This window comes from Prionailurus viverrinus, chromosome A1, assembly GCF_022837055.1.
Source record: "Prionailurus viverrinus isolate Anna chromosome A1, UM_Priviv_1.0, whole genome shotgun sequence".
NCBI lineage: Eukaryota > Metazoa > Chordata > Mammalia > Carnivora > Felidae > Prionailurus > Prionailurus viverrinus.
The window spans coordinates 113957885-115081848 of NC_062561.1; the positions used below are offsets into that span (position 1 = coordinate 113957885).

The 1123964-nt window shown below is 42.6% G+C and overlaps 7 protein-coding genes, 2 non-coding genes and 2 pseudogenes across 33 annotated transcripts; 5 read left to right on the forward strand and 6 right to left on the reverse strand.

The window, feature by feature from the left end:
• Positions 1-22288: 22288 nt before the first annotated feature.
• Positions 22289-550195, reverse strand: SPOCK1 (SPARC (osteonectin), cwcv and kazal like domains proteoglycan 1). The gene is made up of 11 exons (XM_047869748.1): positions 550049-550195; positions 549206-549391; positions 301937-301982; positions 181706-181820; positions 157057-157183; positions 109030-109144; positions 40940-41056; positions 37198-37419; positions 31590-31652; positions 26199-26336; positions 22289-25730 (listed from the first exon to the last, which is right to left on the reverse strand). Exons 2-11 carry the CDS (start codon positions 549389-549391, stop codon positions 25540-25542), a joined length of 1320 nt encoding a protein of 439 aa, XP_047725704.1. The 5' UTR covers positions 550049-550195; the 3' UTR covers positions 22289-25539.
• LOC125170733 (transcription factor BTF3-like) lies at positions 134921-135664 on the reverse strand (annotated as a pseudogene).
• Positions 550196-598979: 48784 nt separating the features above from the next.
• LOC125174655 (ATP synthase subunit f, mitochondrial-like) lies at positions 598980-599246 on the forward strand. Its single transcript, XM_047874244.1, has one exon. The coding sequence runs from the start codon at positions 598980-598982 to the stop codon at positions 599244-599246; it is 267 nt and encodes an 88-aa protein (XP_047730200.1).
• Positions 599247-619251: 20005 nt separating this feature from the next.
• Positions 619252-619816, forward strand: LOC125172416 (60S ribosomal protein L9-like; annotated as a pseudogene).
• A 45438-nt stretch (positions 619817-665254) lies between these two features.
• KLHL3 (kelch like family member 3) lies at positions 665255-949060 on the reverse strand. Of its 15 annotated transcripts, none has more exons than XM_047851119.1 (18): positions 948869-949060; positions 943670-943962; positions 942631-942784; positions 921587-921743; positions 763343-763462; positions 749032-749138; positions 738219-738340; positions 728916-729078; positions 715993-716102; positions 701343-701459; positions 696976-697125; positions 681941-682058; positions 681358-681555; positions 679768-679869; positions 676253-676381; positions 673051-673191; positions 670679-670822; positions 665256-666721 (listed from the first exon to the last, which is right to left on the reverse strand). In XM_047851119.1, the coding sequence occupies exons 3-18, from the start codon at positions 942638-942640 to the stop codon at positions 666693-666695; spliced, it is 1917 nt and encodes a 638-aa protein (XP_047707075.1). In that variant the 5' UTR covers positions 942641-942784; positions 943670-943962; positions 948869-949060; the 3' UTR covers positions 665256-666692. The 15 variants fall into 15 exon arrangements, with proteins under 15 accessions (XP_047707085.1, XP_047707075.1, XP_047707076.1 ...); XM_047851120.1 differs by having other exon boundaries at positions 943096-943962; XM_047851123.1 differs by lacking the exons at positions 942631-942784; positions 943670-943962; positions 948869-949060 and adding exons at positions 779903-780012; positions 809592-809705; positions 813861-813985 and having other exon boundaries at positions 921587-921685.
• On the reverse strand, positions 801780-803541 carry HNRNPA0 (heterogeneous nuclear ribonucleoprotein A0). Its single transcript, XM_047851157.1, has one exon. It carries the CDS (start codon positions 803224-803226, stop codon positions 802306-802308), a length of 921 nt encoding a protein of 306 aa, XP_047707113.1. The 5' UTR covers positions 803227-803541; the 3' UTR covers positions 801780-802305.
• MYOT (myotilin) lies at positions 932264-947169 on the forward strand. Its single transcript, XM_047851166.1, has 9 exons — positions 932264-932634; positions 937511-937688; positions 938579-938683; positions 941777-941823; positions 942566-942698; positions 943725-943932; positions 946041-946206; positions 946639-946772; positions 946997-947169. The coding sequence occupies exons 1-9, from the start codon at positions 932279-932281 to the stop codon at positions 947167-947169; spliced, it is 1500 nt and encodes a 499-aa protein (XP_047707122.1). The 5' UTR covers positions 932264-932278.
• A 157-nt stretch (positions 949061-949217) lies between the features above and the next one.
• PKD2L2 (polycystin 2 like 2, transient receptor potential cation channel) lies at positions 949218-991359 on the forward strand. 4 transcript variants are annotated; one of them, XM_047850644.1, is made up of 14 exons: positions 949218-949266; positions 950003-950104; positions 951920-952053; positions 953680-953936; positions 956832-957053; positions 961057-961285; positions 962925-963095; positions 963383-963564; positions 971043-971163; positions 972689-972790; positions 974886-974950; positions 975565-975616; positions 990117-990229; positions 990919-991359. In XM_047850644.1, the coding sequence occupies exons 1-14, from the start codon at positions 949236-949238 to the stop codon at positions 991013-991015; spliced, it is 1878 nt and encodes a 625-aa protein (XP_047706600.1). In that variant the 5' UTR covers positions 949218-949235; the 3' UTR covers positions 991016-991359. The 4 variants fall into 4 exon arrangements, with proteins under 4 accessions (XP_047706600.1, XP_047706612.1, XP_047706592.1 ...); XM_047850656.1 differs by lacking the exon at positions 962925-963095; XM_047850636.1 differs by lacking the exon at positions 949218-949266 and having other exon boundaries at positions 949936-950104.
• A 926-nt stretch (positions 991360-992285) lies between these two features.
• FAM13B (family with sequence similarity 13 member B) lies at positions 992286-1083859 on the reverse strand. Of its 8 annotated transcripts, none has more exons than XM_047850575.1 (25): positions 1083843-1083859; positions 1063099-1063265; positions 1061586-1061777; positions 1060886-1061098; positions 1055193-1055370; positions 1054746-1054887; positions 1049117-1049212; positions 1045839-1045999; positions 1031717-1031758; positions 1030607-1030762; positions 1028695-1028827; positions 1018482-1018546; positions 1016237-1016285; positions 1015683-1015833; positions 1012840-1012905; positions 1011231-1011441; positions 1009985-1010114; positions 1009058-1009139; positions 1006778-1007007; positions 1004429-1004512; positions 1004104-1004199; positions 997674-997757; positions 997423-997586; positions 996164-996265; positions 992286-994664 (listed from the first exon to the last, which is right to left on the reverse strand). In XM_047850575.1, exons 3-25 carry the CDS (start codon positions 1061740-1061742, stop codon positions 994541-994543), a joined length of 2916 nt encoding a protein of 971 aa, XP_047706531.1. In that variant the 5' UTR covers positions 1061743-1061777; positions 1063099-1063265; positions 1083843-1083859; the 3' UTR covers positions 992286-994540. The 8 variants fall into 8 exon arrangements, with proteins under 8 accessions (XP_047706531.1, XP_047706555.1, XP_047706546.1 ...); XM_047850599.1 differs by lacking the exon at positions 1083843-1083859 and adding an exon at positions 1082556-1082691 and having other exon boundaries at positions 1006778-1006917; XM_047850590.1 differs by lacking the exon at positions 1083843-1083859 and adding an exon at positions 1082556-1082691 and having other exon boundaries at positions 997423-997520.
• TRNAR-UCG (transfer RNA arginine (anticodon UCG)) lies at positions 1019581-1019662 on the reverse strand. The gene has a single exon. It is a non-coding gene; the product is annotated as a tRNA-Arg (tRNA).
• On the forward strand, positions 1068435-1068544 carry LOC125146967 (U6 spliceosomal RNA). Its single transcript, XR_007144945.1, has one exon. It is a non-coding gene; the product is annotated as a U6 spliceosomal RNA (small nuclear RNA).
• Positions 1083860-1123964: the final 40105 nt, after the last annotated feature.

Sequence of the window (1123964 nt, forward strand, 5' to 3'; positions counted from 1 at the left end):
GTATATGATGCTATAGTGAACATGAGAGTGCCTATGTTCGAAATCGGGGACAGTGGTACTTCCAACTTTGTTCTTTTTTCTCAAGATTTCATTGGCTCTTTGGGGTCTTTTGTGGTCTCATACAAATTTTAGGATTCTTTGTTTAAGTTCTGTGAAAAATTCCATTGGTATTTTGATAGAGATTACACTTAATCTTTTGATAGCTTTGTGTAATGTAGATATTTTTGCCATATTCTTCAATCCATGAGCATGGTATATGTTTGCATTTATTTGTGTCAACTTTAATTTTCTTCATTGGTGTCTTAGAGTTTTCAGAGTATTGGTCTTTTACCTCTTGGTTCAATTTATTCATACATATTTTATTCTCTTAATGCAATTGTAAATGTGACTGCTTCATTTCTCTTTCTGATAGCTCCCTTTTGTGTAAGAAATGCAATTGATTTTTATATGTTTTTAACTTATTTTTTGATTCTAATAGTTTCTGGTGGAGTTTTTAGGGTTCTCTCTCTATAATATGTCCTCTGCAAATAGTGACAATTTAGCTTCTTCCTTTCCAATTTGGATGCCTTTTATTCCTTTTTCTTGCCTGATTGACATGTCCAGGATTTCCAATACTATATTGAAGTGGTGAGAGTGGGCATCTTTGTCTTAGTCCTTATCTTTGAGAAAAAACTTAACAGCTTTTCACCATGATGTTAGCTGTGGACTTTTCATATATGGCCTGTATAATGTTGGGGTACATTTTTTATACCCACTTTGTTGAGAGTTTTTTTTTTAATCATAAATGGATGTTGAATTTTGTTGAATGCATTTTCTGCATCTATTGAGATGATGATCATATGATTTTTGGGGGGGGGTAATGTGGTATATCGTGTTGTTCAATCTGCAGATGTTGAATCATTCTTGCATTCGTGGAACAAGTCTTAGTTTGCTAATAGTTTGTTGATTATTTTCACATCTATGTTGATAAGGGGTACCTTGTAATATTCCTTTTTTTTTTGTGGTGGTGGTCTTGCCTGATTTTAGTGTCAGGTTAGTGCTGGCCCCATAAAGTAATTTCATTACTTGCAGTCCCTTTATTAAGATGTTTCATTTCCTTAGGATTCAGTGAAATGTTGTGTTTATAGGAATTTACCCACTTCTTCTCAGTTTTCCAATTTTTTGGTGTATAATTGTTTGTAGTAGTCTCTTTTGACGTTTTGTATTTGTGTGATGTCACTTACAAATTTTCCTCTTCTGTTTTTGTTATTTAAAGTTCTCTCCCTTTTTTTGATGAGGCTGGATAGAAGTTCATCAGTTTTGTTGATGTTTTCAAAGAATCAACTTTTAGTTTCATTGATTTTTTTTTTTTGTCTCTAGTTCTTTCCTTTCTGCTCTGATCTCTGTTATTTCCTTCCTTCTTCAAACTTTTGGCTTTGTTTGTTTTTATTTTTCTAGTTCTTGTAGAGATAAAGTTAGATTATTTATTTGGTATTTTTGTTTGTTTCTTGAGGTAAGCCTGTATCACTATGAAGTTCCCTCTTAGAACTGCTTTTGTTGCGTCTCATAGATTTTGGAAAGTTGTTTTTCCATTTTCATTTGTTTCAAGGTATTTTTTTATTTCCATTGGTTGTTTAGTAGCGTATTTGCTTTCGACATGTGTGGGGTTTTTTTTTCAGTTTTTTTCTTAAAATTGATTTATAATTTCATACATTGTGGTCAGAAGAGATGCTTGATGTGATTTTACTCTTCTTGAATTTATTGAGGCTTGTTTTAAGGCCTAACATGATCTATTTTGGAGAATGTTCTATGTGAACTTGAAAAGAAGTATATTCTGCATCTTTGGATAAAACGTTCTATATCTGTCTATTAAGTTCATCTGGTCTAATGAGTCATTTAAGACAAGTGTTTCCTTACTGATTTCTATCTGCATGATCTACCCATTGATGTAAGTGGACTATTAAAGTCCCCACTATTATTGTGTTACTGTCATTTTTTCCCTTTATTTCTGTTGTTATTTCCTTTATTTGTTTAAGTGTTTCTATGTTGGATGCATAAATATTCATGAATGGTATATCCCCTTCTTAGTTTGACTCTTTTATTGTTATGCCCTTCCTTGTCTCTTGGTACAATCTTTGTTGTAATTTTTTTTAATGTTTATTTATTTTTGAGAGCGGGGGAGAGAGAGAGAGCGTGAGTTGGGGAGGGACAGAGAGTGAGGGAGACCCAGAATCCAAAGCAGGCTTCAGGCTCTGAACTGTCCACACAGAACCTGAAGTGGGGCTCAAATCCACAAACTGCGAGATCATGACCTGAGCCAAAGTCGGATGCTTAACCTACTGAGCCACCCAGGCATCCCACAGTCTTTGTTTTAAAGTAGTTTTTTTTTTTCTGATATAAGTATTGCTACCACAGCTTTCTTTTTGTTTGCGTTTGCATGAAATATCATTTTTCATCACTTTACTTTCAATCTGTGTGTGTCTTTACATTTAAAATGAGTCTCTTATAGGCTACTTACAGGCTCCTTGGGGTTTTTTCTTTAATCCATTCAGCCACTTTATATCTTTTGTTTGGAGAATTCAGTGCATTTATATTTAAAGTAATTATTGATAAGTTTGTGCTTATATTTTTGTTATTTGTTTTCTGGTTGTTTTTGAGGTTTTCTGTTTCTTCTCTGTCTTGTGGTTTGATGGTTTTCTTTAGTGTTAGGTTTGGGTTCCTTGGTCTTTATTTTTTATGTTATGTTTTTGGCATATTTTACACTTTTTAAATTTTGTGTATCCCTTAACTACTTATTGTACTTATAGTTACTCTTACTGTTTTAGTCTCTAACCTTCCTACTAACTTTTTAAGTAGCTGATTCACTGCCTTCATCATATAGTTGCCTTTACTGGTGAGATTTTTGTTCTTTCATATGTTTTCTTATTTCTATGTATGGGGTTTTCTATTTAAAGAATACCCTTTAACATTTCTTGTTGGGCTGGTGTGGTAATGATGAATTGCTTTGGTTTTCACTTGTCTGGGAACCTATTTACCTCTCTTTCAATTCTGAATGATAATTTTGTTGGGTAGAGTATTCTTGCTTATAAGTTTATCCCTTTCAGCACTTAAAATACATCCTGCCAGTCTCCTCTAGCCTGAAAAGTTTGTGCCTAAAAATCATCTGACAGTCTAAAGTGGTTTTTCTTCTATGTGACTATTGTTTTTCTCTTGCTGCCTTTAAGATTCTTTGTCTTTAATTTTGCCATTTTTATTATAATATGTATTGGTGTGAATCTCTTTGGGGTTATTTCGTTTGGGGCTCTCTATGACTCCTGGGCTTGGATGTGTGTTTCCTTTCCCAGGTTAGGGAAGTTTTCAGCCATAATTATTTCAAACACGCTTTCTGTCTTTTTTTTCCTGCAACCCCTCTAATGTGAATATTATTACACTTGTGGTTGTTCCAAAGGTCCCTTAAACTCTTCTCATTTTTTAAGTTGCATTTTGTTTTTGCTATTAAGATTAGACCCATTCTTCCGTATCATCGAGTCTGCTGTTGATTGCCTCTAGTGTTTTTCATTTCAATTCTTGTATTTGTCAGTTCTCATCAGTTGTGTCTAATATTCTCTCTTTGTTGAAGTTCCCTTTTTCTGTTGAGTTTGTTGAGCATCTTTGTGACCATTTCTTTGAGGTCTTTACCAGGTAAATCACTTATCTCCATTTGATTAGAGTCCCTCCCTCCCACCTCCACCCCCCCCCCCCACTGGGGTTTTATTTTGTTCTTTTGTTTGGAACATGTTTATCTGTCTCTTCATTTTGATTTTCTGGGTTTGTTTTTGTTTTAGTTTTCTGTGAATTACACAGAACAGCTCTTTCTTCTGGTCTTGAGTAGCCTCATATACATAGACTGCATGTGCTTGGTGGCTTTTGCAGGTTGGCTGGAGCCGGAGCAGGTGTGGGCTGGGGGCTCCTGAGGGTGCTGTACCAGGGCTGCTGTGGTGGGACAGCTGGGGTTGGAGGCCTGGGTGTGCTGCGCCGTGTGGTGCAAGGGCCACCCTGGTGCCGCCCTTCCAGAGTGGCTGGAGATGGAATGGGTGCAGGACACAGGCGTCCCGGGGGATGATGAGCCAGGGCCTCATTTGGGGAGTAGCTGAAGCTTCACTGGACATAGGTTGGGGGTTAGGTCTCTGTGATATGCTACACTGGGACTGTCTGAGCAAGATGGCTGGGGCTGGAGTAGGCATGGACCACAGGGATTCTTGGTGTGATATGCCGGATCTGCATTGGCAAGACTGTTGGGTTGGGTGCAGGCCAGAAGGTTCACAGATCATGGTATGCCAGGGGCTCCTAGGTGAGATGGCTACGTTGGGTACAGGCAGGTGAGTGGGTGTGTAAGTTCCTGGAACACACTACACCTAGACTTTCTTGGTGGGGCAGCTGGAGCTGCTATAGACCAGGGGCCTGGGGCCTGCAGGGATGGACCTAGCAGGCTGGCTAGAGTCCCTGGTCGTTGTTCCTTCCTGCATTGTTAAGATGTGTGGAGAACTAAGAAATGATGCTCTCAGGCATCTTTGACTTTGGAGAGCATTCTAGCAGTCCCTCGCCCGTTTGGTGGACACTCTAGAGTTACTAAATGGGTTTCTTTCACTTAAAGTCTAGTTGCCTTTTAAGCTGCTGTTTTTTTTCTGTGCCCCGGGACAGGTGAATCTGCCTGCAGGTCCCTCATTAAGATCCCTCCTTAAGTGCAGGTGGCTGCATTAGGAGGTGTGGTCCATTTGTTGTTGGGCAGAAGCTGTTCAATTAGCCCTGTTTTTCTTCAGGAGGAATTGCTGTATATGGAGGTGGAGAATCATTGTGTCCATGGGAGGAAATGAGTTTAGGGTCTTCCTACCCTGCCATCTTGGATCCTAGCCTTACTCTTCATTTTATCCCCCTGTTTGATTTATCAGAGAGGTCTGCTTTTAAACATCTCCTATTATTATGGTGGATTTATCAATTTTATCCTGTAGTTCAATTCAATATTTTGCTCTTTAGGGTTTGGAGTATGTGATTAGATATAAATAAACTTAACATTTTATGTATTTATTTAAAAGTTTATTTATTTTGAGAGAAAGAGCACACAAGCAGGCCAGGGGGAGAGGGAGAGGGAGAATGAGAGAGGGAGGGAGAGGGAGAGAGAGAGAATCCCAGCATGGAGATTGACATGGGGCTGGAACCCACAAACCATGAGATCATGGCCTTTGCCAAAACCAAGAGTCAGACACTTAACTGACTGAGCCTCCCAGGTGCCCCAAACTTAAATTTTTAAATTCACTTCTTGTAATTTTTTTGTATTTTGTTCACTCCTGTATCCATAGTGTCTAAAATATTGGTTAGCACATAGTAGACTATAAAAAAAGTTTGTATGAATAAATAGAACTTTTGATCAATACACATGGTGATTCTATGAATCCCAGTGATTTCTTTTGTAAAGTGTATTTGGTCTGAGACTAACATAGCTATAACAAAACCTTGATTTGCATTTGTTTGATACAAATTTTTCTGTCATTTTTCCTTTCATTTTTTTCTCAACTCTTCTGTTTTTAGATATATCTTCTATATATCAGGTGCCTCAATCTTAATTTTTAGTATCTAATAGTCTCTATTTTAAATAGAGAGTGTAGCCCATGTATACTGACTATGACTACTGATATATTTGGATTATTTTCTTGCTACCTTATTTTTTTTCTTTTTATAAATTTCTTAGTATTACACATTTTTCCTTTAAATATCCTTCCATACTTTGCCTTCAACTAATTTGGCTGTTATATATTCTGGTACAGTTCTTATAGTGAATGTGCAGGAAATTTTAAAATTTTATGTCTAAATTTAATAAATATGTATTCTTCACCTCACATGAAACAAGGGGCTTAGAATGTTTTAAATCTGATCGTTCCAATCTTGACCTATATGCTTTTGCATTCAAGAATATTAGTTCTCAATTGGCTTTAATAGTCCTACAGGTAAGAGAGTAAAGCTTTTGTTTTGCACAATTAATGTTAGTTTAAATTGGCTCATGTTTACCATTTTCTGTGCTTGCGCATTCCCTTTTCTATCTCAGACCTTCCTGATAGGATAATTTTCTTTCTTGCTGAAGCACATATTTTAGAAGTTATTTCAGTGGAAGTCTGCAGACTCTCCATTTTTGTCCAACAATATCTGTATTTTGCACTTGTTCTTGAAAGATAGTTTTCCTGGGTTTCAATTCCAGGTTGACTATTATTTTTCTCTGGGTGCTTTATAGATATCATTCAATTTTCTTTTCTCTTAAACTGTCGCTCTTTATAATACAACTATCAATTGAATTCAGTGGTTTTCAAAGGGTTGCCTCTAGACCAACAGCATTTATAATGCTTTGGAGATTATTAGAAATATATTTCTTCAGCTTTATTCCAGACCTACTGAATCTACACTCTGCAGCTGAATCTCAGGAATACGTGTTTTAAAAAGTCCTACATGTGATTCTGATGCATAGTAAATTTTGAGACCCACTGATATAATTGTTACTCTTTTGAAGGGGAAAGTGAATTCATCATTTATTTATCATTATTTTTAAGGTTTGTTTCTTTGTCTTTGGTGTTCTCTAGATTATGATGAGTCTAGGAATTTATTTATTTTGATGAAGATTTCCTGGGCTTCCTGAATTAAGGGATTCATGGTTCCATTGGTCTTGGAAAATTATAACCTGTTATCTCTTTAAATATTCCTTATACCCTTTTTTCTCTACTTACTATGTTCGTCTGGAACTTCAATTAGACTTCTTTTGGACCTTCCACCTTACACTATATGTTTTTAACTCATTTCCCCTATCTTAGGTATCTTTGTGACCTTTACTGTATTTGGGGTAATTTCTTGAGGTATGCACCAAAGATGTGTATTTGTTTCTGATAGAGGCACTTTAAGTGTGATTTACATCTTGGGTTTTCGAACGACATAGGTAACATGGATTGTGCCCTCAAACCCATATGAATTGAGATTGTGTTAGAAATTCTCATGGGAGTTTTTTTTCCTCCATCTCCTCCTCCTCCTCATTCTGCTTCATAGTGAGCCAGGGTCAACACTTGTATTCGTATCCTACACCCCAAATTTCTTGCATTGGTTTTCTTAACAAACCCATCCACTGAGGTCATTGCCTTTTGAGGGTCTTGGCTTTCCTGGAGATTGGGAGCTTAACTCATCTTGATGAGGCCTAGTCTTTCTCTTTTATCTCCTGTACCCATAGACGGTAAAAACACTGCCAAAGACCATCAAAAGATGAGCAAAAGCTAGCTTCTGGTATGAGTTTAACCTTTGGATTTTGGCTTTTTTTTTCCTTTTCTGCCAATTAAGGAATTAATGTGTTGATCAATTTATGATCAATGATGGCTTGATAGCTCAACTGTCAGGAGAGTAAATTAATTTTATTCAGTATTTTGTGAAATACTGTATATACTAAGAGTGTTTTCTCTGGGTGTCTTCTCAGCCTTCTTACCACACATTGACATCACTTCAATTGCTTATTCTAACTCGTCTTCTCAGTATCCATATTCTTCACTGAGTATCCTGGACCTACTGGCCCTGTGGGTCTGGGCACTCAGCCGATACTTTGGAGAATTCATTTGCGCATAGGCTTAGGAACTCAGATGGTAATCGTGTTCAAATGGCCTACGTGGCCTGTAGGAGTTTTGTCCAAAAGATACAAAGCCTGGCTTCCCCAGAGTGTCCTGGCTGGAGATAAACTGGTAGCCAACTTGTAGGACATGGCCTTTTGGGGGCCATGCCCCCCTCATTCTCCCTTCTATCTCAGCTCAGAAGGGGCAAGCCCACATGTGTCACTGAACCACAAACAATACAGGCTACAGGTCAGTAATGGTGGATTGGGGGCAGCAACACATTGGGTCTTAATCTAGTAATTATAGTACCCACAGATGGGGCCCCACGGTTTAGAAATTCTCTCTGCTCTGTATGTCACAGACTCTAGAGTGGGGAAAAAAAAGAACACAACTAATACAGTACAGAATAGGGGCACAGAAAATATTTTTTCAAATGCATGAGTTGACAGTGATATCCTAGAGCTTTGGGACCTTAACTGGAGGTTCCAGTCCAGGATTGGCCCCCGCTTTTTATTCTTTTTCATAGTTCTTTCAAGATGGGTTTTGCAAATTGCAGAAAGATAGACTTGGTACTTGCTCTTAGGAGCTTATGGTGTATTTGGTTCATTCCCCAAGTATGCATCAGCCAAAAGGCCTAGGGCTGTGTTTTGGGGGTCGATGGAGAAATGACCCCTTCTGATGGTTTAAAGGAACCATACGAGATGGGTAGTATATCACCTGAAAGATGTCAGGAGTAGACAAGTATAGAGATGGGAAGAGGTGTAAGTATTCCAGAAACAGAGAAAACTACTCTAGGCTATAAGTACAGCAGGTTGAGGGAGAAAGGATCAATATGGAAAAGGGGGTCAGGGCTCACAGTGCTGGTACATTGAAGGGAAGTTGTGCAGTTTAAGTATTATGTATTTAGCAAATGGGAAACATGGACTTTTGACCAAAAATGATGCAGAATTATTCATGTTAAATCCGTAGACGGGCCCAATATTTATGTTGGGGTAGGAGGGTTTCAGGTCAACCCTAGAATTCTCCTGGGAGTCGATTGGTACAGTTGGTTTCAGATGAGGAGGGACTGTCTTGTGTCAGGAGTGGATGGCTGTCCCCCTTGGCCAGCTGGCTGTGACATTATGTACTGTTATTACATGAAATGTGATTCTGGAGAGTAGCTTCATTGCTGTTGGTTAACATTAGTCAGATCCTAAATCCTGGCTTGGTGCTCATCCAAAGTGCTAAGATCCTTTGTTGGGGAACTATTTGTTAAAGTATAAAACGACTCAGGAATTATTCTGCACAAAATGTCAAGTGGCAGAATAAATAACCATTCCCCTCATTAATCCCTATGGGCAGCGTCTGTTTGAGAGCTTGGCTTTTCCATAATGAAAATATGTCAGCCCTGAATATATATTTGCGCTATTGAGACTGAACAGTGAAATGAAATGAATTCTCCACTCAGCCGCAAGTGAAATATGGCAGTTTGTGGTGAACGAGGCGCCGCGTGCTGTAAAGTTGAGATCTGGACTCGAAGAAACCACAGGGAGCTCAGATCAAGTGGGAGAGGGGAAGGCAGCGTGTGATTCAAGTGTGAAGCAATCCCAAGCAAAATTCATCTTAATCCACTGCATTTAAAAGAGAACGCTCTGCCACACAGTACAGAAATATGTGTAAGAAATATGTGAGGCTTTGTTGTCCTTGAAGCCACAGGAATCAGAAAGACCAGGGGTGAGGGCCAGATATGCAGGAATGGTGAGACACATGAAGGTGCCAGTGAGTACAGAGTCCTGAGGCCTCAGAGACCGGCCTGCCCAGCCCATTTGTTGTGCAGGTGCGAAAGCTGAGGCCCAGAAAGAAAGAGGCCTACCTAAGCAATCACCGTGAGCCAGTGAAATTCTTCATTCACAATAGCCTGCACTGGGACTAGCCTGTTCCTCTGTTCTCTGCTCTAGCGTACAAATCATGAATTTGAGGCCAAGGACTGATCGCATCATCAGACAGCACTTCGTACCTGGTCGTTGTTCATTGTTGCAAACTGACGCATTGCCAGACCTTCTTCTGAGGTCCAGGGTGTCTATTTTGTGTGTGGGTGTGTGGTTTTTCCTTTTATTTTACCTAACTATCCGTATTTCGTTTTTAAACTGAGAGTACGCCGTCCAGCATCGTAACAGTTGCGGACTTGGGCTTCCGAGAGAGCCCATCGTGAGTGCAAATCCTCACTCTGCCATCTGCTGGCTGTGTGACTTTAGGGAAGCTGCTTGACCTCTCTGTAAAGTAGAAGGAGTCATTATATCGACCGGCAGAACTGTTGTAAGGCTTGTCTGAGATAAAAAGGGATATAGGTTAGCGGCTCATACCAGTCACCTCATGATAAGCCGTAATGTGTTGAACTACCTGTGTTTGAGACGCACAGCTCTGTGTTTGAACGTTACTGCTCTTCTTAGCTTGTAAAGATGGTTCCAATCAGCTTTCTTCTAGTGGGAGAAGAATGTGAGCTGGTGAGGAGACTTCAGTTGCTATCCTCATTGAGTTTTGAAAATGAGCACAGATGACTAAAAGCTGAGGAGAAACTGCTGAGAGTCCTAGATTCAAAAGCCACAGCAACAGTATTGCTCAGGTCTCTATTTTAAGAACCAACCAAAATTTCCATAAGCTCTTGTCTCAGATTTTAATTAGGTTCATTGTTTCTTTTGCCAGAATGTGATTAGTACTACAGGTTTTAGAAATTAAGCTTAGGTTTACATGAATAGAGTTCATGAATAGGTTCACATGAATCGTGAAAAATAAGCAGGAAGAAAACACTCTTTTATATAATCAAATGATCCCTAAGGCTTTTTTTTTTTTTTTTTTTTTTAAGAGAGAAAGGAAAATGGTGAATGGAATAGTAAAAACAGGAATATCAGGAAAAGAGGATAGTCTTCCGGTTTGGGAGAACATGCCTTAACAGCTATTTAGAGTCTCAAGACCTGTGGTTGATAAGATATGCAAATCATTATTTGGTATCCGATTTACCATCCGAATTTGTAATCCTCAAACCTGTGAGCAGTGGAACTCACTGACATGATAGATTTGTGATCAGTAGTCCTATACAAGCCCACATGTTACAGGATTCCATTTATATGAAATATTCAGAAACGGTAAATAAATTTCTAGACACAGAAAATACTTTGGTGATTTGCTCAGGCTCAGGGAGGGAGAGAAGAAGGAACGATAGCTGGGCATGAGGTTTCATGTCAGTGTCCTGAAATTAGACACGATACGGTTGACAACTCGATACATTTAATGAAAGTCACGCTTAAAACAGATAAATTTTATGCTAAGTAAATTATACCTCAATGAAGCTGCTGAAAAAAAATCAGCCTGTATGAATTGATGGAAAAAGTCATCCTTTGTGAAGGTATTGATCAAATGTCATCCTTTCTGTGAGGTCTCTTCTGTTTTGTTTTGTTTTGTTTTTAAAAAAAAAAAAAAAATCTTTCCAGGCAGAATTAACTCATCAGTATGTTTTTGTTCCCATTACCATGGGAATAAGAGAAAGATAAGACATCTCTTAGGTTTTTTTTTAATGTTTATTCATTTTTGAGAGAGAGAGAGAGAGGGGGAGACCGACCACAAGCGGGGGAGGGGCAGAGAGAAGGGGACAGAGGATCCTAAGCAAAGCCGGCTGTGCACTGATGGCACTGAGCCCAATGTGGTCCTTGAACTCACAAACTCGGGAGATGAGCTGAGCCCAAGTTGACCACTCAACCGACTGAGCCACCCAGGCACCCCTCCTGCTTTTTTTGATGTCAAATATATAACATTTAAACATAATTTTACATATAAAATTTAAACACAAAATTTAGCGTTTTAACCATTTTTAAGAGTACCATTTAGTGGAACTAAGTATATTCACACTGTTTTGCAACCATCACCACTACCTTTCATCTCTAGAACTTTTTCATCATCCCATACTGAAACTCTTTTTCCATTAAGCCCTCAATTCCTATTTCCCCTGCCCCTAGTCCCTGGTAACCTGTAGTCTACTTTCTCTACGAATTTGACTATTCTAGGTACCTCCTATAAGTGGACTCATATAATATTTATATTTTCATGTTTGGCTTATTTCGTGTAGCGTAACGTTTTCAAGATCCATCTAAGTTGTAGCATGTATCAGAATTTCCACGTGTTCTTAATCCACTCATCTACTGATGGATATTTGGATTATAATCATCTTTTGCCTATTGTGAAGAATGCTGTTATGAATATTGCTGTACAATCCAATCAGCTGTTCAAATCTCTTGTTGCAATTTTGGGGGCATATACCTAGGAGTGAAATTTCTGGATCATATGGTAATGCTGTGTTGAATTTTTTGAGGAACCGCTATACTGTCTTCCGCAGTGGCTGCCACATTTTATATTCCCGCCTTCCACTTTCTTTACCTTCTGGCCAAAACATGTATTACTGTTTTTATTATGGCTCTCCTTAATGGTATGAAATGGTATGTGTCACTGTGGTTTTGACTTGGATTTCCCTAATGATTAGAGATGTTGAGCAGCTTTTTATGTGTATATGGGTCATTAGGATGTATTCTTTGGAAATGAATACTGCACATGTTCTTTGGGAATATGGCTATTTGTTTTGCCCATTGTATAATTGGGTCCTTTTTTGTTGTTGTTGAAATGTAGGTGCTCTTCATATATTTTGGACGTTAATCCCTTAGATATGATGGCAAATATTTTTCCCATTGCATGGGTTGCCTTTTCACTTTGTTGATAGTGTCACTCAGTAACACAAATGGTTTCTGCCTTTTGGTGTCATATTCAAAAAGTCATTGCCAAATCCATTGTCACGAAGCTTACCTGTTCTGTTTTCTGTCAAGAATTACCTGGTTCTTGCTCTTAAATTTAGGTATTTGATCTGTTTTGAGACAAGACTTTATGTCTCAGAAAAAGAACCCAACTTTATTCTTTCATAACTAGATGTCCACTTTTCCCAGCACCGTTTTGTTGAAAAGACAGTTTTTCCCCATTGAATAATATTGGCATCCTCACTGAAAATCATTTAATCATGTATGCAAGGGTTTATTTCCAGGCTTTGTATTCTATTCCATTTTTCTCTATATCTGTCTTTATAATGGTATCACATTATTTTGATTACCATGGCTTTTTGCTGCATTTTTATATCAGAAAGTATAAGTCCCGCTTGTTTCTTTTTCAAGATTGTTGTGGCTAATCAGAGTCTCTTGAGATTCCATACAAATTTTGGGATAGATGTATCTGTTTCTGGAAAAAAAAAAACTTACCATCTTTGGGAGCTTGGTATGCATTGTTTTGAATCTGTAGGTCACTTTGGGTAACAGTGACATTTTAACTGTATTAAGTCCTCTAATCCATGAACCCTGGATGTTTATCCATTTATTTATGTCTTCTTTAATTTAGGAGTGTTTTGCACTTGTAGTGTGCATGTCTTTCCTCTTTGGATAAGTTCAGTCCTACGTATTTTATTCTTTTTGATGCTATTATAGGTGAAATTGGTGTCTTAATTTCCTTTCCAAATTGTTCACTGTGTATAGAAACACAGCGGAGTTTTGTGGGTTGATTTTTGTTGTGTTTTTCTTAACTTTATTTATTTATTTAGAGACAGTGAGTGAGCATGAATGGGGGAGGGAAAGAGACAGAAGGAGAGAGAGAGAATCCCAAGCAAGTACCATACTGTTAGCGCAGAGCCTGATATCGGGCTCGAACTCAGAACCATGAGATCACAACCTGAGACTGAGCCACCCAGGCTCCCCTGTGAGTTGATTTTGTATTCTACAATTTTGTTGAATTATTTTATTATAAACTTTTCCTGTGGAAACTCTAGAGTTTTCTGCACTTAAGATCATGTTATCTGCAAACAGAATTTTACTTCTTTCTTTCCAGTTTAATTGTCTTAGTTTTTTTTTTCTTGCCTAATTGTTCTGGCTAGTACTTCCAAAAGTATGTTGACTAGGACTGGTGAAAGTTGACATCCTTGTTTTGTTTACAACCATAGGGGACAAGCTTTTTCATTCATCATTGAGTATGATGTCAGCTATGGGATTTTCATACGTGGACTTTATTACATTGAGGTAGTTTCCTTCTGTTCTTAGTTTATGGACTGTGTTTATTTTAAAAAGTTAAATTTCATCGAATGTTTTATCTGCATGAGTTGAGATGATTGTGTGATTTTTTTTTTCTTTATTCTGTTGATGTGGTACATTATGTTGATTGATTTTATGTGGTGAAACATCTTGCATTTAAGGGATAAATGGTTTGATCATGGCTTATAAATCTTTAATATATTCCTGAATTTGGTTTTCTAATATTCTTTTGAGGATTTTTGCCTGAGAGACTGTAAGGAATATTGGTCTGTAGCTTTCTTGTAGTGTCTTTTTCTGATTTTGGTATCAGGATAATGCTAATCTCATAGATGAGCTAGGAAGTATTCCCTCCTCTTCACTTTTTTGGGAAGAATTTGAAAAGGACAGGTGTTAATTTTTCCTTAAATATTTGTTAGAATTTACCAGTGCACCAGTCTGGTCCAGAGATTTTATTTGTTGGGAGATTTTTGATGCCTTTACTTCTTATAGGTTGATTCAGATTTTCTGTTTCTTCATGATTCGGTCTCGGGAGGTTGTGTGTTTCTAGGTATTTGTCCATTTCATCTAAGTTATTCAATTGTAGGCATACAATTGTTCATGACACTCTCTCATAGTACTTATTATTTTTATGAAATCAGTAGTAATGTCCCCCACTTCTATTTGTAATTTTAGTAATTTGAGTCTTCTCTCTTTTTTTCTTAGTCAAATTAACTAAATTTTGTTAGTCACTTTTGTTAATCTTTTTGAAATGCTTTTGTTTTTGTTGATATTTTGTATTTCGTATTCTTTATTTATATCCGTTCTAATCTTTTATTTCCTTCCATTTGCTACCTTTAGGCTTACTTTGTTGTTCTTTTTATAGTTTCTTAACTTGTAAAGTTAGGTTGTCTATTTGAGATCTTTAAAAAAAATAATCAGCATTTGGAGCTATAAATTTGCACTCCTAGCATGGCTCTCATTGCACACTGTACATTTTGGTATACTTTCATTTTCATTTGCCTTTCCTTTGCAATTTTTTATTGGACTCATTGGTTGTTTAGGAGTGTGGTGTTTGAGTTCCACATTTTTTTTTAATTTTCTGGTTTTCTTTTTGCTACTGATTGCTATTTTCATTCTGTGTGATCAGGAAAGATATTTAGTATGATTTCATTCTTTTAAAATATGTACAATTTGAAGTGTTAAAACAGTAAACCTAGTTTTACAGCCTCATATATGGTCTGTCCTGGACCATGTTTATGTGCACTTAAGGAAAATGTGTATGTGTCTGTTAGGTCCAGTTAAAGTGTTGTACAAGTCCTCTCCTACTGATACGCTGTCTGTTTTTATCCGTTATTGGAAGTGAGCTCCTGAAGTCTCTAGTTATTATAGAGCTGTATATTTCAACTTTCAGGGGTGCCAGTGTTTTTCATTTATTTTGGTGCTATGATTTTTGGCAAATATAGGTCTGTACTTGTTGGATGTTTTGGTGAATTAACCCTTAATAAAGGAGACCCAATCCCACTTTCTCTCCCAAGGAAATAAACTGGGGTCTGACTCATGGACACTGTCTCCAGCCCTCCAGATGGTTACAAACAGAGCAGGGGCAATTACTATTACCTAGCTCATAGAGCTAAAAGATCATTAAAGCACTGTGTCAGGCCTTTCATTTAGGGAGGGATAAAACTTACCAAATGGCCCGAAGGATGTTTACTGGGAAAAATTTGTCATGGACAGTTCAGCAAGTAGTATCAGCCTGTGAAGTATGTCCTTAGAAACAATCCTCTCCGCCACAAACTTGCTCTCCCAGGCAATCAAGGAACTGAAGGCTATCCAGGGAAGACAGACGGTTAGGTTTCACTCGTATGCCAAGGTCAAAGGAATTCCAACATCTGTTAGTAAAAGTATCAACCCATACCAATTGGGTAGAAGCCTTACCCTAAAAAAATAAGGTTCTCCCCTTATGAAATCCTTTATGGGCACCTTCCCCCCATTATCAAGGGCATAGGAGCGATCTAAATGAGATAGGCAGTCTCACCCTAAGGTAACAGATGCAGACCCTTGGCTCTACCCTAACCACTTTACACCACTGGGTTAGGGAGTATTTATCTGTGATTCTGACCACAGACGCTCACCCCTTTAAACCAGGAGATACTGTATGGGTAAAGGAATGGAATGTCCAACCCCTAAAACTCCTCTGGAGGGGCCTATTCTCTGTTACTTTGTCCAACCCTAGTGCAGTAAAGGTAGCCAAAGTGGGTCCCTAGAATCACCACAACCAAGTGAAGTCAGCATCTCAAAACTGGGAGTGCATTCCTGATCCATCCATGCTGTGCAAAGTGACCGTTACGGAAGAAGCGGTCTACAACTTTAGAGGCTCTGGGAGACTGCAGCCCAGCTTTAGTCACTCTGGAGGCCGACTAATACACACGACAGAAGCTTGACGAATCGATGGTGTGATGGATCAAATAGACTGTCCTTATTTTTTATACCCATTTCCTAACTGGGATGCACTGTCACCCCTTGTTTCTCACTGTTGTTGTGGTTCTTGCTCTACTTTTTGCCACGGGATTGGCAGAGGCCGCCCCGGCTGGCTGGGAGTGTGGCAAGAGGTTTCTGTTACACTTGCCTTCCTTTGGTGGATAGGATGCTTCATTGGTATTGGTTGCTTCTAATCTGGACCCCTTCTGTAGACCTAGGTTCCTCATCATGTGACCCATGTATTCGCATAACCAGGTCAGGCCAGGGAGTCGCTTGGTCCTTACTATACCATACCCACTTCTCATGCCAGGGAAAGGTCCTGCAGACCTCAGTACACTAGAAGACCACCTGTTCTATCTGCCAATGGGAGAGTCAACAGACTTGTTTTGACCCGCACTACTTCCCAACAGAAGAATGGGTAGAGGTCTGGAGTCACCCCAAGTCAGGCACCACCAGTATGGGCTGACCAATGAACAAAATTCAAACTACCAGTCCAAGCCAGCCATTGTCTATATTCTTTGATGTATGTACAGCCACAGGTGACACATTGCCATATGGTTTGCCATGTGGAGGTCTGGCATGGGAAGGAGGGTACCAACTCTATGCTGAATACATGTGTGAGGGGTCTGGTATGTGTGCTTCCTGGCCCTAGGCACTGAATTCCTCTTCCTTATTGGAGCCATGTCACATGGGCCACCTGGCAGACTAAAGACAAAGCAGCCCTCCTCCGAAAGGGCATGGCTGTGTCAAACTGCCAATAGGGAACCTGTAACGCTGTAAATTTTACCATCCTTGACTCAGGAGTTTCAAAATGGAAAACCAACCACCAGATTAGTACACTTATCTATGGGTTGGGCACAGACCCAGGAACCTTGTTATATTTTAAAGAGAGTTACAGTCACACATAAGGCCATAACCCACCAAGTCTTTCACTCCTTTTATGAAGAAATGGAAATCCTCCCTCTTCCTGTCTCGGTCATGATGAAACATCTGTTTCTAGTCATAGCAGAGACTATAGTTCAGACTCTAAAGTTCTCTTCTTGTTATGTATGCGGGGGAACTGACATGGGGGATCAATGGCCACGGGAGGCTACCGGATTAGATCCCCATGAACCTTATAGTGGAACAGAATGTGCCAGTCCTACTACTAGGGTTTGGCTCTCAAAACCTCAATTATTGGGAAAAAAAACCGCCTTACCCAGTGGGGAAGGAATCTTACCATCTCTGTTGGAAGCTTAAAATGCCTAGCCCAAAGATTTTATAACTCAACCACCTGAGAAACCCAATGGTGGGGGTCCCCAGAGCACCTCAGCCAGATCCCCACCCCTTGTCTAACTTCTCTCATCTCTGTGAGGCCTAGGACAATGCCGATGCAGCCATTGGACAGTGGGCCCCAGGTGGACTATAGTGGATATTTGGAAGGACAGCCTATACAGTACTTCCCTCAGGCTGGTCCGGGTCATGTGTGCTGGGAACTATTCGTTCATCGTTCTTCCTGCTACCACTTGCTAGAGGTTAACATTTAGGAGTCCAGGTATATGGAGGCAGGGAGACTCAAAGGAAATGATGTGTCCTACAAATTGGCAATTGGAAGAATGATGAATAGCCTCCTGAACATAGAATCCAATATGATGGCCCTGCCACCTGGGCAGAGGATGGGTCCTGGGGCTACCACACTCCCACTTATATGCTAAACTGCATAATCAGACTCAAATGATAACCAGTGAGACCTCCAGAGCTCTTAACTTACTAGCCAGGCAGCAAACCACAATGTGCAATGCCATCTGTCAAAATCGCTTGGCCTTAGATTACTTGCTTCTGAGAGAAGAGTTCGTGGAAAGTTTAACCTGAGAAACTGCTGCCTACAGATAGATGAGGAAGAAAAGGTCATAGAAGAGGTCACAGGTCAAATAAGAAAGGTTGTTCTTGTCCCAGTCCAGACCTGGGATGGTTGGAACCCCAGCGAGTTATTTGGAGGATGGTTCCCAACTCTCGGGAGTGTCAAAACCTCCTAAGTATTATTCTCTTGATTTTGGGAGCTTGCTTAATCCTACCTCACCAATCTCCCCTGGTTATATGGTTCGTCTCCAGTCTCACTGAGCCAATGGTTGAAAGGAAAATGGCCGTGCCTATGGAAATTTAAACCTCTAAACCAAGATGATGGTCTTTGACCCAAATTAGGGCGTCTGAGCATCAAAGGGGGTAAAGTGGTAGAGCCCCTCCCTAAGGAAGGCAACATGGCCCAACCAATTCCCATACATGTATGTAGAACTCTGACCCGACTCTGTGACTTGGGACTGTGTCCAGTCAGACTCTATGTGTCACCATATATGGGAGCCAAAGAGGTAGAAATTGCATCCAATGCTACACTCCACTGCACTTGGACCTCAGACTTTTGGGGTTTTGGCCCGTTGAGCCCCCGCTGGCATGAATACCACTGTTTTCTGGAAAGAAGAGCTTTGGTGTCCCGCCTGTGTGAGAATCCTGCTACCCTCTCTGAAATTTGAGTTAGGTAACCCAGAGACCAATCCTTTAAGCAGCCTCCAGACAGGTTATAATATTGCAAAAAAAAAAAAATGTTCTCTTGTGGTTTATGGAATTGGGAATTGGGCTGCCACCCGCTCTAGATAGAAGGCCAGGCTGCACTGGGAAGAGAGTGGTCTAGGGCAAGTCAAGACATCATGAAATGTCCTGCCATTTTGAATGTGGCTTTTTGTTGATTGGGTATTAAGTTGGATCCTACAGGCTTTTACTTTTTTTACAGAGATCTTATTTATTTATCTTAGTTTTCAGTGTTTTTAAACACTGGGTGAATGAAGCCTTTGGAGCTTCTTATTATGTCATTTTGCTTCATCTGTTACTTTTGAGGCTTTCATACTTGATGAGGGAATCAGACATGACACAAAGCATCGTGTTGGAAATACACACAGGGTGCTAGAGAAGAGCAATTGAGAAAGGTTCCCAGGGAAGTAATAATCGAGCTGAGTCCCCTGGGAGTTCCAGGTAAAGACACTATCAAGAACACAGGCAGAAGCTTGAGAAGGGTGGAGTGCTTAGAAACAAGTGAGAATTTGGGGAGTGAGGAGTGCAAGTGAACAAAGAAATACAGAGAAATCGATTACAAAGGAGCTTGTTTGCCAAGCCACGTAGTTTATATATGGTCTTGAAAGGGAAGAGAAACCTTGAAAATTAGGGTAGTGACACGATCAAATTTTCCTTTAGAGTAAATTACTCTGGCAGCAGCAGCATGCTGGATGGATCTGAGCTGGATAAGGATACAGCACGGTCACTAGTGAAAATATTCCTAGGAACATTGAGAAAGATGATGGTGGTCAGAATCATGACAGTGGTGGTAAGAAAGCGAGGAAAATATATCTAGAAAGATGAACAAACAGAGGCTAGTGACTTACTCGAGCTTGGGAAAGAAAACCAGAGATGCTGGTGCCATTCCTGAAGTCAAGGAATGTAGGGAGAGAAACCGCGAAGAGAAAGCTGATGGATTAATTTTAAATCATGTCAGACATTGTGGTAAATTGCTTTTGTTGTTAGAAGAAAGTGAAACATGGGGATGAGGCTGACGCCCCTGTTGGCTATCAGACACAATCCCAGTCCTCCTCTTAGAAGTCACCACTGCTAGGGTCCCTCGGTGGCTCAGTCAGGTGAGCATCCAGCTCTGAATTTCAGCTCAGGTCATGACCTTACAGCTGGTGAGATGGAGACCATGGAGGGCTCTGTGCTGACAGTGCGAAGCCTGCTTGGGATTCTCTCTCTCCCTCCCTCTCTCCCCCTCCCCCATTCATGCTATGTGTCTCTGTCACAGTAACACTACCACCAGCTTAGTGTGTGTTCTTTCAGGCCTTGCACTGTGTATTTCCACACTCCCCATAATTCCTTTTAGATACCTAATATAGTCTATATTTTATACACCCCAGTTTTTTTCTTCACACAACTGATAATGTAGACGTTTTTCTCACTCAGTGCATATGAAGTTAAGTCATTCTTTTTGACTGTTGTGTCGTATTCCAGACGAGTCACCCATCAGGCCCATTGATGGATGTTTAGCTTTGTCCCAGTTTTGCTGTGCTAACAGTGATGTTGCAGTGGATATACATTTCTATGGTTTTTTTTTTTTTGCAAATTATTTGATTTTTCGCCCTCTACTAGTTACTCAGAAGTGGAATTGCTGGGTCCTACGGGGTATGTTCTTATTTTGATAGTTGTTGCCAAACTGCCCTCCCTGTGGGTGCTGTGACTGCACAGTGTGCAAGGTGTTTATACCACATTCTCATCAACATGTAACATGGCTTTTTTTTTTTAATTTTTATTTTTTTGAGACAGAGAGAGACAGAGCATGAACGGGGGAGGGGCAGAGAGAGAGGGAGACACAGAATCGGAAACAGGCTCCAGGCTCTGAGCCATCAATCAGCCCAGAGCCCGACGCGGGGCTCGAACTCATGGACCACGAGATCGTGACCTGAGCTGAAGTCGGACGCTTAACCGACTGAGCCACCCAGGTGCCCCAATGTAACATGGCTTTTTAAAGTGAAAAATGATCATCCGTGAGGTTAGGCATGGTTCCCTTGCCATTTGTCTGTCTTCTGTGAATTGCTTGTTTTCATCGTTTCTCCATTAGTCTGTTGGACCTTTGGCTTAGGGATTTAGGAGTCAAAAAATATTTGTATCCTAATCCTTCATCTGTTTTATGTCACCGGTATCTTCCTTAGTCTCTTGTTTATCTTGCCAGTTTGTTTATGATGTTGTTAATTTGGATGGAAAAAATGTATCAATCTCGTCCTTTATGGCTCAGGTTTGTTAGAACAGCCTTGCTGACTCTTGCTGTCATGGGCATAACCGCTCTGTTTCATCTCACCTTTTTCATTTTTTAAGTTATCAGTGGGAAATTCTAGAATTATGTAAATGGAAAGTGATGTCTAAGAATGGAGTGGTGGTCAAAACACACGCTCAAGATACGGATTGGGGGTTCCTCAGAGTTTTATTCACACTTGTATTCCTAGAACTGAATGTGGTGCCAGCCTCCATTGGCATTCATCAATACAACATCTATTCATCTAAAAATCTATAAATAAATCTGTAAAGGCCCGTTGAGTGAATACATCTTAAAATCTTCCTCTTTCCTTGAATCAATTTGTCAAAGCAAATCTTACAAGTGGGTAAGCATTGCAAGAAGGTGCTGTGACCTTTTGGCTTACCTGTATCACCAAAGCTGGACACTGGCTTCTAGTTCTCATTCCTTTGGTCCTGCCCTTTAAATGAACCAAGGTGACATCTGTGAAGTCACAGCTGGAGGAGCAAGGTGATATTTGACCTGCACAACTGTGCTGATTTGAGATGAATTTGGAGTGTGTCCATGAATGCCAACATCTCTTTGCTGTATCCTGTAACACCCCTAGAGTATTCATATTGGTCATTGTTCTCCTGACATTAGTTATTTTGTGGATTTATGAAGCGCCTTTCCCTGAACTGTCAATCTACAAATTGTCTGTAAAATCTACTCTGTGGGGTAAAGGAATGGAATTATTCATAAGATAGTTTCTACCTCAGCTCAGGGTGAAATTACTCACTCAGGGTATAATTAAGTCATAGACACACTGGCCTGAATGTGGATAAAGGTGGAAAGGAGATAATTCCTGTTCCAATTTGGGTGCTTTCTGATGTTTGACAAGCCTCTGGTGGGTTAATCCATGAACTGTGGAGAACTCAGAATTCCCTGTAAAGGAGACTGGGTTGTTTTTTTTTTGTTGTTGTTGTTTTGTGTTTTAGTTTCAGGAGAATTGGAGAAGAACTGACAGGGGAGGGAAGGAATAGGCAGAACTGGAAAAGCTTAAGATTGTAAACAGGAAGACAACACTGAAATCCAATAGGTCAAAACTATGTAACAAAGGTAAAGCGTAGAAAAGGTGGAAGCAGCAAAAATAAGGGTTAGGTGTTCTAGACTGAGTGGACACAGATTGTGCTGAGAGGGGCCAGGACAGGCTCGACCACAGCAGGTATTCTTCCCTGCCATGTACAGAAGCACAGGAGAGGTCAGCATTGGCAGTCCCCTTTGCCCCTACTGTTTGTTCTCCGGAGAGTGGGTGTGGACATAGCCAGGTGAGTTCACATGCAAGATAAGAAAATACAAATACATTCAGATGTTGCAGACAAATTAAAATTTATTGAGACAGACAGAAATGCACCTACTTAGGACTACAGTTAAAGCATTTACTATTAACCAAAGAGTCGTGTTCACATTCCAGATAAGTCTACGTGGAAAAGCATTCAGAATTTACTAGATTTTTCTACATCACTATTTCATCTACAATAGGGACAACAAAATGACACTCAGGATTTGGTGGGCTCTCATTACAATGCTACACATTGAACAGGGACAAACATCAGTGACTTTGAGAAAAAGGTATAAAAAGACCAAAACCACCCACTGTAGAAAGGGCTCTTAGATGTTACTGTACAATGTGGTCAAAGTAAAAAATGAAAACAAAACAAATGTGAATTGCATTCTGGGAAAAGTAGAGGGGCAGACCTGGACAGACACGTAGTCATTCACTGCTGGGCGTGGGGAAATGGGCATAAAGAAGGGGAAACTGATAACCAAACCTCAGATTGAATATTAAGGTATTCCCATGCCTAGAATATCTGCAGAAACAAAAAGACATTAATATGGCAGACAACTAACTATGGTGGAAGAAAATTCTGGGGTTTAAGTTGGATGCCAAGGAAATGGTATTAAATAAGAGAACGATTTATGGAATAAGAATAAAACTATTTACTAGAGTTTCCAAAAATGAGTCGGTGAGGATTCAGTTCATGAACTGTCTCAAAAAAAGGTAATCAATTATCATGGTATTATTTTTTTTAATCAACATTCTTATGTATTCTTAGTTGCTAGCAAAAATGCTCCTTCCCAAAAGGAAGAAATCAAAAATTTCACTTCTAAAGGTAAAGTTTCTAAAAATTGTACTAAAGCCCTTTAAAAATCCAGTGATGTCATGCCAAAGTTGAGGCACGAAAAGTGGTGTTAATGTTGGTTGGTCCATTGATTTTGTGTTTCCGGTCTTAGGAGGGCTTTTTATTTAATATCTTAATGAATCAAAATATCTTCTTGGAGTATCTTTGAAAATGAGCATCTCGTTAGCTTACTGGGAACTGACTACAGAGCACATTCTTCTCCATCATTAAGTGAATGCTAAGAATCTTTAAGTGTCATCTTATTTTGACACTTGTCATAAGATAATTAGGCAAATTAAAATCAGTGGTTCTCTGTTCCTCGAAGTTTCTCTAAGTGAAATCAGTTAGTCGATTTTAATTTGTTCTCTTGTGCATTTTTCCAAGCTCAGAGAGACAGTAACAATGGTTTTCTCTGATGGTGTAAACTGAGATTTTTTTTAATGTCTTGATTCTTTTATATACTCTATTATAATTTAGCTGCAATTAAACACCTGTTTTCTAAATTATGATCTTGGTGTTTCGTTCAGGTGAGAAAAAAAAATTGAAACAGGGATGATGCAGTTGAAATCCCAATACAGAGCTTGCCTCTGGCCTCTCTATACCTACAGTCCTGGTTGTACCCATGTATATTAGGCCAAAGAAGTTTATTGTATCAAGTATGTTCATTTCTCATCTGAGACTAACTCTAGAGATGATGCCACTTTGGCCAATGCTAGGATTGGAAAATGCTGGTTTGAGGCGGGTTGACAGAGTACAAAGTGTTTTTTTGCCTGAGTTTTATGTGGTTGTCTTGTGGATGGGCTGGAATTCATGATGAACGAAAACAAACAACAGAAAAAAATGTGGGCCAGAAAGCCTTGCTGGGTGGCTGATGAGGGTATCCAGGAAGCTGGAAACCAGGTGGAGCAGGAGCTTAAGGGCTGGTACTGAACTAAATGGGACCACTTGAGGACTATTCTTTGGTACTTTGTATCTGAGTCAGCTTTGATAGGGTCAGAAATTCTAAAAACGATAGAGATAATGACCCTACCAAATTTGGAGACAGACTCTAATCGTGAACTTACTTCGGGAAAAGAAACACTGATGAAGGGCTTTCTTCATTGGTTTCTTAACATTGGTGCAGGTGAGGTGATAGGGACAGGACTAGCGGGTAAAAATCCAACCCTAGCTTCTCTGTGCTACGATGAAGTTCTTTTTGGCCTCCGTGTGGGATTGTTTACAAAGGATGAGTGGCGGTATAAAATCTGTACAGTTCGTGGACCCTCATTATGATCTGTGGATAGAAATGGGGCAAAAGCAAAACCTTAGATTAAGAATCCGGAATTTTCTTCTGCTAAGGAACACTGTGGTATTGTCTTCTCGGAGAGCAGGGGATATGATATGGAGACATGCCTTGGAAAAAGCCCTTGCGTAGGTAGGGAAGGTGAGAACCTGTGGCGGACGGGATTGTTGCAGCCCGGGGTGGGCTTGGAGCTGAAATGAAAGAGATGGCTTGTGAAGTTGCCCATGTGGGAGTCTCATGGCTTCTGCAAGAAAAGTGGTTTAGGCGGACAGAGGCTTATCCAAATCAAAGGGCTTCCAGGAACTCTGCTAATGCATAGGGGAAGGAGCATCCTCAGCCTGCACGCTGCAAGTGCTGTTAGTGCAAAAAAAGGACTTTGATACAAATTTCTTATCCCAGAAATTGTGATCCAGGTCTGGACAGGCTGATAAATCTAGAATTGTTTTTCAGATGAGTTTTTAGAGTATCTTGAAACACTTTTTTCTGAGAGGTGTGTGTGTGCACCTTGTACATGTACAGTCTGTTCTGTACATACTCAAGCATGTACAGAGAGAAGCGTCCAGACACCGTTTTTTATTAAGGAAATCAATTCCCCAGAGGAACTCTTGACTGAATTAAGGCTCTTGTTTGTAGGAAGCCAGATAGAGTGATATGAAAACTAATTTTTAGTTATTAACACCTGGGGTGGTGGGGCTAGGGGGGAAAAAAAGTACAGTGTGGTGTGTTTTCCACGACATCTACAGGACACAAGAAAAGCACTTAGACACCGTAAGGCTGGGAACCATGCTGGAATAACCACTGGTGTGGGTAATCAAAAAGCATCTTTGACGTTTACAAGGTGGGGGCTCCCTGCACTGTCAGAATCCCACATAAATCACATGCTTGTTGCAAAAATCTCATGGGAGGGAAGGGGGCTCGAATTCAGCCAGCCATTCCCCGTCTAAAAAACAAAACACAACACCCTTCTTCCCACACAAGCGTATGCAAAACCAGAATGCTCTGGGGACAAGAAGTGGTCTCCCAAACCTCGGGTCGGGTACAGAGAGCAACAATGGAGAAGAGGCCTTGGTGCTGCGGAGTCTTATGAGATACAAACGCAGGAGTAGGAAGTGACTTGCAATTCTGTGTGCACCTCGTGTCCTCTTCCCGATGGGGACTACCATATGTACCCGACCTCGTCCTCTTTGTCGTCATCCTCGTCCTCATCATCCTCTGTCACTGCCCGGGTGTGCACCCTCAGCTTGCCCAATCTGTCCTTTGGTCCCAGCTCCCGTTCATCCTCCAGGTCGTCTAGCAGGACCACAGAGCCACCACTGCCAAAATCCCCTGACGTTTCCTGCTCCTCTTCTGAAATATTAAGAAGGAAGACAAGATGGAGGATTAGTTTCTCTTTATACCTTAGGACCATAAGAATGGTTCCTTCGCATGTGACTCAACTGTAGGGAAAAACCATGCAATTCACTCTCTGAATACTGGGGCCTCCCAGCCTGGAGGGACCACAGGCTTTGGGGGCCCCCAGAATTCTTGAGATGCTTCTACCTTCTGGGGTAGAACTGTGGGAGGTTTATCGAAGTCCCTCTCTGCCTGTGACAGTTCCTGACTGTTACAAAATGTTACCCAATCTCCTGCTCATGGTGAGTCCCTGCCACTCCGGAAGCTAGCTACGCATAATCACGTGTGCTTTATTCACAACACCATTGTAAACTTGTTCGCTGTAGACCACGGATAGGTCTTGAAATTTCCCTGCCCTGGGCTTTATTCAGTCAGGACATGCAAGCCGTCATTGTGGGGCTGATGCAGGAAGACCTTACTCACCACAGCTCACAGTGCCCTGTTTCCTGGAGCCAGCCAGCTCGTTTCCGTATTTATCCACACACCAGCACTGCCCTGTGCTCCCGTGGCACTGTGTGGCTTTGTAATAGCCCTCCTCATTACACCGAGGTATGAATGCTCCTGAGGGAATAAAAGGTCCAATTTGAATCAGAGGTGCCCTGATACTCGGGGGGCGATGCCCTCCAAGACGGAGAAGAGGGCTAACCTATCAGACCGGGTACTTCTTGCACAGCTAGCAGGGGAGAATGGGGCCGTTGGTTATTACTTACTCAAGATGACAAGTCCCTGGGTTTTCTTTCTCAAGGTTAGACAGGATCGCTTCTTTGATGGGTTCTTATGTTTCCCCTCTAAATGGTGAATGGGTCCTACTCTTACAACTGGTTAATATTTTTTCAGTTTTACTGAGCTAGAATTGATGGGCAGCCTTGTGGAATGTCAACTGTAGGGCCAAATTTGACTCACATATACTGGGTCATGATTACCACTGTAAGTTTACTTAACATCCATCATCTCAATGATTTAAAAAAAAAAAGATGTGTTTCCCTTGTGATGAGAACTCTTAGGATTTACTATTAACAACTTTCCTATGTACCACACAGCAAAGTTGACTAGAGTCCTCATGCTGTACATTAAATTCCTAGTACTTACATGCCTTTCAACTGGAAGTTTGTACCTTTTGATCACCTTTCTCCAGTTCCCCACCCCCTACTCCCTACCGCTGGGGACTACCAGCCTGATGTCTTTTTCTATGAGTTTTTGTTGTAAACTTTTTTGGTTTATTTTTAGAGAGAGAGAGAACGTGTGTACACGTGAACAGGGGGAGGACAGAGACAGTGTGGAGCCCACTTCAGCCTCTGACAACAGAGAACCCAGTGTGGGGCTGGAACTCACGGAATCACAACATCATGACCTGAGCCAAAGACGCTTAACCGACTGAGCCACCCCGGTGCCCCTGAGATTTTTAGATTCCACATATAGGTGAGATCATACAGTATTTGTCTGACTTACTTCACTTAGCATAATTTCTTCAGGGTCCATCTGTGTTGTCACAATGGGCAAGACTTCCTTCTCTTATGGTATACAATATTCTATCGTGTATACACACGCACCAATATGTCTTTATTCAGTAATCCGTTGATGGACACCTCTGTTGTTTCTGTACCTTGGCTACTATAAATAATGCTGAAGTAAACATAAGGGTACATATATCTCTTCGACAGAATGTCATTTCCTTGGGATATATTCTGAGAAGTTGAATTGCTGGATTGTATGGCAGTACTATTTTAAAATTTTTCATGAACCTCCATACTGCTTTCCCTAGCGGCTGGACCAATTTACATTCCCACCATCAGCGCACAATGCTTCCCTTTCTCCATGTCCTTACTAGCACTTGTTGTGTCTGGTCATTTTGATGACAGCCATTCTAACAGGTGTGAGGTGATATCTCACTGTGGTTTCGATAAGCATTTCCCTGATGATTAATAATGTTGAGCATCTTTTCATGTACCCGTTGGCCATCTGTATGTTTTCTTTAGAATGATGTCTATTTAGATCTTCTACCTATCTTTAAATCAGGTTTTTGGTTTTGGTTTGTTTTGCTACTGAGTTGAGTTCTTTATACATTTTGGGTATTAATCCCTTATCAGATATATGCTTTGCAAATGTTATTCCTCATTCTGTAGGTTTTCTGATAATTTCGCTGTGCAGAAGCTTTTAAGTTTGACATAGTCCCACTTTTTTTTTTTAATTTAGTGGCTCGTGCTTCAGGTGTCCTATAAAAAATATCATTGCTGGGGCTCATGTCAAGAAGCTTTTTCCCCTATGTTTTCTTCTAGGAGTTTTATGGTTTCCAGTCTTGCATTTAAGTCTTTAATCCATTTTGAGTTAATTTTTGTGAGGGGTATAAAATAGACATCTAGTTTCAGTCTTTTACATGTGAATATTCAATCTTCCAAGCACCATTTATTAAAGAGACTAATAGTAGACCTACATACTTGTGTTTATTTTTGGTTCCCTTGATCTTTGTGTCTGTTATTATGCCATCATGCTGCTTTGATGATTACAGCTTCATAATGTAGCTTGGAATCAGCAAGTGTAATGTCTCCTACTTTGTTCTTAGGATTGCTTTGGCTATCTGGGGTCTTTTGTGATTCCATATGAATTTTAGGATTGTTATTTCTATTTCTGCAGAACATACCAGTGGACTTTTGATAGGGATAGCAATTAAATTGTAGATGGTTTTGGGTGATATGGACATTTTAACAATATTAATTCTTCCACTCCATGAACATGGGATTCCTTTCCATTTATTTGTGTTGTCTTTGATTTCTTTCATCAGCGTCATAGAGTTTTCAGTATATACATCTTTCACCTCCTTGGCTGAAACATATCTGCAAACAAGGAAAATTGTACTTCTTTCCAACTTGGATGCCTTTTCTTTTTCTTGACTGACTGTGCTGCATAGGACTTCCAGTAGTATGTTGAATAGGAGTGGTAAGAGTGCCCACTTTGTCTCGTTTCTGATATTAGAGGAAAAGATTTCAACCTTTCACTGTTGAATATGATGTTGGTTGTCTTATGTGGCATTTATTATGTTGAGGTTTGTTCCATTTATACCTAATTTGTGGAGAGTTTTTAAAAACCATGAATGGATACTGGATTTTGTCAAGTGAATTTTCTGCATCTATTTAGATATCACCTTGTATTAATATATCATATTGGTTGATTTGTGTATTTTGAACCATCCTTGCATCGCAGCATTAAATCCCATTTGATCCTTTTAATGCACTGTTGAATTTGGTTTACTAGTATTTTATTGGGAAATTTTGTATGTGTATTTAAGATACTGGCCTGTTTTTTTCTTGTAGGGTCCTTTCTGATTTTGCCATTGGGATAATGCTGGCCTCAAAAATGAGCTTGGGTGTGTTTCCTCTTCTTTGATCTTTTTTGGAAGAGTTGAAGAAGGTGTGGTGGTGTTAATTCTTTAAATGTTCACTAAAATTCACCAGTGAAGCCATTTGGTCCTGGGCTTTTGTTTTTTGGGGATATTTTTGATTAGTAATTCAACCTCCTTACTAGTAATTGGGATATTGTTTTCCTGGAGTAAATACTACTTGGCCATGATACATTGTTATTGGAATACTACTGACTGAATTTACTGATCCTTTTGCATCTGTGTTACTAGGTGATTCACTAAGTGATAAAACTATATGCCTCTATTTCTTCTACTTTTTTTATCATGGCACCCAATTCATGAAATGATTCAGGTGTTTTTCTTTGTCTCCTCTAGACATTTTGAATACACTTTCTTCTGTGAAAGACTCATAAAAATATTTTGGGCCTCTTTTGGGGGGCAGTGAGGTTAGCATTTTGATTTTGATTTTCAGGAATTTCATGGTTTTTCATACGGGTGGGTCTTCTGTTTCTCTTCCGTAACTCACAGTACTTGTTTCAACAAGGTTTTCAAGATTCTGTAAGTTGGCTTATAGCAGTGGTTGTCAAAGTGTGGTCCCAGGACCAGCACCTGCATCATTACCTGGAAACATCTTAGAAAAGCATGTACTTGGGCCCTATCCCACCCAGATCTACTGAATCAGAAACTGTGCTTTTAGTAAACACTCCAAGTGATTCCAATACATGCTGAAGTTTTCTAATTTAGTCTTGGTCATTTTTTGACTTGAAAAAGTTAGTGTTTGTTTTTTCATAAATGCATTTGAAGCTATGACTATTCCTCTAAGTTTTTAGTTGCTTCCCTCTGATTTCGACCCACAAACCTCATTTTCATTCAATCCTGAAAGTAGTTTTAATTTCACTTTTGATTATTTATACTCCACGATGTATGGTCTATTTTGTTTTTAATTTGAATGCCCGTGAAAACACATTAGGAGATATCCCCATGTAGGAAATGATGTGTAAGAAGGTCAATGGTATTTTTATGAGTCAGCCAGAGTAATCTCTCTATGTGGGGAGATGTGATAAAGCAAGCTTGAAAACTAGGTGAGATTCAAGGTAGGCGTTTCATTGGTGTGAGCTAGGGAAAATGGAAGATGAGACGTTTTATCTCAGACTACATGCCTTATAAATGTCTCATTCATTATTAATGAAGCGGTAAGAAGATATGCATAGCCAATGAAAATAAAATTTAAAAACTAGATTTATACTAATTCTTTAACTACCTGTGGACCTTAGGCATATCACTCAAACGCCTGAATAACCTCCTACATGGAGAAATCAGATTAGTGAGCACAAGCCCTTGCACTGGACAGACCTATGGAAGTTGCCTTCAGATCAGAATGATACCTTTGTCTTTTTAGAACCTAGATCCACATAGGTCAAAGTCACAACTTTGGGGTTCTTCCTGAGTCGAACGGGGCATTATCAGAAGTGGGAGGTCTGAGGCAACCCAAAAATCAGTAGAGGAGAAACTACCTGAGTTCACGGACTACTTAGACAATCTGTAAAATCAAAACAAAACAAAACTTGCCCATTTCTTCAAGTACACAGGTGCATGTTTGAAATGGCAAGCCGCTTAAGGGATGCACCTGCTTCTTAATGCTTAACAAGAAAAATTGTGAATTATTGTGTATTACATTGCCGCTGTCAGCTCTCTTTTTAAAAAGCAAGTAAACCAACCCAGACTCCTTTTTTGACAAATATATGAGGTTTACCAATCTCTGCAATGGCCTGGTCTGAATGCCATGACCACTTCTTAGTGCTGGAGAAAGAGGATATGCACCTAAAAGGGAACACTTCAACAAGCCAGCATTTGTTACCTTTACCTCCAGCCACACACGGGCATGTCAGGGAAAAGCACAGTTAACATTCAGACAGAGAGGAGAAATGTGCACTATTTAAACAGATTTATGCTTTCCTCCAGGGATTATTATGCACATGAATCCAAAAAACACATTTAAGCACACCCAAGCCTTTGAACCTGATCTGATAAATACAGAAGAGGCTACAGCTCATCTTCTTCCCTGAATGGACAATTTTGTCTGGGGAATAATTCATAGACGTTACCGCTTGAACTAGGAAGGAACACTTTCATGCTCCATTCAAGAGAGATTCTTGACAGAAGAGAAAGCCGAGGTTTACTGGAGCCCCAAGTAAGGGAGGAGCGGGCAGTAGAGACGGTGTTGGATTCCCACCCTTGCAGCCCTGCCCACTAGTCCTGGGCTAATGGACTAGGCAGCATTTCTCAAACAGCTCGCCTATCCTCAGACTACGTCCAGCCAGCTGTCTGGGGATGAAGCGAGGCATTTCTTTCAGGAAACACTGTTACCTAATGGAATAACCATTGCTGTGGCTCAACATTACACGAGACATAGTTGGTTTAATTAGTTGTTCAAACGAGTGACAAGAAATTGTACTTACCCAACAGGCTCTTCCCCTTGCTCAGCTTCTGGATCCTGTTCATTTCATTCTGGCAAGGGAGACCTGAAAAATAATTTATGAAAGTCAGTTTCCAGATGGTGCAGGACATAATCTCTAATGATTGGCTTCACTCGTGAAGTGAAATGTACACAATGACACACCTGGGACTGGAATGACTCCATATGCTGTTATTAAACAGCACAACAAATTCAGGCCATTAGTGTTACTAATCAAAAAAAAAAAAAAAAAACCCTTACATCATAAGGTACTTAAATAGTATTTGGGGGCTACTTGTGTTGTATAGTAATTGTTCTTCCTGCCACCAACTCAGGCAAATGCCAAGTGCTTCTAGGTGATCTGGTAATAGACATTTTAATCAGCTGAGAACGAGGATCACAGCATCCTCGTGGTTAAGTGTTCCGAATCCACAGATGGGAGCAACTCACCAATACTTAATCTAACCCAGGTCTTGCTACAGGAGAGAAAGAGGATGAGAATAGCTACTTCAGACTTACATAGGCCTCAAGGAACAACTGTAAAATTGTACAAACTTTGAAGCTATGTAAGAGATAGAGAGTAGCAGTGAGAATAGAAAAGTGAAACATTAACTCTCAGCCTCCAAGTCCTCAATTATAAAACACCTGTTGCCATGAATGAGCACAAAACTCAGTTCTCAAGGGAAGGACTGATAGAGTGGGAGCTGCATGGCCAATGAGGGCCTATGACAGTGTGCAGTTCTGTCTCCCAAGAGAAGAACTTATTCCATTCCAAGCCTAAAGAAAGATGGTTTCACCAGTTCTTGAGTCACCGTGACTTGCCTTGGCAGACCGAGTGGCTCTGGAAGGCTCTGATACGTGCTCATGGGCCCCGAGCCAAGGGCAGAAGTATTCTGAGTCTCAGAACATTTACTACAGGCCCCAGACTTGCTTGGACAGAAGTAGCGTAAGTACCTGACCACCTTCTTAACATCTTTTACCCTGTGGAGTGCACGATGCCACCCGGTCTCGTTGCTGGTTCCTTAAGAAAAACTAATATGCTTTATTCGCCCCTGGGTTTAAGGTGCTTTCAGAGTGCAGGAGAAAGATACCAACTGAAAACAACAAAGAAAAAGGGAAACAGATTCCATGTTTGATGAAGTAAAGCATTTACTATGACAAATAAGGGGCACTTAATGAATTCTTAGAATGTACCAGACAAGGTTCTAGAATTTTGTCTTCATCTTTACAACAATCCCATAAAGTAGGGACCAATATTCTTCCTATTTTACCACCGGAAAGCTCATCTTTGTGCAAAAACCATAGGCATTTAGAAGACTGTTCCTGAAGAATGCAAAAGTCGCCCACATTCATAGAAACACTGTGTCAGGGAGTTCCTCAAAAGGTCCGATGGTAATTGTAAAAATTTTACTTCTCTTCCAGCAAGGAAACATGAATCAGGCTGAGACCTACTAAAAAGTACTGCAAGAAAACCCAACTCCACATGAAGAATTCTAACAGAAAACGCGGGCTTCTGAGCAAATGAAAATAGTTACCCAAGACTTAAGTAATCAAGGGTTCTAATGAAAAAGACACTTGGGGCGCCTCAGTCGGTTAAGAGTCTAACTCTCGATCTCAGCTCATGTCTGTTGCGGCCCCTCACTGGGCTTCATGCTGGGTGTAGAGTCCACTTGAAAAAAAAAATCACCACACAAAAAGGACACTCCAGTTCAATGCAGATACAAAGGCTCAAAGACATAAGCGACACAGAAGAAAATTAAACAAATAAAGGAAGGCTGTATCTGAAGCAACAAAACTGATGTGCAACATGTATATAACTGATGCTCCTGAGCAGAGACTAATCAAATGGAACCAAATGTTTAATTCCAGAGCTCAAAAATGCATGACATAGGGGTGCCTGGGTGGCTCAGTCGGTAAGCGTCCGACTTCAGTTCAGGTCATGATCTCACGGTTCATGAGTTCAAGCCCCGCATCAGGCTCCGTGCTGACAGCTCAGAGCCTGGAGCCTGCTTCGAATTCTGTGTCTCCCTCTCTCTCTGCCCCATCCCCATTCATGCTCTGTCTCTGTCTTAAAAAAATAAATAAAATATTTTTAAAAAATTAAAAAAATGCATGACATATCTCAGGAAAGTGTTACGAACTGAGCAAAACTAAGACATGTCCTAGGAAATTCATGTCCTTAATGGGGAACAAAAATTAGTATGGGTTCATATTATTCTATAGCTAAACCCAGTACTAGGAGAGTAAGTTTAATCTTGGCATCTTTGTTTCTGTATAAAGAAAATACCAATATTTACAGATACTCAAGTGGTAACTCAAGAAATATAATTCCAGTGAGAATTTTTGAAGAAACTTCAAAAACTCAAACGTAATACTAAAGAAAAATATAGAAACCAGTCAATAAATAATCCTACCACATGGAAAATTTTAAAGTGCTCTCTCAAAATTTTCTTGGACGGAAGAGGCATTTAGAGCCTTTATTGTAGGACATCTACACATTAATCATAGTAAAAAAAAAAATCCTCACATACCTAATACCTATGGTCTATAGCTAAAAGGGTGCTTTGGAGACAACTTTTAGCCTTGAGTACATGCATTAATCAAAAGGAAATGAGGAAATGTGGAGGTCAAACGGAACTCCCAGGGCTGGTTCTGGGTCATGGAGGACGGTGGTAGAAATCCAACAAAAATAAAGAACCTAACTTAAGAAAAGGAGAGAGGCACACCTGGGTGGATCAGTTAAGCATCTGACTCTTGATTTTGGCTCAGGTCATGATCTCAGTGTTGTGAGATCAAGCCCCATATAGGGCTCTGTGCTGGGTGTGGAACCTGCTTGGAATTCTCTCTCTCCCTGTCCCTTCCCCACCTGCCACTCTGTTTCTAGCTCTCCCACAAAAAATAAAGAAATAATGAGAGAAATACACAAAATGAGTAATAAAAAAAAAAAATAACTATAACAAAATGACTTCTGTTGTAGTTTGATCAACTTCTCCTGGATACCATAATGTGCCACGTAATGGGGTTCTGGCCTCCTTCAGCAGTTGCTGAAAGGGCAGCACATCCAGAGGCCTCCACACAGCGTGGTGACCAGCTCTGTCCCTTGATAAAGGCAGTAACCTCACACTCAGGGTCCTGGCATTACACCTCCAAGAAGCACTAACACGGAGGCTTTGCTTGCTTAGGCTAAGCCTGAACCCTGGCTGAAGGTTACATGATTTTATATGGACTCAAGCCCAAAGCTATCATTAAACTTAGAACTCAATCACTCCAAGTATTTCTATTAAAGTAAGAACATGGCTATTATTTAACACGAATTTGAAGTATTAGTTGATGTGATTAGAAAAGAGAGAGAAGGTATAAAAAGAAAAAAGAAAAAATTATCACTATTTGCAGAGGTTATGATTGCACACCTCAAAAATCAAAGGAAACCAACCAGAATAATTATTATAAACATAATGAGAATTTAGTAAGGTGGGTGTGAACAAGATTAATACTGAAACCACCAGCAGTGAGGAACTATAATGGGAAAAAAAATCAATTTCCTTTACAAGGGCAATAGACAGGAAGTACAGTATCTATGAGAACAAAACTTAAAAATGTAAATCTAGGAGCACCTGGATGGCTCAATTAGGCGTCCAGCTCTTGATTCTGGCTCAGGTCATGATCTCAGTTTTTGGGTTCGAGCCCGACTATGGGTTCTGTGCTGACATTGCAGAGCCCTCTTGGAATTCTCTCTGCCCCTCCCCCACATGGGTGTGCACGCTCTCTCTCGCTCTAAATAAATAAAAACCATTAAAAAAATATAACCCCATTGGTTGATAGATGCTGTTCTACAATAAAAGGATTCTAGATGGAAGAAGAGACGTATAAATATAAAGAAGTATTATATACAATAGAGGAAGCATTCAGATGAGAGGAGGGGGATAGGTTAGTCAATACGTGACAAAAAGGTAACTGAACAACCATTTCCAGGAGTGGGGATAGGGGCTGGGACCATCTCTGACCATACACCAAAAAAACCAAAAGTGATACAAGATTTCAATGAACAACCAACCAACCAAAATGTGCTGAAGAAAACACAAACACAAGAGAATCATGCACCTTCAAACACTGAAGGTATTTGGTACCTTTACCTAAGGTACCCAAAGGTACACTTTACCTTTCTAGACTTAATGTAAGCCTTATGGTTGCTACAAAACCATACAAGATGGAGAAATTTTACACTCTTAAATTGAAAAATGTCTTCCTAAAAAAATGGACCAAGTCAAAGTTGGGGAAAAATATATTTGCAATACATGTGACTTCAACAGTGCTAATGTCCTTCATTGAGAAAAAAAAATTCCTAGAAACATACCAAAAATGTACAAAAAATAGGAATTTCTCAAACACGAAGGTGTTCAATCTAAGTTATAATAAGAGAAATGAAATGAGACCCATGAGGAAATGTAACAGCTTGTCCCTTAACTTGGCAGTGACCACAAGGTTTGGCTCCACCGTGGGGAACTAGGTATTCTTGGAGAGCGTAAACATGGGTACAACGTTTTTGGAAGGCAAATTGGAAATACAGCTTAAATTTAAAAATGCACCTGCCCTGTGACCAGTAACTCTTTTAGGAATGTCTCTTGTAATCCTGTAAACATGTACATGAACGCGACACCACGTGCCCTTTTTTAACGCCCACATTTTCTGCTCTGGGGGTGCACAGATTCTGAATACACGCAGGCATACACACATGTATAATTTAAATACTATAATACTCATAACCATCTCCCTTTCCTGGGCAGAGGTTCTGACAGCCATGCCTGCAGAGTGCCCATGATACCCGATTCAGGCGGAGGCATATTTTCCTGAGACTTGGGAATGGAATTCAAATACAAGCCAGCGTCTGCTAGCTGTCGTGCGCCACACTTGGGCACAACCCCAGGAAGCTAAGGCAGAAGAAGCAAAGCTAGACTATGTGGCTTCTCCAGCAGACTCAGGGCTCCTGCCCCTAGATTCCTGAGAGTCTGTAGGGGGACTCCCTTGTCTGACCTTCCAACAAATTAGAGATACTCCTGTATTCTTTCCACATATTCCTCAAATAGTGCGTCTTTCTGGAGTTAGTGGGAGTAGTTTATAACCGAAATCTCCTTGTCTACAAAATTCAGTATAAATCTGTATTTATCCCAGAGAAAAGGACAAGGGGCTTTCTCTAAGGGGAACATGGAGAACTCATGTGACAACGGGAATTATGATACTCTCACATTTGTACAGTATTTCTCACATTAAGGTTCTCACAGTGACCTTGGGAATTCTATAGCAAAGGTTCCGGCACCCATTTGACAGATGAAAAAATCGAGGCACAATATGGTCAGGAGATCGTCCCAGAGGGTGACTGAAGTAATGGACTCTACCATTATGCTCTTGAATTTTCTGATATACCATGAGAAGAGTGGAAATAAAATAGAAGAAAAGAGCCTTTGGGTCTGCCATTATCAGATGAATGCTCTACTTTCTACTTGTGTTCTTCTGCCTGATCTCCACCCAGGGCTCTCCCCAGTATGTGATATGTGGGCCTTCCTTGCCCAGTGTGGCTGCCCTGAACTTGGGACCCCGCCTCTCTCCCGCCTTACCTCCAGGCTTCTGGAAACAGTAGCACCACTCATTGTTGGAGAGCTTGCCATCCTTGAATGAGTCACAGGAGTTGAAGAGAGGTTTGATACAGGGCTCATACTTATCCAGGTAGATGGCATTGATCTCTGAGTGGTCAAGAAGGAGGTCATAGTTCATATCTAACTTGTTAAACATCCAGCCCAGAGAGTCCTTGCAGATGGGCAGGATGCTGGTGTCAAATCCTGCAGAGAGAAGGGCACATCTCAGTGGCCACCCAGCCTAGATCTTCCCATCCCAAGAAGAGGCCCAGGGCCCACCCCACCTACAACCTCCCCTGAGACTATTTCCCTCCGTGGGTGGGTCTCAGGGGCACACTACTAGAAGATACTGTTGTTTGGGGGTTTTAAATAAGATAATTAAAAATGCTCTTAAACAGAAGTCAGCATCTGAGGAAAATATGTTTCAAAGGGAACAAGTCCCCTGTACCAATTTATGTGTGATGTAAATAAGAATTTACATACTAGACTTGCTTAAAACAGGGTATGCCCAAAAGGAAGAGTACAAACATGGTACGGAAAAGAAAAAACTTATAATTCTGCAAAGTATACTTTTATATTTAGGGGGGAAATATGTGAAGAACCAAAACAAAAGAAACTATTGCAAAAAAAAGATGATGGCAGTGAAATGAAACTATATAGCACAATCCAGAAGCACTGATTATGTCCCAAAGGACTGTTAAATCCAAGCCATTTGAACATTAATGGGAAAACAAGCCAGGTACCTGCTTCTGTTCCCTATTCTTCTTTTCTGCAGTCCCCTCAAGAGATACATGATATGGAATCCAAATTGAGTCAGACAATAATTTCTTTCTTATTTCCCTCGGGGAGGGGGGGTAGTTTTCTTAAAGAATTACTTGTTTCCACAATGGAAACTGTACGCCCTAGAATAATAACACTTTGCTTAACACTCAGGATATTGAATCTACTGTAGACAACCCCCAGAGAAGGCATGCCCCAAATCTAAAATTGGTCTTTCTGTCAGAATCAAAAGCACTATGCAATTTCAAGTCATTCCATAAGCTGGATTTCTAGAAGTGGTTTCAGATTCCCAGGAAAAATTATGAAAAAAGTTCATTTTTGTATAATTTAAGGTATTCCTCTAAGCACCTTATTCTTAATCATCTCATTCAACCCTTCTAATAGGCCTATAAAATGGTATATCCTCTCACTTTACAGATGGAAGAAAAAAAGCTCAAGGCTTAAGCTACTTACTCAAGGTCATATAATTGTGGAGCCGGGCTTCAAACACAGGTGGCCCAGCCCTGAGTCTACATTCTCTGTCCCTCTTCTCCCAGGGCTGCCTCTACTTCATGTGATGCTCCTACCCTGAGGACCTCTAGTTAGCTTGGGTGCCACATGCTTGAGGACGGGCAGGGCAAGGGAGTGATATGGTGACTACAACTGAGATCCTGATGGCGTCGGCCACCCATTCCCTGCGCATCAGGTTTCTATGTGCATTACCAACCCCTGCCTGCAGAATATGAAACGTAGCAAAATGCACCCACCTTTGTGAAAGCCTTATTTTTTACAAAGAGGTCTTCCCTGTCTAGGAACCAGTAAAGTAAGTACAGCACCTCTACCTCTGAGCTCTCACAAACCCTCTGCTTCCCCTTACTGTCAGTGAATATCCATTAGATGCTAAGCTCCTTGAGGGCAAAGACTGCTTTGTTCCCTTCAGTAGCCTCCACCAGTGCAGGCACATAGTAAGTTCTCAGTAAAAGTATTTATTGAGAGAAGTTCTCTAGCTACTGCAGAGTTTACTCCTTTAGACACAGAAGTCAATTTTTAAATTTAGTCCTATTGATATCTTAGAACATGTCTTAGAAAACATCCCCCTTTTTAAGAGACATTAGGGGACATAATGTGGCCTCTTCTTTGAAGGTCATGATTGAACAGTCTCTATGATGAGGATGTCCTTAGGGGCTACTGAGTAAAGCAAGATCATTAACTCTGACACTAAATGGCTCCACAGTTATATATAGAATATTGTATGTAATATGCATCAACATTATAGGATATTAGTATTTTAATACATGGGAAAGAGGGGCTCACTGCTGAGTGACCACCAAAGAGAAGCGCCAAACTGGTTGGACAGTGGGTCAAGCCCACTCCATACCCATTGGGAAGATACTAGAGAAAAGATACCCACACCTAGTATTGAGGAATGAAGAGGGAAAGACAGCAGCCCTTCTAGTTGACCCCAAGCATATGGGACTTATAAGGTTCCATGGTTTCCTCTTCAGAAGTCCTGAACTGATAAAAAACATCTCTCCCTCTTGCAGCCTTGTGGTTCCTGAAGACTCGCTTCACTGCCACTGCTTCAGGACATCAAGCCTAAGAGCCTCTTCGGGGACTCAATTTGCTTCTGGCCAAGGGCAGGTCTTTTGCCAGCTCCCTAGCTGTCTATAGAAGGAGTCTCCTGGGACTGGAGGCTGCAAGGAACAGTTCTCCTCACATCAATCTGCTCTTCATTGAAAGGTTATTCAGAAAGCCCAAGGGCCCAGCTGCTCCTCGTGGATCCCAGGGAAAGGTTCTTTTAGACCATCTGTGCATTAATTGTCCACTAACTCTCAAGGAAGCCTCCGGCAGGAATGGAAAAAAAAAACACTCTTCCTTCCTCTTTCCCACAGACTCAGCCACCTGAAATCACCCTTTGGACACTTCAGTGTTTACTTCTCAGAAATGACCATTCCCTTAAAATAAAAGATCCAAACTAGTTAAACAAGTGTCCTCTATGTCAGTATTCTCTACCAGTATCTACAGCTACGAACGGCAAAGAATAACCAAAAATGAAGGTGATCATTCTGATTTTGGCCAAAGACCAGATGCTGATTAAGCTTTGGATCCCAACAGTTGCAAAACTCCATGTATGGGAACACGTGTGTTATTGAGGAAGACATTCTGAGCCAACTGAAGAAGCCTACCCCTAATGCCCTTTGAGTTCAAGGCAGCGAGAGAGTCCATCAAGGTACAAAGATGCGGACCCATTCTGAGTTTTCTCTGTAGCTTATGATGACGCTCTGAATACAGGCTCTGCAAATTCACTGGTGGGGAGGGGGAACCCTTGCCTGGGAGTTTCTATGGAAAACAAAATGCCGTCTAACGTTCACAAAGATAAGTTATCAAAGATGTGTGATACATATGCGTTGCTTATAATAGCTGAACATTAGGAGCAACTTTAACACTCCAAAATAGAGGTCTAATTACATAAATTGTATCTATAACTTGGGAATCTATGTAGCTATTAGAAAGTGTAATAGTACTCAACAACATAGGAGGTCATAGTATGCTGCTAAGTGATAAAAGGTCATAAAACAACCTGTGAAGTGTGTGTGTATATACATATACAGACACCTAGATTTTCTTCTCTATGGCAAGGAAAATAATTAGAAGTCTATGCCACAACATGCTAACAGTTGTTAAAATGGTGGATTTTTGTATTTTTATACACAGTGAATATATTTTCTAAAATCTCTATACTTAAAGTATTATAATTTTGTGGCCAGACTTTAAAACATATAAGATGTTATAGAGAGGAGGGGGAAATGCTTTGGAATTAAAGCAAATACCTGAAGTTGCTTTGTACATTTCACATAATGTTTCTGTGATTACTCTAAAAAACTGTTAAATCAATACTATCTCGTAACTAAGGAAATGTGATATTTAAAATGAAATAAATTAGCGAGAGCAAAGTTGGCCTTACTGCCTTGGGCTGCATCAGAGCTGGTGGGCTTGATGACCCGGTTGGCATCCTCATGAAGGGCTCCGAACCAGTCTTTCAGCCGGGAAGCAAGGTTCCTCAACTCCTTGTCTGTGCAGGCTGCAGAAAAGCAAATGGAACAAACAGTGAATCCATGGACTTTCTCCTCTAGTTAGCTCTCTGTCCTCAGCATGCAATGCCATCCACGAAGCCACGCTCAAAACAAACCTCCCTCTCCAACCACGACACAACTCCTTACCCCCACTTGGAAGACAGGCCAAAGATACAGCAATGACAGGTAAGGAACGTGCCAGAGAGCCTAGACTCCCCGGGTAAGCAGCATTGTTCAGAACTGAACCTGGGCTGGCTCAGAGCTGTTAAAGCAAATGCTAATGGTCTCACAGTTGTTCACCAGTCTCCAAAGACCCCAAAAGATCCTTCTTGCTAACCCAATAAAACTTGCTATTGCAATTTGCCAGAGACCACATTTTCCACTAAATTCATGCCAAGAGAGATTAAAACTCGGCAATAGCCAATGTCCTTAGTGACAGGCTGCCTGGAACACTAAAAGATCCCAGTAATGGCAGACTATCAATGTTGTTTTAGCCCAAGGTTGGGATTGGTGCATGTGGCCTATTTTGCTGGCCTTTTGGCAGACTGAGCTGACTTTCCCCTAAAGAGAGATGGATGCCTTCTCCATGCAAGTGTCCTTTCTCTTGCAGCCCGTCTCTAACTACCAGGCTCATCTTTTAGGGTGCCGCATACGAACTGGGGCCAAGGAATACTCCTTCTGAGAACAAGAAGAAAACCAGGATGGATGGATGGACGGACAGACGGTGGGGTACAGGTTCTATGAAGGTCTGATGGAGTGCTGAAGTAAGGGTTGAGGGAAGAAATCGATGAAGGAGGAACAATGGTGTGGGAAAGGGAGCTGATTTCCCCTACCTCCCAGATTTTGCCCTAATTCTGGGTATAGAGACTCCCTACAAAGGGTCCAGGCAATGGCGCACTTCCAAGAGGCAGAAAAACCAGCCATTCACATCTGGAGCACCAGAAATTCAAGACCTGAGGGGCCAAACCCTCAGTAAGAAGGGACAAAGACACGAACCCCACAACTGTCACTTTTCTCAGATTCTAAAGCTACAGGGACAGACAGTGCAGAAGCTAAGCTAAACACCATTATAGGGCAAAGCCAAGTTCTGAGTATCTTGTGGAGCTGACAGGATGCAGGTTAAAGCTGGACTCTACCAGTGAAGAGAGATCCCAGAAAATACCCCAGGCTCACCCCCAGAAGGCAATGGGGCAGTCATGAATGAGTAGACTGTCTTGCCAAAACTCCAGTCCTGCCTTCAGTCAGTGCAAGCTCTCACTAAAGAGAGCCTCCACCTGCCTCCAAAAGAAGAGAAGAGTATCATTCAGACCCTCTCCTCATTTTTCGAATCCATGTCTGCTCTCGGGAAAGCCCATTTTTCCTTAGCCTGGGATTTGGGGCTTGATGGGGAATCGAGCCAAACTTCCCAGACCCCAGGTGGGAAAGGCCTCCCTGACTCTCCGTTTGAGGGGGCTTTCATAGCTGTAGGTGAGGTGAGTAGAGTCTTACTGCTCTCATAGCTGTACTCCTCATTCTAGGCCAGGATCTAGATCAACACTCTACAAAGCATGGAGGGGATGCCCTCTTTATACTCACATAAGTAAGGACCTCAAGACACTCAGCCTTCCTTTCAACAACCAGGACGTGACCGTATCTTAAACCACTGGCCAGGAAATGGCACTAAGCATTGTCTTTTCTGGCAGCAGAGTATAGCAGCTCTGGGCTCACAGTGCCTGGAATGAATCCCAGCTTTACCACTTACTGGCTGGGTGGCTCAAACAAGTCACAACCTCTCCGCACCTCGGCTTCCTCATCTGTAAACCCAGGATATCATTAAGTCAGTATAAATTAGACCAAGTATGTAAAGTGCTTAGCAAAGTACATGGTACATAACAATTGTGGAGGATGTGCTATGATTTTAATTGCCACTACTATTATTTTTAAATTGAAGGTTTATAGGTAAGCTTAAAGCAAACATCGCAGCATGCAGGAAACCAGCGCGACAACTGTGCCTCAACAAAACTGGCTTTGGCCACATAAGAAATTGGGAGACATGGATACTTGCAATGGATACAGTTGTCATTAGTCAGATGTGGCTATTTATATTAACACTAATTTATATAAATAAAAGATGCCCAGGGTGGCTCAGTCGGTTAAGTATCTGACTTCAGCTCAGGTCATCATCTTGCGATTCGTGGGTTCGAGCCCCACGTTGGGCTCTGTGCTGACAGCTCGGAGCCTGGAGCCTGCTTCGGATTCTGTGTCTCCCTCTCTCTCTCTGCCCCTCCCCCGCTCATGCTCTGTCTCTCTGTCTGTCTCAAAAATAAACATTAAAACATTTTTTAAATAAATCAAAGACAGTTCTTCGGTTGCACTCACTCCATTCCAAGTGCTCACATGGCTGGGGACGCCGTACGCGATCATACACAGAGTGTTTCCATCATAGCACAATTCTGTGCTGGATAACAATGGATGAAGTTAGCTATCCCTTGGGATTTCCAACTTTTTGGAGGTTCATCATGATATGTCCTACCTCTACTCCTTCCCTTTGGTCTTTAAAGATGGGCTGAGGAAGAAGATCCCATGCCTGCTCAAGCCAGGAGCCTGCATCTCACACTAAGCCACACACACAGCAAGGAGAGGGCAGGTTCACACTGACACGTGGACGGGTCCCAACTTGGAACGTTGGGATAGGGTGCTCACCTTTCTGACTTCTCAGATGCCAAGCAGCGCATAAGGGAGAGGATGTGGTCTGTTTTCCCGATAGGAGTGAGATGTGGGCTCTAGAGTCAATCTCACATTTGAAAATGGAAAATTAATAGCATCTATTTCTTCTCAATTGCCATGCACACCATCTATTCTAAACGTTCTCCGAGCAGAGAAAATTGCCAAGTCAACTTGCAAAGGAAATGAATCCCCATCTCACACTGCAGGATAAATTAGTCAGTCATGTTTAACTAAACCCTGACAGATGTGCAGGTAATCTATATCTTTAGAAGGCTGTTGAATTTCCCACAGGCTTTCCAAAGTACACAGGCTCTGGATGGCGGATGGAATCAGGCGCTGGAATCTTAAAAGAGAGAATCTGTCACTCAGGGGGAAGTGCACAAGCAAGATGCCACTGGCTTGGGTACAGAGAGATCAGAAAGCCAGAATGGAGACAGGAGGCACTCAATTACTGGGCCCTGTTCACTCGCTGTGTCTTCCACTGAATGGTCCGAATGGGGAAAAAGTCAGGCACAGTTGGCCTGGAGCTAGATACATCCCAAAGAAAAAAATAAAGATGACAGCCTGCAGAGAGCTGTTTGTTCAAATTGGGTATTCTAGCCAAAAAAGACATGCCAGCAATGGGGGGTAGGGGATGCTCGCCTTTTAAGGGGCCCATCGTAGCCCCTGATAAAGGTATGAACTGAGGATTGATGCTTTCAGAAGTGGAGGCTTAAAGGGCACCTCCCACACGCTCCATTCCTTTCTGGGGAAAATTAGTTTTGGGGGAGAGAAAACCTTGATAAAACCACATCCACCTGCCATTCTCACATGGTGCCCTGAGGTGGACCACTCCTTGTGCTTTCTCAAGAGGGGGTCTGAGCTCTCCTCTCCTCCTGGTCAGAGAAGCCTGATACCCAGGCCAGGAGCATCAGAATCCCCAGAGGACTCGGTTCACTCATGCAGGCTAAGACCTGATCCCCCTTGCCCCTGGGTTACCTTCCTGAGTGAGTGAGGCCAGCCACTCCTCTTCACGTCCCCTCCCTTCCCTTCCCTTCCCTCCTGCCCTGCACTGGGGCTTCAGCTCACTTTGAACTACCCTCATTCTCCCAAGTGTCCCTTCTTGTTTCCACAGGTTACTCCCCATGTTTTTGACAGGCCCTCAATCTGCTCCAGCGTGGCTGGGGCACAGGCAGCGTCCTCGCCTCCTCCCGTGGTCAGAGAATGGCACCACCAGGCACTCGCATCCTCAGGGCACACACCTGGGACTTATCCTGGGATCCCTGAAAAAAAAAGTTTCTTGCTTCTTGCTGGCTCCACTGCCTTCATTCCAGTCCTTATCACCACTGCTACGCGCACCAAAGAGGCTGGATCAGGATCCTAATTGGTTTCCTGTCTTTCCCCCCCACCTCCCTTCTCCATCCAGCAGTCAAAGCACTCTCGTTCTAAAGTGACGTCACTTTCCTGCTTAGTTAGCTTCTTCAGAGCCTCTTAATCACTCTGCAGGCAAGTCCAAATCCATAACGTGACCTGTGCTTCGATCGCAGTGCCCTGCCCTGCCTCTGGTCTCCCTCTTCTCCTCGGGGCTCCCTGCTCCGCCCTGTCCTTTGCAGAAGCAGCTCCACCTGGGGCACCCCTCCTCGGTGTCTTGCTAATATGCAAATTTCTCAGATCTCTGCTTTTAATGTGTTTCCTCTTCGAGGGCTTCCCTAAGCCTCACAAGAGGGGGTTTCCCTTCTGTGTGCTTCCAGCACCGTCACCTCTCGTTCACTGTCCACCTTCCCCTCTAGATGGGAGCAGCGCCTGGGGCATGGCTCACCTCAGGGGGGCCAGCATCTTAGGCAGCCCGTTCCTGGCATAAAGAATGCTGTTGATAACATACTAACTCACCGAGCGTACTAACCCTCTTGTTGCCTTTTGCAAACTTCCATTTATCCATCTGCAAAATGGCATAATAAAGCTCAGCTCATAGCATTACTGCAGGGAATGAGAGAGTATCAGTAAAACATAGCTCACAGCTACTGGAGTAGAGCAGGGACTTAACAAATGTAGATTCCTCTTCCCGTATCCCAACTGGCTGCATAATGTGTTATAATTTTATCCTTATGTTTTTGTTGAAGCCTGAGGAGATGCTTGTGATAGAAAAAATAATACCTCTCCTTCACTTATTTTGTAGGTGGCTTGGTACAAATTAAGAAGGTTCGACGTGCAATATATGTCTGCCTTCTCCTGCATAGAAAAGCTCCATAACTGAGGGTTTGGTTTGACTTCTCTGTGTCTGTATTCTCAGCCCTTACCAAGGATGGATACATAGTTTTTCAAAATATATGTTTTTAGAAAAACAAAACAAAACAGGAAAACATGAATACACTGGTTACAAGCTCCTTAAGTCTCACAGCTATCAAGTGACAGAGACAGGATTTAGATCCAGGCTGTTTTCTTGCTGGGCTGCCCTGGGTGCTGGACTGGCTCCTTGCATTAACTGGGCTTGAGGGGAGCCAGCAGTAACTGGGGCAATTAACAGACTTGGTCCATTTTCTGAGTTGGAAAAAAAATCCAAACATCAGGCCTTCACAGGTACAGGAAGTTCTGCCAATGATGCAGGTGACGCAGCTGGCTGAGTATTAGAGGGATGAAATCAGGCTCTGCTTTCATTAGCTCTGGCGTGAGAACAGCGGTCCTACGGAAGGAACACACAGCCTGCTGCCTTCCTGTTAGGCTCCCAGGAGCGGGGATCACATGTGCGGCCGCTGGGGCTTCATTAGAGAAAAGTAGAGTGCCATTGCACATTACTCCAGTGTGTACAAAAAGACAGCTTTGTCCCCCAGGAAAGCCCAGCGCTCAGGCAGAGAAGGGCCCAGGTAATTTGGTGGTCTCCCAGTGGACTTGTCCTGTCTCCTTGGAAAATATGAACAAAATGCAATAAGCAAGTGTAAATAAGGCACATGCAGCCGCCGTGGAAGGTACATAGCCCAGGGAAGAAAATGTGATCACTTTTCCCACCTGGGCGCCCTCTCCTCTCTCCACCCAAGGCCTGGAGCTTTAAGGGGCCTCGAGCTAGACTGGATTTGACTGCAACAGCGTGCACGTAAAGCGGGAGGACATCATGAGTGACCCGGCTGACAGGGGCGGGAAGGAGGTACCGGTACCTAAACACTATAGGGCAGAGATGGTGTTAACAGTATTACTGCAGCGCTAGTGACGTTTTGAAGGAGGAAGGGAGGGGTGCTTTCATTTATTAGTATTTGGTCGTGGGGCAGGGAGCCCGGGAAACAGCTACTGAAGGAGAGAAAGGGGCGCTTCTTAAGTGAGAATCAGCCAATGGGTCCTGCCTGCCCCCAGACCACCATCACACCACAGTCCTTGTCTCCTTCAGACAAAGCCAAGGCCTAGAAAATAGGGGTGGGGAAGTTTCAAACAGGTGCTGGTTTTGGAAGTGGGGAGACAGAAGCCAGGCAATCCAAGCTTCTTGGGAAAGGGTTCCCAAAGGTGGTAACTGGTGTTCCGAGCTGGTCTCAGCTTACTGATGACTTTGGTGGCTGAAGGACACTCTAGAAAGGCCTCTCAGAGGATTACACAGAAAACCAGAAGGCAAGGAAATAATCAGAGGGATAAAAAAAAAATATTTGGAGTGATATAAAAAGTGGAGATGGGGGCAGAAATTCTGCATTCAGAGCTGTAGTGTTAATATCTAATAGAGTGAGCAGGAGTGTGTGTGTGTGTGTGTGTGTGTGTGTGTGTTTGGATGTTAAAATCCTAACTGAAGCCACATTTGAACACTCAGATGTGGATGTTTGAAAATGGCAAATCTGACACACAAGCATTGTAGGTGATCTGTAAACCTCTGCTAGGGCACCAATTACTGGTAAACTCGTGTAACTCCTGAAATCCTTCAGCTAAAGAGCCGAGGAAGAAAACACCCCACCTGTCACATGAAGCCACTGCGTTCTGCCCCTCTAGCCTTACCAGTGCTTAGCTCAGGGTTCCGGAAGAAGTTAATATGAAAACAGTTAGAATTTAATTTAAACTTTAGTGCCTCTGAAGGTAATTAAAGAGTTGGGCCAGACCGGAGCTCTCTCTGGAGCAGGCCGGGAGGCCTCTCAGAAACCGAGACTTGTGAAAGCAATCTTCTTCAGCCCTCCTAGGTGCTGTTGTGCTTAATTACTTAATCAGAGCAACACTGGATCAATGCACTCAGAGTGCGTGCAATTAGCATCTCCTGCAAAAAGTCCAGCTGAGCCGTTTTTAGGGCAGAGATGAGGGGATGAGCAGAGCCCAGGCTGGAACAAACACCAGGATGCCTTCCCAAGCTGCTCAAGAACACGTAGGCTCGATGCCACCCTCAAGTACGCGCAGGCTCCTTTTCCCGGTAGGGACCTGGGCCCCCGTGCTGTTGGCGCACACAGCACACGGCAAGTGCCCCAGGGTAGGGCTGTTATTGGAACCAGTGTGGAATGCTGGCGGAAAAACCAAACAGCACTCGGAGATCTTGGTGGATCGGAGATTTATTTACCACCGGCGGGCTCAGAGGAGACCGTTTCTCCAAAGATCTGAGCGCCGAATGCAAGTGAGGAGGGTAACTTACAGTTGTCAGCCTCCGTATCTGTGGTGGTTTTCGCGCACGCGGCAAACGAAGGAAGAAGCACCCGGAGGAAGGGTCTCCAAGCTAGAGACCAGAGCGTGTTTTAGTCCCGTGGGCCATCTTTGGAGCAGTACTTTATTCACTTCTCCAACAGGGCAAGTGTGTGGGAATGGAGCGGATGGGGGCTGTACTTCACGGGAGCTTGAGAGAGTGTGAGACCCAAGGCTATAGTCCCCTGGGACCATGGACCCTAGTAAACTGGAACTCAAAGAGGTGAGGGTTGATTCCGCTTAGCAGGGTTTCGGAAGCAGTAACCACATCCTGGTTGAGGGGATCCTCGGGCAGCAAGAGTGGATAACTAGGCTCCGCAGAAAGATGGACCTGAGCTCGGAGGCCTGCACTGACATCCTGGCTGAGGCTGGACAGGTGACCTTCCCACTCTTCAGCTTCCTCATGTGCATATGGAGAAGGAGCTCATAGGATTATGGGAGGACTGCATGGGAATGCACTCGAGTGCCCGGCATCTCGGCAGCGGGTGGCTCGGATACCGTTTGCGTTTGTGGACACGGTGTGACACAGTGATCCACCAGAGGGAAGGTAGGGAAATCAAGATGACACATGCCGCATTTGCACCTGAAATGACCAAGTGAAGCTAGCCAGTTAAGTGGCTAAAGAGAGATTCAAATCCACATCTCTTGGGGCATCTGGGTGGCTCAGTCGGTTGAGCGTCTGACTTCGGCTCAGGTCACGATCTCGCAGTTCGTGAGTTTGAACCCTGCGTCTGACCCTGTGTTGTCAGCTCAGAGCCTCTGAAGTTCGCTTGATCTGCTCTCCTACCATAGCCCCAGGTGCGTGCACCTATCCTTCCACCCAGTCCTCCCCGCAGGCGCAGGGCCCCTTCCACAAGATTAGGATCAAGCAGCTGAGTACACGGCAGGACCACACTCCCTCCCAGGCACATGAACAGGGAACAGGCGGCTGGTGCTGTGGCTGAGAGCCCAGGCTTGTGGGCCTGACAGCCTTGGGTCTGAATGCCAGCTTCGAGTGTGTGAGCTGCTCTTCTCCACCTAAGTCCATGCTCTTCTTGAAACTTCTTTTTTTCTTCCATACATAAAACAGGGATACTGAGAGTATCAGCCTCACCGGGTTGTGGTGAGGATTTGCTGTGAAGCTGAAGTTTTCCAAACCCAAGAGGCAGTCACCACCATCTTGCCCTCTGAGAAACTTCTGGAGCTGGTAGTGTTCACCACTGGGAGGTAACAGAGAATAAGCTCCCAGCCGTAAGCAGCTTTTGTGACTGGAAACACGACTGAAGTTTCCTGAGGGGAATTTTCCAAGCTTATACAAGGTGAATCTCCATTTCTCACTGGAGATCATCACAGAGAGATTTGAGCGTGCTCAGATTAAATTGTGTTGTTATATGTAAATCCAGGTTTTACTCTTCAGGGCCTAAAACATCAGTACAGATGCATGTTCTCTTATGCTGGGAGAATGCACCATTTTCTGTAAACAACAGGCCTGAGCAAAGGCATTAGGGCCCCATTATTCAGGAGCTCGCTAATAAAGTCCTTAAAAAGCAATCTTTGAAAGAGCTTAAAATACTGACATTAAACTTGAAGGAAAATGAGTTAAACTAATTAATGGTAGAGCCTACAAGCATAGATGGATAAATATCCCTATTAACCCCATTATGGCTATTCTTAGTAACCTGATTTGAGGAGACTTTAATGTTCCCTTTGATTCGAATGATAATCCTTCATGTGGAAAAAGAAATACATTTAGAATTTACACAACATTTGTAAATGTGCATTAGCAGAGTAACACTTACTTTTTCCCGCTGAATAATCTAGAGCAGGGAGGTTAGCTAGATGAAATAAGCTTTTAAAGCTTCCGATAAAATCCACAGCCTTTTCCACCACTCCACGGTAAAAAAAAAAAAAAAAAAAAAAAAAAGTGGATGTGCAAAATCTTGGTTGGAAATGCCCACTGTGGCTTCAGTTGTGTTTCCTAGACACTGGGTAGGCATTTCCCTACATAGGAAATCTGAAAAAGATTAGTGGTGCTGTAGAAAAAACAGCATCATAACTGGCAATTTGACTGAAGGGCTTCATGGTCCTCGACTAATAAAGACTAAATGCCAGAAATGACAACTGCTCTTCTCACCTAAAATCAGCAATGGCAGATGCTTCAGGACGAGGTGTGGGATACAGGCTCAACCCCGACTCCTGGGAGGAGCCGGGGTGGACAGAGCCCTGGGAAAGGGGCTGGGTGAAGTCCCTGTGTGGGCCGTCCCATTGCCAAGAGGCAGACAGACAGTCACTCTGCATTTTCTTAATCTATAAGCTCAGGTGGCCGATGACAGTCTGGGAAGGCTTCCAAAAGGAGGCAGCTGAGATGATGTGCAGGGAGCACTTAGAAAAGGGGAAGACAGTCCAGGCAGGTCTTTGAAATAATGAGGAAGCCAATGTGAATGATGTGACTTTTTCTTAAACTAACTTATACTTAAGATTAGCTCTGCTCGGATTAAACACACCAACTTTAGCATGATTAGATCTAATTCTCATTCATAAACATATAAAAAATCAAACATGTATAAACGCTTACATAAATGCATATATATGTAAAATGCTCCATGTATCTGTCTAACGATATTCCAATATATTAGAAATTATATAAATGCGTATATACCTTTCAAGGACCATCTTCTGACCAGGTAGCACTGACAATGCCAGGAGTGATACATAAGCCTGTATCTGGAGGTTTTAGTGACAGAAGACATATCTTTTGAGTACATATAAGATGAATCTCCATTTTGGGGCGCATGGATGGCTCACTTGGTTAAGCGTCTGACTTTGGCTCAGGTCATGATCTCACAGTCTGTGAGTTCGAGCCCCACATCGGGGTCTGTGCTGACAGCTTGGAGCCTGTAGCCTACTTCAGGTTCTGTGTCTCCCTCTCTCTCTGCCCCTTCCCCACTCACACTCTTTCTCTCTCTCTCTCTCAGAAATAAATAAACATTAAAAAAATATGAATCGCCATTCATAGTTGGTAATTTGTATCCAGTTCAACCCACTCAATTTCAACATCCAAATCTGGGCAGTATTAAATAGAATTTAAGTTTCTGTGTTTTTCAACACTTAAAGCACCAATACGTACATGTATGTTTTTACCCTTAAAGGTGAGATCAACTTATATTGTTATTTAATGGGTCAGGAAGCCACAAAAGATGGGTGCAGGACCATGAATGCCAAGCTTGGGACCAGAGATCTATCTGATCCTGATGGTCTAGGACGTGCACAGAACCTGAGATTGCCTTTTTAGCTTGGGGGTGACAGGAGGTAATGGGCACACTTTCATTCATGATTAGGTAGGGGACCAGGAGTAGATAGGAGCCAAAGGCAGAGAAACGCGATATCCAATTAGTTACTTTCGCCTCAACACTGCTCCCTCTCCTGGACCAGAGTGGATGGTGACATGGGTATATGGACTAATGGGATGGAAGGAAGCGCCACACCCTTCTTGTGACAAAGGTTCAACAGTGCCTCCGGGGCTACTGTCATCTTGAGTAAGAGGGTAGAGTTTGGAGCTGGGATCGAAAACTCCCAATTGGGACTGAGGCCAGAATGGGATGGTCCTGAGTATGCCTGGAGCATGCATGGCCTGGCATCTTCACTTCCATGCTTCTAGTGGACAAACTGACAGAAGATCGGGATAGTGAAGCAGGGTCTAAGGAAGAAGTGCCTGCTGAAACCATAAAGGGTATCTTCAGCAATTCCAAACCCTGCCAGGTACAGTGTTTCACTCACTATTCTTTTCACCCTTTCGCTCGTGTAACTCACTCTAAGTTTATTTCCACTCTGGAAGCCCAGGGGCATGAATGGGTATAGTGACCCAGCAAGAAAAGAAAATGGTATCCAAGCCTCATGGGAACTCCGTGGGCTCGGAGAGGACCTTGTGCCCGGCATAAAGATGAAATAGTAGCTACTATTTTACTGCTAGAAACACTACTATCTTTGGTCCAAACTGTCTGTTCAGAAACCTAGTATCTACCAAGGCAGTGTGACATAGCTGGAAATTTCCCTCTTCCCCTCCTAAATATCATATAATCAACAACATAAGCAGAATAAAATCGTAAAGTCCATTTTTAGTTAAACTGCAAAACAGATATATAATCCCTAGCTTTGAACAATATAGCAGAAGCCACCCGCAGGGAAGTAAAATGTCCAAAGCCAATTTAAAAAATCAAAAACATGTTTATGATAGGCAAAGGGCTCCTCCTGAAGTCAGAGACCAGTATTTCCTGTCAAGCAAGGACTAAGGGACTGAAAGGAAAGGACAGGGCACAGATCAAGCAGAAGTTGCACAGGAAGAAAAAACAAGAAAGCAGAAAAAGAGGAAAATGGCTCAGAGCAGCAGGCCTCAGAAAATTCCGGCAAAATTGTTCTTTCTGTAGGCAAGAGGCTCACTCCAAAGTGCAGCTTCAGTTATAACAAGAGAACTGGAGAACTGAAACAGAGCTGTTCGGTAGAAACAGGAGAGACAGAATACACAGAGCAGCCATTTTAGCAGGAAACCCTCTTTCATGGGTGACTTAGGAAGCAAATTTGGATTGTGAGTCTACAAAGACCGACGGATTCCTCTCCTTCCATCTACTGGACTCTATGTGAAATAGGCAGGCCAGTCAAGTCTAACTTATAACAATTTTTTTAATAACTTTTTTTTTAAAGATGCTGGCAAGTTTATACATACCCATACAAACACACATACGCTGTAGAAAAGAGCAGTAAAACTTGGCACAGAACACTCAGCAGAAAAAAAAAAAATGGAAAAGGTGAAAATGTGGAACAAGTATAACACCATGAATTAGAGTGAAACAATCACCTTTGTGAAGAAAGAAAATAAAACAGTATACAAGCAATCAGAGAAGAGATGAAGAGACCCTGGAGGAAATGGCATGTGAGCATTTAGATCCCCAGCAAAAAGAAAAAAGAAAAAGAAAATCATAAAAATGAAGGCACACTGAAAAATGCACAAAGGAATGCAGACACTGGAAAACTCAGTGAGAGAGAAGGATGTCAGAAATGACAGGAGAGAACAACATGAAAAGGAAAGAAATAAGGAATTATAAAGGATTAGAGAGTAAGGGCACCTGGGTGGCTCAATCAGTTGAGCATCTGACTCTTGATTTTTAGCTCAGGTCATGATCTCATGGTTCGTGGGATCCAGCCTCACATCCAGCTCTGTGCTGATGGCATAGGGTCTTCTTGGGATCCTGTCTCTCCCTCACTCTCTCTGCCCCTCCATCTCCCTCCCTCTCTCTTTCTCTCTTAAAATAAATAAACACACTTATATATAAAAAACAAAAACAAAAACAAAAATCCACGGAGGATTAGAGAGCAAATGACAGTTACAGAGAAGAGGCAAAGGGATGCCTACATGTGCATGATGGAAGCCTTTGAAGAAACAAGAGAAAACAATGCAACAGGGCATATATTTAAAATAGAATTTGTTAAACCATTTCTGAAATAAAACAAGAGACGAACCTACATATTGAAAAGGCACAGCATTAGCCAGAAAAAAAAAAACAACAACCTGGAATGGCCAGTACTAGGATTTTTTCTAATGAAGTTACTGGATTTTAAAAATAAATATTGATCCAATAGCAGAGAAGATATCCATGGAACACATGAGAGAGAAAAAAAAAATAAGTCTGCCCTCAGATCTCAAATAGCAATATTGCAAGTCAGAATCTAGTGGAGCAACATCTAGAAGAAAGTCAGGAAAAAGTTGAACCAAAACTTTTGTATCCCCATGAGCTAAGAATAAATGCTACAGAAAACTGGTTTTGAGCATACAGTGACTTGGGGAGAATAGTTTCCATGAGTCGTCCATAGGAGCTACTGGAGGACTCACTGTGGTCAACTATGGAGAGGACTTGGGAAATGCAATTATTTATGAATGAACAAAGGTGGAGGAGATTAGGGTGAGAGATGAGAATGCAAAAAAGAAAAAAAAAGAGGAAGGGAAAAAGATGCACTGTATGGCTACTGTGCTGATTGCCTCATATACAGTAGTTCGGGGATCAGATAAAAGCATCAAAAAATGGGGGCGCCTGCGTGGCTCAGTCGGTTAAGTGTCTGACTTCGGCTTAGGTCATGATCTCACGGTCCGTGGGTTCGAGCCCCGCGTCGGGCCCTGTGCTGACAGCTCAGAGCCTGGAGCCTGCTTCAGATTCTGTTCTCTCTCTGTCTCTGCCCCTCTCCTGCTTGCACCCTGTCTCTCTCTTTCTCTCTCAAAAATAAACATTAAAAATTTTTTTAAACATCAAAAAATGACAAATTAAGTAACAAAAGAGTCACTATATTTTATAGAACAAAGGGAAACTTTTAAAGGAAAATTATATTAACTATTATCAAGTGATAGAAGAAAGGGAGGTGAAGTGAAAATGGGAAAGAAAGAGGAAGAATCCTATTAATTTTATTGCCATTTAAAGTGGTAACATCCCTGAGTATCAGAAGAATTATACACATGCCCTCCGTCCACACACAGAAAATTGTACACACAGTGAGGAAAAAAAAAAATAAAGGAAAACAGAATCAGAAATAACAGAAGTGGTAGAACCAAACATAATTTTTTATATCAATAAATCTAAATGGCTTAAATTCAGCTCTTCAAAGCATAAGATTTTATTTTTACAGAGTCACAGAGGAAAACCCAACTCCATACAGATTGCAAGAGGCCTGTAGCAATGACAAAGTGATTCAGAAAGATTGCTACCTGTGTTTTGACCCCAAAATTCCACTTTGAGACTATAATCTACAAGTATGCACATATGCGTGTTTGAAGTAACATGTATACAGCTATCCATTACAGCATTATTTCCAATGGCAAAAGGCTAGAAGTAATTGAGATGTCCATGCTTATATCAATGATAGTACATCTACCTGATGGAAAACTCTTAACAGCTATCTGTATAATATGCAAGGATCTCCAAGATACATTAAGTTAAAAAAGCAAAGTGTATCAAAACTCCACTATCTGTGTTAAAAAGGGACCATAAGAATCTGAACCAGTGTTCACTTTGAGATGCAAGGAACTCTTTAAGGATGTACAATAAACTAAATAAGAATGGCCTCTGCTTTATGGGGAGTAGGAGGTGGACAGACGGCAGCCAGGAACGGGAGGGAGAATTCCTGCACTCCTTGTAATACTCTTTGGTTGTGATGTGAATATACACCTCCTTGAAAAATTTAAGTCTGTTTCCTTGTGTGTCTCCCCCACTAAGCTGTGTGCTCCCTGCATCTCCTTGGCACTGAGCTCAAGGCCAAAATCACGCAAGTGTCCAATTGAGGTTTGTTGACTGGAAGAACAAATGAATGAACAAATGCAGTGGGGGTGAGGGCTCTGAGGTGGCAAAAAGGTCCAGTGGTATGAGCCCCGGAGACCCATGAACTGCGTAACTCGGGACAGTGTGCACTGATTCATCAGTTCTAATTCCACATGATAATAACATTTTTCTTTTTAACCCCAAGGGGGAAAATAATCCCCAATACTTTTTTTTTTTAATCAATACAATCTGTGTGCTGTTCTCCATCCTGCCCTGTGACCTTGGATAGGCCGAAATTCAATTCCAGCACTCCCTGAGTCAGACACTCTGGGGGATGCAGAGATGATTAAGACACAGCCCTTGCCCGGTGCTCAGTGTCCCCTCTCCTTGTTTGTAAAAGGAGAACGTTTTCCCTGTACTGAGTTGGTAGAATTTTAACGATGAAGACTTGAGCCACTTTCTCTCTCAAAATGCTCCTTCCTGGAGAACCAAGGTTCAGTTCAAGTATTTGTTCGTCTGTCGAGTCTTCTCTCCACCTTCCAGGAGGATTCGACTGCCCCCTCCTGGGGTGTCCCCAGGGCCTCAAACTTCCAGTTCCGTTTTTCTGTGCTATGCCACAACCTGTCATCCCTTCTGGACTCTGAGAGCCGATGTGGCAAGGATCCTGCCACAGTTGCACATGTAACTATCCTGGCAGAGTGTCTGGTTACAAGCAGACACTGATATGTGTTTGGAGAAGGCACAGAGAAGATAATGTGAATCCTTGGAGCTAAGTGAAAACACTGCCCCCATCACCCACCTAAAAATACCAAGAATAAACATGGTGAACAGGTCAAATAAAAATGTGTGCCACTGAGGATGGATGCAGGGGTGAGTCATAACTATCACAGAGACAAATAGCTTCCAGCCAACAGAAGATCGTGTTTCATTGGGGACAAGAGGGAGAGAGAAACACATATGTGCCTGACTTAATTAAGGCGACTGTACCCAGAAACACACACTGTTTCACTGTAGCCCCAGGATGCCTGGGAAGGCGATCCTACTCTCCACTTCACATTTGAGAACACCATGGCCTACATAGGTTAGAGGCTGCCCATTCTTATCTCCACACCCCCCAACATACACATAAAGGCCAAGGCTGGCATTTCAACCCAGGACCAAATGCTTATGGGAAGGATGGCCTGATTCTTCCACCACAGATACCATGGGGAATCCCTTGCCCAAACAAAGGAATTATGAGGAAGCCCGGAAGCTAGGAGTTCAAGGGTTCACAGGCTGAAATGGGGCCCATGGGCTTATATATAGGCACTAACCCAACTGCTAACACCTCAGCCTACAGCAGCAGGGCATCCCTGGCATCTCATTTTCATGTTACTTTGTAGATTGTGATAGAGGGATGCTGGAAGGATCACAAGCACCTGGCTGGTTTCACCACTGGCTCCTCACTCTTGTCTGGATAGTTACCACTAAGTAATTTCATTTATCTGTGTCTCCGTGAGCTTATTTGGAAACCATGGAATGCTGCTTACAGAAAATTAAGCTTCATTTTCTTTCAGCACCCAGCCACTAGTGCAGGCAGGAGATGGTGATTTGGAGGTAACTGGCTTATGCATATGTAAACATGATGCATTTAGCAAATTATGTAGACTTCACACTTCACAGCATTGAAGAAAACAAAAGTCCCTTCCAAAGAAACTGTAGTGTAATAGAGTCATTCTGAAAAGAATATAGAGCTATTGGTCTGTAAGAACAGTTGAACTCAGCTAAGAACAGAAAATAATGGTTTACAGTGTGCAGCATGGGGTGGCCACAAGCCCAATGTGAACACATCTAATTTTAAGTGGTGTTAAGGCGTCTCTAAGGACTTCAGAGAATTCTAGGCCACAATGTGCCTGGAGATTGAGCTCATGGTGTGACGAGGCTGAACATTTCAAACTCAATTCCACCGTGACTCTTATGCTTCACACAATTTCCCAGCATATGTTTTTCTTCTTGGGCCTAGAGAGAAAATTCTAGGTCGACCTTGAGCTCAAAAGCACCGCCACAGTTGAAACACCCCTGCTGTCTGTCACACACCTTCCCTGTTCTCTGCTGGGGCTGCTGCTTCAGTCTCTGCCAATAGGACACCAGCAAGACATTGCCTGCAGATGTGATTACAAGTCTCCCTCTACTAAGGGTAAACTTACAGGCCAGCACAGTGAGTGGACTTTAGGACAAACCCAAACAAAGAAACAAACAAACAAACCAAAACCAAAACTGGATGGGGAAGGGTATTGAGCTTGGGGGTTTCCAATCGCAGACCAGAAGGAACAGTGGTTCTTCTGTCTGTAGGCACCCCGTCCACGCACGGCTAACCTGAGGAGCTCCAATGGCCAGCTGTCGCCTACGAGGGAAGGTGGCACCCATGCAGCTTGGCTTGTGTCCCACTTATCCACAATAACAGCAGGAATAATAATTTGTCCCAAGAGCTGCCATATATTAAATACCTACTATTGCTAACAAGTACTTTGCCTTCATTGTTTCCATTTAATTCTGGTGATCACTTGTCAGAGTCATTATTATTTCTCTTACTGATATGGAAACTGAAGCATAAAGAGGTTCAGTGGCTTTTTTCTAGCTGCCACTGAGTGCTTATTACACGACAGGTGCTACGCATAGAAGGAAGATCTCACCGTATCATCACACCTACGAGGTAGAGAGTAGAGACTTTCATCAATATCCACTGTGAACTGGAAAAAGTTGTATCACACGTCCAAGGTCAAGCTAATAAATGGGAGAGCTGGGAGTCACATTTGGGTCATAGCCACAGTCTGTCCTGCTGTGTCCTGTGTTCTCACCATGTGAAAAGAGGTTCCCATTGCCAGAAAATGAGGAAGAGCTAGAGAAGCAGCTGCTTGGGCATGTAGAAGCCATCCTGTTTTCTGGGACCCAATGCTTCTCTCCTTTCTCTCCCTAACTTCCTCCCAGACACACATGCATGCACGCACGAACAGACCCACAGGGTTTCAGGTGATAGACTCATAAAGCCTAACAACTCTTTGAGGCAGGCACTATCATTATTCCCGTTTTACAGCTATGGAGACTGAGCTTGGAGATGTTACTCCAACTAATCAAATTCAGCAAAATATAAAGTAGGAGGCTCGAGGTATGCACCAAGGATGTCTGACTCCGGGCCCCATACTCTTAGCCAGGAGGCCCTACGGTAGTTCATCTAATAATGAGAGACAGGGTATTGATGGTCCGGGAGCTGTTTCTAATTAAGATGCTGTCTCATGATGAGAAACACACACTGAAAATTATGGCCCTCTAGTCGATTTTATATAAGACGTAAGTCAAGTGAGTACAGACGGCTTCAAGATTTAGTTGTACCATTATGAACAACACAAGACTTCTAACACTCAAAAAAGACAGCGCCAAAACAAAACAAACAAAAAACAAACCTGGAGGCCAATGTCCAATCATAGGGATTAGATTATGGGTCACAAATAGGTTAGAAAGCTGAGAGGCCATTACAAAGAAAGACAAAGAAGGATAGGACAAACAAACTCCTTGCAACTTATTAGATGGCAAGAGCAGAATACAAAAGCATCTACGGTTTGATCTCACGTTACTTTGGTAACATGACATGGGGAGTGAGGACATGTGGAGAGAGAAACCGAGTCGGAGACAAAGCAGAGAGGTGAAGCTATATACAATGAAAAGTAAACAGTGGGTCTAGTACATCTGGGGTGATCTTTGTTGCTGCTTTCCTTTTACTGTTTAGTTTAGTTAGGATGTTTACTGTAAGTAAACATCCGTTATTTTATGATTTTTACCAAGTTGTTTTTTAAGCCTAAGAATGTGTACGTAGGCGAGGGTCCGACAAAAAGAGAGCCCAACGAGGCTCAGAAAAGATTGCGGGAGACCAGACCAGCATTTTCCAGACTTTAGAGCGCATGGGTATTTCCAGAAAGGAGTTACATTTGGCAAATGAAATCCATTTGGCAAATACTCTCTCTCTCTTTAGTGACTTGAACTGTCGAGTCTCACGTTAACGAGAGTTCCTTCACACGGGCTTAAGCGGGAAGATTTTATAGGACCACAGAATTTATAGGACCACAGAACACTTGTGTGTGTGCGTAGGACATGATATCTTACAGCTCCAAGGGGCCCACCTTGGGCAGTGTTTGCTTACAGCTCATTATTTATTCATCTCTACAATCTGTGCCTAGTCAACATGCCAACCTCTCCCTCCCAGGAATTCCCTTCTCTAACACCTATGACACTAACGAAGTTTTTCTCTCAGCACCTCCTATAAACATTTCCAGAACTGAAGGAAAAGCAGAATAAATATTCTTCCTCCTTTTAGGCAGGGGACACCCGGATCCGTGGCTGTCATCTCAAGTCAGAATCTCTGGTGATGCACGAAACACCAAGCTTCCTCAGTGATGCTGCGGCCCCAAAAGCATTACGCTGAGTGGTATACTTTATACAAGAACTTGTTTGGCACCCTACTGGCCAGCCTGGATACTTCTCAGAGGAGGTCAGCAGGTGGCTGAGGCAGTGGCGGCTGATACGCTGGAACAGCACGCAGTGGGGCAGTACTGAGGCCTCTGACTATGTGGGTTCCTTGTTGAACCCGCTTTTACTTGGCCATGTGGTCCCTAGTGGCACTGTGGCCTAAAGACACTTAGGTTTACACATATGTCCCTGCTAGTCCAAGGGTGGTGACCTCAGGGCATCAAGATTTGGGGTGTTTCTGGAAATGTGGCCTCAGACAGAATCCACCATTTCAACAGTTAAGCCTGCTGTGTCCAGATTACAAATGTTCAAGACAGAAGGTGAGGAGAGAGACCCTCTTAGTTCCCAGAGCTCTGTTTGGAAAAGGGACTTTCTGTGTCAATATATCTGAGATTATCACCCAGAATGGAATGTGTACACAGTTAAAACTCGTTAATCCAATGTTCTACATCAAGGGATAGAAAAATCCTGACAGGAACAAACTCCCAAGAGGGTCACAATACATCCTCTTGTATTTTCTTTTTAAATCTTGTATCGCGACGTGAAAACCCCCACTGACTGCAAGAGAAGCCACCCATTTCTCTGACGGGCATTAATTTTTTTGTATGTAGTGACAGTCTGGCCAGGAAAGCCTGTCAGGGTGAATGGACAAAGGCCAAATTCATGTGGAGGTGACTTCTCTGGGATGCACGGTTCTGATCCTATGAAAGTAGGCTGGGATTGATTCCAACAGTCTCTGTGGGCCCACTGTTGTGGGCAACAGTGAATTCTAAAAGACTCATTTTTCCAATTTTACCAAGAGGGGGCTTAAGTAGTTGTGGAGAAGAGTTTGTAGCGTGGTTATCTTGGGAAAGAGAAATCGGCCCGCCTTTTCAAGAGCAGAGCGAGGATCCAAACACTGCTAACTAACATCAACGACGCTCACATTCTTATCCAGGGTTCGTTCACCTCTAGAGGTTCTTCTCCTAAACAGAAGGCTGAAGGAGCCAGAAGCCCTAAGAGGTCCTGCTTCCGACACTGTGGCCCCCTTGTTGGGTCTCCACGGGGAAGGCCAATAGGCCTGTCTGGCTGTGTGCACACATGTGGAGGGCCAGGGTCTCCTGCTGCCCTCCTCACTCCCACGTCACATGGGACAGATGTGTTCTGGGCCGTGTCTGGGGTCTCCACCCCTGGGGGCATGAGGGAAAGGGGAGGCCCCTAACAGCACTGGGTTTTTCTGGTTTTTTTTTTTTTGTTTATTTTTTATATCACCAGGTCCGGACACCATTTCCAACAGCCCTGACCCCTGCAGGACATGACGCTGAACTTGATGACACATGGCTTTGAAAGAAATCTGGTCAGATCTGAGGGGTATGGAGGGAAAGAGAAGACAAAGCATCCACGTCCTGGACCCAAGACTTGGAATCTGAAGGACATTCTTACTGAAATGGCTCAAGTCAGGCAGGCCAATGTTGCTGCTATATAAGGGAGAAAACCTAAGGCAGATGGGGTTATGGAATCATGACAGCGATGCCTCTATGGAAGAAGGCCACTCTGTGCTGCAAAACCAGACCACTGACCAACGCTTGTGGGTTCACCTTGGGACCTTTAGAGACAGGAGTATCACTGACAATCTGTTGGGGTCTCTTTGTGAGCTCTAAGAGGGCCCTCGTGTAGAGACTGGCACAATGGTATTCCCACCTCACACTCCACCATGAAGATTAAATGATGGTCCTGCAATGCCTCGAGCATGAGCATGGTACCTGGTGGGTGATGAACAGGTGGGGTTCTTCTAGAACACTCACTCTCTGGCTTGCTTGCTTAGGACGCTTCACAAGGGAGGAGTTGAATCATCAATGCACGTGTATGTTCAAACTCAAATGCTATTTCCAAAATAAGCGCCCTTTAAAAATCTGTGGAAAATAGATTCACACCAAAAAGCAGAACCTGGACTGTAAGCACGTGGAGATATCTGACAGTTCAGCTTGCCACCAACCAGCGTCTGGCAGTGTAAGAGGATGCGGTTTCTTAAAGCAATTTCCTAGCTCTCCCACGGTTTTGACCACAGTGGTCTGGTATGCTTTTTCTACACTTCTGGATGGAAGCCAACTAATGAATCTGCAGGTTAAAAGTTCGATGGAGAAAAGACTGTTCAGGCTCCAAATGAGGCTGTCCAGGACTCAAGTCAGAAGAGAACCAAAGAATCAGAACTACCAGCCCGATATGGACCCATAGAGAGAGCAACGTGACAGTGTCCCGAGGGAGGCCCAAGAGGGGAACTGGGAATGACGAGGGCTTAGTGTGGGGTACAGGTGTTGAACCAGTCCCATGAACTCAAGCACATCTGGGATTCTGGAGAGCTTTTCCTGCCATCTCCAGCAGGTCCACAGGCCCCAGGTCATGTGGCACAGTTTTCCTCTCTCACTCTTGTGCTTAGCATCAGTGAATAGAAGAACAGAGAGCTGAGGACAGGAGGAGCCCCCCACCCCAGTGCTTTATGGGAGTTGGCCTATGACAGGCACTCTCAGAGCTTCCAGGGACTTAGGTGAATGAAGGTAGGGTGCTCAGCTTCCCCAGAATGGGGAGTGAAACAGAGTCACCATGGACCACAGGGAGAAGCACATGTGATTTTCGGTTTTCAGTCCATCTCGCTACCAGACTATAAGACCTGTACGTACCATTATATTTCTGTCTCTCTGATGGTGGTACTTTAAAATGATAGGAGCTTAGTATACAGTTGCTACTGGTGACCAGTGAAGAGGGACTGAGTCTTTGCTACTTTGCTACAAGGAAGTTGCTACATCCTTGCTACTTTTCTGAGGCAGATTCCAAGGGAAATGTTTGAATAACTGAAAAAGTCACCAAAGACGACTAGGGTCAAGATTCTATTATTCCCCAAACCAAGCTATGTGGGTGTGTATAAACAAATAACATATGAAGAGCTTCTTCACTCTAATAATGTTTAAAAATACATGATAACATTGAAAGAATATTTACATGGAAACAACAAACGATATAAAACCTTGTAAAATAACCTAATGAATGTCTTAAGGAACATTACAATGCAAGTATTCAACCAATGGCATCATTGCATTTGTTATTTTCAAAGAAAAGAGAGCAAAGAGTTTAAACCTCACCTGACAACACACATCAAAGGAAGTCTCACATGGATTAAAGGCTTAAGGTAAAAACTACTAACAGTACCAACTATTAGAAGATGAATAAAGGAGGAGTCTGTACATATCAAAGCAACGGAAGAAAGTATTAATGAAACAGAACAAACATTAAAGGTGTGTGTGTTCATTAAAAGACTTGCCACAGCCCTACACGGTGGAAGAGAGCACCGAGGACAACCAGCCACAATCCCATCCAATTGCCATGCAAACAGGTGGAGCCTGGGAGCTCTGCAAATTGCAAGTCAACTGCAAGGCCCCCAAAGCCCAGAAGGGAATCCCCAGCTTTCCCTGCCCAACATTAGCTTTCACCTGGAACAGGGGATCACCAATGTTGCACCCCCCAGGCGACATGTGGTACAGTCTGGAGATATGGAGGCCGTCACAACCGCAATGGTACTCCCAGCAGGAATGCTGCAAACATCCTACACCAACCAAGAGAGACCCTGGAGCAAAGAATGACCTGACCCAAAACGTCAGTAGAGCCAAGGTGAAGAGCCGTGCCCTGGAAAAGAAAAGGCAGTTACCCTGTGGTGACTCATGCCTCACAGTGATGACTGCCCAGGTGAAGAGAGGAAGAAAGAGACACAGGTCCAAACCTTGAGACTACCAGTGGAAGGTGGAAAAACCAGTAGGTTAATCCCTGCCATAAGCTGCATAAAGCTTCATCTTGAATACAGTCGTAGCTTGCTGCGGCCTTCGCCTTGTCCACGACCTCCAGCACACCTTACAGTGCTCACAAGTAACGACATTCTTGGAAAGGTGTGAAGACAGCCTATTAAATATGCAGATAGAGAGCACCTGGGTGGCTCAGTCGGTTAAGCGTCTGACTTTGGCTCAGGTCATGATCTCACAGCTCCTGAGTTCGAGCCCCACGTCGGGCTCTGTGCTGACAGCTCAGAGCCTGGAGCCTGCTTCGGATTCTGTGTCTCCCCCTCTCGCTGCCCCTCCCCACCTCTCAAAAAATAAACAACACTAAAAAATTTGTTTTTAAATATACAGACAGATTGTATGGATCTGTACACCCGGAGAAGGGCGACAGAGGAGACAAATCACCCCAACAGGCCCACCAGTTAAAAACTCTATAGGAATACTTGGTCTCCTCTCCTTCTTTTGTTTTCCTGCAACTTCATTACGAGGTATATTTTATTTGTTTTATCTCGCCTTACTATCCCAACGTTTATTATAATATTTTTTGAATGTATGTTTTACCTTCATTTGCCTTTATTCCTCTCCCCTTTTTTCCAAAATGTGTCCCTGAATTACTTTTAAAAAGAAATATTAAAAACAGCCTAAGTTACTATAAATGATAATTTAAAACACAAGTTGGAAAACACTTTGAAGAAAGGCAGGCTCAATATTCTTAATATATAAAGAGTTCTTTCAAATCAATAGGGAAACTGTTAGGAATGTAACTGAAAAATTGACAAAGGGTATGAACAAATGCTTTGGTGAAAGAAGAAATACAAATGGCCAAAAAACACTTCTGAAAAAAAACATTTGACTTTAATACTAATAAAAAAATGGAAATGGAAGTAACAAATACTAGGGTATACTTATAAAATTGGCAAACATTATAAATATAATTGCTGTTCATATACGCTGGGGTGGCAAGTGAATGCAAATTATCCAATCTTCTTGAAAATCATTTTGATTATGAGTAATTTTAAAAAGAAATAACTGGCTTCTAATTATAAATGCTACACTTGCTTTTGCAGAAAGTTTATAAAATACTGAAAAGCATAAAAATGAGAATCAGAATAGGCTAGCACTTCAGCAACTGAGAAACAAATAATTTTAACTTTCTTCTATATTTTTCTCAGTCTTTTTAAGGGCATCTTTGTGTGTGCACTGTGTTGTATGTACAGTTTGCTACGGTGTTTTTTTCATTTCATACCATGTGTGAGCATGATCCTGTGTCATCGCGTCATCTTTAAAAATGTAACTTATGATTGTATAGGGGCACCTGGGTGGCTCAGTCAGTTAAGCGTCTGACTTCGGCTCAGGTCATGATTTCCCAGTTCATGAGCTTGAGCCCCATGTCAGGCTCTGTGCTGACAGCTCAGAGCCTGGGGCCTGCTTCTGATTCTGTGTCTCCCTCTCTCTCTCTCTGCGCCTCCCCCACTCATGCTCTGTCTCTGTCTCTCAAAAATAAACGTTAAAAATTTTAAATAAAAATGTAATTCACGATTATATAATAAGTCACATGGATACATCTATATAATAAGCCACTGGCCTTCTATGGGACATGTCGTTTTTTTACTCTTTTGTTTCTGTGTGTCATCAACAAGGCTGTGAAAAGATCGTTGTGACTCAGTATTTTCTGTACCTTTAATAATTGCTATTTGCCGAAGTTATTCTTCGAATAACAGGAAAACACATCTATTGTGAAAGAGACAAAACCTGAGAAGCTTTGCCACCCACATACTCTCATTACAGCTATTTCCCAAGGATACACTTCAGACAAAGTGGCCCCAGACAGAACTTAAGAAGTGCAAAAGGGACGGTGGACAGAGATGAAGGCAAGCATGTGGGTAAAAGTAAACATTAACGGTATAAAACGAGGGTAACAGCTTGGAAGTTTCAAGAATGTGGAACCCAAACACATACCAACAAGAGCAGGTGAGTTAGAGCAAAAGCGTTCTGAGTTTTGTCCCTGTATTGTTTGGGATGGAGATATGGGTACTGGGCAAGTGTACATGCTCATAAGCAAAGGATGTATGTCAAAATTTCTGGATTCAGTGCTCATAAAATACAAATAGAGTTAACTAGTTTCAAAACTGATGGACCAAAAAAAAAAAAAATTAGGAAAAATAACCCAAAGGGGGAAAAAAAAAGGGAGAGAAGAAACATGGAAAGCCAAGAAAAAATAAAAAGTAGAAACTACTAGTAAGAGGATGAAATTACCACAAATATGTAGGCTGAATGCTTCAGTTCAAGATTAAAACACAGAATGAAAAACAAAACCATGCTATTTGCTGTTAACAACTGCAAACTGTTAACAGACAAATGAACCAAACAGGTTGAAAGCAAAAGGATAAAAAGAGGTACACCAGGCTCATACCAACTAACAGAGCAGAGGTGGCTGTATTACCCAAAATATGGCAATTTTAACATCAGGATCCTCAGTTATCATGATTTAAACCATAAGGACTACTAAAAACAAAGAATCAAACACAATGACAAGAGGTTCACATCACTAGGAGAGCAATCTTCCTAAACACGTATGCACTTAATAAGACAAAAGTCAATCCAGGTATAATGGAGACTTAAACATCAAAGAGGACAGCGGAAAGTATTCAGAAGCAACTATAACAGAAGATATTCATGACCTCGAGGTAGGGAAGGATTCTTTCACCTACCTGAAAGTGTAGGTGATACAAAAAGTTTGAAAAACTGGAGAGCATTGAGTGAACAATTTCTATGTATCAAAAGATACCACAAATAGAGCAAGAAGCATGAGACCCCAAACTGGAAAGACTATTTGGAGCACATAACTGAAAAAAAAGTGAGTATCCAGAACAGAAGGATAATACTCCTATAAATAAGAAAAAGACACCTCAAATACAAAAACTGACAAAAGATATGAACACGAACTTAACAAATCAGAAAGTCACAATGGCCAATAAATATAAGAAAAGGTGTTCATAAATGCCAAAGAAACCACAATAAGACACCATTTCATATGCACTGTGTTGGCATACGTTTTTTTTTTTTTTTTTTTTGGTTTTTGTTAGGCGCAGAAGTGTTTTGTTTTTTTGTTTGTTTGTTTCGCTTTGTTTTAAGCACAGAAAAGAAGTACAGGCAGGGATGTGAAACAACCAGAACGTCTGTATAGTGATGATACAAAGAGAAACAGAACAATCACTGTGAAACACGACGGGGCATTTCTAATAAAGTTGAAAGCAAGCATTTGTTATATGTCAGCAATTTCATTCCTGGGTCTATGCCCTGGGAAAACGTTTGCACATGTACTCATGGAGACATACAGAAGAATGTTAATATCGGCATTGTTTATGATGGAACAAATTGAAAAAATAAATGGGCAAACAGTAGAATATGTTACTGTTTACAATGCTGAATACAATATAATAGAGAATGTGATTGAAATCCAGCTACATGCAGCAGCATAGATAAATCTCAAGAATATAGCATTGAGTGAGCAAATGTAGTATGAGGCCAGTGACAAAGACATTCCAAAGCAAGCAAAACTACACAAAATATCATCAAGGGATGCAAATTTACGCCAAGCTATAAAGAAAATTAATGTAGCAGTAAACACAGAAGTCAGGATAATGGTTACCTCAAAGTGAGGAGGAAAGGGGAAGACACAAGGGGGGCTTCAAATTTAAGGCAATGATCTATTTCCTACTGTTGCTGATAGATACCCTAGTGGTCTTCGTACTGTTACAATACTTGCTACTATATTTGTATTGTTGATCCCTTTCAAGGTGACTATCTATTTTGTATTCAGTAAAAATAATTCTAAAAATTAAAAACAAGAGGTGTGCTCTTAAAAACATTTATTCATTAGTGTAGGTCTGGTCCTAGCCCTACTCACAACAATACGGTTAATCATGAGGAAACATCCCTCCACGAACTACAAAATACCAAAACGGAATGTGGTTATGCCACAAATTATTCTGGTTGTATTTACCATCCCTGAAATTAGTCTAAGTTATTTATGCCTTGTGTGGGCTGAAGAAGAAAATATTCTGAGTTGATTCACACTGTGTGAGATGTATACTGATTTTCTTGGATACCCAAAATGTTTCACTGAGTCAGGAGCTGATACCAGTGACGAGTTTAAAGAGATGTATCTATGCTGCTAGAAATCTGCCTGATGAGAAAGTTTTAGCTTTAGAATAAGAAAAAAAAAATGAGAAAAAGCTATGTGGCAGACCATCTTTTCCAAACGTGGCTGCAACACGGTCTTCCTCATAATGTAACCTAGACACGACTCAGAGAGGGAGGTGGAGTCTCTCTTCCCTCTTCTTGAACTTAGAGCTTCGTGTCAACCAACAGAGTATGGAAGGAGCGATGCTGTGTGACTTCTCAGTGTAGCTCCTGAAATGTGATTGAGAGCTTCTCTCTTGCTGGACTCTTGAAATCCAGCTGCTAAGTTCTGAGGATGCCCAAGAGGGCCCCTATGGGTGCTACAAGCCACCAGCCCCGGCTGAGGCACTAGCTGATATCCAGCATCAAATGCCAACACATAAGAACGTGTTCAACTTGACTCCAGCCCCAGTCACCATCTGACTACAACCACAGGAGAGGCTCCAAGTGCAAAGTAGCCAGCTGAGCCCCATGAACCCCAGGAACCATGACAGGTAATAACAGTAAGTGATGGATGTTATTTTATGTCACCAAAACTGGGGTGGTTTGTCACTGAGCGATAGGCAATTGGAACAAACTATGATGTTAAGCTCCCCTAAAGTGAAGGAAAGATGATCTAGAATTTTAAATGGATGCCAGACACCCAGAGTATAAAATGTAGCTTTGCCACTAACTAGCTGTGTGCCTGATTAACTTCTGGGAGCCTCAAGTTTCCTAGGTGAAAAACTAGGGACTCCTATCAACTTATACTTTTCAAAGTTTTTCAAACAAGGAATCTGATATCACCATACTGTACATTGTGCACACGAAGCACTAACGGCCAGCTAATGATTTTACTGTGGTTGGGGCTGGCATTTAGCTGGCTTTCATTCTCTCCCAGACCTCCTCCATCCTTACGAGCCATGGAGAGAATTCTCCACTGCCGACTGGCTGGGAACACATCAACTTTGTCTCCAACTCTCATAGGAGGGACCATTTGGTCCAAATTTCATCTCAGAGTTCTCTCTTTTCTCCCACTCCTTAAAAGGGGTCAAGCTTCCTGAACAGCTAAGCCTAGCAAGTAGGAGAGACAGCATAGTCTGGTGCTAAGGGCATAGACTCGGGAGCCTGGCTGCCTGAGTTCACATCCTAGCGCTGCCTCTTACTAGATTTGTGATCTCGTATATTCTCTGTGCCTCATTTTCTTCATCTGAAGAATGGAACTGATAATATGAACACGTGCGTTGGGGAACTATGAGGATTAAATTAACTGAGTAAACAAATATCGTGCTTAGAACCTTGACTGGCACCTAGCAAGATCTTCATAAGCAATGACAGCACTTGGTCATTAACTTGGAGGGAAGTAATTTACTTTGGTAATGCAAAGAGTAGAACTCAGTAAAAATGGAAGGGCTGGCTTCCCTCCCAACTGGCCGCCACCAGAGAGCAGGAGCGGGGCTCTGGCCAGGGGACTGCGTGCTCTGCTGTGTCATCTCGAAGAGAAGCCCGAGTAGCCAGGGCTCGACAGCCACGGGGGACAAAGCTGAGGGCAACATGTGATTCACAAACAGTCGGCTGTACCTTCAAAGTCTGCAACAGAAAAACTCGTGCCCTGAAATAATTGACATGAAAAGTGTGACTCACGTACCCGACAGTGTCTAGAAGAACAGTCTAGAAAATGAGAATCAAACTGTTCTACCGACGATGGGAAGGCACAGTGAGGAAGGGCTCCTTCATCTGCAAGGCAGGGCTCAGTCATGTTCAATACCCTAATTCTAGGGCACGAGGAAAAATGCCGATCCTTTTCATCCTAAGTGATGTTCACACCCTGTGCCTTCCCTCTTTCTGCTCCCAAGGAAATGAAGGAGAGCAGGGCTGGTTTGGCTTTTCTCTAAAGGATGGCTCCCCCACCAAAGACACCGAGTATTGAGTATCGTTAGCAGGAAATGCTTCTGTAGCACAATGCAAATAAAGGTAGTAAAACTCACATAACCATAGCAGGCTACATGGTGAAATTGGATCTAATTAGCGAGTGTCAATATAGTATTCCTTGCTAACTTTAACACTTGCATCCTTTGCTATTTCAAGGAGTCTGCAGAAGACTTCGTTAGACACGCAACCTAACTGCTTGTACTTCCTGTTAAGTCGCTTCATATTAATAAGGTAGCTTCTCTCTGAAATTCAAGTGTCACATAGAAAGCAAAATTTGGCCTTTGAGCAACAGAATCCAGGAGCATAGGTACCACTATCCTAATAAGGTTGGCACTGAATGAGGAAGTGCAGCCGAGGGTGACAGGTGTAATTAAAATTATGTTCAGCTGCTGATCTGCCAGACAGATAAATTCCATAAGCACTAAACTGCATCGATTTACTGAGAAAAAAAAAAAAAGGTCCAATTGACTGCTCGTTTCTTGTTCAATACAACGCTGATTTAAAGCTGGGACCCTGGAACTTCCCTGCGATTAATGAAATCTCACCAGGTCTTTGGAATAAAAGGTGCATCCATCTTTGACCCATAGAAATGTTTAAGGTATTAATGCAGATCATGAAAGAAAATGTCTTGCTTACTGCTGTCTACCCCACCGGTGCTCTACAGTTTGGACACTGTCATGCACACTCATGTCCTGAGAGAACACTGAGCAAAGCACAGGAAGCCACCTGGCATATAAGAAACGAAGGGGAACCAGAAAGCGAGGCAGCGAGGAGAAAAAGATCGAATAGCCACTGATGCCGCGATTTTTTTTTTTAAGCGTATTCATTTTTGAGAGATAGACCATGAGTGGGGGAGGGACAGAGAGGGAGACACGGAATCGGAAGCAGGCTCCAGGCTCTGAGCTGTCAGCACAGAGCCCGACGCGGGGCTCGAACCCACAAACCATGAAATCATGACCCGAGCAGAAGTTGGATGCTTAACCGACTGAGCCACCCAGGCACCCCTAATGCCATGATGTATTAATCACCTCTACTATGCAGGTGTAGTAAGACTGGAGGTAGCACAGGTGAGATATGGCTTGGAAAGAAGACCTTACTAGCAAGATAGACAGTAGTGGGAAAGAAATCTACACTTAGAGTATTTGCTACGTACCAGTGCTCCTGCCTCTATCACCCTCTTTTGATTCATTCATTCGACATTTACTCCACAGATATTTCATGAGCATACATTATATGCTAAGGACTTTGTTCTACCTACAGGCTGGTAAATAAAATGCAGTGACTGTCCTCAAAGGCAACAAAGAAAACAGATCAAGAGGAAATACAAAACTGATAAAAAGTGATGCAGAGGTTACCATGAACCAACTATGAACCCATTTTACAGATGATGAAATTCAGGTTCAGAGGTTAGAGCTGACTAGCGGAGGAACAAAGGCTGTAATCCAAATCTGTTTGACTTCAAACCTGTAATGTTTCCACTCTGCATTTCCTTCTCTCTGCAGGAGGAACAACACTACTGAAGGCAGATGGGGAGATGACCCCCCTGCTCAGGATGCGGTGGCCAAGGAAAAGGCCACCTATAAACTTAGAGGCGTAACCTATAAAAAATAGATGAGGACGGTGGCTCTATGAATGTTTACCGCTAAGCAGAAGGGAGAAATGGAGACAAACTCATCTGCAGGAGGTACGCTTCTATATGCCTGAGTTGTGTGGGCTCCTTACGGCACACAAGAGGGAGCGGGACTGACTGGGGAAAGACCCACATCGTTGAGAACATCCATGCTCAGGGTGGTGGGGACCCGGACAGAAACAGCATCCCAGTTCCACCACACGGAGGTAAGACAAGACTAGTGTAATGGTTAATTTTATGCGTCAACGAGACTCGGCCATGGCACCTAGATGTTTGGCCAAACATTATTCTAGACATTTCTGTGAAGGTTTTGTTTTGTTTTGTTTTTTTAGATAAATTAACATTTAAATCAGCAGACTCTTAGTAAAGCCGATTATGCTCCATAGTGCGAATGAGCCTCATTCTACCAGTTGAAGACCTGAAAAAAAGACAAGACTGACCTCCCCCCAAAAAGAAAAGGAAGTCTGCCTGTAAGCTGTTGTTGGATTCAAAATGCAGTATCAATCTTCCTTTCACTTCAGCCTGCTGGCCTGCCCTGCACATTTTGAACTTGTCAGCTTCCAAAATTGCATGAGCCGATTCTTTAAAATCAATCACTCTCTATATACAATATATACGTGTGCATATACACATATGCATACATATTACACACACTTACCCTGTTGGTTCTGTTTATCTGGAGACTTAACTAATACAATTAAACATTAAAACATGGAACTAGGAAACCAGCTTCCATGGCCCTGAGGATCCTACTATACCTATAATGGGATGAATCCTGGCCCCCAGGTGGTCTTCTGAGTCAAGATTCAGACAGGGAACAAAGACAAACAACAGACTGATAGGCTTAGTCAACTTTTTTTAGAATGAGTAATTTATTCAATCATTTGATAGATATTTATTGAATGCCTATTATGTGCCATGCCTTGGGTTAGGTGCTAGAGAATCTGGCTGAGCTCTGCCTAGTATCCGGTGAATGAATAAAATCCTCCACCTAAAAAAATTAAACTCACTTATTTTTTTTTTTTTTGAGCATTACATGTTCTAAAGAATTCCAACTCAAGTGACTAAATCTGGAACTCAGATTACCTGGAGGGCAAGGATCACGCGCAGGCTAGGGTATCAGTGGCAAGAATTCCTAATGAGAGATGTAGGGTTCTGGGACCCTGACTTGCAAGCTGGAGATTTTCTCCTTAAGCTCTATCTTTTGAACTTGATTCTTTTATTAGTGGAAATGCATGTGTCCACAGAGATAGAGCCTTCAGAGACACATAGACCCCAACTTACCCAAATAATTTAGTCATCAAAAGCTCTAAGGCCACTTGCATATAAAATCAATGCTTATAAAAATGTTACAGTGTTAAAGGAACCCTAAGGTGAATTCTTTTGTAGAGCCAATGAAACCCCCCTAAAAAAGTACTAACAGAACTTTTTGTAGCAATAGAAATGTCCTGCGTCATAGACCCAAGATGGTAGACACTAGCCAAGTGTGGCTATTAGTCACTTGAAATGTGGCTAGTGTGATCAAGGAATTGAGTTTTCACTTTTATTTAATTTTAATTCATTTTAACAAGCAGATGTGGCTAGTAGCTATCGTATTGGAGACCCCAGCTCCAGGCTAACTGAAAGGTGTGGTAAAAGGGTGTTGTAACAGACCAGGTGTGCCCAGGCATGGGGACACTTCTTCCATCAACCCTATTACTGCCAGATTACCCCATTAGCAGTCCGGCTGGCTGTGGTCTTCCCTCCTGGCTTAGTACCTACTGCCCCTCTGTGTCCCTCACTCTCTTTTGCACACAAGCAGGCAGGGAGCTCAACATCAAGGAGACATTCGACCACCCTGAAAAGCCCAATGGCCAAGGAACGGATGAGGATGATGGGATGGACCATGGGGTGGATGACAAAGAAAGGAGGTATCTATGAAGTACTAGGGTTGGAAGAAATTTATTACCCTCCAAGTCCTGTCTTCTTCAGATTATAGGAAGCCAACTTTCCCATTTCCCCACAAAATGCTAGGGCAGAGGGGGTAGGGATTTTTTTCCTTGGGGTACCCACACCTCTTGTGCTCTGCTCTTTAAGTCAGAGTGCATTTGACACATTAGAAGGTCCAGTCATCACAAGAGACTTGTCCCCATGTTATATTTGTGAATCTCCTCTATGGGAGGCAAGTTATATTCCCAGGAAGAGAGGTGAGGGGCTGTACAAATGACCGTTACAGCAGAAAATGAATGCTCTCCAGCCATGTGAAACAGACTAGAAAATAATTAGCCAGACTCTCACTGGGAAAAATGCTAGGTCCCGGAGGAAATGTAATTCATGCCACCATCACTTGCTGACTCTACATGACAGGATACAGGAGCTAGCAGATAATGTTCACAAATCCAGCATGGCAGTATGGTGCTGGCGGCTTTTAGTATGTTCACAATCATGTCCACGGGCACCTTTGACCAGCAGAAGGGCCCTGGAGGTTTCCTCCTGCTCCCTGGGGCCACCAAGAGATAATGTATGTGATGGTGGAGATGTCATTCCTGGGGGCATGTTTCATATCCCACACCACCGCTTATGGTAGGAAGCTTGCAGATGTTCATGGGGTACAGAGAGCAGGGAGGTATTTACCTCTCACCTACCCACCCACTCAAGGGCTCTCTGGAAATAAAATGACCTCAGAGAGGTGAATGACAGAATTAATCCACAGGTGAACATATGGAAAGTCTCCTACAGAGACCCACCTCTAGAATAAAAGACTTAGTGGTAATTAACAACTGGTTTAAAGACAATGACACAGCCAGACACACAATGCACCATTCAGAAAAGGAAGTGGTTAGTGTAGAACCAAGAAAAAATGAGAGTTTCGGAGGCAAGTATGGACAGTGTCTGTCCACTGAAACTCTCCGTGAGGGATATGGTTCCGCAGCCCATGGAAGGTCATGTAAGACTAGGAAGAACAGGTCACCTAGCTATCTTAGCTAGGGTGTGGGAAAGACAGCTCATTTCTAACCATCAATTAAGTGCCCTTGTTCCAATTCCCTGCTCGCCTAACAAGCACCGATTCTTATGTGGCTTTCCCAAAGCTCTCTCAGGGTGAGGGAAGAACCGCCCTATGATGTGAGTATTCCAGTCCCCATGTTTGACAACCATCCAGAGTTGATAAATAAACTATCTTGATTTTGGTTTACAGAGTGGTCTCTTGAGAAATTGCTTAAGGTGACCTTATACCTGAGGAACTGAGCCACTCTCAATGGGAAAATAAAATCAAGGTTCAGATCTGTAAAGCTGAGATTGAAACAGATCCAAATTGTTGTAAATACGTTGAATTAAAAGTTGCTTTCCATGATATTTGTCATAACCAACCATTCCCTAATGGTAAAACTATGTGACTTCACTATGAATCAGGATAATAGCTATTATTAGTCTACTAATTTTAGTAGTGTAATATTAGTTTACTCTGCACCAGATACTTTAAGTTATCATATTGACTGATCTTTAAAACAATGCTGGTGACATAAGGTTTATCTCCCAATTTTCAATACCAGGGAACTGAGACCAGAGAAGATGAGTAATGGGTAATGGGTCCAAGAGCTGGGATTAGGCCCCAGGTCTACCTGCTCCAAAATCCTTGCACATCTGACTCCAGCAATGATTTTCAAACTTTGTTTGGCAGGGAGCTCAGACATCACGCTAAGGGGCAAGCTGGAGGCCAAGAAAAAACCAAATTTATTAGCTTCTATAAAGAAAGTACTTGAAGAGGTTTTGTCTAGTTTTCTACCAACTGAATTTTACCTGTTTGGCATTGAAATTAGCCTCATAGAGGAAGTATGTTAAAAAAAAAAAAAGGTGCACACGTCCACCAAAATAATGTGAGCTAAAACGCTTCTGCTAGTTCATGAAATCATGTGTACTTTCTAGGAGTCAAAATCCATCCTCTTAAAAATGGACTTGTGTTCCTCTAAGGAATTACTGAATTCATTCACAGTGAATAAACCACACTGTATTGGAAATTCTCCTTTAGACATAAGTTCTTGAGAACAGGAACAAAAGCCTAATACACAGCATGACACGCTTAAAAACTATATTGGGCAGAGTGATGGATGAATGAATGAATGAATGAATGAATGGAGGAAGTAATATCCTGCCACTCTTGGGGACAATGACCATTACCTCCTGACCCACAGCCATCCAACTACCACATCATGATTCATTTAGCATTTATTCAGCAAACATTTATTGCTGGACAAGTGACCAGTTTAAAGTCCTGATCCACTCATGGAACTGGAGAGTGTGATACTAAGTGAAATAAGCCACACAGAGAAAGACAGATACCATATGGTTTCACTCTTATGAGGATCCTGAGAAACTTAACAGAAACCCATGGGGGAGGGGAAGGAAAAAAAAAAAAAAGAGGTGAGAGTGGGAGAGAGCCAAAGCATAAAAGACTCTTAAAAACTGAGAACAAACTGAGGTTTGATGGGGGGTGGGAGGGAGGGGAGGGTGGGTGATGGGTAGTGAGGAGGGCACCTTTTGGGATGAGCACTGGGTGTTGTATGGAAACCAATTTGACAATAAATTTCATATATTGAAAAAATAAATAAAATCAATAAGTGCTAAAAAAAAAAAAATTCCTGATCCACTCAATGCAGCTTTAATGCAAAATTAACAACTACGCCTCAGCAATTCAACCCATGAGGGAAGATGGTAAATGCGGCCACGAAAAACAAAGGACACAAACAACAATTCGCACAAGAAGAACTGTAAATGGTCAAATAAAAAAAGGTTTTGTGCCTCCCTAGTAATCAAAATAATACAAACAAAAATAAAAACTGGTGGGGGGTGAGGGAAATCTAGCAAACAGGCAACATTAAAATAAAAGGTCTTGGCCTTTTAAAACAATACCCTGTACTGGAAAGGCTGTTGGTAAATGGCTGGTGTGACAGAAGAGAAGTTGGGACAGCATATCTTGGCAGGTAAGTTGGTGGTATGGATAAAAGACCTAAAATTATCTATAGTTTGACTGATTAATTTCATTCTAACCATTTATCCTACCAAAGATGTGTTTAAACACTTAAGTGTAAGTTGTCCTTGAAGGAAGTATTTATAATAGCCAAAACACAAAACCAAAACCAAAGTAACAACTTAAACCAAGGAACTGGTTAAATATATCCTATAACCCAATACTACGTGTCTGTCAAATATAAATTTGTCAAAAAAAATTATTTGGGGGAAAGTCTGTAATATATTACAAAGTAAAACAAAAGCAAAAGCAAAAACAAAACAGAAAAAAGAAAGTTTCAAAGCACTACCCAGAAAATCAAACTTGTTCACCTGAGTTCACATATTCTACATTTTTATGTACATTTTCTTTTCTCTGTGTTCAATAATCAACACGCATTATTCTATCATCCTGTTGTGAAACAGTGTAAATCTCACAAACATAACCGACCATAACCTCTGACACCCACGTGGGATCTCCTGCCATAGCCTTGGTCTCTTTTTAGCTCTCTTTTTATTCTTCACAGCAGCCCTGACTGGGGAAGAGGTGAACTAAAGAGTGGGCAGCCTCCTCCTCGCTCAACACCAGAGTCAGGCCTCAGGCTCACCTCCCTCACGTCATGAGAATTCTTTCCACTACACCGAGGCTGGATCTGCCGATTGGATTAACCAGGGCCAGTTTCCGAAACGAGTCAGATCTCATGGTGAACTTGTCGGAGTTCATACAGCCCAACTGCCTTGGAAAGTGGCAAATACAATTATGCCATTTGTGTCGATGTAAATAGTCTCTAGGGGGAGAACTTAGCAGCTAACACATTTTCAATTCTAATTCTTCCCCAAGAATTTTTGAAAAAATTATAGTATGTATAGTAATGAAGAGTTTTGTTTTGTAAGCATTTTCCCCCAGAATCATAAAAGCACTTTCTTCCTGGTAAATTATACATGGCATAATTACAAGAAGATGGGCTGTGCTTTGGGTCTCATTTCATGGTGATTCCGTTTTAAAGCATTCTCTTTAATAAACTCAAAAAACAGCCTCCACTGTGGAGCTAAGAGGAAGTTTTGTTAACAAAATCCACATCTACATTAGTGGATTCTAGGTTTTTTTTTTTAAATTTTTAAATGTTTTTATTCATTTTTGAGACAGAGAGAGACAGAGCATGTGTAGGGGAAGGGCAGAGAGAAAGAGGGAGACACAGAATCTGAAGCGGGATCCAGGCTCTGAGCTGTCAGCACAGAGCCCGATGCAGGGCTCGAACTCACGGAGCGTGAGATCATGACCTGAGCTGAAGTCGGACGCTCAACCGACTGAGCCACCCAGGCACCCCTAGTAGATTCTAGTTTTAAAGGGTAGGTACTATCTGGGGGATTAATATCAAGTTCTCAAGGCCTCGCCTCATTCCAGAACAACTCCTTATCACCATCATAAGATCAGGAATTAATGGGGCTGTGAAAATGACAATGGTAAGAATGATGAACAATTATACCAAGTACGGGTATAGCTTGTGTGGTGAACTGTCAAAGAGGAGCTCAGAATGTATCGATATGTATCAGCATTGCAATGATGGCAGGGACAAACATGGCAGGGACAAAATCATTTCTCTAGCTTTCTCTATGACCATCTGTCTCCTCAAACACACTACAAACTTCTGGAGGGCCTGATGTGCAGTAAGAGCTTGATAAATGTTTGTTGGGGAGCTGTGAACACCAATGAGAAGGGAGTTTTATCCTAGAGGAAAAATCCCTGGAGATAAGGAGGCATTGTGTGTTGACACAGGGAAGAGAGTATTCCAGGCTTGGGACGAACATAAGCCAGAGTCAAACCACATCAGAATGAATTGAGGGGAAAGTGAGTTTATGAGGCTGAGTGTACCAAAAGAGACACACTGCTGTTCCCCAGATAGTAGTTTTAAAAGACTAATCTGCAAGTGGGGTTCAGGGGGTAGAAAAGAGAAAAGAAGCAGCAGGAGACCCTATGAGTAGGTGCTATGGTGCAGGAGGTAGAGGTGACAAGGACCAGGGTGATGTCAGTGGAAGAAGCGGGAAGAGAGGTCATAAATGAATAAGCAGTGGACTGGTCCCATAGGGAAAGTGACGGTCTGGGTGAGAAAACCAAAGAAGGGGCAGTCAGCACAGTTAGGTGGCAAAGCCCAGCATCGCCCCGAGGGAAAGCAAGAAGCGTTTTCAAAAGAAAGGAAGTAGCTGGTCAACACCCCCAAATTTCACAGAGAAGTCAGGAAGGAAGAATATTCAGAAGTAGCCCAGGATTTGGGGCTCAGGATTGCTGCAGTGAGTCTGAAGACCAAAGGTGAAGGTTCATAGGGTGAGGTGAAAGAAAGGGATGCAGTTAGCATAGTCCACACAACGAACCAAGAAGCTTCAAGGTTACAAGGCACCAAGACAAGGGTGACCCCCCTGGGTACAAAGGATAGAGGAAGAAGCAGAGAGGGAGGGGCAACAGGAAAGAGGAAGAGGGAGGGTCAGCAGGAAGAAGGAATTCTTCTCCTTGTTCCTGAGGAGGGATAGATGGGCACCCAAAGGCAGCGAGTCCCAGAGCTCAGCCCTATGACCTCAGTGTGGTCACAGCAAGAGGAAGGGCAGCTGCCACAGGAGGGGGGAAGGCAGGGGACAGGGTGGTGCCCTTCCCTCACTGCTCTTTCTATCCTACACGCTGAATCCATTCTCCCTTCTCTCTGGGGGACTCGCCTTGCAAGCTTAGACCCCCCCAAATGCATTAAGGTGGCTCCCCAGGGGACACTTTCCCACTGGCCTCATTAACACCTACTAATCCTTCCAACATCAGATCAGGGGTCACTTCCTAATCCAAGTCCTCCTTCCCTGGCCACACCCAACAAGGTCAGATGCTACCACCTTTCTCGGTCATGGCACCTAGCTCTTACTCCTCACTGCTTCTCCTCCGTGCTCACCTCACTCCTAGCCATGTGATGTGCTTCAAAGCTGTGTCATGACTGTCCTCTCACACTGGACTGTAAGCTCCAGGAGGACAGAGCCCTGTTCTTTTTTACTATTATGCCCTGGCTCCCAGTACAGGGCCCGGCCGCCCATGGCAACATGGCAGTCTCTGTTGGACAAGACTCTCTTCTCAGGCATTTGTGGTCCCTCAGGTCCTGTAGCACACAGTAGGTCCTGCCTGAGTGCCTGCTTGCTGATGGGCTGCCTGCCTGGCTGGACATGGCAGTTAGCCCTCTCTAGGACCTCAATCTCCAGTGTACTAACAGAATAGGTAGAGACCTTGAGCTCTGAGACTCTCATGGCTAGAAGGACCTGTGAGAATAGAGTTCTTTGCAGGCTCAGTGCCCATTCCTGAGTGCCAGGCCCCATCGTGGGGACAGGGAAACAGTGGAGGATGAGACAGCTCCTGCCTCAAGGGGCTCTCAGCCTTGCAAGGAAGACAGAAAGAAACAAGGCTTTCAGTACAGCGTGAACAATATGGTGAGAGTCTGTCCGGCACCGAGGGGAACCTCCCCCACTTATGGAGTACTTACAGGTGCCAAACTCAATGTCAGCACTTCACCAGGATGGCCTCACATTATTCCTTGCAATACTCCTAAATGAGCCAAGAGGTTGAATTCTCCGGGGGAGGGGGGAGTTGTAAATCCCTACAGGCAGCTGTCGTTAACAATGGCAATGGCAGACGGCATGCTATGCGCATTTATTAGGTTCCAGGCCCTACACGAGCTATTTTACAGACATCATCTCTACAAACATCATCTCGTGGTTCTGTCATACTCCCATGGACTATGTATTATATTCCAGCTGAGAGAGCTGAGGTTGGCTCAGGGAGGTGAAAAGGCTTTGCCCAGGCACAAAGCTTGGATGTAGCAGAACGAAGAAGGAGAACCCAGGTTGGAAGGGCTCCAGAGCTGACTCAGGCTGTAGCCAACATGCAGTCTCTAGAGGAACACATGGTGATGACAGATCAATGGTTGAGAAAGGGCCCCATAGACCTGGCATCCAGGACAAGCCTGGCATGGACAATGGGCATGCATGGTGGGCAGCTGTCTTCTCCAGCTGACAAGGCTTGAGGAAAACCAGACAGCACAGAAGGGTATGCACAGGTGGTCGAGAGGGTCCAGGTGCAGGCCGGCACAGTCTCGGCAGGGGTGGGAAAGGGCAGATTCAGCTGCTGGGGACTTGCCACTGTCCAAGTCCTTCCCTAGCCAGTCTTCTTTCCCTACGAGTAAGACCACAAACAGCTCCCGGACCCTGGGTCTGGCACGCAGAGGAGTGCACAAGTTACTGCCTAAATTTAAATCAGGCCAAATTAGCACCGCTTCTGCAGGTGTCTGTGCTGTGGCTCCTTTTTCCTCTCCCCCCACCGCCCTGAGCTGAAGAGGGAGGAAGGGAGCATCCCCGCAGCATTGGCTGCATCAGGTCCAGGATCGGCCGCCTGCCGGCCCACCCGCCCGCCTGCCAGTGTGGTCAGTCTTAATCAGAGAGGCCGTGGGGAAGACTCAGATCATTCTCACCACCCAGGAAAGTGCCTCCAAGCAGACTCTCGTTTACAGGGCACCGGTGCAGACACCTCCATTCTCCAGAAGGAATGGGCAGATGGGGAGGAAGACGGCAAGCCTGGAATAGGGTGAATGTAAGTGGGTGGTGCACCCCGACCAGGGAGAATGTTCACCTGGGCCTCTGCTCCTGTGAGCCCCCTGCTGCCACCCTGCACGGCTGGCCTGGCTTGTGGACCATGCATTCAGTGGGGGGCGGGGGCATCTGGCACCTGTCACCGGATGGCAGGAAAGCCTGAGGTTGCCATTGCCCAAGCCCTCCCTTGTCTGATGAATGAATCTTAATCAGGCCTCGTGGGGACCGTGAGTAGCCCAAGCTGGGGCTTGAGGCCGGGGGGCATGAGTGTTCTGGCAACTTTTCAGCCACGGCGCCCAGGTGATGACCCAGCTCGCCTTCTCTCCTGGCTAAGCCACACAGAGGAGGTCAGGAACACTGGGGGCAGGAAGACAGATCACCAGCATGGGAGCAGGGGTGCGTTTTCTCTCTATTTGGATGCCCTGTGTGTCACAGTAATGCTCCAAGCTGAGTTTGACCAGGGATGTGGCTTCGTCCATGAAGTTCCCGGTAAGGAAGAAGAGTGTGGAGCAGGGCAAAGAGGGGGCTACTGTGAGGATGCATGGGGGTAAGTGGGGTGGGGTGGGGTGGGGAGAGAGAGCTGAGCTAATATAAGAAATCACGTGTCCCTGGCAGGAGGAAGGGGCTGAGCAATGCTGAGGAGTTGCAGACCTGATTTCCAGAAGGGAAAGGACCTAATATCCCCTGGACACTAGCAATGGCCTACATCACCTTTCATTTTGCAGCAACTCTTATTTGCTAAGTAACCCTGAGTCGGGGCTGATCAGATGGTTCCAGGCTTTTCTTCCCTGCCTTGCCCTGACTGAGGGGTTTTGCCACAAGCAGAGCTCTAGAAAAACAGAATAAGGAGGAGTCAAGGGCAAGAAATTCGAAGACTCTCTTCCCTCCCATCCAGGAAGCCCTCTCTCACTCCTTCCTCTCCTCGCTTCCCCTGCCTGCAGGCTCCTTCTGTGCGTTCCCTCAGCACCGTCTGTCGCCCACCATCATGTGGCCTGCCACACGCTGTCATGTCCTATTTGTCCATCTCCTGCCCAACAGGGTTTCTCTGGGGACAGGGCTGGTGTCCAGCCCCCAGCACAGTACCCAGGAAACTATTCTGGAATGACAGTGCCCTTCCCTGTTGCCCTGCAAGCATGCCAATTCATGTCACTGGCTCAAAGATGCCAGCCCCCAACACCGAGGACGGGCAAGCATGGGGTGGGAGCAGGCCCTTTGGTCTCAGCCAGGCTTTTCCCACTCCAGGCAGTTCGCCTGCCCTGAGTGCTGCCCCGGGCTAAGCCCTGGGGAATCTGCTTCATAAACACCTACTTAGCAAGACGTTTAAAATACTATTGATTTCTCTCCTCCAAAGTAGAGGTGAGACAGTGATAGACACTGTGAGCAGTTAGCAACAATGAGCTCCCTCCGCCCGCAACCAGAAGTCATTTCCCTTTCAGATTACCAGCCCGGCAGTCCTGGGAGAGAGGCAACACGCTAATGGAGGCAGAACCAGCAGGTGCTCTGGCTCCAAGAACAGCAATTAGAGGCTTAAGCTCCTTTTGTCTATGAGACAATGAGAAATAAAGCTGCTTTCAGACAGTGCACTTGCTTGCAAGGCATCTTTCCCTCCTGTTTCAGAAGAAAGACACGCGACCACACCTCTGCAAGAGCCAGGAGCCTCTGGTCAATGTCACGCCATCACAGACAACATTTTCACACAGTTGCTGGAAGCCGGACGTGGGACTACGTGCAGATAGGTAGCAGGGACATAAAGATGCAGAAAAACATAGCCCTTGTCCTCTTGCAGTCAACCTGTGATGGGCAGAGCCTCCGTGTACTGGACACGGGCTAGGTAAGTGCTGCCGTGGAACATCAGCTCCAGGGGAGTAAAGCCCTCCACTTATTCTTTGATGTCAGCGTCTTTTGCGGACCGAATGTGTGTGCCCACCCCACCCCCATTCATATGCTGAAGTCCTAACCCCCCAGAGTGATGGTATAAAGAAAAGGGGCTTCTGGAATGTCAGTACGTTGAGAGGAGGTCCTGAAGGTGGAGCTTCCATAATGGGCTTAGTGCCCTCCTAAGAAGAGGAAGAGACCAGACCCCAATCTTTCTGCACCATGACGTGAGGATACAGTAAGACGGCATGGTCTGCAGGCCAGCAAGAAGGCCCTGGCCAAGAACAGAGCCTGCTGGCACCTGGATCTTGGACTTCCCAGGCTCCAGAACAGTGAGAAGTAAATGTCAGTTGCTCAAGCACCCCGGTCTGTGGTATGTTGTTACAGTCGCCTGAGCTAAGACAGGGTCCTGGCACTTAGCACAAGGCCTGTCTCATAACAGGTGCTCAACCAACATTCTTTGAATTAATTTCTGTACTTGTCAGAGAAATGATGTCTACCGTAACAAATAATCCCTAGCATCTAAAAAAGTATGTAACCTTTCACTGTCCTCTCCCACTAAGACAAAGGGGTTGCAAGATCATCATGCGTGTATCTCAGCCTCATTTACGGATTTCTTTGAGGTGTGGTTTGCTCCTTAAACTCAGAGTTCCCAACCCCCCAAAATAAAAAAGTCTCCTGATGTATAAATATGCATTGGAAAACATAAACATACAAATGAAGTTTCAGAAACTCTAGTCCCCTATACCTGATATTTGAGGGCCAAGGTACAGTCAATCAGGCAGAGGTCACCCAGAGGTGCTAGCCTCCGTCGCAAGAGGGGGTGGGGGTGCTGCCAGTGGCTCCATTTACATATTTTAATGATCACATGAGTGGGGTTTGTGGCAGAGACCAACTCAGGTTTGTCACCGAACAGAAAAATGCCTTCAGGAAACCAGCCGTTAGGAACCAGTAGACATCTCTGCCTGCCTGCAAGTTGGGTTGAAAAGTGTGCTCTTGCCTGGGGGCGGAGCCATCTCTCCTGTGGGTATTTTTCTTACAGCAAACACTGAGCAGGAGCCCTGAGGTCTGGGTTGAAGAACGAAAAGCCACTGAATTCATGCTCTCTCTCTGTCCCTTTCCGAATAAGAAGGTGAGACGAGGCAGGCAGCTACTCTCAATCCGCACTTCTGATCAACAAACTCCAGGACTCAGGGAGGACCACACTGATGTCCAACTACTCCATGTCAGGGGAAATCCGCACCTCTGAGGTCCTATGGAAAGTCGCTGGATACAGAATGCAGGCATCCAGCAGAGAAGAATCAGGTAGAGGGCTTGCAGAAGCAGGATGGGGAAGAGGAAGATCAAAATGGACACAATCTACCCCTTTCCTTTTCCCCCTGAGAAATCTGCTGAGTGTCAGGGTTTCAACTGACTGGGTGGTGTGAGAGTGAAGGAGGGAGGGATGGAAAAGGGGAGATTCAAGAGGTAGAAAAGGAAGATGGCAGGAGAGGGGCAAGGAGTATCTACTTCATGCTAAAACCAAAAAAATGGCGAGGAGCTTTGCTGAGGCTCTCGTGTGCTTCTCCCTCCTCTCGGGCTCGCCCCGCTTTTCATGGAAATCGTACACAGATAGACAGCAGTATGAACCAAGAAAAGACCTTGTGGGTCAGGACTGTTTGTACACAGATAACTACAACCACATTTTGGTTTTCCCAGCAATCAATAGCCACATATGGCATTGCTTACTTTTACAATTATTGTTGAGATTTCATAAATGTATGAATTTTTCACCCCTAGAAGGTATGAGTTTTATGAGAGCAGAAACTGTACGTGTCCAAGTCTATATTCCTGCAGACAGGAGGAATCGAGGAGGGTTTTATGATTTTGATTTCATGCAAAGCTCTTATGATAGAGAATGGGAAGGATGTTGTTCAATACACTTTCCTACTGCCGATAATCCTGAAGATGATGATGACGACAAAGGCAGCGATGACAGTGGTGGTAACAACGTCATTTGTTATGAGGCTATTGTGGGGCACCTGGGCAGCTCACTCGGTGAAGCATGTGACTCTTGATCTTGGGGGTCATGAGTTCGAGTCCTACGATGGGGGTAGAATTTATTTCCATTTTTTATGAGATTATGGTTATATACCAGGCCCCATTCCAAGTGCTTTACAGTAATGATTACACTTAAGCCTCAAAACAATTCCAGAAGGAGGTGTCATTATTGGTGTCCCATTCTCCAATAAAGATATGAATTCAAAGCAGTTCGAGCATTTGTTACAAGTCAACAACCAGTGAGCAGATTTATGAACTGAACACGGGTCTGTCTGAATGTAGAACCGGAACAGTTCACCATTCTGCTCGTCTCACTGCCATTCCATGGTTTCTGCAACAGGGACACTATGCTCACACCGGGAGTCCTGGGAAGACAAGGGTAAGCCTGAGGCATGTGCCCACAAATTATGCATCTGGATCCTTGAGGACCTCAGTGCCTGTCCGTGCTGATGACCAGTGCGGTGCTTGAACATCAGTCACTGCTTCTCCTTGGTATCATTCCACCCTGCACGCTGCCTTTGCAGAAGACTCGAGTTGGAGGATGCAAATTCAGATCACAAACCCTCATCCGCCATCCTTCTGGCTCCCTTACAAAACCAGAGTATCCTTGCACCAGGTGCCCTCAGCCCCCTGAACAGGGCCCACACCATCAGCAGATAGGGCTTTGTTAGCCATGGCCCCGAAGGAGGCACAGTCCTGGCATCGGGGCGCTGGGGATGATTTAGGATGTATACCCTCGGCTGCAGGTAGCTCCTGCTGAGCCACCCCACTGGGAAGGCCCTGCACAAGAAGAAAAGAGCAACCCACTCGAAGGGAATACGGGCTCCTGCCTCCCATGCACTCAGGACAACGCTGCACATTCGTAAGGGTACAGGTGGTAGGTTCATCACCTAAGCAACAGCTTCCCTACCATGCCGGCCTTCCCTGGGTTAGGGTAAGACCAAACGCCCCCACACGTAACTCACACAATGCTTACATGCCTTGAAAAGTAATAGACCCTGCTGCTAGCTTGGGTCTGCCAGGGCTGGCTTTTCCAGAGCTTCCCTGACGGTTCATCTGGAGCTGTCATGCACAGCCAGATTTTTACCTGAGTTTCTGTCGCTCCTCCTGCATTTGTCTCCCTGCTCAGTCTCTGTTAGGCAGCGGCCCAGGGCCTGCCGGGCAGTGGTGCCAGCAGAGACTGGGCTCTGAGCCTGGAGCAAAAGGGCCGTCAGTACTGACTGGCTTCCAGCTGAAGTGGGCCCGCCCAGCCATCCAAAGAGGCGGGAAGGACCGTGTGAACAGCAGGCTGGCACTTCATGAGGGCTTGGACAACTGTTCTAATGTATCCTGATGAGCTCCGTCTGCTGCCAATCCACACTGGGCATATGTCTCCTCGCCCCAGCTCTGCATTTGGGCTAGAAAATTCATCGCTAAGCATGTATATGCCTTGCAGAAAGGAGACAAATACTGGAACCAACCTACAAGCGTATCTGGGACCCAAGGAAGGCAGGTGAGAAAGATCATGCTGCAAAGATCATGCTGGACCCACAAAATGCCTGAGGGATGGATACGTCTTGGCCAAGACAGCAACCAACTCCTGAATTACCGAACAATCCCAGAGCATGAAAGCGACCCGTCAAAGTGTTCACCCTGGCTGAAGCCTTAGCGAAAACTAATTCATGACCCGCTTTTCTTGTTTCCCTGTGGTGTGCCAGGGCTCTCATTCTCACTCGTTTCTGAGATCCAGTTTACCTCCAATCTCGACTTTTTTACCAGCAGCTGAGGGTATACATCCTAAATCATCCCCAGCGCCCCGATGCCAGGACTGTGCCTCCTTCGGGGCCGTGGCTAACAAAGCCCTATCTGCTGATGGTGTGGGGGACCTGTTCAGGGGGCTGAGGGCACCTGGTGCAAGGATGCTCTGGTTTTTGTAAGGGAGCCAGAAGGATGGCGGATGAGGGTTTGTAATCTGAATTTGCATCCTCCAACTCGAGTCTTCTGCAAAGGCAGCGTGCAGGGTGGAATGATACCAAGGAGAAGCAGTAACTGAAATTGGTTAAGAACCATCAGTTTTGCAAACAACTTCCCATCTCTTGACATTCATGATCTTTGCTAAGAGTGAGTTTTCTTCTGGGAACTGCAAGTAAGAAATGCTGAGAGACAAGAGCCCTCTGAGGTGAACACGCCTGACCATCTGCTGGCCTCAATCTCTGGCGGAGGGAATTTCCCCTGCACTGGCCTTCTGGGAAATCAGCGAGTGACAAATGACGGCCCACCATGGGCTTGGCCAGGACTGGATGACCCAGACGAAGCACATTTCCAAGCAAAAAGGCTGGGGACCAAACATATTCCCTTTTTAAAAAATATTTTACATGACAAAAATTTTAGAGAGTATTAGAGTACTGAAGAAGAAACACAAAGTAGGAGTGCTCAAAGCACATTTCAAGATTTACTCTAAGGCAGCAATCATTAAGACAGTGTGGTAGTGGTGAGAAAGTAAACGACTGATGGAACGGAACAGGGGACTGAGATGTAGACCCACACGACTGTAGTCAGGTGAATTTGCAAAAGGAGCAAAGGTAGCAGATTCAGTTCAAGGGAGAAAGGACAGTCTTTCCAGTAAATGGTGCTGGAACTATCAGATGCCAAAATGCAAAAAGAATGAACCTACTCGGGGACCTTATACTTTAACACATAATTAAAATGGGTGATATGCCAATAGGTAAATTGCAAAACTACAAAACTTCTAGAAGAGAGGAGAAAATCTATGTGACCTTGGGTTTGGCAATAAACTTTTTGAAATAATGCCAAAAGCACAATCCATGAAAACAAAAATGAGTGGGACTTGATTAAAATTAAAACCTCCGGCTGTGTGAATGACAGTTATGGGAACCAAAACATAAGCTATCGCCTGGGAGAAAATATTTGCAAACACATATCTGACAAAGAATGTGTATCCGAAATGAAATACCCTTAAAACTCAACAACACGAAGACCAAAAGCCCAATTAAAAAACATACAAAAGATCTGACCAGATACCTCATTTAATAAGAGGTAAAATAACCATATGAAGAGATTCTCAACATCAGCTGTCACTAGGAAAATGCAAATGGAAACAATGGCACAGCACCACATACCTATTAGGATGTCTACAATTAAAACAAAACAAAACAAAACAATCTGACAATACCAATTGCTGGCAAGGATGCAAAGCAACAGACACTCTCATTACTGGTAGTGTGAATACAAAATGGTATTGTGACTTAGGAAAACAGTTTGGCAAAGTCTTTTAAATCTAAGTATCTTACCATGTGATCCAGCAATAGCACTCCTAGGTATCTGCCCAATTAATGTGAAATATTATACCAACAGTCAGAAAAGCTACATTAAAATGTATCACCTTTATTCGTAATTGCACAAACTGGAAAAAACCAAGACGTCCTTCAGTAGGTGAATGGATAAATTATGAAAACACCTATACAACGGGGTACGATGCATTGATAAAAAGGAACAAATATCAAGCTACAAAAATATGTTTGAATCTTATATGAATATTGCTAAGTGAAAACTGGTCTTAAAAAAAAGGTTACATAATGAATGGTTCCGTTTTTATGACACAAAACCATAGAGATAGTACACTGGTTCTCAGGGATTTGAGGTGGGGAAGTGGGAGTGGTTAAAAAGTGAAGCACAAGGAATTTTCTCAGAGTGGTGAACCTATTATTCATGATACTGTAAGGGGGGATATATGACAATATAAATGTGTCATGATCCACAGAACACTGTAGCAGAAAGGGAACCTTAATGTATGCCAATGTTCGAAAATCATTTACAAAGTCGGGAGACCCTAGGATGAAATGCAAAATGTGAAAACACAATCTACATGGATTACAAAACGTGCTGACCTGAGTAGTTTGGAAATAAGTGGAGACTGTAAGACTAAAGGCAAAATGACATAAGCACTGTGCTCTGACTGATAAAGTCGTTTCCCATAGAGGTAGGGGTGAACAGTCATGAGACCACTCTACAAGCATATTGGAACTGAAGAATTAAGTAAATGGATTGCAGATTCTGGGAGCCCAGTTTCTCACTGATGGAGAAGGAAATTAAAGACAAACAAGGGAGGGGGCTAGAATGATCCATGTGCTCATGGATCCAAGTTGAGGACATCACTATGAATTCGTGTTTAGCTTAATATAGATAAGGATGGATTCCTATAGAATTTACAGGTCTATGCATATGTTTATCAGTATACACACATATATTTCCTTGCTCTTTCGGCTGAAAAGGCAGAGAAACAATATTCTAGTAGTAATGAGCACACCCAGTGCCGAGTTGCCCAAATCTTGGTTTCTAATACAATTCTCCAATTAAAGGAACCAGGGCTACCTGGCAAAATGGCTGGGATAAGGAATAGACGAGATGAGCCTGAGGCAACTTGTAGCACCAGAAAGTAAACAAGTGTCCAAAAATAAGTAAATAAAATAAACAAAATGAGAGTATATCAAAGGGACAAAGGACCCAAGAGAAGGAGCTCCCAAGTCCAAAGCTGCAATAATGTGCACAACAAAATCTTAGAATTGGACTGATTTAATAGTTAGTATTGGATTGTAACCTCAGGTACAAAATAAATGCTTATGAAGCCATAAATAAATGATTGAATGAATGAACAAAGAAACAAATCTCTGGTGAAGAATTTCAAATAATTTATGGAGACACTTCATCCTCAAGGGGGTGGAGGATTAACTGCCCACTCACTGTGCACAGTGACTTCCACCAGAGTGGACAGTATGAAAAGGAAGGAAAAGAGTAGCATTACAGTAGAGAAACCTGAAAAATACCACCTCAGCCAGGTGGTCAAGGTTCACATTGACAGTGTTAAGTCATACTGATAATAGGCACCCTTGATGTGATACAACGATGTCACTGTACCTCAGTGGTCTTCCTCCCCAAAACCCGTAACTCCAGTCTAATCATGAGAAAAACATCAAACAAACCCCAACTCATGGACGTTCTGGGAAAAAAAAAAACTGACTAGTATACCTCACAATTGTCAAGGTCATCAAAAACAAGGAAAATCTGAGAACATGTTATAACCAGAAGCCTCAGGAGACATAATGACTAAATATACCGTAGTATCATGGGTGAGATTCTGGAACAGAAAAAGGAAATGAGGTAAAAACTAAGGTAATCTGAATATGGACTTTAACTGATTTAATATATCCATATTGGTTCATTAAATGTGACAAATGTACCGTACCAATGTAAGATGATGGTAAGGAGAAAGTAGGGGCAGCAGGGTTTATGGGAACTCTACTATCTCTGTAGTATTTCTGTAAATCTAAAACTTTTTCTAAAATAAAAAGCTTATGTAAAAAAAAAAAAAAAAAAAAAAAAAAAAAGAACATTATAGTAATGAGTCCAGGAAATAGAATTTTATTGGATACCAATTTCTGGAAATCAAAGGGTCATAGTGATCTTCCCTACCTTGGCTACGGTAAATAATGCTGCAATAAACAAAGGGATGCACATCTTTTTGAATTGTGTCTTAATTTCTTTGGACAAATACCCCGTAGTGGAATTATTGCATCATAGGGTATTTCTCCTTTTTTTTTTTTTTAATAATTTTTTTTCAACGTTTTATTTATTTTTTGGACAGAGAGAGACAGAGCATGAACGGGGGAGGGGCAGAGAGAGAGGGAGACACAGAATTGGAAACAGGCTCCAGGCTCTGAGCCATCAGCCCAGAGCCCGACGCGGGGCTCGAACTCACGGATCGCAAGATCGTGACCTGGCTGAAGTCGGACGCTTAACCGACTGCGCCACCCAGGCGCCCCTCTCCTTTTAATTTTCTGAGGAACCTCCACGTCGCTGTCCATAGCTGCTGCACCAAATTACATTCCCACCAACATATCCAAGGGTTCTTCACCCTAAGTATCCATTGATAAATGAACGAATAAGGAAAATGTGGTATATATATATATACATACACAAGCATGAACACACACCCACAAAATCTCTCTCTCACACACACACACACATGCACACACACACACAATGGAATATTATGCAGCCACAAAGAGTCAAATCTTGCCATTTACAACAGCACGGATGGACTTAGAGCCTATTATCCTAAGCAAAATAAATGAGACAGAGAAAGACAAATACTATATGGTAATATGATTGCACTCATATGTGGAATCTAAAAAAATCAAACGAATACATAAACAAAAAGCAGAACGAGTCCTATAAATAAAGAGAACTGATGGTTGCCAGAGGTAGGGAGGTAGATGGGAGAGAGTGGGGAAGGTGTGCAGATGGGCAAAACGGATAAAGGGGAGAGGGAGACACAGGCTACCAGTTACGGGATGAGTAAGTCGCGTGAGTAAAAGGCACAATGTAAGGAACACAGGCGGTGATATTGTAACGGTGTCGTATGAAGACAGACGGGTAGCTATGCCGTTGGTGACCAGAGCGGAGCGTATAAACTTGTGGAATCACTCTGTTGTATACCTGAAACTAATGCAACATTGTGTATCAATTTAGTCAAATAAAGTATTTGATCTATTACTTGTTTCAATGTTTATTTATTTATTCTGAGAGAAAGAGAGAGCACAGGGAAGAGAGAGAGGGGGAGATAGAGAATCGAAGCAGGCTCCATACTGTCCGTGCAGAGTCTGATGCGGGGCTCAGTTCCATGAACCATGAGATTATGGCCTGAGCTGAAATCAAGAGTCGGACGCTTAACCAATTGGGCTACGCAGGCACCCCAAGTATTTTTTTTTTAATTTTTTTAACGTTTTATTTATTTTTGAGACAGGGAGAGACAGAGCATGAACGGGGGAGGGTCAGAGAGAGAGGGAGACACAGAATCCGAAACAGGCTCCAGGCTCTGAGCTGTCAGCACAGAGCCTGACGCGGGGCTCGAACTCACAGACCACGAGATCATGACCTGAGCCAAAGTCAGCCGCTTAACCGACTGAGCCACCCAGGCGCCCCCCAAGTATCAAAGTATTTTTTTTAAAAAGGTCCATAATGATCTGAAGACGAAGAATGACAAAAATTAATGAACCCAAGGAAGTGAGAGGCCTCTGTGCTAGTGACACATGAGGCATTCCCCAACCCAATCACAGAGAAACAAACTGTGCAAAGGCCTTCACAAGCCCTCATTCAAATTTGTGCCCCAGAAAAACGTAAAGTCACTATCCTATGGGTTTCTTGGTAAAGCAGTATCATTTACTCCATTCTGGAAGTTTCAGCCAAAGCAATAAGACACAAAAAAAGAGGTTTAGCGTACACGTGATTGATGGAATGAAGTGCTTTATTAAAGCCCAGGCTCTGGAGTTGATTGATCTGGGTTCAGTTGGATTGATCTTGGCTCTGCTATTTATTTGCTAGATATGTGACCCTGAGCCATTTCAATGAGCCAAAGTCCATTCTCTCACCTTTAAAGTGCAAAGAAGAGTACCACCTATCACTGGGCTTCAGAATGGTTAAAGGAAACATACATACAATACACAATGTCTAGCTCCAGTGAGTAATCAATAAATGGCAGCTCTATCTTAAAAGCCACATGGGAAAGAAGATAAAACGGCCATTATCTCCGGAGGAGACTGCCTGCGATAGACGATCCAAAACGATAAAATAAAAAACCATCAGAGTCGAGACTTCCTATTTGAAAGAAATAATAATTTTAACAAAAATAGAAAACAGATTTCATTCACAAAAAGCAGTCCCAAACATCCACTCTCCAGCTATAGATGTAATGAGAAATACAGGAGCCTCTATGAAAGGAAACTGCAGACATTTCCGGAGGAAATTTGGATAGAGAGACGAGTCGTGTTTCCAGATGGAACAACTTAACTGTAAAGTTATCAGCTTGCCTCAAATTACTTTGAAATTCAATCTAAATCTCATCTTCTGAAAGTTTTCAAAATGATTTCTAATATTATCTGGGAGAACAGGCGAGAAGAGCCATAAAAATTGTGGAAAAGAGAGTAACTTGTTACACGGAAAGATGAATTACAAGAGTAAAAACCATTACGAAAACTAGCTATTTAGAAGAGAGAGAAAAAAAAAGAACACGTCACTCTCTCTCTCTCATAGTGCACCCCAGAATCAGCTGGAGATTGATTAAAACAGTATTTTTTTCAACTCGTGGTCACAATCCATGAGTGGGTTATAAACACAGCTTTCTAAAATATGAAGGATAATGACAGAGAGTAGGAAATAGCTTGCATTATGTAGAGTAAGAGTGAGTGCTGCTTGGAGGAAGCTTTCACTACACTGGCTCACAGTATCAACTATTTCTTCCTGTTCAAATGCCACTGGCCTCATGCATCAAACATGAAAAATTCAAACCATGAAAAGAACAAAATGAAAACATAGCTGGACTTTTCATCTGGCCTCAGAGTTGGGGAGAGATTTCTAAGCATACATCAAAGCCAGAAACTCCAAAAGAAAAGAACGATAGACCTGCCTGGGTGAGAACATCAAAACCTGAGTCTATCCGAAAACACCATTAAAGGCGAATGACAAATCGGGGGGAAAAATGTGAAATATATACGATGGATTCATATCCTTAATATGTAAAACAATCCCCTTATAAATTACTGAGACAAAGACTCAGACCCTAAAAGGGAAAGCAGAGGGTATATGAGAGAATTCATACAGAAGAATTATAAATAGCCTGTATTTTTTTTTTCATGTCGATGAAAACATAAAGTTAAATCTGCACCGTAGTCAAAGAAGTAAAAATAAATAAATAAATAAACCTCTGACAGAGTCAGGTAATTGTCTCCCAACATCCATTCTTCTGCTTTTCTTTAATACCAAGAACTTTGCTTTTTAGAGAGCTTGTTGCTTTCTAGTTTAAAAGTCTATATTCCTCACCATCCAGGTAGGGTCGTGCAACGAGACTCAGAAAAAATGCAGACTGAGTTGGCCAGTGAGATGGAAGGAGGATTACATCCAGATTCACAGAGGTCTGCTAGAAGGAAAGTAGTGTGCCCTTATTTGCTCTTCCCTTTTCCCTGTTGAATGGATTACAGATATAATGGCTGGAGCTCTAGCAGGCATGCTGGCCCAAGAGGATTCACCCTAAGGTTGACAGAGTGACAAGATAAAAGCGTCCTTGATGATTCAGATGCTCGCATACCAGCCCTGATTATCCTACTACTTGACTTGTTTTGTAGGAAAATGAAGTAAACCATCTTGTGCTTAAACCACTGCTATTTGAGCACTGGAGTGTGGGTTATGTACAGCACATTCAAATCTTAACTAAAGAAAGTACAAAAATTATTTTAAAAATTATACTCTCAGGGCGCCTGGATGGCTCAGTTGGTTAAGCGTCCGACTCTTGATTTCTGCTCAGAAACTGTGATCTCACAGTTTCACAAATTGGAGCCCCTCGTCTGTGCTGTCAGCACAGAGCCTGCTTGGGATTCTCCCTCTCCCTCTGCCCCTCCCTCGCTCATGCTCTGTCTCTCAAAATAAAGAAATAAACTTAAAACAAATTATAGTAAGTGTCTTTTCAACTGGCATTCTTAGACATTGCTTATGGTATATTTTTTTCCGTGAGAAATTTTTGCTATTCTGTAACAACAAAAGAGTTTTAAGCTGCATATCCTTGTACCCAGCAATTCTGCTTGGAACGTAGCTTACAAAAATAATTAAGATATGTGCAAAATTAATACACAATGATGTTCACAAAAGCGGTGTTTGTAATAATGAAAAATTAGAGAGAAGCTAAATGCTTAATAATAGAGGACTAGTTATAAAAATTACAGTACATTTATAGAATCAGACACCACACAGCCATTAAAAATCAAGTTTTAAAAGAATAATTGATGACATGGAAATATTATTAAGTATTAAGCTAATAATAAATATTTTAAGGTAGTACACGATTATACTGAGTTCGGGAGAGCATAGGCAATTTTCAGCCTTTATTCTTTGTGTTTTTCAGAATTTCCCAAATGCTAAGAAAAATGTATAACCCAGCAGTTTTGGTTTTTTTTTTAAGGTTACTAAAAAATCTATAGGTATCTACTCCCTTTGGCCACAGAGCTGCCTGCTCCAGCTGGGCGGTTCCTTCTGCTCACCTTCACGGACAGTGTGTTCCAGCTCAACACGCCTGGCTAGTTTGCACCTTGGAATATGCTTTCCGCTTTCCTACGAGTAGTCCTTGCAAGGGATGAGGAACAGCTGACACAGGACCATACTTCACTTAAGGTCAGATGTTCCCACTACAAACCAACCTAAGCCCCTGCATCTAGTGCTGGAGCCTACAATGCTTCTGAGACACTCAGAGTATCTCCTTGCAGTCTGAGTGATGCTCCTGATGCCATCTCAGGTCTCCCCTTCCCCAGATACCAAGATGTCATTGTCCTTGACTCCCTGGGAGCTCCTGGCCTCAGGCCAATATTGCCTGTCTTGAAGCAAATGGTCTTTAAAAGGAACGTGTTCTATGTTGATTAGAAAATGTGTTTAGGGGCGCCTTGGTGGCTCAGTTGGTTAAGGGTCTGACTTTGGCTCAGGTCCTGATTTCTCAGTTTGTGGGTTCGAGCCCCATGTCAGGCTCTGTGCTGACAGCTTAGAGCCTGGAGCGTGCTTCGGATTCTGTGTCTCCCTCTCTCTCTGCCCCTCCTCTGTTTTTGGGCTTGCTCTCGCTTGCACTCTCTCTCTCTCTCTCTCTCAAAAATAAACATAAAAAAGAAAAGAAAAGAAAAGAAAAGAAAAGAAAAGAAAAGAAAAGAAAAGAAAAGAAAAGAAAAGAAAAGAAAAGAAAAGAAAAGAAAATGTGTTTAGCTGCAAGTAACAGAAAACTTGATTAACAGTGGCATATGTTCATGGAACTTTACTCTGTGACATAAGAAGTTAGGAGATAGGCAGCAAGGATGTCAGTTCAGCCTGGACCCACATTCTTTCTGTGTTTCTGCTCAGTCATTTTCAGCGGGTAGACTTTATCCACAGGCTTTTCACCTTGTGGTCACAAAATGGTTGCTGAAGCATCACACAAACCTCTCCAGGAAAAAGGGACAGCTGTGCATGAAAGCGAAAACTTTCTCAGTGACCTCCAGAAGGCTTCACTGGGGTCTAATTTGGTAGGACTGACTCAAAGGGTCCTCAGCTGAGGAGAGACTGGGACATTGGGAACAATGCTGGACACACTTGCCCTCAAAGAAAACCAGAACTGAGAATGGGAAAGACAGCTAACAGTGCCTGCTACATGTTGGCAAGACATTCTAGTCTTGGGACCCCAAGTCCCAAGACCCCAAAGTCTCTGGGAAAGGCAGTGTGTTACCAAACTGCACAGAGAGGAGATCAAGTTATTCCCGCGCACAGGGTGGTATGTGTGTGTGTGTGAATTAACCTAATGAAAGAGTGAAAACTGATATTCCTTGAGCACCTGTGAGAACCAGCTGCTTTCATACTTATCTCCTCGAATCGACTTTGCTCTCATAATGACCTCTGCAAATAGCCCTTATTTACTTTGCTTTTGCAGATGAGGAAAGGGGGACTCGGAGAAACTAAGCGGCCCACCCAAAGCCACAGCTAGTAAGTCCTAAGGCTGGACTTCAATCTCATGACTGCCTGCGTCCAGAGCCCATGCTTTCTCTAGCACACGACAAGTATACAACTCGCGAGTTCTATCATTTGTACCTGATAGGCAAATAATGGGGCAGAATAAGTATGAACGACTTGGCACCCAAACTTGTAGATACATAGTTTAGGACTCATGGGAGGTCTGATGGAAAGCAACCATCTATAAGAAAGGGAAGGCAGTAGGTATGCTAGTGACCATGACTGTGACCTCTCCCCTAACTACTGCTCATGGGCAAAGAGACAACACAGCAGGACTCCTGAGGGCAAGGTATTCAGCTGTGGTTATCACAAAAAGGGACTGGGGAAAATGACCCAGAGACTTTAGATGCCAACCTGAATCAGAAGTCTCAGAGTAAACCCAGAAGTAGGTCTGTCTCTACCTTAGGTAGGATAATCAGTAACTCATACCATACACCAGGTAGAAAGGCACCCAATTTAACCTGGATATTTGCTTATTTAAATACTGCTCCAATGAAATGTGTAACACATCTCTTACAAACTTATATTTATACTTAGTTGTGTTCATTCATTCAACAGACCCTAGGCTAGGGATATAATGACAGATAAGTGAGACAAAGTCCCCGCTTTCAAGGTCATGATCTAGTGCTTAGACAATGCCAGTGTATCAACGGTTACAAATGTAACAGTTCAATATTTTTAAGTTAGTTTCCTTGTCTCAACTACGTGAGATGAAGTCTAGCCCTTCTGACCACTGAGACTATAATAGCAGTGGGTCAAAAGTATGACAAAGTACTCAGAAAGCAATAAAAAGCCTTTGGAGTAGCGGACTTATAAACCCAAATCCATAAAAAGATAGGAAACATCCCAGCTCTAGACAACTGTCACCTTGGGACATAAGTGAGTTCCACATGAAGATACACGAACGACGTTATTATAGATATTAAGAGTTGTTATCCCACTTAGGGGAGAGACAGCACAGGACCTGGGCACAGAGTAGCCATTTAATAAGTGGTGGATGGGTGACTGATGGATAGATGGACAGATGAAGGGATAGACAGATGGACACAAAGATAGATGACCAGATGGATGGATGAAGATACATTATCACTACCTCCAAACTCAATCACTGCCCTCAATTTTAGAAAACGAAACAAAACAGATTAGCTGTCAGAACAGCGCCTTAAGCTTTAAATTTTGATTTTAAATAGGGCTTAGAGGACTGTGGAAGCAAGGTACGTGAAGTCACTGATCGGTGTTATTTTCGTTCACTACGTTTTCCTGAACTGGAGCTTCCTACTAGACACAGAGGTAATCAGTATTTACCCCAGCTACTTCACAACATAGAAATATGTAGGATTCTTGTACCGGCAGCTCTCGATCCAAACAAGAGCTTTTGCTAGCTCCAGATACTCCCCCCTCTGCCCAGAAACGTTCTCTGTGTTCTCACGAGAGCCTGAGCAAAGTAGGAACAGAATGTTCTATTCCAAAAGATACTACACTTCGGTCATCCAGGCAAAAATATTTGCTTCCAGAGACACCTTGAGCCCTTTTCCTAAGCGAGGGAGGCAGGACACAGGGAGAGAGGAGACTTGCCTGAGGCTGGGTTGGAAGTTGCCTTCTGTTCCCAGTCCAGAGGGGCCAGCAACACACACAAGTTAAGTTCCAGCCCGAGGCCAAGCCCCAGAATGACTGACTCAAGGAAGGCCACAGACTGGCAGCGTGGAATCACTGAGCCTGCCTCTTTGGCTTGGGGACAAAATTCACTTATGATACCCAATTTTTTCAGGCACGTGAAAGTGCTTTAAAGACTCTAACAGTCTACACATGCCATCAATTCATTCCTTCCACAATGATGGAAGGTGTGGCCCAACCTATGCCTTGCAGTGGCCTATGCACTGTGCCCAGCCCACTGAGCAGTCTGTAGGGAAGGCTGGGGCCTACGTCCCCAGGGGAGAGGACAGACTGACAGGTGCACATCACAGATGGGAGACTGCCAGGTAAGGCACCCCACAGCAGCCAGCCTTTAATACCTGGGGAGGCTGGGAAGGGGAGGGAGGCTCAACGGAAGGGCAGATGCCAGCTCTTGGTGCTTGGGGACAGCCAGCAGTACCCCCACTGTGAAGGAACTTGGCCACAGATTGGGATCAGGCCAATGGAGTAGGGGGACCCGATACTGTCCTCCCAAAACTACAGTCCTGGAGCTCTGAACAATCCCTGTGGATTAGCCCGGTTTAAGACCGAGTCTCCTAAATCCTAAAATCTAGAGAGATGTATGGACAGGGATCCAGACCTCTTCAGCCTCAGTAATGCCTCTCAGGGGAATAGTTCCATAGAATTAATAGCCTCGTAAAATGACAGGCTTTTTTTTTTTTTAATGTGGCTTCAAGTAATTTCTTGTAAGGCATTTTTTGGAGTATTTCTTATCCCTGCGCATTGGTACATGATCAGCATTCCAATCAAATCTCCTGTCTGCACTAATTCTCTGGTCGAACTTCTAAATCTAGTTTCACAGCATCGGTATCCCCTGCCCAGTGATTTGAGAAGGTGGGGCAACTCCCATCCCTTGCTGGGTGGGACCCACCCCACTTGTTGGCCTCGCTCCACCTGCTGCAAAGAGCCTTTGAAGACACTCAAGCATAGACGACCCATAGGCAGGCCAAGAGGCCAAAACAGTCTCGAGGCTGGCATGGGAGGAAAGAGACCCTTGGAACTGCCTTCGTGGGATGCCCAGACACATAAGTAACAGGAGCGCTACACTGGTTCCTCGCGCTGATCCTTCCACACAACAAAAGCTAGTCAGTATGAGGGACCAGCCCCCAACACAACCTGCCACTGCATCACTGGGACATCGGAAAGCAAGAATTCTCACATCCAAGGACCCCCCCGGGTCCTTCTCATCACCTCCGATCCACTCCAGTCCTGCACCTCCCAGAAGTTCACCTAAATGACTCTGAAGTTCTCTCTCCCTGGAGCACAGTGGAGGCCTTGAAATCATGAGACTTGCCCCGGCGGGATAAGCAGGCTGCTCTGCTCTTGCCGCAAAGCTCCTTCTTGTCCAGCAGGAGGGCCCCTCGGGGCTACTGCTGTGCGGTTAGGAGAGGAGCACACGCTTTGACCCTCGTGACGCCACCAGGATTTCTATCTCTCGCCTCCCCCTGTCTCCTCAGACTGAAGAGATCTGGGCAGTTGTTTCGTTTCTTTTCCTGCACTCCCAACCGATGTGAATATCTGGAACCACGTACGCAGCCCACTGCTTATTCTGCGCTGTAGCCGGCATCGTTCAACATTACGCAGGTTAAATCATCAAAGGGACATTTCTGCTTCCGCTCTGTCTAACTGCCACGTTTACTTTTGCAACACAGAATCGCCATCATCACCATTAAGATAATAATGAGGAGGAGGACAGAACAGCTGTAGGTTTTGAACTCCACCTCTGTAGTTAAAATTGAGTTCACTCCATTCTCCCCACACCTGTCAGGGTGCTGGCACACCTTCCCATGCTCCCCACGTGGCCAAGGTTCCCACCATATCTCTCGGATCTAAGAAAGAAAGGGCCCACCCACATTTTCCTAAGAAGCTGGCCTTGTGGGATTGCAGCCACTTGCTTTCTTTCGATTATAATTTCAATTTTTTTTTTTTATTGTAATGCCATCTTTTCTTTTCGATAGATAGCAGGGCGATGGGAAATCAGTCGACGTCGGGACAGACTGCAAATGAATTTTTATCTTTAAGGAGCTGGGTCGGAAACTCACAGCTATCAGAAAAGCATAATACGGTGGTGAGCAATGAGCCCGTGCCAGCGTTTTGATAAACTTCAGACAGCTAAGTGTGCTCGCAGAAAGGAAGAGGAGAAAACGAGCAAGGACGTTAATTCTCTCACCTTGGAAAAGGCCCGTCAGAGAGTGCTGGGCTCTCCGGGAAGGAGTGCACGCTCTGAGCGCAGAAAGCAAGGCGAGGGGTAGTTTCAAAGGTGCGGCTGTACGTGTGCGTGTTTATTTTTCTTTTTCCAAAGGAAGACTCTGCCCTTTCAGTGCACGTTCGGTTTAGGTTAAGAACACAGTCTGATGGGAGCGTAAGAGAACAAGTTCTAGAAAAGCCTTCAAATCCCTGCTCTGTCATTTATTAGCCATGTGGCCTTGGGCAAGGTACTGAATGCCCCAGATCTCCAACGTTCTCGCCAGCAACAGAGATGACATCAGTTGGCCGGAAGAATGAAACGTTCACACACCACGTGCTTAGCCCAGTACACACAGTCAGCACCTTATACAGATTATCTCTTGTCCTCATAAATCATGTTGTTGCTCTTTTAAACACTGTGAGCCATGGTACATCTATACAAAGGGCAACTCCTAAAAAGAATGAGGTAGAGACACTCAACAGTGGACAAATGACTATGGAGAATCCAGACAAAACGCCCTCGTGGAACTTCCATTCTAGCTGGGCAACGCACGACAATACACGAAGGAGGTCAATCTAATATGGTAGAAGGTGATAAAGGGCACAGAGAAAAACAAAGGACGAAAGGGGGTAAGAACTTCCAGGGGGTTCCTGAGAAGGTGACATCTGTGTAGAGGCGATGGACGGAGCGAGCTGTGCAGGTGTCTGAGAAGACGGGTCAGGCAGTGCGAAGCCCCGAGGCAGGGGCACCAGGGAGTCACCTGAGGGCCCCCACGGAGGCCTGCGTGCCTAGAGCCCAGCAGGCAGAGGGTGCAGCGGCAGAAGACGGGTAGTGAGACACAGGAGGGGATGTAATCATATTGGGCCTTGCAAGTCACTGAAAGGATGCTAGCTCTACCTCTGAACAAAGATGGGAAGTCACTGGCGGGTCTTGAACAGGGGATTACACAATTTGACTTATATTGTACAGAACTGGTTTAACTCCTACGTTTGAAAGAGAGGGCAGGGGCCCGGAGATCAATTAGGGAGCAATCAAACTAAAAGACGAGGATGTCGCAGACCACTGGGGTAGTGGCAGTGGAGGAAAAAAGTGGCAGCTATATTCAGAAGGCTGAGAACGCAGAATCAACAGGATGATAGCATGGGAGACAAAGAAGATCTTCTTTTTCAGCAAATCAAAATACGGAGGCACCATTTATTCAGATGATAAACACTGCAGGAGGAAGGAGCAGATGTGGGGCAAAGATCAGGGGTTTGATTATGGCCGTTAAGCTTGATATGCCCGCGGGCATCAAATGGAAACGATGAGCAGTCATGATATATTTAAATCTGGAGTACCAGGCAGCGGGGCAGGCAGGGCGGCTAGAAGGAAGGATGAAGGGGGACAGACAGACGCCCCCACACACACATCCGTGTGTACTTAGATGAAGACATATCTATGATACAAAAAAAGGGACAGGGTACAAAATATTACACAGAACATAATCCTGATTTGGGATGAGTAAAGTTTATAAAGTATGTTAGTATATGTGTATTGAAAATAATTAGAAGCGCAGGCAACAGAAAGCTAATGGAAGGGAAATCTGAGACACTTTTGCCGTATCATTCAGACTTTAAAGAAGAATATGCATTAATTTATAAACTAAACAAGTAATGGCAAGAGAAGAGTACTGCTTGCGTGAATTTTCAAAGCCGTTAATTTGTAGCACAGACCTTCTCCGGATTCCAGTTACGACAGTGGCCCCCCTCTGCCTCAGTTGACCCTTCTCTCTCTTCGTATCTTTGGCTCGATCTCTCTCCAATCAGTTGCTGCCTAGTAGGCTTGCAAATGACCAGGAGAACCTCTGTTTTTGCAGAGCTGAACTCGCAGAAAAGTAAGAACCTGAGTTTGGAGCCAAAGTCAGCAGTTACTCAATACTCCAAGAGCCCCGACTAGAAAGTTTTTCTTCTTTGCAGTTGCCAATTCAATTCTGAAGTTTTTCTTTTTTTTCTTTTAAGGTCACGGCATTTAGAATAACAAGGCCCTAAAAATTAAATGTTGCTTTACATGTTTAATTTCTGGCTACAGTGTAGCGCTAAGAAGTGAATGAAGCTGAATGGGGATGGAGAGGTTAATACAAACTGCTTTTAAATTGCAAGTTTGCAAGCCCTGGGCCTTCACCCTGTCACACAATAGGCATTAAAGAAAAATGTTCTTTCCTGGATACAAAGATAAACCTCCATTTTGCTGGGAGCCTCTGCAGCAGCAGGATTCTTTTAGGATTTTTCCATTGAGACATTACAGCCAGGAAGAACTCTTTATCCCGTCTCTGTGGCACCACCTCCTGTTTGCGTTTTAATACTTTTCCCCGACTCTACTTGTGATAAGTAATGGAATTAGACAACCGTCTGTCAACCCGGGACTTTTTTCCCCGAGAATCTAGCCCTCAGGTTGAAATCACCATTTGAGAAAAGAAAATCACTGTGGACTATTTTTCTACGGTTTCAAATAGCTCAGCTGCAGGGAAGTTGTTATTTCCTCTTTAGCACGCACACCCTGCTGGAAAGACCTGTAGCACCCTTTCCTTCCCGGCCTGAACCAATCGTGCCCCTGCCCCCTGCCCCTTGCCCCGCCTCGCCCCTACCTCCCAGCACCTGTCAGGCCAGGAAGGGATGAGGGTCCCAGCCTTCTGCAAAACGTCCGGTTGCCTGCTGACCCATATATCCCTTCTCTGAAAGCTAACGTGTGCCAACAGAAGCAAAGAAGGAGCTGTGCTGAGAGACAGGGATGTTCTCTCTACTTCCTCCTCCGGGGAAAGAGGAGGAGAGAAGTGGGAGAGATTCTGTAAAGCATCTTCAAGACATTGCTGGTTGTGGGAAGCACAGTGACATTCTCTGCTTGATGGCTGACACTTCGAGATGTGGGCAAGTGAGGTGAGACCCTGGCGAAATTAAATCGAATTCCCACCAAACTCAGCTACAGAGCCTCCACCCTGTTGCGAGTGCAGAGTCCCTAAGGGTGTACATGTGGCGGGACACAAAGGTACTAGCCTGGGAATCAAGAGGCTCAGGCCCTGAGACAGCCCTGTCCCTACCCAATGTCTGACCTCGGGCAACTTTCTTTCTCGCATTAGGCCTCCAGGCTCCTCTCTGGTAAATGGGACCAGCCCAAGGATCACTCACTGGTGGTCAAAGCCTTTCCCTACAGAGGCAAAGCAATGTGTTAAAGCGTAAAAACGGAGTGACTCTGGGAGAGATCTGAGGCCCCATCCCTTAGGCCTTCCCCGGGTCCTCATGGGAAACCCAAGGCACCATCAAGAACTCAAGGGTTCCCTCAACGGAGTATGGAAGAAGATAAGCGTGATCTTTTCCTGATGTTATACCCTACAACTGCAAAATTTTCACCTCACCAAGGACAGAGCCTCAAATCCCTCCTTCAGATGCAGCAAAGCTGACAAGCCCAGGTCAGGGCCATGTGTTTTGTTTCTGTGAGAAAAGGGAGCAGAGGCAGGGTGGGCACAGGCTCAGGCTGGGAACAGGAGAAATGTTGGCTTCTAAATATATCTCAAAGACTTAATGGAAAGAGACCTCTACCATCCCCTTAGATTTTCAACCACAGTAAAGAAATCAAGAAACAAGTACCTCACATTCCTTATACCCTTCACTGAGGGTTGAAGAAAAAGCAGCAGAAATAACCCCAGAACTAGAGTTAACGTCAGATATAAGAACTGACTTCCTAACTGGGTTGGGTGCTGGGTACTAACTAGAAAATACCAAGAGAAATTCATATCTTTCCTGGAAGACTCCTAGAAAAAGCACAGAAATCCACGCCTAACACAGTATTTCAGTTTCGTCTCCTTCTCATGACTACATGACTGTTTTTGTTACCACAGAGAAACAAGGTTCAAAAGGGAGATGACATCAAACATAAAATGTTATCAACAACAGCACTAATCGCCTCTTTCTTTTCTTTCTTTCTTTCTTTCTTTCTTTCTTTCTTTCTTTCTTTTTTCTTTCTTTCTCCTCTTCCTCCTCCTCCTCCTGCTCCTCGACAATCATTTCTCTATAATCTATGGGCTGGACTGGCATAACAGAGAGGACAGATTTTAAAAAGCTATTTATTAAGTAACTTGTCCAAGGTCACAAGGCCACTGAGAGGTGTGAGAGGAAATATTCAGAGATATTCAAGGATGACTTCACCCTCTACAACGTCTTTAGGGACCACATCAAGGAGAGATGCCAGAAAAAAATCAAGAGAACAAATAACCACTTGGCTTTGCCTTCCTAGAAATGCTCTTAAAAGTTAAAGCTGAGACAATACAGTTCTGATTTGCAAGAAGGGGGTATGTTGCAATGCAAAAGACAAAAGGCTGGGAGAAGCAGAGTGCTGTGAGATGTGCTGTAAGATCTGCAAGAAAAGGCATCAGATTCCACCCTCACACACCTTCAACACTCACATCCAGTGTTGATCCAAGCTGGGGCTATAAGAAGCAACATTTTGGGAAGGAGAAGAAGTGGTGGAGGCAGGTGAGCCCTGAGGAAAGGTTCTACTCCCCAATGGTCTCCCTGTCTCCAACCCAACTCTGGGTCCCAGGTAGGGAAGAGGCACTTATGAAACCACAGGCAGGCGACCAGCTCCCAGCAACAAAGAGGATCTGGGCTCTCCTACCAACTGGAAATCCAATTTGGGGCAAGCCTGGTGAAAAGATCCTCTGCATAAAATACAAATGGCCGCCAAGCAGATCCAAGGACAGAGGGCTTGAGACAGCAACCTCATCAATCTCTCTTGACACTAAAAGGTTATGGAAGTACATCCTCAAGTGTTCTGGGGCCCTGAAGGGGGCCAGAGAGGGGGCTGTGTGAGGACTAGTAAATCCAGAAGCAGGACATAGAAGAAAGAGCACTCCGTATGACCTAATGGGCATGGTCAGCACAGGTCATACTGGGATCACAAATGTCTCTCTTTGGATGCAAGGAGCATGCACTTCAGTTAGTTGGCTGGGCAACTAACTGGAGATGTTAACAACTCCATGCAGGTGGATGCCAGAGAAAGACAACACCAGGAGCCACTTCCCAGCAACGTAGCAGGGCTTAGGCCCTCACCCAACCCCTACTTCCTGCAACTGAGATACAACTGGGAATTAACAGAATTTATCTACAAGTGACTACATGACTGTTTTTGTTACCACAGAGAAACAAGGTTCAAAAGGGAGATGGCATCAAACATAAAATGTTATCAACAACAGCCCTAATGGCCACACTTTTGACACACCGCCATTTGTGAGCGTACGAAATGTTATGTCGGCAACAGGTCCAGAAACAAGACTGCTCCTGACACGGTGCAGAGCCCCAGTGCGTCTCAGGAAGCCAGAGGCTGCCACTCTCACTGCCTGCAGCTTCTGCGGGGTCAGTGTCCTTCATTTTACCTCTGATCTCCCCTTTCCGCCCTCTCTGTCCCCTTCACCCCACCTGCTACAACCTCAGCTTCTGAGAGCCTCATGCAAAGAAATGTCAAATCAAAGGAAGAGTCGGTCTTCCCTTGCCTTTGTCCAGGTAAAATGTTATCAATTTAAATGCCTCATTACACAAAATGACCCTGGGGGCTTATTAATGCCTTCCCTGCCCATAATATGTCCTTATCCTCCAGGTGAATACCGATCAAATCTGTATTAAATAGGTAAGCACTATACCCTGATAGGGGATTATACTCTCCTCCATGAGGATGTTGTTGGATATGGAATAAGTTAACTACAGCCATTCAGTCTTATCAGCAGGTAGTTTCTGCTCCCCCCTCAGGCTTACATAAAAACTCCACACTAAGTCCCAGTCTAGAAAATGGGTCTTAAACCAAGGAGGACGGTCTCAAACCCTCACAGAAAGAACTGGACCAAGTTTGATCGATACTTCAAGTAACAGACTCATCACTGCCAGCTTCCCAGGTGATATTTCTTAGACAATTGCCAGGTGAGAGGAGAGCCAGTATTGAGTTCCAGGGCTGTTTCCAGGGCAGAGGCAGATGACTTCATAAAAGCAAACTGCTGACCCAAAAGCCAGAGGAACAAAAAATAATTACACAGGACTAAAAGAACTGATGAAGGAAATATAATTTGGATTATTTGTTTGGGGATAGTGTTGGTATTACTTTTTATTGTCGTCATTTCTGATAGGTGTCTGAAGCCCCTTCTCATTCTTCCTGATTTATCTTTTACTATTAACCTAGTAGTTCACGCTTTTTCCAACATTTTCACTTGAAACATTTTTAAATGGCTTTCTTATTCTCACTGACCTTTCAGGATTCGTGAACAATACTCTTTTCAGAGTCTCTTTACTATTAATGGCAATGCAGTTACTCGCAAAGGTGCAGTAAGACTTTGTTCTGATTTTTACCACTACATCATCAAACAAATGCACGGTACACGCAAGGCTGGACCTCGAGTGTCATACTTGAGAATGAATCTCAATTAATCAGGTGTGACAAGCCCATCATTAAGAAATACGCACTGGGGTGCCTGGCTGGCTCAGTCAAGTGGAGCATACAACTCTGATCTCAGAAACAGGGGGTTCGAGCCCCATGCCGGGCATAGAGCTCACTCAAAAAAAAAAAAAATAGGAAAGAAAACAAAGAGGTGTTGTATGTACTTCATTTGGAGAACCACAAAGCCTCCCCAGAAAACCAGTCTGTTACCTCATCATGGCAAATCAGGAAGCCTGTGAGGATTTGGGAGACCCTGAGGAGAGATGAATCCACCCCCTTGTACAGATACCACAGGCAAAATGGTGGAGGTGACTTTCTCGGGTTGGTTTCCTCCCTTCAGAAGAGAAGTGTAAATACAAGCAGTAAACAACCTAACTGGAACAACAGAGACTATTATAACTTTTTAAGATTATTAAGAACTCCCCAGACAGAAGTGAATTTTCTGGATTTGGCAGCTGCTTTACACCACAGGGTTTTAGGTTCTCTGGCCACATTCCAAGGGGGTGTATGCATATGAATGAGCATTTCTTATTGCAGTTATAAAAATGAGTCAGGCCCAAACACAGTACAATCAGCTTTTGGTAATCAAGAGGAATTTACGGACGTTATTGGTGACCACAGCGCTGGTTTACAAACTCCCTCCACATTCCAAGCCAAACCTTCCAAAGAGCCTCTTTTTTTTTTTTTTTTAAGTTTATTTATTTGAGAGAGAGAGAGAGAGTGCAAGTGCAGGGGAGGGGTGGGGGGAGAGAGAAAGAGAGAGAGAGAGAGAGAGAGAGAGAGAGAGAAGAGAAGAGAAGAGAAGAGAGAGAGGAGAGAGAGAGAGAGGGGAGAGGGAGAGGGGAGAGGGAGAGAGAGAATCCCAACCAGGCTCTGCACTGTGAGTGCAGAGCCCGATGTGGGGCTTGAACTCAAAAACCATGAGATCATAACCCGAGCTAAAATCAAGAGTTGGAGGCTTAACCAGGCACCCCCCGCCCCCACCAAAGAGCATCTTAACACAATATTCCTGTGGTTGCCACCATAAACAATTGCACATTCCAACATCTTCACCTATGTGCCCTGGAAAAGGCAATATGACCCACAAAGAGGGGAACATATAAACACACACACACCCTGATCGTCCTCTACTGTTACCAACAGAAGATGGTTTAGAAGAGGCATCTGTGCATGCGTACTCACTCATTCGCTCACTCACTCACTCGCTCACTCACTCACATACAGAAACGTGCAACATTTTCCATGCAACAAGAGCTACGATGGAGAAAGCCCAGTTCCACAGAAGGCAAACACAAACTTCCATCTCGGGCCTCATTAAGGAAGACTCAAAAACGGGCCATGGCCATTGGGATGGCCTGACTTTCTCCATCACCGAAACACCCAAATAAGCCCAACCTTTCCTTCCCCTCTCGGCCATGGAAGAGAATCAGCTGCCCCTGGAGAGGTATTCTCCTTTCATGTGCCCCTGGCTCTGTGCTGCATTCCCAGCAGATCATATTAATAAAGAAATGCCTTTTGGGGGGAAAAGACTCTCCATTGTTGTGATGTCTCTACGGTTTCTGGTTTGAAACTTGGCCCTGAGAAGTTCAAAGGACTTAGAGATTAAAGTTCAAGGAAGACCAAGATGCACCCCAGGGCGGACCCTGTTCGAAGAGGCCAAAAAACCTGCTCTTCCCACGCCAGAGCCAACTTGATCTCTCAAAGAGCCTAGTGCATACCCTGGTCTAAGAGAATGATTTTCAAAGACTCTCAAGCTCTTCGTTTTCTTTTTAACGGTAGCTGAAGGCAGTTCAGCTCCAAGTCCCTGCACAAGCTGTAGTACTTGCCAAGTCTGTCCGCCGCGCCCCGCGTGGGCTCGAACGGCTGTGTTAAATGCCAGGTTGCTGGCATGAGGGCACAGCTGGGCCATGTAAAACTTCCTTCCACGGAAGCTCCTGCAATTCCCACTCACCGTTCTTTTCTGTCTTGTGTCTAGGTGGCTCAGGCTCCGGGAGACACGGACAGGGTCCATCACAGAGGATGGTGAGGCTCTTGCCAGTGGAACAAGCATGGAACTCCAACTTGCACTGCAAAAGAGAGACAGAACAGGCTTTAAGCATGCAGCCAGGGTGGGGCGCCTGGGTGGCGCAGCCGGTTAAGCGTCCGACTTCAGCCAGGTCACGATCTCGAGGTCCGTGAGTTCGAGCCCCGCATCAGGCTCTGGGCTGATGGCTCAGAGCCTGGAGCCTGTTTCCGATTCTGTGTCTCCCTCTCTCTCTGCCCCTCCCCCGTTCACGCTCTGTCTCTCTCTGTCCCAAAAATAAATAAAACGTTGAAAAAAAAATTAAAAAAAAAAAAAAGAATGCAGCCAGGGGCGCCTGAGTGGCTCAGTCGGTTAAAGCTCCTGACTCTTGATCTAGGCGCAGGTCGCGATCTCACGGTTCGTGGGATCGCGCCGCGAGTCGGGCTCTGCACTGACAGCACAGAGTCTGCTTAGGGTTCTTTCTCTCCCAATCCCAATCTCACTCTGCCCCTCTCCCGCTCTCCCTCTCAAAATAAATAAACATTAAAAAAAAAAAAAAAAAAAAAAAAGAACGCAGAGCACTACTTGGCTTCCCTAGGAAACAGCCAGTACCTCTCCAACTGGTTAGGCTCACAGGGAATAAAGAGAACGAAGGAGTCCATCTCAGGTAAAGGTTCACAGCGTACAATGCTAAATAAGAAATGGCCTTTTATGTCTTTCCAAATGTGTAGGGTAATATCCAAAATCACCACAGAGCACTGGAGGGCTTACTTTACTCATGGTAAATGCAAATTTAACTGCTAACATAATAAAAGTATTCATCTGAAATGACGTCTTGGCGTCCCAAGGGTCCACAAAGACTCTCCCCCTCAGCAGAACGCCACCTCCCCAGGCTTTCTGACTCCTACCTAGGGTGCCTCTGCCCCAGTGCAGCACTCCTAGGCCCTCTCAGCTGCTCACATGCTCTTCCTGGGTAGGAAGGCAGAGTAACCATCTAGTGAGCACATAGGCATGGTGTATGTGAGGCCCAGCCTCTTCCTGTCTGGGGCAAGCGAGGAGTGAATGCTTTCACTTCCACCATCCCAAACCTGAGTTTCACACACTCTTTCCCCCAGAGGATGCCTGTGGTTGCCTCTAGCCTGGGACTGAGTGGAGGCACCCGCTTAATTCTCAGTTTCAGTGTTGAAGCCCAAAGGCCAAATCTCCTCTTGTCAACCCTTGGTCACCAACGGTGGCAGTATTTTGGCCACTTTCGGCCAGTTTCGCTCTTTCTGCCACTCTTATTCTCAAGTCTCAACTGATTCAGAGCACAAGCGAGAAAGGACGTTTGCAGGTGCAAGAGAGCACAACAATTTAATAGCATTTTTAGCAACCTGACATTAAGGAATAGGCAACCGACTCAGAGAGGTTAAATAACACGTAAAGGTTCACGAAAGCCATAAAGGGAGGATTCAAAGCTGTGTCTGACTACAGGGCTAGATATTTGCTGGTCCCACAGCAGTGTTTCTGCCATAGGAATGGGCTTCTGAGAGCAGACATGCTGTACTGTTACTCCATGTCACTACCGGCCTCGGTCTCAGTTGTCTGACCATCATTCCTTTTCCACCCGTAAAATTCTCAGGATCAAGACCTGTGTGTAATCAGCCTTGTGCAAAGGCCTATGGGCCTAGAACCGTGTTTCCATCCAGGGGAGGCTCAAAGGAAGAGGAGACTGGCCAAGTTTACTGAGCACCCAACTTTGTGTACAGTTCTTACCAGGGGCCACGGGGAAGCTTTTAAAAGAATGAAAAGAGGGAAAACACAAATGCAAACTTGTGACCAGGCCACTGGCTTTTGCAAAGCAGCACATGTGAGTTCAGATGAACACTGGCTCGTGGTGAGGGCGGAGCTACTCGGCTGCCATATGGATTACAGACTTAGGGCCAGAGTGCTTCCAACCTGGCCCTGATTGCACTGAAGTCACTCGGTGTAACTCCAACTGTCACCCACACAGCGGCTACCCGTGTGGAGAGAGAGAAACAGACAAGCCGACAGGGAGATGACTTCCGCTCGATGCAACTGCCTTTTGTACAGATTTGTTAGGCGTCCAGGACGTGCCCAGTGTGGTAGCAGCAGGGGTGGGGACGGTATGAAAGGGGGCCATGGCCCAGACCTCCAACTTCAACAGACTTAACGAGAAGGCAAAAAAGAGCACGTCCTTCTAAAGCCATGTGGCCAGATATATATGTTTTCACTCATATGTGGACCTTGAGAAACTTAACAGAAGACCATGGGGGAGAGGAAGGGGGAAAAAAGTTACAAACGGAGAGTGAGGGAGGCAAACCATAAGAGACTCTTAAAAACTGAGAATAAACTGAGGGTTGATGGGGGGTGGGAGGGAGGGGAAAGTGGGTGATGGGCATGGAGGAGGGCACTTGTTGGGATGAGCACTGGGTGTTGTATGGAAGCCAACTTGACAATAAATTATATTAAAATAAAATAAAATAAAATAAAATAAAATAAAATAAAATAAAATAAAATAAAATAAAGCCGTGTGGCCAGGATTGTGAAGGGAGGCAGGAGTCATGTGTACGTAGAGATACGGCACAAGAAAAAGACCCACAGGAGTGGGATGTGCCTGCTGACCGCTTGATGGACAGAAGATAAGCCAAGAGGAAGGCAGGAAGGGGGCAGGTGGGTCACCTGTGTCAGAAAGCTCTTCTCAAATAGTGCAGCCTGTGAACCCGTGCCCGGGGCTAGAGAGAAGACTACTGTGGCCAGTCTGGCCTCCTTCCACTGCCCCAGTGCTCTGGAACAATCCTGTTTAAGACGAGCAGTTCTCCAACTATTTTCTCAACAGAACTCCTAAAGCTCATTTAGGGGAAACGATACATTTGTACGTGAAAATGCATTTTATAAAGGCAAAACTTAATACATTTATTATCAAGCCTTATCCCCCTGTTACTATGATCACCTGTTTGTATCTGTGACAGGTGTCATACTCTTCCCAAACATTCTCCGGTCACCCTGAAAGATGAATCTATGCTTCGTGGGAAATGGGCTTCCCCTCCCTGGTGACATCAGTCCTGGCCGCGTAACTTGTTCTGCCAGTGAACCGTGAGTAGGCGTGACAGGCCAGGTTTGAGCAGAGGTTTCAAGGACCACTTCTTGGTTTCATCACCCCTGTTACTCTTCCCTCTACCATGAAAAGGACATGGGACAGATAAGGGCTGCTCCTCTGGCCTGAGACACAGAGGGCATGGGACCAGAGCTGCAGCTAACCCACGGCTAACATGCAACATGAGCCAGGAATTAATGTTTGCTCTCATAAGCCACTGATGTTTAGAGATCCTTTGTTACTACACATAATTTACTAAAAGGTAACAGCGTTGACTTCCTACTAGGCCATGAGGTACTTATCAGCTGGAAAAGGTCTAAGTCACTGTGTTAGCCCTGGCATGTAGTAGGTGTTCAGTAAATAGCTGCTAAATGGCAAAGACAGAAGGTGGTGTTGCCCACTGTGCTGCTCTAAACCTGTTCTGGGGCCACCAGGAGCGACCAATCTGCTTGCACAAGGAACGCGAGTGCTGCAGCTCCATATTCGGGATCTCCACGGTGAAGCATCCTTGACCCGCACCTGTCGCCTGAGTCTTCTCTGTGAGTTCCACATCCAGCCCCCGGCCTTGCCACCTCCCCACTCACCCCCATCTATTGCTGGAGTCGGAAGCTTGTCCATCTGCTTCCCAGCTGCCCTGAACACTCGTTCCCCTGGGTGGCCTGGTCTTGCCTGAGAGCCCCTGTGGACTGTAATTCTAGTAACTCAGCTTCCTTGGCTGGCCGCAGGACCCCCTCTCGTGTACAGCCGCTGTCACAATCTGTGGAGGCAGCCTGGCCTCGTCCCTGACCCCAGGGAGGTGCCACCAGAGAAAACAAGATTTATCTGCACCAGTGAAAAATCCATGTTTCAAGGGCACAGATCTGCTTTTTTTATCTCCCGGGACAGTATGTGGCATTTAAATGAAGCTCAAAGGACTAGAATTCCATTTTTTATAAAGATCAAAACACGCTATTTAGAGATACCTATAAATGTGTAACTACATATGGGGGGTAGGGTGGCGAATGCCAAGATAGGGGTTACCTCTGGAGCAGGGGCCGGAGAATGGCATCAGACGGGAACCCACAGAAATGCTGCGAAAACGGAGAATGGTTTATTTCACAAGCTTAGTGGTAGATTCTGAGGCTTTTCTTTTGTTTCTGGGCTTGGCAACTGAGATAAATAAGACACGTACATTCATGTGTATCAAATATCTTACGGTAAAATATGAAACAAAGTTTCCATGCTTCTATCAAAGTGACAACCAAGCTCTACCCATGCCTCCCACCACCCAGGGAAAGTTGCTAGGTGGATTAAGTGAGAGTATACCTGAGTACCTGCCGGTGAGGGGACAGGGTACCCAGCTCTGAACCAGAGTCCTGGACTGCCGCTGGGCAGAACATGCTCAAGGCACCTCACACACGTTTCCTTCTCAGAGCACTTCACGAAAGTGAACCCAGGAGGTAACCCGCCCAGTCTCTCGCCCACCCTCTGTCTCCCCCAGGTTCCTGCTGGGGAAGAAGAGTCACAGATGCCAAAAGGTAGTCACTGCACCGGCTTTACTCACAGGGGCCAGAAATGTCCCCAAGTATAGAGCTTCCTGCTAGATGGGGCTGTACAACCTGACTGAGACCTTCACGCCAAGCAGAGGCCTCCAACTCCTTCTCCCAATCTGCAGGAAACACACGCCCGGCAAAGCCCTAGCCATTCACCTGGATACACAAGCGGAGAGAATGCACAGACCTGGCTGGGCTTTGCACACGGGTGCCCTGGGCTGTGCACACACAGATCCTGGAAACACAAGGCAGGTGTGCTAGCCCTTGAGGACAGGGCTGCCAAGAGAACGGGGCCAAGAGAAAAAGAGCCAGCCCATGTTACTTTGCCAATGCAGTGATCCTGTGAATATGCTCCTGACCCAAGAGACACTAGGTTCCCTCCCATCGGGACATAAGCAGCCTTTCTTGGGCAAGAGGAAGCAATGGTCACAGCGTGAGAGTGAAAATCTCCCAGAGCGACATGAGGAGGGAGAAGGAAGTGTCTCCTAACATCACAGAGACATCAGTGGCTCCCTTCCCAAAAGACAAGCTTTCAGGATCGCCACACCTTCTTTCTCTTACGGAGTATTCAAAGCTGGAGTTACAAACTGACAACATGATACATGGTGATTTCTTTGCAGTAAAGACTTTGCAGTAAGCATTTATCCCCTCCCGCCACATCTGCCCTGCAAGTGCTGGGGCTACAGGCAGTCAGCCGGGTTGCTACCCGTGTCAGAACAGGGTCTGCAAAGCGCCAAGTTAAAGAGGATAGACTGGGAGCCTACTTCTTAGAATCTGTGGCTTAGAGGTGGATGAGCAAAATAATAATAACAACAACAACAAACACAATAAAACAACAATAAAAACTACAAGTTGACGTTCTTGGGAACTGATCAAGGGGTAGCCGTAAAAAAAATATTTTTAAGAAAATACCGTGGGGAGAAAAGAAGAGGAAAGAAGTATCAATGAATATTTTGGATTTAGAGAGGAGAGCCCGTCGGTTACTCAAGGCTCCCAAAGAGCCAAGGGTGATGGCATGCCCTGGAGCTCCTCGACCAGAGCAGAGGAAAGACACAGTGAATAAATGTAAAGATTCCTCAGATGGGCACCGCTGCCTGTGGGGGGAGAGCCCTTCCAGCCCTGGCCCATGTGCAACGTGGGTCTAAGCGGAGAGGAATCACCAATGCCCTGGCCCCCCGCTTGCCCTCTAGAAAAGTTTGCACCTTGTGTTATGCCTTATATCCCTCATGAAAGGTATCTGGGAGTTTTAACCCTCAGTATTCTGCAGGGTCCTTACAGAGATAATCAACTTACAACGAGCTCATAGTGTGGGCCCTAATCCAATACGATTGGCATGCTTTTAAGAAGCGGAAATTTGGAGATGGGGGCACACACACACAGAGGGCAGATGGAGGTGTGCTAAGAGAGCCATCTACAAGGAGTGCCGGAGGCTACTAGAAGCTAAGGAATGGCAGGAGATGGACTGCGGCACACAGCCTCAGAAGGAAGGAAACTTACCCACACTTTGGCTTCCAATTCCTACCTCCAGGGCTGTGAGATAGTAAATTTCTATTGTTTGAGACACCCAGTTTGGGATACTCCTAGAGCAGCCCTAGCAATGTTTAAAAAGGGATAGCCTCTAAGGAATGGGAATGCTTTTGTGCCAAGATGACTCAGTTCTCCTGAAAAGAAAGAAAAGAAAAGGGAAAAGAAAAGAAAAGGGAAAAGAAAAGAAAAGAAAAGAAAAGAAAAGAAAAGAAAAGAAAAGAAAAGAAAAAACACAGAACAGCAGCCTCAGGATGTTGGGCAAGTGGACGTACAGAACTTGGCCAAATTATATCACCTGTGACTCATGCGCAAAAAAGAGCAAGTATGAAAAATTCAAGACTTTATATTGATTTTATGATAATGTGGTTAAATAAATAATTAGCTCTAACTCTTTAAAAGGAGGGGGAGCCTAGAAAATGGGAAATTAACAAATTTTAAACATTGTACGGGAACCCACATTCATACAAACACAAATATAATTATAACTTCCGGAAGCTTCTATACGCCTTGACCTGCTGGGAGAAAAATGCCTTCCCCAGTCATCACAGAAACAGAGAAGATGGAGGGAGCCCAAGACTTCACAAATGGGCAGAAATATTCAAAATGTTGACCTACTTAAAAATAAACGTGCTAGCAGATTTCCCAACCAATCTTTCCTTCCGTTTTGCATAACACACCAACACGTCGGAATGAGTGAACGTTACTGCAAATGAATGGCCAGTAAATCTTTCTCTGCTAGGATTTGTAAAGCAAAACTAATAACCTCTCTCTGGTTCACTGCTCGCACAGGTCTCCACTGGGTACATTTCTCCACCACACCACACTCTTTGCTCTGCCTTGCATGTTTTGGGTATTATTTTTAACATTTTATTTAAATTGCTTTCTCCAGTCTATTTCATCAACCAATCATCTATTTTTAAACCAGACTGTTGACAGTTCACAGTTGACAATTTTGTTCACAGTTGATGAATTCTGATTTGTTTTTATTCCCCAAAAATCATGTCAAAGGAGGAGGAGGGAGATAATCTTATGGCTCTGTTGGCTTTGATAACTGGGCAGGAATTGAGTGGCTGCTGACTACACATTGTCCCTCGGCAGACGGAAGAACAGCTGTCCGTTTCTGTCCAGGGCTTCCAGATGTCCCTGTGGTCATCTGGAAGGAGTGGTGACGAGAAACAAAAGAAGGGTCTTTGGTCTCATTCAGAGATTTGCCACACATACATTCATGTACGTGTTTCTTCTTGCATCCAACAAATATTTATCGAGCGCCTACTATGGCCCAGGCCCTGTACTAACAAGACAAAAAAGCTGTTCCCATCAGCATGGCAGGTGCTGATAAGGATGGCAAAGAAACAAAGGGGAGTAAGAGACAGTGAATAATGGGGAGGGAATGGTACATTATATGGGGTGGTGAGGAAACTGGCAAGATGATATCCGGGCAGAGCAAAGAATAAAGTGACCCATGCAGCCCTCCAGGGGAAGGGAGGGGGACTCCAGGCAAAGGCCCTGAAGTGGAAGATGCTGAGTGCGCATGAGAGTCATCAGGGAAGCCAGTGTGGCTGAAGAGGAATGCGCGGGGAGGAAGAAGATGGATGGATGGATGGATGGATGGATGGATGGATGGATGGAGGCCTGTGTGTGACTCAGGGCTCAGTCTTGGGCTCTCTCCCTCCCCAGCCCACCCCCAAAGTCACACACATTTCTCTGAGGTAAGAGTTCCAAAGAAGGCACAACCCTACACCTCAAAAGCAAGTTGCTAAAAATGTGAAAAAGGAAAAGCTCATCTTTACGGAGGAATGCCAGCTAAATAAATTGAGAAGGAATGCTAGAATTAGAAAATCATTTGGCAACTCCCTGTGTAATAACTGAGTCAGGAAAGGATCATTCGATGTTTATTACAAATGGTGGGTAAAAGTAACTAGGGAACAGGACAGTCACATAGTCTCAAAGTGCCAGCCACAGAACAAACACCTCGTTATTAACCAAGGAAAATGTACATTTTCGATAAAAGGACATGGCAGGCACCCCTTAATGCAGGGACCGAGGGGACAATTCAGCAGCAGAGAGACCGGCTAGCATCAGCTACTTATGCACCTTCTGCGAAAGGAACAACTACACAATTGTGCCTATGAGGGATTGGTGCCAAACACGTTTAATCTCAGTCTATTCGTTAGAAAACAAGTCCAAAATCGAAGATGCTTTAGGGGCAGGTGGGTGGCTCAGTTGGTTAACCGTCTGACTTTGGCTCAGGTCATGATCTCGCGGTCCGTGAGTTCGAGCCCCACGTCAGGCTCTGTGCTGACAGCTCAGAGCCTGGAGCCACTTTGGATTTTGGGTCTCCCTCTCTCTCTGCCCCTCTCCCGCTCATGCACTGCCTCATTCTGTCTCTCAAAAATAAATAAACGTTAAAAATTTTTTAAAAAGCCATAAACAACAACAAAAAACCCTGAGGCAAGTGGGTCACTCTTCCAGATTAGAGGAAATTAAATGGATGGAATAAATGCAATGGGTGAGGCTTGAATGGATCTTGAAAAAAATCACAATTATCCAAAGCTATAAAAGACATTCTATGGGTGGGCAGGGGGGCACTTGGGTAGCACAGTCAGTTAAGCACCCAACTTCAGCTCAGGTCATGATCTCACGGTTTGAGTTTGAGCCCTGCATCAGGCTCTGTGCTGACAGCTCAGATCCTGGAACCTGCTTCGGATTCTGTGTGTGTGTCTCTCTCTCTGCCCCTCCCACACTCATGTTCTGTCTCTCTTTCTCAAAAATAAACAAACATTTAAAAAAAATTTTAAAAAGACATTCTGGGGAAAACTTCTGTGGTTTTAACAAGGATTGCATATTACGTGACATTACTGGATTATTGTTCTTGTAGGTGTAGTAATACCTACTAAAGTGGTCATATAGGAGAATGCCTGTCTCCTTAGAGGTGAGGTTTCTTAGCATCTGTAATTTGTTTTTAAATGGTTTGGGGGAAACGCGTGTATGTTACAGAGAGAGCACAAATTTTGTAAAGTGCTAGCAACTGCCCAATCTCGGTGATAGGTATACAGGTGTTCATTGCATTGTTTGTTTTTGTTTTTTTTTAATTCTTCCATACATTTAATAATCACTAAACCAGTATCTGCACATCCTCACTAACACTTGTTATTTCTTGTCTTGTTGACTCTAGCCATTCTGACCAGTGTGAGGTGATAGCTCGTTATGGTTTTGATTTGTATTTCCTTGATTATGAGTGATGTTGAGCACCTTTTCGTGTGTCTGTTGGCCATATATGGACATCTTCTTTGAACAAACGTCTATTCAGGTCCTCTGCCCATTTTGTAACTGGATTGTTTTCTGGTGTTGATTTGTACACGTTCTTTATATATTTTGGATACTCACCCCTAATTGGATATATCATTTGCAAATATCTTCTCCCAACAGCGGATTGCCATGTTGTTTCCCTAATGGTTTCCCTTGCTGTGCAAAAGCTTTGTATTTTAGTGTAGTCCAAATAGTTTCATTTTTATTTCATTTTCCTTGCCTAAGGAGACATATCTAGATGTTGGTGGGGATGCAAAATTCGTATAGCCACTGCGGAAAACAGTGTGGAGTTTCATTAAAAAATTATAGAGTCACCATGGGATGCAGTAAATCCACCTCTGGGTATTTACCCAAGAGAAAACACTAATTTGAAAAGATACATGCATTCCTATGTTTATGTATAATAGCCAAGATATGGAAGCAATCCAAGTGTCCATCAACAGATGGATAAAGAAGATATTATATATGTATAAATATATGAATACTTACACACACATGCACACAAACACAATGGAATAGTACTCAGCCATAAAAAGAACGCGATCTCGCCATTTGCAGCCACGTAGATGGACCTAGAGGGTCTAATACTAAATGAAATAAGTCAGACAGAGAAAGACAAATGCCATGTAATTTCACTCATATGTGGAATTTAAGAAACAAAATGAACAACAATGAAAAAAAAAAGAGGAGAAAAAGATATTCTTAAATACAGAGAACAAACTGGTGGCTACCAGGGGAAAGTCGTGGGGGGATGGGTAAAGTAGGTGAAGGGGATTAAGAGTACACGTGCTGTGGGGCGCCTGGGCGGCTCGGTCTGTTAAGCCTCGGACTCTGGATTTCGGCTCAGATCATGATCTCACCATTCAAGAGATCGAGCCCTGTGTCGGGCTCTGTGCTGACAGAGCAAAGCCTGCTTGGCATTCTCTCTCCCTCTCTCTGCCCCTCCCCTGGTCGTGCTCTCTCTCTTAAAATAAATAAATACATGAAAAAGGAAGAGTACACTTGTCATGACGAGCAATGAGTAATACACAGAGTTACTGAACCATATTGTGTACCTGAAACTAATACAACACTGTATGCTAATTCTACTTCAATTAAAAAAACAAAAAAAATTATTAAACCAACAGCAGGAGAAAAGTAAATAAAAATAAATTAAAAAAAAAAAAAAGCAACTTGCTTTGCCCGGCGGTGGTAGGAAAATTCTTGCGGAAACCAGTCCTATTTGCTGCCCTGAACTGTTGCCCATACGGTGGGCAGGCAGTGTCTATTGCAACGACTTGTCCTCCTGCGCTTCCCCACCAGGGGGCAAGCTCTTTGAGGGCGGTGAGGATCCTGTCTACTACCACTGTCTGTAGGACCTGGGCTGGAATTGGAAAGAGCAGGCCTTCACCAATGATGAAGGTTATTTCTGGAGCACCAATTCTCTTCAGCGACGCAAGCCAGCAACACTGGAACATGAAGGCTACACACAGGTGCACCGGAAGGCAGCATTTCAGATCCGGCAAAGACCCTCTTTCATGCGCACAGGGGAGGCGGAGGCTGGGGGAAGACGCATCTTGCCTTGTGGCCATTCTCTTGAGCAACGTCCTTACTTGCTCTGGCTCTTCTTTGTCTGTCACCAATTTAGCAAACCCTTTTTCAGCAGAGGAGGAGGCAGATTTCAGTCTAGTTCGAGTACAAACTGTCCCAGGTTTGTGTTAAGAGGCAGAGCTGAGTACACTTCCTCTCATTTGTGTAACGAGACCAGCGGAACGTCCTGCACATGTGAAATGCCAGAGGAAAGGGCAAGGCTCCACATGAGGGAGCCCAAGGAAAAGATGCCAGGCCCCTGGGGCAGGGGTGCAAGGGAGGAGAGCCACCCCACAGGCTACCTATCCTGCCCTGCACATTCACCAGGCTCATCGCTGGGGCCGGCTGCTGTCCCGGGTCCATGCTTTATGCATCCCAACATCACACACACCGGGGGCTTCCCTGCCTCACCTCTGCTGCTTCTCACTTCTGGGACTCTGCCCTGCCGTCCGCTCTGCCTGAAATCCTGTGAGCGCCAGCTAATGTTGGCAAACTTCACATTTGTGTAGGATTTCCCCCACTATCTAGGATCTGGGGGAGACAGTGCAGATGTGGAGGGATTTGAAGTTCCCAGGCCCTGCTTCCTATCAGCCTTCTGGGGAGACCACAGACCCCACGGAGAAACCACTGCCAGGCATGCCCCAGGAGAGGGGGTTCCAGGTGCAGCCTAGCCAAGCATGGCCTGGAAGCAGCAGAGACCCTCACATCCAAAGAAGCCCTGGACACAGGGGCAGTTAAGGGTCCCTCCCGGTGTCCCCTCATCTTCAGGACTTTGCTTAGGTGCACCTTCTCATGGAAGGCTTCCTTCTGTTAGCACCCTTGCACAATCATACCCAGCATGTCTGACCTTCTCACACTGTTTTCTTTTTCCATATTATTATATATATTATATAATATTATATATATTATATAACATATAACATATATTATATATATAATATATTGTATGTTATATTTTATATATTATATATGTTATATGTTATATAATATTGTACATATATGTACAATATATTATACATATATTGTACAACATATATTGTATGTTATATTATATATATTATATATGTTATACGTTATATAATATACATATTATATACTTCCATATTATATATATATATATAAATATGTCATTTTCTAACACACTGTATGGATTTCTTGCTTGTTCTATTTGCTACTTCGTCTCTCTCTTCCTTGCTAGAATTTAAGTTCCATGAGGACAGGGGTCTGTGTTCTGTTCACTGCTATGTTGGAAGTGCCAAGCACAGTACCTGGCATGTGCTGGGCGGTAGGTACTCAATGAAACTGCATGGGGTGAAGGAATGACTGAGTGAAAACAACGGCCTTTGTGACTGGCAGACAGTGCCTCCAACCCACCCCCAGTGTCTGAGTATGAATAAGAGTTGAAATGAGGGACAGGGCCCCAGGAAGGAGGCAAAACTCACAAAGTGACAGAGGGCAAGCTTCCTTCCAGCCCTATGGGAAAGGGGCGCCAGGTAGAAAAGAAACTGATTTCCTAAACACTCAAGAGGCACACAGACACCTGAGTGTGAGAGTGGAGATTCAGACCTTCTCCTCTTCCCTTCCTGGCTCCTGTTTCCCCTCCAGACAGGCCTCAAGGGGCACCTCTGTGACCCGGGGCCATTCTCCCTCACCGCGCTCACCATACTGCACGTATTTCTCTGCCTACAAAACTGCCTGGGGAGAAGATATGCATCTCTGTCTAGATGCTAGCATAAGGCAAAAACTTCCTATGTATTTGCTTATTATGGGATACAGTTTATTTGTTAATGTTTTATTTATTTTTGAGAGAGAGAGAGAGTGAGAGAGAGAGAGACACGGTAAAAACACAAGTGGGGGAGGGACAGAGAGAGACGGGGGAGGAGGGTACAGAGGATCCCAAGCTGGCTCTGTGCCTAGAGCAGACAACCCGATGTGGGGCTTGAACTCACAAACCATGAGATCATGACCTGAGCCAAAGCCGGACGCTGAACTGACTGAGCCATGCAGGCGCCCCCATGGGATATACTTTATATAACACTATATGAGAGAGCAGATGTTGGTGGGTTCATTCTGCAGATGAACAAAGTGAAACCTTGAGAAAACAAACAGCTGCCTCAAAGTCACAAGGCCAGTAAATGGCAGACTTCCTTTTTAATCTAGACCCTTCAAGTTCTCCCTAGTCCACTGGTGTGGTGGGAGTGACTCACACACTTCTCAATACTGAGGGGACTGGCAAAGCCTTTCCGGGCATCCTAGGACGGCTGAATGAAGAGGCAGAAGACACTGCGGGACGGAATGACCCTAGGGCTGGGCAAGCAGAGAAAGGAAAGGAAGGGGTCCCCTGCCAGAAGCTGGCTTGACGCTGAGCTATAGTAAGGAAACGAAGGCAGCCGGCCGCTCCCCCTAACTTACGCCAAACGAAGCCCTTGCTCGGCAACTGCAGTGGTGTTAGTGATGTTATTCAAAGTCACTGTCACATTAGCTAAGGTAACTTACAGAACTCATGCAGATAAGCCAACAGAATGAAACAAGATGATGTGGGCACCTTCCCTTTGTGTCTGGGAAGCTCACCTGTCCTGGAGGCAGAAGGGCCTGAGGCTCTTCAGGCTAACCCAGTAACTGTCGAATATCATACCGGAGCTCTCCTGGGCAATGTGTATTCAGGAGCTGGCAGTCCAGGGTGGCCCGGCCAGGGAGGCCTCCAAGATCAGACCTCTGAACCTGACGCCCACCAAGGGGTAAGCTGCTTGAGGGCATTCTCAAGGGTAAGAACTGGACAACTGGATGCTGTTCACGTTCACACACCCTAGGGCCAGACCTGAGCCCCACACCTCAAAGTGGATGGAGCAGGCTTGCTGAAATTAATCAGTCACCTTGCCAGCAAGGGGAGGGAGTTAGGGAGCATCACCCCGTTTTACAGATGAGGAGAGAAAAGGTAAGGAAGGAAGGAACACAAAGAACGAAAGTAGGAGAGAGGAAGAGAGGAAGGCAGTGGAGGAAGCACGGCAGAAGGAGACAAGGGAGGGGACCCTGCAAGCGTAGGAAAAAGCAGCAAGCCTCCAGGAGAGACTCCAGGCAGTGCGAGAGGCGGGGTGGAGGCAGGGGCTCGTTCACAGTCTCTCGCCCAGCCTGGCTGTGTGGGCTCAGGCAGCTCTAGGAGAAAGGAAGAGAATGTTCCTGGCTGGCTCCTGCCTAAAATAAAAACGTCTCTGCTGCTATAAATGCCCTTGGGATGCCTGTCTCTCCGGCTGTCCCGGCTTCCTCGGTGGTCCCCTGCCCACGCTAAGCCACCTCTCTGGGCCACGTGTCCCCCCACCACACACCACCAAGGCAGACTGCCTCGCAGACAGGATTCACAGGAGGTGGCATGCAAGTGAAGGCGGCACCTAATTTCCATCAGGACTCTCACCTCTCCAGCTGTGCTGATGGAAGGGGAGAGGCCTTTTGCCCAGGTTCTGCCTGTCTCTGTCAGCCTGAATGGGAATCTGACACGGGACTCCCTCTACTGCCTTCTAGAGGAGAGAGTCTAAGTGATTTGCATCACCCACCCAGGCCTCCTTTTCCTTGTCACTAGATAAAGCCTCCTGCAGCCGTATGGGAAGGAATGGATAAGTGGGGGTCCCTAGGGCCTGGCAGCAAGCCCTGCCCTGGCACACAGCGGACAACAGATCTGAGTCTGTGCCTCCACTCCTGCCAACCCTGCCCTCATCCCTCCCTTCCCCTGAAAGTTGTCCCATACCTGAAGGATCTCTGCAAAATGCAAATTTGTGTGATTCTCTGTCCCAGTTCGCCCCCGTTCCTTGTCCCCTGGCGTCCTCAGGGAAACATGAAGACGTGACCCCAGAAGAGGGCCCTCGTGATCTACAGCCCACAAACCCCTCTAGCTTGGTCCCTTTGCTTCTCTTCCCAACCCATGCCTGCTCTGTTCTGGCACACGGCCCCCGAAGCGGACCCTTCACACTCTCCCGTGACACGTTCCACCTCCACGCCTTGCTTTGTCTGCAGCCCCCAGGGATCCCGAGGCAGGTCTCCACGAGGGCACCGACCAGCTGTGCCCACCTCCACTGCACGCTGCCCTGCACCGTGATGACTGCTTTCTTGCCTGTCTCCCTTATGATTTCCACAAATATGATGTTGTAATTCACTTGTGTGGCCCAAGTGCCCAGAAAAAGACCTGTGAAAGAACAGGTAGCAAATAAACGCTGACGGACCAACAGATATTCGGGCAGATGAAAGGACATCATGCTGCCTGCCAAGCAATCCCACACGGAGCGGGGTCCAGGAGCTGCCGTCAAGTTGGCCAAAGGAAGGCAGTCGTCTGTCACCAAGATCTCAAGGCTTTGACGTTTCTCGGCCCTGTGGATGGCACCCAGGTTCTCCCAGTCCATCGGACGCAACACCTGCACGGTGCCTCCTACCCAGTTTGATTCTCCCTGCTTATCGGGAATCAGGCCAAAGATGGCCCAGGGCTGACGTTTTCCTCACATGCCCAGACTGAGTTCAAGTCCTTGTTTCTGAGGCCCATCCCCTCTGGTCCTGATCTTACTTCTCCATCAACACTGCTCCAGTCCCTCCACGGCTGGTCCCAGCTCCCCTGCCCAGGCCTTGCTCCACTCTGGTGGCCCCCTCACATGGCAAGCTCTCTCTCCCCCTACCCTAAGCCTCTCCACTTGGGCAATGTTCCCCCAGGACACCCCTGGCCCAGGCACATTTCCAACCCATGCCACTGCCCTTCCACAGGCCCACGCCTGCTCCTCTTGACCTCTAGTATTTCCTTCACAGTTACGACTGAACCGCTAGACTTCAGAGCCTCTGTGTAATATACCTGCGCACCATTCAGAGACGAGCTACGAACACGAAGTGTATCCATATCCCCCACAGTGCTGGTAGAAATGGCTTCAAAGTCTTCATGATACACATCATATCCACAATCAGTCATGGAACCAGGGGCTGTGCTACAAGCTTTTCCTGTGCTCTCCCCGTTAAATTTCACCCTCAGTTTCACCGCAAGAACTCTGCTGACAGCCGACTTACATATGAAGAAACTCCGGCTCAGAAATGTTGTTTGCCCAGGGAAACCCAACTCTGAGCTGCAGAGTCTGGATTCAAACCCAGGCCATCTGACACTAAGGCTTGCGTTCTTAAGGGTTTATATGGTCCCATGTCATGTGTTTAGCAAGCTCACGGGACAGCGATCCTCTTGGTCAGCCCAGGGCGCTTGCAGCAATGACTCTCTTACAAAGAGAGCCAAGCTGTAGGGAATTCTCTGCAGACTGTGCTGAGAAGGCGCGCACGTAGTTACATCATTCTGCACGTAGAAAGGCACATGGGTGGTGTCTTTCCCAAGGGTCCCGACAGGGCTCTTGTTGTGGTCCCACTGGTATGTGGGCTCAATGAGAGCAGGGATCTTGGTGTTTTACTGCGGCATCTCAGGTACCTAAAGGAGGGCCCAGAACAGAGGAGATGCTCCTATTTATTCAGTGAAAGAAAAACATGAATGAGGTAGGCAATAAGCCCCCAAAGCCCTACCAGGCCAAAAACGTCACTAATGAAAAGGAAGCTCAGAGTGAACAGAACTCTGTTATCAGAGTCATAACCTCCCCAAAGCAGCCAACCAAGGCCTCTTCTGTGGATTCACACTAATCTTCTCCTGGTTCCAAACTCCTAAGAACACAGGCTCTTAAGTACTTAATCTTCGGAGTTTCGACAACGCCGAAGCATCTCTCTACTCTGATTCTCCTTTGGAGACCATCCCAAAGCACCCCTGTGGATCCGTCTTCTGAGGGGCAGTTCTGGGCCACCTTCCTCATGCTGTCTGCTGTCTCTGTCATCCTTACCACAGAGGAGAGGCAGGGACTCGGGATTCTTGGATTCTCAAGTGATGACCTCTCTGCATAAAAACCCTCTCTCCTCACCCGTAAGGGAGAAGAAATGCAGACAGCGAAAGGGCAGCAGATTTCTAGGGTGATAAGGAGTCCATCGCGCACCCCCAGTAGCCCCTGACATTCTGCGGAATGAGAAAACAGATACTAGCTAAGCTATCCACCAATTCTTTCCAAAGCTACCACTCCCCAAGGTCAAAAAAAAGCCATTAACATCTCACCTTGGCCCGACATGAGATAAACATCACCAGCCAGGCAGCCGCACTTTCTGTCTGCTCTAGACAATTCCTTCCTCTCTCCGCCTTTACTCACTCTAGAAAAATAAACCCCAAATGCCTTCATGAATAAAGGCTGCATACGCTCAAAAGAGCCAACGAAAATGAAGCTGTGGGTAAAGGTGACCAAAAATGCCAAATCAGACTTTTGACCAAATACAACAAGATGAAGGTGGTATTTTTTTTCAATAAAACAGTAACTTAAACTTTGAATTACTGCCTGATTTTACTGCTTATGGATGAGAGAGCCTACAGTGCTGAACGAAAAAGTCATATCACTCAAACAGGATTTTCTTTGCTTGGCATCACCTTTGTGAAAAATACATTTAAGTAATAAAATGCCCTTGGCAACAGTTCATTGTCTGATGATGGAGCTGAGTTGTGGACATGGTGCGGACTGCACAGTCTGTCTTTTTTCCTCTTTTGATGATAGAGTTTCCACCCCCACACAGATCTCATCTCATTTGTCCTGGAATCTGATGAGCTGTCCCATGAGGTTGACTCTTGTGGCCACTCTGCCCCATGAGCGAAGTGCGAGCTGATTGTTCCTAGTGCTTAATCCATGTCCAGAAATGTCTAGGTCCTGTCATTCATGGGGAACCCCTCTCCTTTCGTACTTTCTACTGAAGCCCAAACGACAGATCCGGTGACTCTGAGATTGCCAACGGCTTGATACTGAGATCACAAGACTGGGTGACATACAGGCATCTGAGGCGGGAATGCAGGTACCTGACTAACTTCTGGGGATGTACAAAAAGATCCAGATCTCAATCCAAGAGGCCAGCCCTGAGGACAAAGGGGGCATGAGACATGCCCGACACTTGCAAAAAGTGGAGTCTTGTGATGAGGTGCCAGGACTCCAACCAGGGGAGTGGGAATAGTTATATAAATGAATTGTCAAGAATCCAAAAAGGAGGGGCAGGAATAGAGACCCGGCTATGAAGAGGTAGGCATTGGGGACAAGACACCACTGGAAGTTCCTGTGGGGATTGTAAGCGTGAGTGTATTATTTTTTAATCTTTTTAATATTTATTTTTTTTTTGAGAGAGAGAGAGAGAGAGAGAGAGAGAACGAACAAACAAGCAGGGGAGGGGCAGAGATAGAGAAAGAGAGAAAGAATCCCAAGCAGGCTATGCACTGACAGCACAGAGCCTGATGCAGGACTTGAACCCACGAACAGGAAGATCACGACCTGAGCCAAAACGAGGAGTTGGATACTCACTGACTGAGCTGCCCAGGCGACCCCCCAAGGGTGAGTTTAAATGAAGATGCAGGACAGTCATCCAGGTACCAAGGAAACAAGACACAGGAGAAGGTGGTGCAGCTTCTGAGGGTCAATCAGCCTTAGATGTGCACCCCAGCCTCGTGTCCTTGGGCATGGAATGGGACCAGGAAGGTGGTAGAGTCTGGACAGCGCCTCAGTCTACAGAAGTCTGAGCAAGGCAACACCACTTCAAAGATCCAGGAGCTCGTTACACATCTTGTCCTTGGCTCCAAGCTTCACACAAGCCTTTGCTTCCTGTGATTTCAAAGTTAGAAAGTTCAAACTAGTCTCCTCCCACTCCGACCAAGTTTCTCCTTGTGTATTCTGATATCAATCCAGAACCTGTGTTAATCAGGCCAAAATTCATTAAGGAAGGCCAACTGTGATCTCCAGGAAGCTAGCGGCTCCGCATGTAACATAATTTTTGTTTCATACAGCTGAGTGATTTTTCAAACAGTCTAACACCAAGCTCTGGATGAGGGTGGGAGGGAACCCCCATAAAAGAAATGGAACAGATACTGTCTCACAGAGCCTGTTGCAACGTGCGTGCTCCCTCCCGTTTGGGGGAATCCTGCACAACAAAGTAATAACGAGCACTCACATTGTGGCACCTTCACCGTGTCCCTGCCACAGATAATTAAGCTCATCAATTAACACCTTCCCTTTGCTGCCTTGGGAGGAAGCCACATGTGAAGTTCAGAGGGAAGGCAGTGTATCAGCCGCCTAAACCCTCGGCAGCTACACTGCTGACCTCCCAGGATCAGAGAGGGGTTAGAGCAGAGGCATGAGAACGAGCTAGAGTGAGTTCAAATCCTCCCTGGCTCCAGACTTCCTAGCTATGGGAAAGTGAGTTAAGCCTCCTGTTCCCGACTTTCCTAATTTATAAAATGGAGGATATAATAATACCTGACTCAATGGGATGATATAATTCATTTATGCAACTAGTATTTTTGTGGAGCACCTACTATGTGCCAGGCAATATTCTAGTTGATAATGATATAGCAGGGAACAAAAGAGGCAACTGTGTTATCCTCTAGGGGCTTACATTCTAGAAAAGGAAGCCAGATGCTAGAAAAAAATCAACAAAGAATGAAATGATGTGTATCAAGTGCTTAGCACAAGACCAGACACAGAGCATGCGCTCGGCGAGAGAAGAAAGGCACACGATATGTTCAGGATACCTGTCGGCCCTACCACGCCTGTCTATGGAAGGAATGGACGATTTTTCAGCCTTCTTCCTGGGGAGCCTGGCCAAGCTTCTGTCCCTCCAGTGTGACAGAAGTAAACAAGGATCTAATAAGAATCCCACAGGAGTCAGGAATTTGGAGACAGACAAACCCAGACTCAACTATCAACTCTCGCTTGCTCACTCATTGTCCTAGAGCAAGTCACTTAACTTTCTTTTTATTTAATTTGTTTTAAGTTTGTTTGTTCGTTTGTTTACTTTGAGAGAGAGCATGCATAATCGAGCGGAGGAGAGGCAGAGAGAGACAGAGAGAAAATTCCAAGCAGGCTCCGCACCATCCATGCAGTGCCTGATGTGGGTCTCGAACCCATGAACCATGAGATCGTGACCTGAGATGAAATCAAGAGTCAGATGCTTAACTGACTGAGCCACCCAGGTGCCCCAAGTCACTTCAGGTGGTGATGTCCAGTTTCCGCATACATAAAATGGGGGTGCTAGTGGAACCTGCCTCCCTGAGCTGTGAGGATTAATTAGGATTATGGTTAGGACTCAGCTGGGTGCCTGGCACAGTACCAGTGCTCATTCCCCCCTGCCAGACCCACCCTCATCCCCACGCAGACTCAGGCAGCCGCAGCTGCTTCGGGGACCGTGCCCAGGGTGCCTGAGTCACTTCACTTGTCACCCATAAAGATGCAGTAAATGCCAGCCCCACAAGGTGGGTTTGCCCCTTCTGCTTGATAACGGCATCGCTGTGCAGCAGCAGGACGTGCCCCAGAAGCTGGAGCCACGGTGGGGTGATTGACGACTCTCTTCTTCCTTGCAGACCGTACAGTCCTGGTGGGCAAAGGCTCACCTTCCTGAGCATTCCTCTCGGGGCCTGGGCTGTTACTGGGACCCAGAAAACACTTGAGGGATGAAAATGAGCTGAAGCAGAATCAGTCCAGGGGGCCACCGAGAAGCCACTATTCGAGAGGAACTCGTCACTTTGATCCCCCTGCCCCCTCAAAAAGCTCCCTGTGAGACGTATTAGTAAAAAATAAATGTCCTGCTAAAGACATTACAGGACCACAGAAGCGGTTATATCAGAAAGAAAATGTCAGTTAGTTTTCTCAATCTCCAGAATCTCTCTTCAGTTGTCTAGTGACCCATTCCCTCCTTCAGGAACAGCCACCATTTCACTGGTTCCGGGTGTTTCCCTGGCTATCCACAAGCTCAGCCTTCCAGGGAAATAATGGGCCCTTGTAGGGATCCACCGTGTTTCGAAGGCAGGGGATTTATACAGAGCACATAATTTGCCACAGACAAATATACTGTATTTATTGGAGTTATAATCAGAACAAAATTATAAAGTTTCCATGGTTCCAGAACACAACCAAATAAGCAATTCTAACAGAAGGGACTCTCAGCAGCCGGAGAAACAAACCACAAAAGGAAGTCACAAGTCTGAGGGTTCCCTAAGTAGCCCCACTGAGATCATCCAGAAGTGCCCCCACCTGATGCCACGACACACAGGCGCACACACGCACAGGGCAGGTGACCAAGGATAGCAACGTGTGACACGGACCTAACGGGAGCTGTCAGAAAGGATCCGTAACTTACTAGAAAGGAAAAACCAAGATTTAAATTTAGGGCCATGACAAACCATAGCTCTGAGGCATTTGAGAGGCAAGAGCAGGAAAGTGACATTTCCCCAAACAGAAGCTCAGCTCCAGTGCAATGATCCCACTCACCATCTGTACCGGGTGTAAAGCTGCTGGCCGGCCTCCCCACCGGCTTTGTGACACCAGAAGGAGGGAGCAGGCAGGCTACTGACAGGGAGGGCTGGAAGGAGATGCTTCAGGGAAAGAGACTTGTGTCCTAGCCACCACTAAGAACACATCCACTCTATGCACTGGGGAAGAAGAACCTTACCCTTCCTAGGGGAATGATGACCAGGAAGGTCAGGTACATGCCCTTGTGAAAGAAAATGGCCAAGTCCATTCCTGTTCCACCAGTACTCAAGTGGATGACAATGACAGAAATGATGAGGCCTATACCTACTTAAGTTTTGCACTCATTAGTTGTTTTTTTTTTAATTTTTTTTTCAACGTTTTTATTTATTTTTGGGACAGAGAGAGACAGAGCATGAACGGGGGAGGAGCAGAGAGAGAGGGAGACACAGAATCGGAAACAGGCTCCAGGCTCTGAGCCATCAGCCCAGAGCCCGACGCGGGGCTCGAACTCACGGACCGCGAGATCGTGACCTGGCTGAAGTCGGACGCTTAACCGACTGCGCCACCCAGGCGCCCCTGCACTCATTAGTTTTGATCCTTACTTGGGAAGCCTGCGAGGTTCTTCAGGTATTTGCTAATCAGATGGGTGGGAGATGGCATCAGACTATAGTTTCACCTGCACAAAACCCCTCCCCGCTTCCTGCTCCCACAAGGCAGCTCCATTCAGGGCTGGGGCCATGGGCTTTGCAGTCTGAAGGACTTCCGCTTGATCCCAGGGTTGCCACATGCTAATTGAGTCTGGTTTGCCCATCTGTAGACTGAAAATAACAACAACACTTACTTCAAGCGCTGTTTTATTTAAGGCAAATGAAATGAAAAATGCTCTGGGAGTGTTTAGCACCGGGACTCCCCATCTGGTCCTCCTTCCTTTTCCTAAGAAGGGCCTTGAATCTTCCCATCCCATTCCCTAGGTTAACTTGGTGCCTCCCAGCTGAGGACACCTGAGCTCCTCGAAATATGCAAAGAACTGTTTCCAGAACTCTGGCTCCTTCCCTCTGCTCCTCTCCCGTCATCTCTCCCCATGACACACTCTGCCCAACCACGTGCTTTCTTGGTCAGGGACAACATAAGCCACCCCAAAGGTTACGATACGTCAAGGGCTCATCGTCCCCCAACCAGCTGCCACCTCGGTGCAGAAACTGGGCAAGGACAGACATGCTGCTTCTGTCATCATTGGCTTCATCTGATGGATGAAGAAGTGGAGTCTCTGAGAAATCACACGATTTGTCCAAGGTTACCGGGATAACACACAGGAAAGCTGAAAGGTGACTAATGTCTTCTGAGTCCTGATCAAATGCTCTTGTTATGTAACAAGCCGTCATTTCCCCAGCGGCTGGAGAAGTCCTTGTAGGTATTTGTGGAAATGAATGAAATCAATAAATAAGAATACATGAGGCCGAGCCTCCTGAACAGACAGATGATGGGGATAGTGCACAACCTGGTTTTCTTTTCCTCCCACCTGAGTAAGCACAGCAGGGCCAGAGGATGAAAGAGTCACTGAGTGACCTCCCTTCTTCCCTAGAGGCAACGGCCACACTCGTCGGCTGTAGGTGAATGAGCTGCTGGCTGGAGGTCTCCACCCCTCCAACCTCTGCTCTTCTCAAGAGGCCCTGATTCAGTCTGGGTCCTGAGAGGGGTGAACGGAGACAAGCCACCTCACCTCTCCGAACTTCCGTGTCTTCCTCTGGAAGACAGGGATAGCACCACTGGCATTTTGGGGCTAGGTACTAAGTGAGAGAAGAGAGGTAAATAAAGCTTTTGGCGTGGTGCAGCATCAGTAAACAGTAGCTATTTTATCTTTATTGTTATGTGACTATTATCATGATCAACACTGTTGTTCATGTCATCAAGTTCATCTAAAAGAGCTATCTCCTCAAGATCTCCCACCCTCAAAACTCCCACAGCCTTTGGTGTCTGCTCAGCCGGGAGGGCTTGAGATCTTGCTTCTCTGGGAAGCAACAGCCGGCAGCATCTCCCCCAGTGAATGGCACGGCATGGCTGCCAGGGCTGGGGACCCAGGGAGCTCTGTGACATGGCACGCAGGCAAGGTTAGAGCCAGAAGCACAGCACCAGCTGATGTTTCAGGGGCCGAGAGATGGCTGGCTTCCTAAGTCTCATGGGAGGGAGGGCAATGGGGACGTCAGAAAGGAAGTCAGGAAGCAGGCAGAAAAAAAAAGAGGGAAAGAAGAACCAAAATAAGCATGTGAGCCAGGGAAAACACAGGGGTAGCTCTATTTAACCGGAACCATCCACCCAGGATTTCTACACATGGGACTTCTGACACTATGTTTTCTCTCAGCTTCCTGGTGCCTATAAGCATCTGTTACCCTCCCGTGAAAAGCTCTTGAGTGGAAGTCAGGAAACTCAGGGTCTAGTCTCTGCTGAGATAATAACCTGACTCCTCTGGTCTCAGTCTTCATGTATGTAAACACTGCTGGGGGGTCAAGGAGTGGGGACCAGGAGAGGCTGGACTAGTTAGGTTCTAGGCCTCCCCCACAACTCAAATACACTGTGCCTGCATTAGCCAAAAGAATATTCCACCTCAAAATGGATGTGGTCTCCTCCCCAGGGAAGGGCCTACATCCCACAAGCCACCCACAGATGTGACTGTAGTCTCGGAGCAACATCATGGAAGTGAAGTCACATGCTCACCTCCTACAAACTCACGAGGCAAATTAAACTTCCTACCACCACTGGTTTTAATCCATGTGAGATGGCTGCCCATTTCTCGTGGGCTCAGCAATCTCTCACAGATTTGAAAGGTGAGCAGTCTCTGTCTCCCAAATGGGCGTGTTTCTCCTTGGGGATACAAATCACCTGACTGGCTTGCTCCAAGGCATTTATAAAGAAAGGTAAAAAGAGCGATGATATCAGGATGTCAAATCTATCAACCTTGTAGAGCAAGTCTGCTAATCCTGCTGCCACTCATCTTACCTACCATCACCCCCGCCCCTCCGATGTCCTTAGCTTTTCATGCCAATCACCTTTGTTCTGGCAGAAACTCTATGTTGAGAGATTCACAAAGTAGTAGCAAGGTCATGGTTCTTGATTTCAAAGAGTTTTCAAGTAGATTAACAAATGGATCAGCTAGCATATTCTACCAGATTGGCCACAGTGACATGGTGGACCAGGGCAAGTGACCCTCAGTGCTGGGGGAACTGAAAGACAGCAAACCCAAGGGGGGAGAAGTCTTCTCGGTAGCCTTACAACTTGGTGCAAGGTTCTGAAGACAAGGAAAGAACAAGGCATGGGGGAGACCAGGAGCAAGGGTAGAGATTAGGAAAGAGGCTTCAGATTCTAACTAGAGCCTATTTTTGTCATGAGGAGCAAGAAGAAGCTACTGCATTTACTCAAGCAGAGGAGAAGCACAGTCTGAGTGCCTGGAGAGGAGGCCAGGAAGAACAACACGACCCTAGCCAGTAGGAGGCATTGGAGAGCCACGTGAGACCTAGATGAGGAGCTACAGAAACGCAGAAACAGAGGATGAGAGGGTCTGCTCCTGACAGAGCCTGCATATCGCCACCCTTGTAGGCTTCCCATCTCCCTCCTGGTCCCTGCTCGTGAGCATCCAAGTCTTTGACACCTCCTCTGAACCAAAATGGAAGAACACAAAACCAAAAATCTTTACAGCCACTCTCCCTTAATAGCTTCTAATTTTCCATTAGCCCTGCTGGGGAAGGCAAGCAGAAATGCCTTCAGGCTCCCAAAGTCAAAACTGTAGCAACAGCCCATATCTCATATTGAACGCACCAACCCTAGTGGCCAACATGCTAATTCCCAGGATGTGGCCACCCTCCTCCTTCTCTCACACCTTCTACAATGTGAGGGCCTTGGTGCCAGTGACCTGAGGGCAGTGGGATACTATCAAGGTCTCCTTCATACCCAGGACCTGCAGAGCTATGCTACTGTCTCTCAGTGTCTCCTGAGTGACCTCACCAGCACACTTGCTTACGATCTCATTCAATAGGAAACCGAGGGAATGACTTCTGGAAGCCATGCAAAGCAGATGAGGCTTTCATAAAGAGATAGTCTCCACTGAACCTGGATGCCCACTCAACTCCGAAGTCCTATCAGATGCATCATCTCATACTGAGACAGAAATATCCAAATCTACACTATTTTTTAGGGAAAAAAGAAGTATAAATACTAAGAGTAAGCTTTTTTTTTTTTTTACTAGGCAAAGAACTTTACTAATCTTGTTTCAAACTTTATTCCCAGGCTTCTTCAGCTTAATTAGCTGCAAAGAATGAATTGTATATAAGCAAAAACTGAAAAGAGCTGCAGTGTCCAAGGGGCTTGGCTTAAAAATATTAGAGATCTAGATTTTATCAGATCCATGAACAAAATTTTTAGAAAGCAGTCATAATATAAAGTAGCAGCTCCCAGTCACTTCTTCAAGCTTTATCGTCTTCACAAGTTGACTCAATTCAGTTGGCTTCATTCTTGGAAGCTTCATCAAAATCCTCCACAAGATCTGGAACTTTATCATCATCATCCTCTCCGGTAGCAAGTGGTGCCTTTCCGTCTACAGATTGTTTGGGCAGAGCCTCAGCCAGCCTTCTTAACCTAGTCAGCACCAAGTTGGTTTAAGATACCGGTGGGGGGGGCGGGGGGGTGGCGCCTGGGTGGCTCAGTCAGATGAGCATCCGACTTCGGCTCAGGTCACGATCTCGCGGTCCGGGGGTTTGAGCCCCGTGTCGGGCTCTGGGCTGATGGCTCAGAGCCTAGAGCCTACTTCCGATTCTGTGTCTCCCTCTCTCTCTGCCCCTCCCCCGTTCATGCTCTGTCTCTCTCTGTCTCAAAAATAAATAAATGTTAAAAAAATTTTTTTAAAAACAAAACAAAACAAAAAGATACCGGGGAGCATTTCTGTCAGCTGCTCTGTCTCAGCATGGCCTGTAATGGTTAAGGGGTTTGCTGCCAGGGATGCCTGGACTTTAGGGTTGTTAAAGTGGATCACTGTTCCTTGGTTTGTGAACATATTCACTTCTTCAATACCAGAGATACTGTTTACCCCTAACTTCTTTAAGGACAACTGAAGTTTTTTATCATCTGCCGTAGCTGTTCTATGAACCACCTTCTTCTTTCGGCGAGCAGTTCCTTTCCCACCAACGTGTACTTGTGCTTGCAGCTTTGGCGACTTTCTCCCGGTTCATGATAGTTTCCTTCATCTTGTTGGAGCGGAAATGGGACCACGCGGGGGGCTAGGGTTGGCGCTCAGGGGGTCTCGGGTGGACCAGCGGAGATTAGGCACATACACGTGGGGACGCAAGATGGCAGCGAGAGAGTAAGCTTTTAAAAACTCATTTTTGAAGATACTTTGAAAGTCCTCACTAGAGAGCTTGTAACCATAAAAGATAGCTCTATGGTTTGAGCTTTAACAAGGAAGAGAAGGGCATCTTCTGAAGTACCTAGCAATGTGACCGAGGCCACCAGCAGGCTGGACATTCTACTCCCCAAATAATCGGCTGGAATATAAGCACTGGATCTAACACTTGGTGCTAGGTATTTTTTGCTCATTTACTTGGTTGGGAGTCCATGGAGAAATGGAACCAACTTGGAAACGGTCCATCATTTAGAACAACAGAAATGGAAGCAATATTTTCTCTAACAAAATGTGCAAATCCCACGTGAGACAAGATGCTAGTTTTAAGATTCTATTTCAATGAACAAGGGTTGAGCTTGCCTCAAGAACAAAACGATTTTTTGCGAAACAGCAATTTGAAGTTCATCCTTTTGTCAACAAAACTGCTGTGTAATTTCCAAACTTCTCACAGAGAAGCAATTAGCCAACAAACACATCCGTGAATCATAACACCCTGGGAGAAGGAGAAGAATCCCAGCTCTGTTCTCCACCCTGGAGCGCCTCTGTCATCCTGGTCTGCAGGAGGGAACCTGAACCCCTAGTCTCTGTCTCTGGTCGTATCCAGGCCTTCCTCCCTGTGTGCATGGCAGGCATCTGGCAGGCAGATGCAGACTGCTGGGGGACATGTGAACTTCCACTGCAGTGGCAGCTAAAAGTGCCGACTCCTAGAGGGCAGGCACCATGCCCAATCCTGCCTCCACACTCCCCAAGGCACAGCCAAGTAGGGGGACCACAACACAGCAAGCATTTTTGCTGCCTAAAGTCAATGAAAGAACAGACTCAGTCAAGTTCAGACGCTATGCAGAGTTTCATCTTGAAAGCATGAAACACCTCTCAAAAGCTCCAGAGTCCCCAAGTTGGAAGAGAAAAAGGGTCATGGCACAAATAGAATAGGCAGATTTTGTAAAAGGAAAATCCCTTTGTTCCCCTGGGCTTTCAAGCAAGGGGCTTTGACAAGAAGCAACTTGATTCTCCTGAGACTCTCAGGCACCTGTCATCATGAAGCACTTTCTCTTTCTCACAGTACTCTCTGGCTCAGTTTCAGATTCCAGGCTACCTCCTCCCTCATCTCCTTACATGCTTATACAGCCATGGATCTGAGCCAAGCCACAAAGAAAAAGCAACACAAGAATAAGGAAACTTGGGCCACAGCTTTCCTTCCCACCTCTCTGTGTTCAATGGGCAAGAGGCGAAGACTAGCAGAGACACAAAGACAGGCATGGTGAAGTGGGCCAGATGGGTGCAAAGGTGTATCTAACGAACCTGACAGTTTATGAGTTTGAGGGCTCTGCCTTCAAACATGGTAGCCTGAAAGTCACTTCCTTTATCTTTCCAGGGACCGTCTCTTCTCTACTCCAACCCTTCCTTTCACCAACATTTACTGAGTGCCTACAAGCTGCAGGCACTGTAGCCAGGGATAGAAAGTAACGGGGACTAGCAGAACAGCGCAAAACCAGCACAAGACGACACTCCCAAGGGTTATGCTAAACTGAAATAATAAAACCCTCACTGTAGATGAAGGTGAGACACAATTCCGTCTTAAAAAGCATGAATACAAGACAGCTAAATGCCCTGGGCCGTACTTGGAAAGAGCCTGGGCACACCTCTCAGTGGAGATGTGCCCATCGGCAGCCTCTACATTTAAGTCTTGGTTTACAATCAAGGGCAAATAAAAATAACAGTTTCTTGGACAGCCACATTTACATGAATTTCTGGGTCCCTCTGGCTCCCAGGCTCTCTAAGCCTTCCTTCTTATCAGCGGTCCAAGTGTGCTCACTGTTGGAGGATCACAGATCAGCCCCCGCCTCCAAACGCAGAGTACCCCGAGGCAAGGGCTTTGAATGGTTCATCTCTGTCATTCCCGGGGCTGGACACAAAGCTGGTGTGAAGGTACACATGCAGAAAATGGTGAATTGAGGTCTTTTGTCCAGGACTGAGAGTTCCAGAAATGGGAGTTCATTTGTCTGTAGAGATTTTTACATTAGATTACATTTGCTCACCAAGCTACTCCTTCCAGTAAGACAAAAAAGGGTTCCCCAAACTACTCCATCATGTCAGTCCTTAAGGACACAATAAACTCTCATTTCCATTATTTTCCTGTCAAGTCCATCAGGAGGCCACATAGAGACCTCCATGGTGCACCCCTGCTCACCTCTTTGGCCTCATCTCTCTCCCTTCCCCATCCACCGATGTTCGATACGCGAGTGTCTACTGACTGAGTCACTTCTCTGTGCCAGGCATTGGGTAAGCTGCTGGGGATGAAGCAGTGAGCCAGAGATAAATGTGGTTCCTATTCTAAGTTACCCATAGTTTACTGGAGGAAAGAGATACTAATTGAGTAATCCTACAAATAGAAAATTAGACTTTAACTATGGTGAATGCCAAGAATAAAAGGTATGCAGCACGGGTGAGATATGCGACAAGGGGCATGACCAGCCCGAGGGCATGAGGGAAGGCGCTTATGATCTGGAGGATAAGCAGGAGTTCCTAGGCTTGTGTGAAGGGAGGGGGAGCATCAGGGCTCACTCCCACCTCTGCCAGCATCCTTCACACTTCTCATATACAGCTCAGCCATCAGCTCCTCAGGAGGCTCTCCGTAACTTGCCAGGAGAGGTAGGAGGCCCTCCTGCGTGCCCATGTGGTGCTCTGCACATGCCCACCTTTATTAGGAAGCCACTTACCAACACAAGACTTTCCATTTCCCCTTCTGAAATGGAAAATCTAGGAGGCCAGGAACTTCACCTAATACATTTTTACATCTGCAATGCCCAGACAGGAACAAGCACCCAGTTCATCCCTGGTGAATGGAAGGAGAGACAGATGAACATACAGACAGATGGACACACTGTTTGTCACTTTCACCCAGCTTTCCTGTTTCTTTCAGACCTGCGTATCGGCACACATCAGTGTCTGGGCAGTCAGTGGCATCTTTGTATTTAGCATCAAGATCCTGTACTTCCCTATCTCCCCGGGGTTCCCAGAAGGCAATCTGAACAAACTGTCATCCTCATCAGTGGGCAGAAGGGCAGAATCATCCCCCAGCCCCAAGAGATTCTGGACTGGAAGAAGCCCAGGGCTACACTCCAAAGCTACTCTGGCACATTTTGAGAACTCTATACATCATTCAATCATCAAATCTTTCATTCACAAATATTGAGTGAGTACTTCCTTTGTGTAGACACTACTCTAGAAACTGAGCAGTCTGCTATACAGTCTGGAGGAACAAGTGAAATGAGATCATTGCAGACACAGGTAATCAGTATGAAGAAAGCAGAGAAACAGATTAGAAAGTAACTGAGGGGAAAGCTGGCTCTGTTGTGTGGTGGGTGGTCAAGGAAGGGTTCTCAGAGGAGGGGACCTTTCAGCTAAGACCTGAATGATGAGAAGGAGGAAGTCATGTGAAGTTTTGGTGGAAAGGCATTCAGGCAGAGGGAATGGCATGCACAAAATCCCTGATGCAGGACCAGTTCGGCACGCTACAGGGAGAAATGCACACCAAGGTGATCAGACAGAGCAACGGACAGCGAGGCACGGTAAAATATGGTTAGAATGAGGCCAGGTCATGGCGGGCCTGGGGAGCACAATAAGGATTTGTGACATCGTTGTACAGGTGACGGCAAGTGCACAGGTATTTGGATCACTTGCTCAGCTGCTCTGTGAGGAACCAACCTCAGAGAACACTGATGGAAACAGAGAGGACAGTGAGGAGGCCAAGTGGGGGCCCACGTGCAAAAAGACGGTGGCACCAGTGTCACGGGACAGCAGTGATGACCCAGAATCAAATCATGCTACCGTGTGGAGGTAACAGAGAACAAGGCTGACTAACGGATCAGCTGAAGAGGATGAGAGCAAATGGGGAGACCAAGAGGGGCCTGAGTCACCGGGTTGAGAGCAGAGTCATAGCAGCCATGAGAGAGACCGTGGGCGATGAGGAGAATCATCTGTTTGGGCCACAGCAAATGGGAGATGCCAATCACGCATCTGAGTGAGCAGATCTTGCAGGCCATCCAAACGCCATTCTGTCAATGCGCCATGCTGCCATGAAACCAGCCAAGGTGAACAGTTCACGTGCTTCGAGTATCGAGAAAAACATACACTGTTTGGGTTCTGCTACATCTAGGTTCAGACCCACCTCTGTCACTTATAACTGTAGGATCTCAGGCAAGGAACCACCTTTTGGGGATGGTCTGCTCTTCCTCTGCGAAAATGAGAACAAAACCGATTTACCCCAGGGTCGTGAGGACCGGACTGGATGCGGAGCGGCCAACACCCGGGGCACAGCGGGAGTGGGGCCAGCGGCGCACCCCGGCTGCTCGGCCCTGCTCCTGACAGCCGGGCCCGCCCACCGGTGGGAAGCCGGGTCAAGTCGGCTGCGGCGCTCCATTCTCATCATTAGCTATTATTCTCCCTAGGTTGATGAAAACTTCATGAAGGGAAAAAAGCCTGAGAAATTCCAACGCGATATAGTAATACTGTTTTGAGTGACTGAAATAGCAGGTCAAGAAAAATGACAGCTACAGGGATAAAAATGTGGATCTACAAAACATGCAATCAAGAAAACCTGTGAGCTGTGAAAACCAAGTAACCTCGGGAACCTTCCTCTCTCCACATAGCTCCAGCTCCAGGCGGTACCGAAGAACACGGGAGGGTGAGGGGTGGGCAGGAGCGAGGGGAGCACCCTCACTGGGAAGGCGGGGTCACCCAGGAGACCATTGGGGAAGCTGTCAGCACCGAGAGCCTGTGACAAAAGCACTGTGTTTATGTGATACAATAATGGGGTGGTGTGGACAGGGCTGCCCCAAGGGGGCCCCGCAACCCGTCCCGTCCTCAGCCTCCCAATGTCTGTAGCAGCCCTTGAACTTGCTCAGTCACAAGCTATGCTTCTGAGGGGAGGCACTCCACTCTTTACACTTGTCTGTAATCAAATAGTAGCCACTAACCAAGACAAAACAAAACTATGTTTCCATGATGACCACTTCTGAGCTGGGGGCGCTGGGGGGCAGTTACTTGGGAGACAGCACCACACAGGGGCAGGGCCAATGGGTCAGCTGTCATCTAGGGACACCACGCTCTCCACTACAAGCCACCAGCACCAAGCCACCAACACCGAGATACCCGGATCAGGGCTCTGAGTTGAGCCTAGGCCATCCAATCACAGTTTAGGGAAGAGAGGGTCTTCTGAAGGGGAGGAAGTAATGCAGATGACCCTGTAAGGGAACATTTCAACTACTCAGGAAAAGAGGCTGCTGGTGACACTTGAAAACAAATCATCAATGCAGCACAGTTCTGTTTAAGAAATCCATGAACTGGCCCAGGCCATTATTTATGCTTTTATTTGCCAATTCAAGATTAATAGATCCTTAGACTACAACCGTAGTATTTCTTCAAAGTCAAGAAAAAGAAACTTCTTTAAAAACATTTATAATTGGGGCGCCTGGGTGGCGCAGTCGGTTAAGCGTCCGACTTCAGCCAGGTCACGATCTCGCGGTCCGTGAGTTCGAGCCCCGCGTAGGGCTCTGGGCTGATGGCTCAGAGCCTGGAGCCTGTTTCCGATTTTGTGTCTCCCTCTCTCTGCCCCTCCCCCGTTCATGCTCTGTCTCTCTCTGTCCCAAAAATAAATAAAAAACGTTGAAAAAAAATTAAAAATATTTATAATTAAGATCCAATTTCCTTGCCATCTATAAGTGCATTCCACCCCTCTACCTGATTGACTTTAGTGGTGTTAGCATTAGGACTGTCTGGACTTTGCCACTCATCAGGGTGACATGATGGTGAAGGCCGGCTTCTCCTCTTAGGAGCTGAGAGACCATAGCAGTGTTAACAGCTGAGGCTCTATGTCTTCATTATTTCAATAAGGGGTTTAATACTAGTTCCCACCTGAGAAGATCGGTGTGAGAATTAAGCGCGATCTTGTCATGTCATGTGCGGAGCATGGCGAGTGGCACAGGGTTGACACCCGATGTGGTATGGGCACTGGTTCTGGTGTGGACTGGCAGTGCAAATGGCGGGCCTGGACTACAAGCCCAGGACAGGGAACACAAACATGGCCCTTGGAGAGGGGTTCTAGAGTAGGCTCTTGTCTCTGGCTGTGTGATTAGAGGGGCTGCTTTTGCTCAATTCCTTACAGTGGGGGGAGGGCTTTCCAGGAAGGAGCAGACCTAGGCCCAGTTAACTGCTCCCCTGCATATCTGGCAGACTTAGCTAGGGTCCTATTTCTGTCCACTCCCTCCAGCCCAGGAACGGTCAGGCCATGGCCAAAGCTGCTATCACTCAGTTCTCCAACAGGACCCTGTCTCAGAAATACATGAGCCTTGGTGAGGGCGGGGAAACTGGGGCACCAAGAGGTTTCAGAGCTTGTTCAAGGTCACACGGCTAACAAGCTAAACCAGGATGTGAGCCTATACCATCCCGTTCCACTGAACAAGCTCTCAACCAAGATACAGATGTGTCAACACTTCCTTCATCCTCCCATGCAGGGCCTCGCCCTGCCCATGCCACTACACCTCTCAGCTTGCTGACCTGTGAAACCCTCTGTCCCCATGTCTGTCTTCCCAGGGACCAAGAAACAACCTGGGAGCAGGAGTAGTGTCTGGCCTGGTCTGGTACACATTAGTGTGTGTGATGACTAGAAAAGCTACCTACCCTGCCTGGAAGAAGGTGCCAAGCTGGCCCCAGCAAACTGCGTGGACTCTCCAACTCTGCGCACTTGGAGGTCTGAGACAGGCATCAGTGAGTGGAGCTCAACGTTTGCAGAGTTAGAACATACAGTAGCCCCTCCTAAGCATGCGGCCCTCAGAGGCACCATCTCCCTTGTTCCCCTGTCACCTACAGGACTAACGGCTTTGTCATATCAGTCACAGCGACCATGTCAAACATGTCAGTCATTCCCCTCACCTGCACTCACCACTGGTTCTTGTCACTTAGGGATTTATATACTTTGCATAGTTTCTTCTTGCCGTGCGGCGAACCTTAACCATCCCTCTGGCCCAAGCAGACTTTCCCTGAAAGGCCACCAGGGCAGCAGGCCCCGCAGACCACCCTAGGAGACCTGCCCTCTGCCATCTCAGCCACCCCCATGGTTGCCCTTCTGGCTACTGCTCAATCTCCCAAGACCTGTGCTTCTCCAAGAAGGGCAGACGGACAATGCCAACAAATGACAACTGGGCTCTGAACCCAAAGGGATGTTACAATCTCGGACACATGTCGAGTACAGAGAATTCTCCAGGAAAGAAGAATCCAGAGTGACTGAGTGTTCACGGTAACTCGCATCTTTTTATCTTTCAATGTTTTACTGGTACCACCTTTGAGAAGTGTCAACTCTATTTTTGGACGTTACTCAGCCTTGATGAGGCTACAAAGTGGTGGAGGATAGCAGCACCAAAAAAGAGGAACGTGGAAATTCACGGTGCAGAAGTAGAAGAACGTGCTAAGTTCAAGACATACTCTACAGCCCTGATCACCTTTTTTAAAAACTTTCTAAACAGCTGCATTGGAGGTACAGTTGGCATACAATACACTATACATATTTAAGGTGTCCAAATTTGATGAGCTGTGATAAATACACATACATACACACTCACGAAACCATCACTGTAATCAGGATAATTAACACATCCATCATCCCTAAAAGGTTCTTCCTGCCCCCGTGGAACCCTGCCCTCCTATTCCTCCCCCCTCCCCCACCACATGAAACCATGGATCTGCTCTCTGTCACTAGAGATGAGCTGTGTTTTCTGAAGTTTTATATTAATGTCATCAAATAGTACATCCTTTCTTTTTTGTCTGGCTGTCACGCAGCCTAATTATTGTAATATTCATTCTTGTTGTTACATGGGCCAGCAGCACATTCCTTTTTATTTCTGGATGGCATTCCATTGTAGAGATGTATCCCATTTGTTCATCTATTTGCTTGATGGATATTTGGGTTATTTGTGATTTCTGGCTGTTACAAATAAAGTTGCCATGAGCACGTGTGAACAGCTATTTCTGCGCACATGTGCTTCCATTTTTCTCGGGTGGAGACCTATAATCAGAACTGCTAGATCATATAGTAATTTAAGAAACTTCCAAACTGTTTTCCAGAATGGCTACACCATTTTACATTCCCACCAGCAACACAGAAGAGTACTGGTTCCTACACACCTTTGCCAGCACTTGTACCGATCGGTCTTTGTTAAAAAAAAAAAAAGCTTATATATTTATTTTGAGGCGGGGAGGGCCAGAGAGAGAGGGAGAGAGAGACTCCCCAGCAGATTCCATGCTGCCAGCTCAGAGCCTGATTCAGGGCTCCATCTCAAGACCATGAGATCATGACTTGAGCCAAAACCAAGAGTCGGACACTTAACCGACTGAGCAACCCAGACATACCTGATCAGTCTTTTTAATATGAGACATTCTGGTGTTATGGTATCTCACTGTGGTTGTAATTTGCATTTCCTCAAGGACAAGAATATGGAGCATCTTTTATTCGCTTATTTACCATCCACATATCTTCTTTGATGAAATGCCTGCTCACATCTTTTGCCCATTTGTATTAGGTTGTCTACGTTTTTTTTTTTTTTTTAATTTAGAGAACTCTTTATATATGCTGGATGCAAGTCCTATATGAGTTACATGATTTTCAAATGTTTTATACTAGGCTGCGGCTGCATTTTTCATTCGCTTAACAGTGTCTTCTGAAGGCGGAAGTGAAAACTATTTATCCATTTTATGTTTTATGGCCACATGCTTCTGGTGCTGTATCTAAGAAATATTTGCCTAATCCAAGGCACAAAGATTCTTCTAACTTTTTCTTAGAAGTTTTATAGTTTTAAATTTTGTATTTAAGTCTATGACATATATATTTTTAAAGTTTTACAGATTTATATCCTTGGCTATCCCTAATCTTGTCCTGCAAACATAACTTCCTTCCTGTTACTGATACTCATTCACTTTATGTGTTCAACACTGACGATAAGGTTAACAGGAGATATTTTATTCCCTCAAAGAACATACTTTTCTTTTTTTGGCCAATTATCATAAAGCAAGCCCTCTATGCTCTTCACAGGATACCTCTTTAAAAATGTGGGTTTTCCTGACTCAACTGCAACGCTACGACCCTATCTAATTCCCACTTCCTTATCAATTTTCCTGAGAGTCTCCAAAGCATCTTTCTTTTTTACATTTCTCCTGGCTTGTTTCCCTTTGGGCACAACGAGTATTCACAAAACATTTGGCAGTTATGTGTCCCACTCTGTCTTTTTCCATGGGGAAAGTGGGTCCCCGAAAACCTCACACTCCAAATTTGACAGTTTGCATCTGTGGGGCCTCCTTTCCCTCCTGCATATTCTGTAAGTGGAACACGGCATCATAGGCTTGACTAGAATTAAGTTCAATAAACATACTTCACAAACCCGTGAGGCACCACAGAACACCAGAAGACAAACAATGCCAGTTGCCCATTTCAGTGACTCTCTGATTCATCTGATGGCTCAGGAGTTAATAGCCTGAGGTTCAAGGGTGCCTGGATGACTCCGTCGGGTAAGCATCCGATTCTTGATTTCAGCTCGTCATGATCTCAGAGTTAAGTGACAGCGCAAAGCCTGCTTGGGATTCTCTCTCTCTCTCTTCTCTCTCTGCCTCTCCCTCTCCCTTCCCACCCCTCTCTCAATAAGTAAATAAACATTTTATTTAAAAATAGCCTAAAGTTCATTATCAGCCTTTTGACTAATGGTTTCATCCATGCTTGATCACTGCCCATATCAGCTGTATCATTAGGGGCTGAAAAATGGTGATTTCCTTGTTCTGTAATTGCTTCTGCATTTATTAGCTATACTTCTTCTGCAAAGAATTTTCCTCTATTGAACAGAGATTTAGAGTTATCCTGAAATATGATTTGTACAGAAATAATATGTGTTTAGCTAGATGTTTTTAATTACGAAATTTAGAATAAGGAGCTGGGGCCATGGTTTCTTTCTCATGGTTTTCATGTGTTCTCGTCATTAAAATGTACTTTTAATGATTATATTTCTCCCTTTCAGAGCCAGTGTTTTTTGATCGCATGTAACTCATTGCTTAAGTTTTACATTGTCATTTTTTAAAATTTAAACATTTTGAACATCTGTACTGATTTTACATGAAAATCCAACTTTCAAGTTCTTGGGGGTCGAATTCTACTGTTTGTGGTCTGTGCTCCCTCTTGTGCATGGTGGCTTACTTCACTCTACGTTTTTAAGAACGATGAGTCATGTGTGATGGGGTTTTGAGGGAATCCTGTGAAGTTTGAGCTGATGGCTCAGCCCTCCAGAGAGGATTCACGTCTATAGGAATGTCGGTGCGTTCCCAAACGGGACTACTTGAAGTCAATTAATCAGCTTGAAAATTTCCACACCATGCCAAGAGTATCAGTTGGAACCACATACTCAGGTCGCCAGTCACACAATACGCCACAGGACAGCTTAACAGCTGCTCTCAGATCTAACTGATTTGTGCCTGTGTCTTATGTTAGTCATTATATGTTTGGTGTACCGCCCGTGCTCTGTAGGAATGAATGCGGGTTCTTCCTTAAGAAGTTTTACCGGTGATCTTTTCTTTTGCAAAGCAGAATCAGGCTGAAGTTGACAAGTGTTATCTTAGAATAAATATCTGACCAACAGGCAGAATTTTTTTTTTTTTCAATAAAGCCCACCTTTTAATTCAGGGTGAACTCACTGAAGGTTTTGGACTTACGTGTGGGGTGTCACCTCGAATTTCCCAACATGTAAAGACATAAAGCATTGTCTCTAGTCTGCAGGTTAGCTGTTACCCCTAAAACCTCTCGGTCAGATGGGCTACCTTCCACTGCCCCTGCCCCAGGGCACCCAAGGCAGTGGTCAGTGGTCGGTATCTGCTCTGGTTTTCCTTCTCCCCGCCTCCCAACCAGGGATTTCCCTTACATCTTGCAAACTCAGCTATTTAAAAGGGTATTCTACTGAGGGGCTCTGTTACAGTTTTCAGACTCTAGCTCATCATGTGGCGAGACACACACTCAACTGTGAACAGTTCCAAGGGGGTATAATAAATGTGCCAGCACAAGTATACTACCTTGTGCTGTTGGAGCTCAGAGGAAAAGAAATGACCTCGCTTAGCAGGAAGGGCTCACAGACACTTCACTGAGATGCTTAGTCTAAGCCTCAAAGGTGAAATGTCAGGAATATAGTTATTCCTTTTTTGGTGGAGGTGGATGTGGATAAGAGAGAGTCAAGCCATTCTACCCTGTCATGTACATTAAAAGGCCAAAAGTAACAAACAAAAAAGGGGATGCATCCTCTCTACTCCACCTCTGTCTTGCTTTGTTTGATAGCAGGGAATTGTATTCTATGTGGACGTGCTCTCAAGAGGGGCCAGAGGGTCTAGAGATCTTCCAGGAGGAAATATGAAGCTAACATGAGAGATGAACCACCTTAGGAGCATCCTATCCATGCTGATACAGGATAACATCTTTTGACCTCCCTCCGAGGAGAGAAGAAAGCAAAGAAAACCTTATAATGTACTCCACCTGATCACTCTGGTCAGCGTCTCCATGTTCCCATAGCACCTGGTCTCTCTCATCTGGACACCACTGCACAGGCAGCCTTCAGGGAGGTGCAGATTTCAAAGCAGTCCTCAGTATCTTTAGATAAGAACTTTGGAAAAGTGCTCTCTTGGACACAGGGTCTTCCCTGATGCTGAGGTCTGCTGTTCTGAGCACGTTCCCGGATGGAACCCAGCATCTCAGGAAAACACCCCTGATGACAGGATGAGGCATTTCGGTCCCATGCAATCATATGTAAACATGCAAAACTGTTCCATTGGTTTCAGAAAGGGGAAAGTCCCAACAACTTGCTTTGGTAAAAGCGAGGGCATCATTAAAGCCATTCCTCTTGACAGGCAGTTATGGCATCAATTCATGGTCAACCCTAACCCACCTCATTCCCTCATGACATAAAGGTCCTAGTCCAAGGCTTAGATAACAAGACTCTACGAGCACTTCCCAAATCTGGGGCTCAAATGTTCTCTTGGAAAAGGTTGTGAAGAAGTCTGACTGTACTCACTAGAGCAGCATGCCAACAAAGAATATTTTGTTTGCTTTTTTTTTTCTTAAAGAAAAAGAAAAGCAATATGATCATGAACTTAATTAAAGTTGTTGTGCAATGATTTAATTAGATTTATAGAACTGTGCAAATTCATCCTGGCCAGGGACCTTTCTGTCTTCTAAAGAAGGGTTGGCAGAGATCTCATGTGCTTTGCAATTTTACCTAATCCTTAATTTCATCTCCTGATGGGGTGAGGATGAACATAATTGTGTTCAGGTAATTGCTTTATCAAACGGTTTAATTGTGCATTCAACAGAAATGACAACAAGAAGGTTATTCTTCCTAATGTGTTTTTAACAAAAGCACTAACTAATTACATGGCATCCTATTCAGGGCATTTGAGAAGAAGAAATGAATACCTATTCTTCCAATCTTGGTTAAATGCATGTTTGCATATAGAACATAGAAATAAGTAGTGAAATAATTAGCTGAATTGCTTCCTTCTGCTGTAACTTCATAACTAATCTGCATGTTGAAGTAGTCTGTGTAAATTCAGTGGATGCATTTTCACCACGGACGGTGTTTGAACATCTGCGCTTCCCGAAAATGTCACAATAACCATTTTGCCTGAAAGTTTATCCTCAGGAGCCAAAAAGCCAGTGTTATCTTGGCATGTTCCAAGAAGAAATAAATGCTTCATATAACTGAGGACAGATGTGCCACATGATCAGAAGGAAGTATTAAAACATTAGGCCAAATGGTTGAAAAGAATTCTGAATTAAAATAATGCTGGATCTACTCTATTTTCGATGAACTCTCTCTTTAACCAGATAACTAACATTCTGGTACAGACTTGGCTTCTGTGCCCATCTATGCCTGTCACTCATAGAAACACAGAATGCTTTAATATATCCTTACAGGCTCAAGCTAGTGTCATTTAGCTGAAGCCTTTAATGAGATTACTGTATCTGACATTTTAAGAGGTGATTATGTAGCACACTGCCCTCCCAGTGTACTAGTAAATAATCTTGTCAGTCCAGTAAATAATCTTGCCCTCCCTCTCCTCCAGTAAAAAATACTACCCTTGATTATAGTGAATTGTAGGGAGGAAGAGGGTCGTGTGGCATGGTATTTGATTAAGGGACAGACACAGGATTCAGAAAGAGCCAGGTGGGATCCTTCCCTGGGGTTGAAGCATAGACGCTGGTAAATTTCTCTTGAGCTTCTAGGCTGGGAGGAAATAAATCTGGGGCTGTCAAAATCCCTACTTTCTGCCAAGGGGAGAAAGCCTCTTTGCAGAATGAAGCCAAGCAGAGATAGACAAAGAGAGACAGAAGGAAATGCAATGTCAACAGCACAGCATTTCCTCTTCTTTCTCTGAGCTCTGCCTACCCCAGGATACTTTCTAGCCTTATATGGCAATAAATCCTCATTTTGGGAGTAAGCAAAGTTTGAGTTATGTTTCTGTCACACGAAATCAAAAGCATCCTGATGACACAGCTGGTATTTTACATTACTTTTCAGACGGCTCTGCACTTATGAAAGTAAAGACTGATGTGAGAGGTGGACCCGTGTTCTAGTATCTGCCCTCCTGCTTACGAGCTGTGTTGCCCTTGGAAACGTTGCAGGGCTTCGATGTACTCGTCATTAATTTGGGACTAATAAAAGTATTACCTCATAGGTCTGTTGTAGGAATTAGATGGAAAGCCAGAGGAAATACAATACGATGGCACTCAGCACAAGGTCAGAGTACCTATTGCTATGTATTAATTACTAAATTAGTAATTAAGTGCTATTGTTTCGATGTTGTTCTTGTCATTACTGTGATTAAAAATATTACTACAATAGAGACTGACAGGTAACCCCAATATCCACTCTATTCCTCTAATTATGTGACTCTCAAATTTTAGCAAGGCATATAGCCGTCCACAATAAAAACTACATTTCCCAGACTCCTCCGCAGCCTCATGGAGCCTTGTGATTAAGCTGTGTCCAAGACGATGTGAGCAGAAGTGACACCGGTGACTTCTGGATTGTGCCTCCTTCCTTTTCTCCTTCCTTCTGGCTGGGCACAGCAGCCACCTTGGACCCAGGCGCGGAAGCTCAACAACTACATTGGCTGAGAAAGACAGGACGGTGAGCTGAAAGGACCCTGGTCAGTGACCCTCCCTGGGCTGCTTGCCTTTGCATGAGAGAGAAATAAAACTACCTCTGTTTAAGCCTCTGTTTCATTTGGATTTTTGTTAGAGCAGCCAGACGTACATCCTAACTAACACCCAATCAGTATTTTACATATTATTTGTACTTGCTCCTTCCAAAACCCCGTGAAGGAGAAAAGGGGAGGATAACAAAACTAGGGCAAGACTTCTATGTAACCCAAGAGTCGAGGGTTTTTGCACCCTGAATTCCAGCTCTCAGCCTAAATGATATTTGGCTACTCCTGATGGAGGAAAGGAGGTTGAAAATGAACAAGACCTGAGTGGAAAAGCAAAGTTGGGCCACCTGTGATGGGATGTGAATCCCCAAATCTCTGAAGCTTTAACATATAAAACTGCTTAAAGTTGGTTAGATCCACGGAGTATACCTGCAAAGTCATAAAGCCTGTTTTGCTGGCTTTTCCTAAGCAACAGAAAATCAAAATAATGAAATCTACCACATGACTCCCTCCCCAGATCAGTGGTGTCCACGTGGTCCACGGGTGCACCGCTGCTTTCTCCCCCTGCTACCTAGAGCACAAAGGGATGGCGTCGGGATTGTTCCTACTTCTTGACCCTCCACAGGGCTGCCAGATGGGCACATCCAATGGCTCCCCTAATTGCTGTTAGTCCTCTTATCCTTGGGCCATCACCACTACCCCTGTGTTCCAATCCCCTGATGCACAAACATGCCAACGCAAGCCCTCCACCTTTTGTCTCCCATCATGTGATGTTCTGGTTAGCCAGAAGCAATGCCCTCACCAAGGAGACACTTGCAAGTGAAGACAACTCCCACCCAGCGGGTTCTATAGCGACAGGGTTATCCAAAAATATCCCCCAAAATATGGACACCCTCCACTCTGTTGAAAAGCAAAGAAGAGGAGCTATACATAAAAATGTCCCATGCCAGTCACGGTCACAGGGCCACAAAAGCCTGGGGGAGACTGGGAAGAGACACTAAGTTTAACGCTATCTTGCAAAGTCTTACAACCTCCGCCCTGGATTGCTCTCACTCTTCAGAACAGTCTGTGCATAGGAAATGCCGGCCAACCGAGACTCTATTTGCCAAAAACTTCAAACGTGACCTTTACTTGGTAGCAATTGTTGGAAACTATTAAGATGACTCTGAAAATAATATAATCCGCAGCGACAATATGTTGAAAGAAATGCCAACCCTGTAAAGCAAGCTCTCTCTTGCCGTCCCTTGCGAGAGCACATTCACAACAGAAGAGAAACATTTTCCTCCACAGCAGCTCTTGACTCTGCATCTCTCTTCTGCGTCTAGACATAAATGAGCCATTTGCTAATTGTTTAACAGTGATTAAGGAAGTAAACGTTCTGGAGAGGGGGGTGGGAGCAGAAGGGTGTCTGACTGCTTGTTTTCCAATTACCAACAGCCAGGCTCATGGGGGAGAACAGAGTTGGCTCTCAGGGCCTCCCAGTTCCATTCGGGGAGCCTTCTCCTCAAGGTCAGGCCAAGGACCAGTGGCTTCTGGTGGGGACATGAGCAGTCCTAGCACTGACATCTGAGCTTTGGTCAGATGGGTCCAGACTGAGGGGACTCCACGAAGTCCTATTAAAAGAGGCCTGTCTACCAGAAACAGGACGTGGAGCAGTGGGGCCCTCCTCCCTTCTGAGCCGCCAGGGACCTCAGAGCCACTACATTTTCCCAAACAGCTCTCCCCTCCAGAGGGAGGAAAGCTGAGCTTGCCCACTTGAAGCCCAGGCTGCCGGACTGTGGTCAGCAGTGGCTGTGCCCCTCTGCACACAGGCAAAATTAAAAGTTGGCAGGCAGGACCCCAATAAGCTCTCATCTTTCCACATGGATGCCAGGAGAGGAAGCAAAGGGGTTCACAGATGACGGGTTCCAAGCTGGCCCAGGCTGACTCCACGAAGCTGTTGGCAAGAGGATTTCCAAGTCTCATCAGGACTAGGATGGTGAAGACGGCCTTTTGCCGAGCTCAGAGCTGAAACGACTCCCTTGTGTCTGAAATTCACATGGTCACCGAGACCAGCTCTGACTCCCTGAATGCCTCTGTCGACTGTTTTCTGCCCATCTCTGCAACCATTATACACTTCCGGGCGTCACTCATACCAGCAGTCTCCTCATGGCTACCCTGCCTCCAGTCCTGCCCCCAACCATGTCTACTTAGTAGCCAGTGCAAGTGAATTCAAAACCAGAAACCCTTAATAGGATCCCCAGTGCTGTTAGGGCAAAGTCCAGCCCCCTCACATGGCCTTCAAAGTCCCTACAGAAATGGCCCCTTATTACTTTTCCAGCCTCATTTCTGCAGCTAGTTAACTCCCTGTCCCCAGATCACATGTGACCAGCCATACCAATGGTCACAAGCTCCTTAAGGGGGACATGCTGTCCTTCATCTAACTCTTCAACCCCCTCTCCCCTCGGATGGAGGTGCTGTGCTCCATGCCACTTTGGCTCTGGTTGATTCCTTCCAGCCTTAAGATCTCCACGGAATCATCACTTCCTCTACCAAAACCATTCACACCTCCCAACTGGTGGTGGTAGCCCTGCTTTGTGTCCTGCAGCACTCAATGCCCTTCATCTGAACATCTGTTCTGATAAAAGGAGATTGCTTTTCAATTTGCCTACCTTTAAGTCCCATGAAAAGTGAGGCTTTGTCTGCTTTGCCCTTTGTCATAGCCACAGCAAGTAGGACAACTCACGATACACGGTAAGGAAGGACATAAAAATTTATGGAGTTTCTGGACTGGTTCAGTTTTTCTGGCCAGGATAACAGGACATCAAGGGTAGTAAGATGACTAGGGCGATCCTCACTGCCTCAAACCCAAGTCAAGGGGCAGGGTCTACATCATACTTTCAAAGCAGTTACAGGGTTGGCCTTCAATTGGCCTATCCCCACAGGTGGTTTTTTATTCCTTCTCTTTTATGGATACAGAATATGAATAAACATTTATTGCCATGCAACACCTTATATCCTTTCAGCTCAAGACTTGGTGCGTTTTTGTCCACTTTACCTTTGGTCACAAAACTCTGAGTGGGTTGCTGATGCCGGGTCACTAGGAGCTCTGCCAAGACAGGGGCTTCTAAGCACTTCCCTCAAGTTCTAGGATCCTCACACTGTTCTGGGTATAGAAGCAGGAGAGTTTGTGTGATACCACCTGAAGACAACTACCCAGCATCCAGAACAGAGCTGATATACAGGCTCCTTCTTCCTCCTGCTCCTGACAGTGTGCCCCACAGCCTTCAGATCCATCCCAAAGAGAGCAAATGCCTCCCCCTGGAGGACTGCGATCATTTCTTATGGGGTAGGGGTTTCCCTGATGATGATGGGGACAAGGGCTACAAGATGTTTTGCCAACACTCATTTTTTGTGAATTTGACTTACGATATCAAATCCCTCCTATTAATCATGTTCAGGGTCTCATCAGTTCTTGTTTCCTGAACCCAGTGACTTCCCCCCCTCCCCCCCGCAAAAGGTGGAAACTCTGAGGGATGGAGTTCATGAATAGTTAACTCATTCACTCTTATTAACTGACCATCTACTTGTGGTCCCCCACAGCTTTGTCTATAGGACTAAAATGTCCTCTTAAACCTCCATGAAAAGGTGGTCATGTATTTGGGGGCAATTATTAAAACACTTCTAGTAGTAAACCACCTGACTGAAATATCCCCTTGGAAGGATGCCTCATTGAATGGGTTTTAAAAGTATCCGTGGGCTCAGAGATCTAGAACAGTCAACACACAGTTACTGACTGACATGTGATCCGTTTCTTTAGGGAAAAGATGTCACCTCTCTAGAAGTTCATATAAGGTAGAAAAGTAAGAGACTAATGTCAAAGACTAATACCTACACCATTTTCCATGCCAATGTTACCCCTCCCTGACTCCCTTCCTTTTTTTAACTTCAAATAGAAGTGGGTGATTGTAGGGGGCAACTAGGAGGCTCGGGTGGTTAAGCACCTGATTCTTGGTTGTGGCTCAGGTCATGATCTCACGGTTTGTGGGTTCGAACCCCACGTCAGGCTCTACACTAACAGTGTGGAGCCTGCTTGGGATTCTCTCTCTTCCTCTCTCTCTGCCCCTCTCCTGATCATACTCTCTCTCGCTCTCAAAATAAATAAATAAACTTAAATTTATAAAAAGAAGTGGGTGATTATAGATATCAAGGCAGGAAACCTTGGGTATCAAACTCTGCCACTGTCCTTGGCTCTGTGGGCCTCAGTATACCACATATGGAGAATGGGGAAAAGGATATTACAGTTTCTAATAAGAATGCTTTAGGTCTCTTTGTTTGCTTTAGGAATAGATAGCTGAGCAGGTCTGGGAAACTGAGGGCTGTGTTTAAGCTGGGGCTGCAATTCCAGGACACTGGACCAAGAGCAGGCTGAGGCCGTGAAAGCTTTGAGGGCCCAGCAGCATCCGGAAGTCACTCTTTTTTTGAAGAATCAGGAGTCATTGCAAAGGACTCTTCCAAATCCCGTCCTGCCTCTTAGACAAGCGATTTATCAGTATCGGTGGGTAGGCAACCTTCTACAACAAAAGGCAACTTTCCTGCCTGGACTGCAGGGGGGCCGAGACCAGCAAGCATTTCCAGAGACATTCCCGGGGCAACTGACAGCACTTCAAGCCACGGCTGACAGGTTACTACTGCTCCTTGTAGCTCGGGGGTCATGGGGAGCTGGCATTTGAAGCTCCTTTTGCGAATGAGAGGCAGAGGTGAGCTGGCAGGTTTTTGCTGGAGTTTGATGTGCAATATGCCACTTGCCCCAACAGCCCCGATCCTCCACTGACATTTCGTGGCCCGTCTCCAATCTCAGGCTTGAGGATCAGACAGTTTATTCCAGAGCTGGAGGGAATCATTTGAACCACACTAACTAGATCTTCACAAAGACAGAATCATTTTCAGGAGCCTCTGACTCTCTGCCAGAGCCCTGGGCTGGGTGTTTAGCTAAGCACTTTGGCCCAGGGTGGGGACAGCTTATTTTTCTTAATCACTAAGCTCTCTGAAATCCCAACCCCTCAAATCCCAGATGGGTTACAAAGACCAGGTTCTTGCTATTCCTTCTTAGCCAGAGTCCTTGGAGGCTCCCCTCCTGCCCATGACACTCAATGAGCACCCGGTATGCACTGCGTTCTGTCCCTGGTGAAGGTGGTGACAGGCACCGCTTCTGAGTCTAGAGCCTGACATTCTTAAGGCAGACACGGAGAAGAAGGTGGTTATAGTAACCAGCGTCCCCCAAGCCCGGCCTTGCTGGACCATCGGCTCACCTTCCAGCTTTGCCTACAGGTCTCCTCTTGGACTGCTCTCTCACCCTCCCGCCCCCTCTCCCCTCACTGTGACAGTCACACAGGCATCTTTTTCTTCTTTAAGAAGAAATCGTTTTAAGAGGGCGAGACACACAACAGGCCTTCATTACAGAATCATCCCTACCTCACTGTCATGCAGAAATGGACTTTGGAGGCAAGGCAAAAGCAGACTGGAGGTAAAAAGATGTAGTAGGAGATGCCTATAAAAACCGAAGTCTTCACTACTTAATGTGGTCCAATGACCACCAGCATGGACGTCTCTTGGGAAGTTGTTAGAAATGCAGATCTCAGGCCCCGCACAAGACTTCCTATATCACAACCAGCTCCAGACAACCCTTCACATACTGAGAAGCTGGGCTTTGGGTGGAAGACAGTCCTGGCCTGATCTGCCTTTGGGGAGTGGGAGATAGGACTGATTCATCAGTGCCCCCCCCCCCCAACACCCCACCAAAATCCACAACTGCAGACATGTGCAGGGTGCCAGAAGCAAGCCCTGTGACTACAAACTATCTCAAACTGATTCCATCAGAGGTCAGGGGCAGTAGGGGAAGGGGCAAGGGTAGGTATGCTGAGCCAAGTGGGGTCTTTAACCAGGATGTACTGACTGTGACCCTGGGCAGAAAAGCTCTAATTCCCAGGGCAGGTCTGAGGTTGAGGATGTAAGGATCCTTGACTCTGGCTGTGAAAATGGGTGAACTTTTTGTATTCCCACAGTAAGTTTCCTGAGCATCTGGCACAGAGTGTGGCACATAAAAAGGGCCCAAATGATACTTGTTGAAAGAACAAACAAGCCGTCAAATAGTAAGGATGATATCGAGGTCCTAAAGCAGATTACATGGACATGCATATAAGCAAGACCTACCTTCTGGCTTCCTGTTTAGCTATGCATATTCCCTCTAGTTAGAAAAATGTGAGAATCTAAAAGAATAAAACTCTTGCTTTCAGTGAACAAAAAATATATGGTCTGCGCAAAGAGAATCCGCAGGAACGCACGGCATTGCCTCGCAATAACCCAAATCAGCCTCTGGGGACAGTAGGCAGTGAGGGCCCTCCCAGGCCTGGGGGGATCTCCACAGGGTAGATGGTGAGGGGATCACAGGAACAGAAGCTGTCAGCTGTGTGTGCAGAGGGCGAGGGACCGAGAGGGATCTAGCAGAAAGGCCCAAGCTCAAGAACTGTAGGCGGTGTGGCCACAAGTGCCCAAGGTGTGGGTGACAGCCACTCTCTTTAGACCCAGAATCCATCCCCAAGTGAGCCTCATACAGACAACAGGAGGAGAGAGAAAAGGGCTGGAGCTCCAGCTGCAGGAGATGGGCAGACACGAGCTACAGCAAACTCCAGAGACACCCATCGGCTGAGCTCTATGACTCACATCTTTGGAACAGCTTGCTACCTCACCTTCTCCAGGAAGCCTGCCTAGACTGACTTCAGGATCACAGGCCATTCTCACAATGATCCTTTCCCCATGGTTCTTTATTACTCCAGTTACATGGGAGGTAGGTAACATTTTTATCTGGTCTCTTTGGCTCGAGAGTTTATTCACGTGGCAGCTTCTTGAGGGAAAGGCCCAAAGCCCAACAAAACTAGGGATTCACAGGCCCTACTTTTGGCACAGAGACTTGTCAGAACAGGCAGGCGTGGGATATTCTGGATGACAGAAAAGACAACAGAGATGACTGACCTTGGAAGTGTAGGTGTGGCCATCGGAGCCGCAGACCATGGCTGACTGTGCGGCGGGGCAGGGCTTGCACTTCACCAGATTCGAAGGTCCAACCCAGTGTTTGTGGGCCACGTTTCCCTTCTTTTGCCTAAGGATGGAAAAAGAGGGGATAAATTCACTGAAGATCCGGCTCCCATGGGTCTCACCCGCAAGGTACCTGGACAAAGGCCAACCAAATAAACGAAAGCGGTGGTCAAACAGCCCGGCGCAACCCGGAGGCCTTTGCTGGTGTTCCCGTTTGAACCAACGTGCTGACAAGGGCAAGAGATTCTGTTCCAAAAGCCCAGGTTCAACCCACCAGACATACCAAGGACAACAATGTGGCCATTAAAAATAATGGAAAACATGACTTGGTTACATGAAAAGACATTCACAACATATTGAAAGAAACAAAGAGGGAGTGGCCCCATTAGCTCACTGAGACCCCAGTACAGCGCGTGGCACATCATGGATGACCCACCCAGAAACAGCACCTCAGAGCTTCACAGTCCTCCGGGGCTGATGGAGAGCCTTCCCAGCTGGCTAACACACAGACAAGTCAGAGAGCAGTTTAGATAGAAACACATCTCCAAACACAAGCAAATGACTTTATCGCAGCAGTGGAAAACGATCTCTGGATACATTTTGAAGCAATTCTGGTCCAGCTTCCAATTTGCCATTCTATAGAGGCTCTGATGTGATGTCACTTTCAACTGCTAAAATAATCAGAATTCTACTCTTCCATTCTGGCTCTGGTTTCCTCCATCCTAACCTGTGTCATAATGATAAATGGTGCTATTAGATGGCTTATGTCCACGGAAGGAACCCCATCCCTGAATCATAAACCATTGAAAGAAAGGCCTGCAGTGATTGCCTCCTTTTCCCCCATGGTCTCTACTGTCCTAGCAAACTGTTGGGAGTAACTCTCATGCCTACGTGGCGAGTTCTAGGGGGAGGATAAGTGACTGTGGATGGACCATCCATCAGGTGATTATGGTGTCCTTCAAGTGCTTTGCCTTTGGAAGTCTTGCCTGGAGGCTAACATTTGGGCCCTGGAGTCAGAAAACATAAGTGCAAATCTCAGCTCTGCCACTAGCTCACTGTGTGATCTTGGCAGGACATTTAACCCTGGAACTGTAAGTCTGTCTCAGTTGCCTCATCTATACAATGGAGGAAAATAGAATCTACTTCAAGCCGGTGCTATGAAGATTAAATGAGGTGATGTACATACTCAGTATAACGCCTAAAAAAACACAAAGCAAGAAAAAGGCAGCTGTCACTATAATTCCTATTTGCCCCAATAACAAATGGGCGTGTATAGGATGAAATTACCAATGCCTTAGAAATGTGACTTCATTCTAAGGCCCTAGGGTTGGAACGTCATTTAATCCCCTGGGAGAACTCATGGGGCCACAGAAGAAAATCTTTTCAATCAGGCATGGAATAAATCTCCAGCTCATTACGAATTTGGGTTTGGGGTGTGAGGTAATCCACATTCTTCCGAACAAAGGAAAGTGACCTAGGAAAAGCACCCACCAACTTGGTTCTTATTCAATCTCAGACCTTCCCTAGCAATTTGGGGGAGGCTGTAAAAGGAGGAAGGTCTGTTTGAGAAATTACCTTTGAGGTTGGCCAGGTACCCGCAGCCAAACCCTTGAGGCCATCAGGGATCCCAGGCTGGATGGGCCACAAGGCTGGGCCTGTCTGACCAATAAACTGACGAAGGAGGTCCTATAGGGATGCTATAAGATCACCTAGTCCAGTTTACTCATGTTACTAATGATGGGAAATGAAGCCCAAGTTGGGTAAGAGCCTTGCCCAAAGTCGGGAAGATAACTGGTGGCCAGGCCTATGATGACGTTCGTACAGCTGCACAGTGGCCAAGGATGAATCTCTTCTTCAGCCCATGCCAGTCATGCCTAGATCACGAACTTGAAATTTCTTTGGGGGCACCTATGTGTTTGTCACTTGTGGTCCTCTCTCCAATGCCTCCCTGCTTCTGTAGCAGGTACCTACCTTGTCCTTGCCTCTCTGTCTGGAAAAAAAAATGCATTTCTAATTCACATGGACATGATTACCTATTACCCTTTGCCAAACATACTTTACTCATTCAAGGTTTGTTCTGGACTTGAGAGAAAGGGATGATGGCTGATGGGACTCCACGCAGCGGACAAGCAGGCTGTCAGCACGGGGTTAACGTGAGAGCCCATGAGTCCTTCAGCAGAACACCACACATTTATCATCATTCACACAGCAGACTGTCTGACACTGATGAAGAATCAACAAATATACGCAGCAGTTTTGGCATCTGGCAGGCCCTCTCCTGGGCTGGTCCCCAGTGTGCATGCCCACTGCTGAAACAATTCTTGTGATGAGTTCCCAGAAAGGGGCTATAAAATCCAAAGAGCGGGCAGCTTTGCTGGAGCAGACATCACCACGTGCGATGATGCCACACAGGAAAGGAGCTGAGCCAAAGGGAGAGGAGGGAGAAGTAAATGCGGAGCTGAGCCAATAGCTTTGAGAAAAAGATGGAATCATGTACTATCAGTTAATGACAGATCATGCCTGGTGGACCTGAACTTCACCATTAAACCAAGTTCACTGTGGGGACACAAAGAGATAGGGCTGGCTTGTGCTTACCAGCAGGCCTGGTGCAGCATGAGTGCTCCATATATGCCTGTGGGGTGAGGGGGTGGGTCTCTATGTGCCGACCAACGCCATGGTTTCTCAGAAGTGAATCACAAAATAGCAGACTGTCAGAACCACAAAACACCTTAAAACTAATCTAGCCTAAGAACTCTAATTTATAAATGAGGAATTAGACACAGACGGGCAATGACTTGGCCAGTGTGACACAGAAATAGAGCAAAGCTACCTCACATACACTTGTTGGAACAAGGCTATCCTGGAAATGACTAAATACGGCTCTGGGACCATTTAAATTCTTATTTTGGCATTTTAGTTTCATCACTAGGCTCAGTTTTATAAATAAAGCTTCTCTGAAACATTGCCCCTGGCTCTACACCTGCAAAGGAGCAAGCTGAACACACCCAACGTCTGGTGGTCATCGAGGTACCATGTTTGACCTCTCCGAGGATGCCTCAGGGACTAGAGCCCAACCCGACCTAAATTTTCACAGTTCCGATGAAACAAGAATACCTGTTATATCAGAGCAAACTCGGATGTTCTTTACCTCCCTGGGACTCCAGTGGAAATGGCACCCAAACCTCTGGTCTGCATCCAGAGACCATATTATATGAAGTTATGGGCAAGTATATGTGAACCCATGGAGGCATAACTTCCCTGGCTGTTGTGTATGTTTTAACCCCCACAATTCAGTAAAGACCCTAAAAATTAACCAACCCAGCCGATGCAGAGGACCAACTCTTCTGACTTTAACATATTTTACTTCTTGAGTCAAAGAATGAAATCCTACGAAGTGTCTTGAAGGCATTGCTATACCCAGTGTCATAGACATTTATTACCTGGGGTGACACAAGCAATTTAATCTGGAAAGCAGGTCCTACCAGCCTTTCAAATGGCCATGAAGCCCTAACTCCATCCTGGTGTAGCTGGTGCTAGGGACAGCCACACTTCCTACCCTACTGACAGCACCACAAAGAAAATCCCAACCTACAAGCACCCTATGAAGGAGAGAAGACAGACAACTGGAAGGTCACAGGCATTTCTTATTTTCTTGGGCTTAACTATTTATTCTTAATCTTTTTTTAAGATTACCAAAATTCCCAACATTTATGTTTCTGAAGCAGAGTAATTCTTAAGTACAAATCTGATGATGTGACCCCTATACTTAGAACCTCTATCTTTGCCCCACCTCCTAAGAGCACAGTCTGATTTCCTAGTTTTTGGTATTAAACTGACTGAGCCTACCTTTACAGGGTCAATATCTGCTTTTCTCCCCTCTCCAATACATACACACCCCCCTACACACACACGTACACATGGACCACTACCACCAAGTATTTTTGTTCCAGCCCCCCTCTACTGTTTCCCAGAGCCCACCAAGGATCTTCGTGTCCCTGGACCAGCATGTGGGCTTCTTCTCAGTCTGACACGTCTTCTTTACAAACCCACACTTCTCCCCTCCATCCTCTCTGCCTCCATAAGGCTTTCTTCAAGGCCCCACCCAATACTCCCCTCCCCCAGGAAGTCTTGTAGGGCTCCTCCACAGGCAGCCAGGCTGCACGCCCATGACACCATGGCCCTATGAACACGTCTGCTCAGGCTCCCGACTAGTCTCTAAGGGAGAACATTGCTTCAACTTAACCAAATTATTATAGTTATTCTGACAGAATATGGGGTATGCTCAGGCTAAAAGCCTTGGAGCCCATCGTGGCCATCTCCCTTTTCTGCCCTCCCCACTTTCCCCCATCATTCAGTCCTACTGATCCAACAGCAGCCAGCCATAAGAGCCTCTTACAGGTTTCTTTCATGTGCCATGCAAATTCAAGTCTATATGCCTGGGCAAATGCTTTTTGCCTGCATGGCACATGTCTGCCCCTCATTCAAGGTTCAAATCAACTACCCTTCATGAAGTATCTCCTGATCCTGTGAGTTCTACCTCAAGCAGAATCGACCATGACATCATTTGTTCCAACATTACACCTTGTTCAGATGCAACTGTGACATTCACTATAGCATAAGTCTCTCTTTTTGAGTCTCTCTTCCTAAATATACTATGCACTCCTCAAGGGTAGTGACTGCGTCTCATCATTTTTATGCTCCTGGGTTGGAAACATGGGCAACCCCCAACACATGACTTTTTTCAGTGAAGTAAGTGAATTTATTAATCTGGACCTTTAGAACTTTCTCCTTTAATATCTGGACATTATTATCACTAATGAGAACACAAACATATGATGTGGTTTTAAACAACAAGAATTCAACAGACTTAGACATCCTAAGTCAGGGGTGCCTGGGTGGCCCAGATGGCTAAGCATCCAATTCTTGATTTCAGCTCAGGTCATGATCTCACAATTCTTTAGTTCAAGCCCCATGATGAGCCAGCTTGGGACTCTCTGTCTCCCTTTCTCTCTCTGTCTCCCACCTGCATGTGCTCTCTCTCTCTCTCTCTCTCTCTGTTGAAAAATAAATAAACTTTAAAAAAAAAGAAACTAGACCACTTTCTTACACCATTCACAAAAATAAACTCAAAATGGATAACGGACCTGAATGTGAGACAGGAAACCATCAAAACCCTAGAGGAGAAAGCAGGAAAAAACCTCTCTGACCTTAGCTGCAGCAATGTCTACTTGACACATCTCCAAAGGCAAGGCAATTAAAAGCAAAAGTGAACTATTGGGACCTCATGAAGATAAAAGGCTTCTGCACTGAAAAGGAAACAATCAACAAAACTAAAAGGCAACCAACGGAATGGGGAAAGATATTTGCAAATGACATATTGGACAAAGGGCTAGTATCCAAAATCTGTAAAGAGCTCACCAAACTCCACACCTGAAAAACAAATAATCCAGTGAAGAAATGGGCAGAAGACATGAATAGACACTTCTCTAAAGAAGACATCCAGATGGCCAACAGGCACATGAAAAGATGTTCAACGTCGCTCCTCATCAGGGAAATACAAATCAAAACGACACTGAGATATCACCTCACGCTGGTCAGAATGGCTAAAATGAACAAATCACAAGACTATAGATGCTGGAGAGGATGTGGAGAAATGGGAACCCTCTCGCACTGTTGGTGGGAATGCAAACTGGTGCGGTCGCTCTGGAAAACAGTGTGGAGGTTCCTCGAAAAATTAAAAATAGATCTACCCTATGACCCAGCAATAGCACTGCTAGGAATTTACCCAAGGGATACAGGAGTGCTGATGCATAGGGGCACTTGTACCCCAATGTTGATAGCACTTTTAACAATAGCCAAATAAGGGAAAGAGCCTAAATGTCCGTCAACTGATGAATGGATAAAGAAATTGTGGGGGCGCCTGGGTGGCTCAGTCGGTTAAGCATCCGACTTCAGCTTAGGTCATGATCTCCCAGCTAGTGAGTTCGAGCCCCGTGTCAGGCTCTGTGCTGACAGCTCAAAGCCTGGAGCCTCTTCAAATTCCGTGTCTTTCTCTCTCTCTCTGTCCCTCCCCCGCTCACACTCTGTGTCTCTTAAATAAACATTAAAAAATTTTTTTAAAAAATAAAAAAAAAAGGGGCGCCTGGGTGGCGCAGTCGGTTAAGCGTCCGACTTCAGCCAGGTCACGATCTCGCGGTCCTGAGTTCGAGCCCCGCGTCGGGCTCTGGGCTGATGGCTCAGAGCCTGGGGCCTGTATCCAATTCTGTGTCTCCCTCTCTCTCTGCCCCTCCCCCGTTCATGCTCTGTCTCTCTCTGTCCCAAAAATAAATAAACGTTGAAAAAAAAAATTAAATTAAAAAAAAAAAAAAGAAATTGTGGTTTATATACACAATGGAATACTACGTGGCAATGAGAAAGAATGAAATCTGGCCTTTTGTAGCAACGTGGATGGGACTGGAGAGTGTTATGCTAAGTGAAATAAGTCAGGCAAACAAAGACAGATACCATATGTTTCCATTCATATGTATATCCTGAGAAACTTAACAGAAGACCGTGGGGGAGGGGAAGGAAAAAAAAAAGGTTAGAGAGGGAGGGAGCCAAACCATGAGAGAGTCTTAAAAACTGAGAACAAACTGAGGTTTGATGGGGGGTGGGAGGGAGGGGAGGGTGGGTGATGGGTAGTGAGGAGGGCACCTTTTGGGATGAGCACTGGGTGTTGTATGGAAACCAATTTGACAATAAATTTCATATAAAAAAAATGAAACCCTAAGTCCAACTTGAAAAGCAAAAATTTCTGACGACAACTACGAAGTGGGTGGAGGGAACTCTCCTATGCATCTCAGGGCTGAAAGACCTTCTGTATTCCAGAGATCAGACCACTTCTCAGGCTGGGTAAGGATCCGTATGTAGTGCTTCCAAATTCCCAAGAGATATTAATTTTTAGGACTTAGGAGTGAATGAGAAATACGAATTCTCAGGAATCCTCAACTATTCCTGGAAGCATAAGTTTTTCTACCTTCTTCACACTCTTTTATTTACATGTTTTTTAAACAAATAGGAAATGTCAAGTTTAGTACTGTTTATCAAACAACGTAGCCTGAAGTGAAAATTCAAACAGTGGAAATCATCAGCAAGCATTATCGGGCAGTACTCAAATGATGGCAAAGCTCATGCTGATAGTCTCAATTTCAAGACTTACTTTGCTCCAAAACTATTCTTTTGAACACCACTCAGAGGACTTCTCTCAAGTGTAGTATGCAAATACATTTATTAGTATTCCTATTATTTACAAGAGCAACTCACACCCTTTCAAGAGGGCAGCAGCTACCAGCAAGACTGACCAGACTGTCACTGCTCTTGCCAACGTGTCCCTGTCCTAGTTCTTAGAAATGTCAACCTTAACCTTCAAGTCCACACACCAAGGATTTCCTGCTCTTGCTTCCCAATGGACCCTGCCATTCCTCGTGCAGATATCCCTACCCTCAGCAATCAAGATAAGTCGCACCTCCTGCCACTTCCCCACTTTGGTTGACACCAAAGAGGGCAATGATGACATCTGTTGTGGCCCAATTTCACTTGGCTATGGCCAGAGTGGAGCCACAGCCAGTGCCTACAGCAAAACAGTGGCTGGAAAGACTCTTCCGGAATAATCTTTTCAGCAATAAGTAGATGTACAGGTATCTATTTCCTGACATCGATCTCACATGATGAAATTCAACAATCTGTGTCAAAAAATTTTACTGATACATTGGGGGTGGGGGCTGCCAAGAGTATATGTAGCACTGCTGACTTTCTTGTTTTGGTTATAGAAGAAAGCCCCTTCATTGTATCTAACACGTTGGTATTCCAACGGGTTTGCCTAACTTTAGATACAATTATTTCACTCTATATGAACAGCTAGTCAAAGAGTAAAGCACTGCCTGATAGTAATGAACAGGAGCAGGACTCCAGGAGTTTTATGTGACTATGACCTGCCAGGCTGAGCGCCTTGAACACATCCCCCCTGACTCCTCACACACCATAACCCTCTGACAGTAGATGCTGTATGACCCCATTTTACAGAAGGGAGAAGCTGAGGCTCACGTAGCCAGTCCCAGTCCCATGACCTTTGCCTCTGTCCTGTCTGTGCTCTCTCATCAGCGCTAAGGCAGACCTGTCAGCTCAGAGGCCTGAGAACCCGCCCAGGGAGGGTCCCGTCCCAGGAAGTCCCATGTTTGTTTGCTGGCAGCCAGCATCACGTGCATTTTATTCTCTTGTTAATATCAAACTGCCCATTCAAAAACAAGATTGAATTTGTTTGCAAAATCAGAACTAATTGCTTCCAAAACAAGGATGGAGGACACTCAGACAGCCGACGTGGTGGCTATTTTGAACCAGAGACAAAATAATGAATGTTAATTGAAATGAAAAACATGTTAACCACTGAAATAATCTGTCATGTAAAATGATGCTATAATTCCTCCGTTGTTAGGGTTATTTGAGTCATTATACAAAGTCATAAAATTACACAGGAAGAGCATAATGGCCTGTGTCATTTACAAAAGCTGCTTTGATGACAGAGACAGGCTCTCATGTGAGACACTCTCTATCCTGGTATCTATGGGCTCCTGAATCCCCATCGTCTTCCAAAGGAAGAAGACTACAGATGCAAGATCCTGTTCAAAGAGAGGCCAATTTTTCGAATAAACAGATGCCCACTAGAGAACAATAGGAAAAGCTCTCGGTATGCATGGAGTAACTATGGTGTGCCTCTGAGTGTCCTAAGTGCTACTGGGCACCCGCATGGTATAAAGATGTGTTTACAGATACTTGAGACTTCAAAGGGCAAATACATAATAAGAGCATCTGTGCATTTATGAGGACCTACTCTTCTGCTGATGCTGTTACTACCACCAATAACAGCTAACATGTTTTGAGCTCTCGCAATGTTCCAGGTACTGTTTTAAGCCCTCCACACAATATGCCAACATCACCAAGAGGGAGAAGAGATGTCATGGGACACGGGGAGCTGTGTTGGGGCGGGGGATGAGTCAGGGAGACTGTGGGAGCAAAGCAGACCTGAGGGGATGGGAAGGACCGCTCATGGTGGGTCCCAGTCATCAGGGGTGGACATCCCACTGATCCACTGATTCAAACTGACACATCAGCCACCAGAAAGCCAGCACCTCTGTGTGCCTTTTCCCCACCTGACTTGATCCAGTTCACAGGCATGCTTGCAACCCCTCATCAAAAAGTTTTCCAAAGTACCTTCAAACCCAGAGGAAAACTACCTATTTTTAAAGTCTTAGAGCAGAATCACAGCCACCAAAAAATCATGGGCCGGGTATGCAAGGAATTCCAAAAGCAGGAACATCTTTCCAGGTGTATGTGAATGTCAATTTGAGTCTCCGTGACCTGCCCGTCACCTGAGCTGTGTAAAGGCCGAGGCAGCTGGGGATGAATCTACTCTTCAGAGATGAGAAGATTCAACAGCCAGATGAGAGTTTCCAACAACACTGTGCGTGCAGGTGTAACTGAACTCAAAGTGATGAATAAGATACACACCAAAGGGAACAAACTGTCAGCAGGGGAGGCCCGAGGGTATGAGAAAGGGAACTTCCGCTTTTTTACTCTCCATGTCTATTATTTGACTCTCTCACAACCATGTGCTGTTGGTCTAATTTGTTCCAAATCTAAAAAGGAAATGCATTTTCAGGGGGTCATGGATGGTTCAGTTGGTTAAGCATCTGACACTTGATTTCGGCTCAGGGCATGATCTCAGTTCGTGTGTTTGAACCCCGCATTGGGCTCTGTGCTGACACCACAGAGCCTGCTTGAGGTCCTCTCTCTTCCTATCTCTCTGCTCCTCTCTCTCTCTCTCTCTCTCTCTCTCTCTCAAAATAAACTTTAAAAAAAATTTTTTAAAGAAACGTATTTTCAGAATTTTTAAAGCAATGCATGTTGCCAAACCCACACCTGACTGCCAGTTCCCCATATCTCCAGTTTTGTTTAAAGAAACTAACAGTTTCTAGTTTCCAGGTGGTTGGAATGGAAGAAAGATCTGCTAGGCGCAGGAAGAAAGGCTGAAAGAAAGGGAGTTAGTTGACCTGGATAAAGGTGACTGGGCCTCAAAGGTTTCATTGAAGACTCAGGGGTCAGATCACTGTAACTGAACTAAATTTCTAAATTATTTTGATGGTTTGTTCAAGGAAAGCTATCAAAAAATTAGGTATAAACATTCTAAACGCAGCTAGGATTATAGACATAGTCTTGACTTTTTCAGTAAACACTTATTAATCACCCACTGTGTGCCAGAAATCGGGCAAAGAATTCAAAGATAATGCTAGCATTGTAACTGATAGACTTCTAATGAATGCATATCGCGTGTAACCATTATTACTAAAGCGTAAAGATCATAATTACTCTGAATGTCTACACTGATTTGAGGTAGATATTTCCTTAAATTAACTCTTTTATTCTTATTCACATCTTGAGACACTGCAGATTCTCACGGACTGCTAACTTTTCCAAGAAAATGTCCACACAGCAAGAAATTTGCTGTCCATTTCAGGAACCCCCCCCCCCCCCCCCCCGCCACACACAAGCCATCGTACCTTTACGAGTGCCAGAGCCATGTGCGTGGCCAAAAGGGCACGAAGAAAAGGAACTTGCAAGACAACAAACACAGATGCCGTCTTTCTCCCATTTTTTTTGACATTACTTGAAATCAAGGTTTCCTTACACTTGAAACCAAATATATATTATGTCCAGGGATCCTACTTCTAGCCTAGACTATGTTCTGGGTGTTTCCTGACCAGATGAGGAAGATTAGCAGGCTGATGTGATTATGTAAATTCCACTAACAGGTTGGAGTCATCTCCCATTAAGAGAGTGACAGAGCATGGCCAGCGGACCCAAGGGGCTCTGGGAGGCAGAGACAGTGGGGGTTTAATTCAGAGTTCAGCCTGGTGAACGAATGTGGCCATGGGGACCTACAAGTAACAAAAATCTGCATATGTGAGCACACACACGCACACAGAGACACATACAGGGCCCGAGTAAGACTGCTTTGTGAAGGAAAATGCCAAGCCAGCAGTGTAATAGCAAGCTATTAGGGAAATGTAAGTGAACGCTTGAGCTTTCTTTATTCCAGTAGGATAATGGATAGCGGTGTACTCACTTAAAAAAAATCTATTTCTTCCTAAAAGGGGGCAGAAAAGAAACTGTGACTATTAGCCAGTGACCTTTGGCAGCCCTGTTTGATTTCTTGTTTTACTGCTCTCCTTTGTTTGCTGCCCCAATAAAGAGAGGTCCCTTTCCAGCCCTGAGATCTTAGTGGAAATCTTTAGCAATGGACATGCTAATTGGAAAAAATCAAATGATAATCAAGCAAGACCGAGGCTGAGAATTTCATTTGGCCTCCCTGCTTGAGCATTTATAATCCTGAGCCTTTGCAGTAGGGGCCGGAACAACTGAGGGTTGTGCTAACACAGCTTCCAGCTAAGTGTGAGCTCAGGTGTGCACACAAGGGTGAGGAGAAGCGTGTGCCCTTTCACCATCGGCTCCGCGGCTATAAGCTGTGAAAACATGTGCTTGCATTCCTGGGACACAATTAATTATTATGGGCATGTGCAAGAGAGAGAGAGAGAGAATATCCACATTTTAGAGTCACCAGCAGCAAAGCACCCTGTTCTGGGATGGCTGTGGAGGATCCACCTTAGGAAGAACAAGCTAGCAAAATGAACCCACTGTGGGTAGACCGCACTGCATCCGGGACACTGCTCTTTCCAAGACAGGCCCAGAGACAGACAGGAAGCTGACAGGCTCATGGTGTTCGAGGAGATGGACACCATCACCCTCACACCATCAAGAGCAGCCGTTCTCCAAAAGCGCTGCAGGAGGCAGAAACAGCCACACCAAGCATCGTGACGAGCCCCCAACCTGAAAGCTCTCTTCCCAGTGTCACAGGACAGAAGCTGGAGCCTTGACAAGGCTCTGTGGCCTTCACTGGAGGGGAACGTTCCGGACAGGTGGCCAGGAACTAAGGCTTAGTCCACAGGCTTGGGTGTTTTCTAACGCTGAGCTTCCCCTGCCACAAATGTCCCACCCTTCTGCAAGCGCCCACTCAAATACCACCTCCCTCTGAGGGTATTTCAGACATGCTACCCCTTCTTCCAAATCCCTTGGATGTGTCCTGCAGCTTTTTATCACCAGTCACTGAGCTCTCCTCAGTCAGGTTCCCAGCTGTTTCCATGCACAGACATGATGCTCCAGAATGGGTTGGCACGGCAAAGAGTGAATCAGCACGTCCCAATGCTATTCCACAGCAGAACCTGGACCAACGTGCAGAAGTCACCAACAGAAAAAAACTTTCAACTCACTGTAAGCAAGATGCCTCATACAGTGAGTGAGAGCAGTACAGAGACACATCGTCTGTCTGAGAAGGCTGGGGAAGGAGGCTCTTAATGGTCAGAGGTCACCTAGAGGCAGGGGGTTCTACAGAAGGCACATGATGATTTGTGTAAGCACTCCTCTATGGCTGGACAGTGAGGAGGTTGTTCCATTTCTGCAATATTGTCATCGAGAGCACTGAATACACTCGGATATAATCTTAATGTGCATCTCTCTTTATATCCATGAGACAGATTTTTCCAAAATGGAACCATGGGGTCAATGAGGCCAAAATGCCCACCAGAAATGTGGCACCGACTTACACGGCCATCGACAGCACCTTGCCGGGACCACTATCCCCTTACCCCAACCTTCCACCCTGCAGGTTTCTACCACGTACTGCTCTGAAGCCAAGTGTTTGGCCACACCACCAAAGGTGCACAAGTAATCGACCGAGTCATGAAGAGCAACAAACCAACGCTGCCCCAGAATACCAGGTGAAAACGTGGCACATGGAGAAACTGGTAAAGTTTAAGAGTGGATAGATCAGGAGGAAATCAAACATCACCCCGATGTGTTCCTGTCGGTGAGCAGGTCACTGTGGGCTCACACTGGAGAGCAGCAGCTCCTCCCAGCAGGTGAGTAGCTCACTGCCCAGCCCCTCTGCACCAGGCTTTGCCCTAGGTCGGAGAAGGACCCAAAAGAAGGCTGCCTGCTGCCTTCCCGGGCTTCCTTCTTGCTGAGCAAGCAACATGGGCCACACACAGCCCTGCTCAGTCTTGTTCTGAAGTCGAAAGGGCCAGTCCCATGGCCCGAGGGGTGGAGGGGTCAGACCTCATAGAGAAGAGATTCTGGAGCCTGCAAGCCTCCTGGACAAACCAGAAGGATGAATTTAAGCCAATCTCAGGGGAGCTGCAGGGGAGGAGTGCCAATCTAGGCAGGCCTTGCTCCCGACAGCTGCCAGAGTGGATGCCCAGTATGTGCTCCTTCTTTCCCTAAGGCAGAATCAAAGGCCGTTCTGAAGCACTCTCAAGAACAAACCTCCAGCTCTGAGAGACTCAGGAGCTCAATGAGACACATGACATCTTAATACCTCCAAGGCCAAGCTGCTGACCTTTAGCTGTGTCCAATCTCTTAGGACAGAGACAGGATGGGCAAAGAGACAGGGCACCACAGGAGCAGGCCACCAGGTCAGGACAGAGTGCAGAATCTGGACTACATTGTTCCTTCCCAAGAACAGGGCCACTTTCACACCAGACTGACACATTGCCTCCTGTTTCCCTGTGGGGGGGTTCACAGGGACATTCTGAGCATTTCCCAGGTGTTCAAGAATGTGGTACAACATAGACAACCCTCGCCTGACTTGGAGCATTGCTTTGTGACTCACTGACCGATCCGAGCTCCTCATTAAAGACACCAGCCTGGCCCTGCATCCCCGGCTTCCTTCTCAACTTAACTGATGTGTTTATCCCTTTAATAGGTCATGAACATGTGCCAAGACCTGAGCTCATGCTCCAGAGGGAGTGCGGGCAGTGCAAGTAACAGAGGTGAGCATCACAAGGAGCAAGTAGGCACCCCGGCAGTAGGGAACCTACTAATCATGACAACTGACTCCATCCAGAACACTAAAAACAGCAGGGCCTTTGCATGCGTGAGCTCATGTAGGCCTGAGCAACTCTGTGAGGCTTGGAGGACTGATCCTCTATCTAGATTCAGTGAGGAAGTGGAGACTCAGAAAGGAGATGGACTTTAATTGAGCCCCGACTATGAGCCAGCACTACGCCTACCGCTTTCCTTATCACTGTGCCCTGGGCTAGTTTGAAAGTCAGCATTTGCTAAGGAAATGGAGATTTAGTGCAGACAAGTGTCTCGAGGGCAGAGGGCAGAAAGATGGGCTTCGGGGCAGCCTTGCCCTGGCCCCCCACCTCTGCCACATAATGGCTGTGCGACACTGAGAAACTCAGTGTGCGTGAGCCACAGTGACCTCACAGGCTCTTAAACCACTAGGAATACTAGTGAATTCTGCTAGTGAATCCTGCCCCTTCTCCATCTCCCACCCATGTCCAGCCCCACTGCGGCTGGAAATGGTCGCCCCCTTCTTGGAACTTTAACTTTACTCCGTCACATTTTTTTTTTTCTGGCTTAGATTATATACATCTTTGCCGCTAATGTTCTCTCATAGGCCACAAGATTCAATGAGATCTTCAGAGTCTTCATGTGAACACATGTAGACAGGCAGGGCCCCCAGCTTTTTTCACAGAGTATACAATGTGGCTTTAAAAAATGAGAATTCAAGAAAACTCAGTCCATCCTAAGGCACACAATTCTGTCACTCTCCAACTTAAAGCCACACAAGATGTCCCTTGTCACCTGGTTTGAGAGCCAAATCTGTCCCGTGGCTTTCAAGGCTTCACAGGCTCTGGTCCCGCTACCCCTTCTAGTCTCAGGTAGCCATGCTCCCCTTGGTCACTGCCTACCTACAGCACAGGCCTCTGTCCTCTTCCTTTCTTTAGGATACCAAGTCCCATTCCCTTCCCTGATTCAGGGTCTCTGCAAAGGCTGTTCCCTCCTCTGAGGACACTTCTCCCTACCCTGTGACCACCTGGAACCTATCACCTTTCACCCACCCAAGATGGCGCAACCAACTAAAGGGATTCTGTTATAACACTCTGCTCTTATCCCACTTGGTGCTTAGGACAATTTATCAGATACTTAATTTCTTTTTAGCTACCTTTTCCTATAGACTTTACTCTCCACAAGGCTAGATTATGTCCATTCATCACATTATTCCAAACGCATAGCAGCATCTGGCATACAGAAGGCACCATAAATATTTGTTGAATCCAGAAATTATCACAGACACCAACTTAGTGGATTCTGAGTTAATGACCTTTAGCCCACCATGACTGGTTTATGTGAGCTGTCTTCTGAGGGCTAATCCTGCCAAAATTATGACAAGTCCTAAAGCCCTTTATCACCATCACTATACTCACAGATGGCCTCTCCTGGCATCTGCCGAGAGGAAGACTCTTAATTCCAGGCTGGACCAGAGCCCTGTCATCTTGCCTTCCACTTGGGAGATACTCATAGCCATGGAAGGTCTGAGCCAGGGCCTTCTCCCTCCCATCAGGTAATGAAAAGCAGGACTTGTGGTTCAGTGGAAAGCAGGATACACCAGCACCTCCAGGTGTGGCAAGATCATGAGCAAGGCTGGCTGGAAGAAGGCCCTTTCCCAACTCAGTAATACAGCCGCATGCATTTCAGTGTGTGCCCGTTAAAAACATCATTTAAGAGAGTACCTTGGAAAGGTACCAAGGTCCCTAAACTAATTAACTTTCATCTCTCCTGTCCCTCTGCGCTTGGAGGGCCCTGCCCTCTGCCCACCCCCTCCATGAGGAACATTAAAGACAGGACATTAGCCTGAGAACATTCTATTTAAAACAAAAGTACTTCTAAAGATAGCCTTGGATGCCCATCTAAATCATCCTGAGTCCATTTTCTGGCTCCAGAACCTGCATGGTCAGTGCCCCAGATGGGCCCTACTGTGGTGCCCAATATCCATAAAGAATGTCTTTCATGGTTCATTGGTTGAATTAATCTGATATAAAATGTCTAAACTGGAAAACCTGTGAATTGGGATCTTGATGAGTTTAGGCAGAACAGCAAGCAGGGCCACAGCAGATTTAATAACAAAGGCAAAGGAAAGATATTTCAGAAAATTAAAGCAGAAGTTTGTGTAAGCGGGAAATTCAATCTGACCCCTTTCATAAAAGATGATGTATTTTGGGAGAGGTCACATAGGCCTTGCTCCCCTGCCTCAGATACCTGGATACTCCTCTCTCTGGATACTATAAAGGGCCCCCAGAATGTGTGGGTAACGTAACACCTTCAGCGAGTTGCAGGGGGGGCTTGAGCTCATCTGTTTCCTAGTATTTAGGGACCTGCTAATGTAATGCTTCACACCTGCTTGGCACACCCTGAGCCCTGTTGGAAATCACACCTAGTGATTACCTCTTCAAAACCAGCACACCCACCTCAATCTCCTCTTTCTAATCCACTTAAATCTGAGGCATTAAATATGCCTCTCTGTACATTTCTTAACAGACGGAGACACCAATAAACAGAGCAACTGAGCCCATCATCCGAGGGAGAACCACACAGCAGGGTAATGCACTTAGGCTTTCTAACAAGAGAAAGAGGGAGGAACTGAGAGGGAGGTTTTATCATCAGTCCCTGACCCTGTGAACAGACATTCCCAGCACCACAGACTCTTGGCTTTCTAGCTTTCCAGCAACTTTGTACGTGATGCACATTCTGGGAATTTAAGAATTTAACCATAAAACGTTTCCAATCTCCCACAGATAGACATGGCTTAAAAAAAAAAAAGACAATGATTCAGCACATTGGGTATTCCAGGAAATACCTGGAAATACGAACTACCCTCTCTGGAAAGGGGGCTTCTCAAGCAGCACAACCTGGGAGGGAAAGGTGACAAGTTGGTGGCAGATGCCAGAGAGGGCTCTGGCAAGGCAGAGGCTCTGGTCCTTAAGAGTCACACCTAGAAACAAGTGTCCAGCCAGCCAGGATGCCATCAGACTCGCTGGGAGAGATCACCCGGTCACTGCCCTTACCCGCCCACCATCTTTAGGTACAAACTGTGTTGGCATTGGCAGCAGAGTTTAAAAAAAAAAAAAAAAAAAAGGCAGGGGTGGGGGGAACAAGGCAGGGAAAAATTTGAGTCCAGTAAATTTTATTGACAATCACGATTTTAATGTATTTATAAAACTCACCTAGTGAATCTGCCTCCCAAAGTAAGATCTGCCTCTCGCTGAGTCCCCTTTGTTCCAAGGACTAAAAATTCTACACAATTACTCCCATCTCCATTATGAATTGCTTTTTACTCTCTGCTGCTCTTGTCGTCAAGCTCGTGTAATCAATACTCTCAATTTCAGAGAGGAAAACAAAGGAACGGAGAAGGTAACCGTGAGAAGTCAGCAAAACTCCTTCTGCAAAGTGTGTCTAACGTGGTGGGTGGTTAAGAAGTGGCATTTCTGGGGGCGCCTGGGTGGCGCAGTCGGTTAAGCATCTGACTTCAGCCAGGTCACAATCTCGCGGTCCGTGAGTTCGAGCCCCGCGTCGGGCTCTGGGATGATGGCTCAGAGCCTGGAGCCTGTTTCCTATTCTGTGTCTCCCTCTCTCTCTGCCCCTCCCCCGTTCATGCTCTGTCTCTCTCTGTCCCAAAAATAAATAAACGTTGAAAAAAAAAATTTTTTTAAAGAAGTGGCATTTCTGGAACCAACCTCTCTCCCCCTTTGTTTTCCTCAGTGACCAGGGGTAAAGAGATCACAGTGATGGTTCCTGTTTATTAAAGGTGGCTGATTCAGAAGTGGGCCCAAACCCAAACCTCAGGTGTGTAAATTCCACCAATTGCCTAGTAACAGCCCCAATCCCTCATCAGGACTTTATTCAGGCCCAGAGCAGGGAAAACGAAGATCCCTCAAGGTTAAAAGAGAACACAAGGCCCCCTAGGAAAAAAGTGTGAGCTATATAAAGATAAAAATCGTAATAAGGAATACGAACATGACCACACTCTGGAAACTGGCCATGCCTTGAGTTGTGAAAGTACCAGAACGCCACTCAGACACCTAGGAATCACCCACTTTCTACATGGCCATGTGTCTTCCAAACCAAGAGAGATATGCGTATGTATAATCAACCCGCTCAAAGCCCCTGTAGCAGGAGGCAGTGCTTTGTTGTAAAACAAAACTGAGATGAAATAACCATCATCCTTTCAAATGTCCTCTGAGAGTTTGGTATTTGAGGCACATTCTGTCATGTACTTCTCTCTGACCTCAAACACTTTGATTCTCTTTTTCCAAGTTCACATAAAAGACAGAAAGCTCTCAGATTGGTCTACAGCACCATGAGTCTTGACTCAATCAGAATTCTTCGCTGGTGCCGAGAATTCGTTGTTATTCCAGATAATTAGGAAGTGGAGATAAAGGGCCATTACGTTAGAGAGACCTAGCCCACTGGGAAGACTGGCCGTCGGCTCCTTGTTTAAAAACAGATTAGTTCCCACTGCTCCCAGAAGGCTTCCAAGGGTATGCTCAGATATGCTAAGCCCCATCCTGACACCCTTTCCTCCTGTTCACAATACGCTTGCAGAATTCGAGAATGTGGCTTGTCTGCAAGGCTTAAAACAAATGCTTCAATTTTCCATTCTCCAAATGAAAATCAATGGCAACAGAGAGGTAAAATCAATGTTCACCGCTCTGTAGGGAGAATCCCACCCCTAGCTCCCGCCCACCCAGAGCAATAAATCAGAACTAGCCATCTTGAATGGCAGTGAATCCCTGAGAGCAGAGGCCTCTGTGGCTTGTATGACTTTCTGTCCATCTCCCCGTTTCCCACGAGGGTGTTTTCTTTAAGAAAGCCTAAGACAGTATTTCTAAAACCTGAGTCAGGAAGAATAACACACGGTTGCATAAAAACTCTTTTTCCCCTAATGAGTCCTTTTGCCGGTAGGATCTTTGGTATCGAAGAACAGAGTGTGACTATTTCCCTAAGGATCCATTCTGCATTATCTAGTCTTAATGATGGCTCAGACACCCATTGACCTGCTCCCCTGGACAACCAGTGATCTGCTTTCTGTCACCAAAGATTAGCTTGCATACTCAAGAAGTATAGGTAAATAGAAATCATACAGGATATACTCCTTTTTTTGGTCTGTGTTCTTCCACTTAGCATAGTTATGATGAAATTTATCCATACTGATGGATGCATCAATAGCCTATTTAACTTTTTTTCATGTTTATTTTTGAGAGACAGATATCGAGTGGGGGAGGGGGAGAGAGGGAGACACAGAATCCACAGCAGGCTCCACGCTCTGAGCTGTCAGTACAGAGCCCAATGGGGAGCTTGAACTCACGAACTGTGAGATCATGACCTGAGCCGGTCAGATGCTTAATTGACTGAGCCACCCAGGCCCCCCGTCTTTTTATTGCTGAGTAGTAATCCATTGTATAGATGTACCACAATTTGTTTATCCATTCACCTGTTGATAGACATTTGGGTTGCTTCCAGCTCTTGGCCATTACAAGTAAAGCTGCTACGAATATTCATGGTTGAGTCTTAGAACGGACATATGCTTTCAGTGCATAATCCAGATACAAACCTTTTGTCAAACCTGTGTTTTGTAAATATTTTCTCTTGGTGTGGCTTGTCCTTTTATTCCTTTTATTATTGTAACAGTGTCTTTTGAAGATCAAGTTTTAAATTTTGATGAAATCCAATTGGCTGATTTTACTATTATTTTCTTGCTTTTATAGTTCATGCTTTTCGTGTCCAAAGAAATCTTTGTCAGACCCAAGGTTACTACTCCTGTTTTCTTCTAAAAGTTTGATATTCTTAGCTCTTACTGAGACAGAAAATCCCAAGCAGGCTCCACGCTCAATGCAGACCGTGATGTAGTGCTCGATCCCACAACCCTGGGATCACGATCCAAGATGAAACCAAGAGTCAGACGCTCAACCAATGGAGCCACCAAGGCACTCCCCAAGTTCATATTTTATATACTATGTTATACAATCTTTAAAATTTGTAACTACAGGGGCACCTGGGTGGCTCAGTTGGTTGAGCATCCAACTTCAGCTCAGATCACGATCTCACAGTTCGTGGGTTCGAGTCCCGCATCAGGCTCCATTCTGACGGCTCAGAGCCTGGAGCCTGCTTTGGATTCTGTGTGTGTGTCTCTCTCTGACCCTCCCCCATTCATGCTCTGTCTCTGTCTCTCAAAAATAAACATCAAAGTTTTTTAAAAATTGTATCTACAAAGATTTGTCATATCATAAAATACTCACTTATAAAAATCAACTGAAGAAAGCCTAATACAAATTTTTCTATATAGGATAAACATGATGTGATGACCAAGTTTTAACAAAAATGAACCAACAGATAAAACCTAGGACTAGAAAAAAGAATGGATGGAAATGTGCTGGGGTGTTTAATTACTGTTTTTAACTGATGTGAACATTGCCTATTTCTTGCTTTTTTTTACTCTTCTGTATTGTTAGTGTCTCCTGTAATAAGCATCGAATATCATATTAAAAATTAATTCAGATATTTAAAAAAATCATTTAAGAGATGGCTTCCCGATCCCAGGAAGCCTTCACAGTGCTCTGTGGCACTTAAATGGCCCCTTCAGAAAACCTGAAAGGTGAACAACACTACCGAGAATTCACCCGCTCCCGAGCCCACTCACGGTGGCTCGACACAAGAAAAGATGAAGCAAAGAACTTCCAAGCAGAATTCTCCAAAGAGAATGTGAGATTACGTGAAGCCTCTAGATGAAACCAGATGCAAACCCAAATGTAAATACTACCCTAATAAAGGAGAATTCCAGCAAAGGGAGACCCCACGTGGCACCCCACCAGAATTCTCACCCGTCTGCCCAGATGTTCAGTGGTCACAAATGTGCGTACGTCAAACAGCTTCTCCACTCACTCCATCTCGATGGGCAAGGAAAGCTAATGAAATTCTCTCACTGATGCGCTCACTGTCCTCTGTCTCAATCGATGTGACAAGACAGCCTAAGTGTGCAGCCTCGTAATCAGCCTGAGGCTGGCCCAGCCGCCTCTCCATGTGTGTGTAGTGCTGACGATCTGGCAGGAGGGATTTGCCTCTTGAGCTGCTGCAGAGGCCAGACTGGCTGATGGGATTGTCTACAGATGTTTCTCAGAGAGAAAGATTACTTCCCTGATTGATGAATAAATAGAGTCGTCAACACTGTCTCCTTGGTCAGAGGGGACCCCTGAAGTATAATGTGGCAGGACAGATGTTTCATCTGGGAAGGTGTCCAAGACCCCAAGAAGAGGTATGTGCTCGACTGATATGGCGGGCAGAGGTATTCAGTCTGTGGGAGGGAGGTGGGGAGGTTGGACCCACAATGGCAGTGAACACCACTGCAGAGCCTTCCTGGCTCAGACCACCTCCCAAATCCGGATAAGGGAGTGGGCGCGCTGCCTCAATCACAGCCTCCTCTTTGGGCTGTTTTTTCAGTGAACAAAAGGTCCCTATCATCAGGAATGCAGCCATCTTCTTAGCCCTTACCTGCTGTGAATCACAAAGAGGGAGGCAGAAATGACACTGTAATGCTCATGCTAAACCTCACGGCTTCCCCCCGAGAAGGAAGGACAAGCAGGCAGAGTCACCAGAGGAAGGAGCCAGGCACCTGGTGGGGGCTACCTTCTTCTTAGAAACATGAAACTGTGGGGTTTCCTGGCTGACCTTCCAAAACGAATGACGTAATAACCATCATCATAATTGTTTTAGCAAGTGGCAGACCAGCCATCATTATGTGACACTAGACTATATGCCTTACACAAGTGTGTGTCACTGAACTCTCACACAAGGACATGCACAAAAGAGCCCCTGCAAGGATTAGCAACAATTGCTACCCATAAGGTCTCTTTAAGAATCACTAGTGGGCGGCACCTGGGTGGCTCAGTCAGTCAAAGGATTAAGGGTCCGAGTATTGATTTCTGCTCAGGTCATGATATCAAGGTTTGGTCCATGAGTTTGAGCCCCGCATTGTGCTCTTGGGCACTGACAGTGCAGGGCCTGCTTGGTGTTCTCTCTCTCTCCCCTTCTCTGCCCTTCCTGCATGCATGCGCACTCTCTATCTCACAAAATAAATAAATGAACATTAATAAAAAAACAATCATGAGAGGATGCACCCCAATAAACAGGAAAGAGGAATGGGTAAGTATTTTCATTGAATCCATTTTACAGACGATGAAGCACAAATTCTGAAAGGTAAAGTACATGCCAAGGTCACAGAGCAAGGCAGTAGCCAGCCTGGGAAAGGAACCCTGGTTGGTCTCATTCCCAAATCCATGCGCTTAGTCATTGTAATCCTGTGGCCACCAGAATATGAGGGAGATGAGGATTATGCTTTCCACACAAGCAAACAAGTGGTGGTGCTCCCAACAAAGAAACAAGGCACATCCAAACACACACAACCTACACCTGGATAGGCCTGAATACCAATATGGTTGCAGCCTCCATCTTGCACAGATTTGAGCTTAATGCTGACCATCTCCTGTCTGGCACTTTCAGAGGGGCTATATTCCAGGAGGAAACAGGCAATGGTCTATCCATGTTGCACATCCATATACACACATATACAACCAGATGGTTAAACTCTAGAGCACTATCTCAAAAAGGGTATTTAGGTATTTGCAGCAAAAGAGGCCCCCTCTTACAACTTTCAGAGAAGGAAGAAATCATGTGCAGCAGGAAACTCTAGGATAGTTTCCTCAGAGTATGTCTGCCTGGAAAACTTCTAGTGACAACAACAATTTTTTTTTTTTTTTTACATCCCACTCCACAGTGAACTTAATTTTCCTTGAGGGTAGGAAAGTATGTAGCTTCAGTGTGTAACACAAGCCTAGCACATTGTAGGTGCTCGGTATCTTTCTGTTAAATGACAGTGAATGAATGGAGAGACAAGGACAGGATGAAGGGAGAGGCCGACACACGGTAGTAAAAGAAAACAGGAGTTTTGGAGCCGGACGGTCCAGGGTTTGAAACATGGCTGCCACTTCCTAGATGTATAAGCCAATTACTAATGCCGCTCTGTCTCACTCCCCTCGTTTTTAGAGTGGAGACAAAAATAAATCCCAACTTGGCAAAAGGGCAGGAAGAATTCAAGGATGTGGTGCTGAGCACAATGCACGGCGTGTGCTAGGGTTTGGGAGTGAGATCTATCTTTACTTCTGGGGAGAATACTCCAGTCTTGAGCAAAGAGTAAAACACATTATATCTTGCATCTCAGTCTTATGGAGACAAAGGGTTACTGTTTTTAGGTGACCACCAGGCTGGATCTGTAGCTGTAGGGACCAGGTTTGCAGAGGCAGGGAGGTTGAGGGCTCTGCTCCAGGGAGTTTCTCTGCTGGACCATGATGGAGCTTCCCAGGCAGTTTAGGAGGAAACCACTTAGGGAATGGAGGGAAATTAAAACACTTTGCAAAAGGAGCAGCCAATGGGACCAGCATTGCTCAGACTTCAAGAACTGCAGGAAGGGAAAGGACCCATCCGGCATGGTCCCATAGTCGAAACGGAGCTAATGAGCAGAAGCCACAGGAGATGCACTTCAGTGGGAATCGAGTCCCAGAAAGGCTGTATCCTTTGCTTGAGGTCATGGCCCAGCACAGGTGGATGGCAGAGCACGTTGCCAAGTCCAAAACAGGTGTGGTGACTCCAGTGCCCATGGACTGAACACCTACCTCTCCACTGCACAGCAGTACAGAAAGAAGGGAGAACAGGCCCTGCAAATGCCTTTTTCCCATCCCCACCAACCCTACCCCACTGTTAAAGAACGCCGTGTGTGTGTGTGTGTGTGTGTGTGTGTGTGTGTGTGTGTGTACACACGTACATACACGTTCATGCATGGGCACATGTTGGTTCTTGCTCTGAGTAATTTTGTAGGACTGAAGGCCTACCAAGAAGACTGAATTCAAAGGCTCTTTCTGTCCTCTATAAAAGCTTTCTCCCACTGTATGGAGAAAGCTGGGAGAGGTTGAGGGTAAAAAGGCAAAGCTTTAAAGATCTTAAAGAAGAGTGGGGAGACCTCCCTCCGTGCTGGGGAAGAAGGTGATCAAGTACTATACCCTGAGAAAACAGCAAGGCATGTTCTCAGGAGAAATGGTGGTGTGGTGGTGCTGAGGAGGAAGAACCCCAAACCAGGGCACCCCGACTGGCGAAGATGCCCACGGCGCATATATCTGGGCATGAAAGCAGACAACCCTCAGACTCAGAGGAACCTCAAAGGATTATAACACTGACAATGTCAGTGACAAGCAACAGACTAATAACTCAGAACCTGTTTTCTTAGCTCTAAGCTTCCGGGATCTCTGGGGTCATTCCTGAAGGAGGAATGGCCCCCATAATGACAAAGAAGGGATTTTCCGTGCATCTGCTTAGATGAGGGCTCAGAGTTAAAGTTGATTTAAAATAAATGTAGGTATTAAGATTTTTTGCAAATCTGTGTTGCAGAATTGAGATGCATACCCCAGGATGACTGGAGGCACCAAATACCATACAAAATGGTGATAGAAACACCTGCTCTCCTTCCCCCCCCCCACTGTCCCCCACTCAGAGATTGGGTACCCCCAGATCTGTCAGTCGGAGCGCGCTTCCCGGCCCCCGGCCTTACCTGGGGAGAAGGTGCTTGCGGCTGACACACAGGGCAGTCTGGTAGTCCTGGGTCACACACACTTTGTGAGGGCTGCACTTCACCTTCAGGCAGGGGTCTTTCGATGGGTCCAGGGCTGAGGCAAAAAGAGCAAGAAGAGGGGGGGGGGGTGAGGACTTCTAAGGAAATTTAGTTTCTCTTTCTACTCAAATAAACAAATGGGAGATAAACAGACCACGTGTTTGCACTCTGGGCGGTTTTTTAGGCTGATGGGGATTGGAATGAATACCCAAACCGAGGGGAATTCTGTGTCTACTGCACATGTTCTGCTTCAGCATCAGGATAGTGATTCCTTTGTGCTTTGGGGAGTTTCAGCATCTCCATGTCGGGCAGGAATTACTTTTAAAATCCTTTAGAATCTTACATACTCCAAGGACCAAGATCTCCTTTTCCCTCTTTGGTTATCTGTCTGCAATTGCTTTTTATGACTTCATCCATGCCTACCTTTACTTATTTCCTACCACGTAGAAAGTCCTTGAGGACAGAGTTTTTTTGGCTCCAGTTCAATCGACACGGACTGTGTGCATCAATAAGCCCATGTTAAATTTTGGGAAGAGCTTCAGGAGGCCCAAAACCATTTTGCGCCATGCAAAGTTCCAACATAATAAGGAAGGGAGAAAGCTTATACATAAATATTTATTGTGCGAGGCAGAATGAGATAAGGGCCATGACAGGCATATAAAATGATAACGGAGCTCCAGAGAAAAACAGAGATCAATTTCTGGGGCAAGGATTAATGAGGCATTAATATGTGAACTGGATCCAGAAGGATGGGCAGAGTTTGGGAAAGCGAAGTTACAAAAGGCAGTCTAGACTGCCATGGGTGGACCATCACAGGGCACTTGATCCGATCAGTAAGTGTGGCCTGTGGGTGGTAATGATGGCGGGGGGGCGGGGGGCGGTGTGCGGAGAGGGGATGTGGAGTCGACCAAGGCACTCCAGAAAGGGTCTCCCAAAACAGCGGTTCCAAAACTGCACCGTTTTCCAGAAAAGGCTGAGTGGTGGGCCCTGGGCTAATCAGCACCCCGCACACCGAGGTGCGCACGCTCATTACGGCAGTGAAGAGGCCGCAGGGAATTCTCCGCAAAGCAAAAGCAATTGTGCCGTCTCCCAGCTCCAGGCCTAGGCCTATTAGGCAGTAAATCCTTCATAAATTTCTCCTCAGCCAGCGGAGGCGAGGCCTCCCCGTGTCCTCCCCACGCAAACATTTGGTTAAACAAATTGGCATCCTGAGCAGGGACAGCAAAACAGCCATGAGAAACGCCATCGTGCCCACAGCTGCCAGGTCCCCTGGCCACCACGAGACCCCTGCCCTTAGAGAAGTCGCGGTTCCTCTCAGCCTGCCCAGGCCCAGAACCTCCACACCATTTTCCTCAGACAGCAGCTGGGAGTTTCTCAAGGGACCTGAACACACAACACCCGGAGGCGTTTCTGCTGCTTGAACAGTTCAGGGCGGCTCCGTCCGCTGCAGCAGCACCAGCCGCTATAAACACAAGGCAGGGTGCATTTTTAGGCCAGTCAGGCCAGCAACAAGACCCAGGTCCTGGTCCCAGGGGAGTCATCTGACAGAGCCTACGCCCCAAGGGATCGCCCGGCTGCCTGAAGCTTAGCAGAGGGAAACGAGGTGCAGGAAGAATAAAAGAGGCTGATTCGAGCCCCAGCGACAGGGCATTCACTTTGAACTCTTCAGCTGAGGGCTGCATCTGGGAAGCAATGGCAGCAAGGCTTGTGTCCGCTTCCGGAGTCCTTCAAGCCAAGGCCTTCCAGAAACTCACAACAGGAGTTTCTGGTCCCAGGTGGAAGGCTCCCAGTCCTGGGGATGTCCACACGAGAAGCCAGGAGGCTGGTATGGCCTCAGACCACTGGCTCTTTCCTCGTGCAGTGTCTCCCACTCCCAACCCCAGGGTGGCTGTCCAGCCAACTGTGACTTGCCTCCCCAGGCTCATGCAAAATGCAGCCAACCTGAAGAACGATTACCAGATGACTGCTAATGACGGACCGCGGCAATCCTCCACTGCTCCTTCTCACACGCCCGGCCACCACAGGATGAGGGAAGACATGGGGGATCTCAAGGAACTTGGGGGCCGGACCACAGGCAGCCCCAGCCAAGGTGCCAGCCTAGGTGCTTCCCTGATAGGTGCTAAGTGCTCCAGAGCCCTTGGGATTTTCATGGGAGTGTATCGCAGAGATGGAAACTAACAGGCTGCCCTAGGAGGGTGGCTTTCCAAATCTGAAGTACTCCATGACCAGCTTCGTGGCCAAATTTGAGGTTCTTTTTGTTTTTGCAGCCAACTGCACAAACACCAATGTCCGTCGACAGGCAGTACAATCTTGAAGGAAGTAAGCCAGCCGAGCATAGTTTGCAAGAGCACACTCCAGACCCGGTGTTTTCGAGGGTGAATACGGCTTACTCATACCTCAGCTGCCTCCTCTATATGGTGAGGGTTATACCACCTGCTCTTGGTTTGGTTATCTTGAGGGTTAAAGGAGCTAATATTTGTGAGTCCTTAAAGCCAACTTAGTGTATGTTAAGTACCTCATAGGTGTTTGCTAATTTTTTGTGCATCTGGTCCCCAGAATGAGTCGTAAGTCTTCATAAGAACAAGACCTAACACCCACTGTTTCAGACATGCAATGACTAAGCCCTATAACTGGATTATCATATTTAATTCTCAAAACCACCCAAGGAGGTGGCTGCTGTTAATGTGCCCGTTTTACAAATGAAGGTCTTAAAGGGGAGTCACCGATGAGAGGTGCGGAGGGTATCTGACACTTGGCCCATCAACTCCAGAACGCAAACTCTTCGCATTCATAGGCCAGCAGCAAAACAATCACCTAGGATCTCCTCTGAAGGGTTGACTGTGGGGTCCACCTCACACCAAGTATGGAGCCCACAGGCACCATGTTCTTGGGAGTTCTTGGGGCATAAAGAAAGCCAAGGGGTAAGAGGAAGGGGGCAGTGAGACAATCTGGTGCTTCCCAGGTCGGGCCATGCAGGACTGCACCCATGGACCTCACACAGCCCCAGGGCTTCCCGAGAAGGGGAGGTGCCCAGCTCCGGGACACCGTGCCCTCTGCGCTCTCCCTCTGAATGCGGCAACCCTCCAGCTAAGTCAAGAGACCAGTGTCCTGGTCAGTCTTCTTTCTGTAGCCTTTCCATGTGTGACACTACCATTAGGCTAACTACTACGGATCGCCCCCCCTCCAATTCTTGAAGCCAGCATTTCTTTACAAAGAAATCCAACGAAAAAATACTAATAAACGAAAATGAGTCACTTAACTCCATATACATACCTAACAATTTGCACACAGAAATCAAGTCTACTAAACATTAATTACCAGGGTCTGAATATTTCAGACATGGATGTGGATTATTTTGAGTAAATGAACTTCATAGAACAACAAAACAGTAATAAATCAAGCTGCCAGCATTCATTTAATCACCAAGGGGTATTTTGTTTCCGAAAAACAGCCACACTGAGATGGAAAGGGGATGAGGGTGGTACAAGGAGTGTGTCATTTCCCTTTAAACGCCGTCTCCCAAGCGAGCTTTTCTAAGCAGCCCCAAGGCTCACAGCAATACTCTGGAAAGAAGCTGACACCCGCATTGGACAGGGCTGTGTGGCTCCACTTTCTAAAGGGAACGATAACAGATCAGAATAATAAGCAGCATTTGAGAGGCCCTTTAATAAGGCGCAGAGAAAGAGTGCAGGTGAGGAGGTAGGGAGAGAGCTGAGTGCTTGTGATAACTGGGAGCAGGCCCAGAAGCTTCCTTGTCAAGGGCTAATGATTTCTGGAGCCTGTGCTCTGAGTCTCTCTCTCTCTCTCTCCACGCACAGGCTGAGTGACAGGATGCAGCGATCCCCACAGGATGGCAGAGCCCTGCGTGCCCTCCACTGCTTCTCTCAGGGCACCCGCAGGACTTCTCCGGGACAGCACACCTGGCACAGAGCCGGTGCCCACGGGAGGTTAATTCCCTCTCTCTGCCCATTTCCCAAGACCAATCAAGTGTCAAGTGGCAGAAGACACATGTCCAAGTAATTCGTTGACCAATTTTTACAAAAACCATTTTCAAAGAAAAAAAGAACAGGAACACATTAATTTAAAGAGAGATTTGTTAAGCTGAAAAACACTGACTTCCAAAGCAAGTTAATTATAGGCTTCGTGTAATTTTTTTTTCATTAATTTTATTTTTTAAGCTCACTGCTTGGTCTCAATTAAGGTAGTGATATTTTAATTATCTTAATTGTTTCTAAACTTGTTTTCCGGTTTGAGTAACTTTTTAATTAGCTACATTGATTTTAAAATCCAGAATCAAGCCTTTTTGCCGTCGGCGGGCATATCCCATAAGCTCACTGGCAAAGGGTTGTAATTCCTGTGAGAGAAGAACGGGCTACCCCCTCAGAGGTGCTGAGATGAGGGAATGTTCCATTTTGTGGGTTGGCCCCAGAGTCCCTGAGAGGCGCCTAGGGGACTGACACACACTTGGGTTTATTCCCTTAACACCTGTGGAGCTTCTGTTCTGTGCAGGCTAGAGGCCGGCATCTCCGGAGTGAACGTGAAGACATTCCTACCCTCCAGGGTCTCACAGCTCCATAAGGATGACAGACAACAGAAGGGCAAGTTCAGTGTGTTAGGGGAGATGTGGGTACCTTGCCCAGCCTTTCAGGGGGTAGGGAGAGCTCCTTGACAGACAGGTATCTATGGAAAATGGGTTTAAGGCAGGTAATAGGGTGAAGAAAACATTCCAGCTCGGAAGCAGCTCTCTTCCCAGAGGAATCAAGGCAAGTTTGGGGGGAACTAAAGCATTTGTTGGGGCCACTTCAGGTTGGAGCAGGGGTGGTATGTGGGAAAAGTGGACAGAGTGGCAGCAGCACCATGAAGGGCCTTTAGGGGATCACGGTCTCCAAATCCTACAGTGTTGGCAAACATGGCAGAACCTGGTGACCTTTGGCACATCCTCCCATGCTGAAGTTAGTGGAGAAGCTATAGGGAGAGAGAACCCTTTATATACCTTTTTCAGGGTAAGTGGCACTTTGATAAGAACAGACAAGCTGCACACTCTCACCCTCCAAAGAAGAGGGATATCAGGGTGGAGGTCTCTGTGGTTGGCTCTTAGAGCTCCCCTTTCCCCCTTTGCAGAACCTCTGGGGACACTGAGCCATGCAGGATTCTGGGAGGCAAGAAGCCTAACCAGTGAGTCTGACAAGCAAAGACATCATCTACAACAGTCATGTGAACTTGTGGTCCACTCTGGTGACTCCAGGGAATGTCCACAGACAAGAGGCTGCTCAACCTACAAAAAGTTGACAAATTAATGAATGTTTTCTGTCTTCTTGTTGTTTTGAAGACTGCTCTCTGCCTGAATCATGCTCAACTGAGGTTCATCTGAAGAGCAGACACTCCCAGTGATTCATTAGCAGTGACTTAATGGATGAATGACAAAGAAATTACTCCAAACTGCTAAAACCTCGTCAAGCTAAGATCCCAAACATTTATTATAGCTTGTCTGTCCCCATGGTAACCTGGGCATGCATCTTGCTCCCCCCCTCTCCCAACCTCTGGAGGGGCTTGTTTACTAGCTGACGACAGAGCCGCACAGAATACAAAACAGAAGATGCTGCCCACAGAATTCTGCTGGAAACAGAGAAGAATGACAGTTTGGAAAACCTCTGTCACCATTTTCAGCTTTCCAATCGAGGTAGTGGATGTGTTCATGGGAGGCTGAACAAAGGGGCCCAATGGCCATGTGTCTGAATAAGACAGGCAGTTGAGTGACACAGACAGCTGAACATGTATGCCCTAGGAAGGGGGGGGGGGGGGACGGGAGTGGATGGGGACACAGACAGATAAGGACAGAGGAACAGACGATAAAAAGGTGCATCTTACCTAAGGAACCCGTCCTGAGAAGAGACATTTTCTTTTCCCTTCAAACAGAGGACCTAAGAACTCTTTTCTTTCTGTGTTATAACTAAAAGCATCCTCTCGGGGCACCTGGGTGGCGCAGTCGGTTAAGCGTCCGACTTCAGCCAGGTCACGATCTTGCAGTCCGTGAGTTCAAGCCCCGCGTCAGGCTCTAGGCTGATGGCTCAGAGCCTGGAGCCTGTTTCCGATTCTGTGTCTCCCTCTCTCTCTGCCCCTCCCCCGTTCATGCTCTGTCTCTCTCTGTCCCAAAAATAAATAAACGTTGAAAAAAATTTAAAAAAAAAAGCATCCTCTCTTACTCTCTCTCTCTCTCTCTCTCTCTCTCTCTCTCTCTCTGTGTGTGTGTGTGTGTGTGTGTGTGTGTGTGTGTGTGTGTATGATGGAGGCTAAGTTGTATAAACTGGTAATGGGCAATTATTCAGCCATGTCCCTAAATGCTAACAACTGTTAAATACAGGTAGATGGGTATAGAGGAGTTTATTTTATAATTCCCTCAACTTTTGGGTATATATGAAAACTTTAATATTAAAAGGAAAGAAAAGAAAAAAGAAACATCCTACAAGCCAGCAAGTTAACATATAAGGCAAAAAATGTACATCTCGATAGGCTACAGGGAGAGGAAATTATCAACAAGTTGAATGTCCATCTACTCTACCCGGCTTGGGCTACCGAAACAAAATACTAGACAGTGGGTGACTTGGACAACAGACTGTTATTTCTCACAGTTCTGGAGGATGGAAATCTGAGATCACATTGCCACCATGGCCAATTTCTTTGGGAGCTCTCTTGCTGGCTTGTAGATGGCCACCTTCTCACTACGTGAGAAGGCTTTTTCTCAGTGTATATACACAGCAAGCCAGTAAGCTCTGTGATGTCTCTTTTTATTCTGCATACCTTTTTAAAAAAAGATTTTATTTACTTTTTTACTTAAATCCACATTAGTTAACATATAGTGTAATAATGATTTCAGGAAAAGAATTTAGTGATTCATCACTTACGTACAACACGCAGTGTTCATCTCAAGTGCCTTCCTTAATGCCCATCACCCATTTGGTCCATCCATCCACCCAACAACCCTCCAGGGGCCCTCACTTTTGTTCTCTGTATTCAAGAGTCTCTTATGGTTTGTCTTCCTGTTTTTTATCGTATTTTTGCTTCCCTTCCCGTATGTTCATCTGTTTTATTTCTTAAATTCCAAATATGAGTAAAATCATATGATGTTTGTCTTTCTCTGACTGACTTATTTCACTTAGCATAATGCACTCTAGTTCCATCCGTGTTGTTGCAAATGGCAAGATTTTCTTTCAAGTTTAAAACATGTATTTAAAATTTTTTTTAATGTTCATTTATTTTTGACAGAGAGAGAGACACAGAGCATGTGCGGGGGAGGGGCAGAGAGAGAGGGAGACACAGAATCTCCCACAGGCTCCAGGCTCTGAGCTGTCAGCACAGAGCCTGACGCAGGGTTGAAACTCACAGACTGCAAGATCATGACCTGAGCCGAAGTCGGACGCTCAACCTACTCAGCCACCCAGGTACCCCTAAAACATGTATTTAAAATACAATTCATAAAATGCTTAACCTGCTGACTCTGGAGCCCTCGGTGCGGGGTGGGGTGGGGTAGGCAGCTGCCCGCTAAATCAGCAGAGCAGGACTGCAGGTGTGTGGCCCTCCCTCCCATGCCCTTCTGCTCAGATACCCAAGAGGCCCATGGGCACCCCTGGGATCACACAGCCAGAAAACAGGTCCCCAGATGTTTCCAGAGTCTCTGCTTACCAGGGAGGCTGGGGCAGCCCTGCCAGCTCATCCCTGAGCAAAGCATCCCCACATGGGGCAGAGCAGGGTATGGCTGGGCTGGACAGGGCAGGGCGGGGCACTGGGCTCTGGAAGAGGCTGATGGTAGCAGATAGGGTGTTGCCTCCTGCCTGCAGGTGGGGAGCACCCTGATTTTTTTTTCACCACCATATCAAACTTATTATTCCAATGGCACTAATACAGCTGGGGGTGTTCACAGTGATGCTGCACAAAGTTTCCTGCGTTTTAGCTTCTTCCCAAAGAGAAAGGTCTACCCGCCGCTTGTTCCTTCCCCCTTTCTGGGGGAAAATCCACCACAGACTATTTACCCAAATAAACCTCTTAATGCCTTTTTTTTTTTTTTTTTGACATTTGAGTTTCTGAAATGGGAAAAAAAAAAAAAACTGTTGAGTGTCCCATCCCGCCTCCCCCACCCCCACCGGCTAAATAAGTCCCTGTTGCCAGGGCATTTCTGTTGCCTCTGATATCTTGAAATAAACATCAAAAGAAATGGCAGCAAGTGTTCACGTTGAGTGATGGCACAGAGTGGGCCCCAGAACCCATCAGGTGGAGCGTCACTGGGGACAGTCTTGAGGTGTCATGGAGAATGCGAGGGCTTCTGTGGTCGATTGTCAGCTGAGGGCAAGGGCTGTGCTGAGTCCCACCCAGGGTAGTGGACTGCAGGGAGGGCAGCCTACTATTTGTCCAGGAAGTTGTCCAGGGCTGGGATTCCTTCCTTCAGGCCCTTGCGCTTGTGTGTTTCGGCCGTCACCTGGCTGGGGTGGCTGGTGTTGTTGAACAGATCCCCAGGCAGGGTCTGCCAGTGGTGAAAGACGCACTGGGAGAAGGCCTGGCCACCAGGGTTGGACCTCAGGTCAGCAGTGAAGCTGAAGGACTCGTTCACAGGCAGGTAGGCCTCCACGACAAACACAGGGGTGCCGGCTGGGACTCCTCAAAGACGTGACCATGCTTCCTGTTCAGGACACCATAGATGCCACTAGCCACTTATTCTGGACACTGAATATCCACAAGGTAGACAGGCTCCATGAGACAGGACTGAGTGGTCAGCACACTGGCACAGAGACAGCGCCAGCCAGTGGGGATGATCTGGCACCACCGCATGCAAGGTCACATTAGGGATATCGAAGCACACACCCCACGTGTTTTCCTTGCACAGCGCTTCCTCTTTGGTGGCCCAGTGGAAGCCAGCTACCATACTGTCCTTGATCTCGTTGAGGCACTGCACACCCTTGGTGATGTCGGTGAGGACATTGGGGCTGGCGTCAGGCCCAAAGCATCAGATCTTGTGGGCTTCTGCCACATCCTACTCATACTTCTCGGCCAGATAGCGGACCTGCTGCTTGAGTTCTTGGTGGACGGACACTTTGCCCTTGTCTATATCCTTGGCCATGCCATCAGGGAAGGGCCGCACCTTCATGTACAGCTGGTTGTGCCTATTTTGGGACTTGGACAAGCAGAGCACACTCGACTCCTCACTGACCGTCTCCCGGTAGGACACCACGGGGTTGGATTTCTTGATGGGAATGCACGCGTGGTCCTCCTCCAGGTCCTTCAGACAGATCTCCAGGTACAGCTCGCCAGCCCCTGTGATGATGTGCTCCCTTGACTCTTCAATGATGCCCTGCACTGTGGGGTCCCACTTGGCCAGGCATTCAGGCCCTCCACTAGCTTGGGAAGGTTGGCTGGATTCTTGGCCTCCATAGCGATCCGGACAAAGGGGCTAACACTGAACTTCATCACCCGCATGTTGTGGGCATGCTCGAAGGTGGTGATCATGCCATTCTTCACCAGGAACTGGTCCATGCCCACCAGGCCCACAATGTTCCCACAAGGCACATCTTCAAGGGGCTCCACATAATGGCCCATCTTTAGGATTGTTCTCTGGATGGGCTTCAGGTACAGGTCCTCCTTCTTCCCAGGTGTGTAGTTGGGCCCCATGATCCTGACCTTGAGACCAGGAGACACCAGCCCCGAGAATACGCGGCCGAAGGCGTAGAACCAACCTTTGTCAGAGGTTGGCACCATCTTGGAAATGTACATCATAAGTGGGCCTTTGGGGTCACAGCTTTTAATGCCCATGGCTGAACCGTCATCCGGAGACCATATATACATACTTTTATACACACACACACACACACACACACACACACGCACACACACACACACCATGAGATGTCTCTTCTTATATACTATCTTACAGGAATAGGGCCCTACCCTGAGGACCTCATTTAACCTTGGTTACCTCTTTAGATGCCCAATCTCCAATACAGGACACTGAGAGTTAAGAGTTCAACATATAAAACATTCAGTCTGTAACACCATCTATAAGGAAACTGTTACCTTAATTACAAGACATCCATTCATGAAATCTTGTCCAGCTGTTATAAAAGAGGAAGTAGATCAGTGTGTACTAACACAGGTAGATATTTATAACAAATTAAGTAAGGAACCAAGTTAAAATATTTGCAATGGCAAAGTAACTTCCAAACACCAGACAACTAATAAACAGCAAAACTAGTACTCAAACTAGGTCTGCTTCTCAAGGAAGGACCTTTCCCTTTGCTATCCTGCTGACCTTGAGAAGTCCTTCTGCCCACAAAGTCCTAGCCTCTACCCACTTACACATCAGAACCTTCCATTTCTCTACTATCCTCTCCCTCCTAGGACTATCCCTGCAAAGACCTGTGAATGAATTCAGACACCCTATGCCGTCAGGCCAACACCATACCTGATGTCTGTATACACTGGTCTAGAAACCTCACCTGCAAAAAGTAACCTTTTCTTGCTTCTTAGAGAATCTTGCCTGCAGTGGGGGAAACAATGAAGTCATGACTATTGTCGAGAGCAAGAGCAAGTGTCCAGCCCTAAGAGAATTGGAATTCGCTTCTGAGTTGTAAGAGAACACCCTGGACCTGACTGGAACTACACAGCAGTGACTGGAAAGAGCTTTGCCTTTCAGCTCATGGGCAAAACAAGACATTATGAGCAGCCACTGCTAAGTCCTACTTGTCTAATTTACAAGTCCTGATCATTAAAAAAGAATGTATTAAGGGAAGTCTACAGCAGCAGTGGAAATATGCTCCATAAAATCACAAGCCACAAAAGTATATTAACCAGGCCAGGCAATCCCGCTTTCTCAAAGCTATCATCCCATACCAACCTCAGTTTCCCAGTTGTTCTGGGATGGTAAACAAAGGGACCCTCACTCCACGTTTCTGCCAAGAAGCTGATTTCCTTGTAAAAGTGGGATAGGGAGAGAGGAGGATAAAAGGGAGGGGGGTAGTATTAACTACGTGGAAAGAAAAGGAAAGAGGGAGCATTTTATTACATAATGCATCATCCAGTTGAGGGACTAACAGTGGCAACAATGACACTTACCAACTATATATAGAATAATGTACTATTTTTCTAATTAACCAGTGAGGAAACTGACACAGAGATGGTAAGTAACTAACTTGTCTGTGGTCACGTAGTTGGTAAATCTGGACTAGAATCTAGAGTACTCTCACACCAAAGCTGATGCTCAGAGCCACCAGGCCACTCATGAGCAGCTTATGATGAGGAGAAAGGTGACAAATACAGTGCCAAGAAGCAGCATGTTGAACATCCCTGTCCACCGCCCCCAAGAATCATGTCGCCCAAAGGATCCACAAGAAGAAATTAATACTGTGAAGAAAATATTGTACTATTCAGAAGTCAAAGCCAGATTGTTGGACATTTGAGTAAGCGTATATTACTTTTATAATGAATATGAAAGTCAAAGTTTCTTTTCAAGGTGATGCTCATGCCCAGTCAACTTAATTTTCTCTCTGACTTAAAAAACAACATGGACCCAGTGAGGCTTGTGGTTCCTTCTCTCAGGGATTCTGTGAAGCCTATCTATGGTCCACATCACTGACCAGGAGGTGCATGAGGTTTGGTGGCAACATGGGATCAGATGGAGCAACATGGGATCAGATGGTGGCAACATGGATCAGTAGGACCTGACAATGGCCTTCGTTCTCAATAGGAGGACAAGAGACCATCCAAAGAGAAGTCTTAACCTTCCCATCCATCAAAATGGCCAGAATTCATTAAAGTGTTATAAAAATAAAGGTACTTGAGTTGTACTTCATGGTAATTGGCAGGAATTATTCCTAAGACACTTAGGAACAAAGACAACAGAATTACTGAAGATACATAAGACCAGTTCTATAACCTAGGAAAATAAGAGCACACAAAAAGCACAATAAAAATCAAACACCTCCATGAAAAAGGCAGAGTTAAAAGAGGGGTATAGCTCAGCAAGTCTATGTTTTATACCTGTACTTCACTTTAATACAATTAAAATTCCTGTAAAACATGTAGCTTTTCATAAAGAATGAACTCCTTTGTGCTGATGAGCACAACTCTGTCACTATTCAGCAGTCCTAGTAGTTGACCATGTAAAAATGGGGAAATACAGAAACTCCATGAATTTCCAATAAATAATTAAACCAGTGTGTCTAGAAGAAGAAAACTCATAGGTTTGGATCAGAGAGGTGAAGGTGTACAAGAGGCACAATTGTGCCACTTCCTGCTTTTGTGGTCCAGATGGGTCACTCACTCTTCAGGATTCAAATGCAGACAAAGAGATCTACTTCACTCGGATATTGTGAGTAATTGAAGACACAACGCATGAAAGTTGCCCAGCACAGAGCCTGGCACATAGGATGTGTTCAGTAATCATCTTCACCACACTTTTAGCTTGCTCTTCAAATACAGAAAGTGGATATATGCAAAAGGCAAGGAACCCTAGACATTTTAGAGATTCAAGATACCAGAACAGTTAAAACATGGGCAGAAGACATGAATAGACATTTCTCCAAAAAAGACATCCAAATGGCCAACAGACATATGAAAAGATGCTCAAAATAACTCATCATCAGGCAAATGAAAATCAAAACCACAATGAGGTATCATCTTACAGCCATGAGAATGGCTAAAATGAAAAGCACAAGAAACAATAAGTGTTGGTGAGGATGTGAGAAAAAAGAGCCCTCTTGCACTATTGCTGGGAAGGCAAACTGGTACAGTCATTGTACCAGTATGAAGTTTCCTTAAAAAATTAAAAATAGAACTACTCTATGACCCAGTGAACATACTACTAGGTATTTACCCCCAAAATACAAAAACACTAATTCAAAGGGATACCTGCTTTCCTAGTTTATAGTAGCATTACTTATGAAATGCAAACTATGGAAGCAGCCCAAGTGTCCTATTAAAATTCTATTAAAATTAAATTCTATTAATTTTATAGGTGAATGGATAAAGATGTGTATATACATACACACAGGAATATTATTCATCCATAAAAAAGAATGAAATCTTGCCATTTGCAACAATGTGGATAAAGCTAAAGAGTATAATGCTAAGTGAAATAACTCAGTCAGAGAAAGACAAATACCATATGATCTCACTCACATATGGAATTTAAGAAACAAAACAAATGAGCAAAATAAAAAAGAGAGAGAGGCAAACGAAGAAACATTCTCTTAGCTCTAGAGAACAAACTGATAGTTAACAGAAGGGAGGGGGAAAGGGCAAGGTAAAATGAGTGATGTGAATTAAAGAGTATACCTACCATGATGCAAAGTAAATCAAATAAAATCAAATTAAAAAAAAGATCTCGGAGCTACAGTGCTATTCATCCCTTTCCATTTCAAATGTTAGACTCATTTGTACAAGAAGCAACTTTAACATTTCTCTTTGAACATAAAGCTCAGGGTCTACTTTATCCAGAAAGCTTTCACTGATTAACCAGATCTACACCACTGCTGAAACCACCATACAACAACTAAGGAGTTCACATATCTCTAGTAGAGCTGTGTTCTGCCTTGTCTCGTCTTGGAGATTATAAAGTCTGTGAATGAAGAATAAAAACCTTTTTTCCCCTCCAAATTATGTGCACTAAGAACAAACAACAAAGTTTTGTCAACAAACTTACACAGTCATAGTCATAGTCTTTATTTTGTTTTGTTTGTTTTGAGAGAAGGTACTGTGGGCTTTGAAAAGTCTCTATTACAGAGTCATAGACTATGAGTCTTAATATCCTAAGGCCTACATTCAGGCACCATTTATAAAATGCTAGGGGAGAAAAATAATGATTAAGGAGTATCTGACAAACACTGTTGATCCAAGCAGACAATGGCTTGTGTCAGGGAGGTTGTCAACATGAGGTGTGCTAGGTATAAATGGGCAGGCAGGGTTCAGCAAGGCAGGCTTCATGTACAAGGTTAGTGCCTTCTGATCCTTAGCCAGAGGCTGTCCATTTGACTGCTTCCACCCTGTCTTATAAAGCTTGGCAGGGAAAGATGTTAACTGAAAACAGAAAAATAAAGTCTGCAGGGAAACCCTGCCCCAAATTGGAGACAATTTGTTCAAATGACCTCTACGAGCCTCAGATGAAGTGGTTACTTCAGTAATGTGGCATCCTCAGAAGCATAACTTAAGTCCAGAGCTCTGGTGATGTATCATGGTGCTCATTCACTGCCACCTCCCTTGACAAGTCCAGAAATCAGTGGAAGAAGGCAAAGTAGTCCCACACCACATGTATCTACCAAATCTCTTTTTCCTGTTTTACAAATCTAACCTAGGTTTTCCATTTCAGACTATAATGGGCCAAGGAGAATGCAAATCTACAGTTAATCTCCCTGCAGCATCTATTTTATGAGGTGGTAAGTAATTTAAAACTGTTAAAATATTAAGGCCATCACTGGTCTACTACAGAACAGAATACAAAATTCATATACATTTGTATAAAGAGACTCCAAAGATGTATGTGCTGGCAGTAGGTTCTGTCCCCTGAACCTCAAGAAAGATGTATGTTGTAGCTTGCCCTTAGAGGCTCTTTGATAGAAAAGTTTCAGAAGTGTTGAAAGTGTTTACCAAGTTTAAAGGGTCTTAAGAGTGAAGTGGAGAGCTCTCCAGGGTACTGATATCCAAGATGGAAAATCAATAGCAGTAAAAGTCCATATAAAGAACTTGCATAAGCAAATCGCTCATTCTTGCAGGACCCGTTGAAGCTAGTTATTCAAAACTGCATCCCACACCCCCTGGAACAGACTTCCCATGCCATCTGTTCCCAGGGAGCTCAGTCCCACTGGTGAGAGGCCCCAGGGCTTTTCAGAGAAGTGACCCTGCAGAATCCAAAGCTTTTTTGAGACCTTTAATGTGCTAACCACTGGGTGAGATTTACAAATGAGTTACAAAGTATTTGTGGCTCCCTAGGTATGACTATCAAAATTAAAGCTTTTATTACTTTCATTCCTCCCACTGTTAATTTTTTAGAAACACTTGGCTCCAGATTTATAAATGGGTAAGTGGAGACTATGTATTTCCAAGTCCTTTCTTTCTGCAATTAGGGCAGACTCATTTCTGAGTCCTTGGGATGGTTCCCAAGGCTATTAAATTCTATTCCTTAACTGATAACATTGAAGCAGTCATGACAAAGTTAGTGCTGATGGGATCAGGGATTTCTTTGGGCACCATCTAAGCTATTAGAAAGCACTTCAAACTGAGAGAAGAGCGGTTGCATCTCCCACTGAAGGATTCAGTAAATCTGTATCATTTAAGTCTTGTTTACTCTTGTTGCTTTGTTTTTTTTTTTGGGGGGGGGGGTCCCACCTTATTCAATCATTGCTAAAATACTTTTCCATGTGCATCCATCAGGTAATCAATTGACAGTCCCAACCTTGCCCACAACGGCTCTCTTTCCTGCGTGTCTCTTCACCAATGTGCCCCTCAATGGCTGATCACCTCCCTTCCATTACTCTAAAATAAAGCTTGTAGTGCTAATATAAAATATAAATCAGGTCTTAACTGCACATGGAAGACAAATGCAACAATAAATAATGAGAAAGCACCCATGAGGTTTCCTAAGACAAACATGGAATAAATACAAGGAGTAAAATCTCTTGTTTTCATTCTTTAGCAATAAATACTGAGTACCCAGCAGGTAAAACAGAGCAGGGAGATAATCATCTTTGGATACTGTAATGGCTGCAATGCTTCTTTCACTAAGAAGTGAAAATGATGTTCTCATTTTTGTTAAATTTATGGATTCTACACTTTATATTTTTTTAAAAAAGAATTTTATGTATTTATTTTATTTATTTATTTTAATGTTTATTTATTTTGAGGAGGGAGGGGCAGAGAGGATCCCAAGCCATGGAGCTCCATCTCATGAACCATGAGATCATGACCTGAGCTCAAATCAAGAGTCAGATGCTTAGCTGACTGAGCCACCCAGGCGCCCCTAAAAAAGATTTTAGCTCTCAGTCAACTCAATTAAAAAAATAGGCAGAGGACCTGCATAGACATTTTTCTGAAGACGACATACAGATGGCCAAGAGGCACATGAAAAGAGGCTCAGAGAAATGCAAATCAAAACCACAATGAGTTATGAGCTTATACCTGTCATAATAGATAGTATCAAAACAAATGAAAAATAAGTGTTGGCCAGGCTGTGGAGAAAAGGAAACCCTCATGTACTGTCAGTGGGAATGTAAACTGGTGCAGCCACTATGAAAAACAGTATGGAGGTTCCTCAAAAAATTCAAAATGGAATTACTACATGATCCAGCATTTCTACTTCTGGGTAATTATCCAAAGAAAATAAAAACAATAATTTTAAAAGATATATGTAACCCTATGTTAACTGCAGTATTTCTAATAGCCAAACTTTGGAAACAATTTGAGTAGTGACATATGGATTAAAGGATAAAGAAGAGACAGTGTGTGTACACACACATGTGCGCATGCGCGTGCGCGTGCGCGCACACACACACACACACACACACACACACAGTGGAATATTACTCAGCCATAAAAAGGAATTAAATCTTGCCATTTCATCAACATGGATAGACCCAGACAGTATTACACTATGTGAAATAATTCAGAGAAGGACAAACACTGTATGATTTTACTTATAGGTGAAATATGGCCTCAAACCTCCCTTCTAGAATTTGGCTCATATTCTCAGACTGTATTCTCCTTATCCTCCAAGGTTTATCATGCCTTCATCTACACTGGACAATTCAAATTTTCCAACTCTTTGCTTGCTTTCAAGCCTCTAGAGTCTAGACTGCAGTGTCCAATACAGAGAACCATTCAATTCTTAGAGGTGTCTCATGACACCAATATTATCTCCACTTGACAAATAAAGGGGAAAAATTAAACTAGCCAAAGATCATGCAACTAGTATGTGACAAACATGAGTGATGACTCTAAGTATGTTGTAATCAAGTAGAAGCTTCAGGAGACCACAGAGAGTGGCTATCCTCACTACTGCATGCCCCCTCACCTAAGCAGCATCTGGAATATCATAGGGCTCAGTAACAGAGTAACTATCTTGCTCCGTGAGGCTAGGAACAAAGTCCAGCTCACCATTTCTTTTTTTTTTTTTAATGTTTATTTATTTGTTTGGTGGGGGAGAGAGAGAGGGAGGGAGGGAGAGGAAGAGGAAGAGGGAGAGAGATAGAGAATGGAGGATGGAAAGAGAAAGTAAAAGAGAGAGAATCGCAAGCACACAGAGCCCAATGTGGGGCTCGATCCTTTGAACTGTGAGGCCATGACCTGAGCAGAAATCAAGAGTTGGACGTTTCAACACTTGAGTCACCCAGCCACCCTAGGCTCATCACTTCTGAACCCCAAGTTCTCTGGCATGTGTCTGCTATAAGGGACATGCTTAGTTAATGCTGAATAAACTGTCTTTGAAAAAAGTATCTGGATGAATCTTGTAAGCTGGTATTTCTAGGTCACAAAGACTCATAGCTCAAAGAGTCCCTGGAGCATCTGCCTTCAGACCAACATGTTCATATTTAACATAGGGAAGACTTTAACCCATCGGTTCAGCAAACTTTCATGAAACTACATTTACATGCAAAGTACTATTATAAGCTCTGGGCATTCAGAGATGGGTAAGACCCAAGTCCTTGCCCTTAAGGAACTGACATTCTAGTACAAGTATAACAAGGGAAGGGAAGGGGAGGGGAGGGGAGGGGAGGGAAGGGAAGGACAAGGGCAATGGATAGGGGAAGAGGAAGGGAAGGAAAGGCAAGAGGAAATGAAAGAAGGGATGTGAGGAACAAACAATAGGTAGTAATAAAAGCTAAGCAAATATTTTAAAAGAGTGAGCAGTAGCAAGCTCCTGAAGGCCACATTGGATTAGGTAGTCAGGGAAGACCTCTCAGAGGAGGTGACATTAAGCCATGGTCTGACAAGAAGGAGCCAGACTTTAGAAGATCAGGTGAGGAATAATGCAGAAAAGGGACTGCAAAGGCTCCAAGGCAGGAGAAGATCCTGGAATGTTAAAGACACGGGTCCCGAGAGATCACATGACTTTTCTAAGAACACACCAGTCGGACAGAACCGGGACTTAACTTTAGAAAGCCAAGCCTCAGCCATGCATCCTCAGAGCAGTGAGCACAGCGATGTCTGAGACAGGTTAAGGTTTAAATGAGTTCCACCGGCAATCACCTGTTGGCCTCACTCTGGACCTGGACTCACCCTTGTGACCACGGCCTTGCCAGAACAGGCCCAGCATTCTGCTTCAACACAGGGGTCTTGATAAGTCATTGCTCCAGCTGCCAAAACTAAAGATGAATAGGCCAGAGAGAACCGACATCTCAGACTTACTGGATACCATCTTTTGCTCACATAGGCAAATCCCCAGTATGCGTATATGAATTATAGGGTAAGGTTAAATGAACATGAATTTTGCACCACAGCCAGTTCCAGTTGCTCATCGGAGCTTAGCTCCTTGGGTGCTGTGTGACCTCAGGCAAGTTATGCAGCCTCTCTGAGCCATAAAGGAGAGTAGTGGCATCCCTCTTACACGATTGTTGGCAAGTGTGAATGAGGCAATATGTCAAATGCTGAACACTGACACTGGCAAGTCCTCAATCAATGTTAGTTTCAACTCTTTCCCCCATGATTTTCCTAAACATTCCTTTCATATCCACCAGTCCAAACTGAACTTTTTTTTTCTTCTCCAGATTTCTGTCCCAGGTCATCCTTATACCAAAAAACAGCCTGGAAACCATCTTGCTTCCCATGTCTACTTCCCAGGAGACTCCAGGGAGCCACATCTATTGCCAGGTCGGCCCTGCCCTCTACTGTAGCCCCTCCAGGGAGTCTGCTGTACGCAGCCTCCGTGGCCACCCCCCAGTATGCTCCACTCCACCCCCACCCCACTCAGGGAGGTTGAGCTGAAACCTGATACCTGGTATCTTATAAATGTACACAACAGGGTGCAAGGAGAAGAAAAAAAATGGAATACAGGAGGTTCCTTTTTCTGCCAATACCCCAACCCTATGCAAATGTGTAACAGAGATTGTTGACCCCACATCACCCCACTGGCTGGGACTAGAGCAGCCATCAAGCCTTTTGTGATTCTGAAACAGCTAATGAGGGGCTGTGTTTCTGTGTAATCCAAACAGTATCCATTTCATGCCCAATCGTTTTTTAAATGGGCAACAAATCTCCCTGATGTGTTCCTTTCTCTGACCAACAGAAACCCTGTCTGGTCTCTTTGTTGGCCTGTCCAATCAACAAGGGCAAGTGGCCCTAGATGCCAATTTAAAGCCACAGGCACAAAGGCAGACCCGTGGGGCGTCTCCCTCCCTCAAGAAAATTCCGCCTCATTGGAAGCCATGACCAGACCCAGGATGGTGAACAAAGACTGATAAAGCGGCCAATTTTTAACCCATTTCTAAGTTGCCAGTTGACAACATTTCCGACGAAGTTCACTCCTGTTTCAGGCAATGGCCTGAACAGACAGAATATGATAAAGCTTTAGAGGTGCCGTAGGAATCCAAACAGGGAGAAAGAAGGGGACCTGAGGGTTATATTCACAGGGCAGGACAAGTGCTCTGCATCCTGAGACATGGGGAGGGGCTACAGCACAACTATCGGCAGGTGTTGCTGCAAAACTGAAGTGACGAGCTGGCCATGGTCTGCCTTGCTCAGAGGGCGCCTGTTACTGCATGCTTCCAGGGTCATAACTACCTCTCGGCCCATCCCTTCCTCACCAAGAGCTGACAGAGTTCTCTCCTAGGGGACAATTCCTTATGGGAACACATCTCCTTAGCAACCAACCTCCTCCCCTTTGGATTTCAAAATGGAAATCAATAGGTCATGGAGATGAAAATAAATAAGTTGCGGAGATGAAAGTACAGCATAGGGAATACAGTCAATAATACTGCAATGACACTGTATGGTGACAGATAGTGACTACACTTGTCATGGTGAGCACTGAGTAATGTATAGAATTGTCAAATCACTGTAATATGCCCTCAAAACTAATATAACACTGTATGCCAATTATACTTCAGTAATAACAGTAATAAAAGAAATCAGTAGAAGGGGCTCCTGGGTGGCTCAGCCAGTTGACTGTCCAATTCCTGATGTCAGCTCAGGTCTTGATCTCAGGGTCATGAGTTCAAATCCTGACTTGCGCTCCACGGAGGGTGTGGAGCCTACTTAAAAAAAAAAGAAAAGAAATTAAACTACCATAGACTAAACTCTCTTCCTCTGAACATCCAGTAATTCCCCTATTTATTGATCAAAGACCCTCACTGAGTCCTACTCTGTGGCACACATCATTTCGGGTGCTAAATAAGATAGGCCAGTCCCCATGCTTGTGTCAGTGACAGGCCCGTGAGAGCCATCAGGTATCTGCCACTCTGATCTCGTGGAATCCATAAGCAATCCCACGAGGCAGGTGTTTCCATCACGCTCATTTAATAGTCAAGATCAGCCAAACACCCACAAATGTTCTTTCACCAGCCCATACAGGGCTGTTACAGTTTTGAGTAAGGCGCTAGCAGTAACAAGTGAGAGCACGTCATATAAAAATCCAGTATACATTTGTGGATTATTTTTAATTGGAAGATGTGGCCACACTTGGGCTTTCATTCCCGCATGGCTGCCTCCTTTACCCCAGCATCGCCTGTGCCCCCTTTACGCTCTATTTTGCTTTCCTCTTTCTCTTTTTTCTTCTTTCCTACATTCAGGGTCTGCCTGGCCCTGAAGGCACTGGTGTTCATTCCATCCACAGCTCATAAGAATTTATCTTTTCTTCACAAAATAAAGAACTACACCGTTCACATTTGATACTTCATTCACTTAGCCAAGACTCCCCAAACAAGTGGGGTAGAATGTTCCAGAAGGGTTCGTTTACTTGAGTTTAAAAGCAGTTACCAGTCCACAGTATTTCAGTGTTTGGCAAACAACATAACTTTTTTTTTTTAAGCTTTAACAGGCTGTCTAATTATTCTTCCTTTGAATTTTCACATCTGCATAATTAATTTAGCAATCCTCTGCCCTGGAGAATTTTCCCCTCTTAACAGGCTTTACTCTGCTTTTTTTTTTTCTTAAGAGTCTTGACTGTACTGAACATCAGTCTTACTGTGGCCAGAGCCCAGAGGTGACTGTGGGATAGGAGCAGGTGGAACAGTAGCAAAGGGACCTCCTCCCCACTGATGTTTTCACCAGCCTAGGCTTTCACCCTCCTGAGTCATGCCCAAGGGCAGGGGAAGACACCTCCTACATACCTTCCAGATGTGTACAGGTTCCTGCTAATCACTTGGTCTGCAACTAACATCCTTTCGACATATCACAGCCCACAGAAACCCCATTCCCTGGGCACTAGTGATGTGAATGAACAAATTCCTTTGGATGAAAACGAATGTTAACCAGGGGTCTGTGGACAACCTTCAGAGGGTCTAAAACCTGCATCCAAATTCTTACGCACATTTTTGTGATCTGAAGGACCCAGAGTGGATGTTCACCTTGAATCCTTCAGTCCCCTTGTAGCAGCACCCCATTTCCCTGTACTCATTCTGTCTCCCCATTGTGCACAGGCTAGGTGGGACTGTGGTCCAGATTGCCAAACTCCCACTAAAAAGACATGGGTGATGGGTGTCAGGTGACTCTTCCCCTTCCTGCCCTTATGTATTCAATCCCACCGCCCTTCCTGCAACTGCATCCTGAAGGAGAGGTCCCAGGGCAGAGAGGACAGGGGGCACTACTAGACTGTGTCTGTTGCTGCCTAGCTCCCCGGTGCTCCCTTAGCCCCACTTCCAACCCGGGTTTACACTCCAGCTCCCGAAGCCTCTGCAAGCTATAGATATCCTTCCCTTGATGCGTGGGTCCGACTCTAGTGCCAGAGAACTCTTAGGCAAATTCATGCCATCAAGAGAATGTCACAGGGGTCTGAGGTTAGAAACCACACTTCGAAGGCAGTGAATGGTCCCTGTCGGTTGAAATGCAGCCACACATCAGTTAAGCCAGTTAATACACTGAGCCATCACTCAGAGTGACTGGGGTCAACAGAACCTCCTCAACATCGCAGCCCAGAGAAAGCTGTCCCTTGGGGTCATGAACAATATTGCCCATACCTCTGGAGTGTGGGTAGTGAGATTTACACAGAACACCCCTGGGAAAGTCAGCGGGCAAGGGATGTTGGCTGTGCCACAAAAGGGCAGGAGTCCTGGGGATGCTGGGAGAAAGGAGGGCCAATGGAGAGAGGACAGGCTGGGCTATGAGAAGACCCCTAAGCAAACCTCATCCTTCACAGGGGGGCCATGTGATAACCTGGTCCAAAGGGTGTTGGTGACCAGTATACCCAGGGTCTCATTCAGGAGAGCAAACCACCACCTTTTGGGGCATCTCCAGGCTTCCCAAGGGGAAAGATGGTGGCACCACCTCTCAGATTAACAGGTGCATGAAAACACTGGCATGCCTCTCAGTCCTAAGACCAAATTCTTAGTCCAGAATCTGATCCAGCTGGAATCAGGTGTCCACCTGGACCCCATTATCTAGGGCCTGAAGTAAGGGTTCTGGTCTCAGAAAGAAAGCATGGCCACCAGGAGCCTACCCATGGGACTTTCTTCCTCTTCTTCTTCTTCTTTTTTTTTTTTTTTTTTGATAGAGATAAATATTCCTAGAGAAGGGGTAGTTTTCAAGTTGGGTAGTTTCAAGATACCTCCAAGGATATCAACCTCAGGAATCACATGAGGCAGGCAGGCATGCATGCATGCATTCGTGCATAAGTAAGTAAGTAAGTAAGAGCTTTGAAAATGAGATCGCCTCTGTTTTGAACAATCTGAGCCGCTAGGGCAAAGACCATAGAGTTGACTCTTGATGTCAAGTGCATATTGTCTCACCAATTTCCAAATGCAGCTAATTTGGATCATAAGCAACCTCCAGACACTTTAGACAGAGTACATCATGGTATCCCATGTTCTTCTGGAGCCCCCAAACTCTCTCCCCAAGTAAGGCTGACCACCCTCCTGTCACCCGAGCTCACACTTCTCTTTCTTTGGGCTCCAATGGCAATCACTGCTTATGCTGTAAATGCATCACCACTCTACAAATTTAGTTATGATTTGCATTTCTACCCATTTTTTTTGTGTCACTTACCAAACTGGTAGCTGTGTCTTAAAAATATGTTTTTACTTCTCTCAGGGCATTCAGTATCATACTTCTGTTGATAAAACGTTATCAACAAGTTTATAATAAACACGTTGTTTATAATATCGTGGTACCACCTAAAATGTTTTTTTTTCCTCCAAACTGCTTTCGTATTCCACCTTCTCTAGGATGTGCCTCCATCTAAAATGTGAGCAACGTGGAAGATTTTTAAAACCCATCTTTTTTCATCAAGTATTCAGAGCCACCACTACCCAATTTCCATGATGTAAGAATAAGATCCAATAGCTGTCACAGTCTGGGTAAGATCTAAGAGGTGCCGTTCCCTATTTGCATCTTTGGTGGTATATTATATGTGGAATTAACTCATTGTGAATCCAGGGCCCCAGCACAATATTTCGGCTAGCTTTGTATTTTCACTTTCAAGCTGGTAAGGTAGTTGTTTTCTGTTTCTTTTCCCCAGCCCTAGGGAAAACGAAGTCGCTGATCAATAGACTATTCCCATTTGCTTGAGTCTCCTGAGAAAGCCTTCTGTCTGCTTGCAATGTCATCTGAAGTAACACTAAGGAACAATTTGTGTTTAGATCAGGGATTATTTGCGCGCACACACACACACACACACGCACACACACACACACATACCCCCCTTCAGGAGACATGTGGCAATGTCTGGAGAAAATCTGTTTGTACATCTGATGTCAGCAGGGATGGGGGAGGGCGGGGCAACAATACTATTGGCATTTAGTAGGTAGAGGTCAGAGACGGTGCTAAACATTTTACAATCCACAGGACCATCCCTCATAACCGAGAACTATCTGGTGCAAAATGTCGACAGTTCCAAGGTAGAGATACCCTAGCTTAGATACACAAGGTGTAGTGGCCAGAACTACTGTTTAAAACATTCTTTGGGGCTGGGTTCATTTCCATATGAGGGATGAGAAGTGAGTGAGGCTAGCTGGAACTGGAGGCCTAAGAAAGATGGAGCAGGGGGGTGCCTGAGTGGCTCAATCGGTTAAGTGTCCAACTTCAGCCCGGGTCATGATCTCACAGTTCATGAGTTCGAACCCCGCGTCAGGCTCTGTGCTGACAGCCTGGAGCCTGGAGACTGCTTCAGATTCTGTGTCTCCCTCTCTCTCTCTCTGCACCGCCCCCCCCCCCGCCCCAGCTCATGCTTGCGCTCTGTCTCTGTCAAAAATAAATAAACTTAAAAAAAAAAAAAAAGAAAGCGGGAGCAGGAACATGGGGTTTGTCCCCAGAGAACCTATCTGTCCCATGTCAGCATTGGAAGGTCCTCCAGAAATTACGTAAGCCAATTTCCTCATGATACTATAGAAGAAACGAAGTCCAGAGGGGAGGAGACCAACTTTCCCAAGGCTTCTGGGCAGGCTCTAGCTGCAGAGCTGAAAAGAGATCCCCGATCTCATGCTTCCAGCCCAGAGTTCCTTCTGCTCCATCACACTGATCCCCAGGAAAGGAGAAAAGGAGACACAGTTCCAAAACCACCACTGGTCTTTAAATTCCTGGGATGGGAAATAAGATGGGAACTAAGAAGAGAACTTTCTGACCCAAGAGGGAACAATAGGCACATTCTGGAGACTAGAAGTCAACAGATACGCATTTAGGATCTACTGTATGCCAGGCACTGGTTTAGGTGCTGGAAATACAACAGTGAATGAGCGATACAAAATGCCTGGTGCCACGTGACTTCACCTCAGGTAATACAGGCCAGGGTGTCAGGCATGGCCACGAGGGAAAGGGAAAGAAGCTGAGGCCAAAGCTAAGCCCAAGCAAATGCCGAGTACCCTAATATCCCCTCCAGGGCTCAAAGAGCTTGAAAAAGGTAAGCTCTCTAAGTACCTTTATTTTTTTTTTCAACGTTTATTTAGTTTGGGGACAGAGAGAGACAGAGCATGAACGGGGGAGGGGCAGAGAGAGAGGGAGACACAGAATCGGAAACAGGCTCCAGGCTCTGAGCCATCAGCCCAGAGCCTGACGGGGGGCTCGAACTCACGGACCGCGAGATTGTGACCTGGCTGAAGTCGGACGCTTAACCGACTGCGCCACCCAGGCGCCCCTCTAAGTACCTTTAAAAAGGATGATGCAACATTTTCCTCCAGGCTCTAAAACTTTCATAGGTCACTAGGTATTACATTACCTAGCAATTACCTAGTAATGCATTCCTAGGTAATATAGTAGTAGTGATGATAATAATAATGGCCAACATTTCCTGGAGACAGATATGTGTGCAGGATGCTGTGCCACACTCTTACATACACCATCTCATTAAATCCTCATAACAGCCCCGGGATGGAGGTATCATTACCCAGATTTACAGACGCAGAAACTTGGGTTCAATGACGCAAAACAACTAGTTCAAGGTCACATAGCTAGAGCAACTCACACAAAGGTCTGTCTGCCACCAAGACCTTAGCTCTTAATGACTAGGCTGGACAGTGTCAAGACTTCCTAAGCTTTCAGAGCTAAGGCAGAGCAGTCAACATGGCCAACACGTGATTCTCAATTTCTTCTTCCTCTGTTATGTATGACCCAAATGGCGGGCCTGCAGTTCATCCATAAGGTCTTACAGCGAACAAACAGCTATCTTCATTAATATATATTGTATTTCTTTCTGTTCAATGTGGCTTCTCAGAAAATTTAAACTGTCAGCAGACCATATATTTCAAACTCCTGTATTTCACACAGACCATAAAAAGCCACCCAGCATGAGGACCACCTTGTTTGAAATGTAAATGTTCGTATGCTGTTAAAAACTGAAAAGCAGGGAGGGTATATAAAGTATGCATTTGCACTTTTGAACACCATCAGGCAAAACAGATTGCTTGCTGCCCCATAAATTTTCAGCACTAGATTAAATTTTGTTAATGGGACTAAGAACATCCAAAATAACCCATTTTTCTATGGGTGAATACTGGATCTAAGTCATTAGTTCTCCACCAGATTAAGGTTGGTGTTTTTTCAATCCTGTCAAGAATCTCATCAAACGTCTCTCTGCCCAGGCGCATGACGACTGGGGCTGGAAGGCCCATATACAGAGCGGCAGAGGCAAGGCACCATGGGATTTGGGACCACAAGCTGACCAAGTCAGCTGGGCCTATGAACATTTCAGGGATAAATGCATGAGAATCTCATTCAGCCAACATTGAGAGAATACCTGCTATATATCTGAAAATACAGGTGCTTTCATATGGGTTGCCTTATTTAAACCTAACCAGAAATGTGGGAAGTAAGAGTTACCTCTCCCACATCACTAATCACAAAAAAAGAGAGGCTCAGATGGGATGCCTGGGTGGCTCAGTCAGTTAAGCATCTAACTCTTGATTTCAGCTCAGGTCATGATCACACAGTATGTGAGATTAAGTCTCGTGTCAGGTTCTGTGCTGACCGCTCGGAGCCTGGAGCCTGCTTCGGATTCTGTGTCTCCCTCTCTCTCTGCCCTTCCCCTGCTCACACTGTGTGTGTCTCTCTCAAAAATAAATAAACATTAAAAAAATTTAATAAAAATAAAAAGAAGAGAACCAGGGAAGGTGCTCACCCCCTTGGTCTCCGTGTGCACGGAGGCGAGGCCATGTGAGGACAGGGTGAGAAGGTGGCATCTGCGAAACGTGCAGATAACCAACCGTGCTGCCACCCTGGTCTCTGACTTCTGGCCTCCAGAACCGTGTTGTTCAAGCCTCTCAGGCCATGGCAGTGTATTAGGGGGGCCCAGGCTGACTGCTACTGGCACTATTACCATTATCATTTTAAAGCTAAGAAAATGGAGGTTCAGAGAGACTATGAAAATCTCCTCAGTGCACGGAGTAATAAGCTTTGATTCAGACTCTACTGTGAGTGGCTACAAAGCCCTTCCCATTCATCACGTGCCCTACCCCCACCACATGTACAGTGAACCAGGCACAAGACTGTCAGCATAGCAGGTATGTAAATGCCTGTGATCGAGGAACCCAGGGGTGAGGTGTCCTATGGGGTGAGCAGGGAGAACCCACAAGGGAATTCAGGTAGGAGCAACACTGCTTTTTCCCTGGACTGGCCCATCTCTGAATGCATTCCTGTCTCTGGACAGCCTCCTCCGTCTCATGTTCAATCCCACAAGCTTGGGAAGCCGTGTGGTCATTTCTTCACTGATGAACCTTACCTGTCTCTGTGCTCCCCCTGACTTCCCCTGCACCTGCTACAGAGCGGGGGCTCCATAAACTGCCGGACTGGCAGGAAATGTTCTTGCAACCGCCACACGAAATGGTGTGACCATCACACCACAGCGCAATGTGATGTGAAGGGTCAGAATCTAGCTCGTAACAGGTACTCTGCGAACGTGTGCCGAATAAAGGAAACTCTACTCCTCCATTTTAAGCAACCGAGAGATCTGTGTTAACATTAAGACAGCTTTAACTTAGCCCCGGATCAAAGCAGCCATCACAAAAAATTACAAATGACAAAAGGAAGGAACTGAAGACAAGAGAGACAAATCCCATGCTGGCACACAGTAGGTATTCAACAGCGTTCCCTGACCTCATGAATTTATCGGCTAACAATCCCTATAAAGAGAAACCTACGCTTGAGTTGCAACTGCCATTCCTATGTGAGGGGGGGCGACACGACAACCGTCATGCCTTTCTGGTAAACATATGTTATCTGTGTGCCTCCAATTATAAAGGTGACTGCGACTTAAAATTCCATTACGAGTACCAGAGCAGCCGCTCCGGTGCCCCGTGCATGTCTCACATATTAAATCACCGTGGACAATCTGCCTCTCTGGCCGGCAAATGGCCTGAGCATCTGGCCTTTGAATCACAGGTTTTCATACTTCTATTTAAAAAAAGAAAGAAGGAAAGGGAAAGGGAAAGGGAAAGGGAAAGGGAAAGGGAAAGGGAAAGGGAAGGTTTCACAAGAAACTCATTGGTGATTGCACTTAAACCCTTGGTACCACAGAAGGCAGCCCTGGCCTTCAACGCCAGCCCACGGTATTTCTAAAATTTTCCAGATGGAGAAGAAAAACACAAGACAATTGGCTCCACTGATTTCCAAAAAGATGGTCAGGCTGGCCCTCTAACGTAACCCGTAGGAAGTGCCCAATCCTGCAAGCTGATTTATGTGAAAACACCGATACTCGGCTGTGCCCTTCCATTCATTGTGACGCCTCGTGATGGCAGGATAATGAGGATTTGGAAAACAAGAGTCCATGAATAGCTAGGGCGTGATACAGTGAGGGGAACAGTAACAAGACTGCCAAGCCATCCTAGTTGCCATGTAGAGAAACCAATTATCCAGAGGCCCCTCTCCCCTGCAGGAGGACGAGCCTCTGTGCATCAATATTTCACGCACTGTCATCTGTGCATTATTTAATAAAGCAATTGAGGGATGAGTTTATTTTATTTTTCAACCTTTCCGCCAGAGACCCAGGCCCCCAGTACTCAAGGCTGGAACTCAGCTGGCAATCAGAGAGATGTATTTGCAGATTTTTTGAGGCCACAGGGCCGTTTCTGGTCTTAACTACACACTCCCAATGTCTAATACACATTCCTTACCCCAGGGACACCCCATCACCGTCTGTTCCTGCTGATGGAGGTGAACTCACTTCACAATCCAATCAACAGTGAGGCAATCAATCACCAGATCACCAGACATTTAGTGAGTGCCACGGTGAGGGATACGACGCTTACAAACCGGGATCCCTGCCCTCATGGACCCTTAAGGGTTTCCTTAGAGACAATATGAAAACACACAGACAGGGAAATGGTAGGGACCACAAACCCGCTAAGCACATGACTATCACACTGGTCATGCGCAGGATCCAGCATGTCAAAGGCAAGGTCCATGTCTGTATCCTTCTTTCCATGCAAACTTTAACTCCCTTCCTTCTGGCACCAGACTCCCATCTGTGTGTTGTATTGGTGGGAATGCAGTTTCCACTCATTCTTGCCTGTTACCCTGTGGTGAAAGGGACCAGATACTTCTTTTTCCTCAGTCCTGGCATAGCTGTGGGCCATGCATGTCGTATGAGCCCAGCCCCAGACCTCCTTCGGAGTCTTTAAGGAGTGACTCAGAAAATCCGAAGATCCGGCTCACCACAGCCCAGGTGCTAGCACTTGGACTTGACCATTTCCAATGTCTGGCCTTCAGCAGAACCCTCAGCTTCTACCCGCACTCCAAGCCCCCGCTCCCAGTAGTTCTTTGAACTCCTGCCATCCTTCTAATAAAAAGCTGTTTCTTCAGCTTTCTTAAGCCAAGAAAATTGGCTTCTGCTTTTTGCAACCAAGAAGCTGCCAGTTCAAGAACTGTTTGTTGAGGGGGTGGGGAGGGGAAGGGAGAGGGAGAGGGAGGAGGAGAGAAAGGGGAGGGGGAGAGGGAGAGGGAGGGAGGAGCTATGACCCAATTGCTAGTCAGTGCTAGTCAGTCTCATCATCAGGGGTAGACTAACCAACCAGCAGACTGAGCCTGTGCTGAGGGTCCAACACATACATGTGTAAGACTGTGGTATTTCACAAACAATAAACACCACCAAGCTGTGGATTAGAATCACAGGAAATGGAACTGTATTGCTCTTTCTTGAATGCATTTTGTAGTTTAGCACTGTTTTTATTTTGAATTGCCTATGAAGGTCAGAGCTTAGGAATCTGAAAATTTTTAGCCTGGCTCTGCTCAGTGAATAGTTCTCTCTGCATTTATCCCATATCCTTAATCACGATACTGACTCCTATGGGGTAAAGGCTGGGCATTTCTGGTCCTCAGTATCTAGCTACCACCTATCTCGCACCATCTAAGTGTTAGGTAGTTACCAAATCCTATGTATGCATGTTAGCATTCAATCCTCCCACAATGTACCACAACGTATACAGTAATAGCATTTTATAGTAAAAGACACAGAGGTCAGAGAAGGTAAGGACCTGGTCCTAATTTACCTGTCTTTGTGAAAGGTTCAAACATACTCTAAGGGATTCAAGAGCTTCTGGGTCTAACCTAGCCAGCAAGTTATGTCACTTAACGATAACTCTCAGGCATCTGTCATAGTCAAATCCAACGACCCAAGTCCTAGGAGCTAAAAGAAACTTGAGCTGTACCTAAGCCAGCCTCCAGTTTCTGCCTAAGCTTTCCCTCTGGAAAGGAGGCCATCTCCTCCAACCTGGTTGTGGGCACTCTGTGGTGGCCTGTGCTGGAAGGTGACAATCCCACACTGAGTGGAAACCCTTCCTCTTGGAGGTTAAACATACTTCTCTCCTCTCCACGGGGAAGGGACAAGCTGACCTAACTCGGTGGCATAATTGGCTTTCATATGCTTCAAGACAATTACTAGGTCTCCCTGCAGGCTTCTTTTCCTGAGGCTATAATTCCTAATTATTTTTCATACATGCCCTAATTTCCAACTCTACAATCAAATCTGTTGCTCTCCTTTGAACCGTGCCCTTGCTGTCCTTTGCAGTTAGTGGTCCTGACACATGGGAATCATGTCCCAGTGCCTGGTCTTGTCCATCCTCTTAGGCCTGACTCAGGTGCCTGGATCACCAGGGCAGAGGTGAAAAGGACCATCGTAAAAGGTGGCTGACAGCCCCCACCCCAAAAGGGAGCAATGACTTGATCACAAATTCCATTACAAAGCTGGATCATTGGCAGGTCCAAGCACCCAGAAGTTGGTAGCACAAAGGGAAGAAATACCATTCTGACTTGGCACCAGGGAAGTCCTGGCCCTTCATGAGCCCCTGATGTTCTCTAAGAAGTGATAGAGACAGCCAGAAAAGAGGGGTCTAGCACATGTCTATAGGAAGGAATGAAGAGGAGTGAAGGGAAAAGGGGTATGATGCACCCTGTGGAGAAGGCATCACCTAAGGGATGGTGCACTGCCAGAGACAAGATGGCCACCACTGTCTTACCATACTGTACGTGTATGTGTACACACACACACACACACACACACACACACACACACACACATAATGCAGATCTAATTCCTACTCCTTCCACAGATGTCTATGACTCATTTAGTCCCTGCCCTCAAAAAGCTTCAAGATTACAAAAAGAAAGGGACCAAGTGTCACAAGGGGAAAATGACGTTACTATGGCAATGAACGTTATGAAGAGAGAGAAATCACTACCTGTACCAGGCATGAAGGGGGCTTACAGACACGGGGGCAACGAACATGGGGACAGTGGCAGGGGGTGCTTAACAGTGCATGCTAGTACAAGACACATGGAAATTGGCGGGGAGGGAAGCCAGGCGACCAGCAGTGACAATAAAAGCCCCAGTGTTTTTGGCAGGTAAAATTGAGTAAAATTTTGAGTAAAACTGTGACATAACTGGAATTGTACATGATTTACAAATAATATTGAACATAACATCTTTACAAGTGCAAATGTTCAACCTCTCTAATTCCCATGGAAGCCGCTCGGGGACAAAGTGCAGTTGTGCCAGGAAAAATATTGCAGAAGATTGCAAAGTGTTACATTTTGGTCTATCCACTCCTGGGAATTGCTGGATTGCTACATCAAGAGTTACTGTCAGTCAATATAGCACAGTGGGGGTGGGGGCACATGGGTGGCTCAGTTGGTTAAGCCTCCTACTCTTGATTTCGGCTCAGGTCATGATCTTGTGGTTTGTGGGTTCCAGCCCCGCAGTGGGCTCTGCGTGGACAATGTGGAGCCTGCTTGGGATTCTTTCCCTCCCCCTCTCTCTCTGCCCCTCCAGTGTGCACGTGCTCTCCCTCCCTCTCCAGTGGTTAAAAGCTAAGGCTCCAGGTTTCTAATCTCAGGCTTACCATTTACTAGCTGTGTGATCTTGGATGGGTTACTTAACTTTTCTTCACCCTCAATTTCTTTATTTTTGAAAAGGGAGAAACAATTATAGCCTTGTCAAAGAGTTGTCGAATGAGAAAGCAGGCAATCCATGTGAAGTACTTTGCAGAGTACCTGGCATAGAGGATGTGTTCCCCAAAGCTCCTCAACCATCCCCTCCAGCCCTATCAGTACCCTCCCCCATGACCATCCACTGAGATGAGCATGATTTAGATCTGCATATGTGGATATACCTCAAAACACACATGTAGGTACACACACACTTGTTTGTAACAAATCCTAAGCAGTGACTCCTTTGGGGGAAATGCATGATTTGTTCAAAGCTCACAATTAAAAAATGCATCTACAATAAAAGTGAAGGCAGGATGTTGGCACTGCCCAGGCCTATTTTTTGTCTCCACTGATGCTAACTTTAATGCTACAGAAAGAGGCTTCTGGACCAGGCTATCAACCCCAGGAGAATGCCAACAGCACTAAATTTTTACCCAATCTTCCTAATGACTGAATTAATCTGAGGCAACAACCATTAAAATCACCAGCCCATCTTGCTTTATAAGCTCCTAAAATGAGAACTGCCCAGCAAATCCCAAAACAATGTTTTACTTGTCTTCTAGGGAGGAAGATCCTGTCCCTTAATCACGTAAATGGCCAACATGCCTTCAATTCTCTTCAGCATTTGCCATCAAGGTCATCTCGAACAGGCTCAGAGGGAGGGCTCACCTGAGGCCCAGACTACTAGAGGAAAGAACCAGTTCCATCCTTGGCAGGGGGTACACCCACAAGGGGGTGGTGATGTGACTTAGCACCTGCCCTAGACGCTGAGAAGATCCTTACATGTCACCACGGACATTCACACTTTGGTAGAATGAACCTCAAATGTTGTCATTCAAAGGCTCAGAATCCTGCTGCTTGCTCTCCAAGGCCATTCATTCATCTCCATTCTCTGAGCGCACTATATATCCAGGCTTATGTTAATGTTAATTAACCAATTCCTCATCTCTGGGGTTTTACTCCTTTCTGTAAGTTGCACTTCCCGGCTTTGGGTGCTACCCAATAAGATGACAAAATATCTCCCTTCATTCTGTGTGTGTGTGTGTGTGTGTGTGTGTGTGTGTGTGTGTGTATGCATGCACATACATATACACATATATGCACATGCACATATACTTTCCTAATTAAACTTGACTATAAGAACCCATCACCTGTTAAGTCCTCAGAAAGACCATTATTCCATCAAAAAAGGCAATAACCCGAAAGGATGTCCTCGCCAATACAAATCAGCCACAGGTTAGCGGGACAGGCTAACAGCTGGTATGGACAGTTCCTGCATGTGGAACTAACAAACAGTATATGGTTTGCCAAATACAACGACAGTTGATGCAGTGCCAACAAAATCCTAAGGACCACGCATCCCTGTCGTATGAGAATCTCCTAACGGGCATTCCCGGTGGTGGGCACAGGTGGAAAGAGGCGCGGTGACCAGGTCTGCCGACCTAATGGCAAAACTACAATTCCCTTCGCTTTACTCCTCTGCAAGTTCATATCATGTTCTCTGCCACAACGTATTCAGTAGCACCCAAAGCCTGGAAGTGCACCTTATAGAAAGGAGTAAGACCCCAGAGACAAGAGGACTTAATTAATTAACATTAACATAAGGCTGGATATAGTGTGCTCAGAGAACGGAGATGAACGAATGGCCTCGGAGAGTAGCGTCTGTCCCTTGATAATTGAACGTTGGGTACGCATTCTTCTTGGTGTCTGCAGAAATTCCTCCCAGAGAAAACCCACCATGTGGAGTTAAAGACAACATTTGTTTTCTTTGAAATCGGGGCAGCTTCAGCCAGTAGGCAGAGCAGGTGTCCTGTGGCCCAGGTGTGCCAAGGGCCATCCACATTATCAAAGGCATCTTCAAAGGAGTCCCAGGGCGGGATAAATAATGCACAGAAGGGAGTCCAGAGGCCGCTTCACTGGGAAACAGCCCCTGGCAGCAGCTGGGTTAAAGAGCTCAGGGCACCCAGCGTGGGGAGAAAATAAAGCTAAGAGAGAACCAGGGAGGAAGGCACAAGGGGAAGAGGTAGGAGTCCAGAGGGAGTGACAAAGAAGAGCGGAGAAAAACAGATAAGGAAAAAGCAGACAAAGGCACTCTGGGAAAAGAGGCTTAAGGAGGTCAGGGAGGGGAGACACGTAGGGGTTTGGGAAGGAGAGGAAGGCAGATGGAGAGTCTGTAAGATAACAAAGTTTAAAACTCCCGTTCACATTAACGCACATAAAAAAATATCTTCCACAAAAATGCTGTCGGACTCAAAGATAAGAGGAAGGGGAGCCCCAAGCATTCACTTTGAAGAGTCTTTTTAAGAAATGTCTTTGGTGTCAGCCAGGAGAAATAAATGAGGAGGGGGAGGGAATGGAGATCTCTGACTTCGTGTGTGAGCGAGGCAACAGGGGAACAGAGTCCATCCAAAGCCTTCAAAATGGGGGTTAAAAGAAGAAAAGCCCAGGGAGCATCCTGGTCTCCCAGCCAAGGTGGAACAGAAGTAAAGGAGCTTGTGGCCACCAGGCCAGGGAACTGGAAAGACCTCAAACACCACAGTTGGAAAGGGCAACGCACCTGCTCAGTGGCTCCCTCTGGAAATCACCTCCACGTGTCGGCAGGTGAGCAGAGAGAAGTCAATAGCTTGGGAGAGGTGAATCTCTGAGGCCACCTGATCCCAGCCCCGAAGCAGCCCACCTCACTGCCCAAGGGGCCTCTGAACATCCAGCTGCTTTGCACAAAACTGCCCGGACATTAGCTCATCTTTGATTATTTAACACTGACTCCCCTCCTAGAAGATGAGTTCCATAGGAGAGGAACTTTTGTGTTTACGTCTCAATCCTCTGTGCTTAGCACATTGGTAAACACACTTTGTGGAACAAGCCAAAGATTGCAAGTCTTCTCTATGCAACACCCTCAAGGAAGACCTCACATGAGCACACAGCTCACGTTTAAGGACACTGAGGTTCAGGGAGGTCAAGGGATGGGACTTTTTGCAAGACAGAAGAGCAGAGCAGGCATCAAATTCAGAAGCCCAAGGTCCTTTCTCTAGGCAGAGTGGAGAATAACAGAGTCTGGTCATTAACAGCCCATCCAGCTCCCTTCCCCTGGGAGACCACAGCTGGAGCCACCCTCTTAGAGTCCTCTGCCCCCCGGGAGACAAGAGAGCAGAAATAAGCAGTGTGATGTTTTCAGACCCAGACCATCAGTGACCCACTTCTGGGCTAGCCTAATGTTGACCAACATCTCTGACCCTGGATTCCCACCCCAAGGGATGCAGGGATCAACTGCGGAATGGCAGCAAGTGTCACAGGAGAAGCTCGTGGGAGGGGTGGCATTTTAGCGCTACCTTGGTCAGAGAAGGGAAAGAAGGTGCCCTGAGCTTCCGAGAGAAGCATGGGCTCCTTGAGGGGAGGCGACACCCCATCTCCACACCTGCAGGCCTCCCTTCACCCGAGTCCCCCACTGTGTGACTGCTCATCTGACATCACTCGTCCAGCAGGGAGCTCTCACTTAATGTTCAAAAGCAACACTTTTCATTCTAGAAAACCTGTTGTTCCTCACGTCTTTTCCATCTCAGTAAACGACATACTAGCCCCTTGGACCTGAAGCCAAGGCCACATGGATCCCTCTCTCTCCCTCACCATCTACCACCAACCAGTCTCACTGGCCTTAAATATATCCTCCATATGGTCCCTTGTCTCCATCCTCATTGTCTCCCTGGACACCGGCAGCAGCCTCCTACCTGGACTCCTTCTTCTCCTCCTGGGCCCTACGATCTGCCCCCTGCGGGCAGCGAAAGCCATAGACTAGAAATGGGAATCTCACCTCAGCCCTGCCTTGCTTGACATCTCTCCAGTGACTTGGAAAACCTCTCCCACGGCCTACAAAATCCTGCACAATTGGGGCCCTGCCCTCCCCTTGCCACTCATCTCTGGCTCCCTTACCCCTCTGGTCCAGCCACCACGGCCTGCCTCCCTTCCAACCCTTCCAAGAAAGCTCGTTATGTGTGGAATGCTCTTCCTCAGAGCTCCGCATGCCTTCTTGTCACCCACATTCTGTCTGCCTCCAAAGGGACCTCCTAGGCCACCGTTTCTCAAGAAGCTGCCTCGATAATGTCATCCTGACTTTTCTTTGTAACATTTAGCACTGTGTGTGTTTTCTTTCTTATCTCTCCCAGGAGAATACATGCCCACAAGAGCAGTGATCTTTTCTGGTGTTGTCAACCACTGTGTCCCCTGGGCCTAGGAAAGTGCCTGGAACAGGCAAGAGCTCAGTATAACCTTCACAAAGAGCCAACCACCCCTCTGCATCCCCAGGGACTAGCACAGCAGCTAGCGAGCCCAGATGAGCAAGTGCACTGAAAAATGCGGATGTGGTGGGCAGTGAACAGTGATTCCATTCCAAGCTGGCCTATGAAGTGCTCGTTTCGGCAGCACATATACCAAGCTGGCTTATGAGGCATTTCTAAGGCTATTCAGGCTCCTTAAACTCTGGTATTATTTTTACTTCAATATTGCAAAGAGGTTTTGATTACAAAAACAGGACAGTGCAGAAAACACAGAATCCATCCCTACTCTGCTAAGATCCCATCCATGGGTTAAGGGGGAAAAAAAAAAATTACAGGGACCCATTTTCTATCCATACCCAGTGAAAAAACAAGCTCTCTGTCCCCCTTTCCCCTTTTGATCTAAAAATAAAGGCCCGGCTCTGAGTTCCTGTGAGAGCATCTGATCTAAGATCTGATTTCGTCTCAAAAAAGGCACAGACATTCGCCTCCCCTTAATAGGGCATAATGCCACCAATTAGTTAACTTACACATTTAAGTTGTCCCACGGGGTAGATTACAGACTCCCAGGGATAGCAGACCTATGGGGGTCACCCTGTTCCCTCTGTGCATTGTTGGGGTACCCTGGAGGCCTGGGAACCATTCCTGTCTTTAGGGGAAGGATACCTTCTAATGACACCTATTTTTCCAACCACTTCCACAGCCAAAAAGTCCTTCTACAGCAGGCTAAGCCCTGCAGAGCAGGAACAGGTGACCTGCCCTGCTCTGTTCTTTCCACAGCAGAGACAGAACGAGGTTCTCTCCCCAGGCTGGGGAGCAGCAGTGTGAGGTAACAGACCTGCTCCAAGCCTCAACTGGGCCACATGCCAGTTGTGAGATGTAGGGCAGGCTCCTGACTTTAGTGAGGAGGAAGGATGTAGAGGACATCTGTGGACTTCTGTGAGGATACAACATAGACAAGGCCATCTCCCCCCTTAGGCCATGCACTTCTTGAGGCTTAAGGCCCTGCCTCCCTCCCACAAGGCCCCTGAGCAACACAGACCGTGCCTTCACTAAATGCCAGGCACCAGACATTGACAGGAGCTGATCTCGTTCATCCTCAGAATAATGCTACTAAGTGTCCATCAGTGTCATGATTTAAGTGAAGAAAACGAGCATCAGAAAGGTTAAATCACTTGCCTACGATCACACGGCCACCGAGGGGCTGAGCTGAGATCCACCAGATCCCGCAGAGGGGAGAGCTCCAGCTTTACCCTGCACCACCCTTGGCCACAGCAAGCCCAGAACATGGGCCACGCAGCACATGTGAGCACTTACCGAGTAGAACATAACATACTCTGTAAAGCAAGCAAGTACCACTCCACTATAAGCTACTACTAGTAACTTATATTACCTTTTGTAATGGTAATGTTTGTAAGCCTGCCCTGAGCCAGTTTTAAATAAGGAGGTGAGGTGGGAGAGAAGAAGAGAGGTCTGACTCTCTGAAGCACCAGGCGCCTTACCTAAATCATCACGTCTTATTCCTTGAAGACTCTGAGCTAGACATTATCATCATTTTATAGGAGAGAACACCAAACTCAAAGAAACCTCTAGCTTTCTAAGCCTGAAGCCTGTGGGTTTTATTTCCCAAAAACCCTGCTGGAAGACTCTCAGGGATTAGTCACTGCTCCGAGGGGTGGTCTCCTTCCCGGGCACCATTCCTTGACCACTGTAGGGACACCTCCAGCTATGGCCAAGACACTCCCCACCCTGCTACTCTTTGGCTGAAAGAAAACCAGGGGAGCCAGAAGTTCCAGAATATTCAGGTCAGAGCTGTGAGGTCTCCTTTCTCCTCCCTAGCTTTCCTCCTTCCCACAGGCTGATGAGCGCGGACTCAAAACAGAAACCCCCAGAGTTCAGGCACTGGGAGAATGGAAAAACACAAAAAGGCCATGAATGAGCCGCTCATTATCCTGGTCCTCAAAACAAAAACCTGAAATACCATGTGATCCAGTAAATGGCTTGGAATAGAATACAAAATACATCCTATATACATGTGAGATCTTGGGCTGGGCACTGGCGGGAGAGATAGGGAATAAAGGTGACCTCCAGATCTTAAGCTTAAGGGCCTTCTGCCTTCAGGTGCCAATGACTCAAACCAAGTCCAAAAGCACTGACTGGGAAACACGGACAGCACTCAACAGAAATGGAAAGGCTCCATGGGGCAACCAGTATTATGTTGGGCAATGAAGACCACTTACAATTTCTAGCAGGTAGAAATGAGGTATTCTGGGTAGGAGCCGTAAGAGCAAACATGGGAAGGAGAAGAAACTGAAGACATGGTACAGAATGCTCTAGTCTGGAGGTCTGTGAGAATAGAAGTTCTGCTTTAAACTTTATTCCACAGTCAGTGAGAACCACCGTCAGTTTCTTGGGAGGGCAGTGACACACAGGGATCTTCTTTATGATCCTTCACTCCATCAGCCATGGAGACTGGAGTGGACTGGAAGCACCAGTCAACCGGGGACCATGGTTCTGCTCACCGAATGGGGCTCTCTGAAACTCCAGCCTTAGAAATGAAATTCCACGCTGGATTCAGAGAAGGAGAGATAACGTCAAAAGGCAAGACTGGGAGGCAACCTCCTGCTGGCTTCCCAATCCGAGAAGCTTCCAGCTTGCCATCAGCTTTGTGCCTCTATTTGCTGCATTTGAATACAACATTAAACAGAACTGGAACTGTGGTCCCCATGGAGGCTGGAAACTTTGGAGCATTAACCGACAAACAGGATTGCCGCTGTGCAAACTCCCAGGGCAAATGCAAAGTGTGAGCTAATCTTGCCGCCATCACCAATTCTCTGAGCTGAGGATAAAGTATGATAATCTAAATCGGTCTGGGCAGACGTCTGCCTGGGAAATCTGATTAGGTTTGCCTGATGATTACTTTTCATCCTCTAGGAGACCGCAGGACATGGACCAGACCTGGTCATGAAGGTGACAAGCCCCCAGTGTTCCAGTCCCCAAGGCATGCATCTGCCAAACTTCCATTGTTGGCTAAAGAGGATACAAGGACAACAGTCTGCAAATAATTTTGCAACAGTGGGTTCATGGGAAGAGACCCACAGAGCTGAAGAGTTCAGAGCCTCTCTCTGTATAAAGACCATATGTAAAGCATAGGCTCAAGTGTGCCACTTGTTTGCTTAACATCTTCTGATAAATACCATCAATTCTGAAACGGAGCTTAAAATGCTCAGGAGGGCACACCTCCCCAGCCCTCATCATCTGTGGCTCCCCACCACCTAAAACTTCAGTCTCTGCAATGAATGACCTGCCTGTGCCTTCTTTCCTATACCATACACACCTCCACGCCTTTGCTCTACAGTTTTCTCCACCCCAAAGGCCCCTCTTCTCCTGGATAAATCTTAGTTGTTCTTCCAAACACAACTCAGATGCCTCCTTCTATGGGAAGCTTTTCCTGAAGAGTGTTGCAGCTCTTGGTTTTTCTACAAATATTTGTCCATGTTTACTATATGCCCAGGACAGTACTATCATGATCCCCACTTTGCAACGAGGGACCCCAGAGAGGTTAATGTGCCAGAAGTCACAGAGACACAGCCCAGATTCACCCCATACTCCAGTCTGGTTTTCAGAGCCCTTGCCTGAAAGACCTCCCCGTTCACACTTAACCTCTGCGCCAACATTTCTTTGGATCTGTCTTTCCCACCAAACTGTGAAGTCCCCGAGGGCAGAGATGGAGCAACCCATGACTCAGGCCAGTGCAGGGATAGTGACCTGCTGCAAGGACTGTCAGGAGCCCCAGAGATGAAGGTTTAGAGCTGAAGGCCAGTGCAGCTGGTCATGGCGCCATCAGGCTGAGCCTCTAAACTCCAGATGTCCCCCTCTCTAGAGCCACATGCCCTGGACTCCTCCAGCCAATCACCTTCCATGTCATCTATGTTCATGGAGACTTGGTCAAGAAACATGAACGTTTTAGTAGGGATGCACTCCCACGAGTGGAGAAACAACTTCTAGTGTATTTGTTAGGTACAAGGTACCGGCACTGGTGTTCTTTGTATAAATGGCATGAGAACCCCAGGGAACTTCCCCAGTCTCTATCTGGAAAGAATAGGTAACGCTCTTTGTAAACACAGGACATTTAATTATGTATAAATACATCCTTTTACCCATCCCTTAATCCCACGAATCTGTACTGAGCACTCACTGTGGGACAGGGACTGTTGATACACATGAGTACCACTACATGGGTGAGCATCTGGAAAGTGGGGAGAGCTGATGTAGAAGTCTATACAAAATGAGACAGCGACCTCATTTTGGGGTCACAAAAGGAAGAACAGCCGATTCTACAAAGACCAAAGGGCCCTGGAAGATGTCCTAGCCTGCAAACCATCATTCCCAGTATAAGTATCTGGGTCCCTGTTCTCAAACCCAACTATACAACAAAATACGGATTCTTAGGTCTCACTTCCTGAAACCAGAATCCTGATGGCAGGGCCCAAGATGCTGCACTTTTAAGTTCTGCAGGTGACTCTTGTGCATTGTTTGACACTGGTCTAGGGACAGGATCTGGGAGCTACTGCTCTAGGACCTCGGGGACCTGGAGAACGTCAAGGAGGGTGAGGGTAGCTCGGGGAAGGCAGGAAAAGGCCCAGATTAAGCCAAAAGACTTTCAGTGAAGTCTGGTCTCTACCTCTTTCTGCCTGTATAGACAGGGGCAAGTCACTGTGCTCCTCACACTCTGTCCTCCCCAGCAGGCCAGGAGGCCCAAAGGGTGAAGGTCAGACCATCCAGATAAAAGTCCTGACTCCACTATTAAGCTGGATGAGTCTGGGCAAGTCACACCTGCCTTCTCTGTGAACTGGATGCTTATCTACCATCACAGTCAACATCATTGCGATGGGAAGGCAGTGCGGCCCTAGGAATGAGTCCAGCAACCACCAACGGAAGGGTTCTCCAGGCCAGGAACCAACTTTCTCCAGTTTTTAAAACAGAGCTGTGCTTTCTTTAATTACTATGTAAACTACATATTCTCCAGTGAGCACATGGAGTTTTGCTTTCTCCCAAGGGTACAGAGCTGTGTACAGGAGACTAGCAAAATAAGCTCATGAGTAAATGTAATCCAGATATCCAGAGTTGAAGGAAGCCCCTGAAGCAGGCACAAGCCTGGTACAGGAACAGACGAGCCACTTTTCCTGAACGACCTGAGCACCCGGCCACAGAAAGCCATTTTCTCTCCCAGCCCCCTTCCCTGCTCCGGGATGCCCCATCATCTCCTGGTACCTGCCACCCAACATGGCTCGGGCTCCTGTCAGTTTGGGAGAAGGTAAGGCACTCCCTCCCTAAGCTTCTGGCTGCAGCTCTACAAGGTTTCAAATAAACTCAACAAGCTGAAGAAATCCAACAAGAGGCCACAGCCCAGTGCAGGGAGTATGAGGACAGCCACATTAAAACCCAGCTCCCAGCCCAGGGGATGAGTGTATGGAGGGCAAACAACATTGAGACAATGGAGTCCCTCCTGAGAAACCTGACTGTGTTGGTGTGGTCTCTCCCTCCAGCCTCCTCCACCGCCCCCTCACCCCCCTCCTCACCTTCACCTTCAGTGCCTCTGAGTTCTGACAGGAACCCCAAATTTGTCCTGCTCAGAGGCCATGGGGCCTGCTGTGTCCTCTTCCAGCCGTGTCCCTCGAGAATGTCCCATGCCTGGCTCTGACTCACTCCCCAGGCCTCTTCTGAAACATCTCCAGCTCAGAGAGGCCACTCGGACCATCCTTCCCTTCTATTTTCTGTCATTGTCACCTGTGAATTCCCTTCACAGAAGTGAACCATGCCGTGATCACTCTGTCTGTTCTTTTGTCTGCCCTGTTGACCACTGTATCTCCAGCACCGGCAGAGCAGACAGCAGAGATGGGGACTGAAAAAGCCAACAAAGGGAAGGGGCAGGGGTGAAATCAAGGCACAAAGAGGAGGAAACATAAAGGTTCAGCTGGAAGAGAGAGAGAAGAAAGAGAGAGGCTGGAACAGAAGAGAACACAAGAGACACTTTGTTGTGTCCTGAGCAGCCACAGGGATATTTTTATTTCTTGTTCTCTGCGAGTTGGAGGCCAGGAAGGCATTACACAGGTTCCACTGCTTCCATTTCAAATGTACTTGCTCCAGGGCTCCGGTCACCTTCTCCCAAGCCCCTCCCACCAGACATCAGCTACCGGCTGGCCCCTGTGCCCGGCTGCCCCGGGGGAAGAACCCCGAGGGGCCTGAGCTGAGGCAGGGCCCTGGAAGTGCTCAAGCAGATGGCGCCGGCTCCAGCACTGGAAGAGTCTCAGCAATTATTTTAATTTGTTGACTTTCTCTTTCTAAGTCAGGAAATAGAAGCAAATTACCTACACCTGTACGACTTCCATTCCTGACAGTTTGGTAGCAATCACGTTTCTGATCCAGGGCCCTCCAAGGCTCCTGAGCCTTAATAAAGTAAAGAAAGACCCGAAATCTTCTGAAAGGAAAGTGGTGAATGCAGTGGGGGCTGGTGTGTAATGAGGTGACGGACTGTGGCACCAGGGTGCTCAAGGGGAGGCCCTGTCACCAAGGGAACGGCAAACAGATGTGAGCTGGGCCCACAGCTCAGGAGGTGCCTGTAGGACCAGAGAGAGAGAGAGAGAGAGAGAGAGAGAGAGAGAGATTGAGAGCGAGGGCAGGGAAGATGTAAGCCGGCCCTCTGCCAGCTAAAGCCTTTCCAAGCCCCGCCCATGATCAAACACACAATGAACATGGCATTGCTACGAGACAGGCCGTCACTAACAGTGCTCCACCCTGACAAGTCATGAGAAACAAAGTTTTCCAGAGACACAAGGGGGGATGGCAGAGTGTGGAAGTTGGGAGGATGGCCAGTTACTGCAACCTCGTGGAGGCTCATCGTACAGGTGAGGCTTAAACAAGGGCACGTCTGACACAAGTGGGGCCCATAATATGCCTAGTCATGATCCAAGCATCAGTGCACTACTTTCAATCTCTTACAGTCCTGAGAGTTGGCAGCTGGGTGGACAAGGCAGTAAACCAGGACCCACATCAGCACTCAGTGTGTTCCTACCATCTCCACTGCCTCAGACTCCGCTCGGGCTGCATTCTCTATCATTGCGCTCCAAAGGGACTGTTCTCACCAAGAGGTGAGACCTCCAGGCCACCCTGAAGGCCACATCCCAGTCCTCACCTAGCTTGGCTCTCAGCTCCTTTGTCTGTTTGCCCCCCCCCCCTCCCCGATCCTGCCTCCTACCCCACGTGTCTCTGCCCATCTCAGTCTACTTCTGGCCTCTCTGGCACCTCTTTGACCTTGAACACTGCTCCTACTTTTTATCCCTTCCATGCCGCTGTTTCTTGGGATTCCTGCTAATTCTCTCTCAATCTGCTCTCCCAGAAAGGGTACAGCCACTCTCCACCCTGCTGTATGGCTTCAAATCCCGTCCTTTCTCCAGGCCCACCTTTCCAGAAGACTGTTACTCCTCATTCCAAGGACGATCCACAGGCAGTATGACAGCAACTGGGGCCCTACCCTTGTCTCACCCTTTTTCTTCCCAAGCCACCTCTTCCTTTTGGGCTCCTGTCTAGGCATTCTGACCAGAAACATGGTCAGCTGTAACCCTTTCCTTGTGCCAGCCTCCCACCCTTCACTCCACCCTCCAGTTACTCCCCTAGTCCCTCCCTACCACACCATCGTAGCTTTCCATGTGATCTACAGCAACAGCCTCCTTAGTGAGATCTCCCTGCCATCCACCCTCCAACCCACCATCATCATCTGCCTAGAACCCGTATGTGCACTGAGCACTAAGGACAAGTAGGTACTTTCATTCTGGTCATGTTCCCAATGACTCTACATTCTAGACAAGACATAAGCAACCTATTAATTCAGTATTTTAAAAACAGGGGTCTCTATGGAGTTCTGTGGGAGTCTGGAAGAGACTGACAAAGTCATTCATGTCACTTCTTATCAAGATCCGCAGGGACTCCCCAGTGGATGCCCTCAACAGAGCCACCAGTGGTGGCATCATGATATACAGGAGGGTGTGATCCATTACGAGGTATCCCAAGTAATTAGTGAGCATACATTAGTGAAAGAAATAATGGCCCAAGAACATGAATTTTAAAGATTATCTTTTTATACATCAGTGAGATACAAGGCCATGTGATAATAACACCCCTTTTACTTACTTGCAGACTGAGGGTGGGAATTACTATCTTACAAGCTGAGTAAGCCCCAGGCTAGGCGAGTCCACAGGACATTCTGAGTCAGGGAGTCACCACAGAACAGAGGATGCCTTTCAGACATTCTCATTATGGTGGCCAAGGCTCTTGTAATATGGCCCCAGCCTACCCCCCCAATCATACCTGTCTCCAACTTGCTACAGTCACAAATGACCACCATTTTCTGACTATAAGACTTTTGGATCTTTCCCATGCTATTATCCCATGCCTGAAATGTTTTTTCCACAATGTCTACCATCCTTCAGGACATATGTTACATCCCAGGAAAGCGTGACCAGCTGCTTCCCTCCTCAGGATTCTCATGTCCTCATTTGCCTGTGGTCTTGCTCCCCAACTCCTCCGAAGAGATCCAGGACAGGGCCGGGCGGGGATGCTGTCTGATCCTGCCCTGTCTACTTTGAGCTTACTTCAGCCCCAGCAATGGACACAGCTCCATGTAGAGTTCCTGAGCAAATCAAGTAGTATTGGGTCTACCTACTCAGAGCCTTAAAAAAATAAGCATTTCCCGGACAGGGGAAGGGAGCTTTGAAAGAGCTTCTTATCCATGTCCCACCCTTTTCATCTGAGGATAGAATGTTCTAGGCTGGGTTTTTTCCTTCTCTTGGCCCACACAGAGGCCATAGAGGGCGGGGAGCTAACAAACTGAGAAAAAAGACTCCAATTCTTCCTGCTTATGTGACCTTGAGCTGGTTATTTAACCTGATGTTTCTGCTTCCTTAAATGAGAAACACAAAACATCCCATACATGGGATTTATGAAAAATAACCTAACATGTGATTTACAAAGCACATAATAAGTCCTCAGTTAATGTTACATTCCTATCCTTCCATCCCCCTTTTGGTAATCCTTGCTAAGCAAACCACAGCATCTCATGCCTGCCTGTGTCCAAAGGAGGCATCTCGATGGTGGGATCCCGGCTACAGTCGACTCCATGGCATAGCGTGTCTTTGGGGGCTAAGCTGTTAAGTTCAACGTACTTGGGTTTTGGACATACAAACCTTTGTTTAAAATGAGCTACGTGTCATCTAGTGGTTCAGAACCTTTGCATCAAACACAATTTTCCTTTCTGGAGACTGCAGAACCTGACCTGTAGTATGAATGTGTCACACATATCCTTCTAGTATCCACGCAGTATCAATGGCCTCTCAGGTACAATTGCTTTGAGCTGCTTCTTTCTTATGAAAAATGGGTTTGCTAGGAGCCATCCACTCCACTGACTGGGTCTCGTGGCCTTTAGACAAGGTCACTGGAGACAGTGAGGAGTGGGTTAATTTGGGGGAAGCAGTCCCTAAAGTCCATGGGTCTTAAAGCTGAGGTGCTTATCTCGAGAATGTTCAAATACCTACACTGTAACAAACTCACCATGTGCCTTTACATGAGAGATCTAGGAAAGGGCTGATCAAAAAGAGAGTAACCTGCAAAACCAGCTCAAAGAGACTCCTTCTGAGGACAGAGGGGGAATGACCCTTGTAGCAGATCCCAGCATACATGATAGCCTGGCAATGGTGCACAAATCCAGCTCTCTAGATGTGAAACCCATAGCAACAGAGCCCAAGGTTACCTGTTAGTATCCCCCGCTAAGAGGAGCCACTCTGGTCAGAATAAAGACAAGCCTAGGAAGCCCACAGTTAGTCTAAGTTAGAAGGATTTCTCCCACTCCCAAGCTGCCTTCCTTCCTGATGCCTGACTGTGTTAGGCTTACAGTCACCAGTGTGGGCACAGCCAAATGAGTCCATATGGCCTGGGGCAGCCTCCTCTCCAGGCACCGTAGGACTGTAAGCAAGGGAGAAACGCTGTCTGATTTACACTTGAAAAAGATGACTCACTACCTATCAACACAAGGATGGACAAATGAATCATGCCCCCAAAGGACTACCAGCAACTAATGCGAATGAGCTGAAACTGCGTGAAATCAACAATCAAGGTATGAAGTTTAGAACATGTAAAACACAGCACACATGTTTACTTACAGATACACATAGAGGGAAAACACAGGGCTGTAGTACCTTTAGAGAAGAAAGAAGAGAATGAGATCTAGGAAGCAAACACTGGGGTCCTCACTAACAAATCTATGTTCTCTTGTTTCTTTAAGTAAATGATCTGTAGCCGATAAGCTGTGTTAAAACTGGTGGGCAGACAGAGTTGTGCTTGTCAGTATGCCACTTAGGAAGAAGAAAGCATCACTGTGTGGCAAGCATGGGAGGGGGCGAGAGGGGAGGCAGGTGGGCCAATTGGGCGGTGACTACAATTGTTTAGACAAGAGATGGAGAAGAGAGGAGTGGCAGGGGGAGGTAATTCTTCATGTGTCTTGAAGATTACCCAGCAGGCCTCAGGTATTGACGGGATGTGAGGGGCAGGTGGGAGCAGGTAGATGGGAAGGAAGCACTTTGATGTCCTGATTCCTGGTCACAGTAACGGGGTGGTGGGAGCACTGACATTGGGTGAAGGCAGCGGAGGAGAGCCAACTGGCCAAACCATGGACATCCAGAACCAGCCATCCTCAACACCATATTCTACCCAACAAAGTGAGAGACAGACACCTCCCCAGACCGATAATGGGCCATCACCACAGAATATCCTGAGAATTCTTTTATACATCATGCTTGGTGCCTGCCTTTGATGAAATAACCCAATTAAGAAAGGGATGGAAAGGACAGAGCTGAAGCCCCGAGTAACAACACAGCCTGCACTTAATTCTGCCCTCAAACCGCTGGGTACAACCAGCAGAGAAAAATGGGAGGTCAAGACGGTGCCTATGAATACTTGATAGCTCAATATAGCTTTGGGGGTGCAAATGACTATGACAGATGAATAGCGCCTGACTGCCCCTGAGAAGTTACATTAGTGGTAATAATGGCGGGCTATAGGTACAGAGTGCTGGTAATTTATTTCCCCTTTAAGGATATGTTAGGAAAGGCAGATTTAATAGTGTGGAAATGAGAATGGGTGAGACAGAACGGCGCTATCTTGTAACTAACCCGTCAGGCTGCCCCAGCCCCACCATAGCCCAGGACCTGTTCTCTTCTCTCAGAGGCAGCTCTGAGGCTTCTTATCCCCCACAGACATGCCGAGAAACACACACCTCTCCCTCTGTTGGGCAGAATGGGCAAGTATATAGGTACTCATCTAATTCCCAGGCTGCTTGGGGTCTTGGTTTTCAGGGCATCTGGTATGCCAATGTGCCCGTTTCAGACAGAATATTCCCAGAAGGCAGGGACAGAGTGTGAGCCTGCCATGCCATCACCAACAGATGGGACAAGAGATGGGTGCAACACAACTTCTTTTCCTTCAAGCTTTAGAATCAATAACCCCCTTTTCATCACCAAGGGGAGAGAAGCCGAACAGAGGCCTTCGTCATTCCCGTTCATCAATGAGGTATTGAGTTTGGACTGTGGCAGGCGCTGTGCCCAGCTCTCCAAGTGCTCGCGGTGAAGAGGACAGACAGTGGAAAGGCAGTAAGAACGGGATGAGAGGCTCTGCAGCACAGAGGGGGGACATGTAATGTCTAGGGGAGACCACTCCACAGCTGGCAATTCTTCCCAGGAGAAGCTAAGACCTGAAGGGCGCGAGAGAGCGTTAGCCAGGTGAGAGTGGAAGAGTGTTTCAGGCAGGGGGAACAGCATAGGCAAAGGTGCGAGAGTAAGAGACCACGTGGCCTGTCAGTGGAACCGCAGCCATTCAGTTTTGTGGAAGCAGGTGGAGTGTGCAGAGACGACGGTGGAAGGGGGAGCAAGGGCACCAGTCTCTCTTTCTCAGGACTCAGTCCTGTGCGGCTCTGTCCTGGGAGATGGAGAGTTGTGGACATCCCTGCCCTCCAGGAGCTCACAGAGCATAGCCAAGTCTTTCCACACCCTCCCCTGAGACCCCCACTCCCCAGAACCAGGCTCTGCTGAATTTGCCTCCAGTGGGCAGCTCCCACCCCTCCACTAAGAGCTCCTGCTGACTACGATCCTCCCGCATCCGTAGGAAAACCAAGGCTCAGTAGGAAAATCCCATCTTGTCCCTCCACAGATCACTCCCCATTCCTGGTCACAGCCTTCTGATGAAGCATACTGACACTGCATATGGCAGCACCAGGGACCCCGTCCTGTCCGCTCAGGGTCGACAAGCTCAACCACAGGGAAAACAAAATGCTAAGAGTAGCCACTCTCTCCCTGATGCAATTCAGTCTCCCTCCACGGTCAGCGTGTGAATTAGGAAGACAGAAGGGCCTGGCAGCAGTCCGTGATTAAATCCACCATGCAGCAAAGGGCTCATCCATCATTGCGTTTCTTTTCTTCTCACCCAAACAATGTCAAATGACCCTCTTAAAATCTCAAGTAAATAAGGTGATTCGGCCTCTCTCTTTAATTCCCTCTCACTGTGAGCATACCCACCACACGTGCAAGGTTTCCAATACCCCTCCCTCAAGGTTTACTAGCTATCTTTCCAACTTTAATGATTCTCTGCCCACATAGGCCGTCTGGATTCCAGTGCTCTGGTTTTGCCTAACTCCGATTTTTTGTTAAGGATCTCTTAACAAAGCAAACACGTGGCCATAAACTTAACTGAGATTCAGCCCTAACATGCATCGCTATCACCCCACTAGACAGGGGGCAGAAGAAGATGTGGGAGCAGGGGCAGTGGGTGAAGGATGGGGCCAAGGATCATGGCTACCCTGTTTGGCCACAGGCTACAGCAGGTCAGCCTTGAGCTTGGACAGCTCCCAGTGGGCATGGCATGATGTGGGGGTGACCCACAGTTCCAGATACATGAGCTTTATGTCAGTCATCACCCAGACTATTGGCTCTAAGGGAGGTGATCAAGCCCAGCCAAGTTCACTGACCCCTATCGTTAGAAATGAGAAGACAGTGGTGACTTCATGCTGGTGGGAAGCACCAGGGTTTACATCTCTCCAGGCACGGCTGGTATAGACTCCTCTAGGAAAGGGAAGCAGATGTTAGCACTCCAGGTGGCAGTAACTATGCATAATGAGGGGCACCTGGGTGGCTCAGTTGGTTAAGTGTCCGACTTCGGCTCAGGCCATGATCTCATGGTTTGTGGGTTCGAACTGAGCATCAGGCTCTGGGCTGACAGCTCAGAGCCTGGGGCCTGCTTTGGATTCTGTGTCTGTCTGTCTGTCTGTGTCTCTCTCTCTCTCTCTCTCTCCCTCCCTCTGCCCCTTTCCCACTTGCACATGCACTCTCTCAAAAAGAAATGAATAAACATTAAAAACATTTTTTAAATATACAAAATCATGGGGACCCCTGAGATACAGTGATATAGAGCAGAAATATAATGGTCTTCGACCCACTTCCTGACACAGAGCTCCTAAAATCCCTGAAATTTCCTAGGTGAGGAGAGTGATAAAGGTGTCTCTCATTATATTAATGAGGGGCCTTTGGGAAAGCACTTAATGATGGCGCTGGTCACCCTGAGAACCAGCCATGTGATTGGACAGCTACAATTTGCAGTTCCGCCCCCACGCCTCCAGCTGGGAGAGTGACTCAAGAATGATCTCAATCTTCCAAGGCCCATGATTGAATCAACCGTGCCTAAGCAATGGAGCCTCCATAAAAATCCTAAAGGACTGGGTTTGGAGAGCTTCTGGGTTAGTGAACACATGAAGATTTGGGAAGGACGGTGCTCTGGGAGAGGACGTAGGAGCTTCGCCATGATCTGACTGTTCCTGAGTTTTGCTGTTTTATAACAAACCAGTAATCTACCAGCACAATGTTCCTCTGAGTTCTGTGAGCCACTGTAGCAAATTCATCAAACCCAAGGGTGGGGGTTGTGGGAACCCCTATCTAGAGCCAGTTAGTCAATTGGCATCTGGAGTGGTGGGGGAGGGGGCTAAGGTAACTAGGAGGCTTCACCCTGGGGAGGCAGGAAAAGTTACTGAGGGATGAGGGTGACTCTTCTAGGCCACCCAAGTGTCCCTGAGCCCATCAAATGAACATTTACTGTGTGCTCAGAGCAATGTTACATGCTGTGGAAGATTCTCAGAAATAGGAGCCTTAGAAACTCTCTTTTCATACTTAGCATTTCCATCAACCATCACCTCAGTCCCTCCTGTTCCCTCCACCATACTGAGTCCATCTATCTCCTCGCATCTCCAGTACCACTCCCTCCCAGTCCAAACCAAAACTTATCCACAGCAACAATCTCCCAACCGTACAACCCAAGCCCCAGCCCTCCCTACGCAGCCCGGCCTCCACATGGTAGCCAGTGAAAGCTTTTCAAAACACAGATCTGTCATTTGGGTGTCCACACCCACCTGAGAGCCCTTCAGTGGGCTCCCACTGCTGCTAAGGTAGTGATACATTCCCTAAGGTGCTCTGCACACCCCTGTGGTCTGGCCCCAGCCAGACCCTCTGAACTCTGACCTTCCTTCAAGCCCTCTTAATGACTATACTACTTTCCATGAGAGGGCATTTCAACATGCTGTTCCCTCTGGCTGCAATTCTCTTCCTTCTCTGCTTGACCCATTCATCTCCCTCCAGTCTCAGCTGGAATGCAACTTCCCCAAGGAAGCCTTCCCAATTCATCTCTATGTCAAGCCGTCCTCTTATAACCATGTGGAACACAGTGTGCCTACTTGACATTTACCATCGTCTACGAGCCATATTTACTTATGTAATCACTTGATTAATAGGTCTCCTCCCTACACTGTAAGCTCGGGGACAGCAAGAGATGACCTTGTTTCTGTTGTTATTCTGTGGCCAATACTCAACATGGTGTCCAGCACCAGGCGCTATGAGCTTAGTGTGTATTTGTTGAGTCAAAGAATCTTGACCCCAGCGGTTTGCAATAGCTGGTCTAGTTATGATGAGGATTCACACCTCATTTCAAAAAAAAAAAGGACATTCAGAAATGAAAATAAAAGAGCCACCCAGAGTAGATGGGGGAAGCCTTGGGTGTTGAGGACTCTACCTGCCCTGTGACTTCAAGAGTACGTTCTGAGCAGGATATCTATTAGAAGACCATCACCTTCATCTTGACAACCCAGGTGGGATCCTGGGTCCTATGGGCCACTGTAGACTCACTGATTCTGCAAAACCTCCAGATCACACTCCAGCATGAATCTCTCCACACTGTACAAGCCCAAGTGACTCTGGACCTTGCAAGTGCAGGAGCTCTGGGAGCCCTGGGCCTCCAAATGAGTGACTGTCCTGAGCAAGCCTCGGATGCCGGCTTGATGTTGCTCTGCCGAAGAAGAGAGGTCACTCAGAAAGCGCTCAAAGAGAGATCACGATACTCCGTGAAATGCGGTACGAGAGGACCTGATTAGAATGAAGCAGGGACACTCCCAATCCTAGCTCTGCTACGCACTAGCTGTGTGACCACAAACAGAAGTCACTGTGCCACTTCAGGTCAGTTTTCTCATGTCGAAAGTCAGGATAAGAATCCTAATATCTACCTTCTGAGGCCGTCGTGAAGATAAATGAAATAATGTGTGTAGCATGCCTGGCAGAGTACGCAAATTCCAGTTTCCGTTACAAGAGAAAAAAATCCCGATTCTACTTCTCTACAAAAATAGATAAGCTTAAAAATCAAATTTGGGAACACATTGTATTCCTTTAAAAAAAATTAAGGTTCTTCTTTCCTGATTATCACAGTAATACATTTTCACTGAGAGGCAATATGGAGTAGGAGATAAGGACCCACTGAATGGATTCAAATTCAGCACCATTTCCTAACAGCTGATTAGCCTGGGGCAAAAGCTACTTAAGTTCACAGAGTCCAATCTCCACATCCATAAAATGAAGAGGGTAATATTTCCCAGTTTATAGCCTAGCTGTGGAAATTAAATGAGATAATTTATGGGAGATTCTTGATACAGCAAGAGACACCTTGTGAGGACTTCCGTAAACATGGTTTCAGTGGCCATCACCATCGTCACTACTGTTGACAACTTTTAAAGGCAGAAACATACAAAAAATAGGAAATGTAATTTATAATGCCACCATCCGTAAACAACATCTGAGTGGGCTTTTTTCCTTAATAATCAGCCAGTAATGTTTACAAAATTGAAGTCACACAATATAAACTTAACTGTATTCTGCTATTTTCATTTTTATGTCGTAATTGCTAAGAACATGATGTAAAAGGTTCCGTACTATTCCATCATATGGTAGCGTTAAACGTAACCCATCCTACTAATTTTTGCCAGATGTTGGTCTTATAAATAATGCTGCAATAAACGTATTTCTGCATATGTCTTTGTCCTCATTTCTACTTATTTCTTTAGGAGAGACTTCTAAACGATGAATTATTGTTTAATAGAGCACAGAGATTTTCTTTTTTTTAATTCTTAATATATGACAGAGTGCTTTCCACAATTTATGTGGTGCCTGCCACATTAGTTAGCATACTGAGGGGCTGGATAAAGAGCTGTCAGAGGGAGAAAACAAAGTAAGCTTTGTCTTTTTAAAGAATACAGGCTTACTTAACAGAAGAAAGATTTTACCTTTTGTTTTACATTTCTTTGAATGCCAATGAAGTTAAATACTTTTCCTTATTATTTGTCGATGTATCTTTTATGAAATTTTGTACTCCTGTCTTTGGTAAAATTTCTTTATCTTTATTCATTTATAAATGCTTTTTATACATGAAAGCTATCACCTCCTTGACTTACTTGTGACAGTATTTTTAATTTGCTTTGTGTTTTATTTTTGACACAAAGTGTAGCTTGATTTTAATGTAGTCAAACCTTCTAATTTTATTTACCAGATGCACTATTCTTGGGGTTAGATGAAAACTCAACTATGTGCTCTGCTAACTTTTGTGTGTGCTTATTTTTTATGCATAACTCTTCCAGATAAATGTGTTTTACTGGTTAGCATGAGATGACTACCTATCTTAAAGTACTCTGCCAAACTTCCCAGCACCATCTGCAGCATAAATCTGTGGTAGGTCAAAGACCTACCAGTGACTACTGGGATTTATTTCTGACTATGGATTCTAGTCCACTGTTATGCCCAGTGAATTTTACATCATTCACCCTGAGCTCTTAAGGGGAAAAATTCCTGTTCCTCAGAGCCTGAGTCAGTGGATCCTGCCATACTGTGACCCAATATGGACATAACGTAAGGACATAAGGACATAACATATTGCTGCCTTCCTTCAGATCACAACCACCTATCACAGAAGCAGCCTGGGTATTAACACGGAGACCTCAGTGTGCAGATGAACATGGTATCAGTCTGTCACGTCTTTAGTATCATTAATACCATTCCAGCTGAGAACCTCACCTCATGAATTCTCTTCCAAGCCACCGTTCATGTTTTCCTCTGTATATATTCTCTGAAGTCCATATTGGTCAGGAAAGAGCCTGCTGGGGTGCCTGAGTCACCACACAGTTAATTTTAAGAACAAAATGTTGACGAGTCAAGGATGGTTCTCAGCTCCCTAGGGCTACCACCTAAACCTCACGGGTTTTCAGTCTCTAGTTGCTACATCAGCCTCATTAACCCCAGTGATCTCTCCATCTTCCTTCCACACTTCCTCTACCTGGGCCTGGGCCAACACACTCTCCTGGTTCTCCTCCTTGTTTCCAGTTTTTTCCCTCTTAGCCTTTTAGTACCTCCGGCTCATCTTCCGAGCTTCTGCACGTTGGAGATGAGTCATTTGTCCTAATCATCAGACCTCTTTGCCCTTCTGCTTATAGTCACTCCCATGATGATCTCATCCAATCTCAGGACTGTAAGCACCAAGTACAGGTTGATGACATTTCCAACGTGGGTCCTTCCCTGGATATTCAGACCAACGTATCCAACTCTCAAGAGCTGGACTACTAACACGTCCCAAAGTGAACTAACCTTCCCCAGCAAACCAGCCCCTGCCGCAGTCTTCCCCCACTCAGAGTCCATCAGCAAATCCACCAAAATAGAGCCCGAATTCAAGTGCATCTTTCTGCCCTCACTACCACTTCCCTGGAGTGAGCCATCACCAAAAGTCTCCCAAATGATCTCCCTGCTTCTGTCCTGTGACCCTCTTCAGCATAAAGTCGAAGTCCTTACCAAATCATCTCTCTCTTCTTATTTCCTAATATTCTGCTCCCTGTTCACATTTCTCCAGATGCCCCTGTGAGTCCTCAGACAAGCTGGGCGCACCCCGTCCTCTGGCACTCATGCCCACTGCCCATCGTCCCGGCAGTCCTTGCCCACAAATCTACCTCCGTCGGGTCCTTCTTAATCACCACCTTCTCCATGAGGCCTACTCTGGCCCCAACAAAAACTCTTCCAAAATGAAAATAAAACAGCAACTCCCTACTTTGTACCCCCTTTTCCTGGCCTAATTCTTTCTCTTTAGCACTCATACTAAACAGACTCAACATATTAATCACTTAGCTTGACTTCTGATTACCCCCGTCACTAGAACCTAAGCTCCATGAAGGCAGGCAGTTCTCTGTTTACTGCAGTACCCATGGAACCAGAACTATGTTTGACACATAGTAGGATCTTAGCTACCCAGTGCATGAGTGGATGCATGCATGTGATGGCTATACAAATCCCTCTCTTTGCAAACAAGGAAGTAGAGTAGTCAGAGAGTCTCCAGGGTCAGAATTTGAATCCATATTGGCTCTACAAGGGGGTTTCTGTCTACAACCCTGAGAAAAGGATGAAAGAAGTTAAGACGGTGACACTATGGACAGAGACCCGATCTATTTAGCAAGCCGTGCTCTGTGTTACACTACAGGCCAGATGTCCACTGTCTACATCTTTAGAATGCAGTTTTTTGGGGGGGGGACTGAGTGGCTCAGTCGGTTAAGTGTCTGACTTCAGCTGAGGTCATGATCTTATGGTTCGTGGGTTCCAGCCCTCTGTCAGGCTCTGTACTGACAGCCCAGAGCCAGGAGCCTGCTTCAGATTCTCTGTCTCCCTCTCTCGCTGCTACTCTCCTAAACAAGCTCTGTCTTTCTCTGTCTCTCAAAAATAAATAAACGTTAAAAAAAATTAAAGAATATAGTTGGGGGAAAATATTAAAAGGGGAACAAAGTAAATCTCAAGGCAACCGTCTTCTTGAGTTGGCCCAGGAAGGGAAAAAGGCATCCGCAACACAGTGCCCAACCCTGACTGAGACAGCAAGTGACAGATCTGACTGACAGACAGACAGAAGAGGTATTAACTCATCAGAAAAAAAGAGACCAGAATGGATGGACCAGCAGAGAAACACGGTACACATGTAGGGGCCCCATGGATGAAATGGTGATTACAAAACAAAACAGTCCTAATAAGATTACAGCCGATAATGAATCTGCTACAAAACTCTGGAACGATGTTAGGATTTTAATAAGCATCCCCCAAAGATCACTCAGTCAATTTCACAAATGCCCATTCTCATCACTTAATTCTAAGGGGGGCGGGAGGCGGCTCCACCTAGCTGTTTCTAAATTAATAATGTGCTTCATTTCTGTTACGCCTCAGAAACAAAGCCACTGTAACATTTCAAGCTGTTTTGGGAGAATTTTAATATTCTCCCTGCTGATATAAACAGAACCTTATTAACTAAGTCCCAGAGATGCCACATTTGGGATGTAATCCAGGCCCCGGTGCCAACTGCAATGTTAACATTTGAAAATACCTCATGTGCACACTTCATTTGAACAAGTACGCCAATATAAGCTTTTCCCCAGAAAAATGGAAAGGAAAAAAAAGGTAACTCTGTATCCCCTTGAGAAAGGCCGCTTAATCCGGATTTGGACAAAGAATACAAGAAAATGGGACACAATGTTCCTCTTTTTTTTTTCCTCATCATTTTTCCTACCATCAGCTCTCCCTCGGCTCTCAAGGACCGGTGTTGTAAATACAGCCGGGTCCGTTCCATGGAGGGGGGAATAAAAAGAGAAAACCCACGTGTCCCACATCCGGGTGGAAAGGACATCACAGGAGGCCACGCCCCCCCCCCCCCAACTGAGGCCCAGATGTGGCTCCCTGGCCCTGGGGTCCCCGCCCGCGGCTTCACCGTCTCCGCCTGAACACCCATCGACCAGGGTCACTCAAGGCTTCCGGGCACAATATGCTGCCAGTCATGTGAGCAGAATGTGGCTGTGTGTCACCGGATGCAAGCATTTCCAAGTAACCCTGATCCCGTTCTTATGACTCAGCCTCTAACGACAGCCCAGACACTTGCAGCAGCGGCAAATCCGCATGACTTCCCATCGCAACACAGGAAAAGCAAGTCACAGAAGGCTGAAGAGGACAAAGAGACAGGAAGAAAGCAGCAGGGAGGGAAGGTACAGTTGTCTACTTGTACATCACCTGCACAAAGTACCTATCATGTGAATACACTGCAAACAGACACTTAACTTTTAATGTTGTTCTTGTACTGGGAATTAAAGGGAAAACCAGACAGTGTCATGCAATGTGACAAACCAGAGACGCCAGACTCAAGCTCAGGACAAGCTTGGATTTGTCTCTACTTGAGACCTGATTTAAAGCATCCTGAAAGGGGTGCAGACAAGAGTATACAGCCACAAATGCACATGACATATCAGTTTCCTGGTGTTTCCAGCATCTACAAATGCCTCCAGGAGAAGCAACGGGTAAAAACTGTGTGGAACAACACTGAGAGGCTTGATGTGAGTTCAAAAATAAATTCCTCCAATTGTAAATAAGTTAGATGCTCACAGGCTGAGATGTCTCCTTCATGTGAGGAGCTCAGACTCCGCGAAGGAAAATAACAACAAAGCATTCTTTTCCTTGAATTAAAAATCAGGTCACAGTAAACTCAAAAATAACTTTGTAAAGGCTAAGGATGGGAACAGAAGAGTTATTCTGTAAATAATCACTAGCATCCATATTCATTGTGAGCCTTTGAAAGTCGCTGGACAAGAGGTTTCAGAAAAGCAACGGCTGATCTTGCTTAAAGAACGTCATCCATATTCACGTCCTGAATGCACCCTAATCAACAAATCCAAGTGCTCAGCTAATTAAATGCTGATTGCTTGTTACACAAGGGTGAAAGTCAACCATCTTAGCCAAGGTTTGAGTTATTCTAAGAAGTGATGATAGTTAAGCTTTTTTGAGCCATTTTATGCCTAATGAGTACCTTACTCTTAATGAAACTTCATTCAGGATAATGGATTACCTTGGTTTAACAAATAACTAACAGATGACTTTCTGGTTTTTTATTCCCCAAATCCTGTAACTGACACTGTAGACATGGCTGATAAACTTTGAGCACTTTCCTGTTCTTGACCAGTGACAGTCCAAAAAGGATCTGGTGACCTCCTGCGTCACTGCTCAGTCTCGTGATGGAGGGCATGTGGGGGCTAATCTGGGGCCAGAAATGACTGCTTCAGTATCACCACCCATCCGGATGACAACATTTCCCAAAATCGAGGTGGTGAGGCGGACTGCACGAGACTTAGTCCCGAGGTAAAAAGGGCAACGAACAGATTGCAGGCCTGAGCATCTTATCGTGTCATCCCTAGGGAGGTCCCGGGAGCCGCTTCTAATTACTGATGCTCAGCGTATGATTTCCTTATCATTACTGCTATTTACCCTTTTTTCCTTAGGATGGCATTACCATGTTTACCTGAAAGGTAATGCATGCTTTAGCTAAATGAGAAAATCATTCTCTCTTCTCTGATCCTTAAGAATTTTGCATACGATGCTGCTTAAGTGAATTTAAAGTATTTCACCAAGTCGTCAACAAAAATTATTCACTCTACCTGGCTCACAACTTTTTGATTTACAGGGTGCTTTCTAACTTGCATGTGTAAACAAGAACCTACTCAGATCAGGAGCGATGTCATCCTTGCCTAACTGTCTCTCCTTCAAAAATTAATCAAGCTGACTGGAGAGACAAAACGGGAAATCCTTCTTAAGTAATGTGGATTAATGATGTGCTGTCACTTCCCACGGGAGGGAGGATGTCGACTTCTTCCAAAATACAGACCTCTGGCAACATGGGAAATAACTCTGCCTACTGGGTAAGAGCTTAGGTTCTGGATGCTGACAAATCTGCATTCCAATCCCATACTATGCGTTTGTTTGGTGGCCTTGGCTGGTCCATTAACCAACCCAAGCCTTGGTTTGCCCCTTTGCAGAACGGAAATCATTACCCTCCACTGTTGGCCTGTGATAACGCACCAATTAATATGCCTACAAAGCCTTCAGCACTGGCTTGATAAATGTCAGGTGCTAACACTGTTAATTTTATCTGTAATATCAGTGATGTCCAACCAGTGGCACGATGGTTTTGAAAACATCAGAGATGTTTGTAAACCTGATGGAACAAGACCTAAAGACCTTCAAGCATCCCCACACTATGTCTGGGAGAAAGCCCTAGCCTGCCAGAATGTCTTCTCAGAGAAGCGAGGCAGCAAACTGACAAAAGGAAATATATCGATTGGTTTCTAAGAGTCAACAATAGCCACCCCACACGTCATAGTCAAGGCAGCAATCTAGGAGCCATCTGTGATTTTTTTTCGCCTCATTTCTTTCATCTTTCAGTCCATCATTCTGTACCAGATTCTACTTTTAAAACCTATCCCAAATTCTCCCCTCTCCTCTGCCTGCACACCCAGCACTCTGCCCTAGGCCCTCATCTGTCTGCTCACCTGTGAGAAGGCAATGAACCCTGTAACTAGTCTCCTACTTCTTACCTTCTGTCACTCCCTGTCCCCCCACCCCCAAGTCCAGTCTCCATCCCACAGCCAGACTCTGCTTAACAGCTTTTAATGGCTCCCTACCACCTTGGGAGTAAAGCCCAAATCCCAAACAGGCCTCTGCCAACCCACATAAGCTCATCTGCCACCAATGTCCCTCCTCACTCAGCACATTCTTAGAGCACTGCCTCCATTCCTCAAACACACTCAGCCTGTTCCCACCCCTGGGCTCAGGCACAGGTTGCTTCCTCTGCATGACAGGTGCCTCCTTTGCCCTCTGCTTGGTGGGCTCCCTCCTTGCTGACAAGACACAGCTGAAACATATCCTCCTAAGAAGTGACTCTCCCACGACTCCTAAGAAGATGACTTATTCCTGTCACAGTACCCCCTTTCTTTTTTGACAACAGTTTTCTCCATTTTAAGGCCGCTTGTACTTTTTTCCCTGGGTCTCTCCACCCTGCTGCTGGCTTCCCAGGAACCACGGGGGACATCTACACTTAGCACAGACCTGGGCACACAGCAGTAACTGGGTCCAACAGGAATTACTCGAGGGTTAGGCATGGGCAAAGTGAGGTTTGGGCTTTATTCTGCATGGCAGCAGGGTGAAGAGAAAACCCACGTGAGATGAAGCTGTGTGGTAGCCGACACATCTCAGGGAAAGGAAGGCACCCTTGTCTCAGAAGAGCCACCTGCCTTGTGGGCAGAGGAGTGAGGTCCCCATCCTGGAGAGTGTTCAAAAGCAGGGTCTAGTCAACAGTCTCAAGGAAACAGCTGACTGGACTGCATGACCTGGCAGGGGGCTTTCACCTCCAGGATTCCATGAAATGTAAGAGTCCAGCCCTTGGCAGTGATGAACCACCCATCCAGGGCAGGGGCGGGTGGGAAAGGAGGCGGCTGGACGCACACATAGTTTCCGGACCCCGGTTTTAGAGAAGATGCGCAATCAAGTCACAGCCACTGCTGAAGGCCAAACGACACTCCTTACGTGCTCGCCAGACACAGAGCACCACCCTGTGCCCAGCCAGCCCCGCTTATCTCTGGAAAGAGACACATGGAAAGAAAAGGGAAAAAAATCACAGCTGAATAATCTCTGCAGAATGCTCAATTCTCACTCATCCAGTCTTTCCCAGAGCCCCACGAGATGGACACCGTCAGCGCCATCAACAGATGGAAGAGAACACCAAGATGCCAAGAGAGGTTAATACACGGTGTCCAAGGTCAAATATGCTACAAGTAAAGCCGGGATGAGGATCCAGGTAGGCAGACACCTAACCCGGCCACATTCCTGCAGCGTGCCACCTGGAGAGACAAAATGCAATATGTACCATCCTTTTCGGTTCCTCTAGAAGAACCATTGGTGGCATTCAAGAACCCACTCAACATCCCTGCTAAGGCCGCCAGATGGAGAAGGATTCCAAGAAGCGAGTAAGACCCCTAAGTCAGAGTACATTGAAGGTTAGGTGCAGGGAAGGGGCTCCCGAGGATGCAAACACAAAGCCACAGAACGCCCTGAGAGACCTGGTCCAGCCCCGAAAGCTTCAGGCACCAGGGCTGCACCAGCCCCCCAGAGGGCCCACAGGGAGTTCACCTGTGCATTCCCACAAGGGATTCCAAACTGCATGCGCCTGCCGGACAGACTAGGAGACCTGTGTGAGTCTCTACTCCATAGAAATGCCAAACAGGGGGAAATGATTTAGGAGGGCACATGGAGGGGTTGGTTAAACCCAAGCAGGGCTCAGTTGAATTCTTAGCCCTACTATTTACCAGCTGGGGCACATGAGCCAAGTGACTTGCCCTTCTGGGTCTGTTTCCTTACCTGTGTTACCCAACTGCTTCTTAAGCTGTTAGCATATCTAAGTTAACAGATATACTGAGGAATTGCTAATATAATCCTACAAGTTAAAATGGCTTGTACTATGTTACAACCAATGTAATGAAAATAAGTGGGAGAAACTTCATATAAATATCATCCTAGTTGACATTTATCAAGGATTAACTACATGCCAAGCAACATCGTACGCAATATCCTTGGGTTGTTGTATTTAATTCTCAAATGCCCCATAAAGATAGGACAATTAGCCCCATTTCACATGTGAGGAAACTGAGAACAAGAAATTTAAGAACTCTGCCGAGGGACACAATACCTCATAAGTATCAGACACCAGATATGAAGCCGGTGAGGGGACTGCAGAGGCCATATGCTGAACCACAACCGTATCAGCCTATCAGGAACATGAGATTATGGCACGTTGTCCCTCAACATACACATTTTCACAAGCATCGTCCTCTGTCCTGAGTGACAAGATCTCCTCAGATTCCATCTGCTGTCGTCCCTTCCGTGCCTGTCACAGGCCAGCACTGCTGTCCTTCCGCCTGGCTGATGGCATCCCACACTCCCCGTGAATGGTCTCTGCAGGCCTGGGACAGGCTTCCTCGCAGAGAGCCTTTCCAGTGGGGGCTTTTCTAAACTGGAATATGAACACCGGCTCCAGCATCCTCTTGATTTACTGTGAAGTATAAGGGATGGTGAATAAGTGATTTTACAGGTGCACATGTATTTCCTTCATGGTTTTTTCAGCCAAACTTCTTTAACTGTCAGGAAGGAGGGACAGACTTCAGCTGGGTTTACACGGGCTTTGCCTGCAGATCACAGCCAGTCACCTGGGTTCCTACTGGCCCAGTGTCAGGTTGTCAGGGGAGGCATCACCAGGGCGCAGGATGGCAACATGCAGCAGGAACAGGGGACGGGAGGTGGCAGGTAACCTGGTTGTGACTCGGGGCAGAGGAAAGGGGTCAGGCATGAATACTTACTGCATATAAGAGCAGCGCTGGGCCCTATGCTAGATGTTTCCTGGGGTTGTCTGGGGACGAAATCAGATGACACACCTGAAGGGCTCAGCCCCAGGCCTGCTCTGCACATGCTTCATAAATGATGTGTGTGGCTGCTGTGATTTACTACTGTAATTATTAATTTGGGCTCTGATTACACTTGATAAATATGAAGTCCTACAATGGTTTAAAATCAGAGCACACACAGCTTATTCATTTAACCTTAAAAAATAATTTCAGGACGCCTGGGTTGCTCAGTTAACCATCCAACTCTTGATTCCAGGTCAGGTCAGGATCTCACGGTTCATGAGAGCGAGCCCCACACTGGGCTCTGCACTGACAGTTACAGAGCTTGCTTGGGATTCTCTCTCTCCCTCTCTCTCTCTCTGCCCCTTCCCTGCTTGCTCTCTCTCTCTCTCTCTCTCTCTCAAAATAAATAAGTAAACATTTTTTAAAAAAGGAATCTCATCCTCAAATGTCTCTGAAAGACATCTGAAAGGATCTAATAAATATACCATCTCTGCACCTCTGATCAAAACCCCATCCTCTCCCAGTGATTCCTCTCTCCAAAGCAGGGCTGGCCTCATTTATGTGCACGCCCCCCAAATCCCTCCTTCACTCCCAATCTCAATGTCTCTATTTCTTTGCCCCTAATTATCCTGAGAGGCTTAGCCTCTCTTTCAACCAGAAAAACACATCCCCCCTATGTACAAAGAAGGTAGGGGAGAGAAAATGGGGTCAACAGTTACAGGTCTCTCTTCGTTCAGTAGCTGGGAGAGCAGGGACCTCTGTGGACATGGCCCTATTAATGATTTTGTCCTGTCCTAGGATCACGAATGTAGACAACCGTGTCATTTGGGGATACTGCCCCCATTTTTAGAAGATGCAGGGATGAAGTTTACGAGGGATGTAGACCACCTGCATGCCACACACTGAAAGGTCGAAGTGACTCCATTCTGCCTAACAGAACAGTGCCATCCACAGTGCCTTTTCTGTATGTGAAATCAGACCACACAGAATTCCACCGCTGGAGTTAGGGAAGGAACAGGGATGCAGAGGTCGCTCTTCCAGAGTGTGAGGCCCAGCCTCACTCCTCCCTGACGGGAATTATGGTCAGTCCACTAGTTTCCTGATGCCTTTCCCCTCTGTTCCCTCCTTCACAAACCTGGGGTGGTGATACTGGTCTCATAGGGTTGTTGTGAGAATCCAAAGAGCACACTCAATAAAGGATATTTCCTCCCTTCAACCTGATGAGCCAGCTTTAAAAAAAGTATCTATACATAATGGTCTCCCGAACGGGGAAACAATTTTCTCTCCCGTTCACTGTCAAATCCCACACCATGGTAAGAATTACTTGAAAAGAGTGTTTACTATTTCCTCTTTCCAAAATATATTTTCCATTAGGTAATTCAAAGCTATTAAGGCTGCCAAAGCCCTAAATAACCAGGCCACATCAGAGCCTGCACTGCATGACCCACACACTACAAATGAATTGCTTCTAAAAGTAAGGAGATACGGAGGTACTTTGATTTTGCTTCGATATGACTCAAACTGATAGAAACGCTGTAAATATCCCTCCCAAAGTTGGAAGCAGACAACATCACCATCGGCAGCAAATGTGAAACCATTTTCATAATAATTTGTTGAGCCCAGAACCACAAGACTGGCTTGTGTGACAGATGAGAAAGCACCGGGCTTGACTGAATCAGACTAACCACATGTTTTTGGACTGTACTCTGATTTTATTGTGGGCCGCCCGAGAGTTCAATCCCAGTGTCAGTCATCAGACACAAAACAAGAACCCAGCCTTTCAGCTTGACAATGTCCAGGAAAGTGAAAAATTGATTCATGTAGTCAACGAGCATACAATTGCTGGGATCGAGTTTAAAAAGATGCATATGATACACTCTGTACACAAATACAAAACCACAAGAAATGCGGGGAAATATGAACTCTTCCAAACACTAAATGCAATAAATCCATACTTTATGTTCTTGGCCATTAAGACTCAAGCACTTTTAGTGATTTCAATGTTCCACTGTAGCCTTTTCAAACCTGTGTATTTGCCAACACAACTAGATTTGATATTGATTTTTTGTCACAAAGCCAGAAAGTGAATGAGCTGGGAACCAAATCTACGATCCAGGGTAGCCGGTTTTGCTCTGTGCATTTCCAATGCCATAGAATTTGAGGGTGACACGTCCACCCTGTTGTACGTAGGGCAATCCAGCAAAGGGATGGGAGATGGCAGGTGTATATTATCTGTTAAGTGGGTTTCAAATTTATTCCATGTTCTATACAACTCCCTTCTTCTTTCACACACACACACACACACACACACACACACACACACACACTGCAAAAACAAAGGAGCCAAGTTTTATATGGCTTTACCTCAAAGAAACACTGACAATGGCCTATCTGAAGAAATCGTCCCCAGTCTTCTTGTTACTTCCAAGGCTAGAGCTGAGGCAACTATCTAACTAGAGGACTCATGCAGCATTATCACATCTTAGTCTTTGGAAAGTTAAGAATAAACCTGTTGCACGTATTTCTGAAATGCTCTCAAATAATCAGCTTTATTTAAGCGTCATGTCATTCTATTCTTGAGAGCCTCCCAGCAGCCCTGCTGATGGTCTGAGGGAGGTACAGGAGAGAACTGGGAATCTGAGACACATCTGCAACACAGGTTGGGCACGAGTGTGGGATGAGGGGAGGTAAAGTAAGCCCTTTTGCCAGCAGGTCATCACTGAGCATCCCAGAGATTTCCTATCCTAGAGGAGTCAACCACGAGCTAAGGCATGCAGGAGCAGGGAGGGTTTGCTCAGGGTTCCATGTTACAGCTTTCATCTCCTAACCGCCTCATCTGTACTCGCCCAGTACCATTTTAGGTCAGTTAAGAGAGAGAGGTAGCTAGATCCAAAACTGCCAATGAGTTCGGCCTGCATAGTGTGACAGGAGCATGGGCTCAGTTCTACATTCTACTTCCCCCAGTACTCTGTCCACAAGCCAACTGATTATAATTCTCACCAGTGAGCCAAAGCCCTGTGTAAGGGCAGTTCTCCTCACACAAGAACGTCAGCCGCAGAGACGTGAGCTCGGCTTAGTCCTGTGCACACCGGATGCCCCCAGGGAAAGCAGACCTAGCATGACCACTCTGGAAGAGACCTCCTGAGACCCAGCTCTGCGCTATTTCTTCAAAGATGAGGAAAGTGAGGTCCACAGAAGTAAGGGACTGTCACCCCACACTGGACCTCCCATTATGCAGGGTCACATTACAGCATAATAGTTAAGAGCAAGGTCTTCAAAGTTAAGCCCATCTCTGAAGTCCACCTCAGCTACCCCCTAGCTGTGTAACCTTGATCACGTCTTTCAGCACCTGAGATTGAGTCCCACAGATGTGAGCGTGGGGACTAACGGTGCTCACCTCACTAGGGGTGTTGCTAAGAATCAGAGATAGTTGACAGGAAGGGCATGCTGCCTGGCATGGAGGAAGTATGCAATACGCTGTAGCAAATATAATGATGATGATGTAATTTTATCCTCTCGAACAATAATCCTTTCACGATTTTCTTCAATGCAACCACTATATACTGAATATACTCCGGGCCATGCACCGCGTGGACTCAGCAATGAGGAGCAGGCAGCAGGCTCTGTCATCAACCTTGGACTCAATGGCTTGCATGATGCCTCATTAACAGTCTCATCCTGGTCACATAAGGGCACCATGCGGTTACCTGTTTGATCTATGACTGACAACAAAGCCCTGGGCCAGGAGCGAGGAGTCTTAGCCCTTTTGGACTGCATTTCCAGCACTTCCTAAACTCTTATCTTGTGTGTTGCCAGATCTGCTTCCCCAGGATCTGAGATTCCTTGCAGTGGACAAAGTCAGAGGCTTCGCCTCTTGCACATGGGTAACAGTTCCGGGTGGTGGTTGGACCAAGGATTCTACACTGTCTATTGAAGGAAGAAAAGGGGAGGGGAGGGAGGCATCCACAGCCCAGGGCTCTGCCTCGGGCCTTCCAGACACTAGATGCTGCCATCTGGGAGGTGAGCGCTGAGATGCGTCAAGGAGAGGTCAGGCAATGAACCCTGGTTTCAGTGCACTGCAGCAGCCTCTGTCCCTCATGGGGGTCCTCTCAGGAAGGCAAGAGCCAGCTAACGCAACAGCTAGACAGCATAAAAGGTGCTAGTCGGAGTCACAAAGTCATGGGTTTCATTCTTGATGAGGGAAGAGGCGCAAAGTCCTAAATCACAAGCATTGTTGTCAGAATGATAACTTGTTAGGGCCTATTTGTTTTATTATTATTTTTTTTTAATTTAAATCCAAGTCAGTTAACATATAATGTAATAATAATTTCAGGGATAGAATTTAGTTGATTCATCACTTCCATATAACACCCAGTGCTCATCCCAACAAATACTCCTTAATGCCCCTCACCCCTCTAGCCCATCTCCCCACCCAACACCCCACCAGCAACCTTGAGTTTGTTCTCTGTATTTAAAAGTCTCTTCTGGTTTGCCTCCCTCTTTGTTTTTTTCTTATTTTTCCTTCCCTTCCCTTATTTCATCTCAAATTCCACATATGAGTGAAATCATATGTCAATGATTTCAATAACCAATGCTATAAACATTGGGGTGCATGTGTCCCTTCAAATCAGCACTCCTGTATCCTTTGGATAAATACCTAGTAGTGTAATTGCTGGGTCGTAGGGTTGTTCTATCTTTAATATTTTGAGGAGACTTCATATTGTTCTCCAGAGTGGCTGCACCAGTTTGCATTCCCACCAGCAGTGCGAAAGGGTTCCTCTTTCTCTGCATCCTCTCCAACATCTCTCATTTCCTGAGTTGTTAATTTTTAGCATTGTGACAGGTGTGAGGGCAGTAACTCATTGTGGTTTTAATTTGTATTTCCCTGATGATGAGTGATGTTGAGCAACTTTTCATGTGTCTGTTTGCCATACGGATGTCTTCTTTGGAAAAGTGTCTATTCATGTCTTTTGCCCATTTCTTCACTAGATAATTTCTTTTTTGGGTATTGAGTTTGATAATTTCTTTACAGATTTTGTATACTAACCCTTTATCTGATTTCTCGTTTGCAAATATCTTCTCCTATTCTGTCAGCTGCCTTTTAGTTTTGCTGACCGTTTCCTTCCCTGTGCAGAAGATTTTTATCTTCTTTAAAAAATTTTTGTAGCATTTATCCCATTTTGAAAGACGAGGAGAGACAAAGCATGAGCAGAGATGGGGCAGAGAGAGAGGGAGACATAGGATCCCAAGCAGGCTCCAGACTCCAAGCTGTCAGCACAGAGCCTGACATGGGGCTCAAACTCACAGACTTAGAGATCATGACCTGATCTGAAGTTGGATGCTTAACCAACTGAGCCACCCAGGTGCCCCAGATTTTTATCTTGATGAGGTCCCAATAGTTCATTTAGCACCTGCTATTTGGACCGCATGTGTTAATTATGACTGTCCCCATTTTACTCAGAGGATGGTGAGGCTTAGCCAGGATGGGTAAACATGAGGACACACAACAAGTTGCAGACACAGGCTTCACACACAGGCGGCCTCAGAGATTCTCCGCACAACTACGGTGACATTGGCTATACCAAGGATTTGTATTCATAGACTATGAGCTACACTCTGCATGAAGCAATTACATTCTCTCATTTCATCTCCACCAAACCTCTATCAAGTAGGTGCTATTTCTAATTTTGCCTAAGAGGAAATTAATGTGCAAGTCATGTCATACAAGTGGCTGGCAAGGCTAGGGTCTGGCTCTGAGTTCCCAGGCACCATGCAATAGAGAGGACCAGATTAGGAAATGAGCAAACTTGGTTCAAGTCCCACCTTCACCTGTCTTGGACCACGTGCTCTCAGCTAAGTCAGTAACAGTGAGGGGTCCCTGGTTCCCCATCTGTGACATGGGGCAACTGTGCCTGCTTCCTGGAGTTCCAGCAAGGCTCCAATAGAAGGGTGCGACACACATCTGAAGGGGGGGGATGTTTACTGCAATGATGGTGACCTCTCTCTCCATCTAGGGTGTTTCTGGATGCAACAGGGTCAGACCAAACCTTGTTTTGGTGCTATCGTTTTAACTTCCCCTATTCTCAAAGCAATAACAGTATCAACAGGATATTGGGGATGAGGGGGAAGCCACATGTTTAATATACATCTACTCACTCATGGCAGCATTCGTTTTATACCAACACTAGGAGACTCAGACCAGGAACACTGTTTGCTACCAAAGCTCTTTTGTAAAAGCAAGGGCCTTTGTCACCATATGCACATATTCCCCAGTACTTAGCAAATCACCTAGCCCAGGGTCAACTGTATATAATAGGAACACAAGTATTTCTAGATGAGAGTAAATAGTTAAAAAATTACTATCATTCAGTGCTATGAACCAGGCATTGTGTTATCCTCATCTCTTACAACTATGAAAGAAAAATCAGTTTTACTCCTATTTTACAATTGAGAAAATGGAAGCTCAGAGAGGAGAAGTTGGCCAAGGTCCCAGAGCTGGTAACTGGTAGAGCCCGAATTCCAACTCAAGTCTGTGCGAATGTAACCCAAGGCCCCTCCACAACACTGCCATCCAAATACGGTCAGAAACACTCAGACTGCAGAAACTTAGGTCACTTCTAGAAGAGTGAACGTGCCCTCACAGGGACATTGGGTTCATGATTCATTCAGAGTGAATGAATTTCCTCAGAGTCTAGCACACTTTATGCACATCTTGCACTCAACAACAACAAAAAGTTCAATGACTGACTGAATAAGTGTTTACTGAGAGCTGTGGTCTACAAGGGCACACCAATTCGGACAAATAATAAGACAAAGGCATAAAAAGGCAAACAAAAACAATGCCTCCACACCAAGTGCTAGATTCAGGATACCAATGATGAGGTCTAATGGGGATGGAAGGAGAGATTACTGGGGCCTCAGGAGGTCAGAAGACTGAACTTGAGCTGAATTTTTTAAGGAAGGTAGTTTCTGATTAAGAGATGATATGAAGCAGAATTTACAGCACATTAAATCATGATCATTTTGTTGTAGAAATATTCCATTCCTAGGCAAATATATACTTTAATTAGCAAGTTCCACTCCCAATTAAAAAAAACTCAATGTTTCCATTCCAAGGGAAAAATAATATTTGCTCCTTAATTAGGTGTGGACCAAAGGAACACCATGTACTAAGGAAGCATCAACAACACTGACCCTTGCAAATGAAAGATACTGGATAAATATGGCCTGGGATGGACAGGTACAAGGTCTACAATTTCAATGGGAGAAAACATCTTTGAACATTCACTAAGTGTCAAGAACCAAGCTTTTCATAGGACACATCTAGGACCCTTGAGGTAGCAGTTTTTACCTCTATAGAGAACAAGTAAATCTCTTCCAACTTAATGTCAAGAATCTGCTTTCCACCTAGATAAAGAAGCAAAATGTCTTCTCTAAGCAGCCTCATCCCCTGGGTGAATTCACCCTCCACCAAGGTCTGGTCTTCTGGCCAGTCAAGGGACCATGCTCTGTAGGCCCCTGAGATCCAACCTCCTCCACTCACCTGGAGAGGACTCACATCAAGCAAGCTCTCAGGGACATGATTAAAAGCCAAAGCACTACCAGAGCTTGTGTAGAGTGGACGCTGAAGCATTCCTCCCTGGAATGTAGATTTAGTGGGTGGTCATTTTACATTATTTTCATACCAAGAGAAACACTGGCATATATTAAGAAAAAGATTTCAAAATGTGTATGAATTTTTTAAAGATGAAACCTGGGACTTCAAAGAGATTTAAGATTTGTGGAAGACTGCTTCAGGCCACACCCCAGCAATATGGCTCATGTTTCTCCACCATGGGGCGTTGATGGGAGAAAGTTCTCTAAGGCTCCAGCTAGTAAAACATTGCAGATACGGAAGCCGCAAACAATCTCTGGGACAACTGCACATTTCCGATCTGGCCCTTGAATGTTCATTTGTAATTGCATCATCTCCAGACACTAGGCGAGTTACAAGTTTTGGAAACACAAAACTACCTAGTCTAGAGATAAAGAAATTGAGATTTAAAGAGCTCAGCATCTTATCCAAGTCAAAAAGTGGCAGAGCAGGGGCCCAGTCAAGGCTCAAATTCAAAATACAACCCCTCTCCTACAGGAGTAGACAATTCAGGGGGCACAGTGAAGTGTACAATGAGAAGATGGCTCAGTGCAAAATGCTCTCCAGTAAATGAGCGAGTGGTGATGGCATGATGATCCAAGGCATGGCAGAGATGGGGCACCCAGGTGGTAGACCCTAAACAAGAGGAAGGACTCAGATGGTTGAGGAGAATGGGAAATGAATCTGGCAGGTGAAGACTACCTCGGACCAAGTCTGGTCACCAGGTGTGACTTTCATTCACTACAGCATAAGGCAGGGAGCATCTGAAATCTCCCACCCCACATGCAAATCCTGACGCCATCACTGACTAGCCAGCCCTTCACACAACTGATTCTCTCTGGCCTCAGGGTTCTCAGCTCTCAAAAGCAGACCCTAACTGACACTACTTCACAAGGATCTCCAGATAATCAGATGAAGATATGTATACATGGCCCAACATGAGCCATTATGGTTCACTCAATCAGACACTCAAATATGGATTAAAACCTTGCTCTAGGACAGCACAACACCAGTGATGGGGAATAACGTATTGCACAATACAGCATTATTTAAAGACTGTGCAATACGTTAGTAAAAAAAAAAAGAGCAAGGAGTACAGGAGACCATATCCCAGGCCAGTTCTGCCTGGAGGGGTCAGGGATCAAGGATGGGGAGGTTCTGAAGCCATCTCTGGGGAAGCCTTCAAAGTGATGACATTTGGATTGTCTTTCCAGATAAAGAGGAAACCATAAGGAAAGGGGAGGCGGGCAGGCACTCCAGGAGGAGAGGAGGCTCGGGCAATGGCCTGGGGAGTGCGCTCAGTAGGGCTGTGCTGGAGTGCTGGACAGTTGCAGGGGGATGAGGAGGCCATAGGGGCCAAGGTTTAATCAAAGGCATGTTTTGAAAATAAGCACCAGACTTTCAACAATAGCCAAATTCTGGAAAGAGCCTAAATGTCCATCAACTGATGAATGGATAAAGAAATTGTGGCTTATATACACAATGGAGTACTACATGGCAATGAGAAAGAATGAAATAGGGCCTTTTGTAGCAATGTGGATGGAACTGGAGAGTGTTATGTTAAGTGAAATAAGTCATACACAGAAAGACAGACACCTTATGTTTTCATCTTATGTGGATCCTGAGAAGCCTAACAGAAGACCACGAGGGAGGGGAAGAAAAAAAAAAAAAGAGGTTAGAGAGGGAGGGAGCCAAAATATAAGAGACTCTTAAAAACTGAGAACAAACTGAGGGTTGATGGGGGTGGGAGGGAGGGGAAAGTGGGTGATGGGCATTGAGGAGGGCACCTGTTGAGATGAGCACTGGGTGTTGTATGGAAACCAATTTGACAAAAATTTCATATTTAAAATAAACAAACAAATAAATAAATCCTATTGAGATTCAAGATAAAGTCTGAAACAACAACAACAACAAAAGAAAAAAGAACAAAGAAAATAAGCATCAGGCAGGAATATGCAGGCTTGAGGGCAGGGAGAGGGAGTCTGGACAGAGGGAGGTGAGATTTTAAAGGCCTCATTCTGCATGGATGAGACATGGAGCAGAGACAAGGCTGGGAAGGGAGAAGTGACAGGAAGCCTGTGGGAAGCCACAGGGAATCAAGATAAACCGACAAAGAAAATAAAACTCAGTTGACTGAAGCATTTCTTTCCGGTACTAGAGGCTCTTCTCAAACATAATGAATAAATAAATATGCTTCCAATGATTACAAAGCAGCACTTGGCTTCTCTTCAAATCACTCCCCAGAGCCAGTCTCTGTAAGAGCCCTGAGTGAGCGTGCATCCCACCAAGCGGCACCTCCTCTCGTGGTATAAGCCCCTCAGCTGGGCAGCTAGAAGCACACGGGAGAGACACAGAGATCCAGGACGTGCTAGAATTTCAGGACAGAACCTAGCTTGCCCTCACCTCACCCAGTGACCTTGGACAACACCCTCTCCCACCCAGGCCTAAGGTTTACAGATGCTCCCACCTGTAAAACATGGCATCTAACTCACAACTTCATGACTGTAACAATGGGATTTCCTTCCAGGTTTGGGCCATCATGAACCTCTGGACCGTTCTGATGTCCTCATTCACAACAGTGATGTGGGCAAATCCTCTGTGGTTCAGAAACAAGGGCTGACCACCAGGTAGAAACCACCTGTTACTGCAGAAAGTACTGTCCATAATTCTTATATTAGTAAGAAGAGCTCAACCACAATTTCATTGATCACCTACTATGCAAAGTAGTGAAGACATGTGACTCAGTCCTCATAACATGCATCTGAAGTAGGGACTATAGCATTCCCCTTAATTGGCTAGTCTAAGGTGTCAGAGCTAATCAGTGGTGGGGCTGCAACAGAAATCAGACGGAACGGTCCAACCCCACTCCTACTGTCGATGTTGCCCCATTGCACATGTCCTGTCCTATGGCTTCCATGTTCCTAGACACGGGGAGAACATCAGCAAAAGGGGCTTTGACAATACCTTCCTGAGGATGTCACCACTGGCCCTTTCCTTACCTATAGCAGACATGGCTAATCAATCACAGAATCCTTCCCCAATGATTTGTGATCGCAGATCCATTTCTAACTAGTCAGAGTTCAAGATGAAACCTGATCCCTTGTCTTCATCTTCAGCTTCGTGTGAAATGGAAGCCTGTCAGGGACATGTGATTTGTTTGAGGTAACACAGCTTGTTAGTGAGAAATGGAACATAAATCTTGGTCTCTCAACCCCCTAGTCGAGCAAGCTGGTGGCGAGATCTCCCTGCACAAAGGACAGGGTTTTTTCTAATGGACCAGAGACCAACAGTAGAACGGTTTTACCTAAATTGACCACACCATCAAGTTCCAGGAGGAGAAGGTCCCATGTCCAGCCCTCACCTGTGGTTCTTGGGCGCTACAAGTCCTCCACCCAAGGGCCCTCTACACAGCAGCATTTCTGCTTTGTTGTGATTGAAATGAGTAATGTGCAAAGCTGAGAAATTAGTGGTGTTTTTCAAGCTAACAAATATTTGAACTGTGAATCCCAGAAAAGTCATGAATTAAACAAAAGAACAATAACACCACTCACTTAATTCCTTCTGGAGGGACTCAAAATTTCTTCAAGACTTGCAGGGAAAACTGACAAGTTATGTGACTCAGCTACATCAGAAAGAAGGGCCGCCCATCTCAGTCCCAGAGAAGCAAGCTCTCAGGATGGAGTCCTAGAGGGGCCAGCCAGACTCTTTCCCGACCCCTGATGCACACAGGACAGATGGCCCCAGACCTGCCCAGGAGGTGCTCCTCATCTGACACCACATCAGAAGAAGGGATGGGGGAGCCCAGACAGCACCACCAAAAGTCAGGAACGGGACACCAGCCATCAGGTGCCTGGGCAGGGGTAAGCATGGGGAGAGGAGAGAGGATGATCAACAAGGGAGAAAGCAGCACCCAGGCCTCCTTCGAGGGGTGGGGGGCAGAAATGGGGCAGTCATAAAATGCAGGGTTGTCTCCAGGGCACCTTCTTTATGCAACCCCTGGGTGGGTGGGGGGTATCTTAAGGAGACACATCAGAAAAAACCTGGTTGATACAAAGCTCTCTTCCCCTCAAACTCACCTGGAGTCTCTCCAAATAGATGACTACTAACAAATTTGCACCCAGGAAATGCTATCATCGCCCCATCAATTTGTCCAGTGGCCTGTTTACATAAATACAGTGTTCTTTGTGTGAACAGGAATAATGATGCTAAGATTATAAAAATCAGTCATCCAAAATTATTTGCAGAGTGGTAAGCAAGCAGGGTTCTGGCAATGGAAGTCTCAAAGGTCCTTTCATTAAATATTAACTCTTACTTGTGAAAGGTAGAGCTGATTGGGGGCAGCAGGGACTGGAAAATGTGAGAGGATCCCCAAACTTGACAGGGCCAGCCCCAGGGAGAGTCATGTAGCTCCAGAGCTGGGCCGGGCCTAATGAGCCAGGAATTGGCATTTCTGCAAATATGTTCCTTTCTAAAAGGAGAACTCATTATTCTAGAAATTGCATTTCTGAATTCATGAAGGTAAAATTACACCAATTAAGAATCATGCCTTTTCTTCTCCAAATGAATAGAAGCTCAAAATACTGCCAAACAAAATCCTGGGTCAAACTCCATGAAAAAATATACCTTATTACCAGAAACACACACAGATGTGAAAAAACAATAACTGGTAACATGCCTTTACTTAACATTCTATGCCTGATCACGATCAAGTATCATTTATCCATTCACTCTTTCATCTATTAGTTCGTTCATTCCATTCATTCATTCATTCATTTAACAAATGTCTGTCAAACAGAGGGCCCTGTGGTAAGGGTTAAGGAAGCCAAGGTCCCAGCCCTGGATGAACTCCCAGTCCAGTTTACTGATACCTTCACATGTTAGTATGTTTTGGGGAGAAAAAGAGGGGTAAAAAGAGCAGCAAAGAACAAGATCAGATGACTTCAAAGTCACAACCTATATATCCCACACCAACAACTCCTCATTCTCCAAAAGCACTATTATGTTACTTTCTGCAGAAAAAGAAAATGCCCTGCCCATCTTTTGTCTGTGGGCACAAAAGTGACTCTTGCACTCGAGCTGCCCTGCCTGGTGGGCGTGTCCCTGGATACATCATAAGTCACTCTCTGTGACATATGTCTGCACATTTATTGAATGGATCATCATTTTCTGGGGACTACCATGTGCCAGGCACTACACTCTGCATGCATGAGCATCCCTTAATCCTCAAGGAACCCTATGAAGCTGGTACGATTTTTGCAGTCAAATGCTCTATCCCACTTAGGGGTATGATTTTTAATCCTATTTCACAGATGAGCAAACTAAGCCACAAAGGATAAACTGGTGTCCAAGGTCACAGAGGGCCGACACCTAAATCCAGGCTCCTCCGCATGGTGATCCCCAGTGCCTCCTGCTGTAATTGCTGGCCTTACATCACAGTCTCCACTCTAAACTGTGAGGACACTGAAGGCGAGGACTGAGCCAGGTTCATCGCCACCTCCCCGGCACCTTGCAGAGGGACCACCACACAGCAGGCACTTGGCGAATGGTCACGAAGTGGATAATAAGGATGCAAGTAACAGAGCAAGCCAGTAGGTGAATGTTGCCCGACTCCATGCTGAATCCTCAGCTGGGTCACACAGTAGAAAATAGCAACATCCAAATGAAATTCAAGCGAAAAAGTCTCCCAAGTTTGCTTATTATGAAGATGTTTGCTTTATTATCCATGCTTTTAAAGCATTTTTGCAACGGTTCTCTTTTTAAAAGATGTTTCTTTTGAGAGAAAGAGTGCATGTGCAAGGGCACATGTGTGCGAGTGGTGGCGGGGGATGGGGGGCGGGGAGGGAGAGAGAATCCCAAGCAGGCTCTGGGCTGTCAGCGCAGATCCCGACCCAAGGCTTGATCTCACAAATCATGAGATCAGGTCTTGAGCCAAAATCAAGAGTCGGATGCTTAACTGACTGAGCCACCCAGGCACCCCACAAGTGTTCTCTTTTAAAATGACTCACTTAAATTAATACCCGGCTGGAATAAAACAACAGCCATAGCAACGTGGCCGGCAAAAACACATCTGCCCAGATGGGTATGCCTCACTTTAAGAAAAACCGGGATAGAAATCCCATACATCTATGTAGAAATATATGCAGGGAAAGGCACTCGAATTATAAAAAGGATTCACCATACATTCCCTCCAAATAGCCTGTTGCCTTGGAAATTTCGGTTTTAAATGTCTAATTTCAACACTTTCCAAAAAAGAAATCTTTTTAACTTCTATCCATCATGAGGAAAAATGACCCGTCGGTTTCAGTTACTAAGAAGCATGCGTGGTTTCATGTTATAAGCGTCTAGGCCAATATGTGAAATTTATAGGTACATCTGGCTGCGACTACATTCCAGAAGATGTAACCCCACTAACCCCACTAACTGAGGACCATTACACACGACACACTTAGGTCTCATTTCAGGGAATCTACCTCAACAGAGCAAACAAAAAATTCAAAGCCTTTCCACTTTCAGTCAATGGCTCAGATAAGAATAGATCCCCATTTTAGGAACTTATCTTTATTATTATAGCCACGAGGGTCAGACCAGCAGAACCATTCATTATGATATTTTCTCAGACTATAATTAAATTCATCTTATTGACATGAATATTCATACTCCTGCATAATTGTTGGTATAAAAGTAAGCATGAATGTCAGTCTTCTCTCCCAAGGAAATTAGCATCTGAAACATTTCTATGGAGGAACAAAGCTACCTAAAATGATGAATGAATGCTTTCCTTTCTGGGAATACAGGAACTAACGGGCAATTATTCCTCCTGAGCCAACTCAAGCAAAGCGGCATTCACCCCTGCCCAAGGCTTCAGGCACGGGGTCTGTCTCTGTCTGCTGGGCCAGCCTTGGACTGCAGGCTGAGAGGGTCTTCCTGGTCTCTGGCATCTGAAAGGCCACACAATTGTCTTGCTTCTGTTACTATTCCAATCAGACAGGACACCATGAAGCCTGAAGTTTGCTTGTTTTATTTAACACAAGAGGGACTGCTGGCCTTTTACCCTGCCACATGTACAGGCTACTGGGAAGATGGGAGGAGAGGCTGCAGACTATCGAGTTATTTGAAAACATGCAAGGAAATCCGGGCATTCTGAGAAGATTTGTTGAAATGCCTGTTTGGTTCCTGCCCCTGCTTTAAGGGTGTATGTGGAAAACCGCTGTAAGGCCACCACCACAGCCGCACAAAATACTGCCAGGAGGCTCTGTGACCAAACAGGTCAGTGTCAGTACCACAGCTTAAGTGGGAACAGAGCTACTGCCAGGAGCTGGTAAGACCACTTAGTATGTGCACTGGCTTTCTGTTTATGCACTGATCGGCAGGGAGAATAGTCCACAGGTTTAAATAAGACCCTCTATTAAAGCAGTGCCTCCACTGGGTGATCATAGACTCTTAAGAATGAAGACTTGATACAACTGGGGGAAGGACTCCCTTCACCCACCTTTCGCCGGCTTAACCAGACATTCCTTTGGCAACGGAGAAAAGAAGGGTGGAATTTTAAAAGGGGATACTCAGAAACTGTTACTAAGTACCTGCTCTGCTCCAGGACTCCTGTTGGCTTAGGGCCAGAGTGTGCATTCTCAGAAGGGGCGACATTTCTCTTCCAAGGGGTAAAGTGATTTTTGAGGGATAAAAAACGTCTTACTCTTGTTAGGTATAAATCTCAACCATACATATAGGACATAGATACATGGTATATTTGTGGTATTGAAATTCCAGGGAGGGAGGAAATTAGCAGACAAGAGTCTAGAAAGTCTCCTCAGGAGAGTGAAAATGGAAAAACTGTGGAGAAACACTGGTATAGACTAAGGAATAGGCAAACATTCTTAGCTTCATGGCGCTAATATTCTACTTGTAGAAGACAGATGACAAATAATATGTATAACATATGCTTTATTAAGTGTAAGTGTTACGGAGAAAAATGAAGCAGGGACGGGAAGTCAAGTCTGGCCAGGAAGGGACAGAGGAGAGAAACCGGAGAAAATGACCATTTCCATTAATTAATTTCTCAATTTTCCTCCCAATCATGGCTGCTAATAAGATCTGTGACTTCAATATGAGAGAAAAAAAAGAAATTTTGATGACAAATTAAAAAAGCAGCCCCCATAACCAAGGGTAGCCCATTACAGAGTACATAATGTGCTATAATACAGAAATTAAAAAAGTAAAAAGTGTGATGATCAAAGAAGAGATTTCTATATTGTACGGGTGAAGGAAGGGGCTGTTCCTAAACATTGAAAAACAGCACGAAATTCTTCATTACATCATTTTTAAACACCACCTTTGATGACATATTTCCAGCAATTCACACGTGTCCTTTCATTTTCTTTTTCCTCCCAACTGAACACCCAGTTGACTGTTTTAATTCCAATGTCCATCCATTTGAGACTAATGATTGGCCATTTAGGGCATGCTTAATGATTCCTGATGTTATCTCCACATTTCTGACACCGAAACTTCAACACCATTATTCTCATTTTATCACAGGTGTTTATGAAATAATGAGCAAGAAAAAATGCACTACAAGTTCAAAGAACGGCTCTAACATTCAAGTTGTACCAGCAAAGGTAATGATCCAAAAACATGAACTCTAAGAGTTCATGGCAGGCCCCCTCCCCACCAGAGCTCAGAACGCCTGTCTACCAGGGAACATCTGAAGAGTGATATAAGACTAGTCAACATAAGTACATCCATGGACATCATTTCATAATGTACTATATCACTTTGTTTATGCAAAAGTTGAATCTCAAGAATTCTGAACTACCTTCGGGTAATACACCCACTGGATAGTAAAGCTTCCAGAGTCACTTCATGAAGTTTACTCCAGAAGGAATTTCCCCCGCTAACTAATAATGCCACAAAGTTTCCAACTTCCTATAACACTCCAACATCTTTCCAGATGCTAAACAAAGTTATTCTCCAAGGGAGCAACTGATGATTTGAAAGGAAGAACAGTACAGCTCAGCAATGTTTGTAGGCTAAGTTCAGCCTCCCAGTAGCTTTGCCACATCTTTTCTATGGGGAAATTAACAAGAAAAGCTCTCGGCTTAATATATTATTGGAACTTGGCTACAAGCTAATTGGGGAAGAGAAATCATAGGGAAATGCAGCCAGCTGCTGGAAGTCTCCAACACAAATCTGGAAAATGGTGAGACACTTAGTGGACAGAGGATTGCTTAACATATAGGCAGGGTATAAGAGTACATGTGATTTACTATGTATTTAGCTACATTTTTCCCTCAGAGTAAGTGACACGCTTTCAAAGCACACAATGCAAAATTGTGGCCCATGAGGAGGAACTAGCCAAATAGAAATCCTTAAAGAATTTTAGCTGGGAAAAGAGGCTGGTGTAAAAATCAAAAGGCCAGTTCATACCTGAGTCCCAAGGCACCCATCTACCTACAGACTTGAGAGCCACCAAGAAACTTGAAAAGACATCACCGATCACCCTAAAAGCAGCAAGCTGAGGTTCAGAAATTATCTCTGCTAAGCCTGAAAAAAGAGTTATCTCACACATATGCCTTCATGTGAGTCTTCTAAATCTCAGCCCAGGTTTCTCCCCCACTCGCCCTTCAATACAATAAAATCATTACTGCTGCCTATTTATAACGAGATGAAAGTCCACAGAGAAACGTACAGGAAGCCCACGAGACCCCTGTCCCCTCCCATAGTGCCGCCACAACCTGGGAAGACAATTAACCAGCTCACCCCTGCAGGTTTTAATGGCCCCCATCATAGGAGACCAGGAGAGCAGACCCAGCCCGATTTAACAGGCACTTTCTCACACGTGGTGCATTTCAAGTGTAAAACAGTTCACTTCATTTTCTTGGTTCCTGTTTGTGCTTCTAAAAGTATTCTTGGAGAGATTAAGGACCATTCTCCACCAAGAGCATGAAAGCTCTTCATGCTCAAACCCTTTGCAGGGCTCTATGCCGCAACGTCTCAACTGAGCCGGCCCAAGGGCTAGAAGCAGCAAACACAGGTGTTGCTGAAAGCGCCCCTCCCCCTCTCACCAGTACCACCAAGGGCTGGTATGCAAACAGAGCGGGAGGATGTGCAGACACATGCTTCTTCAGACAAAGTGTGGACGTGTGCTCAGGTTCCATCTTGACCAAGTTACTTGCTATAAGCCTCACTGTGACTCCCTATGAAATGGGGATAGGAAAAGTACCCGACAGAGGTGATGGTGAGAATGAGATCATGTGCACAAGGCTGGGCAGTGCAATGGCACACAGAACCTGCTCAACAGTCATTAGCTGTCAGCATCCGTATCACAATCAGGTACTAAGAGATACTGAAGAACTCCCAGGCCTTACTCAGCTCCCTATGCTTACGTCCCTGCACAGAACTCTCTCTGAAAGTTTCAGACACATGCACCCAGACCCAAACACAAACCTGATCATCCACTCGCTTGCATGCGAAGGCATGGAGCATACAAGCACACGGCATATCTGTGGGCTGAAGCAGGGGTTCCCAGCTTGACTGTGCACTGGCGTCACCTGGAAGGCTCCTGAAAATGCAGGCTTCTGGGCCCCATCCTCAGCGATGCTGCCTCGGTACGTCTGAGTTGGGACTCAAGAATTTGCATGTCTGATGCACCAATCCAAGGACCACATTTGGAGAACAAGCATGCCAAAGGAATGAGAAATAAGAGACAAGAATGGAAATAGGGGTAAATGAAAACAAAAGCCACCTGTGAAAAGCTCAGACCCAAAGGGAGTCTAGAGCCCTTGATGGAACCAGGGGCCAGCCCCCAAGTGAGTAGCAAGAATGACTGCAGGCAGGGGTCCTCCCACTGTGGAGGCAGCCATGCAGCACTGACCCAAGGCCACAGCCCAAAAGGGCCATCCAGAGGGGTGGGCATCTGACAATGAGACCACTGGTGGGACGTACACCATCCCGCTCAGTCACTGTAAATGCAATGCTGCAGCCGAAAGCCTGCTCACAGGGAGACTGATGGGCACATTTCATGCTAATTCTTCTGGAGTAGGGAAGCTTTTATTCTCCTCGTGTCAAGAAGAAAATGATGGCAGACATTTCCGGTAGAAATGCCACCGCATTCTTTATAATGTCATTCAGCTGCTGCAGAATTAAACTACTGACCAAATGAATCTGTTTACCGAACAAACTGTGGCTTGATCTTCTTGCCCTGAGGGCTGAAATGTCACGCTGCCCAGGCATCCACATTTATTCTAAGGGATGTCAGACCATGAAGCACCGTATACACAGGCGGGGGCTTTAATGCTATGGGAGGAAGCCACGCCAAGGGTTGTCACCTACTCCAGCATGCTCGCCCTTTCTAGGGCTCCCCATTTCCCTCAGGGTTATGTCTGTTCAAAGCCTCTAGCACGGTGCATGACTCCTTATTTCCATAGCTTCACAGGTCCTCGGCTTGCATTCCCTGAGCACAGGCACCTGCACCCAAGGGCTCAGGACTCCTTTATCTCTGGGCCTTTGCTGGAGCCGTTCCCTCTGCCTGGAACACTGTCTTCTCCTGCCTCCTCCATATGCTTAACTCCTATCCATCTTTCTACTATCAGGTTAAAGATCACCACGGTGTGCCCAAACAGTATCTGCTATGGATTGAATTGTGTCCCCATCCCGAAAAAAAAAAAGAAAAAAGAAAAAAAACACCTCCTACGTTGAAGCCCTAACTGCCAATATGGGAGCATGTGGAGGTGGGGCCTTGGGAGGTAAGGAGGATTATTAGATGAGGCCATGAGGGTGGAGCCCCCTAGTGGGATCAGTGCCCTTATAAGAAGGGGAAGAGCCAAGTCTCTGCCATGTGAAGCCAGCAAGAAGGAGGCCACCTGCAGGCCAGGAGGAGACCTCTCACCAGAAATCCAATCTGCAGTCATCCTGGTCTCAGACATCCAGCCTCCAGAACTGTGAAATCGAAGTGTCTGTTGTCTATGGTATTTTGTTACAGCAGCCTGAACTGACTAATGTAGTGCTCCTCTAGCTCCCATTCACAGCATTCATTGTTTTGAGAAGAGTATGTATCCAGATCATAAGGTCTGTGAGGCCAAGAGACATTTACTGACCAGAGTATCTGGAGAACATAGTAAAGCTGTGAAATAGGTGTAGTTAAGTGCTGAGCAAACATTTACAAATGAGTGCATAAATGAACAAACGAATGAATGAATGAATGAATGAATGAACGAACGAATGAACGAACGAACGAACCAAGAAGCAAGTGAACAAATAGTGAGCAACTGCCTGCCTCTTTCAGGTCCTCCCTTGATCCATCTGCAAAATGAGGCATTCTGGCGGAGGACTTTTCACAAAATTTGCAATCGGGGACACAGCAGGGACTCCAGAACAGCTGCAAAGCATGAAGCTCAGAGCGTGTGGGGAATCAGAAGAACCTGCTCCAGGCCACTTCTGGGCTCTGGGAGCTACTCAGCTTTGAAGGCAGTGCTGGACTCTGAAAGCAGAGCCCTCAAAGCAGGGACCCCGCGAACCTGGGCTTCCAAGGAAGAGTTTCAAAATCCCTTGTAGAAACAAGGGCTAGGCTAACCTTAGAAATTCTGCTCTAATCAGTTACATGTACTAGATTCCAGGTGAAATTTCATTTGACAGAAAAATAGATTTTACTGCTTGCCAAAAAGATGAAATGCAATCTGAAACTCATGGTTATTTTCTAAAGCTTCAGTCCCACTCAGTCCCAGTGGCCTTGTCTCTGCAGAAGAACTTTCCAAGGAGAGCAAATTGAATTGTTTGCTGTATTATGATTTACACCAGCTCATTTCGTAGGGTCTTGAAATCCTAGTGACCTGCTGGTTCTGGTATGACCAGAATAAAATAAGAGTCTTTGGACATTAGTCCTCTATGGCCCAACTCGGTGTCTGCTGTGGAGATGTACAGAGGAGCCCAAGGGCCTTCCATTTTGGTTTAAGGAACGAGTCAACCAGTAGGCCAGTGTCTGTACAGTCAGGGAACATAGGCCATGACCCGAACCCAGTGGCTCTCTTTGAAGAAAAGACCCATGTCTGCAGAACAGAGCCTTGGATTTTGCCAAGAGACCCGAGGGCAAGTTACCACAGGGCTCCTATGAGCAAAGCAACAGCCAACACTACCATTGTGTCTAGGTTACAGACCACGAGAGCAGATTTGTGACATCAGAGCATGCGTCTCAGACCCTGCCATCCTCTAGGTCTTTGCTGTCCTCCTCCCTGAGGACTTCTGTGGGGAACAGGGGCTGCTGGGAGGCGGATACACCTATGAACAAAAACCACAAAACTCCGCCATCTGGATATTTCCCCACCCACCCCTGACACAGGACTGGTGCGAATCCCACACCCTGAACAGAACTGATGAACCGAACGGCAATGATGAGCAAAGCCAGTCTGGTTCCATTTTCTCACTCCTCCCCCTTCGGTTCTCAGCAGAGAGAAATGGGACCTGCTTTCAGACCGCTGCCGGTTGACCCGAGAAACCCTGAATGACTCAAACAAGCACAGGGCCTCACAAATGGAACATGGCAGGTCAAAGTGCAGAGAAGGCTCTGGCCAACATCCATGACCCAGTTGGCTGCAGCAGCACACTCTCTGTAAACATGGCTCCCAAGCCCTCCTGTGAGACCTCTGACCTTACATGCCCTGTGAGACCTCTGACCTTACATGCCTCTTGGCACCTCTTGGCAAGACCCCATCCAGTAAGTGAGAGAAACACTAGTCATCTTGAGAATAGCACTTGCATGCTATTTAAGTCGAACTGTGGTACAAAAGTGCAAAGATTTTTAAAAAACATCACCTCCAGGAACATTTTAAATATGTTGTGCCAAGGGGCAGAAAGTTTATACAAATATTATATTTTCAGTTTAATTACTACATAGCAGCTCTTGCCCAGGTTATGGATTTACCTCAGAGCCACGTCAGAATTTAGGAACACTCTGCATATACCTCTGCAATCACTCATAGGTCTCCATATACCAACTCACTGAGACTTAGCCTGGATGATGGCATCAATCTCTCCAACAAGATGGGCTCATACACTGCGAATAAACGCAATGGGAGCCATTCAGGCAGCACTACATCAGACTTTCTTCATTCGGATTGGGGGGAGACTCCTGATGAGGCTGGAGCTGCTCCTGGAGACGCACCTCATCCTCCCTAGACACAAAGGGAATCCTCGACTGACCTAGTCTAGGAAATAGCAGGAAACTGAAAGAACAAAAAAGAATAATGCATGTACTTTGACCTCTCCTCCTAAAGTTAAGAGCAGTAAGCTACAGGAAGAACAAAGAAAGAAAAGAACAGATATCGATCTTTGGGAGACTATGACTCAGGACACCTAAGTGCCTGTGAAAGAAACTTGCCATGAACCAGCCAAGCGAAGGAACGCATCTTACTAGCTCATATCAGCCAACAGCTCAATGGGTGCCCAGTCTTGAGGATGACCAGGAGCAGGGACTGGTCTACCACTAGGTCATGAAAACGCAACCTCTGGTAGCTCCCAGGCTCCCGATGTCGCCAGAGTGAAGGAACAGAGTGCACGGGAAGATGACACTCTCATCTGAATCACAAGGTGACTAGAGGAAACAGGCACATCTCCTAGAAAGGCAGGCGGCTATTGTTTGGGCAGAAAAAATAAGCGATCTAGCACAGAGAGCTCAGATAAAGACACCACAGGCTGAGAGCAACCTTGTCACTGCTACAGGGTGGCAGACAATGAAGACTGCCTCTGGACCCTGAAGGAAAGGCAGTCTGCCACTACTCAGTGTTCTGCTCCTGCAAAAGGACAGAAGTACATGCAATGGTCAGGACTGATCAAAGACAGGACCAGATCCTCTAGACCCTGAGCTCTCCCCTTCTTTCTTTATATGCAATTATCTATTGGCATCCCTCCAGTTACTGTCTAAGAGCAGCTAAGAGCTGCTGAAGGCATGTAGGAAGCAAGTTTGGTGACGTCCCATGAGCAGCAAGCTTCTGAAATATTGTGCAAGAGCCTTGTCTCAAACCAACAGTGTCTCAGAAGAAAGGCCCAGTCAGAGAAAGATCTTCAAGGGGTTCTCCTTGGAAAGAAAAGGGTTTGCCCCACAAAATGCAAAATGGACCATAGGATAAAACACCAAGAGTTTAAAACACACACACACACACACACACACACACACACACACACACACACCCCAAACCTTTGCAGTCTTCATCATCTACTAAAAAGCAAACATATGGGTCATGTTTATTTTATTCTTTGGGCTTATTTAGAAATTCCAATTACAGTGAATCTTCAGTACTCTTGCAAGAAAAAAATAAAAGATGCTTCATTTGTGAAATTATTTTTAGTAGTATCATTACCTGATTAGATCAGAACAAAGCTCATAAATGAATTTCTAGTAATCTATCAACTTTGAGACAGGAATTTTAGCTGGTGTACCCCACAATCCTTTTCTGTGTATTTTTCTGAACATTTCATGGTAGGGCCTGTTTAATCATTTTTAATATCAAAATATATTAAATCTGATTCTACCACATCATGTACCTTTTTATACTGAAATTTTTATTGAGAGCATTGTAGATTCACACGCAGTAGTAAGAAATATTCCAGACAGATCCCTTTATCCAATCTCACCAAATGGTAACATCATCTATGCTAACTGCAATGCGAAAGTACAGTACAATATCACAACCAGATCTTCATATAGACACAATCCATTCATCTTATTTGGCTTTTACCAACTGTACTTGCACTGTATGTGTGAATACGTGTGTGCAGGGGTTTAGTTCTGTATGATTTCATCACGTGTCGGTTCGTGTTCTACCAAATACAAAGCCAAAATACAAAACAGTTCCGTTAGCACAAGGACCCCTGGTATCTCCCATTTATAATCACACCCTCCTCCCTCCTAACCATCCTTAGCCCTCTAACATCACTAACTACTGACAACAACTAATCTTTCACTCAACTTCTAAATTTGTGGCATTTTTAAAATGTTATCTAATTGGAACTGTATACAGCATGTAACCTCTTAGTGCTCGCTTTTTCACTCAGCAAAGCCCTGGAGATTTTATCTCCATCACTTCACGTATCAATAGTGCAGGACTATTTCATTCCATGATACGCACATACCACAGTTTAGCCAAATGCACCCCTGGAATTCTGGCCTGATTCCAATTTTTAACTATTATAGACAGAGGTGCTATGGACATTTGTCTGTACACCTTAAACTTGCACAATGTTAGATACCAATTATATCTCAATAAACCCGGGAGGGAGGGACTTAAGTGGCTCAAACATCTGACCCTTGATTTCAGTTCAGGTCACGATGTCACAGTTTGTGAGTTCAAGCCCTGTATCAGGCTCTGTGCTGACAGTGCAGAGCCTGTTTGGGATTCTCTGTCTCCCTCTCTCTCTTCCCCTCCATGCTTGCTCTCTCTCTCTCTCTCTCTCTCTCTCTCTCAAAAATAAAATAAACATTAAAAATAATTTTTTTAATAAAACTTTTTTTTTAATTAAAAAATTTTTTAAAAAATTAAAAAAAAATTTTAAATAAAAATTTTAAAAAAGGAGAAAAGTAAAGAAAAAAGAATACAAGAAAAGTTTGGCAGCACTCATCTGGCCATTTAGCAACTGGTATGGTTCGGGGCGCCTGGTGGCTCAGTTGGTAAAGCGTCCAACTCCGGCTCAAGTCGTGATCTCGCAGTTCATGAGTTCGAGCCCCACGTCATGCTCTATGCTAGCAGCTCAGAGCCTGGGGCCTGCTTTGGATTCTGTCTCTCTTTCTCTCTCTCTCTCTCTGCCCCTCCCCCCACTCACGCACGTGTGCACTCTCTCTCTAAAATGAATAAAAACATTAAAAAAAATTTTTTAAAGAAACTGGTATTTTTTCCTGTATGTGAGCTGTATGGTATATTTTGTGTTCAAAAAGTCAATGGTTATAAAATTTATTTAACTTTGATTATGTCCTATGCATTTCAGTCTTAGTCATTCACATAAAACAATCTCCTATGTTTAAAAGAAATTTGTGTACAGGCTTTGGTATGAAGGTAAGTTTTCATTTTTCTGGGATAAATGCCCAAGAGTGCCTTTGCTGGGTTGCACGGCACTTGCAGGCCAGAGCAACTCTAGCATTTTACGTTTCCATGAGTTACTATGAGCGACTAGGTTTCCCACATCCTCACCAGCTATTTTTCACTCCAGCCACTCTTACGGCTGTGTGGTAATATCTCATCGCCCCTTTAATTTGCATTTCCGTGATGAGTAACGACACTGAACTCATTTCATGGGAGTATTTTCCATCATATGCAGACTCTTTCCTTGGTGAAATAACCCTCCATGGCTTTTGTCCATTCTATGATTGGTTTGTTTTCTTACTCTTGAATTGTGCGAGATAATTTGGTATTCTAGATACTCGTCCTGTGTTGGAACTGTCACTTGTTAGTATTTCCAGTCTGGAACTTCTTTTTGCACCTTCTTAACAGGGTTCTTCACAGACCGCATGATTTTAGCATTTTGAAGTCCAATTTACCCATTTCTCTTTTAGGGATCATACAGTTGTTGTCAAGTCCCAGAATTCTTTGTCTAACCCTAGATCATGAAGATTTGGGTTTTTTTTTTCCTAAAAGTTTTACAGTTTTACACTGAAGTCTGTGATCCTTTTAAGGGAGCTTTTATATAAGGTACAAGGTTTCAGGTGAGGTCTCTTTGTTTGCCTGTGGACGTCCAACTGCTTCTACATCGTTTTTAGCCAAGGTCAGTTTTCTTCCCTGGAGATGCTTTTGCACCTTTGACAAAAATCACTTGCGCTTACTTCCCTGGTTCTGTTTCCAGGCTCTCTATTCTGTTCCATTGATCCATGTGTCTGTTCCCCTGCCAATATCACACTGTCTTGATTACTATAGCTATATAGTAAGCCTTAATATAAGGTAGACTTCCTCCTGCTATTTTATCTTTGTCAAGATCATTTTAGCTATTTGAGGGCCTGTGCCTTTCCACATAAATTTCAGAATAACCTTATTTGTGCCTATAAAAACCTTGCTGGAACTTTGATAGGAATTTCTTTCAAACGTGTGTGTCAATTTGGGACATCTTTACTATATGTTAAGTCTTCCAATGAATGAACAAGATCTTTCTATTAATTTAAGTCTTATTTCCAAGTAGTATTCCATCGTATATATAAACCACATCTTCTTTATCCATTCATCAGGTGATGGACATTGAGGCAATGAGAAAGAATGCAATCTGGCCATTTGCAGCAACGTGGATGGAACTGGAGGGTATTACGCTAAGTGAAATAAGTCAGGCAGGGGAAGACAGATCCATGTTTTCACTCATATGTGGATCTTGAGAAGCTTAACAAAAGAGCATGAGGAAGGGGAAGGGGGAAAAAGTTACAGAGAGGGAGGGAGGCAAACCATAAGAGACTCCCAAGGACGGAGAAAAAACTGAGGGTTGATGGGGGGTGAGGGAGGGGGGAAGTGGGCGATGGGCATGGAGGAGGGCACTTGTTGTGATAAGCACTGGGTGTTGTATGGAAACTAATTTGACAATAAATTATATTTTAAAAATAAATGAGGGGCACCTGGGTGGCTCAATCGGTTAAGTGGCCAACTTCAGCTCAGGTCATGATCTCACGGTCCGGGAGTTCAAGCCCCGCGTCGGGTTCTGTGCTGACAGCTTGGAGCCTGGAGCCTGCTTCGGATTCTGTGTCTCCCTCTCTCTCTGACCCTCCCCCGTTCATGCTCTGTCTCTCTCTGTCTCAAAAATAAATAAACGTTAAAAAAATTAAAAATAAATGAAAATAAAATAAAATAAAATAAAATAAAATAAAATAAAATAAAATAAAATAAAATTTGATAATCCAAACAAAAAAAATAATTTAGGTCTTATTTGATTTCTTTCATCAAAGTTCTGTAATATTTAAAATATAGATCCTATATATGATTTAAGTTATACCTAAGTATTTCATTTTCTTTGGAGTGATCATGAATGGTGTTTTTAATTTCAGTTTTCACTTATGCATTGCTAGTATACAGAAGTATGATTGATTTGATGTTTCTGTATTCATCTTGTATAACTTTGACCTTGCAGAGTTTCCTTACTTTTCCCAGAAGGCATTTTTTTTCTTTTGTTAAGTTCTAGGGGTTTTCTACATAGGCAACCACGTCATCTACAAGTGAAGTGTGGCATTCCTTACCAATGCCTTTATTTCTTTTTCTCATCTTATTGCAGTAACTAGAACCTCCAGTTCTTTGTTGACTAAGAGGGGTGTGAGCAGATTTCTTTGCCTCATTCCTCTAAACAAGCATTCCCCCCCCCCACCCCAGTCCAGGGCAACTGGTGTCTGTTGGCTGAGGAGAATTGGATCCATGAAGAGATGTCCCCGAAGGTTCAGCAGGCCTCCCCAAGCTGCCCAGGTGTCTCGGGAGGAGAGGGGAAGGAAGAGGAGTCTCGGGCTCACAGAGACAAAGAAGCTTCCCAGACTGGATCACCTGTTGTGTGGGGGCCTCTTTTGCTGGTGTCTCCCTGCCCCAGACACCCTGGTATCTCTCATGGAGAACAGTAATCTCAGACCAACAGGAAATAGAAACGCTTGCCGTGACCACCATTCTCAGTGGAGCCAAGTTGCTGGGTTCACTACTGTTATTTTCAGGACTCCTATTTTATCAAGACAGGGATGAGGCTGGGCTGCTTTCCGATGTTAAGTTCTAAGTCAGGAAACCCCATTCTGTTAGGTCTGTGGTGGGGGGGAGGGGGTGGTGGCAGAGAAGATGCCCTGCTGCTGTGCTATCCTTCCAGTCCTGGCACCCCAAATCCAATCACCTTTCTCTTACCACCTTCCAGAGTTATCCTTTGGTTACCTCTTGCGCTATTTCCAGGGCTTACTGTCATACTTTGCCAGGAGGTGCAGGGAAAAGCAACTTTAGGCCATCTTGTCCACGTGAGAAGTTGCACCAAGTACCTTTCTGTTTAAAAGTGAGAGGGAATGAAATCTTTCCTTCAGCAGAATTTCAAGTAATTTATGTAGATCCTGCTTCCTCCGGGGAGGGGGGAGAGGGGTGGAGTTCAATTCCTGGCTTTCCCTCTTGAAGGCGGGCTAGATGCAGTGACTTGCTTCCAAAAAAAAAAGTAGGGAAAAGGTAAAGTAGTAGCTTTACAGAGGACAGAACCATTGGTAGAAACCAAGCAATGAAAAGTGTGGAATTTTGCTAACAGTCTGCTGCCAATACCAGTGTGAGTTTTGACAAATGTATTATATAGTAACATGAGATGGTATGAATGGGTCAAACTGAGTGATAGATACATGAGAAGCCTCTCTAGGTGCATCTGGGCAACTTTTCTATAAATCTAAAAGTGTTCCCAAGCAAAAGTTCATTTTTAAAAAGTTAAACGAAAAATAATCCTATTCCCAAATACCAAACATATTTCCAACAAAAATCTCTGATCGCACAGTTGAGGTATCTTTTACTTTAGGGCAGACAGGGCAATGACATTAAAGGGCTTTAGGGCCAATACTGCTGACCTGGAAGTGTTCCACTAAGCACCTATCATCCCATCGCAGAGACAGCATGGCTACTGAAGTGAAGAAAGAGTGAGCTATTTGCGTCTGCCTTCAAGGAGGCAGTGATCTGGAGATCAGATATATGGCGCTGAATCACTGACTAAAGGGGGGCTGAGGCCCACGGAAAGATCCAGGGTCACTCAGTCTTCCCTGTATGGGTTTCTCGGTGTCAAGGGAGATATGCTATGGAACGCTATAAGGAATCCTGAAATATCCAGACAAGGGAGCCGTGGCCAAGCAATGTGCCCCGCTGGATGACACGTTATCAACCTGCAGCAGGACTGCGTCACTCACAAAATCACAGCAGATACCTGGGTGTTTGTGTCCAGATTACCGTCATCATAACTGCCATGTGATCAGTTGTCATTACCTGCAAATGAACCACAGGCAGACCTTCAATAAAGTAACTGCACCTGAAACCCGAAAGCCTTATTTAAGCCATGGATTTCAACCTGAGCCCTGATAACAGCAGTGATGGCAACTGCTACGAGGAACGTTCCAGAAGAAGTAAGTGTGGCTACATGTGGCAGGAATATGGGCAGAAAGATGCCTAGGTTGGAAGGCATGTGTACACGCAAGATGTTTGTGGGTGTGCGTGCATGTGTGTGCAAGGCTGCTAGATACGTCTATGGGAAGATACCGGTGTGTGTAAAAATTTATGACAGGTGTACGGGTGCCAAAGAATGGCAGGCAGGTGAAAATTTCTGTGTGCTTCTACCTAAGAGTAGTGTGGATGTGTTGCTCGAGGTGTAGAGGTGTCTGTGTGTGAGTGTGCAAGGGGAGACGTGCAAGCAACACAGGAAGCAACCACAGGTGGCTCTGTGTATGATCATCAGGACTGTAAAGGTCTGTGTGGACTACATACCTGAATACATGAGCCTATGTTTAAGATTTCTCCTTTGACTGAGGCCCTGGATAAATAAAGCTCTAATGACACTCCACAAGGTCAGTACCAGCCTCAGCCCCACAAAGAGGGGGCCCTTGTTCTGGCCTAGATGGGGTGGAGCTTCTGTGGGGCTTAGGAGACACGCCTATCCAGAGCTCAGGCTTCCCTTTTCTACCCCATGCGCTTGGTCCCTAAAACCAGTTTCCTGTTCAAATGGCCCTGAACCAACTTGCAAGCCTGTCGTCTGGGCCTTTCCTCCAGATCTGTCCTTTCAAGGTGGCCGGAGCTGCCAGTGAGGGCCCCCTCTGCTCAAGGAGAGACTCTAGGCCAGTGGTTGGCAGTGAGGAGGGGGTTTGAAGATCAGTCTTCAGACAAGAAGGTGGGCGTCTGCAGGTGGGCATGCAAGGCCCTTGTGGAGCAAGATGAAGGGAAGCGGAAAGACAAGGCATGCTCCCGCCACTCAGCCACATCCCAGGTCACGACGACGGTTCACGTGTCAAGGTAGGGGGATCAAACACATGTTATTGTTAATGGCATGTTCATGTGATTATCCTACAACTTAATTATTTAGGGGATGTGAGCCTCCCCTTACACTCTTGCCGCAGGCCCCAGCTGTGCACACGTGTGTGTGTGTGTGTGTGTGTGTGTGTGTGTGTGTGTGTGTGTATGTGTGCGCGCGCGCGCGCGCGCACGCAGCCTGCTGGAGCATCTGGGAGCCCCGCCCACCTCAGGTTCCAGGCCCTGGGCCACTCATCAGTGGAGATCAGCACTGGAGGTAAGGCCATTTCTGACCTGGCTGGGGGCAGGCATGCTTTCCTCAGACTTAGCTCATAGAGGGGTCTATCTTGCGCTCCCCGGAAAGTGATCTAGTTAGCTTATCAATCCTAACCCAACACACACGCACCCACACTGACCAGGGACGTGTCTACTAACCACAGAAATACGTCAGTCCGGAAACCCCTAGACCTGGGCAAGATACCCGACTATAATGAAGAGCTACTTTGAGCAAACAACACATGGTCACTGGTAAACCCACAGCATCCTCACAGCCCCAAACTGAAGCCACTCAGATCTAATTACTCTGGGGGTGACAACCAATGCAAGGACAAGAGGCACATTATCGAAAACCACTTTAGCGCTGCTCCAGCTCACAGCAACGCTGCCCTCGATAATGACTTTACCCAATTAGCTTGCAAGCAGTCTGCCTTTTGTAAATCAGCGATGCCAGGGAAATGAATTCTGCACCCGGAAGGGAAGGGCAAGCGACTGGCAACTGCATGGAAATCATTAATTGGCTTGAGCCTTTTAGGTTAAGTGAATTATCATTATTTCCTGTGGTTGGTGGCCCTGTGCAGAGATGAGGTCAAGCGGGCAGCCCACCATGATTTTCAGCATCTTCCTGGCATTCTCATTCCAGGAAATGTAACGAAGGCTTTGTGTGCCTGTCTGGGAGGCTGCCCTGAGGCCGCCGGGTCCCTGCCCCGCCCCCCCCAGCATCCACTTTTGGTTAGTCTCCGGAAGGTACATCATGCACAGGGGGCATGTGAAGAAAGCACGCACATCTGTGAACGGCTCACACTCAGAAATGAAGTCTAATGAGTTTGCTTAAGACCTCTTGCCTGGACTGAGAGGGACATTTCACCAGCGTGTTTAATCGTCCCAAGTTCACAGAAAGCTAGGCTCAGCAAATATGCGCTTTTGTGAACAAGACACAGGTGGGAAACAAATGATTTGCCCTTGTTTCTGGAGAGCAAATAGAGAAAGTAAAGAGTACTTCCCAGGATCCATAGGTGACAAGTAGACTATGGAGCTGGCATAGCCACTACATAGACCCTGCAGAAGGGGAGAAAAGTCTGTCGTTCTCAAGGCAGTGCTTCTCACTTGTAGTCCCTGTGTGTCACCATCACCTGCAGGCCTTATTAAAACAGAGTTGGGCCTCATCCCTGGAGTTTCTGCTTCAGGAGATCTGGCAGGGGCTTGAGAATCTGCATTCTAATAAGTTCTAAGGTGATGCAGAGGTGGCTGGTCTGGGGACCATACCTAGAGGCGACTGCTTAAGGAAACCATTCCCTTAACTTCTAACTGCGTGTAACGACTCAAATTTGTTTAAAAAGTAATCAAGCATGTGGTTGAGATTATGGACACCGGGGTCAAGCACATCCAGGTTCAAAGTGTGATTCTATCTCTGACTGGCTGTGTGATCCGGGGCAAGTCAAGTTCACTTCTTCAAGTCAGTTTTCCCTTCTGTAAGTTAAAAGCAACTCCTCCCAGGGCCATATGGAGGACCAACATGAACGAACAAATGTAAATCCAACCTACTTACATATCCAGTTACTTAATCTAGTTAATTGTGATTTTTCTTGTTAGTTCTTATTAGTACTAATAAAATGTTAATAAATTATTTTCCAAACTTTACCTCCCCCAAAGAGACAGACCTTATCTTTTTTTAAATATAATTTATTGTCAAATTGGTTTCCACACAACACCCAGTGCTCATCCCAACAAGTGCCCTCCTCCATGCCCATCACCCACTTTCCCCCTCCCCCACCCCCCCATCAACCCTCAGTTTGTTCTCCATCCTTAAGAGTCTCTTATGGTTTGCCTCTCTCTCTCTGTAAACTTTTCCCCCTTCCCCTCCCCCATGGTGTTCTGTTAAGTTTCTCAAGATCCACACAAGAGTGAAAACATATGATATGTCTTTCTCTGCCTGACTTATTTCACTTAGCATAATACCCTCCAGTTCCATTCACGTTGGTGCAAACGGCCAGATTGCATACTTTCTCATTGCCAAGTAGTATTCCATCCTATATATAAACCACATCTACTTTATCCATTCATCAGGTATCTTAACAGTTTAAATTTTCATTCACATACGTGAACACACTCCTAAACAGTGCTTGAAACTAAATGTTCCTTTAAGACTAGACATGTTTCCTAAAATCATGTTCACAACATGAAATTACTTTAAAAACCCTCCTTCACATACAGTCTTTTAAATAAAGTAAGCACAGGGGCGCCTGGGTGGCGCAGTCGGTTAAGCGTCCGACTTCAGCCAGGTCACGATCTCGCAGTCCGTGAGTTCGAGCCCCGCATCAGGCTCTGGGCTGATGGCTCAGAGCCTGGAGCCTGTTTCCGATTCTGTGTCTCCCTCTCTCTCTGACCCTCCCCCGTTCATGCTCTGTCTCTCTCTGTCCCAAAAATAAATAAATGTTGAAAAAAAAAAATAAAAAAATAAAAATAAATAAATAAATAAATAAATAAATAATACAGTCTTTACAGTAAGCACAGTAAGCACAAAACTCCTAACAATTATGCATAAAAGAAAACTCAAGGCCAATTTCATTCATGAATATAATGCAAACAGTGGCACAAAGAATCAAGAAGCACAATAAAAGAATGTTACATCATGGCCAAGTGGAATTTATACTTGTAATGCACAGACCACTCAATAGTAGTAAATCCATTAAACTAGTTTATCATAATAAAGAGCTCAAGAGTAAAATCATGTAACCACCTAGACAGTGGAAAAGTACTGGATAAAATTCAACAACCATTCTTAATAACAACAACAAAAATCACTCGAACAAAAATAAATGTATACTTCTTTGACATGATAAAATGTATTTATCTCAATCCCAAAGCTAGGATCATACTTAAAGATACAACACTAGAATTCAAGCCGACAAGAACCAGGACTAAGAAGCGTGTTCCCTATCACCGTGGTTATTTTACATCCTATGAGAGGGAGCCAGGGAAGGCCTAAAGAAACATACAAAATGGAAAGAGGTCACATAAAAGTAGGACTATTTAAAGACAAGTTGATCAGGGCACCTGGCTGGCTCAGTCAGAAGAGTGTGCAACTCTTGATCTTGGGGTTATGAGTTTGAGCCCCATGCTGAGTGTAGAGATTACTTAAATAAATAAACTTAATAAAAATAAAGACAAGTTGATCATATTCTAGGAAAGCCAAAACAACAATCAACTGAAAGCCATTGTCAAGCAAAAGACAACTCAGAAAGTTTAGCAAGATACAAAATTAACATGTAGACACTTACAGGTTCCTTATATACAAACCTCCACCAGTTAGGAGATATGCTTAAAAAATTACATTATATGTAATATAAAATACCTTAATAATGGGGCACCTGGGTGGCTCAGTCGGTTAAGCGCCCGACTTCAGCTCAGGTCACGATCTCATGGCCTGTGAGTTTGAGCCCCACGTCAGGCTCTGTGCTGACAGCTCAGAGCCTGGAGGCTCCTTCAGATTCTGTGTCTCCCTCTCTCTCTACCCCTCCCCCCCTCATGCTCTGTCTCTGTCTCAAAAATAAATAAACATTAAAAAATTGTTTTTAAAAAATAAAATACCTTAATAAAATAAAATACCACAATAATTAAAATACCAAGGAATTAATCAATTAATACATTTGCAAACCTTTAAGAAGAAAACTTTAAAACCCTTCTAACAGACATGAAACAAGACCTGCACAGTTAGAAAGAGATACAATGTTCCTAGACAGGAAAACAGATTCACAAAGATGTCTACTTTTTCTTAAGGTCATTTATAAATGCAATGCTCTCTTAATGGAAATATCATTTTTAGTTGGGGAATTATACAAGTTGATAATTAAGTATATTTAGAAAAAGATAAAAGACTATCAAGAAAAGACCAAAACAACTTTAAAAAAGAAAAGGAATGAAAAATAGCAGTCCTGTCAGAGACGTGAACATGTGACAAAGCTTTAATATTGACATCATGTAACAAAAACACAAAAATACCCAAACAAAACAAAATTAAGATCATGTGTTACGGGCACTGGATTTGACTATGAACACAAATGGATCAGAATACAAAGTCCAAAAATCAAAGCAAACTCAGTACACAGTAAAAGTGAGCATCTCTACTGTGTAGGGAAAATATATATTCACCTAGTGATGTAAACTTAACTGAATAGCATCTCAAAAAAAAAAAAAAAGAGAGATCACTTCTCTGTCTTAAAATACACACCAAAATAAATTCCCAGTATGTAAAACCATGGTGGGAGAAAAAAAAAAATAGGACAAAGTATTTATTAACCTGGAAGCAGAGAAGGCCTTTTGAGTCATGCCTAAAAATCGACAGATTTTTTAATCCAAGAAGCCACAAAAACCAACACCAAGAAATACAAACACATAAAAATCAAACTTTAACCTAGCAATATATCATAAACAAAGTCTAAAGTTAAATGCCACCCCCTGGGAATGTCTTATCTGCTTTCAAATTACAGGCAAAGTGCTAATATCTCTAATATATAAACAGCTTCTAGAAATTAACAAGTACAAGACATAGGACTTAACTAAAAAAAACGGGCAAAGGACTGGAATAGACCTATCTTTGGCAAGGCTGTTTGGACAAAGTTGTTCCCAACTACTTACCACTACAGAGGGGCAAGGCATAATCTGACAGGAGTCATCCAAATTATAAACGCATATATCTTCTGATCCATTAAGTCGTCTTCTGGCAAGTTACCATCTGAAGAACGTGCACATGATGTGTGAAATGATACATGTACAAAATACTGGAAAACTCAAATGCCCATCAACAGGAATGGATTGAATCAATTATTTGTACACTGAAATACCACACAGCTTTAGAAGAAGAAGAAGAGAGAACAATGATCTCTACATAGATATGTGAAGACCTCCAAGATATACTGATACCTGCAAAAAGCAGGGTACAGAACATTGCCTATAATAGGCTGTTATGTTTTAACAAAAGAAAACACAGAATACACATACACACGCTAAGTAACAAATGCTTAAAAACATTTCGGAAGGATACACAAGAGACCAATAACAGCGGTTATTGGGTAAGAAAATTGGGCACATGGAGACTTTTTACTGTATTCCTTGCTATTTATTTTCATTTCTGAAAAACATCTGAACGTATCGTCCTACTTAAAAACTAGATTGAAAAAACAAAGTAAATAACAAGAAATGTGACTGTTCTGCAGATATGCCCTGGGAGGTGCCTCACCCCACTTCTAGCTGAGCCCCTCAAGCTCCCCAGGGTCCTTGCCTGAGGACTTCTTTTTTCCGTAACAGCCAGCATCTGGGGAAAGCCTGTGAATACCACATCATCAGGAGCTCTTTTAAATCTCTCAAAGTTATAGTGCAACCCACCCAAAAGTCGAAAGCAGGCTAGGGTTGTATATTTTAAATTCATCACTAGCGCCTCTATTTTCTTGTGTGTTCGGCCTCATTTTTCTAGTACCAGAGACATCATTAAGAAGGTGATTGTACAAAAATCAATAGAAAAAAGGTTAGTATCTAAACACAGACTGCCACATTCGTAGGTAGGGACCGACCAGAACAAACTGGCTTGAAGCCTCTGAGATACTGGAAAACCCTCCATCTCCCTGGGTTAACCAAAGACCCTAAATGAACCTGCCTAAGAAATGGTTCTGACCAAATCCACGATTACATCTCAACAGGAATTCTGCAGGTAAATGCCATAACTTAATGGAGTGACGGTGCTGCTGATTCAATTTTCTGCTTGCATCCGTATCTGCTGAATCCCTTATTATGAATGAACAGGGCTGGCCTCAGGTATAAGACCTCTGGTCCTAATCACTGCAGCCACCAGAACTAATGACTGTAATGACTCGAAACTGATCAGCTAGAGGGCCGGCCTCCCCCGAGGCACCACTCTGTGGGCCTGCATTAACGGCACAGGCAAGGAGAGCCAGCATCCAAGGCAAGGAACAAGGATTAAAGGATTATCTCCTGAGATAAAAGCAATGAGGATGAAACCGTTTCTAATAAGGTGGGAACAGCACTCTTTCCAAACAGTGGCAGCAACCTTTTCAGTAAATATTCCAGAGAAGGGTGTTGCAGCTTATGTTATTATTGATGAAAGATAGAACTCTAATAAAAATTCAGTGAGTATAAAAAATGTCAGAGATGGTTTCATTTCATGTGTAATAAAGTAAGACACATAAAAATAACATGTTGGCTATAAAGAGACTATATAGCATTCGATTCAGGTACGCCAAAGCACAAAGTGAGGCACTTAAAGAGACTGCTGGTGGCACAGAGATTCACAGAAAAAATGAATGGGCCCAAAACTCAATGGGCACAAAATTCAGATTTCGCCTGGGATGCAGAGAGACAGCGCTAGCAAATACGCGTCCATCAGGTGACTGCGACCTGTAGCTTCCACTGTGCAATTTACAACACAAAGGACAATTGATTTCTAACACCTAAAAAATGGGCCAGCCTGTCTTAAGTTTAAAATCACAAGAACTCGGGGCACCTGGGTGGTTCAGTCGCTTAAGGGTCAGACTTCAACTAAGTGCATGATCTCATGGTTCCTGAGTTCAAGGCCCGTGTCAAGCTCTGTGCTGACATCTCAGAACCCGGAGAGGTTCACTTCAGATTCTGTGTCCCTCCACCGTCTCTGCCCCTCCCCCGCTTGTGTACTGTCTGTCTGTCTCAAAAATAAACATTTAAAAAAAATTTTAATAACATAAATTTAAAAAATAAACTAAAATCACAAGAACACAGGGACGCCTGGGTGGCTCAGTTGGTAGAGCATCCAACTTCAGCTCAGGTCGTGATCTCATGGTTCGTGAGTTTGAGCCCCACATTAGGCTCGCTGCTGTCGGCCTGCCAGCACAGAGCTCACTTCGGATTCTCTGTTCCCACCCCCCCCCCAGCCCCTCCCCTGCTTGCACTTTCTCAAAAATGAATTAATCAGTTAATTAAAATACAATAAAAATCGCACAAACAGCAAGTCCCTGGGTCTCAATTGAGGCGCGTCCTGCCGGAAGACAGAGTCCCACATGACGGTGGTCATCAGGGTCTTGTTGGGTCTGGACAGAGAGCTTGCGCACCTGAAGAAAGCAATCAGGACTACTGGGCCTGCATTTATGAGGGCGGATGAGTCCTCTGGCACCTGGGCAGGCCTGGCCTCACCAGATGCTCTGCCACGCCAGCACCTGTCACCTTGGCCCGGGGCCCTCCCGAATAGGAACTCAAGTCAAACCCCAAAGGAGCAAAGGAGTCAGGTTTTTTCCAAAAAGGCATTTGACGAATAATTTTTTAAACACTGATTTTACAACCGCACCCAGGATAAAGTTTATCTGTATCTAATAAGAGAAAACGGCTCCCCAAAATGGACACAAATGAGTAATTCAAAATTATCCCTTAAGAATTTAAAGAAAAAGATAATCACTCTTTCTCCCCCACTCCCGCAAAAGTTCAGGAAGCATTAATGAACGTGACCACCTTTCCCACTCAAACTCGAAAAGAAACACTACGGGCATTAAGCAGCCAGGTGAGAGCTAACATAATTAATTGTAAACACATCATGTTTCATTAGGATTCTCCTTGATGCCAGTATGAAAAAAATCAATGATCTTTTCTACTTAATAGCCAATCTGAAAAGCAATTTTAGAAAAATAATTGGTTTCAGAAATGAAAAAAACACATGGACATAAGTATATCTTGCCATTACTTTCTAGAGCTTTACAAGGCCATTCCCAGGACTCATGTAACATTTATAAGAAACAATTATACTCCAAATGATTATTGTACCAATTGTTGGTTCTAATCAATAGTTAAGGACATAAGCAGAGGAGGAAATTAATTACACATTCAATACCGCTCCTTAAAACTAAAAGCAAAATTGAGGGCAATAGACGCATCAAGCAGTGGCCAAAGTGAACGATAACAAATTGTGGCTGCAGGCACAAGACGGTTACAGAATCAGAATCGCGGGGAAACACGAACCACCTGAGGGGAGTGGGGTCTCATGGCCCAATCACAAATTCTCTGAAGCATGAATTCTCTCACAACTGCCTTGGTTAAAATATGTCTTCTAAGGAGCTTTAACGACCTGAGATAGACTTCAAGTATGGAATCTATGACAAGAAAAAAAAAAAAAAAGACTCTGAGTCAGAGTAATGCAGAAGGGCAGTCTGAAGGATGAAGAAGCATGAATCAGGTCAAAGAAGAAACCATGGATGGAAGGGGGCCCACAGCAGGCAGTGGCTGAGCACGACCGAGGCTAAGAACGAAGCACTGCTACGAGGCTAGGTGGCAGAGTGGAAAGGGTAGGGCAGGGCACTCTGAGGGGAAGCCAGATGTGAGAGTGGGTGCCTGGCCCAAGACCTGGCATGTCACCAGCTCAGTTCTCACACTGAGGACCCCTGGATGCCCCACAGTTCCTGTGTGACCCAGTGGCACACTTCTGGGTCAGACTTGCCCTGGGTTCAGGCACCACCAGCCATGCGGAAATTTGGTTCTGCTCTGGCTAGGACCCGTGTCATCCCATGGTTGGAAAATTGATGCAAAAACCATATGTGCTTTGCAATCTACCATCTGCTTAGTTCTCCGTAACAATTCAGAGCGCAGAAAACCTGATAGATCGATTTCTTCTGGACCCCCAGCTACACAACTCCTCAACATCATGCAAGTTCACAAGGAACTTAAAAAAAAAAAAAAAAAAAAAAAAAAGAAGAAAAAAAAAGGCTGTTTCTTTCCTGGAATAAAAGGCCTTGTATTAACTCTTATCTGTTTTCCTACACATTTCTTGGTGGCTAAGAGTTAGCTGCAAACCTAAGTTTAAATACACTAAAAATAAAATTTATACTTTGGGTTTTATTTCTAGGTAAGAAAATAGAAGTTTTCTGAGCCCTTGTCACCCTTCAGAACCTGTGGAAACTTCATCTGTATTTCCTGCTACTTAGCCCCTAATAATCATAAAATAAAGTCCTAACTCAAGTCATATTCTACATATTTTACCTGTATTTGTCTGATTTATTCACTACATCAGTCAACATTTGCTGAGCCCCTTGTGTGCTAGGGACACAGGTCTAAGTGACATACCATCCTGTCCTTGGAGCTCACAGTCCAGAAGAAAAGCCTATCTCCACAATCATCTGTGAGGCAGAAAGTAGAAGCAACATCTCATTCTGTGGACTCACTGATAGCTACTGATTAACCCATCTCTATCATGAAACACGGGACACTTGCAAAATTTTAAGACAGCTAATATGAGAAAACAGTATGCTTTGGTGATCAAGAATGGGAATTTCAGAGTCAAGGCTTGGTTTGAAGTCTCACTCTACCACTCACTTGCTCTGTGACTCTGGGCCTCTGTGAGTGAGCCTCAGTTTTCTCATCGGAACAGAGAAATGAGAAAAGTTCCAACCTTGCAAGGTGATCGTGCACATTCAAGGGGATAATTCATATAGGAAGGGCTTAGTAAAGAACCTGGAAAAGAGTCAGTACTCAAAATTACTAGGTGTGAAATGATGCCTGTAAGCTACTAGCATTCTTTCCTGAGGCTATGAGAAAATTTCATAGAGATTAACTATAGTTTTTAGCCACCACTGTAGCTTTTCCCTCAGAGAATCCTGGCCAGGCAGGCCCAGGGCACATTTCTTATGTTCCTCAAGAAAAGTTGACTGTTCTTTAAGGAAAAGTCAAAGATTGTGTTGAGATCCACAGCCCAAAAGCTCAATGTCACTGCTCACACCTCATCCTCTACCAACTCTTCAAGATGCAACACAACCTATTTCCTCACCAAACAAAAACATCACACAGCTGCAAACATTACAGGAGTCCATTTTCTCACCAGCGATGCCAGAATTTGGGGATATGGTTGGCTCAGGCATGTAACCTGTTTGTAATTCCATGTAAGAAAAATAGAAGGGCATCAGAAAAGTACATCTGCTTTAATGTAAGAGCCACCTCCAGGAACTTATCCTACAGAAATATTTATGCAAGCATGACAGATTTATTCACAGCGATAATCAATGAGCCATACTTGGTAATAAATGGAAAAAACTGGAAATAACTCAAATCCAAGAATGGGAACATGGTTAAATAAATAGCAGTACTTTAGGAATACATACACAGAATACTATGCATCCTCTAAAAATAATGTTCTGATGGATGAAATGATAAAGGAGTGCTCTCTAGGAGTTTACAGGAAAAAGAAGGTTAGGGGCACCTGGGGAGCTCAGTCCATTAAGTGTCCAACTTTGGTTCAGGTCGTGATCTCTCAGTTCATAAGTTTGAGGCCTGCATCAGACTCTGTGCTGACAGCTCGGAGCCTGGACCCTGCTTCAGAGTCTGTGTCTCCCTCTCTCTCTGCACCTCCCCCACTCATGCTCTCTTTCTCTCTCTCTCTCTCAAAAATAAACACTAGAAAAAAATTTTTATAAAAAAGAAAAGAAAAAGGAGGTAAGCAGATAAAAGACAACATGCACACACACACAGAGTCCTAGACTCAATTTCCAGAAATGCCCGGGAAACTGCTCATGGTGGTTACCTATGGGAAGAACAATTACGTAATAAAAGTGAACAAGGGAGTGAAAGAACTTGACTTGCTTTTATATACTTTTGAAGTAAATTTTTTATACCATGAACATGTTTGCTTCACTCAAAAAGAAACCTTACGTTTTCAAGCTGTCATTCAAAAGCCAAAATGCCTCCCCAAATTATAATTAACATGGAGCTACAAAGAAACAAGTTCAGAGGAAATGAAAACGAGACCTTCCTTGAAAAATGTGACAAACTTCATGATTAAGGCAAATAGTACTTTTAGTATAGGTTTTTAAAAGTTGTTTTCTGAGAACAAACAAGTTGACAGCTACCTCTCCTTATCTACAGCATAGGATAGTGGAGATTAAAACCTGGTCGTAGAAACACATCTACATTGGAACCTGGATTTGAACTAGATTTGATTCTGGATTTGAACTCTAGGACACCCTGAAGCCAGGAATCAAAACATATGGCCCAGGGGCCAAACCCAGGGCCAAGTCTAGCCTGCCACCAGTTTTTGTGTGGCCCACAAGCTTAAGAATAACTTTTCCATGTTTACATGGTTGAAAAAGTACAATTAATAATGTTTCACGACATGAAATTTTTATTAAATTCAATGTTCAGTGTCCATAAATAAAGTTTTATTGGAATGCAGTCATGTCTGCTCATTTGCATATTATCTATGGCTGCTTACATGCAACAGGCAAAAGTGAGCCGCAGCAAAAAAAAAAAAGATCAAAAGATCACATGGAGCCCAAAGCCTAGAGTATTTACTACCTGACCCTTTATGCAAAAAGGTTGCTGTGCTCTGCCTGACATAATGGACTTAACTGAGCCTCAGTTTCTTTACCTATAAAATAACTCCGGTAACAGCCACAATGTCACAGGACAGCTGTGAAGACTGAATGTAATAATGAGTGGATGGTGGTCAGTACTTTTTTAAATACTGCTTTTCACATTTTAATACTGAAGTCAGAATTTTCTTTTTTTTATAACCAGTGGCATGTCAGTTTGATTGTGTGTGTGTGTGTGTGTGTGTGTGTGTGTGTGTGTGTGTGTGTGTTAGCTCAACTAAGGTGTCAGAGATTAGATGAAAGAGGCTGAGCCTGTCACATGTTGGTTAACTATTACTTTTGACTACAAATATGAGTACCATGACTTTTAGGACTAAGCGTCCACACTCCAGTCCTCCACAGGCTGCAGTCACCTGCCCCTTGTAATAATGACCCTCTTCCTCAGAAGCAGTCTTCCCGTGTCTCTTGCATGGTCTATTCACAGACCTTGGGTCAGTTTTACAACTCAGCCTTCCTGACTGTTCCCTGAGCCACATCCTCCCTGTTTTCCCTGGGGCAGCCTGTGCCCATGCACATAGCTTTCCGTGGCGGGCAAAAAGTCCCCAGTTGAAACTACCGCTCTAGTCACATAAACGGTGTCAGGAACAGAACACACGCTCCAGAGCCAGATGGGTTGCGGTTCAAATCTCCACTCAGCCACCACACCACCTAGGTGACCTTGGTGACCTTGGACAAGCCCTTTTCTTCCTTATAGTTTCTATTTACAAAGAGAGATTCACAGTATGTTCTTTAACTGAAAGTAAATAGGGGTGCCTGGGTGGCTCAGGTGGTTAAGCGTCCAACTTTGGATTAGGTCATGAACTCCTGAGTTTGAGCCCTGCATCGGGCTCTGTGCTGACAGCTCAGAGCCTGGAGCCTGGTTCAGATCCTGTGTCTCCCTCTCGCTCTCCCCCCTCCCCAACTCACGCTCACTCTCTCTCACTTTCTCTCTCTCTCTCTCTCAAAAATAAACATTAAAAAATAAATTAAAAATCTTTTTTAATTAAAGTATTTAAAATATTACAAAGTAAGAACTAAAACTCCTCTTGCTCCTCCCCGCCCATTCCTCAGAGATAAAAGGTTACAATTTGGTGTTCAGATATCTGACATGCACCCATGTCAGATACAAGTACCTATCAGATGCAGACATATAGAAACACTTTGTTTTACATAAATGGAATCCTATCAGATACGTTATTTTGCTTTTTTATACCAGATCTTATCCCAGATGACTATGTATTTCCGAAACCTGTTTAAAAGCTGCTCAGGATTTAAACCCAGCCACCACCACCACCACCACCACCACCCCCCCACCGGTTAAAAATGGGAGCAACCATGTTTTCTTTATACAGGTACCAGTGTTAACAAGATGATGTGCAAGTGTGCCCACTTATTTCTAAGAGGAATAGACAGTACTTGCATACAGTAGGTACTCAATAAATGGTAATTATTATTCTTCCCAACTACTAACTCAGCATTTACATTGTGTCCAGTCCTGTACTAGACCCCGGAGATATGGAAGTACACAAGACACACGTAAGCCTGCCCCCAAGGAGATCACCATCTAGCCAGAGAATCAAACAGTAAATAATTCCAGAAAATTATTCAATACCAACCGGCTGGTGATGCAGAATACAGGCTATCAGGAGAGAGAGTCCCAGGTGAGTCTAGGGCCAATGAGAGAAGATGTCCTTGAGGATGTAACATGTAAACTGGGGTCTCAAGAAAGAGCTGGACACACCAGGTGAAGGGCGGGCAGGAATGCGCTAAGCACAGAGAAGGGAAGGTGTGAAGGCCCCCATGCAAGCTATTTGCTAATTATTACAGTATTATAGTAAATTCTTAATGAAACAGTCACATAACTAAGAAGCAAAATAACCACAATGTATTCTCAGTTACAATTCTAATTCCTTCTATACTATCTGAAAATTATACCACCCAAATTTCCATTTTGCAGTGAAAGAATCAAAGAGACCAGAAACCATGGTTCTAAGAACAATGCAAACATACCAAGAAGAAAAATGTGAATAACAGAGTCATGAACACAGCAGCCACTGAGAATATGCTACAGAAAAGCTCCAGCATCATGACAACCCAACAGCTGGCATTATCATTTCTGACTAAGAACCCCACCCCCTTGATCTGAGGGGTCAACCTGAATGGCCCTGGAGACAGAAATAGCTCCCCTCTTTCTCTTCCAGGGCAGACCAGCTCAGTGTTGACCAGATGTAAACACTAGGCACATACTCTCCAAATACAGAATAAGCCCTCTTTATCTGAGAGTTTCAGGATATCTTTTTCAGTGTCTGAGATAGTATGATGTTCTAAACATCTAGGGAGTCATTATTTGATATGTTAACAAAACCACATTTAATCCTGCATGCACTTCAGATTTCTCCAACAGCACAAGCTGTCAGATGACAGGAATTTGTAAAAGCATGTCCTTTGGAGGCTATGGCAGGGGATCCGTCGGCTGTGGCATTCGAAGCCAGACAACAAGATACATGGAGGGACCAGGCTTTCCTTGAGGGTACAGTCTAGCCTAATCTATTCCTCCAGGCCCTCGGAGGCTTCTCTGTAAAGGCGATGGCTTCCCAGTTCCTTCATTTGCTACCCTTACCCTCAAGCATCTGAACGTGGAGCAAAAACATTTCTTCCTCCGTGCAGGACAGCAATCTCTCTGCCTGAGTCTCGCAACAAGCAATGTCACTGCATTTGGAAATGTATGCCTGTATGTGCAGCCCTGGCAAGATAAAACATGGCACCAAGGCCATTTATTCCCCTGCCATTGTTGCCAAAGACAAGAGAATCCATTCAGAGAAACAGGTTAGCTTCAAAAGGATGGAAGTAAAGATCTAAACTGACTGGATATATCACTTTCCTTTACAAGGAACACAGAATAATCCTGCCATTTTTCTTACTCAAGTCCCTTGTATTTGCAAAGAATGAGGCTTCAGTTGTACACGACCAACCCCATTTGCTTATGAGGTATTCTTGCAAAGGTACACAGACATGACTCTGTTAAACTGAATCCACTTCAATGCACCAATTAGGCAAGTAGTTTGAGGAATTCCTACGGGGAATAATTTCTATTATAAAATAAATGATCACCTCTCAACAGACCTGCCTTATCTTAGAACTACATACACTCAAAGTCAGAAGCAATGTCAATGGTAAGTACCCTGTCCCCCAATGTTTGATTCCTGCCCAGCCTTAGGTGTGAACATCCCAGCAGTGGTGACTCATTCCTCAAGGCAGGGGCCCTGCCCCATACAGCTTGAGCTATGAAAAGACCATACTTGGAAGGAGCCAAAACCCATCACCTTGCAACTCCCACTCGCTTTTTCTGGGACTATCCTTTGGTGACAAATGGAATCTTCAACTTCCTCTGTACAAGAACCCAACCAACATCTGAGTACAGCTATTATAAAATGCAATGGAGTTCAAAATTCCACCCCCTATGCTGGCTTATATGGAGGCTTGTCCACATCTGTGAGTGCTTTATCACCTCACCCCTACTTTTAAAACTACGCATAAAGCACTCAAAACCATTTCTGAATGAAGACACCTGCGCCATGCTATGAGTGTCTACCCCTAAGCTGACAGTATGACTGTATCATCACAAACTGGGAATTTCTCCTCCTGCCTAATAACCAGTGGAAAAGACAACTTGGGATCAAATTGTATTTGTGAACCGTGCTCTCCCCTTCATCCCTCTAAAAGTAGCCATCATGATCGTAGTTCTGTTGATGGCTGGGAATGTCCTAACAAAACCTAATATGAATTTGGCAATACCTTTAAATAAAATGTGAATTTTACTAAGCCTGTCAGCATCTGCACATATCTGAGAAGCAGAGATGAAAATGTACCCTTACATGTGCACGGGAAGTGTGTCCCACCCATGTGAAGCTCAAATTACAATGTGAAGCTCCCATGTGATACTGATGTAACCCTCTAGGCTAGCAGTTGGGGTCTAGGAAGAAGAGCTGATGTTCATAATCACCCATTTGCCTGGGGCTTTGCACTGACCCACAATCTTGGCATGGAGGAAGGTGACTATACATTCAGGTATCACAATTCCAGCCTGGATCCTGAATTTCTGACCAAGGACACTGGCTCTACCTGCCACTTGGCTGATGAAAAGAGATTCATTTGCTTCTGCTAATTGGCAGCAGAGATCATATGAACCTCTTGTTCCCGCCAGGAAAAGCCCAGATCTCTCAGTTCCAATGTTAATCACTTACCAGAAACAAAACAATCAGAGTATTCCCTGATGGAGACACAGGGCATCCATTCTTCCTGATGTTGTCAATTTTATCCGTGTATCAAGCCAGACCTTAAGAAGACTGTGTACTCTGTATTATTCTGGCTTATCATTGAATTAACTTATAGAATTGCACTTTGGCAGTCAGCCATCCATGTACCCTGAGAGACCGCGGAGGAAGAAGTGGTAAAAAGTGACTGAGGTATTTACTGTCAGACACGGTCAAGAGCATGGCCCACCCTGACAACTCTCTTTTAGAGACCTCAGGTGGAAGAAGGCAACTCTGGCCTCAGTCCCAGGAACACCTTATATTTCTCCTAAACAGCAGCCTTATTTCATCTCGTGGTTGTGTGTTTCCTTCCTTCCTTTGGTTGTTAGAGAAGCCCCAGGGCCAGCTCTAGAAGTACACAGAAATTTACTGTGCATGTGTTTTGAATAGAGCCCTTGCTGAAGCTTTATTTGCTTATACTTCTCCTTATATCCAAATATTGCCCATCTACACATTTTTTTTACCTGATACTTATGTATTCCTAAAGGTTATATTTAGAGAATGGGCAGAGAAAATAATTTTTTTAAAAATGTCAGGCTATCATGCATTTGGTTACAGATATGAGGACAGCTGAGTCACATTTCAAGTATATTCTTGTAAGTGAGCATTCATGGACCTGAAGTCAACATAGCAGGAAAACAAGGGCCTTTATTTCTCTGACTCAAAGTTAGCAGGAAGAGGGGCTCCTGGGTGGCTCAGTCGGTATAGTGTCTGACTCTTGGTTTCGGCTCAGTTCATGATCTCGTGGTTTGTGAGTCCACGCCCCACACTGGGCTCTGTGCTGACAGCATGGAGCCTGCTTGGGATTCTCTCTCTCTCTCCCTCTGTCACTGCCTCTCCCCCACTCATGTTTTTTTTCTTTTCCCCTCTCTCTCAAAGTAAGTAAACATTTTTAAAAATGAGTTAAAAAAAACAAGTTAGCAAGAAGAGAGGGGGCTAGAGTAGAATTTTGCAAGGGCTCCTGGATGGCAATGACCGTGGGCAAAACAAGGGCCAGAACATCCTGCTGGCTCTCATGGGCTCAGAAGGGCAATCCCTTACCTTGCTGGGGTCTTCTCCCCTTGAGAGTGAGTGTCTCTGATATCGTCCACCTTCTCTATCTCCTTCTATCTCCTATCCACCCATCTCTATCTCCTCTATCTCCTTTTTTGGCCAAAAAAGAGCAGCAGCAGCACAGGGGCAGCTGCTAAAAATGACACCCATCCTCCCCTCCCCCCTACGGCTCCTCAGGGCCAGGCTGCCGGGGCCCAAGGCACCACCTGGACCCTCCCCAGAGCAGGGAAATTCAGCGCCTAATGAAATCAATCCTGATTCACACGGGCTGCACTTTGACTCTTGGGAGGTAGTTTGTGTTTCTAAATCCCAGAGGCACCTACATGGTGTGAATTTTGTGTGATTGTGAGTGTGCTTGGGTGTGGGCAGGGGTGTGTTTCCCTCTTCTCGAGATTAAAACAACATATCTGAAGGTGATGTGGGAGGCCACAGAGAAACCGCAGTAATATCCCAACACTCTGCCTGGGGCTCAGGTCTGCGTTGGGCGCCCCTGCTCATTACATGTGGCTTCAGGCCTCACACTGTCCAAGTGCAACCTGGGCACAGATGACTTCCCGCTCTGCTAGGCACTGCCTCCAGGTCAGGGGGACCCCAAGGACTCATCACCCTCCAGAGCATTCACACTACAGGCAAAAGACAAGTTCTGACAACGAGGCCGCCGGCTTCCCTCTCAGAGAGAAGCCACAGACAAGAAGTCCAAAGACCTACGTTCTCATAGGCTTTTGTTTGTTTGTTTGTTTGTTTGTTTGTTTTTAATAATGATTTGCAAACACTAAAGAACTTCATTTCATACGCATGTAAAAACTTCTCCATCTCCTGCTCCCCTTGAGAAATCAGAAGTTCCAGTCTACGGCCATACCACCCTGAACGCGCCCGATCTCGTCTGATCTCAGAAGCTAAGCAGGGTCGGGCCTGGTTAGTACTTGGATGGGAGAAATCAGAAGTTCTGTCATCAGTGGGTCCCAGATCCTCATGACCACCCTCAGCTAAGGTAGCATCACAGCCGCTCTCTGGCGCATCCCGAAGCCCACCTTCCCCCTGTCCCTACACAGGTTACCCCACTGTTCATGATGTCTGCTCTGGGGGGATTCTGAGGTTCCCACCAGAGCGATCTTCAGAGATAAATGCGTAAACAATGAAACAGCCTGATAAAGTAATGGCTTACATTTTCTTCATCTCTATGAATAAATGTTTCTAGAAGAATCAATCCTATCAAATTTTACTTCTGTAGCAACTGAATGCTCAGTTCTCAGGACAATTTCTACCAATCAGATGCTGGCCACCTCCCCCCAGCTTATCTCCAGATATCTACTCATCCTTGAGAGGCTCCCAGGCTGCTTCCTGGGATCCTTTACCTGACCGTCACGGAGGAAGAACTGACTGGCTCCTCACCTGAGCATCCAGGGTGCAAGGTTCTGTCAGGGCAGCTCAAACACATCCCCTGGGGTATTTTATTGCCCATACGTCCCACTCTTGACTACACAGTCTCTAAGTGCCCTGAGCAAAGCCACCATCACACTCCTCTTCATAGTTACTGTGTGGAAACAACTCGGCACCTACCAGGTAATCAGTTACGCACTTGACTCAACAGTTCACTGAACAATTAGAGCCCACGTGCTGGATCAGGTAAGCGAACATATCAAAACCCCCAAAGACCCTTCCACCTCTGAGAATCCAGAAGAAAACACTGGTCCTGCATCTTTTACCAAAGCGTTACTGCTTTTATCATGCTCCTTATCTTAAGACTGGGTCAGATACTACATCAGGAGTTGGACAGACACCACGCTGGCCAGAGGTGCGATAACTGTCAATTTCTATTGGTAAAGATAAGGGAAAAACAGGCTCAGAAAAGCTCAGCACCTGCCTCAGCACATACATCTACAAAAGTCAAGAAGTGGGAATCAAACCCAATCAATGAGACTGCGAACCGAGGACCTTTCCATACACAACATTGCCTCTCATCCTACATGGCGTTGAGGGCAGAATGGACATCACAGAGGTCTCCAGCAAGGAACTTTTAGGTAATACAACTACAAACCTCAACAAAAGAAAACTCTCCGTCTCAGGCATAGGGCCTGTGGGGACGCAGGTGAGCCGAGCAGCCACCTCCCAGTTGTGACAATGCTCTAATCCACTCGACAGTCTCAGATGAGGAAATTTTAAACAGCATTATTGATTGATTTTAAAATTCAGCTGACATGTTTTTCCCTATTGAGAATTTCCCCAAACCAAAGCTGTTTCATTAGGACTCAACAAACATAATATAATTAATTCAGGGGCTGTTTCTCTAGCAGGTGGAATAGCAGGAAGGATTGTTTTGTTTGTTTGGGTTTTTTTCGTTTTTATAAAACTAGCACTTCATCTTATGAGTTTGAGGAAAGGTAATAAATATGTCTTTAAAATGGATTTGCCCGTGCTGAAGAAACCTGTTAAACACAGTAATAGAAGGCCACAGAGCCCTAGCTTTGCAAGGGGAATTTTCCTACCCTTCACGATTATCATTCCATCCAAAGGGTAGAACACAACCCAACGCAGCTTGGTTTGGGAGGCACAGGGTGCTGGGAGCTCCCAGCAAAGCCAGCAGATGACAGGGACAGAGCCATCGGCACCCCATAAGGAAATGGGGTCTACACAGTCGTGGCTGACAGCACTGAGCTGGCTCACTGAGGTTTGTGAGCACGTGCCGTCTGCCAACCCCTGGCCCTCTGCAACACAATGCCACTTGGTCTCCACTAATGCCCATGGCACAGGCATCATTAGCCCCACTTCACAGAGGAGAAAATGAAGGCCAAATAAGTTATTCCAATATATGCAGCAAGCTAATGGGAGAGCCAAGACTTGAACTTGAGCCCTTTAAACTCCGCTCTTCCCTCCACACCCTGCAGTACCCATAAGACTCTCTGAGAAAACAAAATACCTCCCACTTTGGCCTTTTTTGCTTTTTACTCTGAGCCTCCGCCCCCATCTCTGATGATTTAAAGGCCCATTTAATTCCACTGGTTTTATTGAAGCTTATTCATACCTCATTGGTTAAACTGTAACCTTTGAAACAACAGCATCAGGCTTCCAATTTTTCATTTTGTCTTTCGTTATGAAGAAAACATACACAGACGCTATGCTGCCTAAAAGCATGAGAGCTTAACTATCGTGGATACAAAGGACCTCAGGAACCTCCTTTTTGTTTTTTTGATTTCAAATTTATTTATTTAAATTCAAGTTAGTAAACATACAGTGTAATATTGGTTTCGTGAGTAAAACCCAGTGATTCATCACTTACATATAACACCCAGAGCTCATCCCAACAAGTGCCCTCCTTAATACCCATCACCCATTTAGCCCATCCCCTCATCCACCTCCCCGCTAGCAACCCCCAGTTTGTTCTCTGTATTTAAGAGTCTCTTAAGGTTTGCCTCCCTCTCTTTTTTTTATCTTATTTTTCCTTTCCTTCCCGTATGTTCATTTGTTGTGTTTCTTAAATTCCACATAGGAGTAAAATCATATGATATTTGGCTTTATCTGACTGACTTATTTCGCTTAGTGTAATACACTCTAGTTCCATCCACATTGGTGCAAATGGCAAGATTTCATTCTTTTTAATCACAGAGTAGTATTCCATTGTATAGATATACCACATCTTCTTTAGCCATTCATCCATCAATGGACATTTGGGCTCTTTCCATACTTTGGCTAGTGCTGCTATAAACACTGGGGTGCATGTGCCCCTTCGAGTCAGCATTTTTGTATCCCTTAGGTGAATATCTAGTAGTGCAAGTACTTGGTCATGGGGTAGTTCTCTTTTTAACTTCTTGAGGAACCTGCATACTACTTTCCCAGGTGGCCGCACCAGTTTGCATTCCCACCAGCAGTACAAAAGGGGAACCTCCTTTTGATTTCAGAAATGGGCCAAGTGACGTCAGGAAAGGCCACGTGATTTGCCTGAATTTAACACATTTAAAAAGTGGCAAAGTCATGGCTCATCTCAGCCCCTTCCTGGGTTACCATGCGCTACAGGCCAAGTGGCTTCAGGGAAGAATTAGTCAGTGTGTACGGAAAACGGGTGATGGGCATTGAGGAGGGCACTCGTTGGAATGAGCACTGGATAAGCCAAGTTGACAATAAATTCTATTATTAAAAAAACAAAAATACAATAAAAATTTAAAAATTTAAAAAAATAAAGAAATGCTAAGAAAAAGCAGCACCAACAGCAAAATAGAGTCAACATAAATGTCTGCCAATGGGGGGGGAGGATGGAGAAAAAGATTATTGCATATAACAAAATAATAAAGCCATTAACTAGATCTACAGCTATCAAACCAAAAACCTTCAGAAACAATTTTCAACGAAATACACAGATTAGAGAAGGAAATGTTTCTACGGTGCAACATGTAATGTAACACCTTATTTGTGGACCTGCCCATATGACATAAAAGTGTAAGAGCATGGACAGAAAAGTACATTAATGATGTGGCACTTTAGGAAAAGGGACCAAGAAGGAGCCCTCATTGGATTTCACTTTTATACTTGATGCTTTATTTCTTTAAAATAAGCAAATGGGCATATTATAAAATACATACAAAAATAAAATTTAAAAAAATAAATAAAAGAAGCAAATGGGCAAAGGTAGGCAGGGATGAAAGCTCTAACTTAGAACTTGATGTAACTTCAAAGCAGACTGGCTGAGTCAAAAGCTGGGGCACACCAATGTGGATTAATAGTCTTCTGTTGCTTCCCTGGCAGAAATGACTTGGAACATTTAAAAATCAATACTTCAAAAATTTTAAAAACACTATTTATTTTTAAAAATTTTTTTAATGTTTATTTATTTTTGAGACAGAGACATAGCGCCAGTGGGGGAGGGGCAGAGAGAGAAGGAGACACAGAATCTGAAGCAGGCTCCAGGCTCTGAGCTACCAGCACAGAGCCCGACACGGGGCTCGAACTCATGGACTGCAAGATCATGACCTGAGTCGAAGTCGGATGCTTAATTGACTGAGCCACTCAGGCGCCCCCAAAAACACTATTTCATTGTCATAATCAAGCAGCAGAAGAAGAGACAACGAAAGGACAGAGGCCAACGGGAAGGTCTGGGGTGAGGAATGGGCTAACGCGAGGTAAGAGAAACTGCCGCTCAGGGGAAAGCAGAATGGTGACAACATGTGGAAAGGGAAAGGTAACAAGCAGACCAGACACAAGGGTACTGGGGGAAAATTATTAAGCTGCTTCCCACAGACCAGGCCAACTGCCTGTGAAAACCAGCAGAGTTCAAGCCATCAGACAAGGTGAACAGATCCTTCAATGCTGAGAAACATTCAAGGACATATGAATGCAAATCAGCAGGTCTTTTTGGGGTGAGGTTAACTTCTACATCAGGAGGAACACTGTGGGGACTTCAGATTTTTTTAAGCCTAGCATGTAAAATTCCAGATTAATCTGGAGGGAAAAAAAAAATCCCCTTCTGAAGAACCATTCTATAAATAAGCAATCTTGCCTCCCCTGGAGCACCCTTTAAAACTTGGACAAAACGTGGATGCTGCAATCATCCCCAGGGTTCCGCTTGCAGAAACACAGTTGGAACATGGGAAGGACGCGCTCCTTTTGAGTTTTAGAATTTCTGCTTCAAAACAGTTCAAGGCTTTGGTCGGAATTTGAGCTTGTCGGGATCTTGGTATAATAGATCGGAAGTCAAAGGGCAAGAGTTTTCTTCTTTTCTTCAATTCAAGTGAACAGCATGAGTGAAAAGGGCCCCTGACTTTGTGAGCTTTATTTTTATCTGGAGATCAATTTCTACAAGTTCATATTCTGCTCTGAAGATCGCCAGCATCATCTGAGATTTAGTCACAGCCAGGCTGCTCGGGAAGAATGATTAGTATTCACTCCAGAAGAAAAACATTATCTTTAAAACCAACAGCTATTCACTCCATCTAAAACATTCATTTATTCCACATTAAAGGAACTCGCTGGTTTCAAAAAGTTCCATGATAAATCTCCCTTCAGCCATTTGTCCTAAAAAGGCTTGGCTCATCAAGGAGAACTTCATACCCAAATAAATCAGCGGGTTCTGTCCTGTGTGGGCCATGGCTACAGGAAAGAACCTAAATTAATGAATGCTCCCTCACTTCAGGACCTCTTCAAATCATCAGAATTCTATGCTAAAGTAAGGTATTGCTTATATATATAAATTACTTTCCCAACCCCCCCAGTGCAACAACAAGAACAACAAAAACCCCTTTATTCAGCAAAAACACTGCGATTAAAGCTTCAAATTTCTTTTTCAAAAAAGACCGGTCAAGAAGCTTTGAAACAACTTTTTAGAATTCACTTTGCTTCTTGTTCATCCTCTCTCTGTTCGATAAAAGCAACACCTTTTATTCTTTTAACATGGCACTGTGGTTCAATAAATTATCTCTCTCTTTCTCCTCCAGGCCCTTTGGATAACCTTCCTGAGCCATCTCACTATAAGGCGAAAGAGAATCCTTGAGACAGCACCTTTATTATCACACTGAACGTGACTGTTATTAGCAAAGGTTACAGTGCAGGAATCCTGACCCACACACCATAGGCCCAGACTCGGTGAGGCCATGTTACAGCAGAAAATGTCACCCACATGGTGTCTAGTCACCTAGGGGGCTCAGTTAGCTGTCTGACTCTTGATTTGGGCTCAGGTCATGATCTCAGGGTTGATGGGTTCAAGCTCTGTGCTGGCAGCATGTGGAGCCTGCTTGGGATTCTTTCTTTCTCTCTCTCTCTCTCTCTGCCCCTCACCCACTCACACTCTCTCTCAAAATAAATAAAGAAACTTTAAATTAATTAATTGTGATAGACCTGGGTCACTTACATTAACACTTGCCATCTTATGGATTTCCCAGTTTCCCAGACTAGCACCCCTCACCCAAACCACCGGCACCGACACCTGCTCTTGCTCCCAGCCCCCACTTCCCAGCACTAAAACACTCTCTCTGCTTATTTAAGGCCTTAGATGGATGGCTTATGACTAATAACTGGGAGTGTCCCAGAGACACCTTTCTCACTGTGGTCCCTGTTATCCAACACAGCAGGTATAAACATGGAGTATCTGATAACCGTTTAAGGATGGATGGGAGTCAAGAAGGAAGAAACACATTAACAGCCTGAACCTCTTCGGCCCCAATAACAAGGATCTGGGGTGCACGACTGCAGTGACCCACCCACCTAGTATAAAGCAGGCTGGCTCCAGTTTAAACCTGTGAGCTTCAGAGCCTCCCAACCCTGAAGGCCCCCAGAAGGGAACACAAGGAAGGAAGAAGTAAAACCTGAGTGGAGAAGGAAGGAAGCAACACGGAGAGACAGGTAAATAGGAAGAAGAGGAAATGAAAAAGATCAATTACTTGCTAAGGCAGCACAGATTAAGCACTTACTGTATGCCAGACATTAACTCATTTAATCCTGCCAATGCTTTCCCTGGTGCCCATGCCAGATTGGAAGGCTTAGAGGCAGAGAAGTTAAGCACCTTGCCCAGAATTGCTCGGCGAGGAACTGGCAAAGTCAAATTCCAAACCTGGAGAATCTGACTGCAAACCTCAAGTCCCCACACCTCACTTACCAAAGTGTACCCCACAGAATGCAGCACTTTCTCTGGGCACCAGATAGGTGTGGAGTAAGAAAATGAAAATAAAAGCATGTGGTTAAAGGCAAATTAAGGGGGCACCTGGGTGGCTCAGTCGGTTAAGTGTCTGATTCTGGATGTGGGTTCAGGTCACGATATCACTATTGGGGAGATCAAGTCTGTGCTTCGGGCTCTGCTACAGAACCTGCTTGGGAGGGCAGAGTGGCCACCCAAAACGCTAGAATCACTCCAGCAACCTAAAGCCTCAGCTGACCTCATGGAGACATCTACCCCAGGCCTCCACTCACCCTGCTCATCTGAGACAGGAAACGTCTGCATGTGCCCACTGCCCTCTCCACCTGGACAGCCTGCTCAGCTCTCCCTGCAGGGTGTCTGGCTTTGGGAACTTCACAAAGGCACTGTCTCACCTGGTCCCTTCAGTTCTGAACTCCTGTCTGTCCATTCTGTGAGGACACGTGGCATCAAATCATTATGATACCAAAAAAGAAAACAAAAAAAAAAAACAGGACCTAATACTTTACCCACATCTCACCAAGAATGCTTCTTAGAAAAGCCTGAGGTTGATGGCTATTATACTCCACTGACAGAATCATTAATGATTCGCTTTAAGACAACAAGTTAAAGACATTCTCAGCCTCATGGAAGGAGACCGCCAAGTGAGGCACTTTTCTTCCAACCGCCTTTGAGTCGATTACATGAGAAGGGCTTGCTCTATGAAGCCCTGTTGTTCAAAGTTCGGTAAATATCCTGAGGCAGAGAGCATAATTACAGGCAAGTAACCATTTTCTGAATACCGTGAGTGTCTGAGCTATTCATACCAATACCTAAGAGAAGCAAGAGCTACGTGGGCTTTTCAGAGATCAAGCTACAGAGTTGATGCCAAGTCTGACCGCCTACGACGACGGCCAAATTCCAGAGCTCCCAGGCAATGAAAGGCGCAATGGACGAGTCACCCAAGAGTCCTGGAGGAGGGACATCATTTAGCAGGTATGCCTTGCGTCCCTGATCACAGCTGTTGAGTCACCAAGCTAAAGTCCTCCACAGTACTGCCCTCATCACGTCACTCCACTGCTCAAAACCTTTCTATGGCTCCCGACTGCCAAGAAAACAAAGTTCAAACTTCACAGATTGGTATGAAGCGTCCTTCAAAACCTGCCTCAAACCCCCCCTTTCTGGCTACCCTCCACCGGAATCCGTCATGACCCACCTTCCTTCCCTTCTTTTCCCCTACATTTGAAGCCCACCTCGCCCCCACCTCCATCAGGAAGCCCTATCCACCCCAATGTCACGGCAGAGGTGTCATGTGAAACCCTGCCGTGTTTTCCAACAAGTCCCATTTCTACAAACTCCAAGTTGTCCCCAACCCCAAAACCACGTGAACCATGTCTGATTCCTTTTCAGCTTAGGAGGGGAAAGGACTTCTCTCCGCAGCTGACAACTTTCACTGGAGTTCGGCAATTCTCCTATTATCTGGAAGATGAAATGCTCTACATCGTCCGTGCCTGGGGTTTATATTTCACCAAGTGGTGTCCGCACTGATATAGTAACCTCCCATTTTTATTGAGCAGCTCACAATGTAATTGATGACATCTGCTGGGGCTGGTATTTGAGGTGAAGGCTAGCCTCATTTCTGCCGGCTCTCCCCACGGCTCGGTATGTAAATAGCCCACAGCGGCAACACCTGAGCTACAAAGTGGGGCTTCTCGGCTGAGGTCCTCAATGATACCCCATAAAGTCATCAGGTTTTATATGAGGAGGATTTAGCTCTGCAGATCCAGTTTTCATGCCTACGGAACTAGAAAAAGAGGGAGCAGGGCTGGGAATCTGCTCGATACGCTTGCCTTCATTCCCAGGAGAGAAAAATCCCTCTTTGGGCTTTTTGGTTAAGCAGATTGAAATGCCATGCTCTTTTTGATGCTCAAAGTTTCTGTGTGAACACCCAAATCAAGGGAAACTATCGTGTATATCCCCAAGCGGCAAATGATACCCGCCTTCCAAGTATTATCTTTCCCAATGTCTACTAGTAAAAATGAAAAAGGCTTCTCCTGGTGAAGTTTTAGCATTTGTTTCCAAGTCTTGGGGAAGAGTAAATCTGGCAGTTATTTAGAGAACATCTGATCCTTACAGGACAAGAACCTATTTCTGGTTCTGGGCTGGAAACAATTAGTTCACTGGCACCGGCAGCTGAGATACGTCCCTCAGCAAAATCGTGGTAGGAATGTTTGTAGAAAGGCTCGTTTGTCAGGCACAGACAGAGAACGTGCGGCTCTGTTTCTGAGGGTTCTTCTGAAATGAAGGTATATCCTTTTGAAAGACATGGGTAGAAATTCTGACCCTTTCCAGGGGAGAATTTCTAAATTACAAATGCCTTTGCATGCTTTAACGTGGCTTATTGTGATGTCTCAGTCACTGCTAAAGTTGCAAATGAGTAAGGCTCTTGGAGGCTGCTAAGATATGGATAAGCTCAAACTGATCTTCAAAGGAAAGCCTTTCTTGGCACCTGCTCCCCAGACACATGCAACACAGTAAGTTCCCCACCTACAGATTCAACACTGGCCCTGCACACACATGCTTCACAGCCCCTTAACACATTCCACTGGAACTGGTGACTGACTTCTGCCCATGCTCTACTCTGAGCTCCTCCAGGGCTGTCACTACAGCTTTTTTTTTTATGTTTATTTATTTTGATAGAGAGAGAGACCATAAGAAGAGGAGGGGCAGAGAGAGAGAGAGGGAGAGAAAGAATCCCAAGCACTGACAATGCAGAGCCCCATGTGAGGTTCCATCTCACAAACCACAAGATCATGACCCGAGCTCAAATCAAGAGCTGGGCGCTTAATCGACTGAGCCATCCAGGCACCCCTACGATTTTTCTGTTTTACTCCCAGAACCTGGCTGGTGCCCGTGAAAACAGTGCAAGTTCAATGTTTGAAAACGAATGAATCCATGTACGAATGAATAAAATGTTCTACTTGAAGGCATGAGCTGAAATGCATATGTAGAAATTTTAATACCAATTTTGTTTAAATAAAAAAAACAGGGTCCAGGGTGAGAGCAACCCATTAAAGTCGCAAAGGGGGGAGTAGAAGGGGTTACCTTCTACCATGTTACACGTCAAAGCCTTGGTTGATTTCTTGTTGTCAGGTTGGCCATCGTGATCACATCAAATACTGAAGCCGCAGAAGTGAAGTTCATCGTCAGAAGTGTGAACCTTTGATACGTGGTAGGTAAACTTTTCCCCCCAGGTTTCAGTATCAATTGCATATACATACTTCAGGTACAACCTAGCATCATTTTCAGCAGCAGGGTCTGTGCCAACAGCAGCCACACATGGGACAGTCGAAACAGGGACATGATTCACGGGCAGGTCCTCGCTGTATCTTAAATAACTCAGAGGAGGACAGTGGTGATGATTTACAAGGGCCATCAGGAGACTGGCTTCATGCTTGCTGGTTATCAGTGGAAAGAGCTCTCTGTGGACCATGCTTACACCCAAGTGGTCATTGAGCAGACTCAGAAAGAAGCTTCCATTTAGAAACCACGATGAACTGATTTAACAAATGAACTATCAGTGCCCTTGAAAGCCTCCTGGGATTAACCTGTTTCTACAAAGGAAGTTTCAATGTTCATGACTCATGTCAATTGCACAGCATTTCCAGGCAGTCTCTTCCACGAATGAAATCACTGGATTCAACCCAACAACTCACCAGGTCATTATAATAAGCATTTTACTCTTTTGTTATTGTTGTGTTAAAAAAAAAATCCAATGACTGTAGTTGTCAATTCAATACATTTTTAACAATCTGTCTTAGACAATCTCAGACAAATAACCAAACTGATAAAATACCTTCCATCACCATAGTCATTTTAGGCTCCCAAGTCAGTAAAATAAGACAGTTCACTGGCCTTTTTATGAATACTAGCTCAGCATGCAAGGAAGGAAAAATGAAGCCACATTTCCCACGGAATATACAAGAAACATTGCATCCTTTACCTTGGTCAAAAGGCTTGTTGGGATTCCAGTTTCTGAAATAATCATCCTATATAAGGAAAAAAAAATAGAAAACAAAGGTCAGATTTCAGAAAGCTTCTCACATAACTACACAAAAACCTGCCTTTCTCCCTATCTCCCGAAACACAAAGGAAAGCATGAATGGCTTAGAAATCTTTCCCCAAACAGACATTTATGTGAAATCAAAAATATCAATTTACTTTTCAAATTCTTGTCTTTCAAATTACATGCATTAAACACTGGGAAGAGTAAGAAACATTTCAGCCTCATATGGAAACAATGCTGCTCTTCTCGGTTTGACAGATAAACAGAGACACCTTCCAAAAGCAAGATGGATTTGCTATCAATTATGCTGCAGGTGATGCCCTGCTGCCCTCACTTATGATTAGGCCTCTGTGTTTGTAACAGCTGATAATTTCAACTGTCAACATTCCCTTCATGCGGAGACACATAACTTGCAGTGCAGTTACAGTTTTCCAACACTGGCAAAAGTTAAAAGCAGAGGACCGTTCAAATGTGAGCATTAACCAGAGGCATACATTTAGCTTCGTACCATTTGTTCTGGATGTGTGGCAGCAAAACAATAAAGACTGGCCAATCCACTCAATGCTGCTTATATCAATTTATGCCGAGGAGAGACACTTTGTTCCTTGGAAATTCACTGGGGTCCAGGCCACTCACTTATTTATAGTTACATGAACCTCTTCTCCCCTTTTGAGAACCTCTCCTTCTTAACTGCTGCCTGCTCTCGTTATCCTCCCCTCCCCCACCTGCACTGTCCCCCAGCATACCCACTCTGTCCCAGCAACCGGTTTGCAAGGTGAAGAGGCTTCACTCGTGTTTATCACCCCTACATCATTTTAGGGCTTGCACACCTTTTCAGGTCATTTCCTCCTCGCCCTAATCTACCCAACATTATTTGCTGTCTGTGTTTTTGGCAGGTACTGTGCATGCTGCAGAGTTATAGAGAGCTGCCTACAAAGAGGCCTCAATTTCTCTTCCGGAGAAGCTAATTTACATCAAAGTGCACAATTAGTTTAAATTATTGTCCACACTGTCTCCGGCTGCAGTTTATCTCCGACAAGATCTCCTGTGAATTTTGTCAGCCTCTGTGTCGTTCAATTACCTGGCTTTATTAGATCCTTGTTGAGTTCACCTAAGCCCTTAAATAGATTTTAGGAAACTGGATTTAGAGTAAAATCACAACATATTGCTTCTTGGGCAGTGATTCCATTTTCCAGAACATGAATAAACATGAACAGGTTCCTCTGGATGCTAGGGATTCAGCATTAAATTGTTTTTAACTCCAAAGAATTGGGCCACTTTGCTCTGGCTTTAATGTTAGGGCATGACTGGCCTTCTCACCCATTTGGTTCAGAAGTCCCTAAGGGCCACACCATGAAATATCAATGAGAAAGTTTAAAACAAGCCCTCTACTATGTCTCTCCCCACCTATGATTTTAAATACAATCCTAATCTTTTGAACTATGTGGTTTTAAACTCAGCAGCCCGGGTTAAATGAGTCCAAGTTAAGGACTGGATGGGGGTGGGGGGGGCTTAGCCTCCGATTTCTTAGCTGGATGGTCGTTAATGTGCTCTCAGCTCTATACACAAGCATGTCACCGACACATTCTGCTGGTCACGAGGACAGGAGAAGAATGAATATAGGAAGAACCTATCCTCACTGCTGGAGAAAAAAATAACATCCATCCTTCCAACCGTGGTTCATCAGCGCCCCTTCACATATAGAGCCCAGCTTCCTATCCCTATCCTCGTGCAATATGTTCTACTTGAACATGCTGTTATAAGACATGGAAGTCCTTGGAAGCTTAGGATGTGTGTCCGACAGGGCAGGACTGAAGCCGAAGACAAGTTCCTTTACTTTAATTTCACTTGCCACATTCCCTTTGATGTCAAAGAAAGGTATGAGTAACTCTCAAGAGCTGAATATTCCCTAATGATTTCAACCTCCTTTGTAACCGGGATGGCATGTGAATGAAGCATGCTTCTGGACCTTGTCATTTTTCCAGGTTAACTACAATGGCCACTTTTACATATTTCTCAGGGGGGAAAAAATCACCATTTTAAATACAAAGCCTTTCAGTCATAAAAGCAGGTATGTGCATTCAAATAGTTTCAACTGACTGCAAAGGTAAAAAATACTGCCTAATTGCTGCCAAGATGTGAAAGTGCACCTTGAGTGAACACTCGTTATGCAAAGGCAGTCCTTCAGGCAGCCCCTGGCCCAGCAAGGCCAAGCACGGAAGGAAAGTGATTCCCTGCACCTGACTGCTTTTGCTCTGCTGTAGGAACGTACATTGCCTAGGCAAAAACCAATGAGCCAGGAGCAGATAAACCCATGAGTGTAACTGTTTGGCTACAGCAAAGAGAAACCCCTATCAGAGGCCAAGGTCATGAACACGTGGCAAACAGGGAAGAACCAGAGCCCAGCTGGGGGGTGGTCAGGGAGCACCGGGGTGGGGTATGGAGGCAGCAAAGTGGAGGATGAGATGCTGGGCGGACAGAGCACCCCGCCACACGGAATGTGCCAGGTCTTACTGGCCCGTGCACAAGGCAAGTCCAAGCAGGCAGGGGCGGTATCCATCGATCCGCCCCACGTCTGCGAGGATTTCCAGGGAGGCAGCATCTAAACTCAAGTGGAAAAAGCCACAGATAAAAGACGGCCCCTTCTAGAGCTGCACCTCCTGAGAACGTGCTCATCCCTGAATCCCACTTATCAGAAGGACAACTGTCTGTGGCACTGAACCAACACTATCAGCACGAGGGCTGGTCATTTCTCCCGGGCTCAAGACTGGAGACGGGGGGTGGGGAAGAAAAACCACCCCAGCTTGTCTTTTATTTTCTATCTAAATTAATACAGCTATATCCTCTTTACACTGTCCTAAAATAGACCCATGACTTCCGGTGCCGTGGGCAGTTCTGCCAGTTTTCTCAGAGTTACAATTCCCACCCTGGGAACCATGCGTGTCCCCACAAAACCCCAATGCCGCAGTGAATTAAAGAGTGTTCCCGCTGCACGGACCCCAGAGTCCCTTCCAGATATCAGCCCAGGGCAGGACTTTAAGAGCCCCTGCCTGTCATCTTCCTTCCAGCCCAAGAAGGTTGTGACCTGGTCAAATTCAGACCGTGGGGGAAAGGCACATGGGATGTGTCAGATCAAACTTGCCAGGGGAGGCGAGCGTGTCTGAGTTGGCCTCTTAACTGGTCATTTTATCATCTAATGAGGAGGCTTCTCAAAATGACTTGCAAGGACCCCAGCAACAGTTCATTTTTAAAACATAAACCAAGATAGAAAGATGCATATCTAAATATAGTCACTCACTAAATTCAGCAACGCCTATTAGTGTATTACGCAGGCTAAGGAATGAAGGCCAGCAGTGTTACCACATGTGTATATTTTATGGGCTCTACTACACAGCGTAACGTCAGGCCCCTGCTAGACAGGGCAGAGAAGAGGCTTCCTCTAAATTCTAACCATATGAGGGAAGGCTGATTCCATTTTATTGTAGCACTGCTTAAGTGAAACTTACCCAACTTTTTAGGTTCTGTTAACATCTAGAAGAACCTATCAATTTAAACAGAGTCTCAAACTTGAGCACGTTCACACTTTCATCCAAAATCATGAAATGTCTCAAGGCAGGAGGATAAAGTTACAGGAAGCCAGAATCAAAAGTTAGCGTAACAATCACAGTAACAAAGTGACACATCATGGGGCACCTGGGTGGCTCAGTCGGTTATGCATCGGGCTCTTGATTTCAGCTGGCTTCCTGGTCTCACAGTTTCTGAGTTTGAGCCCCGAGTCAGGCTCTGCACTGATAGTGCTGAGCCTGTTTGGGTTTCTCTCTCCCTCTCTCTGCCCCTCCCCCACTCTCACTCTCACTCTCAAAATGAATAAAGTTTAAAAAAAAAAAAAAGAGGGGCGCCTGGGTGGCTCAGTCGGGTTAAGCGTCCGACTTCAGCTCAGGGCATGATCTCATGGTCCGTGAGTTCAAGCTCTGCGCTGGGCTCCATGCTGACCGCTCAGAGGCTGGAGCCTGCTTCAGATTCTATGTCTCCCTCTCTCTCTCTCTGCCCCTCACCCATTCATGCTCTCTCGCGGGCTCTCTCTCTGTCTCTCTCTCTCTCCAAAAAATGAATAAACATTAAAAAAAATTTTAATGAATAAAAATAAAAAGAAAGGACACATCATTACCTGTGTAGGATGAGAAAGAAGGCAGTGGCGCTCTTGTTAAAGAAAGAATCAAAGACTGGCAAAGATTACAGTCCCACTTATTTTAATCCTCTGCAGCTGATCAATGCAGGGGGCAAAGACAACTATTTCTCCATTTATCTCAGTAAATATCCTCCTAACACAGAAAAGGATCCTGTAAAATTACTGGCACTCGGGTTGGTGCAAAGGAATTTAACTCTGGGTTTTCAACTACTTTAGAGATACTCTGTTTTGATAAACATGCACGGGAAAGGAAGTCTATTTAAAGTGTATACGTATACAACACATATTGTATATTATTATACAATTATTATACAATTATTATACAATTATTCTGCTCTGTAACTCATCTTCCCATAAAATCGTTAAGACTCCCTAGCACGAAATGATGCAAAAAATATTCCTGCTATAATTTGAGTGATTCATGTCTGTTCATCATGGATGATGGTAACAAATTGGAAAAGCTATGGTTCCATCCCATTCTGAATGGGAACCTGAATTTCTCTTTCACTGTCCCAGAGCCCCAAGATGGCGGGTACAATTTAGCTCAAATATTCCCCAAGGATTTCCCTTTCCAGGAGTGCTCATTTCAGCTCCACACAATGTCGACCCAGACTCTGAGGCAGAGATGAGGTGGCAGGACAAAATGGAAACCACTTATTAAACCCAACTTGCCTTAGTTTCACTTACAAACATGGTGATGCCATTTATTATCTACCTTAAAGCTCCAGGTAGTACAGATCCAAGACACTTAACTCACATGGAACACATCACTTCTCCCTCATACATATTTTAGCCCAGTTGTGTGCACTCCGCAGTTTCATCTAAAGATTACCTGAAATAATACAAATCATCAGCCTTGCAAATAAATGGGAGCCTCCCCAGTCTCAACCAGGAGTGAGCAACAGGGATTCAAACAGAAGGAAGGTGAAGGGAGGGCAGACAGCCTCTGTGGCGTCATCTGTGGACCCGCTGCGGGTAAATGCAAAAGGGAGAAGAAGCACTCCCCTGCAAGGTCAGGCAGACTAAACTGGGGTTTGCAGATCCCGGATGGGGTAGATCCCCATTTACTGAACCCAAAAGCTTGACAAAGAGATTAAGGGACTGTAAGCAAACCGCTCACCAAAAGATTCAGTGCACCCTAGTTCTGTTAATTTTCACACCACTTGACTGGGAACGTTAGGAGGAAGGGCTGGTCGGCAGGTGGAAAGAATGTCTCTAAAACGTACCAGAAGTCACTGGAAAGGTGAGACTCCCAGATGACATCATATAGTGCCTTGGCTGTATAATTAGACATTTGACCGCAATTTTAACTGGCACGCAAGGGCAATTTCTACTACCCCATCTACTGGGTGGTACAAAACATTCCATTTATTTACTGGGAAAGGAGCTGGCTTCCCATACCAGCACCTTATCTCTGTCCAGTTCTCTCTCTGGGCAAGCGACAGAGAACTCCAGCAGGCCTGTCCCGCCCCTTCCTGGCAAACAGCCCCACCAGGGAGGAATCCTTCTGAATGAAGTGGCTCAGCTAAGTGGCCCAGCTTGTTTCAGTGACCTGAGGCCCCACCGAGCTTCCCTCCACAGACCCCCACTCAGGAGAACCCTGTTTGCCAGCAAGTGGGAGCTGTGTGCATGAATGCATTTCCATGTGAACGTATCACTGCCACATACCTGAGCCTAGCCTACCTCGGGGCAGGGAAGGAAGATCAGACTCACCTGCATATTCCCCCAAGGCATCACTCAAAAGCACACAATGAATCCTACCTAAATGGTGTAAAATAGAAGGAAGCTGCTCCAGCTTTAACATCTTTGTGTTCTTGTGAAAGTCCCATAACTGTTACTGGGATGCGTGTAAATACAGGTGGGTATATGTTTATACAGACACTCTAAATCACTTTCTTCCTGAATAGAGCGATTCTTTGATAAATTGGTTTGACATTTGGTATAAAGTCCTGCAGGCCCTAGACAAAATGATTTAGAAAATAACAATGTCAGTTGCTCTGCTCTTTCAATAAATAACACACCAGTAAAACACAGATAATAACTGACAATCATACTTGTACTATAACTAATGAGAAAAGATAAAGCAGCAAATGGACTGTTTATATGCATTTGATAAATTGCATCCCCTGGATATACCAATGAAAAATAAATGTGTGCGGTGCTGGTTCACTGAACTAAAACAAATATTTACCACTGAGATTTAGGATTAAGAATGAAATTTACATTTTATTTGGCAACTATGTGGATGCTATGTCTACATACAGTTGAAAAGTCAAAAACCTACCTCAACTTCCTGAGTACGAAAGCATTATAAATGAGAAAAAAAAAAATAAAAGAATCAAACAAGAGGAAGGAATGTAAACATTTTCGATAATTGCATCAAATTTTCATATTATCAAAACATTACAAAGATCACATGCAGATATTTTCTGTTAAGTCACCAACCATCATACCTTTGAAAAAGTGCCATCGTTCATCAAGTTCGTGGGGAAAAACATTAGGTTACCGGGTAGAATAACACAAGTGGGGAAAAATCAGAGTGTGCTCTAGTGATCCATGTAGTTATTGCAGACCAGACAGCAAAATCATGATTAAATCCCAACACTCAGTCATGATTTCTATCTATGAGAATTGCAAGTGAATAATTTCCTATGACACTGGTCCAAAGGGTGAAATTCGGTAAAAATCCTGAGATGACATCAGAGACCAGAAGTAACAGACCTTCTACATTTCTGCAAAGAAATTCTCCTGCCTTACAGCTCCAAAATAGCTTGAAGGGGTCTAAAACCTGAGAAAGACATGAATTTAGGTCTTAGAAACAGGTAATATGAGTAAGACTGTCATGGCGCCTCTAGCCAATTAAAGGATGACTTTCTATGTCTCCCCATCTGTCCATCCAATCTGAGGTTGTGGGAAGTGACCCACTGTCTTGTTCATTTCTCAGTGAGAAAAACCAAGGCTGAGATTGCTTCCCAAAAGTATGGTCTGCAGTGGTTTTTGTTCTGGGATATGAATGGGTCTATGAGGCTATGTGTGTATTCGACCAAGCCAAAGGACGTCCCCCAGACTCAAAGCCATCCCTATCCCTGACTTTATTAGCAATATTATCAAAATACTTGTGCTAACCACGAGCCGCCTTCTGAATACCCAGGAGAGAAACAGCCAGAACTATGGAGGCAAAGGCAGAGGAGACAGGATAAAACAAGACCGGCTCTGATGCAGATATGGGTTTAAATTCTTTCTCTGGCACTCATTGGCTGTGTGGCCCCTGCACAGTCACTCAGCTTCCCAAGAGTCACACTTCCCTTATTTCTCTTATCCGCAGCCACCTTGAAGGTGGCTTTTTATAGGACTGTACTGTATAGGACAAAAAAAATCCATGCACAAGTGGACTCACACAGTTCAAACCCATGTTGTTCAAGAGTTAACTCTAACAGGTATAAAATTTCAGTAATGTGACTTCTTGTGCATCTGAATCTTACCAATTAGGCCCAAGTGAAGGGAGGCCAATTGTACCTGGTAACAATAATTATCAAGTCTCTTAAATGCATGTAATTTTATTAGTGTCACGTACAAAGAGGAGCTTAGAAAAATAAAAAATCAGTGAAATTTGAAAACTTGAGCTCCAGGCATGTCTCTGTTTCAAGGTCAGGCTTATACTAAGATTCAGCGACCCCATCTTTTAAAAAAAAAAAAAAAACAAAGGTAATACACCACAGAGCTGTTTGTGCATCGAGTTTTGAAACACTACTAAACACTACATTTAACTCAATTAAAGTTTCTATTGTAAGTAACTATATCCTGATAAGGAAACTGGGCAAGCTCTGGACAGGTGACATTTCCTTGTCATCACTGTATGGATGGAAAAAACAGACAGTGTTTGGGCACACCAAAATGAGGCCCTTGCCATCTTGTGGCATGTGAGCCTTTACCTCAGAGAAAATACCAGTTATACACAGAAAATACCATGAGGCCTACCTTTGTCCAAGTAGCACAAATTCCAAGTTGAAGAGTTCTGTGAAGGCCACTCCTGCCACATCCGTAGGCTGTCCAACCATGAGCAGCCAGACACTACCTTCTAGACTATAAGGTACAGCTATTAACTATCACCTCGCCCCTTCTCCCACCCCACCCATCCTGCGCGGGAGGCACGACTGGGGACAGTAGACATGGTCATCCTCCTTGCTGACCACTGGACTCACTGGAGGGCTTTCCCAACACAGATGCCTCAGCCAGGAGCAGCCGCTTCACTGATCTGGGCTGTGGCCTCCACAGAGGGGACAGTTTTTGTTTTTTTTTTTTAAGTTCCCCGGATGATTCTAATGGTTAGCCCCCTCAGGGGCTAAAGGAAGCCACACATCAACTCAATCACAGTAAATGAAGGATGACTCAGGAATAGTCTGGCCCACAAAGGTAGCACACCAGACGCAGCCCATCAAAGGCCTAACTCTGTCAACATCCAGAGCTTTCCAGAGTTGACTCTTCCAATCCCACGCTAACCCCTCAAGGCGTTCCCAGCTCCATATACAGCACGCATGTCCACTGGCTGCCCAGGAGAGAACCCAGGTCTCAGGTGGGACTCCTCTTCCTTCTTTTAGCTGTTCAGGCAATAACTTCAAGGGAGGGGGGGAGGCAATAATGGGAACCTGGGACTAGCGAGGTGACACTGGTGGGTCTTGGGTTGATCAAACTGTACAAGAGACCTGCAGGTGGGGCTCTGCCCCACACCCTCACCCCACATATATTCATGCCTGAGTCACCTGCAAGGAACAAGCAGCCTTCGGGACTTGGCTCACCACAGCTGTGTTCAAAGTCAGGCCTCGTAGCAAATTGAAGTTCACATCAAAAAGTTCAAATCCAAAAAAAAAAAAAAAAAAATCAAAGAGTAGTATTACTATTAATTGTACACTAATAATGGCCGTTACTATTTGTGAATGGGCACAAGGTGCCAGACACGGCGCTAATAAACCCTATGTTTTATTTCACCTAACATTTACAATAACCCGCTAACATAGGGGCAATGAGGACCCCTGTGAGGTAGCTGGGGAAATAGGAGCTCAGAGTGAGGAAATTATTACATAAGATCGTGCAGCTAGTAAGGGGCAGAGGAGAATGTGAACTCACTTTTGCTCAAGTCTAAAGATCATGCTCTACCCACCAGATGACGCCACCTCAGTGCCACCGTATGAAGGGAAGAGCACAAGGTATGTATGATGGAGACCCTACAGAGGGGCTGGCAACCCTGGGAAGAGGCCAGCAGGAGAAACCAAGAGGCCCTCTCTACTGCTGCCATGAACTGTGGGTGTCTGAAGCCTCAGGTTTCCCATCTGTGAAATGGCAGGAATAAACACCTGCTTTACAAGGTCTACGTGAGATTGGATCGCAAGTCCGTCCGTCATGCGCATGGATCCAAGAGAGGAGGGAGGACACCCTGACTCCCTGATCCACCCCTACTCAACACGCTGGCCGGGGTTTCAGAACCATGGCCGTGAGCCCTGACAAAGCAGCCTCAGAAGCCCTCCGCCTTTGTGTGCTCTGGACTGAGTGCTCACACCTGTCTGCCACCAGCACTCCCTGGAGCCCGGTTCAAAGTGAAGTATCCAATGCAACATCAAGGCACAGCATGGAGGAGGTGGTGGCTTTGGCACCAGCCATCTCTCTAGGAAGCCACGGCTACAGACTTTGCATGAAATTTTCATTAGCTGCACAGCTAGGCCTGCTACACTTCCTCCCAGCCCTGCCATTCAGCCTCGGCTCTTCAAGGGAACATCTGGGAAGCGTAGCAATGAAGACTCCCTTCGCTGTGTCCCCAAGTGTCCTAGCAGCCACCCTGCCCACCCTCCTGTGCATCCTGAGGCTCTGGCCCTCGGACCACTACATAGCAGATACTCCCCGGCAAGAGAGCCCCAGAAACAGATCTGGTCAACGTCTTTTGTCCATGCTAGTGGTGTCGGTGTCGGGATCTGAGGGTACTCATCTGAGATTTACAACTTCTGAAGTTACATTCCCCCATGGTACAAGGTAATCAGGGCAGGCAAGCCTGCTGAAAAATGGATCCACGCTCCTGAGCCACAATTTACCTCTACAGTCACCGACAAGGCTTCCATGGAGAAGGGCGGGTGCCCCCTCTCTAAGGTTCCAGCCATTTCGAAAACTGGGGCTCACCAGAACAACTCTCTGAAACCGAAGACCCCCACAGGACCCACACTCCCAACAGCTGCTGGGTCCAATGAACACATGGTCACGGAGACAAGCTACCTTTCCTCTCACTCGGCAAGAGCTTATGCAATTCTGTGAAGGATATGACAGAGCCTCTCAACCCCAGCATGCCAAAAAAGATGCTCAGTACACTCAGAAGACTTAGAGAACCAGAAAGCACTGCAGCCAGGCTCCACACTTGGGAACCTGGTCACTAGACCTCTTGGTCCCTGACAAGATGTATCTATGTCAGGTGACAAGATGGAAAGCCCAGAGACACTGCAGGAGAGCATTCCTCATACTAAGAGCAATGTGCATTGAGTCCCAACAGGGGTCCAGCCCTTGTTTTGTGGGATCCATGTGCAAGTCTAGTCCATGAACATATGGCTGTCCCATTCCTCTGCAGGGAAATTCCTACAATCTGGCCATGCTCATTTGGGGTCTGGAGCGCCTGCAGAGACAGAGGAAAGGTGAAGCTGCCAAAGAAACTGGGGCAGAGACGCAAGGACCTTGATGCCTGAGGAGACATGCAGATTTTAAGGCATTGAGGAACCGCTGGAGGGCTTCCTTAGAGGTGGATTCCATCAAATTGGTATTTTCTGAACCATGCTGGGCTTACTCTGTGTGGGACAAATTAGAGGCAGTCCAAGTGAAACCAAGGACACCAGAGCCCTCCAAGGCAAAGTTATCAAGTGACATAATTTACATGGTAACAAAACACACATTCAACAGACATTTATTTCTTGTGGAGGAACACTTTGCTGGCAGAAACCATCGTAATACCTTCATTTTTAAGCTCTTTTTCCATGTATTATTTGGGGAAATAACAGGAACGTTGATAATAATGCTAGTCTCTTCCAGTTCCAAAATTCAGTGATTCTAATTATGTCAAACAATCAACTGTGCCTGAAAGCTCTATATGAATAGAACAGGAGCAATTATCGCAGAGTAGCGAGACTACTATTGAGACTATACTAGACTATAATGTACTAGAGGAATCCAAGATGCAGCAAAGCAGTGAGCTGCCTTTGCTTTGATTTTTATTTTTTGTTCAAATGGAAGGACCTAATATGAACACAAATAGTAATTATGTCCTAGATCTTTAAAAATCCTCTTCCTATGAAATAACTTTTGAGCATTCAAGAAAGAGTCCAGTTGGATTTTTTTTTCCACATGATGCTCAGAGGTACTGACACAGAAGCTCTAGCAAAAAAAAAAAAAAAAGTCCCAGATCAAATTCTTTAGCTCAGCTACCTTTTCATGTGAGGGGGAGACTTCCGGAAGAAATCACGTAAGAAGACAGGAAGAATACAGAAAATCAAGAAGCAGTCCGAAGGGCCCAACAAGCAAGGGTAGCTACTTCATCCACTCCATCACCACACCATCTCGGGGCCCAGAGCCCACCTCCTCAGAGGCCTGGGAAAGAAAAACAGGAGCCATGGCACCAACACACATGTACCAGGACTATGTGGCTACTATGCTGGAGTGGTGTTGGGTCCTGTTGGTTAAAATCGACTTCTCAGTCAGCCAGTTGCATGGTCACATTTTCTAGGTATCTCAACACCCTTAAGTAGTGTCTATGACCCACAGGACGAAGGAAAGAAAAAAATATAGAAAAGTGCGGGGGGAGGGGAGTGCCTGGGTGGCTCAGTCGACTAAGAATCTGACTCTTGATTTCAGCTCAACTTATCATCTTGCAGTTAGTGAGATTGAGCACCACGTCGGGCTGTGGGCTACTAACACGGAACCTGCTTGGGATTCTGTCTCCCCCCTCTCTCTGCCCTTCCCTCACTCATGCTCTCTCTATATATACATATAGAAAAGGACTACAGGAAAATCAAGATGGTTATAATGGTTGGGGGGAATATGAAGCTGCTTAGACTTTATTAGTTATCAATTTAAAAAACATGACATGGGGGTACCTGGGTGGCTCAGTCCATTAAGGATCTGGCTCTTGATTTCAGTTCAGGTCATGATCTCACAGTTTGGGAGTTCGAGCCCCACATCAGGCTCTGGGCTACAGTGCAGGGTCTGCTTGGGATTCTCTTTCCCTCTATCGCTGCCCTTCCCCTGCTTGTACTCTGTCTCTGTCTCTCTCAAAATAAAATAAACTTAAAAAAATCAACATGACATGAATTACTTCTTGTATTTGTATGTTGTCTACTCACTGATCTGTTTACTCATTCATTCATTCAAAGTTCTATGGAAGAGGGAAAATGAGGACAGCATCACTCAACCATTACAGGCAGAGAAACTCTAGTGCACCGAGAGGTAAAATCATTTGGACACGAATTCACACAGCACTAAAACGTGCAGTAGAAGACCCATGTAGACCAACAGCTTGGGCTGAAAAATGTACCCATGTCCCAGACAAAGGAAGTAACAGTGAAACGCTTCTTGGGCCATGACCAAGGCCAATGAGTAGGAACATTCCATTCCGATGGAATGGATCCTGAATGGAACCACAAAGCCTTATCAGTAGCCTGTTTCTGGGCTGGCACATAGGGTCGCCGTTCATTTATTCCTTTGTTCTGGCATTTCAGCTACCCTGTAAGGAATGAAAGACCTAGGATTCACAAGGGGTGACCCTCAGCTCACTCACAGTGCACAGCCCCTGGCAGAAACACGAAGGACAAGGGCCTAGGACTCAGAGCAGAAATTGCACATTTACCCATGAGGCAGTGACAGCTCTGGCTCTGACACCTAAGCCAAATTGTGGCTCGATTTACTAAGGGATCCAAGGCTCAGACACCTCATCTGATTTACCAGCAGGACACACAAATCACAGCTAGACTTGGAGGCACCTCGTCAGCACTGCCTGCTGGAATTATTTGCGAACAAGACCGCGCGGGTTATTTTGGTGTTACCCCATCAAAGCCTCTGAGCTCCTTTCTCACATCTCTCTTTTCACGAAATTCAGCTCTTAACCCAGCTTGGAGCTGAACTCAATGGTTCTGCTTCCCCATCAGAAACGCACAAAAGCATAAAAGCCTATGGCAGTTTCTTCACCAGGAACTTCTCTTGATGTCCCCACTGCCACTGCCTAAGTGATTCTGGGCCAGCGATTCAACCTTCGCGAACTGCAGTCCCCTCACCTGTAAAATGAGGGCAAAGGTGCCCACTCCGCAGGGTGGACCGGAGGGGTCATCTGAGACATACATGCAAAACGCCCAGCACGTAGCTTGCGCCAGAAGATGGTAACTACATTTTCTAATTGACCTCTGTGCGTCCTGTGCTCTGAGCCGAGAATAGGGTTTTCGAAACAGACTGCTGGTGGACTCTGGATCAGGAGACTGGTTATACTGCCATCCTGACTCTGAGGAGATTGTGAAGCAATGAAATCTGGGTGATGGCTGCTTTGGAAAAGCAGCAGCCACGGCTCTATGCGAAAGTGTAAATAAAATGGCACTTAAGTAATCACATTACTCACAGCTTAATGCATGTGATCCAGAGCTTCAAGCAAGCGTGTGCGTGTGATGGATTTCTCATTATCTGTTGGCTGCCACTGCGGTCCATCCAACCGTCTGCAGGCGTCCTGGCTGGGAACGTCTACATGAGCTCCTGATGGGACCCACACTCCTCGCTATCGGTAGGAACAGACTGAGCAGGAAGGAGGCGATGCCTTCATAATAAGGTGATAATGCAAACAGACGTGTGTGCTTGAGGGAGAGCTACCAGGGTCTAAGTCAGCCATTAAAGGTACGTTCCTCAGTTTGCAGGGGCTCCTAAAAGAGTTTGGGCCGGAGGAAATTTCTAGCTTAATCCTCCTGGTCCCATCAGGGGGGGATGGAGCCTCCTCGGATGCCAAACATAGCCTACTCTCGACTTAGCAGTGTCGAGCACCAAACCAAGCACCAAAAGAAGGAGCCAGGAATGCTGCACTAAATCTACCTCCTTCGTGGGGGGAGGGAGGGTCTCTGAAATCCCAGGGGTCTCCCTTTGCCTAGAACTGCCCTGAAAGCGGTCACAAACTAACTGGAGTATGCTAGGTCCTTAGACCATTTATGTTCCGGATAAATGGAGAACCTCCAGAAAAGCTACTTCAGAATCCAATGGCAACATTAAATCTAAGTTCACCGAGGCACCTGCCACCTTTCCCCAGGGAAAGAGCTCCCTAAACATGGGTATATTTGATTGAGGCAAGGCTTGTCCTAAGAGGCTCTGCCCTTCCTGCCTCCACCTCCCAGCAGGGCTTCTGTGCCCTCACGGACTCCCCGCCTCTGCTCGCACATGAAAACTTGCTCCTGGACCCTTCCTTCAGAGCCACGTAAAGAGGACTATGATAGCTCCCAGACCATTCATATTCAACAAAGGATCCGAGCCTGAGGTGCCAAAATCCTGCCGGCTGCCAAAAGAAAGGCGAGGAATATTTGCGGAGAGGGCCCCGGCTGCCCCCTGAATTTACGGCATACCTGTCAGCCTGGTCCCAGTAAGCATAGAAGGAGAAGAGGATGAAGAAAGCAGGGAGAGGGAAAGAGAATGAAAGAGTCTGCAAAGAGTCTTGAAGGGAAAACACCAGGAAAGGCAGCACTGGCAATGTGAGAACACTTTCTCCTATAGATCCAAAATGGACCCAATGGATGGTAGCACGAGAACCCGGGACCTAGGGAGGTGCTGGCATCCTGCCGTGTTCTAAGGGAGGGAGGGGAATTCAAGAAAACAGCAACTCGAGCCTGTGTTCGGCCCACAGTGGGAAGTAGCATACATCTACTGAGCGTCGACTGGCAGCTGAGGACCACACTCTACACTTTACGCTGTTTATTCCTCATGATGATCCCGATGACGTTGCAAGGATGGAGATGTCCGTTACCTTTCACAGCTAAGGCTCAAAGAGGTTACGTAACTTGTTTGAGGTCATACAGCAGGAAGGGTTTCAAATCCAGCTCTGCCCGACCACAGAGCCCTGGGCTCTTTCCCATGCGCCACGATCACCCAGTGCCCCCCCCACCGCCCCCAGAGGGCTGAGTATCTCACCAAGCCCTAGACCATCAGCTCCCAGAGGGTGGACGCCGTTAGACCCAGCTCAGACCTGAGCAACCAACAGAGACTCAGAACAGCTACGGGTTGAATGAGAACTGGTATGTGAAGACATTATGACTTTCTCTGGCAACTAGTAACTTCACTCTTTTGAAGACAAAGGCCCACCCTCAATAAAGCCCAGGGAAGCTGAGCCTCTAGGGCTCAGATCTGGGTGGAGGCAGAGTATGGGAAGAGAGGGGAGAAGAAGTGAAATCTCAAGAGACACCCTGGATGGGTGGCAGGGAGAGGCTATGCTACTGCACCAGACCCCTTCGTGGCTGCTGGGCAAAGCTGTGGTTCTGAGGATGAAGCAGGAGCCTGGCCAACAAGAGGCACAGCATCCAAGCAGGTTCCAGAAAGGGCTCGTTCGCATTCGAAGTGAGACCATCTTGTGAGGTGCACAGGTTTGCAGGCTGATCCGTCAATCACTCCAGACTAATGTGCCTCTTCCCCCAGCTGCAGCATAAGCTCAGACCTGACCCCGCAGCCCAGCAGACCAGGGGTGGCCCCCAAGGAGTCATTATGCAAGCACACATGCCTTCACAAACCCAGGGTCCGCATTAGTAAAAATTAGATGCAAATGTGATAGGGGTCATGGCTCGCCTTCCTGCTGGCCCTTGCCTGCCACACAACAATGATGCCCGAATGACAGAATCGGAGAAAATACTTAATAAATTATGACCACGCACTCAAGCACAGCAGCCCAGACCTTTTGTGCTTATTAACACGGTCTCTCTGCTCTTTAGAGGACCGCAGTATTCTTAAGTCTTTTGCAACTAAAAGGTACCTGGGAACATAAATCTTCCTCGCTGCAATGTGAACAACTCCCGTAACAACAATGGCAGTTCATTACCATGCCATTTTGGGTTCTATTTCTCCAAGAAAATAAATTACCAGTTTAAAAACTATCAGAAACATGTTCCACTAATACTCAGCTTAAACATGATTATTTATTAGAAAGTATTGGAAGCTACTCACACCTGTGGTAACCATAAGCACATGTGGTCCTCAGTGTGTTTTATATTTAAAGGCGGGAAAAATACATAAAACAAAAAGTGGTACAGATTTCCATTTAAAAAAATTTTTTTAGTGTTTATTTGTTTTTGAGAGAGAGAGAGAGAGACAGCGCAAGTGGGGGAAGGGCAGAAAGAGAGGAAGACACAGAACCCAAAGCAGGCTCCAGGCTCTGAGCTGTCAGCACAGAGCCCGACGCGGGGCTCGAACCCAAGAACCGTGAGATTGTGACCTGAGCCGAAGTCAGAAGTTTAACTGACTGAGCCACCCAGGCACCTTTAGATTTCTGTTTTTAAACAGGTCTTTATTTTTTTTAGGCCATCTCTGGCCTCTGTGGCAGATCTTGGTGATGGACCAAATGCTCAGGAAGGGAAGAACCGGGCAGGCAAGCGATGGGAGAGAGGAAAACACACCGGGTACAGTGGCTACCCTATGCCAGGTGGGGCTCACCCCTCCAAACTAGGGCTCTGCAAACCTTTTCTATAAAGGGCCAGAAAGTAAATATCATCTCCCTTTGTGGGCGAGACACATACTCTCGTCGTAAAAGATGATAAGGTTAAAAACTAGGTATTTTAAAGGAAGATGTACATACATTCTATTCAGTTCAACAGAAGCTTATTTGACTCTCTTGGTGATGATTATCTAAGGGCTTATTACAGGAGGCGAGGAGCAGCTGGAGAGTTTCCTTACCATCCTGAAGTTCCATCCTTAACAAAAACAGACTCTGTAATCCGGAGGCAAAATGGAGGAGACTCACTGTAACAACTTATCAGATGCTCCGGTGAACTCCTTGGCCACAGTGCTCCTGGCTGCTGCCTCCAAGGCCATCACCCCTCCCCCACCCACACGTTAGGGCAACCAACAAAGGCCTCACACAGCCATCATGATGTCAACAGTTTCGGTCCAGATTTCCCCGGCAAAAGACAGCTGCGGCCCAGCCATGAGACCACCCATGTGCACTAAGCCACGTACTCTACCTCCTGGGCTCAGACTTTTTGGTCAAAACTTGTCTCTAGCTGAGGTTCTGGGACACAGAGGCCTGCTCCTGTCTGAGCATTTGGTGACACTTCCCTGGAGTGACAGCACTGGCAAAGAGTCCTTAAGGACCCATGAGACTTCTCCCACAACCTACCCAAATGGAAAATGAAAAAAAAAAAAAAACAAAACCACTCATAATTGTCTTCCTGAGACCACTGTGGGTGAAAATTTAGTTAAATTGTTGGAAATTAGCTAACCAGGGAAAGAAACTGCATTTCCTTCTCTTTTTTCATCTCCAGCTCCAAGGACAAGATTCCTCTCAGATGCCCCTAAAAGTTTCTGCAATTGTCTCTAGACAGGCACTAGTGAGGAGAGAAAGTAAATTGCTCTCTGCAATTACTAAGCTTTGAACTCCCTAAACAGCCAATCTTCATGCTGCCACTGTAGTCGTGTCTACGGACGGCTGGTTCAGGCGAGGGCAATCATTCCCAGAGCCCTCCGCTACTGCTAAATGTTCAAAAGGCAATGTGGAAAATTACCCAGAAAACAGCTGTTTATGCTTTAGGCAGCTCCTACATAGGGAGAGAAGCAATGGGCGGGTGGAAGTCAGAAGCCATAAAATTGAGAAAATACTATTTTCAAGTTAAATGTGAAGGGAAGTCCCTTTGCGAGAGGTAATCAATAGTCAAGCGGAAGCCAAGAGGACAAGACTCCCCGGTTAGGGAGAGAAGGCAAGCGGTTAAGAGTCACCCCCAAATAACAAGTCACTGAGCTAGAGCAGGCCCCAGAGACTGAACTCACCGCCTGTTATGGTCACCGGAGCACTCAAGGTGCCTCACCCAGCAAGGGGAGCCGGGTCCAGCCCCCAGATGCTGTATGATTTTCTCCTCCCATGCATACAACTCTACAACACAGAGGTAGCTTCTAAATCATCTGTAGTAAATTGTGCTACTGAAGGCACAGTGCTGACATTCTGAAAGGCCAGGTAATGGCAGCTGTGATTCCCCTCCAACCATAAGCCAAGAATCTAAGAGACTTGGAAACCCTTGGATACACCCAACCCCGACTTTGTTCCAAGTCTTGCCAACAAGCCACCCTCAACATAGAGGCTCATCACGGTATCCTGAGTCCTATTCAGGGCTTCCCATAGGAGGGTCCTACCTCCCTAACCAGGCCAATTCCCACAGGCATAGTTGTGAGGATTCGATCAGTAGGCTGGAAACTAAGAGTCTTCAACTAATGAATAGAAAGACAAGATCTGGAAGCAGCCAGAGATTCTGATCTCTGGACTCTCTGAGGTTTTGGAGACTAGGCAGTCATTAGATGCTAAGCTTGGACACCAGGCTACATTTAAAAGGGAAATCTGGACTCACAATGATTTTTTACTTCCACAATTCTAGACCAGGTTGTTGCTAAGCATCGAAGTCCAGCACATTTTATCCAAAACCTTAAGGTCCTCCTGAGTGCACGAGGGGAACAAGATGCAATGACTTCCAGAATGAGGAGAAATTGGAAAACTTTCAAAGGTACTGAGGAGGCAATCAGCTTCAAAGATCTATTTCTGAGATGGAGAACTGGGGAAGGAGAAGCTTACCTAAATTTTACATCAGGACTGAACTATTCATAGCAGGAGGCTGGAATGTGGTTTTGTTGGCTTGATCCAAATTGCAAAGAGCAAGGATGCATCTTCACTGGCAGGGTGGCAGGGTAGAGAACTGAGCTTTGGAGCCCAGCAGAGCCACTAGGCATCTGGCCTCCAGCGTGTATTCCCTGTGTGACTTTGGAAAGGTACTAAACCTCTCCCTATTCCAATCTATAAACTGAGGTTATTAATGGGGCCAACTCCTTAGACTTTACAGAGTCCAAATGAATAGTAGTCCATGAATATTCATAAACAGTAGCCATTATAAGTAGAATTACTGTTTAACAGGTGATTCTCATTTAGGTGTATTTTAACTCTGGATTCCTCTTCTTTTCAAAGTCTTCCCATCACTACCATTTGAGGGGGGAAAAACACCCTAAAGAGGATGCTTGATTGGCCTGTTGCTTTTCTTTAAAACACAGTATACTCTGGTTTTAAGGTCTCAAAACAGGTGCAAAGAGTCAGTGACTTAGAGTCTTAAAAAAGAAGAAAGCAAAAACCCTCCCTAACATGTAAGCCAGAGGCAAAGGTGAGGAAAGGTGGTTCTGTTTCATCATAAAGAAAAAGCAATAAAAAAAAGGGGGGAAGGAAAAAAAAGAAAAAGTAATTCTTGTGGAGGAAAGACCACAAGTCTCCCAGCTGGAGATGTGCTGGTTGAAGCTAGGACAAAGCTGTAGAGAGCGGTACACTGTTCTCAACAAGAGCGGGAAATCACATTTTTCTAGATGTGGTTTTAAATTATGTAAGGGAAACAGTATGCAAAGAAGAAAACTCATAAATATCTTCCTCAAGAAACATCCGAAGAGTGAAAGAAACAAGCCACAATGAAAGAAGATACTTGCATCATTTGAAACCAACAAATGGCTTAGGGCGCCCGGGGGGGCTCAGTTGGTTAGGTGTCTGACTTCAGCTCAGGTCATCATCTTCTGATTTGCAGGTATGAGCCCCACGATGGGCTCTGTACTGATAGCTCAGAGCCTGGAGCCTGCTTTGGATTCTGTGTCTCCCTCTCTCTCTGCCCCTCCCCCACTCGAACTCCATCTCTCAAAAATAAGTAAACATTAAAAAATTCTAAAAACAAAAACAAATGACTTGCATCCAGAATATAAAGACTGTACACAAATCAGTAATAGAAAAAACGACCCCATTCAAAATATGGGCAGGAGATTTGAATAGGGCACTTCTAAATAGAGGATACCCCTAAGCCAACATTTATCAGAAGGGCTGAAGCCTTAAACTATGACTTTACACAGTATAAGAAAAGATGAAGGACAACTGGCACTGTCACACAGGGCACAAGGTGAGGCACTGATGTGATGTTAGCCACTTCAGAAGACGGCTGGACAGGTGCCCCAGAGACTCCACCCCCCAGGAAGATACCCAACACAAATGGGCACACGTATGCAAAAGGTTTATACAAGAACAGTCATCAGCAGCAACACTCAAAGTAACCTTCAGTGAAACAACTCAAGTATCTACCAAAAGCCAGTGGATCGACTGTGGTCTGTGTGTGCACAAGGGAACAGTAGGCAGCAGTGGCAACAGACCAAACGTCGCTACACATTACAACGTGGATGGCCCCAGGTGCATAAACTGGCACAGAAGAGCACAAACTGTATGATGTCATTTACAGCGAATTCAAAAACGGCAAGACTAAGCTCTGATGCAAAGTTGGAACAGCAGCTCTGGGAAGAAGCGAGGGAGTAAGTTAGCGAGGACAAGTCACACTCACGGGTGCCAGGAACATTCTGTCTCTTGCCCTAGGTGCAGGTTGCACAGGTTTGTTCCCTTAGTAATAAGTCTATTCTATCTGGCACTTGGTACACATGCGTATTAGACTCCACTAAAAAAGTGTAACGAGTGAGTGAAACAAAGAAACAATCTATTCTGTCGTACCTATGTGATCTAGGCAGGTCACTGCTTAGTTGGAAATAAAGAAATATTCTGAGCCAGAAAAAGGCATTTCCTGGAAACACCCACATGGCAGAAAGTGTTTTTGTGACAGCTGGAGAGGCACACCCCAGAGTCGGAGAGATGGGTCTCAGTCTCAACCATAAAAGTCAGGAAGCCAGAAAGCCACAAGGGAAACCCAGGACCTGCACAAATAGCCATCAATGTATTAACTGCTCCTTAAGTGGCAGCATTGTTTTAAACACTTAAATGGATTAATTCATGTAATCCTCATAAATTCCTACTTTTCAAATAAACACAGAGGAGTTAAGTGTGTGACATAAGGTCACACAATTAGCAAGGGACAGAGCATGGACTCATTCAGTCCAGGGACTACTGCTCTGGAATTCACATGCTTTAGGCACGTGCTATGCCAGCACCGAAACCACCTGACCATCTAAGAACGAACAATAAATCCAGCCACTCACCTCAGCAGAAGCAGTCACGGAAGCAATGGGGAGAGGAAAGTCAGGCCAGGAGGAGAAAATCCATTGCTTACAGAACACCTACTACGTGCTAGGCAATGAGCTAGGTACTCTAAGCCAAATTTGATTTAATTTTCAGAAGATCACTATCAGGAACTGTAGCTACTCTTACCATCCCTATTTGAGAGAAGTAGGAAGTGAGGCTTGGAAAACGTTAGCTTTCCACTGCTGGTGAAGGGCACGGGGAGGATCTGAACCGCAAAGTCCCACAACCTGAAAGGTCAGTAAAGTCTACAGGCCAGAATAGGTCCTGGCAGCACCGTGTTTCCATGGCAACTCCAGGGAAGCCACCATCACTGAAGTGGAGTTTACGAGGGGAAGTTCACACCAGCGAGATTGCTTTATAGGACCAGACCAGCGCCTAATCCAACCAGTAAGAATGGAGCCCTCCTGCTCGGCGACAGGGGTGGGCTGACATGTAAGGATCCCTCCACAAACAAAAGCTGGAGTGAGATGTCCTATCTGGAGTGGTGGAGCAGACATCTGTTCTGTCTGTGCCAGACAGTCCCCCCTCTGCTTATAAGAGAATGCTTTACCTATGATTCAGGCCTGGCTCACCACGCCCACCGGTCACACGGACGAGAGCGAGCGAGAGAGGGGATTTCACCCTCCTGGCCATACCATAGCGATTCACCCAGGAATTGGGACATGACCTTGCAGATGAGTCAGAGTCCTCTCTGAGCTTGCATATGGATGCTGGAGAGAGAGGGCTCTAAGTGACTCCTTTAGGAAGAACTGGCTTGGAACTTCTCCAGAATATCTTTCCAGTCACATGGAAAAATCATGTCTAAGGATAAAGCCAGTGTGTCAGAACAGATGTAGTGGGGAGACAAAGAGAAAGTGAGGGCAAGCCCTGGATGCAGCCCTGCCTGAAGTCCAACATTGGACTTTCTAAGTACATGGAACACAACCTGGCTTTGCATTTAAGCTAGTCTGAATTGGGTTTCACTGCCTTGCAACCATGAGAGTCCTAACATAGCACAGGTCTCTGGATAAGGTAGGATATAGGGCTATGTTCTGATACAAGTGATGGCAGATTGAACAGGGAAAGCCAAGCAGTCTGAAAGGCCTCTAAGGAGGGTTCCGTACGGGAACTATGTTGGGCTGAACTCCCAAAACCTACCATCAGCTTCAGGGAAAGGAAGGTAACACAGATTCATGAGAAAACTCCATCGTCTCCACTCACTGGCGTAGTAGGGAGAAAACAAAACAAAACAAAACAAAACAGAACGACTGGGGGGAAGCCAGATCAAAATGTTGGGGCAGCTACCAGGGTGCAGAACCGATATCAAACAGCTGAGTCACCTATCATCTTTCAGAGCAAACAGCTGTCAGAAGGAAGCACTTCCACGGCAGAGCTGAACACAGCCAGGCTTGGCTCTTACCAATGGATCTCTATGGGGTAATGAATCGACCCATCTTTAACAAGATTTTCCTGCGATTTTAATTCCATCCAAGAGTCAACCAGTGAGAAAGAACAAAATATTTTACTACCTGTAGATACACACCTTAACTTTTAAATTCGTATCTTCAGATAGGAAGGGGGTCGAGAATAAGAGGAAATTAAATCCATAAATCCACTGATTTATCACTGCACAAACACAGAACTGGCATGACAGTAAACTCTTTTCGCAGACTGTATTTCCCCCAGAGTCAGTGCTGCAAACACAGTGGAAAATCCTGATTTGGAATGAGAAATAATTCCATTTTAATCTTGTTTATCTTCTTGGTCTAGTAATCCCCTGTGGCCACTGCCCATCTGGCACGTTCCTGTAAGAAAACTGTGGCCACAGTTGTTTCATTCAATTCTGTGGTTGGTTTGTGGAATGTTTTTTTCAATGTATACAATAGAGGCCATTGGGTATTGGGCTTATTTTTCTTAAATAAATCTAATAAACCAACACCAAGCACCATTTATTTCAGGAATATGTTCAAAGTACAAATAACATGTAGGCAGCCTTTATGAGAGCACATGAAATGCTATCTGCAGGGAAGTTAACAGAGCCCAACAAATTAGTCTAATCTCAAGTGGACCAGGAGGAAGCAAACAGAGTCACCAAAGCAAAATGCAATTAGTAACAATATTCTGCAATTCGGCAGCTCACATCATCAGAGCATCTGAGGATGTGCAACATGCCTTAATTAATGCTGGCAGTGCCCTTTAGAGCCCCAAATCGCAAACTTTAGCCTGCATGGAAATGCTGAAGTGACCTCTTTCTTGCTCTCAGAAACCCTGATTCGGGGAATCTGCCACGGGGCTTAGAAACCCTACCCTGCCTGCTCCCCTAAGTGAACGTGATCATGGAGGTCTGGAAACAGCGTGATGAAATGCCCCACAGACAAAGGTATGACCACTCGCCACATACACGGACCACAGCTCAGGAGAAGTAAGGGTTTGCCACTTGCTCTGGGGTTGCGACGTCCAATAGAACTTTCGGTGATGACGGAAAGGTTCGGGAGTCCTCACGGCCCAATACAGTAGCCACATGTGGTTGATGAGCACTTGAAACATAACTAGTATGACCGAAACACCGAACGTTTAATTGTGGTCCGTTTCAATTTAATTAATTAATTTATTGATTTTAGACAAATTTCTGTTGTTTAATGTTTATTTATTTTTGAGACAGAGAGAGACAGAGCATGAACGGGGGAGGGGCAGAGAGAGAGGGAGACACAGAATCCGAAACAGGCTCCAGGCTCTGAGCGGTCAGCACAGAGCCCGACGCGGGGCTCGAACTCACGGACCGCGAGATCGTGACCTGAGCCGAAGTCGGCCGCTTAACCAACTGAGCCACCCAGGCGCCCCCATTTCAATTTAATTTAAACGGTCATGCATCTATGGCTTATTTACTGAACTACGCAGCTCTAGACTCCATAGCAGCATTTAAGGAAAAGATGGAAGTTAACTGGATTAGACCATGTTCGTTTCCACCTTTGACCAATTATCAGCAATTTCTTTTTCTTATCTATATACATTAACAAAATGGCATGGTCTGAGTACCTACTACTGTCAAAAACTCCATCAGGCAAGTTTTATAGATGAGGAAAACTGAGGCTCAAAGAGGCTAAACATGTGCTCGATGTTACAGGACTGGACACGACAGAGTCAAGATTTGAACACAAATCCTACGATCCCAATACCACACCGTTTCCACTAAAACATGGAAAACATGTCGTCTCCATATATGGGGGCTCAACTCAAAACACGAAGAGAAGGTAATGGAACTGTCACCTCCCTTACCCTCAACTCCTGACATTTTTCATTATTTTCCACATATCAACTGCTATTCTTATGCAGGGTTCTATAAATACAGTATAACACAGAGAAAGGAAAAGGTCCCAGGTGCCAACCACAAACTGCAGGATTCGGCCCTCATTGGCCCCACACCACCCCCTGCCATCTGCCCCTCTGCCTTCTGCTCGCTCTGCTCTAGCCACACTGGCCTTCTGCGACAGCAACACAGCAGGCAGTCTCCTGCCTGAGGACCTTTGCACTAGCTGTTTTCTCCCCCTGAAAGGCTCTTCCTTCAGATAGTCACATGACATAGTCTTTCTTGAGATCTCTGCTCAACTGTCCTTTATATGTGAGTTCTTCTGCCACTACTTTTTGAAGTTCTCTTTCTGACTCCAAAGCCACTACTCCTGGTACTGACTCCCTGAATTCTTCTCTGTAGTGTTTATCACCTGTTTATCGTCTGTCTTCCTCTACTCCCACTGGGACATAAGCTGCATGAGGACAGGAATTGTCTTGTTCACTGATCTACCCTAGCACCTGGTCCAGAAAAGGCACTCAGTAAGTACTCTGAATAAGTACACAGATAGACAATAAAAGTTTACCTGCATGGTTCCAAGAGAGGTGTTATTTTTTGTCCTTCGTACTTTTCTAGGTTTCCCCAACAGTCTACAGTAAACATCAATGCCCCTTGCAGTCATTAAATCAATAAACGTCCTTCACATCATCCTAAACTTGGTCATTACTGGGTAGCCTGAAAGTCACCACCTCCATGAAGTCCTAAACCTGCACCTACTCTCCACCCTTCCCACTGTGAGCTCTGCTAACAACGGCATAGAGCTAACGTCCCCTTGAAACAGAGATTGTCAAGTCTGTGGGTCACCAAACCTGCTAGATCCAAGGAACTCAACCACAGGGGCCTGCCAATGAATCATACTCAACTTCTTTGATTTAAATAATGTAACTCCATTTCTGACGACTTTACCATTGGATAGGAGTCTAAAAATGAAAGGTCCCGGTACTTGCTGAAGTAGCTATACATTCCCCTCCACATCAAGGCCAACTGTAAACCCTGTTCACAATGCTGGCTTCATGAAGCTGGAGGTAGGCTCCACCTCACTGGCCAGCCATGCTTAAATAATGCTTCTTAACGGGGGGGGGGGGGGGGGGGAGTACTGTTGGATGTGGGTTCTGATTTATACCAATCAACTATCAGCAGACTTCTGTCACATGTAAAACAATAAATGCACCTGGTAATCAGTTCATTTCACCAAGGTCTGTCTCTCACATATCCCCTTACTGAATCTTCTAAGTAACTCAGTAAGGTGGGTTTTATTATTATTCCTGTTAAGAAGTTGAGGAAACTGCAGCACAGAGAGAGAGACAAGAGGATTTCTGACATGTCATATGTCAGATAGGTCGAGGGAGAGGGGAAGCCGGAATTCAAACTCAGAGCCTGTGCTTAGTTAAAGGACACAATCTCTAATTGTGAAAGTTATGAGTCAAGCTGCAAGGGTGTCCAGACAATACGGAAGTTGTGACGGGCAGCTACAAAATGTGGCATGGCTGACTGAGTATGAACTAAAGGAGCATCCAGGCTGTGAAATTGTGCTCCTGGCTGTTCCTATGAACACTATTGTTTGACAAGTGCTGCCCAGTGAATTGGTAGATGGAAAGGCTTTTCCACTGGCCTGAAACTAATGCAGGCCTCATAAGTAAATAGCACTCATCTGTGACAAGCACAGATAAATCCCAGTTTAGGGCTCCCCTCTGGAAGGGCTGGTGGAGGTGTCCAGATGCTCCATTGGTACAATTTATCATCCCAGAGAGACAGGTTAAAAGGTGCTCTCAACACCACGCACAATCTTGACACAGGCTCACAGAGCAGGGACTGGGGACCTAGGATGTGATGTGGCATGCAGACTGAAGCATGGACCTCCGCAGCAGGCTTCCTGACATGAGGCTCCCTGAGCCGTCCAGCACAAGGGTGAATGGCAATAAACTAACCCCAATGAATCGTAATACGTTTGCTTAAAGAATTTTAGCTAAACTGCAAGAAAAGGCAAAAGAAGAGATAAGAAGATATATAGAATTTGTTTAATTGTACCAGTATGACATATATGTATGTACACATACATTATATACATGCATATGTACATATAATGCACACATATAATGCATATGTATGTACACACATATCAATCTGTGTCAGAGATTCTATCTAGTAAGGTGAGCAGGTGCCTTCAACTGAGGTACAAAAGAAGGATGTCTGTGCATATTTAATTTTAATAAAAAATAGAAAAGGTATATCAATTGGAAAAAGTACAGCTATAAACTGTAAGGGTAGAAAACAGACAAACTTTCATCGCAGAAGACCACAGTTCCACAATCTCATTGAGAAAAGAAATACAACTATACATTATATGATTAAGAGACCATACTTTAATGTGGTCCACAGAAGGGTCTCTGGAGCCAGACAGACCTGGCTGGCCCTAACCTCACATCTCCCACGCACTAGCTACGAAACTTTGGGAAAGTCACGTTAAGTGTCAGCTCTCAAACAGGGATAGCTGTTTAAGAATTACAGGACTTGGTATACGTAAAATAACTTTTAACACAGTGCCGTGTATATAATGAGACTTGATCAAGGTCACTGCCTTCTCTTCTCATTATGGTGGCCTGACCACAGCTCACCCTGAGCGTAGGGTGTCTGTCTGCTTGGGACATCAGAATGGGGCCTCCCCAGAGCTCCTGCGGGAACTGCAGACACAGCACAATTTAATTTACAGTTACTTGGGATTTTGTTGATACTGATTACTAATTCAATTCCCAGTGTGATCCGAGAATAAACTAAGATGTCAGTCCTTTGAAATTTAAGTCTTATTTCATGATACATGACAGTCTTTCTTGGCAAACCTTCCATGTGCACCTGAAAAATAAGCATATGCTTCTGTGGGTGTAGTGCTCTATAAAAAACAGTCAGGCCAAGATGGCTAACAATGTTTTTCAGATCTTCTGTATTGTCACTTTTTGTTTGATTGTTCTGTCAATTACTGAAGGAGCAGTGTTGAGACTTCCCGATACCACGAAGAATCTGTGAATTTCTCCCTTGAGTTGTCTGTTTTTGTTCAACTCTGTTGAAGCTATGCTATTAGGCACATATACATTCATGACTGTTAGATCTCCTAAGTGACCCTTTTATTATTATGAGATGTTTCTCTTATCTCAATTAATACTCCTTCTTTGGAGGACTACTTTGTCTGATATTGCCACTCCAATTTTCTTATGCTTATTTTTTTGGAGGGTACACATTTCTCCATGCTTTTATTTCCAACCTGTCTCTCTATATTCAAAGAAGGTTTATAGTACACACAGCATTTAGTATCTTCCCTTTCTACCTGACAACCTCTGTGTTTTTATAAGCATGTTTCAGCGATTTACATTTAATGTAATCACCAATACAGTTAGACTCAGGTCCGACACATTCCTATTTGTGTTCTATTCTCCCTGTTCTTTAATACTCTCATTCGCTTTTCCTTCCTTCTTTGGAGTTAAGTGAATTTTTTAGTGTACCATTTTAATTCTTTTGGCTATTCTGGCTGTATCTTTCGCTTTGCCATTTTTAGTTATTGGCATAGTGGTTACAATATGTATCCTTAATTTATGACTGATTAGTTCATACTGTACCATTTAATGTAGGAAATAAAATGATTCCATTTACCCCTACCCCATTCTGTTCCTATGTGCCTTCCATTTTCATATCTATGAATGTGTGTGTGTATATATATATATATATATATATATATATATATAGTGTACATTGCATATATATATACTATATCTTATATATACTATAATCTACATACATTATAAACCAAATACAGTAATTTACTTTTTTTTTTTTTTTTTAAAGAACTGTATGTCTGGGGTGCCTGGGTGGCTCAGTCGGTTGAGTGTCCAACTTCGGGTCAGGTCATGATCTCGCAGTCCGTGAGTTCAAGCCCCGCGTCGGGCTCTGTGCTGCTGACAGCTCAGAGCCTAGAGCCTGCTTCAGATTCTGTGTCTTCCTCTCTCTTTGCCCCTTCCCTGCTCATGTTCTGTCCCCCTCTCTCTCTCTGTCAAAAATAAACAAACATTAAAAAAAATTTTTTTAAATAAAAAAATAAAGAACTGTATGTCTTTTAAATAAATCAACAGAAGAAAAACTATATATAAACTGTCCTATAAAATATATCATTTATTCCTATAGATCTGTGTTGTCATCCGCCTTCAGGCTGACGAAGTTCGTTTAGCATATCCTATGGTGCGCTACTACTGATAATTATTTTCTGCTTTTACTCATCTGAAAATATGTATTTCACTCTTACGTTCACAGGATGCTTCTGCTGGATACAGATTTAAGAGGTGACAGATGTTTTTAAAGGCTCATTTTGTTTTGTTTCTTAGTATTTCAGATGCTGTTCCATTGTCATCTGGTCTCCATTATTTGCAGATTTTTAGTTTCATTTTTAGTATCATTATTCTCACCTTATATAATGTCTTTTTTCCCCTCCTCTGGCTGCTTTTAAGAACTCTCTTTGGTTTTTAATACTTTGACTGCATTGTACCTAAAAGCAGCTTTCTTTGTATTTATCCTGCTTTAGGTTTGCTGAGTTTGCTGTATCTATAAGTTGATATTTTCACCAATTTAAGGAAATGTTAGGCCATTATTTCTTCAAATATTTTTTATGCCCCATTCTCTTTCCTTTCTCCTTCTGAGATTCCAATTACATATATATTAGACCACTTTATATTATCCCACTGGTTCCTGACACTCAGTTTTTTTCTTCTTTTTTTTAAATTGAATGACTTTTTTTGATATAACTTTAGATTCAGTGGCCCTTTCTTTTGCCATTTCCAATCTGCTGTTAATCCAATTCAATGAACTTTTCATTCTGGATACATTTCAATGTTAGAATTTGCATTTTTCCAATAGTTTGCATTTCTCTGCTTAGATTCTTCAATCTATTTATTTATTCATTAAGACTGCCTGGTCCTTTAAGTCTTTGAAACACACACACACACACACACACACACACACACACACACACACACACACACAGTTGCTTTAAAATAACTGTCCTAATTCCAACATCTGAGTCATCTCAGGGTCAGTCTTGTTTAACTACTTTGTCTCTTAACCATAGCTTCTACATTCCTATTTCTTCTAGTAATTTTTATTGTATTAGTATTGTATAGGATATATTATAGATTACCTGAATTGATTTTTTTTAAATATTTTTATATTCTAGTGGGCAGTTAATTTGGCTAGTCCGAGACTCCAAATTCAGCTTCCCTTGAAAGGGTAGCAGCTAAAACTTCTCAATTCCTTTAGCCCTTAAGCACTTGCTTTTTGCTGGGAACCTTCAAATCTCCCCCTTTCAAGTGAGCTCAGGAGTCAGGCAATGGTTTGGACAAAGTTAAAAATCATCTTCAGGGGTGCCTTGGTGGCTCAGGTGGTTGAGCGTCTGACTCTTGTTTCAGCTCACATCATGGTCTCAGAGTTGTGGGATCAAGCCCCGTGTCAGCCTCCAGGCTGAGCATGGAACTTCCTTGAGATTCTCTCTCTCTCTCCCTCTGCCCCTTTCCCCAGCACGTGTTCTCTCCCCTTCTAAAATTAAAAACAAATGATCTTCATACTCTCCATTCTGTTTCCTTCCTTTCTTAAAAGTCCTCCCTCACTTTCCAGATGTTCTGGTCTCCAACTTTCCAACCTACTACTAGTAGAGATTTTTGCTTGATTCCTAACCACCCCAAGCTCCAATAACTGGAGAGTACCTTCAGGTAAAAAGCCATATAAATACAAATTTTATCAAGTGCAATTCTCTTCTTTCAAAAATCAACTTCCTTGTAGATTCTTCTGACACACCTAAGCCAATAGGTTTGCTCCTCAGAGAGAAGAGACCTTTTAATAGTCTAAGACTATGAGGTCTTTATAAAGGAAAATGCTCGTCCTTAGCAAAACAGGGAAGAGACCTGCCCTTGAGAATCACCCAGGCCCTTAATTGACCCCTTGTTCTCTTACCCATGCTACCTCTGGACTCTCTAACTTGCGTTGGAACCCCCAACTTGGATGTCCAGAGCCTACACAGGGGAATTAACCTCCATCTCCAACACAGAAGGATGGCTCCTCTCTAATCATGCTCTCAGGATCTGTCCTTAGATGCTCAATGAAAGAGCAGCTCTCTAAACCTATTCATGGCTGTCCATGAACCATTAGTGATGGGTGTCACTCAAAGCAGCTAATCAATTAAGAAGCTTCTGTGAAATTCCTACTATCTATACCTGGGGCAGCCACGGAGGAGGGGGCACCATTTGGAGGAGTGTACATAGTAATGTTCTCTGCCAACAACAGTGGTGAAGTGCTGCAGAAACAGGAATAGCTCTGTGTGAACGTCCATTCCACTTCCACCATCAGTTCCCCCTGGTCTATTCTGGAACAACAGTAAATATTAAAGCAGTAACTCCTCATGTCCTTTTTCTTGTGGATGAACTCTGTTTGAGACCACTAGGAACTCTATCAGCAAACACATTCATTAAACCTTTCATCATTATTGTGGAGTTTGTTCTTATTTTGGGCAAGAACTGCTCAGACCAGGAAGAAGAATGACACAGTTTGGTGAACTTAGGTTGGCAAGATAATTCTGTGCCTTACACAACCTCCTATAAGCAGAGACAGTCTAGACAAAGTTTCCCCAAAACAGTACAGTTTCAGACTCACGGGTGAATAATTTAAATGCTGGGAAGACAGGAAGGGCTGCTAAGTGTGCTGACATCCACGAGCACAATCGGTGGCCCATAATGCTGAGGGTCATAGCATTTCTCAAACAATGTGCTTCCAACCATTATAAAATTGGACAGGCCCTTAAAGAGGCATCCTATAAACAGCCTCAACTTACTACCAAGTAATACTTCAGGACCTATAAACAGACTACCAGGAATTCAGGCTAGCCCTACTTCAAGGAAATGCGACTTTTTAGAATCAGAATATAAAGGCAGAGAAGAAAAATCAAGGTTGATTTCAGTAGTTCTGAACCGGTATATCTGGGAGGGTATACATATACAGAAGACCCCTTTGCTTTACAAAAGGAATTAATCTTGAGGGTCCTTTAAAGCCACTGTAGATCCCACTGAAAGTCTAGTTAAACTGTGTTCTCCCCCAAGAGAAAAAGCACATAACCACATGCATGCATTACAAATAATTTCAGAGGTTTGGTACACCCTCCAATGTGTCTGGGGACTCTCACATCCATTAGAAGTTCCTAAGTCCAGGTTCAGGAACTCAATAGTGCATCTCCTGTGTCCCACCCTGTCACCCCATCCTGGTGCCCAAAAATAGGGAATTTTAAGGCTAGGATTATTCTGGTCACTTTCACCACTCTATTTTCAGAGTCTCACACAGGTACAGGGCTGGTCCAATAGACACAGGCAGATGAAAAGTCTGTTACTGTATCAGGAAACAGGAATTTCAAACAAGGAGAACAAAGAACAAAAGTTAAAACATTAAAAAGCCTATACGTACTGGGGCGCCTGGGTTGAGTGTCCGAGTCCAGTTCAGGTCATGATCTCACAGCTCATGAGTTCCAGCCCTGCATCAGGCTCTGTGCTGACATGACAGCCAGAAGCCTGGAGCCCACTTCCAGTTCTGTGTCTCCCTCTCTCTCTGCCCCTCCCCCGTGCAGGCTCGCTCTTGCTCTCGCTCTCTCTCGCTCTCTCTCTCTCCCTCTCTTTAAAAATAAACATTAAAAAAATTTTTTTAAATAAAAATAAAAAGCCTATACCTACTAAAAACAACAAAGACAGCATTAGTGATACCAAAAAATTACTGAAATATTTTTATCCAGGAGGAACTAGGTTTTTTTTTTTTCAACGTTTATTTATTTTTGGGACAGAGAGAGACAGAGCATGAACGGGGGAGGGGCAGAGAGAGAGGGAGACACAGAATCGGAAACAGCCTCCAGGCTCCGAGCCATCAGCCCAGAGCCTGACGTGGGGCTCGAACTCACGGACCACGAGAGCATGACCTGGCTGAAGTCGGACGCTTAACCGACTGCGCCACCCAGGCGCCCCAGGAACTAGGTTTTGACAACAAAGGCTTGAATCCACACACGACACTGAAGGTAGGAAGGAAATAGTGTCCTGTTTGTCTCAGCACGTCCCCCTGGCCCTGGCACACGGCACATTTGCCAACAGACCCTTGTTAACAGTACAGAAGCCCTGACACAGACTTCCCAGCACTCACCGCAGCTTCCACAGCCTTCCAGAGGCTCGCAAAGGGAACACACACGCTTGGCCAAGTTTAGCAGTTTTAAGCGTACCCGGTGAGATATAAGCCTAGTTGTGCAGGGCTGGGGGACTGGATCCGTAGAATGTGAGGACAGGCAGGAATAGGATTTTTATAGTGGCAGGAAATTATGTGCATCCCCCAGAAAGCACTGTGGTGAGATGTGTGCCTTGAGGAACCAGCAGGGCCGATGATGGAAGCAGCTCCAGTTCTGATGGGTGAGTGGGCAGGATGTCTCAGTCCACCGAGCAGCCAGTCCACACGCTGCTCCGGACAGTGATTCATGTACCGCACGAACACCACCAGGAGAGCCTCCTCCCAAAGAAGGGGGTGATGCGGGCCAGACTCTGCCACGGCTGTCCGTGTGATTTCAACAAGTGCCTTAACCTTTCTGTGCCTCAGCTCCTCATCTGCCAGGGGATCATCAACCTCATACGGTTCCTGAGGACGGATGTTAGTTTCCTGTCAGTCATACAATATCTCAACCCGGGTAGCCACCTGAACCCGGAAACTTGGTGTCTCACAGATTGAGAGGCTAGATGTCCAAAACCATGGAGACAAGAGGGCCATGCTCCCCCTGACACCTGTAGAGGAGAAGAATCCTTCCTTGCCTCTGCTGGTAGTTGCCAGAAACGCATTCTTTGGTTCACTGCCGTAGGTAGCACTTCCCTCTCTACCTCGGTCATCACTCAGCATTCTCCCCAACATGCCCGGGTCTTTGTGTCTCTTTTCTTATAAGGACACGTCCACTCTAATGACCCCGTGTGAGCTGGATTACATGTGCAAAAACACCATTTGTGAATTGGGTCACACTCACCCATATCAAGGGTTAAGGCTTCAACATATGGATCTGAAGGCCATAAATCAACACCTAGCAGGGAGGTTACCGAGATAGAGGCTGGCTCTCCTAGCACAGTACACGGCCACAGGAAGTACTCAATAAATCAGCAGCTCTGTTGACTGTTATCAATAACATGGACAGGCTTTGGGATGGCCATCCCCATCACCAATGGTACTCAAGGGTGCTCTAAGGCAGGCATGCCATGAAGATGGTGAGCCCCAGGGACCCTCCTCACTCATGCTCCTTCCACTGCACTGAGACAGGCCTAGCAGTGTGCTGCAAAAGGAGATCCCAAAATTAAGTAAGCCTTGCTAACAGGTCATTCAAAACAGGGTGAGCAGGATGCTTAACAGGCAAGGCCTATGCACATCTCCTGTTTCAACTGTGAATGCCGTGGACTTCTGATTGTTTTCGGCTGCAATTTCTCACTGCACCTCCACCACCTTCTGGAACGCATGGACTTTAGACTGAAAGGTAACCTAATGTCTATCAGCTAAACAGCCAATTGTATATTAGTCAGTTTAAGTCCCTTGGCACCAATAAGCGTCCCTTCAAAGCAGGTTCTGTGCCCTTGGGCATTTTGCCTATGTAAGTCTGCACTCCCTGCTAGCAATTTGGAGCACACTTTCAAGATTTTGGTAGATTCTGTGTCTCCTGGACTGCAATACCTAAGACCCTACATAAATGCTCTGGAGTGCTCTACAGCCTCTTTTTTCTTCTTGGTCAACATTTTTCGCGTGGATATGCGTTTGCATGAAATGTACAAAAGCAAGCTCTTTTAACCACACCTAGTTAAGGTCCCTGTTCCTTTCCATGCCACATCCCCCTCCGTCACATTCTACCTTATTTCAGCTAGCAGGGGAAGCCAGGTGAGAGGAATCAGGCAGAGATACATAGAGGCAGGATTCAGCAGGAAGGACTCAGAAGTTTGTGGGCACTCCTAAGTACCCACGGTAGAATTACCGCTACCGTGATAGGCAATGGCTTTTGTGAATGTTCCCATTCACCCAGTATCATGGTAACACGGAACAGGGCCAGGAGTGAAGCCAAGAGAGCAACAGGTTTTACGGTGTCCAGCACCAGAAGTATCTGAGTCAAGAAGAACCAAGATCTGAAATCCACAGAGACAGACACTCGGTTGTGGAACCATCCTCCAGCGAGCAGACACGTAAATCACGGCTTTTTCTTGCCTGATTGAAACAGAAGTTCTCCCCCAAAAGAAGGACACTGGATGATGCAGCATACACAATTAAAAAATGCACAAGCTTCCCTCTTTTATTTCTTGGTGGGAGTCACATGACAGAGAATTAATTGGAATCCGTGCGCTCGAGGCGTACAACATTACAAACAGCGAGTACATCTGTGTGAGAAGCAGTGTGCTCCGTGCGTCCAGTCCTCAAAAATAAAAAGCAGATTTCATCAGCCCATGCTAAAGCAAAGACTGACTTATCTTTATCGCTCTGTAGAAAAGATCACAAAATTAATGTTGTATAAAGAGGTAACCAAAAAGCATGCAACAAAAAATATACAAGGGAAAACTTATTACAGAGGTGTGTCAGGCAGTTAATTTCCAATTTAAATCTGTTATTTTCTGGACTGAGGCCTGGTTGTAATAGGTGTCAGCTTTTGAAAATTTGGGGGGCGCCTGGGTGGCTCAGTCGGTTAAGCATCCCACTTCGGCTCAGGTCATGATCTCATGGCTCGTGAGTTCCAGCCCCACGTCGGACTCTGTGCTGTCTGCTCGGAGCCTGGAGCCTGCTTCAGATTCTGTGTCTCCCTCTCTCTCTGCCCCTCCCCACTTATGCTCGCTCGCTCTCTCTCTCTCTCTCTCTCTCTCTCTCTCTCAAAAATGAATAAACATTAAAAATGTTTTTAAAAAGTAAATTTGTAACTTTTTGATGGTTTATTTTCTCAGCCTAAACCACAAATAATTTTACTCCTAAGTTTGCATATGTAATTTTATGATTTTTTTCATAAAGAGAGCCCCTACACTGCACAATCTTCAGGCCCCCAAAACCTGGATGCACCCTCGCTTGTGCTACTATAGATTTCTGAGTTTTTACTCTCCAGAAACCTGAGTCACCTTGGAATATATTGTGCACACATACAGTATGCTCAGCCAAGACCACTCAGAGGTCAAGACAGACCCAATCATTCTCCAACTCTCTCACTTGGGGGTTAACTCTCTGAGCCTCAGTTTTCTTGGCTGTAAAATGGGGAGAGTTTATAATGGCAGTTTAGACATTCAGTCCCAAGTAAACTGCTTTTCCAAGTACAATGCTGGGAACCAGACACGTACTCATGAGCAAAAACAGACATAAGGTCACGGTCCTTATAGTCACAAGGCATTGAGACTGGAGGGGAAGGAAGTGTTTGCTGATGGGAGAGCCCATCCACCTTACCACTGTCTGTGAAATCTTTTTCTAACAACCGAAAACAGACATTCACATAAGCCACAACAGTACAGGTTCAATACACGTGTATTTTTCTCCAGGAGCTACTTCTGCTCCCAGCCGGGGAGCACAAGTGTCCTGCACGGCTGAACCTCCCAGCCAGAGAAGGGTCTCCACACAATCTCAAGTTGATTCAACCCTGCAGCATCTGTTTACTCTGGGGCCTCTTTTTCTACCAAGGAGTTTGTGTTTTGGTCAACAGTGTTTCCTCAAGGTGGTTAATAGCCGTAACGGGTGCCAAAATGTGGGTAGCGAAGGAAGAACCTGGCACATGAAGACAAAATCCGAGTTTTATATATGCAAACTTCCTGGACACAGAGAAAAAAGACGAGCAAACCCTTTGGGATTCATGACCACCTCGGTGACGTAGGAGGAATCGTAAAAACTGCTGCAGCCTGGACAGACTGGGCCACGCCTATCAGAAATGAGCAAAATAAGCACAGATGAAATAAAAGCCCCACATGAACTCAGCAAGTTTGCACGGAAGGGTAGCTTCCGGCGTCTGAAGACCAGACCCACCACCGCAGGGGCGCAGGCACCGCAACCTTGCAGAGTGCTGATTCAGTGAGCACCTTCATCTCCAGGAACACATCCTGCACTAAACGAACTATGCATTTATATAATGACAGAATGAGACAAGTGTTAAGAAGAAATGGACTGCGGTTCTATGAGCCACGAAGATTAAACGGCAATCCACGTAAAGTGCTGACCACAGTTAGTAAATGCTCAACAAACAGCAGCTGTTAGCATTCTTACTATCCCCACAGCTGAATTTGACTGCAAGGTAGGGGTAATGGCCTCTAGCTCTTTGTATTCCCAACTGCCCTTGTATACAACAGTGCTTAAGAGACAGCACTTGATTGATTCTACCAAGTTTTCTCCAACACACACACACACACACACACACACACAAAACCACTTGGGATGAAGGTGCCCCATTGCCATCTAGCCTGTCACTTGCCTGGGTGATCTCAGAACAATTCCTTGCTCTTCCTGGGCAGCACAGCCCTGGCCATGGGCTTGGCTGCTGCCAGAGGACACTGGTTCCTGACCTCTGGCACCGCCCCTCCCCCGATGTACCCCACCAGCTCAGGAGTGAAACCATCTCCTGTTCGTCTCTGCGCTTCCCCCTCCTGTGCAAACAACTCTCTGTATTCACTTTTCTCCCCTGAAAACACTTAAACTGGTTTCTGTTTTCCTAGATGGACCCTGACTGATACACCATGTAAAGAATTTTTAAACCACCATTCAATGGAGCACTCAACAGCCATTAGGAACAATGATACATATCTAAATGTACCCACATATAAAGGTGAGTAAGGACAGGGGTTGTTGAGACACCAAAGAGACTATCCAACAGTATTATACTCAGAACAAGACAGACAATGAGAGGTATGTTCACATATGTGCTTTAAATAAATAACACTAGGGGCGCCTGGGTGGCGCAGTCGGTTAAGCGTCCGACTTCAGCCAGGTCACGATCTCGCGGTCCGTGAGTTCGAGCCCCACGTCGGGCTCTGGGCTGATGGCTCGGAGCCTGGAGCCTGTTTCCTATTCTGTGTCTCCCTCTCCCTCTGCCCCTCCCCCATTCATGCTCTGTCTCTCTCTGTCCCAAAAGTAAATAAACGTTGAAAAAAAAAATTTAAAAATAAACAACACTAGAAATATACATGTAATTGTGACTTTGGTTATCTCAAAGCGGTGAGATTATGGATGTTTTTTAATTCTTTGTGCTCTTCTGAAAAGGAAGATTCTTTCATAATAAGTAGGAATTACTGTTGCATCAGAACACTAAAACTACCAATTCCGTTTGGGGAAACACACAGGAAAAATTAAGGAGATCGGTCTTCACAAAGAAGATGAAGGATCACCTGTTTGCTTGGCATCTGTCTCCCCTGCACAACTCAGAGACTCCTGAGAAGGTCTTCCAACTTTGCTCCAAGCAGGAAGGCAGAGGCAGGAGGGGACTCACAGGAAGGTGGCGTGGGTGGGGAGAAGGAAGGATGGCAGAGACTCCAGAGTCCCTACTCGGGTAAGAGACACCAGCACCCACCCCTGCAGGGCCCTCCCGGTCATTCCAGACTGGTCCTGAGAACTCCATTCTCACCCACAGCTTCTCCGGATCCCCCCAGCTCCCTCCTGGGAACCAAATCAAACACCTCCTCCAGAAGTCTTCCTGCTCTTCTCAGCTGGCTGCCATTTTGCCCAAGGTGACAGCTCCTTTTCTTCTCAGCGCAAGGAGACAGCACAACCCAAGCATTTGCTAAGTACACCATTCTCTGCCATGGTTTCGGCGTGCTGTGCCGTGCTTCCCGCTGACTGTCATTTTTTTGTTTATGACAAGCTCAAACAGGAGTCCAAATCCTGGTGTTGCCATTTACAATCTGTGTGTCCGCGGGCAGATTACTTCTCTTCACTGAGCTGTGAGTTAGGGCTGCAGACACTCATCAACGTAGGATGATGATAAAGGTTTAAGTAGGAGGGTCTCAGACTGTGGCGCCTCCCCCACGACTCACAGGTCGAGCCTTCACTGGAGGGGCTTGCACACCAAATGCCTTCTGTGAAGAGTTGCTGTTCAAGATCGCCTTCTACGCCCCATGTCACTAATTGAGTCATCAGACAACACTCACCCAACAAAAGCCTGCCTCTTTGCACAATAACCCCCAGACGTGCAAAAACTTAGCAACGGCATAGGCTTTGGGGCCAGGGTCCTGTGTTTTGAAATCAGGTGTACCCTCACTAGCTGTGTGCCTCGGGCAAGTTGTGAACCTCTCTGAGCCATTTCTGAACAGTGGGGATGCTACCACCTGCCTTAAAAGGATTTTTCTAAGGATTAAGTGAGAAAATATATATAAAGCACTTAACCCAGCTCTCACCACGGATGACTCTACAAGGATACACCTCCATCACTCTCACTTCAATGAATGCCACCGCACCTTTTCTCAGCTCATGAAAAAAGCAACCCAGGCTGGCTCCAATTAGAAGCAGCCCAGCAGAGCACCCAGGTGGACCACACTGGTGTCACTGCCACTTAAGAATTTTATACTGTCTACTGATTTATTAGCCATAAGAAGCAATTCCCCAGGGGAGATTAGAGTTGAAATAATTGTTTTGAAGAAAATAGGGTGGATCAACACAGCAGACTCATTAATCACCAAAACCATAACATGCATTTGATGAGCTGGCCTCCACAGAGCTTGCCTTCAATGACGAAAGGAGAATGCGCACCAAAAAATCTATAGCTGTGTCATCCAACAACTCATCAGCATTTCCCCCAGCCCTGCCCTGAGCGGTGGGAATCTGTGCCTGAGAGGGACAGTTCCCACAGAGCGTGGGCCTCCCTCATTAATCACAACACAGCAGCCAGAGTTTAATGGGTTTATTAAGGAATTAAAATTTCGGCAAACATTTACTGGCTGTTTTCTACTGAGTTATGCCCATGAGATACTGCAAAAGTAACCCAGGAAATGAGAGGCTGGGAGGCTGGACAGGAGGCAAGGCTGCCTCCCCAGATGCAGGTACGACACAGGCTTTAAAATCAATTTGGCGTGTATTAGAAGGGAACAGGATTGCTCTGTTACCAAACACAGACACTCTTCAAAAGAGGACAGGCCTCAGGGAACCCTCCTCTTATGGAAGAGCAAACCTCCCACAGGCTGGTCTAGAAATCTCTGTCGTTTTCATCTTGAAAAGCACATGCCTCAAAGTGGGTACTAATCTCTTAGGCCACAAGATAGAGCCTCTGGTGTTGGTTTAACAAACATAACTAACCCAAGAGGGACAAATTCAAAGTCACTTCTTTTTCCCATTAGCTTCAAAACGTCCAGGTTTTCTCATAAGCAGAGGTAAAGCAGATGGCAGAAGAAGATGACAATTTTCTAAGCACTTGCTATGGGCTAAGCACTGCCCTACATTCTTTTTGTTCGGGGGGTGGGGGAGCTACGAGGGGAGAAGGGTGATTCCAAACTGAGGTCTATTCCTGAGCCCCCTGCCAACATAAACGCATGGGACTTTTCAACAGATTTTCATCACTCAACAGCAATCCTAACTGTGTAAGAAAAGCACCCACAGAATATTAAAAATACTAATGCCTGGGGCGCCTGGGTGGCTCAGTCGGTTGAGCGGCCGACTTCGGCTCAGGTGATGATCATGCGGTCCGTGAGTTCGAGCCCCGCGTCAGGCTCTGTGCTGACAGCTCGGAGCCTGGAGCCTGTTTCAGATTCTGTGTCTCCCTCTCTCTGACCCTCCCCCATTCATGCTTTCTCTGTGTCTCAAAAATAAATAAATGTTAAAAAAAAAATACTAGTGCCTTAGATTCTTTACAAAGGATATCCTCCTTTGATAATTATAAGCTGATAGAACAGAAAAGGTGATTCCTCCTCTGCAGCATCTTGATTTCTTCATCTGTAAACATAAGTCATTTGTCCAACATACTTTTTTTTTTAATTTTTTTTTCAACGCTTATTTATTTTTGGGACAGAGAGAGACAGAGCATGAACAGGGGAGGGGCAGAGAGAGAGGGAGACACAGAATCGGAAACAGGCTCCAGGCTCCAGGCTCCGAGCCATCAGCCCAGAGCCTGACGCGGGGCTCGAACTCACAGACCGCGAGATCGTGACCTGGCTGAAGTCGGACGCTTAACCGACTGCGCCACCCAGGCGCCCCTGTCCAACATACTTTTAAATAAATTCAGGGCCACCTGGGTGGCTCGGTGAGTTAACTGTCTGACTCTTGATTTCAACGCAGGTCATGATCTCACAGTTCATGAACTGGAGCCCCGCATCCGGCTCCTTGCTGACAATGCTGAGCCTGTTTGGGCTTCTTTCTCCCCCTCTCTCTGTGCCCCTCCCCTGCCTGTGTTTGTGCTCTCTTTATCAAAACTAAATAAATAAACTTAAAAAAAAAAAAAACAATTTAGGGGCACCTGGGTGGCTCAGTCGGTTAAGCATCCAGCTTCAGCTCAGGTCATGATCTCGCGGTCTGTGGGTTCGAGCCCCACCTAGGGCTCTGTGCTAACAACTCTGAGGCTGGAGCCTGCTTCGGATTCTGTGTCTCCCCCTCTCTCTGCCCCTCCCCTGCTCATGTTCAGTCTCTTTCTCTCTCAAAAATAAACATAATTTTTAAAATCTTTAAATAATTTAAAATTATTTAATGTTTATTTATTATTTTTGAGAGAGAGAGACAGAGTTTAAGCGGGTGAGGAGCAAAGAGAGAGGGAGACGCAGAATCCGAAGCAAGCTCTAGGCTCTGAGCTGTCTTCACAGAGCCCCACGCAGGGCTCGAATGCACAGACTGTGAGATCATGACCTGAGTTGTAGTCGGACACTTAACCAACTGAGCCACCCATGCACCCTGAAAAATTTTAAATAATTTAAATAAGTTCAAATCATCTACTCCTTTCCTGTTTTTCTTGAGTCCTATCTACACCTACACACACACACACACACACACACACTTTAAATGCCCTTTCCGCATTATTTGAGAGACATCGCATGAACACTAAAAATAACAAAATATATAAAAAGAAGAAAAACAATAATCCTCTGCAAACCAACCTCCAGGAAGAGACATTTCGATGTCTGCCTTGTCAGTCTTTTTCTTTTCTTTTTTCAAATTACAAGAAAATAGGATAATTCTGTACCCACTCTTTTGTAACCTGCTTTTTACACTTAATAAAGCATGAACTCTTCCCCATGTCATTAAATATTCTACAGCATCATTTTAGTGGCTGCACAGTATTGTAGTGTATGCCTGTGCCCCAATTTACTTAGCTCGTCTGAATTAATTAGGTGTTACTGTCTGACAGAAGTTACTCTTCCATTTCTATACCCAAACGAGAAAAAGCAGGTACTCAGGTATTTGAAAAAGTGGAGACCCTTTCATTTCCTGGCATGTAGCTGGCATTAATATGCCAGGTCTTTAGGGTACTTCTTTTTCAAAGGGATCCTAGACATTTCTCATTTCAAAAAATGCCTGGCAAAGTCCTACCATATGGCTCAATATTCAAACTCCGCTCCCTTAAATCTCCAGAAGCAGCACCATGCCTAAAGAGGTCCCAGCGCCTGGCTCAGGGCAGCCTCCTGTACAAGATGGGAGGTGGGGTCAAAGAGGCCACTGGAGACCCCAGAGACCAGGCTCTGGCCAAGACTCATGACCTCAGAGGATCACGCGTCCACCTGATTTCACCCCGGCAGTGCTCACAAGAGAGCGTTACTCTTTGGCCAATGAATCCCTCCTGCGGGAGGGATTGAGAATAAAGCAGGTAACTGCTGGGCCCCCTCCAGAAGACTCTGCCATCAACGCTCAAGGCCCTCTATCACCATGCCGGTGAGGAAGGAGCAAAATTTTGTGCTAATCCAGATTCAGAAACTATGTGATAAAATAGACTATACCCACAAGTGCCAACGCAGGAGCCTACAGCTGCTGGGAGTCTAGGATGGTTCTGGATTCTGTGCTCTTTCAGAAGCAGCACGCCTCCATGCTTCTGGCAGCCAGGGAACATGCCACAGGGAACAGCCAAGGAGCCCAGTGGGGCTCGAAGTCTTGAGGATCTGAGAAGAAACGGTTTCTTGGCTCCAAAAGCCTACCCCCGTCTTTCTTTCAGCATCCGCATCTGATAAACATTCCACCAAAGGAAGATGCCTCTACAGTGGGAGGCCTTCTTCGAAGAGTAAATACCCCTGGAAGAGAAATGTCCACGTATGGGTGGATTGGAAGGACAGAGCCACTAGACAACAGCGAACCTGAGCCCGGGGTGCTTTTCCACTGTCAGCGAGACATAAAGCCCAATCCAGAGGACATGGGTTACTCTCCTCCCATGGCAGCACCCCAGTTAAAGGCAAGGCTGGACCCAGCAGGAGAACGTAGTTCCACTACACAAGGTGACAGGGGTGGGGGGCCTAACTATCCCGGACCTAAACATGTCCCCACCATCCATTGCCAACAGGGGCGGACATTCCCACAGTTAGTCTCTCATAAGAGCTCAGTGGGAATGTGGGAGTTTTCTTAAGTGCAAGGCATTTTGGATAATTAAAGGGTAACACATAAACCAGCCCCTGCTAAATGGTTCCTTCAATTATCCCACTGTAGGATGCTACAATGGTCTCTTCGGAACCAGAAACGCAGAGAGGGGCTCACCAGCTCCAAGTGGTGGACTCCGGAAATAACCAGAGAGCATGCCAGGAACGTGGGTCACCCATCAGATGGAACAGACCCCAACAACCTCCGAAGGAGAATCACAGGCTGCAGCTTCTCTTCTACCCCCTCAAGATGAACCTGACCCATCCTCCTAAACTTCCGGAACACATTGCATGTTGCACAAGTACTGCTCCTCTGAAAATAAACTGTTCAAGTCCACAACAATCCACTCCTTGGCCAGGAGCCCACCTAGCCCTTTGTCCAGAGTTGCTCAGGTGGTGAGACTCTGCAGGAAAGGAAAAGAAACAGTTTTCCCGGCTATTTCCAGTCATTTACTGCAGGACTCAGGGATGCCACACCCTGGGGGAGAAGGAGGAGCCCCCTCACAAATGCATCCGGAGGAAGACAGCAGCCGCAGAACTGACAGACGCATCCCGCAGGGAGATGTGGGATTCACTTATCAAGGCACTCAGTCCAGTTACTGCTTACGGGCAAAAAAAGGGCAAGGAAGCACTACTCCCTCATAGGACACTGGGATAATCCCAACTGCCCTCTATAGTGCAAAGAACTCCAAATGCCAGCCTCACCAATACCCCCACCTTTGCATGAAGGTAAGTGCACCAGCTTCTCTGGGCTGGATTCAGAATTAACACGGGGGCCCAGAGAAAGAAGACAGGACTTGCCGTGTGAGAAACCTACGTCTGAATTTCAGCTCTGCTCCTCACAACCTTTTCCAGCCCCACTTCCCTTGCCTGTACAACAGAGATAATAATAAAAAAAATGCTTCGGGGATTTTTAAAAAAATAATTAGAAATGCCACATACAAAGCACTCAGTGCAAAGCCTCGGACGTACCCTGTTCTCCTTAAAAGGGAGATAGTATTAACATGTGTCACATGTCTGTGCTTCTCCCCAGCTAGAATCTCTGACTGTTGATTTATAGCCTGACTCTACTTAACAGGACATATGGGATCCTGCCATATTTAATGTTCTTAGAGTGCAGGAGCCATGTCTTCCCCTCTTCACTCCCCTAAGCCCATCTCCTCCTGAGCTCAGCACCAAACAGGTGCTCCATTAAATGAAGTTCACAAGTCACTGTGATGTCTTCTATTGGCTTTGGCAACGCAGCAGCATTTCAAGCTGTCTGTGTATCCACAGGCACTGGCTGGGTCTCAGTACCTGGCAAAAAGAGGCATCTTTAGGAGTATGTGGGAAATCTGTGGTATGCACCAATTCCAGGTACTTGAGAAATTCTGGTGCATCTCTAAAATCAGAGCCTTCGCCTGTGTGCTTACCCCTGCCAATCCCATCAGGCCCCTGCTGTCCCCTCCAGGAGTTTATCAACAACCCACAGACAGCTCTGAGAGGAGCAAACAATCACATCAGCTAGAGCTGGAACCATGCCAAGGAAAAGTTGCATCATCTCCACTACAAATCCATCTCTCTCCCCTGGGAAGCCTTTCAGGATGCACCCTGGACAGAATGTGATACTAATCCTCAGAGCCACTCCCCAGTTCTTATTCCATGGGTATGAATTCCATTTATCACATCTGTCATCCCCACAAGGCTATGAGCTGTGATCGGTCCTCAACCCTACACAAGTAGAGCTTGGGGTAGAGACGTGCAGCAAACTTGTGCTGAGTCAGTCATTTTAGCCCTGCAAAGTAGACACTGCTCTGTGCCCCTCTTTGCGTACATGAGACAACAGAAGCTGAGAGAGGCGGAGCATTCCTACCTGGAATCCCTTCTGCTTGGCCTAGGAGGAAAAGGGGACCTCACCACCAGGACACCTGCGACCAGGGCATGACAGGCAGCCTCTAGCTGCAAGGATGGCTTGAGGCTCTAGAGAACACATCTCTGAGATCAGTTTATGTCATTCTAGGATTATGTGCTGCCCTTCCTTCTAGACACAGAAATCCCTCAAGCCAGACACAGTGTCTGTCTCCTCTCACTGTGTCCACCACTAACAGGGCAGCTAAGGTAGGTTCCCATAAAGATTCAGGGCACGAATGCAGACAGCTCACCTGTACCCCAGTGCCTCCCCAGACTTTATGGTGCCTCCCAGTCCGTGGGGTAACTGGTCAAAAAGCCGACCTTGATTCGGTAGGGCTGCGGGGAAGAGTAAGAGTCAGTGTTTCTAGCAAGATCTCAGGTGATGTCAAGGTCTCTGGAAAGAGGACGGCATTTCGGGGTGAGGCAAGTTGTTGGAGGCTCGGCTAGCTAGAGCCAATAGTCTTCTGCTTAAAAGAAACAACTTTTGTTTTCATTCCTGAGCACGTGGAATCGCCCTTGCTTTCCGCTCTGCTGTGAGAACTCCTTCCTGGTGCTTGGTATCATGATTCCCCAAATTCAGAGCAGAGCTTCAGTCCTGGGGAACTAAGGGCCGGATGCCCCTGCAGGTCTAATCCCCGCTGTGCTGGCTCACAGGCCAACAAACAGGCTCAGGGCTCACGGTTCCTCACTAACGACCTGGCAGTGCCACAGGCGCTTTAGCAGATGCCTCTGCTTTTAAATCCCTGGAATTCAGAAGCGCACACGCCAAATCCTTATTCCAACTATGATTTTTTCCCCTGCAGGTGTCATCTCTAGCTCCTCTGGCCTCTGAATGTTTCATTCATGCCCAGGACAGAGTTTTAAAGGGTAGAAAACCCAAATTCTGCAGATCAACTAGCCTAACTAATAGCATGTCATTTTACTCATTTAACAATTAGAGTAACGTGGTTTCTGTGTTCAGCATGAGCCTGCTGTGTGCACTTAGAGAACAAATCTACCTGCCTTTGGAAGACATCTACGGAAAAGCCAGAGCCCCCCTAGTGCCACGTCATCTAAGAGGGGTGACACTTTGATCTAAGGATGACTCTTTTTTCCAAGTTGATAAGGGCTTCTGAATGGTTCCTGGTCCAGGAAGAACAAACGGCCCACCTTTTCCAGAGGGCTCTGGGTATAACCCACTGTTTGCTCATTGTACTGGCTGGCTGAGTCAGAGGGGCATCTCTATTGGTGGAGCAGAGCGGTGATGTCCCAGAGAGCTCCTGATCACCAATCTACAGCCCTTGTTCTTCCTCCCCAGACTCCACTACAGCTACATAAACACAGAAGGCTTTACGTTTTTAAAAAACAATGTTAAAAGCGCAAAGCAGAAAGGGCCTTTGTTCCTAGTCCCTACAGTGAAATTGCTGGAGCCTCTTACCTCCTGGTCCCTCCCATCTCATGGTCGTGGAATGGGGGCAGAGAAAACCCATCATCTCTGACCTTCAGAGGCTCCAAAGATTGATTCCTTACTCACATTACTGCTGCTTTGGTGTAGTACACAATACTGGGGAGAATGTGGGCTCCAGCCTATCAGCAATGGATGGATTTCAAAAATGGATGGAAGGTGGTCTCATGAAAGTCAGCCGGGGATGTTAAAGAAAATAAAAAGTTTCACAGTGTGGTTGAATCTACCGAGAGTCGAACTGTCTTTGTCAAAAGAGCACCTTCGAAACAACCTGTTTCGGCAAGCAGACACTCAGCTCAGAAGGTACTGTTTCTCACCAGGTCTAGCACACTAAGCCTACAAGCCTACAGGATGGAGAAAAGTCTGACACCCACAGAAATACACATTACTGCAAAGACCACCTCCCCCCACCAGAGTGTGATGCATATATGACAAAGGAGGTCATTCACCAACCATAATCTACAAATGAAACCAAGATACAACGGGCACATTTTCTTTCCACTCCATCAGATGAAACTAGCTTCTGAGATTTACATGGCTATAATTTCCTCTCCCCACATCATGTATATTTTTCTTTATCTTGGAAGACACTGTATTTTTGTGAGTTACACCAAGTTGTGTTTTGATAGCTCACCAGAACCTAGGGTAACAAATACTTTTAATTTGATTATTTTAAAAGTCTCATTAATTTTTCAAGCCACACAACACACAGAGGCACAAACGTATTCACCAGACATTCGCAAACAGCGAAGGTTAATAGTCATTTAATGTAACTGCATATGGTACAAGCAATCTTCCCTGTCCCACTGCATTTTCAAAGACCACATAAATATGTAATCTATTCCTCTCTTTTTCTATCATAACATTCCACTGGGGCGATTCTGATGAGCTGTCCCCCCGGTGCCTCTGCAGTAAAGTGCTGCATCATGCCTGATGGACAGATACTGGGTTTGAGTGAATGGGATTTCTGCAGCCATCCATAAACCTAGCTCATTTAAATTGCTAGCTGTCAACTACCTGAGAAGAAAGAAAAAGTTGTCTTTAAATAATAAAAAAGTACGGGTCTATGGTCCAGCCTGTCAAGCAGCATTCCTATTTCCAGGCAGTGTCATGAGGGACCACTGCTCAGCTCACCAGGAGGGACTTCGTTTTCCCAGCGCCCTCTCCCGGGAACCACTTTTGGTACCTCGAGAAGAGGTAAGAGTGCTCAAGGTGGTTCTCTTTATAATGAGGCTTCAGGCCAGGGGTGAACCAGGTAACTGTGGAGATAGCCAAGTGGATCTTACATGGGAAAAGGAACAGATTGAGGATCTGACAAAAAGAGAATTCAGAGATGAAACCAGCACGGCCTACTGTTGAATTTTTCCTCTGTTACAAGTGAGGTACAGAGGGCGAAAGCTAGGGCTCTAAAAACCACAGCAGGAAAACCACACGGGAAAGCACAGATGAGGCCCACGTGGGACATTTCACCTGGTAGAGAGAAGATTTTTCCAAACCCCAAGACATACTGCTGGGGGCAGAGTGGCTCAACAATGTGGATTTGCTGGCCTATCCGTCTCCTTCTCTGAAGGAAATAAAACTTCATTCATGTATAGACTTGCCCAGTCACAGAGGAGGTTTTGTGGGCACTGTTCTACTCAGGGCATACCATGCACATTTTAGCCCCTAAAATTGGCTAACTAGTGCTGTTCTAAGCTGAAAGGCATAGTAAGTCACTTTCTCCACCTCAGCAGTTCAAGTTTGTCCGATCTTTGCCTCAGAGAAAAGAGGAGGGGTGCACACCAACTCCAAGGCCATGTATCATCAAGATTATGGAGCCTGTTTGAGACATCATGAAAACTACGCAGCTGAATTTTAAGCTGCCTCTCCCCCAGAGAACTGAGGATTCATGGATTCCCAGGCAAAGTGCATTTGGAGGAAAAAACTCTCTGTAAGTAAAAACCCAGAGTGAGTTCAACGATTGACCTTTCCTTTGGCCTTTAATTGATTTGCAAGCAACACTCTATGACTAGCAGTGGATGAAACACCTATTAACTTAAAGCAATTCATTACCCCTTTCTTTCTTCCAGCACATTTTCCCTAATATGTTTATTGCTCATTATAAGTAAAGATTGACATCCCTTGAAGAGAAAATCTTAAGACTTGTAAAGTGGTTTCTTAAAAGGTATCAATTACCAAACTAGCTATGTTACCACAAGCGTAATACTGGATTCCAATTTTAGGAAAGGTGACACGATTATATTTTGTATTCAAGTGAGGTCAGCAAGATGGCAAAACATGAATCCCCAGATTTCATTCCCCGACAGAAACACCAACAACAATCTACACTTCAAAAATCCTTTCTAAGAACTCCATAAATCAGTTTAGAACCTGCAGCACTCCAGGAAAGGTCAAGGCCAAGAATAACTGCATGGAAACACGTAACAGAACTCATTTCATGTCAACCATGCCAGCCCCTCCCTCAACCTGGCACTGCTAACAATAGGAAACAAAGGCCCAACTTGTGGCTTCAACCTTGGGAGGAAAAGAATGAAATATACATCAACAGTCTGGCTTTTCATGGGGCTGCTCAAAGCAGTGGTTTCTATCTCATCAGACTCAGAGTAATGATGAGGAAACAGTAGACCTTGGATGTCCAGGGGGCTGAGGAGAACAACACAGAGCTCGGCAGCTTGTGGCAGCACCAGAGATTTGTAACACTGCAAAAGGAAGCTGAAAAAGCTCACTGCAATTGGGAGAAAGTGCCCAGCTTGTGGCTTCTGCCTTATTAGGAAAGAGAACAGTGAAACATGCATCAAATAATCCAGCTTTTCAGAAGGCTGCCTGCCGGCTTGGCTTGTGTCTCGCAGAACTCAGAGAAGGGATGGAACTGGCATAGAGTAGATACCTAGAGGCCACAGAGAACAAAAGCTCGGTGGTTTGTGGCTGCACCAGAGAATGTGGACTACCATAGACACCAAAGGATTAAGAGATAATAAGCTCCTGGAAAAAAAAATGGCAAATCTCCCTAACTGGGAAATTACATATAGATGTGCAAAGATTACACATCCCCAGAAAGGTCTGAAAGGCTCAAAGAATCTTAGCCTGGCTGATTGGTGAAGTATTCCCCTGTTTGATCCAAGTCTGTGAACACTGAGAGAAACGGCTGTTTTCTCAAATATGTGGATCCGAACACAAAGGTAGAAAGTGTATAGAAGTTACAAAACAAATTTGAAGTAACAAAATAAATCTCCAGAAACCAACTCTCAAAAGACGGGAGGCATATGAATTATCTGACAAAGAATTCAATATAACCATCAAGAAGATATCCAACAAGCTGAGGAAAATGATACATGAGCAAAATGAGAAAAATCAACAAAGAGATGGAATATTTTAAGAAGATCCCAACAAATTCTGGAGCTAAGGAACCCAATAACTGCATTGAAATTATCAGTAGGAGGGTTCAATGGCAGACTTGATCAAACAGAGGAAAGAATCACAGAACTCAAAGACAAGTCACTTGAAATTATCCAGTCAGAAGAGCAACAAGAAAAGAAAGAGTGCAGAAAGCTTAAAGTACTTATGGAAGTCCATCAATAAGCCCAAAATACACACTATCAAATTCCTTGAAGAAGAAGAGAGAGAAAAGGGCACAAAGCTTTTGTGAAAAAGTAATAGGTGAAAACTCCCTAAATCTGGCAGAGTAAAAAGACATCCAGATTCAAGAAGCTAAACAGATACCAACTAAGATGAATCCAAAAATAAAAAAAACACATGAAGACACATTATAATCACATTGACACGAGTAAGGCAAAGAATTTTGAAAGCAGCAAGAGCAAAAGAATTTATCATATACAAGAGAAATCACAGGAAACTCTGCATGATTTACCAGTATAAACCTTGCAGTCCAAAAACCAGTGGGGGGGGGGGGGGGTGTGCCTGGGTGGCTCAGTCGGTTAAGCTGCTGACTTCAGCTCAGGTCATGATCTCTCGGTCCGTGAGTTCGAGCCCCGCGTTGGGCTCTGTGCTGACAGCTCAGAGCCTGGAGCCTGTTTCAGATTCTGTGTCTCCCTCTCTCTGACTCTCCCCTGCTCATGCTCTGTCTCTCCCTGTCTCAAAAATAAATAAAACGTTAAAAAAAATTAAAAAAAAAAAATCAGTGGGATGACGTATTCAAATGCTCAACAGAAAAAACCACCAACTGAGAATACCATATCCAACAAAACTGTCCTTCAAAAATGAAGGTAAATAAAGACTTTCCCAAACAAGCAAAAGCTACAGGAGTTTATAACCACTAGACCTGCCTTACAAGAAATGGCTAAAGGGAATACTGCTAGTTGAAATGACAGGATGCTAGACAGCAACATGAAAGCATTTGAAAACAAAGTTCACTGGCTAAAAAAAAAAAAAAATGCACACATACCAAAAAACCACAATATTGTAATGGCAGTGTGTAAGTAATTTTGAATTGTGGTATAGGGGTCAGAAAACAAAATTATAAAAATAACTACAAAAATAAGTAAATTGACACACAATATAAAAAGATTTTGTAGTATCAGTAACAAGCAACTCAAAGTGTACAGGGAAAAGGGAAAGAACAGAATGTTTGTATGTGACTGAAGCTGTTATATGTAAGTCCCATAGTAATCACAAAAGAAATACGTACAGAAGATACACAAAATTAGAAAGGAATCAAAGCATGTCACCAGAAAAAAAAAAAGCACAACAAAAACAAAACAATCCTATTCACAATATCATGCAAAAGAATAAAACATTTAGGAGTAAACTAAGAGGGTTAAAGCCTTCTATACTAAAAACTACAAACTGTTGTGAGAAATTAAAGATACAAGTAAGAGACATTAGCATCTCCATGTTTATTGCAGCATCATTCCCAGTAAGCCAGAGGCATAACAATGGAAGTGTCCATCTAAGGATGAAGAAGATGAGGTTGGGGGGGGAGGGGCAGGGGGGGGAGGTGTGGGGGGGGTGTGTGTACACAATGGTATATTATTCGGCCTTTAAAAGGAAGGGAATCCTGTCATATGCCATAACATGGATAAACTTTAAGGACATGATGGTAAGTAAAATATGTCAGTCACAGAAGGACAAATCCTGCATGATTCTACTTACACAAGGTATCTAAAGAAGTCAAATCTTGGGGCACCTGGGTAGCTCAGTCTGTTAAGCATCCGACTTTGGCTCAGATCATGATCTCATGGTTCACGAGTTCAAGCCCCACATCAGGCTCTGGGCTGACAGCTCAGAGCCTGGAGCTTGCTTCGGATTCTGTGTCTACCTCTCTGCCTCTCCCCTGCTCGCTTGCTCGCTCTCTCTCTCTCTCAAAAATAGATAAACATCGAAAAAAATTAAAGAAGTCAAATCTTAAAAGCATGAAGGAGAATGGTGGTCTCCAAGCGATGGGACAGGGGGCAGGGGTGGGAAATGGGGAGGTGCAGTTCAATAGATATACAGTGTCCATCAAACAAGGTGAAAAAGCTTTAGAGATCTTCTAAACGATGTGCACATAGTTACAACGATGTGCACATAGTTAATACCGTATTATACACTTAAAAATTTAAGAAAGTAGATTTCATGTTATATATGTTAGCACAATAAAAAAACAAAAACTAAATTTTTGTCCAGGCTGGAAGTTTCAGAAGAATCTGGACGCAAAACCATTTCAAAAAGCAGTCTTCCCCCATCCCAAAATGTAGCTTCTGAAGATAATGAGAGCAAAGCGCCACCCTCACTAACCATCTAAGAAGTTTGATGGCTCAACGCCAAAAACAATCTGAGAGGTCAGTGCTCATCAGGGAAGGTGAATGCTCTTCCACCCACCTGCAGCCCTTGAATTTGATATCCAGGTGTGGGAATGCTCCCAAGTATGTCTCAAATACACATGGCAAAGTGTTAACAGTATTGACATTCTTGGGGGGAGAGGGAGAACATAGAGGCAAGTGAGTGAGAGGTGGTCAAGACACCTTAGCCTGATGAGTAATATTGCAGTGTTTTAAATGAAAATGCTGGGGCGCCTGGGTGGCTCAGTCGGTTAAGCGGCCGACTTCGGCTCAGGTCATGATCTCACGGTCCGTGAGTTCGAGCCCCGTGTCAGGCTCTGTGCTGACAGCTCAGAGCCTGCAGCCTGTTTCAGATTCTGTGTCTCCCTCTCTCTCTGACCCTCCCCCATTCATGCTCTGTCTCTCTCTGTCTCAAAAATAAATAAACGTTAAAAAAAATTTAAATGAAAATGCTAACGATTTAAATTATGAAAATACAATGTCTTAGCTAAAAAAAAAAAACTACAGTTGACCCTTGAGCATCACCAATCTGAACTCCAGAGGTCCACTTACATGTGAACTTTTTATAAATACAGTACACTAAATTTTCTGCCCCTTATAATTTTCCTAACATTTTCTTTTCTCCAGCTTACTTTATTGTAAGATAGTATATAATACATAAAAAATACAAAATATGTTAATCCACTGTTTATGGTATCAGTGACACTTCTCATCAACTGTAGGCTATCAACAGTTAAGTTTGGGGGTGGGGAGGGGGAGACAAAATTATACACAGATTTTCGACTCCACGGGGGTTTGATGTCCCTAACCCCCAGGTTGTTCAAGGGTCAACTGTATCTACCAGTTGTCTATGGTATTCTCTCTCAACATAGGTCAGTGATATATAAAAAGACACTAGCCTGACCATGAATGACACTCTTTCTCAAGTCAGGGATATTTCACCCTTCTGTCACAGACAAACCATTCAGTTTCTGGTCACTGACTTCATTGCCCTTTGTTCTTTGAGAGCTGGACAAATGAGCCCAGACTCTTGCCATCAAGGGAGCCAGATCTCACACACTTTTTTTTAAAAGTATCTATAGCTTGGTTCAAACTAAAAGCACATATGTGGTCCCCAAGAGCTAACAGCCCAACTCTATGAAGTGTTTATCCAGACACAACTTTAAGGCACTAACTTGTAATTAGATTATTCAACAATCACTTATTAAGTACCCACTCTGCCAGACACAGTGCTACTCTCAGCACTAGTCATACAGCATGGAAAAAAGACCCTGCCTTCCTGGAACTCACATTCATTGGGGAGACAGACATAAACTCACACACAGGTAAGTGTCAGAGAGGGTTAAGAGCTACGGAAAAAAACAAAGCAGGGTAAATAATCTAGAGAGTGAAGAGTGGTGTTAGTTCACATGGAATAGTTTAGTACAACCTCTCTGAGAAAGTCACAGCTGAGCCAAGGGCTGAAATGAAGAGTGAACCAGCCATGCAAACTAGTGTGTGTAAAGCATTCCAGAAAGAGGAAATGGGATGTGCAAAGGCCCAGAGGTCTTTTATCTTGATAGATATCGACAAATTGAACTCTCAAGGATCTGTATCAATTCACCCTCACCAGCAGCATCTGGGAATACCTATTGCCCTACATTTTCACCAGCATCTTATTTATACATAGTTACTTTACTCTCTATAAAAAATAAATACCATTGTATTTTCTCCAAGAGTTTTGGATAGAGTCAAAAAAAAAAGGATGATGGGAATAGAGGAAATGGAAGAAGGCAGCATCCATTCTGTACCTATCTGTTCCTATACCATGCACAACGCTCTTTACTTCACAGATGTTTCCATTCACCTCGCATCAACTTTCTGAGAGAGACATTAAGTACCCTCTTCTGTTGGTCAAAAAGCTCCAGTCTACAGACTTTAAGAAATCAGCCCAAGGGCACTCAATCCTTAAGCTGTAACTGGAATTGACCTCAAATGGGCCTCACTCCAGAGCCTGGGCTCTTCCCATGGCAATGGGCTGCCTCCCCCCAGTACAGGGACACAGTAGAGCTCTCTCTCTCTGCAGTTCCCTTGAAGCAACGTGGAGAACTACTCGCTCCAGGTTCCTGCTTCAGTGAAGGTGGTTGTTCTGGGTAATTTCTTGCATATGCATTTAATTTTCCTTTCACTGTATTTTTTCAACAGTAGAAGCCAGTATTTCCCAATGCGCCAGGAATTTATCTACAGCTGAAGTAAGTTACTGTCAGGAAGATGTGGATATGAATAATTAAGCCCCTATTAAACTTGCACACATCTTGTAATAAATCTCAAATTAGAATGTGCCAAGATCTTGTTAAACCTGCCAACACAAATTCTTAAATAAGGTGGGAATATAATTTGGGGCTTATCAGGAGATCCAGCCTTTCCCAAAAGATGCTCTTTGACTGTTCAGAATTTTAATCCAAAGATTACCTAAATTCATCTCATCTATCATTCCATTGTGTTTATGTCCACTGTAAAAAATCAACCAAGTACTTTCTCTCCAGATGTTCTCAAATGGGGTGCATTGTAATACACACTGCATTAAACCTCATTATTTTGGATGAAATACTGTCCAAAAGACCCTCACTCTGAATACATTTCGCTTAAATTCTAAAAAATAATCATTTACATTCATCACCGACTTATATGGAACTTTTCAAAAAGCCCAAAGTAATGCTTTCCGTTGCGGGGAAAGATGGATACGTTTGGTTACAAGCACAAAATCATGAGTCAGAGTGATTTCCTGTCCCAGCTCCAGCACTTTCCAATTGTAAAATGGAAAGCAAAGAAATGTTCACCACACAGGGAGGTTTGAAAAGTTTCCATGAGTTGGGGCACCTGGGTGGCTCAGTCAGTTAAGTGTGTGACTTTTGATTTCGGCTCAGGTCATCATCTTATGGTTCAAGCCCCACATCTGGGTCTGTGCTTTCAGCGTGGGAGTCTCTCTCTCCTCTCTCTCTCTCTCTCTCTCTCTCTCTCTCTCTCTCTCTGCTTCTCTCCAATGAGCATTCTCTCTCTCTCTCTCCCCCTCAAAATAAATAATTTTTAAAAATAAAGATTCCATGAGTTAATCACCCAATATGCTGCCTGCCCCACAGTAAGTGTGTAGTTAAATGTCAGCTGCAATTATTATTGTTTGGTGTATCCCAATAATGCAAACTGATATTAGCTAAAACATATTACTCAAAGGTTTAAAAACCTTTCATTTTTTGATATAAAAATAATACAGATTTCTTTTCATAACCTTATTAACAACCCGCAAGAATAAATCAGAAAATAAACCTTAACTATAACATAATGAAGTCTTAAATACCCCTGTGACGCTGACAAAAGCCAACACAGCGATTTCCATTTGCCAGCAGGAAAATAAGAACACCAGTGGTTGAGAAACTTGTTCTCCACCTCCCAGAAAAGAGGAACAAAAAACAGAGGAACGTGTGCAGCTTTCCACAACCCTCCAAATGGTGCCTGGGTGTCTTTTATCCCAAAAGGCACATCCATTCTTTAAATGTAAGCCTTAATTCTACCTATAAGCTGTGTAACCTTGTGCAAAGCAAATAACTAGTCTGTGCGTCAACTTTCTCAACTGTAAGGTAAGGACTAGTAAAAATACATAGGTCCCAGTGTTGCGGTGAATCAAATGACTAGCGTGTCAGGTAAGTCCTGCCGCATACACATTAGCATTTGTGAACATGAGCTGCTGGGAATGTATATCCTCCTGCCTTATTTCTAGAGCCGTCTTAATAACTCCAGGAATTCTGAGTCCAGATTCTCAAGCTGAACAAACAGAAGGAAAATGTCTTGGCCAGAAAAAAAGAACACGAATATATCATTCTTGCAGGGACCCCTCAGATTCTTAAGACCTTGGAATCAACCATCCATTGTCCATGCCCACCTGCAATACCACTTAAAATATAAACAACAGGAGCTCCTCACAGCCCTTTCAGCTGCCTGACATCCAACGGATAGCTGAGCTCCTCTTCGCTGGTAAATGGGAAACTAACTGTGAAACATGATTGGACTGACCAACGAGTATGTGCCAAAAGCCCAGTTGAAAAACAACCTTGTGATTTTACATAATCTATAAACGGGGCCCAGCTGGATGGCAAAATACACTGAAGACCCTGGGCCAGGGACCTCGATCCCTAGGTCATGTCACCATCAGCGCCTTTGCTGCCAAACCCCTCATCCTCGTCTGCACTCTGGTGACAGGGACACCAGGATCAGGAGAGCCTGGGAAAAGGGGACAATTGGCCAAGCCCATCCCAAGGATGAACTATCTATCTCCTCCCCCAGGGAAATAAGGCTCCTCTCATTTAAATCACAGAAAAGAAATTCCAGAAGAGAAAACATAATCCATGTGGCCTGCACGGGAAAGAACAGAATGAATATTAAGACCCGAGCCTACTTCTGGGGCAGATAGGACACAAAGGAGTATCTGCAGAGAAAGCATCCAACTCTGTACCAGGCACACCAGGTTCACATCACAAAAGAACATAGTCATTACCCTTCTCCTCACTGCGGAACATGGCTGTAACAAAAGCCAGCACGTCACAGTCCAAGGAGCTATGCTAAATACCTTACATGTGTTATTTTATTTACTTCTCATAACGACACTAAGGAGCAGGTGCTATTATCATTTGCACCTTCCAGCTGAGAAAATTGAAAAGTTTAGTCCAGGAGACCTGCCGGGATCACACGATTCATATGCGGCAAAGCTACAATACCAACGGGGGCCTTTTGCATCACTGCCTCCAAACTATATCACCTCCACACACCACATATTCTTTTAAGTCTTTTGGGAATTGGAAATGATATATAAAGTCATAAATGGCCCCTAAATTGGCAGACATCCGCCATGCCAGCTTCTGGATACAGTGATGGTTAATCATACGGGTCAACTGGACTGAGCCATGGAGTGACCAGACATAGGGCCAAACATTATCCCAGGTGTGTCTGTAGGGGTGTTTGTAGAGGAGATAAACATTTGAATGGCAAACTGAGTAAAGCAGATTGCCCCCCCCAACCCCCCCCACCCCCCCCCGCCCACCCCCCCGCAATGTGGGTGGACTCCACCCAATCAACTGAAGACTGAATAGAACAAAAGGCTAAATAAGAAGGAATTCCTTCTGCAGAAGTAATTGGGCTGGGCCAATGGTCTTCTCTCACTTTTGCAGTAAACCAAAAAGTCGGCTCTTCTTGGGTCTGGAGCCTACTGGATTTTGGACCAGAGTTTACCTCATGCCTTCAGAATGAGACTGGAATTAGGCCATCAGCCCTCCGGGGTCTCCAGCTTGCCAACTGCAGATACTGGGACATCTGAGCCTCTCTACTTGCATGAGCCAATGCCTTATTTTATGTACATTTATCTTTGTCCTATTGGTCCTGGTTCTCTGGAAAACCTTGACTAACGGAGATGCCAAGTGTCACAGGAGTCCAACTAAAGCCTTAGTTATTAACAGTGGAGCCTGTTTATGGGTTATGTAGACATTAAGCTTCCATCAGCCCAGTTTGTAAAACTAATCCTTAGATAAATGTCTGACCTGAAGAAATGCGGCTCCGAAAACAAAAGTGGGCAGTGATTTGAAGGAGGGGATCTAGGGGGAAAGGAGGGGAGCATATGGGATCGTGGTGTGCCCCAACTGTGCCTTTCCACCTTAGTGTTGCTTTGTTGGCCCTTCTAACACAACACATCTCACTCAGCACAAACATTGTCCCTGTGCACAAGCTTGAGAAGCCGTCTCCATGGCTCCCTCAGCCTATCACTCACGTGTCTCCCAATCTTATCGATTCTACAGCCGGGCCTGGAAGCCTCCGAACAAATGGCGTAAGGACAAGTCATCTTCAGATGAGAACCATCTTTGTAGCTCATGTAGGTACACAACACAGTCCCCTGGCCATCACACTAGGCCCTGTGGGGATTAATCTGTCACTGAGCTGGAGCCAGACTAGCCTTTTTCACACATTGCATGGAAAGTAGAGCCAGGACCCCACTTCTGCTCGGCCGAGCCTCCCTGCAGGCCGATGCTCCTGAAAATTAGCTCTTTCATCATGATGAGCTGCCCAAAGCGCGCGGGAGCTAAGAGATGACCTATGGGCACAATTCATAATATATATGTTCCAGCCACTTCCCTGCCTTCCGTCTCCACTCGGTACCTTCGGCTGGCTGACTCAGGGATCCCCAGACACCGTAGGGACAGAAATTGTAACTGCATTTCCCAGTGATGGGTGACTTTAAAGATGAGGGCTGTACAACGCTCCCCCATCTCTGAACTCCACCAGCTTCAACCAAAACGCAAACTGACACTGCCTCTGTAGTGAGATTAGGAGACAGCCAGTTGAACTCGTTCCTTAAATACATCAGCACTGATTTTAAAGCCACATATCTCTCAGATCTCAAGACATGAACTGGCTCCAAATCTACCCTCAGACGCACTGTGAAAATTCACATGGAAAGCTAGAAGCTGAAATAAAAAAAATGCATGGAAACGCAGGGCTCATACTTGGTTATGGAGCTTGTTGTGGGTAGTTGTTAGTAAAAACATTCATCCATGTAACGTTTTGACAAATACATGCAGAGGAACTACTGGGTGCGAGGCACTGGCCATGGAGACACAGAGATGAGGCCTAGGACAGCTCACTGCCCACCAAGGGACCCCACCAAACCCCTTTCATTTGTCAAGAAAGGGCTCGATTAATCTTTGCAGAGACCTGCCCAGCCCAATATTCACCCTGACAATCACAGCTTTCATCCGAGGGAGTCAGGTGCAGGCATTACTCAGACATGTGCATTTCCTGAGCACCTATTACTTCGGGCACCAGGATAAGTACTAGGCACATTATACCACTTAATCCACCTGACATCTCCACAAGGTAGGTATCAGCACTACGATGTTACAGGTGGCAACCAGAGAGATTACAGGGCTGGCCCAAAGTTACATGACCAAGAAATGGTCGTTGAGCCAGGATCCAAGTTGCTAACGTGTGTGATGGGGAAGCTCGGGTCTCCCTGAGCATCCACTAGGATTCCTAAGGGGTTCTAAAGAGGCCTGCTCCTTCCTCAGATGTTATCGCAATGGACTGGCTGCGTGAGCAGTGGGACTATAGGTGCGGTGCCCGGGCCAGCTACCTCCCCTCTCCGGAGTCTGCCTCGTCATCTACCAAGTGTGAGAGGTCAATGAAGCGATCTTCCAACCAATCTGCCTTCCAAGGGGTCTTCTGCATCCCCACCATCAAAGGACCTGCAAAAGCGTGGCCAAGAGCATTCTAGCTCATTCCCAGGGCACAGAGTATCTCAGCCAGGCCTTGACAAGCAGCCCCACAGAGATGCGCTGGCCCCAACTCACCTGCCTCTGCCACAGCCCTGTCAGACAAACCCCTATCCGCCACCAAACCCTCAAGGCCCTTCATACTCCTCCCCTAGTTCAGCACCTTTGCCAACACAGCACCTGTGTTTTGTGTATTCAAGTTTTACATAACTCAGATGACATCCCTCTCCTGCCTTAAAGGTAATAGCCCCTTAGTTACTGGTTATGTAAACCCCTGAGCAGGGCCTATGTTCCCTCTCTGGCCTCGCCTAGGTCCACACCTGCTGGCTCCCTCCTCCAGCCTCACCAGGTGCTCAGTCCTTCCCTCCTCAGCCCTGTTCTTCCCTGTCTGCAACCCTCTCCACATCCTCCCTGCCCTTTGGACCCAGCCCTCCACATTTCCTCCTCAGACCTTCACACTGGGTATTCACTATTTCAGCCTGTCTGGTCCCTCCAGGCAGGTAACCCAAATAGATGCTTTTCTCCCTTGGTCCACGGCTCATCTCCCCAGGTAAGGTTCTGCTTCAGCCGCCACCTGCCCCCAGCAGAGTGCCCAGCACGAAGACAGCACTCATGAAGACTCGCTGACCGTCTGCAAGAACAGCGATGCCTGTCTCCAGAAGACAGCATCATGGGGCTGTCTCAGCCTTGGCAGGCTGGCCGGGTAAGCAGGTGATGTGCCACCAAGACCCGTGTAGAAAGTAAGGTCTCTGCTCTGGAGGACCTAAGTGACATGTGCCAAAGTGTTTCCAAACTAGCAACTGCCACGCAAATAGAAGGTGATCTTATATAGGTACATAGAGCTGCTGTGAAAATCCATCTGTGACACGTTTAAATCACAGTCCAAGGCAGAATGTGCTAAGTGCAAACTCAGTGTCATAAAGAACAGGCACTACCAAAACAAGGGCGAATGAGCACGGAAGAGCAAGCGAGGTGCCCCAGGGAAGCCAGCCCGTAAAAGGAGCACAGACTCAGAGATGCCAACAGCAGGAGGAGCTCGGGGGTGGCCCCTCCCCACCTGCGTCAGTGATGAGCCCTGAGATGCTGGAACGAAGGGCAGATCCCTGGGCCTCACCCCGACCTACTCACGGAAGCTCTGGGGGAATGTACATTTCATCACATCCCTGGCCATCACCCAGGGAAATGTAAGCCCACCAGGCAAAAGGGCCTGACGACACCCCCACTGTGGTTGTAGGGTTGTAATGTGGGAGACCTTAAAATAAAGGGAATAAAAAGTCAGAAATGTATGTTAGGGCTGCACAGTGGTGGGGGCGGTGGGGTGGGGTGCGGTGGCACGCTCTGAATCTCAGATTTTAGAGCTGGGTCCAGATTCTGTAGGTATAGGACTTGGAAGCAAAGGAGTGACCTGGTAAATGTAGTATTCCAAAAAGCACAACACACAGCTCAGGAGGGATGAAGACAGCCGAGTGAGAACAGAGGGAGACTCGGGAAGCCGCAGAAGCCTCCAGCCAGACACTGGGCCAGCACCTCCCACCCCCTTTCTCCTGGTGGCCACCAGTGAGACCAAGCACAGACATCAAGGAGAAGACGCTGGCGCCTCCTTCGCAGGCACCCGCTCTGGACATCCCAGCAAGACCAAGCCTGAGGACACGCCGACAAAGGAAACACACAGGATCTCAAGGCGCGTGTGAGAAAATCTCACTTGCGGGCCAAGAGAGTAAGAGATCCTTCAGAATTCAAGTGCTCAAACACTAGTATTGGCAGGGATGTGCAGTACGCCAGCCGCCCAAGTTCCTGGAAACAAATAAATAGTAACTGTAATCCGGTCAAAGCCGAGAACCTGCTTTTTTGGGGGGAAAGCTGGCACATGCATGTTGCATCTATAAATACACAGAGATCTCAGTAAATGCTAGATGTAAGTGTGATATTTTCTAAACAAGTCGCGTCTGTTTGTTGGGAGATGAATCTCAATGCCCTCTATGATTCAAGAAACAAAGAAAGAAACCAGTAGTGGGAAGATATATAAACATCACATCCAAAGCATCATTATTAAACGTGCAGTGGGTAGTTTCTCTCCTGATGAGGCTGACTTAAAGAGGTCCCGTTAGGGCCCAGGAGACCCCACCCTTCAGGGGTCTCTGCCAAGGGAGCCATCCTGCTCCCACTCTCTCCCCATGTCTATGTGACTCTCACATTTTGAGTTACGCAAAATTCAGTCTTCACAAGAGTACACAGATTCTGTGAGACAGACTGGTCTCAGACCAATGTCGATGCACAATTTGGACTCAAAAATTATAAGGTATAGAAGCATCCAAACTTTTTTTTTTTTTAATTTTTTTTTTCAACGTTTATTTATTTTTGGGACAGAGAGAGACAGAGCATGAACGGGGGAGGGGCAGAGAGAGAGGGAGACACAGAATCGGAAACAGGCTCCAGGCTCCGAGCCATCAGCCCAGAGCCCGACACGGGGCTGGAACTCACGGACCGCGAGATCGTGACCTGGCTGAAGTTGGACGCTTAACCGACTGCGCCACCCAGGCGCCCCAACATCCAAACTTTCTTATCTGCTGGGGTAAATAGAATATAAGTGACTTTTAAAAGGCTTCCCTCGCGCCTGGGTGGCGCAGTCGGTTAAGCATCCGACTTCAGCCAGGTCACGATCTCGCGGTCCGTGAGTTCGAGCCCCGCGTCGGGCTCTGGGCTGATGGCTCGGAGCCTGGAGCCTGTTTCCGATTCTGTGTCTCCCTCTCTCTCTGCCCCTCCCCCGTTCATGCTCTGTCTCTCTCTGTCCCAAAAATAAATAAATGTTGAAAAAAAAAATTTTATAAAAGGCTTCCCTCTTTGAAATGCACAAACGAGGCTCCAGCCAAAAGAAATTAGATCCTCTCTCCTTGTCCAGGAGGAGACAGGCTGTAAACATTCCAGAAAGATTTGGGGGGGCATACTTGAAGCTCCCTGTAAGAAAATAGATGGTTTGAGGAAGGTCTCTCCAATTAGCTGAGGACAAAGAGAGAGAGCAAAAATGCTGAAATTCCCAGCTCATGGGAGAATTCTGTCACGGAACCAGGTCCCTGTGCTTCATGTCCTGTTGCCCCACATTCTCTCTCAAGCAGACAATGCTTTTCTGGCCCTTCTGGTTTCAAAGATAACCTTCATGGTGAAAATCAATAGCAGTAACTCAGTCCTTGGTTCAGAATAAAGCAAAACCCTGGCCCTAAGATGAGGTCCTCTGTCAAGGTCAACGGGATGCTGACACAAAAACCTCATTTTCTCCTGACAACCACGTTAACATTTGTAATCGTTGCCCTCTCGGCACTTAGGCAAGAATCCAACCCAGGGCTGGAGAGAGATACCAGGGCAGTCCTGCCTTCCTCGGGAGAGTGAGGTGTCTCCAATACTCAGACCACAGAGCCCATTTAACCCCAGAACTCGTACGAGGCTGGAACTTCACTGCTACTTCCGAGGGGGCTCCCTCAGGGGCGAGGCTCCCATCGTGATGCTCAGGGAAAGAAGTCTGATGCAAAAGACCCCATGCAGTAGGATCCCATTTATGTGCCATGTTCCAAAAGGCACATTGACAGAGAAAGAGGGACCAGGGGTGAAAGGGGACTCGGGGACCATGAGGGAGGACAGAGATGTCCTCAAACTGGACTGAGGTGATGGATGCACAAGTCCAAAATTTTACTACACCTCCTGAACTGCACACTTAAAACGGGCTAACGTTGGGGTGCCTGGGTGGCTCAGTCTGTTGAGCAGCCGACTTCAGCTCAGTCATGATCTCCCAGTTCGTGAGTTGGAGCCCCGCCATCGGGCTCTGTGCCGATAGCTCAGAGCCTGGAGCCTGCTTCAGATTCTGTGTCTCCTTCTCTCCCTGGCCTTTGACTGCTCGTGCTCTCTCTCTCTCTCTCAAAATTAAAAAATGAACATTAAAAAAATGTTTTTAATGGGCTAATGTTATGATATTCAATTATACCTCAGGAAAACCTTAAAAAGCACATTCACTAATTAATGGAATGAGAACATGTTAAAATAAAAAAGACAGAGAGTACCAGATATGAAATCAGAGGCTCCTAATTTAAATATACTTGCTGGCACACACAGCCATGAGAATAATAAGGTAAACATACCACACAGTCTACAGTGACTATTTTCTATATCATTAGATTATGGGAGATACTGTTTCTTCATACTTTCTGTATGTTCCGAATTTGGATCCTCAAGGTGCACTGCTTTGGTGATTAAGAAACACCAACTGCTATTCAGTAACCCCTCCATGAAGTAATTGTATGCGGCTGCAAGAGTTCATAGGAGTGTTTCAGGAGATTCCACTCCTGGCCACAGAGATTGAGCAGATTCTTAATTCCCTGGCTGTTGCTGAAATTCAAGGACCTAAAAGAGTTAAGGCTTCTCTTTTCAAATGAGTACCTCCCTCCTCAGTGGGTCCTCCGTGGGTGTTCCCGGGAGGGGGTGAGCACAGGGAAAGCAAACATTAATTGTCACACATTGCACACGCATTCACCGGCTCCCTGTTAATACACTGGAACAAATTTCAATGTGTTCAATTCAATTAAACATGGACGAGAGAAGCTGGAACGACATTAACAAGCACAAGCCCTGAGGTGCCCATCCCCAACCCCGGACACAGCCTATTTGTACAAATGCCTTTTCTCCCTTATGAGAAGGGTTCTTTATTTTCTTGGAATACACAGCCTTACTGTAACAGAGGATTTACTGGCCCCAACTAATGATTTCCTATCCTTCAGAATTAATATCACACACTGGATATTGAGGTACTTTGCTGATACAGAAGTTTCTAAAACAATAAATACTTTGTACCATGCTAACACAGGAGTTTCTTCACCATAGGTGGTAAGCTTGAGGACAAGGTCAGTTGAGGCCATTCCTACAATTTGCTGCTTTGAAGCATCCTAAACTGAGGCAAATAGTATGTTTCCTTGACATGGCCTAGTACGAAATCTGGATGGTGGGATGGATCCTCAGTCTGCCAGCATTTTTCCAAGAACTTCCCCTCTGCCTGTCAGGGGATGTGCCCTGCAGCCTGGTTTGCACTACAGAAACCCACTATCCCTTCTCAGATCACAGCTGCTGGGGCTACGGGCAGACCTCTGATCCAAGTATCTTCTTTCCTGACACTGCAACTACAAGTAGCTAGACTATTGCTTTCCACTGGTCCTTGGAAATAGGAATCCTATGCTCTCCAGGACTCTGGAGCCGCCATTTCCCAGCAATGCACCTGGTGAAGCAGGTGAAGCAGTTAAAGCAGGTTAGGAGAGAGCAGGGTAATACAGAGAACACAGGTGTAAGAGACTGAGAGTGGCCTTCTGGATCCCTAGTTGTTGAGTAGTCCCTGTGAGGGTTTCTCTCAAGGTGCACAAACCACTCTTTGCACCTCCTGATTATTCCTTCTTTTGGCTTGAACTAAGCCTGAGTTTTTGTGACTCACATCCAAAGGAGACTTCAATAAAGAAGCTACAAAACATATGCTTCTCTGACAACAGAAAATACTTCTCTGGGCTCTCCACCCAGAACATTAGCATATGGATAGCCAGAGGAATACAAGGCTTACCTTCCCAGAACTAGAGGCCAAGAGACATTCAAGTCCAACTTCCTAAGGAGAGGGCTCCCGTGGCAGGTATCCAGGCTAGAAGCTCAGTGGGGCCTCCCGAGGGATCGAGTCACTCAAGGGATCAGAGTGAGAGCTCCCCCAAAGACAGGGACTAGCGACAGTGTCTGCCTTGCCTATCGCTTTTTCCCATACACCTACAAAGAACAGTGTCTGGAGCTTAGTGGCAACTCAGTTAGTAGCCAAGGAATTAACTAATAGATGACTACATTCTTAGCATCAGCTTTTTGCACAAGTCGATTGCACAAACAAGTTTAACAGTTTCCATATACCAAGGTAGAAGTAGGAAAAGACAAGGTGTGTCCAGGGAGCAGGGAAAAGGCCCATGGGTGGAAACACCAAGCCATTTGCAGAGCTACAGGTTACAACTGTAAGACAGAAAGCCCTGAGTTATCAAGCTTAAGAACTATCCTGAGAGTAGTCCTGTCTGAGGGCAAGCCCACACCACAGCTAACACTGCTGTGGACCAACCCACATTCCCTGTGCACTCCCTTCACCTGCTTTGTCACTATACCTTCTAAGTATTCCTATTTACCCCTAAGATTTTATAGCAGCACTCCTTTCTGTATCAGATACCATGGAAATTCTAAACGTGTTAACCCTATGTTCTTGGACTCTCCAGCCTCCTCCTCCTCCTCCTCAGACATTCTGACCGCAAGCACCTAATCACTCAAGTTACAGAAGCAGAGATAATCCATCAGCTTCAACAAACATCCAACTAAAAGCAGAGAACAACTATCGGCTCACACAAAGACCAAGGATTCAAGGCTCTTCATTCTTACTTCAGTATGCTGATACCCACACGTATCTAATGTACTTAGGTGCTCATACACACACACACACACACACACACACACACACACACACACACAGAATCCAGATAATAAGTGCATTGAATTCTAGCCATCCTGAATGAAGACACTTCTGCTTCTTGTGTCCAGCAAGAAACATTGATAAATACCCAATTATCTTTCTAATAAGTATGCCTACAGGAGAGAGTAAAAGATTCAGCGGCAAGAGGAGTGGCCACGAGACGAAAGTAATTTCTCACTGTAACCTTCCCACAAGTACCTAAAGCAACTATGTGACTTTGCAAGGCATTTCATCTCCCAGAGTCTATTTCTCCATCTGTAAACTGGGACTAATAATACTCTTTTAGACTGTAATTCCAAAGATTCAGTCAAAGAAGACATATCAAACTGTGTAGCAGTGCCTACCAAATGGTAAGAACTCAACAAACACCTACCTACTTCTGAAATATGACCAGAAGTGCACACAACCCCTCCTCCAGCAGCACACATAATCCCAGAGCACAGTCAGTGACTGGAGGGCTCAAACAGATCTGGCAGGACAGGAAGTCAACAGTGTTTACATCATGGCCACCAGCATCCATCTCCCTTTGTATGGGTTCCCTTGGGAAAGGAGTTCTCCACATTTAGTTCTTAGCTTTGGGCGACACTCCACCCTGCCCCAGGATGGAGCATGTGACCCAAACCTAAGCTCATCAATGCACTACATTTTCCTGGCCATGGTGACCAGTTCGTGGATGGAAAAATGGTGCAATTGGAGCCCATGATATGCAATGAGGTATTTGCCAGGACGGATGGAAGACATTTTCTACTAAAAGTAAAAGTGTGAGGTTATAAGCCCAGAGCTGCTGCGCCCACCACTACCACCCTCCCCACCCCCGCCATGGAGGATACCGCCTGCCTGAGAACAGACCCAGTGCACAGAGGAGAACACGGCTCAAAGATGGAGAGTAGGAACCCAGGCCCCAATTACCTCTACAAGCGCCTACATCAAGGAAAATCTGAAGCCAGAACTATCGCTTGAATTCTTGATTTAGTCTTCAAGTTCTTTTTTTTTTTTTTTTTTTTTTTCCTTTAATCAATCTGAAATGAGAGCCATGCTTCATGACACTAGCACAGTCCTTACCACTACATTGAGTAAGAGCGTTTGGAGCTGGTTATGGTGGGGAGTGAACAGAGGTTGCCCAGATGATGCTTGGTGAGCTCAGATTCACTTTGGACTATGGGACAGATGCCCTAAAGAAGCAGCCAGACCTGACCAATGGCAAATCCACAAGCCCTGGGATGTGTGCTCCTAACCTAAAAACGACACTCTAATCTGCACACCTAAGGTCTGCCCGCGGGGTCCAGACTGGGTTTGATGTGCAGACTGCCCCTGCCCAGGACAGCTTCTGACCTCCTATGTGTCCCATTCTTCCAGGGGGGAGGTACTATGACATTGACAAGGATCACATTCTCTGCAGCACACAGTGTGGGAGGTCCTCGTAAACTCTACCCACTACTTTAAAGGAAACAAAACAAAACAAAACAAAAAAAACACTGGGTTAAAACACAGGTAGGAGAAGGTGACCAGTTAAGGGACTCGAGATCTCCAGCTGTCTTCACTGAAGGAGATCCTGATCCTGGGTTGTTACAAGACAAAGGAACTTGGGAACACTAGGATGATAATGCTCTCCTCCACCACACATTTGCAATAGGTCATTATTCGGACAAGACGGCTACCTGAACTCTTGATGACCCCTCCTGGCTGCTGCCGACAGCCACCCCCAAAAGGGTCCTTACCAAGAGGCAATGCAGGAGAGTGGTTAGTGCCACACTCTGGAGGCAGACTAGCACCGCATTCCTGACTGCGATTTCCTACCTCTCTGAAGCTCGGGTGTGGCACCTGGAAACTAAGGCTAATAATACTATGCTCTTACAAGGTTTGTTGTGAGGATGGAAGGATGAGGAACTTACTTGCTGGGTGGGTAGGAGCTCTTAACTTAGTTCAATGTGTAAGACTGAGGCCAGAGCAGCTGAGCGACTTCCTAAGGTCCCAGTGCTAATAACCACAGGATTTGGGGCTTGCATCCAGGTCTGCCAACAGAGCCTTTGCCCTGGTCACCCCTCTTCATACACACAAGGCTGGCCCTCTGGCGCCCCATGACTGACTGTCAGTGCGCACGACCGTACTTATGATGCCCCCTGAACTGTCTCTACTCAGGCACCCGCCGGGACATGCAGGCTGCGGTGTCCTTGAGGGGGACGACTTCAAGTGATACGTTCTGCACCAAGTTGGCAGAAACTTTATGCTCCAGGAGGCAAGGTCTGAGAGATAAGAAGCAAGGCCTATCTTCTCCTAATGTGTGTGTTTGCGTGGGGTGCCTTGCAGCCATGTTATAAATGTAGCTGTGTCTTAAGGTCTGCTCAGAATCAACAAACCTGTTCCCGGAGCCTTTACTCTTCATAAGTGTCAAGATGCCCCAGCGATCGAACAGGTGTATCACCATACAAAGGAAATTAGGAGGCTGCCAAGGAAGACGGCTTAGGCCTGAGGGATATGATCATCATATCTCAGGCTGGGGAAAAAGTCATCACAAACAAAGAAAAATGAAACGTAGCACTCTCTGGGTTTTGAGGATGCATCTACTAGCACAGAGGAGATTTCTGTAAACCACAAGAGCTTTACGGGACTATTAAATTTTTAAACTAAGCCTTCTTTTATTCATCTGTTCCACAGGCTTCCATCGAGCCACGAGCTCCTGTCGGCCAAGCACTGTGACAGACCCTCCAATCCCAGCCCGTGAATTGCCAGGCCCAGCCCTCCCGCTGGGAGTGAAGCCAGCTTCTCAGGGGCCCTGCATCCCCTGCCAGGGGCTCAAAACAGGTTTGCCAACACTTCATTTTCACAATGATGTGGTAACACTAATCCTGGGAGAAAATCATTTCACGGAGCAACAATTCTAAAAACTTGTTCCTTCTAATAAGGTGTCTAGGGAAGAAAACAAAAAGCTTTTGTGACCAAATTAGTTGAGGACTGTTTCTAAAAACTGGAGGCCCAGTTTTAAAACAGGCTTTCTCCCATCCTTCATCTTGCAAACATGCTCAGCGAGGCACCCCCGGGAAGCCAGGGCTGCAGTGCATGGGCACACAGGGCTCCACCCATCCTCAGAGGTAAGCACAAGTTTGTAAAAATGTATGTGGTCAACTCTTTTTCCATAGAAGAGTCTGAGGGACCAGTGTTTGACTCAAAGCACTCACTGCAGAAACACTGCCATCGAGGATGGCATCGCAGGAACATCCAGCATTACCCTATCCACCCCCTCACCTGGTATCCCATGTCCCCGATATGCCTGTATTTACTCCTATGTTTCTCTCAGAACAAGAAGTTCTTTCCACAGAAGGAAATAAAATTGAGAATCCAAAAGCCATCGTATTCCTTATGTCACTAAGAATTTTCTTGTCTTGGGCACTTCTTTCAACTTGCCCTATAAAGTTGACCACCATGAATAAATTAAAAGTGTAAGTAAAAAATTCATTGAGTGGCCCAGCCAATCTCTATTGTGTCCACTGAGGGTTGCAATAATTGTAATCTCAAGAGGGATTTTCATGACCTCCTTCCCACCTCATCAGGATCAGATAGAGTGGATTTCAGCAAAGACTGGCTGGCAAAAGGGCAGAACAGAGATGGCAGGCACCTAGAAAGAAATGCGAATCCTCACAGATTATTCACAATGAAGAAACCTGCTAATTTCAGACCAGAAAGAGCAGGATGGAATCACAGCTGCTTGGCTATTCACAGGCAAGGACCTATGGCTAAGGAAGCCATCAGAAAACCTCACCCCTTCGGGGCGCCTGGGTGGCACAGTCGGTTAAGCATCCGACTACAGCCAGGTCACGATCTCGCGGTCCATGAGTTCGAGCCCCGCCTCAGGCTCTGGGCTGATGGCTCAGAGCCTGGAGCCTGTTTCGGATTCTGTGTCTCCCTCTCTCCCTGCCCCTCCCCCGTTCATGCTCTGTCTCTCTCTGTCCCAAAAATAAATAAACGTTGAAAAAAATAAAAAGAAAAAAAAAAAAAGAAAACCTCGCCCCTTGGCAACACTGGACGGTAGAAGTTTCTTTTATCAGCTCTAGCCTCCAAGTTATATGCCCTTTTCATTCCTCCTGGGTTTGTGTTCCACTCTTAGTTCTTACCTGGTCCTTTTGGGAGCACGATATCTATATTCTCCTTTCCCAACAAAATCTCAGCTCTATAAATGAGATGAAATTAATTCACACCTAAATGTAATGACTAGCACTGGATGACCAATCTGAAGCCGGATCAATTATGAAACCAAAAGAACTGCGCCCCTGAAACAGACTTTTAGGCATCTCAGAGGTGGTGGGTAAGTATCTCTGAACAGAAAGGTCTTTGGTTAAGTCCAAGTCCATCATGAAGCTGCTCCACCCCACAAGATCAGAGGAAGCTACTGTAAGAGCACAGCCACCAAGGGGAGGGGTGGGAGGGCAGTCATGCTGGTCAAACTTCAGTGCTCAGGCTGATGCAGAGACCGGCTGTATCCACAGACCTTCAGGAGGAGAGGATGAGTTGAGAAAAGCAAGCAGAAGGAGATCAGAAATTACACGGCATTTCCTCCTCCTGCCCACCCACTGCCGAGGACCTTCTTATCCAGGCCAGCCCACAACAGAAGTTCAAGCTCAACACTCCCTTTCCACCGTGGAAGAAATGAAGTCCAAAGGGCAGGGGCTTCTGTGGGGTCCCTCAGAGGACTGGGGGTAGAGCCTTACAGAAATACTTTGGGGCTCCCAATGCACTCACCTGCATCTACTCAAACCACCCATCACAGACACCTGGGAGGCCCCAGGCTCTCAGCCCTGGTGGGTGACACAGTAAGACTCACACAGACCCTCTTTAAGGTCAATCCCACCCCAACCTTCTGTCTTTGTTTTTTCTTTTTAAGTTTATACTTATTTTGAAAGAGAGAGAGAGAGAGAGGGTGCATGCATGCACATGCAGGGGAGGAACTGAGAGAGAGAGGGAGAAAGGGAATCCCAAGCAGGCTCCAAGTGAAGCCTGACATGGGTTTTGATGCCATGACCACAAGATCATGACCTGAGCCCAAACCAAGAGTCGGACGCTTAACCAACCGAGGCACCCAGGCAGCTCCCCAACCTTGCGTTTGTAGAGAACAGTAAAGTCAATGCCTTTTGCGTTACTCAAGCATTCATCCTGTGACAGGTTTCCCTGGTGTCTGGCAGAACGAGACCCTCTGTCCCAGTAGGAAAAGACCAGAAGGCTCAGCTACCGGTGCCATCAAGAGGAGTGAGGTGCTCTCCCAGTTAACTCATTCTCCCTGGAGGTGTTAAGTCCAAGTGTTCACCTCTAGGCGTCACAGGTGCACACCAGAGATTACCTCAGCTCTACCTCACAGAACAAACCCAGCAACATTCATTTAGCCGAACTGCTCTACATGGACGCCCAATGCATTCTCCTCCCCGTACCCAGTCTTCTTGGTGATGCCAATGGAGTATGTGTTTGCTATACAGAATTAGATTTCACATAATAAACAGCCCCGTTACATGACTGGACAAGATAACAGAATATAATTATTTCAAAGAATTATTTCCCCCATTCCGTCCTCTGAGGCTCCCAGGAACCAGCCGCGTGAAGCGGACACGTGAACCTGAGGACAGTACACGGGTGGCCTCCGTGTGGGTGATCAGATGCCCCAGCCCAAGCGTGGGGAGTCATTAATGCCCATGCATCCCTCACAACAGTCCTCCATGACTTTTTAAAAATCAAAACAAAGGTCAGAAGGCCAGATGTTTATGCTACTACAAGTCGGAAATCATTTCACAACCGTGCATTAGTAACCTCCTGTAATGACAGTTGACACATCTTAGCTTTTAGTGACCCTGTGATACACGCTGTCACTGAAATGGGCTGGGCGTTCACGACACACTTGAGACCAGTGGCGCTTAAGTGGAAGCAATTTTGCCCACCAGGGGACACTGGCAATATCTGGAGACAATTCTCACTGTCACAAATGGGAGGGGGAGGTGCTGATGACGTTTGGTGGGTAGAGGCCAGAGATGCTGCTCAACCCCCCCCTCTGCACAGGAGAGCTCCCACACAAAGTATGTTCCCCACACAGTCCAAAAATTCTATGGCGCCAAGGTTAAGACACCCTGATGTAGAGCAAGTATTTTCGAATGACAGCGGGCATAAGGTTTACGTGAAGGATCTACTGTAAATGCAAGTTTCTGTATCCCAATCCCCAGAGACTCTGTTTCAGCTGGAGTGGGAGTTTGCTTTACGTATGTACGTATGTATGTATGTTTGTATGTATTTCACACAAAGACCTCTAGCCCACCCAGCTGGTTTTGAGATTTTCTGCAAACCGCAGCCATGCAATTCCAGAAGCTGCCACCGGGTAGCACTGCTGTTAGCTTGGGTAACAAACACCTCCTAGGAAGTTCTCAGGCAGAGCTTTGCGCGACCGCATATGCTGCATTTGCCCACAAAAACCTAACCACGGTTAAGTAGCAGTATGGACCCCATACAGAAACTGAATAAATCCACATAATATAGTGTAACATTTTAAAGGAATGTAAATACCATACACTGGGGACATCCTGCTAACAAATACTCACCTCTGCCTAATTTAACTTATAACTCAATCTTTTAGAACCAAGTGACTTCAGAGCTGTAAGGACTAAAGGCAACTAATCCCAGAGCCTCATTTGAACAAACAACGACACAGAGCTAGTTTCTAGAGTCTGTTATTTGCCAGGCCGTGCCCACCCGCAGTCCCAGATGTCAGCACTTCAGGGAAGAGAGCTCTTGCCCTGATGAGCTCTTCCCATTTAAGGGTTGTACATGTCTGCCCCTAAAGCACATCCCCAGCTGCCTGAACCTCTTGCACTAAATTTCCCACAGCGGTGGACACTACCTAGATCCCAGAGCCCAGAGTTATCCAAACTTGCTTTGTCCAGAGAATCACCTGGGGTTTGGTAGAAACACAGACCCTCGCCCTGGAGAATCGTTTGCAGTAAGTCTCAAGCAGAGCTGAGAATCTACTTGAGCAAACACTAGGCTAGGTAGTTCTTCAGCTCCGGTTCCATTCCAAACTTTTCCACAACATGGTCCCTATGAGAACCAAATGGGCACCATTCTAGATCAGTCAGCTCCTCTGAGGGCTGGATATGGGCATGTGTATTTTAACAACGTCCGGGATGATTCTTTCGCACATTAAAGTTGAGAACCCTTGGGGCACCTGGGTGGCTCTGTCCATTAAGCATCTGGACTCTTGATATCACTTCAGAGCGTGATCTCACTGCGTCATCGGATCAAGCCTTGTGCCAGGCTCCACGCAGAGCACAGGGCCTGCTTGGGATTCTCTCCTCTCCCTCCATTATCTCCCTCTCTCTCTCTCTCTCTCTCTCTCTCTCTCTATCTGCCCCTCTACCCATTTATGCATGCTCTCTCTCAAAATAAATAAACAAACTTTTTCAAAACTTAAGAACCCTTGCACTCTATATGAAAACAACTTAGAGCATCATGCCATTCCTTGTCTTAGGGAAGCATCAGCTCTAACAAGGGTGAGGGGGTTCCTGGATAAATAGGAATGTATCAGTATTTGTTGCAAGCACTTCACCAGACACTGGGGGCATCTTGCTTGTTAGCATTTATCTCTGCCTCATCTGGTTCTCACAAACCTGCCATTTTATCACTTTTTTAGAAACAGACTTGGAGGGGGTAAGGAGCTGCCCAAGGCCCTGGGGCTAGAGAGTGGCAGAGCCAGGATGCAAACTCAAGTCTGTCCCATGCAAACTCAAGTCTGTCCCTTTCTTCATTCAGACAGGCAAGGGGCAATTTCAATAAGGCCTGGATTTCCCTTCTTCCATCAAATTCTTTTTGGCTTCCTCTCTCAGGAGGATAGCAAAACAACACCCCCCACCCCTCCAAAGAGCGAGAAGCCCAGGGAGGCTGGGAGCTTGCATTTCCCTGCGGTCCCATCCTGCCCTGGGATCCAGTTACCTGACAGCCTGAGCCACAGAGCCTGCAGAAACCCTTACCCCTCCTCGCTCAGCCTCTCCCTCCACAGTCCTCCTCCTGAATGGCTAATTCAAATGGACAGAATTTATTTGACTCTACTCTGCATTGTTTGACCCCCACCTGCTTCCAGCTTCAACTCCCAAGTCAAAAGGCAGGAAGTCAGAGCAGGGAGGAGAGAAAGACGGAGATAATCAGCCCTTGATTAACACTGAGCTGTGAACGCACCACCTTTTCTAATGCTGCACGGAGGACTGTCGGGAGGAATGCAGATGAGACATTATGAACATGCCGCCCGCACTGTAAAGTGCCATACAGACAGGAGTTATCGTTCGCTAATGCGAAAGAAAAATAAACAGGGAAACACAGCTTTTGCAGCCAGTTCTCTTCCAAGAAACACCTTCTGCGACTGAAGAAGGCCAAGTTCTCGTAAACACTGGGTCTCCCTCCACTCAACAAGAGGTCTCCAGAGAGCACTGAGTGCCGGGCTCTGTGCTGGGCACTGTACTGAAAACAAAACTGTGCAAAGCATGGCCTGGTGGTCAAAATGCCGATGATCTGGGAAAGAGGGAAAAAGAGAAATGCCCCAACCCCGTGCAGCATGTGCCTACTGGGACGGACAGTGTACAGGAGGTGAGAGTCAGAAGAGATACCCAGACCTCCCCCTGGCTGTTCCCTGGACTCTTTCCTCCCCACATTCAGGTCCTTCCAGTTCTGCCTCCCAACCTGTCTCAAACGCATCTACTCAGGCCCACTGTACTGTCTTAACTCAGTCCAAGCACAGCATCTGTTGCCTACATAGTGCTCGGCTCTGCCCTGTACCAATCCATCCCCCACGCTGTAGTGAAAGTGATTTTGCTACAGTCCAACATGTTTTTAAATCCAATCCTACTTAAATGCCTCAGTGGTTCCTTGCAACTCTCTGGGGAAAGGTCAAAGTCCTTACGGGGGGGGGGGGGGGGGGTCCTAGGGCCTTCCTTCAGTTCATGACTGATCTCTCTACCTCCTGCTGAGCTCCAGCCATAAAGACCATCCTTCTTCTGGTGGGCTGTAATCCCTTCCCTCAGGTGGTAATAGGCACACACGGTTACCTGAGACCTGAGAGAGGAGACACACACACACCCCTCGCCGTCTCTGCCCGCTTTGTAATGTGCTTCTTTATCCTTCTGATTTCAGCTGAAACCACCTCTTCCTTCCCCTGAGCCCCTCCCATTCTAGCACGGGCATGACCTGCTCTGTCCTCTCGGAGTGATCTACAGGTGAGCATTTTCACACCCTATTATAACCAAGTTGCACGGGTATTTCTTCACAGGAAGAGGCATCACCTGGTGATCGTGTTAAAACTGCCTCAATGAGTGCGGAGTGGGGCCTATGATGCTGTCTTGCGAACCAGCTCCCAACTGATGCTCATGTCTGCGGGGCTGTGGACCACGATGGGGTCACGATGGGCCAGGGCCGTGCTTCCCCAGCACTAAGCACAAACCTAGCACATGTAGGCATTCGATAAATGTCTACGGGATAAATAAATGAGGACGGTGAGGATGAAGGTTGACACGGAAGGATTTGGGGTTCACGTACTACTTTCATCGAGGCCTCAGGAGATAGGGACACTGACAAGGTCCACAAAATTAACACTGTCCCCTGCAGATGAGACCTTCCTGACGAATATGTAAGTATCCACTTATAAAGCCGGCTATTTGCCTGAATTCAATCCACAGAGCAAGTGCAAGACCAAAATAGAACATCTGAACTTGGGTGATTTTTGTGCCCTTTACCAAAGCTAAACAAATTGCTACTGCTGCAATCTCAGACAGGGGGCCATAGCGCCTGGGCTGAACTGTGAATTATTAATGTGAAAGATTTGCATGTGCTTTTTATGATTATGGCCGACTTTGATGTCTTTGTGCCCTGCTTAGGGCTTCCACACACAACTATAATTTCTTTACCAAGAGGAAAAAAAGAAAGAAAGAAACAATTTGCATAGGCCAAGTATAGGAAATACGTTGAAGTCATTTCAATATAAAATGAAGCGGCAACAATTATATCAGTCCTCTGTTGCCAAGGGTAATCTGGATGCTCTGAAAGGATGGAACGCAGGGGACTTGTTGAAATCACCATCATGAGAAAAGGAGCACAACATCTCTTTGGAAGCCTGACTCTTCATTCTGCAGACCAGTGATTTCAATAACACAGAACGGGCAAAAATGGAGGCAAGCATTTGCAGCAACCTCAATCACCAGCTACAAATCAATACAGCTCTAAAACGGCCCTCCTCGTCCTCAGCCTTCCAAAGAGCTGGGTCCGACTTGCACGATTCCTTACAAAGATCACATTGTGTAACTCGACACACTGATTCGAATTGTACACAATGAAGAAGAAACCAGTGAAAAGAGAACTTTTAGGTAACTCTCCCAAGTCAAAATCGATATTTCTCTGAAGAACAGAAAGGAAGGCATGCTGCTGAGATCTTATTTACATACATGTGGCTCTCAATACAGGCCTGCCCCTTGGCTGAAAGAAGACATCAATAGTTTTTCCCAGGAAACCCGCAGTACAGAGGGATGGGACACAGATAAAAGATGTTCAGGGTTTGTAGCTCTTTTTAATTCCAGTTCTGCACATCCTCGGGGTAATCTCTACCCTCGCCACAAGACCTGCAATATTTGAGGGCATCTATTTAAGTAGTCAATAGTACTGAGGGCTGGTTTCATACCGGCCCAGTCTGGGGGGCCAAGAATTCAGGTTTCTGGCTTGGGCAAGTGGAGAGATGGGGGAGCCATTCACGGAGACCAAGACTCTAGCAGGAGGAACAAGTCGGTAGGGAGCACGGTGTAGGAGAGTACGTTTGTGTGTCCCAGGGATGCTGCAACACACAACCACAGACTGGGCAGCTGCAACAATGGAAACGTCCCGCCTCACACTTACAGAACTACAAGTCCAAGATGAAGGACTGGCGGTGTTCATTCCTTCCCAGAACTGCAAGGGAAAATGTGTTCCAGGCCTCTCTCCTAGACTCCTGTGGTTTGCCAGCAATTCTGGCATTCCTTGACTTGGAGAGGAATCACCCCAATCCCCACCTTCATTTTCACGTGGTGTTCTCTCTGTGTGGCTTCAAACAGTGTTTCCTCTGGGCACGTCTATTTCTCTGGCCAAATTTACTCTTTCATAAGGACACCAGTCACCTCAGATTAGGGCCCCACTCTAATGATCTCATTTTACCTTGATTACCTCTAGGAAGAGCCTCTTTGCAAATCAGGTTCCATTCTTTGGTACGAGGGGCTAGGAATTCAACACATCTTTTGTGAGGGACAGGATGCATGCATCCTCTAACAGCAAAGCACAGGAAGACGTCAAGGCCAGTCGTCGCCATGTTAAGGGTGAACTAGCTGCGCATGCGTGAGTCCTGAGATCTCCAGACAAATTTGCACAAGAGACACAGACTTGAGAGACGCATGTTTATATGTCTGTAACATATTTATCTGCTAAAAGGGGAACAGGTGAAGACCTAGGTGAAAATGGCGGAAGCCACAGATACGAATGAGAGCGCCCCGAGAGAAGTCCTAGTGCTTCGTAGAGAAGGGGTGCTAAAAAGAGAACCTCAGAACATGAGTGCTGCAGAGACTGATGAGCAAAGAGGGGCTCGCAGAGGCCAAAGAAGACCCAGAAGGGCAACACTGCTGAGCCTAGGCCAACAGTCAGAAGGGACGGGTCACTGCTCCCATTAAGGGATCCCAGTTATCTATCACTCCACAACAAACTACCCAAAACTTAGCGGCTTAAAAACACCTGCCATTTGTCATTTCTCACAGCTCTGTGGCTTGGGATTATCGGCGGGGCTTGGCTAAGTGAGGTTTCTGCACCAGGTGGCATCAACCACAATGACTTGGTGATATTCATCTGGGGGAGGGATGGTCTAGAGGGGTCCCAATGCTGCTTCCTTCATGTGTCTGGTGCCTGGGGGCCAGGGAGGGGGAGGTGGCTGGACTCAGCTGCAACTGTCAGGCAGGGTGTCCACTCAGGCCTCTCCAGCATGTGGTATCGGGCTCTCTCTGGTCCAAGGCTGTTAATACTTCCGGTCTCAGCAGAAGCAACCTTCGGCTGCAAGAATGACAATGTGGGACGTCTCGCATGAAAAGCAGGAAAAAATGTCATCAAAAGTAGGAAAGAAAGTGTTCTTACCACAATAAGAAAAAAAAAATTCAACTAAATAATCCAAGTAAAACTCTTCAGCCCAGAGTCTGGCAAGTGCTAATCATCCATTATACGGTAGCAATGACTTAATCAGTTCTACAAGGCTTGTTATGAAAAGCAATATATACATCCATTTCCCTCTCCCCAGAGGCATGTTGGCAGCTATTTTTATAAACCAGCATTATCTTACGTCAAGGATAGGTCGGGCATAAAGAGACTAAGTCTGATCATATTCAAAAATGAAAAAGCTTTAGGGGCGCCTGGGTGGCGCAGTCGGTTAAGCGTCCGACTTCAGCCAGGTCACGATCTCACGGTCCATGAGTTCGAGCCCCGCGTCAGGCTCTGGGCTGATGGCTCAGAGCCTGGAGCCTGTTTCCGATTCTGTGTCTCCCTCTCTCTCTGCCCCTCCCCTGTTCATGCTCTGTCTCTCTCTGTCCCAAAAATAAATAAACGTTGAAAAAAAAAAAAAGAAAAAGCTTTAAAAGTGGTTAAGACCTAGCTAGCTAGCTAGACAGACCCTTAAAGAAAATCTGCAATGCCAAGTTTACAAGAGGATGGTATAGACTCCTGGAAAAGAAACAGATTTTTTTTAATGTTTATTTTTGAAAGGGGTGGGTTGGGAGAGGGGGACAGAGGATCCGAAGCGGGCCCTGTGCTGACAGCAGTGAGCTCAATGTGGGGCTCGAACCCACAAACCACGAGATCATGATCTGAATAGTCAGACCCCCAACCAACTGAGCCACCCAGGTGCACTGAAACAGGTTTTACCAAGAAAGAGAAATGCTACTGAGGGCACTGGAGGTAAGACATTTAAGTCATTTAGGCACAATGGTTATTCATAGCATCCATGTTACTTAAACATATTGGCTTAAAATGTTAAACAACTCAGTTGCATACTGTATGTTTAAATATAGTTGACCCTATTTTACAGTGTTAAATGTCAAATATTTTTAACAATCAGGAATAAAAATATATAAAACTTGTCATCCAAGTGGATGTGAGAGTACCCCTGCACTAAAAGCATTAAGTGTGATCAGTTGTCAGGCCACGTAGCTGGGACATGAACTTCTTTTACCAATATGCAACTCTCTAGGACTTCCATATGAAGAGTTTATTTCATCCTAGGTCAGAATGGACAATTTCATCAGGATCCAGTTAAGTGCAGGTGGTCAAAATTTCCACCCAGGATCCAGCAGCAGGGTCAGCAGGTAGCTACATCTGTCCCAGGAAAACAGGTAGAAACACAACCCTGATCCATCAAAGACCAAAGCACTTGAGATGACCCAAGAGTCAGAAGCACCCAGATGAAAACGAGAGTACTGGAGGCATGGATGCTGGGACATAACAGGATGGCCAGGGCAGGGAGGAAATCTGGGATAGATTCCCACCTCCCAGCAGAGCAGACGGGCCACACAGAAAGAGCTACATCCAATCACTGACACTGTCACTCATGGGTAGAGGGGCAGAAGCAAGGTGCTCAGCCTCTCAGTCTCCTCAATGATCAAACACAAACACGACGCATCCTTCTCACTCTGAGGTTGCTCCAGCAGGCTGCTTTTTGGACAGCATCCTCTACAAGACGTATTCTCATGGTCATGGGCACGGTGTTATTGTGTTTGATTCCAGTGGTCCTCTTTAAAACCACAATGCCCTTGTCCACCTGGGCCAGAATCCAGCTTGAGAACTATCACATCCTCCATCCTTGAGACGAAGAAAATTCTGCACCTTGCCCTCTGCGCCCCCCAGTTCTGCCTCACTGCCACCACCCTCTTGCAAAAAGGCGTGACATGCTGTGGTGTGAACGGAGAGACAGTTTCAAGTGCTGACCACATCGGACAGCAGAAAGTTCACATACACTGCCACGATCTTACAGAAATAAGACATCTCCCCAACATACCAAACGTCAGCCCCCTTCACATACCCATTAAAGGAGCACCTTTGAATACATAATTTCACCATGTGGATCAGAAGAGCCACACAACCCTGATATAAGTAGGGCACCCCCTAAACCAAAATTACGCAACAGCCGTGGAAAAACATCAAACCTAATTCAGCCTCTCAACAGCCTTACTTATGAAGGCACAGCTGAGAACCTGAGTAAGAAGCCTGTTTGAGGCTCTGAGAAGAGCTGAAGACCAATTTGCAGCAAGGCCACCTAGACAGACATGATGGGCTGAGGCTCTAGTATCAGAAGAACTTATTGGCTGTGTGACCTGAAGCAAGTCTCCTGACTTCTCTGAGCCTTCTCTCCTCCTCCTGAGTAAAACCCAGCTTGCCACGTTGTTGACAAGGTTTGAGAAAAGGGAGGAGAAATATCTGGAATAAGAGCTGATGCACCGAAGACCCCCGCCCCCCACTGAATGGCCAACTACTATTATTGCTATTATTATTCCAGTAAATATTTTAATAGACTAGATTTTTTTTCTACAAGGCACAGAACTAAACTCCATCTAAAAAGAGATCTCCGTGACACTCGTTAAATATCTGATGAGCCTCTAATATAGTCAAATATCATGGGGGAGAAAAACAGATGGAGGTGTGGTTTCTCACCTCAAGGTACTTACGGTATTACGACTACAACATACGCTCCAGCCTTGGACACACGAGATGTAAAGAATTTTCTAAATTTTTCATCAAGTTGTAATACATCTTTTTACATCTCTGACTGTGGCTTCCGCTAAGGGAGAGCCCCCGGAAGGACCAGACTCTGTGTGCACAGAGCTAGGAGAGGGACCAGTGCGTCGCACACAAAAGCTCAGCAAGAAGCAAGGGGCAGGAAGGGATGGGATGGGGGGAGACGTTCAAGAGAGATCCCCCAGAAACAGCAGCCTAGTCACAGGCTGAGCCACACCGATAGGCTACAGCCAACACCAACTTCTCAGTTACTGAAAAGGCTAGTGAAACAACTTCTCTAGTTCAAAACAAAGACAGAGGAAAGGAGAGTGGGTGATTTTTCACATGTGGGTTAGAGGGGGTGGGCATTACAGTGACGCGTCTCCATATTCTCTTTCTTCACATCCACACACAACGATTATTTTCTGTATTTGTGAAAAACCTACAAAGCCGTTTTCTAGCTGATTTCAGAGCCAACGTCTCTGCAGTTCTGGATTTCTCACACACCACCGCAGTTCTGCTCAAGTCAGAGAAGACAAGGCTGACAGAGGACAAACAGAAAAAAAGACAGAATGGCTTTCCCAAAAGGGACACAGGATGTGGACTGAACCCACTGGCTTCTCCCTAGTAAACCAGAAGGCAACCTGATCACCAGGCCTTCTGCTGGCTTCACATCTGCCATGAAACACCTCAGCGGTTGGGTTCCCTTTACACATGAGAAACAAATGTCTCTGATCAGATAAGGCGGCCCCTTTAACAGACACCAATTATTCAGTCCATTAGAATTCTGTAACTACTGCCAGGTCCTTCCCGGGAAGTACTTTATGACCCGACCAATAGAGGCAGGAGAAATGTACAAATCAAAGGTGCCCAGAACACAGCACACTCAGCAAGTACAAGTTCATGACCTAAAACTCCTTCCCAGACAGCAAGCCCAGCAGAGACCAGCAGAGGAGTCCCCTCCTCAGATCTCTGTCCCAATGCTCTGTCCCCAGTAGGCCCACCTCCTCCGGGTGGTAAGGCCCCAGCCTCTCTCCACAGATGCCTGCTGGTCTCTCCAGCACCACGTGGCAAGGCTGAACACCACATCCTCCCTGCCTGCCCCTATCACCAGCCTGACTTAGCACCTATTAAAGGTGCCCTTAGGGGCCGTTCTGAGGATCCCCCAAATCACCTGCGCTGTTCAAAAAGCCTCAAGGACGCCACCTCCAAGAAGCTCCTGCATCAACCCTCTTCTTTGCCTTTGTACATCTTCGTCCAAGTTCGGACCTCTAAGACCTCTCAAATCGGATACCCTGACTCCAGCATGTCCTCCTCTCCCCAGGGCGTCCCCACCCTGAGGCCGAGGTGCTGCAGGAAACCCAGAGGCTGGCTCTCCACTCGTCATGACAGACCCCCGTGGTCCTGGCCTCCACCTATCTGGTCCTACACTTCTGTCCCTACACCCTCCACTCCGGCCCAAAGCACCCACAGTCCTAGCCTGGACTCCCGCCCATCCAAGGCCCTGCCCGAACCAGTGCTCCCCACCCTGCTCCCCAAGGGCCACCAGGAGGTGGGCCTCGCTTGTGCCACCTAACTCCGTGCTCTGCTCCCCCCCCCCCCACCCCCAACTCTAAGCTCCCTGGAAGGAGGGCTAACTCTTACCGGCGTCCACGCATGCCTCTCACGGTGCAGAGTTTTATAGACTACAGGTTTTCAATCAGTACTTGCCGAACATACTGTCTGATCAATCAATATAGCATAATATTAGGGCAAAGGCCTCGGTAGCAACTGCAGATATCAGGTACTTCATCTGTTGACAGCTCTATTTTGTGTCTCTACCACCAGAAGTTATCCTTCCTGAGAAAAGAGTCCCGTCTGCCTGGTCCCCACTGTACCCCAGCATGCAGGACAGGATTTGGCCCCTAGGAGGCCCTTAGTGGATATTTTGTTAAGTGAATGATGTTTGTTTTCTTTCTTTTTATTTTAAATGCTTATTTATTTCGAGAGAAAGAGAGCACAAGTGGGGGGAGGGGCAAAGAGAGAGAATCCCAAGCAAGCCCCGTACTCAGCACAGAGCCCAACGCGGGGCTCAATCCCACAGCTGCAAGCTCACAACCTGAGCCAAAATCAAGAGTCAGTCTCCTAAGTGACTGAGCCACCGAGGCATACCAAATGATCCGCTTTCAAATCTCAGCTCTGCCACTTACTAACTGCGTCACTTTGAGTAAACGACTCACTCTCTACACCCTCGTCCTCACCCCCACCTCTGTAAAATGCGACAACGGTCCAGGGTCATCCTAAAAAGCATCACAGGACGTCAATAAAGCAGTTCAGGACAAGGGCTCGGTGTGTGGCTGGACAAAGGGAACGTCCGTGGTGACCATCTGGGAGATGGGCTGGAATCGCCTGTGTTCCCACCACACCTCTTTCACCCTCCAGTTTGCTTTAAAGATCTGGTCTGTTCAGGGTACCTTTTAGTGCTTAGGACTGTGCCCCCAGCACCCTCCACACTCCCTCTCTGGAGGCATCCCCTGTCCCCATGTCCCCTCTCCTTCCCTTGGCTCAGGCCACACCCCACCCTCAGGTGGGGTTCCATACACCTCCCTCATGGAGGGTCTGGAACACAACAGGCCGAAAGGACCACAGGCCGGGCTCCGGGACCTCGTCCACCTAGAACGCATCCTGCCAGCGTGTTTTCCTCCTGGGAGAGCGACAAGCCCAGGGACAGTTCTTCCACTGTGACTCTGTCCCCCCTCCCCTGTGGGAGGGAAGCTGCGCACTGCCCAGACCACGTCTAGGGAGCCTGCGCTGGCGTGGCCTCAGCTCACCCAAGTCAAAGCGCCCCAAGGTCTGGGGCCTCCTCCCACCTGCTCTACCTCATCGGCGCACACGGACGAGGCCACCCACCCCATTCCCATCTCAGTAATACTAACTCAGCCCCAATTTAGCTTTTCACATCTACCACCACACAGTCCACCTATTAACTAAGGTAAACTGCCAGCCGAGGTCAATTTATAATTTAAATCTGCACTGCATAATGCATAAGATATCTTGTTATAAATTATTCACCCACAAATTGCCATCTGGACGTTTGGGGAACTTGGGGGGACATTTAAAAGAGAAGCGGGCATTTGCCCAGCATCATGTCAGAAAGCAAGGAACGCTGGCTTCGTTGTTGTCGCTGCTGTTTTATTCGCCAAGAACCTGAGCAGATGGATTCCATTGCCCTCCTGCTAAAACTGCTGGCGAGCTGAGCTGCGTGGTTTCCAGCCCGGGGGCAGGGACGGGGTGGGGGTGGGGGGGGCACTCAGCCCAGTCCCTCTCCCGCCCCAGGGTCCTGCGCTATGCTGCACTTTCACCACAGCTACAGGGCACATGTATCACAGGAGTCTGTTTTATCCCCCAACAACACAAAGGCAAACATCATCTACGCTGACCTAGTAATTAGCAAACACCGCGCTCTCTTCTCAAATTGATACAAAGAACCGATTTTCGCTCGCCCGCAGCTCAATCTTCCTGATGGGAGTGCCCCCCCCCCCTAAAAAGGGAATAAGAGCTTATACTGCAACCTATTCATCGAGTTTGGCATGTGACAAGTACACACATCTTTCTTTAGGCCACTGGGCTGAATCCATCCTTTCGATTCATCATAATCGAACATCTATTGCTATATCGAGGTACTGCACTATTTGCTGCGGACACAGACATGACGAGAACACACTCTCTGCTATGAGGGAGTTCACAGACCACAGGGGAGGTACTCATGCAAACAAACCTCTACAAAACAAATTAGCCCTGATGCCCACTTTGTTCTAGGCACAGTCTGAGGAGATGAGAATTGTGTGTGACGACTCTGTGTTCAAGGTCAGTGGGGATGGAAAAGTGTCTGTGATAGGTTCTGCTTGTGGAGGAAGAGAGCCAATGAAAGTTGCACAAAGAGATGCCTGAGCTGGGTCTTGCGGGAAGAGTAGGAATTTGCCAGGCACACGGGGAGAAACTGCATTCTCAGAAGAGGGACCCACATATGCAAAGGCTCCGGTCACACAACTGCACGCGCACCTGAGAGAATGGCAAACGGATTAGCATACATAAATGTGTGAAAGGGCAGGAGCAACCCTAAGGGGGTGCTAGCTACGGGCTAGTCCGCCTCATCTGTGACTCACGATTCTCCCAGAATCTTTGTGAAGTTGGAAGGAAATGGGATTTCTTTCATTCTTTCGTAAGAGAATACTGAGAACCCTTGTCATCCCCTGTCCTCGTCCTCTGTTAATAAGTCACCCTCCAGCAGAGTAAACCATGAGGACGCCAAGGTGCCATTCTGTTTACACAGTTCTTCCTGGGAACCAAGAAATCATGGCCAGATTCACCTCATCCTGAGATGCAAATGAGGGAAAACAAGGAAGAGAAACTTGGCCTTCCGTTAAGGCCTCCAGAGCCCCATTTCCTTCCTGACGACTGGACCAGTCACTGCAAATCCTCAAGGGTTTTCTATGCACAAGTCAGAGATCAAGAAGTAACCAAATGAAGCTGTCCAGAGGGAGGGGGCAGGGCGAAGGGGCTTTGTGTCCATGAGAGACATCACAGGGCAATGACTGAGGAAGACCAGTCATGCTCCCGAGGCAAGTATCTCTTTACGTTCCTTCACGCCTACCCGGTGTGCCGGGATGAGGAGATGTGTTCAGGTCAAGTACAGCCAGCATCACTGCACAAGTGACAGAAGGGACCTAGGGCATCGCTCTTCTGCCCTTCATCTATACAACACGTTTATTTAGCACTGTTCACTTTCACCTAACAAAGTAGACAGACAGATACACAGGGAGGTAGACAGGTAGGTGGGTGGGTGGAGAGATGGCCTTCACTGCCAATAGTACCTCCCCAGGCAGTCCTAACTTTCTACCAGCCGCAGTAAGAAATGGAATCTGTCCAGCAGGTCTTCCGTTGTCTCCTCCAAAACTTCAGTGCTCCAGGTGGTTGTGTATTTAAGAGAAATTTTCTGTTGGTTTTTTAATAAACCGTGTATATAAGGGTTTGCTATTCTTTGGCTAAACCCTTTCTGAGACCGTGTTCAAACAGATTAAACGCTCAAAACTGTGAAGGGTTTTTCTGTGCCTCCTGGACAAAATTTCAAGACTTACATGATCAAATCAAGAATCCAGATATCCTGAACTCCAATTTAATAGGCACTTTCAGATGGTACTGGAAGTATGAGCTCATCACAAAGCCTACAGTATGGGAGAACGGAAGGCAGCATCTTTAAAGCATCGTTTCTGGGATGAAGGCTAAAAATGGTCTCTCACAGCCAGTTAGCCTCAAAAGAAGCCCAAATAAAGCAAGCCCACTCAAGGGCCAGGGGTGTAAGACCTATATTAGAAGCGACCTTTTAAGTGTCCCAACCTTAGGAAACACAAATTCTCCCTCTAACTGGGATATAGGACCCTCTAAGAATAAAACCCTGGGTTACTTTCCAGTAATATTACCGTACCTTAGAAAGCAAACTAGGGGGCGAACTGGAAATTTACATTTGGATAATACTCTCAGTGAATTGTAAGATACTTTTCTGACATTTCATCATCAGGACAAAAGCTGCCCCCCAGACAGAGAATAACATACAGGTGGGCGTCTTCACAGATACCTCCATCTCTGATTAAAGACCATGACAGGTGACCCAGAGCATACGAAACCAATTAAGAGTGTTAACATACAGAATTTTGAACTTATATTCAGAGTTAACATACAGAATTTGGGATCAAAATTAGCTATTACATCGACAGAAATTATCGCTTCCATTTATTGAGTACCTACTGTGTACCAGGCAATAGGTCAAGGACATGTTCTCGCTAACGTAATCTGAGAGCAAACCCTACAGGGTAGTGGTAACTCCTACTTTGCACAGATGAAGGTGAGGAAATGCAAATTTTGTTACTTCCTGCAGGCCTTCATTAATGGAAACTCATTTTTTTTTTTAATAAAACACTGCATTCCACACTAAGGAGCAAATATAGTCAGCATTTTTATACGCTTGCCCAACTGAGATAAAAAGCCAAAAAGAAATAGACAGATACAGTTCCTGAATTGTATTTTTTTTACTCTATGATGGACATAATGCAGCACCAAGCTCTCCCGACATCACGCACACATCTACATGGCTGCCCTGTCCCCCAACTGGGAGGCGCCTGTGACCCACAAAGTCACCCTGCAACAAACTGCAAGACCCTCGTGGGGACACGCAAGCTAGTAACTACTCACAAGGCTGTCCCTGAACGTCCAAGGAACAAAGAGGGCCACTTCCATTTGAATGACTCAGAGACGATTTCAGAAAACCAGCAATCAGGGTCACCCTTCCCCTGTTGCACACGCCCCGTCTCGGGCCCAGCTCGGCTGCCAGACATAAATGTGCAAGACTCCAACTGCCATCAGTTTGTCACAACACTCACCTCTCCCACCAACCCTCCAGGAAACATGTAAAATCAAACACAGGCACACGACAAGCGAGACAAAAGGCAGAAGAAGGTGGGCGTTTGTGTGCTCAGAACTCTGGAACAGGCCTGGGTCTGAGTTCTGCCATTGCTGACAATGTGTCACATGACCTCTTACAAGGCAGGCAGCCTTTCCGATAGTGATCCAAGGGCCACTTGGACCCACCTGGGTCTTGATCATCTTTCAAAGTCACCAGCAAGCAGAGTGGAGCCATGACTTCCCAGCAGTGTTGCTGAACCTTCAAAAAGCAAGAGCATCTCCAAACACCACCCATCCTAGTATGTGTCCTTACGTCCAGGGAAGGGATTCCACGTGGAACACTGCAGCCTATTTCAGGAAGAGGTTCGACATTTCCAAATGAGTCCGACAGCTTTCAACTCTGCAGGACCTCCCTTTAATTCCAAAGTGCCCCATGCTAGCAAGAGTCTTGACAATAACACCATACAGCAAGATTTGTAGTTACGCCACACATGGTGACTGCTAATTTCCTTTCCTTACATCCCATCCAAGTGCACATATCTCGGAAGACTGTCTACATAGGTTCACACCTACAGGTTTGAGAAACTTGTAGGTTGGGGTTCCTCAAGCTTCTCCAAAAAGATGACCACAGAGACGGGGATTAGGTTCCTCAGGAAAGCCATTCCACACCATTTCAGGGATGGGACCCTTCTTCATATGTTCCTACCTATCCCTTCCCCCACAGTAAAGCATTATCGTATGATGTTTGTTAGGGATTCAGTGTGTTCCCTCAAACTTCGTACATGGAAGCCCTACCCTTCAACGTGATGGTGTTAGGAGATGGTACCTCTGGGAGGTAAACAGGTTTAGATGCAGCCATGAGGGCAGAAGGTCCAGGATGAGATAAGCGCTAAGAAGAGGAACAGGGGTGCTCGGGTGGCTCGTTGGTTAAGTGTCACACACTTGATCTCAGCTCAGGTCATGATCCCAGGGTTATGGGAGTGAGCCCTGAGTCGAGCTCCATGCTGAATGTGGAGCCTGTTTGAGATTCTCTCTCTGTCTCTCTCTACTTTTGCCCCTCTCCCCTGCTCATATGCTCTCCCTCTAAAAAAAAGAAGAAGAGGAGAAAGAGGAGGAAATATCAGACCTCCTTCACTCCACCATGTGAAGACACAGGGAAAAGGCAACCATATGTAGGCCAGGAAGACAATCCTCACCAGGATCCAACCATGCTGGCACCCTGATCTCAGACTTCCAGCATCCACAATGGTGACAAATAAACATCTGTTGTTTAAACCACCCAGTCTGCTGGAGTTTGTTGCTGCAGTCTAAAGGAAGACAATGTCATAATGATTCATCTCTCTCTCTCCTGTTAGACCACGATCCCTGTAAAGGGCAGGGGAGGGTCGATTTATGCTCACCACTGCATCCCTGGCACCCTAGCACATGGTTTGGGATCTAAGAGGCACTAGGGACATACGTGTGAGATGGGTAGCTGCACACGTGCATGGATGGATGGGTGAGTGGATGCACGCACAGGTGCAGAGGTGAAAATCATGGTTTTGAAGAACGTTCACCGCTGCAGGAAATGGTTCTGACATAGTGAGTAAAAATGCAGAAAATAAAATTATATAAACAATGTGATTTCAATTATGTAAACATTTACACATGATTAGGAATCTGGAAGGAAATATGCTAAAAATGCTAATAACGGTTATCTCTGGGTGGTACGATTAGGGTTGATTGTTGCAGTTTTCATGCCCCATGTTTCCATAAATTGCATGTATTACATTTATGATCCAAAATAAGATTACGTTTTTAAAAAGGAAATTACTAAGAATTTAAAAAAGCACCTCTGTTTTAGGAGATTTTCTCCTCTAAAAGCAGAGCTGGGGGGCACCCAGGTGGCTCAGTTGGTTGAACGTCCTACTTTGGCTCAGGTCATCATCTCACTGTTTGTGAGTTTGAGCCCCACATGGGCTCACTTCTTCAGCACAGGGCGTGCTTCAAATCCTCTGTCCCCTTCTCTCTACCACACCCTGCTCACACACACACACACACACACACACACACACACACACACACACACTCTCTCTTTCTCTCTCTCTCTCAAAAATAAATAAAACATTAAAAAAAAAAAGCAGGGCAGAGACATAGAGTGGCAAAGGCAAGACAGATAGATTCATGTACCCAGAGGTTAGGAGCTCACATCTCTCCAGCTTTCCCAGGAGCACAAAGGATCCCACACGCAATCTCCACTCTCGCTCAGATACTTTCACAGTGGACATTCCCATGCGGTGTTGTTCTGACCTCAACCATATAGAAAGAAGGGCTGTGCACAGGTACAGGTCAAGGAAGTGTCCCCTTTAGCGACAGACCAAAAACTCTGAGGAAGCATCAGACCAGGAGAAAAAGGCTAGGAAAAAAATATGACCCAATCTTAAGAGCTGTGAAGAGCAAAACTAAGGGAATCCCAAAGATGTTCATCAAGGAACTCAAGTTTCAACCAAAGCTGTAAGTACCGAAGAAGGTCATTGCTCTACAGGTACTTCTTTAAGGAGAAGGGCTCACACTATAGGTAATGACACCAAGTGTAACAATGGCAGCTACCAATGGCTAAGGGTCTGACATGGGCTGGGCAAGACTGAACTGTAAACGGTACAGGCCACGTTGTCTCAGTCACCATACTCAACTCGGCAGCTGCAGTGCAAGAGTAGCTACAGACAACGCACAAGAATAAATACTGCTAGGGGCACCTGGGTGGCTCAGTCTGTCAAGCATCCGACTCTTGATTTCGGCTCAGGTCATAATCCCAGAGTCTTGGGATCAAGCCCCGCATCGGAACTGGCACTGAGTGTAGAGCCTGCTTAAGATTCCCTCTCTCCCTCTGCCCCTCTCCCCACCTCACTCTCTTTCTCTCTCAAAAAAAAAATAAATAAACACTGCTGTGTTCAAATAAAACTCTACATACGAAACAGCAGACCACATTTGGCCCGAGCACTATACGTTGCCAAGAATTGACGTAATAAAACAGGCAATGTGAAATCTCTACTTCCTACAAACGTCAGATGGGGAAACTGAGGCTCAGAGAGACTATGTCACTAGCCCAGGCTATGCTATCAAAAAGTGGCATGACTTGACTCACCCCCATGTCCAGCTGACTCTAAAGAGCCCACTCTTTAACACCCTTGTGCCAGCATCCTGCTGAGCATGGGGACCCAGGAATAAGTAAGACACAGGTCCTGCCTTCCAAAGTTTGTAAGTGAAGAGGGGCATCTGCTCCAGAGGTACCCACCCAACACCCCATCCTCAATACAAGTACATCCCATCAGAATTAAAGAGGTGTCAAAAACACTACAATCCACAGCACAGACATACGAGTTAACCTAATTCCTCTACAAAAGGGTTTTACCCTCTACACAAGGACACTGCTAGAAAGTGAGCTAATGTGGGCTTTTAATTACTGGTTTACACGTCTCTGAGTGGTGAGTGTAGAAGCTGACAGACAAGACACAGCCTGAGGAACCCCCACCAGATGTACCGGGTGATAGTTCAGCTTCATGGGTAAGAGTCTATCACCTTTCCCTCCAGATGGACCTGGATGGCAATCCTCGCTCTGTGTGACCTAAGCCTCAGCTGGCTCCCCTGGAAACCTAAGTTCGGAATCTCCTCCATCTTGGGGCTGTTAGGAGACAAGATGGGGGGCAGAGGCTGCAACTATTTTGTCCATCATCATATCCGCAGTACCAGGCACACAAAATCAAGGGCAGAAAGAAAAATTAAAAGGGAGACTTTCTGAAAAAAACTTAAGTCAGCAGGAAACTTATCTTGTGAACAACTTCCCTTTAAATAAAGAAGTCTAGCACCAGAAGCACGGACAGCTCTCTTCAAGAGCGAGAGGCACAAACCCACCCTCCCTGTGAGCCAAGGAGGCCCTTTCCCGCCGCCAGAGGCAGGTGTGAATGGCAGTTAACGTGAACACAGAGGGTAGGGCACCGCTTCTGTTCATTGCTTCTGACCCCAGAATAAACTCTGACCTTATTAACCTCCAGTAAACAGGAGAGGAGAGCCAACCTGCCCCCCACCCTCCACCCGCAGGCCTTTCTGGGGGCTGCCTAAGTGGAAAAGGATAAGGATTATTAAACATGAAGATTTTCAAGAGGTCTTCCCGGAGGCAGAACCACCATTTGCCCACCTGTGGCTCCTTCATCAGCTGTAATGCTAGAGGCCAGGGGGTGGGGGCAGGAATAGTGATATTTTTTGCACCTGCAGTGTCCCAGGGACCACAGGGCTGAAAAGGCAAATGATGTCATTTTATGCTTAGGGCAATCCTGAGAGGTGAATGTTTTCACTCACATTTAAAAGAGGGAGCCACAGGGACACCTGGATGGCTCAGTCGGCTAAGCATCCAACTTTGGCTCACGTCATGGTCTTGGAGTTAGTGACATCAAGCCCCATGTCTGGCTCTGTGCGGACAGCTCGGAGCCTGGAGCTGGCTTTGGATTCGGTCTGCCTCTCTCTCTGCCCCTCTCCCGCTCGTGCTCTGTCTGTCTCTCAAAAACAGATAAACATTAAAAAACAAAAGAGGGAGCCACAGATCAGAGAGGTTGTGTCATCAGTCCAAGCTCACATAGCTGTTAGGGGACAAATCCAGGTCCAAGGGACAGATATGAGTTCAATGACCCTCCACCTCACCTTCACCCAATGCCCAAAGCACTGCCTTGTCCCTTCCCCCCTCACCAAGCTCAGCGCGCCCCACTTCCCCGTTGCCCACTATACACCAGCCACAGTAGCTTCCTGTCTGTTCCAAGAACCTGCTGTTCCCCCTTCCCTGGAATGTTCTCACCCTTTCTCTTTACCTGGCTAACACCTATTCAGCCTGTGGCTCTCAGGTCAGTTGTCATTTGCTCAGGAAGATCCCCTTGGCCACCACCCTCAGCAAGAGCCTAGCTTAACCCTCCACCCTCATCACTGTCTCCTTTAAGGTGACCCTGGATCTTTCCCTCGTAGCAAGTGCAATTCAGTGGTAAGGTGGAAAAGACTGGTTTATGGCTTCTTTCCCAACCAGGAGAGTGGGTTTCAGGAAAGACAGTAACTGTGTCTTTTACACTACTAAACCCAAGTACTTCCCATAGTGCTCGACACATAGATGTTCAACTGTATCTGATGAAGGAAGGAAGGGAGGGAGGAAGGAAGGAAGGGAGGGAGGAAGGGAGGAAGGAAGGGAGGGAGGGAGGAAGGAAGGGAGGGAGGGAGGGAGGAAGGAAGGAAGGGAGGAAGGAAGGAAGGGAGGAAGGAAGGGAGGGAGGAAGGGAGGAAGGAAGGAAGGGAGGAAGGAAGGAAGGAAGGAAGGGAGAGAGGAAGGAAGGGAGGGAGGGAGGAAGGAAGGAAGGGAGGGAGGAAGGGAGGAAGGAAGGGAGGGAGGGAGGAAGGAAGGGAGGGAGGAAGGAAGGAAGGGAGAGAGGAAGGAAGGAGGGAGGGAGGGAGGAAGGAAGGAAGGGAGGAGGAAGGGAGGAGGAAGGGAGGGAGGAAGGAAGGAAGGAAGGGAGGGAGGGAGGAAGAAGGGAGGGAGGAAGGAAGGAAGGGAGGAAGGGAGGGAGGGAGGGAGGAAGGAAGGGAGGGAGAAAGGAAGGAAGGGAGGAAGGAAGGAAGGGAGGGAGGAAGGAAGGAAGGGAGGGAGGAAGGAGGGAGGAGGGAGGGAGGGAGGAAGGAAGGAAGGAAGGAAGGAAGGGAGAGAGGAAGGAAGGAAGGGAGGGAGGGAGGGAGGAGGGAAGGAAGGGAGGGAGGGAGGGAGGAAGGAAGGAAGGAAGGGAGGGAGGGAGGGAGGGAGGGAGGGAGGGAGGAAGGAAGGAAGGAAGGAAGGGAGAGAGGAAGGAAGGGAGGGAGGGAGGAAGGGAGGGAGGGAGGGAGGAAGGAAGGGAGGGAGGGAGGGAGGGAGGGAGGGAGGAAGGGAGGGAGGAGGGAGGAAGGAAGAAAGGGAGAGAGGAAGGAAGGGAGGGAGGGAGGAAGGAAGGAAGGGAGGGAGGAAGGGAGGAAGGGAGGGAGGGAGAGGAAGGGAGGGAGGGAGGAAGGAAGGAAGGGAAGAAGGAAGGAAGGAAGGAAGGAAGGGAGGGAGGAAGGAAGGAAGGGAGGAAGGAAGGAAGGGAGGAAGGAAGGGAGGGAGGGAGGGAGGGAGGGAGGGAGGGAGGAAGGGAGGGAGGGAGGAAGGGAGGGAGGGAGGGAGGAAGGGAGGGAGGGAGGGAGGGAGGAAGGAAGGAAGGAAGGAAGGAAGGAAGGGAGAGAGGAAGGAAGGGAGGGAGGGAGGAAGGAAGGAAGGAAGGGAGGGAGGAAGGAAGAGAGGAAGGAAGGGAGGGAGGGAGGGAGGGAGGAAGGGAGGGAGGGAGGGAGGGGTTAACAAAGGAACAAACCTTCACCCCTACACATTCTCCAGACATTTCAGGAAGCCCAAACTCAACTTCCTTGAGTTTACCACAAGCCACTAATCACACATGCGCACACAATTTACCACCCATGCTAAGTTCTGGAAAACTAAGATTACAAATCATCCACTACTCTTTTCAGGTTATAGCAGAACCCTACCCTGCAATTTCCATAATGAACCTTGTCCATGTCATTTCTAGATGCTGCTGCCACTTTGGCTTTTCTGCCACTGCTACTCAAGCGACCTGATGAAAGAATCCACATAAAGCTGGGAAAAGTGGACTGTTTTCTATAAAGCACTGGGTGAGGGGCAGATAGGCACAGGGCTCCAGTACATAAGGAGCTTTTACAAAAAAGTCTCACAGCCCTGGCGATATGTGACCGACAGACAATGGGGCAAATTCACCCTCTCAGTCAGGGATGATGCATCAGAAGGGCAAAATATGGATCCTCCCTGCCTGGGGCCTGTACCGTTGGGACTATGCCCATCACTTTTATACATATAGGATCAGGCCGGATTTGGCAGCCAAGGCTTGGAGTGGGAGTTATGCAAAGCTGGGTTCAAAGCGTGGCTCCATCGCTTACCACCGTCTGTGTGGCCTTACATCTCCACCTCTGTAAAATGAGACTAATACTAGTTCCCCCTCCAACAGGTTCTGTTGGGATGAGGTGGCTTAAAGGCAGGCAAACTGCCTGTTTGAGCTTGCTGCATGACCACTGTCATGCCACCATCTGCCCCCCCAAAAGAATGTGAGCTACTCAACGGCAGGAATCAGGTGAGGATCCACTTAATGTCTCAGCACCCAGCAGCAGCCCCGGCACACAGTAGGGCCTCAGGTCATGCTTTGGATGAATACACTTATCCAGGCTTATAGGCCACTCTGCCGCTCAGTCGCCCCTCTCCTCTGGCAGTGGTTCTCAGCCCAGGGGTCTCTGCTAAGACTCTCCAGGGAGCAGTGCTGTGGTTGGTAAGCAAGTTTGGGAGAGCCTCAGCCTTTTCCTTCAGGAACACAGAAGTCTCTGGCCAACCAGAAGTCACTGTGGTTTCCTCCCAGCCCTCTGCATAAAGCCTGGGTTCAAAGACTCACCCTCAAGGTGGCACTCTGACCTCCTCAAACCTTACCTACCGAAGCAAGTGTAGGAGGAATTCTAGAATCTATTCAGAAATGCATAACCCCCCTTCCCTGAATGCAAATTTTCCCTCTTCAAGGGACTCTGAGACATCTCCTTAAAAAGGAATATTAGGGGAAACCTTCTTTTTGAGGGTCTTACACAGTAAGCTAAAATCTTCCTTTAAAAACACCAAGTGCTGAGCAATCTGCCTCCTAATCCATTCACAACTCAGCCATTCAAGTCCTAGAATAATTCTCCCATAATTCATGTTAATCATTCAACCCTCATAATATGAATCATCTGTTGAACGGAAACTTTCACCAAGATGGGCAAGAGCCACTGGATCTTGCTTTCAAAATCTCTCCAGAGCTCAGAAGGTTCTCTACTAATGACAGAAAAGTTACTGTATTTTTAGCAAGCACTTTAAATATTACTCATGCAATCAAAGCTGTTTTCCTAACTCAACATATACAGTTTTCAAACATGCAATACGGTTGACCTTATTAAATATTCCGTATTACCACTTACAAGCACGACATACAAAAGTACAGTCCCAAAACTTCTGGCAACACTTGTAAAAAGGGAATCCTCATAAAATGCCCCAGAGGGAAGAGCAAAGGCTCTCAGTGTGGCACAGAATGCCAACCAATGCCATGGGAGGCAAAGACAAGGTCGGGTCCCCAGGAGAGCTCTTTGCATAGAAATCCAGGAGGCAGGCAAACAAAAATCTCTAAAAATACTCTCCAAGAGCTCCAAGGACAAGACAGCATCTTTCTTTCAATCCTACCCAAATACAGGATGTCACATGGGTAATAGGACAATTATGTTTTCAAAATAGAAAACTTGAAACTGTCTCATCAAAATCTATAAGCTAGATAATAATGCCACAAATAGCTCCCATTTACTGAACACTCACGACCAGGTATTGTGCTAAATGCTATAGAGATTTAAGATCTTTAATCCTCATGACAATCCTGTGAGATAAGCACTATCATCTTCATTTTTCAGATAAGAAAAAAGACACAGGTGTTAACAAACTTGCCCGTGGCCAATCCACCGAAAAGGGGCAGAGCCAAGCTGGGAACCAGGACCTTTTGTATTCCAACACCCATACCCTAAATATGTGCACCAAGCTGGCCTAGAAGGTCAAGACTAGAGTCCCCTCCAGCCCCACCTTAGCGTGCAGGGGTTAATGCCGTTTACCCTCTGTCAAGTGTCAGGACATTTCAGCTCTTTGAATGGGCAGGTTGTGGAGTGAAGCAGAGACATCAATGATTAAGTACGAATTAAATTAGAAGCAACTGAAGCAGGGTTGTCCATCACAGCTTCCATGGTCAAAGTCCACAGAAGAGCCAGAGGGGAAAGAGCACAGATCTAAGAAAAGGTGAAAAAAAGGGAGATAGATGTCCAGCTAAATGCGGACCAGCTGCCTCTGCAAAACAAGAAATCGGACCAAATAGGGGGCACCTGGATGGCTCAGGCACTCCGGCGTGTGACTCTTAATCTCAGAGTCATGAGTTCAAGCCCCAAGCTGGGCATGAAACCTACTTAAAAAAAAAAAAAAAAAAGACCAAGTAAATGAGGATCTGAATAAGCAAACGACTGTGGTTGCAAGTTTTAAACACCAGACCTTAGACTGCTAACACTGCTGAGCCAGAGATGACAGAGAGACAGGGAGAAAAAGCGCTCTAACAAGTGAGTCAAATGGCAGTGATTCTTTACTTCCAGTGCTTTCATTTGTTTTGTTTGATCATTTATTCCTATCTTTTATGGCAGATTCAGGGATCCTGGGTGGCTCAGTAGGTTGAGCATCCAACTCTTGATTTCGGCTGAGGTCATGAACTCATGGTTCATGGGTTTGCACCCCGTGGCAGGCTCCATGCTGAGCATGGATCTGCATGGGATTCTCTCTCTCACTCTCTCTCTGCCCCTCCCCTGCTCGGGTGTGCATTCACGCTCTTTCCCAAATAAATAAACATTAAAAAAAAAAAAGGTGGCTTCATGACCTCATGACCCTTTCCTCAAAACACTACTTGAACTGGAGTGAATACCTTTTCCTAGAAGACACACTCAGTAGCTTGAAATAATCCGGCTAAATTCTCCCTCAAACATCTGTACCTAATAGTCACAACATTGGGGTCAGCAAATGATGGGCTTTGAACCAGAAGATGCTATGGAGCTACGGCTGGGACAAGTGCTTTCAAACACAAACATCCTAATCCACGGGCAGACACATTCAGTTTCTTTCAAGTACTACTTAGTGACGCAGAAGAATAAACCAGGCAGGCCAAAGCAGGGGTGAGGGAGGGAGATTACATTACCCTTTAAGCTAAAGTTACAACTGTGGAGAGTGCCACAAAGGAGGGGAGCGTGGGGCCCTGTGACACCTGTGAGCTAGCCTGGGGGTCTGGGAAGGCTTCCCCAGGAAATGAGACCAGAAGGAAGAGTGGACGCTAGCTGGGCAGAGATGAGAGAGCATGGTGCAGATGGGGAGAACAACATATGCAAAGGCCCTGTGCAACCCAAACAAAGCCAGCCAGGCTAGGGAGCGGTATGCAAGTGGATGCCCAGAGCACCCCACATGGCTCCGGGGTGGCCTCACACCACTTATAAACCCAGGCTGGACCCGGGTTTAGGACCCCTGCCGTATGAGACCCTTCCTCCCAGGAAGTTGCTTGGGCTGGCCTCGCTGGGGGCTGATGCCTTAGGTGCCTCCATCTTTCTGCCCCCCCCCAAAACCCTCCGTCCCTGCTTCTGCTTCTCCCCGTGGGCAAACCCCCCCCCAACAATGGCACACAGGACAGCGTGTTCCAGAGAAGCATGTGGTCTGCTCCCTTATTAATCTTGCTGTATCTTATTAAAATGGCCTGGTGCCTGCCTGGTGTTCTGCACAGAACAACGGGGTTTATGCGGCAAGTGGCAGCCGGGCGAGCGGTATTTCATTTCTTTTGTGCTGGAGAAATGACCTAGATGCTGCTCTGTACAACGGACTCGCACTTGCAGGCGTTAACCCCTTCTTTTCCATCCAGCCCGGTGTGCAGGTAAAAGCAGAGGTGTGGGCAGACACAGTGCAGTCAGCTAAGCTGACAAGCTGGCCGAGTGCCTGGGGACTGTTCCAGATGGCCAGGACAGCGCCCTCCAAATGGGAGAGTGTCTCTGGGGAGGCCAGCTGCAGCAGAGACTTCTCTGGGAACCCCTGTTTGTGGGGACTAGGACACAAGTCATAAGTGAAGGGAGAAGGTGAGGAACTTGCATGCCGCCCCCCACCCCAGCTGGCCGCCTCTTTCCTGAGGTGGTTCCCCTCCCACACTGTGACCACTTTCATTGCTCCCCTTTCTTCATTCACAATGCTGGTATCCATTCCGTGGCTCTTCTACACAGGCTCTGTGACAGGCCCGGAAGAGATCCTCCCAGGGAGATCAACAAATACACAACACTCCCAATAGGTGCTATCCCTACAGATGTGGAGAGCAACCAGGGAGATGAGGCCACAGACCCCTACCCCACACTGCCCTGTGGGCGCTGACTGGCTAGGAAGCTGGGATAAGCTCCTTAAACGAGTAACACGGAACAAGGACCACTGCGTTGGTCAGCGTGGGCAGCCACAACAAGATAACACACACTGAGTGGCTTAAGCAACGGGAATGGATTTCTCACAGTCCTAGAGGCTGGAAGTCCAAGAATAAGGTGCCGGCTGATTCACTCTCCCGGGAAGGCCCTGCTTCCTAGTTTGTAGATGACCACCTTCTCACGGTGTCTCCACACAACAGAGTGGGAGAGGCAGCAATCTCTCTGGAGTTTCTTCTCAGAGGACACTAATCCCATCATGAGGGCCTCATCCCGAAGACCTCATCTAAACCTAATTACTTCTCAAAGGTCTGAGAAGCCAATGGGACTGAGAGCCAGTGGGTATCCTGCTTAAAAAACAGCCTAGCTCGTGCAAATGCCCTGTGACAGCGGGTCGCCCCTCACTTGCTTGTTCTTGTGGCAACTGACACAGGGATGGCGCCTTGTGCAAATGGCAGGTAGAATCTGTCATCCAGGCTCTAGTCTGCCTTTTACGGCACTCCAGATTCTGCCCCCCCCCCCCCGCCCTCCAGCCCCCACCTCCTTCTGCCAAGCCAGGGCATGACTTGGAATTGAACTTTTTCCCTCCAGGGGTATGAAAGGAAACTGAAAACACAAGAGATGCGATTAAATGCTGAGCTGGTCATCACGCCAAAGCTGACACTCACACGTGGACCAAGTCCGGTGATTTTCCACCTCTTAATCAAGTCCCTGCCGGATGGAAATGCAATGAACATCAATGAGAACAAATGCTAATAAGGTTCTAACAGGCATTGGATGTCAAGAGGTGAGGAATGAGCCTTGCATATTTTGACTGAGAGGGGGTCAAAGAGGAAATAATCGGGATACTAAATAGAAATCTTTTATTCAAGAGGAATGGCTTCCCTGAAAGGCAGCTGCTCCAATCAGTGACACTCATTCATTAAAGAATGTGCTTCTCAATGTCCTGCGGCAACAGAAAAACCCAGCACGGTGACATGTATCTTTCCTGGCATTTAGCGAACGTGGTAAAGTCGCCAGCAAATTTACATCAGGCCTAAGAAAAAGATAAGGTCCTTTCCTGACACACCCAGTCATTAGAGTTTTAAGCTGTAGAGAAATTTCTCCAAAAAAACGCTGTGGCCTTGGAGACATTCTATCAAATGCCTCCTTGAAGCTACACTGCCAAAGTTAATGCATTTGTCAAGTGTCTGGGACAGCATTTTCTGCTACCTCTCCAGGGCCTTGGCAAAGAAAACCTCGCTGTGAATGGATTTCAGGTCTGCGGGAAAACACTGTGAAATGTTCTTCGCTGAGATAAACGGACAGCCGGGGACCAGAGCTGTACGGCCCTCACCGCTCATCCTACTACCAGGCCACGGCGCGTTGCTGGCCACCCTCCAGAATCGGCTGTGGCCAGAGGATTCTCAACCATTTTCTGGCTTTCTGTGTCTTCAGACACACAGCCTCTCCAACTCCTCAGACACCCTCCATACCCAGTCTGCTGCCACTCTGGGTTTCCTGATCAGGAGAGACTTGCTTTGAGTGCTAATGAGGCAGAATAAACAGCATCGTAACTCCAGAATCAGACCTGGATTCAAGGCCCAGCTCTCTCCTGGGCTGTGAAACTTGGGGTTTGTTCTTATGCTAAATCCTGGCTTCGCTGCAAAGCGGGGAGGTCAACAGTATGAAAAGCGCTTAGCACAGAGCTAGGCATATGGGAAGCACTTCACAGAGGTTAGCTATTATAGAAAAGGTTTCATTAAAAAATGGATTTTTCGCTTCAATACAACAAAGTAGCTGGGTTAAAAAAAAAGAGCGCCTCAGGGGATTCTGCAAAGTGGGCTGCAGTGAGCAGTCATCCCTTTAGGTAAGAGGTTTACCACGACTTGTACAAACAACCTTCCATCAGAAACCCAAATGGGAAGTCAAGAGGAGAGGGACCCTCAGGAACACCGCAGAACCCTACCTGATACATAACTGCTTACGGTGAAGGAGATGAGTTTAACCTGGAACTCTATCAAACCCAGAGGTCTCCAACTCCAAATCCTCTCCCCTTAGCTTAGATTTCCATCCGCAACGAGGAGAGGCTGATGACGGCGACAGTCCCTACAGTTCCGTGAATGCTTACCACATGCCCAGCACCAAACTAACCACCTCCATCTACTTGCCCAGCCTCACAACAACTCATGAAGAAATGACTATTACGATCCTCAGTCTGGATCGGCGCTGTCCCAGAGAAACGTCATGGGAAACCCAAATGTGAGCCATGAATGTCTCTTTCATTTTCCAGCAGATACATGAAAAAGTAAAAAAGAGGTGAAATTCATTTTAATATTTTATTTAATCCAATGTATTGAAAATATCACATCTACCTGTCATCAATATTTTTAAACATTCATGATCTATTTTTTTCCCTCGATCTGATGTGTATCTTACACTCTAAGCATATCTCAGTTCAGACTAGCCTTATTTCAAGTGCTTAGGAGCCACACGTGGCTGGTGGTCACCATACTGGACCACGAAGGTCTGAAGAATGAGCAAAAGACATGATGACACTTGGGCAGGGTCCCACGCGGCAGTTGGCCCACAGCCAAGCTCTCAGCTATTATGCTCTCCTGCCTCTCATCTCCTGAATCCATGAGGCCTCACCTTCTGTAGCCCACCACTTGCCCCAAGAACCAGTGGCTTCAAGTGCACAACTAGAAGCAAATCCCTTCCTGCAAGCTGAGGGAAAATGCAAGAGACATCTGCAAATGCGCAGTTAAAGGTAAGATCCTGACAAGGCACCCTCACTGCAACCTGCTAAAAATGACCCCTGGCTGAGAGTTAAGAAGAAGAAACAAGCACTTTTTTAAAAACAGCACCCAGCTGATATCAGAGGAGAGTTTCAAAGCTGTCAAAAAAAAAAAAAAAAAAAAAAAAAAGTCCAACCCTATGTTAGGAATTCCCCGAAAGGTAAGAAAGAGCTAGTGATACAGAGATTAGCTATAATTTGGTAATGATTCCAAACCAAAATACCAGAAAATGACAATGCTAAGAACAAGAGAAAATACGGTAACAGAGGAGGTACCGTGGTTAAACAGGAAATGGAAAAAATGCATATTTAACTGGAGACAGAGCCGGGAAGGTCAAAGCGGCCGGCAAAGGGACCTGCAGGTGATCAGCCACTCACCGGCCTGCATCTCACCTCAGAGTCGAGTTGCTGCCTCAAAGACATGGAAATTATTTGGGACAGAAGCTCTTTGCAGCTATCATTTGTGGTATAATGGCATAATGGTAATTACTTGCTGCCAATTGTACTGTGACTAAAAGTGCATCCAAGAACCAAGATGGTTTGGAAGGCTTCCATGAGACTGACACAATCGACAGTTTCCAGCCCAGAGACGGCCACTGGGAATACCCAGATCTTCAAAAGAAAGGCGGTGAAAACCCACAGGTGGGATCTGCTTTGTTTTGAACTAAGCACAGGACGGACCCCATAAGACAAGCTTGGGTTTTATCTCCTGTGCCCCCACTCCTTCAGCAGCCCTGCAAAAGGTCCCAGACGGAGATGTATGCCCAACACCTGCAGCACTAGGGTGAAGGGCCAAGGCTGAGGCCCTGCTAGGCCACGCAGGGATAGCCCAGGCCTGGACACACACACAAGTGAGAATCACCAGGGAGGCTGGTTAGGCATGTCCTTCCTGAAGCATGCTGGGTTCACCAGCATGGGTATAAACAAACACTGAACCCAGGTAATACCTCTCCATCCCATCCCACCCCAAACCAGAGCCTCTATCCTTTCGGGAAGGGTCTCCAACTCCTGTACAGGAGGATGGTAACCAGCAGGAACTCAGCATCAAACAAACCCAACTCTGCCTCTTTGGTTTTTAAATTTTTTTTTAATATTTTACTTTTTTTTTTTTTTTGAGAGAGAGAGAGAGAGAGAGAGAGGGAGAGAGAAAGAGAACGTGAATGAGCAGGGGAGGGGCAGAGAGAGGGGGAGACACAGAATCGGAAGCAGGCTCCAGGCTCTGAGCTGTCAGCACAGAGCCCGACGCGGGTCTCGAGCTCCTAGACCACGAGATCACGACCTGAGCCGAAGTCGGACGCTTAACCGACTGAGCCACCCAGGTGCCCCTGACTCTGCCTCTTACCAGCAGCGTGACTGTAGCTGAGTTAATGACTCTGAGCCTCAATTTTTTCTTCTGTAACAGAATCATTCATTCATTTAACAAATACTTCTTAAGCCTGTACTATTCTAGCTTCTAGGGATATAACAGAGAAGAAACCAACCAAACAAACAAAACCAATCTCTCCCCCATCAAACTTAATTCTAGCTGGAGGAGGAGGTACCTAGGGGGCAGATCAACATGTGTAAACAAATATAATACCAGTACCTACCTCACTGGGTTGATGTGAAAATTCAATTACATAGCACATCTAATACAGATTGTATGCACTAAATAAATGTTAGCTATTGTTATTATGAATAGTAATAATAGTTATATCGAATCCTTCCAGCTGCACCTGGACCTGGGGCTGGGCCTTGTTCCAGAAGTCCAATATGGCTGGAAGCCAAGGCAGGATAAAAGCCAGCAACGCCCTCCATTCTTCCCATCCCAACATCTTTCTGGAACTGCGCCACAAGGACATCCTGCCACAAGGATGAAGCCGCACACGGTCTTCATTTAGCAAATCTGACAGTCCTACCAAGTTCAGGTGCACAGTAAAAGGTGGGTCTAGAAAACGGGGCTCTTGGGGCGACAATTCTGCTAACCAGGGGAGAGGCAGCCTTCTACCAGGCTCAATGAGGAGTGACGTGCCTATGTCCAAAATGCTCACAAACCAGCAGGGAAAAGAGCCTCCGAGACATTGCAGCTGTGGACCAACACACCGTGGCTGATCACACGTTCCCAGGGCTGGAGAGCCAGGGAGGGCTGCGATCCCACCATGGCATGAATGCGCCGTTTCGCCACGGTGCCCAGGCAGTACCAGGGCTCTGCGACATGGGACTGACAGCGCCCAGACACACAGCAGCACCCCCCACACCACTTAGGAAGCATGTGCTGGGTAGCCCTGCTGATGTGTGGCACCAGCCTTGCACACCCTTACTGTTGCCAATAACCCTAGGACGTCAGCACTCCTTTCTGTAATCTCCATTTTGTAAAGAAGGAAACTGAGGTTAAGGAACTTGTCCAGAGATGCACAGGCAAAGGGGAAAAAGGCAGACGCCCCAGCACCAGGTCCTGGACTTATAAGGTAAAGTGTCTCACTCCAGGGCCACCCCAGGGGGAAGGGAAGGCAAGAAGGCCAGGGGCTCAAAGCCACCAGTCCCCAGCAAAGGTGCAGCAGTTCGTATGCAATCTATTTCTTATGAACAGAATCCAGACAACATTTCATTTGGAAAAAAAAAAAAAGTGGCATTGCTCATTTTTTTTAAAAAAAATCATGGAATAAATGATGGCCCATATCCAAAGGTGGCTTGTATGTCAAGCTTTTAAAAATGCCAGGACCCAGGGCATCTGTGTGGCTCAGCCGGGTGAGCACATGATTTTGGCTCTCGCAGTTCATGAGTTCGAGCCCTGCATCAGGCTTGCTGCTGTCAGTGCAGAGCCCGCTTCAGATCCTCTGTCCCCCTCTCTCTCTGCTCCTCCCATGCTTGTGCTCTGTCTCAAAAATAAATAAAACATGAGAAAAATACATAAATTAAATTAAAATGCCAGACCCAAATATCCATCCACAGTGGAACAGATAAATTATGGTAACGTATTCATACAACAAAAGAGCATTGAAAAACTGCTTCTAGATACAACATGGTGATCTCACAACATGAGGTTAAGAAGACAGAAAAATATAAAGTGAATGAATTTGTTTAAAACAATTTTTTAATGTTTATTTACTTTTGAGAGAGACAGACAGAGAGAGACAGTGTGAGTTGGGGAGGGGCAGAGAGAGAGGGAGACACAGAACCTGAAGCAGGCTCCAGGCTCTGAGCTGGCAGCACAGAGCCTGACATGGGGCTCGAACCCTCAAACTATGAAATCATGACCTGAGTCAAAGCTGGCCACTTAACCAACTGAGCCGCTCATGGGCCCCTGGTTGAATTCATCTTATATCAAGTTCAAAAACGGGCAAAGCTAAACAATAGTGATAAAAGTTACAGAGATGGTTACCTTTGCTAAGGGAGCAGTGGCTGGGAAGGTACAAGGGAGGGTCTGGGGGTGCTAGAGAGATTCTTATATCTTAATTAGGCAAGATTACAGAGGAATATTTAGAGATAAACATTATCAAGCTGTACCTGTAAGATCTGTGTGCTTTTCCATATTGTACCTCAATAAAAATATAGAATAAAAATTCAAAAATGTCTCCATAAAATATTTAATCCAGGATCCTCACTTTAGGTAAAAATGAACCCAGACTCCTTTAAGAAAGAAGGCAATTGCCTATCTTATAAAACAAAAACTAAAATAAAGACTTTTTTTAAACCCCAAATAAAAATTCAGCCACAACAACAAAACTCGTGAGCTGAGGAGTGGGGGAGCGGGACCCCCATCCTCCAGATCTGCACAGGTTATATGTGACCTCCAGCTACCCCCCAGCCCTGCCTGCTGGGGAGACCCACACTTTGAGTCTCCGAAGACATGTCTGCAGAGAACAAAGCCCCCACCACTGGCCACTTCAAAGGGGCTTAGAGGAATATTCCTTTCCTCTGCGCCCAGGAGCATCAGGCCTTTTCAGAAGGCACGACAAGAAACTCAAAAGCACTCAATACAATAAAGCTGTTGCCAGGCCATCTCAGGATCCAAGCACACCAAGTTAAATGGGCACACATAACAAAAGGAAACCAGCAGCCACCAGGCATTCACACACAGCACACCGCTCCAGGCACACTCGCCTCTAATTATTTCCTGGTCTGGGAACAAGCAGAGCTTAGAACAAAAGCCGGGGACCCACCCAGTGACAGCCTCAGAAGGCTACCTGGGCCCAGGTATCCCCAGTCCCTGGAAGATGGCTGCACAGGCTCTGTGAGCCACCGCCTCCTCTGGCAGCCGCTGCCTCTCCCTCCTGCAGTCCCTTGCTTATTAAAAGCGAAGCTGGCCAGGCAAGAATCACAGGCCCAGAGTGCAGGCTTCGCTGCTGTCTTGGTTTTGATGCAAGAGGCAAAGGGTTGCAATGAGGGTCACCGGGTTTGACCACAATCACACTCAGATTTGAAATGCACTTCAGCAATTACCAAGCCTCAGCCAGCAGAACTCCCCTGGGATATAGAGGGGGGATGGGGGAGTGGGGAGGAAGTGGGATTTTCAAAAGAAAATTAGAGCCACCATACCAACAGGTTTCCCTTCCTGACTCCTATTCAAGGAAATCAGCTTCAGGCACTGGAGAGAAGTGAATAAGCCTTCTGGGAAAAGTAACTCCTAGATTCATTTAATTTCCATGCCCTTATTTTCCTTTCCCACCATTGCTTCTTCTTTAAACACTGCCATACATCAGATCACCGTCCCCGTCCCCGGCCTTTCTAGGGCACCTCTATGTATACATGCAAAGAAGGAAGACTAGAAGGTCAACGACAAAATGTTAGCAGCCCTGAAGCATGGCAAACAGAAGCAGGATCAACTTGCGCCTTCTCTTTGTGCATGTGTACATCAAAATGGAACATTAGTCAGAAGTTGATTGCTACCTTTTTGTTCATTTGCTACAGCATCTCACCAACCGGTGCCTGACTTCTCTGACACATGAAGGAGATGGCCAGCTTACGGTTCTCAAGATCTGGGCTGTCCCTGCTCCACAGAAAAGTAAGTATTATTTCTGTGTTTTCTATCTCTTGGCCCATCTCCAAGGGGAGATGAAAGTATGTGCTTCGAGCACTGAACCCGGAACGGCCTCGCACAGGGTGTTGGCCTGGGCAGGGATGAGCACACAGAGGCCTCCAAGCAGGAAACTTGACTGCCGGTGTGGGGCCAACCATGTGGGGCCAACCATGCGGGTCCACACGAGAGGGGATCACTCAGTGCCAGGCTCCCCACAGCCTCCTGGAGCTCCCAGGTCTTTCCCAAGGGGAGGGGCCTTGAGGAATGCCCCACACCAGGCCCCTTCTCTATCTCGGCAAGTTGTGCCTCAAGTTGATTTAACTTCAGGGAAAAAAATATAATGTGTGATGTCTTGCTCTCCAAGTATCAAGGAACAATTTGTTCCTGTTACTTTCTCTCTTTTTTTTTTTTTTTTTTTTGTAATTTTCTACAAGGAACATGTATTACTTATGGAATAATAAATTGAGTTTTTGGCACAAGGCAAGACACAAGCAATTAAATGAGCTGACAGATAAATCATGAGAGGAGGCTACTTGTTTTGCTTCTGCGTGGCCACCAGCTGCAGCAGCATTCAGGACTCTCTCCGGCGTGTGGACAGGAAACTCCTTGATGTTTTCTACAACGGACAGATTCTAGTCAACAAATTAATCAAACCAGTCCTGAAAATAAGTCCCTGTCCTAAAGAGAAATCAGACGGGTCTGAAAGAAATCAGGTAAGACTAGATGAGGATCAGGAAATGGAACTGGAAGAAACGCAACACAATCACCTCCTCCCCTCCCACGTCTCAGCTGTGCTCTGCATGGGAACTGCTACCTGAGGGACAGTCAGGGCACACGCTTGGGTTCCCTAAGGCTTGGTGGCTGGAGGAAGAAGGGAGAGAATAAGTATGGCAGAGGTGACAAAGATGTGGCTTTGGGAATACAGGTGGGACAGGCACAGACGAGGATAAGCCGGCTGACCAATGAAACCACAAGTGAATGGGGCGCCAGAGTAGTTCAGTGGGCTAAGCATCTGACTTCAGCTCAGGTCATGACCTCACGGTTCGTGAGTTCAAGCCCCGCATCAGACTCTGTGCTGACAGCTCAGAACCTGCAGCCTGCTTTGGATTCTGTGTCTCCCTCTCTCTCGGCCTCTCTCTCTCTCAAAAACAAATAAACATTAAAAAAAAAAAAAAAAACAAGAAGGTTAACCTAAACAGCAACGATTTGTCTCAGGCATGGATGGCTAGTTTCTGAGCTGGAACCATGAGGGAACCCAAAGGCTCCTCATGCAAACGAGGTCAGAGTTCCCACCTGAGAGGAGATAAGGCTCCCACCAGAGACGACACGAAGATGCTACCAAAAGCCATGTGCCAATGGCCCCCCTTTTGAGCAAAGTGGCCAGATGGGCTCAGTGCCCAAGGCAAAGGCTGTCCTCCACAGTCTAGCCGGCACCCCGTGATCTAAGCAACTCAGTTCTCTCTTGGGGAGCTGGGTTGTGAGACCCAAGGCAAGTCAGCAACTGGGAAGAGAGAAGCAGAAAAGGCGTGGAACAGCACCAGGAAGGCAACCTGTTACACTGAGGTATCCAAAGACTCGGACCCAGGAGATGGCAGCTGTATCCTGAGCCACCTCCCAGTTCTCCACAGTCATGACTGGGACTATTTCCTGGGCCTCGTCCCATATCCCATATCCCCCCCCCCCCCCCCCCCCGCCTTCTGGATGTGCAGTGCACCCTGCTTTCCCACAGGAACCAGAGAAAGCCTAACAGGGACCAGAACACTTTCCCATTGCCACCTAACCTGAATGGCAGGCCTCCAAAGCTAGGGTGCTAGGTACACACGGCGGTGGGCAAGGAGCGACAGTGCACCACCCGCCTCCTGGGACTGATGATGTCAGGATCGTGTTCCGAAACCACTAGAATGGAAACTCATTCTGGCTTTCCATCACAACAAAGACAGACAAGCCATCTGAAAAGAGTTTCATCATAATGAATTTATTTTAATTTCCTTCAAACACAAGAGAGATCAAACATATACAGATTTATCTTTACTGCAAAGAAAAAAAAACTCCCGGGTAATAAGCGAATGTGTTTCTGTGCCATCCAATGGCTTTAAATAACAAAAAGGAAGGTTTAAGGCTCAAAAAGACACCGTTCAAATGACAAGGTCTCTTAATACTTTTTCTGCTTCCCAGGCAAGCTACAAACACTTCTGACTGGCATCTCTCGCCACGGGAGGGTATCGGTGCTACTTAAAAAACATACAAGATAACTTTTCACTCATTTCTTTGGCTTAATAGCCATACATCATATATTAAGTCAGCATCTGATTTGAATATGAAATTTTCTTTCAATAAGCCAAGACAAGTCTGGTGGTACCATCACACAAGTCACCAGCCAGAACTTGACGTGAAAAGAGAAGTTGTGAGCTGAGTGGGGCTGAAGACTGCCTTCCCTTTCCAGAGCCCAAATAAACTCATCTCTTGGGTAATTCAGACCTTGGTGGTAGTTCAATTCATGAGCCCCAATGGTGACAGCACTGAAACCAATTCCCCTGCACAGACTGAGTCATCAGACTAAATATTGCCACTTTAACACTTAGTGAGTAAGAATTAGAATGTCAGGGAAGAGCTTCCCAAGCATTCATCATTCTCCTTTGCTTCCTCTAAGATATTCATATAACAACTCCCTAAGACCTACACCAAATAAACTCACCAGACCGACAGCCTGGTAGAGCAAATGTCACATGCGTGAATCACACTCCACCTAGGCTACACTATCTCTACCCTCCACTGTAAGGACTCGCTAAGGGCAGAGAGGTGGGAACAGCGACGATAGGGCCTGGGGGTGGGGGCACATGGGGGAGGTAATGGGGCAAGTTAGACAACACCCAAAGCAAAAACTGGATGTAACAGAAAATTCATTCATGTGTTTGCTTTACTGGTGAAGTCATGACAACAGCCTCTGGGTACACTTTCCTAACCAGGTAATGAAATAGCCCATGTGTATCCACTATGTGAGCGTGAACTTCTTAAAGACGCTGTGGCTTAGGAAGAGGAACCCCGGCTGGGAAAGAATGGGTAGCATTGCCCAGTGGCAGGAAGTAGCCTATACACGCTCACCTTAAAATGAAGATGTTGGGGGGCGGGGGTGCCCGGGTGCCTTGGTCAGTTAAGTGTCTGACTCTCGTTTTGGGCTCAGGTCATGATCTCATAGTCCATGGGTTTGAGCCCTGCATCAGGTTCTGAGCTGACAGCTTGGAGCCTACTTGGGATCTTCTCTCTCTCTCTCTCTCTCTCTCTCTCTCTCTCTGCCCCTTCCTCTGCTCAGGCATGCCCCATTTCTCTCTCAAAATAAATAAATAAACATTAAAAAAAATGAAGGCGTGTGAACAAAAATCACAACAACAAAATGAAGGCATGTGACATGATGGTCAGAAGTTTGATTAGCTTCTGAACCAAGACTAAATCAAACTGTGAAATAAGTAAAAAGGGTCCCTTGTTTTTCTATCCCTCTCCTACAGTATCCACGTAGACCATCCACTGGGCAGCCCCACCTGGCACTGCCCTCTCAGCACCCCCTGTTCCAGAAAGCAGCTGTTAAGAGCAGGCCTTGGAGTCAGAAAGACCCTGGGTTTAAATTCCAGCATGACTGCTTTCTATGAGTCTTTGGCTCAGTCACCTAAGACCTCAAACCTCTTGTCCCAGTTGTAAAATAGGGATATATGAACATCTCAAAGAGCTGCTGTGACTTTTAACAAAACAAAAACAAGCAAAAACAGTAACAAAAGTCTTAGTACACTATCCAGCACGTCATGGGCTCCACTGGTTTGTCTTCCTCTGACTCTCTGGGCCAATGAGACTTCAGTTTCTACAACTGATCCGATGACTTAGTTTTTCTGACAATACCAGCAGCTACCTGGCTGGCTGATCTTTAACTACCTGCCTTCCCCCAAGAAAAGGGGCTGGAAAGGGAGATTTGGGGGGAGCACTGGCAGTGCCTCCCCAGGATGAATGCAGGCCAGCACCCCCCTGGCCTGTGGGAGAGGCCAGCTTCCCAGACTAAGCTATCAGGGTGACTTCACTCCTTCCCCTGCCCACTGGGGAACACAGTCTATGACTGAAGAGGACAGTGCCATGGGCTCTTCTCAGATGGGAGCATCCCGAAGTTGGGTCAGCACAATGACTGGGATGGAAATGACTCGATGTCACTGGTGGAGTCAGAGCCACACGTGAAACTTGGAGCCAGCACGGCCAGGACGCCTGCACTGCCCTTGCCCCACTATGCACCAGCAGGCACCCACATCCTATTTCCAACCAGAGTCACCTTCACAGGTACCACGGGGAAGAACTTAAACCTATCTCTGGGGGAGATACAATTCAACCCTGCAGTGCCCATCACATAGGGTTCTTCAGATTAAAAGATTAATGCCTGGAGCATGCTCTGAACGGTATCAGTCACACGGGAAACAAACGTGACAAGTTACTATTATGAGAGTTGCCATCTTCGTCTTCTCCAGGAAGTCTTCCTGACTTCCTGATAACCTTTTTCCAAGAAGGGTTTGAGACAATTCAGACTTCCCGTCTAGACTACAAACCCCTTATGATCAGGGACCAGGCTTCTTGACATCCACTTGGTAAGTGCCCCCGGAGTGTATGGGGACGGTCTCAGCAGCAAGACCACGGGCTCTGACGTCAGACAGACCCGTGCTTGGGACTTGGCTCTGCCACTTTCTACCGATATGACAATGGGCAGGTGAAGCAATGCCTGAGCCTCACGCTAGCATCTGAGGGGCAAGAACGTGACAGCTGTGCGGGCAAGTTGTGAATACCGCAGACGACACAGACACAGCACAGAGCGGTCAGCGAGTAGTACGCGCTCCGGAGCTGCCATCACCTCACTGATGCTCAACAACTGCGTGGTTCAATAAATACCTGGTAACTAAACGGACAGTCAGATCACACTAAGCCATGACACCCCTGGGAGACCTCTGGCCCTCACTGCTGAGACGGAGCCCTTACCCTCATCTCCTCCACAGCCCCCAGGAGTGAACACCCTGCCTGCAGACGGACAAACCACTGCATTTATCCATTTTTCAGGCCTTGAGTGAACACATGCTCAGCCAGACAACTACCACGTGCCAAGCACCTGCTCGATGCTCCTGAGCAGGAGTCAGCAAACTTTTTTCTATAAAGGGCCAGAGAGTAAACAACTTGGGCTTTCTGGGCCGTACAGACCCTGTCGCAACTAGTTGACTCTGTGTTATGGCACAAACACCGCCGTGGACAACGTGGAAACAAGTGGGCGTGGCCGTGACCCAGCCCCACTTGATTTACAAAAACAGGTGTTGGGCGATACTTTGTGACCCCTGCTTCTGAGGATACACAAGTGAGTAAAACTCAGCATCCACATGATGACGGACAAAACTCCCACAGAGAAGAAGGGACAAGCTGAGAACAGAACCCAGTTCTCTCATTCCCACCTGAGGCTCAACTATGTCCTACCTCGTCCACCCAGGACCAATTAAAATTACACTTAAAATCAAGCAGAAACGGACAGTTAAGATAAAACTCTCCGCCTATGGCACAGAGGAAATATTTATAATATGAAGTCCAGTGAGCAACTAGGAAGAGTCAGTTCAAAAACACATTTGGCAAATACTTACTCAGTTCCTACTGTGTGCCAGGCTTCCGCTAGGCAGTAGGGATATAAGAGGGAAGAAAGCAGACCCATTCCCTCACAGGGCCCAAAACTGATGGATCAGAGTTCCACCCTTTGTTCAAAGTATGGTGCTACATGCTAACTGAAAAGACCGCAAACCACATAAACCAATGGAATACAGAGAAAGCCACGAAACAGTGACATCGCTTTTAGAAGCTGAGCCAGGCTCTGACGGAGTTCCCTGATGTGATCTCTGTGGGTACAGGATGCAGAGGGACTTGTCGATGGATTCACAAGACACCGTGGAGCAAAAGCAAGGGCAGTCACCAAATTACATTCTTAAAAAACTACTATTTTACCCGACAGGTAGCCAAACGTCCAGGGTTTTGAAGGTCTATGATAACTCAGACCATCTTGTGCCCTTGGAGGCCACACGGTGTCATGGCATTTAAGGCTCCCACCTCAAGGGCTTCCCTCCAGGTCTGCTCAGTGGCGTGACAGCCACGCACCCCTTCCAGCTCGCTACGTGGACGTGGACCCAGTTTCCATCTCTGGTGGGGGCACTCACATGCCACACCGAATCTGAAGCTTTTTGGCTCCTCTGCCAGGGCTGCATTTTCTGCTCTGCAAAACCCTCCAACTGCTCAGCAACCTCTTCAAAACAGTCAAAATTAATTTTAGACAAACATTTAAGAGGAAAAGAGAATCTATCTGGAGGACTTGCCAATGTTCACAGCTGTGACAGTGACAAGAAAAGGGCTACAGAAGACAGAATTCGCCACCGACCATTCACCTGTCATCACATACCATCCTCTGCACAAATTGGCATAATTTAGGTAGGCAAGAAAATAGGCCAACTACAGCAAAATACCTAAGGCTCGTTCCAAAGACCAATCAAGATAGGATGTAAGAGAGACAAATAAGGCACATTGCCACACACTTCCTGAGAGATGGGTTTTATCACAGGCTTAAAAACGATAATCCAAGGATATCAGCCCTCCTCAAAATAGTACAGAAGCACCTCCAACTCCTTGCATGCTCTACAGTCACCCGGCACTTAGGAGGGCCAAGAGCTTTCTAGAGCGCCAAGAACACTTTTCCCGGGTCCTGTCTTCCCCTCAGAAGCTTGTAACAAACCTTCCGCTTTGTTAGGCACTGCCTGCCTGTGTGGGCCCCAAACGTTTCCATCCTGACGTCCTAACGCTGTTCTGACTCGTTTTAAGTTCTGACGGCACAGCAAATGACTGAACCACGTTTCATCAGGGTTCGAGGTGTTGTTGCAGAGATGAGACACACACAGGAGGAACCCCTGGCTTTGCGGATTTCGCAGGCAGGGTCCAACACTGGAGCAATCCCAGAGCCGGGGGTGATGCTAAGAGGCACCATTTACGACGAACGCCATGCCAAGTGTGCCTGGAGCTCCACACAGCAGCGTCCCTGCTTCTCAGACCTGGAGCCACAAAGCTGCAAGAAACAAGGCTCACGCTCGAATCCAGGTCTCTTAGATACCAAAAGCGCTGATGAAGAATGGATTGGACACAAGTCCCTCAGGGCTACGGGGGAGAAGAAAAACTATACCATCTTGGTTGACAACATCATCCAAGGTTCTACAGAGCTTAGCTGTATGGTGCTAACTCTCCTTAAGGTTCAGATGGGGACACACAGGTTCCAGGCATGCCTGATGCATTTCATGGGGGAAATCCTAAGCTATCGATGATACCAACAAATTCTGGGATGTGAGAACGTCAAGGGACCACTGCCTCGTCTTCCTCCACTCTGGGATCCTGCCCACCCAAAGCCAGGCACATAGGTCAGGGCCCATCTCCACATCCTCTCAACTCCATGCAGGATTTTACATTCTTCCTTGCTCTTGTATAAAACCCCATGTCTTTGTCCCATGTTCCCTATTACTTAGAGGAGAGCCTTTCTCCTGTCCTCTCTACAAGGGACTCGGCAACCCGGGGGTACTTAGGGATTTTCTATTTAATAAAAAGGGCAAAATACAAAACAATTTGGCAGACAGAAATCCCCTGTGGTCTGAAACAAGGTCACAGAGAAGTCAATGTGAGGAAATGATGCTTGCCTGGAAGCTGTATGTATCTATAAGCAAATAAAGGACATTTGTTCCCGTGACTGCTAACACAATGACCCCAGGGACCCAAATAGCCTCCCAGCCTAACCCATATATATTTTTAATGAAAAATTGCAAATTAGATTAGCTTAATTTGACCACATCTGCCTTTTTTAAACAAAGGAAATTACCATTTTAATGGAAAGCCAGCTATTTGTCGAAAGGAAAAGGTGCTTGTGAGGTCTGCTTTGCCTGTTCTATTTCCATTTTTAAAAAGAAAAGAGAAAAAGGACTGTAGGGCAGAGAGCAGTTGGTCAGGCTTGAAAAACACACAGGAGTTGTGGTGAGCATGACAAAGGGGCTTAGAAGCACCAGGGAAACCCCGACCTGCAGAGATATTCTCGGCCCCCAGAAACAGCACAGACTCCTTGCATGTCAACACCGCCCACCTCAATTTCCTTCGGGAAAGTTGTGCTGAGCCCCTACTGCGCTCCAACCATGGTGTTGGATGCTGGGGATTCAGCAGACATCAAGGCACAGAGAACAGACGTAAGGAAGAAGTCAGAGGGCAACCATCTGAACCGAGGCCTGGAGTTAGAAAGCAGATATGGGTACAGTGCGGGGAGCAGGGCATCAAGCACTCCAGGCAAAAGGAACAGACAGGCTCGAAGTATAGGGGGTGGGGCTGGATGGGGCAGAAGAGTTGGCAGGAACCACAACACAAAGGATAACCAGCATGAAGGCCACCTTAAGGAGAACACGCTTTATGCTGAGGGCAAGAGAGAACCTCAATGGCTTTCTATTCAAAAGATGCTCTGGCTGCTGTGTGTGAAGTGGGTAACTGTAAGAAGGTTGAAGCCAAGTCAAGATAACAGCAATCGCCCTGGCTCTGAGTGGGGCTCACCCTTCCTCTCAGCCCTACCTAACCTCACACACACTCACTGTCTTCTCAGATGGCCTCCACCCATCCCTCCCGCACTGCTCCTCCTGGGCCAGTCCCTGATCCCCACCCCTTGCGTGCCCCTCCTGGTGTGGGCTCCTGTCATTAGCCCTCTCCTCTCTCAGGCATTCCCAGTCATCCCCGACTGTCTCCTCTTGACCCCCCACCCTGTCATGCTCAGATAGCCCCTGTCCCCGCACCCACAGTGGCCCTGGCCTTGGCTGCCAGGCGCCCTAAGCAGAGGCTGAAAAGCTGACTCTCAGTCACTCTGTCCAGACAGCAGTGCGACTTGCCTTCTTTCTCCACAGCTTCCCCCCGAGCCACTCTGCCCGGCAGTGCCCCTGACCTCCACAACGCCAAACCCTTTACCTCTTCTGTTCTCCTCCTCCTGATGGCGTTTCCCACCCCTGACTGCAGACCACCCCTCCACGGTAAAACTCCCCTCCTATAGTCTAGACCCACAACTCAATTCACCCACCTTTCAGTTCACTCCTTTGCTGGCTCTCCTTTCCGTTCTCTTCCTAATTCCCAGATGAAACCAGCCTCAAAACTGTACTAAAAAGAAAAAAACAAAAAAGAAAAGAAAAAAAAAGGAAAGAAAAACACCAAAACCCTACTGCCAGCACTCTCTGCTCTTCCTATTTTCCCTTCCTTGGGCAGATGCCACAGGTTTCACCCTTGACCACTGCTTCCATTTGCTGTCCACAGCAAATTTATAAAGCCCCCTGACTTTATATTAAGTCAGCAACTTTATAGCCCCAACCTCAACCCACAGAACGCATTGTAGTTGGCCTTCCTGCTTGTCGAGGACCACTTCCACAGCTAGAAAGCTCATTCCCATAAACCTACGTCTTTCCCTCTTTTCTTCCGTTAACTGTGAGCAAGTCTCATCAAATGTCTGTCGGCAGGCTCCGCTCCTACTAAGAGTAAACCTGGAAGTAAGACCGGAAGGTATAGCCTCTGGAGACAGACTGCACAGGTTCACATCCCGGTACTGCCACGAAGTAGCCAGGGACCTTGGGTGCACCAGATACTTAGTTATTGCACCCTGATTTCCCTGTCTGCAAAGGGGGACTGATATTCAGTAGCTGGTTCACAGGGAAGTTGTAAGGAGTACAGATAACAACACAGAGGGTTTGGCACAGTACCTGGTGGCACGTGTTAAGAATTTAATTAATGAGGGGCAGCTGGGTGGCTGAGTCAGTTAAACATGATGCTTCAACCCAGGCCATGATCTCCTGGTTCATGAGTTTAAGCCCCACATCGGGCTCTCTACTGTGAGCATGGAGCCTGCTTTAGATCCTCTGTCTCCTTCTCTCTCTGTCCCTCAAAAATAAAATAAGCATTAAAAAAAAAAGAATTCAGGGGCGCCTGGTTGGCTCAGCCGGTTAAGTGTCCGACTTAAGCTCAGGCCACGATATCATGGTTTGTGAGTTCGAGCCCCATGTCAAGCTCTGCGCTGACAGGCTCAACCTGGGGCCTGCTTTAGATTCTGTATCTCCCTCTCTCTCTGCCCCTCCCCTGCTCATGCTGTCTCAAAAATAAATAAAAGCATTCAAAAATGTTTTTAAAAAGAATTCAATTACTGAAAGTCAAAATGGTGAATTCAGTTGTCTCCATCCAGCCCCTCCTTCTACCTCTAAGCCCATACTTGGATTACGCAATACATACTGACTCGTCCTAGCCGAGGCCATCCTAGACCAGCTGGCCGTCCGAAGACCCACAGACATGCCAGCAACACCAGCCACGAACGTGAATACTTACTGTTGCATGCCAATGAAGCTCTCTGGTTGTCTGACAGGGAACAGATAACTGATGCGTGTGTTAACCAACATGGAGAAAAGCTTACAATATATTAAAGGGGGGAAATAACCGAAGGCAAACCAATAACAGAGAGCATGGTACCAGCTAAGAGTGAGTGTGCATACACGCATGCCTGCATGCTTATGTTCGAAGAAAGAGACACAGTTGCAAATCTCTATCATCTTCTTCCAGCCTGAAGGATTATGTCCTTAAGGAACCGCATCTGCTTTGTTTACCATCACAGACTTACGTGCCTAACTCAAAGCCAGGAACATTTGTAGACACTGAATACATACTGTTAAAGGAATAAATGAGTGGCTTTCCGTGGATGTGCATGCATCCAAAGGTCTAGAGGTTTTACACCAAATGATCCAAAGTAATTATCTCCAGCTGCTTAGATGATAAACGGTATGTGTTTTCGGGTTTTTTTTGGTTTTTTTTATAAATAGAATTTTCTATTTTGTCCACAATTAACATGATGACTTATATAATAAAGTAATAAGACTTAAAATAAATCCTCCAAGGTGAAGGCTCCAGGATTCAGGGCACAGGCTTCCCCTGTCCGCAGAACCCTGAGTCATACCTTCCTTCTCTACACTGTCAGTGTGTGCTGTTAACCATTCTTACACTTCTGCTTTTTTTACTGGCAGAGATCTTGTTTCCACGAGTAGATTGCTAAATTCTTAAAAATGAATACAGGAGCACAGCCAGTCCTCACGATACTTCTGAGAGGTAGAAAGTCCTAGGATCGAGAGGTGCAAACCTCCAGGGGTCAGTCAGTCACAGGGAGATAACACACAGCATGGTGACTCCCATTAGTAACACTGTATCGCAAATGTGAAAGGTGCTCAGAAAGGAAATCTAGAGGCGCCTGGCCTGGGTGGCGCAGTCATTAAGTGTCCAACTCTTGGTTTTGGCTCAGGTCGTGATCTCAAGATTCATGAGTTCAAGGCCCACACCAGAGTCCGGTGATGACAGTGTGGTGCCTGCTTCAGATTCTCTCTCTGCGTCTCTCTCTGCCCCTCCCCTGCTCGCTCGCTCGCTCTCTCTCTCTCAAAATAATTAAATAGAACTTAAAAAAATTTTTTTTAAAAAAAGGTAAATCTTGGGGCACCTGGGTGGCGCAGTCGGTTAAGCGTCCGACTTCAGCCAGGTCACGATCTCACGGTCCGTGAGTTCGAGCCCCGCGTCAGGCTCTGGGCTGATGGCTCGGAGCCTGGAGCCTGTTTCCAATTCTGTGTCTCCCTCTCTCTCTGCCCCTCCCCCGTTCATGCTCTGTCTCTCTCTGTCCCCCCCCCCAAAAAAAAAAAAAAGGTAAATCTTAAAAGCTTCCAACCCAAGGAAAATTTTATTCTAACTTTGTATGAAGACAGATGGTAATCAGACTTATTAGGGTGACCATTTCATGGTGCAAATAAATGTCAAACCACCTAAAATTAATGTAATGTTGCAGGTCACTATGTTTCAAAAAAAAAAAAAAAGCCTAGAGCCCTTAACCTTATTAGTTAAGAGAGGAAGAAACTAAGGCACAGTGCACTGTCCAAGATCATGAAAGGCTGATTTAGAACACATCACAAGGTGAGAATCAGACTCAAATCCTGACTCTTCCTCCAGTGCTGGTGCCAGTACCCCTCCCAGCCTTCACCAACAACAACACCCATGCCTGAATGAACAGTCTTTCAGAGACTGAGTATGTATGTGTCTCACTCACCTTCACACCCGTTACCTGGCCCACTGCCTCCCTTTCAAAATGGGCTCAATAAATGTCCACCGAACCAGAAGACAGAGCCCATGGGAAATGACAAGCTCAGCTCTCAAGGCCAGGTTTCCTTGTCTTCTCCTCCTCTAGAGAAGATTGTTAAAAAGTTGAGTAAGCTTTAATATGGTCTCTAGAGCAGAGACAGACAGCTCGGCCCACTGAGTATGGAAGTACTTAAACTGAGGCTCACAGATGAGCTTCAAGAGATCTACCAACTTGGGGCATTATGCGAAAAATACTTTTGGGGTGTGTCCATGGTTTCCAGGGAGAGGGCAAAGCTTTTAACAGATACTCAAGTGGAGTCAATAACCCAACTAAGCTGAGGTCCTCCAGCAAGATGATATGACTTCTTGCCCAATCGCAAATAGTGGTCAGTGGGCAAATCGTGAGCCAGAGCCCAGACCTCCTCATTTCCATCCTGAGTCTTCTCTTCCTTATAAGACTGTCCACCACGGGGCAGGTTGACATCAATGACAAGGTCCCAAAATGCTGCATTTCTGCAGCTCAGAGAGATGGTCAGACAGCTTTATAGCTTTATTGAATTTTGTTTTCCGCAGACCACAATTTTTTGTAATGGTAAAATATTTCTGACGTGACCGGGATTCATTTCTTTAATTCATAAGCAATCCATACAAATGTCAGGCATGCCAAAGTAATTTTCTTTGAAATGATTTATCAGCCAGATGAACACAAGTCATCCCATCTGATCTCTGGAATTAAAACCACATTTCTCTTCACGAGGGAATGAAAGCATAGTCATGACAAACAGGACGCATTTTCACTGGTCTGGGATGAGCAAGTCGCAGTCAGTGAGCCAAGTGGTCAACAGGAGGGCACTCTGGCTGGGCCTCCGCATCTCTGTGTCCCACCAACACCCGCTCAATGTCTGGTGACTCCTTCCCAACTGACAGCATTTAATAACTCCGATAATCACCCATCTACAGCCAAATTGCAAGCAGCTGCCACACTGGTTGCACACAGTTGGAAAAAGGTGACTGCGCGGCTGGGATAAGGTGAGATGGTTGATGGAGTAGAAATAACATCCCTGCAATGCAGCCTGGGAGAGGCCCAAGCTTCACCCCTGCAAGGTCTCTGGGCTGCGTGCGCTCTTAAGAGGTGAGTAGGTAAGCCAAGGAGGCCAACCCAAAGCAAGCCACTAGCCCGGGTGCCATTGTAGCTTGCTTGCACACTGGCCCCTGTAAAGCCTGAGTCAGAATGTCAAGCAACGGCTACTCCCTTTTGCACCGAGAAGAATCTAGGCCCCCAACACCAACATGAAGGCTGTGATTTCATGCTAGCAACAGCCCAGAAGAGTTCTGAAAATCTCTCCAACACACATTACGTTTCTTCGCAGTCCATAATCCTCTGCAGTTTCTGTCGTTTTGTCAAAGACTGCCTTGGATGAAACTTTTGGATCCCACTATCTGGACAGAGATGGAGCTTTCAAACCTCAGGAGCCAAATAAATACCAAACTGGACTTCAATTCAGCCTCCTCTATTCCTCAAACGGCACTCAGATAAAAATGTTCCCTGCAATTCAGCCCGTTCTATTTCTCAAACTTCCTCATATAAAAATGTTCCCTCCAACAACCAGCCTCCAAAATGCCTCCACTATTTCTTGAGAAGGAACAGAGAAAACACTTCCAGCAGGCATGAAGGTATCTCAAACAAATCCAATTAGAACAGTGTTTCTCAAACTGTGGTACATACCCCACTGGGGATTTGGGGGCGTACACAAAATGTTTTATTTAAGTCATTTAAGTTATATGTATTAAACCTGTAGTTTCATATCTATTATTATCTAAGATGAAATTAGAGGGAAAGAGAAATTAAAGAAACAAACGTGTGTGTGGCAGTGGGGGGCGGGGGACAGTGCTTGGGTGACTCAGTCTTTTGAGAGTGGGACTCCTAATTTTGGCTGGGGTCATGATCCCAGAGTCGTGGGATAGAACCCCGTGTGGATCTCCATGCTGAGCACGGAGCCTACCTGAGATTCTGCCTCTCCCTCGGGCCCTCTCCTACACTCTCGCTCTAAAATAAAACTTTAAAAAAAAGGGAAAAAAGTTTTTAATAAATTCAGGTGTTCAGGAATGTGGCCGAAACCAGGACAGTGGTACCCATGAGTCTGTGAGATGTGGGATTTGACACGAGTTTGGAGATCCACTTCCACCACTACCGGTGAGCATGCGCACAACTAGGCTGTCGTGGGGGAGGGGCTGATGGGTCAAGAGATGGACGGGGAAGGGCTGCTAACATTCTCTAGGCACCAATGCTGCTTCCAGAGCCTTTCGTGGCTCATGTCATTTTCATAATGATCCTGCAAGGCAGAGCCCAGTCTCCTTACTGTATAGCCAAGGGAGAGACTGAGAGAAGTAGCCATCCATAATAACACACTTATTAATCCCATGCATGTGAAGTGGCTCATCTGGCCTCAAAATGTGGCTGTGCAGATTCACTTCCACCCAAGAGAAGGCATCTTCGTGGTAAGTTAGCTTCCTTCCACCCAGCAGGATGAGAAAATATAACATTAAGAACGTACTCTGCAAAGAACATTAAACTTTTATACTTTGAAATTTCAAAATACTTTCACAACCATCAACATCTACTTACCCTAAGTATTACTTTCATTTGACAGATGAAGAAGACAGACCTACAGATGTTAAACAAATTGCCCAAGGTCACCCAGTAAGTAAACAATAGAGGCAGTATCAGAACTGATGTTTTCTTCAGACTCTTAATCCAGAAACTCAAAATCCTGCTCCATGCTCCTTCCAGGATGCCAGGTCAAGAACTGAAAGGGCGGGCCTACGCCAGCCAACTCCATCTTGTTCTGTGTCCTCTACCTTGAGTGACTAAACCTTGACCATGCCTCCTCCCCTTGGGTAACCTCCCGCTCACCCGTTCAAACTTCCCGATCAAAACACGCCCAGTGACCTGCGTAACAGGACTCCGACCCTTCCCCAGCCAATCGGCTGAGGCCACAGCCATTACCTCACCAACTGCCCCTAGACCCCAATAAAACCTTTGTGCTTTTGAAACTCGCTCTCTCCCGGTATATTACCGCTGCTTCGGTGCAGGTAGGGGACTGAGCTCGAGCTAGCTCGAATAAAGGCTCTTTTGCTTTTGCATTGGACTCGGCTCCCTGGTGGTCTTTGGGGATCACGAATTCTGGGCATAGCAGAACCAGAACTTTTCCAAAGAACTCCTTCAGGGAGTGGGATGAAAGGAGCTCCATGGAAGTCTGGTGACCTCTAGAATTGCAGGGGCATCTCACTCATCTTGAGAGCTGTTCCACGAGTTGAGAAGAGCAATGCCCATCCCTTTTCCATATTTGAGGATGGTGCCCTCACATGGTGAGTGTGTTGATGCCAGTGGTGACAACCTGATGTCATCTAGAGATCGACAGTTGGCTGCAGACGGAACCATAGTTACTATTTCTATCAACCAGAGCTTTCTCAGCCTTTTCTAACTGGATCATACACTACTTCAGGAAAGAGATCAAGCCTCTCTTTCTCTTCACCCCCAGCTCCCCTCCCTTCAAAGAGCCAGCCCTGAGGGAGGTTAGATTTACTCATTGTCCTCTCAATCATCACAAATGCCTCCTTCTTCTCCTTGTTAACAATGGATCAAACTGTGGGTTTTGCCTGCCTATCTACCACTGAGTTGCAGTGACTGAGCTTGTGGACTTTGGAAAAAGACTTCCTAAGTTCGCATACTAGTTCTTGACCTTGAGAAAATTACTTACCCTTTCTGAGATTCACTTCCTCCTCCATCCAAGGGGAATGACATTAATGCCTACTACTCAGGGTATGAAGGGCCAAACTGAGTTACTCTGTGTGCATCATTTCACTTCGATCTCTTTCACATTCTTTGAGACTCACCTCAGACATCACCTCTACCAGGAAGCCTTCCTGGACGCACCTACCCTCCTACCTACTGTGGCTAGTACTATACCCACCACACAGCAAATGTTCAATAGGTATTAATCAAGTGAATCTTTAAGGAGAATTTCCCAAACAAAAGACAATTTGAGTCCAAAAGAAGGAAGATGAATTACTGGAATGGCAAAGGTAGGGTCAGTCTTCAGTAGCTCAGGGAGCCCGTGCAGGACACCAGCAAGTCCCCTCCACCAGTTCACACTATATTGATAGCAGCCTCTACAACCCACACATGGGGGGGGGGGGCTCTTCTGCAGGCGGACAAGACTTTCAATGAGACCAACAATCCCCAGGTACATGAATACCTCAGGGAGGGCAGCCTTGTTAGCTGATGGGTTGGAACAAGGTGGCAGGATGACAATAACCTGGGCCTTTGAAATAATTGGTGCCCAGAGACTGTATTCAGTTGAAGATAAAGTGTCATGAGGCAGGTCCCCATCACCCTAGGACCCAGGCCAGAGAAACCTGAACTGTAATCTATCCCCAGTCTGCCCAGGAAAAGTAGAATTTAGCATGGCTGTGCCTGGCATTAGGCAATGTATCTGGCCTTGGATCATTAACTTATACGGCTGATGAAAATACAGTAACAAATCTGAAATATTTGCCTAATTTATCTCTCTGCCCCTAGCTGTTCTAGCAGTTTCTGTGCATAGGATATGCACAACACATTCTTCTCTCAGGAAAACAGAAACAAATCTTTGGAGAAATTATGAGAGTAAATAAAGCAGGAGTCACCAGGAAACCACAGCTAAACAAATACTCAACAAATCTAATTGATTTGCTAATTTGGGAAATTGGCACATTAACAGGGTTTTACCACAATTTTATGGATAATATTTCCATAACTTCTCCCTGGTTAAGTGATCGATCAAATCTACTACTAGAGCACCTGTTTATTCCTGAAAATGAACAAGGGGCCAGAAAGAGGGCAGAAAGGATTCCAAGTGTATCCACCTGCCATAATCTGGAATCCATAGACAGGGCAGAGAAACCTAGCCAGTAAGGTATATCATGCACCAAGCCATGTGACTTCCCAACAATCTGACACTGCAGGCAGCTGGGAGAACTGAAGAGGGCCAGAGGAACTGGATGGGGAAGGGCCATCACTCTCGGGTGGGGAAGAGTGATTGTACCACTCACAGGATCCTGAAGGATGCACAATGGAAGGCAAGAACATGTATGTCACCTGAGAGATGTGCACTTACCATTTAAATTTTAGTAAGCTCTGGGGGTGCCTGGGTGGCTCAGTCGGTTAAGCGGCCGACTTCGGCCCTGGTCATGATCTCGCGGTCCGTGAGTTCGAGCCCCGTGTCGGGCTCTGTGCTAACAGCTCAGAGCCTGGAGCCTGTTTCAGATTCTGTGTCTCCCTCTCTCTGACCCTCCCCCGTTCATGCTTTGTCTCTCTCTGTCTCAAAAATAAACGCTTAAAAAAAAAAATTTTTTAAAAATAAGTTTTAGTAAGCTCTGTATTTTTCCTCAAAGTTCTATTTTTCAAAGTCATCGCAGCCCACATAAGGTGCTGACAAAAAAGCCAGAAAATGTTTCAAATATGCCATGACTTGGGGCATCAAGGAAAGACTATCATGTAACCATGATAACAAATACTTATTGACGGCTAGGCAATGTGTGGGGCAAGTTTTTGCAATTAAGAGCTCACTGAATTTTATCAGGGAGAATTCAGAGGTCAGGTTCTTCACTGCCAGGTTATAATGCCTCTTTAGTAAAAGAAACAAACAAACAAAAAATCCATGACTTTGTCTCCATTACTGAAAAATATTTACTCCCTGCAGATGTCCACTACCAGAGAAGCTCACAGCCAAACAGAGTCTCATGTGAAGGCCAGACCATCTGCACGGCATCCTCACCAACGTGTAGGGATGAAAAACAAAATTTTTTGTTCATGAAAAGTAAAGAAACCACAACGCTTGCTGACTCTGGCAGAGTTTCACTTTTCTGGACTATTTCTGAGGTCAATATTCCCTGAAAATAACATAATTACTCTTCAGGCTCTCAAAACTGGCCTGAGTCAAGTCTCATCCACTACACTTGAATCAGTAGACTCATCTGCAGAGGGAGGCCTGGTTTCCACTCATGGACTTGAAGATGACTGTGGTCCTCGTGCCCCCGCTGTGGCCAGCCGTGCATCTCGAAGCTGCGGCCAAGGACCCTGCAACCTCTGGCCAGTGGCATTATCGCCAGGCCACAGGGCAGAAGGCAACAGTGCTCTAACTGCAGCTCCAAAAAGGCCAATTCCTATTTCCTGTCCCCACGGCCAGGGGCCGTACCTAGCCAGCCTACCGCAACCCCCACCAGCCCACGCAGACCCTGCAGGTCCCGGCGACAAGTGTAAATGACTCCAGGAGAGACTCTCATTACTAGTGGAGCCTCCACTGGGAAGAGGCTCAAGCCAGCTTGGGACAGGAAGATTCACAAATGGATAAGGAGACCAGTGAGTCCTGCAAGGAAGCTATGCAGAGTCCTGACCCCCCACCAGGGCCCAAGAGACGACTACTCGGTCTTCATCCACACCGTCTAACCAGAAGAGCAAATCTGCATTTCCTAGAAAAGGGGGCCTTGGAAAGGAAATGTATTACTCCTTGTTTGGGGGATCAAGAGGAAGAGCTTTAACAAAACCGGTCTTTGGGGTCATGCAGAGAGCCTGGCAGGGCAACCACCACGGTGGCCATCCAAGGGCTCCTTACAAGGCCTTCAGCACAGCCCTCAGAACTTCAGAGGGCTTTTGAGAAGACAACAATGCTCCTAGCCAAGGAGATGGGTGCTCTGTGAGCAAATACCCAAACACGTGTGGTCCAAAGAACGGCCGGCAAGGAGGAAAGAAAAGGGTGGATCATAGAGAAGAAAGTCAGTCTGCCTCCATATAAACCAGGGGTGGTTCCTGCTACCCAGAAGGAGGTCCTTCCACGGCCACTCACAGAGTTACCACAAGAGCACCTACTGGAAACCCCTTCCCAGCCTACCCCTGAATGTGCTGCTTTGCTGGAGCCCAAGTCAGCAGACGCGTATGGGGGCAGAGCAAAGAGAAGGCCTGCCTCCTAGCAGAGTGCTGCTGCATCCTTGCACCAAACCCAACATAAACCAGGGCCTGGGAACCAGGGGCAATCCCTGATGGTTCGAGGGTACCAGAACATTAGGGGACTTGGGTACCAAGTCCCACTCATGGAATCAATACAGCTGGAGACAAAGTGGTCATGGTCAGGGGGTTCCTATCTTTATGTTTGCTCTGACAAGTGTAAGGAACAGATGAATACAGGGGGGGGTTGGAGAAACTTGGCAAAATGGTAACAAAGGCGAAGGTTTATTAAGTGCTAGCCATATGCTGGCTTTACCTTCATCATCTGATTTGGTCCTCACAATAATGCTCTGAAGCAGGTACTACTCACATTCTCACCTGAAAGCTGGGAAATGAGGGCTTACAGAGGTTATGTAACTTGCCCAAGGTCACACAGCTCTGAGAAAAGCCTGCCTGCCGGAGCAGCGGTGTATCTAGGTGCAAACAATGCACATGCCCCTCTCCCCACACACTGCACAGAATGGCCCCTGCCACTCCATGAATCCCAGGATCCCAGCACTTTTTTTTTTTTAATTAAAAAAAATTTTGGGGGGGGTGTTTATTTTTCAGAGAGATGGAGAGAGAGACAGAGCGTGAGTGGGGGAGGGGCAGAGAGAGAAGGAGACACAGAATCTGAAACAGGCTCCAGACTCAGCTGTCAGCACAGAGCCCGACGTGGGGCTTGATCTCACAAACCACGAATTCATACCCTGAGCTGAAGTCAGCTGCTTAACCAAGTGAGCCACCCAGGTACCCCCAGCACCTCTTTCTTTTAGAGGAAAGCTCAGGGGATTTTCATTCCAGAAAGGCTTGCATTCCATCTGAGATCTCAAGACTTAAGCCTCGGGTTTCTCCAGGAGGAAGAGCACCCCTTGAAATAGCACCTTTCAAGCATTTCTCTGTCCCTCCCAAGGAGCTGGGAGGAGTCCCACCTGCTCGTGAGGATTGCACCTAGAAGCCAGCATCGAAAAGCCAGGGAAGACAGGTTGCAGGTGTAATGCTGTGGTGTCTGGGAGAAAACAGACCCGTTTATTTCAGATCTCCTGAGTCCGAGCAGGTTTTCATATCTTCAGAAGTTGTTAGGTCTCTCTTGAAAAAGCTTTTAGGGAAACGTACAACCACTGCAGATATTCTAGTCCTCGTGAGATTAATATGCTTATAGACATTACAACAAAACAGACTTGCACATCTCCCTTAAAATGAATTTAAATTATGGGAGAAAGCATTTCACAGGTTTGAATGTAGTCAGCGTTTTTAAATGTCACTTTTTATTGACAACCATCTGGAGTGGGGATGAGGTGTGTTTTATGCCACTTGGCCGAGGTGATGTTTGGCCTCTATTATTTCCTATTTCACTGTAATTAATTTTCTATTAGTGAGTAGGAATGGAAGTGAAAATGTGAAACACTACCTTACACACCATAGAGTGAACACAGGGGCTCTCAAAAGCAGCCCGGGCGGCGAGGGGTCACATCTCGGCCTGTCCCCCCAGCGACAACATCAAAGCTGTGGCTGGGTGAGGCAGCGCTGTGAAATCCCGTTGTATGTCACCAAGGGAAGGGGGAAAATGTCTGAGCCCAAAAAGGGATTTCGAACAGAAACACAGAAAATGAGAAAAGGTGTATTTTTAATAGCACTGATCCAGATTTTGGAAACAATTCTGAATCTTACAGTGCAGGTGACAGGCACCGATAGGTTCACCAGGAAGTTCTCCCAAATGTGCAATGCACACTGTCCCTGCTCTTCCCTTCTTCTCCACTTCCCCTTTGCTCTGTTTGATGCAAAATATGCCACCCCCTTCATCCTCGGTTACAGAGGAGAAGATGAAGGAGCAATATGACCCCACAGGGAATAAGATCCAGAGAAAGTTCTGGAACTCTGGCCCTCGCGCCTCAGGCTGGATGGCGCCCACACTGCCAGTCCCTCTGGGGAGCTTACCTGCTGGGCGGTGTACAGTGAGACCAACAGCTCCCATTTCCATCATTATAAACTTCAATCACCTTGAAGTTTTTAAAACACTCCATGATTTCAACTACATCCAACAATAGACATTTATTAATATCGACGATGTGCCAGGCATTGTTCTAGATGCCTGGGATAAAACGATGAGCAAAAAAGATCCTTGTGATTGTCAAAGTCACATTCAGGCAAAGAGAAGAGGCAAACAATGCATGTGATACAGAAAGCATTTGATGTGTTAAAAGGGATTAAGTACCACAAAAAAATGAAAAGGTAGAGTTAGGTAGGTGGGGATAAAAAACACAGGAATTGGGGTGGAAATACGTTGCGGTAATAAATCAGATGATGTGGGAGGGCCTCAATGATAAGGTGGGACTCAACCCAAGACCTAAAGGAAGTGAGGGAATTAGCCGAGCAGTTACCTAGGAGAGGAGCATCCAGGGACACCGTGCCAAGGCCCTGAGGTCTGTCATGTTCACAAAACAGCAAGGAGGGCAGTGCGGCTAGAAGAAAGTGAGCAAGGGAGACAGGAGGAGACCAACTCAGAGAGGCAGCAGGAAGCCAGATCTTGATGGAGCTGTAGGACAGCATGTGTTAGGTTTTCCTCTGAGAGACACTGAGAACCTTAGCAAGGATTTAAACAGAGGAATAACCGTCTGATGTGTTTCACAAGGACCAGTCTCCCTTCCTTGCCGAGCACTGACTGCAGAGCAGGGAGGTTGCAAAGGTGGAGGCAGGCAGACCAGGCAGAAGGTGTGTGCACTCACCAGAAGAGAGCTGTGAACTGCAGCCAGGATGGAGACCACAGAGGCAAGGAGTCGATCACTGAGCATACTAATGCTTGCTCATCTGCTCCTGGAGCCGCATACTCAAACGCCAGATGGGGCCAAACCGATCAATTAAATCAACAAGGTAGACCAGGTTCACACAGATGCACATTAGACAGCACCCGTGTGCCCCGTGGGGAGGGGCAGCCGTTCCTCAGTGCCAGCCAACTATCTCCATAGAGGTCGGTGAGCCACGTGGCCATATCTGAGAATTTTCCACAAAAAATGGGAAATCCCAATACATGGGGTTTCAGGGAACATCTTGTAATTTTTTAATGTTAGCAACCAATTCAAAAAAATATTTTTTAACATGTTGTCCAGGCCAAACAAAACACCTCTGCAAGCTGGATTTAACCCCTGGGTTTGTCACTGCTCATGCACCTGCGCAGTTATACTACAATAGGACTATCCACCAAGTTTATTTCCAAGGGCTTATGCTTTGTTTTGTTTTTTTTTTAATCTTCAAGAACATACCACCACTCACTCTGAATCTGTCTGGGAATGCAGCAAGCATTTTCAACAGGAGCCAGCAGGCTGAAGTCCTTCCAGGTAATGCTCTTAATAATTAATAATTAGGAAAATAAAGACAACACACACTCATCGAAGATGCAGGGGGCCTCTGTCACTCTCGGTGCAGGAAAACCTCATCAGAAACCCCACCTGGGATGAGCTTGTTACAAAGCAATGAATGCAGAAGTTATCCTGAACTGAGAGAAGCTAATGTCTAAATTCATCACTGTTTAGGTCAAAACGCAAAATCCACCTGAAATGATTGTGCAAGCATCCAAGGGAAGGAACAGGGAAATCTCATCAATTCATATAATTACTGACATCTCACATAATGAGCTTACCTTAGCCCCATAAATCAGCTGAACCACAAGTTATGAAGTGCCTGAAAGGGGAGAGAAGCTGGAAGTGTGCTTCATGGAAGAAGGGGCAGGGCAAAAGGCAGAGGGCAAAAATGGCAGCTGTTTCCCCCCACGCCTGGACCCCATCCTCCAGGCAGAAACCAAGGTCCCCTCTCAGAGCCACAGAGATGCAGGAAGCACCAGACACCTGCCCCGGGGCCACCCTCTCACCATGAAGAAGCTAAGGGACTACCATGAGCCCCACCGGGCCAAACACTGCTCCTGCTTCTCTGAGGCTCCAGACAGCCCCCCAGCTACCCAGCGAGAAGGACCAAGATGAACAATTCTGCTACCAAGACCCAGATTGCAGAGCGCAAAGGAAGGGAAAAATTTGGCTAATTCCTATCTCAGTTAAGCCAAATACATTTCAATTCCACATTTGATAGGGCCTGTCTTTACTCATGACTAGAAAACCAAGAAAGGAACCCACAGCTGTGTTGTGGATCACCCATGCAGCCTCACCACACATCTGGAGATGCAGAGCCACCCCACAGGTTTCCTGCAATGGCCACACCCCAAACTCTGTTCCCCAATCTGGCACAGCCAGCTGAGCAGAGAGAGAAAACAGAAGTCTTTGTGGCCAAGCCGTGACCTGACTCCATCATCCTCAATTGGGCACCCTGGGCAAGCTGCTGTTCTGCGGGCTCCTGTCCTGGTCCCATTGAGAGGATGCCCATCATTCCAGGGAGATAAAATGAGAGGGCATGTTCCACCCACTCAAGGAGCCCAGCACCCACAGAGGAGACTTGACACTGACAAAACCCACAGCCAGGCATCTACAAAGACAGATTCTTACTAGACAGTCACACACAAAAGCAGTGTCAACCCCCGTGCCAAACCCTGTGGGTGCTAAAGACATCTGGAGGAAGGTATTAGTTCTGAGCATGAGGTGCGAGTCAGACAGCGAGGACTCCAACAAGAGCAGGAAGGTCAGGCAGGAATGGATGCCTGCCCGAAATCCTAAAGGCAGCCCACGTGACTGGGGGGAGGTCGTGGCAGAACACCACTCTTCCTTCAGCTCTGCCTGGTCGACACCTACCCGCTCAGCACGCAATCCATCTTGAGCACTGGGTGCGGAGAGACTGTCACCATCAGCAGAAAGCCCATTTGGATTCAAAGCTTCTATCTTTCTACTGAGAAGGCCTCTGAGAGGACAACTCTTCAGAATTACAGGAAGACAGATGGGAAGGGCACGGGCTACGTGCCTGGCACTGTGATAAGGGCGATGCATGCATTTTGCCAATCAAGTCTCTCAGGGAGGATCCACGAGTAGCTTCAGTTAGGTGCTCAGAGCACAGACTCTGGCTTTCTATCCCTGTTGTTCTATTTTCCAACTAGGGGACCGTGAGCCAATGATTAAGCTGTACCTCAATATTTGCATCTGTAAAATGCAAATAAAATAGTAGTTGCCAAGTAGGGCTGTTACAAGGATTGAGTTACTTAAGTCACTGCTTCAAAAGCCTAAGTGTGAACGTTAGGTACCATTCACTTATGCCATTATATCAATTTTCACTGAGAACATCAAAGCTCAGAGAAAAAAGTAATTTGCCAGAGGCCAAAGAGCTGGTCAGTAGCAGAGCTGGGTCTTGAACTGAGGTCTCATCCTTCAACAGCGTGAAACATGAAAAGCATCCTGGGATGCTGCTGAATATGGCTAAAACCAACTCAGAGGGAATGAACAGCTTAATTATATCAGTGAAATATGTACTGAAACCGGACATAATTTCATGGTCTGAAAAAAACAGATATAAGATCTATACTTAAACCCCATAGCTGTCAACATAAACCAACTCCTATCCAAGGAGAATGGGCAATTTTAAAGGAATTGGTCTTTTTTTTCCCTCTAGGTAAAGATGACAGCCCTACACTATACTTTAAGCTACAGTTCACAACTGGGGTAAAATTTGGGAAGAGACAACAGACGGGAAAGGGCAGCAATGAGAAGTGTGAACCCAAGGGCAGGATGTGATCATAAAAATCACATCCACCTGGGACCCAGGTCGCCGGGTTCTTGCTGCCATTAACTGGCTGAGTGCACCTGAAAGGGGGGGGTGGTGATTAAGTTAGCCAAGTATTCAATGATCCCCTTAGATGGTGACCCAAGGGTGCCTAAATCCTGCCTGGACCCATCTTCCTCTCCTCCTCAAGCTCCTTGAGGAAAATAGAGGATAAAAAAGCATGGAGCACTATTTTGTGAGTTCAAATCCCAATATAAAATAACACTGACCCAGGCTAGACCACACAGAAAACTCCTATCACCCAGGCTAACACAAAGAACCTCATTCTCCCAACATAAAACTGGATCACAAGTCTTTCTGCTGAGAAAACAGTCCATTGTACACCCACCAGCACTGGACAAAATGGAGTGAAGCATATAAGAATGTTTGGAGCATACATCAAATCACATCACTCCCTGGCTTAAAGCTCATTAGCAGTTTCCCCCCTGCAGAGAATGACATGCTAAGACCTGCCACAAGGCTCTGTAGGTTCTGCACCTGCTCGTCCCTTCCCCCCACCCCTCCCCCACTCACTCTTCTCCTGGACACACCCCTCCCACAGGCCAAGCTCTTGCCACTTTGGAGCCTTTGCTAATGCTGTTTCTTCTCCCCAAAAGGTTATTTTGCTGTCACTTGATTTATTTCCTTCCTAGCAGTTACTATTATCTGAAAACCTATGATTTGTTTTCTTGCTTATTGCCTATTTGCTCTCCTAGATCCTAAGTCCCATGAGAAAAAAGCCTGTCTTTGATATTCACTGCTGTGTCCCCAGAACTCAGCATACACTGCAGACAAGGCAGAGTGTCCAGGCCTCCCCAAGTCCACCATGATGGAATGCTCTCGCCAACGAGATGGAAGAGACTGGAGATGAGGAAAGGAGACAATCAGAGACACAGACCCAGACTCAGGGGTGCCTGTGTGGTCTTGCTCTCACATGGCTCCGCTAGGATCCTCAGCCCACCAATGTCAAAGATGAAAGAGAAAAGAAAAACCACACTCCTTTGCTGTGACATTATCACATTGTAAGCTCCACCTCTGGAATTCAAAACCTCCTAAGGGTTCCTGACGTTGAAGCCCATCAATCCTTGCCCTCCTCCTCAGGAATAAAGAGCTGGTCTTCGATTCCAATCCATCCTTGAAGAAAGGTATGGGGAAGAAAGAGACACATCTTCAGCTACCAGATGTAGCCAACATGTAAATAAGACACTTAATCCTCTGTAGACTCCCACTTACTTTGTTTTTTAGACTGCATGACTTTTAAGCTTATTTGCAGTACACAGTCTCCAATTTTATGCTATGAATAAAGGACACAAGCCTCCCCCAAGGACTTATTCCCCAGGAAAGTGAAACAATATGTCAAGAACAGAACATGTATTCCAGGAAGAAACAAGACTGGGGGACATCCCAGCTCTACCATTTATTAGCTATGTAGCCTTGACCATGATTCTTAGCCTCTCTGAGGCTCAGCTTCCTCAGCTGTCAAATGGGAGGATAGCTCCCCCTTCCCTCCTAGGTGGGTGGGAAGACAGGCTCCAGCACCATGTCTGATGCACAAGTTATGTTGTGTGAAGGTCAGTCCCATCTTCTTCCCAAGCCCCTTCCCCAAACACACACCTGTGAGCACAGTCCACCGGGCTCCTGAGAGGGAGCTTCCAAGTCTGAGGATACCCCAGGCCACCATACAATCTTCAAAGTGTCATGACAACCCACTCCCAACTCCATGCAGGAAATGCCAGACATGGTTCCCCATTTCTCCCATCCTCCAAGAGGATCTTCCCTTTCTACATTCAAAGCTGGAATGAGACAATACTGCTGATGCACCAAAGGGGTATGTTTAAGCCCTGTTTGTTATGCCCTTCACAAGTGGCATGTGCCTTGGAATCTGAAGGAGAAGGACTGAAAAGAGTCCTTAGGTTCAGGGAAATCCTAAATGCTTGAGCCATGCACAGGTGAACAGGGAGGCTGCACTCCACACAACGGCCTGAGGCTCCCAAACCTCTGTGGGCTGCAGGCCACCGGACAGCTGGGAAAGGCAGTCCGGCCTAGATTCAGTGCATGGCCAAGGTCAAATCTCAAATCTGCCATGTCCTACATGTATGAGCCTCTGCTTCCCTTTCTCTAAAATAGCCTAATAGTACTCTTGCAAGACTGAGATAATGCATGTATACACTTAGCACGCAATAAACATGACATGGGTAAGAGATATACAGCAGACACTCACAGAAGACTAGCTGTTGATTAGCAATCATTGGGTTGGTATGTTCCTCTGTTAGGTTGGAAGGATATACATGCAAATATCCCAATCACTCAGTCCTTCAACATCTATTAAATGCTACATGTCCGGCCCTTGGAGAGTTTGCAGCCCACTGAAAATTCAGTTTAGCTCAGTTCAGCATTTAGCAGGCATCTCCTGCATTGCAGGCCAGGGTTGAGCACATGGGGGTGTAGGAAGGGATGTTAAAGCAAAGCAAATGTGGACAGACCAGCAGGGGATCACCATAGGAGCAGCCTGCTCAGGCCATCACACAACCAGCCTTCCCCAGCCCTGAGAACTTAATTTCTTTCCTCGGCTTCATAACACCTCCCATCACTGAACCAAGACCTTACTACCTTTCAAGTCTTCCCACTTTATACCCTTATTATCATGCTCCTGATACTCCACATTCACTGACACTTAATCAAGGTGTTCAGGTGGTTTATTACAAGACCTTCCAGCTGATATATTTCCCCTTATCTGGCAACGCCACCACAACGCCCGTTGGTGTTTGAAAAGATCTTCCCGAGGTATCATTTCACTTGTTCCTGATAATAATTAATTTTAAGAACTGATCAAGATGTTCTGGAGAACCAGACTTTGAAAATTGATGGCCAGAGAGGTTTATCGTGACAACCGGGCCTTTGTAAGATGTTCCAAGCAGGTTGGCCGCAGGAAGCAGAAGAAAGGCTGCTTTTTGATAACCATCTCAGTGGCTGCACAGATCACTGCTGTCAAAATCTGTTATTAGTTTCATTATTCCCAACAAGTTCCGTTTTCTGCCCATTGGATAACTGGCCAGGAAGACATCACTGCATTTTAATGGAGCCAACAAGTATTAAATAAAGACTAAGTCCCACACAGCCTGGGGCACAACGCAAAGGGAGGGCAAGGAGAATGGGTGCTGACTCTGGCATTCAAAGGCCCGGGGTGAGCTCCAGGTGGGAGGGAGCATGCCACTCCAGCTCTCCAACTGGCACCAGCCAGGGCACGGTCAGAGATACCCCACACACACGGGAGAGTGGCTTTCTCTCCTTAGAGGCTGGGATGGAGAGGGAGGCTGCAATGAGCTGTATGACGGAAAGTGTCGAGAAGGGGTGTACATGCTGGAAAGGCAGAAATGCTACCTTGAGAAAAACAGCAGGCTTCACGGACGAGCACACCAAGTATGAAGACCCTACCTAGGAAAGGACATTTTCTAGCATCCTGCTTTGGGTAAAACCCAGTGTCACATCACAAATTCCTATGTTCCTCGCTACCAGTGGCAGCAAGGGTTCCATCCAGCAGGAAGATCTTTACCCAGCATGTTCCCAGGGACCAGGTGTGGTTCTGGGCTCTACCGAGGATCTGGTGAAGGACAAGACAATGTTTCATGCCCTCCAAGTCCAGTAGGGGACGCACGCCAATAAAACAATGAAAATAGGTGGTGTGTGAGCAGCTGGAAGAACTGTTTAATCCAGTTCTGGATTTAGCTGAGACTTCCCACAGGCGCCTCTGAGCTAGGGCCTGAAGGGTGGGTCATGATGATCAGGTACCAGGCCCCCTGGGTCACACACAGGCATGGTGGCTCGAGTCCATGCAAATGAGGGCACCCCAAACAGATAGTGACAATCCCCCAGAACACCAAACTCTCACTCCATCCCATGGCTTTAATCCTCTCCTGCAAAAGAAATTCTATTTAGATTTTTTTTTGAAGTGTTGAATATGAGTTTCCCCCACTCTCTCCAGGCCTCACCACCATGGTAAAGAAGAGGTGTGTGTGCCTGACACAGCCACCAAGGGTAAAGAGGAAAGTGGACAAGAGGCACTTTAGGCCTCTGTGATGCAGAGCCCTCGGACTCCAGATGACCCCCCAGATAAACAATCCACCCTAATGACAGAGGGTTGAGGGAAATAACTGCAGACCATGAAGATGGAGGGTGTGAGCCCAATGCAACATTGACCTCATAAATTACTTCTCTTACCAGATGATTATTTCCCACTCAGCTCAGATGCAAGTGCGCATTCATCAGAGCACAGGTGTGCACCCAGAAGGCCCACTATGCCTCAGGACCTCACTGACAAGCGGCTGGTGCAGAGATGATGCTATCATCCAATTTCTGCCCGCTGCGTGCCTTGCTCCAAACTGAACATCCAGCATCGACAGAGAAGAAGTTGGGCCAGAGTGAAAAATTAGTTGGATTTCCAGTCCTACAGACAACAATCCTGGAAGAGGTGATGTGTGGGAGATGGGTATGTGTGGGGAGAGGTTGCCAAACCAAAATTTGCCACTTTTGACATCAAGGAATTAGCAAACAACTACAAGGCTGTGTGCTTCATCTTGAGGAGGAACACGGGGAAGCCTAGGTCTCTGCCTGCAAAGGAGAATCTCCAGGCCAAATGGAGGGAAACCTGCTGACTTACTGAAAGCCCCTAAGCACAGAAGGAGAACAGACCAACTGCAGATCCTCAGAGGAAGCCTGGTAATACCAGTGGAGTGTCCACCAGCATCTGGGACCCCAGGCAGGGAGTGCGTGCTGCTCTCAAGTACAGGAGATGGAGATGTCATCCTACAAAAGAGTGTGGCAAATATACTGACATACATGTGCCAGGATGTCCTCCACTGTCCTGTGAGGGGAGGCCTGGGCAAAGGAATTCAGTTTCATTCAACAGAAAATTTGGAGAAGAGACTCCAAGTGCACTCTGATCATGTGTCTCGGTCTTTATGTTCTAACACACGAGCTGCCCAAAATCTAGTGGTAAGTGGTAAGAAGTTACTTTTGAATACAACGTGGATCATGGGATTCTATTTTTACGAAATCTTAAGTACTCGCTTTTGGGAAGTGCTGTACCAACAAATTACAGCCATCATCTCACCTTGGATGGACAGGTCTCTACTATTACCTTATTTTGTAATTGAGGACACTGGCTCAAAGCTCTTCTCAGGCGATCCTGCTGAATATAGACTACACTGATTCCCAGGGACCAGTTTAAGCATTCCTAGCGCATTCTGAGTTTTTCCCCAAGATTCCACTTTATTCTGAATATGAACTGTCAAAAAAAATCAAAACGCACATCTAAACACTAATTCTCTTTTGCTTGTGACAAGTGAAAAACATCACAAGCAAAACCCAAACACATGTATGCCATAATGCATTTTACTAACTTCTCATTTTTCTAAAGCAACTTTGATACCAAACATATTAAGAAGTTGATAATTAATAGCTGAGTGGATAGATGGAGGGGATTTATATACACTACCTAGTAGCTCTGGCTGCCTTCCTGAAGGTTCTTCTTTGCCATACCTACTCATCCCCAGCTCCTGGAATGAGCTCCAACTCACTGGAGCACAAATCACAGCGCCCCCCTGTCCCCACCAAAACCTGAGATAGTCTCCTGGCTTCTCTGAAACTACCACCTTTGGAGAGAGCTGTACCACACCTAGATCGTACAGTCCTACATGGAAATCTGCCTCCAGACAGACTTCATTCCCAAATACCTGAATAAACCTTTACCCCTCACAGTCCTCAAATACCAAACAATTCATACTGAGCCTCCAACTTATTCCCATCAACAACCAGTTTGCCAATCACCAGGGTCCAGGAAGTGTGTGGATGACAAAGGCTATATTTAATCAATGAAATACTTGTATTTTTTTTTTGAAAGATCACCCCTGCTCCACTCCCCCATTCTCTCTAAATCCTGCCTCTAAGTTACCTTAAACCAAAATTAGAGCACTTGCAGGTCAAATAGCCCATCTCCAACTAACGGTTTACGAAAACATCATCTATACACCAATTTTGAGAAACGATTCCAAATGGAAAGATAATAGAGAAAATCCTTTCTCCAACTCATAACGGTTTGAACAAATTTAATATAGAAGAGGAAAAAAATTCATTCTAAGAGGTCATGCAGATTGGACTGCTTTCCTATCCTATTCCATCCTTCCCAACAGTGTCTGCAATCTGAGACCCTCCTGCTCCCAGCAAGCCCACTGGCTGGGTCAGAGAGACAAGCAGGCCAGTGTCCCTAGGTGTTGAAAGACAGTGACCAAACATGCCTGTCCTTTGTCACTAACCACCTTTCTCGTTTCCCCTTCTGCCGAGCCATCTGCAGGAAAATGTCAACATGTGCTGCAGGGAGAAAATGTATTTGCTAATTTATGTGCTGGGTAAATTCACTTATTCAGTAGAATAATAAAAATGTGACTGCTCACCACCCTTTCCTTCGAGAGTAAAGACATCTTTATTAATGATTTTAAAACCTGAAGAAACGGCAGTGCTTGCTCTGTTTACATTTCCCTATATTAAATGCAAGACATTCTCTTGCTGGTGGCAAAACATCGAAACTACCCTTCTGGTCATGATTTATTGCTGGAGGAATTTTATTAAATTGGGATGTGACCATGTGTCTAGCTATCAATTACATCACTGGGAAAAGAAAACAACAGAGATTTACATTTTCAGTAATTCCTGAAATAAGCACTCTATGTTCCTGGAGGTGTTAGAAAATATTTTCCAAGACTTCCTATTTTAACCCCCTAAGGTCCAGAGCTTCAAACGTTCACTATGCTGCTGTTAAAAAGAGTCACAGATAATCCTAGTCTTTCTCCCCCTTGTACTAACTGGAGGATATTACATCTTATCCCCCATGTGCTGTAGCTTTGCTGATCAAAGCCTGTTCTACCACAGACCTCCTTGATTCTGAATTTGGCCTGAATCCACAAATGAACATTCAATTAGGACCAGAAAAGCATTCAGATTTGGGCTAGCACAGTTATAAATAAACTGGAAGAGGAGATACAGGATGACATTTTAAGTCCTAGTTAAAGGATCTGAGGCACTTGGGGGGTTAAATTTCAGTAGATACAGAAAAAAGTATTTCAGAATAAGTATGTAAATAGAGATTTATTAATAATTCCTGGACTAAGTAAGAAGGTGACACAGATAGAGAAGGTCCCCAGTGTTGGAAATTCCAATCATAAAAGGCAGTTCCTTTGTATTACAAGCACACAAATACTTCTGAATTGAATCAGGGCTACTGGCAACTCCCTGGGCTGGCTTTTAAAATGGGATTTGTGAGAGAATAGGGAAAATCCAACCCATGTGTTTACGTAGCTATTGAAGGCTACTAGCAGAAGGAAAAACTGTGAACTCCATAGTCCAGGGTGTAATGACATGCACAAAATTTAGAAGAAAAGATCCCTTAAGTTGCAATCAAGGTGACAGCTAGGTCTTGCCTTCTCCCTCCATTGAAAAGAATAGTGCACACTGTCTAGATCCAATAATGGGGTAAAGAGGTAATTCCTTGTTCCAGACAACACATCCCAGAAGCTCTACCCCAATGAGCACTGAGCCAGAAAGGCACAACTAGATAATCCCTAACTGGCCAATTGTACAAATGAATCAAAATTAAAGTAAAGGCCCTTATTTTCATAACCCAGAGTCTGGTAGTAAGCTCACCTTGCTTCTGGAAAAAAGACCAAACTTTTGCTGAACTACATCCATTTACTTTCCTGTTAATTCAACTGAATGAAAAACTCATTAGCTAACACACTTAAGTGTTACCTTGGCAACCCTGACAAATCACATACTCCCAAATACTATAAAATCTCAGGTCATCTTGCCGACTCTCAAAAACCCAAGCAGATAAAAACCATAAATCCATAGATCCTAGAACTTGAATGAACCACAAGCCCAAGGAACAGGAAGAAAACTGAAGGCATGTCATAATCAACTGCACCAAACCAGTGGTAAACAGAAAATCTTAAAAGTAGCCATGGATAAAAAAGATGTCACAAAGAGAAGAACAAGAAAAAAAGAAAAAAAAATAAATTTCACCATGGAAATAACACAAACAAAAATACAGATGAGCAACATCTTTAAAGTACATAAAGAAAAAAAACTGTCAACCTAGATGGAATTCTATACCTGGCAAAAATGTCTTTCAAAAATAAAGTTGAAATAAAGAATTTTCAGACAGACAAAAGCTGTTAAGAATTCATCACTAACAGAGCTCACGTACAAGAAATGTTAAAGGTAATACTTAGGCAGAAGGAAAACTACCCAAATGCAAATAGAGACTTATAGAAAGATACCAAGAACTCTGGAAATGGTAACTGCATGGGCTATCAAAATCAACAAAGTTATATATATTAATTGCTTTCCTTACAGTAATTATCTTGTTTAAAATGTGTTTTAGGGGCGCCTGGGTGGCGCAGTCGGTTAAGCGTCCGACTTCAGCCAGGTCACGATCTCGCGGTCCGTGAGTTCGAGCCCCGCGTCGGGCTCTGGGCTGATGGCTCAGAGCCTGGAGCCTGTTTCTGATTCTGTGTCTCCCTCTCTCCCTGCCCCTCCCCTGTTCATGCTCTGTCTCTCTCTGTCCCAAAAATAAATAAACGTTGAAAAAAAAAAATTAAAAAAAAAAAAATGTGTTTTAACCTTTTAGCTCTTGGCTGTATAGTTTAGCTCTTGCTTTCTTTCATACTGTCTTGAACTTAGCAGGAGAGCAAAATAATAGCTTTATATAACACTATTCAAAGATAACATAACTCAGGACTCCAGAAAATCTCTTATTCTCCCTAAAGAGCTAGAACACTGGGGGAAATGAAATAAAATATATAGTGGAAAAAGCAACCTATAACTCACTGAAAAAATCCAAAAGCTATCAAAAATAATATGAATGAGAAACCGCCAAACCTTTTTCCAACGTCTTTGTACCATTTCACATGGTTGAATGCAATCCATCAGAGTGTGAGATATTTCACACCTTCATCAACACCAGGTACTGTCAGTCTTTTCAATGTTATCCAGTGTATTGGAAATGAAACAGTACATATTCATTTCCATAATGACTAACAGTTTTTATCTCTTCATGTGTTCAGTGCCCATTTGTAGTTCTCCTTTTATGAAATTTTGTTCCAGTCTTTGGCCCATTTCCTAATTTGGTTGTCTTCTCATTATAAAGTTGTAATATTTCATTACATATTCCACATTCAAGTCTTTTGTCATACACATATACGTGCGTATACACACACAAAACGCACACGCACACACATACATATTCTCCCAGCCTCTGACTTGTTTTTTCATTTTCCTAATGAGTTGTTTCCAAAAGCTTATGGGACGTCCCAAGCTGGAAACAAACCAAATGTCCATCAACGGATGAATGGATGAACAAAATATGTTATATCCACACAATGGAATACTAATCAGCAATAAAAATAATGAATTACTGATATACACAATGGCATGAACAAATCTTAAAAAAGAAAATACTAAGAAGCTAAACATAAAACATTACATACTGTATGATTTCATATATATGGTGAAACTTATGTACAGTGACAGAAAGTATATCAGGTCTCCTGGGGCTGGAGAATTGATTGCAAAGGTTCCAGAGGAAACTTATAGTAATGGAAATGTTTTAAATCTTAATTTTAGTGGAGCACCTAGGTGGCTTAGTTAAACATCCAACTGTTGACTTCGACTCAGGTCATGATTTAACCATTTGGGAGTTTGAGCCCCACGTCGGGTTCCATGCTGACAGTACGGAGCCTGCTTCGAATTCTCTCTCTCCCTCTTTCTGCCCCTCCCCTGCTATCTAAATAAATAAACAAACATACTTAAAAAAAAATAAATCTTGATCCTACACACCTAGAAAACTGGGGATTAACACAACAATCTGCACAACCTGAACCACAGAATTCAGCAGGTACACGGCATGGAGAGCTGAACTTGGGGAGCAAGAAGCCCCACTTTTGTGGGGGAAGAGAGGACGGAGACTGGGGAGGGGGGGGAATAAGGGAAAATCACCCCTCCCCAAAGCAGCTGGAGAGAAAGTGGAAAATTGGAAACAGCTACAGAGACTAAACTAAAAAGGGAGAAAGGAGAGAGTTTAAATTCCATTAATACTGTAAACAAGGGGAATGCAAAGGCTGCAACTCCACAGCTCGATATCTGGCAGTGCTCTGGTGGGAAGGATGAATCCCCAGGAACAGAGTGGAGTCCAGGAGGTTCTCAGGCCACACGGAGCAAAGAGGTTCTACTGCTGGAGGGACATTTGGTGGAGACTGGGGAAGCCACCTGGTCCCAGCAGACCCCAGAGGGCAGCCACGTTCGCTCGTGCTAGGGAATGTCATTAAGGGTGAAGCCTGGTGCCAGATGTGTGCTGTGATTTTCCATAATCCCTGACATGCTACTGCTACACTGTCTCGCAAACATTTTCTGGGATGCGCTGGCACCTGGCCACAGTCTTGGGGAACCGGCAACAGCGGGGTCCAGTGGGCGTACCTGGGTGCAGCCGATATTCGGCCATTGCTCATTCGACCATTGCTCAGTGAGACCCTCCTGCAGAAGGCCGGAACGGGTCAAAGCCACAGACCTTCTTAAGTAGGGGGCCGGGGAAAACAGCCGCATCTGAGACAAGGCTTGGGAGAGAGGTGCTGCCTGGGGTCTGGTCACTGAGAGTGGAGAAGCAGGGAGTGGACGAGAGCTGAAGACAGAGGACGGGTGCGCAACTGCTGATCCGGGAGAACAGACTGGGTAGCTGGGTGGTGCCATTTTGACTGCTCCCGCGCATGCGCGTACGCACCTACGAGCCCTGCAACAATCCACCCAAATAGGTTAGCAGCGCCCCCTAGTGGAAAGTGGAGCTGTTACACTGAGCCCCGCCCAACTGGGCCAACTTCGCTCTTCAAGAACACAAGTCTCACCACCGGCTTAATTTATTGACTATAAAGAGCTACATAGACTGACTTCTAGGCAAAAATGAAGCAATTTCAGTCCTACTTCAATCTGTTAGCAGGTTCATCTATTCAATTTTTTTAAATTTTTTTTTCTTTTTCCTTTTTCTCTTTTACAATTCTTTTCTCTTTCTTGAATACAGAAAGAGGAAAAACTCATTTTTATTTTCCATTTTTATTAAAAATACCTTTAACTTTTATTACTACACTTTTTACTTTTGTGTAAATTTTTTCAAATTCTACTTTACTTCCATCATTTTATTTTAGTCTACTTCAGGGTACTCACCTTTTAAAATTCTCAATTTCCTTTTTTTCTTTTTCTTTTTTCCTCTTTTTAATTTCTTTTCCTTTTCTTGAATGCAGAAAGAGAAAAACTTCATTTTTACTTTCAATTTCTACTAAAATATTTTTATTTAATTTTTACTACCATATTTTTTGCTGTTACGTAAGTTTTCTCAAATTATGTTTTACTTCCATCATGTTATTTTAGTCTACTACAGTGTATTCACTTTTTCAAATTTTCAAATGATTTTTTTCTTTTCTTTATCTTTTTTTCTTTTTCATTTCTTTCCTTTATTCTTAATTACATAAAAGGAAAAAATTCATATTTATTTTTAATTATTATTAAAAATATTTTTAATTTTTTGTACTACATTCTTTACTTTTGTGTATATTTTTTCAAATTCTATTTTACCCCCATCATCTCATTTTAGTCTACTTCAGTGTATTCATTTTTTCAAATTTTCAAATGATTTCCTTCCCCCCCTTTCTTTTTCTTTAATCTGTCAAACCACGTTCAACACCCAGACCAAAACACACCTGGGATCTAGCATCATCTATTCGGGGTGTGTGTGTGTGTGTGTGTGTGTGTGTGTGTGTGTGTGTTCAATTTTTAATTTCAATATTTTTAATTTTAATTTTAATTTTTTTATTTCAATTTTTCTACCTCATTAATTCCTTTTCTCCCTTCAAAATGACAAAACAAAGGAATTCACCCCATAAGAAAGAGCACAAAGAAACGACAGCCAGAGATTTAACCAACACAGATGCAAGCAAGATGTCTGAACCAGAATTTAGAATCACGATAATAAGAATACTAGCTGGAGTCAAAAATAGATTAGAATCCCTTTCTGCGGAAATAAAAGAAGTAAAAAATAGCCAGAATGAAATTAAAAATGCTATAACTGAGCTGCAATCATGGATGGATGTAGCAGCAGCAAGGATGGATGAGGCAGAACAGAGAATCAGCGATACAGAGGACAAACTTACAGAGAATAACGAAGCAGAGAAAAAGAGGGAGATTAAGGCAAAAGAGCACAATTTGAGAATTAGAGAAATCCATGACTCATTAAAAAGGAAAAACTTCAGAATCATAGGGGTCCCAGAAAAGGAAGAGAGAGAAATAGGGGTAGAAGGGTTATGTGAGCAAATCATAGCAGAAAACTTTCCTAACCTGGGGAAAGACACAGACATCAAAATCTAGGAAGCACAGAGGACCCCCATTAGATTAAAAAAAAAACCCGACCATCAACAAGGCATAGCATAGTCAAATTCACAAAATACTCAGGCAAGGAAAGAATCATGAAAGCAGCAAGGGAAAAAAAGTCCCTAACATACAAAAGAAGGCAGATCAGGTTTGCAACAGACCTATCCACAGAAACTTGGCAAGCCAGAAGGGAGTGGCAGGATATATTCACTATGCTGAATCAGAAAAATATGCAGCCAAGAATTCTTTATCCAGCAAAGCTGTCATTCAAAATGGAAGGAGAGATAAAAAGTTTCCCAGACAAACAAAAATTAAAGGAGTTGTGACCACTAAACCAGCCCTGCAAGAAATTTTAAGGGGGACTTTCTGAGGGGAGAAAAGATGGGAAAAAAATATACACACACACACACACACACACACACACACACACACCCCAAAAGCAACAAAAGATTAGAAAGGACCAGAGAACATCACTAGAAACTCCAACTCTACAAGCATCATAATGGCAATAAATTCATATCTTTCAGTACTCACTCTAAATGTCAATGGATTCAATGCTCCAATCAAACCACATAGGGTAACAGAAGGGATAAGAAAACAAGATCCATCTATATGCTGTTTACAAGAGACCCACTTTAGACCTAAAGACACCTTCAGATTGAAAATAAGGGGATGGAGAACCATCTATCATGCTAATGGTCAACAAAAGAAAGCCGGAGTAGCCATACTTATATCAGACAATCTAGACTTTAAAATAAAGACTGTATCAAAGGATGCAGAAGGGCATTACATCATAATCAAGGGGTCTATAGACCAAGAAACACCCCACTCACAGCAATGAACAGATCATCTAATCAAAAAATCAACAAGGAAACAATGGCTTTGAATGACATGCTGGACCAGATGGACTTAACAGATATATTCAGAATATTGAATCCTAAAGCAACAGAATATATATTCTTCTCCAGTGCACATGGAACATTCTCCAGAATAGACCATATACTGGGACACAAATCAGCCCTAAATAAGTACAAAAAGATCGAGATCATACCGTGCATATTTTCAAACCACAATGCTATAAAACTTGAAATCAACCACAAGAAAAAATTTGGAAAAAATTTGGAGACTGAAGAACACCCTACTAAAGAATGAATGGGCTAACCAAGCAGTTAAAGAGGAAATGTAAAAGTATATGGAAGTCAGTGAAAATGATAATACCACAACCAAAACCTCTGGGATGCAGGAAAGGCGGTCATAAGAGGAAAGTATATAGCAATCCAGGCCTTCCTAAACAAGGAAGAAAGATCTCAGATACACAACCTAACCTTACAACTTAAGGGACTGGAAAAAGAATAGCAAATAAAACCCCAAAACAGCAGAAGACAGAAAATAATAAAGATTAGAGCAGAAATTAATGCTATCGAAACCAAAAAAAACCAGTAGAACAGATCAATAAAACCAGAAGCTGGTTCTTTGAAAGAATTAACAAAACTGGTAAACCACTAGCCAGTTTGGTCAAGAAGAAAAAGGAAAGGACTCAAATAAATAAAATCAAGAATGAAAGAGGAGAGACCACAAGCAACATAACAGAAATAAAAACAATAATAAGAGAATATTATGAGCAATTATATGCCAATAAAATGGATAATCTGGAAGAAAAGGGCAAATTCCTAGAAACCTATATACTACCAAAACTGCAACAGGAAGAAATAGAAAATTTGAACAGACCCATAACCAGTAAGGAAATCGAGTTAGTAATAAAAAATCTGCCAAAAAACAAGAGTCCAGGGCCAGATGGCTTTCCCGGGGAATTCTACCAAACATTTAAGGAAGAGTTAACACCTATTCTCTTGAAACTGTTCCAAAAAATAGAAATGGAAGGAAAACTTCCAAACTCTTTCTTTGAAGCCAGCATTACCTTGATTCCAAAACCAGACAGAGACCCACTAAAAAGGAGAACTATAAACCAATTTCCCTGATGAACATGGAGGTAAAAATCCTCAACAAGATATTAGCCAACCAGATCCAACAATACATTAAAAAAATTATTCACCACGGCCAAGTGGGATCTATACCTGGGATGCAGGGCTGGTTCAAAGCCGCAAAACAATTAACGTGATTCATCACATCAATAAAAGAAAGGACAAGAACCATATGATCCTCTCAATAGATGCAGAGAAAGCATTTGACAAAATACAGCATCCTTTCTTGATAAAAACCCTCAAGAAAGCAGGGATAGAAGGAGCATACCTCAAGATCAAAAAAGCCATATATGAATGACCCAATGCTAATATCATCCTCAATGGGGAAAAACTGACAGCTTTCCCCCTAAGGTCAGGAACAAGACAGGGATGTCCACTCTCACCATTGTTATTCAACATAGTATTGGAAGTCTTAGCCTCTGCAATCAGACAACACAAAGAAATAAAAGGTATCCAAATCAACCAGGAGGAGGTCAAACATTCACTCTTTGCAGATGACATGATACTCTATATGGAAAACCCAAAAGATCCCACCAAAAACTTCTAGAACTGCTTCATGAATTCAGCAAAGTTGCAAGATATAAAATCAATGCACAGAAATCAGTTGCATTCCTATACACCAACAATGAAGTGACAGAAAGAGAAATCAAGGAATCGATCCCATTTACAGTTGCCCAAAAAACTATAAAATACCTAGGAATAAATCTAACCAAAGAGGTGAAAAATCTATACACTGAAAACTATAGAAAGCTTATGAAAGACACTGAAGAAGACACAAAAAAAAAATGGAAAAAGATTCCATGCTCCTTGATAGGAAGAACAAGTATTGTTAAAATGTCGATACTACCCAAACAATCTACATATTCAATGTAATCCCTATCAAAGTAACATCAGCATTCTTCACAGAGCTAGAACAAATAATCCTAAAATTTGTATGGAACCAGAAAAGACCCTGTATAGCCAAAGCAATCTTGAAAAAGAAAACCAAAGCAGAAGGCATCACAATCCCAGACTTCAAGCTATACTACAAAGCTGTGATCAAGACAGTATGGTACTGGCACAAGAACAGACACTCAGATCAATGGAACAGAATGGAGAACCCAGAAATGGACCCACAAACGTATGGCCAACTCATCTTTGACAAAACAGCAAAGAAGATCCAATGGAATAAAGACAGTCTCTTCAGCAAGTGGTGCTAGGAAAATTGGACAGCAAAGGCAGAAGAATGAACCTGGACCACTTTCTCAAACCATACACAAAAATAAACTCAAAATGGATGAAAGACCTCAACGTAAGACAGGAAGCCATCAAAATCCTCAAGGAGAAGGCAGGCAAAAACCTCTTTGATCTTGGCCGCAGCAACTTCTTACTCAACATGTCTCTGGAGGCAAGGGAAACAAAAGCAAAAATGAACTACTGGGACCTCATCAAAATAAAAAGCTTCTACACAGTGAAGGAAACAATCAACAAAACTAAAAGGCAACCGACAGAATGGGAAAAGATATTTGCAAATGACATTTCAGATAAAGGGTTAGTATCCAAAATCTATAAAGAACTTCTCAAACTCAACACCCAAAAAACAAATAATCCAATGAAGAAATGGGCAGAAGATATGACTAGACACTTCTCCAAGGAAGACATCGACATGGCCAACAGACACATGAAAAAATGCTCAACATCACTCATCATCAGGAAAATACAAATCAAAATCACACTGAGATACCACCTCACACCTGTCAGAGTGGCTAACAACTCAGGCAACAACAGATGTTGGCAAGGATGCAGAGAAAGAGGATCTCTTTTGCATTGTTGATGGCAATGCAAGCTGGTGCAGCCACTCTGGAAAACAGTATGGAGGTTCCTCAAAAAACTAAAAATAGAACTACCCTACAACCCAGCAATTGCACTACTAGGCATTTATCCAAGGGATACAGGTGTGCTGCTTCGAAGGGACACATGCACCCCCATGTTTATAGCAGCACTATCAACAATAGCCAAAGTATGGAAAGAGCCCAAATGTCCATCGACAGATGAATGGATGAAGAAAATGTGGTGTGTGTGTGTTTGTGTGTGTGTGTGTGTGTGTGTGTGTGTGTGTGTGTGTGTGTGTGTCCACACAGTGGAGTATTACCCGGCAATCAAAAAGAATGAAATCTTGCCATTTGCAACTACGTGAATGGAACTGGAGGGTATTATACTAAGTGAAATTAGTCAGAGAAAGACAAAAATGATATGACTTTACTCATATGAGGACTTTAAGAGACAAAACAGATGAACATAAGGGAAGGGAAACAAAAATAATATAAAAACAGGGAGGGGGACAAAATAGAAGAGACTCATAAATATGGAGAACAAACTGAGGGTTGCTGGAGGGGTTGTGGGAGCGGGCGATGGGCTAAATGGGTAAGGAGCATTAAGGAACCTACTCCTGAAATCATTGTTTCACTATATGCTAATTTGGGTAAATTTTAAAAAATAAAAAATTTAAAAAAATAAAATAAATCTTAATTGTAGGGGTATTTACAAAGTTGTTAAAAGTGAAACTATACATGTAAAATTGGCAAAGTGTATTGCATACAAATTATTCCTCAATAAAATTGATTTTTAAAAGGCAGTTTTCCCTGTTATCAATATGGACTTTCTATTCTAAAAGTTTACCAAAGGGTCTATCTACATTCACAGCTATGAAACATCACACTTAAAGATATAAAGATGCTGGTTGCTCCTTATTTCTATCGACTATTTCTAGAATGCTTTCACAAGGCTAATATTTTAAACGAACACTTAAGATTGGGCTTAGCACAATGGATGGCCTTACCAAGTGAAGACACATTTATTACTAATGTACTTATTGATCTGCCCTGGTTGTTTATTTTCCAGAGTCCCATAAAGCCATTGGTATGGCAAAAGACTATGCTGCTGAAGACATGGCAGAAATATTCAACACAAATATATCCCACTGCATAAAATTTCCACCTCCCATGTCTATCTTCCCCCTCTGTATCACCATGCAAACAACCTTTCTAACCTGCTCTGCCAAAGAGAATGACCTGGAATTCTGCTGCAAAATTCACCTCCAAAAACAGAAATATAGTTTGCATTTTCGGAAGCAAACAGCAATTCTCATAATGTTGATGAATCATGATACAACACAGCCCTGCAGGGTACTGAGGCTTGCCCAGGCATCCATGTTCACACCCCAGATCCTGAAGGCTGATAATGCGTCTATAACTCTAGTTTACCAAACCATGTATTGAAGCTTCTCATGCTGGGAACTGTTGTCCTATATTTTAGTAGGGAGCACAGCAAACCACAGCATATAACATGGTGTGTATTTTCCGGAGCATCAATTTTACACAGCAATTTAGAAAGGGTAAAATGTTTTTTATGGTAAAAAACAGTCAGGCTATATTATGGAATAGAAAGAGATATTCATATGACTGGTTAAGATTTTAAAAAGACACTTCTAAGACATTTCCTACCCACTATAGCTGCTTCAGATTAAACTCCAAAAATTCTCAAACTCCTTTAGGGTTCACATTCCCTTTTCTATACTCTGAAGGGTACACTCCAGAACAATAACAAAAAGCCTGCCAAAGAAACCAGAATATCAACAAAACCATTAAACAGGTGAGAATCAAAAAACCCCAGCTCCTGGCATGTTCCTAGACCCCCACCAACTCATCCCCACCAACTCATTCTAGACCAGTGGCTCTGCAGAAGTCAGGTGTGATACCCAACAGCCACACTTTAACCCTAGCTTAGCCACATCTCTATGATACCACTTCAGAAGAACTGCCATAGTTTTGGCATCCATAAAATAGCAATGACAATATCTAGTTTATCAAGTACACAATAAATGTTAGCTGCCTATCATCGTTGTTGTTTTACTGTTGTCTTTAATCTCTATATACCATAACATAAACTTTACATATCAACTGCAATCTATTCAGTAATGGATTATTGACTATTCACTCTCAGATGCAGAAGGGGGTAATGGGAAATCTAGACACTTAATCTGGATGCACAGGCTTTCAGGAATTTTTACTGAGACATGGTATATTCCCTGGGCATCAACTGACATATGCAAAAGAAATAAGGGCTTTTTCCGGCTGAGCTTCAAAAAGTGACCCAAAGCAAGTTCTAGTCTTCAGTTCTGCAGTACAAATGAGCTTAAGAACCAACTCAATCTTTCTGAACAAACATAAGACCAATTTACAACTCGGAGTGTCCACTTATAAATTCATATACAGCAAGAATATCTATGATCAAGAAGAATCTATCATCCACACAATGAGGGCCCTTCATGCTGAGTGAAAGCTCCCAAGAGACCAGCACCAATCAGAAGTTTGCCTTACAAGTACAGAATGACAGCCAAGACAGTGGCATGTTCTCAAGGGATGTTTCTAACAATGAAAACCCAACGAGTTATTCTCCTACATTCCAAGGATATTTCTACTAAAAGAATTTAGATAATCTCCCCTAACAAAACATTGGAAAATTCCTATTGTATGTAACCTAAGTTTCCTCCAATCTCATCAATGGGTCTTTCTCCAGAGCCTACCCCAACATGACGTGAGATCTCTAGCTTCCAGATTCCTCATCCAGTTATTTCTTGGAATTCCTGGCAGTAAAATACCTACATTCACAAATCATCCTTCCCCTTATTTGGCTCCCCCTTATAGCTGTGATGTACCTTAGCAACACCTTCAGAGGGCTGATACCTCTGCAAAGGGCACAGTCTCCATCCAAGGGCTTAAGGCCATCAGTGCAGCAAGTATACTTCAATATTGTTGTGTGTGACAGAATGAGCTAGCGGTCCATCAAAGATTCATCTCAAAGATAAAAAGTATTGCTAAGCAGCTCCGAGACATGGACTTCATTCTCCAGCCCTCTTTGCATCTAGGTGGGACCACGAGACTAATCCTAACTAATGAAGTAGAAATAATGTACATCCTCTCCAGATCAAAAAGGTAAAAGAAGAAGGTATGCCTTCTACACACCCAAGGCTGTCTCTTTCCCCATTTGCCAGTGGACACATGTTAAAAATAGTAAACTCTCTAATAGCCGGGGTCCCTGAAGGACTGTGGGAAGCAGAGATTTGGGGATTTGACTCTTACAGCAGCCACCATCACCTCAGCTACCACACTGTGTTCACTGCTGGAGTACACAAGACTGCTGAGGCCCCAAAGCAATGTGGATTGTGCTCACAAGTCTTGCCAAGGACCCCATGAAAACATGTTGCTTCTTTAGTTTCCTCTAGAAGAAACAAATAAGCAGTGCCCACGTGAAGAACAAGCCAAGGATACAGGTGAGGGCCAAGCTCTCCTTTGTCTCGTTTTCTCACAAAGGTCTAGATTGAGACAGAGTTTGTTGGTCATGGACTTCCCTATGAACTAAGATAACCACCAGAACAAGGGGTCTCTGAACTGTAGTCTCACTACTACCCTCCAACCACCTCAGAATACAGAAACAACTTAAACCACCATAAAAGGCAACACTTGGGCTACTCAGCAAGTCCTATCACCCTGGGCCAAGTTTAGGTTCCATGTTCTAAATCACTGCTGTGCCAGAAGCAACCTCCCCCTACTTGTGTCCAAACTGTAGAGCCCAGGAGTTTTCCCTTTCTGTGCAGGGGATGGATACGCCAAGTCATGACCTGCCACAATCTGTCCCCTGAGACCAAAACCAGACATTCTGATCTCTTTATTACCTTAGCAAGACACAGCTTATAAAAGGATGAGCAGATGGGAGAGAAAGTGGAGAGGGCAGCGACAGAAGTGAAGCTGAGATGGTAGGCCTCGTGCTTTAAATGGCCAAGAACCTTCAGAGGAGTTAACCAAGAGGATTCTAAGACACAATCACATCTGCATTTCATGAGCATAGTCATGTGGGGAAAATGTATAGGCAGGGAGCTGAGTTAGGAGCCTGGCACAGCCAACCAGGAGAGATGGCCACATGGGATCCAGTCCCGAAACTGTCCTTCCACACAACTGCCTCAACTGCTCCTGCACTTAGTTAGGGTTTGTTGGGATGCATGGGATATAAGATCCCTTTACTTTGGTTGCATCATCCGTCCTCATTCTGCATCTTTCCCTGAAAAATGTGTAGGCTCTGTCCACTCACTGCAAGGGAGTTTGTGTCCTCCCTCAAATGTACTTTAAAGGAGAAGCAGCCCCTCCCTGTAAGGTAAGGTCATCGTCTCAGTATCCGACTACCAGCCTTCTGATTCCCCTTCTGGCTCTCCTCACTGATCCCTACCCCACCACCACCCATCCCCAATTAATGACCAATCTGAATTGTGGGAGCTGTTGATACCTTTCTACCCAGTTCCCCCACCTTGGGCTGAAATATCAAATCCTACTGATTCTACCTTCTGAATCTGTCTCAAGTCCTTCAGCTTCCGTCCTTCTTTCTACATGGCTGTCACATAATCCAAGCCAATAGCAACCCCATCAGAAGGACTAAAGAAATACCCTTCCATCGTGGAGACACCACATCTATTTGTGCTGCCTCCAACCGACTTTCCATAAGGCAACTAAATGATCTTTTAAACACTTAGATGTGATCATGCCCCTCTCTATTTAAAATCTTGAGGGACGACGGGGCGCCTGGGTGGCGCAGTCGGTTAAGCCTCCGACTTCAGCCAGGTCACGATCTTGCGGTCCGTGAGTTCGAGCCCCGCGTCAGGCTCTGGGCTGATGGCTCAGAGCCTGGAGCCTGTTTCCGATTCTGTGTCTCCCTCTCTCTCTGCCCTTCCCCCGTTCATGCTCTGTCTCTCTCTGTCCCAAAAATAAATAAACGTTGAAAAAAAAATTTAAAAAAATAAAAAAATAAATAAAATCTTGAGGGACGCCTAGGTGGCTCAATCGGTTAAGTGTCTGATTTTGGCTCAGGTCATGATCTCACAGTTCATGAGTTCGAACCCCAAGTCTGGCTCTTCAATGACAGTGAGGAGCCCATGTCAGATTCTCGGTCTCCCTCCCTCCCTCCCTCCCTCCTTCTGTCTCCCTCCCTCCCTCTCTCTCTGGACCTCCCCTGTTCACAGTCTTTCTCTGTCACAAAAACAAATAAATAAAAATAAAATAAAAACAAAACCTTGAGAAGTCTGCTTTCATTCTCAAGGGAAACGCAAATCTCCATGGGGTTCACAACCACATAATGCTCTCAGGGTCCCTGCCTACCTGTCCAGTGGTCTTTTTGCTTTTCTCCCCCTCTGTTCCTACAGATTGGCCTCCTTCTTTCAGTTCCTGAAATGTCACAGGATTCTAATTTTCTCGGAGTGCTCAGTCTCTGGGAGTACACCTGTGACCATGTCCACCTTCCTGTCCTTGCTCCCACGTATCCTTCATCTCTGTTAAAGACACAGCTTGCCAGTGAAGCCCTTCAAGCTCACACCTATCCCCACATGCCATCAGTTCCCTCATTACATATAACAGACATTACACTGTGCTCTGAATACAATATAACTAGGTTATATAAAGTCAGTATAAATAACTATAGGTATGTGAAATACATACAATCTTATTATATTGTACTATTTCCTTTCACAACTGTAATTAAAAGCTTGTTTGCTTAATTGTCTAATACCTGTCTCCTCCACTGGAACATAAGCTCCAGAAAGGCAGGAAGGGGCTCAACTCGTTCAGTGCTATAACCTCAGTGCCTGCAACACCCACAGCACACAGCAGGCCCTCAGGAAGTCTGATACGGCACAATAAATTCAGTCTTCCCATGTAAAAGATGGAAAGACTGAGGCCAGGATACAGGAAGGGGCCTTCCCCAAGTCTTACCATCTTTGTCAGAGCCACCGTGTAAACCTTGGACTCTTAATCCACAATTCAGTCCCTGGCCACACTGACTGACTAGCCCCAAGAGATCAATCCACTTATAATCCAAAGGAGAGTATAAAACCCAAACTAGAGGGACCAAAGATCTGTGTTCAAATCCTGGATCTGGCACTTAAAGATGACAAGGTTGTGGTAGAAATAAACAAGGCCATGCGTATGCTATCATCGGAACAGGATCAAGCACACACTATCCCTCTGGGGAGGAAGCTATTCCTCGGATAGCTGGCGAAGTGTGTTCGATGCCCATGCATCAGCCTCCATCAGGCCAGAATGGTCGTGTCCCTAGGAAGGCAGGAAAGTATTTCCTTATGAGCACTTACTGTTCCCCACAAGCAGCAGCAAATAGTGTTGGATGAAGACGATAAACACATGACACAGATCTTACCACACAGACGTGTGTTCAACATCAGACACACCTGCCCGGTGGCTGGTGATCCATCTTCAAAAGACAGCATTGCTGGCTACCTGATTTCTGCCAGCCAAGCAGTTGTGAGGAATTTAAATTTTGATTTAAATGCCCTCATAGCATTATTACTGAATATACCAAAGGCTCTATTCTAACGTGGGCAAAAGAGTCCATCATCAGCCTAACTCATACTCCATCTATGTCCAAACAGCCTCGGCCTCGCGCACGAAAGTCTGTGTCCTGGAAGCATTTCACCACTGGCATATTACAATGATGTTTCGTCCAATTCCATAATCACCTTTTTTTTTTTCCCCGCCCATGTTTCAGGCCCTGTGTGAGGCCCTGGGGATTCAGCAACGATGAAACGCAACCTCTGCTCCAGGAAGCTCACAGTCTAGTGAACTATGCTTGTAAAGCACGTTATAATCTACTAAATGATTTCACTTAAACCTCCTATGCATCTTTCCTGGTATTTTTATTATCATTGTACATGTCTTCCTTGGTCCAAGAAGATCTTAACAAAATGTGTTTCCAGTTAAAATTAGGCAGAGGAGTTTAATTACCTACATTTTGGCTTTAAGATTCTAAGTAGGGAGGAACAAATCCTGAATTTCACTAAAAATGTACAGGGTGCAAGACCGGTGAACAGCTGCCCAAAAGCCATTGCAACCCCCCTTTTCCCTTACTGCCTCTCACCAAGACACTTGCCAGCCTCCCTTTTAGTAAGGGGTCATCATACAACCTAGTCCTGGCCATACACTAGCTCTAGGAATCTGTTCCAGGGCTTCTAGGACCGCTTTTGTTCTGATTTTAAGAAAAGACAGCTCCAGCTGCCTTGGCCCTTATTCCTTCTGTCTTCACATCAGAGAGATGTAATGTCCAGAGCCACAGCAGCCACCTTGCAGACAGGAAGCAGTGAGGAAGCCAGAAGGGAAAGAGCCAGTGTCACTCTTGTTGACACTGTTGGGCCTCTAAGACCATGACAGTAGCTGTATCCCTTCAGACCATTTGTTCGCTAAGAAAAACCAGGGACTGAATGTTTTAACCACTATGGGAGAGGCTTTCTGCTACCTTCAGCCACACAGTCCTGGAATCCATAGTTCGGGGCATGACTGAGCACATGCTCTTGAACTAGACACCCTTGGGCTCACATGCCAGTTCAGTCACTGACTCGCGACACAAGTCCAGATACAAGTTATTTAATCCCGGACAGTTTACTTGTTTCCATCTTTTATGAGATAAAAACACTGTAACTGCTGGCGAGAATGTAAGAGGATGCAGCACTATAGAAAACAAGGTGATGGCTCCTCAAAAAACTACCTTATGATGCAGCAATCTCACTTCTGGGTACCTAACCACAAGAAATGGAAGCAGCGACTCGAAAAGCTGTCTGCACATCCATCCTGAGAGCGGCATTATTCACAAGAGCCAGAAGGTGGAAGCAGTCCCAGTGTCCATCAGCAGGTAACGGGATAAACAGTGATGTATGTAAGTGGAATAGTATTCAGTTTTAAAAAGGAAGGAAATTATTTCACAAGGCTCCAACATGGATGAAACCTGAAGACCTTATACTCAGAGCAATAAGCGGGTCATAAAAGAACAAATACTACGTGATTCTTTCCACGGGAGCTACGTCATCAAATTCACAGAGACAGAAAGTAGAATGGTAACCGTCAGGGGCCAGGGAGAGACAGAAACAGTGCTTCCGTCACCCAAGACGAAAACAGCTCCGGAGATGGATGGGGTGATGGTTTCTCTTAGTGTGAGTACAGTTAATGTCGCTGAACGGCATACTTAAAAATGGTTAAAGTGGTCATTTTAGGTTACCTATATTTTACCACCATTTTTAAAAAATAATTTTTAATAAAAAGATAAATGGCTTTTGAAAATAGTTTTAGGGATTAAATAAAATGAAAAACTTGTAAATGAGTTCATAGCTTGTCAGACTGTACAGCCACACATAGCTTGTCAGGCTGACCACCATTGTTGGGTCAAGTCCCGCAGTACTTGACCCCAAGCGGATTTGTCCCAGACCAACGTATCTACAAAATGCTCCATTCACGGAGCTAACAGGCACAATCACTTGTCTCTATAGGAAACCAAACAGGAGTCAAACAGTTTCCTGCCCTGAGGAAAGCAAAAAGATTTCCACAAAGAGCCACATTACTAATGTATACCTGCCCCAAAGGGTTATGGGAAAAAAATGTAAATTCAGAGGTCGGAGCCACTGCTCATGGCTCGGGAATCTGAGAAATGCTTCAAAGGAAAGATGGCACTGGTGCTGAGGAATGAGCACATTTACTGTAGAAAAAAAAGGGGATTTTCAAGACACTTCCAGCAAGCAATAACAGCAACACGAGCCAAGATGGCAGACCATCCCACCTGGCTGAAGGAAATTGGGCATTAGGACAAACAGGAAAGACAAAAGCCAGACAAAGCCCCAAGCACCAGGCAAGAAAGTTGTACCTTTGTTGCACAGAGGAGGGCAGGAGATAAAGATGCGTGTCTGTATCCACGGCATTTAGGACTATTCCAAGCACACCCCGAGTTCTCAAAAATTGTTGACTCACTCAGTGGCCAGGAGCACCTGCAGAGATCTACCAGATGACTAGCAATGGTTTACTGAGGTCCCCCTCAGCTGCTGAGACCGTCTCCTGTGGACCGCTAATACCTGGACTACTTCCAAAGACAAGAAAAAGCAAAAACAACACAAAAGGACTTTAGTTACTGATGGACACTCTGGGCCAGTCCTAGCCCCCCAAAAATCCCTTATCACACATGCCCCCAGATGGGATCTGCCCACCAGACAGAATAGGACTTCCTTCCTGAAGGAACACGGGCCCACCTACCTCCCAGAACAACCCCAAATCTGGGCACCTGCCTTCTTGAGAGCATCTGCCCATGTCCTTCTCCGTATTCAAGTCAAGCAAACTAGCCCAAATAATTGAGGAATAAAAGCAGAAAAATGGACAAGGAGATCCAAGACAAAAAAAAAAAATTATTCAATTGAGTCCAATTTTAAGAAATTATTTCAAAGTTCTAATAGTTATAAGTGATGAAACAATTCATGACAGAAATTGCAATTACCAAAGAAATGATCTGTTCTGCAACAGCAATTTTAGTGACATTTATAACACACAAGAAATCATGAAGCTTAATTATTTGAATTTACTGGGGCTACAGATGCCGTGTTGAAATCTAATTAAACAGATCCACCGAAACTGGCCAGCTGAAGAAATGGCAAAGTTGCTGAACCGTGCACTGGTTTTTAAAAGCGGTTCGTGAACAGCCTCCAAATAGGCAGTGAGTAATGATCTATCTTTCTCCCTCAACTGTCATTTGAAAAAAAAAGAGACATTTCTATATTGATCTTCAGTCCTTCACAATAGAATTTACTTCAACTCCTAAAACACATCCCCCATTCCAATGATCTCCAATAGATCTCCAGGATAAATGGAAATTCCCTCACTACTCACCTTTCAGGTCTTATATCTAAACTCTACCAGGTCTCAAGGAAATAGGCACAAATCCTCAAGTGGCTGAGAAAAAGATTTCCTTCCTCAATTTTTTAAGAATGTTAATAGTCAAATATTAACAACTTCAAGAAGTTCTGTAACTCCTGAAATATCAATGAACTGCCTGTTTCAATACTAAGTATTCCATACAGATAAGATTCTGATTATAAAAACTAACAAATGCTCCAAGAAGAAAATAGAGAAAACACCCAGAGTTATCAAAAAAAAAAAAAATTTAAAACTGCCAGCCATCCCACATATAACCATTTATAACCATGTATATCCATTTCGTTCTCTGTCTTTCCAAAGTATTTTCTAAGCATACCTATTTTTTTTTAATTTTTTAAAATTGTTTTTATTTATTTTTGAAGGGAGAGAGAGAGACAGGGCATGAGCAGGGGAGGAGCAGAGAGAGCAGGAGACACAGAATCCGAAGCAGGCTCCAGGCTCTGAGTTGTCAGCAGAGAGCCCAACGTGGGACCTGAACTCACGAACCATGAGATCATGACCCGAGCCGAAGTCGGACGCTTAACCGACGAAGCCACCCAGGCACCCCTAGCATACCTATTTTTTTTTTTTACCACAACAAGACCACGTTATATTTATTTAGTCTTCTATCTTATTTTACCATCAAGTGTTCTATCAAGCACATTTAATGTGATTTCTTTAAACAATCCCCTCCTTCTGGATTTACGGCTTCTTCCCACATTTTAAACTTTTATCAATAAACTGACTCATATCCACCTATGTAAACCTGTATCTGCATCTCTAATTCCTTAGGAGTGATTCTCAGAAACTAACTCCTGGGACCCTGTTCATTGACTTCTTAAGGTGCCTACTAAGAGCAGCCAAATTACTTTATGTAAAAGTTCTACCAATCTACATTTCTACCAACTGAGTAATTGAATAGCCCAAATTGCGAACTATTTTTTTCTTCCCAAATGCATTATTCAATTTTCAGCGCAGGCCCTGCCAGCTTCTTTCACATGTTTCCCTTTGTTTTATAATTTCTGATACACTATTTTGTTCCATTTTCCATTAACATTACAATTAACATTAGGGTCTTCAAGTGTCTTCTAAAACATGATTCTTTTATAAGCACGTGAAGACCATCATATAAAAGGTATTGCTTTAAAGGGAGCAAGGTGGAAAGGTTGACAAGCTTTTCACGTTTAGTAGCAATTTGTATTTCCTTTTCTGTTAATTACCTGCTTATATCCTTCATTGATTTTCATACTAGAGCTTTAGTACTGTTCCCCGTGTATTTATATACTAATAGAATCCTTTGTTGCCTATTTTTCCAAGATATTTTATCAGCATTTTATTTTCTTGTGCAAGTCTTTTGATGTCTAGAGAGGTGGATTTTATTTACAGTCGTCTTCCTCCTTTGAAATCTTATTTCTGTTGGCTCCCCCAGTAACAGAGTTACCTACAATTTTTCCTAGCTTTTATAATGAGGGTATTTAACCCTTTAATAGAACTAAAATATGTTTTTGGTATACTGTGTGAGGAAAGGCTGTAATTCTATTGTTTCCAAGTGGTTAATTTAAAACCCTCTTTCATATTAGGCTCCATGTCTAGACTATTCTGTTCCATTCAACAGTATGTTCCTGCACTAATAACCATGGTCTTAATTAGCATAGTTTGGGTACATTTTATATCTGGAAATGCAAATCTCCCCTGATTATACATCATTTTCAAAATTTTATGGCAATTCCAGCCAGCTTATTCTTCAAGAATTTGAGAATAATTTGACACATTCCAAAAAAAGAAGAAAGAAAACCCCAGCTGAGACGGTGATTGGAATGGGGTGAAATGACACATTATTTTGGAAAGAACTGACATCTTTATCACACTGAGAGAAACTGGCAGCACACACCTCCATTTATTCAAGTCGTCTTTTATGTCAGTCAATAAATTTTTGTGATGTTCTTCATATGGATTCTGCAGCATTTCTTGTTATGCTATTCCTGTGTGTCTTATATATTTTGACTCCTAAGTGAACTGCACCAAGCAAGGCAGGTCTGAAATGATATTCCCAAATTTCAACACCACAATGTGGAAGATAAGCTCTCTCTCTGGGGCCTGATGGAGAGGCTCAACATTTAGGAAATAAGTGAAAAGAATGAACAAATGAGTGGATGAGGGAATGAATGGGTGGATAACAAATGGGCTCACGAGCCCTGGTGCCAGAGAAGACCTGGGTTAGTTAGACCGCAGAGCAGACTCATGATGGATCTCTCAAGCTCAAGGCCCACTTTAGACTTTTCAAAGAAAAAGAAATCACCTTAAAATATTGACACAACCACCTCTAGCATTGTGTCCCTTATGGTACCTTCTCCCACAACTCTCGATCTTGTACCCTATCTCCAGGGGTGAGCACAACCACGCCAAGGTCTTTCTTGGGAACTTCAGTTTTGAACAGAATCCCAGTGGCCTTTGGAACTGAGTCAGGATGTTGTCAGCCTGATAGATAATAAAAAGCTGCATTACGAGACAACAATTTTACTGCGATGCCATCCGTACGCCGTGCAATTAACCCATTTAAAGTGTATAATTCTAGGGGCACCTGGATGACTCAGTCAGTTAAGTGCCTGACTCTTGATTTTGGCTCAGGTCATGACCTCACGGTTCATGAGTTCAAGCCCCACATCAGGCTCTGCACTGACAGTATGGAGCCCACTTGGGATTCTCTGTCTCCCTCTCTCTCCGCCCCTCCCCTGCTCATGCTCTCTCTCTGTCTCAAAAATAAATGAAACATTAAAAAATTTTAAAAATAGATAAACAAATACAACTTAAAAACTAATGCGTACAATCCTATGGTTTGTAGTACCAAGGGGTGTGCAACCATCATCCCCCCAAAATAGAAACCCTATCGTCAATTTAAGCTTTTTAAAACTTTTGGTAAGATATACTTAACATAAAATTTATCATCTTGACTCTTTTTAAGTGTGCAGTTCACAGTGTTACGTATACTCACACTGCTCTGCAATCAATCTCTGAAACCTTTCCATCTTGCAAAACTGAAGCCCTGTACCCATTAAACAACAACACCCTTTTCCTCTCCCCTTTTTAGCCCCAGGCAACCACCATTCTACTTTCTGTTTCTATGAATTTGACTGCTCTAGATGCCTCATATAAGTGGAATCACATAGTATTTGAATTTTTGTGACTGGCTTATTTCACTTAGCAAAATATCCTCAAGGTTTATCCATGTTGTAGCAGGTGTCAGGATTTCCTTCCTTTTTAAGGCTGAATGCATTATAAGCTTTTGCAAGGGGAAGAGGAAGAGGGAGAGGTAAAGAGAGAAATAGATTAAGAAGGACAGAGACCAGCAGCTGGGAGTCTATGCCCTGGTCCCAGCAGGAGGCGATGATGGCCTGCCCTACAGCAGTGAGAGGGAGAACTGTAGACAACTTCAAGACATGCCTTGGATTATTACACTTAAATTCATGCAATTAGATTCCTCAAAAGACATGGGATTGGGGGCTAAAGCAAGAAGGATTAACTGAAATTCTGATCAAGAAGAAATCAGGCCCCCAGATGCCATTTGCCACTGCAGAGCTCAGTATCACACCATCTCTGCCATGGCAAAACACGGGAGATGTCTTCACAGGAGAGGGGACAGGAGAGGGTCTCTTCGTTAAAGGACTTCAGACATAGGTCAAAGGCTAGGGTACCTCACATAAGGGAAGTAAACAAACCAAGGAGGGTGCTGAAACCCCACCACCACCCCTTCAGCCCTCTCATCCCCACTGGCGCCTACAAGCACTGGCACCCTGATCTTCCCTTTCCAGGCAGGAATGCTAGGAGTCTTCTCTGGAGAGCATGAGCCGCCCATGATATCTGAAGATACCAACACTAATTCTTTTTTTTTTTTTAAGTTTATTGACTTATTTTGAGAGAGAGAGAGAGAGAGAGAGCACGAGTGGGAGGGGGCAGAGAGAGGCAGAAAGAGAGAGACAGAATCCCAAGCAGGCTCTGCACTGTCAGCGCAGAGCCCGATGTGTGCCTGAATTCAACAAACCCTGAGATCACTACCTGAGCCGGAACCAAGAGTCAGTTGCTTACCTGACTGAGCCACCCAGGTGCCCCTCAACACTAATTCTTAATCAAACATCCAGCCAGATGACCCTATAGAAAGAGTCAGGACCAACAAGCCACACGTATACACTAAAGCCTTCAAAGAGCTTTGCAGTCCCTCTTACAGATGAACCAACAACTGAGTGTTATTAAACAGTGGAGGAGGTGGGGCGCCTGGGTAGCGCAGTCGGTTAAGCGTCCGACTTCAGCCAGGTCACGATCTCGCGGTCCGTGAGTTCGAGCCCCGCGTCAGGCTCTGGGCTGATGGCTCAGAGCCTGGAGCCTGTTTCGGATTCTGTGTCTCCCTCTCTCTCTGCCCCTCCCCCGTTCATGCTCTGTCTCTCTCTGTCCCAAAAATAAATAAACGTTGAAAAAAAATAAACAGTGGAGGAGGGGCGCCTGGGTGGCTCAGTTGGTTGAGCATCTGACTTCAGCTCATGTCACGATCTCGTGGTCCGTGAGTTTGAGCCCCGCATCGGGCTCTGGGCTGATGGCTCAGAACCTGGAGCCTGCTTCCGATTCTGTGTCTCCCTCTCTCTCTGCCCTTCCCCCATTCATGCTGTCTCTGTCTCACAAATAAATAAACGTTAAAAAAAAATTTAAACAGTGGAGGAAAACCTTGAATATTAGAGACAAAGGCCAAAACAGAAGGTAAAAGAAAGTGATGAACTTGGAAGAAAAAAAGTCTCTAAAGGGAGGGGAAAACACTTTAAAAATAATTACCATTAACATCCTCACAAAGATAGTAAACAATACTATAACCCTGAAATAAAAATAGTATGGTACAACAAAAGATTATGGGGGTGGGGGAGGTTATGTGTGTGTGTGTGTGTGTGTATTCACAAAAAGAAAAACCCAAAAGATAGCTGCAAGATGAACTTGGGAAAATCTCCTGGCAAGTAGAGCAAAAAGACAGAAAATAGAAGATAAAAGATGACATCATTAGAAATTACGTCTGAATATTAAGACTTGCATAAAGGGAAAATGGGAACAACCAAAAACAATTTCAGAGAAAAAAAAAAACCTTTTTTTAATCCCAGAGTAGAAGGATATGAATTTCCAAATTCAAAGGGCTCTCCAAGTATCCAGAAAAAAAAAAATAGATAAAATAAGCACAAATTAAAGCACAGCAGCAAGAAATTTTAGAATACTTAGTGGTAAGCTAAGTCCTACAAATATAGAAAGAAGGAAAAGGAAACAAGGAACACAGAACACAGCAGGAATCTGAACGGCTTTAACTTCGCAGGAACAACAGTGGACTCTAGAAGACAGTGGACACTTGGCCTCAAAATTCTGAAAGAAAACTACGTCCAACTTAGAAATATGAATCCAGCCAAGCTACCAATCAAAGGTGAGGGTACATTTGTAGTCATTTCAGATCTCAAACATTTGTCTCTGACACACCCTTTCTCAAACAACAATTGGAAGATGTTCTTCAACAAGAAGAGGTAAATGAAAACCATGCACAGATGTAATGCAGGAACCAAGAAATGGAGAGCAGGAGACAAGTGAAATGAATCCCAAGGTGCTGGTGCCAGAAGTCAAGTCCAGAAGGAGAGCAGTTGAGAGTGGCAATGGTCCAAGGGCTCCAGGAGAGAGCTGCTCAGGAAAATGGAACTGACAGAAATCCAGATGCACTTGAGTATCTTCAGAGATTTGTAACTTGCAAAGGTTCAGAGGTTAAATTAGTGACAAATATGTGTAAAACCAAGCAAATACAAAAGGCAGTACAATCATTAGTATAAGAGAAACTAATAAGTTATGAAGGAAATAAAAGTAAAGAGAGTTTGCTACACGGTTATATTGTGGTGTATTCCTAAGATGGGATACTAGGCACCCTTCAAAAAGGACAATATTCTCCATGTGTTGATATGGAAATCCAAGCTATATTGTGAAGTGGAAAAAAAAAAAAAGCCAGACAGAACAGTATAACAACCTATCTTATTTTTTAAGTGGGGGAGGTACAGAAATATATTAATTTTTGCTTTTCATTCTTCAACTAAGCAACTCTGGAAGGATGGATACACAGAGGTATGCCCAAACTAACAGAAGCGGTTACCTGGGAAGGCAACAGTGGAAATGGACAGATGGGGGATGGGGTGAAAAGAAAACTCTTCCTTTAGACCTTTTTGAACAATGTAAATGCATTATCCATTTTCTAATGGTGCCTAACTACCATATGACGCCTCATGGCATGTGATTTACCTACATCATGGCATACAGAGATTTTTGTGAACCACCTGGTAAAGCTAGCCATGCCCTCAAACAATATTTTCAGGACAAACACATCCAAGGCTGCCTAACCACTTACTTACAAACAAACAAACAAACAAATGAAACTTATACACGTAAGTTCAAGCTGCTGACATGAAATAAGATGAAAGAAGGAAGGAAAGAAAGAAAGAGAAAGGGACCAAGGATTAGTCAACTGCGGCTGCCATACAAAGTACAATAGCCTAGAGGTGCCAAGCTGGATCAGTCAGTAGAGCATGTGACTCTTGATCTCAGGGTTGTGAGTTTGAGCCCCACATTATGGGTAGAGATTACTATTTAAAATTTTATACACACACACACACACACACACACACACACACACACACACACTATCCTGGATGGCTAAAGCAATGGAAATTTATTTTCCCACAATTCTGCAGGCTTGGAAATCTGAGCTCAGAGCGCCAGCATGGCAGGTTTTGGTGGGACCTTTTCCTGGCTTACAGATGGCTGCCTTCTTGCTGTGCACTCACATGACAGAGAGAGAGAGAAATTTCCCTTCCTCTTATTCTAAGACCACCAGTGCTACTGAATTAGTATCCCACCCTTAAGGTCTCATCTAACTTTCATTACCTTCTAAAAGCCCTATCTCCAAACACAGTCCTACTGGGAGGTGAGGCTTCAACATATACATTCTGGGGAGACACAATTCAGTTTGCGCAAAAAGAGGGAGGGTGTTTACATGGTCCAAGAATGTAACTGTAGGGCAGAATATGTACACCTAGCTTTGGAACAATATTCATCAAAAAGCAAAATCAAGATCAATAGGAATGGTCAGGTAGTCGGGACTCTCAAACATGGAAACTTCTGATTATGTCAGAGGTTAACCTCTACCACTTGCTGTTCACAATCTTTCTTAAATGCCTGCTCCAACCTCCCTGAGTACCATCCAGAAGGCCTAACTGCACTTTTCCTTACAAGCAATCATCTTACAGAACTCAGAATTGAATTCTGAATCTAAACCTCATCACGGTCAAGTGTTGATATCAATGGAAATGGTGTACCACCTAGGTCCCCTGGAAGTTACATTGTACTTTTTATACCTACATATGATTCCAGCTTTATTCTTAGAATCTGCCAGTTTTATTTTTTCCCAAAATCCTCTTGCCCCAAAAGAGAATTCCAAAAAAAACCCTAAAATAAGCCTGTCTAATATGGAAAAAGAAAGATAAGTGACTTATGAAAATGACGTCTATTGACCCAGATCCTGCTGAGCGAGCAAGCGAATCCTTGGGTGCAAATGAGGCACTGATTACTGCTATTCAAGCCTCAGGAGGCTTCATTTATTACATGCCTGTCGGGGGGCACTAATAGTTCTTTAATAACCTGAAGAGCAAGGGAGTTTTCTAACATGACAACTGATCTTCGTGCACTGGACTGCAAGTGGTTGAGCACTCATCAAAACTATCCCTGTGATTCTGGAAAAAAGTGAGACAAAACCAAATCAAATGTTCAACATCAGTGTCGGAGAAGGAGCCCACCCATCACCCACTGGAAGACTGGTAAGGTTTCGCCAATCTCTTTATAATCTTCTTTTCCAATTTTCTCAGCCAACAGGACTGGCCTTAGAACCATCTGCCAACAAGATATTTGAAAGGCTAACCCCCAAAACTGGAGGTACAAGGAGGAGGGCTGTCTTGGCATTCAGTCTCTTCAAGACATAGCCAAGGAAATTACCTCATTTCTCCAGCCTTTTTGTTCTCGGTTGCTAGTTAAAGGGATTGGAACAAGGTTCTTTTAAGCCCCCCAAAGTCTGTGATTCCAACTTTTATCAAATCATGCTACTTACTAAGATAAATCCAATCAGGAGTCTTAACCGCCTGCCAGGCTTAAACCACTGTTCACCACAGGCTGGTGAGCAAATGCATATTTGCAGGACTACCCGTATACAGGAAGGAAATGGGAAAATGGCTAATGGTACAGCTTTGTAATCACCTCGGAGGCTCTGACCTTGGGTTCTGGTCACACAGGGCAGGCAGCTGTGTCTTATGCTGCATGAATGGCAATACCGATCCACTGTGCACAGGTCATTGACTCCTGGATAATTCATTAGCAAGAGAGCACAGAACCACCCTGGTGACGAAAGAAAATCCATAAGCAAGAGGCCTCAAACAAAGAAAATGTTTCTAAGTGTTAAGACGTGGGCTTTTAGTAGGTCTTTCTCTCCAGGTCTCTGGGGATGAGCAGTTGCCTATTCACAACTAGGCAGGTGCACTGCTCCCAGCAGAGCCGGAAAGCAGGCTCCCTGAATGAATGAGGGCTCCCCCAGAGCTGCCCCTACAGGCCACAGGGTGTTTAATGGCATTACAATTTCCGGAGTCTCAGAAACAGCTTTGCTCCACCTCTAAAGAAGTAAACAAAACCCTATCAGTGATGGGTCTGGAGCAGTTGCTTATGGATGACGTTCCTGCAGAACATGACCCACTATTCCTGGAGCTTCAGCTACTCCAGCCACACAGAAAGGCCTCTGTACAAATTGCTGTTAACTCTCTGGGCCATTCAAGTCTTCTTCAACAGCGTTGCTAGCCCTTTGGGGTCTTCAAGGAGGATCACACTTTAGGGTCAAAAATAACAGATTAAAGCTACAGAGGCTCTGACTGGATGTGATATCAGATCACAACAAATAGGAAAAGATGTAGAGAGTAACTGGAGAAGGTCAGCATGAGAGGAGGGTTCAAATCTCCAGTCTGCCACTTACTAGCCATGGGATCTTGGGCAACCTATTAAATTCTGTCAGTACAGCTTTTCCACCAGAAAAATAAGGAGAGTAATAATACCTAACTCACAAGGTTGTGCCAAGAGGTAATTAAGATAATACATGTCCAACTCTCAAGTACATTACTTTGCATGCAACAGGTGCTCACTGAATGTTAGACACAGTCGTGTGCCCACACTCATGCAAACTGAGGACTTACACAAACATTTCATGACGCTGTGAGACAACTGTAACCTTAGATGAAAGCTGATCCATCATATGCCCTCAAGGAAGAAAAAAATAAATAAAGAGGCACTCGCCAGCAAGAAAAAAGAAAAAAAAAAACGAGAACTAATTATAGTAGGTTCTCTGTGTCTTGTGCCCAACAAAAATGAGTTTGTTGCTAGGCTCCTTTTCTGGCCACAATTCATAATGCAATTAAATCACTGGCATTGTTTTCCATGTTCCATTTTAAACAGCCTCCTTGTCCAGGTCTCCTTGATGTGGCCTGCTTCATGGGGCTGGGAGAGGAAGGAGACAGCGGCCCTCCTCAGACGTGCACCTGCAAAGGTCAAGTTCCCTGCACTCGACATCTGCCCAAGTTGCTGAGGTCACCTGCAGGAGGAGGATTATCTGGACTCTGGTGTCCCATCCCTGATACAACCACCACCTGAGCAGCAATCACTAGTTCTTTTCTGCCAGTGGGGTGAAAAATAACAATGGCTTAAAAAAAAAAAAAAAGAGTTCTGCCAAGAGGTCTGCTGTTGAAGGTTTAAAGGGTGAGATACACAAAGTTTCCAGCGTGGTACCGCAATCATACTAGACCTTCAATTAATGGCACCCGCTCCTCTGGCCATGCCCTTAGACTTCTTCTTACCTTTCCTGCTGGTCCTCCTGAACACTGCAGACTCAGTTTTTCTTGACTTCCCCTTAAACACAGGCAGCCCCAAGGCATAGTCTTTGGCTTCCTCTTCAACACTCTATCTCCCTGGACAATCACATCCATGTTGATGGTTGCAATGGTCACCCACAGCCTACTGACTCCCAAATGGCTGTATGCAGCCTAATCTTCCCTTCTGTACCCCAGCCCACTATTTCCAACTTTATACGTGACTTCTTTTCTGGCTTCCCCATGGTCTCTAAACCCTAAGTCTAAAAACCCCTCACTAAGCCTATTCGTACTGTTACCCTTAGGAGTCCCCATGACAGACAGCTATAAGTTCACCCAACGCCATGGTCTGTACATTGTAACTTGTTTTGCCATTTGTGCTTCCTTCTCCAATTCCATTACCACTGTTCACTGCAGGCCACTACCATTAATCCTGCCTCGCCAACCTCTCCATCGCCTCCTGAATCACTGACCCAACTTAAAAGCTCACCCTGTCACTCTGATGTTTAAAATCTTGCACCTACAAGTAAGATGGACATATCATTTATTATCAAACCTGGACACTTGTAAGGGTGAAAGGGGAGCACTTGTCAGAAGTGTACCAGGTTAACAGGCATAAACTAGAACCATCCCAGGAAACTGAGAAGGACAGTCACCGTTGACCAGGCTTGTAAGGCTCTTCATGACTTAGCTCCTGCCTGTGATCACAACTTTACCTCCCATTCTCTTTCAAACACCACTGCTCTGCCTTTATGGACTGGCCCCACCTCCTCCCAAAGGTCATTCTCCCCCCCATGTGACATGCCCTGTTACCTCTGTTCTGACTGTCCACTACCCAAGTTCCTTCACTGCCCCTCCTGTGTTATCTCCTCTGTGATGTGCTTCCTGCTCCCTCCAACACACCAGGACCTCCCCACCTCTTCTCTTCTCCAGTGCCTGCCACACATCTCTGTCTGAGCCCTCATCACAGGCAGGTGTTCCACCTGCATGCTCCAGCCAGACTCCAGCTGTTACAGCAGTGTCTTGTGCAGACACAATGCTGATTCACCCAATACACATGTAAGCATCCAACCAGTGACCCTCTACCTTGGTTGTGTCCAGATCAGATGGGGGTGCGGAGTCACAGAGGTGACAAGTTGACCCAGGCATACTAGGACCAAGCCACTAACCTGGCTTCCAAGGAGATCAAACCCAGACCTCCCCAACAAGCTTCTGACATGAAACTAGAACTCTAGTTCTCTTGGAGGCTCCCTCTATTCCTTAACACCTTTTTAGCTGCAAGTAACAGAGCCAGCCTCACTGGAGCCCAGAGGTGAGTGAAGGGGAAAAGGAAAATAGAAGATTCAAGCACATGAATGCTGAAGAAGGTGTGCAGGCAAGGCTGGCTCCCAGGGAATGGAAGGTCATCCAACTTATTCTCATGGCTCTTCTCTCCCTCTGCTAATGATCTTCCTCCCCATTCTCTGACCTCCAGGCAGATACCAGCTGCCCAAGTACCATGACGCAGACACAGCAACGCCAATTCCTTTCCCAGTTCCTAGTCTAAATCCCAGGAGAGTGACTCTGATTGGCCCAGCTGGGTCATTCCCCGGCTCCACCAACTACATATACCAGGTAGTAAGCTTCAAGACAGAGTAGCCACTGAGGGTTTCATTTCAATAAATGGTGGGAAGCAAGGGGGAAGTAACAGAGCTGTGAGCTCCATAAGCATTCCAAAAGGAAACTCCACTGCCTGTTCCATCTGGGACAGTTTGCTTCTCCCTCCTCTTTCTGTATTTCCATCCTCCTAAGTATGCTATTTTTCCTCTGCTATAGTCATCTTCTTCAATTTTCTGCCCATTTTCTAGAACTGAGATCATGGGAATGCAAGCTATTGCAGCCACTCCAGAAAACAGTATGGAAGTTCCTCAAAAAACTAAAAATAGAACTACCCTACGACCCAGCAATCGCACTACTAGGCATTTATCCACGGGACACAGGTGTGCTGTTTCAAAGGGACACATGCACCCCCATGTTTATAGCAGCACTATCAGCAATAGCCAAAGTATGGAAAGAGCCCAAATGTCCATCGATGGATAAATGGATAAAGAAGATGTGGTGTATATATAGAATGGAGTATTACTCGGCAATCAAAAAGAGTGAAATCTTGCCATTTGCAACTATGTGGATGGAACTGGAGGGTATAATGCTAAGTGAAATTAGTCAGAGAAAGACAAAAATGATATGACTTCACTCATATGAGGACTTTAAGAGACAAAACAGATGAACATAAGGGAAGGGAAACAAAAATAATATAAAAACAGGGAGGGGGACAAAACAGAAGAAACTCAAATATGGAGAGAACTGAGGGTTACTGGAGGAGTTGTAGGAGGGGGGATGGGCTAACTGGTTAAGGGGCACTACTCCTGGAATCTACTCCTGAAACCATTGTTGCACTATATGCTAACTAATTTGGATGCCAACTTTAAAAAATTAAAAATAAAATTTAAAAAAAGATAATATAGGAAAGTGCTCAACCTGTTGTCTGACATTAGATAAACATTCAGTAAATAATAGCCTTTGTTGATGTTCTCCTTGTTAATTGTTACCATCCAGAACTCAAAAATGCTAAAATTCCTGAAATCTCTCTCCACCCCTTGTTTCAAATCCCATCTCAACTTGTGGTTTATTTCTCGAGTTATTCTCATAATGTTTACATACATCTACTGTTTATTTAAATAAAATACACTTCTTTTGGTCTCTTAAACAAACAAACGAGCAAAAAAGAACTGAGACCAGATCTCACCTCATCCAGGAAGTCTTGCAGGATTAATCCTATCTAGTTACAAAACACTATTCACATTGCTTAAGGAATGTGAATTCAAATGATGATACGGCTGTGCTGTATCTGTGATCAGACCTTCTCCTCAACCCTGTGAACAGTCTACTTAAATTCAGTACAATCAGATGTGAAGGGTGCCTCCTACGTGCTGGGTGTGAGCTAGAGGCTGCAGCAGAGTCTCAGGAAGCTTATCCCCTCATAGGAAGAAACTCACAAGGTCTCTGAAGAACATTATCTGTGGTGGAGTAAGTAAAGCTAAGAGGGAGTCGAAGGTGAATGCCAACATTATTTCCTGAGAAAGGTTAATTCAAGGGTGAATTTCTTCATGTTATGTAAGTTTTCCATTTTCAAGATGATTTAATGCAGCAATCCTCTAATAGCCAGCCCCTTGGAAGCATCAAGTTCAAATGCTGACTTTCACACATGGCATCAGCAGTACATCTCTTGGGTAAAGGGAGGGCAACCCACACAAGACTTGAAACATGGTAATGACCACTTCTTACCGCTGACAGATGCAGCACACAATCACTTCAAGCTAATATGCTCTGAAATGAATGGCTTTTAGATACCTGGCACTAAATACAGTTTTATAAATGCCAAGAGGGTGCCTCAAGGAAGAGAAGGGGCTGACAATACAAACTGGGACCTAGACCTAGTTCTGGCTCCACCATTATCACTTCCCTAATAAGGACCCCAAATTCCTCCACTATCAAATGAGAAAGTTGAAATAAAAACTCTCAGAGATCCCTGCCAGCACTAAAATTCTACGTTCTACATTAAATTATGTATATGCAGGCTCCACAATATCCCTTTGGACTTAAATATCACACCAAAAGGCAGTGCCAGGCATTTATTAGCAGTAAAAAATTCAAATGATGCAGAAAAAAAAAATGGTCACATTTTATCTATTGGGGACATGTAAGTACCCAAAGACTTTCTTCCTGCTCTACTTTGTATAAATTTATTAACAGAGTGACTGCAATTAAACCAAAACAATGATATGACTCATCAATGTAGCTGCTGAAAACAGCACAGTGTTTGGATCTCCAGAGGGCAGCTGGGCCAGGAATAAACAGATCACAGATGATACCCAGTGATGAAGAGTAGCAACCACCACAGGAGGGACCCACAAGGGAAGGCAGTGTTCCCTTTGGTCTCTGTAGGATGCCACCGGTGGGCGATCCCAGAGTAAGTCTAACCTGGATTCTGAGTGATTCCCACAGTAGGAAGGTATGTGAGGTGCACAGATAAGAGAAAATGTGAGAATGTGCCAACACCAGGGCAAAGATAAAAGACACATACAAATCAACATGGCTTAGAGACTGGAAAAGATGATAATGTTTTTTAAAATCGTGGTATAGGTGATGGGTATTGAGGAGGGCACCTTTTGGGATGAGCACTGGGTGTTGTATGGAAACCAATATGACAATAAATTTCATATATTGAAAAATAAATAAATAAATAAAATTGTGGTATAAAAAACACGTAACATGCAATCTGCCATCTTAACCATTTTTAAGTGTATACTTCCGAAGTATTAAGTCTATTCATGATGTTTGTGCAACAATCTCCAGAACGTTTTCATTACGAAACTGAAGCTTTACACCCATTAAACTAGTCCCCATTTCCCCTGCCCCCAACTCCTGGCAACCACCATTCTACTCCCTGCCTTTATGAATCTGTCTCCTCTTCATACCTCACACAAGCAGGATCATACAGTACTTGCTTTTTGTGACAGGCTTTTTTTGCTTAGCAAAATGTCCTCACAGTCCATCCATGTTACAGCAGGTGTCATAATCTCCTTCCTTTTTAAGACTGAATAATATTCCACTGCATATATATGCCACATTTTTTAAATATAATTTACTGTCAAATTGGTTTCCATATAACACCCAGGGCTCATCCCAACAAGTGCCCACCTCGATGCTCATCACCCACTTTCCCCTCTTCCCCACCCCCCATTAACCCTAAGTTTGTTCTCAGTATCCAAGGGTCTCTTATGGTTTGCCTCCCTCCCTCTCTAACTTTTTTTCTTCCCCTTCCCCTCTGCCATGGTCTTCTGTTAAGTTTCTCAAGATCCACATATGAGTGAAAACATATGGTATCTGTCTTTCTCGGCCTGACTTATTTCACTTAGCATAATACCCTCCAGTTCGATCCACGTTGCTGCAAACGGCCAGATTTCATTCTTTCTCATTTCCAAGTAGTATCCCATTGTATACATAAACCACATCTTCTTTAACCATTCGTCAGTTGATGGACATTTAGGCTCTTTATATAATTTTATGCCACATTTTTTAATCCATTCATCTATCAAGAAACAAGAGGGTGGGGGCGCCTGAGTGCCTCAGTCAACTGAGCATCTGACTCTTGATTTTGGCTCAAGTCATGATCTCACGGTTGTGAGATCAAGCCCCATGTCAGGCTCTGTCCTGCCAGCCAGAGCCTGTTTGGGATTCTCAGTCTCTCTCAAAATAAATAAATATTAAAAAAAAAAAAAACATAAGAAACACCAGGGTCACTTCCACCTCCTGGTTACTATGAATAATACTGCCATGAACATGGGTATTTAAGTGTGGGAATAATTCTTCTAAGCAGAATCTCATAAACTGTTCTGAACCAAAAGTCAGTCTAAAATTTTTGTTTTACTATTTCCTAATATAAACTATCACTCCTTCTCACCTACAGTGGAGAAAACAAGGGCAACAGCAGAGAAAGACCATCAGTAAGGAGAAGACTGTCTCCACTGAGGGGATGTCATGGTGCTACCAGAGACATGCTGTCTGCAGGCATCCCCTGAGCTAGTGGCAGGGGCAATAGCTTTTCCCTAAACCAGGAGTCCCCTACCTGGTGTGTTTGCACAAGAAGACTCCTTTAACCAAGAATAGTAACAACAACAAAAATCTAAAAATAAGTAGAATGACAAAAAAGCTACTAATAATTCAGAGTTGTTTTAAAATAAATTGGTGTTTTATTACATCCATTGCATCCACTAATATATGTAAGTAATACAGGGATGCCTGGGTGGCTCAGTTGATTAAGCAGCCGACTCTTGATTTCAGCTCAGTCATGATCTCGCAGGTCATGGGTTCCAGCCCCATGTTGGGCTCCACACTGACAATGAGGGGCCTGCTTGGGATTCTCTCTCTCCATCTCTCTCTGACCTTCCCCTACTCACATGCTCTCTCGCTCTCTCTCTCTGTCTCTCAAAATAAATAAGTACATTAAGTTAAATTAAACAAAAAATAGAAGCAAAGCTTGGCAAGCATATGGAGTCACAAAATGAAACCTCCCCATAGATGACACATACCACCTTCTCCTTATCCACTACCTCACCCAAGGCTCTAAGGTCCAGGGGTGGGAAATGCCTCCCTACACCAGCCCTACCCCACCCATTCAGCCAACTGTTTGCCTATCACCTGTACCCATGTGAGAAATGACAAGAATTCAATCTATGCCGCCAAGAAAGCTGCTAAATGAACTTAACACACCTCTGTAAGGCCAGCCAGCAACATTAGTAACTCCGAGGTATATGATATAATCTGGCTATATTCAAAAGCCCAGCATCTTGACGCCTGGTTTCTCCCCCACCCCCAACTATTCACATTCAGTCTCTAATATCCAGTATCGAATAGACCTTAAGCACTGGTATTAAAAAAAATAAGCACCAGTTTATGAGTACCTGAAGAGGAACCACCCTGACCTCACATTAGTGCTACAAAGAGGTAGTCACTCTGACAGCAGGCAGTGTCCAACCCATTCTCGCTAACATCATCTGATTAAAAACCTAGCAGTTTTGGCAGATACCCCAGAGTGAGAACAATTGGACAGAAGAATTGCACTGTGAAGTGCTAACCTTGAGATCCCAAACACCTACAAAGGCCAGCTAAGGCACTCTGTGCCTGGGCCAGGGGAGCCAGGACAAGAAAACCTCTTTCTACTAAGCACAGCCACTGAGTGAAGTTTGAATACAGCTAAGTTAATGTGTGAGTGAAAAAAAAAAAAATCAGACTGTTTTGAAATTTGTCAAAGAGCTCCTTGAATGTTCAGGTTTTAAACAGCAATATCCTTAAGGGCGTATTTTTCCTATCAGTCAATTTGAACCTCTAATTTCAAATTAATTCAATGATGGAGTTCAGATTCCAAAATAACCAGGTTCTCTGTTGTTCTGACATTCACAGGCTTAGCCGACACCTTGGAGAAACACAGCCTGCGTTTGGCAGCTGCTCTACTTCCCAGCCCCTCCTCACGTGCTTCCTTCAGATCAAGCAGAGCCCCTATTCAGAAAAGCCACGGCCTGGGAGGGGAAGGTCTGATGTGCAGCTGGAATCTGGCCTAAGACTGTATGTTCACTGACTTGTCATCTGGGTGCCAGGGGAGAGGAGACAGCCCTTTCCACCCAGGGGCTAACTCCCCTTCCACAACCTCCCAGTCATCTCCCTCCCTCAGGCCCTGCTCCAAGGCATTGGGACAGCTAAGGAACCAGGAAGGAGAAGCTTGGCTTTGGCCCCCAGGACATCTGCATCACCAGCTGCCACCCCACCCCACCCCACCCCCCGCCAGTCCACTGGCTATTCACACCATGGAAAATGATTCCTCCTCAACCAACCCAAGAGACCAAAACTTGTGCCCAGTCAGATAAAAAAAAAAAAAAAAAAAAAAAAAGAGCCCATCTCCTCCAGGAGCAGACCGCAGGCCCCCTTGTGCCTGTCTGTCAGAGTTGGGTACCACCTGGGTCAACCCCAGAAAGTTCTCAGGCTCCCCTCCTGGCCCCACATCCAAAAACCAGTCAGTTCCCTCCTAAGATAATTTTCACATGAGTTCCTCTACCGCTTTTAAACAAATTTTGAGTAGCCTGTGTTTCCACAGTCAACAAAAAAGGACAGCACCACAGGGAGAGATGGACTCTGCCAACCACTGGTTGTGAGGTTTTAGAGGATTGCCTCTCTAAATCTCCATTTTCTTTCCTACAAAATGAGGTAATGATGCCCATATCAAAGGATACTCTAAGGTAGCACTCATGAACATGCTCCAGAAGAAGGTCTGACACAGGCATAGTAGACATTCAAATAAACCAAAGGTTAGTATCTTCTTCCCAGAAGGCTGGAATGCCCAGGGAGTCATCAAATTTCAACTGAGGCAAATATCCAAGGACCTCAGACGCCTCATCTGTTCTCAGAAATTAATCACATATGAGAATGAGCTTATCACTAACAACGGGGACAAAAGGGGTTCAGTTCCACCCAGAGATTGCTGTGGTTCTTGTCCCTCAGCCTTGATCCTGACCCTACAACATGCTGCACCACTGCATGCAATCCCACCCTGTTCCTTTACTCAAGCTTTCTCAGGCACTGGGGCAGATACCCAGAGTGGGGGCGGGGGGGGGGGGGGGGGGGGAAGGCATGTGCACTTTAGCACCTCCAATTCAATCAAGATTGACTTCATGGTTAGTGACCAGCACATTCATAAAGGGCCCCATGCTTACAATCACCATACTCTGTTGCCATCTTGAAATCCTTCATAATTTCTGAACAGGCCTTCAATTTTAATTTTTCACTGGGTACCACAAATCACATACATAGTCCTGAACTCCATATTTCACAATGACTTTCAGCTGTTCTCCCAAACCAACTCTACCTGTTCCTGATAATGGCCCCACTATCTTCCCTATTACCTGGGCTTGGAATCAGAGACTCTCTTGGTCATGAGCCATCCACCTGCACGCCCCCCGCCCCAACTCCTGACACAAAAAGCTACCAGGCACTTTCAATTCTATTTAGATTTTTGCATTTATCTCCCTCTCCATCCCCACCATGGCTGCTCTACCTCACTCTCTCAAACCTGTCCTAATAAATACACGACCACACTAGTCTCACCTCCTTCAGGTCCTTCTACCAGTCATCTATCCTCCTTGCCCATGCCAGATTAATCTCACAAAGGCAAGGATAATCCTAGCATCCTTATGCTTAAAGCCCCTCAAATCTCCTCCCTCTCTTCCATGGCACCATCTCTGTTGCTCTGAAGCTGCTGATAAGCCCCACCCTGGCCCAGGCTAGGAACAGACCCACCCTTCCTAGAACTTTTCAATCTTTTAGGAAAGCCACAGGACAGGGGCCAGGTCTGCTTTCCCTCCTGGATCCTTATTCTACAACAGAACACTGCCCACTTCCCGATTTACTACCATCCTTATTATACTGCATGCTCCCGGCAGCCAGAATCCATGCCTGATCCATTCCATCTCCGCTTATCCAAAGCACTCCAGCACAAACAAGAATTGTGTTTAAGTGACGTCTCACAATATGCATTTTCAGTGTTGCCCCAAGCTCATGTTTCAGCCTGAGCAGGGGTGAGCTCATTGCTGTCACGGTACTTTTTACAACGTATTCAATTTTGCAGGACATCTGTCACCTTTTCTCCTTCCTTTTTTTAGTGACAATAAACACAGAGGAATTTCATTAAGCATAAATACTCTCAAAATCTACTTCAGCGTAATATGAAAAATCTTTACTAATCCAGCTAATGTGCTTTTCCTCCAACACCCAGTGAAATCTGGTTCTCATTTGAATATTTAACAAGCATCATCTTGGTAAACCTCTTTCCCTTGATCTATGTAGAAATAAAAAATGGATTTAGTCCATTCAGGCTGTGTTTGGTCTTGCACATACATTTTATGCCTCCATTCGAAGTCTTAATCCTATCGTAGCGCATTAATTCTGGTTTGTATGAAATGGTGCCAGCAGAATCCACTTTTTTGCTTCATCCATTTATATTAGTTTCCTTCAGTGAGTCCTGTAATGTTTTAGCTCAGTAGAGAGGCATGCATGTTTTCTCCTTCTACAGATTAGGGTAATTTCAAAAACAATAATAATTGCCTATTTTATACCATTAACCAGTAAGAACCTGAAAAATTTGTTTTGTAAAACAAACCAAGATCTAATGATCTACATTTGTAGTGCATGTCTTAGCACCGTGTGCTGTGTGTTTTTATACCAATAGCATTGTGATTAGAAGAGCTTTTTGCCAAGGAAATATATTTTTCTATCAATTCTGAAGGCTAACTGTTGCACACAATAAATAAAAATAGAATGCTTTACCAAGTTATTATGAAGCTTTCATTTTAAAAGGTGAGACTCATCGAATCTCAAATGATGTAGTTGTCCTTTCTCCCATTTGAGTTGGCTGTTGAGTACTGTCACCAGTAAAAGTGGATTTGAATCAAGGTTTGTAGCATAATAATTTTGGAGTAACTCCCTCCCTTTTCATTTGGATGTATACAGCAGACATGCTAATAATTGAGACTGTAATGTGCATGGCTAACATGCCCCATTCAGTACTCATGTATTATGGAAAAATAACAACAAATTCCCTGGACATACTCCTGACAGTGGCTTTTGTATGATTATGACTAGCATTTCAGATACAAACACTCTTTTGCTTACATGCCATCCTTAGTACGTGGGCAGTTATTTATCCTATGTGTGTTTTTTCTACCGCACTGTTAGCTTTATGAGGTCCCAGCTATAAATTGTATATACATGATTATGTATATATTATGTTATTTATTATTATATAGATAGGTATATACTCAATTATATATGCCACTTTTGATCCTGGTGCCACTGTCAAAGTACTACAGGTATGTGGATGGAAAAGAATCTTTCCCTTGTTTCCTGAGAATCTTCTAGGTCACTAGTACCCTATGAATCCAAGACACCTTCAAGCCCATGAGTTTGAACTTTAGGAAGAGAGAAGATGAAGGTTATTTGACTTTTTAAAATCCCTTTCCACATTACTATGTTCTTCACCTTCTTACAAACCAAAGACAAATATTAGAAGGCTTCTCCCTTCCTCAAATTTCACAAGTAGTTGTTTTGCTTAGCAAAATAAGGCATGCTTCTGAAATAAAACTCAAAACCAGATCCCATTTGGTCCTGCCAGAAAGTGATTATGGAATTCGCTGTCAATGCAAACAGCTCCACAAACACATCCCAAACCCCCTGATTCCACTAAAAAGCAGTGCAGGGAATTCAGAATGAGAAGCCGCTTCACATACACCTCTCATTAAAAATAATTGTCAATTCCCTGTGTGCTCTCTGTGATCCTCTGGGGTAGCTACAAGAAAGGAAAAATGAAAACAAGAGCTGTATCTACCAAAAACAGCCCACAAATAAAAAACTCTCCCAATATCTAAGACCAAGAGAACTTGGGCCCAAAATATCATTGTACTGAAAGCTAAAACCGGTAAAATATCTGTCTTCAATTCTCTACTTCTTTCGGTATGACAAAACCTAGCCATGGGAATCGAAAGCTTGTAAATTCAAGGAGCAAAAGGTTTCATTCCATGTGAAGCCATGTTCTTGCTCAAGATTAGTTTATAGTAAGCTGATTTATCAGCACCGTGGACAGTTCAGGGCAGCATTACTGAGAAATGTTGCTACTGCACCAAAAACATCTACATCACAGCAATGATGTAATTAGGGAGTAGAGAGGAAATCAAGATGTCATTGTGTTTTATTTTGCCTTGTTTTGTTGGGAGACAACATGGGGTGAGAGGCAGGGAAGCAACAGAATGTCAACAAAAAAATCAAAGTCTTAAAAGTCTATTTTGACTGTGGTGGCATCCACTGACCCCCTGGGTTTCACTTTTTCAAACTAAATTTAGCTGTTTGTGTACAGATTGACACAAACATATACCACGCCCACCCATGGCAAATATTGACATCCTTGGTGCACAAAAATGTCATAGGCAAGAAGAGAAGACAGACATTAACTGGGATCAGGGGGAAAAATGTAAGAAACACAAAATCTCTCAGTCCATCCACTGTACTCAAGGAAAGAGCAGGTGAGAAGAGGGAAGATAAGTCTTGACAGAAAAAAAGTAGGATCATTTTGTTTCTATTACTATGGCCCAGTCTGCACAACTTCAGGCTGGCTTATCTGATAAGCAAAACCTTGGCCTGAATGAGTGTTGATGACAACTTAGCAATGAAGAGAAAGTCTAAGAGAGCAGTTGTTCCTATCCCAACTCTGACACCACCAGGGTGGACTCTGAGTCAACTACAAAAGCCCTCCAAAATACCCAGAAGAATGGAATACACATTTAGAGGATCATTGACCTGTTGCTCAGACGTGATTCAATAACAATCACATGAAGAAGCATTTAAAATTTCCTTTTTTATGTTTATTTACTTATTTTGAAAAAAAAGAGAGAGAATGCATAGGCACACAAGCAGAGGAAGGGCAGAGAGAGAGGGTGAGAGAGAATCCCAAGCAGACTCCACACTGTCAGCACAGAGCCCAATGTGGGGCTCAAACGCATGAAATGTGTGAAGTGAAATCAAGAGTCAGATGCCTAACTGACTGAGCTACCCAAGTGCCCCTAAAATCTCTTTTACATGACCAATAGAGTCCCTATAAATCCACACCAGCACCTCAGCAGCCTGGTGATGTGGGGAGGGGCACAAAGTGATATGGCTTTCTGGGGTCATGAGCTGAGTTCCCTAGAAAAAGTCACAATGATTTCTCCCAGAAATGTTGGAGAGGGATTCACAGTGATTAGTACTCTCAATGAAAAGTGGATATTGATTCCTCATGGAAGCATTAATAAACATGAAAGTTAAGCGATTTGCATGATGAGAATGTTGTTTTCCCTTAATTTTGTTTTGGCAAAGTACAATGAAGGCTCTGGAACAATTAATCACAAATGCTGAATTACAGCAATAAATGACAGATCTTCTCAATCCTGGGCCAAGGATTCTGTCAAATCATATATATGTAAAGAATGCATTTTTTGCCTTTAGATACCAGCTTTTTGAAAAGCTGTCACACATAATTTGGAACACTTAAAGATAAAGCAGAACTCTGTTTCTCTTTTTTAACCCAGAGAAAATAATATATGAGTAAATGGACTCTTTTTTCCAAATTAAGCACCAAATCAGATACACACTGTCTTAAAGGGCTTCTTCAGATGCATGTTCAATTCTCAAATCTTTGGATAATGAGTTCATTCAGCTAGGAATTGAGAGGAAACGAAGCCAAATTTTGAAGTGTTAACAATAGACTTTGTACCCTACATAAGAGAATGTACTCATTTTTCATCATAATAGCACTGCTTCACTATCATATTCCAGGGCAACTTTCCTGGAAAGACCTGGGTCTACTGACAGGTAACACTTTAAGGACAATAAAGAAGTTACTTTCTCCAAATGAGAGTCATATGATACTAGAAGAGGTGAAGGGACTTGTCCAGAGTCCCCCCATAACTTACCAAGAAGGAAGGATCCTTCCTTACAGATGGTTTTGTCTCCAGGGTAGCACTACAGACACCAGGCTGCCTGAATCAAACCAAGCTAGTTGCTCTCAGAATATCCAGCATGTCTCCTAGGAGACGGGGCCATGCTGGCCTAACAGGGTTTATGGGAGGAACAACTGCTTTATGGAGCCTAACTAAGGATAATACTAAAGAAACAGTGGCCAAAGTCATAGTCCTGAGATGTCTTGAATGGTAGAAACCACTTTTCCATGGGTGTGTGCTGATGTGGTCCACAATAGGTTGCTCCTGGTCTCTGGGGCCTGCAAACCCAAAATCTGAGATATTTCAGGATCTGCACTTAGCATGAGCTCACTCCTTCCTGCCAGCCACCAACTTTCCTTATGGCTTAGAATTCAGGTACTGGGGCACCCGGGTGGCTCAGTCGGTTGAGCATCTGACTTCACCCAGGTCATCATCTCACGGTTCCTGAGTTCGAGCCCCGCGTCGGGCTCTGTGCTGACAGCTCAGAGCCTGGAGCATGCTTCAGATTCTGTGTCTCCCTCTCTCTCTGTCACATCCCCACTCATGCTCTGTCTCTTTCTGTCTTAAAAATAAATAAAACATTAAAAAAATTAAAAAAAAAGAATTCTGGTACTAATTTATTTTCCCAGTCCAATTTAATACACCATACCAGTCACATGAGAGGCCACAGGCTAAGCCTGGGAAACCTTGGTAGCTATGCATGGTCTTTGATCATCACTGCTCTCTGGTACTCAGTTGCTTCTCTGAATCTTCAGACACTCTTACCATTTATCAGGAGGTAAGACTGGCATCAGATAAGACTGCCCAATCCAGCATTCAAAGCTCTTCTTTTGATAGGAGGGAAAAATATGATTTTACAGTACTATAAAACTAACATAACCCAGTAATTCATGCATCACAATTTATGTAGCTGCTTGTACAACTTTTAATATTTACTAATAGAATGATTTCTTCTCTCCTTCTGGTAAATTGAGATACAGTGTGCCCCTTAAACCTTCCCTCTGATTCTCCAGCTGTATGAAATACTCAAGAATCTCAGTAGCCCCTGATTCTGATGGTATCTTCATATCCAATCACCCAAATTCTAACCAGCTTAAGACTTCTGATGAATTTATTCAATCACAAATTTTATTGAACAGAATAATGTTGTGGCATAATTATCACTACTGGCAATGGTATCAAAATAGACTCTTTTTGTCCTCAAGGAGATAATAATCAATGTTGGGGGCAAAAAATCCATAACCAGTAAAATGATGATCTCTAGGACCTAAAACAGAAGTCTGGAATGGATACCATGGTAGACCCAAACAATAACTGGCCACTTAAATTCAATGGGAAATTTGTATAAATTTTATCTATGAGACTATCATCATGTTCCCAAATATGTTGTTTCAATATAATAGAGCCTGACAGCTACAGAAGAAATTCATTGTTAACACACACTACCAACTACCGCACATCTGCTAGTGGGTATATTAACCTTTGTTTCAAGAAACCATTCAATAAATATGAAACAAGTCTGCAAGTAGTTTAGTCACAGTGTCTTCCAGTACTCATCCCACTTAATGGTCTAGGGCTTCTCAGTTTAGCTTGATATCCAGGAGAGAGGAAATTGAAATTTGAGAGCAACTCATCGATGGGGAAATCACTAGGTAAGATGAGGCTTCACTATCCAGGAGGAGTTTCACATATGGCTGATTCTGAGCAAAAACCCACACATGAGCAGATACCTGCAGAGGTCCTCATGAATTTTTCAGAAGGAGATCAAAGAGAAAATAGACATGAATGGGTTAGAGCAGAATGATATGAAGTGGAAACAGTGCTGGCATGGATTGGAATTTAGATAAAGTCTATCCATGCAGAATGAGCTTGAGCAGAATACAACATTCCTAGGCTCAAGGAGACAAACAAGTCATGTCAGTGCAGGACACTGGGAGCGTATGAGCAGTTCCTGGCATTCCAACTCAATGTCACTCACAGAGATTGTTAAAACCATACCAAGAATCAAAAAGCTACTCAAATCTCATACCCTGGAATGACTATTCCTTCTGACAAAGTTGCCGCAGTCAGTCACACAGGCAGTACAATGCATATGAAAGGTATCCCTGGAGTTATGCAGGGCTGAAACCCCAACAAGGATGTGTGAGCACTTAATTCAGCAATTTAATTAGCCAACTTTTGAGTGTGAGTACCTAGTCTGTGCTAGTGTGGAAGACACTGGAGATGCAAAGATTTAAAAGCACACACTCAGAATTACCACATCCCTTTTATTTCAACAAAAATGTGTTGCCTTTTCAAACTATCCCAGAGAAACAAAGAGAGGAATTTCTTCCTCAAACAAGATAAATCTCCTTCAGTTCAAAACCAAGGGAGAGCTGCATGTGAGGGATACAACCAAAGGACACAAGATGAGAAAATCCACAGAAATGACTCACTTCTGTTCAGTGGTTACTGAAAATAAAGAAAACAGTGGTAGTGTATGCAATGCCAAGAAATATAGGCAGGTAATTAGAGAAATGCTGACGTATCTTCTAAAGAGAAATGGTTTCTTTGGGGACTCAGCATCATCACTGCAGTGATTCCTCATTCTAGACTGGGCTCAACTCTCACTGATAGGTCAGAGCAGTACATATCAGAGGGAACAGCCTTGGGTGACCTGCACCTGCTGAAGGACCTCAATAAGACACACTTGACTGTAGGTTTGAGACATATGCACTGGACCAGCAAAACATTCATGAGGAAGCCACAAGCCTTGGTCATCATTTCCAAAAATGGCTCCCAGATCACATTCTCTTAATCACCCTAGAAGAGCTGTGGAGGGCGGGGGTGGGGGTGAGGGGTTAGAAACCTGTACTTCCTAAATTCCCTACAACAAATATATATTACTTTGTAATAAGAGAAACCATTTTTTAGAGAACAGAAAACATTAAGTACTGCCTGGGCAGTATCTTTTAGCTGTGGATGCCTTAACTTTGCAAAATAAGCCCTTCTTGAAAGAGTCAGTGAGTCTGGCCTTCGGTCAAGTTTTTATGGCAAGAATTTGTGCTATGAAATTTAGGAAGTGTTTCTGTTCTTCAAATATTTCTTTTTCTTTCATCTAAATTTCTCCTGAGGTAAGAGTTCCCTTTCTTGATTCTTCACTTTTAGCAAAAATCTATCTTTCCCGAGTTCATAATATTGTCCCTTTGAGAAAAAGTATGTAATCTGTACATACAAAGGAAGCACTTGACCACCAAACAAAAATACACAAATTAGCCCACATACTACAAGAACATGTGCCAAAATGAATATGAGAGGAAGCTGATTTAGATGGTTTTACCATCTTCTGAGCCCCTAAGGGTAGACCATCAACTTGGCTGGGCTTATTTGAAATAATGTTTATCAACAGGGAAACAGAAAACACACAAGGTGGAAAGAGTGTGTACCCCTCATGGTTTTCTCAGTAAAGGTGCATACACAATTAAGAGTAGGTGAGCAGCCCTGAGCAGGCAGCCTGGGTTCAGAGCCCTGTGTTGAACGAGCATGCTGGGGACCGCCTGTTGAACAAGCAGGGCCCTCCTCTTACTCAAAGTGAGTGGGTGTGGATGTATAGGTCATGCAGTTTCCTAGGAGCTAAAACAAGACTCATTACTGAATTCAAGGGCAAAGGAAACTCCTTGAGGCCTGAGACAAAAACATTTTTCAAATAAATGCCCGAAGCAACTGTCTTGTTGCCCAACCAAGCCCAACAATCCCTAAAACTGACTTCCCTTCTCAGATAAAACAGGGCACCTCCAACCCCAAAGCTTTGGGAAGGGGGAGGGGGTGGTTCCCACTGGTGAAGAGGTAGTCCCAAGAGCAAGTTACCCTTGCATGCTACACAGGGACAGAAGCCAATTCAAGGCCAAGGGTAAAATAAAACATCATTCCTAACAGATGGAGTTCTGAGGAGACATTTCAGCAAGTGACTCCTTTGGGGAACTATCTATAGAGCTGACAAAGGCTGCCTAGTAGTTTAACTGGTGCTGTATCCTTTTTCTGGACTGTTTCATCTGGAATATAATTCCACCCTGACCTGAAGATGTGTATGGTTTCCAGCTTATTGATTCTTACCACCTCTGAGGTTTTTATCAACATCAACAACAAGGCACCTGCTCCCTTCAGGAGCTGACGGTATACTGGGGGAGACAAAGGAAAAATAATGACAAGGTGAGTTATTACAAGGGAAAACTGTAAGCACTTGTGCCATTCATAGGGATACACTATATTTTTGGGAACTAAAGCAATCCAGAAAGTCTTCCTGGAGGGGCAGGTTTAGAAATTGAAGTTCAAGGTCCACCTGGGGTATTAGGACAATGGAAAGGTATGCTAGGAGGGGGGCTTGGCAAGCATGAAGGCATGAGGCAGAAAGTATAGACAGTTTGTAGAGACTGCGAGTCAACAAGCCCAGTATAGGAGAGAATTTGTGTAGGAGGATGAGAAGGATGGGGCAGTTAGGATTAAATTGTAAAGGGTCTTGAAAGTCAGGCTAAGAAGTTGGCTCTAATTCATCAACAGCAGGCAGTCTTTGAAAGCACCAATGCAGGTACACTTAAAGACAATACAGAAGGTAAATACAGAGCAGCCTGCAAGATGGTCTGGGGTATGGGAAGCCTATATTGGAAAATGGGTGAAAGCTCCAGAAGCCCGGGATGCCTGGCTCCTGCACTGGCAGGGCTGAGAAGGTTAAGGACTATGATTCTTCTGAACCTCCTGCCCTGTCTGATTAATCATGTTCCCAGAAGGGGACTGAGCCCATACAATGCAAGACCCCTAGAGAAAATCTTCCAGGTCAAGGACAAGTCAAGAATCAACCTGTCTACTGTACTTAGGGGACAGAGAGGAGCCAAGAAACAGAGCTCAGGAGCTACTCTCTGCCCCTGCCCCTGTGCCCCAACCCTACAGAAGACAAAGTCAGCTTGTCCATTCGGCCAGCCCACTAAGGGTCCAGGCAGATCCTGTACACACAGAAAGGACAATGACGACTGTGTCCACTACAGAGGCAGGTAACACAGGGTCACAAAGACTCTCTAAGCAAGGTCACCCTGTGGGTTTCTACCTGTTCTACTTGAACTTGACACAAAATTCATCATTAGAAATTCATGCATTTCTAATAAAAATGCAATCCCTTATACTGGCTAAGAGGTCCTGCATGATCTTCAAAGCCCTGCCTGACAATTTCACCACACATCTGCACACTTGATATACTCCAGGCACATTTGTTTTCATCCCTCAAATGTGCCACATTCATTCTCACCTCTGGGCTCCACACTTGCTGTTTCCTCCACCTAGCATGCCCTTCCCCCAGGTCTTAAGTCAGCTGCCTCCACTCGCATTCATCCCTTTTAGGAAGGCCTTATAGACCGAAGTTTTGTGCCCACCGAAGAGGTACACCTCACCTGCACATCTACCACATCACCACTTCATGTCGTCTTTTTTTAAATTGTCATTATGGAAGTACAGTTGCCGTACAATGCTATAGTCCTTTCAGGTGCACAACATAATGATTTTCCATTAATATACATTATGAAAGGTTTGCCACAGGAAGTGCGCTTACCATCTGTCCCCATGCACCATTATTACAATATTATTGATTACATTCCCTAGGTTATACTTCTCATCCCTGTAACTTACTTATCCTATAACTGGAGCAGTTTTATCTCTCAGTCTACTTCACCTATTTCACTGACTCCCCCACCTGACCCAACTGCCCCATCTTCTTATTTGCACTTAGCTCTATCAGAAACTGTAACTTACCTAAGTGTTTGGTGTGTGGTCTGTCCCTATCACAATGCAATGTCTAAAGGAGCAGGGACCTTTTCAAGTCTTGTTCACTTGTGTCTCTCCAGTGTCTGAAAAGTGCCTGGCACATGGTGGTGGTCAACAAATATTTGTCACATAAGTGAAATAATTCATCAACCCATGCCTTGAGGATCCATGAAATTTCACCTCCCTGAGTAGGAAACCTGTTTTAGATTGTAATATAGATCTTAAAGAGACTAGAGCCAGAGAGTTTCTCATTTCCTTTAAACCATCTGCATCTAAAATGTTAGCAGCTGGTCATTGTATGTGTTCACATCAAACAGGGAAAAGCAGCAGGGAACTTGCTAAATACACAGTCAGTGAGGAAAGAAACTTCTAGAAATGCCTTCATTAATGAAGTGGCTTCTAGGGGACAGTCCCTTGAAATGCCACCTTGTTGGTAATAAAACTCCCCTAACTGTGGAGTTCAGGGCAGACAAGTGAGGGGTAACATGTCAGTCATTCTCCACCACTGAAGTAGGAGATCCTGGGATGCCTAGGCTGTAAGTCATGTAAGTCACGGCGTGCTCTCGTGCTCGCGTCTTTGTTCTGCCTGGAGTCCGGGCTCTAATGAGGCTTTAGGAAAAGCAGAGCTGCCTTTTAAGAAAATTTCATCCTAACCTGGAAACAGCAAAACGGAGCCAAGGCTCACTTACTGGGACTAACAAGGCAGAGAGACAATAAATGTAACCCTCAAATAATTCAGAAACCTCTTCCTGCAAACCTCTCTGTGATCTAATAATAAAAACTACTACTGTTTTCTATAGCTTTTGATCATGCACAAAGCACTTTCACATCCCACAGTCTCCCATGATTCTCAAACTCCCCGTGAGGCCATTGCTGGCATCATCAGCATTTTGCAGATGAAGAAATGAAATGGAGGTTCAGAGAGATGGGGGAAGAATGAGAAGCAACACTCTTGGCCTGCTGAGGTGATGAGCCCCCACCGGGGCTGCTCTTCCTTGAGGCAGAGGTGAGGAGATGTGGGAGGTCCTATGGGGCCCTGCACTCAGCCCCCTATGCTAGGGCACCAGGAGCTTCATATCTAGGCTAGCCCTGAGCACTCACAGAAGACTTTGGTTTCTCTTATTTTTCATTGGTGGAATTTGTTGTTTTAAACCTTCCTCCAGTGGTTAATTCCTCCAATGGCTCATTTCTTCTCAACAACCAGGATGCAGAAAGGCTCAGAAGGCAGCAGCCATGTCCACTGTGACCTCCTGTTCCTCCGGCAGCAGTCAGAGCCTACTTCCTCTACCCAGTGAGATTGTTGGAGCCTCTGTGGCTTGATGCACACAAGGCTACAGCTCACGCGCCCTTGGGTGACAAAGGCCTCCTCATGTCAGACCCATTCTTCTGAGCCACAAGCACTGGGAAGCTGAAGGGACAAGGGGCAGATTTGTGGTCAGACTGCCTGCCTCAGAACCCCGGCTCAGCTGCTTCCTAGCTGTATACCAGGGGAAGTTACTTAGGCAGAGCCTGAGTTTCCTCATCTGAAAAATGAGGATCGTAGTGGTGCCGACCTCACAAAGCTACTGTATTAAATGAGAAAATACCTGCAAAGCACTTAGAAGAATGTCTACAATTGAAAAGCAAGTGCTTAATACGTGTTAACTGTTGCTGCTAATTGTTCTCATTTCAGATACAATATTCTTGAAAGTTTAAGAGTCCACAAAGGAGGAGGGATGGAAAGCAACATGTCCACATCTAACTTACAATGCAGTGTGCTTAACAATATTTCAGCGAGATGAACCAAGCAGTTTAAGAGCCAAATACAAAACCCAAAACACCAAAGAGATAGAGAAAACTTCACTAAGAACAGCAAGTTCATTGAAGCGTCAAGGCCTTTGCATTTGCTGATCCTTTGGCTTGACAAGTTCTATGCCCACATCTCCCCATAGCTAGCTAGCTCCATGTTCTTTCCCCAAAAGGCTTCCCTAATCACCAGCTAATGAGACTTCCCTCTACCGCTCTATCACATCACCCTGTCTTCAAAGCAGTCATGACTCTCTGAAATGTTCTGATGTGTCCACTTGCTTACTGCCTACTCCTTCACCAGAATACTAGCTGCACGTAGCCAAGAACTTGGCCTCTTTTGTTCACTATTGCTTCCTTGGGGTCTACAACAGGTCCTAACACATAGCAGATGCACAAAGAACTGGCTGAATTTGTAACTGGACACTGAACCAAGCCATGAAGAATGAATAGGAATTTTCCAGGCTGAGAAAAGATGTGCCAGGTAGAGAACCATGACAGCAAATGTGTGCCCGGCCTGAAGTTCTGCCTATAACAGAAGACCCAGAGGACTCTCTAAGGTTGAGTTAGAAGATTTCCCATGTCATGAGCTCCACAGTGTGGTAAAACTCTACTCAAACCCTGAACCTCCACTCAAGCTTTCTAGAGCCTAGCATCCCAACAGTTCAGCCAGGCAACAAACAACCCCCTTACCCAATACTCCCATCAAAGGGGGGGAAAGGGGCTCCCCGGCACCCTGTGGACATCTGCCATGTGAGATCAAAGACTCTCGTGGGGAAAATTCACTTATAATTGGAATGGTAACATCAAAACGTTGCAAAGTAAAAATGGCTTGAAAATTAAAAATGCGATCAGCAATGTTACTATATGTTGTATAACTATAAATTACATTAATAATTATATATATTAACAGTGATAGCTAACATTTATGAAGCTCCTGCTTGATAGAGCTAACATTTTGTTGATTTTTGCATCAATCGAGAACAGTGAATTTATAACATAAAAATATATGCAAATGAAATCCTTCATTCATTCAGCAAACATTCATTACATGTCTAATTTATGCCAGGCACTGAGACATAGCAATGAACAAGTCACAGATCATTTCCTCAAGGTGCTCACCAGTCTACATGTGACATAAAGAAGGAGAGATCAACTCTGCTTGAATAGGTCAAAAAGAAAAAATTTAAAGAGAGATCACATAATAATGATGACTATGATAATGATATCAGCAGGTAACATTTACTGAGCAATTACTATGCCCCACACACTGTTTTAACATACTCTTCATTCATTTAATCCTCACAACATCTACATGATGGAAAATTATTATAACTTGCATTTTACAGAGGAGGAAATTGAGACACAGACAAGTTATGTCACTTGCCAAAAGTCACAGAGCTAGTCAAAGGCTTAAAAGACTGACTGTGCTTGACCTGGGACAAAAAGAATTTGCCAAGTGGTTGAGTCTTGTTTCTCAACCTCATCCTAGTTGACCTTTGGGGCTACATAATTCCTCATTGTGGGGCTACCCTATGCTTTGTAGGAAGTTGATCAGCATCCCTGGCCTCTACCCACTAGATGCCAGTAGCAACTGCTTTCTGGTGGGATAACCAAAAGTCTTCAGACATTGCCAAATGTCCCCTGGAAGGAAAAAGCTGAAAACCACTAGGTTAAATGAAGACCATATGCTCAAAGCACCCTGGCAAGAAATGAGCTATCAGGTCTGGGAAACTACCAGTTACCTCATGTGGGGTACAATTCAGAGAATGACAAAGAATGAGGTTAAAGGCAGGAGCAGAACCAAATCGCAGAGAAGACTCATGGCCCACCTAAGAATTTGGACTTGATCTTGAGGACAATGAGGAGCCACTGAAACATTTTAAGGAGGGACATGACCAAACCAGATTTAGGTTTCAGAAATACAGAGCTGGAAGCAAGATAGAAGGTGGCTCAAAGATGATGTGGAAAGAAATTGGAGAGTGGGGTTGGGGGGGCTAAAGTAGGAGACTGACAAGAATCCAGGGAAGGAAACATGCTTTGAAGGCGTAGGAGGTAAGATGGGCAGGCTTAGGTATGGGGTGGGGAAGATCCAAGGATAATAGCAGCCCACAGACCTGGGTGACTGGATGAATGGCAATATCACCCACAATAACAAGAAGTGGAGGAACACGAACTCTGGTTTATACAGAGTGAGTTTGAACTGCATCAGAGAGAGACGATCCAAGTGGAAACGTCACTGTGCAACTGGATCATCAGTGTCTTGAGTCTTCCATCTGAGCTGGAGATACATATTCAGAGTGTGCGATATATGTGGTTATGAAGACTTTCCTGCTGAATGAAATTATGCAGGAGAGATTAACAAAGAGACAAAAGGCCTGAGGACAGACCCCTAAGGCATCACCAACAGTGAAAGGTTGGGAGGAAGACAAGGACATAAACAAAAAGAGCCACAGGTAGCAGGGAGACCTTGTCAGAAAACGATGATAGAACAGCGCGTCTATAGAAGTCAGTGGAAAAAGGGAAGATACCAGGTAATACCAAAATCCAGGATTCATGACTGAATGGGAAGGTTTAACTAAAAAGCACCCAGGCCATCAATTTTGATTACATTCATAAACTACTTCCATGAAGAAAATATAAGTTACTAATATAAATAAACATAACTCTCCACACTTAGAGAGTTGAAGAGACTACCCAATTAAACCTGCTTATTTAATTCACTTGTGATCTCAGGGAGACTAGAAAGCAACCCCAACGTCAAATGGCTGCCAAAATCATGACAGCCGAAAACAGATTCAAATCATGACAGCCGAGCACTGTGGGCAAAGCAGAGCCTTGGAATATAAAATGCAAGTTCCATCCAAATTCCTTCTCATAACAACATGAAGACCGATGTACAAGCTTACACTTTTGACAAATTATAAATGATCTTTTCATAAAGAGACAAACTTGATTTGTGTTTATCTGGAAAAGTTCTACTGCATTGTCAGAGGTTTTCACTAAAAGACAGAGAGGTATGTTTCCAGAATATAAGGTCTTATCTGAAGCAACATTTCAAATAGTAACACATCTAATATATGTTTTATACCCAACGCTCATTTGCAACCTGTACATGCCTGGTTATATGTCCATCACTCAAAGTGAATCTGTTTGAATTAGCAAATATGATGCAACTCCAAAGTATTCAAGAAGTTGGCAAAAATCAATTCTGAGGCAGGAGATATACAAACCCACCTGAGGAGGAAAAAAAAAAAAAAAACAGACAGCAACAGACTCTTGGTCTTCAAATTTCTCTGCAAAAACATAAACTCCAGAATCCAGGACTTAGAATCATCTGCACACAAAATTAGTTCCCAACACAAGGCCTTGGAACTTCATAACCTAAATCCAGAGTGATCTTACACAACAAGAGCCTTTTCTCTTAGACACCCTGCATTCTGTTCTGTTGCATTTTTAGATCTACAGATAAATAAAATGGAACATAACTTTAAAAGACTTTATCACTGGTTAAAATATTCACAATGCCACAATCTGCCACAGACAGAGTCATGTGGTTAAATGTGCAAACAATTACTCAATTTAATTTCATCTTGCACAAGTGAAAAAACAAGCTGTAATCACAGTAGATGCTGTTCATTTTATTCCAAAAGCCACCATCTTTTATGTTCCTGATTGGATTTTATTCTTGGACACAAGTGGAGTGGGCTTCCACACTAAGCATGCTAATTCACAGGGCATTAAGAGGGCATGCCTAAATAAAGCGGCAGCTGGATCTCTCCTAAAGGGACTTGATTCCAATTCCTTAAAGAGACGGGCTCCAAGATGAGCCACTGCCCAAATGCTCATACTCAACAGTCTCACACGGCACTGCACTGAGTCCTAGAAACCCATACTGTCAGGATTCCTGTCCTTAGGTGACAAAGGAGCCCAAAGCCATTCCACGTTATATTCTACCTCTAGCACAGGCTCCAGGATCACACTCCCTGTGCTCTGCCAAGACCTTCAGTAAGTTATTCAACCTCTCTTAGCCTTCTTATCTGAAAATTGGGGATAATAAAAGAACATACATCACAGAGTTAATGCAAGGAGCAGATGAAAGTGTACATATTAAGTGTTTAGTACAAGACCTGGCATGTATTAAGTTCCCATTATCATTAATATTGTCTAATAAACAAAGAGAGAAAGATCTGTGCATTAATTATCTATGACTGTATAACAAATTACCCCAAAACTTATTGCCTTAAAAAAACAAGCATTAGGGTGCCTACATGGCTCAGTCAGTTAAGCATCTGACTCTTGATCTCAGCTCCGGTCATGATCTCAGGGTCACAAGTTCAAACCCCGCAATGGGCTCCATGTTGGGCACAAAGCCTACTTTAAAAACAAAAACAAACAAAAAAATAAAAACGAAGCAAACAAACGTGTATTATCTCAAGTTTCTGTGAGTGAGGAATCTAAGCGTAATCTAGAGTGCCTCTGCTTCATGGTTTCTCATAGGCTGTGGTCACGTTATTGGCCAGGGTCTCATCTGAAGGCTCAACTGAAGAAGGATCCCCTTCCAAGTTCACTCCCATGGTGGTTGGCAGGATCCAGGACCTCACAGGCAATTGGACTGAGGGCCTCAGTTCCTCACTGGCCGATGATGAGAAGCCTCCCTCAGTTCCTTACCACATGGCCTGGGACTCCCACTAGGAAGCTTACAGCATAGAAGCTGGCTTCCTTCAGAACAGGCAAAAGAGCAAGAGAGGGCACACAAGGCAGAAACTACATTCTCTTTGTAACCTAATTTTAGAAGTAGCATCCTATATCTTTGTCATAGCCTCATTTGTCAGAAATGAGTCTCCAGGTCCACCTCGCAAAAGAGCATGAGTACCAGGAGGTGGGGATTATTGAAGACCATGTTAGGGCTCTAGTACATTCTGAAAAGCCAAAGTCTTCAAAGTGAGGTTGCAACTCTTTTTTTCCTTCTTTCCATTAACACTTATTTACTCTGTATCAAGTACTGCACAAAGGCCCTGAGAATATATTAAAGAACACAGACATGTCCTTGCTCTCATGAAGCTGATAATCTAGCAGGGGAAACAGACATTAAAGAAATAAACTATGATTGAATTAAAGTTATGACGAGTGCCTTGAGGAAGAAGTACATTGTGCAAAATTGCACAAAGAATGTGATCCACTCGGAATTCACATAGGGCTTCCCTGAGGAAGAGAGCCAGACTGAGACAAAAAGGATGAGAAAGACTTAACAGGGCAAAAACCAGGGGCCAGGCAAGAGAAGACAGGTCCAGACACAAAGGAACGGACTGTAGGAAGGCTGTGAGATCAGACATATTCTGCACACGTTGGACTCAATAAATGGTAGGGTGGAGGCAGAATGGTGTCCAGGCAGCATTAAGCAGTTAAGTTTCTAACTGGCCCCTGTACTTGACTATATTAAATTCACAATGGACAATTCAGATATATTGGCCCTCCATGATTTCAGTTAGATCTACAAACTACCACACAAAGAGTTAATAAAACCTATGTTGATCTAAATCTTCCAGACCAGCAAAACTGCAGTGTCTTGGGGGCTTCGGGTTATTTTAATAATTTGTCCAGGAAGACAGGTTTCCATAATAGGACACAATACCCCTAACCAAAATCAGATCTCATTCTGATGAATTATTGCTAACCAAAAAGCACTCAGAACAACGAAGACTCCTTCTCATTCTATTTCATTAAATCCAATCAATTTTTCCATAAATAATACTGCTAAATGACTCCTGGAGTTAAAGAGAACACAAAAATGCTGATCCATGGCAGAGGTAGAGTGAAACACTCAAAATGAAGATGCTTTCCTGTTGATTCCCAAGGTTGGAGAACAGACCCAGAAACAGATGCAGCCCAGTGGGGGTTTAAATAAAGAACTTCCCTCCAAGGCATTCGAATTCTGCTCAGTGCCCTCTCTTGCTTACTAGCAAGCTGCAAGTTCAAGTGTCAAAGAGCCACAAAAAGACACATTTCAATAGGTCTGAAATCCAATACATTTGTACAGGAAAAGAAATTAGTACATCTTCATTATATTCATGTTACCCTGGGCCGAGATACTTATGATAAATAGCCTACATTGTAATCCTATTGACAAAAGGCCATCTTTCCCATTGATGCTGTGAAAACCCCTAGGTACATTGTGGTAGTCAATCCATACGTACTAATGTAATTAAGGTTTGGGGGTAGGTGACACGTTTATTGTGCTCAAAAATTGAGTGACAACTGTTACCTAGCCCTGGTAACAGCATGCTTCCGGCCCCACTCCTGGCAGACTCAACACCAGCATGGAATTTCCAAAGTACAGCCCACACTCAGAACAAAGCAGAGGTGATCAAAATCGCATGTTTTTCTGGAGCAATGAGGTGTAGTGGGATAAAATGGAGGTAGAAGGGCTGCCCACCAGAATCAAAAATCTCCATCTGGTTGTCTGCTCACTCACATCATCACAGCTTCATCCATGATGTGGAGAAAGGGAGTCAAGAGGATGGACCCAACAACAACAACTAATAATAATAATAATAACAACAACAACAACAACAATAACAACAACAACTTAATCAAAGAGTTGAATAAACTTTGAGGTAGCTTTAGGAAACAGCAGGAGACTGGAGGGCTCAGCATTGGAGTTTGTTGGCTAGCAAAATAAGCCTCTGGCTGAAGTTGAAAGTACTTGATTCCAGCCTCAACTAATTAACTCTTTGGCATTTAGCAAACATCTTCAATCAAGTAATTAGCAAGTAATTATTGAGTAGCTACTATATGGTCAGCATTCAGCAAGCTATGGGGTTGACACAGAGGAGGTTAAGGCTCCAATACTGCCCTCGAGGAACTTAACATTTTAACTAGAGCTTTCCAGAACCTGTCAAGAATGACTCCTTGTTACTAAGTCCTTGGAAAGTTGGAGGCTAAAATTTTAAGCTCAAGAGCTCTTCACAGCTAACTGCTTTTAAGGAAAAAGTCTTTCAGAAACATATGATTTTAGCATTTCTTTTTTTTTTAATTTTTTTTTTTTCAACGTTTATTTATTTTTGGGATAGAGTGAGACAGAGCATGAACGGGGGAGGGGCAGAGAGAGAGGGAGACACAGAATCAGAAACAGGCTCCAGGCTCTGAGCCATCAGCCCAGAGCCTGACGCGGGGCTCGAACTCACAGAGCGCGAGATCGTGACCTGGCTGAAGTCGGACGCTTAACCGACTGCGCCACCCAGGCGCCCCTGATTTTAGCATTTCTAAAGATTAAAAAAACCCCACTGGTTCTGCTGGATATATTAATAAGGATTATGCCCCCAAAGAAAAATGTTACAGGGTCTTACAGTCAATAAGTTTGGGAAACAAGAGGTTGAAAATGAAATAGTCTTCTTTACTATAGGACTTCTCAGAGCCTTAAAAAAACTAATGTGTACTGTGAGCATCTAAAGGGAGGATATGATATACTTCTCCAGGGAATCATTTTTCTCATTGATTAAGGTTCTGTGCCATGTACTTTGGAAAGACTATGGTAGACACTTTCTCCTTCCCTTTCTCCTTCAGTAAATGCTCTCAATGGCTCAGAATCGTCTTAGCACAGGGGCTTTCACAGCAGCACCGCCTTGACACTCTACCTGGAACCCAGAGGCCAGCTATGAGGCCCTAGTGCATGCCACCCCTCTGTCTGCTCCACTGAAAGTTATCCAGCCATCTTGAAAGTCCCACTTCCTTGAAGAAGATTCCAGACTGGCCTTTTCCTGTTTCGCTGAGAATACAAGAGGCCTGCACTGACCTGGACACTGCCTCCTGATGCTTTCCATGGCTCCTTTTACGACTACTGTCCTGTTCAACCATTTCTTTGTGGAACGATCTGTGGGCACATCTTGAACAAAACAACACATTCCACAAGAGCAGAGATATTGTATCTTCCTGTGGCACCAAGGACATAGGCTTTCAAATGTTTGGTGATTGACCAAGGAAAACTTAAAGAAAAATGCAAGGTATTGTTATCAAAAAAGGTCAGCCAAGCTTGGTCAGCCAGCCCCACATGGTCTTGAGATGAGAGCTATGCTGTTTGTCTTATTCATGGGCACAGTGTGGGAGGTGAAGGTGTCCCCCTGCTGTGACAGTGCTATCAGTAAGAAGGCCAAACGTAACAGAGACAGAGGAAGCCAGAGGCACATGTGGAAGAGGCTTCTCAAGTGCAGCTGTTGAGCATGGTGCCCCCCCCAAGGTGCTGACAGGGGATCAGCCATCCCCAAATCCAGTCTAGTAGCTCTTGCTCCCCCAAGAGCCATGTGGTTCGCAGCATCTGGAGGCCGCCATGGTTAACAGGCTCACCAGAGGCAGAAAGGAAACCTATCTTATAAAAGCCACTGGTCTGGTCAATCATCAACATGAACAGCAAAAGATCCTGGCTTCCCTCTCTCCAATACCTGAAGAGAAGATCTGCCTGGAGGACGCTGCCAAGAGGTCTGGTGCAATTTCCCCAGCCTCACGGGAGGTAGTGTTGCATGATAGTTACGAACCTAAGGCTCTGGAGACAGACAACCCAGCTCTGAATCAATGGCTTTGCAGTCATCAGCTATCTATCCTTGGGCAACTCAGTTAATACTCTGAGCCTCAGTCTCCTTACACATTTAAACTGGAATGAAATAGTTCCTTCTCCACTAGAAGGCTGTGAGAATATAGGAGATAAGCATACAGAGGGCTTAGTCCAACACTGGGCAAATAGCAAATGCTCAGTGAACACTAGCCTCTGGTACTAATCACTACCTCCCCAACACAACACTCTGCTTTGTGCAGTGCGTAACTCTGCCCAAATCTCTAGCCCACGCTGAGGTCCCCACGGCCACACAGGGAGATCTTATGCCAGTCTATTCACATAATGTATGCTCAAGAAATTAAAGTTATTTTCTGCATAATCAGAATTGGAGATTTTTCTGTCTTCCCCACCAAATTGGAATATTCCCCAGAGTCAAATTACATGTATACTTTCTTCACCACTTAAGAGCTGTGAAGGCTTGGGCAGCTTCCTCATCTATAAAAAAGCAGATGGTCATAGCACCTATTTTGTTCAGTCACTGAAAAACTAGAGATTAGGTAGATCAAACCCAGGGCAAATGTGGGGAGGGAGAGAGGCACGGTCGGCAGCATTAAGGAAAGGAGCACCTTCTCAGAAGGGGAGGGTCTTGGGCATTCTCTCCACCTCTGAGCAGACAAAGGACAGACTGGGAACGAGGAAATCAGGAAACTCTGCAGCCTGGCAATCAGCACAGAGGTGATCATATGTCCAAGAGCCCTGAGCGCACAGAAATAATGGGGCAGAGCCATTTAACAGACCAGGTAGATTGGGCAGGAGAGGGGGAGGAAGCAGCTCCCTTCATGAGGATGAACAGAGAGCATGATGAAAAGAACCCTCAAGATGCCAGCTGCAGTTTGGGAGTCAGGCTCTCTTTTCACTAAGGAATTTAGCTGGAGAGTGGTTGGCCAAGGACTCAGTGCCATGAATTCACGGGAGGACATACCATCAGGGGGCTGAGCTCAAGTGCTGCCAGCAGACCGTGTGCATGTTTGGAGTGGCCCTTAGGAATGGGGGCACTTCGGGAATGGCTTAGTCTGGGGCTGGAATTTCCCAGAGCCAGAATTCCTGGTCAGACAGGTGGTGGTATCCTGGTCATGCAATCCTCCCATTTAACAACTCCATCATTACCTGTCCAGAAACAAGGGAGACCTGCCAGGAAAAAAAGGGGGCCAAAACCTCCAAAGAATGTAGGAGACCATAATGCAGAAAAAGAAATACAAACATCTCAAGTATACGAGACATGTTCAGTGCAAATTAACACTTCACTGAGATTTCATATTTCACTATTAGGACAAAAATCCGAAAGCCAACAACCGAGTCTGCTCACTAGCTGGGAGGAAAGAGGTACTCACCCGCTGGTGCGGGTGGTAACTGTAGGTGTTAACCCATTAGAAGGGGAACGAAACTTGGCAACACCCATTCACATTACTAACACACACACCCTTTGACCAAGCAAATCTGCTTCCGGAATTGAACACGCAAGACAGAGCTACACATGAGTGAAATGAAGTGTCCATAACATCATTCCTTACAGCACTGTCTTTAACAGCAAACATAAAAAACAACGCCAATTTCCACCAACAGGAAACCAGGTAAATAAACGAATTTCATATAGACTATGAAATACTATGCAACTTAAAAAATAATGAGGACCCAAGATAGAAAAATGGGCAAAATTCATAAACAGTCCACAGAAAGAGACACACAAAATACACAAAAAAATGCTCAACTTCACTTGCTGTAAGAAAAATGCAAGTTAAAACCACAATGTAATGCCACTGCTTACCTATCACAGTTGCAAAAATTCAAAAGCTTCATCACATAGTCTGCCAGCAAGTCTGTAGAAAAACCAGACCTGTCACACGTCACTGGCTGGAGTGCAGAATGTTTCAGCCCCAGGGAGGGGGATTTAGAAATATCCAACACTACCGCATATGCTTTGACTCTGACACAGCAATCCCACTTCTATGAAGGCGCCCCAAAGGTGTAACTCCACCAACATGAAACAAGAGACACACAAACTTATTCACTTGCCTTGTGCATTTGCCAGAAAAACATTCAGACAATTTAAATGCCCATCCACAGGAAGTTGGCTGGGTAAAATCCACACAATGGGAAAAACTCTGCAGCCTTATTAAAGAATAAGAAAGATCTTGATGAAATGCTATGGAATCCTTCCAATACATATTATTAAATGCTAAAAGCAAAGTGCATATGATATATATACACAAATACACACATGAAATTTTGCATATTATTTCCTAGCAATTCAGCAATTCTTTTTCTAAAATTTATCCTAAGGAAATAATTGTAAAGATAAACAAATATTTAATCACCAAAAATGTTCATCACAACATTGTTACACTAGGGAAAAGCTGAAAAACAGCCCAAATGTAAAAATAAACAAACAAATACAGACTTATTTTAATAAATTATGGAATATCCACCCAAAGGAATATAGGGTAGGGTCCAAGTATACACCATGAGAGAGAAAGATGTTTATCAGCATTTTAAAATGAAAGGGCACATGCATTACATGATTTCATTTAAAACTATATACACATAGATATAGAGACATAAACCAACATAGCTATCTATGAAATTAAATACACTTTATTTTTTCTTCGTTCTGTTTATTTTTCTTAACATCCTAAAAAAATGCTATTTCTTTTATAACCATATCTATTTTTCAGTAGTCAATGTATTTTTTGTAAATAGGAGAAAAGCCCAGTGCCGAAAGATTCTGGAGAGGTACAATCCAGACACCTTACCCTCCAACTTCAAGGTTGGGAAAAGACTCACAGGCTACTCAGAGTTCGTGGAGCTCTTGTAACACTGCTCAGTATAACTTGCAGGGGAAGAGAGGGGAACCAGCTCCCTAGCTAGGATTTCAAAGCAAACCTGTCAGCCTGCCAGCAACCCCTAAGACCAGCTCTACACAAGAGTGGGTCAACATCCACTGGACCGTAACGATGATTCCCCACTAACTCCCCTGGGAATGACCAAACTTGAGGTTTTGAAAAACCTAGCCTCATCTCAATAAGGCATCCTTGGCTAAGCTCCACATGTCAGCTCAGGCAGCACCTGAAGCTAAGGACTGCTCCAATAAGCTGACAAAAACAGCCCACACCTATCAGCATAGCCTTGTGACTCTGCAAAGAAGGATGCTGACTTTAAGTAACAATGCTGAAAACCCAGTTTCTGTCAACTTGCTGGCTGCCAAGCCGGCAAACAGAATGAAGTTTATTTCTAAGAGCAGCACAGCATGCTCAAGAATGTAGATTTGGAGTCCAACCCACATTTGAAGCTTCCCTTCTTTCCCTTAGCTCTTCTACTTGGCAAGTCTCTAACCCACACTGAGCTCCAGGCTCCTCGGGGATCTCTATTAGAGCTATAAAGATGAAATAAGCTGTGTGCAGGGAGCTTGGTACAGCAGCTTTAGTATATGTGTGGGTACGCACATACATAGAAGGAGGACTGATAAAACAAAACGGTGACAAGACTATCATAGAACAGCACCTTGCACATACTAAGTCTCAAAAGATACTAGCTATTATTACTGCTAGAGCAAAGATTAGTGAGCCAGAGTCATCCACCAACAAATCAGAGAAACAAAACACAAGGGCTTGAGACCCAACCTCGTGTGGCCATACTCAAAGTCTCAAAGGGTATGAATGGCATCAGTATCCCAAAAAGGGAAGAAGTTACCATATAAAAAAAAAAAAATCACACCCAAGTCTGACATATATCAAGGACATGCAGATTTGAAATAATCACTGGTTTCACTTAAATGGAACATAAACTAAATCACCCAACAAAATATTTCTTTCAAGAAATTAAACTCTCTCTCAAGCCCCTAGTTACTTTGAACAACAATAAAGACCTCTGAATTCAGCAAAGGTCCCAGTGTTAACCAACATAAGTTGCAAGCCTAGAGGATTTTTAAATTAGTGATTATTAAGCCTCCTATTTATCAATGAATTACTATACTGCCAAGCAGAGGGTTAAGCCCCTTACAACAAAAGTGTGTTGGGGCACCATGGTGGCTCAGTCAGCTGACTATCTGACTCTCCATTTCAGCTCAGACCATGATCCCAGGGTCATGGGACCAAGTCTTATGTTGGGCTCTGCACTGAGCATGGAGTCTGCTAAAGCTTCTCTCTCCCCCTCTGCCCCTCTCCCCTGCTTACACTCTCTTAAAAATCAAACAAACAGCGTGTTGTTTCAGTGGGACTTACATTGCTCCCCACCAAATTTGACTAAGACCCATTTTGGAATCAAATTCCTATATATTCTATGAAAAAAAGAGCGGCTGGGGGTGCGAAAGCTTCCAGATGTTCAAACACAACTCCTACCTAGAAATGGCTTTATAAAGTAGGCACAACTGACCCTCATGCAGGCCCTCACCTGCTCCTTGGAGATATGAGAAGATGACCAGAGTGGGAAGAAGGTGGTCATCAACCTTCTGGAAAATGCAGTACTCACCATGTTCCTCCAGTAAGGTACACTTCCCTTCTGAGGTACAAATTTTAGACCATATGATAGGAAAACAGCTTAAAACCCGGGGGGGGGGGGGTGGTACCTACAAGAGGGGAATATTTGTTTCCCCAACTGAAAATCTCAGGCAGTGGGTTTGCTAGTCTGTCCTATGACTAACTGAACAGAAAAAAGAAAACTCAAGAGGGCTGGCCAAACCTAGAGAAGGGGCAGCAGTATGTAAGCATCTATCCCCACCATTTAGTAGAGAACAAAGATGAGAGTTTAGAGAGCAAAAGAACACAGAAGGCAACCCTAGCACCTTGTGTGTATCTCCCCATGGGGACGACCTACAAAATAAGAGGACCTTATCAGCTAAGGCTATGATACAGACGTCTATGAGAACATGTTCTTGGGATGTCATTAATACCATTAGCCAAATATATGACTTCTCCTTCCAAGTATACATGGTAGGATTACCCTTAACTGCTCCCATGGAAGTGGATTCTGACCATGTAATTTCCTTGCTCAAAAAAAAAAAAAAATAAGTGCCTCATCTAAGAAGATGCAGTCCAGTAGTTAATGTAAGCTCTGCAGCACAGTGATTGTGAAAGCACGGAGATGGAGTCTTCATCAGCCTGCTTCCTTGAGGACAACACAGATCAGAGCCCCTACCAACCCATGAGAGATGTGTAGAATGAGGGAAAAACAGGCCTTCACTGTTTTAAGACAAAAGGATGATTTTTGGAGTTATGTGTCACCACAGCATAACCTAACTCATCCTGACTGATAAAAAGGAGAAAGGAAAAGAGGTGAATCTGGAGTCAAACCACCCCATCAGTGAATTATGTACTAGACAGTCCTCCACCTGGCCCTCCAAAGAGCCCACCCTGACATGAACCCTGGCAGGAAGAGGGATAAATCATAAATTATACATTCAGCACAATACTGGCTCCTCAAGCCAGAAGTCTAAACTATGCAGATGAAAAGGAAAAGATTCTCCAAATCTGGTATGGAAGATTTAAGGTCAAATGGACTTAGTTTTAAAGCCAAAAATGATGGAAAACTATGGAATCTCCCCCAAGATGTTGTTAAGGGAAAGCAGGAATTAAAAATAAATAAAATTGTCTCATGTTTATTTCCCAAGTTGAAATTCCTCAATAAACTGGTTGCCCATACGTGTTTAATAAACAAAGACATGTGTTTCTGACTGGTCTCAGAAAACTGCAGCTGTTCACATTTGCTCTCCTTAAAACACGCGCGCGCGCGCGCGCACACACACACACACACACACACAATTACTGAAATAATTCTAACAAGACAATCAATACTGCCCCAAGACAAGCAGTTCTAATCAGCCCTACCAACCAGAGTACACTAATCCTATTATGTGGGTGTCCTGCTTCTTTTAGAGATGAAGTTGTTTTTCTCTGCACAAAGAGGGTATGCCCTACAGGGAGAGAGAGAAGATTAGGATATCTGAAAATAATGTGTCCTAGAGAATAGATTAGAATTCAACTATTACCATGAGAAGGGTGTACAACGAATAGCCAAAACGTGGACCACAGGTGTGACAGTGAGACTATTCGTTAACATGTAAAGGTTCTCCAACTTCCCACTGCATTTTACCCAACTCCTATCCTCTAAAGAACAATTGTATCTTTTTCCAGCCTAGATGTCAGGAGTATGGACAAGCACCTAAGAAGCCAGAGGACAAGGTAGGGCAGAGTTGGGAGGTTACCCAGGAGAGATTAGGTCTAACCATTTAACTAACTGCTGGGAGAAGAGGAAGGAAAAGAAGAGTTTTATGGGACTGTCATATAAAAGACTCCTGAGTAACACAAGGACCAAAATAATGAAGAAGAGAACACACATTTTGAGAAGTGTAGTTGTGGGTTATGAACTGGGTCTTCTTTAACATGTATTGAAATATGGAAGGAAAAACTGGAATTCCTTTTCAAATACTTTGGATGCTGGACTGGACTGTGCAACTGTGAATGGAACTTTAAACAAAGCTTTGATTGTGTGGGACCCTGGGATTTACTTGAGTGACAGATTTTTCTACAGAAATTCCTATTTACCTGTTTATCCAAGTAGAGCACCAGCTCCTTAGGGCCAAGATTTAGACTTGAAGTTCCACATTCCTGAGCCTGGCACCATGCCTAGCACAAAGGTATTCAATAATTAAGATGGTCTAGTCTCTCTCAAACTCAAAATGTTACTTGAGCAAAGTAACAGGACAAAAGTGATTCTTAACCTGCTCCCCTTATCTGTTTAACAACTGAGTTTCTTGCCTATGTATCAACATCTGTTATCTCTATAGAATCTCAGCTACTCGGCAGGTCAGTTTTACATGCTATGAAAACATCTCAAGTAAATACTCACTTGTTTAGGTGAGAGACAAGTGCCTGAAAGTCACTCTAGAAGGTAAGTATGAATGCCCCCGCGTTACACAACTAGGAACAGAGTGAATAAGTCAGCTACAGGTCTATATAAACTCCACAAAGTAAGGGGTCTTCCAGAGTTGTGGAAGGGGTAGCAGAGGTGTGACAACAGAAGTTTTCTTCTCTTTCCCTCCTGCTCCTTAAAGTATGCCCAAGACGGGGCGCCTGGGTGGCGCAGTCGGTTAGGCGTCCGACTTCAGCCAGGTCACGATCTCGCGGTTCGTGAGTTCGAGCCCCGCGTTAGGCTCTGGGCTGATGGCTCAGAGCCTGGAGCCTGTTTTGGATTCTGTGTCTCCCTCTCTCTCTGCCCCTGCCCCGTTCATGCTCTGTCTCTCTCTGTCCCAAAAATAAATAAACGTTGAAAAAAAAAATTTTTTTTTAAATAAAAAAAATAAAGTATGCCCAAGAATTCAGCAGACCTTGTGACATTAACTCAAGGGTAGAAAGGAGAAACATGCAGCTTAACTTAGCATCACACAGGAGTCATGTTGGCAGCAAGTTGATCTTCCAAGTGGAAAAGGTCTTTCAGACCCTACCACACTCCTACCCATGCAAACATTCCCAGGAATGAGACCAAACAGGGCAGACATAGCAACCCATGCTGGACTTTAAGGACAATAATTGGTGGGGTTTGAGGGCAGATGCAAAATAAAGGAAAAAATGAAGGGTGGTCTCTACTCGGGGAAAGGGACACAATAAAAATGCCCAAGGGCATTTCCATGGGACAGGACACATTGTATACTCCTTAATCCTGAGCTAAGTCTTCATATCCATGAACAGAAGCTATGGAAATATCCAAAGAGGCAAGATACATTACTCTCCCCATCTCTACTACCATATGAACTCAGTGTGGACACTACTCATATGACAAGTAAAGGCTTCACAGGAGATCCACTGGGAGGCTGAGTTGGCTCAACAACTTTCTTGTGGGCTGTGTCCCCTTTCCCTTCACAAGGAAGAATGCTACAATTACACAGGGTGAGAGAAGAGGCTCCCAGTATATCCTTAAGTATGTATTACACATCTGGCAGCCTCAGAGAGACCAAAATCCATAAGCCACAGTCCTGGAAGGCAGGAGTTCACAATTCAGGTGTGCCTCCAACAGACAAAACAAGAACTCAACCCGTGTAATGCATAACCTGATAAAGAGTCATGTGGTACTGGCTGTCACTGCTATGGATATCAGAGGAGCAGGTCATTAAAATTTGTTATATGGCATATGAGAAAGAAGTGAGTTGTGAACAGAGATCATCTTGTTGAAAAGAGTGGCTACTACCCACAATGTGTGGTGAAGCAAGATCCAAGGGAGAATAACCAGGCCATCCATCTGGAGACTGTCACTTCTTTTTGGGAACAGAAATATTTTTATGCTGAATGTTCCCACTCCTCAGGGAAACAAAATCAAACAGCCTTTCTGATTCACAGTAGAGCCAATTTACTGTGACTCACAGGTAAATACATGTCTCACACAAAAACTCCCCATGGCTGTTTATCTTGGCATAAATAATAAAAATTATATGATCTTTATTATACCCGACTGGCTGCAATAATACATCAGATTTCATAAGGATATAAAATATAATGTATTTATTTGATTGATCCTCCCTTCTCTTGGCTCTGGAAAAGTCAAGTATCTGGATAAGAGGAGCTCATGCCTTATAATGTACACTCTTCAAGGACACAGATTTTTGTATATTTTGTTTATGGCTGTATCCAAGAGCCTAAGACAGTACCCGATACATTTATTTCTTGAATGAACAAAGTAAAGAATGGCTCATCATTAAGATTGGCTCATCATATGTCCCTCATGCTCAACTTTATCCACTTACACTATGCCTGGCATTAAAAAATAATAATCAGGGAGTGACATCAGCAAGATGGCAAAACAAGTCTTTCCTGACTTTTCTCCCCCTTACAAAAATAGCTAACAACTATTCAAGAACAAGATACCACTGATAGAATCCTCGAGCACGAGGAGGAAGCTAAAGCAATCCCTGTACCACAAAGACCAAGACTGCATTAGAAGGGTAAGAGAAGTGACTACACATTAGTTGAGCACATTGCTCTCTCCCAGACCGGTGTACCACCAAGCAAAGAGGTCTCCTCTCTGAGCCTTCAGTTCCTCCAATAGGAAAAGAGAACTCACAAGGGACACTAAGATCCACTTGTAGCACTGGGGTCACTTTGTGAGAGCCCCTGTTCTGATGTCACACCATATGTATTGCAAGGGGAATCTGCAGGGCCCAGTGAATGGCAATCTGAGCATAATGGACAAGGCGGGGAGGGGCTTGCAACAACCGTACATGGATCTTGCAAGATCAAGTTCATTCCTGCAGTACCGAAGTAGTAATACCAACCAGCAGGTTTGCTCATCTGTAGAACCAAGCTTGGGGTGCACTTCGACCAGGGAACAAGGTGGGGTACAGATATACATGATTCAGAGACTCAAATGAGGAATTCTGCCATCCCTAGAATCCAGTTTTCCCATGCTCAAGAAAGGAGTGGAGTTACAGCCCCACACACTATGGATACCATCTTCTACCTACATCTGAGAAGAAGTATTGGAGATGACTCCAGGAAGCTGTGTGACCCAGCGGCACTTGAGCCAAGAGGTGGGTAGGAAGGCTGATTATCCCCGAGCAAAGCCAGTATCAGTCATAGAGCGTTCCTGGACTATTCACAGATAGTGGGATTAATTTCACAGCCAAGGCTGAGGGTAGTTCCCAGCCTCTCCCAATGAGAGGGCCTATTTGAGAAACTGAGGGCAGCCTGGAGTGGCCTGTCCCCCTTCCTAGACCTAGAAGCTGATATATAACCCAAACACTATGGAGACTGTCTTTTTTTTTTTTTTTTTTAATTTTTTTTTTCAACGTTTATTTATTTTTTTTGGGACAGAGAGAGACAGAGCATGAACGGGGGAGGGGCAGAGAGAGAGGGAGACACAGAATTGGAAACAGGCTCCAGGCTCCGAGCCATCAGCCCAGAGCCCGACGCGGGGCTCGAACTCACGGACCGCGAGATCGTGACCTGGCTGAAGTCGGACGCTTAACCGACTGTGCCACCCAGGCGCCCCTGGAGACTGTCTTTTAGTCACAGGGGACCATAAGGGCTGGTTACAACCCCTGCAAGTTGAGCAGTGGTTGAGCCTAGAAAGGGGAAGGCAGTGGCCAGGTTCAGCTATGGAACTTGGAGTGTGGGTCAGCTCGAGTTAAGACACCAAAGAGTTTTACCAGTTTTAGAGAAGCTCTCCTGATAGACCCAGGCAGGGAATCTAATTCATAGTCCTGCTCACTAATGAATATAGTCTTCAGTCTGCCCCACCAGAGAACCTAACCAGCGCACATGGGAAGCTATGTAGCCCATTTAACAACCCAACATACAGTGGCACTTGAACAGAAACCACAGACAGTGGCTTTCCTTATCTACAAAGCAAAACTAATGGCCATACACTCTGGGCTGATATGGGTCCCCAAACAAGAAGATATACAGGTTCTGGGTCCCATCCTACTGACCTGCCAGGAAAAGGAAGTAAATTTGTGGCTCCATCCACTACTGGACATATTACCTAGACCCAACTATCAAGTAAGCCTGACCAAAGAATCTATGGAACCACAGAGTCATCCTAAAGCCTCACAGTAGGTAGGGAACCAAGCTAGCAGTCCCAACCAATTGTTCTTAGAGGCACACCCTCACGTCTCTGTTTTCAGAACTCAAACAGTTGCCTTGCCCAAAACTAGGTCATAATATCAAATCCTACCTGTCAAAGGACATTAGCAGCAGTAACACTTGTAAATCCAAACTGAGCTGATTGGTGAAGAAGGGTCTATAAAATCTGGAAGAGGAACTCACTCAAATCCACAGATACCAATGTATCTGTATCCACACTCCAGATACACACTCCAGATACATTGGTATCTGTGGATACAGATACCAAGAATCACACACACAAAAAAAACAGGTAAATAGGACACTGCCTAAGGAAACTAATAAAGCTGTAACAAATGACCCTAAAAAAATAGAGATCTATTAACTGTTGGACAAAGAATTCAGACTAATTTTCTTACAGAAATTTAGGCAACTACAGGAAAACATACACAGACAACTAAACAAAATTATGAAAACAAGACGTGAACCAAATGAGAATCTCAACAAGGAAATGGCAACCATCAAAAGAGACCAAATAGAAATCCTAGAGCTGAAAAATAAATAACTGAAGAATTCAACAGAGTTTCAGATATACACTGGAACATGCAGAATAGAGAATTAGTGACAAAGAAAATAGAAATATTAGAAATTAACCATCAAAGGAGCAAAATTTAAATTTTTTTTTAAGTAGGCTTCACGCCCAGCATGGAGTCCCATTCAGGGTCTTAACTCAGGACCATGAGATCAAGACCTGACCCAAACTTAAGAGTCAGATGTCCAACTCACTGAGAAACCCAGGCACCCCTGGAGCAAAATTTTAAAATGAATAACAGAGAGTGAAAAATGACTACAGGAATTATGGGACATAATGAAAAGAAACATATTCATATTATAGGAATTCTATAAAGGTAAGAGAGTAAGGGACAGAAAGTATATTTAAAGCAATAAAGGCTGAAAACTTCCCAAACCTGGAGAGAGAAATGGACATCTACACCCACGAGGCCTAAAGGACCCCAAATATAATTAATCTGATTAAGCCTACACTAAGGCACATTATAATCAAATTGGCAAACGTTAAAAACAAAGAATTTTAAGACAAGGCAAAGAGAGAAGTTACATAAAAAGGAATCTCCAGAAGACTATCAATGGACTTTTCAACAGAAACTTCTCAGACCAAGAGAGAATGAAGAGACATATTCAAAATATTGAAAAAAAATAACTATAAACCAAGAATTCCATACCCATTGAAGCTATCTTTCAGAAACGAAGGAGGGAAAAGACCTCCCAAACAAATAAAAGCTTAGGAAGTTCATTACCATTAGACCTGCCTTACATGAAATATATAAAGAGTTCTTTGAGTGGAAGTCAAAGAACACTACCATAAAACATAAAAACATAAAAAGGTACCATAAACCTCACTGATAATGGCACATATATAGTCTTAGATTTTGCAGTTTTGTAATATTGGTGCATCCTTCACTTACAACTCTCGTTTAAAAAAATTTTTTAAGTAGCAAAAATAACCCTAAGTAGAATAATCTATTATTAGTTATACAACATAAAAAACATGTGAATTATGACAATAACCTAAAAGGTAACATGGAAGAGAAATAAAAGTGTAAAGTTTATCAATTTGATTGAAGGTGAGTTCTTATCAGTTTAAAATAGGGTGTGATACATTTAAGATATTTTAGGGTAAGCCTCTCGGTAACCACAAAGGAAAATCTTGCAGTAAATACACAAAAGAATAAAAGAAGTCAAAGCATAATGATAGCAAACACATCAAACCACAAGACAGTAGGATAAGAAACAAAAGAAAAATAGATGTACATAGGAACCAGAAAAGAAGTAACAAAATGGCAGTAGTAACTCTTTATCTATCAATAACTACTTTAAATGTAAACACATAAAATTCTGCAACTAAAAGACAGAATGGCTGCAAGGATTTCAAAGCAAAGCAAAACAAAAACAAAACCCAACAATACATTGCGGACAAGAAACTCAATTTAGCCTTAAAGATACAAATAGACTGACAGTGAGGGTATGAAAAAAGACATTTCAGGCAAATGATAACCCAAAAGAAGTAGCAATAGCTATACTTTTATTAGACAAACAGATTTTACGCTAAAAATGGAAAAAAGAAATAAAGTCATTTTATGACAAAGGAGCAAATATATCAGGGAGATATAACAATTATAAATATTTATATGCCCATCAGAGCACCTAAATATATCAACCAAAACTAACAGAGCTAAAATGAGAGACAGTAAGGCAGTAATAGTAGGGGATTTTAATACCCTACTCTGAACAATGGATAGACCATAGAGACAGAAAATCAATAAGGAAACAGCAGATTTGAACAACACTATACACCAAATGGACCTAACAGACATATAGAGAAAAATCTTATCCAACAACAGAATACACATTCTTCTCAAATGCCCATGGAACATTTTCTATGATAGACCATATGTTAGGCCACAAAACAAGTCTTAGCAAATTCAGGAAGAATGAAACCATATGAAGTATCTTCTTTGACCATAATGGCATGAAGCTAAAAGTCAACAAGAGGAAAGTGAAAATTCATGAACACATGGAAATTAAACCATACTCTCCTGAACCAATGGCTCAAAAAATAAATTCAAACAGAAATAAACTTTGAAAAAAAAACAAATATGTAAACACAACATACAAGAACTTACACAATGCAGCAAAAACAGTTCTAAGAGGAAAGTTCATACCAAACATGCCTACATTAAGATAAAAGACAACAAATAAAAACCTAACTCGATACTATAGTAGATAAAGAAGAAATTAAGCCCAAAATTAGCAGTAGAGAGGAAATAATAAAAATTAGAGCACAAATGAATAAAAAAAGAGAACTGAAAATCAAAAGAGAAGATTAATGAAATGGAAATCTGGTTCGTGGAAAAGATAAACAAAATTGACAAATCCTTAGCAAGAATAACCAAATTAACAAAATTATAAATGAAAAAAAAAAATGCAGCTGATAACACAGAAATTCAAAGGACCGTAAGAGGGTGCTGTGAAACACTATATGCCAACAAACTAGAAGAAATGGAAAAATTCTTAGAAACACACAATTTACTATGACTCAATCAAGAACACAGAGAAAACATTAAAAGACCGATTACTAGTAAGGAGATTGAATCAGTAATCAAAATCTCTCAACAAAGAAAAGCCCAAGACCAGATGCTTCGCCAGTGAATTTTACTAAGTATGTAAATAGAATTAATGCCAATCCTTCTGAAACTCTTCAAAACATTGAAAATAAGAAAACACACCCAAATGCATTTTACAAAGCCAACATTATCCTAACACCAAAACCAGAAAAGGATGGTACTAGAAAACAAAACTACAGGCCAATATCTCAGATGAATATAGATGCAAAAGTTCTCAGTAAAATACTGCCAAACTAAATGCTGCCGAACTAATTCACCAGCACATCCTTTTGAGCACATCAAAAGGATCATCCACCATGATCAAGTGGGATTTATCCCTGGGTCACAAGGATGATTCAATATATACAAGTCAATCAATATGACATATCACCTTAATAGAATAAAAGAACCATATGATAATTTCAATTGACAAAGAAAAAAGCAATTTAAAAAATTCAACATCCATTCATGATTTTAAAAAGCTTAAATATGGCACAGAAGGAACATATCTCAACATAATAAAGGATATATATATATGTATGTATATGTATATATATATATACACACACATATACATACATATATATATATACACACACACATATATATATCTCACAAGCCCACAGGTAACATAATACTCTATGGTGAGTGGTTGAAAACATTTCCTCTAAGATCAGGAACAAGACACTTCTGGTAGTGTTGGAAGTCTAGCCAATGCAATCAGGCAAGAAAAAAATTAAATGTATCACAATTGTAAAGGATGAAGTAAAATTGTCTCAATTTGCAGATTACATGATTTTATATATACAAAATCCCAAAGACTCAACCAAAAAACTGTTAAGTCTAATCAATGAGCTCAGTATAGTTGCAGAAAATAAAATTAACATACAAAAATAAGTACCAGTTTTATACACTAACAACAAATTTTCTGGGAAAGAAATTTATAAATCAATCCCATTTACAATAGCATCAAAAACAATAAAATACTTAGGAACAAATTTAAGTAGGTGTAAGATCTCTCTTCTGGAAACTGTTAAGAAATTGATAAAAGAAATAGAAGAAAACACAATTAAATGGTAAAATATCCTGTGTTCACAGATTGGAACAATTGGTATTGTTAAAATGTCAATATTACCAAAAGCCATCTGTATATTCAATTCATTTCTATCAAGATTTCTAAGGCATTTTTTACAGAAGTGGGAAAAACACTCCTAAAATTTATGTAGAACCACAAAAGACCCTGAATAGCCAAAGAAATCCTAAGAAAGAAGAAGAAAGCAGGAGGCATCACACTTACTGATGTCAAGGTACACTATAAAGCCATAGGCATTAAACAGTAGAGTACTGGCATAAAGATGGACAAACAGAACAATGGAACACAACTGAGAGCCCATAAATAAACCCAACCATACATGGTCAGCTAATATTTGACAAGGGAGACAAAAATGCTCACTGTATAAAAGAGTCTCTTCAACCTGGGAAAACTGGATATTCGCATGAAAAAGAATGAAACTAGACCTACCCTTGTACCACTCATACACATTAACTTGAAATTGATCAAAGACTTAAATGTACTACCAGAAACCATAAAACTTCTTTAAGAAAACATATAGAAAAAGCTCCTTGACATCAGTCTTGCTAATGACTTTTTTTGATAGGACACCTAAAGGACAAGCAAGAAAATCAAAAACAAGTAGGACTACATCACACTAAAAAGCTTCTGGACAGTAAAAGAAACCATCAACAAAAAGAAAAGACAACCTACGAAATGTGGAAGAAAATACTTACAAACCTGATAATGGGTTGATATCCAAAACATATAAAGAACCCGAAACAATTCAATAGCATAAAAACAACCTGATTTAAAAATGGACAAAGGACTTAACTAGAAAACTCTCCCAAAAAAAGATATATGAAAGGCCAACAGGTATGTGGAAAAGATACTCCACATCACTAGTGATAAGGGAAATCCAAACTAAAACCACAATGATTACCACCTCATGCCTTTTAGAACAGCCATAATAAAAAAGACAAGAGATAAATGCTGCCATGAATGTAGGGAAAAGAGAACATTTCTGAACTATTTATGGGATTGTAAATTGCTACAGCCACTAGGGAAAACACTACGATAAATCCTCAAAAGTTAAAAACAGAACTATGATCCAGGGGTTCCTGGGTAGCTCAGTTGGCTAAGTGTCTGACTCCTGATTTAGGCTCAGGTCATGATCTCATGGTTTGTAAGATCAAACCCTGCATCAGGGATTCTCTTTCTCTACTCCCTCTGTCCATGCCCCGCTCACACACACTCTTTCTCTCTGGCAAAATAAATTTAAAAAACATTAAAAAAAAAAAAAAACTTACCATATGGTCCAGCAATTCCACTTCTGGGAACAAAAAGGACACAAAACCACTAACTTGACAAGATATGTGTACCCCCATGTTCATGGCAGCATTACTTACAATAGCCAAGACATGGAAACAACCCAAGTGTCCAGTGATGGATGAATGGATAAAGAAGTTGTATTATATATCTGTAAAATGTAGTATTATTGAGCCATAAAAAAAAAAAAAAAACAAATTCTACTACTTGAGACAACTTGGATGATTTTGAAGGCATTGTAGTAAGTGAAATAAGTTGAAAAGAAAAAGGTAAATACTGTATGATCTTATTTTGCAATCTAAAACAAAACACAAACAAAACCAACCCAACAGAAAAAAAAAAAAAATCAAACTTGTGGTTACCAGAGGCTGGGGACAGGGAGACGGTATTGGAGGAAGGTGGTCAAAAGGTACAAACTTCCCAGCTACTAAGTACTAGGGATATAATGTAGTGCATGGTGACTAGGGTTGTTAACAGGGCCACAGGTATATAGGGAAGTTGTTAAGGGAATAAATCCTAAAACCTCTTATCCCAAGAATTTTTTTCCTTTTATCCTTTCTTTTCTTCCTTTCATTCTATCTATATGAAAAGATGGATATTAAGTGAACCTACCTACCATGGTAATCGTTTCACAAGATACATAAATCAAACCATCACGCTATAGGTCTTAAACTTATACAGTGGCAAATGGTATGTCAATTATTTCTTGACAAAACTGGGAAAAAAAATAAACAAGAAGCAACCATGCCTCAAGGCCAGCATTTCTCAACCTTGGCACTGCAGACATTGTGAGGGAGAGAGGCTGTCCTATATGTGGTAGGATGTTTAGCAGCATCCGTGGCCACTACTCATGAGACACCCATATCATTTCCGCCCCCCCCCCCAATCCTTGGTTGTGGCAACCAGAAAAGACTCAAGACCTTGCCAAATGTTCCCTGGGGGTAAAATCTTCCCTGCTTGGGAATCACTTGTCTAGGCCTGCAGAGAGCTCCCAAACTGCTGACAGATCCAGAGAACTATAGTGTTTTTGTCTTATTCATGATGCTGAGACAGCAGGCATGGGAAACCCTTCTCCCTGCCTACTTGGAGCTGAGTGCACCAGACAGGCCTGCGGTGAGAGCAGTGGGAGGAAATATTAGGTAATGAAAATCAGGCAGATGTCTTGAACACAAATGAAGACAAGAGATGTGGGCCCGGGCCTTGTCTGTATTCGAAAGGAGAAACCACTTCACCGCTGTGGTGGGGATGGACTTGGTTTTTAATGATCTCCTCTCACCCTCCTCCACTGCAAGGGCATAAAACCATCTATACTTTGTACCAGTAGCAGGGGATCTGTGAGCAGCTATTTGACTCGAAATCTGGCTTGGAGCATCTGCTCCTGCTCCTGATTATGAACGAGGCTAGGATTCATTAATATCTCCACAATGAGTTCGAAGGGCTCTTCAGAGAACAGGCTCTACACAGCATTTACAAGGGCAGGTACAAATGTGAGGAAGAGCAACCGCTTCTGCTCCCCAGTTCCAGGTGAGTTGCTGGACTCTCACATCTGTTTCCCGAACAAAATCAAGAGGGTTCAGAAACACATTCCTCCCAGTCAGGACTCTTGCTTGCATCATCTTACCTGTGTTGATTCATTAACTGCACCTATCTTGGCATGCCATATTTCTTTCACATTCTTGTGCTTTACCCAAAAAATCACTAATAGCCAGTGCTGGCAAGGGTACAATAAAACATACATTCTATAATTCTGGGGGTACAACCAGCATAAGGTAGCAACACCCATGAGTGGCTTTTAAAATGCACATGCCAGTACCGCATATTTCTACTTCTGGGAATGTATCATAAAGAAATAATTCTAACTGTAGAAAGACTCCTATGCCCAAAGTATTCATTATGTATTTATAGAAAATTAGAAAAAATGGAAACCACCAACTGTCTATTGTCAGATATTTTCGTTTGTTATAATGTAGTATTACATATTCCCTGGACTAATACATACCATTAAAACATCATTTCCAAAGAATAGCATCATACTATAATAAAATGTTTATGCTGTGTCATTAAACAAAAACACAGAGAGAGAACACCAAATCATATCAACAGCATGACATCAACCATGAAAACAAACACTTTGGCATTAAAAAGTCTTCTGAAAGCAAACATCCTCCACAAAAAAAAAAAAAAAATGTTAACCGTAACTGCATATGGGAGGGAAGTTATTTATTTCTCTTTCTATATCTTCTAAATTCTCTTTTACAATTCTCTTTTTAAACAATCTATTTCTTTACAATGGGAAAAGAACAATTTATTATCAAAAGAATAATGGTAAACCCACATCTAGAACATAAATACATCCCCGCCATATCATCTTTAGCCCAGGTTTTTTCGCAGTTTGAGGTTTATTGACATGTAACACTGCCTACGTTTAAGGTACATGACATGATAATTTAATAGATGCATATACTGCAAAATGATTACCAAGGTAAGGTTAACACATACTTCATCTGACATAATTACCATGTTAATGTTACATGTATGACATTTAAGATTTACTTTCTCAGCAACATTTGAGTACACAATACAGTATTGTTAACTATAGTCAACATGCTGTTCATTAGATCACCAGATTCCCTTATAACTTGAAGTTTGTCTCAGCAATCAGACAACATAAAGGAATAAAAAGCATCCAAATCAGCCAGGAGAAGTCAAACTTTCACTCTTCGCAGATGACATGATACTCTATATGCAACACCCAAAAGATTCCACTAAAAAACTGCTAGAACTGATCCATGAATTCAGCAAAGTTGCAAGACATAAAATCAACACACAGAAATCAGTTGCATTCCTATACACAAATAATGAAGCAGCAGAAAGAGAAATCAAGGAATCGGTCCCATTTACAATTGCACCAAAAACCATAAAATACCTAGGAATAAATCTAACCAAAGAAGTGAAAATCTATACACTGAAAACTATAGAAAGCTTATGGAAGAAATTGAAGAAGACACACAAAAAAATGGAAAAATATACCAGGCTCCTGGAGTGGAAGAACAAACATTGTTAAAATGTTGATACTACCGAAAACAATCTACATATTCAATGCAATACCTATCAAAATAACACCAGCATTCTTCACAGAGCTATAACAAATAATCCTAAAATTTGTATGGAACTGGAAAAGACCCTGAAGAGTCAAAGCAATCTTGAAAAAGAAAACCGAAGCTGGAGACATCACAATCTGAGACTTCAAACTGTATTACAAAACTGTAATCATCAAGACAGTATGGTATTGGCACAAAAACAGACACTCAGATCAATGGAACAGAATGGAGAACCCAGAAATGGACCCCACAAACGTATGGCCAACTCATCTTTGACAAAGCAGGAAAGAATATCCAACGGAATAAAGGCAGTCTCTTCAGCAAATGGTGCTGGGAAAACTGGACAGCAACATGCAGAAAAATGAACCTGGACCACTTTCTTATACCATACACAAAAATAAACTCAAAATACATCAAAGACTTAAACATTAAGACAAGAAGCCATCAAAATCCTCGAGTAGAAAGCAGGTAACAACCCTTTTGACCTCGGCCGCAGCAACTTCTTACTCAACACGTCCCCAGAGGCAAAGGAAACAAAAGCAAAAATGAACTACTGGGACCTCAACAAAATAAAAAGCTTCTGCACAGCCAAGGAAACAATCAGCAAAACTAAAAGGCAACTGAAAGACTAAGAGAAGATATTTGTAAACAACATATCAGATAAAGGGTTAGTATCACAATCTATAAAGAACTTCTCAAATTCAACACCCAAAAAACAAATAATCCAATGAAGAAATGGTCAAAAGACATGAGTAGACACTTCTCCAAAGAAGACATCCGGATGGCCAACCAACACATGAAAAATGCTCAACATCACTCATCATCAGGGAAATACAAATCAAAACTACAATGAGATCCCACCTCACACCTGTCAGAATGGCTAACATTAACAACTCAGGCAACAACAGATGTTGGCAAGGATGCAGAGAAAGAGGATCTCTTTTGCATTGTTGGTGGGAATGCAAACTGGTGCAGCCACTCTGGAAAACAGTACAGACGTTCCTCAAAAAATTAAAAATAGAACTACCCTAGAACTACCCTAATTGCACTAGATATTTATCCAAGGGATACAGGTGTGCTGTTTCGAAGGGGCACATGCACCCCAACGTTTACAGCAGCGCTATCGGCAATAGCCAAAGTATAGAAAGAGCTCAAATGTCAATCAATGGATGAATGGATAGAGAAGATGTGGTATATATATAAAATGGAGTATTACTCGGCAATCAAAAAGAATGAAATCTTGCCATTTGCAACTACATGGGTGGAACTGGAGGTTATTGTGCTAAGTGAAATTGGTCAGTGAGAGAAAGACAAATATATGAGTTCACTTATATGAGGAATTCAAGGTACAAAACAGACGAACATAAGGGAAAGGAAGCAAAAATAATATAAAAACAGGGAGGGGGGTAAAACATAAGGGACTCTTAAATACAGAGAACAAAGAGAGGTGGGAGGGGGGTGGGCTAAATGAGTAACGAACATCAAGGAATCTACTCCTGAAATTATTGTTGCACCTATGCTAGCTAACTTGGATGTAAATTTAACAATCAATCAATCAATCAATAAAACAACTTGAAGTTTGTACCCTTTGACCAACATCTCCTCATTTCCTCCCACTCCACCTCCCAAGCCTTAGCAAATACCAATATACTCTGTTTCTATAAATTTAGCTTCTTTAGATTCCACATATAAGTGAGACCATACAGTATTTGTCTTTCTCTGACTTATTTCATTTAGTATAATGCCCTCAAGGTCCACCCATGCTATTGCAAATGGCAGGATCTCCTTCTTTTTCGTGGTTGAATAATATTCTATTGTACTTTTTTTTTCTTTGCCCATTCATCTGTCAAAGGACATTTAGGTTGTTTCCATGTCTTGGTTACTGCAAATAATACTGCGATGAACATGGGAGTGCAGACACCTCTTCAAGGTAGTGATAATTTCCTTAGGATATACACCCAGAAGTGTAGATTCTAGATCTATGGTAGATCATGTGGTACTTGGATTTTTCATTTTTTGAGGAACCTCCATAGTGTTTTCTGCAGTGGCTGCAACAATTTACATTCCCACAAATAGTGTACAAGAGCTCCCTTTTCTCCATACCCTTGCCAACACTTGTTATGTCTTGTCTTTTTTACAGTAGCCACTCTGACAGTCATGAGGTGATCTCTGAGGTTTTGATTTGGATTTCTCTGATAATTAGTGATGTTGAGCATCTTTTCATGTATCTGTTGTCCGTTTGTATATGTTCTTTGGAAAAATCTATGTCCAGGTCCTCTGCCCACTTTGAAATCAGATTATTTTGTCTTTTGCTATTGAGCTGTATGAGTGTTTTACATATTCTATAATAAGCCCTTATCAGATACAGGGCTTGCTAATATTTCCTTCCACTTTGTAGACTGCCTTTTCATTTTGTGGATTGTTTCTTCTGCTGTGCAGGGGCTTTTTACAGTGTGATGTAGTCCTACTCATTTATTTTTTGCTCCCATTGCTTGTATTTTTGGTCTACATACAAAAAAGTCATTGCAAAGACCAGTGTCAAGGAGCTCTTTCCTTATGTTTTCTTCTAGAGTTTTATGGTTTCATGTCTTAAATTTATATCTTTAGGGGCTCCTTGCTGGATCAGTCAGTCAGTAGAGCACACAATTCTTGATCTCAGGCTTTTAAGTTCAAGCCCCACATTGGGTATATATAAATTACTTAAAAATAAAATGTTTAAAAAAAATAAACTTTTAATCCATTTCAAGTTAATTTTTGTGAGTAGTGTAAGATATCAGTCCAATTTCATTTTCTTTCATATGAATATCCAGTTTTCCCATCACCATTTATTGAGGAGACTATCCTTTCCCCCATTAAGTGACCTTATTATTTTGTCTGTAGCACTTGCCACCAACTGTTGTGTCTTATTCTCCCCATTATTTTTCTCCCCACCTAGAACACAGATTCCATAAGGGTAGACAAATACCCGGTATGTAATAGATGCTCAATACATTTTGTTGAATTGAACATGCAAGTTAGACTGTAGAGTTTGTTTGCTTGTTTAATTTCTCTGTCAGTAAAGCAAATGCTGTCATAGTGAGACAGTAACTGGAACAACAACTTGGGAAAACTATTTAACTGCATCGATGAAAGCTGAATGTTCACCTATGCTATAACCAATCGATTCTCCGCTTCAGTATGTACCTGTAAAAAATGCATACATAGATTCACCAAAAGACATTCCCAAGAAGGTGCTATTATATAATAGCCAAAGCCTGAAAACTACCCAAAGGTCCTTCAGTAATAGAACAGGTAGAGACTTCTAGGGAAGATGGTGGAATAGGAGGATCCTAAGCTCACCTCATCCCATATAACAACCTTATCAGTGTAAATAACTCAGAAAACAACCTGAAGACTGGCAGAACAAACCCTCTACAGCTAAATGTAAAGAGGCCACAATGAAGAGGGGAGGAAGGACAGAGACACAGTTGGGAGCTAAATGTACATGCAGGACTGCCTGCATGTAGGGGAAAGAAACAAACATCCCAGCCACAGGCAATCTCCCTAATGTTTGGCTTTAAAAACCAGAGGGGCTGAATTCCACAGGCTCTTACAGTAAGGTGTGCCTAACACATGGATCTTTAAAAATCTGTGGGCGTGCTCTGGGAGAATGATCAGAAACTGTGTGCCCACCCTTAAAGAGCTAGCACAATGGGGTGCCTTGCTGGCTTAGACAGTAGAGCATGGGACCCTTAATCTCAGGGCTGTGAGGTCAAGCCCCATATTGGGTAAGAAGCCTTCTTTAAAAAAAAGAGAGATGGCACAAAAACAGACACATAGACCAATGGAATAGAATAGAAACTCCAGAACTAGACCCACAAACGTATGGCCAACTCATCTTTGACAAAGCAGGAAAGAACATCCAATGGAAAAAAGACAGCCTCTTTAACAAATGGTGCTGGGAGAACTGGACAGCAACATGCAGAAGGGTGAAACTAGACCACTTTCTCACACCATTCACAAAAATAAACTCAAAATGGATAAAGGACCTAAATGTGAGACAGGAAACCATCAAAACCTTAGAGGAGAAAGCAGGAAAAGACCTCTCTGACCTCAGCCGTAGCAATCTCTTACTCGACACATCCCCAAAGGCAAGGGAATTAAAAGTAAAAGTGAATTACTGGGACCTTATGAAGATAAAAAGCTTCTGCACAGCAAAGGAAACAACCAACAAAACGAAAAGGCAACCAACGGAATGGGAAAAGATATTCGCAAATGACATATCAGACAAAGGGCTAGTGTCCAAAATCTATAAAGAGCTCACCAAACTCCACACCCGAAAAACAAATAACCCAGTGAAGAAATGGGCAGAAAACATGAATAGACACTTCTCTAAAGAAGACATCTGGATGGCCAACAGGCACATGAAAAGATGTTCAGCGTCGCTCCTTATCAGGGAAATACAAATCAAAACCACACTCAGGTATCACCTCACGCCAGTCAGAGTGGCCAAAATGAACAAATCAGGAGACTATAGATGCTGGAGAGGATGTGGAGAAACGGGAACCCTCTTGCACTGTTGGTGGGAATGCAAAGTGGTGCAGCCGCTCTGGAAAGCAGTGTGGAGGTTCCTCAGAAAATTAAAAATAGACCTACCCTATGACCCAGCAATAGCACTGCTAGGAATTTATCCAAGGGATACAGGAGTACTGATGCATAGGGCCACTTGTACCCCAATGTTCATAGCAGCACTCTCAACAATAGCCAAATTATGGAAAGAGCCTAAATGTCCATCAACTGATGAATGGATAAAGAAATTGTGGTTTATATACACAATGGAATTCTACGTGGCAATGAGAAAAAATGAAATATGGCCTTTGGTAGCAACGTGGGTGGAACTGGAGAGTGTGATGCTAAGTGAAATAAGCCATACAGAGGAAGACAGATACCATATGGTTTCACTCTTATGTGGATCCTGAGAAACTTAACAGGAACCCATGGGGGAGGGGAAGGGGAAAAAAAAAAAAAAAGAGGTTAGAGTGGGAGAGAGCCAAAGCATAAGAGACTGTTAAAAACTGAGAACAAACTGAGGGTTGATGGGGGGTGGGAGGGAGGAGAGGGTGGGTGATGGGTATTGAGGAGGGCACCTTTTGGGATAAGCACTGGGTGTTGTATGGAAACCAATTTGTCAATAAATTTCATATAAAAATAAATAAATAAAATAAAAAAATAAAAAAGAGAGAGAGAGAAAGACAAAAAACACAGCACAAAAAAGCACAAAAACAGCCCCACAGAGATATGGCATAGAAACAGCATTTTTAAAAATGCCTGGGTTATACGGCAGGGAGATTTGTTTACTAATTGTGGAGTATGTGCCACTTCCTTCCCCCAAACCTCCCAGCCTAGACATCTGTAAGAACCAGCATGGTGACAACACTCTCCATCTCACACCACTGGCTTCTGCATATCTACCCCCTCCAATGCACCTGCTTCTGTCCCCTGCCACTGCAGGCCCCCTCCCACAACCAACAGGCAGAGATCTTGTAGCTACAGCACACCATGCTCCTGCATTCTTTTGTGTACGTGACCCCTCCAGCCAGGCGTCAGCTCCAGGTCGCTTACCACAGCAGACCTGTGCAAACTTTGCTAACACTGGGTGCCCCACCCCCACATTCTCCTAAAGACCTGTCCCTTTCAATACGACCATGGCCAGAGCCCATCCAAAGATAACCACACACATCAGTCCAACTGTGGCCCACAGTGGACTGGGAGCAGACATCTAGTCCGAATGCAGGTCCCCACCCACCAACGGAAGTTTCTCAGGGCACTACAGTTTGGTGCTACCACATCTCTGGCAAATACCTGGTCTGACTCAACTCAAAACCAAGGTGGCCCCAGACTGGCCCACTAACAACACAGGAACCAAATCCTGCCCATAACGGGCAAAGAGAGCCATGGAATATGAATGAAAGCCAATGAAACTCAGCTACAACAGTAGGGTATATGCAACACACACAGGAGGCACTCCTCAAGTAACAAGTTCTGGTAAACTGGGGACACTGCACTATAGGACACTACAGGATCTCTTCTTCATAAGGCCATTACTTTCAAGAGCAGGAAACATAGCTGACTTTCCTAACACATAAAAACAGAGAGACAAAATGAGGAGACAAAGGAATAGGTCCCAAATGAAAGAACAGGACAAAATCAAGCAAGAGACCTAAACAAAGCAAATGTAAATAATATGTCTAGTAGGGAATTTAGTGTAGTGGTCATAAAGATATTCACTGGACTTGAGAAAAGGGTGGAAGACCTCAGTGAGACCCTTAACAAAGAGAAAGGAAACATAAAAAGAACTAATCAGATAAAGAACTCAATTAATGAAATTAAAATATACTAGATGGAATAAACAGTAGACTACATGAAGCATAAGAGACCTGGAGCAGTAATGTAGAGTAATGTAAAGTAATCTTTAAGAGAGAGAAAAATAATAATAAATGAAAAGAGATTTCATTTAAAGAGATGGTGAACTGAGCAATACCATCAACTGCAATAACATTTGAATTACAGGGAACCCAGGAGAAAAGAGACAAAAGGAGGCATATTATTTATCTAAAGAAATAATACCTGAAAACCTCCTAAATCTAGGGAAGGAAACAGAAACCCAGATCCAGGAGGCACAGAGAGAGTCCCCAACAAAATCACACCAAGACACACAGTAATTAAAACAGCAAAAAGCAGTGATAAGGAGAGAATTTTAAAAGCAGCAAGAAAAAAGAAAACAACTTAATACAAAGGAAACTCTATAAGGCTATAAGCTGACTTCTCAGCAAAATCTTTGCATACCAGAAGGGAGTGGCAAGATATATTCAAAGTAATGAAAGAAAAAAACCCTGCAGGAAAAAAATAGTCTATCCAGCAAGGCTATCATTCAGAATAGAAGGAGAGATAAAGAGCTTTTCAGACAATCAAAAGTTAAAGGAATTCATGACCACTACACAAGCCCTACAAGAAATATTAAAGAGGATTCTGAGAGTGGAAAAGAAAGACCATAGTAGGACTAAGAAAAGTAGGGAGTACAAAAGCAGTGAAAATAAGCATATCTATAAAAATCAACCAAGGGATTCACAAAATAAAAGGATATAAAGTATGACACCATATATCTAAAATGTAGGTGGGAGAGAGGAGTAAAGAACAGGTTTAAACTTAAGTGACTACCAACAATACAGATTGCCAGGTCCATAAGATGTTATATACAAATTTAATGGTAACCACAAACCAAAAACCATTAATAGATATGCAAAAAAATTAAGAGGAAGGAACAAAGGGGTGGGGGAGAGATAAACCAAAATAGACTTTTAGAGTCTTTTAGAGTATTGCTGGTTACCAGAGAAGAGGTGGGTGGGGGAATGGGTGTAATAGGTGAAGGGGATTAAGAGTACACGTATCCTGATGAGCACAGAATAATATACAGAATTAATGAATCACTATATTGTACACGTGAAAATAATTTAACACTGTATATTAACTATATTGAAATTAAAATTTTTAGAAAAGAGAGAAAGGAGAGCACCTGGGTGACTCAGTTGGTTGAGCATCTGAGTCTTGATTTCAGCTCAGGTCATGATTTCACAGTTTGAGATCGAGGTCCATGTCAAGCTCTGCACTGACAGCAATGGAGCCTGCCTGGGATGCTCTCTCTCCATCTATCTGCCCTTCCACCCCCCAAGATAAATAAACATTAAAAAAAAAATAAAAAATTAAAAAGGGAAAAGAATCAAAGTATATCACTAAAGAATGCCAACAAACCTGAGAGAAGAAAGGAACAGAAAAGAACTACAAAAACACCCATAAACCAAAAGTAAGTACGTACGTATCAATTATTACTCTGAATATTAAAGGACTAAAGACACAGGGTGATGGAATGGATACAAAAACCAAGACCCATCCATATGATGCCTACAAGAGACTTATTTCAGACCTAAAGACAAATACAGATTGAAGGTGAAGGGAAGTGAAAAGAAAGCCAGGGTAGCACTACTGATATTGGGGGGGGGAAAAGAAAGAAAAGAAAAAAACTTTAAAACAAAGACTGTAACAAGAGACAAAGAACCACACTATATAATCATAAAGGAAACAATCCAACAAGATCTAACAATTGTAAATATTTATGTACCCAAAATGGAAGCACTAGATACATAAAGAAACTAGTAACAAGCATAAAGGAAGTAATCGATAGTGATGCAATAACAGCAGACTTCAACACCCCCACTTACATCAATGGATAGATCATCCAAACAGGAAATAAATACGCAAACAGTGGCTTTCAATGACATACTGGACCAGATGGATCTAACAAATTATTCAGAACATTTCATCCTAAAACAGCAGAATATACATTTTTTTCAAGGGCACATGGAACATTCTCAAGAACAGATCACATATTAGGCCACAAAACGACTCTCAACAAATTCTAAAAGCCTTAAGTCATATCAGGTATCTCTCTGACCACAATGCTATGAAATTACAAATCAACCACAAGAAAAAATCAGGAATGAGCACAAATGCATGGAAGTTAAATAACATACTATTAAACAATGAAGGAGTCAACCAAGAAATCAAAGAGGAAATAAAAAATACATGGAGACCAATGAAAATGACAACAGAGTGATCCAAAAATCTTTGAGATGCAACAAAAGCTGTTGTAAGAGGGATGTTTATAGCAATACAGGCCTATCTCAAGAAGAAAAAACTCAAATAAACAACCCAACCTTACACCTAAAGGAGGTAGAAAGAGAAGAACAAACCCCAAAACAGTACAAGGAAGGAAGTAGTGAAAATGAGAGCAGGAGCTAGTCCTTAAAAAAAAGATCAACAAAATTGATAAGCCTTAGTTATATTAAGAAAAAAAAAAGCTGAAGACTCAAAGTGAAAAATGAAAGTGAAATAACAACTGACACAACAGAAATAAGGATTATAAGAGATTATGAAAAATTATATGGCAACAAATTGGACAACCTAGAAGAAATGGATGAATCCCCAGAAACATAAAACATCCCAAAAGTGAAGGAGAAAGAAATAGAAAATTTCAACAGACCAATTACCAACAATAAAATTAAATCATTAATCAAAAAACTCCCAAAGTCCAGAACCACATTTCTTTACAGGTTAATTCTACCAAACATTTAAAGTAAAATTAATACCCATTCTTCTCAAACTATTCCAAAAAAACCTGAAGAGGAGAGAAAGCTTCCAATTTCATTCTATATGGCCAGCATTCCCTGATACCAAAACCAGGTAGAGAAAACTACAAAAGAAGAGAACTATAGACCAATATCTCTGATGAATATAGATACAGAAATCCTCAAAAAAATAACAGCAAACTTAATTCAACAATACATTTTAATAAATCATGCACCATGATTGATTGTGATTTATTCCTGGGAGCAAGAATGGTTCAATATTTGCAAATTAATCAACATGATACATCACATGAAAAAGAAAAAGGATAAAAACCATACGATCATTTCAACAGATGCAGAAAAAGCATTTGACAAAGTACGACACCCACTCATGATAAAAATCCTCAACAAAGTAGTAAACATTTAGAAGGAACATAACTCAAGATAATAAAGGCCATCTATGAAAAACCCACAATCACCATCATACTCAATGATGAAAAACTGATGGCCTTTCCCCTAAGGTCAGGAACAAGACAAGGAAGTCCATTCTCACCACTTTTATTCAACATAGTACCGGAAGTCATAGCCACAACTGTCAGATAAGAAAAATAAATAAAACACATCAAAATTGGTAAGCAAGAACTAAAACTTTCACAATTTACAGAGGACAGGATACTATATACAGAAAATCCTAAAGACTTCACCAAAAAACTACTAGAATTGATAAATGAATTCAGTAAAGTCAGAGGATACAAAATCAATATACGGAAATTTACTGCATTATATACAATTATCATGAAAGAGTAGAAGAAATTTTTTTTTTTTTTTTTTCTGAAATTTATTGACAAATTGGTTTCCATACAACACCCAGTGCTCATCCCAAAAGGTGCCCTCCTCAATACCCATCACCCACCCTCTCCTCCCTCCCACCCCCCATCAACCCTCAGTTTGTTCTCAGTTTTTAACAGTCTCTTATGCTTTGGCTCTCTCCCTTTCTAACCTCTTTTTTTTTTTTTCCTTCCCCTCCCCCATGGGTTCCTGTGAAGTTTCTCAGGATCCACATAAGAGTGAAAACATATGGTATCTGTCTTTCTCTGTATGGCTTATTTCACTTAGCATCACACTCTCCAGTTCCATCCACGTTGCTACAAAAGGCCATATTTCATTTTTTCTCATTGCCATGTAATATTCCATTGTGTATATAAACCACAATTTCTTTATCCATTCATCAGTTGATGGACATTTAGGCTCTTTCCATAATTTGGCTATTGTTGAGAGTGCTGCTATGAACATTGGGGTACAAGTGGCCCTATGCATCAGTGCTCCTGTATCCCTTGGATAAATTCCTAGCAGTGCTATTGCTGGGTCATAGGGTAGGTCTATTTTTAATTTTCTGAGGAACCTCCACACTGCTTTCCAGAGCGGCTGCACCAATTTGCATTCCCACCAACAGTGCAAGAGGGTTCCCGTTTCTCCACATCCTCTCCAGCATCTATAGTCTCCTGATTTGTTCATTTTGGCCACTCTGACTGGCGTGAGGTGATACCTGAGTGTGGTTTTGATTTGTATTTCCCTGATAAGGAGCGACGCTGAACATCTTTTCATGTGTCTGTTGGCCATCCAGATGTCTTCTTTAGAGAAGTGTCTATTCATGTTTTCTGCCCATTTCTTCACTGGGTTATTTGTTTTTCGGGTGTGGAGTTTGGTGAGCTCTTTATAGATTTTGGATACTAGCCCTTTGTCCGATATGTCATTTGCAAATATCTTTTCCCATTCCGTTGGTTGCCTTTTAGTTTTGTTGGTTGTTTCCTTTGCTGTGCAGAAGCTTTTTATCTTCATAAGGTCCCAGTAATTCACTTTTGCTTTTAATTCCCTTGCCTTTGGGGATGTGTCGAGTAAGAGATTGCTACGGCTGAGGTCAGAGAGGTCTTTTCCTGCTTTCTCCTCTAAGGTTTTGATGGTTTCCTGTCTCACATTTAGGTCCTTTATCCATTTTGAGTTTATTTTTGTGAATGGTGTGAGAAAGTGGTCTAGTTTCAACCTTCTGCATGTTGCTGTCCAGTTCTCCCAGCACCATTTGTTAAAGAGGCTGTCTTTTTTCCATTGGATGTTCTTTCCTGCTTTGTCAAAGATGAGTTGGCCATACGTTTGTGGGTCTAGTTCTGGGGTTTCTATTCTATTCCATTGGTCTATGTGTCTGTTTTGGTGCCAATACCATGCTGTCTTGATGATGACAGCTTTGTAGTAGAGGCTAAAGTCTGGGATTGTGATGCCTCCTGCTTTGGTCTTCTTCTTCAAAATTCCTTTGGCTATTCGGGGCCTTTTGTGGTTCCATATGAATTTTAGGATTGCTTGTTCTAGTATCGAGAAGAATGCTGGTGCAATTTTGATTGGGATTGCATTGAATGTGTAGATAGCTTTGGGTAGTATTGACATTTTGACAATATTTATTTTTCCAATCCATGAGCAGGGAATGTCTTTCCATTTCTTTAAATCTTCTTCAATTTCCTTCAGAAGCTTTCTATAGTTTTCAGCATACAGATCCTTTACATCTTTGGTTAGATTTATTCCTAGGTATTTTATGCTTGTTGGTGCAATTGTGAATGGGATCAGTTTCTTTATTTGTCTTTCTGTTGCTTCATTGTTAGTGTATAAGAATGCAACTGATTTCTGTACATTGATTTTGTAGCCTGCAACTTTGCTGAATTCCTGTATCAGTTCTAGCAGACTTTTGGTGGAGTCTATCGGATTTTCCATGTATAATATCATGTCATCTGCAAAAAGCGAAAGCTTGACTTCATCTTTGCCAATTTTGATGCCTTTGATTTCCTTTTGTTGTCTGATTGCTGATGCTAGAACTTCCAGCACTATGTTAAACAGCAGCGGTGAGAGTGGGCATCCTTGTCGTGTTCCTGATCTCAGGGAAAAAGCTTTCAGTTTTTCCCCGTTGAGGATGATGTTAGCTGTGGGCTTTTCATAAATGGCTTTTATGATCTTTAAGTATGTTCCTTCTATCCCGACTTTCTCAAGGGTTTTTATTAAGAAAGGGTGCTGGATTTTGTCGAAGGCCTTTTCTGCATCGATTGACAGGATCATATGGTTCTTCTCTCTTTTTTTGTTAATGTGATGTATCACGTTGATTGATTTGCGAATGTTGAACCAGCCCTGCATCCCAGGAATGAATCCCACTTGATCATGGTGAATAATTCTTTTTATATGCCGTTGAATTCGATTTGCTAGTATCTTATTGAGAATTTTTGCATCCATATTCATCAGGGATATTGGCCTGTAGTTCTCTTTTTTTACTGGGTCTCTGTCTGGTTTAGGAATCAAAGTAATACTGGCTTCATAGAATGAGTCTGGAAGTTTTCCTTCCCTTTCTATTTCTTGGAATAGCTTGAGAAGGATAGGTATTATCTCTGCTTTAAACGTCTGGTAGAACTCCCCTGGGAAGCCATCTGGTCCTGGACTCTTATTTGTTGGGAGATTTTTGATAACCGATTCAATTTCTTCGCTGGTTATGGGTCTGTTCAAGCTTTCTATTTCCTCCTGATTGAGTTTTGGAAGCGTGTGGGTGTTCAGGAATTCGTCCATTTCTTCCAGGTTGTCCAATTTGTTGGCATATAAGTTTTCATAGTATTCCCTGATAATTGTTTGTATCTCTGAGGGATTGGTTGTAATAGTTCCATTTTCATTCATGATTTTATCTATTTGGGTCATCTCCCTTTTCTTTTTGAGAAGCCTGGCTAGAGGTTTGTCAATTTTGTTTATTTTTTCAAAAAACCAACTCTTGGTTTCGTTGATCTGCTCTACAGTTTTTTTAGTTTCTATATTGTTTATTTCTGCTCTGATCTTTATTATTTCTCTTCTTCTGCTGGGCTTAGGCTGCCTTTGCTGTTCTGCTTCTAGTTCCTTTAGGTGTGCTGTTAGATTTTGTATTTGGGATTTTTCTTGTTTCTTGAGATAGGCCTGGATTGCAATGTATTTTCCTCTCAGGACTGCCTTTGCTGCGTCCCAAAGCGTTTGGATTGTTGTATTTTCATTTTCGTTTGTTTCCATATATTTTTTAATTTCTTCTCTAATTGCCTGGTTGACCCACTCATTCGCTAGTAGGGTGTTCTTTAACCTCCATGCTTTTGGAGGTTTTCCAGACTTTTTCCTGTGGTTGATTTCAAGCTTCATGGCATTGTGGTCTGAAAGTAAGCATGGTATAATTTCAATTCTTGTAAACTTATGAAGGGCTGTTTTGTGACCCAGTATATGATCTATCTTGGAGAATGTTCCATGTGCACTCGAGAAGAAAGTATATTCTGTTGCTTTGGGATGCAGAGTTCTAAATATATCTGTCAAGTCCATCTCATCCAATGTCTCATTCAGGGCCCTTGTTTCTTTATTGACCGTGTGTCTAGATGATCTATCCATTTCTGTAAGTGGTGTATTAAAGTCCCCTGCAATTACCACATTCTTATCAATAAGGTTGCTTATGTTTATGAGTAATTGTTTTATATATTTGGGGGCTCCGGTATTCGGTGCATAGACATTGATAATTGTTAGCTCTTCCTGATGGATAGACCCTGTAACTATTATATAATGTCCTTCTTCATCTCTTGTTACAGCCTTTAATTTAAAGTCTAGTTTGTCTGATATAAGTATGGCTACTCCAGCTTTCCTTTGGCTTCCAGTCGCATGATAAATAGTTCTCCATCCCCTCACTCTCAATCTAAAGGTGTCCTCAGGTCTAAAATGAGTCTCTTGTAGACAGCAAATAGATGGGTCTTGTTTTTTTATCCATTCTGATACCCTATGTCTTTTGGTTGGCACATTTAATCCATTTACATTCAGTGTTATTATAGAAAGATACGGGTTTAGAGTCATTGTGATGTCTGTATGTTTTATGCTTATAGTGATGTCTCTGGGACTTTGTCTCACAGGGTCCCCCTTAGGATCTCTTGTAGGGCTGGTTTAGTGGTGACAAATTCCTTCAGTTTTTGTTTGTTTGGGAAGACCTTTATCTCTCCTTCTATTCTAAATGACAGACTTGCTGGATAAAGGATTCTTGGCTGCATATTTTTTCTGTCTAGCACCCTGAAAATCTCTTGCCAATTCTTTCTGGCCTGCCAAGTTTCAAAAGAGAGATCAGTCACGAGTCTTATAGGTCTCCCTTTATATGTGAGGGCACGTTTACCCCTTGCTGCTTTCAGAATTTTCTCTTTATCCTTGTATTTTGCCAGTTTCACTATGATATGTCGTGCAGAAGATCGATTCAAGTTACGTCTGAAGGGAGTTCTCTGTGCCTCTTGGATTTCAATGCCTTTTTCCTTCCCCAGTTCAGGGAAGTTCTCAGCTATGATTTCTTCAAGTACCCCTTCAGCACCTTTCCCTCTCTCTTCCTCCTCTGGGATACCAATTATGCGTATATTATTTCTTTTTAGTGTATCACTTAATTCTCTAATTTTCCCTTCATACTCCTGGATTTTTTTATCTCTCTTTTTCTCAGCTTCCTCTTTTTCCATAACTTTATCTTCTAGTTCACCTATTCTCTCCTCTGCCTCTTCAAGCCGAGCTGTGGTGGTTTCCATTTTGTTATGCATTTCGTTTAAAGCGTTTTTCAGCTCCTCGTGACTGTTCCTTAGTCCCTTGATCTCTGTAGCAAGAGATTCTCTGCTGTCCTGTATACTGTTTTCAAGCCCAGCGATTAATTTTATGACTATTATTCTAAATTCACTTTCTGTTATATTATTTAAATCCTTTTTGATCAGCTCATTAGCTGTTGTTATTTCCTGGAGATTCTTCTGGGGGGAGTTCTTCCGCTTGGTCATTTTGGATAGTCCCTGGCGTGGTGAGGACCTGCAGGGCACTTCCCCTGTGCTGTGGTGTATACCTGGAGTTGGTGGGCGGGGCCGCAGTCAGACCTGATGTCTGCCCCCAGCCCACCGCTGGGGCCACAGTCAGACTGGTGTGTGCCTTCTCTTCCCCTCTCCTAGGGGCGGGATTCACTGTGGGGTGGTGTGGCTCGTCTGGGCTACTTGCACCCTGCCAGGCTTGTGATGCTGGGGATCTGGCGTATTAGCTGGGGTGGGTAGGCAAGGTGCTCGGGGGCAGGAGGGGCAGGCTTAGATCGCTTCTCCTTAGGTGATCCACTTCAGGAGGGGCCCTGTGGCAGCGGGAGGGAGTCAGATCCGCTGCTGGAGGTTTGGCTCCGCAGAAGCGCAGAGTTGGGTGTTTGCGCGGAGCGAGCAAGTTCCCTGGCAGGAACCAGTTCCCTTTGGGATTTCGGCTGGGGGATGGGCGGGGGAAATGGCGCTGGCGAGCGCCTTTGTTCCCCACCAAACTGAGCTCTGTTGTCAGGGGGCTCAGCAGCTCTCCCTCCCTTTGTCCTCCAGCCTTCCCGCTTTCCGAGCAGAGCTGTTAATTTCTGACCTCCCAGACGCTAAGTCACACTTGTTGTGGGAACACAGTCCGTCAGGCCCCTCCGCTTTTGCAAGCCCGACTCGGGGGCTCTGCTTGGCCGGCGAGCCGCCCCTCCGCCCCGGCTCCCTCCCGCCAGTCCGTGGAGCGCGCACCGCCTCGCCGCCCTTCCTACCCTCTTCCGTGGGCCTCTCGTCTGCGTTTGGCTCCGGCGACTCTGTTCTGCTAATCCTCTGGCGGTTTTCTGGGTTATTTAGGCAGGTGTAGATGGAATCTAAGTGATCAGCAGGACGTGCGGTGAGCCCAGCGTCCTCCTAAGCCGCCATCTTGCCGCAACTCGAAAGAGTAGAAGAAATTAACAAAACAATACCATCTACAATTGTACCACAAATAATGAAATACCTAAGAATAAACTTAACCACGGAGGTGAAAGATCTGTACTCTGAAAACTTTAAAATGCTGATGAAAGAAAATGAAGATGAAATCAACAAATGGAAAGATATATCATGCTCATGGTTTGGGAGAAAAAGTACTGTTAAAAAGTCTATACTACCAAAGCAAACTACGTATTTAATGCAACCTCTATCAAAATGACAACATTTTTCAAAGAACTAGAACAAACAATCCTAAAATCTGTATGGAACCACAAAATACCCCAAATAACCAAAGCAATATGAAAAAATAAGAAGCTAGAAGTATTCTAATCCCAGATTTTAAGATATACTACAAAGCTACAGTAATCAAAACAGTATGGTACTGGCACAAAAATAGACACATAGGTCCATAGAACAGAATAGATAGCCCAGAAACGAGCCCATGATTATATGGCCAATTAATCTTCGACAAAGGAGGCAAAAATATGCAATGGGGGAAAAGACAGTCTCTTCAACCAACGGCGTTGGAAAACTGGACAACTAACACAAAAAAATGAAACTAAACCACTTTCTTACACCATACACAAAATAAACTCAAAGTGGATTAAGTACCTAAATGTGAGACCTGAAACCATAAAAATTCTGCAAAAAAAATACAGGCAGTAATTTCTCTGACAATGGCTATAATAACATTTCTAGATATGTTTCCTGAGGCAAGGGAAATAAAAGCAAAAATAAACTATTGGGACTACACCAAAATAAAAGGCTTCTGTACAGCAAAGGAAACAACAAAACAGGCAACCTATTTAATGGAGAAGATATTTACAAATGACATATCGTATAAATGGTTAGTATCCAAAATATGTGAACAATTTATACAACTCAACATAAACACAAATAATCCAATTTTTAAAAATGGGAAGAAGACATAAACAGACATCTCTCTAAAAAAGATATACAGATGGTTAACAGGACACATGAAAAAATGCTCAACATCACTCACCATCAGGGAAATGCAAATCAAAACCATGATGAGTTACCGCCTCACATTTGCCAGAATGGCAAAAATCAGAAACACCAAGTGTTGGTGAGGATGTGGAGAAAGAGGAACCCTCCCTCATGCACAGTTAGTGGGAGTGCAAACTGGTGCAGCCACTGTGGAAGACAGTAGTGAGTTTCCTCAAAAATTTCAAAATCCAATTTCCATATGATCTAGCAATTCTACTACTGAGTTCTTACCCCAAGAGTTCAAAAACACTAATTTGAAAAGATAGAGGCACCCCTGTGTTTATTGCAGCATCGACAATAGCCAAATTATCAAGCCATCCAAGTGTCTGCTGGCAGATGAAGGAATAAAGAAGATGTGGAATGAATTATCACTTAGCCATAAAACAGAAAGGCATTTTGCCAGTTGCAACAAGGATGAATCTATTGGTTATAATGCTGAGTGATGTAAGTCAGAGAAAGACAAACACAATATGATTTCATTCATATGTGGAATTTAAGAAACAAAACAAAGAAAGAAAACTGACAAACTGAAAAACATACTTTTAACTATGGAGAACAAAGTGATGGTTTGAGGGCAGATGGGGGGGGGGGGTGAAGCAGGTTAAGTGGACGGAGAGCACACACATCTTTATAAGCACTAAGTAAAAGGTACAGAAGTGCTAAATACTGTACACCTGAAACATAACACCATATGTTAACTCTACTGGAATTAAATACTTAAAAAACAATAAAACATATAAATTATGGAATATTCACACAGCAATGAGTTAACAAAGCAGAATGGCACACGGTGTATCACAAATGTGATGTCGGGCAAAAGCAGCCAGACAAAAAAACAGAACTCCGTTATAAAAGTATAAAAACAGACAGAACCAGTCTATAGAGTTACAAGTCAGGAGTGTTCTCAGCTAGACAGGGACAGGCCATGACAGCAAGGGACACAAAACAGACTGCTCAGATGCTGATAATGTTCTGTCTGTTGATCTGGTTGATGGTTGTGTAAGTGTGTTCACTTTATGAAAGTACATCAAGCAGTAGTACACGCACGATTGGCACTTTTGCTGGAAGTATGTTATACTCCAATGAAACATACTCCCTACCAAGCCAGACCTTTACCTACAGGACAGATAAGGCGAAACACCACACTTCAGCATTCATACACATCAAGTCCTGTCTCATCTAAATGCTTCACCTCAACTGTACCAACTAGCACCCTTCTGCTGGCACTGCCTGGGTTCCTCAACTTAGGCAAAACAGCAGAGGCAACCCACGTGTGTCAGTCAGATAGGCTGACACAGCCTGACCTCTAGACAGATTCACAGATGAAGGCTTATGCTACTTTTCCACAGAGAGATATGGCTCAGGTAACGATGCCTCCAGATGTCCAGCTTGCCAGGACTGCTCTGGTTCCTTTGTAGGCCAGGCCTTTTCCTTTGCACAACAACCCCCAATAGGTCCCCAGATGACAAGCACCCCTTCCTCTTCACTTTATCTCAGACAAGGAACCTGCAGATTCCAGAGGACAGGAATCAGCTTTTTTTCACTCCCTGCTACATCCTAAATAGCCAGCACAGTGTCAAGTACGTAACACCCTGGGCCAGTAAGTATCTCCAGTAGGAATATATGAATACGTGACCAAACACAACTACTGAATCTGTGTTCCAGGATCTGGTTACTAGAAAGGCAAGGATCTAGGTCCAGGATGACCATGGAGAGAAACAAAGCATTTTTAAAAACATATGTAAAGGTCTTTCTGAGGTAAGAAAAAATTTTATACCATCAATTCTGTCACGTAAAGAAAAATCACACAATTTATCTTTACCAGGTATAACATTTTTATTCTCTCATTCATTGAAAATGGCATTGGTCTTATTCAAGTCAGCTGGTCAAAGGTTGTAGACCAGATCCAGACTCAAAGCAAAAGTAGCTGATTGAGACAGGAAATGACACCTTAGCCTAATTAAAGTTCTGGACACCAACCAGCCAACCAAACCCATCAATGTGACAAAAGAATCAGCATATCCAATGAGCATAAAGAGACATGGAAACTACCCAACGGTCCCTTAACAGTGGGGCTATGGAAAGACCCCAAGTAGCCACATAAATCTATTCATTTATCATCTGTTAACAATTTTCTCCTTCTTGGCAATGGGTTTTTTTAAATATAAAATTTATTTTCAAATTGGCTTCCATACAACACCCAGGGCTCATCCCAACAAGTGCCCTCCTCCATGTCCATCACCCACTTTCCCCTCTCCTCACCCCCCATCAACCCTCAGTGTGTTCTAAGTATTTAAGTCTCTTATGGTTTGCCTCCTTCCCTCTCTGTAACTTTGTTTCCCCTTCCCCTCCCCGATGGTCTTCTGTTAAGTTTCTCAAGATCCACATATGAGTGAAAACATTTACCTGTCTCTCTCTGACTGACTTATTTCACTTAGCATAATACCCTCCAGTTCCATCCACGTTACTGCAAATGGCCAGATTTCATTCTTTCTCATTGCCAGGTAGTATTCCATTGTATATACAAACCACATCTTATTTATCCATTCATCAGTTTTAGGTACATTAATTAGAAGAAATTCAGTAACAGAGGGTAAAGCAAAGTTTGAGAGGTTGTTCAGTGGGCAGTGCAATGGCTTTAGAACAAGGAGTGCTACCATGTCCTGATGATCCTCAAAAATGTTCTCACCTTTAATGAGTCTTTGCTTTTGGAGTCCTCTGATCTTTCCAAAATTATCTGTCCAAATCATCAAAAAAATTAATACACCAAAAAGAGAGCTGCAAGGAGTATCACTGTCCGACCCACATCCCTCAGACCTTCTCTGTGCTTCCACCAACCAGTATCTGCAACCCCATGTGCAAAATCACACCTCTGTGAAAGTAGATATTCTGTGTAATATCCACCATTCCTTATTACTTACTCTTAGCGCCATTTAAGCTTCAATACTCATTTCTCTGTACACTAAAGTCAAGGTCAGAGTCAGTTTCCTTCAGTGTGCACAAAACCTATCAATTCTGCTAGAGAAGATACAAAGTTAGCCCAGCACTGGCTGGGTTCAGGCTCCTTTAGAGACATGAAGATTTATTGAGAGAATCCCTAGGACTTTATCATGTAGAAGGCCCCAGGTCAATTTCACCATGCTCACATGCACAAGTGTCCCTAGAAGCCAATCGAGTCCATTGTTATCCCACTCCCAGAGCACCTCATAACAATGACTGCCACTGAGATCTATGGAGATACACACAACGAAAAGCAAAGCCCTTCTTTCTACTGGAATCAACAGTAGCCCTGTTGGCCTACCGGGGAAAATATGGCACTCACAGTCATTTACTATTGGACAAAATGCTCATTTTGTCTAAAATTTTATTATTCATTGGATCTCTTGGTGTTGGGTATTTAGGATACATAATAACTCTCCAGGATTTTTTCTAGAAATACAGCCTGAAAATTACCTGCATCACAATTATCTGCTCTGCCTATGTAAAATACAGCTTCCTAGGTGTCACCTTCCACCTACTGAAGACTATGCTCTGGACTGGGGGGCTGAAATCTACATTTTAAACAAGACCAGTGGCGATGTTTCAAGATTATGAAGATGGGAGTCTGAAAGGCATTTCCCCCTTTTGCCTTGGCCATGCCTAGTCACCTACAACTTGGCCTGGCCTTTTTTAGAGCAGAGTTACAGCAATTCCATCTAAAGGGTGGGACAGAATTTGCAACTACATGGTTGGAACTAGAGGGTATTATGCTAAGCAAAATAAGTTAGGCAGAGAAAGACAAATCTCATATGACTTCACTCATATGTGGGATTTAAGAAACAACAGATGAACATGGGTGAAGGGAAGGAAAAATAAGATAAAAACAGAGAGGGAGGCAAACCATAAGAGACTCTTAAACACAGAGAACAAACTGAGGGTTGCTGGAGGGGTGTTGGCTCATGGGGAGGGATGGGGTGGCTAAATGGCCAATGGGCATTAAGGAGGGAACCTGTTGGGATGAGCACTAGGTGTTGTATGGATTCTACTGGCCCTACTCCTGAAATCAATACTACACTATATATAAACTGATTTGAATTTAAATGAATGGTGGCAGAGAAAGGAGAGAGCTAAAACAGAAAAGGGGAGGCTTATATTCTCTGGATAGTTGTTTTCTCTATGTTTTATCTGCACAAAGACTGCCTGGAATGCCCGCAGGAAGTTCTGCTTCCCTGCTCCAATCACAGGCATCGACGGACTTTGCATAAATGCCTGTTCACCCACCACATAATTATGCTGGGGAATGTTGACGGTGCCCTCTGTAGTGTGACGTGTTGCAGATCACACAGGAAGAGTTCGCAAATTATTACCAACAGTCGTATAAGACGCCCTTCCTTCCTCCCTTTCCCAGTACGCCAAATGAAAAAAAAAAATTTAAAAGATCAAGAGAGAAAGTCTCTTGAGGGACGTATTTGTACAGGATCCTAAGAAGAGCAGCCCAATCAAGTGGATGTGGACTTTAATATTATCCTTCCAGAAGAATCTCCAGTAACTCATTTTTACCTCCCTAGAAAGAAACCTTTATTGTCATGTCTGTCATAGACCTGGGAGGACCCAGAAGCAGGGGCTATGAAATGCCCCACACCACTCAGCACTCTGACATGGAGCTAAAAGAAGCACATGCGTGGCCGTCTCTCCCCCTAAACTGTGACCCTTGAGGGCGGAAATCTTGGTTTTCATCCTTGGCCTCCAAGCCTGGCACCCACTTTGTTCTCAGCAATGGTAACATGGGAAGGGAACGGGGAGAGGGACAAGGACCAGCCCATATAAACCAGTCTGGTTGTTGAAATAAATACTTCACAAGTCATCACCCCATCCAGAAATTCCAGGGTGCCTTTATTTCTTTTTTTTTTTTTTTTAATTTTTTTTCAACATTTTTAATTTATTTTTGGGACAGAGAGAGACAGAGCATGAACGGGGGAGGGGCAGAGAGAGAGGGAGACACAGAATCGGAAACAGGCTCCAGGCTCTGAGCCATCAGCCCAGAGCCTGACAGGGTGCCTTTATTTCTTAAGACCAGCAGCAGTTACTGGAGTGCCACAGCCCAGAACACTGGACCACCAAGGGAAGGAGAAGCACATGGCCACAGACACTAGAAGAGAAAGAAGTACTTTCTGCAAACGGGGAGGCAAAGTGAGGCATCTGACACAGCAGAGATGGCTATCAAAGACAACAGAGAGGGAGGACAAACGAACGGGCCATCCTTCCAAGGACTTGGCCCATCTGCACACCACACTTGTCACTTGACTCATTCCCCTGCCCCCAAAATATGTGTTAAACTGAAAATGTGCAAAGTGCGATTTTTAAATCAACTAGGGGAGAGCTTACTCCTTAACAGAATCCCAGGGCAAAGGTGTCTAATGGAAACACATCAGTGTCTTCCCACTTCGGGATCTTTGGACTTACTCTCACCACAGGATACCCCGAATACAACCACCTCTTCTCCTCACCTGGCTCACTCCTGTCATCCGCCACCTAGCAGCTCCAATGGCTTTCTCAGGGAGGCATTCCCTGACCAAAAGAGTTGATTAGCCACCCCCCTCCCCTTTACACAGTCTCAAGGCATCTGTACCTCTCTACCTGATAGCACTTTTGGCTACTGTACCTGAATGGTGATTTTGTGATGATTTACCTGTTTGCCACACTAGATGGTAAATCCCAGGAGGGTACAAACCATGTCTGCAGGAGGGTACCACCATGCTCTGCATCGGCTATTTTTTATTGTTTGGGTTTCCCTCAACCAGAGACAACCTGCTTTGCCTCTAGTGAATTACAGGTCCTCTGAGAGCCTGTCATGATCTAGAACTGAAGAGCTACACTGGAGGAGTGAAGTAACAAAGGTCTGGCCAACCCTATGAGTACTTTCCTCTTGGTTCTAAAGCCAAACCAGGAGCTTGGGGACTCCTGAACACCAACCGGAAGCATTTGCTAGACCCTGCAGGAATTCCCTCAAGGACAGTAATGCGGAACCCCATCTTCCCCCAAGCCAGCCTGGATCACTCTGGAGCACAAGATGGTTTATACCTTTTGAGAAGGGCTACAGGCAACTGGATCAGAGTTTACCATTAAAAGGGATACCAATTAGGGCTTAGCCAGCAGAACAGAGCTCCCTGGGGAGCCCTTCACATAACTAGGATTTCAGGCACAGCTGGGCACAAAGCCCCTCTCAGATACATCAGGAGGAGCTGCCAGCTTCAGGAAGTCTGGTGATGATGTGAAACATAATGGGAAGATGTTCTGTGCCAGGAACTGCAACTGGAAGGAAATTAACAGAGAACCACACGGAACCTCACCCAGCCATCCCAAGGGGCAAGGAAGGTAGATAAGGTCAAGGATAATAGAAGAAATGGCCCCAACATTTCTCTAAGACATGAGACAGAAAACAACATCTAAAGCCATGTGCCAACAATTCACTCACACTCACAGGGCACAAGAGAAGTGACCTTCAGAAAGCAAATCAGAAGAGCAGGTATACCAGCCACTCAAAGAGCACGAGCACCTACTTCGCATCATGATCTTACTTATCCTCCCCCAAGCGGCATCAAGAAGTTATGATTGCTCTACTTGTATAGATAAGGAAAGGGCACCTCTGGCCAAAGACCCAAGCTTATACTTGGCAAGACTGCAAGGTGAGCTCAGGTCAAAAGTGGGCTCTTCACCATGACAGGACTCAGGCTCAAAGAGCTTTTCACAGATTCAGAAACTGTGCCCAGACTGTGTGGGGGTTCGGTCTCCCTGTCAGGTTCCCCAGGATTCTCAACAGCACCCCCACCTGTTGGTATCCACAACCATTATCAGTCACTAAAAGAAAGAGAGACACGTGTCCAAAGCTAGCTGACCTACTGGGCCCAGCCTTCTGCTGGGCCTTTCTGCAAAGAACTCCTTGTCCCCATCCTGCAAGTGTGGAGAGTCCTGGTCCAGGATAATTCACTCACTCATTCATTCATTCATTCATTTACTCAAATTCACTCCAACACTCACTGAGCAATCTTCTGTGAGGAGCTTAAAGGCAAAGGTCCAGGGACACCAAGCTCTATACCACCGTGTCCCCTGAAAGGGTTTATAAAGTTGTAAGGTCCCAGCTTAGAGATAGAGATTAGGTCCCTCCAAACACTACTTTTCAATCTGTGCCTGACATATAATTTCTGCCTATCAAAAACTATAAAAGCACATGTCTGTAATTCTCTTATAGGCTTTCTTTCCCCAGGGATGTATCAGGAGTCATGCTTAGGAAAATTCAAGTCAACACAATGCTTACTCACTACCTATTCTGTGCCACGCATAATAAGACTCAGGCTCTTTCTTCAGGAAGCATCCGACGATTTAAACAGCTAAAATATAAACAAATAAAACTATAAATTGAGGAATAATAAAGTGCTGTAGGAGTTGTTAATATTAATAAAAATAATAGCCTCCATCTGCTCAGCATTTATGATGACACCAGACACTGTGCTAAGCACTTCACATGCATTAGCCAGTTAAACTCTTCACGCCAACCCTGGAAGGCTGGTCAACATAGTGGACATCCACTTCCCCTTAAGGAGCTACCTCTCAACCCTCCCTGTCACTATGTGATTCAATGGAGCCCTCACCATCACTTTATCCCCAGGTCCCAGTCCCGGACAATCAGCACATTCTCCCCAATTGTCCAGAGTGACTGACTGGGGATAAGTATATACAATAGGTGAATCTGATGAGTCTCGATTCTGGGAATTTTGCTGAGACATAAAAACCATCCAATGATATAAATTTGTAGTTGCTATGAGCCACCACCACCACTAATTATGGAATTCATTAGCCTGAGAAAAAAACCAAAATAGGGAAAAGAAAGCCCAAAGACTACGGGGTGAGGGGAGAGAAAACTGATTGACACACACATCCAAGTCCTATGATATACCCTGAGTCTCTGGATTCAACCTTATCTAAAGCCATGTTTATCAGTAGACTCTTCAGTTACATAGGTAAGTAAGTTTTCCTTTCCAATTAAGCCAGCTTCAACTAGATTTCAGTCACTTAAAATCTAGAGTCCTCACCAATAAGAGTGTTATTATCCCCACTTAACAAATGCAGTCAGGGATTCAGAAAGGACAAACAATTTGACCACCTTAGATTTAATTAACGAAGATTTGGAGAGGTCATGTGGTTGAATGAATTCAGACAAGAAACTCTACAAGAGTCAGACTGCTGAATTGCCAGAGGCATATTTTTTTTTCCCCTCCATCCACCAGTTCCAAGGGAAAACCTGCAAATCACCTTGCTATGGTCCTTTTTCTGCATGGTGGGTTCATTTCTCATTTACGTTTTACACTGAGCAGGTAGACCTCTGGGCTCTTAGTTTTATCCAAGGGTCTACCCAATTCTTCATTCTGGGCACTGTCTTCTTAGAAGTACACATAAACGCTACATCTTAAAAGTGACGGCCACCTTCTATTAAATGAAATATGGTAAGAAAATACTTGTAACCTTGGGCAAATTATTTACTCTCTTAACAGGAAATATATTTTATATGTAGTTACCTCATCTGGGGAGATGAGATCAACTCTGAACTTGGGTCTGAGGAATTTCCTAAGGAACATTTATAGTCACCTCACCAAAAGAAAAGTAAAATGAGTCACCTTGAAAGTGTTCAAATTTAGGGGCACCTGGGTGGCGCAGTCGGTTAAGCGTCCGACTTCAGCCAGGTCACGATCTCGCGGTCCGTGAGTTCGAGCCCCGCGTCGGGCTCTGGGCTGATGGCTCGGAGCCTGGAGCCTGTTTCCGATTCTGTGTCTCCCTCTCTCTCTGCCCCTCCCCCGTTCATGCTCTCTCTGTGTCCCAAAAATAAATAAACGTTGAAAAAAAAAAAAGTGTTCAAATTTAGATACTGAGATGTGTTTGGTCTGAAACACATTAAGGAAATAATACATGATTTATTACAAAAATATTTAATTGCTAACATTACTTTGTCTCTCCACGCAAGGTAAAATAGTTGACCTAATGATTAGGTCCTACTCCTCTAGGGGAGTAATAAAGGCCTGAAGATCCATTTGGGACCACTTCTTGCTTTTGAAAATAATCTCATCAGCATTTGGAGAGGACTTAACTTCTCCAAAATCCAGTTCAGCTGCAGTCCTGCAGGGCAGGACTGGGAAAGGACTAGGAGAGGCAGGGGAAGTCAACCTAGGAAAGTCAACTGGGTGAAGAAGCTCCACTATCCTTGCCAGGCAAGAACTAGGTTTTCTCTGGCAAGGACAAACTGAAGATAAGGAGAGAAAACACAGCAATGGTCTCAGGCTTAGGGACTTCCAAACCATCCCTTTACCATGATTCCTGTGAAATAATTATTTCTATCAGTGGTCATTTAGTACAGGGGATTTAAGATAGTGGGTTCATTAAAGAGAGTCAGGATCACAAACTCATTTAAGTCTCCTTGAACCTGTTTAATCAAAATGATTTTCTGCTACTCTCTATTACAAGCCAAGTTTCTGTGGTGACAGATTAATGACTGATCCACTAAGCCACACCACCTCTCTTCTCACCAACTCCACTGACTGAGCCAGCCACTATTGTATCAATAAGCCCCGTTTGCCCTTGAGACTCCTTACAGATGAGATGTTAAGATCAAATGAGCAGATCAGATGCTCACTGGCACCCCAGTTCCGCTACGGAGACCATCAAATCCCATAGAGTGTGCACCAAAGGAAAAAGAATTCAGGCCAGTCCTTGTGGTCTCATTAGAATTACAAACTCAGGTCACTTCGGAATAAGATAAATGCCAGCCAAGGCAACATTTCTGATTCTTCAGGCCTGCCCAAGGTAATTATCCTGGAGTTAAATGTCAAGTCTAGTTTCATGTATGCAAAAGAAAGAAAATGTCATGTTTGGTGTAAGCAACAATATTATTTTAATCAAATCAGAAGCTCGTTATTAGCAGAAGATAAGCCCTAATGTGACCCCTACAATAAGTTGTATCTACCTGGCTTCCATTCTTCTTTGTGTCAAACTAAGGTTCTTCACTGACTGTCTTCAGACATAAAATTGGAAAGACTTACCGTGTCATGTCAATGAAGGCTCACACCCTAAGTCCATTCCAGTCTGAATTGACTGCATGCACAGTAAGAAACTGGAATCAGACTACCTGGGTCCAGGCCAGGCTCCTCTACAGCCTAGCTCTGTAACTTGGGACAAGAGCCTTAATCTTTTAGTGAATGGTCGATAATAACAGTACTTCTAGAATTTTTATGAATATTAAATGAGAAAATACACGTAAAGTACGCTGAACAATGTCTGGCACACTAAATGCTTGGTTAATGTTAGGTATCACCTATTTCTGCAATGTTTTAATTTTTTAATTACAACCAGAACATATTACCTTTATAAGAAAAAACTTAAAAAGAGAGAAATGCATGAAAGCATAAGGTAAAGGATTTCCTCCAGTGAACAAGAGGTTACTGAGAGAAGAAACCACCTTATTTATCATGTTCACCCTTACAGCCCACTGCCTCGCACACACTAGACAGTCAAATATGGGTTGGAATGTATGTGCAAATGAACGTAAGAATGAAGAGAGGAAAATTTCCTTGCAGGAATGACTATGGAAAGCCAAATCGCAATGAGGAAAAATCCAGAGAGGTGCTTGGGTGACTCAGTCGGTTGAGCATCCAACTCTTGATTTCGGCTCACGTCATGATCCCAGGGTCGCGGGATTGAGCCCTGCATCCAGCTCTACAATGAGCATGAAGCCTACTTGGGATATTCTCCCTCTCTCTCTCTCCCTCTCCCTCCACCCCTCTCCTCCACTCACACACACTCTATCTCTAAAATAATTTTTTTTTTTAATCCAGGGAATGATTCTAATATCTTGACCCCTCAGTCTCAAACCACAGAGAAGTTAAATGCATGACAATAGGAGGCTGGAAATTATCATACAACTAGATACAAACATCTACCTTCTTCATCTTCTCCTTTTTTTTTTTTTAAACGTTTATTTATTTTTGAGATAGAGACAGAGCATGAATAGGGGAGGGTCAGAGTGAAAGGGAGACACAGAATCCGAAGCAGGCTCCAGGCTCTGAGCTATCAGCCCAGAGCCTGACACGGGGCTCGAACTCACAGACTGTGAGATCATGACCTGAGCCGAAGTCGGACGCTTAACAGACTGAGCCACTCAGGCGCCCCTTCTTCTCCTTAATACTGTATTTATGCAAAAGTCTGAGTTTCCATTGGACCAAAAGATCCCAACTGCTCATCTTTAAAAAATAACGATAATCAAACTAACAGACCATCAATACATTTAGGAACAAATATGTCCTAACATCTAAACAGTGTCCTATTTCTCCTGAATCCATCACTCCAGGAGACAAGCCATGGAGCAGTTGTGAAAGATGTATTTCTGTAAAGAAGGATACAGTTATTATGTGTGTACCTAAAACAATAGGACGACTTCCAAGTGATAAGTAGTGGCTATCAAGCAATCGCTGGCAATGTCACAGCACACTCAATAGGCTAGGGAGCATGGAGCACAGAGCCTGCCATCATTTCCATTTCAAAGTTAGCCCAAGAACAACAACCAATGGGTATCATCAAATCTGAAAGGAGCCCTTAGTTTTCAGTTTCACAAGTTCAAAAATCACTTCTAAATCTCTCTCCCCAAAGTGCAAAAAGGTTATAAGTCCAGGAAAAGGCAAGATATTTTCTTTCACAGTGACTTTCTAAAATTGACAAGCATCGTAACAGTAATCTCAGGACACAATCTCTCAAAGTTATCAGTGGCTTCAACCAACAACAAAAACACTAGCAGAGAAGCTAAGCTTTGTCAATCTTAAGCAAGACGTAGCTCTGTAAAAACAATCAGGCTGGCTGAGCACGTGACCAGTTCCCTGGGGCTTTGTCCACAGAACATCTGGTTTTTAAAGCAAGCAGCCTTTTAGTCCCTGGTCCCAGGGGACACAGGCTTTGTAGTTACTCCAAGCAAATGACGGAATGGAGATACTTGGATTTGGAGTTAAAGAGTAGCTGGTTTGAGTTTCACAACTTTGAAGAGGTTAATAACATTAAATTATATCTGAGCCACACCTGACTGGTATCATCAGACACTGCCCCCCCCCCCCCACACCATGAAGCATATAAAATGGTTGATAATAACACCAGTTTGGAGGGGTTTTTTTTTTAACATTTTTAGATGTTTTTAATGGTATACTGGATTAAAATATCATTTTAAAAGAATATATTCTGGTAAAAATATTAACACCTAAAATTCTCCAGAAACAAAAAAGCATTGCATTTGAACACAGAAGCGTCTCTCTTTTTATTAAACTGTGGACATTTTTACGTTATTTAAGGCACACTCTATAGTATCTCCTAAACATCTTAAGAATTACCTAGAATGTTTAAAATATAGTTTCCCAGCAGTCATCCTGGAAACATGGATCCACACTCTCCAGAAGAGGCATCTGCATGTTGTAATTTAACAAACATCCCAGGCAAGCTTCATGATCACCCAGGTTTGGGACAACACTGACCCAAGGATAAAAAATGTCACCATTTGCAAGAAAGATGAGAAATGAAGAAATGCTCAACTTTTATAAATTTAAAGCTCGATGGGAGATAAGAATCATGTCATGCTTATGATACAATGAGACTAGAAAACCTTGAACAGACACAAAAGCACAGTAAACCTTTCTACACCCCAATGGCCAATGAGCACAGCTGCTTTCAATTCGACCGAGCCGCCAGGGAAAAACAAGGCATCTGCAAAGGTGTCCCTTCCCTGCACCTGGCCCAATTCTTCCATGCCGTGGAGGGGGAAGCATCTGCCTTGTCCCTCAACTCTACCCAAAATGTAATGATAAAATAAATTTTACAAAGCAAAAGTATGTCTACCCTATTGAGTCCATGAATGAATGCTTCTTTGGGGGCACCCTTTGGGCACTCTGGCATCCTTTTCAGCCTCAGGCAAAGAAAGTCACTGCAGGATTCCTCCGAGCTGAGCAGAAAGGGAACGCAAGATGGTTAACAGAGCAGGTCAGGGACACGGGGAGGTGTGCCAGGGATCTCAGGGCTGGGGGAAGCAAAGAGGAAGTCCGCTGCCTAAGTAAGCTCAAAATAACTCCAAGTTCACTGAAAGTGTTTGAAAGCACCTTTCAAAGAAAAGCAGCCCACAGCCAACTAAAGAGAGGAGGAAGACGAAGAGGGAGAGGAGGGGGTAAGCCCTCACTCAAGGCTATGGGTGGGCCTGCTCCTCAGGAACGGGGCCTGGAGAGGCGCTCTTTAGAAAGTATAAGAAATTATCTGGATTCTCTGGATTTCCTCGTACTTTCCCCCCACAAGGGTTTGGGAAGACCAGGACAGGGGCTAAGATAAATCCAGTGAAGGATGGTGACTCCCAAACATCTCCCACCTGAAAGAACCCTGTAAGAAGAACAGAGACTCGGAAATGCGGGCCCCTCTCTCTCACGGGCAGGAATTCCTAATGTCAAGGATCATAAAAGTTCTTCCTCAATGCCCTGCAAGCCTATGGCCCCAACCATCTGGGACAGCCTTTGAAAGAGCTATCTGCAAGCAGCTCCCACAGCACCTGGGGGTTGCCATCTGCTGGAAAGACTGTGCCAGGTGCCTCTTGTCCTGCATCCTCCGGGACATACCTGGGGAGCCACAGCCAGCCTTGGGGAAGAAACAGACAGCAGATGTGCCTGTGGGTGCCCAGGAGGAACTTTCTCCCCTGCCAGGGCTCCCCCACAGGAGCAATCCTCTGCCACCCAAGCTCATCTTCAGGGCAGGAGACCAGCTCCATCAGTGGCCTGCTCCCTTTCCCTAAAGACTCCAAGGGTCAAAACCACCACACCTCCTCCACAGCAGCACCATCCACATTTTCTCAGGCCCGTTGCCACGACCCTCCAATCCTCCTGGAACAAATCAGCTGGGCTCACCCCTAAACCTAACATCTGCAGCAGGGATTCTTCTGGCACAGCCCAGAGATGGTCCAAATCCCTGCTGCCCCAGGAAGGTTCTCTAGGGGACTCGGCAAAGTCAACCATCCACGTTAGGGGAACTGAGGACCTTAAGGGAGCCTCTCTCCAAGCTGCTTGCTGTTCTTACCATGCGTACTGAGTCATCTCCCCCGGTCCTACGATTACACACACCTGGACCACAGGTAACAGGCAAACAGTATCAAGCCTTCTAAGTTCTCTTTAAAGTTCTTCTCTGGCAAGATGCAGCCTGGGAACCCCCGCCAACAAGCTGCGGTGAGAGGTCTGCACCCATCCCCTCCCTTCCCCGCCTCAGAGCCCCCCCTCTCACAGAGGCTCCCCGACCCCGCAGGGCCTGGCAGCAGCGGTACTCACGTCTCGAAAGCGGTTCCAGTACTTGTCCCGGTCGTACTGGGAGACGGTGCTCAGCCACTGGTCATTGTCTAGGAAATTGCCGTTGTTGGGGCCCGCGCCTCCGGCGAGCGCGTCCAGGTGCCGGCTCTCGACCTGGAGGAAGCACCACGCCGCGGCCGCCGCCGCCAGCACCGCGATCGCCGGCATCTGCGGGCAGGGGGCACGCAGGGGCGTGAGCCGGAGGGCAGGGCCAGGCAAGCCCCTCGCGGTGCACCGAGGTCTCGGCGCCTCGGCGACCCGCCCCGGCTGTAGGGACTGGGGAATCTCACGGCGGAAAAAGGGTCATCCCTCGCACACCTGGGGCGTCTGTCGCGAATCGAGAGAGCCGGTTAGCCCTCTCACGAATGGGGGGGGGGGGGGGGGGGGCTTAGTTACAAATCAAGAGGCTGCGTCACAAATTAGGGGCTGCTACCAAACTACAGAGGATATCTGTCGCCTATTCTTCGGGTGCCCCACGGACCGCTACTCTCGAATCGGCTTCTTCAGCACCCCTCCCCAAAAACGCGGATTCCTGGATCGGCAAGCCGCACTCCCACAGACTGTGCCCAGAGCTCCGGGGTAGGGAGGGGGAGAAAAGGGACCCGAGCAGCAGCCCAGGCTCTGGCCAAACGGGGCACGGGGTGGAGGGAGGAGGTACCCGCAGCTGGGGGGGGGGGGGGGGGGGTAATCCCTCGTCCGCCCTGTAGCCTCGGCAAGAAGGTCCCGCGGAGATACCCCCAGGCCCTGCCCCTGCCAGCCTCCCGGTGGTCGCGGGGAGGTCCCAACTACGCCAAGTTGGGGCGCGGGGTTCCGCGGGGCACGTACCGTGGGGGCCGGCCCGGGTCCCCGCGTCCGAGTTGCTGGAGCTCGTGTGGCGCGGTCGCGGAGGAGGCTGATCCGCCGACTCGCTCTCCTACGCTCCTGCCACCCGCCGCCGCGCGTCCGGCCGCTTTGTGAGCCCGCAGCGCTCTGGCTCCGCTCGCTCTCTAGCTCGCTCGGGCGCGGCGACCACGGGCGGAGGAGCCCGAGCGCTCGAGCCGAGGCCTCTGGCGACCCCTGGCGGCCGCGCGCTGCCGTGCCTCCCGCCCGCCAGCCCCGCCGCCCCTGGCCCGGCAGCCAGCCGGGGAAGTGCTTATCCACCGCTCAACGCGGGGCCGAAATAAGCTTTCAGGCTCAAGCCGGTGAAAGCTACTGAGGGCACTGAGGACACATGGCCAAGAAAGCAACGTAGAGGCATTCTCAAAAGGAGGGTCGCCGGGCCATCTAGGTCAGAATCACCTTGATCTGGGGAGGAAAGGGCTTCTTAAAAATGCGGATTCCTGGCCGGTGCTCCAGACTTGCTGAATCAGCGTTCCTTGAGAGGGCCTCTGGGAGGTGAGTGAATTTGGGCACTGCCCGTTCTCATTACTGGTCCTGTGCCCACCGGTGTCTCTGCACGCCCATGCCCCATACCATGCCCACTGCTGTCAAGCCCTTAAAACAGTCCGTCTGCCTCCATTTCTAAAATTTCTACATCCCTGGATCCCCACATTAGACCTAAGCATATCCTTTGGTGTTCTGCAGCCGAAGCCCAGGTCTGCTTCTGTTCCCATTGCTTGAGAGCTGGCCCCCGCACCAACCTGTTGGGTTTTCCCCCAGGGGAGGAAGGAGAGGAGGAAAACTAAACCAGACTTCAGGAACAGGACACAGACCAGGAAGGCTGGCCTTAACCTGCCCCCAGCCCCCCAATCTCGTTTCCAAATCCTCAGCGGCGACTGGTCAAAAGGGCTGGAAAGTTAGTAATGCAGTCCTCTGTCTGCATACAGGTGACACTCACCTGCTGCCTTTCTCTTGTACAACCACACCCCACTCCCCAGACACCTGAGCGCTCTTTGAAAACAAGTCTGATACACTCACCCCTCTTCCTTCAACACACACACTTAAAACCCTTCATGGCGCTCTCCTGATGAAAACCAAACAATGGGTGAAGCCTCCTGACTCTGCACATCTGTCCCCTGACCACCGATCTGGCCGCCTCTGGTGCCACGCCTTCCTCCTCTCCTGAGTTCTTGGACAAGTTGGTCTTGGTACAGACCTCAGTGGGGATAGGATTCCAGCACTGGGTGCTCATTTCTGCCTGGGCCATTGTCCACACCCACCCCCAACTTGGGCCTTATTAATTCACCCCTGCAGCTTATACATCCTGACCTCTTCAGAGTCACTCTTGCTAAGCCTGTGGACCAGGCCAAGACCCTAGAGAGGCTCTCGTTGAGAACACAACAACTCCAGCTTAAGCTTACTGCACTTGGAATCGCTTATTCCAAGTGAGGCAGCTATGTGAGGACGGAGGCCATGTTTGGCTTGTTCATCTCTGCTCCCACTGCCTAGAGCCATGCTCCTGACACATAGTGAGAGCTCAGAAAACATTTGATGAATGAATGAATGAATGAATGAATGAATGGCATCCAGCCAGGGACTTGGAACCACACTCAGCCAACATTTCTCAACCGCTGTCATGCGGTCACCGCAGATAATTTACTTGTGTGTAGTTTGATGTGTAGAAGTTGGATTATGATTGTTCCTAAAAAGTAGCAGATGCTTATCCCAACATTATTCTGGCTGATTTACATTCCTAGAAGCATTCTTGAAAGGGAGAGAAAGGAGTGGAGTCACAGCTATATATTGGGGACTGTGTGTCATCCACAGTTGATTTTATCATGGAAATACTTCCGGTGTTTCAGGATCATGTCCTGGGTGTATCAGAGTGGGAGAGAGGTTTACAAATGATGGAGAGACCATTTCTTACTTTCATACAAACCCAACCAAGCAGCCACTTCCTCATTTCTCTGCCCAATTTGACAGCAAAACTTCTCCAAAGAGTTGTCCCCAAATGTCATTTCTGCCTCCTCAGCTCCAGTTCTTTCTTCCACCCACTCTATGTGCTTTTCATCCTCACTGACTAAGTGAAGTGACTTGTCACCATCAGCAACCTCCTCCAAGTCGTCAAAATGAGTGGGAGACCTCAGTCCTACTGTTCTTGGCCTCTGAGAGGTTCCTTTAGGCTTTCATGGCACCATGCCTGCTGACTTTCCTGCTCCCCACCAGTCATTCCCACCAGTCATTTTCAGGGCTCAGTCCTGGGCCCTCTGCTCTGTCTAGATCCTTTCCCGGGGTGTTCCTATCCAGTCCTGTGCTGATATTCTGCATTTGCATTTCTAGCCCAGAAGTGTCTGATGACTTCCAGCTATACGTCCAACACCCTACTTGACATCTCCTCCACATGCCCCGTCGGTATGACAGACTTTTCCAGGTCAAAACAGGAGTCTAGATTTCCCTCTGTGAACCCATGCTCTGACTGATCCCTACCACAATAAATGTATCCCTGTGCACATGGCTGCCAGGGTCAGAAACCTAGGAGGCATCTTCAGTCCCTCCGTTCCCCTCGCCCCTCACCTCCTGTCTATCAGCAATCTTACCACTTCCACTGCCCGGCACCCTGCCCAGTCCACCTCCACTGGCACCATGGGTCCACACAGCCACTACTTCTCACCTGGAAGGCGGCAGTGGCTTCTTGGGTGGTTGCCTTGATTCTTTCCTTTCCCCTCCAATCCATTATCCATTCAGGATTATCACTTTCAAACAGAAATCACTCCCTTGAAAAGAACCGTTCAATGGCTCACCATGACACTAAAACAAAAATCCAAACTCCTTCCCATGACTGATAAAACCCTGTACCATCTGGCCCCCTCTTCCTCCCTCTCATTCCCTGGATTCTAGCCACACTTGTTGTCATGGTTTTGCACACGTGCCAAGCATGTTCTCACCTCAGGTACTTGGCACTGGCCAGGTCCTTCACTTGGAATGCACGCTTCCCACGTTTCCCAGGTCAGCTCTTTCTTAGCTATAAGATCTCAGCTCCGTGTCACCCCCTCTAAAACAGGGCCTTCCCAGCCCAGCCACGTCAATGCTCTCTATCCTTGTACCTGGTTGTCCCATAAGAGTATGTAGTTCCTTTGTCTCTCTCTTTCCCAGTCCAAATATTAATTCCAGAAGGACATGCATAGCATCCTTTTACTCCTGTATCCCCAGGCTTATCTCAGAGCCTGACACTCAATGGGCACTCCGTAAATATTTATCCAGTGACTGAATGAATGAATGAATGAATGCATGAAGCAAATTCCAAAACCCTTAATGCATTTCTAAGTTTGAAAACTCTGTCTAGAGATGTTTCCTTTGGTAGCCCTTAAATCCCTTGTTCTGCAGATCCAAGCTCTGCTTTTCCAGCAGGGCCTGTCCCCAGTTTAATCGGAGGGCATCTGCTCTTGGCCAGTCTCCAACTTCACAACTGGAACCTTCCCTGTAACCACCCACCAGGGTGGGAAGGGCAGCCAGAGCACCATGGGCAGGTGTGGGGGTGCTGGATCTGGACTGAGCCGAGAAAGGACGTAACCTTGGAACAGGGGCAAGGAGGCTGGAAGCTGAAGGCCTGCCACCAGTGCAGCCAGCACTTGAGGGCAGAAATGTCAGATTTATTCGGCTGCGGGAAGTACCCGGGACCAAAATCAATACTGGGCCTTGGAGCTGTATTTCTGCTTTTCATTGGCTTGCGCACAACTATAATAACTCCTTGTTTTAACATAGTTCTTATTTCCAAAGTGCCCCACATGTTTTATTTTCAGTTTAATGAATCCTCAGACACATGCTACTGGGTAGTCTGAAGCAGACATAACTATCACCATTTTATGCTGAGGATAGGGGAGCAGAGAAAGACTAGATGAATTGCTGAAGGTCGCAGAAAGAGAGGAAGGTGCATCTGGTAGTAGGAAGTTCGAAGTGTAGCCCCCACTCCGTGAGGCTATGCTGGCTATGATGAGAACCACCCATTGGGCTCCATGGGATGAAAGAGGTGCCTGCCATACTCACCCTGTCATCAACCCAGATTTATTTTTAGCTGCAGACTCCTACCTACCTCCTATATGGCATCCCCATTTGGCCGTTTCACTGTCACTTTGAACTCCATGTGTCCAAAACTGAATGCCTGAGCCATGTCTCCTAACTAAACCTGCTCCCAGCCCATGTCCCCACCTCAGGAAAACCACCACCACCCCAAATGCCAGTCTCATTCCGACCTCCTCCACAGCCCCCACTTTCAGTGATATACCAACCCATCAAGTCTACCTCTGCAGAATTTCCAATTAGACCCGCTGTACCCACTACTACACCTCTAGAGTCCAGTCCCCACCCACCCTGCATCCAAACTGCATGGAGCCCCTTCCAAGGGTCTCTTTCTCTCTACTAGAGATGTGTGATTCACTCTCCATACAGGCACCAAAGTCATCCTGTATCTGTACAAACATGACCTCTTCTCTCTCCTTACTGACCTATCTGTGCTCCCAGGATGACAATCAGGCACCCAACCATGACTCCCTATCCACCCAGCTGAGCTTGGATTCTGCCAGCCCTTCAGTCGTACACAACCCTCTCCTCCTCCCCCTCTGATCACCTATCTCCTGCCCCCTCCACTTCAGGGCTAATCTGGGGAGGGCTCCCTACAGCCTAGATGCTCTCCTCCCTCCCTGCCCTTCTCCTGGCCAGCCCCTGCTCACCATTCAGACTGCAGCTTCATGCCAAGTCCTCAGAAAAGGCTCTCCTGACCCCAGCATCCTCCCTGCACCCATCATAGCTGTACAATGTCAATCTCCCACCAGACATTCAAAGCACAGGGGTCTGGGCATGCCTGTCTCATTTGCTATTAAACTCACAGTGCTTAAAAAAGCATCTGGTGGCACCTGGGTGGCTCAGTCGGCCTCCAACTCTTGATTTTGGCTGAGGTCATGATCTCACGCGTTCGTGATTTCAAGCCCTGCATCAGGCTCTGCACCGACAATGTGGAAACTGCTTGGGATTCTCTTTCTCTCCCTCCCCACCTCCTCTAAATAAACTTTAAAAACAAGCATCTGGTACCTAGTAGGTACACAATAAATACTGAGTGAATGAGTGAATGCTTGTGATTCAATGTATTTATTTCCTTCCCTTCTCAAAAGCAAAGTAGCTCCCAGGTTTTTGTCAATACCTTAACCCTAAAACAGTCCATGGATGGAAGGTGGGAACAATGAGGGATGAGATGACCACACGATTCCCAGGCTGTTCTGGTGGTTTGAAGGTGAATCTAACCCGGCCCCAAGAAGAGGAAAAATGAAATAGGTGCATTCTTGGCACCACTGAAAAGAGCTCACCCAGCAGGACCTGTAACTTTTACGAAGATGTCGATTTCACCTATTGATTATATGTATTCAGCAGAGCCAGGCTCACTCCATCTCTCTGCAGCCCCCATGGCCATTTCCACCACATACACATACCTTCTTGCTTTCTCCCCACCACCCCCTGTCATGCAGAGCCATGGGGTATGGGCAATCCAGCTTGGGAGAAATTGATTTTAAGCAAATGAATACCTCACAAATAAATGAAAACAACCATCAGGAAAGCTTAATAGCCAAGCAGCTACCCAAGGACAAAGCAGAGGAGGCCAAAGTCCTGACCACAGAGGAGAAAACCAGGAGAGTGACAATACTAGGAACATTTGCTGATATGCATTGGACATGTCACAGATCCTGCAGTCCTGTGTGCTATATATTATAATGTTCACAACAACCCCCTAAGAAATAGGCACCAAGATAAGCCCCATTGCACATATGGAGACAATGAGTCCCAGGGTCATGTTACCACTCATCCAGGATCCCTCAGTGAGTAAATGGTAGAGCCAGGATCTGAACCAGGTACTATCTGATGTCAAAGGTCCCCCACAACCCACCACAGCACTCAACCCCACGGCTGCCATCTCCCTCCCTGCCCTCTGTGTTTCCCTCACCTCCCACACTAAAGCTCACACTGGTAAAAAGTCATCTTTTGATGTAAATGGACTGTTCCTGATTCATTTATACATAATATCGGTTGTTCTCATGAAGTTTAGCGCCTATTCCCGTGAAATGTATCTAGTCATCAAGATATTAAAATGGGAAATCATGCCAATTATTTAAGATTGTGACTGTCTGTGTTTCAAAACGCACTGATAACTATGACTCCTTGAACACAGGACCAAAGGATTGAACATGAGTCGGGAGCCATGCTGAGGACGTAACCTTGTCAGCTTAGAGTGTAAAATAGTATTTGGGTGCTAGGGACCACATGTTTGGTCCTCATCCAGGAACACTAAGGCCCTCTCTATGTCAAATAGTGATGGCTGCTTATAGGACACCTGGTCAAACAAAGTGATGTGCTGTCTTGACCCACCTCCTTGGTCCTGTGGGGAAAAAAATCTAACAAACTGCCCAAGGACTGTGGGAGAGAGACTTCCAGGGACTGATGTATCTGTGGAAAGTCATTGGGGATGGGAGGGCAATTCATTTCAACATCCACCAATCATTGTGCCACACTAGATGATGCCGGGGACACAACAGGTGAATGGGACAAAAACAGTCCCTATCTTCATGGAGCTTATTCTAATAGGAAAGACCTCTGTCCTGGTTTGCAGCACTGGAGAGAAGCTTGCTTGGTCCAGCTGGAAAGAATTCATCTCTGTTTGATTCCTCCACGTTCGTGCAGGTCTCCAAAAATCTCTGACATCCTTCTGCCTGGAACATTCTCCCAATTCTTCAGTAGCTAACACAGTCCCTGGAGTTTGTGAGACACTGTCAGCTGTCAGATGCAACCCATTTCGGAGAAGTTAAAAAAGCATGCATCTTAAATTCATAAGACAGTGTATAGCACAAGAACAGACACTCAGATCAATGGAATAGAATGGAGAACCCAGAAATGGACCCACAAATGTATGGGCAACTAATCTTTGACAAAGCAGGAAAGAATAGCCAATGGAATAAAGACAGTCTCTTCAGCAAGTGGTGCTGGGAAAACTGGACAGTGACATGCAGAAGAATGAACCTGGACCACTTTCTCAAACCATACACAAAAATAAACTCAAAGTGGATGAAAGACCTCAACGTAAGACAGGAAGCCATCAAAATCCTCAAGGAGAAAGCAGGCAAAAACCTCTTTGATCTTGCCCGCAGCAATTGCTTACTCAACATGTCTCCGGAGGCAAGAGAAACAAAAGCAAAAATGAACTACTGGGACCTCATCAAAATAAAAAGCTTCTGCACAGTGAAGGAAACAATCACCACAACTAAAAGGCAAGTGACAGAATGGGAGAAGATATTTGCAAATGACATTTCAGATAAAGGGTTAGTATCCAAAATCTATAAAGAACTTCTCAAACTCAACACCCAAAAAACAAATATTCCAGTGAAGAAATGGGCAAAAGATATGAATAGACACTTCTCCAAAGAAGACATCCAGATGGCCAACCGACACATGAATAAATGCTCAACATCACTCATCATCAGGGAAATACAAAACCACAATGAGATACCACCTTACACCTGTCAGAATGGCTAACATTAACAATTCAGGCAACAAACAGATGTTGGTGAGGATACGGAGAAAGAGGATGTCTTTTGCATTGTTGGTGGGAATGCAAACTGGTGCAGCCACTCTGGAAAACAGTATGGAGGTTCCTCAAAAAAACTAAAAATAGAACTACCCTGCGACCCAGCAATTGCACTACTAGGCATTTATCCAAGGGATACAGGTGTGCTGTTTCGAAGGGGCACATGCACCCCCATGTTTATAGCAGCACTATCAGCAATAGCCCAAGTATGGAAAGAGCCCAAATGTCCATCAACAGATGAATGGATAAAGAAGATGTGGTATATATATATACAATGGAGTATTACTCAGCAATCAAAAAGAATGAAATCTTGCCATTTGCAACTACATGGATGGAACTGGAGGGTATTGTGCTAAGTGAAATTAGTCAGAGAAAGACAAAAATCATATGACTTCACTCATATGAGGACTTTAAGAGACAAAACAGATGAACATAAGGGAAGGGAAACAAAAATAATATAAAAACAGGGAGGGGGACAAAACAGAAGAGACTCATAAATATGGAGAACAAACTGAGGGTTGCTGCAGGGGTTGTAGGACGGGGGATGGGCTAAATGGGTAAGGGGCATTAAGGAATCTACTCCTGAAATCATTGCTTCACTATATACTAATTTGGATGTAAATTTTAAAAAATAAAAAATAAAGTTAAATTTTAAAAAAAATTCATAAAGACAGTGTAGTGCCTACTTCACGGGGTTATCAAGAGGATTAAACAAGTTTCTATTAGTAATGTACTTAGCACACTGTCTTACACATAATAAATGTTATCTAAGTGCTTGTTTGTCAAAAGTTCCTCACTCAACACTATAAACTGAATACCACAGTCCTCCCACTTCATGGTTCAAGGACACCAAGGTCTGGAGAGGTTAAATGACTTGCTCAGGATTATAAGGGATCTGACCCCAGGCTTTGTGGCTTCTAAATCCATTTCTACACTGTGAGGCATAGCACCTCACTCCATTGCCCATACACTATGCTCTGAGATGGGAAATATGGAGCTACCTCATCTCTGTCAACCAAACAGCAAGCCTTTAGAGTCTTGAAGACAATTTTCTTTTCCCCTCCCAGAAAAGCCATCTAAGCTCCTTTTTGTCTCATTAACTTTGTGTTCATTTAAAGACAAGAAAAGCACCCCTGTGTTGGCATCGGCCTCTACACGCAGACAAAAGATTCACAATAGGCTGGCAGGAGCCCCCTTCCCTCTCTGGGTCATCACCAGAATTCTGCCATTAGAATTGTTTTAGTTTGGGGATCATGCAAGTTCACAGCTTAGGGAGATGGAGGTCAGGGTGTGCCATGTCAAAAGAGAGCTTGGCTGTACCTCCAGCAAGTCACACTGCTGAAAGAGGCCCCAACTCAGCAAGGATCTAGAGACTGAGCACAAAAATGGAGTTCCTCAGGCACCTGGGTGGCTCAGCCGGTTAAGCATCTGACTTCGGCTCAGGTCATGATCTCACGATTTGTGGGTTCGAGCCCCGTGCCCAGCTCTGTGCTGACAGCTCGGAGCCTGGAGCCTGCTTTGGATTCTGTGTCTCATTCTCTCTCTGCCCCTCCCCCACTTGTGCTCTGTCTCTCTCTATCAAAAATAAATAAATGTAAAAAAAAGTTTTAAAAAAAAATGGAGTTCCTCATGGAGGAAGCTCTCCAAGAAGCTTTCAAGCCAACATGGAGATGAGACAGCAAATCTGAAGCTGGAGAAGTCACACAGAGCCAAGTGGACCTTAGAAACACAGTAAAAAAAAACAGACTCGTCTCCTGAGCCCCCAGAGGAGCCTGAACTAACTTGAAAGGATTTCTAAGACCATTGAGCAGCTAGCTTGAACTAAAACCAAACTTCCTATAAATGTTTCCTACACAAATTCCCCAAATGGAATACAGAAGGATCAGCAAAGTCTTACACACTAAACTGAACCAGCATAAGCCCCCGGGAATAGACAATGCTAGGAAAGCATCACCTCAAGGCAACACAGTTCCAGAAGGCATTAATGGATCAGTGAGAAGACAAAAACCTCCATCACTGTGCTAACCACACAGAGCCGTGAGGCTCTGGCAAACCTTGGTTCAAACACCAGCTCAGCCTCCTTCTAACTGTGGACTCTCAGACTAGTTGATTAATCCCTCTGGACCCATTTGTTTGCCTGTAAAATGAAGAAAATAATGGTGTGCCTTCTTTATAGGGCTGTGAGGAGGATTAAGAGGGATGTAAAACTTGCCTAGTGTCTACACATGGGAAACACTATAAATATGATATGGCAGTGTCACTGCTGTTCCTATAAGATGCTTTACAACTTACTGTGTGATTTCTTATTAAAGTCTCACATATGAGGCTTAGACGAGCAGGTGAGTTCACCCCTTTATAGACTGAGGAACACAGACCCCAAGTAGAGATTTTAAATCACTTGCACACTTCTCTCCACTAGATTTTTCTAAAGTTAAAATGTTGGGAAGAATTTGCCTGGCTACACACATATTCACATATAATTTGCAGATGCCTACAACTGTGAAAGACATCCTCAGGTAATTTGCAACTTAAATTTGTATCATTTCACTGAAGGCATGAAGTAAACAGGGAGTTATCAAGCCAAGGAGAACTGTAGGGGGGAAACAGCAGGGGTCCCCAGAAGCTGTCCTAAGATCTTTGGTGAGAGAACACCAAATTTACAAAGTTAGCATGTACCCAACAAAGACATATTATGCAGGTCATTAAAATGATGGCCATAAAACCCATGAAACAATATGGAAAAATATAGGGTAAAAAAAAAATCAAATTGTAGAAATGGATGGCCAGAAGGATTTCAGCAGGAAGGAAGGGGGGGAAAAAAGTAAACTAGCAGTGGCTATGTTAAGGCAGAACTGTGGGCAATGTTCTTTTCCTTCTTCCAAAGATATCTCAGTGTGGAAGTGTAACATAAACAGTATATCCTATATTAGGATCATATACCCTAGAGTTAGAGAGACCTGGGTTTGGATCTCAGCTCTGTCATTTAATGCCTCTGTGATTTCCACAAGTTTTTTATTCTCTATATGCTTCCATTTCGTTATTTGTAGTATGTAGGCAATGATAGGACATACCTATCAGGATTTTAGGAAGATAGCATATGCACATATCATTTGAACCATATATGCTCAATTAATTTTAAATGAGTATTCATAAGAAGAAGGAGAACCTCACTCCCCACTCCTCTTTATCCATAGGGATCCTAGCTGTTCCTAGGACTCTGTTTCTCCTCTCCTAAAATGAGGGAGGAGGACTATAGCACCTCTACCCCAGCATTGGACTCGGAGGAAGCATGAGGTACCCTTGATACTAACAATTAAAGTTTCCATATACTTTGAATCCATTACAAAGAGAATTCAAACAAATCAGTAAAGGAAAGAAGAAATCAATGAGAAATTGGCAAAGGCTTTGAACAGGCAATTCAAAGACATACAAATGGCCAAGTTATATATGAATCAATTGCCTAGTAACCAAAATAAAGCACATCAAAATAATACATCACCTATCAAATTTGCAAAGACTGTTTTATTCATTTTTCTCTATTTGTCAGATATGGGGAAAAGTCTCCTTCCTATTCTCTCTGTGGGCTCATAAAGTAGCACAATGCTCCTGGAGGCCAAGTTCATATTTATATTAAAAGCCACAAAATGTTTGTAACCTTTGACTTCACAATTCCACCCATAAGAATTGAACCTATTCAGATAATTAAGAATATGTGCAAAGAGGAGCACCCGGCTGGCTCTGTTGTTGGAGCATGTGACTCTTGATCTCAGAGTTGTGAGTTCGAGCCTCACACTGGGTGTAGAGATTACTTAAAAATAAAATCTTTAATAAAAAAAAGAATATATGCAAATATTTGTCAACAATGATGTTTGTGGAATTACTTATAATAGTGAAAATGTGGAAACAATCTAAATTTCTAGAAACGGGGAACTAGTTAAATAAACTACATTTATATAGAAGAATATGTGGCCACTAAGTTATGTTATTTGGGAGTATCTCACAGCTGGGAACATATGGCATTAATTGAATAAAAATAATCAATCAGTATTATCTGAGGTTGGTTCCACAGAAGCAGAGCCTGAGGCAAGGATTCCTGAGAAAGTGATTTATTGATAGAGTGCTGTAGGGAGAAGAGTAACAGAATAGGAGCGTGCAGGCAAAGAAAGCCAAGCACGACTGTGGCCCCACTGGAGAATAGCTTCAGCCTGGACCCATGGAGAGCTCTGGGACAGAGTAATACCCCCAGGTTGGTTCCCCATGAGAGACTGGTCTTTCATTTCCCTGTGGCATTGACTGCTGCCTACCAGAAGTGTGAGTTATGAGGGTATACAATCTCTGCCAAGGGTAAGTCTCCTAAGAAGAAGCACCACTGACATCCACTTGCTCCTCATGTTAAAGTCACCCCATCCACCCACAACTTCTCCAGGATTCTGATAGGTTATACTTACTGAGAAATCACACAAGAGGTGGGTAACTTAGTTGATGCTGTACTTGGTCTTGAAGTTATAACTGATGCTTGTCCTTCCCCTCCCCTTGGCTAGTCCGTCTGCTAGCCTGGGTAACTTGCCTGGTGGGGCAACCCAGACCCTTATCCATGAAGAATCTGAGCCCCAGATCACCAGGCCTTTAACAGACTGTAACTGCTATCCTTGCCCATTTATAGCTATAAGTAGTCATGGAAGTGCCAAGGGATCTCAGGGAATCAACGCAGTATATTTCTCTTACCACCACCACATACCAAAGTCCTACCTTCTCATGACAGTGAGGGTCAATTATTCCATTTTGTGCTTGGTCTTCTGTTGTCAAATGGGAAGTCCAAAGTGACAAGGCAGCAGCCATAGTTTAAGTTTAGTGGAACACCTCCTGTGTACCCTAGTGGAAGCAACTCCCATCTAGGATATAGGATCTCTAGCTGCAAACAGGAAGTGTGCAAAGACTCCAGATGGGTCATGAAAATGATGATGAGCATCGATGCTCCTTCTTACCATCCTTGAGTCTCACCAATGTATCCTGTCTTCTGGGGACATAGCACTAAAAATGGCATTTGGTTTAGGGCGCCTGGGTGACTCAAGTTGGTTGGGTGACTGACTTTGGCTCAGGTCATGATCTCACTGCTTGTGAATTCGAGCCCCATGTCAGCCTCTGGGGCTCTGTGCTGACAGCTCGGAGCCTGGAGCCTGCTTCGGATTCTGTCTCTCTCTCTCTCTCTCTCTGCCCCTCCCTTCCTCAGGCTTGCTCTCTCTCTCTCAAATAAAAAAAATTTTTTTAAATAAATAAATTTTTAAAATGGCATTTTAAAATTAATACTTCAGCTATATCTTTAAGAGGTTGTTCCAATCCTTAACCAGACCAGCAGCTTCAGGATGGTGCAGTATAAAAGGGTCAGTGGATCCCACGGTTATGTGCTCACTGCCATACCTCCTTTGCTATAAAATAGTTCCCTGGTCCAAGGCAATGTTATGTGGTATCACATGTCAGTACATCAAACACTAATTTGATCCTTGCATATGCTAGTGGTGCTGGCTGAGACAGAGCATGCTGGAAAGGCAAATCCGAACCCAGAGTATCTGTCAGTCCTGGTCAGAATGAAATGTTTCCCATTCCAAGTTGGAAGAGATCTGAAATACAAAGGTTCAGCAATGGTTTCTGTTTCTAGTAGGTCAACATTCAGCAGTGACTGAGTTGATTTACTAGTAGGTAAATTTCTCTTAGGGAAAGGGAAGCCATGTTGGTGAAACTATCAATAGTCTTCATTTCTGCTGCAAGGTCACTCAATTCATCAACCTGTGCGCAAGAAATATAGATGTATGCACATGCATGCATTAGTACATGCACCCATGTTTCCTAGCCCTAGCTTCTGAGAGATTCTAAAATAACCAAGTAGCAGTGAGCATATCTAGTGCCCAGGTCTTGGTTTCAAAATACTATTTTCTAATAAAAGAAACCAGGGCTCCTTGAGAAGTGGATGATTGCTGGGCTAGAGCAGGGAAACAGAAGATAAGTTTGGCACATTTTGTACTGCCAGAAAGTAGGAAAGTGCTCACAAAGATGTGGCCTTGTCAAAAGAACAGGATCAAACCTGAATGAGGTCCTCATGGCCAAAGCTGGAAAATTTTTGGAAACAAAATAAATAATTACTATATTGGATTTAAACCATAAAATAACATAGATGTCCGTGAGTCTATACTGATATAATGAATGAATGAATGAATGAATGAGTGGGTGGATAAATAAATAAATAGTGAGAATGGGCATTTCTTCCTTATAGTTGAATTCCAATTAATAAATGCAAAATGAAAGAGCAAGTAGAAAATCACTATTAGTCAAACACCACAGTAATCATTGTTATAGACAAGGTCTACTGATGGGTGGTAAAATTAGTCACTGGAAATTTGAAGACAAACAGGACATGATTAGTCTCCAACTACCTCCCTCAAGATATTTATTACAAAAGGAAGATACCAACTTTATAAGGGAGAACTGTAGCAGAAACCACTTTAACCAAGTTGTGGAAGTCAACATCACCAGTGCTGAAACAATCTATTAACATCATGACCTCTTGATATGATGGAAAATAAGGACATAACTCATTCCTTTGGCGTTCTTGCCAAAAAAAAAAAAAAAAAAAAAAAAGCTTAACCTCATTCCAAACATAAGACTGAAGGATATGCTACAAAATAATTGATAAGTATTCTTCAGAAGTCCAAGATGATGAAAAATAAGAAAAACTGAAGAACTGTTCACAATTATGCAAGACTAAAGATAAATTACAACCAAATGTGGGATTCTGGAGTGGAAAAGGGACAATGGGGGGATACTGATGAAATTTAGATAAAGTGTATAGTTGATTCATTGTATTGTGCCAGTGTTAGTTTCCTGGTTTTCTACTATGTTCCTTAATGATGTCATCATTAAGGTAAGCTAAGTAACAGACATAAAGAAAGATTTCTGTACTATTTTTGCAACTGTCCTACAAGCCTAAAATGAGTTCAAAATGAAAAGTTAAAAAATAAACATCCAAAAAATAAAGTGCACTTCACATTGTATAAATCAAGGCAGGGGGAAAGGAAGTATAGACCCAGATAATGCAAACTCTTCCATGTTACCTAAGTCTAAGCAAAACAAGCAACTCAGGTGGAAAAATAAAAAATCATGTCCCCTCCTTAAACCTAACAGAAACAGTATTTAGAGTTTCCACATTCTGTGTTCTTCCGTTAACATGGATAATTGGAAATTGACTGCCTTTAGAAATGATGCCCAGTTCCTCTCTCTGAGTACAACACAAGATAAATTCCCAGGGCAATGGCCTATGTTATTGAGTCCCACAGTAATTAAGTTAATGTATCCTATCTTGTGTGTAGAGGTGTAATTCAGGTGGTACAAATCCTTTATTGAACTCAAATTCAATAGTCATGTACAATTCCACTATTTGTGGTGTTCACAAAGGCTGTAGGAAAACTATAAAAGGTGATACATTATAATCATATTCATATGAAGGTTGGGTGTTTCACCTGACACAAGCCATTCATGGGTTACCCTTTCATTTGTACAGAAGAAATGTTCAAGTGAGTAAACAGCAGCATATAATAAATGGAGCAGAAGCCTGTGGCTTTTGCCTGCCCAGGATTCTTTTCTCTTTCTTCTATAAATACGCCTTCATTTTCCTTGAGAAACCACCTCCTCCCTTCTCTCAGCCCACATGATTCAGAACAGCAGGTGCCACAGCCTAGCTCCTGAGATGGCCACATGACCCCAACCTGCCCAAACAGTATATAATTCCCCTGGCCACACTTCAAGAAGGTTCTGGAAGGGCAAATGACCCCAGCCTGGCCAGTGAGGCTCCATTCTAGGGCTTTTGTTGTAACTATTGAGAAACAGAAGGGCTCATCTTTTCATAGATGACATTAAAGATGATAGGAGGTAAACCCAGAGTCAGGGGTACCCATCTTCCTGTTATCTTGGAAGAAATGCTGAACAAGGCCAACAGGGGTAAGAACAGAGCTAAGAGAGACTGAGCAACCAGGTATATTTGTCAACACCTTCTTCCTTTCTCTCTCTTTCTTTCTTTCTTTCTTTCTTTCTTTCTTTCTTTCTCTTCCTTTCCTTCCTTCCTTCCCTTTCTCTTCTTCCTTCCTTCCTTCTTTTCTTTCTTTCCTCCTTTCTTTCCTTCCTTCCTTTCCTTTCTCTTTTTTCTCTTTTCTTTCTTCCTTTCCTTTCTTCTTTCCTTCCCATTTCTCTTCCTTCCTTCCTTCTTTAATTCCTTCCTTCCTTTTTTCCTAAAGCCACTTTAGTTGGGTTTCTAATAGTTACTAATGTAATAAACATTTTAAAATAGATTTCCAGGCGAAAGAAAAAACACACACATTTGAAATCTCAGCACCCAGATCTATCTTAAATTCACCCACTGCTATACCATTATAAACAATCCTGTCTTTATAATTCTTCTAATTATCCTCTCTCTTTCCTAGCCATCCCTCTCACCTCGCACCTCAACAACATGTACAAATGTCATCTATTCCCAGAGCCATCACGTGTCCCACCTGGCCCTTCCCCACGTGTCACATGTGTGAAACCTTTATACCGGAAACTTTGAATTTTCTCTAAGCTCTAAAATAAATGGAAAGAGGAGTGGGGAGGCTGGGAAAAGCAGGAACGACTTGCATAGTCATTCTGGGGTTAAACTTGGAGGTTTATTCTAACAGGAGAGGCAGCCAGGTAGCCATGACCTGTATTTTCATGCCAGCCACCAACCAGCTCAGCAATCTTGGGAAAGGCACCTAAACGCCCAGGCTCCAGCTCTTAGGCCATGTAAGGAAAGGTTATCCTAAAAGAGAAAGGGACTTTCTCTGCCATAGTGTTTTATCAGATCAAGCTACAGTGTTATTATACAGCCTTAACATTTTACCTAACTTCCTCCATTGGCCAACCTCCCACAGGCCAGAGACCATCTGCCTGCAAACAAGGAGTAATAGCAATTAATGACAGCAAACATTTTCTGTGTACCTACTATGTGCCAGTACTAGACATGCTTCTATCTGCATCTCCAGTCTACACAGCAATGCTTTGAGGTAGGTCATTTTAGTCTCCTTTGTGAAATAAGGAAACAAAGAGGTCAGACTACTTGACTCAGATCCCACAGCTAGGAATGTCAGCACCATTATTCTAGCCCAGATCTGGCTAGCCAAAAAGCCCCTCCCCTTTCCTCTGTGTCACATTCCTCCACAGGAACTCTTGTCCTTTATCACCTTCCAGCTTACCCAGAAGAGCCACAAGCAGAAACACCTGTGTTGAGGTAGTATCACTGGAGATGGGCTGGGAGTGTCCTGTGTGCAACGTGGGAAGGACTGGACAATCATCTCCACACCTTCCAACCAGCAATCCAAATAAAAGACTATATCCCAGGCAGTAATGATAAATAAAAAGTATACATTTCCAACATATGTAAAGGAGGCTCATCATAACACTATTTATAATGAAGGGAAAAATTCCAGAACCATCCACATGGGGAATGGCCGAGCTGAGTGCCACAGACCATAGGAGAGAGACTGTGTAGCCCTAAAAAGTGACACTCACTATTTTGTACATGAAAAAAAGATCAAGCAAAAAAAAAAAAATGTGGGGGGGAGGGAGCAGAAACCAAAAGAATAATAACAGCTACAACAAAATAACCTTGTTTGATCATTTACTATGTGAATACCACATTACACAAATTATCCCATTGAATTCTCAACTATAATTCTATATAGTAGGTATTATTATTCATACCCATTTTTCAGAGGAGGAAAATCAGACTGATGTTAAGTAAAACACTCAAAGTAATTAAAATAGAACCCATTTTAGAAATAGGGAAATTTGACCTCAGAGGCTTATCTTTCAAGTGTTTATCACTACTATGTGAAAATGCAGATACAAACATGCATTTAAGAACAGCTATAGGGGCGCCTGGGTGGCTTGATCGGTTAAGCGTCTGACTTCGGCTCAGGTCATGATCTCACAGTCCGTGAGTTCGAGCCCCGCATCGAGCTCTGTGCTGACAGCCCAGAGCCTGGAGCCTGTTTCAGATTCTGTGTCTCCCTCTCTCTCTGCCCCTCCCCTGTTCATGCTCTGTCTCTCTCTGTCTCAAAAATAAGTAAACGTTAAAAAAAAAATTAAAAAAAAAAAAGAACAACTATATAGGAATGCCTAGTATGCCATGCCCTTTATAGGGTTCTGCGATTCAGAATTAAAAAAACAAGTATGTTTGTGTTTCCCATGGAGCTTACGTTCTGGCGGAAGTAGAAGACAGACAAGTTTGACAGTGGAGATAAAGACTATGAAGAAAACATAGCAAAGTAAAAGAACAGGGAGAGAATGGGAAGGTGCTGGTTTAAATGTTTAAATAGGGTTGCCCAGTAAGTCCTTTTTGAGAAGGTGACATGTGGGCAGAGTAAGAAAAGGTGGAATAAGCCACACAGCTGATGTCAAGGAGGGGGTGGAAGCAGGGTTGCTCCAAGGAAAAGACAGATTAAATGCTAAGGCACTGAGGAAGGATGCACCTGTGTGTTCAAAGAACAGCAGGAATGCCAGTGTGACTACAGGAGGAGGTAGGGGAGAGAGAGGAGGTGAGTTCAGAATGACAGGTATGATCCTCAGGACTTTGCAGGCCATTGCAAGGCATTTGGATTTTATGAAATGGGAAAAACTTTGGAAGGGTTTCAAGTGAGGAGTGACATGATCTGATTAGTTTTAGAAGGACTGATCTGGCTGCTGTGGGGAGAACAGACTGGCAAGGTAGGTGAGTACAATCAGTAAGAAGTAGATTAGGATTCTGGATATATTTTGAAGACACGCTTGATGCCATTTCTTCATGGTTTGGACGTTGGATATGGAAACAAAAGAGAAGTCAGGGATGACACCAAAGGAAGCTCTGACAAGGATAAAAAGGGAAGTTACAAAGAATATTTTATGGTAAAGGAAATTTTTCTATAAAATGCTTGAATAATAATGAATTACATGTCACCAAAATTGAAATGATAAAAATAATTGTACATAAATTCAGTAAAATGGTACAGCCATTATGGAAAACAGTATGGCAGATCTCCCCAAAATTAAAAATATAATTATGATATGACCTAGCAAATCCATTTCTGGATACATAAAAAATTGAAAGCAGACACTGGACCAGATACTTGTACACCCACATTCATAGTGACATTATTCACAAGAATCAAAAGGTAGAAACAACTCAAGTGTCCATTGACGGATGGATAAACAAAATGGTGTATATACATACAGTGGAATACTATTCATCTTAAAAAGGAAGAAAATTCTGATATATGCTACAGCGTGGATGAAACTTGGGGACACTATGTAAAGTGAAATGAGCCAGTCATTAAAAGACAAATACTGTATGATTCCACTTATATGAGGTACCTAGAACAGTCAAAACTATAGTGAAGCTGGCATCAACCTTCTAAGTTTCAATAGAAGAATGAACACTACAGGTCACCCCAAGGCTCAACCAGACTGGCCAAGGAACACATAGGGCAAGGCTCAATGGATATGAACGCTTATCATTCAACTATTTGTAGGACAGGTACATCACCAGATATACCTAATTCAATCTCTAACATCAAGAATAAAGGTATTTTTTGGATCCAAAGTATTTTGAGATAGAACAGACCTCCAGGGACCAGACAAAGAAGCACCAAAAGTTATCAAGTAACATCTGCTAACATGACCTCATGGGCCTCTAATCCATGGTGTACACCTTCTCAAGAGACCTCTGCCTCAAGTTTTGCCCTAAAAACCTTCATCTGTAACCCACCTGGGAGTTAGGGACTTTTGAGCACTAGCTCTTTGTTCTCTGTGGCACCACACCAATAAACCACCCATCTTTCTTCACTGCAAAAGTTCAGTATCATTTTTTGTTGGCTTGCTGCACATCAGGTGAGCAAACTCCCATTTGGTTTGATTACAGTGGAGACAGAAAGTAGAATTATGGTTGTCAGGGGCTGGAGGGAAGGGGAATGGGGAGTTCCTGTATAATGAGTATAGAGTTTCAGTTCCACAAGATGAAAAAAGTTCTGGAGATGGATGGTAATGGTTATTGCACAACAATAGGAATGTGGTTAATACCAATAAACTATACACTTAAAAATGGTTATGTGCTAAATATTATGTTACATGCATTTTATCACAACAGAAAACATTTTAAGTCACCACCAAACAACCCCCCGACACACACACACACACACACACACACACACACACACACACACAAAGAAAGGACCAGAGAAGTTATGAGTCTCCTGAGGCAGAGTCATTGTTCTGTGGCAGAGGGGGGAGTCTTCTCATACTTATTGTAAACAGTCCCAGAAATCTTCAGGGTATTTAAATGGGGAGAGGCTAAAACAGAGCTCCGAAGCCTGGACTATTTAGGCATCTCAAAGAGAAACTGTAACAGAGGGCTAATATATGGTGTGTTATTCAAGCATCTATTAGAAGAACAAATGATGGATTCTGTTCCAATTTAATGGAGCAGAGATCATCAAATACACATTGCAAGCTATAAAACATCCCTTCTCCTTACAAACTCCCCAGGGGAGGTTGCAAAATAGATGGGAGTTAATATCTGAAGATTAAATACACGATAGCAGATTTTTTTATGTTTGACCTACTTTTTGAGAAATGAACAAAGAATTTTTTACACATCCCCTTTAATAAACAGCCTAATAGGTTAAACTCACTACACTGAGGATGGCAGTGAGGGAGACATAAATGTGTGGGTACCCATTTGTTACAAGGACCAGATGGAATACGTGGCCTCCAAAAAGGACAAACACTCCAAATCAGGATAGCAGGACCTCAGCAAGGACCTGAGAACATTCTGCAGTTCTCCCTTCATGCTTACAGGAGAAAAAACGGTGTCCCATTTTATCATCACCCAACTGAAGAAGACAACTCATAAAGTAAGCCAGAGGGCCCCGTTTAGACATCCTGGTTTGGGTGGGCCTAAAAGGGGCACATAAAGACAAATTTAAGACTCAAAATATCTGAAGTCTGTGAGGTCTCTTGAGGGCATCTCATCCGTCTACAGATCGGAAACTGGTCCCAAAGATGACTGACCCAAGGTCAAACAGCCAACAGGTAGGAAAAAGCCAGTCCCTTTAACTATCTGTATGACCATGAGCAAAGGAAAGGGAATCTCAATGTTTGGAATCAAAATGAGTAAGAGACTAGAGGTCTCCTGAGGCACAAGGACACTGAGGGCTTCAGAATCTCAGTGTTCTTATGTGTAAAATGGGAATGACAGTTACTTCACAAAGTTTTTTTAAAGAAAATAAGACATGTACATTTATCTAGGTATGTTAAAGGATTGCTGATTACACTGTATTGTGGTCGCCCAAATGAGAAATCTTTGCTGGTTCCCAGTTGTCTACAGGACAGATCATCATCAAGATCTCAGCTTAAATTATCACTACTTACCTAACCTTCCTTGTCCATTCTCTTCAAGTTGTATCAGCCCCTAGGCAACTCCACACATATTCCTGTTTCATTTTCTTAATGGTACACATCCCTGATGTTCTTATTTATTCACCTGCCCTGCTCACCATTGTACGTTAAGTACCTGAAACTATACCTGTTATATAAATGTTGTCCTCTATGGCTGTTGACTGAATTGGCTTGAAATTAAAGACCTTCTACAAGACCCTCTTGAGAATGAAATGATTCCCAAAGGTCATGGTGGCACCCCCCCCCCCATCAGAATAGCTTGAATGCAGTCCTGCTAATGGATAGAAAGCTGGAGCAAGAGACCTCTTAAGGTTTCTTCTACTTTTTAGAATTGTTTAACCTCTATGTCCATTTGCCACCAGAAAATCTGTCATTTGCAAGAAGAAACAATGAGTTAGCAGCACCTTCCACTTCCCCGTGAAGCCTTAAACCCATGCAAAATTGTACAATCTGGTCACGCAGTTGAAACTCAACTCTTGGAAGGGAAGGAGGGAGAGAGCTTTTTATACTCAAGAGCTAAGACTAAAATATGTAAAGAAAAATAACAACGCTGGCAGTAAGTATTGGCAGCTTCTCTGACAGCAAAATTCAATTTTAAAATAAATCAGGCAATTCTTCAAACTAGAGCTAGACTTCAGGAAATTAGGGTTTGTGTTCAAGTGGGCACATTACAATTTCATAAAAACTGTCTGAGCTATTTCTCTGCTGAGGACTTTGGAAGATGATGATATGCTTAATGTCTCTCATTATGTTGCTGGGCAAATCAAGGACCATGGAATAACTGGAGAAGCAGGGACTGAAAGTGTTTAGAAAGAAATAAATCAGAGGCTATCCTATCAGAATGGTGTCCTAGGGAGTGCCTGGGTGGCTCAGTTGGTTAAGCATCCAACTTCAGCTCAGGTCATGATTTCACAGTTCATGAGTTTGAGACCTGCATTGGGCTCACTGCGCACAGTGTGGAGGCTGCTTGGGATTCTCTCTCTCTCTCCTCCTCTCTCTGCCCATCCCCCCCCCTCTCTCTCTCTCTCTCAAAAATGAATAAACATTTATTAAAAAAAAGAAAGAAACAGAGAGAGAGAAGAGAGAAAGAGAAAGAAAGAAAGAAAGAAAGAAAGAAAGACAGAAAGAAAATAAGGAAAGGGAAAGAAAAGAAAAGAAAAGAGAAAAGAAAGGTGTGGCCAGGCCTTCACACCTTGTGTCTACCTTACTCCTACTTCTCTACTCTCCACTCTTTCAGGCAAATTCAACCAAAAGGGAGAGGAGATCGTAAGTCCATCCATAACAAGAGTGGTTCTGTTTTCAAATAGATGCTGTCAAAGGGAGAAAAGTCCCTGCTGTGTGACAAACATCATAATGGGTGAAAGCAGCAGGGAGCCCTTTCTCTGAAACTGAAGTGTCACTGTGTCTTCCAAGCCAAGATTAGTCTGAGTCAAAAAAAAAAAAAAAAAGTTGGTTAACAGGAGAATTTTGGTTTCATCTCCCAGCAAGGAAACTCCATTAGTTTAAGTTCAGAAACGCTTTGCCTTTTTGCCCAGCGTAAAGAATATCAGATCATGTGACGTGGAAAAGTAACCGGAAGGAAGCCCACAGTGAACCCTCTCCCATTCCACACAAAGGGAAACAGGCTCCAAAACACTAAATGCCGTACTCAAGGGGATTCACCATAGCCAAGACAAGACCCCAGAACTTTAATCCAAGTAGGCGGACCAACCATCTGGATTTTCCCAGAACCATACTCATTTTGATATTATAAGGCCCTCATTGTGAATTGCACCTGCTAATCTGGCCTGCAAGGAGTGGTTGCTCTGTCCAAATAGTAAGTAAAAAACTGAACAAACTGAAAAATCACCAACTCTTCTTAGATCCATCAGAGCAGTGAAGCCACAGAGCAAACCAGTGTCCCCAAAATTGGAGAGAGAGATCGCCGGGCAGATAGAGAAAATCACAGCTTACTAAAGTAGAAGTCTACAAGCAGAGAGCTCTACAGGAACCAGTGCGGGGTGAGGAAACCCTCAACCATATACAATGCATTACTGAAGGTTCACCTCGGACAGATCTGACAATTAAAGACTCCAGGGGGCCCCAGTCATAGGAGGCCTTTACACACTTATGTGTGTGTGTTTTATTTCCCAGAGCCCTACCAAGTTCTCACAGTGAACTTGGGAGAAAAATCCCCCCATGCTTCTAGCAAGAGAGTAAGAAAAAAATTGTTTAACTACACCAGAGCATTCTGTTCTTTTCAGCAAGGCCTGCCAACAAGAGAAAGTAGTTTACTCGTCTAAACTATTGGGGTTTTATCAGAACCCAACTGGACTGGGGGAGGAAAATAACAGCCCACTCCAGACTTGCACACGAAGGAAGGGAAATCTGTAACTCAGTTGCTTTTAGTCAGTCTGTCCCACAGAAAGGGTGGGACATTCTAAGAAATACTGTAAAGTTCACAGTCCAGGGATACAGGCTTCCTAAAAGACTGCAACCTACATAGATGACTACAGGACTCCCCCTACACCGTACCACTAAAACACTAATCAAGTATTTATAACAGTTCCTTTCACCCCGTACATCATGTCCAGCTGTCAGGAAAAAAAATTATAAGGCATTCTAAAATGCAGAAAACACAGTTTGAAGACAATGAACAGGTATGAGAACCAGAGTCAGACAGGCAGGAATGTTGGAATTATCATATCAGGAATTTTTTAAAACTATGATTATACGCTAAGGGCTCTAATGGGAAAAAGACATGCAAGAACAGATGGGTAATGTAAGCAGAGAAATGGAAATTCTAAGAAAGAATCAAAACGAAATGCTAGAGATCAAAAAACACTGTAACAGAAATAAAGAATCCCTTTTAAGGACTTGTTACTAGACTGGATATGGCTAAGGAAAGGATCTCTGGGCTTGGGGATATGTCAATGGAAACTTCCAAAACTAAAAAAGCAAAGACAAAAAAAGACTGAGAAAAAAAATGGAACAGAATATCCAAGAACTGTAGGGCAACCACAGAAAGTATAACATACATGCAGTGGGGATTACCAAAAGGAAAAGAGAAAACAGAACAGATGCAGTATATAAAGCAATAATGACTGAGAATTTGCCTCAAATCAATGTCAGACACCAAACCACAAATCCAGGAAACTCAGAGACCACCAAGCATGATAAATGCCAAAAAACACACTACATCTAGGCATGCCATATTCAAACTGAACAATATCAAAGGTAAAGAAAAATTCTTGAAAGAAGCCAGAGGAAATAAAACACCTTACCTGTAGAGGAACAAAGGTAAGAATTAAATCTGACTTTTCCTCAGAAAAAATTTAAACAAGAAGAGAATGGGTCAGTGCTGAGAGAGAGGGGGAAAAACCCCCTAGACTTCTATTTCCTACAAAAGTATCCTTCAAAAGTAAAGGAAAAATAAAGACAGACAAACAAAAACTGAGAGAATTTACCATCAATAGAACTTCCTTGCAAAAAAAATGTTAAAAGAAGCCCTTCAGAAAGAAGTTAAATGATATAGGCCAGAAACTCAGATCTACTTGAAGGCAGAGACTTAGAGAATAAGTGAAAGTAAAATGAAAAACTTTTATTTTTCTTATTCTTTTTTTTAAGATGATATTTTTAAGTAATCTCTACACCCACCGTGGGGCCCAAACTTACAACCCCAATATCAAGAGCCATATGCTCTACTGACTGAGCCAGCCAAGCCTCCTTTTTTTCTTATTCTTTATTTTTCTAACAGATAACTATTTGTTTAAAATAATAATAGCAACACTATATTCAATGATTATAACTTTATATATAAGTGAAATGCATGACAGCAATGATACAAGAGGTGTAAAGGATATACAAATAATTGTGACTATAAAGTACTAGTATTATTATAAAATGGACTTAGGTCAGTTGTACATGTATATTACAAACTCTAGGATAACCACTAAAATCAGGAAAAAAGAAAAGTGTAATTGATAGGCTAAAAAAGGAAAGAAAACAGAATCATATAAAATTCTCAATTAAGGGGCGCCTGAGTGGCTCAGTCAGTTAAGCATGTGACTTCGGCTCAGGTCATGATCTCACAGCTCGTGGGTTCGAGCCCCGCATCAGGCTCTGTGCTGAAAGCTTGGAGCCTGGAGCCTGCTTTGGATTCTGTCACACCCTTTCTCTCTGCACCCCGCCCCCTGCTCATATTTGGTATCTCTCTCTCTCAAAAATAAATAAACATTAAAAAAAATTTAATAAAATAAAATAATTCTCAATTAAAACCACAAAAGGTGAAAAAAAAGAGTGGTAGGCAAAAATAGGAATAAAGAACAAAAGCAAAAAATAGAAAACAGTAACAAATACGGTAGGTATTAATCCAACTGTATCAATAATCACCTTATACATCAATGGAAAATAGAAAATACTTGCACAAGATACATCTGATAAAGGACTGTCATCCAAAATATTAAAAAGAGCTCCCAAAACTCAATGATAAGAGAATAAACAACCCATTTTAAAAATTCAGGTAAAAGACCTAAATAGACATCTCACCAAAGTAGATATATGGATACAATTAAATATATGAAAAGATGCTCTCCATCATATATCATTAGGGAATTGTAAATTCATGCAATGAAATACCACTACACACCTGTTAGAATGTCCAAAATCTGGGATACTGACAACATCAAATGCTGGCGAGGATGTGGAATAACAGGAACCCTCATTCATCGCTGGTGGGAATGAAAAATGGTACAGTCATTTAGGAAGACAGGATGGCAGTTTCTAACCAGTTAGTTTCTTTCTAACCAAAGATACTCTTAGGCTACAATCCAGCATTTGCACTCTTAGGGATATACTCAGATAAGCTGAAAACTGTGTCCACATAAAGCCTGCACAGGAACGTTTCTGGCAGCTTTATTCATAATTGCCAAAACGTGGAAGCAACCAAGATGTCCTTCAGTAGGTGAGTGGAAAAATAAACCACGGTACATCAGAACACAGAATAGCATTCAGCACTAAAAAGAACTGAGCTATCAAGCCATGAAAAGACATGGAAGAAACTTGACTGCATACTACTAAGTGATAGAAGCCAATTTGAAAAGGCTACATAGTGTGTGATTCCAACCATAAGACATTCTGGAAAACAGGCAAAACTGTGGAGACAGCAAAAATATCAGTGTTGCCAGGGTTGGAGGTAAGGAGGGATGACTAGATAGAGCACAGAGGACTTTCTTAGGGCACAAAAGCTATTCTGTGTGATCCTATCATTTTGGATACGTGTCATTTTATGCTTGTCAAAACCCATAGAATTGTATTGTGTTGTATACACCAAGAGGGAGCCCTAATATAAACTACCATCTTTGGTGGATAATGATTTGTCAATGTAGGTTCTCATCAACTGTAATGAATGCACCCCTCTCGGGAAGGATGTTAATAGTTGGGGAGGCTGTGGATGTGTGGGAGCAGGAAGTCTTTTGGAACACCCTGTACTTTCTGCTCAATTATGCTGTCTGTGAAATTAAAACTGCTCTAAAAAAGTAAAATCTATTTTTTTAAAAAAAGGGCCCTCATCTTGAGAAATCCCTCAGTCATGGGCAAATAAGGACAGCTGGTCACCCTACTCTCATGGTAGGAAGAGTTCTGCTGGAGTCTTACCCAGCAAGGAGGGCAAAGGGTCTCTGAAATGATCACAGAAGTTAATGGGGGAAATACGGCTTGATTTCTACAAGTTATAGTCAAGGAGAAGTCTTCTGAAATGAATCTACTACATAAAGCAAGACATACCTATTTCTAAAATCCCCATAAATCAAATATTTGAAAGTGGATTGCTTAAATCATGGGTAAAAATGAATTATTTCAGTACCTCTGTCCTCAGGCTGTGAGCCAGCCTCACAGAAGAGAGCATTTGAAATAAGTCCATTCACCTACACACACGAGTATTACAAATTATTCTGGCATACACCTCACTAACCTTTGGAGGTGGGGAAAGGGGGGAGTAGGTAAATTTGCTTTCTAAAATATATGTTTTAAGAGTTTTAGAGAAATCACATTTTATCTGTTAAGAAAATTACTTCTGGGGCACCTGGGTGGCTCCATCGTCTGAGCGTTCACCTTTGGCCCAGGTCATGATATCGTGGTTCACGAGTTCGAGCCCCAGCACCAGGCACTGTGCCAACAGCTCAGAGCCTGGAGCCTACTCCAGATTCTGTGTCTCCCTCTCTGTCTGCCCCTTCCCCACTCATATTCTCTCTCTCTCTCTCTCAAAAATAAATAAAACATCAGTGAGACGCCTGGGTGGATGAGTCGGTTAAGCGTCCGACTTCGGCTGGGGTCATAATCTCATGATCTTACAGTCTATGATTTCAAGCTCCACGTCGTCGGGCTCTGTGCTGACAGCTCAGAGCCTGGAGCCTGCTTCAGATTCTGTGTCTCCGTCTCTCTCTGCCCCTCCCCCGCTCACACTCTGTCTCTCTCTCAAAAATAAACATTTTAAAAAATAAAACATCAAAAATATTTTTTAATAAAGAAAGAAAGAAAGAAAGAAAATTACTCCGCTCACCTGAGGGACCCCCAGATCTTTAAGGGCTGAGAAGTGGTCATTGTTGGGGATGTGGAGAAGGGAGACACCAGCCCAAAGAATCCTTGCTAGGAACAGACAGGTACTAAGGAGGTAGGTGAACAAGCAGGATGCTTCTCACCTGCCAGGCCCGTCCCCCACTCACCTGCTTTCCTCTGAAGCTGATGCAACTTGCTGGGCTGTGATAGGGAGGGGCTGGGATTCATTCAAAAGGTAACAATGAAAGTGCTTGAAAGTCCCAAGAACAAAAAGTTGGCCCCTTGCTTTAGAACACTTCCTGATTTTTTTGTCTCACTCCAATAGGTATGCTAATGAGCGTTTCCAGAAAATCTAAATTAAGCCCATGCCAGAAACACCTCAAGTGAGGTCATTTATTACACTGATGAGACAATGCTCCTCAAACTTTGCATGCATTCAAATAGCCCGGAATCTTTTAAGATGCAGATTCTGATTCAGCATGCTCAGGGTGAGGGAGAGGGAGAGAGAATCTGGATCTCACCACCTTAAGATCATGACCTGAGCTGAAATCAAGAGTCAGACGCTTAACCTACTGAGCCTCCTGGGAGCCTCTGAGAGGCTGCAGTCCTAACAAGCCCCCAGCAGCCAATGCTGCTGGTCCAGGGTAATGGGACTGAAGTGTCTCATCCCATGGACTATATAAAATCAGCCTCCACTGACAAATTTGATTCCACGCAATTTTCCACATAGTTGGATCCTTATTCCTTACGGTTAAGAAACTTCATCTCATGGTTTTAGGTACCATCCATACACTGACAATTCCTAAATTCATATCCCCAGTCTGGATGTCTCCCCCTCAGTTCTAGACTTGTAAATGCTTAATATTTACAAGTGCTTAATAACTCCGCGTGAATGTCCAACACACTTCAAACTTACATGTCAAAAACTCACCTCTAGATATGCCCCTCCACCCGCCCCCCTCCCCAAATTAAAAGAGCTAATGGATGAAAAACAAAACAAAAACAAAAGCACCTGTTCTACCACCAGCCTTTCCCAGCCCTGGGAAAGGGATTCCATTCTTTGACATTTGAGAATTTGAAAAACCTGACTGCTCTTTGTCCCACACCGACTTCCCATCTGTCATGTATCTTTCTGGCTTTTTTCACCGTTTCTCCTGATGCCACTCTGGCCCAAACCATTAGTGTCTCCTGCAGGGATGGCTACAGGAGCCTCTCACCAGTCTAGCTGCTTCTGCCTTTGCCCCTTGCAGTGGGTTGGACAAAAGGTATGTCCTAATCCCCAGAACCTGTGAATGTGAATTTACACAGAAAAGGTATCTTTGCAGATGTAAATGAGTTAAGGATCTCCAGATGAGGCCATTGTGGATTTATCTAGGTAGATCCTCAACCCAATGGTAGGTGTCCTTATAAAAGTAGGGCAGAGGGAGATCTGAGAGAGAGAGAAGGCCACCTGAAGACAGAGTTTGGAGATATGCAGCCACAAGCCAAAGAATGCCAGGAGCCACCAGGAACTGGAAGAGGCAAAAGCAGATACTCTCCTGGAACCCAGGAGGAAATGCAACCACTCAAACACCTTGATTTCAGACTTCCAACCTCCAGAACTGTGAGCAAATGCATTCTTGTTTTAAGGCACCCAATGTGTGGCAATATGCTGGGGCAGCCACAGCAAACTAATTCATACCTCTATAGTCCAGTCTCAACTGATATCCAGAGGATCCTTTTAAATCAAAACAGTTCCAGACACTCCTTTGTCCAAGAGGGAAGTTCCTGCAATGGCTTCCCGTGTCCCTCCAAATAAAGCCAAAATCTCTCCAACATTGGCTCCAAGACCTTTACTATTTCTAATCCACCATACATCCCTAGATTTTTGTTATAATACTGCCCTTGAAATGCTTGCCTTTGGACATCCTTGTAGGTGAAACTCTCCAAAGAGAAAGCCTTTTGGAACCTTCCACTATAAATATACTTGGCAAGAGTGTAGGGCAGATCTAACTTAGCCATAACAGGAGCTAGAGAGAAGAGTGAGATGTGGGTCCTATGCACAAAGAAAGTGAGTGGTGTAGGGAAGAGTGGAGGTGAGACATATTTGAAATATGTCATAAAATAAACCCAGAAGTAATTTAGGTAATGTCACAAGGCAGTAAATCAGACACTTCCAAAACTGTAAAGAGGTCAAGAGCCACTTAAGTCCAAACACCCGCTAATGCTTAATCACCTCTAAATCAATCCCACTAAGAAGGTAACTCAATTCTTACCTTCAATTAATACCTTAAATTTAAGTTTTCTTCCTTTCATTGTGTGAAAATAGGCCTTCTCAAAATGTCCACCATCAAAACCTCCAAACTATTCCCATAGAGAGGTCAGCATACTTCTGTTTTTGAAAGGACCAGATAGTAAATAGGCTTTGTGGGCCACAGAGTCTCTTTGGGAATGATTTAACCCTGCCATTAGAGCACAAAAGGATCCATAGACAATATATATAGGAGTCGATATGGCTGTTTCCAATAAAATTTTATTTACAAAAGCAAGCAGCAGACTTCAGTTTGCCAACCCCTGCATTAGACCTCCCAGAACAAGCCAAGTGTCTCTTTCACAGGTCAGGTCCACAAATTCTTTCAGTTAAATGCAATAACCCTGACCCAGGAAATAGATCAAAAAAGTCTGATTTCTTCCCTTCTCATTGGTATGACCTCCAGTTCCTCTGTTGGAGCCTTCCTCTCACACCCTCTGTCTGTCTGTGAAGTTGTCAGTGGGGGTCCTGACCTGAGTAGGATGCCTCAGGGAGACCAGGCTGCAAGAGAGAAAGCCTGTCAGCTCCCTCGCTGCAGTCATCACGCCACTAAGAACACTGCCAAAGATCACTTGCTTCCCTGCATCCCACATCCCACTGTTGACGCAGAATGCATTCACGATGGGCAAAACCCCAGGTTATATACCCACATGGACCAAGGCCTTCCTTCCCCTGCTGTGTCTGTGCCCTTGGTATTTTAGGCCTTACCTTTACTCCCTTACCTTTTTCCTCATTAGATTTCAGGCTTGGCTCCATCCAGTCAAGATCTTTCTGATTTCTAAATCTGTCACTCAACATGTTGGTCATTATTCCCATCTCTGTCATCTACTCGCTGATAAGCAAACCCTCTCTATCTTCATCTAAGTCCTTGAGAATAAATCTCTAGGATGACTTGGCCAGTTGTCCCCAAGCAACCTAGCATGTCTACTCTCCTGTGCAGTCCCCCTCTGTGGTTCAGAATGACAGCCATAATCATGATTCCCCAAATGCTTTCTCTTTGCTTCAGATGCCACATCACAGGGGGTATGAACACCAAACAGGATAGGAGAGAATTGTGTTCAATATGTCCCATGTTACCAACATTCAGAGAAGGGAGTGAGAAGGGGGAGAGGGGCCTCTCCTGTATTCTATAGCAAAGAACACAGCAGTTCAACTCCAGCACATTTGAAATCCAAAGATGTGCTGTGCCCACTTTTTTGGGAAATAATATGACTGCAATAATTTCACATGATTATCTCTGATGTGCTATTAGATGGAGAAAGTCAGCTATTGGTAGCTTTTCTCTCACTACTACTAAGTCATTGAAAACGGAAACTTTTTCCTATTTCTAAGCTAGTGGAGCTTTTGATTGGGAATTTGATGGGTTTTTTTCTTCTTTTTGAAGTATTTTTAAGTGAAAAACAAATTGTTTTTCAATAGGTGCTGAGATGTTTTTACTCACTGTACTTCTGACACCAAATTGGTGGAGGGTTTTTCTCATACCAACCAGTTCTCCAGCTTTCAAGACACCAGCTGGATGTCCTATAATTCAATTCAATTCTGACACTCACTACCTTGAGTTAGCATCAGATCCTACAAGTTAAAGGGCTCAGTCCTACAACACTTCCCTCACTTCAAATACCAGTCACAAGCCCCAGACCACCCATACTTCCAACCAACCAGCTATAAACTGGTGGTTCCCAGAACCCTCTCCTCAGGTTCAATAATTCACTGGAATAACTCACAGAACTCAGAAAAGCTCTATACTCATTATTACCAGTGTATTATGAAGGATACAACTCAGTAACAGCCACATGGAAGCGATGCATAAGGCAAGGTATGGAGGGAAGAGCAAAGAACTTCCATGCCTTTTCTGGGTGTACCACCCTCCCAGCACCCAGATGCATCCACCAACCCAGAAGCTCTCTGAACCCTGTTGTTCAGGAGTTTTTATGGAGGTTTCATTAAGTAGGCAAGATTGATTAAACCATTGGCCATTAGTGATTAAACTGAACCTCCAGTCCCTCTTCTTTACCCAAGGGTCAGGGCATGGGCTCAAAGTTCCAACCTTCTAACCACATGGTTGTTTCCCTTGGCTACCAGCCTTCACCCTGAAGTTTCTAGGGTCCCAGTAGTCACCTCACTAGCACAAACACACATGTGGTTGAAAGGAACTCATTATGGGTAACAAAAGACACTTCTGTCACTCAGGAAATTCTAAAGGTTTTCAGAGCTCTGTGTCAGAACCAGGGACAAAGATCAAATATACATTTTTTTATTTTTTTTTAACGTTTATTCATTTTTGAGAGAGAGAGAGACAGAATGTGAGTAGGGGAGGGGCAGAGAGAGAGGGAGAGACACAGAATCAGAAGCAGACGCCAGGCTCTGAGCCATCAGCACAGAGCCTGACATGGGACTGGAGCTCACGAACTGCGAGATCATGACCTGAGCCAAAGTCAGATACTTAACCAACTGAGCCACCCAGGCACCCCACAAATATATTTTTTATTACATCACAAATACAAATCGTTGACCTTTCTTAAAGTTTCAAACAGCACATCTGCTTAGGTCCCAAAGGAAAACAATTCAGAAGAAAGTTTGGTCTCTCTCTTGTCAGTACCAATCTAGCATCATGTAGAGCTTCATCTAGAGACTTTCTAAATCAGAGAACATAGAAAGAGATAAAAATACAGTTTTTTGTGTTTTTTTTTATTGTAGCCCTAAGTTGTGGCCCAAGTTGAGACAGCAGTGGCTTTCTCTTCTACTTGAACAGACAGAGGCAGGGCTCAGATGCATGAGTGTGTGTGCTTCCAGCCAGTTACCCAAATAGAATTTGGTATTCATGAGTTTTATATTTGTCTGTTTAAGGATGCTCAGACATAAATGGATCTTTAATTACATGGCTCTAAATATAACCCCATCTCCTTGCACACGAATCCCACCTTTCATTTGCAAATACATTCATTTGCTCCTACTAACATTAGCTCCTTCTGAGCTTTCAGAGAAAAGACTAGGTTGAGTCATGAAGGAGCTTCTCATGTGCAAAGGGAAGACCCCTCCCCAACAAGGAAGCCCTCCCTCTTTTCTGTGAGTCTTCCTCTTTCTAAGAAAAGGGAGTGTGAGGAGCCAGCAGCTGCCTCCTATCAGCCTGGCCCGCCCACCTGCAATTTGTGAAGGCTGAGCAGCTTTACCTTAAAGGGAGGTTGTTACTAAGGGCAAAAAGGCTCCATTCTACTGCCAGGCATGGGAGATGTCAACATCTGGGCTGTAGTCGGGTGACTCTGGGTCAAGACAGAACCATCATGGCCCCTGTTGGCAGGAAAGTCTCTTGGCCTCTGGCTTCCCAAAAGCCTGCTTGGTGCACTGAAGTTTGTTTATTTCCTTCAGTATTGATGTCCACCAGCTTCCTATTTGAATGTCAAATTGATTCTGGGCTGGTGGGAAGGCAGTAAATGCTGGCCGGCAGCGGTGGGGAAATGATAGGATGGGAACTGTGTCTTAGGCAGAAGAACCTGGCTGTGTATGCCCATTAGATCTGCTTCCCCTGAGCCGCTTTCTGGAGATGCCCCAAGGCTTTTCTTCTTCCCTCCTCCACTGCCTGAGCACACGTGAGCACACAGCTACATGCCAGCTTCCAACCCACACCTGTACATTCCTAACCCAGGCCTTTGAACCCTGTCTTCACAAACCCTGCTCCATTTGCTTCCTTTTCTTCTTCAGATGAGCTCAGATCACCCAAGGGAGTGAGAGGAGGCAAGATTCCAATTTATTTCCTTGAGCTTCAAACCTGAGACTTGTTCATCCCTGGAATGGAAAGCCCTGATAGCTCGGTGCCATTACAACGGCCCCAAACTGTAGCAGAGGCAATTTGCGTTTCAAAAGTAATAGAGAGTAAATTGCAGAGGAAATATTTTATGCAAATTAACCAAGCTTAACATTTTGATAAAAGGCTTTTTTAAAAATGAACCAAGGAATCCAATACTCCATTGCAAGTTTAACACAAAAGAAAATTTCAAAAGCCTGAATTTTTTCAAGTATGTGACAGCAAGAGACATTAACCACCTATAAGATGGAATACAGAAGCCAAAGAGCATAAAACTATTAGCTCAAAACAATATTCATGTGAGCTTATGGATTAAGGTGTTTCAATAATTTAAATAATTCTCTCCCTTCTTTTGAGCAGACTCATCACTAAGCCAAAACATATTTGCTGTGGGATCAATGCTACATTTGCAAGTGAGCTTGGAACCCACTATCAGAGGAAGAGGAGAAGAACAAAGATTCAATGCACACGAACTGGAGGCCAGGCCCTGTGGTGGGTGCTTCACATACGTTATCTCATTTAAGCAGGCACACTCTGAGTTCCCAGAGAGAAAATGACAGAGAGAGGGGAAAAGCCATGTGCTGATTCTTCTGGGCAAAGACACTTCCATGTGAAAAGAGAATGGCTGAGAGAATACCATTAATGTCTTTTTCACCCACTCCCACTTGAATGAGATATTCCTTCAAAATCAAGAGAGGTGAATTGAAGACAAAATATTTTAAAACCCTAATAATATTTCCACTTATCCCAAATTCAGGCTTCCCAGAAGCCCCAAGCCCATGTCCTTACAATTCCCAGCTAACCAGGGAGGGGCAGGCTTCAACACAGGCAAAAGATGTACTGAGATGAGGGTCCTACTGGGGATTCCCAAATCTGGAAGACCTTGAAATTATTACAGGGATTCACACAGCCACACACACACCCAACTTTGTAGACAGAATACATGCTTCACACGTAAGCGTGCTGTTTCTCTAATGCATGCAAGTGCTATGGCAATTAATACAATGCAATTGATATTCAAAAGGAACTGAATTTGTAGTTTTTAGTCATTATATGTTCTCCATCAACAGACCTGAAAAATGTAATCACTATCATGGGGAGATCCACAGTGATTCTTACCTTAAAGACAATTCTTCAACACAATAAGCATGGAAAGCAATGATCTCAAAGGGCTGGAACAGTTGTCACCAAAGTCACACACACTGCTGTGTAGAAAAATCTCACAAACCCACCCTACAGGCTCATCGACTCTTGTTTAATAAGAAATCTTAAGAAGCTTGATTAAGGGGCACCTGGGTGGCTCTGTTGATTAGACGTCTGACTTTGGTTCAGGTCATGATCTCATGTTTGTGGGTTTGAGCCCCGCGTCGGGCTCTGTGCTGACAGCTCAGAGCCTGGAGCCTGCTTCAGATTCTGTGTGTGTGTGTCTCTGTCCCTTTTCCGCTCAGGCTGTCTCTCTCTCAGAATAAACAAATAAGCATTAAAAAAGGAAAGAAGAAGCTTGATTACCATTTATTTTGGAATTAAAAGTTGCAAGTTGGGAAGGTGGGAAAACATAAAGGAAACCGCCAATTGATTTCACCGTAGAACTTTTAAAACATCCTGTGTGTCAAAATGTCCTATAAAAATTACAGAGCTGTTCAAAATGTCCTATAAAAATTAAAGAGCAGTGTAGGAAGATCCTGAACTCACCTCCTCCCACAGACATGCCAAATCAGTAGCTACATATGGAATAATTCCTTCTGAAAAAGACCTGAAAACTAGCTAAAGAGCTTCACAGCAACAAAGGATGAAAGAGCCCCATCAGGATGGGTAGAGAGGCAGAGATGTGGTCTTGCCAAAAACTCCAGCCCCAGAGAGGCAACCCATAATTAGGAGGTAGCACACAAATATGGGTTTTCTCCTTGAGGAGGAAGGGGGTCATACCCCACATCAAGCACCCCAGCCCTTGGGACTTAAACAATAAGCCCTCAAAACATCTGGCTCTGGAAACCAACAGGACTTAAGCCAGCAGACCGAAAAGACTCTGTAGAACTGAAAGTCCACTCTGTTTTTAAAGTTTTTACTTATTTGAGGTGAGAGGGGCAGAGAGGCAGAGAGTGCTGACAGCTCAGAGCCCGACATGGGGCTCGAACCAACAAACCATGAGGTCGTGACCTGAGCCAAAGTCAGACGCATAACTGACTGAGCTACCCTGGTGCCCCATGAAAGACCACTCCTAAGGGCATATACACAGACTTACTCATCCCAGGACCCTGCACAAAAGCAGCAGTTTGAAAAGTGCTTACACCACATGCAAAAATTATTTATTTGCAAATCTTCAAGCATGTGTCAGAGATGCAGGGGTCTGGTAGGACTTTCTCTGTGGAAGGAGGCACTGTTGGGCGCCATTTTTGCACTCCCTTAGTGCTAGCAGGCTTGCCCCTCCCCCATGCTCTTCCATAGTCCCCCCGAAAAAGGCAGGCTTGCCCTACACACATATGCTCCTGTGGCTCCACTGAGCAGCCAGCAGGCCCACCCCAACCCCAGGCTCCGACACGGCCCTGCTAAAACCAGAGGGCATACACAGTCCACAGAGGGATTCAATGCCTGGCTCTGTGGCCAGGGGGCCTGTGTTGCTGGGCCTCATGGGACTGAAACAACCCGAGAGACAGTTCTTGGAAGGCTACCATCCCCAGGACACAGCACAGATGGCTGACTGAAACACTCCGCTTGTCTTCCTGTGGAAAAGGCCTATTTACTTGTCCTGGAGCTTCAGGCTGAGGGGCAGTCTTCAGATTTGCCACACATCCAGATGCTATGTGAGGGCTCGAGGGAAGGGAGGGCAGGACAGTGCCAGCTTTGCGCTCTGCCTTGGCCTCACTGTGGCTCACCAGACCTCCCAGAGGGAGTTTATACACTTGTCTGGAGCTCCAATTTTGCAACTTTCACCAAGAAGACACCTCCAAATCACCTGGTAGAGAAGCCAGCAGGAGTTGTAACTGTGGTCCCACAAGACTATTTAAATTTACATACTTTAAAAGCTGTTGCCTGAGGGTCTGGCTTCAAATCAGCCTGAAATCAGGTGCTGAGTGAGATCCTTCCCTTTGGAAAAGACAGGGCTTGGTACACCACTAACAGCAACTGGGACTTATGTGGAATACTTCAAGTTGCTTAGATAATCACCAAGTTCCAGGAGACCAGCAAGAACTAGGGCAAGATGGGAAGATAAATTTCATTGCCTATACGAGGCCACTCCTTGTCAAATGAAAGAGATTGTCCTATTGCCAAATGAGAGAGAGACAAAAGCAAGATGAGGGAACAGAGGAATATGATCCAGATGAAAGAACAAGATAAAACTCCATAAATAAGCCTGAATGAATTGGAGGTAAGTAATTTATCTGATATAGAGTTCAAAGTAAGACTCATAAAGATGCTCACCTACCACAGGAGAAGAATGGATGAACACAATGAGAAATTCAACGAAGAGATAGAAAATATTAAAAAGACCAAAGAGAGGGGTGCCTGGGTGACTCAGCCAGTTAAGCGTTTGACTTTGGCTTGGGTCAAGATCTCGGAGTTCATGGATTCGAGCCCCACATCAGGCTTTCTGCGGACAGCTCAGAGCCTGGAGACTGCTTAGATTCTATGTCTCCCTCTCTCTCTCTCTCTCTCTCTCTCTGCCCCTCCCCTGCTCACAGGCTCTCTCTCGCTCACTCTCTCTCAAAAATAAACAAACATTAAAAAAAATTTTATGTACCAAACAGAAGTCAAAGAAGAATGCAATAACTAACTGAACAGAAAAAATATACTAGAGGGGTTCAGAGGCAGACTAGATGAAACTCTATCCCCTAACAGTCCCTGAGAGTCCCTGAGAGTGTCCCTTCCTGGTTTCATAGGCCCATCTGTCATCTGTGGCCAATGTGCAGAACCTGCCACATCCCTCCTCTGCCTTATCAATGTCCTGCCCTCATGGTGCAACAAGAAAGCTTCACTCCTGTTGCTTCTGACAGCATCCATCACAAACACATGGATCCATGCCAACATCAATGCCCAAAGTGCTCTCTCTTGATGGCCCCAGTGGTCACAGAGCCATCACCTTCCATACCCACGTGGAGAATATCCTCTCCCTGACCCTACAGCACTCTGTCATGTGGACACCAGGGCATCATCCAGTACTGCCATGGTCCATGGGGTCCTTTGTGAAAACAGCATCTTCAGCTTCCATCCTTAATGTCACCAACAAATATAGGGACTAGTCTGGGATCAGACATTAGAGCATCCTCTCCACCGCCTTGTCTTCTGCTTCTCACACTGCTCCAGGAACTCTGTCCACCAGAAGTCAGCTCTCCTCTTTCAGCCATAATCCCAAAAGCCCCATAAATTGCAATTCATGCAAATAAACAGCTAAGAGTGTCCAAAGTGATTACATCTCTAGGACCTGTATTTCCTGCTGTTTTATTTCCACTCATATGGTTCATCTCTCCTCAGACCTAATGTGGGTAAACTGACCCTTCCTGCAAACCTGACTTCCTCCCCACTATCACACTTTTGTGGGTTTGTTAGCAAAATTTTCATTCTCATCAGAGACAGCCAGACCCTCAGGGTCCTCCTCATTTCTGTCTCTCAACTCCATTTCCAGTCACTAAGCCCTAATGAGTCTTTCCTGCTTGCTCCTATCTTCTTCTAGTCCCAGCACTGCCTGCCTCAACCCAGACAATGAGACAGCCCCTAACAGGTCTTTGAGCCCTCCTCCCCCTCTCTCCAGTTCATGGGACCACCACTTCCTAAGAGCAAGTCCACTAAAGCACACCTCTGGTCACAGCCCATTCCATATGCACACAGCAATGCTGGGATGGACAATCACCCATGATCAGAGAAAGGTCACGCTCTATTATCCTGGGAGCATCAATATAATAGTGGCCGTTTACTCTACACCTGAGCCAGGTACTTTAAATACCTTGTTTTTACCAATCTGTATGCAACTCTGAGGCAGGAGTTATCATTCCATTTTACAGATAAGGAAAATGAGGTTTACATATTTAAATTACTTTTCTTCTAAATTTTTTTTTCAACATTTATTTATTTTGGGGACAGAGAGAGACAGAGCATGAACGGGGGAGGGGCAGAGAGAGAGGGAGACACAGAATCGGAAACAGGCTCCAGACTCTGAGCCATCAGCCCAGAGCCCGATGCGGGGCTTGAACTCACGGACCGCGAGATCGTGACCTGGCTGAAGTCGGACGCTTAACTGACTGCGCCACCCAGGCGCCCCAAATTACTTTTCTTCTAACTAGATGTCTCAAAACCCTGTGAGAATCTGACAAGAGCATGAATCCGTTGCCCAGAAAAATACACATGCTTAAAAATTATAATATTTTTGATGATGAATATTTTTGGTGAATATGATATATGCATACATATTATATATATGTGTGTGTGTATATACATATATACATATGTGTGTGTATATATATACATATGTATACATATGTGTGTGTATATATATGGTTATATATACACACATATACACACATATATATACATATATACACACATATATATATACATATATATATATACATACATATATATATATACATACACACACACACACACGCACAATGCAAAGTCCTGCATACTATTTCCAAGGATTAGCAGACACAGCAAAGGAAACCTTATGTCTCCTATTAGTGCTCCCCAGGTTAAAACCCCCATCTTAACAACATCTTTCACTCTCCCTAGAAGCAGGCATCTAGAATTTTAACTTTTTTTTTTAGTTAATGGCCTTGAAGCTTGTTCTTTTTTTTTCATCCTTATTTTCCAGCACATTTTATCCCCCTGGCACAGGGTAAGGCATCCAGCTCATAAATGTAAGGAAAGGTAAGAGGGGTGGGGGAGAACCATCATGCCCGACACTGCCCCCCAACTCCCCTCGAAAAGCCAATTGCTATTTCCCTAAATGCGTAAGAGATATCTCCCCTGGGCAGCCAATGTGGCCTTGTAAGAGAAGAGCAGAAAAGAGGCTGTAACTGCATGGAAAGTAACCCACAGGGTTAAGAAACCAAGGACTTTCCTTCAAAAAGAGCAGAATTTAATCTGATTGGTGTCAGAAATACTTCCTTGCAGCACCAGGATTTAAAGTCATGACACCAAAAGAACAGTCAACGTCGAGCTCTATAATCACTAAAATGCCCTCACCAGCCCTAGGTTAATAGGCTGTCATTCAGAACATGGGTTGAGCCAGAAACAAGCCACAGCAATGACAAAACACAACCTCTTCCTCTCCTCCCTCACTCATCCATCCATCCAAAATGTATTGGACACCTATTGGATGCCTGTGGATTCGGAAATATCCCTGCTTTCAGTGCTTTCACAGCCTACAGGGAGAGACAGATGATTAAGCGGATAATTACAGTGCCATGTGAATGTGGATAAATGCACATCATAAGGGACAGGTTAAATTAATCATGAAACAGCCATACAATAGAGTGCTATATAGCCATTAAAAAGAATAATGTAGCACCATATTCACTGACAGGGAAAGATCTGCACAGTAGAGTAAATGGAGGGAAAAGAGCAGATTGCAAAGTAGTATTTATGGTATTTTACTCTCTGTAAAATTATATTTTACATACACACAAATGTTGAAAGGATATTCACCAAATTATCTACCAGTTAGCTCTGGGTGATACATTTTCAAGTGATTTTACTTTAGCCTTCAGGCTTGTCTGTTTTGTTTGTACAATTTAATTTTTTCAAAAGGAAACAGCTTTGTTTGGTGAAAATGAGAGGCACTCCCTGCAGAAAATTCAACGTGCTAAGTTCAGTAATGAAGGTACTCCCATGCACCGACAGACACACACACATGCGCACACACCCCACTCACACGGAGTGCAAGATTCTCTAAGGATTCCAGAAAGGTGAACTGGCACTGTCTAGAGGTTTCTTCTACTTCAGTTAGCTACCTATTATGGACTAGAGTTTTTAAAGCTGGAAGATGTTGGAAGCTAAGAAACAAAACCAAATGACCCATACCATTTGCTACCTTTAATAGCAACAATTTCTCCATTCTGCAAAAGTGAGCTTCCCTTGAGTAAAGGAAGCAGCTTTCATTTCACCTTCCTGGAGCGGTAAACCCTCCTACACTCCAGCCCTCCAGACTATGTCTACAAAACACACAGTAAATGCATTCAGCCCTGACCCTCTGCCTCAAACCCGCCTTTCCTGTTCTCACTTCCAAGCAATGCTCGGGGGTTAAGCTCATTTATTCACTTAATAAACACTTACTGAGTGTCCTCCAGAGTGCTTAGCTTCCATGAGCAACTAATGAGTGCAGGCAAACAAGACAGGTACTGTCTCCATTCTTGCGGAACTCAGGTTCCAGTGGAAAGGGGGACTGGAACAAAGGTATCTCTGGAGTTACACTCCCTGAGTTCAAGCCCTGGCGACTCATAGGCTAGCTGGGTGGCCTGGCTATGTTGGTTGACCTTTCTGGACATCAGCTTCCCTTGCTGCGAAAGGGGCATAAGAGACGTCATTAGATTGTTAGGGGATTAAACAAAATGATGCATGTGGAACGCTTGGCCCAGGGCCTGGCACACGGTGGCCCCAGGTGAAGGTTAATTAGTACTGTCATAAATATTTACATTTGTAATGAGTTGCCGTAAAAGACAAAAGCGTAGAGCACAGAGACGGTGCTCACAGCAGGGAAAGCACTGCCCATGCCCCAGGTCATTGCCCACCTTCCAAATAATGGGTCCAATGGGAAGAAGGAAAACTGTGATCGGACTTGGCACCATTAGTCTTTTTAAATAAAAGCATGGCCATCTGGGATCCACAGCACTGATGCGATTTCCTGACCACACGGTTCAGGTTGGGCAGTACTGAAAGGAGAGCAGAGGCAGCATGTTAATACCTCCCATTCTGGGAAGATATATAGTGGGAGCCCCACCTGCTGACCTTTTCCACACAAAGTGTTTTGATTAACTGGCATCCTATTCCTCCCCTGCAGCTCTAGAAGGCTATATACACAGAGGGGTGACTGGTCAGCCAATCACACTTTGGGTTCCCTTGAAAAGGTTAAGAGAGTGCGGTAAAAGCATAGCGCCTGGAGGAAGAGAGGAACCACACCTGCCAGCAGGAAGTAAGAAGGTGGAGCCGCCCACCTTGGCTCCTGGTCCTAAGCCAGGCTCAGCCCCTTTGCTGGCCAATTAATTCCAGGAACCAACATCTGTCTTGAATTCTTCAAGGTAATTAGCACCACATGTTATCAACAGGAAGCTGGTGCCCGAGGGCACTTCAGATAATTGTTTCCATTCTGGCATATCTCTTCCTACTGTAAAAGGTCACTGCAGCCGATGTATTCCCACTACCCCCATCCCTCTCATTAAATGAAAAAAGCTGGGGCGCCTGGGTGGCGCAGTCGGTTAAGCGTCCGACTTCAGCCAGGTCACGATCTCGTGGTCCGTGAGTTCGAGCCCCGCGTCAGGCTCTGGGCTGATGGCTCAGAGCCTGGAGCCTGTTTCCGATTCTGTGTCTCCCTCTCTCTCTGCCCCTCCCCCGTTCATGCTCTGTCTCTCTCTGTCCCAAAAATAAATAAACGTTGAAAAAAAAAAAAAAAATTTAAAAAAAAAAAAAAAAAAAAAAAATGAAAAAAGCTGTCTCTGGTTGTGGCAGTTCTATCATTTCATCGGCCCAGGGCATCCAGGCAGAGGCTTCTTGGAGGGAAGGGTACTCCAAGAGTTGTCAGCGATTACTTCCTGCAACTTCGACATCACACGTGTGGCCACCCACTCGTACAGGCAGTAGCTGAGACACACAAGGCTTGGTTTATTGTGCCTGGGGTCTGGAGTGCTCCAGAGAAAAAATACAATTGCACTGGCTGACTGTGACCAAGGCTGCTCAGGACTCTCCCACAGACTCCGGGGAAGCTTCTCCAGGGGATCAAGGGAAAGAGGACAAAGTGGCCATCTTACAAAGAGGCCATCTTACAAAGAGGCCATCTTACAAAGTGGCCTTGCCAGCCCTGCCCCCGTGCTGCAGCCACGTGACTGAGCCATATTCTCCCCCCTCTTCTCCTGTACCTGGCCTCCCCCTGCCCATGCATTCTCTCTGTCACACTCGAGACCACACCTCAGACTGCATTTCTGCCAGGAGCCCTCTATGAAGCTCTCTGATTGAGGTCAGGCGCTTCCTACACATACCAGGCTTGCCAGTCTTGTTCAGCCTTCCACCGCCCCACCTGAAGGACAGCTGGATGAGAGCAGGGGGTCTCCACTGCCTTGTCCACCCCTCCCACTTCATGCCCAGCATAACATTCAAGAAATATTTACTGAGTGAATTGTGAACACGTGGTAGGCAATGATGCTGTGCTGGCTGGGTGTGCACTCCAAGTAACATGAAATTCAAGAGAGTATTAGCCACCAGGGAGGCACAATCATTAAATTCTTGATTTCAGAGCAAACGGGAGCAAAGAGAACCTTACTGGGAACTGAGCCACCCGCTGGCAGTCCCAGCAGGTAGCAACATCCTTCCCAAGGATGTAATCTGTCTGTGTGGAAAGCTGACCACAGCCCCAAGACAAAGACCAGACACAGCAGCAAGAAATTAAGTACTGCTGCAGGCAGCTAGCATTTGTTCATTATTCCACGAGCTCAGCCCGTGCAGGCTTCCTGCAACCCTGGCAGGAGAGGGGGAGCTTGCCTTGTGTGGATAGGCTCCCAGTCATGTCAGGCAGGGGCCAAGCCATGGCTGAAGGAGGCTTTCATGCCTCCCATCACCACCATCGGACCCCCATGTGTCCTCACCCCCCCGGATGTCTCACCACACTGGTTTCTCTCCACTTCTAGGAAGCGCCCATGGCCCTGGTTAATGCCTCTTCAGCTGATAAATGCCTCTCTATCCCTCCCAGCTCCCTCAACCCTTCCTCTCGCCCTCCAGATCGCCCGAGAAAGGAGCAAATCCCCCAATGGCATCACACTTCTCTCCTGTGCATCCTTTCTCCCATTACAATTTTACACTGGGTGTGTTCTTACTTGATTCATGCCACTGTCCCCAACAAGACTCTCAGCATCACAAGGCCAGGGCCAAGACTAGGTCTGCTTTTGTTCACCGTTCTGTCCCCTATGCCTAGCACTCAGGCGGCATGTAGGAAACTCAGGTAGAGTAAAATTGTGTCTTCAGGAAATGTGAACATGTACTCAATAAACAAAGGTTTGAGAAACACTGGACACTCTCAACCTCTAAAACTCTGTGGAGTCCTGCTGGAAAGAAACTCATCTGACTTTACTCCAATGTTTCCCAGTTTGCCTGAGTATGGGATCCTTTCTCATTCCTCTCAACATCCTAGGCAGAGTGGTGTGCCTTGGAACTCCAGTTTGGGAAACACTAACTGGATAATATTTCTTTGTTTATCTATTGATTTTATGATTTATTTATTTGTTTATTGTTTATTTAAACAAACCAGGGGACCCCCAATTTTTCAAAGCTGCTCTGAGCCATAACAGCACAGTGGAGTGTGAAGGGGTCTGCTGTACCCAGATTCTGCTTCCTGCCTACCTTGTTCCTCCCCTTCCTCTGTGGCCTGTGCTGTGACAGGTTTGGGAAATCATGCTGGTAGATGTGCACAGAAAGCCCCACGGCTCACTGCCCTTGAGAATGAAGAACCAGGCTGGTACCTGGGCAGGCATGGAGCAGAACATCCTTTTCAAGTTCATGATTTCTTCACACCAGATGCTGGCCACACAAAATAAGAACAGCACTCAGGATTTACTCTCCCCAAATCATAGTTACTGATGTTATCCTTTTTGTCTCACAAGAAACCGAGTGGGTAATCCTGAAACAATTTTCCTTATTTCAAAGAATAGAGGCACTGAAACCCATAGATTCTCAAGGTCACCAGGCCCCAGAAGCTGCAGGGTATGAACAAAAGTACGGGTCCTGTGCCTCTCCAGCCAAGGCTTTTCCCTCTTCTGGATCAGGTCCCTCTCTGAAGGTAAAACTATTGCTGGAAGAGACAGCTAACGGCCCAAGAGAACTCCCTTACACAGGGAGGTAAGCCCACTTATTCCTGGGCCAGGAGAACCTGACAATCTTTAACAGACGCTCTACGCTGGTAGCCTACGGGTTCAGTATGGCATATGGATTTTATTCAATCCACATGGTTGGGTTGTTTTTTAGCCATCAACATTTAAAAGTCAAGAAATTTCCCCTTATAATCTGGATTCCAGCTTCTCTTGAATATGCTGGAGACACAGCCACACCTTGGGTCTGCATTTCTGTGGCAACCAGGAGCTGGCAGAGTGCTCTCTGTCTTTCCAAATGGACCCATCCCCTCTGGTTCACTGCCTGCCTCCTGACTACATCACTCACTGATTTACCTGCTGGGCCCTGTGGACACTGGGGTTTGACCCCTGCCTGATTTGTAGATGATGGTCTTGTTTCCAAACCACCAGATAGGAGGGTAGGTGCAAGTGGATGGACACAGGGGTTGCTAAAGGAAGAGGGGAAAGCACCAAGAAACACATCTTCTAACGTCTGGAGTAACAACTTCCACCAAAAATAAAAACAAGTTTCTGCAACAAAGAGAAAATGCAGACATAAATTCCCTTTAACCAGCAGCCAAATGTTTTAATATTTATGCCTGGATTTTCCCAGGCAATTTTAATTCACATTTCCGCTTTGGCTATAGAAAATAAAAAGGAAGACGGGGTACAGAATGTGCAAAATACTGAAAAATGCCATCATTTAAATGGAATTGAATCCCTTTCAAAACACTGTGTCCAGTGAAGCTGTTGCCTTGAGAGGCATTTTGTCAGTTCTGTGCACCACTCAAAACCCATGAAAGCTATAAAAACCACCTGCCATCTCAATAGACTCCAGATTCGTTTGCTCTGGGGTTGGATTCTAATGTGGCCCCTTTGCAGCGGGAGCAGAGCTGGGGGCGACAGCTGAGAAGCTGCTCAGGCCTGTGACAGGTGAACTTGTTATATAACATTTCAAAGCCACACACTGTTGTATGAAGAGGCAATTCCATCCAGGGGCTGCCGCATCCCAAACTGAACTTTGTCAGGCCTGACTGGCGGCAACGGGGACACACCGATACAGCAAGAATGTACTTTTTCAAGTCCTTCAGAGTTCAAGAGTTCACTATGGCTCTTTCTTCCAGCAAATTCACTTTATATGGGCTGTGGAGTTGGCCAGCTGGGCATTGGACTGATATGGGGATAAATTTCTCCCCAAAGCAAACTCTCAAATCAGCCCAACTTCCAGGGGCAGGTGCACATTGTCCCCTCCAGGGAGCCCTCCACCACCTCTCCAAGCCTCCCGCTCTTTCCTCCCAACGGCTGGAGTCCTTGGTCAATTTAACACTTAATCTGCTTATTTATCCTTTTTACATGTGGACCCTTATGACTGGAAGCTAAACAAACTGGTCCCTCAGGGAGGAACAGGGTCTTTTTTTTTTTTTTAATATTTATTTACTTTTGAGAGAGACAATGTGTGAGCAGGTGAGAGGCAGAGAGAGAGGGGGAACAGAGGTTCCGAAGTTGGCTCTGTGCTGACACAGAGAGCCTGATGCAGGGCTCGAACTTGAGAATTGTGAGATCACAACCTGAGCCAAAGTTGGACACTTAACAGAATGAGCCACCCAGGTGCCCCTCCTATTTTTCTTTGCAAGTACACATGCAGTAGGTGCTTTGTAAGAACGGCAGTAGGTATTCTGGACACAAGACTGGGGCTCTAAGTATAGCAAATAAACAGCAGAAACATGAACCTGGGGACCCATGGGACTGTGGGGACGGCCCAATGGCTCTGGTGATTCCAAACCATTGGTTCTGCCTGAGTCCTGCCTGGCACGCCCACACTCCCTGGAGGAGAGGCAGTACCCAGAAATGACTGAGACACAGTTCCTACCAGCCTGGCAGGATGGAGGCTCCAATTTACAGAAAATGATACATGTTACACATCTGAGTTTGTGGGGAGAAATTTTCATTGGCCTCAAATGGAGCTCAAAGAATGACACAGGAAAAAAGAAAGTGTTATCAGCCTAGGTACAGAGGAGGGAGGGAATGCGAACAGGTAGGAGGAGGTGGCAAAAGGCCCCAGGAGCAGAGAAGGGGATGTGAGTGTGTCCCAGATCTGGGACTAGTAGAATAGGTTTGCTAATGGCACAATGCTAATAATGATTTCCCTATTGGTCTCAGTAGATACATGGATCCTTGTTGTCAGTCCCCAAGGACAAACTACTAAAGGCCATCTAGAAGCCCCCGAGGAAGCAGGGCATCTTCTGAACAGAGGTCTAGCCCCAGGGGAAGACACTGGGGTGCAAAAACCATGCTGTGTCACCTTGTAGGTGGCTGTCCCCTACAAAAGGCCATTAACCAAGTTTCACAAACCCCCTTCACCAGCAAGAAACAAGCCTGGAACATGGTTGAATGAAGGATGAATAAGTCTATCCATCTATGAGGCCCATGTCTACCATTCATTCACTAAAGAAGTACTCAGCACCAGCTCCCATGTTCCACACGCCCTCCAAATGGTCTGGCACAAAAGATATAGCAGGGAACTAGGAAGACATGGACAGACATGGGACCCACCTTCGAGGAGCTTGCCCTTGAGCTGGGGGAGAAGACTACCAAAAACTGACCCATGAATCATTTCAGGTAGGGATTGATACTAAAGAGAAGGAAAGCAAGAGGAGAGAATGAAAAAGTGTTGGAAGAAAAATTATCTAGATGGTCGCCTGCAGAAAGGGTGACATTTGAGCAGAGACATCTGTGGAGACGTGAGGGGGAGTGTTCCCAGCATGGGAAGAGGGGACACAAAAGGCCTAAGGCAGGAGTGAGTGTGGCCAAGTAAAGAGGGGAGGCCCATGTGGCTGAAGTACAAAGGGGGGGGAGACTTGGTAGGAGGGGCTCCCTGTGGTGCCACTCACTATCCACATGTGCACGTGGGAGCCACTCCTCTCTCTCCCATCCCACCATGCCCTAGCCCTGGAGGGACATATGGGAGGAAGGCTCTCTGGCTGCTCCCACCCCTAACCTGAGCCCCTAGCACCACTAAGAATCAGTAAACTCTGGCCCTAAGAGGAAGCTCACGGAGTGCCCAACCTTCACTGAGATAAAATGGAGTTTTCCAAACCACAATTTTCTGAATATCCCCTTCAGGCCCGACACTTATGTTTGATACCAGCTCAAAGGAAATTTGCTCTCAAAGCATCTGTTACATCTATCTTGATATTTTTGCGTGTAGAGGAGCCAGAAACCCAAACAGTGCCACGGTTTAAAGAAGATTTCGAGGCTTCTCTCTCCCTGCTTGAATGATTGAAGCCATTCTGAGCTCTCCAGATGGAAACATGAGAGGAAAATGCTACAAAGGTCCTGAATCAGGCCCTTCTGACGGGGTCTGAGGGGACAGTGTGCACCTTGACCAAAGACCCAGGGACCTGCCCCAGAAGGAAAAAGTAGAAAAGGTGAGGTGAGAAGTCAAAGTTCAGCAGTGGGGCCTGGTGTCCTCCTTACATCTCTCAGCCCCTCTACTCCCCCAGGCAGCTGACTGACTCTTCCAAGGACCACCACTGCAGGGGCAACCTTGGCTCCTACAGCACACCGCCCATGAGGCAAGTGAGGGCTCACTCAAATGCACTCTCTCATGAAAATCCTTCCAAGGCCCCCCACTACCCTAGAGACAAAGTTCAAGTACATTTCACAGTCCCCCCCAGCCTCCCTCCATCCAGCTGGACCAGTGTTTCCCAGAAACCTGCCACCGTGGTCATAACGGGAAATATGTTTTGCAGGAGACCCACCTTACACACCCACACAGGTTTCTGAAACACAAATTCCAAGAAACCATGATCCTTAGGATGTACTATGAGCTCTGATGTTTTCAATCCCATCTTATTCTATTTGTTTTTAAAGCCGGTCATGACACAGTAAATTGGTTTCATGACCCACCAGCAAATCATGAACTACAGTTTGTACAATATACTAAAACGATTTCTGCAGTCTGTCCAAATTGCCTTCCGCTCCTGTCCCTCTGAGATTTCTTACATGTATTTCTGGCGAGATTTCCTTTCTCTTCCCTAGTCAACCCTTCTTCTGCGAATTCAGTTGTTTTCAACCTTGGCTGCAGATTAGAATCACACAGCGTGCCTTAAAAATATACAGACTCCAAGATGGCATCGTCCATACCAGTGAAGGAGGAGAAGCTCATGGATGTGAGGCTAGGACAGCTGTCAAGCTGGATAATGATACAGGATTTCACCCCTAAAGGCATTCCTGGAGCATTTCAAAGAGGTTACTACCAGTATTACAACAAGTGTGTCTATGTGAAGAAAGGAGGCGTCGCTGGGATTTCTATGGTTCTGGCAGCATATATGCTTTTCAACTACTGCTGTTGTTACAGAGAACTCAGACAGGAGCAGCTATGCAAGCACCACTGAAGAGGGCCCAGTGTGGAGGCACATTCAGCATTCCTGACCGTGAGCTTTTCCTGGCACCCTTGAATCCTTTCATATCCTGATTCAGAATTACCATCCAATAAAAGATGACTGGTTAAAAATACACACACACACACACACAAACACACACGCACGTGTGCGCGTGCACACACACACACACACACACACACACAAATACCTGGACACCCTTTCACACCAGTCCCCCCAGATTCTGATTTAATTAGTCATGTGGAGCCCTACCCACAGTGCTTAGCACACAGAAGTAAGTATTTGCTGTATGAATCTGCAAGGAAGGCCCTATTATTGTCCCATTTTACATCTACAAGTGGAAGAGGTGGGATTAGAACTCAGATCTGCCCAGTTCCAGAGGCAGAGCCTCCTAACCAGTACAGGAACTCCCTGTCATAGCTTAATAGGCAAGAGACACAACTCACAGGTGTTGCCAGTCCTTCAGGGTGAAGATCTAGGGGTGCCTGGGTGGCTCAGTTGGTTAAGTATCCAACTCCTAATTTTGGCTCAGGTCATGATCCCAGGGTCATGGGATCCAGCCCTGCATCAGACTCCACGCTGGGCTGCTTAAGATTTTCTCTCCTTCTGCCCCTCCCCTGCTCGCATGTTCTCATGCACTCTCTCTCTCTCTCTCTCTCAAAAAAAAAAAAAAAAAAAAAAAAGATGAACGAAGATCTACAGAAAGCCATTAGGTATCATAGTAGGACTGTTTTGCTCCTGGCTCTTTTCTGGCCCTAGGTTCACACAGCATCCCTACAACAGACTTGGTCCCCAGTCTCTCATATTTCCACTCTGCTCTCTTACTAAGGGTGTTCCAACCCAGCTCCCATATTCCCCATGCCATCTGGACACTTCCAAAGGGATGTTCTCTCAAATAATATGACTCATTCCAAACTCTTTCTTTCCCTTCTCTCACCACCAGCCTTACCACCCCGTGCTTAATGCTTCTAATTATCTAAGTTCAAGATTTCCCAACCTCAACAGCTTTGACCAGTCCCTTCCTCCTGACTCCCCCAAACCATCATGCTGGGCACCCAGTCTCCTGTGTTGCCACTCCCCAGACTCCACCCCATGACCCCACCACTTCATCAGCCCACGGCAAGCTTCCTGCCATTCATTGCCTCTTTCCTGTGGACCATAGCAGCAGTCTCCACACATCTTTCTGTTTCCAGATTCCCCTCACTTATCTGCCCCCACAAATAGGATGTCTGACCAAACCCCAACTCTGGCCAAGTCTCTTCACTGAGAATCCTCCAGAGAGCCCATACTAGCCCACAGTGGTAGATAAAACTCAAATGTCAGAGTCCACTGCTATGAAGCAGTAGGAAGGGGCCTTTCCAGCCACATTTCGCCATGGTTCTGCCACATGTGTCTGCATCCCCAACTAACAGGTCTGCTAGGCATGCCATTTCTCAGATATGCCTCCTATTCCCACCCTCACCCAGGCATCAGTATCACCCAAATGCAGGAAGAGGACTCAGGAGGGAATAACATGACCAGGAGGACCAGCCCAAAAAGCCAAATGTTCCAGACATTACTCAATTCCCTCCATGTTAAAACCATGGCAACCAATCACAGCTCAGGTTCATTTACGAACAAATGGCAGGACCATGGGGTTATGGAAGTCTGGTAATATTAACTGTGAAAAAAGGTGGGGACAGACAAGGTTTCTAACAGGACCATGGGGGAGGTGGGTACAGGAAAGGCAGCACAAAATTATGGCAGCGAGGAGGCCTGTCAGCCTAGAAATGACACCAGGTAATGAGGTTTTGATGGGATATAGGGGAAAGGAGTACTGGTCCTTTCCCCTCAAATGAGATACATTTTCATAAAAGGAGGACGTTTTTCCAGGATGTCGGTCTGCTTTAGAGTAGATAAACTTTAGAAATCTTCAGGGAAACATTGTTGAGAAATACGTTCCCCTGAGCAGAGCTTTCTTTACTCCCAAACTCAGGGAAGGTTGAGACCTTTCACACATAAGGAATCAATCCCTAGATGCCCATCCCATGACCAAACCTCTTCAATCGAGTGCTCAAGAGTCCCCAAGTCAAATCCTACCTACCTTGCACCCTGTCTCTATCTCAGGCCCGATGCTCCCTTGCCTGGGTTGAGTTGATTGGGGTCCTTACTTTGACATTCCAAATGACTAATTGAGAATAATTACAACTCTTAATTATATTTCAATCATTACATACCAACACCACAGCTGCTTTTAAGTTTTATTTTTCATTAAAGCAATGTTTTCAAGAGCCTGTTTAAAAAGGAGGGGAAAAAACTACTGAATAATCATTTATAATTTGAAAGTAAATAAGAACAAATTATGATCATGTTTGTGAAACAAAATGCTCTCTCCAATCCAGTTAGCTATTAACCTAGAAATCTCTTCAAGTCACCTGGAGCTTCAGATTCATGTACCAAGCTCAGTGATCCTGACTCAAAGATTCCAGGGTTGGTTTCCAGTAAGTATAGACCTAAAGCTATTGGGGGTTGAAAAACCCAAAACCTATGGAGTTTCCCAGAAAAGATGGCAACAAAAAGTGTGATCAGGCCCAAAGGATGGAAATCCCAAAGTAGAAAACTCCTATAGAGCATAATAATTGCACTGATACAGCATTTGCCATCTTAGAATTTACATTCACATGCATTTGTGCATAGCTCCAAGACTCCTCTTCTTTGTGGTTCTTAACCTTTGTTAGACATAGCATTGAAAACTCTTCCCCAGAAAAATGCACATACACAGAACATAAACAAGATTTTGCATACAGTTTTAAGAGAATCACAAATTCATAAGCCTATCCATGATTTCCTTAAGATTTATTATTTCCAAGATACCTAACGTTTATTTGTTTGTTTTTAGTACGCGGCAAAAGCATGGAGGCACATGAAAGTTATAATCATTATGAAATTTTTAGGCATGATTATTTACAATTATTTCTACAAAACACTGAGTGCCTACTATGTTCCAGGCACTGGACTAGTTGCCAGAAGAGAGCAAGGGTGTGGTGATGAATCAAATAGGACCCCTTAAGGAACTCAGTGGAAGAGGCAAGGAGAGGATGGGTGCTAAACTGAGGAGGAAGGAGGAGCTATGAAGTGCTGGAAGAATTTTATTCCTGTGATACTGCCAAGCTTTGACCTTGCTGCCTTATGAAAGCTTCAGGTGGGGTCAGAGGGCAGGGAAGTGACTTAGCACAGAACATGCAACAATGGCATTAATATGAAGACCTGAGACCCAGACTAGGAATATCCGTCCCCTTAAAGCAAGCCCTTGACCCAGTGGCCATGGAATGTGACCAGTTCATTGATTAATTACCAGGGATATGCTGTTTTCTTTTTTTTTTAATTTTTTTTTAACTTTTATTTATTTTTGAGACAGAGAGAAACAGAGAATGAACGGGGGGAGAGTCAGAGAGAGAGGGAGACACAGAATCTGAAACAGGCTCCAGGCTCTGAGCTGTCAGCACAGAGCCCAACGCGGGCTCGAACTCATGGACTGCAAGATCATGACCTAAGTTGAAGTCGGATGCTTAACCGACTGAGCCACCCAGGCACCCCTGGATATACTCTTTTCCAAGGATCCTACACAAGCAGTCCAGGAATAGAAACTCACCACGGCAGAATCATGTGCTCTAAGAAAGGCAATAGCTAAGCAGAGAGGATATAGCTAAGTCCATTGTTGGCTTATTGGGACAACTTCTCTTGTGTATCATAACAGCCTCTGGTATTTCCAATTTTTTTTTTTTTGCCAAGTAAACATTTGTTTGACCACCATCTAATATCATAATCATTTCGTAAAAGAAAAAACATTTCACTGGTATTTAATAAGAATAAAGGATATTCTATACCAAGAAAAAAGAGTTGGAACTTCACACCATGTGTATACTCACAACACACACACACACAGTTAATTTCTTTACTTTTCCAATTTTTCTAGACTAGTTAAATTTTTTCACAACTTAGCACCAGTTCACAGAAGAGTATTTGGAAACCACCAAAAGAAGGTTTGAAAAAGAAAGCAAGGGCAAAGTATTTAAGGAGCAATGAGCCCTGCCAGGGATGGAGAATGAAGGTCTCACAGTATGGGAACTATCCAGGCTGGGTGCTGAAGGATGAAAACAGTTTCAGCTAATGGGATTGATGGAATCACACAGACACACTGGAAGTGAAGGCAGGTGGTGAGAAAGAACCACAATGTCAACCTCATTTCTGAACCTCTGAATCTGTCAACAGTCCTCAAGGTCCATGTCTGTGACTTTTGTACCTTATACATTGTCACTCCTAAACTGTTCTTGTACTCCCAATTTGGACTATCCTAACTGATGGAAACACTTCAAGCTATTACTGGATGGCCTTGGTCCCCAAACAACAGTTGTGTTTTGTAAACTTTCCTACATTTGTATGTGGGTCCTTATTTTCACAAATACTTGAATATTAGATCATAGGAGGGAAACCAAAAGGCTATTGCTAGAGAAAAAAATCCAAATACATTTTGCATAATTTAGAAAAAGATGAGAATTATTAGTGAGCCAAAAGCAGAACTTCTTTATACCCAACAGTATACACTGGATATAAGCCAACAACTATGTGTTTAATTTTGAAAAATAAGAAAAACACAAACATATAAGACTTTCATTTAAGTGTGATCAAATGACCACAAACATTTACATTTGTTTTCTCCCTTTCAAAACCCACTAAAATAATAGTGTTTTATTTCTTTTTATTTATTTCAAGAGAGAGAGCACACAAGCAGGGGAGGGGAGGAGAGAGAGAGAGAGAGAGAGAGAGAGAGAATCCCACTGCACTGTCAGTGCGGAGCCCAGTGTGGGGCTTGATCTCACAAATTGTGAGATTATGACCTGAACTGAAATCAAGAGTTGGACACTTAACTGACTGAGCCACCCAGATGCTCCAATTGTGTTCTTTTTAAAATATAAATTTCCAAAGGATAGAAGTATAACAAAGGAATAATCAATGAAATGAAAATTTTCCACAAATTTTGGGAAGATATAAAATGGAGGATTGGGAAACTTGCTCAACAGGGTCATAAAGCTACCACCAATGTGCCCACAAAATGGAGATATCTATGATACATAAACTACTCCCTTTCTCTTTCATTCCAACACAGAATCCCAGAAAGGCTTCAGCACTCAATGTTCTAAATACCACAAAAGGCAGAAAGAGGAGAGCATGAAGGCACAAAGCTGAAAACATGACATTTTATTGAAAGTCAGAATACAAAAGTACTGTGCTCCAAGATCCCCTGAACAACACCAAAGATCCAGTTGACAAACTCCACCTACCCTATCCCCAAGGAAATCAAAGGTTTATTTTCTGGAGAAGTTAATATAGATAGGCTCTAGAGTCAGGAACATCACACATATTAGAGATAAAGGTGGGTTAACTTAAAGGCTACAGTCCCCATTCCTCCACCCCATTCCCAGAAAGCTGGAAACAAGGCACTCTCCTCCAGGCTGGACACTAGAGAACTCCTATACAGAGAAAAGTTGGCCAGATACTTACATTTGCCTGGTATCACTACAGAATGCAGTGATATGTTCTATTTGAGCAATCACACTCACACATACACATGCTAAACAGCTTTTTAGAATCCTACTGTTAAATATTAACAGTCAACCAAGGATCATTTAACATCTTAGGAATTCCTGATATGAAGACAAAATAAAACAAGCAAAAAAAGGAAAGAACCAGGAAAGCTGAGCTAATAAAGAGAAATTAATGTCAAATTTTTAATAAAAAGATACTGCATCTAAAAAAAAAATAGGAGTCTATCTTTTTTAAGGTAACTCACTTCAAGAAAGAACTTTACAGTTAAAAATAAGATACGTCAAGGGGTTCCTGGGTTGCTCAGTCAGTTAACATGTGACTCTTGATTTCAACTCAGGTCATAATCTTACAGTCCATGAAATAGAGCCCCACCTCAGGCTCTAAAATGACAGTGTGGAGTCTGATTGGGATTCTCTCCCCCTCTCTCTGCCCCTCCCCAACTTGCTCTCTCTCAGTCTCAAAATAAATAAATAAACATTAAAAAAAAGTAAGATAGCATATGATGGGTGATGGGTACTAAAAAGGGCACTTGTGATGAGCACTGGGTGTTGTATGTAAGTGATGAACTACTGAGTTATACTCCTGAAACCAATATTGCACTGTATGTTAACTAAAATTTAAATCCAATAAAAAGGAAAAAAAGAAATGTGTATGAAAAAATAAATATTTGTTTAAAATATTAAATAAAAATAAATAAAAATAAAATAGTAGCAAAGCCTCCCCCTCCAAATAAGATAACCCAAATTTAAAAAACAATGGAAGATGTGAAAGGCAAAGAGTTTACCCAAAATTTGAGTTTTCACCTAGTTTCTTCTTTCCTAAAAACAGAGACCAAGGAAACAATACATTGAATATGGGATGCAGAAGATAATGGAGTAATGCTTTCAAGTGAGTTTTTAACCTGAGATTTTATAAGCAGTGAAAATATCAACCATATAAGAATAATCAGATTCATTTTCAGACTTGAACTCAAAACTTAAGCAGGGAATCTGAAGCAGAAAACCTGTAGTATTCCTTGGTAATGTTGTACCACAGGTCTAGAGAACAATCAGTCTAAATCAGAAGAAAAATGGAAGCTTAGAGGAAGGAGCACTCTAGGAGGAAAAAAACACAAAATTGATGAAATAGTTATGTGTATATTTAGAAAGAAATTTTTATAGAACTGTGAAGACTGCTAATGAAAAAGAAATTAAGGTTATGTAAAAAAGAAAACTTTGGGGGCATCTGGGTGGCTCAGTCCATTGAGCATCCAACTCTTTATATATATATATATAGTGTGTATATATATATACATATATATACACACATATATATGTATATATATATGTGTGTATATATATGTGTGTGTATATATATATATATATAATTTATTGTCAAATTGTTTTCCATACAACACCCAGTGCTCATCCCCACAGGTGCCCTCCTCAATACCCATCACCCACTTTCCCCTCTTCCCCACCCCCCATCACTCCTCAGTTTGTTCTTAGTATTTAAGAGTCTCTTATGGTTTGCCTCCTTCCCTCTCTGTAAATTTTTTCCCCCTTCCCCTCCCTCCTGGTCTTCTGTTAAGTTTCTCAGGATCCACATATGAGTGAAAACATATGGTATCTGTCTTTCTCTGCCTGACTTGTTTCACTTAGCATAATACTCTCCAGTTCCATCCATGTTGCTACAAATAGCCAGACTTCATTCTTTGTCATTGCCAAGTAGTATTGCATTGTATATATATACACCACATCTTCTTTATCCATTCGTCATTTGATGGACATTTAGGCTCTTTCCATAATTTGGCTATTGTTGAAAGTGCTGCTATAAACATTGGGGTACAAGTGTCCCTATGCATCAGCACTCCTGTATCTCTTGGGTAAATTCCTAGCAGTGCTATTGCTAGTTCATAGGATAGATCTATTTTTAATTTTTTGAGCAACCTTCACAATGTTTTCCAGAGCAACTGCACCAGTTTGCATTCCCACCAATAGTGCAAGAGGGTTCCATTTCTCCATATCCTTTCCAGCATCTATAGTCTCCTGATTTTTCATTTTAGCCACTCTGACCAGCATGAAGTGGCATCTCAGGGTGGTTTTGATTTGTAGTTCCCTGATGAGGAGTGACATTGAGCATCTTCTCATGTCCCTGTTGGCCACCTGGATGTCTTCTTTAGAAAAGTGTCTATTCATGTCTTCTACCCATTTCTTCTCTGGATTATTTGTTTTTCAGTGTGGAGTTTGGTGAGTTCTTTATAGATTTTGGATACTAGCCCTTTGTCTGATATGTCATTTGCAAATATCTTTTCCCATTCCATCGGTTGCCTTTTAGTTTTGTTGATTGTTTCCTTTGCAGTGCAGAAGCTTTTTATCTTGATGAGGTCCCAGTAGTTCATTTTTGCTTTTAATTCCCTTGCCTTTGGGGATGGGTCAAGTAAGAAATTGCTGCGGCTGAGGTCAGAGAGGTTTTTCCCTGCTTTCTCCTCTAGGGTTTTGATGGTTTCCTGTCTCACATTCAAGTCCTTCATCCATTTTGAGTTTATTTTTGTGAATGGTGTAAGAAAGTGGTCTAGTTTCATTCCTCTGCATGTTGCTGTCCAGTTTTCCCAGCACCATTTGTTAAAGAAACTGTCTTTTTTCCATTGGATATTCTTTCCTGCTTTGTCAAAGATGAGTTGGCCATACGTTTGTGGGTCTAGTTTTGGAGTCTCTATTTTATTACATTGGTCTATGTGTCCGTTTTTGTGCCAATACCATGCTGTCTTGATGATGAGAGCTTTGTAGTAGAGGCTAAAGTCTGGGATTGTGATGCCTCCCAGTTTGGTTTTCTTCTTCAATATTACTTTGACTATTAGGGGTCTTTTGTGGTTCCATACAAATTTTAGGATTGCTTGTTCTAGCTTTGAGAAGAATGCTAGTGCAATTTTGATTGGGATTGCATTGAAAGTGTAGATTGCTTTGGGTAGTATTGACATTTTAACAATACTTATTCTTCCAATTCATGAGCACAGAATGTTTTCCCATTTATTTGTATCTTCTTCAATTTCCTTCATAAGTTTTCTATAGCTTTCAGCATAAAGATCTTTTACATCTTTGGTTAAGTCTATTTGGTGCAGTTGTGAATGGGATCAGTTTCTTTATTTGTCTTCCTGTTGCTTCATTATTGGTGTATAAAGATGCAATTGATTTCTGTACATTATTTTTGTATTCTGAGACTTTGCTGAATTCATGTCTTGATTTTAGCTCAGGTCATGATCTCATGGTTCATGAGAGCAAGACCCACATTGGGCTCTGTGCTGCCAGCCCAGAGCCTGCTTAGGATTCTCTTTCCCTCTCTTTCTGCATCCCACCGTGCTCTTCCCCCTCCACTCTCTCTCTACCTCTCAAAATAAATCAATAAACATTAAAAAAAGAAGTTCTGAAAAAATAAAATGAAAATAATACTCCACAAGGACAAAATAAGGGGAAAAAGGCATTAACTCTAAGAAAAATAAAATAGAGATTCCCAAAGAAAGAAAACAACCGTAACGCTATACCTGGCTTATCAATGAACTACATTTACATAATGATAATAATTATGTAGCCATAGACTTCTAATTAAACTAATGTACTAATTATATTATGTAATTACACTGGAAGAATGGGGAATTGACAATGAGGTAGGGAATGGAGAGTGGGTGGGAGGACGTATGTATGTAAGCATTCTAAACCTACTCACGCTCTAATAAGAATTTAATAATTTCCAAAATGGGTAAATCAAGAAAAGGCAATATTAGCATATTATTTATAAATATGGAGATAAATTTCCAAAGAAATCTTAAGGGTGTTAAATGTAGTTAACTCTGGGGGACAGAAAGGAAAAGGGATGGGGGAGGGGGACAATTGACTGCTACTTTTTATTATAATCTTTGTAAGGACTGAGCATATATTACTTTGATAAAAATAAATTTTATTTTTAAAAATAACACCCATGAAACATTACCATATTATTTAAGATTATGTTTAGGTGGTAAGAGTTTTTAAAGATTTTGTTATGTTTTCAGTGCTCTAAGCAGGGACACCTTTATAACACATAAGTTTATTGTTCAACTTTTACCTATTTGATTTTTTTCACCCATACTTTAAAGCATATATTATGTACAAAAGCAGAGGTTTGGATAGTTACCATTTTTCTACCATTCATTAGCTAATGGATCCCCATCTGCAGGTTCTTAGTCCCAGTTTGCACTAATAGATTCATGGTTGGCCCATCCTATCTGTGCTACATCGTAATGACCCCATTCATTGCTCCCTATGATAACAATGGGATGAGCTGTAATTTTCAACAGTGGGAGCTCTGAACGGCCCCTCAGGTCAGGCCAATACTTCTGTCTGTTCCAGAATGCACCTGCCTCCTCAGCAGGAGCCAGGAAGCTACTGGTGTCAGCTTGCTCCCCTGGCTCAACACCAATTACCAAGTTCTTTCCCAATACATCCTCATGAGGAAGATGATAAAAGTGGCTTTTTCATGGTAATAATCCCATAATTGTGACAATTAATAATCTCCCCATAGTGAATGTCATATCTTCCCAAGAAGCCAGCAGCAGTGAAGCTCCTACAATCTGCGAACCCCCCTAGGAATGAGGATCTGTATATTCATGGTACCTGGATCCTCCTTCCCAGAGATGCCAGAGGCTCTCCTTCTGTCCTCATGTGGATGCCAGCTGGTATTATACAAGCCTGCCACTGAGCAGACTATCAAGTGGACCAGTTTGACTTGGACAGTCTCAGCCCAAATCCAATCATCTCCTAATCAGGTTTAATTGAGATTAATAACCTCTCACAACTAGCTCTAGGTATTTCATCAATAGATGTCCTGCTAAGAAAACTTCTCTACAGGCCTCCATTCTGACCAAACAATTTCTACCCTCCTCCCTCCCCACCCTGGCTCCCAGCCCATCTGACCACCTGATCCTGCAGGAACAAAAGAACATACCAAGGGCATTTTCAGGACCCAAAGAAGATGGGAAAAGCAAAATCAGAACTACTACTGAGTCAGAAGGATCAAAGCCCTGGCATGAACCTCTTAGCCCCACTCAAATGGCCCCTAAAGAGTAGATGCAGGAAAGTTCTAGAAATATTGTGACCATCATAGTTAGACTGCACTGTGGCTAATGCTTCCCAGCTCTGCCCACCTGGATTGCCACACTGGACTAAAAGGCAACATCAGTCATCCATTTCCTCAAAAGATCTTTGTCAAGCACCTACTCTGTGCCAGGGCACATAGAATTTAGTGAAGCACTAAATATGGGCACTAGAATTTAGTGAAGTAAAAAAACAGATAAGGTGCCTGCCCTCAGGAGTTTAGGACCTTGACAGAGAAACAGATGAAGCCAGGGATCTCACATGTAGACATGGCCAGAAAATTGTAGTAATAAGGGCTGTGAAATGAGAGAGTGAAGCAGATGACAAAGTGGAGAAAGGGAACCTAATTTAGATTAGAGGTCAGACAAGGCCTCCCTAGGGCCAAGTGAAGGATGGGTGGGAATTAGTGGGACATGGGGGAAAAGAGCAACCCAATCAGAGGAACAGTCTGTGCTGGGTCTCTGGGGTGGGACAAGCAGTCAAGTGACTAGGACAGCTGACAGAGAGCCACCAAAGCACCAAAGAGGACAGCAGAACAAGATGAGGCCACAGTCCACAGAGGCTGGATATGTCAGACCAGGTGGGCCACAGGAAGGTGGCTTGATTTCATCTTATGCAGAGTGGAAAGTTACTTACTAATGCAGGATGCCTCTTTCTATGGCTTGACGAAAAAGGGCATAAAATTTACAGCACAGTCCCTACTTCTTGCTTTGGGGAAACACTTCCCTAGAATAAAATAATTTTATTCATGCATCCAGCAAGGATACACCATGGTCATAAGACTAACTCTCCCACAACACAAGTGAGATCAGTCTCACATGGTCAATGGTAAAGCTTGTCCTAAAGAGCTGCTAGGTGCTTCAGTCTCCCTGGGGACATGGAGGCCAAAGGAGAAAACATAGGCTCCTGCCCTCAGAGGCTGGAAAAAAAGGCAGGTCAACCTATGCTTCCCCAAACAGGAAAAGGCCCTGTCAGGCTCCTGTTCTAATGGACTTAGGACTTCAGAAAGACAAAAATGACTTGAAAGGAAGTAAACTTCACATTGGAATAATTGTGAAAATGTGCCATTCAATAGTTTCCTCATGGACATGCAAGTATTTTGATCTACTTCAAATGGATTCCCTGCTAGGTGATCCAGGAGTCAGGGCTGTAAGAGTGAAGAGAAGGAGAGATGGATCGCTCCGCTTTTTCAGACAGAAAAGCAAGAAAATCCCCCATCTAGCTTACCTCATCCCCATTAACTCAAACTCTGCACAGACTATTCACAGAAGCACTTTTCAGAGAATCATAGCTGAACACTTCAAAAAAACTTTAACACTAAAGATGCTTTTTGACGAGGCAGAGACAGTAATAGCTTTGATCTCAAGAGTCTGCAGTGGCACCAACAGCCTGTACTGAGCCTTTAAGGTGACCCAACCCAAGGGAAGAGTCTTGCAGAAAAATTGGAAATGGGTCCCTACCTTATCCATTGAGGCATGAATGCCCATTACCCAAACTGCCAGGTATGAAATGAGAGAACGTGGGATGACGGTCAGAGTGAACACTGCAGTTACTACCAGTTCTGGCTCACCTTTGTGCTCCCCCATCTCAACTGCCTTTCTGTCAGGTGTGTTTTTTTCCAAACTCACTGCAACTCAAGTGCTGAGCTGAGTTCCTGTGTATTGTCCAAGTTCTCTTTCCTAAGCCTCTTGGGGAAGCCAGAGGCCCCATTTCTTGCCCTATCATACTCCCCTCATCTGAATACATTGGATGGGGTGTCCCAAGCCTTGCCAAAGTTTCCTGTGAAAATTTCATTCTGAGGAGCCTCTCTATGCACAGCAAGGGGTTAGAGCAGGTAAAGAAGTATGAACAAGGGGCCTTTGGCTGAAAGGGAAGCAAATGCTACAAGAGGCTTGTGATTCCAGAGCTAACAGAAGCTTAAAATTTTAAACACCAATGGGAGCCTGGATGGTTCAGTCGGTTTAGCATCTGACTTTAGCTCAGGTCATGATCTCACAGTTTGTGGGTTCGAGCCCTGCGTCGGGCTCTGTGCTAACAGCTCAGAGCCTGGAACCTGCTTCAAATTCTGTGTCTCCCTCTCTCTGCCCCTCTCCAACTCACACTCTGTCTCTCTGTGTCTCTCAAAAATGAATGAACATTAAAAAATTATTTTAAAATGTAAACACCAGCAAACAAAGCAGTCCATAATACAAACTCAAATTGTTCCATTTTCTCACTTCCCTCTGCCTTCGCCTGGTTGTAGCGACTGGCCACCTCTCTTCTGGACTATTGTAGCAATTCCTGCCTCAAGACTTGCCCCTCCTATCCAGCTCTCATATTGAGACTACACTTCCATTAAAGTGGCTTTTCTTGAATTCAATTGTGTGTCAGTCTCTCCCACAATGAATACTCTTCAACAACCAGCCACTGCCTATTAAAGAAAGTCTGGGGCACCTGGGTGGCTCAGTCAGTTAAGCATCTGACTCTTGATTTCGGCTCAGGTCACAAGCCCTACATCAGGCTCTGTGCGGACAGCATGGAGCCTGCTTGGGATTCTCTCTCTCCTTCTCTCTGCCCTCTCCTGCTTGTGTTCTCTCCCTCTCTCTCTCTCTGTCTCTCTCTCTCTCTCTGTCTCTCTCTCTCTCCTCTCTCAAAATAAATAAACTTGGAAGGAAGGAAGGAAGAAATAAAGTCCAAACATGCTCCCTAAAATAATGTGCATGGCCTTTCATGATCCATCTTCAGTGACTTCCACTGTCTCACTTCCCCCATTCCGTCCCATCCCACTCTTCTCTTCCCCAACAACATGCATCCTTCCCACTCAACAGAAATACACAACCAGCAACACTCCCAAGATGTGCCACAAGGTTTGCACACCTGTGCTTTTGCATGTGCTGTTCTCCCTGCCTGGAATGCTTTCTTCCTCTGCCTTATCCATTCATAAAACTTCTCTCAAAATGCTCACTTAAATGTTACCTCCTTCTGAAGACTTCTCTGATCTTCTCTGATAACTGATGCCCTCTTCTGTTGTCCAGTAGGACCTGTAACACCAAATGACAAGTTTTGTTCCATTCCACTAGAATGAGTTCCTTGGAACATAGATTAAAATTTCATCCTTCTCCAGTTTCCTCCCCAACATGTAGAATGAAAGGATCTTTACTTTGTCCAGAATTAGGTAGAGTCATTCCCAGTTTACAGTTGAGCAAACTGAGATCTAAAGAGGTAAGAGTCACAATACCAGTTGGCAGTAGGGTAGTTAGTAGACATCAATTTACCCAACTCCCAATCCAGAATATTTTCTACCAGCGCCCCCTGATCACATGGAAAAGGTGACATCTTCAACCTTAAGTCCCATTCAACCAGAGTTATGTGATACAGAGGTCTCTGGGGTCTGAGAATCTTCTGGGCACTACTGTGTTTGTTACCTCAGAGCCTTCTCCCATTTCCAAGGAGCTCAGGAAATTCCCTGGCAGCAGTTTAGCTCCAGATACCAAAACTTACCCAAGCTCCTGAGGTCCCTGGAAGACCATACTTGAAGCACTATTTGCCAAGGAGTAGAAAAGTGACCTAGTTGCATGACCTTGGACAGAGGGTCAAGGGAAAGACACAGCACAAGACTGAGAACACCTGTATTCTCCACATTGTCTTAACTTCCCAGAGTCACAACTACAGAGAAGGCCATTGGGAAGGAGCCTTTAATTACCTGCAGGTGTCCCAATTAAGCAGCATTGCCTCCCCAATTAGCAGTCCCTTCCATAGGAAATCATTAGGCTTAATTCCATTTCCTGGGAAACATCTTAATCAAGCAAGCTCAGTCCCCAAATCCTGAAGCGGCCAGACTGCCACTGTTGTTAGCCTGGCGCTGTGGGTCTAGATGATGATGCTAAATTGGGCTTTGGGTCAATTTCCCAATTAAACATATCCCTTTAATTACACTGTTTTCTAATGTTTCTGGATAAACTGAGGATCTGTTTCTTACATTGCTTACTAAAGGTAGAGCATGTTCAAAGAAGGCCCTTCCCTAAAGAAGGAGATACATTTGTAAGCGTACTCAAAGAAAGCATCTCTGATATAAAAAAAATAAATCTAAAACACTGGGGTGAGAGCTACAAAGCACAGCCTGTTTTCAAGATGTAAGACAGAAAAGCTACAGGTGCCTTCACTCTCAATGCCAGAGGAGTCCCCAATTTTTCTCCCCCTTTTTGTCTTCACTATTCCACAAAACTATTAAATTCAAGGTAACAATCTTAGGAAAGAAAAAATAGTTCCAGGTGCAGAGGCCCATAGAGGGCTTTCCAAGTTCCCAGTATTTGCATCTTTTTGTTTGTTTGTCTTATTTATTTTTAAGAGAGAGAGAGAGGGGCGCCTGGGTGGCGCAGTCGGTTAAGCGTCCGACTTCAGCCAGGTCACGATCTCGCGGTCGATCTCGCGGTCCGTGAGTTCGAGCCCCGCGTCAGGCTCCGGGCTGATGGCTCGGAGCCTGGAGCCTGTTTCCGATTCTGTGTCTCCCTCTCTCTCTGCCCCTCCCCCGTTCATTCTCTGTCTCTCTCTGTCCCAAAAATAAATAAACGTTGAAAAAAAAAATTTTTTTTTAAAAAAGAGAGAGAGAGAGAATGGGAGCAAGAGAGGTGCAGAGATAGGGTGGGGGGGTGTGGACAGAGGATCCTAAGCAGGCTGTGCTTTGGCTCTGACAGCCAGAGGGAGAGAGAGAGAGAGAGGAGAGAAAGAGGGAGAGGGAGATCTCTCTCAACTGATTGAGCCACACAGGCACCCCTCTTAGTCTTTGAATCTTAAACGTTTTAGTTAGTAGGTGAAGGAATGGGCCTGGAGGAAGTAGAAGATTCAGAGTTGTCCCCCACCTGGATGACTGCCAGCAGAATTGTGACCTTTTACACATCAGCGCTAAAGCCAACTGCTGACCACCAGCTTTGTAATTTTTCTAGAGATCCCCTTCCCTGATTGTGTCCAATTCTCTTGTCTCAAATTCAAAGAGTCCCACTCTCATGCTGATAAAAGTTTCACTGCCAACCAAGGGGTTCATTTTGTATCAACATGGGCCTGAAATCCTTAACACTGCAATATTGGCAAAACAGTCTTCCTCCCTGTCCCCTTGCACTCTGCTGGTTTATCTCTTTCCTCCTTTTGCTCCCTTCTCAGCAGACTTAGGCCCCCAGGAAAAGGGGAAGGGGAGGGAGGAAAAATACAAGATGGAATGGGTTCAATCACAATTTAGAGTCCCTCGAAACTTACCGATGGAAACCTTACAAATACATCTTAATTTTCACTCTGAAAGAGACTCTGAAGTTCAAATCAAATTCTGTTTCCTTTAACTTTTTTCATATCTATGTTAATCACATTCCTATCAAATTGAAGAGAGAGAAATGCCTCTCTCCTTGATAATAAATTTAATATGGAGATGATTAGAAGAACATTTGTCATTGTTGCCTGGAGATCTTCATGCATTAGTCCTCCAGAAATCAGATCAACACCTAACCATCCTGCCACGCCCTTAGTCCTCACCATAGTGCTGGCCTCTGCAATAATCACCTTCTATTGATTTTGCCCCAAATTATTTACTCTTACATTTCATAATCAGCTTACCTTAATTCATTACTATTCAATATTTAGGGAAAAACTCCCAAACCCCAGATGACTCTGGTCTTAATACGTTAAAAAAATTATATACAGGTAAAGATACATAGTCTGAAGGCTTGCTATTGACTTTTCGCATTTCTTCCCCAAAAGACAAAACTGTTTAGATCTGATAAAGCATCTGGCCTGTTAGATGAGCTTTCCTTTTCTCTCTTACAGAAATCCTGATTGAAAATGTTGCTGCTCCAATAGCAGTCTAGATATATTTCTCTGGTACAAGCCGCAATTTGTCACTGAGTTCACTTTCAAAGCCTTCTGGTTTGGGGAAAATGGGACTCTTCAAATTTTTTCTTACAAAGTCTCAAGTCACCCCTGAGAATTCAGATAACCTACACCCCGTATCTTGCACTCCTCATGACCCGGGTCTCTGTGCTAGCTCCAAGGAGTGAGCCAGGTAAAAGCTTTGTGACGATAGGAGAGATGGTCATAATACTAATACTACTACAATTAGCAGTTAATATTTGAGTCCTCACTATGTTCTAGAAACAACTGAAAAGTGTTCTCTCTGTATTATTTGATTTATTTGATAGATATTACTGTTAACCACATGACAGAAGGGGAACCTGAAGTTCAGAAAAGTCAAGTAATTTCCTCAAAGACACACAGCGAGTAAGTATGGCCAGGATTCAAACTCAGGTTGTTCTATTGCCATGTTGCTTGAAATCTCAGATAAGACAAGGGAGGAAATTAACACTGATTTGAAGTTACCATCTACTATCTTATATACTGCATTCTATTCCTGCATTATTACATGAGTGCAAATTAATTCATTATATCAGATCTGACCCTAGACTCAGGTTCTGACTTCAAGGGAAGAACTTTTCCTCTGAGACTTGGTTTTCTCATCTATGCAATGAGAATATTTGACTGAGTGATCCCATAGGAAACTTGTAGCTCTTACATTCTGAGATTCTAATTAAATAAGATATACACAGCACTGTGGATAGTCCTTCAAAGTTGGAGAAGCCCTGGAGGTGATCTAATCTAGGTATGTCAAAGGCAGTGCATTCAAGTTGCCACTTTCCTATACTGTGCCCATTGCAGACATCACTAATGGATTGCCATCTTTCCTAGTGATCCCAGTTGTAGCTTCAGAATCCTTTTCATCTCTATGCTAAGGAAGCAACTGAGTGCGACAACAGCACATTGGATAAACCTATTTGCAATCCCTGATGTTAATCAATTGTCCCAATTTACAAATGGGGAAACTGAGGCCCAAAGAGAGTAATGTATTCAATAAACATTTGTTGAGCAATTAATATGTCATAGGACTTTTGTCCTTAGATCCTGAAGATAAAAAGATGAACAGGACATAGTCTTGAGCTCTAATGACTCAGTTTAGTGAGAGATGTAGGCTGTTAAACAACCAGTTACAATACTGTGTGATGAGTATTATTTGGCCATGTGGAGGGCCACCTAACCTAGACTAACAGGTTCATAGAAGGCCTCCTGCAGGAAGCAGCACTTAACACTTGGAGGTAAATAACAGTTTGTCAGATGAGGAAGGTGTAAGAAGGCCATTCTAAACAGGGAAGAATCTAACACTGCGAGAAAGCCCAGACTGCTCAAAGAGTTATAAGTTGCTAAGGATGGCTGGAGCCTTGGAGCATAAAATGCTGTGAGTTAGGAAATGATGCACAGAGAGGAGGCCATCAGTTTCAAGCCCATGAAGGGTCACATATGCCATGCTACAGAAGATGTCCTCTGAAGACATGCTGTACTCCTCCCATTAAAAAGTAGGGTCTTCGTCCTCTATCCTTGAAAGTTGGCAGGCTTGAAACTGCCAATATAGTACCATGAAAATGATGCCATATGATTTCTGAGGCTAAGGCTAAGCCATGAAATAATATGCAATATGCAGCTTCTACCTTGTTCACTGGAACTCTCACCCTTGGAGCCTTAAGCCACCATATAAGAACATCAGTTATCCTAAGACCACTGTAATGGAAGGGCTACATATAGGTGCTCCACCTGATAGCCCCAGCTAAGTGAAGCCTTCTGGCCCTTCCAACCAAAGTGACTTTTATGTGAGTAAAGCCATCTTGAACTTTAGACCAACACACTACCAGCTGAATACCATTAACTGACATTTGATGATGCCCTGTGGAATAGAAGAATCAATCCCTCAGCTGAGTCCCGCCTGAATTCTTGACTGACAATTTATAAGATATAATAAAATCGTTGTTGTTTTAAGTCATTAAGTTTTGGAGTGCCGTTTCTATGCAATAGTAGATACTCAGAACAACAAAAGAGCACTGAGAGTTTTTAGGAAGGAGAGTAACATTATTAGGTTTGTTCTGAAAGGAGCACTCAGGCTGCGGTGTGGGCAATAGATTGGTAGATAGAGAGAATGTAACAGAATGACCATTGGGGTACTGAAGTTGTACAGGTAAGTGGCAACCAAGACAGTGGCAGGAAGGTGAAGATAAATACCAAGTTTATCTGAGATATATATAGAAAGTAGAGTCAACAGAAGGTAATGACTGACTGGAGAAAGAATAAAAAAAGAGTCTCACTTTTCTATCTCAGGTGATTGGGTGAGAAGATTGAAAGAGAAGCATGTCAGGGAAGCATGGGGAGAGGAGAGAGTCTATTCAGATGTGTCAGTTGAGATTGTGCAGGAGGGACAGGGAGCATCTAGAGAATGCAGGAGATGCATGCGTGCTAGAGACCTGGGTGGAGAAACCCAACCATTAAGGGGTGGTGATGAAATTCCTGAGAGTAATGGAAGGAACGGGTATCTCACTGCAAGGAATGAGAAGAGGGCAGAACCACAGGGAATAGCAGAGCTGAGACTGAGCAGAGAAAGAGCACAGCCTGGCCACTTGACTCCCCCAAGAAAGTTACTTACCAACCCCCTTTTCCTGTCTCCTAGCAAGTCTGGGGACTTGAACATGGCAAACACTGAGGTTGAGGAAACGTGAGACTAGACTCTCTTCCCCTCCTGCTCATAAGAATTGCATATACTATCCCATGCCAACCTCTTTAGTTTTTAAATGCTCTGTTCTAGCCTCCTCTCTCCACTCCTTCCAGCCTGATTGTCTTCTTTTAAATGCTCTTCATTTCTTTGCCATTTCATTTTCTTTCATCTGCAACCTATTAAGGTTGTTTTTCCCACAGCTATTTTGATACCAAATCAGATTAATCTGTTCTCCTAATTAACCTGTGATACATACACAGAGTCCAACGTCTCCTATACAATAGTATTCTCTCCAGGGATCTCACAGATGTCCCATAGAATGGAGTTTTACTCCTTCCCACATCCCTCTTTCTTCCCTCTTTTTCCCAAGGCTCCTCCAGCCAGTTCTTTCTGTCCGTGTTCAGACATGGACCTGGACCACTGGCCGGCTGAGTGACTACAGCAGCCACCTGTAGAGTTATTGCATGGAGTGAGACATTGTCTCCATAAAACCCCTGTTAGAACACACCATGAGCATTAAGCCGTCACTATGCAGTATTAATGGTATGTCATATCATCTTTCTTCAAGAAAAGTGCAGCACAGGGAATATAGTCATATAGTCAATAATACTGTAATACACTTACCATGGCAAGCATTTTGCAGAATGTGTAATTGTTGAATCACTGTGTTGTATACCTAAAACTAATTTAATATTATGTCAATTATACTTCAATGAAAACTTTAAAAATACTCTTTGCTGCATCTACTGCAAAAATGAAGGCCATTCTCAGCAATCAAAATGTCAACATTCCAGAACATGCCAACATCACTCTGAAGGGACACACTGTAATTGTGAAGGGCCCCAGAGGAACCTTCAGTCATGTCAAAGTAAAACTCAGCCTCCTTGAAAAGAAAAAGAAGAGGCATTAAGTGGACAAACAGTGAGGAAACAGAAAGGAACTGGCTATTGTTCTCACTCTCTGTAGTCACGTACAACACATGATCAAGGGCATTACAAGGACTTCCTGTAGAAGATGAGGTCTGTGTATGCTCACTTCCCCAGCAATGTCATTATTCAGGAGAATGTTCTCTTGATGAAATCTGAAATTTCTTGGGTGAAAAATACATCCTCAGGGTTCATATGAGGCCAGGCATTGCGTGTTCAGTATCTCAAGCCCAGAAAGATGAGTTAGTTCTTGAATAAAATGACAGTGAACTTGTATCAAACTTAGCTGCTTTGACTTAGCAAGCCATAATGGTTAAAAACAAGGATATCAGAAAAATTTTGGATGGTATGTAAGTTTCTGAAAGAAGAACACTTCAGCAGGCTGATGAATAAGATCAAAGTTGCCCAGTTTCAGAAAAAGCAAGATGCTAGGCGACTTTTCAGAGTTATCTGTGCTATTATAAAGATGTCATAAAAGCTGTGTATTCATTTGGGGATGGGGAATTAAAAATAAAAATAAATAAAATACAAGCAAATGAACAGCCTTTTAAAAAGGAGCTAACAAATTCCAATGAACTAAGGAAACTCATGCATACGGAGAACTCAATTAAGACATTGACTAGAGGAATCAAACTGAAGTCCAAGTTACAAAAAAGGTAGGGATGGACCTGGAGAGTGGAGAGCAACATCTGGGGTATGAAGTGCGACGGGAGGTTGTTAAGGTGAGCAGCTCACAATGAAGACAGAGTTCTCCTTTTTGTGGGCTACCTATGCCATGTAGAGGCAGTAGGGCAGCCTCAGAGAATTTCAAGAGCCTTGATTCCCACCTAGTGCTTTCTAAATGCATGCGCACACACACGCATATCCTGCATCATGTTACCCAATAAAGTTAATGAGCCTGAGCTGGCCAGACTCACCTTGGAACATGCATGACCAGCAGAGCACAGATCCAGCACAAGAAAGAAGAGAATCCGAACAGAGACCAAAAGATCATGCCTCTCTTCACAAACCCCCACTTTATTAAACTTGTTGACATTTGACTTAATAAGACTACATAAACTCATTTTTGCCTCATGACAATTCTGACCATCTTCCTTGCATTAAAGAGGCTTATAGGCAACTCCTAGAAGGCTAGACAATGTCATAGCTTTCCTAATATGCTCAGAGTCCCCTCCAGTTTCAGCCAAGGCCCTGAGGACCACTGCATGAGGCAGATGTTACCATGGGATGACACATGTAGAGGGATCTATACCAAGTCTAAAATGCTAAGTCCCCCATAAATGATTTCTCTAACTTCAGTTGCCACAACTTTCCATAATGCTTCACAGCGCACTGCACATCTAGCGGTCTCACAGCACCAACCAAGACATCATCTAGAGGTGTCACAACACTGTCCCTTGACATAATCTAGGGATGTCACAACATTCCCCATGATTTAATCCAGGTGCTGTACTAGGGCTTCTTCTGAAAATACCTTGTTTCTTAATCCCAAGAACAGTCTCTGTGGTCTGAGTACCCACCCAAACTGCCCATAAGAAGAAACATCAGCCCCCAAAAGGAATTACTATCTGAACCACAAACCCTCTGAAAAACCTACAACCACCTACAGCCTACTTTTCTTTTTTTGAAGCTCAAACCCTCTGTCTAGCCCCCTAGTTCTGTATAAGAGAATTACAGGAAACTCACCATAACATTTCAGTACACACCTCCCTGTTCCTTTCCCAAGGGAACTTGAGCTAATCCAAACTCTCTCTACAATATATAGCAGGCTCCTTTCAATAAAGTGCATGGAAATTGGAGCCCCAAAATTATTACAGAAAATACATTTCCTAGGCAAGAATGTATTTATTCTTAGAAGCAATCTTCTTAATCTTTTCTATCCTTTGCACTGCTAATAACTTCCCTGAGTTATGATAATATTGTATGTTAAATCACAACTGATACAATTAGAGCTGTGTCCAGACCTGCACAGCCCTGTCAGAGCTGTGGGTAAACTCACACCTGCTTCTGGAACATCCCAAACCTCATTTCCAAAGGCAGGAAAGTAGAGAAACTGGAGAGATGTGTTCTTGCCCTACGAGGTAAAATATTTGTTGCAGGTGGCTGATCTGGGGGAAATACAATGTGGCCAAGAACACGGGTTTTAGACTCCAGCAGACTGAAATTAAAATTTACTGGCTCAGTCACCTAACAGCCACATGGCCCTAGGCAAGTTATGAAATTTTTTGAGCACCTGGTTTCTTATATATAAAATGGAGATGACAACAGTAGTTACTTCTGAGGGTTATAAGAGAGAACATCATAAAGTTGCCAGCACTAAGCATGGCACAAGGGAAGCACTTAATAAACAACAGTCATTAATAATACATTATGCTGGGGATGCCTCTTATTAACTTCGAGCTTTGAGATTTGGTGTAGGAGCTGTTCTTAGGATGTGAGAACCAGGTGTCTGGGTAGTAACCATGATTCAGCTGTGGTTTCAGGAACCATATTCACTGCCTGGCAATGTGCTTTGGTGCCACCACCCGTCAGGCATCCCTTCACCCTCAGATAGCTAAAAGCTGTCAGTGTCATTCACACAGAACAGTGGTCCACTTTGGGCTTCAACATTTCCATTTTGTTATGCTATTTCAGAGATGATTGAACAAAAATGGATATGAGCAACCACACAGTCCAAAACCAAAACCTCACACATGAGGAAATTAAATTATTCAATTCAATTAACCCCCTATCTACCTCATATCCCAGATCATTATTTCTTCTAAGTCACTCCTATTCATCCTTCATTAATTGAGTCAGCAATTATTTAATGCTGTATTGTATTCCAGGAAGCATGCCAGGCAATGGAGATAACAACAATGAACAAAATGGGCAAAAATATCTGACTTGGTGGAAGTTACATTCTAGTTGGGGAAGACAGACAATAAACAGATAAATGAATGAGTGGTAGAGAGAAAAACAAAGCAGGCTCGAGTGGAGAGGGAATGGAGGAAATGTAGTCTCCCAGTTTATGTAGAGTAGTCAGAGAAATACTTGCTACCAATGGCTTTGAGCAGAAGCCTGAAAAGAGTGTGGGAAAGATATACCTGGGAAGAGAACTCCAGGAAGAGGAAGCCACAAATGCAAAGACCCCAGGTTGGTGCAGCATGAGTTTGATGTGTTGAAAGACCTTCAGGGAGACTAGAGCTTGTACAGTGGTGTTATCAAGAGTGAAAGGAGGAAAAGAGATGAGAGAGATGGTAGAGGGCCAGATAAGGTGAGAACTTTGGCAGAAGTACCATGGCAGACACTTGGGATTTAACTCTGGAAAGACTAGCAGTTGGTGTGGTCTCTGAATAGAACAGAGACATAAGTACACTTAAACTTTTAAAGGATCTCTCTGGATGCTCTAATAAGAATGGACTGCATGTGTAGCAACGTGAAAATAGAGAAGTCAGTTAGAAGAGACTTCTACGTTATTCTAGAAGAGAGTTAATGGTAACATGGACTAGGAGATGGCAATAGAAGTGTGAGAAGACTCAGACCTCACTTGCTACAAGGGACCTATCCGCTCCCTTGTGCTTACAGCACCAAAGCACTTTTACCCTGTATTTTAATAATCTTTCTACCTCTACTGACTGTGAATTCCTTGAGGTAAGGTCTATATTTCATGTACTCCTATAACCTCAGCACCTAATCTAACATCTAGTACAGGGTACACAGTCATAATAAAATAAACAAACATTTTTTTTTTTGCTTCCTACTACATGCCAGTACTATAGGGATGAACACCACTGGTCTATGGCCCTAGGGGATAGAGCATTGAATGGTTATTTTATTCAAGAGTGATCCTGAAAGCCCATGGTTTGTTGTTTTTCTGAGGCTAAAAATTGAATTATTTGCTTCAAGACTGGTATGTAAGAAAAAGACACTTTCCAAGCCCCAGTGAGTATCCAGAATACACACCTCAGTTCAACTTAGTTTTTCCTCTCCTTTTGTTTCAGTGGCATTTTGAAGGGAAGGGATTCACATATTTCAGGATCCACAAAGATCTCCCTCATAAAGTCAAGAATATGTTATATGATGCAGTCTCAACTTTCATCAGACTCCTATTCTAGTGGGGAGACACAGACTGTAATAAAGTATAAGGGCCATAATAAGGTGGAAAACATGGAAAAGAGACAAAGAAGATATTTCATATCTTAAAATCAATTAATGTAATTACCTCACTAGATGCAGAAAAAGCATTTGATAAAATCTTATACCGCTTTATGATAAAAACCTCAACAGACTAGGAATAGAAGAAAATTTCTTCAACACGATAAAGGGCATTTACAAAAAACCTACTTTAACATCATGCTAAATGGTACAAAAACTAGATACTTTCCCCTAAGATCAGAAAAAAACAGAAGGATGTCCACTCTACCACTTTTATCGAACATTGTACCAGATGTTCTAGCAATGGCAATTAAGAAAGAAAGTGAAATAAATAAAACACATCTAAATTGGAAAGGAAGACGTAAAACTATCTCTATTCACAGATGACATAATCTTGTATACAGGAAATCCTAAGGAATCCACTAAAAAAGTACTAGAATTAATAAATAAGTTCAGCAAGATTGCAGAATACAAGATCAATATACAAAAAAATCAATTGTATTTTTATACACTAGCAATAAGCATCCAAAAATGAAATTAAGAACACAATTCCATTTACAGCAACATCGAAAAAAGTACAATACTTAGGGATAAGTTTAACAAAACTTACTAAAAAGCTATAGTAATCAAGCCCTTGTAGCACTGACATAAAGATAGACATGTAGATTATGGATTAGAACTGAGAGTCCAAAGGTAACTTCATACATTTATGGTCAATTTATTTTTAACAAGGATCTAAGATTATTAATGGGAAAAAAATATTTTATCAACAAATTCTGGTGGGACAACTGGATAGCCAATGCAAAATAATGGAGTTGGACTCATCTCAGATCACATACAAAAAGGAACACAAAATGGAGCAAAGACCTAAATGTAAGAACAAAGATTATAAAACACTTAGATAAAAATATAGGAATAAATCTTCATGACCTTGGATTTGGCAATGGATTCTTAGCACAAGCTAAGACACAAAAAGCACAAGCAAAAAAAAGATAAAATAGATAAATATCACTTCCTTAAATTTAGAAATTATTTTGTCTCAAAGGACGCTATCCAGAAAGTGAAATACAGTTCACAGAATGGTAGAAAATATCTGCAAACCGTACCTGATTAGGACTTGTATCTAAAATATATAAAAACATTTATACTCAATAGTAAAAACACAGAAAACCCAATTTTAAAATGGTCCAAAAATCTGAATAGACCAAGAAAGACATACAAATTGTCATTAAGCACATTAAAGAGATGCTCAACATCATTAGTATCAGGGAAATGCAAATTGTATCTACTTTACATCCAGTAGAATGGCTATAATCAAAAAGTCAGATAATAAGAAGTATTGGTAAAGATGTGAAGAAATTAGAACTCTCATACACTGTTGGTGGATTATATATAATGCCACAACCACGTTGGGAAATAGTCTAGAAGTTTCTCAAAACGTTATACATAGATTTAACATGTGACCCAGCAATTCCACTCCTAGGTATATACTCAAGAGAAATGAAAATACATGTCTATCCAAAACCTTGTATATGAATGTTTTTAGCAATATTATTCATAGTATCCAAAAGGCAGAAACTCATGTGTCCATCAATTGATGAACATATAAACAAAATGCTGTAAATCTATACAATGGAATATTATTCAGCCATAAAAAAGAATGAGGTATGGATATATGTTACAATATGGATGAATATTGAAGGCAGTAGGCTAAGTGAAAAAAACCTCTCACAAAATATCACATATCATATTATCTTATTTATATAAAAGGTCGGAAAAGGTAAATATATAGAAACAAACTAGATTAAGGGTTGTTTGGTTTGGGTGGTATCTTAATCAGTTAAGGCTACCATAACAAAGTACCATAGACTGGATGGCTTATAAACAACAGAAATATATTTCTCACAGCTTTGGAGACTGGAAGTCTGAGATTGGGGTGCCAGTATTGCCAGGTTCTGGTGAGGGCCCTTTTCCAGGATGTACATTGCTGACTTCTCACTGTATCTTCATATAAATGAAAAAGACCAAGCTAGATCTATGGCTTTTGTTATAATGGTACTCACCCCACTCATGATGGCTTCACTCTATGAACTAATTATCTCTCAAAGGCTCACCTCCAAATACCATCACATGGAGGATTAGATTTCAAGATATGAATTTGGGGGAGACACAAACATTCAGCTCATAACTAATGTAATGGGGGAGTGGGAGATAACAGCTAAAGGGTATGGACTTTCTCTCTGTGGTGATTAAAAGTTCTAGAATGTGTTTAATGATGGTTTCACAGCTCTGTGAATATATTAAGAAACCACCAAATTATATACTTTAAATTGGTAAGTTGCATGGAATGTGAAATATATTTCAATAAAGGAGTTATAAAAACAAAGAGGTAAGGGGGATAGAATGAAAGAATCTAATAAGTTTAATCAGAGGCCCAAAAGTAGGAGAGAAGAGAAAATAGATCAGAGGGGAAATTTGGAGGGGATTTTTCAGAAAATATAAAAGATACCAATCCAAAGATTCAAGAAGCCCAACAAATCCCAAAAAAGATAAGTAAAAAGAAAAAAGACAGAAAGAAAGACAGAAAAAAAAGACAGAAAGGAAGGAAGGAAGGAAGGAAGGAAGATAGGAAGGAAGGAAAATAGAAGGAAGGAAGGGAGGGAGAAGGACAATTACCTGATAGGTGGTACTGTGAAACCACAGAACACCAAAGAGGAAAAAACCTGTAAAGACTCTCAGAGGAAAATGGCAGAGGAATGAATTAGATTCACAGGTGACTTATCAATAGTAACAATGGAAGTCTAAAGATGGAGGAATTCTATGTAAAATGTACTGAAAAAAATTACTATCAATCTAGATTTGTGTAAAATAAATAAAAGCTGAGAGAATTTAAATCTAAAAGAATAGGGTGAGGGGCACCTGGGTGGCTCAGTCGGTTGAGTATCCGACTTCATCTCAGGTCATGATCTCATGATTCAGGAGTTTGAGCCCTGCGTCGTGCTCTGTGCTGACAGCTTGGAGCCTGGAGTCTGCTTCAGATTCTGTGTCTCCCTCTCTCTCTGCCCCTCCCCTGCTCATGCTCTGTCTCCCTCTGTCTCTCAAAAATAAAATAAATGTTAAAAAAAAAAGTATAAAAGAATAAGGTGAGAGAAAACTAGGAAATATCTGGTGTAATGACTTTGTGTAATAGAAAAAGAGCTTTAGCTCTGGAACCGCAAGACCTGAATATGAATCAAGGTCCTATTACTACTAGGGAAAATGAAAGTTGTACATGTCACAGAGCCTCTTTAAAACTCAGTTTCCTCAACTGTATCACAGGAATGTCTGCCCACTTACCTCACAGAGTTTATACAAAGCTTGAATACAATCAAATCTCCTAAATCCCTATGTTAAAAAACAAGGATGTCCACTCTCACTATAACTATTGAACATAGTACTAGAAGTCTTAGCCTCAGCAATTAGACAACAAAAAGAAATAAAAGACATCCAGGTCAGCAAGGAAGAAGTCAAACCTTCACTATTTACAGACAACATGATACTCAATGTAGAAAACACAAAAGACTGCACCAAAAAATTTCTAGAACTAATACATTAATTCAGCAAAGTCTCAGGATATAAAATCAATGTACAGAAATTTATTGCATTTCTATACACCAATAACGAAGCAGCAGAAAAAGATATCAAGGAATTGATCCCCTTTACCATAAGACCAAAAAGAAATATATACCTAGGAATAAACCTAACCAAAGAGGTAAAAGATCTGTACTCTGTAAACTATAGAACACAAGAGAACACAAAGAAAAGAAAAAGCATTCAATGCTCATGGATTGGAAGAACAAACATTGTTAAAATGTTGATACTACCCAAAGCAATCTACACAGTTAATGAAATCCCCATCAAAATACCAACAGCATTTTTCACAGAGCTAGAACAAACAATTCTCAAAATGTGTGGAACCACAAAAGACCCCAAGTAGCCAAAGCCATCCTAAAAAATAGAAACAAAACTGAAAGCATCACGGTTCCAGATTTCAAGCTATATTATAAAACTATAGTCAATAAGACAGTATGGTCCTGACACAAAAACAGACACATAGATCAATGGAACAGAATAGAAAACCCAGAAATAGACCCACAACTAGATGGTCAACTAATCTTCAACAAAGCAGAAAAGAATTCCAATGGAAAAAAGATAGTCTCTTTAACAAATGGTTTTGGGAACACTGGACAGCAATATGCAGAAGAATGAACCCAGACCACTGTCTTATACCATACACAAGAATAAATTCAAAATGATGAAAGACCTAAATGTGAGACAAGAAACAATAAAATCCTAGAGAAGAACATAGGCAGCAACCTCTTTGACATCAGCCAGAGCAACTTCTTACTAAACATGTTGCCAGAGGCAAGGGAAACAAAAGCAAAAAGGAACCATTTGGACTTCATCTAGATAAAAACTCCTGCACAGCAAAGGGAAAAATCAATAAAACTAAAAGGCATTCAATGGAATGGGAGAATATATTTGCAAATGGCATTCTGATAAAGGGTTAGTATCAAAATCTATAAAGAACATATCAAACTCAACACCCAAAAAAGAAACAACCCCGTTAAGAAATGGGCAGAAGACATGAATTGAAACTTTTCCAAAGACATCCAGAGGGCTAACAGACACATGGAAAGAGTGGGGGACAAGCTTAGGAATCCCCCAGGCTTACACCAATGGGTTAACAAGGCACAAAGAAATACAAAGTCAATAAAATGCTCACACCTGAGTTTGGGTAAACCAGATTGGCACTCCAAGAATAGGGGGGTGCAAAGACACTCTGAGAATAGGGAGGCACAAAGCTGCCAGGAATAGGGAGGTGCAAAGGCACCCCAAAATAGGGAGGGGTGCTGAGCCCCCAAAAATATATAGAGAGAGGCAAAGGCCTGAAATAAAAATGGCGCAAAGGTGCCCAATACATAGGAATAACAAGATTAGATATTCAGGGTGAAAGCACCCCAAATTTAGTACTATAGCAGAAAGCTCCTTTCATAGGAGAATAGGGCCAGGTTAGGTACATTGGTGAATTGGACTTTGGACCACTGCGCTACAGGCAAGTAGCCCAGAGTGGAGATGGTTAACAAAAGAAAAGGTGGCTTATTAACCCTGCGGTTATTCCCCCTATCTGTCTCATACCCTAGGCTGGCAAAGATAAACAAGCATGGTGTCTCTTGTCTGCTGTTAACAACCATCTACCCATCTGCCTGGCACCTGGATTTTATTTTATATTGACCCAAACCCCAAACAGTGTATATCTTCAAAATCTCCTTTCCCTCTCACATCCACAAGTTAATGTTCCTAGTTTCTTTGTCTCTTTGTACACTCCCATCACATTCGCAAGCCTTCTGATCTGAATAAATACGGGGAAAGGACCCTTATTCAGGGCACTTGCTTTTTCCAGGACATTAGCCATCTCTTGTTTTAATCCTGCATCCACTCTTTTGCTGGCCAAAAGAGAACTTTAGACCTAGAGTTTATGACAGAAAAGATGCTCAACATCAGGTAAATTCAAATAAAAACAATGAAGAGATACTGCCTTATCAGAATGGCTAAAATTAACAAAACAAGAAACAAAAGGTGTTGATGAGGATGCGGAGAAAGGGGAACCCTCTTGCACTGTTGGTGGGAATGCAAACAGGTGCAGCCATTCTGGAGAACAGTATGGGGATTCCTCAAAACGTTAAAAATAGAACTACCCTATGATCCACCAATTGCACTACCAGGTATTTATCCAAAGGATACAAAAATACAGACTCAAAGGGGTACAGGCACGCTGATGTTTATAACAGCATTATCAACAATAGCCAAATTATGGGAAGAGCCCAAATGTCCATAGATTGATGAATGGATAAAGAAGATGTGGTATATATTTAAACAACTGAATATTACTCAGCCACCAAAAGGAATGAATCTTGCCATTTGCAATGACATGTATGGAGCTAGAATGTATTATGCTAAATGAAATAACTGAATCAGAGAAAGGTAAATACCCTATTATTTCACTCACATGTGGAATTTAAGAAAGAAAACAGATAAACATATGAGGAGGGTGGGGGGTAAAAGACAGAGGGAAACAAACAATAAAAGACTCAATAATAGAGAATAAACTGATAGTTAATGGAAGGAAGTGTGTAGGGGAAGGGCTAGATAGGTGATAGGTATTAAGGAGGGCACATGTTATGATGAGCACTGGGTGTTGTATGTAAGTGATGAATCACCGAATTCTACTCATGAAACCAATATTGCACTATATGTTAATTAACTAGAAGAAAGAAAGAAAGAAGAAAGAAAGAAAGAAAGAAAGAAAGAAAGAGGGAAGGAAGGAAGGAAGGAAGGAAGAAGGAAGGAAGGAAGGAAGGAAGGAAAAGAATGAATTTGGAGAGTCATGCACAAGTGGTGACGCTGTCCGTGGTTCTGATCTTGCTTGCTAAGATAAAAGTTTTTCCCAACCTGGGAGAGTGGTGATCAATGAACCTCTTTCAAGAATTCTTTTAAAATATAGGAAGGGGTGCTTGGATGTTACAGTTGGTTGAGTGTCTGACTCTTGATTTCATCACAGGTAATGATCCCAAGGTCATGAGATTGAGTCCCATATCAGGCTTCTGAACTAAGCATGGAGCCTGCTTAAGAAGCCCTCTCTGTCTCCTTCTGCCCCTCTCCTCAGCTCATTCTCTCTCTCTTTCTCTCTCTCTCTCTCTCTCCTTCCCTCTCTCCCCAACTCTATCTCTCTATCTCTTTATCTCTCTTTAAAATAAAAATAAATAAAAACCAAACATATAGGGAAAGGCAGTGATGTGAGAGAAGGGAAGGAGGGGAAAAGGGCAGGACAGAAATAGAGAGGGGGAATAAGACCATTGTAAAAGCAGACACCTCTGAAAGATTAATTAGCCAAGGAAAGAAGAAGATTGTTATTCTATCTTTCAAACAATTGTAGTTACCAAGAAGCCATGACCAACCATAATTGAAATGTGAATTACAAAATTACTGAGGGAAAGTAGGAAATGTTTCAAGGGTACCAGGTGATGCCAACATTTGCTAGTGTTGACACAAGTAAATAAGTTATTGGGGGTGGATGAGAATAGCAGGTAGTAGAGATGGTATGATTGACTTATGTCATGCCAAAGTTTGCATGGTTTTTCTTTGTTTTTATTTTATATATCTTGATGTAAACTGAGACCCATGTGCTATAATTTACATAGCTTCTTTCAAGTTCTTGTGCAAATCCTATCGTATCTCCAACAGCTAAATTATTTTTCTCCCTGATAATTTGAGGGGCATTCCCTTCCACCATCTCCCTTCTCCTTTGCCCATACCTCTCTCAGGCCAGCACTGACAGTACACACCACATTGAGTACACTCAGCTGCTCAGCCACTGAAAGTTGACAAATTGCCAGTTCTTTCAGCAGACAGCAATTCTTCATAGCTTATTTTCAAAGCACTTGAACTCTATAATGTATGCTCACTCTGCTACAAGGAATTACAGAAAATTGATACACTCCTCAATACCAAGAAGCAGAATTATTGTTCTTGGTCTGGGTGTTTACATGTCGTCTGGGCTTCAGGGCACATGAGGAGAAACTGCAGAATTGAGGGCAATGTTCAAGGGGCCTGGAGTGTGAGATGGCTGAGAACTGCTCAGAGGCTGGTAAGGACTTCTCTGCAGAGTAATCATGGGCATCAGCACAGAGGGGTCACAGCTAGAAATCAAGGCCAGCTGGAGTGTTCCACATGGGAGATAATTCTATTCAGTCCACTCTGTTGGCCTTTTTATTCTCAATATAATTTCTCAGTATTCCAGAATGTCAGAGATAGAAAGGACTTAAATAAAGTCCATGTTTTCCATCGTTCTCATTTACAAGCAGACAACAATAAAACCCTGAAATCCAGAGAGGTTAGGTGACTTCCAAGGTCACAGAATTAGTGAGATAATCAAGGCTGGAATCCAAGGCTGTGATTCACATCCAGTGCCTATTCCATTACACTATGGTTACTCTGGCTTAACCACTTACTATTTATGTGTCCATAAGTAAGTTAACTACCTTCTCTGTGCTCTCATTTTCTTATCTGTTGAAAGGGGACCTAATTAGAACCCTTCTCTTTGGGTTCATGAAGATTGAATGAGATAATTCTAAGAAGTGCCTAGCATAATGTCTGGCTCGTAGTGAGCATTCAATAGATGACAACGCTCATTATTATTACTAGTGTTATTAACATTTCCATCTTAAACATGAAGAAAATAAGTATTAGAGCCCCAAAAAGACTTGACAAAAGAATAATATTTTAAAATATTTGCTTTTTAGAGAGAGGAGCCAAGGTGGTGAAACAGAATGGAAGTTTTTTTGTGTCTCGCATCCCTGAAATACAGCCAGATCAACACTAAACCATCCTGCACACCTAGGAAACTGATTGAGGATTAACACAGCAATCTACACAACCTGAACCATAGAACTCAGCAGGTATGTGATGCAGAGAGGTGAAATGGGGGAGAGAAAAGCCACAGAGGGCAGGGAGCTGTTTTGCTTGTGGAGAGAGAACGGAGATGGGGGAGAGTATGAGAAAAGTACCCCCCCCCCAAAAGCAGCTGGAGAGAAAGTGAAAAAGTGGAAACAGCCACAAGGACTGAAATAGAAAGAGAGAAAGGAGAAAGGAGAGGGTTTAAATTCCATTAAGACTCTGTAAACAGGGGGAGCACATAGTCTGAAACTCTGCAGCTTGATACCTAGCAGTGCTCTGGTGAGAAGGGTGAATCCCCAGGAGCAGAGTGAAGTCCAAGGGTGCTCGGACCACACGGGGGGAGGTAGTTCCCCTGCTGGGAGGAATTTGGTAGAGGCTGTGTGCCCCCCAATAGGTAAAGGCCCCAGAGAACAACCCCAGAGAACCCAGGACCCTGGAGAACAACTACATTCACTGGTGCTGGAAAATGGTCATTAAGAGTGAAGCCTGGTGCCAGATGTGTGTTGTGATTTTCCATAATCCCTGAAACACTGCTGCTACACGATCATGTGAACTTTTTCTGGGGTGGGCTGGCACCCGGCCACAATCTCTGGGCATCAGCAGCAGCACGGTCCCACAAATGTTCCTGGGTGCAGCCAGCACCTGGCCATTGCTCAGTGAGATCCTCCCACAGAGGGGAAGATCAGGTCAAAGCTGCAGTCCCTCAGAAGTAAGGGGATGGGAAAAACAGCCACATCTGAGATAACTCAGGAGGGAGGTGTCACCTGGGGCTTGGTCATGGACAGTGTAAAAGAGGGGAGTGGACAGAAGCCAGAGACAAAGGACAGGTGCATGATTGCTGATCGGGGAGAACAGTGCTCCGATATTAAATACTGGGGTGATGCCATTTTCACCCCTCCTGCGCATGCGCACATACACCTACAAGTGCCACAACAATCTACCCCAGTAAGCTGAGCAGCACCATCTAGTGGAGAATGGAGCTGTTACACTAAGCTCTGCCCAACTGGGCCAACTTCACTCTTCAGGAAGACCACAAGTCTTTCTGCCTGTTTAGTTTACAGACAGTAAGTCTGTAGTTGACTTCTAGGGGAAAACAATGTAATTTCAATCGTATTTCAGACTGTTCACTGGTCCATCTATTATTTTTTTTATTTTTTTATTTTTGAAATTTATTGACAAATTGGTTTCCATACAACACCCAGTGCTCATCCCAAAAGGTGCCCTCCTCAATACCCATCACCCACCCTCTCCTCCCTCCCACCCCCCATCAACCCTCAGTTTGTTCTCAGTTTTTAACAGTCTCTTATGCTTTGGCTCTCTCCCATTCTAACCTCTTTTTTTTTTTTTCCTTCCCCTCCCCCATGGGTTCCCGTTAAGTTTCTCAGGATCCACATAAGAGTGAAACCATATGGTATCTGTCTTTCTCTGTATGGCTTATTTCACTTAGCATCACACTCTCCAGCTCCATCCACGTTGCTACAAAAGGCCATATTTCATTTTTTCTCATTGCCACGTAATATTCCATTGTGTATATAAACCACAATTTCTTTATCCATTCATCAGTTGATGGACATTTAGGCTCTTTCCATAATTTGGCTATTGTTGAGAGTGCTGCTATGAACATTGGGGTACAAGTGGCCCTATGCATCAGTACTCCTGTATCCCTTGGATAAATTCCTAGCAGTGCTATTGCTGGGTCATAGGGTAGGTCTATTTTTAATTTTCTGAGGAACCTCCACACTGCTTTCCAGAGCGGCTGCACCAATTTGCATTCCCACCAACAGTGCAAGAGGGTTCCCGTTTCTCCACATCCTCTCCAGCATCTATAGTCTCCTGATTTGTTCATTTTGGCCACTCTGACTGGCGTGAGGTGATACCTGAGTGTGGTTTTGATTTGTATTTCCCTGATAAGGAGCGACGCTGAACATCTTTTCATGTGCCTGTTGGCCATCCGGATGTCTTCTTTAGAGAAGTGTCTATTCATGTTTTCTGCCCATTTCTTCACTGGGTTATTTGTTTTTCGGGTGTGGAGTTTGGTGAGCTCTTTATAGATTTTGGATACTAGCCCTTTGTCTGATATGTCATTTGCGAATATCTTTTCCCATTCCGTTGGTTGCCTTTTAGTTTTGTTGGTTGTTTCCTTTGCTGTGCAGAAGCTTTTTATCTTCATAAGGTCCCAGTAATTCACTTTTGCTTTTAATTCCCTTGCCTTTGGGGATGTGTCGAGGAAGAGATTGCTACGGCTGAGGTCAGAGAGGTCTTTTCCTGCTTTCTCCTCTAAGGTTTTGATGGTTTCCTGTCTCACATTTAGGTCCTTTATCCATTTTGAGTTTATTTTTGTGAATGGTGTGAGAAAGTGGTCTAGTTTCAACCTCCTGCATGTTGCTGTCCAGTTCTCCCAGCACCATTTGTTAAAGAGGCTGTCTTTTTTCCATTGGATGTTCTTTCCTGCTTTGTCAAAGATGAGTTGGCCATACGTTTGTGGGTCTAGTTCTGGGGTTTCTATTCTATTCCATTGGTCTATGTGTCTGTTTTTGTGCCATGGTCCATCTATTAAATTTTCTTTTTTTTCTTTTTTATTTCTTTTCTTTTTCTTGAATACAGAGAGAGAAAAAATTATTTTATTTTCAATTTTTATTGAAAACATTTTTCTTTAATTTTTTTCTACTGTATTTCTTACCTTTTTTAAAATTTTTCAAATTCTATTTTACTTCTGTCATTTCATTTTATTCTATTTCATTGTATTCATTTTTTTAAATTTTCAAACGTTTTCCTTTTTTTCTTTTTCCTCATTTTATTCTGATCTATCAAGCCCCTTTCAACACTCAGACCAAAACACACCTAGAATATGGCATTATTTATTTGATTTGTGTGTGTGTGTGTGTGTGTGTTGTTTTAACTTTTTAATTTTAATTTTTTTACCTCATTAATTCTTTTTCTTCCTTCAAAATGATGAAACAAAGGAATTTGCCCCAAAAGAAAGAGCAGGAAGAAATGACAGCCAGGGACTTTACCAACACAGATACAAGCAAGATGTCTGAACCAGAATTTAGAATCAGGATAATAACAATATTAGCTGGAGTTGAAAACAGATTAGAATCCCTTTCTGCAGAGATAAAAGAAGCAAAAGCTGATTAGAATGAAATAAAAAATGCTATAACTGAGCTGCAATCTCAAACGGATGCCACGGTGGCAAGGATGGATAAGGCAGAGCAGTGAATCAGAGATATAGAGGACAAACTAGGGAGAATAATGAAGCAAAAAGAAAGAGGGAGACTGAAGCAAAAGAGCACAATTTAAGAATTAGAGAAATTAGTGACTCATTAAAAAGGAACATCAGAATCATAGGGGTCTCAGAAGATGAAGAGAGAGAAAAAGGGGTAGAACCATTATGTGAGGAAATCATAGCAGAAAACTTTCCTAACCTGGAGAAAGACACAGACATCAAAATCCAGGAAGCACAGAGGATTCCCAGTAGATTCAACAAAAACCAACCATCAGCAAGTCATATCATAGTCAAATTCACAAAACACTCAGGCAAGGATAGAATCATGAAAGCAGCAAGGGAGAAAAGTCCTTAACCTACAAGAGAAGACAGACCAGGTTTTGAGCAGACCTATCCACAGAAACTTGGCAGGCCAGAAAGGAGTGGCAGGATATATTCAATGTGCTGAATTGGAAAGATATGCAGACAAGAATTCTTTATCCAGCAAAGCTGTCATTCAAAATAAAAGGAGCAATAAAGAGTTTCCCAGACAAACAAAAACTAACGGAGTCTGTGACCACTAAACCAGCCCTGAAAGAAATTCTAAAGGGGACTCTCTGAGAGTACAAAAGACAAAACTAAACAAAAAAGACCAAAAGCAACAAACACTAGAAGGGACCGGAGACCACCAGAAATTCTGCAGGCAACACAAAGGCAATAAATTAATATCTTTCGGTACTCACTCTAAATGTCAGTGGAGTAAACGCTCAAATCAAAAGACAAAGAATGGATAAGAAAACAAGACCCATCTATATGCTGTTTTCGAGAGACCCATTTTAGACCTAAAGTCACCTTCAGATTGAAAATAAGGGGATAGAGAACCATCTGTCATGCTAATGGTTGACAAAAGAAAGCTGGAGTGGCCACACTTATATCAGACAATCTGATTTTAAAATAAGGACGGTAACAAGAGATGAAGAAAGGCATTATATCATAATTAAGGGTCTGTCCACCAAGATCTAACAACTGTAAGCATTTATGCCCCATCATGAAAGCACCCAAATATATAAATCAATTAATCACAAACATACAGAAACTCATTGATAGTAATACCATAATAGTAGGGGACTTCAACACCCCACTTACAGCAAGAGACAGATAATCTAAACAGAAAATCAACAAGGAAAAAATGGCTTTGAATGACACACTGGACCAGATGGACTTAACAGATACATTCAGAACATTTCATCCTAAAACAGCAGAATAGACATTCTTCTCCAGTGCACATGGAAAGTTCTCCAGAGTAGACCACATACTGGGACACACACAAGCCCTCAACAAGTACAAAAAAATCAAGATCATACTATGCATATTTTCAGACCACAACACTATGAAACTCAAAATCAACCATGAGAAAATATTTGTAAAGGTAAAAAGTACTTGGAGACTAAAGGACATCCTACTAAAGAATGAATGGGCTAACCAAGAAGTAAAAGAGGAAATTAGAACGTACATAGAAGCCAATGAAAATGATAATACTACAGCCCAAAACCTCTGGGACACAGCAAAGGTGGTCATAAGAGAAAAATGTATAGCAATCCAGGCCTTCCTAAAGAAGCAAGAAAGGTCTCAGACACATAACCTAACCTTACACCTTAAAGAGCTGGAAAAAGAACAGCAAATAAAACCCAAAACCAGCAGAAGACAGGAAATAATAAAGATTAGAGCAGAAATCAATGCTATCCAAACCAAAAAAAACCACAACAGGCCAATGAAACCAGAAGCTGATTCTTTGAAAGAATTAACAAAATTGATAAACCACTAGCCAGTTTGATCAAAAAGAAGAAGGAAAGGACCGAAATAAAATCAAGAATGAAAGAAGAGAGATCACAACCAGCAAAACAGAAATAAAAATAATAATAAGAGAATATTTTGAGCCAATAAAATGGGTAATCTTGAAGAAACATACAAATTACTAGAAACACATACACTACCAAAACTGACACAAGAAGAAATAGAAAATTTGAACAGACCCATAACCAGTAAAGAAATGGAATTAATAATCAAAAATCTCCCAAAAAACAAGAGTCCAGGGCCAGATGGGTTTCCAGGGGGAAATCTACCAATATTTAAGGAAGAGTTAACACCTATTTTCATGAAGCTGTTCCAAAAAATAGAAATGGAAGGAAAACTTCCAAACTCTTTCTATGAAGCCAGAATTACCTTGATTCTAAAACCAAAGTACCCACTAAAAAGGAGAATGATACACCAATTTCCCTGATAAACATGGATGCAAAAATCCTCAACAAGATATTAGCCAACTGGATCCAACAATACTTTTAAAAAATTATTCACCACGACCAAGTGGGATTTATACCTGGGGTGCAGGGATAGTTCAATATCCACAAAACAATCAATGTGATACATCACATCAATAAAAGAAAGGACAAGAACTACATGATCCTCTCAATAGATGCAGAGAAAGTATTTGACAAAATACAGCACCCTTTCTTGATAAAAACCCTCAAAGAAGTAGGTATAGAAGGGCCATACCTCAAGATCATAAAAGCCATAATATGAAAGACCCAACACTAATATCATCATCAATGGGGAAAAAATGAGATCTTTCCCCCTAAAGTCAGGAACAAGACAGGAATGTCCACTGTTGCCACCATTATTCAATATAGTATTGGAAGTCTTAGACTCAGCAATCAGACAACACAAAGAAATAAAAGGCATCCAAATCATCCAGGAGGAGGTCAAAATTTCACTCTTCAAAGATGACATGATATTCTATATGGAAAGCCCAAAAGATTCCACCAAAAAACTACTGTAACTGACCCATGAATTCAGCAAAGTCACAAGATATAAAATCAATGCACAGAATTGGTTGCATTCCTATACACCAACAATGAAGCAACAGAAAGAGCAATCAAGGAATCGATCACATTTACAAATGTACCAAAAACCATAAAATACCTAGGAATAAATCTAACCAAAGAGGTAGAAAATCTATACACTGAAAACTATAGAGAGCCTATGGAAGAAATTGAAGAAGACACAAAGAAATGGAAATATATTCCATGATCCTGGATAGGAAGAACAAATATTGTTAAAATGCCAGTGCTACCCAAAACAATCTACATATTCAATGCAATCCCTATCAAAATAACACCAGGCCAGCTTCTTCACAGAACTAGAACAAACAATCCTAAAATTTGTATGGAACTGGAAAAGACCCCAAATAGCCAAAGAAATCTTTAAAAAGAAAACCAAAGCAGGAGGCATCATAATCCCAGACTTCATGATGTATTACAAAGCTGTCACCATCAAGACAGACACTCAGGTCAATGGAACAGAATAGAGAACCCAGAAATGGACCCACAAATGTATGGCCAACTCATCTTTGACAAAGCAGGAAAGAATATCCAATGAAATAAAGATAGTTCTTCAGCAAGTGGTGCTGGGAAAACTGGACAGTGACATTCAGAAGAATGAACCTGGACCACTTTCTTACACCACACACAAAAATAAACTCAAAATGGATGAAAGACCTAAATATAAGACAGGAAGCCATCAAAATCCTTGAGGAGAAAAGGAGAAATCAGGCAAAAACCTCTTTGATCTTGGCTGCAGCAACTTCTTACTCAACATGTCTCTGGAGGCAAGGGAAACAAAGGCAAAAATGAACTACTGGGACCTCATCAAAATAAAAAGCTTCTGCACAGTGAAGGAAACAATCAGTAAAACTAAAAGGCAACTGACAGAATGGGAGAAGATATTTGCAAATGACATATCAGATAAAGGGTTAGTATCCAAAATCTATAAAGAACTTCTCAAACTCAACACCCCAAATACAAATAATCCAGTGAAAAAATGGGCAAAAGACATGAATAGACACTTCTCCAAAGAAGACATCCAGATGGCCAACTGACACATGAAAAAATGCTCAACATCACTCATCATCAGGGAAATACAAATCAAAACCACACTGAGATACCACCTCACACCTGTCAGAGTGGCTAACATTAACAATTCCGGCAACAACAGATGTTGGCGAGGATGCAGAGAAAGAGGATCTCTTTTGCATTGTTGGTGGCAATGCAAGCTGGTGCTGCCACTCTGGAAAACAGTATGGAGGTTCCTCAAAAAATTAAAAATGGAACTACCCTGCGACCCAGCAATTGTTCTACTAGGTATTTATCCAAGGGATACAGGTGTGCTGTTTCAAAGGGACACATGCACCCCCATGTTTATATCAGCACTATCAACAATAGCCAAAGGATGGAAAGAGCCCAAATATCCACTGATGGATGAATGGATAAAGAAGATGTGGCATATCTATATGATGGAGTATTACTCGGTAATCAAAAAGAATGAAATCTTGCCATTTGCACCTACATGGATGGAACTGGAGGTTATTGTTCTAAGCGAAATTGGTCAGTCAGAGAAAGACAACTATCATATGGCTTCACTCATGTGAGGACTTTAAGACACAGAACAGATGAACACAAGGGAAGGGAAGCAAGAATAATATAAAAACAGGGAGGGGAACAGAACATAAGAGAATCTTAAAGATGAATAACAGAGGGTTACAGGAGGGATAGTGGGATGGGAGATGGGCTAAATGCGTAAGGGGCATTAAGGAATCTACTCCTGAAATCATTGTTCCACTATATGCTAACTAACTTGGATGTAAATTAAAAAATATATATTTGCCAGAAAAAGAAAATATGGAAGAAGATAAATATATATTGTAACTTCAAAAAGAAAAAAATTTGCTTTTCAACTGTAAACCCTAATGTGTTATGAACCCTGAGATGATTACTCTTAGGATCATGCCTCTTAAGACAAACATGTTTTGAACCAGCAAGAAATGCACCTCACACCCATAATGCCTCACAGGCTGAACTAAGATCCTCAACACCCAGGAAGAAAATGCAACACAGGTTGTCCTTTACTTTCAGCTTCCTTATCCACAAAATCCAGTCTGGTCAATGAAGCCATCAGCAGACTGAAATTCTAGATTTCAGATTCTGACCTGCCTATATCTTTAATTGCTCCAAATCCAAATTTTTGTTAATCCTCTAACCTGTTTAATGAAGCACAATAAATGTTTGAGGATTAATGAACATGTTAATAAGAAAGAAGAGATGAATTTACCAAGGATGCCTGGCAGATAAAAGAATGAAAGCTGTTAGAAAGTATTAAAAGATGTGATTAACTGTACATGAGAAAGATGCAATTAGCATTACTGTTTTCAGAAAGAACTTCATCACATGCATCAGATTAAATTGCCCCTTTTTCCTGCAAATAAACCAGAGACTTGTCTCTTCTTTAATGGAATTCAACCCTTGGCTCTTATGAATCAGGATCAGATTGTAACATTCTTGCCTGATAAGACTAGAATTATTTCTAACCAATTCAGAAGCTGCTCACTCTTGGTTATACTGATCATTACCAGAATTAAAATATAGGAAAGGAGCCCCAGCTTTCACACAAATCAGGGGAGAGGAGAGGGAAAGGGGGAGAAAACCTGCAGGCAAAAATCAATTAGGCCAGCTCATGGCCTTTGCACACTCTTAAGACTCACTCAAAGGAAAAGATCAAATTCCAATTCATATTTCCACTCATTGCTCATTCCTCTAGCAGAAAAATCGACGACACAGATAAGAGGGAAGGATGGTGTTTGCCACTTGCTGGGCATTTTGTGCATTTTGAAGCTCTTTAGTATGCATGATTCTACTCAAGCTTCGTACCAGCGCTGTGAGGTCAGCAGGCAGACATTCCCACATTATAGATGAGGAGCCTGAGTTCCCAAGAAGTTCTGTGACTTGCCCAAATTTGAGTTATGGAGGTTTTTTCTCCAGTAGTAATCAGGCAAGGATTCAAATTCAGGTTCTAGTGGTTTCAGTATAATGCTCCTAGTCACACACACACACACACACACACACACACACACTCACACCAACACAATTCAAAATACTCCCAAAAAATCCCCTATCACCTCAGTTCAGTAAAAGCAAACTAGCAGAACAAGGGAGTAGCATGCACACAGGAGGGAATTTAAATTTGCTGAGCACCTGTTAAAAGCCAACCACTCTGCTGGGCCAACTACATTCACCATAGCCTCACACTAGCTCTGCAAAGGATATGTTACTGTTTTCATTTCACAGATGAGGACACTGGGTCACAGGAAAGTAAAATGACTTGCTGGGGCTTCAGTTTCCTCATCTATGACATTGTAGGATTGGACTTGATGATATCTAAGATCTCTTCCATATCTAAGAATCTGTGATTCTAAGAAAAGCAAAGGAGCTGCTCTACCATGCAACGGAAGGGAATGCTGGGGTCTTGTTTTCCATACTCATCAGCTCTCTCCCGGGTGTGCAAAGGCCGGCCCCCACTCTCTGAAACTGTCTCAGGCCAAAGAGGAACAGCTGTTTTCTGAGAAGCAAGAAACCCAGTGGAATTTTCTTTTGTCCCTCTCCAGGTAAAAGATCCCTATGGTTCTCAGAGCACAGCCCAGATGCACTAGCCTGAGGATTCCCAGGGAAATACAGACTATGGCCAGGCAGCCCCATATGCTGAGTGGGAGGACCCCGTACACAAAACCAGAATAAACTTCCTGAAAGCCCAAGAGAGCCACCAGCCTTCTGTGTACCTCCCCAGAACCCACCTGCCTTAGACCTGCATTCCTTAGAGCAGGAACCCATAGGCCAGAGACCAAGCCACACTGGGGAGGGGAGTTATGGAAGTGTCTGACTCAACCAAGGTTGATTTCCCTTCCCTGATATTAATAATAGCAGCAGCTGCTGCCATCTGTGCACCCTTACCGAGTGCCAAGCAGGGCTCCAAGTTCTTTCCACAGCATGCAATATTTAGTCCTTCCCATAATTCTGTGCTGTGGACACTGATGTTACCCCTGTTTTGCAGGTAAAGAAACTGAGGATCAGAGGTTAAGTAAATGGCCTATAGTCACACCACTAGAAAGGGAAGGACCTCAGGAGTCAAACGTAAGTCTTCTGACCTGGCAGCTTGGACTCTTAGCAGCCTCCCCCAGGGTCTGGCACCATGCCTGGTGTTCACCAAGTGCGTGTCGAAAAGCAAGCATGTCCATATGGTAAAAGGACAGGGAGCCCTTCAAGGGAAGAGTGCCTGAGCTCTGGGAGGAAACTCACACATGCCTACAAACATGCTACAAAAAAAGCAGTTCTCAAAACAGCAGGGACGCCTTGCATACAACTCTGGGGAAATGAGCCACAGCCCTCACCAAAAACTAGAAGTGAATAGGGATGTGGGGTGGGTGGTACTTTGTGTTTACACTTATGTGAGCTTCTTCTTCCTGAGGGTTGATTCACTGCACAGTCAAAATTCACAAGTTTCAAAAAATAAAGTGGAATCATCTCCAGGTCTTGATGGGGAAGGGGATGCAGTAAACCCAACATAGAGACAAAGTAGAAACTTCCATTTATTCACATAGCAAATATACTGTGCACCAGTCTCCATCCTTACAAAGACTACAGGGGAGAGACCTGGATAAAGCAACTTTGAATGATATGGCGTTAACCACTGAGGTGGATCTGACAAAGAAAAGTGAATTATGAGAGTACTTATTGGAGTAATTTGATTTAGTTTGATGAGATCATGGCAGGCCTAAGCAAAGACATTGAAGCAGAAGCATGAAAGATGAATAGGAGTTCATCAAGGCAAAGGAGGGTGGCAGTGGGAAAAGCATTAGATAGTGAGGGAACAGCATATGCAAAGTCCTGCAGTTTGGGTGCCAAAGGAAGGCTGGGGTGGAAGATTATGATGAGGTGAGTACGAATAGATGGGCCTGGAGTGCTCTAGGGCTGTGCTTAGGATGTTTCATTATGTTGCAAGCACCATGGGAAGTCACCAAACTGGAAAGAGACAAGAACAGTTTGCTGTTTTTGGAAAGACCACACTGGTTGTTGCGCAGAGAATGGGTGGTGGCTTAGGGAAGCTGGAAGCAGAGAGATTAGTTACGAGGCGAATCCTTTCATCCAGACAAGCACAAAGAGTGGCCCCGGGAGGGTAACAGATTGAGATGGCAAGATGTGCATTGAGTCAGGGGACATTCGTGGCAGGGATTAGGATGGGGGGCATTATAAACAAGACTGGGAAGAGCTGGCACTCAATTAATACCTTCCACTCAGATTTTGCAGCAGCTCCAGAAGTGATGGGCACTAGGATGAGTACCAGAAATGGGGTTACCTGAGGTCTCACCTGAGTCTCAGCCTTCCTAAGCACCTGTCTCCCCATTTGGAGAAAGCCAAGGGCAGCTCTGGGTACTTGCTTCCTCAGCTTTCTCCCTCATGTGGGACCCCTCCCCAGTGAAAGTATGTGGCAGTCCCCAACAGGTGCTCCCTGGGGCAGGGGAAGAGGTGGCACTCCTGAGAAGAAGACAGAGGAGAAGTAAACTTCCCTTTTTGCAGAGGGGAAGTCTGTGGCCACTATGCTCCACAAAAGGGAGAAACAAGGGAAACAATTCAAATCCAGCTCAAACTCTAAATAAATTCTTTCTAATTGAAGACAAAGCCCAATACCAACAGAAATATATACCATCATTTTTAAATGGCATCCTTTATCTCACTGCAAACCAACTTTTCTAGAGAGTTTCAATAGACACATTTGTTCTAATCAAATAGCTGAATCCAGAAAATGGGAAAGGGGATGATGACTCCACCCAAGGAGGCACCACGCCTGGCCGAGCCCCTCATGGCAGCCCTGAGCCCTCCACAAGCTCACCTGCACCAACATTTCACAGAGCATCCCCCTGATCCCTCAAGGGGATGCCTCAAGGCAGCCCCGTACCTGCCCCAAGACTGTTGGTTCCATCATAACTCTAGTAATGATGATAAAAGATACAATTTATGGAGCATCTACTGGGAGCCAGACCAATAATTCAGGAAAGTGGAGTCATCCCATTTATACTTAGGATGAATCGGAGACTCAGAGGGGTGAAACAAGTTGTAAGCAACTTAACTAGGACTCAAACCCCAGACCTGACATCTGAGCCACCCTTAACCATTTTGCTAAACCTCCCCCTGGTCCCTTTGGCCATTCCTCAGAGTATTTTGCCTAAGTCAGCTGTGGCCAAGGGAGTGGGGGAAGGGCTGGCAGCGTCCTGTTCTGCAATGAGAAGGAGAAGAACAGTTATTATTCTGCCCTCACCTGCCAGCGAGCCCCTAGGTGCCTACCAGACTGAAATAAGGAGAGACGGCTCAGAGCTAAAAAGTCAAGGGCCCAGGAGCTGGGAAGTATGTCATTGGAGCACAGCTCTCAGAAAGGGATGGCCTGGAACCCCAAGTCAGCTCTTCCTGACCTCCTGACTGTCTCCAGGGCTGACAGCATTATCCCCCTGCCAGGTCTAAGCTGACATTGTCCCACCTCTTGCGGGTTCCTCTAAGGCACACAGAAGCAGGTGAGCATGGTGGTTAAGAGCAAGGACCCAGAGCAAAGCCACCTGGGTGGCTCAGTCGGTTAAGAGTCCAACTTCAGCTCAGGTCAGGGTTTTGCAGTTTGTGGGTTCTGCACATTGGGCTCTGTGCTGACAGCTCAGGGCCTGAAGCCTGCTTGGGATTCCGTCTCCTTTTGTCTCTGCATCTCTCTCTCTCAAAAATAAACAGTAAAAAAAGAAAGCAAGGCCCTGGAGTCAGACCACTGGAATTCCAACCTTGGGAACCTTGACAAAATCACTTTACTTTCTAACCAGAATTTCCCCCATCTACAAAACGGGAAGGACAGTAATAACACTCAGTGCACAGGGTTGCTGCAAGAACTAGCTGGTTACGGTAATTAAGGTTAAAACAGCGCAGGTTAAGGTAGCCCATGACAGACTGTGTTGGCTGTCACCACACCTTCCACCCTGGAAAAGGATCCATCCATCCTGCAAGAAAGACACTGACCATGTGAGCCCTGCTGAGACTTCCTGGATGTGGGTGTGCCTACATCCACATGTAGGAAAACTGGGTTAAGCACCAGCTCTCACAATCATGAACTCACTGGAGCCTCACCAGACACCTTTGAAATCACCTTTCCTGTGCAACTGATGTGGAAACAGAGACTCAGAGGGGGCAAAGTGACTCAGCCAAGGCTACACAGCCAGTGAGGACGGCTCTAGGAAGAAGTGAACCCTAATCCAGTGCCTGCTCCATTATTTCACACCCTCCCTTTGTGCCTTCCTATCTAAAGCATGCCAATAAGTATTTTGCCATTCATTTAATGAGACCATATTCCAGGCCAGGAACCGTGTTAGGCTCTGCCCTCAGAGATGAACATGCCGACATAAACAGAAGATTGAAATTCCAGGGAAGGGGGCCTGGAGCGTCTGCCAAGTTCCCTTGGGGACACAAAAGAGGTAGTAATCAACCCTGCTAGAGAGAGGAAGGTGGAGAGCAAAGTCTGCTGGGAGGAGAGACCACACAACCAGGTAGACAGGCGGGGCTGGAGAAGGTGATCCGGACCCAGGCATTTGAGAGGCACTTCCAGGACCTGTGGCTGGAGTGGCCACCTACACTTGTGCTCCTGTCACTTCGTCTCTTTGTGATGCCTTAGTCCACTTTCCTAGGATTACCCTGTTTAATCCCCAGCAGCTGTCCCAGCTCTTTCCTCAGGTCACTTCATACTCCCCCAACCCACAGGCACGATATCCCAACAAGTGCTGTCCTCTTGGAGGCCACAGCGGTCTGGTTGTGTTTGGCTCCTAACACTGGCCGGAGAAGCCAATGAGACCCAGGCAGCCTTAGTTGCAGATGCATGAAGCGTTCACCTTGTACTTTCCTTCAGGGCTGCTTCTGGGCCGGGATCTGGGGACCACGGTGCCACCTGTGCTGGTGAGGCCAGGCTGAGTCATGCCACTCACCCCTCAAGAGCCTTCTCTTGCTCCCACCTCCAGGATCCCCCCCTACCCCCATGCTTCACTGAGCCTGCTTATTCAGCTGCTTTATTACTATCAAAAACTACTATTTGGGGGGTGCCTGGGTGGCTCAGTCAGTTGCATGTCTGACTTCGGCTCAGGTCATGATCCCACAGCTCACAAGTTTGAGCCCCACGTCAGGCTCTGGGCCGACAGCTCAGAGCCTGGAGCCTGCTTTGGATTCTGTGTCTCCTGTCTCCTTCTCTCTCTCTGCCCCTCCCTCTCTGGTTCTCTCTCACACGCTCTCTCGCTCTCTCTCAAAAGTAAACATTAAAAAATTTTTTTTAAAAAACCTAGTATCTTTTTAATGCTTACTATATTCCAGGCCAAAGAAATCTTTTTAATTGAAACGAATATTCTGCCCAGGATCTGCAATTCACAGAAAAACATGCTACCCCAAGAAAGATCCTTGAGTCTTTGTCCTTCAGAACCTTCCTTGACAGGAACCTTTCAGCTCTTTCTAGGCTGATAATATTTTCCTCTGGAGTGATGAAAGAATCTGAGTGCTTCTACTCCAGAAAGCACAGATATTTTAGGATTATTTCAGGGACCAAATGTCTCTGTGATAACAAGATCCGTTCTCCCTTTCCAAATGTGGGTCTGTGAAAATGATTCAAATAAGAGGCCCACTATTTTCTAGCAATCTGTAAGACTGCAGCAATATACCCCAAAGTATTCCCAAAGATAGAAGAGTAAGATTAAATAATTTGAAGATAATTTCTTCCAGGAAAAGAATAATGTTGTCATCAAAATGAAAACCCTTGTAATAAAACCAAATTATGCTGAAACCTTGGGAGCACTCTGCCTCTCTCCAGCCATTTCAAGACAGCGCTTCTGCAAAAACCAGGGCTGGAACTGTCAGCACAGGGCTCATATCAGAGGCAGAGACTGAGGGAATGCAGATGTCTACACTGCCTGGTCAGGCCATTCGTTTTCTCCAAGGGATAACAGAAACCAGGTCTAATATTAAGTACCAAGCGATTGAGCAGACAACAGGAGAACAGACAGAACATGGCTAATACCAAGGAGGTCAAAGCAAGATAGGCCAGGCATCAAGGAAATCAGAACAACCAGAGTCAGAAGAATGGCAGCCACTGCTTTTGTCTCTCCAGTTCGGTCCAGATTGGTGGGCTGAAGCTTTCCCATTTTGTTTGGGGTCTAAACAGGGAGTAGGCCCAAAGGCAAATCTACATATGATTGCAAATAAAGGCAAGAGATGGGGCTTGCACAGGAGGGGGAGAGGCAGCCCACTGGGTGCTTCTACAGCCAAGCTCTGTCAGACCAGGGATTCGAGCAAACCATGTGCAAAGCCCTTCCAAAGGCTAGTATGAAAGAAACTGTCTTTAAGTATCTGCATAAAGAAAATTAAGTGTCTATTGTAGCACAGCACACCAAGAAGACGGGAGGTATTTTCCCCTTATATTTAGGGGTATGTTTGTGACAGTCTGACTTAAAACACAGGGACACATATTAGTCATTTTGGAAGCACTGAGAAGGGGCACCAAAGCAGTTGGAAATGAAGTGCACAGGTTGACATCCAAGGAGCAGCCTCTCAGGTAAAATATTTAGACACTACATGCAGAGAAAACAAATGAGGGTGTTCAGTGTGGACCCTAAACCTGAAGACACCAAGAGACTGCCTGGCATGCACAATGAGGTTTGTGATAGAGCAGCTGCTTACTGGACAGTGAGGGGCTCCAAGAAAGCACTTACTTCATGATGTTAATAATTGTCTGGGCTTCAAAAGGCTTCTCAGTCTTCGAACTAGCCAGGGGGCAGAAAGAAAAAATGCAGAGCGTGGCCTGAAAATCTACTGCAACCAGTGCCCAAAGTATCCAGTGCCAAAGAGAGGTTCTTTCCTCCCGTGCCCCCTCTCTGCCCTTCCTACCCCAAATGCACCTCTCCAGCAGCAGCACGCTTCCTTCCTTTTCCCCAATCTGACTTCCCAGGGGTGGGGCTTAGCTATCTGAGGATGCGCAAAGTCCAGCACAGAGCTTGGCCAACAGTGGGTGCTCAAGACGGTTTGGGAAGTGGATACACAATGGATAACTCTCTAGGTCTAAGGCCTGAGGTCTGTGAGGTTAAGAGCAAGTTGATTAAGCATGCTCCATCTCTTACTTTCCCATTCTTTCCCTCCCCTCCTGAGTTTCCTCCCCACCTCTCTCAAGTCCTGCTCTCCCAGAAGGACCTGATGCCAGCACTTCATTAACTCTTAGGCCGTTTTCTCTGCCCTGGGACTCTGGCATTTTAAGCTGGGTCCCTAGGATGAAAGGGGTTTCTATTTGAGGAATGTCCAAGTCTCTGCAGACTAATAGGAGGGAGGGAAGGGAGGAGGAGGAGGAGAGAGAGATTGAAAAGTGTTTGAGCCCTTGGGGCACCTGAGTGGCTCAGTCAGTATGCATCTGACTCTTGGTTTTAGCTTAGGTCATGTTCTCACAGTTCATGGGTCTGAGCCCCATCTCAGGCTCCATGCTGACAGTGTGGAACCTGCTTGGAGTTCTCTCTCTCCCTCTCTCTCTGCCCCTCCCCCCACTCTTCTCTCACTCTCTCTCTCAAAATAAAAATAAATAAAAAAAGTGTTTGACTTAGTGCAAGTTAAAGAAGGTAGGGGAAAAGCAGAAAAAAAGGCAGAGAAGCTTCATAAGACCCCCAAAAGCAAGAGCACCATGACCCCTAGGAAAGAGGTTGGGAAGGGCATTAGTTAAAGCTTTGATGCCACACAGACCTGTATTCAAATTCTAACTCTACCACTTTCCAGTTGTGCAATTTTGGACAAATCACTTGACAACTCTGAGCCATTTCATCATCAGGAGAAAGGGGATGCTAATACAAGGCTCCCAGGACTGTTGTGAGGAATGTGGAAGCTGAGGTAGATAAATCATTCAGGGGAATGCTTGGCACACAGAAGAAATTTGAGAGCTAGGAGCTGGTACACAATTTGTATTTCTAAATCAAAGAGGGGCCTCTGGTGTGCAAATAAGGTATTTTCTGAAGTTATAGAACAGCATTAACTTTTAAAATCTGTAGACCTGGGGCGCCTGGGTGGCGCAGTCGGTTAAGCGTCCGATTTCAGCCAGGTCACGATCTCGCGGTCTGTGAGTTCGAGCCCGCGTCGGGCTCTGGGCTGATGGCTCAGAGCCTGGAGCCTGTTTCCGATTCTGTGTCTCCCTCTCTCTCTGCCCCTCCCCCATTCATGCTCTGTCTCTCTCTGTCCCCAAAATAAATAAACGTTGAAAAAAAATTAAAAAAAAATTAAAAATAAAATCTGTAGACCCTCTTCAGACACAAAGAGAAAAGCTTCTAGGATCTCTGGAAATAAGGGCAGAAGACAGCTTTTTAAAGAGAAAAATGCTTGGGGAAGAGCACAAACAGCTTGATATTAAGTCTCTCCACATAACACAGCTAATGGTATTTAAACATTTTTTAAAACTTAAAAAACATTGCAATTTTTACATTACAGGGGGTGAGGGGGAAGCCATGACTTGATTCACTACTTTTGTATAACCAGTTTCCTGTACTTTCGACAATTATAGCATATTTCTAAGATATGTGATTTTCTGCCCGTACTTGCCCATCCCCAGAACATCAGAACAATGTAGTAAGGTTACAGTGGGCAAAGGAACACAAGGGCAAGTACTTAAAATTGAGATGACAACTCAGAGATGACAATTCATCTCTGATGCCAACTCCAGTTGACTGGCCTGTGCCTTGTCTTCCAGAGGTCAGTGAGACAATGTCCTACCTGATCAGTGATGCGCGCCTTGGGCTCAGAATAGGGTACCTATGGCTCTCATGATATGTTTTTTGACATCAACAGATTCTATGCTAATTCACCAGCTACTCAGGAAGACCAGTAATAATGACCAGATGCTGTTAACAGTAGCTAAAGCAGGAAGGGATAGCCTAAGGAGAGGCACTGCTGGCAGGAGAATAACGGTCCAATGCTTAGTGCTTGGCGAAAATGTGCCATTTTGGAGGGCTGGAAGAACCAAACTTGGACAAGTGGGACATGATGAGAGAGGCATCTGTGATGGTTAATTTTATGTTCCAACTTGGCTGGGCTAAGGGATGCCCAGATAGCTGGTAAACATTATTTCTGGCTGTGTCTGTGAGGGTGTCCCTGGAACTAGCATTTGAATTGGTGGAATGAGGAAAGATGACCTTCACCAGATGTGAGTAGGTGCCCTCCAATTCTTGGGAGGCCTGAATAGGACAAAAAGGGGGAATTCCTACTCTTTGCTTAAAATGAGACATCCATCTTCTGTTCTTGGCCTTTGGCACTCTTGGTTTTTCAGATTTTCAGGTTCAGACCCGGGCTTACACTATTGACCCCCAGTGCTCACAGCTTCTGACCAAAACCGAAAACTATCAGTTTTCCTGGTTCTTCAGTTGGCAGATGGCAAACTGTGGGACAATTTGGCCTCCATAACCACATGAGCCAAATCCTATGAAATTATATATATGTATCTTACATATCCTTTTGGTTCTATTTCTCAGAGAATCCTAATATACATTTTAACAAATTGTTGCTTGACCACAGTTGCGATCCTTAGAAAATCTGGAGGAAAAATGAGCAAGTGTGGCAAAAGTTTGTGCACAAGAGAATAAACAACCATTAGCTGACAAATTTCCCTAATTTTTGCCATCCTTGTGGAAAAATTAAGACTTGAAAGGGATGAAGAAAAGTAAAGACAGACTCCAGTCGGCCTCCTCCAAACCTGATAAGGACTGTGGTTTAATTTCCACATCTTTGGGATTTTTCCCCCTAATATCAAGTGTTACTGATTTCCAGCTTAATTCTGTTGTATCCAGAAAATGGGCTCTGTGTGATTTCAATCCTTTTCAGTTTACAGGGACTTGTTTTAGGACTTGCATATAGTCTGTCGTGGTGTACGTATATATTGTGACAGATGGCAAAATGGCCATAGATTCTTCTCCAACCAACCAAAGGTGGCGTCTATTTCTCCTCCTCTTGATTCAGGGTTGGCTGTGTGGCTTGTTTGGCCCAATGGGTCAGCAACAGATGTGATGTAAACAAAGACCGGAGATGTTTTGTCCCTTGGGATTTGATTTCTTGCCGTGCCTGAAATTCTGGGACTACCAAGTGAACAAACCTGAGCCCCCTCCAACAACCTCCCAACCACCAGATATTTGAGCGAGGCTGTTCTAGATTACCCAGCCACTAGCTGACCTGTAACCCCAACAAAGATCAGCCAAACCATATCAGGCCAGAACTTTCTAGCCAATCCACAGAATGGTAAGAAATAATAAATGGTGATTGTTTTAAGCCATTAAGTTTGAGGTGCTTGGTTATGCAACAAAAACTGATATATGTATATATATATATACACACATGTTACATACACACTATATATACTTATACATGCACATAAGCACATAGGTCCCTTTCCTGTGTGTGATCCTCTTCTTTCCTCTACTTTTATAGGTTCTAATATATGTTGTGGTTATTAAGTATATATTTAGGCTTCAGGTTATATGATATAAAGGCAGAATTGTCACTGAACTAACAGGAATAATGTCATCAGTGACTGATGAAATTTGGGTCTTCCCTTTTATGGAAAAAAGGTAAGCACATTTTAATTTTTGCAGAGGATAGTTACATTAGGTTATAAAAGAGCAACTTGTGGGGCAGTTCACTGGCTCAGTCAGTAGAACGTGCTACTCTTTTTGTTTTTAAGTTTATTCATTTAAATTTATTTATTTATTGAGAGAGAGAGAGAGAGAGAGAGCACAAGTGGGGCAAGGGCGGAGAGGGAGAGAGAGAAAGAATCCCAAGCAGGCTTCCCACAGTCTGAGCCCAGCCCAATGTGGGGCTCGATCTCACAAACTGTGAGATCATGACCTAAGCCAAAACCAAGAGTTGGAGGCTTAACCAACTGAGCCACCCATGTGCTCCAGTACAGCATGTGACTCTTGATCTCAGGGTCATGAGTTCAAGCCCCATGTTGGGCATGAAGCCTACTTTAAAAAAAAAAAAAAAAAAAAAAAAAGGAAGCAACTTGTTGCCAAGGTTGTTTAGACATTTGGTGAAAAGGACATGTATGGATGTTAAGTGACCGAATGGAAGGAATGTAGCAGGTAATATTAGCTCAACAGACATTCCAACTCCTCATATAAAGCACAGGCTGGGAAGCTAAAAACTACATTGCCCAGACTGATTTGCAGCTAGGGTTTTTGGACGTGATTTAGGTTCTGCTAATAAGATGAACTGAAACAAAACAGGGACCAGGCTCTAAGGACATGGGGAGAGAGGGAGGGCGTCCATGTTCTAGGTGTGGATCATGGCAAAGGCAGCAAGCACCTGGCTGGGAGCTGTGATGGCTGTTTCTGATTGTACAGCTTACTTCCTCACTGCTCAGGCAGACGAGCTCTGCAACACAGCTTAGAGAGCCATAGTAGTCTCGAGTCTGTTCCTTGACCTCTCGCAACAATTTCACAAGCCGTGAAATATCCTGCTGTATGTCCCTCTCCTGCACCTGAACCCTGACTAGACAAGAACTGATTCTCTTCCTCTGGCACGAGGACCTAACCCTTCCCATTCACAGACACCACCCAGGGTAAGAGGAAAGGGAACCAGATAAATGTGAAAGGCTGATAACTACCTAGAGGGATTGTTTACATTTTTTAATAAGACTAAATTTATGAGATAAGAATAAAGTGGAAGTGTTTTCCCTCCACCTTAGCCAGCAAGTGGAAATCTCATGAAGAAAACTCAGAGCACTATGAGAGAAAGTGAGACTGCATTTTCTCTGTTCATGTGACTATATTTCCATTTATGTCTGCCATATAGGTACTATCTCATTTGATCCCTCCAACAACCCTGTGCATTGAGGACTATTATTACCCCATTTCAAAGATGTAATGGGGTGTCTGGGTGGCTCAGTCAGTTAAACATCTGACTCTTGATTTCGGCTTAGGTCATGATCCCAGGGTCATGGGATCAAGCCCCACATCAGGCTCTGTGATGACAGTGTAGCCTGCTTGGGATTCTTCCTTTCCCTCTCTCTGCCCCTCCCCACACTATAAAATTTTGAAAAAATTTTAATAAAAAAGTAAATTAAAAAAAAAAAAAAAAACCAGGGCCACCTGGGTGGCTCAGTTGGTTAAGCATCTGACTTCGGCCTAGGTCATGATCTAGCTGTTCCTGAGTTTGAGCCTTGCATCAGGCTCTGTGCCAACAGCTCAGAGCCTGGAGCCTGCTTCAGTTTCTGTGTCTCCATCTCTCTCTCTGCCCCTCCCCCACTCACACTCTGTCTATCTCTCTCTCTCTTCCAAGAATAAATAAACACTAAAAAAATTAAAAGTAAAAAAACATGATGAGGTAACAACCTGGAAAGAGTGTGTAACAGTAGAGTCAGGAATAGGGCTACAAAGCATGTCCCTGGATCCTCGCTGTTCACCACGATGCTATTCTGGCCCAGTTTTTTGCTCCTAGCCCTCTTGGCCACCACTCAGGTGCCCAATGCCCTTTGCTTCCTCCCCTTACAAGATTGCTTAGGCATTCACATGCAGATAGTAACAACTGTTAAGGCCGTCAACTTGGACAGACAGGGGTGTTATCACTTTAATAGAGTCAAGATGATCTTTGAGTTCCAAGGATGAAACTTCATATTAAAGTAAGCACAGTGACATATGTGGTCCTTCCCAGGTTCTGGAAAATGATCCACTGCCTTTCCGGATACTGTCTCCCAGCTAAGCAACCCCCACCCATGCCTCTCCTCCCAATCTCCCCCGTAGGAAGAAAACCCTACCAAAGACAGCCCAGATGCACCTATGGACGCCCCACTCCATGCCTAGCCAGGGGGAGTAGGTGGCATATATGTTGAGGATAATGCCTCTGATTCTCCATCAGCCACAAGGGAGAAGCTTCATGGAAAAGCCTATGGGAAAATAGCAGTCAAATGCACCTCCCTCAATGCTGACTTCAATTAACTGAAATCCATAACTCTCTCATCTCTTCAAGGGAATGTGTGAGAGCATCTGACAGGAAACTGAAATATTGATGAAAATAAGTCTACCAATTTTTTTATAAATAAGATGCTTTCTGATACCAGGTGTTAGTACAAACAAGTTGTCTGAATAAAAGCAAAAGTTCACCCCAAAAAAGGATTAACAATCAGGAAATTCTGCTCATCCCATTAATTTTTTCCTGTGACTTAGAGAAAACTGCCTTTGCTGAATATTAGCAATGGTGAAGTTTCTTTAGTAGTTGAAAAAGGAACTCCTTGGGGCTCCTGGGTGGTTCCGGTCAGTTAAACGTCTGACTTCGGCTCAGGTCATGATCTCCCGGTTCATGGGTTCAAGCCCTGCGTCGGGCTCTGTGCTGACAGCTCAGAGCCTGGAGCCTGCTTCTGATTCTGCGTCTCCCTCTCTTTCAGTTCCTCCCTGCTCATGCTGTCTCTCTCTGTCTCTCAAAAAATAAATAAATGTAAAAAAAAAAACTTTTTTTTAAAGAAAAAGGAACTCCTTACTTCAGCTTAGCAGACATTTTTTTAAAGATTTTTTTTTAAGTTTATTTATTTATTTTGACAGAGAGAGGAAGAGTGCAAGTGGGGGAGGGGCAGAGACAGTGAGAGAGAGACAAAGACAGAGACAGAGAGCGAGCAGGGGAGGGGCAGAGAGAGAGGAAGACATGAAATTGGAAGCAGGCTCCAGGCTCTGAGCTGTCACCACAGAGCCTGATGCTGGGCTCCAACCCACAAACAATGAGATCATGACCTGAGCTGAAGTTCGGACACTTAACCGATTCAGCCACCCAGGTGACCCCCCTCTCCCCAGCAGACATTTCTGAGTATATTTTTATGTTCCGTGCTGGGTGCTGAAGATACATTCAGACATGGTCCCTGATTTCAAACCAATTAATTTTTCAGGGACAACAAATCTATGAATGAGCACAAAATCGCACAGAATCACAGTGAAGAAGCTGACTTTCAGCTCTGGGTAGACATGAGTTCACACTCCTGTTCAAATTTCCACTAGCTATGGAGACTGTGCAAGTCGCTTAACCTCTCTGACCTTCAGACCATTCGTCTCAAAAGGGGATGATAATGCCTACCTTTTAAGAGTTGTCATGAAGATTACATGCTAAAGGAAAACTCTAGCGGGGCGCCTGGGTGGCTCAGTCAGTCGAGCGTCCGACTTCGGCTCAGGTCATGATCTCACAGCTTGTGAGTTGGAGCCCTGCGTCAGGCTCTGTGCTGACAGCTCAGAGCCTGGAGCCTGCTTCAGATTTTGTGTCTCCCTCTCTCTCTGCCCCAACCCACTCGCATTCTGTCTCTGTCTCTCTCAAAAATAAATAAACATTAAAAAAAATTTAAAGGAAAACTCTAGCAGCTCCACTTCCACCCTGGAAGCTTTCCACAGGGGATGCTGTGGTATGTAACTCAGATCCCCCAGGAGGCACTCATTCCCCAGGCCCTTAGAGTGTGGTCTGCTAATGGCTCACAGCTGAGCCCTGCCACGGACAGTGCTCTCTGCCTAAGGGAGCTGTGTCACTCAAGGTTATATGATGTGTGGGAGTTGGAGGGTATGCATATAAAATGACCTTTTTTATAGAGTTATAATTCACATACCCTAAAAACTCACCCTTTTAAAGTGCAATTCAGTGGAGCTTAGTATAGTCACAAAATTATAAAACCACAGTCACTATCTAATATCAGAATATCTCATCACCCCCCCCTCTCCAAATACCTCAGATACCCTGTGCTAGTCACTCTCTTTTCTCCCTCCCCTCAGGCCTTTGCAACCGCTAATCTGTGTTCTGTCTCTACGAATCTGCCTATTCTGCATATTTCATATAAATGGAACAATACAATAGGTAGCCTTCTGTCTCTGGCTTCTTTCACTTAGCATAATGTCTTCAAGGTTTATCCATGTTGGAACATACATCAGTAATTCACTCCTTTTTATTTCATTCATCAGCTGATGACGAGTTTCCACTTTTTGGCTCTTAAGAATAGTGTTACTATGAATGTTCATGTACAGGTTTTTGTGTGGATATGTGTTTTCACTTCTCTTGGATATGTGTCAAGAAGGGGAGTTACCTAGGTCATATGCTAAACCTGTGTTTAACTTTTTGAGAAACTGCCAGACTGTTTCCCAAAGAGGCTGCACCATTTTCCATTCCCCACAACAAGGTATGAGAGTTCCAATTTCTCCTCTTCTTGAATAATACTTGTTATTGTCTTTTTGATTGCGTCCATCCTAGTGAACATGAAATGGTATCTCATTGTGGTTTCGATTTACTTTTCCCTGATGGCTAATGATGTTGAGCATCTTCTCATGTGCTTACTGGCCATTTGTAAATCTTTTGGGAGAACTATTCAAATCCTTGGCCCATTTTTTAACTGGGTTATCTTCTTATTGTTGAGTTGTAAGAATTCTTTATATATTCTGGATACTAGAACCTTACCAGACATGATTTGCAAATATTCTCTTTCATCTGTGGATTGTCTTTTTACTTTCTTCATAGTATCATTTGAAGTGCAGAGGTTTTTAATTGTGATGAAGTCCAATTTATCTCTTTTTTGGTCAGTGACTGATTTTTGCAGAGATACAAAAGTTCATCCCCCTTGTGTGAACTCAGGACAGCAATGAAAGGCCATCTTAGCTCCAGAGCTCCCAGGGGACTGGGTGAGGCCTCGGTTGCAACTGCACTGTGGTTTAACTTCTTCCCCCTGCTTCATCCTGCTGCCCTCACCCCCTCACAGGTGTTACTGCTAGCGGCACTCACCAAGGTTTCAAGTCCTTTTGTGACAAGGCTCCTGCCCCACTCCCCAGAATCTCTTTGTACTTTCCCCTTACACTCTATGATCCAGCCACACTGAGGTACTTGTGCTTTCTCAGCAAGGCCACTTCTCTAGCTTCTGGGACTCTGCACTTGTTATATTCCTTCTTTGTCTCTCCCCAGCGCCTCCACCTATCCATTTTCCAGGCCAACACCCATCATCCATCCAAAGTAAGGTCTTAGCTTACCACCACTTCCACTGGGACACTTTTCCTGACCCTTCTGTATGTGTTCACAGGCCCCTTTACTTACCATTATGCTTACCATAATGTACTGTGATTCCCTCTTTATTACTTTGGCTGCACAACTCTATAGGAACCTTACCAGGATTGGGACCCTCTCATTTGCACCACATCTATGGAGCTGGCTCAGAGCCTGACATCCAGGAAGAGCTGGATAAATATGTATTGAATGAGTTAATATATATTGAATACACACAAAGTACAGAAGCAGCCAGGGAAGGCAGTGACTAACTAGAGACTGACTCAGGAAGGGGTACACAAGAGCCCAGTGAGAGGGCACCTCTGGGTCATGCAGTCAGCATGACCAGCTCTGTTATTCATCCCACCTGTGTCCACTTGGGCCTTCCTGAGTCCACTTGGGGTCAGCCTTCCTGCCTTCCCAGGATCCTGGCACCTAGCAGCCTCCCAGATTCAGGCAGAAAGTTCCTGCTAGAAGCTGCTAGAAATCAAACCACCTTTTCTGGGACATACATAAAATCTCCTCTGGGAGCCTGAAGATGATTTTATGGGCTTCCTTATCAGGGCTGTGCAGAAACCGCAGGCACCAAGACAGACACTTTCTTAGTTAATCATTCAAATAGGAGGTCAGGTTACATTAAAATGATGGATCTGGGGCGGAAAAATACATTTGGATGCCCTCTATGGTCCCAACCTTTCTCCCCTCAATCCCCTCACCTCAGATCCAGCCTGCTGCTTAAAGGTAGAAGTGAGGTTCAGATCCAGAGGAAGGCACTTGAGGGGGCTGTTAGCTCCCCGAGAGTGTGGGCTCCCTCATACCTGGAGTATGATGCCTGTGTTGACCTGTCTGTCCTCAGAGGGTCTGGAAGAGGACCTGGGAATGGGTGGATAGGGGGTTAAATGTACGCTAACTCAGATTCAAAGCTCTTAACCATCACGCTGTGTTGTCAAATGACACTTTGAGACCCGGTCTCCGGGTTCTCCCTCCACCCTCTCCACGCTGCCACATACCCTCTTCACCAGGTACAGAGAAGGTGGAGGCCTCTGCAGCTCAGATATTTCCTCCTACTGCTCTGCAGCCAGGGCTTGGGTGGAAGCCACACCCAGCAAGAACAGACCTAGGACAGCTGCTTGGCAGCCCGACTGTGCACATCATTTTCATGACCTCCTGCAGCTCAGCACAGCTCTGAACACCACCCAGTGGGCCACCATCAAATGTGAGGACATCCTGGAGGACAGGAGGACAAGTGAGTTGGGAAAATTACCTCTAAGAGACCAACGTTGAATCTCACCTGCCTCTGCCTTCCAGTTGGTGGCTCAGAAAGATTTATGGTGCTGCATACATGGGTCACTCTTGAGATCAAGGTTATAGATCTTGCAGCTGACAGGCCTCCTCAATCAGCGCTTCAGGAAAACTTCCACAGCTGATAAATGAGCTGTCTCTAAAGCCTCAGTGACAGGCTTCTAAAGGTCTTGCATTGCTTAGGATTTCTCATTCATCCCGCAGGAGAGACATCCACCCCTAATGCCAATATTGCAAAGAAGACAGCAGAGTGAGGCTCCGGAAGGAGCCTTCCCTGCCCTGTCCTGTCCCAGGGTGCCCACTCCCTATCCCCTCAGCAGTGCCAAGTGCACAGGGAGCACCATCAGCCCTCGATGATAAGGAGCCTTGCATATGGTTAGTGCTCAGCTAAGGTAATTTCAAGGGCAGAAGCAAGAGGATGGACACGCTGGAGGAGAGGGACTGGAGGAGAGGGAACCACATGGCATTTGAAACAGAAAGCTAATAAGAGCTTTGTAGCCAACACTGCTCATTGCCTACCCAATATCCCTGCTCCCCTTCTTTCTCCCAGGTGCAACTCGCAAGTTTGTTTGGAACAGCAATGTGCCCAGTTAAAAGCATTCACCTCCTCTGACTCCCTTGCAGCTGAGGGCACTGAAAGGAATCTAAGTGGTACTCTACTAGGGATTTCTGGAAAGCTCTTTCTTTCCTGTAACAGGCACCACCCCTTTTTCCTTCTTCTTTTTCTTGTCAAGCCTTTTTGCAGAAGCGGTAATACCTGTGGAGCATCCATCTTGCAACATGTTAAGGGTAGAAGAGCAAAAAGACAGAAAGACCTAGGATCCCGACAGAATCATGGAACTGCTGTGCCAGCCCTGGATCGCTTACCTCTGGACTCATGGTTATGTGAGCAAAATAAGCCACCCTTTGGTTAAGCCACTGGTGTCGTGTGGAGCAAAACACAATCTTAAGTGATAGAGTCCAAGCTCTGATTCTGGGAATCTGAATCTCTTTCTAGCCTCTTTGTCTGTAGAATGGGAATGTTAAGAGGAATAATCACTACCATTAATAAATTACCCACTCTGCATGTTACACATGCACCAGCCATTGCACTGAGAAAGGGCCCATTGTATACAATAGGTAGAAACCTACTGTACAGAAAACAGTACCTGCCCTGGACACCTCACTGGGCTTTTTTGAGAATCAAAAATTCCTTGAAATTCCTTAGGAACATAAACAGTTACACAAGTGCTACTAAATCCCACATTCTGTGGAGTCAGTGGGATCAAAGCCAGGAAGATTATGTACTCCTAGAGCCGGAAGTAAACTGGGGACACATGCCCTCAACCCCACGCAGGGGGAGGGAGGAGGGAGGAAACAAATGGGACTTAAACACAGTTGTGCCAAATAGAAAGCAGCCAAGGAGCTGCGGGTAGACCAAGCTCCTTCTGCGCTGGTTTGCATAGGGGCCTCCTTCAGAAGGTGAACCCCAGGGATACCCCCAGACCAGACAAAACCCTGGGACAGAGAGCCCAGCTCTCTTCTTGTGTCTTTCCTCCCTCCACTTGCACTCCTAGCTCGTAGTGACCTGCGTGCTGTCAGGATGTCCTCTGCAGTCACTGCAGGAGACGGGGTCTCTTATTCAAGAAGCTGTTCTGCTAGGCGCAGGCTCCCTGGGGCCTCGAGTGTCTGCCTTCCATGTTTTTGGGCTTTGCCAAGTAATCTTCTCCACAAGCTCACAAAAGTGATGTCAGCATCCGTATTTTACCGTTGGAGGCACTGATGCTGAGAGGTAGACACTGGCTCGAGGCCACAGCTTCACCTTTCCGGAGGCTGCATGTGAATCCGTGTCTCCTCTAACACTTCTGGTCTGAACCACTAGGCTGACTTGTCTTCTGCCGATTTAAGAAATGGTTCCCTCTCACTCCATCTCCCTCTGGGTCTCTGCGTCTGGATTTCTGTATGAGTGGCATCTCTGGTTGTGTGCGTGCACGTGTGCGTGTGCATGGGCACATACAGGCATGTTTCTCATGATGTTTCTCTCCCTGTCTCTTTGTGTGTCTCATTCTCTTCTTGCTCGGTGGGAATCTCACACCCCTTTCCCACGTGTCTATGAGTCTGTCCCCCGTTCTCTCTGGGTGCCCATGTTTCTCTCTCCTCCCCCACCCCAGCTCCCATTGGCACCCCATACTCTACCTGCTGTTTGCCACCATTTGAGTACTCCTCACATGCCTTTCTTCCTCTCCTGTGACTATCTCCCGAGTGCTGAGACAGGCACTGGAGATACAGACAAAGTCTAGCACGCCGTGTCCTCTGGGGGCTAAAAATCCACTTTTCCAAATCTGGGGAGGGATCTAGCCAAGAGGCTGCCACTTGTCCCTTGGGTCTCTCTAGCTTCGAGATGAGCCTGACCCCTCTGAGCTGTCCATCAGTCACCTGGAACTGGGCAGAACCACTCACATGCTGAAGGATCCTGCAACTGTACAGTTTGTTAACCAGAAGGGAGCCCAGGTCCCTGAGGAGGTGGATTTAAGAACTGCAGCCAAGGCAAGCCTCTAGGCACACTTACTAACAGGCTCACCTCCCATATGGTGAAGCCCAGCTCAGCAGGTTCTTTTACTCTTCAGATTGGACTCCTGGTGACCACAGTTACTCAAGAGGAGGAGCTGGAAAAGGGGCAAGGCAGAGCAGCCGACAGAAAATGTCCAGCCTCCAAAAGGCAACGCCACCTCCCTCAGAGGTTGTCACGGGGATTAAAGATCAAGTTCTAAAGCATTTAGCAGAGTGTCTGGTGTAAAATAAGTACATCATCAGATGTGGCTACTGCTACTATCATCACACTAACAAATATGATTATTTACCATTAATAGAAAATGGGGACATCGTTGGTCCAACTGGCCAGACAAGTTGGGCTTCGGTATTCTTCTTGAGCCATGTTTGCACTTCACAAGGACGCCTAGGTGCTCCTTAGCACCTCCTCTTCCCCTCATTACCTCCTCAAGGCTGTAGCAACAGCTTTGACTTTGTCTGAGGACACGACCTCAGACAGCAACCAGTATCCTTGCTCCATCCCTCTGTACCACTGCTACCTCATGCAAGTTACCTAACCACTCTGCATTTCATATTTTCATTGGTGAAATGAAGACAATAATAGTAACTCAGAAGACCATGAGGAGGATTAAATGCGTTGAGAGAAGCCAAGCACTAAGAAAAGTGCCTGGCACATAATAAATACTCAATAAATAAATTTTGTTATTTCATATATGTTGATATTTTATAAACATTCAAAAGTTGTACAAATTTAATAAAATATAACTAACATTCGTATACTTTATAATCAAAACATAACACCTGTAAAATCTCCAGGTCTTATAACAAACTTTAAAAAATAGATGTTTATTTGTAGCCAAATCTCTGTTTCCTCTTTCCTGTGCCTGAGACCAGCCCACCCACCTGACATATCACTGGACAGTTGCCCACACCACCCAACACCTACTGAAGGGACTGGCCTCTCTGAGCCTCACTGAAGAAGGGCCTCATCTGAAGATACATGGGAATAAGTCTGTCCTTTTCATGTCTGAGATACAGTGGACAGTCCGGAGTATAGAAATTAAATACTGAGAAAAGTTTTCACAGTTCAGATTTTATTAAAATTAAAGTCACATAGAGTATGGGAAACTAGAACTTGATTCCTGTTAAAATAATACATTTGAGTAACAGTTTCTTCAGCTATCACTGTAACTGATGGAGCACATGATGAGCGTTCTTTTACAAGATATATGGTCTCTAACATCCTAGCAGAGAATACCAAAGCAAGGACCTTACGGATGCAATGTGTTAACAGGCTGTTAGTCATCAAGTCTGCCTGCCTATGGACAACCACATGGACAGAGCACCCACACAGACATACACATTCAGTGTCTTGAGTCTTCTTTCGAAGTATTTCCTACATCATATACAAATTAAACAAGAAGTCCAACAAGGGTCCTTTATTGCCACCATAAAGGGGGGGAAATAATTTTCAATCTCAAGCAGAGGCAAGAACATAGTACTAGGGCAATTTGTTTCTTCAAATGCCACAGTCACATGCATTCCTGCCTGGGTTGATGCCACACCCACACGTCACTCAGCCCCATGACAAAGGCTGTGCAGGGGCTACAAGGTTGTGATTATCCACTATGGAAGAAGTCTCTTCCATTCCCAAATGTCCAAAGTGCTGCTGGCTCACCTGCTTGGTCACACAGCACACACAGCACAGCTAAACATGAGGGGCTTAGGACTCTAAATAGTGCAAACACTTGAAAAAATAATAATACATTCCAACCTCCTTGCTTCTCCAGGCAAACAAAGCCTTAAAAACTCCAGCTTAGAATACGAGTTTGCTCAACCTCCCAACCTGATCCAACAAGGTGCAAATGGGGAGCATGGAGGCAATTCAAATGGCACCTGTCCCGATAATAATAAAAATAAAGATTTTTTTTTTAATGAGGCTAATGGCAGATAAATACACAAAGTAGAGCCTGGGAGTACAGACACAGCTCAAGAAACAAGTTTCAGGTGTAGTGTGAGCATCTGTAAAGCATATGCTAAACACATTCTTAAAGATCATGAAGAGTGACCCCTCATTTAAAGTTCACAGACAAGGTACTTCCAAAAGGGACATCATCCAGCAACAAAGCCCTTTAGCTGGTAGAAGCTTCAGAAGAACGAGATCGAAAAGAATGAGGACTGGACTGCTGGACCTAGGAAACCCCTGGGAGTATGTACTGGAGGGCAGGGCTTTCTCTGGAGCGCCTCCATGCCACAGTGCGCCCAGCTTAGTGCCAGGCAGTGACAGCCACCAGGAGATGGGCCAACCAGCCTCACCCCTGCAGAGAAAGCCAACTCCAAAAAAAGTGGACAGGCAATCTAGATGGCTAATTGCCAAGTCAGGCTAAACATTAGTCCCTAAGCAATTCAAGAAACACCAGTGACTGAGTTTTCCGGCACTCTCCCTTGAATATGGACTGAGAAAGAGGACTCAAAGTCAAAGAGACTCATCTCTGGAGAACTACTGAAAAATCAGTTTTGGGAGAGTGGGAAACAAAGGGAAAATAGCTACAGCCATGAACTATGATAGTGAATGACTAATGGAACAGAACATTTCATCATCATGGATAATAAAAATCAATTCAAATATCCTAAAAAATTATCTTATAAAAATATCTACATTAAAATTTTAGCCTGAAAGCTTTAGCTTCAATTTTATAAAAAGGCAATCTTTGAAAGGATCTGGCTCAGGAATATACAAACATTACACAACAGATATCAAAGTAAGAGAGCTCAAAAAGCATGCTGGGGGATATTGCAACTGGTTTGTCATGAAAGAGAATTAAGTATTCTTATTGCATAGCAGAAAATGAGGTCACTGTCATTTGCATAATACTGCAACTTTTTAGAAAGAAAGATGCCATTAGGTACTTAGGAGAAAGAACTTTGGAATTCAGAGTCTGACTTCCGTGTTGTCCAAATCAGTATCCAAGTGGCGTCTAAGCTGCTTCTAACCTTGGGCTGCAATTCCATTTCATTACTGTGATCAGCTTTCAGATTTACCAGCGGCAAAGTTGCATTCACAAGCAGTTGGCAGCCACCCCGATGCGGGGGTGAAGGGTTCGCCTACCACATGGCCAGCACAGACTTGAAAACAAGTTTGTTGTGTCCACTAGAGAGAGAATCGTACCTGGTGATAAAGAGACAGTAGGTTTTAAGTGGCATCTGTGGGCAGCCAGAGCAGACTGGCTTTTTGGTGGTGACATACCAGTGTTCTAGTCCCCGTGAGAAAGGACACTCGAGGATGAAATGAACATGGCCTCAGCGGTACTACCAGCAGGGGGCAGTGCTTCTGGAAAGGGAGATGGGAGGTGGAACCAATAGCAAAACTCCGAAAGCAGAAAACAGGGCTGGCTAGCTCTCAGGGAAGATGAAAAACATAATGTCCCCCACAAAAGCATGGAAGTCCAGCTCCTGGGTGTTGGGAAATGGGTGGGAAGTGCACCTTTAATCTGAAGTTGGGAGCTGTATGAATAGCACATATCGGACCCCAACCCCCAACCTCATCCCCACCGCACACCATAACAAAGTCCCAAACCTTCCTCTGACAGAGAGGAAGAACAATTGCAACAAACGCTCATTCCATCAGCTTCCAAGCCAGAGCCAGGCAGGGCTCTGAAACCAGCCATCTCCAGGGCCAGCTGAGAACACAGCACCCAACTGAAGGCATGCTTTGATTGCTTTAGAGACATTTCCTCCAGGCCCAACAAAGCTACTGGTAGTTTAGCCTCTTCCCAAAGCCGCTAAACATTCTGGATGCCTTGGTGCTGCTCTCCAAATGTCTCACTGAAATAACATCCGCTCAACATCGGAAGACATTTCTTCTTCAGGAAAGTTGAGTGTTTAGTGCACAAAAAATATACAGTAAATACACAAAGCAGCCAACGAGCTAGGGAGGCTAGTGGCTTTCTAACTGCAGGGGTGAGCTGGGGGGAAGCCAGTCTCCTGCAGTAACTGCTTGGAAGTACCCCAGGTATATCAGAAGTCTAACATCAGGTTTCAGAAAGCCCTTTGGCTCCTGTAAGTGGGCCCCAAATCAGGGAGGGTTAAACTCCAGCCCCCACGGTGTGACACAACTTTCCAGACACAAGGCCTTCCCTCCTGATGCCACAAATTCCAACATAAACGACTTGCTCCTTTAGGAAAGTCTTTCTTTCTTTCTTTCTTTCTTTCTTTCTTTCTTTCTTTCCTTCCTTTTTCTTTTCTTTTTCTTTCTTTCAATGAAAATGATTCCATATGCCCTTAAATATCTGCCCCCTCCAGATGCTTGAAGTCCTGCCCTTAATTTTTACCTGTGAATTATCAAAGCTCTTATCAAGCTCCTCTTTTAAAATGTAAATATCCCTGAGAGAGATCACTCATCCAGGGCATTTACCACCATCTCCTCCCTCTCAGGAAAAACAAGGAGGGGAGGATTCCGAAGGATGGAGAAAGGGTACAGGCCCTGGAACAGGGGGAGAGCACAAGAAAAGGAAGATGAGGACATTGGACAGACTTGGCCAATTGACCACTGCCATCAAGTGCTGGGGGCCAGCCCCAGCTGATATATACTCCTTTGAAGTCATCCGTGTCCACCTAAATCACACATGACCCCACCCAAAGCAGGGGCAAAACTATCTCTGGGTTTGGAGGTAGGATGACCCTTTATTTATCCTCCAAACCAGAACACTTTTGAGAGTAAAATGGGATGCTGTGAATAATTAAGCCTAGATAACCAGTATATATGGGGGTCTGTCCTATCACAGGAAAACTCAGAAATAGGATCCACTCAGACCATTTTAGGCAGGAACTACCTTACCACTTTGGTTTGTTGTTTTGTTTTTGTTTTTCATGTATATATAGATTTTTTTTTCTCCAGTGTCACTCAGGGCTTCTCCAAAGAGCTAGTTTTCCCAGCTGAAGAGACACAAACTCTCCTTAACCTGAATCCACACATCAAAGACCAGTGGCCCAAGGATTAGGCAGTTGTCATCTGCTTCCTGGAGCAGAGCCCAGGGAGGAGCTAGGGAACCCATCTGTTCCCAGTTCTAGCACAAAGAGGGCATGGTACAGATTCAAGAATGCCCAGCTCTTTTGCAGACAGTGCCAGTAGTCAAGGCCAGTATGTGGGCATGGTCAGGGCAATGCCCCTCTCACCAGTTGCTTCTGGACATTTCTGGCCTCCAGAAGACAGCAGCTTTAGTCATCTCAGGGTTCCCACGGGGCAAATCCAGAAGAGAGGTTTCTGTGATTTGATTTTTAGCATAGAAGGATCAGTAGTAAAGAAATCCAGTAGATTGTCACACATCCCCAACTTAGTGAAACACCATGGTCTACACACATACACACACACGCACATATACACACACTTCAGGTTCTCAGGTATTCCCATAGAAACACACATAAAAAGCCCAAAGGTGCTGGAGCTGTCAGGAACCCACTGCTCGGGGAGGAGGCAAGTCACCAGCCTTCACGCTGGACGCACTTTGCCACATTGCCACAGGGGAGGAGGGCACTTCAGGCTCCACCGCAGACTCTTGCAGCAAGTGGCCCCCCAGCATCATGGTGCTGCCGTTGTCAGTCACAGGCAGCACCCCTCCCCTCCCACACCTCCTGGCAGTGGGAGTTGGGGTCACAAGGGTTTGTGAATCACAGCAACACCTAAGATGAAGAGGAGAGAGAGTTAGAAACTTAGCTTCTCCAAAGTTATTCAGAGTCCCAAGGAGTTCATGAGTCCAAGCCATCCCAAGGGCCCCAGGCAAGGGAAAGGGGCATGTTTGTATCCAAACACGGAAGGGCCTGTGGACTCAGGCTGCCGGCCAGTGGCTGGCACTTTCCCACTCTCATGGCCAACTCCCAGCAAGATACTTGAACTCACAAGCACAGTCCTTCAACACCACAGGTTAGTGGTCTCCCACCCCCAGCCCCTGCATCATCACATGTACACAGTTTCTATGGTAACAACTCCTTTCCCGATCCCAGGACTCAGCTGACCAACACTCAGCACCTTCACCAGACCCCCAGAGGCAGCTCCACAGATCTACATCTGTATCACTGTAAGAGAAGTGACAGTGATTCGTACCTACTTTTAGGAGACACTGAATATGAAGTGAAAAGAACACTGGACTGACTTCATGGAAGTAAGATAAACCGAATTCCACTTGTAGCTCTGCCACCACTCAAGCTGCACTCCGGCCTCAGGCAAGTCCATTTACCTCTTTAGGCTCAGCTCCCATACTATTTAAGGTCACCCAACTGAAAGACCCCTCTAAGGCTAAATTCTACTTGGAAAAACACTCCAGGGGTGCCTCAAAGCAGGGCTCAGTCGGTTAAGCTTCCAACTCTTGATTTCGGCTCAGGTCATGATCTCACAGTTCTTGGGATCAAGTGTCACATCAGGTTCTGTTGCTGACAGCTTGGAACCTGCGTGGGATTCTCTCTCTCTGCCCCTCCCCCACTCTCACACGTGATCTCTCTCAAAATAAATAAACTTAAAAAAAACCAAACCAGACATGTCTGTGTGTGTTAAGGGTTTTAGCCAAGTTGAACCATCCTCCACAGCTAACTTTGTGAATCCACAGATGACCCTAGAATCTCTGTAATGTGGCAGATACCGTCGCTTGATTCATCCAACTTCCCTTCTCCATGCTGTCCTCTATTGTAGAGAATAGCACCGTACACACTCAGCTTCCCAGACTCCCTTGCAGCAGGAAGTGCCATGTGACCCAGTCCCGGCCAAGACCATTGTCAATGCACATCTGCCAGTGCTGCAGCTGTGCCTGTGTCCCTTGTCCCACCTCAGAGGATGCTTACATAGGGCCCAAGGCAGCAGCGGCAACTACTGGTATAGCTGGCAAAAGAGAAAAGGGAGGAGAAACCTGGTTCTCCAACGACAGTCTGAGCCCCTTGGCCAGCCCTAGACTTCTTTCTGCCTAAGACAAATAACACGCCTTCCTTATTTAAGCAAGAACCTGTCAGTTTTTCTGATATCTGCAACTGAACAAAACCCTAATTTACAGGTAAGGTCTACTGGTACAGCGTAACTAGAGCCTCGCTTCAACATATTCCCATGGCTATAAAATCTGGTTGCAGATGAGATTGAGAGAACAATGCTAAAAGAAATGCCAGGATACCCATGTGGTGAGATTGTGCTAAGATATCCATTGCATATGAATTCTGGATAAAGGTGAAGGCAGAAAAGCTCTGAGGTGGGCAACAGCAGAGTCTCCAGACCCAGATGGGCTGCCTGACCCTGAGAACATCTTGCATGCACCTCAGGAATCTCTTTCATAATGCAGCGTTTTTTTTTTTAAAGTAGGTTCCTATATTGCTTTTTTATATAAACTTCTTTTGATTATAAAAGTAAAATATTCTCATTATGGGAAATTTGGAAAATGCAGAAGAACACAAGGAAAAGAAATTTTCTAATCCCTTCATACAAAAAGAATCACCATTTAAAAAATTTTCTTTATGTTTTTTTAATGTTTTTTGGACTATTTCCTGGCTTCTAAAAATAATCCTGATCATTTACCAAGGGGATGCTACGTGCCAGGGAAGGCACAGTACTAAGTGTTCCACGTATTACCGCACACAAGTTGTAAGAGATGTGGTATGATTTTATTCTCATTTTACAAATGAGAATACAAGAGGTTCACTCAGACCGATTACCCACCCCAGAGTCTCCAGGGCAAGTAGCAGAACTGGAACTCAAATTCAGATCTGATTCCAATATCCATTTTTTTAGGTGGTAGCTCTTCAAACGTCCGTGACCCCAGGACCACCTGAGTGAGCTCAAGTGGTACATACTTTGTGCATTCTCCCTTTTTAACCTAACAGTCTGTCACAAACATGTTCTTATGACATTAAGAACACTTCCACTGTAAAAATATTCCACAGTTTAACTACTTCCTGATGGCAGACACTAAGTAGCTCTCTGCCCTCTGCTATCATAAATAATACTCCAAACAATAATTATCCATAAATCTCTGCATTTCAGACCATTTCTTTAGATTCTTAAAAAAAAATGGATTCACTCAGTCAATGGACTTTAACACAAATTGCACGTTTGCTTGTATCCTTCTCACCTGCTTCTAGAGGGGACAGACAATAAAGGAGTGGACATGAAATATTCAGAACATATATGAAATTCTAACCACTTATACCTAAACCTTCCCCTCTCATTAAGGCCCAATAAGAGCAAAGGGAGGGTCCCTCACTGGCCTTGCTGCCTCGTACTCGAAAATGCCCTGGTCTTGCCACTACATTTTCTTTGAAAAGAAAATGAAAGTACTCGTTTTAATAATTAATCTTGAGAAAAGAATCACTCACTCTAAGACCAAAATAACTCTAGCATCTTTTATATTTAGTTGAGAAAAATCCTACACGAGGAAAAAAATAAATTAAGTTTGCTGCAATTGAGGACCTGTCTTGACAAAATGTGATAGGAGCCCCTTTAAGCCTGCATGGTACAATCTTCCTCTGCACAGAAATCCAAACAAGACAGAGTGATTGACCTTCTAATATAAAAAGGGAATAAGAATGCTGTTGGGAGTCGTGGGGTAGACTAAAGGAGATAGTGATTGTAGAATACGTAGGGTAATGCCTGGCATGTTCGTCTGTGCTCAGTCAATAACTGTTAGCCCTAACTATTCCACTTCCTGAAAGACGAGATACAAGGAGCAGAGGGCTACATGCCCCTGCCATCAGCAGTACCCACTGTGGTCCGACCTCCCAGGCCTCACCAAACCCATCACACACTCCCCAGGAATGAGCCTCTACATTGGCTTCATTCCTATTCCTCCCTCCAGCCTCATGCCCGGAATAGTTTCTCCCTCTCAGCTGGGGTAGTACAAAGGACATGGGCTCAGGAGTCAGACTGGAGTCTGAATTCTGACTTCGCCATTTTTTTTAAAACCATGTGGTCTTGGGCAGGTTCCTTAAGACTCTCCAAACCTCAATTTCATCATCTATAAAATGGAAAGATACAGTCCCATTCATCCAGAAGGTTCTTGAAAAGATGACAGCAAATGTACACGCTGTACCAAACACACTGCCCTGTGGTACAGGGAGGGAAAACCTGGCAAAGGGCAGCGAGCTGTATGATGGGAGCCCCCCCCCCAAAGTTTAATCATGCCCCATTTCCTCCAGGAAGTTGTCACCTGTTGTGTCCTAAAATATGTACAGCAGAGCACATTCCATTTAGAAGTTATGTGGACATCACCTTGTATGTCCTATTTCATGTAGACAGACCTTATCTTTCCAATTAAACTTGTGTAAGGCAAGAACTGTATCTTACTCTATCTAGGAGCCCAGAAATGACAATGAAATTCTAAAACCTCTTACGACAAATCAGAGTAGTTGGAAGCGGCTCCCTGGAACACAGGTGTCAAAGAGAATTCTGGGGCTACCTTCAGGTTTGCTGGGGGAAAACAGTGCTAATTATGGGTATGTGTCATGGGCACAGAATGGAAGAGTGGTGGGTGACATGTGACAATTATCTGCCCTTTCTGGAGAAGGTGCTTAGTCCCAAGTTCAGCAAACTCACCTCCACCCCCAACCCACACCCTCTGCGCAGGGGTGGGGTGAGATGAGGGTGGAGTCGGAGTGAAGCGCACTGACCTGCGTAGCTCCGCCCCGTGCTCATGTTGGTTGGCAGCAGCGTCCATTTGTCGGTGACAGGGTTGTAGTACTCCACCGAAGCCAAATTGCAGGATCCATCATCCCCTCCAACCACATACAGGAGCCCATTCACTGCACACACCCCTGTGAACCAGAGGCCAGAGGAGACATTACAGCAGGAGTCACCAGTGATGGGAATGGATGGGAGACAGATCTGGATGGCCCTGGAGGTGCTCCTCCTCCCTTTCAAGGTAGCTCCAGGAGCTAGTTCTTTGGTCTCATTGTGCTCAACCGAAGGACATGCTGACAACAGCCACTGGGCTCCGAGGATCCCCCTTTCTAAAAAGGGGGAATCACTACTACATGTCCCATGGACAGTTCCTGGTCCCTGACCCTATCAGTACTTAGAGCTTACCAGGATGGGCCCCTCTCTACGGGAGCATTGCCTACTGGTGCATGCAGACCTCTCATGCCCAGACTAAGGGAACCTCACCCACAGTACTACTGCTCTGCTTCTAAGTTTTCCCTGATAAATGCTGTTAGATCCCTCTTGTGTGGCTATGGCTACGTCTGTGATGCCTTTGCACTACTTAAGTCTAAATCCACACAAAGCTCCCAGGGACCAGGCATCCCTCCTGCTCTGATCTCACCGAGGGCTGGTTTGAGGGCAAGGTCTCATGCAGCAGGGGCTCAAGGGTAGGAAACTGTTATTTTGCTCATCAAGAGCTCAGTCAGTTAAGTGTCCAACTTTGGCTCAGGTCATAATCTCGCAGTTTGGGAGTTCGAGCCCATTGTCAGGCTCTACGCTGAAAGCTTGGAGCCTGGAGCCTGCTTCGGATTCTTTTGTCTCTCTCTCTCTCTGCCCCTCCCCTGCTCATGCTCTGTATCTCTCTCTCTCAAAAATAAATATTAAAAAAAATTTTTTTTAATTAAGAGGCCATAGTCCAACATACATGTCTTTTTTCAAAATGAGACTAAGGGGTTGGTGATGTTCAAAAAGTTGTAATTATAAGTATTGATGAAGATATATCTCAAACACTGGTGAGAAGATAAAACGTACCACTTTCCTGGATGGTAGTGAAAGCACGTATGCTCACTCAGGCTCAAAAATTTTACTTCTAGACTTTTATTCTAAAGAAATAATTTTAGATGTGTGCACTGATTAGCCAAAGGACCATTTGTAATAACAAAAGCGTTACTGATAGCAAAGATGGAAATAAATGTCCAACAGTAGATTAGTTATTCAAATTATGATATAGCCATTTAAAATATCATGTAAATATATTTCATGTTATAATAAGTTATTCATGGAAGATTTTAAAGTGGATTGGAAAAGGAGATTATAAAATAGCATCACAGTGTGATTCCACTTTTGCTATTAAAAAACAGAAATATCTGTATGTAAATGTGTACATATACACACATCTATTTTTGGACTCAAGACACACTAGCTGTGTTAGGTAATCCCTCGAGTGTCTATAATCTCTCGCTCATGTGGTTTAAGGCCAAGTGCCAAGTTACATCATGGCGGGCTTAGGCAATGGGCAAATTAATAACTCTCCTCTGTTTACACTTTCAACATGTGAGCTACAAATGAATTTAGCAAACTGGTAACTTGATATAAAGGAAATAAATCTGCCAGAAAGTCACCTAGTTGTCTTTCCAGCCTGGGAAGCTAAGCTAAGTCAACACTTTCATAGAGTAAAGAGGATAAAGTAAGGTATAATAACAAAGGACCCGAGCCAGAAGACAAAGTTGTCAAAGGAAATAGTTTAATAGGGATGTCAGGCTCCCGGAATAAAAATCTAAACCCTCTAAGATAAATCATTCCCACAGGAAAGAAAAGGGGAAGGGACAGAGAGACAGAAGCACAAAGCAAGGAAAATGGGAAGTGTTCCCACCAGAGAATGAATAAGGGGACTGGTTACCCCTAAAAGGAAGGAGATGGGTTTCAGGTGGGAAGTGAGGGGTTCTCAGAACCAGGTAGTGGCAAAGAAAAGATAGAAGCAAGCATCATTGCCTGACCATGTCCACACAGCCTTGTGCTTAGCTACCCAACAGAGCCATTGGACAGGGGGCTTTGACGGTAATCGGAGGGCTTGTCTGGGTCTGTGTCCATGTGTGCACAAAGTCATCACCCTTTGTTGGAAGAGGAAGAACCCCCTGCATCTACATAGGGGACCCTGTGGCTAGCTTTTGTGGTCCCTGGCTCTCCCCTCTCCCAGCCCAGAGCCTAGCTGGCAAAGGGATACTCCTGTGTGAGGTACAAGCTTGGGCCCAGGTTCTGGGAGTCTCTCCCTTCTGCTTTTCTTTTGGAGCTAGTGTTCACTCCCAAACCCCGCAAGGACAGAAGGAAAGAGCGGTCATATTACCTGCGTTGCGCCTGCACATGTTCATGTCCGCCACCTGCTTCCAGGTGTTTGTTCCAGGATCGTAAACTTCAACACTTTTCCTCACCAGGGGCCCGTCATGCCCGCCTGTGGCATACAGCTGTCCACTGAGGACCCCGACCCCTGAAAGGCAGAGTACAGTGTCCCAGCCTCAAGCTGGCTACCACGACCAGAAACCAGGAGGCCTGGTGTCCAGTCCTGGGCAACTGTCACCAGCAGGGTGACATGAGGAGTCCTGCTCTGTTCCCCTCGACCTCAGTGTCCTCATCCATAAAACAAATATGACATCCTACCTGCCTCCTACAACTGTCAATCTGAGAATTCCCTAAATACAAAGAGAAAATGACCCTGTATCTATTTAGAGAAACATAAATATACATACATATGTAACACGTATGTGACCATGTATGTATAAAATGGGGAGAGAGGGTTCCTATGCAAAGAAATAAAGTAAAAAAAAAAAAAAAAGGCTGAAAGAAATCCTCCAAAACATTAGAAGAAGTTATCTCCAGACGGTAAAATTACATCTGTCCTCCCGTTGGCCTGTCTGTGTTGCCAAGTCTTCCTACTCGTATTCCTCAGCCTTCAATTATACTAGTTGAGTAAGAGGAGTTAAACCTGGCAACTAGCCGCGTAGCAGGTGCACTGCCATCATTACTGCGCAGACCTCCCTACCTCCCTGCATGCCCCAAAGCAGAACCCGTCCTTTCTGCCACACACTCTCCTCTTATCTTGTAGAGGGACATTACATCACTCCCGATGTTGATAGGCCCGAGCTTGCTTCTAGCATGGCATCGTGTACAGGATTCAGTGTCTTCTTTTAAAACCCTTCAGTGCAGGTCACAGAAGGAAGGGGAGTGGAAACAGCAACAGACCTGGTGTCCGGGACACGTAGGTCTGGACGTGTGTCTCTAACTTGCTGCCGGGTGAAACTTCCCCTTTGCAGGCCTCAGTTCTCCCATTTGCAAAGCAACATGGCACACAGGCTACCTCGCCCCACGACAGGCTGCATCACAATCAGGTGGAGAGATTTTGAAAATATAGATTCCCAGGGCCTCCCTCCCAGAGACACTGGCTGGGACTCAGAAAAGGTACCTCAGGTGATTGGGATGTGCAGCCACGTGTCAGACCCAAAGACTCAATTTCTAGGATATAAACTTCACATGGACAAGGACCCTATACTATTCAGACTATTTCCCTGTGCCTGATGGTACTAGGTCCTTGTTTGAATGCCAAAATATGTAAAATCCCATCTAGCAATTATGCTGGTTGTGCTGGTGGTTCCTCACAGTTGCCCTAAACTAACAGCAGATGGTGGTGTTGTATCAACAATGGCTATCCAACGGACTTGGGTATAATGAAATTCAGTGTGTTCCAAAGCAGCCTCATCTGCCCCTCTCCCAGAACTAGCAGAGCCTGGGTTCCAGTCATGGCCTCTTTACCCTCCTCCAACCATCTGTGAGCACTGCTCACACGCTCTTGAAAAAGAAAGCAGCATTCCAGGTCCTCAGGGTCTCCCCTGCCCTTCTACAGCCTCTTCCACAAATGTTCACACTGATGTCTCCTGGACCTAAAAGCCACCATGGCTCCCAGCACTTCAAAGGGCCAGAAGTAGCCAGAGGCCAAAGTCTGGTTCTTCAGCCACCAAAGAACACCCACCATGCAGGTTCTCAACTCCAGAGGTGAGGCTTCCCCTAATCTTAGGGATGTGAAGCATATAACAAAAGCTGACCTGGGAGCCTGAGGCCAGGGCTCTGACAGTAACTTGAGTCAAGAGTCCACCTCTTGGAGAGGGAGCATTCCCTAAACTGAGGTCACCCAGTGCCACGGCCAGTAGAGTTGCCACCATCCAGGGCCAGAGCAGCCCTAGTGAACTCCACACAGTAACAAGGCCTGGGCAGCCTGGCACAGACGGAGCAGTTCGCCTCCAGAGGCAGATCTATGGCAGATGGGGCCGGTCTGTGCTAGGGGCTCCACACGGGGCTGCCCCTCCACACTTGCTGCTTGAGATGCTCCTAGAAGCAGCCCCATGTCTCGGTGCCATTCCACTCCTCCTCAGCTGTCCCTACATCCTTGAGCTTTGAACTTGCTCTCACACCTAAAGTCACAGAAGATTCCTAGGAAGTACAAACAAGACTCTACCAAGACTCTCTAAACCAAAATTACTAAAAGAGCTCTAGGAAGGGAGAGGAACCATGATATGTGTGCATTGAACCAGCCCCTGGGGAACATCTACTGCAGCCCACTCATTTCACATCTGAGGAATCAGAAGCCAGAAAGGGGGAAGGGACTTGCTCAAAGTCACATGGCAAGTTCTAGCAGACTCAACACTAGAGCACAGGCCTCCTGACTTCCAGGCATGTGCTCCGTGTTCAAGGAGGGCCAACTTGTCAGAGTCAGCAAACACAATCTCACTAAAAGTAGTATTCCACATACAAATGCTTCTTAAATGGGACCATACACCTTTTTGTTTTCTAACTAGTGAGCACACAAAAGTTTATGAATAATATTAAAATAGCATTAAGGAATGCTGAGCAAGTAGTCATGTGTTTGGAACTATAAAGTGAGAACACAATTTAGTCTTAAAAATACAATAAAGAAAAAAAATGCACACACAAAAAAGACCTTGAGGACATTATGCTAAGTAAAAGAAGACAGAGAAACACAAATAACATATGATGTCCACTTATATGTAGAGTCTTAAAAAAAAAATCAAAGCCCACAATACAGAGAACAGATTGATAGTTGCCAGGGGGAGGGCCAAACGGGTGAAAGGAGTAGAAATCCTGACTCTACCAGTTATATGACCTTGAGCAAATTACTCACCCCCGGTCAACTTACTTTCTGTTAAGTGGAATTTATGTTGTGTCTACCTTTTAGGGGCAGTGGTGAGGACTAAATAAATTGAAGGTGCTTATTAAGACAGCACCTGGCACGCAGCAAGCCTTCACTTTTCAGGGATGCAGTTATTTCCACAGAGATGGAAGGGATGATGGTGAAGAGAATATTCCCTGCGAGAGGTTAACATGTAAGTGCTTGTGTCGAGCTGGAAAGGTGCCAGTGGGAATACAGACGTTAAAAGCAAAGAATGGGAAGGTGAAGTAAGGAAGAATGTTCAACTGTTGGTCTCCGGACCCACCTGGGAGTGGATCAGACATAGCCTGCGCCCTGAGGCTCCTCGTACCTGCGCCACTGCGGCGGGTGCTCATGTCTGCCACATAGGTCCATTCATTGGTTGCTGGGTTGTACTGCTCCACGGTACTCAGGCACTGGCGGGAAGCCCCATCATAACCCCCGACAGCATACAGCTTCCCTGGAACAGACAAAGTGGTTGAGGGTGGTGGCAGGGACAGTGGCACAGAACTGCAGCTTGGCTGAAACTCCATCGTTAACCCACTGGGGCACCTTCATCGTCATGAAAGTTCAGGGCCCCTTTCCTCCAGAGGGACCACAAACCAGACTATGCATTCTTCACAATTCTGCCTTCTACTTCCTCTTAAGCCATGAGGCTCCTTAATGCAGTTCAGAGCATCTTTCTAAATAAGCACCCTAAATACCCAATGCAAAGCTATGGCCTGGCACCACTGTGGCTCAGCATATTCTTGCTAGCGAACTATATTAGATCTTCTCCAGAATAAGGCACCCAAGAAATAAAAAGCTAGTGGGGCCCAGCTACAGGCAGGCAGATTGACTTTTGGCTAATGGCTTACAACAGCAGACAAAACAAATATGAGAAGATATTCTTCAGTGAGAACCCAAACCGTGACTTTACCATACTTCGTGTGCTCCATCCACAATTCCAGCAAATGGAACATGTGGACGCAGCATGGTGTGTGCAATCTGGGCTGGGGTGGCTGGAATTCATCGATAGGCTCCTTTGTGATCTTCAAGCCATGCACAAGATCACTGAAACACCATTACGCATAAGTAAAAATACCATAAGTTGTTATCTAAAGGCATCATTTCTGCCTGGGGATGGACATATGAGGTTGGACGAGGGGCAGGAAATCAGCATTTCAGCTCCCCTAGAGCAGAGATTCAAACATGAAGGGTCTCTTCTTTCTCTTCCTCCCTCCCTCCCTTCTCTCTCTCTCTCTCTCTCTCTCTCTCTGTCTCTCCCCCCCGCCCCGTGTGTGTGTGTGTGTGTGTGTGTGTGTGGTAGGGGCAGTCCTACCTCACCTAGGCCTAGGCCTCAGACCTATGGGGAGTAATGGAGTTATAATAAGGATCTCAAACACTAACTGTAGACTAAATAAACACTGCCAAATGCAAATCCACTTAATAGAGTTACTAACCAAATGAGGTGCTTTTTTTTTTTTTGTCATTATGTGCTTTCCTGAGGGAGAAATACCAAAAATAAAACTACTATTTGGAAGTGTGCCATTTTTTTAAATTAGAAAGAAGCTCAAACTGCTGTCATATCAAATATAAAATTACTGGGGTGCCTGGTTGGCTCAGTCGGTTAAGCGTGTGACTTCAGCTCAGGTCATGATCTCACGGTTTGTGAGTTTGAGCCCCACATCGGGCTCTGCGCTAACAGCTCGGAGCCTGAAGCCTGCCTCGGATTCTGTGTCCCCCTCTCTCTCTGTTCCTCCACTGCTCACACTCTGTCTCTCTCTCAAAAATAAATAAACATTTACAAAAATGTTTTTAATTATTTATTCTTCTATCATTGAGGCTGGTTTTGTTTTCTGCCCCAGAGTCCTTTCCAGGGACCCTTCTAAGAAAAAAGGGACACGTCCTCCCCAGTTCTGCCCTTACGGTAAGCCAGAGCACAGATTCCTGACCCAACAACTCTTCCAGGGTCCAGACTGCTCCCATGACATAGGCTGGCCAAGATGCAACAACCTGCCCACCAGCTGCCCTCTGCTCGCCAAAACCTAAGTCATTCAGGTGTGGAGGAGATGCGGAGCTCCCGAGAACAACCCCAGTGTCATTCAGACCAGACAGCCATGACAGAGGACAGAGAGAGGGCAGGGAAGACTGTGACCATGTGGAGAGCCCTATCTCCAAGGCCACGGTGAAGCAGAGGCCCCTTAAAATCCTCCTGAAACATTCTCACCAAAGCTATGAGGAGGACACACTGCAGCCCCAAGGTGACCCACAGCCAAAGAGCTTCAAATTCAGAATGGACAAGATCAACAAATTCCCAGGCTGTCCCCTGTCTCAACAGGCACGCTACAAGACAGCACTTCCTCCACACACAGAACATGCTCACACAAGCCCTTGTCAAGGGGAGTATTTCAAATCACTACCACGAAGGCAACTTCTCTAACCTGCCATCAACCATCCTAACCTTGCATCAGCTGAAAAAATACCGACTCAAGGTTTCTCCTTGAGTCTATTAACAGGGACTTGCTATTTTTAACCCCTACACTATTGTTTAGTATTCCTGGCTGAGGAACAAGGGAGGAAATGGGAAGGTGGCTAGACAAAGCACTTATATTTGGCAGACAAATCAATTTCTGTTTCCACCAGGAGGATGAGATTGCAAGAAACAATTTATCTTGAGAGGAGGACAAAATCCTTGCACTCACCAAAATGACTTATTTAGTATGTTAGAATAATATACTTCTAAATGAAAATTTATGCAATACTGGTACAAACCAAGAAATGCAGTGAGAGAGAATATTTCTACTAATGTCTGTCTAATCACTGCACATTACACTCTCCCTAAAGCAAGTAAGTGTGTTCTTGTGGATGCATAGGAGATGGGGGGGGGGGGGCGGGGGCGGGGAGAGACAGAGACAGAGACAGAGAGAGAGGGAGAGAGAGAGAGAGAATGCCTGCGTACATGTCTAAATGCATATATTCCAGCTACATTCCCACTTCAGGAGAGATTAATGAATCAGTGTCATCCTATAAAGTATACCATTTTTTTTTCCAAATAATACTCTATGCTTTAATACAGTGAATTCACACATATTTATAAAATCCCTATCAGCGTTTGCTAATGGTCTGAAAGAGTGTAGCACAATGGAAAGAGCACGGAGTTAGGAGTCAGAAGACCCAGGCTCAAGGACCAGCTGTGCTATTTACTAACGTTGGGCATATCACTTGCCCCTCTGGCACTTCATTTCCCCATGTGGAGAATGGAGAAAATCTAAGCCCTGTCTATCTCCTCCAAAAGGATTTTGGGAACAAAATTTATATATAAAAGAGCCATTTATAAACCACAGAGCCCTAACTGGGCCCCGGATCTCACTACTCTCACCTGCCTCACGCCACACACCTTTCCTGACTTGAGCAGGACTCTGCCACCAACCTGTCCTGCAGTGACAGTAATCAGACCTGGGAAAACATGCCCACCTCACTCGAGGCTCTGTTAATGTGTTAATGTTCAACATATAAATAGGAGGACCAAACTAATTAAATAAAATGAACCCTCACCCCACCACATTATACTCCTACATTCTATGTTGACTCTAGATTCCTCAACCTATAACACAACTGTTGATAAGTAGCCAAAGCAACAGGCTGGTGTCTCCCCTTAGGCTCCACTTACTCCCCCCAGTACACCTGGCCACCTGCTAGCATGAGCCAATAGCTGCACCCATCTGCGCCTTAACTTTTTTCATCTGTTCCATCAGGATCCCTGAACCTGACTCAGAGCAGTGATGGGAGGAATAGAGCCAGGGTGCTGGGACAAGACCTGTGGGCTGGGGCAGGGACGGGCCGCCGCCCACTGGTATTCCTTACCCTCCACGACACCCACACCCACGCTGCTCCGCCGTGTGTTCATTGGGGCCACGAAGAACCACTCGTTGGTCTTGTAGCTATAGGCTTCCACCGATGCTAGGCCTGGGAGACCAGAGACTTGTAAGATTTTTACTCATGAGGAGAGGTGAGGACTCATCTGGTGTGAGGCTGGGGGAAGGGTCAGAAACCTGGGGATATGGCTGAGTACCACCTCTACCTTGCCATGCAGCCTGGGGCACCTCCCTGATGCATGTCCTCAGTGTGTCTACCTGAGAGGACCACAAAGGCCTGACTCACGGTGGGTCACAAGTGGACATGGGGATACAACAGAACTGCCCTGCAAATGTAAATCATTACATCTACTGAATGGAGTAAAAAACCTGAGGTTGCCTCACTTGAACATGTTCTTTTCTCTTTTCTTCCTCTACCTAAGAAGCTAGAAAGCTGAGAACTTAGCGTCCCACAACCATTAGGGGTGACTCAGTCAAGAAGGCCTAAGAAGAAGTCTGATGGGCATTTCTGAAATAGCCTTTGTTTTTCTACACCAACCTGCTTGATGCTACCTGGAACACAAATGTGCTGGCTGGAGCTGTCACAGCCATCTTATGATCAGGAGGGTACAGCCAAGAGATGTTTAAAGAACCTTGGCCCCAGTATTCTTGAGCAAGTAGATGAAGTTAGCAACTGCCAACTCCGGGACGTCTTCCTTCATGGGTAAAACAAGATCTCTCATTTGTTTAAGCCACAGTTTAGCGAGGTTTTTCTACTCACAGCCAAAAGCAATTTCTAGAAGAAACAATGCCCCACTCTCTTTTTTTGTCTTTATTCTCAGATCCTACCCACTAGAGGCAGCCTCTCAAGGGGCTATAGACCCTAAAATATTATGACAGAGGCAAAGAGAAGAATTGGAAAGGTTACCAATTGGTAAGGACACAAATGAAAATTCAGAGAAGTAAAAAATACTGTTTTTCACATCCCTGGGGGCATTTCAGTGTTAACAGAGTTACTGTCTATAGAGACATCCACCTGGAGGTACAGGAAAGGTGAGATAATCTCTCCAAGTTCATGTCTACTAGTAGTTTCTGATTTGAGCTCTGAAGCAACACAGAAGCCAGGAGCAATGGAACGCACCTGTGGTGGCACAGTCTGACAAAGCTTCGTGGGGCAGTAGAAAGGACAATGGATAAAGACTGCATGGCCTGAGCCAGGTCTCTTCCACGGCTTCCGTGTCCATCCAGAAGAGGGCTCTGACAGTCCTGAGATGCCCTCCAGCTGAGCATGCTCTCTTTCTAAGTCTCATCTTTTTACACAAATGGGTTCCCAAACAACAGAAAGGAGAAAAAGGCCTCATTTGAGTGCAGGAGCCTTCCTAGAATCCTGGAAATGATACCACCCATGTGGGCAGTTACATATTCCATGTGTAGAAAGGCCTGGCTCTGGCAAACAAGGTAGGAGATGAAGAAGGAGGAGTGTGCTGTTGAGGTAGCTGTGGATGGACAGAAGGCTGACCCAACAACTGGCTGAGCAAACCAGGGTTGCACTGAGGGCATGTCCCAGTCTAGGAGGAGTGGGGACCCATCCCGGACCTACCAGTGCTTCCATCAAAGCCCCCCACGGCATAGAGCAGGTCATTGAGCACGGCTGCACCCAGAGTGCTCCGGCGCTCCTGCATGCTGGCGATGGACGTCCACTGGTCCTTCACACCATCATACACATCCACCGTCCGCACGCGCAGTGAGCCGTTAAATCCACCCACAGCATACACATGACCAGCCATGAACACCACACCTGAGGCACAGGAAACCAAGGCATCGAGGTCATCTCAGGCGGCTGATCACTCGTGCTGATGAGTGACAGTGCGGGGGCCAGGCAGTCACATGAATAATTCTCCACAGAAAGTGATCTCCAACTTTACAGAATAGGAAGTCATTGAGGGACTCACTGGATTTCTATTCATATATGCTTTTCCAAGGGTGTTTGATTCAAGCAAATACTGGTACTAGCTTCAAGTCCCTAAGCACATAGCAACTACCCCAGAAGGGGTAGCCAGATATTGGGCAAGTGGGGAATGGAAAGGAAGAGAGTCTGTAATGCACACGTTTGTGGAAACAAGGAGCAATTCAGGATTGTCAGCAGTAAGCAGAGACAGACTGGGGAAAGGCAGGCTGCTTACCTGCTCTGCATCTCCTGGAGGGAAGCTCAGCTATCTGGTCCCACCGGTCCTCTTCAAAATCGTAGCATTCCACACTGCGGATCGCCTTGGGTGCCTGGCCACCAACCACAATCATGACCTCCAGAAAGACAAACAGACATTGGCTGGGTCTCCACAACATGTGGATTCATGAATGATCAATCCCTGGCACTTCCACATGCCAACTGCCCAGGGTTCACGAATGATCTGCCATGCCCGTTGATGACAGAGTTACATACATGAAGATGCTACCCAGAATCACCAACAGATAGACTTTCCTTGCACAGTCAGTCCTAACAAACAAAATTGTAAGGTCTACCCTTCCCAAAGACTTGTGCTCAGGGCTACGTTGGTGGTACATGTAGCCACTCAGGACATCTACAATCTCAATGCCCTCAAGGATTTGAGCCAGGGGACTCAATTCTTTTATCAAAACAAAATATTCCAAAATACATATATAAACTTGAATATATTTTTGGAATAGAGGGCAGAACTTGGATGCATGTTTAAGGTAAAATTACTTCAAAAATATTTCTGAATACACAGACTACAGGGGGGCACTTATTCATTGTAGTCTGGGACAAAACTGTGAAAGACTGCTTTGGGGTAGTTCCCAGAGAAATGTATTTAACTGATGATGTTCTGAAAAATCGTGCTAACAATACCATCTCCACAAGTAAGGTAGTAGCTACCACTGCTGGTCACTGTGTGAAATGCCTGGTCATTTACTCATCATGTTAACTCTGTGAGGTAGATGTTTTCCGTATTGACAAATAAGGAAATTAAAGCTCAGAGAACATAAACAAATTGCCCAAGGTCACACAGCTGCAAGTGGAAGAACAGAGACCGAAAACCAAGTCTACCTGATGGAGAGGTGAAGGCAGTCCCACCCCTCTCCTGCTCCAGACACAAGGTCCACGCAAAGACAGCTCACTACGTCTGCAGGTCACATTTCATTGGTGAGTCAGGAGATGAATTTTATGGATTGCAACCAACATACTTTTAATAGAGCAGCACAGAAAATATAGGAAGGGTGTTATTTCATGAAACAGTTGGTATGCTTATACACATGTGTATGTGTCTCCCGGATCACAATTTAAACAGATTTGTTAGTGTGGGGTATAGTCAGGAAAGAAAAAAAAAAAAGCCACTGCTTCAGCTATAGTATTAGAACTGGAGCATTTAATTGTGGTATCCCTATTGTGACTTTGGTCACATGTTAGTAATAACTAAAAAATAAAGTAGCAAAGTTAACAATCGTATATATGTTTTAATAAACTGGTACAAGTTCATGGTTGTCTCCATAACAACATCACTCTCACGGCTATTCTAAGAGGCCTTCTTACATGGCGTGGAAGGGGTGGGAGTCACAGACAGCCAATCAATAGGAATCACAGGACATTCTCATTACCTGTAGCTTGTATTATGTACTCCAGTGGTTCTCACACTTCAATCACCTTGAGGGTTGTTAAAACACAAAATGCTAGGCCCCCCTCCTCAACCCTGCCAGAATTGCTGATTCAGCAGGTCTGGAGTAGGACAGAGACTGTGCATAACAAGTTCCTGGTTGATGCTGGTGCTTCTGTTCCAAAGCATCTATCATACGAGGAGGCAGAACCAGCGCTGACTGCTATTGCTCATCAATCATTTATGTCCCAAGATTCCACATCCAGGCCACCCACTGCCCATGTGGGTGGTCACAGCTGTCTGTGGTCAAATGTGGGTAACCAATGTTCAAAAACTCAGAACTCAGTTCTGACTTCTGGAACATTCCAAAGGAACCCAAGACACCCAGTGCAAGATTAGAGTTGCTGCTACTGCTTCTGGAAATAAACATTCTACATTTGACTCTCCATGACACAGCTCAAAGGGTCCACCGCTCTGTATCAAGAGCAGCCCTCTTCAGAGAAAACCTGAATTTGACATTACTTCCCATCTGTAATTCTTTGCTTAGATAGGCATCCATGACAAGTTTAAGGGGCAGTTAAGGAACACAGCCTTTTGGCAAGCTTCAGACAATGTCCACCTTATTCCTCCAGGGCCCAGTGACTCGCCGTGCATTCTTAAACATGCCTAGGACATGTACCGTCCTTCCAGTTTTGAGTTGGTAAAGCTAAAATGAAGGCACAATACTGCAACGATTTTCCATGAAATCTGGTTCTGGGGACTGGGTGAGAATAAAACCAGGTTTTAATTTTCTTTTTACAGTGACCTCAGGCACTCAACGCCTTCCATTCCCTGTCCTTGAAACATTCTCCCCCATTCCTGATCCCTCTGCTCTAACACATGCTTATTTTTCAGGTCTCAGTTTACATGTCACCTCCTTCAAAAGGACCTCTCTGATCTCAAATCTGAGTTAATGTCCCTTCTCTGAGATCACACATGCCCTGTGTTCTCTCATTAAAACTGGCCCACACTGTGTTCTAAGCTCCTAGTGACCTCATCTCCCTGCCTGGATAGTGAGCCTTGGTGGGGAAAAAAATCTATCTGCCTCAGTCACCAAGATAACCTCAGGGCCTTCTGGTGTCAGGTAAGATATTTATTTGGGATAAGAAATGAATGAATGGCAAGGAGCATACGTAAGAAACCAAATTTTAAAAAAATACACGGTTAAATCAAAGAAAATACACAATCCAGAATGTCACTTGCTGGGGTTAATACATGTTGGCCACCAGATTACAATTTGAGAAGCAAAAATAAAGAGAGAAAGAGAGAGCTTTTTCCATCTTTTCACTCAACCACCAGAACAAAGACAGTTTATTCTTTGTACAAGTTATCAGGCTTTCTCTGTTTAAAAAAAAAAAAAAAAAAGGCAAAGCTTTCGAGGAACCTCACCATGCCCCAGAAACAATCTTAGACCAGGAGTAGGGAGGTACATTCATATTGGAGAAAAAACGAGCACTTGTCTCTTGAGAATTGTCGTAGTTACACAGAAGCATTACTATACAAACGCAAAAATTCCAATGCTAAGGTAAAACCTGAGTAGAAAAACAACAGGAATACAGGACAAGGTTTTCAAAACGAACTTCCCTTTGAGCTCATAAAGCCACCATTGAGGGACGACTGTGAACATTAAACCTCATACAATAATTTGGGAAGAGTAATTATGAGCTTGTGTGGAGCAGGACCACTGGTTTCTGAAAATGCAGAGACGGCTCAAGGCAGGAGGAGATGCACTTTCGGCTTCTTTCACAGGCCTAAGAAAGCCAATTTCTATGGCAGGCTTTGCAAGAGGCCACCATACAAGGAACACTATACTCGTTGTGTGATCATGCTGAGTAAAAGAAATAAATTTCCTATCTTGAATACTAATGGATGGTTGTTTCCATAGATACCTGATCCTAGCAACCAATTAGACAAAAATGAGTATTCCCCAAGTCTACATGCATTACATCTCTAAAATTATAAACCTCTAGCTACTTAGGAAGATCATAAGATGTCAGGGCATGAAGACATTTAAACGATTCTCTCCTACAAGCCCTTATTTTACATTTCCAGAAAAACTCAGCCCCACAATGCTCAACAAGCATATTTCTTTCTTTCTCCAACACCTCTAAGTCCAAAAGACTTGTAATGTCTATAATAGAAATTACTGAAGCAAATCGGCTTATTTAACAATTGCTATTTTTAACATGTATCTTTTAAGGTAACCCTGAGGAAGATCTACCAGGGATCATATGGGAATCACAATAAAGAACTCGTTCCAGGCTAACAATTATGCTAGACCAAATAAAATGTAATCATGTTGAAGGACAGCAGTGTACTCGGGAGTCTTGCAGGGCACTGCAGGGTCCTAACCCCAAGTCTCATCTGCCACCGTGTTGAAGGCTACAGAAGTTCTGGTGGATGGAGAGTTCTGGTTGACAGAATACAGGTAAGCCAGACTCAACCATGGACGGCATGGCTGTTGGATAACTCCCAAGGAAAACACTGTCATTGTGTAAAGTCCAAATGGCCATTTATTTTAGGGAGCTTAGTGAGACCATGGAAAGACTACCTGATGATTCCTTAGGAAGGAAAGTTCACTCCCAGCCTAGCAAGATGGTTTTTAAATAAATATATAAGACTATCTCCTCCCACGGAGGATTCTGACTCTAGCAGCATGACTGGAGCAGCGAAGGCATGTTAGTCACTCCTCACAGAGTATGACAACCACTCTGTGTGAGAACCAGGAGGTACCCAAGACTAGCCAGGGAGAGGTACAGCAGGTGAACAGAGCAGAGACTTCTGGCTCACTTGTGAGTCAGGATCCTAACCTCTAAGTCATCAGACTCTCCAGTAGGGTGATAGGAACAATGTGGGCTCCGTACACTGTTGTCATCAGGCAAGAGTGGAGTGTGTGTCCAAACTCTCTTCCATGACCGGTGAGCTGGGCAGAAGGCAGGCCCAGCCAGTCGGTCCCTCGGGCCAGGGCAGGAAGCGAGACTCTCTCTTACCCTGGTGCGTGGGGCCGCAGGGCTAACACCAATTCTTCCGAGGAGCATGTCGAGGTCGAGGCAGAAGACTTGTCCCCGCAGGTTCCTGAGCAACAGATGCTCTAGGCAAGGACCGACAGCCAAAGCGCAGAGACAATGGGAGTTGGAGAACCAGGAATGTGAGAGCAAGACCCAGGGAAGACAGGGGTGAGAATATGGACTTTGGAGTCAGGCACATCTGGACTCAAATAGCAGCCCAGTTACTAAATAGCTGTGTGACCGTGGGCAAGACATTTAACCTTGCCAAACCTCACTGCCATTACCTGTAACATCAACATAATAGGATGTTTCTCTCGTGGAGGCCAGGAGCCTTAAATGTCATAAAGCACTTAGCACACAGCTTGGTAAATCGTATATACTAAATGTTAGCTTCTAGTATTTGATCAACACCAACATCATTACTATTGTTTAAAACAGTTGTTAAAAAAAAGACTCCTAATAAATGGTAGAAAAGGACACTTACATGATCTGTAAAGAGAAGAGTGAACACCACTAATTCCAGGGTGATGATGGGACTTTTTGAGGGCCCTAGGGTGTTTTCTAGGTGTGGCCTGGGTCCATCTGAAGGATCAAGATGGAAAAGGAGCAGTGCCGATCCAGGAGCCTGGCCCAGGTGAGAAGTCATCCTACCCACCCTGCCAATAGCCTTTTCTCCAACACCATCTACTGGACAGCCCAACTAGGGAGGAAGCCGCCTACTTCTGGACCAAATGGCTTTTCAGTGTCATTTTAAAATTGCTGAATAGAGATGTCACTTGAACTGAAATGACAGTGCAGAGTGCCAGGCTCAGTACATCTCCAAAGGCTCATTTGCATCTTGCTGGGACCTCATTTCTCTGCTCCCATCTGTGGAACAGGGTAACGTAGGAGTGTTTTGAGCAACTGGGAGACAGCCTCTGGTTGTCCATGGCAACCCAACCTTGGGGAAGGACTGGGCGGTGCATGTGTGGGAGCCCAGATGATGCTATTAGCTGTTCCAGCTTGAATGTGTCAGTATGATTTGTGCATATGTGGCCCAGGAAAAAACACCCTCATTCGCCTCTACAGCTATCTCAAGGCAGAGCCCTATTTTTCAGGGAGGGAGCTTGACTGGCAAACAGGTTTGCTGTTGAGAACTGATGAAAACAGGGCAAATCTCTCTCTACCACTTTGTTTCTCAAAGACTGCTCTGTCAGGAAGCCTATCTGGACTGAATTCATGAAAGCCCAGACCAGCCTGCCCTTGCAATTCCTGCAGCTGTTCCTGTAGTCCAATTATCTCCTTATTTTTCTTCCTCCACTTATTTGGCCACTTACATATTTCTATCTTCTTTCCACACAGTACCCAGCAAAAATGCTTTTATGAAATATGGAAGCCATATAATAGAACAGTTAAAAGCACAGGGTCTAGTACCAATCATCCTGTGTTTGAATCTCAGGTCTACTATTTGCTAGCTGGGATTTAAAGGTGTGTAACAAATTATTTAATAGTCCTTCATTCAAGAGATGGTATTTGATTCCCCTTCCCTTGAGCATGGGCTGGACTTACTGACCTGCACCCAGCAGATAAAATACAGCCAAAGTGATGGGATATCATTTGGAGAACAGGTTATAAAAAGACTACAGTTTCTGTCTTGAGCATGTTCTCTCACTGTCTTGCTATAGAATCACTCACCCTGGGGGAAACTAGTTGCCATATCATGAGGACACTTGGGCAACTTAGGGAGAGGCTAAGAGGGTAAGGAAGCTTGTAGAAACTTGTAGAAGCTTCTTGCCTGATGAAAGAAACTCACCATGACAGTGAACTTAGAATCAGATCCCCCCACCCTGCAACCTTCCCCCTGCCAAATAAGCCTGGAGATGGCTGCAGCCCTAAGTGAGAGCTCAACTACAAATTTACAAGAGGCCCTGGGCCAGGATGACCCAGCAGAGACACTCTGGAACTCCTGCCCACGGAAACATTAAGATAATAAACCTTTATTGTGTTAAGCCACCAAGATTAGGTAATTTGGAACACAGAAATGGATAACTTAGTACATAATGAGTAGGTGACATAACCCAAAATCTCATTTCTCATGTGTAAAATGGGGATAATTAAGATGTAAATCCTAGGAGACAATAAAGGTACATCACTTAGCCCAGTGATTGGCACATTTTGAGTGCTCACATTAGGGAAGTTATCATTATCTCCTATTATCATCACTGTGGAGTTAGTATTGTACACTGGTCAAAAAGTACAGGTTTTGAGTTGGCCAGACCCAGATCCAAACCTTCATGCTGCCACTTGGCTGTGAAACCCTGGGGTCATTCAATCTCACTGAATCTCCAACATGGAGTCTTCTCCAACATTAGAACTTCCAGGGTTGTTATGAGGATAATATAATGTACATAAAGTGCTTTACCTGAAACATAAGGAAAGTGTATTTATACAATCATTCTTGTGTCATCATGAATGCCTTTGGTGATAAGGACAATGATCCAGGGAAGGACAAAACACATCGGAGGCTGGGGGCCAGTCCTCTCCTGCAGTTATTTAAACCAATTTCTGGATGTTCCCTCTCACAGACGATATCCATTTGACTTGGGGTCAGCTCAGGGATCAGCTCCTGAAGAAAGTTTTCCCTAATCCCTCACCCCTCTCCATGCTCCCAGACTGTCCTACCCATACCTCCAGTGTGGCACTTACATGGTCCATTGTAATTGTCCTTTTACATCTGTCTCCTTCCCCTGAATATGGAGCACTATGAGTAAGGGACCAATTCATCTGAGGCTTTGTGGCTCTAGCACCAAGCCCTGTGCCTGGCAGTTAGTGACTTCTCAATGCAAGTGTGTTGAATGAGTGAATTAATAAATTAATGAGTTAATGCATGCACGATGGTTTATTAGTTTATTACTGGTGCTATTTTTTATCTCAATACTTCAAAACCTATCTAAACCCCCAAAACAACAAACAGATTCATTCAATACCGGACCTGTGGGCTGAACCATATGTCCTAGAGTCAATCTCATTAGTGATCAAAGGAGAATATGAAGCAGGAGATAAATCCTCACTGCATTCATGCAAAAACACATGTATGGATGTGGACAGTATTGGAAAACAACTAGGGTTGATAGAAATGGTCAATACTAAATCTCCATGAGGTTATTTCTTTAAAAAATATACCTCCTTCAGGGTGCCTGTCTGGCTTAATCAGTAGAGTGTGCAACTCTTGATCTCAGGGTTGTAAGTTCGAGCCCCAAGCTGGGTGTAGGGATTACTCTAAAATAAAACCTGGGACACTGGGGTGGCTCAATCAGTTAAGCATCTGACTCTTTTTTTTTTAATGTTTATTTATTTTTTAGAGAGAGAGAAAGACCATGTGAGCAGAGGAGGAACAGAAAGAGAGAGAGAGACACAGAATCCTAAGCTGTCAGCAGAGAGCCTGATGCGGGGCTCGAACTCATGGACTGAGAGATCATGACCTCAGCCAAGGTCAGACACTTAACCAACTGAGCCATCCAGACATCCCATGCATTCTGACTCTTGATACTGGCTTAGGTCGTGATTTCATGGTCATGGGATTGGGCCCCACACTGGGCTCTGACTGAGTGTGGAGCCTACTTGGGATTCTCCCTCTCTGTCTCTCTTTGCCCCTTCCCCACTCACATGCACTTACTTTTCTGCTCTCTCTCTCTCTCTCTCTCTCTCAAAATAAATAAACTTCAAAAAATTAAAAATACAATCTTTTATATATATGTATATATACACATACACATACACACATATGTATCTTTCATTCATGAAACGTTTTACTATTGTCCACCCTTTGTTAGACTCCAGGCTATGTGCCAAGAACAGAGATAAATAACACATGCTAGCATGGTACCTATAATTTCATGAAGGAGTAACACTCTTAAAGAGAACCCTGAATACCTCCCTAAAGTGTGAACCCAGGGAACATGGTTATCTTCTGGAATTACTGCCCCTGTTTTTCAGAAGCCAATGAAGGACCTTTCCTCCATTAAATAACCTTTCTCATCAATTGTATTTGTATATAGTAGCAATAAACTGTTAGAAATTAGACTTAAAAAACATTTATAAGAGCATCAAAAACTATGAAATATCTAGGAATAAATCTGACAAAAGATCTGTAAGAATCATACATTGAGAAATACAAAATGTTGCTAAAAGAAATTAAAGAAGACAAAAGTAGGGGCACTTGGATGGCTCAGGAGGTTGGGCGTCCAACTTCAGCTTGGGTCATGATCTTGCAGTTTGTGGGTTCCAGCCCCATGTCGGGCTCTATGCTAACAGCTCAGAGCCTGAAGCCTGCTTCAGATTCTGTGTCTCCCCCTCTCTCTGCCCCTCCCATGCTCATGTTCTGTCTCTCTCTGTCTCTCAAAAATAAATAAATAAATGTTAAAAAAAATTTTTTTTAAGAAGACAAAAATAAGTGGAGATATATAATGTGTTCATGGGTCAGAAGATTTAGTACAGTAGTCTTCTCCCACCATCTACAGTTTTGTTTTCTGCAGTTTCAGTTACCCACGATCAACCTTGGTCCAGAAGCAGATGATCCTCCTTCAGATGTATAGTCAGAAGGTCAATAGTAGCCTACATCACTCCCCTCCCTTCATCTCATCTTGTAGGCATTTTATCATCCCTCATCATCACAAGAGGAAGGGTGAGTCAGTACATTAAGATATTTTGAGAGACAAAGAAACCACATTTATATAACTTTTATTACAGGATATTGTTACCATTTTTCTATTTTACCACTAGTTATTGCTGTTAACCTCTTACTGTGCCTAATTTATAAATTAAACTTTATTGTAAGTGTGTATCTATAGGAAGAAAATAATATATATAGGGTTCGGTATAATCTGATCTGCAGATTCAGCCATGCATGGAGGGACTTGGAATGTATCCCCCAGGGATAAGGGAGAACTACTTTATTGTTAATATGTGAATTCCCCGTAATTGATTCTAAAAATTCAGCACAATCTTTATCAAAGTCTTTTTTGTAGAAACAGTCAAGCTGATTCTAAATGATAAATGAACATGCAAAGGACCTAGAATAGACAACACAACTTTGAAAAACAAAACTGGAGGACTCACACTACCTGATTTCAAGACTTACTACTAAGTTAGTGGTCAAGGCAACATGGTATCGGTGTAAAAACAGATAAACAGATAACAGGAACAGAATAGGGTCCAGATATACACCAACACACAAATAGCCAATTATTTACAACAGAGATGTCAAACCTACTCAATGGATAAAAGAGAATATTTCCAATAAATGCTGTGGACATTCATGCACAAATAAATGAACCTTGACCCTTATCTCACACACCATATTAAAAAGCAATCTCAAAATAGATCATAGACCCAAATGTAAAACCTAAAACATTAAAATTTCTAGGAAAAAAATCATAGGAGAAAATCTTTGTGATCACAGATTATGCAAAGATTTTTTTTTTAGATAAAACACACAATACATGAATCTTAACAGAAAAAAATTTAACAAAATTTAAAACTTCTACTCTCCCAAAGATACTGCTAAGAAAATAAAAAAGACAAAGCACAGTTTGGGAGAAAATACTTGCAAAATACAGATTTGATAAAAGACATATCCACAATATATACAGGATTCTTACAACTCAATAAGAATAAAATAACCCAATTCTTTTAAAGGGGAAAAAATTTGAATAGACTTCACCAGTGAAGATATATAGACGGCAAATAAACACATGAAAAGATGCTCAACATCAGTAGTCCTTAGAGAAATTGAAATTAAAAACACACATACCTACTACAGTGGCTAAAATGGTTTAAAACAGATAATAAGTAGCGTTAAGTACTGTGGAGTAACTGGAACTCTCGTACCTTGCAGATGGGAATGCATAATGGTACAGCTTGAAAAACAGTTGTCTCAAATGTCTTGAGAAACAGTTTCTTGTAAATTTAAATATAAGCAATTTCTTATCAATTTAAACATATACTTACCAGCAATCCTATTCCTAGGTATTTACCCAAGAGAAATTAAAATGTAAGTCCAAACAAGGATCTATAAGTGAATGTTCAAATAGCTTTATTTGTAAAAGCCAAAGTAGACATCCAAATGTCCATCAAATGGTGAATGGATAAACAAATTATAGGACGCCCATGTGATAGAATATTACTCAGCAATAAAAAGGAACAAACTCTTTACACATGCGACAATGTGGATAAATCTTAAAAGCATTATGCTAAGATAAAGAAGGAAAGCTCAAAAGGCTACATATGTCATGATGTCATTTATATAACATTCTAGAGAAGACAAAGCTAGAGGGACAGAAATCACATCATTAGTTGCCAAGGCCTGGGCGGCGGGGGGGGGGGGGGGGGGGGCGGGTACAAGAAGGGACTTGACTAGAGAGCAGCACAAAGAAACTTTGTGGAGTGCTTAAAATATTCCATATTTTGATTAGGATGTTAGTGAATGACTACATGCATTTCTCGAAATTCATCAAATTGTCTCCCTAGTGAATTTTATTGTGTATAATTTGTAATGCCTCTGTAAAACTGAATTTAAAAGAAAACAATCTGGGATGTTGATGATGGGGGAAACTATGCATGTGTAGGGGCAGAAGGTATATGGAAAATTGCTGTACCTTACCCTCAATTTTGTTGTGAACCTAAAATAGCTCTAAAAATATAAAGTCTTAATTTGAAAATAAAAAGTAGTAAATGTACTGGAAATGCATCTCTTAATAAGATGAGCGGGATGGTATAAGACTTTAACTTACTTTTACTTTGTCACCAAAAGCTGAAAACCTGTCTCTGGGAGGCAATCTAGTATAAAAGAACAAACATAGACTTTGGAGTGGAAAAGACCTTGGTTCAAACCCCAGCTCTGCACTTACTAGCTGTGTAACTGGGCAAGTTACTTAACCTCTCTGAGTAAACTCAGTAAAGGAGGGATATCAATAGTGCAGCCCTAATATTGTGATGATTTAATGAGATAATTACCTCTGATAATCCTCAAAGTGATAGTTTCCCTCAGCATACCCCACTCCTCAAACCTACAGTGGGGTTCCCCTCACTAATTTAAGTGTCCAAACAATGGTGACAGAGTAGAGTTTGAGAAGCAGGTTGGACAATGTAACCTTAAATCATTCAAGGATTAAAGTTAGGGGAACAATGAAGCTAAGAGCAGCAATGTCTTTTTTAAAATTTCTTCAACAGATTCACAATAAGTCTTGATTCTAGCTCCCCACAGAACTCTATGTGCTCAAGAATCTAAACATTTTCATTCTGAAAATAGTGTTTCCTAAGGAGTAGAGAGGACAGTGGGACAACCGTGTCTCATTAAAGAGGGGTGGACTGTTACCAATTACAGATTCGTTATGTCAAAAGGGAGGGGTGGTCTCAGCAGGCGGAGTTTGGACTCAGACACAAACTTGGCTTTGATTTTTAAAACTGTCTTCTTGTGGGTGTGTGTGGTAAGAACTCGATGTGGAGTCTAGAAAAGGAAAGGTAACTACGTATGGTTTCCACACAAAGAAACTGGGCCAGTTCTGCACGATTGCCTTAGTTCCAGAGCACACTCCCCAGCAAAAGATGTTGGTAACTTGTTAACATATAGGATAAGAACCTCCTTTTCCAAGGAGAAAAGCCACAAAGACATGCAACAATGCCAGCTGGGAACACAGGATGCAGAAAGCCTCCTCCATGTAAAACAACAGTCCATCTTAGAATCAATAATCTCAAGACCTCAATAGACAAGCTTATGTAAATTTAGATCATAATGAAGGTGGTATTCAGATTGATGGGGGGAAAGGGGGATTATTCAATAAAACAACTTTGGCGCAACTGGCTCATCATTTGCAATAGGAATAAAGCTGGATTCCTACCCTCTCTCCTTATACTAAAATAAATTCTAAGTGCATCAAATGTAAAACAGAAATCGTTAAAGTACTTGAGAAAACATGGGAGTCTTTTTTTCTTTAATCTGAGAGTATAGAAAACATTTCTAAGCAGGATGTAAAACCTAAGCTATAAAGCAAAAGACATATCAATTTAACTACTTAAAACTGTTTTTGGGGATTCAAAAAAATGCTATAATTAAGTTTAAAGGCAAACTGCAAACTAAGAAAAAAATATGTGAAATACACATGAAAGCCTAATCCCTTTAAATTAAAAACAGCCCTAAAAAACCATTAATAGGAACCCTTGGGTGGCTCATTCAGTTAAGTGTCTGACTCTTGGTTTTGGTTCAGGTCATGATTTCATGGTTCCTGAGATCAAGCCCCATGCTGGGCTCTGTGCTGATAGCACAGGGCCTGCTTGGGACTCTCTCTCTCTCTCTCTCTCTCTCTCTCTCTCTGCCCCTCCTCTGCTCATTGCACTCTCTGTCTCCCTTTCAAAATAAATTAACATTAAAAAAAAAACACCATTAATTAAAAACATACAGTCCAATAGAAAAATGGGCAAAGTACATGAACAGAAAATTCCCCTAAAAAAGAAATACAAGGGGCGCCTGGGTGGCTCAGTCGGTTAAGCGGCCGACTTCAGCTCGGGTCATGATCTCACGGTCCGTGAGTTCGAGCCCCGCGTCGGGCTCTGTGCTGACAGCTCAGAGCCTGGAGCCTGTTTCAGATTCTGTGTCTCCCTCTCTCTGGCCCTCCCCCGTTCATCTCTGTCTCTCTCTGTCTCAAAAATAAATAAACGTTAAAAAAAAAAAATTAAAAAAAAAAGAAATACAAAAGCCATAATCGTATGAAACCAACATTAGAGTCTCACTTACAAGAAATGCAAACTAAAACAAGAGGTCATAAATTACATAGAAATGTTTGTAATATAAAAAAAAATGGAGATGATAAAAAGGTCCATCAATAGAGGACAGTTAAATAAGTAATGGTACATAAACATAATTAAATTCCATGTACCTATTATAATTTAATGCTGGTTTCACCTATACTGATAATGATGAAAGTAGTCTGTTGAGTAGGAGATAAAAATGATATTCAATCTGTGGAACAAGATTCCATTTATCTGAAAGTATACATTTTTGATCTATTTGTGACTAGGTGCACAGAGATATGTCTGGGAGAAAATTCACCAAGGTAACAGCAGTGATTGCCCCTGAGTGGAGGAATTTCAGGTGATTTTTACTTTATTTCAAAAATATAGTAGCCTTTTAACAGTCTGCAATGACCATATATTTCTATAATTGAAGAAAGCAAAGTTATTTTCATTTTGAAAAATATGAAGTCATTTCAGTGCAATATTTCAATAAAATAAAACCAAAGCATCAACACGCAGGAAGACAAATGGCCAGCCAGACCAAGGCCCTTGCCTGGTGGCTGCACCTTCTAACATGTGCTGGGCGATAGGAAGCTGACAAGTAGGTACATACACTCAGGTTTACAAAGATGAAGCCAGCTGCAGGATGGTGTGGGTTCACAGAACAGGTTTGGAGGGTGAGAAAGACACCATTCAAACACTGGCTCTACTACACTGGCTGTGTTGACCTTGGGCAAGTCACTTAATCTCTCTGACCTTCCGTTTCCTCTGTGTATAGCTAGGATACCTGCCTCTACCGTACAGGGCTATTGAGGGGATTAAGAAAGCTCTACTGTGATACCTTTCAGCTTACTGTTTGCCCCTGAAGCAGCACTCAGCAAATGCCAGTGACTCGTATTATTATCTGGGAGATTTATAACCTTCATCCACACTGCACCAACTAAACTCTCCATCACCCAGGGTCACAACACAGAGTGGAGAGGAAGCACAGACCCTGGAGAATCTCAACATCTGGTCTTGGACAACATGCTTCTCCAGCACTCTGAAACCCTTCCTGGAAGCAGCAGACAAGGAGTACGGCAGCCAGACAGAAAGAGGAGGAGGAGGAGGACAAAGCAAAGGCCTACACAATGCCCTGGGGCTGCCGGCTGTGTGGTAGCTGAGTCAACACAACTCACTCCTCTCTGCTCACCTTTCCTCCTGGGTTGGCTGGGACCTTTCCTGAGACGTCAGCGTTTTAGGATCCTAGATGGCCTACTGGAAGGCCAACCTGGAATGGACTTTAGACACCAGCCAGTGCAGGACCTTTCATTCTGTAGATGAAAGACCTGAGGACCAGAGAGAGGCAGGGCCTTGCAAGGAACCAAAGCAGCCAATACCCGGTCTGGCAGCCCTAACTGTTCTGTAGGGCTCTGTGGTGAGAGAAAAGAGCCAGACTAGGACCATTCAAATTCAAATAATGGCCTAGAAATCACTAAGTCAAGAAATACAAAGCCATTCCTCTGCTTCCAACACAAATAGAACCCAGACCAAATAAGGAGAGGAGACGAAGGAGTTATTCTCAAAACTCTCTGGTGCCTCTGGAGGTTACCTTGAAATTCTTAGGACAGGAAGACCCTGCAAGAGAGAGGTACCAGCAGATTCAAAATGAACCAGCAGACTCCATCTCTTAGCTGGTAAATGCAACCAAGAAGCAAGGCAGCCACAGGTGAGGAAAGACTTGGAGCCAGCAATGGAAGGCCACTTTCCCAGAACACAGCCCTGACAGCTGGCACTGACTGGGCTGGGGCTTACCTTGGGCAGGCTGACTGGAGTCCTGGGCTTGGTCCTTGGGTTCTTAATCAAGAGCCTCTGATCCAGAGGGAGCAGGTGGTATTTCATGGCCTCGATGAGGAAGTCCTTACAGGTGTTGTTATTCTTTATCAAAGCTTCTTCTTCAACCGTCTGGAGGTAATAACCCACAGGTGATCCAAGAGCAGACTTCAGCTGCATTTCCCACACTGTCTCCTGAGTCATTCTTGTATTCCCACACTCTTTTATTCACCCACCACATCATCTCAGACCCCAAGAGAAAGACCACATACTTACAACTTAGTGCCCACCTCCTGCATTTCAAGAACACAGTGGGGTGAAGTTATTAAGTTCTGGCATCAAACAGAAAGACATAAAACCTCAGCGGTTGTATTTGCTATGTTAGTTTGCAGGCTTAAATGGAATTATGCAAAACAAAGATAATTAGCTGTGCTGAAGGCTTCATCCCACATTCCTCCTAATATGAATGCTTTATAATGTTTAGGGCAAATGGTCAGACATTTGAGAGGAGAGAGAGGGAAAAAGGAAGAGAGCAGAATCCATTGGTCAACGTTTGGCAGCATGGAGTATGACAAAGTGACAGTCAAGAAAAACTCCTATTCATTTTCTTACAGTGAAAGCTGCAGGGACAAAACTGGCCAATGAGGTGCTCTATAAAGAATGGTGATATTAGAGGACAAAGAATGTCCTGCACCAAAGTCCCACCTACAGACCTCATCTTGGACCCTATCCAAGCTGGAACTATGGCTTCTTCACATACTCCAAAGCGATGTCCCAAAGCAGATGCTCACCAAGTATAAGCCTAAATATTTCGTGAGCAACACCAAGGGTGAAACCATGCAAGTGCTCAACTCTCAAATCTCTGTCCTGTGGCCTGGGTCAATTGCTATGTGGCTTATCTGTAAGGGGTAATATGGTCTTCAGAGGCCACTTCATGTTTTCTTTGCTGGAGTATTTAGGTGCTATCAGGAGAGATCAATTCGATTCAATAGCTAACGATGATGGAACGTCTCATTGTTGGACAGCCCAGTGCTGGACTCCAGGAAGAAAAAGATGAACAAGAAATGGGTTCTGACCCTGAGGCACTCAAGTCCAGTCAAAGAAAGAGAATGGCCTCCCCATCTCAATTATCTCAGCCCTCAAGCTGGTCATGCACAAGGGCTGACTGAGTCTCACCTGTAGCTATCAATGGAAATGTGGCCAGGCCATCACCTAATGGGTAGCATTGGAGCTGGCAGGAAAAGAAGGACTGGTATGACAGGGCCTCTCTCACCAATGGGCACCTCCTTCCCCAGAAGTGATCCCCAGGAACACTCCATTTTGGGGGAAGGTTTCCCTAATCCCCCCCACCCACACTAAAGGACTGACCCAAGTTGGGACAAGTCATAAGCTTTTAGGGTCGGTTAAAAAAATTAAAAAGGAAGAGAGAAGATCTCTTACAAATCTCAGATGGAAGGTGAAATGCATAAACAGCTACTTCTCCCAAAGGTGCATTCAGCTTGAATGAGAAGTTCTCCCAGAGATTTAATGTTTCACCATACAGAGTTTCAATTTGGGGTGAGATGAAAATTTTAAGGATGGGTATGTGATGGTTGTACAGCATGGTGAATACAATTAACACACTGAAGTGTACACTTAAAACTGGTCAAAATGATGAATTTTATGTTATATATATATGTATATATATATATATACATATACACACACACACACACACACACACACACACATATATATAATCACAACTAAAAAGTTTTAACATATAACATTACACTCTACAAGATTTCAAAGTATTTAATAAAGACTAATAAATGTTAGCTATCAAAAACAAACCAACAAAACCACCTTCCCCAGAAGTCACTGTTGGTGCAGGTCTGCCCAAGACTTTCCTGCGTCCTCCCCCACCAAGATCAGCCAACCCCAGAGGGTTATACTATTTCAAAGTTTCAAGGTCAACTGAGGTTTACTGAGACAACCTCTTCCAGAGGTTTTCTAAAGACAGTCCTTTAAAAGCAGCAGGGGAATTCTCATACAACAGTGCTCATGCCCATTGCCTCTGACCCCCTTCCTCTCCAGATCTAATCCCTACTTTGCCATAATGACCCAAGAACTATTTTCTAACATCTTTAAGTTTGAGTTGTGGACACCTGATTGAGGGTGTGACTAGGGGTCTCAAAGGCCTCTTTAATTTTCCCTGGAACCCAGGTCCACAGATAGCCCTTCTTGTGGAAGTGAGCCTGTGCTGGAGGCCAGATGTCCATGTCTACCTTTGGTCAGTTTCCCACAGGATAGTAGGAGGTTGGATTCTGAGACTGGGATCTCAGGCCCCTTCAGTCCCTCTGTTTAGGGGAACCTTTTCTTCAAGAAGGATATGCTGCCACCAGGGGGCAGTAGTACCATCCAAAGTATAAATTGCAGGGCACACATAAGGGCTGGCAAGTATATGCCTCAGCACCTGAGAAGGACTGAGGTTCAGAGATTCACAGAACATTTCACTGACCCCTTCGACCTGTGGTCAACAGCTGAGGACTTTACAAGGGCTTTTGAGGATAGAAACTTCTCCCGCTATTCCCAAGAGCATCCATGACCGTCCAAACAGCTGTAGTACCAGCTAGCATTCGCTCACATAGAGATGCAGCCTTTATATGGATTATCTCATTATACCCCCAAACAATCCTATAAGGACAGGTGCTATTTTTATCAGATGAGAAGACTGAGGTTTAGAAAGGTTGAGTACTGGGGCACCTGGGTGGCTCAAGTCGGGTAAGCGTCTGACTCCTGGTTTCAGCTCAGGTCATGAACTCATGGTTTTGTGAGTTGGAGTCCTGCGTGGGGCTCTGTGCTGGCTCAGTAAGTTAAGCATCTGACTCTTGGTCTCAACTGAGGTCATGATCTCACAGTTCCTAAGTTCGAGTGCAGCACTGGGCTCTGGGCTGATGATGCAGAGCCAGCTTTGGATTCTGTCTCTCCTTCTTTCTGCCCCTCCCTTACTTGTGCTCTCTCAAAAAATAGATAACTAAACTTAAAGAAAAAAAAGGTTGAGTACTTGCCTAGTGTTAGATGGCTGGGAAGTGACAGAGCTAGGCTGCTGGGATGCTGAGCCTCCTCTCTTATCATTGCTTCATACCTTCCATTCCCTCCAGAAATTTCTGGAAAGAGATGAGGGCTGGCCTACTGCCTCGGTGTTTTGTTTTGCTCATATATTTAAGTTTTACTCTTTGCCCACTTATAAGTGTATCTAATGCCAATGGATAAACAGAACAGAGAGTATTAAAGGTGGCAGCCTGCACAGTGGAAGGCAGGTGCTTCGGGGCCGACTGACTTGGATTTGAATCCTGACCCTGCCACCTATTCCCCAATAAATCTAAACCTCTATAAACCTCAAGGCCCAAACTTGCAAAAAGAGGGTTATCTATCTTTGCCTCACAGGATTGTCATAAGGATTAAATAAGAAAATATGTGGCACTCGGGGCGCCTGGGTGGCACGGTCGGTTAAGCGTCCGACTTCAGCCAGGTCACGATCTCGCGGTCCGTGAGTTCGAGCCCCGCGTCAGGCTCTGGGCTGATGGCTCAGAGCCTGGAGCCTGTTTCCGATTCTGTGTCTCCCTCTCTCTCTGCCCCTCCCCCATTCATGCTCTGTCTCTCTCTGTCCCAAAAATAAATAAACATTGAAAAAAAATTAAAAAAAAAAAAAGAAAATATGTGGCACTATAGGGGCACCCCATCATTCTTAATTTTTCTTTCATCTTAGAGGAAGTCAAAGGAACACGTATCCTAGGCACCTGTGAAAGGTCGGTTTTTACAGTCCTGAATTGGGCTCCAACTTGCCTAACATGAAGGCAAAGAGAATACAGAAACATTGTGGAAATGACCCTTCTTGCTTAGGTCCTCTACAATAAAAGCAACTAACTTCTAGTGAACATTTTTTAGGACCAGCTCCATGCTAAACACCTGACTTACATATTTACAACTCCTTTGGTCCTCACAATAATCCTGCTGGGCTCTACCATAATATCCCTTCCAGCAAAGAAGAAACTATGACTTGAAGAGGTAAAATAAAAACACAAAGCTAACAACTAGTAGAGCAAGAACTAAAACCTAAGCGTCTTATTCTCAAACTTACACTTTTAGACCTCACACTACCATCTAATATAACACAGTATGTCAACTATATACCTCAATAATAAAAATTAAAAACAAAAAAAAACCTTTACATTACCATGTCTCACACTTAAGCCAGTGGGTTGGTGCCTTCAGCCTGTGTAAAATACCCATAAACTCTCCAACCACCCCATACATCCAGGGTTGCCCACTGAAGGAAAGCATGTGGTGCTTCACACAGCACTCACCTGGACCAGGTAATCCCTAGGTAAGAGAGGGAGACGGACATGTTCCATCAGTTTTGCCATGTGCTCTAAACGGGTTTCCTTCTCATAATTGATCCATGAAATCACTGCTTCAAACACCTATGAAGATAATCAACACAAGTAACTGTAGCAGAGACAACAGCTCTCAAACAATTTCTTCAACTTGAAAAAAAAAGTCCAAATCATCTACAAAGTGGTTAACCTAAGGTTCACTATTTAAAATAAAACAAAAATGGAAAGATTTTGTTTACTAGCTGACATCAAAGTGATATCACACACACACGTTATAATAAACCTGCTACCCCAAATACAGAATCATCAAGGTTCGTTGCAAAATAAAAATCCAGTTCCAATGGCTATTTAAAGATAGAAATCCATAGTAACTCTGGACCAAATTTTATAAAGACTGCTTAAGAAAACCAGAAGCCTTGGGGGCAATGCCATCACGCCCCTCACACCCTATCTTCCTTTATCTCCCATATTCACTTAATGCAGACTAGAAACAGTAAGAATACATTTGCCAAAAGTTGGCTGTAATGGTGAGGATGACAGTGAATGACAGAGAATTTCTGTCAAAAATTTCTCCTTGGTTTAACCTCTCCCTTAAGGAGAGATTTCATTTTTATATAAATGAAAATTGGGCTTGGAACCAAAAAGGAGGCTCTCCTATTTGGATGTTCACCTTCCTCAAAAATAAGTCCAAAATCAAATCCTACACCACCATACACACACAGACAGATAAAATTCAATGTTGATAAGGCTGCGGGGAAACCGGCACTATTTCTGGAAACTTAATTAACACAGCTTTTTAAGAGGGGAAGGAAGAATTTGGCAATATCACTCAAAGACTTAAATGTGCACACTCTTTGACCTAGAAATAACACTTCTAGGGATCCAGCCTACAAAAATACCCACAAAAGTGGGGCAAGCATGTGTTCCAGGATGTTTGCCACGGCATTTCTGTAATAAAATAAAAAAGGAAACAACCTAAAGCTCACTAATGGAGAAATTATTTAACTAGTATACATACTATCGGATATTTTCAGCTGGTAAAAAGAATAAAACAAAACACCTTCTTACACCAGAAACCAAGAAAGTGCTCAAAGATTACGATGGACATGTCAAATGGACATAAAGCCAACAGATGAGGCTTTCATTGTCAACGTTTGGGATAATATAAACATCAAAGAGAATAATGAAGAAATCAGATTAATGCTTCTTGCTGAGGTGGCGAGGGAGAATCCCTGGGAAGGTGCCAAAGGAAATTTGGCAGGGAGGGTAATGGATACATTCTGTATCTCGATAGGGTGGGAGTTACATGTACATATGCATTTGTGAAAACTAATTAAACTGTATACTTAATACCTATAAATTTCACTGTAAGTCATAACTCAATTTAAAATATTCTCAGTTAAAACAAAAAGACAGGGCGCCTGGGTGGCTCAGTTGGTTGAGTGTCTGACTTCAGTTCAGGTCACGATCTCACGGTTTGTGGGTTCGAGCCCCGCGTCGGGCTCTGTACTGACAATTCAGAGCCTGGAACCTGCTTTGGATTCTGTGTCTCCTCTCTCTCTGCCCCTCCCCTGCTCATGCTCTGTCTCTCTCTGTCTCTCAAAAATAAATAAATGTAAAATAAAAAAAAAATTTTAAGAGAAAAACAGTAATGGGTCATAACATAATGAACAAAAAGGAATCCATGAGTCCCATAAGGATACTTTAAAAAATGTGGAAGGGCTCTTCTTCACAGACAAATGCCAGCTAATAAAGGTAGAAGGAATGACAAAAACATTACTTTGCAACCACCAATTAATAACTGATAGAGCAGAGCTCACCAGTAGATGCTCGAATCACTGTGCAAAAAACTGCTGGGGAACACGACACAGTTTTCAAAGTATCACCTCGCTGATTACTTACTCATTACATGGGGTAGGGGCAGCCTCAAATGGGGAAATTTGACAGATAAGTGATCTAAGTTAGCACCAACAATAACAGGACGAACTTACATCACATTCTTGATCGTGATTTAATGGCAAGGATACAGCAGATACAGCATCCGCTAGAGTAGTCTCTTCCTAAAATGTTTAACCTGAATCTTAATAGCAAGGAAACAATCAGATCAGATAATTCCATGTTTGGAACATTCTGCAATATAGCTGGCCTGGATTCTTCAAAACCATTAATATTATGAAAGACAAAAAAAAAGAGGGAGATAGTTCTAGATTAAGTGGATTTAAAGTCTTGAAAACTAAATGTAATGCATGATCCTTGATTGGATCATGGATTTAAAAGGAACAATCTATAAAGGACTGTCTTGAGACTGCTAGAAAATGTGAATGCTGACTAGGTATTAGCTAACATCACTGTATTAGTGTTGAATTTCTTTGGTATGATAATGGTTTTATGGCTAAAAAAGACAATTTCCTTGTTCTTAGGAGGTGCATACTCAAATACCAGAGGGGAAATTCTACAATGTCTGCAATTTATTGTCAAATGGTTCAGCAGAATAAAAGATTAAATATGTAGAGAGAAAAGACAAATGAAGCAAAAAGTTAACTGGTGAATCTAAGTAAAGAGTATATGAATGTACACACTTTCAAACTTTAATATAGGTCTGAAATTTTTCAAAATAAAAAGCGGAGGGGAAAGGAAAAGAAATTCTAAGGGAAAAGGAAAAATATGACAAAATTTACAATGTGGCATAAAGTTGAAATGGAAACTAACTCACAGAAAAAAATTCTCTAATATTTCTAACTCTGACAATATTTCTGTGTATTAATATGTTAATGATGCTTTGAACCTATTTCCTAAATATATACTTAAGTCAGGGTGGGTATACTCAAAACAGGCAAAGAATCGATCAGAAAGGGAACGGAAGGAAAGCTAAATGAAAATGGAACAGAAAGAAAAGGACAGTATGTGCATACAGTCTGCTCTCATTTCTGTAAAATATAACCTATATGTGCACAAACATAAACATACATACCATGGAAATCCTCCCTGTCTGGTTCATTTTTTAAAATTAAATCTGAGAGAGTTTTATCCCCCACCCTGATAGCATCAGTTTGTGACAGATCACTCTATATTACTCCAAATAGCCTTTAAATCCATGAGAAGACGGACCTTGTCTTTTCAATGGCAAATAATACACACTCAAATATTTTTTTAATGAATGAATGGACACATGAGTTTAGAATAAGCATGTGAGAAGCCAGTGGGAACTGTCCTGGCTGGAGCAGAGAGCAGGGCTGGGTAAGAAGGGACTGGAATCGGGGCAGGGATGACAGAGCCAGGCCAGGGACCAAAAAAAGCTGGAGAAGTCTGGCGGATGAGGTGGCGGGCAACCACAGTTCCGTTCTGCCTTGCGTTGTGGTTATCCAACTTTCTTCTACTCCGCTTTACTAGACTGTGAGCTCTTGCAAGGTGAGACATGTCCCTCCCTGCTCAGTCTGCAACTCCTGCTGCCCAGCACAATGCCAGGCACAGAGCAGGTGGCCAGCTGACAAAGCTCAGCGGAAGAATGCACTGCCGGTCTTAGAGTGGGTGGGATTTATTCACCATGCCCTTCCCTATCAACCACCTTAGTCTTCGTCATAAAAGCTAAAAAGCAAGCTGAGTCTAATGGAGTCGATATTAACCTTATCTTTATTTTTGGCTTGACTTGTCTAACTGGTTCCACTTAGTTGCACTGTTTACCTACTCAGCTGTGAAAGCCACAGCACTGGGCAACAACAGTGACCTTCTTGGCGGCTAGAGAAGGCCATGTGTTTTTTTCAAAGAGACTTTATGCTTAGAAAATAAGTAAGCAAATCAACTTCCAATTAGCTTTAGCCTTTAATGTGCCTAAAATCATTCCCAACAGGCCCTCCTGTCAAGGGACTGGCAACAGGAAACAGCAGCAGGAGTCAGTATTCACCATGTGCGAGGCTCTGTACCACACTCTTCATGGACAACGTGACCCTGGACTCTCCTGAGAGCCCAACGGGCAGACACTCTTACCCCTTATTAAATGACTCGCCCAAGTCCAGGGCCACAAAGCAGCAGGGCTGGGGTCCACACGAACCCAATGCCAGTGCTCGTTCTCTTACTTACTGTTCTCAGTTGCCTCTCACAGGCCTACTGCAGTGGCTGGCAGACTACAGCCCACAGGCCACATTCAGCCTGCCACCTGCTTTCATAAATAAAATTTTACTGGAGCACAGCCCCACTCACTCGTTTACATATTGTCTGTGGCTGCTTTCACACTGTAACAGCAGAGTTGAGACTCTATGGCCCACAAAGCCTAAAATATTTACTATCTGGTGCTTTATAGGAAAATGGTGTCAATCCCTGGTCTAGGAAACCTAAGCAGAGACCCTGTGGCTTCAAACACAGGACAGAGTGATGTCTACACAGATGAAAATATTTTTTATGGATCCCAGGATGAAATAATCAGCTGCCACGCTTAGGGTTTTACTTTTAAACAAACAAAAACAAAACAAAAAGAGCATCATTTCCTCACTGCTTCATATTCCAAAACCAATCTCTTGAGTGCTACAAGGTTGCTGGGTCAAAAAAAGATGTAAAAAGTCAAATTTCATAGTCCTTGGCTCCCCACACTTCCAACGTAAGCACAAGCCTTGGCCGGAACACCAGATGAAACTGACCCTCTATCCCCGCCCCCAGTGATGCAGGCAGCCATGCCATACCGGACCTGCACGCTGTGAGTGGGGAGCACAGGGGCACTTAACAGTCATTTTCAAAATGTGTTCTGAGAGTCAAGAAATGGGGACTCAAGTTAAAAATAGGCAGGACAGTGACTTGGCAAGTAAAAAGGTCCAGTTGAGAGTGACTCACAGCAAAGCATAGGATGGAGGAAAAGAAGCCAATTTTGACAAGATCAGGGAAGAAAACAGGTTTTCTCACATGGACTTAATTTGCTACTTAAGATTTAAGAGAGGCTAATTTTAATAACAACTAATAACAACAGGCACAGTGCTACGCATTTTGCATGCATGATCTCATTTAACCCACCCCAAATCCTGTGAAATAGGTTATCACTGTTCACATTTTACAGATGAGGAAACAGCCTCAGAAAGGTTAGTGTCCAAGGTCACAGTGCCAGGAAGTAGTGGATCTGGGATGTGAACTCACCTCCAAATGCAAAAACCCAAGGTCTAACATTATGTAATATTGCATCTCAGAGGCACAATTAGTTGGAAAACCTGGGCAGACCACTGAGTTGGGAAGTATGTTCCTCAACCCATAATCGTAATTACACCTGCCACGTGCTCCTAGGACATTCCTCCCTAGATACTCTTCTTTCTCAGAGAAAGAGCCAATAGCATTTGCTGAATTCACTGTCATGATTTTCAATCAAGAAGACAGCACTTCTAGACACAAGAATGATTTCTGTCAGATTTCGGATGGTTCTTAAACTAAAGCTTAACAGGACTTAATGTGAACCATACTCTGGCCTTGCTGTCACATGCCACACCAGGGACAGTCAGGAGCAGTGGTACAATGGAGCTGGAGCTCACCATGCATGTTTCTTCCCATCTTGGTGTTTAGTGACATTACACCAGTAGTTTGAAATCAGCCTTGAGGGAAATATTTACACCATAGAAATTAGCAAATGAATCAGCAAACAAATCAGGGCTTTCAGATTTTTTTTTTTTTTTTTTTGAGAGCGAGTTGTTAAAACATTTACCAGCATACCACTGGCTGGGCGATTTCCTGGTCGGAAGGCTCCCCAGACTCTAGAAAAGCTACTCAGTTGCACTCATCTTTCTGACAGTCCCATCATCTTCAGGTTTTATAGGGCACTTCACAGCTCCTTCTGGTTGTTTCATTTCAGACCTGCAAGGGCCCTGGGAGGCAGCTAGAGTCACTCATAAAAGAGAAAAATGAGGCAGAGAGTGGGGAAGTGGTTTGCCCAAACATTACCCAGTGAATTGGTGATAGGGCAGCGATGAGAACCACTGGCTTTCAATCAACACTTTGACAGCACATTCGTCCATAACACATTTCATAGTTTGTACCTGTATATTCATTTCTGTACATATTTGATAAAATCTATTTCTGTACATTTTTTATAAAATCTGTCTCCCTCATGTGATTTTTTAAGTTCCACAAAGGCAGGGACCTTATGCCGATCTGTTCACCAGTGTCTCTTGTGTGAGTAACGCACTATGTGCCACATAAAAAGCACTCAATAAATATTTACTGAGAGAATGAATTAGTCAAAGTAGGAATGGCTGGGTATATGGTTCTCTTACTGTAGCAGCACACTGCAAAATATCTGACTTCATACAAACAACAAAAAATGATGGTACAACTAAAACAGTGATATCACCTTTTGCTGTGAAGTTGTTCAGCCTTCCACTCCTGCCTACAGCCAGGATAAAGATATGCAGTCTGACTTTGCACAGGAGAAGGAGAAGGACTGAAGCACAATGGTTTGACAGAAACGCCTGCAAGCTGAAAGATGACTTTGTGGCATTAATCTTACAAATGAATGGAGCATGACAGAGGGATGGAGAATGCCTTGCAGTCAATATGGTAGATAGAGCAGAGTTGGAAGGAATCTTTCCCTACAGCTCCAAACACACAAAAGTGACATATTACAAAAATAATAAAGCAAGTCAAAAGCAAGAGGGAAATGCCTGAGTGCCTTAAATCAGAAAGAATTCCAGTCTAGCAGCTGAATGGAAGCTGAGGCCAAAATGGCTCACAGGCCTGGACGATTCAGACATGGACTTGAATGGTTCAGAACTGGTTTCTATCAGGTAGACTGTCGAGGCCACAGGCTCCTTATGGACAGTGTCACCCCACCCGCAGTCCCATGGACCAGCACTAGATGAACTCCACCCATCTGCTATGGCAAGGGGGGAAGGAAGCTCACCATCTCCTGTCAGCTGGGAAGTTAAAAACCATGTCTTCAAGAAATGAGAACCCCAAGCTCACACTGCATACAGATATGTGGTCTGAAGTGACATTATCCAGATGGTACAGGGGATACTCAAGACAAAAAGGAATACAGAAACAGTTTCCAGGAGCACCTGGGTGGCTCAGTCAGTTAAGCCTCCAACTTCCGCTCAGGTCATGATCTCACAGTTCGTGAGTTTGAGCCCCGTGTTGGGCTCTGTGCTGACAACTCAGTCTGCTTTGGATTCTGTGTCTCCCTCTCTCTCTCTGCCCTTATTCCGCTGATGCTCTATCTCTCTTCCAAAAATAAATAAACATTAAAAAAATTTTTTTAGAAAGAAAGAGAGAAAGAAAGGAAGGAAGGAAGAAAGAAGAAAAGAAAGAAAGAGAAAGAAAAAAGAGTTTTCAAACCAGTTAACCTGCCCTAGAGGGGAATCTTCACACCCAGACTCCTATGGATAAAACATCCTCTGAAGATGGCCTCACAATAAAAAATTATACATCACTAACGAGAAGAACTGCAAAAAGGAAAATCAACGGATATAATAAATCATTGGATATTTGGGGCAACCAAAGAAAACTGGCTTCGAGATTGACCATGCAATGCAGTCCTCAGAATACTAGGGGCAGGAGACATTCTGCAGTAAAGGAGGTTCTGGGACCAAATGAGTCTGGAGAACACATCATACACACCTACAAATCTCCTTCAGAGATTTACAAAGCTCATTAACATGTTAAAGCTCTGACAGGTCCTTCACTTTCTTAACCTGGTTCCTGTGTTTTGCCACTGTCTCCTAAATGTATCAGACCTGAGAACTTTTTTTTTTTTTACCTAAATACCTACAAACATCTCACAACACGGCAGTTTTACAGCACGTAGGTGGTAACCTAGAGAAGAAAGTCATTACCCCCTAAGCTTTCCATTTCCAGCCTCATCTCCCACTACCTCCCCCAAAGACCCTAGACTCTCACCACACAGGTTACTTTTCCCCCAAGAAGAACAAAGCATTCCAAACTTCCACATCTGTATTCCTGTAATCCCTTCAATCTGAATGGCTTCCTAAAATCCCACTCTCATTCTCCAAGTTTTACCTCCAATATTGTCTTTTTTATGATGTTTTCCACACCTAACAATGTGGAATAAAACACTCCAGGGTGCTTTCCTTGAACTCTGATTTCAGGTAACAACTTCTCTCAGCCACATAAGGATACATGTTTTGTATCCAAACTGCGAGCTCTTAAACAGTCCTAAGTGTCACTCACCCTCTGTCTCCCTGTCGGGGTAGACAGGCATTAATAAAGAGTAGGGCCATGGGAGGCAGACACAGTTAGCTTCAAATCACAAAGCTATTTTTTTTTAAGTTTATTTATTTATTGTGAAAGAGAGAGAAAGAAGCAGAGAGAGAGGGAGAGTCAGAGAATCCCAGGCAGGCTCCACACTGTCAGTGTAGAGCCTGACGCAGGGCTCAAGCCCACAAACCATGAGATCGTGATCTGAGCCAAAATCAAGAGTCAGACACTCAACTGACTGAGCCACCCAGGCGCCTCTCAAATCACAAGACTATTTATTGTTAACATGCCTTAGTTTCCTCCTCTGCAAAATGGAGACAATAGTCTCTGCCTTGGGAGTTAGTGGGAGAAGCAGATATGATGTGCTGAACATTATGCCAGGCAAAAGAAGTCACAAGCAAAGCATACATTCACCAGCATTCCATTTATATAAAGTTCAAAAACTGGTAAAACTGATCCATGAGAAGTCAAAATAGTAGTTATGTTTCTCGGGGTGGGGGGCAGTGTTTCCTGATCTGCATGCTAGTTAGGTGGGTATTTCACTTTTGTAAAAAGTTGAGCTGTGTGCTTCTCATTTGGTCGTGTCTCTGTGAACTTACTTCAATACAAACATCACTTTGAAAAAAAAAAATAATGCGTGAAATGCACCTGGAGAACAGTGGGCAGTCAAGGTAGATTTAGGACCATAGTGCTGTGGTATTCTGCTCATAGGTGTTCACTGAATTGCACTTTCCAAGGAGAACAGTAAAAGGAGTAATGCCAGGACCAGGCCAGATGGTTGCATGCAGGCTGAGAAGCTGGCAACTCTTAACTGCTGACCTCATAGTAAGGCGGGGGCGGGGCAAGGGGGGCTTCCAACAGCTCAGGCTCGGCAGCAGGATGCACCTGCTCAATCACTGGATAATATCTGGGCAGCAAGCATTCAAGTCCAACTTACTGGCCAAGGAGCTCCAGCCTGCATCCTCCACCTACCACTGGCTGGAGAGGCTAGGTGTTCAGGCAGGAGCGTGTGCAACAGCAATGATCCTGGGAGACATGGGCCCAATCACTTTCAGAAGATACCAGAATTTGGCTTCTGATCAGTTTTAGGACACAACAGCACATTAAATATGTGATCTCATGGAGAGAACCTAAGCTATAGTTCTCATAATACATACTTGACACTAATTCTTTAAGAGGCCTAACCAATTTCTTCCTGACCTGTATCTAAACTGTGGGCCATTTCCCTGAAAACTCCACTAGTGTTCCTTACGAAGGCACTGGAATTCTTGAGAAGTAGAAATATATTTACCAGCTAAGAAAGCAAAGATTCAGAAAAGTCCACTAACTAGCAATTTGGTGGAAAACTGCGCTAGAACTCGAAAGTCATCTCTCTTCTCCTTAGAGTGGGTCTGTCCTGGAAGGTTGCTTACCTGGGTCACAGAAGCTGCCCATGGTGACAGCCGGACTCTGGGTCTCAACGGGGAATACAATAAACGGACTATCTGCTCACAGGCTGAGCTCTGACCCCTGACACCGCCATGTGGAAGCAACAGGTGACTGTGCGGGGTGTACTCCTGGGTGCCTTCACGCTATCTTGGTGGGGAGTCGGGGGGAGGGAGGGAGGTGGGAGGGGTTCCACCCAAAGAACTTGTGATTTTGTAACTCCTACCAGATCCTTTTGTCTTCCCTCAAATAACAGGAATTTCCAAAACTACATGAAGGAAAAACAGGAGAGAAAATGGCAAAGATCCATGTATCCTCTGACCTCTCTTGTTCTCACATTTGTCCCTCTTCTCTGGAAAAATATGAAAATTATTCCTATAACCTTGGCTGGCTCAGGGCAGTGTCCAGCTCCAGTATGCCTTTTCATTCCCTCAGGGAGTGTCTGCTTAGCACCTCCACAGTGCCTCTGGTGGTTCTGTGACACAGAGATGGCTGAGGTAGCCCTGCAGCCCTCAAGGAGTTTGAGGCTAGAGGAGGAGAAAGGCATGAGCAGGCACAAGTGATGTAGGAGGAAGAATGGTATGTGAGCCCTAGGAGAAGGCCAGAGAGGGCCAAGGGGCCTGGGAATGCCTGGAAGCAAGAGGCAACTCCATTCTCAGCCCCTGTTACGTACCAAGCTCCAGATCACACAACCACCCAGACCATTATGGGTCCTGGGAAGAGCCTCCCCTTGAGAAAGGCCCCAGTCCACAGTGAGCAGCAGCAGCAGTAGTAGCAGGAGTAACAGTATAGCGGCAATAATAATAGCAGCAATAATCATATCTTACAGGAATGAACACTTCCTGTGGGCTGAGAACTTTTCACGTGGCATCTGATTTCATTCTCAGAACAACTCTAGAAGATACTATACTATCATTACCCCCTCTTATAGGTGAGAAGACTAAGACATAGAGAAGATCTTTTACTCATTCCTCCAACAAAATGTTTTTGTTTATGTGTCTACAGTGAACCCAATACTACACTGGCAGTGACCATAAGACAGAAAATCCGTACCTGTAAATGGTACATACATCCTGGTGGGAGGCAGATAACTTGCCCAAAGTCACTCAGCTTGTTAGAGCCATGGCAGCAGGATTGGAACCCAGCCACTCTGACTGCAAAACCTGTACTTTCAAACTCCCGACAAGCAAACTGACCAGATTTAGCCACAGTCCCTTATAATCATCATTATTAAAACACCACATTCACCCTACTTTAAGATAGTTTTTTTGCATTTTAATATTTGAAATCCGGCTGCCTTTTTTTTTTTTTCATTTTTTTTTTCAACGTTTATTTATTTTTGGGACAGAGAGAGACAGAGCATGAACGGGGGAGGGGCAGAGAGAGAGGGAGACACAGAATCGGAAACAGGCTCCAGGCTCTGAGCCATCAGCCCAGAGCCGGACGCGGGGCTCGAACTCACGGACCACGAGATCGTGACCTGGCTGAAGTCGGACGCTTAACCGACTACGCCACCCAGGCGCCCCCCGGCTGCCTTTTTTAATATATGCTGAAAGAACCCTGTGGGCTGTAGGCAAAGAAGTCATAATATAGCTGATTTGCTGTTCAAGCACGGATTCAGCTGAATACAGGTTATTTTCGTTACTAGTGCAATTCAGTTTTCTGCAAGTGTTAACATTAAACACAGTTGAATTTTAGCTTAAATTAAGATCCCTGATAATATTTCAAATATATTCCAATAAGTTCACTATAATTTGATATTGAAAGAAAAAGTTATTGCACATGCAAGACATTGCATATTATGAAAAGTAACTAAAGGAAGTAGAAATCACCAAATTTCCTGGAGATCACAGAATTTTCAAACCCTAAAGAGCTCACATTCAAACAACAAACATCTAATTGTCAAAACTTCCAGCTATTTAACTTCTAACAATATGTAATCAATTAAGGTAAAATGAAACTATGGGTTTCACCAAAGAGAAATCTCAGGCCAAATCCCACTGCTCTATGATAAGCCTCAAAATTATACTGTCAACCTTGGGAGTGCCTGGCTGGCTCAGTTTGTGGAGTGTGCAACTCCTGACATTGGGGTAGTGAGTTCAAGGCCTATGTTGGGTGGAAAGATGACTTAAAAATAAAACATAAAAAAATAAATAAACTGCCAGCCTAAAATGTACCAAATGGGGGCACCTGGGTGGCTCAGTCAGTTAAGCATCCGTCTCTTGATTTTGGCTCAGGTCATGATTTCACTGTTCATGAGTTCGAGCTCAGTGCCGGGGTGGACAGCGTAGAGCCTGCTTAGGATTCTCTCTCTGCCCCTTCCCTGCTCATGCATGCGATCTCTCTCTCTCCCTCTCTCTCAAAATAAATAAACAAACATTTAAAAAATAAAAATAAAAGGTACCAAAGGAATCAAGATCATCAGCAATCCACTTTATGAAAAGCAGCACATAACTCTGAAGTTACATATAACTTCTGAGAACCAAATATAATACACAACTTCATTAATGTGAAAAATAATACCCATACTCCAAACTCTAATACACAGAACAAGCAACTCATCATATGTAGGCATATGAATGAATGAGAGCCACAATGTTTTAAGTATGTAGATTTAATGCCATGCTTCTTTGCTTCTGGAAAGATACATTTAACTCCATGGCTTATTTTACCATAATCAGTGGCAAAACTGATACCATTACCATTGTCAATGGTGCCTCAAAACAAAAGACTATGCTAATTACACTGATAGTCACCATTTATGTACCTGTCAAACAATATACTTGACTTTTTTTTATCTGTGATCCTCATAACTCTATAAGGGAGGTACTCTTACTATTCCCATTTTACATGTAAGGAAATTAAAATTCAAAGAGACCAGTGACTTCTGAAAATCACAGAGCCAGTAAGCATCAAGTCGAACACAGAACCAGGTATGCCTAAGTCCAAAGCCCAACTGGTTTCCAGGGCACTAAAAAGCCTGGCCCCACTGACAACCCACCTCTACCACCACCCTGGCACTTAACAAGGATAGATAAGCTCTCACCTGAAGAAAGCTTACTATGATCTAGAGCAGGATGGATGGGCCAGCCGGAGCTAAAGTGGCAGGGTACCTCCCCTCTCAAGCCAAATACTCCCAGGTTGATTCAAATCCTGCTGCTTATATGGCTATTTAAATTTTCTCAGACTATACCTAAGGATATACGCAAGCAGAGCCCAAACTGACCAACTGCACCGACAACCACATGGTCAGTCAACTAACTAGTTCATTCCATCAAATTGTGCCAATTGAGTAGTACAATCCAGAGAAGACATTAAACAGGCTTGGCAAGAAGTCTTTGCTGCTGAGGCTGGGGCGAGAGGTGCTCACCGGCTGGCCAGAGGCATTCTTTACGCTAAAGGTGATATTTTACATCAGTTAATGGAAACAGAAGCCTCACTGAGCCTAAGGGAGAGTCCAGCTTGTTGTGCCTTCTGGAAATCTCTCTGAAGTCTTCGGGCAGCCCATGGATTCAGTAAACAACTGCTTTTCTTCTTGATCTAACTTTTGCAGGACAACAGGCTGGGGCTTATGATTCCACCCCATTCTCTGGACACATGCCCCTTGGATATTCATCTCCAGTGTAAAATCCTTTGCAAGAACTTTTCCTTAAATATTTTCCTCAGAAAAGGATTTCAAGCTTGGATACTATGAATGGACTAAGACAATCCAAGAAACATTTATTGAGCATCTCTGAGGATGCAGAGGAGAATAAGATGTGGTTGCTACCATCTAGAAAATTACAGTTGAATGAAGGAGGTAAGATGGGCTCAGAACTAATTACAATTAAAAGCAGAACAAGGTGAGTGTTATCCAGGAACACAGAAGAGAAAGGAATTAATTCCAGATGCGTGGTCCATAATAAAATCAGCTAACAGTGAATGAGCACCTACTAGGTCCCAGGTATGATACCAGACATTTTACACACCCTATCCCACTTAATCCCCACAATCACCCTGTGGAATACGCTCTATTACTACACTCACTCTCTATGTGAGTAAACAGATGAAGAAGCAAAGTATCTCACCCAAGGTCACCAACTAGTTTGTAAATACTAGCAATGAGATTTGGACCTTACTGGCCAACACCAAAGTTCACGTTATTTTCAGTACAGTAGACTACATCTCCTGCAGTAAAGTTCTTCCTGGTAGAAATAGAATGGGAACTGGTTTGGAATTCACCCAGGTGAAGACCGAAGGGGAGAATAGTCCAAGCAGAGGGTCAGTGAGAGAGAAGGCCTAGAGGTAGAATAGATCCGCAGTCACGGTGCAGCTAAATCTGTGGGCAGAAGTTAAGCCTGCAGCACAAAGGAAGTGGTGCATGGTTGGTGAGTTAGGGAACTAGGTATCAAGAGACTTAGGGTCTAGTTTTGCAATGGCCACTGACTGCATGATCCCCAGCAGATCCTATTCCCTTTCTGGGCCTCAGTTTCCTCATCAGTAAAAGTTTCAATCCCCTATTAGATGTTCCCCAAAGGCCTGCTCTGGCGTAAATGCTCAATGATGCTCCCAAGAAGCCAGGTGAAACAGTGGTTAAGACCAGGTGACTGGGAGACCCCAACTCTGCAGTGACCAGCTGAGTGAACTCAGACAAGCTAATTAATTCCTCCAAGTTAATCTTCCTCATCTGTAATGTGGGGGCTATAGCAATGCCTGCTTCATAGGTTGTAGTGAAGGCTGAGAGAACTACAGAGAATAAGGCACTTAGCAGAGTGTGTAGGAAACTCTAAACATCAAGTTAATGGAGGCAGATTTGTCACCATCATCATCACCACTGTTATTTCTTTCTCAAAGTGTCCAGACACCAAAGGTAGTAGTCATGGGCCAGAAGGCCTTTTTCTAATTATTTAAAAGGACAAAAAATAAGATCCTTTTTTGCCACTGAAGACGAAAAAAATATCTCACCAAACCACAACTCCCTCCCACAACGGCCTCATGCGTGAGGCTCCTGTTTCACCAAAGGCCCATGCCATACCTTCTCCTCTGAAGAAACGGTCAGCTTGTCACTGGATATCAAGCTGCACACCTGGTCCAGACTGAGGCTAAGAAATTCTTCCCCCAGCATCACCTCTGGAAAGTGCTGCTCTGTTCCAAAAAAAACACAAAAAACAAAAAACAAAAAACAAAAAAACAAAACACACACACCACACACACACAAAAAAACAAAAACAAAAACAAAACAGAAGTTCAGAAAACAAAGTTACAACACTCTTCCTGCCCTTCCATGAACCACGGCCATGGCAATCTGTGAAATTCAGAATGGAGTCCTGGGGACTCTGGGGGTGGGCATGAGGAATAAGGACACACAGAGAAAGACAGTACCTCCTGGCTGAAGGGAAACTAGCCTCTTAATGTGGCAGCAAAGACATCCCTCTGTATGATCCTCCCTCCCAAACATTGCCATAGATGAAAATGGGGCAGAGAGACGTTAGGTTATATTTTCTTCCATGCTCCATGAGATTAATAATGGTGTTGCAGAAAAGCTTCACTGGGACCTGCCTACTTAATTGAGCTCATTTGCCCTCAAGGCCCAAGCTGGCAGATTTGCACACTGTGCCCCCTGCAGCTCAGCCAAACAAAAGTGGGTCAAAACTGCTGTGTGGCTGGAAGTCTCTGGAGGTTCTGGTACGAAGCCAACATTTCAAGGCTGGCAGAAGGCATCATCCTTCATGTCCCAAGTCAAGCCTACTACAGTCTCTGATTCACAAGGAGGCCTGACTCAGCATCTGTCCTGACATGTTGCCCCCCACCACCAGGAGGAACAGTCTGTGACAGGCAGGCCAGTGGAGACCATTAAGATAGAGGAGAATTTGGGAACAGCTAGAATGAGACAAAACACACAGGCCAGATGTCCATGCAGGGAAAATGCCAAGGACAATTCCTACCCTGAGATTTGCCCAGGCTACCATCCTGCTATTAGAGAGACAGTAAAATGTCAGCATAAGAGTGTGCACTTCAGAAGGAAGGAACCTAGATTTGAATTCTGACTTTTCCATTTGCAAACTGTGTTCCTGAGCCAACAGCATCACCATGCTAGGTCTCACTATCCCTCTGTAGAATGGGGACACGACAGCTTGTTTTGCCTCCCTCCTGTGCTGTGATGGGAAAGGAAGTATCAAAGTATTTTTGCAAGCTCTGCCAAGGTAAAGTGGCCCATGAGCTGACAATTCCTGGTGCAGCAGGTTCTGGAATTGGGCCCTTTGGCAATTGCCCCAGGCTGGCCTCCATTCTCAGTCCTCTAGGGGTTCTACCCCATTGCCCCAAGGAGTATCTGCACTCCCTGCCCTCCGGGCCCTCTTCTTTCTCTGCTGGCCTCTCTCTAGCCTTGTAGCTTCTTGGATAAATCTATATGGCCATACCTCCCTGTTCCCATAGAGGGCTACCCACCCTTGGTTTTGCTAGCCCCTCTAGTGAGGTTCAGAGTCCCTCCATCCCTGGGAAGCAACCCTGCTGCAGCCATATAATGAAAAGGAAATCAGAGCATGCTAAGCTCTGTTCTTACATTCATCACCTTCTCAAAAGCAAACAAAGAAAGGGCACCTGAGTGGTGCAGTCAGTTAAGCATCCAACTCTTGATTTCAGCTCAGGTCACAGTCTCAAGGTTCGTGGATTTGAGCCCTGCATGGGGCTCCATGCTGACAGTGCAGAGCCTTCTTGGGACTCTCTCTTTCTCTCTCTCTCTTTCTCCCTCTCTCTCTCCCCTTCCTGAGCACTCTCTGTCAAAATAAATAAACTTAAAAAAATTTTTTTAAGCCAAACAAGGAAGATTTACATAATTTCTTACAAAAATCATTTTAAACTTTAAGTTGAAATACTTTCGGACCCAAAGAATTCCCACATACCCTTCATCCAGAGCCTCCAAATGTCCATATTTTACTCTCAGACATCCAGTTATAAACCATCTTGTCTATCTTTCACTGGACAAAGGGGCTCCCCACTTGTTCCCTACCAGCCTAATGTATCACTGAGCCTATAGTTAAAGCTCGTCCATCATGAAGCTCAGGAATGTTTGGACATGACAAAATAAATTTAAAAGGCAGATCCTTTACGAAGAGAAGCAAATGCCATAAAGTGAGAAGAATCTTGTCTTCCTTCTCCATATGTCAACAGGAAACAGCCTTTAGTTAAAGCTTAGATTTTAGGTTAGACATTCAAAAGACTTCCCTAACTGTGGGAATATTTAAGACTACATGGCACTATTTTTAAAGCATTCATTCCTCAAGATTTTTAAATAAAAGCAAGTGAACAATCTCCTTTGGATGGTGGGAATTAGTTCTTGGCCTTGAGGCCTGAGAAAGCAACAGGATTCTCCCTACAGGCCCTTTCTGATCCAAGAAGTCTTTGGACCAGAGACCTCCATCTGTTGGCAACAGCAAGAAATAGTGGAGAGAAAAAGCAGTCACCACACTAAAATAAAATGCAGGACATCTAGACTCTGTGGATCAGCCAAGGCTGAGCTCAGCAGGAGAGTTCAGGCAACCCAGCACCACATCCCTGTGGCCCAGAGCCACACACAGCCTTTCTACCTTTATCTTTGGCTGACCAAAACCCTGACATTTGGAGGAGAGAAAAGAAGAAAGAGAACAGGAGGAGGTAAGAAGTTAAAATCTGGGGTGTGAAAAGTACTTCCTCATAGCTCATAAAGCCGAAAGTAGATGCGCCTGCATTTTGAAAAGGAAGAAGATGAAGTGCAGCGATGTGTATTCTAGGTGGCTTGGTGAACAATGCAGAAATTCTAAAAGATCAATCAAGGCAGCAAACAGCCCCCACACTTCCCATCTGTCACCCTCTGGGGCACTGCAGAATTTGAATCTAGGTCCCTTCATTCTGAAGTGGGCTGCTGCTTGGCCCATCTGGAACCTCCCACTGAAACCCCTCCAGAAATCCTCCCACCAGAAGCAGCAGCTGGTAGGGAGAGGGTAGCAGCTCCCCACCCAAGGCTGGGACCCTGGGACCCAGGAGACTTGCAGGGCATGAGCAGGAAAACACAGAGAAAGGAAGCAAAGAGGGAAAGTTCTTCCCTTCCCCTTCTGTCTAAGGAGACAGGGTTGAGTCCCCAGAGCCTGGGGATCAAACCCCCCCCCCCCCCCGCCTTTCTGTTAGCAACACACAAGAAACCATAAGATAGAACAGCAGGAACAGGGTGCTCCGTCCAACTTGACTTCCTGGGAGACAGAAGCTCCCCAGCAGACTTTGTATTCAAATCAGCCCTCTCCCCAGCTGCTTCCCAGAAAGAAACACCTCTGCTCCCAGAAGGTACCTCCTATGAGAATCTTCTACCTTTAACACTTGTTTGTTTGTGGATTCTTTGTTTGCTTTGCCTTGCTGTATTAAAGGAGAACATAGTCAAGAATCTTGGCTAAGAATGACAAGGCCTGGGTATAAGTCTTAACTCCACCTCTTATTATCACTTCTTTCTAGGCTTTTGCTTCATCATCCATTAAATGGGACTATAATAGCTGACTTATGTCTCAAGGTTGTTTTGAAGCTAGGAGACAATAATATGGTTATTACTATGGTTAATAATTCTTAACCATCCTTTTTGAGATGAAGGATGAACATTGTATCAGCCCACATTTCTACTTCGCAAAGTCCAGTTCTGTGGGCAGCTCTGCTCTCCAACAGAGAAGCTTTTCCTCCATTATCAGAGACATCCCTTGGGACTGCAGGTCCTGTCTGTGAACCACCAAAGTCCTTAGAGACCCACTTTAATTCCATCAAGTTCAACAAACTTTCTATTGATATGTTATTCAATTTCTTTAAGCCTACAGTTTTCTCATCTTTTAAAAGGGGCTAATAATACTACCTATCTCACAAAGGTATATGGGCGTTAAATAAGCAAATATAGGTAACTCACATTGACTGAAATCCTTGCAAGTGGTCCATAGCTGTTAATGTATAATGTGCCAGATGCAGTGTTTCTTCAGAAATGAAGAAAGCGGGGGCGCCTGGGTGGCTCAGTCGGTTAAGCATCCGACTTCGGCTCAGGTCACGATCTCACGGTCCGTGAGTTCGAGCCCCGCGTCGGGCTCTGTGCTGACAGCTCAGGGCCTGGAGCCTGCTTCAGATTCTGTGTCTCCCTCTCTCTCTGACCCTCCCCCGTTCATGCTTTGTCTCTCTCTGTCTCAAAAATAAATAAACATTTAAAAAAAATTTTTTTTAAAAAATGAAGAAAGCGGAGCCGATGCCTACAAGGAGCCTACTGGCTTCTAAGAGGGGTAAGACAAGACATCAGTAACTCCAACCCCAAGTCCATACGGCCATGACTGGGAGAAGCACTCGAAATACAAATAACAGCATGGAAGCAGGAAAATTCAGACCATGTGTAGACAACGGCAATAGCTCAGGCTAGCTGGAGCCGAGGCTATATCTTCACTCATCTAACACATGTTTACAGAACAAGTACAAAGTATGAAAAACTGTGCCAGACCCCAGGAGATGCAGTAGAGAGGCAGTCAGACTAGAACTTGGGGGGACAGGTGGGGTATGCAGGGAGTGTGGGCTAGCCCCTCGAAGGTGAACTCTCCAATAATCAACTCTAACTCTTCTAGTCTTTTTGCTTATGTTTCCTTAAAGAGAAGTAGAAACAGAGAGGGGGTAAAAAAGTTCTTTTGGTTAACATTCCTAATTAACCAGCCTTTACCATAAGTGACAAACACTGTAAGTTGCAAGTTTGATTTAATGAAACACAGTATGCCTGTTCCTGTATATTTGGATGAGAAATTATGGAAAAGTGAAGGCACACCAGAGAATTTCAACTCCTTTCCCCACCAAGCAACACACACATATCTTCCCAAAGCTGAAAGCATGAGAAAAGACTTGTTCTGGGCACAAAGTTGGATCTTTTCAAGGAAGCAGGAGAAAGTTGAGGGCATTTCCTAATAGTAGCTAACATTGTGCTAGGCATTTTACATATATTGTGGCACTTACTTCTCCCAAAAGCCCTGCCAAAGTATCAATATTCACATTTTACAAATAAAGAGATAGAAGCTCAAGAAGTTATTTAGTCATGTGCTTACGATCACACAGCAGTAAGTGGTAGAGCCAGGTTTTGAAACCAAGGCTGTATGATTACAACAGCAAACATTCTTCGTCCCCACGATCGTAATAATTTGTCCTAAGCAGGCCGCTGTAGTAACATTCAATATTGACGTTGGAGCACCCTAAGAATCTGTCTTAGGGTTACTACCGCAGAGAGACAAAGAGAATATGAATCTAAAGACCTTTCTTTAAAAACAACCTTAGGAGAGGCGTGTTCTGAACATTCTGGCATCATTCCTGGATTCAAATCTCAGACCTAACCCTTGAATTGAGATTCTTCCCTAATCCGCCTACCCACCACCAGGCTAGATGAAGTGAGAGTCTTCTGTGTTTCCAAAGCCCCCAAAACAGAAAATAAAAATTATCATACCCCTAATAGACCCGTTGTATCGTCTGACGTCTTTCTTTCATACTGGGACTGTGCATCCCATGAGGGCAGGGTCTACCTTGTTTGAGTTTGCCTTGTTTGAAACTGAATTCTCAGTGTCAAGCACATCTGCATATATTGTGCTTCCCTACCCATTCTTCAGGATCGACTGCCTAGGGCTTGCGCAACCTCCCAAGTTAATTCCAAACCCATTCCAACCTTTTGATGGGATGAAATTAACCTTTAATCAGGTTCATCTAAACTACAAGCCCAGAACAAATGGAACTGAAAATCCATCTATGACTTCTCTGACCTGCAGAGATGAAATAAACCCCATTATTCCAGGCCCAGCAGCCCCAGGGAACAGGCATGAGTAACTCTGACCTGAACCACTGGTCATACCCTCCCATCCCCACCCCCCAAGAAAAGACTGGTTGACACAGGTGAACACACAAACAGGATCAAAACATTTTATCAGGGTAAAACAACAAAACAGAACTGCTTTACATCTCTCTCTCCCCTACTGCCCTATTTTTTGGAGGGCGGAAGTAAGCTTTCCTGAATCAGGATTTGGCTTTCAAGGCCCACAGTTTTAGCAAAGTACAAAAATTTAAAGCATTCCTTTCTTTAATTTTTGTAATTCTTTACTGTGGAATAGCTCAGAATGTCACTTCTGTTTTAAATAACAGAATTGATAACTGAGCAAGGAAATGTAATTTGGATTATCAATGTAATTTGGATTATCAAATTCTTGCTTTAATAAAAATTCCTTAAATAGTGAAAAAAGAAAGAGATCTACCTTAACCATCTCCCACAAGGATCATGACCACCAGCCCTCAGACTCTAAATATCAATACTTCTCCCCTCCTTTCCCCATTGACTTCATTCTAGATACATGTGTTATCTCTCCCCCTTTCTAATATGCATGTGCACACACACACACACACACACACACACACACACACACACACCAAGAAGCTACATGAAAAATGCCCATTTATCAGTGTTATTGATTCAACATCAGAATTCCCTGTTACCTAGAGCATAGAAGGATAGGGAGAGTTTCCTAAAAGAAACTTCTTCTCCAAAATGAGACATCTAGCAACAAAAACCACCTGCATCTTACACTACTGCTTCATTTGCCCCCCTCAAGTTAGCACAGAAAATTGGGGAGGCAGGAGTGAGACAAGCGTGATGGGCAGCGAGGCTGGACTGGGTGGATGTGAAAATAACTTGGGCTCAGAGCACAGGCTCCCGCATCAGACAGCCTCACTATGAATCCTGGCACTGTCACTTACGATGTGATCTTGGCCAAGATCACTAAACCTTTCTGGAGTGTCAGCTTCTTCATGTATAAATCGGAAAAATGGAAACTACCTCTCGTGGCCACGTGGCCAAAATGAAGTCATGCCTGGGAAACATGTAGCACCATGCCTGGCATCTAGCAAATGTTCAGCAAAATGGTAAAACCTCCTACGGTTACCATTACCACCATTGTCATCATTTCATGATGCCAAGTTGGAGGCAGCAATTCCAAAGACAACCCTCGCTGAGTCAGAGGTTCATGTTTTTTAAGTGATTTGTCAATGTTTTTTTTTTTTTTTGGTTGCCCTTAATTTAGTCACTTTGTTCCATGATCTCAAGTGACTCAGTCAAAAGAAGGCTATTTCTCTCCATGAACACGTGAAATCTGATGGCTTTTCCATCCCATGGCTGAAGGACTATAGCTCAGCTTTGGCAGACTGATGTAAACAACATGTCCAAGGAATTTTAATTGGCATTTCATTAATGGGGTCCCATTAACATCCCTCCCAACCAGCTCTGCTGATGGCCCAGTACCTGGCTGCCCAATTATCAAGCAACAGAGTCCCAATAAACCAGGGCCCTGGCCAACGAGGTTAAAGATTAAGCAGCCCTGGAAACAATAATGATGGCTAAGAAACAAGCTGCACCAAACACCAGGGTCCCTTTCTCAGCTGCTAGCTACCCATCAGCTGGGGGCAAGGGTCAAAGCAGTCAGCTTCTAAATTGGGGGACAACCCTCCCCCACCCCAGAATCAAATATCACAGCCAAAATCTGGGGACATAACCTGGAGGGGGAAAGTGGACCTGGAGGAAGCAGGGGGGACTGCCACAGAAGGAAGAGACAGGGCCATTCCAAACAGGAAGCCAATCAGGCAGCTGGGGGGAGAGAGGTGATCCCCCTCTCAGAGCTATACTGTATCTGCCTCTTGGTGCCTTCACCAGAGGGCTCAAGACTTATCAGAGGCAAGAGCTCCCCTTAAAAATACTTTCATTTTTTGGAGAGCAATTGGGCAATATCTATCAATTTTTTTAACGCACACTCTCTTTGAGCTACTTTATGCACTTAGATGATACTCTATAGGGACAACCTCACTATTGCTTACACACTAACAGTTGTACTCCAAAATAGCAGGTATAAGAATCCTCACTCAAGCATTGTATATGAAAGAAAAAACAAATAACATTAATATGGATTGGTTAAATAAGTTGTAGTCCATCCATATGATGCAGCAGAGAAAAGCAACAAGATGTAGCCATGCACAAGGGTCCGGAAAGAACTCCAAGATTTTGTATAAGTCAAGAAAAAGTACAATGAGTACAGAACACATCTATTTAGGTATGTTAGAAAGCAATATATATATATATATATATATATATATATATATATATATATATTTATTTATTTATTTATTTTCCATACAATTACCCAAGATCGTTGTTCCCTTCAGAGTCAGGGATCAGTGCCCTTCATAGACAGGGCATGAGATAAATGGACTTTGTGTTTTGTAACTTTGTGTACTGATTGAATTTTTTTATGAATATAAGTTGAATTTTATCGAATAAATTCATTTCAATAATAATGGTATAGCAATGTTCCTGCTAACATGAAAGGCTGTTTGGAACGTACTACAAAGGGGTTTTTTAAACTGGAAAACATACATATGCAATGAAAAAGATGGAGAAAGCTCTATGTCAGGGTGCTGACTGTGGTCCTCTCTGGGTAGAATTGTGTTGCTTTGCCTGCTCTTTCTGCCTATCTGATTTTCCTTTAATGATCAGGGGTGGTTTTCTACTAAGACAGCAGTAACAAGAGCAATAACAACAGCAAAAGAAAGTTTGTGTTGGAGAAAAGAAAAGAATAGAATTCAGAGGTAAAACTGGGGGTCATGAACAAGTGCAGGCAGAGGCCAGCTAGCCAGAGACTAGGGAGGGCATGGGAAGCAGGACATACCTGCCTGTGTATCTGGATAAAGAGAAACCAAAATCAGAAGCTCTGGAAGTGGTCCTCTCTCTCAAGTAGCAGCCATGGTGCTGATCTGAGGAGACTCATCTCTCCACCAGGACCCAGATGAAAGGCCCTGTTACTATAGATCATGAGATGGGTGGGGAGGCTCTGAAGTACAGCCCCTGTGGCGGTGCCTACTTCTGCAGGAGGCTCTCCTCCCTGTCCTCCCATGCCCAAAGCCATCCTGGAAGAGAGCAGGATGTACTACCCCCATCACGGAAAGGGAAAAAAGGCCTAGGGTCACTCAGCTCCAAGGGATGGCTGGTCTGATCCCTAGTTTTGAACTGGATGGTCTCCTTGTAGTTTCTTGGTTTAAAACACCTCCTAATGAAAGGCATGGGGTAGGCAAGCCTGTGACCACAAGGGCTGATACTGCCTGCCCCTTGTATGTGACCCTGCTTGGTGCCCACTTACAGTGGGATGGGGACAAGACATCAGCTTTGTCTCAAGAGGCATTGATGGCAGAGAATGCCAGGTTCCGTCTAAAATCAGGAGGTACAAGAACAAAGAAACAAAGCACACTCACATCAGTGGGTAGGTATGAGGGATTAAGTGTGGATCATCATTTCACACACGCTTCTCAAAACACTTCACAATCTTACCTTCATATTTCTTCTAAAATCTTTCCGTTGAGGTCTTATCAACCTCTGCATTACCATGGCTTCCCTGCTGTGCATGGCTGAGGCCTACAGAAAAACTACGAGCAAGAGATGGTCACAGGTTCCACACAAGGCTCCACAGGGAGGAAACTCTCAGCCTCAAGTGACACTAACAGTGACAGGAAAAGTAGGAGGACTCACATGAGCAATGAGGGGGCAGCCTAACAGCGAAGAGAAGATGTCTACATCTCACTTCTCCACCCAAAGATGACTAAACACCCTGAGTCTAGCAGAGAAGCTGGTCATCTGTCTACATGGTCTGTCTACATGGTGACTACATGGCAGTCTTCCAGGCTCACATTTCCAATGAAAAACATCAACTCTAGGTACCAACACTCATCAGTTACCAATCCACAGGCCCACCTATGTCCAAATGGAGCCTGGAGCCAAAGAATGTAGTAGTTATAAACACTGGCTCTTGAGTCAATGCTATGGGGTTTGAACCCTGCCTCTGTCTCTACCAGCTGTGTGACACCAACTAATTTCTTCACTTCTCTGTGCCTTAGTTTCCTTAGCTATTTCATGCATTAAATGAGATGATGTACATAAAATACTTAGCATAGGATGTGACCCAAAGTGGCAGCTCAATAAATGCCAACTAAAAATAATTCAACAGGACATCTATATACACATCTGTGTGCACAAACACCCACAACGCTGACAGAAGCCAATCACCATGACAGCATCAGGATGAAGGACTATCAAGACAACACTGTGTTCCAACAGCATACTCCCCATCCTCCCACAAGTGTCTGTCACCATCAGACAGTGAAAGGACCACTGGGGGAAGACACAATTTGTGAATGTGGGGGAAAGAACCAAGGAACTTGTCAAAGTTGGGGGTTAAATACACAACCCAAACTTCAGAAAATTGTTGTCAGCTGACTACAAAACACAAAACTACACATACTTGCAAATGTTGTGCAGAAGGAGAAGGCTAGGGAGGGGAGACAAGGAAGAAAAAGAGAATTGCTGGCATGTAAGCACTCTCCCTTTGCCCCTATACCAGCAGATGTTCACAAGTTGACCTGGGCCTTGGCCAAGCTCTTGGCTCCTGGTGAAGCAAAGCCTGAGCACAACCCTCTTCGAAGGCCAGGCTGGGATCCCTCTCTAGGCAGAGAAAGGGCTCCTTGAGATAAAAGAAGAAAGAAAGTGAAAGATAGAAAGGAAAAAGAGGGCACAGGAGTGGGAGCAAAGAAATAGGAGACTCAAGGTTCAGAGTCAGGAAGAGTCAGCAGAATTCAGAAGTGGGACCACTGGGCAATGTCCTTCATAAGAATCATCATCTTACCAACTGTGTCTGAAACAGACTTCAGAGAGAAATGAGAATCGATGTAGGCTCCTGGAGTCTGAGAGGTTGATAAAAGAACACAAGGATTCCAAGAAATAGAGCACATGCGTACTGCCTTGTGGACTGAATGACTAACACAGCACAGGGAGCTGGCAGGTGGACAGGCAACAGGCCCTTGGCTCATTTCCAGACACGGGATGAATAGGAGACACAAAGACAGATGGTATTTGTTTGGGCAGGGGGAAGAATGAGACACTTTAGTGCAAGGGAAAGAGGGAGCCATGAGTGAATCTATTGATTAAAATGACTAGACCCATTGCCTGGGCCACCCATGATCCTTCTTTGTCCTCGAGTCAAAATAAATATCAGTGAAGATTTCTTTCCAGCTAAACATGGTGTACTGAACATTCATGTCGATCTCTGTTCCCTCCCAAAACCCCACTAAAATAAGAGCATGACAAGCTCTGGCAGAGAAACGGAATGGAATCAGCCCATTATCTGATGTGGAATCAGCCCATTATCTGATGTTCAATTCATTCATTCATTCATTCATTCATTCATTCATTTATTTAAATGTTTACTTATTTTTGAGAGAGACAGAGCACAAGAGGGGGAGGGGCAGAGAGAGAAGGAGACACAGAATCTGAAGCAGGTTCCAAGCTCTGAGCTGTCAATTCAAAGCCCGATGTGGGGCTCAAACTCACGAACCCTGAGATCATGACCCGAGACGAAGTTGGACGCTCAACCGACTGAGCCACCCAGGTGCCCCTGATGTTCAATTCTTACAAAAATCTGTCTTACAAGGATTGGTGGTAGGAATTTTTTTTTCATGAGAGCAGAGACTTGTTTAGTTTTCTACTACTTCTCCAGCACCTAGAATATGTCCAACATAGGCATTCAAGCATCGGTGAACAAATATACTCCCCAACAAAGTAATGCAACATAATGTCACAGTCTATGCCTAGTACCGACTTTACTACACTTAATTCCATATTAACTAGCACTTCTTAGATATTTTCTAACATCTGTGAGATTACAAGGTGAATAAAATTCAGGCCTGGGGCGCCTGGGTGGCTCAGTCAGTTGAGTGCCTACCTTAGGCTCAGGTCACGATCTCACGGTTTGTGGGTTTGAATCCCACGTCGGGCTCTATGACAGCTCACAGCCTGGAACCTGCTTTGGATTCTGCATCTCCCTCTCTCTCTGCCCTTCCCCTGCTCACTCTCTCTTTCTCTCTTTCTTTCAAAAATAAACATTAAAAAAATTTTTTTAATAAAAAAATAATTCAGGCCTGAAAAAAGCAATTATTAACTGCCTTTCTGATTATAAAAACCTAATTATAATTGGTAACTCAACTTGGTTGTAGAAATGGTACTGGGAGAATAGAGCAAGAAAGAGCGTGTATACATGAGGGAAAGTCCATGAAAGCTCAGTCCTGTACTTCTGTGAAAAGTCAACAGATAATATCTCAAACTAATAAATTGAAAATAGTGGCACATTTTATTTAGATAAATGGAAGTAATGAGTAGATGTTGCACCTTTTAGCAGAATCAGAACCTGCCCTTTAATTCTGTCAGAATTGAAGGTTGAGTGGACATAGAGAATGGAGCTGGTGTGGGAAAGCAGAGCAGGGGACTCTGGCTTACCATTACAGGCTCTGCAGTAGTATTTGGCTTCTAGAACCATACTCATAGAACACTTTGATCAAGACAGAAATTTTCAGGGCGCCTGGGTAGCTCAGCTGGTTAAGAATCTGACTCTTGACTTTGGCTCAGGTCATGATGTCAAGATTTGTGAGTCTGAGCCCCACATCGGGCTCCGTGCTGACAGTGCAAAACTTGCTTGAGATTCTCCTTCTCTCCCTCTCTCTCTGCCCTCCCCTGCTCATGCTCTCTCTCTCAAAATGAATAAAATTAAAAAAAAAAAAAAAAGGAAATTTTCTTAAACAACAACAAAAAAGACTGATTTCAAGACCTAACTCAAATGATTCCTCCTTCCACAAAGTCTCAGATCTCCTTCCTATTCTCTTGTGAAAATGACTGTCTGGCAATTAATCCTATTCCACTTGGTGATTGGTGGAACTCTCACTGTTAAGTATCCCTCCACCTGTCTTGTCTCCCCGACTACATCACAACCGCTTCCCAGCACAGCGCTCTTCTCACCGTCTCTGAGGAGCAGGTTATTAAACCCACAAGCTCGGCACAGGTGCAGCACCCCAGCTCCCCCTTACCTGCATATGCGTTGGCCTGCTGCAAAAGGTCAGTGCAGGTGTGCACATCGGCAAATGCGCGGATGCCCAAGCAATTGGTGGGATGCAACTGAGACTGCAGGAAGTCACAGCAGTTCTGCCGAACATCCATGAGCTGCAGCAAGCTGGCTGCTGGGAGCAGCACCTAGAGGAGAAGGTGACATTCTGAGACACTAGACACTTCTGGCAGGGCATCATCTCACTAAAACACCATCCCAATCATACCACTCCCATGCTCGCGAGGTCTTGCATGGCTCTCCCCTGCCTGTCCAACTAAGTCCAAACTTCCTTCAGGGCAGCCCCAGCCCCATTTCCCACTACTCTCTGCTTGGTAGATCCTCAGCATCAGCAGATGCTCTGTATCCCTACATTCCACACCAGTGCCTCCCAATCACGAATATATGAAATCTCTGGGGATCTTATTAAAGCTCCAATTCAATAGGTCCAGGGTGGGGCCTGAGAGCCTGCATTTCTAATGAACATCCCGGTGATGCGTGCAGCTGCTAGAACCACCGTATGGACTGAATGTTTGTGCCCTCCTCCCCCAGATTTGTAATGTGAAAGCCTAACCCCAACAAGCTGTATTTGGAGACTGGGGCCCACAGAGAAGTGATAAAGGTTTAAATGAAACCATAAAGATGGGGCCCTTACAAGAAGACAGAGAGACACCACAGCTCTCACTCTCTCTATAGTGTGAGGACACAGGAAGAAAGCGACCTTATGAAAAGCCAGGAAGAGTCTCATCAGCAACCAAATCAGCTGGAAATCTGACCCTGGACTTGTAATTTCCAAAACTAGGAGAAAGCAAATTTCTGTTGTTTAAGCCACCCATTGTGTGGTATTCTGTTATGGCAGCCCAAGCAGACCAAGATAGATTGGTTCTCCTACTTGGTACCATACTGAATCACCTGGAGAATTTCTTAAATACTGATGCCTATGTCTCACCCCCAAAGATTTTAACTTAATAGGTATGAGATGTGACCTGGCCAGTGAGATGTTTCTAAAGCTCCCCAAGCATTGTAACATACAGCCAAGTTTCAGAAAGCACTTCTCTACAGCTTTAAACATATCATTTTCACTCAGAAAGGCACAGACTAAATTGTTAACTAGTGCGTTCGCTACTTAAGCATCTGTATGCCAGGTACTGGTCTAGGTTCTGGGGTTTAGTGGTAAGCACAGTAAACCAGATCCCTGTTCTTAAGGAGCTTACAATCTACCGGAACAAAAGAGTGACCCTCAAACCCCTTGAGATTCAGGCAATCACACCGTATTCTGCCATCCAAAAGAAAAATGGTAAAGAACATCTTTAGGTACATTCTCAGAGAAAGGAGAGAGGCATTTCCTTTTAAAAGGTCACAGAACACATGAGTATTTATGCTGTATCCTGGAAAACAGAAATAGTTCCTGCTCAGGTGTGTGTGCATGTGTTTTTCCTAAAAGCCAGAGAAGACTGGCTTCAGCAGGCCAGAGGGGTGCCAATCCCAGTCTAGTTTCCCTAGGACTTGCCCACAGTTGCCAAAGCCTGCCCTCTGGATCAAATACCCAGAAGAGATGGCACAGTCCTATTAGACCCCAGCTCTGCTGCCCTCCACCCCCACTCTCGGGGAAAAGGTACACAGTCTGAGAATGACTTTCCAAAAAAGAAACTTGAAAAAAACAATCACAGAGCATTATAGTTTCATTGAGGCTGCTTAGCTCGGGGCCCCCAGCATCCATTTCACCCCCAGACAACACCCATGCGTCCCAAGCCTTTGCTCTTAGCTGCTCCCCTGACTCTCAGGGAGAGTGTCTGGGCCAGACTCCAGCTGTTCTCATCCACAAGAGCTTGCCCAGGAAGACTTAGGCTACAGATGTATTTGTTTTGTTTTTCTGATTTAGGGCACTACAAAAGTCTTTTTTTTTTTTTTTTTTAACGAGATTTAAATTCTAGACCCTGACCTTCTCCCCAAACATGTCTGAATGCTCCATGCAATAAGGCCAAAAAGCCTGTCCCCCTGCCCATTCTTGGGCCTTGTCCCACTACGAGGGTAAACAGCTAAGTTTGCTTAGGGATGAAGCATTTCCCAGGACACAGGACTTTCAGTGCTAAAACTGAGGCAGCCTTTCCTCATCCCTGCTATAGGCAGAAACCACCAATGTCATCCTCCACCACCAATGCTCCTACTAGTGAGCTAAGAGCCTACTCTCCACAAGGCAAGCTCTTCCTCTTTATGAGCTTAACTTCTTCCCTCACACAGCTGAGTTCCAGAAAGTTCTAGAAAGCATGCTCCTCTCCCTTCTTTCTTCCCCTATGCTATGTCCCCAACGGTAAATTAACATCATGTCCTTAGTAATTTCTGAACCACTGATTCATTCCAGAGAAGGAAAAAGGTAAATTCACCCACTCTTGGGAGTTTTAGACTATAACGTAGCTCCAAATGTGACCATCTGAGCTCCATCCCCACTAAGCAGCCACCTAGTGGGTAGCCCCACTAAGCACCCATAAACTGGGAACCTCAATTAACCTGTGAGCTTGCTCAGTCCAGCCAAACAGATTCTAGGACCAGATTAGTCTTTGCCTGCTAGTTAAGTAGAGAACCATTAACCATTCTTGCTGAATACATAGCAGGAAAGGCAAGCTGTGTTTCAAATCCCCAAATGACCTCTGTGATACCCCCTTGACCCAGCACTAGCTACAATCTACAGTTAGGGCCATAGGTCGACAGGTCATTCTGGTTTGTTGAGACTTTGCCCATTTTAGCATTGAAAGTCCTATGTCCCAGGAGACCCCTCAGTCCTGAGCATGTTGGGACAGCTGATCATACTAGGAACCAGGAACTTCTAACCAGTTATCCTAAGAACCCCTGCTGGAGAGGAATAATCAAACATTGTCCAGAACACACTGTACTCAGTGGTGGGGCAGGCCCCAAAAGGGTCAGGCTAAGAAGAGGCAAGAAAGGGACAGCAGCCTTTTAAGCCCCACAGAGGAGGATTTCTGAGAGTCTGGTCCGCCCCCAAATTGCACTGCCAGTCAAACCAAGATGACAGCATGCGAGAGACACACACCTCCTTCCCCCTTGCCCTCTTTTTTACCACAAAGGCAGTGGCACGGTGTGGTGCTTAAATTCTCAAGCTCGTGACAACCAGCCAAAGAAATTAAAATAATACTCCCTGAACATATTCCTTAGGTTATACTTTCAGTTTTTAAAACCTCCCTGGATACAGCTAGCTCCCTACATAGCTTTTCCCTACTGTTCACAAAACACACTTAGCAGGCAAAAATTCTAAGGCTTTCCACCTCTCTATACACCACCCCTCCATCCTGTTTGGATCCACTCCTGCCCAAAAGCATTCCCAAGATGACTTCCCAAAGTGAACGGGGACTTGTGGTTTCTCTAATTGCTCCTTCCCTCTCTTTGATCTTACACTGTGATTAGCTATGAGTCAAAAGGCCTTTTCTTCCACTACTTGCTTCATACAGGAAGGCGTGAAGAAAAGTAAAGGAAGTCAGAACACTGAGGGCAAGGTTTGGAGACTAGAAGATAAATCACTGCTCAAACTCTAAGTCTCAAGGATAAACTGGGGCACCATCCATGGGGATTCTGGGGGCTGCACATGATGGGAACAGACAAAAATCCCCAAAGGCTGTGAAAGAAAAGAGAGCAAAACATCCCTAAGGTGGCTATCCTCATTTCCCTCTCCCACAACAACAAGGGCTTTCTGAGGATTTCCTCTTCTCTTATCTTGTGTGCAACGCAACTCCCTGACTCCCTTGAGGGGCAGCAGTAACAGGTTGTGAACAAGAGACCAAGCTCGGATTCTTGGCTTGGTTGAATCACAAGGGCAGCACTGCTTGGCTCCTGGAAGGAGGAGGCTGAGCATGTAGGAGCTGCTGGCTGGAACCACCACAGGGATGTAAGATGACCCCAGGTCAAAAAGCTTTTGGTTTGCTTCTTGTCACCCCAGTGTTAAAGGTTCTGGGAAAACGGGCCCTTGGATGACCCTCAGTAGAGTTTACAGGTTTCCTCCTAGCTTGCAAATGGCCTCCCCTCCATTTTTCACGAGCAGGCCCCGTTTTGTTTTTTCTCTCCCTTGGATAACATGAAAACACAGCAGAGGATATCCCGTCACTGAGTTTGTTTCCTCTAACAAAAACAAAAGGAAATGCCCTGCCTCAGAAAGCACCTACTCCTGGAATTTCAGGGCAGCAGGGCCATGCACAGAGGGAGGGGGAGCAGTAACCAGAGGGGCCAGGTGACAGGCCTAGGCCCCAGTCACACAGTGGGTCTGTCTCTGCCAACACCAAACAAGAGGACTGGCATAGAAACGTGGTTAGGAGTGCCTGGGTGGCTCAGTTGGTTAAGCGTCCAACTTCGGCTCAGGTCACGGTCTCATAGTTCATGAGTTCAAGCTCCATCCACATCAGGCTCTCTGCTGTGAGACAGAGCTGGCTTTGGATCCTCTGTCCCTGCCCTCTTTCAGCCCCTTACCCACTCATACTCTCTCTCAAAAATAAACTTAGAAACACTGTTAAATAAAAATGTGTTGAAAAAAAAAGAAAGTGGGGGAGGGAAAGAGAAAGAGAATGAGAGAGAGAAGGAGGGAGGGAGGATGGGAAGGACAGGGAAAGCGGTATGGAGATGAGCAGAAGCACTAGCAAAATGGTGCTGTGATTTAAAGTGTCACTTAGAATTTTGACTTCTCAACTTACCAGCCATATGACTAAGGCAAATTGCTGAACCTATCTGTGCTCTGCCTCCTCAACAGTAAAGTAAAGATGATAATGGCACTGCCTTCGAGGCTTGTTGTGAGAATCCAATGCAGTAATACACTTAAAGCAGTCAACAGAGAGCCTGGTGCATAGGGAGTGCTCAGTTAAACTGCTTTTTATTACTATTAAAATTAGGAGCAGAAGTCAAGATTCTGATCATTCATTTAACAAGCAACTCAAATTCCCCATGTCAACAGAGCACAGTGAGACGGAGAGAGCTGGGTTCAAATCTTAACGCTACCGCTTATTCAACCACTCGGATCATTAGCTTCTTCCACTGTGAAAGAGGGATCATACTAGAATATTCGCATTTGGTGGTGATGTAATTAAGTGAAATGACGCATGTGAAGTGACTGCCACATACTTGGCTTTCAATGAGTATTAGTAAGTGCCAGCTATGATGGCTATTACCTCCACCAGGGAAAGGCAATTCAGTCTGTCCAGTGCCTGTGTGCCTGGGAAGGGGTTAAGAGTGGAGAGCTGGGAGCCATTTAACCAAGCCCCAGACTCTGATCCTTGTTTCCTAGGCTTTCAGGGGAGCCCCAGGGCCTCCAGACTCACCTCCTCAGTGCACCAAATCCTCAACAAAGGTTGTCTTTACAGCTTGTGAGCAACTGCCTCAGCAGATACGTCACAGCATGAAGAAGCAGCCATGTTTTGATCTAAACTTTCTCTTCTCAACCTTTTTTGTTTTGTTTTCCTGGAGGTCACCCCAATCAAACCACAATGTAAAGTGAAGAGGAAAAATGTAAACAGAGTTAGTATATCCCATGGATTCCAAGCAACACGCAGTTCCCTAAAGGTTCCACACTGTGCCTTCCACTGGAGCCCCTGCACATGCCCCACTCCTCACCACACACACACAAATGAACACAGCAGGCCCCTTTAGGGGCTCATGTCCCAATGGGGACACAGGCATGCAGGCAGAGGAGGAAGGCCTGACCACCCAGTACTCCTTCAAGATGGGGCCCACAGAACACCTCCTCAGTGATGCTGCCCCCATGACCATCCCCATCCTCCACACTGCTGAGTACCTATTTGCCTAGCCATGCATCTCTACTCTCAGACCATGTGCTCCTCAATGACAGGGTCTCTGTGCTCACAGCGCTCACAGAGCCCATACTATCTGCCTGGCACAGGGTAGCAATGTTCTAAGGCTTTACCTATATTAATTCAATTAATCCTCACACTAACTCTATGAAATTAAGTACTGCTATTACGCCCATATTACAGATGAAGCACTGAGGTACAGAAAGATTAAGTAAGCTGCCTCGTATCTCACAGCTAGAAAATGGTGGAGCCAGGATTTGAAGGCTGACAGTCTGACCACTCAATAAAACGGCTACTAATTATGAAAACAGATCCTTAAGGCAGGGTGTCAGTGAGGGCGTCAGAGAGGCTCTAGTAGAAGGGAGGGAACACAAATCATGGGTTGACAGAGTAAGTGTCTTCTCTGGCCTGAGCTCACTGACTCCCATGCCCTCACTTTACAGATGGGAAAACAGACACCATGCCGGGGACAGACCTAGAACAAGCGCACTCACTCTTGATCAGGGGTGAAGCTACGGCTCAGACCCAGGCCTCCCTTCAGACTCAACTCCTGCCTCATCTCTACTTCTTCCTCTGAACCTGCACATCTTCGATCTTGCCCCTGCCCTACCCCTATAACATAGTTTTACAACAAACAGTGGTGAAGCCACTTTCTATAGAGGTCTCTGATGAGTTTATCTGCTGCTACCTGCCTTCATATAATGGTGTTTACACACTACCACTGGGTTAGACCAAAGCAACAAAGACAAATACCCGGCCAGGTGATAAGGATCCAGAGTGGAACATCTTCTACTTATCCAAGTTTGTAAATACTTTGGACTTGATGGGGGAGAAAGAAAGTTATTCAACAAATACATGGTAAAAAGGTTAGAAAAAGCTGGTTCCATTCATACAATCTACAACCTCACCTACAGTGTTGTATTTGTTGGTTTGTTTTTTTTGCTATTGGGTGCGGTTTTTTGGGGGGGAGGGGGTGGTGGGGAAGTGTTTGGTTTTGTCTTAGTAGCTTAAGACAACACAAATTTATTTTCTTACAATTCTGGAAGTCAGAAATCCCAAATGCATCTCTCTGGATTAAAATAAAGGTGTCAACAGGGCTGCATTCCTTCTGAAGGCTCTAAGGGAAAATATGTTTCTTTGCCTTTCCTGCTTCTAGAGGCTACTCGCATTCCTTGGTTCATGGCCCCCATCTTTTATTTAATTTTTTTTTCAACGTTTTTATTTATTTTTGGGACAGAGAGAGACAGAGCATGAACGGGGGAGGGGCAGAGAGAGAGGGAGACACAGAATCGGAAACAGGCTCCAGGCTCCGAGCCATCAGCCCAGAGCTTGACATGGGGCTCAAACTCACAGACTGCGAGATCGTGACCTGGCTGAAGTCGGACGCTTAACCGACTGTGCCACCCAGGCGCCCCAATGGCCCCCCTCTTTAAAGATGGAAACATCAAGTTGAGTTTGTGTCGGGTCATATCTCTCTGATTCTCTTTATTCTACCTCCATCTTCCACTTCAAAGAGCCCCTGTGACTCTACTGGACCCACAGGGATAATGCATGGTCATCTCCCCATTGCTTGTCCACTGATCTACAACATTAATTCCATCTGTACAGTGAACTGCTCTTTGACAGTTAGAACCTAACTATTCATAGGCTCCAGGAATCAGGACATGGACATCTTGGGAGAGGGTCATTACTCTGTCTACTACACTATATGATTAACAGTTATTGATATACCCTAATGCAAGGTTTTTTAAAAAATTATTAACCCACTGTACATTTTTCAGTTGATATCTAGCATTGGTCATTAGAGTTGTAAAAGATATAATTCCTTTCATTCTGTAAATATCAATATTTACATCACTTTTCAAAGTATCCAAGTGAATATAAATGTGATGGTGGTTTGATATTAACCTTTTCATATGTTTTTCAACACATGCACCATACTCACTTTATATCAAATTATTCTGCACTTACTGTTACTGCCCAAAAGTCATTCAGCTGTTTAGTTTCTGTTGCTAGACCTAAGATGTGAACACTCCCTTGCCGATTTCATTCTGGATGAAAAAGACCAGAAATGAATTGCAAAGGCTGTGTGTTTTATGGGGTATATACCTCAGTTTAAAAGGGGAAGGGGATTAGACTAGATCACTGTACAACCTGAAAGTCTATCCAGAGGCCAGAGACAAAGGCAGGCTCTACTGAGAGGCAGGCTCTGGAGGCCCGAACGCAGGGTGCCTCAGACCCTCAGCTTGCCTTTACCCTTTACCCTCACAAGTACCCTTCACCATAGCAAGCCTCAGCTTAAATTGTATCTCCCAAAAGAGCCCTTCCCAGATCCCCTCACCCATCTAAACTGCGTCTCCTTGATACTCTCTAATTATATACCATGTTCCCTACCTCAAAGGACTTATCACAATCTGTGCACAGACATTACTTGTGTGCTGATTTGACGAGCATCTGTCTTCACCCCCAGACCACAAACTGAGTGACATGGAATCACCCCTGTTATCATTACAACCACGTAGCCCAACGAAGTGCCCAGCATATAAGAGGCACTCAAACATCTGGGTTGAATTGAATGAAAAAATGATTACCAACTCAGCCTTCCAAATACCGTGATCCTGATAAAGGAGGTGGTGTTCTGGAAAAGGGAAATAGGTATTTTGGTCACTGGAGAGGTATCTGCCTCACAATAAAGAAGGTGGAACTGTGCTTTAAGAAAAAGAAAAAAGGAAAATCCTTCATATCACATGTACCTTCCAGCACTTTACTGAAATAGTAAGGCCCTTAATGACAAGAAATAGTATGTCCTGTGTCTGTGTTTGGCCCAGGGGTTTGTAGGTTCCAGAATGGGCCACACACCCTCAACCATCTCTCCTAGTGAAGCATGCCGGTGCTGCCTCATGTCCCCAACCATTAAGACGCACACCTTTGGATGAAGCTGTGTCTTTGCTGGCTCCTCTTTTCAAGGCTCCAGATGGCTGAGGATGAGGGCAGGTCAGCAAAAGGAGGAAAAGGCACACATTTCACGGCCGCACACCCCTGCTGAGACGCAGGCCTGGTGCTTGGCACCTCCATCTCTGAGCATGAGTGCTCAAAGAAACTCAGGTGACTAATGTTGAAACAGGAAAAATTTTTAACAGCCTCACAATCCACAGTAAAAATCCCTGAGATGAGATGATGACTGGGGAGAAGTGGGGTCACCCTTTACCCAGAGTTTGAACCAACATGAGTTACAGACTTTGCTCTGGTGCCCAAGCTCATTTAGAGGCATGACGGCTTAGCGGTTAAGAGTATGGGTGCCATGATCAGACAGGCATGGGTGTGAGGGTCTTTCACCCAACTAAAGGCCATGTGACGCAGGGCAAGTCACCTAACCTCTTTGGAGCTTTAGCTTCCTCTCCAGCTACCAAATGAGTTGTCGCGAGGATTCAATGAAATGATGCAATAATAGTGCGTGGTGAGTGATTAGCTGGGGTTGAGTTTACCTGGACATTCTCTTCAGTCACCTCGATTTCTGCCGTATAGATGTAGTCAATCAGCTTATTCAGCGTCCTCCCATCCACGTCCTTGATTTCTATCTTCTTGGCTTTACTCTCAGACATGTCACCTACAGTCCAAAACAAAACCAAAACGGTCACGAACTTGGTGCTTAACTTTCACATAGCCTCCTGCCCTGTGTTGGCAGCATAAAAGGGCTGGGAGGTGGCAGAAGGGATGCAGGCATGGAGGAGGATAAAACAGCTGACCTCAAGGGCACATCAACTTTGGGTCTGTGATCATCTGCAAACCCAACTCTATGCATTCCTCACTCTGTCTGTTGCCCATTCCCATTTTGCAGGCAAATCTGTGTGCAGTAGTAACTCATTCAACCAACATTTACTATAAACCTGTACATACAGGGCTCAGAAAAGTGAACAAGATATGCACCTGCCCTCAAGGAGCGCACAGTTTAGCAGGGCAGATATATAAAAATATATGAGGCGATAGGAGCTTAATGGAGATATAAATAACATGCCAGTATAACAACAACAATACAAAGTAACATTTATCGAGTGCTAACTATGGCTAAGCAATGGGCTAAGCACTTTAAAGTGGCACCTCTTTCAATCTTCACAACAACCTAGGAGTTTCATTAATACTATCCCCAGTTCACAGATGAAGAAACTGAGGCACAGGAGGGTGGGTATTCATTTTGCCCACAGTTACACATCTAGGAAGGGGCCAGGCTGGGACTGAAACCAGTGAGTGTGACTCCAGAGCCCACACTCTACTCACGATCCTCTACTAAATCCCAAGAATGCAAAAGATGGAGCAAACAAGCCCTGGGAAGCCATCCTAGTAGGAGGTCACACTTAAGCTGGGTATTTCCACGGGCAGCAAAGGTGAGGAAGGATGAGCCGGATGCAGGAGCCATAAGTTGTAAAGGCAGGAAAGTGCCAAAAGGATAAATCTGGAGAAGAGTGAGAGGCTGGTATGGGGTGCCAGTGAGAAGAAGCTGGAGAGGGAGGCAGCAGCCGGGGCTTGCAGAGCCCTGTAAGCCACGCAAATGAGTTTGGACTTGATCCTAGGAGTAGCACCACTGGAAGGTTTTAAACAGGGGAATGACATCAACAGATGGGTATTTCTGAATGAAATTTTGGATGCACGGTGGAAGCTGGATCAGAGGCAGGGAAAACAGTTGGGAGGCCCTGATAATAATCCAACAAAGAAAAGGACAGAGCCTGTGAACTAGGGCAGCAGCAGTACCACATGTGCACAGAAATGAGGCCCCTTTCCCCAGCCTGCCCTCTTACACAGCACATGGGTTTGTCTACAGCCAAACTCATCCAACAAGGGCTGCTGATTCCAGTAGGAAAAGACAGGCTAGACATGTGTCTTTGTTGACTGAAATAAAGGGCAACTTGACTGCAAGAAACAGGGATTCAGAAGCCCTTATGTGAGTATGAAAACAGAGCCCGGGTAGTTGTTTTCTCTCTGTGGAATTTGTGTGCTGGAGCCAAGAAAATAAAGTACAGTACAGCGTGTGGGCTGCAGACGCCCACCTCCAAGCTGCATGGGCAGCACATGATTCCTCCACCAATCTACAGTTCCCAGCCCAACACAGTTAGAGATTTGAATGAGTCTGGAAGAGGGAAGAAAATCATTCCAAATTCTGCCCACTCCTTCCACCATCAGACCAGGTAGACCAGAGACCCTCCACCCTGTTCTGTCTTCTCTCTGATTACCGGTAGAAGTCAGTGAAAAGGCCTCAGCACAAAGAGCCTTGAGGCAGGGCAAACTGGCAAAGGGGAAAGAGGAAAAGATAGGGGATTTCTACTGCACCCATTAGACAGGCTCTCACAATCTCTCTTGAGTTTACTCCAAGACACATAAAATAAAAATCCACACCCAAGAAAATCAAAAGTTCAACTTATCTTTCTAAACAGCTATTAAGAAATTCATCAGTAAGAGTCCAGCTGATAATTATAATGCAAACGATAATTACAGACAGCCAATTCTTAGTTTAAGAACTTGGGCCTTAGAAAAAAGACTGAAAAAAAAGAAACACCTGACTGCAAGAACCAAGGGATTCAGAAGCCCTTATGTGAGTGTGAAATCAGAGCCTGGCTTGATGGTTTTCTCTCTGTGGAAATTGTACTTGAGAATAAGATCAATCAGTTTTGTAACTTTGGGGTAAACAAGTAGAAACTCCTGAAATTACATGAAGTTACCAGTATATATAGGCAAAAGTTTTATTTTTCTGGGGGGATGCAAGATCATTCTTAGTCAAATGTATAGCAAACATTCAGACACAGATGGTGGAACTTTGGGAGATTTTTTTCCTGCTTCTTTACATGGCTCCAAAATTTCTAATTTTCTATATTAAATACTTAAACTTCAATAAGCAAACGGGAAAACCACGTGAAGGAAAAACTATGGCCTCAAAAACCAAAATCTATTTTAAGAAAGTTCCTTTATAGGATATTAGAAACCGGTATAAATCACACAGAGTTGTAAAATCCAACATTATTTCTTATAAACCAACAGAAATTACTGCACCAAACTAAGGCTTCAGCTTAAACAGACTCTGAAAGTGGTAGCAGTAATAGCTGCTACTGTGTGCCAGAACCTCTGCCGAGGGTTTATACACGTTATTTCATTCAATCCTTGTAACAATCCCAGGAGGTAGATATTATTTCCATTTTATAAACTATAGAACTGGAATTTCAAAAGGTATTTGCATATGGCTGTGAGAGGCAGGGCTGGGATTTGAATCTTGGCCTAACTCTAGACAGCATGTCATTTCTCACAAATCCCTGGATAATTTAAACCTAACCCTAACTAATGACCTTGATAAAAGTATTCCCAAACAAGGCCTTGGTCCAAATTCTAAGGACAACTTAGTATGTAAGACCTAGCAAACAAGAACCAAGAGGGAGAAGATCTTGTCAAGCTCATTTGCCAAGATATCCTCAACACCTAACAAAGTGCTTGGCATATAACAAGCACTTAAAAAATACTTGTTGGAGGAAAAAGAAGAAAAGGGAAAAAAGGGGCTTTCCTTGATATCTCATAATTCCATGGATTCCAGTAATTCCTGAGGAGCAGAAACCAACAAAGGCTTGGTCATTCTTGCTCCTTTCCTTATCTCGACTACTCTGACAAAATAAAACAAAACATGAGCTCTTTATGTCCTTCCATCTTCAAGGTCAACCCAAGAGCCCTCCGCCCTCCTCCTCTGCTTTTGCCAAGAGGCCCAGCCCAACCACCTCAGATTTGAATTTTCTTTTTTTTTTTAATATGAAATTTATCGTCAAATTGGTTTCCATACAACACCCAATACTCATCCCAACAGGTGCCCTCCTCAATGCCCATCACCCATTTTTCCCTCCCTCCCACCCCCCATCAACCCTCAGTTTATTCTCAGTTTTTAAGAGTCTCTTATGGTTTGCTTCCCTCCCTAACTCTTTTTTCCTTCCCCTCCCCCATGGTCTTAAGTTTCTCAGGATCCATGTAAGAGTGAAAACATATGGTATCTGTCTTTCTCTGTATGGCTCATTTCACTTAGCATAACACTCTCCAGTTCCATCCATATTGCTACAAAAGCCCATATTTCATTCTTTCTCATTGCCAAGTAGTATTCCATTGTGTATATAAACCACAATTTCTTTATCCACTCATCAGTTGATGGACATTTAGGCTCTTTCCATAATTTGGTTATTGTTGAAAGCGCTGCTGTAAACATTGGGGTACAAGTGCTCCTATGCATCAGCACTCCTGTATCCCTTGGGTAAATTCCTAGCAGTGCTATTGCTGGGTCATAGGGTAGATGTATTTTTAATTTTTTGAGGAACCTCCACACTGTTTTCCAGAGTGGCTGCACCAGTTTGCATTCCCACCAACAGTGCAAGAGGGTTCCCATTTCTCCACATCCTCTCCAGCATCTAAAGTCTCCTGATTTATTCATTTTCAGAAAATGTGTTAGTCGCACATCTTTCTAGCCTCTTCCACTTCTGCCTGTCATCTGTTACCATGCATGTCCTATTCCTCCAAAAAGAACATGATCCATTCAAGGGCAGATATTTGTTCATTCATTCATTCATTCATTCATTCAACAAACACATATCAAGCAGTCCCTATGTGCCAAGCACTGTGCTGGACCAGAGGACACAACCATGAATAAGTTATGTCCCTGCCCTCATGCAGCTCAGTCCAGCGGGGAGAGACACAAGTAAATCAACAATTATGAAATGTGTTAAATACTAGAAAAGAGGGCTTAGCTTAAAGAGTTGTTAAGCAGGGATTCCTGCACCCTGACCTGTATGCATAATGAATAGTACACAGGAACCCGTATTTGCCACTGGGGAGAAGACAATCCATTGTTTTCATCAGATTGATTCATCATGGTTAAGAACCACAGATCTAAAGTGAGATCTGGAGAAGGAGTGATGGTTAGTTAGGAGAGAAGGGAGTATGAGGGAAGAATCAATATTCCAGGCAAAGACAGTAGTAGTGTATGTAAAGGTCTGGAGGCAAGAAATAACAGGACCTGTTCTGGGCCCACAAGAAGCTGAATGTGGCAGAAGCACAGCAAAGAGAGGAATGGGGGGGGAGGGGGAAGAAGAGAGAGAGAGAGAGAGAGAGAGAGTAATGGGGAGTCAAGGCTGGAGACAGAAGCAGAATCTAGGCAAATGGAAGGCCTTGTGGGCCATGCCAAGGAGTTCAGACTGCATCCTGAAAGTAACGGAAAGCCCCTGACAGATTTTTTTTTCTTTCAGCTATCAGGTTATGTTAACAAGGGATCAGACCAGGATCAAAATATTGATTCAAAGGATACTCTATGCTGGTTCAAATGGTGGAATGATTAAGCCAATTACTTTCTTTTAGTTTTTAGTATTAAATAAATCTTAATTTAACTACGATCATTTCTGAAAATGATGTGCATTTAAACATGGATTTCATGACACATGTCTTTTTTTAGTTTTACTTAAATCCAAGTTAGTTAACATATAGTGTAATAATGGTTTCAGTGCTCATCCCCACAAGTGTCCTCCTTAGTGCCCATCACCCATTTAGCCCATCCCCCAACCCAACACCCCTCCAGCAACCCTCAGTTTGTTCTCTGTATTTAAGACTCTCTTATGGTTTGCCTCCCTCTCTATTTTTATCTTACTTTTCCTTCCCTTCCCCTATGTTCACCTGTTTTGTTTCTTAAATTCCACATATGAGTGAAATCATGTGTTATTTACCTTTCTCTGACTTATTTCACTTAGCATCATATACTTTAGTTCCATCCATGTTATTGTAAATGGCAAGATTTCATTCTTTTTGATGGCTGAGCAATATCCCACTGTGCATATATACAATATCTTTGTTATCCATTCGTCAGTTGATGGGCATTTGGGCTCTTTCCATAATTTGGCTATTGTTGATAGTGCTGCTATAAACATTGTGGTGCATGTGCCCCTTCAAAAGCCCCTGACAGATTTTAAGCAGGTGAGGGATGCATCAGATTGATTTTTTGGAAAGTCACTACAGCTACAGTGTAGAGAACAGGCTGGGGTTGAAGGAACAAAATAGGAGGCAGGTTGACTAGTACCAAAGCTGCTGCAGGAAATTAGGTGAAAGATGAGGGTGACCTGGACTAAAAGAGTAGATCTTAAATTTCTTTAAATCCTCAGGCCATACCTTAAGACCTTGTACCTCGACATCCCCAAGAACCACAGAGAGCCCAGGAAAGCAAGCAACCCCACACCTCTATCAAGTGATGATGGGGCATTAATACCCTGAGCCCACATATTCTTTAAAACCCAGTTCCTTTAACACCATAAGATGGGGCTGTTTTTAATGTACTCAGATGACACGTAGGGACCCATATGGAGTGGAAATACTCTAGTACACAGAACCCACAGTAAAGGACAAAAAAAAAAAAAGAGAGAGAAAAAAACTGACTAGGCTATTTTGGTAAAATGTGCTTCCCTAGGGATGGAGGAGCTAGATGGGGAGGAAGCAGGGCAATCTAAAGTATTCCCTATTCACAGGACGAAGATGGGCAGAACATAGCACTGCTGGCCTCTCTAATCCCTGTGCTAAAGGAGTGCTGAGCAGTTTGAGTGACAGCCCATCCTGAATCTTCTTGCAAGCTGGCTGCCTCTCAACACTCTCCTCTGGGCACTCAGACCTCACTGTCACATTTATCCCAAGTTATTCTGTGCAGAACATGGTCAAAGAGCAGGGTTGATATCTGGGACATTTGGGCAATATGAACTCAGAGGACAAAAAAGTAAAAACACTTTAAGCCCGAATAAAAAGATCATAATCACACCACTCAAGTCAGAAGAACGTCACGAGTATTTCTTTTTCATTTTGGCCTTAAACATGCTGATAGAAATGGACTTAACAAGAGTCAGCTAATAAAACGAACAACTCAGACAACAAAAGATGTTGGTGAGGATGTGGAGAAATGGGAACACTTTTGCACTGCTGGTAGGAATGCAAACTGGTGCAGCCACTCTGGAAAACAGTATGGAGGTCCCTCAAAAAATTAAACATAGAACTACCTTATGACCCAGCAATTGCACTACTAGGTATTTATTCAAAGGATACATAGGGGCACATGCACACATAGTGTGCTGATTCATAGGGGCACATGCGCCCCAATGTTTATAGCAGCACTATCAACAATAGCCAAAGTATGGGAAGAACCCAAATGTTCATCGGTTGATGAATGGATAAAGAAGATGTGGCATACATATATGATGGAATATTACTTGGTAATAAGAAAGAATGAAAGCTTGCCATTTACAATAACATGGATGGAACTAGAATGTATTATGCTAAGCAAAATAAGTCAGAGAAAGACAAATATCATATGATTTCACTCATATACAGAATTTAAGAAACAAAACAGATGAACATATGGGAAAGGAAGGCAAAATAAGATAACAGGGAGGCAAACCATAAGAGACTCTTAAATACAGAGAACAAACAGAGTTAATGGAGGGAGGAGGGTCGGGAGAAGGGCTAAAGGGGTGATGAGTATTAAGGAGGACACCAGTCGGGATGAGCACTGGGTGATATATGTAAGTGATGAATCACTAAATTCTATTTCTGAAATCATTATTACACTATACATTAACTAACTTGGATTTAAAATTAAAAACAAAATAAAATAAATTATCAAAATTTTTGAAAGAAAAAACAGTCAGCTGGGCCTTTTCATGATTAAGTTTATGAATTCTGAAGCTGAATCTGATAATTAGAACAAAATTTTACAATGTTACTCTTTAAACCTGCTTACCAAGGTTTAAGCCAAATCAAGGGGCCTCAAAAAATACACAAATCTCACAAAATGCCGATGGAAGCATAAGCTGGTCCAACTGTTCTAGGAAATGTGAATTTGTGGCATGTGTCTCAAATCTTCAACATGTGCACACCCCTATTCTAGGGGTCTATTCTAAGGAAATAATTATAACATAAATAAATATTAAGAAGCAAAGATACCCATGACAGTATTACTTATAATAGCAAAATATTAGAAAGAATTAGAATTTCTAACCAAAATGGAAATCAATTTTTGACTTGGACATATATGATGGAATCTTACGAAGCCATTGAAATTATGACGTAGATGTGATTTCACTGATGTGAAAATATACTGACCATAGACCAATGGTTTGATTAAGCAAATTTTCACTGAGCACCTACTACATGGAAGATCCAGGTAGGCAGTGGGGAGATAGCAGTGAATTAAGGTAGAGTTCTTAACTGACTGACCAGAGCAATCAGATATTGAGGAAGTAATGAAATAAGCAGTGATACTAAAGACAAGCATAACGTATGGTATCACAAGAGTAAATAACAAAAGAATTTAACCTAATCCAAGGGGATCATGGGAAAGTCTACCTGAGGAAGTGTTGCTTAAGCAGTAATGAGAGATGAATAGGAGTTAGACAGGCAAAGAGGCAGGGGGAAGAACATCCCAGGAAGATGAACAGTAATTTTTTTTAAGAATACACATTACATCGGGGCGCCTGGGTGGCGCAGTCGGTTAAGCGTCCGACATCAGCCAGGTCACGATCTCGCTGTCCGTGAGTTCGAGCCCCGCGTCAGGCTCTGGGCTGATGGCTCGGAGCCTGGAGCCTGTTTCCGATTCTGTGTCTCCCTCTCTCTCTGCCCCTCCCCCGTTCATGCTCTGTCTCTCTCTGTCCCAAAAATAAATAAAAAATGTTGAAAAAAAAATTAAAAAAAAAAAAAAGAATACACATTACATCAACTATGTATATACAAAATGGCTCATTTATATTAAAATTTTATTTTGGTGGGTTTTTTAATTTTTTATTTTTTTAGGTATTTTTTATTTTTTTAGAGAGAGCGAGCGAGCACAAACAAGGGAGAGGGGCAGAGGGAGAGAGAGAGAATCTCAAGCTACCAAGCTACCATGTTCAGCACAGAGCCAGATATGGGGCTCGATCCCACAACCCCAGGATCATGACCTGAGCCAAAAATCAAGAGTCAGATGCTCAACTGACTGAGCCACCCAGGTGCCCCTATATTAAAATTTTATGTCGTATGTGTACATATTTATAAATATAAAATCTGAAAGGATATGAACTATAATCTTATCTAGATGATGTATTACATATATTTTTTTTTCTGCTTGTCCACATTCTCTAATTTCTTTTCTGCAATCAACATATGTGAGTAGTGTTTGAAGAGGTACATGGGTGAGTAGAAAGACAGACAGATATGGCTCGCTGGCTGGATGGATGGAAGGATGAAAGGATGGACAGTAACCAGATTCAACAGATGACTTGAGCTGGGCATCACATTAGATTGTTTCTTCTTGATTTTTTCCTCCCTTTAACGACTAGAATCCAACATCTGCTCCAGAAGCATTCAGATTCTTTATGTTTCTAAAATCATCTTGTTCTTGCTTGGGCACTTGCACTACTCCAGAGGCAAGTTCATTAGCAACAAGTGGAGGCAACACTACAATTCATCGCAATTCCAAACAGATTTCCTCTCTCAGTACTGGACTTTCTAAACCACATACACAAGAAAACAATGAATGGCAGAGCTACTTAGTGAAGTTGCAACCAAATAACTATTGCAAACAAAATGAATTATTTTTTTAAAATAGACAGATGAACGAGAGAGGTAAATAAAGACATAAAAACCTTGCTACTAGAGTTTGAAACTACTTCAAAGAGCATGCAGCTCAAAATTTCCAGGTAGTGAAATTCACTGGTTTTCACAACTACATTTTCCAGGCTGCTAATTCCTGACCCAAGGTTCAAGGTGATGGAAGAGTGGCTTGATCCACTTACCTGAGTTACAGCTCCTTCACACAATGAGCCAAAGGGGGGTCCACATGTGAGGAACTCTCAAAACACAATCACTAAGTCACCCCCAACTAGAACCACTCTTGCCCATGAGAGGCCACATACTATATTAGGAGAAGGGAAAGAGCCTACTCAGCAAAAACAGGGTGCCTGCACTCACCCATTCTTAGCAAGCCCACCTTCATTCTTTTTAAGCTTCATTTATTTACTGTCTCCTACTAAATACCATGCCCTGTGGTTGGCTCTGAGGATGCAGCAGTGACAAGACATGGCCCTCAAGTGCCCAAAGCTCATAATCAACTATGGAGACATTTCATTCATTCATTTAAAATACATTTGACTCTGGTCGTGTACCAGATGCTTAGGATATGGTAGCAAACAGATCCAACAAGACTCCTGTCCTTAAGGAGCTTACAGTCTAGTGAGGAGAGACAGATTAAAAAAAAAAAAATCAACAACCAACAACAGGATTTTCAGGTAGGGATAAACGTTAGGAAAAACAAGGGAACTTAGTGAGGAACCATGGCACAGGTGGTCAGAGGAGGCCCCTCTGGGGAGACACATGACCTGTAATCTGCAGGATGAGAAGCCGCCGATACACAAGACGTCACAGCACAGGCACTGAGGATGCCAGAAAACAGACAGCAACACAAGAGTGATAGTGACCACACTCACAAGCAGCAATGGGTACTTGGGGAACGTGGGGAAGGGACACCGGACCCAGCCTGAGGGTCTCAGCAGGCACAATTGGTCTTCAGTGAGCAGGGGAGGTGCTGTGAGGCACTACAGACAGGAAGCTCTGTGGGTTTCAAGGCATTCAGTCTCACATGTGAAATAGCTGGACAGGACTATTGGGCATATACAGGAAACAGGGACCCTCTAGAAAGTTTGCAAAGGTGCCAGATGGTGAAAATTCCTATCTTACTCTCCTCTCCCCTCCAAGCCCTGCCATCACTTCTCCCAAATCTCTTCCACACTCCTGTAAAGTCTCAAGAGGGTTTGCAGACCTTGCCTGGTAGGAATGGCCAGGGAAGGACAAGCTGGTCCAGCAATGGGCCAGGCATCAAGAAGCCAAGCTCCACTCATTTCCTATGTGATCTTGGGCAAGTCCCTCCCTTTTTGTCAGCCTCAGTGTTTCTCATCTGCAAAATGAAAGAACAGAGGTGTGGGGATAAGCCCAAGAGCCTACACTTCTAAAAGCTCCCCTACATGATTATGATGCATGCTGAAGTGTGAGAACTAATCAACTCTATGGTTCTACCTCTTTTTTCCTCATAGTAGACAAGAGGCTGCACGCCTGGCTGGTTCCACCATGTCCCCCATCGTGCAAAACATAGCATCTGATACACAGAAGCTCCTTACAGTGAGTGTCATAGCATTCTGTCTCCTGCCTCCCCTCAGGCCACCACCCAAAATATCTCTCACTGGGGCTGCAGCCCCATAATCATGGGTTATCATTAGCCCCTCGCCATACCTGTGAACATCGCACAGAAGTAGGGGCTGCAGGCTGCCAGGACCACACGATGGGCTTCTATCTCGACATCTTCTGCCACAATCATCACGTCACACAACAGCTGTTTACTGTAAAACACCAGTGAGGGGACAGCATGGGTCACAGCACCAATGCCCACCCCCAGCCACACAAGGATATTTTTTCTCCCGCCCAGATTCCACACCACCACCATACAAGACTGTCGCAGACATTTGCCCTATCCTGAGTTAGGCAGGGGGATGAACTCATCGACTCTCCCAAATCTCTGATAAGCTGGGCTATTCATGCTTTCCTAAGGCGCATAGAGAGACCTAGCTACTCTGGCGCTGCAAATTCAGGGTTCTTTCATTTGTCTTCACATCTCTGTTCCTCGGCTCCTTCAGCTCTGACTGAGACAGAGGGACAGCAGCTCAGAGAGCAATGGGAAAATCCTGGGGCAGTCAGTCGAGGGACTGAGTGAATGCCAAGGAGCATGAGCATGCCACTGAGATGTGCTGCCCACGAAAACAAGCATTAACAATTCCCCAAGGGACCTAATACCTATGAAACACTGGCAAGAGGCCAGCCAGATCGGGACAACTCAAGTATTAATCTTCCCACCCAGATTTAACATTATCACCAAGAAGGCTGCTCCCTAAAGACCCTGTGCAAGCTCCAATCGCTGCAATTATTAAGGATACTGTAACTACCTTCAAAACAAACTATTTGTCATCCCCACTACACTGCAAGCTCTGAAAGGAACTTGTTTATTATATCTTAAACACCTGGCTGCAAGCCTAGCCTAAAGAAAGCCCTAAATTTTTACTGACTAAATAAACTTTGAAATGGGATCAATCCACACTCATAGACAGAATGAACATCAGACCACTTTGAAGGATAGAAAGGGCACCACAAAGTGTCAGTCTAAGGATTTTTCCTCCACCAGCCTTCCAATAGTAAGAATTTATTGCGTTACATATGCTAGGCACTGTTCTAAGCACTCTTTTATACATATTACTGCATTTGATCCTGTCTAAAACCCCATGAGGTATGGTTGTTATGTTGCATATTACAAAAAAGGAAAGTGAGGTCCAGAGAAGTTAAGTAACTTTCTCAAAGTCACACAAAAAGGGAGCAGTGGAAAAAGGATGTGAATGCAGGCAGCCGAACCGCAGAACCCATCTTCCTAAAGTCTGTGTTATCCTGGTCATCACTAATCCCTCCTTCAGAGTGAAGCACTAGATGCAGAGGGAAGTCAGGACAAACTCATGTCAACTGTGATCCACTGGCAGTGGCTACTTAGCACACAATACTGGACTGAGAAGTTTGAATCATGATGGGATCCATTTAACAGGGATGAGATGAAGAGAATGAGTCTGCCATTGGGGCTCCCGGTGGCTCAGTCAGTTGAGCGGCTCAGGTCATGATCTCACGGCTCATGGGTTTGAGCCCCCCGTTGGGCTCTGTGCCGACAGCTCAGAGCCTGGAGCCTGCTTCAGATTCTGGGTCTCCCTCTATCTCTGTTCCTCCCCTGCTCACACTCTGCCCCCCCCTAAAATAAATAAAGATTTAAAAAAAATTTTTTAATGAGTCTTCCATGATTGATCGATAGGAGATAAGCTACCTATTTGCCATCCCTGGAGTGACATATTAAACCTTTGCCAACTATTCAGACGTTAGTGCAGGATTGCTTATCAGAGAAAATAGAATCATAAAGCATGACAAGACTGGAGCTGTAAATGCCCTTAGAGTTCATCTGGTCTATGAAGCTCAGAGAGGTGCCACAGAAGGCAGAGTCTTGAATCTAGTTCTCATTCTGGATTGGTGCCACAATGCCCCATGATTGGCTCATACTTAGGAACAAAAAATCAGAAGATAAGTTAGCCCCAATACTGAAAGGTGATCAGGAAAGTTTCAGCCTATGGAATAAAGTCCCTGTGAGGGGGCATCAGGGAAGGGTGACACCTCTGAGTGCCAAGAGGCAATGGGACCTCACACTACAGTGGACAGCAGACTCTAAAGACAAATTTTATCAGAACAAACCAGCTCAGCTGGGAAGAGAACTGGCTCTGCCCTTAACTGGCTATGAGAACATGGACAAAGGATCTCACCAGTTTTCTCATCTTTTTTAGCTGCCTCAGGACATCCATCGTGGGGACCAAATGAGATTGCAGATGCCACCTGAGAACAGGCTAGTTTTTGATCTGGACAAAATGGATTGTAAAAATGTAGTCACAACATGAACAGACTTATCTTGGACATTTTCATTTCACTTTCATTGACTATTTTAAAGAGAAAAAGGAGTTATCACTACTCTTTAGAAGTACAAGTCATTTGTCAACTATACTTCAATTAAAAAGAACTGACCAAAAAAGTGTAATTTTGTTGTTGTTCTTGTAACCAGCATTTTAACAAGCAAAGCAAAACAGATGAGTCAGAAATGCTGAGCAAATGCTGAGCCAGGTGCTGAAAAGGCAAATGTCAGAATGGGATATCTTGCACAAACCCAGAGGAGCTGATAGTTCATGAACAAAGGAAAAGAGACAAGAGGGAATGAGGTTTAAAGGTGGAGAATCCAGTTAAGCAAATACAGGAGAATGGTTCTGATGAGAAGTGTATCTCAAGGCTAGAGAAATCTAGGAAAGTGACCCAGAAACTCACCCAAAACTCAATGTAGGCTTTCCCTGGGAATGGTAAAGCCTGTCTGCACACTGAGACATCTCTGTGTATCCACTCTATATAGAAGAGAGAAGCAGCAGCTCTAAAGCACTGCATGGCTGACAAGCATTTCTAATTCCATTTACTAGAAATCCTATAGGATTCTTTATTCCTGAGCTGTCACACACTACTCCAAAAAACAATCTCAACAAGAGAAAAACAGGGCTATCCACTTTGTGATAGCTATTCGGAAGGAGCTCAGGCTCTGGAATCAAACTGACCAGGGTTCATGTCCCCTGAGTATCAGAATTCAGATATGTTGTGAACAAGATAAAGAATAGTGCTAATAGTTAACATTCCGTGAACATTAATATTTCTTTCTCTTTTTTTCCCATAAAACATTTCATTTAGGATTAGCAGTTAAGTTAACCTTCCTAAGGCTAAATTTGAGCTGCATATCAGACATCTACGTGGGGTTTATCAAGTAGGCAAATGGATTCATAAGTCTTAATTTCAAAGGTGGGAGATGGTTAAGAGGTTGGAGGAAAGAGAAAGAGCCAGCTAAAGAAACAATAAAGTAACTAGTGAAATAGGAGGAAAACCCAAAACGTATGGTGTCTGACAAGACAAGCAAAGAGAGGTCTACAAAAAGTAAGGAATGACTAACTATACCAAATAAGGAAGATAAGATTAGGGAGGCTAGGTAGGCAAGTAGGCAAGAAAGTGAAATAGAAAATGAAAATGAAATAGAACATGAAAATGGAAGACATGCAAATTGGAAAAGAAGAAATAAAACAATATTCACAGATGACATGATCTTGTATATAGAAAATCCTATAAGAAATCCACTAAAAAAAATATTAAAACAAATAAATGAGTTTAAGAAGGTTGCAAGGGTGCCTGGGTGGCTCAGTTGATTGAGCGCCTGACTCTTGATTTCAACTCAGGTCATGATCCCAGAATCATAGGATCAAGCCTTGCATCAGGCTCTGACTCTGTCTATGCTCTGAGCATAGAGCCTGCTTAAGATTCTCTCTCTCCCTCTGCCCCTCTGCCCCTCTTCCCTGCTTGTGCTCTCTCTCTCTCTCTAATAAAAAAATAATGTTGCAGAATACAAGATCAATATACAAAATTTACTGTGTTTCTATACACATGCAATGAACCAAAAAATGATATTAAGAAAAATTCCACTTAAAATAGCATCAAAAATAAACACTAAAGAATAAATTTAACAAAACAAGCATGAAACCTGTCCTCTAAAACTGTAAAACTCAGTTGAAAAAAGTCAAGAAAGACCTGAATAGATGGAAAGACTTCCAGTGTTCATGAATTGAAAAACTTAATATTTTTAAGATGGCAATACTCCCCCAGGGGCGTCTCGGTGGCTCAGTGAGTTGAGCATGCAACTTCAGCTCAGGTCACGATTTCACGATTTCACAGTTCGTTAGTTTGAGCTCCGCATGAGGCTCGCTGCTGTCAGTGCAGGGCCTGCCTCAGATCCCCTGTCCCCTCCTCTCTCTTCCCCTCCCCTCCTCTCAAAACTAAATAAACATTAAAAAAAAAAAAGATGGCAATACCTTCCCAAATTGTTCTACACTTTCAACCCAATTTCTATCAAACTTTCAGCTGGCTTCTTTGCAAAAACTGACAAGCTAAACCTAAAATTCATACAGAAATGCAAGGGACCTAGAATGGCCAAAACAATCTTGAAAAAGAAGAATAAGGTGAAGGATTCATGCTTCCCAATTTCAGAACTTACTACAAAGCTAAAGACAGCAGAGTAATAATATAACCATAGATATATAGATCAATAGAATAGAATTGAGAATCCAGAAATATACCCTCACAGTCAATTCATTTTTAAAAATTTTTTATCATTTATTTTTAAAATGTTTTTTATTGATACATAGTTGACATATAATGTTATATTAGCTTCAGGAGTACAACATAGTGGTTTGACAATTCTACACATTACACAATGCTCACTCACCATGATAAGTGTATCTACCATCTGGTACCATACCACACTATTATAATATTATTGACTTTATTCTCTATGCTATACCTTCCATCTCCATGACTTATTTATTTTATAAATGGAAGTTTGTACCTCTTAATTCCCTTTCTCTATTTTGCCCATTTCTATTGCCCATTTTCTATTTTGCTCTTTTCTATTTTGCCACCACTCCTCTCCACTCTGGCAACCACTAGTTTGTTCTCTGAATTTATGAGTTTGTGTCTGTTTTTTTGTTTGTTCATTCATTTTTTTTTTTAGATTCCACATATAAAAGAAATTATATGGTATTTCTCTTTCTCTGTCGGATTTATTTCATTTAGCATAATACCCTCTAGGTCCATCCATGTTGTCACAAATGGCAAGATCTCTTTTTTTATGACTAATATTCCATATTTTATACACACACACACACATACACACACACCTTCTTCTTCATCCATTTATCTATCAAAGGACACTTAAGTTGTTTCTGTATCTTGACTATTGTAAATAATGCTAGAATAAACATAGGGGTGCATATTTATTTTCAAATTAGTGTTTCCATTTTCTTTGGGTAAATATCAGTAGTGGAATTACTGGGTTTCATGGTATTTCTATTTTTTTTTTAGTTTATTTATTTATTTTGAGAAAGACAGAGACAGGCACAAGTCAGGGAGGGGCAGAGAGAGATGGAGAGAGAGAGAATCCCAAGCATGCTCTGCAATGCAAACACAGAGCCCAATGTGGGACTCAAGCCTGCAAAGCCATGAGATCATGACCTGAGCTGAAACCAAGAGTCCAATACTTAACTGACTCAGCCACCCAGGTGTCCCCATGGTATTTCTATTTTTAATGTTTTGAGAAACCTCCACACTCTTTTCCACAGTGGTCACACCAATTTCTGTTCCCACTAACAGTGCACGAGGATTCCTTTTCTCCACATCCTCGCCAATACTTATTTCTTGTCTTCTTGATACTAGTCATTCTGACTAGTATAAGGTGATATCTCATTGTGGTTGTGAATTGCATTTCCCTGAAGATTAGTGAGGTTGAGCATCTTTTCATGTACCTGCTGGCCATGTGTATGTCTTCTTTGGAAAAATATATTCAGATTATGTGCCCCTTTTTAATCAGATTGTTTGTTTCCTGGTGCTAAGTTGTAGAAGTTCTTTATATCTTTTGGATATAAACCCCTTATCAGAAATATCTTTTGCATATATCTTCTCTCACTCAGTAGAGTGCCTTTTTGTTTTGTTGATGATTTCTTTTGTGACACAAAACAGTCAACTGAGTTTTGACCAGCGTGCCAATATATTCAAATAGGGGAAAAATTGTCTTTCCACAAATGGTGCTCAGACAATTGGATATCTACGTATGAAAAAAAAAAAGGACCCCCTACTTCACATAATATACAAAAATTAACTTGGAATAGATCAAAAAAATAAATATAAGAGTTAAAACTATAAAACTCTAAGAAGAAAACATAGGGGTATATCTTCATGACTTCAGATTAGGCAATGGTTTGTTATACAGGACACCAAAACACAAACAACAAAAGAAAAAAACAAATCAGACATCAAAATTTACAACTTTTGCACTTCCAAAGACACCATCAGGATATCAAAAAAGTGAAAAAAAAAAAAAACAACCCGAACAAGGAAAGAAAAACTTTGCAAATCATGTATCTGATATGAAACTTGTATCTGGAATATATGAACAACTTGAACACTTTTAACTCAATAATAGACATATAACCCAATTTTAAAATGGACAAAGGATCTAAATAGACATTTCTTCAAGTAAGACATAGAAACGGTCAATGATCACATAAAAAGATGCTCAACATCATTAATGACTGGAGAAATACAAATCACAACCACAATGAGATATCACCTCAGACACCAGGATGGCTGTAATCAAAAACACAGATAATAACAAACACTGGCAAGGATATAAAGAAACTGGAACCTTCATACACTGTTGGTAGAAATGTCAAATGGTGCAGTGCTTTGGAAAACAGTCTGGCAGTTCCTCCAAAAGTTAAACATGTAGTTTTCATGTGACCTAGCAACCCACTCTTAGGTATATATCCAAAAGAAATGAAAACATGCATCCACACAAAAATGTATACGTGAATGTTTACAGCAGCAATATTCATAGCAGCCAAAGGGTATCAAATGTGGTACATATGCACAATGCAATATTATTCAGCAATAAAAAGGAATGAAATCCTGAGACATGCTACAACATGGATGAACCTTGAAAACATTATGCTGACAAAGAAGTCACAAAAGGCTTATTACATAATTCCAAAATAAGCAAATCTATAGAGACAGAAAGTAGATTACTGAAGGGTGAGGGGTAGGGAAAATAATGGGATTATTGCTAACATACACAGGAATTTTTTGGAGGGGATGATGAAAATGTTTTAAAATCAGCTGTTAGTTGCACAACTCTGTGACTATACTATAAGCCATTGACACTTTAAATATGGCATATGAATTATATCTTTAAGTTTTTAAAATTTATTTATTTTGAGAGAGAGAGAATGTGCACGAGGCAGGGGCAGAAAGAGTGAGAGTGAGAGAGAGAGAGAGAGAGAGAGAGAGAGAGAGAGAGAGAGAATCTGAAGCAGGCTCCACATTGTCAGCACGGAGCCTGACATAGGGCTTAAGCTCATGAACTGCCGAAATTATGACCTGAGCCAAAATCAAGAGCCGGACACTCAACCAAATGAGCTACCCAGGTACCCCATCACATGAATTATATCTTAATAAAGCTGTTACCAAAAAAAGAAAAACAGCAATGTACTAAGATGATTCATTACTATTAACAAAAGGCATAGTGGCAGATCATCTTTTAAAAAAAAAAAAGGGCTGAAGGTAGAGAAATTTTAGGGATGGTGAAAGGGGAGGTTAAAACTGTCAAAACGGGATACAAGAGACTATCTCTCCTTTTCAGGAATGATCTGGGGTACTATTTCAAAAGGGACCATATCCCCACTTGGTGGCCGGATGGTAAATCAGGAACCAAAGAGCCATTAGGAGTCTGCTGCCCAGAAGCAGCTGCTGGTAGGCTCAGAGCAGAGCGATAAAAGGCAAAAGGAAGAGGAAGGCTAGTTAGTTACCATGCCAACAGCCCATTCTCTACCATGGAAGTAAAAAGAATAGGAAACTCGTGAATTGTGTGATTCATAACTTGCATAGAACATGTGTATGTGAACTAAAATAGCTTAAAATTGAAGGAGAAAAAATGTGAAAACAGTGCAAGAAATAACCCCAGGTCCCTGGAATATTACATAACATTTCATTAGCTTAGACCCTGGATGGCAAGCAAGATGCTTTACCAGGCCTTCATCAAAACAAAGTACGCCTCCCTCCAGTTCCTATTAAACTCACCCAGATCAGTAAAGCATCTCTTCAGGCTCCCTTTCTCTCCCTCACTCACCCATTCCACTCCAGTTTTAAAAATTAGCCATGCCTTTAATACCTTAGAAATTAAAAAAAAAATTTTTTTTAATGTTTACTTATTTATTTTGAGAGGGGACTGGGGAGGAGCAGAGACAGAAGGAGAGAGAGAATCCCAAGCAGACTCCATGTTCAGCACGGATCCCGATGTGGGGTTCAATCCCAGGACTGTGAGACTACAACCTAAGCCGATAATAAGAGTCGGACACTCAACCGAGCCACTCAGGTGCCCCAGAAATTAAAAAAATTCAAAACCATTAAATACCTGAGAATTTGATATGATCTTTAAACACCACTAGAATGCAAGCTTCATTGAGAACAAAAGTTTGACTCTCTTACCTAATGCCATATCCCTGTAACTGAGCTCCTCATCACCACCACCACCATCATCATAATCATAGCTAGGAGTTGCAGAATGTTCGTTATGTGCCAGGGCCTCAAAACAATATCTAAGGAAGAGGTATTATTATTATTATTATTATTATTATTATTATGCTACATGCTGTTGAAATCAGTAATTCTACTTCTAAGGAATTAATTCTATAGAAATAATTGTGAATGTGCACAAGTGTTTAACAACAGTAATACATGTGCTACCACTGTTCTAAGGACTTTACTTAGTATCCCCTTAACAAGCGAGCAACCCTGGAACTATTATTAGCCTCATTTTATGTTTGACAAAAGTGAGGGCAGGAACATTAGTTAACTTGTACAGGGTCACAGAACTGTACTACTGGAGCCAAGATTTGAAACCAGGTTGCCTGCCTCCATGGTCTATGCTTGTGACCAGTATGCCATATTGCTCCAAACATTACCACTGCAGGTGCTGTTTACATAAGAGATTTGAATACTTAAAACATCTAACAACAGGAACTGGGTTTTTCAAAAATTAACCAAAAATACAGAAAATCATTCATCTACTTAAAATAATGTTGTAGAACAGTTCTAACACAGAAAAACTGGTTCAATACAGGGGTACCTGGCTGGCTCAGTCCATAGAGCATGTGACTCTTGATCACCAGGTCATAAGTTCGAGCTCCACGTGTGACAGAGAGTTTAATTAAAATCAAAAAACAAATTAAAAAAAAAAAGAAAAAGAAAACTTGTTCAATACAGTGGTAAGAGAAAAAAAATCTGGTTAAGATGTATTTTTAAGAAAAACATTCTCCCAAGTGTTAACAATGGTAACCACTGGTATTAAAATTATAGATGATTTTTTGCTCATATTTATTTTCTAAATGATCTATAATATGTTCCTTTTCAAAAAAAAAAAGAAAGAAAAATGGAAATTTTTTAAATTAAAAGAAAAATAAAAGGGAAATCTATGCCTAAACCTGCACTAAAAATTTCCTGACAAAACATATACAGATTGTGCTCCATTTGAAAAAAAAAGAAAATAAAAGAAAAAATGGAAGAACAAGATTGTAATGGTTAATCTTATGTGTCAAATTAACTGAGCTAAGGGATGCCCAAAGATCTGGGAAAATATTATTTCTGTGGATTCTGTGACCTTTAAAAATGGTATCCTCTCAATAATGTCTTTATGTGTAAAATGGGATTTTCCTGTTTTCTCCTAGAAGTGGTATGGTTTTAGGTCTTACTTTCAAGTCTTTCAATCCACTTCAAGTTAACTTCCATGAGGAGGATTAAGATTCAGGTCCAATTATATTATTTTTCATGTGGCTGTCCGGTTTTCTTAACACCATTTACTGAGGAGGCTACTTCTCTACTAAGTATTCTTAGCTTCTTTGTCAAATATTAGTTGACATATATGTGGGTTTATTTCTGGGCTCTCAATTCTGTTCATGGTCTGTGTTTGTGATATCATTTGAAATCAGAAACTGTGTATCTCCAGCTTTGTTCTTCTTTTACAAGACTGCTTTGGCTATTCAGGGTTGTTTTTGGCTCCTTACAAATTGTAGAATTTTTTTTCTATTTCTGCAAAAAATGGCATTGGAATTTTGATACAGGTTGCATTGAATGTATAGATGGCTTTGGGTATTATGGACACCAGCAATATTAATTCCTCCAATACATAAAACAGATATCTATCCATTTATTTTTGTCTTCTTCAATCTCTTTCAATAACATATAAGAGTTTTCAGCATACCGATCCTTCACTTCCTTGGATAAATTTTTAAATATTTTACTGTTTTTGACACTATTGGAAATGGAACTGTTTTCTTTCTTTTTCAGATAGTTCACTGTTAGCATATAGAAATGCAACTGATTTTGGGGCGCCTGGGTGGCGCAGTCGGTTAAGCGTCCGACTTCAGCCAGGTCACGATCTTGCGGTCCGTGAGTTCGAGCCCCGCGTCAGGCTCTGGGCTGATGGCTCGGAGCCTGGAGCCTGTTTCCAATTCTGTGTCTCCCTCTCTCTCTGCCCCTCCCCCGTTCATGCTCTGTCTCTCTCTGTCCCAAAAATAAAATAAAAACGTTGAAAAAAAAAAAAAAAAAAAAAAGAAATGCAACTGATTTTAATAAGTTGATTTTGTATCCTGCGACTTCACCAAATTTGTTTATCAGTTCTAAAGTTTTTTGGGGGCATCTTTAGGTTTTTCTATAAAAAGGATCTTGTTATCTGCAGAGACTATTTTACTTCTTCCTTTCTTATATGGATGCCCACCACTTTGACTAACTGCTCTGTCTAGGACTTCCAGTTTTTGTTCAACAGGAATGGTGAGAGTAAGTACCCTTGTCTTGTTTCTGACCTCAGAAGAAAAGCTTTCAACCTTTTATCATGGAATGTGATAGCAGCTGTAGATGTGTCATACATGGCCTTTATTATGATGAGGTATGTTCCTTCTATATCCAATTTGTTGGGAGTTTTCATCATAAAAGGATGTTGGATTTTGTCACTTTCTGCATCTATCAAGAGGATCATATGATTTTTATCCTTCAGTCTATTAATGTGTATGATCTTTTTAATGTGCCGTTGAATTCAGTTTGCTAGTATTTTGTTGAGAATTTTTACATCAATATTCACGAGGAATACTGGCCTGCACTTTTCTTATCTTGTAGTGCCCTTATCTGGCTTTGATATCAAGGTAATTGCTGGCCTTGTTAAAATGAGTTTGTGAGTGATCCCTTCTCATCAATGTTTTGGAAGAATTGAGAAGGACTGGCATTAATTCTTCTTTGAATATTTGGTAGAATTCACCAGTGAAGCCATCTGGTCATAGGCCTTTTTTTATTAGGAGATTTCTGATTACTGATTCAATCTCCTTAATCATTACTGGTCTGTTCAGATTTTCTATTTTTTAATGATTCAGTCTTGGTAAGTTGTAATTTTCAAGGATTTTGTCCATTTCTTCTAGATTATCCAATTTGTTGGCATACAATTGTTCATAGTAGCCTCTTAAAATCTTTTGTATTTCCATGGTATCAAGTTGTAACGCCTCCTCTTTCACTTATAATTTTGAGTCTTCTCTCTTTTTTTTCCTTGGTTAGTCTAGCTAAAGTTATGTTTACCTTTTCAAAAAGCCAATTATCACTTTCAATGATTTTCTTCTGTTGTCTTTTTAGTCTCATTTCATTTATCTCTGCTCTAATCTTTAATATTTATTTTGTTCCTTCTGATAACTTCGTTTAGTTTGTTTTTCTTTTTCTAATTCCTTGAAATGTTAAGTTAGGTTGTTTACTTGGAGGCCTGGAGTCTTAAATCAGACAGAAGACACAAGCCATACTGAAGAGAACTAAATGAGGAATGTCACTACTATCTACCTAGTATCTACGGAAAACAACACAAATTCCTCAGGAACAAGAAAACTGGACCCATAGGCATGAACACTGACCACTGCCTAAAACAACTATGGGTAGAGCTTCCAGGAAATCTGGCAGGAGGCATAATAAATATTGAGCAATAGTGCATAAGACAAATTTAATTTAACTTGGTTTTTAACACCAAAGATTGGGCCCTACAGAAGAAGGAAATGAGGAAACAAATACAGAACCAGACAGAATTTTTTTTTTAAGTAGTTCAACTCCTGGAGAAATACAAATCATAGCCACACTGAGATACTACCTCATGCCGGTCAGAGTGGCTAAAATGAATAAATCAGGAGACTATAGATGCTGGCAAGGATGTGGAGAAATGGGAACCCTCTTGCACTGTTGGTGGGAATGCAAACTGATGCAGCTGCTCTGGTTCCTCAAAAAATTAAAAATAGAACTGCCCTATGGCCCAGCAATAGCACTGCTAGGAATTTACTCATGGGATACAGGAATGCTGATGCATAGGCGCACATGTACCCCAATGTTTATAGCAGCACTTTTAACAATAGCCAAATTATGGAAAGAGCCTAAATGTCCATCAACTGATGAGGATAAAGATATGGTTTATATATATAATGGAATACTACTTGGCAATGAGAAAGAATGAAATCTGGCCATTAGCAGCAACGTGGATGGAACTGGAGGGTATTATGCTAAGTGCAATAAGTCAGAGAAAGAAAGATACCATATGTTTTCACTCCTATGTGGATCTTGAGAAACTTAACAGAAGACTATGGAGAAGGGGGAGGGAAAAAAAAGTTACAAACAGGGAGGGAGGGAGGCAAACCATAAGACACTCTTAAATACAGAAAACAAACCTAGGGCTAATGGGGGGTGGGGAAGAGGGGAAAGTGGGTGATGGGCACTGAGGAAGGCACTTGTTGGGATGAGCACTGGGTGTTGTATGGAAGCCAATTTGACAATAAAGTATATTTTTAAAAAAAGAAAGAAAAAGGTAGTTCAACCCCTGGAGTGTCTGGGTGGCTCAGTCAGTTAGGGTCTGACTCTTGATTTTGGTTCAGGTCATGATCTCACTGTTCATGGGAACGGGCCTCATGTCGGGCTCTGCACTGACAGCACAGTGCCTGCTTGGGATTCTCTCTCTCCCTCCCTCTCTGCCCCTCCCATGCTCTTGTGCTCTCTCTCTCTCTCTCACACACACAAAATAAATAAATAAACTTTTTAAAAAATAAATAAAAGTAGTTCAAGCCCCTACTCAACAAACACATCGTTAGCTATATGTGCTTTTTACTTATGCCATTGTCTCTGCCTGGAAGGCTTCCCCCTAATCCCGCCACTTTTCATTTCTTTAACTCTTACTTGTCTTTCAAAATTTAGCTCAAGCATCATCCCTTTATAAAGTGTTCTCCAAAAACAAGTGTTCTCCAAAGGTGGCGTATGACATATTTGCTTTCATAGTACCCTTTCAGAAACAAGTAATTATTGCACTTCTAACAACTGACAGGCGCCTGATGCATTCCTCGTTCATAACACCTATTTTGTATTATAGGAAGATCATTTTCATTTAACTATTTACATTTTTTAAGCTACCCATCCCAGAGCCTAGTCAGTGCCTCTGGGCATCTTCGGTAAATGCCTTGAAGAGCCCATGAAGTACTAGGTGCTAGAGATCAAAACGATTCAGAAGTTGTCCTCGCACTCAGGGAGCTCACAAACAACAGAGAAAAGAGGAGATTAGCAATTACAGCTCACAATAGGGCTAACTATGCTGTAAATAATGCTGTGGGCAAAGGAACCTTCTGAGTTCTCTGGTAGGGAGGAGACTGGGTGTACAGCCTTTGTAGAGAAAAACATGCTCAGCGTCCCAAATCTGTTTTGCAGCAAACTCACCAAATGCACATATCAGCTTTATAAATAGCCTGCACACACTCACCATTAGCCAGCCTACAAAGGATGAGCACATTTGCATTTCATTCCTTCCTTTACACAGTTAAACTACATTGAAGAAGCTAGATATTTTTCCACTCACATAGCTGTCTTAACAAGCTAAGTTCAGACCAAGGAATGAGGGAGGGAGGCCAACAGAAAATGTGTAGCACCCACAATCTTTAATCTGCAACTATGTGTAGGTATTGCAATCAGTCTATTATTAGTCATTAGGCAGCTGGTTTGGTTGGAAACCAAGTTTATGAACAGAACTGCTATAGCCATAAAAAATTATTCCTCTGTGATTAAGGAGTACAATGAAAAGTGTTAAATAAATGCAAAGGAGATAGAGTACTTTCTGAAAGCCAATCTGTCTCGACTGGAGTTTAAAGGGGAAGCCAAGTGACTGAGAGTAGGTGGGGAAGAGTCAGAATTCACTAGGTGGTGGTGTTCCGACTTCTGTTCTCAGTCTCTGATGACGCTCACTCAACAAGCTCTTCCCAAAAGGGCACAGGCAAAATAGGAAAAGTACCTCCGCAGTTCATTCATCACCTTGAACGCCTTCCCCATGTGGGCAGAGTTGACAGTGATGATCCTCTGGTTCTTCTCATCATCCCCTGCCTGAACCGGGGGCTGAGAGCTCGGCTTGATGCTGTGAACAGGAAGAGAGTGGGAGGGGAAAGAGAGGATCACATGTTGGTAAACCCAGCACCCAGCTGCTACAACTCCGTGCATTTGCCCACCCACCAGAAGCATCTTTGTCAGCTTGTTCTCTTTGTCACAGACCCAGCAGGAAAAGAAAATGCGTTGGGTCAGCCATTTCTGCAGGATCTTCCAGTGCAAACTACATTCCTCTGGTGGAAGCTGGGTCCTAGCTCAGCTACTACCATCACGTGTGCGACTTTGTGGGATATCCTTATCCTCCATCCCCCGTGCCCTAAAGGGGTGGAGGAGACGGAGGGAGACAAAGTGACCACTCACTTCGTAGGGAAATTTGTTCACTCAACAAAAATTTAATGGAGGCTACCGTGTACCAGGCACTGTATTTAAATTTAAGGGAGGGGCACCTGGGTGGCTCAGACGGTTAAGCATCCGACTTCGGCTCAGGTCATGATCTCGCGGTTTGTGAGTTCAAGCCCCGCATTAGGCTCTGTACTGACAGCTCAGAGTCTGGAGCCTGCTTCCGTTTCTGTGTCTCCCTCTCTCTCTGCCTCTTCCCCACTTGCGCTCTGCCTCTCTCCCTCCCTCTCTCTCTCTAAAATAAATGTTAAAAAAAATTAAGGGAAACACAACAAACAAGGCACAGACACTGCTCTCACAAAGCTTACAGTACGGTGTAGGAGAAAACCAAGTAAAAACCTAAACATCATATCCTATGTATCACGACTGGACATAAGTGCAGAGGATGGGCAACTACTCCGGGGCTGGCAGTATGAGGGGAAACTTTCCAGAAGCTGAGGGAGAGCAGAAATCCTAAGAAAGAGCAAAAGCAAGCAAAGTAAAAAGGAAAATGGAGAATATCCCAGCAGAGGAAAGAGTACATATACAAAGACCTGGAGTACAAGAGTCAAGTGAGTTCAGTAAAACTAGAAGAGAGTCTCAAGAGCAAAGCCTAGAAGACTGAGCAGTCCTGTAAGTGTCATATTAGCAAAGCCATGGAGCTTGGATTTTACCCTGAGACAATGAGAAGCCATTAAAGGGAGAGAGAAGTAGACAGGAACAGGTGAACACATCTGTCCTTAACAAAGATCACATCGCCTGTGGTATGGAAAACAATATAACAGGAATGAAAGCTTTTGGGAAAACATAATCCCAGGGTAAGACAAGGGACTGTCATTATTATGAAAAGAAGAGCTATCCATGTGGGCTAAGTGAGCAAGTGGTGACTTCCAAGTCATTCACAACCTCGAAGTCCTCTATACAGAAGACAAACACTCATATCCCTATGGATGCCAAGTAGATGCCCAACAACTCCTAAGCAGTATGTCTCAGCTTTATGTGGGGAGGAAAAAAAATTATTGAAAGAACGGTCAATGGTCAGTCAGTTAAACATCTGACTTCGGCCCAGGTCATGATCTCCCAGCTCCTGGGTTCAAGCTCTGCTTGGGGCTCTGTGCTGACAGTTCAGAGCCTAGAGCCTGCTCCAGATTCTGCGTCTCCATCTCTCTCTGCCCCTCCCCCACTTACAATATCTCTCTCTCTCTCTCTCAAAATAAATAAACACTAAAAAAAATTTTTTTTAAAGAATACACAAAAATGGACTTCTTTTCCCAACCTAATGAAACTTTTCAGCTCCAAGGTCAAGTCCAGGACCTTGGAGTTACCTCTGTTCTGATAAGAAAACAGGACCTTCTCCATTTGTGTAGATTTGGAGACTCACAGTTCACTCCAACTCTCCAACTCTGGTTTAAAGACAGTTTGCTTTGCCTTTGCCTGGCGTGCCTCCTTCCACGCCACCACCTAGACTTGCAAACTGGCTTGAGAAAGGGACTTCTGTGGTTAAGAGAATGTTCCGGAGACCTGACAGTCTCTACAGATCTTACAGTGAGATTTGTAACTACTGGAACAATCAAATCACAACCACCATGCAAGACCTACAGTTTGTCTGACCATCACAGACTCCTCTTTTGGCCTTCCTTCCCCACCTTCAGTTCAGCATGCAAATATAAGCCACAGTCATCTGAACTTTGGGACTATTTGGATTCTGGGGGCAAAGAAGTTAATTAATCAGGCACAGGAATATAAATATCAAGAGATACACAAAGGCAGATGATTAGAATTATATGTTGTTGTTGTTTTAATGTTTATTTATTTTTGAGACAGAGAGAGACAGAGCATGAATGGGGGAGGGTCAGAGAGAGAGGGAGACACAGAATATGAAACAGGCTCCAGGCTCTGAGCTGTCAGCAGAGAGTCCGACGCAGAGCTGGAACTCACGGACCGCGAGATCATGACCTGAGCTGAAGTCGGACACTCAACCGAGCCACCCAGGCGTCCTATAGAATTATGTGTTTAAGGAAGAAAAGAAAATCTCAAAACTGAAGATAAGATCAACATGAAAGAGCATCCCGTAAAGTTGAAAAACTTCATGTGAGAAATCCCACAAGTGTTATTTCTTTTATTTTTAAAAAAAATTTTTTTTAACGTTTATTTATTTTTGAGACAGAGAGAGACAGAGCATGAATGGGGGAGGGTCAGAGAGAGGGAGACACAGAATCTGAAACAGGCTCCAGGCTCTGAGCTGTCAGCACAGAGCCCGACGCGGGGCTCGAACTCACAGACCGCGAGATCATGACCTGAGCCGAAGTCGGACGTTTAACCGACTGAGCCACCCAGTCGCCCCAAGTGTTATTTCTTTTAAAGTCAATGTTTTTCCTACTCCAAGCCAGAAGATCTTATTTTCTATTTTCTACTAAAAGTTTAACATTTTTGCTTTTGTTTTCTAAGTTTATTTATTTGACAGACAGAGTGTGTGAGCAGGAGAGGGGCAGAGAGAGACAGGGAGACAGAGGATCCCAAGCAGGCTCCTCACTGTCAGCACAGAGCCCAACATGGGGCTCGATCTCATGAACAGTGAGATCATGACATGAGCAGAAATCAAGAGTCTGATCCTTAACCCACCCAGGTGCCCTACATTTTTGCTTTTGATTAATGGCCCTTATTTGATCTGATGTTGATTTTTATGTCCTGGTGTGAAATAGGGATTTAATTTTTTCCATATGTTCCATTTACTGAATACTTATTTTTCCCACTTACCTGTCATGCCACCTTAAGTCATGTCAAAGTTCCAAATATAGGGATCTATTCCTGGACTCTCTAAGCTATTCCATTGGTTGGTTTACCTGTCCCTATGCCAGTACCACATTATTTTTGTAACTTCATTATAAAGCTTGATATCTGACAGGGTAAGTCTTCAATCCAATTATTATGCTTCAAATGTGTCTTGACTATTCTACTTTCTTTATTCTTTCATACAAATTTTAGTATCAGCTTATTAAGTTCCATGACATATTATGAGATTTTGATAGCAACTGTAATGATTTATAGATCAATTAGTATAGAACTGATATCTTTTTGATATTATGTTTTCTGATCCATGAACATGGAATATCTCTCTCCACTTATTTAATCGTCTTTAATGTCAAACTTTTATATTTTTCTTAATGAAGACTTTATACATTTGATTAAATTTATTAAGTACTTTAGGGCTTTTGTTGCTGTTTTACAATAGCAATGGTGTCTTTTATGAATTTTATTTTCTGATTGCTATGGTTTATAAAATGAATTGATTTTTGCAAATTACTAAACAGCCACCTTACCAAATGTTCCTATTATTTCTATATTTGAAGAGTCGATAAAGTGTTCTATGTAAACAGTCAAATTAACCTGCATATAATGCCAGAGGGTTTTTTCTACCCCTCCTTTCCAATTCTTAGGTGTCTAATTTTTTTTTTTTTGGAAAGAAATTTTGCACTGGCTAGGATAGCCACACAATGTTGAATAGAAAGTGTGCTAACAAATATTCTTGTTGTCTTTCTGATTTTAAAGATGATGTTTTTAATGTTTCTCCATTGTGCATGTTTGTTGTAAAATTTTTATAGATAACCTTAATCAAATTGAGAAAATTCCCTTGCATTTTATTGCTTTTTAATCATAAAACTATACTGAATTTATCAAATATTTTTGTGAATCTAATGAAGTGATCATATGGATTTTTCCCTTTAACCTTTTAATGTGGTAAATGATACTAATATATTTTCTAAAATTAAACCATATCTGCATTTCTGGGATAAATCTAGAAACTGTAAAAAAGACTGCATAAATATTCACCATAAATGCTATCTTCAAACTATAAAGAGCCTTAAAAGCCAAGGGAAAAAATATATAATATGGTATTGACCAGAGAACCACTGAAGGGTTCTGACAGGGAACTAATAAGATTAGAGCTCCTAAAAGCCCAGTGGACGACAGATTCAGTTCCATTTCACATATATGGAGATGTAGAATAAACACAGCCATTTTGGAAGCAGTGACAATAATCTCCAGTGTGACTAATGGACAGGAAGGCTTGCTCTTCCTTGTTGTGTTGCTTTTGCACTTTCCAGTGTGTCAAAATGGTCCAATGAATCAGTCCTGTTAATACAATGTTGTGTTTACCAAAAGGTCTCAAACATAGATTACCTATTCAAAGGATTAAAGCTCAACAAAATGCAATTCATACCAAAGCCTCCCTGAAAGAAGTGACTTGGTGATGCCCACCGGGCTGGTTAGGGAAAGCACATCTGGTCTTCCCACTATATCTGGAGCCCTTCCCACCCTTGATACAGGGGCAAGGCTTGACATCAGACAGATCCTAAGGTCTCTTTCTTCCCCTGCTCTGCAGCTCTGTGATGACATGGGAACTCTGCAGTAGAGTCTAGATCTCTGCTTTCTGGAAGTTACAAGCTTCGTGGCAACTCAGTGACCTTCCAAGGAACAGGAAAGTGAGGAAAGAGAGAAGGTGAGTGCTCAGCGAAGTTAAGAATCTTGTACAAGATCACAGAGATAATAAGTTACAAAGATGGAAGCTGAGTTCAGGTGTCCCTGACTTGAATCAACCCAAGTTATTTTCACCAGAGTCTACACCCTCCAGCAGGATAGAATATACGTATATACATGCGTGCAAACACACGTCTCAACCTAGGGTCACATGGCTCAGGCAGAGATACTAAATACCCCCATTCCCTCCCCCAAATCTTTCTCCCTCCATCCATACCAAGTCTTAATTAGTTAGTCCCCATACACAGCCCACTCCCACTCTCTAAAGGCCCCAATGTGCTCAGTTCTTTATGCTAGACACGGCTGGTGGATCCCCCTCCCCACCTGTGAAACACAGACCACACAGAGGTATATTCCCACTCTCATGTCCATGTTCAATGTCTATAAGATCATACTTTTCACTCTACCCAGACCCAGCCAAAATTACACACACACACACACACACACACACACACACACACATGCACGTTTCTCTAGGCAGATTCAATCACAAAATGTTTTCTCCTGAAGTTTTTATTAGCAAATGCCCTTACTCTAAGCACAAACTGTTTGATTTCTCCAAGAGCAAAGAATGGCTCCAAACTTGACCATCCCTTAAGTTTCAGCCTCTATTGACTCTTTTTTTTTCAATATATGAAGTTTATTGTCAAATTGGTTTCCATACAACACCCAGTCCTCATCCCAAAAGGTGCCCTCCTCAATACCCATCACCCACCCTCCCCTCCCTCCCACCCCCCCATCAACCCTCAGTTTGTTCTCAGTTTTTAAGAGTCTCTTATGCTTTGGTTCTCTCCCACTCTAACCTCTTTTTTTTTTTTCCTTCCCCTCCCCCATGGGTTTCTGTTAAGTTTCTCAGGATCCACATAAGAGTGAAAACATATGGTATCTGTCTTTCTCTGTATAAGCCTCTATTGACTCTTAAATACTGAGAAGAAACTGAGGGTTGAAGGGGGGTGGGGGAGAGGGGAAAGTGGGTGATGGGCATTGAGGAGTGCACTTGTTGGGATGAGCACTGGGTGCTGTATGGAAACCAATTTGACAATAAATTATATTTTAAAAAAGTTTCAATCTCTATTAAAACCATACCAGGTTTCAAGAACTCCCAGCCAGTCCAAATGAGGTAAGTGAGACTCCCAGGTTTCACGATATGGCAAGAGACATAAAGCCTACCAAATTCCCTCCATAGTTGCTATTAATTTATATATGCCCCTTCCACCAGACCTCAACCTCTGGCTACTTAACAAAGGAGCATTCATTTGTGCTGAGATGCTCAGAGTTTCAATAACATTCAAGTTGAGCCATATCTAAGATTTAAATATATCAACAACAGTAGACATGGTGAGAAAGTACTGGCCAGGCAGAATCCTTGCTGTTTCCTATAGAATTAGACAGAAATAGTCATCAAATCCATTTTCTACTTAAGCTGCAGTAGAACAAGACAAGTCAACTTTGTCAAATAAGACAAGTCACTACAAATCTGGCTTAAAATTTAATTAAATCTTACACTGTCCTGTTAGTAGTAAACATACCTCCATGAACCACCACTGCTGCCATGGTGAACACAAGGAAGTGAGTAATTCCATGTTGCTGCTGTTGAAAGGCCAACAACCCCTTCAATAAATAGCCCAGAGAAAGAGAGTATTGCAAGATGGCTCAGACTTAATTCACATTCTCACTGGTGCCATTTAAGAAGTCATACATATGAGGGGCGCCTGAGTGGTTCAGTTGGTTAAATCTCTGACTCTTGATCTTAGTTCAGGTCATGATCTCATGGTTTGTGAATTCGAACCCCACTTCAGGCTCCTTCCCAACAGCGTGGAGCCTGCTTAAGATTCTGTCTCTCCCTTTCTCTACCCCTCCCCCCACCTCTCCCTCACTCTCTCTCATAAGAAATAAACTTGAAAAAAAAAGTCATACATATGAGACAGTCAAGACTCATAACCTTAAGAAGGATGAACAGAGCTGTCCCTTCCTTCCTGGGTTCTCCCATTCTCTTTTCCCTTGGGCTAGCCTGTGACAGTGGCCTCTCCCGTGTCTCCTACTACAGTGGCTATCCCCCATTCTGGATGCCCTCCCTCCAAGCACTTCCTGCACACTATTGCAACATTAATCCCTAAAAGGTCATTCTGATCACATCTTTCAGATTCTCATTGCCCACAGATTTCTTCAGGGGTCATGAGGGCTGTAGGCTAGAGGCTCAGTCAGAGCCACCTGCTTCCATTTATTCTGTGTATTGTGTGTCCACGTAGAATTTCCTTTCAAAGAACTATAGAGCTAAAAACCTGAAACATTACCAAACTATAGGATAAAGTCATGGTACCTTGCTTAGTATTCAAGGTCCTCCTTGACCTGGACTGAATCTAAATCCCAGCCCTATCTCTTCCTCAAATATTTACTGAGAACCTGTTTTCTACTGAGCAGATGAAATTATTCACTATAGACAGATTCTGCCTTCCTTTTCTTCTATCATAATCTAAATACCTCTTCTTTCAGGACCAATTAAGGTTGCCTCTTCTATGAAGTCCTCTGTATACTTCAGTCCTAAGTGATCTCTGTCTTCCTAAATTCCTCAAGTATTTCTGTCCTATAACTGAACTGGCATATAGATTTGATTATGTTTTCATGGTACCTATCTAACAACCCACTCCTCTCCTACTAGATGCAACATACCTGGTGAACAAGGAACGTGGGTCCAAGGACTCTTTACATGGCTTAGCCTGCCCAGCATAGGGCCACACCCACAGCAGGCCCTCATCCCATATTTGTCATCAATGAACTCTGACCTGAAAACCCTTCACTTGTCCCTACAAACTGATAAACAGTAGAGCAGAGTGGAAGAGTCTGACTCAACCAATGACTCCAAGCCTAACCATTTATTTTTTTAAGTTTTTTTATTTATTTATTAGAATCCCAAGCAGGCTCCACACTGTCAGTGCAGAGCCTGATGTGGGGCTTGAACTCAAGAACCATAAGATCATGACCGGAGCTAAAACCAAGAGTCAGATGCTTAACTGACTGAGCCACGCAGGAGCTCTCTCCCCACCCTTTTTTTTCCCCCAGCCTAATAACTTAAAAAAGTGAATGTGGGATAGGTTTTCAGAGTTAAAATATAAATCAATACACACAAAATGTTACAGAAGTTCTAAATAAAAATAAAGAAGTTTTAAACAACAAGCCCTCTCAGCACACCACCTCCCACAGCCGTTTCTCCTGCCCTCCCTTGTCCTCTAAATTCTACATACCCAAAGTCTATTTTGACTCCCTCACATTTTGCACAGTAACTCATACTCAGCCTATGCAATACTGATGCCCTCCACCCTCCCTACTCTTCCTCAAGCCTACTGTTCTTTCTGTATCCTCTATCTCAGAGGCAAAACCAACCGCCCACTCACCTATCCAAAGCAGAAAGTGGGATGTCATCCTTGATATGCTCTTCCCATTTTCACCCCCCTCCCATATAACCCCAAGTGCTCCTTTAATCTCTCTCCACTCCATTCCCTTCTCACAGTCATAATCCCCTTCCTGCCTTGTATACAACCATATCCTCCTCCCTAACTCCAGAGTGACATTTAGAGAATATTAGTAAGAGCAAAGGATGTTCTATGTGAAACCTCTCACTGGTTCCTCGCTGCGTTCAGAATAAATCTCAGAGACCTCTCCTGGCCCTTTATAACCCCATCATTGCCCTGAAGACTTCTTGCTACTATAGTACTGAAATACTTACACCTAAATACACCAGGCTCTTTTGCCCCACCCCACTCATTCCTACCAGCCCTTCAAGCCTTCATGCTGGAAGTCTTCCCTAGCATCTTCCACTACCCATGAGATTAACTTCCCTTCTTCTGTGTTCCCACAGTACTCTGTGCTTCCTTCCATATAAATTATAATTACCTCTTACTTTTCTGTCTCCCCCACAGTGGGGGGGGGGGGGGGAGTGCTGTTAAATGTTTAACAGTTGGTTGCGAGGGAGAGAGCCCTGATTTGTAACATTTGCCAATTTCCATGGTGTAAATACTCCCACCATGTCAGATTTCAAGCTACCAACATGTTGTCACTGAGCATGTGGAATTGGAAAAAGATGTGCAGCAGCACACCATTATAACCCTACACAGTCTTTCCATTATAAAGACACAAGAGTCATAATGTAAAAGGCATAGACCACAGTAAAATCATTGATTTTGGGGTATTCATTATTCTTGTCTATAATTTATTATTAAGTTATATAATTTATTTTTAGCAAAGAGCATATTTAATAGAATGACTCACAATATTCCTGACAATTTAACAAGCAGCTCTTGCAAATGGGTAAGTGCTGGCTCCAGCACATCGCTGCCAACCTTAGACTTTAAGCTCCCTGAGAACCAGGATGCTATCTAATTTCCCTCTGCATTCTGGACTTCTGGTACATGGCAGGTGCTCAATAAATAATCAGTGAGTAAATGATTAGATAGGTAAGTAAATAAGGTATAACTAGCAACTATTCCATCTTTCCGCACTTCTCCTCATTAAAATAATTATGGCTTTGTGTCTCTCAACTCCCCCTCCTTGTACTCCCTAAGAAGGGAGGGTTTTTTCTTAGCCAGTCTAGTCCTCTGTGTTGGTCATACAGAATAAAGAGGATGCAGGGAGAGAGAAAGGCATCATCAACTAGAGAAGAGGGAAGGAAGCAAGAGGGGGTGTTACTTAGTGTGTCAGTTCTTAGGCTCTTTCCATTGCTGAGGAAACTTCATGCAAGGAATGGAAAGGAGAACACTTCTAGAGAAAGCACGTGGGCAGGGCAGGAGACGGAAAAGCCTCAGAGCAGGCTGACTATGCAGAAGTGTTTGGGGGATCTGCCAAGTTAGGAGCTCCAGGGCACCCCGGGTATGAGAGAGTGTGGAGGAGAAGAAAGGGAAACCAAGAAATGCTGCTGAGGCTTAGGAACTGCCATCCCCTCTAACAGCCTTCAAGAGATGCAAATAAAGTTCAGGGAGAGTGGGCTAATGGTGGGCCACATACAAAGAGCCCAAGCACATCATGTTCAAGCTACAGATCACAGAGAATAAAGAGAAGCAAAGTCACCTCAAGAAGGCAAAACAACTCTGAGACGGCGTAAGACTACGATGAATATGCTAAAATCCCTCAACAAAGCAAGTGTCATTTAGAAAGGGAAACTGGAAAACAAGAATCAGACAGAGACAGCCCCTTGTCCAGCTCAGGGCACACTATCTAGGAAAGAGATAACTTCATAATCATGGTCTGACCTGGTTCAGCTTCAGGCCAGATCCTTGTGGTAAAGCTTGAAACCTATAAATATTCGAATGCCATAACTCAGTCCCTAGCTCACCAAGCAGCCTTTGGTAATTGTGGCCTCCCCCATGATCCTCCTTCAGGAATCAAGAATGTGGTAACAAGTCTTCAGGAACATCCAGAGCACCCTTCACTGAAAATTAATAAAGTGCCTTTCTGACTGTTGTACTTTCAGTTCTCATGAGTTCATCAGCATGACTGTGCTTCTCCAAGTGTGGGCAGCAGTGGGACAGTGACAGAATAGGGTTTCTCTACCTACAGGACTCTGAGCAAACTACAGAGATAGCATACATCCCAATCCTGAAGTTCAAGGTCAAAATGACCAAATTCAAGTTTCTACTTTTGGGTTAACAGAGGACCTGTCACTTGAAGATGGCTGGGCAGCAGGATTCAGGACTAGATGGTACAGTCCTGTCATCAAGAAACACCACCCACACACAGGCTGCCACGAAGCCCCATATTCTTCATACCTTTTCAGTGGTACCACCTGAGTTCACGGCATTAGGCTGAGCCCTTGCAACGGCCCACATGGACACATGGAAGATGTTCATCAGTAAGCTATAGCTCCTGGCTAACAGTTAATAACAGCATTTACCGAAAGCTGATAGTACGTTAAAGCACTTTGCCTCCATGATCTCATTTTATCTTCAGAACCTCCCTATTATCCCCAGAAGCACTGAGATAAAACTCGTCTGGAAGTCCCAGGTAACTACTGAATGGAGAATTGACACTCAAACCCAGGTCTATCTGATCTGATCTGGCCTATGTTCTTAATAGCAATGTTCAATGACTTGGGACAATGTCCACAGCCTACTGGGCCAAGGGAACTCAATTCTTCTGTCTCACTCCTTGAGGCTCTTCGCTGTACAGCCAAACCAGGCCTAATGAAAAAGACTGAACCCTCTAGGACCTGTGACATTGCACTACCTTACTCCGCTGAGTGTGGGGAAACTTCAGTGTATATTACAGTTGATATTATTATTAACTGTAGTGACTTCACATAAGTCCATTGTGATTGGTCAAAGCTGGGGAGCAGCTCTGCCATTCCTATGATGTGCTCCTTGGTCAACAAGCTCAAGAACAGGTATGTTGCTAATCACAGTCCTAAGAGCCCAGTTCACAGTTTTCTTCATAACCTGGAGTGGGGGAGGGGCAGGGGAATCTTTTAAGTGGGCTGTGAAAAAATGTAAAACACAAGAGAAGCACTTGTGTTCAGATAGACAGAATGACACAAGGAGAGAGGGAGGCTAAAAGAAAACACAACCCTTGTTATGTGGCATTTCGAGAGCCAAGCTTCTATTTGGGTTGAACAGAAGAGCAGAGCTCTTCCAAGTGTATAGTCTTGATAAAAGCTTCAACAGACTTTGCTAAGTTAAAAAAAAAAAAGTCCAGGAAAGGTGCTGGGAGTTTGAAAATCCTTATAAATGATTTTAAAAAGTTACAGAATTTCCAGCTTAAGAACAACTGAACTTATTCAATAGGAAAAAAACTAAGAATAAAGCATGTTCAAGTTATTTTTTATTATGGTTTATTAATATTCTTTTCAGGCTAACCTAGTTTTAGGGTTCATCCAGCAATTGAAAAGAATTAGGTCACTTCTACAATGGCAAATTTCATCAAATAAAGCACTTGCTTTAGAAAACTAACCCCAAAAATGTTCCTGTCTACATGTGTCTGAACATTCTAAAACCTAACAAGCAAAGTCCTGAAAACCCAAATCTGGGTATGGGGAAATCAAGTGGCTTCAGTGACTTTGTTTTTTACAGTTAAAAACCTTACTTCACCAACAAATATTTCCAAAATGGAAAATTTGGTTTCAATTATCATGGTTGAAATGCACATCTGCTTCAGGCAGCAGTGATGCCCAAAATTTTCTACAAGTTTCTATCCATGACTACTAGTAGTGGGAGAGGACTCAAGGAATGCTGTGGGAAGAGAGAAAAGACAAGGGTATTCAATACTTGCCTCTTCTCTGGGGGAGGGCCGGGGCAGGGGGGGTCTTGCTAGTATCTTACCTGGCAATGCCAGTCTCAGCATTTAAAGAATTATCAGCTAAGTCATGTCTTCTCAAAAAATATGATCTGTTCGTGGATCAAGGGTGAAAAAAATCTCTTCTGGTTCTGAAGTTCCCTGAGAAGGAGCAGGCTCTCTTTCATAAGGATGAGCCGTTCTCCTGCGAATTGCTCCCACAAATTCATGGCATAGTGCTGGGTGCATGGTGCCCCTCTCAAGCAGGTACACACCAGTGCTTCTGATGAAGAAAACCACAATTTTAGGAAAAATGGACAACTAGTTTCCCCTTTGTATTATGCCTCTTCCGAAAGTTGTTCTCTGCAAATCTTGCAGATATATCAGACACTGAGCCTGGAAAAAAAATATTTTTGAAGATTTTATTTTTAAGTAATCTCTACATCCAACGTGGGGCTCGAACTCACAACCCTGAGATCAAGAATTACATGCTTTATCAACTGAGCCAGCCAGACATCCCTGGAAAAAATTGTTTTAAACTGTAGCAATATACACAACATGAAATTTTCATTTTAACCACTTTTAAGGATACAATTCAGTGACATTAAATACATTCACGTTGTTGTGCAACCATCACCAACACATACGTTTCCAGAGTATAACAAGGCTGATCAGCCCACAAGACTGATTTCCAGAACTGAAATAAAATCCTAAGAGCAAGAGCAACTGCCATTTTCAATGTCTATCTGCTCTACAAGCACACATACCCATACATACACACAATTTATCACTGTAGTAGTTGAGAGCCAGAGACCCTTTCCCTTCATAAAACAGAATGCAGAGTCATCTTCCTGTGACTGATCAAGAAACAGTGATTCTTCACAAAGGGAGATGGGAATCTCAGCATCAGCAGGTCCCTTAGGGAGCTGGAGAGCTTGGGGGATACAGCAAAGGTGTGTGCAAACTCATATGTTCTTCTTGAGATTTTGACTGAACACAAGTGTATCTGGTTCATAGTTCCAAACCACTAAAGGTATCCAGATGCCATAGGAAGTCTATAAAAAGGAGGATTAAGGTAGGTGTTGGTGAAAACTACCAGAGGAAATGCCAAGCCCCGTGTGGTATCTCACTATGAGGAGATGGATGGTTCAGGTAGAAGCAAGAGAAGGATCCTGATAAGCTCTCCCCAGTTTTCTCATAGGAAAAGTCCCACATAGGCTGCTTTAGATGATAAACATAGAAAGTCCTTAAAACAAGCTTTGGTTAGTATCCCAGCACGAGTCATGGGGTACACCAGGGCAATAGATGAACACCAAAGATAAAACAACGACAATTTACCTAGTACCTAGTCTGTGCCACAGACATTTTACTAGATGCTTTATATATATATTACCTCATTTGATCCTCACAAAAACTCTATGAGGTACAGATACTGCTATTACTCCCTTTATACCAAAAAGAAAAATTTTCTATGACTACATGTGACTCACTCAAGGTCACACATTTCATAAAGGAGATTCACTGCAAGGCCTGTGTTACTCTAAATCCCAGGCTTTCAATTAATAGCCTTTTAAGGGAGAAGTTATTTTCATACCCTCATGGCAAAGAAAGAAAATTGTTCAGTAGAAATCTCTTGGCTGAAAAAATCTTAATGCTTAAAAACAGCCAATTAAGCTTCAGCAGGTTAAGTGCGGAACAAGCACACATTCAGGATTCCTCCAGTTGCTGGAGGTTTGACATGTGATCCTAGGCTAGTCACTCAGCTTCTCCAACCCTGGCTTTCCCAGGGAACTTGTAAAACCAGGCTACTTCCCCTGTTCTCGGCCTACAAAAGCATTCCATAGGGTCAATGACCCGTGCTGAGATAATAAGGCCGATAGCCAAAGATGAACCTATTGGCCAAAGGTTTCAATCTCTTCTCTCACCAAGTTTCCTCTTAGTTATCACTGCTTCCCACAAAAGTTATCAGTTCATCACCAAACAATTAGGCAGCACCTACTATGCATGCAGCCACACAGCGATGAGTGACGAGTGTTCAGAGTGGCACCATCCTTACCCCCTGAAGACATGTCTCTGAGTCTGGGGGCTTGTAAGACACATGAAACAAAAGCACAAAAAGATCTGGCGGGTGGGCCTATTATTCCGTATCCAACTATGGACACAAACCTGAGGTACTGGAATTCAAAAGAACATCACCCGGGACTAGAAAAGCTGAGGTTTCCAACACCAAATAGGAATTTAAAACAGCCTTGTTAGATGGATAACTTTAGGAAAAGAAGATGGGAAAAGGCATTCCAGGCAAAAGGAACTCCAGGAGCTAAGGATCTGGGGCTGGATGGAGCAGTATACAGGATGTATGGTCACAAAACAGACCAAAAGATTGCTTGGTGGGGGTATGGGTAAGCAGAGCGAATGCAGACTGAGCCAGATTTCAGAGGACTTGAATGCCTGACATGGTGAGCTGGACGTGAAGTGGAAACAAACGGTAGTGAGCTGGGTGACATGGTGAACCTTGGAAGCTGTTCAATTTGTATTTCTTGACTACTCTCTGCCTCCAGTAGGGGAAAGACAAAAGAACATGTGCAAAAAGCAGGTGTTATAAAGCCCAGGACATCAGCCTTCCCAGCAGAGAGGCACCAGAGCATCAAAGAACAAGAGATCTCCTAGAGGGCAAAGACTCATTACATTTCTAAAAACAGAAGATGCCCAAAAATGCTCAGGAAGCAGTACCCTGATCAGCTACTGCTAGTCTCACAAGGACCTTTCAGCCCCCACACACCACCAGTCAAGCAAATGAGCCTGATCCAGAACCTCTAAACCACGATTCACCTCGCCCCTGCCATTCTACTAACTATCACACCAACAGAAGGTGAGGACACTACCCACCTCTGCTCCCAGCCTAGGAAACAGGCCTCCGGATGCTCTGTTGCCCAGCAGGCCACACAGAGTCCAACACTAAGCCCCTGGTGCAAAAACTGCTGAGGGAGAAGCTGCATTAGCAGCACACTCAGACTAAAAAGTCCCAGACTCTTCCTGCGGGAGTCACGTGGAGAAATGCAGTCCCTGGGGCCTCTTCAGACAGGAAGACACCCAACAATCATGCCAATTTTAACAGGGTCTAGAGATGTTTAATGGCATCATTCTGCCCCATGAGATGCACCAGTGGAGACAATACGTGCAAAAGAAAGTGTTTATTGAGGTACAAACCAGTGCTGAGTTAGATGAACCTGTTACCATTCAACCAGCCAGTTATCATCTGCATCAAACCTGCAACTCAAAGCAGCACTCCCCCCACCCCCGCAATGGTGCACTGCCACACCTCACCCCTCCCTGCCTAATGCTCCCTGCCTAATGCTCCATGCTGTCTCCTCATCTCAGGAAAAATGGCAAGCCTTGTTCTCTACCAGCCGCAGACCCACAGAACCAAAAAGCTGACACAACAGGAGGAGACGTTTTAGCACAGAAGAATGACCCACCCCCGCACTGCATAGAGTACCTCTGAAATAAAAGAATCAGATCCTCAGATAATAGTTTAAAATGCATATACGCACGTGCCTGCCAGAAAATAAACTCTCACTAGTTACATCCAGCTCAACAGAGGTACTTAAATTCCCTTCTGTTTATTCCTATTTCATAAGGAACCCCTGATGGACAGAGCAAGAGTTCCTCTAAAGCACATACCTTCCAGTATCATTCAAAAACTTTTCAATGAAAATGAACATCAGTTCAGACCAAGTATCATCTGAAGGGTTTCTCTCCTTCTTATTTGAACTTGTGTGTGCATATAGGCACACGCGCGCACACATACACACACACACACACACACACACACACCTTTTTAGAATAGACATGAGCGTGGTATGCTAGCTAAAGATTTGAGCACTTCAGTGTGAAAATGTAAGCGCTCCATGCCAGGCCAGCCCTGCTGTGACATCAGAAACCCCCCACCAAAGAAAAACCACCCCTGGAAAGTAGTCAAGAAAGGGAAACGCCTCCTTGAAAGAGCCTGAGAAAGACAATCCTGATTCAGCCCATGCTGAAACTATACCCAAACACCACCAGGAAGTCCCTTCTTTCAGGGTGCTCCACTGCCCAGCAAACCCAGACCTGCCTTTGCGGAAGCCAGATCTCTGGAAAAGGGGGCTTCCCTGCTCTGACTCTGCTGTCTGCCCGGATCCATCGGCAGGGAGGTCTTCCGACCCAGCCTAGCCAATGCAGATACAAAAGCTAGTAGTTGCACCACAAGCATACGTGTACACACACACACACACACACACCACATTTAATACATACGTACCTTTCACCCTCCATTGTGCGAGGCCCAGCCGGGGTGGTAGCCGCTGAACTGTGCATGCACCCGGAGATCGTAGCTCTGTTCTCGGTTCTCCCAGCCAACCAACAGGAGATCTGATCAGCAACAGTGATTCAGCATGGCTGCAAATGAAGCCTCCTCCCTCTCGATCCTCCTTCCTCTGACTTACTCCCAGCAGCTTCTACCGCAGAAGCGGCAGCAGCAGAAAATGTCTTACCCAGAGCTCCCTGCAGCCCTTTCAGCTGCTAAACGCAGCAACCCATTTGCTCCCCCTCCCCCGCAGGCTCGCTGCTGCTCCTTCGTCTCCTAGGAACAGCGCAGCTCCAGCGGCCCAAGTGCGGTGCCACCTTTCCAGCTGCCTCCACATCTGCCTAGGCATCCCCAGCTCTGGAGACTAGCTCACCCCGGGGGGCTCCCGCCTCCTGTGCCTACGCTGCAAAGGTTCAGGCAGTTCCTCACTAGCCCAAGAAACACTGGCCCCCGCCCTCCAACCCCAACCCTGCCCCCATAGGCTACAAGTCCGTCAACCCGGCCGGATTGCTGGAATGAGGAGGCCCCTCTGTGGCTTGCAGTGGAGTATATCCACCTGGGGAAATCAGCTTATAGGTCACAGCTCACGTTCTGATTCCTCCTCACAAAATCTACAGTAGCTCTGACAGTCGGACAGATGGAGAGAAATTAGGGGGGAAAGAGTCTGATAGCTCTGAGAATGTGGAGAGAAATTTTATAAAGGGAACAGTAGACATAGGTGAAACGGAAACCAACCCCATTTTGCCTCCAGGGGCCAAAGATGACTGCAGTGAAGCCATCAAAATGAACACTGCACATGTTGATTTCCCTACACGGTACTGAATGACTACAAATTTCATTGCACAACACTGAAGTATCTGCCCAAAGCACTGAAATTTAAATGAAACTGTGGTTCCAACTAGTCAGTCTCCCACTGAACCCCCATCTCCAGCCAAAGATCGCCTGTACCCTGTAATCTCCAGCTGCTGAGCTTCAATTTAGACTTTCTTAACTCTAAAACATCATCTTGGGAAGGCAGAAGGGCAGTCTGTGTCTCCTAGCCACAGTTAAGAGGCTTAATGGAAATTGAGGCAAATTGCCACTACTGATTGGTTAGCCACAGAAATGGGTTCAGAAGCTTCCTTAATGACTCAGAAAAATCATACATGAGCATCTCTATTCTAAATCATACATGAGCATCTCTATTGTCAAACCATCCAGGTCAAACCTAGGCTTTTCAGGATCTATGCTACCACTAGCTAGCTGAGTGACTTTCAGCCAAGTCTTCTTCCCACTTTGAACCTCAGATCCTCCTCCTCTATAACACAGGATCAGTCCAGGGTCCCTTTCAGCTCTAAAATCACACGATTCAAAAAATGCCTTAAATGTTCCATTTTGTTTGTTCATCTGTAAGACTGTTTAAGAAGAAATTTTTACTAGACTCTTAATATTTTGTAGAGGTCTTCGGGGAGGATAACATAATGTATGTGAAAGCAGGAGAGATGACTGTTTATTCTATGACTGTTAAAATTTCGACCTGTTGAATTTCTTCATTGCTACAAAGCCTTGAAACAGTGGAACGGGGGAAGGGGAGGAACATTGAGGTAACAGAAACTAGAAGTAACTTTTACAGACCCTGAATGGAAACTGGTAAGGTGTTATTCTCAAAGATTATCTCCCACTGACACCTCAGTGTCCTCTTAGATGAGGCCACTACCCCAACTCACTCTTTCTCAAACGAGATGCAGTCTGGGTTATTTTATTTACATCCTACAGCCCTAGATCACCACTTTTTCCTTTCACAATAACACCCCTCATATCTTTCTCCCTCTGTCCCTTCCTCCTCTAATCAGCCTTGTGGCTCGGCTCCAGATATTTCCTCTCGAGGTGAATCACAGGGACCAGGAGAAGCTGAACACCACAAACAAGGAAACTGAATCCCAGAATCCGTGCCAGAGTGCAGACATCCACCAGGAAGACAACTGGGTGATACATAAAAGGAGCATAAGAATAAGATAAGTCTTTCTTTTACACCTTTATACCCTTATTGACCATTTTCCCATACAGGAAAGGGGGGAAACGTCACATCTAATAAACCAGAGAGAAAAGAAAAAGGTTAGAAAAGGAAATACTTACAGCTGAGTATATACAGATTTCATTCCACAGTCAATATAAAAATTTTACAGCACTTCCTTCACAACCTACTTTTGCTGTGCTAACCCAATGTCACTACAATGTATGTGCTAAAACCATATTATTGCTACCTGCACACTTTATTAACCATTCACTGTATCCACAGAGGTACAGAGAACATTCAGAGAAGGTCATCTAACAAAATCAGGAACAGAGCTGAGTCAAGAATCAAAGTCTCCAGATTCCTGGCACAAAGTTCCCACCCTAACCTTCTCTAATTTCAGAGCTACATTTTAACATTTTCTACTTTATTATCCAAATGTTCTTTGGGCCACAGTCTGAAACTATTTGCTTTAGGCTAATTTTCCTGACTGAACTTCAGATTAAGAAGAGATGCTATTGGATTCTTGCAGCAGAGGAAAATCAAATGGAACCAAATTGGTGTCTGCCTGGTGGGGAAGAGGTCCCATCCTTGAACTGCACAGCAACAGTATCTTAGGCCCGCCTTCCCACACCCAAGGCTTCTCCACAGCTCACCAATTGTAGCTAGTGGCCCCAACTCTCCATCCAAAGCAATCTGCCCAGCCATCCACACCAAATTTGTACAGAATTCTTCAGCTTTATGTGGCTCAGGAAGAAACCATGTTAGGAAAAGAAACTGTTTTTATTTAACTGCTTTTGGTCTAGAAAGTTCTTTTCTCCACACTCCATCTCTCCACAGGGAGCCAGTACAGCATAGCTTATCTGGAAACAGTAAAATCAACCATTCTTTCCAAGTATCTTTTTTCTTTTTTTCACTTTTATCTTCCTTCTCTAGGCATTCAGTTCCTCACATTTGCAGACACCATAACACAGTACAGTGGTCCGCCACCTGTGTGTCAGAACCATTGGCCTAGCTGGTTGAAACTGTACAAATCAGGTGGTCAAAAGGCACAATGAAACTTTTTAGGGTTATGGAAATGTTCTGTATCTTGACTGTGGTAATATTGAGACGATTGTATACAACTACTACATTACATCAAACTAAACACTTAAAATGGGTGCATTTTATTTTATGTAAGTTATACCTAAATAAATCTGGGAAAAAAACAAAAACACTACGGTGCCAGCCTCGACCTCACACCTACAGAATTGGGGTCCAAGAAGCAGGAATTTCAATGAACTTCATTGGAGATTCTAATGCATAGCTAAATGTAAAGACCACTAAGAACAAAAGAAAAGAGCTCAAACCATCAGAATGAGAAAGACCAGGATCCAAGCGTACTTAGCAGAAACATGACCCTTGGCAAATTACTTTATGTCTCAATTTTCTCATCTGCAAAAAGGAGATAATAATAGTACCTACTTCCTAGGACTGTGAGATTTCAATATAAAACTCTATAAAGCACTTAGCATACAACCCTGCCTGCAATAAGGACCCAGTAACCATTAGATATTTTCATTGCCTATGCCAATGTTATCAAACTACTGTCCTTGGTTCTGAGGTTAAGAAGAAAGTCTGCCAAACTACCTTGTGCCGGAAGCACAGACCCAGGCCTCCCCTGGAGCCACTTCCACATCTCCCATGATCCCTGCTACCAACTGGCCACCAAGGACTAAGCAAAATCAGAGCTAAATTAAGGTCCACCCACATCTGTATCACCAGAATTTCCCCTTAGATTCTGGACCACCTGAGGGGTAGATTTCCCCTAGAGGTGCTCTGACTGCCCCCGGAAATCAGGTAGAAACTAAAAAGGAACTTGAAGCCCACGAAATCAGGTAGAAACTGAAAAGGAACTTGAAGCCCACCTTATCCCAAGTAATACCTGGCCTCCCTCAGGATTCTTCCCCTGAGGGTGAAAGAACCCACCCATGTGCTGGGTGGTTTCAAGAATTTCATAACACATGGCACTTGTGTCACACTTTAAAGCTTACAATGCGCTTCATGTCCCTCATCTCCTTTAACTTAAGGTAACATTCCCTGGAAATTAACAGGTGCTCCCATCCCTGGCCATTTACTCTGGACGGGACTCTGTACTCAAGGCTTTACAGGTACCTTTCTCATATAATCATCATTAACAAACCTGTGAGAATGGACTATTATCCCTGTATTAAATGTGAGATGTACACAAACACAACAGATTTTTGTAGACTGACTTCGCACCCTACAACTTTACTGAATGTGTTTATTAATTCAAACAGGTTCTTGATGGAGATCTTTGTAGAGTTTTCTACATATAATACCATGTCATACCATGCAAATTGTGACAAGTTTTACCTTTTCCTTTCCAATTTAGATCCTTTTTATTTCTTTTCCTTGCCTAATTGCTCTGGCTAGGAGTTCCAGTACTATGCTGAATATAACTGGTGAAGTGGACATCCTTGTCTTGTTCCTGACCTTAGAGGAAAAGATTTCAGCTGTTCACCATTGAGTATGATGTTCACTGTGGTTTTGTCATATATGGCCTTTATCATGTTGAGGTACATTTCTTCTATATATAATTTGTGGAGAGTTTTTATTATAAATGGATCATGAATTCTGGCAAATGTTTTTTTTGCTTCTACTGAGATAATCATATAATTTTTATCCTTCATTTTGTTGATGTGGTATATCACAGTGACTGATTTGCAGATGCTGAACGATTCTTGCAACCCTGGAATAAATCCCACTTGATCACAATGTATGATCCTTTTAATCTACTGTTTTTGACTACTTCAGTTTGCTAATATTTTGTTAAGAATTTTTGTATCTATGTTAATCAGAGATATTGGCCTATAATATTCTTGTGGCATCCTTGTCTGGTTTTAGTATTAGGATAATTGTGCCCTCATAAAGTGAGTTTGGAAGAGTTCCTTCCTCTGTTATAACTAATAAACAAATTTAGTAAAGTTGCAAAATAGAAAATCAATACACGAAAATCTACTGCATTCTATATACTAATAATGAACTATCAGAAAGAGAAATAAAAACACTATCCCATTTACAACTGCATCCAAAAAGAAATACTTAGGGAGAAATTAAACCAAGGAGGTGAAAGGTCTGTATACTGAAAACTGTAAGACATGAACAAAAGCAATTTAAAAAGATACAACCAAAAAGAAAGATATCCCATGCTCAGTTAGAATATCATTAAAATGTCCATACTACCTGAAGCAATCTACAGATTCAGTGTAACCCGTATGAAAATTCCAATGGCATTTTTCAAAGATATAGAACAAATACTCCTAAATCTTGCATGGAAGTACAAAATACCCCCAAATAGGCCAAGTAATCTTGAGAAAGAAGAACAAAACTGGACACATCATGCTCCTTGATTTCAAGCTACATTACAAAGCTATAGTAATCAAAATAATATGGTATTACCACAAAAACAGACACATAGACCAACAGAACAGAGAACCTAGAAATAAACCCATATATAAATGATCGATTAATTTCTGACAAAGAGTCAAGAATACAAAGTGGGGAAGGGCACCTGGGTGGCTCACTTGGTTAAGCATCCGACTTCAGCTCAGGTCATGATCTTGTGGTTTCTGAGTTCGAGCCCTGCATGGGGCTCTGTGCTGACAGCTCAAAGCTTAAAGCCTGCTTCAGAATCTGTTGACTCCCTCTTTCTCTGCCCCTCCCCTGCTCACGCTCTCTGTCTCTCAAAAAAATAAAGTTAAAAAGAAAAAATGCACAGTGGGGAAAGGACAGTCCCTTTAGTAAATGAGGTTGGGAAAATTGGAAAGCCACACACAAAAGAGTAAAACTAAACCAGTACCTGACACCATACACAAAAAATCAACGCAAAACTGATTAAAAACTTGAATGTAAGACCTGAAACCATAAAATTCCTAGAAGAAAACATCAGCAGTAAGCTCTTTGACAAAGGTCTTGGCAATGACTTTTTGTTAATCTGACACCAAAAGCAAAAATAAATGAAATCACATCATACTAAAACTCTTGTTCACAGCAAACAGTCAACAAAATAAAAAGGCAACCTACTGAATGGGAGAAAATATTTTCAACTCATATCTCTGATAAGGGGCTAATATCCAAAATATATGAAGAACTCATATAACTCAACTGCATAAAAAACAATCCAATTTAAAAATGGGCAGAGGATCTGAATAGACATCTTTCTTTTTTTTTTTTTTATTCTTTTTTTTTTTTTTTTAATTTTTTTTTTTCAACGTTTATTTATTTTTGGGACAGAGAGAGACAGAGCATAAATGGGGGAGGGGCAGAGAGAGAGGGAGACACAGAATCGGAAACAGGCTCCAGGCTCCGAGCCATCAGCCCAGAGCCTGACGCGGGGCTCGAACTCACGGGCCGCGAGATCGTGACCTGGCTGAAGTCGGACGCTTAACCGACTGCGCCACCCAGGCGCCCCTGAATAGACATCTTTCTAAGGAAGGCATACAGATGGCCAACAGGTACATGAAAAGATGATCAACATCACTCATCATCAGAGAAATGCAAATCAAAACCTCATATCTGTTGGAATGGCTAGTATCAAAAAGACAAAAAATAGCAAGTGTGGAGAAAAGGGAGCCAGAGTGCACTGTTGATGGGAATGTAAATTGTATAGCCACAATGGAAAACAGTATGGATGTTCCTCAAAAAATCGACAATGAAACTACATTTGATGCAGCAAATTCCACTTCTGAAGAAAATGAAAACACTAACTCAAAAAGATATCTATATATCTGCACACCCACGTTCACTATAACATTTTTCACAATAAACAAGGCATGGAAACAACCGTAAGGTTGTATGTATGTATGTGTATACACACACACGTACAGTGGAGTATTATTCAACCATAAAAAAGAAATCTTACCATCTGTGACAACATGGATGGACCCCATTGGCATTACAAGTGAAATAAGTTGGAAAGAGAAAGAAAGATACCGCATGATCTCTCTCAGAATCTAAAAAATCAAAACAAAACAAGCAAGCTCATAGAGAAGAGACTAGTCATCATCAGAGGCAGGGGTGAGGGGAGAGAGAAATGGGTGAAGGGGGTCTATAGGCAAAAAGAAGTTATTTTCAAAAGTAATCAAATAAACATGAGTTCCACCAGAACATACACCATACATGTGAGGAAACTAAGGTTCTGAGAGTTAAATGGCTTGACCACAGCCTCAAAGGTTTGAACCCAGGTGTGCCTGACTCCAAAGACCAGTATTAACTACTGTGCATGGCAGGCATTTTCTCCCTCTTACACTTTCATTTCAGAGATAAGCCAACTGAGGCTGAGAGAAAGAAAGCAACTGGCTCAAGATCACCCAGTTGACTAGGGGACCAAGTGGGACATGGAACCAGGTCCTCAAAAGCCTGGCTTAACACCTCTTCCACCTCACCTATCAACGGGAGAACAACAGCAAATGAACTCCTTAAAGATATTAACACAGGCTGGTATCTAATGCTTCCAAACACTTACTACTATAAAATCCTTTACTATAGACTCCTCTGGTCCCTTGGCTTACCAATCAGACCTAGCCAAAGACTGCTCTTGGGGACAGCTGGGAGAACACCACTGGACCCCATCTGAGTCAAAGAAAAACCAGACCAACTATACCAGCAAGCAGGGGGCTTCACACCATTGTTAGTACTTTGTGAACACTCAAATTCAGGACCTTTGTAAAAATTCCTTCCTCTCTGGAATCAGCAGCTGGTGCCCTCTGCTGGCAAATATGTACATCTCTTCATAATAAAAGCTAGACCTAATCACTTACACTAATGACCTAAATAGAGGGAGGCAATCTGCTTCCTTCACAGAATATTCTGTTCAAAAATGAGTATTAATTCCTACTTACAACTTTTTCATAGGTAGTTTTAATTTTAAATTGACTGCACTGGTTCTCTACCTGCAGAACTCTATCTCCTGTCTCACCTCCTTGGTTCTTTCCTTTCTGGGTACAAAGAAAACTGTTTTTGTTTTGTTTTACACGAAAATGTAAAATACAGATAAGGCATAGCACCAAAATCAAGAATACGTGATGTGTACGCGAATGAGGTCAGGTCTGCACATCTAGCAGGTACAGAGAATTGAGAGAGACACAATGCTTGAACATAATGTAAAACCCATGAGCAAAAATGTTCAAACATTCTGGTCACTCACCACAGCTGCATTCTTACAACGCAGTCTCACGGACTATTTCAGTCTGTCTATGCAATGGGCTGTACCAGGGAGCTACAACATAAATCCTATATGAATAAAATGCCAAAGAGCTTACAAGCAGGTTGGGGAAATTACACATGGAAACATATAAATAATGGTAAAACAACAACAACAACATACAACAACAACAAGAGATTCAAGAGAAGTACAGAAAAGGGACTGGGAACTCAGTGTAGGAGGACACAACTTTCAATTTGGGAGAGGAGGGAGCAGGGCCAAAGGAAGAGAAATAAAGGTGCACACTGGGTAAGTAATTTTGTGGAGGTTTAAAAAGGATATTCGTAATTGTAAATAGTTGCAACTAGGTAATTACAATTTCTCGTGGCTTCACTTAAAATTAAACAACAACAATTTAAAAGGTTCATTTAATCCTGCTACTTTAATATACTTACATATTATATACTACATTAAATAATACATGTTACTACATATTTTTGTAATTTTTTATTGTGGTGGAATATACATATAACTTACCATTTTAACTGTTTTTAAGTGTACAATTCAGTGGCCACCATCACCTCTATTCATCTCCAGAACTTTTTCATCATTCCCACAGAAACTCCACTAAACAGTTAACTCTCTATTCTCTCTCCTCCCCCAAGGCCCTGGTAATCTCTATTCTTACTTTCTGTTTCTATGAACTAGCCTATTCTAAACACCTCATATAAGTGCAATCATACAGTTGTCCTTTTGTATCTGGCTTATTTCATTTAGCATAATGCTTTCAAGGTTCACCCATGTTGTAGCATGTGTCAGAATTTCATTTTTTATGACTGAATAATATTCCATTGTATGTATACACCACATTTTATTCATCCGTTCATCTACTGATGGACAACAGGTTTCTAACACTTCACCCTTTCACAGAGCACAATCTAGTAAACATTTCCCTGGTCACTCTCCACAACCACATTCTTACAATGCAGTCTCACGGACTATTTCAGTCTGTCTATGCAATGGGCTGTACCAGGGAGCTACAACATAAATCCTACATGAATAAAATGCCAAAAAGCTTACAAGCTGGTTGGAGAAATTATACACATGAAAACATATAACTAACGGCAAACAACAACAACAACACAGAGCACAATTTAGTAAACATTTCCCCAATGTTTAACATTTATAGTTTTAATCTCTTTTTATAGACAATGTTATAATAACTGCGCAAAGGCTGTTTCTCCTTTCACTGAATTGTTTTCTTAGGTTAAACTCCTAGTATTGGAGTCCTAGAGCCAAAGGATATGATTAATTTCATAGTTCTTACTAAGTACATCCATATTTGCCCTCCTTATTCATCAACTTTCCCAGCCTATGGAGAAGTTACTGTCTGCAATTTCAGTTGTAAAAGTACAAAACTGTGATTAAAATCATTTGGAAGGTAACAAATATTTCTACCAATTGAAAATAAAAGCTTTCAAGCTCACAGCTATATGGATCCAGAGATTTGAGGGCAACTGGCTGTGACTCTGAAGTCAGAAAGCAGAAATTGAGAAGACAGAGATCTGTCAAATGGGCATTTTTGCCATAATCTCCCTTCTGTGACCCAAGTCTCATCTTCCCTTTATCAAATTCTTCTCATTAAAAGATCAGGACAGGATAACTTCCTTCCCAAGGGAGTAATACAAAGTCATAAAATCAGACCAGCTTGCTATACATTTCATTGCAGAGACTTTACAAGCAAACAAAATGTGATCCTTCTAACATACTGACATAACTACATCTGTTAGGGGATGCTGCTGCTTCTAATAGTTACATTTCTTTTCTCCCTAAGGAATTATTTATGGTGCCTATGTCAACAATTTCCTTCATTTAGATCATTTTAAAGACCGATATAAGGCGGTCCTTTTTATAAACTTGCTTACAAAGGATGTACATGATGGCAGTGAGTCTTCCCATGCTCAAAACTGCCAGAAGCCGCTCAAAACTGCTCGAAGATGCAATAAATGAAAAGACCTAGAGCTTTTAAAGAAATTAACAAAGTAAAAACTTCTCAGAAGAGCTCTCCATTCAACATAGGGCTGGCTGACCTATGCGACAGGTTTTTTGAAAACTCCACCTTCTACGCACAACCTGATGTTTTCCACTTAAATTGATAACACACACACATATCACCTGTGTCTGGTGTTCCCAAGACCAACACAACACTGAGAGACTAGCTACAAGAAATCACAGAACTCAGCACTAAGCGTACTCACAACTAAAGTTTAATAGTCACATAGTTAAGGATACACAGTCGAATCATAAGGAAAAAAGACACAGGTAGTCTAGAGGAATCCATGTACAAAACCTCTTTTTGCTCTCTCCCTACCATGAGGGGTCACAGAGAATACGCTTCTGTGTAATGTTGCTGCCAAGGACTCAGTACTCAAGGTTTTATAGGCACCCACTATCTAGCACTTATCAAAATTCCAGACTCCCAGAAGGAAAGAAGGTGTTTAGCATAGATCAGATTGCAAGTGAACCTAGACAGTCTAGACACAGTGGACCACCCTTCTCAGTTAGGAACATTCCCTCAATCGAAGTGCCCTGACAAGGGTCAATCTTGCAAGGAGGCCCTCTACAGAGAGCACAGCACCAATTAAAGATTCATTTCAGCCAAATATAATCAATCTCTCTCATATATACACACATATATATGTATACACACACACATACATATATATTACACATACACACATAGAATTAAAGAGATTGTGGGTTTTTTCACCTTAGGCCAAGTTGCTCTCGTTGCTTTGCTCATTAACCCTCATTGAAAGCAACTATACCAAAGGAATAGGAATTCTGTTCTAACAGATGGAAAGCCAGAGAGACTATTAAAATTCAAGGCAGATAATTACACTCCTCTGTTCAAACTCTGAAATGGTGCACCATTCATGTGGCAAAAGCCAAAATCCTTACAACAGCTTCCAAGTCCCAGCATGGTCTGGCCACTCTCTGACCTGATCAGTCACTCCTTTGCTCCTCTTCCCCCACCATCACCAACTTGCTCGTCCTCAAAAAGGTCAGGCACAATACTACCCCAGAGCTTCTGCTTTCCTAATCCTCTACCTGTAATGCTCTTCCCCTATATATCTGCACTACTCACTTCCCCATTTCCTTAAAGTGTTTCCTCAATTGTCACTTTCTCTGAGAGACCTACCTATACCACCCTATTTTAAAATGCACTATTTTCACAAACATCCTGCCTTACAGCACTCCCTATTCCTTAAGTTAATTTTTCTATACCATTCACTCATCATCTTCTAACACACCATACAATTTATTGTATTTCATTGTCTGTCTCTCTCCACTAAAATATAAACCCTACTGAGGGCAGGGATTTTTGTCTCTTGTTCACTGCTGTATTTTCAGCTAAATCATAGGCAGAAGAGTCATAACTTTAACCTAACACAGTAGGAAATAAGGACACTAAATTTCAAACAATGTGAGAAAACTCATGACAAGAAAGGAAAGTAACTTAGTGCAAATAGCTAGGTCTTCTCCAAGTTTGATGGTGCCTGGAAGATCAAGTCATTAGAAAATGTGGAAGGGATTTAAAATTTTTCACTAACAAAATACAAGAAAACACAGGTGTTAATAAAAGGAATTATTTACAAGGCTGTGGACACAGGAATATCAACAATGTCTGGGAACCATCTTGGGGTTAGCAACAGCAAGTCTGAAGTAACTATAGGAGGGAGGAGTTACCAGGAGCCAGAACCTAGAGCTGTGAGAGAGAGCTATTGGAATAGAGCTGTGGCCAATGAAAATCTGTCTGCTGAGTACAAATGTGTATTTGGGGAGCAGGAGGAACATATATGTGGACCTCACCTCTCTCTCACTCTTAAGATCTCCTGCTAGTTTCTCCCAGTGCCTAATCCCCAGAAGCCAAAGAAGAGAGTATGCATCAACAGTGCAAGAGGGTTACCGTTTCTCCACATCCTCTCCAGCATCTATAGTCTCCTGATTGGTTCATTTTAGCCACTCTGACTGGTGTGAGGTAATATCTCAGTGTGGTTTTGATTTGTAGTTCCCTGATGAGGAGTGACATTGAGTATCTTTTCATGGCCTGTTGGCCATCTGGAGGTCTTCTTTAGAGAAGTGTCTATTCATGTTTTCTGTCCATTTCTTCACTGGATTGTTTTTCGGGTGTGGAGTTTGGTCCTTTATAGATTTTGGATACTAGCCCTTTGATATGTCATTTGCAAATATCTTTTCCCATTCCGTCGGTTGCCTTTTAGTTTTGTTGATTGTTTCCTTTGCAGTGCAGAAGCTCTTTAATTTCTTCATGAGGTCCCAATAGTTCATTTTTGCTTTTAATTCCCTTGCCTTTGGAGATGACGTGTCAAGTATAGGGGCACTTGTACCCCAATGTTTATAGCAGCACTTTCAACAACAGCCAAAGTATGGAAAGAGCCTAAATGTCCATCGAGTGATGAATGGATAAAGAAACTGTGGTTTATATATACAATGGAATACTGCTTGGCAATGAGAAAGAATGAAATATGGCCTTTTGTAGCAACATGGATGGAAGTGGAGAGTGTTACGCTAAGTGAACTAAGTCATACAGAGAAAGACAGATACCATATGTTTTCACTGTTATGTGGATCCTGAGAAACTTAACAGAAGACCACGGGGGAGGGGAAGGAAAAAGAAAAGTTAGGGAGGGAGGGAGCCAAACCGTAAGAGACCCTTAAAAACTGAGAATAAACTGAGGGTTGATGAAGGGTGGGAGGGAGGGGAAAGTGTGTGATGGGCACTGAGGAGGGCACCCGTTGGGATGAGCACTGGGTGTTGTATGGAAACCAATTTGACAATAAGTTTCATATTAAAAAAAAAAAAGTGTATGCAGTTCTCTAAGAATCAAGTTCCCAAGAACACCTTAAGAGAAAGATGGAGAGTGGGCCTGGAGAGGCAAAGAGTAATGGTTAGCATAGTAACCATTTTGTAAAGCTATGTGCAAAAGACACAATACATTAAAGTGCTTACCAGCATCTTTACCTATGTTCCAAACCTTCCTTCTAAATCTCTTCTTCCCATTCCCAGGGGCATCAACCATCCTCCGAGTTATACAGTAATTCTCATTAAACTACTCCTTCCTTCCTTGTTCCCTACATATCCAGTCATATGACAATTTTACTTTCACAGCTTCCTACAAATCCCCTCAGTTAATTTCCAGCACTACCCCCCTTGTTCATGATCTCTTTTCTTACCTGATTAACAACAGTTGTCTTAACAACCTTGTCACCCAAAATATCATTGAAATGCCAACTATTTTACTCAGTGCTAGGGAGTTAATCTGTCTAAATTGCACTCACTACCACTATTATTGCTCAGTAACCTCTAGTGACTTCCACTGCCTGCCAGATAAGGTCCAAACTCCTTAGCATACAACTCAAAGACCTGAGTAATGTGGTTTCAACTTCTTCCAATTTATTTTCCACAAATCTCCTTTACCCTTAGTACAAATTAGCCACATGTATCTGAACTTTAGTGGGAAGAGCATGAACATCAAAATCAGACTTGGATTCAACCCCAACTCAACCTTTTTGCCAGGTGAGTGGCCTTGGAAAAGTTACTGAATCTTTCTGAGGTGAGCTTCAGCCACCAATCTATGAAGGAGTGGATTAGCGAATGGATCCAGTCAGAACATTTGTAAATGTAATTAGTACAGTGCTTAGCACACAGGCTCCAGGTAACTGCCTATTTGTCCCTTTACCTGCAATTACCTCTTTCTTCCCAATCGTCTCCATTTGGCCAATCTTTTATTGGCCAGTGCTCTATCCTCCACAATGCTATTCTTGATCTTTCTTCCTACCTGGAAGTCACTTCTCCTCAACATTAACATAATTTATACCTTCCTTATAACAAATACTTAAACACTTACAGGTAGCTATCATAATTCATCTCTCTCCTACTGGAGTTAAAACAGCAGAGGTTTAGGGGGCTCCCATATTCAAGCTCACCCAAGTGAAGGGCAAAGCCTGGGTTAAAAACAGTATTTTTAATCGCAGTATTAAGAATGATCTACAGACTATATATGCCTATGTCACTACTCTTTTTGAGACAGTTAATTACTCATTCACCTCATTAACTGTGCAAATATCGTGTGGTTGGGGGTTAAATAAAGGTACACCTTTTGCTAGGCAGTCGTAACTGTTATCGGAGGTCATAATGTTAACATTACTATGTGCCAGACAAGATAGTTTAAGTCCTTTAAATAGATTTTTTCATTCAATCTGTTCAACAACTCTGTGAGACAGGTATCAGTAAAAGTCTCTCCTTTTTGAAGACAAGGAAACTGAGGTTCAGGCCAAATTGTTCAAGGTCACAAAACTAGAAAGTGACATCTTCAGACATCTTGTCTATTTGATGCAAAAAAAAAAAAAAAGTCCTTAAGGACTATGAAATATTAAATCAGATGCTTACTCTGAGGCCAATTATATTTGCAACATAAGCATCAGAAAAAAAAAATGCATCTTTCATATGGTATCCAAATAAGTAATCAGGGAAAGAGTGAAGCTTTAATAAAATCCAAGAATGTACACTAAATAACAATGGAACTAACTCCAATTTGTATGGTGTAAACAACCTAAACGGTGCCATGATGTTGAAAAGGAAAGGATCCACCATTTCAAAAGAAATTGAATTCCAATCAGAATGCAAGTTATTTGAAGACAGTAATCATGTGTGTCTCACTGCTGTGTATCTCCAGAGCCTAGATGTCTTTTGCACAAAGGTAATCAATACCTGATAAAACTGATGGTAAACACTGGAAAATACACATGTCGTTTAAATGGTAAAAGTTCGGGGCGCCTGGGTGGCTCAGTCGGTTGAGCGTCCGACTTCGCTCAGGTCACGATCTCACGGTCTGTGAGTTCGAGCCCCGCATCAGGCTCTGTGCTGACAGCTCAGAGCCTGGAGCCTGCTTCAGATTCTGTGTCTCCCTCTCTCTCTGGCCCTCCCCCCGTTCATGCTCTGTCTCTCTCTGTCTCAAAAATAAATAAATAAATGTTAAAAAAAAAAAAATTTAAATGGTAAAAGTTCACATCAGAGAATTTTAGAGCAGATGGATGTCACAAAACTCTTTTGGGTGGTTTTCGGAGGGGGGGGGGGGTTGTTTTAAGCAAACCGAACTGATAAAAGAATCAAAGGAGCCTAAGAAAATCTGCCTAGGTAGAAAAGGAAGCACAGATAAGAATGCCTAGCAAGGTATCTTCTTGAATCTTTTTGTTCTTTGAATATTCAACTCATCCAGCTCCAAGTGCAAGTAAAAAAGGAGCTATAAAAGTAAGTACATGAGACTCAAGCACCCTTTCTACCCTTCCTACTTTGGGATTTCTATTTTAAGAGCAGTTTTCAAATATCTCCTTTTTATGATAAACGTTTTATCTAGTAGCATTTAAATTCTCATTTAGGGAAAATGTGAAGTTCACCCAAAAGCAAGTTCCAAAGTCAAAGGCTAATTTTCTGAAACCAGTTAGTTGTATGTCTCTCTTTGAAATGAGCAATAAATTCTATTTCCCAACAAATTCCACACGTTATATTTACTAAAAGACTAAATTTAAGCATCAAGAACATTCACAATGTGCTAAAGTCAAATTCAATTTGAGGCTAATAATTCATGCCCACTTATTTCTCAAATACTGCCTCCCCCCAAATTATACAAATATTAACTCCGTTTTAAAAATCAAATTTAGAGAACATATAACTTTTCAATTATGGCAAATTCAGTTTCTTTTCTATAAGAAGCTTTTCTATAAGAAACTTTTCTTATAGAAAAGAAACTGAATTAAAAAGAAACTGAATTACTGTAGAAGTTATTTCTAACAAAATTATATTTTAAAATCAACTAATAAGTCAAAATATTGGAAAGATATTTACAAGATGAAAATGCAAGAATGGTAAGGATGCTGCTAACTTTACCTTAATAAAAGGGGTCTTCAAAATATGAATTGTACTCCTTATAGAAAGATTCATTAATATGCACTGATTATCATCTCCCACTTAATATTTCAACCGTTTTGGTTTTCTAACATTGAATACTTTTAAGTTCTGCCTCCCTTAAGCTGATTTTGCTATCAATACTTCACAAAAACCATCAATCATAAAATGATGCAAAATAATTTCAAAAAATAGATGATGTGCTTTTAAGGTCTTTGTGGTCTAGTAATGGCAAGAAAAAAATGTCAACAGCCCAATACATCATGATCTGCATTTTGGTCTAAGCTGTGGAATGCCCTTGACCAACTCAACCTAAATGACAAAACTAGTGCAAATGTCTCTCATGTTTAACATTGTGGGTCAGTGAAATGACCCACAAAAAGAAGTCCCCACTACTGCTTATATGTCTGACTAAAATGCTCACACTCTATCATAATTGTTTAAATTCCCACCACCCAAACTAAACCGTGGGTATCATGTTGTGAGCAAGGGCTCATCCTTACTTTTTAGCTAAGTCATGTCCAATAAATTGTTTAATGAATTATAGGAACTCATCCAAAGATTCCTCTTCAAAGCTGTTACTGAATAATTACCAAACAAGACTAAAAACTAAGAGTATGAAATTGGAAAGGATCTAAGCAATTAGTCTCCACATCACAGGAAAAAGAAGTCCAAAGAAAATAAATTGACTTACCAAGGTTAAATAGTAAAAGAAATTAAGTGGACTTACCAAGGTTAAATAGTAAGATCTGAATTCACATTTCAACTGGAAATTGAGATTTTGGGCATTGCCCACCTCTGATCCAGAGTAAATCTCTCCCAGTATACCACTTCCCACCTGCTCTTTCCTATTCTTTCTCAGAGTTTCTTGAGGAAGTACTTAGCAAATCACTTAAAATTCAACTTTTATAAAAGCGATTTCTGCAGTGAAAAATCTCTATTCACACACAACTAAAATATGATGCTACACATTTTAGGTAGAATGAACTAGTAAAGAACAATAAACTGCCTATTTATTGCTATAAAATCCCAAACCTTAACGTACAGTCCCTTCAGAATATAAGGGCACTAAGGCTTTTTTTTTTTTTTAATGGAGATAAATTACGTATTTTTTAATCAACTTTCTCACAAAAAAACTGAAACACAAAGTTGGGCGGAAAGTTGACAGAAGTAAAATTGAAAATGTTAGGACTGTAAATATCCAAAAAATCCTTTTAAGGCTCTAGCAGATTTCTTAGAGAACTATCTGGATACCAGTATAACCAACAGCTTCAACCAGGCTCCCAAACTTGTTTTTTCTGCTTTTAAATGTTTAAATGGGAACACAAGGCTTGCAAGAAGTTTTAAATTATGAGAAGAAAAACTGGAAACATGCCAATCAATAAATTATGGTGTGTTTTTTTTTACTATAGCACACCATAGAGTCATATAAGATACGTGTAGAAATATGGAAGACCATCTTTGATGTTAAAATTCAGATATATGCATATGTAACTATTCATCTTGCTATGCAAGCTATGCAAAGAAAAGATCTAGAAGTAGACTGTTAACACAGGTTATCCAGGCATTAGGAGAAAATGGGAGGAGCAATTTTTTTTTCTCCCTTTACAATATGCTTTTTAAAAATAAGGGAAAAGATGCCTATTTCTTGCTCCCAATAGCTACATGATCTTAAGCAAATTACTTAAATTAGGTAAGCCCATAGCTAATACATAACACAGAGATAACAGGATCTCATCAAAGAATTATTCTAAGGACTGAAATAAATCATGCACATAAAATACTTAACACAAGACACATAGCAAACATAATCAGTGGTACCTTTCTTATTTTTTCAGACAGTAATGAAATGTCCTAAGTAATATATATAGCCATCATATGGAAAAACTGGTAAACATTTCTGCAGTAAAAACTAATGGAGAAAACAAAAAGGGAAGATAGCAATATAATGGTCCTCATAGGTCATTAGCTATTATGTCACATATAATCTAGCTTTGAAAATTTTCAGTCAAATGTTTTCACTAAATTACCCTAAGGCTTTAAAAAAGCCACAAGGGAAGATGTACCTTTCTGTATGTATACTAAGAATTGACAAATACTTAAGACACCACAAAACTGGTACATTCTCAGTCTAGCACGTTTAACTGTGAGGTAACCATCTCACCAATTAAGTACACATTTGATCAGCAAGAACATATCTGCAAGGATAAAAATCACTGCATTGTTCATAACAGAAAGAGAAGAATAATTTAAGTTCCACCTCCCTTAAGCTGATTTTGCTGCTCTTGCTAACAGCAAGAGAAGAAACCTCATTCCATCAAAAGAAGGAATGTTTTAAGTTGTAAAAAGCCATACTATGGAACATTTACAGTTGACCCTATACAGTCGACCCGAGGAGCATACAAAAAAGAGCTAGCTGAATATACATCTATGAGTGATTATCCTTGAGGACTGGCTCATATTAGTAAAATACTTACTTTTCATTTAGTTTGATTTATAACCAGTTATTTGTTTAACCCTAATAAATTTATTTTTAAAATACACCAGCCCCAAGAGTCAATAAAACTTCGTATTTTCTATTTCCTACTAATATTGCTATTTTCTGTAACTTGAATTACAATCCAAGTGTTATGCAACATAACAATTTTTTAAGTAACAAATTGTAGAAAGCAGGTTTCTTAGGTTTTACCTTTTAAGGGACTTTCTATTGAAAAAAACCTTAATGTATTTTCACTTTTAAGAGAAAGCATAAAACAAAGGCACATCAAAGTAATCTGCAATGAGACATTAAGAAAAAAGCACTGCCCTACTCTGGTTTAGGGGCAATCTTTGTTGCCCTATTTCAGATGCAAACAAAATCAGGCCTTCTTAAACAGAACAGGATATTTCCCAGTGAACAAAACCTTACACTCAGTAAGTTGATCAAAATGGGAGAGACTAACCCAAATGTTATCTTTCTGGGTAAAATCCATATACCGACTAGATGCAATTCTGATCAAATCAATCCAACATCCAAAAGCCCGCTTTCAGTCAGCAAAGACACAGGCACACAAAATTTAACATAAAATGCAAATTCTCAGATTTGAGAAAAGCAAACACTTAAAGTAAAGAAGCCTATCAAATAACTGACACTGTCACTTCTGGTTGAGGAAAATAATGATAAATACTAAATTTTCAAGTAAACTCAATCCTTTAGCCTTGCTTAAAAACAAAAATTTATCATGAAGCAGATTTAAATAAGAAATCTATGTTCAAAATCGCTAAATTACAGGAGGAAACAATCAGTTTATCATTCTACAATTATCCCTATGAACATTAACCACCTGCAAGCTTAAAATTTAAAGTTACTAACAATTTTTAAATACCTTTGAAAACATTCAATTAATGATTACAACTGAATTTATACTAAAAATACTGTAAATGCAAAAGTTCTTCACAAGAGGGAGAGAAAAAGTAAGTTCATTTTTTATAATCTTTCAAATTAGACTCAAGCATGGCGCAAAAAAACTGTATTCAGTACGGACTAGATTCTGTACCACCTCTTCCCATGAATTCTTTCTTAAATTTTAATGTTCGGATAGCTCTCATAGGTGAAAGGACTTAATACAACTCATTACCCCCAAAAAAGAAAAAAAAAAACCATCAAAAACGCTTGCATAAAAGTTGACAAGAGGAATTCCATAAAAACTAAATACCACTATGCTTTTGCCTTCACTAAATAACCAGTCCAGATTACAGGAATCTGTAAATACATGACAAGGAATCTGTAAAGATAAAGACATGACAAGGAATTACTAATATACCAAAACAGCACCTTGAGGTAAGTGTCTAATTAACAGGTAATCCTTTTATATAATTCATTATACTTTCTAGAAATCACTATGTAGGGAAGGCAAAATGATAACCTTATTAGACTTTGGAAACCCTCCAAAAGTTGGGAGTGTTCCAAATGACCCAGAAGAAATAGATCTTTCCACTAAAGCTGAATAAAAGGCAGAGTAATAATTATAATGAAAACTTTAAGCGTATCATTTTCTGTATCTTAGACGCACCTAAAAATCAAGACTCAACTACCAAATGAAAAAGCCCACATGTAGTGTTTCACTAAGAGTGAAAAATGAATTTAAGGAAACCATAGAACCATTGAAGAGCAAAAGATCTGACGATATTTATTCAATATGCAAAACATCTATCCCATTTGTCACAGAGGTATACTTAAAAATTTGTAGCAAGCATCAGCAACTACTGAGCAGCCATAATCTAGCCTAGCAATGTTGACCTTTCTTCCTAGCTCTCAAAAGGAAAACCCTAGCAATTAAGATTTAAAAATTGACAAGAATTAGAGATTAAGAAATATACGGTAAACAAGAATTAAAAAAATGCCAATGCTAAAATAGTCTTTTTTACTTTAAAGCCCATTAATATCCCCTCAGAAAGCTTACTATATACATTTGGGCTTTGGAATTGCAATGTTCAAGTTAAAAATTTTACCATAACATCAAATCAAGTGTACTATATTATAGGTACTCTGAAGCCACCCACCAGGTTATACATACTCTCACTCAATCATGTAAAGAATTGAATTCTTTATTTGTGATATCCATAAACGTTGCTATTCTATATTTCTATCCAGGAAAGCAATTTTCTCCTATATCATTGTTTTGTTTTGTTTTGTTTTTTATAAACAACAACTTGAATTCTATTGCATGAAAGGGCTACAAATATACATTTGTTAACCAAGCAGAATACACAAATATTTTGCTTTACAACTTGCACCTAAGACACCAGTACATGTAGCTGGTTCATTAGTTGTCATAGCAATTTGGGGCCACTGCCCAAGCTATGCATAGCAGTTTACATTTTCAAATCTCATGTAGAAAGGGCAATTGTGATATGGATTGTTAACTACATTCCCGTAAAGCCCATCTTAGTTACAAGAAAATGTGTAACCAAAGTCTGAACAGATTTTTGATGGCAAAATTTGTAAAACTGATGCAATTATCCTAAACAAGATTTTTTAACAAATTGTTTTGCAGATACACTGCCATTCTGCCAGTAGATGGTGCTACAAAGGTGGGGGGAAGGATTTCCAAGAGGACAACAGTTCAGCTATAGGAAAAAACGTTTAAATCTGCTCTGAAAATACAAAAATGCATTTAGTTTAAGGGTAAAATATAACCCTTATTTGTAACCATTCATTACAGACAAACCAGTAAGAGGGATGAAACTAGGCCATCTGAAAATTTTTAAACAGTTTATATGAATGAAAACACATGCTTAACACAAACTATTTCTTTCGAGCTACACAGTACATACTTTGAAGTAAATTCTCATAGAAAGAAGTGACCAACCATGTCAAGATGATAAGGAAATCGCTTAGTACAAGAGATGGATGCACAGAAACTTTAAAGATTTTAAAAAGCTACATCCACCACTTCAAAAGTTTTGCCTGTAAGGTTTAAAATTCAACATGTCACTAGAAGGGCAACAGAGAAAACAAAAACAAAAACAAACAAAAAAACAACCCACCAAAGGACCTTTTAAAAGTTTCTCTAAGTACACATCAAGAATTAAGAGTTAACACGAAAAATTTTTAATATCCCTTAAAACGGTACGGAATGGATCCTAGAAAAAAAATGTTAGACATATACGGTCAAACACAATGATTTATTAAAAATAAAACGTAAAAATGATTTTTGTACATATGCTTCCAAATTTCAGGCATGGGATCCAAGTAGATTTCATAGAAAACGCTGTAGCCAGGTATCAAGTCCTTACAACAAAGTAAACTACCCCCCCACCCCAACCCCCGCCCCGGTTTTGCTACAGAATCAGCAAGTTCACTCCCTCCCCCCCAAAAAACACAAATTAAAACAAGACATTTTGCTAGTATAAAAACGACCAAGGTCCAAGTAATAATAAAAAAATAGAGTCCATCAATGACTGTAACACAAAAATGTGTATGTGGGGCCGAGTCCATCTTCAGAGGGAGAGACAAGAGAGGTGGCAGGCAAATAGGGCAACACCCCCAAGGATAAGCAGCCATAGAAGCGGCTCCCCCAAGGGCAAAATGGGGAAGGCGGTGGGAGAGGAAGGAACTCAGGAGTTGACCCTAGTTGGGTTGTTGAAAAGAGCTACCCCTATAGCCACTCCCAGGCATTTTTAGATTTTTTTTTAGAAGGAGCTGCCTCCATAACCACCCCCACCGCCATAGCCGCCTCTGTAAGGTCCACTGTTACTGCGACCTCCCCAGCTGCTGCCACCGCCACCGCCGCCGCCGCCGCCCTTCATGGGCCCGTACGAGGACTGGTGCTGGCTGTAGCTGCCGAAGCCGCCGAAGCCGTTACCGTAGTCGCTTCCACCGTAGGACGAACCGCCTCCTCCGCCTCCGTACGCGTTGTAGCCGCCGCCACCGCCACCGCCGCCGTAACCACCGTAGCTGTTGTAACCGCCGCCGCCGCCCTTAGACAGGCCGTTCTGGTCTCGACCACCGCCGCGACCCCGGCCGCCTCGGCCTCCCCGGGAGGACCGGGAGCCGCCTCCGCCCCCACCGGAATGGATATCCTCCTTGGGGACGGCCTTCTTCACCTCCACGCGATGACCCTGGATCGGATGGAACTTGACAACCGCGGCCTTGTCTGCCGCGTCGTGATTCTGAAAATACACGAAGCCGAAGCCACGCTTCTTGCCGGACTGTTTGTCGGCAATAATCTCGGCCTTTTCCACGGTGCCAAACTGCGAGAAATGCTCGATCAGGTCGCCCTCGGCCACGTCTCCCTTAAGGCCCCCGACAAAGAGCTTCTTAACCTTGGCGTGGGCACCGGGCCGCGCCGAATCCTCCCGGGACACCGCCCGCTTCAGCTCCACCGTGTTGCCGTCCACGGCATGGGGCGAGGCGGCCATGGCGGCATCGGCCTCCTCCACATTGGAGTAGGTCACGAAGCCGAAGCAACGGGAGCGCTTGGTCTGGGGGTTCACCACCACCACGCAGTCCGTCAGAGTCCCAAAGGCCTCAAAGTGGCCGCGCAGGCCCGACTCACTCGTCTGCACATTGAGGCCGCCGATGAACAGCTTACACAACTGGGAATTCTCCATCTCCACGGCCCGGGCCTTCCCCCCGCCCTGCGAGCTCCGAGGTTTCGCCGTCGCCGTTATCGTTGGCTAAGGCCTCCTCACAGCTTGGGCCCAGCTGTTGCTGGAGCCGCCACCGCCGGTCACCGACGGGGAAGGGAAAAAGGGAAGGGGAGGGAAGGAGGAAAAGAGGAAGGGGGAGGGAGGGGAGAGGTGCCGGCTAGACGGCGAGCCGAGGAGACTGGAAGACAACCAGGGCTGCCGCTACCGCTATCGCCACCGCCACCTCCGCTCCCCTATCTGGGCACCACACAAAGAGGCCGCTGAACGCGCGCGCACCCTCCCCGAGGCGTGCGTCACCGCCGACGTACGGCAGCCTAGCACTGCCCGCCAATCCCTGCGTGGCTCCCTCTAGTCCCGCCTACCGCGCCGCAGCGCCGCTCTCGGTCACGGACTCCCCGCCCTCCGCGGTCGATTCAAGCCCTCGGCCTGCGCTGCTCCCGCCACCGCCTCTACAGCCCTGCTCTCACTCCCTGGCTCCCCCGTGTGCCCTGACCGGGGACTCTCCCAGCTCCCCGCGCACCTCCGCAATTCATTTCCTCCCAGCCCCGCGGCTGTTCCCAGTGTTTTCCCCCCTCCCCTAGCCGTATCCCCTCGCCCAACTCCGCAGTGGCGTTCGCGCCAGCCCCTTGAGAGACATGTCAGTTCAGCCAATGATCGCGATCCGCTCGCGCCCACTTCCGTTTTCGGCCGCGGCTGGACGGGCGCGCTCCCCAGTGCGCGCTGGCCCCGGCGCCCCCTGTGTGGGGGACCTGTCTGCCACCCCGACGCCTTGCCCCCGCCCTGGGCTTGGGAGTGGGGGTGAGCGGGGGCGCGCTGCGGGTCGTTCCCAACGGATGCGTCCTGGGGCGCCACGCGCGGGCTTTTTGAAAACTTGACTGTTGGGGTTGGGGGCTTGGATTTACCCGCGGCGTTTCGACCGGGCCGCTACACCTGGCCTCCTCGCCGCCCCGCCCCCCTGTCCGCACAAAGATGGAGGGTAGAGGCCTGGGAGGGAAAGGCGGTTATTAACCGTTCACTGACGCACCGACGTGCAGTTAAACACTAGCACGTGGCCCGTCGCAAAAGCGAGCCCGGGGCCAGGTGAAGGACAGCGACGTGCTAGAAGCGCTTGCGATTCCTGACCGCGGCGTCGCGCGAGACCCCCCGCCACCCTGCGGCCGGCCTTGAAGCCCTTCCCGACGCCCTGCTCTGCCTCCCTTAGCGTACTCCCACAGCTGACATTTTCATTTTACTTCAGGAACACATCGTTTTATGCTTCTGTGACTTATGCGATGCTTCCTTCCCAACAAAAACGTTAGCTTTTTGAAGGTATTTTACAACCGGGTGTCGGAGGATATCCTACATAAATATCGCGCACCCCTGGGAACTACCTTACCTACCCTCAGGTGAAAATGCAAGCAAATTACCAAGGCTTCCATGTATCGAACCTTTGTGTCAAGCAAGATACAAGGAATGGGACATAGTATGAGACATTACATGACCAAGAGCCCCCAAAACCATGTGGTACTTCCTGAAGAAAAGGAATTCCTCACTGCATCCTGGAGTATTCAGGAATGAATGGTGTGAAAAGCGGAACTTGCGCTCCATCTCTGATTCAAAGGCTAGATAAAATTTCTACAGGGACTTTACATGAGCAAAATAAAGAGGAAAGGAAAACTATATAAGGTTCAAGGTACAATAGGTAGTTTGAAGCAAGAGGTTTTTGATAGAAAACCGTCTTTGGTAAGATAGGTTTACAGTCCTTGATACTATGGAATGCCTTGAAATTTAGATTAAGTAGCTTAAATATTATTGCAAAGGCATATAGATAAGCTTGAAGGCTTGAGAACAAAACGAGTCTGGCACTAGATATTGGGCAAGTCACTTAACCTTTTTAAAAAATGTAACCAGTTTTATTATCTGAAAATCAAAACAAAACACTCCCCTGTGTGGTAAAAATTAAATGAGATTCCATATGCAAACTCACAGTGCCTGGTACATAGTAAATGCTCAATTTATCTAACAAATATACCAGATGCTGGGAATATGGATGGCAGTCAACAGAGCCCTCACAAGAGCTTACATTCTACTGGGGAAAAGCAGACAATAAAAATGGTAGTCGGTAAAGCCTCAGACTCTTGATTTCAGGTCAGCATCTCATGGTTCAGAAGTTGGAGCCCCACAGAGCATGCTTGGGATTCATTCTCTCTCTCTCTCTCTCTCTCTCTCTCTCTCTCTCTGCCCCTCCCCCAATCGCATATGCTCATTCCCTCTCTCTCAAAATAAGTAAATTAAAGGAAAAAAGAATGATATATAGCCTGTTAGGTGATCAGTGTGCTCCTGATTAAGAGGAGGACAGTAGGAAGCTATTACATATTTGTTACAAAAAAAAAAAAAAAAAAATTCAGGTATGTCAGGATTTGCTAACTGACTGATGATAAAGAATGAGGAAAACAAAAGCATTCCTGTGTTTGAAATCTGGAACAACTAAAATTGCAGCCTGACAAACTAAGAAAGGAAAGTGTTTTAGAGGGAGTAGGGGAGATGATGAACTGAGTTGTTAATGTTTAAGGTGATATGGGATATTTATAGGGCACTGTTTTCTGGGCTGCCCAAGACTACAGCTCATATGAAAGATTAGACCTTTAGAAATAAATTTTAGAGTCACACACACACACACACACACACACACACACACACACAAAGTTACAACAGTAAAAGATGAATTTCTGAAGGAAAGAGAATAAGATCATAACTTATTTTCCCATCTAAACTGTAAGTTCCAAAGTAACAGGTCTGTCCTACATTGCTTTAAAAAATAATCCTCCATACCACCTAATTAGGAATCCATTATGGGGTTAATTTCTCTTGACGAGGAAAGCTTCAGAGACGCATTTGTCTGGTTAAAAACCTTACTCACAGAAGGGACTTACGGGATGATGGGAGGCAACACAATCCTGTTTGAGAGACATTATGAAGCCAGGATAAGTGCAAGGTAATTGGGATGTTACACTCTTTTTGGAGAGTAGATTGGTAAAGTTGGGGATGAATAAGCAGTGTTCTACAAACACTTAAATGATGTAGTCAATCTCCTACCCCTCAGATCATTCAAGAAGGAAAAATTTTTTTATTTTACCTTTCAGGTAATTGCCTGAGTTTGTTTCTTGGCTTTACCTTGCTTACCAGTGCCTTAGCCTTCAAAAACAAAACAAAAATTAAAAATATAACTGAAGTTTAGGGGCACCTGAGCGGCTCAGTCAATTAAGCGTCCAACTTCTTGATTTAGACTCAAGTCATAATCTCACAGTTAGTGAGTTTGAGCCCGTTGTCGAGCTCTGCATTGACAACATGGGATTCTGTCTCTCCCTCTATCTCTCTGCCCCTCTTCCTGCTCTCTCACTCTCAAATAAATAAACATTAAATAAATAAATAATATATATATATCTGAAATTTAGACATTTCCATCACTCTTGTAAGCTTGATTACAGTAACATAATTGAACATGGTGGTTACACAACTCCTAGAACTACACACTAAAAAGGTATATTTTACTGTACCTAAATTATGCCTAGAAAGAAAGGATGGGGGGAGGGTAGCAGGGGGAATGCAGAGAGAGAATCCCAAGCCAGCTCCACGCTGTCAGCATGGAGCCTGACACAGGGCTCCAACTCACTAACCATGAGATCATGACCTGGAACAGAAATCAAGAGTCTGACGCTTAACCCACTGAGCCACCCAGGTGCCCCACCTGTTTTGTTTTTAAGTTAAAATTAAATTTGAAATTTTAATTGTTTAAGGTACCACCATTCTGTGGTATTTTGTTATGGAAACCCTAGCAAAATAAGACATGTTCCATTTTTATTTACTCGAGGTACCTTCCAAGAGGGTGCTTTCCGTCATTTACGATGAGCTTCAGTCTTTCTAATGGACTCTTTCACAACTCATATCAAAAGCCTTAAAATTTGACCCATTCTTTCAAACCAGTAATTATGCCTCTGGAAATTTATGCTAAGGAAATAATTGAGGATCTGTGTGAAGATTTAGCTACAAGTATTTCAATATTGCTCAAAGTAGGAAAAAAATTGCAAACTGCCTACTTTCTCTCAAATAGCTAATAAAATAAGGAAATAATTATTCCCTAGCTAAAAATATTATGAAGCAGTTAAATTGATATTATAGAGGAAAAATAATGACTTGTGTTTGGATATGAATCTAATACCACCATGGTGATGTGTGAAACATCACATTACTTATTTTACCAAATTAAGTCTGATTCTGAACCCCATACTTGACAGAATGGCATAAATGTCAACAAGTCAGGGGCACCTGGGTGGCTCAGTTGGTTGAGTGTCTGACTTCAGGTCATGATCTCACAGTTCATGAGTTCAAGCCCCGCATCTGGCTCACTGCTGTCAACACAAAGCCTGCTTAGGATCCTCTGTCCCCCTCTTTCTCTGCCCCTCCTCAGCTCACATTCTCTCTCAAAAATGAATAAACATTTTTAAAATGTCAAAAAGTCAGGGCGCCTGGGTGGCTTACTCAGTTAACCATGCAACTTCAGCTTAGGTCATGATCTCACAGCTCATGAGTTTGAGCCCTACATTGGGTTCTGTGCTGACAGCTTGAAGCCTGGAGGCTGCTTCTCATTCTGTATCTCCCTCTCTCTGCCCCTCCCATGCTCACGCTCTGTCTCTCTCTCTCTGACTCTCAAAAATAACTAAACATTTAAAAAAATGTCAAAATGTCATCATTGGGGCTCCTCTCACATTTTTCACTCAAAGGCATCTGCCTCTCTCTGCTTCCCCTCTTGGGAAATGTAAGACTAGTACTCTGAATAAATGCTTTTTGTTTAAAAAGTGTATCAAAAAGCCACCACAAGAATTGGCGTTAAAAGGGACTGTCCTGTGGTGCCTGGCTGGCTCAGTTGGTAGAGCATATGACTCTTGATCTCAGGATTGTGAGTTCAAGCCCCATGCTTGGTGTAGAGATTACTTAAAAAAAAAAAAAGTCAAAAGGGACTGTCCTGAAGCAAGAGAAAACACAGACCTATTTAATCTGTGGAGATATTAATTGTATCTTGTTTCACTGCTTGTGTATTCCTTTTCCTTGGATGCAAAATGTAGGCTTTTAGAAGGGAATTATATTAATTTCCTTCACATGAGAGGAGATGTCAAAGAACAAAGGCATGGTATAAAAAATAATAGCTTCCCAAGTTTAGGAGAAGTGACCAGACAAAAGTATAAGCTTCCAGTTACAAGGTAAGTAAGTCCTGGGGATGTAATGTACTGCATGGTGGCTGTAGATAGCAATCATGTTTTCCATATTTCAAAGTTGGTAGGATAGTAGATCTTAAAAGTCCTCATCACAAGAAAAAAAAATGTAATTATGTATGGTGATGAATGCTAACTCAACTGTAAGCATTTTATAATATATACATATATCAGGTCATTATGTTGTATATCTAAAAATAATACAATATTATAGGTCCATGATATCTCTATTTTTAAGATTAAAATTTTTTTTTTAAAAAAGTAACCAGAAGCTTCTGGCTTTTTATCCACTGGAGGAAATGGTGGCCCAGCAAGTATATAGCCCCACCAATCCACCCCACCCTGCGCACGCGCGCACACACACACACACACACACACACACGCACCAATGCAGGCTGGTCATGAATTATTTTGAAAGCAAGGTAAACTGCCTTGGTCGTGGGACCAAATTCATGTTCCTGACCCCAAATAAACCTGGAATTCTTATATGTAAAACTCCAGTAACAATAGATACTAAATTTCCAGCCAGATGTGTAGGATGTTGTGGTGGATTATCAGAGGCAGAAGATGTTACAAACTTAATGTTTTGTGTCCCCCAAAATTCATATGTTGAAGCCTAATCCTCACTGTGCTGGTATTTTGAGGGGGAGGTACTTTGGAAGGTAATTAGGACATGAGAGTGGATCTCTCATGAATGGGATTTGTACCCTTATAAAAGAGACCCCAGAGAGCTTTCTAGTCTTCTATCCTATGAAGACACAATGAGGAGATGGCCAACTACAAAGGAGGAACCAGGCGTTTATCAGATACCAAATCTGCAAACACCTTCATCTTACACTTCCCAGCCTCTAGAACTGTGAGAAAGAAATTTCTGTTGTTTATAAGCCACCCAGTCTCTGCATTGTTGTTATAACAGCCTGAATGGACTAGTTCAGAAGACTTAACAATTTCACATTTCTCAGAATATCTCTGCCCTAAAATACACATACCCAAATACAAACACATGCACAGACTCACACCAGAATATGAGCCTTCTAAAATAAAAGCATTTAGAACATTCCATTTTCATTTACTCACCATTTCACTTAATTCATTCAAGGGCTGGGTACTGGGGATAAAAGTCCCTGGCCTCCACGAGCTCAACAGTCTTGGGAGAAGAAGTAGTACAAGAGAGGTTGCAAATACAGTGTGCTAGAACAGAAATGGGCAGAAATCCAGTCTGTAAATTCTTCTGAAAGAAGCTAAGTTCAGAAGTAGGTGTAAAAGACAGGCCTCCAAAAAGGTAATGGCATGCCAAGTACAGGAAATAGTATGTATATATACTGTGTTTGGAGTTGCACAAGTAAATCATCAAAATTGTGATGATGTATTAGCTTCCTATTGTTGCTGCAACCAATTACCACAAATTTAGTGGCTTAAAAACACAAATTCAGGGGTACCTGGGTGACTCAGTCAGTTAAGCATCAACTCTTGATTTCAGCTCAGGTTATGGTCTCAAAGTTTGTGAGATGGAGCCTTGCATCAAGCTCTGTGCTGACAGCGTGGAGCCTGCTTGGGATTCTCTCTCTCCCTCTCTTTCTGCCTCTCTCTCTCTCTGTTTCAAAAATAAATAAACCTTTTTTAAAAAATAAAAATAAATTAAAAAATTGAAAAACAAATTCATTATCTTATAGTATGCAGGTCACAAATCAAACACAGCTCTCAGTAGGCCAAAATCAAGGTGTTGGCAGGACTGTGTACCTTTCCACAAGTTACAGGGTAGAATCTGATTACTTGTTTTTTCCAGCCTCTATAGGCAACCCATATTTCTTAGCTTTTGACCCCCTTCCATCTTCAAAGCCATCAACAGCCAGTTGAGTCTCACACTGAATCATTCTGACATGGACTCTTCTCTCTCTCAGGTAATTCACGAAAATTATTTTATTTTATTTTATTTTATTTTATTTTATTTTATTTTATTTTATTTTATTTTATTTTATTTTATTTTAGAGACAGCGTGTGAACAGGGGAGAGGGGCAGAGAGAAAGGGAGAGAATGGGAGAGGGAGAAAGAGAGAGAGAGAGAGAGAGAGAGAGAGAGAGAGAGAGAGAGAACCTTAAGCAGGCTCCATGCTCAGCATGGAGTCCAACGCAGGGCTCAATCCCACAACCTTGGGATCATGACCTAAGCTGATATCAAGAATCAGACATTCACCTAATGAGCCACCCAGGTGCCTCAAAAATCCTTTTATTTTAAAGTCAACTGATTAGCAACCTTAATTCCATCTGCAACCTTAATTCCCCCTTGTCATGCAACATAATATAGACATACATTACAGGGATTAAGAAGCGGACATCTTTGAGGTAACCATTATTCTGCCTACCACAGATGGGAATAAAAAAGAAGTCTAGAAAGGTAAGCAGGGTCTGGACCAGAAGTACTATGTATGTCTTTTGAAAAATCTCCTGTCTTTAATTCTATAAATAACATGATGCCACTGATGAGTTTTAAGGAAAAGGAATACAAAGATTTGCATTTAGAAAGAAACTATGTGTGGAAGAAAGATTAGAGTAGGGTATGACTTGAGAAATGAGCCCATTTAGAATACCCTGCAGTGCATAATATTGGTTAGCATCTCCAGGGCCAGAAGTAAGGCAGAGGTGGGAATGATGAATTATCTGAGAGATATTTAAGAGTTGGAATTGATTTGATGTGGTTATCAACTGATTTTAGTGGGTTAAGTTTCTTCTTTTGTGATAAGATAGATCATGGTTTCATTCACCAAACTAGTGAATTTTTAAAAGGAGACAGGTCAGAGAATTGTTTTAGAGTTGTTGAGGCTGCTGCTGCCGCTGCTTTATCAGCCATAGATTGCCTGTCATTAGGCTTTTAGGTCACAGAGAAATATCTTCTTTTTTTTTTAATGTTTATTTATTTTTGAGAGACAGAGACAGAGCGTGAGTGGGGGAGGGGCAGAGAAAGAGAAGGAGACACAGAATCTGAAACAGGCTCCAGGCTCTGAGCTGTCAGCACAGAGTCAGATGTAGGGCTTGAACTAGGGAATGGTGAGATCATGACCTAGGCCAATGTCAGATGCTTAACCAACTGAGCCACTCAGGTGCCCCTAAATATCTATCTTTTTAAGCCTCTCTTACATAAACTAATTCTAACTCATATAAAAGGATTCCATGATCTCTACTTTTGTCTTATAATTACCACTGGACCATCAATGTTATTCAATGCCTGATGCTATTTGTTTACATTACCTTACTGAGTCCTCACACGGATCTTGAGAGGTGTATTTTATTATTATGCCAATCTTTCAGTTGAAAAAACTGAGACTTTATGATATCACAGTGCCCACTGTCTGCCTACTATATACTATCCCACACAAAAAGTTTGTGCCCAAAATGTCAGGTAATATAAATGCAATGGACTGGAAACAGAAATAATAAGGTATAAGAATAAGGAGAAGGAGGGGTGCCTGGGTGGCTCAGTTGGTTAAACTTCCAATTCTTGGTTTCAGCTCATACCTCTCACAGTTCATAATTTCAAGCCCCACATCAGGCTCTGCACTGACAATGTGAAGCCAGCTTGGGATTCTCTCTCTCCCTTTCTCTCTGCCACTCCCCCACTCACGTTCACACTCTCTTTATCAAAACAATAAACAAATAAAAATTTTTTAAAAGAATAAGTAGGAGAAGAAATATTCATATCCTTCTGAACTTCTTTATCTTTCTCAACTTCAAAATTAAAAATTCTTTAAAATTTCAAGGAAGATATTACCAGTTTTACATCAGTAATGTGCTTACTTAACTTCACCTGGGCATGTATTGTCATAGTTGCAAATGACAATCTAAGCAGAGAACACTGTTGAACCAAAATTTGAATCTTTCAGTGTGAAGAGCCACAAAGGAAAAACCAAAAAATGGAAGGCCAAAAGGCAAAGTCAGAAGGAAAAAGGATAAGATACGCCCCACCCTGAAGAAGATAAAATCTAATGAAGAGAGCCTTAGAACTTTTATTCTAGAACTTTTCTTCTTCTTCTTCTTCTTCTTCTTCTTCTTCTTCTTCTTCTTCTTTAGACCTTTTATTCTTTATCTCCAAGTGATTCAGGAACTACAGTTAGAAGGATTTCATGAATATGCAAACTAAAACATGACAAACTAAACACATTTTCCATAGCTTCCTCCTAAAAATCCATTAAATGAAAGTAAAAAAAAAAATTAAAGGGCATAAACCTTTGTTAGGGACTTAGTACCTCCCCACAATCGTATCTTGAATCCTTAAACCCCTAATATGACTGTATTTGGAAAGAGGGCCTTTAGGGAGGTAATTAAAGTTAAAAGAGGTCATAAGAGTTGGGCCCTAATCCAATACAACTGGTGTCCTTATAAACAGAGAGACACAAGAGCCCTCCCTTTCTCCATGGGTACACAGCAGAGATCATGTTTGAACAGAGGATGAAAGTGCTGTCTGCAAACCAAAAGAAGAGGTCTCACCAGAAACCAACCCTCACATAGTACATTGATCTCTGACTTCTAGCCTCCAGAGTTATGAGAAAATAAAATTTTGTCATTTAAGCCAGCTAGTCTATGGTAGTGTGTTATACAGCTACCTAGAAGATAAGCATTTGGGTGTAGGTGTATCAGACCTCACTCATTTGTATCTTCAAAGCTGCCTGTACATATCTTGCCTGCATTTCTCTAGGCAAAATAATACCAGATTTAGTAATTTACCTATGAATTCCATAAGAGGGTCACAGAATTATATTTCTTTAACATTACATAAATTACTTAACTTTTGGCTTTGAATTTTTTTTTAATGTTTATTTGAGAGAGAGACACAGAGACAGAGAGAGACAGAGGATAAGCAGGAAAGGGGCAGAGAGAGATGGAGACACAGAATCTGAAGCAGGCTCCAGGCTCTGAGCTGTCAGCACAAAGCCCAACATGAGGCCCAAACTCATAAGCTGTGAGATCATGACCTGAGCTGAAGTCAGATGCTTAACTGACTGAGCCACCCAGGCGCCCCTGAATTTTGACTTCTATTTATATTACCCTAAAACCTTACATTTTTTTCTTTTTTCTTTTTTTAAAGTAGGCTTCACACCCAGTGTGGAGCTTAACATGGGGCTTGAACTCCCAACCCTGAGATCAAGTCCTGATATGAGATCAAGAGTCAGATACTTAATGAACTGAGCCATCCAGGCACTCTAAAGCTCACATTTTTTAATGTACTATTTTTACTTAGTCCAGTAAGAATTTCAATTTTTTTGAATATTTCCTTCAGCAAATTTATATTGGATATTTTACTCTCCATGAGGCATGTATCAAATCAATATGAAAATCAAGTTTCTAATTTTACCTGTTAAATCCATCTTCCCCTTCTAGTTTCAGCCTGTAGTAGAGTCGGGTATGTGGGCAACTTATAAATCTTCTCTTCCTCACTTATACAGAAAACTTGTGCAATGAGATCAAATTTCCATCAGCCTAAAGAGTGACAATACTGAGTGAGATTTCATTTGTAAAGTGTTCTATACTAAGACCTATGAAAGAAGTAACATTCATACACGATATACATTTTGAGTCTTCAGGTATCTGGTTCCTCCTCACTTCTAAATTCATACTGAATAGAGCAAAGAATAGGTTAGTCTACTCAGTAAACTACAAGAGTGGTATTTAATTACAACTGTTTAGTGAATTCAGATTACATATAAAGCTTCTGTGAATAATTAAGGATCTAAACAACATTTTTAGTTAAATGTTATTTATTATCATAATACCAGCACATTAACAGAGAAAATATTTTTTCAAATAAAACTAGGAGAACAGTGGAAAAAATAAAAATAGCCAACACTTATATGAGCAACAGTGTAATGATGATTAGAGCTATAAAATCAAGAATTGCATGCTCCTTGAGAAACTTAATTCATATGATACTCACTGGTTGAAACCTCTCAGTATATACAGTGGTGATTTGTTTGTTTGGGACTGGCCATGTACATGACCTAACTTATATGAAATCTATTTTACTTTGTTGCCCACGCTTCTGAATATGGTCTATTTTCCAGCTCTGAAATAAATATATAAAGCACAAAAGCACTTTTCATTCATCAGTATCAATTAAAGGAGTTTCTTTCAAGGATTAAAACTGCACATAATCTGTTAAAATTCTAATAATTTTCTAATTCCCATGTAATTTTCATTGGGTTTAGGAGATTTATTTTTAACCTGGCTCTCATATGATTATCTATAGCATCCAAGCAAAATCAGCAATACATTTTCTAAGTTTCATCACAAGTTTGAGTATGGTTTTATACAAACACTGCATTGCTCTTATTGGCACATTCAAAAATTCTACTAGAAATCCTAAGTCACATTATATCTAAGCATTTACTGTTGTTTGTTTTTTCTTGGATGATCTAGATCTTTATTTTAATTTTTTTTATTTATTAATTTTTTAAAATTTATATCCAGGTTAGTTAACATTATAGTGCAATAACGATTTCAGGAGTAGAATCTAGTGATTCATCACCTACATACAATACCCAGTGCTCATCCCAACAAGTGACCTCTTTAATGCCCCTCGCCCATTTAGCCCTTTCCCCTACCCACAACCCCTCCAGCAACCCTCAGTTTGTTCTCTGCATTTAATAGTCTCTTATGATTTGTCCCCCTCCCTGTTTTTATATTATTTTTGCTTCTCTTCCCTTATGTTCATCTGTTTTGTATCTTAAATTCTACATATGAGTGAAGTCATATGATATTTGTCTTTCTCTGATTTCACTTAGCATAATACACTCTAGTTCCATCCATGTTGTTGCAAATGGCAAGATTTCACTGTTCTTGATTGCTGAGTAATACTCCATTGTATACACATATATCCCACATCTTCTTTACCCATTCATCAGTCGATGGACATTTGGGCTCTTTACATACTTTGGATACTGTCAATAGCGCCATCTAAGCATTTACTGTTGATAAGTCTCCTCATCAACCTGAATTTCAATTTTCAAAGCAACTTCTTATTCTACACCCTAGAATCTTAAGAATAATAGAGCATGGATTACATGCATTAATGGTCAAAACTTTCATCTCACACATGTGGCCCAGAGAGCTGAAATGGTTATGTCTAGAGCCACACAAATAGGTAGTGGCAGAGTTACAACTTCTAATCTGCAGTCAACAACTTTTTCACACATGCTAATCCCGTAACACTCTTGCTGGTACAGTTTCTGTGTCGCTTTCCTTATTTAGAAAATAAAAACATTGTTAAAGCAGAAGATGGATCGTCATTCTGTACTTTCGGTTATCATTTATCTGAAGTCTACTGACAGCTTGTCACAGCTAAGTCTCAGGGCTCAATTTCTCCTGACTCAAATTAAAAGAAATATGAGGTTTGGGTATTTGAATGAGATTTTGCATCTAGAAGATAAAGCTGCAAGAAAACTGAAACTAAACTGGTATTTACTCTAGACCTGCTCCTGCCCTAACTCAGCTTAGGAAGCAGTAGGAAAGGGGAGCGAGCAGAAAGGCATCTTCACCTACCAAATGTCAGACTAACTTGTTCCTTCCTCTCCACTATATTTTAGCTTTTGGGTTAGAAAGAGTAATGGAAAACCAAGTTTGTTGAGACATCCTGAGTTCATCCAGCATTAATTTCTAGAGGCATGTATCACACAACAATATCCCACTTCTTTTACAGAAAGGGTACAATTAAAGACTTAGGCTGAATTTTTCTCAGAAAAAAAAAATGTCTTTTCATGTGTAAGTAATTTTTCCAAGATCTTAAGAGCTACAAACATGTATGGGTAAGAATGAAAGTCACTTCATACTTCTAGGTGAAAGAAAAACCATATTCTTTTTCTATTATCAAATTAAATCTCATCCCAAGCCATCACTCCTTAGGTTGATGGTAATTTACCTTCAGTCAATACTGGGGCCACGTCCTGTCCCAAAACAAAAACGTCAGATTTTACACAGTCCAGAATACTCACAGATAATCCTCTGACCTTTGGTCACTGCTGACAGGTTCTTTGTCTAAGACCACAGGATCACTGACGGGAAGATGGTTCTGCTGCTTCCTGAAACTTACCTCTCAACTGCAGCTGGAACTCCTTACCAAAGGCAGGAGCCCCAACACAAATGTTGAGGTACCCACTTTACCACAAAGTCATTCCACAGTAAAGACAGGTCACATTCCCAAGAGGTTACAATGGAGCAGCACAGAGGGACTGGATCCTGGTTGCCACTACTCTGTGGAGTTCTCCCTCCCCAAATAAATCTCTCTTTGAGTTTCCAAAGTAGATTCTCCTCTTGGATTCCTGCTTCTCTCCCATCTTGAGACTACGTAGCATAAGCCCTTCAAAGACTCTACCTTTAAAAAACAGAAGGCAACTGTACTGCTTTGGTCCTACGGAAAAAAAGCTCAAAGAAAGAAAGCAGAAAAGCATTCTTGGAATAGGGCAGGAAAACAGAACAAAAGGCAAATTGATATCTCAATAAATTATCCTATCACATGTGTCCTTTTTGCTAAATTATTTGAGAGCAGATACAAAAGAGGCCACCTTCTCCAACCCTCTTCACATTTCTGAGGTGTGCCTTCTGCAGGCGTAAGTTTACTTACTCTGTGTCTAAACTCTGAGGTCAAGAAGCATCCCAGGGCAGTTTCTAGACATCCTCATTAATGTTGTGCTCTTCATTATCAGTTTTAGGGACATAAAAGTGAACTATCACATGTCCCCCATGTCAGTGAATGACACCACCATCCAGCTGAGGTTACTAGATGTCTTTTCTCTTGACAGCTAGACCACCACCAATTCCACACTTTCCAGATACAATGAATTGCTCTCAATTCTCCTAAAAGTCATACTCTCTGAGCTGCAGGCCTTTGCATATGTGACACCCTCTGTCTAAATAATGCTGAACAGGCTTTTTCAGAGTATAGTGCAAATATACAGAAGGATAATATTTGTACAACCTCAGTGATAAACTGGGAAGAATTTGGATTATCTATATAGGCCTTGTTGAAAAAAGTTCAGTAGGGAAGATATTCAATAAGATATCAGAGCTTTTTCATGAGAAGCTTTAGCTTGCTCATTTATACATAAGAGTTCTTTTTATTTTAAAATAATTCCAAATGTATTCAGAAGTTGCAACAATAATAGAACAAATAATTTTTACCCTGAAACAATAAATTGCCAATATGATGCCCCAGTGCCCATGCTAAAACTTTAGTGTATAATTGCTATAAATAACCTTCTCAAGCACCTGAGAGTTTCAGTTGGGTAAGCATCTGACTCTTGGTTTCGGCTCAGGTCATGATCACACAGTTCGTGGGATCAAGCCCCGTGTGGGCTCTGCACTGACAGCACGGAGACTGTCTGGAATTCTCGCTTTCCTTTCTCTCTTTCTCGAAATAAATAAATAAACTTAAAAAAAAAAAGAACATTCTCCTCCGTAACTACAAGACAACCAATACAATCAGGACTAATGCTGACCTATCATTATCAACTAATCCACAAGCCCTGTTTCAATAATCATCCCAATAATGTGAAGGTTCTAGTCCAGGAACACATGTTGTATTTAGTTTTCATGTCTATTTAAGTCCCTTTCAATCTATAACAGTATACAATCTTTCCTTGACTTTGATTAGGAGCCCAGTTATTTTGTATAATGTCCCTCAATTTGGATTTGTCAGATATTCCCTCATCATTAGATTATTTATTTGGGGCAGGAGTATCACTGAGATGACATGTACACCTATCAGGTGGCATATGATTTCTATTTGTGTCATTACAGGTGATATTAACTTTGGTCACTCAATTAAGGTAGTATCTGCCAGATTTATCCACCGTAAAGTTGCTTTTTAGTCTTTCGTAACTACTAAGTATTTTTCAGGAAGGTATTTTGAGAATACATAATATCCCCTTCTTTCACCCAACTTTCATCCACTGGTTTTTAATATTCATTGATGCTTCCTGGCTCAATTATTACGATGATGATTTTAAAATGGTAGCTTTCCAACTCAATCATTCACTCCACACTTGTTAATTCTCTCACCTCAATTATGTATTCATTTGTTTATATCAGTATGGACTCATGGGTTCCTATTTATTCAATGGATTATGAACTGATGTTATTATTTATTTTGATGCTCAAAGTATCCAGATTTGGCGACTAGAAACTCATTCAAACTGACATCTGCATCCCTCTGACTTGTTCCCATAATTCTTTAAGCACTTTTTACTTTCTTGCTTAACAAGATATTTCTGGCTCATCTTGGACTTTCCCTGCCTGACACTGAAATCAGCTATTTCTCCAGGTAGTCTTGGTTCCCTTTAGTGGAGAATGGTGCTTAGAAATCAAAATATGGCACTAGATGGGTTCACTGCTATTAGGGGTACTGCTGGTCCCAGAGATGGGAAATATATGGATGTATGTATACACAGAGCCTATTATTTATACACATATATCATATGTACATAATTCATGCATTTACATCAACATCTCTATATTTATCTATGTATCTATCAAACCCTGAGTTCACATCACTACCTCCAATTCCAATCCAGTAATACAGAATTATTGAAGTTTTTTTTCCTATCTCATATTTAGAACTCTCTCCTCTAACAGTGAAAAACTTGGCTGCTATTATCCTCAATATATTTAGTTATTGACTCAATCCTGCCTGTATGTAATCAACTTCCCACCCTGCCACCATCATCTCACAAAGAAGTCCTCCTTACCCTGTTCAGATTCTGATACATTATTGGCCCATCACTGCTGCCACATGCCCCTCTCATATGGATGCCCCCCTAATCCTACTGGGCTTCAATACCCTGTGCCAGGTGACTCCAGCCTTCTGCACACATTCTCTCCCCCACCCCAATCAAGCTCTGACAGATGGTGCCAGGCCAGCAATCACTCTTCTCACCCCACTTAGGTAGCCAATGTTTATTAGTGAGCTACCACCTCCCAAACTAAATACCTTATTCTTCTTCTCACTCAAGCTCCAAATTCTTATGCAAGATCACTGCTGTCATCATCATCCTGTGCCAGTGACCTCTTCACCTCTCTCGAGCTTCCAACAACCAAACAGGCTGCTCTCTTCTTCCCCCTCATAGACTCCCTCCTCGCTCCACTCATGTTCTGATACCCCATGTCAGATAGCCCCTTCCCCCTCCCACCCAACTCTAATGCAAATGCCTAGTTGGCTTGGCCCTACTTAATTGTTTAAATTAAATTATTTAAAAATGAAGAAAAGAAGGAAGAATGTAAACAGGTTATAATTGAAATGGCCACGTGCAATTATTGCTAAAGAATTTTTAATGATAATCTCTTCAATTTTTGACATTCGCCATCCACAAGAAACTATTTGTGGGTAGGTACATGAAAATTTTTAAATTTGTTATAAACATTCTAAAGTGAACAGTCCTATTTATAATTGTATCAAAAAGAATAAAATACCTAGGACTAAACTTAGCCAAATAAGTAAAAGACCTGTACATTGAAAATCATAAGCTACTGATGACAAAAACTGAAGATCACACAAATAAAATGCAAAGATATTCCATGACCATGGATTGTTAAATGTCCATACTACCCAAAGGAATCTACAGATTCAACATAATCCCAAACAAAATTGCAAAGATATTTTTCACAGAAATAGAACAAACAATCCCCAATTTTGTACGAAACCACAGAAAACTGTGAATTGCCAAAGCAGTCTAGGGAAAGAACAAGCTAGAAGCAGCATAATTCCTGATTTCAAACTCTATTACAAAGCTACAGTAATTAAAACAGTATGATACTGGTATGAAAACAGACACAAAGATCAATGGAATAAATCAGAGAGCCCAAAAATAAACCCATGCATATATGATCAATTAATTTATGACAAAAGAGCCAAGATTATACAATGGGGAAAGGATAATCTCTTTAATAAATGGTGTTGAGAAAACTGGACAGCCACAGGCAAAAGAATGAAACTGGACCAGTGCCCTAAACCATACATAAAGATAATCTCAAAATGGATTAAAGATTGAATGTAAGACCTGAAACCATAAAACTCCTAGAAAAAAAAACACAGAAGGCAAGCTCCTTAACATCCGTGTTGACAATAATTTTTGGGATTTGACACCAAAAGCAAAAATGAACAAGTGGGAGTACATCAAACAAAAAAGTTTCTGTTGATTTCATCAAAAAATGAAAAGGCAACCTATGGAATGGGAGAAAATATTCACAAATCATATATCTGATAAGGGTTATACAAAATACATAAAGAACTCATACAACTCAATAGAAAAAAACCCAATTTAAAAATGGGCAAAGAAGGGAGTTTGGGTGGCTCAGTCGGTTAAACACCCAACTCTTGATTTTGACTCAGGTCATGATCTCAGGGTTGTGGGATTGAGCCCTGTGTCAGCGCTCACTGGGTGTGGAGCCTGCTTAAGATTCCCTCTCTCCCTCTCCCTCTGGCCCTCCCCCCACTCATGCCACATGTGCATGTACACTGTCTCTCAAAAATAAATTTTAATTTTAATTTTTTTAATTAAAAAAAAATTTTAAAAATAATAAAAATGGGCAAAGAATCTAAATAAAAATTTTGTTAAAGATGACATACAAATAGCCAACAGGTGTTTGTTCAACACACGAACAGCAAATTAAAAAGTGCTCAACATTACTAATGATCATGAAAATGCAAATCTAAACCAAAGGGAGCTATCACCCCTCTCCTGTTAGAATGGCTAATATCTAAAAGACAAGAAATAACAAGTGTTGCCAACAATGTGGAGAAAAAGGAACTCTTGAGCACTGTTTTGGTACAGCCACTATAGAAAACAGCATAGAGGTTCCTTAAAAAATTAACAAAAGAACTACCCATATGATCTAGCAATTCTACTTCTGGGTATTTATCTGAAGGCAATGAAATCACTCTCTAAAAGGTATCTGTACCCTAACATTCCTTGTAGCATTATTTATAATAACCAAGACATGGAAATAAACTAAATGTCCACTGATTTTTGAATGGATTTTTTAAATGTGGTATATATATATACGGTGGAATATTTTTCAGCCATAAAAAGAAGGATATTATGTTGAAATAACATGAATGGACTTGAGGGCAATATGCTAACTGAACTAAGTCAGACCAAAACCAAAACAAAACAAAAACACAAAACAACAATACTGTATAATCTCATATGTGGAATCTTAGGAAAATAACCTCAAAGATACAGAGAACAGACTGGTTGCTAGACAAAGGAAGTGGGGAGAGGAGGGATAAAACAGATTAAGGTGGGTGAAAGGTACAAATTTCTAGTTATAAGATAAATAAGTGCTGTGGATATAAAGTACAACATGATGACTATAGTTAACAATACTGTACTGTATACTTTAGCTCTTTGGTTAGGTGTATCCTAGGTATTTTATGGGTTTTGGTGCAATTATAAATAGGATCAATTCCTTCATTTCCCTTTCTGCTGCTTCGCTATTGGTGTATAGAAATGCAACTGATTTCTGTGCATTGATTTTATATCCTGTGACTTTGCTGAATTCATGAATCAGTTCTAGAAGTTTGCTGGTGGAATCTTTGAGTTTTCCATATAGAATACCATGTTGTCTGCAAAGAGTGAAAGTTTGACTTCCACCTTGCCGATCTGGATGCCTTTTATTTCTTTGCGTTGTCTGATTGCTGAGGCTAAGACTTCCAGTACTATGTTGACTAACAGTGATGAAAGTGGACATTCCTGACATGTTCCTGACCTTAAGGAGAAAGCTCTCAGTTTTTCGCCACTGAGGATGATATTAGCGATGGATATATGTATAAATGGCTTTTATAACCTTGAAGTATGATCCTTCTATCCCTACTTTCTTGAGGGTTTTATCAAGAAAGGATGCTGTATTTTATCAAATGCTTTCTCTGCATCTATTGAGAGGATCATGTGGTTCCTGTCCTTTCTTTTAGTAATGTGAACTATCACATTGATTGGTTTGTGGATATTGAACCAGCCTTGCATCCCAGGTATAAATCCCACTCGATCAAGGTAAATAATCCTTTTAATGCATTGTTGGATCCAGTTGGCTCCTATCTTGTTAATAATTTTTGCATCTATGTTCATCAGGTAAATTGGTCTATATGTCTCCTTTTTAGTAAATTGGTCTATATGTCTCCTTTTTAGTGGGGTTTTTGGTTTTGGGATCAAGGTAAGGCTGGCCTCAAAGAATGAGTCTGGAAGTTTTCCTTCCATTTCTATTTTTTGGAACAGCTTCAAAGAAGCGGAGTTAACTCTTCTGTAAATTTTTGGTAGGATTCCCCTGGAAAGCCATCCAGCCCTGGACTCTTGTTTTTTGCGAGGTTTTTGATTACTAATTCAACTACTTTACTGGTTATCAGTCTGTTCAAATTCTCTATTTCTTTCTGTTTCAGTTTTGGTAGTTTATATGTTTCTAGGAATTTGTCCATTTCTTCCAGATTGCCCAATATTGGCATATAATTGCTCCTAATATCATCTTATTATTGTTTGTATTTCTGCAGTGTTGGCTATGATCTCTCCTCTTTCATTCACAATTTTATTTATCTGGGCCCTTTCCTTTTTCTTTTTGATCATACTGTCTAGGGGTTTATCAATCTTGTTAGTTCTTTCAAACAGCCATTTCCTGGTTTCATCAATCTGTTCTGTTGTCTTTTTAAATTATTATTTCAATAGCATTAATTTCTGCTCTAATCTTTATTTCCTGTCTTCTGCTTGTTTTGGGTTTTATTTGCTGTTCTTTTTCCAGCTATTTAAGGTGTAGGGTTAGGTTGTATATCTGAGAACTTTCTTCCTTCTTAAGGAAGGCTTGTATTGCTATATACTTCCCTCTTATGACCACCTTTGCTGCATCCCAGAGGTTGTGGACTGTTGTGTTACCCTTTTCATTGGCTTCCATGTACTTTTTAATTTCCTCTTTAATTTCTTGGTTAAACCATTCATTCTTTAGTAAGATGTTCTTTAATCTCCAAGTATTTCTTGTCTTTCCAAATTTTTCTCATGGTTGATTTCAAGTTTCATAGCGCTGTGGTCTGAAAATATGCACGGTATGATCTTGATCTTTTGGAAGTTGTTAAGAGCTGATTTGGAACCCAGTTTGTGATATATTCTGGAGAATGTCCCATGTGCACTCGAGAAGAATGTGTATTCTGCTGTTTAGGATGAAATGTTCTGAATATATCTGTTAAGTCCATCTGGTCCAGTGTGTCATTTGAAGGCATTGTTTCCTTGTTGATTTTCTATTTAGATGATCTGTCCATTGCTGTAAGTGGGGTGTTGAAGTCCCCTACTATTATGGTATTATCAATGAGTTTCTGTATGTTTTGATCAATTGATTTATATATTTGGGTGCTTTCATGATGGGGCATAAATGTTTACAGATGTTAGATCTTCTTGGTGGAGAGACCCCTTAATTATGATATAATGCCCTTCTCCATCTCTTGTTACAGTCCTTATTTTAAAAGCAGGTTGTCTGATATAAGTGTGGCTACTGCAGTTTTCTTTTGGCAACCACTAGCATGATAGATGTTCTCCATCCCCTTACTTTCAATCTGAACGTGTCTTTAGGTCTAAAATGGGTCTCTTGTAAACAGCATATTGATGGGTCTTGTTTTCTTATCCATTCTGTTACCCTATGTCTTTTGATTTGAGCATTTAATCCATTGACATTTAGAATGAGTATTGAAAGATACAAATTTATTGCCATTGTGTTGCCTGCAGAGTTTCTGGTGGTCTTCTCCGGTCCCTTCTAGTGTTTGTTCCTTTTGGTCTTTTTTGTTTTGTTTTGTCTTTTCTCCTCTCAGAGAGTCCTCCTTAGAATTCCTTTCAGGGCTGGTTTAGTGGTCACAGATTCCTTTAGCTTTTGTTTGTCTGGGAAAATTTTTGTTTCTCCTTCTATTTTGAATGACAGCCTTGCTGCATAAAGAATTCTTGGCTGCATATCTTTCCAATTCAGCACGTTGAATACATCCTGCCACCCTTTCTGGCCTGCCAAGTTTCTGTGGATAGGTCTGCTGCAAACCTGATCTACACGTATAGGTTAAGGACTTTTTTACCCTTGCTTTCATAATTCTTTCCTTGTCTGTGTATTTTGGTCAGTTTTTGTTGAGTCTAATGGGAGTTCTCTGTGCTTCTTGGATTTTGATGTCCATGTCTTTCCCCAGGTTAGGAAAGTTTTCTGCTATAATTTGCTCGCATAAACCTTCTACCCCTTTTTCTCTCTTTGTCTTCTGAAACTCCTATGATTCAGCTATTATTCCTTTTTAGTGAAACACTGATTTCTCTAATTCTTATATCATACTCTTTTGCCTTAGTTTCCCTCTTTTTTTCTGCTTCATTATTCTCCATGATTTTGTCTTCTACATCACTGATTCGCTGCTCTGCTTCATCCATCCTTGTTGCTGTCCCATTGATTCAAGATTGCATCTCATTCATTGAGTTTCTAATATCATCCTGACTAGAATTTGCTTCTTTTATCTCTGCAGAATGGGATTCTAATCTATTTTCAACTCCAGCTAGTATTCTTATTATCATGATTCTAAATTGTGGTTCAGACATCTTGCTTGTATCTGTGTTGGTTAAGTCCCTAGCTGTCGTTTCTTCCTGCTCTTTCTTTTGGGGTGAATTCCTTCATTTTGTCATTTTAGAGGAAGAAAAAGAATAAAATAAAAAATTAAAATTAAAAAGGTTAAAAACAACACAAAAAATCAAATAAAGGAAGCTAGATCCTAGGTATGTTTTGGTCTGGTTGTTGAAAGAAGTTTGAATGAAAAAAAGGGAAAGGAAAGAAAAGAAAAGAAAAAGAAAATGTTTAAAAAGTAAGAAAATGTATACAACAAAACAGAATAAAATGAATTGGAGAAGATAAAATAGAATAAAAAAATAAATTTCCAAAAAGAATAGTAAAAAATTTTTTAACTTTATATAAAAATGGAAAATATTTTTTTTTTCTTTCTGGATCCAGGAATAAGAAAGAAAAAGAAAAAAAAAGAAAACACAAAACAAAAAATGAATAGATGGACCAGCAAACAGAATGAAATTGTATCTAGCTTCCCCTAAAAGTCAATCTATGAAGTACTTTAGAGTCTGTACACTAAGCAGGAGGAGAGACTTGTGGTGGTCCTCTAGGGCTTGGTTGGTGCAGTTTGAGGGTGCTTGGTATAGGCTCCGTTCTCCACTAGGTGGCACTGCTTAGTGTAAAGGGGTGGATTTGTGTGGTACATGTGCACATGTGTGTACATGCACGGGAGAGGTGAAAATGGCATCACCCTGCTTCCCAGTCTCTAGCAACAGAACTCTGTGCTCTACCCACCAGCAATAAAGCGCCCATCCTCTGTCTCCAGCTTCCTTCCACTCCTTGCTTCTATACTGTCTGCGTCCAAACCATCAGTCTGCCAGGTGGCACCTCAGATGGGGTTGTGTTCCAAACCCCTTACTTCTGAGGGCCCTGCGGATTGAACCCACTCTGACCCTCTGGGGGAGGTTCTCTCTGAGCAATGGTCGGATGCCAGCTTGCCCCCGGGAATGTTCCTGTGATCACGCTGCTGTAGAGGCTCAGAGGTTGTGACTGGATGCCAGCTTACCCCAGAGTAAGTTTGCGGGATCTCCTAGTGGCAGCATTTCAGGGATTACTGTAAATCACAACACAAAACCTGCATCAGGTTTCACCGCACCCTGGTGTTTTCCAATACAAGCAATCGTGTTCTCTGGGGTCCGCTGGGATCTTTGCCTGTGGGGAGGCCATACAGCCTCCACTAAATGCCCTCCTAGCAGGGTAGTAGGGGAACCATTTCTCCCTGTGAGGCCTGAGGACCCCTCAGACCTCGCTGCCATCTCCTGGGATTCACCCTTCACAACACAGCACTGCTGGGTATTGGGCTGAGGAATTTCCAATGCTGCTCTGCCCTGTTTATAGAGTCCTAATGATATTGAAAACCCTCTCCTTTCTCCTTTTCTTGTTCAGGTGAATATGGGTGCTTCCGCTCTTTCTCTTTCTCTCCAGCTACCTTCAGGGGGACTGCTTTTCCTGTACTCTCTCCCCTTTCTCTGTCCTCTCTCTGCAAATACTGCTCCCTACCCTCTGCAGCTTCTTTCTTTCCCAGTTCACCTCTCTGTGCCACATAACTGCTGAGTCCTGTGGCTCAAGTTATGCAGATTATTGTGTTAATCCTCGGATCAATTTTCTGGGTGTGAAAATGGTTTGATGTTGATCTATTGCATTTCATGGATAAGAGAGGCAGAGAACTTCCATGCTGCTCTGCCATCTTCGCCCCTCAGAAATAGACTCTGTACTGTATATTTTAAAGCTGCTAAGAGAGTTATCTTAAAAGTTCTAATCACAGGAAAAAAAATACTATGTATAGTGATGTATGTTAACTAATCTTATTGTTATCATTTCATAATATAAACCTAGTCAAATTACTATGTTGTACACCTAAAACTAATATAATATTATATGGCAATCAAATCTCAAAAAATAATAATATATTTTTAAATAGATATTTAAAGAGAGTCTACCAGACATCCTGTTAAGTTCTGGGAATGCATCCCTGAATGAGTCAGACAAAGCCCAAGGGTTTTACAGTTAGTGGAGGGGGTGTTAGAAGAGCAGCCAAAAAACAAACACAACCAAACATTAGGAATGACAGGTACTGAAACATAAATGACAACAAGTCAGCCATGTGAAGATCTAGGGGAAGAACTTTCCAAGCAGAGGAAAGAACTAGTGTAAAAGCCCCATGGAAGAAAGAAAGCCACTGGGATGGATACTAGTGACAGAGAAGAGTGGTAGGTAATGAGGGCAGAGATCTGGCAAGGGCCAAATCACAGAGGGTCTCATAGGTCAGGCAAACAAATTTAGATTTTAAGATCAATAGAAACCAATGGAGGATTTTAAACAAGGAAGTAACATGATGTGATATCTTAAAAATTTAAAAGATGACTGGTTGCTATATGAATCACAGAATGTAGAATAGAGGCGAGGAAACAAGTAGAGATCTACTGTAGCCATCCAGTGAACAGGTACTAATGTTTACAACCAAGCTGGTATAGACAAAAGAAAGGATAAATTCAAATACACTAGGGTGGTAGTGTAACTTGCTAATACACTTGATATAGGGTATAGGAGAACAAGAGTAATCAAGAATGGCCCTTAGGCTTCTGACTTGTGCAACAAGGTGGACAACAATTCCATTTAATAAAATTTGTAAGACTGGGAGAGGAGGCAGGTCTTTGGGTGAAAACCATGAGTTTTGTTTTAGACATGTTAAAGTTGAAATCCCTATTATATATCTAGGAAGAGTCATTAAGTAAACAATTGGATATAGGGGTATGGAGATAAAGGAAGTGTCAGAGCTAAAGATAAAAATTTGGAAGCAATTTACACATAGTATTTAAAAACATAAGACAAGATGACATAGTAAGAGTGTATAGAAAAGATATCTCAAGAAAGAGCCCTGTGACATCCAACATTTAATGAAGAGGAGGAAGATAAAGTAAACACACAAGAGAGACTGAGAAAGAGCAGCAACTGAGATAGGAGAAAAAAATAGGAAGGTGTGATGCCTTCAAAGCTAAAACAGGGAAGTGTTTCAAGAATGAGGGCTTCTTACTATCAACAACAACCAAATTATGGAAAAAGCCCAAATGTCCATTGACTGATGAATGGATAAAGAGGATGTGGTATATATACACAATGGAATACTACTTGGCAATAAAAAGTACTGACATCTTGCCATTTGCAACAATGTGGATGGAACTAGAGGGTATTATGCTAAGCAAAGTAAATCAGAGAAAGACAGGTATCATGTAATTTCATTCAGATGTGGAATTTTAGAAACACAACAGATGAATGTAGGGCAAGGGAAGTAAAAAAAGATAAAAGCAGACAGGGAGGCAAAACACAAGAGACTTGTAAATACAGAGAACAAAATGAGGGTTGCTGGAGTGGAGGTGGATGGGGGTTGGGCTAGATGGGTGATGGGCACTAAGGAGGGCACTTTTGGGGATGAACACTGGGTATCATATATAAGAGATGAATCACTGGTTTATACTCCTGAAGCCAAGACTACACTGGATGTTAACTAACTTGAATTTAAATATAAAAAAAAAAAAGAATGAAGATTGCTGTAACAGAATACCATAGACTGGGTGGCTTGGTGAGGGCCCTCTTCCTGGAGCACAGCCTTTTGCCGGTATCCTCATATGGCTGAGACAGAGAGAGTCCTGATCTCTTCATTCTCTTACAAGGGAATCAGTATCGTGATGGGGCTCCACCCTCATGACCTATATGAATCCTGACTACCTACAAAGGCCCCATCTCCAAATACCATCACACTGGAAATGAGGGATATATGAATTTGAGGGAAGATACAGACATTCAATCTATAGGAGATTGCTATAATATAAAAGATAACCAAATGTTGGTAAAGGTGTGGAAAAATTGGAACTTTCATACATTGCTGGTGGGAATGTAGAATGGTACACCACTTTAGAAAATTTTAGTGTGGTGTTTCTTTAAAAGGCTAAACATAGTTACCATATGACCCAGCAATCCCACTCCTAGGTATTTTTCCAAGAGAAATGAAAACATATGTCCATGCAAAAAGCTAAACACAAATGTTTAGAGCAGCATTATTATCAAAAGAATCCCAAAGGGGAAACAACATAAATGTCTATTAACTGATGAATGGCTAAGTAAAATGTGGCATATCCACACAATGAGATATTATTTGGCAATAAAAAGGAATGAAGGACTGACATACGTGGTATGACATGGATAAACTTGAAAACGCTTTTGTGAGTGAAATAAGTCAGACACAAAAGACCATATATTATAAGAATCCATTTATATGAAATGTCAAGAAAAGGCAAACCTACAGAAACAGAAAGTAGATTAGTAGTTGCTTAGCGCTGGGACAGAAGAGGGGTAAATGAGGAGTGATTGCATATAAGTACAAGGTTTCTTCTGAGGGGACAAAAATGTTCTAGCATTAGATTGTGGTGATGGCTGCACAATCCTATGAATGTACTAAAAACACTGTATTGTATAATTTAAATACATGAATCATATGGTATGTAAGTTATATTTCAATAAAGCTGTTTAAAAGAATAAGGGAGAGCCGCCTGGGTGGCTCAGTTATGCGTCCAACTCTTTATTTCGGTTCAGGTCATGATCTCACAGTTGTGAGATGGAGCCCCGCATCGAGCTCCGTGCTGAACATGAAACCTGCTTGAGATTGTATCTCTCCCCCTCTCTCTATGCCACTCCCCCACTTGCACAAACACTTTCTCTTTCTCTCAAAATAAAACATTTTTTTAAAAAGAGAGGTGTAACCTAAAGCAAATACTGCTGAGAGATTAACTGAGATTAGAATAGAACCCACTGAGTTGGGTAGGATGAAGGTGATTTGTGATGTGGACCAACGTTTAGAGGAATAATGGAGACAGAAGGCAAATGGGGTGGACTGAAAGGGAATGAGAAATGAAGTAGCATCCAAGAAGTTTTACTGTAAACCACTGCAGAGATGGGGTAATTAATGGCTACTGAGAGATATGGATAAAAAGAAGGTTTGTTTTCATAAGATGACAGACAACAGAGCATGTTTGTTGATGAGAATGAATCAATACAGAGGGAGAAACTGATAATGAAAGAGAGAAATGTCTGCTGTTGAATTAAAGTCCTTGAAATGGGAATGGATTAAAAAGCACTAATGGAGAGGCTGGTGTGCATTCATTTCAATGAGGAGGAGGCAGAGAGCTAGGCATATATGTCAGCAAACTTCACATGGTGTTAGGCAGATGAGAAAGGGCTGCGTTCTTCTCCATGGAGTCTGAGTCAAGGTGATCAACTTAGAGTAAGGACGATGAAGTAGAACGATTACATTGCTATAAAATAAAATTATCCCTGCCAAAACTCAGCAGCTCATTAGCTCATTTTCCTCACAGTTTCCTGGATTTTGATCTTTGCCCAGAAGCCAATTCTTAAATTTGGCATTATCTACTTTCTGAAGATGGTGAAACATTTTGAGACTACTAAGTCCTGCTTCCTTCATGTTTAACCATCTTTCCTTTACCATACCTCTCTTCTCTCAACATTTGACCATAAGCAGAAACTTTAAGAAGGAACCAGGCAGCATCTTCAACATTCAGCCTGGCAATTTCCTTAATTAAACCACAGCTCTTTGGGTACATTTGCTACGTTCCATATTAACACAGCTGACAGACAATGTTGCTAAACTTTCCACTTCTATATAAAAAGGATCCCCTTTCTTTCCATTTCCAGTAATATTTTTGTTACTTTTCTTCAAGCCTTTACCCACAGTCTCCTGAAAATCCATGAGGCTTCTTCAAACAGACTCCTCAACATGCTTCAATTTTTCTTTAACATTTTCCTGCAAAGTCCCTCCAAGCGCATTTTTACGTCTTTGTTATGGAAGAAATCCACTTTCAGTGACTGAGATCTGTAGTAGTTTCCCATGGCAAATTAGTCCCAAACTCAGCAGCTTAAAACAACAAATATTAATTATCTCATAGTTTCTGTGAGTCAAGAATTTGCAGCTGGCTTACCTGGTGACTATGGTTCAGGGTTTGCTAAAGTTTGTCACCAAGATATCAGCCAGGGCTGGAGGATCTACTTCCAAGACCACTCATCCACAAGGCTTTAAGCCGTTGGCCTCATCCTTGCTATATGGCCCTCTCCAAAGAGATGCCTTTTACATGGCAGTTGGCTTCCTCCAGGGTGAATGATCCAAAGGAGGGAGAGCAAGCATGAGAATCCACACTACTTTTTGTGACCTTGTCTCACAAGCCCTTCATAATCACTTTTTTTTCTGTTTTGAAGGTATAACTGACAAATAAAATGGTAATATGTTTAAAGTGTACAATATGACAATTTTATACACACATGCACACACACACACACACACACACACACACACAGTGTCACTTCTTCCATTTCTTCCATATTACTTTGTTTGAAATGAATCACTAGATCCAGCCCATATTCAAAGGGGAAGGGACTTTGTTTCCATCTCTTAAAAGGAAGATTATTAAAGAATTTGTGGACATATTTTAAACCACCATAAGGAAGAAATTAAGAAGGCTTATGAAAAGAAAAGATGAGAAACAGCCATTTCTGAGAGTGGTGGGATCAATATAAGATTTCTGGAAAATTTAGTAGGATTTCCAGGAAGTTTGGAGTTCCCAGTTATGATATGTGATAATGAATTAAAAGGATCAGTCAGCCCCCTAAATTTGTTGGCTAGGTTACATGCATCTATCACATGCTCACTCCTATTACTGCTTTTATCAGACAGATTTGCAGTATTTATTTGCTGTTTCCCCCACTAAATTATGAGATTTTCAGTGTCAAGGAATGTGAACTATCCCTCACATGACAGGAATTCAAAGAATATTTATAAAAGAACTAAATCTGCTTCAAACTATTGCCTTTAGTCAAAAAAAAGAGGAGGGAAGGGAGGCCCGAGTGGCTCAGTCGATTAAGCGTTCGACTCCAGCTCAGGTCATGATCTCGCAGTTCGTGAGCCCTGCGTGGGGCTCTGTGCCCACAGCTCAGAGCCTGGTGTCTGCTTGGGATTCTGCGTATCCCTCTCTCTGCCCCTCCCCCGTTCATGGTCTGTCTGTCTGTCTCTCTCTCAAAAATAAATAAACATTAAAAAAAAAAAGAGGAGGGAATAGGTGGAAAAGAAAGCTGCAACAAAACCTAGAAAAACAGGAGGGTGAAAATAATAGGGTAGATGGGTGCTTACAGGGTCACAGTATAACCTGGAAAGAGAAGAGCATCAATAAACTTGCCAAAGAAATTAGTTTACTATCAACTGGCCCCTAGGTCTCTAGGTTTGCCACTAGATCAGATTCAGGCTAGCTCCACACTCCTCAAAATCCAGACTTCCAGCTCCAATTCTACCAAATTACATTCTTGTGTGTAAGAAGTCTGATGCCAGTTTCACTAGGCTAAAATTAAGTTGTTAATAGGTCTGCACTCTTTTCTGGAGGCTAGAGAGGACAAACCATTTCTTTCTAGAGGCCACTCAATTCCTTGGCTCATGACCCCCTCCCTCAATCCACAAAGCCAGCAACAGTGAGTCTAGTTCCTTTCACACTTTTTTCACTGTCCCATCTACCTTTCTCCCACTCCTCTTTCTCTCACTGTCCAACTGCAACCAGGAGAGGGGCTCATATGATTAGACTGTGCGCACCCGGACAATCCAAAATAGTCTCCCTACCTCAAGGTCCTTGGCCTTAATCGTATCTAAAAGCACTTTCTGCCTTGGAATGTACCACATTCATAGGGCTGGGGATTAAGACATGGACATATTTGTGGAGGGTGTTACTCCATCTACCACAAGGCTACAGAGATAGAAGAGGAGAAGGATGCCTCCAGGTGGGCACTAAAGGAGACCATACATTCATACAGGTCACAAGGCCAACAATAATTTAATTAAGTGCAGAAGGAAATTTAATTTTGATTACTCAATTTACTTAGCACTACATATGGGGTTGAAAATTCCAGATGTTGTGAAGCAAAGCAAGGCAGGTAAGAGAAGAGAGGGTAGCAAATCCAAAAAATACCACAGGCAAATTTCTTGCCCTAAAACTATTGCTGTGATTTGGTGGTTTCAAAGTTAAACACACACAACCATATATTTCTTCTCTTTAGTAAGTTATATATCCCAAAATACCTCAAATTCCTTGTCTTCCTTCCAAATGCAATGTTCCATTCACAAGCCACCAGATGGCAGAGAAGAGTAGAGAATAAATTCCTACATACAACAACAGCAATAACAACAACAACAAAAACAACAACAAACCAAAAAACAATTTTGCTTATACTAGGAGAAATCCAGCGCTCTAGATGGGGGGTAAATTCAAACATCTTAAAGTAGAAAAGCACCTTACTTTTTCAAAGGCTTCCAGAGACAACAATTTCACAACTTTCACCCAAGTGATACTGGAAAAGTCTGTTAAAAATGTGTATCATGGGGCGCCTGGGTGGCGCAGTCGGTTAAGCGTCCGACTTCAGCCAGGTCACGATCTCGCGGTCCGTGAGTTCGAGCCCCGCGTCGGGCTCTGGGCTGATGGCTCGGAGCCTGGAGCCTGTTTCTGATTCTGTGTCTCCCTCTCTCTCTGCCCCTCCCCCGTTCATGCTCTGTCTCTCTCTGTCCCAAAAATAAATAAACGTTGAAAAAAAAAATTAAAAAAAAAATGTGTATCAGGATAATATACCCAAGATTAACTCAAAATAGTTAGACACATTCTTAAGTTCAGGGAAAATAAAAAAAACAAAGAATCACTTTAGCTTAAAAAGAAGCTCTTGAAACCAAACAAAACAAAACCCACTGCCTTAGCCCTGCATCTCCTTGAGGAAACTCAAAGGCTGTCTCCAGGTCATCTCCACTCAGCTGTCCCTCGAACACCTCAAATTCAACTTGTCCCACACGGGGAACACACCATCTTCCTTCCAAACTTTCTCTTCCTCTTGCCACCTACTTCAGCTAAGAATATTATCATCGACCTGGTTGCCAAATTCAAAAACCCACAGGTCATCCCTGTTGCTTCGATAACTCTTCACTTGCAGAGAATGAGTATTTTATCATTCCTTTTTATTCATCTACTGAAGGATTTTGGAAACAACCCACAGGTTTTGCTCTTTTGGTAGTTATCCCAGAAATGACTTCATGCATATTTAGTTTATCAAAACCAAAGTTAATGAGTATCTTTACCCTATCTTCAGGTGACGTGAGGATCAAACCATAAGAGACTCTTAAATACTGAGAACAAACTAAGGGTTGATGGGAGGTGGGGTGGAGGGGAAAGTGGGTGATGGACATTGAGGAGGGCACCTGTTGGGATGAGCACTGGGTGTTGTATGGAAACCAATTTGACAACAAATTTCATATAAAAATATTTAAAAAATTAAAAAAGAACTTATAAAATTCAATACCCAGAAAACAAATAATCCACTAAAAAAAAAAAAAACAGGCAGAAGAAAAAAATGGGCAGAAGACATGAACATTTCTCCAAAGAAGACATACAGATAGCCAACAAACACACGAAAAGACATTTATCATCACTTACCATCAGAAAAATGCAAATCAAAACTACAACAAGATATCACATCATACCTGTCAAAATGGCTAAAATCAACAATACAAGAAACAACGGTACTGACAAGAATGTGGAGAAAAAAGAATACTCACGCACTATGGTAGGAATGCAAACTGGTTAAGCCACTGTGGAAAACAGTATGGAAGTGCCTCAAAAAGTTAAAAAGAGAACTAACTACCCTACGATCCTGCAATCTACTGTGTATTTACCCAAAGAACACAAAAACACTAAATCAAGGAGATACATGGACCACTCCATTGATTGCAGCATTATTTAAAATAGTCAAATTAGGGGCGCCTGGGTGGCTCAATCGGTTAAGCATCCGACTTCGGCTCAAGTCATGATCTCGCGGTCTGTGAGTTCAAGCCCCGCGTCGGGCTCTGTGCTGGCAGCTCAGAGCCTGGAGCCTGTTTCAGATTCTGTGTCTCCCTCTCTCTCTGACCCTCCCCTGTTCATGCTCTGTCTCTCTCTGTCTCAAAAATAAATAAACGTTAAAAAAAAATTTTTTTTTAAATAAATAAATAAAATAGTCAAATTATGGAACCACCCCAAGTGTCCACTGACTGATGAATAGATGAAGAGGATGAGGTACATATATACAATGGGCTATTACTCAGCCCTAAAAAAGAATGAAATCTTGCCTTTTACAACAACATAGATGGAGCAAGAGAGTATAAGAACACTAAGTAAAATAAGTCCATCAGAGAGACAAATACCATATGATTCAGTCATATGTGAAATTTAAGAAAACAAATGTGCAAAGGGGGGAAAAGAGAGAGAGAGAGAAATCAAGAAACAGACTCTTAATTATAGAGAACAAATTGATGGTTGCTAAGGAGAGGGGAGTAAGGGAATGGGCGAAATAGGTGATAGGGATTAAGGAGTGCATTCGTCATGATGAGCACCACATGATGTATGGAACTGTTGAATCACTATATTATACACCTGAAATTAATATAACACTATGTGAACTAACAAGAATTAAAAACTTAAAAATAAAAATAAATTAAATTAAATCTGGGGCTCTATCACTGAATGTTTGAGTTACAAAATAATTCAAAATGTCTCTAGTCTATCCATTATGGCATGCTAGAAATATCTTCAACCATGCTTAATATTCTAAAATCTATTTTCTCAGTGGCTCCCGATGGCTCAGTCAGTTAAGCGTCAGACTTCAGCTCAGGTCATGATCTCATGGTCCATGAGTTCGAGCTCAGCATCAGGTTCTGTGCTGACAGCTCAGAGCCTGGAGCCTGCTTCGGATTCTGTGTCTCCCTCTCTCTCTGCCCCTCCCCCGTTCATGTTCTGTCTCTCTCTGTCTCAAAAATAAATAAACATTTAAAAAAAAATTTTTAATCTATTTTCTCAAAGCCTTCAAACACTCTCACTCTAAGGAAATAATTTATTCTAAATCTCACTTTTCAGTCTTTTGTAACAATGAGGAATAGCCTTCTTCCATCAATAACTTTTCAAATAGAGAAGAGGGCTTTTTTTTTCCACTTTAGATACAGATGATTTAATTCATTGGCTTTTTTTTAATATGAAATTTATTGTCAAATTGGTTTCCATACAACACCCAGTGCTCATCCCAAAAGGTGCCCTCCTCAATACCCATCACTCACCCTTCCCTCCCTCCCCCCCCCCCCCCCGCCCCATCAACCATCAACCCTCAGTTTGTTCTCAGTTTTTAAGAGTCTTTTATGCTTTGGCTCCCTAAGAGGGCTTTTTAAAAATTTTTATTTCAGCAGCTTATGTGCTGTCAGTTTCAAAGCGGTTTATGAAAATCCTACAGCCTGCATGGTTCAGTCTGTTCAGCTTGACTCGATTTGAGCTCAGGCCATGATCTCATGGTTCGTGAGTTCAAACCTCACTTTGGGCTCTGCACTGACACAGCAGAACCTGCTTGGGATTCTCTCTTTCCCTCTCTCTCTGTTCTTCCCCTGTGCACACATACACACATGGCACGCTCTCTTTTTTTCTCTCAAAATAAACATTTTTAAAAAATATTTAAATCAAATTTCTGATTTTGGCAAAGCTAGTTTTTTTTAAGTATCAAAATATATATGCCAGAAAATGCCACAGCTTTTCAAGACACACTCTTGTTACCTCTACAAGAGGACTAAAAGTGATATTTTGAATACATCTTTTGAACAACTCCATCTAATGTCACTGCTGCTGCTGAGATTTCTGACTCCTCCCTTCTGACTCTTTAGTGGCCTTCATATCCTACTGTATTCCAGGCTTGATCCTCCGTGCAAAGATTTTAACTCTAAGAGCAGCTTCTGAAATGAAGCTATTCATAGTATGGTGGATAAATAAGCCAAGAAGGGAGAGGGGGGTGTCTGACTTGAAGAGGTGGGTCACATGGCATCTTTTGACAAAGAAGTAAACTTAGAAAAATAATCATGGAAATGAAGGAAAATGTGTACAATATGAAAAGAACAGCAAAAGAGCTAGAAATTTCTAACAGGTAAGAAACTGGGAAGCAAACCTCTAAAATGCTAAAGAAAAATCTTGCAAATGTCTTTTTGCAAATGTTCTTTTCGTGTTAAAATAATCCAATTTTAAAATGTGAAGATCATTAAAAATTAGAACTGTCATGCTTTCAGGCCTAATTATACCAGATGTCTTCTTGCTTATGTGATCTTAAAAACAACCCCGTGGCTTTAAAATGCACCACTGTAAGAAAATTATCAAAAGAAATCACCAAATGCTAGTTATTGGCACAATATGGTTTCGATTACTTTTGTTTCTGTTTGTAAATAAACTTTAAAACCTGATATATATACTTTTATTGGCAGAGTTTAGCTCTCTTTTCTCGATACATTTAATATATTGTTATTTTAAAGAATTAAAAACCTCAACACCCCTATAATGACAAACTCAGCCATTAACCTTCACAGAAAATCAAAACCAATTCAGACAATCTGTGTTGGCTTGATTTTAAAAGTAACTATTAGGCACTGGGAAATTAAATGTATACATTTTCCACTAACACTTCATATGATCTCAGGTAATTGTCAAACTCAAGGAAAAACAGCTAAACCATTTCCAGCAGAGAAAATAAAAATATATACAATGGAAGAATGGATAAGTCAAATGTTATCCCCAATCTTAAAAGACAGCAAACATTTCTCCAACAGCCATGAAATTTTATTTTTTTGGAATGGGTGAATAGTTGAATAGAAGTCTGCATGATATAAAATAACCAGGCCAATCACACTTTTTAAAAAGTCTGGAAAGAGTTAGCATTTGTTTCTTGATGCTTCTTGTGGTTAATATACTACTTTGTTCTTTAGGGAGAGGTCTAAGATGCATCTTTACACAGCCTCTAGTTCTATTTGTTTTCATGGAACACAAATGATTAATTTGATTGATTTTCTTTTAAATGAAATGACCAGTAAACCAAAAAATATTGCTTTGGGTATGGTTTAGAAAGTAAAAATCTTCCTCCGAGCTTTGCTACTTACTATGCAACCACGTGCAAGTCACTGGGTCTCAGTTGCCATGATTTTTTTTTTAATGTTTATTTTTGAGACAGATAGTGCAAGTGGGGGAAGGGCAGAAAGAGAGAGAGAGAGAGAGAGAGAGAGAGAGAGAATATGAAGCAGGTTCCAGGCCCGGAGCTGTGAGAACAGAACCCAATAAGGGGCTCGAACCCATGAACCGCCAGAGAGATCATGACCTGAGCCAGTCAGACGCTTAACTGACTGAGCCACTCAGTTGCCCCTCAACTGCGATGATTTTAAATCAGAATTAAAGTATCATTCCTATCTAGAGTACAGAACTCCTATAGAGATCAAGTAAGACAGCCCACTTTGTCAACACTTAAATTCTTGAATAAATTAATGAATGGGGTAGTACTTTAAAATCATCAAGCCCTAAACAAGTGTGAGACATTATTTACATCAGTATAGCTGCAGAATCTGTATTCCTAGAGGTTTAAGGAAAAGGAGAAAGAGTTCTATTGGTGGGGAGGGGATGCTTGCAGTGTGGCCCTGACCTATCCCGGACCTTCACATAAACACTTTGACTAAGGCCACAGACTCCCTGAAGATACATTAAGGAAAATGTTTTAATGTAAAAGAAACAGAAAATGTTCTACTCATTTGCTTTTAAAATTAACAACAAGAAAAATAAAAATCTATTCAAGAAATAAAAGGAGGCAGCAGAAAACAGTGGAAAGAGCATGGAAATCTGAGAGCCAGAAGACGGGTTCTGGTCCCTGTTTTACCAGTAATTAACTGCAAAGGTGCAACATGGGTCAAATGAGAGGGGTATATTAGAACGCCTGTAGAGTCTCTTTCCGGCCAAGACACCAACAGCACCAAATGAAATATAACAGATAACCTAAACTATGCTTTAACTTTTCTGTGTTATGGACCAGTAAAGGAAAGGGGAAACAGAGAAGACAATGCAGTAGGGAGAAAGAGGAAAACAATGAAATATAAGGAGAAAAGGGGTGCGCATGCACACGCGTGCACACGCGCACACACACACACACACACAAATTCTACCCTCAAACCCCCACCAAAAAAAGAGTTGTATGAACAGAGAAAGACACACTAATAAAACATAAAAATAAAAAAACATTTAAATACAGAAATAAATGTGCAGAGACTGTGGAGAATAACCATTAAACAAAAAACTATCCAAAATGTGTAACATTGTACTTTTGCATTAAAAGGCATACAGGGAGCCAGTTCAAGGCATATGCTTCATGAGTTAAGTACAGTTACGTTGGAGGTTGAAGATTACCTACCTCTGCTATATCTTACTCATATTTTTGGGCAATGTGTGACTTGGTAATTTCAGATCTCACATCTCCAGGTCATTTCCAACTAAGCAAGCCAAAGATGAACTTCCCTAAAATAGAAATGTATCTCAAGAATTTTTTTATGAATCAGAGCTTAGCATTATTTTGCTTCCAGATATGTAGGATTTAAATACTTCAACCTAAGAGTTACCAATTATGTAAAGTACAAACCCCACATGGCCATTTAACATTCACACTGAGGATTTTCCTGTTAATCTTCTCTGTCTATTGTAGAGAGCACTGGATAATGTAACTCCAGCACTCCCCTTTGAATTCCTCCCACATGAGGCCCATCTGACCTTCTGGCTTTTTTGAGCTTCAAGCCTCTATAGGAATTTATAGACTGGGGAGTTGATTTGTACTTTGCTACTAGTCAACACAGAGGAGAGTAGAGGGGTCTCTACAAAGCTTCAGACCAGCTGTTGCAAGGTGGTGAGTAATCCCCATTCACTCAGCCCAGACAACCCATATCAACTAGAACATAGGAAACACAAGGGTTCCCTATGTACATTCCCTTCTCTGTCACCAATATGCTAGAACTCTAAAAAATTGTGTACATTTTCACATTTGTAGAGGAAACTATTATTCAGACCTATCTCTGAAGGAGTCATAGGAAGCTGTTCTTTCTTGTAGACAGTAAGAACTGGGAAGAAAACAAGCACAAGATTTTGCTGGTTTTGTGAGGCTTTAGCTAAGCTCTAGACCTTTCTACAGTTTGATTTCTGTCTCTGAAATGGAAATGTAACAATCTGACCTCTTTCCAGCAAACGTGTTATTGGAGAAATAAATAGTACAGCAGAAAGAAAAGCACTTATAGCTTTCTGGAGGATGGGGGTTAGATCAATTCAGTGTGAAACATTCAACAAGTATAATAGTGATAACAATAACGAGCATATGAATTTGCACAGTGTTTAATAGTTTATAGGACATTTTAAATATATGATCTCATTGGCCCTTAAACCAAGGTGTGTGAAATAGGAAGGCCATTTTTTAAGTTTCATCTAGCAGATAAAGAAATTGAAGCCCAGAGGAGGAGAGTGACATGTTCAAGATCAAAGAGATGGTTAGCAGTAGAACGTGCCTCCTGATAGAAAGTCTGGTGCTCACTCTAGCATACCTACCTATATATGAAGTTATTGCCTACTTCTTTTTCATTCCTTTCCTCCTCCAAGTAAAGCTTGCTTAGTAGGAGGTCTCTTAATCAAAATGTTCTATTTCTCATTTATGGTTCTAATTCACTGTCACAAAGAACTTAAATCTGCTTTGACATTCCTCGTTAGCCAGTATCTGTGAACTCTAGGTCTGCTGAATGCCTGAATCAGCTAACCCCTAAACCATTTTGAATACCACTATTTATAATTTTTGCTATCTCTACTCATTACCACATCACATCTGAGCCACAAATCATTAGTTCCTTGGGTCTTGCTTTACAAACTATATTATCTTTATCAACAGTTTGTATTCATCTGTGGTATTTTTATGGTGTTCCTTATTGTACTATCTACTGTTGAAACCATTACAGATATAACAAGTATTCTTAAGGTTGTTTCTTTCCAATAAGAATCTGTCAAGGCTTTGAACTCAGAGAGGATGTGAGAGCAGGCCAGGGTAATTTCAAACAGCAAACAAACATCTGTTCTCTTTTATTCCTATTGCTCAGCTTCCTTTATCAATGTTATTTATGTTTTTTCCTCAAATTCCTAAAGAATAAACCAAGATGAGGGGTATTTTTTTCCCTTTGCCCTCCTTCAATGTGTCCTCTTTGAGCTAGAAATCTCAGCCCTTAAAAAGGTGGGGAGTACATCATGCCTGTTGTATATTCTGGTCTGAATAATTCCACAGAATACAACCACCCTAAGCCATGCTGAACCACTGAATCAGGGCCCCGCTTTCCTCTCGAAGTCAGAAGAAGGGATCCAGAGAAAGGGATAACTGGCCAAATGCTTTCTAAATAAAGTAACTCTATGGAGGAGCTCACTAGGCAATGGATACCTTGCCAGAATCTGAACATCATACCCAGGAACTGCCTGTGCAGAGCATGGCTTCAGCCCCAGAGAATGTAAGTAGTACAAAAAGGAGACAGCATATGCTATTCCATAGCAGGCATGATCTATGATTCTAGCCTCCAGACTAAAGGGCAGTGGACTAACTCTGGGCAGTGGAGCTGACAAATTTTATTCAGTACACACATACTGAACACTATTATATGTTGAGGCTGAGAGAGAAATTCAGTTGATCTCATTCAATTCTCACAACAACTCACACTGTTTATTCCCATTTTACAGATAAGAAAACTCAGCATGAAGGGTAACTAATTGTGTCAAAGTCATATGGACACCAAATGGTGATGCTACAATTGAAATTCAACCCAAACATGGTACTGTGACCTCCACAGTACATGCACGAACACACACACACACACACACACACACACACACACACACACACACAACATAGGAGTACCAGGAATGGAAACACATTTGGGCTCCCTTACCTAGTTAATAAAATGCTATCTATCTTACATAGCTAATAGAATGCTATCACATTTTCTCCTTATTAGCTCTAAAGACTATATTGATGGGTGGGGCAACTGGGTGGCTTAGTCAGTTAAGCATCCAACTCTTGATCTCAGCTCAGGTCACGATGGCACAGTTCGTGAGTTCATGCCCCATGTCAGCCTACATACTGTCACTATGGAGCCTGCTTGGGATTTTCTCTCTGTCACTCTGTCCCTCCCCTGCTTGCATGTTCATTCTCTCTCTCTCTCTCTCTCTCTCTCTCTCTCTCTCTCTCTCAGAATAAATAAACTTAAATTAAAAAAAAAAATACTAGGGACACCTGGGCGGCTCAGTCGGTTGGGCGTCCGACTTCAGCTCAGGTCATGATCTCATGGTTTGTGGGTTCAAGCCCCACAATGGGCTCTGTGCTGACAGCTCAGAGCCTAGAGCCTGCTTCAGATTCTGTGTCTCTTTTTCTCTCTGCCCCTCCCCCACTTGTGCTCTGTCTCTCTCTGCCTCTCAAAAATAAATAAATGTAAAAAAAGAAATTAAAAAACAATACTATACTGATGGAACAAATCAAGCAACCTGAGATGAGAAGAAGGGCAAGGACTGAGAGGCCAGACCCATCTCTCTATGTCCTCTCAGGTTGTTAAGAACTTGCACTAATATTCTGGATTCTGTTTCATTTTTTAGATCCAAGAAGGATATTCAAGTCATTGGTGCATTTTCATGGAGCACATGTAAAGATCAAGGAAGATTAAACCCTACTAATTACTCACTGGAAGCCTCAGAGCCAAGTACTTCCAAAGAAATCATGGTCAAAATAAGCTAACAAAAGGTCTTCTTACAACCCTAACATAATGGAACTTTTTCTAAACTATCCAGCATCTAATAAAACCAATGCAGAAAGCAACAACTCTGCATTTTTTCTACCTTGAGGCCTCTCGGCTTCCTTCTCTAGCCTTGCTCCTATTCTTCATAGCCTATACTGTTGTCTTAATAGTGGGCCTTTTTGGAAACTTTTCTCTCATCACTATCATAGTTAAGAAGCAGAGAAAAGCTCAAAACGTCATCAGTATACTGACTGCCAATCTGTCCTTCTCTGGCATCTTGGTATGTGTCATGTGCATCCCTTTTACTGCCATGTACACTCTGATGGACTACTGGATATTTGGGGATGCCATGTGCAAGCTCAGCTCTTATGTGCAGGGTGTCTCCACCTCTGTGTCCATATTCTCACAGGTGTTAATTACTGTTGAAAGGTAACAGCTGATTGTAAACCCCTATGACTAGAAACCAAGTGTATCTCATGTCTACTGGGATATCACAGTGATTTGGCTGTTTTCTCTTCTTCCTGTACTATCACCTCCCAGATGAGCTTTTTAAGAGCCTCTCTCCCCACTGACCTGTACATCCATGGTGCAGCCTGTATAGAGAACTGGCCCTCCAAAATAAACCAGCTCCTCTTCACCACTTTAATGTTTATGGTCCAGTATCACATCCCTCTGAGCTTCATCCTCATCTACTACTTGAAGATTGTTACTTGCCTCCACAGGAGAAATGAGAAGGAAGACAGAAAAGAGGGAAAGCGACAGTCAGCTCAATGAAAACAAAAGAATCAACACGATACTGATCTCCACTGAGGTGACCTTTAGGGCCTGCTGGTTGCCCTTGAACATCTTCAATGTTATTTTTGACTGGTATCACGAGGTGCTGATGAGCTGTCACCAGGACCTAGTATTTGCAGTCTGTCTGCCACTTGATTGCTATGGTTTCCACATGCATAAATCCTCTATTTTCTGGATTTCTCAACAAAGCTTTCCAGAAGGATCTGGGAGTGCTTATTCACCACTGCTGGTGCTTTGCACCTCGGGAAAGATATGAAAATACTGCCATCTCCACTATGCACATCAATGAATCCAAGGCATCATTAAGATCGGCTCTTGCATCAACAGGTATATAAAAATTATTAACAATGCTAAAGATGTTCTTGAATGAAAGATGGAGAAATAATGGCATAAAGATGCATAAAAAGAAGCTAGAACCAAAAGAGAGACAGAGAGAGAGAGAGACAGAGAGAGAGAGAGAGAGAGAGAGAGAGAGCAACTTGACACTACCGAGTTTTGCTTTAGGCCAGACCTGTGCGTGCCATATATCTGCCCAAAACACACACGCGCCATCCCTTTTCTCTGAGGAGAACAATGCTAAGTAACTCAAACTAGCTGTTATCATTTAGGACAAAGAATGACAATGAGAAAGCAACTGAGGCAAGCAGCACTGCTGGCCAGGGAACAAGTTTCCAGAAGCTGTTACTCAATGGCATGCCCACAAAAGATATTACTAATTATAAGCCTAGTAAAAGCACTGCTATATCTCTCAGTGTTCAAGACATTTCACTTTCATATTTGGGAACTCTAACTTTCAACCATGTAACCATTCAATTAATTAGCCAAGTCAGAAAGCCCCCATCATAACCTATTAATTAGTCAACAAAGTAAGTTTGATTGCAAGTTGAATGACAGTGAAACTAAGTATTGTAATTATTTCCCATGCCTGAATAAGATTCTCTAGTTTATGCTAACAGTACATTTTCTTCACTAACAATGCTATTAAGCACCATTAGAACAGACCACAAACTCGTCAGCACTCCAGTTATGCTAGAGATCACCCTAACTAACTTATCAATGGCTAATGTATATAGAACTTTAATTATCAAATGGCTTTTTATCCCTAATTCTTTATGTATGTTAAATAGGAGTTATGATGCATCTATTACTGGGTTTAAGGGACTTCATCAGTAGCACTTTTACAATTAGCTCCAGATTTTTTTAAACTTCTCATAAATCTCATGACTTAAACTTTAGAGGCACCTGGGTGGCTCAGTTGGTTAAACTTCTGACTTCAGTTCAGGTCATGATCTCCCGGTTTGAGAGTTTAGCCCCACATCGAACTCTGTGCTGACAGCTCAGAGCCTGGAGCCTGCTTCAGATTCTGTGTCTCCCTCTCTCTATGCCTCCCCGCCCCCTCTCAAAAGTAAATAAACATTAAAAAAAAATTTTTTTTAAAATATCCTTTATCCCCACAGTATCACATAGGAGAATCAGCTAGACTGTTTTCTTTTCTTTCTTTCTTTTTAATGTTTATTTTTAAAAATAAATTTTTTTTAATGTTTATTTTTAAAAATAAATTTTTTTTAATGTTTATTTAATATTTTTTTATTAATTTATTTAATGTTTATTTAATAATGTTTTATTATTTTTGAGAGAGAGAGGGCATGAGAAGTGGAAGGGCAGAAAGAGAGGGAGACACAGAATCCGAAGCAGGCTCCAGGCTCTGAGGTGTCAGCACAGAGCCCAACGTGAGGCGCGAACCCACAAACCACGAGGTCATGACCTGAGCTGAAGTCGGACACTTAACCAACTGAGCCACCCAGGCGCCCCATTTTAATGTTTATTTTTGAGAAAGAGAACGCAAGCAGGGGAGGGGCAGAGAGAGAGGAAGACAAAAGAGCCAGAGCACTCTGGTGCTCTGACACCAGAGAGCCGGACATACGGCTTGAACCTGTGAACCATGAGACCATGACCTGGGCTGAGGTTTGACACTTAACCAACTGAGCCACCCAACTGCCCCTAGACTGTTTTCAAAATAATAATAATAATAATAATAATAATAATAATAATAATAAGCTACTACCATTCAATAGCCATTAGCTCAGGGATTTCTACTGAATCATGGCCAGCTTTATCTCTTCCTTGGATAAATCACCCTTATACTATTACATATGAGCTGCAGCTTATTCGTCTGTCAAAAATGTAACTGTACCTTCTTTCTTTTGAATAAGAGGTAATGTATCTTTGATTATCTGTGGTTTTTCCACTGTTTTTTTTTTCTTTCACATCAACCTTCATGATTTCCCTCCTGAAACATTTCTTCCTTCTCTCTACCTCTCCTTCCACCTCCTTCCTTCTCCCTATCTCTTCCCTTCAGCATTTCTACTCTATCACTGGAAAAAATGAACAACAAAAGCACTGCAGGGCACCCAAATGAAATAAAATGTAAGTCTCACAGTATTAGTTGCAAATAAAAACTATTATCTAAACACCAATTTCAAATGGTGCAGCTTAGAATTTTAAAGGTACAAGACGGTAGCCCCTCAGCCCAGGAAACAGTCAATTCTCCCTAGATAACCTTTTTCTGTCTCTTCTGACAGACAGTGGTCAGTCTTATAATTAAGGTGTAATATGATGTTTTACCTGCTGGATAAAGACAGTTTCCATTACTAAAATGATTCTAACCAAGACACTAAAAGAAAAGGTTTTTATCAACTTCGTACATGACCCCCACCCCTCATCCACACACATGCACCTCTAACCTTGACCTCCACCCTGATCATTCAAAAGATATTTCCAATCTATGATTTAATATTATGGTGTTATTTCTGGCTCCAGGCTAAGAGCTAGTTCCTCCTATAAACTGTTTTGTCTTTCTTCTAAACCTGTCTTAAGCTTTAATGAAATGAAAGTCACTAATGTGTAACTATCAACAGTAGTCTTTCTTCTGGTTATTTTTACCTCAAAAAAGTAGTGAAATAAATTTTTTAATGCATGCTTTCACCCTTAAGGAGCTTATATTCTGACAGGTAGGAGAGCAAAGGTCTAGAAGCAGCTACTTAAAAAGTATGATGGATGGGAAATGCAAATCAAAACCACATTAAGATATCACTACATACCTAACAAAATGGCTAGGATCAAAAAGACAAGAAATATCAAGTGTTGTCAAGGATCTAGAGAAATAGGAAGCCTCATGCAGTGTCGGTGGAAATGCAACTTGGCGTAGATACTGTGTAAAACAGTACAGAAATTCCTACAAAAATTAAAAAGAGAATTACCATATGACCCAGTAATTCCACTACTGGGTATTTACCCAAAGAAAACAAAAACACTAATTCAAAAAGATATGTGCACCCCTATGTTACTGTCATTAACCAAGCATTATTGGCAATAGCCAAGATATGGGAGCAACCCAAGTGTCTGTCTATAGATGAATGAATAAAGATGTAATATAAATAGGGGGTGCCTGGCTGACTCAGTCAGTAGAGCACATGACTCTTGATCCCAGAGTCATGAGTTCGAGCCCCACATTTGGCGTGGAGCCTACTTGAAATAAATTTTTTTTTAAAAGATGGGGTATAAATGTACAATGGAATATTTTTTAATTGTAATTTTTTTATGTGTGAGAGAGAGAGAGAGAGAGAGAGAGCATGTGTGAGCTATAGAGAGGGGCAGAGGGAGAGTGAAAGAATCTTAAGCAGACTCAGCATGGAGCCAGATGCAGGGCTCAATCCCACGACCCTGTGATTATGATCTAAGCTGAAATCAAGAGTAGAATGCTCAGTCAACTGCACCATCCAGACACCCCTGTACAATGGATTATTATTCAGCCATAAAAAAGAATGACATCTTGCCATTTGCAATATGAATAGACCTAGAAGTTCTGTATAATGCTAAGTGACGTAAGTCAGACAGAGAAAAGACAAATACCATATGATTTCATTCACATGGGAAATTTAAGAAACAAAACAAATAATAAAAGAGACAAACAAAAAAACCAAACTCTTAGATACAGAGAACAAACAATTGGTTGCCAGAGGGGAGGTGGGGAATGGGGATGTGGGTGAAATAAATAAAGGGTATTAAAAGTATACTTATAATGAACACCAAGTAATGTACAGAATTGTTGAATCATTATACTGTATATCTGAAACTAATGTAACACTATATGTTAATTATAGTGGAATTTAAAAAATAAAATTTTAGAAATACATATATATGTAAATGATTTAGACAATTCCAACAATTACATAAAAGCAAATATTTCACCCTTCAATAAATTTATTTCTGATTTCTATATACTATTTAAAAATATATATGCTTATCATGATAAGCACTAGGTAAGTAATCTATAGAATGGTTGAATTGTTATACACCTGAAACTAATAGAACACTGTATATTAATTATATTTCAATAAAAAATACATTAAAGAAAGTAAAATGTCCAAATTATAACATGTTAATGAAAAAATAGTAAATAAACAAGAAAAAAGGAAAAGAAAGAAAGTATGATAGAAATATAAACCAAGTGTTGTGGGGCCCAGTAGCAGAGGTAAAAATCGTTTCTTAGAGGAAACAAGTGAAAATTTCAGGAAAGTCAACTTTCCATTTTGTAGTATTTGGGGGTCTGTCTGGTCCACCCCAATGTGGTCTACTGTTGAGCCACTTGGTGAATGAAATAAGGCCTTATTTTCTCACCTGCCTAATGGGCCTGTATTCTCCTCTCTAACAGACTAGAGTCTCGTTTGAGACTAGAAACTAGTTATCAATCTAGAACTTCATGATGTTTGCCAGATAGCCTTGGAAACACCATGTCCTGTGGCCCATGCTCCAAAAATCCTGCTCCACTATCTCCTGACCTCAAATCAATTTGGACTGAAGAGTAGTAGTTCATATCCTTAATAGTTTCCAGAAAAGGTGACTATTAGTGAGATGAGTAAATATTTATGCTCTCAAAAAATTACTAAATTAACTATTCTGAATGTATCTGTCCAATGCACCAGAGCTAAATTTAAAAATGCTAAAACATTGGCAACAAGTCCTCTACGTGTTCTCTCTGCCTATTTCTAAAGATTCCCTTAGGAATAATACCCAAACAATTTCTAACAGAGAAAAATTAACAATATAAATGATTCAAAATGAAGAATACCCAAATGTGGTTTAAATGCATATAGTGTATACTTCTCTGCAATGGAAAATAAAACATTCTGAAAAAGGCACAAATGACAGAGTAACATGCATGAGGCTTCAACTCAAAGAAGCAGTCTCCCACTTGATACTGAGGAGGAACAGCATAGTTTCTCAGCCCAGGGAAAAGAGTCGATCTTTAATCCCATAAACTTTGTATTCTGTAGAATAATAAATATTTATATATGTAAACATATAGACATATATACATATACGTATATGTATATATAAAGTTATGTATATATAAAGTCATTAGTATATACTTTCACTGTCTTGGTTCTGAAGGTTTTCCTTCTGGCTAAGTTGAAAGCTGGCTAAAGGAAAGCTAAGAGTAATTGAAGGCTGGGGCGCCTGAGTGGCTCAGTCAGTTAAGCATCTGACTTGGGCTCAAGCCATGATCTCATAGTTCATGAGTTTGAGCCCTGCGACAGGCTCTGTGCTGACAGCTCAGAACCTGGGTCCTGCTTCAGATTCTGTGTCTCCCTCTTTTTCTGTCCCTCCCCTGTTCATGCTCGCTCTCGCTCTTTCTCTCTCAAAAATAAATCTTTAAAAAAATTTAAAAGTAAGTAAAGGCAGGGGTGCCTCGGTGGCTCAGTCAGCTGAGCGACCGACTTCGGTTCAGGTCATGATCTCACGGTTTGTGAGTTTGACCCCCGCATCGGGCTCTGTGCTGACAACTCAAAGCCTGGAGCCTGCTTCAGATTCTGTGTCTCCCTCTCTCTCTCTCTCTCTGCTCCTCCCCCACACATGCTCTGTCTCTCTCTCTCAGAAATAAATAAACATTAAAAAATGTTTAAATAAAAGTAAGTGAAGGCAGACTCAGTGACAATGGAATTCTCAATTTACTTCTATACCCAAAGTAAGAATATACTGGGCAAGAGAAGAATAAGTATCCCCAGTAAGGACAAGGGGCAAGATTTCAAAACTGACGTGCTCAGGAATTCTTACAATTCTCCCTGAAGTCATCTATGCAATAAATGTGCTCATGCAATAAATTGGAGAACGAAAACTGACATATATTCCTAGAGGGACCAGGGAAGGCAAGGCAGGTCTCTTTCCCCTATTTCTATTACCAAACTCCCGGAAGCCGGGCTGGTGCCTCCCCTGCTGGAGAAGCAACAAGATGTGTGGTGCTGGCGACAGGAACGCATCCATCTTATATCTATCTGGTTGTCGACTGTTGCGTGTGATTCTCTATTTTAAATCTGTTCTTCTAACTGGACTGAGAACTTTCAGAGACCTTGACCTACATCCATTATTCCTTCTATACCAGCAGTCCAGTACCGTCCTCAGTATTTAGGACAGGACAAGGCAAGGGAAAAGCATTTAATACATATAGATTCTAAAAGTTATTATTTCCTTAAAAAGCCGGCTAGACAGTAATTACTTACTTAATGAATACCTGAATGTTTTTCAAGCCTATGTTTTATTAATTGTCCAATGAGAGTAGAAAGATATAATCCTAATTACACAGAGATTATGGGACTATCAATAAACCAGAAAATCCTGAGTCCTTTGGGACTCCATTTAAATGTTTCTTAACAACCTCCTCTGATCCCCCAGGGCTGTTAGGATCCCCTAGTCACTGCTCTTATATCACCCCATGTATACCTACCATGTAGAACCCTGAAGGTCTGTTTACATGTGTGCCTGCTCTACAAGACATGAGCTCCCTGAAGGCAAGGAGGACTGGGTGTTATTCACCCAAGTAGCTCCAGTGTCAACTACAGCATCTGGCTACAGCATCTCCAACTACAATATCTCCACAAAGTAGAGAATAAATTAGTATTTGCAGGCTGGAGATGCAGAATAAATCTGAGGATAACAAATCTTTGCTTGGAAGTGGGTTGTGGATCTGAATAGCATATGGGACCTGTACTTCCTGGACTCAGTAAATGAAGAAGCAGAAAGCCAAAATTCCATCTGAAATATAATAGCCAGTGCTCAGGAAACCTGCAATGGCGAGAGGACAAAAGCAAACACACCTTGGTTGTAGGTGAGGCTCAAGGGCAAAGTGTACTTATTTGTGGCTCAAACATTATTTGCCAGTAACATTTATGCCAGTAAGAGTCAGCTAACTGGGCAGATCCTAGGATTGAAAGAGATTTCTCTATTAATTTCCAATTAACTAAGTTGACAGGTTCTTGGAGCAAAAAGCTTTAAGAAATCCAAAGCCAGGCTTCCAGAGCAACCAGTTCCAGAAGAGCGGGGCCCATTATGACCCCATCAGAAGAAAAATCAGACTCTCTATAAAAGGCAGGACAGAACTTCATCTTTTTCAGGGAGCCAAATTCTTCCTCTCCATTAAGAGAACATAAAACCAGAAACAAAAGTTATTGAGTTATTGATTTGGCAACGATCTTCCTCATCTTGGGATCCCAGAAGATGCCTTTTGGTTTTCTACAGCAGGAGTCCTTGACTCCTGGACACTGTTACAAGACAGCTGTCTCCTGGTAATTCAAGCTTTACACCTTTCTACTTCCTGTGAAGTTTCTCAATTTAAAAACAAATACAAAGGTGTGTGCGTGCACACATGTACACACGCTTGTGTGTAGCACCTAAAAAAATGTCTGAAAGGAAATATTCCAAAGTGTTAATAGTGTTTATGCCCAGGTGACAGGATTTTTTTGGTGACCTATCTCTACTTCTTTTTCCCTTATTTCATCTTGCGTTCTAATCTCCCTTCCTTTCTCCTATTTGATATCTATGTTTTCTAAATATTCTACTAGAAACATGTGTTATTTGTATAATTTTTAAAATGGGAGAGAAAAAGATTAAAACTGAAAAAAATCAATAAACACAAAACAAAAAAACCTACGAATCCAAAGTGCCTGGCCATGAGGCAGCTGTGGTACAAGAAATCAAGAGACAAGGGTCTAGCTTAAAGTTTGGGTAAATCAGGGGCACCTGGCTGCCTCAGTTGGTTGAGTGACTTCGGCTCAGGTCATGATCTCATTGTTCATTGATTCAAGCCTCATGTCAGGCTTTGTGCTAACAGCACAAAGCCTGCTTCATATTTTCTCTCTCTCTCTCTCTCTCTCTCTCTCTCTGTGCCCCTCCCCCATTCATGTGTGCTCTCTCTTTCTCTCTCTCTCTCAAAAATAAACATTAAAATTTTTTTTTTAGTGTTTGGAAAAATCACTTACCCTTCCTAAGTTTCAGATTCTTCATCTGCAAAACACATCATTCATTCAATAAATATTTAACAAGCATCTACTATGTGAATAAATATAATCGTGAGCAAGATTGACCTAATTCCCTGCCTTCACGGCAGTCTCTCAGAGATGATACTTCTTTTAAAAAAGTCAATTTTGAGGGTGCCTGGGTGGCTCAGTCGGTTGGGCATCCGACTTCAGCTCAGGTCATGATCTCATGGTTTGTGGGTTCGAGCCCCATGTCGGGCTCTGCGCTGACAGCTCAGAGCCTGAAGCCTGCTTCGGATTCTGGGTCTCCCTCTCTCCCTGCCTCTCCCCCACTCACGGTCTCTATCAAAAATAAATAAAAATGTAAAAAAAAAATTTTTAAGTAAATTTTGACAAGTACTATAACAGAAGAAGATACAATATTATGAAAGCAACGAGTAGAAGAAACTGGGGAGAATGGGGACAGAAAGAAGATAAAAGAATCTTCCTGGAAGAAATAAACTGAGAGCCAAAGGATGATTAGGTGAGGCTCAAGGGCCTGTAACTGCTTTGTAATTCTGTGATTCTGTGTTCTAAGCTGTGTTACTGAATCACAGAGTCCAAAGGGTCATCTGTCACTCATTTTGTCCCTCTACTCATTAAATCACTTAATCCTAAAAACATTCTTGTAGGTAGATAATTTACTTCAGTTTAGAAATGAAGTATTAGTTGAGCAAGTTGCCTGAAGTTAGACAGGGGTAAATCCTCATCTATCTAAAATCCCATCCTCTTTCATTCATCATTCAATTATCACTTACTAAGTACCTGTCAAGCTCTCTGCTAGACACTGGAGATGAAGAGATCAGTAAAACTATATCCTTGCTCTTGAGGAATGCACTGTCTGAGGGGGAACTTTAAGTAGCCAGACAATTACAACATCATGGAGTGTTTAGAAAGAAGCAGAGTGTGACTATGCCTTTTCATCACAATCTAGTTCCCTAGGTCTCCTAGGAAATCTGCAGGTACATGATCAATGACAAAGACTATACAAATGGGGAAATTTTCAAAGCTGTAGCTAAAGCCTAGCATCCCTGACTGGCACCGACCAACAGCTCTGTCTGCTATACCATTAGGCCATGCCACTCTACTCAGGTGAAAATCTTACAGGGGAAATGAGTGTCCAAATGGTATCCATTCATCTTACTATGCAGAATAAGCATGCTCCCAGGCACCTCAAAATGATGAAGGACGCTGGCAGTGGCATCACTGGCTCCTACAGAAAGGCAGGTATAAGCTAAAGAATGCCTGCTATGATGGTGGAACACTTCATGACAATTTTCAGACAAAACTTCCTTACCCATAAGTCTTCTGAAGAAAACCCCTCCTCTCTGATTTCAGGGAACTGAGAAAAGAGGTACAAATCCAAGATTTCAGAGTTGCTCCTGGAAGAGCTTCAACCAGGAGCTCTCAGAAACAGATACTATTTCTAATTTTGGAGCCTCACAAAAACACTAGGCATCTAGCTTGCTAGAATGAGTGTGAGATGTATCTTCCAAGTCAATAGTTCAGTGGACACTAGGCCTACAGTATTGCGTAGAGAACTCAATTCCTTCACAGAGTAACTGAGGGGAAAGAGCTCACAGATCTCAGATGTTTACTCACCCCTCTAAGAGGCCCCAAGTAGCATCCATTTGTTCATACATTGAGATCTACAATAAAATTGCCTTTGGTGTTGGTGGGACATGGATTGCAAAACAATGTACCTGGGAGCCAGGAGTCCTGAGACTTTGATCTCAATTCTTCCACAGACTTATTTTGTAGCCCTAAACATGTCGCTTAAGCCCTCTGTGCCTCAGTTCTGCCATCTACAGAAAGGGATTGCTGCTGTCCTCCTTCCTGGAAGAACTGTGGAGAGGACACTGGAGCAGCCTTCCTTATTCACCCCCATGTTCGAGTAGTTACTTGATGATATTGCTTGTACATGGAGAGACAGGAAAGGGAAACACATTATCCAAGCATAGCGGGAAAAGCTCAGGTTTTGAGCTACCCAGGCTTGAGCTTGAATCTTGGCCCTACCAGATACTAGCTGTGTGAATTGAGGCAAGCTTCATTAACATCTCTGGCCCTAAAAAGTTACATACATAAGACAGGGAGTAATCCCTGCCTTGCAGGACTGTTGTAAGAACTGAAGATAATGTATGTACAGTGCCTGGCCAAAGAAGGGACTACAGAAATAGTGGCAATATTAAAATCTCTGACACCAGTATAAGCCCTGAGGAGACTGCTCTTTTATAAATTTACATGTGTCAGATCCAGCCCACAGATCTCAGAGTTAGGCTAAAAATCTATGGAAAACTCTAAGTTCTTAAAGATGATAGCTGAAAAACAAAAAATCAGATGATTTCAAACTGCTTTCAGCATCCTTCCTCAATCCTCATCAGGTAGAAAAATACTCTCCACCTTCACTCAGCCACAGCCTTGGTGTCATTCTGACAAGAAATCTCCTGTCACCCCTGACTTCACAACGTGACTTCACAACCTGACTAGACAATACTGTGGGGAAAAGGGATGCGGGTGCTTGGGGGAAGCTGCAATTTTATTTAATGCTTATTTATTTTTTGAGAGAGTGCAAGCAGAGCAGGGGCAGAGGATCTGAAGTGGGCTCTGCACCGACAGCAGCAAGCCCAATGTGGGGCTCCAACACATGAACCACGAGATCATGACCTGAGCTGAAATTGGACACTGAAATGACTGAGCCACCCAGGCACCCCAAGGGCTTGCAATTTTAAATGTGTGGTTCAGGTAGGTTTTCCTGAGGTGACATTTGAACCAAGACTTGAAGGAGATAAGGAAACAAGACATGAGGATAGCTAAGACAAGAGAGTCTAGGGAGAGGGTACAGCAAGTTCAAGGGCCCTGAGGCAGGAGTGCTCCTGGTGGATTCAAGGAAGAATGGGGAGACTGAAGCAGCAGGAGTGAGGGGAGAATAATAGAGGATGAGGTTCAAGAGGTAAGAACCTTCGCAATATGGTCTCTAAAGTGATGGTCCTGTTTTAGGCCTCAGTTCTCCCTTCTAAAAACTAGGCAGGAGCAGCTACGTGGCTAAGTCAGTTAAGCGGCTCCACTCAGCATGAAGACTGCTTGGGATTCTCTCTTTCCCTCTCCCTCTGTGTTCCTTCTCTGCTTTCACACTCTCTCTCTCTCAAAATAAATAAATAAATAAAATGTTTAAAAGATTAGGCAGAATGATAATACTCAAGAACAAGGTACTTGAAAGGGTAAAACAAAAAGAAAACTTAGTGAACAAACGAATGGAATGGTAATTGGAAGACATGAGTTTGAGGCCTGGATCTACACAAATGAGCTATGCGGCCCTTGAGCAAGTCACTTCACTTCTCCAAGCCAGTTTTCTTTTTTTTTTTAATTTTTTTTTCAACTTTTTTTTTTATTTATTTTTGGGACAGAGAGACACAGAGCATGAACGGGGGAGGGACAGAGAGAGAGGGAGACACAGAATCGGAAACAGGCTCCAGGCTCCGAGCCATCAGCCCAGAGCCTGACGCGGGGCTCGAACTCACAGACCACAAGATCGTGACCTGGCTGAAGTCAGACACTTAACCGACTGCGCCACCCAGGCACCCCAAGCCAGTTTTCTTATTAGCAAAATGGAATGATCTGAGCTAATAGAGATGTTTTTCATCTGAAAATTATATACAAAGTATTCTTCAACAAATGGCTAGAACTACTGAATATTCATATGCCAAAAAAGGTGATTTTTTTTCGTATCTCATACAATATAAAAACTCAAATGGATCACAAACCTATATGTAAAATTTAAAGTTATAAAGTTACAGAAGGAAACACAGGGTAAAAAACACTACAACCTTGAGCTACCCAAAGATTTCTCAAATACAACACCAAAGTACTGTCCTTTAAAGAACAAACTGATAAAATGGTCTTTGTCAAAATAAAAGACTGACATATACCAAGAGTTGGTGAGGATGAGGATGTAGAGGAAGTGAAACTTCATAAGCGCTGGTGGGATCTGAAATGATAACAACTACTTTACAAAACAATTTGACATGTTCTTAGAAGTTAAACAGACACCTACCATTTGATCCAATATTCTACTCCTAGGTGTTCACCTACTAGAAATAAAAGCATATTACCCATATGAAGACTTATACATGAATGTTCATGATACCTTTGTGTGTAATAGCCAAAAACCAGAGCAATCTAAGGTCCAACAACAGATGAACGAATAAACCATGGTATATTTTTATAATGGAATACTACTCAGGAATGAAAAGGAATGAGCTATTGATACAGACTACAATATGGATGAATCTCAAAATAATTATGCTGAGTGGAGTGCCTGGGTGACTCAGTCAGTTAAGCATCCAACTTTAGCTCAGGTCATGATCTTGTGGTTCATGAGTTCAAGCCCCACATCAGGCTCTCTGCTGTCAGCATGGAGCCAACTTTGGATCCTATGTTCCCCTCTTTTTCCCCTCCCCCATTCACTCTCTCTCTCTCTCTCTCTCTCTCTCTGTCTCAAAAAAAAATACTTTAAAAAATAAATAAAATACAAAAATAATGACAATAATTATTATTACACTGAGTGAAAAAAGGCAGATACCCCCCCACCAAGAAAATGAAATACATACTGCATATATCATTTATACAGAATTCTAGAAAATACAAATTAATCTACAGTGACAGCAAATCAGTGGTTGTCTGAAGACAGGGGCAGGAAGGTATAAGAGAGGTATTACAATGGAGACATGAGAAAACTTTTGGGAGTAACAGATATGTTAATTATCTTGATTGTGGTAATGGCTTCACAAGTGTACACAAATGTCAAAACTTACCAAATTATACACTTTAAAATGTGCAGTTTATCATATATTGATCTATTGCAATAAAGCTGTAAAAAAAATGTTTGTAAGGAACACAGAGTATTTACTCCAATTCAAGTCAGCAAACTTTACTAAGCACCTACCCTGTACCAAGAGCTATGACATATACAAGAGAGGCAGAAGCAAATGAAACCAGGCTAATGACCTCAAGCTACTTACAGCCTCCAGGCAGGAAGCTTTAAAGCAATCTCACATTTCTTCCAGGTTGTCCAGTTTGTTGGCAGATAATTTTTCATGGTATTCCCTGATAATTGCTTGTGTTTCCGAGGGATTGGTTGTGATAATTCCATTTTCATTCATGATTTTATCTCTTTGGGTCCTCTCCCTTTTCTTTTTGAGAAGCCTGGCTAGAGGTTTATCAATTTTATTTTTTCAAAAAACCAACTCTTGGGTTTTATCGATCTGTTCTACTGTTTTTTTAGTTTCTATATTGATTATTTCTTCTCTGATCTTTATTGTTTCTCTTCTTCTGCTGGGTTTGGGGTGTCTTTACTGTTCTGTTTCTATTTCCTTTAGGTGTGCTGTTAGATTTTGTATTGGGGATTTTTGTTTCTTGAGATACGCCTGGATTGCAATGTATTTTCCTCTCAGGACTGCCTTCACTGCATCCCAAAGCATTTGGATTGTTGTATTTTCGTTTTCATTTGTTTCCATATATTTTTAAATTTCTTCTCTAATTGCCTGGTTGACCCACTCATTCTTTAGTAGGGTGTTCTTTAACCTCCATGCTTTTGGAGGTTTTCCAGACTTTTTCCTGTGGCTGATTTCAAGTTTCATAGCATTGTGGTCTGAAAGTATGCATGGTATGATCTCAGTTCTTTTATACGTATGAAGGGCTGTTTTGTGACCCAGTATGTGATCTATCTTGGAGAATGTTCCATGTGCACTCGAGAAGAAAGTATATTCTGTTGCTTTGGGATGCAGAGTTCTAAATATATCTGTCAAGTCCATCTGATCCAATGTATCATTCAGAGCCCTTGTTTCTTTTTTGATCCTGTGTCTAGATGATCTATCCGTTGCTGTAAGTGACATATCAGATAAAGGGCTAGTATCCAAAATCTATAAAGAACTCACCAAACTCCACATCCGAAAAACAAATAATCCAGTGAAGAAATGGGCAGAAAACATCCAGATGGCCAACAGGGACATGAAAAGGTGCTCAACATCACTCCTCATCAGGGAAATACAAATCAAAACCACACTGAGATATCACCTCACGCCAGTCAGAGTGGCTAAAATGAACAAATCAGGATTCTATAGATGCTGGAGAGGATGTGGAGAAACGGGAAACCTCTTGCACTGGTGGTGGGAACGCAAACTGATGCAGCCACTCTGGAAAACAGTGTGGAGATTCCTCAAAAAAATTAAAAAAACATCTACCCTATGACCCAGCAATAGCACAGCTAAGAATTTACCCAAGGGATACAGGAGTGCTGATGCATAGGGGCACTTGTACCCCAATGTTTATAGCAGCGCTTTCAATAATAGCCAAATTATGGAAAGAGCCCAAATGTCCATCAACTGATGAATGGATAAAGAAATTGTGGTTTAGGGGCGCCTGGGTGGCGCAGTCGGTTAAGCGTCCGACTTCAGCCAGGTCACGATCTTGCGGTCCGGGAGTTCGAGCCCCGCGTCGGGCTCTGGGCTGATGGCTCAGAGCCTAGAGCCTGTTTCCGATTCTGTGTCTCCCTCTCTCTCTGCCCCTCCCCCGTTCATGCTCTGTCTCTCTCTGTCCCAAAAATAAATAATAAAAAAAAAAAAAACGTTGAAACAAGAAATTGTGGTTTACATACACAGTGGAAAACTACTTGGCAATGAGAAAGAATGAAATATGGCCTTTTTGTAGCAACATGAATGGAATTGAAGAGTGTTATGCTAAGTGAAATAAGTCATACAGAGAAAGACAGATACCATATGTTTTCACTTTCCATCCATATGTGGATCCTGAGAAACTTAACAGAAGACCATGGGGGGATGGGAAAGAAAAAAAAAAGTTAGAGACGGAGGGAGCCAAACCATAAGAGACTCTTAAAAACTGAAAATAAACTGAGGGTTGATGGGGGGGGTGGGAGGGAGGCGAGGGTTGGTGTTAGGTATTGAGAAGGGCACCTGTTGGGATGAGCACTGGGTGTTGTATGGAAACCAATTTGTCAAATTTCATATTAAAAAAAATTTTTTTAATAAATAAATAAATAAATAAATAAATAAAGCAATTTCACATACACACTGCATTATCACCCTCCTATGGGTGAGGGAACAAGAATAGCCTCTGAAGTGTTAAACATGGATCAGAGTTAACTCTTCCCTCTCTTGTTCTAGAATCTTCAACCCACAAATTGGGAACATTCTTATTCTCCCCTCTCATAACTTTAGAATGTCAGGGCTGGAACAGTTTACAGAAAGAACTGAAGCCCAGAGGGGAAAGTGACTTGCTATCAGCCACAGAGCAGATCAGTGGGAGAATTAAAAGAGAAGGCTGGTGAGAAGCATTCTTGGAATAAGTTACATTAAAACAATATGTATTCTTTAACTGAACTGACAGTGATTAATAGTTGAGGATTCTCAAATTCACACAGAGACTTAATACGAAAAGAAGCTGGAAGAGCTGACTTCTTCCTACATAGTGAGTCTTCAAAGAAACTGTATGAACAATCCAAGTCAGAGTCCCTGAAACTTCAGCCTTGAAAGCTGATCACGGATTTAACTGTCAAGCTTTCCAGAACAGTTTTCTTTCTGCTTGGTCACCACTCAAAGCCTTCTCAGGAGGAAGGCTTCTACAGGTAGGCTAAGGGGTAAACATGGGCAAATCTGTGCAGAGAGCAGCATTTACGGCTCACAATCCCCCCAAAACAGCCCATAATACCCACAGAGATGGTGAACAAATTACAGATCTCTCAGTTTATCTCTCCTTCTTCCTCCTGCCCTTATGTCATTTCTATGTCAATTCTATAATCACTATTGCCAGCTAAATCCACCGTCTTCTTCTCCCCTCTCTCCCAAATATATCTCTATAACATTCAACCCATTCCCTAGGGGCAAATAAATGTTTCTCTTAAGTCCCAAGAAAGGAGAGAAGAATAAGGAGAGAAATGAGCAGGAATGGTTATACTGTCAGGATAGGCTAGTATATGCTACGGTCATAACACCCAATCTCTCAGGGCCAGGCCTCAGATTGAAGGGGGTGGGCAGGGTTATGCTATATGTAATGATCAGGGACTCAAGACAGTGAGGTACCACCATCTTGTAGGAATTCCATCTGGAATACACAACCTTCTCAGTAACTAAGGCAAGGATTTGAGGAGCTGAAGAGTCTCATACCAGCGATTAAATACTTTGGCCTAAAAGCAACATAAGCACCACTTCCACTCACAACTCATTGGCCAGAAATATTCATATGTCACTACCTAAATGCAAGGGATGGGAAACTATAACCCTGCAGTGTGCCTAGAAGAAAAGAACCAGGGGCACCTGAGTGGCTCAGTTGGTTAAGGGTCCAACTCTTGGCTTCAGCTCAAGTCATGATCTCATGGTTAGTGAGTTCTAGCCCTGCATCCAACTCTGTGCTGACAGTACAGATGCCCCTCCCCTGCTCTTTCACTCACTCACTCACTCACTCACTCTCTCTCTTTCTATCAAAATAAATAAACTTAAAAAAAAATTTTTAGGGGCACCTGGTGGCTCAGTTGGTTAAACATCCGACTTTGGCTCAGATCAGGATCTCACAGTTCGTGAGTTCGAGCCCCATATCAGGCTCAAACTGAGCTGTCAGCACAGAGCCTGAAGGCTGCTTTGGATTCTATGTCTCCCTCTCTCTCTGCTCTTCCCCTGCTCACATGCTGTCTCTCTCTCAAAAATAAATAAAGAATTAAAAAAATTTTTTAATGTGTTAATGATTAAAAAAAAAAGAAGAGAACCAGATGTGGGTGAACGCCAGAAGTCTTTACCACAAACGATCTGAAGTTATTGCTATCTTTATTCACACAGGTCAGGCCAGAGCCTTTACAAGGGAACTCAAAGGGTTCTACAATATCTCCTGATTATCATCCTTCATTTTCTAAGTGAAAATGATTATCACTCTACCATGATCTATCATTCTATCATTTTTCACTTTCTAAAATTCTAGGGATGATAGGTTTGCTAGTTGGTCCTTAAGCCTTGACTCTTCTAATGAATATGTTTGTTCCAGGTGACTCCCACTTCAGTGCTCAAAGAAGCACTAATTGACAGAAAAGCATTCCCCTTTATAAAGCTTCTTCCTAACATAATGAAAAGGCTTCTTTCTATCCTAAGTTACTTTTTTTATCCTGACTCTTACCTTCTTGGCACAGCACCATCTCAATCACAGACTCCTAAAAATGGTCAAAAAAAAAAAAAGGTAACTAAAAATAAAATTCACTATCTGAGTCTGGGACTGAAAGCCAGAACAAGATGATCAGCCACTATGTGTTTTATTTTGTTTTATTTTTGAGAGAGAATCTTTTTTTTAAAGTTTATTTATTTATTTTGAGGGGTAGGGGTAGGGACAGATAGAGAGGGAAAGAGAGAATCCCAAGCAGGCTCCTCGCCATCAGCACAGAGTATAACGCAGGACTCAGTCCCATGAACTGTGAGATCATGATGTAAGTGAAAATCAAGAGTCAGGTGCTTAACCAACTGACCCACCCAGGCGCCCCAGTCACTATGTGTTTTTATTTTTTACTTTATTTTTTTTCAATATATGAAGTTTATTGTCAAATTGGTTTCCATACAACACCCAGTGCTCATCCCAAAAGGCGCCCTCCTCAATACCCATCACCCACCCTCCCCTCCCTCCCACCCCCCATCAACCCTCAGTTTGTTCTCAGTTTTTAACAGTCTCTTATGCTTTGGCTCTCTTCCACTCTAACCTCTTTTTTTTTTTTTCCCTTCCCCTCCCCCATGGGTTTCTGTTAAGTTTCTCAGGATCCACATAAGAGTGAAACCATATGGTATCTGTCTTTCTCTATATGGCTTATTTCACTTAGCATCACACTCTCCAGTTCCATCCATGTTGCTACAAAGGGCCATATTTCATTCTTTCTCATTGCCACGTAGTACTCCATTGTGTATATAACCACAATTTCTTTATCCATTTATCAGTTGATGGACATTTAGGCTCTTTCCATAATTTGACTATTGTTGAAAGTGCTGCTATAAACATTGGGGTACAAGTGCCCCTATGCATCAGCACTCCTGCATCCCTTGGGTAAATTCCTAGCAGTGCTATTGCTGGGTCATAGGGTAGATGTATTTTTAATTTTTTGAGGAACCTCCACACTGTTTTCCAGAGCGGCTGCACCAATTTGCAATCCCACCACCAGTGCAAGAGGGTTCCCGTTTCTCCACATCCTCTCCAGCATCTATAGTCTCCTGATTTGTTCATTTTGGCCACTCTGAGTGGCGTGGGGTAATATCTCCGTGAGGAGCGACATTGAGCATCTTTTCCTGTGCCTGTTGGCCATCCGGATGTCTTCTTTAGAGAAGTGTCTGTTCATGTTTTCTGCCCATTTCTTCACTGGGTTATTTGTTTTTCATGTGTGGAGTTTGGTGAGCTCTTTATAGATTTTGGATACTAGCCTTTTGTCCGATATGTCATTTGCAAATATCTTTTCCCATTCCATTGGTTGCTTTTTAGTTTTGTTGGTTGTTTCCTTTGCTGTGCAGAAGCTTTTTATCTTCATAAGGTCCCAGTAGTTCATTTTTGCTTTTAATTCCCTTGCCTTTGGGGATGTGTCAAGTAAGAAACTGCTACGGCTCAGGTCAGAGAGGTCTTTTCCTGCTTTCTCCTGTACGGTTTTGATGGTTTCCTGTCTCACATCCAGGTCCTTTATCCATTTTGAGTTGATTTTTGTGAATGGTGTAAGAAAGTGGTTTAGTTTCAATCTTCTGCATGTTGCTGTCCAGTTCTCCCAGCACCATTTGTTAAAGAGACTATCTTTTTTCCATTGGATATTCTTTCCTGCTTTGTCAAAGATGAGTTGGCCATACGTTTGTGAGTCTAGTTCTGGCGTTTCTATTCCATTCCATTGGTCTATGTGTCTGTTTTTGTGCCAATACCATGCTGTCTTGATGATGACAGCTTTGTAGTAGAGGCTAAAGTCCAGGATTGTGATGCCTCCTGCTTTGGTCTTCTTCTTCAAAATTACTTTGGCTATTCAGGGCCTTTTGTGGTTCCATATGAATTTTAGGATTGCTTGTTCTAGCTTCGAGAAGAATGCTGGTGCAATTTTGATTGGGATTGCATTGAATGTGTAGATAGCTTTGGGTAGTATTGACATTTTGACAATATTTATTCTTCCAGTCCATGAGCACGGAATGTTTTTCCATTTCTTTATATCTTCTTCAATTTCCTTCATAAGCTTTCTATAGTTTTCAGCATACAGATCTTTTACATCTTTGGTTAGATTTATTCCTAGGTATTTTATGCTTCTTGGTACAATTGTGAATGGGATCAGTTTCTTTATTTGTCTTTCTGTTGCTTCATTATTAGTGTATAAGAATGCAACTGATTTCTGTACATTGATTTTGTATCCTGCAACTTTGCTAAATTCATGTATCAGTTCTAGCAGACTTCTGGTGGAGTCTATCGAATTTTCCATGTATAATATCATGTCATCTGCAAAAAGTGAAAGCTTAACTTCATCTTTGCCAATTTTGATGCCTTTGATTTCCTTTTGTTGTCTGATTGCTGATGCTAGAACTTCCAATACTATGTTAAACAACAGCGGTGAGAGTGGGCATCCCTGTCGTGTTCCTGATCTCAGGGAAAAAGCTCTCAGTTTTTCCCCACTGAGGATGATGTTAGCTGTGGGCTTTTCATAAATGGCTTTGATAATCTTTAAGTATGTTCCTTCTATCCCAACTTTCTCGAGGGTTTTTATTAAGAAAGGGTGCTGGATTTTGTCAAAGGCCTTTTCTGCATCGATTGACAGGATCAAACTTTTATTAATGTGATGTATCACGTTGATTGATTTGCGAATGTTGAACAAGCCCTGCATCCCAGGAATGAATCCCACTTGATCATGGTGAATAATTCTTTTATATGCTGTTGAATTCGATTTGCTAGTATCTTATTGAGAATTTTTGAATCCATATTCATCAGGGATATTGGCCTGTAGTTCTCTTTTTTTACTGGGTCTCTGTCTGGTTTAGGAATCAAAGTAATACTGGCTTCATAGAATGAGTCTGGAAGTTTTCCTTCCCTTTCTATTTTTTGGAATATCTTGAGAAGGATAGGTATTATCTCTGCTTTAAATGTCTGGTAGAACTCCCCTGGGAAGCCATCTGGTCCTGGACTCTTATTTGTTGGGAGATTTTTGATTACTGATTCAATTTCTTTGCTGGTTATGGGTCTGTTCAAGCTTTCTATTTCCTCCTGATTGAGTTTTGGAAGAGTGTGGGTGTTTAGGAATTTGTCCATTTCTTCCAGGTTGTCCAGTTTGTTGGCATATAATTTTTCATGGTATTCCCTGATAACTGCTTGTATGTCTGAGGGATTGGTTGTAATAATTCCATTTTCATTCATGATTTTATCTATTTGGGTCATCTCCCTTTTCTTTTTGAGAAGCCTGGCTAGAGGTTTATCAATTTTGTTTATTTTTTCAAAAAAAACAACTCTTGGTTTCATTGATCTGCTCTACAATTTTTTTAGATTCTATATTGTTTATTTCTGCTCTGATCTTTATTATTTCTCTTCTTCTGCTGGATTTAGGCTGTCTTTGCTATTCTGCTTCTATTTCCTTTAGGTGTGCTGTTAGATTTTGTATTGGGGATTTTTCTTGTTTCTTGAGATACGCCTGGATTGCAATGTATTTTCCTCTCAGGACTGCCTTCACTGCATCCCAAAGCGTTTGGATTGTTGTATTTTCATTTTCGCTTGTTTCCATGTATTTTTTAATTTCTTCTCTAATTGCCTAGTTGACCCACTCATTCTTTAGTAGGGTGTTCTTTAACCTCCATGCTTTTGGAGGTTTTCCAGACTTTTTCCTGTGGCTGATTTCAAGTTTCATAGCATTGTGGTCTGAAAGTATGCATGGTATGATCTCAATTCTTGTATACTTATGAAGGGCTGTTTTGTGACCCAGTATGTGATCTATCTTGGAGAATGTTCCATGTGCACTCAAGAAGAAAGTATATTCTGTTGCTTTGGGATGCAGAGTTCTAAATATATCTGTCAAGTCCATCTGATCCAATGTATCATCCAGGGTCCTTGTTTCTTTATTGACCATGTGTCTAGATGATCTATCCATTTCTGTAAGTGGAGTGTTAAAGTCCCCTGCAATTACCACATTCTTATCAATAAGGTTGCTTATGTTTTTGAGTAATTGTTTTATATATTTGGGGGCTCCTGTATTCGGTGCATAGACATTTATAATTGTTAGCTCTTCCTGATGGATAGACCCTGTGATTATTATGTAATGCCCTTCTTCATCTCTTGTCACAGCCTTTAATTTAAAGTCTAGTTTGTCTGATATAAGTATGGCTACTCCAGCTTTCATTTGACTTCCAGTGGCATGATAAATAGTTCTCCATCCCCTCACTCTCAATCTGAAGGTGTCCTCAGGTCCAAAATGAGTCTCTTGTAGACAGCAAATAGATGGGTCTTGTTTTTTATCCATTCTGATACCCTATGTCTTTTGGTTGGCGCATTTGGTCCATTTACATTCAGTGTTATTATAGAAAGATATGGGTTTAGAGTCATTGTGATGTCCGTAGGTTTCATGCTTGTAGCGATGTCTCTGGCACTTTGTCTCACAGGATCCCCCTTAGGATCTCTTGTAGGGCTGGCTTAGTGGTGACGAATTCCTTCAGTTTTTGTTTGTTTGGGAAGACCTTTATCTCTCCTTCTATTCTAAATGACAGACTTGCTGGATAAAGGATTCTCGGCTGCATATGTTTTCTGTTCATCACATTGAAGATCTCCTGCCATTCCTTTCTGGCCTGCCAAGTTTCAGTAGAGAGATCAGTTATGTGTCTTATAGGTCTCCCTTTATATGTTAGAGCACCTTTATCTCTAGCTGCTTTCAGAATTTTCTCTTTATCCTTGTATTTTGCCAGTTTCACTATGATATGTCATGCAGAAGATCGATTCAAGTTACGTCTGAAGGGAGTTCTCTGTGCCTCTTGGATTTCAATGCCTTTTTCCTTCCCCAGACCCGGGAAGTTCTCAGCTATTATTTCTTCAAGTATACCTTCAGCACCTTTCCCTCTCTCTTCCTCCTCTGGAATACCAATTATGCGTATATTATTTCTCTTTAGTGCATCACTTAGTTCTCTAATTTTCCCCTCATACTCCTGGATTTTTTTATCTCTCTTTTTCTCAGCTTCTTCTTTTTCCATAATTTTGTCTTCTAGTTCACCTATTCTCTTCTCTGCCTCTTCAATCCAAGCCGTAGTTGTCTCCATTTTATTTTGCAGTTCATTGATAGCATTTTTTAGCTCCTCCTGGCTGTTCCTTAGTCCCTTGATCTCTGTAGCAAGAGATTCTCGGCTGTCCTTTATACTGTTTTCAAGCCCAGCGATTAATTTTATGACTATTATTCTAAATTCACTTTCTGTTATATTGTTTAAATCATTTTTGATCAGTTCGTTAGCTGCTGTTATTTCCTGGATGTTTTTCTGAGGGGAATTCTTCCGTTTCATCATTTTGGATAGTCCCTGGAGTGGTGCGGGACTGCAGGCACTTCCCCTGTGCTGTCTTGAATAACTTGCGTTGGTGGGCAGGGCCACAGGCAGACCTGATGTCTGCCCCCAGCCCACCGCTGGGGCCACAGTCGGACTGGTGTGTGCCTTCTCTTCCCCTCTCCTAGGGGCAGGATTCACTGTGGGGTGGCGTGGCCCGTCTGGGCTACTTGCACACTGCCAGGCTTGTGGTGCTGGGGATCTGGCGTATTAGCTGGGGTGGATCAGCAAGGTGCACAGGGGCGGGAGGGGCAGGCTCAGCTCGCTTTTGCTTTTCCTTCGGAGATCCGATTCGGGAGGGGCCCTGCGGCACTGGGAGGGAGTCAGACCCGCCGGAGGGATGGATCTGCAGAAGCACAGCGTTGGGTGTTTGCCCGGTGCAAGCAAGTTCCCTGGCAGGAACCGGTTCCCTTTGGGATTTTGGCTGGGGGATGGGCGAGGGAGATGGCGCTGGCAAGCGCCTTTGTTCCCCGCCAAGCTGAGCTCTGTCGTCCGGGGCTCAACAACTGTCCCTCCTGTTGTCCTGCAGCTCTCCCATTCTCTGAGCAGAGCTGTTAGCTTATAACCTTCCAGATGTCAAGTCCCGCTTGCTGTCGGAACACACTCCGTCCGGCCCCTCCACTTGTGCAAGTCAGACTCAGGGGCTCTGCTTGGCCAGCGGGCCGCCCCTCCACCCCGGCTCCCTCCCGCCAGTCTGTGTAGTGTGCACCGCCTCGCCGCCCTTCCTACCCTTTTCCATGGGCCTCTCGTCTGCGCTTGGCTCCGGAGACTCCGTTCTGCTAGTCTTCTGGCGGTTTTCTGGGTTATTTAGGCAGGTGTAGGTGGAATCTAAGTGATCAGCAGGACGCGTGGTGAGCCCAGCATCCTCCTACGCTGCCATCTTCCCAGGATCCCACTATGTGTTTTTAAAGATCTATACTATGTGTGTTTTAATGATCTTGTATTAAAACAAATTAAAAAAAAATTGGGTGCCTGGGTGGCTCAGTTGGTTAAGTGTCTGACTTACACTCAGGTCATGATCTCATGGCTCGTGGGTTCAAGCCCAGCATCAGGCTCTGTGCTGACAGCTCAGGGCCTGGAGCCTGCTTCAGGTTCTATGTCTCCCTCTCTCTGCCCCTTCCCCAGCTCACACTCTGTCTCTCTCTCTCTCAAAAACAAACATTTAAAAAATTAATTAAAAAAAAAAACACAGCTCACCCCTTGACTTTCCCAAAGTGGCCCTTGCACTCTAATTAAGACACTCATTTATTTTATCCACACCATATGGTTAGCGCAGTCTCTGGGCCTCTGTCCACTGTCTCTTCCTCTGGTCTGGAAAGCAACCAGTTTTGATCCATAATTTCCTTTAAGGTCTAGTCCAAGACTCACCTTCCCTAAGGAGCCTTTCCTCAGCAACCCTGACTCACACTGTGTCTCCAATCCTTGGGCCTACTCAGCACACATACCCAAAGTCATCTCTTCCTACTGCCCACCCCTTCTCCATTTCTACACATAGTACTGTGCTTCCAGCCTGCCAGCCTGTCCCTAACAAAACTGGGAGCATCTCACCCACAGATTCAGGCCTTTATATATCTTGACTCTCACTGAATGATTAGCATGGAGTCAGATCTATTTGATGAGTGAAAAAAAGACTACTTAGAAACTTTCTATTATCTAGAGAAAATCAACCTTCAGAAATTACCCAAATTCTTCAAATCATAACATATAGCAGGACTAAAAATCCATTTGTCCAATTAATCTTGCCAGAGTGAAGAAATTAAAGATTAGTATACAAAAAGAAAAGAAGAAAATATTCATTATTTATCTTCTCATGAGTTCAGATACAACATCTGTTTTCTTACAAATTTCCAAAAGAGGATCACACAGGCATCTTATGGTCTCACATCAACACAAGAAGGCCTACGTACCTACTGAAATTGACATTGTTAACAACCGCACCAAGCCAGACATTGTGTGAATTGTTTTAAGTGCATTATCTCAAATAACCAACATAACAATGCTGTGAAGAACCTCTCTGCTCCATACCCAGGAGTAGAGCGCATGATTGGATCATCATGGAATATATGATAGGGCCCTTCTGACTCAGTTTCCCAATGAACAAAATGAGAGCTATACTCTCACATGCTACAGATCTTCTCTGATGAAATGAAACAGGGCCCTGAAATAAGACTGTCTCCTGGATATAAGGACAGCTGAGAGCAGGAGCATCCTATGCAGTCCACACTTGGGAAAAGACTTCCAGAAAATCTTGCATAGCAGAGAAAGGAGTAGACAGATCATTTTCAGCCTGAATAGAAGGCCTTCCCAAAGCCTTCCAGATATCCTGAGGGACTTCAGGTGAGCTAGCCAGATACCTTTGGAACGGCACCACATAGGAGTCCCTGCTCCTTGAAGAGCACAGGACATTTGTCCTTGAAATCCATCCACTCAGTTGTGAGGAAGCTCAAGCCACATGGAGAAGCCACATGGAAGCCTTCTAGCCTTAGCTAAATCCCAGCTGACAGTCAATGTTAACATGACAGGAGCAGAAGAGGAGTGTCCTCCTGTCCCACCCAGGCTTGCCAGTAGTCTGAGCAGGAGGTGAGGATTTATGGTCTGAGGCTGCCCACCAAGGTGGACACCAGCTCTCTACTTTCATATCAGCCGGGACCAAACATCCCACCCTGTGTGCCACACCCCTCAACCTCTGTATACCAAGAGGAAGGGACTGACCATGGTCAATGGCCTTTAACAAGTCTAGCTCCATGACAATGGAACCCAAGTGTGACCAGAACCCACACTGATCTCACAGAAAGTGGTGGTCCACCTACTTCAGAATCGAGAACAAAATAGAGTGTGGGCCTTTGAGTGTTGGAAAACTTCCTTGCAAGTTCATCTAGAAGATGCACACAAAAAAGTCACATATTTTATTGGACCAAGGAAAACCATGCCAGGTAGAAAGGAAGGCCCTGGTGGTACCTGGCTGGCTCAGTCAGTAAAGCATGTGACTCTTGATCTCAGGGTTGTGAGGTTGAGCCCCAAATTGGGTGTAGAGATTACTTAAAAATAAAATCTTAAAAAGAGAGAGAAAGAACAAGAGGAGTTAAGATGGCAGAGTAGTAAAGGGACCCTGGGCTTGCCTCGTTCCTTGAACATAGCTAAGTCAACATGAAATAATTTTGAACATCTTGGAAATTAAGGATTAATCCTGAGGATCAAGAGAACAATCTGCATAATTAGAGAGAAAGAACCTGTCAGGTGAACTGGAAGAGAGAAAAGCCTTGCTGCCACAGAAGGTAGGGAGCCCTTCTCACAGAAAGGAGGAGAGAGTGGGAGACAGAGCACTGCATCTGGTTTTTGCAAGAAAAGCACTCCCCCAAAACCAATGACTGGGGAATCGGGAGGAACATACTACTGCAAGTTTTTGCGAACACTGGAGTTCAAATTCTGAAGGTTTTGAAGGCTGTGCCATTCATTGGAGTTGATCTGGGCAGGTGGTGATGCTCCTGGGGAAGAGGGCAGAGGCCCAGGAGTGGATAGCAGACAGCATAGTGTGGGAATTCCCTGGGTCACCCCGGGAGAGAACATTCCCCTTCCTGGAACACAGTTGGAAGAAGTTAGATTACCTCTCCAAGGACAAAAGACCCAGGTGGACTCTTTCAGCAGCCGTTCAACAGCAGGGGACAGAGGCATGTGCAGAGTGTGGATAACCTGATCTGCAACTTTTTACTGGGCTTCACCATAAACTCCAGGCAACTGTGCAGCCAAGGGACTGCTTTTCTGGGACAGAATGGCACCAGGTGCAGCATTGTAAGGTTCTCCTTGAGAGCGGAGAGTGGGTCTGAGCCTTGACAGGTCCTTTAAGATTTGGAGTTTTGGGGGTGCCTGGGTGGTTCAGTCAGCTAAACATCCAACTCTTGATTTCAGCTCAGGTCATGATGATTCGTGGGATCAAGCCCTGCCTGCTTCAGGCTCCACGCTGACAATGTAGAGCCTGTTTGGGATATTCCCTCTCTCTCTCTCTCCCTCTCTCTCTCTCTTTCTCAGATAAATTAATTTTAAAAAAAGATTTGCAGTTTTGAATCCCAGCTGCACATCAAAGACAAAACACACGAGAGCTGTGGCTCCGGGAATGTTGATGGCCTGGGCACAGACGGGTTGAGGGCAGGGATCTAACAAAAGCCTGGGACACAGGAGAAGAGAATGTTTACTTATCTGTGAGGGTTTCCTTAACAGCGGAGAGCGCAAGCTCCCCACCCCAGGACAAGAGAGCAGGGTGATGCCATCTTCCCCTGCCCGCCAGCATGGTTAGACTTTAGTGAGCAACACAGCACCCCCCCCGCCACTGGAGGCTGGGGTCCTTACACCATACCCCACCCCCACATGTGTCCTACAGGGGCATCTTTACTAGGGCAGGTCTGTGAGCCAGTGCAGCAGGCCTTGCCTCCAGAGGACCAACACAGGCACCCCACATTAACCAAATCTACTGATCACAGAGTGCTGCAAAGCATCAGCTTCAGCTCTAGTAGAAATAGGACTAGGATTTTTTAAATTTTGATGCTTTTCTTTTCTTTTCTTCTTTCTTTTCTTTTCTTTGGAATCAGGCTTATAGTTTTTTTTTATTGTTTGTTTCCTTTTTTCATTTTTTAATCAGGCTTTTCTTTCTTTCTTTCTTTTTCTTTGGAAACAGGCTTATAATTTTTTGTTTGTCTATTTGGTTTTTTGTACCTTTTCCTTTTCTCTTTTTTGCATCAGGCTTTTTTTTTATTTATTTATTTTGATAGAATGAGCAGGGGAGGGGGACAGAGAATCCAAAGCAGGCTCTGCACTGACAGCAGAGAGCCTGATGTGGGGCTTGAACTCATGAGTGGTGAGATCATGACTTGAGCTGAAGTTGGGCGCTTAACCAACCAAGCCACCCAGGTGCTCCAGGCTTTTTTTTCTTAATCAGGCTTATTTAAACAAATAAAAGCATACCTAGTTAAAGGTTCAAATATTCCACACTGCAAACAAGGAAGAACTCTGCAGAGGACTGAGCTGGGGGAAACAACAGTCAAATAACAATAGGATAATGTACACAGCATACACCAAAAACACTTTCTGAAGCACCAAGCCCTGGATAGTGTGTGACTCCTTCTTAATATAGCAGTACTCTTAGGAGCAGGAAACATAACAAGCCTTCATAACATGCAAAAGACAGAAGCCAAGACAAAATGGTAAGAGGAGGAATTCTCCCCCAAAGAAAGATTAAGAAGAAAACATAGCCAGGGATTTGCTCAAAACAGATATAAGCAATATATCTGAACAAGAATTTAGAACAATAATCATAAGAATAACAGCTGGGATTAAGAAAAGCACAGAAGACAACAGAGAAATCCTTGCTGCAGAGATAAAAGACCTAGAAACTAGTGAGGCTGAAATTTAAAAATGCTATAACAAAGACGCAAAACTGAATGGATGACTCCCAACAACGATGCAAGTACCAGAGGAGCTAATAGGTGATAGAGAAGATACAATTATGGAAAATAATGAAAGTGAAAAGAAGAGGGAAAGAGAACTATTAAATCATGAATACAGGCATAGGGAACTAAGCAATTCTATAAAGTGAAATATTATCCCTATCATAGGAGTCCCAGAAGAAGAAAAGCATTAAAAAGGGGCAGGTTTAGCCACTCTGGAAAACAGTGTGGAGGTTCCTCAAAAAATTAAAAATAGACCTACCCTATGACCCAGCAATAGCACTGCTAGGAATTTACCCAAGGGATATAGGAGTACTGATGCATAGGGCCACTTGTAACCCAATGTTTATAGCAGCACTCTCAACAAGAGCCAAATTATGGAAAGAGCCTAAATGTCCATCAACTGATGAATGGATAAAGAAATTGTGGTTTAAATATACAATGGAGTACTATGTGGCAATGAGAAAGAATGAAATATGGCCCTTTGTAGCAACATGGATGGAACTGGAGAGTGTGATGCTAAGTGAAATAAGCCATACAGAGAAAGACAGATACCATATGGTTTCACTCTTATGTGGATCCTGAGAAACTTAACAGAAACCCATGGGGGAGGGGAAGGAAAAAAAAAAAAGAGGTTAGAGTGGAAGAGAGCCAAAGCATAAGAGACTGTTAAAAACTGAGAACAAACTGAGGGTTGATGGGGGGTGGGAGGGAGGAGAGGGTGGGTGATGGGTATTGAGGAGGGCACCTTTTGGGATGAGCACTGGGTGTTGTATGGAAACCAATTTGACAATAAACTTCATATATTGAAAAAAAATAAAATTAATTAAATAAATAAATAAATAAAAATAAAAAGGGGCAGGTTTATTTGAACCAATTATAGTTGAGAACTTTTTAAAAAATTTTTTTAACATTTATTTATTTTTGAGAGACAGAGCACAAGCAAGGGAGGGAAAGAGAGAGAGGGAGACACAGAATCCAAAGCAGGTTCCAGACTCTGAGCTGTCAACATTGAGCCCAACATAGGGCTCAAATTCACAAACCATGAGAACATGACCTGAGCTGAAGGTAGACGCTTACCTGACTGAGCCACCCAGGTGTCCCATGGCTGAGAACTTCTAATCTGAGGAAGGAACAGGCATTCAAGTCCAAGAGGCACAGAGAACTCTCCTCAAAATCAACAAGAACAGGTCAACACTAAAACGTATCATAGTAAAACTTGCAAAGTACAAAGACAAAGAAAGAATTGTGAAAGCAGTTAGGGGTGAAAGGTCCTTAACCTACACAGGAAAACACATAAGGTTAGCAGCAGACATGTCTACAGAAACATGGCAGGCCAGAAGGGAGTGGCATGATATATTCAATGTGCTAACTGGGAAAAATATGCAGTCAAGAATACTTTATCCTGCAAGGCTGTCATTCAGAACAGAAGGAGAGATAAAAGTTTCCAAGACAAAGCAAAAACTAAAGGATTTCATGAATACTAAAGCAGCTCTGCAAGAATTATTAAAGAGGACTCTTTGAGTGGAAAAGAAAGACCAAAAGTAACAAAGACTAGAAAGGAACAGAGACAGAAAGAGCGACTTTACAGGTAATACAATGCCACTAAATACATATCTATCAATAATTACTCTGAGTGTTAATGGACTAAATGCTCTAAACAAAAGACATAGGGCATCAGAATGGATAAAAAACAAGACCCATCAATACACTGCTTACAATAGACTCATTTAGACCCAAAGATACCTCCAGATTGAAAGTGATGGGGTGGAAAACAATTAATTATGCTAATGGACATCAAAAGAAAGCTGGAATAGCCATACTTGTATCAGAAAAACTAGGTTTTAAACCAAAGACTGTAATAAGAGATGAAGAAGGGCACTATATCATAATAAAGGGGTCTATCCAACAAGATCTAACAACTGTAAATATTTATGCCCCAAACTTGAAACAGCCAAATGTGTAAATCAATTAACAAACTTAAAGAAACAGTAATAATACAGTAATAATACTGATAATAATACAGTAATAGCAGGGGACTTTAACACCCCACTTACAGAAATGAACAGATCATCTGGGCAAAAGATCAACAAGGAAACAATGGCTTTGAATGACACACTGGACCAGATGGACTTAATACATATATTCAAAGCATTTCATCCTAAAGCAGCAGGATACACATTCTTTTCTAATGCACATGGAACTTTATCCTGATCAAAACACATACTGGATCACAAATCAGGCTCCAACCAGTACAAGAAGACTGAGATCATACCATGCATATTTTCAAACCACAATGCTATGAAACTTGAAGTCAATCACAAAAACAAACAAACAAAAAAATTGGGAAGACCATAAATACATGGAGGTTACAGAACATCCTACTAAAGAACAAATGGGCTAACCGGGATATTAAAGAAGAAATTTAAAAATACATGGAAGCAAATGAAAATGAAAACACCATAATCCAAAACCTTTGGAATGCAGCAAAGGTGGTCCTAAGAGGGAAGTATAGAGCAAAACAGGTTCTCTTCAAGAAGCAAGAAAAGTCTCAAATATACAATCCAACCTTACAGCTAACGGAGCTGGAAAAAGAACAGCAAATGAAACCCAAAACCACCAAAAGAAGGGAAATAATAAAGATTAAAGCAGAAATCAATGATATAGAAGCCCCCCCCCCAACAAATAGAATAGATCAATGAAGCTAGGAGCTGGTTCATTGAAAGAATTAACAAAATTCATAAACCCCTAGCCTTATCAAAAAGAAAAGAGAAAGAACCCCAATAAATAAAATCATAAATGAAAGAGGGAAGATCACAATCAACAACACAGAAATACAAACAATTATAAAAGAATATTATGAGCAATTATATGCCAACAAATTGGGCAATCTGGAAGAAATGGACAAACTGCTAGAAACATATAAACTATCAAAATTGAAACAGGAAGGAACAGAAAATTTGAACAGATGCATAACCAGCAAAGAAATTGAATCAATAGTCAAAAATATCCCAACAAACAAGAGTCCAGGGCTGGATGGCTTCCCAAGAAATTTCGACCAAACATTTAAAAAGGAATTAATACCTTTTCTTCTCAATCTATTCCAAAAAACAGGAGTGCCTCAGTGTCTCAGTCAGTTAAGTGTCAAAATCTTTATTTCAGCTTGGGTCATGATCTCATGGTTTGTGGTTCAAGACCTGCACTGGGCTCTATGCTGACAGTATGGAGCCTGGTTGGGATTCTCTCTCTCTTCCGCTCTCTACCCCTCCCCCACTCACACTGTCTCTGTCTCCTAAAATAAACTTAAATTTAAAAATTAAGGCTATTTAAAAAAAACAGATATGGAAGTAGAACTTCCAAATTCATTCTATAAGGCCAGAATTACCTTGATTGCAAAACCAAAGATTTCACTAAAAAAGAGAATTACAGACCAACATCCCTGATTAACATGGATGCAAAAATTCTCAACAAGACACTAGCAAATTGAATCCAACAGTTAAAAGAATTATTCACCAGAATCAAGTAGGATTTGATTTGCTCCTTGGGCTGCAGGGGTGGTTCACTACCTACAAATCAATCAACATGCTACACCACATTAATAAAAAGGATAAGAACCATATGATTCTCTCAGTAGATGCAGAAAAAACATTTGACAAAATACAGCAACTTTCTTTTTAAAAAACCCTAAGCAGGGTACCTGGGTGGCTCAGTCAGTTGAGTGACTGACTTCGGCTCAGGTCATGATCTCACGGTTTATGAGTTCAAGCCCCGTGTCAGGCTCTGTGCTGACAGCTCAGAGCCTGGAGCCTGCCTCTGATTCTGTGTCTCCCTCTCTCTCTGCCCCTCCCCCACTCATGCTCTGTCTCTCTTTGTCTCAGAAATAAGTAAACATTAAAAAAAATTTTTTTAAACCCTCAAGAATGTAGAGATAGAAGGAACTTACCTAAACTTCATAAAGGTCATATACAAAAGACCCACAGCTAGTATTATCCTCAATGGGGAAAAACTCTCAGTTTTCCAAAACAGGGATGTCTACTCTCACCACTATTGTTCAACATAATAGTGGAAGCCCTAGCCTCAGCAATCAGACAACAAAAAGATATCAAGGGCATCCAAACTGGCAAAGAAGAAGTCAAACTTTTCACTCTTCACAGATGACATGATACTCTATGTGGAAAACCCAAAAGACTCCACCAAAAAACTGCTAGAAGTGATATATGAATTCAGCAAAGTCACAGGATATAAAAGCAACTACAGAAATCTGTGGCATTTCTATACACCAATAATGAAGCAGCAAAAAAAGAAATCAAGGAATTTATGCCATTTACTACTGCACCAAAACAAGTAAGACATGTAGGAATAAACCTAACCAAAGAGGTAAAAGATCTGTACTCTAAAACTTACAGAACACTTATGAAAGAAATTGAAGAAGACAGAATGAAACGGAAAAACATGCAATGCTCATGGATTGGAAAAACAAATACTGTTCAAATGTTTATACTATCCAAAGCATCTACACATTCAATGTAATCCATATCAAAATAACACCAGAATTCACCACAAAGCTAGAACAAACAAATCTAAAATGTGTACAGAATCAGAAAAGACCCTGAATAGCCAAAGTAAGTTTAAAAACAAAAGGAAAGTGGGAGTCATCACAATTTCAGACTTCAAGCTGTATTACAAAGCTATAATCATCAAGATAGTATGGTACTGGCACAAAAACAGACTCAAAGATCAAGAGAACAGAATAGAGAGCCCAGAAACAGACCCACAAATATATGGCTAACTAATATTTGATAAAGAAGGAAAGAGTATCCAATGGAAAAAATACAGTGTCTTCAGCAAATTGTGCTGGGAAAACTGCGGAAGAATGAAACTTGACCACTTTCTTACACTGTACACAAAAATAAACTAAAAATGGATGAAATACCTAAAGGTGAGACAGGAAACCATCAAAACCCTAGAACAGAAAACAGGCAGCAATCTCTATAACTTTGGCCATAGCAACTTCTTACTAGACACATCTCTGGGGGCAAGAGAAATAAAAGCAAAAATGAACTACTAAAAGGCAGCCTATGGAATGGGAGAAGATATTTGCAAAGATAATGGGTTAGAATACAAAATTTATAAATAAATTATCAAATTTAACACCCAAAAAATAAATAATCCAGTTAAGAAATGAGCAGAAAACATGAAAACACATTTCTCCAAAGAAGATATACAAATGGCGCAACAGACATAAGAAGAAAAAAAAAAAAACTCAACATCACTCATCATCAGGGAAACACAAATCAAAACCATGAGATACCACCTCAAACCTGTCAGAATGGCTAAAATTAACAACTCAGGAAACAACAGATGTTGGCAAGGATGCGGAGAAAGGGCAACCCTCTTGTGCTATTGCTGGGAATGCAAACTGGTGCAGCCATTCTGGAAATAGTATGGAGGTTCATCACAAAATTAAAAATAGAATTACCCTACAACCTAGCAACTGCAGTACTAGGTATTTATACAATGGATACAAAAATACAGATTGGAAGGGGTACATGCTCCACAATGTTTACAGCAGCATTATCACAATAATAGCCAAACTATGGAAAGAGCCCAAGTGTACATCAACTGATCAATGGATAAAGAAGCTGTAGTGTGTGTATGTCTATGTGTGTGTGTGTGTGCGTGTGTATGTATGTATATATATATATGTATATATATACAGACACATATATATACATATATATATGTATGTATGTATATACATATACAGACACATATATATGTGTCTGTATATGTATATGATGATATTACTCAGCCATCAAAAAGAATGAAATCTTGCCATTTACAATGACATGGATGGAACTACAGTGTATTAGTCTAAGTGAAATAAGTCAGTCAGAGAAAGACAAATACCCTATGATTTCACTCATATGTGGAATCTAAGAAACAAAACAGTTGAACATAATAGAAGGGAAGGAAAAATAAAGTAAGATTAAAATAGGAGGCAAACCATAAAGACTCTGAATTACAGAGAACAAACTGAGAGCTGCTGCAGGGGAGGTGGGTGGGGGATGCACTAAAAAGGTGATGAGCATTAAGGAGGGTAGTTATTGGAATGGGCACTGGGTGTTATATGTAAGCAATGAATCACTAAATTCTACTCTTGAAATCAATACTACAATATATGTTAACTAACTTGAACTTAAATAAAATCTTGGAAGGAGAAAAGAAAAGAAAAGAAAAAAGAAAAGAAAAGAAAAGAAAAGAAAAGAAAAGAAAAGAAAGAAAAGGAAAGAAGACCCTTTTATTTTTCTTTATTCAGAAAAATAATCTGAATGTCTTCTCACCAAAAATAAAAATAAAAATAAATTTTAAAAAATCCAGCAATCCCTATCAAAATAACACCAGTGTTCTTCACAGAGCTAGAACAAACAATCCTAAAACTTGTATGGAACCAGAAAAGATCCCAAATAGCCAAAGCAATCCTGAAAAAGAAAACCAAGGCCAGAGGCATCACAATCCTAGACTTCAAGATGTATTGCAAAGCTGTAACCATCAAGACAGTATGGTACTGGCACAAAAACAGACACTCAGATCAAAGGAAAAGAAAAGAGAACCCAGAAACGGACCCACAAACATATGGCCAACTAATCTTTGACAAAGCGGGAAAGAATATGCAACGGAATAAAGACAATCTCTTCAGCAAATGGTGCTGGTAAAACTGGACAGCGACATGCAGAAAAATGAACCTGGACCACTTTCTTACACCATACACAAAAATAAACTCAAAATGGATGAAAGACCTAAACGTAAGACAGGAAGCCATCAAAATCCTCAAGGAGAAAGCAGGCAACCTCTTTGACCTTGGCTGCAGCAACTTCTTACTCAACACGTCTCCAGAGACAAGGGAAACAAAAACAAAAATGAACTATTGGGACCTCATCAAAATAAAAAGCTTCTGGGGCACCTGGGTGGCTCAGTTGGTTAAGCGTCCAACTTCGGCTCAGGTCATGATCTCACAGTTTGTGGGTTCAAGCCCCGCATCGGGCTCTGTACTGACAGCTCACAGCCTGGAGCCTGCTTCGGATTCTGTGTCTCCCTCTCTCTCTGCGCCTCCTCTGCTCATGTTCTGTCTCTCTCTGTCTCTCAATAATAAATAAATGTTAAATAAATAAATAAATAAATAAATAAATAAATAAATAAATAAATTAAAAAGCTGCACAGTGAAGGAAACTATCAGCAAAACTAAAAGGCAACCGACGGAATGGGAGAAGATATTTGCAAACGACATATCAGATAAAGGATTAGTATCCAAAATCTATAAACAACTTCTCAAACTCAACACCTAAAAAACAAATAGTCCAGTAAAGAAATGGGCAGAAGACATAACTGGACACTTCTCCAATGAAGACCTCCAGATGGCTAACAGACACATGAAAAAACACTCAACATCACTCATCATCAGGGAAATACAAATCAAAACCATGAGATACCACCTCGCACCTGTCAGAACGGCTAATATTAACAACTCAAGAAACAACAGATGCTGGTGAGGGTGAGGAGAAAGAGGATCTCTTTTGCACTGCTGGTGGGAATGCAAACTGGTGCAGCCACTCTAGAAAAAAGTAAGGAGGTTTCTCAAAAAATTAAAAATAGAACTACCCTACAACCCAGCAATTGCACTAGTAGGAATTTATCCAAGGGAAATAGGTGTGCTGTTTCAAAGGGGCACATGCACCCCAATGTTTAAAGCAGCACTATTACTGATATATGTATATATATATATATATATATATATATACACATACAATGGTAAACGAAATTAGTCAGAGAAAGACAAATATATGACTTCACTCATATGAGGAATTTAAGATACAAAACAGATGAACATAAGGAAAGGAAAGAAAAATAATATAAAGATGGGGAGGGGGACAAAACATAAGAGACTCTTAAATAAAATATAGAGAACAGAGGGTTGCTGGAAGGGTTGAGGGAGGGGGGATGGGCTAAATGGGTAACGGGCATTAAGGAATCTACTCCTGAAATCATTGTTGCACTATATGCTACCTAATTTGGATGTAAATTTAAAAATTAATTAATTAATTTAAAAAATCTTTTAAAATCTAAACAGCATCATTATTTACATTTACTAAAAACTGCGTAATAATTCATCAACTGCATATATAATATTTTTACTAATCATTTCTGTAGTTAAGTGTTGAGATTACCTTAAAGTTTTCCATATTATAAACAACACTATGATGAACTTTTACTGTATTTTGGATTATTTCTTTATGACAGATTCCTAAAAGTGGATGTCAGGTCAAAAGTTATAAAGATTTTTATTTACTATGCCTGATATATATTATAAATCCATGATGAATTCTTCAATGTCTTTTGGCTCTAGGATATTAGAATTCAACAACTAAGAAAGGGAATCCTCTCATGGTAAACATTTTTTAAGGCAGACAGTAATAGTACAGAATAGTAAGAAATAGTCAAGAAAGCATATTCTGGAATAGAACGGCCTGAGTTCAAATTCCAGTTCTATCACTTGCTAGATATGTACACATAAACAAATTACCAAATCCTTCTGAGACAACATACATACAGCACTGGGTCTGGACATAGTAAGGGCTCAAAAATGTTAATCATTACGCCAGTCAGAGTGGCCAAAATGAACAAATCAGGAGACTATAGATGCTGGAGAGGATGTGGAGAAACGGGAACCCTCTTGCACTGTTGGTGGGAATGCAAAGTGGTGCAGCCGCTCTGGAAAGCAGTGTGGAGGTTCCTCAGAAAATTAAAAATAGACCTACCCTATGACCCAGCAATAGCACTGCTAGGAATTTATCCAAGGGATACAGGAGTACTGATGCATAGGGCCACTTGTACCCCAACGTTCATAGCAGCACTCTCAACAATAGCCAAATTATGGAAAGAGCCTAAATGTCCATCAACTGATGAATGGATAAAGAAATTGTGGTTTATATACACAATGGAATACTACGTGGCAATGAGAAAAAATGAAATATGGCCTTTGGTAGCAACGTGGATGGAGCTGGAGAGTGTGATTCTAAGTGAAATAAGCCATACAGAGAAAGACAGATACCATATGGTTTCACTCTTATGTGGATCCTGAGAAACTTAACAGGAACCCATGGGGGAGGGGAAGGAAAAAAAAAAAAAAAGAGGTTAGAATGGGAGAGAGCCAAAGCATAAGAGACTGTTAAAAACTGAGAACTGAGGGTTGATGGGGGGTGGGAGGGAGGAGAGGGTGGGTGATGGGTATTGAGGAGGGCACCTTTTGGGATGAGCACTGGGTGTTGTATGGAAACCAATTTGTCAATAAATTTCATATATTAAAAAAAAAAAAAAAAAGAATGTAAGATACCAAGAAGGGTCAGTAAAAAAATAGTTGAGTCTGTGGGTAGGAATACAGGAAGCCATCATACTGTTTGAGAAGATATTGTAACAGATCTGTTTAGTGCTTTGTTAAAACTCTGATTCCTTCTAGGTTAAATAAAGATACTTGTGTACTGAAAAAAAAATGTTAATCATTGTTGCCTTTAGATTACTAAAAAAGAGATGAATTTGTAATTGAAAAAGCCAAGAATTATCTTCAAATAACAGTAAGAATAAACAAAAAAACAAATGACAATACTCTTGTACCTATATTATAAATAAGCAGGTTCATTTACTGTGAATACTGTTCATACTACTGTGGTTATTACACATGAATAAAAATAAATACAATTCTGGGGTTCCTGGATGGCTCAATCAGTTAAGTGTCCAACTCTTGATCTCAGCTCAGGTCTTGATCTCAGGGTTATGAGTTCAAGCCCCATGTTTGGCTCTGCAATGGGCATGAAACATACATATAAACATACATACATACATACATACATACATACATGCTACCTTAACAAGTGCTTATTCTCTTTAAAACCTTTACATACACAGTCTCATTTAAGACTCACAACAATGCTGTATGGTGTTACTAATAATAATAACAGCAGCTAATACTTTCCAACTGTTTATTATGTGTCATTCATGGTTCTAGGTAATAACTTATTAATCATTATATAACCTATGAAATAGGGCTTTTCATTTTCCTATTACCCTCACTTTACAGACAATTCAATCAAGTTACACAGAGGTTAAATAACCTGTCCAACAATACAGAGCTAATAAGGTAGATGTCATTATGCCCATCTTGTAGAAGAAAACTAAGACTTGGGATAATTACTTGTAAAGGTAGGTAACTAGGACAGGCTTTGAACCATTATCTGTCAGACTATCAAGTCACAGTCTTTTATTCTACAACTCTGTCACCTTTGTTTTGTTTTTTTAATGTTTATTTTTGAGAGAGAGAGAGAAAGAGAGAGAGGGAGCAGGAGAGGGGCAGAGAGAGAGGGAGACAGAGAATCTGAAGCAGGCTCAAGGCTCTGAGCTGTCAGCACAGAGCCCAACACAGGGCTTGAACTCGTGAACCATAAGATCATAACCTGAGCTGAAGTCGGACGACCTTTGAATGGATGCACTTATACAGAGAATGCCCTGCACAAGACAGCAAATGTTCAAAGTTGGCTTCCCTCATTCCTGCCTTCTTTTGCCATAAGCAGTGGTAAACTTTGGTGTCATTTGAACATGTGTCTCTAATTGTCTATAATTGGGAAGGCAAGCCTAACACAAAAGCCCATAAAATGAAGTGTGCCCCTTAAATGGATTCTTTCTCCTTCCTGAGGCATTCTCTCCTGCAGCCCTAGCATGCATCCCTGAGAGTTTCTAATGCCTACCTTTAGGATACTTGGCAATTCCTAATGAGGTGCTTTTGGCAAAACTTCTTCAAAGGATTGTTTGAACATATGCTAGAGAAGTCTCCTGTTTCCCAGTGCCTCAGAATGCCCTCAAAATTCTTATCAGTGGGAGAAACAAATTTGCATGAAGCCTCCCAAATCACCTTGAAAAAAACTCACATTTTCAAAGGGACTGAACCCGGGGCGCCTGGGTGGCGCAGTCGGTTAAGCTTCCGACTTCAGCCAGGTCACGATCTCGCGGTCCGTGAGTTCGAGCCCTGCGTCGGGCTCTGGGCTGATGGCTCAGAGCCTGGAGCCTGTTTCTGATTCTGTGTCTGCCTCTCTCTCTGCCCCTCCCCCGTTCATGCTCTGTCTCTCTCTGTCCCAAAAATAAATAAACGTTGAAAAAAAAAATTAAAAAAAAAAAAAAAAAAAAGAACACAAAGGGACTGAACCCACAGGAAGAAACCTGGATTGAAGTCCTAAGCTTGAATACACTGATTGTTTAATCATGGACAAATTATTTCCCTTCTCTGTGCCTCAGTTTCCTCTTCTGTAAAGAGAAGCTGGATTAGCTGGCTTTCCAGAGCTACTAGAGCTCTGATTCAAGGAATGAGAGGAAAGTGAGCTTGGAGTCTATAGCACTGAAATCCCAGGAGGGCAAGAGTTGTATGAAAGCCCAAAGCTCAGAAAAGATTTGCAACCATTAACCAAAACCTGCCAGGGCTGGATTAACTTCTACAGCAGGGGAAGTGCCCTGGGATTTTAATTTAAGAATGTGAGTCCTGTGAGAAATTATTTCATGTGGAGTTGAAGGATTTTGTGGAGTGAGAGACGTAGGCAGTGGTAAAGGAATAAATCCTCTTCACCTTTGCAAAGCAGAGCAAAGCAAAATCCAAATCCCTTTCCTACTTGTTTTCCCTATGCTAAAGACAGGAGCAAAGATAGGATCCTGCTGCCACCTTGTGGCACACTGGGCAGTTTAGAAAGAAGGGTTTACTTAATCTGAGTTCCCCAGATTTCCCCAGGTTTCCCTCAGGAAACCTCCCTTATAATTACACAGAGCTTGAAAACTCACAGAAACACTTTCAACCCTATTATCTCATCTCATTCTCACAACAACTATGTAGAGTAGCAGAAGGGAAGTTAAACTCCATTTTACAATGGAAGAAACCGAAGCTCAGACCAACTACGACACTTGCCTAAAGTCACAGTTAGTAACTGGCAATCAGGATGGGCACTCACACCTCCTGACTCTAAATCAGGCAATTCATTGAGGATGAAACAGGTTTAGATATGCTCTAGGACTAGGAATTTGAGAGAGGGAGCCTTACAAAGAGGAAAGCTTAATTTCTTCTACAGATAAAACTGGCCAAAGTCCCTAATTAGACTGCATGGCTACAGAAAAAAAGCATCCAAATAAGCCTGAATTCCTGCCTTCCTTCCTAGTTTGCAGATTCTTGGTTAACATCTCTAGGCCTCTCCAGCTGCTCTGCCTCCCTCAGCTCCCCAGCCCAGACTACCCATGGAGCTCACGACTTATTTACAGCTAAATGCTGAACACCAAATGGATCCTGGGCAAGGAAGCCACAACACCCAGAAATCAGCAAGAACTACTGGGAGTGCTGTTCTGTCCCAGGGTTACAGTTCATTGTATTTGAGACTCCGTCCAAATTTTCTTACAAGTTTTAGAGGGAAGCCTAGTTGGCTTGCCCCATAATGATGTCATGCTCATTGAAACCTAAGGGGCAATGCTGTGGTTGTATAATTTTTCAACTGGCATATGGGTATGATCTGAAATTAATCTGACAGTTTCCAATTTCTCCAAGGCAACCATAACTTATTTGACACAGAATTGCAAAGTCCAGTGCCTATACTTTCCACCACCCATAAGTATCCCTTTAGTTTCACTCATTCATTCATTCACTAAGTGAATAGTGCACATTTCACTAAATGAGAGGGGTACTGCGATAAGCCCTTCGGTAAGGACTTTGTTGCCTAATGGTGAAGAGAGGGAAATAGGTAAAGAACATAATTATAATTATGTGAAATGCAAGTATTAAGTGTTTGAGGGTTAAGAGAAAAATAAGAGTTTTTCTCGCTTGGGGTTAGAAGACTAGGGATAAGAAGTGGATAAAGAACTAATTCATGGATATTTCACACATAAAACCCTTCACAGTCTGGCCTTTACAAACCCTCCCTGCCTTCTCTTCTGCTACTACTTTGCTCTCACCCTACCATACTCTGAACCCAAGTTTTCTTCAGTACTTCAAGGATTAAGAGTTAGGCTTAACTTTTAATCAGACAGATCTGGACTCTAATCCCAGCTCTGACACATTAAACAACGTTGGGCAAGTGATGCAATTTCTCGAAGCTTCAGTTTCCTGATCTGTAAATTGGAGAGTATAGTAAGACTCATTTTCAAAGGTTTTTGTGAGAGTCAAGTGATATACATGTATGCAAAGCACCTGGATTTGTGCCTGACATGTAGTAAAGACTTAATAAATAGTAAATGATATGGTTCATTATCTCTCTGCCTTTGATCATGTTTCCTTTGCCTGAGATTCCCTTTACCTTCTCAAATTGTTTTATCCGTATTTCTCCTTTAGAACCATCACAAAAGTCTTTTTTCTTGAGTGCCTTACGCTTTGCCAGCTGTTTCCCAATGAGTGCTCAGAACCTTGGTTCACATCACCTTTACTGTATTTATGGGATACCAATTTGTATATGTTGTATGTCTTTCAGATATGTGAGGCTCCAGAGGGCAGAAGCTAGCTAGGTCTTCCCCATTCTGCCCTAGCACCTAGCACAGTATATGACTCATGGTACTATTAAAGAAATTATTGTTGAATAAAAATTATGTCTCAGCTGAACCTTAAATAAATAAATACATAAATAAATAGGAATTAAAGCATATCTTTGGATGGTCTTTTGAATGTGAATACTAACTTATTAATGCTGTACATGAAATCATTGAAACCCACTAGAACTGATTACCAAGGATTAACCTTTAATATAAACTGACAGCACCAAAGTGGGTCAAAATTTCATTAGGGGAGGTTGGAGGTGGATGCATGGATAAATGGAAGGATTGGAAGGATCCTGGATCCCAGGTGGTGGCTCAGAAAATGGGTGCAGGCCTTCCTTGGGTAGGGGTATTCAATGAGGATGGGAAAGGAATCACTTTATGACTAAAGTAGGCTCTCTGTTCCTCCCTGTTAGACAGCTGCATCTTCTGGCACAGTGCCAGCTGCATCCGTGAGACACACTGGTGGAAGTCAGAGTAAACAGACTCGACTGTACTGGGCCCCAGGTCACCAGGGCTGCTTTGAACTCAAGCAAACTGAATACTGTCACCACCAATCACCCCTTCGTTGACCTCAACTACATGGTTTATATGTTCCAGAAAGAATCCACCTACAGCAAATTCAACAGAAGTCAAGGCTGAGAACAGGAAACTTGTCATCAATGGAAAGCCCATCTCCATCTTCCAGAAGAGAGATCCCGTCAACATCAAATGGGGTAATGCTGGTGCTGAGTATATTGTGGAGTCCACGGGGTCTTCACCACCATGTAGAAGGGTAAAGGGTGGGGCCAAGAAGGTCATCATCTCTGCCCCTTCTGCTAATGCCTCCAAGTCTGTGACAGGCATGAACCATGAGAAGAATGATAACTCCCTCAAGATTGTCAGCAATGCCTCCTGCACCATCTGCTTGGCCTGTCTGATCAAGATCATCCATGACAACTTTGGCCTCATGGAGGGAGTCATGACCATACTCCATGCTATCACTGCTACTCAGAAGACCATGGACGACAGCTCCGGGAAGCTGTGGTGTGATGTCCAAGGGGCTGCCCAGAACATCATTCCTGCTTCTACTGGTGTTGCCAGAACTTAATGGGAAGCTCATTGGCATGGCCTTCTGTGAATCCACCCTCACCATGTCAGTCTTGGATCTGACCTGCCACCTGGACAAAGCTGCCAAAAACAAGGTGATGAAGCAGGCATTGGAGGTTCCCTGCAAGGGCATCCTGAGGACCAGGTTGTTTCCTGCAACTTTAACAGTGACACCCACTCTTCCACTTTAATGCTGGGGGTGGCACTGCTCTCAGTGACCATTTTGTCAAGCTCATTTCCTGGTATGACAATGAATTTGGCTACAGCAACCAGATGGTGAACCTTATGGTCCACACGGCCTTCAAGGAGTAAGAGTTCCCTACACCACCAGTCCCAGAGAGAGCAAGAGGAAGAAAGAGGCCCTAAGCTGCTGGAGAGTCCTTGCCCCAATTCATTCTCCCAACAAACTGAGAATCTCCCAAGTTCTACAGTTTCCATCCCAGACCCCCTGAAGAAGATGAGGGGCCTAAGGCCTACCTTCTCACATACCATCAATAAAGTACCCAGAACATCCCCACCCCCAACCAAAAAAAGACTGGGTAAGAGAGATTCAAATATGGAAAAAGAGGAAGATAAAAAACATCACAATTTTTCCATTAAGGTCCTAAGAGGAAGACAGTGCCTTGTACATATACCTATCATGTATAAGGTCATCTAAAGGAAGGGAAATGACATAATTTCTGGATACTTATGAAAAATTACAGGGGATGCAAAGAAACAGGATCATACATTCATAACATGGATAAAATTCAATTAATAGAATACAGAAATGACAGCATAGAGTAGACAATGATATTAAAACAGCTATTATAAATATGCTTTACTTGTTAAAGTGATAGAAGAAAACATAAGTATAACAAGGAGAGAAAATAGAAGACCTCTAAAAGGGTCAGTCTGTAGATTAGAGCTTTCTGACTGTTCATAATGAAACCATTCTTGACCTGCTGAGAAGCAACCTTATCTGTCATCACAACAGAGAAAGAGGTCTCCAGATCCTTTTTATGTGCCATTATTTCCTTAAATATTTTTCTGGTGTCACTGCCCTTCTCCAGCTCCAATTACATGATATTGTCCCATAGCATACTGATGCTCTATTCATTGTTTTGCTTTGCTTTGCTTCAGTCTTTTTTCTCTGTGCTTTATTTTGGATAGTTTCTATTGTTATGCCTTCAAGTGTCTAATCTTTTCTTCTACTATGTCTAATCTATTAATCCCATCCAAAGTACTTGTCATCACAAATATTTTTAATTTCTAGATTTGGATCTTTTGTTTTGTATCTTCCATCTTCTCTCCTTGTTATACTCATGTTTTCTTCTATCACTTTAACAAGTAAAGCATATTTTTTTTTAATTTTTTTTTTAACATTTATTTATTTTTGAGACAGAGAGAGACAGAGCATGAATGGGTGGAGGGCCAGAGAGAGAGGGAGACACAGAATCTGAAGCAGGCTCCAGGCTCTGAGCTGTCAGCACAGAGCCTGATGCGGGGCTCGAACTCATGGACCGTGAGATCGTGACCTGAGCGAAGTCGGACGCTCAACCGACTGAGCCACCCAGGCGCCCCAAAGCATATTTATAATAGCGGTTTTAATATCTTTGTCTACTCACTCTATGCTCTCGTTTCTATATTTTGTTTCTATTAATTGAATTTTATCCATGTTATGACTGTATGATCCTGTTTCTTTGCATGTCCTGTAATTTTTCATAAGAATCCAGAAATTATGTCATTTGCCTTCCTTTAAAGATTACAATCATGTGATACCTGCTGTCCAATGCCTAAAATACTGTTCTATGTATCTTGCTGGGATTTTTACTTGTTGAAAGTCCTTATACTCTATCATGGCTGGAAATGGAAGGCCTTGCAATCCTAAATAAATTAATTCACTAAGCATCAATGATTGCTTACATCACGATGAAAGAGATAATCAGAAATTATGTGCCTCCTGGCGACACATCATCATTTACGATGTAGTCCTGCAAAAAAGTATACATCAAATTTGAATCTGATCAAAACTCTAGATATAACTACCAATTTATAGGAAATACATAAAACAGAGGAATATCTTAAACTATACCACAGAGATACAATCAATAAAATCAAAATTTCAGAAAACTCTGTAGGACAAACAACTAGCTTTTTTGACAATTTAAATTACAAGAAAATTTAAAAGGTGGAAGGCAAGCTATAGATGAAAAGAGACTTCAGATATAAAAATGTATTGGGCACCTGGCTGGCTCAGTTGTTAAGCATCTGACATCAGCTCAGTTCATGATCTCATGGTTCCTGAATTCAAGTCCCACATCTGGTGAGCTCATGTCCTACTTCAGGCAAGCACGTTCCCCACTTTGGGTAAAACATGAGCCCCACTTTGGGCGAGCCCCGCTTTTCTCACTCTCTCTCTCTCTCCCTCCCTCCCTCCCTCCCTCTGCCCCTCCTGGGAGTCTCTCTGCCCCTTGCTCACTTGTGCTCTCTCTCTCTCTCTCTCTCCAAAAAAATACATACATATATATATAAATATATATATATATTTATATATATATACACACACATACACACACACATACATACATACATACATTTATCAATGTATTATCATGTGTGGACCTTACATGGATCCTTACTCAAGCAAATAAACGGTGAGAAAAAATTAGGACACTTATAAAACAATTGGAAATTTACATTCAAACTAGACAAACTAGTTGATGGTATTAAGGAATCATTATTAATTTTAGGTGTAGTAATGGTATTAGGATTATTTTTAAGTCATCTTTTAGAGAAACATTCTGGCATATTTACAAGTGAAATCATATGATGTTTAATATTTGCTTCATATGAATATAATAGGGGACAAGTGGGTACAGATAAAATAAGACTGGCCACAAATAGGTAATCATAGAAGCTAACTGATACATATGTTTGAAAGTTTCTACTACAAAATAACTTAAAAATTGTTCAAGAGTTATAAAATTGAGATATGGATTCTAAATTTGGCTTGACATCATTCTGCTTCATCTCTCTCTATAAAATATGAAATATAAAACTTATCCCAATATACTTTCCATTATGTCCACTTATGAGCTATGTGATGTAGGGAAGTTACTTCATCTTTTAAGCCTCAGTTTAAAAAGTGATGAATGTAATAGCAAATTTTTAGGACTACTATATGGGTTAAATTAGGTAATATATGTTAAGCCCTTATCATAGTGCCTAGCACAAAGTAATTATCATCTATCATTATTATTATTATATCTTGATGCATCTAAGAGACACTAATGGTTAAATTCTGTATATAATTTTAAATCAAAGTACTCTATAGGTTATTTTCTTATCCCTTTCCTTTCCATATCCTTTCTGAAACTTCCCCTCTGAAATTCTATGGAACAATGTGCCCAACAGCATAAGCCAGGAGAGAAAGAGCTTGGCTCTCCTTTCCAGGGACAGTCATTGCTGTGGCTCTGGAAAAACGGAGGTGCCACTTTCATCATTGTCAGAATATAGTATGCAGCTGTTCTTCTGGTATGCCACACATCCTGAGGTTGCTCCCAAGGGCTAAAAACAGAGCTCAAGCCATCAGCCCAGCTCAGCCAAGATCATTCTTTTTCAAGGTGGCCCCATTTCAGATAAAATGGGCACTTTATATGTATCCCTTTTCTAACTAAGAGTTGGTCTTCCCTCCCGGTCTGTGGCCTACTTGAGGACAAGAGCTGTGTCTAGTTTATCTTTAGAGCTTATGCTCCTAGCAAAGCATCTGGGATAGAGCAGGTACTTAATATTTGCTACATGAAGAAATTAACTGTCTATTATTTTGTTTTATTTGGAGTGGGGCAGGAATGGGAAAGAAACATTGATAGACATGCAGGAAACCAATGTTGGATGAATCTTTCTAACAGTTTTTTATCAGGGAGTACAAACTTATTTACAACTTCCAATTCACTTCTATTCCCATGAAATACTTACAGTTCCCCAAATACATCCTAAATTTCCTTCTGAGCCTGTGTTCGAACTATTCTCTCTACCTATTAATATGTCTCCCCCAACTACCTCATCTTCACACTTAATATATACATCCTTCAACACTTGGTTTCAGTATCCCCTCTTCCATGAAGCTTTTTTTTTTCTTTTTTAATGTTTTATTTTTGAGAGAGAGAGAGACAGAATGTGAGCAGGGGAGAAGCAGAGAGAGAGACACAAAATCTGAAGCAGACTCCAGGCTCTGAGCTGTCAGCACAGAGCCCAACAAGGGCTCAAACTCATAAACCGAGAGATCATGACCTGAGAAGTGAGACGCTTAACCAACTGAGCCACCCAGGCACCCCTCGTGAAGCTTTTTTCAACCATTGTAGCTGAACGGGGTATCTTTTTTTTTTTAAGTTTACTTATTTTGAGAGAGAAAGGGAGAGAGAGAACATGCTCACAAGTGGGGGAGGGGCAGAGAGACAGGGAGAGAGAATCCCAAGCAGGCTAAGCACTATCAGTGCAGAGTGTGATGTGGGGTTGATCTCATGAATCATGAGATCATAATCTGAGTCAAAATCAGAGTCGAATGCTCAACTGACTGAGCCATCCAGGTGCCCCTTTAAGGGGCATCTTCTTGACTTAACACTTTAGATTTCGCTCAAGGTATTCATAATATTCTATCACATGATGTGGTTGGTTGTAGAGGTTTCATAATGTTTATAAGATTGAGGACAAGGATCATATTTAAATTTCTTTGGCATCTAGGGTAGTGCTTTGTACACATCAGGCATCTAATGGTGTTTAGTGTACTTACTGGCTAAACTTTGCAGAATAAAAAGCATAATCATTCAACCAAATTTAAAATATAAAACAAGTGAGCCTTTAAAAGTGTGTTTTATCTGTAAGATTTTTTTCCTTAAAAAATTAACACATTGTTTTTCAAGTTCTGCTATCCTACTATTATCTGTTTTATTAGACAATATCCTCCACTCCTAGAAAGCCAAGGAAAAACTATAATGAGGCATATAGACTTTTTAATTAAGCAAATTAAAGAAAAGATTTTACAATATTAAAAAATAGTAATTGGACATTTCCTTCAAATTTCATGGTAAGACAGACTAGGGTATTTAAAAGTGATGAGGCACCTGGGTGGTTCACTCAGTTAAGCAACCAACTCTTGATTTCACCTCAGGTCATAATCTCATGGTTTGTGAGTTTAAGCCTCGCTGTGGCTCCTATGTTGATAGCACAGAGCCTGCTTATAATCTTCTCTCTCCTTCTCTCTGCCCCTCCCCAGCTTGCACATATTCTCATTCTCTCTCTTTCTCTCTCACAATAAATAAATTTTTAAAAATTTAACTTTTTATAAATAAATAATCAAGAATCACTAGACAACTGTATAATCTTGGCCAAGCCCTTGATTTTTCCAAATATCCCCAAACGACTTCTCAGCAGATTTACAGGGCACGAAGTGTCGAAAAGTATAAAATATTAAATAACTTCAGGCTACTATACTTCTCAAAGGTAAGGGCCAGGATAGAAGTAAATTTCATTTCTCAAAATTAAAGGTGAGCTGACACTTCCTTGTTACTTGGATAATTGCTTTTATTTTCTCTTCTACATGATACACTCTAGCACTGCCATCATATATTTACCATTTTGTTGCCTTTCCTCTTTTTCATTCCTTCTAGATTAAAGATTAAGATATATAAACCAATGACATCTCCCACCACCCACGATCCCATCCCCAGCAAGCAATTCAATGTAGCCTTGTCCGTGCTATTTCTTAAAGTTATATTTTATTGCTTAGATCATCTAGTCCATCTTTTCCATTTTACACATGAGGAGCTGAAAGTCTACACAGAGTATGTTATTTGTTCAAGGTCACGCAGCTAGTGTCAGACCCCATAAAAGAATCTCCTTTTCTTATCTCCCAGTTCTCAATATTACATTCAACAATGTCTAGGCACACAGATGGCCATTAACAAATATTTTCTTGAAATTAAATGAATTTAATTGCTTCTTCTTTGTTTGACAAAAATACCTGGCCACCCTATAGAATGTGGAACAAAAGGGTGAAAGTGCTGTTCTGAATGCTGTGGTTTAAAAGGTAGTTAGTTTAGTCTAGACTCTAGAGTAGGCTGCTTGGGCTCTGATTTGGGCTCTGCCACTGGCCATCTGTATGATCTTAGGAAAAACTGCTTTACATTTCTTAGCCTCAGCTTTCTCATTTGAAAAAGGAAGATAATCACAGAAACTACCTCAAAGGATGTTTATTCATTCAATAACATTTGTTGAACACTTACTCTTAAGCAGGTACTATGATAGATGCCTGGGATACAGCAATGGACAGGAAATAAAAGATCATACCCTGCAAAGCTAAAATTCTACTAGGATTAAAGGATATATCCAAATAAAATGCCTAGTACGGAGTATGGTCCCTAGCAAATGTTCAATAAATGTTACTTGTTGTAATCATTATTATTAAAAATACACTGTATATCCACGTTTAAAAAGCCTATCAGCAAATAAATCTTACAAACTAAAAGCTCCAAGCAAGATTTTAGAGTATAAAACAGCTCACACAGTAGTGTTTCACAAGGACAGACATTATCACCATGGCAATATTTTTCTGAGTTCCTTAATAGCACTTGCTTGACGCTGTGGAAGGTTCAAGCATGATCTGTGAAAAAACCTTGTAAATAGCATCATATAAGGGGTGAAGAAAATCTTCTCCAATTTATGTTCAAAAAACGTAACGTTCTCTGTAGAATCATCTGATAAAATTCAATGTACACAATCTTAAATTAAGAAACATAGGGGCGCCTGGGTGGCGCAGTCGGTTAAGTGTCCGACTTCAGCCAGGTCACGATCTCACGGTCCGGGAGTTCGAGCCCCGCATCAGGCTCTGGGCTGATGGCTCAGAGCCTGGAGCCTGTTTCCGATTCTGTGTCTCCCTCTCTCTCTGCCCCTTCCCCGTTCATGCTCTGTCTCTCTCTGTCCCAAAAAATAAATAAACGTTGAAAAAAAAATTAAAAAAAAAAAAAAAGAAACATAAACTGGGGGATAATTACTTGTATTACAATGGGAGTTATCAAAAATTTCTTTTCAATAGCCACATTTCCTAGCATATTCAAAAAATGATGCACTGGGGCACCTGGGTGGTTCAGTTAAGCATGTGACTTTGGCTCAGGTCATCATCTTGCGGTTCATGAGTGTGAGCCCAGCATTCTCTCTGCTGTCAGCACAGAGCCCAATTCAGATCCTCTGCCTCCCTCTCTCTCTGCCCCTCCCTCCTCCCTCAAAAATAAATAAAAGCATTTTAATTAAAAACAAATAATGATGTACTGTTTTAAAAAAGTCCACATGAGGGGTGCCTGGGTGGCTGAGTCAGTTCAACAGCCAACTTCAGCTCGGGTCATGATCTTGTGGTTTACAGGTTCGAGCCCCACGTTGGGCTCTGTGCTGACAGCTCAGAGCCTGGAGCCTGCTTCAGATTCTGTATGCCTGTCTCTCTCTCTCTGTCCTTCCCCTGCTCACACTCTGTCTCCCTTTTTGTCAAAAATAAATTTTAAAAAAACTTAAAAAAAAATTTTTTTAATTCCACATGACTGACAAGCATATTCAACATCCTTAGTTTTTAGTGAAATGCAAATCAAAACCAAAATGAGGTTCACTTCACACCTACTAGGGTGGCTATTCACTTTTTACATGGAAAAGAACAACAGTTGGAGAGGATGTGGACAAACTGGAACCCTCATCCATTGCTGGTGGGCAGGTACAGTAGTCTCTGTGGAAAACAATTTGGTAGTTCTTCAAAAGTTAAACATATCTACTATATGATGCTGCAAAAGTTAACAATTACCTACCATATGATGCCATAATTCCACTTCTAGATATATACCAAAAAGAACTGAAAACAGGTACTTCCACAAGTGAGATGTGCATGTATGTTGACAGCAACACTATTCACAACAGCCAAGAGGTAGAAACAACCCCAATATCCATTAATGGATGAATGGATAAACAAAGTGTAGTATATACATACAATCCAACATTATTCATTCCAGAAGTGGATTACTGATGTTTGCTACCACATGGATCCAGTATATTACACTAAGAAGACAGATACAAAAGGTCGAAAGAGTACATTTATATGAAATATCTAGAAGAGATAAATGCATAGACACAGAATGCGGATTAGAGGATGCCAAAGGCTATAAAGAAACAGGAATAGGGAGAAACTGCTTAATAGATAGTGTTTTACTTTGGAGTTTGGAACTGGAGAGAGATATAGTTGTGAATGTACCAAATGTCACTGATTTGTCCCCTTTAAAATAGTTTTATAACCAATGTTCTAAAAATATAAAAGATTCGTTTTAGATTACATAAAACTGGTCTCAGTAATTTTTTTAAAAAAGATATTGTCCACATGTCCTATAAACATATATAAAAGCATAAGAAAAAAATTACAAGCAATTGTCTAGCTGTCTCAGATACCCCATGCAAACAAGGCCTCTATTCACAGTGAAGGAAAGAACAGAATGTTCTTTCTAAAATCCTAGTTTCTTCCTGTTAGAGGATAATTTTTTAAGGTAAAAGTATGACTGTCATACAAACAGAAAATGAACACATGACAAAGGTTTATTTAACCCATTAAAGATAACCAGTAAAACATTAAAAACTGGTTTAAGAGGTAGGCAGAAACAATGAAATGAATTTGTTAAGAGATACAAAACTAGCTTCTTGGGGAAAGCAGTGGCAGGGGACGGTGATCAACTGCATCCCCACAAGACAAAATTTGATTGTTTTTATATAGACAACAGTAGGCATTATCCTCTGTTTTCTGCAACTTTAGGGAGCTTCAACAGCTCAAAGACAATGAAAGATAAACTGGATAACTTGGAAGGATGCACTAGTCAATGCCTAGCATTCTAAAAGATACTCAGTGATTTTTTTCCCCAGATTTCTAATTTTTTCCTGACATTCTTCTGGCATTCAAGGTAATTTACTACCTTATCAAATGGCTTCTCTTTCTTGGATTTCAGGTCCTTGTTTATTTAAAACAACAACAACAACAACTTTTTTTAAGGAGCAATTGGTTTAGAGACTTAAAGCCTGTCTGGATTTTTTTTTTTAATGTTTATTTGTTTTTGAGAAAGAGAGAGAGAACAAGTGCAAGAGGGGGCAGAGGGAGAAGGGGACAAAGGATCCAAAGTGGGCTCTGCAAGCCCAATGTGAGGTTCGAACTCACAAACCGTGAGATCATGACCTGAGCCAGTTAGATGCTTAACCAACTGAGCCATCCAGGTGCCCCAAGCCTGTCTTGATCTTTGACAGCTTGACAACAACCAGTTTCCAACGGCCAGATGCTGAGTTAGAGATTCCTACAGGTAACAGAGCCCTTCAAGCCATCAGCACTCATGATCACATCACATAAATTACTTCTCTTCTGGGACACGCCTTTCTTGATGAAGAAGACCGTACTTCTAATTAACCACTCCAGGATAATTTGCCTTTTTGCACTATTACCAGAAATATGACTTCCCCTCTGGTTCTGTCATGACCAACAAGCATCATTTCATTTTTAAACTGACTGGAACCAGAGGGAGAAGTAGTCTGCAGCTATGAAACAAAACAAAATAGTTGCCCTCCATGAGATGTTCAAAAAACACTGGTTGAGTTGAATGGCTTTTAAAATTCTTGTATCATTGGCGGGGAAGAGGATCTGTGACCAATTGCACTTAGTTTACTGTATTGCAGCAACCCTGTATTACTTACTTAAGGGTCACTTACTCAGTGTAACTGAGAATTACTAAGCATTGCATTCAGGATACACTTAGTTTACTGTAAATGCAGTATGAAATTTATGCTTCTTCCTCATGCTAGCTCTTCTACAGGATTCTCTAGCTCCCCAGTACTGAGCACACAGTAGGTCCTCAATCAAAGGTTGCTTTGATTAAATTATATTTAATCATATAATATATTACAGACAATGAAGTCTATACTTGTCAGGAAGTATTCTGCTTACTCATGATAACATCAAGTTTCTCTACTTATTGGGCCAAGTTATTTTTATTGTATTTAAGGGTATTGATCAATGCAACACACAAACAAAAGCACATCCACCAAAAGTGTGTAAAACAGAAGTCTTCAGGGGCACCTGGGTGGCTCAGTTGGTTAAGCGTCCAACTTCAGCTCAGGTCATGATCTCATCAGCCATGGGATCAAGCCCCATGTTGGACTCTGCTGACAGCTCTGAGCCTGGAGCCTGTTTCAAATTCTGTGTCTCCCCCCTCTATGCCCCTCCCCTGCTCACGCTCTGTCTCTGTCTCAAAAATAAGTAAACATTAAAAAAAAAAAAACACAGAAGTCTCGCTTCCAAGAAAAAAATTTTTTTTCAATAAAAAAATAATTTTCCATAAAGATCTACAATCCTGCACAGATCTTCCATCAAAGCCAATGCTAAGATTATTATTAGATTTCTGAAATCAGTAAAATTGTAATCCAGACCCAAGCAACTGTGAACTACCTCCTGTCTTTTGGATTGAGGGAAAAGGCAGCTTGAATTTCCCTGAAATGCCAATACCAAAATTCTTTACATTCCAGCTAAAAATGCTTTACTTATCATGAGACTTTGGCTTCTGCCCTGCCTTTTTCTCATTTTCATTTAGATTCAATGTATAATTATTAGTGGTTAACTCAGGGTCACATATTTTTGGTCCCTTTGTTGGGAGGACACACACAAGCATGCACACTCCCCAAGTATGGTTAGATGAAAGCCGGGGCTGCACCAAATAGAGCAGAATAGGGAGACCCTTCCTCATCCCTTCCAGTTGATCCCCTAGCCTCTTTGCACACAGCTGTCATTCCAGTTTATGCCCCTCCTTGCCAGAGAGCAGGGATCTACCTCAAACAAATCCAGCCTCAAGGGGTGTTTTCTATGGGGACACCAGGACCTGGAAAGCAGACAACGTGGAAGCTGTGAGTACCTCTGACACCAAGGCTGCTGGTTGGCTGGGTTTTCTCATATCATAGTGATGCTACAGATGAGGAAAACTAAAGTTATTTGGGTGTAGGACAAAGAATGCATTCCTGGTGCTTTCAATTTGTAGGAAGTAAGCACAGGGGCTTCCCACCTCTACTCTCAGGACCAAATACACTCATTCACTCGCTCACTCACTCACTCACACACTTGTCAGTAAACACTTACCTAGTGTCTATTATTAAAGTACTAAAAAAATGCAGGAGGGGACTGAAAGCTACACTGCAATTTACTATTTCTTGGGTCCAAACATCTGGAGTTAACATGCCTACAGGTCCCAGCACTCCTCTTTGGTCAGATGTACCTTCTGAGTGCCAAGCTGGGTACATGGGAGACCAGAGAAAGAACAGCGCTCTCATTCTCTTCAATGCTACCTGGGCCCCTAACTCTGCCCAGGGGAAGCCAGGCAGAATTTGAAGAAAGATCTGCCCCCACTGCTACTGGTGATTTTAGGGCTGGGAATGATATACTGTAGGGAACAAGCAAGACAAACTATACTGATATAGCCAGAGGGAAAGGAAATAAGCTTAGTAGAAAAAAAGAGAAGAGTAACAAAAGGAGAATAGTGAATAGCTGATATCTACCAGGATGGCAGTGAGATGTTGATTCAGCATTTAGAGCTCAGCCTGGAAGGTGTAGAGTCAATACCTACCTACCTGTGAGGTACCCCTGGAGGAGGCTAGACTAAAATGTCTATGACATACATTATGCTCCATGCAGGGAAACAGGTGGAAACAGAATAAGCATTACTGAATATCTATTTGATCTCTCTTTCCATCCCATAGATACAGTCAAAAACCTAAGTAAACCCAAGGAATGTGTTTCTGAGTACTAGGTATGTAGTTGATTTTTCTCTTGGACTTCTCTGCCATATTTTCAACTCTTCTTTAATGAGAATACCCTTTTATGGACACATTTAAATAAACTATTTTTTAAAAAATAGAACAAACCTCCAGACTTGGAGAGAGGGTCCTGGGTCAGACTAGACCTTGTTGAGTGGACTAAGAAATCCCAGAGCTCCCAGGGCTTAATACCAACTTCTGCCAAGGTCTCAATCTGTTAGCTTTACTGAATCCAGCAGTTAACAAGGGTATAATAACATCTGCCTACCTTACAGACTTGTTCTGAAGGTCACAAGATAAAAGTGTGGAAGTGTTTTTTGAGTATCAACTACTTAATCAGTGGGAGATAGTATTACTCCCATTAAAGGCAACTTTCTTTTTTTTTTTAATATATCTGATTTGATTCTTTTTTTTTCTTTTTTTTTTCAATATATGAAATTTATTGTCAAATTGGTTTCCATACAACACCCAGTGCTCATCCCAAAAGGTGCCCTCCTCAATACCCATCACCCACCCTCCCCTCCCTCCCACCCCCCATCAACCCTCAGTTTGTTTTCAGTTTTTAAGAGGCTCTTATGCTTTGGCTCTCTTCCTCTCTAACCTCTTTTTTTTTCCTTCCCCTCCCCCATGGGTTTCTGTTAAGTTTCTCAGGATCCACATAAGAGTGAAACCATATGGTATCTGTCTTTCTCTGTATGGCTTATTTCACTTAGCATCACACTCTCCAGTTCCATCCACGTTGCTACAAAGGGCCATATTTCGTTCTTTCTCATTGCCATGTAGTACTCCATTGTGTATATAAACCACAATTTCTTTATCCATTCATCAGTTGATGGACATTTAGGCTCTTTCCATAATTTGGCTATTGTTGAGAGTGCTGCTATAAACATTGGGGCACAAGTGCCCCTATGCATCAGTACTCCTGTATCCCTTGGGTAAATTTCTAGCAGTGCTATTGCTGGGTCATAGGGTAGGTCTATTTTTAATTTTCTGAGGAACCTCCACACTGTTTTCCAGAGTGGCTGCACCAATAAGGCAACTTTCTACAAAACTAAAAAAGAGTAGGGATAGATATATTGGGGTGCCTGGGTGACTCAGTCAGTTAAGCATCTGACTTTGACTCAGGTCATGATTTCACGGTTAGTGAGTTCTGGCCCTGTGTCAGGCTCTGTGCTGACAGCTCAGAGTCTAGAGCCTGCTTTGGATTCTATGTCTCCCTCTCTCTCTGCCCCTCCCCAACGCGTACTGTGTCCGTCTGTCTGTCTGTCTGTCTGTCTCTCTCTCTCATAAATAAATAAAACATTTAAAAAAAAATTTTTTAGGGTAGGGATAGATATAAAGAAGGTAGGGATTTAAATGGATTTCCCCTCCTTTAAGTTCAAAGGAGATTCACAGATTAATTCTGACTAGCAAAGCTCTGCTCAGGACATCTGAAGCAACAAGAGAAACAGAAATTCAGCAGTAAGAATCTTTACTCCGTGTCAGGTAACTTGTATTGTTGTGAAATCTGCAGGTCCTAGAACTGAGTTCCTGAGAGATCATCCTACCTTTCCAATTCTGGTAGAATCTGACCTCCTGGGGGAAACCCTGAAACCCAACTGATGTGTAAGAGACCTAGCATAGATATATCTGAAACTAGAAGAGATCAAGTGACTTCCCGAGATTGGCCCCAAGTTTGGTTTCAAGTTCTCACCTTGATGTATTTAACTATCTCCTAGAGGAGCTGGAAGAACTAATTAACTGAGCCTGACAAGAAGTAACAGTAAATGTATCAGGACAAGGCTATAAACTTGTGCCGACACTAGTCCGTGGCCAAATCTGTTTCTCACTCTGGTTCTTATTTGCACAGTACATTAGGAGAAGAGATGATGTCAACACCAGTCAAGACCAGTTATCTCAATATTCAACCCCTGGCAGGAGAATTTGTGCCCTGATTTATTTTTAGTGCTTTTCTACCTTAGTAATCCAGTCAGCTGAAGAAAAGCCAGCAACCTGACTGTTTTCTGAGCTCACCACCCTTATTTATCCCTTAGCAATCAGCAAGACATTTAGTCATCTGGAGGAGAATCTACTAGGAGTTTGGGGTTCCCATCATTTGCAAACTTTCAGAGACCACAGAGAATTACCATCCCAACCCAAGTGGAAGTAGGGGACTGTTTCATTGGTAGCAATCTTTTACGCAAGGGAGAAAGACAAAGAGAGGTTGCTAACAAAAATAGGTATGTAGAGTCTACCATTTTTATCAGCAGGGTGGAGAATAGGGTAAAAAAACAAGAATTAAGCTTTTCCTTTCATGAAATGTAGACCTTAATGCTCACATTCTGCTTATTTTAAGCTTCAAATAGGACTGTTGGTAGGAATTCACGACGAATATAGAGTATCTTTCTTATCGATATGCAGAAAGTGAAATATCAAAATATTCATCAGTCATTTCCACATTTTTGCATTTGGATTTAACCCCAAATATTTAATTATATTTCCATCTCGTACAGCTTGTGAGGACAGATTTATCCAACACCAGCTGTCCTCATATTTAAAAGCTGCACCACAAAGATAAAATTAGCATCAAGTTAGGATCATATTTCTCAGCAAGAATTCTGCTCTATGTCCCACTGATGCCCTGAGCCACAACTGATAAACCAAATACCAGCATTATTGTTGTTTTTCTTGAACAATTCCTTAGCAGCCACAGTGTGGTAGAAACTGCAAGTATCACAAAAAAAAAAAAGAAAAGAAAAAAAAGGCATATACCCTAAACATACAGAATTATACCCATGAGTACAAACTTATTTCCAAGATTATTTCTCACCAAAATGGGTGGAAAGTATGTACTGTTTTGACAGAGTAGGGAGTAAGCGAAGTCAACGATCACAACTCCAACACTACCATCCTTTTATTCTGGAACTTCCCTCTATAGGAATTTTCCAAACTTGCATGAGGCTCAAATTAGGCTTAAGTCTGGATAAGGTGCAACTGTACATTAAATCAAACAGTAAAGACCAAATGTCATCATCTCAGTGTTAGATATTTACTATGACAATATATTTGATAAAAAAATAATAAGGGAGAATAATCTCAAGATTCTAAAAAATTATCTGTTAAACATTCACGTTGACTGAAATCTAATTGTAAAAGTCTAATTGTAAAAGCAATGTAAAAATACATTGCTAATATTCTATGGTCAGATTGGAAGACTCTATTTCTCAACAGGCATTTTACAAGAGGAAAAAGCAAAAGTGATCAAAAGACACACAAAACATGTACCACTTCATTTATGATTAAAGAAATACAAGTCTAGGGACACCTGGGTTGCTCAGTTGGTTAAGCGTCTGACTTGAGCTCAGGTCGTGATCTCATAGTTCATGAGTTCGAGCCCCGCATCAGGCTCTGCACTGACAGTGTAAAGCCTGCTTAGGATTCTTTCTCCCTCTCTCTCTGCCCCTTCCCTGCTCGCTCGCTCGCTCTCTCTCTCTCTCTCAAAATAAATAAAGAAACAAAAATAAATAAATACAAGTCTATGAAACAATGAGATACCACATATGAGGATTATAAGGAAGTTATTCTCAAGTAACTATTAAGGATATACTATTTCACACAGGACAATGAGGCATAACTATTAAAATGTGAAATGTATGTGCTTTATTCCCCTTGTAACTCCACTACTACAGATATACCTAGAAAAGTATGCAAGGGTGTGTTTATAAAGATGCTCACTTAAGGGGTGCCTGATTGGCTTTTTTGGAAAAGCATGTGACTCTTGATCTCAAGGTCGTGACTTTAAACCCCACAATGGGTGTGGAGTCTACTTAAAATAAAAATTAAAAAAAAAATATGCTCACTTAAGTATGGTTTTAACAACTCCCATATTCTTCAACAGTGAATTGATAAATATTATAAATCACATAAAAAATTCTATGTAGGAATTTAAACAATAGATTTTTATGTGCTGCTATCAAATGATAACCCAAATATATTAAGTAGAAAAGCAAGGTATAATATATATAGTATGCCTGCATTTATGAAATAATAAAATTATACACAAAACTGTATATGTGTATAATCATATACCTGGAAGGATACTAAGAAACTTAGTAACAGAAATTGGAGACTGGAAAGGGTCAACTTCTACTTTTCACTTTATACTTTCTGTATGCTGTAAATTTTTAGAATTTTTGCCTTAAACATCTGCTACTTTTATTTTTAAAAATGTTCTGGCAAAAAAATCCTTTGGCATTCATAGGTTTGTTTCAATTTTCTGGAAAATTCATTTGCATGAAATATCCTAAGTCCTTAAAAATTCTTTATGAATCAAAAGAATTAAATTATACTCAGAGTAGTTTGTAGTGTTGCCTATATTTTATTGTATTCTGGTTCTCTGAAAATTCCTGAAATTTGGTAGAATTGGCCAGAATTCCACTCATTTACTATGACGGATAACAATAAAGGATACCGTTTTCATACATCACTGTTATTTTTAAAAGGGAATTGACCTTCCAGAATATATTTCTTCATATCATGTTGTCATTTCAATGATTTAAAAATATTTAATGTTATATGATCTAATGTCAGGAGAATATTAGGTCTGACAATACTCTAAGAATATTAAATTCCTTCAAGACATTCATAAAAAGGACCTCTGTGGCAACCATCAGTTTGTTCTCTGTATTTATAGGTCTGATTCCACTTTTTATTTATTTATTTATTTTTGATTCATTTATGAGTGGAATCATTTGTCTTTCTCGGCCTGACTTCCCTCATTTAGCATAGTACCCTCTAGGTCCATCCATGTTGTCTCAAATTGCACAATCTCATCCTTTTTTATAGGTGTGGAATATTCATTCCACTGTGTGTGATACATATATACTGCATTTTCCTTACCTATTCATCTACTGATACATATTTAGGTTGCTTCCATGTCTTAGCTATTATAAATAATGCTGCAATAAACATTGGGGTACATATATCTCTTCTAGTTAGTGTTTTCACTTTCTCTGGATAAATATCCAGTAGCAGAATCATTGAATCATATGGTATTTCCATTTTTAATTTTTTGAGGAACCTCCACAATGTTTTCCATAGTGGCTACACTAATTTATATTCCCACCAAGAGTGCACAAGGCTTCCTTTTTCTCCACATCTTTGCCAACATTTGTTGTTTCTTGTCTTTTGGATTTGAGCCATTCTAAGAGGTATGAGGTTATGGTTGCCAAAGGTAAGGGAGGCGAGGGACTCGGCAATGGGTGAAGGAAGAAGGGAGATACAGGCCTCGAGTTACGGAAGGAGTAAATCACAGGAATAAAAGGCAGAGTAAAAGGAATACAGTCAATGATACTGTTTTTTGTTTGTTTTTGTTTTGAGAGAGAGCAAGAGAGGGGGAGGCACAAAGGAAGTGGGAGAGACAGAATCTTAAGTAGGCTTCACGCCCAGTGTGGAGCACCACACAGGACTCGATCTCAGGACCATGAGATCGTGACCTGAGCCAAAAGTGACAGCTGGATGCTTAACCAACTGAGGCACCAGGCCCCCCTACAGTCAATGATACTGTAAAACTGATATAATGGGACAGATGGTAGCTACACTTGCAGTGAACATAACATAATGTATAAACTTGTCAAATCATTAAGTTGTACATCTGACACTTGTGTAACGTTGTATGTCAACTATACTTAAATAAATGACCTCTGACCTCAGGTGCAAGAATCCAAGGACATAACACTGAGCAAATGGCAAGCAAGTATGTTCTTCTGATGTGGGAAAGTACTCTGTAAATTACTAAGCAGAAGAGAAACTTAGATTAGCAGTATATTAGTGTATTTGTTGGGGCTATTACCTTACCTGATTTTACACATCTCAGGCTGGACACAGGAAAACTATTCAGTTTATCTGCATTTTGACATACTGCACAGAAAAGCCTTCCACAGATGTAGGCTGAGATGGCAACTTTAATTTCCTTCTCTTCCTTTCGGCAGACCCTTTAGATATGATAGATTCTCCATGATGTTACTTTGCAGTATCATAAATGTGTGCATGTGGTTTTTTTTAAAGGGACCTAAGGTGCCTAACACATATAATAATTTATATTATAAATTATAGATTAACATGCCTGACCCTTCTTTATTTCCTTATTTATAGGAAATAATAAAATGAATCTTGTGAACCCCTTATTCAACCCAAGAACGGGAACAATACCAATAACCGACATTATCTATGTGCTTCTCCCCTAAAGCTAACCCCCACCCTCCTTCCCTCAATTGTAACCAACAACCCTTTATTTTGTGTATACTATTTTAACTACCTTACGGTAAAATGTGAGAATTAAACAAGATGAATTCCTACCTTCATCTATGAATATTACAATGATTTTGATGAAGAGCATTAGACCCTTTGGGAAATACACAGATACCTGAGATAGCAAAGCAAGCAACATACCTGACACTCAATACATTCTGGTTGAATTGGATCTATCAAAAAAAAATTACCAAGTAGATAGTTTATGACTGCATCCTTAAATAAACAAGGGATTGGTGGTGATCTCTCAGAATTTGGGCAGACTAAAGAGATTTATGAACCAAACAACTCCCCAGCACCCCACCCAGGGCCACTCTGTCAAACAGGTAGCTTCCTGGTTGCCAGCCCTCTCCTCTCTCTCCTTTCTGCAACTTTTTCTCAACTGGCATTAAGGGCTAGAAGTTGAGTCTCTGATACTTGATAGTTAATATGAAACTTCCATCCGCTCTGTCCTATACATGATGACAAATAAATCTCCCTTAAGTGCAGGCCCTGTCATGTTATTCTATACTGGTACAGAAACCCACAATGATTCCTTAAGAGATATATCTCCTAAATCCCTACCCTGGTACTCAAAGCCCTTTGAGATCTGATCCTAACCAATCTTTCCAACCTTCTCTATCCTGTTAAACTGACCTACTTGTTATTCCCTATGCATGCCTCCCATTTTACCAATGTTAAGATTCTGCTCATACTATTGATCAAAGTGTAGTCTGTAGACCAGCAGCATCAGTTTTATCTGGGAGCTTGTGAGAAATGAAGGATCTCAGGCCCCAACCCAGACCTACTAAATCAGAATCTGCATTTTAATAAGATTCTCAGGTGATGCAAATGCATGTTAAATTTTGAGAACAACTGTAAAACTATCAAATGTTCTTCCATGGTGCTTGAAATTGTTATTATCTCCCTGCAGAACACATGAGCACCTAGAAAGCAAAGTGCTATCCAAATTATGTACCTAAGATATGCTGTTCAGCCCTCAGAAATTAAGGAATGCACTAAGTGAATACTCAACAAAGTTCTACAAATTGACAAATTTGGTTTCAGTAATGCAGCTAAAAAGATAACTAAAATCACCATCCTTCACTCTATGGTCTGACAAATCAGAATAAACACAGACATCATACAATACACACACAGTCTTTTAGGGATAGAATTCTTAACAGGAAATAAAACTGTAAAAGAAAGTGGTGCTAAAGCCTGACATAAACATCCAAACTGTTTTTGGGTCAACTAGACAATCGCTCTAAGTTCCTTTAAACTAGAACTGAGGACCCACACTTATTTGATGGGCTCTAAGGTCATTTTGGACTCTAATATTTAAGGAGTCTATGATTCTAGGGAACATCACTTCTGCACTGTCCCAGAAGTGACTGGACAAATCAGGGAGAGCCCTGAGATTAAGTCTGAAGCTGCAAAGCCTGACTTCCTCTCTTAGTTCTCTCTAAACCCCAGCTTCTCTGTACCCTCCCTGAAAAGCTCCTGCTCTGCACGTGTCTGCTATTATGACCCATGCCCCACCCCACCCCCATCTCCTGGCACTTCAAACTTCCCCTTGCCTCCATGAGCTGTCACTGTCACACTTCTCTCCCCTAGTCTGTACTTAGCTTCTCAGTCTTTCACACAGTTCAACACTGCCAAGGTGACAATGAGCTAAATTAATCTGTGCTAAAAGAAGAAAGTTAGGAGAGAAATATGTCCTGCTAACCTGTCCTAATCAGCAAGAGTCTCCTTCCTGTGTGTAAATCTTTAAGAACTTTCTGGAGAGAAGTGAGGTGAGGTATCATTAAATCATACTCTGTAGTGAAGGGGCAGGACAAAGGGAGAATCTGCCCTTTGGACCTCTTAAATATTTTTATTCACTGAACACAGTTTCAATTTTATCTCTGCCAAGGGCCTCTGATATGGGTCTTGGGGCTTTGACCCAAAGCTATTTGACATCTCAAAAATGGAATCATTACAGTTACCACACATCTCTCCCACATTTTGCAAATAGCTTTTTGCACACTGTCCAGTTCAATTTATATCAACACATCATATTTTCTTACACACCTAAGCAATAAACAGAATACTGTCAGAGTTAAGTTTTTAACCCAGTGTCCTGTGTATGAGATTATTCGTGGACAATTCTGCTCATCCTTATAAGGTCCCTCCTGAACCCAAAGGCTAGTTACAAAGTTGAACTTCGGGCTTTCCCTCAGAACCTAGGTACCCTTTCCTCTGATTTCCCAAGAAATATACAGGTCAGGGAAGTATATTTCTCATAATAGAGGTTAAGAGCTCTCTGAACTAGAGATGGACTATGTGGATTTTATTGCTGGCTTCACCACTCACTAGCTATGTGACTTTGGGCAATCTGTATAACCTGTATAAGCTTATTCTTCCTCACTTATAAAATGAGAATAATAGTAATTGTACATCTTGGGGTTTGTGAAGAATGAATAATGAAAAGCATATAAAGTGGTTAATACAGTGCCTGGGTATTAATCTTATTTTATAATTGTTAAAAATCATAACTCAGAACGGATTGTACATGGTCTTTTTTTTTTTTAATTTGCAAAGCCTGCTTAATGCTACAGATTCCTCTCTCTGGAACTCTTCTAGTTACACATAATTCTAGCACATGCCGCTGTCCATGTGGTGGGTAACCTGACTCCCATCTAAGGACAGTATGTGGTCTTAGCTGTCCTGTGCACACAGTATTCCTCTTGGCAATAACTCTATGTGTGTGTAGGGCAAACAGAAATGGAAAGGCCTCTTTTAAAAGTCAGGCATGATTTTATAACATAAAAACTTACATACTCAAGGAGTGGCAGAAAAGGACAAATATCCTCTATGTTAGGTGAAATATAAAAGGAAATAAAAGTTTTAAGGTTAAATATTAGTCTCTTCTGAACTTAGCAGGATGGAAAAGACATTAGGAGGAATCTAATCTCCCCCACCTCCAAGATGACTTCCCAACTGGCTTATCTACTTCAGAGTGCAACCACCAGAGAGGGTAACATTTGGGCTAAAGTAATGGCTCTTACTGTTTTTTTATTGTTATTTTATTTTATTTTAATTATTTTTTTAATATATGAAATTTATTGTCAAATTGGTTTCCATACAACACCCAGTGCTCATCCCAAAAGATGCCCTCTTCAATGCCCATCACCTACCCTCCCCTCCCTCCCACCCCCCATCAACCCTCAGTTTGTTCTCAGCATAAGAGTCTCTTATGCTTTGGCTCTCTCCCACTCTAAACTCTTTTTTAAAAACAAGAGAAAGCCTGGAGAAATTGGTATCTTTGTGTGCCCCATTCTATCAGAGTATTAATATATATATAAAACAGGTAAGTTCTGATGTGGGCTTGAGGAAGTGATAGCTTTGGAGGGCCCAATCTAAAGGAAGAAAACTCTACGGGAAAGGGTTCTGGAGAGTCAGTGATGACAGAGGTGGAGAGAGCTTACAAAATATAAACTTTCATCAATTTGGTAGGTCTGCCAAAAGTTGGATTGAAGGTGGTTGACTGCTTCCAAGACAGTTAACTCTAAGCAAGTCTTCTCCTGACATCCCTCATCAGCACAGTCACTGCCAGTGCTGGAGAATGAGACCAGAAGATAATGCAGATTATTCTCCTAGAGTCTAGGCCTCTGCCACCACGGCTCCTTTGCCCCAGGGCTGGTTCAGTTTCAATATTTTATGCTCAAGTAATAAAAAAGAATCTACTAAACCCAACCATGAGCTAAATTCAAAAACTCTAACAATACTAAGTAAAAAGTAGCTTGCCACATAATTCAAACCAAACATCTGTTTGTCTTAGTATTTGAGTCATAAGACCAGAATTTTTTATAACAAGAATTCTATAAATTGGGTTTTTGACAACTAGTTCCCATACTGCCATAACTGAGGGTCCAAGAAATCACAACAAAACAAACTGAGAGAAGTTTCCCTTCAAAAGACAAAGAATAGTGGCACCTGGGTGGCTCAGTTGACTAAGCATCCAACTTCTCATTTTGGCTCAGGTCATGATCTCACAGTCTTGAAATCAAGCTTTGAGTTGGGCTCCTTGCACTGGGCATGGAGCCTGCTTAAGATTCTCTCACTCTTCCTCTGCCCCTCCCCCTGCTCATGCTCACGCATGCTCTCTCTCTGCCACCCTCTCTCTCTCAAAAAAAAAAAAAGAGAGAGCGAGAGAGAGAGAAAGAAAGAAAGAAAATTAATTAATTAATTAATTAATTATTGCAACACTTGCTCTTAGAGCCCTATGCCAGGTGAGAAATTCAAGAGAAATTCAACTACCCTGGGGCCACCATCATGTGAAAAATCCAAGCCACAGGAAGAGGCCCTGGAGGAAGAGATTCCATGTGAAGAGAAAAAAAGAAAGACAAACACAAAGACAGACACTAAGCAGCACCAAGGTGCCAGACATGTTAGTAAGGAAAATATCCTGGAAAAATGCACTTTCTAGGCCCAGCTGCCCCAAGTGACAACATATGGATCAGAAATGAACTACTCAGCTAATGCTTCTCCAATTCCTGACCTAAAACAACAAGTCACAAAAGCAAAGACCATACACCTCAAAAGAGCCCCTTAGTCAGCAAGAGTTTCAAGGTACGTCACAGTTTTTTCCAAGCCCACTCAGATCTCAGCACCAGAGAGTGGAAGTAGTGACATTCCTGCTCATGACCAGGCCTCATGCTGGAGAAGCATTCTGAGAAAGGCCATGCACAATGTGGACCCTGATAATAGGAAAACCAGAACAGTAAAGGTTGAGACACATAGCAAAATAGAACTCTGTATGCTACTTAGAATCTAGTAGTTATCTTTTAAAACAGTTTTGTAGAGAGGCACCTGGGTGGCTCAGTCAGTTAAGCCTTCGACTTCGGCTCAGGTCATGATCTCACGGTCCATGAATTGGAGCCCCGTGTCAGGCTCTGTGCTGACAGCTTAGAGTCTGGAGCCTGTTTCAGATTCTGTGTCTCCTCCTCTCTCTGCACTTCCCCCACTTGCACTCTGTCTCTATCTCTCAAAAATAAATAAACAGTAAAAATAATAATGATAAAAAAATTTTAAATAAAATAGCTTTGTAGAAAGACGAATGCATAAAAAAGATATAGTGTATACACACACACACACACACACACACACACACACACACACACACTGGAATATTGCACAGCCATAAAAAGGATGAGATCTTGCCATTTGCAACAACAGATAAACCTAGAGGGTATTTTGCTGAGTGAAATAAGTCAAACTGAGAACAACAAATACCATATGATTTCACTCATATGTGTAATCTAAAAAACAAAACAAATGAATACAAACAAACAAAAAGCAGAATCAGACCTAAAAATATAGAGAACTAGAAGCTGCCAGAGAGAAGGGGGTGGGTGAGGACATGCGCAAAATGGATGCAGGGGAGTGGGAGATATGGGCTTTCAGTAATATATTAAATAAGTCATAGGAATAAAAGGCACATCATAAGAAATAGAACAATGATATTGTAAAAGCATCATATGGTGACAAACAGCAGCTATACTTGTGAAGAGAATAGTATAACATAAAAAGATGTTAAATAGATAAATCACTATGTTGTACACCTGAAACAACATAACTTGTGTCAACTATACTCAAATAAAAAATTAACAAAAAATAAAAATTAAATTAAAGAGCTGCATAGACTTAGTAGTTTTACATCAAAACACTATTTAGTTACTGCAGAAAACCATAAGAACTAGGTAAGTGAATATTTTATACGAACACGGAGAGACATGACTGCTAATCTCCTTAGTATAGATCTATTTGGCACTGTGTAAAACCAAGAATTTTGACAAACTTTAGGGAAGAGCAAAACATTAAGTATGATCAGGTAAAATCTCTAGTTGTCTAGAAAACAACAGCCCATGCTTCACATTAGTTTAAAAATAAAAACAGTTGGGGTGCCTGGGTGGCTCAGTCGGTTAGGCATCCGACTTCGGCTCAGGTTATGATCTCACGGTCTGTGAGTTCAAGCCCCGTGTCAAACTCTGTGCTGACAGCTCAGAGCCTAGAGCCTGTTTCAGATTCTGTGTCTCCCTCTCTCTCTGACCCTCCCCCGTTCATGCTGTCTCTCCCTGTCTCAAAAACAAATAAATATTTAAAAAAATAAAAAATTTAAAAAAAATAAAAATAAAAACAGGTAATTTCTTTTTTTTTCTTTCTGAAAAGCAAGACACAAAGAACAAAAAACGGAGAGACAGAACCAAGCATGAAGGTAGTATGGTAAAGCATAAAGACATCTGGAAAAATAAAAACGCACTATTGCTAGAAAATGGTCTAGATAAACGGGAAGAAATGAGGTCCATTGGTACAACCCCCTATGTACTACAACTTTCTTAAGAACTTTCCAAAACCATCATCAAAATACTCAGTGTCAAACACCATCTTTTCTTAAAACCTGAGTCTGTTCACAAGCCAAATCTATTCATTTCTGCAGGGCACCCATGGGCCACAGACAAGAGGAACTCTGCCATTGCTCAAAAACTGGTAGAAATCAGTGGCACCTGGGTGGCTCAGTCAGTTAAGCATCCAATTGGTTTTGACTCAGATCATGATTTCACAGGTTTGAGCCCCACATTGGGCTCTGTGCCAACCTCAAGAAGCCTGCTTGGGATTCTCCCTCTCTCTCTGCCCCTGCCCTGCTCTGTCTCTCTCAAATTAAATAAATAAACTTCTTGAAAAAGTGACAGAAATCATCACACATAGACACAACTGACAACTCCTTTTCTAACTGAACTCAGGTACTTCTTTCCTCAACTACTACTTCTTCCTCCTCTTGCTCTGTTAGGTATAATGTGAAAACAAACAGTGTCTTCGCGGCATCTGGTGCTTTGTGGACAATGCAAATTAATGAGCTTTCTGTAAATATACGTTACTTAGTATGGGACTTGTTATCAAGCAAGAGATAAACATTTAAGATAAACACTAAATCATAAAATAGGCAAACAAAAAACATATTGAAACAGCACAATAAACTTCTCCATCAAGTCAAATAAGTAACACTTAAGAAGAATGCACCAACTTTAGCTTAGTATGTGAATTTTCACTAAGTTTTCTCACTACAATGTGACATTTTAAGACACTGAAATATATGTTGCTAATCTGTCTTATATCACTTCTCTTTCCCCAATTTTTGCCTAATGTAGCTACTATCAGATTCTTCAGTTGTTCACTTTTAAATAACTCAAATGGTCTATTTTTCAGACCACTGCACCTATATTATATCCATGAAGCTAGTATAACTCTGCAGACATCCTAGCTATTCATGCAATGTTATAAGGGCATCAGCATTGTTCATTTGTATGATCTCTATGTATCTTGTCATCTTTCCAGGGTAAGACTGCCAAGTCTTGGACTCTTCATTTGGTGGAGTCTAATTCTGTTCTCTCTACAAAGAGCTAGGGTTACACTCAGCAAAGGTTACCATTTACGTGAGCCATGAAGCCTGCTAGCATAACTCATCATGAAAGTAAAATCCCTAGTTATTTTTTCTCTCAAGGACATCCCGAGTGCTACCTAAAATCAAGAAGGAACTCTTCAGGACAAGTTGTGTGTAGGGCCCACACATATTTAGAATCCACATTTTCACTCTGATACTCTGGAGTGTGGCATTATTTCATAGCAGTCAAGCAAAGGGTTGCTTTTTTTCCCTTTGAAAACCTCCTTTTCTAATCCCTAGAGGAAAATACATGAGAATTGAATTCAAAGACTACAGTAGCTTTAGCCACAGAACTCAATATTTTAAAATGAGCTTTCATTTTAAAATTCTTCCTTTTCTATGGGGCACCTGGGTGGCGCAGTCAGTTAAGCGTCCGACTTCAGCCAGGTCACGATCTTGCGGTCCGTGAGTTCGAGCCCCGCGTCGGGCTCTGGGCTGATGGCTCAGAGCCTGGAGCCTGTTTCCGATTCTGTGTCTCCCTCTCTCTCTGCCCCTCCCCCGTTCATGCTCTGTCTCTCTCTGTCCCAAAATTAAATAAACGTTGAAAAAAAAAATTTTTTTTTTAAAAATAAATAAAATTCTTCCTTTTCTAGAAATAGAGGAGGTAATGTTCTCACATTCAGTTTTGTTTCATCACTTAACCAAATGAGTTCTGAAAGGTTTGCTTTCATAAATAAGTAACACTTTTAACCATTTAAGTAATTTCTAAAACTCAGCTCATCTTTCAGACCTCTGGGTTCTGGAGTAGCCTAAATGCCACCACTTCTGCTTTTAGGTCCAGTGTGCATCTTTCTTTCTCTTATCCTCTGATAGAATTTCATCTGCTCAGGTAATTACAGAAATCAGAGATTTTAAAGCATAATCAGGCCCTGAGAATTTAAAAATACTTAAAAAGAGCTAAGAGACCTAGAAGAAATTTCAGGGACCATCTCACTTCTTATTAGATATGAGAAAACTGAGACCCCAAAGGGTCTTGCCCAAGGTCATATAACTAATTGACTGATCTAGAATCAAAATCTAGATTTTTCTCAATCCTGAATTAGCACTCTCTCTCTCCCAAATTACCTGGTCTCTCTATATTTTCATCCTTTTCGATACGATCTTCAGACACAGATTGTTTAATTCATGCTAACCCAAAGTAAGATGCAGGGTACTTCTTGGTTCCATTAGTTATCACCATCTCCTTTCATTGGCTGGAAGATCAGAGACAGGAGAGAAAGTCCTGCCAGGCCTCCTCACTCCATGGATTAAGTGACAGCATGGGCTGTCTGGTGCCTTGCCCAGGAAGTCTGATTGTTCCTGCTTAGAACAGGAAGTATCTGGAATGTTAGGAGGCACAGTATCACCTTCCCTTTATAAGGACTGGATTTTCTGTTTTTTGTTCTCATTTGCCTAGGGACATCAGACAATTTCAAGCTGGGCAAAAACCTAAATCTCATCCACCACCAAGACTATTCTGTTGATGTTTTCTAGCTTCTCCTATGAGACATGCCAAGGGGCTTAGAGGAAACTCTAGCCTCTTGAACCAACTGACCTTATATTTATTTATAAGGCATGTTTCTTCCAAGAAGTTCCAAAAGTTTCATATACACTCTCTCACTTGATCCTTCCGTTCCCATGAGGGGAAGCATTTCACTTTTATCTTCCTGCCACAGCCACAGTGTCCCTGATGTATACACAATTTCTCTCCAGGGTCTAACACTCAAAGGTTAGAGTCTCTAGAAGCCACACATTCTCAGCTGAAGTATCAGCCAACTGCACTATTCTAGGCACTAGGGTGCCTAGTGTTCACCAGAGTGAACAGCTCCATGACTTCATGGAGCTTACATACAAAGTAAAAAGGCTGTTTCATTACCCACTGAATTCAGAACCATAAATACAATGGATCCTGATAAAAGAAAAACAATCACTACAGTCTCAACTACTGACAGGAATATCCACAGTTTTACATTTATCTGGTAATACAGAATCTATTTGCTAGGGGTGTATATGGATTGCACTAGAAGACAGGAGATTTGTATTCTAATCCTGACTCCTGTACCAACAAATTGCATGACCTTGAGCAAATAATGTAACCTCTCTGGCCCTTAATTTTATTTTTTGAAGATGATAGGCAAGATTTCCCATGTCTTTCTTGATCTTCAATGACTGGTGATGGGTTAACTCCACCTAGGATGGCTGGTATGGTATGAAGATTGACTGCCAACATCAGAAGAGAAGGAATCTACTTCAGTCGTTCTTATTTGTAGGATGGGGTTGAAGGCAAAAGTGCAAAACACTGCACACCTTCTAAGATTATTAATAGCATCTCCCTATGCATTAATCTATGAAATCAATCAGTGCCTCACCTACTCTCTGTTCAACACTGGGATAGATACTTTGAGGATGGGAGACATTTGAAAAGATCTTTAATGTTAAGGAGCTTCCAAATGAAAGTACGCAATAGTAAATAACTCAAAACAAAAGTGTATGAAAGAGGTTTTTAAGTTCACAAGAGAAGGAAATCAAAGAGAGCTAAATTAGAAACCCCTGAGGAAAGGTGGAACTTTACCTGTATCTATACATAACAACCACTATCACAACAATAATGGCAGCTAACATTTATTGAGTGCTTGATATGTGGTACATGTATGCATTAAGTACTTCTGTGGGCTATCTCATTTAATCCTCAAAACAACCCCAGAAATAAATGCTATTTTTGTGCCTATTTTACAGAATGGGAAACATGACGCTTAGAGAGAAGCCTAATATACTTGATAAATAGTAAATCCAGGCAATGTGATCCCATAGTGTTCCTCACCATTGAATGGCTATGGAATGCTTTCTCCACAAGTGACATAAAGAGATAAGCACAGTATCTGGCAGCTTAATGTTCCCTATATTATTTGTTTTCTTTTTCTACCCACCCCCCACAAGTATTCACCCCACCACTACACATTCCCATCCCAACTCACATACCTACACACTTCATATTTTCCAATTTTAACAACCTTCTAAGTTCTGTTGAAGGTCGACTCTGGGAATGAAGTTTTCTCACAATAGTCAAGCTTGGTCATAGTACATATTTCTAACAGCCTATTGTGTGACTGGTTCTGTGCTATTCTGCGAGGTCACTGGCAGTATTTAATGTCTATGACATTAACACTTTTGATGTCTTACAGCACTGTTAAGGTAGTTTCTATATTATTATTATACATTTTCTGCATGACTGATCTTTTCATACAGTTTCATTGTGACAGCTAACTCTAAATTCCTTTGTGTTGTTCCTGGGGTCTTAGCATAGAAGACATCAGAAAGTATTCAAAAGTTCAAAAGCTGAGGTGTTTCAAGTGGCCCCGCCCCAGACTGCACAGAATTCTCAACACAGCCAAAGGGCAAGCAGGCCCAAGCCTGGGCATTCTGGCAAGTCACCCACCAGAATGACAGAAGACCAGTCAACAAACACAACTCTGGCATGACTAAGAGGAAGGGGGTCGGGAGTCTCAGTTCCCTTTCTTCAGTGTTCAATGTTACTAAAGAAAATAAAGACTCAGCACAATGTGGTTCCCAGTCAAAAAAGCCAAAAGCTGACGTGTTTGTGAAGTTTTCATTCATTAGAAAAATGATCCAAGTCAAATAAATACAGGCAACACTTCGAGGTTTGAACCTACCCCGTTTAGAGAGTCTTCAGGTACAGACTCTGTGACCAATTTTGGACATAAAGGTAATCTACACATGTTTGCAATTCCTTAAGCACATGTACTCTCACAGAACTGAACCTATCTTCTTCTGAACTACTAAATTATAATTCTACCTGTTCTTTCAAAATAAAAAAAAAACTGGGGCACCTACGTGGCTCAGTCAGTTAAGCATCTGACTCTTGATTTTGGCTCAGGTCATGAATTCACACTTAGTGAGTTTGAGCCCTGCATCAGGGTCTGCGTTGACAGTGCTGATTCCGCTTGGGATTCTCTCTCCCCTCCCTACCTGCCACTCTCCAACCCCGCCCCCCATTCTGCCCCTCCTCTGCTCTCTTTCAGAAATAAATAAACATTTAAAAAATAAAAGAAAAAACCAACAATCCTTAAAAAAAAAAGGCAACTCCAGTTCAAAGATTTTTTTTAATCTTTTACTTTTATAAAATAATGTAAGTCAGTCACTTAACTAACTGAGTCACGCAGGCGCCCCTAGTAAATATTTTACATCACCAAAATTTTAGTTATAAAACTTCAAGATGATAAGGGAATTTTTAAAGACTGAAAAAGCCACTAAGAATTATAAGATTATGTATTAAGGTTAAAAGGACATTAATCTTATTCTAATGGATGGCATCAAACACTGTATGTAGAAGATTTTTTTTTAAGTGGGAACTAATTTTTTTTTTCATTAAAGTTCTATAGTATACGGGTGCCTGGGAGACTCAGTCAGTTAAGCATCCAACTTTGGCTCAGGTCATAATCTCACAGCTCGTGAGTTTGAGCCCTGAGTCAGGCTCTGTGCTGACAGCTCAGAGCCTACAGCCTGCTTCAGATTCTGTCTCCCTCTCTCTCTGCCCCTCCCCCGCTCACACTCTGTCTCTAAATAAACATTAAAAATTTTTTTAAAAAAGCACTGAAGTATAAAGTGACCTTAGAGCCTGGGTTCTCTGGAATAGTTACAATTTCAAATATTCTACTTCCATAAGTGAATGGCTTTCTGAAAATCGTATTATTTTGTTATCCAGGCTAGTCTGTATATCTCTTCCATATCTTCTATCTGAAAATAAAATAAAAGTTCTTTGTGGGATCATATGATCTACATGTTGGTTTGGGTAAATAAATCATCATAGACATAGCAGGGGAAAAAATATCAGGTTACAAATTTAAGAGATCCTGACTCTAATGTCTATTGCATTACTGCCTATGAAATGACCACTAGACTTTCAAATAGCTAACACAGAGGAAATATAATCAATACTAAGACTTGCAGTACCTGTGAGGAAAACCAAAGTACTAGCACAGAAGCCTGATTGTTCTTAATACTAAGAACCGAGATATATTTCTCTATTAAGTACCTACTCATAGAGGTAATATGAACATTGACAACATCCTTCAACACAGCAATGTGCTTCAATGGATTTCTTATTATAATAAATATGCTGAAGACTTTCGACCAAAACACAAATTCACAGACACCAACATCTGCCCTCTGAAATGTTGTTTTTGGGAAGTGACTCAGTACCTCTTCTGGATGCCAACTGCTATAGCTCTGTAAAGGTAAATGTCTGGATTTTTTAAACTGAAAATATTAAAGTAGTTTCATCCTTAGTCAAGAATTCAAATGTTCTGGATTGACCTACTGCCTGTAAACTAATTTGCTGGTTCTGGCGTGAATACAATATAGTTGAATTAAATTTTATTAAATTCCAGTGAGATCCAGACAGAATTTCTTTTTTCTCTTTCTTACAAGGGAAGAGGGAAGAAAACGTTTCTCTCTGTGATTGTGCATGGAATATGCTACAGAAATGTCAAAGTAAAGAATGTGAATGTGCATTTGTTGCAATAAGAATATAGAGGAAATTCTACTTAAAAAAAATACACCAGGGTCACCTGGGTGGCTCAGTTGGTTAAGCATCTGACTTCACGTCAGGTCATGAGTTCTCAGTTCATGGGTTCGAGCCCTGAAGCAGGTTTTGTGCTGACAGCCCAGAGCCTGGAGCCTGTTGCAGATTCTGTGTCTCCCTCTCTCTCTCTCTGTCACTCCCCCACTTAAGCTTTCTCTCTCTCTCTCTCTCTCTCTCTCTATCAAAAATAAATAAACCATTTTTTAAAAATTTTTAAAATAAATCAACACACCAAAAAAACTCCTAAACTTTCCCAAACTTTAATGTGATTATTTGCTTTATAAATTATATCTTCCACATAATTTAAGTGTTCAGTAACAGCTCACTGATTATCAGACTAAGACAAAGGAAATTTAGAGCAGAACTATTAAGAGCCATAATCTACTAATTGATCAAAGAGAAAAAAGCTAAAATTATAATGCAAATCAAAAACAAAAGGATTATAAGTGAAAATGTGATACATTCAAATGAATACAGTGAAGCATTTCTATCAAAGCTGCCTCTAATATTTCTTTCACTGGACTGTGTTTGGTTTTGTTTCTACAACAGGATAAAGAAGAAAACCACTAGAGTTTCTTTGACCATCAGTTCCCTGGTTAATGAAACCTCCAACATCAGATCAAGTTATTCTACCTTAGTTCAACCACTGTATATTGACCCCCAAAGGGTATGTTCAGTTTTAAAAGCCTTCTGAGGGGTCCCAGTAATGGAGACACAGGCCCAGAGAAAAAGGAATTAATGCAACTTTCTTAAAAAGTATACATGAGGGGAACCTTCAGCTGCATGACCTCAAAAAAGAACAAGAAAGAAATCCACGGGTCTCAGAAATAACTCCATGGTAGTTCTGTGGGTCAGCCATTTGTTTATGTCCCAGATCATAAGACACAGTTGGTTTCTAGGAGCTCAGTCCCATAAAAGAGTATTCCAAATATCCATGGAATGAATTCCCTTTTAATTAAAAGAAGAGGGGAGGGGGGCAGGGAGATGCTTTTACAAAGGCCTAAAAGAGAAGACAAGAGCAACTGTATAGAGGAAAAAAAAAGCTAGTCAGTAAAACTTACAAGTTATTTATGCCTTTTATATACAGTCTCTACATAATTGCCAAAACTCATTTCCCAAATGTAATTGCCTAGTGTTACATCTCACCATCTCAGCTGATGGAAAGCTGCAGGAAAGGGAAAAAAAGGTGGCACAGGAACAGATATCTCAAATAACATTTAAATTAGAAGCTTTATCCTTTTCAAAGAGGAAATCTGGGGTGTGGTGGTAGCAGCTAAAATTGATTCAGTCAATCCATGGCCACCATGTACCTAAGTTTCAGGACCTTGACAGTATGGATGATAGTGTCTCTTCTATTTCTTAAACCAGATGCTGAGTCCCTGCAGCAACCTGTCCAGATCCACCTGTGTTGTAGCCCCTGTGTTCACCAAGGTAACTTATCCATACTGCATGAAGTTAAGATTTTATAGATAAATTGTAGATGTTATCAAAGCGGTAAGAAGAAGGAAAAGGGAAAACTAAGAAGAACCTCAGAAATAATTGTTTTATGATGCTAAAAGTCAGTACCAGAAGGGGAGAAATTACTGTTCAATGTCACAGGGCATTACTCAGGGATAAACTAAGGGTTTATCCTATACTCTTTAGACTTTTGGTCTAGGTCAATCTCCAGCTCTGGAGGGCAATTCTTGGATTCCACTCTCCAAGTAGACTATTCTCTACCTGACCTCATGGTTTATCTGATTCTCCGAACCAGCAATAAGATGCCCCTTTGAAGAAGTCAATAAGCAAAGCAATGTCTATTTCCTGCTTGGCGAACAGTGAGAGATCAGGATTAAGAAGGCTCCTGTATCATCTATGGAAAAAGCAGGATTCAACCAATGAGGCCAACCCAAAGTAAGGTGAAACCTCTGGGCTCACTGTGCCCCAGTTTCCAAAACTGACAGAAATGGAACCACTGCTTCTTGCTGGCTGAAATGAGAAGCAGGGCAGACTTAACGTGTACCAAATACAGGAAGGAAGCCATAGGAAACAATGTCATTAAGAATAAGGAGCGGGATGCCTGGGTGGCTCAGGGAGTTAAATATCTGACTCTTAATTTCAGCTCAGGTCATGATCTCACAATCATGAGATGGACAAGGTGGAGACTGGGATCTCTATCCTCCTCTCTCTCTGCCCCTCCCTTGCTCATAGGCATTTGTGTGCTCTCTGTCTCTGTCTCTTTCTCTTTCTCTCAAAATAAATAAATATTTTTTTTAAAAAAAAAGAAGAAGAAGGAGCATTACTCTAGATTCTGGAAGCTTGCTTGCAGCAGAGGCTGTCCACAATATGTGTTTATTATTTCTACAAGTTTCCTACTACATTCCTTCCCTGTGATAATGCAGCCCTGGTCATCAGGCCTCAAGGGCTGTGCTCGTGGTCAGTGTGTCTCACCTGATAGGACTTCAGATACTCCCTCTCTAGAGTTATAATCTGAAATGTAATTCTAGATTCTAGAGGATTCTGAAGCTGAAAACAGGAGATGAAGGGAATCGAGATTTAAGGTGGATATTTACACAAATGCCACCCATTCATGCATGCACTGTGATATCAAACCACCTATTTTTATATACTTTTTATATAACAGTATAACTCTTCACTCTTTAAAGAAGGTTTTCAGATTATTTATCTTAAATGAGCCTCAAAACCTTAACCAAGGCTGAGCATTTTGCTAGCCTTATTTCACAGATAAAGAAGCTAAATTCCACAGAGATTAAGAGTTTCCAACTTCTGGGGCTCCTGGGTGGCTCAGTCAGTTTAAGCATCTAACCTAGGCTCAAGTCATGATCTCACAATTCATGGGTTCAATCCCGACGTTGGGTTCTGTCCTGAGAGCTCAGAGCCTGAAGCCTGCTTTGGATTCTGTGTCTCCCTCTCTCTCTGCCCCCCCCCCCCCCAGTCTCTGTTTTTCTCTCTTTCTCTAAAAATAAACAAACATTTAAAAAAATTTTTGTTTTATTTATTCTTTTTTTAATTTTTTTTTCAACGTTTATTTATTTTGGGGACAGAGAGAGACAGAGCATGAACGGGGGAGGGGCAGAGAGAGAGGGAGACACAGAATCGGAAACAGGCTCCAGGCTCTGAGCCATCAGCCCAGAGCCCGACGCGGGGCTCGAACTCCCGGACCGCGAGATCGTGACCTGGCTGAAGTCAGACGCTTAACCGACTGCACCACCCAGGCGCCCCAAAAAATTTTTGTTTTAAATAGCTCCCAAGTTTTTCAAGGGTACCTGGCTGGCTCTGTCAGAGCATGCAACTCTTGGTCTCACAGTTATTAATTTGAACCCCATGTTGAGTAAAGAGATTACTTAAAAATAAAATCTTAAAAAAAAAAGTTTCCAAGTTCCTATGATCAGCATCAACCAGCTAGTGGAAGAGTTGAGATTTTGGTCCAAGTCTTCTAACTCATGATTCAGAATCCTTAACAAATTACAAATACTGCCCACGCTACGTGACTGGTAATAAAGATTAAATCTATGACTATATATGAACTCAACAAAATAATACAACAAAGGGAAGAGTTTCCAACTAATTGGTTCCCTATTTTGAAAATTTAGATCTATTTTGAAAAACAGACCTTGGGGAAGTGAAAAACAACTTTCTCTATGATATTAAGGTAAAAATAACTTCTATGTGACTGTCAAGCACACTATAAAGCACAAAGCGTCCCAGCAACTCCTTGTTTTGCTTAAAGGACAGTCAGATGTCAATGACTATGACAAAAAGCATACTTACCACAGTAGGCATCCTAAATCATTGCATATGGTGAAAGAGTTTCTTCCATTCTGCGAATTCTGTTTCTTCTTCAGCATCTTCAAGACATCTCTACAACCAGTGGTCAGTCTGTCACATTTGAATGCCACGTCCAGGCAATAACCACAGTTCGAATTCACTGGCACAGAGAGAAAAAGGAGATAGCAGACTCTGAGGACTTCCAGATTCTGAGGAGAAGTATTGTCACAAGCTTTTTGATTTGCTTTTTATTTCAATTAACCTTGAAATCTAATTCATGTTGTAAAGTTTAATACCTGATCTGTTACAGGCTCAGAAATTTCTATTGTTAAACAATTATTATTTCAAATCCAAGTGATTCTTCAACAAAACAACCAAAAAAGAAAAGACAGCAGGGTTTTTTGTTGTTTGTTTGTTTTATGTGTGTGTGTGACACAACAGTTTTAATGGCTGTGAAAAGATTGGTTTATTTTCACAAATTAACTATTAGTTCTTGACATACAAACAGCAAAAAAATATGAGAATAAACATATTTTTTAAGAGTAAAACAAATTAATAATGATGCATAGCTTCCTAAACATGTTTTTTTTTAAGTTTCTTACCAAATAATTAATTTAGGGAAGAGTAACAAGTATGATGATCTATCTCATGCTAAACACTGAGTTTATACTTTATAAGCAATCTTTCATTTAATCCTCACATCAAGATTTTGAAGGATGCATTACCTACATTTTATAAGAAAAGTGAAATTCAGAAACACTAAATGAGCCTCAAAACCCCAGCCAAGGCTGAGCATTTTGCTAGCCTTGCCCAAGGTTACAAAGCTAATCAATGCTGCGAGTCAGGGTTCAAGCCCAAAACAGTTCTTGCACCAAGTGAAGAAAATATATTCATTTAAATATTAATTCAGAACTGAACATTTGTACATCACATTCAGGAAGGAAAATCTCAAATTATACAATCTCAAATTATACAATTTGATACTAGCATAAAGAAAAAATTTTAAATTACCCATATTCTCATCACCCAGAGAAAACTATTAATCTTTGTTATTTTTCTACAATACTACTACAGTATGTTTATAATGGAATATGCATTGTAATTAACGAGATTAAAAGAAAGAAGTTTTCTTGAGAAAAAGAGACTACCAGAGGATCAATGGTTCAGTAATGGTTCCCAATCAGAGAATGGGATAGAAATGAAGAATTAAGGCCCAGAGAAGTAATTTTCACCTAATCACAAAGCAATTCAATGATAGAACAGGACAAAAACACAGTTCTTCTACTACCCTGCCAAGTATTCATTCCAATATGTACCTTTTCTGGGTTTCCACAGAATTTATAGCCTGTGACTCCAGATTACAGTCAACCTTCCATTTGCTTTATTCAAGTTATTTCTCATATAACATGGCCCCTTCTCCCAACTAAATTAACCATCATGTAAATTCTCTTTACTCTCGTGTTTTATCTTTCAGAAGCTTGTTTATCGTCTATTCCTGGTAAGCACAATTTTTCAACATCTTGATAATAAATGATTAAATCAAAATTTCCATCAGAAGACTTTGTCTCCTAGATCAATTTTGCCTACATGAGCAGTTTTGAGGCTACCCTATACCACCTTTTGAGTTGACACAACAAAAGCAGCAAGATAACTGGGATTTATCAGTGTATTTATTCATCTATTCATTCACTTAATATAGTACAGATGATGGCCAGGTTCCATTCTGGGCACTGAGGAGGTGTCCTGCCATCAAACACCCAAGCTGTTGACTGTCCAAGAAGTAGGGTAGGGCCCATCACACAATGGTCTTCACTGTACTAACAGTAGGTTGAACAATTCTGGCGATAATTTTTAGGTCAGTTCAGAAAATCTTTCTACAGGACCTTCATGCTAAACACTAAAGCTACAGAAATCTGTAAGTCAGGGAATAAAGTGTGATGCTTGCTTTCAAGGAACTCACAGTATAGTAAAAAGATGTGTCAGAAAGACAGGACAGGTGATGGAGACTGTGCTGGGATTATTCTAGGTTGTGTTTTTAAGATTTATCATCAGGAGCCCAGTCAAAGACAAAAAGTCTAACCAGATGGATTTTTTAAAAACCCAGGAATACTCTATTTATTCCTAATATCTACTCTCCCAGACATCCTCCCTATTTGTTTATTAATTTGGGGTCTCCAAAAACTCTGGTCAAATTGAATCTCTTGCCTTTCCAGAGGAAGTCTGCACCTTGATTATCACAGAAGCATTTCCTGAAGACTCTGGAGAATTCAAGTGCATTGCACAAAATGAGGCTGGGACTGCAGTCTCTAAAGCAAGACTCTTTGTTTCCCCAGGTAATTGTTCTTCAGGATCGCCCTGCTCCAATTCAGCCATAAGCCAGGACAAAGATTCTGTTTCTATCTGAGTTGGTGAATAATTATATTTTTCAGAAAGAAAAGTGGAGAAACCAGAGAGTTCTCCAAAGTTACCCATGAGGAAACTTTCTTCAGAACTAGCCTCCTTTCCTTGGAACAGTGATAGCTACACAAAGGACAAAAATGTAGATGATACCCCAATGAACACTATTTCAACTATTCCTCAACCAGCCAGTCACAATGAACATGAGATCCACGTTCCAAAGGAGGATTTCTGCAATGAAAATTCTACTGAGCTACAACCACAATGGTAAGGGCAGACAGACCTAACACTCACTCACTCAACAAGTGTTCTTGGTCTTACAGTATAACATTGAACATGGCAAAGTTCCTGCCCTGAGGGAGCGTTCATTTGCAGTGAATCATGTAACTGTCATTTCCTTGCCCTTCATCGTATACTTCACAAGGGCTGAAACAGCAAATCATGTGCTTAGATCTACATTTAAGGTTTTATTACAGAGACTTCTTTAAAAAAAAAAATTAATGTTGAAATGCCACAAGAATTTTAAAAAGTACAATCTTTTCTCTAAAAGAATTCAGGGTCCTATCTCAATATAAATACATAAAACACTCTGTGATATAAGTTTCTTCCTGTTGCTTAGAATATAGACAAAATTGTCCCTGCATTTAAAAGGCAACTGTAAAACCCATGGGGGAGGGGAAGGAAAAAAAAAAAAAAAGAGGTTAGAGTGGGAGAGAGCCAAAGCATAAGAGACTCAAAAACTGAGAACAAACTGAGGGTTGATGGGGGGTGGGAGGGAGGGGAGGGTAGGTGATGGGCATTGAAGAGGGCATCTTTTGGAATGAGCACCTGGTGTTGTATAGAAACCAATTTGACAATAAATTTCATATATTAAAAAAAATAATAATGGGGTGCCTGGGTGGGGCAGTCGGTTGAGCGTCTGACTTCAGCCAGGTCACGATTTCGCGGTCCGCGAGTTCGAGCCCCGCGTCGGGCTCTGGGCTGATGGCTCAGAGCCTGGAGCCTGTTTCCGATTCTGTGTCTCCCTCTCTCTCTGCCCCTCCCCCGTTCATGCTCTGTCTCTCTCTGTCCCAAAAATAAATAAACGTTGAAAAAAAAATTAAAAAAAAAAAATAATAATAATAATAAAACTTAGGACACAATTTCAAAAAATAAATAAATAAATAATAAAAGGCAACTGTATAAATGGGAAGCTAACTCAGTAGGTGAATTTGCCAACCAGGCTATGTTTAAAACACAATCCACTACCATCTCCAATACCCAAACACAAACCTCAAACCAAAACAGTGACAAAAAAAAAAAAAAAAAAAAACAAAAAACAAAAAAACAAAAACAAAAACAAAAAAAAACCCTAAAAATTGATACTTAAAAGTCATTTAAAATTTTCTGTTTTACCAATATCTAACACAGTCCACTAAATATTTTACCAACCTAAAGTTACCTTTAGATTAAATTTAGGCTAAACACCTTAAATAAAACTTAAAAAATGAACACTCTTGACTATTTTCCAGTATAATTAAACATAGCAACTATTAATTACAAAATAAAAGATACTGGAATAACTTTTAAGATATTCTTGAGTATTTATTTCTTGAGTAGTATTTGGGTTTTTAGGTGGAAAAATTTATCATGTCAGAGATGAAAGGAATCAGAGGTCAAATACATGAAGTACCCCATTCTACAAAGGACAATTGTAGATGACTGGCTGATTTTGCTGAGGGCTGCTTCCTCATGCTTTTATGACCCTGGAATAGGTACTCCCCAAGTAGTTCTTAAAATGAAGCCAGGGAAGGAAAGAATCTGAACTTGGAGATTAACAGACCTGCAACAATGTACGTGAGGCACATAGTAGAATTCATTAAATAGTAGCTATTACTTCACTGCATAGTTTTTTCTTAGGATCAATGTATCTGCAATAATTACCTATCACTGTGATTTTTCAGTTGGTCTCCTGGAACCCCTTTAGCTTCTGGAGTTTCTAGTTGCCTGGAGAGTAGCTACGCTTACAAATAAAGATTTCTCATGAGGTCAAAGAAGAATGGGTGTGTGGGACTAAACACTGCAATTTATTCAACAAACATTTATTAAGCACATCCTATGTGTTTGTTTCTATGTGAGACTTCCCTCAGAAGACAGCCAATACAGCTATCTAAAACTTTTCTCCAGGAGTTCATGTGTTTTGCAGTCTTTTTATGACTTAAAAAGACATTGAGCTTATAACAAAGTACTTTTCTATTTCCACCTTTTTCATTAATAAAACCATCTGTGGGAAAAATTATTCAACAAAAGTTCCATAAAAGTTAACAAGTTTTTACTAAAAGTCAACTATGAGCTACATTGTCCCAGGCAAGATAAAAATGTTATCAACAGTCCCTCCCTCAGTAAACATTTAACTTGGTTGAGGAGATCTATTATACCATGTAATAGTCCATTATGATTTCCTGTTTCATCTGAGTCTCTCAGCAACCCTCTGATTAGGTTAGTAAAACAGATACTATCTTGCTTTTCAGTTAATTATTAAAGCTCAGAGAGTTTAAGCCACTTGTCTAAGGTTACACAGCAAGTATTTGGTACAGTGGGCACTCGCACTCAGGTCTTCAAAATAGATAATAAGAAGGTTAATGTGTCTACAAAGTTGTAGAACATTAACCAAATAAATGTCATAATTTTTACTGCTTGACACCAAACCTAGTGGAATGTCTATTATTATTTCTCACTTGAAAAGAATACAAGACAGACTCAAGTACTCAAAAGGAGAGATTTCAAATTTTAAGTGCTACAGTGGGATGGAGCTTCAGTAATCATAGTGAACTACACATAACCTGAAAATAAAGGAAGCGTTCTTCACTCTTCAGTCCTTTCATACTCAATGTGGTATTTGCCTTCTTAGTTGATATAGCATAAATTAGCTTCATCACATACATCTGACCTCTGACTTTAGACAAAGCTCACAGCACCATTGTACAATAGTATATTTTACATTAAAAAAAAAGGGGGGGGGCTGTACACGAAGAAGGGATGAATGAGTGACAGCTAACAGCCAAGCCACCCTTCCACTGATGATGGGAAAGAAAGAATTCCCTTAATGGTTCGGTGAGACAGTGGAAAGTTGCCTACATATTGTGAGGCACTGGAATGATCCACCAAAGTCGTTGCTGATAATTTAGAGAAAGAAATGGAAAAAGTTGTCTTTGGGGACTGGTTGGAATATAGTTCACCCACCTGACATCTTACTGATTCTTCCAGTTTTAGGACAATTTTTCTCAAATAAGCAACTAAACCATTCAAATAACTTATTTGTGAGGAAAAGTAAAACACCCTTCTAAAAAAGCAAACCAAACATTAAAAAATAGAAAAACAGATTCTTAACAGATTATTAAATATAGACCTTTAACTTCTATAAATCAGCCTGTGAGCCCCTGACTGTAGGGAAAAACTTAGCCCAGATATACCATGGTGCTATTACACTATAACGAAATAACATCTTACAAAGGCCTAGGAGGAACAAAAGAGATAAAGTTTAAAGGATAAAAAAGCAAACGGGACTAAAATTCTTCCTATTCGATATGGTTCAGAATCTGCCTTAGGCAATATTAGGGACTCTATAGTTTGTCCTGGGCATGTTACCTACTTGGCTGTTGGGTACATCTTAACCTTCTAGGTATTAAGATACCTAATACCTTAAAAAATCTAGCATCTCCTCTCCCTTGCCCTAATTAAATCCTGTTATCTAGAAAAACCAAGTAACAGTCATATATACTACATTTAAAGTGTTTAGAACAGCACCTACTCATAGTAAATGCCATACTTGTTGGTTATTCTTGCTACTTTTATTGTCACTTACATTTACATTTTAATTCTCCCTAATTGGGATTAAAAGGCTTTGTCCCTATTAATGGAATCTGAAATATCAGTGAGCAGATGTAGAGAAATATTTTGGGAAATTCCTGAAATAAGAGTTGGTAGGCAAACACCTACTCATCCAGTTTAGTATGCCTTTTCCACTATGTAATGGCTGTGTGCCCAGGAAGCAATTATCAAACTTTATCTGAACACCAAAGGAAGATACACCTACATGATCAGCTGTGAAGAATTTTACATGGCTCATATGCATTCAAACATCTATTGGTTGGACCTTAATGTACATGGTAATTAAATCAAGATTAGAGGATCCATGAGGGAGGGTAATGAATAGATATGCTTTAAGCAACAGAAACATACCATAATGGAAGCCAACTAAATGGGGATAATTCCACTCAACGGACCTGATCCTCATGTCACCTACTCCTTTTTACCAGTTCTGTTGTTGATTTGAAGGCTTCTTCCTCTATAATTATTTCCTTCCCTGCACAAAAATGGAAACCTAAGTACCAACATGGTTTTCTTAGTGAAAAGACAAAGGAAACTGCATAACTGTTAGGAGTTAAGGGAGATGAAAAAATGAGAGTTGACGGCATAAAGCCCTAAAAATACAGACTGTTTCTTTGGTAATTTCTTAAGTGTTTCCAACTCTTTAAGAATAAAAGAACAAGGTCAATGAGGCATATGCCGTGCAGAGTCAGAAAACTTGCTAAGAAACCAAATCATCTTTTTCCACCTCCCCACCTTCCCAGGAACACGTCATCATCACCTGCTCTCTTGCCTTTACCCAGACCACACCCTGTCTCTTGAAACAAACTGCTTGAACTCAGCTCCACCCCTGCTTCTATTTGGCAAGAGGGGGAAAAAAGGAGGGTGGGGAAGCCTTCAGATGAACAACGATCCAATACAAATCAGTTTGGACGGCATCCATCACTAATCTTACTTCTGGAGAATTTTTACTGGATGGAATGTCAGTCAGGATATGGTTTCCCTTTCAGTCCTTCTTTCTCAAACAGGGAACATTCAAAGCCCCCACCACAATAAAGAAATTGAGTTTGCTTTATACTTTTTTCCATTTCCCAATTCATTGCTCTTCCTCCTACATGAGCTTGCTAAAGCTCACAGTCAAAATTCACATCTAAAATAAAGATGCCTCCAAGAGAAGCTCATGTAATCCCACTCCTTAAATATCACTAAGACATCTGAGATATTGTTTAGATTGTGGACTCTTACTTTGACATGCCAGCATAGGTAGATGGACAGGCAAGCACATCAGATGTCACTGTTTGGCAGCTGATAAAAGTCAGTGGTGCTATAATACTAAGCACAGAGCCACTAGATTAGTCTGTGAGGGAAGGGGATGCCTCTTCCTTCCCTTCAATAGTGGGTTAAACCCAGCTGGCACCCTCTGGAACGACGGGTAAGTCCCACCTTTATTTCTGCTACAGTTTGGGGCTTTGGTTTTGGTTTTTTGTCCAAATCAGAGGAATGTGTACAAAAATGATCTTCACATAAAAAGTGTGCAAGTAACATTATAATGTTATTATACAAATATTTAATAAGGAAGTAACCTATTCATTCCACTGAAACTGGAAGGTATTATAGAAAGGGTACAAGGCAGGATAGTTGTGTGTTAATATTTTTAGATCATCATTTTTCCTTGAAAAGGGATACTTGGCGTGATTATAACTGTGGTGATGTTCTAGAGCTTTAAAATATCCTCAATCAGTTGTTTGTGCAAGTCTGTCTGTACTATATCAGAGAGAGAGAAAAAAAAGTTAGGATTTTTTAAATAGGAGCTGCATAGTATTTTACTTATAAAATCTTTGAAATTTATTTAACACTACTTGGAATAAAATGATACTGCCAAGTAAGAGAACCTCTTATAAAATTAAACTGTTGAACAGTAACTACAAACATAAAGAAAAACTTTTCAGAGTTATCTATTTGAACATCTCTATAAAATTTTGTTGAGACATGAGTAAAATGGAACTTTTGAAAGAATATATTCTTAACTGAGCTTTGAAAAATAACAGTAATTGTTAACTATGAAGACTGATACCAAAATGTACAAGATTGGTGACATTTTAAAAATATATGTAAGGAAAAACAGGGAACTTTCTGGAAAATATCTACTGGCTATTTGTTACACAGTTCATCCCTTGCCATTTGAAATGAATCTGAATAATTTGCCTTCCTAAAAAGGAATTTAAGAACTAAATTTGGATTCAATTCTGCAATGGAATGAATAAGCCCATAACTACAAAATTACTTGCCTTCAAATAGAGTCCTTGAAAAGATCTAATTAAAGCTTTCTTTTAGATGTTTTCCTCCAACAGTGTAAAGGCCTAATACAGTTAATTACTAAAATGCACTCTGGTTGAACATGTTTGTGTTCATAAACTTGAAATTAAGGAATATATGGCTTTTTAAGTGTTCTTTCTCAACAGAATCGTTCTCTTGGCTGTTGAGTTGCATTTGTTCTTTCCTAAAACTTTTAGGTTTGTTTGTTTGTTTGAGGTTTTTTTTAATTTTTTTACTCTGACAGCATGCACGCACACATGCACGTGCATGCAGACAAGCAGGACAGGGGTAGAGAGGAGAGAGAGAGAATCCCAAGCAGGCAGGCCACGCACTATGAGTGCAGAGCCCGAAGTGGGGTTCAAACCCATAAACCATGAGATAATGACCTGACCTGAAATCAAGAGTTGGACACAACCAACTGGGCCACCCACGCACCCCTAAAACTGCTAGTTTTAATTTAATTCTAAACTATATGTACAGCCTTGGGATGAAGTTATTTGGTCTGAAATTTTTCATTAAAAATGATACATTCTTCAAGCTAGGAAATTAAACAATTTTAAGATTTCATTTCAATGATGACAGCTTGGTATCAGTTATAGTTTGATTTATCATTATCTTAGAGTTAACTTATACTATGTAAAATTAAATGTATTTTGAACTAGTCTGTGTGTAATGTCTGTATATAGTTCTGCTTATTAGATTTGCCATACTAATGGAAGAAATCAGAGGCAAATATGACCCTTCATGGTTGATTTTAGGGGCAAATGATTCATCTAAGGAAAAATGGGGTCCATTACAGGAAGTTAGAAGAATCAATGCAGAGCTAAGTAAGAGAAATGGCATCCCTCTTTTTTGATGAGGTATACACTAGTTTCATACTGCCTTACTTCCTTCTGTACATCAGCATCTTCCATTTCAAAAGAAAAAGAGAGAAGCTAAAATAATTTCAAAATTAGTCTAAAATACATATGAAATAGGTAAAAATAATAAAAAGTAAAAATCTAAATAATTAAGAGTATCAACACCAATAACTAGATTGTATAATCTAAAAATAACAAAAAAATTTATATATAGCTCTGGAATAGTCAGTAAGATATATACACACAGAAAGACACACGTACTCCTTAATTATCTTCTAGTTTGGTACTATGGTCATTTTGGAATCAAAGGGAGAAAAAGAGGCAGCACCCTGAGAGCGAGCCACAAAAAATACACTCAAAGTTGACAATAGTGAATTATACATGTTCCCTCTACTTTATGAAATTGCCAAAGAGTGAAGGAGTAAATATGGACATTCACTGTTCCTTATAAAAAAAGCATATTGTTCCCCTTGATCTAATGAGACATCATTCATCACAGATCACCAGGACATTCATTAAGTGGTGTATCAAAGAGCTGCTCATTGGTTTTCATGAGCAATGGGAAGAATTCAGACTGAAAAGGAGCAGACAAGTTAGGTATTTAACTGCTAATAACTTAAATAATTAAATTATTATTAATATAATTAATATTATTAATATAATTAATCTCTGTGGTTAATGAACTATACCCCCAAGGCAAAGGCTAATCGTAAGGCCATAAAATTATCACATTGAGCAGCATCAGAGAATTTCTTTTCATAGTCACTTGGCAAACTCAAACTTAGTGTTCCTGTATCTTGAAGCCCCTGGGCATGCTTCAAGAATCACCCAGAGGCAAACCAACATTAATGAATACTTTTTTTGTTGCTGTTGTTCTCAGGAGAAAAGTCATTTGTACAAAGACAGAGATAAAGAAAAGAAGTCTAGAAGACAGGAAAGGTCCACCTTGAGGTGACCTTGAAAGCATTTAAGCCCCCCCCAAAACAGCATATATGCTCCTAAAGATGTTAAACAGTACTGTTTTTTATGCAAATACTTTAATTGAATCATTTTCTCCTTTTGAAGGAACAATATTCTTCAAGAGGCCACTCCATCAAAGACAGGAGGACAGTATTCCCAGGATCACAACAAGGAGGGGCAGACCACGGTTGCTTCAGATTCCTTGAGATCTTCTGTGATTCCAGGCTTGCCACCCCAAATTCAGGACCCCACCCTTCGAGGAACAAATCATTATAGTAATAAATTGCCTTCATCTTCCATATACCAGCTAAGCATGTTTAACTACGAACGTCCAAAACACTTCATTCAAACCCAAAACCCATGTGGCTCCAGACTGCAACCTCCTGGACCGGAAACCTCCAGCTACTCTAGTCAGACCAAACAGTCTTCCATTATCATCCAGCCCCGCCAATGCACAGAGCAAAGATTTTCTGCCTCCTCAACAGTGAGCTCTCACATCACCATGTCTTCCTCTGCTTTCCCTGCTTCTCCCCAGCAGCATGCTGCCTCCAACCCAGGCCAAAGGGTTACAGCCACCTATAACCAGTCCCCAGCCAGCTTCCTCAGCTCCATATTACCATCACAGTCTGATTATAGTAGCAGTAAAATTCCTTCCAATGTGGACACCAAGTAAGTATATTTTTTTTTATATATGAATAGATACTGCATATACACTGAGTTTGTATCTAAGGAGTGTGGGGGAGTATGCCCTAGTTCACTATTTAGTATTTTGAAAGGCAATGAAACCTCAAGGTCTCTTTCATAATTCTCCTAAAACACCTTGAACCAGGGGGCTGGCAGTAAGAGGTCATCTGACCCATTCTCTAGTGTCCAGACTATCCTAAACCCAAATCACCTATTACCCCATACATTACTTACTTATAATTTTCTATCTTCAAAAAAAGATTTCTAATATACTCAAGAACAGTGAACTATTCTCCCAGTTCTAAGTTAAGATCATCATGCTATAAATTTAATTGCTCGCGTTCTGGGCTCAGCTGAGATGAAGAACACCTGTCTGCTATTCCTCAGATAGGATTTCCTCTCACATAAGCAGAGACTATTAAATTTCTTCTCAGTCTTTTCTTCCTATCCATTTTCCCTTCTGATCCTGAGCATCCACTTGGCTAAAAAAAAAAAAAAAAAAAAAAAAATTAATGAAAATCTGGTACTCAAATAGTGAAGTATATGAATTTCCCTTGCTATGATCAGAAGAAAGGCTTGAAGAGATAAATGACCTTAGCGTTTCCTTTGGTAATTAAAAAAAAACACTTTGTTCAAATGAGTTGAGCTGATTGTCCTGTCTAAATAAAGAGAAGAATACCTGGAGACTTATGCAAGCATGTACTACTTCCAAAGCCTAAAACTATCCTAGGAGAACCTGATATGAATAAGGACACAGTGGTTGTGCTTTTTTTAAAACATGAACTGAATACTTTGTGCTTATGCAAACCAAGAGCTATCATTTTTCCTGTCCCTTGCCTGGCTAAAACATCAGATAATTAAATCTGAGGCAACTGAAAAACTGCCAGATGGAATATGTTTTGTTGCAGGCTTATCAAAAGATTTGCTTAGATTCTTGATAATTTCTCTCACTATTCCCCAGAAGCTAATTTTTGTAGAGATTTCTATTATTGGTGAAAACTCTGGAAATTAAGTTGAATGGACTACAGCAATTCAACCTGCAAAGAATTATTTTCAACATTTTAAAAAACAAAAATGAGGAAAGTCAAGAACATTTGTTAGAATCCTACAGATACTAAGACGAACCATTTGAAATGGCTGATAGTCAACTATTTTTCACCTACAAAAATGGCATTCTCATAGGTTTGACCTAATATTGTTTTAAAGAAGACTTTAAGCCCTCTCTTTCTCTTCCCTCCAAAATTCCCATTACACTCATTAACACACAATGTAGATTTTTCTTGGTTACAATCTAGCCAAATGATCATTTTCCATCTAGCTTTCCATTATTTTTCAAATTTCCTACGTGAGCATTTTTGAATCCAAAATAACGTTTTCTGACTCTACTATTTTTCTTAGTAAAGTCTTTCAATCCTATTCCAAATATCTGCTAAGAAAAGAGAGCCATCAAATAAGTATTAGTGAACCTCAACCATGTTCCTAGCTCTGTACACAGAACTAAGAGAGAAAGGCAAAAATGGAGGATAAGAAATAAAGCATAGGAGGTCCCCAAACCAGAGATCAAAGATACAGCTTTAGCTGTTCCATTTGCAGCAACCATAGATAACTCTTTTAATCTTCCCACAGGCACTTGATACCCATTCAGTGTCCAGCTGCACGGGGTGGAAAGCTCTGGCCCTTTGAACATTTGTGCATAACTCCCTCATTGTTATGGTGGGCTTAAGTTTGCCCTGCCTTCGAAAATAATCCCTTGGATTCTGACCTAGATTGCTTTGAAAGCTTTATTTAGCTTTTCATCAGTAGGAAACCCTTAAGCAAACATTTTAGTCAGTCAATCAAACCACAGACTGGACTTTGAGGAGAACTCCAATTCTAATTAGTCCATTCAAAAAGCTTGCTGTGTGACATTCAGCAAGTGTGCCTTACCTGCCTGGTGATTCAGTTTTATGACCTACAACAAAATTAAGGATTTCGGTGATAAATGATAGAAAAAAAAAAATTCGCTTCTTGGCCTTTTGGCTAAGATCAAGTGTAATGACAGAAAAAAAAAAAAAAAAGACCTATAAAGCAGAATGCAAGAATATGAGTTTATAAATATGAGCAGATATGTCGTCTTACATTTAGGCTATGTAAACTGATAAGGGTATTCACTGAATAAAGTGACTGGGTCAAATACACATCAGTGATTCTCAGGCTCAATTTAACAGTCAAAAAACAAACTTATTTAATTCTAATTCACTTTAACAAGCATGTGACTTTTATAAAGATGGTAGACTAACATTAAAAAAATAGGCTATTATAGCTCCATATAGTTAGAAAAATAGGAGATTTTTAAGACAAAGGAATTTTACCACTTTGACATGAAAATTCAATCTTAAGGGAAAAAAAAAAAAAAACAGGATGCCTGGGTGGCTCTGTTAGTTAAGCATCCAACTCTGGGTCTCAGCTCAGGTCTTGATCTCAGGGTTGTTGAGTTCAAGCCCAGTGCTGGGCTCCATGCTGGACATGAAGCCTACTTAGAAAAAATAAAATAGGGGCGCCTGGGTGGCGCAGTCGGTTGGGCGTCCGACTTCAGCCAGGTCACGATCTCGCGGTGCGTGAGTTCGAGCCCCGCGTCAGGCTCTGGGCTGATGGCTCGGAGCCTGGAGCCTGCTTCCGATTCTGTGTCTCCCTCTCTCTCTGCCCCTCCCCCATTCATGCTCTGTCTCTCTCTGTCCCAAAAATAAATAAACATTGAAAAAAAAATTTTTTTTTTAAATAAAATAAAATAAAAAAAAAAGAAAAAAGAAAATAAAATAAAACAAAATTTGAAAACACAAACACAACTATTTATTGAAACATTTCATTTGGCTATTTACTTAACTGAACAAATCAGACTTTTAGTTTAGGATTAATATAAACAACCCCGAATGTCTGTAATGTAAGGAGGAGAAATGTGCACCATCAACTTTCAATACAGAGCATCCAGAATCAAATTAAAAACATTCACTCATTCAAGTGAATCCCCTATACCCAGCCTCTGTGTTAGTGAAAATAAACATTACAATGGTGAGTAATAAGTCATCTTTTTTTACTTGAGTATGTTTATAATCTAGAGATTACTAACCAAGTCCCCAAAGCCTGCAAGAATTAAAACTCTGGCTCCTCTTGGAAGAGATACATTTCCACTTAGCTTATAAGCCCTTGTTAATGATCCTTGAGGACATCTGAACAGGAACAGGTCAGAGAACAGACCCAGGGTGCCTCATCTTGATAACTGGAGAACGTTTATGATGATAATACTAAAATACTCACTGAAAACAGTGGCCAGTTTTCCCACATTAAACAGATATAAACGCACACTTGCAGGGCACAAAATGAATAAACTAGGTGAAATTTGAACAAACAACTGTGAAAGTGCAAGCCACCTTACAAATTTAATGCAGGAGTTCCTAAGTACTACTCCTATACTCTATCAGAATCAACAGGAGAACTCAGAGAGAAGGAAGAACATCTTTCCAGATAATTTAGATTAGAACTTCAAATACAGATGTAAACCAAACTCTTCAACTGCTACTCAAATTTGCTTTCTTTTTCCCCAAACCCCTCTTCTCATTCAGGTTACATTTCTTTCTCCTTCCTCCCCTAACCGTTCCTTTCTTTCTCTAAAAATCACTTTAGCAATGTTGAAGAAGCCACGGCTACTGTAAAAGCTATTTGTTATATAGTACCACACTTGAGTTTTGTAAAATAGGAAATTAAAAGGAACTGGAAATTAATAGGAAAGCAGAGACTATGACAACTGTACACTCCATTCAAAGCAAAAGAATATTTGCTAAGTGCCAGTGATTATACTAGAGAATGTTTAACAGCTCTGGAGAAAGGAGCCATGATTTGTGGTATTTACCTACTTCCCTGGTGTAGATACTCCCAACACCATCAATTTCAAACTATCAACATGAGATCACAGGGAACTGAGAACAGTATCTACCCACAAATCAAATTTACCAAATTCAATTACAAGACTGGAAGGGCTCACAAGCTGCCAGTAACTAGACTTACTCTCAATTCTTTATGGCAGATCTTTAAGGAAGAACATCCCTCTTACACCTAATCTAATTTGTTCCTCCTGTCACTAAATTTTAATTTGGCAAGACTTAAAAAAAAAAAAAAAAAGCTGGTAACCATTCTTATTAAATCCTTCTTGACTATTATTAGGAAATTGGTATTTTTAATAACTCTAATACTACCAGTACTAAGTGGTGGTAGATTCAACTATCTAAAAGTGACTAACAAAATGAGGTCAAGTCTATTTTAGTACCACATTGTACTTTGAAGATCTGTTTTAAAAATCTTTTTTTTCTGGGGTGCCTGGCTGGCTCAGTCAGGAGTCAGAAGAGCATATGACTCTTTTTTTTTTTTAATATGAAATTTATTGTCAAATTGGTTTCCATACAACACCCAATGCTCATACCAATAGGTGCCCTCCTCAATGCCCATCACACACTTTCCCCTCCCTTCCACCCCCATCAACCCTCAGCTTATTCTCAGTTTTTAAGAGTCTCTTATGGTTTGCCTCCCTCCCTCTCTAACTTTTTTTTTCCTCTTCCCCTCCCCCATGGTCTTCTATTAAGTTTTTCAGGATCCACCTAAGAGTGAAAACATATGGTATCTGTCTTTCTCTGTATGACTTATTTCACTTAGCATAACACTCTCCAGTTCCATCCACATTGCTACAAAAGGTCATATTTTATTCTTTCTCATTGCCAAGTAGTATTCCATTGTGTATATAAATTCTTGATCCTAAGTTCGAGCCCCACATTGGGTATAGAGGTTACCGAAATAAATGAAGACTTCAATAAAAACTTTTCTCTTTTTAAAGCTATCAACAACCCTCAGTTGGCCAACCTCTAAGTGCTACACCATCCCAAAATGCAAATGCTAATAAACCCACACCAAGGACTCCTGACCATGAAATACAAGGATCAAAAGAAGCTCTGATTCAAGATTTGGAGAGAAAGCTAAAATGCAAGGACAGCCTTCTTCATAATGGAAATCAAGTAAGCAAAATGTCTATTTTCTATAAAAAGCCAATTAAACTATAAAATATTTCTGCCTTTCTGTCTCACAAATCTTTGTCCATATAATCCACAAGGGATAGGATTATCTAAAAAAAGAGAATATTTGGATACAATACCAAATATTCTGCATGAAATCACCTCTTGGTTTTCAGTAGTAAAAGAAGGATGCAAAAGAAGAATGTAAAACAATATAAAAACAAAAGAATGAAGCAAAAAAAATTTTTGAAGATTTTCCACTTTAAGCATTACTCTCACATAAAATATGTCTGATGACCAAATAAACAATAGGAGATATTGTCAGTCACCTTGATTTCTTCATGTACCTTGGTGTATATGACTGGACAAATAGCCATGATATTTATGAGAGAACTCTTACTGTACCCACTGTATTAGTCACTTACCTTTGAAACAGTACTGTATGTCTTCAATCCAAACACATATAACATATCAGATGGACTGCTTTCAAGCCAGAAATTAAACAAAATATTCAGTGTTCATTTAATAAAAGTTATTTCTCAATGTGAGGATATACAGTGCTATATTCAAAGATGGAGTCAATGGGAACATGCAAAACAAAAAACATGAAGAATTTCCCTTCACTTGGGAGAGCCTTACTTAAGGGGGATTATGCCTGCCTTTCCTAAGAGCAAGAGGAAAACAGAAGTGAATATTACAGATGTGAAAGTGACACTAGAACAGAAGGGAAACGTTTTGAATGAAAAAAAGTTTTAAAACATAGTATTTATCTCTAATTCAATAGACAGAACTATACTTCTTTGGTAGCATTCTTGGTGGTTTTAAGGTAAAGGTGCACAAACAACTTTTATTAAATCTCGTTACTTTCTCCTTAATGATTGATTTCTTCAAAGCGGCTAACATATGAGGAGAAGATGGCTCGCAGATTGCTAGGACCACAGAATGCAGCTGCTGTATTTCAAGCTCAAAATGACAGTGAGGCACAAGATTCACCACAGGTAAATTAAAATAATCTTTACCTAACTGGAGTATTTTTCTTTTGAGTGATTTTTAAATGTTTGTTTTTCCAAATGCTGATAAGTATCATTTGAAGCAAAAGTCAATCACTTCCATGCTCCATTAGATATAAAAAGGAGAGGCCACGATGGGCCAAAATGTATAGAGAGAAATTTAAATTTTTACTCCACTTTCTGGTGTTCTAATATCTGCATATGAAATGTCACAAAGTCAAAACACCAGAAGGTTAACACTGTCACTCTGCATGTGGACATTTAGGGGTCCATTACACCTAGAATTCTTTTTCCAATGTCCACATGGATAATTTATGAATTATAAATCTTTAACAGAAGTTAAAACTCTAAGCCAAAGTAATTATAACCTTTTCTCATAATAAGCTCCTAATCATTTCAATGTTTTAAAATACAATTGTGGAACTAATGAAATATCCAATTCCCTTTGTTTCTGTATTCAAAAATGCTTATTAAAAACAAAACAAACAACAACAACAAAAAGCCTGGAGTAATGGCTCAGACATTAACAAAAGGATCCTTTCCACAAATGTATAAACCTTATAGAGGGCATAAAGTGAATATCCCATATGCTTATCAACTTCATTCTAACACGTAAATGTAACCCTAAAGAGAAATATTCAGTTGGAGAGACAGAACGGTTACTCCTGTCTTCCTTCTGTAGTTACCTCTCATCTCTTCCCAAAAAGTTCACAAGAAACTAGATACCAAAGGGATGAAAGAGGGTACCCAAGACTCCACTATCCTAAGTACAGGAAACTGAAAATAGGATTTTTGTTTGTTAAATGCAACAAGACCTACTAAAAAGGATGGAGTAGGATCTAACAGTGCAAGTAACTAGAAACTGAAAATAGAACTTAAACCTCTTTTTGGCTAATGAACAGTTCATATATTCATTCATTCAATTAATTTACATGGAGCACCTACTCTGGACTGGTACAGATTACAGCAAGAATAGGATGCAAACCTACCTCTATTAGTAGAAATTACTCAAAACAATGTTATATTGATGGCTTACCTTATAAATTCAGTGTATGATTTCAAGGGCAAGAATGTATTATTTTTCTCATTCATTCTTTAAAAACATTAAAATGAAGGTAACAGTACCAAGAAAAGAGATAGCAGCAAAACATATGAAATCTGAAAAGATAAATCTTAGATTTTTGTGTATACTTCAAACATTCCAATAAAAAATGTTATCAAATTATATAAAACTGAAATATTACACCTCTTAATATGAATATATACATATTCAAATCATTACTATATGAAAAAGCAAACAATTTAATTTGGATATTTTGGGTTTAATTAAATTATTTTCACTTTTTACCAAAAAAACTAGTTGATCTGATAAGTGAATTGTTCTTTTGACATTCTGTGTAGAGAACCTTAAGACTAGCCAAAAAAAGTTAGAGTTGTAAGAATTTTATTTTAAAATGACCAAATACATTAAACATATTCATCACAAAATAAGTAATGTATACTCAGATTATAGGTGTTTTTCAGATATTTGGATAGGGAGAGATTTTTCACTTGTCTCCCCTGCTGTGCCAAGCACAGTGAAATACACAAAATAAGCTTTAAGTATTTGATCAATTAATTAGGATTTCCATCAATCTCTGGTTTTATTCTCAAATGGAAATAATTTTCTGGTACTCAGATATAAATCCTAAAAGATGTTTGCTTAAATTAAATAAACTTTTATTAACCAGGAAGTAATTAATGTTGTTTTTCAAACCTTCTCAGAGCTCTACACGTAGCTTCCATGGTGTCCATCATGATTTTGTGCCATGGCTAAAAAGAGAAGCATTTTCCAGTCTAATATGTGTTTACTGCTGTTGGTGCACTTTTGAGCAGTGGGCATAATACCTTGTATCTACTGCCAACACAAGTGACTTCATGTCTATTCCTGTTTTACTAAAGGACAATCTGTACCATGTGTTCCCATTTCAAATACACCAGGGAAACACATCTCCCTTTGTTGTAAAGTAGTCATATGAAAAATGAACTACCATGAATTCAACGTCTAGCTAATGTTCATGTACCATACCTGTTAAATAGTCCTATTAATTCAGGGGATTACTTGCTAGAGTATTAGAAAGTTAGTGCACTATACGGTAAGTACTTAATACAGTTAACCCATGAACAATGCAGGAGTTAGGGGTGCCGACCCCGCCACACACAATTCAAATCCACTTGTACCTTCTAACTCTCCAACAATTTAACTACTAAAAACTTACTTTTGACCAGAAGCCTTACTGATAAGTAGATTAACATAGATTTTGTACACTATATGTATTATATACTACACTCTTACAATAAGCTAGAAAAAAAATGCGAGAAAATACATTTAAAGTACTGTAGTATGTTTTATCTTAAAAAAAAAAAAAAAACAGGGGCGCCTGGGTGGCGCAGTCAGTTAAGCATCCGACTTCAGCCAGGTCACGATCTCGCGGTCCGTGAGTTCGAGCCCCGCGTCAGGCTCTGGGCTGATGGCTCAGAGCCTGGAGCCTGTTTCCGCTTCTGTGTCTCCCTCTCTCTCTGCCCCTCCCCCGTTCATGCTCTGTCTCTCTCTGTCCCAAAATAAATAAACGTTGAAAAAAAAAAAAAAAAGCAATAATAAAAAAAAAAAAAAAAAAAAAAACATATACAGGGGCTCCTGGGTGGCTCAGTCAGTTAAGCATCTGACTTCGGCTGGGGTCATGATCTCATGGTTCGGGAGTTCTAGCCCTGCTTCGGGCTCTGTGCTGACAGCTTGGAGCCTGAAGCCTGCTTTGGATTCTGTGTCTCCCTCTTTCTCTCTGCCCCTCCCCTGCTCATGCTCTGTCTCTCTCTCTCAAAAATGAATAAACATTAAAAAAAAATTTTTTAAACCCACATATAAGTGAACCTGTGCAGTTCAAACCTGTGTATTTCAAGGATCAACTGTATATGGAATTAACCATGAAGGCACAAATACAGCCAACAAAGAAATGTTCATTTCAGCTATGACTACTTAATTCTGCTTCATTTCAAGCTAGTAACCACATATTAACATTCTCACCTTGTTTTAATTTCAAACAGCACAACTCAGAACACGCACGACTGCAAGTTCCTACATCACAAGTAAGGTACAAAATCTATTTTACTACCAAAGATATATTCAGCTTAAAACTGTATTATTTATAAAGACTTCAAGCCTGCTACATACCTTTTATAAAAAACAATGTGACTTTTCTAATGTCCGAGAGGATGATCAAAATTTTTATCTGTTAGGGGTGCCTGGGTGGCTCAATCAGTTAAGGTCATGATCCCACAGTTTCATAAGTTCGACCCTTGCACTGGGCTCTGCATTGGCAGCACTGAGCCTGCTTAGGATTCTCTCTCTCCATGTCTGCCCCACCCCCACTCACGCAGTCTCTGTCTCTCAAAATAAACGTAAAAAAATTTCTTTTATCTGTTAATTGTCAGTACTATCTCAGAAGAAGTTTTTAATATGTTTTGGTCAAATAAGCCAGGACCACATGTCCACGTTAAGCAAATATCTCATGACAAACAAAACCCAACTCTAATTCCCAAATCATTGCATATGATAAGAATTGTCCATGGGGTACTCTCCATTTTAATAGATCAGTTTCTTCATCAATTTGTAGCATTGTATAAAAGAAATAAAGATGTATATTTTGTACCAGATCTTCCTAAATTGCTACCATTTCTAACAGTCTTCAAATATGCCTCTCTCTATTGTTATTACACTGACACATTAAATAGCATAGACTCTGAGGGTTCCAATATGATAGCTAAACTATATTTGTGCAAAAGGAAGAACAATGACAACTTTCCTGTATAGTGATTATTAAAATATTTTTGTAGAAGCAGATCATCCTCAAGGGGAGATGTGAATGATCAGGATGCAATCCAGGAGAAATTTTACCCACCTCGTTTCATTCAAGTGCCAGAGAACATGTCAATTGAAGAAGGAAGATTCTGCAGAATGGACTTCAAAGTAAGAGTGTAAAAATATTGGAGGAAAAATAGCAACAAGATACTGTTTTGAAAAGTGTCCTCTTCCTCTTCATAATCTGTTACACACTGCAACAAGCAACAAGTATAGTGGATAAGAACAAAACTTCTGGAACCAAGCTTACCTGGGTTTGAATCCTGGCTTTGCCACTTTCCAGCTATGTAACCTAAGTCACTGAACCTTCCTGTGCTTTTGTCTCATCTGTATGGCAGAGTAACAAATGTACCTCATAAGGCTGTTATGAGAATTAACTGAGTAAATAGACATAATGTACTCACAATAGTACCTACCCCCTAATAAATACATAAGTGAAGCTATCAAACCAATAAGATTTCTAAAGCAGTATTCTCCATTAAGAAATTCAAGCCAACCTGCTCACCTGGCATAGAAGAGATCTTCATGCTAGAAGTGATCTTTAGAAAGACCTACATTTTTATTGTTCTCATTTTGGAGACCTTTTTCCTATAAAATGTTTTTCTGGATTCCTTGTGAACGAAAGTCCATGTATGGATTTAATTGTTAAGGTTTATAAGAAAACACGTAAACTGGAATTTAAACACCAGAATTACAGCTCAAGAGCGTTCTACTTTGGTAAAGTCATCCATTAGATCAGCAAGCATCACACATATGTCCCTCTGAGACTTCAACTGCAGTCACATTATCAAAAAAAACCCGTATCACTTCATATTTCTTGGGGAGACCTAGATAACGTAAGTTAATGTTCTAAATATAGTAACTGAGACATCTTACAGGGCCTCATGGTGCATACGAAAGAGCTAGATGTAGTTTGATGTAGTCTGAAAAGACGACATTGATTTCGAGAGTTTAATTTCTACTGTTTTGTTAAACATTGTTGAAAGCAAACACCTTTTTAAGCTCTTGCTTTGCACTGTCAATCACAAACCCACCCAGATACTAGAATTGTTAAAAGTTGTAAATGGACAAATAGGTACCAGTGATGATATAATTTAAAATTCTGTCATCTCCTTCTTGTGTCTTCCTTTTCAGGTCAGCGGACTGCCAGCTCCTGATGTGTCATGGTATCTGAATGGAAGACCAGTTCAATCAGATGACTTGCACAAAATGATTGTGTCTGAAAAGGGTTTTCATTCACTCATCTTTGAAGTGGTCAGAGCTTCAGATGCAGGGGCCTATGCATGTGTTGCCAAGAACAGAGCAGGAGAAGCCACCTTTACTGTGCAGCTGGATGTCCTGGGTAAGCCATCAGAGGGATCTTCAAGAGTTCCTTAAAATCCAGCAGTATTAAAAAAAAAAAAAGCAAGTGTTAAAAAGGAAAATCCCACAGGACTTCATATTTAAGGTCAATGTCTACACAACCCAGGAGAATGCCAATTTTTATCTAAAAGTCACAGGGTGGGAGAGGGGGCACACAGCATTTTTGAGAGAAACTCAGGGAAACTTCAACAAGAGACCTCTAACCAAAGCTTTTCACAAAAGGAAATAAAGAAATAGTGCAATTTTAGACAAACCAAATGAGGCAGTACAGTTGACTCTCAATTCAACATAGGTTTGAGCAGTGCATGTCCATTTACATGCAGATTTTTAATAACACAGTATTGTCACCTGCTTATGATTTTTTAAATAACATTTTCTTTTCTCTAATTTACTTCATCATAAGAATACAGTATATAATACATATAACACAGAAAATATGTGTTAATAGACTGTTCATATTATCAGTAAAGCTTCCAGTTAAGAGTAGGCTATTAGGAGTTAAGTTTTTCAGGAGTCAAAAGTTATGTGCAGACTTTCAACTGCATGGCGGCGGGGTGGAGGGGTGCCCCAATGCCCTGCACTGTTCAAGAGTCAACTATATAAGCATTTCTAGATGTAACCATTTCTAGATGTAACTAAAGGATATTATAGTGAAAAACTTCAGTCTAATCACTTCTCTGATCTATCGTCTAAATTAATCTGATTGTTATTTTTCCAGCATTGCCATGATCACACATTACTTAAAACTGAGATATAGGGGCGCCTGGGTGGCGCAGTCGGTTAAGCGTCCGACTTCAGCCAGGTCACGATCTCGCGGTCCGTGAGTTCGAGCCCCGCGTCAGGCTCTGGGCTGATGGCTCAGAGCCTGGAGCCTGTTTCCGATTCTGTGTCTCCCTCTCTCTCTGCCCCTCCCCCATTCATGCTCTGTCTCTCTCTGTCCCAAAAATAAATAAACGTTAAAAAAAAAAAAACTGAGATATAAATGTTAACTTTTAGCCTCAGATGATGTTGTTTAATAGAAAACTAGTCTCTATTTATAACAAAAACACACCTACTTGCTTTCGAAAACAGGTATGGCTAAACTGTCTCAAATTTGTCTTCAGTAAGGCAGTTTCTTATAAAACTTATATACTACTTAAAAATATTACAATTTAAGTGGTTTAAATATATATTACATTTGTAATGGTTTAAGCCATGGCATACTGCAGAAAAGATACTTTGACATAATTTACTGCTGATTACATAAAATCCTGATCAAGTTAAAGGATGAACAATATCCTTGATTTTGTGTTCTATTCAAATCAGTGAAAAACCCTTTAAGATTATTCTATGATATAATAATGGGCCTCAGTCTAAGGGAAAACCGAGTAATCTGGGAATCAAAAAAAATCCAATTCAAGTGATTAAGCTTTGAGCAAATCCTTTTTGTGCGAATAGCTCCAGAAATATTATTAATGCTAGAGTTGAAAGAGGCCTTGGCAGGCATCTGTCCAATTTCATTTCTCCTTCAGAAAAGCTAGGGTTACAGTATTCTGATACCATTTCCTCTTTTCCTTCAGGTAATTAAAGAAATGATGTAATAATTACTGACACTTATATACTATTTTACAGTTTACAAAATGCTGCTTCATTCATTATCTCAGCTGATCCTCACAGTAATTTTGTGTGGTAGGCAGAGCAGTCACTATACCTGTAATTATTTTACAATAGATAAAACTGAGCCTCAGAGAAACTAAACAAATCTTTCCCATTTGGCATGGCTGGTGGGGCAAATAGAGAATTTGAACATAGGCTGTCTAGTCTTGCCACCATTCATGCTGCCTCCTTATAGAAGAGACATAAATGAGAATATAACTTAAATTCTTTGATGAAACATGATTGTAAATTCAATGCAACATTACTATTTTAGAAGTCTAAATGGTATAATAATGCAAAATAGTACTCTATGTTGTTTAAAATAATGCTAAAACATAAGCTTTCAATCTTGTGTTTTTTAAAACTTTTGTATCAACATACAAATTTCATAATACCTTGGCTTATTTTCTTTTTATAATATTTCAAATACCTGAATTTTTTATTAATATGTAGCAAAAGAACATAGAAGAGCACCAATGTTTATCTACAAACCACAAAGCAAAAAAGTTTTTGAGGGAGACTCAGTGAAGCTAGAATGCCAAATCTCAGCTGTACCTCCACCAAAGATTTTCTGGAAAAGAAATAATGAAATGGTACAATTCAACACTGATCGAATAAGGTAGGATAAGTATTTTTAGACATAACTCTAGTTTATTGGGATGAATCCAGTTGTACTTGAAATGCATTATAAATGGCATGCATTTGTAATCTCACTTTGTCTGGTTTTTAAAACATGCAGAGAAATGTAATAAACCTCATTACACCAGATTCCACTAACCAAAAACATAAGGCATAAAGTAGGCCAGGACTTACCTTTTTACTAACAATAAAGAAAGATGGCTCAAGGAAATGATGACACAAACAAAATTAAGTGGGGGGGAGGTTAAATTTAATAAAACCAATGCTACATGGCACTGACTAGGTACAGCTCAGAATTTCCAAATACTTCATTTTCTTACAGTCTGGCACTCTAGGTCACAGACAGCATAAATAAACTTTCACAGGAAAATCAATTCTTATACTTTAATTTTTTATTATTGTTTCTTTCCAGTTTATATCATGATAACTCTGGTAGAGTCACTTTACTGATAAAAGACGTAAACAAGAAAGATGCTGGGTGGTATACTGTGTCTGCAGTTAATGAAGCTGGAGTGACCACATGTAACACAAGATTAGATGTTACAGGTATGTCACCCTATCAACCCAAGTGTTATAAAGGACTTAATCAGAAAGATTTAGTAAGAAACACAATCTCAGCATAATATAAAAATGTCTGGTATAAAATATGAGAGATTTTCCCCCAACAGTTCTGATTTTTTTTTCTTGTCCTGTCTGATATTGAATACCTAGAGCAACCCATTTGTTTAGAACATGTTTTCTGAATCAACTTCTATTTTGATCTATTTCAGTCCATCAAAGGCAAACTCTTCCGGCTCCTAAGCAGTTACGTGTTCGACCAACTTTCAGCAAATATTTAGCACTTAACGGTAAAGGTTTGGATGTGAAACAAGCTTTTAACCCTGAAGGAGAATTTCAGCGTCTGGCAGCTCAATCTGGACTCTATGAAAGTGAAGAACTTTAATGAGGTTACCAACATTTGGAAATACAACAACTACACTATTAGTAATATATTCAATTAAAATTTAAAATAAATCCATAGCTGTATTAACAGATTATGGCTTTAATTAGGTAATATAACTAATATATATTTATAATATTTATCCTTTGACTCTTACACATTCTATCTTCTCTGGTTTGCGAAGCCTAAGGAAAATCTGGGCATATGGGTTTGTAATTGTAGAAGACTACCTTAAAATGTGAGATTTTAACATTTAAGTCATATACATTTAACAATTACAGATTATGAATTAATATCAACTTTTTAAGCACATCTAATGCTTGTAATAAGGTTTACTGGTTCTGCTTTCTAAATACTGTTTTACCCGTTTTCTCTTAGAGGAATACTAACATGGTATAGATTATCTGAGTGTTCCAAAGCTTAATGTCAAAAGAGAATAAAATTTCAAATATTCAAAATAGACTTGTCTTCTCTTCACAAAAGTCTAGATCTTTGTAACTTTTGGTGTTTATATATTATACAACATCAAGTAAAACCTAAGAATAACAATTTCCAGAAAAGCAACAATAGTGTGTTCTATAACTGTATCTTAATGAAGCTCATTTACGGCTCAGTCAATTCCTCCTGAAATTCAGCTAGGCATTCCATGGTTTGCCATTTCATAAGGAAACAACCACAGTAACTTAAATCCTGACAGACTCGCTCCTGAAATTGTTATTTTGCTTTAACCAAATAAATCCGTTAAGTCTTCAAGACCTCTGAGTCTACCGAGTTCAATGGAACAAGAATAGTCTGCAGATTCAACTGCTTAATTCTTTTACTTCATGTAAATTTCAATACCTGTATTTGAGGAGGGGGGGGGAGGGATCCTCCTACATTTAAACTTCAGATAAGCTATTACATTAGAAAACATAATTTTGTGAGCATCTCAGAGTCTAAGTACAGGAATGGGAAAATCCTTTTATTATACTGTCCTTAAGCTAGGACACTAGCCCTTTCTTCTCAGGCCTCCTATCCACTGGCCACGGCCTTTTGCTAGGCCTCTCCTGTTTATTATTGGTAGTCTTTGACCCTTGTTGCTGTGTGGCCTCGTTTTGCTTTTCATCTGCACATAAAATAGCGTTTATCAACATCACTCTACATCTCTTTCAGAGAAATAACAAAAGAAGCTTTATTTTTTATTTCCAAAAACAGCTTGATGGTTTTCTTTGCTGGCTGCCCTAGGGCCTTTCTACTGAATTTATTTTCCTTTTTTCCAACATGAGACTCCCTCTTGTCTCATATCCTGGCGGGTTTTCGGATGCCTTAATTTACAGCCAAATTTCTTTGGTCTTTTCTATAGCTGGTTTACAGACCTTCCCATCTTTGCAAAGCTTCAGTGCCAGATGTGAGTCTGGGCTCCCGAGGACTCCTGTTAGGCCTACTCTCCCTCATGACTTCAGAGCTGGATTTTGTTTAAATCTATTTCATCATTTTCTTTAGCCATATTGGGTGGGAAGAAGGGTGGGAGCTACTTCTAGCTGCAGCTCTCGGTTCATGAGAACCGGTGTCTGCAGGCAGCAGGGGCAGCGTGGGCACCTGGTCAGGCACTCGGGCTCTGGCGTCCTGCACACCTGACCCCGCCACCTGTGGACTTCGGTAAGTCACTGACCCTCTCAGCGCCTCTGCTTTACCAGACCTAAAATGAGGATAAAACACCTACCTTTCAGGAAGGGGGGATGTGAAGACTAAACAAGCCAATAAATGTAAAAGGTGTTCAAGAAACAGTAGCCCGTTACAATTAATTACTACGACTTTTACCACCAACCCCAGGCCCGAAGCCAGATTTGGCCTAGAAGCCGGCCCCTCCGCCAGAGATAAAGCGCCGCAATTCCTAACCCCGCCTCAGCCTGCCGCTTTCCAGAGCGTCCTCGGTGCGCACGCGCGCTTGTCACTCGTAGAAAGGCTTGCGCAGGTGGAGAAGCGGGAGGGTTTGCGCAGGCGCAGGAGCTAGGTGGCGCGTGTCGAAAAGTTACGCGCAGGCGCGGCAGACCTGGGAGGTCAAACGGGTGTCGTTTTCCAGGTCGGCCATGGCTGAGGCGTCACGGTGGCACCGAGGCGGTGAGGGGTGACCCTAGGAAGTGGTGGAGCAGGGCCGATTTGGCAATTACACATACCCTAATAGTAACTATGTAGCGCCATATCTATTCATGTCAGAGATAGGACTTCCAGCACGTGTAGCCCTCACAGCCTCCCCTTGAGACGGGGTGGACAGGGGTCCCATTTCACAGACGGAAACTGAAGCCTTGAGGGGAGGTGGCACCCGCCCTTTGCCCGAGGCTCGAGCTGGGAGCTGTTACTTGCTGTACAAATACCGTCGCTAGGCCCTTCTCCAAAGTCCTTTATTGGTCTGAGGAGTCGTGACCTCGGTAGAACCCCAGGCCAAGTCCTTTACCCCTCCAGCGGAATCCAACCTTCCCAGGAAGCAATATAGACGGTAGAGAAAACGATTGTGAAGATGAGGAATTTTTTTCTTTTTTTCTTTCTTTCTTTATTATTTATTTATTTATTTGTATTTTGCTTTTTCACTTTCAGACGGGACTATTGAGAAAACGTCCATGTTATAAAATTCATTAGTGTACAGTCATAAAGTGACTGCCCGCTCACCCCCATGGGAATGTTGTAATTATTCCTCCTTCATGAAAGTGAGAATAAAAAAAATAACCAGAAGCAATTGGAGCTTGCCTTCACACAGTGTATCAGAATAAAAGTGGAAAACACAGTTCCATCATGGTTACTTATATACATTATAAATTACATAATAATGTAAAGAAAAAATTTGTTTTATGTCTCACAGGGGCTCCGAAACCTAAGCTGCATTACAGAAAGGAAGTAGAAATTAGAACCACACTTCAGGAGTTGTCACTCTACTTTATTTTTTTAATAAACCTATGTATATGTAAGTACAGATGTAGATGAAGACACTGAACTAAGAAGTTATGTGGAGGTGAAAAGTAAAACATATGTACTTTATAAACCATAGACTTTCAGACTAAGACTTCTAAAAAAAGTATTGATGTATTTTAGACCTGTCTTAAATTCCTTTAGATGTACACTATTTCCATCTCTTAAAGGGCAAAGCTTTAAGTCGCAGACATAATGAAAAGCTTTCATTGTCAGCATTGATTGAGTTATTACTTTTAGTTGTCAGTTCTTTCTTGAGTACAGTTATTCCCTTGAGTTGGCAATTGTCACATGATGTCTTTTAGAACCATGTTGATACATTATCTCAGTTTCATAGGTCAAACTACAAATGAGGCCAAAGAAGTTAGTCTTGTCTGCTTTGCTCTTTTCCCTGGCCTATTGCACAGCTGTGTGATAGTAAAATTGCAAAACAGTAAAGTATGCTGGTGCCCAATCACAGAAGGTATAGAACAATGCAAATCTTTTTTTTTTTAATTTTTTTTAACGTTTTTTTTTATTTATTTTTGAGACAGAGAGAGACAGAGCATGAACGGGGGAGGGACAGAGAGAGAGGGAGACACAGAATCAGAAGCAGGCTCCAGGTTCTGAGCCATCAGCCCAGAGCCCGACGCGGGGCTCGATTTCACGGACCGTGAGATCGTGACCTGAGCTGAAGTCAGACACTCAACCGACTGAGCCACCCAAGTGCCCCAATGCAAATCTTTAATAAGGAGACTAGGAAAACATATCAACCTGCATTTCACCTGTCTGTGGGTCAAGAGCATTGACTGAATCAGTATTAAGGAGTATTTTATCCTTTGAGTGCCCAACAAATAGTAGGTGTAAGCTCAATGGCCAGACGTATCACAAGTTGACATGGCCTACACATTGGCAATTATATATCCGTTAACTCCTTGGTATAGTTGGAGTGAATGTGGGTCAAATCTTGATTGAAAAGACAACTCCAGCTTAGACTGGTTTTTAAATGCTTATTACAACATTTAGGGAACAGAAAAATATAAAAGATCATAATTCCATTATTCACAGACATAAAAAAAAACTTTTTATAATTAGGAAGAATTGAAAGCAACTTAAATCTTCATCAACAGAGGATTTGTTTAACATTTTGGTATATACAGTGAAATAATATGGAACATTAAAGCATGGCATAAACTCATGTGCCACGAAGTAATGTTGAAGATAGATACTTGTAAGAACTGAAAGGTTTCTAGCAAAAAAAAAAAAAAAAGACACAGTTAGTCTATACCCTTCTCTAAAACCTACCCACGTACTCCTAGAGAGAGAATGAATATTAGTTAATAGTTTTAAAAATTCTTATCTTGTGCCAAAACATGGTTTAAGTGCTCCACATGCATTATCTCACTTCTCATAACAAAACTATCAGGTATTATCCTTATGATGGGACTCAAATCATCTGTTTGATTTCAAAGTCCATAGCTTTAACTATTTACCATTATATTGTTTACTGTAAAAATAGAGAAAAAGCTAACTGGCAGAAGACTATGCATAATGCGATCTCATTTTTGTGAAAATAAACTTATTTTCTTTATAAATGTGTAGGCATACAGAAAAATCTCAAGAATATGTGCTAAACCTAACTCTAGCAGTGAGATGACAAGAAACTTCTTCCTGTTTTGTATATTTCTATTTTCATTTTTTAAATTACTTTTATAATTAGTCAAGAAAAAATTTGGATTTTCAAAACAAGATTGGGAACAAAATCTAACTTTTAATCCTGAATAACTGACTTTTTAAAGATAAATTTGTAAACAAAAATTCTTCTCCTTAGTGACTTTTGGCATGGTAAACCCACATATGTATTACTTAAACAAAGTTATGTCATCTCTATTTTTGGACACTTCTGTGCCTGGTGATGAAAGAACCAACTTTAAGTCTATTCGCAGCATAACTGATTTTTGGAAGGTAAGCTATCATGTGACTGAGAATGAAGTAGCTTATGGTATTGCATAAACAAACTCTTGGCACAAGTAATAGGCACTGGAGACATATTTGTTGAAGGAATGAGTAAAAATGAATATCATTTATTTAAACTTTTAGAATCAACCAATTAGTAAGTGTATATTGAGAACCTATGCTCTCAGGTAATAGAGTTTTTATAACTTTTTAAAAAGTTATACTTTTTTTAACACTATCTTTGCATTTGGAAAAACATTATGTGGGGTTAGGATCCACATCAAACTGTAGTTGTGTATAGTGAAAATTATTCTTAAAAAATCCTTAAATGGGGGCGCCTGGCTGGCTCAGTCAGAAGAGCAAGTGTCTCTTGATCTTGGAGTTATAGGCTCGAGCCCCACTTTGGGTGTAGAGATTACTGAAAAAAATAAACTTTAAAAAAAATCCTTTCATGGCCTGTAAAGTGAGATATATATAATTTTGGTATGCAGCCCTATACTGTGTGTATTACAGTAATGTACAGTATATAATCAAATAAATAGTACATATGTAAAATATAACTTTATAGTGTTTTTAACTATGTGAGAGAATCATTCCATCAACATTGGAACAGACTTGCTTTTTACATTACATTTAACTTAGCAAGATGCTCACATTAAGAGAACAGAAGTTTCAGGTATCCCAAGTCGCAAACATTGGGGCACATAAAGAAGAGATAGGAATGTTTTCTAGAGGTGATGACAATTCAGTTGAGTTTTAAAGGATGAGTAACAAAAAAAAAATGATAAGTAACAGGGCATTCTAGGAAGAATAAACAGTACGTGCTGTAAGTAATTCTACATATGGCACTTTGTTTGGCATTATAGGCATGTAGAAGATGAGATGGAAAGGGCAAACTATAAACTGAACAAGAGGTGAAATCATGAATGTCATGCTAGGAATCTAAAACCTATGAAAGAGACAAGGTCACTTCCTGAGAGGGAGAGGGGAAGTGTGAGATGAGGGCAGATGATTAGAGGTCATTGGTATAGACCAGGTGAAATATGCAAGAAAGAGGAAATTTCCCCCAAGACTAGAAGTGGAGATCACCCTGCTTCTTTTTTATTGTACTGTCTTGAAGTATGCATGGCCAGTGGCAAAGAAAACAAAGGCAGAAAAGAAAAAACTGAACCCTGGGTTTGGGATCTCTTAGAAGGGCAGAGCCAAGAGTAGCAGTTGCCACCTTAGTGGGGAAGGGGAGTTAGTGAGGAAGGGGAACACAGACAACTCTGAAGGCAAGTCCTGAATTAGGGCCATGACAACCATGAATACATGGCTATGGGCATTGATACTCTTAGGGGACAACTGTTGGTGTACCTCTCATATAAGAAAGGGTAAAAGGTTGTGGAATTAAAGGAGTTAGTATTTCTAAAGAACTAGAGCATTGCCTACTACCTAAGGGCTCAGTAAATATTAACCATCTTCATTATCCTCCTCGACATCATCATTTCCATTCATGTTAATGGTGGCTTGGTCAATAATTTTCATACTCATACACTAACTGACTCATGCTTTTAAGGTAATGTTAAATGTAGATTCTGTTATACAAATGACATGAAAATACTTTTCCCATAACATTTATCTTTCTATATGAAGTTTATGGAAGGACCCCTTTTGGAAGGTCTGTACTGGGATGCATGGTACACGAACAAGACTTTGTATAATTTAAAGAACAGCAGTCGCATCTACTATGAGAACATACTTTTAGGAGTGCCCAGAGTCCGTCAACTAAGAGTCCGCAACAACACATGCAAGGTCTATTCATCCTTTCAGTCTTTGATGAGTGAATGTTATGACAAATACACTTCTAGCAATGAAGACACGTCTGATTTTGGCCTTAAGCAGGAAACTGAGTAAGTAGTTACATGTAACTTTTTCTAGCCTCTTGCCTTTGTACCTTTTAAAAACTGGGAAAATAGGTATATTTTACAAATAAACCAACAAAGGTCTGGCAGGTAAGGAGACTATTTCAATAATCGTACCAGAGGAAGACTCAGAGGAGCAGTGTTTAGAAATGTAAGAGTGGGGGTGCGTGAGTGGCTCAGTTGGTTAAACGCCCAACTCCTGGGTTCAGTTCAGGTCGAGATCTCACAGTTCATGAGTTCGAACCCTGCATCGGGCTCTGTGCTGACAGTGAGGAGCCTGCTTAGGATTCTCTCTGCCCCTCCCCTACTTGCTCTCTCTCTCTTAAAATAAATAAATGAACTTTAAAAAAAATTTAATAAAAAAAGAAACGTAAGAGTGAACCTGTTATTTTGTTTACCAAAGGATATAAGAGAGTATTCTTTTTTTCTAACTCGGGTATATGAAGTGCTAAGTCGTTCTGGACACAGGGTAAGGAATCTGTCTACGCTTTTACAATACTCAGCTTTTCAGTCTCTGACCAGACTCCCTCAGACCCATGCCAAATGCTTCTTGGGACCCCAGGGAGTGTCTTAAGTGTGCTCCACCGCTTCCCTCCTTTCTCACTCTGGCTGACTTCAGCAATATCTTCCGTTATTGCCAACGCTGAAAAGGAGCAGTTATGCCGTGGAGGCACCGCATCTGATGACGCCTTCCCAAAGCTATTCTAGCAGGGTTCTCCAAATTGGCTGAGGCTAATTCTGTCTGTACTGAAAACATGAAACCCAAAGCCACTGACATTTCCTCCCCTCAATACAGAAACTGCTGGTATCATTGCTTTTAGGATCCTATGAAAATCATAGGGGGCAGAGAACAAGTTTTTTAATTTAATACTTATCAAAATGTTACAAATACAAATATCCACCCTTTCCTATCCACAGTTCTTCAGAAGCAGCCCCTTTTAGCTCTTTTAGTTGTTTCTTTTGGTATATACTTCCTATTTCTTTTAAGTTTATTTATTTCTGTTGAGAGAGAGAGAGAGAGAGCACAAGTGGGGGAGGGACAGAGAGAGAGGCAGACAGAATCCCAAATAGGCTCCACGCTATCAGTGCTGAGCCCAATATGTGGCTTGAACTCACGAGCCACGAGATCGTAACCTGAGCCAAAATCAAGAGCCTGATTCTTGACTGACTGAGCCACCCTGGCACCCCTGTACATCCTATTTCTAAATAATGCGCTTTATACTGCTATTACTTGATTTTACAGTTTTATGTACCTACCATCTCTGTCATGAAAGTCGTCTGTCATGTGTCTTTCCCTCAACACACACTTTTCTTAGCCTGTAGTTAAATCATAATTTTTGTTAATCATGAGTCGATTAACAATTCAATTAACAAGTTGATAACAAGTCCATTAATGATTCATATTATAAATATGAACAGTGATTAAAATTTCTTTTGTTCAACAACCTCTCCTATAGCCCCAAGATTAATCATTGCATTGTGGTTTTTGTTGATTTGTTTTTCCTTTGTTTAAGTTTTTGGCTATACTATAGGATAGCAATGTATAATTCTCATAAATCTAATAAACGCGTAAGTATGCTGACACAACGCCTTAAATATTACAGTACTATACACTACTTCTCTTTCAATGAAAAATTACAAAATAAATCAATTACCCAATTGCACATTTTAAACTGGAATCTGAAAACTAATCTGTTAGGTATTCTAATATTGCAAATTCTCATAACAACTACAAGTAATTTAAATACCAAAATTAACACTACAGATTTGGAATCATAATACTTATCATTCCCTAATAACCAAATTAATAATCAATGTGTTCTTGTTTGTCCATCTAAAATGAAACATTCACTAATTAAAAACATCATAAAAATTGGAAGTAGGAGAAGGTTGGTATAATAAATGTTCTTGTTTCATTTTAACAACCATGTGGAAAACACTGGAAAATACAACAATGAAATTGTCATTAAATCTGAGTATTTTTTCTTAGTGTTACCACTTATCCCTCCTCCTGGAAACAAACATAGTATTATTGATAGAAAAACGAGTTGAAGCAGTGCATCTTCAGATAATCCTTCAAATCTGTTTGAGGAAACTGAACAGGGACTGAAATGAGGAGTTAAGGCTTTATGTTTTGAAATCGCATAATTAAGTTAAAAGTAGGAAGGATGGAAACAATTTAGGTATGCTCATTTTACTCTGATTTATGAGCTTTCATTATAACGATATAGACATTGTAACAAAGCTCTTCTTTATTGACATTTATAAATGGTACATGACCTGTAGAAGACAGACTATGAAGCCCCACTTTTACCATACTGAAATAGATATTTCCAAATCACAGCCCTTGATATTCCTGTCCTACAAAAAGCCTAAAGATCTCATAAGACAACAGAGACATGTATGAAAGAAAAAAAAAATCATTGTTCTCTCGATTTTAAGTTCCCTGAGGCAACAGACGGATTTTTTTAAAAAAACTTTTCTCACAGCATCTAATCCAGTGTGTTGCCCACAATACACACCAAAAAGTGAAAACATATTAAATCTTGGGGCACCTGGGTGGCTCAGCAGGTTAAGCGTCCAACTTCAGGTCAAGTCATGATCTCACCATTTGTCTGTTTGAGCCCCGTATCAGGGTCCACGTTGGCAGCACAGAGCCTACTTGAGATTCTCTCTCTGCCTCTCTCTACCCCTCCCTCACTCTCTCTCTCTAAATAAATAAACTTTAAAAACTATATTAAATCTTAATCCTTAACTCATTGTCTTGCTTCAAAATTACTGTGATACTTAATACTGCTTTTTTTTTTAAGGTTAGCTTTAATTCTTTGCATATACTTCAGTCAGGCTTTCTCATCTCTCCATTATTCTTTTTATACCTAATAGATGGAAGTACTCTACTCCTGATAGTAGCTCCCCTTGGCACTGGGGATTTGTTGGTGTTTACCGAAATGGGGGATTTATTTTCACTTTATCAAAATCAAAATCTGACACAAAAAACAAGTTCATTAACCTTCGACTCAACAGCTGGATCACAAGAGGGACCAGAGTTATTTTCATTGATTTTTCGTTATACAATGCTAACGTAAACCTGTTTTGCATCATCAGGTAAGTGACTCAAAACCGTAGTATATTGGGTTTTTTAAAATATAATTTATTGTCAAATTTGTTTCCATACAACACCCAGTGCTCATCCCAACAAGTGCCCTCCTCCATGCCCATCACCCAATTTCCCTCTCCCTCACCCCCCATCAACCCTCAGTTTGTTCTCAGTCCTTAAGAGTCTCTTATGGTTTGGCTCCCTCCCTGCCTGTAACTTTTTTTTTTTAAAGCCTCCAGAGGGGTGCCTGGCTGGCTCAGTCAGTGGAGCATGAGACTCTTTTTCTCAGGGTCTTGAGTTCAGGACCCATGGAGTTCAGGGCATGGAGCCTCCTTAAAAAATAAATGAAGGAGTACCTGGGTGGCTCAGTTTAAGCATCCGACTTCAGCTCAGGTCATGATCCCAGTGTTTGTGAGTTCAGGCCCTTCATCGGGCTCTGTGCTGACAGCTCAGAGCCTGGAGCCTGCTTCACATTCTGTGTCTCCCTCTCTCTCACTGTCCCTCCTCCACTGGCACTCTGTATGTTTCTCTGTCTCTCAAAAATAAATAAACATTGGGGCACCTGGGTGGCTCAGTCGGCTGAGCGGCCGACTTCGGCTCAGGTCATGATCTCACAGTCCATGAGTTCAAGCCCCGCGTCGGGCTCTATGCTGACAGCTCGGAGCCTGGAGCCTGTTTCAGATTCTGTGCCTCCTTCTCTCTCTGACCCTCCCCTGTTCATGCTCTGTCTCTGTCTCAAAAATAAATAAATATTAAAAAAAAAAATAAACATTAAAAACATTTTAAATAATTAATAAATGAATTAATTAATAAAATAAATAGCATCCAGAACCCTTGTTAGGGTTTCCAGTTTGTGTGTTTGCTGAGATTAAAATCATAGGCCTCAAAATAAATACAATGAACTTATGCCAATAATGAAAAATGTGATAAAGCAACATCATATTCATTGTTTCATTGTTTTGGAAGATATTCAAGAACATGGAGAATTACATACAATATGTCAGTTTTATATTAAGAACACATAGTCTTATTTCTTGTCATTCTGCAGCTGCACAGATCTAACATTTAGTCTTGATTACTTCCTCTAAATCAGATCATTCAGATCCGCTGATTTGCTTTCAGAATGAGCTTCTTTAGTAAGGTATGAATTCTTGTCTCGAGAATGAACAATTTAAATTTCAAACAATATATACCAGTACCCAGCATCCTAGAAATGGCTAGAGCCTGTGGTGACCTTGCAAAAATGGCCCCAGTTCTTCACATCTCCGCCATATAACCTCACGGTGCCCTGCCACTCAGCGAGGGGTGCACTTCCCTGGCTCCTAACCTGGGCTCATCTTTGTGACTTGGCATGGGAGCAGATAGGATACAAGCAGAAGTTTGAAATGAGTTTGCACATTAAAACTTGCTCTCTTGCATTTCTGTCCATTGCACGATACGGACATACATACCTGGGCTAACTTAGACCCAGGAGGATGATGAGAGACATTCCCATAGGAGGAAGAGGAGGAAGAGAAAGAGAAGGAAGAGATAGTGGGAAGAGACGAAACTAAAGAGAAAAAATTATCTCCATCAGTCTGATGACCTTAGGTCATTTGCCTAACCTGGACCATGCTAATTGGCTTTAGGCCTGTGTTCTAGAACCAAACACTGGCAAAGGAAATAGGATTGCCATGATTGGATCTGCCTGGGGATTGAATCCACTTTCTCTGAGTGATCTGGGAATGGTGGATCCCTAATACAGTAGGGGTTCTGTAGAAAGGAGGACTGGGATAATGACTGCTCGAAAAGCAAAAAGTAGTGTCCACTAAAATCTCAGTGAGCCACTTCTCTCTCATGAGTTTTACATTTTTACTCTGAATGAAATATGGACTCGGTGTCTACCCTGATTAGAGGATTTTGCCCTTGTGCAACAGTGACAGTGAAACACAGCCTTGGACTTTAAAATCTGTACAAAATAGGGGCTCCTGGGTGGCTCAGCTGGTTAAGCATCTGATTCTTGATCTTGGCTCAGGTCATGATCTCATGGTTCGGGAGATTGGACCCTGCATCAGGCTCTGCACTGATAGCGCTTTGGGTTCAGGCTGATAACACAGAGCCTGCTTGGGATTCTCTCTCCTTCTCTCTCTGCCGCTTCCCCACTCTCTCTTGCTCTCAATCTCTCTCAGAAATAAAAATAAACTTTAAAAAAATAATAAGAAAATAAAATAGAATAAACCCTGTACAAAATGAATAAAATAAATGAATTCTCTTAAGTAGCCAATGGATATTACACCACTTATTTTATAGCTTTTTTCTCTTTTTTTCAGAAAATCAGAGCTTTTACCAGCATTATCACTCTTTCCAATAGTCCTGATCAGGATAAAGAGGACAAGTCATTTGTATGCCTTAAATAAGAGGAGAAACATTGGGATAACTGGCCTAAAATCATACAAAGAACTCCTTGTTACCCCTAGACTAAGTCCAGATTTCCTGTCTGTGGGTTTTATGCTTATTCTGTGTTACCTTTTAAAATGTTACTTTTTAGGGGGTCCTGGATGGCCCAGTTGGTTAAGTATCAGACTTTGGCTCAGGTCATGATCTCGTGGTTTGTGAGTCTGAGCCCCACATAGGGCTATCTGCTATCAGCACAGAGCCTACTTTGGATCCTCTGTCTCTGTCTCTCTCTCTCTCTCTCTCTGCCCCTCTCCAGCTAGTGCTCTCTCTCAAAAATAAATAAACATTAAAAATAAAATAAAATAAAATGTTACTTTTTAAAACCAGCAGATTTTGAAACTTTAAACTGGTAGTATATCTAATCAGTAGTTGTAGGGGAGCACATTACTTAAGTCAAGACCTTATTCATTTACTTTCCTTTTTGCAAACATATCTGGCAAACTAAACAGAATACAGTTCCTTTTTTCCCTTATTAGTGTACGCAACAGATCAAAATACTGGGTTTGTTTCACTTCACTCACTTATTCGATGCTGTGCACCTACTATGTGCAAGGTGAAACAGTTTTAAACAGTTCTATTTTCTATTTAACTGGTTTTATTTATTTACATATTTTTTCGCAGCACCTTATTCCAGTCTCAATAATATTTGCTAATATTTCTAAGTGGGAAAATTACATCGTGATATAGATACTCGTTCTTTAAATTACTGCCAATTCTTAGCTATCTAAAGTTGTAGAGAACACTAGAAATACTGTGAACAACGTCAAATATTTTTATTTAGTGGAGGAATTAATTTTTATACTTCTGTTTGCATATAGATCCCTGTATCCAACATCCTGTGTGTAAAGCAAACAGAAAACATTTGTTTTAAGTAGAATATATAAGCTTAACATTTAGAAGCAAGAAGTGTCTCTGCTAATCTAAAGGGGGAGAGTGTATTTTCCTTCTCTGAAATAATCAAGAATTATGCATTTTGGTGGGAGTCCTAATAACAGTAACTAACCATGTACTATTTTCTTGAACATCATCTCATTGTCCTGTGGAGATAAAATAGTATTCCCAGTTATAACCAAACAATCTGAGCACAAAATAGGAAGAATGTCTGCCTATAATCACATCTTACTTTCTCCACTGTGTTGGTCTCTGACCACTGTGAATATTCAGAATAAGTGGAGCCATTAAAAAATAAGTAAATCTGGGGCACCTGGGTGGCTCAGTCAGTTAAGCATCTGACTTCTGACTTTGGCTCAGGTCATGATCTCCTGGTTCATGAATTCAAGCCCCACATCAGGCTGTCTGCTGTCAGCACAGAGCCCATTTGGGATCCTATGTCACCCTGTCTCTGCCCCTCCCCTGCTCACACTCTGTCTCAAAAATAAATAAACATTAAAAAAAATAGGCAAATCCACTAGAATTTAAGTTGAACACATGAGTCTAAGAAAACATATTTTGTACAAAACAACTGATTCTTAAAGTACACATCATCACTAATTAGAAACTTCACAATGAGTTAGGTACTGAAAAACAAATGCCTGAAATAAATACACAGTGACTTCCGCTAACCTAATTTTACAGATTGGTGGCAGAATTCCCTGCAACTGGAGGAATCATTACTTCATGGCAGTTTTACTCTGTGAAGCTCCTCAGATATGTTAGCCACTATGATTATATTATTGCTTCCTGTGAAATCACATTTTGTATTTTTCTTATTGTCTTCACAACACAAGAAGCTCAAAAAATAAGAGAATTTAAGTCTGCCTATTTCAAAAGTGTTTGGAACTGGCTAGAATTACTACTTTTGGTGGTAAGTATATATTCATATGTATCGTTCAAGGGAATCACATCTGAATCTACCAAGTAAGGAGGTTTTCTACTCATCTGGAACTTCCTTCAAAAGCTGCAAGTATCAATCATAAAAGGAACTGTCATAGTGCATACTAATGGTGTGCCACCAAAAAGATGAAGTCTCTTTCTTTCCTGATTTAATCCTTGAGAGGCCAGCATAAACTTAGAATAGGTGATTCTACAGGTATTATGATTTAAAGTGCACAAGAGGTCTCCCTCCCCGACTCAAACATGTGTTTCTTATAGGGCCTCATGTTGAAAATCATGGTTATTTTTGGACATGTACTCTCCTATGTTGCCTCAATCTGCTTTCCTCCTCACAATTTTGAAAAAATATGCAAAATCAAGCCTAGGCAGATCCTGGAAGAGGGGGAAGAAGGGAGTGAGCAGCCAGAGGGTAGCTTGTGGGCACAGAGAACACCAGGAAGGGGGAGATAATCTCTGAAAGGAATTCCAAAAACTGTCCGTTCTCACCACTGGAACATATTAAAATAAACATAGATACATAGGCAGGGTGGGACAGATGGTAAGCAATTGGTCTTAGGAACAGTGAACAAATATTTCTGGCTTACACAACGTGATCTTTCACCCTTATTGACCCTTAGTTATAGCCAATCCAGAATATAAGCCTTTTTTCCCAAAACCAGATTAAAAGGGTCTCAGAGTCAGAAAATGAGCCACCTACTTCTCTACTATCCCCGATAAAATTTACTATACAGCGTAACATTGAATGACTAACTATCTGAGCATTTCAGGCAAAGGTTCAAAGGAAGATTTTCATGACCGTTCTAAAGCTGTGATACTTGAGGTAACCTGGTTCTGAAATCCTCTTCTGGAAGAGTTGTCAGAGGCTCTCAAAAGGCTTATTTTTGTGTTACTGTAAAATATTTCTTCTAGTATTAGGTGGTAGAAAATATTAAACTTTTACATATCATGTGTATGGAAGTGTTGAGCTGCTACACTGTACACCTGAAACTAACATAACAATGTATGTTAACTACCCTGGAATTATAAATAATAAATAAATAAATAATAAAATATAAACTTCTTGGTATCACGTAGTTACATGGAGCACAAACACAGCCTAGTCAGAATAACATAATCATTTTATACATTTGTGTTTTATAACTCAAAGAAACAAGCAGATAGTTTAGGATGGTCAGGTGATAAGTATTTTTCCACTTTTGTGATCATTATGCTATTTTAAACTTCTGTAAGTTGAGGCTTACTTTTTTTTTTTTTTCAACGTTTATTTATTTTTGGGACAGAGAGAGACACGCATGAACGGGGGAGGGGCAGAGAGAGAGGGAGACACAGAATCGGAAACAGGCTCCAGGCTCTGAGCCATCAGCCCAGAGCCTGACATGGGGCTCGAACTCACGGACCACGAGATCGTGACCTGGCTGAAGTCGGACGCTTAACCGACTGCGCCACCCAGGCGCCCCGAGGCTTACTTTCATTCATGTAAAAGCCTATGTCTTATTTCTCCCTCCATTTTTATTAAACTTTTGATGAACTTGCTCCTTTGTCTGCTCATAGGCTACAGATTTAGAGGTAGAAACCGTCCCTAATTCAACCTTTCTTATTTTTCCATTTAGTTGTGTTTTGTGGCCGTTTCCTTCAACATATACTGTAATATACAAATTTTTCTCTTACTTGAAGACCTGTTAAAAAACACTGAAAAATATTCAGACTTCTATTTTCTTGCATACTGGTACATTTATTACAACAATGTAATTGCTATTACCATCTTTTTTGCATGGATAAAGGTATTTATATTTTATTATATTAAATACAGCAGATTAGACATATCTTTTACTAGCAAAATGGGAACTGAAGCTGCAACGTTATGAAAAAGCAAAAGGATTTTCTTAACTATAAAGTAATTATAAAAGTAGTTTTGTCTTGGAATGATTGTGGGCTAATCCTCAAACACTCCTATCATTAAGCACTTCCTTTAATTTGAAGCAATTTTTTTCTGAAATTAATTTAACTTACTCTAAGTAATTGTGATACTGAATATTCTTCTATTTCAATTAACTTTGTTCTTTTTCAGATATTCAAATTCATAAGCTTTAATAAGACAATGTCTCAGCTGTCAACAACCTTGTCCCGCTGTCTCAAAGACATAGTAGGATTTGCCATCATGTTTTTTATAATATTCTTTGCTTATGCTCAATTAGGATTTCTTGTTTTTGGATCACAAGTTGACGACTTTTCCACTTTTCAAAATGCCATGTAAGCTGTTAGCACAAATATAGTTATATTTACTAGTTTATAAGGAAGGCCTATGATAAGTAGTAACATATATTTTAACAAATTTAAACTTGGTTTTATATTTTCAATGATGGCAAAATACCTGTCACACTCAAAGTAGTGTTTAGCATTAGAAGATCCAAATGGATGGTGCAGTCCATTTTTTAAATATTACAAAGTCAAATTAGAAAGATAATTTTTCACTTTCATGGGGAGTGTTAAATATAACAGAAATTGGCTTCTGTGTCTCTGTAATAATTTATTCTCTGGGGAAAAGCAAGCTTAAATGTTTTCCTTTAAGAGCTCCATCTTTAGGATCCTTTTATTGATACTGATCTGATTATCCTTTGCTGATCTGGCAAAGCTGTGTTTTAAAAATATTTTTAGACAAATAAAGCAATTAGGCAACAAACTTATAGAACTGATCGGTTAGAATCCTTAGCAAAGTTTTCAGGCTTTTTTTCTTTTTAACTGAATAATTTAAATAAATTTACTCTCCTTTCTGGGTATGCAAAACAAGTTCTGGGTGTGTAAGAAAATTATGATAGTCTAAAATATCAGTTCTCAAAATATGTTCTGTGTAATTTAGACCAAGATTGGGGGGAAATGGCTTCATATTTAAGTAAGTTTGGGAAATTTTGCATCACTCTGTTGGAAATTTGTAGTGCATATTAACAGATGGCTCTAAGAAAAACTGTAATAACTTTCTTAACTTTAGTTATAAATTCTCCAAACTTATTTGTTCATGCCCTTTTATTTGATTTTGGGAAAACTTTGGTGTAAAGAAATGTTCTAGATTGCCCTCTTTTTACCATCCGCATGGAAATATTTGAAGTGGCATTTATATGAAATTTCATTTATCAGTAGTGAGAAGAAGAATGAACTAGGAACCCAGAGGATATAATTCTACTTTTGAATTCTGCCACTTAGCTCTTCAACTTTTCTAGACCTTTATTTCTTTATCTGCAAATGAAGGAACTGGATTAAGTTACTACTCCCAATGATCCCTTCCAATGTCAAACAGCCTATAATTTGAGAAGTCTAATTAGCTTTCTCTTGAGTGAATTAGGTTTGCAGTTCCAACAACTTCTCAGTCCTTTCCTAGGATTTTAATTCAAGTGTTACTTAATGATAAAACTTAGTGGTACTGGACATCGATTATAAATGTAGTAATTTACAGAACTTGGAAATTGTTCTTACCCTAGAGAGTGGGAAAGAAAAAAAGTACAAGGCTCAGCATAAACAGGTAGACAACTTTGGAATGCATTAATGAAGACACTTCTGCTTTTGGTAATGAAGTGCTAGGTTATTGAGATCAACCTCCTCTTCAGGACAATTTAAAAAGCTAGATGAAATATAGATAGCACTAAAGAACTAACAAAAAAAGAGAGTAAAAAGTGGACCAAAATCGAAAGGCAAGAACCCAGAGAAGTAAGCTCAGCATCCAAGGCTTCTTTTGCCCTCCTGTTCTGTTAAGCTGATAAGGAATTTTTTTTTTATTGTGGTAATACATACCTAAAATTTCCCATCTTAACCATTTCTAAGTGTACAATTCAATGAGATTAAATACATTGATATTGTGCAACTATCAGTACCATGCATCTCCAGAACTCTTTTCATCTTCTAAAACTGAAACTATGCTCATTAATCAAGAATTCTCCACTTCTCCCCTCCTCCAGCCCCTGGCAACCACCATTCTACTTTTTGTCTCTATGATTTTGATAACTCTAGGTACTTAGTGTATCGCACAGTATTTATCTTTTTGCGACAGATTTTGCTTAGCATGTCTTCAAGATTCATCAATGTTTTGCAGTATGTCAGAATTTCCTCCCTTTTTAAGGCTGAATAATATTCCATTCTATGTATAAACCACATTAAAAAAAATTAATGTTTATTTTAGGTAGAGAGAGATAGAGCATGAGCAGCGCAAGGGCAGAAAGAGAGGGAGACACAGAATCCCAAGCAGGCCCCAGGCCCTGAGTTTTCAGCACAGAGCCTGATGCTGCGATCAAACTCACAAACTGTGACACCATGACCCAGTGTGAAGTCAGACACTTAACAGACTGAGCCACCAGCCTCCCCTAAACCACATTTTGACTATCCATTAATCTCCTGACGGACATCTGGACTTCTTCTAAGTCTTACATAATGTGAATCATCCTGCTATGAACATGGGTGTATAAATCTCTCATCAAGACTGCTTTCTTTTGGGGCGCCTGGGTGACTCAGTCAGTTAAGCGTCCGACTTTGGCTCAGGTCATGATCTTGCGGTCCGTGAGTTTGAACACCGTGTTGGGCTCTGTGCTGACAGCTCAGAGCCTGGAGCCTGTTTTGGATTCTGTGTCTCCCTCTCTCTCTGACCTCCCCCATTCATGCTGTGTCTCCCTGTCTCAAAAATAAATAAACGTTAAAAAATTTAAAAAAAAAAGACTGCTTTCTTTTAAAAAAATTTTTTTGAATGTTTATTTTATTTCTGAGGGAGAGACAGACAGAGACAGAGCATGAGCAGGGGAAGGGCAGAGAGAGAGGGAGACACAGAATCCGAAGCAGGCTCCAGGCTCTGAGCTGTCAGCACCGAGCCCGATGCCAGGCTCAAACTCACAAACCATGAGATCATGACCTGAGCCGAAGTCAAACGCTTAACAAACTGAGCCACTCAGGTGCCCCAAGACTGCTTTCAATTCTTTTTGGTATACACCCAGAGGTGGAATTGCTGGATCATATGGTGATTCTATTCTGAATTTTTGTGAGGAACTGCCATGCTGCTTTCTACAGTGGCTGCGCCATTTACGTTCCCACCAACAGTGCACAAGGGTGTGTTCCCCCACATCCTCGTCAACACTTGTTATTTTCTGGACTGTTTTTCTTTCCTTTCTTTTCTTCTTCTTTTTTTAATGGTAGCCATCCTAATGGGTGTGACATGACATCTCATTGTGGTTGTGATTTGCATTTCCCTAATGGTTAGTGATATGGAGAATCTTTTCATGTTCTTATGTTAGTCTCTTGATGGTGTTCCACAGGCTCTGTTCACTTTTCTTCAATCTTTTTCCTTTCTGTTCCTCAGACTTGGTCATTTCAATCATCTTATTTTAGGTTCACTGATTTTTTTTTTCTTCTGCATGCTCAAATATGCCTCTTAATCCCTCCAGTGAATTTTCATTTCAGTTATTGTATTTTTCAGCTCTATAATTTCTTCTTGGTTTCTTTGAGGTTTTCTATATCTTTATAGGTACTTCCATTTTGTTCATAAATTATTTTCTTGACTTTCTCCATGTCTTTTAGTTCTTTGAGCATCTTTAAAAAGGTTTGTTTTAAAGTCTTTGTCTAGTAGGTCTGCCATCTGGTCTTTCTCAGGAATAGTTTCTGTTGGTGAATTTTCTTCCTTTGATTGGGTCACACTTCCCTGCTTCTTTTATGTCCCGTCTTTTCTTGTTTTTGTTGAAAAATGAATATTTGAATGTAATAATGTGATAACCCTGGAAATGAGACTCTTGCTCTTCACCAGGGTTTCCTGTTTGGGGTCTTGTTGTTGTTTATTGTATACTGTTTCTGTGCTGAGAACTATCCTGAGGTGCAAAGGTCTTCTCAGGTCTTTACTGAGCCTGCACCTTTCCATGGGCAAACGTGGTGACTTTCTAATTTCCTCTGTATATGTTGTTGCTTTTGAATGTCTTCAATGCCTGGCTCCCAAAAGGGGAAAAAGAGAAATTGAAGGGGGAAGGGAGGGCACTAGCCCTGTAATCCCAAGGATACTGCTTCAGCAAGAGGCAGAGGGACTTGAAACAGACAGGGGAACATGCGCATCTCTGTCTGCACCCGTGTGATCAGAAGGAGCAATCAGCAATCTAAACACAGATCCCTGAGGGTCCTGATTGCCTACCCTGCCTCCCACAGGTTGCATACAAGCTGTTCCAGAAAAGCATGGCTGCCTGCCATTGGCTGGGGGGTGGGGGGTGGGGGTGGGAGGTGGGTAGCTTCTGACAAACCAAAAGTTGAAATTGACCAAAGTTGGCTAAGCCTTCCCCTGGAAGTTGTAAGCCATAAATAGACCCAGAGTTCCAAAGTAGTTACATCAGACAAATTCTGCCTACGTGACTGTTGTCTAGGTGGGGAGACATATTCCTAGTAGTTGGGTTTTTTTCTTCTTCAGTGTTTTTCAGTTATCGTATCACCTTCCCCAACCCTTCTTCAAACCTCCATCATCAAGGCATTTTGATAATCCAGAAGAAATAGTTAATGAACTGTGTTTCTGGCCACCTCTCAGGGAGAAGGAGACAGAAGGCAAAGTCTGGGGCTTGTATGAGGGTGCAGGGGCAAGATAGGGTAGCCAGGGATTGTCTGGTAACCTCTCTGCACATCAGGCAGGGAGCCTCATGTTAAAGGTGAATCAATCTGTCATGATCACCTAGATATTCTGGGAACTTTATGTCTTGAACTTGGATTAAGATGGCCCCGGGCTAGAATGCCTGTGTGTATGGGCACCCACAAACAAAAAACCTGGAGAAAGGTATATTCATCCTAAGCCTCAAATTACTTCTACAAGCAATTTTTCAAACATAACTTACTGCCCATAGTGAAAAGTAACCTGGTACAGATGCAGGAAAAGTCAGAAGCCAGAACCAACAGATACAACAGACAATAGACTTCAGATAATGGAATAATCACGCAATACTTCTTATATTTAGAGAAATAAAACACAAGCCAGAAAATATCTTTGGAGAACAGAACAGTATAAAAAGTGACATATTTGAAAGAGTATCAAAAATAGAATTCTACAACTGCAAATTATAGTAACTGAGATTAAAAACCTAGTTGACAGGTTTGACAGCAAACAAGAGATGAAGAGAGGAGGAGTAAAGTGAAAAATAGGCCAGCAAAAATTACTGCAAATGAGGCCTAGAGATACAAAAAGTGGGTGGAGAAGGTATGAGATATGAAAGCTAGAATGAGAAGGCCCAATATGTTTAACCTGAGTTACAGAAGACAGACCGTTGACTAGAGGTAATATTTGGAAAATGCTGAGGGATAGCTAAATATGCAATCTCTCCAAGTGAGAGACTGGGAAGTCATATTATCCACAATGTTATCTTACTATGGAAGAGTCTGTTAGCTATTTTAATTTATAAGAGAGAAATCTAGAAAGTTATCAGGGGTATCAGGAAGCTACAAAACAGTATTTTCCTTTGATACAACCTTGTATACTAAGCAGTCATGGTGTTCCTTTTAGCTTGCGGGGACTGAAAGATACCAACTAAACTAAACTCCAATTGAGAGGGGGAAATTACAATGACATTGTATTTGAAGTCTCCAGTTCCTTTGTGATTATAACCATTCAGCAAATTGGTTAGGGTTTTGTTATTCACATTATTTACAGAGCACAGGTCCCTGTATTTACAGAACACTCTGTCACTTTCCTAACAGAGAAAGGCTGAATGGAAGCTTTAGTTAACGAGCTAATTTCTGGAAAGGAGAAATGGTGCCCTTAGCTTATCTTTACTCCTATAAATCCAACTCAAGGATAAAAGATCAAGTTTGAAACACTAAAACAGAACTTTGGCCTCCTTCCAATTCAGCTTTTCTTTTTCTAGTTTGTGTAGAAGAGCATTATAAACCAGTATTAAAAGCTGAATAAATACTTTAATTATGATTTAATCATCTCTTAGGTACGGGGGATGAAATTCCAGGTAACTCTGGAGTCCTGAGACTCCAAGTAGCCTATTTCTTTGAGTACATTTTCTTCCTTCATTGTATATAACTGTATGCTCCCTTTACATGCTTGGCAGCAACAACCAGAAACAAGAAGTCTTCTTCCTTTTGACTGACTAACCAATCATGCAAAGTACCTACATACTATTAAAAATTCCATCCAGGCTTCCCCTTAAAATAAATAACTCATTTTAAGCATCCAACAGCAGTAACAAAATACATGAAACCATACAAAATACATCAAAATACATCAACCATAAATCAAAATAAGCCCAAAGTATCAACTGCCATTATTCCTAACCAGCTTATGAATTTTAAAAACTTTTTCTTTAATATTTTCTAAAATTTCTCCCATGAACATGCATTATTACTATAATCAGAAAAATTGGCGCACTGCCTTTCTTTTTAACTGTCCAATGTTAGAGCCCTGGCTTTACATAAGGAATATAAAATACATGTTATCCATTCCAGAAAACAAAATATGACTAATAAAATAACATGCTACTGTTACAAAACAGGAGTAACAGAGACCATTTTCCTATGTACTGTTCACATAAATCAAAGAAAAAATTTTAATTTCATCTAATTATTAATAATCTTTAAATTATTAATTTAAGATGATCAACTCAGGAACCTGAGTTTAAGAAATGGAAACTACAGTAAATCTTTTTTCTAACCTAATAACCTACTGACCCACTGACCTACTTTGGAATTTAGGTTAAATCTGATATTTCTGGTACAGATGGATATATTAATGTTAATTAATTAGAAGTAATGCTTAAATTTAATTGACCAGAATAATGCAGAACCCAGGCAACAATCCTTAACTACATTTATCACCATTTATGAAAAATTCTAACTTGCTTCTGCAGATTGCTTAGTGTTTGTATTATAGCTAGAAAGATCATTATTCCCAAGAGAACAATTTTAACTTGTAAAGATTCCAATACTTTTAAATTAATTGCTTAATGTAGAAGTACAGATGAAATTAAAGAGTTCTCAACTTAAAAAAAACAAAGAATGCATCTGCATGACTTATTAACATATATCCCTTATGTGTCTGGCAATGCTATTGCAAATTAGTGATGAGAACATAGGACATCAAGTTGAGGAATCCTAATTCTACCTCTGTTAATACTGTGCTCAATACCTTAATTTTCCAACTTTAAAATTAATAAAATGAAGATCTGTAATATTTTAGATGTCACCTTACATCAAATCCAAGATTTATAGTTATTGAAGAAAATAAACCTCAGTGTCATGTTTGAGGATCATCACCAGGACTGTTTGAGATTCAGCAAGTGACAAATTGTTGGCATCTTATTTTGGCAGAAGAGGTGTACAAATTAAACATACTGTTGATTTTAGAAATTTTAGGGTTCTTAGGTGTAGGTACAATTGAAAATCGCTTATTGGACAAGGTCAGGTAGTCCCAGTTTTAGAAGGACACAGGACAGGCTAAGATGGCCATTGCCAAGACCAGCTGGTAAGCAAGTATCTCACGGTTCCAATCTTGTAGGTGAACATTCATTAAGTGGAAGCCCATCATTTCCTGAATCACTGTTCAGCTACTGAAGTACCTTGTCTTGCCCTCAGGGGAATTTCCATACTTAGTTTTATAGAACTCTGTGTTAACTAGAGCCAGGGAGCCTGTGCAATATGCAGCTAGATACTTTCCTGGACACATGGGTAACCTCCATCAATTGTGATGTATTTATGAAGGGATATAATGTTTTTCTTTCTTCCCATCAAAGATTTGCACAATTCCGAATTGTTCTTGGAGATTTTAATTTTGCTGGTATTCAGCAAGCCAATCGTATCTTGGGGCCCATTTACTTCATCACTTTCATCTTTTTTGTGTTCTTTGTCCTGCTGGTAAGTACAAGCATGTATGTCCCCTTTTTCACTTCTAGTTTTTAGAATAAAAAATGAAATGATTAATTTAGAAGAAATTATAGTATAACTGCTTAGCTGTTAGAGTTTTTTACATTTATTAGGAACTGTGTGGATTCCTAGTAATCTAGGCTATAACTCCAGTGTCTGAATGTTTCCAAGTTGTCCAAAGGAGAATGTGATCATAAAAGTTACCATTTTGATGTCAGGTGTGTGCCAGGAATGTGCTAAATCTTCTACATCTATAACTTGGATATCCCGGGTCCCTCCAACCTGGGACATGGCATACCGGAAGGGATGAATGTATTCTGCCCATATTGCAAATGGCTTCTGGCCCTTAAGGCTAAAACCACGTATCTTTGTGGTTTTTAGGAGTCCCCAGGATGGGTCTTTCACATCTGCTCAAGACGAATTTATTTGGCCTTCCTAATCAAGGAAATTTGCTTTCCCTCTTTGACAACATTTTTGTCACACACAGCAGTTATCCCCTGGTGGTGGCCAAAAGTCCTCAGAGTGACAGAGTTGGGCCTCAGTGAAAGGTGGAGAGGTGGGCTGGGGTAAGAATACCCTCTCCACAATTGTTTGTATTATTTGGACAGAGTATTCCTAAGAGCCTTAGTAAGACTATGCATCTAAATAGCTTTAGAGAACTTTAAAAAACCACTCTTATAGGGCTCCTTTGCCTCAATCAAAAGTGACCCTATAGTCTGAAAAAAAAAAAAAAATTAAGCTTCCCGGCCTGAGGATTTTCCCATTCTCCTCCTACACTAAGGCCAGTAAGTGGAGGAGAGGTTCCTGTTTCCTCAGCACTAAGATTTAGCTTTCGCATACCACCAGGCCACCTGCCTCCGGTAAAAGACTTTCTTTTGATGGAATCTAGAAGGGCTACAAAGACTGGATCGTTGTGGCCATATAGAGGGAAGCAGAATCTGTCTGAGCTGTGAGAGGTTTTAAGTTAACAGCTGTCTCTACCACCCTGCTTCCTGACTCTGATAATGGTTGTAAAGACTGCTGTCTTCCTCTGGCAGTGGTGCCAGAGAGAACAGGATATGTACGAATGTGATACTCTTATGTTTAATAAAAACTAACTTTAAATATGGGAGCAAGTAAAAACAAAAAACAAAAACCACTCTTATGTACATATAATTATGTTATTCTGTTTTCGTCTGATATTCAATGTTGATCAGTTAATATATTTATCTACATATATATATCTATCTACATATATATATCTACATATATATATATATGCATTAGTATCCAGTTCATATGCATTATTTTACATTGTTTTTCTCATTAGCCATAAACTTATTTGCCTATATCCACACATTATACATTTCCCATTCTGCTGTGTTACAGTCTGCATAGGCATTTCTCTATTACTGAGCATATGAACTACTTTAAAATTTTTAAATCTAATTTTACAAATCCCAGCAGTCATCAGAGTCAGTAACATTTACATTAAATCTTTATGTAAATAATTATTTTTGTGACTATTTCTTCCCAGAACATGTTCTTGGCAATTATTAACGATACCTATTCTGAAGTGAAAGCTGATTATTCAATAGGCAGAAGGCCAGATTTTGAACTTGGTGAAATGATTAAAAAGGTATGTCTACTTCTTTTCCTATTTAGAATGCTAAGACAAATCTTGTTCACTTTTTACTCCTGTACTTTAAACCCCAAGCAGTGGTGGGTTTTTGGGTTGGGGGTGGGGTTGTTTTCTGTTTTGGTCCAGTCTTGCTCATATCTGTATTATGTCACTACCAGAGAAGTGAGATTTCTTTCTGGCTTTAAAAAGGTGGCCAAAATTATTTCAGTATATCAAATAGCAACTGAGCTGTTTACTAAACGCAAAGCTCTGTTGGGTTTTGTAATAAAACTCTCTCTTCCCTCCAAAAATTTCAATTTAGATGCTAGTAAATTTCTATAGACAATCTAAACTCAGAACTCCATGTGCCTTATCTTCCTCATTTTCCTGTTTCTGTTAATGGCAACAGGAACAGTCGCTCCAGGCTTAAAAGCCTTGAATTTTTTTACTCCCTTTGCCTCATATAGTTGGTTGCCACGGCCTGTGTGTAAAGTTCATCTATGCAGTTTTTGTTCACATTTGTGAAATCCAGGCCATGTTGAATTCTAACTGCCACCACCGGAGTGGGGCCCCTCAGTACTTTTCACCCAGCCTCCTGTGTAGGAACATCTTCTATAGCAACATCTTATGGCCCCTCTCCTGTGCCTATCCAGCTCTGATATCATTCCTCTACTCAAAATTCTTCAGTCTCTCTGGGCCTGTCAAAATAAGTCCAAATTCTTTACCCAAAGAATTGGGTGGATGCTTCTACTCAACAGCACTGCGTCCCAGCTAGTGTTTTGAGCACTGTGCTGTTTAAATTTTTTTTAAACGTTTATTCATTTTTGAGAGACAGAGACAGAGTGCAAGCAGGGGTGGGGCAGAGAGAGAGGGACACACAGAATCCAAAGCAGGCTCCAGGCTCTGAGCTGTCAGCAGAGAGCCCAATGCGGGGCTCAAACTCACAAACCGTGAGATCCTGACCTGAGCGACGTCCGACCCTTAACTGACTGAGCCACCCACGCACCCACACAGTGTTGTTTACCATCACTGGCTCTCCCCTCTGGGCCTCTGCTCAGGTCACCTGCTGCCCCCAGCAACGTTCCCTCCATTCCCTCGCTGACATACTATTTTCCCTGACAGTGGTATCGCCCCTGTCCTCTCAACACCTACCTCACTTGCGTGGTTAGTAGTCACAGGTGTACAATCTCGCCCATCTCTGCACATCCATGGCTCTAACCACATAACTTCACACAGAAAAAGTCCTAATGGCCATGAGGCTAGTGGAGTTTCAAAACTCGGTCCAACAACGTATCTGTAAATGGAAACCATTAATATGTCCCCCAGTGAGCTTAATTGTAGGTTTTTTCATCTTTTATCTCATTATGATGTTGGTTATGTGCATTAAAGTGTTTACATCATTAAATGCAATACATGTTAATAAAACTTTTTAAAGATTTTTTTTTCAAGTTCGAGTGTGATGCCCACAAGAGAACCCCTTTCTCTTTCTCACCAGTAGGCAGAAAACATAAGTGGTGACAAAGTGAAAGAAATCATAGCATTCCCTCCATATTTCTTTTAAAGTTTATTTATTTTGAGAGAGAGAGAGTGCGCACGCATGAGTAGGGGAGGGACGGAGAGGGAGGGGACAGAGAATCCCAAGCTGGCTCTGTGCTGTCAGCGCAGAGCCCAGCATGGGGTTTCAAACTCACCAACCATGAGATCATGACCTGAGCTGAAATCAAGAGACAGGAGCTTAAACCAACTGAGCCACCCAGGTGCCCCGCCTCCACATTTCTTTAGGGGAGTAGTCCCTAGCGACAAGCATTCCATATTTCTTTTACCTTGATCAAAATTAATACAGGATGGGGCGCCTGGGTGGCTCAGTCAGTTGAGCGTCCGACTTCGGCTCAGGTCATGATCTCACAGCTCATGAGTTCGAGCCCCACGTCAGGCTCTATGCTAACAGCTCAGAGACTGGAGCCTGCTTCGAATTCTGTCTCTCCCCCTCTCTCTGCCCCTAACCCACTCACATTCTGTCTCTGTCTCTCTCAAAAATAAACATTAAAAATTTTTTTAATTAATACAGGATGTATTTTTGATGAACTTTTAAACTATTTTTAATTATGTCCAGAGTTACAACAATGCTCTTGAAAAACTTAGACTAAAGAAACCTCAAAAGGATGAAGACGATAAAGGGTAAGATGGCTTAAAATTTTGCCATTTAAAACTGTATATTATATGAGAAACTTGCAGTGAGAGTAAGGTTTTGATTGTAAAACAGCCACCATCCCAAGTGCTTATTCTAAATACGTTGTCAATACATCATCCACTAGGGCCTCCTAATTCTGAGAGCGCCAGGAGGCTCCAAGCTAAGCTAATGAAAAATGAATATAAAGCGTGTTGTGCCACTCAGAAAGAACTTTAACAGAAAGCTGAACAGGAGAATAAAGTCCCCCTGAGAAGGGAGGAAAAACTGTTAGTCTACATTAAGTGCATTCACTTAGCTATGAAAATAAAAACATTTTTACACAGAATATTTAAGGATACACTTACATTTATTTATTCAATCACTTTGGTGTCCAAATGCTTCCCAAACCCAGACCTCTGGCAGTGGCACAGACTGTAAACATTATTTTATAGCTAGAGATGTGACACTCTGGAGACTTTCTATTAATGACACTTTCCAAATAATGAGTGTTATCAGAAAGACCAGAAATGCAATTATCATCCTTACTATAGAGCTGATCATACTTTATTTTCCCTTTCTACTGTCATAGGTCTCTGATCTTTATTTTATTTTACATTCTTAGTATGAAAGGCGATTTGGCTGAGCAAGCCAGAAGAGAAGGCTTTGATGAAAATGTAAGATTTTAACTTTCTCGTAAAGATAGCTTTATTAGAAATGTGCTTACAAAAAAAAAATTCTGATTAAGAATTGAAATTATTTGCTTTCTTTACAGCACTAATTACCAACTCTGAAAATTTCTCCGCGAATCTAGCTGTTGTTGTTTATAACAAATTATTTCAATTCTACATGCTACCTCTTTTTTTTTAATGTTTATTTATTTTTGAGAAAGAGAGAGATATGAGGTTGGGCGGTGGGGGGGGGGGGTTGGGGGGCGGGAAGGAGACACAGAATCCGAAGCAGGCTCCAGGCTCTGAGTTATCAGCACAGAGCCCAATGCAGGGCTTGAACTCATGAACCACAAGATCATGACCTGACCCAAAGTTGGCCACTTAACCGACTGAGCCACCCAGGCACCCCTATGTGCTACTTCTTTTATTGGTGCTCTCAGCCAGATACTCTGGTCCTACATTTGTACAGTCACTGTGGGATTATCGCGCAGGGTTTAGTGAGTATACTCTTTGGAGATGATAATTTTTCTCTTGTAATCATCATTCATGTTTTATACAGTTGAACCTTGAACAATGCAGGGGTTATGTTTACAGTACAGGAAAAAAATCCATGTATAAGTAGACCCACACAGTTCAAACTTGTGTTGCTCAAGGACCATGTTTTTGAACAACACAGGTTTGAACTTCACAAGTCCACTTATATGTGAGGTTTTTTTTCAATAAATATGGTACAGTACTTCCTGTGAGTGTATTTTCTCTGCCTTATGTTTTTTCTCAGTAACATTTTGTTTTCTCTAGCTCACTCTACTGTAACAACATAGTATATAATATATATACAGAATATGTTTTAATCGACTATTTATGGGATCAGTTAAGACTTCAATCAATGGTAGGCTATTAGTTGTTAAGTTTTTAGGGAGTCAAAAGTTACACATGCATTTTCACCTGCACTGGGGTCAGCACCCCTGACCCCTGCATTGTGCAGGTGTCAGCTGTACATACATTGGAGTGAGGTTTCTCATTGTGAGATAAGAGAGTTACCAAAGGGAAAGGTTGAGGGTTAAAATGAACCTTGTGGTGTTGGATTAGAATTACAGGTGTGTGTGTCTGTGTGTGTGTGTGTGTGTGTGTGTGTGTGTGTGTGTTCTATAGCTCTATCTGTCCACTGAGAAATCTAGAAGTAAATCTAGATCTTGGTTTCCAAATACCATTCTCTTCTAAAAGGAATGAGGGCCCCTTGGAGATACGGTTAATTCTAGGGTTGGAAGATACAACATGAATCTATAATATCTTGTTGAGCCAGAAAGTGAAAGTGCTGTAAGAATAATGAAGATCTGTTCAAAGCACACAAGAGTCAGGTTTGAGGGGCTCCCACTGGCCAAATCTGGAAATATTTAAGCGCTATAATGAATAATAATGTATAGCCCATTGAATAACAAAGGATTCCATGAGTTCATACTCATCTAAACATATACATGGATAAAAATCGGAGGAAGAATGAAACTTTTCCATACCTCTCCACAAAATACATATTATTTAACCAAAAGAAAAAGAATATGTCAGGGTGGAGGAATCTGGCAGATACTGCCTTAATCAGTATGGGGAAAAACTAAAACCATACACCAGCCAGTAAGATGCTAAGAGAGAGCAGCATCACTTCTGTACCATTTCTGCCAAAAATGTAGAACATGACAAAATATCACACAAAACTGAGGGACGTTCTGCAAGATAACTGGCTTGTATTCTTTAAAAGTGTCATGGTCTGGCACAAAAACAGACACATAGACCAATGGAATAGAATAGAAACTCCAGAACTAGACCCACAAACGTATGGCCAACTCATCTTTGACAAAGCAGGAAAGAACATCCAATGGAAAAAAGACAGCCTCTTTAACAAATGGTGCTGGGAGAACTGGACAGCAACATGCAGAAGGTGGAAACTAGACCACTTTCTCACACCATTCACAAAAATAAACTCAAAATGGATAAAGGACCTAAATGTGAGACAGGAAACCATCAAAACCTTAGAGGAGAAAGCAGGAAAAGACCTCTCTGACCTCAGCCGTAGCAATCTCTTACTCGACACATCCCCAAAGGCAAGGGAATTAAAAGCAAAAGTGAATTACTGGGACCTTATGAAGATAAAAAGCTTCTGCACAGCCAAGGAAACAACCAACAAAACTAAAAGGCAACCAACGGAATGGGAAAAGATATTCGCAAATGACATATCGGACAAAGGGCTAGTATCCAAAATCTATAAAGAGCTCACCAAACTCCACACCCGAAAAACAAATAACCCAGTGAAGAAATGGGCAGAAAACATGAATAGACACTTCTCTAAAGAAGACATCCGGATGGCCAACAGGCACATGAAAAGATGTTCAGCGTCGCTCCTTATCAGGGAAATACAAATCAAAACCATCACCTCACGCCAGTCAGAGTGGCCAAAATGAACAAATCAGGAGACTATAGATGCTGGAGAGGATGTGGAGAAACGGGAACCCTCTTGCACTGTTGGTGGGAATGCAAAGTGGTGCAGCCGCTCTGGAAAGCAGTGTGGAGGTTCCTCAGAAAATTAAAAATAGACCTACCCTATGACCCAGCAATAGCACTGCTAGGAATTTATCCAAGGGATACAGGAGTACTGATGCATAGGGCCACTTGTACCCCAATGTTCATAGCAGCACTCTCAACAATAGCCAAATTATGGAAAGAGCCTAAATGTCCATCAGCTGATGAATGGATAAAGAAATTGTGGTTGATATACACAATGGAATTCTACGTGGCAATGAGAAAAAATGAAATATGGCCTTTGGTAGCAACGTGGATGGAACTGGAGAGTGTGATGCTAAGTGAAATAAGCCATACAGAGAAAGACAGATACCATATGGTTTCACTCTTATGTGTATCCTGAGAAACTTAACAGGAACCCATGGGGGAGGGGAAGGAAAAAAAAAAAAAAAAGAGGTTAGAGTGTGAGAGAGCCAAAGCATAAGAGACTGTTAAAAACTGAGAACAAACTGAGGGTTGATGGGGGGTGGGAGGGAGGAGAGGGTGGGTGATGGGTATTGAGGAGGGCACCTTTTGGGATGAGCACTGGGTGTTGTATGGAAACCAATTTGTCAATAAATTTCATATTAAAAAAATAAAAATACAAAAAAATAAAATACAAAAAAAAAAAAGTGTCATGGTCAACATGACAAGCCACGGTAAAGCAGAGGAACGATACCAGAATGAATGAGATTAAAAGACAGACAAGTAAATACAGTGCCTAATCCTGGACAAGTGGCAAATTTGAATGGGGGGACTCAGCATTAGAAGATAATCATCTATTAGTATCAATCTTCTGACTCTGATGGTTGTGCTGCGACTATAAAGGAAAACGTCCTTGTAAGCAGGAAATACACATTGGTGTGATCAGGGACACTGGGGCATTCATGTTGGCAACTTCAAATACTTCAAAGGAAAGAAAAAGTTTTTGTAACTTTCCCCTAATTTTGAGATTCTTTTAAAAACAAAATTATAATTCAGTAAACCATTTCTGAAACAAAAGATGATGTAAATTGAAAGACATACTGTGTACCTGTGGGAAATCACCTCGAATGAACGTGAGACTCATCCAGGTAAAATCTGGACTTCCAAGGGGTGCCTGGGTGGCTCAGTCAGTTAAGCGTCCGACTTCAGCTCAGGTCACGATCTCGCGGTCCGTGAGTTCGAGCCTCGCGTTGGGTTCTGGGCTGACTGCTCAGAGCCTGGAGCCTATTTCAGATTCTGTGTCTCCCTCTCTCTCTGCCCTTCCCCCATTCATGCTCTGTCTCTCTCTGTCTCAAAAATAAATAAACGTTAAAAAAAAAAATCTGGACTTGCAAGAAAAGGAAAACCAGGTTAGCATGACAACATTCAACACCATACGTCAACAGAACCGTACCCACAATACATGCAAGGAAAGAAAATGTAAGCCAAGCATATTTATTTGGAGCACAACTGTGTTTCCAGTGTACAGGCTCAAAGAGTTTTCAACGTGCAAGAACTCAGAATAATGTTGTATTCCTGAGGGTTCTATGAGAATATCAGTTTCAGCCAACCAAAAGATGATCGGAGAAATTTTGCAAAAAGGAAGAAGGGAGAGAGAAGGTATAAAGTAGAAAACATTGATGGAGTGGTTCATATATAAAAGCTCAAAGTTGGGGCACCTGGGTGGCTCAGTCGGTTAGGCGGCTGACTTCCACTCAGGTCACGATCTCTCGGTCTGTGAGTTCGAGCCCCGTGTGGGGCTCTGTGCTGACAGCTCAGAGCCTGGAGCCTGTTTCGGATTCTGTGTCTCCCTCTCTCTGACCCTCCCCCGTTCATGCTCTGTCTCTCCCTGTCTCAAAAGTAAATAAAAACTTTAAAAAAAAATAAAAAATAAAAAAAAATAAAAGCTCAAAGTTAAAGAATTCATGTAGGAGCGCCTGGGTGGCTCAATCAGTTAAGCATCTGACTCTTGATTTCAGCTCAGGTCATGATCTCATGATCATGAGACAGAGACCCACATGGGGCTCCCCAGTGAGTGTGGAGCCTACTTGAGATTCTCCATCTCCCTCTCTCTCTCTCTGCCCTGCCCTTGCTCACACTCTTTCTCTATCTCAAAATAAATAAAATTTTTAAAAAGAGAATTATCATTTAGAGTTAATAACCAATAAGAATAAATTTTAGCATATTTAAAAATACTTTAATAAACAATAAGATACTATTTCATGGACTTTAAAACATATTTTCTTTTCACATTTTAACATCTCTAAAAATCAAGATATGCCTTATGGTTGATAGTGTATCACACTGTAATTGGCAGCCTTTCTTTCCTAAGTGGTACATAAATAATGGTGTGTCTAACAGTAGACTCCATCTCTCAGATACAACGAAATGTGGTAATAAGATTTAAATATAGTTGGGACTATAAGCTAATTTTCTTGTTGAATTTGATTCCTAGTTGAGGGAACCAAAGTAGGAAAAAGAGGACTCGGGTAGTATTAAAAAAAAAAAAAAGAAAGAAAGAATAAAAACAAACCATGAAAACAAAAATATGTACATTCCTAAGGGCAGAATAATCAAAACAAAAATGAAAATAAAATATAACACATGGTAAAAAATTTAAAATGTAACATAAAACGGTATGATGTAACTGTGACCAGGTATGTCTGACATATCAGTAAAAGCAACTAAGCTTAATTTACTTAAAAAGAAAAACATTTTCAGATTGAATCACAAAGCAACACCCAGTTCTATGCTATATCCTAAAATATATACGTAAAACAAAGTGACTCAAAGAAATTCAATATAAAACATAGGCAAAGGTCTACATAGGCAAGCAAAAGATGGGGTGCGCCTGGGTGGCTCAGTCAGTTAAGCATCCAGCTGTGGCTCAGGTCATGATCTCAGAGTTTGTAAGTTCAAGCCCCGTGTTGGGCTCTGTACTAACAGCTCAGAGCCTGGAGCCTGCTTTGGATTCTGTGTCTCCCTCTGTCTCTCTACCCCTCCCCCGCCCATGCTCTCTCTGTCTCTTAAAAATAAACATTAAAAAATTTTTTTAATAGACAAGCAAAAGATATCGGAGGACACAACTGAATATAAGTAGAGGCAGAATCCTAGAAATAAAGCTGTAAATGAGATGAAGGCCACTTTATAATGATAACATCAATTTTAATAGTTACGGTTATCCATGCACCAAATAATATAGCATCAACTTCCATAAGGTATGGACTACTAAACTTACAAAAGGAGAAATAGGGGCATCTGGGTGGCTCAGTTGGTTGAGCATTTGACTCCTGGTTTCGGCTGAGGTCATGATCTCATGATTTGTGAAACTGAGCCTACCTACGTAGGGCTCTACACGGGCAGCAAAGAGGCTGCATGGGATTCTCTCTCTCCCTGCCCCTCCCCCTACTCAACACACTCTTTCTCTCTTAAAAATTCTCTTAAAAAAAGAATTATTTTTTAAATAAAGGGATAAATAAGGAAAAATAAGAGGATAAAACTCAAACAATGAAATGAATAAGGTGATCCTACAGTTATATATATTAAACTCTGTAAGAATATACATCTGCTTTTTAAAAACCCATTCATGAAAAATGATCACATACTGGAGCACAAACAACCTCAATAAATTCCAATAAATTAACCAACTGGTTAATACAGAAAAAAATGATCTGAAAGCAACATAATAAAAATGTTCTAAGAAAATCAGAAAATAAAAACATTACTTAACCAAGATTTTAAACTATTAATTCTTGAATCAAATGGGAACTACCAAATGAAACTGTAGAATTCTGATAAAAACAATAAAAACAGTATATAGGAGAATCTATGAGATTAAAGTCAAATGCCAGAGGAAAATCAGTAGCCTTAAATTTATCAACAAAAACCAAGACTGAAAAGAAATTGATTTTAGCATGTAACTCAAAAAGTTGGAAAAGAACAATAGGAAAACAACAAATAAGAAATAAAGATAAAAACAGAACTAGTGAGTGGCAAACACAAAGCTGTATAAATGAATAAAAAGGCTGGTTCCTTGAAAAGATCCGTCGGGGGGAAAAAAATAAATCAGTGGAAAGAAACCATTAGCCAACAAATGGAATAAAGGAGAGAAAGCATAAACATACAAAGAAGTTACAATGGGAGAAATAATGAAGAAATAAGGAATTTAAAAAAATATCAATGAGGGGCACCTGAGTGACTCACTTGGTTGAGTATCTGACTCTTGACTTCAGCTCAGGTCATGATCTTTGGGGGTTCAAGCCCCACATTGGGCTCTGCACTGACAGCATGGAGCCTGCTTGGGAGTCTCCCTCTCCCTCTATTTGCCCCTCTCCCATTCACACACTCTCTCTCACTTTCTCTTAAAATTAATTTTTAAAATATCACTGAAAGAAATTGAAGAAGACACAAACAAATGGAAAGGTATTCCAGGCTCATGGATTAGCAGAATTAGTATTGTTAAAATGTTCATACTACCCAGAGCCAATGTACAGATTCAACGCAATGCCTCACAAAACTCCAATGGCATTTTGCACAGAAATAGAACAAAAAGTCCTAACATATGCATGGAACCGCAAAAGACCCCAAATAGCCAAAGCAGCCTTGGGAAAGAATAACTGAAGAAAGAAGAAACTTGGAGGCATAACACACCCTGATTTCAACGTTGTTTTTTTTTTTTTATTTTTTTATTTTTTTATTTTTGGGACAGAGAGAGACAGAGCATGAGCGGGGGAGGGGCAGAGAGAGAGGGAGACACAGCATCGGAAACAGGCTCCAGGCTCCGAGCCGTCAGCCCAGAGCCTGACGCGGGGCTCGAACTCCCGGACCGCGAGATTGTGACCTGGCTGAAGTCGGCCGCTTAACCGACTGCGCCACCCAGGAGCCCCAACACACCCTGATTTCAAACTATATTACAAAACTATAGCAATCCAAATAATATGGTATTAGCATAAAAAGAGACACAGAAACCAATGGAATAAAATAGTCTGGAAATAAACCTTCCCACATATGGCCAATTAATTTATGACAAAAGATCCAAGAACATACAATGGGAAAGGGATAGTCTCTGCAATAAATGCTGCTGGGGAAACTAGAGAGCCACATGCAAAAGAGCAAAACTGGACCAGGATCTTCCATATAATTTACAAAAAATTGCACAAAATGGATTAAATACTTGAACATGAACACCCAAAACGATAAAACGCTTAAAAGAAAACTTAGGCAGTATGTTCCTTGTCCTCAGTCTCAGCAATGATTTTTTGGATCTGACACCAAAACCAAAGGCAGCATAAGCAAAAATACAACAAATTGGAATACATAAAGCTGGAAAGCTTCTGTACAGCAAAGTAAACAACAAAATAAAAAGGCAACATAGTGAATAGAAGAAAATATTTACAAATAATATATCTGATAAGGAATTAATATCCAAAATACATAAAGAACTCCTACAACTCAATAACAAACAAAAAAAACCACCAAACAATACCATAAAAAGTGAGCAGAGGATCTGAATTGACATTGTCCAAAGACATACAGATGGTCAACAGGTACATGAAAAGGTGCTCAACATCACTCACCAGGGAAATGCCAGTCAAAACCACGAGATATTACGTCACACCTGTTAAAATGGCTGTCATCAAAAAGACAAACAATAACAAGGGTTGGCAAGGATGTGGAGAAGAGGGAACCCTCTTGTACTGTTGGTGGGAATGAAAACTGGTGCAGCCACTGTGGAAAACAGTGTGGAGGGACCTCAAAAAAATGTAAATTACAACTAACATATGATTACCAGTAATTCCACTTTTGTTTTGAAGGGAACAAAAACTCTTAATTCAAAAACATATCCACACCCCCATTTTCACTGCAGCATTGTTTAGAGTAGCCAAGACATGGAAATAACCCAAGTGTCCATCAATGGATAAAGAAATTGTGTGTGTGTGTGTGTGTGTGTGTGTGTGTGTGTGTGTGTGTGTAAACTCAGCCATTAAAGGAAATCCTGGGGTGCCTGAGTGGCTCAGTCAGTTAAGCATCCAGCTTCAGCTCAGGTCATCTCATGATTCATGAATTCAAGCCCTGCATCAGGCTCTGGGCTGACAGCTCAGAGCCTGGTGCCTGCTTAAGATTCTGTGTCTCCCTCTTTCTCTGCCCCTCCCCTGCTTATGCTCTGTCCCTCTCTCTCAAAAATAAATAAGCATTTAAAAAATTATTAAAAAAGAAAATCCTGACATGTGCAACAATATGGATAGATTTTGGTAGCATTATGTTAAGTGAAATAAGTTAGAGAAAGACAAATACTGTATGATCTCACTTATATGTGGAATCTAAAAACAACAAAAACAAAAAATGAACTCATAAACAGAACAGATTGGTAGTCGCCAAGAAACGGAGTAGGGGTGAGTAAAATGGGTAAAGGTGATCAAAAGGTACAAACTTATAATTATAAAATAAGTAAGTTCTGGGGATGTAATGTATAGATGATGACTACAGTTAACAATACTGTATTGTATATTTGAAAGTTGCTAAGAGAGTAGATCTTAAAGTTCTCATCATAAAAAAAAAACTATTAACTGTGTAGTGATGAAGGTTGACTAATAATTACACTTACTATAGTGATTTCACAAAATATACATATATGAAATTATGTTGTACACCTGAAAAAATCACTAAGAGACTTTTTTGTATAACTTTATGGAAATAATATTTGAAAAACTGAAAGCAGTGGGTAATTTTTCTCTGAAAATAAATTTATCAAAACTGATCCCAGAAAAGATTTTTAAAAACCTAAACAAATCCACTCTGTAGAAGAAATAAGGTCATGAAAGAGCTACCTGAAAAATAAATGAGGCCCCACAAATAAATTGTATCATATTTGTAAGGAACAAATAGTTTCAAACTATTCAAACTGTTCCAGAGAAAAAAGAAAATGGACAACTGTCAAATTATTTTTATAAAATGGCTATATAGTCATCATGTAAAATGACTATACACACACATACACATACCAGTTACAAATTTTGAAGTAAAAATCCTAAATAAAATAATAGCAACAGAATCGAACAGAACACAATAATATAACATGATTCAGTAGGGCTTACTCTAAGAATGGAAAGATGGTTTAAAATTGGGTAATCAACTAATTAACATAACTCATTCTATTAATAGATCCAAAAGGAAAGTTACATGATCATTTTCCACAGATGCTAGATATTTGGGAAGATTCAATATCTAATCTTAGGACAACAAAACAAAACAGGAATCAATGAACACTTCCTTGATATGATAAAAACATTTATCTCACCCTCCCCCCCACCAAAAAACATATCTATCTCACCCCTAAGCTAGTACCTTACTTAACAGAGAAACAATGACATGTCAGGGACAAGGGACAAGAAAGGATGTACTGGAGGGATCAGCCAAAACAATTAAGAGAGATAAATTAGAAATGTTAAGAATTGAAAGGGAAGAGATATAAATAAACTACTTCTATTTGACTTGCGATTCTCTTAAAGCTTCCTAGGTCTGCCAACTAGGTATTCAAGTTTCCTAGGTATGCAAGTACCAGAATTCAATACAGCATTAGGAAAAAAATAATCTAAGTAAATGCAATTATGCAAACACCAACCAGTTCATTAAAAATTATAGAAGACTCTATAATAGCAACAAAGAAAATGCCCAGGAATTCATAAAAAGTGTTTAAAACCAAGAAATGGAAAAATTTTAAACATTCCTTAAAGACACAAAAATATACTTGATGAAATAAGAATATATACTGTGAGTCAGGACTTAGGAAAATGGAAACCACATTATATATTTCAAACAAGAAATTAACTACAGGGAAATGATTACATGGGGAATGGAAGGCAGAAAAAGTAAAAACCCGGATGCAACTCAGACTGTAGGAGGATGCTACCCCTCCCAAGGCTGAGGTTACAAAAGGTGAAGTTTTCTGAACCTTATCTTAGAGACTCAGCCTCCAGAGCTGTCTAGTGAGACCTCTGAGGGTAATCCCCATCCCACCCCTGCCACTGCTGTTTCTGAGTGTGATGGGCCTGGTTCTGGTTATGCCAAAGAGATCAGGAATGCCGCAGCCTGGAGCCAACCACTGCTGCTGGAGACAACTACTATTTGCAGAAACAATGGTGATAGATAAAAACCCAGACTCTCCTGCACCCCTCCATCCTCCACGAAGGCAGAACCTAACAAGCCAGTGTAGCAAAAGCCTGAGGAATGAGGTTAGTAAAACCTGAGACCCAGCATCAGAGTTTAAGAAGGTGTTTTGAGGGGTGCCTGGGTGGCGCAGTCGGTTAAGCATTCCACTTTGGCTCAGGTCATGATCTCGCCATTTCTGAGTTCGGGCCCTGCGTCAGGCTCTGTGCTCACAGCTCTGAGCCCAGAGCCTGTTTCAGATTCTGTGTCTCCCTCTCTCTTTCTGCCCCTCCCCCACTCATGCGCACACGCTCTCTCTCAAAAATAAATAAAAATATTAAAAAAAAAAAAGAAGGCAAATTTTGAGTTGAGAGAGATCAAATAATAGTCCAGCTCATCCTTTCGGCTTTTAGTACACATGTGTGAACTTCTATAAAACGATAATAACTATTTTTCAAGTTTCCATTGAATAAGTTGGAATTATCCTTTATACAAATGAAGGCACTTTTCTCCTCTCCCCCAAAAGGGAAAAGCACAGTCCCAACAGTAACTGTATCTCTCTCTGAGTGATATTAAGACCTTTTCTACTGATATTACAATTCCTTAAGAACTTAATGTTCAAACTACTATTTATGGATTTATTTAAATTAAGTAAACTCTACCCTAATATAGGGGCCCAAACTCACAACCCTGAAATCAAGAGCTGCATGCTCTGCTGAGACAGCCAGGCGCCCCTCAACTACACAGTCTATTTTTGTTCATAAGAGTATCAGGAGGCATCCCCCAGAGAATTCCCTGGGTTCCAAATACAGCCTCTCTGAGCCCATTCTGTAGCAGCAGCCAATTTTTCCTTGGCAATTGGGATCAGTTACCTCAGTTAGTTGAGTAACCGCTTCTTTCCCTGCTGGTTCTGTAGCCTGAGGAATCCCAAAGGGCCGGGTGTTCATCTCATATTCTTAAAAGTCTGTTATGTCCCTTGCTGGAAATATGCTATCTCTGAGGGTCTGTTTCTTTGGAGTTCCCCTGCTACCAAGTACTCATTAGTTAGGGTCCAGTGGACTACACTAGGTAGTCCAAAAAGAGGGTATTTACCACAGAGAATTCCTTTCTGAGGTAGTAGAGGACTAGAAGAGCCAGTGTTTAACACTAAATTAATCCAGAGACAACAGTAAGAGACAGCTACCATCTACAGGAAGAGGTGAGGGTGTAAGGACCTTGGAACTTGGAGAAAATGCCCTTGAAGAGTCGGTGCTCTGCTTGTGAGGAAAAGCATCACTTTCCTGTGAATGTCAAGGCAGGCTTCACAGACGTAGTGATAGCTGAGATGGGTTTTCTGAAGGATGAGTCAAGTTTACTAGGCAGTCTGTTTAACCCAGACTACTTACACATCTACATTTTAATTAGGCCTGGTCATTTAGAAATAGTTGCAGGGCCTACCGCTTTATCACATTAAATTTATCGGTGACTGTGTGAAAACATAAATGCTATAATGTGGCCAAAATAAAAGTAGCAAGATTGAAAGCCATCCTTTCCTACTTCTGATATGTTGGTTTAACGATAGACACTGTCTGATAGAATAGTTTCTTTGACCAGAATAGCATACATTTATGCTTGTATGGACAAGGGCATCACCATCCTCTCTGAGGAAAGTAATCAGAATGCTTATAAAGGGATCAACTTAGTTACTTCACATTATTGCTGGAGCAGGACAGTATCAGATACTGGGAAGTCTCTGGATCATATCTGGGTGCAATGTCTCTTCTTTCCCTTTTTTTAGTGCTGCCCCTATTTTCCACAACATAACTTTTTTTTCCCCTAAAGTTGGGAAAATGTTATTTGGATGCTAAAAAGGAAGTGGGTGGTAGTGAGGACAAAACACAGGAAGGACTCTTCAGAAGCAGAGAAAAATGCAACAAGAATTCGCTGGTATGAGGAGCTTATTTTGGGGCCTGTGGACAGACTGGAATGCATATATTGATGCAGTAATCCCGAAAAAGGGACTAGGGACTGTTAGGTAAGACTGCAGGGGTCTGGCTGCGAAGCAGCTGGAAGAACATATACCCACAGATGTACTCTGAAATACATTTGCTTCATTAAACAACAAAAGTACAGAAAAGAACAGCTCAGCTTTGGCCAAGTGAAGAACAGAAAACCAGAAAAACTCAGCTGGAGAGGCACAGGGGAAGAGGCAGTGAAGAACAAGCTGAGGATTTTAATTAAAACACACACACACACACACACACACACACACACACACACACAGAAAAACCCACCGAAACAAGAGTGAACAGTACTAATACCAAGCCCTCTCAAGTGAATCTGCTGATGCACAGACTGAAAAAACCAGGAAGGGCAAAAGTCCAGTGGGGCTCAACATCACAGCTCTGGAGAGTAAACTACACAGTTTAAGATTCTCAATGCTGTGGGAATGCAAACTGGTGCAGCTACTCTGGAAAACAATATGGAGGTTCCTAAAAAAACTAAAAATAGAACTACCCTACGACCCAGCAATTGCACTATGAGGCATTTATCCACGGAATACAGGTGTGCTGTTTCGAAGGGACACATGCACCCCCATGTTTATAGCAGCACTATCCACAATAGCCAAAGTATGGAAAGAGCCCAAATGTCCATTGATGGATGAATGGATAAAGAAGATGTGGCGCGTGTATATATATATATATATATATATATATACACATATATATATGTGTGTGTGTGTATATATATATATATGTATATATATGTGTGTGTGTATATATATATACATATATATATACATATATATATAATGGAATATTACTGAGCAATCAAAAAGAATGAAATCTTGCCATTTGCAACTATGTGGATGGAAATGGAGGGTATTATGCTAAGTGAAATTAGTGAGATAAAGACAAAAATCATATGACTTCACTCATATGAGGACTTTAAAAGACAAAACTTATGAACATAAGGGAAGGGAAACAAAAATAATATAAAAACAGGGAGGGGGACAAAACAGAAGAGACTCATAAATATGGAAAACAAACTGAGGGTTACAGGAGGGGTTGTGGGAGGGGAGGTGGGCTAAATGGATAAGAGGCACTAAGGAATCTACTCCTGAAATCATTGTTGCACTATACGCTAACTAATTTGGATGCAAATTTTAAAAAATGAAAATTAAAAAAAAAAACCAACTCAAAAAAAAGTAAAAAAATAAAGTTACCCTGATAAAGAAAACAGAGAAAGACACTAAAAGAAAAAAAATGTACAGACCAACATATTTCATAAATGCAGATGCAAAAATCCTCAACAAAACATTGGCAAATTGAATTTAACAATAAAGCACTGTGACCAATGGGGTGTCTCTCAGGAAGGGAATGTTGAAAATCAATTAATGCAACTCACCATACCAATAGAATAAAAAGGAAAAGAACAAATAATAATTTATGTACCTTAAAAAAAAGCATTTCACCTAAGTCAACATTCAGCCATAACAGAAACTCTCAGCAAACTGTAGAAAAGAGATTTTACAAGACTTCATAAGGAGTATCTACAAAAAAAAAAAAAACAGAAACAAAACAAAACAAAAAAAACCCCAAAAACCTGTCAGCTATAAGCCTACATACTGATGACAAACTGAATGCTTTCTCCCTAAGATCAGCATCAAAGCAAGGACGTCTATTCTCACTATCTCTATTCCATCTTGTACTGGAGGTTTAACCAGTGCAATAAGACAAGAAAAAAAAATAAAGCCATTTAGATTAAAAAATAAAAAGATTCTCAATGCTGTGATGCTTGGGTACCAAAGACTTAAGATAGAGAAAAATTTAAAGGTGCAGCCTATGCTTGTCCTCTGACTTGACAGGAGATTCAAAGTGCAGAGCAGATGAAAAAGTGGAAAGAGAGGCTTGAGAAAAAGTATTATTCTTCAGAAATTCAAGATGACTACCAGCCTGTCACGCAACAAGAATTTCGAGAGTAAGTATTTGTTCTAACCAGGGCACTCTGGGATATCATGATATGGTGACTGGAGACATGAATTACATTATTTTCCCGAAATCAGAACCTTATTCTGAGATGCCACCCCCTTTTTTTTCATCTTTTTACTCAACTTTGAAATTAATCAGAAAGCACAATACTCCATTTGTTTAAATGTAAGGTAAGAGTGAAACCACCTGCTTTTACTCTTACATCTCCAAATAGGAACTGCCATTTATATTTAAAAAAACACTTTTTTTTCCACGTTTATTCATTTTTGAGAGATAGAGACAGAGTGCAAGCAGGGGTGGGGCAGAGAGAGAGGGAGACAAAGAACCCGAAGCAGGTTCTGGGCTCCAAGCCTGCACAGAGCCCTACACGGGGCTTGAACTCACGAACCTGAGATCATGACCTGAGCTGAAGTTGGACGACTGAGCCACCCAGGTGCTCCCCCTTTTAAGGTTTTTAAGGGGAACTGCCATTTATATTTAATATGCACAGCAGACCCTGTTCTCCACTATTTTAGAATATAAGATCCATAATTGGCCCTCCTAAGCATGTTTTAGAAGCTTAAAGTATTATCTTCCCACCCCAAGTACTTCACAAAAGGCACTAATAACCTACTGTCTCTCTATGCACGAAGGCATGTTACTGACCCATTCTCTGCTTCCTTCTAAATTATCCTGCAGACTCTTTTTATATGCCGTGGAGCTGGAGAAAGAATTACACTACGTCAGTTTAAAACTAAACCGAGTGATGAGAAGGATTTCAGCTCTACAAAATTAAGACAAGTGCAGGCGAGAATCTGTGATACAATCATTGAGCATTTGTAACAAAGATTTATCCCTGTACTGAATTATTTCCTAAACATGTGCCCATTTCAGGTACACTTTAAAAACACTGTACCACCTATCATCAAGCTATCATCAGAGTATAACTAACAAAATGATTTCAACAAAAGATTTCCAGAAATTAAGTACCCCTGAATGGGCCTCACTGTGCAATCCAAACAGCACACTTCCAGAGTATACACACCGGTACATGTAAATGATTTTATAATGAGATTTATTATTAAATTCTAGGAACGTGGAGTTAAAGTATCAAATGCTGCATATAGTTCATGGGGCAGGTCTCTAATAGGTCATAAGCAGTTTTCTCAATGTTACCTAGAGTATAGGAACCGTTAGGTGTTTTCATCATGTACCATGTTATAACCTGTCCTGGCCATAAATAAATTAATAAATACCTATGATTCTGGAAAACCATTATATAAGACCCCAAATAAAGTAATCTCACCTCCATTCCTCCCAGTTTGAGGTCATCTAGAAAAAGCTAAAGTGTACAAGAACAAACTTACCAATCATCTACAGAATTTTCACTAATATTTTCAAACTGGAAATTCATCTAGAAAGATTCTAAAGTAACACATTTAAAGTTTCCTAAGTATTTCCTCAACTACTCTAAAAGCAAAATATACTGTAAAAACAAAGAGCAAGGTAGGAGTATCAGAGTTATGAGAAGTCAACTTAATGTATGAGAAATATGAATGAGGGTGCCGCAAAACCCCCGTCTGAGTGGTCATAAAGTTGTGTGAGGTAACTCTTCTATATTTTTAGCACGTTACATAAGTCCTCCTGGAAGAGCCATATGTTCTCTTGGCCCAAACAACATCATCTCACCATCATACTCAATTTCCACATTGGTGCTCAATAGATTTTAAATCTACCCACCTTCCTCAAGCCAGCCATGCATGCTCTTTTCTTAGAAACTGTACCTCAAGTATGCTTGATAGAATAATTCATTCCAACAAGAAATGCTGACTGTTCTCTCTGCATCTTCTAGACTTCCACAAGGCATTTAACAACATGGCCTTCCCTAGTCTTACCACTCCCCAGAGCTGTAGCCAGCCAAGTGGCTTAGTAACCATGTTGTCCCCCCGTGGTCCCTGAATGAGGTAATTCCAACAAAGCCCAAGAACATTAAGGCAAAGAAACACTTGAGGTCTCGATTTTTTGTCTTTTAACATCTAGTGAAAACAAAAAACATTTACAATGACTTAGAACATTCAAGTTCTTTTATTACAAAAGTCTATACAATGAAGTGCCAGACACAGCAATGCGATTATATTGGTGGTCATATATATCTATATATTATTTGTATATAGATATACTGTTTTTACTTGTACCAAAGTAAAACTCATCACAAACTGCCTAGTTCTACCACCTACTGCTCAACTATGACACACAAGTACTGTCACATAGCGTAAGTGCTGCCATGCTACTTTTATCTATTCTACTCGCAGCCAAACATTAACAGTGAATAATCAACACCATGAAGCAGCTGTTAATTCTAAAATGAAACCAGTCAGGCCACTGACTTATAAAAATATGGTACTCATATAGATTTAGCATTATAAAGAAGGAATATATTATTTAAAACATTTAAATAGTGCATATGGACATTTTTGCATGTGGTATATATAAACATTCATATAAAACAATACACAGTGCACATTAAATTAGATGTTTGGATACACTCCTGTCTGGAGACTGAAAGAAGTAAATGCACACTGCATGCTGGATTCAAATCAAAGTGATATGATACTTGTTTTGGCATTTTCAATTTCATTTTTCTAGGTATACGTTATGAACAACCTAGGCATACCAAAAGGAAACCACACAAAAAGGGCTGGATTTAGTGCTTTATTCCCCAGTAAAACTACATGTCCACCACCAATGAACATTCCCTCCCCCCGAAAAAGGCATTGCACACATAGGTGAAATGTGAAACACTAGAAACACTACTTATTATCAAGCTACTTCATGTGCTTACTATGTAATAGTGCTGCAAGTCTGAGGTTCGTGCTTCCCTCACCTTTATTAAAGAATGTTGCAGAGGTCCATTTTTACATGGAACTGTTAATATTAGCTAGTTAAGAAAATCACGCATGAGTTAATGCATGCAAACCATGGGCACAAAGTGAGACACTCATCAATCCAAAAAAGCACCAAGAAAAGAATTAACACTTAGATTAAGCCTGACCAGAATATGCTATTACTACTGTTAGCCCAAATAAAGTCACCATTCTGTGAAAACGATGAGCAGAATGATACCAGAAGAGTACTTGAAGGAAAGCCATGCAAAGCCAAAGAACAAAAAATCAGCTTAGAGTATATGACAAGGGGCATACCACTAGACATCTTTGAACACCACTACACAGCTGCTTTAAATAGCATGTGCTGAGCCAAAGTGGTCCTGTTAGAGGATGTTTTCTTCATGGATTTTGCCAATTAAAAGAGAAAAAAAAAATGATGTGACCCCCGGAAGGTACATGTAAAAAATGCAGTGGTATAGCCCTTGTTAAGAACAGATTTGATTCATGCATAATGAGTCTTTTGCCAACTTAGGCCCATCTGATTGAACACACAAATCTGAGCACCATCAGTGTTCCTACACAGACATGGCTATTTTCTCACATTATCTGGAGGTGGGTGGGAGGAAAAGTACAGGATCTGATGCAGACAAATCACATCATCACCAGCTCAAAAAGAATAACTGAGGAAACAAACAGTAACTTATGTCCCATAGGCAGCATGTGAAATGATTCAGTTCTGTGTGTGATGTGTGGTGTGTATGTTCACTATACTAATAAACAAGGTCACTTTTTGGTGTGCCCTCTGTTATCTTCATCCAGGAGCTGTGTGACCACTGAATTGCAAAATTTTGCTAACATATTACCTGTGAGAAACTTTCACTTTGGAAATTAAACAGAAATGTGTTCCACAGTAGGACTTGAAATTTCAGTTTGAGTTTGGTTTTCTAAGAAAACATAAGACATAGTTGCATATGTGCACATTTATAGGCTTTTCTTTCAAATTTTCAGTCATTCTGTAAGAAAAAGGCAACCGAAGAATTCAATGTGAAGATGTTCCTCTCAATTTTCTTCAGTAATTAAAAAAATAATAATAAAAGCAAAGTTGGTAACAACAAAAAGCTTGTATCTCCAAAGTTCTTGAAGTTGAAAGAATAAAGTACTAGTCTTTTGCTAACAGGATGTATCTGTAGTACAAAACAATGAAGAAAACTGATGTTTGCTAAAGGTGAAGAGGACAGTCTGTGGTTAATATGGAACACCACGCTCCCTAGAGAGGGTCTACTTACCCTCCCATCATTCTCTAGTGGCACCACAACCAAGTACAAAGTGATACTTTCTGAGTGCCTGACAAAATGAACTCAAGTACCAGCCAAGTACACACGATGATTGCTTCAGGGAATACAACTGATTTTTATGATGTTTTCAAGGAGTATATTTTATATGGATTTTGAAGAATCTTGTTTGCTGATAAGAACTTCAAGAAGCCTAAGTTTGGCTTTAATTTTCTTGTACTCCCTGTACTCCTCAAGCACTGGAACACGATCCTCCTTCTGGGCATTCCTAGGGAAGAAAATAAAATCTGTAATATTCTGGAGATCATCTGAAAAATAAAGTCCCAGAACTTGTCCTGATGTGAGACACAATGTTACCAAATGCAAATTCAAATAAAAAAACTGCTCTGCAAGAAGATAGATTACTGCACTAATTCCCCACACCCCATCCCCATGGAACAATCCTAAAATACTTTTTTTGATGAATTTCTCTACTGACAGATTCAATAATGCTATACTTATCGATGTTCATTGCAGAGAACCAGCAGAAGCCAAATACTTTAGTAACACACGCGCTGCTAGACTCTGTCAGGTCTGGAAGTGTATATCAAGTGCTAGAGGATTACAGTCAGTAATTTCATACATTTACTGTACTATGGCTTCAGTGAATTGAGAAGTAAAAGATCTTACCCACAGAAAAAAGCAGTTTTCTCACTTTATATTAATGACCCAATCCAATTCAGTTTAATCTCTAGGTAAAGCATCAAACCATCCTAAGTATAATTACAAAAAAGTTTTCTTCCATTAAGGCAAAGAATAAGAAGGTACTTGAAAAAATGCATTCTTACACTGAGTGTTTTTTAACCATTTTTGCCCACTATATAGAAAATTCTCAAAGTAAACACAGTTTGGAATTTGTAATATAGCTACTGGCTTGTTAAGACCACCCAGTTACATACATGGAGCAACTTTTCTGAGGTCTGAGATAACATTCATTTCTGTCCATCATCTGAACTAGAATGTATTTTTCTTAAAGAGTTCCACTGAGTCAACTGTGCCCCAGTTAGATAAAAACACATGCCATACTGTATTCTAGGAGCCACACTATTGACTGGCACCCTGTTGCACACCCTGAAAATACGAAGCCTGGAATGGCCCAAACATGCAGCCTAAGTAGCCACAGTCTTAGTGTTAAGGATCCACACTAGCTGTCACAGGACCCTTTACAAAAGGAAAAACCTTTTGTTTCACAAACACTGCCAAAAGGGTGAGGATGTAGAATTAAAAAACACAACATAACTGCCACTCAACCAAGCCCCTCTAGAACAACTCTGAAATATTTTATCAAGTATTGTTCCCCTAGCTCTTTTTCTTGCCATTAATAGCAGGACTTCCAAGTAAAAAGGAATGTTTTCTACTTTTTTTTTTCAATGATAACATGCTTATGTGCACAATTTATTTCTATTCCTATATATTCCTTTAATTTACCATATAAGCCCTTAAGTTTAAGAAGAAGGAAGACTCGGGGCACCTGGGTGGCTCAGTCGGTTAAGCATCTGACTTTGGCTTAGGTCATGATCTCATGGTTCGTGAGTTCGAGCCCCACATGGGTCTCTGTGTTGAGCTCAGAGCTTGGAGCCTGCTTCAGATTCTGTGTCTCCCTCTCTCTCTGCCCCTCCCCTACTAGTGCTCTGTCTGTCTCTCTCTCAAAAATAAATAAACATTGTAAAATAATTTAAAAAAAAAAAAAGGAAGAAGGAAGACTCAATTTTGTGATGTTCAACAAACCTTCCATTCTGTTGATAAAATGCTTCTTCAAATTCCCGTAACGTTTTACGTAGCTTCTTCTTTTCAGCTCTAGCTTTCCAAAGTTGTTCCAGTAATTCAGGCCTGAAATTTAAATGGAAAGAAAACATTATTGAAAGAACATTTTGACTCTTACCAGGGGTTCAAACACTGGCTACAAACTAAAGGCACCTCTACAGCAGTATTTAAAAAAACTTTTTCCCTAGGTAATCTTAAAGTGAAACCAGCGCTACTGTGGAAAACAATATGGAGACTGCTCAAAAAATTAAAAACAGAAGTTACCATATGATCCAGTAATTCCACTCCTATTTACCAAAAGAAAACAAAAACCCTAATTTGAAAAGAGATAGGCACCCTTATGTTTATTGCACCATTATTTACAATAGCCAAGATATGGAAGCAATCCAAGTGTCCATCAGTAGAGTAATGGATAAAGAAGATGTGGTGTACATAAACACACACACACACACACACACAGGAATATTACTGGGCCATAAAAAAGAAGGAGATCTTGCCATTTGCAACAACATGGATGAAACTAATGGGTATATAATGCTAAATGAATTAAGTCAAAGAGATAAAGACAAATACCCTATGATTTTACTTATATGTGGAATCTAAAAAACAAAATGAACAAATAATAGAGGTCTCATTAATACAGAGAACAAACTGGGTGGCTGTGAGGGAGGTAGACAGGTGAGGAGATAGATACAATAGGTGAACGGGATCTGAATGAGGCACAAACTTTCAATTATAAAATAAGTAAGTCACAAAGATGGAAAGTACAGCCCAGGGAATGTAGTCAATAATACTACAATAACATTGTATGGTGACCACACTTGCTGTGGTGAGCACTGAGTAATATATAGAATTGTCAAATCAATATGGTATACACCAACCTGAAACTAATAGAGCATGTTGGTTATACCTCAATTAAAAAAAAAAAGAAAAAAAAAAAGTGAAGCCAGGGCTGAAAACCAGTTATACACCATACCAGGGAAAGAAGCTGAGAGAGAACAAACCTAACTAGCTGATTCCTGTACTCCGTTATGAAGCAAATGCAGGATTTTAGTATCTTTAATATTTAAAACACAGTAAGTGATTTATAAATCACACTCTAAAAAGGGTCCATCTCTGAAGCACTACATTAATTCCCTCCAAGTTCTTGTTTACTTAACATTTACACCAGCATGTAAATTTTATTATACAAATAGGTTAAAATCACAAACCAGCAAACATACATAGAAGCTGCTCGAGTACTTGACAATCGGAGATCCAGAGCCAGTTTTTCCTGATTTTCTTCAACATCAGATTCAGAGTTTTCCAATGAAGACTGTGCCTGCACAGCAGTTTTCAAGATATCAGTTAGCTCAGAGGACAGAGTAACACCATCTTCTTCTTCTTCCTAAAAAGTTATTGAACAGATAAACAAGCCATGACTCAACTTTTTCCTTAAGAAAGACATCAGAGAATGAATTCTCTTAAGGATTACCTTGATTTCTTCAAAAAAATGGGCAGTTTCTCCTTCTATGATTGGTTGTAACATCTGACCCCTTCGCTTGGTAGATGGAGATCCCTGTAACATAAAAATGGTTTACACTTTAAATATTTAAAGCATTCAAGGAAGCTTCATTCACTATGAACAGATATAAAACTTTTATTTTCAAAATCTTAACCACATGAAATAAAATTTTTAGGATTCCTTAGTAAATTTATTTTTGTTTATGTTTTCTTATTACGTATGCACAAGAGTGCTAAATGTTCATTTATGTCTGGATACTCTAAAAGAGCTCATTCAATAAATATTTAAAAAAATTTTTTTTTCAATGTTTATTTATTTTTGGGGGGACAGAGACAGACAGAGCATGAACAGGGGAGGGGCAGAGAGAGAGGGAGACACAGAATCGGAAACAGGCTCCAGGCTCTGAGCCATCAGCCCAGAGCCTGACGCGGGGCTCGAACTCAAGGACCGCGAGATCGCGAGATCGCGAGATCGCGAGATCGCGACCTGGCTGAAGTCGGACGCTTAACCGACTGTGCCACCCAGGCGCCCCAATAAATATTTTTTAAAAAAGAAAGTATTACATGCAATTTTATTTGGGGCATTTGCCTTTTTAACAATAGCTGTCAATAGCTTTCATTTTCCCTTTTTATGGCTAACTGATATTCCAATATTTGGGTAAAGCACAATTTGTTTATCTATCAGTTGCTGGACATGTGGGTTTTTTCCTATATTTTAGCCATTAGGAATGATGCTGTATGAACAATTGTGTACAAGTTTTTGTACAGACATATTTTCAATTCTCTGAGGCATATACCTAGAAGGAGAATTGCTAGGTCAAATGGCAACTCTATGTTTAACCTTTTGAGGAACTGCCAAACTAGTTATGAAAGTTAGCTGCACCATTTAACATTCTATCAGCAGTGTGTAAGCATTCCAATTTCTCCACATCCTTGTCAACACGGTTATCTTTTCTCATTAAAGCCATACTAGTGGGTATAAAGTGGTATGTGAATGTGGTTTATTGCATTTCCTAATAACTAATGATGCTGAACATCTTGTTTTCAAGTGCCTAATGGCCACTTATAGATCGCTGAAGAAATGTTTATTCAAATCCTTTGTCCACTTTTTAATTGGGTTATTTAACTTTTTGTTATTAAACTCTAAGAGTTCTTTATATATTCTGGTACCAGTCCCTTATCAGATACATGATTTACAAACATTTTATCCCATTCTGTTGGTTGTCTTTTCAATTCAAAATGTCCTTTCATGCACGATTTTCTTTTTAATTTTGATGAGGTCCAATTTATTTTAATTTTTTTTTTTTACAGTGTTTTTGCTGTCATATCCAAGAAAACCCGGCCTAATTCAAGATTGCAAAGATTTATTCTTCTATTTCTTATGACTTTTATAGTTTTAGCTCTTACAATTAGGTCAATGAACCATTCTGAGTTAAATTTTGTGTGAGATAAGGGTCTACATTCATGCTTTTTTTTTTTTTTTTTTGCACGTGAATACTCAATGGTCTCAAGAACATTTGCTGAAAAAAATTATTCTTTCCTACCAAACTGTCTTGGCTTAACTTTGTTTTTTTTTTAAATGAAATTTATTGTCAAATTGGTTTCCATACCACATCCAGTGCTCATCCCAAAAAATGTCCTCTTCAATACCCATCACCCACCCTCCCCTCCCTCCCACCCCCCATCAACCCTCAGTTTGTTCTCAGTTTTTAAGAGGCTCTTATGCTTTGGCTCTCTCCCACTCTAACCTCTTTTTTTTTTTTTTTCCTTCCCCTCCCCCATGGGTTTCTGTTAAGTTTCTCAGGATGCACATAAGAGTGAAAACATATGGTATCTGTCTTTCTCTGTATGGCTTATTTCACTTAGCATCACACTCTCCAGTTCCATCCACATTGCTACAAAGGGCCATATTTCGTTCTTTCTCATTGCCATGTAGTACTCCATTGTGTATATAAACCACAATTTCTTTATCCATTCATCAGTTGATGGACATTTAGGCTCTTTCCACAATTTGGCTATTGTTGCGAGTGCTGCTATAAACATTGGGGTACAAGTGCCCCTATGCATCAGTACTCCTGTATCCCTTGGGTAAATGTCTAACAGTGCTACTGCTGGGTCATAGGGTAGGTCTATTTTTAATTTTTTGAGGAACCTCCACACTGTTTTCCAGAGTGGCTGCACCAGTTTGCATTCCCAACAACAGTGCAAGAGGGTTCCCGTTTCTCCAGCATCTATAGTCTCCTGATTTGTTCATTTTAGCCACTCTGACTGGCGTGAGGTGATATCTCAGTGTGGTTTTGATTTGTATTTCCGTGATGAGGAGCGACGTTGAGCATCTTTTCATGTTTGGCTTAACTTTTACACTTCAAATTTCTCTATGTGATCGTCATATTTAGGAATCCCATAAGATCTAGTAATGCTTCCTAAAGCTTCAGTTTTATTTTTAAAAAACTTGTGGATTTCTCAAATGGTTTTCATAAAGAAATTTGAAGACTTTGAATTTGAATTATGAAAATGTCACTGACACATAGAATGCCTTGTAATCAAAGAATTAAGATGTGTATCAAATATGTGCAAATATAAACTACACAGGATTCCTTATTCAAAGAAAACTGATTTTATCTAAATGAAATAGTGTTGGGATGAGCAACTAAAAAAAAGCAGCCAATTAAAAAGAATCCATTTATATGGGAATTAAATAAAAAATGCTCAGAAAGCCAATATGAGCCTTCTAATAATGAGTAGTCAAAGCCTGAAAGAAACCCCCATGCAAGTGACTATCAATCTAAAAATGACCCTACATGCCTAAGCAAACCATGAGTTCCACTGAATTAATTCCTACAAGATGATTCAGAATGGGCTACATGCAGCTTTCTATTTGAGCCTGAGAGAAATCTAGAGTCATAGTATCTATGGGTTAATTTGGGGATAGCAATTAATTTGTACGTATCATTTGTTCTTCTCTAAAAATGTACACCAATGTGAATGCGTATTATTTTAATACTTCTTCACTAAAAAAGATGAACTTGAAAAAAAATCAGTTTATTAGATTGTACAATTAATTAAGTCAACATCATCATGACAGCTATCACAAAACTAATGTGTTTCTTTTTTTTATTATTTCTTCAAATATTTTTTTTTATTTTTTCAATATATGAAATTTATTGTCAGATTGGTTTCCATACAATACCCAGTGCTCATCCCAAAAGGTGCCCTCCTCAGTACCCATCACCCACCCTCCGCTCCTTCCCACCCCCCATCAACCCTCAGTTCTCAGTTTTTAAGAGTCTCTTATGCTTTGGCTCTCTCCCACTCTAACCTCTTTTTTTTTTTTTTCCTTCCCCTCCCCCATGGGTTTCTGTTAAGTTTCTCAGGATGCACATAAGAGTGAAAACATATGGTATCTGTCTTTCTCTGTATGGCTTATTTCACTTAGCATCACACTCTCCAGTTCCATCCACGTTGCTACAAAGGGCCATATTTCGTTCTTTCTCATTGCCATGTAGTACTCCATTGTGTATATAGACCACAATTTCTTTATCCATTCATCAGTTGATGGACATTTAGGCTCTTTCCACAATTTGGCTATTGTTGAGAGTGCTGCTATAAACATTGGGGTACAAGTGCCCCTATGCATCAGTACTCCTGTATCCCTTGGGTAAATTCCTAGCAGTGCTACTACTGGGTCACAGGGTAGGTCTATTTTTAATTTTCTGGGAAACTCCACACTGCAAAACTAATGTGTTTCAAACACATGAATTTATCAGCAAAGTTGCAGGATACAAAATTAATGTACAGAAATCAGTTGCATTCTTATATACTAATAATGAAGCAACAGAAAGACAAATAAAGAAACTGATCCCATTCACAACTGTACCAAGAATCCTACAATACCTAGGAATAAACCTAACCAAAGATGTAAAAGATCTGTATGCTGAAAAAGCTTATGAAGGAAATTGAAGAAGATACCAAGAAATGGAAAAAACAATCCATGCTCATGGATTGGAAAAGTAAATATTGTTAAGATGTCAATAATACTCAAAGCAATCTACACATTCAAAGCAATACCAATTAAAATTGCATCAGCATTCTTCTCGAAGCTAGAACAAGCAATCCTAAAATTTGTATGGAACCACAAAAGACCCAGAATAGCCAAAGTAATATTGAAGAAGACCAAAGCGGGAGGCATCACAATCCCAGACTTTACCCTCTACTACAAAGCTGTAAGCCATCAAGACAGCATGGTATTGGCACAAAAACAGACACATACACCAATGGAATAGAACAGAGACTCCAGAATTGAACCCACAAAAGTATGGCCAACTCATCTTTGACAAAGCAGGAAAGAATATCCAATGGAAAAAAGACAGTCTCTTTAACACATGGTGCTGGGAGAACTGGACAGCAACATGCAGAAGAATGAAACTAGACCACTTTCTTACACCATTCACAAAAATAAACTCAAAGTGGATGAAAGACCTGAATGTGAGACAGGAAACCATCAAAACCCTAGAGGAGAAGCAGGAAAAAACCTCTCTGACCTCAGCCACAGCAATTTCTTACTTGACACATCTCCAAAGGCAAGGGAATTAAAAGCAAAAATGAACTACTGGGACCTCATGAAGATAAAAAGCTTCTGCACAGCAAAGGAAACAATCAACAAAACTAAAAGGCAACCGATGGAATAGGAAAGGATATTTGCAAATGACATACCGGATAAAGGGCTAGTATCCAAAATCTATGAAGAGCTCACCAAACTCCACACCCGAAAAACAAATAATCCAGTGAAGAAATGGGCAGGAAACATGAACAGACACTTCTCTAAAGAAGACATCCATATAGCCAACAGGGACATGAAAAGATGCTCAATATCACTCCTCATCAGGGAAATACAAATCAAAACCACACTCAGATATCACCTCACGCCAGTCAGAGTGGCTAAAATGGCAAATCAGGAGACTATAGATGCTGGAGAGGATGTGGAGAAACGGGAACCCTCTCGCACTGTTGGTGGGAATGCAAACTGGTGCGGCCACTCTGGAAAACAGTGTGGAGGTTCCTCAAAAAATTAAAAATACATCTACCCTATGACCCAGCAATAGCACTGCTAGGAATTTACCCAAGGGATACAGGAGTGCTGATACATAGGGGTACTTGTACCCCAATGTTTATAGCAGCGCTTTCAATAATAGCCAAATTATGGAAAGAGCCAAAATGTCCATCAACTGATGAATGGATAAAGAAGTTGTGGTTTATACATACAATGGAATACTACTTGGCAATGAGAAAGAATGAAATATGGCCTTTTGTAGCAACATGGATGGAACTGGAGATGGAGAGTGTTATGCTAAGTGAAATAAGTCATACAGAGAAAAATAGATACCATACGTTTTCACTCTTATGTGGATCCTGAGAAACTTAACAGAAGACCATGGGGGAGGGGAAGGGGAAAAAAAGAGAGGGAGGGAAGCAAATCATAAGAGACTCTTACAAACTGAGAATAAACTGAGGGTTGATGGGGGATGGGAGGGAGGGGAAAGTGTGTGATGGGTATTAAGGAGGGCACCTGTTGGGATGAGTAAGGGGTATTGTAAGAAAACCAATTTGACAATAAATTTCATATTAAAACACACACGCGCGCGCACGCGCGCACATTTAAATTGAAAGAAACTAGGCCAGGGTCTGAAATTTGTTTTTTGTGGGGGACACCTGCTGGCTCATTTGGTTAAGCATTCAACTCTTGATTTCACCTCAGGTCATGGTTGTGAGATCGAGTCCCATGTGAGCCCCATGTTGCATCAGGCTGTGTGCTGGGCATGGACCTGCTTAAGAATCTTTCTTCCTCTCCCTTTGCCCCTCCCCACTTGTAATGGGAAGGGGAAGGGAAGGGGAAGGGAGCGAGAAGAGAGGGGGAGAGAGAGGGAGGGAGAGAGAGAGAAAGAGAAGGGAAGAGAAAAGAGAGGGAGGGAGGGAAAGAAAGGAAGAGAGAGAGAGGAAGAGAGGAAGGAAGGAAGGAAGGAAGGAAGGAAGGAAGGAAGGAAGGAAGGAAGGAATCGTTTTTTTTTAATTCCACAAGGTAGCTGACCCTGGGTGTATCACTCCTTAGCCCCAGTTTCATCATGTGTGAAAAGGAGGCTATTATCTGCTACCTGTTCTGACTTGTCAAGATTTAATAACATCTTCTTTTATGATATACATAGAGTGCTTTTACAAGTGCCTGGGAGATGGGAGGTACACACTGATTGTTAATTTCCTATCTTCGAAAAACAGTAACCTCACCTTACATATACAATTCTTGCTACTTTAGCTGTGTATTTCTCCAATATACCACCATAAAAGTATTTTTTAAAGGGTAGGCCTTGGTAGAACGAACTAGATAAAGCTTTGTGTGTTTTACTCACAAGGACAGGAGTGATGCTAGCTCTTGTCAGCATCTGTTTTACAAGTCTGTATCTCTCATAGAGAGGTTTCACAATGTGTCTTTCTTCCCTGGTCACCTAAAGCAAGGAAAATGGCAATTACCTAGTCATCAGAAAATTTGAAGTCCAAAGCATTAAGCAATATGACTTTCACCCAATTTTTAAGAAGTTATTTTAAATAAATAGGCAATCTCATGAATGCAGGAAACAGTGCTCTATAAAACAGCTCTGCAGATGTGGGCCACAAAGGAGATTCGTTATCTTTTTTAAGATGGAAAATCAAATGTTTTTAGCAAGAGACACTTACCGGCCTTCCATGTTGACTTTCATAGTAAAGAAGACTTTTCTGGAGAGAAGTTTTCTCTTCTATCAAGTGATCTTTTGTCATTTTCTACAATTTAAAAGAAAAAAAAATTAAAAAACCACTCTCACTGGCATCATCATAATTTTCATCATCCCCACAACGTAAATAATTAGGGTAAAAGGGCAGCCAATCACCACTCCAGCCTAGAATAATACAGTCTTTCCTGGGGCACCTGGCTGGTTCAGTCTGTTAGTATGCAACTCTTGATCTTGGGGCTGTGAGTTTGAGCCCCATGATGGATATAAAGATTACTTAAAAAAAATATTTTTAAAAAAAGAATGCAGCCTTTCCTTACAGATTTGCAGACATTTTTCGAATGTAGTCTTCTAATAAGGAGGTACCAACCCTCTTTGGTGGCTTATTTATATTTTACCTAAATAAATTATGAATAGTAAGTTAAATTCTTTTTGTCCAATATTCTAATCTATAAAATAGGGATACTAGACCCTACCTCATAGGGCTTTACTGAGGACTAAATGAGTTAATATGTTACAAAGGCATTTATAATAGTGCCTACCTACCACACAACAGGCACACACAAATGCCTATTGTTTAATTTTGCAGTCTTCTATTAGCATTGTAACTATAATTTCATATACACACATAAAACACACACACACAATAGCACAGATCTAATAATCTAGCATTTCTACTAAACTATTAAGAAAATCTGGCAGCAGTATAGTAGATAAATCATGAAAAAGTGAAACACTGCCAATTTGTGACCTAGACTTCTACTGTATAAGCTCAGTTTCCCTTCCTATATGATGCTTTCTTTATATGCAATACTCATCTCCTATCTTTCAATACTCTAAACTGTAACAGAGGAAAGACATCCCAAATTTATTTGCCCACAGAACCTTCCCACTTTGTTCCACAGGACCACCTTTTAACATCTCAACAAACCGATGTTCCACTGAACAGCCTTTTGAACATCAGACCAAATAGACTCTCTACTTACTCCCAGGGTGAGACAATCTATGTTTCTCACCAGAGTGGAAGAGAGGTAAAATTTAAAAAAAAAAAAAAAAAAAATCACTGGATATTATCTTCCTATAACTAATACATTAGATTATATACATCCAGTAGAGGACAGCTAGGGATAGCCTATAAAACACTGTGATTTCAACCTCAAGCCAGCACCTTAAACCTAAGACAATGAATTCAAATTACGATGATCCAATCAAAATCATCTCTAGAGACTCTTAAAAACTGAGAACAAACCGAGGGTTGATAGGGGGTTGGAGGGAGGGGAGGGTAGGTGATAGGTACTGAAGAGGGCATCTTTTGGGATGAGCACTGGGTGTTGTATGGAAACCAATTTGACCATAAATTTCATATATTCAAAAAAAAATCATCTCTAGAAAACTGGGTGGAGAGAGGGGACAGGAGGTTGGCTGATCTAACACAAAACTGAAAAATAAGAAAAGTGGAGGGAGGGAAGTGATTAAAAATTCTAATCTAGCCCTGTTCAAGGGAGACAAACACTTCCAATATTTCGATTTTGAGAAAGGTGTACTCTGTTGTCAAGCTAGGGATGAGCATCAGGATCAGGGCTCATCACTGCCTACACAAAAGTTCACCTGAGACCAACTCTATATTCTCTCAGCAAATCTCATCTGATAAATAATTTGGGTTGCCAAATGCTCTGACCAGGACTGTCCTAGGAATGGGCTTTATTGAGTTACAGTTCTTCGAAAAAACTCTTTTATTTAATCCTCACAACCATATTGTGTTAGCACTTTAAAGGACATAATCATATCCATGTGAGTCATAGGACTGTTGAAAGGACACAGGGGCAAAATGGAAATAACACAATGAGTCAGGGCCTGCAAAAGCTAAGAACTCAATACAAGTAACTATTAAGACACAAGGCTAAGACTCAAGCTCAGTTATGTTTACACTCTTTATATACTCATCTTGCCAAGTGTCTCCAATATAAATAAACAGATCAGCATTCTCGTTTCTTTAGTTTTACTTTTTTTTTTTTTTAAGCTCTTATTCCCAAGTAGTCTCTTCACCCAATGTAGGACTCAAACTCACTCCCAAGCCCCTGAGAGTCGCATGCTTTACCAACCAAGCCAGCCAAGTGCCCCTTAGTTTTACTACTGTGACTCAGTCCCAGAATGACTGGACACTTCCGGTGTGGAGATAAAAACATGTTTATCTGCAAACTTGGGGAGCATCCTCAAACCAGTAAGACCACCTACACAATTCTATGCCACTGGGGTAATTATTTTGTTTCAGGGACTCTAAAGGCTAGTCTGGGCAAAAAGCATAGGTCAAGATTACTTTGATATCTTCTGGAAGACACCTCTCAACACGTTTTTCTTTCAGTCTTTTCAGAATAAGTTCAAGTGTTGCTTCCTTAGATGGCTTCTTCTCCTTCTGAATAACCCTGGATTCATCTTCATTCTCTTCATCTTCATGGTCTAGAGAAGAGCCAAAGCTTTTTGGAAGAGTGTTACTACGTGGGCGTGTCTGAGGTACAAATTCTCCATCAGAGCTTTTGTGTTTTGCATCTACATTTCAGAACCAAGACCACAGGTTAGTAATATTGACTTTGTTAAAGATGCAAAAGAATAAGCATGATCTACAACAGGAGAGTAGACATTAACAGCACACAGGCTCAGATATTTCAAGGTTAAATGAAATATTTAAATTCTACAGACAGCAAGCTACACCATTCATTCTTTCAGCCATTATTCATAGAAAACCTACCATAAAGAAAGATTCTCTAATAAGCACTGGTGATACAGTAATAAACAAAGAGACATGGTCCCTGTTTTCATGGAGCATATATTCAAGGAAGTAAAAACAAAAAACAAGTAATCAGATTCATAAAATAATTTCAAAGAGTGCTAAGTGCTATAAAGAGAACAGGGGACTGCCATTTGCAACTACGTGGATGGAACTGAAGGGTATTATGCTAAGTGATATTAGTCAGAGAAAGACAAATATACGACTTCACTCATGAGGACTTTAAAATACAAAACAGATGAACATAAGGGAAGGGAAGGAAAAATAATACAAAAACAGGGAGGGGGACAAAGCATAAGAGACTCTTAAATATGGAGAACAAACAGAGTGTTACTGGAGGGGTTGTGGGATGGGGGATGGGCTAAATGGGTAAGGGGCATTAAGGAATCTACTCCTGAAATCATTGTTGCACTATATGCTAACTAACTTAGATGTACATTTAAAAACATAAATTAAAAAAAAAAAAAAGAAGAAGAAGAGAACAGGGGATGACATCACAGTGCCAAAAGGAACGTGGTTTGGGGGAAGAGCGACTACATTGAATGGACTGACAAAAAAGGACTTTCTGAGATGGTGACATCCTAATTGAACATGGAAGAAGCAGCAGCTAACCTAGCATAGAAGATTTGGGGGAAGAGCATTCCTCCCCAACTGAGGCAACAGCCAATGCACAGGCCCTGAAGCATGGCATGTTTAAGGAACAGAAAATGAGAGTAGAATATGATAAAATGGCCTAAGGGCACAATAGGCAAGGTCTTGAAAGCCATGGTAATGGGTTTATTCTAATTGAAGAAGGAAGCCACAATGAGGCCTCTGAAGATAAGTAACAGTTTTAAAAGATAATTCTGGCTGCTATGCAGAGAATGAACTGTAAGACAACATAAGTTGAAGAAAACTGGAAAATTAGTTAAGAGACTAATGCTGGTCAATTTAATACACTTATCAGTAACACACTCAAGGTAATGATTTTCACTGGTGGTTGGAAACTAGCATTAAACAAGGAAATACTTAATAGAATTGTACGGGAAAATTCTAAAGAGGTAAGAGAACTTATTTTAACCACAGGGGTGTAAACTCAATGACCACAGGGACACTGTCTTATCCACTACTATAGGCTCAGATGTCTACAAGATTTGGTACTTAAAGATAATAAAAATTCTGTTGAATAAATTCAAATGAATATACCAAAATGTAATGCTCCAGATTATAAACCCATACTTGGTACAGATAATTTTTTAAGGATTAACAATTACCAAAAAGCATGCTGACTAAGCACCCACAAAGTAAATATAACTTAGCAACTACTGTACTGGGCCAAACCAACCCACTAACAAAGACTTAGTTTTAAATTAAAGACAATTTTTAGTCTCTGTAGTATAAACAGTTCATTATGATAGTCTTTGATTAAATACCCACCAACAATTCTTAATGAAATACCTACCAAATCCAAAACTGCTTAATATTTGAAATGTATTTCAGATAAATTTCATAACATCACCTATGAACATATACTTTACGGCCCCTTTCAAAACACTATTACTAACAGAAACACAAGAAAGACATCTGGAAGAATATAGAACTACAACTTTGACCATAACTAAGAGAACAAAATGAAGCTTTTATTTTTGCCAGTGTCTCAGATTTTAAATTATCAAAAATTATAACCATAATTCTCATAGAATATAACTCTCATTAATTCATGTCATAGAATTATTAGTTCATGTAATTTTCATGTAATGAGAATACTAAAATAGTGAGAATAAAACATACTACTTAAATGCAAATATATTGTAAAAATGATGTGTTTTCTACCTTTAATTTGCTTCCGCAGTTTAGTAAGCTCTGTCATCCATTTTAATACCTTTGGATTGGCCGCAATATCACTGTAGGAGGGCTGAAAAATTAAGGAACACTGACCCCTCTGTGGTAAGCAATAATTGTTCATTTATGCCCAAATAATATTTTACAGTTCCTACAGCAGAGATTTCGCCCAGTCCTTGCTTCATCTTACCTTATTTAATGTAGACAGAATGGGATATCAAGTAAAGCTCTCTCACAGCAGGGTGTAGCAACTGACAAAAGCCACATTTGAAAATGTCTTCTGACTCCAAGTATAGGATTCTTTTCACTTCACACGCTCTAATTAAATATCTCTCCCCTATCCCTCTCACTCCCGAACTTTCCCCCTGCTCCCCTTGCTACTTGTGGGTTTTGAGGAAACAGAAATAGCATTAATGTGGTTTGTTAATGTAAAGTATTTCCTTTAAAAATTATACAAGCTTGGGGCGCCTAGGTGGCAAAGTTGGTTAAGCGTACAACTCTTGATCTCGGCTCAGGTCATGGTCTCACAGTTTGTGAGTTTGAGCCTTGCGTCAGCCTCTGCGCTGATGGTGCAGAGTCTGCTTGGGATTCTGTCTCTCCTCTCTGCCCCTCCCCGGCTTGTGCTCTCTCTCAAAATAAATTTAAAAAACCTAAAAAAAATGTTTTTAATAAAGTAATTTTCCATTAAAAAAATTATACAATCTTTTTCGCCAATGGAAATCTAAAAATACAATGGTAAGAACACTGGCCTGGAAATGAGGCGGCTAAGGATCTATATAATCTCAGTTCTACATGATCAGTATTTCTCTGTACATCTCAACTTCTCTATCTAAGGAAAGAGATGGAATAATGCTCGCCAAAGAACTTCCTCCCAGTTCCAATAGTTCTACCAAACCCTGAACAATGCTACAAATTTACCTTGTTATTTCTTTCCCTTTCAAACTGTTCCTCAAATTGTCTAATTTTTTTCTGAAGTTTCTTGACCAACTGATATGGTGTTCTATCTTCTCTTTTTTCATCTTTTGAACTGAAGGATGATCTTCGAATCCTGAATTAAAACAAGAAGCAGATACTGTTAGTTCAAGTTATTATAGACGGTAGCTAGAGTTCTCGTGGGGTTCATGTCAATGTACAAAAATACCAAATTACTATGAGATGTACACCTGAAACTAAGAGATTTTTTTTTCATTTTATTTTTAAGTAATTTCTATACCCAATGTGGGGCTCAAACCTACAACCCTGAGATCAAGCATGCTCTACTGACTGAGCCAGCGAGGTACCCCTGAAACTAAGAGAATATTAATACTGTATGTCAATTTTATTTCAATAAAAAATAAAGAGGGGAGCCTGGATGGCTCAGTCAGTTAAGCATCTGACTCTTGATTTCGGTTCAGGTCACGATCTCATGGTTCACGAGATGGAGCCACATATTGGGCTCTACACTAACAGGGATTCTCTTTCCTCCTCTCTCTCTCTCTCTGCCCCTCCCCCGCTCACGCTCACTCACTCTGTGTCAAAATGACTGAATTTAAAAAATAAAAAAAGAATATTAAAACAAAAATAAAGAAGCTACCCAGTTGAAAATTGTTACCAACACTGTATCTCTTATTACTCTGATATAAAATAATGCCATTTCCAAGAAGCAAATCTTTAAAGTAACATTAAAGAACAGGTAGTAAAAAAAACACCTTTCACAATAGTGTTACAGACCACAACATCAGGTTATGCAAGCAGTGTTGAAAACAATTTGTAATCACTCAAAAGTCGTTTGGACAAAGGCCGAAAAGAAGCAAAGGTGCCTAGCAGCAGAGAGTTCTTTTTGTGTTCAAACTGCAAAGGAAAGGTTTTGACATTCAGAATCAATTTAGTTTTGACAATAAAAACATTAGGGACTGGTGAGCTCCACTTGCTGCTTCCCTTCCAGAGTTTATTTCAGTCATAAGTGAATAAATGAGTATGTACACTGTGAGGAAATGTCTATTAGAGAGCGAACCCTCAATGAACTCAGAATTTAGGGGAAGGGGCCCTTCCTAAAAATTACAAAAGTGTTTTTCATGATACAGGGGGAAAGGCTGTGAACAGCAAAGTCTAGAGGATCAAATCTCTCAAAGGACCTGGTGACATAATAGGAATGACCTCTCATAAGTACATAAAAATAATGCACCTAGTAAAAGAAAGTGCCTTAGATGAGGAATCCAGTGTTTCTGGGTCATGAAGGAAACGCTGGCTTTGCCCAAAATCTAAACTACGGTGCGATAATATTGGGGGACAGTCCTCTTCCAGGGGGTGATGATTCATTCTTCCAGCTTGTGGAGAGAGCTGAGCTTCTCCAGAGTCAGAGTCTTCCTGCCAAGACTTAAAAGCAGGAAATGGCTCTGTAAAACAAACACAAAGAATAGTACCATGGGTCTCTTGGTTCCACATGCAAAAAAGTCACACAATTATCAACTATGTTGTCTTTAAATCATATTATGCAGTGGTTCGTATAATATTTATTGTATACTTTTTTAAAAAACAAGGGATACAGGATCTTCATAAAGCCTATTATAGTGTATAATTTTCTAAGCTTCATTTGTCTTGTTTAGCTCAAGAGTTCTATTTTCATAGAAGGAATTACACCTTAAATTTCTGAACCCAGTCACAAAGCAAGAAAAAACACTGTCAAGCTCTTTAAAGTTATATTAGTTATTATTTTTCAAGTGCTGTTTTAGAAACAGTAAACACTCGATAGCCCTCAATAATAGCTGCCAGGTGAATAAACTATGCCTCACTGTCAAGTGGCTATGTTAAAAGTAGAAGCCATTCCCCATACTATTTACAACACTCACCAAACAGAGCTCTCTGACCCCAAAAGAATTCTTAACATTTCCAAATGAGGAGCTAACTAACCTGACAGCACCTGGCCACTGGCATTAAATTGTGGTTATTTTCTATTACAGGATTCCTATGTTTAATATGTATCCTAATAATTAAAACCCAACAGTATTACTGACAAAATTTATCAGCATTAATCCTTAAGCACATTTATCTTAGTGGAGTTATCCCATCTGTCATCACATGAAACCACACTGATATATTTGATGTCTGTGCACACATAAGGTTTGATTACATACAGAACACATACAAATAAACATACAATCCACAAATATACTCCAAATACAAAAATATAAGTGTCACTGAAGTCCAGAAGGGAGAAAAACTTTTCCATCTATACATTAATTTTATTTATAACTACAATTTAAAATTCTGATGTATGGCCATTAACAATAGCAAAAATGAGTTTTTAAGTATTTTTGGATGCAAAGATGGCTTGACAGTGTCAAAAATCAATGTTGTTCTTTTCTTTTTCTTCACACAAGTGAATAAAATTACTTTAGTAATTTAATTTAACTTTATACGTTAGCAATTTAAAGCATTACATTTTTTTCCAGGGTAATAAGAACATAATATAGTTTGTTTTTAAAGCCCAGATCAATCTGATAACTAAAAATTGGGTACAAAGCGTGCAATCCCACAACAAACCCAGCAATAAAGTGATTTTCAAAGCAACCCTTGTACCTGCTCCCCAGCAAGTAACTGGTAATAAACATTTTATGAGAAATCTCCTGTTTTAAGAAAAGAGAGAAATAATAAAAACAATTTTTTCTGGGTATCATTTTTAACCCAGAACAGTTTTCCTAATATATGGGGACAGCAGGAGAAGGGCTCATAAAAAGGCAAACAAAGTGAACCATAAAAAGGCAAAAAACTAAACTATGGTGAACCATACTTACCCTCCCCATCTCTCTGCAGATGCATTGTTTTGAAATCAATGAGGGGAAAAGTGATAGGGCATGACGCTAATAAAATGGAAAAAATGGCAAAAAATACTAAAGTGAACACACAGCACAGTCAGAACAAACCATACACATAACTAACACAAAGCCAAAGATACCAAAAACATTTCCCTAAAACCAGTTAGGCATTCTGCTCAAAAACTTTATTCAAAGAAATTACTACTAACCAAACTTTAAAAACAAACACAAACATACATTTCCATTTCAGCAAGCAAGGCAAAAAAATCAAAGTAGTGCTGTTTTATTAAAACTCAAACATAAAACTGAAGAAATGGAAACTCTTAACCAAGTACTGTTTGAAGCTTTTCAGTATAATGGATTTGACAGAAAAATACCTCCCTTAGTTTGCTCTTTAAAAAGATCTTATTTGTCTTTCATTCAAGAGTTAGCAGGAGAGAATCTGAAGGAAATATATTGTCCACTTTCATTGAAAGCCAAAAACTTCTAAACGGCTGCTACAAATTCATACTGGCAGTAGACATGTGCTACCTGCTTGCCAACTGCATTCTGTTGACAATCCTTCAAACAATACAAAAAACAAAACCCACACACTAAGGAAGAGTGAGGTGGGCTTCTATTTGGAGTGACCCCACTTCTCTATGAAGAGTCGTATCAAACAAGGTAGGTCTCTGATTCTAAGGTATCTAGAGTCTAAAGTAATTTGGTCTCTTAAGGAAGTCTTTCCTTAGAATACCCTAATTCCTAGATATACAAAATTAATCTTTGTATTGGTGGCAAAGTTGGAAGCAAAAACAAGGTCTGCTAACAGCCACTTTTTCAAGCACATGCAGGGTTCATGGCTGGGTTCACTCAAAGGGCTACTACCACTGGCTCTCTGAAAGTCACCCTATTCCTATGAAAGCCAGCAGGAGGCCTATGTGGATTTTTAACAGTGGTTGAGCCAGGTTTATAACAGGGCAGCTGAGGCACTGAAAATTAGAGGTCTATAGTTACTTTCTTTCCCTACCACAAGTTGTAAGGAGTAGATTCTGACAGGGAAACTGCGAGCCCAGCATTAAGTTGTCTTTAGGTAAGCCTCCAGAAAGCTGACGCTGAACACAGAAAATTCTGTCTCCTCACACACTGGAAAACAACTGCTCTTCTATGCTTATAAAACAAGATCAGGACCCCCAGGCCAAAGATTATAAAGAGCTATTTATCTGCATTCTCCAAAAGGGAGAAGCATCAGGCCTCTGTCAGAATCCCAGCCTCATCTTTCAGGGACTCCTTTCCTATTATGGCTCCAGGGATCCTCTGTTAACACCACTTCTTTTCAGTGACTATGCCAGGATATATAAATGAAAAGGGACGTGTAATCTTTACTGCCTTTAGATGCTAACATATTCCAGAATTCTGGGGAGCATCTTCATAAATTCCAAACATCCTAATAACCCGGAACAAAGCAAATGAAAGACAACTTCCTGATTTAGTCTAAGTAAGACATGATTTAGTCTAAGTTAAGACACATAATATGCCACTGGGCATGCCAAACATCTAGAACAAAAAAATAAATAAAACAAAAAACAAAAAAAAAAAAAAAAGGAGGGGGGTGGAGAGACAGCAGTAAAGATTGGCACAGACAATGACTTGGTTGGGGCTTTTAAAAAAATAGCTATACCTTAAAAATAAACTCCAATTGTGATCAAATGAACAGACTTGAGGTGGCAAACGGAACCTGTGGTATTAGCACTGCAATTCTTGTTATTGCCACTGTATGTCATCAGCTAACTTGCCAAAGGTGAGATAACCAAGGGATCTTCATCCAAGCAAACAAATAAGTAACTTGAAGATTCCTCAGTTGTCTCAATGTCTCTTTTACTTAGAAAGTTATATGATCCCATACCCCTAGATCCAAATTTGTTGCTGGCTTCCATTCCCCCACCCTCAACATTTTATGTGAAAGTTTATAAACAGACAGCAAAGTTGAAAAAATTTTACAGTGAACATCCATACACCAATCACCTAGATTCTACCATTAACATTTTACTATACTTGCTTTATAAACATTTATCCATCCCATTAACTATCTTATTTTTTTCATGAATTTCAAAGTAAACTGCAGGGAATGAAATACTTCCCCATAAACACTTTAGCATGCAAATCATTCACTGGAGTTCAATATTTATTTAGGTTTTGCATCTTTTGATTAAAAAAAAAAAACATATCCAGTGAAATCAACGTCTTAAGTGTACATTTGCTGAGTTCTAACAAATAAATATACACATGTGGCTTGCTTTTTAAATTTAAACTTTCCTCCTCTGTAAAAACTGAAAAGGACTCTGTTCTCATACTTTCATAACCTAATATACAGATGCAGGGTTATGGGACAGTATTTGCTTAGGAACGCCTTTGAAGATCATTTTGCAAAAAAGTATTCCTGATGATCACAGAGAAAAGGTAGCTACCTATAAGGCTTCTGTTTACAAAATGGTGAGATCCCCAAGCCCTAACATACAAGATTTCCAAAGACCGGGAGGCACAACCTGGTTTAACAGTTAACGAAAGCCTATACTGGGGGATTTTATTTTTTTAATCAGTTCTAACTTCATCTTCAAAGCTCATGGATCAGATAAGAATTTCTAGTTCCTATGAGATAGTCACCCTACAATCTCATTAGTGCAGTCGAGTAACAACACTCACTCGCTCCTCTTACATGAAAGAGAAAACAGAAAGTCGAAATGAATCAGGTTGTCCAAAAAAGAACAGTAATCTCATTATTGCTTTAAATAATTTCAGTTACAAACAAAAATATCAGGAAAATAATGTGTGGCTAAAATTACCTTCCCATTTATCACCATCAGAAACATTCTTCAGATCTAAATGTGGAATTTGGGTTCCACATGCTGCTTCCCCTTGAACACCAACACTTTGACCTCCTGGCACTTCTGATTCAGTGTTGGCATTCAAATCACATATCTTGCTACTAGAATCCTGTATTTTAAAATAAAAAATACATTTCACAACCACAAAGCTTTTCTCACTCAGCTTAAAAACAAGCAGCATACATCCTTGGATGGTCTCCTTCAGTCTACTGTGCCCATATACTCAGCTGTCCCACTTCCACCCTCCGAACTATTTGCAAATATACATCTGCAGTTTGATAATATGTACTAGGGGAAGACAAAGTTTGAATCCCAAATTTAGGTTAGGAAGTGTTTTCATAAACAAGTTTCTTACGACCAGAAGTCGCTACTTAACTGTAAAATATATGGTAAAGAGAATCTAGATTTAAGTCTCCTATAAACCTTTCAATCCAAGAGTTAAAGGCCAGATATAATAACTGGTAGATTAAATTTAGTCAAATTTTTAAGAACCATAAGAAAAAATAACTTACCAGAATCAGGTGTGACAATGTATCACTGTCAAATGACACATATTCTTTCCTAAAAATACAAGTACAGTTATTAGTCTTTTAAGAATAGATTACTACCATTGCATTTTTTTTTTTTTTTTTACCTAGATTCCTCTCTTCCCCATATACTTAGCATTTACAATGTGAGAGAAAATGACAACTGGACATATGCCCATTCTTTGGAGCCCTATATCTGAAAATCACACACTACTGAAAAGATCCACAGAATTACTTCAGGTTTAGAAAAATTAACATCTGCCATCCTCCCACACAACCACCCCTCAAAAGAAAAACATCTAAAAAGGAAATTTAAATCCACAATAAATAGAAAACAAAAGGGTTGAATGTCAAATGGAAAAGATTTTGTAAAGTAAATATTAGTTTTAATTGAATAGCTTTATTATCCCCAACTCTGAGACTTTTTGTTTTTCCTTTTGAAGATTTTTTTTAAAGGTATAGCTATAGTCCTATTTTTTTTTTTTATCGTCCTGTATTTTAAATCTGATTGTGTTCTATCACAATCAAAACAAGACAACTACTTCTAGACCTCTCCTTCCTCAAAACATAATGGTAACATGTAAAAAGGAAATTTAAAATTTCAATTCACCTCTTATTCCCCTATAAAAATGAACCCCTATTTAGAACAAGTATTAGAGCAAGCTGTCACAAATGATCTCTAACTATCTGACCAGTCAACAGAGCATCTAATCTCATAACGGGTTAAAAGTTTTCCCCAAAGATATGGTTATAATTTACAATGATACACACAGATGCTGCTTCTATCCTGCCACAACAGTGTGTACCTAGAAGACAGGTCTTGATCTAGCTATTCCAAGTCATCTCCTCATATATATAATTACCTTATTCTTCCTGAGCATGAGAAATGACCTAAATTCCCTGGCAAGCTCAAAGGCAAGCTTCCTTTGATTAGAGTGGGAGCAAATGGCGGAACTCAAGTCTTCTACCTTGAGACTACAAAAGACCCGATCACCTTAATTTGAGAAACATGAGTGTTAAACATGCAAAATGTAATCCATCTAACCAAGGAATTCTTTGGATCTAAAAACAAGTTTGCTAACCTATACACAAGTTGAAGAGGAAAGATCTTTTCCAAAAAGATTGAGTCCTCACTAAATGGATCCTTATTGTTCTATCAAATCCAGATGTCATCATTCTGGGGATGCCTGTTAATGCTGTTAATCTTATATCTTCAGCCCATAGCTCCAATACTCCCTGGGCTGGAAGAGGATCATTCCTGCCTCCTGAAAGGAAGCACAAGGAACTGCTGTAAGCAGGAAATCTGTGGACCTTCAGAGTATGGAGACACTCCAGAGACATGGCTCCAAAGAATTTACTTACCCTCAGAGTACAGGTTTCCTATTCGCAATTAACAAAGACAATGGCATTAACACAAGTTTACCCTTGCCAATACGCTATCACCAAATCAGTAATGTTGTTTCAGAATCCTCAGTATTTACATTCTAGTCTAGTCTGTTGATTCTAGTCTGTTGATTACTGATGTGTTTTCTAAATACCAAATCATCTTTCCTAAATCATCTTTCCTAAGAAAGTTATAATACATTTCTTGGCAATGTCTCAGGGAATCAGAAAAAGGGTAACAAGACCAAAACCTACTCAGTGACTTAAAATATTCTAGAAAGCTTCTGCTCAAAAGGACTCTATCAAGTATCTATGGAGACCACATATGGCTGAACTACTCATTGCCTTAGGTATCTCCCTCCCATTTTTGCTGGCCAATGAGGAAACAAGCACAAACTGCATTAAGAGTGCACTACCCTGGGACACACCAAGGAGGAGCTGGAAGGGGAAAAAACCATCCTGTACAAATGTGTTAAAGCAAATATACTATAATCTTTCAGTTAGTTATCCACAGTTCTATGCCTATGAATCAACTTACTGAAAAGTGTATTCAGAATATCCATAAATTTCCAATTGTTCTACAAACCAATTGAAAGTTTTTAAGTGTGTCCAAGAAAGCTCTGTTCTTCCCTCTGAATATTTTCCAAGTTATAACTAACGTCTGTCTGAACCTGTAGCCCCACTGAATATTTATGAATATTCTTCATGCATACCATTAAAATAAGAAGTTGGTTTTTTAGATTATCAAAAATGTTAATAGATTCATGTAAAAATTTCACCCCCAAATGTGTAAAGGGCTCCAATTCTCAAAATGACCAATTAATTAGTAATGAGAGGAAATGCTTACCCCTCAAGACAGCCATCTTCACTGTCACCGTGGTCACTGCATGGCTCTAACAGTATACCTACAGACTGACAAAAAGAATACCACTGCTGTATTAATGGAGCTCCCAACACTCATATATGAAAGGAAATTTCCAAACTAAATTCTATTAGATTACAAGTCAGTCAAATGCCCCTTTTAATTCTTTGTAATTGTCTTTAAGTATTGGCATCCCTTTTAACAGAGAATAATTTATCTTTCTCAAAACTTGAGGCGTGTGTGCATGTGTGTGGATGTGTGTGTAAAACGGAGACCTTGTATTCTCACTACACTATTAAGAGGTACTACAGTTACTATCACATTCATTTTCCTTCCTTAGAACTCTTTCCTCCAAAAAGGATAGCTTTATTGTCCTACCTGCCAACTGCTGCTTCTCTTTCTTCCCAGCCACAAACATGTTAAATTGGTAACTTCCTAGCAAGTAACACAGAAATCATTTGGTTCACCACATCCCCTTATCATATACATTTGAAATAACAACTGTAAACCTCAGAAACACATGAGAACACTCCCCCTATTTTCTAATGAGTCTAAGGACACCATCCTATTCCTGTTCCTTCCCCAGATACTTACTGAGCCTAATAAAAAAATCCTGTGCATTACTACAAATTATGTAAACTCTTCAGTGTTCTTGAGAATCACTTCCAATCAACAGTTCAATTCTTAACAAACTATTTGTCCAGTTTTAATATGAAAGACAGTTCATAATTATCTGGAAAAAGCTATTAAATTACTTTTCCATTTTCCAACTAAATATCTCTTTGAGGTTGAATTGGCTTCATGCACTTCAAACAAAAGAACCTATAGCAACAGACTGAATGCAGAAGCAGATATGAGAATCCAACTTGACTTTTATTAAGTCAAACAAGCATTAATGATATTTGTAAATATGTAAAATAATACCATTCCTCAAAGTAAAAAATGTTTTATGTAGCTTTTTTTTTTTTTAACATTTATTTATTGTTGAGAGACAGAGACAGACACAGCATGAACAGGGGAGGGGCAGAGAGAGACGGAGACACAGAATCCGAAGCAGGCTCCAAGCTCTGAGGTGTCAGCACAGAGCCCAAAATGGGGCTTGAACCCACGAACCGTGAGATGACCTGAGCCGAAGTCAGACGCTCAACCGACTGAGCCACCCAGGCGCCCCTATGTAGCTTTTTATTAAGCTTTTTATTAAAAGCAACCTTATTTATAGTAACTTGAGTGAGTTTAATAAACATTTTTTAATTTTTCAATTTTAATTTTTAATGTGGTAAATAATAATCAATATACCTATGTAAATAAAATCCTTCTAGTATGTTCAATAACTCTTAAGAATATCAAGAGATCCTGAGACTCAAACCATGAGAACCACTGATCAGACTTCAGCAACCTCTCTGCTCTGGAATACAGCTTTACATTCTTAAATATAAAGGCATCTGGGCTCGGGAAATAATCATTACCTAGACCCAAGATTTAAAATGAGCCTTGGTGGGGTACCTGGGTGGCTCAGTCAGTTAAGTGTCAGACACGTGATTTCAGATCAGGTCATGATCTCACAGTTCATGGGTTCAAGTTCCACATCACACTCCAGAGCCTGCTTGGGATTCTGTCTCCCTCTCTCTCTAAAATAAACATTTAAAAAAATTAAAAATTAAAAAAAATAAGACTTGGTGTTTTACTCCAAGAACCAAATTCAAGTCTCATCACAAATGAGAGTTACAATCATTTAATTGCCTATCTTACAGTTACTGGAGAGAATAAAAAAAAAAAAATAGCTTACAAGAAAAACTTATAAAGCTCTATTATAAAAGTACACTATTACATCACCAACTCTAATTTAATCTATAATTCCTTATACTATGAAATAACTGAAACAAGTGTAAGGACTGACAGAATACCTACATATTTTCTAGCCAGATGTAGCCAACATAATTCTTAAACAAATAGTGGAAAGTAGTAAAACAAAGAAACAAACAACAACAACAACAAAAAAAAACCACGGCAAGTGGAGGAAACATAAAAGAAAGATGCAGTGACAGAAGACGAATGCTGATAGCCCAGCAGTGAAATTCAGAGTAAGAATATAGGGTTATGCTCTAAAATATGCCCCAGGACAAAAAAATAAAAGCTGTTAGAGTCAGGTTAAAGTATGGCCAGACTTCAATTTAAAAGACACAGAAATATGCAATTCTTTCTTCAGAAACTAAAGTATGTTTTATCATGTGAACAAATTGTACTTCCTCAGAATTCACTCCACATAAAACATTCATTCCTTTGTACATGGGTAGAAAAAGTTTTTTATTCTAAACTATCAGCAGGCAAAACAGCCCATACTCTCCCCCCGACCCGATCCCTTCCCCACAAACATCAGCGTCCTCAAAAGGAGGTCCAGGCACTGTGGTCTCAATTAACGTAAGCCAGAGAGCTCTGGTGGTAGTGGTGGCGGCGGCAGTACTAGTGGGAGGAGCAGCTGCAACATCATCATAACGCCGATGTTTTGGGGGTTGTCACAGCTTACTGCCAGGAACTAATTAAAGCCTGATGGGCATTTCCAGTAATTTCTCTGGCCTCCACCCATTCCTTATGCATCCATTATTGAAGCTTCCACATTGTTTAGTTCCGCATCTTCCCATCTCCACTTACCTAGTACTCAAGCATGCTAATAGTTACTTCTTTTAAGTAAGCTAAATACTCTCATTCCACTCTCACATTTCATCTGCTTAGTAAACTCTCACTAAACAGTATGTTAAATATACTTCATTATAAGCCAATTTCTTCCATTGATTAATGTGGTCAAAACTGGTAAGTCTCCACAGCAAAGAAAACCATCATTAGAATGAAAAGGCAATCTAGTGAATGGGAGAAAATAATGGCAAGCAATATATCTGACAATAGGTCAATATCCAAAATGTATAAAGAACTCATACAACTCATCAGGAAAAAGACCCAAACAATGCAATTTAAAAATGGACAAAGGATCTGAATACACATTTGTCAAAGAAGACATACAGATGGTTAACAGGTACATGAAAAGGTATTCAACGTCACTAATCACCAGAGAAATACGAATCAAAACCACAGTAAGATAGCATCTCACACTTAGCAGAATGGCTATTATCAAAAAGACTAGAAATCACAAGTGTTGGGGAGCATGGGTGGCTCAAGTTGGCTGAACATCTAGCTCTTCTTTTAAGTTTATTTATGTATTTTGAGAGGGGTGCAGAGAGAAGGGGAGAGAAAGAATCCCAAGTGGGCTCTACAATGTCAACACAGAACCCAATGAGAGACTTCATCTCACAAACTGCGAGATCATGACTTGAACTGAAATCAAGAGTCAGCCACTTAACCAACTGAGCCACCTAGGCACCCTGAACATATGACTATTGATTTAGGCTCAGGTCATGATCCCAGGGTCACGGGATTGTGCCCCACTTCAGGCTCCGCTCTGAGCAGAGAGTCTGCTTAAGATTCTCTCTCTCCCTCTGCCTCTCCTCCCCTCGCAGTCAAGAAAGAAAGGAAAAGAGAGAAAGAGGGAGGGAGAGCAAACACTGGCACAAAGATGTGGAGAAAAGGGAACCATAGTGCACTGTTGTGAAAATGTAAAGTGACCCAGCCACTATGGAAAGCCGTATGGACGTACCTCAAAAAATTAAAACTAGAACATATGATTATCAGCAATTCTACTTTTGGATATTCATCCAAAGGAAACAAAACACTAATTCAAAAAGATAACTGCAGCGCCATGTTCACTGTAGCATTATTTACAATAGCCAAAACATGGAAACAACCTAAGTGTCTATCAATGGATGAATGAATAAAGAAAATGCGGTGTATATATTTATATATTTGGAGTATTATTTTGCCATAAAAAAGAAGGAAATCCTGCCATTTGTCACAACATGGATGGACCATGAGTGCATTATGCCAAGTGAAATAAGTCAGACAAAGACATATGCCATATGATGTCATTTATATGTGACATCTAAAAAACAAAACAAAAACAACTTCATAGATACAGAGAACAGATCTGTCATTGCCAGAGGTAGAGGCTCGGGGGTGGGCAAAATGCGTGAAAGCAGTAAAAAGGTACAAACTTCCAATTAGAAAATAAATAAGATATAGGGATATAATGTAAAGCATAGTGACTATATTTAATAATTCTGTATAGTATATTTGAATGTTGCTAAGAGTAGATCTTACAAATCTCATCACAAGAAATAAAGTTTTTTAACTGTGTGGTGATGGATGTTAACTAGACAGGCTGTGATCACTTCATAATATATACAGTATCATGTTGCATACTTGAAACTAATATGTCAATTATATCGCAATTTTTAAAAATGTTTTTATGTTTATTTATTTTGGGGAGAGAGACAGAGCGTACGCATGAGCAAGCAGGGGAGGGGCAAAGAGAGAGGGAAACACAGAATCTAAACATACTCCAGGCACTTAGCTATCAGCACAGACCCCAATGCGGGGCTTGAACTCATGAACTGTAAGATCATGACCTGAGCCGAAGTCAGACGCTTAACTGACTGAGCCACCCAGGTGCCCAATTATATTGCCATTTTTAAAAATAAGGAGAGACTGGGATTTAAAAACAACATAACAAACATGTTACTGAATGACTGTTTCCTGGCAGAGGTTTTAAGTATTTTCGTAACTGTTAAGAAAAAACAAAAACAATCTAAGGAGATCTCATAATAGTACACATTGAAGTGACAATCATCTATCTCTTGTGCTCTATCATCTAGCTCTGCGAGACCTTCCCAAATACATCTGGACTCCACTTGAAGGAGATTACATCTCAGTAATCACTCATTGTTTGGAGGATATAAATAAATGTAAGTTTGTTAGGTATCAACAATTAAAAGCTTGCTAATCTTGAAATGGATTGATTTATGATAAAGTTATTGATAAGAACAAGTATTTTGATATAATCTCTAAAATCAGGCTACTGATCACTTTCAACCCCTCAAAAACAGTCCAAATTCCTGTACAAACTATTGTACCATTTACAGATCACTCTCCTATCAGTACAAAAATTCTAAATATTTACTACAAAGCTAGTAGCACATTTAAAAAACCCATTAATTTGCTAAAGACTGATCTGATAAAAGACTGTTACTCAAAATAAACGAAGAACTCCTAAAACTCAACAGAAAACAACCCAATTAAAAAATGGGCTTCGGGTTCATGAGGAAAACAATGGGCAGAAGGCCTGAACTCATTAAAGATACAGATGACAAATAAGCATATGAAAAGATACTCAACATCATTATGGCATTAAGAAAACTGCAAATTAAAAACAACAATGAAATATCATTATACACATATTAGAACTGCAAAAATCTGGAACACTGACAACAACAAATACTGGTGAAGTAGTGGAGCAAGAGGAAAACTTAAACATTACTGGTAGGAAAGCAAAATGGTACAGCCATTTTGGAAGACAGTTGGAGGTTTCTTATAAAATTTGTACCATTTGACCTATCAATTATACTGCTTATTATTTACCCAAAGGTGCGAAGAACTTATGTCTACACAGATATTAGTACCAGTGTTATTGATAACTGCCAAAACTTGCAAGCAACCAAGATGTCCTTCAGTAGATGAATGGATAAATAAATTGTGGTACACTGCAGCAATGGCAATGACTAAGTGCTAAAAAATGAGCTATCAAGCCATGAAGCAAATGTGAAAGTAACTTAAATGCATACTACTAAGAAACCACTATGAAAAGGCTACATACTGTACAATTCCAACTATACGATTCTGGAAAAGGCAAAACTATGCAGACAATAAAAAGATCTGTGGTGGCAGGGGTGGTGGGAGAAATAAACAGAGCACAGAGGATATTTAGAACAGTTTAAAAACCACAGTATGAATATTACAACAAATACATGTCATTTTACGTTTGTCCAAACCTATGAAATGCACAACACTAGGAATGAACATTAAGGTAAACTAGACTGTGAATGATTATGATGTGTCAAGGCAGGTTCGTCCTTGGTAAAATACGTACCATTCAGGTGAGTGACGGTGATAATGTGGGAGTGTGCCTGTGTTGGGGCAGGGAGCATAGGGGAAATTACCATACCTCCCTCTCCATTTTGTTGTAAACCTAAAACTGCTCTTAAAAAAACAACAAAAAAAAAGGTTTTGGGGAAAAATAATTCTTGCATTGTTAACAAAGTAAATGATACACCAATTTCATTCAACACATTTACTTAGGGGCACCTGGCTAGCTCAGTCAGTAAAGCACATGACTCTTGATCTCAGGGTTTTAAATTCAAGCCCCACACAGGGTGTGGAGCCTACTTAAAATATATATATATATATTTTATTTAGTTGCCTACTATGTGCCAGATGTTACTCATTTATTCATCACATATTCCACAAATACTTAATGAATACCTATGTGTTCTAGATAATGGGATGCAATAATGAACAAATAAAAATCTCAATCCTCATGAAGGGTTGAGGGATTATAGTCCCTGATGGGAGACAGACAGTAAACTACTAATTTAAAAGATATGTGCAATAGCGATAACACTATCAAGGGCAAGGGGGAAAAGGACCGAAACTTCAGGGACTAGATGGGGGTGGGTCAATGGGAAGACCTGCTAATACTAATACAGAGTGATGAGGAGATTTGGCCTTACAGAAAAGGTAAAACTGAGCAAACATCTACAAGGTGAGAGGAAGAAGCAAACCACAGGACACCTGGGAAAACAGCAATCCAGATAGTTAACCTTAAGACTGAGCTGTCGGGGGGCCTGGGTGGCTCAGGTGGTTAAACAACCAACTTCGGCTCAGGTCATGATCTCACGGTTCATGAGTTCGAGCCCCACATCAGGCTCTGTGCTGAGCCTACTTCAGATTTTGTGTCTCCCTCTCTCTCTGCCCCTCCCCAGTTTGCACTCTGCCTCTCTCTCTCTCTCTCTCAAAAATAAACAAACATTAAAAAACTAAAAGAAAAAGAAAAAGACTAAGCTATCATTCAGTGTTTCTGCAGTACCTATTCCTCTATTTTTACACCTAGATGGCAATGGAAGGTTCTGAGAAGAGAAAGGAAAGGAAAATTCTCTAATTTTCCTTTTAAAACAATCACTCTGGCTGCTGTGCTAAGAACAGACCACAGGAAGGCAAAGATGGTATCAGTTACCAAGACTATATTAATCTATTAATCTAGGAGAAATTATATTGATATGGACCTACAGGGTGGCAATGAAAATGGTAAAAAGTGGTCAGACGCCAGATAAACTTTGAAGGTATTGCCAACAGGACTCTGTAAAGAATGGGATGTGCAGCGAAAGAAATCAAGGATGACCCAAGCCTTTTGGTCTATGCATATGGAAGGAGAAATTGCCCTTTACTGAGATTTTAAAGACAAAAAGAAGAACAGCCATGTGGACAAGATTATAAATTCAGTTTGGCGCCTGTAAAGCTTAAAATGCTTACAAGATATTCAAGTGGAGATGTTAAGTATAACAACTCGATATAGGAATCAAATTCAAGAGAAAGGCCTCAACTAGAGACATAAATTTGGAAATCTTTACAGGTAGACAGTATTTCAAAACCATTAGATGAAATGATATTACCAACTGAGTGAATGAAAATAAGCAATCCGAAAAATGGGCACTGGGCTGTTCCAAATTTCAAAGGTTCAGAACACGAAAAGCAACCAACAAAGAAACAGGGCAGTCAGTCAAGTAGAAAACAACAGAGAAGAATGAGATATTCTGAAAGCCAAGGGGGAAAAAACAAAACAAAACAAACGAATGCATGAATGAATAAATAAATAAATAAAACAAAAGAACCTATCAAGGTAGTGGGAGTAATTAATTAAATCAAACTGTACTTGGGGCGCCTGGGTGGCTCAGTCGGTTAAGCAGCCGACTTCAGCTCAGGTCATGATCTTGCGGTCCGTGAGTTTGAGCCCCGCGTCGGGCTCTGTGCTGACGGCTCAGAGCCTGGAGCCTGTTTCAGATTCTGTGTCTCCCTCTCTCTCTGACCCTCCCCCGTTCATGCTCTGTCTCTCTCTGTCTCAAAAATAAATAAACGTTAAAAAAAAAAATTTTAAATCAAACTGTACTCTTAGGTCAAGTAAAATGTGCAAGAGACATCATTGGTACCTTGCAAAAGCAGTTTCAGAGGAATGATGGGGCAAAAGGTTACCAGAAGTAGGTTTAAGAGAGAGTGGAAAGAGAAGAATTAAAGAAAAGAGACAATTCAAGTAATTTTATTAGAGGGGGAAGCAAAAAATAGGGGATTATCTACATACAGGGGGGTGAAGAGTCAAGAGAGAACTATTTCCTACACATGGGAAAATAACATTTTACACTGATGGGAATGATCCAGTAGACAGGCAGAAATTGAAAATCCAGAAAAGGGCAAGGAGACTACTACATGAAAAGGGATTTATCTAATATACCAGCATAAGTAAAAGCATTAATATATAAGTAATATACAAGTGGAGTAAAAATAACAGGAGCAACTTAACTTCAGTGAACGTTTCCTAGTTTATAAAATAATTTTATACTTCTACTTCTCTGGATATTTATAATAATCCTCTAACAGAAGTATTACTCCCTACCTGTCTTAAGAAAATCAAGGAGCAGATAAGGAAAGTTAGGTAACTTGGCCAAAGTCACACTGCTATTAAAAGGCAAAGCCAGAATACAAATCTCAGTCGACAGACCCTAAATTCTTTATTATACCTACACTTTAGTTCATGACTTAGAATGAAAACATGCTGAATAAAAACTTCCTTATCCATTAAGAATCTTATTTTAAAAAGTTATCAAAACTAAACTGTGAAACATGTTGTACAAAGATACTGCATGGATGAATGGATAAAGAAGATGTGGTATATATATATACAATGGAGGATTACTTGGCAATCAAAAAGAATGAAATCTTGCCATTTACAACTGTGTAGATGGAGCTGGAGGTATTATGCTAAGTGAAATTAGTCAGTCAGAGAAAGACAAAAATCATATGACTTCACTCATATGAGGACCTTAAGAGACAAAACAGATGAACATAAGGGAAGGGAAACAAAAATAATATAAAAACAGGGAGGGGGGACAAAACATAGGAGACTCTTCAACATGGAGAACAAACTGAGGGTTACAGAAGGGGTTGTGGGAGAGGGGATGGGCTAAATAGGTAAGGGTCACTAAGGAATCTACTCCTGAAATCATTGTTGCACTATATGCTAACTAATTTGGATGCAAATTTTAAAAAATAAAAGATATAATTTAAAAAAAAAGAAAGATACTGCTTTGTGTACGTATATGTATATACGTGTGTGTGTGTGTGTGTGTGTGTGTGTGTGTGTGTGTGTTTATTTATTTTTTATTTATTTATTTTTCATGCCCAGCACAGAGTCCAAAGCTGGGCTTGAACTCACGACTCTGAGATCAAGACCTGAGTTGAGATCAAGTGTCAGACACTTAACAGACTGAACTACCAGACACCCCAATTTGTATATTTATTGACGTTACTTTAAAAGCAATGCAACCATGGACAATTTATGACAGTGAAAACAATTTAGTTACTTTTTAAAAATTTTTTTAATGTTTATTTATTATTTTGAGAGAGAGAGAGAGACAGAGAGAGAGAGAGAGAGTGTAGTGGGGAAGGGGCAGAGAGAGGGAGACACAGAATCCGAAGCAGGCTCCAGGCTCCAAGCTGTCAGCACAAAGCCTGATGTGGGGCTCAAACCCATGGAATGCAGACCACGATATCAGGACCTGAGGTGAAGTCATATGCTTAACTGACTGAGCCACCCAGGCGCCCCACAATCTACTTTCAAAATGATGTTCATGGGTTTTCTCTATGAAAAGATCCCGCGTTCTTCAGGAAAAAATTGGAAATTAGAAAAAAAAAAAGCTTTTAAAAAGAACAACATACAACCATAATACCACCAACCACCTCAGCTAACAATGTCATTTGTTTCCTTTCAGGAAAATATTTTTAAATATTTTATATCTACTTCTCTACCCAATGATGGTTCCTGATCTTTACTGATAGAGTGTATGTTCTTGGGACTCATAATCAAGAAAAATGTGTGTGTCAACAATAATGAACTATGACTTCTGGTATGAAAGGAATACACAAAGCAATCAGAGTTGCAGGTCTAGCACACCTAACCCAAAGATCTTTTATTCTTTCCATGTCTTACCTGGTTATTTTCTTCATCCTCAAATACAAAATCTTGCTGCATAACTTCACTGTCTAAATTAGTGCTAGCCACAGGTTCTGAACAGTCTCCGTTACTTTCACTGGCATTAATAATATCATCAGCAATATCAACCCTAGTAATGAAGATAAAAAATCAGATCAGGCCAAATGTTGAATATGTAATGCTTTTAAAATAAATAAATATCAATAATGATCTGAAACTTCCACTTGTTAAGATAATGAGTCCTTTTCATAAAACTCCACACTTTATTAATTTTGCCAATTAGATTATTAAACACACGAAGTTTATTTTTGTCTCTCCAGAGAATGCTGCAAGAAAACTACCTTGTTTGTTATTCCCTTTGAAATTTTTCATAAACAAATGAACAGCTGAAAGAATAATTTATGTGCCAAAATAATTTCCCTTACAAATGCATACTCTCAATCATAATCATCTGTTTCAATTAAAATACAAGTCTAGCACTAGACACTAAACACTACAGTGTCCAACACTTTATCAAGTACAACAGTAGTTTCCTACTACAAATTTTGCATGTTACATAATTTATTCAGAATATGCAAAATACTGCAGTAGGCTTTCATTTACAAAGACAATACCACCATCAATGATAGAACATGAGTTATTTCCTCAGAGATAAAAATAAGGTTATTGTGTGAGCATGGACATAGGTTTTCAGGATCTCTAGCTAAACTAAAGACTAACGCCAAGGAATCTACTTATATGAATTATAACCTTTGGACTACTTTCCTACTATTTTCAACTTTTAATTACTGCTGTTTTCAGATACTATTTTCCTTCATATTCGGCCCAATACTCTTAAAAGCAATGCTTTTAAGCAATCCAGTTCTATCAGTTCCAATCATGCCTTCAAAGCAACACAAATCAGGGCCACAAAGCTCCACAGGCTGGTGATGCCATCTCTTCAGACTACAGAGCACACCTGCAAGTTGTACAATATGGTATTCCTAAAATAAACATATTGCAACCCCTGGTTTTCATATCCATTAATTTTTTTCGGTTTCAATTCATATTTAATAGCTATTCTAATGCACTATACACACTTGGCCTTTTAAAAATCTAATTAAAAAAAAAAAAGAAACACTCTACCCAATCTTTTTTTTTTTTTTTACCTCCTACGAACCCTCCAAATTTGCATACATCTTTCTCATCTGTCCTCCAAATAAAAACTGATAAATAAAAACTATGAAATCACCGCATTATGGTCTCAGAGAAAGGCACATATTTATCCCTCAAGTGCAGGACTGAGGTAACAGGAAAGGAGATGAGGCTTTTTATCCATTTAAAAGTAACAAGTGCAATGAAAAGTGGAATAACATCACACAGCACAGACATACTTTTAACTTATACAAGATTCAACTATTAACAACTAACCTAAAAAAAAGTATGCAGGGAGGCCAGCAGGGTAGTAGCTTGTGACAGGGGATAAAATTTAAAAAGCAAAGGATGATTCTGCTCACTATTTCACTTAATGACTATGCAATACAAGCAAAGTCAATCTGGTGTCCCTGTACCTTGCTGTCTAGATCACTTCATGTCTCTCATGGTGAGACCATGTGTTGCACACAGTATGGGTCTTTAAGTTTTTTTAAGTTATTTTTCATACAACATAGTCCCTAAAGCTAAGCTCACTACTTCATCTGGTGCTCAGGGAGGAAAACCTGGCAGTATTGGACTTAATGTCTACCATCTTAATGGAAAATTTAGATTTTCAATATTAACTATATACAATTTACATACAAATTTATAGTCACTTTCCACACACACTTTCAGAAATCCCCAAGATCCCATTTTAAGTAAACTATGGTTTTTAGAAGATAATCAAACATTTTATAACAATAAATAACAGTAAAATGTTGTAAAAGTTTCTTACTGGTTATTAGATCCTTCCCCATCACAATTAATACTTTCTGCTTCATTATTACACACCAGACTTTGCTGTTGTAAATTCTTAAAATCATGATCTATGCTGCTCTGCAGATCAAAAAGATGCTGTTCCACAGCTGCTCTAATTGTTCTTTCTAAAATGCTACAAAACAGAACACATTTTAGTAAGAAGCAGTCATCCTAACTGGGCATTTGGCCACATAAATATAAACATTAAAACCAATGACTAGTAAAACAAATTATCAGGGTACTGAAATGTATAAGCTAGCATACAAAAAGAAACATACAAAAGGAATACATGATACTAGGTTAAATTTTTAAAAGAAATTTGCCCAAATTAATAGACAAATCAACCATACTATCACTATTACTACCAAGGTGGGAAGGATCAGGTGTCCCAGTATTCATTCCTCGCAACTATACAGAAAACCATTTAAATAGACTTTTCAAAGCTACATTTGTAACGCAAAACAATTTGTCAATACTTAGCTAAATCAAAGAAAACTGTAAGGACCCTGTCCATATTTTTTACATGAAGTCTACTTTTTTTTTTTTTTAATTTTTTTTAACGTTTATTTATTTTTGCGACAGAGAGAGAGCATGAACGGGGGATGGGCAGAGAGAGAGGGAGACACAGAATCCGAAGCAGGCTCCAGGCTCTGAGCCATCAGCCCAGAGCCCGACACAGGGCTCGAACATCGTGACCTGAGTAGAAGTCGGACGCTTAACCGACTAAGCCACCCAGGCGCCCCACATGAAGTCTACTTCTTAAAGAGACCTACTGACATTTCTGAATCATTTCAGAAGATCAAAAAGATCATCTGAAGAAAGTTCAATCTTTATTCTATACATGTATATATATGTATATATATTCTGTGTATATATATATACATATATATACATACACACATGTATATATACATATACATATGTATTTGTTCCTACTGCAGTATATAAAATATTAACTAGGTTTCACTAACTTATGTACAGTCCTTCCTCTAAAGTAAGCATAATACATACCATGATTTTAATTTCCACAGTTTAGTAATATTTTTATATTAAAAACAGATTTGTCTTCTCTAAGTATACTACTTACTCTGCAGAGGCTGGTAAGATGCTGATGGGAGATAAATGGGCACTGTAATCAAAGAAAGAAAAAAGCTATTAAAACTTTTCAATATTAACTTCATGAAGTGTTGAAAACTGCCACATTTGCATGACCTTGACACAACCAGGAGAGCATGCACTAAGTTACATGTTCATCTCTGGCACAATGTGATGCTAATTTTCTAAAGAATTTATTTTTCATACAAAACTATACATACCCATGTGTATAGCCAACTACTTCATTTGCTGCTCAAGTGAAGAAACACTGACCTATTCCAAGGCTAAAGGGGAAAAAAGTGTACTACTAGCCCAACAAAAGCACCTCATCTAGGATAGTATGAAGGCATCAGTGCTCATTCCGTACTCCCTGCCAAGAGTAACAGCATGTGCTACTATTCAAGTCACAAAAAAAGGCAAAATGGATACCAAAATCAGACTATTTCATTCACTGTGCCAGTAGCAGACCTTCCTCAGCCAATTCTGCACCACAGTATCTACTGATACTTATAAAAATAGACAAAATAATCCCATTTTTACCATAGTTAAAAGTTCAACTGACACCCACAATGAAATGTGGACACCACTAAAACGTTTAAAATAAAGTGTTGGTGAGGATGTGAAGCAACTAGAACTTTATATACTGCTGGTGGAAATGTACAATGTTCCAACCACTTTGGAAGCCAGTTTGGCACTTTTTTTAAAAATGTTTATTTATTTTTGAGAGAGAGAAAGAGAGAGAGAGAGAGAGTGTCAGGGAGGGATCAGAGAGGGAGACACAGAATCCAAAGCACATTCCAGGCTCCGAGCTGTCAGCACAGAGACCAACGCGGGGCTCGAACTCATGTTCAAGTCAGACACTTAATCAACTGGGCCACCCAGGCACCCAGTTTGGCACTTTCTTATAAAACTTACCAAATGGGGGAAAAACGGGCGGGGGCACACCTGGCTGGCTTAGTTGGCAGAGCCAGCAACTCTTGATTTCGGGGACATGAGTTTGAGCCCTATGTTGGGTGTGGAGATTATTTAAAAATAAAATCTTAAAAAAAAAAAACTTCCTAAATGAGCCCACAATTGTAACTCCTGGGTATTTAATCAAGAGAAGTGAAAGTATAATTCCATAGGAATCCTTGCACAAGCATAGCAGCTTTATTCGTAATAGCCAAAGGTATCAACCCAAACAGGTGAATACAGAAACAAATTGTAGGACATCCTACGACAGAATACACCCAGCATTTTTTTTAAATAAAAGGCACAAACAACTGAAAAATGCCAAGAACATGAATCTCAACATTATGCAAAGCAAAGATGCCAGACACAAAAGAGTACCTACTAGAGGGGATTCCATTTACATGAAATTCTAAAACAGGCAAAACTAATCTATACAGTGGGGCGCCTGAGCGGCTCAGTCGGTTAAGTGTCCGACTTCAGCTCAGGTCATGATCTCTCAGCTTGTGGGTTTCAGCCCCCATCAGGTTCTGTGCTGATAGCTCAGAGCCTGGAACCTGCTTCAGATTCTGTGTCTCCCTCTCTCTCTGACTCTCCTGCACTCACTCTCTCTCAAAAATAAACATTAAAAAAAATTTTTTAAATAACTAATCGATACAGTGACAGAAAGGATATCAGTCGTGACATGGGGCCAGACTGTTGGGTGATGGTAAACAGTCTGTGTCTTGACAGTGGTAGTTGTAAACACATACATGCAAATGTGTACGTTTATAAAGTGCATTTTATTGAGTGAAAATTACAGCCTCAAAGTTGATTTTTTAAAAATGTTTATTTATTTTGAGAGAGAAAGAGAGCAAGGGAGGGGCAGAGAGAGAGAAAAAGAGAGGGAGAGAGAGAATCCCAAGCAGGCTCCACAATGTCGGTACAGAGCCCAATGTGGGGCTCAATCCCACGAAGAGTGAGATCATGACCTGAGTCAAAATCAAGAGTTAGGATGTTTAACTGACTGAGCCACCCAGATGCTGCTCAAAGTTGATTTTTAAAGAAAAAAATAGTTAACAGAAAAAAGTAATCTATAGCAACAGAAGCCACAGAGCAGCTACTTTTGGCAAAAAGGGAGATGGAAGAATTTGAGAAGGAAGAAGTAACCCAGGTGGTGGTTACACTAGTTGAGTTTTTGATAATTCAATAACCTTATGATTTGTGAACTTTTCTGTATGTCTGTGACTCAATAAAGAGTCACTTTTAAAAAGTAAATTTAAATCAGTTTTATGAAAGATCCCCTGTAAATGTGCCAACACAAACTCTAACCAACATAAGAAACAAAGTCTATCAGATTAATATTCACAGGATTCTCTGCAGGAAACCAAATAACATCATTTATCATTCATGCAGTAATCTTCAGGTCTCCCTTACAGTAAACATATGAGTAGCAAATTGCACAATTGCTTTATCAGACAACAGTAAGCCACTCTGGTTTGGCACACATAACATCTCTCAGCTTTATAAAAAAAATTTTTTTTTTAATATTTTTTTTTTCAACGTTTATTTATTTTGGGGACAGAGAGAGACAGAGCATGAACGGGGGAGGGGCAGAGAGAGAAGGAGACACAGAATCGGAAACAGGCTCCAGGGTCTGAGCCATCAGCCCAGAGCCTGACGCGGGGCTCGAACTCACGGACCGCGAGATCGTGATCTGGCTGAAGTCGGACGCTTAACCGACTGCGCCACCCAGGCGCCCCTATAAAAAAATTTTTAACAGCCAGTATTATGCTAGTTTTCATGAACAGATTATTCTTAGTTCTAAATGCTTTCATGCTAATACCCTCAAGGGAAATACTTAAAAAATTTTCAAATTTTAATGATGTTTTTGGGAAGTTCATTTCTGAAGGAAACATTGGGGAGAAAAATCACATATACGTGCACAAAAAGAGTTTAGCCATGGGTCCATTTCTAGTAGTTTCAAATGAGCTGAAAGTTAACACTTAGTGACTTCCGCAAAAAAACAAAACAAAACAAAACAAGAAAAGATAAATGAAGGTCTTCCTCCAGAGTGCTTAAATGTCAACTAAGATTAAGTCTTTTTCTGATATTTTGCTACAATGATTTGTTGTTTATATTTTTCATTTCCTTTACGGGTTGCCTATTTAATTATTGAAGATCTATCTTTACATGGTCTGATCAGTTATATTTTCCTCAGTAATACTTGCAATTTCTAAGCTTACACACATTACATACTTACATGATTAGAAGTATTTTGTTTTTAATACCTGACAGTGTAGTATATCAAATGGTGTGGAGAAAACGTATAAATCCAACATCCTTCCCTTCCGCATTTAATTTGTGGCTTCTGGTGAGCTTTTCCTGTACTGTACACCAAAATCTCAACAAGTTCTAATTCTCAACTACTTAGTCCATCAGTCTGTTACTAAAGCCTAATATCATGTTTTAACTTTTGTGGGAGTATATATCCTCTGTTATTTTTCAAATCTGCCATTGTTAGGCAACTACTTACTTAACTTCTCAGAAGAATTTTCTCACCTTTTCCCATCAGATTAGATTATTAAAATGCTAATAGATACATGGATATAAGAAAACTTACTAGAAATGCAAATCTAAAGATTAAGATAAAATATATATAAATAATTATATATAAATAATTTTTAAAATAGCATGTTTTTATAATCATACACACACAGGCTAGTAAAGATTAAGCCAGAATGTGGAGGCTTTCTTACAACCCCTAAAACAAGGATTTGATCCATGGACCACCTATATCACACTGTCCTGGGGTGACAGTGCTATTTTATTGGAGATCTATACCCCACCCCCGACCCCAAAAACAATAAAGCAAAAATAAATAACATAGCACTGGCACAAGAAAAAACAAACAGAACAGAAATGTACCCATGAATACACACTTGATAAGGAACAAAGGTGGTACTACAGAAAGCAGGGAAAAGGGCAGTCTTTCCAAAAATGAGTACTCGGACAATTTGTTAACTCATATTGAAAAAAATAAGTTGACACCGTCTCACACACAAGGACAATATAATATAATGCAGATTATACACCTAAACAAGAAATGTGAAGGTTCTTAGAAGGTAATAGAAGGTTACCAGTAGGTAATTCTTAGAAGTAATAGAAGTTCTTAGAAGGTAATATAGGAATGTTAACTAAACTGAAATTGAAATTTTAAACGTAATAAAAAAATAAAACAAATAAAATTTATTTTTATGGTAAAAAAAGATAATACAGAAATATATATTTAGAAAAAGATTTCTTAAACAGAACCCCAAAAGCATTAACCACAAAGGGAAAAGAACAGTAAACCTGAATGAAATTAAGAATCATTCTTCAGAAGACACAATATGAGAAGGAAAAGGCACAACATAAAATGAAAAGATATTTCCAATGCATACTTTTAAAGGGCTCCTACAATTCAACAAGGAAAAAAAACAGTAGAAAATCAAGAAACAGAACAGCTATTTCACAAAAGAATTAACTGATAATACACACATGAAAAGGGGATGAACCTATTAAAATGACAAGGAAATAATATTATATATCCTCCAAAACTGTTAATACCAAGTGTTGGGAAAGATGTGAAGCACTGGGAATGCTCATGCACTGTTAGTGTAAATTGGGGCAAGCACTTTGGGAAACAATTTGGTAATATTTACAAAAGTTAAAAGTCAAATTTATGTCTTCATGTACATGCATACGTGCACCAGAAGATGTATATAAGAATGTACACGACAGGGGCATGTGGGTGGCTCAGTTGGTTAAGCGTCGACTTTGGCTCGGTTCATGATCTCATGGTCCATGAGCTGTCATCGCAGAGCCCGCTCTGGATCTTCTGTCCCCCTTTCTGCCCCTCCCTCACTTGCGCCTTTTCTCTCTCTCTCAGAAAATAAACTTAAAAAAAAAAAAAAACTGTACACAACAAAAATAAATAATCAACAAGTAAAAATAATCCAAAGGTCTGTCAATATTAAATTGGATCACTGATGTGTAATCTTAGGATGGAATACTTTACAGCAATAAAATGAACCACAATGACCTATGACATGGACAAATCTCACATACAATGTTTAGTGAAAGCAGCTGGATCAAAAATATATACACAGTGACATTTAATTTTCATAAAGCTAAAAACTAGTGTCAAAAAGTTAGCATAGTGGTTACCGTTAGAGGGGAGAGACGAGATCAGGACTGTGAGACCTACTGGGGTGCTACCAGGGTTTATTCCAGATGCGGATGGTGGTTACAAAGATATGTGCTTTGACTAACTTGCTTTGCTATATACATTGATGCCTATTTCTGTGTGCATGATTTATTTCCCAATTTTTTTAAAGCTTTTAAAAAACAGATTTCTGAGGCCCTCCCAGAGGAGGTAGGGTCCAAAAGTCTACTTTTTTTTTTTTTTAAGTATTCGTTTTTGAGAGAGAGAGAGAGCACAAGCAGGAGAGGGGCAGAGACAAAAGGAGACACAGAATCCGAAACAGGCTCCATGCTCTGTCTAGGCTGTCAGCACAGAGCCTGATATGGGGCTCGAACCCACAAACCATGAGATCATCACCTGAGCTGAAGTCGGACATTTAACCAACTGAGCCACCCAGGCACTCCCCAAAAGTCTACATTTTTTTATAAATACCACTGACAATTCTTATCCATACTAGAAGTTAAAGTTGCTAGATTTATTTCTAGCTTCCAAAATGACTAAACTTTAATATAATCTTCCAGTTATCCAAAAGAGCAAAAAAAAAAAAAAAGCAAGAATTCTAATGGTCCTATATTGGATAGATCGACAGAGTTGATCTTTTGTTTCCTATCCCTTTTAAATGATACTGGGATTAAATTACAAATACATGTATATATGTATTTGTATATATCTATATGTAGTAATCAATGAGCTAGATTATTAGTGTAAGAGTAAAGGTTCTTTAGCCCTAAAGATATGGAGGGACAATCAAACAACTGCTTTCAACAGACCCTCTCCCTACCCCAAAAAGCCTTAGTAAATAAATCAAATAGATTTTATACTTTATAAGTCAGATTGTCACTCACGAGGCTACAGAAGTTGACTGTACAAATTTGTTCTCTGACCTTGTAAAGGACAAAGGAATGATTTAGTTTTCAGACTTCAAAGAATTTATTATTTTCAGACTTAGCCAATTTCTTTGGGTAGAAAGCACTTATGCACAAACCATGGCTAACACACATCTATGGTTGTAAAAAGGATTTATCAATACAATTATGCCATCTGTAACAGCAACAAAATAGCATAGGAATCAAGAGGATGTGAGTTCTGATAAAGACAAAAGAAAAATAACTGCTTACAAATTTAAAGTCAATTATTTAGGTACTATATGGACAGATGCCACAAAACCCACCTGATGGGGATTTACACTAAACCCCCAAAGAAGACCAGACTAACAGAAGCAACAATAAATTACAAGGGTCATACATATTTTAAAGTCCTTAGTCAAGTATAATATTAAAAGATTACAAAAAAAAAAAAAGGATACAGTCATTCTCTGACCTTTTTCTCCCTTCTGTTAACTCTATTTTTAAATCTGCCCACAAGCATGTAATCTTCTTGAGAGTATTACATAAAATCAATCTTGCAGCCATTTATTCCAATTATAAGTATTTTGTAATTCAAATACAGTGATCATAGGGAACTACTATTATTTCAATTTCTCAATTACAAATATTTAATGTTATAAATAACACTTCATAAAAGTACTGCAGCTCTGCTTCAATTAAATCTGATAAGGATCACTTTACCTGTGCAACAGAGCTCTGCAAGCCATTCTGAACCCATGGCATCTCCCAACAAAAACATCAGGTAAAGAGACTTCAAACACCATAAAGGATGGTGATGGGCTTATAAAAACTGCTGAGCAATTATCAGAGCTGCAGTCTAAACGGAAGCAGGCTGCAACATGAGGTCACTACTGACAAGGAGAGACCTAATCAAGAGTCCACAAATTTCTTCCCAAGTCTGTGCAGTTTTGCAGGACAGAGAAAAGGGGACAAAATTTTGAATCTGGGTAGCACTCCTGTGGAAATATTTAAGCCTACTCCAACATAAAGCAGAAAAACCAATCTGTTTGCATTAGTCATACTACCCTATCTGAAGACAGAAATTATGACTAATATGAAATTGATAAAACAGTACACAAAAAGTACAATACTACTAATGTTCATTTGTTACCCATATTTAGAAAACCATTAGTGGTTAATTTTTCAAATCTAAAATTATGATAATTTCTATACTCCAAAACTATAATTTTAAAAACAATCATCTCAAAAAGTAAATATATATTAAAACAAGAAAAATCATATATCCCTTTCAAGCCAAAAGCAAAAGCCTTTCTTCACTCTTCCTATTAACTTGGGAATACCCTATAACTATGATAAGAATAAAGTGAAAGATTCTTTACAACTAGAAAGTCAGTAAGTAATAGTAACTACAAGTCTTTAAAACATTAAATGCATCATTTATAGGGCAAGGGGAGGGAAAAGAAAGAGAACTTGTCAGTATCTACTGTGCTCTGGTACTTTAAAACAATTTTTACTTTAATAGAACTTTCTTATGACCCAAAGCATAAATTCTACTTTTCCCTGCCCAACAATTCTGACACTTCCACAACGTACATTTTTCCTGAGCTGAAATCAAGTGTCAGACAGTTAACCAACTGAGCCACTCTGGCACCCCACATTTTCCTCCTCTTTAGTGGAACCTCGCTAGTGAAAACGTAATGGACTGCCAAACAAATATTTTGCAAATTACTGGATTCAATGGATGAAAGAAGGGAAATGTTATGACTACCTTTCTGAACCACCTGTAGTCAGTCAGCTGAGGGCCCATTTCCTCAACAATAAGGCATCCACAGAATGAATTTGTAGAGACTAATCTCAAAACCCTAAACTCAGAGCTCTTCCTCAAACACTACACCTTTTATCCTGCACTACACCCAAAAAGAACAAACCATCAGAAACCAATGAACTCACAAAAATAAAGCCGTAGCATCAACAGCCCATAAAAAGATACTGAAATTTTCATTTCTGAATCCCAAGGTTTACGAAGGCAAAGCACAATTATAAATGAACTTTATAAGAATGTAAGAATGCCAATTAATTTTTTTTTGAGAGAGAGAGAAAGAGAGTGAGAAAGAGCAAGTGCAAGTCAGGGAGAGGTAGAGGGGAGGAGAGGGAGAATTTCAAGCAAGCTCCACACCCAGAGCACAGTTTGATGTGGGACACGATCTCACAACTGTGAGATTATGACCTGAGCCTAAAACAATAGTCGGAGACTAAACCAAGTGAGCCACCCAGATGCCCCTGCCAATAAACCTTTTGATGTATAGTTCTGCAAACATGAGTATACATTAAAATTTACCTAGGGGCACCAGGGTGGCTTAATCAGTTAACCATCCAACTTCAGCTCAGGTCATGATCTTACGGTTTGTGGGTTTAAGCCCAGTGTAGGGCTCCGCACTGACAGCTGGGAGGCTTGATCCTGCTTCAGATTCTTTGTCTGCCCCCCTCTCTCTCTGCTCCTCCCTGACTTGTGCTCTCTCACTCTCAAAAATAAATAAATGTTTTTTTAAAAATAAAAATAAAAAAATGGGGCACCCAGGTGGCTCAGTCAGTTGAGTGTATGACTTCGGCTCAGGTCATGATCTCGCGGTTCGTGGGTACGAGCCCCGCATCAGGCTCTGTGCTGACAGCTCAGAGCCTAGAGCCGGCTTCGGATTCTGTGTCTCCCTCTCTCTCTGCCCCTTCCTTGCTCATGTTCTCTCTCTCTCAAAAATAAATAAGCATTAAAAAAAATTTTTTTAATAAAAAAAAATAAAATTTACCTAAACCTGAAGCCTAGGTAAAATATGAGGCACAAATTAAAAAAAAAAAAAGTGAAAAACTTGTTCAGAACTCTCCTACCTCTGTAAATTTTTTCAAGGTAGATTCCCCTAAAATTTGTACATTTAAACAACAAAGGTAAATAACAGATAAGTATGTGCAGAGAGAGCAATAATTCTTTATCTACAGATACAGTCACTTTGGAAAGGATCTTGAGATTTTCATGGACCTCATGGATAAGATGAAGCCTCAGAAGCAACCTGGTTTTTACATATCCTAAACTACCTATACCTAACCCCCAGCATTTTTTCCACTCTGAAGGCAGTTCAAATCATCACAAAATAGGACTAATAGCAAATGATATACAGAAATAATGGATGCATAAACAGACTGATCAGTACAACTCCTACACAAATATTTAAACCACTGGTTCTCAAAGGGTGGTCTGTGAACAAAAAGACCAAAACTATTTTCATAACATTTGCCTTTTTCCACTGTGGTGACATTTGCATAAGGAAGCAAAATCAATGGTAGAAAAAAATGCTTGGGGTCTTAGCACAAATCCAGGCAAGTGGTACCAAACCATACCATGGCCATTGCATTCTTCACCACCCCTCACTTGTGATTTTTTAAAAAGGAGACCAATCCTTGATGAAGCAGCAGAAAAATTATTAATTTTATCTCAGCTCTGAGTATACTTCATTTTAGTACTTGGTATGACAAAAATGGGAAGTACACATAAAACACTTCTGAGGCATAGCATAGTACAATGTTTGTCTTGTTTGAGTTGACAGGTGAACTTTTATCATGGAACACCATTTTCATTGGAAAGGTCAGCTGACAAATTATGGTTATTCCAACCTGAACATCTGGCAGACATTTTCTCAAAAATGAGCAAGACTGCAACTTTAAGAAAAACAAGTGACAATACTGTTAAAATTTGAGTTTTCAAGCAAACATTTGAATTTTTGAAAACCCCTATCTTCATAAATTCAATAATGTCCCAGTACTTAAAGATGTTTTTGATACAATCAGTGGTGATATTAAAGAATGTAAATTCGGGGTGCCTGAGTGGTTCAATCAGTTGAGCATCCGACTCTTGAATTCAGCTCAGGTCACGATCCCAGAGTCGTGGGATCAAGCCCTGCATTGGGGCCCCACTCTGAGCATGGAGCCTGTTTAAGATTCTCTCTTGGGGTGCCTGGGTGGCTCAGTCAGTTGAGCATCAGACTCTGGCTCAGGTCATGATCTCACGACTCGTGAATCTGAGCCCAGCATCAGGTTCACTGACAACAAAGAGCTTGCTTCAGATCCTCTGTCCTCCCCTAGCTGCCCCTCCCCCAGTCATGCTGACACTCATAAAAATATACACTAAAAAAAAATTCTCTTTCTCCCTCTGTCCTTTTCCCCTACTCGTGTGCATGCTCTTGCTCTAAAAATTAAAAAAATTCATTACATTAACATTTAATGGGTTTATTGCTACTTTAAAAAATATATAAATTTCAGTTTTGAGGCACCTGGGTGGCCTAATCAGTTAAGGGTCTGACTAAATTTCAGTTCAGATCATAATTTCACGGTTCATGAGATCGAGCCCTGTGTCGGGTTCTGCACTAAAAGTGCAGAGCCTGCTTGGGATTCTCTTTCTCCATCTTTCTCTGCCCCTCTGTTCTGTCTCTCTCTCAGAATAAATACATAAACAATAAAAAAAAAAATTCTCAATTTTAATTCCCAATAATGTAAATACCAATAGCCCATAACCCCCAGAAACAAAAGTTCTTTGGGTTCTAAATAAATCTAAAGTGTAAAAAAAACTGAAAACTGCTGACTGAGAACTAATAAAGGAGGTGGAATTTATCAATAGAAAAACATAACAGCTGTGTTACATAAAAACAGCTGTATTACAGCTGCAAATACAAGCATCTTCCAAACTACAACCCAACAAAGCCACACTTCCAGTGGCTTAAATTTGCTGTTTTAATTTGTAACATGGTAAATGCCTACAGGTATAATCCACATTAACAAAGGTCTTGTAGTCATCAATAATTTTTAAGAATTTAACATGTGAAAACAAAAAATTTGGTAACTGCTTTTTTAAACCATCGTTAAATGTTTATTTGCCTGGGTGGCTCACCTGGTTAACCAAACGACTTGGGCTCAGGTCATGAGCTTATAGCCTGTGAATTTGAACCCCATGGGGGACTCTGTGCTGACAGCTGAGAGCCTAAAACCTGCTTCGGACTCTGTGCCTCCCTCTCTCTCTGCCCTCCCCTGCTTGCGCTCTGTCTCCCTCTCAAAAATAAATAAATAAACATTGGGGCGACTAGGTGGCTCAGTTGGTTAAGCGGCCGACTTCAGCTCAGGTCATAAATCTCACGGTTTGTGAGTTCAAGCCCCACGTCGGACTCTGCTGAGAGCTCAGAGCCTGGAACCTACTTCAGATTCTGTGTCTCCCTCTCTCTGTCCCTCCCTTACTCATGCTCTGTCTTCGTCTCTGCCTCTCCCTCAAAAATAAATAAACTTTTTTTTATTTAAATAAACATTAAATAATTTTTTTAAATGTTTATTTCCCTTAGGTTTCTAACATATTTTCCCACAGCTACTTCTGAAGAGAAAAAGAGTAGCTACCTAACACTGTAGTAAATGTTTATGAACTACCTCACAGAAAAATTCAACAAGATGGCACGTTAAAAGTTACCAAAAGTTCAATCTCCAGTTTCATGAAGTACAGTATCCACTAATTCCCTAAAACAAATTTATTAATGCTCCCTATATTCTAGGGCTGTGCACTCTAGGGATATCTCTCCCCTATTTTTCTTTCATCCATGGTGGATAACCAAAGAATGTATTTTTTATCTTCATGCAATCATTCAGCCAAAACTACAAAAAAGGCTAATATACAAATATTAACTGAAATTTTGATCATCACTAAATCTCAAAGAGGACTCTGGTAGACACCTATCTTGCTGTCTGACAGCCCTATCCCTTTCTTTTGGTAAATAGCCACATTCTTCTGTGGCAAACTAGCTCCTCTTCCTATCCAATGGTCTTGGTAGATACATAAATTACAATGACCAGTTCTACCCTGGCCAGGTGATTGGACAGTGGATGCAATTTAGGCCACACCCTCTCCCCTGCTACTCCAGAGGAATTTGACCTTGAGTATAATGACAGATAGAAAGACAACTGAAATTCTCAAATAGCCACATGCTAGAGATTCTTCCATAACCCTGCCACTAAATTCTCCACGGTTTCCAAATGTTATCTCTGCTTTTCCTTCTGACTCTGAGACCTGTCATTCTGCTAATAAACTGTCTTTTTTCTTTCCTTTAACAAGGTCCACTTCTGTGACTTGCCTTTAAGGAATCCTGACCACCTACCTACCAGTCTATCTGAAAATTACCTGACTGGAAGAAAGGAGGATTCTCTACAAAACTGGAAAGATGATCAAAAAGAAGAAACTAGTAGTGCTATGTATTTGAATATTAACTTTGCTAATAATTAAATAAATAAATAGACCTAACAAATTTACATCATTAAATCAGTGCTATCCCCAAGAAATTTCTGCAACGACAGACATGTTCTATATCTGTACTGTCCAATACAGTGGCCACTCCCATGGCCATCGAGCACTTGAACTCTGGCTAATACAACTGTGAAAGTGATTTTTTAACTTTATTTAATTTTTACTGGTTCAAGTTTAAAATTTAAATAGCCACATGTAGCTAGTGGCCACTGTATTGGAAAGCATAACTCTAACTTAAAGAACATCCATTTATTTTATTTTTTTTAATGTTTATTTATTTTTGAGGGTGGGGGAAGGGCGAGAGGGGAACAGAGGATCTGAAGCAGTCTCTACAGAGAGAGCGGAAAGCCCGATGAGGAGCTTGACCTCACAAACCACAAGTTCATGACAGGACCTGAAGTCAGCACTTAAGCGACTGAGCCACCCAGGTGCCCCAAGAACTCCCATCTGTCTCCTGTCTTTAGGTCCTGGAGAAAATACTGCTAATGGCAATATAAATCAGGCTGTATATTTTAAGCACTCTGGAAATACTTATAAAAGCCAAAGAAAAGTTCATCACTAGTTGAGCCAAATAAATGTATGCAAATAGTTCAGAAGAAGAAAGAAGGGGCCTAAGAACCTAAAAAGTTGATCATTAGCAATTTAATAAAGACAATCTAGCTAAAATAATTCAAAATTTCCAGAAAAAAGGACAGTAAATATATAATTGAGATACAGGTAAATAGTTTGGCATACTGTTTATAAATATCTTAATATAATTAGAGTTAAGAGCCTTGACCCCAAGTAAATTAAAAGGGCTTATAAACATAGAATAGCACAAACAATGTTAAATCAAGGGCAAAAGAGTGAACAAGTTAATATACCATAATTGCAATCATGTTTGAAGAAATTATACATAATATACAAGGACCTAGAAGCTCACAAAGAAATTTAAGAGTTGTATTTGACAGTATGTATCTTAAATCACTTTATAATTTTTCTAAATGACAATGGATAGTTTATCCCTTTGGTATTAGGTAGTCTAAATGACATTTTGCCTTCTAATGCTTTTAAATCATTTCCTCTGCTTTTTAACTACCATTTTATTGAACACAAATTTAATGAAAAATCTCTAGTGATCAAAAAAAAAAAAAAAGACAACAACAAATTCTAGTGATCTCAATATATTGCTGTTCCCCTAATTAGAAAAGGGGGTTAGTAAGGGTTAGTAAACCATGAAACTTTACAGAGAACAGCACAGAATTGAGCAATACCTAAAGCTGCAGACTTCTTGAATTCTCTAAAGCTTTCTAAACAGTGTGTCCAGTGGCCCAAGCTATGCATTAAGACAGTGACTGTATCCTACCACACCTACCAAGTTTACATAGTATGCCATGTAAACAGTATCACTTCATACCTGAAATAAGACTGGAAAGCACTATAGTAATGCATCACAGAGTTCTCTCTTTACAGCCTACTTCTAGCCTAGAACTTGGAAATACAAGTCAATTCAACCACTTCCAAAGGTTCTGAAAATTTACCCAACCCAACTAACACACTAAACAAAAACAAACTTTAAGAAGAAATGTAAAAGTTCTATTTCGAAATAAAAGTGTAAATGCTAATACTTGAAATTTCCTTATCAAGTTTGCTTAAAATTTTCTTGTTGCTCTTTTCCATACATAAACCAATCTTTTACATATTGTTACAATTTGTGTGATTTACTGCTTCAGTGAATCTACACCTAGAATAAAACTCTTAAAAGCTAAGGTTCTTTCAACTGAAATAATACCTTGTTGATGCTGTAACACTATTTGGTTCCAGGATGTTTTCAGTCATCCTTAACTGTACCACCTCTGCCATATCACTTGATTTTTCTGCACCCTCTTCTGGAAGTTCTTCTATATGTTCCAGCTTTTCATCTTCCTCTTCTTCCTCAGAAAGCTCATTAACCTACATAAACAAGACAAAATTGACAATTAAAATTTAATGAAACTTTCAACTGACATTATATAAGATATACTATTCTAAGAAAATTTAAGACACAGACAACTCATTTTTTACTTCATTTCCTAGGACCAATTTTTCCAAAGGAATAAGTAATTGCCAACTTTTCCATATTTGAAGAAAACCTCAAACCAAATGTAACATTTTAAAACACGAAGTAATAACTGCATTAGCATATCACTAGGAATATGAGTAAGACCACACACCATGGGAAGCCTGCACACTGTAGTTAGTTAACATTAAGAAAGCTTCATTTCCTAACCAATCAATTTTATAAACTGAATAGTTACAAAGATTTCTAACTGACCTCTCCAATTTCCAGGTACATTTAACAAGTTATGTTAACACAGAGTAAATGTTGCAAAAGGGCAGAGTAATTTTGCCTTAAGGTGTTAAGTATGTTTTAGAAACTGTCAACTAACTTCTAAACGATTCAGATGGAATTTTTCAAGAGGAGATTGGACCTTACAAAAGGGAACTCACTAATTTGGTCATTAAGCACAACTCAAAGGTTATAATTCTGTTTCTGGCAGGGGCTATAAAATGTCTTCCATTATCAAACTGGCTACATAAGTAAACAATCATGCTAATAAAAGACCGTGAATAATATTAGAGAAGGAAAACCAACAAAATATTCTTTTCTTTAAATGTTCATTTATTTACTTAATTAGTTATTTATTTTGAGAGAGAGACAGAGACAGAGAGAGAGGGAGGGAGGGAGGGAGGGAGGGAGGGAGGAGAGGGAGGGGGGACAGAGAGAGGGGGGGAGAAAGAGAGAGACAGAGAGAGAGAGAGAGAGAGAGAGACAGAGAGAGAGAGAGAATGCATGCATGCAACAGCAGGGGAGGTGCACAGAGAGAAGGAGGGAATCCCAAGCAGGCTCTGCGCTGTGATCAAGGAGTCCCATGTGGAGCTTGATCCCACGAATCGTGAAATCGTGACCTGAGCCGAAATCAAGAGTCAGAAGCTTTAACCAACTGAGCCATGCAGGCTCCCCCAAAACAAAATATTTTCAAATGAGGGACACCTGCTTGGGATTCTCCCTCTCCCTCTCTTTCTGCTCCTTCCCGGCTCACGTGCGCCCTCGCCCACTCTCTCTCCCAAAATAAGTAAACAAACTTCAAGAAGTATTTTTTTTCCCATATAAGAAATAAATTTTAAAGCTATCTCAAAGAAGACATTAGCCATAAACTGCTTTAACACCTTTTATAATTTAATACTAGTCATTAAAGGGGCGCCTGGGTGGCTCAGTCGGTTGGGTGTCTGACTTCGGCTCAGGTCATGATCTCACGATCCGTGAGTTCAAGCCCCACATAGGGCTCTGTGCTGACAGCTCAGAGCCTGGAGCCCGTTTCAGATTCTGTGTCTCCCTCTCTCTCTGCCCCTCCCCTGTTCATGCTCTGTCTTTCTCTGTCTCAAAAATAAATAAACGTTAAAAAACACTTGAGCAGTAAAAGTATACCTTTGTCCATTCCAGCCAAATGCACTGGAAATACCTGGGATAAATTTACCACTACGTGTAACAGTAGTGTTCTTCCCAGGCAAACACAGTTGATAAAATATCCTCAGAAAGCAGACTTTAACCAGAAGAAAGGCAATTTTCCTGTGATATTCTACAACACTCCTAATCAATCAGTACAGACTGCCCGCTTTCAAGCATAATAACAATAGTACTCAAAAGCCAGCTTTGAAGGCAGAAAAATATATGCTCACATCCCTACTGTGCCCTTAACTATCTCTCAACTTACTAAATTCTCTAGGCCTATGAATAAAATGAAGATGCTATATATACAACCTCCCTCATAAGGCTAGTTGAAAAGATTAAATACTATACGCTAACTCTCCTACAGTGTCTATACATAAAAAGCAGTAAATAATAGCTATCATTATAACCGGAACTGTTATTTCTATAGAGCACAGAGCCTTATTTCTACATGTAATATCACTTTTTATTAGAAAGAAAGACCGTATATGCCATCCAAACCACCTAAAGCAGGAGCTCTCAAACATTAGTGTACTAAGGTCACTGGTCAGCTAGGTCTCTAAAAATTCATTATTAACAACACTTAATGACTGCAATTTGTGAACTACTGACTTTATAAATAAACCATATACAGCAGATTCTGCTGAAATTGTTGTGCCTATAAATGCCAGCCCTCAGCTATTTCGAGTCAAGTAGAAGAGTGGTGAAAAAAACTAAAAATCAGTAAGTAACTGATTATGAACTGAGGTAAGATTTATACACAAAGGTGAAAATTTCAAGATAGATGAGTTTTTAAACTGAATCAAATGGAGAAGTATCTTCATTTTCCACGTATGTATTTAATACATTAATGAAATTGAAGAGCATACTTAATATCTACCTGGTAACTGAAGAAAAAAATATTAAACAGCAAGAAAATACTATTTTCAGAAGTATTAAATGGGAATTACCGTGGTTGATCAATATAGGCTTGGCCACCACAGTAGAGTATGGAAAAAAAAATCTAAGATGACTATTTAAACTGAAAACATTTATTCAGTCCACAATTTTTGGTACAGAGGTATTGCCATTTTAATATGTTACAGTATATGTTTTTAAAAATAAGTTTGTGCCTACAGTCAATAGCTCTTGGGAACTACAAATACCTTACCACTCATTTATATTGAATATATTATATTCAATTCAATAAGCTTTATGTAAACTAAGTGACATAGTTTCAGTAGTTCAGTACTTAATAGTTCAGTAGTTTCAACAATAATCATCCAATAAGATATGACATGAACAGTAACCTAATGGGATTTTCTTTTGCCCCCTCCCATCTCCCAGGCCTCCCAATGTAACTTCCTACAGTAATAACTGACTAACTTGGTTTGGGTAATAAGCATTAAAAACTTAAAAATATCCCCTGTCATCCCACACTTCAAAAGTTCTTGATCCTCTCCTTGTCACCTCAACATTCTGCTTATTAATGTGTCTATTCCTAAGTTACTAAGAACCTGTCCTATATACGCAGCTGCCTCAACTCCACTTAATGGAAAACGACTTACTCCACTTAATGGAAACCCCTCATCCATACTTACATCTCTTCTTTCTTTGACTGCTGTAATTCCCTTCTCTAGGGCCTCGTGAAATGCCTGCTCTCCAGACTCCAGCTTGTGGAGAACGCTGCTACCTGCCTTCTCAAATGTATAAAGAAACATAATTATCACCTACATCTTCAAACCACTCTACTGAATTTGCATTCACGTAGATATCCCATACAAAGAACCTGTCCACCGACTCTGGGTCATTTCTCAAACACTCCCTAGTCATCATGTCAGTCATCTCTCTCATACTATTAATAGAAATATCTACCACCTTGAAAAGGTTCTGACAGCCAAATACTTGCATTAATGGGATGAAACTCCAAAGGAAAAGAGCACTAGTTAACTTTGCTTCTTTCAAATATCAAAATCAGAAGAAAAATAATCAAAGCACTGCAAGGATGGGCCAAGTATGCCCACATCTTTAAATATGGGGATAAGAAATTAGCACATTTAAGTTAGGTCAACTTAAAAATATAACCAAAATAGGGATGCCTGGGTGGCTCACTCAGTTAGGCGTCCAACTTCACTTCAGGTCATGATCTCACAGCTCACAGGTTTGAGCCCCATGTTGGGTTCTGTGCTGATAGCTCAGAGCCTAGAGCCTGCTTCAGATTCTGTGTCTCCCTCTCTCTCTACCCCTCCCCCCTTCACGTTCTGTCTCTTTCTCTCAAAAATAAATAAACTTAAAAAATATACATACAACCAAATTGTGCTAAGTTGGAAGAAATTTTACTTTCACTCAATATGGTACCAATTCAGCCTCACAAGTCAAACTGAAGTTACCAAATCTGCTTTAAAGAAAATAAATTTTCAGGTATCTGTCCTACTATTGTAACCTGTTTATAGTATAGAAATATCATAGAAATAGTTAAGAAAACAAATTCTGGTAATCAGTAATATGAAACAAAATAATTAAATATACATCACTCTCTCTTAGGACTCACAGCACTAATCCATTATTGATCATATTCTATTCAATATGCTAACATCTTTTCTATCCACGGGCAAACCTGCAGAATTCACCATTATGTGCTGGTGTTAACTAACCACCATTCTATCTAATGTAAAGCACAACATATTTTAAGTCAATTCTGCTAGTGCTTAAAGAAATATATGCATTTGGATGCCTAGGTGGCTCAGCTGGTTGAGCATCCAACTACAGCGCAGGTCATGATCTCACAGTTCATGGGTTCAAGTGCCACATCAGACTCTCTGCTGACACAGCTCAAAGCCTGGAGCCTACTTCAGATTCTGTGCCTCCCTCCCCCTCTGCCCCTCCCCTGCTCACACTCTGTCTTTCTCAAAAATTAATACACATTAAAAAAATTTTTTTAAATACAAGTGAATTACATGAGAGTTATTTCAGTGTACATAAAGAAGACAGAGGATAGCAGAAATATCAGAGAATTACACCACAACATAAAACAGTCAAGATATACCCTGAAGACTTTAGAGCTGTCTAGATATAAATATTAGGACAAACTGGCATCATCAGTTTCTTAGAATTCAAATCTTCTCAAGAAATGTAAAAGATGAGTAACACAAACACATTCATATTATTTCACTTTGAGCAGCCATTAATTTTATCTAAATAAATTACTAAAACATTATTAATTTTTTTAATTTTTTTTAATGTTTATTTTTGAGAGAGAGAGACAGAGCGCCAGCAGGCGAAGAGCAGAGAGAGACACAGAATCTGAGGCAGGCTCCAAGCTCTGTGCTGTCAGCAAGCTCTGTGCTGTCTTGGGGCTTGAACCCAAGAACTATGAAATCATGGCCTGAGCTGAACTTGGATGCTTAACCCACTGAACCACCCAGGTGCCCCAAATTTCTTTAAAGATTTTATCATTTTTGGGGTGCCTAGGCAACTCGGTTGGTTAAGCATATAACTCTCAATCTCAGCTCAGGTCATGATCTCCCGGTTCGTGGAATCGAGCCCCACACTGGGCTCTGCCCTGACAGCATGGAGCCTACTTGGGAGAGTCTCTCTCCCTCTTTCTCTGCCTCTTCCCCACTCTCTCATGTGCATGCATATGTGTACATACACTCTCTCTCAAAATAAACTCTAAAAAACAAAAAAACTAAAATTAAATCAAGATTTTATCTTTTTCAAGTAATCTCTACACCCAACATAGGGCTCAAACTTACAACCTTGAAATCAACAGTCATACACTCTACCTACTGAGCCAGCCAGGCACCACTAAACTAAAACAATTTAAGGAAAAGAAAAGTGGCACACAGAATTCCCAAAAATGGGATTTCTTACAGGCATCAAAGACATTACAGATTTGGTGCACCTGAGTGTCTGACTCTAGATTTTGGCTCAGGTCATGATCCCAGGGTTGTGGGATTCTCTCTCTCTCCCCCTCTCTGTTCCTCTCGCCTGCTTGCACTCTCTCTCTAAAATCAAAAAACAAACAAACAAACAAACAAACAAAACTGGGGCACCTGAGTGGCTCAGTCATTTAAGTGTCCAACTTCAGCTAAGGTCATGGTCTTGCGGTTCACGAGTTCGAGCCCCACATCAGGCTCTGTGCCAACAGCTCAGAGCCTGGAGCCTGCTTCAGATTCTGTGTCTCCCTCTCTTTCTGCCCCTCCCTCCCATACTCTCTCTCTCTCAAAAATAAATAGACATTAAAAAATCAAAAAATAATGAAATAAGACATTAAATTCTTAAGGCATATCTATCTCCTTGTCCTCTTCTCTTCTTGTCATTTTCTTTAAAGCCAAGAATAATTTTGAAGAGATGTGTCAGTTCTTTATTCTAACCAAAATTTTAAATTAGCAACAGCATATAACAGTTGGGAAGTTCAAAAAATATGCCAAAAATTCCAAGGATCAGTATTCTGGCTACAAGTTCTACCCACTTGACTTACTTCACAATGGTATACATATGCAGTTTTCATCCCCAGTTTACACATTACAAACTGTAATCTGGCTTGTTACTGTTTCCTTAAAGTACATGATACTTGAAAAGAAACAGGAGAGAGTGAGAGAGGAAGGAAGGAAAAGGGAGACAGAAAGAGGGAAGGAAAATCAAAGGTATAAATGCTTATGTGAAGAAAACATTAAAAAATAAGGAAGATCTCAACTCCAAATATTAAAAAATCTTGCTCATAAAAGTCCACAACAGTAAAGAAACTCTTTATTAAAAAAAAAAAAAAAGATAGACTATGTGGGAAAACTCCTAATTCACATTATCAGAACCAAGGTCAGTAAGAATTCATAAAAATCCGTATGATAAACTACCTTTCAAAAGATGCTATTTCATAATCTAATAGCAAATTAAAAGAAGCCACCCAATGTGCATCAATAAATAGTGACCATACAATTAATCATCAGAACCTGGATATATGTAAGAGTGAAAAGGCGAGCTACTAATAATTACACGAGAAGCAGATATAAACCAGGACTCTTCTAAGAAAATGGGGTGTACTATCACCTTTTCAGGTGGAGATCAGTACTATACATCAAATAAATTATAATGGTGCATCCATACAATAGGGAACTTTGCAGACATAAAAACACAAGGGTATTGTCTCTATATTCCAATAAGAAAAGAGTTCCAAAATAAACTGTTAACAGATTAAAAAAAAACAGGGGGTCCCCGGGTGGCTCAGTCAGTTAAGCGTCTGACTTCGGCTCAAGTCATGATCTCATGGTCCATGGGTTTGAGCCCCATGTAGGGCTCTGTGCTGACGGCTCAGAGCCTGGACCCTGCTTCGGATTCTGAGTCTCCCTCTCTCTCCTTCCCCACTCTCACACGCTCACACTCCCTTTCCCTCCCTTTCCCTCCCTCTCCCTCCCTCTCCCTCTCTCTCTCTCTCTCTCTCTCTCTCCCCCCCCCTCAAAAATAAACATTAAAAAAAAAACTTTAAATAAAAACAACAACCACAAAATGATGGTGCAGAACTGTGTGTGGTATGCTACCTTCCTCTTAAAAAACTGTGGGGGCGCCTGGGTGGCGCAGTCGGTTAAGCGTCCGACTTCAGCCAGGTCACAATCTCGCGGTCCGGGAGTTCGAGCCCCGCGTCAGGCTCTGGGCTGATGGCTCAGAGCCTGGAGCCTGTTTCCGATTCTGTGTTTCCCTCTCTCTCTGCCCCTCCCCCGTTCATGCTCTGTCTCTCTCTGTCCCAAAAATAAATAAACATTGAGAAAAAAAAAATTTTTTTAAAAAATAAAAAAAAAAAAAAAAACTGTGAGGAGGGGCATCTGGGTGGCTCAGTCTATTAAGCGTCGGACTTCAGCTCAGATCATGATCTCACAGTCTGGGAGTTCAAGTCCTGGGTCACGCTCTGTGCTGACAGCTCAGGGCCTAGTACCTACTTTGGATTCTGTGTCTCCCTCTATCTCTGCCCTTCTCCAGACTGCATTCTGTCTCTCTCAAAAATAAGTAAACATTAAAAAAACAAAAACAAATAAAAAACAAAAACAAAAATCTGTGAGGCAATATTTGCTTACATTTGCATAAAGAAACTCTGGAAAAACACATAAAAAACCAACGTGAGGGGGGAGTGGGTATGAGTAAAAGCAAGAAATTTTACTAAATATTTTTTTTAACCAGGTGAATTACTCATTAAAAAAGTAGCAGCCCCGGGGCGCCCGGGTGGCGCAGTCGGTTGAGCGTCCGACTTCAGCCAGGTCACGATCTCGCGGTCCGTGAGTTCGAGCCCCGCATCAGGCTCTGGGCTGATGGCTCAGAGCCTGGAGCCTGTTTCTGATTCTGTGTCTCCCTCTTTCTCTGCCCCTCCCCCGTTCATGCTCTGTCTCTCTCTATCCCAAAAAAAATAAATAAATGTTGAAAAAAAAAATTTTTTTTTTAAAAAGTAGCAGCCCCACCCCATGACCACAATATAACTTCATAGGTTTTAACCTAATAAAAGTTTGACAAATCATTTCACTTACGAACAAAATAAAAACCTCCACATAGACCTAAATCACAAATTCTAAGCGTGAAAAGTCTGGATTAATATGGTTTTACAATAAATTAGTCACTCTGCATCAATATTTTCATTTCAGGAAGGAGACAATAACTAGGTCCTGTACAATCTCAACCAACAACAAAATATAATGTAGTTGGAAAAATGGATGTTAATTTTCCAGAGTCACAAGAGTTAAAAAACTACCTGCAAACTCAACTTTTACTCTTGATGCTTCCCATTAATGACAATGATTGCACTGCTCTATTGATGCTACTTCCAACAAGAAAAACTTTCTATTTTTTAAAGTATGTGTGAACTTTGTATTGAATCTCTCCCTCTACCTTCTATTTCTCACCTTTTGTCTACATTCCTCTATGCTAAGTTTCTTTGCAAAAGCAAAAAACCACCCTATTCTTACAAAATAAACAATGCTTAAGTTAGAATAAAAACATACAAACCTCAAAAATACCTAACATATAGTCACAGTCTGGTTTCAATGCCTTTTCCATATTACTCAAATTGAAAACAAGAACTTAAGAAAAATAATCACATTCATATATTACGTGGATGTGTTACCTATGATTACATATAATAACCAAGACAACTGCTTTGTTTAGTACTTAAAAATTCCACCTGAGTTTGTGCCAAGCCCTAAAGAGTATATTCTTTAAAAATTCTTCAAGTATCTAAAATATTCTCACCTGTTCAGTAATTGAACTCAAATCATTAGATGAGAAATCTTCCTCTTCATTCTCAAAAAACTCATAGTAATTTTCCAGAAGTCCAGCCATTATCCTGCTCACTATTTCTTGCTCTTTCAGATCTTCCACGTCTGTGTAAATGCTAAGAATAAAAGTCCAAATTGAACTGAGAGTCCTTAAATCAAATACAGGTAAAATTAGAAGACAACCAATGAGTCACTTTATAAACCTGAGCAATTTATGTCATCATTCTGTGCCTCAGTTTTCCCATCTGTAAAGCCTACCTAATTTGTACCCTCTTCACAGAAATGCTGGGAGGATTAATCAGATCTACTATAAAAAATAATGGTTCACCCAGCAACCTATGATCCTTGGGGGATAGTATAACGACTCTATTTCACAAATTCAGTATTTTTTGATTACACAAAAATTGGGGGAAAAACTTACTGGAAGACATCTGGACCAAAGACAGCAGCCAGAGAGTTTGCAGACCAAATTTCTTCATGATGTGATGCTACATTGGCTAAAAATCTACACAGAAACTTTAACAAACTGTAATTAACAGGTGGAAGCTGTTGTAAAAGGAACCTCAACTTTCTTCCAAATTCATCTTCATTATTATAATCTATAAAACATAATGACAGGTTTTTTTAATGAAGTAAAAGCAAAGCTCAGATATTTTGCCAGGTTCACATTACTCCACCCACATCACCTTTTTTACTTTAACAATTCAAAACCTCTTCACTTCCTCTACCAGGAGCCAAATGCCTTAGGGCTTTGCATTTCACTTATTAAGGGGAAGAGAAGAGTTAGAGAGAAGGAACTCAACCCTTCAATTGCTGAAGGATGTTTTCCTCATCTATTACTCATCAGCACAAATTCTCTAATTTATTTTTTTTCAATTCTCATCATACTGTTTTTTGCATGACAGTACCTGTGTTTCCAAATCAGTGCCAACTCTAAGAAGTCAAAATGCACTGGCTAATGCTAATCAACGTCAACTATGAATGAACAAAGATTTAACCAACAAATAGAATCAGTGACACTTTTCCACTTGGATGAATGGGCAAAGAGGAAGGAACAGGGTGTAAGTAACTTTCTTCCTCCCCTAACATCCTGAAAAGAACAATTAACTTCAGCAATATCAGTAGGACTAAATAAAGAAGAATTCCACTTCTTAACTGTTTTTCTCTAACTTGATGTTGCTTTCTGTTTATGAAGTTAATTTTTGAGTGACAGAAGCTAGGCCCTGTGTTAATCATGTCACTGAATTTTCATTAATAGAAACTTAGGCCTATAGCATCCCGTGATTGGTGAGGGTCTCACTTAGGAGAGAGAATTTCTCACATATACCCTCCAAATGAAGTAATTTAATGCTTCAATAGTGAAAAATAACCCAATTATGTTTCACTACATATTTTTCTTCAGATTTTTAAAATTAATTTACAGAAAAATTATAGGTAAAAAGGTTATGGTCAAGATATTGGCCAACTCTGCAAAAACACTTAAGCCTAAGCTTATCAGGAAAGGTTATAGTCACATGAGTTTTACTTAAAATTTAAAAAACAACCAATACCAATTCTTCTATATTGATAATACTACCAACTGTCCATTCAAGTACAATACTTTGATTTCTTAACTGAATGAAAGAGTCCCTAGAATGTTTTTTTAAACCACCATGGCTACAGTTGGTGGAAATGTTAACAACCTAAGCATTTAGCAGCAAAGGGTTATTTTTAAAAATCATGGTTATCAACTCAAAAAATATATGCAAACAATTAATATTATCAATATACTGACTGCAACAATAACACTAACAACTTCTACCTAACACCCTCCCTAGCTTTTCGGTACTTATCATCTGACACACGCATATATTTAGTTTATTTATCATCTATTTTTCCTCTGTCTCTGCTAAGTCCTTTAGAAGTTTAGCTCTGTGATGGCAGAGGTTTTTATCCAGTTTTGTTCACTGATGCACTCCCAGAATCTGGAAGACTGCCTAGCATATAGCAGGTATTAAACAAATATTAGTTGGATAAGCTAAATGAATATACAATAATGGGGCAAAAAAGCTGAACTACTAAAACATTGGCTTTGATGGAGTGATAATGCTGTTTTTTACTTGAAATACTGTCCATGTTGCTCTACTTTTGATTGTACACATTTCCACTATACAAAAATATTTATAACTGCCAGGCTGCTTCTTCTATTTTTTTAAATGATTATTTATATATCTTGAGAGAGAGGGGGCACTGCCAGAGGGAGAGAAAGTGAGAGGGAGAGAGAATTCCAAGCAGACTCCTCCCTGTTAGTGCAGAGCCCCACTTGGGGCTCAAACTCACAAACCGAACTGTGAGATCATGACCTGAGCCGAAGTCGGATGCTTAACCGACTGAGCCACCCAAGTGCCCCCAGGCTGCTTCTTCTAAAGTCTTCAAATAAGGCAGAGAAGCATTTCAAAATATATACAGCTATAAAATACACACCTGCTTGAATTTCTTTCCTCTTGAACCTACTTCGGAATTAAATTATATACAGAAAAAATAGATGTATCAAAGAAGTTTATCCTAACTAGCAATTCTTTCAAGCACCTAAGCATTTTTTGAAAATGTTACAACAAATTCACAAAACTAAAAGCCTTGGGGCGCCTGGGTGGCGCAGTCGGTTGAGCGTCCGACTTCAGCCAGGTCACGATCTCGCGGTCTGTGAGTTCGAGCCCCGCGTCAGGCTCTGGGCTGATGGCTCGGAGCCTGGAGCCTGTTTCCGATTCTGTGTCTCCCTCTCTCTGTGCCCCTACCCCGTTCATGCTCTGTCTCTCTGTCCCAAAAATAAATAAAAACGTTAAAAAAAATTTTTTTTTAAAATAAAAGCCTTGTTTTCTAACAAAACGTAACATATAAGTAGCTGGACAAATCATGGTCTAAAACAATGACTGTCAACATTTGACAATGAATGGAATGGTAGTCATGACCTGAGGGAAAGGGATGACAGTGGGTAGAGGCAAGGGATCTTGTTAAACATCCTAAAATTCACAAGACGGTCCCTTATAATAAAGAATTATCCAGCCTAAAATATCAACAGTACCAAGATTTTGAAACTCTGTTCTAAACAAAAAGTCTAACCACACCAGAAATGCCACACTGCAGTGTCTTGCTACCACAGAAAACAAAAATGACTTTTTTAAAAACACAAATGTAATTGCAACAATGCTCCTTCCATGTTCCTAAAAGCAACAATCTCCTCAGGGCACCTGGGTGGCTCAGTTGGTTAGGCATCCGACTGCAGCTCAGGTCATATCTCACGGATAGTGGATTCAATCCCCCTACCTCAGGCTCTCCGCTGTCAGCACAGAGCCTGCTCCTGATCCTCTGTCCCCCTCTCTCTCTTCCCTTCCCCCACTCTTGCACACACACATGCTCTCTCTCAAAAATAAATAAACATTAAAAAAAAAGTAATAATTTTCTCAGGTATTTTGAATGTCAATTAAAATACCAACACAGTACTCTTCTACAAGTGGAGAAAGCAATCTTTATCCAGTGACCTACCAGACATCTTTCTCAAAAAATTACTAAAGGAGAATAAAATTAAACAGATTATATTACAAAACAAACAGAAACAGCACCTCAAGTTAAGTACTGCCACACCTTTTCTGCATAGCTCTTAAGAAAAGGGGTGTGTATGTGGGTATGTGTATGCATAAATACACATGCTAACGGTTACATAAGTGGAGAATGGAGCATGATGGATTTCTCATGTTAGAACAATTAAAAACATACAGGCCACAGCAAATTTGTATACTTTAAATTCATTCACAAGCAAATGTCAATGCAGTAATTAGTAAGATGCATACTGTAATCCTACGAATAACATAGTGCACAATGCTGTCATCATTTTAAATGACTCAATCAAAATGATAAACCTAGTGATAAAATAGCTTCTGACAGTCTCAGTGAAAGTCAATGACTTTATTACCATTAAATCTTATTCCAGTTACTCATTTATAAATTTTCTGATAGCTGGAACTTAAGGTTCCATCTTTAAGAGATGTGTCTGCGAGGTGCCTGCATGGCTCAGTCAGTTAAGCCTCCAACTCTTGGTTTCAGCTCAGCTCATGATTTCACAGTTCATGTGTTGAAGGCCCACATCAAGTTCTAGGCTAGCAGTGTGGAGCCTGCTTGGGATTCTCTCTCTTCCTCTCTCTCTGCCCCTCCCCTACTCATGCTCTCTCTCTCTCTCTCTCTCTCTCTCTCAAAATAAACTTATTAAAAAATAAAGACTTGTCTGCAATTCAACTAATACACTGAACAGAGAACCCTATTACTTTAAAAATAAAAAAATGGCTCTAGAGTCATAAAAAGGACTCAAAACAAAACTCTTTTAACACATCAGTTTCATTACGTATTTAATGGATGCAAAATGCCAATTAGGTGACTCAATATAAATATTTGAAAATATTCCTACAAAAAAAAAATCAAAGAAATGGATTCAGAAATTCAAAACAAAACAGTAGTATTTGGGCGGGGGGAATAAAGTTACCCTTTGAAAAAATGGGACATTAAGGACAATGTATTTTGAAATCTGTTTTTTGGGGCGCGTGGGTGGCGCAGTCGGTTAAGCGTCCGACTTCAGCCAGGTCACAATCTCGCGGTCTGTGAGTTCGAGCCCCACGTCAGGCTCTGGGCTGATGGCTCAGAGCCTGGAGCCTGTTTCTGATTCTGTGTCTCCCTCTCTCTCTGCCCTTCCCCCGTTCATGCTCTGTCTCTCTCTGTCCCAAAAATAAATAAACGTTGAAAAAAAAAGAAATCTGTTTTTTGATCCAGGTGGCACATTAAAATAACAGAATTAAAGTAGTGACCTTCAGACATAAATCAGAGGTACTCACTAATTTAGGCTCAAAGGTGTTTAAACAATTTTTTAAAGATGGATAAAAACACTCAAAAGAAAATCTTCCTTCTCTGACTACATATGGCTTAAGAATACAAACACATTATAAAACATCCAGCTATGACAGCGATAGGCATTAAACAGTTATGTCTTAACACCAATGAATTTCTCTAGAAGACCCAATTCAAAAAATTAAAGAGATTCCACAATACAAAGAAAAGCCAAAACATAATTTTAAATTTCAAGAAATGTGTAATATTATACACCAACTTTATAAACTTTCCCATATAATGAAACACGTCACTCCATTACATACACTGAATACCATTTGGCTCTAGGAACAGAATTATTTCCTCACTGCTTGGTTCTTCTTACCTTTCTGCCTACCTCTATGTCTATTTTTCCTTCTTATTCCATTCCAGCTAAGCCCTACTATTAGTCACCACCAAAAACCTAACCCAACAAATACAAATCAACGCTTTTTTATTTGGCTTGGAATCCTGATATTCAATTTGGTATTTTATTTCCTCCAGGCAGAAGTCCAAGAACAAGCTTTAAGTATATTCCAAACCTGGAATCAAAGTTGTCTTCTGGTTTTTGCTAGCAAGTTCTATCAAACCAGGGGCAAACAGGGGCGCCTGGGTGGCTCAGTCGGTTGAGCGTCCGACTTCAGCTCAGGTCATGATCTCGCGGTCCACGAGTTCGAGCCCCGCGTCAGGCTCTGGGCTGATGGCTCGGAGCCTGGAGCCTGCTTCTGATTCTGTGTCTCCCTCTCTCTGTCCCTCCCCCTTTCATGCTCTGTCTCTCTCTGTCTCAAAAATAAAAAAATAAAAAAAACAAAACAAACAAAAAATAACCAGGGACAAACATCCAATATTAACATCACCACTAAGGAATGGCACTATTAGTGGATGTTATGCCACACAATATCACTTCATATATATTTTTCTTCTTTCCCAACCCTCTTATTCCTTGTTCTTTTCTCCTGCCCTTCCTCCTTCTCCTTCTCACCCTGTATCTTAAGCTTCCTAAGACTAATCATAAAAAGTAAATAGTACTACACGTTATCTAAAAAGTTGCCATTCCCTTGACTAGACCATATAGATACAAAGAATGTATGTTCCCAAATGGGAACATAAGAAATTGATCTCAGAACTACTATAATTACTGTCTACATGTCAAGATTTCTATAAGGTAAAAATATCCTGAAATTAATGGCAAATGATTGATTGGTAAGAATCAAATTATACTACCTTGAGAAAGCTGCATCAAGTGAATATGCAAACTGCCAGGAATAACAGGTTCAGGAAGTTCTTGAAGGAAAAATCTAAGAAGACTAATAGCTGAGGGAACATCTGCTTCCTTAACCAAATCCACCTCTTCTCCGCTGTCGTATCTCTGTCGAAGCCACTCCACTGTCTCAGCATTTCCATTGACTTGAAAAAGTCCTTGCTGCTCCAGACCTCCTACATTAGTTCAAGGCAAAAATTAAATAAGATTCAACTTCAAGTACTTGGCCATATATATTCATTTTCCAATCAATTTAAAATATTCATACTTCTCAAAGCCCTTCTTGGCTCTCCGGTTGGGCTGAACACCTTCAAATAACAAATCTAGAAACATACTATCTCTGTCCTAAGGGATAATCTATTTTATCCACCCCCGGCCCATTAAAAATATTACTATCACCACCCCACTAAAAAATGCTCTATGCTGGGCATTTCTAAGTGTATGACTTTAAATAAGAAATTAACATTTTTCCTTACTAAATTTTGGACTTTTCATACTGGAGAAGGAAGGAAGGAAGGAAGGAAGGAAGGAAGGAAGGAAGGAAAGAAAGAAAGAAAGAAAGAAAGAAAGAAAGAAAGAAAGAAAGAAATCAATCCAAGGTCAAAAGGTGTAAGTTGGGTTTATTAAAACAAAGGCTAGCCCTAAAGGTAAGGAAATGTATACCATGTTCCTCGATATAGTCCACAACGTGGCGGACTATGAACGGAACCTCATTGTCTGGATGTCCTCCCTGCTGCAGCTCATCAAGTGGAATTCCAAATATTTTGTTAGCAAGAACAGAGTTGCAGTTACTCAAGGAAGGGGAGGAGCTCTTCCTCATATCTTTTTTGCAGCCAGAAATCAAAGCTGTCTTTTCTGCCAAATGAAAGATTAAAAATAAATAAATAAATAAATAAATAAATAAATAAATAAATAAATAAATAAATAAAGACAGACAGACAGACTAACAATCAACAGGTGACAATATGACTAAAATAATTACAGAAAAATGCTTTATACCAGAATGTGTTTTCATCATTACATATGTTCCAGCTTTCAGGCCCACAGAACATTCTACAAATAAAGTTCAATATAATCATCCAAACATTTTCTCCATTAAATATAGTTAGTTTTGAATACTGCCTTTAGTGTTCGTGTATTTATCAAATAATGGCAAATTTGTCATTAAACTTAGCAAAGGACATTAATGTCCCAAAGACAAATTAAGGAGCAAACATGGCTCCAACAGGGCCTTTACTGAGCAGGCTTATTGACACAGGTGAAAAACCAAACCCAATCATTTCTGGACTGTGCTACATGAACCCCGTCTAACCCCTTAATTTGTTAGCATCCAAAACAGGAGAGAATCACTTTTTATAAATTGATGGTTTAAAAATAACTTTTTAAAAATGATAGGCTAGTAAGAACAAGATTAACCAGTTTTTATTTCTACATGACAGAGCAGCCATAATGTTTTTATAAATGAAGGAAAATTTTCAGTTCTAGACATCAACTTTCAAATGAGAATGTTCTTTCATCAAACTTGCTGTTTCATTAATTATTTCAAAGAAAAATTTCCACAGCCAGTCTAGTTCAGAAGAAATAAGTTGTCTTAACTTTGTAGTAACTGTGATCAGTAAAGCAGTGAGAGAAAACAATGTTTCTAATAGATGAAGCATCAGAGAACAAGTAATCCCAAGAAAAATTGTTTTCTAAAATAAAACATTCATTACTTTATGTGGGCAGTAAGTATTTTCAAAAGAAAGAAAAACTTTTTTCAAAAGTTGATAATGAACAAAATGACACCAACTGTGTTTTTTTTCATAACCCCAAAGAAACAATTCCTTTCTCACACAAGAGAGCAAAAAAATAAATAAAACTACTCAATATTCTAAAGTTTGCAAAAACAACTTCTATACACATTACATAATAGCTGTACCCAGTAGATCAAGAGAGTATCACAATGTGACTAGGACACAATCTATTCAACTTACAGAAACAATAGAGGTTAACTTAGGCGCCACAAAATGCCATAAATGTATACAACTTCAGACAAAGAAGATCCATTCTTCAACATATCTGGTGCCAGCTAATAACTACCAAACCTCAAGTTAATAACCAAATAGCAGCAACAGGAGATAAACCCCCAAATTTCTGTGTATTTATACAGCATGGGAATACCGTTTTGAAAACTTACCTTTGAGTACTTAAACACCTAAGTTTAAAAAATGGCTTCTGTACCAGCTACCCTCACTGAGCAAGCATTCTTTTGTCATTTATGGCTGTTTGAGATTATGGCAGAAGATCAGCCTGTAGTTCCTCATTGAAGAAACACAGAACTCGATCAGTACTTCAGCAGTTAATCTAGAAGAAAAAAAAAATTCTTTTTATTTCCCAAACCAACTTTAACTGTGAGAAGTGACTAGAATAAACACTGAAGTCCTTTTAGGAGGATACCTACACTTAAAACCATTCTTCTGCCTGAAAATTTGCCTGTGACCTAGTTAGAGGCAAAAATCTTGCACAAGGTTTCAAATTATGATGGCTAACCTGGACAAGAATCTTTTTGCTAAAAACAAAAGAAAACTGCAAAGGAGAATCTTTAACAGTACAGATCTTCAGAGATTACACCATTCAAATAATCCATTTTTCTCAATGGATCTTGCATTTGAGCACATATACACACACCCCACCCACGTCCATTGTGTCCCCTTATACTCAGAATAAAACACAGAAACATTTTTAGCTCAAAGAACTGAAGACTCTAAGCTCAGAATAGCACTCATGTACTTTATTCTTTTTTTTTTTTTTTTTTGTACACAGCAAATATTTTGTTAGCAAGAATGTAGTTGTCTGACCTTTCTGGTTTGGAGAGATAACAGCGTATGTTGGAAAAGAGCAGTTAACAGAACCAGAAAGGCTGACATTCAAAATATTAACTACACCATCCTATAGATGTGACCCTGAAAAACTTCCATGTCTCCATGTCTCTAATCTTAGATTTCCTTATGTAAAAGTAATACCTACATAGCTGTTAAGTTTAACTGAGATAATATATCAGGTAGCAGAGAGATAACCAGTTTTCTCTCTTCACATTAAATGTTAAAAAACCAGCAAACAGGCTGGAGAGAGGAAATCTGTTTGGCAATGCATTTAATATTTGGTCTCATTTATCAATTGTTTCATCACCCTCTGGGAATTCTAACAATCTATTTAAAAATTAGTAAGTTCAGCAGCAAACTACACTGCAGCACTCTGCTCAAAAGAGTCCAAGTCAGGGCCACCTGGCTGGCTCAGTCCGTGGAGCATGCAACTCTTAATTAATTTCAGGGTCATGAGTTTGATCCCCACATTGGGTGGGCACAGACCCTACTTAATAAATAAATAAAATTTTTTAAAAAGAGAGAGAGCACTCAGGTCAGCACAACAGTATTATCATTCACTGTGATTTTCAAAAATGTCTTATTAGTAACATATACCTCCAAGAGGAACATTAAAAATGGAGCGGAAGGAAAACCACATTCCCACAACAAATCTTTAGTAGATGATTACTTCCCAAACATCCTGCAATGCCTGCTAAAACATGTAGCGTATTCATCTGAAAAACAACTTCAAAGTTAAGTTATAGAAGACCTTTTAGAGAGGTTAACTTCAGGGATAAAATGTTTAATAAACTCACATTAAAAGTCAGGTTTCAGGTTAATACCTTCAAGTCATAAAGAAAAACAGGACTTGCCTGAGGTACAATAAAACACTCATTAGAAGAGTCTTGTCAGAAGCAAGTTCTATGTTATCACTAAGATGGGTACTCAGTGTTTCTGTGTCTTAATGAAACCAGGAACCAACACATTGCAAAAGCATTTAGAGTGGAGAGTAGCCCAAAATAACATTTCTGCAACCTGTGAAGTAGTTTTTGACATTATTTAATCCTGTTCCCCACCACTTCTCAGAGTTTAAATCATGTGAATATTCCCTTCCTATCTGTAGTGGGTTCAACAGCATTCCCCAAAAATCTCATGTCTACCCAGAACCTCAGAATGTGAACTTATTTGGAAATAGGGTCTTTGCGTATGTAATTAGTTGAGGATCTCAAAATGAAATTACCCTGGATTTAGGGTGAGTCCTAAATCCAATGATTGGTGTCTTTATAAGCAGAAGACAGGACAGATAGACACACAGTGAGGGGAAGAAGGCTGTGTGAAGAAACAGGAAGAAATTGGGAGTTCTGCGGTCACAAGACAAGAAACACCAGGAGTCATCAAAAGCTAGAAGAGACAATGGATGATTCCTCCCTAGAACCTTCAGAGGGCCTGCCTACACCCTCATTTTAGCCTTTTGGCCTCCAGATCTGGGAGAAAAAAAAAATAGGTTGTTTTAGAGTTACCCTGTTTATAGTAATTTGTCACGTAACCTCTAGAAAATTGATGTGATATCTAAACTACAAATTCCAGGGGAGCCTGGGTGGCTCAGTCAGTTGTGGGTCTGACTTTGGCTCAGGTCATGGTCTCACAGTTCAAGAGTTCGAGCCCCACATGTTGGGCTCTGTGCTGACAGCTCGGAGCCTGGAGCCTGCTTCAGATTCGGTGTCTTCCTCTCACTCTGCCCCTCCCCAGCCTGCACCCTGCACTCAGTCTCTTACTCTAAAATAAATAAACATTAAATTTTTTAATTTAAACTACAAATTCCAATTCTCAAAGAAAATAGCATCAGACACCATAGAAAAATGTCCCAAAGAGATCTGATGAAATGTCTTAGCAGACAGAATCCATAAAATACAAAAGCATTTAATCAATAAAAGGCTTGACACAAGGGAATACAATGTGTAGACTTTCAAAATAACCAAAGATTTCCAGAAGTATAATTTTATTATAAATCAAATCAGCAAAAACATTTTAAGAATCTTTTTCGTTTTAAGATTTTTTTTTTAAGTACAATATACTCCTGAATGTGGGACTGGAACTCAATCAAGAGTCACATGCTCTATGGACTTAGCCAGCCAGCATACCTAAAACAGCAAAATCATTTTAAATACAAATGACAGTTGCCTAGAATAGTGATACTGACAACAAATAAGAAATCATTTTGAATTCTGTATCATGAGACACAGTTATAAAAATAACACAATACCAATTTTCAATAAAAGTGGGTGATAGGTACATTCAGGAACATGTACCTTCATAGAGCAGCTATCAACTTGAGTTCTGCTACTCAAGCTATTTCTGCATTCCATTCAGGTCCATTTACATATACATATACATAATAGGAACAGACAGCAAAGAATCTCTTAAGTTTTAAATACCCAATAAAATTAGTAAGGAGGGGCTTTTAAAAAAGAACACCAGAGCTCCTGAGTGGCTCAGTTACTTAAGCGTCCAACTTCGGCTCAAGTCATGATCTCACAGTTTGTCGGTTCAAGCCCCGCATCAAGCTCTGGGCTGACAGCCCAGAGCCTGAAGCCTGCTTCAGATTCTGTGTCTCCCTCTCTCTCTGCCGCTCCCCCACTCACACTCTGTCTCTGTCTCTCTCTCTCTCAAAAATAAATAAATGTTAAAAAGTAAAATAAAATAAAAAAGGAAGAATACCAACATCAACACTACAGATATTGCAACAACGTGGATGGAACTACAATGTATTCTGCTAAGTGAAATAAGTCAGTCAGAGAAAAATAAATAAATGATTTCACCCATATGCGGAATTTAAGAAACAAAACAGATGATGGGGTGTGCCTGGGTGGCTCAGTTGGTTAAGAGTCCAACTTGGGATCAGGTTCTGATCTCGTAGTTCCCAAGTCTGGGACCCACATCAGGCTCTGTTCTGTGCTGACAGCTCAGAGCCTGGAGCCTACTTCAGATTCTGTGTCTCCCTCTCTCTCTGCCCCTGCCCCACTTGCACTGTCTGTCTCTCTCTCTCTCTCTCAAAAATAATAAACATTAAAAAAAAATTTTTTAAAGGAAACAAAACAGATGAACATAGGGGAAGGGAAGGAAAAATAAGATAAAAACAGAAGGAGGCAAACCTTAAGAGACTCTAAAATACAGAGAACAAACTGAGGGTTGCTGGAGGGGTGTTGGGTGGGGGGATAGGCTAAATGGGTCATGGGCATTAAGAATGGCACTTACTGGAATGAGCAGTGGGTGTTATATGTAAGTGATGAATCACTACATTCTACTCCTGAAAAAAAAAAATACTATGGACAAATAACAACAGAGAGTATTAACTGAGCTCTTATAATAACTCAGGAACTATTTTAAGGGCTTTAAATGTATTAATTCATTTATCCTTACAACAATCCTATGGATGCAGATACTTTCATTATATCCATTTCAGTGATGAGAAAACCAAAAAACACTGAGAACTTTCTGGGGTAATGTAAATGTTCTAAGTCATGACTGTGGTAGTGGTAGTTACATGCTTAATACACATGTCAAACTTACTGAACTGGACATTTAAATGGGTGAATGCTATTGTATATAAAATGTTATCACATAAAATTATACTTCAATGAAAACAAAAAAATTAAAAAAGAAACCATACAAAGACATAACAGCACTTTAATAAGTTAATACCAAACTATTTTCATTATAGAGTGTGACATTTTTAAAATATACTTCTCCATACAAAAAAAAAGAAAAATAAAATATCTCTTTTAGCCACATTTCAAGAACCTACCCTACTTAGCCCCAGGTATGCTATCCAGCACATTTAGAAATTACTAATTTTTCTGTATAGTATAAAAAAAATTAAAGCTCGACTGAAGACTAAGTCTTGTCAAAGCAAACAATTTTAAAAAACACTGTAATACTAATAATAAAGTTTTATCATTTTGCAAATAAGCAACCTGTGGTTAAAAGTGGCATCCGCCAAGATAAACTGTCATTTTCATGTGGAAAAACTTCTACCTTCAAAATGAATAGAAAGGAACAAAAAACCCCACTTTTGCCCCAAATGGTTTTGACAAAACAGGATACAATTCACACAGAAAAATTTGAAAGAGCTACCTCAATAATTGCTAATGCCAAAAAGAAAAAAAAAAAAAATCCCTATCACTAGTTTACAAAGAGAAAAAAGCCAACAGGGAACTGGACCTCAATAAAGATAGTAAACTTGGGGAACAGAGATTTGAGTCTGTAGACAGTTACAGAGTCTAAGTCAATGAACCAAATAAATGTACCCCTGCTCCATACATTCAGCTTTTCACATTAGCAAGCTCTAAACAGTTCACGAAGCAAAGGAAAAGGCACCTCTTTCATTCAAACTGAACAAAGATGGTACTATGAAGGTTCCCAATATGCTAAATCAGTGGTTCCTTCCTGGTCTGAAAACTAGCAAGGTATTAATATGCCTGAAATCTTTAACAGTGCACCGAACAAACAGAAAGGCTGAAAAGCCTCATGTCTCAAAAGCACATAAAGCTATCAGTCGTATGTTCATAGATGCTATTTTGATCAGGAAAAACATCAAGTCAATTAAATCTATTAGTAAATTCACTGACCATGCCATAAGTAATTTATTATAGTATAAAACAGAATTCAAGTGCTCGCTTCGGCAGCACATACACTAAAATTGGGATGATACAGAGAAGATTATTAGCATGGCCCCTGTGCAAGGATGACACACAAATTCGTGAAGCGTTCCATATTTTTTTTCCAAAGTGGTTTTGCCAATTTGTAGTCTCACCATCTGCATGTAAGTGTTCCTCTGGTTCTACATCCTTGTCAGTACCTGGTGGTATTGGTTTCATGGAACATTTTAGTGACCATGTAGCAACTGATCTTATGTATGAACAGTGGTTTATGTAACCCAATCACTATTATATATAGGTTATCATCTTTTACTATTTTAAATTAAACAACACTATGATGAACATAATTCTAGCCAAATCTTTGTACTTATCCTTATTTCCTCAAACCAAATTCCTGGAAATAAAATTGTTATATCAAAGATTAAAAAGAAAAAAAAATTAAAATTAAATTAAAATAAAACAGAATTCAAGACTAGAAATTTTTTTTTAATTAGAGAGCTATAATACTGGGTGCCTGGGTGGCTCAGTTGGTTAAGCGTCTGACTCTGGATTTCGGCTCAGGTAATGATCTCACAGTTCATGAGTTCAAGTCCCACAAGGGCCCTGCACTGGTAGTAAGGAGCCTGCTTCTGATATTCTCTCTCTCTCTCTCTCTCTCTCTCTCTCTCTCTCTGCCACTTCTCAGTTTTCTCTCTCAAAATAAATAAATAAACTTAAAAAAAAGAGAGAGAGAGAGCTGTAATACCCAAAAGTTTAGCAACTTCTTTACCTTAGAAAACAGAAAAAGGGGCACCTGGGTGGCTCAGTCAGTTAAGCATCCAACTCTTGATTTCAGCTCAGGTCATGATCTCAGTTTTCTGAGAAGGCGCCCCACCTCAGGCTCTGCACTAACAATGCACAGCCTACTTGGGATTCTCTTTCTCCCTCTCTCTCTGTTCCTCCCCCACCTTGTGCTGTCTCTCAAAATAAATAAATAAACTTTAAAAAAAAAAAAAAAAAAAAAAGAAGAGCATGAAGGACTTCTTGTAACAATTTTTATTCCTATGCCTGAGGTCTTGCTCATCTGAGTGCACTTTAACATACTACTTGAGGGTACAATCCTCCCTGGTGATTCTACAAAATTACAATGAACAATGGAATCAAGTCATTTTGTAAGACTACAGTTGCCAAATTGTGATACTAGATATAGCACATGTATTTCAAAGACTAAGACCCACTAAATGTAAACTATTTTTCCTTGAAACAGCTCATTATTCCTCTCTTATTTAGGCAAAAACTGCAAAGAGATAAGCTATTGGTAAACATCCTGGATCATTTTGGGAAACTCTCAAAAGGGTTTCATGGCCAAAGTCAATTATTTTATCACCTCCAACCATGATTTCAAGCTATTCAAATCAAAGTAATAAAGCCAGAGGGAGATGAAATCCCCTGTAACTAAATCCTCTCACCTACTGCCCTCACTAATCTCCTCAAAATTAAAATCTAACCCAAATCCCCCACAACCTGCACAAAATTCCTCAATTGTCTTCAACTACCTGAAATCCTGGCCTCCAAATTTTTCAAATGTTCACTTATTTTTGAGAGAAAGAGAGGGAGACAGAGTATCCTAAGCAGGCTCCACACTGTCAACACAGAGCCCAATTCGGGGCACGAACCCACAAAAAAGTGAGACTGTGACCTGAGCCAACATCAAGAGTCAGACGCTTAACCGAATGAACCATCCAGGTGCCCCCTGGACTCCAAATTTTTTGATCAGGAAAAAAATTATGGATCCACTCCTCATTTTTATATTGTATGCATATTACTAAAGTAGAGTAGTAAAAAATATACAAGTATGTTATATGCATAATCCTCATATAGAAAAATAACTTTTAAGATTAAAAAATATACAAAAACATAAATTTTACTACTACTGCGCCACACACACACACACACACACACACACACACACACACACACAACTTTAATAGGTCATCTTGCCCATCCAAAGTGCAAGGATCTCATAACTCAACCAAAAATCAAACCGATTAAAAAATGGGCAGAAGACCTGAATAGCCATTTTTCTAAAGAAGGCATATTGATGGCCAACAGACATGAAAAGATGTCAGGTAGCATCGCTCTAATCAGTGAAATGTAAATCAAAACCACAATGAGGTATCATCTCACACTTGTCAAAATGGTAAGTTATCAAAAAGAAGTAGCAAGTGTTGTCAAGTGTTTAGAGAAAAGGGAACCCTCTTGCACTGCTGGTAGGAAAGTAAAGTGGCACAATCAATATGGGAAACAGCACGGAGGTTCCTCAAAAAATTAAAAACAGAAATACCATACAATCCAGTAATCTCACTTATGAGAAAATGAAAACATTATTCCCAAAAAATACATGTACTCCAATGCTTACTGCAGCACTATACACAGTACCAAGATAAGGAAGCAACCTAACTGCACATTTATGAATGGATGGATAAAAAATATGCAGTATCTATAATGAAATATTACTCAGCCATGAAAAAGATGATATTGCCATTTGCAACAACACAGATGGACCTAGAAGATATTAAACTAAGTGATTTAAGTCAGAGAAAAAGACAAGTACCACACAATTCACGGCAGCTGGGTGGCTCAGTCAGTTGAGCGTCTGACTTCAGCTCAGGCCATGATCTCACGTTTGTGAGTTCAGGCCCCCGCCGCGTTGGGCTCTGTGCTGACAGTTCAGAACCTGGAGCCTGCTTCAGATTCTGTGTCTCCCTCTCTCTCTCTGCCCCTCCCCCATTCACACTCTGTCTTTCTTCCTCTCAAAAATAAACATTACAAAAAAAATTTTTTTTAAAGTACCACACAATTTCACTTGCATGTGGAATTTAAAAACAAGCAAACAAACAAAAGCCAGAAACAGGCTCATAAATACATAGAATAAACTAGTAGTTGCCAGAGGGTAGTAAGGTGGGGAGATGAGCAAAATCGTTTAATGGAATTAAGAGGCACAAAATTCCAATTATAAAGTCAGAGATGACAAGTACACAACAGCGAATACAATCAATAATAATGTAATAACTTTTTGGTGACAGAGGGTAACTATACTTAACTGCTGCGAGCAGTTCATAATGTATATAAATGTCAAATCACTATATTGAACACCTGGAACTAATACAGGATTATATGTCAGCCATACTTACATTAAAAAAAAAAAAAAAAAGCGCCAGTACCTCACTTCTGAGACCAAGTGACCTACAGCACTGTTTCTCTAACATCATCTCAGAGAGGGAGGGGCTTGCTCAATATACATAGTGCAAAGCCACAACCCCAATCCAGCATCCTTGAGAGCGTGGTCTGGGCCTCTGTATGTTTAATAAACTCTTCCGGTGATTATAACGCATAGAAAGATTTAAGAACCTCTGGCATACAAGTTAAACCCTAAACTCCACTGCATAACCTACATACAAGTACTTCAACTACCAGTAAAATCTCCCTTCCTGCCACTCTTCCACCTCACTCTACTATCCAGCAATACTTAAATTTACTTGAAGTTCACAGTCCATACCTCTCAGGCTTTGCACATATCATTTTCTGTGCTTAGAGTCCTAACAATACCATAACCAACCACCACCTTGTTCACCAAACTTCTGTTCTTTGAGTCCAACTCCCATTTCCTCTCAAACACTGCCTGATTTTCTGAAGCAGACAGTTCTCCTTTGCTCCTAGTGTACCCTTTTTAGCAACTGTCCCATAAAATTTAAAAGTATATCTCTTCAATAGAGAGGATGAGTGAAGGTAGGAAGCCTGTCATTTCATCTTTGTAACACTAAAGGCCTCACCCAAAGACTGACACAGAATGTAGTTTTTCAAATATATGTTGCATAAAGACATAAACAATGCTGTCTATTCAAAATTAGCAAGAAGGAACATCTCCTTAAGTAATTAAAAACTAAGAAAACATCAAAAATGGCTGTCATATCTATTTTCCTCAATAACAACAACCAAAGATAACCAAATCAAGAAGGGAAACCAACTATTACTTATGGAGTATCTAAAGCACTTTACAAGTTATTTCTCATACCTAGAATAATGTTATGAAGCAGACACTATTACCCTTTTACATATATAAAAGCTGAAAGCACTGTGAGCCTCAAGTCACTCAGCTACTAACCTCAAAATTTGTAAATCGTAATGCTAAAATACGCTGCTGGATCTAACTGCACTTTCTAATGAAACTTACTTAAGTCTTAACAAACCAGAACATTAAAATGAGCATTATTGGGGGTGCCTGGCTGGTTCAGTCAGTAGAGCATGTGACTCCTGATCTCGGGGTTGTAAGTTCGAGCCCCACACTGGGAGCAGAGATTACTTTAAAAATAAAATAAGAGGGGTGCCTGGGTGGCGCAGTCGGTTAAGCGTCCGACTTCAGCCAGGTCACGATCTCGCGGTCTGTGAGTTTGAGCCCCGCGTCAGGCTCTGGGCTGATGGCTCGGAGCCTGGAGCCTGGAGCCTGTTTCCGATTCTGTGTCTCCCTCTCTCTCTGCCCCTCCCCCGTTCATGCTCTGTCTCTCTCTGTCCCCAAAATAAATAAATGTTGAAAAAAAAATTAAAAATAAAAATAAAATAAGATTAAAAAATAGGGGCACCTGGGTGGCTCAGTCAGTTAAGCGTCCCAACTCTTGATTTCCACTCAGGTCATAATCTCACAGTTTGTCAGTTCAAGCCCAGGGTCAGGCTCTGCAGTGACAGCACAAAGGCTACTTGGGATTCTCTGTCTCCTTTTCTTCAGTCCCTTCCCTGCTTGTGCATGAACACAGTCTCAAAAATAATTTATTTTAAATAAAAATAAAACAAGCACTATTAAAAAGGCAAAAGACTACTTTCACATTTACTTGGAAAGCCACCACAATTCTGATTCAAAAAACCAAGGTACCTGGAGTTAGTCTCAAAGATTAGGTGAAAAAACTTCCCCAAAGGATAACCTCTTGAGCTATCTGTAAGTGAGAACTAGAGTTCTACATTGTTCAACATCAATGCATGAGAAACAGCAAAGTGTGGTACAGGGATGTCTAATCCTGCTTATGAAAGTATGAGGAAAGGTGGCACTTGAAATGCTTGTCTGATTAAAAGGTAAGCCTGTAATGTACTAGAAGATGGCTCCCAATGGGTTCCCTTTTCGTACATGCACTCCAGTTTCCCTGGTCCACTAACGTAGCATCATTTTCCACTAAATCAAAGTGCCTAACAGTTAAATTAACTCTTCACACTAAGTATCAGCACAAAGAGTGGCCCTTTTTTTAAAACAGCACTACAATTTAAAAGGTGATCGGGCGCCTGGGTGGCTCAGTTGGATAAACGTCCAATGCTGGCTCAGGGCAAGAACTTACAGTTCACAAGTTTAAGCCCCAAGTCGGGTTCTGTGCTGACAGCTCAGAGCCAGGAGCCTGCTTCACATTGTGTCTCCTTCTCTCTCTGCCCCTCCCCCCCCTCAAAAATACATATTAAAAAATAAAAGGTGACACAAAATATCTGAGAAAGCATACACGCATAACAGCAACTACATATTCTAGCCAGTTAAATATGTGCACATAATCTCAATTTTGATAACTTTTGACTCAAGACTCCTCCCTTCTAGTAACCTTTAACCTCTTTTCTACTGAAAACATGTACACGTAGCACCTACCAAACTAATGAGCAAGGTTTAAAGAAGACTAGCTTATCGTTTCTTATTGCACATTAACACAAAACTATAACACTTCATTTTTTTTCATGTACGGGGTATTATAGGCAATTCCACAACGTGTTTTAACAAAATGGGTCCCTTGAAATCAGAACATTTCTCTTTTTGCACAAACTTGTGTAAAAACTGCTCTGGCAGGGGGAATAAAACTACCACATGAACAAAAAAAACACTTAATAAACTTATTTTTTATGTGTCTTCCTCACTAGATTATAAAATTTGAGAGCAAAAGATATGACTTCATCTTTGTTTTCCCAGTTGTAAACACCAAACAAAAGCAGAACTCCAATATCTGAACAGATGCTATCATTTCTGGTGTACTTTCCAGTTCACTATCCAAATGAATCCTCAAATTCAAGATCTTGAGAAAAGCAGACAGATCATCATTCCCTCTCTCAGAAGAAACAAACAAAAAATCTCAGAAAGCTGAAGAAACTGGTTCAAAGTCACTGAACTAATGACTAGAAACCTAAGACTGCTTTTTTGTGTGTGTTTATTTTTGAGAGAGCACAAGCAGGGGAGGGGCAGAGAGAGAGAGAGAGAGAGAGAGAGAGAGGGAGAGACAGACACACACACAGAATCCAAAGCAGGATCCAGGCTCTGAGCTGTCAGCACAGAGCCTGACATCAGGCTCAAACCCACGAGCTGTGACATCATGACCTGAGCCCAAGTCGGACACTTAATAAACGACTGAGTTAACCCAGGTGCCCCTTAAGACTGCTACCTTTTAAGTGGATGCTTTCAGGAAACAATGACCACAATCATCACTGAAAATTTTGTTTAAAATTTCACCGAAATGTATGAAGACATACAGAAAGTAATTTACAAAAAACTTGAGTACTTTGTACATGCTTTTCATGTAAAAATTCTCTCATCTTATCTGATTCGAAATTTGAGTTTCTTCTGGTGTCCCTAGTGGCTTTGTCAGTTGAGTGTCTGACTCTTGATTACAGCTCACAACATGATCCGAGTCATGGGATAGAGCCCCGAGTGGGCTCCATGCTGAACACGGAGCTTCCTTGGAATTCCCTCTCTCTCACTCTGCCCCTTCCCCACTCGAACATGTGCACACATGCTCTCTCTCTCTCTCTCAAATAAATTTAAAAATTAAAAAAAAGTAAATAAATAATAAATTTTGGTTTCTTTCCCTTTCCAAGTTTTTTTTTTTTTTTTTAAAGATTTTACTTTTGGGGTGACTGGGTGGCTCAGTCAATTGAGCGTCTGACTTCTAGTTTCTGCTCAGGTCGTGATCTCACAATTAGTGAGTTCGAGCCCTGTGACAAGGCTCTAAGCTAAGGGCACAGAGCCTGCTTGAGATTATCTCTCTCCTCCCTCTCTCTGCCCCTCCCCTACTCGCTTGCTCTCTCTCTCTCTCTCTCTCTCTCTCTCTCTCTCAAAAATAAATAAGGTTTAAAAAAATAAAAATAATAAATTATTTTTTTAAAGTCATCTCTACACCCAACATGGGGTTCAAAGTTTGAAGTCCCAAGATGAAGAGTCACATGCTCTACTGAGTCAGCCAGGAGCCCCTGCCTTTCCAAATTTTAAATTCACTGTGACTAGTGGTTTTTTTCCAAATGCGGACCACAAAGTTCCTGTCCCACCAACCTCCATCCCCCACTTCCTCCCCCAACAATTAAGCAGCTACCATGTAAAACAACGAGTGGTTTTCACACTAATGGACACTGAACCAAAGAAAATGAAAACACTAATTCAAAAATATATGTGCACCCCTATGTTTAGTGCCACATTATTTACAACAGGACAGACCTGAAACAGGACAGATATGAAACAGGATCTGAACAGGATCCTGAACATATCTGAACAGATATGAAAACAACTCAAGTATCCCAGGAATGGATAAAGATGTGGTATAAACACACATATACACACACAATGGAGTATTGCTTACACATTAAAAAAAAAAAATTTTACTCAGGCATAAAAAAAAGAACATGATCTTGCCATTTGCCACAACATGGATGGACCCACAGGATATTATGCTAAAAGAAAGAAGTCAGAGAAAGACAAATACCATATGACTTAACTTACATTCATATAGTTCTAGAATAAACAATAACAGACTCATAATTACAGAGAACTGGCAGCTGTAAGGGGCAACTCTGCCAGGGATGGGCAATATAGGCGAAGGGGATTAAGAGGTATAAACTTCTAGTTATAAAATAAGTCACAGAGATGAAAAATAAAGCACAGAAAATATATCAATGATATTGTAATAACACTGTGACAAATGGTGACCACACAAGGTGGTGAGCACTGAATAATGTATAGAATTGCTGAGTCACTGTGATATACACCTGAAATTAACATAACATTAAATATCAACTACAGCACTAAAAACAAATTTTTTTAGTTTTCAGTTTTTACTTTTTTCTCCAAATGTATGGAACAGCAGCTTGATAAACAAAAGCAAAAATAAATATTTTAAGAACAAGTAAAAAGCTCAACATTTCTGTTTTTCTATTCCTAAAAAGGGCAATAATAAACTCAACAGACATCTCTCTGAAAATTGTTTAAAAATCAAAGACATAAGAATTATCATACATCATATACATTAGGAAAAGAAAACATACTAGAGCTAGCTAATAACCTGACAGAAAAGACTGAAGTATTTCCCTCTAGCATAATCCAGTAAATTTCATTAAATTATCTAATCAACCCAGTGCATTTTCCTCAAGCTAAGACTTTTTACACATTCTGGTTCATCCACCTAAAATATCCCCCCCCCCCTTCATCCTACTCATCTTCAGCTCTCACTCAACTCCCATTCTTGGAGGGGCTTTCTCCAACCCACTCATCTAATGATCTCTCCCTGTGAAATTGTCTCAAGACATATCATTCCTTGGCTCCAAAGCATTCATTTTATTATACACTCCTTTCTGTGTTTAATGTCTATTTCTTCCAAGAGAGTATAAGCTCCTTCAAGTCTGCTGGTAGGTTGTTTTTTTAAAAAAACAGCTTTATTAAGGTATAATTTACATACCATAGAATTCACTCTTTTCAAGTATACAATGATGTCTATCTAATAAATTTACCAAGTTATGCAACCATCACCAAGTGATTGCTTGTTAACTCTGGCATTTAGAAGAAGATAAATATCTGTGAAAGAATAAATCAATCTGATAATGAGTTACTCTTGTAATCCCATTACTACTAGTATGCATTCAATGTACCACATGATTTGATGGTAAATTTACCTTTTTACATTCCATTTCAAATATCCTTCAGTCATGTCTTCTATAAGGCTCTCAAACTGAACCTACTCACCTATTAGCCTACTGTCTGACTTGGGGAACAGTGACTCATACAGGTCAAGTTTATGTGTACATACTACAATTCCTTTTCCCTGTCAACTAATACCCTCCTCTGCCCCTAGCCATTTTAATAAAACACTTAACAAAATAAAGGGAAGCTTAGGAGAAGTAATCTTACTCAGTGGGGAAGACAGCATTTATTTAATGGATATACTTTTGTAATATCAAAGTGATGGGAAAAAGTTCTTGGTACTGACATACAACTGGTTGAGTTCTAAATATATCTTACTAGACACGTAGCCAGAGGCAAGGGAAACAAAAGCAAAACTGAACTATTGGGACTTCAAGATAAAAAGCTTCTGCACAGGGAAGAAAACAATCAACAAAACTAAAAGGCAGCCTATGGACCGGAAGAAGATATTTGCAAATGACATAGCTGATAAAGGGTTAATACCCAAAATCTATAAGAACTTATCAAAACTCAACACCCAAAAAACAAATAACGCAGTTAAGAAACATGAACAGACAAGAACAGACATTTTTCCAAAGAAGACATTCAGATTCAGATGGCTGATGGACACATGAAAAAATGCTCAACATCACTCACCATCAGGGAAATAGATAACAAAACTACAATGAGATACCACCTCAAACTTGTCAGAATGGCAAAAAGTAACACAGGAAACAAGAGATCTTGGCAAGGATGGGGAGAAAGGGGAACCCTCTTACACTGTTAATGGAAATGCAAACAGGTGCAGCCACCTTGATAAATGGTATGGAGGTTCCCCAAAAATTAAAAATAGAACTACCCTATGATCCAGCAATTACCCTACAAAGAATACAAAAAGACAGATTCAAGGGGAGCCTGGGTGGCTCAGTAGGTTAAGCATCTGACTTCACCTCAGGTCATGATGTCACAGTTCATGAGCTGGAGCCCCACATCAGGCTCTCTACTGTCAGCGCACAGCCCGCTTTGGATCCTTGGTCTCCTTCTCTCTCTGCCCCTCCCCTACTTGCTCACGTGTGCTCTCTAAAATAAACATCAAAAATAAAATAGATCCAAAGGGGTACATGCACCTCAATGTTTACAGCAGCATTATCAACAATAGCTAAACTATGGCAAGAACCCTAATGTCCATCAACTGATGAATGGTAAAGAAGATGTGGCATACACATACGATGGAATACTACTCAGCCATCAAAAAGAATGAAATCTTGCCATTTGCAATGATGTTGATGGAACTAGAGTGTATTATGCTAAGCAAAATAAATCAAAGAACGACAAATACCATGATTTCACTCATATATGGAATTTAAAGAAACAAAACAAATAAACTTATGGGAAGGAGAAAAAAGAGAGAACAAACAGGATTGATGGAGGTGGTTGGGGGATGGGCTAAATGGGGGATGGCTACTATGGAGAGCACTTCTTATGATGAGCACTGGTTGCTTTATGTAAGTGATGAATCACTAAATTCTACTCCAGAAACCAAAATCACACTATACATTAACTACCTAGAATTTAAATAAAAATTTGAAAATAAAAAATATAGTGATCTAACATATAAATGGAAATATTTTTCAGATATAATCAGTCCCTCCACTGTTTATCCATGTATAAAACAGAAATTTCCGTGCCTAGGTGGTGCCTAGGTGGCTCAGTCAGTCGAATGTCCGACTCTTGATTTCAGCTCAGGTCATGATCCCAGGGTTGTGGGACCGAACCATGTCGGGTTCCACACTGAGCATGGAGTCTGCTTAAGATTTTCTCTCTCCTTCTGCCTCTTCCTGGAGCTGGCACACTCTCTCTCTCAAATTAAAATATATATATATATATATATATTTTTTTTTTTTTTTTTTTTTTTTTTTTTTTTTTTTCAGGGCACCTGAGTGGATCAGTCAGTTAAGCATCTGGATTTTGGCTCAGGTCATGACCTCACCGTTTCAGTGTCAGGCTCTGTGTTAACAGTGTGGAGCCTGCTTGGGATTATCTCTCTCCCTCTGCCCCTCCCCTGCTCACGCTGTCTCAAAAGAAAAATAAATAAAAAATAAAAGTAAAAACAAATAAACAAAACAAAAAAATCCAAAAATGACCAGAGGATGTGAAGACATTTATCTAAAGAAGATATATAAATGAAAAGATGCTTAACATCTTTATCTCTTGAGAAAATAAAAATCAAAAACACAGCTCACAACACAAAACACAAAAACACAGCTCAAAAACACAGTGAAATATCAGCTCACTCCTATTAAGAGGGCAATTATCAAACAAACAAACAAACAAACAAACAGGAAAGTAACAACTACTGGAGAGGATGTGGAGAAAACTTAACAGTTGTACATGGCTAACAGGAATGAAAAATGGTGCAACAGCCCTGGAAAACAGTTTGTATGTTTCTCCAAAAAGTTAAACATAGAATTACCACATAACCCAGCAAGTCCACTGCTAGGTACCTACCCAAAAGAATCAAAGGCAGGGACTCAAACAAACACTTGTACACCAATATTCACAGTAGCATTATTCACAAAAGTTAATACAAGTATTAAAAAAGAGACAACAGGGGGTGCCTGGCTAGCTCAGTCAGTAGAACATAGGACTCTTGATCTTGAGACCGTGAGTTCAAGCCTCACATTGGGCATGGAGCCTACGTGTAAAAAAAAAAAAAAAAAAAAAAAAGATAACAGGTCCAAAACTGAGTCACCTGGGCTAAGCCTACATCACCAAACCAAGAGATAGTATCTACCTACCCACCTAACTGCTTCCCCAAGAATGTAATCTTAACTAGTCGGTCTGGAATTTCCTGGTCAGCGCTAGTGAGGTAATGTGCCTGATAGACTCAGGCTGCCTACCAAAGTATGGTAAACTGCCTGAAACAACCCACTCTTTGCTAGAACTTCCTTGTCCTGCCTCCTTTGGCTTTAAAAGCCTTCCATTTTGCACAGCTCCTCAGAGCTCCTTTCAGTCTGCTAGATGGGATGCTGCCTGATTCATGAATAGTTGAATAAAACCCATAAGACTGTTAAAATTTACTCAATTGAATTTTGGTTTTTTTTAACAGGTAGAAACAATCCAAATGTCCATCGACAGATAAATAAAATGTTCTATACACATACAATGGAATTCAGCCTTAAAAAGGAAGTAAATTCTGATACAAGCTATAACATAGATGAAACTTGAAAACATGCTACATAAAATAAGCCAAACACAAAAGGACAAATGCTATGTGATTTCACCTACATGAGCTACCTAGAACAGGCAAACTTACAGAAACAGAATATAGAATAAAGGTTACCAAGGGCTGGGCAGGGGAGAAAATGGGGAATTACTGTCTACAGAGTTGCTATCGGGGATAATAAAAAAAAGTTCTCAAAATACACAGCGGTGATGGTGGCACAACATTGTAAATATACTTAATGCCATAAGTTGTACACTTAAAAAATGGTTAAAATCATAAATTGTTATGTATATTTACAATTTTTCCCCCAAGTATAGCTACAGTAATTTATACTATTATATTCCCCAATATTAAAGTTAGTGTAAAATGAAGAGGAAGCCATGTAGATGGAGGTTATCCATAAGTGATAATAAAAGAAGCTGTCATTGTACTGGTGAGGGAAAATTGACAAGTCATAATGCATTCATTTCAGTCATTTTCTGTCCTAAAAACAATCACATTCTAACACTGTAAAATTTACTTAGTGAAGAATTTTGTGACACTGTGATACGCCTTTCTACACCTAAGGATTTAAGCACACTGTGTCAAAAATCCCTACCTGGTGACACAACTGGAGAAAATACTGCCCTAATTTTAAAGGCAGCATAGATTAATAAAGAAGGGGCTCGTAATGGACATACAAATAGTGACCATTCAATTTCATCAACAAGTAATTAATAAATGCACAGTACCTGTGAGAAACCCAGGCCAACAAGTACCGCTACTATACTTGCAAAAAGCAAAATTGAAGACCTAGCCTTACATTAACCCAGAAAGTCATTAATTCAAACTACCATTTAATGTCTGCCTTTCAACGTTTATTTATTTTGGGACAGAGAGAGACAGAGCATGAACGGGGGAGGGGCAGAGAGAGAGGGAGACACAGAATCTGAAACAGGCTCCAGGCTCTGAGCCATCAGCCCAGAGCCTGACGCGGGGCTCGAACTCACGGACCGCGAGATCGTGACCTGGCTGAAGTCGGACGCTTAACCGACTGCGCCACCCAGGCGCCCCTAATGTCTGCCTTTAAAGGTAAGTGCATTTCAGTCATTTAATGTCCACAGTGTACATTATTGTGGATCGGGTTATCATTTTTAGATTATCAGCTCCTTGAAAGGAAGGTAAACGCCCAACTTGAGGTACTGCTCTCAATGATTAGAAGGCACAATGCGGAACCTAATGAAATTCTGCAACGACCGTTCTAAAAGTCAGTTTGATTTTTAATTGATTACAAATAAAAGTTTACTAATTTCTCAAGTGTGCCAATAGATTCAATTTCCTATATAACCTTATCTCGGAAACCAGTCGCCCCATATGAAACTTAACGCTGTGCCCCCTCTGGTCTGCATATTCAGAGTGCATTCTAGACAAGTCCCCAGTGTACCAACAGCCCAATTTTGGCTATATTCTGTGAGCGATTTAAGGAAGTCAGCAACCACTCATCTCACGTGATCTTAAAAAGGGAGGGGGGGTAGTTTAGCCCAGATTAAACCACACTTTTTTTTTCTTTGCATTGACTTCACAGAACAGCATCAAGGAAGTGGCAGGGAAGTGGCGCAGTCTGGTGCACAGAGAAGGCTAGCAAACGCGTAGGTTGCTGTGCCTTGGAGTTTGGGGAAGCTAGGAGGTAGGAAGGCACACCCGCTCACGCGCATTGCAGCGACTGAAAAATCGAAGACTGCCACACCCCCCCACCCCCCCGCAAGCAGCCCGGGCAAGGCTTCATCTCTTCAAGCTCGAGCAGAAAGGGGGCCCGCTCTACGTACTAGCCCATCTTCAGGGCACCTCTCCCAGCCTGGGCACCCCAACAAGCAACGCCCTTGAGCACCGCGCGGGTGGTACTATGCGCTGGGGGGCGCAGAGGGGGGAGGGCCGCGGCCCTGGGCGACCCGCGCATGCGCAGATAATGGTACCCGTCCGTTCACCTACCGTTGGAACCGCGACGCCCCGTCCCCCGGCCGCGGCCGCTTCTCCAGGACCTGCGGCGACGGCAATAGAGCGAGAACTGAGTCCCCGGGTGGCTCCGCGGCCGGCGAGCCTCCTCCTGTGGCGGCCGCTGGCGGGACGCTGAAGCGACGGCTGCGGCGCGGGGCCAGCCCGGTAAGCGACCCCCGGATGCCCCCGGCGGTGGCGGCGGCGAAGACGTGGAAGAGGGGGCAGGAGCGGTGACTGAAGCAGTGGCTGAGGCGCAGACCCTCCCTAACGGCGAGCGGGAGGAGAGCGGAGGGCGGAGGGCGGGCGGGGGACGGACCGGACGTGACGTGCGTGGGAGGGGGCGGGGCGGGCCCGCTTACAGAGGCCGGGCGAGCGCGCCTCGATTGGGGGTTCCCCAAAGCTTCTGGCCACAGCCCGGGAGTCTGCGTGCTCTGGAGTTAACCTCCTCCCGCCCCAAACTTGGGCCCCTGAGTTAGGGTGCGAGAAGCCGGGCGCGGGCCTGAGGGAGGTATTTGGGGTCCTCAGTTTGAGGAGGTTGGAAAGAAGATAGAAGAAAAAACTGGAAGACCGACGTTTCCCCTGGTCTCTGCAGAGGGGGCCATGCCTTCCTGCAGAAGACTAGAAAAACCCAGGTGCCCTTATCCAGGTGAGGAGCACGGAGACCTTAACAGAAAACCGCCAAGCAGGCCGAAGCAGTGACTCAACGTTCCCATTCCCAGCTTTGGGGGTCAGATCCGGAACCCTGCCCACCCGCCACCCTTCCTCTTCACTTAAGGACATGCCCCAGACTCCAGAGAGAACATATATGCCTCTGGTGCTGAAACCATCGGGGAATATGAAAGTTAATAGGCTACATGTTCACAGAGAGTTTGCTACACTAAACCAGTTTCAAAGGCAGAGTTGCAAGGAGGCATAAAGAATGAGGCGCCCTATGAGTCTAGGGAGTCGGTACTTCTCGCATAGCCACCCAGACCGACCCTGCAGCTCCCACGAGCTCACAAAGGTGTGAATATTCAGCCAATCTCTTCTTTGCTTTAGTGTGTTAAATAAAGGCTTTGGCATCTTCCATTGAGTAAAACGCAATGTTCTGCTTTTGTACCCCTGGATGACGGATAAAGCCACACCTGCAAAAAGAAGTCTGGTTTTCTGTAAAAATACAAATGACCACAATTCGGTTGTCTCCTGCTTGCCTGAGGTGCAAGTTAGTAACCCAGAAAATGTAAAACAAGAAGCCTCATAGAACTTGCAACAAATTTTTTTTAAAAAAGAAAAAAAAGTCACCGTGTGAGATGATCTGTAAATGTGTTACAGAGGCCAGAGTAGCTCCCAGATTTCATCAGTGAAATAAGTCATCTGTACCTTCAGTGTCACATGCTTAGTTGATGCTGTCATAAAGGAAGGGTGGGGTCCATAAAGAATCTAGAACCAGCAGAATCTGAATAAGAATGTATTGTGGGCTTCCACTCTGTCCAGGAGAGAGGCTACTGATTCTAATGACCAGGATCAATACCTATTATCAGGACAGGTAAAAATTCAATTCAAATTCAATCCCTCACTCAGTAAATACCCACTGAATGCTTACTGTGTCTAGTCTTTCAATACTTACAGCAAATAAGATCTCTGCCTTTATTGAGTTTATATACTAGCAAAGTTAAATTCTGGATATCCCTTAAGAACATGCAAAGACACATACTCTGAATTAGTCTTCCCATCACTTAAGGGGTCTTGAGTAAATAAACCCGCTGAGAAACAATTGTCCAAGACAATGGACATGACTGGTACTAGTTAAACTAGTTGTATATACTCTTTCTCAATTAATAAATTCACCTGAGGGTTATAAATCAGCTTCTGTTCACTGGGTTGAGTTATAAAGTTGTTTTATCCAAATTAATTTCGCAGAGACTAATTAGGCTTAAATGAAGTGAAATGTAAGTTTCTGAATCTTGCCAAACTGAGGACCAGATAGGCCCCAGTTCCACAGCAGCCCAATCAAGATGCAGCCTATGCATTCATGGGGTGCCTGCGTAGCTCAATCAGTTAAGCGGCCAGCATGGGCTCAGGTCATGATCTTGCAGTCCTCAGATTTGAGCCCTGCATCAGGCTCTGTGCTGACAGCTCAGAGCCTGGAGCCTGCTTCAGGTTCTCTGTCCGCCCTCCATCTCTCTCAAAAATAAACAAACATTTAAAAAAAAAAAAAAGATGCAGCCTATGCATTCAGCCTTGCATCTTTCTTTGAACATCTTAAATGGAAGCTTTACTTGTGGTTACATCCTTGAAGAACAGGGGCAACATGATTGCTTCTAAAGCTTAATCGTAAGCAAGTAAAATAGAGTAAATTATTAGAGTAAAAACCTTCTTGTACCTGTCCTGCCTATGCAACACAGGCTCTTGTTGACATAACTGACTGTAATAGGGACATTACTCTCCAGTATGAAACCCAAGACTGTAGGCTCCCAGAGGACAGAGATTGCCTTGCACCCACTCCCAAAGTATGGGCTCCCAAAAACATGAATTAATTTGATGACCATTTTCCCCTGTAAAACTCAAAAACATGTCTTTGGAAGATATCTTTTCCAGATCCTACTTTATAACATGTAACCAGTGTTATATGTGACCAGTATGAATCTATGCAAGATTCAGGAGTATCATTTAAAAAAAACCAAAACAAGGGGTGCCTGGGTGACTCAGTTGGTTAAGCATCGACTTTGGCAGAGGTCCTGATCTCACAGTTTGTGAGTTCGAGCCCCAAGTTGGGCTCTGTGCTAACAGCTCAGAGCCTGGAGCCTGCTTCAGATTCTGTGTCTCCCTTTCTCTCTGCCCCTCCCCTGCTCACACTCTGTCTCTCTCTGTCAAAAATAAATAAACATAAACACACACACACACACACACACACACACACACACACACAAAAACAAGGGGCACCTGACTGGCTCAGTCAGTTAAGCATCTGACTTGGGCTCAGCCATGATCTCGTGGTTTGTGGGTTCAAGCCCCGGGTTGGGCTCTGTGCTGACAGCTTGGAGCCTGGAGCCTGCTTCAGATTCTGTGTCTCCTTCTCTCTCTGCCCTTCCCCGCTCACAGTGTCTTTCTCAAAAATACACATTAAAAATTTTTGTAAACAAAAATTTAAGAAATGAAACAAAACCCCTTTATTTTCATCTTTCACCATCCCTTTAAACCTGGGCAGTGGAAGTACATTTATTATACACTTGGTTCAGGCGGGTTCCTTGGGTTCCATGGTCCCTCTTAGGAATAGAAAATTCCTAGGGTGTTTGAGGGGTTCCTGCCTAGCTCAATCTATAGACTATATGACTCTTGATCTTGGGGTCGTGATTTTAAGTGCCATGTGGGAATAGAGCTTACTTTAAAAAAAAAAAAAAGTCCTAAGGTGTTTGAGTCACAAAAAATGACACTTTTTCCTTTTTTCCAGCTGGGGATTTCTCTCTCAATGTTTGCCCGAGAGAGGCATCATGCCTGGTCTTTCTTGTATTACCTCAGCTTACCAACCAGAGGCAAAGGGAGGCGGAGAGAGGAAAAGTAAGGGGAGTGGGAAAGTTCTTAACTTTTACTTCCATGTGATGGTTTAACACTTGGGCATAGTAGATGTTTAAAGCCACCTTTTTTTTCCTGATGGATACTTGTACGGTTACTTTAGAAACCACCCGCATCCCCATCCTCTGGTGGTTATCCACCCAGCAAAAGCACTCTGTTCTGACAGTTCTTTTACTTCCTCTTTCAGGCCCTAGCATTCTGGAGGCCCACTTCCAATTTCTTGTCTGTTGAAACTTGTTATGCTCTGTAAGAACTCTGTCTGATAGGATCTAAGATGGCTCTCACACTGGCCCATTTGCAAGTGACCCCAGGGCCACCCCATATAGTTATGCGTGGTGGTGCACTCCATACCCTAGGGAGTACCATTCCCACCATCCTTGCCAGAGATTTGTCTATTGATTTTGACAGTTTTCCAGCAGGTGGCAATAAAGTGTTTTGTCCAAACTAAATTAGTGGGACTATTTTTCAATAGAAGGTATGAAGTGTCTGGATGAAAGAGAACTTCCTTCTCACGGTGCCATTTCGGCTAGCGGTGGCTCTGTATGGTCCACACTTGGTCTGCGTGAATCTCTCACGTACTCCTTGCCCAAACAAACTGGGGAAGACAGGCCAAACCCAGTGCAGTTTGGGCGTTCCTCTGCTCTTCCACCAAAACAGCTGCCAGCCCCTCTCAGCTCCTCTCTATTTTCCAGGCAGCAATCAGACACAGGTCCACTGTGCCTCTCTAACTACAAGAGGCACATCTCATGTAGTCTGAGTAGTTCCACTGAAGGTTCCTCTCCCTCAGCTTGAGGTAAAAGGAAGGCAGGCATCTGGTAAGAATCACAGCATACCAGCAACCGTCTCCAAAAAATTATTTTCTCACTTGACCTTTTATAACTTGTTGTATTTAGAGTTATCTACCTGATTCTGTCTAAACCCTTATTTCTAGGGGGAGTCCATTTCAGAACTCACTTTAGTAGGCTTTTTGGAGGGTAGGGGGAGTTGTTGGATTTTTTTCATAATATCCTGTTGCTTTAGTTAAAACAATATTTCTCAACCAGGGATAATTTTTATGGCCATGTCTAGAGGCACTTCTATGAGCTCTCGGTGCTATTGGCATCTAGCAGGTAGAGGTCAAGGACACTGCTAAACGTCCTACAATGCATAGGATAGCCCTCCCCACAACAAAGAATTATCTGACTGAAATGTAACATCTTGCAATAAATAGAATGTCTTCATTTGGTAGTCACTATAAGTAAGAAAACACCTCAAAATTACATCACTTATTTCCTTCCTTTTCCCTCCAAATGCTTTACCTATAGATGTAGAGGTTACATTTGAATATATAATTAGTGTCAAAACAGCATTTCAGATAGCTCTTTGGACCCGATGAGAAGTGATTGGTGTGTTGCTAAGACTTGCGCTGGAGGTAAACCCTGCCAGGAAAGTTATCACTTCAGGTGAAACTTTGTAGTTATTTCTTTGTGAGATGACTTTTATAGCCCAGGAAAACAAACACCTTACCCACCTGCTCTGAGCAGAGACTTTATCTCCCTCAGAAGTCAAGTCATATGTCAAATCACTATGGAAGAAATATACACTTCCTGCAACCCCAGAACACATTCTAGATGCCAGGGAGGACTTCAGCATGTCTGACTCCCCAGGGTGACCAGTGTCACTGGGATAATACTGAAGTGAAGGAGTAGATCTCTGTAGTCACTTCACAACCGACACCCTTATTATTCAAAGAGAAAGCAAATGAATTTCTGTGCAACCCCACTATGGAATAGTCTGAATTCCCTCTTCTAGTTGTAGCAGGATGTTGAGCCCTTCTCTTGTGCCTTCAATAAGGAAACTTTCATTATTTAAGTATCCTCTTCACCCTTACTGATCTCATATCAGACCAAGGCTATTTGAGGACTAGCATATAGATGAACTTTTGTTCAATCAAGGCTGCTATTATCTTTTTTAATAGCATTCTCATAAGAAATTGGAGCCATAGTAGTCAGCCAAAGCCAAAAAGACATATCCCGTCCCCACTAACTTTATCACTTAAAAAGTAAAATAGGGGCGCCTGGGTGGCGCAGTCGGTTAAGCGTCCGACTTCAGCCAGGTCACGATCTCGCGGTCCGTGAGTTCGAGCCCCGCGTCAGGCTCTGGGCTGATGGCTCAGAGCCTGGAGCCTGTTTCCGATTCTGTGTCTCCCTCTCTCTCTGCCCCTCCCCCGTTCATGCTCTGTCTCTCTCTGTCCCAAAAATAAATAAACGTTGAAAAAAAAAGTAAAATAAACACAACAAACATTGAATACTTATGAATGTCAGACTTGGAATAAGAACATAGAACCTATGGGGCACCTGGGTGGCTCAGTCGGTTAAGCGCCCGACTTCGACTCAGGTCATGATCTCACCATTGGTGAGTCCAAGCCCCTCATCAGGCTCTGTGCTGACAGCTCAGAGCCTGGAGTTTGCTTCAGATTCTGTGTCTCCCTCCCTCTGCCCCTCCCTTGCTCACACTGTGTCTCTTTATCTCTCTCAAAAATAAATAAACATTAAAAAAAATTTTTTAGAGAACATTGAACTTACAATAAGAAAACCTGTGTTTGAGTTCTAGCCCTTTCACTTAGTAGCCATGTGACTCTGGGCAAGGTACTTAACCTAAATGCACATTAGAGTCCCCATTAGTAAAATAGGAAAAGTAATACTGAATGAATTGGTATACATAAAAGTGTTTTATAAGCTCTGTACTCCAATTTTTCACTCTTCTCTCCTATGCTGCTTTCAGAGACCTAAAGAAGTCTCTGGAGATGTTTTGCCACCATCTGGGTTTTTATTGCTAGTGATGAGCCCCATGTGGAAGTCTTTTTTGGCAGAAGTTGCTAAATACTTGTAAATCTATTTTTAAATGAAAACCAACAACCACTAAGAGCCTCCAAACTCTTGGGACTATTTAAGTTTTTTGTTTTTTGTTTTTGTTTTTGTTTTTGTTTTTTGAGAAAGAGTACACAAGCAGGAGAGAGGGGCAGATGGGGAGAAGGAGAGGAAGAGAGAGAGAGAGAGAGAGAGAGAGAGAGAGAGAGAGAGAGAAAATCCCAAGCAGGCTCCATGCTCAGCACAGAGCCCAACTCAGGGCTCGATCCCATGACTCTGGGATCATGACCCAAACCAAAATCAAAAGTCAGATGTTCAACTGACTGAGCCACCCAGGCACCCCTGTTTTTAAGATATCTGAACCTTGTGAATTGTAACACATATAAGCATACCTCCTCCCTAATAAGGAAGTATATTTACACTTCCCACTTATAGAATAAGACATATATATTGATAAGGATGGGATATAGATGCAGTTTTATGTGCAGGAAAATCGACTGCCTAGAAGATGATGTTGTAACTACCTGGATTCCCACAAAGTAGCAAAATGCTACCTAATTCAATCAAACTCAGCTAGTTTTCTTTTTCTGGAAGTATTCCTGTATATTGGGGAAAAAGAAAGGACTAAAAACTAAACAAAATTAAAATTTTCTCATAAAGAAGCAACTCACCATTAGAGAGTGGTATTGTTGGCTCTTCTAAGGAATGCAGTGGAACCTATCTGGGCCACTTTCCCCAGGACCATTGTGCCAGTGTGCAAGAATGCATGTTCTCCATAAACAAACAAACAAAAAAAATTACTAGCTGCAAAGAGAAGAAAGTGTTCCAGGGTGTACAAATCCCACGCCAACATCCAAAATAATGGCAAATACTGTTCTGATCTTAGCAACCCAAAGTAACCTTTGAGCCATTTATTTATTCAACACATATTTCTTGAGCAACTATTATGGCCCTGGTACTATGTTAAGGGATATAATCATGATCTCTGCCCTAAAAAAGCTTTATCTTACATATCTCTGGAATAGAATGTTTTTGGAATAGAACCAAAGTTAACATAATGTTTATTTCAGCTTCCATATTCACTCACACAGCTACTGGTGCCATCCAGTTTGGGAAGCTAGAACAATTGACAGTAACTCTCATCTCTGCCAAGTACACATTTTTGGCCTGATCACTTGGAATTCAGTGTATGTCAATAATATAAGCCAATGAAATCATCAGCTATAAGGCTAACTTCTTTTGGCTTCTTGATTAAATTCCTATAGTCAACTAGGTATTTTTTCCACAATCAGAACTTTTATTGTTTAAAAAAGGGGGATGGCGCCTGACTGGCTCTTTCAGTAGAGCATGTGATTCTTGATCTTGGGGTCATGCATTACAGCCTCATGTTGCGGGTATAGCTTACTTAAAAAGAAAAAAAAGATATTTGTTTTTCTTCTCCCCTCTTCCTACACCTGTGTAAGAGGGAAAAAAAAATTTGTAAGAAGAAAATAGCTTAGCTAAGCGTAGGGAATAAGGTTTTTATTTTATTCTAGTATTTTGTTTGTTTTGAGAGAGGTTGCAAGTGAGCGAGTGGCAGAGAGAGGGAGGGAGAGAGAGAAAGGAAGAGAGAAGTGGAGCTCACCCAATGCTGGGCTGGAACCCACGAACTGTGAGATCATGACCTGAGATGAAGTCAGATGCTTAACCAACTGAGCCACCCAAGTGCCCCGATTCTATTTTATTTTATGTAGGCTCTGTGGCCAACATGGGGTTTGAACTCATGACCCCAAGATTGAGAGTCGTACACTCCACCGACTGAGCCAGCCAGGCACCCCTCCATGTAAAGGAAACTTAAAAAGTCCTCAGAGGAGTGCCTGGGTGACTCAGTTAAGCATCCAACTTCAGCTCAGGTCATGATCTCACAGTTCATGGGTTTGAGCCCCCCATTGGGCTTTGTGCTGACAGCTTGGAGCCTGGAGCCTGGAGCCTGCTTTCAGATTTGTGTCTCCCTCTCTCTCTGTCCCTCCCCGGCCCTTGCTCTCAAAAATAAATAAACATTAAAAAATAATAATAAAATACAAAATAAAAAGTGCTCAGAGATTCATTGAGATTTTGACCTTCACAAAAGCATGGGCCTTCTGCTACCCCTTTGGCCAGAAATCCAGGTAAGAGGATCTTGCCATTCTGCATACCTTTCCTCTCCCTTAGAGGCCTGAGGTTTTTGGGTCCTCCTACCATTTGACCAGCCAGCCTCCTCAAATTCCTTTCATTAGGGCCACACCTTCTCTGGCAAACTAACAGCCCAAATACTTGCAGATTACACTCTATATACAACCATATTTTTGCCAAATATTTACACCTGACTGCTCTTTTCCACTAAAGACAAAGGTATAATGATTTACAGAAGCATCCAGTGTTTTTCCAGTCTCCCAGCTCATCAGAAGAGAAACTCTGAAGTATGAGGGCTCACATTCTTATTTCAGTCTTTCATAGTAAGAGAGAAACCAAACTGTACATGAGGGAGATGTATTATAGTTATTATGCAAGTGTGTTACTTCCCTTTTAGAGTAGGATACTACCTGTATCCTAAATGAGTGTCTTACCAAAAACAAGTACCACAAAAACACTTGTGGAAAAATGAAATGGCCCTTAGTGTAAGCAAATTTGTTGCCTTTTAACAACAAATTTTGCTATTTGTTTCTTCTTGTTTGTCTTATGTGTATTGTTTCCCTCCACCTATAATACTTGGATAGTACATACTCATTCACACACTTGAAAATATTTATTGAGCACATAGTATATGCCAGGTACTGTGCCACATTCTGGAGACACAGCAGTGAACACACTAGACATGATTCCTGCCTTTTGGGGAACAGAGTGTAATTATGTCAATAAGCCTAACTCCAGTTCAAGTGTCCTAAGTATCACCTTATCTGGGTAGCCTCTATGATCTCATCTAGTTGGATAAGGCATCCATATTCTCTGGGCCTCTGGTATCTTGTCCATAATTCACATTGGATAATTTCCCAAACTAAGATCCCTGAAGGGCCACATCTTCAACTGGAGAACAAGAAAAAAAGAACTTGACCTACCAAAGGAAAGGGTAAGGAAATCTGTCTCCAACTTAATTGAGGATGGAGTAGATAAAAAGAAAACTCATCTCTAAGAATCTCTAAACAAGTTTACAAGCATATTGAGAGACCCAGAATTTCACAATACTGGTGTGAACCAGAAAATCCTGAGCTGAAAACTATAAAGGTGATCATGTTAGTGCCCGCCCCCCTCCATCCTGTACCTTGCATAAGCAAAAGTGAATCCTCTGGAAATCCTATAGGTAAGGTTCCAAGAAATATGACCTCATAATAAAATATCACAAAAAAACCACACAAGGAAATAATGAACTTCAGAATAATATCAGCAATGACTGCAAGTATTCTAGTTATCAAATATGGAATATAAATAATGTATATGTGTGACATTGTGATATAATAAGAAATACATATTTGGTCTCTTTCCTGGTTCTTGGCACAGAGCTCCTAAAACCCTTGTAATTTTCTGAGTTATAGGGGTAAAAGGAGTATATTTTCTTATTCATAACAAGCCCCTTTTTCCATCACACCTGAGTTCATGCTAATCAGTTGACTTAAAGAGGGCCCCTAGATAACCTCAGGATGGGGCTAATGCCAGAAAGACCAAAAGATTAGAGGGGTTAGAACTTGCAGCCCCACCTCTGACCTCCTGGGAAGGGAAGGAAGCTGGAGATTAAGCTCTATAAAAACTTGAACAATAAGATTTAATGAGCTTCTGGGTTGGTGAATGCATCCATGGGCTCTGACAGTAGTATATCCCAAATTCCTCAGGGACAGAAGCTCTTGAGCTTAGGAACCTGCTGCACCTGGCCCTACATACCTCTTCATCTGGTTATTCATTTATATCCATTATAATATCCTTTATAATAAACGAGTAATAGAAAGTGAAGTGTTTTCCTGGGTTCTGTGAGCCATTATAGCATTATAGCAAATTACTGAACTTGAAGAGAGAATCATGGGAACACCCCTGATTTATAGCCAAGTCAGACAGGAGTGGGGGTAACCCAGGGACCCACTACCTGCAATTGGTATCTGAAGGTTGGGGGTGGGGGGCAGACAATCTTGTGTTTGTTTTGGAGTGATTAGATGTGAGATTGACTCAGACCACATTGCTGTCCTGGAAAAGCAAGGGGGTGGGCGTAGAGGGAGGTGCAGGAGCCATGGTAATGTGGACAGCTACTAAAAGCTAAAAAAGACAAGAAAACAGATTCTCTCCAGAGGCCCCCTAGAGCCTGGATTTTAGACTAGTGAGACACAATCGAGACTTTTGACATATAGAACTATAAGATAATAAATTTGTGTTTTGGGTTTTTTTTTTTTTAAGAAAAATGACCTTATATCTTGGAATAATTTTAGGTTTATAGAAAAGTTGCAAAGATAACACAGAGAGTTCCCAGCTAGCTTAATCCTAGTACCTAATGCCTTAAAAAAAAAAAAAAAAAAAAAAAAAGACATTAGAGCAGCTTTAGGTTCACAGCAAAATTGAGAAGGTAGAGACTTCACAGATAATCTCTGCCCCAACATAGGAATTTGTATTTTTTAAGCCACTAAGTTTGTGGTAGTTCGTTAAAACAACAGTAAAAAACAAATACAAAGGCAAATGATGTTTTGAGGAGGAAAAAAGATGATGTACCATATAATACATATATACATACATATAATACATATATATACATATATATATGGTAAACAAAATTGGCTTTATTAAATAATTCATGAATTGGGCAGCATCCCATCTACCAATTAGAAGGGAGCTCTGAGTTCAAAATGGAAGATTGTTATATGCAGAAGCAGGATGGGACAAGGAAGTTCAAAGAGTGGATTATTTCAGGCCCAGTTACCATCCCTTTGAGAATAGCTGGGGTTTTATCAAGCAGATTACCTCACTAGCATGGACCAGGAAATTCCAGACTGGCTGTTTTAAAATGTGACTCCTGGGAAAGGCTGAAATTGCAGTTAGGTTAGGTATTAAGTCTTGGCAGGACTAAGCACAGGTGACTCCACAGGCATGTTGTTTCTTTTTAATAATGCTCAAGAAAAATGAGAGAATAATTAACCGAAAATTCAGTATAATTGTTACCTCTAGTGGAGGGTATGGAGCATATATATGCACTCACCCAAGAACAGGGCTGCACTAGCCTCTATGTGGCCAACAACAGCCCAGGGATCCACAGCCTAGCTGCAGGTGGAGCCTTTGTACCCGAGGAAAAGGCCCCATCCTCCTGGAGCAGATTTCCCTCCCCTTGGTAGGACCTTTGTGAGTGCCCATCTTGTACCACAGTGCTAGCAACCCCACCAAGGGACTTCAGAGGTTCTGCAATATTCTACTTTTCAAGCTGGTTGGACAGTACATGGGGCTTATTTTTCATAAGTATCTTTCAAACCATATATACACATATACATTATATACTCTTCTATAAGTATTATTCACAGTTTTTTAAATGGTAAAATATTCAGCTATGTGATGAAATGTAGTACCCTTCCACTCTGTGCAGAGCTTTGCCAGTACTTGAGCACCATTCTCACCCTGTGTACAATCTAAAAATCAGGGAGTTCTGAAGGATATTAGAATGATGCTTTGTTTTGGGGGCACGTGGGTGGCTCAGATGGTTGAGTGTCTGACTTTGGCCTAGGTCATGATCTCACAGTTTGTGTTCAAGTCCCACATAGGGCTCTGTGCTGACAGCTTGGAGCCTGGAGCCTGCTTCGGAGTCTGTGTCTCCCTCTCTCTGCCCCTCCTCCACTTGCACTCTGTCTGTCTCTCTCTCTCTCAAAATAAACATTAAAATTTTTTAAAAAGAATGATTCTTTGTTTTTAATATATTTTTTTGAATTTTCCAGGCGTATTTTTTTTTAAGTTATCTCTACATCCAACATGGGGCTCGAACTCACAACCCTAAGATCAAGAGCCATGTGCTCTACTGGCTAAGCCAGCCAAGCACCCCTGGAGTGATGCTTTTCTTAACTCCATGCTAGCTCTTTTCAGAGTTGGGGCAAGTTATCCTCAAGCAAGAAAATAGGATTCCCCTTCTTTCAGGATTCCCCCTTTCTTTCTTAGCCCTATCTTAAATGAGGTTTTGTCTGTGTTCTCACCCAGATATTGTACACAGTGGTAGGAGCTAAATGTGCAAACCACAGAGAAGTTAGGGGGCACCTATAATCCAAGAAAGCTCCCTCAGGGGCACCTCCATTGGTTAAGCATCCCACTGTTGACTTTGACTCAGGTCATGATCCTGTTGTTGGAACACCTCATCGGGCTCTGCTTGGGAATCTCTCTCTGCCCCTTCCCCACTTGTGTGTGCACGTGCACGCACATTCTCTCTCAAAATAAACATTCAAAAAATTTAAAAAAATAAAAAAAAAGAAAGAAAGCTCCCTGAGACCTAAAGAGAAATTTCATTACTAGGGATCTAGTATGTCTGATAAAATCTGACATGCTGACATCAGAGAAAGCAAACAGACAGATGAACTTGGAAGGTTCTGTGCCAGCCTAGGAGTCTTGGATTCTAGATACTGCAACTATGAGATCGCCTTGACTCTTCCAAAGAAGCCTAGGACCTTTTCTTCTCTTTCTTTCTCCTTTTATTTCCTTTTCTTTCTTAACAGAGCACCTTGGAAAGCAGAGAAGACTATGGAAACACCCCTCCCTCATTCCCATGTAGTCATGCTATCTTCAGAAGGGGTTACTTAGATCCACTGGTCTATCAGTTCAAGCCTCAAACCATGAAGAAGTTTTGCTACTTAAATGCAAGTTTCTCCTGCCCATCTAGACCTAAGACATGTTTGGCTCTTCTTAACTCTGATATTGGATCTAGACAAGTAATCAACTCACAGAGTGGCTGAGAGATTCACAGCAGCACCCTTTTTTTTTTTTTAATTGTTTTCAAATGTAAAAATAATATGTAATATTGGGAATATTCATAACATTTAGCAGAATAAAGAAAAGGGGCGCCTGGGTGGCTCAGTCAGTTAAGCATCTGACTTCAGCTCAGGTCATGACCTCGCGGCCTGGTCAGTAAGTTTGAGCCCCTCACAGGACTCTGTGCTGACAGCTCAGAGCCTGGAGTCTGCTTCAGATTCTGTGTCTCCCTCTCTCTCTGCCCCTCCCTCACTCATGCTCTTTCTCTGTCTCTCAAAAATAAATAAAAGTTTAAAAAAAAAAAAAAGAATAAAAAGTAAAATTCTCTCTTTACCCTCTAATCTTAATCCCCCTCTAAAAGTAAATCTTATGAAGTATATCTTCCCAGATCTCTTTTCCTACATTTAGATTTTTTTTCAATGTTTATTTATATTTGAGAGACAGAATGTGAGTGGGAGAGGGGCAGAGAGAGGGAGACACAGAATCCGAAGCAGGCTCCAGGCTCTGAGCTATCAGCACAGAGCCTAATGAGGGGCTCAAACCCACAAACCATAAGAACATGACCTGAGCCAAATTCAGATGCTTAACTGACTGAGCCACCAAGGCACCCCTTTCCCTACATTTATATAATGCACACAGTCACACAATTCCTTTTCTTGACATAAGTAGGAACATACTATAATATTCTATAGCATGTTGTTTACACATAATGTTCCATAGAAATTTGTCCATAAGTAAATCTTAGGTTGTTTCCAGTTTTCTTTATTAAAAAGAGTAGTGGAAAAATTCTTTTACAAAAAAAAAAAAAAAAAAGAAGGTAGAAGGTAAAGACCCACATAAACCACACAATAACATTCTTTTTTACTAATACATATATCTATATATAGTGAAATAAATGTTTGTATACTCATGTATATATTGGTTATTAACAGATTTCTAGAAACAAAATTGCCGAGTTGAAGAGTAACACATTTAAGTTTGGTAGATACTAGGGCCCCTAGGTGGCTCAGTTGGTTGAGCATCCAACTTCAGCTCAGGTCACGATCTCACCATTCATGGTTTCTAGCCCCATGTAGGGCTCTGCACTAGTCAGCTCAGAGCCTCCTTCAGATTCTCTGTCTCCCTCTCTCTCTGCCCCTCCCCTGTTCACACTCTCTCTCTCAAAAATAACATTAAAAAGAATAATACTAAAAGAATAAATTTGGTAGCTAACTACCAAACCTACCTTAGAAGAGGCTTTACAGGAGAATGCCTTTTTGCTTAAAATTTCACCAACAATGGATATTCTGTATATTTTAGTTTTTTGTGAATATGATGAAAAAAACAATGGTACCCATTATTTCACTTGCATCTCCCTAATTACAAGTAGAGTAATAGAGAGAGAGAGAGGGAGGGAGGGAGGGAGGGAGGGAGGGAGGGAGATAGATTCATCCCATAACCAGCTTCTTGCCTGGTTGTATTACTTAGGTGAATTACCCATCCAACTCCATATCCTATAGATGCTTGAAAATAAAGTTGTTGTTTATTTTAAAGTTTATTTATTTCTTTTTGAGAGAGAGGGAGAGAGCACATGCAAGCAAGAGCAAGGGAGGGTCAGAGAGAGGGAAAGAGAGAATCTCAAGAAGGCTCTGAGCTCAATCTCAGGAACCGTGAGATCATGACCTGAGCCAAAATCAAGAGTCAGACACTCAACCAACTGAGCCACCCAGGCGCCCCAAAAATAAAGTTTTTCCTGAAACAACCCATTTTGCAGATGAGAAATATGGAAAATATATAGAGATGAAATTCAAACCCTCGTAAAACCCCCTTTTTACTCTTGAGGCTGCATTTTCTCCGCTATGTCACTTTATCAAAAAGCCTCATTTTAGGGACACATGGCTAGCTCAGTTGGTAGAGCATGTGACTCTTGATCTTGGAGTTGGATGTTCAAGCCCCACGTTGGGTGTGGAGCCTACTTAAAAAAAAAAAAAAAGCCTCATTTTACCCAAATATGGAAACCCCAAAGGGAAGTGACTCACTCAAACACTCACAGCTCCATAGCTAGTTGCCCATCTCAGTGTAGACCACTCGTAGGCTTTTCACCACCCTGGTCTTCCCAGAAAACAATGTTGAAAAATGCCAAAAGGCTGTTCAGGCAAACATTTCAGATTTGCCTGCCTATTATCTGTGTCCTTAGAAATAAAGAACCAACCCAAAGTACAAGGGTCAAAGATAAAATAGAAACACCAAGAAACATGGAGACCTTGGCCCCATTCCATCCATATAACAGTCAAAGAAGAGGGCTTTAGCCCTACAAGTAAGCCCTAGGGAGTAAAATGGCTTTGTCACTTCCCAACACCCACCTGCCAAACTACAAAAGTTTTTTAAAACTCTGAAGCTGAATGAACTATTAATCACAAGCATAAGTAGCAAATAGTTTGAGTTCTGCTCTTTATAAAATCAGGATGTTTATTTTACAGTTCTTTTATTTAATAACCCAGAATTCCAAGAATTCCATTTCTTTTTTCTCAAATGTGATTAACCCAATGAGAAATATAGGAAATGTGATTTTCTGATATTATTGTTCATATTGATCATAATCTCCTAAAGAAAATGGGGATGGAGGTAAATTATTTCTTTTTTTTTTTAATTTTTTTTTTCAACGTTTATTTATTTTTTTGGGACAGAGAGAGACAGAGCATGAACGGGGGAGGGGCAGAGAGAGAGGGAGACACAGAATCGGAAACAGGCTCCAGGCTCTGAGACATCAGCCCAGAGCCTGACGCAGGGCTCGAACCCACGGACCGCGAGATCGTGACCTGGCTGAAGTCGGACGCTTAACCGACTGCGCCACTCAGGCGCCCCTGATTAAAACTTTCCAATGATAAAAAGGTAAAAAAAAAAAAAAAAAAAAAAAGCCTATGTGCAGACAACAGATTAGACACTGAAGGTTCAGTGACAGATAGAACATAGTTCCTGTTCTTTTGAAGCCATAATCTCTCCTGTTATCATGTTAACATGTTACACATTACAAAACACTTTCAAATTTATTATCTGATTCATCCCATAAGCACATATTACATTGCAAATTCAACTTGGAAGCCACCTACTATTTATTCTTCCCTTTTTTCCTGGTCTTCCTTCATTTTCTGTGATAAATCCAATCTAGGGAGGGACAGATCTCTAACCAACTGGATCATGGTTTCAGGTTGGAGGGGTGGGCTGAACCAGGATGGGGAGATTTTTCTTTATTCTATGAGTGGGGCCCTGGGAGGAGTTCGTTTCAGGATGCTTCAGACAGAATTATCAGAATCTTAAATGACATCTCCACCCTTTTAAATACTTAAGAGTGAGTCTTTCACTCACAAAATCTTTCTTTGAATTCAAGGTGGTTCTCCTGTTTCAAGACAGTTAAACCAGGTCACAAAAAAAGAGCCACTTTCCCAAGATTAGATAGCAAAATGGAGTAAAATTTCATTAACTTACACTCACAGAGTCTCTCTTGATGAAGCCCAACCATGAAGGGCAGAGAATTTATGCTTTACAAATAAATTATGTTTCTCATCAGCTTGATCACCTACTCCACAGAGCTGCACAAGTAACCCATTCACCTTCAGAATGTTGTCACCCTCTCAGCTTTCAGAGACCATAAGAATATGTTTCGTGCTGCAATTTCTTTTAGAATTTTCTGCCTACCGATTTTCTCCCATGTGTTATAGGATCCTTTACTGTGTACAAATGTTCACTTCTTAACCAGTTAGTCATGAAAATTTTCTTCAGAGAGCTCAGCCATAGTGGCTTGTGCCATCTTGCTCCTTGGTTGTCTAGTTCTTAAGTGTGTGAAGAGGAGCATGAGTTTATGCACATAAACTAGCCTGATTGTCAGAGATAAGCACTCCCTTATTGTTCCCATCTCATCCACAATTACTTCATTCTTCCTGCCTCACGTTTCCCTATTTGCAACCTAGAATTGGGTGCTTCCCACCTCCTTCCTAGAAGTTTAGATAGATTTTGATGTAAAAGCAGGGCCAAGAGCTCTCCAAGTTCTTTCCGAGTCACAGCTCAACAATTGTTTCCTTGTCGAAAGATCTACACCAACCACTATGGTGCAGACAACACAATTTCCCACAACAGAAGTAGACAAGGTAAAAGATGATGGACAGAGGTGAGATGGCTGATAAAAATCCCCAGTTCCCCTAATCATCACCCTGCAGCTTTGTTGGGGGACCATAAGGACAATCAGCCTGACTCACAGCCAGCGCTACTGCTCCCAGATCACAGAGAGTTAAGAAGTGAAACAGTGCTGGACCCCAAGGTCGCTGGATGACAAACATTATGGGATATATTCGTCCCAGGACTAGCTGTTCCTTTCTCGCCTCCTCAGAGTTTAGCATCAGCCTCATCTCATTCGTGTTCTCATTGCTGAGAATCCTTGTTACTGACAAAGATAAAGATAAAGGGCCAGACTAGAAGACACCCCTACAGCCCCAGGTACAAGAGCTGGCTCAAGTTGAGGACATCAAATTGCTCAAGAATGGGAACCAGATTTTCTCCAGTGGCTCTAAGCACCACCTATTTTCAGCAACTCCTGCACAAGCCATGCTACAGAGATTCAGTAGAGACTGCATGCATGAGTGGGCAGAGGAAAAAAGCTCCTATTATCCCTAAAACTTCCCAGCCTCTGCGAGAACACCAAGTAAAGAGAAGGGCAACCAATGAAGCGTGGGCTGAAAGTATGACCTCATCAGGGTGAGCTCCCATTGGCTGAAATTACTCTGGGCAAGACTTTCACATAGTATATTAACCCTTGTCAGGAACACAGACCCCATGAGGGGCCCCTCTCCTCCCCTATTGCTCCTTATTTTCAAATTAAGAAAAGGGGATTATGGGGAAAAATAGACCTGTCCCTAACACTTTTCTTAAAGCATACATAAACAGTGGTTATGAGAAGATTTAGATATCCTCTCCCTAGAATGTATTTTTCGGTGCCTTTTGGATAAAAAAGGAGTCACCTGCAACAGATTGATAATGGAAAGTTGGAGAGGAGGAGACAGAGTGAATGATCAGTATCGTTCTAAACCTGTAGTGGAATGGTTAGAGGGACAAAGACCAAAAAGAATAATAAAAATCAAAATGCTTTGGGGCAGACTGATAAAAAACTGATCTTGTTTCTGCAACTTTTTTTTTTTTTTTTTTTTAAGTAAAATCTGCCAATGTGGGGCTGGAACTCACAACCCCAACATCAGATGTTGCATGTTCTACCAACTGAGCCAGACAGGTTCCCTGAAAGTTATTTTTTATAGTTATCACTGTAGCTACAATCTCCATTTTTAGTGAAAACTGCCAAAAGGTGTCCTGTTTTGTTTTGTTTTGTTTTAAGTAAATATCAGCAGACTCACATTCTCTTGGACTTAAATCCTGTAAAGAATAAAGTTCTCAGTAAACCTGCCTTCCTGCTATCAACACCCCATTATTTGACATAACCAAGAACAAAAGATTCTTTCATGTATGCGTCAAAAACTTTTGCATTTAGTGACTAAAGTCAAGGGAAAGGAAGGTACAACTACTAAAACAGCCTTGATTCCATCAAGTAGAAGTTGTTCTCACTTAAGAGCTGATTTGCAAACAAGGAATGTGAGGACTGAATATTTGAGCAGGGAGCCCTGTTTCCATACTATAGGCAGAGGCTGCTTGGGAACATAATTATATATTTTCTTCTAAATTGTTTTAAACTTAAAATTGACAGAATGTAATATGCTGGATTGTTGCATGTTGTTGTTTTCCTAAGGGCTTAAATACAGCTATTCTCTAGAGAAGTAGGCTAAACCAAAGACTGGTTCACTTTCCATACAGTGTAACTCCCACACCAGACTCCTACTTTGTGGCCAGGCCTATTAAGAATTCGAAACATGTCGGAACCTGTGGCAAACTCTTCAAACTGGAATTCTACAAAAGAGAAATTTTACCACAGTGAAACAGGACTAAAGACCAAAATCCTCTGGAGAGAATGGATTCTTATTTGGGGATGTCCTTGGGAAATACATCGTGCAAGGTGCAGGCTGTGAGGAAAAGACATTATTCACCTTAGTGGTCATGTCCCAGGTGCCTTATAAAACCTTTTATCTGTGACACCTTCACTCATTCAGGCAACCTTTATGCAGCACTTCTATGTGCCTGGTAGTATTATTCTAAAGATGTGTCAAACTCCTCTTGATTTATGCTTAGCTCCCACCACTACCAGAAATAACCTATAAGTGATAATAAGTCTATTCCCTTTTGTAAGCTTCCTTAATAAATTTTACTATTTGTTGAGCACCTACTATGTGCCAAGTACTTTCCATCAGAGGTTTCTAAACTTTCTCTCAGTAAGTTGTCCACCATTCCCTTGGGCCAAAAGAAATATCTAACAGCTCCATTTATTAAACAATTAGATCTTCGCGAAGCCTGGGGGGTCAGTTGGTTGAGCATCTGACTCTTGATTTTCATTTTGGGTCATGATCCCGAGGTCACTGGATCAAGGCCTGCATTGGGCTACATGCTAAGCATGAAGCCTGCTTAAGGTTTTCTCTCTCTCTCTCCCTCTGCCCCTCTCCCCCACTCATGCCCTCTCTCTCTAAAAAAAATAATTAATTAATTTAATTTAATTAAAATACTAAATAATTAGATCCAAACAAATTAAAAAACATTTATATATTCACAACCTAGTAGTTATTTGGAAAAAATAATGCATGTAAATTGAAAGAAAAATATTTTTATTTTATTCTTTTTTAAAGTCCTTTTTAAAGTTTATTTATTTATTTGGAAAGACAGAGAGACCATGAGCAGGGGTGAGGCAGAGAGAGAAGAGAGGGAGAATCCCAAGCAGACTCCATGCTGTCAGCACAGAGGCCAACATGGGGGTCAATCTCATGAACCATGAGATGATCACCAGAGCTGAGATCAAAAGCTGGAGACCTAACCAACTGAGCCATCCAGTGCCCCCTTATTTTATTCTTAAATAACCACAATTATGTATTAATGGGATTCATGCACCTACTGCACACTGCTCAACTTCTTAATCGGATCAGATACCACCACCCTCATTCTGTGTTCCACGTTGATTTTCATATGGTATTTGCCTTTTATCTCACTGAAACCCCCACTCTGTGAAGATACCACAACACAGGCCTCAAGGAATATAGCACAATCTATTGTTGAAATTACCAACTGCCTCTGGTACCCAACATAAGTCATTGTGTTCCCTCAGAAATTTGCAAATCCCACAGTGGTCCCATGTGAGTTCACTGCAGAGCCTTAGGGTGCCCCAACACAGTTTGGGAACCATGGACGTGCACTCTTCCACTTCAGCCTCAAAACAGACCTGCGTTGTAGGTACAGCTACAAATGTACAGATCTGGGAAATGAGGCTGAGGACAGTTAAGTAATTTACAAAGTTCACATAGCTAGTAAGTGGTGGTGGTGGGAAATAAAGCTAGGTCTGCCAGACTCAACATCCACATGCTCTTCCTGTTAACCATGCTACGTCTCATTGGCTCTGCAGGATATTAGAATCACAGACTCTCAGATCTGTAAGGGATATCAGGGGTAACACAGACCCAGCACTCAGAAAACTAATGACTGAAAAGTGCAATGATTTGACCAAGGCGTGCACCTGCTTTAAAGACAGGGGTGGGGGCGCCTGGGTGGCGCAGTCGGTTAAGCGTCCGACTTCAGCCAGGTCACAATCTCGCGGTCCGTGAGTTCGAGCCCCGCGTCGGGCTCTGGGCTGATGGCTCAGAGCCTGGAGCCTGTTTCCGATTCTGTGTCTCCCTCTCTCTCTGCCCCTCCCCCATTCATGCTCTGTCTCTCTCTGTCCCAAAAATAAATAAACGTTGAAAAAAAAAATTTAAAAAAAAAAAAAAAAAAGACAGGGGTGAAGCCCAGCCTACTATGTGGATTCTTCATCCAGTGGCTTCTTGAGAAACTGTGCATGGGAAGTAAAAAGAAAAAAGTTAAAATTACCTATCTAGGGGCACCTGGATGGCTTAGCTGGTTGGGTGTCTGACTCTTAATTTTGCCTCAGGTCATGATCTCAGGGTTCATGGGACTCTACCACACAACAGGCTCTTTGGTGATAGCACTGAGCCTGCTTGGGATTCTCTCTCTCCCTCTCTCTCTTCCCCTCCCCCACTCATGTGTGCCCACACACCCGTGCACGCTCTCTCTCACTCAAAATAAATAAATAAACATTTTTTTAAAAACTGCATATCTAGGGATGCCTGGGTGGCTCAGTTGGTTAAGCATCTGACTTCAGCTCAGGTCATGATCTCAAGGTTTGTGAGTTTGAGCCCTGCATTGTGTGAGCTCATGCCCCACTGGGGGCTTCTCACTCTCTCTCCCTCTCTCTCTGCACCTCATGGGATTCTCTCTTTCTCCCTCTCTCTGCCCCTTGCTGACTTGCACTCTCTCAAAACAAAACAAAACAAAACACCCTGCATATCTAAAATGTCTTAATTGTATCTTCAAATTTGATTGATAGTTTGACTCAGAATTGGATTTTAAGTTAGAAATCAATTTCCATGGGACATTTAAAGGCATTTCTCCATTGCCTTTTAGCTTCTAATGGCATTTTTGAGAAATATGATCATTCTTATTCCTGTCCCTTTGTGGACGCCCTGTGTTTCCCCTCTGGAAGCTTCTAGGATCTTCTCTTTTTATTTATTTATTTATTTTTGGTAATCTCCACATCCAACATGGGGCTCAAACTCCCGACCCTGAGATCAAGAGTCGCATGCTCTTTCAACAAAGCTAGCCAGGCGCCCTTGGGATCTTTTCTTTACTCAGGTTCCAGAGTTTAGGAGTGATAGCTGCTGTGCTGCACAACCCAGATCCCCCTTAAGGAATGCAGGACTTACTCCCCCAGCTTCTGGGAATGCTGCCATGACCCGCAGCTGTCAGCCCTCTCTGCAGAATGCTTTGGCTGAAGAAAACCTCCAGCGTGGCCTGTACTGCATAGCTGAGAACATGGGAGTGTGAACAGCTCAGCTCCCTCACCTCAGCTGGCAACAGCTGTGTGAAGAGTCATCCCAGCTCTAGAGCTCCCTGTGGAGCTCAGTTGAGATCTTCCCTGGGCCTGCACCACAACCCACTTCTTCCTCTGCCCAGTCTTGTTTCCTTCTCCTTTCTTCCACAAGTATTGACCCCAAGTACACCCTCTCATAAGTGCCCTGCCTGCTACTCTCCATCTCTGAATTGGCTTCCCAGAGAAGCCACCTTGAAACTACAACATGCTTTGTATTCATCATGTCGAACAATCTGTTGGCCCCATATTATTGCTAATGTCTACCTGTACTGTGAATATGATGGCATTATGTCCATTTTATAGATGCACAAACTCTGGCTGTGGAAGCAACAAAACAAAACAAAAAATGAAAAACAAAAAACAGAACAACAAGGCCACACAGGTAGTAAGCAGCAGAAATGAGATCTGAAACTAGGTCTGCCTCAGTGCAAAATCAGTGCAGTGTTCATTTCTGGAGCGGCTATGGGAGTTTTTGATACACACACAGGGTCTCTGGATTTCTGAGGAAGGAAAGAGGAGCAGGCATCTGCATGAGTGGAAACACGGGAGTCCAGGACACAGCATAAGCACAGTTACCCATCTTTTCTCAGCGCAAGGCGTTTTGTTCCTGTGGGAGAAAACTGACTGTGCCTGCTGCAATGGCTGATGTGCTGTCAGATACCATGGCAACCACTCAGATGAAAGCTGAATGTTTCTAGGTGAGAGGTTCTGATAAACAGTGGACTGGTAAAAAGAAACAAAATAAAGTTGGGGAAACAGAGATTCCATCTAGTGCTTTTCTCTTTGGACAAAGATTTGATATTTAATTTTATTGCTGGCAAAGCTCATGAGATATCAGGAGAGATTCTTTCTTTCTGCACCTCAGCTGCTCTTTTGTAAAAATTAAATGGTTGGGGTAAAACTGACTGGCTCAGTTGGTAGAGCATGTGACTCTTGATCTCGGAGTCATGAGTTCAAGCCCTGCGTTGGGCATGGAGCTTACTTAAAAAAATAAATAAAATTGGGGCACCTGGGTAGCTCAGTTGGTTAAGCGTCTGACTTGGGCTCAGGTCTGATCTCACCGTTTGTGAGTTCGAGCCTCGTGTCAGGCTCTGTGATGACAGCTCAGAGCCTGGAGCCCGCTTCGGATTCTGTGCCTCCCTCTCCCACTTGCACTCTGTGTCTTTCTCTCTCTCTCAAAATAAATAAATAAACATTAAAAAACATTTAAAATAAATAAATAAATAAATAAATAAATAAAATCAAAAGGTTAAAATGAATAAATCCATGGGTTTAAAAAATTTCATGAATAACCACATACTGCATTGAACACCTATTACCAAATCTTAGACCTTCATTCAGCAAATACTTACTGAATCCCCGCTAGGAGCTAGGGAAAGTTCTAGGCACTGGAGATGTGTAAGTCAACAAAACATTGGAAAACCCTGTGCTGCAGTTGCTCCCATTGCACTGGAACACTCACATAGTGCTCACCCTGTGCCAAGCAGAGGTCTGAGCACTTTAGACGTGACAACTTGTTTAATCGTCATGACGTCTCTATGAAGTAGGTACTATTAACATCATCCCCATTTTATAGATAAAAATGAAAGTACAGAGACATCAAGTTACACTAATCAGTTATGGAGCTGAGAGGTGAAGCAGGAGCCAGGCAGGCTGGCTTCAGAGTGTAGGCTTTTATGTCACTACTAACTCTGGGAAAGTCCAAGGGCACTACTTTAAAAATGTATTGGTTTTCAAATTCTTGCCAAAAGATAATGGCCTTGTAAACCTGGCATAGAAGGCCACTTTTGATACAGTCCATACTTAAAAGTTTTACAACTGAAAAAAAAAATTTCTATTTGATGTTAATACAAATTGAGAGACAGAAGTCATTCTTTTACTAGCCAAGTAAAATTCCAAATAGGAATGATAACCACACGTCACTCCAATACAGTTGTATAGCTATAATTTAAATGAATATAGTGCCAGCTGGGAGCTTTGAGAAATTTATTTTTCTCACTAAATTTCTTTCTGGTTTATATATTCCTTGAAATAATCTGACAACTAGGAATAATCATCTTCACTTCATTTTGTAGGTGACAACTAATAATTATAATACACTGTTTGTGGCTATTGACTAATGTCACTCACAGAAGGCTCTCTATAACAAAGGAGGGTCTGTTGAAGAACTTGCTGGTTCTTGAGCTCTTGGGTGCGCCCTCTGGTGGTGACAATGGTCCTGCCCAAGCTCAGGGCAAGCTCCAAAAGAAAGTGGTTGTCTGAGAAGAATGGGCAAATTTCCAGATTGTTCCATTAGTGCTGGAAAGGCTCTTTGATGTCATCTTGTCCAGGTACCTCATCTTACCAAGTGAAGAGTAAACTCGGGTTCAAGGGGAAAGGAGGCAATGACAGATGCAGAGATAGAGCCCAGGCTCTATCTGGCATGATCAATGGCATGATCAACTGTCCCTGTTTTCCCATGTGGAACTTCTGGCCTTAAACTTAGGGAAGTCCAGGGAACAACAGAATGAGTTGGTCACTCTGCCTCTTGGTTCTAGTCGTCCAGTGCTTTTTACTTTTATTATTACTTTTTAAAGAATCACAGGTTTTAAAAAAAAATTTTTTAAGTTTAGTAATTATTTTGAAAGAGAGAGAGAGAGAGAAAGCGTGAGGGGGAAAGGGGCAGAGAGAGGGAGACACAGAATCTAAAGCAGGTTCCAGGCTCTGAGCTGTCAGCACAGAGCCCAACATGGAGTCGAACCCATGGACAGCAGCAGACCTCAAGATCATGACCTGAACCGAAGTCAGATGCTTAACGGATGGTTAAGGTATGGTTCTGACTGCCCTCTATCCAACAAATACCTCTTCTTCCTCCTGACTCAAGTCAGTATTTCCATCATCAGAGTTTAATTACTGCAGCTTAAGCCAAAAAAAGGCTTTACCCCTTTTTCTAACTTATTTTCTTTTATTTTAATTTAGAGAGAGTGTGTGTGTGCATGCAAGTGGGAGAAAGAGGCAGAGGGACAGAGAGAGACAGACAGACAGACAGAGAGAGAGAAACTTAAGCAGGCTCCATGCTCAGCATGGAGCCCAACACAGGGCTCTGTCCCAGGACCCTGAGATAATGACCCAAGCCAAAATCAAGAGTCAGAAGCTTATCCAAGTGAGCCACCGAGAAGCCCCACAAAGGCTTTATTCTTATTAATGCAAATTCCCTTTGCAAAGGTTATGAATCAGCCATCAGTCTCTCCAAATAAAAGACTCAGAGCTCAGAAGCTCCAAGTACTTCCTGGCCTTTCCAGTGCACTGGTCCTTGTCTGTGTGTACACGATTCAGGCTCACACGCTCATGCAGACTCTTTGCCAGTCTGCATTTCCTCTGCCTATGCTCCTTTCCATGCCCCTTCACTTGGTGGGGATATCCCTCCATCCAGATCCCATTATAGGGTCACATGAGAAAAGTGTCTCATAGAATAAAGTCTAAACTCCTCTCCTTGCTTGTGAAGACCTGTTTAATTTGCTAACAGGTAAGCTTTCAAGTATAAGGCCTTGGTCTCTCTCTATATTCTATAGAATACATTTGCCATATATTTCCAGAACCTAACCTGGTGCACAGTATGCAGAACTGCTCAAAAAATATACATGTCGGGACGCCTGGGTGGCTGTCACTTAAGCATCCAACTTCAGCTGAGGTCATGATCTCACCATTGCTGGGTTTGAGCCCCGCAATGGGCTCTGTGCTGATAGCTCAGAGCTTGGAGCCTGCTTTGGATCCTGTGTCTCCCTCTCTCTGCCCTTCCCTACTCACACTGTCTCTCTCTCTCTCAAAAATAAACATTGAAAAAAAATTTAAAAATATGCATGTTGATCCACTGATTCAGCTCTTTCTGCACACATTTATCACCCAAGACTTCCTGACTAAAGCCTCCTCTCACAAACTCCCAATAACACCCTGACCTTGCACATGCACTCAACGGTCAGAATTTATCGGCTGTACCTAGATTCTTGAGCTTTTTACTCTGGAACTCCCTGCTTTTCATCTCCATCAACCTAGTCTACCCACCCTTCAAGGTCCATTCAAGTCCTGCTTTTGCCACAAGGTTTCCTGAGCACTCCAACCTGCCATGGCTCCTCCTTTGCCATTTAACTGCTGTGCTAGCTGGCTCTCCGGCTTAAATTGTCCTGGGTTTCAGCACTACCCTGGGGCTGCAACCTTACACTATTCGTCCCCCCGGGGTTCCTTTGCCTGTGTTGCCTCCCTGAAGATCTGTCTTTTTTCCAGCTCCCTCTCTCAGATGCCTGACACAGTCTCATAGCTTCAACTATTCCCTCTCTGTTGTAGATTCATAATCTAGACCTTCAAAATTCTATCCTTTCTTCCCAGTGCCTGAGCCAAATTTCCAACTACCAACCAAACATTTCGATTGGAATTTGCTGCCATTACCTTTCTCACCAAATGAAGCCCTGACTTGTCAGGTGATACCATTACTCTCCTTCCCTCCAGTCACACAGGCTGGATAACACTAAGACTGAGGTAGGGATCAGGGATGAGGGAGACAGGCAAATTAAGTACCAAGACATATCAGTTCTTCTTGAGAGAGATATGTCAATATTTCATCAGCACCACCACCACCACCAGTTCATAGTTCATATGGCAGTCAGAGTGATCTTTTAAAAATATGAGTTGGTTGGGGTGCCTGGGTGGCTCAGTCAGGTAAGCGGCCGACTTCAGCTCAGGTCATGATCTCACGGTCCGTGAGTTTGAGCCCCACGTCGAGCTCTGTGCTGACAGCTCAGAGCCTGGAGCCTGTTTCGGATTCTGTGTCTTCCTCTCTCTGACCCTCCCCCATTCATGCTCTGTCTCTCTCTGTCTCAAAAATAACTAAACGTTAAAAAAAAAAATTTTTTTTTTAAATGTGAGTTGGTCATGATGCCTGCATGGCTCAGTAGCTTTAAACGTCCAAAGCTGGGTTTCAGCTCAGGTCATGATCTCATGGTTTATGAGACTGAGCCCCGCATCGTGCTGTCAGCACAGAGTCTGCTTGGGATTCTCTCTCTCCCTCTCTGCTCCTCCCCTCCTCACGCACTCACGCTTGTGCACGTGACTGTTCTCTCTCTGTCTCTCAAAATAAATAAACTTTAAAAAATTTAAATGAGGGGCGCCTGGGTGGCACAGTCGGTTAAGCGTCCGACTTCAGCCAGGTCACGATCTCGCGGTCCGTGAGTTCGAGCCCCGCGTCGGGCTCTGGGCTGATGGCTCAGAGCCTGGAGCCTGCTTCCGATTCTGTGTCTCCCTCTCTCTCTGCCCCTCCCCCGTTCATGCTCTGTCTCTCTCTGTCCCAAAAATAAATAAACATTGAAAAAAAATAAATAAATAAAAAATTTAAATGAAAGTGTGAATCAGTCAGGGTACTGGGGTGACTCAGTCAGTAGAGCATGTGACTCTTGATCTCGGGGTCATAAGTTCAAGTCTCACTTTGGGTATGGAGTTTACTTAAAAACAAATAAAGAAATTAAAAGCAAAATGTGAGTCAGATTCCCTTCACTCCCCATACATAAAAGTAAAATTGTGCAATGATTTCCTATTGCACATAGAATGAAGGACCCACATGGTCTGGCACGTGTTGCTCCCTTTATCTTTCTCAGCTTTCTCTCTCCTGGACTCCAACAAGATCTCTGAGCATTTACCCTTGGGGTTCCCCTGCTAGGGAGCCTTGTCCCTGACTGTTTGCATGGCTAGCATTTTTAAAAACCATCTTCACCTTGAACCCAACCCTAAGTATTTTGAGAAATATCAGAAGGGTTACTTATGATCTCCCATATTTTGGTTATACTTGAGTTTGTACCTGAAGTGACCTATGCCCTCTTCTCTAATAACACAATTCCTGTTTCTCCTTGATAGTCCAGCCAAGGGGCACCTGGGTGGCTCACTTGGTTAAGACTTTGGCTCAGGTCATGATCTCACAGTTCGTGGGTTTGAGCCCACGTTGGACTCTGCCTGACAGTGAGAAGCCTGCTTGGGATGCTCTGTCTCCCTTTCTCTCTTCCCCTCTCCCCTCTCTCTTCCTCTCTCTCAAAAATAAATAAATAAACATTAAAATATTCAAAACTAAACAAATAAGTAAAGTCCAGCCAATATTGTCTCCTCCTTGAGACTGACACAGCTGAAATCATCCCCCGCCATGAATCTCATAGAACTTAGGATCAGAACTATCATTCAGTACTTATTAGATACTCTCCTTGTTTCAGTGTTGTCAGTTTTTAAGTATGTATGTATATTGTTTTATTTTTCAGATATAAAATTTCTTCTGAGAGCAAGGACAGTCTTTATATTCTGAATTGTATCAAGTCCACTACACCTAACTTAACATCTGTACAGCCCTTTATTTCTTTTTTAAAGTGGAAATTCTTTTTTTTAATTAATTAACTTATTTTTGAGAGAGAGAGAACACATGTGAGAGAGCGGCAGAGAGTCTCTCTACTGAGAGAGAGAGAATCCCAGGAGATGCAGAGGGAGAAGGAGAGAGAAAGGGAGAGAGAGTGCAGAGCCTGGAGCAGGGCTCCAGCTCATGAATGGTGACATCATGATCTGAGCCGAAGTCAGGTGCTTAACCAACTGAGCCACCCAGGTGCCCCTGTATAGTCCTTTAAAAGACATTTTAAATAGCTAACGGATATATCTCTTAAAATAATAACTTCACTTAAACTTCTCTTAAAATTAATTCACATTTGAAAATCAAAGCAATATAAAACAATGGAAAAGCCTTGTTCCCATCTTCTCCACATCTATCCATATCCTATCTACCTCATCTCTGAGCCTACAAGAAACCACTTTTATTAGTTTCTTATATATTATTCCTATATTTCTTTCTTTAAAATTTTTTCTAATGTTTATTTATTTATGAGAGAGACAGAGACAGAATGCGAGTGGGTTAGGGGCAGAGAGAGAAGGAGACACAGAATCCAAAGCAGGCTCCAGGCTCTGAGCTGTCAGCACAGAGCCCAATGCAGGGCTCAAACTCACGAACCACAAGATCATGACCGGAGCTGAAACCGGATGCTTAACCAACTGAGCCACCCAGACACCCCAATTATTCCTATGTTTCCTTATGCTAATGTGAATAAATGTTAATATGTATTTTTCTTACTCCCCCTATGTATACAAAAGGGGCACATTCTTCACGCTGTTCTGTACCTTTCTCTGCACTTAGCAGCATATCTTGGAGATCTCTTTATAACAGTACATAGAGAGGAGATATTCCTGATCACTTTTTCCAGGCTACAGGGAATACCACTGTGTGGTTAGTTTATTTTACCTATTCCCTGATGATGGGCTGTTTCTATCTTTGCTATTATAAACAATGCTCTAATGAATAATCCTGTACATATCATTTCACATTTGTGAGGTTGTACCTGCTGATAGATTCCAAACAGTGGATTCCGGATTAAAAGGTAAATGCATCTATTTTAATGCATTTAAATGGGGCAGAGAGAGGGAGACACAGAATCTGAAGCAGGCTCCAGGCTCTAAGCTGTCAGCACAGAGCCCGACACAGGGCTCGAAATCATGGACAGTGAGATCATGACCTGAGCTGAAGTTGGATGCTCAACCAACTGAGCCATCCAGGCGCCCCTCAAAGCTCATTTTATTTATTTTATTTTTTATTTTTTTTTAACGTTTATTATTTTTGAGGCAGAGAGAGACAGAGCATGAATGGGGGAGGGTCACAGAGAGAGGGAGACACAGAATCTGAAACAGGCTCCGGGCTCTGAGCTGTCAGCACAGAGCCCGACGCGGGGCTCGAACCCACGGACCGTGAGATCACGACCTGAGCCGAAGTCGGACGCTTAACCAACTGATCCACCCAGGCGCCCCTCAAAGTTCATTTTAAAAAGGACACCAGGGGTCACCTGGGTGCCATAGTGGGTTAAGCTTCTGTCTCTTGGTTTCAGCTCACGTCAAAATCTCAAGGGTTGCAGAATGGAACCCCACATGGGGCTCCAGGCCCACAGTGCAGAACCTGCTTGGGAGACTCTCTCTCTCTCTAAAAATAAATAAATAAACTTAAAAAAAAAATAAAAAGGACACCAAGATGAGCACTGGGTGTGGTATAGAAGTGATAAGCCAAAAACCTACACCAAATTCTACACCAAATTCTACACCAAAAACCAATATTACACTACATGTTAACTAACTGGGATTTATTTTTTTCTATTCTATTCTATTCTATTCTATTTCAGAGAGAGAGAGAGAGTGCAAGCAGGGGAGAGGGGCAGAGGGAGAGAGAGAATCTTAAGCAGTCTCCATGGTCAGCATGGAGCCAGATGTGGGCTCAAACCCATGACCCTGGGATCATGACCTGAGCCAAAATTGAGAGCTGGTCACTCAATTGACTGAGCCATCCAGGTGCTCCACTAAGTGGAATTTAAATAAATATTTGGAGGGGGAAAAAAATAAACTTATGTGTAGAAGCAAAAAAAAAATCTTTTTTTTGGAAACAAAAATAAGAGGACACCAGGTTCAGAGAGTTATACTAATGAGTTTTAACAAAATTTCATGAAACAATTCCTATATTATTTATTTAATTATGATGAAAAACATGTAACATCGAGAGAATGACAAGACAAGCCACAGACTAGAAGAAAATATTTGTAAAGACACATCTGATAAAGGACTGTTATCCAAATACACAAATAGCTCTTAAAACCCAACAATGAGAAAACAAACATCTCAATTTTTAAAACGAATGAAAGACCTTAACAGACACGTCACCAAAGAAGATATACAATGACAGGGGCACCTGGGTGGCTCAGTCAACTTTGGCTCAGGTCATGATCTCACAGTTTGTGACTTCAAGCCCACATCAGACTCTGTGTTCACAGCTCAGAGCCTGGAGCCTGCTTTGGATTCTGTGTCTCCTCCTCTCTCTCTCTGCCCCTCCCCGATTTGTGCTGTGTCTCTGTCTCTCAAAAACAAATAAATGTACAATAATTAATTTGTTAATTAATTAATTAAAAAACAGACACAACTCCATTCTCATGGAGTTTACATTCTTGTGAAGGAAACAGACAAATAAAACTACTATGTAAAATATCTAACGTGTTAGTGTTGATAAGATTTGCTATCAGAGTAGATGTGGGGTTGAGGAACAGGAGTCTAGACTTCCTTCATGATTTTTGCTCCGAGCAGCTGAAGGATAGAGTTACCATTTACTGAGATGGGAAGACTAGAGGATCAAACTGGGAACTGAGGAGGAAGAGAATGGGAAGCTCTGTTTTGGACATGTTACATTTGAAATGTCTGCTGGATAACCAATTAGGCCCCACTTGAGAATGTCAAGCAGGCAGTTGGATATACAAGTCTGGAGTTCAGGTGAAATCTAACGAAAAATATAATTCCAGTGTAGTAACCAAAAGGGAGAAAATATAGATAGAAAATAGAAAATGTCTGAGGAATAAGCCTCAGGGCACTTCATTATTAATAGCTCAGAGAAATGAAAGGGAAGCAGCAGACTGAGAGAAGGTGACCAAAGACACAGAAGTAAAACCAGGACTCCCTGGAGTCCTAGAAGCTAAAAGAAGCAACGGTTACTAGTTGGAGCATGGATCATCTATGTCAAGTGCTGACACAAGATCACATAAAATGAAGACTGACAATGAACCCCAGATTCAGTGATGTGGAGACTGATGGTAATCTGGAATAGTTTGAATGGAATGGTGAGCATGAAGGACTAACTGAACTAGATTTAAGAGACAATGGAAACAGAAATTAGAGACTGTGAGTAGGGAGAACTGCTTCAAAGAGCTTTGCTATAAAGAGAACAAGAAAAATGGAATGATGGAGAGTAATAGGGTCAAGAGATAATTTTTAAAAAATTATTTGAGGGGCGCCTGGATGGCTCAGTCGGTTAAGCATCTGACTTCAGCTCAGGTCATGATCTCGCAGTCTGTGAGTTTGAGCCCTGTGTCGGGCTCTATGCTGACAGCTCAGAGCCTGGAGCCTGCTTCAGATTCTGTGTCTCCCTCTCTCTCTGCCCCTCCTCTGCTCATGGTGTCTCTCTCTCTGTCTCAAAAATAAATTAAAAAAACATCAAAAAATTTTTTAAAAATTTTTAAAAAATAATAAAAAATAAAAAAAATTATTTGAAAGAGAGAGAAAGAGAAGGGGAGAGGGAGGAGAGAGAGAATCCCAAGTAGGCTCCACACTCAGCGTGGAGCCAAATGTGGGGCTAGATCCCACGACCCTGAGATCATGACCTGAGCCAACATCAAGAGTTGGAGGCTCAACCAACTGAGTCACAGAGGCACCCCAAAAGATGATTTTTTTAATGGGGAAATTTTTTTTTATATGCTGATGGAAAATCCCATAGAGACAGGAGAATTCAGGGATGAGAGCTGACATACATGGGATTGACTAACTTAGACAGAAGCACAAGGTCATTCATTCATTCACTGCCTCAGAAGAGAAGGTCGAGAGCACAGATGCAGGCAGGTGGATATAGGTGGCAATGGAAGCTGACACAAGCTCTCTTCTGATTATTTCTGTTTTCCCAGTAAAACAGGAAGTGAGTCAATTGACAGTGTGAAGAAGAGAGAAAGAATAGAGAACTGAGGAGAGAGAAGCTATGAAATAGTCATCTAGAAAATGGAAGGGTAAATGGACAAGAAAATCAAGTAGGATTGCTGGGAAGTGTTAAGAGACCTCTTTGGGTTAGTGGTCATGACTAAGTGAAACCAGGCAGCATGCCTATGTGTTTCTCTAGCTGCATTCAGTTATGCAAGTACAGGAGTGATTAAGCAAAGAAATGGATTTGATGACAATTTGATTGGGTTTTATTTGGCCACACCACTACAGAGAATTAAGTCGAGACAAGGATGAACTGAATCCAGGCAAGGAAGTTGAGGATGGACACAAGTAGTCAATAGGATTGACAATGGGATTCCAGCTGAGTAAGGAGGGACATGAGGACATGAGGGGGGTAAAGGACAGGAGATTGATTAACTGTAGGTCCCATGGCACAGAAGGATAGATGGAGTTGGGATATCAAAGGAAGCAAGCTAGAAAGCGAGGAGATAGATGGAGAGTAAAATATATAAAATTGAAATCATTTCATAAGGTATCATCTTGGGAAGGGAGTAGCTAAGAAAGAATGGTAGAAAAGGTCACCCAAAGAGATGAGAACAAGGAACTGAGAGGCCAGGGACTTGAAAGGATCCTCTATATAAATACTGAAATAACCAAGAAAATGGAAGGAAAGTGTGCTGTTGACAGTCTCTAAAATGACCCAGGTGGTTCTTACTTCCCAGTATTCATGCCCTGTGTAATCCCTTCTTCCTGAGTAGGGAGGGGCTGAACCATTGACTCATTTATAACAAATAGAATATGGCAGAAGTGATGGGATATCATTTTCACATAAAGTTATAAGAAGACTATAGTTTCTCTCATAGACATTCCCTCTCATTCTCTCATGGGTCACTTACCCTGGGGAAAGCCAGCTGCCATGTCATGAGGCAACCCTGTGGAGACCCCATTTGGTGAGAACTGAGACTGCCAACAACCAGGTGAGTAAGCTGGGAAGTGGATTCCCTCATTCTCACCCCAGTCAAATCTACAGATAAAACCCCAGCCTCAGCCAAAGGCTACAACCTCCTAAGAGACCCTGAGACAGAAGTACATAACTAAGCCATGCCCAGATTCCTTACTCACAGAAACAGTGACATGACAAATATTTGTTGTTTTAAGCCACTAAGTATCTGGGTAATTTGCCATGAGGCAATAGAAAACCAATACAGATTTTGGAACCTGGAAGTAGGGTACAGTTAGAAAAGAAAAAAAAAAACAAAACAAAACACTAAAAATGTTGGGCTTTAGAAGAGGTCAGTGGCTTTGAGGAGAGTTTTGGTGAAAGTTTAAAGAGACTTGAAGGCACTTTTTGTGGAATTTTGAACTCGGAGGAGGCCACTGGTGAGGGGTTACAGGAAAGTAAGAAAAATCATTTTGGAAAGTGGAGGAAAAGGAGTAATTGTTATGTAAAGACAGAAATTTTAGTAACACTCATTTTCATTTATGAGGTAGATAGAAAATATGGCCTAATGAACAGAGTGATTTAGCTAAGGAGATTACCAAAGCAAATTGTTGAAGATGCCAGCTGGTTTATTGTTACTGATCAGAGTAAATGTGAGAGGAGATAGATAAATTGAAGAAAGGATTGTTAAACAAAAAGGAGCAAGGGCTTGATAGTTTCTAAGATCTCTACCTTCTCTAGACACCAATGATGCTAAAACGAAGAACTGGTGGGGGGCCTGGCTGGCTCAGTTGGTGGGGCATGAAACTTTTTTCTTTTTTTTTAATGTTCACTTTTGAGAGACAGAGATAGAGTGCAAACAGGGGAGGGGAAGAGAGAGGGAGGCACAGAATCTGAAGCAGGCTCCAGGCTCTGAGCTGTCAGCACAGAGTCCAACGCGGGGCCTGAACCCATGAACCATGAAATCATGACCTGAGCCCAAGTCGGATGCTCAACTGAATGAGCTACCCAGGCACCCCAAGCATGCAACTCTTGATCTGGGGTTGTGAGTTCAAGCCCGATTTTGGGACTAGAGCTTACTTAAAATTTATTTTAAATGGAAAAAAATTAAAAATTGGCTTTTGAGCAGAGATTAAATCCAGGACACTGAGAAAAATATGGTTTAAAGATGAAGCTGAGGACTGAAAACCCTTTTGTTAAAACCTCAGAAAGGTTAAGGGAGAGGCCTCAGAATACTAACTACTAAATCATCCAATAGGCTCTTTAATCAGATTAATGGTGTGCCTCACAAATCTGTTGGGAGGAAAGTGTATTTTGCATGTTGCAGGGATGTGAATCATCAGCGAGCCAGAAAGTCAAATATAGTAAGTAGGCAGGCCCACAAATGGTCCCCAATGATCCCTGCCTCCTGGTATTCACACTCTTGTATAATCCCTTTCACTGAATGTGAGCTGGACTTGTGGGCTCACTTCCAACATACAAAACACAGGAAAAATGATGGGATGTTACTTCAAGGATTAGTTACAACAAGACTGTGGTCTTTGTCACAATTGCTCTTGCTCTCGCCTTCATTTGGTCCTTCACCCAGGGGGAAGCCAGCTGCCACATTATCAAGCAGTCCTAAGAGGGCTTACACAGGAAGCACCCAGCTAAGCAGCAACCAGAATCTTGACCCACATATACTATGAGATGATAAGTATTTGTTGTTTTAAGCCAGTAGTTTTGAGGGTAATTTGTGACACCAAAACAGATAACTAATACAGACTGACAGTGATCCAGGACCTAAAATCTTGAAGAGACTAGAGATGGAAAAGCACAAAGGATTAGCCACAACAAAGAAGAGAAATGAGTAGGAAGGATGAGCAACACGTGATACCAAGCTGGGTATCTTTATGGAGAAGAGAGGAAGAATAGTCCAGGAGTGTCAATGAGTAGTGAGGAACACTTGAGTGGCACAAGTGTACGAGAAAAAGAGTCATTCCTTGGGAGGGCTGGAAAGAACAATGTCCTTCGTCGAGCGAGGATTCAGTTAAAGCAAGAAAGAGAAGGGAACATTAGAAGAAGCTGAGGATAAGGGGAAAGATGCTGGTGACTGACTGCAAAATCTAGAGGATTCAGTGAAGTGGTTTTAGGAGATAAGAAGGGGAAGGAGTTGGAGCCAGAAGGAAAGATATACAGAGCAGAGGGGGAAGCACAGTCTGAGGATGAGGGCCTTCTTGGTCTTCTTGTAGCAATTGACAAGGCAAGGATAAAGAGAAAAATGAAATTATTCTTGGTAGTACCAAGGCAAATCTTTGCAATGAGGTTGTATCAGTGGAAGAGAGGGATGTGAGGTCCTGGTAGAAGTTCTAGGGCTATCACTTGACTCCTACTGATGGAGGCAGACAGTCGTGCGGAGGAATAGTCATTCCCAAGCACAGGGGCTCTCTGCTGACCTCAGCAGGAGGAAGCTTTGAGGCAGGCACAGGAGCAGTCTCATTTGGAAAACATGGCTATCCTCTTGACCTCTGTCAGGACATTCTCAGGACACTACTAAAATATGTTACCCACCAAAATAAGGAAGTAAACAGAGATTAAAAAAAAGAAACCACAATACTGAAGAAACAGATGTACAACAAAGTGCAGAAGCAAAGTGAACCCCTATCCTGACAGTGAAAGAAGATACTAAAATGACTAGAGCATGTCTGAGAGCTAAATGTCTTGAGAGGTGTTTTAGATAAGTGGCCTAGTCTGGGCTTGGAATGGTGATAGCTATGCAGAAAACAAGCAAACAATAAAAGAATAAAAAATTATTCATTCTAGGGAAAACAAAAAGACTTGTTTGGAAATAAAAGTAAGCCTAGTTTAGACTCCTCTAAATAGGAGGTGGGAAGATGAGAAAGATGGATTTGTATTTAGTAGGTAGGGAGAGAAAAAAGGCAAATCCTCGTCCTCCATGGCCAGAAGTCAACAGATAATACCTAAAATTGAAAAGTCAATAAATAGGATTCAAATAGGTCTTTTTACAAATATGGAAGTAGGGGGTGCCTGGGTGGCTCAGTTGGCAGAGCATGTGATTCTTGATCTCAGAGTTGTGAGTTCAAGCCCCACAATGGAAGTAAAGATTACTTAAAAATAAATTTTGGGGGCACCTGGGTGGCTCAGTCTGTTGAGTGTCTGACTCTTGATTTTGGCTCAGGTCATGATACCAGGATCATGGTACTGAGCCCCAAGTTGGGCTTTGAGCTGAGCATGGAGCCTGCTTAAGATTCTCTCCCCTCCTCTTCCTTTGCCCCTCTCCCCTGCTTGTGCTCTCTCTCTAAAATAAAATAACTAAATCAAAATAAAATAAAATAAAATAAAATAAAATCTTAAAAAATAAATAAGAAATATGGAAGTAACACTAACAGCATCAAATAAAAGAAGTGAAAGTTGTTGTTTCTTGAGAGGAAAAAGGGGGTATAGTTGAAGAAGGCTGTGGCTTTTCTTTTTTTTTAATTTTTTTTTCAACGTTTTTTATTTATTTTTGGGACAGAGAGAAACAGAGCATGAACGGGGGAGGGGCAGAGAGAGAGGGAGACACAGCATCGGAAACAGGCTCCAGGCTCCGAGCCATCAGCCCAGAGCCCGACGCGGGGCTCGAACTCACGGACCACGAAATCGTGACCTGGCTGAAGTCGGACGCTTAACCGACTGCGCCACCCAGGCGCCCCGGCTGTGGCTTTTCTTAACAGATCCTGTAGAAGTATTAACTTTTAGGAGAATGGTTTTTTTGCTTTTTTTTTTTTTTTAAATATTACTTGTTTTCTAAATTTTTTTAACGTTTATTTATTTTTGAGACAGAGAGAGACAGAGCATGAACAGGGGAGGGTCAGAGAGAGGGAGACACAGAATCTGAAACAGGCTCCAGGCTCTGAGCTGTCAGCACAGAGCCTGATGCGGGGCTCAAACTCACCGACTGCGAGATCATGACCTGAGCTGAAGTCGGCCAGCCGCTTAACCAACTGAGCCACCCAGGCGCCCCGAGAATGTTTTTGATTGAATATAAAAATTAAGAAAAAACAAGGTAGACTGCTATGTAGTGTTATAGGAAGGGGTCCCTGAGATAAAAATTTAAAAACTACGTTGAGGAATAATAACACAGTTCTGTTTTTAAAGTCATATTACATATATATTGGGGCACCTGGGTGGCTCATTCGGTTAAGCATCCAATTTTGGCTCAGATCATGATCTCACGGTTTGTGGATTCAAGCCTCCTGTCAGGCTCTGTGCTGACAGCTCAGAGCCTGGAGACTACTTTGGATTCTGTGTCTCCCTCTCTCTCTGCTTCTCCCCAGCTTTCACTCTGTCTCTCTCTCTCAAAAATAAATATTTAAAAAATTAAAAATAAAAATAAATAAAATTACATTATGTATATATGAACATTTGTATATGCAGAAAAAAGAATCCACACTAAACTGTTCATAATGGTTGCTTACAAGGAGTAGATGGGAGAGAATCAAATTTTACATTATGTATTTCCATTTTATTTTTATTTTTTGTAACGAGCATGAATCACATATACTTTTTTAAAGCTCATTTATTCATACACACAAATCAAATATTTGTTTGGATTATAACTTCTTTATGCCTTATAGTCACATGCACATTCCAAGTTTTTCACAAAGAGAGATCATTTTAGCAGCTTTACTGTATACTCACCAGTGTCACACACTGGGCTGGCTACCCATTAGGCAGGTGCTTATAAAGCCTAACACGGCAGTAGAGAAGCTTCCAACTGAGCAACAAGGAACCTGTTGTACCACTCATTGCCACCAGGTGGCAGGTCTCTATCAGAAGTCCCATTGTCTGGAATTTCCTCTTTATTCATTCCTGGCTCCAACAGAGTACTTTATTTACCTCACTATATTATTATAAATTGTTTAAACTTCTTTTTCAGAGCAGACTGAAAGCTTTCCCAGGATAAAAACATCGACTAAGGATAATTCAAATTAGATCCATAGGTGTTGAGTACTGGTCTGAACTCAGTAGATAAATATTTTTCAGAATGAATAAATGGATGGATAGATGGACAGATATTTCTCTGAAAACTAATAGAATCCCACAATCATCTCCATACTTTCTTCCCCCAAAATCAATCAAGAAACATTAATTAGGGATTTCTGTGTCCGATCCAGTGCCCAAAGATGGGAGTTCAGAATGGTGAGAGAGTAAAAAACAGAATAAAGGGGGTTAGCCACCTGAATCTCTCCTTACAGGAACCCGTCCAACTGCAAACCTCCTGAGGCTAATAGTGAAGATGAAGCTTCTGTCATCTGGGCACCTCAATCCAGTGGGAGAAATATGCTGCTATCCTAGAAAAGATCCCCCTGTGGTTGGGATTGACAAGGCCTAGCCCTAAGGAGCTTCCAGAATGAAGAGAGGAACAACTTCAAACTTGAAATAGATCTAGTCATGGCTTGCAGACTTATTCCTTCTAATGTACCTCAGCCCTCACAGGCCCATGTATTCAACAGACCACCAACTGCTCCCATTTTCCACACAGGAGGTCCTCGTATTTTCCTCCCTACACCAGGAACTCTGGATCTGAAAGGGATAGAGAACTTCAAGCATTCTCCTCTTCCTTCCTTGGACATATTGTTGAGGAACTTATTCATTGAAGCTAGTCACTGAGGGTAAATTTGGGGGGCAAAGGGAGGGTCAGGAGCTCAAGCAGCTGTGGCATTTGGACTGGAAGTCAAGGATCCCCAGGGGGTGGGAAGAGACAAGTTTCCAAGGAAAAGGGGTGGAGATCAGAGACTGAAAATCCTTGAGCTCTGCTCAGTGTCACAGTTTAGAAGAATATGCATAGAGGCTCATTCTCCCCCCTGCTTCACCCTTCTCCCCTTGCTTATCTAATTAGCAGAAGAGTGTAAAAAGTCAGAAATCCTACCTCTTTCTCTACTCTGGCATTCTTCAGCCACCTCCACCCTCTCTCCACCCTCTCACTCCACTGCCCCCAACCCAATTTGCTCCACAATCTAAGCAGTGCTTATAGGTCAGAGCCCTGGAGGGAGCCTGGAAAAGAAATGTGGGGGAACAGGGATTTGGGAGTTTAGTGGGAGTACACAATGGAAAGAAGGACTAGAATGCACACCATCATCATGGTAGGGTAACCAACCACCTGGTGTGCCCAACACTGTCCAGGTTTAAGCACTGGAAGTCCCACTCCATGGGAAATCCCTCAATCCTGGGCAAACCAGGATGATAGGATCCAGGTTTTCTCGGCCTCAACTCACTGTGTGACCCTGAGTAATTCCCCTCTCTCTGGGCCTCAGTTACCTCATAAAATGGGACCCTCTATATCAGACACTGTTCTATGAATTGTCTCTAGAATTTTTTTTTTTTTAAGTAGGCTCCATGCCCAGTCTATAGCCCAGTGAGGGGCTTGAATTCACAACCCTGAGATCAAGACCTGAACTGAGATCAAGAGTCAGACACTTAGCTTAACCGACTGAGCCACCCAGGCACCCCGAGTCCTCTAGATTTTTTGAAGCTGGGTACAACAAGGGTGAGTCTGGCTTACTCCTCATTTATTATAGCCTGCAGCACCTCCCATAGGATTCTTGAAACCTCAACATCCCATAAAGTTAGAGGCAGAAGAGGCCTTCAGAATTATCTGATCTGGCCTCCTTTCTAGTTCTATGAACATCTTTCCAGAGGTGCATGCATTTATTCATTGGATTCTACTTTCTGCCCTACACTATAGTTATTCACTTTAGCCTCTGTTTACAAGACACTAAGCTCCTTGAGGGCAGGTAGCAAGACTTATAGCTCAGCAAGAGTTAAAACCTTGTGCATAAATGGAATAGACAAAAATTTGGTGTTAAATTCCACATAGAAATCTTTTGCACTGGGACACCTGGTGGATCAATCAGCTGAGTGTTCAACTTCAGCTCAGGTCATGATCTCAATGGTTTGTGAGTTCAAACTCCACATTGGACTCACTGCTCACTTCGAATCTTCTGTCCTCCCTTCTCTCTGCCTGTCCCCTGCTCTCTCGCTCTCTATCTCAAAAATAAATAAAACATAAAAAAAATATTTTGCACTGTATCTCCAAATAACCTAGAGGGAGAACACAGTCTCCAGTAGTGTGCTGGGAGCACAGTTTGTCCCAGCTCAGAAAGCTGACTGGTAAATCCTCAGTAATTTTGCAAACTGGTTGCTAAACACAGTGATTATTAAAAATTGAGTAGATTTTATCAAGAGTAGAGCATGCAACTCTTGATCTAGGGGTTGTGAGCTCAAGTCCCAGGATGGGTGTAGAGATTACTTCAAAATAAAATCTTAAAAGGTGCCTGAGTGGCTCATTTGGTTCAGTATCCAACTTTGGCTCAGGTCATGATCTTGCAGTTTATGAGTTTGAGCCCCACGTCGGGCTCTGTGCTGACAGCTCAGAGCCTGGAACCTGCTCCAGATTCTGTGTCTTCCTCTCTCTCTCTCTCTGTCCCTTCCCCACTCACCCTCTGTCTCTCTCTCTCTCTCAATAAATAAACACTAAAATAAATTTT

What these genes read in the sequence shown, in the direction of transcription:
- HNRNPA0 (XM_047851157.1), bottom strand. Translation starts at nt 803,226, where the DNA reads ATGGAGAATTCCCAGTTGTGTAAGCTGTTCATCGGCGGCCTCAATGTG.
- LOC125174655 (XM_047874244.1), top strand. Translation starts at nt 598,980, where the DNA reads ATGGCATCGTCCATACCAGTGAAGGAGGAGAAGCTCATGGATGTGAGG.
- KLHL3 (XM_047851119.1), bottom strand. An exon ending in GTGATGAATGAACTGCGGAG is followed by an intron (nt 749,139 to 763,342) that starts GTACTTTTCCTA and finishes GGTGTTTTACAG; the next exon opens with TAAACAGCTGTTGTGTGACG. An exon ending in CTCCAGGAGATGCAGAGCAG is followed by an intron (nt 681,556 to 681,940) that starts GTAAGCAGCCTG and finishes CCTGTGCCTCAG; the next exon opens with GTGTGGTGTTCATGGCTGGT.
- PKD2L2 (XM_047850636.1), top strand. Translation starts at nt 949,936, where the DNA reads ATGGTTACTTATATACATTATAAATTACATAATAATGTAAAGAAAAAA. An exon ending in GGCCTTAAGCAGGAAACTGA is followed by an intron (nt 953,937 to 956,831) that starts GTAAGTAGTTAC and finishes TATACCTAATAG; the next exon opens with ATGGAAGTACTCTACTCCTG. An exon ending in TTGGTGAAATGATTAAAAAG is followed by an intron (nt 972,791 to 974,885) that starts GTATGTCTACTT and finishes AATTATGTCCAG; the next exon opens with AGTTACAACAATGCTCTTGA.
- SPOCK1 (XM_047869748.1), bottom strand. Translation starts at nt 549,391, where the DNA reads ATGCCGGCGATCGCGGTGCTGGCGGCGGCGGCCGCGGCGTGGTGCTTC. An exon ending in CGCAAGCACCTTCTCCCCAG is followed by an intron (nt 157,184 to 181,705) that starts GTAAGGCCGGGG and finishes TTCCATCCTTAG; the next exon opens with GCAAAAGAAGGGAAACGTGG. An exon ending in CTGTTTCCAGAAGCCTGGAG is followed by an intron (nt 31,653 to 37,197) that starts GTAAGGCGGGAG and finishes ATTATTTTTCAG; the next exon opens with GTCTCCCTTGCCAGAATGAA.
- FAM13B (XM_047850575.1), bottom strand. Translation starts at nt 1,061,742, where the DNA reads ATGAGGAAGAGCTCCTCCCCTTCCTTGAGTAACTGCAACTCTGTTCTT. An exon ending in AAAGGGAAAGAAATAACAAG is followed by an intron (nt 1,009,140 to 1,009,984) that starts GTAAATTTGTAG and finishes TTAATTTTTCAG; the next exon opens with CCCTCCTACAGTGATATTGC. An exon ending in CTAGCATCACTCCTGTCCTT is followed by an intron (nt 997,758 to 1,004,103) that starts GTGAGTAAAACA and finishes TTTATGTTACAG; the next exon opens with GGATCTCCATCTACCAAGCG.
- MYOT (XM_047851166.1), top strand. Translation starts at nt 932,279, where the DNA reads ATGTTTAACTACGAACGTCCAAAACACTTCATTCAAACCCAAAACCCA. An exon ending in TTCTTCATAATGGAAATCAA is followed by an intron (nt 937,689 to 938,578) that starts GTAAGCAAAATG and finishes ATTTCTTCAAAG; the next exon opens with CGGCTAACATATGAGGAGAA. An exon ending in TTCAACACTGATCGAATAAG is followed by an intron (nt 946,207 to 946,638) that starts GTAGGATAAGTA and finishes GTTTCTTTCCAG; the next exon opens with TTTATATCATGATAACTCTG.